Below are 1,142,463 nucleotides of genomic sequence, written 5' to 3'. Positions count from 1 at the left end.
ATGAGGAGGCCAATGAAAGGAAGGGCGTTCCGAGCTGAGGGAACAGCAAGAGGAGATGCACTGAGGCTGGAGACAGCCTTGCAGTTTATGAAAACTTCCGTAGTTGTTATGACCGGAGCACATGGCTGAAGAAAGAAAGAGAGTGCAGGCAGAGCTCCCCCGTGGGAAGGCCCAGCAGGCCTGTCCCACCTACCATCGGCCACTGCTGTCCTGGGATCAATGTTTCATAGTTTCTATTCTAGTCAGCTTGGGCTGCTATAACAGAACACCACAGGCTGGGCGGTTTAAACGATGAGCATTTATTTCTCATAGTTCTGGAGTCTGGAAGTCCAAGATCTAGGTGCCGGCATGACCCGGTTCTGGTGAGAGCCTGCTTCCTCGCTTACAGGTGGCCGCCTTCTTGCCGTGTCCTCACAAGGCAGAGAGAGAGAGAGCAACTCTCTTCTCCTCCAGCTCATCTTCTTATGAGGGCACTGATCCCATCATGAGGGCCCCACCCTCAAGACTAATCGCTTCCCAAAGGCCCACCTCCTGATCCGTCACACTGGGGATGAGGGCATCAGCATAGGAATTTGGGGACACAGACATTCAGTCCATAGCACTCTCTGATCTTATTCCAGCCACATTAATGACTCTTGTGAACCTTGGGGGTTTTTTTTGTTTTTTTTTTTTAAAGATTTTATTATTTCCTTTTTCTCCCCAAAGCCCCCCGGTACATAGTTGTATATTCTTCGTTGTGGGTTCTTCTAGTTGTGGCACGTGGGACGCTGCCTCAGCGTGGCCTGATGAGCAGTGCCATGTCCGCGCCCAGGATTCGAACCAACGAAACACTGGGCTGCCTGCAGCGCAGCGCGCGAACTTAACCACTCGGCCACGGGGCCAGCCCCGTGAACCTTGGGTTTTTGCCCCAAAAGCATGTCCACCTGTACACAAGCTGTCCCATCTTAGTAAATGGCATGACCGTAAACCCAGTTATGCAGGTCAGAAACTGGGGATTTCCCTCAGCCCCCGAGGATGACCCGTCAGAAGTCCCGGTTCCACCCTCCAGTTGTTTCTCTGCATCTCAGCAGACACCGTCATGGAATTATCCAGACCAGAGAACATTCCGAGAGGGGAAGGTGGCACTGTTACCAACGACCCTGGGACGCAGGCATTCACCTCGCCTGTCCCAGACGAACCAGACATGTGGTCACCCTGACTGTCCTCCAGGCCACCCTCAGCTGTCCCCACTCTCGCCTCCAGACAGGTCAAGTCCCACCCAACAGCCAGAGTGACACTTTGAAAATGTCAGCTGGATCGAGCCATGCCCCCCATGGCTGCCTTCTATGGCCCCCACTCCACATGGGGTCCTGGTGTCTGTCCCGCAGGTCGCAGCCACGCTGTCTTTCTTTGAGTTCCTTGGGCCGCGGGCCTCGAGCTCACATGTGCTCTCCTCCCTCCGCGTGGCCTTGGCTTCTGCTCAAGGCAAGCCCTTCTCTCCCTTCTCGGTTCAGCCCCGAAGTTCCCGCCTCAGACAGGCCCGTGCTGGCGCTAGGAATCTCCCCGCCTGTGCCTGGAATTCACCAAGCCTGCCCGCGAGGCTCCACTTTCTTCTTTAGCTGTTTACTGACTCCTTCCCTCCAGCAGACTGGAAACCCAAGGGGGCTGGCCATTTTGCAATAGTGCTCTGTGACCTGGGAGTGTCACAGGAATATTTAGTATTGAGACAGGGGCCCATGTGGACACTGCGCTAACCCAAAGTTTCTCAAGGCGTCAGTGCTTCCAGAACAGCACAGTGCAAGACAGCTTTCTGCGATGATGGAAATGGCCTATATCCACACTGTCCAGTGCAGTAGCCCCTAGTCCTTGAAATGTGGCTAGAGTGACGAGGAAACTAAATTCTTTTTAATTAAAGTTAAGTAGCCACACGTGGCTAGTGCTACAGATTGGCCCCTGGGGCTCTAGAAGATTAGAAACTTCTGCTCTCACCCGAGAGGTGGACACCCATAGGAGGTCCTGGGGTCTGTCCTTCTGTCTAGTGATAAGTGTTCATTTGGTGGCCGGTATGCAGGGTCAACTCAGCTGAGCACCCCTGCATCTGGCAGTGCCCTGGGTGCTGGCAGTGTGCGTGGCACAGTCCCTGCCCTCCAGAGCTCATGGCCCCTGTCTGAGCCTCAGCTGCCCCAGGTTCTGAGGACCTGCCCACCCCAAGCCCCAAGCTGAGTCGGGCTCAGTTCTCCATGCCGGCCTCATGTCTGCCGATGGCAGGGTTTGGCTCAGAAGTGTCACCTCCAGTCAGGCCCATCAGCCAGAACTAGTCGCGTGACCCCACCCAACTGCAAAGTCATCTGGGAAACAGGGGCACCCATGTGTGCAAGAAGGGGAGACCAGCCTACCGGCGAGCACTCCTGATGCTGCAGCCGAGGCTTCCCGAGGTCTTCCTGTCCCCACCTGCAATCCCCAGTGCCTTCTGTGGCTCCTTGTATGAATTGTCCGGAGGCCCAGCTGCCCTGGTCACCATCCTCTGCCGGTGAGCCGCCCTCACTCATCTTGCCATCCTGCCCACCCACTGCATGGTCCCCACACCATCCGAGTCCTTGTCATGCTCGGCGCCCCCCCGAAGGTGCTTTACCCACAAGGCACCAGGTTCTGCTCATGACCAGCACAGGATAGCGGACCGAGGATGCTCCTGAGCCACCTGCAGTGTGGACTCCCTGGTGACCCCGTGCAACAGCTCTGCCCCAGAGGTACTCTGTTCTGCGTGGAGATGCTCCACTCAGTCAGAAGCCTCAGGGGCTGGCCTTTGAGACACACAAGGAGTGACAGGAAGGTGGGCAAAAGGAGGGGGTGCTGAGCCAGAGCCATGAGCCAGCGGAAGAGTTGGGTGGAGAGAGGGGAGGGGGAGCCAGGAGGGAGACAGGAGGGGACAGCAGGGAGGGAGACGGAGCTGGAGGAGCGAGTCGCAAGCACGACGTCCCGAGTGACTGGGCCTGTGGACCGTTTGGGGCTGTCCTTAACCCTCCCCACCCCGGGTTCTGAGCCAGCTGAGAATCAACAGGAGACGATGCAGAACCAGGGACTGTATCAGTTTCCTTCACGCAGCAGACCCCAAAACCCAAAATGCAGCACTTCCGGGAACAACTGAGTTAGAAGATGTTGCTTAGTTGTTTTACAGGAGAAAAATCTGGAGGGTGATCCCCCCGCCCCCGCCCCAAGCCTGGACCCGGGGTCAGCAGGGTGAAAGTGGGTGGTGCAGTGCGAAGCAGAGGCACCCTACAGCCAGCGGTGAGCAGCAGGGAACCTGCTTGCCAGCCGCCTTCCCTGGGGAACACAGACAGGGGCTTCAGGCCCCCAGCACCCAGGCCGGGCACCTGCCCCGGCACAGTCACCGGGAGGTGAAGGGCATCGTAGCGGTGTGCATTTCTCAGCTCTTCCTCCCTGAGCTCTTCGCCCCATCTGAGCACCTGGGGTCCTCACAATGATGCTATGGGGCAGATCCTTCTGAAGCCCACTTTATGGATCTTGCCCAGGATCACCGAGCTGTGACTGTCAGAGTGAAGACCCACAGCCCACACTCTGGGTTTGGAGAAGAAGGACCGTCCCATGTGTGCTCCCGGACAAGCCTGCCTGGGGAGCCAGGAGCGGAGCTGGCGTGCAGGTCACCCGAGACCAGGCAGTCGTCCCAAAACCTCCCGCTGCTCCACCCGAGGTCCCTGCCCCACCTCATTTTCCGTGCTACCAGGTCGCCACCGCTCCTTGCTGTCGTCTCTCTTGGCTCCCAGGCTGCCCCTCCACAGCAGAAACCTATCATTACACAGGTGAACACTGGATCGTTCCAGAAGCTGGTCCCCACCGTCCAGAGTGGAAGGAACTCTGGCGTGGGGTAAGTGATGCACCCGTGCTGGGCACTCTGTGACCCGGCCAGGTCCCCAAGCTCTGGGCTGGGAGGCGCCTGCCCCAGCACGAGAGCACTTCTGACAAGTTAAACGAGAAGGGAGATGGTGCCTTCCTGGTGACGATCAGAGGTGGCCAGGCTGTCACTGAGCGAGGTTTCATGACTAACAGAGGCTCCCTTTGCTCCTGTCTGAATCGTGAGGCCCGGGGGACACCCTCACGCCTTTTGATAGCTCCGGTTAGCTAGCCCTGCCCGCACTGCTCCTCCAGCCCCCAGCGCCCTGGCGATCTCTCTGTTCTAGCACTCACACACCCCTGCGTTCCCTCGCCTGTCCTGTGCTCAGCAGCCCAAGCAATCCGTCTGTAGCGCACACTTGATGGTGCCATCCCCCACCTGGAGACCTCACTGGGGGACCTCCGTGACCTCTGCCCTCACTCCTTCACAGGCCTCACCTGGCCACTGACTCCCTCTCCAGACTCTTCTTTGCTCCTTACCTCTTGTGCCCTCATTTCTTGAGGAACATCTTCTCATCTCTCTCCCAAACACTGTGCCCTTTGCAAAGGCTCCTCCCTCTGCCTGGAATGCCCCACCTGCCAAACTCCTATTCAACCTTCAATACCCAGCTGAGATGCTATCTCCTTTGCAAAGATGTCCATGATGGAACCCCCCTCCCCAAACTGTTACCACCCTTCCTTCCATCCATACAACCCAGCTCATTGACAAATGTTTACTGAGCTGGGAATGACAAAAAAAGAGGTGAAGGAGACACTGCCCTGACCTCAAGAACTGATCACGAACCCACAGAGGAGATGTGCTATGGGCTGAATTATGTCCCCCCAAATCCACATGTTGAAGCCCAAACCCCCAATGTGACTGTATTTGGAGACGGGGCCTAGAAGGAGGTCACTGAGGTCATAAGGGTGGGGTCCTGGCTGGTGCCTCATATGAAGAGGAAGACAGTTTCCTTGCACGTGCCCCGAGGGAAGGCCCTGTGAGCACACAGCAAGAAAGCGGCCAGCTACAAGCCAGGAAGATGGCCTTCACCAGGAACCTCATGATCTCAGACTCCCCAGCTTCCAAAACAATGAGAATAACTGCCTGTTGGTTAAGCCCCGGGTCTGTGGCATTTTGTTATGCAGCCCGAGCTGACCGATACAAGATGGTCAGAGGAACAGGCCCGGGCAGCAGAGGCAGCGCATGCTGGGGCAGAGGGCAGGGTGGGGTGTCTGGGAAGGCGTCCCACACTGAGCTCCTTGGAGCTGAGTCCAGAAGGCGGGCAGGACCAGCGAGTGAAGGCCAAGTGAAGGAAGGAGGAGTGGGTATTGCAGGCTGAGGACACGGACCAGGCAAAGGCCTGAGGACAGGAAGCTGCCTGTTGGCCCCAGGAGCCGCCCAGCATGGCCGGGCCGGCCGGGGAAGGGGCATTCCCTTCTCTGTGCTCCACCAGAGCCCAGCTGTACCTTGGTTTGCACACTTTCCACATCAGCTCGTAGCAATCTTCAAACCCTGCCAGGGAGACACCACCGTGCCTGGCTGGAGCCCCCTGGCTTGCAACATCCCCTGGAATCTGCAGGTCAGTCTGCACACATTCTGCATTCTGGCCCTGGCACCTGCTCAGATGGCCTGAGGGCCTGGCCCGAGGCCAGGGAGTTTATGCACATCTGGCAGCAGCCCGCAACCAATGAGGCTCCCCAGCTCCTCCCCCGCCAGGTGGGACAGCCCTGGGACTGACCCTGCTGCCCACGGCGGCCACCTGCTCATGGACACCCCTCTCTGGGCTCCTCTCCTCCCTTCCTCAGCCCTTCTGTCTCCACCATGGTGCCCCCTGGGAGGTACTCAGTCCTGGTTTCTGGGTCTACTTTTGGGGACACCTGCCTTTCCCCTGGCCTCACCTGCCAGGGGGTAGCCATGTGTTACTCTTACGGTGGCCCCAGTGCTCCTGCCCTCCAGGGATAAATATAACCGTCTGGCACAACTGTCCAGGGCCGTGGAGGGTGGTCGATGGCTGCCACTGCTCCTGTAATAAGGCAAGGTCCCTAGCCCATGGTCACACTCCACTGCTGATCCCAGGAGCACTGACACCCAGAGCTCTTCTCTCTCCAGCCTATAGAACATGCTTTCTGCATCTCATAACAGATTCTTCCGGAGGGCCCAGAGGAAGCCACTGGGCTGTGGGGACCTGCAGCTCTCTCTTGAGTCCTCTGGAGGGAGGGGGCAGCCCAGAGCTGGGGGAGGAGTGGGCACAGCCTCTGTCCTGTCTGACATCACTGCTCCCGTTGACCTCCTGCCTGGGCTCCATCTGGCCCACCCTCCCTCTTGGTGGGCTTCTTCCAGCTGCCCTCGGTCACCAGCCCATCAGCAAGTGTGAGGATGTGCAGACCCTAGTCGGTTTGCCACCATGCAGTTCCTTCCTCAGCACTTTGAGGCCCCATGCCTTTGAGGTCTGCCAGACACCTGCTTTACTTTCCCCCGGGGAGCCCCACCAGTCAGGATGCTCCCCCAAAGTCCCACGATGTGTTGGAGACCAGGCTGCCTACCTTCATCAGCTGCTAGCACAGCCGCACTTCTCACTTGCCAAAATGTTTGTCACTCTCCTCGACTCTAAAAGCTCTGTGGTCCTGCAAATGTTTCCAAGACGTTTTTTCCCCTAGAAAAAAGTAGATCGAAGGGGTTTGCAGTCATCCTCTGGACTCAGATATTCTCCCACAGTCCAAAGACGACACGGTGGGGATTGGGGAGGACTCTCCCACCACTTCTGGGGGTGAGGTTGGGCCAAACCCATTGCATCTGTCTATTCACCTCTTTCAACACTGACCAGCCGTGGCCCCACCCCCTCAGCTCTGCTGAGGGGCAGCCCTTAGTTGCCTTATAGTCCAGAGGTCGCCTTCTGGGGCCCTGGCTCTGCCCTCCTGGACACCTCAGATTGGACCAGAGGTGGCACCAGATCCAAAGGCAGCTAACGGGCAGGTTGACCAGCAGCCCGTGGGTGGTCTGACACAGCAGTCCTGTCCAACAGGAGAAACGGTGACTAACTGGCCAGAGTCTTCCTCTGAAACTGAGATGCATGGATAAGGAAATGGGAGAAGTGGAGAAGGACATGGCAGGGCCCTAGGTTAAGGAGCCACAAACCAGCAAACCCAGAGTCTTAGTAATTTCCGTCCACAGCATCCTGCCCAGTGCCTGGCACAGAGTAGGCACTCATAAAAGTTGCAGATTTATATCTTTTCAGAACATAGGGGGGAAAGGGAGGCCTGCGCTTTCATCATAGAACGGTCCAGATCGAGTGATCGGTGTAAAGTGTCCGGGCCTGAGTTCGAGGACCTGGCTCTGGTGTTCACTAAGGGTGTGCCCTCAGGCAAGTCAGTGACCTCACCAAACCTCCGGTTCTCCAACTGCCGGAGGAGGCACCAGCTGGATGTCCCCAAGGGCTCCAGGCCACACTGTTCAAACATTCCCGTGGCAAGGACTCTTCCGCCTTGCGGTGACTTCATACATGGCAGCTGCCCAGCCTCCACAGTGACATGTTCCTTTAAAAATGTTTCTTAAGGGGCCAGCCCAGTGGTGGAGCGGTCAAGTTCGCATGCTCCGCTTTGGAGGCCCGGGGTTCACAGGTTCGGGTCCTGCTGCGGGCCTACGCAGCGCTCAGCAAGCCATGCTGTGACAGGGGTCCCACAGACAAAATAGAAGAAGATTGGCACAGATGTTAGCTCAGAGCTAATCTTCCTCACACACACACAAAAGAACAGCCTGGGCCATGGTTGTCACAAGGCGTCTCCACCCAGCCGGGTTTCCCCTGCAGCCCTTTTCCTCTTCTCTCCTTGAGTCCCCTCACCCCTACTGCCTTCATCTTGCCCCTGCTCTGGGGGCTCCCACACGTAGCTGCCAAGCCCTTCGCGTCCAGAGTGGCTCAGGTCCACTTGTATCTCTGCCTCAGCCCCTCCACCTATGGCTGGAGGGTCTTTATAATCAAACCTACGGTTCAAGGTGGCTTCGCAGCCCAGTACATGTGTTTTCCCTTGGAAAGGAGTCTGGCGGTTTGCTCTTATAGCGCTGTCTCCACCCCGTGGACAAGGGTGGGAGGGGCCAGGCCCGCAGGCAGGGAGGCTGATGTGGATGCTTTGCCATAATTCTGGGGAGAGACGCAAAGGCTGGGGGAGGCTGCGGCAGGAGGCTGGGAGGACAGGGGTTCCCAGGAGAGACTCACCAGGACCTGGGGACTGAGAGTAGGGGGTGTTATTCTTTTAATGAGAGAGACCTGAGCATGGAAATGCCAACTGGAAAGAGGCAGGGGAGGGAGGGAGAAGAGGAAGAAAGGCCAATATGGACTGAGAGCACGATGCCCGCCAGGCACCGTGGTCTGATTTGAATCTCTTGACAGCCCCATGAGATTGAGTAATTCAACAAACAGTTACTGAGTGCCTACTGTGTGCAAGCACTCTTTGGGGACCTCGAGATACAGCAGTGAACGAGATCGATAAAAATCTGGAACTTGTCTTCAGTTTGGCGTGGGCGGAGCAGACAGACCACGCATGCGTCGCGGGGGGATAAATGCTAAAGAAAAAACATCACACAGGACAAGGGGAGAGAGCGACAGGACACAGTGCTGTTCTGTACAGGCTGGTCAGCGAAGGTGACGACTGAGTCAATCCTGGGGCATGGGAAGTCGCTTCTCTCATGGTGACAGGGAAGGAAGGAGGAAAGGAAGGTGGGGATGCTGTTTAGTTTGTGGAAGAGCAAGGTCTGGACAACTTGTTTTAACCCTGAATTGTTTCCAGTCAGATAGCAACTGCTCAGCGAGCGCATACCGTGGAGCCAGGTGCCTCGCGGGTGCCGGGGAGATAGCGGGAACCAGACGTCCCGCCCTGGAGGAACTGGTTGTCGCGTGGGGGAGATGGAGCTGGAAACAGACCATGAGTGTGAGAGGGTGAGGTGTAGCTGTCCAGGGTGGGTTGTTCAAGCAACGGTTCGATCATGCAGGAGGCAAAGATGCCTTCCCGGAGAGCCGAGGCAGCTTCAGGGAGGTGATGTTTGAACTGGGTCTTGAAGAATGGGTAGGAGTTTGCCAGGTGGGGGCTTGAGCGGGAAAACCACTTACATCTACTGGGCACTTACCACGTGCTAGGCAATTTACATATGCTGTCCATTTAATTCTCAGAAAAATCCAGCATAGTAGGCACTATCCATACTTTACTATTGTGGCTATGGAGGCTCAGAGAAGCTAAGAGACTTGCCCACTGTCACACAGGGGTTAGTGCTGAGTTTCAAGAGACTGTTTTGCTGTCAAACTTATGCTTTCTCCAGGACACTACCCCACCGTGTTTGCAAAGGCACCAAGCAGAGCAAGAGAACGACACGCTTGGGGCCAGCTGGGAAGTGGTGTTTTTCATATTACGCCCCGTGCATGAAGGAGACTGAAGACAGTGCATGTACATGGTGGGAGAGACGGTCCATGGAAGTGGTTGTTTGTTTCAGAGGAGATGGGTTGACAGTTTCCCCTCTTTCAAGCTTATCGGACTGCTATCCCGTCGCCTTTTGACTTCCATTTTCTCTGGTAAGAAGTCATCTGTAATTCTTACTATTCCCCAGAATATGATGTTCATTTTCTATGGCTGCTTGGACGATTTTTTTTTTAAACCATTGGTTTTCAGCAGCCGTGATAGGCAGCCTCTGAGCTGACCTCCAACCACCCCTGCTTCCTGGAGTTCTCTCCCTTGCGTGGTCCCCTCCCCTTGAGTGTGGGCTGGACCTACTGACTCACTTTTAATAGAAGACAGTAAAAGTGATGGAATGTCACTTTTGGTACTGGGTTGCAAAAAAACTGTGGCTTCCATCTCAAGCGTTCTCCCACTCACTTGCCCTGAGGAAAGTCAGCTGTGTACTGTGAGGTGTCCTGGGTAGGGCTCACGTAGTAAGCTATGGAGGGAGCCCAACAGCCAGGGAGGAACTGTGGCCTGTGGACAGCCATATGAGCGAGCTTGGCAATGGGCGGCCCCCCTGGTTAAGTCTTCGCATGAGACCGCCACCCTGGCCCGCAGTTTGATTGTAGCCTGCGAGAGACCTTGGGCCAGACGCCCCAGTTCAGCTGTGTTGGATTGCTGACCCACAAAGACTGCGAGATGATAAATGCAAGTTGTTCTAGGCTGCTGGGTTTGGGGTAATTTGTTACATAGCAATGGATGGCTAATGCGGCGGCCCTGTGGGCTTTCATTGCGTCGGTGTGCTGACATCACAGCCTAATCTGGGCCCAGATTTCCCACAGGTGCCCAGTTGCCATAGATGATCTTTGCTCCCTGTAGGCCCCAGAATCTAGGCAGACCGTGTCAAAAGTGTCATGGAAATGCAGCTTCACTTGGCATATAAATAGCTTGCAATTAATTTTTCTCCACAAGAGAACTTGTTACTGGAAGAGCTCTCGGGCCACTAACCCCACTGCCTAGCCCTTCACGGTATCAGATGAGGTCAGGAGTTTCCACAAAGAGCGTTGGCCCAACTTTCGGCTCAGCAAACCCTGATTTATTTTCCCGTGGAGTGAAGGCTCCTTACAGCAGGAGGGCTGTGGTGGCAAAGAGGGGTTGGACTTATTTTCCTTGGTTCCAAGAAGTCCCAACATTTCAGTTTCATTTAGGGAGAAACTAATCAGAGCCATGAAACCACGCCTGGACCGGCTCACTGGGTGGTGAGTTTCTTGTTAGTGGACATAAGCCCAAATACAGTGACCACTGATGAGGAAGGAGAGTCAGGCCAAGTTTGTTAATTTGACAAACATCTGTCGAATGCCTCTACGCTTCAGCTAGGAATTCTGTAAGTTACAGAAAAATTGGCTAACAGAGGCTTATACAAATAAGGAACTTGTTTTTCCTACCTAACAGACAATCTGGAGGTTGGTGATTCTTGGTCTTGATTCAGTGGCTCAAGGGTGGAAGAGTCAGAATCTCTCTGATGCTGACTTTGCTCGTGGTGGTGAGATGGCTGCCACAGCTCCAGACATCACATGTGTTCAAGGTAATAATCCCTGCTGCTGAGAAGAAACAGTATCAGCTGTGTCTATTTCTTTTCCCAGAGAGGAAAGTCGTCCCTAGAGACGAGCGATGTGCTGGCAAATTTTCAATTCCTGGCATTCTGGCGGACAGGAGGAAGGAAGTCCTGACTTGTAGCAGTTGCCAATTTCTGTGGCACAAATTGTGCTACCACCTCTGCTCTCCAGCTGCCAACGTGACATCGCTGGCTTTGGAAACGGGAAGAGACGCCAGCTGCACCCCATTCTACAGTCCTTCCAGCATCCAGTTACAGTAGATGCAAAATCCTCGGTAGCATGGGTAATTGTAAACTGTAGGAAAATAATCAGGAAGTAATGAATTATGAGTATTTATCATCTTTTTTTAATATAACTTTTAATTGTAAGTTTACGTAATTTAATTTTTAAGTAATGACTGTGTTTAACAACTTACTTGCAAAATTTCTGAACAAAGAGCAATCAGCTCTCACGGTCTGGTCCAAATCAGCTCCGGGACACAAATGCCAGAAACCTTGCAGCCACCTTCCACTATGTCTCACTGGCCAGGACAAGGTCACATGGCCACCTTGGGCTATATGGGAGGATGGGAAGGCAAGAAACTATTCGGGGCTCTGTAATGGAACATGGCCAGGGCAGAGGGGGCCGGGAAGGACTGACCGGTCTGCCTGCAACCAGTTGCCCTCGAACAAAAACGTGCTGGGCACAGCGATGAGAAAGACAGGCTCCATTTCTCTTCTCATGGGGCTTCCACACTATTGGCAAGAGAGAGATTTTAAACAAATAAGTATAATTGTGGTGAATGCCAGAAAGAAGTACAGGGTGCTAAGAATGGGTCAACTGGGGAGGGAACCTAGTGTTAGATTTTTATTTTTTCATAACAAATAACCACAAGCGTAGCAGCTTAACACAACACACACATTTCTTAACTCAGTTTCTGTGCTTTGCCTCTGGCATATTTTAGCTGGGTCCTCTGCTCAGGGCCCCCCAGGCTTCATCAATGTTTTAGCCGGGCTGCATTCTCACCTGGAGGCTCGACTAGGAAGGAGTTCACTTCCAAGCTGGTTCCGGTTGACGCCAGGATTCAATTCTATGGGCCCGCGTGATTGCAGGCCCAGCTTTTTGCTGGTTGTCCGCCAGAGGCTGCCCTTAGGTCCTACAGACCCTCCGCCAGGTGGGCTTCTCCAAAGGCCCCCTGACGGCACGCAGGCGACTGCTCCTCAGTCTGTAAGCAGAACCTCTCCCTCTGGTGTGTTAAGATGAATTCTTATGCTGTGTAACGTGTCCATGGGAGTGACAGCCCGTCACCTCTGCCACATTCTACCGGCTAGGAGCTGTCACAGGCTCAGCCTGCGCTCAAGGTCGAGGGGATGGCACGAGGGCGTGACTCATTGGGGGTCGCCTTGATGTGTGTCTGCCATAGCTGTACTTGGTGCAGGGGTGGCTCTGAAGCCTTCCTGGGGAAAGTGACCTTTAGGGTGGGACTTGAAGGGTCAGTAGGATTTGGCCAGGCACAGGGAGAAAAGCGTGTCAGGCAGAGGGCAACGGTCCAAAGCCGGCAGCCTGGAGTGCTGTCCTTTGTCCTAACTACTTCCGTCCCTGAGAGTCTGATTTCCTGAGCTCTGAGTACATGCCCCAACCACACTGGGGCCTGGCTGGGGAGACGTGGGGAGGCTTCTTATGTTCACGCAGGAATTTGTTTGGCAAGTCAGATTGGAAGCCAGGCTTTCAGTGGGGTGTGTGTGTGTGTGTGTGTGTGTTAGTGCATGTGTGTGCGTGTGTGTGTGCAGGGAGATGGGGCTGGGGTCCGCCCCGGTCACCGTCAAGACCTTACCCATTCATCCATCCCTCTACCAGCTTTCCCCGAGTGCCTTCAGGGCGCCAGGCCCTGTTCTGCACACAGAAATGAATCAGTCAGGCCCCTGCCTTGTCCTAGAAGGGTCACACTTCACCAGGGGTGGGGGACAGCCACTCAGACGGAAAACTCCGGCTGACGCTGTAAAGGGGAGGCAGTGCGTGCTGGGGGAGTGCAGGGAAGGACTGCACAAGGGGGCGAGGGAAAGGATGCACTCAAGGACGCTTTCCGATTTTAACCTGAGCAGCCCCGTGGATAGAGTGGCCATTTACTGAGAAAGAGAAGAATGTGGAGGAGCAGGTTGGGGGGCGGTGAATAAAGCACTTTGTTTTCCCCGAGAGGTTTGCGATGCCTCCTGGGCGAGGTCTGGCCTGGAAATACGGATCTGGCAGTCACTCCAGTATGTGGATGCTGCTTAAAGCCTGGGAGAGCATGACTGGGAGAGGGTCTGTCGAATAGAAGCACATCCGGCAAGAGCCATGGGCCACCCTAACACCCCAACAGGAGAGGCAGAGAAGGGGTGGATGCTGGGCACTTGAAGAGGAGCAGCTAGTGAGACAGAGAAAAACCCTGACTGCCGGGTCAGACGATGCTGAAAGATCACCTACGATGAGGACAGAGGTTTTAAAGATGATTGGTGCTTGGGTATATGGGGGTGACAGGAAGGCATTTCAGGTTGGGAATAGCAAAACCACGAAAGCTTTGAGGTAGGAAGGGGAAACAGCCCGATTCTGGGCTCCTTTATCATGCGTTAGTGACCCCGAGAAATCTCCTGTCCTGCTTGACCCAGCTCCTTAAGGGACTGCCAAGTTTGCCTCTACTCCACTCCTAACCCACACCGTACGTGCTGCGAAAGTGTTTGTTGAATGAATAAAAGATGAACAAGTGAATGGGACTATCTGACTTGGGGCTACAGGTGATCTCGCTCCTTGGGCCTCAGTTGCCCTTTCTGTAAAGCAGGCCAACCCTGCAAACCTGAGTCCTGGGTTTGGAAGGAGCACGCCCTGCTGGCTAGATCGCATGTGGTCCTTACGCTCGCCCTTCCCAGATGGGCCCCGATTGGACCGCGGATGAGGCGGCTATCAGTCCCGCCTCCCTGAGGAACCCCGGCCCCGCCCCGCCCCTCCCCGCCCCGCCCCTCCCCGCCTCGCCCCGGCGCGGCCCCGCCCCACCTCCCTTTGTTTCCCCGGCCCCGCCCCCTGCGCGCAGCTCCCTCCCCATTGGTCGGGGGGCGGGCCCTGAGCTCCGGGCGCCGCCGGGGGCGGGGCGGAGGGGGCGGGGCGGGGCGAGTGCGCCTGCGCGGTGCCCGAGCCCGGCCGCAGCCCTGCGCCGGCGGCTGCTCCGCGCGGACCCGAGCCGGAGCGGGACTGCGACGGGCCGAGGCGGCGGCGAGGCGGCCCCGCCCCGGGGCTCCATTGTTGCGGCGGCCGCGGCTCTGCCGGCTCTCGGCTCCGCTCCACGGTCCCGGCGCCGCCGGCGGGGAGCGAGCGCTGCCGCAGAGGCGGGGAGGTGAGGCGGCGGCGGGGGGGCCGGGCGGTGGTCCCCGGCGAGGTCGGGGCCGGACGGGGGTCCCGGGGCCGGATGCGGCCAAGGGGCCGGACGGGGGTCCCCGACGGGCAGGGGTTCGGGGGCCGGCGAGGTTTCCGGTCGGATGGGAGCTCCAGGGGCCGGGGTGGGGGTCCCCGCCGGGTTGGCAGTCCGAGGGGGCGCCGCGGGGTCGCTGCCCGAGGTGACGGCCACCGCCCCAAGCGCCAGCGGGCCGGGCAGGGTCGGGGCTGAGCGCCCGCCGGCGCCCGGGCATTGTCTCGGCCTGGGGTGGCACCGAGGGGGCTCCGCGCCTGCTGCCACTCGGCGTGAACGCGCCCGCGGGGGTCCTGGCCACCCTGAGAGGGGGCCACTGCCTCTGTCCCCACTCCCCCGTGGTGTGGCTGGTTCAGCGTGTCGCCGGGGTGGCTCTGCGTGGGCCCTCGCGCGTGGGGACTCCCGGACACCCTGCGAGTGGGAGACTGTCTGTCCCCGCTCTCCCCACGGTGTGGCTGGTTCCTTGTGTCTCACGGAGGTGACTGCGTGGCCCCTCGATCGTGGGGTCCTGGTCACCCTGAGAGGGGGGCTCTTTCTCGCCACTCCCGCCCTGACTGGGCCACTGAGTGTGGTGTGTCACCGAGGGTGGCTCTGCGGGGCCCGCGCGCGTGGTGTCCTGGCCACTCTGCGAGTGGGGGGCTCTGCCCCGGTCCTCCCCTCTTGGCGTGGCGGGGTGTGACCCCGTCCTGGTCCCCCCACCGTGTGTGTGTGTGTGTGTGTCGGGGGGTTCCATGTGTGGGGGTCCTTGTGCGGGTCGTGCGCCCGTCGAGGGGTAGCGGGCTGTGCCCGGGGCGCAGTTGGCCTGGGAGGAACGCCGACCCTCTCTTTTATTTCTTGTCTTATCTGCCGAGTGAGCAGAAGCGGGGAGCGGTGCTGCCGGGCTGCCCTTCCCCTGGACCCCGCCCCTAACCCCGGCCCGTCCTCGTGTCCCCGGGGAGCGCGGGGCTGTCACCGCGCCCGGGGAGCGCGCGTCCCGCCGCCGCGTTTCCTGCTCCGGCGCGAGGCTCGCGGCGGGAGCCGGCGCCGATTGGAGGGCGCCCAGCCCCGCTGCCCGGCGCTTCTTGATTTCTTCCGTTAGGATCTGGAGGAAAAAAAATCTGGAAAGCCAGATTTAACTTTGCAGCTCTCGGCGTCTGGAGAGTGGAGGAAACTCTCCCAAGAATTTGGCGGGCTGGAAAATGCGTTTGAAGGAGGAGAATCCACACCCACGCTATGAGGCCAAGGCAGTTAGAGTGAGAGGTCAGCTCTACGAGGGGACAGCAAGGGTGAGGTTGTGGGTGGGGAAAGTCCGATTCCAGCCTGAAGTCAGGACCCGGTGCGCTCTGCAGCCTGTGGATCTCTCAGCCACTTCAATAAAGTGGAATCATTCATTTGCCCTTTCATCCAACTTTTTAAAACACTTATTATGTCCCAGGATGATTCTCTTCCCTGAGGGATGCTAATTGGAACAAGACAGTCTTTCCCTTTTACAAGTGTTCTGGTCCAAGACAGACGACTGAGCTGTAGGCACAAGTATCTCTAACATCCAGACTGAAATTTTTGGGGAACAAGATGGAGTGTACGTAACAGGAGCACAGACAGGAATGCATGAGGAGCACAGCTGTCGCTGTTATGAAGTCCAGACTGAGCCTGCCGCCCTGCCTTATCTGCCTTCTCCCCTGGCTCTTCCCCCACGCCCAGCTCCTGTCATTCCAGCTCCGCTTTCCCATTCCTGTGGTCTCAGTTTAGGTGACACTCTCTCTGGAGCCTTCCCTGAAATCCTTCTGTCCTGCCCTCTCAGAGCTGTGGTCTTCAGGACTGAGTGGTCAGCTGTGGTCCAGCTTGATAAATACTCTGGTGGACGTGGGCACAGTTGAGCTGAGAGCCAGGAAGGTGTATCTAAATGAGGTGCTTTTTCTGTACCACGGATCCAGGCGTTTCGTGTGATTTAAAATCTGCAGTTCTTCTCGTCTCCTGAGGGTTTTTAGATTAATATTTGCTCTTACCCCCTGTGCTTGCTGCACAGTGTAGAGTACTTGGTTAGGATTTGTTGGGTCTCATTCTGCCTCTGGAATTAACTTATTCTTTGTTTCTGCAATGCCACCCCTTCTGGGGTTTAATTTTCTCGCCTTTGAGGTTCTTACCTAGGTAAGAACCTTTGCAGTCCTAAACTTTCAATTCTTTCAACCAAATGTAGCAGAGGAAAGTTCTTTTAGTGTCCGTGGTATAAATACTGGAGGTTTTTGAAAATGTAGATTCTAAAGTGAAAGTTCTTTTTTCTTTTCAAAAAGTTTATTTGCGTGGGTGTGTACTTTGTCTCAGTTAAAGACCAGACTCCATGATGGAAACTTAAGCAAGCTTTTGATGGTGTCTTGCATATTCTTCGTCATTATGTCTTACTTGCAACATCTGTACTGTATCACATTGGCTTGATGTTTTCCTTAATGAAGTCGTTGGGTACAGAGCTCTCGTCAGGGGCGTGTCACTGATCTTTTGAGTGTCATGTGAAGTCAGCCAACTGTGGGCTTCTGTCCGTCCCGGGCTCTGACAGAGGTTTTATTCTGGGAAGTCTGAAATGAGAGCTTCGCGAGTGCCTTGAGTAGGTGTTCACGGCTTCGTACGGGGGTTTAAAGCACAGTGTAAAATGATTACTTGCAAACAATTGCATCATACGTTGAATGGTCTATAAGGAAGCTCCACTTGTAAGGAATACAGGAATTAATCCGTCAAAATATGAATCTCCCTTCTAAGTGGTCTGTTGGTGAGATGGGCATTTGGTGTGCCGATCTTCTTTGAGCCACGCGTCTCTGTCTGTGGCGAGCGGCCGCAATTTTGTCTGCTATTCTTATCTGGGTGATCACAGGGATTAAAAATAGAGGATAGCTGTTTGGTCAAGTACTGATGCTACTGAACTACAATTTTTACTTAACGCAGTAGGGTTTTTGCCTTTATTTTGGTTTCCAGTCTTTTCTTAATTTTTTTAAAAATGCTTTGTTACATGTTCCAGTGGTCTGTTTGGTTAGGGATCTTATTTTAGGAGGGGACTTTAGAAACTCAGCTGGATTTTCTTTGTGGTTTTCTTAGATTGTGTTAATGTTTTCAGTGAGACTTCACTAGTTAATGCTTGCTCTGCATGGAGGGTCTTGTTTCATTTGGAGCAGGCCTGACTTTTATAGGGACTAAATGAAAAGGGGTCTTTCATGGGAGGGAATGCCTGGGCATAGGGAAGATAGAGCTTGAATTCTGCATCTCCAAATTGTCCTCTTGCTCTTCACTGAAGGAAGACAGTAAACCTTGCTCTTCCCCGGGGCCCAAACAGAGAGCTTAATTCCTCCGTCACTGCAGTGCCCCTTGGTGTAATGTCATCGGTGTGGTGGCCTAGAGGTTTGATGTGGCTGTTAGCACACCCACACTCTAAAGAACTGGTGGTGCTTTCCTCTTTTTTAAGATTGTGATCTTCTATAAATCACCTTTTTCCTTTGCGTATTATTTACCTGGAACTGGAAGTTCGGAGATAAATTCTTAGACCATGAATCTGAGTTTTTGGTATTAGCGCCCGCTTCCCACCCCTCACCTGTTCCTTATTTTATACATGTCTGTTACTGTAGGCCACCTCAGAGCCTTTTTGGATGTTGACAGGATGTTAATATAAACAGTAGAGTAAAGGTCACTTAGTCTAGTTCCTGTGGACAGGAGACTTGCATTAGTAACCGGCCTGTCAGGGCTCTTGTTAAGTCCGGGCTCCTCTCTGAGCTTCAGTTCCCTCATCTGTAAGACGGAGTTGTTAGTAATGCCTGTTCTGTGTCGCTCAAGAGATTGTATTGAGGATGAAATGAAATAATGAATGGAATGGAATTTTGTAAGTTGTAAAATAGTATGTTGTCAAGGATTTTTAAAAAATGCTTCATTAGAAATTTAATGTGGGGGCTGGCCCCGTGGCCGAGTGGTTAAGTTCGCACGCTCCACTGCAGGCGGCCCAGTGTTTCGTTGGTTTGAATCCTGGGCGTAGACATGGCACTGCTCATTAAACCACCTTGAGGTGGCGTCTCACATGCCACAACTAGAAGGACCCACAACTAAGAGTATACAACTATGTACCGGGGGGCTTTGGGGAGAAAAAGGAAAAATAAAATGTTAAAAAAAACAAATTGCACTTTAACAAAAAAAAGAATTTAATGAATCTGGGTTTCTCTTTAAAACTCCAAATGTTTAATATGCAGATGATCCTTAATTTGAGATATGTTAGGCAACTTCTTTTAGGGTTGTTTTCTGTCTTTAGTTAGCCAATAATGTTTGATATTTTAGCATTTGGGGGAAACATCAAATTCAGGTTTCAGTTACCGTTAAGCGAGACGACTGAATGTGCCTAATTTAGTCTTTAACATCGCTCCAGTTCCGTACGTTCCCGCGCACCGTCCTTTAATGAAGCATAATTTCTCAACATTTCAGTCCCTAAGTGGCCTGTCTTGAGGTTGGGAAAGGCAGGAGGCACTCTGAGGTCAAGGTCAGCAGAGCATTGCCTGTTCACGTCTGAAGTACCCAGCGGGAGCGGGCAGCAAGCACAGGGAACCCAGCTTCAGCACCAGGGCCCTCTGAAGCACCCAGCAGGAGCGGGCAGCAAGCACAGGGAACCCAGCTTCAGCACCAGGGACGTTTCTAGCCCTCCTCCCCTCAGGCTACTTGGGAAGCTGTTCGCGCAGAGTGTCTCCCATCCACAGGCAGCTCTGCTTTTCCCTTTTTCCCCCTCCTGCCTCTTCCTCCTCTCCACCAGCATCTCCCAGGCGCTGGCAGTGAGAGGAATACAAAGATGAATGAGATAAAATACAGCTCTGGGCCTCAAAGAATTTGCGTTTTATGCACAGGTGTTGAGTAATACTGTCATAGGTCAACAAACATTTGTGTAGATGGGTTACCTGCGATGTGCCCAAGTTCCTTGCCAGATGTGGAGTTAGGAAGATGGGCCGCAGTGACTCATCGGTGAAGAGCTGGGGCTCACAGTCCGGCAGGAGGAGCGGACCTGGGTGCAATGGCGGCGCAGTGCGGTCGGCGCCACTGGAGGCATGCAGCGGAGTTTGGGGGGGCGGGTTGGTGAACACAGTCCAGCATTTCTTCTCCCACAGGCTTCTTAGAGCTTCCAGACGAGACAGGTGTTGGTAGGTGTATGAGTGCAAGGAAGGGTGCTGAATTACCTGAATTTGGAAGTTTATAATTCCTCAAATCTGCGTTTATCAGAACAAGTCTATAATCTGTCTTTTTGGGTGGAGTATGGCCATCCCTGCCTTTTGATTTAAGGAAGCCAGTTGACTCTTGTTGAACTCTGACAATGTGACAGACACTCTGCTGGGTGTTGTCACATGTATCGCTGTGTGAGTTTCCTATGGCTACTGTAACAAATTGCCACAAACTTAGTGGCTTAAAAAAAACAGATATGTCATCTCACAGTTCTGTAGGTTAGAAGTCTGACTCGAGTCTCACCAGGCCAACAGGTGTCATCAGGGCTGTGTTCCTTACTCTAGACTATGGGGGAGAATCGCTTGCAAGCTCGTTCAGATTGTTGGCCAAATGTAGTTCCCGGCAGTTAGGTCCCTGTTTCCTTGCTGGCTATCAGCTGGGGGCCACCCTCAGCTCCTAGAGGCTGCTTTCTGGTCCTTGCACATAACCCCCGATCCCAGAACCGGCAAGGACCATTGAATCCTGCTCCCGTTCTCTGACTTGCCCTTCTGCTGCATCTCTCTTCTACCTGGGGAAAGGTCTTGCTATTAAGGGCTTGTGCAGTTAGACCCACTTAGATAACCCAGGACAATCTCCCTGTCTGAGGTCTGTCGCAGGGTCCCTTTGCCATGTAATGCAGCCTCCTCACAGGTCCCAGGGATTGGGGCATGGACCTCTTTGGGGGCCGTTCTGCCTTCCACAGTTACCCAATCCACTTATGACAACATCTGATGAAGTTATTGTTACCCTCAGTTAACAAATAAATAAAGTAAGGCACCAAAATTTTAAACACATTGGCAGGACCGTTAAGATCTCTATGAAATGACCAAAGCTGTTCTTCTGACTCGCTCTGGAGCTGACGGCAAGACTTCCAGCAGCAAGACCAGTCGGTTAGAGGCAGAGCTCAATTTTGTGTTTTGGAGTATTTAAATGGTCCTCTCTGATTACAGAAGTTTTGCCAGGAAGTCGTTAGGGTAATTCCACTATTAGAAAAAACACCCATGTGGAGAATTTGGGACCTTCCCTTTCCAAGGTTTGTATGAAGGACCCTTTCTTCACGGGGTGAAGAGTGCATGGTTCCATGTCCGTTTCTAGAATGGAAACAGCTGAGTCAACCCAACAGGGACTCGCATTCCTGAGCTTGAGAGAATCTGTTTCAAGGCTGAAGCAAAGCCCAGTAAACAAAGTTTGTACCTTCCCTGGTGTTAGGAATGAGGTGACCTGTGGTCACGGAGACAGCTGGTGATGGTCACCAGGTCCTGAAGGCCAGGCGTGACCTCATTTGATCGTGGAGGCGTTTTAAATAGTTGTTCGTTAGGATTTTTTTCCTTTACAATAAATGACAAGTTCTGATTTGAAATAAACTTCCTGAAAGAAACCAGAATCTCTGATCCTAAGGCTTTTAACCCGGCCTTCAGGAATTTATGAACTGCCTGAAACCCTGTGCGAAAGTTCTGCGTCTGTGCCTCTGCGTGTGTTTACTGCGGCAAGGATTTATGGCTTTCCGTTCGTTTTGGGGTTGGATTCCAGAAAGTTTAAGAACACACTGCTTTATATGATATTCTTGCTGGTCAAGTATCAGATTTTGTTTAAAAATTAAATACCCGTTTTTAAGAATGTTATACAGGCGCATAGTTTTAAGAGTCCAAAGTTCTACAAAGCTTAGAACAAAAAACCAGCAATTACCTACCCCACCCTTCTCCACCCTGATTCCTGCTCCCCGGAGGCCACCCCTTGTCATGTTTTAGCTATTTCTTCCAGATTTTGTGTGTGAGAGACATCCTACTAGGAAGAAGACGGTTTGGGTCCCTTATCCTGTGCCCTCCCCCACCGCCCGCTTTCTCCCTGTGCTCTCAGGATACTTACGTTAAAGGTTTTGGTTAAATATTCAGCAGTACTTAGGACGATTATGGAAATATGATTCACAGCTGAGATATTTAGTTATTTTGATTACATTTCCTTTCTTTCATAGTTTTTTCTTTTTCCTTGAGTTGATAATTGCCCTGCGTTGTTTTGCTTGGTTTTCTTTATATCTGTCCTCTGGTTGGCACCCCTCACCCCCCATTACATTCACACACATCAGGGAATCATCCATTTCATCCTTTTATTAGGATAATTCTTCCCCCACTTCTCGTTCTGCCTGCTTTCCTCTAAATTGGTTGCTTTCTAGGCCGGCTCCCATCTTCCTCTTAGATCGTCCGTTTCACCCTGAGAGTTCCTTTCACCTCTTTCCTGGGTAAGATGCCTCCTTTTTAACTTTTTTTCTCTTTGGTTGAGCATGTTCACCAGTAGCTTTCTAAGAAATAATTATTTTGTGATCTTGTATAATGTTTGAATATTTTACTCTCATTTAATTGATAGTTTGGCTAAGTATGGAACTCTGGATTAGAAAGCACTTTCCTGCAGAATTTTGAAGACACTGCTCAGTTACTTCAAACTTCGAATGTGACGGTCGGTCAATGTGTCCAAAGCTACTCCTTGTGTGCGACCTGCGTTTTCCTCTACTTAATGTTTTAGGCTCTTCTTGCTTGCCTGGGGTTCGGAAAGTTTGTGCTGGTGGTCCATGATGTGGGTCTTGTTTTCGTTCATTGTTCTGGGCACTTGGTGGGCCTGTTCCCTCTGTAGACTCCTGTCCTCTGTTCTGAGCAGGAGTTCTCCTAAATGTCTTCTGTTTTCTTCTATTTCATTCCTTTGTCTTTTTGTTTTCCTTTTTGGGAGATTTCTTCAACTTTTTCTCTAAACCCTACTTTGAATTTTTTATTGCTGTAATTTTTTTAAATTTCAAGAACTCCTTTATAGTTCCTGAAAATATATTTTTTCAAATGCCATCCTTTCTTGTTTCAAAGATGTGGTCAGATGTGGTTTTATTGCGCTCCCTATCTTGGAGGAAAGGTTTATTTATTTACTTATTTTTTTGCTGAGGAAGATGCACTCTGAGCTAACATCCGTGCCAGTCTTCCTCTATTTTGTATGTGGGTCACCGCCACAGCATGGCCACCTGCATGTGGTGTAGGTCTGCACCTGGGAACCAAACCCGGGCCACGAAAGCAGAGCACACTGAACTTAACCACTGGGCCACGGGGCCAGCCCCCAGGAAAGGTTTATTTTTTAATGGCTTTTTGGCTTGACTATCTAATAAAGCCTGAAGTATCTGATAGTGCCTTCATGACACCACTAATGTGAAAGGAAAATTAGCTTTCAACCCATGATCCGTTCTCTAGTATAGAAAAAAAGACAACTTTCCGTCTTTGGGGGTATCAGAAGATAGCCTTTGTGTGTCCTGAACACCTCTGTTTAGAACATTTCTTTTCCATCCATAGTCACGTTGTAGCTAAATTTCGCCCTCTCCTTTGCACACTGAAGCTTGTCCGTCTGGCATTCTGGGCGGTGCTGCCGTCGGCCGGTTCAGAGTTTGGAAATTCTTCCTTTGCCAGCACGCTCGTAGGTGATGGTGCTGTGCAGTGTTGCTGGAGGCAGGAGCATTGAGAAAGCTCCTTTTTTGGGTCATTTTTTAATCATAAAAATGGTTAAGAAAGGAAATAGAAGTGGTGATGATGACGGATTCTTGTTCTGGACGTTAGATAATGGGTGACAAACCCCGGGTATTTTTAAGCCCCGTGGGTGGAGCTAGGTGTGGGGGCTGACCTCCTGTGTGGAACTTGCTGTCAGAAGTGGTTTGTAGGGGCTGGCCCCGTGGCCAAGTGGTTAAGTTTGTGCGCTCTGCTGCAGGCGGCCCAGGGTTTCGCTGGTTTGAATCCTGGGTGCGGACATGGCACTGCTCATCAAACCACGCTGAGGCAGTGTCCCACATGCCACAACTAGAAGGACCCACAACAAAGAACATACAACTATATATCGGGGGCCTTTGGGGAGAAAAAGGAAAAAAAATAAAATCTTTAAAAAAAGAAGTGGTTTGTAGAAAGGGCTTCCTGGGTGCAGGACACAGTGCCTCCTAGGGGCTGTTTGACGAGATTTGCAACAGGTGTCTCAAGAGGAAAGAGGGAGACGTGAAAATCGTTCTGGAGCTGTACATTTGAATGACTTTTGAAACCTGTAGAGGGTTTTCTCAAACCTTCACAGCATACGTTTCTTTGTTACTTTAATGCTCAGATGTGGAGACACAGGGAAAGTGACGAGCAGGGTGAATCTGGAGGACACGTGGCATGATGTTTTCCTTCAAGTCCCCTCCTCCCACTTAATTCATATTTGCGTATTGGGATGTCGGAAGTTACTTGAGATTTTTCTCCCGATGGGTTAATTACTTGAATTTCCTGTTCTTGAAGAATGATCCTCTGGCTTGGTTTCTTCAGGCTGCTATAACGGAAGACCATAGCCTGGGTGGCTCATAAACAACAGAAATGTATTTCTCTCAGCTCTGGAGGCTAGAAGTCTGGGATCAGGCACCGGCAGGGTCAGTGGGCCTCTCCCTGGTTCAAGGATGGCTGTCTTCTTGCTGTGTCCTCACATGGTGGAAGGGACAAGGGAGTCCTCAGGGGTCTCTCATAAGGGCACTGATCCCATTTATGGGGGTTTCACCCTCAGGACCTAGTCACCTCCCAAAGGCCCCACCTCCTCGTACTGTCACATCGGGGACTAGGTTTCAACATGTGTGTTTTGAGGGGACGCAAACATTCAGTCTGTGGGACCCTTTAAGAAGTTCAGATGTGCTGTGTCTTTATGATAAGGGAGACTAAACGGTTCGAAAAGAAGACGATAGTGTGAATGTTAAAGTCTCAGAGTTTTCTGTCACACCACCGTCACCGTCATCATCGGCACTGCTTGTCGAGGGCCGAGTACTTGCCGTGTCCCAGGCGCTGTGCCAGACACTTTCCGTCTCTCTCTCTTTTGATCGTTTCAGCAACTCCGTGGAGTTGGTAATGTCCCCATTTTGCAGGTGACAGAATGAGATGAAAGACTCCTGGTGACGATAGTTAATAATACTGTATTGTGTATTTGAAAGTTGCTAAGAGAGTAGATCCTCAAAGTTCCCATGACAAGAAAAACACTTTGTGTCTAGATGTGGTGATGGATGTTGACTAGACTCATTGTGGTGATCGTGTCACAGTGTGTACATGCATCAAATCATTACGTACTAGAAATACGTTGTATGTCAATTATGTCTCAATTTTAAAAAGTGAGATGGAGAAACATTGCGTAACTTCTCAAGATCACATAGTGAGAGGAATTCAAACCCTACCTGCAAAGCCTGAGCTGCTAGGTGACTAGCCTGCTGCGTGGCCTCTTTATTTGTTAGAACTTTCTGGTGTCTTGATGCCCAAGAACTGCTATGATGGGGCTTTCCACGGCACAGCTGCGAACAGGGCCAGCAATCCTGATGGGCAGCGCAGTCGCTGCTCCAGCTGTTGACCTGCGGGGTGCTCCTTGTAGTGCTGGCCGGTCTTCAGTGTCTGTCCCCTCCTGCCTGCACACACGCCTTCGTTCAGTAGTTGTCCAGGGCCTCATCTGCACGTGTGGAGGAGTCCCAGCCCGGGGGGTGCCGAGGGCACACGCAGTGAGGGAGGCGGGTGTGGATGCTGTTGACTGTGTAGGCTTTGACAGGTGCCATTAGGGAGGCCTGAACACAGTGCATCAGGACTTCAGAGGGAGAGTGTGCTTCTGAAAGAGAGCGGGGAGGCACCCTGGAGGTGGTGGCTCTGGGCCGGCCTCTGGAGGAGGAGTTGCATTTCCACGTGGACTTGGGCTGCTGAGGCTCTCTCGGCTCTCAGAGGATCCCAGCCAGCCCGTCTCCCTGGGACGGCTTTGCCTGAATTCTCTTTATTTTTCAGTGCCGTGCCATGAGTTGTCGTCAAGGAGTCCTCTGTCTGTCATTCATGTCTGCAAGTCCTGTGTCTGGTCATCGGTGTCTGGCAGATGGAGCATCCTGGGCTGTGAGTGAAGAGCCGTGTCTGTGGCTCGTGGGGCTTGGTCAGGCGTGGTGCAGAGAAGCGGTACCCGGTGGTGCCTGCATGGCTCCGGCTGCGCGCGCGGGCTGGAGGGTGGGAAGAGGCTGGGCACAGAGTGGGGGACTTTGCGCCTGGACAGACACGCAGAGTCCTTAGTCCGGTCCCTGCATGAAATAACCTCCCAGAACAAAAGGGCTTTTACTGACTCCCACCCCGCCTCCTCCTGGGGACTGAACCATCCTTCGTGCCACAGTGGAAGGCATTTCTCAAGCCTCTGAAATACTGGTGGTCCACCAGCTGTCCATCGAGCCTTCGGGGGAGCAGCCCAGTGTGCTGGCAGAGACGCAGGGCCTGCCAGACCTGGACTGGCCTTCTGGCTCTGCCGCTCTGCTTTAGCACTGTGGAATCCTGGGCGAGTCATTTAACTTCCTCTGCGTTTCTTATATAAAATGGGAAATATTATACCTGTTTTGTAAAGGTAAACAGGTGACCAAGAGAATAAACGAAGTGCTGTGTGTGTCAGGCTTACAGTGAGCACTGCGTGAAAGCACACTGGTTGGCGTGATTGATGGTAACACGGCTTTTACTTGGGGAGAAGCTGGTGAAGTTGTCACCTAGCCTGGCTGCTTGTGCTGGAAGCGGATCGAAGAGCGTAGGAGTGGTGGCTCGAGGGGCGCTCTGCGGAGGGAAGGGGCGGGATTTGTTATTACCGAGTAGGTGGAATTTGGGTCATTTGTTTATAACCAGATGCCACTTTATCTCAGGACTCTCTGAGTCATGTAAAAGAGAGCTCGGGTGACTGTGCTGGAGTGGGATGGGTGGCAGTTTAAATTCAGCTAAAGCTGCTGGTTGAAAGTACGTTGATATTATGTGGGAAGCCTTGGACCGTGAAGCAGAACTGAACCCAGATTCTGGCTCTGTAACTTGAAGTGTGATGTAGTATATAAAGGCAGGGACGTGTAACTTAAAAATCTTTACTGTTATCGTAAGGAAAGGATTGAGGTGTCTGCATTGGTTTGTATGTTATAGTTCATTTAAAATGCTCGTGAAGGAGGGGCCGGCCCAGTGGCGCAGTGGTTAGGTGTGCACATTCCGCTTCTCGGCGGCCTGGGGTTCACCGGTTTGGGTCCCGGGTGCGGACGTGGCACCGCTTGGCAAAGCCATGCTGTGGCAGGCGTCCCACATATAAATTAGAGAAAGATGGCCACAGATGTTAGTGCAGAGCCAGGCTTCCTCAGAAAAAAGAGGCATTGGCAGCAGTTAGCTCAGGGCTAATCTTCCTCAAAAGAAAAAAAAAATGATCCTGAAGAATTTAGACTGGAAGACAACCTTTGGTGTTTGCTGAGGAAGATTGGCCCTGAGCTAACATCTGTGCCAATCTTCCTCTGCTTTGTATGTGTGTCACTACCACAGCTTGGCTGCTGACAAGTAGTGTTGGTCTGTGCCCAGGAACCGACCCCGGGCCACCAAAGCAGAGCATGCTGAACTTAACCCCTAGGCCACAGGCTGGCCCTGGAAGAAGACTTCGATTTCTGTAATTTCTGTGACTTTACCTTCCTGGAACAAGTGCATGATTTGAAGGTTTTTGAGTCTCATTGTCCAGCTACCTGTTTTGGAGCAAATTTATATATACATGCTTATTTAAATATTTTGGATGATTTAGAAATATAAGTGTAGAGTAAAAGCTGAAGGTCACCTCTCCTTCTCTAGAGGGAACCATTGTTAGTAGTTAAGCATGTGGTCTGGATGTTTTTTGTGCATCCTACATATAATTCGCCAGTACGTATATATTTAATAATATCTAACATTTATACATTTAGTCAACACATTTATTGAACTCCCCCTTTGTGCCAAATCATTTTGTTTGTAGAGCAGTTCTATTATTGTGGCCATTTTACAGTGAGCTAACTGAGGAACAGAGAGGTTGGGGGCCTTGTCCAACATCGCACAGCCAGTAAATATTGCAGTTAGGGTAGGAGCCCAGGCAGTCTAGCCCCAGAGCTCTTAACACTTATTCTGGATTGCGTATCGAAACCTCATGACTGCCTTGCAAACCAAGCCTCCAACAAGAGTTCACTTGATATTTGTCAGAATGGTATACATGAGGTTTCCTTAAACCTAAATCTTGGACTTGTTGGTGGCCAGGCCCTCTTGAGGGCTGAATGGAGAGAGCGACTCTCCCGGCTGATCTGGCTACTTGGAATGGAAGTAGGAGAGAATAACTTTGTCGGGAAAAAAGGCCAAGATGCCTGGGCTTGCTCTAACTCTGAGGGAAGAGGCCCTACAGCTGCCTGTGACGAGGCCACCTGCATGGGGGGGGAGAAGGAAGGGCTTTACCTGTGCTGGGTGACGTAGGCTGCAAAAATGAAACGCTGGAACGTCCGCGTGCCAGAGGGCTGCCCGCTCCCTTCCGCTCTCCTGGAGTAATCGTGTTGGAGCGTTCCCCCCTGGGGGCTGCCGGTGCAGCGTCTGACCCAGCCAGGGTGGGGCAGGTGTGTGTCTGACCCTGTCTGGATGCAGGTCACACAATCACAGCCAGCCCAAATGTTCCCATACAGCTCTTTTTTTTGGACCAAAGTTCAGTTTGACTCATAGGTACCTTTTCTGCTTATAACAGTGCTACACATTAAAGTCATGTTTTTGGTGGTGAAGAGGATTTAAGACTGAGGTAATGCGGCACATCTCAGTCTGCTGAAAACAGAAGTGTGGGGTGGTGTAGAAAAGCGACTTCCTGATTATGGGTCATTTAATGTGCGAGTGAGAAGCCACCCCTAGCTGAGTTGAAAAGTGGAAACAGATCTTGTCAGTCTGGATGCCGTGGCATCTCATGTGGATCAGAGGTGCCCGGGTGCCGGCCATCAGCCTTTTCCCCAGCGCCGTCGTCTCCCTGGAGGAGGGGCCAGGAGGAAGGGTCTCACAGCTGTTGAGCACCCCGTGTTGGTTGGCTGCTTTCCATGTACCATCCTGGAGTAAATATTGTTATTGAAGATGAAGAGGGGGCTTAGAGAGATGGAGAAGGTTGCTCAAGGTCACGTACTTGTGAGTGAAAACATGAAATGCGCGATGAACCCTGGGGTTTGACTCCAAGCCCTTGATCTCTCCTTCATCCTCGGTTACTTCCCTGGACAATGGGGGGAGACTGAGAACCCAGATGAGCGGGGCTTTGTGGACGAGGCCTCGGGGACACGGGGCTCTCTCCACACGTGGAATCTGCTGCGCTGGGCTTCTGAATTACAGACGGACCTTCAGGAGAGCAGGCCCTGGTTTAGGACTTTTCTTTGTGGAAATAGACAGACTCCCCCCCCCGCCCCCCCAACCCCAGAAGGCAGAGACTGTTGACTCGGCACTGCTGGAGCAGGGCCTCGGCCACTGTCTCCTGCGTTTGGCAGAGACTCAGAGGCGGACAGAAGAGTGGGTGTACTTCAAAGAGGAGGAAAGGGGGCTCAGGGGGCCCCTGACGGGGGCTGGGGGCCAGGAGGGGGCGTCCCAGGTGACTGTGAGGGGGCAGATTTGGCTCTGTCGGGTTGATGGCCAGTTGGAAGCAGGGACAAACATTAGAGATGCTGTTAGTTACTGATCAAGCCCTGGCCTGTTGGTACACGCTGTTCCACGACACCCCCTGTTGCCCACACAGTACAGGTGGACATCCTTTCATGATGATACATCCAGATCTAATAGACGCCTTTGCCCTTGCACTGCTGGGTACTGATGGTACCAGGTACTGGTATAGTGCTGTAGGTGCTGGTACCGCTAATGATTACTGACATTTCCTGAGCATTTGCCGTGTGCCAGGTTCTGTGTGCTAAAGCTCCTCGGGTAAATTGGTCTTAGGATTTTTCTCAACCCTATGGGTGAATTCTGTTAGTCTAGCATTTTGCAATGATAGCTGCTGGCTCAAGCTCATGGCATCATTTCCAAGAGAGAGAACACATTTAAAATAATTAAGGTAATTTACATTCACTCATTTCAGGAAATATTTATCGAATGCATTCTGTGTTGGGTGCTGCCCTGGAAGCTGTTCCTGAAACCATGTTTGGAATGGGGTAAAGGGCGGTGGTCCACAGGCCCTGGGCCCCGCTTGTGCAGGGAGGGAGGGGCCCCGTGGGGGAAGGGGACGCAGTGAGGAGGTCGTTGGACAGTCCTTGCCATATCCATTTAGCCACATCTGGCCCTCAGTCCAGTTCTTGTACGTACACTTTTAAGAGTTATTTGGTTTTGATTTTTATTATGGCTCCCCTGAGACTGAGCGACCGTTATTTCAAACCGCCTGAGTCATGGCCTCGAAGGTCGGTGCTAACGCCCCTCCAGTTGGCGTGCTGTCACCTTGCAGCTTCTCTGGGAGGGCAGTCACCCAGGGGCTAGAGGGCTTTGCCTACAAGCCGCTAAGTGGGTTTCTCTTCGTAAGTGGATTTGATGCTGGTGACGGTGGAGACTTTCCTGCTGTCTCCCACTTGGAAGAAAAATGTTCACTCGTCTTTGGGGGTTGTTGAGGGCCTCTGGGACCAGAGCAGGGCCCAGCAGTTTGTCGGTTGATACACATGTTATGCAAGTGCAGTCAGAAAGCTTTGTGAAATGTGGAAGAAATAGCCCAGAGTGCAGTGGAGCTGAGGCAAGAGGTCGTCCGTCGCTGGGTTATAAATGTCTGCGGTCCGCAGACTTGTACACAACGGCATTGGGTTTCTGCTATATGCTTTCTCTGCTATTTTGGCTAGGTTTATTTGGGTGTCTCCTGTACAGAAGGCATGACATCAGCTTTTGCCACCAAGTATTTATAGCAGCTGGTACCTCCTATGTGGGTCCCTTTTTGTGCTGTGGTTTCTTTAAGGAAATTGTAGCTCTCCTACCCAAAGCAGGCCACCCGTTCAAGGTGTTAGGGTCTCAGAACACCTTGGGAGACAGTGTTCCGAGTAGAGGAAACCAGCTGAGAGGAAGCTCCGTCTCCGTTTGGTGGTGTCTGGTGACTGCCCAGAGAAGGCCCATCCCAGCGCTGTCCACTGTCCTGGTATTTGTGATGCGCTAAACCCTTCTCCCTCCTCTTTCTGCTACAGATGGTCTGGTTACAAAATGGGCTCTTAACTCCTGGAGGTGAGGAAGCTGAGCTTGGGTTGCAGGGCCACACTGTAGCCAGCCTTTCACAACTTTGTTATTGACCCTAGACTTTTATCTGAACTAAACTGTCCTGCCTTCAGTGAATGCGAACCATTTGAATGTTTAAATTTCAGCCTTGCATTTTACAATACAGAGAAGTAACACTTTAGGTTAGCTTTAGATACAAACATCGATTATCCAATTGCAGGGTTTTACAATGTGTCGACAAAAATAATCCATAACCAATCTATAAATGAAAATTGGGGTGAGTTTATTCTGAGCTAAAATGTGAGGACCTTGGCCCGGGGCCTTCCTTCCCGAAGGAAGAAAGGGCGCCAAAGAAGTGGGGTGCACAGAGTGGTTATATACCCCCAAACAGGATGTTTCACATAGGATTGAAATGTCCTTTTACAATAGTCGCGAGACTGCTCTGTCGGCACAGCGAGTGATGGACACAGCAGGTAATCGGCTGTCTCGGTGAACAGCAGGGTGGCAGGTCTGTTGTCTCGAGCTGGGTGGTCACAGGTGAGCTGGGTGGTCAAAGGTGAGCACAGCAATCAGTTCCTAGCCTAAGGAAAGATGCTAATCTCTAAGGAAATGCCAATATGGGGGAAGTTGCACCTTTTTCTTAAGGCCATTTGTTCTTGCCGTAGGAAATGTTTAAAGCAGATATACAAGGCATGCTCAATGGCCACGTCAGGCCCTTTTGGGAAAAAAAGCAAAGTCAGGCCGAATTAGGTTTACACCAAATGGATTCCTCATGTGCTCCAATATATCCTATTTCTTGCTATTTCTGTTTGTCAAATGATAACCTTTTTTACCACAATAAATGAGAAATAAAACCCTAGTTGACAGACACATGTGCCAATTGTTTTTCTTATTATGCATTTTTAGTTGTTCAGGCTCTATTTGTGATACTCATGTAAACAGTATCTGATATCATAGGTAGAAATCAGAATTTTAAGGTAAGAATATTTATAGCTAGGTTTTTCAGACTTTCAAACTGGACGTTTTTACATTGTCTGGTTTATAATTGGAATTAAAGATTCACAAAACAATGCTTGCCTTTAAGATGGGTGGTGTACTAGCGTATTTTTCATTCCATTAAAAAATGGAGCTGGTTTCCTGGAGCAATTAGACATCCGTAAGCAAAACAATGAAACCTTGACCTAAAATCTCACACCTCGTATAAAAATTAGCTCAAAATGGATCACAGACTTAAATGTAAAATGTGAAACTATAAAACTTTGAGAAGAAAACAGGAAATCTTCCAGATTTAAGGGTAAGCAAAGAGTTCTTTCTTAGGCTCCACACTGAAAGCATACTCTGTAAAAGGAAAAACTGATCAATTGGACTTTATCAAAATTAAAAACTTTTGCTTTCCTAAAGACTCTGTTAAGAGGATGAAAAGATAAGCTACAGGCAGGGAGAAAATATTTACAAGCCACGTATATGATAAAGGACCATTATCTAGAATATATAAAAAACTCACACAGTGAAATAGTAATTCAACACTAAAACAAACAATCCAATTAGAAAATGGGCAGAAGACATGAAGATGTGTTTCATCAAAGAGGATGTTCAGATGGCAGATAAGCAGGTGAAACGATGTTCAACGTCATGAGCCATCAGGGAGATGCAAATTAAACCCCCAATGAGGGATCACTGCACACCTATGAGAATGGCTGACATGAAAAATAGGGACACCATTGATGAGGATTATTTTGGGCTGGTTACTTTTGAAAACTGCAGACAGGAAAGAGGCTCTGAAAAGTGGAATTTACTGGCCCTTTGATGAGAGACCTTTGCATCTGTGGAGGAAGTCTCCATCTGTGGGGTGTCTCCCTCTGCACCAGGAGGAAGGGGCTGACCTTATCTCTAGAAACTCTTAATGGGGAGACAAGGACTTAAGTCTGCATAGTAATCTTACTCTTGTTTACTGTACTTGTCTGGTAGCCTCATGTAACTGACCCCCCCCAACATCCTCGTTTGTCTTTAGTTGAAGATAATATTTAAGGTCGTGGCTTCAGCCATTTACTTTATCTACTCTGATTCTTATCTAAAGTTATAGGACCATCCAATAACCAGACCCCACCTGCACTGATACCATTTTAATGACTTTTTTTTTTACATATTCTTTCCTTTGTCTTGTAAAGAGATAACTCACATACCTATGCCTTAAATTTAGCCCAACCCTCAACCCATGTTTGCAGCTCTTCACTGCCCGAAGGTCCTGTCCCATGCCTGCAGCTCTTCACTGCCCAGGGGTCCTGTCCCATGCCTGCAGCTCTTCCTGCCATGGGTCCTGTCCCCATGCTGCAGCTCTTCACTACCCATGGGTCCTGTCCCCATGCCTGCAGCTCTTCCTGCCATGGGTCCTGTCCCCATGCTGCAGCTCTTCACTACCCATGGGTCCTGTCCCCACGCCTGCAGCTCTTCCTGCCATGGGTCCTGTCCCCATGCTGCAGCTCTTCCTGCCCACGGGTCCTGTCCCCATGCTGCAGCTCTTCCTGCCCACGGGTCCTGTCCCCATGCTGCAGCTCTTCCTGCCCACGGGTCCTGTCCCCATGCTGCAGCTCTTCCTGCCCACGGGTCCTGTCCCCATGCTGCAGCTCTTCCTGCCATGGGTCCTGTCCCCACGCCTGCAGCTCTTCCTGCCCATGGGTCCTGTCCCCATGCCTACAGCTCTTTACTGCCCATGCGTCCTGTCCCCATGCTATTCCACACTATTCTCTGAATAAAAGAGCACTACTACCAGACCTTGAGAGTCCAAGAAATCTTTCTTCTGACTCCCCTCTCACCGAGCCCGCATGAACCATCAAAAGCTGGCGAGGAGGCAGGGAACCTGGATCCTTCATGCGTGCTGGTGGGAAGGGAAAATGGTACAGCCACTCTAGAAAACAGTTTGGCAATTTTTAAAAAAATGAAACGTGCAACCACCATGGGACTCTGCGGTTGCACCCCTGGGTAGGTTCATCCGGAGAAATGACAGCTTGTGCTCACACACAAACCTGTGCACAACATTCATGGCAGCTGTCTTCACGATAGCCAGAAACCAGAAACAACCCGGATGCCCTTCCAGGGGTGAGTGGTTCAACACGCTGCGGTCCATCTGTGCCCTGGATCCCACTCTGCCAGGACGAGGAGCAGATCGCTGACACAGCCGCGACCTGGGGGACTCTCGTGAATCGTCTGATCGCAGCCGCTCCCTACTGTCTGAGTCCCTTGATGGGATAGCCTGCAAATGATGCATTTATAGACGTGGATTTATAGATTGGTGGGCCTGGGAGGAGGCAGGAGGGAAGAGGGAGTGACCATGAAAGGGCAGCATGAGGAGCTAGTACAGAGAGATCCATGTACTCTTGACCCACTTTCTCCCAGTGGTGGTGTCTCGCAAAACCAGAGTACAGTATCCCACCAGGATATTGACGTTGAGATACTCAACATACAGAACATTTCCATCACCTTCTCAAATAAGTGTATGCTTTCTGTTAGACATTCTATTACTTGTCTCTAGATGGTCCAAGGACTAGAGAGACAAAGCTGCTCTCTATTTCTCAGAAGGTAAGACTCCCTGGAGGGACCATGTGGGATGTTGGCAACAGTATTGGTTCTAGAATCAAGAGGCCTCAGGTCCTGGTTCTAATACCAGCTGGATATCTTTGGAAAAGTCACTTAATTTCTCTGAGTTTTGGTTTCATTATCTAAAAAGTGGGTATAATGAAACACACTCAGCGTGGCACACAGGGTTGCCGGGAGGAGCAGATGAGCTGTGTGTGGAAATGCTCGGCAGTCTGTGGAGCGTGACATGCATGTGAGGAGCGACGCTGTGTAAACAGCATTTCTGGAATGACTGGATGAAACTCTTTGAAGGTGCTGCCTTCTGCCACCAGTGTGTGCCTGTGGTATATCCTGTGGTGGGGCGAGGCCGGGTACCACTCACAGTCTGTTTACTGCAGAGTTAGAGATGTGATGCGCGGTCGGTGAGCAGAGGAGTCGAAAGAAAGATTTCTTGGACTCTCAAGATCTGGCAGTAGTGCTCTTTTATTTAGAGAATAGTGTGGAATAGCATGGGGACAGGACCCATGGGCAGTCAGAGCTGCTGCTGCATGGGGACAGGACCCATGGGCAGTGAAGAGCTGCTGCAAACATGGGTGGAGAGTAAGGCTAAATTTAAGGCATAGGTATGTGAGTTATCTCTTTACAAGACAAAGGAAAGAATATGTAGAAAGAGTTGTTAAAATGTTATCAGTGCAGGTGGGGTCTGGTTATTGGGTGGTCCTATAACTTTTAGATAAGAATCAAACCCGGTTAAGTAAATGGCAGAAGCCACTGCTTAAATATTATCTTCAGCTAAAGACAAAGGAGGATGTTGGTGGGGGGGGGGGTCAGTTACATGAGGTTGCCAGACAGTAACCAACTTAAGTCCTTGCCGTCCGCATTAAGAGTTTCCAGAGATAAGGCCATCCCGCCTTCCTCCTCGTGCAGAGGGAGACACCCCCCACAGATGGAGACTTCCTTCACAAATGCACACGTCTCTGAAAGGGCAAGCAAATTCCAGTCCTCCGAGCCTGCTTCTCATCTGCAGTTTTAAAATTAACCAGTCTAAAATCCTTATCAGTGGGGCAAGGCCAGTTACCACTCACAGTCTGTTTACAGCAGAGTTAGAGATGCTGAGGGGCCACCCTCCCCCACCTTCGCCTCGGAGGGAGGAGGCCTGTTCTTGCCTATGTTTGGTGGCGTGGTCTCAGTGCTGTAGGGTGGGGATGCGCAGGGAGCCACGGGGAAGAAAGCCGCCCTCACGGCCAGCTCCTCAGTCTGTACTCCTGCAGGAGGCACCCAGGGGAGTCATTCTGTGGGGACTTGCCAAGGTCTTTCTTAACCCATCTGCTCACAGAAGTGACCAGCATAAAAAGCACAAGGTGTGTTAGGGACAGATGGACTGCATCCGTCCGTACATTGATGGCTTTTGTGGTTGCAGGACAGCCCTTGCTGCAGCTGCCAGAACACGATAGCTTTCTGGGGAATGCCAGGTCAGCCGTGGGACTGGCACAGTGAGAGGAGGAGAGTCTCCCCCGCTGCCCGGTCAGGGAGTGACTGCTGAAGGAGACGCGGAGGGACGCAGGCAGTGGGGTCCCTCAGATGCCTTTCTCAACCTCTCTAGGCTGCAGGTGTTTTCATCTGCGACATAGTGACCTACAGCAAAGGGTTTCCATGAGGGTTAGGTAAGACAACCCAATGGGATGTGGCAGCCTAGGAGGCTGCAGTAAACAAGGCTTGAAACTGGCGGACTGAGGAGTGTCGAAGGTGCTTCAGACATTTGCGGAGTGATGAGTGAATGAATGACCGTCTGCAGCCTCGCTTTGGTTGCGTCCCTCAGCTGTTGTGAACGGAGTTAGCGTGTGTGCGTCCTGCTCTCCCGGTCTGCTCGGCATGGTGATTGCCCAGCCCTCTACTTCCACTTTAGGATTCTGGAGAATTCTCTGCTTCCACTTTAGGGTTCTGGAGAATGGGAAGAGGGCACTTCAGTTGCTTTCCTGGCTGATGGCAGCAATTCCTTTTGCTTGCTGTCAGACCCTGGAGCGTGAAGTAACACCTGTATTTTATACTCTACCCTCTCATTAAACTGTTAGGCAGTTGAAGAGCAGAGAGGGAAGAGACTGCCCTGAGGCGACACTGCTCATGGCCTTGGGCAGGACTGGGGTCCCAGCCCCGACTCTCAGCAGAGCTCGGTTTTCTGTTTCCATCCTTGCTGAAACAGTGCATCTGAAATGGAGCTGTGCGCCTCTCTTGAGGGGAGGGTGCACTTTAAGTATGGCGAGTGGCCAGGGCCTGACTTTTTCTCTCCTGCAGACTTTTCCCCGGGCAGCTGACCAGGACGATGAAGGAAGTTGTTTTGTATGTAAACTCAGACAAGAGTATTTTTTCACCTGGGAGTTTATTTGGTTTGGACTGGGGTAAACCTCTGACGTTAGTTGCTTTATCCTAAAAGCAGAGAGAACTGTAAACACACTTCTGGGGGTGGAGGCTGACTGGTCCTACTCGGCTGGATTCCTGTGCTTAGTCTCCCAGTGCGGATTTGGTGAATGGCAGCCAAGTGTGTGAGCGCTGGAACAGTGGTTCGCACCCCTGGCTGCGTCGGGGGGCTTTGAGAAGAGCGTGTGCGTTCACTCCACACCGCCTGAAACAGAAGCTCCTGGGATGGACCCCGGGCCTCTCTGCGTTTGAGAAGGTCCCAGTGATTCTGATGGGCAATGAGGGTTGAGGACCACTGTCCAGGGTGAGTGGGAGTTCCAGGTAACGGGAGTGTCTTCTGCTTTCGTCCTCTGAGAGTGGCTCTGGGTGCTGTTTGATTCGAGAATGCTGTGCAGACAGTTGTGGAAATTACATTCATGCCACCTCCTGCTCATAACTACTGGGACTGTATTTACCCATCGTTCAGTTTATTCTGATGTCTCCCCATCCTACTTTTTCTTCATGGAATAGCTATTTGACAGTTACTAATGCAGAACCACAGTAAGCGTTGTTTGATTGGCAGGGCGCGCTCCTGGGTGTGAAGTGCTCTGTGGGCATTTATTGCGCCCTCGTTTGTACCAACACTGTGACCGACGGCGTATAAACCTGACCTCTCTAAGCAAGGTCTGGGGAGTTGGGCTGCCAAGATTTTAGCCACTAGCAGTGCAATTTTGGACAAGCTTTTAACTTGTCTAAACCTCACTTTCTTCGTCTCTCAAATGGGATGACGGAGCCATTTCCATCTCACAGGGTTGTTCTGAGGTTTAAATCCAATACGTATATGAAGGCGTAACTTAGCGCCTCTTCCTAGCGCGTGGTAGGTGCTCAGTGAAGTTGCCATTGCTATGTCATCATCATGATTTTTAATGTAAATATTGAGAGCTAATAAATTTGTCTAAGATCATCCTTAGCCCTTGAACCAGAGATTGCTTTGGTTTTAACGAGTAGGGTTAATTCACCTCTTAAATATGGGCCTCCTGAGTACCTTGAATTTCACATGGGTGTAGCCAGGGGGTTTCATAATTGGCTCATTGCCCCTCAAAGCTGATTTTAATCTGTGTGAATGAACAGTCCTGGAGCTTTCTTTCTTTCCTTGTCTTCTTTTCCTGAGTGCTGCTCTCCGGGGACTTCTGGCACTGAGGGGGTTGCTTCATTGCAGCTGCATTCGCAGTCCTAGGGGGTGGGATCTTACGCTGGGAGATTAATTGTGTCGTTTGTGTCGTAGCGATCTAGCCAGAGTGAGGTGCTTCCCATGGCAGCCTCTGCTCTTTCTTCTTCGCTCTGTCAGTAGTCTGATATATATTCTTTTCCTCTGTTTCCCATTAGACTCTAGGTTCTGTTTGAGCAAGGACTCTCGTTCTTGTCGCTGCCCGTCCTCTGCACTCAGCGATGTCTAGCGTGTATCAGGTGCTCACTGGCTATTTAGCGCATGGTAATCTAGCAGAACCCAGGGTAAATCCACAGTTAAGATTTCAGCTGTGTGGTACGAAATCCACATTGACAAAACTTAGTCAATTGATTTTTGTTGATGCAGGTTTAAAATGTTCTATAGCTAACTTAGTTCAGTAATCGTTTATTGAGTGTCTTATAGGCTAGGCATTGGGGGTAGAAAGATGACAATATCTGATCTGTGCCCTCGTGAACATGCAGTCCAGCGGGGTGGACAGGCACACGGACGCATGCCGTGCTGTCAGTCTGGTGAGGGTTAGGGTGACGCGCTGGGTCCCCTTTGTGCACTCGGAGCGCAGAGCAGAGTCTGTGCTTCCTGAACCTCGGCAACAAGTCAAACAATCGAAATGACTCGTTACGCCCTCACGCTTGTGTTTTCTAGGAAGCGCCTCTCTTTAAACAGGTGCTAAATCAACTCTTGAATGGCTTCCGTACAAATTGGATGGCTTTTATCTGGGCTTCATTTTCCTTTCCTTCCTTAGGAAAAAGAAAAGTCCGGGGCGGTACTGCTGCGGGAATTCTGGACCAGAGGTTAGATGGGTAGGTCTTGGTTTGGGCTCTGTCGCTAAACCAGGCTCTTTACTTCCATTGTCTGGGTGTTGGAGCCCTCAGCTGTGGAAGGAGGAGGTGCGCTGTGTAATATTTAAGGCTTCTTTTAGTTCCGACTTTGAGACTCATCATTTCAACCCACTTCCTCAGGAATGGAGAAAGAACAGGGCGATTTGGGGATCTTTTACTTCCATTTACGGAGACTTTGCAGCCTCGTTTTGGGTGCAGGTCATCTTTGGTGAGGCCAGGGAGAAGGATTGGTGGTCCGTTTGGTGCTCAGCTGTGAGGGGTCCGCCGCCGTGTTAATTTTTCTTGGTATTTGTAAAAGCACTGGTAAGTTCAGAACGTCAGTGGCGTCAGCTGGAAAGAGGCGGAGAGCTAAGGGCTCCAGGTGAGGCTGGGTGTGTTTGGAGCAGAATGCACTGAATCTTTTCTGTGAATGCATCTTTTGGGCATTCCAACTTGGTGCGATTTCTCTGGTGTGAGCATGGGGAATTTGGTGTCATCCTGTGGCATTCGAATGCTCTTTGACCTGTGTGGGAGTGTGCGAAGGGCAGCCTTGAGTCTCGTGGGAGAGAAGCCCTTCCCCACTGAGCTGTGCTGAGAGTCTCGTGGCTTCGAGCCGCCTGAGGAAGAGAACTGTGGGCTTGCGTGTCGGTGTGCTTCTCTCCCTCAGGGGACCTCATGACGCTTGGAGGGAGGCAGACAGTGTGGGTCGTGAGCTGTTGGAGGCACCCCTGGCCCGTGATCCTGGGGTTGCCCAGATCCATCGGCTGCCCTCTAGGTTGCTTTTGGTTGGGAGAAGGTGGGAGGAAGATGCTTTGGTCTTAGCTCAGTTTTACGCGGGTGTTCTTCAGGGTCATAATGATTTCTTGCATTTAGATTTTGCTTCGAAAGTTCACAAAGAATTTTAAAATCCGTTATCTCGTTTCATCCTCTCAGGAGTTCTGTGGAAAAGGCAGGTCAGTTTTCATATCTTTTGTTTTTCTGATGCTTTTACTGTGGCTCATAGAAGTTCAGAGCGTTAACCAAGGGGAAATAAGGTCCAGCATGGTGACTATAGTTAATAATACTGTAGTGCATGTTTGAAAGTTACTGGGAGAGTAGATCTTAAAAGTTCTCATCGCAAGGAAAAAAAGTTTTGTAGCTCTGTTCGACGATGGATGTTAACTAGCCTTATTTTGGTGATCATTTTGCAGTATATACAAATATTACATCATTATGTTGTACACCTGAAACTAATAATATTATGTGTCAGTTATACCTCCATTTAAAAAAAAAGAAGCGAAGAGCCTCGCCCGGGGTCATGGCCTGAGTTGGTAGCAGAGCTGGGCATAGCCTCCCGGGCTTGTGGTGACCCTGTTTCTTCCTGGCTGTCACACCAGTGCTCGGTGCTCAGAGCGACGTATGTTCATGTTCATCTTATAAATCCCTCACCGTTTGAGGAGGAGTTCTTGGGAGGTTTCTGTTCATTTCGGAGCCTTTGACTTCCGGTCTTGTCTCCTCCTCCCAGGTGCCTGGGCATTCCTGAAGGCCCCGGCTTGACCCTTGTGCGTGGGGCCTTCTCCACCCGCACGCTGTGTGTAAGTTAGCCCTTCTGCAGGAGCTCTCCCCGGAAGGGATCCGCCCGCCTGCACGCTCCCAGCGGGGCTGTCCTGTGCAGGGTCTGCTGCTGCTGCTCTGAGCGCCGCTCTCGCTGTGCACATGGAATGGGCCCTGTGTGCTGCGTTCATTTTCTTTTCTTTTAAATTCCAGCTAGTTGGGGCTGAAGCTGAAATCGGTGATGGCAGTCAGCACACTATTCACAATTGTGGTTGTATAACCTTCTCTTGCCCAGTGTGAGCTCCTTGAGGGTGCGGTCGGGCCATATTTATCTGTGTCGTCACCACAGTGCCCAGCTCGGTGTCTGAGCCCTGGTCAACGTGTAATCCATGTTTGTTGCCTAAATGAAAGTAAGGCCAGCAGAGGTATTAAACCTAGAAAATGACAAGTGAGCTAAAGGAACTTTTACTTAGACATTTGCAAAAGAAATCTTTTTAGAAAAGTTGACCTGTTTCTCAGCTGGAGTTTAATGTCAGCTCAGAACAGCAGCTGTGTGCCCGAGGGCTGTGGGGTTTTGCTTTGTGACAGATGAATTTAATTTGTTGTTGTATGAATGTATTATCCTTTTGTGGCTTTACTGGACCTTTCTCCCAAATGGAATAGATTTTTCTATAAAAGTCACACTTCCTTTTTGAGAAGTGCAACAGTATTTTTATGGGATGATCTCCTGCTCGTTTAACCCGAAAGATTACCTGCCAAGAACCAAACACACTGCTCTCGGCTGAGGGGCCGGAGTCTGCTTTCTGCCTTTGCAGCCGAAGGGGAAGAAGTGGAGGAAGCTGGGAAACCAGACGTCTCTGCGTGCGGGCCGCGCTCAGCTGCTGTGCGTCTCTGAGCTGGTGGCGCGTGTGGCTTCTGGGAGCTGAGCGGCTGCACGTCCCCGTGTGGAGGAGCAGTGATGGCCCCACAGCCGGAACGCTCGGCCCGAGCCTCTGCTCTCTCCCTGCTGACCGGCTCCCGGACTCGGGACGAGTCACAGGGGCCCGCTGAACCACCTTCCTTTCCTGTTGTGCGTTCGTGGAAGGGTCTTTGCAAGAGTCAGTGAGGTGATGGATGTGAATGTGCCTTGTACTTTTAAATTTTGGAAAATTTCAAGCCTATCTGTATTTTTGAAACATAATTATTTTTGAAATATATTTAACATAGTCATTTACTGGGCGTTTGGCACTATTTTAATTCTGCCAGGATGTAAGATTTAAAGCCTTAATTACTTGTGAACACCACAGAAACCAGCTTTACTAGATTTGCTCAGAAAGAGAGAGGAGTGTTTGGTTCAGGGAGAGTGTCGCTAACCTCACCCTATATAGACTGGCGTCTCATTTCCATCTTCTCATAGCACCTTGGGTTCATATGGTCATTCTACAGAAATCATCTCTGCAATGACAGTGTGTGCTATGGCAAACGTGTTTCTGAGAATGTTACAGAGATTAACTCACTTAATTCTCATCACAACCCCATGAGGATTGTAACCCTACTGTTTCGATCCTTATCTTACAGATAGGGAAACTGAGGCACAGGAGTTAAGCAAGTCGCCCAAGGTCACAGCACTCCTGAGCAGCAGTTCCCAGTTCGCAGCCCAGGTGTCTGTCCCAGAGTCCTTCTGTCCACAGCTGAGAGGCCGCCCCGTCACCACCGCGTGGTGTTGACCGGGTTCATCCTCTAGTGAGCAGTGAGCACGTCGGCTCTTTGTGCCCCTGTCTGTCTGCTTTCCCAGCGTATCCCCGTGCCGGACGTAACGCCTAGCACATGGCAGGCAGGCGTTTGTTGAATAACTGCGTGAAGATGTTCTAATATTAATATCTTGTTGTTAAACGGAATTCTCGTCCATCTGTTTCCCATCGACCCCACACCGTGAGGCGGGCGGTGCTTTCCTCGCCTCCAGAGATCAGGGAGTGGATGCAGCCTCATCCATGTGAATCGTGTCTGGCAGATTCATGGATCCAACTCTGGGTTCCGTATCCCGAGTCCATACATTTTTTTGTGGGTTTTTTTTTTTAACTTTTAGGTTCTTCTAAGATTCTATACTTTGGTGAGGGGCATCGGAAGGAAGCACAGGTGAGAAGTTTTATGATCTTCAAATTCGGTGGGATCAAAAAGAATCCATTATGTTGACAACTAGAATTATTGCACGGTGCATGATGGGTCCTCAGAATAGAATTCTTTGTATTAAAAACATGAGTCCCGACTCATCGCTGTCTCTGGGGGGATGTCTGACCGTCCGTAGGTGGCTTTGTAACGGCGTGTTCTATTGGGGGTGGAGTCGGAAATCACGGTGACACCCGTCGGGTTTTTGTCTCTGTTCTTCACCTTTAACCTTCAACCCCTTTGTGGCTCTTTGACCTCCTTGCCAGCTCTCCTCTTTGTGCTCTCCCTTTATCTAAGGCCTGGTCTCTGATGTCTGTCTTCTTAGGTTATCTCCAAATATCAGAGAAGTTAATATCTTCCTCTGTGTAACCTGAAAATTGACCTCATCTAGACAAAACAGATGAAACAGAACTTTTAAAGAGTGAACATTTCTCCTGATTACAAAGGAAAGACATGTTCAATGGAGAAAATTTGGAAATAAAAGAGGATAAAGAGGAAAATAAGTCCCACAAACAGATAGGACTGCTGTTAGCGTTTCAGTCTGGTGCAGAAAGATGTTGGCACAGCGGACCTGAGACTGCTGTGCTGTGCGAGGCCCCTGCAGGGTTGGCCCCGGGCACTTGGGTGTCGGGAGGGCGCCCAGCACCCCGCTGAGGAGCGCGGCTCCTGTGCCTGAGCTGTCTGTGCTGACAGGGTGGCCTCTGTGCCAACAGTGTGGCTTGTGCCTAGACACCTGCTCTCCCTCTGGGAGTCTGGAGTTTGGGACGTGCCAGGCAGAGGGTGCCCATGGGACTGACCCCGATAAAAATGCTGACACTGACGGGGTCTCTAACGAGCTTTCCTGGTGGACGACACTTCACCTGTCGTCCCAGCTTGATGCTGGCGGAGTTTAGTGCATCCTGTGTGACTTCTCTGGAGAGGACTCTGCAAGCTCGCGCTGGTTCCTCTGGACGCTGCCCCACGCGCCTCTCCCTCACTGATTCTGCTCTGGGCCTTGCCACTGCAGCGTCGGAGCTCGAGGATGCCTGCCCGCTGCGCCCTGCGAGTCCGCCCGGCGAGCCCTCCAGCCTGGGGCCGTCGGGGACCCTGACAGGGGCCTGGGCCTTTTTCTGAGCATAAATAAATATGTATATATTTTTAATAAAATGGGTATTATATCTTTTTGAGATCTCGTTCATTCAAATATCAATGAACATTTGTCATGTCGTTAAATATTCTTTCAAAATGTGATTTATAATGATCTCAAATTGCATCTTAAATGTCTCTGAAATGTTGGCTCTGAGTTTACAGTTTGTATTCCTGCTGCGGCAGGAAGGTTCTTGTTTGTGGAGCTTGGTGTGCGTCCCGAGATTTTCTTAGGCTAGACGGTTCTCGGAGCGAGGTGGTGGAAGGGCGTGATCATCTGTGCCATCTTGATAGACACGTTCAGTTGGAATGGTTTCCGCTCACGGTCACCAGCAGTGCATGAGCGCAGTGCCATCACTGATATGAAGCATTAGTTAAAGCAATTATTTGTCAATTTGATAAACCAGAGATGGTAGCATTTTAATTTGCATTTCTGAGTATTAGTGCGGTTGAATGATTTGCCATGTGTTCATTGATTTTTTCTTTTTTCACTTGTCTCTTCGTATCTTTTGGATGAGATAATGGGGAGTTTTTCACCTTTTGCGGAGGTATTTTGTGGGTGTTATTCTGGGCTGGGAGAGAGATCCCAGAGGGAAAGGCTGTGTGTCACCACTCCACTGTGCCTGCCATAGGCCCGCACAGGCCGTACATCCACGGTACGTGCTTAAGAAGCAGGCTCTGCGTAGGATGGAAAGCACAATGTCTGTTGCTCATCGATAAGGTGCATCCTTTAAAAAAAGGTACTGATGTATGCATTGCAGTTAGCATTAGCCACGGAAAGATCCTGTGAAAGCTATGATAGCAGCAGCTGCTTCTGTGGAGGAGAGTGGAAGTGAGGTCGCCCTCTGTATGTTTACTGCTTGCTGTAATGATGTAACTCTCTACCAGGATGTACTAGTTAATCACTAACTAATCCCACATAATTGTGAAAACAACTCAGGAGATGGTAGTGGGGACACAGGGGGAGAGAGGATTGTGCTGAGGCGTCGTTAGGCGGAGTGGAGATCCCGCTGCAGCTGGCCTCTGCCAGGCGGGTGTTGAGGGGAGGTGTCCCTGAGGATCAGCACCGGGAGGCGGGGGCGGGGGAGGCGGGCTCCGGAGAGGAAGGATGACTGCGACACAGGCCTGCCGCCTCCGCCGTCCAGCGAGGGGCTCAGGAACACGGGCACCTGTTGGAGCGTCCCCTTTCACCCCGAGGGGCTGGGCCTTCTACCCCCTTTCAGGGTGCAGGCTACTGTGGGAAGGGCCTTACCCCCTGCAGTGGAGGCGACCCTGCGGGAGCCCACAGTGGGCAGCACGTCCTTGCTGAAGAGGAGTCCGGGAGGCGCGTGTGTCTACCACAGATGACTGCCACTTATTTCTAGGGCGTGGTGGGGCTGGTGGCTGGGAGGTGCGTTTGGAAGCTGTGTTTGTGTCACAAGCTGGTGGTCTTTCCTTTGACTGTTTATTTGAGGTGGTTTGAGGGGTGTCTCGTGGGTTAGAGGGTGCAGTGGCTGAAGCCCTCTCCAGTCCCTTGGTGATGCAGCAGTAACCTACAGTGTTCATCTGTGTGTGTGCGTGTGCGTGCCTGTGTGTGCGTGTGCGCGCGGCCATTTCTAAACGCCCAGCAGAAGCTCTGGAGGGACGCGGAGCAGACCTTAGCGTCGGCTGCCTCAGAGGAGCGGGTTGGGTTTGGAGATTATAGTGAAGGGAGAATTTCACCATTTCATATAATTCTGAATTTTTATTTTTGCTATTTTATTGTTTCATGAGTCCTAATTACTTTTCAGTTTTAATAACATTTATAATTAAAGCAATATATACTTTTGAAAATCTGAAAAAATTACTAATAACGTGTGGCCAAGGACAAGTTACTTCCCCCCACTGTGCCTCAGCTTCCTCGTTGATAAGGTGGGGAGTAACATGGCACCAATTTTATAGGGGTGTGACGAGAATTAGGTGAGAGAAAACTCAGAGCCTGGCACCTGGTACGTGTTTAATAAATGTTGTTATTATTTCACCATTTTAGAAGAGAAAGAATTATGGTTTCTGTAGTCTAAATATCACTGAGCTTGTATTGGAAAGAACTCGAACGCAATGGCGTATACATAGTGCGATGGAAGGAGCATTGTTGTGGACGTCAAGAGACGTCGGCTGTCGACTGGGCTCTCTCCTGAGCTGTGTGGTCCTGAGCAGTTGCCCTGTTCTCTGCTCCTCATCTCTCTCGTCTGTAAAATGGGAGCAGTAGCATTTTGATGCTGCAGGACATGCAGCAAACGTGAAAATCACTTGAACAGGAGAGAGCGAAACAATATAGCCAGTCGTGTTTACCCGAAGAGCAAGTGCAGCGTGTCTGGCGTGGAGAGCTGGTTCCTCATCGTTCCTCCACGTGTCACAGGAAGACGCGTCAGCCTTGTGGAATCCGTCTGACGGCTCCCATCTGCCCGTGTGGGTTTGGCCAGTTGTCATTTGCTGTCATCACGGCAGTGGCAGTTGGAGGGACAGCTTGCCGTGATTTGCATATTGGTGTTTGTGCTATTTATAAATAATTAGAAAACGCTTGGAACCCTGTTTATGGCAAGCTGGCGAATTCAGCAAAACATGGACCAATCTGTTAGCACGGTTTGCATGTGTGCAGGCACAAAGCGTTCAGATAAACAAACACTTGCCCGTATTTAAAAGTGTCTTTTACAAAAAGACATTCACCCATTGGCCATATGGCTTGTAGACTTCTCCTTGAAATGCGTGAGTTTGACTATTGGACAGCTGAAACCGGAAGTATCTTAGGACATTGCTGTAATTTTTATGCCCCCCCATCCCCCCCCATTATGAGGAGAGGAGAATCGAGTGGAAGAGAGCATCAGTTTACAAAGGCTTTTGTCACAGTTAATCTTTACCTTCTTCCTCTTGGTATCCTGTTCCCTGTTTGCATTTCATAATGTTAGCATCCCCCTGTGTCAGTAGAGACACTCTTTCTTCCCTTTTCCTGCTGCATTTCTTTCTATAGCATTTATCACTCTTTGACATACGTTTTGATTTGTCTGTCTCCACCTATGAAAATGTGGGCCCTCTGAAGGCCGAGATTACTGTCTGTTGTGTTCCCTGCTGGATCGTCGGTTCCTGGCGTGTAGAATATAGATGTTTGTTGAATGAATGGGCTGAAAAAACTCTTCTTCTCCTTCCTTCTGCCACGTTATAAAAATGCTTTTGGAAAAAGTGGTATGAATAGAGAACGGAGGATTGTAAGCATTTGAGGTTGCACAGGTTGCTGCAGGATGGCTTGTCATCCCAGATATGTACCCTAGAGAAAGGTGTAGTGCTTGAGAGCAAACAGATAGCTACTCCAGGAAATCAGCTAAGTCTCACAGCTTTTCACGTAGACGTGTGATGTTGCCGGATGTGCCTGTGTGAGGAGCTGCTGTAGCCTGGGGTCCCAGGCTTTTAAATCCGTTGTACATGGAAAATAAGGCCTGAGCACCAGACAGTGATTTGCCCAAGGTCCCCTAGGTAGAGTTGGGACCAGGATTTCCATCTGTCTTCCCAGGGCCTTTGAACTGCTCCCCACACTGCCCTCTTCACTGCTAAAGCCTTCGTCCTTGATGTGAATATGTGACAGTGAGGGAGAAAATGGGCTCAGCTGTCACAGGTGCAGAGAAAAACCCAGCAGCTTAGAATAAGGTTCACAAGTTTTTTATCTAGAGAAAGTGGCAGTTTTTCACAATACCTTTAATTTTCTCAAAAATTTATAAAAGAAATAAGACAATAGAAGGAGTTTGGGGAACAGCAACTTTAGAAAAAGGAAACGAAAAAATCAAACGAGAGAATTGCAATCTCTCTTTTATTCTCAGTGTAGAAATTAAGCGCTTTAGGCTCCTGTCCAAGGTCCGGCTCGGATCTGGTTAGGAGCCATTGTGTAGCCAGCCCTTATCCAGAATTTTAAAACAGCAGATGCAGCACCACTCTCCCCTCTAATAGTGGCCTTATTAATTTTAAATTTGAATGGCAGGAGAAACAGATGGCAAGGCGGGGTGCGTTTAGATGTTTGGTCATTGATAGCTTTTTACTTGCATGTATTACGTTGGGATTTGAGGCTGGCGAAGTCTGTGGAGAGCTGATTACGATCGCCCCCTCACCATCTGGGTTCTTTTTCGTTTCATACGGGGCCCAGGATTGCTCCTGTTGCAGTCAGTAGGCATAGATTGCTGATGGTTTTGAAATCATGAAAGTTTATTTACATCACTCAGAATTCTGAAGCAGAGCTGTCAAAATGTTGTCTTCTCTATTGTAGTTCAAATCTCGGTGATGTTTTCTTAAAATTACATAAGCAAATTAAAGTCTTCTTTAATAGTTAATTGTGTATATTATTGATGTGAATAGGAGGCGTACTCCACTGCAAAGTCCCTGGGACTTTGTTCACACAAAGATGTGAACTTTAGAACATAAATTGGATTTTCTAAATGATTATCCAGGCGTGACACTGAGCACCAGAGAGGTACATTTGTTAAAGAGAGCTCCTTCTATTTGCTGTGAGTTCAGATTTTACATCATTATTTGGAAAATCCGCAATAGACCAGTCCAGCCCCCCGCTCATAGTTTCGTGAAATCCAGGGTGCTCACGGGGACCGTGCATCCCGTCTTTCTCTGAATTGGACGGCTTTGGTCATCGCGGTCCTTTCCTGGCTGCGCTCCCCTCCTCCTGCGTGCCTTTCCCTGCTGCGCTGCCCGCTCCTCGGAGGGAATGGGCAGGGCTGTAGAACCAGAGTGGCACTGCTGCGTGGCCGCCGTCACGTGGACACTGATGCTGCCGGCCGCTGCTTCTGGCCGTGGTATAGCACCAGAAGGAGATGGTTCTGTGGAGAGAGATGAAAATGATGGTAATAGAGATGTCTCCCTCAGGATGCTCTGGGTATGTTAATCGTGGGTGGAAAGCCATGGAAAAGTATGTGATTCCTGAAATTTGATGTCAGGAGGAAGTCAGGGAATAATAACGGAAAAAAGGTCAGATGTGACAGGTACGCTCTGTCTGTTAATGTGTACTTCCTCCATCTCCCTGCTAGGCACGCACAGACACTGTCTGCATCCTGCGTGGTATTTATGAATTTGCCTTGTAATCTTGTGTAAAGTTTTAGGATTATGCTCTTCCTTGTATAGTGGGCCTCAAACTGCATTCAACACAGAAATATTCTCTTGCTACATACGAGATACTTTTTGTACCAAGTGGGAGATCTGTACTACAGTCTGGGCGGGCAGCATAGAACGATGGAGTTGGAAAGTAACAGAGATCACCTAGTGCAAACTGGTTTCTTTTTCGATGAGCACAGAGACAGGACCAGAGAGGCGAATTTGCCTAAGACCCTGATGATGTTTCACTGTAGCATTTGAACCAAGCAGTTTCTTGATCCATTTCTCTAAACTGTAGGTCGTGCTTCCTCTGACTCCTATGTAAATTTACTCCATTGTTCATTCGTTTTGGTGAGTTATTGCATCATTGCCATGTAACAGACTCCAGTCAACGTGTGGCAGTGTTGACAGACTTCCTAGGTGTTCAGTTGGACAGTTTTAAAAGTTGTGCTAACAATTTCTTGTTGGTTGCAAGACGTCCTTTCAGAAGTGAGTTGTGTGTGGTACGTGTATTTATGTTTAAAGGCTACTTTGGTTAGAACCTACATAGAATAAATCGGTGGTGGGGGGGGGACAGTGACAGTCACGACAGCTGCCTGCGTCACGGGCAGAGATGAAGTCATCATTTCCTGAGCAGCGACCTGCTTCGCCATCCTTGTTACCGCCCTCTCTAGCTTGTTCAGTTTGTGTTGGTTTCCTGGCATCGGCACATTTTGGGTCTTATCTGAGGCTCCTTATTTTTTAGCGTACAATTTAAGGCTGTGAGAAAGAATGGCCGTTTCAGCATAGAGATACTCATGGAGGCCAAGTAAACTTGAGTGGAGACGTTTCCATAGACGTTACTTCTTTTATTCTTTAACAGGCTGGGTGGGAAGGAAGCATTCTGAATTGGTGGCATGTTCTTTCAGTTCCTCCTTCCAGCATTACAGATTTTTGGAGGATTCAGTGATAATGGAGAATGTCGTTCTTGCAGGTTCTGAGAAGTCAGGATTTATTCACTGTTGATAGTGACAGCTTTATTCCTAGCCGGATATGTAAGTTAGAGGTTCTCCTGGCAGGATTGTTGGACGTGTTTGCTGTGGCTCAGACTTATGGGAAGGATATGAGTTTGAATCAGTTTAAATGATGAATACCCGAAGCCTAGCAGGTGCTTTTGGCTGTATCATTTCTTAGTCACTGGTATACTTCTCAGTCAGGCCAGACGAACTCTCGAGCCGTCCTGCACATACACACACACACACTCACAGACACACACACACACACACACTCACGGATACACACCCTTTTTTTTTTAAGACTGCAGCCCCTCGGGTGGCCACTATCACGCAGATCCCTGTTTGCCATCTCTGGTTCAAACATATTCCAGATCCACTGCTGCTTCCATCTGTTGTGCCCAGTCACCTCTTGTCCCGTCAGCCTGCCTTCTGCTGTGTGTCCTGCACTCTAGACCGCTGGGGCTGGGAGCCATCTTCACCACTACCGAGTTTTTCCAACCTCGTTTTCTCCAGCTCTGGGGATGAGAGAGATGTTGGCAGAGGCTGAGGCTCATTAGGTGTGGAGGCCATTTGAAAGGATGGGTTTCTTCTGTACAAGGAAGCTGCAGTGTGCCTAGTGGGTAAAGAACGTTTGACTCCTGCGCCTTTGAGAGTGTGTGAACCCGCCCTTGCTTCCAGCCCTTGCTTCCAGCGAGAAAAACGTGCTTTGCTTATCAGCGCATTTTGTATTATCGAGTATCGACTGACAAACTGTTCTTAACCCCGTCATTCACTCAGCCTCCGTTTATTGAGCAGTGTGTGTGTTCCTGCTGTGGCAGGTCCTCCATTGGCCCCTGGCACTCACCCTTGAGGCAGCGATGGTCTGGGCGGGAAGAAGTATGTGTCACCGTCAGAGTTTTGTCTGTGCTCTGATGGCGATGCCCGGAGGTGCAGACTCAGTTCGTGCCTCACCCTTGGAGGAGGTTACATGTCTGATCAGCGTGTTCCTTGCTCTGCATCCCTCTGTCAAAGTACTCTCACATTATCTTGAAATTCTCTGCTTATTATCTGTCTTTCCCATTAAGGTGAGAGCTCTCCAAGGACAGGGTGTGGGTTATGTATTCTTTTCTTTTTTTTGATATTCTCATTGAGAAGCATAGTAAGACAAAAGATAGGCAAGGTCTCTTTAGTGTTTCATGAAAACATAGATGGGCTTAAGGGAGGGAGCCCCCAGGTTGGCCTGGGGGAGAAGGACAGGCTCACAGAGCCAGATGGTGGTTTTTGGTTTTTGTTTTTCAACGTTTTCATTTGAAATAATTCAGACTTATGGAAAAATTGCAAAAGTAGTACCAAGAGTTCCTGTGTGCCCTTCACCCAGATTCCCCAAATGGTTTGTGTTATTTACACTTTCTCTATTTCTCTGTATGTAATTTTTTTCTGGAATGTTTGGGAGTAAAGGCCAGGTTGCAGGGGTGGGGTGAAGAGGCAGAAGGGAAGAGGTGGGTTTGACAGTAACCTGGGTGGGACATGGTGATGGCTTGGCCTGGTTGGAGACAATGAGGGAGGTGAGAAGTGGTACATATTTAGGTCTGGTACATATTTTGAAAGGAGACCCTGCAGGATTTGCTGATGGGTTGGATGACAGGAGTCAGAAAAAGAAGTTTTAATGATGGCTTCAGGATTTTGGCCTGAGTAACTGGAAGACTAGAGATGTCCTTATTAAGTGGGGCAGACTGGGAGCGGCGGGTTTTGGCTGGTTTGGGGCATGCTAAATCTGGGGTCCCAGGGCAGAGGCTGAGAAGTGTTGGGGAGGAAAAGCAGAAAGCAAGACCCTAAAGAACGAGCAATTCATAAAGATGGAATTTGCTGATTTCATCATTAATCAAAGCAAATACCGTGCAGGCAAAATGGCTACAAAGCTGCAGGGTCTTTTCAGCTCTATTTGTGTAGAATTGAACCTGCGGTGGCAGCACATTTTCTTACCGTCAGTCATAGCGGCAGATACTCAGTGTGCATCAGCAGTTACACGGAGCTCACTCTGACCTCCTGTTTCTCATGATTCGTCATCAGTTTCCTCTCACATTTTGTTTTCATAATTCTTTATCACTGCCTCCTGTCATTTGTCCCCAAAGTATGTCTGGCGCATGTGACCCATCGTCTCCTTCAGCATTCCTCGGTAAAGTTAGACCAAGTTCAGTTTCCCCACAGAAGTCGGTGGGAAATATGAGTTTGGAGTTGAGGGCAGAGGTCTAAATTGAAGATAGAAGTTAGGGGTGCTCGCTGTAGAGATGGGGGTTAAAACCTCGGCACTGGAGGACATCGCCTTGGGAATGAGTGTCAGTAGGAGAGGGAAGAAGCCTGTGGTCCCAGCCTGGGGCACTTCCACACGTAGAGATTGGAAAGAGAGAGGAAAACAGCAGAGACCAGCGAGCAAAGGAAAGGAAATGTGTTCTGGAAGCTGAGCGAGGAAACTGTTTCCAGCGGAGTGGCTGATAGATACACTGTGTCAGACGCTGCCCGGTGGATGAACTGAGGGCTCGTACTTACTGTTGGGGCTTCCAGCAGAAGCCGTTGGTGCCTCTGCAAGAGCTGTGTCAGAGGACAGTGGGGACAAAGGGATGACGGAGCCGGACAGAGGGTGAGAAGGAGGGAAGTTGGGGAGCCATCCAGCCCTCTCTTGGGAGGTAGGTGGTTGGTTGAATAAGGTTTATTTTAGATGGTTAGTCATGATGGTGTGGCGTATTATTCAGTTTGTCTTGTAACCTCTGGTCTTTATCCTGGGAAGCAGATTAACATCCTTTAGCTGGAAAACTAAATATGTATGAAAAACCTCTTTTAATTGTGGGTTATGCTGTATTTGGGGTTTATTGGTGTCTCATGAAATATACCAGGGAGACTAGATTTGGTTTCTCTGGGGAATAAAAACTACAATTTATCCAGTGCTTACCATGTGTGATGCCCTGCATTAGGCAAGTTGCCTATCATCTTATTTAATCCTTATAACTACTCTTTAAGGTGGAGATTATCCTTAAAAAGTTTTTTTTTTTTACAGATAGTAATTATACTGATGACGATGGTATAGTCAAAATTTATTGAGAACTTCTGTGCTAAGTGTGTCACATCAGGACATTTTTAAAAACCCTGTTGACGAGGCCCTGCTCATTCTTGTTTTATAGAGAGAGTGCTCAAGGCCACATCTAGAAAGTGGTGGAGCAGAATTTCAACCCAGTCTCTTCAACACCAGAGTCTGTGCCCGTTCATTGTATCAAGACACGTTTTCGTGGAAGCTGGATCTCATTCGTTCTGTGAGCGTGGCAGCGCCAAACCCTGACACGCTGTTGTGAGACCAACCGCTCCTTTAATTGGCCTCCAGTAACACATTGACATATGTCACCCAGACCTTGGTGTCTGCCGCACTCCCCATCCACACATGCACAGCGGTGGGCCCCATCTGCCCGGGGAGCCGGGACAGAGAGACAGACGGCAGGTCAGCCTGCCATGCCTGGAGGCGAGCCCGTCCTCCCCTCCTTCCCCTCAGTTCCAGCCTCATTCTGTGCCTGCTGTCAGAGCCCAGAGGGTTTGCTGCTGCTGCTGGGACGTCCCGGGAGGCTTGGATGGGAGTGAAGCCCCGGGGCCTCAGCACTTCATGATGACAGATGCTGGGAACCACATTCGCTCAGAAGCCCACTCTCAGCCTTCTCTTTTGGTGCCATCACACCAAAAGGGGCCAGTGCAGAAAAGGAGGGTGGATCAGATTTACACCGGGAGTGGAGACAGTTAGGGAGGCTGGTGGATTCAAACCTGGATCGTGTTAGTTTTGTCTCCCTGTGGTGCAGACTCAGCATTATTAGCAGGAAAACGGAGATGCTTACACAGTGGACTAGGCCCCTCATTTCTAGCTGAGGCCTCTGTTTTTTCAGCTTTTACCGCCCTTGCCTTGAAATAGTTGTTATCTGTGTCTGTGTTTACAGTGTCCTAACTGCTTCTACAACGTTAGAAGCGTGTCCTCTGTCTTAGGTTTCAGGTTTTCCTTTTGGAGTTTATTTCCCTGGATGCCCAGAACAGAGCTGAGCAAACTTTTTTTTGTAAAGGGCCAGAGAGTGAATATTTTAGGCTGTGGGTCTCTGTTGCAACTGCTTTACTGTGCTCTCGTGGTGTGAAAGCAGCTGCAGACAATAAATAAATGAATGGACATGGCTGTGTCCCAGAAAACCCACATTTACAAAAATAGGCTTCGGGACAGATGGGGCTCATGGGCTGTGTTTTGCCCCCCACTTAGAGGGATGAAGGTGCAGAGAAGCTCACGCACAGGTTGAACCCTGGTACCAAGTCGTCTTAGATCCGGTTGAACCTGACCTTTTGGGACCACCAGCCAGGTGCCGAGCGTGTCTTTCAGAGTGTTGTGACTTACTCGGCTGTCTCCTCTGCTGAGCGCTTTCCTGGTGGTTTGAATGCAGCTGCTGTTGAAGGCCCCTGGTGCCCTCTGAGGTTGTGTGGGGGGGTGAGCGATGGCAGAAGCATTTTTACTATTTCTTTAAGGAGCTCTGTGGCTAATCCACTTCTCCATTTGAACTATCCTTTCCTCGGGACGTCAGACTCAGAGTGGCGTAGGGCCCAGCTTCTCTAAGTGTGACCGTGGGGCAGCAGCGTGGCATCCTCAGGGATGTGTTAGAAGTGCAGACCCCCAGGCTCGCCCCAGACCCGTTGACTCAGCGCCTGCGTTTTAACGAGACCTCCAGGTGGGTTGTGCTCCCGTGAAAGCTTGAGAAGTGCTGGTTTAGGGTGTTCCGGTCTGGAGGACAGAGAGGAAGCATTTAAAAAATCCTTTTATCTTCAGCTTTTTAATATTGAAAGGATAACAATGCAACTTGAGAGCTGGGAAGGCAGTTTCGTGTCTTTTCGCATGTCTCAGAAGACTCATCATGGAAGGTTATTTTCCTGACAGAAAGGGTGTGTTCCAGTCCACTAACGTGGCGTCGTGTAAGAAGTTCTAGACTAGTTAAAGATACCAGACTGGGGCTCCTGCCTCTTGCAGTGTGACCCGGCAAAGCCCTTGGTCTCTTTGTGCCTTGGCGTCTCTTATCTTATGGGGGATGTTTCTACGAGTGTTCTGTTCCATCTTTTTCAGGCCGTGTGCTTTGATCCTCTCCTCTGCCCCCGCCCTCTCAAGGAGGATATTTTTATTCCCCATTCTCGCAGGTGACCCCTTCGCCATCCCACTTTGGACTGCCAGGCTGCAGTTTCAATGACTGGCAGGGTCAGGGGAGCAGTCTAACATGCATTGCCGTTGTCGAGCTTCAGAATTGTAGAAAAGAAGAGCCAGAATACTGAGGAGATGCCGTTTCGGAGTTTGTCGTTGTGAAATAGTTTGGGGAGTTAGAGACAGCTGAGATTTGTTCGTGGGGAAAGTCCAAACTCTCGGAGGCTGTTGTCCGCTGCCTCCTGGAGCCTCTTCCTTCACTTTCTCCTCCAGATCCACAGGTATAATTTCAGACGACTTCATTAGGTGAGGCTTTTTAATTCAAATAAAATCGTGGCCGGAGAGATGAATATACTCTAGTTGGAAGGCTGAAATGATGGTGTTAATAGGAAATATCTGTTGTCTCAGTGACGGGAAATGTGGCCTCTTACAGCTGGCAGCGCATCCTAATGATCCGGGGCCTCCCTCTGCCTCCCTCCTCCCTTCTCCCCCCCAGATCTCCCTGGGGAGTGCAGGGATCTGTGGACAGCTTTCTCATTCTGGAATCTCTTAGTGCTTCCTCCTCCACAAAGCCTGCTGTCCCTGTAGTCGCTCTGGACATCTGCAGGGCCTCGGGTGTTCTGGCTGGGCAGCTGGTGGCCGCAGCGTCGCCTGGCAGGGTAATCTTTCATTCTGTGTGGAGAGGCCTCAAGGTGTTTTTAAGTGATGCTTCTCCATTTGAGATGGTGCCAGGGCCCCTTTGTGCCCCACTCCTTGAATTAGCACCATCCCTGAGGGCTTTCGAGGCAGCTGGCGTCAAAGAAAGAGCACCTGCTGGACAACTGGACTTGGTGTGAATCCTTTCTGTGCCACTAACGGGACTCGTGGCCTGACAGTCCACGCTCCTCCTCGAGCTTCAGCATCTACGTTTCTATCACCAGATCGTCAGATACGGTACTGCCTAAGGTTTCCTTGACGTTAGAAGCCTTTGTCCTGAACAGAGTTGAGTCGGGAGAATGATAGCTGTGTTCACAGAGAGGGTGTGCACTTCAGCTCCTCACTGCGTCTGTGGAAAAGTCACTGCCAGGGCCGAATGCGGAGACAGGCCTGGGTGTCCAGGGAAGCGCCTCCTGCTCTCTGCAGCCTGCCTGGTCCTCCCTCCCTCTTGCCAGGTCTGTAGGGGACCCAGGGGGTGCTCATGGCCTCTCTCTGTGCTTGTGGAGAGGGGCTGTGAGCTAGAGATGCGGTGCTTTTCACGTAGGCAGAGATCTCCCCTTGACCTGGCCGCTGGGGGCACTTTGCCCTTCAGCACGATCTTTTCACCTTTGGAAGAAGACTGAACTGGTTTGTTGAAGTTTGCTCCCGCCCTCTCCAGCCATGTGGGCCGTTACCCTTCTCAACTTCTCTGCCTCACCAATAGCAGGAGAACGAAGCCTGTTGTTGTTTGAGACCGAGTTTCTAAGTGCAGTCTTCCTTTCCTTTCCCTTTTGTTTGTTTTTATTCCTTCCTTTGATTAGAAGAAAAGCCCATTCATGAATAAAGGTGCAGTGCAGCTTCATGGTAATGGGGAGAACACAGGCCACTGGTGCTCTGTGCCTGCGGCTGGGAGCCCTGCTTTCTTCCTTATAAAAACCCAGTTAGCTCTTAGCCTACCACTGCGATCTCTTATTCCCTGTTTATTGCTGTCGTGTGGCAAAGTCTTTTCTTAAAATTCCGTTTACCTAGATTTTCTTAAAGTTCCATTTATCTGGCGTTACCAGATAAAATATACAGTGTCTCCTGTTTAAGAAATCTTGGCCTACTCCAAAGTCATAAACAATTTCTCCTATGTTTTCTTCTAGACATTTTTATAGTTTTACTCCTTAGATTTCGATCTGTTTGACCCGTTTGAGTTAATTTTTGTGTATGGTGTGATGCAAGGGGTGATTCAGTTTTTCCCATATCCATACCCCCTTGTTCAGCACCATTTGTTCCAAAGACTCTTCTTTCCCCGCTGAATTGCCTCCACATCTTTGTCAAAGAATCAGTTGGCCGTTTATGAGTGGGTTCATTTCTGGACGTCGTTCTGTTTCACTGATCTCCCCCCACGCCAGCACCGCCCTGGAGTGGTCATTGTGGCTTTGTGGTAAGCTTTGAAATAGGCCGTTTAAGTCCTACGGCGTTGTTCATTCTTCTCCCCAGTGTTTGGCTATTCAAGTTCATTTCATTTTCATATATTTTAGAATCAGCTTGTCAATTTGTTTTTGAAAAAAGAAGCTGCTGGTATCTTGATTGGGATTGTGTTGTGTGTGTAGGTCCTTTTGGGGGGAGATTGCTTTCTTAGCAATGAGGAATCTTCCAATCCATGACTATGGTATCTCTCCTTTTATTTAAATCTTTCATAACAACACTTCATAGTTGTTAGTTCATAGGCCTTTTACATACTTTGTTAAAGTTATCCTTAAGTATTTCATATATTTTAATGCTGTTATAAATGGTACTGATTTTTCTTTTTTTTTAAGATTTTTATTTTTCCTTTTTCTCCCAAAGCCCCCCAGTACAGAGTTGTATATTCTAGTTGTGGGTCCTTCTAGCTGTAGCATGTGGGGCACCGCCTCAGCATGGCTTGACAAGGGGTGCCATGTCCGTGCCCAGGATCCGAACCAGCGAAACCCTGGGCTGCCGAAGCGGAGCACGCCAACTTAACCACTCAGCCGCTGGGCTGACCCCAGTACTGGTTTTTCTTTTTCTTTCACTTTTCAATAGTTCCTTGCTAGTAAGGAGCTTACAGTTTTATAGAGAAATTGGTAAGTAAGAAGACAGATAAGGGACCGAAGAATAGACAAGGGACATTCAATCTTTAATGAGTTGGTTTGGGAAGGCTGTGCAGAGGAGGTGGCGTGTGATTATCATTCCTGGAGAAAGCTTGATGGTAGAGAAGATGAGTGCCAAGCCAAAGGTATTTCCGAGAGCGTGAGCTCAGGTCAGGCAGGAACACGAGGAATGTTCTGAAAAGAATGAGTGGCCGCTGGCTCAGGCCACACTGAAACATCAGAGGTGGCATGTGGAAGGTGATGGGTTTATAAAGGCTTTGGGCCCAGATCGACACGGCATTTACTGCTGGGCAAGGTTAGAACTTTATTCAGTGGCTGCTCGGGAGCCCTCGTGTTTATGAGCCGGGGAAATGGAGCCTGTCTTTTTTTTTTGCATTTATTTTGTATTTTAAAAAATTGTGGGAAAATATTTATAACGAAAATTACCGTTTTAACCACTTTTACGTACATAGTTCAGTGGCATCGAGCACATTCACCTTGTTGTACATCACCCCCATCCATCCCCATAACTCTTTGGGTTTCCCAAACTGAAGCTCTTTCCCGTTGACCAACTCCCTACCCCCCAACCCCCGCCCCTGGCCCCACCGTTCTACTGTGTGTCTCCGTGAATGTGACTGCTCTGGGGACCTCATGTAAGAGAATCATACAGGATTTGTCCTTTTGTGACTGGCTTATTTCACTTAGCACAGTGTCTTCAAGGTTCCTCCACACTGTAGCCTGTGACAGGATTTCCTTCCTTTTTAAGGCTCAGTAATATTCCGTTGTGGGGATGCACCACATTTCACTTATCCATTCGTCTGCGAGTGGACGCTTGGGTTGCTTCCACCTTTTGGCTGTTGTGACTATAGAGTCATTCTTAAGGGCAGAGACCTCAGAGATGAAGTAGGGATTTGAGCTAGAAAATTTGACATGAAATTTTTGGCTAGATGCTTTTTTCATAGCATCCATCGTAATTGCTGGCTGTTTTAATTTACTTGCATACTGTTTGTCTCTCTAACTTGAATGTAAGAGATCATGTTTGTTTTACTCATCATTGTATACCCCACACTTAAGTACCCAGATATTGGTGCATTGGGTTTTTTTTTAGTAAAATTTAAAAATATCTTACAATAAATAGAGCATGCATTTGCATTTTGCTTTTCCACGCTCCTGTGCTGTCCTTCCTCCTGTTCTCTTCACTGGGTGTGCCTGTTCCCGCTCCAGCCTCTCGCTGCACCGGTGCATCCTTAATGCTGCTGCTGCAATGGTCTGTTCAGAAATGGAGATCCACAAAAAAAAAAAAAAGGAGATCCATCAATGCCGCTTTTTCTGAAAACCCCAAATGTTTATCTGCGGCTCCAGATTGTGAACTCCTGGATGTCAGAAACTTGCCTTTAAACGTTGAGTACCAGTCCTGAACGTGGTCGGTGTATGACAACTTGTTACTGAATTGAATTGAACTGATGTAAATGGAATGGAAATACTATGCTCTCAATATTCTGTTTAACAGTTTTGTTAGCAACCTGCTTGGTTTTTATCCATCGTCTTCTCCTGCCAGCCTAGGAACCAGGCTTCAGGAGTCGGGGAGTCTGGCTCCTGTGGTGGTGTCAGGTCACATATATTGTTATGATTGGTACAGGACATGTCCAGATCTGGGGTTCGTCTTGTGCTTTCTACAAAACAACGGGAGGAGATTTTCTGTTGGGGCTTACATCACTCATCCATGTATTAATCTGACCTTTAAGAATCATGGCGATTTCCTGAAAGAACTTGTTCAGTGGATTTTTACACCAGTCCTTTGGGGGCTCCTTGCTGGCTCTGTGTAACCTGGATGGGGAGGTTCTCAGGACTCCGAACATACATATATGCACATATCCTCTTGGAAGCCCAGTCTTTCCCTTGGGATACTGATCAATCTTTTAAAGACTCAGCTTTCAGAGTCGGTGATGAAATTGAGCTGTGGCCATCACAGGTCCTGTTCAGACACCTAGAGTGACAAGCGGAGACCCTCTTTGCTTTCTCTTTCCAGATTCAGATTGCAGAGGCACTGAGCAGCCCTGCAGGCAGAGGCTGTTCCTGGCGGCCCCTCTCTGGGCCCTCCACCCTGGTCCTGCCGGGCAGCTCTCTGTTCTTAAGCCCACATTACAGGCGAGGGCGCTGGAAGTCAGAGAAGTTTGGTGGCTGTGCTCCAAGTCATCGGTCATTCAGGTAACGGTCATCTGGAGATTAAGGAAGTTTAGATGCGGTCCATCCGAGGGAAACTTCCCTGCCAGGCAGCGTCCAACACTGTCCTGCTTTTTCTGAGACTTCTCGGATCAACCTTTAGGCAGCCCATTTAGGTTATCTGCAGAGGCCCGTGGAAATGTTTGTAAGAGTCTTGACTGTGACCCTATAAGGGAAACTATGCAAGTGCCTTGCTTGAGTCACGGCCGCGTTGCTTCGGTGCCACACAAGCGCCGTCTCCCCGGCGGGCTCCTCAGTATGCTCGGATGGTGGCCCTGCTGGCTTAGCGGCCAGGGGCCCTGGCTGGAGGGTCATCGCCTGTTTGAGAAAGTGAGCTCGTCAGACTCGTCCCTTTGCCGCTTTTGGTGTGTGTTGTCAGGATGTCACAGGAGACATAGTTACTATGAGAGGACGAGCCATGGGATTTTTTCTGCAACTTTCCCTTCAAAACCAATGTCAGGAATTTTGTCTGTTATGGAGCTCTAGCAACAAACAAGTGAGTGAATTCACCAAACACGATTGAGTGTCTTGTGTTCAGCTCCCACGTCGGGCGTGGTGCCAGGCCCGCTAGCTCCAGGGAGTGGTGAAATGGGGGTGGTGACTGCAGGCTGCCTCCTGACGGGTGGAGGAGACAGACCAGCCAGCCCATCATTGCGGCACAGCATGAGGACTGGGCTGCTGAGGGGGTGGGGGTGGCCATCACTGAGCTGTCTCAAGGGGCCATGGGTAGGAGGGAGCCGGGTGAGGGCGGTGTGGCGTGTGTGTCAGGGACGTGGCAGGGGTGCGAGGACACCAGGGCTGAGGCACACCTGCAGAGAGCAGCAGCGTGCCAGGGTCCGTGGGTGCATGCGGGGAGCTGGGTCATCAGGAGAGCTGCAGTGTGAACATGCTGGAGAAAGAGGGGCGAGGTCAGGAAAAGTCACTGAAAAGAAGCGCGTAGGGGACAAAGGCAGCTTTCTGAGGAGCAGGTTGGTCTGGGGGCCAGCGTGGCTCAGACACAGTTTCTTATTTTTTTTTTTTTTTTTTAAAGATTTTTTAATTTTTTCCTTTTTCTCCCCAAAGCCCCCCGGTACATAGTTGTGTATTCTTCGTTGTGGGTTCTTCTAGTTGTGGCATGTGGGACGCTGCCTCAGCGTGGTCTGATGAGCAGTGCCATGTCCGCGCCCAGGATTCGAACCAACGAAACACTGGGCCGCCTGCAGCGGAGCGCGCGAACTTAACCACTCGGCCACGGGGCCAGCCCCTCAGACACAGTTTCTTAGCTGGAGCCCCAGATGGAGCACAGGGTCCTCAGTGGGCGGGCGGAGACGGGCTTTCGTGACCCCGCCCCCAGCGCCGCAGCTTCGGGGCGCGCAGCACGGGGGTGCCCCGGGGCTGCGGAAGGCGCTGCACGTGTGAGTTCTGTGCGAGGCCGGAGGGCCCCAAGTCCATGATTCAGGCCTTCCTCCCCAGGACCTCGTGCTTCTGTTTCCACGGAGTCTCCTTGGTCAGTCTTTTCTTTTCACGTCTGATTTTGAGTCGTCATTAGAAAATGTTTTCTACACCAAAGTTATAAAAGAATTCGCCCCGTATTTCTTCAAGGACTTGAATGGTTTCACTTTTTATATTTTGATTCTCAAGTATCTTTGGACTTTTTTCTGGTGTATGATGTAAGATAAGTATTCAATTTTATTTTTTTTTTTTTTCCTCCCAAATGGTTGCCAGTTGTCCTGACTCCAGTTATTGAGAGGTCCCTCTTTTCCCCACTGGTTTGCGATACCGTTGGTTTGCGACATCTTTGTCTTATGCTAGTCAGGCGCCCCTCAGAGACACTGTGGGTTCGGGTCCAGACCACTGCAGTAAAGTGAATATTGCAATAAAGTGAATCACATGAATTTTTTGGTTTCCTGGTGCATATAAAAGTTATATTTACACTATACTGTAGTCTGTTAAGTGTGTAGTAGCATTGCATCTTAAAAACAACTACATACCTAAATTAAAAATTACTTTAGGGGCCGGTCTGGTGGTGTAGTGGTTAAGTTTGTATGCTCCGCTTTGGTGGCCCGGGGTTTGCAGGTTCAGATCCCAGGCGTGGACCTACACACCATTCATCAGCCATCCTGTGGCAGCATCCCACATATAAAACAGAGGAGGATTGGCACAGATGTTAGCTCAGGGCCAATCTTCCTCACCAAAAAAAAAAACCAAAAGAAAACACACAAAAAAACTTTATTACTAAAAAATGCTAACCATCTGAGCCTTCAGCGAGCCATCGTCTTTTGCTCTTGGAGGATCTGGAAGAAAGTGCCGTATCTGAGAAGTACAATAAAACGAAGTATGCCTGTATATCTATATGTGTGTGGGTCTGTTTCTGGACTTTCTACTCTGTTTTATTGATCCAACTGGGAATTTGTGTGCCAATATTGCACTTTTTTAATGACAGGGCCTTTATATTGTGTTTTAATAGATGACAGGGCTAGTCCTGCTTTGCTGTTTTTAGACATCCTGTGTGCTCGTGGGTCTGTTTATTGGGCTTGTGTTAAATTTGTTAACTTGGAGAGAATTGACATCTTCTTGGCATTAAGCTGTCCTTCCAAAGGCAAGGGACACTTCTCCGTTTGTTGGATTCGCTGCTTGGTCTTCCAGGAGTGTCTTATGTTTTCCTTATATAAGTTTTGCATATTTCTTGCTAAATTATTTTAAGTATTTTACTTTTTCTTGCTTTTTGAAATGGAATCTTCTGTTATATTTTCTAGCTGTTTCCTGTTTGGTATAAAATTAATACACAAAAAGCAATAGTTTTAATGTATTTTCTACTTTATTCAAATTTTTATTCTTCTTAGTAGTTTTATCATTGGTTCTCTTGGGTTTTCTGGGTATATTTTCGCATCAGCTGCAAATAGAGGTGATTTTATTGTTTTCTTCCGTTTCTAATTGTTTTCTCTTTTCTGATTGTGTTGGCTCATACTTCCAGTGTAGTGGAGGACACAGGCCTCCTCGACTTGTTTCCGGCCTTCCTGGGAATGCCTGGAGTGTGTCCTCGTGAAGTGAGACACCGGTTTTGTTTTATGTCAGTGTCTTTGTCTGTCTGGCTGCTGTAGCAGAATACCACAGACTGGGTGGCTTATAAATAACAGAAATTTGTTTATCGCAGTTTTGGACGCTGAAAGTCCAAGATGAGGGTGCCAGTGTGCGGGGTTCCGGTGACCAGGGCCCTCCCCTGGGTTGCAGACTGTTGACTTTTCACTGTGCAGAGGTCCCCCCTTATCCACAGGGGATATGCTCCAAGGCCCCAGGGATGCCTGAAACCACGGGGAGTACTGAGCCCTGAATGTACTATGTTTTTTCCTATACGAACGTGCCTATGATGAAGTTTAACTTACAGATTCGGCACAGTAAGAGACGACAGTAACTGCTGATAAAATAGAACCGTTGTGACAATGTGCTGTCATAAACTTGCTGTAAATCTTAGCAGCCTCAGCATATGATTTTTCTTTCCTTCTTTCACCTTTCCTTTCTTTCCTTACTTTCCCTTTTTCACTTAAAGAAAGTGTTTTACGGCTTCTCTTTGCCATAGCCGAATTGCCAGCGTCACTGCTCTTGCGCTTTGCGGCATCGTTCCGTGAAACGAGGGTGACTTGAGCACGGTGACACCACGACAGTTATCTGATCACCCGGCGGCTACCCGGTGACTAGCAGGCGGGTAGCCTGCACAGCGCGGATCTGCCGGACGAAGGAGCCATGCACGTGCTGGGCGAGATGGAGGGGACTGCGTGAGATCTCATCCTGCTACTCAGGACAATGCGCGATGTAAAACATGAATTGTTTATTTATGGAATTTTCCAATTAATATTTTCGGACTGCAGTTGACCACACATAACTGAAACCTCAAAAATTGAAACCAAGGGTAGGGAGGACTACTGTGTCCTCACCTGGAGGAGGGGCCTGGTGCTCTCCAGGCGTCTTTGTCACGGGCTCTACTCCCACTCACCAGGGCTCCGTCCTCAGGACCTAGTCACGCCCAAAGGCCCCTCCTCCCATCACGTTGGGTGTTAGGGTTCAGCATATGGGCTTTGGGGGGCACAAACATTCAGCCTAAGGCAGTTAGTATGTATTTAGCAAGCTGGGGAAGGATGTATCAATTCCCATTTTATTGACTTTAAAAAAAAAATCAGGAATGGGTATTGAATTTCGTTGAAGGGTTTTTCTTGATCTGTGGAGAGAATCGTATCTTCTCGTTAGATCTATTAATATGATGAATTATATTAGATTTTCTAAGGTTGAGTCATCTTTGCGTTCTTGGAATGAATCCCATTGGGTCCTCGTGTGTTATTAATGTATTGCGTTGGTTTCTGTCTGCCGGTATTTTATTTAGCATTTTTGCATTAACGTTTGTAAGATTGCTATTTGTAAGACTGGTCTTCGTTTTTTTTGTGTGTGTATCTCTGTTGGGTTTAGGCATCATTTTTATACCTACTTCTAGAAGATAAAGAATTTGAACATTTTTCTGTTTCTCTCCTCTGGAACAGTTTATGCAAGGGCGTTGTTATTCAAAGTTTGGAGAAATCCTCTGTAAAGTCATCTGGATCCAGCGCCTTTTGTGTGAGGATAATTCTTTGATAGCTTTCTTTGCTTCTTCTATGGAAATTAGTCTGTGTAAGCGTTCTGAAACAATTTGTTAAATTGTATTTTTTTTCTGTGAAATTATGTTTCACCCAGTTTCAAATACATTTGCATAGAGCTGGACGGAACAATGTTTCCTGACTTTCCTTTAAGGACTTTACGGTTTTAGAAGTGACGAAGAGTGTGGGTGGTGTCCACTCACTGTGCTCAAGGATCCCAGGTCTTAAAGTGAGGTTTTAGTAAGACGAGCATAAGCTGTAATAACGATCCTCGCTGCCATTTGTGAATGCTTGGCTTTGTGTGTCTGTCAGCTCATTCCATCCTCACTACCAGACTGAGAGACATAACCCTCATCTCATTTCAAGGATGAGATAATTTGTGGGAATTACTCACTTCCTCAAGGTCACACAAGTAGGAAGACTGAGAACTGGGGTTGAATGTGATTTGTGTGACAGCCGAGGCTGGGCTGTTTCTAAGCAGCAGTGGATGATGAGAGGCACAGACAGAAGAGCTTCTGGGCGGAGGGATCCGCGTGGGTAGAATGAGCAGGACGTCTTCCCCAGGGGGGTGGGGTGCGGTCTCCACTCGGGAGCACAGGCAGCATTTAGGGTGGGGCAGAGGCAGGGAGGTGGTCCTGGGTGGGGAGCCTGGCAGTGGGAGGTGACCCTGGCCGAGGCGGACGGGAGCTGCCAGAGATTCCCACAGGGAGAAGGCAGGTGGAGCTGGTGGGTCGGGTGCCCCTCTGGCTGGGTGGTCTGGAAGGGGAGGGGAGCGAGGGGCTTGGGGGAATAAGAAGCAGGCAGTTCTTCAACTGAGACTACACAGTGGAAGTTGTTTCCCGGGTCTAGTTTCTGCGCTAGGTTGGAATTTGGAAGGGAAGAGCTGTACGGGAAGGATCTTGGGAAAAATATAAAATAAGTAAAAACACCCCCAGCACCCGGCTTGGCTGCACGGGACACTTGACCGTGACTGAGCGTGCGGACCGTTCTAGGTGTGTCGCAGACATTGCTGAAGCTTGAAGACTGAGGAGGACGTGGGTGTGGCAACACGTGTGCAGTCTGTCGCCCAGGACAAATCGAGCGACATAAAGAAGTGAAGTGTTCCTTGCCTTTTCTGAAAAGGATGCGGGACGTTCTGGGGTAGTTAACTGGATTTTCTTAGAGCCAGTAACAGTCGGCATTCTTCCTGGTTGTTTGTAGCATTTGTTCACAAAGAGTGGTTTAGTTTCCTGAGAAACTGTGGGTGGATCCTAGGAATTCTGTCCTCGCTCCCGTGGAAGTGTGTGCGGATGACAGCTACGTGCAGAACAAGGCACTTTGACCTGGTGGTCAGATTGCCTGGCTCCTCGTTCTGGCTTGTTTACCAAACGCTGTGTAACCTCAGCTGGTCACTTCCCTTCTCTGGGCCTCAGTTTCCTCACTTGTGAAATGAAGACACTGAGTCCAGGGTCCCTTCTGGCTTTCAAATTCTATGATTTAGGCGTTAAGGTGAATAAAATTCCTTTAAAGTGGTTTTTGGGATCCACAAACCATAACCCACTTCTGTAATTTTGTCGAAATAAAATAACTCACTGTCAAACCCGAGCCAGAGCCTTAGTTTCAGGAGTAGAGGCTTGATTATGGGGGAAGCACGCTCGCTGTGAGTTCTTTGTCTCATGTGCTGTCTACTCTTTGTTCCTTCCTTCCATGTTTGTTTAGGACCAAGGAAGACACTAACTGAGTGAGAGACAGCAGTCAATTAATAGTGCAAAGGAGCCTTTTGCCAGGGAGAAGGGAATTTTGCTTTTCAGATGCACAGAATTTATCCAGAAATGCCTCTGGAGGATTTCGCTGTTGCCTTGGGAATAACACATTCTGTGGCCAGGTCTTTTGTGTGGTTGGGCATTTGGGGGAAAGGTAGTTTTCTGGCAGTTGGTTATTTACCCCCGTGTCCTGATCTCCATCTGTGTTCAGCACCTTTGCCGTTCTGCTCAGAGCCGGATAACAGATGCGAGGGTCAGGGTGTCGAGCGAGGGAGGAGGGGCCTTGGTTCTCGTGGGGATGTGTCCCCACTCGGCTTGCTGAGTGGACCAGTCCCTTCATCTTTCTGTGCTGCTGGGAAACATTTGCCCTGAGCTAACGTCTGTTGCCAATCTTCCTCTTTTTTTTTTTTTTCCTCCCCAAAGCCCCAGTACATAGTTGTATATTCTAGTTGTGGGTTGTTCTAGTTCTTTTGTGTGAGCTGCTTTCACAGCATGGCTACTGACAGACGGGTGGTGTGGTTCTGTGCCTGGGAACCAAACCTGGGCTGCTGAAGCAGAGCGTGCCAAACTTGAACCACGAGGCTCCCAGGGCTGGCTCCCCTCCAGTTTTCTTAGTCCTATTTCTGCCATCAGAGATATGTCAAATATAATGTGATTGTAAGGATCAAATGAGGTAAAATATGTTAAGAGTGTTTTGTATATTAGAGCATAGCTAGTTGTCATTCTGGATGCAGAGCCCTTGGCCTGCGTCCGGGGCCACATCGAGAGCTGTGCTGGTCTGCGCCCTGGGGCAAGTCTCTCCCGCTCTCTGAGCCTCCATTTTTCCGTCAGTAAATCGAGAGAGTTGGATGAATTATCTACAACTCTGGTTCCAGTTGTAAGATTCTGCTTTTTAATATAGGAAATATTAATAAAATAGTAATGCAAAGCACAATTTGAGCCACAACCTTGAGGATGTAATTGTGTGGGTAGCCGGTTCCATGTCACGGGAAACAAGTTATTTCAATGTAAACTGTGGGGAATGTAACCTGAGAGGCATTAACGTCCACCATGAGCGCACTTTACAGTCAAGGAGATGGTGTAAAGAGTAGAGGCAGAGGCCGTGGCCTAGTGGTTCAGTTCAGTGTGCTCTGCTTCAGCAGCCCAGGTTTGGTTCCTAGACATGGGCCTACACCACTTGGCAGTGGCCATGCTGTGGTGGTGACCCACATACAAAATAGAGGAAGATTGGTAACAGATGTTAGCTCAGGGCAAATCTTCCCCTGTAAAAAAAAAAAACAAAAAAACTAGAGACATTAAAACCAACCAGACCTGGTTCTGATTTGCATTCTGACTCTTTTTTTTAAATTATATAACTTTAGGGAAGAATATAACCTTTCTCAGGCTCAACTTCTCCATCTGTAATATGGTAATAATAATGCTTGTCTTGAGAGTTATTGTGAAAGTCAGTCATCATGTGTCTGAAGCACCTTGCAGGTTGCCTGGCACGTGGTGAGCACTAGATGTGGCTGTAATTCTCTCTTAAGCCCCTGTAAGGAGTGACGGAGGCTGTGGTACTTGTAGGGAAAGTAGGAAAGCCTGTATCGTGAAGGGAGACCTGGACGGGAGGCGCTGGGGGAGGTCAGGAGCACGGGCGAGTCCACCCTGACCCTGCAGGAGCGGCCCCTGCTGGTGGGGGGAGGGCGTGTGTCAGGTGGTGGAGACGCTCGATACCCGTCAGTGAGTCGGGTATCGGATGGAGAAGGCCACTCGATACGTCTGTGCCAATCTCAGCTGAAGCCCTGGTCTCCGGTTGCTCTGCCTGTCCTGCAGAGAGCTGGCTGACAGCTGGTAAGAAAGTGACAGTTCTGGGGGGCACAAGGGAAGTGATGGGCTCTTCATGCTTTCTCGACATCCTGCAGACTTAAGCTGTAGAGGCCACTCCCTGCTTAGCTGCCCAGGTTTCCTCAGAGCTTCCTTTTTATGGAAATCTCTGGAGCTCTTGTTGGCTCCCACCGTTTGATCTTAACGGAAAAGGCATGCTCTTAGTGAGAGCTGTACACTGAAAACTGGCTGCAGGAACTTCTTCCTTCCTTGCTTTGGTGTCCGGGTGGGCCTTGGGTAACGTCACGTCCAGCAGCTGTGGGAGTTCATGCCTGTTCCTTCAACAGGCCTCTGCTGAGTGTGTGCTTCATGTTGGAAACTCCTGGGCACCGAGGGGAGCCCAGCGATGGCCGAGACGCTGGACCTGCACGGCAGGGCCTGGCTGTCCAGCGGGGAGCTGGCCGGCGCCCTATGTAATTATGGTACTTTGTAGGACACTGTGTAGACTCTGGTGAAACTGTCTTCATCTTCCTCACTTTTTCTAGGATGAGTGTTGTTATTTGATGCTATCGCCCTTAAAGAAATGGCCTTAGCAACTCCCCAGGCCAGGGTTATCGCAGAAACCGTCCGTGGACGGTTATCATGAAATGGCCAAACAGCGCCTTTGGAGTCAGACTGCGTCCAGATTGTTACTGTGATGGTCTAGCTCTGGGCGTGTGAGCAAGTTACTAACTGCAGAGGCTCAGCCACTTATTTGCTTAGTGACCTTAGGCTGCCTCTCTGTGCCTCAGTTTCCTCACCTGTGGAGTGGTAGAATGTAGTGTCATTACCAACAGACCGCACGGGGTTGTTGGGAACACAAGCAAATTCATACACATAGAAGGGCTGCAACAGCGCCCCATCCTGGGGGTTGCTGTGTAAGTGGCTTTTTCTTCCCCCTGTTTATGGGGACGATGGTCTCTTTGCAGCATTATTGTGAGAATTAAATGAAACGTCGTGTGTAGATGCCTAGCGCTATGCCTTTCACGTAATAGCTTCTCAGAAAACGTTAAATCTCTTACTTTATAAGTCGTCATTCCTTCACTCCCCAAAAATGCTCGCGTGCTTTCTCGGTGGACTGTGCACCAGACTGTTTGTTGTAAGGTGGTCAGAGATAAGCAAAGCGTACAACCTGCTCTTAACCAGCTGGCCAGCTCTTTTGAGAGAGAAAAACAGACCTTAAGATCACTAAGTATCCAGTTATCGGTATAGCTGCTAAAAGATGAACGAATGTTGGTAATTAAGGAGGACTTTCGTGAGGAGGAGCCAGTTGGGGTGTTTAGTTAGAGAAGGCTAGGGGAAAGGGGATGTGAGTTTGTTTTAACTGTTTAAAGGGTAAATATATAAGGGTAAAATATGGTTTGTTTAGTCTGTGAAAATCCTGAAAAGGAGGAACTTTTCTAACAATCACAACTGTCTGATTTGGGGATGTTTTGCATTCTGAGGTGCAAAGAGTTATGCTTTTTTTTTTTTTTATTTTTGCTGAGGAAGATTAGTCTTGAGCTAACATCCTTTGCCAATCTTCCTCTTGTTTTGCTTGAGGAAGACTAGCCCTGAGCTAACATCTGTGCCAGTCTTCCTCCTCTTTATGTGTGGGATGCCTCCAGAGCACGGCTGATGAGTGGTGTAGATCCACACCTGAGATCTGAACCCATGAACCCAGGCCGCTGAAGCAGAGCATGCCAAATTTTAACCACTATACCATGGGGCCGGCCGCCAACCTTTGCTTTGAGAATCTTTTGGTTGTAATTTCAACTGAAAAGAAAACCACACAGAGTAGCTAAATGAAAAACAGTGCAATGGAAATTTATCAGAGGGATGCAGACACCTCATGGAATCAAGTGCAGCCCAGTTCCACAGGTAATTAAAACATGTCCAGGGGCTTCTCAGGAGTCCAGCCGGTGGCTGGCTGTCTGGCTCTTCCTCTCCCTCACGTGCTCCCTGGCCTCTCAGTGTATCTGCTTGTGCTCCTGAGTGTGCTGACTTCATTTTCTCTTCCTCTGTTAACGGCTTTCCTCCTCTGGCACGCCCACGCTTAAACGCGGCTGCTCCACAGCTCCTGACTTTGTGTGTCTTCAGATCAAGAGATGCCAACTAAGAGAGTTCCTAGTCCCCAAACTCTGGAGGAAAGAGAACCTGATTGGCCAGCCTGGGGTAGGGTGGTCCGTTAACTATAACCTGGGAGCAGGGTTGGGGGGATGGGGGGTGCAGGGCCCTGTAGTGTCGCTGTGGCTGCCAAGAGTCCACCGTGTGGTTGAGGGTGCTGCTCTCTGAGGAGGACGGGCTGGGCAGGAACCCGCCCGACACAGCAAACTCCCAGGCCTGGAGGGGTCTGCGTGATGTCCTCGCCAGGAGCTCTGTGCAGGGAGCCGAGGTTTAAAACGAGTTAGGGCAGATGCAGCTTTAGTCCTCTCCAGATATTGTGATGCCCGTAGAGGGAGCCCTGGTGGTCTCATCGTTAAGGTCCGGCACTCTCACTGGCCCGGCCTGCGTCCGTTTCCCGGTCAGGGAACCACACCGCTCCTCTGGTCAGGTGTCCCCCTGTGGTGACTGTGTGTTGCTGTGATGCTGAAGGCTGTGCCACTGGGATTTCAAATAGCAGCAGGGTCCCCCGTGGTGGACAGGTCTCAGTGGAGCTTCCAGACTAGACACACTGGGATGAAGGACCTCATGTAAGAGGGGTATTTTTTTTTTCTTTTTTTTTTTATTGAGTTATTGATAGGTTACAATCTTGTGAAATTTCAATTGTACATTAATGTTTGTCAGTCGTGTTGTAGGTGCACCACTTCACCCTTTGTGCCCACCCCCCACCCCACCGTTCCCCTGGTATCCACTAAACTGTTCTTGGTCCATAGTTTTAAATTCCTCATATGAGTGGAGTCATACACAGATTATCTTTCTCTCTCATGCAAGAGGGGTATTTTTGATAAGAGAATATATGAATGAAGATGGAAAATGGAGGTGCTGGAAGTTTAACATAGACCCATAAACATGTTTAACATTTTTGCTTATAGCTTTTAGCAGCCCTTCAATTTTGGGACCAGGTTGATTTCTTTTTAACTCTGGTAAAATATATATAGCATAGATTTTACCATTTCAACCCTTTTTGAATATACAGTTCAATGGCATTAAGTGCATTCACATTGTCGTGCAACCATCACCACGATCCATCTCCAAAGCTTTAATCTTCCTGAAGTGTAACTCCGTCCACATTAAACACTGAGTCCCCACTCCGGACTCCCCCCGCCGGGCCCCCCCACTCTACAGTCTGTCTCTATGGTTTTGACTCCCTTTAGGGCCTCATATGAGTGGAGTCACACAGTATTTGTCCTGTTGTGTCTGGCTTCTTTCACTGAGCATAATGTCCTCAAGGTTCATCCACACTGTGGCACCTGTCAGAACTTCCTTCCTTTGTAGGCTGGATACTGTATTGCCGTATGTAAGACCACACTTTATCCATCCATCCATCCATGGACATCTGAGTCCTCAGCATCCAGCATCCTTTGTTGTGACCATATGAACGTTCTCACAGTCTTCCTGGGGATGGAGCCAGCCCCACAGAAGCAGAGCGCTGGGAGTTGAGTTTCTGCAACCATGTCCTGGTGGTTATTGGAAAACTGTTTGGCGTTGTAAACGCCTGTCTCCTCCTCAGCGTTGACATTCATATCATGCGGTTGACACCGAATGGCGACGCCAGGCTTTGGGTCGCGACTCCCTCTGTTGGCAGCCTGGCTTTGGAGCTCCTCCCAGCTGGGTATTGTTGCCTCAGAGCAAAAGTGAAGGAGCAGCACATTGGCCTAGAAGGGATGTGTGAATCTGTTACTCGACCTGGTTTTTCATGCTGGAATACTGTATTCCATCATCAAGCTAAAAATGAATTGCTTTGAGTAAAACTTAGCGTTCGTATTTTGCAGTTTGCAAGCGATGTGTCTAATAGTACCTTCCTCTCTCCTTCGTTTTCAGCAATGGAAGAGTTAATAGTTGAACTTCGACTCTTCCTTGAACTCCTGGACCACGAATATCTGACATCGACCGTCAGAGAGAAGAAGGCGGCCATCGCCGACATCCTGCTGAGGGTGCAGTCAGCCAAAGGTGCGGCGCCTCCACACCGTGCTCTCTCCTCCAGTCTCTCTGCCTCTAAACCGTCTTTAATTCCACCATCTTTCTAAAACGCTCATTTGTTCATAAACTTGTGAATTTGTTTATTCACCAAGTTGTCATCGAAGGCCCTACTATGTATGTGCCAGGCACTGTGTTAGTCTCTAGGTGTAAAAAGATAAAGGCTTTAAGGAGCTAGTGGAAGAGTGGGTGTGTTGGGGGTCCCCGTGAGCACCCCACCGTTCGGACAATCACTAGAAGGACTCAGCATACAGTTGTACTTTCTCATGCCCGGAATTTGGGACAGTGGTAGTGAGGGCACACAGCCAGACTGTAAGGGAAAAAGACACGGGCGGAGTCTTCAGGAACCGAGTGCAGGCTTCCTCGTGCGCTCCCTCCCCCGAGGGCCACACAGAGCACACTCTCCTCAGTGAGGTCAGTGCAGCAAGGGGTGTGCGACGTTTCTGTTCAGGGAAGCTCGTCAGACACTGAGTGCTCCAGGATTTCGCTGGGGCTGGTCGTGGAGGCCCCCTCCGCCTGGCGGGTACCAACACTGCAGACTCCCAGAAAAGCAAGTTTATTAGTCAGGGTTCTCCAGAGAAACAGAACCAATAGGATAGATAGACAGACAGAAGAGGAGGCTGATTACGGGAATTGGCTCGTGTGGTTATGGAGACTGAGAAGTCCCACCGCCTGCCCTCTGCGAGCTGGAGACCCAGGAGAGCTGGTGGTGGCATTCAGTGCCAGCCTGAAGGCCTGAGAACCGGGGGTGATACTGTAAGTGTCTTTCTGAGTGCCGCATCCCGTGGATCAGGAGCCCAGACGTCCGAGGGCAGAAGGTGGATGTCTCAGCTCAAGCGGAGAGAGCAAATTTGCCTTTCCTCCGCCTTTTTGTTCTATTTGGACCCTCAACGGATTGGATGATGCCTGCCTACATGGGGGAGATGCCCGCCTACGTGGGGGAGATGCCCGCCTATGTGGAGGAGATGCCCGCCTACGTGGGGGAGATGCCCGCCTATGTGGAGGAGATGCCCGCCTACGTGGGGGAGATGCCTGCCTACATGGAGGAGGGCAGTGTATTTTACTGAGCCCACCGATTCAAATGCTAGTCTCTTCCAGAAACAGCCTCGCGGGCACATCCAGAAATAATGTTGCCCCAGCTATCTGAGCCCTGTGTGGCCCAGTCAAGTCGACACATAAACTTGTCCATCACAGCAGGTATTTAGCATAAATCGTGCTGTTTGCACAGTCTAGACACAGTAAATCAACCTTATCAACTAGGGCATGATGGGAAAATATCTGAAATCCACATTTCCAGATGCCGGCCAAGGGCCAGCCTTGCAAGTAGACTCTTGTAGGGACCGCAGCCTCAAGCCTGCTGTGTTAACTCTTGTGCACAGTGGGTAAGATGGAAAAGCAGGTAATAATAAGCCTGGTAAGTACCGTTGTAGCGAGTATCAGAGTGTTAGGAGAGCACATGAGAGGAGAATCCAAGGCAGTTTAGAGAGAGGGTGGGTGGGGAGGGGCTGGGGGCAGTTCTCGGAGGGCACATTGTTAGGATCTTGAAGGCTCAGAGGAGATGGCTGGATGAGGTGTAGGGAGTTTTCCTGTAGCAGCTTTATTGAGATATAATTCACATCCCGTACACTTCATCCATCTGAAGTGTATAATCCCTTGGCTTTTAGTGTATGAGGCCAGGGCATGACACAGTTCGATTTGTGTTCTGGAAAGCTTACCTTGTCATTCTGAACAGCGGGTTGAAGGGTTTGATAGCAGATTGAAAGCGAGCCCCGTGAGGCTCTGGGCCAGTCACTGAGATAGGCGCACAAGATGAGGTCTGCATTTTGGGGGCAACTATGAAATGTTCACTTTTGAAATGAGGTCATTGCTTTCCTGCCTGGACTCTCTCATTGGGCTCCATTGCCCATGGATAACGTGCCCGTGCATATCTGCTCCAACGTCAAGCTGGCTTTGACTCCCCGCCCTGCCTGTTACCAAGCACATGACCTTGCACCTGTTACTTCATCTCTTTATGCTTCAGTCTCTTCACTGTGAAAAGGGCCAGTAGTAGCATTTACCTCAGAGGGACATTGTGAGGATTGAAGGAGATAATATAAAATATTTCTGAACAGTGCCTGACACATGGTAGACACCCAGTCACTATTGACTATTATTTTCTACTATTGCTTTTATTAGCAGATGTGGCCTTTCTTTTCAACCCCATCTTCTCTGTGTGTACCCTTCTCTCAGCCATTCCAGACCCCTCGTGTGAACACACCACAGTGTTGGGCCTCTTGCCTCAGGAGTTGCTGTTTGCTTTCCCCCTATTTCCCTTCCTCTCTTCCTCTGTCCAATGAGTTCCAACCCTTTGTCTCTTCATGCTTCATTCTGAATGTATCTTCTGATATTTTCCAATTCACTAATTCTCTCTTTAGCTCTTTAATTTGCTTAAAACCCATCTGCTAATTTTTTTTAGTGGTAGACTTTCCATTTGTTCTTTTTCTCTCTTTCCTTTTTTATTATTTCCAGTTTTCTGCCAAAATTCTGATCTCCGTTGCAGCTTTTCGAGGTCAGCGGCTTTATCATTTAACACCTCTTTTCTTAGCCTGTGGCATCGTGCTTGACCCGTTACAAGTGATCATTGTTGAGTGATTGTTTTTCTAGGTCTTTCCAGGTGAGCTCTTGGCATGTAAATAGTACTGTGCCCAAATTGAAACTAGTTTCTTCCTCTTTCTTGCCTTCACTGGTAAGCGCTCACCACATTTTCTGAGTCACTTGTATGTCTACTTGTCTTCGCAACTTGAGTTGAGTGCCCTGAGGGTATGAGCTTATGTCAGTCATGCCATCCCTAAAGTCTGTCTCTCATAAAGTCTGAGTTTAAGAGGGAACTTAATACAGATTCCCTGATTCCCAGGAAAGCGTCTGTCCCCTTACTGCGTGGGTAAGTACTAACCTGAGTAGAAGTTCAGATGAAGCCACTTGCCTTTGAGAGGCCGTGTGGCATTGGGAAGAACGTCAGCTTTGTGCCAGCTCTATCATTTCTACCTGTTAATGTTTTGATTAGTCCTTTAACCTTTTTTTGAAACCTTTTTAACCATAGATTTTTGACCTGTAAAATAGAGAATTAATACCTACCTTATAAAATTATTGAGAAGGATTAGAGAAGATAAATCTTTGCAAAATGTTCAGTATGGTGCTGAGAAAATGATAGCTGTAAACAGTACCATCTTCATCCTCCTCCTCCTCATCCAGTTCTGTGGTTTTGGTTGATACTTTACAGGTTTTGAAGTGAAAGATCATGTTCAGAAGCAAGAGACCCCCAACAGCCTGCCAGCCCCGCCCCAGCTGCCTCTGCCGGAGATCCCGCAGCCGTGGCTGGTGAGTTCATGTCCCACCATCATGGCAAGAATCGCTGGACGCCTGGGTTACTTGTGGTTCCGGGGCAGGTGCTGATAGCCCAGTTCTGGAAGAAAAGGGGCCTCATTTTGCTCGCGGCACTCTTTTGAGTGTGTTTGTGGGGCTGCTGTTATAGCTAAGTGGGAGGCTGTAAACGTAGCCTTCCCTTAGGAGGCTGGTGTTTCTCTGAATATTGCTGGAGGCACAGGTCCATGGAACTCTGTTCTTAAGGCAGATTTTTAAAAAATCAGAGGATTTAGCAGGCAAAACAATGACTTAGAGCCTGGCAACGTGACCCTCTTTCTGGGTTAACTCTGCATTTGAATACCTTAGTCTGAAACTTTAATCTTCATTGTTATGCTTCTTCTGGGATAACAAGCTAATTTTTATTCCAGAAAAGGATGTGTCATCTTCCAGGAATGTGTGTTTTCTTTGATTTTATGCATTCAGAATTCGTTTGGGAGTTTGCCATTTCTGCAGTCTGGAGATGCTCACGTAGGCAGTTTTCACTACCGTTCAGCTTTTCTGCCTTTTGCTGTTTTCTGATTTGCTTACTCAGGGAAATCAAATTAGACTTCCATTTGGAATTAGAGCAAAATCAGTTACTTAGCAGTTCTCTTTCTAATGTTCACTTTCTGAGTGAATCATCTGCTTCTCTCTCCACCGGGGTACGCCCTGCAGGAAAGTGGGGCGTGCATCCTTACTGTGTGTCCTACCTGGCCCCACATGGTGGCTGGTGTGCAGCACACACTCAGTAATCATCAGTCTAGAGGGGACAGAGGAAATTAGCACTCACCAGGTTCCTACCACACATCTCAGATCATGCTTGTTATTGTTTCACTCATGATTTCATTCATTCCTCGCAAATTGACCTCAAAGAACCCCTAAAATATCTCTAAGCATGTGAATAGTGTATATATCCATTTCCAGAAAAGTAAAGTTAGGTTCAGTGAATGTATGTGATCAGCTCAAGGTCAGAGAATAAGCAGGAAAGGCAAAATTGTAATGTATTCTTTTGACTTCAAATCCAGTGTTTTCTCAACAATACTATTTTGGGAGGTGTGACAGCAAAGCCGGTGCAGGCGTGGCTGGTGGATGGGAGAAGATCGGGTTAGGAACTATAAGCCTGCTGCTGAGCCGGGATCGCTCGCTCTCTCTCTTTTCTCTTTGTCTGTCACTCTCCCCGACTCACGCTCTGCCCCCACCTTTGGCTGCATCATGGCAAATTGCCTGCTTTAAGGTATGAGAAGCCCTCCTGCTGATGGAATCAGAACTGGTGGTTGGTTAATCAAACATGTCAGTCGAAGTGAAAAATTCTAAAGAAGGTATACATATGCTTTAAATATTTTAAGTTTAGACAAATAATTTTTGAGTAGGAGTTTGACCAGTGGGTACTTTCTCCCTGATGGTGCCTCGTCCCTGGGGATCCAGAGAGTCTCCCTCAGCCCCCAAGCCGTGCTGTTAGCTGCTATCGAACCACTGGGGTTTGGATGTAGGGCCAACAGCTATGTTCTTTGAGTCTGGGCTGCGTGCTGGATTCTCTTTGTCCTTCTGCATAATCTATACCTAGGATAGATTGTTAATAATTTCTGCCTTTGGTGAGTTGGTGGCCTGTTGGTCATTTGCTCTGGGCACAGTGACTCTCAGGAGAATTAGCTTATCGTAGGGTAAAGATGGAGCCGGTAGGAAGCTGCGCCAGGCAGAGGGTGTGCCACAGATTAAGGCACAAGCCAGAGAAAGACCCCACTGGACTGCAGCACTGCAGGCCCGTCTGCGTGGCTGGATAACCCCATTTGGGTGGGCAGTCTGCAGACGAGGCTGGAGCGCTCCACAGGGGTGATGGCGTGAAGGGCCATGGGCCATTTGGAATTATCATCAAAGCAACTGTGAATGACTGAAGGATGTTTTCAGGTAAGATTTATGATACTCCCCTCAGGTATTATTTCTCATTCATTTGAACCACTGTTGCGTTTTTACCTCTTTTGTGGCGTGTGTTGAATGAATACTGCCTTTTATCACAGTTCTTTGTGTTATAAATGCTACAAAATGACCAACCTTTTACCTTTCTGTCCCTTTAGTGCCTACCAGTCTTTATGCAGTTGTTATTAACTGTCTCTTGACGTTCTTTTTGCTTCCAGCAGATCTCTAAAATTTACTCATCTGGCATAACTGAAACTTTATACCTGTTGAACAGCCATGCCTCACTTCGACTGTCTTTTAATTAAACTGAATTGGAGATGGTGTTTGTTTCTATATTTGTGTTTGTCACGTTGCATAGTAGGAAGTGCCCGTGACTGCTCGAGGTCAGGGAGCATGTCGCAAAGTCAGGATTGTGACGTTGACGATGCTTCTGCATAGGAAGGGAACGCCACAGTGTTTCTGTTCAGTCCACGGAGTCGATGTGGCGCTCCCAAGGTGCCCTACGTGAGCTGGTGATCCCGTCAGTGTGGCTCCTGTTGCTCTGGAGGGCTCGTAAGAATATAGGGGTGTGCGCCACGTGGAAATTCCGAACTCCTAGATCTCTGCGATCGCGAGTGTGGCACACAGCATGGTGAGCAGTCCCACTCAGCGCCCTCACCTTCAGGGGAGACCAGAACATGCATCTGTGTAATAAAAACGTTTCTGGGAAGACGTGTGCTTTTCAACAGATTTTTGTTTTTGTTTTGTGCTGAGAGTTGCGCAGCCGTCAAGCTGATGGTACTTAGTATGCAGCAAGGGCTGAGAGAGCCTTTGGAAAGGCAGGCCCGGTCCAGCCGGAAATGGATCCCATCTGTGTTGACATTGGCTGCCAGGACCCACCGCCCGGCTCCGAGCACCCGCCTCGCTGAGCAGGTCGATCCAGACAAGCACCAACTGTGCCTCGTTTCCTCCTCTTCTGCTCCACAATAGCACTGGGTCTACAAACAGGGGTGTCTCGGATCTTCCTGGCCGAGAGAGAGAAAAGAGCAAGGGAGATGCCTCTGGGGGCTCTGTAGGATATGTGTGATCCCCAGGCAAATCGCTGTCTAGAAGTATTTTTATTCTATAACTTAGACAGCGGGGCTTATATCGTGTTTAGATGGGGTAGAGGAGAGTAATTCAATTCTTTGATGCTTTAGGGCCAGAGCTCATGTAAATGTGATGCCTTAGTATACCAGCAGATAACAATGAAGTCTTTTGTTGTGGTAAAATATACATAATAAAAACTTTTACCATTTTAGCCATTTTTAAGTGTCCAGTTCAGTGGCATGAAGCACATTCGCATTGTTGTGCAACCATCACCACCATCCGTCTCCAGAACTTTTCGTCTTCCAAACTGAGTCTCTACCCGGTTCTCCAACAACCCCACGTTCCCCCCCGCCCCTGGTGACCCTTGTTCTACTTCCTGTCTCTGTGAAGCGAGGGAGTTTGACACCAGCCCTTGCCGGTGCTTGTTGATTGCCCTTCACCCTGTCTAAAGCACTTCCATCTTGTTCCTTTCTCCCATGACTTTCGAGAATCTCAGAGTTCAGTCTCATGTGTAATTCCTGTGGCCTCTTTATCTTAAATCTGCTCCCTGGCTGCACTTCAGATCTGTATCCTGTCTCTACCCTACTGGACGGTTGGCCTTCCCTGTGGAAGCCGTCCTACTGCTGGAGAAGGAAGTGAAGACAACATGGCCCCACGTGGCTCTCATTCTTTGTCGTGCATAAATAAAACTGGAGAAAACTTAAGAAAATATGTGAGTAATTTCTCAGTGTTTACTCAAGTGCTCTGTGAAATGCAAATTAAATAGTGATCAGAATGGAATGGGATGTAATTTGGACAAAAACTTTTGTTTTGCCAAGAAGACTACTACTTAATTCTTGATGTTAGGATTGAAAACGTTTTTGCAGTGTAGACTGTAAACTTGTTATCCATCAAAAACTCCTTTACTCCGATCTCCAGTTTCCTTCAGCAGTGTGAATGCCTTCCTGAAGGATGCGCCACGGACTGCACGCTCTGTAGAGGGCTGCTAAAATATTCACGTCCTTAGAGAAGGGTTTTGCTGATATGTGACAGAACTAGAATATGAACCCTAATTTTCTTATGTTAGATCCTAGCGTTTTGACTGTTGCTCTCAACAGATTTTAATCACTGTAACTGAAAAGCAGAATCTGGACACACCACTATATGTATAGAATTCAAGTCAGGAAGTGATTCCGAATTACAGGCTGATGCTTTCCTCTGCTAGGATCGGGTCTCGTGGTTTATCGGTCTTTCTAGTGTAAAGCACTAATCAGTCACTTGGGGTAGGAGGAGGGGATGGTGCTGAGGAGTGCCAGGTAGGAGGGGTGGGGAAGCCTCACGGTGTTGGGCCTGACGTAGGCATGTGGAACGCGCCTTCCTCGGGAAGCAGTGGGTCTGGGTGTGTTGCAGCATCTGGAGGCGGGCGGGTGGGCAGCCGCAGCCGTGCTGGGTCGGGAGTTCCTTCTCTGCTCCCACGCCACTCACTGCGTGCAGTGTGGGCACGGGCGCGGAGATGCCGTCCCTGCCCTTCTGTAGCTTCTGGGTCAGCCGTCAGTCCCAGACTCTGCTGGCTTCTGCCATCTCCACTAATCAGCTCTGGGCATGTGTGACCCTGGGCAAGGCCTTTCATCCCTGGAGCCTCAGTTTCCTCATTTTAAAATCGTAATCAAAATACCACCATCTCAGTGTTATTTTCTGAACAGGATAAACTATATCTAAAATATCCCAGAATAATGTCTGACACGTAGTAGGCAAATGGTAAACAGTATTTATTATTGTTATATTGTTGAAAGAATAGTAATAATGAGAATGAAAATAATTATATTGTACCATACAATTATATAAACATAATATTTATTACTAATGGAAAAGAATTCTCTGTGAGGCTTTTCCTTAAAGTAGCAAAGGCAAATACTAATGGCCTTTTCTTTCCAAAAAGATGGAAAATAAACTATGGCCAATATTGTGAGCCAAGCAGCCTATAGATCATATTCCTGTCCATCTGTAAGTACTGGTTTTCTCTAATAAGATGTGGAGACCTCAAAGGAGAAATTTACAGTACCTTAAGGCAGATAAGGTTTCCTAAGTTAAAATGTAACTTTCACTTAAGTATTAATTTGAAGGAGAAATAATCCGGTGAGTTTAAAAGTTATCTAGTAACTGGCTCTGTGCCATTTCTGTCTTATGTCTAGAGCGCAACAAAAGCAAAAGATCAGGCACGCTGAGGAAAACGGTCTCTCGTCTTTCTCTGGAAGTCCCTGAGGAGGCTGTGGTGCTTGGACGTCAGTCCCTTATTTCATTAGCATGTGTCTGTGAGGGCTGCCAGGAGAGCCCTGCTGACAGGTGGAAGGCGGTGTTGGAGCTTTGCGCACAGCCTGGGGCTCCTCTGGTCCTGAGCGCAGGTCGTCAGGTTCAGTGGAGTTCTGCCACGCTGGTGTGCAGTGTTATTGTTAGAAGGTGCATTTGAAGACCTGCTCTGGCCAGAGTTTATGATGTCCTTGATCATTTAGTCAGGACCCGAGGGCAACTCTCATGAAAATTTGAAGTAGGTAAAGTTGGCTTCATGGCCTCTTGACCTGCAACTTTATAAGAACATAGAATGGGAATCTTAGAGCCAGGTGGGCGTGAGAGATGATCGCGCTCCAGTGCCCTCCTTTCCAGGTGGGGAGATTGGACCCAGAGTCACGGGAAGGTGGCGTGGCCCGAGGACGGAGCCGGCCCAGCGCTGATGCGTGCCGAGTGTTGGAGCATTCCTCGTCGTCATGCTGCCTTCCTGTTTCCTGCCTGTCCTCTGGTTTTCCGTGATTACTTTTGGAAATCTGCCTTTAAATTTGCGCCATTTAAAATTCCTGCTATTTGTGATTTCAGGGAAATCTTACCTGTTGGAAAGGATCTGAAAGAAGTTTTTGCTCCAAAAAAGTGATGCTAAATTACAGTTCAGGGACTTCTCAGGCTCTCCTCCCCTTGCCCTTTAACAAACTGTAATTCCCCTGTTTGAGGCCCTGAAACCCCTGTGGTAGAATTTCAAGGTTGAGTGGTATTTGGGAGTGAAGTACTGATCCTTTTTGGAGAGAGTGGGTGCTCCTCTAGAAGGATTATTTTTGGGGGAGTATTACTTCAAAGTGAAAATAGTATAATTTTTTTTCATTTTAAAAACAGCAAATACTGTGTAGAAAATCGGAGCTATACAGACAATGGTTAAAAACGAGGTAACCATTTGTTAACATGGTGAATGACCTCCTGTTTTTGTATGTATGAAAGCATAAACACGCAAATGTTATATAAAGGGCTCCTAGTGTAGCTGTTTTCTTTCGCTTAACAGTATCTAGTAGAGATTTTTCAAGTAAATGACGATAGATACGCACTCTCCTTTTAAACGTCTGCACGTGGATGTGTCAGTATTTGTAAGCATTCCTCTCTCCATGAACATTTAGATTGTTTTAGATTTTGCTAAAAAAACTGTTATGGAACATCCTTATCCACTTTTGCTCACAAGACCAATTGATCTTCTCGGCATAAATTTCTAGAAGTGGAATTATTGTCGAGTTGCCGAAGGTTGTGCCAAGTGCAGGACCTCCAGTGGGGTTGGAAGGTCTCTGTTGAGGAATCCCATGGGCCAGAGAGAAGCTGCTCCCCTCACACTGCGCCTGACTGCGGCTCTCGAAGGGGAGTCGCTGCCGTTTCATCAGCATTTGTTTGACTCAGCTGTTTGTAATGCTTTCCCAGGACATGAATAATTTGTATGTTTCAACATACTCAGAGGAAGTTGAAACACCCTCCATTTCATGGATAAAGACACTCAGTGGATCCAACAGCTCTTTCCCCAAAGCAGCAAGCAGAGGTTTCAGCTCAGGGTGGGCTCTTGTTCAGACCGTGCCTGGGGCGGCGTCCGTGGAGCAGGGTCTGTTTTCAGCGCTGCCTCTTCAGGAAGATAGGAGGGACGTGGATGCCGTCCAGATGGGGGCACAGCATGACGACCGTCCGTCCGGGAAGGCAGCCCTGAGCGCAGAGGCATCTGAGTTCTTTAGGGAACAGGGACCGGGACCGGGGGAGGGAGATAAGGCCTTCAAGCGTCTGAGGGCACATTGTGCAGAGGTCCTGAGGGAGTTATCAGTCTTCATCTGGCGAGGAAGGAGTGGGTGAAGCACAGTGGGTGGTGAGTCACCCAGCGGACTTCTGGATTCAGAGCTGAGTTACATGGAAAGTGGTGCAGTTTCACATTCTAGAGAGTTGATATTAAAAAAAACCCCTAGGATTTCTTTGGAACATTGTTCTACTTGGAAAGTTAACTTAGCAGATCTTCCACTTGGGGCCTCTGTTCTGTGTCATTCTTGGTGACATCTTTTCAGTTTGTTTACAGTTTGTTTTCCTTTTACAAAAGGAAAAGAGGGGGGCCGGCCCCGTGGCAGAGGGGTTAAGTTTGTGCGCTCTGCTTCGGCAGCCCGGAGTTCACAGGTTCAGATCCCAGGCATGGCCCTAGCACTGCTCATGGAGCCATGCTGTGGAGGCATCCCACATAAAATATAAGATGGGCACACATGTTAGCTCAGCCACAATCTTCCTCAAGCAAAAAGAGGAAGATTGGCAACAGATGTTAGCTCAGGGCCAATCTTCCTCATAAAAAACCAAACAAAGGAAAAGAGAGAGAGAATATGAATATAAAAAAGGCCTTTAGCAGACAGGCCTGGTGTTAGAAAACTCCTCCTCTGTCATTTCCTAGCATCTGATTTTGAGTGGGCCGTTTCAGAGGCAGGGCCTCCCTTGCCATGTCTGCAAACTATAAGGTAATGTAACATGTACCGTGCAGGGTTCCTGTGTGGACTGACCGATGCAACCCGTGACCAGTGCAGAAGCACCTAGTACAGTGCCGGGCAATTAGCGGGCGTCTGGCAGATGTTGGCTCTCCTCCCCGTCGCCCTTTTTGTTGCGTGAGGACTAGTGCGTGATTTCTGCAGCAAACCCAGAGATGCTCGTAGGAAGCGGAGCGTGGCCTGCGTTAGGTCAGCAGGAGGATTTGAGAGAGGAAGGGGGCTTCAGCAGGTCTTGAAGGCCAGGTAGAATTTGGATAGTCCTGAGCCTGCCGGCTCCTCTGTGTTCGAAAGTGACGGCTTCAGAGCCGACGGCCTCAGCCTCGGAGCCCGAAGGAGCTGTGATGCAGTTGGTTTCAGTAATGAGCAGCTTCCTTCTCCAGAGAGTCATTTCCAGTTTCTTTCAGAGGGTAGCTGATAGGTGGCTGCCTTTGTTTGGCGTGTCCCTGGCGCACATCGGGAGTGTGGTGAGACCGTGGGCACCGCCCCGTGCAGCCAGCCCTGTGTCTCCAGTGCTCCTGCTGCGGTGGGCGCCGGGTGGATCAGTGGCGCCCGTGCTCCCGGGCTCCCCACGGTGGGGTGGGCCATGGAGATGCAGAGGGGCGGCGGTGAGGGGAGAGTCGTGGGCATGAAGAGAGGGACAGACACTGTCTCTGCCCTGGGGACGCCCTCTGCCCGGAGCAGGAGCCATGCTGCCTGACGCACAGCTGCGGGCTGTGGCGAGGGCCGGCAGGAGCGCCGTCGGGGTCCGGTCGGAGCTGACCAGCAGAGCCGCTCCGCGGGCGGGCTCTCTCCCCAGGGACTTTCGGGGGGCAGAGGAGAGAGCTGGGTGACACCTGTTCGTTGAAAATGCAGAATGTCCTTCTGATGGTCACATGCGTTGTTTGCTCCTTTTGCTCCTCAGCCGCCGGACAGCGGGCCGCCGCCGTTGCCGACGTCCTCCCTCCCAGAAGGCTACTACGAGGAGGCTGTGCCCCTGAGTCCTGGGAAAGCTCCGGAGTACATCACCTCAAGTGAGTGCGCCGTCTGCCCGGCCGCCGCCGGCCTCTCGGGTTTCGGGACGCGGAGAGCCTGCCCCCTTGCTGGTCTGAAGGGGAGGGGGCATCGCACAACACTGGGGACATGTGGACTTAAGTCAGTTTTGACCCAAAGAGGTAAACACCGGAGGGGCTTTGCAGCGTCCCCCGTGCCTCACGGTGCCCTTGGAATCCGGATTCTGTCTCCCAGGACTCACAGCTGGTGAGAGCTCCTTGTGGAAACGTGTGTCCAAGGAGATGTGCTCCCTTTGGTCAAAAGGGAAATGACTTTCGTGGTGCCTTTTTACGGGTGTGTGTATGGGCCCCCCACTCTGACGGGGGCCTGTCCCTCTTAGGCTGCGTTCATTGTGCCACGAGGTGGTGGCTGTCGACTGGGCTAAAAATCACTGGGGACAAAGCAAATAGGCATCTCGATCATTGGCTTGTCTTTCTTTTTGGTTTTATCTTTCTTTGTTCATACAGGTCTTACCAGAAAATTTCTGCCCCAGTTAGAGTTGTCATGACATGACTCCACTCTGCTTGGAGACTCTCAGAAGTCCCTCTCTGTTAGTACCCAGCTTTCAAATTCACGTCAAGAACGGCACGCTGACATCAAAGCCGCCTTCTAACTGTCTCTGGAATTTATTTTTGCATCACTGGCCTTGTTTCTCCTCTCACTGTTTGGTCGGGCAGGCTGCTCATGTCTCTTCTTGAAGTGGGGGCAGTGTCTGAGTGCTTGTTGACTCATAGAGTCTTGCATTTCTTATAAAAGATAGAAAAAATGGGAAGTGAGTGACTGATTGCCCATTTTGACCTGGAGGCTTGTGGTCCATCGATCTGTGACATGTCACCCGCCTCGGCTGTCTCCCTGGGGAGATGCTCTCCTTCATCCCCGTGCTGTGTCCACATCACCTGTGGTCTCTGCGACACAGAGGCTTGAGTTTTCTGGTCTTTCTCTCCCCGGGCAAGAAACCAGCAGACCATTTCAGCAAAGCAGAATCTAACTTGATCGTTTCAGGAAATTCCCCTGGTGTATTCACTGAACATGAGGAGGGAGATGGAGAACCCGGCCGTGCTGGGCTGTAAGCCCCTGGAGGGTAAGGGGCCTCTGCTGGCTCACTCGTGCCTGTTTTCTCCACTTCTGGAATAGTCACGACACAGACTCGGCCCCACGTCAATAAATATTTGTTGCATTCTGGATGAGAAAAGGGATGGTTCTGGGAAGGAAGTTAGGACATACTGGGTTTTGAGATCATAAGTTAAATGCTTTCTCTTTCATTTAAGAACTATTCAGGAAAAATGCGTTGGGGTAATTTCTTAGTGTCCACTATTTCAGAAATTAGTAGATTAATTAGAAAACAAAAAATTAAATGGCTTGAGGTAATTCAAAAGTTCATTGGATTCCTTTCTTTCTAATAGCAACAAGTAAAGAAAAGAATTTTTTGTTGAGGGTATTTCCCAGCATTTGGAACGCTTGGTCCTAGCTTCTCCCACCTTCCTTCTCTCCACCAACACACTTTCAGGGCTACAGACCGACAGTAATTGTGTCTGACTTTGGGGGCCTCGGTAGTTTCCGTCCGAGAAGCCCCGCACGGCTCACGTGTCCCATCCTGTCCTCGGAGAAGCCCCTCCTTCGCTACTGACGGGTGGGTAACCTTCGTGGCACCGGTTCCAGACGGGAGAGCAGGAGCAGGCCTCACACTCAGGAACGGCGAGTCAGCAGTGAGAGCGCACTGCGGCTCCCTGTCTGTTGCTGGCTGTGGCTGTAGAGTGGACGGCCGGGGCCCCCGCCCACCCCGAGGGACAGCGGCGTGAGCTGCCTTGCAGATCGGACCAGGTGCTTGCAGACTGCGTGACGGCTTAGTTGAGTTATGCATCAGAGATGGGCTTATCGGAGAAGCAGAACCATTGTGAGGGTTGTGGGATGAAGGGTTTATTGTGGGGACTGTGGGAAGCAGTGAAGAAGCCTCTGGACTGGGGCTGGCCGCTGAGACCACGAGCGGGGGAGGACTGAGAAAGAGAAGAGCCGCCGGAACCCACATCTGTCTCCACGTCCTCCAAACCTGGCGACACAGGCGGCCAGCCAGGGAAGCTGGAACGCGCCTCCCGACCCAGGACTCAGAAGAGACCCCTCAGGAGCTGCAGGAGCTGCGGCCCAGCGGCTGCCCCACACCGACAGGGGGCCAGCAGACCAGGGACAATGTGTGTGAGCCGCAGCAGCGCCTGGCACCCCGCGCTGACCTTCAGCATGTACTGGCAGCTGCTTCCCGTCTGCCTTCCAAATTGCTCACAAATTGCTCTCATGGGCAGCCCGAACCCAGAACCATCCAAGAAAGGGAATTTTGGGAAATGTAATTCCAGCCTTGCTGAGTTGATACAGTGTAAAACCACCACCATTTATCTTGTGTCAATTTGGCATCCATGCACACCTCTTTTAACCACATTGAATTTCCAAATAAAGACAATAGCAGAATCATTCTGCAGCATTACAGGATTCGACTATCGCCCACACAGAAACTCCCTAACTCCCCGAGAGGGTACAGAGTCCTTTTCTTCACTTTGGGGTGATGTCCATTCTCTTCTAGCTGAGTCATGCTCTCCCCTTTGAGAGCCTGTAACTCAAATATGGGGATCCAAGGCTAACTGCTGTTAGCACTTCTCATGTTAGATGCTCGGGGAACAGGAGAGGGGAAGAGAAGAAAAGAAGTCATTTATATATCCACAAATATGTCCATATCAAAACAAGGGAGAAGGTTGGTCACTGGTTCAGTCCTCATTTCTACAGCCGGTCAGTGGTCATAGCTGTTATTTATGGCTGGCTTCATATTCCCTTTGCAGCAAGCACCTTGGTGGGTTGTCCAATAAGATGACTCAGCTTTCCTTCCTGGAAGGTCTGGGCCACAGCAGGACCGCCTGCATTGGACGGTTGTGCTTTTCCACTGACTGTAGTCACAGGGCGGGGCGTCCTGAGGGATCTCCTAGATCCGGGCATGTCTTCCTTCCCCAGTGTGTGGTCACAGCTTGTTGGTGGTCGGGACCAGCCATCCCGGTCACTGCAGTAACCCCTTCTTTGCCTGTTGTCGCCACTTCCAGTTAAATGGAGCAATTATGCTGTCCTCAGGAGGGAGCATTCTGCCCGTAGAAACGAAGACCTGTGGGCCAGCAGGGCCAACGTTTCAAGGAAGGGCGGTAAAACTCTGTCAGTGGATCCCTAGGGGTAATAGTGAGAGGAGCCGCTACCATATTTGCCCCTGGATTCCCAGACCTGCGAATGCCGGCTGTGGGAGAAACAGCCCGCTCCGTCAGAGCATCTGCTAGAAGATCTTTTGGAAGATACCACCTCCAGCCCCACAAGGTGTTCCCAGTCAAGCTGGTCCTGAAACTGAACATTCAAAAGGACATTCCACCAGCCTGTTGGGTCAGCTGCTTCAGGGTGACCAGGACATGGCAAGACCAGGGGGTTTCATGAGCGTAAACCCATTGCGGTAAACTTTGTTTGCTATAAAACGAGTTCCTTGGTCAGAAACAATGTGACGTGGGCTCCCATGATGGTGAGTAGGGTGTTCTGTGAGACCATGGACGGTGCTTTTGGCAGGAGCATTGTGGACAGCGGAGGCGAATTTACTTATCGCCTCCAGTGAGAATCAGGTGCTGCCCCTTCCGTGATGGAAGTGGTCCAGTGGGAACCACCTGTTATTAGGTGGCTGGCTGCTTCCCCAAGGAGCAGCTCATGTGCTGGGAAAACGCTCCAAGTGCGGGAGCCAGGTGATGCTTCGTGGCTGAAGTCCATGCTGCTGAGTCCCGTGCGTGACCTCCATCCGTGCCGCTGTGGCCGTTGTACATGAGTCCGTTTGACAAGAAGTCTGGGGAAAGAAGCTGACCCACATCTATATAATGGGTCGTGTTTCTCACCTGCGTTTGAAGATATTCTGCTGAGAGGGCTCTTTGCTCAGTGCTCAGCTGATGTGCAGATACTTACATCCTGAGCCTGTGTAGAGGTCTGCTCACAACCTCTTTTGCAGACCTCCTTGCTACTGCTTCCTCTCAAGTGTTGACCGTCCAACTGAACTGTTAGGCCATGAGTCAGAGCTGAGAGGAGGAGGGGCCGTGGGCATCTGAACTGCTTGCTTCTCTACCTTCCTTACGTCTTCTGGGCCCGGTGGAGATGCAGACTGTGTTGATGTGCTGGCTGAATGCTCCCTGATGGATCAGACAGCCTGGGGTCCATGTGGGCAGCTCAGGTTGCGTCATAACTTGCTGCCCCATGCTCAAGCCTTTAGACTCTGTGAGGGCATCCGTGAGCCAAAAGCAGTTTCTCAAAAGTAAAATAGTTATTGTCAGAGGCTGGCATAGCTGTGCTCCGATATCCTAAGGGTCTGCACTGTGCTTCACGTATAAAAGCCTGTCAAAGGCCTTCATTACCGATTTCTATAACAAGGTTTGATCAGAGCAGCAGAACCACTCTGAGGTGGAATAGAAGGCTTATCATGGGGGTTAGACCTCAGACAATTATGGGAGCTGTTGAAGAAGTCGGTGGAAGGCTCCTGCCTGTGGATCTGGTTGGAAGGGCAGCCTGGATGAAAAGCTGGACTTGAAGTGGGGTGAGGTCAAGGATGCACAGATCTGCAAGGACAAACTGCAGCCTGTCCATCCTGGACTCCCTCCACACTCGGCGACTTGCAGCAGATGCTGGTGCTCCTGGCGATGGACTTGTGCGTGTACCCGTCCAGGTCTGAGCCACCAAAGGAGGAGGTCCAGCCGCAGGTCGGGCAGCTCCGGGCCAGCAGGGCAGGCCGACAGATGGTGGAAACACGCCCGAGCATCCGCAGCGCCTCTGCCGTCCGCCGATCCTCAGAGCGTGACGCTGCCACCCCTTCCGGCCTCTCACAGGGTTCTCTTGTGGCTGGCCTAACGCGGGCTGCACAGCTCGGGAATTCTGCGGACCGTGCTTCCCGCTCAGCTACGTTGACGCAGACAAAGTCGATGCAGCCCTTGTTGAGTTTTTTGGATTCAGGTTTATGTTTCATCTCATTTTCAGTTTTCTAGTTTCACTCTTTCTTTGTCCTTTTCCCTCTCTCTCCTCAAGGGTAACTGGGTGAAATGCCATTTCTCACTTCATGGGGTATGGTATATGTCTAAAATAAAAATTTTAATGTTTTATAGTTAAAAATACAGGTTTCTCCCACTATCTCAAAGTAGTGTGTCTATGAACCCCTTCGTAAGCCAAAATGGTGTAAAACAAAGAAGCAATTACCATTAATTTATGTGGGAAAAATTTTCAAGTGTTCCCAGACCCAAAAATAACCTACCGAGTCATACCAAATAACAAGTAAATGCTGAAGTCACGCTGACCTAGTGTAGACGCAGCAGCGGTGCGATGACTGCACAGCCCCTAGAAAGGTGAAATGAGGTTTCACTTCCCAGGGTCGGGAACGCGGTGGGCTCCCTGGGAGGCTGAGAGGTGGTGGTGGTGGTGATGTGTTAGGCTGAGTCGTCAGAGGTTGGGGCGGTGGGAGGTACAGGAGACGGGGCTGTAGGAGAGAGGAGGGTCCTCTGTTAACATCTCATCATGTCTGAATCCATCCGGGCAGGCGGGTCTCTGATGTCTACACCTTCTTCCATGTCTCCCTGCCTCCATGTCAAAGGTCAAGGTCCGTCATCTGTTGTGGCTGCTGTGGAAGCCTTGAAGTATGACAGTATGCTTGGGGCTTTGTCTCTGTAATGGCTGGCTACAAAACAAACGCTGGATGCCATTTTCAAAGAAGTGAAAATCCTCATCGGGTTTCTTTCGGTTACCGAAAGCAGGCCCTAATGTGGGTCTTTTGTGAAAGTGAAGCGGCGTAAAGTGAACTTTGGGATCCCGAGGGAGACCTGTGATAGTCGATGGGAACATTCTTTAGTTCATCAGAACCGCACGATGGTAGCACTTCCTGCCCACGAGAATAGTTCCTGGTGGAGAAGCGCATTTCCTAACCGGCAGCGTCACTTAGAAGGATCCCCCCAGTTCTCTCGCTGGCTCTTTGTTCTGCTTCCTCATTCCACGTGAGGTGTGGACGTGTGCATGGACGCCGGGATATGCCACGGGCTGCCACTTTCTAGTCAACACCCTCTCTGCCCGTGCCCTCCGTCCTTCTCCCCGAGATCGCCTGTACGCCTGCTGCACGGGCTGAAGGCCTCAGTGATTGTTTCCCCTCCTCCCCGTTCCGTCTGTCTTAATTTTTCACAGGGCCCTCATTACCCCCTAATGTAATCCAAACCCCCACCCCAGACAGTAAACTCCATGAAGTTCTGGTGGAGCCCCCAGGAGGTACACGGCACGAGGAATGAGGGGTTCTGCTCCTCTGTTGGGTAACCGCTGAAGCGACCTGTCAGAGAGCTGGTCTCCTGCAGGCCCGGCTGTGCCTCCTGACTGCTCTGTCTCCTGTTCAGATGGCTGACGTTCTTCCGAAAGTGAACCCGTCAGTCCTGCTCTCTCAGAAGAAGGCGGAACGTGGACTTGCTGTCACTCTCAGGTGTGCATCTCAGCCCGTTCCCGAGGAGGCAAAGGGCGGCTGGGGGCATGGTCTCCTTTGTCAATTTGAAGTCACGTTTTGGCTCTGTCACTCATCAGGGATGTGGTCGGGCGTGAGTTACTTGGTCTTCCAGCATCATTCTTCCTTTCCCCTGAAATAAGGATGCTGCTCTGTGTCCATCTCTGGGTGACTGAGAGGCCCAGCAGGACGATGGCTGTGAAAGCCCTTTGTAAATTGGAAGCAGCCCCCGGCTTTTCAAAGCTTGATCTCAGATCCCGGCATATAGATATAAGAATAAACAATATTGCGTGACACACAGTAAGTGCTCAATAAATATTTGTTGAATCGATGAAATCAAAGGTGGTTCTCCCATTTATAACCAATTTATTCCTTAATGCTTTTGTTCACTTGTTCATTAAATATTTACTGAACTTTTTGTTTTAGAAAGCGAGCTAAGCACTGAGGGATTCATGGTCCTCCAAGCTACCGTGAACAGGATCTTCCTAAAAAAATACGGTTTTGTCCGTTGCCCATCTTAAGTCTCTGCTTACATGGGGTCAGAGGGTAGCACCTCACCTTTCACAGTCTGGCCACCACCTGTGTTTTCAGTGTCATGTTCGACCACTTCCCTCCACATACCTCCATTCCAGCCATGCTAAACTCTTTTATTGTAAAATATAATGTATTTGCCAAAAAATGCATACAGTGTGAATGTACGCTTAATGACTTATCAGAAAGCGAAACATCTGTGACCCATGACCCAGGTCAAGAATAGAACGTTGTCAACCCCTCAAGCCCCCGACGTCCCCTCCTCATCACAGCTCCCCTCCCCTCAGAGGCAGCCACTGACTTGGCTTCTGTGGCAGTCACGTAAATACTATTGAAAAATGAAAGGATCCACTCTATTTTTAAATGTTTCGATGTTTTCCAGTGCTTTTGCTCATTATCTTCCTCCTTCTAGACTTTTCTGCCTGGTTGGCAATGACTCATAAAAGCTGTAGATCAGAAGTGTTCTCTTCAGTCTTTGCTGTGTCCCACGCATGCTCTGCTCCTCGGCCTGTCTCTCTGTGGCATGTCTCACTGCATTGTGGGTGTTCGTCGCCTCCAGCGCCGTCTGATAGAACTTCTGCAACGATGGACTTGCTCTCTGTCTGAGTTCTCCAGTACAGCATCCACGTGGCCACCAGGGACTGCTGAGGACTTGAAATGTGGTCAGTGCAACTGAGGAACTGGATATTTAGTTTTCTTTAACTTTAATTCGAATTTGAAATTAAATGCCCACCCGTGGCTACCACATTAAACGGGAGCGTTGGGTGGACGTAGATGCTGGTGTGTGGGGCGTGTGTATGTGTGCCTGCGCGTTGGGATTGGGGAGGGTGCGGAGATGACAAGAGCAGCCTGGCTGCGGGGTGCGAGGGTTCATGTGCAGCAGCACAGAAGGGGAATCTGGACTGTTCTGTCTCAGTCACTCCCCAGTGATCCGTAACCGAGGTCCATAGCCGCTGCTCCAGTCACCCCTCCTCATGTTCCTCTTGGCACGGTCAGCATCCTAGTCAACCTTATCGCAGACGCCTCTTAACTGCTCCCCGTCTCTCTGTCACCCCAACTTCAGCCCATTCTCAATGCTGTTGCCAGAGTTATCTCTTCAGTCACTGTAGTTTCTTGCTTAAGATCCTTCATTGACCTCTTTTTCATGGTTTAAAATTTAACTTAAACTTCCCATCTTTCTATTCCTCCCTCTTAGTAATGAGTCTTTGAGAGAAAATTAAAGTGACCATTGAGTACAAGTTATAGCCTAGCATGCCATGAGTGAGAAAATGTGAACTCTGTTCTGTATGCCATTCCTGCCGCTTCTGCTGAATTGTGCAACCAACTGCTTTAGCGGTAGTTTCTTCTTAGCTATCATTCATTCGTCATTTAGGTGTTCATTCCTCAAATATGTTTTGAAAAGTGAACGTATTCCATGTGTGTCCTGGGGTTGAGGGGAATGCAAGGTGAATCAGACTCTGCCTGAAGGAGCTTATCATCCAGCAGGGCTGAAATTAGCAATAATACTGACAGTCACTGGTATTCATTTTAAACACTTTTAATTTGCCAGCCATCTTTCTGAGGCCTTTGTGAGTACAAGCTTATCTAATAGTTCCTTCTTTTACAAATATTTGTGCACCTGCCCTGTGCCATTAGTTACATTCTGGGACAATCACATCCAGCAAGGTGGTCTCCCTCCCCTGAGGGGCTTATGGCCTGGTGTTGGGGACAGATGGCAAATGGTGATGGCAGTACACTGGGTGTGTTTGTTCTAGGGTGGCATGGATGCACAGAGGAGCAGCATTTCACCCGGGTCTAGCCAGCTCAGACTGCCATGACAAAATCCCGCAGACTGGGTGGCGCAAGAATACACGTTTATTTCCTCACAGTTCTGGGGGCTGGATCCAAGATTCGGGTGCCAGCAAGGTCCAGTTCTGGTGAGGCCTCTCTTCCTGGCTTACAGACAGGCACCTTCTCCCTGTGTCCTCACGTGGCCAGGAGAGAGCGAGAGTTCTCTCTCTTCCTCTTCTAGGCCACCAGTCCTATCCGATTAAGACCCTGCCCATATAACCCCATTTGACTGTAAGTACCTCCTAACAGTCTGATCTCCAGATGCGGTCACACCGCGGGTAGAGCTTCCACACGTGAAGTTGGGGGCACAGCTCAGTCCAGTGCAGGACATGTTGTGATTCAGGGGGGCTTGTGGAGGAGGTGACGGTAAGTGGGATCGCGAAAGATGAGAGCATCTGTTGAGGCATGGGCAGGAGCATGAGTGGGATGAACGGGAGGCTGGTGTGAGGGAGCAGCAGGTGCAAAGACCTGGAGGTAGAGAGAAAGCGATATATTGGGGAAACCAAAAATAACCTGGTATGTGGGTGTTAATGCACCACAGAACAAGAAAGATGGGTGTAAATATTTCCGAACGTCCCAAGGATGGCCGAAGGGGATGGGCGGCCTACGGTTGGCTCTTGGACCTTAGGAAGGGCTTGTGCGTGTGGCGATGCCCCAGGGACAAGGACAGTGCTGACTAGGAAGAACTGTAACATGAAGGTGTGGTGTGGAGAGCTGGGCGCTTCTCTGGGCCAGGGTTCCCTTTGGTGGAAGGCGCTGCAGGACGGGGATGATGTTCCCCCGCGAGAACGTGGCAAGGGTTCAATAAGGCCGGGTCTGCAGAGTGCCCAGCCCGGGTTCAACAGTCTTAAATGGTCTTTGTAAATACAGAATTCCTAGTGACTTCAGTGTAAAAATTGTGTTGAGTTTCCACTTCCCAAGTCTGTTATTTTTTCCCATTTTTACTAATTAACGTTCCCCCAGCACACTGAATGCAGAAAGCCCTTCCTCACTGAATGATGTAATAATGTGCCCTTGAGCCCGCAGGTAAGCGTGCAGATAAGATTTTTGTAACCTGGCCCTGTTCCTTCCTTCCTTCCTTCCTTCCTGCCTACAGATTATGACTCAGATGCGATGAGTAGCTCCTACGAATCGTATGATGAAGAGGAGGAGGATGGAAAGGGGAAGAAAACGCGACACCAGTGGCCGTCCGAAGAGGCTTCCATGGACCTGGTAAAGGACGCCAAGATCTGTGCCTTCCTGCTGCGGAAGAAGCGCTTTGGCCAGTGGACCAAGTTACTCTGCGTCATCAAAGACACCAAGCTACTGGTAAAGCGTTGTGAATTGGTTGCCCTGGGGTAAAGCCCGTAGGATTTTGTCAGCGGTCTGGCTTGATGGTGTTTGTATCCAGGCAACCGCTGACCTCAGTGAGGAGGAAAGGGAAGCACTCAGCCCCCAGCGCCTCCCGGTGAGCTCACAGCGGTCAGGCGCTGGCCCGAAATAGGCCGCCGGCGAGCGCTGGCTGAGGTGACGGCATCTTTCATGCCGCTGGTTTCGTCAGCCCCCTACAGCAGGCAGTGTCTGCGGTTTGTGTCCGTGGAAATGCACATGCTCGGACTTGCCAGGCGTCGTCAGATGGATTTTCTCATTTGTCGTGAGTCAGTGGATTCCTCAAAGCCAGGTCATGGAAGTGGGACAGGCAGGCCGGGCGAGGTTTGGAGGGAAAGAGTGGCCAGGAAGGGAAATTCTTTTGGAAAGCTGCAGGCTGATTCTTTTTTTTCCCTTAAATCTGAGAGGTGGAAGGGCGATGGGGTAAGTGGCAGAGGAGCGGGGATGGGAGCACGCAGACCCTTTGCTGTAGGTGTTATTCCCGCGGGGCCTGTCCCGGGAGGCTGGTGGGACGTCAGCCCGCCTTCCCCCTCCTTCCTTCCTCTCCAGCTTTAGAAACCCTGCTTCATTGTTGGAATTAGGAATTCTAGAGTATGTTTTTGGTTTTTGCTTTTTCTTCAGATTAACCTCAGGAAAAAAAATTGTATCATTAAAACAGAACACATGAGAATTTATGATGTTATATATCACACTTTACTGGAGCGGATGACAGAGAACCCTTTTTTTATAGTTTCATCTGTGAATTGTGGGAATTTTATTTTACTAGATTCTTAGGACACTGCATATTTTTTAATTAATGGTTTTGTTCTTTTTTTTTTTTTTAACAATGAGAGTACATATTTTTTCCACATGTGTGGCCTGAATTTCTCCCAAATTTAGAATATGCCAAAAATGATGCTGTGGGGGAATTTTAAAGAATGAAAAAAAAAGGTTTAAAAGATTAATATGGTCCTTATTTATAATCCGACATAATGGCTACAAGATGTGGATATATTATATGAATGTTTTAAAAATATACAGTCGGCTCCCATTTCAAAGAGCAGTTTGAAAATGCACCAAGGGAAGTGCGTTGTGCGTGGGGTGCCCGTCCTCGCTCCCTGCCAGCGCTCCCTCCTCGCCCGCTGCTGTCTTCCCTTCCACGGCTTTCCCTCCCTTTGCCTCCGTCTCCCACCAGATTCCCCACCTTCAAAACCAGGGTGATAACACCTGCTGTTTAGAGCAGTTGTAAATAGTTATGAAGAAATTAGTGGAAAACCGTGTGAGAGCGAGCTCTCCGATAAAACACAGAATCCAAGTTAGTTATTGTTATTATGAGCTTTTTTTGTTAAAAAATGACCTATGATCCAACTGCCCAGATGACTCCTGTTGACATTTTAAAAAACTAAAAAGAAAGAATTAAAAACATGAAGAAGGGGCCAGCCCTGTGGTGCAGAGGTTAAGTTCATGTGTTCTGCTTCAGTGGCCCAGGGTTTGCTGGTTTGGATCCCGGGTGTGGACCTAACACCATTTGTCAAGCCAGGCTGTGGCAGGCGTCCCACATATAAAGTAGAGGAAGATGGGCACACATGTTAGCTCAGGGCCAGTCTTCCTTGGCAAAAAGAGGAGGATTGGCAACAAATGTTAGCTCAGGGCTAATCTTCCTCAAAAAAAAAAAAAGAAAAGTTAACAGTGATAAAGCAAGTCCTTTCTAGGTTTAAATGGTACAGAAAACTATAAACAGAAAACGGAAAGCCAGGCTCTCCCCACAATGTTCCCTGCCTGTCTTCCCACAGGCACCACCATTAGTGGCCTTTGTGTGTATACTTCCAGAACCTGTTCCTCTCCGTGCCTGGCAGCTCTGTGCTGGACACTGTGATGTCCCCAGATCCCCCTTCAGGACTGAAGGATTTGTCCCACCCTTGCAGGGATGGCTGCCTGCAGACAGCTCACCCGAGGTCGTGCACCCTTCCCAGGGGGTCTGTGTTCCATGCGGTGCCAGGACGTGAAGGCCCAGCCTCCTGGCACAATTCTGCTGGCGCCGTCAAGCTCCCGCACAGGCCTGCTGGGGCCTTTTGTTTGAACTCCCTTGCAGCCATGCTTCTTCCTCTGCTGGTCGTGCTGCCTCCCCGGCCCTACAGGTGTGGCTCTGAGGGGCGCACCTTAGTAAACCCGGCAAGCTACTCTGTCGTATCGTCAGCCTCCTGGGGGTCCACCCGCAGGGCCCTCCAGACTGCAGGTTACCGTACTGCTGATAACATATCCATTTGGAGACACTTAACCCGAGGAAAACTATAAGCTATAAAATTTCTCATTCCTTCCACAGTATTGTCAGTTTTCTTTTTCTTTTTTTGGTACTTGCTGAGACTGTGAAAAATCTGATGAACAGTGACATTCATAACAATCTGAAGTTAATTGGTTTTGGTGTGTTTTTTCCTTCCTTTTTAGACAGGGCAACCATTGGTTGAATTTTTAAAAAAAGTGTGTGTATTCCATACATGTGCCACTCAGGAGCCATGGTTTTGGAACTGTGAAAGGAAAGGGCTCTAGAATAATCCTTTCTGGAAGTAGGTTCTGTTCATTCGTTCCCCCGTCAGCAGAGGGTCTGGAGTCGCGGTGCAGGCTTCGCCCTCGTGCAGCCTGGGACGGGGGTCCTGGCGCTGCCGCTCTTCCCCTTGCCTGGCCTGGGGCAGGTTATTTCACCAGCTGAGCCTCAGTTTCCTAATCTTCCAAACGGGTGTCTGTGAGGGTTAAATGAGATGCACGAAACCCCTCATAGAATGTTGACACTCAGGGATGGGTAGCAGATGTTATTATTACTAATAATTTAATGTAATTCAGTAAAATAACAGCAATAACTATGTTACAAATGAGGAAACAGTCTCAGAAAGCTTAAGAAACTTCCGGAAACCCAGATAAATTAGTAACAGAGCTGGGACCCGGATATCTGAACTTGTAGACCGCATATTTCCATTAGGAGGTAAGATTTTGGTCCCCACCAGTACAGTTAAACCAGAGGGCAGGGGAAACCTCTGCACAGGATTTGTTTGTAGGTTTTGCAGACCTACCTAGGCTAAGCAGGGATGGTCGCACTGAAATCTTCAGAGTGAATGTCAGTGCATAAATGGAACAGCATGAGTTCTGGATCCTCTGCTCAACCAGAAAACAAACCTTTCCAGGCATTTTTGTTTATTATGCGTTGATATTTATATTCTTAGTAAAATTGTTCATTTGTATTTCGGAAAGAGGGTAGAGATGAGATAGGCGGATACCAAATGACATAGGTTGTAGAATAAAGTATCCAAATTGTCCGCCTGCGTGAGGGCTGAGCTGTTTCAACAAACCTAATCTGTTGTATTCGTGGACCTTAACAAAGATGCTTCACCAGAACAGAAGCTCCATCAGAGCAGGGATGTTTTGTTTCCTGCTGAGCCAGGTCACAGGTGCTCAGTCAACTGCTCAACTGATTGGGTCGACGTATCTTCACAAACGTGGAGGTGGAGCTTCAGGGAGGAGCAGTGCTCTGTGTGCGATACCTGAGCGTCTGCAGGTCCATTTTCCAATCTCCGAGCATCTCACTGTTCAAGGACCTCCAGATGCCTTGACAGCGCTCCTGTTTTCATTATTCTGGAGTCGTCTCAGTGTCCTGTTTGGACTTCCTCGTAACCCAACTTTGTTTTGTCATGTTAAATGCAGTGCTATAAAAGTTCCAAGGACCAGCAGCCTCAGATGGAACTGCCGCTCCAAGGGTGCAACATTACATATATCCCAAAGGACAGCAAAAAGAAGAAACACGAGTTGAAAATTACTCAGCAAGGCACAGACCCGCTTGTTCTTGCGGTCCAGAGCAAGGAGCAGGCCGAACAGTGGCTGAAGGTAAGCTGTTGGTTTTGTTTCTGAGCCTTGTTTATTGCCAAAGCTTTTTCTGAGATCTGTTTTTGTTTTAATTTGTATTTTCTTCAAGCACAGGCAAACATGGATTAACCTGAATGCTTTGTTTTTGATAGCAGAGTATTCTCAGTCATTACTGTGACTCTTGTCTTCAAGAGGCGGTCTGCCTCCTGTTTGCAGGCTGCTTGTAGAACCTTCTCTCTTACTTTGATTTTCTAGTTTCACTTTATTGTGTCTGGATGTAGATTCTTTTTTATTTATTTTGCTTAGGATTCCCTGGGCTGCTTAAATCTGTCGATTGTTATCTTTCTAAGTTTTAGGAAAAATTTTCAGCCATTTTTCTTAGAGTCTAACTTTGCCCTGCTTCCTCCCTTCCCTCTGACTACATTTAAATATATGCTAGACTTTTTCACTATATTCTACTTATTATCTTTGTATTTAATATCCTTTTTTTTCCCTTTAGTCTGGTTAATTTTTTCTTGTTACTTTCCAGCTCTCTATTTCTATCTTTAGCTGTGTCGAATCTGCTGTTAAGTTTGTTCCCGTTCACGGGGTTCTCAGTTCTGACTGTGGTAGTTTTCAACTCTAGAGTTTCTGGTTGTTTCTTTTGGGAACGTTTGTTTGGCTTTCATCTCCATAACAAGCACATAACAGGCATGGCTGTTTGGACCGTGGTTTCGGTGGAGTTTGCTGGGTCTGCTTCTGTTATCTGTTGTGCTTGTTCTGGTTCACGTCATTTTGTCTTCTTGTGTGCCAGGTTCTCTGATGGTCATGCTGGTCGTTACAGTTGGGAAAAAATTGTTTCAACAGTTTTCTTAGAACAGCTTTACTGAGGTGTAATTCACATCCCATGCCATTCCCCCTCATGATTCAGTGGTTTTTAGTATGTTCACAGAGTTGTGCCACCATCACCATAATCTGATTTCAGAACATTTTCATCGCCTCAAAGAGAAATGCCGTGCTCAGTGCGCTAACAGTCACTGCCCCATCCCCGCCCCCCACTCCCAGCCCCGAACAACCACTCCTCTGCTTTCTTTCTGCCTCCATCGCTTCACCGGTTCTCAGCATTTCATGGAGATGTGCTCATACACTGCGTGGTCTTTCATGACTGACTTCTTCCACTTAGCACAATGGTCTCAAGCCTCGTCCACATCATGGCATGTGTCAGTGTTCATTCCTTTTTATTGCCTTTTGTGTCGTATCTAAGAAACCATTGCTCAATCCAAGATCTTGAAGATTGACACTTATTTTTTTTTCTTCTAATAGTTTTATAGCGTTAGCTCTTAAACTTAGTCTGTGATCCCTTTTGATTTAATTTTTGCAGGCAGTGTGAGGTAGCGGTCCAGTTTCATTCTTTCTCTTGTGGGTATCCAGTTGTCCCTATAGGAATAACTTGGTTCTCAGCACTGTGCTTTCCTCTGTCAGAGAGCATGCCATTTGCCTCTGCCACATGGTTGGGGGGCATTAGCTCTCCAAAGTCAGTTTAATCTAATTTCAGGGCTTGAGATCTCAGAGCCCCCAGGTAACTTGAGCTCAGCCTGCAGCCCATTCGAGGGCAGGTTTGTATTTAATTTTCACTCTTACTCCAAGATACAGTCCTTGAGGTTCGAATCGTAGTTGTGGGTGTTTTGTCAGAGACCTCATTCTCGGCATGCCCTGCACTCCAGCTTTCATCCCTAGTCCCCTGGAGTTGTCAGCGGTGCCGCCTGGGCCCTTAGCTGCCTCCTCTGGGGTGGCAAAGGCAGCCCCAGCTGCCAGGCGACCTCTCTGGATTTCCGTCTTCTTCTGGATCATGGCCCAGTGATTCCTCGCTGTGATAATAGCTCTTTCACGCTCTTGGGAAGATGCTGTGTGCATTTTATGTTACTTCCCTAATTGTCTTCATCAGGCAGATTGAGCCAAACCGTCTAGTCCATCGTTGCTTGCTAGTACCTGCTTTGAAAAGAGGATTGGGAGGAGGTGGGGAACCTGATGAAACATTTTATACCAATGGTTCTCACGATGTGCAAGTGTCCATTAAACCTTGAGCCTTGGGCTGGCCCAGTGGCGCAGTGGTGAAGTTTGCGCTCTCTGCTCCAGCAACCCGGAGTTCCCCAGTTTGGGTCCTGGGCGTGACCCTCTGTACCGCTTGTCAAGCCATGCTGTGGCAGGCTTCCCACATATAAAGTAGAAGAAAATGGGCACGGATGTTAGCTCAGGGCCAGTCTTCCTCAGCAAAAAGAGGAGGATTGGGGGCAGATGTTAGCTCAGGGCTAATCTTCCTCAAAAAAAAAAATTCAAAGCCTCACTTCCCTCTTATTCCCCAGGGAAATATAAAGGGCAGACTGATGATAACAATGATTGTGTCTGTCGGCCGGTCGGAATACCTAGACGTGGCTTTTCTCATATCCGTGTCCTGGGAGACTGAGCAGAGCATTTCTTTTTTCAGAAGGAATCCTGTGATGGGGAATTTCTCCTGCTGAGCTTGCTTAGCCTTCCAGACACAGAACTCTCACATGTTACATGTAAACCACTACTGTTCCCAGAGTTCCTTTCCACCATCCTTCTCTCTTGATCCTCAGAGCAGCGGCCTGAGAAAGGTGTTGCTATGAGCTGTTTCATTTTACAGGTGAGAGACCGAGGCTCGGCAGGTGGGGTGATGCAGAGACCGCGGGTGATGGAGCTGGGACTTGACCTCAGAGGGGGCCAGCTTCACACTTCATATTCATTCTGCTGAGCCAGCTGACACTTTCTCTTGTACTCCTCACTTCTCTGGTCTTAGCGCCATCCCTTCAGTAAGGAAGGAAAGAAGGATGAGACAAACGAGGAGCTTTCTTCATGGTCTGCTTCCTTCACCTGGCCCCACTCTTGGTCACCTCTACCCAGCCTTCTGCATTCTTGTGTTTGTCTGTCCCTACTGGGGAACCAAGAAGTCCACTCAGAAACCTGGGCTCTCTTCTCTTTTCCCTCTACTCTTAGAGTGTATTGAGTATTTCATGCATGCTAAAGAACAGCTCCCTTCTTAATGACATTGGCCTAATGTGAAGTCATCTAGAGTGTCATTGGATTTTACTATTTCATTGGGAAATGGGTGGAGCTGACAGTACAGCTCACAAATAGACAAAGACAAAATGTTTTCAAGATGCCGGATGCTGTTGGAGTGAAATAATCTTACATCTTATTTTCCAAATGTGAGACACTTACAGATCAGAGGCACTTGGCTCATTATAGACCGATTCTCCATTTGTTGAGGGAGCTTAATTGCAAGAACCTTCTTTAGCATTTGCTGGTATTTCTTAAAAGGGAAGTAAATAATACATGGTAAATTATCTTTTCCTGAGGAGTTAAATTAATTACTTTTTTTAATTTTTGTACTTTACTTTCGTTATACATTACAGTACAAGAAACTAAGAAGGCTTGACTAGAAATGAACGTCAGATGACAGAGCTAGTTTTAGTCAATCAGTTATGGAAGTTTAATTTTTTTAAAACCAGCAGAGGGGCTGGCCCTGGGGCCGAGTGGTTAAGTTCGCGTGCTCCGCCGCTGCAGGCGGCCCAGTGTTTCGTTGGTTCGAGTCCTGGGCGCGGACATGGCACTGCTCATCAAACTACGCTGAGGCAGCGTCCCACATGCCACAACTAGAAGGACCCACAACGAAGAATATAATACAACTATGTACCGGGGGGCTTGGGGAGAAAAAGGAAAAAAAATAAAATCTTTAAAAAAAAAAAAGAAATTAAAACCGGCAGAGAGCTGAGATGGCCTAGTTTAGTTTCTTCCAGATGCTGTCATTGGATCGGGGCTGCCTTATCAGATCACCTAGAGATTTAAAAACATAGATTCCCAGTGATTCAGATTCATTAAGGACCTAAGAATCACTTTTTTTAAAACTATATACCTTTTATTCTTTTCAAGATCTAAAATGCTACAGATGCAATTAAAACCTGCCTCGCCTATTTGATTCTCTCTCCCTCATCAAAGGTAAATTTTATCCTGAATTTGGTCTTTATTGTTATGTAGGTATGCTTTAAAAAAGTGCTTTTTCTTGCATATGTTATGTACTCAGAAACGAGAAATGATACTGTTTTTCATGGGTTAAAATTCCCGTGTAAACGGCTTCACACCGCACGGATCCTGCAGCTGCTCTTCCCACCAGTTTGTTCATGTCTGTTCTCCTGTTGACGGCGTTGAGTGTGTTGGCGCTCTCTCACGATAGCGGGCGGTGTTTGCGTGAGCATTCTCGTCCCTGGGCTCACGTGCTGCCGTCTCTCTGGGATGGAGACCTCACCCTGGAATGGCTGGGTTTGCAACGCGCCCATCTTCAGCATTACTAGGTCTCGACAATTTGTTTTCCAAGTTTGCTTGTACAATTATCCTTCTACTAGCAATGTATGTGAGTAATCATTTTGTGTGAATCCTTTCAGAATTTCTTTGTGTACATGCAAGCAAATAGAAACGCAGATTTTAATTACCACCCCCCCCCACCCCCACCCCAGCCCTCAGAAGAGGTACGGTGTTCTGCACCTTGTCTTTTTCTGCCTAAACAAAGTATCTTGGAAATCTTTCCAATTTAGAGAATAGAGCGTTTCCTTTTTCTTTTTTACAGTACGTAGCATTTCATTGTATAAACAGACCATACTTAAAAAAAACACCTGTCTCCTATTTGTGGCTATTGCGTTGTTTTCAATCTTTTAATGTGACAGACAGTTCTAAAATGATTAACCCTGTGCATACATCATCTCACACTTTTGCTAGTCTGTGGGCTAAATTCCCAGGATGAGTAATTGCTTACATGAAGGTTATAAGCATCTGTCATTTTTTTTTTTTATTAAGATTATGATAGATTACAACCTTGTGAGATTTCAGTTGTACATTATTGTTAGTAATGTTGTGGGCACACCATTTCACCCTTTGTGCCCTCCCTCCACCCCCCCCTTTTCCCTGGTAACCACTAATCGGTTCTCCATGTCTATGTGTTAACTTCCACCTATAAGTGGGGTCATGTAGAGTTCGTCTTTGTCTGGCTTATTTCGCTTAACATAATACCCTCCAGGTCCATCCATGTTGATGCGAATGGAACAATTTGGTCCTTTTTTATGGCTGAGTAGTATTCCATTGTGTGTATATACCATATCTTCTTTATCCAGTCATCAGTTACTCGGCACTTAGGTTGGTTCCACGTCTTGGCTATTGTAAATAATGCTGCGATGAACATAGGGGTGCATGGGATTCTTGGGATTCATTTCAGATTCTTAGGGTAGATACCCAGTAGTGGGATGGCTGGGTCATAGGGTATTTCTATTTTTAACTTTTTGAGAAATCTCCAAACTGTTTTCCATAGTGGCTGTACCAGTTTGCATTCCCACCAACAGTGTATGAGGGTTCCTTTTTCTCCACAACCTCTCCAACATTTGTCACTTTTGGTTTTGGATATTTTTGCCAATCTAACGGGTGTAAGGTGATATCTTAGTGTAGTTTTGATTTGCATTTCCCTGATGATTAGGGATGATGAACATCTTTTCATGTGTCTCTTGGCCATACTTATATCTTCTTTGGAGAAATGTCTGTTCATGTCCTCTGCCCATTTTTTGATCGAGTTGTTTGTTTTTTTGTTGTTAAGCTGTGTGAGTTCTTTGTATATTATGGATATTAATCCTTTGTCGGATAAGTCGCTTGTAAATATTTTTTCCCAATTAGTGGGCTGTTTTTTTGTTTCAATCCTGTTTTCTCTTGCTTTGAAGAAACTCTTTAGTCTGAGGAAGTCCCATTTGTTTATTCTTTCTATTGTTTCCCTCATCTGAGGAGTTAGAGTGTCCGAAAAGGTTCTTTTGAAACTGATGTCAAAGAGTGTACTGCCTATATTCTCTTCTAGAAGACTTATTGTTTCAGGCCTAATCTTTAAGTCTTTGATCCATTTTGAGTTTATTTTTGTGAATGGTGAAAAAGAATGATCGATCTTCATTCTTTTACATGTGGCTGTCCAGTTTTCCCAACACCATTTGTTGAAGAGACTTTCTTTTTTCCATTGTAGGCCCTCAAGCATCTGTCATTTTGATATATGGCCAAGTCACTCTTCAGAAGAGGTTTTCCAGGTTGCCCTCCCTCCATCAGTGTATCGATGTCTTTCCCCGATGGTCTGGCCAGCAGAGTGTGTCATCAAACTGAATTTTTGCCAGTCTGATGGGGGAAGAATGGTATCTTAGTCTAGTTTTAGTTGGATTTCTCTTATTATGACTGGCACTGAGTATCTTTTTATGGGGTGTAAGAGCCTACAGTTGTATCGCTGTTTCTGTGAACGTCTGTTTCTGTCCTTTGCCTTTTTCGTACACGTTCTTTGCTCAGAGACCTCTTTTTCAGGAGCCTCCCGGAGGGCTGAGGCAGAGCCAGGTTCAGTGGGTGCCACTCTGGTGCAGCCTCTCGTTGTCCGGTGATGGATGGCCTCCCGGGAGAGGCAGGGTTTAAGATACCTCGTCCAACTGGCTCTGCGGTCACGCAGGCAGTTAAGGGAAATGGCCTTCCAAAGCCATCTTGAGTAAAGTTTTACTTGATTTTTATAATTGCTTCTGAAATTCAGTGTAATAAATCTAAACAAGCCAGGAGGAGGCCGTGAGCCAGGTCTGTGTAGAGAGACTATCGCTAGAGCACAGACTGGAGTCGGACCCTAGGTTCTGACCTCAGCCCCACCAGTTTTTGACTCTGTGTCTTGGATGAGCTACTTAACTTCCCTGTGCCTCAGCTTTCTCATCTGTAAAATGGAGGGGTTAATAATAGTATCTGCTTTCTGGAGTTGTTGTGAAGATACAGTAATATTCAGTTAAGCTGTAAGCGTGTGGAGCAGCCCCTGTGTGTAGTGAGCACACGTGTCAGCGTGAGCTGCTGTTACTGTTGCTGCTTTTGTCCTTGTTATTACTACGCTGCTGCTTCTGCATCTCAGTAAACTTGCAAGCTCCTGCTGAAGACGTTTTGGAAATCAGGATGACAGCAGGATGTTCTTAGGGGCCAGAGCTGCAAGTGTTGGCATCACGTCTTCCCATTGCCTTTGTCCAGACCTCGGGAGGCTAGGACTCATCCTCCTGTGTGCCAGCAGAGAAGAAACGGCATGGCGGGTTGTCTGCCGTAACCCCTACTGCAAAATGAATTAGTAAACATCCGAAAACAGCTCTCTGAGTTTGTGCCGCGGGGAGCGTTTAAGGGAATTGGCTGTATGCTGCAAGACACTAGTTTCCCCTGGTGCTGACCTTGATAAACTCCGTCCACCTTTTTCCTGCTCTTTCCCCACTCCCTGCAGGGGGTCACAGTGTAGGGGTTTTACAGCATCTCGTGGTTTCAAGCAGCTTTAGTGAATACAGTGGAGGAGAGCTTTCAAGGTGATTTTAATGTGCTGTGAAAGTATCATCGTGGTTTCGCCAGCGTCCTCCAGGAGGAATTCTCAGCAAGTTTACTGCGTGCGTCCTCCCTGTAGAACCTGAGTCCCGTGTGTGTTTTAAGGAAGGTCTTTCGTATCCACCCAGACACTGACCCTGCCTGGTGCTCTCCGTTCCTCCCTGAAGATCAGGCCTCCAGGCACGGTCATTTCCCTTCACCCTACAGAAGTGATTAAAACATTTTTAATAAGTTGTTTCTTGTAGAGCAGACCTTCTGGAAATAAGTCCTTTCAGCTTTGACTGTCTAGAAATGTCTTTATTTCGCCTTCACTGTTGAGGAGACGTTAGCATTGCTGGTGTCGTGTTCCCGAGTCGTGTTTTCATGGCTCCTGGTAAGGTGTGCTGCTTCTCTCTGGTTGTCAGCGGTTGGCTCTGATGTGTCTGGTGTGGTTTCTTGGTCTTTATCTCTCTCAGCGTTTGTCGAGCTTCTTTGTTCTGTGAGTTGATGTCATTCTTCAGTTTTACAATCTTTTTGGCCATTATCTCCTCAAACATTTTTCTGCCTCATTTTTCTCTCCTCCTTTAGAAATTCATTTGTACATATGTATATATGTTGGGTCATTTGGTGTATTCCCATAGACTGTGGGTTCTCTGTTCTGTTTTCCTTCATTCTTTCGTGACTTCAGTTTGGGCGAATACTTTCAATTGACCCATCCTCACGTTGACCTGTCCTTTCCTTCTCCGTGTCCAGGGTACCGGTGAGCCTTTCTAATCAATTCTTCTTCATGGTATCCCATTTCTCATTTCTGGCATTTTTCTTTTTCTTTTTGTTATAGTTTTTATATCTCTTCTGCAGCTCCCCATCTCTGCACACATGTTGTCTGCCTTTTTCGTTAGCTATTTTAGCGTTCCTGTCATGGTTGTTTTAAAGTCTCTGATAATTCTAACATTGGATCATCTCTGGGTCTGCGTCTGTTGAATTGGTCTTATGAGTGTCTGTTATATGCCACCTGCTTTGTGGAAAAGAACACCAGGGCCTGAGGCAACTCAGATTCCCTCCAGAAAAGGGTGTGTCCCTTCCTCTGTCATGCTGCTCGTGGGCCAGCTGCCTCAGTCTCCCCTGTGGCTGGGCAGAGCCGGCCTGTGCCGCGGCCTAACTTTGATCCCCCTTACTGCTGCCGTCAGAGGACCTGAGGGCTGGGTCGGGAGTTTGCCATCCGGATGGCTTGGGGTCTGCGCTGTGGTGAAAATCTGGAGATCTTGGTGTGCTACAGACAAGAGGCCAGCTTTCTGGGCCAGCTCACTTTTTGGCCTGCTGGACGGCCAGCTCGTTGGTTTGCTTGGCCGTTCTCTGTCCTCTGCACTCTTGCCTCTGCTTTCTGTGCCTTGGGAGAAATCCCCCTGCCCTGACGTGTCTCTCGCTTTTGCAGGTTGGCTGCCTTATCCTCTGAAAGGCCGGGACCTCCCGGGGGGGAATCCCCTCCGCTCTGCTGCCGTCCTCTGCAGAGCAGCTGCTTTGCACTTGGGCCAAGTCCTTTGTGTCTCGGGGGTACGTCCCTGAACTCAGCTTCCTTGGCTCTGTGCTTCCTGGCTGTTCCCATGCACTCAGGACAGGTGCAGGGAAAGGAGAGGGCCGTGCGTGTGGACTCACTCTCACTGAGGTTCCTTGAGTTCTAAACCGATGTGCTTGCCCACGTGTGGTGCTAGAGATTCAGCTGGCATCCCCTGCCATCCTGCCACTTAGGAGGCAGCTGTGGGCACTTCTTTTCTGTGAAGGCCTCCTCACTTGTGGGAGTTCAGTTCATTTAAGTTTCTTTGCATCCTCACTGCTCTGATGAGTTAAAAAACGCTGTGATTTTTTTTAAGCTTATGCGCTTTGTTTTATTTATCAGGGTGAGAGTGATAGCCTTGAGTGCCTTTCTGTATGGTAATCAGAAGTTGAGGGGCCGGCCCAGTGGCGCAGCAGTTAAGTGCACACGTTCCGCTTCTCGGCGGCCCGGGGTTCGCGGGTTCGGATCCCGGGTGCAGACATGGCACCGCTTGTCAAGCCATGCTGTGGTAGGCGTCCCACATATAAAGTAGAGGAGGATGGGCACGGATGTTAACTCAGGGCCAGTCTTCCTCAGCAAAAAGAGGAGGATTGGCAGATGTTAGCTCAGGGCTAATCTTCCTCAGAAAACAAAAGTTGAAATACCCTGTGCCGTCTTTTCTTCTTCATCAGTGTTGCCAGAAGTTTATCCATTTTATTCTCTCAAAAAAACAAATTTTAGGGGCCAGCCCCATGGCCTAGTGGGTAAGTTTGTGTGTTCCGCTTCAGCTGCCTGGGGTTTCGCCAGTTCGAATCCTGGGTGCAGACATGGCACCGCTCACCAGGCCATGCTGAGGCGGCATCCCACATGCCACAACTAGAAGGACCCACAACTGAAAATATACAACTATGTACTGGGGGGCTTTGGGGAGAAAAAGGGAAAATAAAATCTTTAAAAAAAACCCAGAAAACCCCCTGCACATTTTGTCTGTATTGCTTTTTCTCTATTATTTTTATTGTATGAAGTTCTCCTCTCGTTCCCTTCTACTTTCTTTTGGCTTAATTTTCTGTAATTATTCCAACTTCTTGAAATGTATACTTAGATAATTGATTTTAACCTTTTCTCTTACATACGCATTTAAAAGTGTAAATTCCCCTCTAAGCACAGTTTTGGCTGCATCCTCTAAGTTACATTCTTTTGTGTTTTTATTATCATTCAGTTCAAAATATTTTCTAATTTCTGTTGTGATTTCCTAATGATTTATTTGGGACTGTATTGCTTACCTTCCAAATATTTAGTGATTTTTAAAAGTTATCTATTTGTTGTTCATTTCTAGCTCACTTCCCCTGTGGTCCTAGAGCTTTCCTTGACTTCACAGCACAGAAGTTTGTGGACTTGATTTATTGCTCAGCACGCAGTCAGTTTTGGTGAATGCCCCATTTTGCTGGTAAAGGGTGTGTACTTTGCAGTTGCTTGGTGTGCCAGTCTGTTTATTTTTGTTACAGTCTTTCTTGTGTTCAAATCTTCTACGTCTTTTATAATTTGCTTGTTTTATCACTTATTCAAAGGGAGAGATGGGGGAATATCTACCACTTTGGTTATGGATTTATCTATTTTCTTTTTATTTCTGTCAGTTTTTGCTTAGTATGTTTTGAAGCTATGTTATTTGTTGCATACAAATTTTATTTTATTTAATTATTTTTTTTGTGAGGAAGATTGGCCCTGAGCTAACGTCTGTGCCCGTCTTCCTCAATTTCTTTTTATGTGGGCGCTGCCACAGCGTAGCTGGATGAGTGGTGCTAGGTCCGCATCTGAGATCCGAACCTGAGAACCCTGGGCCGCTGAAGCAGAGCGCATAAGCTTAACCACTATGCCACCAGGCCGGCCCCACATACAAATGTTAAATGGTCATGTCTTAATGGTAGTTAAAACATTTTCAAGAATATGAAATGTCCCTTTTTCTCTACATATTTCTTGCCTTAAAGAATGACTCTCTGATTAATATATAAATTATCCTCCTTCATGGTGCCTTTTGGTGAGCAGAAATTGTTAAATCCAAAATCCAGTATTTCAGTCTTTGCTTCTGTAGTCACTACTTTTTCACTTCTGCCCGAAAAGTCTTAGCATATTTCAAGTCACCAAGGTAGTGCTTATGTTTCCTTCTGGAAGTTTTGTGGCTCTGTCTTCACACATAGGTCTCTGACTCATCCATGGTGACTTTCGTGTATAGGATGAGATGTAGGGTCAAGATTCATTTTCTTCCGTGTAGACAGTCATTTGTTTCATCACCGTAGGAATCAGGTGATCGTGCGTGTGGGTTCTTTTCTGGGCTCCTCGTTTGGTTTCTTTAGTCAGTTTTTAGACCCTCATATCGAAGGCACATTGTCTCAATTGCTGCAACTTTATAGTCTTAAGCTCAGCTAGTATGTGTCTTCCAACTTTGTTCTATTTTTTCTAAATGATGTAAAACTTTGAAATCATAGTTTTATGTGAAATAAGTCAATGCTGTCATCATGGCTTTTTATTTCAACTTGTAAAGGCCACCTCTTTATGATTGAAGTAGGTTTTTTTAAAATTAAAGAACTCTCATGAAAGGAATAAGCCGTATCCGTCTGGATGAGAGCCTATGAGAGTGGGGGAGAGTGGATGGAGGGTCTGGGAATCTGGAGTGTAGTCCAGGCATGCCTTTAACTGATTACGATATTTCAGATCACCAAACTCTTTCCCGTTAACCTATCAAATGGAAATAATACTGATCAGAATTAATCGAAAAGGCAGAATGAAAAAGCCACATACATGCACCCTTGGAACTGTACAAAACGGTTGAAATATAAGTGATTTATTAGTGTCAGCCCTTAGGGGTCTCTGTAAAAACTCTAACAACTAACATGAATTGTGTCGTGAAACAAACGCCAAGTCTCTCATTAATATAAACTCCTCTTATCCCATATTGTCCTCAACTTATTATCCAGACTCTCAGTATTTTGAAACACGGCTTTCATGTACCCATTAGAGGCCTTTTCCGTCGGTCACGCACACCCTTGGTCAGGTATGAAAAGCATGAGGCCCGTTTGGCCGGGACACGACTAGACACATGCTTCATCAAGAGTCGCTGCCGCCTTTGTTCCTCTCGTTTTGCTCTGCAACTTCCATTACCAGCAGCTCTTGCCAAAATTAGCTGACTGTGTGTGTGTGTGCTTGTGTGTGAGAATGTGTACAGCTCCTGAAAACATGAGCCAGTTTGCAGGGGTCAGTCAGAAGACACTAGCCAACGTTCCCAGAAGCAGAGTGGTCAGGTTTCCTTAAAAAATGTGCAGAGATTGTGTTTCTGGAATTGAGGGCTCAAGTCAAAAGCAAACAAAAATACCACAGAACATATAACAATTTGTTTTTTGAAGGATTTCTGATTCTGAATTTGCTTCCAATTCTCTTAAATACATATTGAACTTCTCATAGAACATGGCACTTTAAAAACAAACATATTATTGCAAAAACCTCATTTGTGGCTGTTCAAAGAATTTGGGTGATAAACTCTTTATTTGTTACCTCTAAGTTAATCTGCAGGGGCACTTTGGCCATACATAGAGATCGGAGTAGAAAGACCATTTCTTTTTTTTCTTTTTTTTTTTTTGAGGAAGATTGGCCCTGTGCTAACTGCTGCCAGTCCTCCTCTTTTTGCTGAGGAAGACCGGCCCTGAGCTAACATCCATGCCTATCTTCCTCTACTTTATACGTGGGACGCCTACCACAGCGTGGCTTGCCAACCGGTGCCATGTCCGCACCTAGGATCCAAACCAGCCAACCCTGGGCCGCCGAAGTGGAACGTGCGCACTTAACCACTGCACCACCGGGCCTGCCCCATCAGTTTCTGAAATAATCCAACTGGCTGGTGGTAGAAACCGTGGAGGTAAAGACTGGCTTGTGCTTATTGCTCTTCTCAACAGTGCCTTCCTCTGTGCCGGGACATAATTATTGTTCAGTTCAGGGAACTTAAATAATCTCGTGGTGTCAGGGTGCCATGAGTACCCCGCAGCCTGGCCCTGGTATGTCTGGGTCTCCTCTGGTCTGCCGAATGCCCATCTCTTTCGTAAGCACTGTGGGGACACCACACTCTCCGCGAGGAATGTAAGTTCTAGCAGGGGGAAGATTAATAGAGAATAGAACTGCACGGTCTGTCTGCACAGTCTTCTAAGCCTGCAGGTGTGTGGGTGGGTTTATTGGGAAAGGCTTCTCAGGGAAGGTGGTCGCGTGCGTCAGCTTCCACGGACAGGTGACCGCATCGGGCCACTTCAGCGATTACTCGGTTCCCCAAACCTCTGTTTGCTGGCAGAATGGAGCCGGATTTGGAACAGGGAGGAGAGAAGGGGGTGGTCCGGTGGCCAGGACCCAGCATGTGGGATCAGCTAGGGTGGGTGCTGGTGCTCAGGCACGGCTTTCGTCTGCTTGCCCTTGTTTTTCTAAAAAAAATTTTTCCCCTGAGGATTTCAGAAATCTGTGCAGAGGACTGGGGACTTTATGAGGATTCACTTATTTTACATAACTGCCTGGGTTCTTTCCTTCTGTTTTTCATTCATTCTTTTCTCCATAGAAAATTTCTAGTCCAGTTTATTTCTTCATTCCCTCCTTTTCTTTAATCAAACTCTCTTCAGTTGCTGTTATGTGCTAGGCATTGGGAATACTGAAATAAGCAAGGCGGGACCCCTTCCATGAAAATGAGCACAGCTTGATAGAAGGAACAGACCTGTGAATACATGATGCATGTGACCAGCGTCTGACAGGACTGCATGCTGTCTCTGGCCGTGTCGAGGCGCAGCCACACCATGTACCCCATGTGAGGGTCAGAGCAGGCTTCCTGGTCACCTGGGCAGAATTTTGGAGGACAGTCCTGTTTAGCTATGAGAAAAAAACCCCCTCCCCCGAAAGACAGCGTTCAGCGGCCACACCTGAGTGGCTGGTAGGGACGACTGGAGCAGGACTGCCAGGGGGCTTTGTGGCTCCTTCCCCCTTTAAAACAAAAGAAAAAGGAAAGAGAAGAAAGACAGCTGTCTTCTGAGTAAACCTCTTGCCAGAGAGAGGTGTCTGTCCGTTGTGTCTTGTGGGGCTCAGCTTTTAGTGCGAAATGCAGGACTTGTGAACTTCAGCTTTGTCTGGATAACTGAACCTATTTCCATTTATTTAACACTCTAATCATGGAAAAGAGCTCAAGGTTCCTGAATGCCTTTTCTGGGAGAAGTACTGGGCTGGGTGCTGCACATTGGCTTCATCTTGGAGTTTTCTCAGTGCCCCTAGGCGTCCTTTTGTGCATGTTCTGGAGGAGGGAGTCAGGCTCAAAGTCTCCATTGCTCACCTCACATGTGTAGCATGTCACTGAATTGGGGTTTAAACCCCATTTCTGTTTGACACAAAAGCCCAGGAGTTTTCCATTGTATTATACTCTTTCCCTAGAGAAAAGGCAAAATCTTGTCCTTAAATAAAAATTTGTCTCACCAACTGAAGATTGAATAAACACATTGGGGAGGTGAGGCCTACATACCTGTTACAGAAGAAGCCACCGTGAAAGCAGCGAGGACAGAGCAGCTGGGAGAGCAGCTGACACCCTCCCTTTCAGACGTGGAAGGCGGGGGTCAGTGAGTGGATGTCACCTTTGGGTGTGCTTTCACCCCTCAGAATCAACAACGAGAAAAACATGGCGGCAAGCTCGCTGGGTTTTTTCTTTCCTTTTATCCTGTTTTAGTCTCAAGTGTGGACATCGCTCCATTGTTTTTTCATAAAACAGCTGAGCAGCAAAATGGCTGGAAACACTATCCTGGTCTCCTGTCGGTTCTGGCTGGAATCCCGGGACCAGTGGAAGCCAAGAGCATTTGGATATGTCTGCTGAGATCATGTTGCAGAATTACCGCACAGATATCTGGGACCGGGGCATTCCATTTCTGCCCAGAAGGCACTTGGGTTGAACTCAAAGCACAATTTCGTTTCAAAAAGAATAGAAGACATTTTGAAAGATTTGCCTGCTAACTTTTCCATTGCAAGAATGTAAGTTGCACCAACCTGGGGACCTTGTCTGTTTTGTTTACTGCTTATGCCTGGCCAGCAGAACCACGCCCAGCTCATTGTAGGAGCTCAGTGACGATGGAAGGGACGGTGGCTGAGCGTAGGGGAGGCTGTGAACAGTGTGGTGCCGAGGATCGATAGTGACACACTGCCGATCCCCACACCTCTCAGTCCAGGCCGGGTCATTTTCTGAGCTCTCAGCGTAAGTCATAAGGAGGCTCACAGTAGTGACAATGTCCATGATGCTGGCAGCTGTCGGGTTTTGAATGTACGTATGCCAGATGCTGGCGGAGGCATTTTGCATGTAGGGTCTCATTTTCTCTTAACTGTAGTTAAATAGCAAGACAGATCATCTTCACACTCTGTCCTTTGCTAGCGAGGAAACTGAGGCACAGAGAGGTGACAACTTTGAGCTAGTGACGGTTGTTCTTGCCTCACAGTTCACTGAGCAGATAGAGTTGGTCAGACAGGAGCGTTCGCAAACTCCCACCACCAGGTGTGTTTCTGCATCCTCCCCTGCCCTCTCTGGATCCCGGTCCCCTCTCCTGTCTCTGAAAATCTGAAAAGTCTTCCTTTGCTCATCTCCTCCCTAGGTGTCCCCTCCAGTCATGTCCCTGCCCCCCAAACTCTCCGCCTCCCTTACAAGAACCTTGTCAGAAGCCTCATGTGTCGGACGCCCTCCCAGCCCTGCCTCCTCCTCCCTTCTCCCTGGACGTGCGCTCTCCTGGTGTGCTGCCTGCTCCCCCGTCCGTTCCAGCGCAGACTCTCACCAGCCTCGCCCCTCTGAGTCTACTCCCGTGCGGACCGGCTCTGCGTCTTCCTCTTGGCTCTCCATCTGCTCTGTCTCGCCGTCCCCCCAGCGACTCCCCCATCCTTGGTGATGCCGTGAGCATCAGCTCTTTGCCAGGAACTCTCTAGTTTTTTCTAGCTCTGACTGGAAATTTGCCCTTGCCTCCAAACTTATCCACCTCACTTCTCTTCCACCCGACCTGTCTCTCTCCGTCTCCTGCATCTGAATCAGCAGCGTCACTGTCGCTGAGGACAGAGCCCCAGGAGTCATCTTGGAGTTGGCCGTTTCTCTCAAGCCCCTATCTTGTCCATCAGCAGGGCCTGTGGCTTCTTCCTCCAGAATCCGTCCTGAAGCCATTCACTTCTCTCTGTCTCCCTGCGGTCGCTCCAGCCTGCACGACCACCGTCTTTCATGTGAACCGCTGCAGCGGTGGCCTCTAACCCATTTTCCTGTACTTCTTTCTTACTCCTGTGTCGCTGCGTCTTCCCACCGCAGTGAGCGCCGTCTGCCGGCTGTGATGACAGGGCGCTCGGGCGTTTTAGGCGCTGCTTCAGGCGTTTACTGTTAGAAGGTGGGACTGCTGCCTCTGCACTTCCACATGGGGACTGCAGCACGGGCCGTTAACTAACACGCCCAGAGTTACTGCCAGGATGAAAACAGACAGCCAGGCTCTGGAGCCTGTCCTCCTGACCTCTGTGCTATGCTGCTTCCAGAAAGTGACTCCTGTCGCTCCTGTCCTTGAGGAGCTCTTGAGGTTGCTCATTGCGCTTATGTGAAATCCAGCCTCCTCGCCGGGCCTGAAGGCACTATATGGCCTGGCTCCTGCTGGCCTCTCCTACCCCATCTCCTGCTTCACACAGCACTCTGGGTTGTCCTTCCCACCTCACATCCACCACAGGGCCTTTGCACCAGTAGTTCCCCCTGCCTAGGACTGTTTCCAGCAGTTCTTCGTGTGGCCGGGTCCTTCTGGCTCTTCAGCTCGCAGCTTAAATGTCATCCCAGTAAGGGCTCTCTTGATCTAAATCAGCCACCCCATTTTTGTTAAAGGCCGCCTTTTGTTCTTCGCAGCACTTACTGCTGTCTTACGTTGCTTACCTTCATTGAAGGGAGATGGTCCTTGTCTACAGTGCTATCTGCATTGGCTGGAATGGACGCCCCAAGGAGAGCAGGACAGTTGTGTGTGCTGTTCCCCCCTGTATCCCAGAACCTGTGTCAGTGCCCGGGCTGAACAGACCTGTCCTGAAGGAATGAGTGATGAGGGAGTGAATGAAAATGAGCGTCTGGCATCCTGGAGCTGAAAGCCGGGTGCGTCGATCCGACGGGTTTCCTACCACAGCAGCTCCTGTCGGTGCACCTCGGGCACGCATCCCTGATGCGGGGCCTCTGCCTCTGCGCGCACTCAGAAGTGTCTGCACTCACTCCAGGTGATCAGAGAAGTCTACAGCGGCTGCAGTGGGCCCGCGGACCTGGAATGTCCCCCGCCGTCCAGCTCTCCGGTGCACAAGGCAGAACTGGAGAAGGTAAGGGGCCTGTTTCTTTCTGGGAATAGTAACCTTAGGCCTCCCTCAAAGTTTCGACAACATTCTCTGAGAATTTTAGCACTGCTAGTTGGAAAAAAGAAAAAGAAAAAAGCATGTAATCCTGCTTCCTGTGCATTTCCAGGGCCTACTGTGTGCGAAGCTTGAGTTTGTCCTTGTACAGACTGCATGTTAGTTTCATTATTCCCAGCTGTAGATGCAGGAGGGGGTTTGAATGGGCTAATGGATTGAAGGTGTTCAAGGTCCCCTGCTGTGACATGGTAGAGTTGAAATCTGCACCAGGTCTGTGGACTCCTGGAATACAGCAGGCGCTGCATAAGTATACTTGCCCAAAGGTTTATTCCCAGCAGCCCAGGTATTGGTCCCCCTCTGCTTGGTGCTCATTTGCTTGTTGGAAGGCACGATGAGAGCACAGCAGTGCGGGGTGGGAGGGGGTGCGAGGATGAGCCCTTCTTGCCAGAAGTGTATAAACCCGTCACTGTCATGCCACACGCCCAGCTCTCACTGCTCGTGCTTTGTCTGGACGTGCGAGTTCCCGTTTCCCTGGAGAGCCCTGGCCTCCTGCCGCGCAGTTCTGTAGGCGGCCTGTGTGCTAGGACCTTTCTCAGTCCTCCGTTTAGCACCCTCCACCGATAAACAGATCCTTCTTTGTCTGTTTTTGTTTTAGTCAGGGTTCTCCAGAGAAACAGAACCAATGGGGGGGGGGGGATGTGTGTGTGTATAATATATGTGTGTATGCATATACATTTTATATATGTTATAAAATATAAACATAAAATGTATTATAAGATGTACATATGTATATATAGATATAAACACACACGTGTACATATATCTATATGCACACACACATATGTATATGAAGAGATTTATTAGAGGGAATTGGTTCCTATGATTACGGATGCTGGCAAGTCCGAAATCTGCAGTGTGGGCCTGCAGGCTGGAGACCCAGGAGAGTCGCTGGTGCGGATGGAGTCTGAAGGCAGCCTTCCAGAGAATTCCCTCTTGCTCACAGAGGCTGCTCTTTTAGTTCTGTTCAGATCCTCAACTGATTGGGTGAGGCCCACGCACAGTAGGGAGTTCAGTCTGCTTACTCAGACACAGTCCACCAATTTAAATGTTAGTCCGTCTACAGCCCGCTCTGAGCTGACACATGCGGGGAGCCTCACAGCCCTCATTCTGACATTGTGACATAGCGGCCTTGCTGCCTTTTGTCCTGGTTATAAAACTAATACCTGCTCAGTGTAGGAAATTGAGACAGTTGGGAGAAACAGAAGTAAGAGGAATAATGTCTCTCAGGAGTCAGCCGCCTAGATGAGGCCACTCCTCTCGACACTCTGCATGTCTTTAGTTTTTTCCTATTCACGTGTTTCTCTGTAGTTTAGATAATCTGACGCATAGAATTTCTTGTGCTGCGTTTTTTCACCTACCTATAGACTATTAACAATTTTCTAGGTTTTGAAAACTCATAACAAATAACAAGCATTTTGGCATTTTCATCAGCTGACTAATAGCAAATTCGTATGACTCTAATATCTTTTGTGTTACTCCTCCCCCACCCCAGTCTGGCTCTTTTTCTTTTTAGGCAGTTTAAAATAACATGGTATTTGGCGTCTTTCACATAAGTCTTTGCTGCTTCTCTGACTGTCACCTGAGAATAGACTCCTGAAAGCTGGATTACTTCATTACCAAAGGATAGAATTTTTTTTACAGGTTTTGATTCATGTTGCCTAGCAAATTGCTTCGCAGAAGGTTGGTCCTGTTTCCCATCCCAAGAGCCTTGCATCAGAGCCCCTCCTCACCGTTCCTTATCTTTGGTTTCTCAGGCTGTGCTGTGAGTGCCTGGCTGGACCTCCTGGCCTGGGTCCCAGGGGTGCTCCCTGGCGTGAGAGCTGGGGCAGCCTGGCTTTCGGTCGTTCCTTGCTGGAACTTGGCACACACCAGTTTCCAGTAAAGGCCATAATTCCTTCACTGCGGCTCTGCCCCCGCCCCCTGCCCTACAGGACTGCAGGCACCTGTCTCTGTCTGCCAGCCTGGCCAGCATTGCCTGGACCTCTCCTTGCAAGAGGAGTGTGTGTGTCCCCTGTGTCCTGGTATTGTCCAGATGTTTTGTTTGCCTCCTGACTGGCCATCTCTTTGGCACTGGGGTGTAATCTCCCTGACTCCACAGGTGTTCTGGTTGCAATGGGGGGATTCCAGCTCTACACTCTCTTGTTCAGATACTCGCTTTCAGTCCTAATCATGCTCCTCACATCCAGATGTTAGGACTGAAATAATTACCAGGATTCCAGTGTTTCTCTGTGTGTGCGTTCTGAGTGTATGTCACAATGGTTCTCTGTGTGTGCATTCTGAGTGTATGTGTTACAGTGTTTCTCTGTGTGCACTCTGAGTGTATTGTTACAGTGTTTCTCTGTGTGTGCATTCTGAGTGTATGTTACAATGTTTATGTGTATATTCTGAGTGTATTTGTTATGAGCAGATGTTTGATACTTGCCCAATTATTGGTGAATGATGGAAGGAAATTAAATGGACGACGGTATTTATTTCTGGAAGGATAACGTGGCTTGGTGTGAGGGAAATATTTTTTTAATCCTAATATTTTTTCAAAATTATTTACGAGAAAAAGTGATTTGAATGAAATAGGTATGGTACTATCCATGTGTTAGTATAACCTCAGTGAGTTTTTCCTTTGTTCTTTTGATGTTTTTCAAGCTCTTGTAACAAGCCAACCAGCTAGTCTGTGTTATGGTTGGGCCCTAACTGTCTCTGGATTGTTGTGAATTTGGCCCACACTTTCTTTCACTTTGGGATAACTTTTCAATGATCTGTGATACCATTGCCAGTGTGACCATTGTCAGAATAGCTTAATCCTTTTTATCTTACAGAAACTGTCTTCAGAGAGACCAAGCTCAGATGGAGAGGGTGTTATAGAAAATGGAATTACTATGTGTAATGGAAAAGAACAAGGTGAGTTCTGCTCATGGCCAAAATATATAAACTAAACAAACAGACAAAGCCCATGTCACCCGACCGTGGGCTGCCAGAGATGCAGGGAAGGCCTTCCATCGATACAAGCCCCACAGGTCTCCACGTGCCCTCCCACCCAGCCTTGGCCAAGCCTTCTTCCGATTGTCTTGATATGTGCCCTGCATGTATTTTAAATGTGTGCCTCACTGCAGGTTGTTTCTAACTGGATTTATCGCTGAGACGAGTGCAGTGGGGGCTGCAGGCATCCTGCCGGGAGACGGGATTCCCGGGCGATGAGACAGGACGCCTGCATTGCCAGCCCGGCTCTGCCTTTACTTTGCCATGAGACCAGGAGCAGGCTCCCCCCGGATCCCCACTTTCTTCCTCTTGAAAGTGAGGAGGCCAGACTCGAAGATTTCTGGTCCTTTTAAAAAAGATTTTCTGGAAATGTCTTTATTTCACTTTCATTTAAAAAAAATTTTTTTTCAGTTGTGGTAAAATATATGTAACATAAAATTTACCATTGTAGCCGTTTTTAAGTGTCCAATTTAGCAGCGTTAAGCACGTTCACTTTGTTGTGCAGCCTTCACCACCAGTGATCTCCGGAGCTCTTTTCATCTTGTAAAACTGAGCCTCTGTCCCCATTAAACAACAGCTCCCCATTCCTTGCCCCCAGCCCCTGACAGCCACCATCCTATTTTATGTCTTGAATTTTTAACAACTCTAGGAACCTCAAATAAGTGGAATCGTACAGGATTTATTCTTTTGTGATTGGCTTATTTCACTCAGCATAATATTCTCAAGGTTTGTCTGCATTGTAGCTTATATCAGAATTTCCTTCCTTTTCAGGGCTGAATAATATTCCACTCTATGTGTATATAACATCTTGTTATCCATTTATCCATTGATGGAGACTTGGGTTTCTTCCTCTTGGCTATTGTGAATAAGGCTACTATGAACATGGGTGTACAGATGTTAAATTCTTTTTTTTTCCCTTAAAGATTGGCACCTGAGCTAACATCTGTTGCCAATTTTCCTTGTTTTTTTTTCTTCTCCCCAAAGCCCCCCAGTACATAGTTGTGTATTCTAGTTGTAGGTCCTTCTGGCTCTGCTATGTGGGACGCCGCCTCAGCATGGCCTGATGAGTGGTGCTGGGTCCACGCCCAGGATCCGAACCAGTGAAACCCTGGGCCGCTGAAGCGGAGCCCATGAACTTAACCCCTTGGCCACAGGGCCAACCCCCTAAATTCTTTTTTTGAAGTCAGCTTTATAGCAGTATAAATTACATACAGTAACATTCCCGTTTTGGCATACAGTTCTTTGAGTTATAACAGACACTTGCAGGTGTGTAACTCTCACCACAATCAAGATGTATAACATTTCTATCACTCCAAATTGTCCCTTTGTGCCCTTGGCAACCACTGACCTGTTTTCCGTCCTTTACCAGGACATCCTATAAGTGGAATCATATAGCACGCAGCCTTTGGGGTCTGGCTTCTTTCACTTAGCACGTGCGCTGGAGATGTCCCTGATGTAGCTAGCATCAGCGCCCTGTTCCTTTCACGTGGCTGAGCAGTGTTCAGTGTGTGAATGCACCTCACTTAGGCTAACCGTTCGCCTATTGAAGAACAACTGGGTTGTTTCCAGATTTGAGCGATTGTCAATGAAGCTGTTCCACACATTCACAAAGAGGTGTTTGTGTGAACACGTTTTGATTTCTCTTGGATAAATACCCAGGAGTGGGATTCCTCTGTCTCATGCATTCGTGTGCACTCTCACCAGCCTTAGTATTGCTGTTTCTGCTTTGTTTTGTTCTTTTTATTTTGGCCATTTTAATAGGTGCGTAATGCTATGTAATTGTGGCTTTAACTTGCATTTTCTTAGTAACTAACGACATTGAACTTTTTTTAATCTGCTAATTTGCCACCCATGTATCATCTTTGGTGAAATGTCTATTCAAATATTTTACCCATATTTTTGTTGGAGTTTTTGTTCTGATTGTTGACTTCCCAGAGTTCTTTATCTGTTCTGAATACGAGCTCTTTACCAGACGTGTTTGGCACGTCTCTTCCTGCCCAGTGTGTGGGCTGAGAGGAGGCATGGATTGGTGCGTAGGGGGACATTTTCCCTGTGCAAAGCCAGCCACTGACGTGCTTGTTGAACCTGTGACCTCGGCTGCCCTGGTGAGCAGTCTGACCCCAGCTAACCTGCGTTCCGTCGCTGCTGTGGGATGGGCATCTCCTAGTTCTGAAATGAAGTCACCTTAAACCAAATAGCAATCCAGGCCATTAAGAATCTTGGAACCCACATAATCTACACTATTGTGATATTACGAGGTTCATGCCAAAAGGTCATGATCTCTGCCTTGCCTGTGTCATTTTCTAGCTCAGTCGTGTCTGAGTGTAATTTTAGTTCTCTCCATCGGAAGTTGTTCAGTGGAAGGTATTATCTGTGTCTTCCACAGGGCACATTATGTGTAATCAGAGCCGGGACAGCTCTCTTTAAGTTTTGCCCTGAAATAGAATAACATACAATCTCGGGGCTCCTGCGGAGATGTTGGGCATGGCAGACGTTGCTCTGGTTCGTCTCTTTTCTCGTCTGCTATTTCTTCTCCCAGTGTCCCTGTGTAAAATTAGGTTCTGCAGAAACATATGTATGTCTGGATGTACACGTAAGCAAGTACGTCGTATCTAAGATTCTCCTGTTTCCTTTCAAAAAGAGCAGCCTTCTCCACCTTGTAAATTGACCTTGGTTCAGACATTTTTTTGCCTGGCTGGTGCTTTGCATACAGCAGACACTCAATAAACAGTTACTGAAGGAAGTTAATCGTTTAAATACATTCTGACCTTCTAGCTTACCTTTTATTCTTGCTGCTCACTCTTGACCCATTTGCACTTGAGAGATTTCAGCAAAGCTCCCTTTATCCCGGCCATGTCGTGACTCAGACAAATTTCTCCGCTGGCTGCAGAGAGAAAATCCTGAACTCATACAGCTTCTCCGAAATGTCAAACTTTTAGTTGAACAGAGAAGCAATCCCGACTCCATGTGGCTGGGGCCACAGAATGACTCTCAAACTCCTGTTTCTTCTTTCAAGGAGACAATCCCTAGTATTTAACAGACCAATACAGTATGATTTTTGGTGATTTAGTTCACGTTTTGTTGATACTGTAGCTGATGTGTGAAGAGAGAATTAAGATCCTGGCACCAATCTATGTGGAAGCTACGATTGTCCCCAACTAGCATTGCACACATTTAAGATTTAATCATGTTAATGGATCCATTGGTAGATTTATTAGTCTGATAATATTAACCCCGTGTCCTTATTTCCCCCACTAGCCTAAATAAAAAAACATCCAGACTCCCATTTATGTAGGATGATAGGGAACTGTCTGGGTTTATGATATTTATGGCTTTAAAAATGCTGAGAGTTAGCTTGGCTTCCTTGTCAGTCCTTCACCACCCCCCAATGTGGACAGAATGTGCGGCTCGGACTCTGCACCTTTTTTACTTTCTAACTTTAGTGAGTTGAGAGTTCTGAGTTTTTAGGTTTTTCTTCATAATTCTATTATATGTGCTGAATTCTGCCTTTTGTTTAATACATAGCATCAACATATTCTTGGTGGCTTCTGTGTCATGTTTCTACTTACTTTGGCTTTCTTTTCCAAGGACTACCTCACTTCTGCTTTTGCAAAAAACTAATCAGTGGGCATTTAAGGAATTAAAAGTATTTATTTTCTCTTTTCTTCATAGTTAGAGTCCAGTAAGTACTTTCCTAGTAGAATTGGGAGTAAATCTCACGACCCAGCCCATCTCACTCCTTTAATTTGAGATCAAGGAAGAACTGACTTGTGTTCCCTGAGCTTTGCAAAAGGGTGCCTTCTGGGCACTGATTGTCCTCACTGGCCGTGTCTTCTCTATAAAGCTCAGCTGGGATGGGACTATGGTCAAAGCTCGTCTTCAGGCTCCTTAGAAACAGCTAAGAGGGGTCATCCATTGTTGCTTTCACTTTTGGTGTGGTTGAACTAAATCAGAATGATACGGCCATCCCCGCCACAGACCTGTGTCTGAGGGTAAGAGACCCAGAGGGAGGTGCCTTCAGACTAAGGGATTAGAAGAGATTCTCGGCGCTTTGTTTTGAAGGAGGGTGTGTGTGTTGGGAGAGTGTGAGGAGGGGGTGGGAGTGGCGTTCATGTGTTCCATGTTTCTAATCTCACATGAGCCCTGAATCTGATTTATTTAAAATAGCACGAAAGTGCTTGATCTGTGTTGTATTAGTCAGTTCAGGCTGCCCTGACAAGATGCCACGGACTGGGTGCCTTAAACGACAGACATTGATTCCTCATCGTTCTGGAGGCCAGAAGCCCGAGGCCCATTGCTGGCAGGGTTCCTGGTGAGGACTCTCCTCCTGGCTTGTAGGCGGCCAGCTCCTTGAGTGTCCTCACATGGCCTCTCCTCTGTGCTCGGAGTCTCTTCTTAGGAGGACACCGATCCTGTCAATCAGGGCCCCACCCTGATGACCTCATTTAACCTTCATTCCTTCCCTAGGGGCCGCGGCACCCAATACAGCCACCCTGGACTTTAGTGCTTTAACCGACGAGTTCTGGGGAGACACAAACGTTCAGTCTGTAACACTGTTTACCCTGAACACAGCTTCCTAACAGCGTCTTTTTAAACTGTAACGTAGCCCCTCTTGCCTGAGACATTGTTAACTGTCATTTCTTTCTGGAGAAGAAATAAGAGTTAAAACAGTGACCAATGTGATGGGATCTCACTGAGTTCAGGGGGGTGGTGAGGAGAGCGGAGAGCAGAGATGAGGCGGGCGACGTGTGGGCCGATACGGCGTGGCGCCATTCAGCTGGGCGTGGTGCTGGTGGCAGAGTGGAAATAGAAGAGGGGCCCAGCTCCCTATTCCCCAGAGAGGCAGACGTGGGGGAGAGAGGAGGAAATGTGTGTGAGCGTATACGTTTCTAGCACGAGGAATTAGGCCTGTAGTTTGTGTCTCGCGTGCCTGAGCCTCTTTCTCTGAAGTGATCCTTGTGATGTTTTGTGTGTGTGTGTTCTTGTGTTCATGCGGGGAGGAGGAGTGGAGGGAATCTTGACCTTCATTACATTTTCAAAAGGGTTTGTGGCCCCTGTAGGTTACAGACAGAGGGCTGAGGGGTCATCCTGGAGGTGACTGGGAAAGGCTTGTTGGGGGCACTGTGGAGTCCCTCAGGGCTCTCTTGGATCCTGCGGGCTCTCCCAGCATGTCCCACGCCCGGTGAAGCTGTACTTGACCCCCTGCGGCTCAGTGTCCTATGAGGCCTCTGGAAAGGTGCCCTTTGCCCTTGGCTCGAGCACTAGGCACATAAGATGCCCCAGGTGACTGGATGAGCAGACAGCTCGCCTTTCCTGAGAGGTGCTCTGGTGGGAAGGTCTTCTCCCTCAGTCCTAGATGTGTTCTCACGTGTGCGTTCTGATTCCTTGCTCCATCCTGCCCCTGTAATTCACGGGAGTTCGCAGACAAAGCCTGCAGGAGCCGGAGGAGAGTGCAGCTGGCCGAGATGGCCGGACACAGGAGAGCAGCTGGCAGCTGGTGCTCGGTCTCTGCCATGGGACAATCGTAGTCTGGGCACATAGGTCCATGCACATGGACGCTGCTCCTCTGACCCCGCCTGCCGCTGCTTGCCCAGATGTGGCTCCAGAGTTACCAGATCTTCCAGTTTTCCAAAGGAAGCCAGAAATCATTCCTTTTTTCTTTTTGGTGAGGAAGATTAGCCCTGAGCTAACATCTGTGCCAATCTTCCTCTATTTTGTATGTGGGACGCCACCACAGCATGGCTTGATGAGCAGTGTTTAGGTCCGCACTCAGGATCTGAATGCATGAATTCCGAGCCACCAAAGCAGAGCACGTGCACTTAACCACTACACCACTGGACTGGCCCCCAGAAGTCATTGTTACACAAAAGTTTTTTGAGTTTTATGTATTGACAATTTGTAATTTAACACTTTGCAGGCTAAACAGGGCCTAATGGGCTGGAATGCAGGCGGCTGGTCTGATAGCTCTGGAGAGGGCAGAACTGCACCTGTGTCCAGTGGACTGGCAGGGGGCTGGTGGAGGGCTTGCCAAGGGGACCCTCTTCCCCCTGTCGATCACCATATTCCCTCCCCAAGCTGACCAGGCTGTGGCCATACTAGCCTGCCTTCTGTGCCTCAGACTCGTCTGGCTTCCTCCAGGGGCGCAGCCTTTGCGTCAGCTGATGCTCTTGTGGCCTGGACGGCTCTTCCCTCTGGCATCTACACAGCTGCTTCCTCGTTACTTAGCTCTGCGTAAAGTCAACCCCTCCACGAGGCTTTCTCTGACCACCCAGTCACCCGACCGTGTGACCCTCCTTTCATCTCTACGTGGGCCTTACCACCGTTTGCCCTCCTTGGTGTGCATGCGTGCCTGTGTGCTTGTGTACGTGTGTATGCTTGCGTAAATGCGTGTGTGTACATGTGTATTCTCAGCCTACTCTAGAACATCTCTGTTTTCTGGTCTGTTGTCTGGTGTCTAACTGATAGCTGGCACGTAGCAGGTGATCGATAAATGGAACTTGGGGGAAAGAAAATTGGTTGCAACTTATGCCTTATTTTGATGTTTTTTTCAATTAAAGTCTGTAACATGCTTTTTTGCTGTTGTCATTATTCTTCACAGTTAAGAGGAAAAAAAGTTCCAAATCAGAGGCTAAGGGAACCGTTTCTAAAGTCACTGGGAAAAAAATCACCAAGATCATCGGTTTGGGAAAGAAAAAGCCGTCAACGGATGAGCAGACCTCCTCCGCCGAGGAGGACGTTCCCACGTGTGGTAAGCGAGGGTTAGACGGTGATGCCCGCTGCGCACGCTGCTCTCCCTGCCAGCGCCTCTTGTCAGGCTCAGCTCAGCCTCGTTAATTTGGGCTCTCTTAAAACGGGTTTGTGCTCATTTGAATTGTGGGAAATGTATTGCATTTTTACGTTTTTACTGTTTATTAGTGAAGGACTTTGCAGGGGTTTGAGATGTCTCTGAGGCCTTTCAAGATGAAAAACAAATTCTGTCTTCCATCCCATGAAGTTCTCTCAAATTCCTTTAAAGAGTTTTTAAACCGGAACGTGTGCATGTGTGTTGGCCAGTGGCGGGGGCTGGGCAGGGGGACAAATTCCAGCAGGACATTTAGGGGCATTAAGTCCAGTCTTTCCCTTGGGCTAAAGTAATAAAACCACACTTTCTTGTAATGCTCCGTTTCTCAAACTTAAGTTTCAGATCCACCCTAACTGAGTGACCATCTGCCCTCATCAGTCTGTCACCCAGTAAGTGTTTTCTGAGCAGCTGCTGTCTGTCAGGCCTGGGTTAGCACATGGCGTGCAGTGGTGGCCAGGATGGTCCTGCCCTCCCAGCGCTGCCAGGCTCGTGGCACAGGATAGTTCTGGCACAAGGAGCCCCAGAGATCAGGTGTGGTGACTGACTGCTCGCTGTGACGAGAGAGCCCGATGGGGGCCTGAGATAGACGGGGCCGGTCAGGGACGGCCTCTGTGGACCAGAGAGATTTTCCATGGGATGGTTCCTGAGCAGCCAGTTTTAACCATGTAGCCCTTTTAAGGAGAAAAACTTTAGAAGCTGAAGGATGGATATTTACCTTGTTTTTAAAAACTAAGGATGGGCCATAATGTCCCTTGCCTTCTACGGCTGCACAGTCAGCTTTGCGTCGATGTGGATCCCAGAGGTTCTTTTGTTTGTAGAGTCGCTCTATTCACCTCTTGCTCATTCTCTCTCTTATTGAGCATTCGTTCTGTCCAAGGTCTTGGGTTTTACTGGGGAGATGCCAAAAGCTCTCTCGTTTAGGTGCCGCCCGGTCGGTGGGCCTAAGTTGGGCCGCAGACACGAAGGTGGATTCATTCATCAGCTGTCAGGTCCCAGCGCGTGAGCTTGTGCTCGAGGGAAAAGACGAGGAGGAGGAGCCATGGGGTTTGGGGGGTGGGGTGGGGCTGCGGAGGGCCGAGCTCGGAGGAGCCGGCTTTGTGCTGCACCCTGCAGGGGAGGCCCGGGGCGTCTTAGCTTCCTTCCAGCTCTCACAGTGATTGGAGCTTGCATGATAGAGCTTCTTGGTGGACACAACAAAGTGATGTCCTCTGTCGCTCCTTGGTGGCCCTGGGGTGGTTGTGCAGACGTGTGTGTGGAATGGAGGTGGCTGGGCAGACAGCAGTAAAGGCGTGCGTGGTTGAGGGTGTCTTGGAGAGGTCTCATTGAAGCGGCTGCCTGTGTTGGGTTGAGTTAGGAGGGAAAATGATGACACCAAAAGGAGACCGAGCCCCTGGGGCCCGTGCACTCAGAGGTCCCTGGTCCTGTCCCTCGTCAGATGGCAGTTGGGGCACAGAAGTGGCTGACTGATGCTCCTTGCACTGCCCTAGGTTCCATCCCTAAACCGAAGGAGAGACAACTGCCTGGCTGAAATCAAACCCAGTGGAACGGGTGTAGCGTGGAGGGGCGAGGGGAAGGTGGATCTGTTGATGCCATGGTGCTGTCTCCTCTCGGCCTCTGCCTTTCTTGGAGCAAGGAGAAGCGCTCGGTGCCGTGGGGTTGTTTCCTCTCTTGCATTTGCCCTGAGAGGAGATAGGAGCTAGCAATTAAAGATGGAAAGAGGGAATTATCCAACAAAGACCCAACTCCTTAAAAGCTTTGTTTTTGTTTTTTGAACTGCCCTTGGTCAGTGGAGGAAATAGAGATTCTTTCATGAAAAACAATTAAACATTCACGTGGAAGACAACTTCGAGACTGTGCTCCAGACTCCTCGTTTTCCAGATGAGAACAAGGAACTCAGAAGGGTTGTGAGACTTGCTCTGAGGCCCACAGCCCGTTGAGGGCAGAGCCCGGCCCGCTCACCCAGCGCCGTGGATCCCTGTAGCACATGCACCGAGGGCTTCCCGGTTCGCGATTCGCACTGAGCAGCCTTATTCGTCTCGGGGATCAGATGCTGCCGTGAATCCCGTTGGGCGCTTTCTTGGAGACAGAGCTGCTCCCTCAGAGAGCGGGAAGGCGCTATCTGCCTGCCATGCTCCCCGTGAGCATTCCTGTCAAACTGCTCGTGGGCATCTCTTGCCTGTGTTAAGAGAACATCCCCTGTCCACAAGATTTTAAATTGTCGTCTGCTTTGCTGGGACCAGGTGATGGGGAGAAGTCTGTGGAGAAATAAAGGGGGGAAATGACTATTTTCGATTACTTGGTACAGCTGCAAAGTTTCGGCAGAAAAAGGAGCTGGAAAAAGGCCCAAGCCACCAGCCCTGCCAGGCGGAGTCTCTGCAGCTGCTGCCCTTCGCCGCAGAGAGGGGACGTGCCGAGCGGACGGCCGGTGAGCTCAGCCCCGCAGACCCAAGGGCTCCCAGGAGCCGCCCGTGAAATGCAGGAGCGCTGCGTTCAGCGTCAGCTGGGTCAGCTCTCCAGGGAGGCCCTTGGAGGGGGCAGTCGGGACACGCCCACGGACCCCTAAGCAAATAAGGACCCTTTATTTACCCTTCTCTGGTGCTTACAAGGCCTGAAATTATTGTCACTGTGTCGATTCAGCTGTTGTCCTCAGGGAATGCATTTCAGCTTTTTCCTCTTTTTATCCTCATTTCTGTCTCTTGTTTGGACCAGGACTTAAGCCTCTTGACCGGCCTGCCTTCTGTTCTGTACCGTCCACACCACCAGGGGGAAGTTCTGAAACCGTACACTGGTCACATCATCCTCTGTCAAAAAGGTCTCTCTTGCGGCTCGATTCAGGGCCTCCAATAATCTTGTTTCAACTTAGTTTTCCAACTTCTTCTCCTCCATTACTGAATTAAGATTCGGGTCCAATTTCCTCCCCAGTCAGGTCCCCAGCGCCTAGCAGAGCCTCGCTGATAATAGCAACTCAGCAAACACTTGTTGACCGAATGAATGACCTCAAGCAAGTTGCATGTCCTCTCTGAGCCTCGGCTTCTCCGTCTGTGAAGTGGGCTCAATACTTAAATTGCTGTGCTTTCTAAAAACTGAAGATAAAATACGTGAAACCCTCAACTCAACGTGTAGCTCACACTTGCTGCTCAGTAAATGGTTACTATCATTATTCATTTGTCTGCCTGGCCTGCTTTTCTTTGTAAAAAACCTAAACATACCAGACATGCTCACAGCAACGTAAGCTCGGTGCCAGGTGAGTGGCACAGAAGCTGAGAGAAAGGAGCGGTCCCCAGGCGCTAGGGTGGGGCCTTTATGGAGTCAGGACAGCCTGAGGAGTGTGAAGGTCTGACTGGTATTTCTAGGGTCCCTTCGAGCCCTGGTGCTCTGTGACGGCGTGAGGTCTCCAGCAGTAGGACTCTCGTGCACACACAGAACTTGTGTACCTCTTGCTGTCTCTCAGAATCCACCCACAAAACATCAGGCGATGGTTAAGCAAGGGGAGGAAAGCATTCTGGGTGCGAGTCCCCATGTCAGGGGTGTTGGCACACGGGCTCCTTGGCGTGTATGCCATCGGAGGAGACGTGCCCACGTGGGAAGGGAGGTGCTTTGGTGTCAGCGGGCCTGGGGTCCGCTGTTGGCAGCCTCTCCGCTTTTGGTACCCCCTCCCCGCAGCACCCTATGCTGCTGGCCGGAAGCCCCTTCCCCAGGCATCTGCTCTCAGCTCCTTGCAGACCAAGACGTGCTAAGATGAAGCGAGCATGCGCTGGGGCGAGCGTCCCCTCAAGACTGAGACCGAGGCACAGGCGCCGCTCAGGCAGACACTGCTGTTTCTCATCCTAAAGAGGAGAGATCAGTGCCGCTTGGCCCGCTTACACTGGGTCCCCCTGCCTGCCCCTCTGCGCTGCCGGGGTCTGAGGGCCAGCCGGCACCGGGGGAAGCCGGAGGCGAACAGCTGAGGCGGGAGCGGCTGTCCCCTCCCTCTGTGTTTTTGTTTATTGGTTTAATCTCAGGCCCTCCCTCTGTGTTTTTGTTTGTTGGTTTCTTGGTAAAGCTAGTTTCAATGGTTTTGTGAGAAACCTTAGAGTTCTTTCTTCAGAATTGGGAGTGGAAATAGTCTCAACCATCAAACTGGAATTCTCAGATTGTTAAGGTACAATAATATCCCGCCATGATGCGATAAGTAGGACCCAAAAAATTGAAATGGAATTACACGTGGAATTGCCTTACTGTGCACGTCGTGGAAATGAACCAGGTGGGCTTTGAGCATCCTCAGCCAGATGCTTGCCGAGGGATCCGGGTCCTGTGGGGCTGGGCTGCACTGTGGCGCCACCTGGTGGTGGTGTCTGCTCCAGCTGGACGGTTCATTGAGGAGGGGGGACCCGGTCAGCGCTGCTTCCTTCCATCAGCCAGACTAGGGGTGTGGGGCTGGGAGGGCCTCTCCCCCATCTCCATGGTCTCTACAGGAAGTGGGAATTTCAGGCCGCCCCTTTTTGGGAAGAGCAGAGAGCGGGGAGCCTGGCAGGAGAGGTTGCCGCATGTGGACTTGGTCCTGTGAAGTTGATTGTCCACAGAAGCAGTCTGCTCTGTCCGCTGTGACTCTCTTCTTGCTCCCCCTTTGGGGAACTGTAAATAAGTCTGAGGAAGCCCTTAAGATATGGTAATTTCATATGAAGTCATACTCTAAATAAAACGTGGGTCTGTCCAATGTAATCATTCTTTTTGTGACTCAAATGTCAAGAAATTCCTAGCGCTCGGTGACTCGTGGCCGGATTCGCTCGGTCGGGGAGAAGGTGTCCCGGGCGTGCCTGCGCCTCTTCAGGACGTGTGTCATTCACGGTTGTGAGCGGACTCGGCAGCTGCGTCCCCACAGCGCAGGGGTGCGCTGGAGAGAGCACGCCGCGTGGCGGTCTCCAGTTCGGAGGCGCTGGGAGTTTAGAAGGAACGTGCTCGCTGTTGAGGAGGCAGATGTGCCATTAACCTCCACTTGGTGCTTCGAGTCCTCGATGGATATTGTGGCGTCTCACCTCCCCAGCACGGTCCCTGTCGTCTTCCGTGTCAGGCCGGCTTCCTACGAGAGTGTCCAAGTTCCCTGGAATCAGGTCACTGGATGCTTCAGGCTCAGCTTCCTCTGCTGCCCTCTTCTCCCGTGGCTGCCTTCCTGCTGCAGGCTGTGGGACCCCCGCCTCTCAGGCCCCCCTCACCACCCCAGGTGACGCGCGGGCTTCCCTCGACTGGCTCCAGTTGGAACGCCGCCTGGCACCCTGGAGCCCAGTGCTGGTGGGAATTGTTTTCTGTGTGTTGACCTGTGTACCCAAGGAGATCCAGTTCCTTGAGAGCAGGGCCGTGGCCTCCCGTTCATTTTAGGTGCACCACCGCGATTGTCTCTGGGCCACATGTGTCGATTCATGCTCCATGAGTCGTAGGAAGCATGCAGTCCGTGGTCATTTCCTGAAGCCCAAGAAAAGTGGACTTCCAGCATGATTAATTTCTGCCAGAGTCATAGCTGTTAAGTGGCTCTGGTAGCCGTTACTCAGATGTTCAGATATTATAGTTGATTGACTATATGTTTTTAAGTAGAGCTTGCTTTTTTTTTAAACAATAAATGTATCAGCACTATGTCATTTACAAATAGTATTTTACAGAATGGAAATCATAATGTGAGATCCACAGCTCTGATCCAAATAACAGCTCTTTCGCTGCCATCTTTAATTCTCAGAAGAACCTCGGGCCAGGCTTTGCTGGGTGGTCTTGAACAAGACATTCCTGTAACAGGGGCGAGCTTCCTCCTTCGTGGCATGAGTCCTTTGACTCTGACGCTCCGTCCCCTCCTCCCTCCCTCCAGTGCCTCCTCACTGTGGAACATGCAAGGAGCTGCCAGTCCCCGGCACTCCAGCGAGGGGCTTACTTCTCCGCTTTCTCTGTTCTTTCACAGATACCCCAACTCATGCCCCGAACTCATGTTTTCGTTCCAGGAGAACCAGTGTAGCCTTTTGTTGAGGGTGTATTGGAAGAACCGATGTCACATTTAGCCAAATGAAAATTTAAACTTTCTAAGTGTTTCCCTAGTAAATTCGTTGAGCAGATATTTATATGTAATATATAAAGCATTATTCTGGGCCCTCTAAAACACCTGTTTGCTTGGGATTTTTTTTTTTCTTTATAGCATTTATCTATTGCTAATACAGCATGTAAGACTTAGAACAAAAATAAGCAGAAAACATCCACCAAAACCCTTTTGGAAAGGCATTTTTAAAAATCGTGATTGGAAAGGATTTATTTTGTTTTACGTGGTTTTTTTTGGTTTCTTTTGTTGAGGAAGATTCGCCCTGAGCTAATATCTGCTACCAATATTCCTCTTTTTGTGTGTGAGCTGCCTTCACAGCCTGGCCGCTGACAGACAAGTAGTGTAGGTCCGCGCCTGGGAACTGAACCCGGCCTCCAAAGTGGAGCGTGCTGAACGTAACCATTAGGCCCCCAGGGCTGGCCTGTGTTGTTTTGTTTTCAAGCCTCGTGTGTGCATGAATTGAAAAAGTAGCTGAATTACTTAAGGAGTCCCCGTTTTATTTCTTCCTTTTTGACTGCGTTTTATGTTGTTTGACTCACTTTCGAAATCTTAAAGGACGGGGGTGGTAAGTTGCCAGCATTACGGGATGGCTAGAGGTCACAGCCACCCTCTGAAATCTGTTTCTCAAGCCTTGTTATTTCTAGAGAAATGTGTTTTATGTTTGTGGCATGAACATGATCAATTTCCTGTAATTGAGGAGATTTCCTGTTTTTAAAATTCCATCACATGTGGAGATATATGTATATCTCTTTAATAGACTGAAGATACCATGTCGTATCAGAGAAATGAATGACGGTTTCGAGTACGTTCGGACTCGGGAGTTCAGAATTCGTGTGGGCAGGATGGCCAGCAGGACCAATCCTCAGGTCAGAGGCTGCAGCGAGGGTCGCTGTGTGCACCTTTGGCCTCTGAGTAGGACTCACACCGAGGACCTTCCATCATTTGCTGGAATACTTCCAGCAGGGCGGAACTCGTCACCTCCCAAGGCCTCCTATTTCTTGGAAAGCTTTCATTTTGGGGGAGTTTTTTTCTCCTGTTATGCCAAAATCTGCCTTTCTGTGACTTTTGTCCTACTTGTGTCCTTTGCGGCTACTCAGCATGAATCTGCCTCCTTTTCTGTGTGACGGCCCTTCGGTCATTTGAGGACGGCTGTCCTGTCCTCCGTGGCCTGGTGACCTTTCGCACTCTCCGGACGAGCTCCAGGTGCCCACAGAAACGTTAGGCGTTGGGTAACTGGTTCTTAGCGCTCACTCTCCCCGCCGTGTCACATTAGGGGCTTCCGGTAGGGTCTGTGCTGTCGTAGGAAAAACCCGCACGCGTCTGTGGAGATTAGGCTGTTGTGGCGGCTCTTCTGGTTTGTGGGAACTTGCATTTAAACTGCTGTCTGAGGCTGCCTCACATGTGCTGCCATCACTGGCTCCCTGATGAGACCGGAGCTGCCTCCATGACGCCCCGCCAGCGCCTGGTCCCCCGGGGCTGACGGCCGGCGTCCGTCCCTTTGCAGGCTACCTGAACGTGCTCTCCAACAACCGCTGGCGCGAGCGCTGGTGCCGGGTGAAGGACAACAAGCTGGTTTTCCACAAGGACAGGGCCGACCTGAAGACCCACATCGCTTCCATCCCGCTCCGCGGCTGCGAGGTCATCCCGGGTCTGGATGCCAAGCACCCCCTGACGTTCCGGCTGCTCCGCCACGGACAGGAGGTCGCCGCGCTGGAGGTAGGGTGCCGCCAGGGGCCACGCCGCGCGGACGCACCCAGAGGCTCCTTCTGCAAGTCGGGTCTGGCCCCTCTCAGAGTTCTCATGCCTTGCTGAGCGCACGTCTGTCTCCAGCGGTGTCCGTCTCTCCCGCTTTGCCCATTTTGTCCGTCTCTGCTTTCCTTCTGTCGCCTCCTCTTTCTGAAGAGTTCTGACAGTGCAGACAGCGTAGTGCCCATTTTTACTAAATTGTATGCATCAGACTTGTCTGCCAGATTACCTCCTTGCTTCATTTCCTCTCTATACAGGTTTGCATGAAAATTAAATACACATTTCCATACAGTAGATGGCTCTTTTTTGTTTGTTTGGTGAGGAAGATTGGCCCTGAGCTAACATCTCTGGCCAGTCTTCCTCTATTTTATGTGTAGGACGCCACCACAGCATGGCTTGACAAGCAGTGTACGTCCTTGCCCAGGATCCGAACCGGTGAACCTGGGCCACTAAAGCGGAGTGCGCAGAACTCAACCACTACGCCACTGAGCCAGCCCCCAGAAGATTGCTTTTTAAAAGTGGCCAGAAAATAACTTGTTTAAAATTTCCAGTAAAACTTTTTTCCCTAATGTGGTCCACCTTTGAAATGTTGGTGTTTCCTGTAACTCTTCCTTCGGAATGTTCTTCACTTCTTTACAGATGGAACAGGTGTTTTTAGACCAACATTGCCTTACAGACAGCGGCCAGGGAGCCAGATTACATGGAAGCAAAAAGAACACCTTTGGCTTTTAAGAGCCCTTGGCTTTGCGTGCATTTCATTATTTGTCCGGCTCCTTTTCTTGGACTTCTAATTCACTGCAGCAGAAAAGGGGATTAAAACTAATTTCTTAGCTGCATACTTAAAACTTTTATTTTTGGAAGTTTTAATTTTTATTTTTTGTCTGTTATATTATTAATTTATTTTCTACCCAGTATTAATTCAGACTTTTTTTTCCACTTAGCATTATCGTGATTAGGATGCAAAGAGGCGCACACACACATATGTCCATGCCTGCACAGATATCCGGCGGCAGGATTTCCAGAGTACTTAGAAGCATATTGACACTGTGTAGTTGATAGAAACGAGGACGCACTAGGTGTGGCGGAATGGCTGGTGTGCGTTGCGAGTTCGTCAGACGTAGAGCCACGTTCTCAATGACTGTGGTGGTGCTGGTCAGTGGAGGAACGAGCCTGGGGCTTGTGACCAGGATCAAGGGGGCCCGGTCAGGTGAGCCAGAGGTCACCATAGGAGATAGGAGTTTGCTTCAGAGACTGTTTTCAGAGAAGTTACTTTTTCTGTTGTGAGCAGAAAAAGATTAACAGTATGTTTCTTCCTCCCACAGGGCTCATGGCCCAATAGATTGTGTTCACGGTCAGCAGCACTGGCCGCTGCCCGCCCCCCCCCCCGGTGCTGACTTTGGAGCATGTGATTTCACAGAAAGACACACTCCCGGTGGAGGTGGGACACTGGGTCCTGGTCAGGGTTCTGTCTCACACTTTGATCACACTGCACCTTTGCTCCTCCCTTGGCTTCTTTATTCACCTGTAAAGCGTGGACCCTGGGCTGGGGTCAGTGTGCTTTGTAGCGTTTCGTGGGCGGTTGGCAGTGGAGGAAAGCTGAAAAGGCAGACCAGGAAACTGCTCTGGACGTGAAACAACGCAGGTCTGGGGGGCTCGGGCGCAGGTCTGGGTGCAGGCGCGAGGTGAGAAGGCAGGAGCTGGCACACACTGGACGCCAGACCAGAGTGAGGACTTGAGTCTGGAGGCTGAGAGGAAGATTTTCCCTTCCTCCATTTAATTGATTATTCATTCACTTATGTGTGTGTATCAGTGAGGATGCATAGATTCTTATTTTAATCAGTGAATATAGTCCTTTATTGTCATGATTTATTTCGGTCACATTATCAGATTTGGTCAGCAGAAGGCCCTTCGAGCTGGCTCTTGTGTCCTTTGCTGTGTCCATGTAGCAAAGACACCACAGTCCCCATCGTTCTTTGAGCACTTTCCTTATGTTGTGGTACAATGAGATGTCCCAGGCTTATCTTACAGTTTTCCCTGCCCCCGGCCTCGCGGAGTCAGCCATTTCTCCAAAGAGCTCTTAGTGGATTCCTCCTAACGGATAATGGTATTTGGAAACCAGGATCTGGGCAGAAGGCATGCTCATAGTCATTGCTTCTGGGCATTTCAGTGGTCAAACATAGGAAGTAGGGGCTGTGTGTACATACACATGTTCACGCATGTTTATATGTTACACATGACACGTTTATGTGTCTGTATACATATGTATACACCCACACCTATATCTGTTTCTATATTAAAAGCCACAAGATCATAACTAATACTCTAATTTCAGTCCAACACCAAGGGTTCTTTAAAAAAAACTATGAGGGAATTTCCTAAAACGAACCGTGAAGATAACAGTCAGTAAGCTCCGTGCGGTTGTGTCAGTCACGCCGTACGTGTTGTGCTCACACCCTTTAAAACACGCTTGGATGAAATGGCTGTAGATGCAGCAGTACAGATTCAGTCATAGATGCATTCTCAATACAGACTTTGCTTTAGGAAGCACAAAGACCAGAGAAGAGAATGCATTTGTGATTGTTTTTTAATCCAAGTATTCAAATCGATTCATTGTAAGTTAGCAAACGTTGGTTGCATTCTTCCTTTCTGCAAGGCACGTAATTGGAATCCATTCCTTTGCCCGACGGCCCCGTCCTGCTGGTTAGGAATGGTCCGTCACTTGCGCAGTGCTGCTAGCCAATTTATCAACATGCGAAAACCAGCTTCTCCCTTGTCAACGGCTCTTGGACTGTTTACAGTTACTTGTATTCTGATCAGTGTTCAACTTGTCAAGGTTACAATGATAAAACCCAATTTTCTTTATGTCTTGAAGCTAAACTTACAGCTCTTTATTTATACAAAAAATTTGCAATTTTTACAAAAAATAAAAAATTTATTTTTTCTTTGACGTTCAGTTAACTCGTGCATTTGATAGTTCAATTTCCCCTGAACTTTCAACATTATTTACATATTTGATTAGTCAAATGTCTTTAGACATTTAAAATACCGTTACAAATGTAACGTAATTGGGTTTCTAAATCACATAACAAGGATGGCTTAAAAGCTTAATGAACAGAGTCTCAAAGATGTGTTTCAGACTTGCAAATTAAGCAGATCCAATTTGGGGTGGAGGAGCATTTCAAACACCTTAAAAAGTGTCGTGCACCAAGCAGCCCAACGCGTGTAAAACATTACTACACCTGTATAAACACAACAATACAAAGTAAGTTAACTTTTGATACCATCTAATCAAGGGAAATAAAATGGCCATTTCAGGCCTATGGGAGACCACGGCAGGGGCTCAAACCAGAGTTTGAGACCCGCAGAGGCCAGACCCGATGCGCTTCCCTGTTAGGCCAGCCACGGTGAAGGGACTCCTTTTTCTGGCCACTTTTCTTGCCGAATGAAGGAGGCTCCCGAAACAAATTCTTTAGCTGAGCCTTAACTAATGACATTAATTTCCATGTCTTATGCTCTGGTGCCTTTCCCCAAAATAATAGGAAGGCATTTTGGGGCCTCAGATTTTTATTTCCTTGGCTATGATCATTATGTAGCTTCCCCGTTAAGGCTCGCTGTGCGTGTGGTGTCCATCCCATTACTCGGGCCGTGACTGTGCCCCTTTCCTGTCTATATTCCTCATGTGCTTCCCACACCAGCGCCTTCCTCCTGTGTCTTCTGTTTGCTGACGTGTGAAAGTGTCCACGCTCTTTGCCCTTACTTAACAAAACGTACCTTTTTTCCCTTCACCTCAACAGGCGTCTTCTTCTGAAGACATGGGCAGATGGATTGGGATTTTGCTGGCTGAGACAGGGTCCTCGACAGACCCCGGGGCTCTGCACTATGACTATATAGACGTGGAGATGTCTGCGAACGTCATTCAGACAGCGAAACAGACCTTCTGGTAAGATCTGTTCCCTGTGAAATGATGCTAAGTTATGCAACTTTATTTTTTCCCTAATTTTTTTACTTTTTGTTTGAGCATATAGCCTCGGGGGGGGAAAACAACTAAAGACTCTCCCTTTTATATTAATCTGAATTTTGCTGAAATATTTATCATTTCAACCCTCTGTTTTGTTTTTTTTTTGTCAGAGCAGGGGTTGGCAGACTTTTTCTGTAAAAGACAAGATAGGAAATATTTTTGGCTTTTGGGGCCAGATGTTCTCTGTCGTAACTACTCAGCTCCACCATTGCAGTCGTACACAATACGTAAATGAGTGGACATGGCTGTGCTCCAGTGAAACTTGATTTGCAAAGATAGGCCGTGGGCCAGATGTGGCCGGCGGGCTGTGGTTTGCTGGCCCCCGTGTTAGGGGAGCGGTTCTGTGAGACAGGACAACCCCACCTATTGCTGCAGTGAGGGCTGACTTTTCAAAGCTATCAATCTGTGCTTTTAAAACTTAAATTGTGATCTTTTTTAAAAACATTGTTATGTTTGAAAACATTCTCTTGAACTGTGAGCATTTCTTCAGCATAATGATGGCAAAAATAATTATAGCAGCAGTTCTCGAAGTGTGGTCCACAGACCCATGGGGTGTTCAAGACCCTTTCGGGCAGTCCAGAGGTCAAAACTGTTTTCCTAATAGTACTAAGAAATGATTTTCCTTCTTCCCTATTGTGACGTTTGCATCAGTGGTGCAAAAGCAATGGTGGGTGCATCGGCTGGCGACTTGGCACGGATAGCGGCCGCACCACACTGTGCTGTAATCACCGTGTTCGTCACCGCCACGCGCGTGTGCTCAAGGAAGATGCCGCGTTCACTTAAGATGTCTCTGAGGAAGCAGTAAAAATTACTACTGTTCTGTAAAGGGCCAGATTGTAGATATTTTTGTTAAATTTCTTGAGTATGTCTTTTTAGTATTTGTGTGACGTAATAAGGAGGACACATAAGCCCTTACTGAACTGGAGTGTTGTCTTGAGGGAAAGCATATGTACAGTTGAGTTGCTAACTGAACATTTTTTCCCTCCATTTTTTCACTTTTACTTGAAAAACAATGGCAGGCAAACTGTGGTTATTCAGACTCCGGTGTTTGCAGACATGTTTTTGAACGTGAACTGAGTCTCTCATCTCGAGGAAGACGGTTGGCAGCCTCGTTGCCTGTGATACAGTTGAACTTTCACTCAGAAACTAGAATTTTGGAAAATTTGTATCTGCCACTGTGAACCGATAGCTTCCTAATACTTGCAGAGTTTTCTTGTCTTTTTTTTTTCTTTTCTTTTCTTCCTTGGTGAGGAAGACTTGCCTGGAGCTAACATCTGTTACCAATCTTCCTCTTTCTTTGCTTGAGGAAGATTAGCCCTGAGCTCCATCTGTGCCACTCCTCCTCGACTTTGTATGTGGGTCACTGTCTGAGCATTGCTGACTAGCAGTAGGTCTGTGCCCAGGATCCAAACCCCTGAACCCAGGCCGCCAAAGTGGATCATGCCAAACTCAACCACTACGCCACAGGGCCGGCTCCCTTGCAGACTTTTCTGATTAGATCAGTGGTGACACTAATGAGTATGATTTTTTTTTTATATTGTATAAGGAAGTATGTCAACATTTGAAAGATGTGTAAGTCATGCGTGGGTCAAAGATCCATTCCACGTGCAAGATAAGCTAATGGGTGTTACGTGAGAGAGTACAAAAGGTTCACTGGTAGAATTTCAGAGAGTGCATTGCAAGTAATCATTAGGAGACCGCCGCTTGTTGAGTGTTGGTGTAGTAATGCAGAAGCAGTAACTACAGCTGTCTGGAAAGGGTGTTAAAATGCTCCTCACCTTCCAGCTGCACCTCTGCGTGAGGCTGGCTCCTTCAAGCACTTCAGCCAAACAGCGCAGTGTAACGGTCTGAATGCAGAGCAAGTGCAAGGATCCAGCCGTCTTCTGTTAGGCCAGGCATTGAATGGATTACAAACCTGTAAAATGGTGCCACATTTTCTCACTACTTTTTTTTAATTTTAGAAATACAGTTTTCTTAAAATATATTATGTTGAAATATGATGGATTTTTTCCTGTTATTCTAAAATGAATAAAAGTGAATACATTTCTGAGGTTTAACTTCAAATACAGTAAATATTGCTAATTGACAACCGCATAAACAAAAGCTTTTGGGGGTCTTCAATAATTTTTAAGGATGTGAAGACTAAAACATTTGCGGATCACTGATTTATAGGAACAAATTAGAGCAGTTAAGAAATGGCTAGTTGGTGCCCCGTGCTCCCCGCTGTCTCCAGCAGGGGGCGGCCAGCTTTCCCTGTAGAGGGCAGGATGGCGGGTCCTTCCAGCTTTGTAGACCGTGTGTTCTCCATCGTAACCACTCCTCTTTGTCGCGACTGCCCAACTCTGCGTTGTCGCGCAAAGGCAGCCAGACAATCCTGAACCAGTGGAAGGGGCTGTGCTTGGCAGGAGCCCGCAGACCGTCGGTCTAAAGATGTGCCGTGGGTACGAGGGGAAGAGTGTTGGACTAGGAGGAAGGAAATCGGGTCTGCTTCTGCTGTGGTATTGACTGAGCGGCAAAGTTTGGACAAGCTATTCCCGGCCTCTCAGTGCCTCGGCTGCCTGGGGTAGGAAATGGAGGGTTAGAGAAGGCGGCGTCCAACGCGACCTCTGCCTCTGTTCTCTCTGTTCCCTGGCCTCCTGCTTCTTTCTCCCTTGTCCTTAGACAGTCTGGATTTGGGGCCGAGGAGAGGTGGGTTGAAACAAAACCGGTGCTGGAATTGTACGATCAGCATTGATAGTGAACACACCAGCACCTGCTGGCAGACCCGCCCGCGCCCTCTGAGACCGTCAAACCCTCTGAGTACGAAGAGGGTGAACTCAGACGTTTACAGCGTTATTTGCCTGTTTAATGTGAACACCACCGTTTAGGTTTTCCAACAAGTGGTGTTTCTGGGGCACTTGAGCAGTCCTCCTTTGAACATAAACATTTGAGAATGAATATTTATTTAGTGCTTGACTAGGAAATTCCGGGGCTAAGTAAAGAAAAGATGGCTAGCCCATATTGGCATTCAAGCCACCGTGTTCTCCCTGACTAAGGTAAATGGCCTCGACAAAATGAGTTCATCTTGTACAAGACCTCCAGTAATGCTAGAAGGTTTTTAAAGTATAAACTACCTGTTGTTACCACTGTTCTTTTGTGTAAAAATCAGGATGACATAGTCAAATACTGACTGTTCTGTTTATGTTCATTATTTTTCCGTATAACGTTCTATCTAATCAGCAAAATTATAGTGACTCTCCTGATCACTCAGTACCAGGCAGTGCATAACGCACATTTAAAGTGGCTGTTTTAAGAGACGTAGTGCCCATAAGCCAGGTTTGCAAAATCTACACATCTACAGTGACATAAAAGGAAAGAGTTTATGATTGTTAACTGGCTGTTTGGAAGTTACTGGATTTCCCAATGCTTCTCCTAAGTCCACATGTGACTTCAGCCATAATCAGCCAACTGACAACCTCGTTTCAGAGAAACCCGGATGTTTCCCCTGGAACGCAACTTGGCTTCTGCATTCTAAATGAGTGGAATAGGGTCAAAACCAAACGTGGGAAGGTCGCATTCTTGAGAAAGGAATGTAGATCACAATATTTAAAAATTGTTTGTTAAAAATAAGCATGTCATCAGTTTATGGCTGCGAGAGTCTTGGCTACTTCATTAAAATATTTATAGATGTCACTTAGCAGTGATGTTTATTTTCATTTTTCAGTTTTCTAGCTCAACATTCTTTTAAAACTTGAGAAGAGATTTAACAAGGAAACATTGTTCGAAATATAAAATATGGTATCTAGCCAATGTGATAAATATTCTAAGAGTAAATTAATTTCTTGCCTTTATGTAAATTGGCAGCCGGTTAATGAATGTTTTTAAGGTTATTAGGGAAATTATCTGTGCGTTGGATGTGTCTGAGGGAGAAAGGGCAATAGTATATTTTGGGAAAAGGACAGTAAAAGACAAATAGTTATGTAAATTCTCCCAGGACGAGTGATATATTTAGGAATATTAATAATGGTAAGCAGTTAATATATTTTCTTGAGGCCTGTTTTTAAATGAGATATATAAATTATATGATGCAAGGGAAGTGTTCTGAATTTTTCTCATGTGACTCTTTTGAAGTCACGCTCAGTGGGAGACCCTTGAGAAAGTTATAATAATAATGATGATGATCAAAGCAGGGGATCAGTGTGGACGGAGAGGGGAATAGACAGACAGGAAACTGTCACCTTGAGTCACCCCCTCATTTGAATCCCTGGGAAAGTATTTTAAAATATATTTACTTAAAACACAGATGAACCTTGAGGACATTATGCTCAGTGAAAAAAGCCAGTCACAAAAAGACAAATACTGTATGATTCCACTTCTGTGAGGTCCCCAGAGCCATCAAATTCATAGAGACAGAAAGTGGAATAGTGGTTGCCTGGGGCTGGGGGAGGGGGATGGGAATCCATGTTGAATGGGGACAGAGTTTCAGTTTGGGGAGATGAAAAAGTTCTAGAGATGGACAGTGGGGATGGTTGCTCAACATAAATATACTTAATGCCCCAGGACCGTGCACTTAAAAGTGGTTGAGATGGTAAATGTTATGTGCACTTTACCACAACATACATATTTCGTATGTGTCTTATGTTTTTGGTTTAACAAACGGTCCTTATCTCATTTCCACTTTTCTGTTCAGCTAAAAGCCCTGTTGTAGGAAGAGCGTCAAGGCAGAAGACAGGCCTAACCCTTAGTCTTGGCTCCGCTTTCTCTTTGGGGCCTCTTTGGTTTTGGTCCTCTCTGTGAGGTGAGGGGCACACTGACCGGTGGCTAAGGCCTCTTCGGCTGGGACACACTGCGCGCCTCTCATTCTCACGTCCTGAGTCAGAAGTGTCCTGCTGCTGTCTGTTCCACACAGGCAAGCTTCTGTCCTGTCCCCTGGTGGCCCCCATGCCCTCCTGGCATCTGCACACCAGTGTAAGGGCTAGTTACAGCTCCAGACACTGGAGATGCAGACCACGCAGGAGACAGTCTCTGCCGGCCAGGCCTCCCTCAGCCAGGACACAGAACAGACTCGTGTGGCACCCATCACTGTGCAGTGGTGGGGCGTTGTCGCGGGCCCCCCACACGAGGAAGGAGTGGTCCATGTGGCCAGGGTTTTTCATTCATTCCATTTACTGCTCTCACTGACAAAAAGTGTACAGAGTGCCTGACTCCCAAAATACCCTCCAATGAGACATTTACATTAGAAAACCTCAAATATATATTTAAAAACAAATTAAACTTCTCATTCTTGAATTTCTTCTTTTCCTATACATTTTCTTGTCCTACATATACTTTTTTTTTTTTAAATCACTTGCATTTTATTTTTTATTTTTTATTTTTTTTTATTAATGTTATGATAGATTACAACCTTGTGAGATTTCAGTTGTACATTTTTGTTAGTCATGTTGTGGGTACACCACTTCCCCCTTTGTGCCCTCCCCCCACCCCCCCCTTTTCCCTGGTAACCACCGATCAGATCTCCTTCTCAATATACTAATTTCCACCTATGAGTGGAGTCATATAGAGTTCGTCTTTCTCTGACTGACTTATTTCGCTTAACATAATGCCCTCGAGGTCCATCCACGTTGTTGTGAATGGGCCAATTTCGTCTTTTTTTTTGGCTGAGTAGTATTCCATTGTGTATATATACCACATCTTCTTTATCCAATCATCAGTTTCTGGGCATGTAGGCTGGTTCCACGTCTTGGCTATTGTAAATAATGCTGCGATGAACATAGGGGTGCAACGGACTCTTGAGATATCTGATATCAGGTTCTTAGGATAGATACCCAGTAATGGGATGGCTGGGTCATAGGGTATTTCTATTTTTAACTTTTTGAGAAATCTCCATACTGTTTTCCATAGTGGCTGTACCAGTTTGCATTCCCACCAACAGTGTATGAGGGTTCCTCTTTCTCCACAACCTCTCCAACATTTGTCGTTCTTGGTTTTGGATGTTTTTGCCAATCTAACGGGGGTAAGGTGATATCTTAGTGTAGTTTTGATTTGCATTTCCCTGATGATTAGCGATGATGAACATCTTTTCATGTGTCTATTGGCCATATTCATATCTTCTTTTGAGAAATGTCTGTTCATGTCCTCTGCCCATTTTTTGATCGGGTTGTTTGTTTTTTTGTTGTTAAGCAGTGTGAGTTCTTTGTATATTATGGAGATTAACCCTTTGTCGGATAAGTGGCTTGTAAATATTTTTTCCCAATTAGTGAGCTGTTTTTTTGTTTCAATTCTGTTTTCCCTTGCCTTGAAGAAGCTCTTTAGTCTGATGAAGTCCCATTTGTTTATTCTTTCTATTGTTTCCCTCATCTGAGGAGTTACAGTGTCCGAAAAGATTCTTTTGAAACTGATGTCAAAGAGTGTACTGCCTATATTCTCTTCCAAAAGACTTATTGTCTCAGGCCTAATCTTTAGGTCTTTGATCCATTTTGAGTTTATTTTGGTGTGTGGTGAAAAAGAATGGTCAATTTTCAATCTTTTGCATGTGGCTGTCCAGTTTTCCCAGCACCATTTGTTGAAGAGACTTTCTTTTCTCCATTGTAGGCCCTTAGCTCCTTTGTCGAAGATTAGCTGTCCATAGATGTGTGGTTTTATCTCTGGGCTTTCAATTCTGTTCCATTGATCTGTGGACCTGTTTTTGTACCAGTACCATGCTGTTTTGATCACTGTAGCTTTGTAGTATGTTTTGAAATCGGGGATTGTGATTCCGCCGGCTTTGTTTTTCTTGCTCAGGATTGCTTTAGCAATTCGCGGTCTTTTGTTCCCCCATATGAATTTTAGGATTGTTTGTTCAATTTCTGTGAAGAATGTTCTTGGGATTCTGATTGGGATAGCATTGAATCTGTATATTGCTTTAGGCAGTATGGACATTTTAACTATGTTTATTCTTCCAATCCATGTGCAAGGAATGTTTTTCCATCTCTTTATGTCATCGCCTATTTCTTTCAAGAAAGTCTTGTAGTTTTCATTGTATAGATCCTTCACTTCCTTGGTTAAGTTTATCCCAAGGTATTTTATTCTTTTCGTTGCGATTGTGAATGGGATAGAGTTCTTGAGTTCTTTTTCTGTTAGTTTATTGTTAGTGTCCTACATATACTTTTATGCATTTTAAGTATGGAATAATCATATACATTTTTTATCAGAAACAAGCGAGAAGAGTTGGAATTAAAGAGTGGTGCATCTCAGGTGGACCTGGGCGTGCACAGCCGTCTTCTCCCAGCAGAGGGCAGTGTGCGCCCTGAAGGGCTGCGCGCCCGGACTCCTCCTTGCCCACGGGTTCCTCTCTCCCTTTCCTGAACCAGGAGCCGGCTTAGCTTTGTTGCAAGACCTCTTGTCGGAGAGGCCGTGTTCACTGGCCCCTGTACCGCCCTCACTTTCTTCCCTCTCTTTTTTATGCATCTAGTTACCATGGAAAGGTAAGATCCTGCATAGAAACAAAATTTGGAAAAAAAATCATTTTTTTACTCCAGGCTCTTTTCCTTTCCCTAATTAGGAGAGGCAGCTGTCTAGGTTACTTCTCCCTTGGCCTTTCTATCCTTGCCTGTGAGCAGCATCGCTCCAGGAGTGCACCGTGCACGCACTTAGCAAGTGTTTGCTGAGCCCCATGTGCACCAGCACGTCCTGAACACTCGGGACATGGGGCTGGACCATAGTGACGACGGCCCTGTTCTCCTGAAGCTCCTGTCCTGGTGGGGAAAATGGCCAGGAAACACAGAATGCTATGAGCTGTGAGGTGTGGCTGGTAGTGGGAGGAAGGAGTAGGGGGGGAGAGGCGAGGGGTGCCCAGGTGGGCGGTGTGCTGCTTGTTTCAGGTGCTCAGGGGGCTCCTAATAAAGTGACATTCCCACTGGGACTGAAGGGAGTGAGGGCTCCTCAGGAGAAGAGCTGCCAGCAGTGGGGACAGCAGGGCCCTGAGGCGGGGCCTGGTGAGTGGGGCCCACAGGGGGAGATGTGCGGGCAGGTGGCAGGGCCGGGCGCTCGGGCGCTCAGAGCCCTGCGGGCCACATGGCAGCCCTCAGGATTGCTCTAGGAGCCACTTCGGTAGCCGCCAGCAGTTCCGAGCGGAGGAGTGACGTGGTCTGGCTGGCCTCTTGGAGGACAGCACTGGCCGCTGTCAGAGGCTTCCAGAAGTTCAGGGAAGCGGGGATTAGAGGGGAAGATGAGCTGCACTGAGGTGGTAGTGACACTGAATGACACTGAGAACTCGAGAAATGCTTGTTGAGGAAATGTTCTGAAGGGCTGAGGGGTCCATGAGCTTTTCCCGAAAAGGGCCAGATAGTGAACGTTTCAGTTGTGAGGACCACGTGGTCTCTGCGTTTGCGAGTTTCCAGGCTCGTGAAAGAGGCGCCCAGAGTCTCAGAGCGGCCACAGAGGTGCGGAAACGAGGGTCACAGCGCTGCCCCAGGGAAGCCGTGTTCACCAAAGCAGGCGGTGGCAGGAGCCCCCTGCTACAGACGGCTGAGGACAGGGATGGGGGTTGTTTCTGGGACGCCGGTTACATGCCGGACGTTGCTTTCTGCACCCAGCTCGCGTTGGCACCAGCCCTGCCCCGGTTCTGCAGGGCGGCAGGGGCCTGTTTTGTGGGTGAGGAAGCTCTCCCGATGGCTTTAGCCGGACACCCCATCTATCCTGGTCCTGATATTCCCACGCCGCGGCCTCTGGCGGCCCTGAGCCTCAGGGCCGAGCTCGTGCGAGCCTTGTTGATTGATTGGAGGGTCCTAATCCGTTTCCTTTCTTTCAGTTTCGTGAACAGGCGACTTCTATCTACTAATCCCTATCTAGGGGGCACCTCCAGCGGCTACGCCCACCCCAGTGGGACGGCACTGCACTATGACGACGTCCCGTGCATAGACGGCTCGGTGAGTGTGCCATCCTGGGGAGGAAGCGCTCGTCCGTGGCGGCAGGCAGGGGCGCGGTGAAGGTCCGTGGCGCAGCGCCCCGCTTCAGTCCGGGGGAGGGAGGGCTCGCTCCCCACGCAGGCTGATGGAAGCTGTGTCCCCTCTGCCCGCCTGGGGTTTGGCAGGCTGCCCATCTTGATCTGCATTTGAACACGTAGGTGGTTTGACAGCGGGGGACAGTCCGTCAGTCAGTGTCAGTGTCGTAATTGAACAGTTCTGCACACGCTGGAAGACTGACAAAGGACAGCACATTCGAGTCTGTAACGTGGACGGATCAAAATACAGCACAGTAGAAGTTACCAACGAATAGTTGTCTCCCGGTGTGATCAAATGCTGAGAAATCCCCATCAGGGAGGAGGTGTTGCCGCGGAGCGATGACCACCCTGAGACTCGAGCCGCGTGCCCTCCTGTGGCCTCCGCGGACTGGGCTCCTGACTGGTGCCACGTGTCTCCCTGTGTGCAGACACTGGAGAGGGTGGTGACGGCTCTGCGTGAGAACTAGCCTCCTGGCCTCTCTGGCCTTAGGAGTGTTTTGATTTGTTCTCAGTCTTTTGTCTTATGTATAGTTAGTGGCACTTAGCGATAAATGCCATGTCTCCATATTATTTGTCTGACAGCATTTATGGGGCGTCTTCCCGGGGCCAGGCCTGTGCCATCCTCTGGGCCATCAGAGCAGAGGCCTTCAGGGCCAGCAGACTCCTGGAAGCCGCTCAAAAAACCATTCTACCATTTGTCTCCCACTGTCGGGTGGGTTTAAAATTGGCATCTATATTAAGATAGGTTTCAAAGGTTGGCATAGAGTATGTTTGTTATTTTTTCAACCTTAGAAGGTATTTTAGATTTTTTTTTCCTACTGTTTTGCTCAGCCCATTCTTTTCTCGGTATTTTGATGGATGTCATCAGTCAGCTCCCTGTTATCCATCGTCATAAAACACTCACCTGCCCAAGGCGGGAACCAGGAGACCACTGCCTTCCTGAGGGGGTGAGGGAGTCACGACTCCCAGAGCTCAGGAATATAAGCAAACTGAAAATAAGGTTATTGTGGTCTGGGTCAGAGATGGCCAGGCAGTTAATCAAGAACTGGGATGTCTTCTGTCCCTGGGCTCTTGGATGTCTTGCTATGGGCCTTCCTGCTGTCAGACACCCCCTCCCACCCCGTCAAGCCTGCCCTGGGGTTCTGGCCAGGGGAGCAGTCCATCCATGGCTCCTCACATGCGTCTGAAAAGGAGCTTCCTCACAGAGTCCGTCCTCCTTCCCACCTCTCTCCTTCCTTCCCATCCTCTCTCTCCTTCCTTCCCTCCTAACTCCTCCCTCTCTCTCCTTCCTTATTTTCCGGGTGTCTCCTAGTGTCTAGGCTCTGTGCTAGGGATTGAAAACAAAATGGCTAAGAGACTGCCCTCATCCGCAAAGGACCTCCTAGGCTAGTGGAGTGGAAGAAGGAGGGTGGAGAGGAAGAGCTGACCGGGGCCCTGGGCATGGCAGGGACTTGTTCAAATGCAGATTCAGATGCACATCAGGTTCCGTGTTAGGACGTGGGTGCTGCGCTGTGAGCAGAGCCACTGGAAATCCCTCGCTGGCTGCAAAGTCCATCAGACGGAGTCCTGTCTGAGTCTGCGGTGGTCTGGAGTGGGATGGCAGACGAGTTGTGCCCCGCAGTGAGAAAACACAAGGCCCACTGAGTCTCCTTGCTCCCCATTCCCACCACCACCATTGCCACTGGGGAGTGCAGGGTTTGAGGGGTCCTGGTGCCCATTATACCGTAGCCCCCCACCCCTGTGGAGGAGCTCATGCAGGCCCACCCCCTGAGGGAAAGGCCCCGTGGCGACCCTTACAGGAGCAGGGTCTCAGTCCAGCCTCATCGTAGTCACTGTGCCGTTGTCAAGGTGCCCTGGCTCTCCCTGCCTCCATTCTGTGCAGACACCAGCAACTCTTGACAGAGCAGCCTTAGCTCCCCTAGGAGCCCCCGCTGCCAAACTCCCCCTCACAGGAGGGTCTGCTCTCAGCCTTCCATCTCAGCCACCAACTTTTTTTGAAAGATACACACAAACCTTTCTCTAGACCTTCCTGCCCTGAGGCCCCTTCTCACAGCTTTTCCTCAAAGGGGTTTCCCCACATGCACACCTTCCACCCGAGAGTGTCAGGCGAGCCGAGGGGCTTGGAGAAACCACGGACCTGCACAAGTACCAGTCCAGCTGGCTAGTTCCCTGTCCCCTTCTGTTGCAGTTTGTGTTATGTGGATCCAGGCCTTCCCCAGGAGTGAGCTCTCGCTACACTCACAGCTTCATCTGCCTTGGAAATAACCATCTGCCCTTCCTAACGGGCTCTGCGTTTGGGAACTGTTTCTGCCGGTGCATTGCTGGGCGGGCGATGCGGCATTTAGGACCTAACGTGCTCTGCAGGGTTTGTCGCTCTTTGCTTATCAAGGGCTTACTTGAAGCTCGGGCCTTTCTTGAACTATTTTTCTACGTGCTGGGCTCCATTACCACATAATCTCTTTTTTGGAAGCCTTCATTGCTCACTTTTATAAAGTTTTTGACCCAATACCTGACATTTTAGCAGTGTTTCAACTTAAGTTAATTCTTACCCAGTGTTCCCCCAACGCCTAAAGCAAGATGAAAGTGAATCTCAAAAAGGATCTTCTGATGTGCACAAGTGCATGCACACACACACTTTTAATCTAGAAACTTCTACGGAGTTTCTGTTTTCTAAGTCTACCATGTGACTTAATCCTTTGGTATTTTAGGAAAATGATAGTCTAGTCTAGACCATTTTAATAACTCTGGACAAATATATGCTGGGCTGCAATTATGAAATGCTCACATCCCAGTTTATCTGCATCTACCATTATTTTTAAATTATAGATGGGTCCCCAGCATCACAAAAATAGGCACATTGAAGTGATTGCAGAGGAATAAAAACATTCCTCCTATGAAATTTTAAACCTTTTCTATTTTTGTAACAAAAGGCTGTAATTATAGTCTGGCAGAAAGAAACTCTGCAAGAAGGATATAAAAATAGGGTAAAATGAGCATGAGATATGAATTAATATTGCTCTTTTTTTGTAAATGCGAAACAGTTTATGAAGACCTTTAAAACTTAAAAGGATCTGGCTGTGGTCGTAGTTTTTGGTTTTAATTTGTACTTTAATGCCCACGTTCTAAAGTGGCTTGTAGCTATTTTAGTCCTTTGTAAAAAGATTTCCCCCTAAAATAATGCCATTATGTCAGTTGCATTTTGAAACATCTTGTTTTCTGTGATGATTTGATTTCTGTCTTTTAACAGACTGTTTTGTTTACGGCCCCTTCTTCAGGCACGAAAAAGTGTGGCCCAGAGGTGCCTGCTGACAGGCACACCGATGCCTGCAGGGCAGACGCAGGAGAGCCCGGGGAGGTCCCCCCACCCTGGGGCAGCCTGAGGTGCAGAGGCAGCAGCGTGTGGCGTTCTGAGCACAGCTCTTAAAGCCAGCTCCGCCTCTTACCGCGATGTCTCTCTGCCTCAGTTTCCTCCTACACTGTAAGATTCCCATGAGAATTACATAGTGGATATCGTCAAGCACTTAAAACAAGGTCTAGAACGTAGTAATTCCTGTGAAATAAACCAAAGTGTGCTGCTGAGATGGTAACCTTTTTTCTCGCTGGAGCCAGAGCTCCAGGGGCCCGGACTGCATTCCAGCATCCCTTTCCTTACGTCACGTCGCTCCTGCTTTCTGGATCAGGACGCCTTCTGAAATCTGGTTCTTTGAGGAAAGAAATGTCAAATCAGTATTTTTCTTTCGACTTTCAAAAACAGAACAAAACAAAAACTTCATAAGCCAATGACCCTGGGAACGATTTAAGGAAAAAAGAAACCTTTAAGTCCCCAAAAGTAGGGAAGTTCTTTTGAATCCGTCCACCTACGTGTGTGTGATACTGATAACAGCGGGGGGTGCATGGACGTGTTTTGGGGGTGCTAGTAACGTCTCAGTGTGCTAACCCCCGCTGTGCTTTCTGTGGCTGAGGCACTAACGACGCTGTGTGTGTTACAGTGGGAACCCGACGATGGCTTTCCTGCCCCTGGCGGCCGCGGCCCGGGAGAAGAGGTGCTTTACGATAACGCGGTTCTCTACGATAACTTGCCGTCTCCGAAAATCTTTGCACGCTACCCGCCCGCTGGCAGAAAGGCTTCTAGGTTGTCCACTGACACACTGTCCTGTAACCATTACAAACACCCCACCTCCTGCAGCCCGCCTTCCGCTCAGTCTGTCACTAACACCTCTTCTCTGGGGAGGGCGTCTCTCGGGCTCAACTCCCAGGTACAGCATCTCGTTGTTATGTTCTAGAATCGTCTTAAGTCACAGTCCTCCCACAGTTTTGCAATGATGGTATATTCACCAGCTTGTAGTAAATGAGACTCGCCAAGGGTAAAACGTAATTTTTTTCCCTCAACTAGAATATAATTTGCAAATACGATCAACGTTTGCCTACCCAGGAACTGAATAAATATTCTTAACTGGTTCAATGTTTAGACATTGGATTTCTTTGCTCACATCTGGCTCTCTCTGTTCTTGGAGAATTCCCCAGTGAATTTTGTGAATTATGCCAACTAAAGCAAAGATTGGAGAAGGACAAGGACAATAAAAGTTTCCAGAAGATTCTTGAGCGGCAGGTTTCTTTACTATGTTTGCACTACACATGAGGAATGGTAGACTCCATGTACTAAATTGCTTTTTGATCTTCAAACGTTAAATAGGATTATTCGGAGTACTGCCATATTTTCCTGTAATGAGCATAAAAGTGTATTCCCGAAAACCTAAGTAGATGATAGTAAGGATTTGAGGTTATCATTGAGTGATAAATAACCTCCACATGGGACTGTTGTCCATCTCACACCTCGTATTTATGGCAAATGGTAATATTTCAGGGTAAATACTGATTTTATGTTTTCATGCGTTTTCAGCCTAAGAATTTTCTGTGCTTTGCATAAAGATCTAATCACCACGTATAAGAGTACTCTACAAACACAAAGCAGATGGGCATGTTTTAAGTTCTTTTCTTTTCCCTCTGTTTTGTGTATAATCTTAAAAAAAGTGATGAGTGCCAGGTGAGGTCCTAGATGTTCAGAGAGTGGTGGCTCACAGCGGCTCCTCCCGGCCTCTGAGTCCGTCAGATCACGTGCGAGTTTTTGTTTGTTTTTGATGGTTATCGACAATTGCTCAGATTCCATCCCTGATGGTGAGTCAGCGAGTCCGAGGGCGCAGACCATTGCAGTCGGCCGTGGAAGCCGCTGGCCTCTAGTTTTGTAGGACTCTTTCTGTCAGATGTCTAGTGGGTTACTGAGCAAACGTGTCTCTCTCTGTTTATCTGCCTTTTTGTTGGTGTTAGAGTTCTTTGGGGAAGGAACCTTAAAACGGGACATGCTATCCTGCTCACTGGATTGTTCCCAGCTTCGTTTGAAATCATAGGATGCACGGTTTCCGTGTGCTTTGTTTTTGTTCATTGTTATTTTGCTTTAAGTAGGAAACACATTTGCAGGTTGAATTATGGTACATTTAATTTTCCTGTCCTCGTTTGGTCGTTTTGAAGGGGACCTTCTATTTGATGGAGAGATCTTTTGCTCGTTGAACAGCTGCAGTGTGCCATGTGCTTGCATGCATATGGTGTGTCCTTCAACCTTTTTAGGAACCCTGTGAGGAGGAACTGATATCTTCATATTTTTAAATGAGCCCCCGGAGGCTCAGAAAGTTTTAGTGACTTGCTCAGCATCTCCTAATTGATGGAGCCAGAATTTGAAGCCAATGTGTCTTCTCCCAAAACCCCAGCCCCTGGCAGCAGGGCCGTGGAGTGGGAAGGCCTGAGCTCAGACGCATGGAGTTAACCTTTGCCGTCCGTGATGGCGGTCCAGCGTAAGAAAGCTGGATTTGTTAGGCGACTGAAATGCATGTGCGTGACTTCAGCGGATTAAGCATGCGCTGGCTTGCAGCAGTCAAAGACGGCAGGAGAGACTGCACTTGCTAAAGCCTGCGGTCAGTTAAGATTCAGGGCCTACTGCTCTCTCCCATGCTTCTCCGGCTTCCTCCCCCAGACCCCATCAATGAGCCAGAAGGTGGTAGTTTATCCTGTGAGGACGTCAGTCAGTGGAAGCGCCCTCGTAGCAGAAATCGAACTCCTGACGGGTGTTCCACCCAAATAAAAGCTGTCTATCTTTAGAAACACAAATTTTGGCAATCTCACCTGAATGCTCTTGGATGCTCAACTGCCTGTGCTCGTTTCTTGAGTAGCATTTGTGATCTCCCAGTAGAAATACATAACTTTTATTGCGTTCCAACTGAGACAGCCCAGAGTTCCTCATTTCCTCTGAAGCTCAGTGCTAAGCCTTCTTAGCCAGCCCGGGAAAGTCACAGCAGTCTCCTACCCTCGTTTTTTTCTGTCTATGCTAGGTTTTATTTAAGGAATCAGAGACTGAAAAAATTTACTGCAAAAGACGCCCAAGTTGTCTTTATTGTTTGTTTTTAATTTTGTTGTATGTTTGTTTCAACAGTTGAGGGGTAAAAAGCCCCCACTAGCGTCCAGCGGGGTTACAGGAAAAGGGAAGACTCTGAGCAACCAGCAGAAGAAAGCCGATTCGGCAGCCAGCGTGAAGCGCACGCCGTCGAGTAAGTGGATCCTTTGGTTTCCTGCGTCCTGAGTTTAGGTGCATTTGCAGAGTTGGTGCTGTCTGAGCCATCTTCTCTCCTCACCTGCCCGGGTAGAGGATGCCGGCGGTGAGGGTGTGTCAGAGAGATGGAACTCTGCACTGTCATCCTGCCTCATTGGCTGGACTGAAGAGTGGCGACGGGGCCGGCCCCGTGGGCAAGTAGTTAAGTTCACGCGCTCCACTTCGGTGGCCCAGGGTTTCGCCGGTTCGGATCCTGGGCACAGACATGGCACCGCTCATCAGGCCACGCTGAGGCAGTGTCCCGCATGCCACAACTAGAAGGACCTGCAACTAGGATATACAACTATGTACTGGGGGGATTTGGGGAGATAAAGCAGGGAAAAAAAAAAAAAAAAAGAGTGGCAACAGTTGTTAGCTCAGGTGCCAATCTTTAAAAAAAAAAAAAGAGTGGCAGCGATTTTCATAACCCAGCTTTTATGTCTGTGATATAAAAGGGAAATCAAAGCTGGTTTGTTCCCTGTGGAATTGGTTGAGCCTAGTTAAGTGCCGGTTTGTTAACTGTTAACCGGTTGAGCATATTGAAGTGTGAGGCGACTGCAGGTTCAGGCAGCCCTGGACTGTGGGTCAGGACACCTCGGTTTGCGTCCCTGATCAGTTGGTGACTTAGTGACTTTGGTCAAGCTACATAAACTCTCTAAACTCAGTTTCTAGACGTTAGAGGTGTAGACCAGTGGCCACTGTGGTTTCTTGCTAGAAATAGTTGAGGTGACAATCGTACCTCAAAGCACTAGAGAAATGTAAGGATTTCTAAGGAGTCCTCGTTCCTGCAGTGCTCTGTATTCGACAGGAAGCTGTTGTTATGTTCTCCTGTTTAATTCCCATAGCCAGTTTTATAAGAGCAGGCATTATCATCCAGCCCATCGTACAAACGTGGAAATAAACTCTGAGACATTCAGTGTCTTCCCCAAGGTCGCACAGCTGGCACATAGCAGAACCAGAGTGAGAGCCAGGTTTTCAGACTCCAGATCTGGCAGGGGACAGACTCAGCCGCCCCTGTGTGCAGAGGGCCGGGTCGGGGCTGCTGTTCTCTGTGTCTGTGTCTGCCTCGGCCCTGTGGTGCGGAGCCCTGCTCACCCAGCGCGCCAGGCAGCGTCAGCATCAGGGCGCGCTGCCCCTTGCTGCGGTGCAGCGGTCAGACGGAGGAGCTGCTCCGGCCTCGGAGAGACACACGGAGGCAGGGAGGCAGGTGTCCAAGCTCCAGCACGGGCTTTCACCAAGGTCAGGGGCTCTGAAGTCAGCCTGGAAGTCAGGCTCCGAAGTCAGGGCAGCTTTCCAGGGAGGAAAATGTGCGTTAGGCTCCAGTGGTGAGTTTGATATGGTCACTCGGGAAGTGACGAATCTGGCTCAGAGTAACTGGTGGACCAGTCTCCATGTTCATGAAGACAAGGCCAGCTGGTCACTTAGTGACTTCTACACCAGGTGTTCTCGGTCCCTAAATTGCGGACCTCCCTGTTTGCACTGTGATTCAATCTCAGAGTTAGAGAGGACGCACGGCGGGTGGAGACGCCGGCTTCGTCCTTGGCCCTGTGCGTGCACGAGGCTCGGACCTGCCCAGCGGTACCGGGCTGCCTCGGCCACACAGAGACCAGTGTTCCCCACACGAGCTCCTCCACACCCCCGCCCTCCTCAGGCGCACAGTTCAAGCAGACAGGGAGCTGGCTCTTTCAGGTTGCCGTCATCCTAATTCATTCAGTTTCGACCTTAGCTTTCTGCAAATCTTATTTCCCTAAGGCAGTTGTGTATGTTTCTATTCGCGTCCATTTTTAGTTTGGTTCACTTGGGGAGGGGAGGGAGGGCTAACCTGTGCCTGAGAGCTTCGTTGAGCGGGGCCTGAACCACACGAAACCTCTGCTCCCAGAGCCTTCTCTCTCAGGACCCCCGCTTGTTTAATTTCCTGGAGGGCTTATTCCTTTATTTTATGAGACTTTCTGTAGGGGATTTTTGTTAACTTTGGTGACATCTAATGGTGACAAAAGAGAAAAACTTACATTCTGTGTTTTTGCTGAATGTAGCCAATTGCATCATAGACTGGATGGCGTTTATTGCATGGGGACCAAAAGATGGGGAAATCTGTAGGTTATGGCATGCGGGTTTGCTGAGGAAACTTGGCAGATTGGAAGCGAGTGGATAGAGTCTGGACTTTGCCTGTTGGCAGAACGTGTTGTTACCCTGGCCGCCACTAGCCGGGCTTCTGTTTCAGATTGTTGATTTGGTTAGCCCCACGATACCATCCTTTGAATGTCATTCTCTGTGTGTTTTCTTCTGGTTTTTGGTGAGAGGAAATTGAGCGGGAAGTGGTGACTTTGTACCCGCCTTGATAAGTGCAGTCCTTCATTGCAATCACAATGGGGGCATTGCAAGAACTCATGAATCCGGCCTTTGCACAGGCGCTAGAGTTGGCTCACGTTGTCACTGATGGACAGGGCTTGGGGACTCTGTTCTCACTCACAGTGATTAGAGCCGCCAGTGAGTGTCCCCCGTGTCCCACGCGTCACGTGGTTTTGTTAGGGTTTTAGGGTCATATGTCAGATTTCTTTAAAAACCCACAGGGAGGCGCGTCACTTGTGCTGCATAGAGGATGAAGCTGAGGCTCAGGGAGATGACTTGCCTGCCCAGAGTCAGGGCCAGCTCGCTGTCCAGGGCCTTTGTCGTCAGCGTCACGCCACCCTCCACGTCTTCTACCCGGAAGGCATTTCTAGTCTAGCGAGGGAGCCGGACGTGCAAATGGACAGTCGTGGAGCATTGTGGGCCGGGCCATCTGGGCAGCCTTGGGCCCTGACTGGGTGGGAGGGACTGGCTGTTAGAGGCAATCGGGAGACACTGGGAGCTTTGAAGTCGGGGTCCTTGAGCCGTCTTGTTGGCCACCGCGTTTCTTCATCTCTTCCGTGTGTTTTTCCAGAAAGGCTTTTTTCTAAGTTATTATTATCAAAAGGCCAGTGTAATCAGAGGGAAAGAGCACAGGGTCAGGATTTTACTGTGATATTAACTAGTCGTGTGACGTTGGCCACGTCTCTAAATTTTCCCTGAGACTAATTTCCTCTTCATTCGTCCATCCATTCATCTTGTTGAATGAGCATCTATGTAGTGCTCATTTTGTGCTTGTTCTGAGTGCTTTGTAAGTTTGAATTTAATCCTCCTGACAGCCCTACACAGTCCCCGCTTTAGCGTCCGCATTTCACGGTTGAGGAAACTGAGGCACAGAGAGGGCAAGTCCCTTGTTCAAGGTCCTGCAGCCACAGTGGGAAGCTGGGACTCAAACCTAGCCAGCTGGGCTCCAAACGCTCCTCGGGGGCTGCCTCTCGGGCACCCATTTGTCCCTTCCTTCTCTCAGCCGACGTTTACTGTGTGCTCAGTCCGTGCCGGCTGCTGGTCTCCGTGGAGGGAATGGCTGCCATCAGGTCAGCAGAACGGTCGGACAACACCCTTGTAAGGGTCAGATGTGACGGCGCCGTGCGGTGTTCTGAAGAGTCCAGGGCACCACGCACATTCGAGAGATTGGGTTGATGCCGACAGGCTGTCTACTTTCAGATTATAGAACGTTCGCTCTCAGCCCTGCGGAGGGTTGTAAGCTGCAGCCCTCAAAGGGAAGTGAATTAAAGGAATGTCCTGATGTTCTGTTTTCTGTTTTTTAAATTAGATTAGAAGAACATTGGTTAATTTGAACCAGTCACTTTTCTATTTGGTTCAAACGGGTCTGTTCTTTTTCTTGTTGAGTTAGCAAAATAACTAGCTTTGAGTTGATTTCACTGAGCTGGCTGATTAGACAGGCTTTATGAATTACCCTATTATCAGCTTTTTGAAACCTGATTTCCTATTGTTGCTTTTTTTTAAAGATGCTGACCAGTACAAATATGGCAAGAACCGAGTCGAAGCAGATGCCAAGCGGTTGCAGACCAAAGAGGAGGAGCTGCTGAAAAGGAAGGAGGGCCTGCGGAACAGGCTGGCGCAGCTCCGGAAGGAAAGGAGAGACCTGCGGGCTGCCATCGAAGTGAACGCGGGTATGCAGGCTGGTTGCTACTGGCCCGGGCGCCTGCTCGCCTTAGAGTCTAGATTTCCTCCCACTCTGCCCACAGGGTCTGTGGCTCACCCAGCTGTCATCTTAGTGTAAGGCTGCGTCCTTCCATGCAGAGCTGCTTGGAGCCTGGAAGCCCAGGCAGGTGCCACGGTGGTGGAGTGACGGAACAGCAGGAGGCCAGGACTGGCCCTGGCCCGGCTCACTGAGGCAAAGGGGTGCCAGGGAGCTGTCCCCGCCCCGGGTGCTGACAGCTTAGGTTGTCTGCAGCACAGCCCTCCAGCCTCAGGGCTCAGGAGTCTCTGCTCACTGTGCACAGTGAGGCGGCTGGGTTTCCCGGCAGGAGCACAGTCCACAGGGATGGGTGACATCCACAGACCCGGGCGAGAGGTCTCTGCATGGTGGAAGGAGCCGTCCATGCCCTGAGAAGGGGCTAGTGAGAGCAAGACAGTGTCTGACTCCTTGGGAGGGATAAAGGGGAGACACCAAGTTAGTGGAAACGACCCCCAAAGAGGAAGGAGGAGTAAAGGGGTCGAGAGAACCGAGCCGGGAGCCGGGAGGGTGTCTCCGGACCAGGCTCGTTTCTTCCTGCCATCAGGAGCCAGGCCAGTGGTTCCCGGCTCTGGGGCTGGAACTGCTTCAGTGTAAATTGCCTCAGCTCAGGGCCAGTTCTTATCCGGGGGTGAGGCTGACCCTTCAGAGTTGGCTTTTGCTGACCTTGGTGGGGGGCGGGGAGCGGGGAGGAGTGCCAAGCGGGGAAGCAACCAGGAAGCTCCAGAGGGAGACTCCTGCTTGCGGGCAGCTCACCGTGGGGGGCGGAGGGGCCTGCAAGCACATGAAACAGCCCATCAGCACTTGGAGCCTGTCCTGGCTTTGTGCCTAAAGGACTTTTGTGAAAGGAAGTGCTTTTGGAGTTTACAGAATGGGAGGCTAGGTGTAGGCGGGGTGGATTTGAGATAAGGAGGAGGCAAGATGTGACCTGTGGCACAGGCCGCCTGGGAGGAATCCAGGGCTTATTAGAGAATTGGATAGGAGTTTTTACGTCAAGATGACAGAAGTAGAATTCCTTCCTTCTGTTGTTTCCAGTTTGCCGCATAGCGAAGATGTGGAAAGATTAGACGAGCTTTTGGCCTCAAAAAAGAGGCCTTCACGTGCTCCCGAGCACTAGACCAGGGCCACGCACTCAAGTCAGTTAAGCTCTTGGAATCAGTTTTCTTATCTGTCCAATGGGTACATTACCTGCCCTCGTATGTCACTGTAACACATTGCAAATAAAATAAATAAGCAAATGTGCCTTAAAAAACATATTCCATGTTCTGTAGAGACGCAAGCTGTGGTATAGTTTGACCATCCAACAGTAAGATGAGTCAAGAATAATGGGCAGAAGAATTAGAACGGAACAATACCCAGACTTTCCAAGTGAGTGGCACCTTTGGAAGCCAAGTGGATTGAGCCCCCATTTTTAAATGAGTGCACGGAAGCCCAGACGCAGAACTCCTCAGCTTTGTGAGAATCTGCATCGTGCGCTTCCTGGTCCGTATTCTTCCAGCTGCAGCCAAGGAAAGTGATTAGAAAGGGACTCTGTTCCTTTAAAGAACAGCTGAATTTGAGTTCTGTAGAAAGGACCCAAGTCAGGGAGCTCAAGCTGCAAGTTCCACACGCTCCGTTTAGGGGCACCAGTGTCCTCCCTTGTTTTGAAATCCTTGCCTGCGGTTGGAGCAATGGCCTCTCTCTGGGCTTTCAGGTAGGAAGACCCAGGTGATTCTGGAGGATAAGTTGAAGAGGCTGGAGGAGGAGTGTAAGCAGAAGGAGACGGAGCGCGTGAACTTGGAGCTGGAGCTGACGGAGGTCAAGGAGAGCCTGAAGAAGGCCCTGGCAGGCGGCATTACTCTGGGGCTGGCCATCGAGCCCAGATCGGGGACATCGAGTCCACAGGTAATGTCCTGCCAGCTCTCCTAGCGGCTGTGTGGTCATGGGCGTCCAGTGAAAATGCTCGACTCATTTTCTGAAGTGGCTGCTCATCGTCGCCTGGTGTCAGCACGGCAGATGCACAGTTCACCTGTCAGCTTCCAGAACTTTCCTCAGCTGTGCTTTCAGTTCACTGACACTGAATTTTCTTCTCTCTTTCTCTGAACTTTTTTTTTTTTATTGAGTTATTGATAGGTTACAATCTTGTGAAATTTCAATTGTACATTAATGTTTGTCAGTCGTGTTGTAGGTGCACCACTTCACCCTTTGTGCCCACCCCCCACCCCACCTTTCCCCTGGTATCCACTAAACTGTTCTTGGTCCATAGTTTTAAATTCCTCATATGAGTGGAGTCATACACAGATTATCTTTCTCTCGCTGGCTTATTTCACTTAACATAATTCTCTCAAGGTCCATCCATGTTATTGCAAATGGAATGATTTTGTTCTGTTTTGCAGCTGAGTAGTATTCCATTGTATATATGTACCACATCTTCTTTATCCATTCGTCTGTTGCTGGGCACTTAGGTTGCTTCCACGTCTTGGCTATTGTAAACAGTGCTGCAATAAACATTGGGGTGCACAGGACTTTTGGGATTGCTGACTTCAGGCTCTTTGGATAAATACCCAGTAGTGGGATGGCTGGATCGTATGGTAGTTCTATTTTTAGTTTTTTGAGGAATCTCCATACTGTTTTCCATAGTGGCTGCACCAGTTTGCATTCCCACCAGCAGTGTATGAGGGTTCCTTTTTCTCCACAACCTCTCCAACATTTGTTGCTATTAGTTTTAGATATTTTTGTCATTCTAACGGGTGTAAGGTGATATCTTAGTGTAGTTTTGATTTGCATTTCCCTGATGATCAGCGATGATGAGCATCTTTTCATGTGCCTATTGGCCATCAGTATATCTTCTTTGGAGAAATGTCTGTTCATGTCTCCAGCCCATTTTTTGATTGGGTTGTTTGATGTTTTGTGGTTGAGTTGTGAGAGTTCTTTATATATTAAGGATATTAAGCCTTTGTCAGATATATGACTTGCAAATATTTTTTCCCAGTTAGTGGGTTGTTTTTTTGTTTCAATCCTGTTTTCATTTGCCTTGAAGAAGCTCTTTAATCTGATGAAGTCCCATTTGTTTATTCTTTCTATTGTTTCCCTTCTCTGAGAAGGCATGGTGTCCGAAAAGATCCTTTTAATACTGATGTCAAAGAGTGTACTGCCTACGTTTTCTTCCAGAAGCCTTATGGTTTCAGGTCTCACCTTTAGGTCTTTAATCCATTTTGAGTTTATTTTGGTGAATGGTGAAAAAGAATGGTCAATTTTCATTCTTTTACATGTGGCTTTCCAGTTTTCCCAGCACCATTTGTTGAAAAGACTTTCTTTTCTCCATTGTATGCCCTCAGCTCCTTTGTCAAAGATAAGCTGTCCATAGATGTGTGGTTTTATTTCTGGGCTTTCAATTCTGTTCCATTGATCTGTGCGCCTGTTTTTGTACCAGTACCATGCTGTTTTGATTACTGTAGCTTTGTAGTATGTTTTGAAGTCAGGGATTGTGATGCCTCCCGTTTTGTTCTTTTTTCTCAGGATTGCTTTAGCAATTCGGGGTCTTTTGTTGCCCCATATGAATTTCAGGATTCTTTGTTCTAATTCTGTAAAGAATGTCATTGTGATTCTGATTGGGATGGCGTTGAATCTGTAGATTGCATTAGGTAGAATGGACATTTTAACTATGTTTATTCTTCCAATCCATGTACATGGAATGTCTTTCCATTTCCTTATGTCGTCATCCAATTCTCTCAGAAACACCTTGTAATTTTCATTATATAGGTCCTTCACTTCCTTAGTTAAATTTACCCCAAGGTATTTTATTCTTTTTGTTGCGATTGTGAATGGTATTGTATTCTTGAGTTCTTTTTCTGTTGGTTCATTACTGGAGTATAGAAATGCTACTGATTTATGCAAATTGATTTTATACCCTGCAACTTTGCTGTAGTTGTTGATTACTTCTAACAGTTTTCCAATGGATTCTTTGGGGTTTTCTATATATAAGATCATGTTGTCTGCAAACAACGAGAGTTTCACTTCTTCCCTCCCTATTTGGATTCCTTTTATTCCTTTTTCTTGCCTGATTGCTCTGGCCAGGACCTCCAGTACTATGTTAAATAAGAGTGGTGATAGAGGGCATCCTTGTCTCGTTCCTGTTTTCAGGGGGATGGGGTTCAGTTTTTGCCCATTGAGTATGATGTTGGCTATGGGTTTGTCATATATGGCCTTTATTATGTTGAGGTAGTTTCCTTCTATGCCCGTTTTGTTCAGAGTTTTTATCATAAATGGCTGTTGGATCTTCTCAAATGCCTTCTCTGCATCTATTGAGATGATCATGTGGTTTTTATTCCTCAGTTTGTTGATGTGGTGTGTCGACGAAAATAATCCATATCCAATCTATAAATGAAAATTTGGGTGAGTTTATTCTGAGCTTAAATCTGAGGATTATAACCCGGGAGAGTCTTTCCACAAAGGAACAGAGCACTCCAAAGAAGTCGGGGTATAAGGGTGGTTATATACTCTCAAAGAGGATGTTTCACATAGGATTGAAATGTCCCTTTTACAATAGTCACGAGACTGCTCTGTCGGCACAGCGATTGATGGAAATAGCAGGTAGGTCTGCTGTCTCGGTGAACACAGCAGGGTGGCAGTCTGTTGTCTCCAGCTGGGTGGTCACAGGTGAGCTGGGAGGTGAGTGCAGCAATCAGTTCCTAGCCTAAGGAAAAATGCTTATCCCTAAGGAAATGCTAATGTGGGGGAAAGTTGCACCTTTATCTCAAGGGCCTTTGTTCTGGCCATAGGAAATGTCTAAGTAGATATGCAATGCGTGCTCAATAGCCACAGTCAGGCCCTTTTGAAAAAAAAAGTCAGGCCGAATTAGGTTTATACCAAATGGCTTCCTCATATACTCCAATATATCCTATTGCTTGCCATTTTTATTTGTCAGGTGTATCACATTGATTGATTTGCGGATGTTGAACCATCCCTGTGTCCCTGGTATGAATCCCACCTGATCCTGATGTATGATTCTTTTGATGAATTGCTGAATTCTGGTTGCCAAAATTTTGTTGAGAATTTTTGCATCTATGTTCATCAGTGATATTGGCCTGTAGTTCTCTTTTTTCGTGGTGTCCTTGTCAGGTTTTGGTATCAGCGTGATGTTGGCCTCACAGAATGTGTTAGGAAGTGTTCCATCTTCCCTAATTTTTTGGAATAGCTTGAAAAGGATAGGTATTAAATCCTCTTTGAAAGTTTGGTAGAATTCCCCAGGAAAGCCATCTGGTCCTGGGGTTTTATTCTTTGGGATGTTTTTGATTGCTGTTTCAATCTCTTTCCTTGTGATTGGTCTGTTCAAAGTGTCTGCCTCTTCTTGAGTGAGCTTTGGGAGATTGTAGGAGTCCAAGAATTTATCCATTTCCTCTTGGTTATCCATTCTGTTGGCATATAGTTTTTTGTAGTATTCTCTTATAATCTGTTGTATTTCTGCAGAGTCTGTTGTTATTTCTCCTCGCTCATTTCTGATTTTGTTTATTTGAGCTTTCTCCCTTTTTTTCTTTGTAAGTCTGGCTAGTGGTTTGTCAATTTTATTTATCTTCTCAAAAAACCAGGTCTTTGTCTCATTGATCCTTTCTACTGCCTTTTTCGTTTCAATAGTATTTATTTCTGCTCTGATTTTTATTATTTCTCTCCTTCTGCTGACTTTGGGCTTCATTTGTTCTTTTTTCTCTAGTTCAGTTAGGTGTGCTTTAAGGTTGCTTATTTGGGATTTTTCTTGTTTGTTAAGATGTGCCTGTATTGCGATGAATTTTCCTCTTAATACAGCTTTTGCTGTATCCCATATGAGTTGGTATGGCATGCTATCATTTTCATTTGTTTCCAGGTATTTTTTTATTTCTTCTTTAATTTCTTCAATGATCCATTGCTTGTTCAGTAGTGGGTTGTTTAGTCTCCACATCTTTGTGCCTTTCTCAGCTTTTTTCTTGTAATTAATTTCTAGCCTTATAGCACTATGATCTCAGAAGATGCTTGTTATTATTTCAATTTTTTTAAATTTGTAGAGACTTGCCTTGTTTCCCAACATATGGTCTATCCTAGAGAATGTTCCATGTGCACTTGAGAAGAATGTGTATTCAGCTCCTTCAGGGTGGAGTGATCTATATATGTCTATTAAGTCCAATTGTTTTAGTTTTTCATTCAGCTCCACTATTTCCTTGTTGATTTTCTGTCTGGATGATCTGTCCATTGATGTGAGTGGGGTGTTGAGGTCCCCTACTATTATTGTGTTGTTTTTAACATCTTCCTTTAGGTCTGTTAATAGTTGCTTTATGAATCTTGGTGCTCCTGTGTTGGGTGCATAGATATTTATAAGCGTTATTTCTTCTTGATGAAGTGTCCCTTTGATCATTATATATTGTCCCTCTGTGTCTCTCTTTACCTGTCTTATTTTGAAATCCACTTGGTCTGATATGAGAATTGCAACCCCTGCCTTTTTTTCCTTGCTATTTGCTTGAAGTATTGTCCTCCACCCCTTCACCCTGAGTCTGTGTTTGTCCTTGGGGCTGAGGTATGTTTCCTGGAGGCAACAAATTGTTGGATCTTGTTCTTTAATCCATTTTGCCACTCTGTGTCTTTTTATTGGAGAGTTCAATCCGTTCACATTGAGAGTGATTATTGATGCATGTGGACTTAATGCTGTCAATCTGTCGCTCATTATCTTGTTTTCCTGTGTTTCTTTACCTGAGTGCTTTAGACTACCCATTTAATACTGCAATTTCTTATGCTGGGTTTCTTAGATTTTTCCTTATCTATGATTTGTGACTCTGTTCTGTACTTTATTTTAGTGTCTACCTTGAAGTTTGTATTTAGAATCTCGTGTATAATATAGTCTATTCTCTGGTAGTCTCTTACTTACTCGACCAATACTGATTTAGACCCTTTGCTCTTCCCCTCCTAAATAATTATTTTCATTTTTTATTCCAACTCTTCTTATTAATTTGTAGTTAGAGTGCTAAGATCGTCCTTGTTTTGGTAGTTTCCTTATTTTTACCCTAATGCTATAGTTGAATATTTGCTATCCTGTTCTGGTTCTATCCATCGGTCTCCCTAGTCTGTGGATTGTGTCCCCTTTCTCCCTTTTTTCTTTTTTCAAGTATGAGAGCCTTCTTGAGGATTTCTTGTAATGGAGGGCTTTTAGTTACAAATTCCCTTAACTTTTGTTTGTCTGGAAAAGATTTAATTTCTCCCTCATATCTGAAGGAAATTCTTGCTGGATAGAGTATTCTTGGCTGAAGGTTTTTATCCTTTAAAGCTTTGAATATATCACTCCATTCTCTCCTAGCTTGTAGGGTTTCTGTAGAGAAATCCGCTGACAGTCTGATAGGGGCTCCTTTATAGGTTATTCTCTTTTTTTTTCTTACTTCCCTGAGTATTCTTTCCTTATCTTTCCTATTTGCCAACTTTACTACTATGTGCCTTGCGGTGGGTCTTTTTACAGTGACAAATCTAGGAGATCTAAAACCCTCCTCTACACACATTTCTCCATTGATCCCTAGATTTGGGAAATTCTCTTCAATAATTTCATTAAGCACACTTTCTGCTCCATTTTCCTTTTCCATATTCTTGGGAATTCCTATGATCCTTATGTTCTTACTCCTCATTGAATCCATTGTCTCTCAGAGATTTTCCTCATTTTTTTAAATTCTTAGTTCTCTTTCTTCCTCTGTCTGGTGCCATTCAGCCTGTCTGTCCTCGATTATGCTAATTTTCTCCTCTATGTTGTCTACACGGGCATTCAGGGAATCCATATTCTGTTTTATCTGGTCCATTGTGTTTTTCATCTCAAGTAATTCTGTTTGATTCTTCTTTATGATTTCAATCTCTTTTGTGAAGTAACTCCAGAACTCGGCTTGTTTCTCTATCTTTCTCTCTACCTCATTGAGTTTTTTGATTATAGCTGCTCTGAATTCATTATCACTTAGTTTACCTAATTCCAAGTCCTCAGGACTTAATTCTGTGTTTTTATTGTTTTCCTTCTGGTCTGGGGCTTTTATAAATTGCTGAATGGTAGAGGAGCGGTTTTTTCTCATGGTGGTAGAATTCAGTTGCAGTTACAGCCTGTCGCCACTAGATGGGGGTCGAGAGCGGCGTGTTAGCTCTCTGCCTTGGGGCAAGATGGCTGCGCCCACTGGCTTTGCTGGGGGGGAGGGGCTGTTACACGCGCTGGTCTGGGTTCAGATCAGTTCTGTTCTCTGGTCTCCCGAGGCCCTTGGTTTATGGGGTCCCCACGGACAGAAGCTTCCCCCCCGTCAGCGGGTCTCCACTGAACCAGAGGCAGGAGTCCTGGATGATCCCCCAGTCGCGCGGCCCCTCTCCCGCTCCTTCCCGACCCGCGCCGCAGCGATCGCAGACTCTAGGGGAGGGAGCGATGTTCTCTCCTACCGTTCCAGTGCCTCCGAGGGTGTAAGCAAGGTTTATGATCTCCGCCTTCTTGGTATTGTAGGTCTCTAACGAGCTGGCATTATGTTTATTCTCTGAAATTCAGTTCTTCCAATCTTTTGTTGTATTTTGGAGGGGAGAGAATCTCGGGTCAGCTCACCCGCCATTTTGCTCCGCCCACTCTCTTTCTCTGAACTTTTTAAAAGGTGGTGGGAACACTGAGTCTGTTTTCTTCCCCTTCGCAGAGTCTGATTATAATTGGTGCAACTCTTTTTATCTCCTTGGAATCACATCCTAATTTGATGCCAGTTCATTAGAGAAACTAATTCAATGTAGCAGATTCTTATAAAATGTCCAGCGAGTCTTGAGAACTCTGCCAGGTGCTGGGGAAGTGGGAATGAATGTTTCAAAACACAGTCTGTACCCTCTTAGAATCTAACAGGACGGATGGAGATCGCTTTTCAGACATGAATTAGCACCCTCAGTGGTTTACCGTTCCCTCTCATCTGAGAATTTACTGTGGTCTTTTTCACGGGATTATTCCATCAAATTCTCTCTACCTGTGAGTCTGAGGTAATTGCTTCCATTTTACACATGAGGAAGCTGAGGCCCAGACAAGTACAGTGAAGTGCCTGAGAGCACACAGCTGCCCCAGCACAGACCTGAACTGAGCCCCTTCCTTCTCAGCTGAAGCCCCAGATGTCTCCCCTCCCCCGCACCCCACCAGCACCCCAAATGCTGGCATGTCAGGTCCTTCTTTCCAACCCCCTTGGCAAAATACCCAGCCTGGCTGAGGTCCCCAAGGCCCCTCCCAGGAGTCCTGGGTGGGTTTACGGACGTGCAGCAGCACCGAGTCCCGGCCTCCCCTCACCTCGCCCAGCAGCCCAGCTGCCTCGCCGTCGTCACCTCATGCTGCTGTCCTCCACAGACGCTGTCTCAGAACTCCTCCCTTCTCCTGCAAACCCCAGTGCCCGGCCCCTCCACCGGGCAGCCTCCCACTTCAGAAGATGGCCTCCTTGCACTTGCAGAGTAATAATCAAGCCGCGAGGTGGAGCTGCACCGGGCCCCCGCCGCCAGCTGGGCCGCCCTTCCTTTGGCCGCGGCAGGGCAGCGTTTGGGAAAGCAGACTCTAGCCTCAAACAGGCCAGGCTGCGGGGTTCTGCACCTTCTCTGGGCCTCGATGCTTTCCATCTGTGAAACAGGCATCATCATATTGCTGACCATGTGGGGCGTGTGTGTGAACGCTCCTGTCGCAGCGCCCAGCCAGAGAAAGTGTTCGTCCACTCGTGTGTTCGTTAGTTTGTATACTCAGTCATCCATTCCACAGGTTTCATATTTATGCATACATGCTGTGTTCCTGTGTGCCAGGAACTGCCGTAGGCACACGGCAGCCAGTGTGACCATGCGAGTGCGTCTTTGTGGAGCTCGTGTTCCAGTGAAGGACCTGGACAGTAAAGTGTGTGCTGTCAGATGTTGCTACGTGCTCTGAAGGCAGCACAGCAGTGGAGCGGGGGGCGTAGTGGAAAACAGAATCCAGGGGCATCTCAGTATCCAGCAGAAACTGGGACCAAGGGCGTAAGCAGCCAGTGCCACCTGGACAGAGGTGGTAAGGCTGTGGGCTCCCCCCGGTGTGGGCGGGGTCCTTCCTCACGGCATACAGACTTGTGGGCCCTGGTGACCCTCATCAGAGGTGGTCTGGAGGCAGGACACCTCTTGGACCCCTGGGCCTCTTGAGCTCCCTGGAGGGCGTCTGAGGAGCTGCCAGCATCGTCATCCCGGGCCCCCCTGGAGTACAGGTGCTGGGCTCTGGTGCCAGTCTCTCCTGACTTCCTCCTCTATCTTCAGCTTGGCCGGCTCCCTTCAAAGCATTTAAAGATTCTCTGCCATGTTCCAGCTTAAAAAAGCCATTCCGCCTTGGCCCCACATTCCCCTCTGGTCACTGCCCTGTGCTTCACACGTTCCCATCCAGAGTGAACTGCTGGAAACCGTTGTCACCACCCACGGTGCCCAGTTCACCCACTCATCCTCGGCTCGCTAAGGTCTGGCTCCTGCCTGAACCTGCCTTCGCCGAGGTTGGCCTCTGAACCTAAATCCTTACCTCTCGGGTCAGACATCTGGGCCTGGCTAGTGGCTTCCTGTCTGTGGCGACCCCACACCCCCCTGGGTTTCGCCCTCTCTCAAGGCTTCCCTCTTGGCCCCTTTTGTCAGCTCTTCCTTCTTTCTTTCGGCCCAAATGGCCCAGCTCGTCCTTCTGCAGGCGCAGGGCCGGTCTCCTTGAGCTGCCTGCCCGCAGACCCTGGGGCTCGGCTGCTCCCGTCCCCCGAGAGCGTCTCCTTGGACTTTGGTTGCCATCACCTGCCCGGTGTCACAGCTGTGCATGCTCTTCCAGCTTGACCGCATCCTTGGCATGGCGGTGCGTTGGACGCATTGTCCCAAAGGCATGTCGGTGCCACCTGCTCAGGAGGTGGCCTGGCCTCTGCCAGAGACGGATGGTGGTGTTCTGGCCTGTTTCCCAAACCCTCCAACCCCCACGCCCTCCGGCCCAGGCTGCCTTTCAAAAGCATTCCCAAGTAAAGAGAACCCGAGTACGGCGGCTGCGTGGGGTCTGTGGTCAGTAGCCCTCAAGGGGATGCTCAGTGACCTATTTTAATGGCCGTGGAAACACTGTTCCCCTAAAGCAACGTGTGTCTGAGCGAACCCAGGTTTTTGAGTTACGATTACCCAGTAGCAACAGGGAGCCCTGCTCCTCAGAGACTCCACTCGGGTGGGCAGCTAATTGCCAACGCTCTTCCCACAGAGCAGCTTGCAGTCTTGTAGGGAAGAACCAGGGGGCGGTCTGGGCCACTGAAGACGCATTTGTTCCATTTTAAGTCTTGCTGAAAACGCCTTCCCCTGGCATACACACTCTGCTGTGCCAATCAGAGAGCCGTGGTGGTAGTCTGCTCGGGGGGCCCCGCCAGCCCCTGCCTGTGCGGCTGGTTTGTAAGCTCGCGCTCCACGCTGCCGCTGGCCCTGGTCACCAGCGGCTCTGCAGCCTGGGTGTTTCAGATGCGAGAGCTGTAGAAATTAGAAAGACCTCGACCTCGGAGGCTGCGTGATACGGCTGGAAGAGCCGCACGAATACAAAAGACATGGACGGAGTCGCTCCTTCCCCTGTCCCAGCCGTGACCGGCAGGTTAGAGCATCGCTCTGAGCCTCGGTCTTTCTGTCTGTAAAGTGGACGTTTCGAAGGTGCTCTCCAAATCAGGCACTGACTACATGGTGGTCCTTATTATTGTGGTTATTTTTTTTTCTATTTCCAAAACCCATTTTTCCTTTAAGCTACTTTCCTTCTGGAAAATACTGATGACCTGGAAATCATACCTCACACGAGTCTTCTCTTTCCATTAACAGTCTCCGGTTTTTAGGCATCGGACTCTGGAGAACTCGCCCATGTCCAGCTGCGAAACCAGCGATGCAGAGGGTCCCGTGCCAGTGAACAGCGCGGCCATCCTCAAGAAGAGCCAGCCGGCCGCCAGCAGCTCGCCCTGCCGGGGGCACGTGCTTCGGAAGGCCAAGGTGAGCCCCGCCCCTCCCCGGGTCGAGGTTCAGGCGGCCCGGCCGTTCTCCCGCTTCAGGCTTTTGTGGGAGGGATGGGGGAGCTGCGCTGTCTTCCCGTTCCAGTCGGGACAGCCTGCTGTTAGATGCATCTCAGGACTGTTTACCAAGCTCTTCCCACAGCAGATGCTCCTTTAGGAACTGCCTCCTTTGGGAATTCAAAGGCAAAAAAGACCAGAACCTTAGAGGCGTTTGTTGTCTGGTGCCAGGAAAACCAGCAGCTCTGCTTCCGTCTCAGAAGGGGCAGGACTCCTGGCTTCTCCTGACTTGATTGCTCTTTTTTTGCTTGAGGAAGATTAACCCTGAGCTAACATCCGTGCCCATCTTCCTCCACGTTGTATGTGGGACGCTGCCACAGCACGGCTGACATGCGGTGCCAGGTCCACACCCGGAATCCAAACCGGTGAACCTGGGCTGCTGAAGCAGAGTGCACTGAACTTAACTGCTGTGCCACAGGGCTGGCCCCCTGGCTTGAATTCTTATTGGTGGAGTAGAGATTGGACCAGGTGACCACTAAGATCCTTTAAAAAAAAATGTCCAGGCATAAGCCCCTCTCCAGCCCCTCCCCATGCCCGGCATTATAAATCCGCCATCTGAGGCTGCAGTAGGTCCCTCTTGGGTCCATCCTGTGGTATCTTCTGGGCTTCTGATGGGACTGGCCACTAATAATTTTGTTTTGTATTTTTGTTTTTTGAGGAAGACTAGCCCTGAGCTAACATCTGCCAAGTCCTCCTCTTTTTGCTGAGGAAGACTGGCCCTGAGCTCACATCCGTGCCTCTCTTCCTCTACTTTATACGTGGTATGCCTCCCACAGCATGGCGTGCCAGGCAGTGCCAAGTCCACATCCAGGATCGAACCAGTGAACCCCAGGCCACCAAAGCGGAACGTGCGCACTGGGCCAACCCCCAACCACTATCAATTTTTGATGCTAATCTTAAAAACTTCAGAAAATTTAAAAACCGATTTCTAGTTTATGAGACCAAACTGTTGTTGACTGTGGTCACTAAAAGTGTGTCACACAAAAATTCGTACTTGGTACAAGTACATTCATTCGTCCCGATGAAGTTAATTGGTCCTGACGCACGTGGAGGCCAGGTGTCCACCCCTCCTGGTCTCCGGGGCCTCGAATTGCTGTCGCTACTTTGTTCTTTGGCAGCATTGGAACCCGTTCCAAATTGGCTAGAAATGCACTGTTTTCTGAAAGCAGGTCTGGTGTTAGAGAAGAGCATGAGTGCTCCCCGCTTGCTGTGTCTGGCGCTTTCGCAGGAAGGTCCCCGGTGGCTGTGGTGATGGGCAGCGTCCCAGGATGTCCGTCCTTCGCAGCCAGTGCATTTGACGGCAGACTGTGTGTGGGTAGGCTGGGGGGAAAGAGGAATTAGTGTGTGTCGTTTCCGTTCCTTTCATTAGCATCCATCAGGTGCTGTCAGCTTGTAACTGTTAGGCTCTGTTCACAGAGGAGTGTGTTTTGCTGAGAGCTATTTAGGATTGAGCTGTCCAATAAAGTCCCCCTAATTATTTGCAGATGAGAAAGGCAGTAAAAGCATTTCATTTATTTGCTTTGTTTACTGTCAAAGAAATCAGGTTTACAATGATGCCACTCCAGCCTCGAAGGGGCTCGAGTTCCAGGGCAGCTCGCACTGTCCAGAGACGTGGGTGCTCTTCACTCCTGCCAGCTCTTGGTGTAGATGTGAAATGTGTGTTTACAGCCCACTCAGACGCACCGCCGGCCTCTGAGAGTGGCGCACACTCATGGGGAAGTGGCTGTCCCTGCTCACGGGTCCAGTCACACCGTGGAGGCATCCAGGAACCTTGCCCGCAGCCTCACTAAGAGAATAGGATGGAGCAGGGCTTTTCTGGGATTCTTGAGAACAGTGACAAGGCACCCACAACTCAGGGAGGGGGTGGTGACCTGGCCGTTCGACTCTGGGAGCATCAGCCCACTTGCAGGGGCATCACACATGTGGTCTTGTCGGCCGGCCCCGCCTTTATCTGAGGACCGGAGGAGTGTGACTCATTCTGGGCCCGGGAAGTGTCGTGCCAGGAGGTGTTCCTATGACAACCCCCAGATCCCAATGAGGAGCGCTCTGAACATGGGAGCGCGAGTCCGGAAAGTCGGACGCTTTCAAGGCCCCTGTCACAGGACTTCCTAGCTCAGAAGGGGGCTCAGAAGTGGCTGCTCCGGGCCCTCAGCCGGGGAAGCTGCGTGCACAGCTCCGGAAGCCCGGGCGTGGTGGCCGCGGTCCTGCGGTTCAGAGCCGCCGTGCCTGAGCGGTTCGGCGGGCTGGAACGTCAGGTGCCTGAAGGCGCTCACGTGTGGTTTCTTGTGGACAGTAGCTCAGTTTTGGTTTTGTTTCTGCCACGTTTGCTAATGCTGTGTTTTTAACCATTAATTAAGCTTGAACCTTTGGTTCTAGAAAAGGTGAGGAATTGGTAGTTTTGTGCACTATGCAAAGGTGTGCAGTGTACTCACGGCCCAGTTAATAAAGCCCTGGGAAGACAATGGGCGTCAGGCGTTTGCTTAGATCAGCCCTGCTGCACACAGTGCCACCAAGGGGGACAGTCCCTGCGTGGTGACCAGGCTGCACGGTCCAGGCCCTGTGGTGGGAACTTCCACACACGTCTTCTCCTTTGATGCTCAGCAGCCCTTCAGAGTCCTTGGTGGGACTCAGGTCGATCTGATTTCTGGATCATATGGTAACTCTATTTGATTATTTGAGGAACCGCCATGCTGTTTTGCACAGCAGCTGAGTGCCCACACTTTTTGGGTCACAGACATCTGTGGGATGTGGCCTGACCCCCTGCTGCTTTGATCTGTACCCCACTTCTCTGCTTCACTTGTTAGGAGTGGGAGCTGAAGAACGGGACGTAGAGGACCGCAGGACGGCTGCAGCGTGGGCCGGCGCCGCCCCACCCGACACCGGCGAGCGCGGGACGCCGAGGGCTCGGCAGCGGGCCGGGCGTTCCTGACCGGCTCGGACGCCCTCCCCGGCCCCGGCCCACGTGTATCCCTTCTACTGTGTAATGGTGCCCTTAAAGAAATTTACTGGTAACACTTTGGTTTCCAACTGTATCTGTTCAAAAACAAAAGGGATGAAAAGGTATTGTGAAAGAACCTGCAGCGGACGGAGAAGTGACGTCTCTCTACCCAGTGAAGTGAGCGCTCTAACCAGCTCAGCGCAGCCCCAGGCTGAAGCCGAATGGGGCAGCAGCCCTGGCCGAGACCCGGACGGGCGTGGAGGGGTGTGGGCCCGAGTGGCCGGGGCGGCCTCTCGGGCCGATCGTGACCCGTGGACTTGTCACTGCGACGTGAACGGGAGGAACTGGTGTCCCAGCGGCCCCTCCCCACGTGCCTGTCCCCCTCGTCACTAGAGGTAAAAGGACGAGAAAATCATGCTGTGAAGCGTTTTTTACCTTTTCATTTTTTCCTTCTGGACAGATGCCTTTGTCATCAGGACATGAAAAGCTGCCAATCTTTCTGAAGTTTTTAAAGATCTCTTTTTTATTGTGTGTCGCACTTAGCTCCAAGGGTTTTCGGAGATTCTGTGTCGTATTTTGTGGATGATTTATACTGCTTCTGAAAGGCAGCCGTGTGCTTTTGATACTCCACTGATGTGTGTCCTTCTGCTTTTCCCCAAATCCCAAACCCTTTCTTCCCCTTCCCAGCCGGCGGGTGGCCCTCCAGAACTGGGCAGCCGCACAGCGGTCGTGGTTAGACTTACACCTGCAGGCCGTGTACCAATTGGGTTGTCAATCCTTTGAAAAGGAAGCAGGTTCTGGAAACTGCAGAACGTAACATCCTGGAGCAAGAGCAGGGCCCCGCCTGCTGCCTCTCCGTGCAGATCCGAGCGGTGTTCTCGCCATACAGCGGGGCAGGCTCTCCTGCAGTCCTTGTCTGCGCGCTCTGTGTGTGTCTTGGAGCGATCAGACGCCCAGGCGTGGAGGGGACGGACGGGGCTCCTAGGTGGAGCTGGTTCCTACCCTGCGGGTCTAAGAGCCAGCCTAACTCTCCTTTGTCTCCAGAGGGACCCGCCTCCGGAGTTCTGGGTTACGGGAAGGGCAGCCACTGCTGAGGACGTGAGTCAGGCCCTCAGGAGGCTCTGCAGACTGGCTCAGGGGAGCGAGGCCACACGTGGAGAGCTCTTCCTGCCGAAGCAAGGACTGCCCGGTAGTACCATTTCGTCCCTCCCTGGAGCGTTCTTGGCAAATACAGGAGGAGACGGCAGGAAACATTCTCCCGGTGCCTCCCCCGGGCGGCCTTTCCGCACGTGCTGGGTTGCCACGCCATCCGCAGGCCTTCCTGGTTAGGGGTCACGGTTGATGACCGGGTCCCCGAGCCCTGGGGGGGCTGTGTTTGATCTGATCCACTAGGGCAGGAAGCTGGCCTCCAGCCCACAAGGAAGTTTGACAGCCGGAATTGGCAGCTGTTTAAGAGGCGTCCCGCGACACTCGAATTGACTGCAAAGCCATCTGCCAGGAACGTTTGGGCTCGTGGGCGGTCGGCTGGCGCTCTCGCTCCACAGCCCCTTTCCTCACAGCTGAGCAGCTGAGGCGCGTCCACCAGCACCGCTGATAGCCCAGGAGATCCAGCCCGGGAGATCCAGCCCAGGAGATCGCAGGGGGAAGGCGGGAGGAGGGAGCCCGCCCTCGGGCCCATCTTCCCCGGCCCATGGTTCTCCTGTCACCATAGGAAGCTGGGCCGCTCTGCATTGTGTGGAGCTCATTTCCTGTAAAGGGCAAAAAGTTTGATCACCGTAGGTTTTTGCTGCCTTCCAGCCAAAGTTTCTCCCCTTGAGCCTCCTGGGTCATTCTGATTGTCAGCCTCCTCTGCCCAGACGACTGCCGGGCTTCCGTCGTCGTTACGAAGGGAAAGCACGAGTAGCCTGCGCTCCCGACCCTGGCCCGGCAGGGTGGGCACTGCTGGGCTGGCGGCGGACCACTGGCAGAGCGTCCCCTCCACGGCACCCCGACTGCCTCCACGGGCCACCCCTGATAATGGCCAGTTGGTGCCGGAGGCAGGATTTGGCCCCTGGTCCTCAGACTCTGGGTGCACGTATTTTGTGTTTAAAAAACCCCAGTTTTTAGTTCATTCTAACTCACTCTCATAACCGTAAGCCTTTTAAAGAGAATGGTGAACTTAAACGAGTCCCGTTGTGTTCCACAGAGCCATTTAAAATGGGTCCCGGGGAGATGAGGCTGCCGACGCTGGCTACTGTGACAGCCTGCGTCCCCTCGAGGTTCTTAGATTTGATCAGAAAGTTAGTTTAAAGCATTTGCTTCAAAATAAGTTATTTATTTGTATATGTTCAATAAATATAGTTTTTAATTTATATCTGTACATATTAGACACACGTTAGACATCTTGTCGCAGTTCTGACAGTGATCTCATTTTCTTACCCTCCCAGCGCAGCCCTGTGGCCTCTGGGCGGCCGAGGGACGACTGTGAGGAGGCCGGCCAGGCGGGTGGGAGCCCAACCCCGGCCCTCACTGCGGGCAGGGCACGTGCCACGGGCGGGAGTCAGAGTCCGTTAGAAACATCACCCATCCCTTTAATAGATGGCCATGCCCACAGAGTGCTGGCCAGACTGTACCAGGATCCTGACCCAAGGAGAGGCATGCGGTGGCCACACGGAGGGGCTGGCATGAAGTGGCCACCTCTGCAGCTCACGGGCTCCCTTAGAAGCTGAGGCCACGTTGTCAGCCTCAGGGTCTGCTTCTGACTATATTTTGTGTCATCAACCTTCAAAATCCCCTCCGTTTTTGTATTTTTATAATGTTTTTTATTTACTCACCAACCTTTTGCACAGAAACAAAGCGATGGTCATGGTGCTTGCTGTGTCACCACTGAGCGGGGACACGTGGAGGCAATCGCCCTCCTCTGCCCAGAGTCTGTGGAGGGTCAGGCAGGGCCCATCTGTGTGCATCAGAGAAGCCAGCAGCGCCCTCGCCGGCCTCAGGCTGGGTCCACTGCAGGGTAGCCGGTCTGGGGAGTGGCCCCAGATGCCGGGACTCCCCCGTCAGATGGGCGTGGCCTCCCAAACGCGGATCTTTCCAGAGCTATTCTCTTGGGACTGACTCTGGGGACCGGTTGCCCGCCGTGTGTGTGCCGCCGGTCTTGTCCCCTCCATTCCTACACCCTGGTGTTGCCACGCCTCGTCTTCCACCTTGTTCATTTCACTTGTCCCTGAAGGATTTTCAGCTATTTCCAAAAGCCCCACTCAACTCTGAGACGTTGGAGATTTGCCATCTTTTGCAAAGTCTGTTTCAGAAAGTTTGTGTCTTGGGCCCCGAAGGCCACCCTGAGGAAGGAGTCTCAGATTTGTTTCAATCGTGCCAACAGTTGGAGTTGGTGTACACGTTTCCAAGGGGACGGGTTTGAAGCTGCGGGTGGGCACAGGGAGCGTGGGCAAAACTCCTTTGTTTGCGGTCACATCTTTTCCTTCCAGAAGAGAATATTATCTCTGTCAACATGCTTCCCTGGGGGAAGTGTAAGTTTTGCCCACAGACCTGGCTCACCAGGCGGTGTCCTCTGCCTCTCTGCTCGGGCTTGGCTGCAGCCCAGCCTACGGCTGGCAGGGCCTGACCGAGGTCCAGGAGACAGACGCTGGTCCTTACTGATGGCCTGTCCCAGGAGCCCGGGCCTGGCCGGCCCCGCTGCAGTGCGTGCACGGTCTCCCCAGTTCACAGAAGGGGCCCGGCAACAGTGAAATGTGAAACTATTGCCTTCCTCTTTTTTCTAAAATAACTTTTTTAATAGGAAAAATAATTTCAAGCCATGGCATAGTTTTAAAGAGGGTAATTATTTGTTCCTGTTTTTATTACTCTTGTCTTCTTATCCCCACGATGGGTCGGGTTGATACTGTGAAATAAACTAAAAATAAAGAAAGATTCTGTGCCGTCTACACACACAGCATCACAATACAAGCAGACCCACCTCTCAGTGGCCCCCCAAGTTGTGGGGGGACTGCTGCCATCTGTGGAGGAGGAGACCTCACCCCCGGGAGCTGTTGGCTTCAGATGCATCCTTTTGCCCATCTTTTGTGAAATGTTTCCTGTTCCATTCTTCCAGAAAAGCTCGACTTCACAGTGTACAAGTATTATCAGGTATTTTTCATTGTTGCCATGAAAGATATTTTTGAAACGGGATCATCTGATCATAATTCTTAGGGACCAAAGGTGTTTTTAATAAGATAATCTTTGTATTTGATTTTCTAATGAGAAAGGAATTATTAACTTTAAACATCACCTTTTAAATTATAGATATTCATCGATTGACCGTGGCTATAAGTTGTAAAATGTTTTCATATTGAGAATGTAATTATTTCCTTATTGTATTTTTTAAAAACTAAAGTCATATTTAAAATTCTCTTTGAAAGAAGCAAACAAGAAACAGGAAGGATTTTTTAAATTAAATATGTTGGCAGTGCCCATTTTAAATGACTGTAAATAGATTTTCACTGTGTTTCTCAATGTATTTAATTCATAAAGTAAAAACTTTTACCAAAAGAAACTCGCGATGGAAATGGAAGTTTTCAGCCCATTTGCCCCATTCTGTAGAGCCTCACTTGAATCGCCAGCTTTACTAATTGACTTTTCTGCTGTTTGACACAGTGCAGCCCGCAGACTGGCGCCTCCGGCGTGACCGTGTGTATATTACTAATAAAACCGTGCTCTCCACCCAGCCTCCGTGTCTTCCCGACAGGCTCTGCAGCGCAGGCGGGAGGGGCCTGGGTGCTCAAGGCTGGACTTCCAGGCGCTGCTGGTCCCTTGACGGGTGGGCGAGGGGGCGAGAAGTCATGGTGAGGGAGGAGGTGTGGGATGTGTCTTGTTTCTGTTAACAAGAAGCCTCTTTCATCAAAGAACCTCAGTTTAAGCCATAGTTGGTTTTTTCCCCAGTGGCTTTTAGTCCCTGGGACCACAATATTCCATTCAAGGAACGTTTGTGCACCTGCTAAGTGCCAGCGCTGTGCCAGGCGCTGAGGTAGGAATGCATCAGCTATGACCCCGCTCTCAGCCGGTTCTCCCGTATAGAAAGATAACTCTGATGCGCTCTGCGAGGGCAGGACTGTGGCGATGTCTGGAATCACAGAATGGAGCAGCGGCCGTTGAGGCAGTGGGTCGGGTTTGTGGGGTGGGGGTTGTATTTGAGCTCGGTCATGGTGTTTAAATGGGAGCTCAGCAAGGAGGGGGGCGGGGCAAAGGAGGACATTCCTCTGGGAGGCGCCCTCAGGAGCAGAGGGTGGAGAGTGAGAGTGTGAGCCCCTGGAGGAAGGCAGGCACCATGGGGGCTGCACACGGGCCGGGAGGGAGAGGGCAGGGGCGGCTCAGAGAGCGGGTGGAGTTGCGCTGAAAGGCCTCGCGTCGGTGGAGGAGGGGGTCCCCCGGGAGTGTGTCACAGCTTCTCGCATGGGAGGGACAGCCAGATTCCGGTTTTTAGGAAGAGCACTGCCCGCCGGGACAGAGTCAGGGTGACGAGGAGCCCGAGGCAGGCCCACAGCCCCTCTGCAGCAGGTGGCTGTGGAGTGCACCCCTCCCGCAGGTGTGCTGGTGCCACCAAGGGTGCTCATGCCCACAGGGATGGAGACGGCAGGTGGGGCAGGCGTGGAGGACCCCCGGGGGCTGGCTTCCCCAGAACTCGCCCTGGGCTGGCCCTGCTGGCAGCACCTGCACAGGCCGTGGCTGGAGCGGCTGACTGTCGCCGGAGTGAGAGCGCGGGGAGCAGCTTAGTGAGGGCTGCACAGGTGAGAGGGGGCGTCTGGGCCCGCGGGATGCCCGCTCAGCAGGCAGGTGAGGCTGGGCCTGATCACCAGAGAAGGTGGGCCTGGAGTCAGTGCACAGGCTGTCTGTGGGACCCAGGGACGGCCTGGCGACAGATTGCCCACCTGGACCCACAGTTCAAAGGTGTAGGGTCAGATGACCCAACGGTGCCTCCTTCTCCCCAATTCTATGCCCCCTGCAGTATGGGGTGGGGTGTTGGCCAGTCCCGTCACAGATAACGAAGGGTCCCCTTCTCTCATCGCTTGAAGCCACCACATCGAAGGAGGGAGGTGCGAGGAGCTGCCCGTCGGCCTCAGATGACGGCCGTGGCTCCCTGGGCCTCGTGCCTCAGAGTGGCGCCCCGTGCACCATCCAGGGAGCACAGTCTTCCGTGCGCAGCGCTCGCCGCCCAGCAGGGTCACCCTCTCCCTGGGGCCCGGTGGCGGCTTTGTTAAGCCTGTTTGTGACAGCTCATCCTGGGCTCCTGGTGGGCTGCGGAAGGAGGGGAGCTGCCTCCGATTTCCTTAACACTTGGCACAAGGATACCGCAGCTCCTGGCTTTGCTTCTCAAAGCCTCGCCGATGACTCGGGCATATTCATCATGCGTGCTGTAATTTTGGGAGCAGGGGACACGCAGCCTCCCCAGCATAAATCAGGAGCCCCGCTCCTTAACGGGAAGCAGGGAGGACGTTGGCGCGTGTCTGTGACCCAGCAGTTTTATGACACAAACTTCATCAGTTTTAGGATGCTGTTAAACATGGCTCTCTCTTCCTCCAAAGGGACAAATTAGTCAAAACACGGGATAGGAAACGCACCAGGGGCGATGACTCAGTCGAGTGGTCAGGTGGCCTCGCCCCCTGACCTGGGGCTAGCTCAAGCTGGTCCTGGACGCCGAGAGGCTTGGTCTATCCTGGAATCCCCCGCAGGGGTGGGGCCCGCAGAGCTGTAAGCTGGCTGTCCTTCCTGGGCGGCCTCTGACCAGGGGGGCTGCCCCGTGTCCAACCCCATCTTTATTCTGAGGCTTTGACACCTGGGACCTCGCTGACCCTGGAGGGGCCAGGAGCCAGTTCCTGGAGATAGTGAAGGGCGGCCGGTGAGCCTGCCTTTCCCGTGCAACCTGGCCAGTTCAGAGCCCATGCCTGGCCCTGCTGGGGGCTCTCACACTCAGGGCCACTGTCCTGGCCTGAATCCCCCAAGGGCAGGGCCCAGACAGCGGGGGACAGCCTCTCTGCCCCAGAGCCCACTGGAATGATTGAGACTGGCCAAAGCCACACCTGCTCACCCTGCCTCACGTAGGAGGAAACGTGTGTCACTGTGGGTTTTCCTTACGTTTGCCCCGTCCCTTTCCCCCCACTAAGGATCGGCATTCCCAGGAAAATCCTGTGATCTGTCTGTACATGGGGCCTCAGTGGTCATGTCGTGACACCTCCCTCCATGCACAGGTGTGCCTCACAGGGGTCCCTGCATATCCCTCCATGCACAGGTGTGCCTCACAGGGGCAGGTTCCTACACTCTCTGTGTACAGGTGTGCCTCACAGATGTGTCCCTACACTGTGTGCACAGGTGCGTGTCACACGCCTCCCATGGTGCACATGGCTGCTTCCACAAACAGCATGCACGTGGCTTTTCCATCCCATCTCGGGACACATCCATCAGGAAAATCCTACCCGGTGTAGCTCTCTACCATATTATGGCTGGTTTGAACATGTGCCGTGTTCCCACCCGCCTGGGGGCCCTTTCAGGGCAGGCCCTTTGCTGCCAAGCCCAACAGTGATATTGTAACGCTAACCGTTGCGTGCTGGCATCCCTGCGCCAGGCCTGGTCTCGACACTCCCAGGCTGAGTGTCAAGTGCGTGACTCACACATCAAATGACAGGAGCCCACCGAGCCGTGAAATGTCCCGCAGCACCCCTAAGACTTTAATTGAGCTGAAATCCTCTCCTCTGTGAGTTATCTTTTCAGCAGGATAAACACTCCTGGTCTCCTCAATCATTCCTAATCAGCCATTCATCTGCTCGCTGGGGAAACATTCACGGCGCACCTGCTGTGTCCGGGCGCTGCAGACACGACAGGAAACAAGCCCGTCAGAACCCGCCTCTCCGAGGCGTCTGTCCCGAAGTGGAGGCGGGTGTTAGGCAGGTGACCTCGCTAATGGCCGTGTAATTGTAATCGTGAAAAGCTGTGAAGAGTGACGTCGGCTTCCAGTTGTGACAGATGGGACTCCAGAACAATGCTCCACCGGACACAATGAGGAGAGATCCACAGGCCAGGGAGGTGGGGGTTAGAGGGGGTCATCGTGTGCTGGTTCCCACCCTCTCCGTCCTCAGGAACCCAGCAGGTCCAGGGGAAATGGCCCTCACCCACGTGCTGGAACACAGTTGTCGGTACAGGGAGCGTTCGTGAAAAGCTCTGAGGCAGCTGCTTTTTGCAAGTCAGAGCTGAGAATAGAGGCTGTCACCACTGAGCTTGGCCCTGAATTCCGTGGGATAACGGGATCCTGGAGCAGGAGGGCCAAGGTGACAGCCGGCAATTTCCAGAGACAAGTGGGCCTGGTCGTTGTGATGGGAACCAAGGTCAAGGTCTTTTCACTCATCGTGGTGGTTGGACCCACAGAGATGCTCAGCGTCACTAATGATCATGGTGTCCCTAGGGCTGGAGTAGATGGGCAGCCCGCCGACGTCTTGGCCCGGCCTTCAGAGAACAAGCAGCAGACACGCTCTAGACCATGTGGTTTGAGACCGACTCAAGTCCCCACGTAGTGAGGACCCTTCCCGCTGCCGGAGGCCCTGTGTCCAGGGGCTGCTGCATCCCTTGAGGACTGATGCTGACCCGAATCTGAAATGCAGACTTCTTCCTAACTGCGCCGGAAGCTACCGAGTGGAAGGGCTGTGCACTGGGGAGAGAGAAGTTCTCACGTGCTGGGGAGGTCACAGTGGGTCTGCAGCTCCTGGATGCGCAGGTGGATGGCATCCTTAGCGATGGGACGGCTGAGGAGGAAGGGCCTCCGGGAGCCTCTGAGAATCCCCTTGCCACTAAAGTAGTAAACAAAGAACCCTCGCATCCCTGGGGAACAGCAGAGAAAGTGCCACTGTCCGACACCCGAACACGCAGGGGTGGGCCTCCCCTCACAGCTCCATCCCATCCTTATTTTCCATGCGTGACAGATGGAGCGTGAACCCAGGAGGCGGTGGGTACATTCAGCTGCTCTTCCAGACATGGTGCTTTTACGGGAATGAGCACAGCTCCCAGCGCCTGGCGTGCGGACAGCCAGGTGAAAACCCTATTCTGCACCTGCGCGTGGAGCCCACCAGGAGCGTGCAGCTTCCCCCGGGCAGCAGTGCCCCCTTATGGGTCTTCCCGGGCTTACCTAAACCCTCCCGCCGCCCCCTCTACCCCAGAGTCCCCGGGGAGGTTTGTCTCCCACAGAACATCGTGCTGCATCACGCTGATTGGGGCTGGGGAGGAGAAAACAGCAAGTTCTCTAGAAGCTTTGGGAGGACACAAATGTGCCGGATCCCAAATTCTGTGTTCGTCAGGCTTGGCCAGGAAAACAGAAGCTGCTCTAGGTCTCTATGCCACACACAGAAGTTTCCTAAAGGGGTTTAGGGGCTTCCGCAGCTCCCGGGAGCATGGGCCGGGTGAAGGCCGGGAACGCTGCCCAGCGTGCCTCAGCGTTTGGCACCGAAGAGGGCAGCTCTCGGGAATGTGACCAGGAGCTGCTCCCAGCCCAGGACCCTCTTGGAAATCCCGAGTCACGGCCTCCGTCTGGAGCCGCGAAGCCTCGCCGGGCCCTCCCGGAGCCCCTCCGCCCCTGCTCCACCCACTGCGCCCACGAGTCACGCAGGAACTGCTCCTGTCTCAGCTTTTCTCTGCCTTTCGGAGGAGACCTTCCAGGGGGACATTCGTGATGCTGAGGGGACAACAGACAACGCAGCACGTCCACGTAAAATAGCAGAACAAGTAAAGGACAGTAACCCTGCAGGAATCTCGTGGGGCATTCCTGGTCGTGACGCCAGAACAGAAGTCACACGGAGCCAGTTTAGTTACCAAGATCGCATCCTGCAGTTGCTCAAAAAGACACCAACCTTTGGTTCCAGGTGGGCGCGTGGGGATTTTTAACTTCTCACTCGATTTCGTTATCATCACATGTATTTCTTTGAATATTGTTAGTGGGTATCGATGCCTCCCCATCCTTTCACCCACCCCGAAGGACCAATTATGGGAGCCTTGCTTTCCAATCACCCCTCAGTTAATAAGAGGATATTTGGAGGTTTTTTTTCCTTCGTGAAAAGTGCATAAATCACACTGTTTTGAATGCTTTCAAATCTAAGAATCTCCTTCTGCTTCCTTTACAAATGAGTGACACCTGGACAGAAGCCCAGTCCGGCTTTTCCCGGCAACACGTGCCAGCGCCCCTCATCTCCTGGCCTTTGGAGCAGAAAAGCCCCCACACCGACTTTCTGCTTGGACGTCTTCCGTCTAGAAGCTTGCAGGCCTTTTTAGTCTGTATCGTTGGAATTTGGAAGTTTCCACACGCCCGGCTTTGCCCGTTCCCGTGGAGGGTTCTGACCCACAGGCACGGAGTTCCCGGCTCCGTGCGGCTCGATGCCTGAGGGATGGCTGCGGTGTGTGCTCAGCTCGCTCGGCCTGTCGATGTCTTCTATTTTCTCTATTCCTCGTTTCTGTGTTACTTTTAGAGATGTTTAATCTGTCCATTCAGTGGGGACCCCGTTTCGTCCAGTCCGCGTCCTGCTCTTCGTGATCTTTGAGCAGATGTCTGAGCGGTCACCACATCCTCCGTCTCCTCGCTTGTCTCACCCCAGGGACCCCCTTCTGCTCAGCCTGGCACGGGCACTGTCCTGCTTCTGGAAGGCGCCTTTTCTTGCATTTCACATCGAGACACAATGCACACGATTTCTACGGTTCCCTCCAGCTCCTTTAGTAAACTCCTATCCACAAAATACACCTTTTCTCTGAATCCACAGGCAGTCCTCTGGCCATCTCCGCCGGTGGGCTTCCTCTCCTGGCCCCAGGCTGCTGCGTGCTCTCCCTCAGGTGACTTATCCTCGACTGGGGAGAGTGCCCTCCAGGCCAAGTGTTTTCCGTTCTGAGCTGTGTCCTGTCTCCCCATCACTGCATCCCCTCTCCCCCTCGCTGCGTCCCGTCTCCCCCTCGCTGCGTCGCAGATGCTGATGGAGTCCTTCTTTCCACGCTATCTTGAAGGCAGTGTGATGTGCACAGCCCCTAGACAGATCGCGGGCATCCAGCAGGCTGTCGCTGTTGTGCACCTCCGGAACTGAGATGGGGTCCTCCCTGACCCCGTGGTCCGACGTTAAGACTGCAGGCAGAGCGTTTACTTCTGCATCATCTGCAGCACTCTGTGACTGTTCTTTGCCCCACATGCAGGGACACGTGGTGGCCCCGCCTCTGGCTTGGAGGGAGGGTGAGGGAGCAGGGGGCTCAAGACTTAGACAGTGAGCTGCAAGGATTCCTTCTGGTAGGGCCATGTGACCTGATCAGAGCCTCCAGACTTTTTGAGAGGAAGATGCCAAGTCTAGAGCTGCCGCCATTTTGTGACCTGAGGACACCCGTGTGCTCCTGCACCCAAGCAGTGGACTGCGGCTGGAGAGCAAGAGCCACACCAAAGGCCACTGTGTAACTCTGTGCCCCAAATCTCCAGTGAAACCCCCACTCTTCCGGCCAATTTATTAACTTCCTTAGCCAACCCCTTTCTCACTCTCCCGGTTGCCAATGTCCCACCTTCTCCCGGTTGCCAATGTCCCACCTTCTCCCGCTTCCCTGGGCCCCTCCCCCACCTCGCTTTCAGCAATGACCTTGCCTGTTGATTCCCTAAGAACACACAGCAGCTGGATGAGAAGCTCCCAGCCCAGGTGCTTCTGTGCCCTCTGCTCCCAGGGTGAGTGGTCCCCGCTCCCACACGGCCCAGCCTTCTGCTCAGACTTGGGGCTCCGTCCTGCTCCCCTCGAGGACTTGCTCTTGGGTGTTGCCTCCACTCCCTCCTGCACCATCTGTCCTCCACCTCTTCTGCTTGAGCCCGTCCACACGCCGCCATCTTCACGACACCACCCAGCCTCGCCTTCACCTGGCTACTGCACCAATTCTCTACTCTCGAGTGACACGAACGTTCTAGAAAGCATCAGAATGAACACCGGCTATCCAGTTCCTCACCTCCCGTGATTTCCTCGACCGGCTTCTAGGAGGCCTGGTCCTCACACTCGCCTGGAGACCAGTTCCACCCGCCAGGCTCTGTCCTCATCATCTCGCCCTCCCAGCAGCCCCTGAAGCGGCTGACCAGCCCTCAGCTTTGTGGTGTCCCTCACTTCCTGGGCACAGCATTCCTCTCCTGCTGGCGAAGCCACGTGGTCACCAGGAGGGCCTAGTGATGCTCAGAGTTCACTTGCATCCCGACTCTCCATTTCATCACACCTGGCCCCCCCTGACTGCGGGATGGGGACGGTGGCCCCTGCTCCACACTGCTGCCAGCCCGCTTTATGGAACTGCTTGAGACTTGGCGTGTGGTGGAGACTAAGTGGGAGCTGTCATTGTCACTGCTGTCGGCGTCCTTGTCACTCTGCTGGCAGGCACGGCCCCTCCTTGGACTCCGAGGCCAGAATCTGCTGGATCCTTAGCAGAGCTGACAGTTTGGGCCATAAGCACGTGAGCCACCAGTGCAGGAAGGAGCCGTGTCCGCAGCGCCGAGCCAGGCGGGTGCTAGACCGAGCGCAGTGGGCATCTGCTGGGCTGGGCTGCCGGGGGGGAAGAACCCAACCGCAACATCATGCAAACGCCGGCGGGCTGTGAGCGCACGGGATGCCCGCGCCGGGCTGAGACTCGCAGCACCTGGAACTGGCCAGTGGTAGTCACCGGGCTGTGAAAAGCCTGCAGGCCTCCCAGGCGGAGAGTTGTGGAAACACATCCAGATGGTTCGGCAGTGCCACCGCCCCAGAGAGGCTGGCAGGGGTCGTGCAGAGCCCTCGCCACGGTCCCTTTGGAGATGGCAGCGCTTGGCCATGGTTCCAGCAGGCCCAGGGTCATGCGCTGTTTTCTCGTCCAGTGAAATCCAGACGTGCAGGGGCTGGGTGCAGCTGCCAGAGACCCCCCACCTGCCCCCAGCATAATCAGGGTGGGTGCGCCTCACCGAGCATCGCTGGAACAGAGCTCACGGGACGTGAGTCTCTCGTCCGGCTGGTCCTGCCGAGCAGTCAGTGACTGTCCACGCCAGAGGCTGGTCGCACCCCCAGGGCTACCCCTGACCCACTTGAGGGTTGGGGTGCTGCGGGTGCCCCAGTCTGACACCCAGGGGCCGCCCTGTGGCTGCAGAGGCTGGGCTAGTCCTCGGCGCAGTGATGGAGAGTGTGCGCATGGGGAAGCGTGGGGCACAGGCAGAGGGGGCTGGAGCGGCCTGGCTGCAGGGTGGGCCGTGGAAGGTGGTGGGAGCACCCAGGGATGGGGTGCTGTCAGGAAGCAGGGGCACTATGATTGGGCATCGCAGTAAAGCTTATCTGGAAGGAGGGGGCTCCACGAGGCTGGGCCATGTGGCACAGACTCTGCCCTCCCCCGGCTTGGCCAGATGGGGCGGCAGTCATTTTTGTGGTTCTGTCTGTCTGTGTTCAGACGTGATCATGGTGTGTCTTTGCCCCTGAGTGGCCTGTCTGACGTTGGTGTTCAGTGACACAGTTTATGTTGGACAGGGGAACGCCCAGCCTGCAGTGAGCGCCCAGCCAGGTCCGGCCGTCAGGGGCCACTTTTCTCTGTCTCAGCTCCGTGGGGCTGTTTGCAGAAGGGCCTGGACCCTGACTGTCCGCGAATCCCCACTGAAATGGGAGCCGGTCTGGACTCCGGCCTCAGCGGCGTGTCCCCCACGGTGCCTTCCGGGGGACATGTCACCTGATGGTGGCACTCAGACCGCTGGGGCGTGTTCTGCTGGGATGTGCCGCACACACAGGGCTTGGGCCACGTCACCGAGAGGGGAGGTGACTGCTTCTTCTTGGGGGTTTGCTGTGGGCACAGGATGCTCCTCCGGCCCCCAAGAGTCGCCCCACTGGCTTGGTGGCCAGCTCACCTGCCAGAACGAGGCCACCAGGCCCTCAGGGGTGGCCTGTGTTACTGACGACAGAAACCCGGTTTAGTTTCCTCAGGAGCCGGCCGTCTCTGTCGTGCAGCAAAATAGACGGGGCGCCGCCAGTGGCTGTTCAAGGTGAGTGTTTCTTCTCCTCTAACTCCAGCGATACACATTTCCGTCTGCTCCTTCGGGATCGACTGCGACCTGATTCTCTGGACACCAAGCTTGGGGGTCATGGGTGAGACCCACACCCGAGGCTGCCTGGAGTTAGGGGTTTAGCTGGAGCTTTAAGGCAATGCCTCATATTTGGGCTAAACACAGCTGCCCCCCTTCCCCACTGCCCTTCGAGGCCTCGGTGCCCTCCTCTGTGACCTGGGGACGCCCACACCCGCCCCTCATGCGAGTTCAGGTGTGACAATGGGTGGCTGTGTTTGGAGAGGGTTACAAATGCGGGTCCTGCAGGCGTGCTTTCTAGCGGGTCATCCCGACCCCACGCCTTCGCCGGCTCTGACGGGCCCCCAGAGCGCCACTGGCAAAGCGTGGCCCTGCCCCCTCTGGGCGATGGTCGCAGGAAGAGCTTCCAGCTGGATGGGTGTGGGGCCGGGCACACTTGTCACACCATCAGCCTGTCCAGGGAAAAGCACCATGGAGCCCTGACCCTGAAGTGGGGACAGAAGCGCACACAGCAGACTTGGATGCTCACAGCCTCCGGGGTCCCACAGTGAGAGCTCGGAGGGGAGCGCCAGGCCCCGAAGCTCTCCAGGGCGCAGTCGGGGTGCGCTCCTGCTCCCCATGTCTGTCTCTGTCTGTCTGCGCGCACAGACACACAGACACAGACACACAGAGACAGACACACACACACATGCACACACACATAGACACACAGGCACACACACATAGACAGACACACACACACACACATAGATACACACACATAGACACAGGCACACAAAGGCACTCACATTTGCTCACACATACACACACACGTGTGCCCCTCTCCGGCCTCCGCACAGGCCCCCTGCCGGAGACGGCCCCACCCCTGCACTGCTTCACCCCTCCTTCTGCTCAGCTGCTGGCCCAGCTCCAACACGGCCTCTTACGGAAGATTGGGTCGTGGCCACTGGGTGCCCCCCCCACCTCCCTGTTGAATCCTCTGGTCCCCCCGGGGTCTCCTTCGAGGTCCAGCAGCTCTGTGTCAGTCACTTATTGCTCCAGCCCAGCGCCCAGCCCAGAGCCTGGTCCCCGTTCAAAGGGCGGGAGATCTGGGGGGAAGTTTTTGAGGATGCTGATGCTGAACTCCACGAGGGTGCTTGATGGCACAGAGAAGGGGTGTGTGTGGTTGAGGATATGTGCATGAGAGTGAGTGTGTGTGAGTGTGAGTGTGCACAAGCATAGGGACACTGTTCCAGTCTCCACCTCCCGAGACCTGTCTGCTTTATTCCCCCCCGAGGGGCACGGAGGATGCATGTCAACCATCACAGCTGGGGCCGCTTCCAAGTGCCACCCTGCACGGACGTGTGACATCCTTCTCGGACACAAAGTGTGAAGCCAGAAGTGGAACCGTCACCGGTCCCTCTGGTGAAAAGAATGCCTTGCGTTTTTATTAAGCCACTGAAAATATTTTGCATGCGAGCTTTCCGTGTCGAGGGCAGGTGTGCCCGGGAGGCCTCCTCGTGGCGCTGTCAGCTCCCGGCCGGGCCTCTTGTCCTCCTGGAGCCCCCAAGACGCAGCTCCAGCCTCATCTCCCTCTGGAAGTGGGTTGGGAGCCACTGGCAAATGCACGCGCGTGTGAAATGTGTGTGCGTATTTCTCTGTCCCCGCCTGTGACCACGGAGGATCAGAAATAAGAGCCTTCTGGAGAGGACCGCACAGCTGAAATTTCAGACGTCATGGACACCCAGCCACCAGGGGAAGTAAAGGCGGTTTTTGAGGCCAGAGCATCGACCCGCCTCACGAGTCCGGCCTCCCTCCACGAACTCAAGGACCACGCCGAACGGCCTGCAGAGACGAAGAGACAGCATCCGGCTCCGTGCGCGCTGTGTCGGCCGGGCATTCCCAGGCCCTCGACCCCCGGCCTCTGCTCCTCATCTGGAAACAGGCTGATGCTTCTGGGCCCTTCTGCCGGCCTTGACAGGAGGCAGCGAGCCCACACCTGTGTGAGGACTTTGAAAGCTGACAGGGTGACATTACGGCTTTGCCGGTGGTAGGTTCCGAGTGACTGAGAAGGTTAATGTCACAGCATCCGCCCCCAGGGTCAGGAACACCTCCTGGTTCCTCGCTCGGGGCCCTGGCCATGCTGCCTCTGGGACCACCATTCTAGGGGCCGGTGTGTGTGCGCGTGTATCTAGGTAAATGTTGAAAAATAGCTTCATAATAAGACAAAAGCTGATCATATTCATTTAATCTTTGTTAAAAGCATCACAAATGATTTATTGATTTTTAAAAAGGAAAAATAAGAAAGAATTTCTCGCGTCTTTGTTAAGTGCATATGCCAAGTACGGCACAGTCTGGTTGAGCAAGACCGGGGCTGCCCACGGCAGGTCGCCTCCCGTTCCGGCGCCTGTATAGACCTGGCCATCAATTACAGAGAGCCTCAGTGTCTAGCCAGATGACCCACAGCCCTGCACGTCGGTCTACACGGTTATGCAGATGGAAAGTAGAAGGTTCTAGCAGGTGCCAACTTATTCCCAGCTTCTTGGGCCCACACACCCAAAACACTCATAATAGAAATAACATAAGATTCAAGAAAAACACAAATAACTAAGGGGAAAAAAAACCCTACCCAAACAGCAGAGAGAAGAAGTTGAGGGGTCACGGGGGGACCTGCAGGCACTGATGAGCTGGGGGCTGCGTCCAGGGCTCCATGCTGACCCTGACCTTGGACCTGCACGGTGCTGACCGGTGTTGGCCCCTGTGTGTCTGATCCTCACAGGACAGGCCGGGTGGGGATGGCAGGACGCAGGGCCCCCTGAGGTGTCTTTGGGACTGCAAGCAGGCTGGGGGCAAAGGTCCCCAGAATCCCAGCGTCTTCCCACACCAACTTCGCCAGGTCCGTGGCCTGGGGCCCTGGCCCGCCCTTCCCCCTGGAGGGGCTGGACGACCACTTGCAGGGTGACCTCTGAGGTGGTGGCCCGGGAGCCCCAGCCCATGGGCAGGCGAGGCCGGGAGAAGGACACCTCCCCAGCCTGGCCGTGTAACCCACAGTGACCCCTTCCTCCCTGTGGTCTCAGAGTGCCCGTTTGTGACATGAGGGCGCTGGGGTCACCCACAAAGACTGAGGGGCCCCCGTGAGCCGGGGGCTGTTCCGGGTGTGAGGGGCCGTCCTAGGCCCCCCTCCCGCAGGCTGAGCTTCTTTTCCAGGGCAAATGGGCTGATGCCCCCGGGCCTCATCGTGGACTCACCACCTGCCGGTGCTTCCTGGCCTGGCTCCGTGCTCCTCCCCTTGGAGGTAAAGGCCCTGCCCCCTGAAGACCCCGCCCGGGGGGTGGGGGGGGGATGGGGCGGTGAGAAGGACGGGGAGGAGGGGGAGGGGATCTGCCTTCCGGTTTCAAGGCAAAAGGGGACAACCTCCCCCATGTACTCATGTGTGTAGACTTCAGCTAGCATCCCTGGTTCTGGGCATCGGTGACTGAGTGGACCACACTGCATGGGGAGCAGGGGCTGGTTCCCAGGACACCTCTGCTACCATCTTGCTGTGTGACCTTGGGAATGTCACCCTCTCCTTTGGCCTCAGTTTCTCCATCTTCAAAAGAGGGGCACACTCCTGGATGGCCCTTCTGGCTCTGGCATCCTAAACATCTGCTGGTTCCTGGGTTTTCACATCGGTCCCTTAAGCTATAAGGAAGCTGGGACACTTGGTGCATCTCCGGGCTGTCCCGCCGGGCGCTGGGAAGGCCTGCAGGAGGGCGCCGCCTGCTGGCTGGCTGCAGCAGTGCAGGCACTGGACCCCGGCGGGGGGGCCCCTGTGGATCCCTCGGGGAAGCCGGGGAAAGCTTTCGCCCCACGGGGAGAATGGTGCCAGGAGAAGCAGAGGAGCAGCCCTGGGCATTCCGGAAAAGGGGTTCCCGAGAATGGGGCTCTGACCAAGCAACCCAGACAGCTTTCGAAAGTTGAACAAACCCCCAAATGCAAACAGCTACCTAGAGAGGTATTTACACGATCCCCACTTTAGCAGAGGAGGGACAGCGGGAGGCATGGAGGGTGGTGTTGGGAGGGCCTGGGATGGGCGTGGGGCCTGGGTTGCAGACTTGCCGATGCTGGAGGGGGTGGACCCCCTGCAGAGGGGCAGCCATGCAGGCAGGAGCTCCCTCCCTGGGGGCAGGTCTGGAGAAGAAAGCAAGTCAGGAAGGACCCCACGTCCCTGTGCAGAGCGACTGCGTGTGTCTGCAGTTCTGGGAGCTCGGGCGGCCTGGCAGGCTCACCTCCCCGGTCTCTGGGGGACCAGCCTTGGCCCAAGAAGTCAGGCCTCGAGCTGGGCGGCAGGCGTGGAGCCGCTGGGTAGCTGCATGGGGTCCAGGCACAGGAAGTGCCCAGAGTCAGGCAGGGGCGGCAGGCGGTGAGTGGCCCTGGTGTCCAGGGAGGGCGGGGGTCGGCAGGCCCGTGTGTCTTGTGGGGTGGGCGGGCTTGAACCGAACACAGGGAGGGGCATCTGTCGCCTTGGGTGGGCATGGCCCGAGGAGGTGGCTTTTCCACAGGTCTCTGGGGGGACGCTTGGCCCAGCTCCGGTGCCGGCTGCGTTTGTGGTTCTGTGCCCTCCATGGGGGGTGAAACGACAGACAGGAGAGTGTTCTGGGCACGGGCCTCCATCGGCATCAGCTCACCAGGTAGCTGTGCATCTCTCTCGAGTTGATGCTCAGGACCACACCAGAGTGGTTCCCTAGGAGACAGAGAGACGCCCATGAGCTCAGGCCCACGGGCTGCACAGGGCAAAGAGATGGAGGGCCATGCAGGACAGGTGGCCTCAGCCGCGGCCACGGAGTCAACGTGCAGTGGGCGTCCCGAGGGTCCTTCAGCCGTGCAGGTCGTGCCTGGGCGCCGTGCGGAGGTGGTGGGGGTCCTTGTTTCCTAGGGGGTGACTGGGCATGGGTTCTCCCGGTGCCGGCGCAAACGGCGGACCCCACGGGACCTCCCACTGCCCACTGACCTGCAGCGGGGCGGGCCCTGGCACTGGCAGCAGGGGGATGCAGGAGGGGCGGCGTCCCCTCCTGGCGGGGGACGCTGCAGGGCGCGGGCGGCGAGGCCAAGGCGGCAGGAGAGAAGGCCACAGCATGGTCAGAAACGCGGGGGCTGGTTGGCAGTCCTGGGTGCCACGAGGTGGTACCGAGGGACAGAGGCCTGGCCCGGGGAAAGGAGCTGGGGGACCTGGAGCTGCTCCTGCGAGCTGTCCCTCCCCCACCTCACGGGCACAGAGCGGAAAAAGTGGCCGAGGGCTCCTGAGTCCAGCTAGGCCGCAGGCGCGTGGGGCCATGAGCCCAGCCGACTGTGTGAGACCTTCAAGGTCGGTCACCCCCTGGCCTCGGTTTTGTCATCTGTAGCATGGGGATGATCACAGTGCCTTGCAGAAGGGGTCGTAGCGGGCAGCATAGGAAAAGCACACCTGACGCACCCGCACGGCGCCTGGTGCCTCCCACGTGCTCGACTGCAAGAGCTATTATTCTTACATGGCTGTGTTCTCAGGGCTTGACGGCAGACCGCCGCTAGAGGCGGGGGCCAAGCTCTCGTCTTCCCGGGACACCCACGCCCTCCCTCCAAGCTTGGGAAGCCGGGGGTCGCTCGAGCCTCTGCAGCCACCTCTGTCACCTGCACGGAGGTGGAGGCCGGGCCGTGTCGGGGCAGCGTGGAGCCCCAAGCCCTGGCGGGGAGGGCCCTGGCGGAGGCAGTCTTTGGGGTGTGGGGTGCTCGCCCCAAGCTGGGGGGCTGCAGCGGTGCGAGCCCACAGGCTCTGAGCCTCAGAGCTGGGCTGGAATGCAGCTCCGCCTCTCGTCAGCTAAGTGACCTGGGGGCGTGGAGTGACCCCTCTGAACCTGCGTTCTTGTCCATCAAATGGACACACTACCGGTACCCGCCTCACGGGGGTCAGACTACATCCGGAAGCACTGAGCCCAGCACGGGGCGAGCACTCAGGAAATTAAAGTGCTTATTATTATGTCCCTGGAGGCTGCAGACACATCTGTGTGCACGAGCACATCTGTCCAGAGGGTGTGGGAGAGATGGGGCCCGTTGTGCACACAGTCAGGGACCCCCACCAAGGATGGGGAGCTGGAGAAAGGGAGGAGGACAAGGAGCGACCTGGGTTTGGATTCAAGGTCAGCCACTTGTCGGCTGTGCTGTCCTGGGAGAGTGACTTCACCTCTCTGAGCCTCACTTTCAAGCACTTAAAAAGTGAAGACAACGATTTCTTCTTCTCATGGTTCTGAGGATAACCAGCCACAGCGCGGGAGAGAACAGTCACAGCAACGATGTCAGCAGCCGAGATGACAAGGACACGCTCAGGGGGCTCCCTCGCGCCACTCTCTGCGCTGGCTGCTCGTCTGGGGAGGTGGGGCCGGTCCGTGTGGAACGAGGGACAGAGGGGAACTGTTCTGGGAGGGACGAGGTGACTCCGAGGTCTGGCCCCCCACCCGCTGTGGCCCAGGGAAGCTCATCTCTTGCCTCGACATCCTCAGCTCTGAAGAGGCGCCCGGCCCTGCGCTCGGTGAAGGGACAGGACCCCCGGAACACACGGCACAGCTGGGATCCCGGGCGGGTGCTCACAGACGCGGCCGAGTGGGGTCCCAGCCCATCAGCACAGGCTCCAACCGCCAACCTCAGAGGCTCCTCCTGGAGCCTCAGTTTCCCCACTTGTCGAAACGAGGGGCTGTACGGTGCACCTGAGCTGGGTCCTATCCTGCTCCTCGCCCAGCGTGGCCTGGCCCTCCCCCACCGGGGGCCGAGTCTGTGTCCCCTCCCCCTGAGGATGGACAGACTTAGTGACCGAGCAGGACCGTGGGGCCTGTCGTGGGTGGCGGTGCGGTGGCCGCTGGCTGACTGTCCTCTCTGGCTGCTCTGGCGACTCGGCCGCCACACGGGGAGGAAGCCCAAGCCACACAGAGGGGCCATGGCAGGCGGTCAGGGGACGGCCCCAGCCGAGGGCTTGGCTGATGGCCCCTTAGCTGCCACACGCCCGAGTGGGGAGTGAGATGATCCTCGGCTGCGACCCTGAGAGGACCACCTGCCTGGGCCCGGTCAGCCCCACAACCATGGAGGAAGCGGTGATAAACCATGCTGTGACACACCGAGTCGAGGCTTTGGCTGTCCAGCCGGGGGGCCCTGGGATGCTCCCCGTTGGGCACGGTCACAAGGACACTTTGTAAACTGTAAAGTGCTGTGCACAGGTGGTTATGTCTGTGTGTGCGATGGCCACGAAATCGTCACTTCCGGGGAGCAAGAGGTCTGGGAGTGTTGAGGGGGTGCTCTGGGGAGAGGCCCCCCACATCCTAAGAACAGCCGGCTCCCCTGTGGACCTCAGCCCTCCATCTGTCCTGCCCCACCCTCTGAGGGCCGGACTGGGCCTTCGGGGGCCGCTGGGCGTGATGTGCCAGTGTCCACGGGTCCTGACGGACAGTCCCTGGGCAGCCCAAGGCTCCTGTCATCACCTTGTCAGAGGGAGGGACAACCACCACGCCCTGCCTGGCCCTGGGTCCTGTGCACTGTGCCCGTCGAGGCGGCTGGGAGGGGGCGGCTGGGGAGGGTGGGGAGGCGGGTTTTCGGGGCGGGCGTTACCTAGAGTCTGCGAGTCCAGATCGCCGTCTATAAACCCCTCACCCTGGATGGGGCTCTGCGCGCCCTGGCTGTGGCTCACAGGGCTCGTCATCTCCTGCTCTTTCTCGTTGTGCATCTGGGCGTACACGGTCCTGCCGGGGCGTTTCCTGCAGGACAGAGGCGGGGGCTGAGGCCACCGCCCAGGCCGCCTGCCACCAGAAGCCCACAGCTGGGCCCCAGACCACCCCCACATGTGGTGCACACAATGCTCCTGGGTCTCATCTGCTGTCCCATGTCTGTGCCAAGCCGCCTCTTCCAGGAAGCCCTCCCTCCCGTTAGTTAGCTCCTGCAGCCCTGGGTTCCCTCTGCCCCAGCACTGGGGTGCTCCTTGTGACTAGACCGGGGCGCACTGCAGGAGATGGCATTTCCCTCTCTCATTTCCCCACAGCCCGGCTTCTCTGGGACAGCAGCATCCTGGGCTCTGACGGGCTTGGAGGGCATGCATTCCATGCCACACACAGTGCCGACCCGGCTCCAAGAGGGGCCTGCTGGGCACCACGCAGGTTCCCAGGCTGTGCTGTCCTCGCTTTCCCATTCCTCCAGGGGCCGGAGAGGAGAGAGCGGGCACAGCCGCCTGGGCCTCCAGTGGGCCTGGGCCCAGCTCCCTCGTGTTCATTTCCCCAGTTAGTCCCAGCAAAGCCCCGAAATGGCCCGGTCCCGGTCCACAGACGGAACCGAGGTTCAGCAGGAGAGCGGCTTTCTCAGACGCTGCCAACCACGTGCTGCCAGGCCTCGGGAAGCTTCAGGTGGCAGGCGCACGTCCAGGCCCCTGGGTGGGCTGGGCCGTGTGACCAGCTCTGTCCACTGAGGGTGAACAAAGGTGGCGTGTGTTGCTTGCAGGCTGGAACATGTGAATGCCGACTTGAGTCTCTCCAGAACAAACGGCCCCGCTCTGTCCTTCTAAGCCCATGTGGCGAGGCACACGCCCCCGCCAGCCCCGGTGAACTCAATGAGAACAAGAAACCAACCTTTGGTGGCTGTGAGTCTCTGAGACTTTGGGGCTGTTTGTCACAGCAGCAGAGCCCAGCCCTTGCTGACCGCCACACCGGCCAGGAACGGAGCCCCCCTCCCTGGGCTCCCACAGGCTGTGCTGGGGCTTAAAGCCCAGGATGGCTGCGGGTGGACTGGGCATTTCTCTCTGCTGCCCACTGTGGGCTGCTCTGCTCTCCTCCCGGGTGGGCCAAGCACTCTGGGGAGCACGCTGGACCCCATCACTGTGCTCCACTGTTTCCACGGCAACCCCTCCCCCAACGGCATGATTAATCCAGTGAGAAGCCCTGTGTGCCGGGCGCCGGGCCGGCTCTTACACCCTGGCCTCTCTTTGGGGCGCCTGCTGGGCCGCACTCCAGGTCCCCCTCTTCCTCCTCCTCCCTCTCTGCTCCTCTGGGTGCCATCGGGGCAGGTCCTTCTGGACCCTTTGCACCGTGTGCAATAAATCTGGGGCGTTTTGTGGGAGCTGCAGTCTGTGCCTCGGGGGTCTGAAGGATGAAATTTAGAGAGAGCAGATTCCATCCTTCCACGGGCTAAAGGGCCAGCCCTGCCCTCCACTCCCCATGCAGTTCCCGTGCCGCTGGCGTGCTTGGACAGAGCCCAAAGGAGCATCTGAACCCAAACTGAGGCCGAGCGGAAAGAGGAAGAGCTGGGGAGACTCCAGCCACCGGTCTCTAGCGCATCTGGCACAGAGAGGCGTCTCACCGGTCTTCTCCATCTGCTCTCAAGACACACACACCCGCGCCCCATGGGAGCCGGCCGCCCTGGGCGGTGCTCAGAAGGTCTCCATTCAACAGGTCGGGGTGACGAGGGGAGAGTGCACAGGAGACTGCCTGCCGGAGCTGGTGGTCCTGCTTCTCCTCCCCCCACCCCCTCCCCAATCCTCCTCCTTCCCCGCCTCCCCTCCTGCTCAGCCTCCTTCACTCTCCTCCCCCATTCTTCCTCACCCCCTCCACTTCCTCCCACTCTTCTTTCTCCTCCCCTGCCTCTCCTTCTTCCTCCTCCTTCTTCATTCCTTTTCCCATCCCCCGCTTCTTAGTCCCCTTTGACAGATGAGGAAACTGAGGCTCAGGGAGGAGAAGTGACTGGCCCGAGCCGCAGAGCTGGTCAGCGGCAGGGCAGGATCATGTCGCCTGGCAGCTCGGACAGGGCTGTGCGCTCGGTGTGAAGGGCTCTCGAGCGCAGAGACTCGGAAGGGGCAGAGATGGCTGGGAGCCTGTCCTTCTTCGTTTGGCTCCTGCAGGTACGCGGGACCCCAGGCTCCCCCACACCCGTATGGCAGAGGGGGTGCTGACAGGACCCTTGCTCCCAACACCACCAGGAGAACTGGCGCGCCCATCGCACAGGCGAGGAAGCTGCGGCTCTCAGGCCAGCATCCACCCGGCACGGCCACAGCTCCGTGGCTTTTTGAGGGAACTGAATACGGCAGTGCTTTGAACCGCGGGGGGAGAGTGAGAAGGCTGGGGGAGCCGGAAGCCCCTCCCTGGGGGTGGGAGGCGGGCCTGTGTTTCTGGGTACATATTGGACCCTCTCTGGGCCAGGCCTGCGTTGTCCCAAGTGTGGGAATCCGCCCGACACCCGTGTGGACGTGCAGGCCGGGGGCTGGCGTCAGGGGCAGGAGGAGGGGGCAGAGCCTGGAGGCTGAGAACAGACTCCTGCAACGGGCATCAGTGGGACCCCAGCGCCAATCCGAATAAAGCCGTCGGCAGCTTGCGGTGGAAGGGAAGAAGCCCAGGCCGGCCGTGGACGGAGATGCAGCATCGCCGCGGAGGCAGAGGGAGCGCGAGCCTGTCCCTGGCTGGGTCACAGGCACCTGTCATCCATCCGAAGGCAGGGCTGCTTGGGGGCCCAGAAGGGGCCTCGGCCAGTGAGGGGGCCTCTGCTCAAGCCCAGGGAATTACTGGAGTTACGGCCCCTGGGGCTCTGTGGACGCAGACTTCAACCTGCTCTGTCCTCAGCGTAGGGAGGGGGCCTGGCTTCAGTACCGGAAATCCTGGGCCCCGATGCCACTTCCTGGCTGACAAATTCCAGGGGGGCTGTGGGATCAAGCAATGTTGTCCAGGCAGAGGGGAGGGAGCAGATGGCAGGAGGTGGCATTCCTGGTCTCGACTCCCAGCAGAGGCCCATGTCCTTCACCCAGGAGGGGCTTTTGGGAGGAAAGATGCCGATTTGATTTGAATTCGAGGTGTCTGTGGAACACCCAGGTGGACCTGTCAGGAAACCAGTGCCTCTACAAGTTTAGAAATCAGGAGAGGCCACAGTCTCTGGAAGGGTCCAGCCTCATTGCTCAGCAAACTCCTACACATCCCTCAGGATCCCTATGCAGAAATCACCTCCTCAGGGAAGTCCTCCCAGATTCTCCAGACCAGCTCAGGTCCCTGTTACACACTCTCAGAGCACCTCAGGTGGCCCCTTCAGTTGGAATGGAATCACAAGGCAGGTGACAAGCTGCTGACACACTCCCAGCAAGGACACAGCTCCCTGAGGGCAGGAACTGCATCTGCCTCAGTCAGCACTGCATCCCCAGTACCTGGACAAGTGTCCCGCACGGAGGAGGAAGGGCGTGCACCTAACTACAACTGAAAAGACCCAAGGTGCACAAAGGCCAGCTGGGAGGGGTCTGGAGAGGGGTCAGGTGGGGTCCAGGGCCTGGGGCAAGGGTGGGGCTGGACCGATGGACCCTTGGCTTCAGAGCAACAAGAAGGAAAGGGTGAGCTGTATCTTCAGACTGCCTCCGAGGGCAACCCTGACCAGGGAGACCCTGAGGTCGCTGAGCTGACCAGGCAAGTTGGGGAGAAACTACAGGGTCGCATCTCGAAGCCGCCTTTTGCAGGAAACGAGTCTGCTGACGCCTCTCCGTCATTTTGCCGGTTCCCAGGCCCAGAATCCAGGTGAGTCCAGACTCCTCAGACCTGCCAGCCTCAGCAGGAGGCCCCTGCCCACTCCTGCCCTGAATGTCCCCCCCTGAATGGCCCCCAACCCCTCCTTGTCTGGACCCTGGAGCGCTCTCCCAGCGGAGCACCTGCACACGACAGCTTTCAATCACACTCGCTGAGGGAGGGGACGGACCAGTGCTGGAGGAAGCGTGGGACAGAGGGATGGGCCTGGGTGACTCCTCACTCCTCGCTTCCCAGCTGTGCGGCCCAGGCACGTTACTTAACCTCTCTGAGCCTGGGTTTCCTCATCTGTACAGTGGGCAGCGGCCTCCCTCTGATGTGGGTGGAGCAGAGGGAACGATGGTGGGGGTGGGGGGGATGCTCGTTGGGATGTGAGCTGTCTCCCTCCGGGACTGAGGGGACTCAGGACCGGGGAGTGGGCCCAGAGGAGCACCGGCTCCTGCAGCCCACTGCAGGCACAAACTCATACCCCTCCCAGGTACCCCCTAAAAGCCCACAGCCCCGCCATCACGCTTGGCCTGCCGAGGGAGGCCAGGCAGACTTGCCTTTTGAACTTGTAGAGGATGAAGGCTCCCACCGCAAAGAGTCCGATGACAAAGAGGACCGCCACCGCCCAGTAGCCACCGCCTCCTCCCGGCCTCTGGGAATCTGCAGGTAAAGCAGCCGGTCAGCGGTCGGCATGGGCACATGCCTGTCCCCGGCGGGCGCCTGGGCGCTGTGTGGCCTCCTTGCAGGGGGAGACGGGTCACGTCCTCTGGCAGGTTCTCTGGGTGCAGCTGGGAGGGGCAGGCAGGCTACGCAGGACGAGGAGCTCAGCTCTGGGCCTTGGAGGACCCCCGCCCCTGCGCCCCCGGGCCTCCCGCTGCGTAATGCGGCTGGTCCTTCCTTCTGGAAAGTGGACAGAACCCCTCTGTCCATATTTATGCTGCCCTGGTGTGAACCCACTGTCTCCCAATGGGCCGTCTTTACAGAACAGAGAGAAGCTCTAGCTTCTGCACAGATTTCTGCCCAAGAGGGGAAGGGACACGCCTGACTGGAGGGGACAGACCCACAGTGGGGCAGGGGGCAGAGATCATCTGAGCCCCCAAATGTTTCCATAAATTACAGTCAGAGCTCTGTGCAGCATCTTCAGAGAAGAGTTCGAGGCCATTGGCTCTGACCTGGGTTTAATCCAGGCGACGGCCCCGCTGGGAGGAGCACGCGGCAGCTGCGGGGCCCCTCTGTCCCCCTTCCCTGTCTGAGGGCCTGGCCGCATGCCCACCCCTCCCTGCAGGGGAGCTCAGACCAGGGGGGGAGGCTCCTGGCCTCTCACCTGTGTCCATGTCCCTCACAGCCACCAGGACGCGGACCCCGCCCCGCAGGAGGAAGCTGATCTTCTGTGCATTCAGCACCTGCTGGATGGCCATGAGTCTCTGCAAGCACAGAGGGGACAGTGAGGAAGGGTCTTCTGGAACCCGCCAGAGGGGGTGGGAGAGCTGGGCAGAGGGCCGCTCTGACCCCCTGCCTCTCTGAGCCTCAGCCTCCACGTCTGTAAAATGGGACACTAGCCCCCGGCCGGCTTCACCAGCAGCCTCTGATGGACCCACATGACCCAGACAGGCCCCGCCCTGAAGGGCTCTTCTTCTAGTCGGACACGGGATGCGGTAAAGCAGGGGAAATGCGGGGAGCTCCCGGAAGCCCCCAGCCCCAGCGGTGGTCAGGGGAGGCTTCTCGGAGGCAGAACACCAAGAAGAGGACAAGGTGGTGACCCAGGCCCAGGGGTGACCCCACACCTTGGGGAGGGAAATCCAGGAGGCCATGTCGCTGGATCTTGGGGTGGGTCAGGGGTGGGCGCAGCTGGGGCTGGAGAGGACAGTGGCCCGGAGGGCCGCCAGCCCGTGGACTACAGGCACACTCCTATTCCTTCAGGATCCGGGAGACGGTGACAAACACGGGGGGGGGGGGGGCTTGCTGGCAGGCGCCTGGCGCACAGTAGGGCTCCTGTTCCTGTTCTTCCCTGTGTCCTGCAACCACCACACCATCTAATTCCAGAACATTCCTATCATCCCAAAGGAAGCCCTGTACCTGTCAGCAGTCACTCCCCCTCCCCCACCCCCAGCAACCTCTCATCTGCTTTCTGTCTCTATGGATCATTCTGGACGTTCCAGCTACATGGAGCCACACACTGTGACCTGCTGTGCTGGCTCCTCTCATTTAGGAGGATGCTTTCAAGGTTCATCCATGTTGTAGCGTGTCAGCGTGTCGTTCCTCTTCATGGCTGAGCAATATTCCATTCTCTGGACTGACCACATTCTGCTCATTCATCTGTGGAGGGACGTCTGGGTTGTCTCCACTTGGAGCTGTTGTGAGTGAGGCTGCTGTGGACGGCCATGTGCAAGTTTTGTGTGGACGTGCGTTTTCAGTTCTCCTGGGCACGTACATGGGGTGGAGCTGCCATGTCCTCTGTGTGGAACTTTCTGAGGGGCCAGCGGACTGTCTTCCACATTTACAGCCTGCCCCGCAGTGCAGGGGCTTCCGTTCCTCCACGCCCTCATCAGCTCTAGTCATTGTCCGGTTTTTGTTTGTGTTTCTTTGCTGGGAATGGTTCGCTCTGAGCTAACATCTGTCGCCAGTCTTCCTCTCTCCTCTTGCTCTTCTCCCCAAAGGCCCGGGACGTGGTTGTGTACAGTTGTAAATTCTTCTGTGTGAGCCACGGCCACAGCATGGCTACTGACAGATGAGCAGCGTGGTTCTGTGCCCGGGAACTGAACCCAGGCCACTGAGGCAGAGCGCACCGAACTTTAACTGCTAGGCTACCAGGGCTGGCTCCAACGCCTGCTTTTGTCAAAGGTTTAGAGCCACCCTCGAGGGAGGGAAGAGGCTCTGAGTCATCTTTGAGTGCCTGTCCCAGGCCTGTCAGGTGGCAGGGCTTCTATGCCCTGGATGAGGGCCGTATTTGGAAGCCGTCCTGCGTGATACAAATGTTTCTAACTGGATAGGGGCTGATTTCTGCTCTGTCCTGAAACCCGTGCCCTGACTGTCCCCAGACGCTGCTCACCTGCATCTCTGGGGCCCCAACATGTAGGTTGGGATGGTGTGACCAGCTCCAGCCAATGAAATGGGAGAGGAGGTGGCACTACCTCCCTGGGAGGTGGTCCAGCTCTGGGGCCTCCATCCCCCCGTCCCTCTCCCATCACAGTGACCTTGGAAGCCACATGGGTCCCAGAGGGTGAAGCCACAAGGCAGGGGAGGGCCAGCTGCCAGAGTCAGACAGTGATTGGTGAGAAAGGAGTCTTTATGCAATGTGGAGCCACTGAGGTTTGGGGCTTGTCGTGAATTGCCAGCGCACCCTCGGCCATGCAGGGAGGACCCGGGCTGGAGGCCGCAGGACACACCTTGTCACTGGTGATGCTCCTCTTCCTCGTGGGCCTCGGAGAGGGCAGGAGCACGTACAGGTCAGCCAAGGTGGGCAGCCCTGGCCTCACCACGGTCACCAGTAGCTCCTCGGGGACGCCGGTCTCCTGTGGGGACGCAGACGAGCCACTCTGGTCCTCATGCCTTCCCAGTCACCTCCGCACTCTGGGGCCCCCAGGAACACCCTCTCTCCCCTCTTGGCCTGTCCGAGTCCTGGCCGCCCGTCCTGCAAGCCATTCCTGAGCCCTGTGCACCAAGGGGATGGCCCCGAATCCTACGGCGCCCTGCTCTGCCCCTGCAGCCCAGCTCTCCTGCTCTCCCCACACCAGCCTCTACTCCGCCAGGCCTGCCGCCTCTGCTCCGTTCCTCACACCGTGACCACGCTGAGCAGGCCTCTCCCTGGCTAACGTCCTCCCAGATGTCAGGGCTCCTGACCATACGCCTCCCTCAACCCACAAAGCTCAGCCCACGTGGGCCCCTGTCTCCTGGAAGGCCCACTCCATCCCCCTTTATCTGGGGGTCCTGGGGCCCCCGCGGGAACTGGGGAGGCGCTGGCATTAGAGGGCTGGGGGCACCTTGGAGAGGAGCCGGGTGACCACCAGGCCGACGTCCTCTCTCCACTCAGGGGTGTTGGGGTTGTGAGCGTCCAGGGCCCTGGAAAACTGCAGAGGCACCACCTGGAACTGATCTGGAAAGAGGCAGACAAGGCAGCGGGTCAGCCCGGGACGGCCCGGCTGGGCTCCCTCCGAGGAGGGGCCACGCGCCTTGGGTGGTCTGGAACTGCCCCTCGGTTGGATCCTGTGGCCCACTTTTGGAAAACAAGAGCCCACTTTGTGTGTCAACAGCCATCCTGGGCAGCGCCCACTTCACTGGCTGCCATCTAATAACCACAACAATGACGAAGATGATGATGAAGACAGCCACACTGACCGGGAGGGAGGGCCTGCCGCGTGCCCAGCCTGCCCTCTGAGATTCATCCCATTAACTCACGAGGACATACACACCCCGCAAGGTTGGCCTCCCATCCCCCAGGGATCCACGGACTTCGACTGGGATGGTCCCCCCACCAGAGTAAGAGTCCCCTGAGAGCAGAGTCCCCTCCTCCTCTTTCTTTCATTTCCCAGGGTCCCCAACTCAGAGGCCTATTCTAGAGCCGCAGGAGTGAGAAGTGCCAGTGAGAAGCGCCAGCCCCAGGAGCCTCCTTGTGGTCTCTCCGTGGCTCTCCCAAGCCTGGTTTTTCCCACGTGCAACACGGGCAGAGGCTTTTCAGGGATGAGCCACTCGGGGCCCCAGTGCTCTGGCAGCTGAACTCGGCACCTTCCAAGGAGGTGAGGACTATCTCAGAGCTCGGGCGCAGGGCCTGGGCACAGTTTGCGAACGAAGGGACGGCCACAGGCGATCCCACTGAATGTTGAACTGACAGCTGCTGTCCACAGGAGAGGCCATTCTTAATGCAAAAGGAGTTTTCACTGGTGCGATGATGAGGGCAGCAGCAGGCGGGGGTCTCCCCCATTCTTAGGACTAATTGTCTTCTGTAAATGTCTCCTTCGAGGGGCTCAGAGCCCCCAGGGAGCGCCGGTGAATGGGACACGATTCAGAACAGGATGCTCAGCAAGGGCCTCCCCCAGTGACCAGGGCACACGGCTCACACCCCACGCAGCCCGGCCCCTGGATGGAGGTGGGTGGGGGAGTGGGAGAAGGTTGCCGTCCCGGGGACTCACCCAGCACGCGGACCACCCTGGAGTCCTGCAGCACCGAGTTCCCGCAGGCAGCCTGCACCGTCACGCGCACGTCTCCCGTGTCCGCAAACCGTGTTGCCACAGAGTTGTCCAGGGAGAGCAAGGGCTGCGGGAGCACGGGGGGTCAGGGCCGGGCTGGGGTGAGGGGCCGTGGCCACCTGCTGCCCAGGCCACCCGGGGACCTCGGCACTCCCTTGCTCTCTGGAGAGATAGGGGCAGCCCTCTGGGAGGGAGGGTGCAGACAGCAGATCTAAGCTGACACACGGCAGGGTCACAGGTCCCCGCACACGGCCGTCCCGAGCCCCTCCTTCCGCGTGGACGGTTATAAGGCCTGCCGTGGCTGCCAGCTGGGCCTCCACACCCCATCCCAGGTGGTCTTCCCAGCACCACACTCAGCTGTGGCTGCTGTGAGAGCCGCGACCCCCTCATCCTTGGACCCCCCTGCCCGGCTCAGCACCCATCCCAGGGGTGGAGCACGCTCCTCAGGATTGGGGGGCAGTATGACCTTGGATCTTGCAGATGGGGAGACAGAGGCTCGGGGAGGTGCAGGCCCCTGCCCGAAGAGCTGGGCCGGCAGCTGTGGCTGAGCTGAGATTCGAACCCAGAGCCGGAGCCCCCGCCTTGACCCTCCCCGCTCCAGCGAAACACTCTCCAGAGCCTACGAAACTCTCTCGCCCGGGCCTCTGTGTCTGGGCCCTCAGGTGCTGTTTGGGGTCTTTCCACTCGGGGTGCAGGGCTGTAGTTTGCTGAAGGAGGATGCCCCTCCTTGGGTCTTGAGGCCCCCCCAGCTTAAGGGTGGGCAGCCTGGCCCGCAAAGGCCTCAGGACCTCCCGCCGGCATCCTTCCTGTGGGCTCTGAATGAGGCTCCTGAGATCGGGTCCAGTACCAGTGACCCCGCCTCCATGAAGCCTTCCCTGGCCACGCCTTCACCCAGCCTAGAAACTGCCTCGTGTCTCCTAGAGCTCTCAGACACCTTGCCTGCCCACTTCCTATAACACTTGTCACACCCTTACTCGGGTCACCTACTCTGTTCACATCTCTTTCCCAGGGGAAAAGGCAGGGTCTGGTCTGATTCATTCTGTGTCCACCACACTCGGATACGGCTGACACAGAGCAGATGCTCAGGGAGGCAGGAGAGGATGGTGTGCTCCTGCCTCAGTTCCACTGCGCCACACTGTGTCCTGCCCAGTACCTGGACCAGTGTCCCGTCCCCACATTCCACCCCAGATGGGAGCCTGCAGTAAGGAGGGGATGCAAGGCGTCCAGGGCCAGCGAACCTGCAGGCTGTGGCCGATCCACCAGTAGAAGACGGTGAGGTTGGGGTTCGGAGGCAGCAGCACGGCTGTGAGGTTCACCTCCTGGTTGATGCCAACGACAGGAACCACTTCGAGGTAGAGGGCCTGCAGGGGGGCTGCAGGGTCCAGAACAAGGTCAGGGGTCAGAGGGCATCAGGGCAGTGGGCGTTTCAGAGGCTGCTTATTGGTCACTGTCACCATTGACTTCATCATTGCCACTGCCACCCCCATCTTCATTACCATCATCGCCACCAACACCACCATCACTACCATCATCACTATCGCCATGACCATCACCAACATCATCAGTACCAGCAACACCACCATTACCTCTACCACCATCACTATCACTTCCACCACCACCGTCATTATCACCACCATCACCACCACCACCGGGACCATCACTGTCATCATTACCACCAACACCACCACCACCATCACCACCATAACCATGACCACCATCACCATCACCATGACCATTATCATCATCATCAGCACCATCACTATCCCCTCCACCAGCACCACCACCTCCACCATGACCATCAGCATCATTACTACCAACCCTACTGCTGTGCAGACCACCAGGAGAGTGGATTTGAGCCCAGCCTTCCTGCCTCCCTGCCCTTGAGCCCGCCATCCCGAGGACAGGGACCTGTGGCAGCCCGAGGGCCTCCTGAACTTCCCGAGGACCAGGTTCTCTCGGCCACAGGGAGGGATGCTCAGCCTCGAAGGGGTGATGGACTTACAGTTGACCTGGACAAAGAGCACCGCCTCGTCGTGCCCTGCCGTGTTCTCCGCCCTGACGGACACACGGTAGATGCCGGGGCTCTCATAGCGGTGCCGGATGGGTTCCCCGGTCAATGTAAGGTTCATGTACATGGCCTTGAAGCCGTCCCCCAGGTCCACCTGGTACTTGGTGGTCAGGACATCGCCCTGCAGGAGACACCGTGAGGCTACTTAGGAGTGGACCGCAAAGCTGAGGGGCCAGCGGTGGGTCACACTCTCATTCATTCCCTCACTCCTTTGTCAATTGAATGGACCTGGGGACCCCAGGCCAGCAGATCGAGTTCTGCCCTGGGGGCTTCCAGCGTGCCCTGCCAGGAGGGTTGAAGTGGGAGGCCGGGGTTACATTTTGTTTGTTTGTTTGTTTGTTTGTTTATCTATCTATCTATTTATTTATTTATTTATTTATTTAGAGGAAGATTAGCCCTGAGCTAACTACTGCCCAGGGAGACGGCCGAGGCCTGGGCCGGGAGCCGGGAGGGCAGCATGCTGCAGTAACAGGCCTAGGAAGACAACATAGGAAGACTCAAGCCCGTCCCAGGAAGAGACCGTGATTTCTCCTCCGTGACGCTGGGTTCCTGAGTGTTTCTCTCATCCCATTCTGTGCGGTGCCAGCAATGACGCTGGGATGCAGGGCCTGCGCACGGAGGAGCTCCACCAACCGCCACCTCTTCCTGGCAGAGTCACCCGCCTGAGCCGTTTACAGCCCGTGCGCTACCCTGCCGGAGCATTCGCCTTCAAATGGCTGTATTTTCCTCATAGGGTTGTGGGAAATAGAGTCAGGGAAACAATAACTTTTTCAACTTTATAGCAAGAAAGAGTTCTCATTTCAGTCTCAGATCCTCCCTCCCTTCCTCTCTCCCTCTCTCCTCTCCTCTCCCCTGTCATCCCTTCCTATCCCCCATCAGGACCACGCAGAGACCATACCCTAGGGGTCAGGAGGGAACAGGACCCTGGCTGACCGTTTAGCAATCCTCTTACCTTGCACCTGTCAAGCCTTAAACCTGACAGAACCCTTTAACATAAATTATGTTCATTTAACTTTCTCCACAAATGCAGTGTCATGGGTTGAATAGTGTCCCCCCCCGGAATTCGTGTCCACCCAGAACCTCAGAAGGGGACTTCCTTTGGAAGCCGGGTCTGGGCAGGTGTACTCAGTTAAGACGAGGTCACCCTGGAGTAGATGGGCCCTAATCCCGTGACTGGCATCTTTATAAAGGATGGGGAGATACGAATCGCAGAGGAGAAGCCGTGCGAAGACGGAGCAGAGGCCGGGGTGGTGTGGCCACAAGCCCAGGTGCACGGGAGACCCCAGGATCTGGAGAGGCAGGAGGGACCCTCCCTGGTGCCCCAGAGGGAGCCCGGTTGCCAGCGCCAGGCTCCCGACCGTGGGAGAAGTGAGCTGGGCTGTTTGACAGCCACAGCGTGCGAGCATTTGCTCCGACAGCCTCAGGAACCTTCCACGGTGGCATTCTGTTGTCTCCACTTCGTGGGGCAGAGGACGGAGGCTGCGTGAGTCCAGCGCTTGGTGTGATGGCTCGCCGTCTGCGGTCGCTCAATTTAAAGGCCTCCCAGGTGCAGGGAGGAGGGGGGTCTCCGGTCTCACAGGCTCCTGGACGGACGGAGAGGTTTTCCATCTGCTTCCTCGGAGGCAGAGGCGCCTTCGACTGGCGTCAGGACGTGGCCACCTCAGGCAGGGTGCCACACCACACCTCTGGGGCCCCGTGTTCCTGTCTGACGTACACTGAACTATTGAAACATTTTATTTAGTCAAAATCACTCATCACTTCAGGAAGTACATCCTCATCCACCGTACATCCTCAATGTCAAAAAACTGGAGTTCAAAGAGGAGGGGGAGAGAGAAAGGAAGAGCCTGTGGTCCGTGACACCGCCGCAGCCTGGGGTGGGTGGCACGCAGACCTGCCTCGGCGAGCTTGTTTCCCACCAAGCACTTAGAAAACTTAAACCCTTTATTCTGTGACAATTGTCAATTCACATATAATCATACGGAATCTTACAGAGAGACCCGTGTCCACTGTACCCAGCTCCCCCAGTGCCTACATCTCAAAAAATGGTACTATCACCGCTCGGATATCGCCCTCAACCCAGTGGGACACAGAACCAGTCACCACAGGCCCCTCCTGCTGCCCCTTGACGGCCACGCCCACCTCCCCATCACACCCCCGGCTCCCTGGCCCACAATCTGTCCTCCACGTCTATAACTGCGTCACTTCGAGCTGTCCCATCCAGGGACTCAGACAGCAGGGAGCGGCTGCGATCAGACGATTCACGAGAGTCCCCCAGGTCACGGCTGTGTCGGCGATCTGCTCCTCGTCCTTGCAGAGTGGCGTCCAGGGCACGGATGGACCTCGGCGTGTTGAACCGCTCACCCCTGGAAGGGCATCCGGGTTGTTCGCGGTTTCTGGCTATCATGAAGACAGCTGCCATGAACGTCGTGCACAGGTTTGTGTGTGAGCACAAGCTGTCATTTCTCCGGGATGAACCGCCCAGGAGTGTCACCATAGAGTCCCACGGTGGTTGCACGTTTCATTTTTCAAAAAACTGCCAAACTGTCTTCCAGAGCGGCTGCACCATTTCCCCTTCCCACCAGCACGTGTGAAGGATCCAGGCCCCCGCCTCCTTGCCAGCATTTGGTGGTGGCCCTGTTTTTTATTTTAGCCGTTCTCACAGGTGTGCAGTGATCCCTCATTGTGGTTTAATTTGCATCTCCCTGGTGGCTCATGACGTTGAGCATCGTTTTACCTCCTTATCTCCCATCTGAACACCCTCTTTGATGAAACGCGTCTTCATATCTTCTGCCCATCTTCTGCCTGGACCGTTTGTTTTCTCCTGGTGAGTTCTGAGTGTTCTTTCCACATTCTAGGAGCTCGTCCTCACTGGAGATGAGGTTTGTGCACATTTCCTCTGTACTCGGCCTTTTCATTCTCTTAACAGGGTCTTTCTCACAGCAGGAGTGTCCAATTTTCGTGAAGTGCGGTTTATCAAATTTCCTTTATGGACAGTGCTTTTGGTGTCAACCCTAAGGACTCTGCCCAGCGCCAGATCCCAGATATTCTCCCCTATCTTTTCTCTGAAAGCTTTAGTTTTCCGTTTTCCATTTCAGTGTGTGGTCCGTGTCGAGCTGGTCTCAGGGCTGAGGTTCTGGTCGAGGCTGGTTTTTACTGGCTGCTCATTTCCTGAAGATCATCCTCCTCCACGAGCAGCTTTCGCCCCCGCATCAAAATCAGCGGCGTGTTCCAGTGTGTCTGCTTCTGGGCTCTCCGTCAGCTCTTACTGTTAATTCTCAGGTATTCACAGAACCTGGGCCCCCCTCAATCCAGCACTGTTTCCACGCCCGGCTTGGTCTGTGTGTGAGGGCGCGTGTGTGACTGTATGTGTGTGTCGGTGAAGAATGTGTGTGAGCTTGCACGGTGTGTGTACCCTCCCGCAGCCCTGTTCCCACACTCCTTCCCCAGGATCTGAGGAGGAAGCCAGGCGTCTTCCCGGCAGTGGTATGTGCGGGAGAACTCTCTCTTCCAAGAGCGTCGTTCAGTGGCTCCCTCACCTCTGGCTGACCCGAGCTGCATGCCTGCTGCACCCAAGGGTCCGGCCCCCTGGGGTGGTGGCGCTGGCAGGCTTGCCCCTCTTGGCTCCAGTTGAAGGAATCCACGGCTGCCACTGAGTTGCTGAGATGCCAGGCTGTAGGGGGCAGCAGATGGCCATTTTTCCTGGAAGTCGGTCCCGTAACTGAGGGCAGCAGCTGGGTTCACTCTGAGGGCCCAGGTGGCCCCAGGAGGTGCAGTGGGCTTCGTCCTACTGCCGCCCCAAGACACAGTTGTGAACAGAGGCGCCCACCCCTCTCCCAGGGCTGCCCCCAAGGTCCAGAGCGAGAATCTCAGGGCCAGGCTCAATTGGCACAGGGACCCGGACAGGAGGGACCCAGAGCCTGCCCTGGGACAGGCTCAGGTCTGGGGGCTGCAGACCAGGCACTGTCACATGGAGCCCCTAGGCCTGCGACCCAATGCCAGCTCTGTCACCTGTGTGGCCTGGGGTGAGTGACTGCACCTGGCTGAGCCTTGGTTTCCCCAGCTATCAGGAGCGTTGCCAGGAGCACACCCTGTGCAGCTGGGGGAGGAGGAAGGAGGCGCCGACTCGTGGATGCTCACGCGGACACCTCTGCATCCCCTGTGGCCTCAGTTTCCCTGTTTGCACTAGACGAGAGCCCTGCTTTCCAACCCCAAGACCTGTGTCATCATCTCCCTGCCCAGCCTCGGCACCGTATCTTGAATGACATCCTCTAAATAAAGCACATGTGGCCATACAGCAAAAAGTTCACAGCCGTTCCCCCGGGGGAACAGGAACTTTGGTGATATTTGTATTCTTGATACTTTTTATGTGTTTCAAATGTTCTACAATGAGTATCGATTATTTTCAAAATCAGAAGAAAACAACACTTGTGCTTAAAGTAGAAAAGAGAAAGATTAGGAGACTGGGAGGAAATTTGTATATATGTACATTTGAGTGTGTAGGTGTCCATACACACATTATCTGGCCATATCTACCCACCCATATCTACAGCTGTGTGCTATCCATGTATGTATGCATGTGTCATCCATCATCCATCTGTCACTTTATCTATCAACAGGATTTATCTCTGATTGTGGGATTATAAGTAATAGATTTTTTTAAGCTTTCTGCTTTTCTTAAGATTCCAAATTAACTAAATCAATGTAACTGGAAGTTTAAAAAATGTTATCGCCCCCACAGGGGTGAGTCAACCTGACGTCACAGTCCAGTAAACACACACACGCACACACACCCCTGTACCCCCCACACACACTACCACGCGTGGAGGTGGAACCTGCCTCCCGTGGCCGCGCTGCTGCGCTCGGACGTCTCCTCACGCCCTGCTCTGCGCTTGTCTGTTTTTCTCTTGCTTTTTCAGGGTGGCCTGGACTAGGAAGGGGCTTCCGGCCGCGGTCCCCCCCCCCGGCAGTTTGGGACGCGCTGCTCTGAACTGCTGGAGGCACGGGGAGCCCCTGCCCACACACCGGCCCCCCACCACCCAGAGGCCCGGCACCGCGGGAAGCCGCCCCGCTCACCTGCTCCTGCCGCACCTCGAACAGGACATCCTCTCCGGGCCGCACGGCCACCGCCTGGCCGCGGACGCGCACCTGCAGGCCCCGGGGCGGCGTGAGGGGGCACTGCAGCGGCGTGGGGCTCTGCTGCAGGTCCACGCCACCCTCACACGTGTTGGACACGACCTTCCGGTACCTGCGGTCAGAGAACGGGTCAGGGTTGCACAGATGGGCAGGGCCGGGCTGGCTGGTGACCTCCATGCTCTGCCTCCCAGCCTCCTCTGACTCCACCTGACTGCTCTTACGGCCCCAGGTTAGAGACGAGACGACAGGCTCGGGTGGAATGACCAGGAACGACAGGACCTGCTGGGTCACCCCGCGTGTCCCGGGTCTGATCATATTACTTATAATAAAGATTATACCTGTGGTTATTGGTGCCAAGGGGCTGAGGAAGGGGGCCAGTCTGGATTTCGTGGCCTTGCTAAGAAACGTGGGAGGACAGCCCGAGAGGGGCCGGGTTCAACCTTGGCCTTGCCGCTGAGGCGCCCTGTGGCCGTGGGCAAGCGTACCCTCCCGGGGCTCCGTCCCCATTCCCTTGAGAGAGCTGGACCGGATGATGCCTGAGTCATCGACTCATGCATGTGGCATGTGCTTACTGAGCAGCTACTGTGTGCCAGGGACTGAGGTGAGGGCCAATCACACGGTCCTGCCCTTGCACAGTGGACTGTCCAATGGGGGAGCCAGACCTCAGCAAACCGTCCCCCACATCGAGGTACAGTCATGACTGTGACAAATGCTGGGATGGGGCAGCACCTGGGTATCTGGTCCCTGAGAAAAGGGCTTTCTGCTGAGACGAGAAAGGTGGGCAAGAGAGGAAGGAACAGCCAGACAGCAGGATCAGCATGTGCAAAGGTCCTGTGGTGGGTGGCCTGAGCCAGTGTGGGGAGCAGGTGTGGGATGAGGCTGGGATGGGCTGGTGGGCAGAGCCCAATGGGCCCTGGGAAGCTCTTTGGGAGACCACGGGAAAGCTCAGGCAGTGTCAGCTCACTTCCCCCTGAGAGGTTCCTGCAGGCGACACTGGGTCTCTGGGTCTGGGAAGCTAGCTCACTGCCCAACTGGCTGGGCCTGCCTGCCTCCCCGAGCCTCGTGCCTGGCCTTCCCTCACAGCTCAGCCACTGAACATTCAGAAGCTCATCATGCAAAAACACCTTTGATTAGTTTGAAAGAAAATGTACTAAGAGCTACCCCCCACAGCACCTTGGTGCCCAGAGTGTGCAGATGGCACGAAATGAAACTCTTTGCCGTCAAGATGGATCCTGGCTCTGATCCTTTAGACAAGAATACCTGCTTGCCAAGCCCTGGTGGGCGCACCAGAGTGGCTGCTGTGGCTACCTGATGGAGGGACGGATGGATGGATGGATGATGGAGGGATGGACGGATGATGGAGGGATGGATGGACGATGGAGGGATGGACGGATGATGGCTGATGGACAGATGGATGGATGATGGAGGGATGGATGGATGATGGAGGGATGGATGATGGATGACAGATAAATGGGTGGATGGATGGATGATGGATGACAGATGGATGATAGATGGACAGATGGATGGATGATGGAGGGACAGATGAATGGGTGATGGATGGATGGATGATGAATGGATGACAGATGGATGGATGGTGGATGATGGATGATGGATGACAGATGGATGATAGATGGACAGATGGATGGATGATGGAGGGACAGATGAATGGGTGATGGATGGATGGATGATGAATGGATGACAGATGGATGGATGGGTGGATGGATGGAGAATTAAATGGAGAGATGGGTGACTGGTTGGATGGACAGACGGATGGATGACAGATGCATGGTGGGCGGGTGGATGGCTGGCTGGTGGGGTTTGTGCCGCTGAGGCCAAGCCTGCGATTTCGGTGCTGGCTCCTCAGGCTCTGCCCCGCCGCATGCGCAGGGTTAGTAACGGGATTCTCTAATAAGCCCATAGGCTTTTTCCTCTGTCTCAACACTTCTTTAAAGGGAAATGGGGACCTTAAGATGGAGCATGCTTGGGGCCTCTTCCAGCTGCAGCTCACAGCTTTTGTGTACCTAAGGTTTTTGTATGAAGTGACTCATTTAAAAACAACCCCTCAGCCTCTAGGGGAGAAAAAGCATCGTAATTGCTCTTCACCCTCACGCACAGCTGGTGTTCACCACCCCACACGCTGAAGGCACGCCTACTATGTGCCATGGAGCTTACAGTCCACCATGGAGGACAACTGGCTGAGTGACGACAATAACCCGGACGAGTGCTACGACAGAAGTAAGCTCTGGGCTCAGGGCGCGTGGTCAGGGAGGCCTTCTTGGAGGAAGTGCCATTCAAGGTGAGACCAAAAAGGAGTGTGAGCTCCTCCGGCCCAGCTCAGGGCTGGCTCGTTCCAGGGTGGCAAATGGGGAAGGGTCCTGGCCCTGCAGGGGCTCAGAGGACCAGGAGGGGGCATCATTTCCCTGGGTGGGCTCAGCCCCCGTGCAGGTGTGAGCCCCGAGGTCCCCTGGGCCTTCTCGGCCCCTTGCTCTCTGCTCAGAGCCTGCTGAAGACACCGCCTCCCCCCAGCACTTGCCCCACGGGCTCAGACTAGAGAAGCCTGTGGGGCCAGTGACCCTCAGGACCCGGCAATCAGGACGTCTTCAGCCCTGACTTCTCTTTCCTGATTCCATGTGGGGAGCCGCGGGCGCCAGGCAGGCAGGAGGCTGGGGGTGCTCGTGGCCCTGCCCCGGCCGCACTCACCCGAGACTGCTGGTGTAGGTCTGGCCCAGGACACAGTCGTCGGGGGGGGCCAGAGGGTTAAACCAGAAGTTGGCAAAGCACTTGTTGGCCTCAGAGTCTGAGGACGGGGAGCGCTCAAATCCGTAGTCGCTGCGGGAGGGAAGAATTGCGGTCAGGAGCCAGGCTCCGGCAGGGGCCTCACATTGAGGGCCGACTAGGCACCCATTTGTGGGGACACCCAGGAGAATCCACATGGCCCTCTCCCAGTAGGTGGTGGGCCTGAAAGCTGACAGTTGTGTTCCAGGTGAGAAGGGATACAAAGGGGATTCTGGGAATGCACAGGACAGAGTTAAGTCCAGCCTGGTGTCCTGGAGGGCTGCCTGGAGGAGGTGAGCTGACTCTCAAAGGATGAGCAGGAGATAGTCAGAGGAAGAGAGGATAGGGCACTACAAGCTCCCCTCAGTGCTGGTGCAGGGGATAGAGGTGGAGGCGGCTGGAACGTGAGGGGAGCAGGATGGGGGTGAGGACAGCTGGGGGCAGGCGGGTGAGCTGGAACTCGAACATTCTCCCGTGGGCGGTGAGCAGCCACAGGGGTTCTGAGCAGGGCAGGGAGTGGTCAGGGGCTCTCGGCAGAGCTCCTGGACCAGGGAAGGGTCCGGCTGGCCAAGCTGGTCCCGAGACGCCCTCCCTGTTCCCACTTTCTCCCCACCTGCCATGAGCGGGCGCCGGTGGGCGTCTGAACCACACGCCCTTGAATTCTGTAGCCCCCGAGGGCAGGGCGGGTGGACCCAGTGACTCCGTCCTGACGCACGGCAGAAGGCAGAAGCAAGGGGGGCAGCGCCGAGACTAGGTCACAGCCCAGGTGCACCACCCCGGGGACAGCGGCCGCCACTCCGCGAGGCCACCAGGGTGGCCCTGATGGCGGCGGGCGGAGCCTCACCAGAGGAAGTCAGAGGGCCGGCAGGCGCACACGCGGGACGCCAGCGCAGACGTGAAGGCCCTCCCCTTGATGCACCAGGACGAGGGCTTCCTCTTCCGGAAGCTTCTCTGCTGGCCCATGATGCAGCGGTCACCCTGCAGCAGGAAGGTCTGGTGAGGGGCTGCCCAAGGGGGCGACGCTCCGCATCGGCTTGTCTGCTGACCTCACCCGCCCCGAAAACGGCCGCATCCTCCACCCCCTAGCAGCCGCCGGGACAGGGGGTTGTCCCCTTTTACAGAGGGGTAAACCGAGGCCCAGAAGGGGAGGCACGTGCCCGAGGTCAAGCTGGGCAGCCTCCCTCCCACCCCAGCCACAAGCATTCATTGAGCACCCACTGCGTGCAAACTCCATGGGGGCCTGGGGGTCACAGGGCTGCTGGGAACAAGGCCCTGTTAGATACCGCAGGCCTCCCGGTGCCAGGCCCCACGCAGGAGCCACGGCCCCGGGGGCGCATGTGGACACACAGTAGGTCCTCAGGGGACGATCCTAACAGGCACTGTGGCAGTAACAGGTGCAGGGTCCCCCCAACAATTCCAGAGCGCCCCCCCTGAAATCCCGACCTCCCCCATCCCACCTGGGGTAGCATGACCTGCTCTGACCCTGGCGGGGGCCACTGAGCCCTTGTCTCCTCGCTCCGTGTGGGGAGCACACATTGTGCTGGAGAGACGTTTGCGTGTCTGAGCGACGGGTGGGGCTGCCCGACCCGCTGCCGGGTTAGGATACAGACACACGCCCTGCCCCACCTTCCTACGGTCCGGACGATCCTGGCCCCCGGGCACAAGACTCCACGGCCGCAGTGGGGCCTGGGGCCTGCCCCTGCGTGTGACCGGGACCCAGCCCCAAGCAGCCCCGGGAGCCAGGAAGGGCAGGAAACCCTGCAGAAGGACCGGACACCTCAGGGCGGTCGGGGTTCTGGGAAGGCCTCTTAGAGGAGGGGAGGCCTGGTGGCCTCGCAGGATGGGGACTCTGGCAGGCAGAGGGGGTGCGTCGGGATACCTCCACCAGCCTCCTGCGCCCGGCCACCTGCACCGGCTCCCCTGTGCCCGCCCACCTGCACCTGGCCCGCCAGCGCCCACCCCCTGCACCCGCCCACCTGCAGGTTGGCGAGGTCCCAGGAGCTGTAGTCCTCCTCGCTGCACGGCCTGGAGAACGAGGGCCGGAAGTCCACCTTGACCAGCTCCCAGTCAGAGCGGAAGCTGATGTGGCCGAAGACGCTGCGGGCGGAGGAGGGCAGGGGAGGAGGCCACCTTACTTGGGCCCTGTCCCCACAGTGCAAACCGCTTCCCTCGGCCTCAGTTCCTACCTGCGCAGTGGGCCCCACCATGCCTCTCCTCCCGTCCATGATGTGCTGTCTGGTCTAATCCACATTACAGCTCAGTGAGATGAGTCCACCCCCATTTTATAGAAAGGAAAACTGAGGCACAGAGAGGTTCAGTAGCTTGCCCAAGGTCACACAGTTTGTTTGTGCCATTTCTTGTCCGTCACCAGTCATCTGCTGAGTGACTTCCATGGGCCAAGATTCCTCCCTCTCTGAGAAGGCTGCTGCTTAAAGAGTTTTCACCTGCTGCTCCGGATACTTCACACTTGGGCTCCAAACACCACAGAAGAGAAGCCCAGCCTGCACTTCTGGTCCTTCTCTAGTCCAGCCTGCAGCACTTGGGCCATATTACCAGAGGTTAAGCATCTGAATGAGGGAGGTGATGCACCCTTCTCTGGTCTTGGTCCCCTTCCAAGCACACCGATGGGCTGGATACTTGGGGGAGGCCAGTCACCATGTGAAAGGATGCAAACCCCGTTATAGGATAGTAGTTGAGAAAGGTCTTGGAGGGTTTTCTTGGGGACATGGCGGCTGGATCTGAAGGTCCTAGGCTGATATTTGACGAGGAGTTTTGGCTCTATAGGACACTTCTGAGCCAGGCAGGCCTGAGATGACGCCCGTTTACCACATCTGCGACCTTGGGCAGGTCTATTCCATCTGCGTACCTCAGTTTCCTTGGCTTGAAAATGGGGGTGTAACTGCCCTTTCAGGATCGATGGTGGATTAGTGATGGTTTGTGTAGCATGCTGGCACACAGTAGGAGCTTTACACACATGCACACGCTCGTGTGTGCCCCTATACACACTCATGTGCCCACACACTCACACTCGTGTGCACATATGCTCACACATGACCTCTACTCCCCAAAACACTCCCACAAAGTAGATACTACTATCTTCTTTTTTTTTTTGAGGAAGATTAGCTCTGAGCTAACATCTGCTGCCAATCCTCCTCCTTTTGCTGAGGAAGACTGGCCCTGAGCTCACACCCGTGCCCATCTTCCTCTACTTTATATGTGGGACGCCTACCACAGCATGACTGGACAAGCGGTGCCATGTCCACACCCAGGATCCGAACCAGTGAACCCCAGGGCCGCCGAGAAGTGGAACGTGCAAACTTAACCGCTGCGCCACCGGGCCGGCCCCTATTATCTTTCTTTTACAGAGAAGATCTTGAGCCTCCACGGGCGCCGGGGCCTCCTCTGGCCCTCACGGCCCCTGAGCCCCTGTCTCGGGCTTGACCTTTGTCTGGGGTCGGTGTCCTTGTTCCCCGTCCTGGGCCGATCGCTCTCCACATCCTGTGCCCTCCTTCCTCCCCGTCTGCCCACAGCCTCGGGGTCTGGAGACACCACAGGGTCCCCTGCCAGCCCCTGCCTTCTGCGTGTGTGCATTCTGTCGTTCAGTCGCCAACGATCCCTTCGTGCTTCTGTCCTCTGGCGGGTGAGGCCTGGAGCGGGCGGGCGGAGCCGGCGGGCGGGGACTCTTTTGCGGCTGGTGGACGGGGCCCAGCGAGGACCGACCACGCTTGCCCTCTGCCTCTTCCTGCCCCTGAGCTGCTGCTTCCGACACGATGGTGGTGGGAGGCCCGCACAGTGGTGACCGCGCCGCGAAGGTGTCCTGCCTGCACCTGTCCTGATGCCGTCCTTCCATCCACAGCCCTCTCGCTGGAGAGTGTCACTCGTGGGGGACATTCTCTGCCAGGCCATCTCCCTCTCGCAGACGAAGCCTGCTGGTTGGTCACTTAGAGTGTGAGGGTCTTCTCTCGTCTAAGGGATGCTCTTAGAGGGAGAAACTCAGGTCCTCGCCAGTGTCCTCCCGCGGCGTGAGGCTGGGCTCTGCTGCCCTGAAAGCCACGTTCTTATGACTGTGACAGTGGCGTGACTGCTGATGTGTATGGTGCTGGTGCATCTCTCCTTCAGTCCTCCCCAGACCCCGCAAGGTGACCTGTTATCATCCAGCTCACAGGTGAGGAACCTGAGGCCAGGGACCCACGGGACGCACGGCCGCGGCCCCCCCCCCCCGGAGGACCCAGGGCTGGTGACTCCAGGAAACACCGTCAGCACTGGCCCAAGTGGCAGACACAGTGGGTCCCCTCCCCGAGGAAGCCTCGGTCTCCCTGGGTGCCCCGCGTGAGTGGGAAAGCCGGGTTTGGTTGGTCTCATTAGTCCCCACTGGGTCTCTGAAGTCCTGCCTTCTGTGAAACCTAGAACCTCAGCTGATCCTGCCAGGAGCACCTGTCATCAGGGTCATTCTGAGTTTTAGGAAGTGGGTGCCAAAGGGAGCCTAGGAAAAAGGGACAGTGGGGCAGGCAGTCGGCGAGGAATCCATGCCCTTTAAACAGCTCCCTCCCTCCCCCCTGGGGTGCAGCCTGGGGGCCCTTGAGCCGGGCTGGGGAAAGACGACTATGGTCAGCTTGGACGAGACCTTGGGTAAAGAAACGACGTGGAAAATGCTCTCAACTGTGTAAGAAACAGGAGCGGGGGTGGGGGAGTGGACGGGGGGACACACGGGACAGAGAGAGAGAGAAAAGGACAGAGAGAGAGAGAGAGAGAGAGGGAAGTGGGGAGACAGAGACTGGTCTGAGCGAGGGCTCTACGACGGTCCGGCAGTCCGGGAGCCCAACTTTTCACTCTGACGCGCTGGCATGTTCCCTCCTTCACCGTCTAAATCATTTCTGTGTCAACCGGCGTTTGAAGGGTGTTTGGAGGGGGTGAAACGGGAGGCCTGTGGGTGCCGTTCTGGTGTTTTGAAAAGAATCTGAAAGAGCCTGGCTGTGAATTCTGCCGTTAGAATCCACATTCATTAGAATGTCTGGGGATGAAAGGCCGTCTGTCGGTGGGAGAGGAAAACTGTGCTGTCTCTGGGGCCGACCCGGCCCTGATGCACTGACACGCGGGTGGAGGGCTGGCCTCCTGCAGCCCCGAGTTCAGCGCCCTGGGGGCAGAAAGTGCTCCTACTTCCGGGTGGGGGACGCTGAGGCCCGAGACCCAGCTGACGGCCCCCTCTGCGAAGACAGCAAGGGCCAACAGTCCCCTGTGTTTCTGAGTCCCCCATTCCGCTCCGTGGCCTCTGACCCTGGGAAGCTGCTCAACCATGCGGAGGGGCCTGGCCGGGCCTGCCCACCATACCCGAGAGAGCCCTGCCTGACCCGAGCTGCCCCCAGCAAGAGGGAGCGTGGACACACACAGTTGGGCATGACTGTCCTCCCCAGGGACACAGGGCAGCGTCGCAGGTCCCCCCGTCTCTGGCTCTCCAGGCCGTGCAGAGCTGACCCCAGAGGGGTCCTTCCCACCACTTCCTCGGCGCAGGATTGCTGGCGGGATGGCCGCACCTCTAAAAGAGGGGAAGAAGTCCTCCCGCAGAGACTGACTTCTTACGAGAACAGAATGAGAAAACTTGTAAAAGCGGCCCCATAACGTGCGGCCGCGGCGCAAGAGGCCACACTGGCAAAGATACGGGGCGGCCCCCGGCAGGGTCACCGGAGCTGAATTTAGTCTGGCAGGAATTCAGACCACTACCTGTCCGCCATCTCTAACACCCTGACAAGGGGTCCTCGTCACAGATCCCACGCCCCCCCCACCCCCCGCCCACGGTTCCCTGAGCCTGGGTGTGGGCTCCGAGGCGGTGGCCGTCAGTGGGCGGACCTCCAGGGCTGTGCTCCAGCCGGAGGAGGCAGGGGCCGCTCGCATAGCCTCCTCACAGACAAAGGGGGCATGCTGGGCCTGCAGAAGGGCAGAGGCGCGGGCACAGCGGGCAGGGTCATCCGCGTTGGGCGGTTTCTGCCTGGTTGGCCTGCTCCCCACAGCACGGCCGTCCGAGGGCCCCAGGACGGGGCCTCCGAGGGGATGGGGCACACAGAGAGGTCGGGGGCTGGGGGTCAGGCGCCGTGGGGGCTGATCCAAGGGGGACTCCTTGGGGAATTGGGAAGTGGGGGTGCCAGCCCTTCACGGCTGATGGGAAAGTGGACGGGGCCTTGGGCTCGAAGCCCCCACGAGCTGGAAGTGCCAGCAGGCGAGTGTGACGGGGTAACGACCGGCGCTTCCCACGGGGCTGTGCCAGGGGGGCCCCCCGGGTGATGAATCCACGCCACCCAGGCCGAGTGTGCAGGGTAGGGGGCACGCGGCCCGGCCACTCCACTGGGAGCAGGCAGAGCTGGCCCCTCTGCTCCAGGAGGGACCGAGCCAGAGCCGAAGGACAGTAAAAATCTTCGCGCGGGACAGTGTGGGCTTCTTGGCCCGCAGCTCATCCTTGGGCCTGTGTCCCATCCATCCAGCCCGGGTCAAAGGTCAGCTGCTCCAAGATGCCTTTGACCACCACCTGACCCCAACAGCAGTCCCTCCCCACCCCAGCTCACCCTGTTATGTCAGCACCTGTCACATTAATGAGGAATTGGTGTTTGACCTGTCTGTCCACTCGACTGCCAGCTCTGGGTCACCTTGGGGGCCTTGGTGCCCAGGATGGTGGGCGGCACGTTGCTGGCCAGGCTGGAGTGACCAGGGAAGGGCCGGCCCCCATGGCTTCCCTGCGGTGTGGAGCCCAGTGGACTCAGATGGCGGGAGGAGGCGCATCTCCCTTCCACCCGGACCGCCTGCCCCTGGCCGCGCCCTCAGGAACCTTCCTCAAGTCCACCGGGGAGGAAGAGAGGGAGCAGCTGGGGAGGCCGGTGCAGGGCCCCAGGGGTCACAGCGCAGGCGTCCAGTCCCAGGGGCCACAGCCCTGGCCCTGAGCTCAGCAGTGCACTGGGGAGAGCTGTGGGCACTGCAGTGGTGGCCAGGCTGCCGCAACAAACTGCCATGGCTGGGCCTTCCATCAACAGAGACCAACTCCCTCACGCTCTGGAGAAATCTGAGACACAGGCCTCACGGGCCTGGGCTCCTCGGACGCTCCAGGAGGGTCCTTCCTGCCTCTTCCAGCCCCTGGGGGGCTCCGGGCATCCCTGGGTTGTGGCCACATCGCCCAGTCTGTGCCCCAGTTGTCACGTGGCCTCTCCCTGTGTCTGTGCATCTCGGGGTCCTCTCCTCTTCCATGAGGACACCAGTCCTCGGGTAGGCCCCAGGCTCACCCCGCACGCCCTCACAGGAGCCTGATTACACCTGCAAGACCCTGTTTCCAGACAAGGTCACGGCCACGGGTTCTGGGTGGCTGTGAACTTTGGTGGACACTGTTCTCCCCAGGACAGGTGCCATCGACGAAAGGCCAGAAGAAGGCGGGGGCCCCCTTGGCTCGGCGCTCCAGGTGGGGTGGGCATGCATGGCATCGGCGGATCCTGGAGCTGCAGGAGTGCGGCGTCTCGGCCCAGCCCGCCTGACTCGGCTCTGCCAGAACAAGTCGGGCCCTCCGATGGCCCCTCGAGTCCCCGGGCCGGGTGAGTGCCCTCCCGCCAGGCGCGGCTGGGGCCCTTCAAGCCCTCTGTGCTCTTCTTCAGTCCCCCACACTCTTGCTCCTGGGCTGTGAGTGGCTCTGAACAGGGCTCCTGATGCCCTTTGCCCCCTCCCGGGGCCTCGTGCAGCATCTGGCCCAAAGTGGGCTGGCGGGTTGGAAAAAGATGGCGACTCAGGGCTGTGAGCTGCAGCCCAGAGCCCAGCCTGACCTGCGGTGGGGCCCTGGGGCTGGACCCAGCCTGGCTCCGCCTGCACTGGCCCGTCTGGGCCTCAGGTCCTCACTGTGCAACGGGCCTACGCGTCCTTTACAGGTGCCACAGGAAAATAACAACAACGATAATAATCAACTCGGGAGGTGGAAGCGGCAGTGGTCCAGAGCCGGCCCTTGACTCTTGGGTCCACCCCTCACTAGCCCACGGTGGGTGTCCCAGACAGAGTGGCCACCGCCCCGTGGCTGGGCGTGGAGGAAACAGTGGACAGAAAGAGACACGGAGGCAGCTGCGGAGACCGGGGTGAGAGTGGGGGTGGGTTTCAGAGCAGCAAGGGCCGAGGTGACCCTCTGCCACAGCCCGCCTGCCCCATCCCGCGGGCACTCACGTCATGACCAGCGTCTCGTCTCCCGGCTCACTCAGCAGCCCGTCCACAAACACAGAGGTGCTGGTGAAGTTGTGCGTGCTCCAGGTGAGGCCCTCGTCCACGCTGAACCTGCAGGAGAAGGGGTCACCATCCGCAGGGCCCGCGAAGGCCCTCCCCGTGTCCAGGGCGTCTGCTCCACTGGATCCAGCCAGGCTCACAGCCAGGGACAAGCACTGTCCAGCTGAGGCTGCTGGAGAACAGGCGGGAGCAGTGGCCATGCCTGGGACCAGCCCAGCATTTGGACCACAACTGGATCCCGACCTCACTCTCTCCTGGGAGGCCACAGTGGCTACCCCCATCACCAAGTGGTGTCCACATCTGCTTAACAACACCACAGCCAAGGACTCCTGGGTGTGCTGTCTGGGTACCACAAAGATGCTTTGTAGTCCCTGATTGCAGAGTTATCTGGGCCTTAGAAACATCCAGCTCAGCCTCCCCCAGTGCCTGAGCCCGGCCCAGGGGTTGCTAGGCCAGAGACAGCAGCTACTGTCTCCCAATGCAGTGGCATATTACAGGGCCACCAGCTCCAAGTGTAGACAGCTCTTTTTCAGACTAAAGTGATACTGACTTCCTGGCAACTCTCCCAGCTCTGCCTTCTGGGTCCAGAGCACATACCTGCCCTTACTTCCCCACAACTGTCCTTCAGATGTCTGAAGCTGATGCCAAGCCCACTTTCACCCAGGCACAGGCTGCTGGCTTCCCTGTCTGGCCCCACTTCCTCCACTTAACTAGTTCCTGTTGATGCTTGAGAGTCACCTCTTCTGGGAAGCCCTCCATGCTCCCCTAGACTGAGGTCTCTGGCTCACCTGACCCCACTGCTCTGTCATTCCCTGTTTCCTCATCTCCCCACGCCCGGCCCAGGGCAGCGCTGGGGGAGGCCCGGCTGGGCTCGCTGCTACCCTCTGCTAGGAGGGCTTTGGGCCGCTGCCCTGGGCCCACAGGGAGCTGTTCTGGGACTAGCCCGAGGGGCTCCCAGGAGGAGAGAAGAGCCCGCCCGCCCTGCACCACGGCGCTGGCCCCTCATTACTTGAGGATCTTCAGGGGGATGGAGGTGTCCTTGATGGCCACGATCACGCCGCCGTGGTCCAGGTAGAGGATGTGGTGCTCTTCCTCGAACACCTGCAGAGAGGCGGACGGCGCTGAGGGCAGGACCCTGAGAGGGTCAGAAGTCGTTCAGGGTCAAGGGTCACTCGCCAGGGGCAGAACTGACAACACACAGGCTGGGGGGGCGCCGGCAGAGGCCAGCTCCCTGAGGCAGGGCTGGTCAGGGCTCCCCGAGTCCCCCAGGCCATCGCCGAGCTCTTCCACAGCACCCGGACCCAGGACACGTGAGACAAATGGATGACGGTGCCATTTCAAGACCACTGAGAGACGGTGCTCTCGACAGGAGAAACTCATGTCCCGGGAAGGCCGACAGCATGAGACCAGAAAGAAAGAATGGAACTTGGGATAGGCAGCCTCAGTAAAAGCACACCCCTACTTGACATCAAGACTCAGCTCAAGTGCCGCCTCCTCCAGGAAGCCCTCCCTGACACCAGGCTGCCTGGGGAGTGCCTCTGGGCCCCCGCCCCAGCACTTACTACACTAATTCATTGCTGTTTCTTCCAGCCAGGGACCTCCTCAAAGGCTGGGCCTGCATCAGGGTCCTCTTTGTGGCCCAGCATGGCTCTGCTCAGAGCTGGGGTGCCTGTGCTCAGGGAGTGTGTGTGGGATGAATGAATGAATGAGTAAGTGAGTGAATGAATGAACGGCCACCGAGTCTTCACGGAACAGAAGGTCAAGCGGTGGGACAGGGCTCACGCAGGAGGAGATGGCTCTGTGGCCTCACGTGTCTGCAGACAGCCAGGGGCCCCTTTTCCAGGTGAGGGAGCCGAGGCTCGCAGCACTGGGGGCACAGCCGCAGCTGGCAGAGCCGAGCGCGGCTCCTAAGTCACACCAGGACACCGGGCTCACTGGGTCTTCGTGAGCACAAGCGCCCAGATGGGAGCATGTGTCCTGCCCGCCCAGAGAGGGATGCAGGTGCCCTGCATCTCTGCTCTCAATCATGGCCCCAAGGCGGGAGTGGTCCAGGCCCTGCTACCTCCCACCCTGTCTGCCCGGCTGTCTCTGGCTCCCGGCTCCCAGGAGGAGAGAGGAGAGAGCCAGCAGCCCGGCCCCCGCTGGCTCCTCTTCCCTCTCCGCCTGTCCAGACCCGGGGCCTGGCCGAGCCTCCTGCTCTCCTGGGCTGGGTGGGGCAGCTGCTGCCAGGCCAGCGGGGACGTGGCCCCCGGGGCTGAGCCCGGTGGGGAGTGGGCTCCCTCCAGCAGATGTTGACCAAACCCCGCCCTGCCATGCCTGGCCCCACAGGACGAGCCGGGAAAGCTCCCCAACTCCAGGGGACTGTTCCAGGACACTGAGCCAGCGGGAATGTTGTAAAAAACCGCCAGTGGGTCTTCTCGTTGCTCCGCCATCTGGAGCCTTTTCTGTGTCTCAGTGTTGGGTTTTCCAGGAGGGGCCAGCAGGATGCATGGGGAGGACACAGGGCAGAGGCCCCACATCTTAGGAATATAAGACCTCAGCAGAGCTGCGTCGGTGCCTCCCGGCCAGGCCCTCAGCCCTGACAGCCCATCACTCCCACACCCCTCAACCCCACCAAACCTTCCGGTGGCCTCCCAGGGCTCTTAGAACCATGCCAAACCCTCCCATGGCCTCTGGGGCTCTGTAGCAGCTGCCCTGTCCATCTGTCTCCTACCCTCCCTACACCAGCCAGCTCGCCTCCTCTCCTGGAACATGCCTCAGGCCCTTTGCACACGCTGTCCCTTGCCTGCAAAGCTCTTCCCCAGATACTTGCACCTTCTCCTCAGCCTTGCTGGCATTTCCCACTGCTCTTGGGAATTCTCCGGGAAACACTTCTGGCTTGAATAATGGAGAGGCCCCTGACGAAAAATGGTGGGAAGTGGGCAGAAGACTCCCAGAGCCCACCCTCCCTTCCTCCCTCCTTCTCTCCCTTGACATTTAGAGCAGGAGGCTGGCAGGTCTGGTAAAATGACACAGAGAAGGGGGACCGACAGGACCAGCCACAGTGGGCCCCTCCCTGCTGGGTGACAGCTGCTGCCTATCAGGGGCCTCCAGGGCCCCCGCAGGCGCCTTCGTGAGTGGGTTGGGTGCGGGGTGGCAGGATGGCTCATAGCGCTCTGCTGCAACAGGGCAGCTTCTCCAGGAGAAACCGGGGGACCTGGTGTCTGTGAGCCGGTGAACACGCTGCAGGGGGTGGGGGGGGGGCGGGAGGCGGTGGGCAGCAGCCCCCTGCTCACACAGGTCCTGGTTAAGGTCAGCCACTTGGGGGTTATTTCAAGGAGACGCTGGAGGTTCAGAGACACACACTGACTCGCCTGAGGCCACACAGCTGGTAACTGGCAGAGCCCTTTAGACCCCAGGTCTCTGACCCAACCCCTCGCCCCTTCCACCTCGACTCTTAGTCCCTGGGCACCCATCCCACAAGCAGGACAGGGAGGAAGAGCTGCATCTCGTGAGCGATGAGGTCGCAGGCTGGAGGGGAGCTCAGAGCAATAACTCAGAGGCTCCCCAGACACACCCCTGCAGCACCAGGTCCCACTGGATTCCAGGGCTGTGTCTGCAGGGCATCAGGGAGTCAGCGTGCCTGATGTCCTTTGTCCCAACAATTAGCTCAGGAAGATGCTTGGGATAAGATTACATTAACAGAGGTAGAGTTTCCTGGACAAGGGAGGTGACGGCCTGCTGACTTTAGGATACTGTGAGGAAGAACTTTTCACAATTCTCTTCCCCATCCATCCACCCATCTAACAGACCCAGTGTTCCAGGCCCTCTCTGTCTGGGTGCTGGGATCCAGAGCTAGAGATGAAAGTCTGGACCCCAGGAATTCACAGCTTGGGGAGAGACCTCCAAGGAGGCAGACCACCTCCACGCACGTGTCTCTGCCTGTGCGGGGGGCGCTCTCAGTCCCCGCTCCCCTGGGGGCCTAACCTTCTCCCTTTCATGGGGATGTCAGGCTGCCGCACAACAGGGCCCGGTGAGTGAGGGGGAAGCCTGAGTGGGTTCTCGGGCCAGTGCTCTGGCAGGACCTCCCTGGGGACCAGGCTGCCTGCCGGATGGGGGGTGAGGGGGACCACACCAGACGCCGGCTCCTCCCTCCAGGACGGGCAGGTGTGTCCGCCATGTCCACCCACTGGGAGACAGGGCGCCTCCGGGCATCCCAGGGGCCCCACAGACAGTTCCCCCTCTTCAGCCCCGGCTCTCCTGCCCCACAGTGGGACTGCTCTTCTGCGCCTTGACCGCCCCGTTCCCTGCCTCCCCGCACCCTGGGCTCCGGAGTGAGGCAGGGGGCTCCCGGAGCGTTTTCTGGCCATTGTTTTTCAATCATCCCAGGAGCTCGTGCTCTTAAAAGGTCACGTCCATTCAACAGCACACCCGCCGCCGTCGTAATTCCTATTCTGAGAGTTTGCCGCTCAGCCATGTCTTACTACATCCTTGACCACCTGGCCTGAGCTCACGGGGTCGTCTTGTCCTCTGAGCCTCTGTCCCACCCTGTCCTCTGCCTGGGCACCCTCTCTGCCCCCTCCTCCCCGGCAAACTCCAAAACCCAGCTCGAGCGTCTCCCCCTCCCTGACACGCACACGCACACGGCGCCCCTCCTCTCCTCCCCCACGCACCGCAGCCCCGCTCATCTGGTGCCCCCCCCATCATTGGGGAACAGGTACCCCAACGCCAGGCCCCGCTCAGCACCTGAGCAGACGTCTCCGATTTACCCCCGACATTCCCAATATGAAGCCCAAGCAGACTGCTCGCCAGAAGCACCCTGTGGATACCCCACAGCCCGTCTCGATCACAGGAGACCTCTGCTCTGTCACCCCGGACCATCTAGTCTAATAAAGGGGGGGGCGTGTCTCTGACAAATGGACAGGCGGTGACCTTTAACAAACTTTGGACATGTTTCACTGGTTTTAGTGAAATAGAAATGTTGTAACACAATAAATCTCTTTTGCCCTTTTCAAAATTCCTTGTTTCTTGCATATCATTAAAAATTTCGGGGCCTTGCACCAGGCTGCAGGTGAGCTTCATGCTTTGGGAGTAAATATTTGTCCGGAGCGTTACCTGGGAGAGGGGCTGGAGGTGGTGTACACAGACGCGCAAAAAATGACCCTAAAACAGGGCTTCCTACACTGTCGGGCAGGGGAGAGGCCCCTGAGAGCCCAGAGTACTTTCTCAAGCCTTTAAAGCAGAAACTGGCACTCCACGCGGCTGGCAGAGCAGAGGAGGACTGTTTCCTTTTCTGGAAAAAAACAGCAAGTGCAGAGGGAGCTGGCCCCTCCTGGGGCGGCACGTTCGGGTTCAGCTCCTGCACAGGGTGCATGGGGCCTGTCAGCCGTCCCGCCCTCGGCCGCCCCGTGTTGTCCCCGGGTCTCCCGCCAGCAGCACGACCCCTCTGGGCTGAGAAGGTGCGCTCGGAACCTGGCGTGGGGACCATCTCCTGCGTAACTGCTTCCCTTTCCTTCTTTTCCTGGGCCACACTGGATGTCAGATCGTCGTCCCCGGATGTCTCCTGGATGCCGCAACCCAGACTCAGCGTGGCCTCCCAACCTGCCCTTCCCCCACGTTCTCTTTCTCTTTCATCGCTCTGCCATCCACCCAGCGGCCATCCTGCCAGGACACAGGAGTCGTCCGCGGCCCCCCACCTCCTGGCCTCTGGGCTCCCAGAAGAGCTCAGCCCAGGCCCTGGAGTCCCCGGGTGGCTTCCTGCCAGGACGGCACCTCCACCCCGTCCCTGGCATTTATGGCCTCTGCTTCGACCCTCACGGTAATGTGTCTGTGTCTGGCCACGTGAAGATGTGCGTCAGATCTGTAATCCTCCAGCTGTGGCCACGGAAGGAATGCTGGGTGGCTCGGGCCAGCCCGGCCTGGACTTGCTCTTTGTGGACGGCAGACATAAAGTCTACTAACGGGAGCTGCGCCCAGCCACTCGGGCCGGGGAAGACGAAGAACCGCGCCTCAGAACCCCGGGAGCGGGGGTGTGCTGGAACAGACGGCCCTCCCGGGATCTCTGGGTGGGTGGGCGTGGGGCGGGTGCCAGGCCCTCCCCGCCCCCTTACCTGCCGCCAGCTGTGCCCGCAATCGGACGTGATGTACATCTCCTCCTTGTACTCCACCAGCTGTGAGCCCAGGTTGCCTGGTCCAGAAGGAGAGGGCGGGTTGCTCTCAGGATCAGCCACTTCCCCGTTACGGGGCCTGAGCCCAGACAGACCCCAGCAAGTGCTGAGTGTGCCTGGGTCGATGTGTCCCACCACCAAAGCCACGCGTGCCCCTCTCATACAGTGACGGGCCTGCTGTAACCACGACGCTTGGGCCCTGGGTCTGAGTCTGTGCAGGGAAGGACGAGCCTTCCACAGACAGCCAGCCTCAGGGGCTCCGGGCGAGGCCCAGGTGCGGGCAGAGCTCGAGAGCTTCAGGGCACCCACGGGTGATGGGTGTGGTTCAAGAACAGGAAGTGTGGTGCAGTGGTCAGGGACAGGTCAGAGGGGCCTCCGGCAGGTGGCAGCCCCTGACAGGCTTTAAAGTGGGGGAGGACAGGGCTGGCTTTGCAGGTGGTGGCGGCTCCCTGGGGCTGGTGCAGGGGGGACCAGAGGCAGGTCCAGGGCATGATGGGAGGTCCAGGCGAGGGGCAGGTGCTCAGGAAGCGTCTGGAGGAGACGTGCAGGACGGGGAGGTGGGCGCCAAACCAGGAGGCTCCTCCTTGGTCAGAGCTCACTTGAGCCCCTACCCGGCTGGCTCGAAGGCCGCTCTACAGGGCTCAGATTGAATCCTGGGGTGGGACCAGAGCCAACTCCACAGATGAGGAAGCTGAGCCAACATGGGCTCCCACACGCAGAAAGTGGCCACCTAGAAGGACGTGGGCTCCAGGAGATCACCGTGGCCCCCGGAGCTGGGCCCTGCTGCCCCAAATGGCCTCCTGGGGAGGACCTTGAACAGTGGGATTTTCCCATAAGCTGGACTTGGCAGGTTTCTGATGTGCCCCATGGTCACGGCAGAGATCAGGGGTCCGAGCCGCCTGGATGATGGGGACATGTGATGAGGACACTGAAGCCATTCTGGACTCTGGCCTGGAGCCCCTGATGCCCCTGCCCTGGGTGACCTGTGCATGCCTTGCCATGTGAAGCCTTGTTTATGCAGCACTCACAGGGGTCTCTCACCCAGAGTCAAGTTTAGATGTCACTGGAAAATTCCAAAGGAGATGGATTTTTCTTGATCAGAGGAGTCAAAGGGAATTTCAAGCAGAGTGTTTGTGTGCCTGCCTCCTTTTTTTTGAGGCCCAACCAACCACCAAGCCATCCATCCTTTATTAACTTATCTATCCATCCCCCCATTCATTATCCATCCATCCATCCATCCATTCTCCATCTATCCATCTACCCATCCCTCCTTCATTAGTTTTTCTACCCATCCATCCTTCATTAATTGATCTATCCATCCGCCATTCATTATCCATCCATCTGTCCATCCACCCATTCTCTATCCATCCCTCCTTCATTAGTTTATTGTCTATCTACCCACCTATCCATTATCCATCTACCCATCCATCCTTCATTAATTTATCTATCCATCCCCCATCCATTCTCCATCCATCCATCCATCCTCCATCCATCCATCCTTCATTAGTTTATTGTCTATCTACCCACCTATCCATTATCCATCTACCCATCCATCCTTCATTAATTTATCTATCCATCCCCCATCCATTCTCCATCCCCCATCCATTCTCCATCCATCCATCCTCCATCCATCCATCCTCCATCCCCCATCCATTCTCCATCCCCCATCCATTCTCCATCCATCCATCCTCCATCCATCCATTCTCCATCCCCCATCCATCCATCCTCCATCCATCCATTCTCCATCCCCCATCCATCCTCCATCCATCCATTCTCCATCCATCCATCCATCCATCCTCCATCCATCCATCCATCCATCCTCCATCCATCCGTCCATCCTCCATCCATCCATTCTCCATCCATCCATCCATCCATCCTCCATCCATCCATCCTCCATCCATCCATCCATCCTCCATCCATCCATCCATCCTCCATCCATCCATCCTCCATCCATCCGTCCATCCTCCATCCATCCATTCTCCATCCATCCATCCATCCATCCATTCTCCATCCATCCATCCATCCTCCATCCATTCATCCATTCTCCATCCATCCATCCATCCATCCATTCTCCATCCCCCATCCATCCTCCATCCATCCATCCTCCATCCCCCATCCATCCTCCATCCATCCATCCTCCATCCATCCATCCTCCATCCCCCATCCATCCTCCATCCATCCATCCTCCATCCATCCGTCCCTCCTTCATTAGTTTGTTATCTATCCACGCATCAATTATCCATTCACCCACCCATCCATCATCCCCCCATCCGTCCTTTCATCTCTTCTTCCTCACTCCACCCCTCACTCATTCCTGCACCTGTTCATCAGCTGTGCTGAGCGCCTGCTCTCTGCCCAGCCCTGTGCTCAGCTGTGGGGAATTCGAGCCGAATAAACGGCGGCCCCTGCTCCAGAGGGTTCTCTATCGAGCAGGAGAAGAAGACGGGTGCCCATCAATTGCACACAGAGCTAGGACGTCTGGAAGCCCAAGGAATTGTGCAAGCAGAGGCGGGAAGGCTAATGGGACATGGGGAGGGTGATCAGGGTGAGATTCCTCCAGGAAGCAACCTCTGAGCTGCGCCTTGAAGGACAAATGTGAACCGGCCGAGGGAACAGGGAAAGAGCATGCCAAGTGGAGGGAACAGCCAGGCACTGGCGTGGAGGTGGGAGCATGACCATAGAGGGAGGGTCGTCCAGGGGAGGGCAGGGCTGCGGGGCAGGTGCCGAACTGGGTATCCTTCTACCCTCCTGCAAAGACAAGGGTGCAAGCAATGGCTACTCAACAAATGGAACGCAGTGAAGGAGTGAGTGGAATGTCTGGGGGGAGGGGCGGAGGAAGGCAGGGGCGCCCTTATCTCCCTGTCATTCCAGACGCCAGCAGACACCTGGGACGCGAGCATCCTAGGTGGAGGCCAGGCAGTGAGTGCAGGGGCGTTGGCCGACTCAGCTGGCAAGCGTGCAGCCTGTAATTTCAGCGGTGCACGTGCTGCCTTTTAAGTGACGCCCTCTGTTTTCCTTTCCTGTCTACCAAGGCTGTCAGGCTGCCAGTCATGGGCACTGGGAAAATAAGGGGAAATTCACGGAGTGTGCCCTCAGGCTGTCAGGGCAAAAGGGCCTGCTGGTGCCCTCATTTTGCAGATGGGGAAACTGAGGCCCAGGGGGACATGACTAAGAGAGGCTTCCCTGTGTCTCCTCCCTGCCGTTCCAGCGTTTCCTCAGGCCTCCTCCCCCCATACCCTGGCCTCTCTGCCCTACTTCTGTGCTCACAGCCTGGTATACAGTAAGCGCTCACTCAGTGTGCACTTCCTCTCTGTCCTTGCTCGGCCGCCCCCAGGTTTCAGAGTGGCTAAGACCAGGGGCCAGAAGAGCAGAGCAAACCAACCACACAAAATCCTCCTATCCCGCACTTGACGGAGGAGGACTCGTGACCTGGCGCCCGGCGGCCCCCTGTGCCCCAGAGCAAACACCTGCGTTACTGAGCTACAGCTGGAGCTGAAGCGAGGGGACCACCCCCCTGGTCCTCCTGTTGCCATCTGAGGTCCCAGCTCCAGAGGGGCCTAGGACCCCCCCAGGGCTGGCGGGACTCTGGTCAGCTCTCAGCCCACTCAGGCCCCTGGGCCTCACATCTGGACATGACCCTGTGGCTGTGGGCCCCTGAATGGCCAAGTCCCAGAGGAAGGGACGGGGTGGGAGGCCTGGGGAGGGGCCGCTCCTCCCCGGGAGCCCTGAGGTCTTTCCCGGCACAGAGAGGAGCTCCCCCACACGGCCCCTCAGGGTTTTCTCGGCTAATTGACTCTGTGCGGGCGGTGTCAGGCCGCGTTCGCTGGCCACGGGTGTGTGTTGGGTCTTGAGGACTCACGTGTGGGCGAGCAGCTGAGAAGCAGGCTGGTACCCAGAGCGTGCGTGACAAGCCCAGGACGACGAAAGTCAGTGGGGTGAGGAGAGGGCTCAACATCACCTGGAGCCCCTGCTCCGTGCCCAGAATTGGGGCGGGGCCCTCCAGCCTCTACGCAAATGACAGGACCAGCTGTGGACACACACATGGCTTTGCCGCTTGCTACCTGAGCCCCACACCAGCCTTACGATGGAGGTTTCATCCTCTCCTGCAGAGGAGGGAACTGAGGCTCACAGGGCCCAGTGGAATGCCCAAGGCCGTGAAGCTGGGAGGCGGCAGGACCTGGGTCTCGTAACCCCCAGACGCCTGCCCCAGGGTGAGGCCGGGAGTGACCCTGTGGAGACAGCAGCCGTCACCCCCAGCTGCCTCGGCAGCTCGGCCGTCACCTGGACCCCCGTCCATGGCCAGGGCCAGCGAGTGAGAAGCTGGTCCCTGCTCAGCGGCTGCGGTGGTGATCAGAGAGCCCGGCTCATTCCACCTTCCCCTCCAGCTCCCAGCAGACACTCGGGGCCGGAGTGGAGGACGTAAAAGATTTACACATCAAGTGACCCACATCGCATGGATGGATCCACCTCCAAGGCTGTGGTCAGAGCCAAAGGCAGCAGAGAGAAATATAAATGTAGCGCCCTGCCCTCGTGGGGACGGCCAGAGGGAGGCCTGGAGCAAAGGAGGCTGCCACGGTCCACCCTCCCCAGACTCCCTGCCAGCTCCCTGCTCTCCGTGTGACTAAGGCACAATTAAGTGACACACCTGCCCATCCTCACAGCATTCTCCAGAGGCCGGAACACTCATGCTGGGTTCTCAAGGCCTCTGACCATGGAAACATTTAAAATTGTGCCTTTTGTATTTTGGTCAAGAATTTGGGGACTCGGCCAATCAGGACAGCGCATTTTAAAAAAGCGGTCACTTTCAAACCAGAAAACCAAGCCCACAAGGATGGGGGCGCCCAACACAGGTGGGCCAGCCTGTCCGTGCGTGGACCGGGTATGCGATGAGCTGCGTCAAAAGCGACGCTGATGTGTAATTTCTCATCGACTGACCCACGTCCCAGGCAGGCAGACACTGACGAAACAGTCTGTCATTGACGAGGACCCAGGAGCGTAGGAATGAAAGGCAGCTCAGGAGCTAAGGGCTTTTACTTGTCCTGAACGTGTCCCTCCCCTCCTGCAGGCTCATCCTCCCCAGGGAGATACCAAAACGCCAAGCAGCCAGGGGCTCCTGTGATGGAAACGCAGCAGGCTGATGGGGTTCCACCTCCCCGGCCTCTTCCTCTTCGTCTCTGATTCGTCATTCTGAATCCACGCGTTCCCTCCTCTGCCTAGAAGGCCATTCCTGCCGTCTCAGCACGGCCATTCACGCATTCATTTGTGCATTCATTCACTCATTCACAAACAGCCTCTTAGAGCCGCCTAGGCCCGGCCCGGGGCTCAGGGCTGGGATGCGGCCCAAATCCACCCCTCTGTGTCAGATGGTGCTGGGCAAAGAGAGGGATGGGGGTCTGAGTTCAGGGAGCCGTGAGCCCTGGCCAGGCATCAGCTGTCCCTGCTCTGTGATGGGGCAGGAGTCAGTGTCCCTCGGACGGTCACCCACCCCATCTGCACAGAGGGAATGCAGAGCCTCGACTGGCCCTTCCTCACACGGGCCGAGCGGCCTTGGACGGGCGGCCCTGCCCCTGGTGGAACCTCAGTTTCTACAGATTTTCAAGGGGCACCGTCGCCCCCTCCCAGGGCTGGGGCCTCAAGGGACTGGGAGGTGGCAAGCACTCTGCCGGGCGTCCCCCCATAAGGAGCCTTGGCTGTGTTTCAACTTCCTAACGCCTTGCACTCTCCGAGCTTCAGACTCCCCGTCTGTCGTCTGTCGAGTGGGGCCTTCAACCTGTCGGGGGTGCAGTGGCGGTTAGAAGAGCTCCCTGCCTGGTGGGGAGGGAGGGCTTGTCCTCACCACCATCCCCTCCTCTTCCTCGGTGCTGGCCAGGGCCCCTCCCCTGGACTGAGAGCCAGCCAGAGCAACAGAGGCCGGCCGAGGAGGGGCTCACAATGATGAAGATGAACAGGAAAACCAGACGCCAGCCACTGCGATACACTTTTCAAACACATACTTTTAATTTTGAACGATTCTTCTAACTCAAACCTTATTTTAAGGTTTTATTCGATGAGCACACACTTAATGATCCCTGAAGGAAGTTCTAGTTTCACGGGGTAGACAGACACGTATGCAACTAACATCTCTGATTTTTTTTCTCATGATAGTTGTATATGTGTCTCTCTTCCCCCTGAACTAGAACCTTCTTCCTGGACCAATAAATGTCAACCATGATACGAATCATTCTCCCATCCATCCATCCTTCAGTTTATTCATCCCCCGCTTTGTTATCCATCCTTCCACCTGGCCATCTAACTATCCACTCTTTCGACTATCCAGCTAGCCTTTCAGTCATCCTCCCGCCTGTTCACCCACTCCTCCATCCTTCAACTGGTCATCCATGCATCCATGCACCCTTCCATTCAGTCAACACATACCACGTGCCCATCTGAGCCATGCATCACCCCTCAAGGTCTGCCATGCCAGCTGAGCTTCTGGGAGATGCTGTGCCACGCACCCTAATGGATGCACCATGGCCCAGGCCCGTGGCCAGCAAGTTTTACCCTCGAGAATGGAGCTTCTCTCATGCAGTGATGGCTCTTGCCACCCGCCCGTGATGGCAGCCTCCTACCTGCACCCATGATGAGGCCCGGAGCAGTGTCCTTGGTGTGCACGGTGCCCGACACGTAGGGGTTGTCTGCCCAGCGCAGGTGCAGGTGGAGGTGGCAGTCTGGCTGCAAGGGGAGAGAGCGAGCTGTGGTCAACATCTGGAAAAGAGGAGTGCCCCTAGGAAAGGCAGGACTGAGGCGAATCCAGCCTTGCGGTTTTTGGGGGGGCAGGTAGGGCCAGGAGCACCTCGGAGGAGTGGAAGGAGGGTAGAGGGAGGCTCTGAGGCTGGCCCGAGGTGAAGGCCATCAGGCCTGGGCCAGGTGACTGCTCACGGATGAAGCCAGCGGGAGGGTTCTTCCAGCACCGGTGCTGGCGGGGGGCCTCCCAAATTGCAGTGGGCATGCTCACGTGCCATGCTGGGCCACCGGACGTGGTTCCTGGGGCCTGCACAGCCCCTGCTCACATTCATTCATTCATCCGGAACCTTTCCTGGGGCCTCTCATGTGAGCACTGCAGCCTGGGCCTCAGGGAACGGCCGTGGGACACCCTGTGGGCCCTGTGCCCTCCGTGAAAGGCAGGGACAGGTGGAGGTGCTGCAGCCCAGTTGACTCGCCAGCCTCAGCGTGCGCCCTGACGGCAGCTCTGGCCGGTGCCCTGGCTGGAGGGGCAGAAATGCCAGTCATAACAATCATTTCTGGGGAAGCTCACGTTGACTGACGGCTGCATCTGTGCCAGCACTGAGCTAAGCCCTTTACAAGGCTTGTCATTGAGTGCTCTCAACGTCCGTACTATCATTTCCAGTTACCAATGGGGAAACTGAGGCAGAGAGCGTTTAAGCGACCTGCTCAGAGGCAGGAGTGGGGCTGGGGCTACAGATCTGATGACCATGCTCTGAGCCCCGCGGGTGTCTGTCCCTGCAGGGAACACTCTTCCAGGCCAAGCTGGGCCAGCAGCCTCCCAGTATGAGGCAGCACCAGCAGCCTCCTGTCCGGCCACTTGTCAGGAATAGACCCCTTGCCCATCTCCTCCTGGCCGCCCGCACCCCAGCTCACCCCTGGGTGGGACTGGGGGGTGCAGGGGGAACAGACGAGCTGAGAAGGATGCATCCTGTGGACTGAGGCCTCCCTGAGTACCACCCAGGCCTCAGTGGCTCAAAGCCACAATCCTGCCTGTACCCCTCTGTCACATCCTTGAGAGAACACAAAAGCATGGGACACCGGATGAGGTCCAAGGTCTCTGCACAGCTCCCTCCAGGGTGCCAGAGACTGCACTGGGCAGTGACCGGTCAGCGTCAGCCAGGGGCCCGCACTGGCCGCAGGAGGCCTGGTTCTTCTCCCCTCCCTCCCGGAGCCTGAGGGGCCGAGTCCGAGGCCTGGCTGGCTGAGCCACCTGGACAATGTAGAACTTCCTGCCTCCGCTGGACAGGGGAGCAGGAGGGCCACCAGAGAGACCACAACGCCAAAGGAGGTCAAAGGTGTTTTGAGGGTGACAACTTTGGGGTCAGTCTTTCTGGAGTCCCCAGTTCGGGGAATTCCACAGGCCTGGAGTGTGGGCAGGATAGGGTCACGGAAAGGGCAAGGCTGGAATCCTGTACTACCCTCCTAATGCTGTGTGACTCTGAGAAAAATGCTTAGCATCTCTGAGTCTCAGTTTCTTTCTCTGTGAAATGGGACAAAAACTTCTGCTTCACAGGATTGCTGGGTTGACACAGCACAGCTTCTGAGATAAAGTCAGTGTCCAGCATCCCCTGGACAAGGTACTGCCTAATCATAAGAAAAGTAATAATTTCCTTGTCTCCCCCTTTTTTTTTTCTGGAAAACTCTCCAGTTTAGAAATACTGTAGAATTGAACACCCAGAGATCCAAATTCGAACTTAGGAGGGGCCACTCATTTTATGGGAAACTTTGGGCCTCGGTTTCCTGATTTGGGAAATGGAGACAGGGGTGCTGCCGCCCACACCTCACAGTGGTACGGGGAGAACAGTGGGGTCACTCCAGAATCCCACGGTCGTTACCACAACATACCGTCGACTGAAATCTATCCGAGCGACATCTTTTCTCTTTGTTTTGTTTTTATCCCACTTTCTTCTGGTCCGTGGACTGAGTACACTTTAGATGGATTATCCTACGTTAAAACTGAAACCCTTTAGTGGATTGGATATTGATCTGGGTCGGACGGCACTGGGTGGCAGCCCCGGGCCTGATGCGGCTGGAGACGAGCCTTATCCGTCTGCACCAGGGTTTTTGAAAATGTATTAGTTGCATCACATGTGTGATTCCATTCAGATGAAACGTCCAGAGCAAGGAGACCCATAGGATGTATACGAGTGGCTGCCAGGGGCCGGGGCGGGATGGAGAGATGGGGTGATGGTGGAAGGGGATGGAGGTTTTTTCCGAGGGGATGAAATGCGCTAAGATGGGCTGTAGAGGTGGTCTCACAATTCTGTGAATACACTACCAACCACTGAACTGTACCCTTTAAAGGAGAGAATCGTACGGTGTGTGAGTAACACCTCGATAAAGCTGTCAAAACAACAAAGAAATAAACGGTGCCAAAGTCAGCTGAGAGAAGGCCTGCGCCCTCTGCAGAGGCATGCTTTTGAAGCGGACTCGGTGGGCGGGAGACCCTCCCTGGGCAACCTGGGGAGCCCCTTGCTGAAGATGGCAGGACCTCTGGGGGGGGCCTGGTCACTGAGTCACCCCAGGGGGGGACCCCATCCAGGAACCTTGTATGGAGCGGGATGACCCGCCCCACTGAACCCTGAGGGATGATAAGACACGGCCTGTTTGGGGTTTCTCCTGATTTCCTATGATTGAAAAGAAGGTTGGGAGTTAATACCTCTGGAAAGACCAGTCAGCCCTCACCCCCTGCCCACCTGGTGACCAGACACTAATGGGAGGAGTGTCCTGGGGAGGGGTGCCATGACCCCTGTGGGCAGGGCTGGCTCCCGGGGAGGGGTGCCATGACCTTTGTGGGAGAGGCCAGCTTCCAGCTGCAGAAGAGAACTCTAAGTTAGGAGAAAAAGGAGCCCCGCCAGGGATGTGGCCCTCAAGTCCTACAGTGGCATGCTCCAGAGCAGAGATTGGTGGCACAGCCCTGCTTTGGAGTCCCAGGTTTCTTGGTGGGCCGGCTGGGGCCCGCAGCAGCTCGAGCTCCCAGGCTGGGCATCTTGGGCCGCAGCCAGCCTTTTCCGCGTCCTCTGACGCACTGTGCACGCGATACCACTGTCTATGTGCGCAGTGAGCACCGCATGGTAGAACCCGGCTGCCTTCCAGCCCCGGCCCACTGGTGGTCTGTCTTGGCCACCGGGTACCTGTTTGGGCCAGAGGCGGAACACTTCTCAGGGCTCCCTGTGGTCAGTTGTGGCCCACAGGTCACTGGCAGATGCAGGCGGCTCATGGAGGGCCTGCTGACAGCCACACAAATGTGTGTAGCTGCTGGGGGCAGGCGCAACGGCTGGTGCCTGCCAGCTTGGGAGGGGGCCTTACAAACGCCCTCCCAGCCGAGTCTGGGCCAAGCTGATGAAGGGCAGGGCAGGCTGGGCGGGCCTGAGGGCGCCGACCCCAGGGCACCCGGGCACCCTGCAGATATGACAGGGCAGCCCTTGGTGGGGTGCGTGCAGTCAGGGATGAAGGGGTCCTCTGAGGCCCCCCTGGCCAGGGCGGGGAGACCCCATGGGCAGGCTGGGGCTACGGGAGTGGGTGCTGAACACCCAGTCCTGAAGGAGGTGGGCCTGGGTAACTGCAGGGCTGGGCGGGGTGAGTGGGCCAGGTGGGGGCCACGCTGCCCCAGGGCTCCCCCTTTGTGGCCCCTCTGCATGCAGGAGCCAGCTGGTGCTCTAAAGAAGTGTCCCCCAAATCATGAAAGACTGTGGGGCGCCAGCCTGGGGAGCGAGGAGGCCACCCGCCTGGACACCCTACTTCTTGACTCAGCCCCTGTCTGAGAAGAGAGACCTCAGGCTGCAAAACCAACGAGTTTTCATTCTGAACGAAGAGGTAAACAGATTTGAGACCATCTTCCCATCCGATTTGTCCTCCTAAAACAGATCTAATCCCACCACCCATCTGTTTCCCACTGCCCGAAGGAGACCTCCGCAGGCAGGGGCCGGTCCAATAGCCAGGAGAACATTCACGACCCAGAGTTACAGGAAAAACGGAAGACTGAGGATTCACACGGGTCAGGATCCCAATCATGACATGGAAGGTGCAGATAAGCGGAGAGGTTAGAAAGAAAGACACCCAGTTATCGTTACTTTTGGGCGATACCATCACAGGCACACCTCATCTCCCTTCTCATTTGTTTCTGTATTTCCCGAGGGTTCTGCAGAAAGCAGGAACCACCTTCAGATGAGAAGTAAACTCTGAGGGCATTCGCTCCGCTCCTTGAGACGATGCGTGGCTGAGCGGAGGATGGTCAGGGACGACAGCCAGGGGAGCCAGGCTTGTCCCCCTCCGAGACCTGGACCCCTGCTGCCTTTCATTTCCTGTCCTCTGTGCCCAGGGCGGGGGGTCTCCCAAGGGCTGGTTCCCTCTTTCCTTTGTGCTCACTGGGGTCTTGGCCCGCTGCTCGGCCAACTGCTCCACCACTCTGCTCCTCCTTACTGTGAGGCCGGGACACAAATCTCGCAAAGGTTATCTCCTCACTGAGCTGCGTGATTGCAGACAAGGATCTATTCTTAGCAAAAACTTGCTTTGACAGATTAATACGGCTTAACTTTGCTGACGATGATACAGAAATTAGCCCTTTCGCAGCAATCCTGTTCTCGGTGGGGTTTTCACCAGCGGCAGGTAATTAATTCTCCCCGGAGGCCGACAGGTGTGACTACCCGCCCTCGTCAATGGGAGGGGCTCCTGCAGAGGCCACAAGGTAGCACTCAGTGGGAGGCCAGCTCAGGCCTCGGGCTCCCTCCGGGAGCAAGTGTTGACCCTGCCGGAGGGCACAGAGGCCCCCCTGGCTCTGGGGGTCAGTGGCGGGCCCTTTCAGAGGCCCTGCAGAGATGCAGGCAGGACCCCATGGGGGCAAGACTATTCTCTGTGTTGTGTGTTGGTGTACTCTGAACTCCCAGAACAGTGCCTCACACACAGTAGGTGCTTGTACTATTTGTTGAATGAATGTCTCTCTAAAATAGGCACTGTTAATTCTTTTTATTTCCAGAGAGGCAGAGTGACGGATGGATTTGGGCATCCCCCATGGCAGGACCTGCCTGTGAGGGGCTTCGTTCGAGGCCAGTGAGAAACAGACAGAAGCAAGCAAGCCCAGTGAAGGCTTCTCAGTGGAGGGGGCATCTGGGCTGGGTTTTCAGGTGTCAGTAGGAGTTTGGTGGATGAAGAAGCAGGAAAGGGCATTCCAGGCTACTGGACAGCGTGGGAAGTGGGGGCAACCCAAAAAGGAAGGGACTTGCTCTTCCTCGCCTGCTGGCTCTGTGCCGGGGCCTGTGCTGGGCACATTTGAGAACTATTTCATGTCATCCTCACAATGCCTCAGGGGATTCTGACCATCTCCCTTCCTTTTGCAGAGAAGCAGTGACTGACTCGGCCGAGATCACAGGGGCACTGGAGCTGAGCCTGCAGCCTCTTCCTCCCTCACAGCTGCCGCTCCCTCACCCCTGTCTTTCCATCCTGAGCGGCTGGGGCCTGCAGGCCACCCCGACCTCCTGGGGGCCATGCAAGGGCCAGAGGGGGCCCTCCCTGCCCCCAAGGCAGCCAAGGCACTGGGGCAGCCTACACTCGTATTCATGGGGAAAGGCAGCCCTGGGTGAGCAGGGCCGGCCCGGGGCTCACGACGTTTAGGCTGTGGCCCAGCTGCCCGCCTCCACAGGCAGAGCGTGCGTCTGGCCCTTGATGTTGGCCAGCAGGAGAGCAGACTTGCAGTGTGCCTGCCTGTCTCTGCTCCACCTCTGCTGTCACCATGAGAACATGCCTGGGCTGGTCCCAGGAGGAGGACGCCAGGCACGCAGAGCAGATCCCCTCCGACATCAGCCAACCCCCAGGCATGTGAGCCAGTCCAGCCACAGAGCTGCAGGGTAAATGACTGTGTTTGGGGAGGGTCGTTACACAGCACTGTTGTGGCAAGAGCTGACTGATACACTTCCCTCTCGGACTCCAGTGAACTCTTCCATAAAGCAAGGAGCCTCACGGGACCCTCTCCCCTGTGCACAGAGAAATCGGGGGTCCGTGCCTCTCGGGTGGCCCTGCTCAGACGCCCGGCCCTCCGGCTCCTGCAGTAGCGTCCTGCGCCCGCCCCCCAGGAGGCGTGTGACCTGAGCGGAGGCACTCACAGGCTCACAGTTGGTGGGTTTTCCGTTCATGTCCGTGCTGGGCGGCCTCAGGCGGTCCCAGTCGCGGCCCTTGTTGTAGGTTATCAGCGTCACCACCTTCCCATCGACCTTTTGGTTCGCCAAGAAGACTCCTTTCACCCCTCGGACCTGGGACAGAATCACAGACAGATGGTAAAAACGTTCCCAGAGCCCTCTGGGGAGCGAGGGTCCTGTGCACCCGCCCCTTCTGAGAGCCCTGTTTCACCCCGACGACGGCCCTGGGGCTGAGGCCAACTGTGTGCACCCTGGAGGCCAGTGGGGCGCAGGGTCAGGGATCCAGACTCTCGGAGCTTTGACGGGAAGCTGCTTCTGTCTGACCCTGAAGCCCGGGCGCTTTTCATGACACCGAGCTGTCCTCCCAGGCTCAGACTGCGGCCGTCAGACAGTGAGCAGAGCCCTGGTCCCGACACCTGTGCGTCACGTCACCTGTCTCCAGCCCAAAGCTCCTGATTCAGAGCCCTCTCCCCTTGCCTCCCTCCCGGTGGACCCACAGGCCTGGGCCGAGGGATCGCTCTGGGATTTCCTCTGGGACTCTGTCAGCTCAACCCCATACAACACAGCGAGGGTGGGGGTCCGTGCTTATCCCAGCCTGCCTTGGACAGGGGCTCAAGGTTCGCCTTGCCCCCCTTTCTCAAGGTTTCCTGAGATGTGAGCCAAATACATCCCACAGTTAGTTACTAAGGTTGCTCCTAAGAAATGGTCAAATATCAGGAATTCCCCATAGTTCAACCCCCTGTTTCCACAGAGATGTGCTTTCTCTGCAAGTTCCTTGCTGCACAGAGGCCTCTGACCCAGTGGTGGAGCCCAGTGGTGTGGCCTGAGCTCCTCGGAGCCTCCTGTGCCCCCGAAGCTGCTCCTGCTCCTCCTTAAGCACCGTGTCCCTATTTCTCACAGTGACCCCGAGAAAACCGAGGCTCAGAGAGTCATAGAGTTTACCCGAGGTTCCTGAGCTGGGGGTTATGCTTGTACTTAACGACAAGCATCACGGTCATAACACAGTTGCTAGGTGCCATTTATGTGGTGGGCGAAAGGGCCAGCCCACTAGATTCCCACAACTCCAGGAGGCTGGTGCTTCATATCCTCGATGCCCAGGGCGGCCAAGAGCCTGCCACGCGGGGAGCACACCACCGACGACGCTGGAGCGAGCAGGGGCCGAGTGAATGGTGGCTGAGCGTCCTGCAGCTGCTGTCACAGATTAACACCGACTCAGTGACCTAAAGCCACGCCCATTTATGATGCTGCGGTTCTGGAGCCCAGAAGTCCAACACGGGGCTCGCTGGCTAAAGACAGGGCATCCACAGAGCTGGTTCCTCCTGGAGGCTCCGGGGGAGAACCTGTCTCCTGGCCTCTTCCAGCTTCTAGAAGCTCCTCCGTTTCTTGGCACGTGGCCCCTCCTCCATCTTCAAAGCCAGCTCAGCATCTCTCTGACCCTCCTTCATGATTACCTGTGTTTCTCTGACCCTCCTCCTCCTCCGCCCCCTCCACTTTCAAGGAGCCTCGTGGTGACAGCAGGCCCACCCGGGTAACGTCCTTGTCTGCTGATAAGCACCCTCAGTTCCACTTTGCCGTGCGGCGTCTGTGTAAAACGCTGCTTTTGGTGGGGCAGACCAGGTCCCTCTCCACAGACAAAGCTCCGGGCTGGTCCTCCTGGGGTGGCAGCCCAGGGCATGAGGACCACAGCCCCTTCCCTCCGCACGGAGACGAGATTCTGTCCCCTGCTCACCTGAGACATCACCTGGCGCGTCTGGCCTGTGAGCGCTGGGTTGCGATGCCCCCTCGCCATGCCCCAGGGCAGATGGGACACTGATTTGCCCAGCGGTGCCTGGCGTCATTTGGTAATCGATATTCTACACACCACTGGTCTCCGTGAACACATTCGGTGAGAAAGGCCATAGAGCCCTCACGCTCCAGAGACGGGGCGGACACGGCTGCGTGGCCCCTGGCTGGGTCTGCTCAGCTGAGCGTCAGCTCCCAGCATCCATGTGCCCACATAACTCCCCTTTGGTGGCTGTATTCATTTCCTGGGGCTGCCGGAACAAATTACCACAAACTTGGCGGCTGAAAACAACAAAAACTTGTTCTCTCACAGTTCTGGAGGCCAGAAGTCCACAACGAAGGGCCGGCAGGGCTGCGCTCCCTCCGAATGCTCTAGGGGAGGGTCCTTCCTCGTCTCGCCCAGCGTCTGCTGCCTCCACACGTCCCTGGGCTTGTGGCCACATCACCCGATGTCTCCCCCATCTTCCCACGGCCTCCTCCCTGGGCGTCTGTGTCTTCTGATCCTGAGAGGATGCTCATCACCGCATTCAGGGTCCACCCCCATAGTCCAGCCAACCTCGCCTCAGGGTCCCTCACTTGATGACAGCTGCAAAAATCCTCTTTCCAAATAAGGTCACAGTCACGGGGTGCAGGGATGGGATGTGGCTGTTTACTTTGGGGTCCCCATTCAGCCCACTACGATGGTTGTCGTCCAGCTGTGACCAGGGCTCCTCAGGGGCAGAGGACAAGACCGGGACACCCCCCCGAGACCCCTTACTTAACCCAAGCTCTGGCACAGAGGCACCCAGAAACCTCTGCTATCTTGTCCGCACCCGGGGTGCCTGCCGAGGTGACCCCTTGTGGCATGGTGAGCCCAGGCCTCTGAGGCCATGTTTGCCTGTCATGTCTGGGACAGAGCACTTGTCCTGGTTACACCGCTGGACAAAGGACAACCGTGACAACAGTGGAACTGGCGCATGCGTGGGACCCACCAGCTGGACTCTAGGCCAGGCCCTTCCCATGTGTTATCTCGAATGCCCGGAAAAGGCGACTGCTGTGAAAATAGCCAGAACTCCCTGAGCACTGACTTGGCGCCAGACGCTGCTCCACGTGTTTAAGGGGAAAGATGTCCTTGGATCCTGGGGGCAACGCTGTGAGGAAGGTACCACTCTCATCCTCATCTCACAGTGGGGAAACGGAAGCACAGAGGGGTTCAGTAACCACCTAAGGTGACACAGTAAATATGTACCAGAACTGGTATTTGAGCCCAGGCAGTCAGCCTCCAGAGTTGTGCCTGTAACCACCACCTGTGACCCCTGCTCGGCGGATTTCAGAGAAGCGAGGGAGCCCAGCTTTGGACCCGGCCACCGAGAACCTCCTTTGGTTCCCCATGTCCTCTCACTTTGTGGTCTGTGTGCATGGATTGCTGTTTCCCAGTTCCTCAACCAGCTAATTTCTGCTTGGCCTCAACTCAGTCTGTACCCCCTCCTCCAGGAAGCACACCCTGACTGCCCTGCAGGCTGGCCTGTCGCCCCTCACTGTGTCCTGCTGGCACTGGCACGCTGAGTCGGAAGGTCTGCTGGGAGCTGGTCTTCCTGCAGAGGCCGGAGCTCCATGCGGGCTGGTCTGTTCCTCCCTGTGTCCCCAGGGTGGGGCCTGGAGCCAGGCGTGTGGTATGAGCATTACAGATACCCATGGACAGAACAGAATGGAGCCAACAGTCTGCAGCGCTCCTGTCCTGGGTGCCCTTTCTGTTCTCCCAGCTGGTGTCAGGCCACAGCTGCGACAGCCCCTTCCAGAGCCGGGTTGGTGGCGTGCCCAGTGGGCTCCTCGGAGGGCCCACGGCACAGGGCCTTCTGGGGCTGCCATGGCGCAGCTTTCCGCAAAGGGCAGCAAGCCGCAGCTCATTCATTGGCACCATCCGGCTTGGGGAGTAACCCTGATGGATGGGTTCTCACTGTGGACAAATGACCACTTCATCTCTTTGGGGGGAAAAGGTTCCCGTGCCACTGTCGACAATGAGAGAGAAACGCTGCAGCCCCCGCTCTGTCTGGGAGGCCGCCTCCCACGCTGATAAACCCCGCTGTCTCCCCACTCTGCTGGCCACCCAGGGGACAACCTCCCAGCCCCACAGGGTCAGGAGGCCACGTGTGCCTGTGTGGGACCTGCCACACCCACCATCCGGAGCTCACTATGGAAACACGCTACATCACCCAGACACTTACGGTGTCCTCACCGGCCCAGGGGCTCCCCGAGGGCAGGGCACGAGAGAGGCGCTTGGGGTGAATGACCAAGAGAGGGAGTGCTGGCCAGAAGGATGGGCCCAGCTTGGGGCAGACAGACAGGGGCTGTTCTAGTTTTCTCACTTGCTTCCGGCTCTGTCTGGGCAGGTTGCCTGCCTTCTCTGAGCCTCAGGTTCCTTACCTATAAGTGGGCTGAGGGACCCCCTTCCCTGGCTCTGGTGTGGACAAGAACAGAGGAGGTGACCGGGAAAGTCCTGGTCCAGGCCGGGCCCGTTCCGTGCAGGCGATCGACATTTGTGGAACCCGATACAGCAGGCTCCCGTGCCCCGGCATCCTCAGACGGCAGAGAGAGCCCAGCGGGAGCCATGAGCCCTCGGTGTCATGTTAGGACCACAAGTGGAGGCTTCGAGGGGAGACAGACGAGGGGAGGACCCCAGGCAGGGCGCAGAGAGGAGAGGCTACCTCTGTGTCCGAACAGCACACAGGGAGGCCCTGGCCCCATTTTTGGAAAGAGGAGAGGCAGGAGAGAGAGACAGAATGAGAAAGAGCCAGACAGAAATCAGCTACACAGACAGAGGAGAGAAGGAAGAGGAGACCAGGGGCTGAGGGGAGAGAGAGAGGCACGGAGGGTGGCAGGACGCGCAGAGGCCTGAGACAGAGTGGGGACCAGGAGTGGCTTTACAGATGATCGCTTGGGGTCAAGCTGATGATAGGGACCACTAATGCTGAACCCCAATTCAGCAAAATGTTATCCCCCAAAAGACTTTGTTTTCTCATTCGTAGACCTGTGTTACAAAAAGGTGAGCTCCATCACTATATTTTGAATTTCATCAAAAAGAGCGAGTTTTCTCTCTTGCACTAAGTCCCTACAGAGTATCCTCTTGGCCTGCAAAGCCCAAAACATTCGGCACTTTATAGAAACATCTGTGGATCTGACATAGAGCATTCGAGGGAAGGGCAGAGGGAGAGAGAAGGGGGAGACCTGGCCCCCGACGCCCGGCCGCCCGCCCCGGCCCTTCCCTCCGCGCGTCCCACCTCGAGGATGTCGATGACCACGCTCTCCCCCGCCTGCCGGGAGCTGCGCACGGCCTCCAGCACCAGCGAGTAGCGCTCGCCGCGCGGGTCCGACTGGTACAGGGTGTAGGTGTCCGTCTGGTGCCACTCCTGCACGGCCACCAGCACCTGGTTCTCGTCTGTGCTGATGATCTGCAGATCCTGGGGGACACGGGGGGAGAGCAAAGGGTCAGAGGGGCTGGGGGCCAGTGTGGGAGAGTGAAGGCAGCCCAGGGCTGTGGGGAGTGGGCAGCCCTGGGGGGTAGTAGGTAGGGCTCGAAAGCTCTTGGAGTCAGGCTGATGTGGATTTTCATCCTGGCTCTGCACCCTCAGCTCTGTGACCTTGGGCTAGTCCGTTACCTCCCTGGGCCTCCGTTTTCCCATCTCCAAAATGGAGGTGAAGTTCCGACCCTCCGTACAGGGTTGTGGGAGGGAGACCCAGACCTGGGGTGGGGTCAGTGACGCCTCCTCCCCCCGGCCCCCCTCAGGCTGCCGCCCGTCTGCCCTGCAGAGCAGCAGAGCCCTCCATGCACCCAAATGGTCAGAATGCACCCCAGACGGGCTCCTCTGTGAGGGGAGGGTGGGTGTCCTCCCTGGGCCCCACCCCATCCCATCCTGGGATCAGACAAGTCACCCGTTGGTTCATCAATTCAACATGTAGTCATTAAGCACCTACTGTGTACCAGGCACTGCTGTAGGCACTGGGTCCATCAGGGAGCCAAGTGTGGTATCTGCCCTCTGGGAACATACACTGGGCAGGAGGAATGGACTAATTTGCTCCAGCCTCACGTGCCCAGACTTCATCAGCAGGCTGTTGTGTGAGCTGCCCTTTGCCGCCGCTCCTCTGTGCCAGCCCACGCCGAGCACTGGGGCCACAGTGTGAGTGTCCCCTAACCTCCGCCTCCACTGGGCTCATAGTCCACAAGCCCCCGCAGGGTGGTCCGAGGCAGGAGGGGGCAGCCCGGGGCGCTGCTGAGCTGAGGGCAGTCCCCGCACCCAGCAGAAGGGCTGCACGGGCTGCCTGGAGGAGACGACCAGCAAAGACCAAGGCTCCAGCCTCAGTTTCCCTCTGGGAGGAGGAGGCCCCGGCAGCTCCTCCACAGTCATCTCAAGTTTCAGTCCCAGATTTTACAATTCAGAAATGAAACAAACCCCAAGAATCAAAAAGCAGGAAAAGAAACTGAGGGCTAAGTGGGTTTCTCATTTCTCTTTTCGCCCCCAGCCGGAGCCCTGTGCAGCCTGGAGCCACGGGGAAGGGCGTCTGCACAGGCCCTGGGAGAAGCCTCAGTGAGCTTTCCTTCCCTGCGTCTATAACCCTGCCGTCCATCACTTGGAAGCTTTTCCTGCCCTTCTGGCAACAGAGCTGCCAGGACCCAGGAGCTGAAGATGGACAGATGATGGCGGAGGTGGGCCAGTGGCCACAGCCTGCAGACGCAGACCCTCCGACCCTGGGGGGCAGGGCTGGTGCAGTTTTGGGGTATGCTCACATTTCCACTGTCCTCTGATGGTAGGGCCTAGAGAAGGGCATGTTTTCCCCTCTAATAACAGACTGGGTCCCTGTTCTGTCCATTCGGGTGTGGCCTTCTGATCAGAGTGAAGATGAGGCTGCCTGGGTCCCGTCCCCTCCCGCCCGTCCCAGCCCCCTGCTGCGTGGCCAGAGACGGGGCTTTGCAGAGAAGGGACCCGTGTCATGAAGCCCCCACTGCGCACCTCCCAATCGGGGGACCCCAGCAGCACGAGCCCGGCCTTTTGTCTCTGGATGTAAATCGAACATACAGGACTGACTAGAATGAAGACGCTCGTCATGAGGGAAGGGTTACAGAAGTCGGGACACAGGGCCTGGCGGTCCCTGTCTGTGCAATGGGAAGGTGGGGGTCCGGGGGATGCTGCGAACCCCGACCCACGGAGCAGGGGGATCTCTTCTCTCCCACCTCCCCCTCCTAGTTCTGCACGCTCGGCCACAGGCCCAACTGCACTGTGTCCACCGGGCACTCGGCGGCCTCGGCAGGGAGGGGCATCCCATCGGCTGCACCAGGGTGGCCCCCAGCTCAGGGTGCGCCCAGTGCCAATTGCACAGTAAGCATTCGCTATTTGCTGCCTCTGCATACATTCAGACGTCGTCCCCTCCGCACCTGGGTAGATGTTTACTATAATCTAGGAAACAAGGAAAAGTGTACAAAGCAACTAAGAGTTGCCTACAACGCCACCCCCAGAGAGACCTGATTTTAACATTTTAAACTGTTTACTTTTGGGCTTTTCCCAAGTGTGATTCACGTATTTTTTCGCATATGGTTGTAGCCTGCTCTTTCGCATTATATGGGGAGCATTTTCCTCTGTCATTGAAACTCTGTGTAAACACCCCTTTTAACGCCCGTGCGATAGCCCACTCGGTGGACGTACCATATTTCATTGAACGGTTTCCCGACTGGTGAGCCTTTACCATTTCCAACACTACGTGCAAAACAGCCGTGAATGTTCCCAGCCAGAGCTCTGCCTCTCTGCTTATTTCCTGGACATAAGTTCTAAGAAGGGAAGTGGCTGCATTGAGAGTCGGAGCATTTCTAAAGTTCGAGTTACATCATCACTGTCCCGAGAGTTTAGACCACTTCTCTCCCCACTGGCAGGCGCGGAGCCCACTCATCTCGCTTCATGCATTCCGACACTGAGAATGGTCTTTCAAAAACCTTTGCTGATTAACAAGTGATAAATAATATGCGATTTTTGCTTAAATTTGCATTTCCATTATTCTTTTTTTTTTTAAAGAAAAGTTAGAAGTAGGGACACTTATTGACTCCATTTTTAAAGAAAGCATATGGAAACAATCAAAAATATGTCTATGTGTTTGTATGTGTCTATTTGTCTGTCCTGGAGAAATACGTGGAAGGTTGCCGATATTTATTATCAGGTTTGATTGAAAGCAACAGAAACTGGGGGAAAAGTGACTTAAACAAGATAGAAGTTATGTCTCCCATATGTTCAAGTCCAGAAGTAGACCGTCCAGTATGAAAGCTCTAGAAAGTCACCAGGAACAGAGGCTCCTTCTGGGCCACCTTTTTACTGCTCCATGATATAGCCCTTATCCTCATGGGCCAAAATGATTGCTAGAGCTCCAGCCATCATGTTGACATACAAGGCAACAGGAAGGAGGAAGGGAAGAGGGAGAGAAAGGCTTGCCTTTAAAGGAGGGTTCTGAGAAGTCTCCCATGACAATTCCACTTACATCTCATTGGTCGGATTTTAGAAACATGACCACATTTAGCTGAAGGGAAGCTGGGAAATGTAGTTTTTTAGCTGGAAATCAATGTGCCAGCTAAAATTTGCAGTTAGTTAAACTAAGATGAAGGGAGAGTGACTATTGAGAGGTCTCCAAGGGTTTCTACAACAGTCAGCTTGAGGAATGAGGGAGGGAGATGGCCCTGGAGAGGAGGAATGAAGATACCTGTATTATTCCATTAGTTGTAGTGAATACATTTTAAAGAAGTAATTGAGGAAAGTTTAAAAACATTTTTAATGAGCGTCATGGGGTAAATTTCCCCACAGATCTCTATATAAAATTCATGGAACATTCTAATGAACCAACGCTTTCACCAGATTCTTTCAGCATTTCGAATATATCACCTCGCTGCCTTCCGTCTCCCAGCTTTCCGAGGAGAAACCTGTTCCTGATCTCATTGAGGAGCCCGGGATGTGACGAGTTGCTTCTCCCTTGCTGCCTTCAAGGTTCTCCCTTTGTCTTTCAACAGCTGGATTACAATGCGTCTTGGTGCAGGTCTCTCTGTGTTTACAGGACTTGGAGGTCATCAAGCTTTCTTAGATATTTACATTCACATCTTTCATCAATTTCAGGAAGTTTTTGGCCATTATTTCTTCAGATAATCTCTCTGCCCCTTTCTCTCTCTGTTCGCCCCTTGGATTCCCACAATGCGTATGTTGGTCCACTTGATGCTGCCTCACACGTCTCTGAGACGGTGTTCACTTTTCCTCGGTCTTCTTTCTTTCTGATCCTCAGACTTGACCATTTCCACTGAACTATCTTCAAGTTCTCCGATTCTTTCTTCAGTCTGTTCAGATCTACTTTTGAATTCCTCTTGTGAATTTTCCATTCCAATTCCTGTTCTTTTTAGCTCCAGAGTTTCTTTTTGGTTCCTTTTCATGTTTTCTGCCTATTTCTTGGTATTTCTATTTTCTTCAAACATCACTTTACCGACTTCCTCTGTGCTTTTCTTTAGTTCTTTGAGCATCTTTAAGACAATTGTTGTAAAGTCTTTGTCTAGGAGGTCTGTCATCTGTTTTTTTCTCAGGAAGAATTTCTGGGTTTTTTCCCCAAATGGGTCATCCTTTCTTTGTATTGTTTGTGATTTGTTTTTGTTGTTGAAAACTGGAGATAGTACAGTATCTCTGGAAATCAGATTCTCCCCTTTCCCCAGAGTTTGCTGTTTTCCACTTTTGCTTTTATTTGTTGCAGGCTGTCTCTGTGCCAGGGATCAGCCTGAGGTGTGAACTTAAGCTCTTCTAGGTCTTTTCTGAGCCTGTGCTTTTCCCTGAGCATGCACGGTGACCCTCTAAATTCCTCCATACATGTGGTTGCTTTTAAATGCCCTAGTCCTCAAATGTCTGGCTCCCAAAGGGGAAAAGAAGGAAAATATGGGCGGAAAAACAGACTCTGGCCCCTTAAATCCCCTTGGAATCTGCTTAAGTCAGTAGTGGCTGCAATAATGGCCGCCCCTGGATGTCTGCACCCCCATGATCAGAAACAGCAGTCAACAATCAGAGCGCAGGCCCCCAACATTTGCCGGATAAGGTCCTTGCTGTCCACCCTGCCTCTCACGAGCTGCGTGTATGCGGCTCCAGGCACAGGGGCCCAGCTGCTGGCCACGGGGCTGGAGGTGAGGGGTGGGAGGCTGCTGCCGTGGTCAGAGCTGAACTCGTGGACACCAACCTCGGTTTGCCATCCAAGCTTCCCTGGGGGACTGTGAGCCTTTGAACGGACTCCAGGGTTCCATCCGACAGACCCTCTGGTGCACCTGTCATCTAGACCGAGTCAGACCCTGGTGCTTCTCCTCCACCACCTCCCTGCGGTCACTTCCCGCTTTGTTCTCGTGCTTCCTGAATTTTGTTTTACTTTATGTAAATTTATTACAAATAAAGAAATATTTCACTTGAAAGTCAATTTACCTTTACTTTATTCTTATGAATGTTTTTATACAGTCAATAGTCATTTGAATTTTTCTCCTCTTTTGTCTATTTATAGCCTATGCCTGTTTTTTTCTGTTAGGGAACATGAGTTTGGGTTTTTTTTTAATCATTACAAAGTAAACAATTCAAGCAAAGGATGCTGGCAAATATAATAGAAACTGTCCACCCTTGAGAGTGTTCACAGACAGGTGAATTAAAGTAGCAGAATGGTACCATTTATCCCTTTTCAAGTAGAAAGAAAACAGAAAGAAATGACACAACACAAAATTCGGCAAAGCTGTGTGGAAACTGGTCTGTTCTAACTTTGCCAGCGGCAAGGCAGAGCCCTTTCAGAAAGCAACTAAGCTACGCAAATATTTATATCTGTTGTCCAGAAGTTCTTCTTAGATTTTAACTTGAGAAAATAAATTTTAAAAAAAGAAACACCTGCAGGCATAAGTATATTCATTGTGGCCTGTTTATAATTATGAAAAATGGAAGCCGCCCAAGCGTGCAGAGGACGCGAACTGGGCCCAGCTGGAGAAGGAGGCGCGGCCCCATTGACAGTTTTGCAGTCATTTAAAGGGATACCATGTATCGTTCTGGAAAATTTCTCGTGATACAATGTCGCATGAGAGCCGGCTGCAGCCCCGGGCTGGCTACAATCCTGCTACATGGAAGGTGCTGTGGCATCTGGCAGGGACTGTGGGGAAACCAAACGGGGGTACCCCGGGACTGAGGGCGGCTGTGGGCGAGTCCCCTCTGCTCCGATTTCTATTGTTTTCCTGTTACTTGGGCAATTAAAGAAAAAAGAGATGGAATGTGGTTTGGGGGGAAGAAACAGGCAAGACTACAAATTTACCATAAAACACAAAATCTGATTAGGAAATTCAATCAGCCGGTTCTACAAGATGCTGGTGGGAGATGCTGGATTCTGGCTGCTCTCCTGGATTTCGTGACGGGGAAGCAGGCCGGCTCTGGGCTGGGCAAAGTTCTCGGCAAGGTGACACGTGGTCTTGAGGATTCAAGATCCTCAAGGGAGGGGCTCCGGGCGGGGGTGGCGGTGGGGGCCTGTTCCTCGCTCATCATCTTCACCCGCCCATCTCCATGTCTTGGGTAGGGGCCCCCGAGCGAGGACATTTAGGACCAATGCAAATGTCACTGATCTGAATGGGTCCCTGGTCTTTTCTTGACACTGGATGACACGAGGGGCATGTATGTGTCTCATTTCTGTCACCACTTACGATGCGGGGGCTGTATCTCCTATCAGAGTCCTTTAAGTAACTCCTCATTTCCACAGGAACGGGGCACAGGCGGCTGGCATGGAATGCACACCGCCGAGGGCGCGCAGCAAGACGCACATGGGGCGCTTCCTGCAAACCCACTGACGACCGAGGAACCCATGCTGCCCTCGCACCTGCAGACGAGGACTCTGAGGTCCAGGGAGGTCAGCTGGCACTCAAGGTCACGAGGTCACCACTTGAGGCCGTGGGCTCCCGAGAACACTCTCAGAAGCAGCCTGGCCGCTGGCCCCGCCACCCCTGTCCTTGCAGAGGGGCGGCAGCTGCCCAGGTCCCAGGGCCAGAGAGGAGCGGGGAGGGACGCGGGTGTCTGCCTAGCTCCTCCTCGCCACATGTCCCCCTCCCCACACGCAGACAAAGGACCAAAGGACGCTTCGGAGGCTGCAGCCCCCAGGGTGGAGGAAAGGTCCCCTCCCCCCCAGGGACACCCCTTGCCTTTGCCCTAAATGAAACCATCAGTTTCCAATTTCCTGACTCAGCCACGCCTGGACTCAATCTACTACGCTTGCTCCTTTTTTTATTTCCTTTCCATTTTTCTCTCTTCTCTTTTCCTTTCCTTTCCTTTTTTAAAGAGAAAATTTGAGAAGTTTTTAAAAGCCTCATGTACTTTTCAAACCATTTCAGCTCAGGATGGTGTGATGGGGCCAGGCAGCAGCTTGAATGTCTGGGACTCCACACCAGTCCATGGCCCAGGCTCTCGGGGCCCAGACCACCTGTCTCCTCTCACCCCACCACACTCACTGCCCTCAGCCAGGCTGGCTCCTGCCCCAGGGCCTTTGCACAGGCACTGCCCTCCACCTGAACAGCTTTTCTGTAACCTTTGGGCTTCAGAGGAAATATCCCTGTCAGGGAAGCTTCCCCATCCTCCATCACTCTGTCTCTGCCCCTCGCTCCCTTCACAGCACAATACACACCTTGCAATTATTTTACACATTTGTTTGTCTACTTGATTTCCTGCCTGTTTCATCTCTGAAAACCCCACGAGAGCAGGAACCTGGGGCATCCGATTCAGCAGCAGCATTGGGCCCCAGCAGTTCCCAGCTTATACTTGAGGCTCAATCAACATGTGTGGCAGGAAGGGCTGCTGCCTTCTGTGCTTCCAAACTCGGCACGTGGGATGGAGCTCTGTGAGGCAGGCCGTGCCGTGCCCCTGCAGGGACGTGTGGCATCAGGCTGGACCCAGACTCTCCCAGACCTGGTTTTGAGCCCTGTTTGGTTTCTTACAAGCTGTGTGACCTCAGACAGGTTACTCAGCCTCTCTGAATGTCAATCACCTCCTCCATAAAATGGGAAAAATATATCAGCAGGGAGGGGACTGTGGACTTTGGTCCTGAGGCGGGGCTGGGGCAGGGGCCCGGCAGCCTCCACATCCAGGCAGAGGGAAGACAGTGGCTTTGATTGAGCACCTCCTGTGTACCGGACACCCACAGGCAGTTGGAATGCAGAAGAGAGTGACATGGGAACTACCCCCACCCCCTGCCTCCAAGGACACTCCCCATGAAAGCAGGGGACGACACAGGGGGTCCCAGTGCCCTGGTGTCAGGAAGGAGAAGGGTGGGGCACGAATGGGAAACCGAGGCTGGGAGTAGCCTGGAACATTTCTCTGGAACATCACATGTGTGGGAGCTTTGGGAAAAGGCAGAGCAGGCAGAGGGAAGGGCGGGCTGGGGCCCTGAGTCCATCCCGACCTGGGGACCACTCAGCACCCGTGCACACGGCCTGTGCCCCTGAGTCGGTGCAGGCTCGGGATGTGGCCTCAGGGCAGGGGGACCCGGAAGCTGCGCTTACCTTCGGCAGTGCGTACTTCGGCAGCTTCATCAGGACAAATTCACTGCGACGATAAGAGACATAGTATTTGGTCCGGTTTGTTGAGGTTGCCTGACAGGAGGGGAGAAACAGGTTTTAAGGAGCTTGGTTTCCTGTGAAGCCAGAGCCTCATGAATGAAAAACTACACATTGTAGTTCAGCGGGTGAAATTTTACTTTGCTTATACTGCTCTGCCTGAAATACACAGACTTCTATTCATCCTTCAAAGCCCCAGATCAAATGCCCTCCTCTGGGAAGTCTTCCTCCACCTCCCTCAGTTGGAACTAACCTTTTTCCCCACCTGCTCTCAGCCCCTTGTCTCCTTGCATTAAAGTCACGGAGCAAGGTGGAGAAAGTTCTGCTCCTCAGAATTTCTCCTAGGGAGAGTGCGTCGGTGAGCCACTGGGAAGATACAGGCCAAGGGTGAGCTCAAGCCACAAAAGATGCCACCAAACCACGAGGCACAAGAAACGCAATGAGAGGTGATGTTTCCTGAGACCGTGGACGGGCTGGCGCTGTCCTCAGAGCAGCTCATCTGGTCTTGTAACGAACAGCTCCAGGAACAGTGGCCATTTCCATTTCACAGGTGAGGAAACCGAGACAGAGAATGGGACTCGTCTCCCCCGGGAGACGACAGAAGAGCCAGGAAGAGGGAGGTGTGCGCCTGCATGGGGACGGGGCAGGAGAAGGCAGGGGAAGGGGGGCAGGTGCGGGGTGCAGGGGAGATGGTCTCCTGGGGCCGCACTAGGTGTGTGTGAGCATGCGTTCCCTGTGTGTGCACGTGTGTGCAGGTGCATCTGGGTGCGCGCTCTCCCTGTTTATGCGCACACGTTTGTGAGAGCATGAACATGTGTGCTCCCACATCTGCACGTGTTCTCGGTTTGTGTGTGCACGCGTGTGGGTTCGCAGCCCGTGTGTGTGTTTGTGTGCATGTGTATATGGTGACATAGCGCAGTGCTTAAGGGCATAGGCCATGGTGCATCACAGCCCGGGGTCAAATTCCAGCTCTTCCACCTCTGAGCCACGTGGCCTTGGGAGAGCTCCCTAACTCTTCAGGGCCTCAGTTTCCCCCTGTAAAGTGGGGATGGCAAGATCAGAGCTACCTGGCGGGCAGCTGTGAGGATGAATGGCTGTGAAGTGCGCCAGGCAGCGTGGCCCCTGCAGGAATCACACAGGGGCTGGAGATAGCTGTCACTACAAACCGACACGCACAGCCACCCCTACGACAGGCCTGCGACGCGCAGGGCACCATGACTGCAATGATGACAAGATCTTGCGAGACAATTCCATGCACGAGGGCAGAAGCTGTGAGGGCTTGTGGTGGTCCAGCCCTCAGGGCCCCTGAGCACAAGTGTTGTCATGGGGGGAGCTCAGGAGTCCTGGGGGCTCAGAGAAAGGGCCCTGGGGTGAGCAAGGCCGAGCAGACTTCCTGGAGGAGGTGGCAGCCTGCTTTCTCAGAGGGAAGAGGATCCACTCAGCAGGCGGGGAGGACGCCGAGGTCGTGGCCAAGAGAAGCCTCTGCCTGTCCCAGAGCCCGTCTGCCCCCCGCAGAGCTGCAGGGAGGGGCGGGTGAAGGTGGGCCGGCTGCCCCGGCCTTCAGCCCCTCGAGAACTAGGCATCTCACGCAGGGGCGGATGCTCAGGAAATGAGGGCATGACTGGTCCCACTCTTGCCAGGAGCTGGTGGGGAGACAGCCGGGCCTCCTGCCCGGCACTGCTGGAGCTCGAAAGAGCCTTCGAGGCCGCTGCCCCTCCTCTCCCACAGGCCTCCCGGAGGAGCGGCTGGTGGTGCAGCCAAGGCTTCGGGCCAGGCAGAACCGGCCGCCACCTGGGAGATGCAATGCGACTTCTGCTGGCTTTGGGGAGCACAGCAGGACCTGGCAGAGCGCGCTCAAGTGAGCGTCTCCGCTCTGAAGGCCACGGCCATCCGGCGGCTCCAGGGGGGCCTCTCCCAGCAGTGAACGCTGCCGGCGTTGTCGGAGGCCTCCCGGCAGGCAGCAACTGTCACACCCATTTCACCGATTAGCAAACAAGCTCTGGGGGACCACAGCTCTGTCCAAAGCTGGTCAGTGGCCCTGTCAGGCTCAGACCCCCCACTGTGTCTGATGAACCGCCCCTGAGGCCCAGGGCCTCTCAGGGCCCCTATCACGCCCCACAGCGTGCCTGCAGCGAAGGAACCAGTGCCAAGAGCCACTCAGCACCTTGACTCAGCACCCACAGGCACTTTGTGCCTGACTCCGCGACCTGCGCAGGCGCTCCACAGCCTCAGAGGGTCCACCATTCCAAGGACGCCTCCTCCAGGCCGGGCCTCCTGCAGGTGATTCCACAGGTGACGCTGCAGGCCTGCAAGGAGGTGACAGTGTCCGCCATGCCCCGAGGCCCTGCCTGGCACCCAGACTTGCCGGGGCCACCTGCCCTTTGGCACAGGGTCTGGATTCTCTGCTCCCTCCCAAGCCCGGGCTCCTTCTCCCAGAGCAGATGGCAGATGTGGCCGTGGTCCGAGGGCACGCCAGACACCTGCTGTCCCGTCCGATGGAGACCAGAGAGACTCAGGCCGGGAGCTGGACATGCCAGTTCCAGCCCCCTAGGCCCACAAGGGTCCCTGGCACATGTGTGTGGAGTGGGGCAGCTGGGGTGACGAGCGTCCCCGAGACAGGGCAAAGAGGAGGTTGGGGAGCACAGAGGGGCCTTCTGGGGAGACAGTGCCCAGCGGCTGCTCTCCAGGGGCTTTCTCTGTAGGAACCTTTGGATTTCTCACGGGGTCCCAGAGGCAGAGGGGCCACCAGATGGGAGTAGAGGAAACGCTTTGTCTCAGGGCTGGAATGACTTTTCTGAAGATTTGGGCTACCTGGGAGAGGGCTAGGCTGCTTTGGAAGGGGTGAGGTCCTCATCAATGGAGGTAATCAAGAAGCAGTAGGACCAGTTGTTCACTGGAGTTGCTGAATGGTTTCTGAGGGTGGTCCCACCTGTGACCTGAGTACTTGTGTCACAGGCAGCAGGGCCCTAAGGGTTTCTGGGCATGGACAGCACGTGCCCGGCAGCCAAGAGCAATGACCAGAGGCAGCCCCTAGCAGTTCCAAAATCACTGAAACCAAAGGGGGCAAAATGGGTTTGGGCTTGAGGACCCTGAGCTGTGGGGGTTTCCTGGTGGGCAGAAGGGAGGAGGAGCGGACAGTGTCCCCGAGCCACGGTTCTGGATTTGTGGGGCCTTTGGGGGTGCCTGTGGCCACTGCCGTGGGTGGGGGGACACTGTGAGCAAAGCAGCAGTTGAGAGGAAAGTAGCCATTTTATTGCCTCCTGTCTGGGTGCTCCCATCTTCCCAGAGTGGCTCAGACACCATGTCACCTGTTGCCACTTCCCGAAGCCCCCAGAGCAGGCTCACCTTAAAGAAGATGTAATCGTCCTGCACGGTCAGAGAGCTGCGGTCCACAGGGCCTGCGAACGGGGCCGCCAGCGTCTTGTCGGAGCAGTTGTGGATGTGGCAGGTGACGTACCGGAAACCTGCAGGGGACGGGAGCCGGCACGCTGAGGATTTCAGCCGGGAAATACCCACGGGCCGGCCCCGACGGGAAGCGTTCGCAGACCCTGGGCTAGAGCTGGGCAGGGCTGTGCCGGGACGTGAGTGCGGGACCCCAGCCACCTTCTGCCCGCCGCTCCGTGCCGCCCCCACCCGGGGCCACACCTCACATACACCGCCACCCGGATCCGTCCCTCTGGGAGAGGGATCTCAGACTGACCCAAGGGGACTGCAGGCAGGAGACCCCCACGCATTCCCACCTGACCGGCCTTCTCTGGGTGCGTGTGGTCACATGTGGGAAGGGGCAGCACAGGGCCACAGTGGGACCTGCAGTGCCCACCATGGCACGGCACCCCTCCCGCCCTCCTGGGGTCTCCTTCCCAAACAGGGGTGGGACCCAAGGGTTCTTTTCCCCGAACTTTAGGCGACCGCTTCATCCTTCACCGGCAGGGTGACCTCAGTCCCTCCCCTGCAAGATGGACCTTGCTGACCCCGCTAAGCACTGCCGAGGACACAGTGAGATGGTGGACACAGCCGCACAGCAGCCACAGCCCACGGCCCACCCCTCCTCTGCCACGTCCACGTCCCCTCTACAGCGCCTGGTTGTGTCCCCCTTCTGTGCCCCCACGGGATTTCCTGCTGTACGCATTCATTCACTCGCTCATTCATCCATTCACTCACTCACTCACTCATCCACTCACTCATTCATTCACTCACTCACTCACCCACTCATTCACTCACTCACTCACTCATTCACTCACTCGCTCCCTCATGGTGGCCCAGCACCCGCCCTGGGTGACTGGCATCTGACCATGTGCTGATTCACTGGCAGCTCTGTGGGGGACACAGAGGTGAATCAGTCAGACCGTGCCCTGTCCTCAAGGAGCTCCGAGCCCAGGGGAGTGTGCCAAGCTGTGACAGGGCAGCTGGATGCCGTGGAGCCCAAAGGAGGCTGTGGGCAGGGTGCGTGGGCCAAGGACAGGAACGCAGGCCCAGCTGGAGGAAGGGAATCACGAGACACGAGCGCCCTGCAGCTGCTCCGCTGAGCCCGCTGGGAGTTCCCTGTGTGCCCCATGTGAGGCCTGGATGTTTCTGGATTTGTGCATGGACGAAGGTGGCAGCAGGGGTCTGTACTGGCCTGTGACCCTGAGGGCAACCCGGGGGCCACTCTGAGCTTTGTTCTGGTTAGTGACAATAGCGCCTGCCCCATCTCCCCACAGGATGGTGGGTCCAGGACAGAGCTGAGGGCTTGGAAACAGTAAAGGGAGCCTGAAGCAGCTCCGTCCACCACGAGCTCACCTGTGACGTGCCCATGCTGAGCACTCGTGTGTGCTGACCCATTTCACAGACGGAAAGGCCGAGGTGCATGGAGGTGAGGGGACCTGCCCAGGGTCACCCTGGCACACGCTGGCTGGGAGCTGACGCCAGCGCTCCTGTTCTCAGCCGGGACTCTCTGTTGCCTGGCACTGAACTGTCTGTCACACAGTGTGTCCCATGCAGGGAACGCCCCTGCTCTGTACCTGTCAGCTCCCTCTATTTGTTAAACGAGAGTCTGCCCAGGTCTTCCCTGGAAGAGAGACCAGCAGGAGGAGGCCATGACCCCGGCGTCTGCAGGGGCGTGCAGTCAGGACCGTGATGGGCACGCAGGAGGCGCCCGGCCACTCTCCTCCCTCCCTGCTGCACCAGGTCCCATGGCTCCTGCTGCGGTCGACTGCGTCTGTGCTGTCCTCACCACGCGAGGGGCAGGGCTGTGTCTTGTTCAGCTCTGCGTCCCCAGCAGGGTCAGCACTCGGCCTGGCCCACAGGAGACTCAGCAAGTGTTTGTTAAATGAAGGCACAATCTATGGGTCCTCTCAGCTCCGATGTTCTACAAAATCCCATGGTTCTAGAACATGCCATAGTTCCAGAACATTCCATGTTCTTCAGCCAATATTCTTCCCTCCGGAGCACAGAGAGCCTTTCTCGTAGCATGCAAGGCACCTGGGCTTGCTCTGGCATGAAGCCGGCTGGGTTGAGGTGGCCAGGGCCCTGCCCACTGGAGGGGAGGTCATCAGAGGCCCCTGCCCCGCTCAGCACTCAGCCAGTGCTGGCGGGGGAGCTGAGTGAGGGGAAAACACTCAGTGCTCAGGGGCCAGAACAAATCGCCCTCTTAACAGACTTTCCGCTGGAGCGGAGCACCTTGACTTCAATTTAGCCCCAGCTGGAAAACAAGCCCACTTAAAACTATGCCACATCATAACACAGCAAGGTCAGCTGTGCAGGGCCAGCCACCGAGGACGCGGGAGTGAACGTGGCCACGTGAGCCTGGCTACGGGTGAGGACGCTCGGGGACACCTGGTGCACGGATCCCTCCCGGCTTACCTCCTCCAAGGTCCTGGGCTTCCATGTGGACCAAGTCAGGGTCGGCATCCACCCCAGACACAGCCCTGCAAAAGAAGGGCTGAGGTTGGCGTCAGGAAGGGAGGGCCGCAGCCCCTCACGGCGCCTGTGTCAATCCCCACACCCCACGTAGCCACGCAGCTTCCTGGGTGTGAGGTCACCCTTGTCCTGGGGGTCAGAGGACAAGGGAGAAGCCGGAGCCCCTGCTTCCGCCTTGCAGGGCCCGGGCCATCTTGGCATTCTTCTGTTTATAGTATTGTCCACGAAAGACTTCACACCCCTTGTGTGGTTTTTTGTTTGATGATCGAAACAACCTTAGGAGGCAGGGACAGGCCTGGGAACATCACCGCAATTTTGCAAATTAGGAAACTGAGGCTTGGAGGGGCAGGACAGCTCCCCCAAGGGTGATGGTGCCCAGCTGTCAGCCGCAGAGCCAGGGTTCACACAGGAGCCCTCTCCTTTACCGGCCGCGACCCCCATCTCGCGGTGCACTGCCTCCCTGTAGGGGTTAGAACGATGGTGTCGCTCATGGGCTCCGGCAGCACCTGGAGCACAGAGGGGACCGTGGCTGCTGATGGGGCATTGGACGGGGCCAGAGGAGGGTGAGCAAAGACGCGTTCCAGGGTCCAGCTCCGTGGGCTGTGTCCCCCAGGGAGGAACCTCAGACATGACCTGGTCCAGGGTCTTCCAGATTCACTGTACCTATCTGTCACCTGGACGGTCATCTACCCACACGGACTCCCTCAGAAACCTTCCATCTTCACCCTCCTCTTAAGCAAGAACACATGGGACGTCGGGGTCCGACGAGCTGGTGAGCTTTGCTATAATCTACCTTCAAGCCATACGACTGTTACAAACCCACCCACGTAACCGCCCCCCAGGGACGCTGACCTGATGCAGCATATTTACTTTGCCCAAGAGCAAACCAAGGGTCAGGACATGAAGGTCACTTCCCACGGTCACTCTGCGCCCAGGACAGGCGTGCTGTCCTCCCTGCAGGGCGGCCTCACGGCCCCTTCCAGACATCCCGGCAGAGCGCTGGGTCTCTGCTGGCCCCTCCCCCATCACCGACAGCCCCAGCCCGGACTCAGCCCCTTTCACTTCTCGACCCGCCTCCCGGAGGGCTCGGCCTGCTTCACCCCGCCAAGGACCAGGTGACCCCTGTGTCCCCAGGTGGACGGGGGCGATCCACAGCGGGTCTGAGAACCGCGGCCCCTGCGGGTGCTCTGTGCTGGGAGCAGGTTGGAGCCCCCGCAGCCCACTGACGTTTCAAATCGTGGGCACCCGTGTCAGCCTCTCCAACCCAGGCGGGGAGGCTGGATTTCAAGGTGAAGGTGGATTCAGGCTCTGTGAATAGGCCGTTTGTGAGCTCCGTGGAAGGAGCGCTCCTGCCTGACACTTTCCTCTCTTTTCTGAATAAAGACGGACATTGTTCCCTTTCCAGGAGCACTGGCGGGTCCTCAGCAGGGCAGATGGGATTTCAGTCTGACAATCCATCATCTGTAGAGTGGGGAAACGACACCGCCTGTGCACTGCTCACTCACTCACTTACTAATTCATTCATTTACTCACTCCTTCACTAATTCATTCGTACCTTCATTCACTCTCACACTAATTCATTCATTCACTCATTCATGCACTCCCTCATTCATGCCTTCGGTCATTCTCTCATTCACTCATTAATTCATGCCTTCATTCATTCATTCACTCATCCAACACTCATTCAGTCACACCCTTATTCGCCAATTCATTCATTCACTCACTCATTCATTAATTCATTCACACTCATTCATTCACTCATTCCCTCCCTCATGCCCTCACTCACTAATTCATTCATGCACTCCTTCACTCCTTCACTCCCTCACTCCTTCACCCACTCATCCATCCATTTGCTCTTTCCATAGGTTCATCCATGCCCCCCTCCCATCCCTCACTCTCCCATCCAAGGGTCTCCCACCCTCCTTTCCTGGCATGGCTGTGCCAGGTCCTCACTAGGCATGGGAGCACAGTGGGCCCGAGGTCCCTGCCCCAGAAACCACTGGCCGTGGGTTTTGAAAACCACGAGAGACTCTGCATTTGCAGCCTGGCCCCCTGCAGGAAACCGCAAGCATTGACCCCTGTGCCTTCTTGTCTGTCAAGGTCCCCAGATGGGGCATTTGGGGAAGGTCCCGGGCCTGGCTCCAGAGCACTGTTCAGGAACAGCAGTCACATGAAACAACCTGCGGGCGAGCCCATCTCTGGAGAGGGCAGTGCATTGGGGCCACAGGGAGCTGATTCGTCCTCCCACTGGATGCTAAGGGAGGCTCCGGTGCAGATGGTTCTGATAAGTCCTTGGAGGCACCCGACCAAGCCTGCAGTGGGACAGTCCAGAGGCCCTGCCGCCGTCCACCCACCAGGGCAGGCATCCGTGCTGACGGAGCAGGAGGCCGAGGCTTTCCGGGGGCCAATGCAGGGCTGAGCGGAGAGGCAGACACGGCAACGCCTGGGGACATGCAGGCAGCTGGACTGCCCAGCAGAGTGGTCCACAGCATGGCCACCCGCCCTGAGCAGAGGACGCCACGGCCCTTCTTACCAGCAGCCTGACCTAGGACAGTGCCTTCACCTCTCTGAGCCTCAGTTTCCCCTCTGTAACCTGAGGAGAAGACTCTCAGGTTGTGTTGTGTGAACTCCACAAGAGGACGCGTTCACACTCTCAGCCTGGAGCCTGGTGACGGTCAGCACGCACAACATGGCAGCCACTGGGCAGCCCTTAGTAGATTTTGTCCTGGGGCCACTGTGAGACTAATGGGAGGGTGAAGTGAAGAGCTCACTGTGGGCCCGGACAGAGCACAGGACGTCCCCCTGAGTGGCCATGCCCGCAAGGCCACCCCAGTGGGCTCACTCGTTGTACAGCTTCTCAAAACATAAACAGCCGAGCTTCAGACAGAACACGGAGCTTTGACAATTCCCACTGTCAGTTGAAGAACAAAGAGCACCTTGGAGATGCTGTCAAGACAGCATTATTCACTGCTTACAAGGGGGCCCCATCGCCACACTGTCACCACACTCCAGGAGAAGTTCCGGCCCCAGGGGCCAAGCGTCCGGCATGACTATCCGCAGCCACGACAACTCGGAGCCATCTGAGAAACTCAGGGGAAGAAACAATGTGGTTTGCCCAGGATAACAGCATGTTCGAATTCGTACCAACTACCTTCCAGCATCTACGGGCTGGCTTCTCTCTGGCCGGAGGGTCTCCTGCGAGCCTGGCCAGGGACTGGACGCCCCACAGCAGCTCGGCCACTCTGCCAATTCCGCAGGCCACCGTGGCGGCTCGGAAGTCCCCCCTTCCTGCCCCCTCCCCACCTCCTGTGAGCCCTTGGGGACAGCAGTTGACATCAATGACAAGGCCAGTGATTGATGGCGGGGCTCCAGTTTCTGAGGAAGGAACCTGGCCCTCCCAGGGGTGGCCATGTGGAGAGAGAGCTGTCACTCTCCCACCAGTGAAAAGCAGCTGACCAGGAGCAGATATTTCAGCCGAGACACAGCTTCCCTTCAGCCTTGGGGATAAGGCAGGAAGCTGGCTCCTGCGGGATTAGCAGGAGCGCACACGGGGCCAGAGAGGGATAGGGCGCTATTTCCACGGTGCTCCCCCACCAGAGAGACAGGACTGTGGCAGACGAGGAGGCCTGTGCCATAGTTAGTTGTGCAAATGAGAGAAGGAAGGGAAAGGATATGAATGCATGTGTGCATGTGCGTGTGCACACACGACAGAGCAATGTGGTGGAAAGGACACGTGTGTGGCTGCACGCAGCTCCAAAGGCAGTTTAAGCAGAAGGCTGGGTCTCGGCGAGGCCGGTGGGCTGGGGTGGGCTCCGAGTCAGCTCTCGCCTTCCAGCTCCTCTGCCGCCCGGCCTTCCGCCCTGGGCCGGGTCCTTATCCTCCTCCGTGGGTCTCACTGGCTCATCCCACAAGCTTTTCTTGAGCACCAGTTTCCTTGGCGGTGCAGTGAGACTAGGATGTTGCTGGAGGGAGTTGCTGAGTGGCTCCCAAGTGAACGGAGAGAGGAGCCAGCACGTGCGGCCTCCACACGGGTCCCCAGCTTGCCCTCTGCCTGTGCGGAGCCTCTGCAGCTCCCTCCTCCCCCTGCATGGCATGTCAGGGGCATGTTCCCAAGCTTTCTCCTCTCACTGGCACCCAACAGGGGCCGAGCAGGGTGACCCGCTGGCCGCAGGAGAGGGGCCCAGGCGTCAAATGGGGCGGAGAGCAGGGCCGAGGTGGGCAGGGGCCTCGGAAGCTGTGGGGCAGAGGAGGCTGCACCACAGGGAGGGCAGTCAGGGGCCAGGTCAGGACCTGGGGAAGGGGCAGGAGGGCAGGGAGAGGCAGGGGCAGGAGGGCAGGGAGGGGCAGGGGCAGGAGGTCAGGGAGGGGCAGTGAGGAGGAGAAAAGAGAGTGGCAGAGTGCGGGGCACTGTGCCGGCTTTGTGTACTTTAGCACTTTTTCCTATCCTGGAGGAGACGGAGGCTCAGAGAGGGACTATCGAGTGTGCGAAGCTGCACAGCTGGTTCACGTGTGCGTGCATGGCCTGGACTCCTAACCATTTCCTGCATTGCCCCAGCAGAGTAGAAAGGACCCCTGGAGGCCCCCTGGGTGCGGAGGGGCAGGGCAGGGGCCAGAGCAGGAGAAGTGGGGAGCCCTGAGCAGTGGGGGGCTTGAGGCCCCCAGGGGTGCTCTCACCAGAACACGTGGTCTTTGGTCACTCGCTCCTGCAGAAGCGTCCACTTCTTCCCCAGGTCAGAGGTCACATAGAGCTTCAGGGCAGAAAGAAGAGAAACGAAAGTTTGCTCATGACATGTGGAACAGGCCTTTTCCCAGAGACGGCGATCTCTCCTCCATGACGGATGCCCAGGGGAAGTCGGTCTTGTCCAGCCCTGGCAGAGGGCCTGCTGGTGGCAGGCCCTGCGCCCCATGGGAGCACCGACCCCCAAGAGGCTGAAGGCCAGGTGTGGGGGCTCCATCAAGAGTCCTTCCTGACCCCAGGGCAGGTGGTAGGAGCTGAGAGATAAGGTTCTCCAGGGAGAAATCCAGGGAGGCTTCCCAGAGGAGGAGTCTGCAAAGGGCTGGAAATGTGCAAGAGGGTGAGTGCAGGAACCAGCAGGGTCCCCTCTGTGTAGGCTGGTTGGGGGCCGAACACCAGGTGGCCTTGTGGGTCTGTGACCACTGCAGCGGCACGGGGCCTGCACTCACACAGGCCCTGAGCCCAGGGTTTACCCGTCTGTGGCCCGGAGCCGACTCGGACTTCCTAATAACTTCACCTTTGAATTCGAGTTCTGTAAGTGGAGCCGATGGAGCGTAAGCTCACTGGGGCTCGGAGCCTGGGCCCTCGTGCGGTCCTCCCTCTGGCCACCTCCCAGGACAGACTCTAAGTGGTTCCATGACCCGTGCCCGTCTCCACCCTGCGGTGGCCACCGTCCTCCACCCCCAGGGGGGCCTGGGCCGGGAGGGTCAGGGTTGAGTGCCCCGTGCACTGAGCCCCCGGGTGCCTGGGGGCCTGCACTCGCCCTGCCTGTGTCCCCCTGCGCCAGGGAGCAGGAAGTCAATAAACAGCCCGGTAGGTTGAGAGGAATGGCTGAGGAAGGGAAGGGGTGTGTACTGGTGTCTGAACATTTCTCATTCTGCCCTGGACCCCGCAGAGTTCACAGTCAGCCCTCCTGAGGCTGCCAGGCGGGCCGGATGAGACGGGTGCTGGGGAGGACGAGGCCGGGCTGCGGGCAGGCGGGGAGGCCCTGAGGAGGCCGGGCCTGGGTGGAGCCAAGGGCAGCAGGCTCTCGGGAGGAGGCAGGGGCTTCAGGAGAGGCCCGTTCAGGGAGCTGCACAGGCGCGGGGAGGAGGCCTGGGGAGGCTCCACCTAGGAGGCCCTGTGGGGATGGTCCTTGAGCAAACAGAGCGGGTTTGGTAACACCAAGTGGAGTCGTGGTGACCCACAAGGCAGGAGCTAAGGCTGCTCCTCCACCTCTGCCGCTGTGAGAGGGTCCCAACCCCCCTCAGGGGACAAGACAGGCCTGAGGGACACGAGAGCCGCCAGGGGTGAGGGGGAGGAGGGAAGGCAGCCCCCTGGGGATCGCAGGTAGGGCGGTGGGAGGGGCAGCCATGTCACAGCTCCCCCACGCTGCACCAGCCCCCTGCACTGGGTGGGACTCAGGACCTCCTTTCTCCCATGGGAAACCGAGGCTCAGGGAGCCAGCAGGATGTGCACAGCTGGCACGCTGTGTGTGACAGCCTGATGCGTTCCCAGACCCGCCTCCTTGGGCAGCCATCATGCCCCGGAGGCCGAGACAAGGCTGGACTCCAAGTGTCACTGGACACGGGAGAGTCTTGGCCAGTAGGAGCAGAGGCCTGAGGGCCTGTGGGGTGGCTGTGCCTCCCCGGACCTTGCTGAGCTTCTGGGCTATCCCCAGAAGCCTGCCTGGCCTGTGTCTGCAGGGCTCCCAGTCGGAGAGGAGGAACGACAGATGGAGAGCAAGGAGCTGCGCGTGAGGACGGACATCCTTGCACACTGAGAGAGTGGGGTGGACCCGTGCCTCGGGCCTGGGAAGCCAGAGGAAGCTACACACACACACACACACACACGTACAATACACACACAGATACACATATGCACACACTCATACAATGCATGCACGTACATGAGACATGCACACACGGGGGCAGAGATGTGTACACCCATGCACACAGGAGACAGACACACACAGACCTGCATGTGCGTACACACTTACACACAGACACATGTGTATGCACACACACGCACAGAGAAACACAAGCATATGCACCCCCAGACACAGACAGATCTGCACGCACATGCTTACACAGACATATGCACACACATGTGAACACACTCACACATAGGCATCACACATACACAGAGACACATCCAGACACAGACACTCGCAACCCACATATGTTCAAACACACACTCTCACTCGCTCCCCTGGACCCTCCAGTCTACCCCGGGGCCCAAGGGTGAGTGGGGAGCTGGGAAGCACATCCCGCCTCCAGCAGCGCCTGGCGGCCGCCCTGAAGAACACACAGAGACTGGAAGCAGAGGAGGGAAGAAGGCCTCCCCCACCCCACCTTCGGGAGCCCGTTAGCCATGTCCACAGAGGCCACGAGGGAGGGACCCCAGGGTCCTGCTCTGGGAATTTAGCTCCCAGAGCAGTTTCTCAGCTCAGGCACGGGGTTCTCAGAGGCCACCGTCTCTCTCCCTTCCGGCCTGGGGTCGCGGTGGTGTCTGCCACCACTGCTCTGCTCCCCAGTAAAGCTGCCCCCTGGCCTCAGCCCTACCAAGTGCTGTTGTGAGCGATTCCCCAGGTCACAGGCCCCATGAGATCTCTGGAGGGCTCCTGTTCCCTCACTGCACTCCGACTGTGGCCTGGCATCAGACCATTCTGAGGGTCATGGGGACGTCTGCAGGCAGACAAGGCAGAGGCCATCCAAGGGGAGGTAGCGCCTGCGCACAGCCCCAAAGCCAGAGGTGGGGGGTGCTCAGCCAACAGCAGGTCTGGCTCCCGGCCCGGGCCTCAGGCAATGTGAAGGCCACTGTCACTGCCGGACACTGGAGGACGGGCACACATGTGACTTCCTTTCTCAGGGGTGGGGGCTCAGGGAAGAGTTTTAAGCAGGCGCTGATAGCTTCGCTCACAGGTGGTCCCCTGTCTGCCCTGTTTGGGGGAGGCGAATGAGATGTGGACCGGGGCCCTGCTGAGGTTGTCCGGCCTCGGCCCCTCTCCAGATGGCCGGGCACTCCCCCAACAGCAAGACCAGGACACCCAGGACCACGTCTTGCAACTGTGCGGTCAGCTGACCTGGGCTCAAACCCCTGCTCTCTCTGCAGCGAGCCTCACTTCTCCCCAGCTGTAAAATGGGATGACGCTCTGTCAGAAGCTCGGGGGGTCAACTGGATCACATGTGAGTTTGGCTCTGTGCTCAGCTGCATTCCAGACATTTCATTCATTCCTGACTCTCAGGTGGTGAGTAAACACAGACTTGGATGTGGAGGCGGGCAATTCTATAGATCCTATGATGGATGTCCCCAGTTCACCTTTCACTTTCATCTGTGTTCTTTCGAGGGTTTTTTGCCAGCTTCCCCCCTCAGTGGGTGGGGCTGATGGGGACGGTCGGCACTGTATCCCTGAGGGAAGGGCAGGCCGCCAGGCACCCATGACCCACACTTCCTATGGATCCCGCCACACAGGCTGGGCCGTCTCAGGGAATCTAGAGATGAGGCAGCTTACAAGATGCTGTCGCAATGTTAGAAGCCTGAAAACCCTGCTGAGTCCTTCCGGAGCCAGAGGCTCAGACAACACCCACCAGGGGCTCTTTCCTGCAGGCTTCACACCGCAGGGAGCCAGCTGGAAGGGGAGATCTGAAGTCCCCAGGCCGAACGTCACTCTGGCTGTCATCCTAGATGGAGTGCTGCCTCAGGGAGCACGGGGAAGAGGGAGACTGAGGATGCGAAGGGTGACGCCGCGGGCTGGCGCTCCTGTCGGTCCCGCCCCCTTCCATGGTGTAACTCGCAGTGTCAGAACCTCCTTTCCCTGTTGCCAGCGAACAGCATCCGAGCGCTCGGCCCTGCAGGAGCGGACCTGAGAAGCCCTGCTCAGCAGCCCCCGTGCAGACATTGTCTCCTGACCTCGGGCCTTGTGGGAAGGTACCCCCCTTCAGGACGGCTGTTCCCGCCTGTCAGGCTCACCGCAGCCTCTAGAAGGAAAGTCATTCTGAATGGTTGTCTGACTCGATACTTTGTGACCCTGGTGATAACAGTGAAATCAGTGTCCCTTTTCCTTAAACCACCGTGAGAGTTTTCTTTGCTAAGCCACTCTCCGTGCTCTCCCCTGTACGAGAAACACCCACAACTGCTACATTTCCTTACTCAAGGAGGCGGAGTCTGCATCTCCCTCAGCCCGTCTTCCACCCGGCGCCAGGCCCCTGCCCAGCTGAACCCCTCCAGGGCTCCCCAAGCCCCATCCACATAGAACGGGTGCCCCTTCTCCAGCTCCCTCACGTCCCAGGCTCTAGCCATACTCAACTGTTTGCTGTTTTCTGAACCCACTTTTTCCTCTCTCTCTCTTGCCTCTGGGCCTTTGCACATGCTGTTCCCTCTGCCTGGAACAGCCCTCCTCCTCTCCCCCGCGACCTGGCCAGCTCCTGTCTTTCCGGGCAGCCTGGCTACACAAGTCTACATCTCTGCAGGCGAGAGTTCAAGTCCCCCAGCCTGACATTCAAGGCGTGGAGTGGTTGCCCTGGGTCCTTCTGCACCAGCCCTCCCTCTGGAGTGGTGTAAGCCACACGCTCTGCAGAGAGGAAGCTCCCATCCCCCAGGGTGCACGCATTCCCCGCCCCACCCCGGGCTTCCCTTCCGGCTGTTCTCTCTGATGGGACAGTGTGTTAGTCAGCCAGGGCGGTCACAACAAAGTGCCACGGATGGGGCTTAAACAGCACAGACTTATTTCCTCCCAGCCCTGGAGGCCGGACGTCCGAGACCAAGGTGTGGGCAGGGCTGCTTCCTTTTGAGGCCTCTCCCCTCGGCCTGCAGACAGCCATCATGGAAATTAATAAGAAACCTTCACAAAACTGGAGTTGGGAGGGCTGCAGGGGGAGCACTCACCCCATCACACATCCTCAGGAACAACAGCCAGGAGGAGATGGAGCCGCATCCCCACGGGAAGTACAACCACTTTACTATGAAGGAAGATTTCTCTCCCCACCCGGCAACAGCTCAGCCAATGAGAAACGCCACAGCTCAGCCAATGAGAAACGCCTCAGCTCAGCCAATGAGAAACGTCACAGCTCAGCCAATGAGAAATGCCACTGCTCAGCCAATGAGAAATGCTGCAGTTCAGCCAATGAGAAACGCCACAGCTCAGCCAACGAGAAACGTCACAGCTCAGCCAATGAGAAATGCCACTGCTCAGCCAATGAGAAATGCTGCAGTTCAGCCAATGAGAAACGTCACAGCTCAGCCAATGAGAAACGCCTCAGCTCAGCCAATGAGAAACGTCACAGCTCAGCCAATGAGAAATGCTGCAGCTCAGCCAATGAGAAATGCTGCAGCTCAGCCAATGAGAAACATCGCAGCTCAGCCAATGAGAAGCGGTTGTGGCCCGGACCTGCTACTCTTCCCCCAGTGGACTTCCCTCCCTCTCCCCTTTTCTTCGTAAAGCAGCTCCCTCCTTGTTCTGTGGATTTCCCCAGAGCATGCACATCCCGATTGGAATTCTTTTGGCTAGTCCTGAATAGACTCATTTTGAGGATAAAAATTGGCAAATTTGCTTTTTAAGTTGACTCCCTCTTCTATCTGTGTCCTCACCTGGTCATCCCTCTGTATGTCTGTGTCTTTATTGCCTCCTCTTACAAGGACGCCAGCCAGACTGGGTCAGGGCCCACCCAAATGACCTCATTTTACCTTAAATTGTCTCTTTAAAGGCCGTCTCTAAATATGGTCACATTCTGCGGTGCTGGGGGTTGGGACTTCAACCTATGGATTTAGGGGGACACAATTCAGCCCATAATAGAAGCCCAGCTTCCACTGCCTCTCCCTCTGACGTCCTCCCGGTGCAGGCCCAGCTCGGCTACCTGCGTCTCTGGGAGCTTTTCCTGACCCACAGCCCTGCACCCGCTGAGAGAAGGGCTCACGCCCTCTGAAGCTCACAGCCATTCGCTTTGTTTCCTCCACGTCTTGGGAATTTTATTTCCTGCTTCTCTGCAAAGCACGAGCTGCTCATGGGCACAGCCTACCTGTCACCTCTCTGTCACCACGCCTAGCCTGGGACCCACCGCTGCTGGGCATGCTGAATGCATGAACAAATTTGACTCCAGGGCAGGGCTGGCAAACTTTTCTGGAAAAGGCCAGCTAGTAAATGTTTTCAGCTTTGTGGGCCATGCGGTCTCTGCTGAAACTACTCATCTCTGCCTTTGGAGCAGGAAAGCAGCCAGAGACAGCTTGTAAACAAATGGGCGTGGGTGTGTGCCGATAAAACTTTATTCAAAAAAGCAGGTGATGGCCATCATCAGCTGACACCTGCTCTAGGGTACGTGATAAGAAATCATCACCTTTAATATTTAAATAAGGGGATTTTGGAAAAGTTCTCATCTCTTAGAACATATGCTTCAGGAGGGCAAGGAACTCGCCCACCTTATTAAGAATGTGGAGTTGCGCCTGGGCCCATAGGAGGTGCTCCGTAAAGATCTGTGGCTGGAGCGACTGACTGTACTGAATTTCCCTTAGGGCCTCAATGGTGACACTGGCAGCAGCTGTGGCCTTTCATGGAGCCAGGCAGTGAGCTAAGAGCTTGTTAAACGCTACTTCATTTCACACACACACACACACACACCCCACCATGCAATGGGTAATTTTCCCCTTTACAGATGAAAGACCTGAAGCTCAGAGACGTTAAGTAAGTTGCCCAAGGTCACACAGTGTTCACTTACAGAAGGAATTCCCATCTTGTAGACCTGAGCATAATGTACCAGTGGTTGAGGAGTCCCTCCGGGAAGGATGGCTGGTCACCTCTAGTCCTTTCTCTGGGCCATCTGAGTGACCAGGCTGGAGCCTCTTCCACTTCATGCCTCAGTTTACCCATCTGCGAATCGGGAGAGCACTGCCCATATCCTCAGGCAATAAGTGAATAAAGAGTGAGTCTGTAGCTGTTAGTTTCCGGGAGCCAGTAATAAAACTTTGCATTAATGGATGGCATTATCACCGCCATCATTGCCGACGCGCGGGCACCTATGACGCCTGCCCCAGGACTGTGTGGAGCCCTTCCGATCCACTCTCTGGGGAGGGGATTTCATAGTGCACTGCCAACTGCTACAGAAATAGACCACTTCTGCCTAATAAAGGACAAACACCAGCAAATAAACCAGAACAAACACTGCAGGGGCACCCACGTTACCACAGCTGAAAATTGCCGGCCGCTCCGGCAGAAGGCTAATCGACTCAGGATGCCTCCTCCTAGCAAGGAGTGGAGGCAGTGACGCAGGACACATGGGCCACTCTGACACAAGGAGAAATGATCAGAAGTCAGAGCAAGGGGGAGAGAGGTAGAGGAGTAGGACGAGGTCAGGGGAGGTGCACCCACAGAATCACGTGCCCGGAGGGCTTACGCAGCCACTGGAGGTGCTGCAGCTCCACCGGGCTCTCAGCCAAGTGTGGGGGGTGGGGGTTGGCACCCAGCATCCTTCCGTCCCTCACCAGGGTGCCCCGGCGTACTGCAGAGGCTGGAAAGCCGAATCAACATTGCTCAGGCTCCCTTGCAGCTAGAGCACCAGTCAGACAGGCACACCTGTGTGAGGTTTGGAAGGCGAAAGCCACGTGGAGGCGTTTCCTGCCACCCTGGGCCATTTCTGCCAGCCAGCAAGCTCACGGGGACTTGCTCCGGCATCTCTCCTCTCATTCCAGACAGGGAAGGGGCAGTCGTGGCGGAGGCAGCAGCTGGGCGCTGCAGGCCAGTGTCCAGCGTGGCTCTGTGGACATTGCCAGGCAGTGTGGACTGCAGGAGTGGTGACTTCAGATGCCTGGACCTCGACATCAGCTGTGTGTTCCTGACCTTGGTAAGTCCACTGAGGGTCCTGGCCCCCCACCTTCCCCACGGGCAGAGGTAGAAGCTCCCCACGGGGGACAGCTCCACAGGCTTCTGGGAGGACCCTGGGGGCCCCGGCCTGAAGTCCCCTCTCCCAGCCTCCCAGCAGGATGGAGAGCACGCAACCCCCACGCTGAGTCTTTTTCTGCTTGAAACATCCAGAGTAGTGTCCTGTGCCACCCTGACTCTGTCAGACACAGGAGGGCAGAGCAAGAAGGAAACACACGCCGCGGGGTAAGATTCTCAGACTCACAAGGCTTTCTGTTGCTCAGAGAAGCCCAGTTTCCCCCCACTTCGGCGGTCTGCGGTCAGAGAGGGAAAGCCGGGTGCTGAAGCTCGCAGCCCCGTGGGCAGCTCACCTGCCCGCTCCTCTCACAGCATCCATTGCAACGGCCACATCCCCTCTGGCCCTTCCCGTGAGACCGCTTGCTGTCCCACCCCACTCCTGCCCCCCAGACAGCGCTGTCCCTTCCCTTCAGCGTGGGTACACGCAGACAGTTTTACCAGGGCTGAGGATTGTGGAGGTGCACTTGCTTTTCTTTTGCCATCATCTTTGTTGTTCTGAAGTTGTATTAAAAAGTAGACATACACCCCACCCCTGTTCAAACCTCCTCCTCCAGGAAGCCTTCCATGATTGGCTTCCCAGGGTGTTTCTTGCCTTCTAAATTTCTGGAAGGCAGTCCCAGGCTCAGCTCAGTTTCTCACAGTGCTGGGAAACAGAGGAGGCTCTTGAGGGGGCAGAACCAAACGTAACAGTGGGTCTGTTGACATTTCAGAGGTCAGTGCCAGGCCCTGCCTGTGAGCAGGTCTGAGGTTTGAGCACAGGGAAGCAGGTTGGTCAATTTCATGCCCGTGGTCCCCGGTGAGCTGGGGTAGGAAGGGACTGCCCGGCCCTCCAATCCTGTGATCCCAGGAGCCTACTGCACTTTTCCAGGCCTTGAAAAAAGGCCACCACATTAGGCTTTCCCCCAGGAAGGCTGTCCAGGCTCCAAATAAGGTATTCAGAGTGCCCTGAATTATAACGATGCCATAAAGGAGGGAACTGAGAGTAGGGATGGGGCAGTCTGGGGGTGGGGGTGGGGTCTGTCTGCTAGAGGAAGGGGCAGGCATCTGGGGAGAAAAGAGAGGGGCCACTGGTTCTGTACAAACCTGCCAGTCCTGTGAGCGGGCATTTACTCCCACCCTGTTGACTCTGGGGCTGGCAGGTGACTCGCTCTGACATATTCTAGGTCAAAGCAGACATGCCACAGCTGCTTGTGTGGCTCCTCTGCCCCCCGGAGCCCCTGCCCTCCATTGTAGGAACAGCATGTCCCCAGTAACCCCTGGTTCCAGAATAAGAGACAGGTGGAGACCTGAAACCCACCAGGAGCCAGGAGCCACGTCTGGCCAGTCCCGGCAGAGCCCCAGCCAACTCAGACCCAGGGACAAGAACCGACGCTCGTCGCTGTGAGCCTTTGGGATCTGGGACTGGTGTCACTCAGTGCTGTGGCAGCAGAGGCCTGCCCGCTACGCCAGGTCTGCTGGAAGCCAAGCCAGTGTCCTGCCACATTGTCCTGCTGCTCGGAAGTTAGAGAGCTCTGAAAACCATAAAGCCCAAAAAAACGAGAGGCCTCCCATCATTGTTATGAATTTCCTCAAATTCCTCATTCGTTTTGCAACCACAACTAAGCCTTTTCTCTCTCTTTTTTCTTTCCTTATAGTCACAGAAGAGAACCAAGGAAACGAACTGAGATTTCAGCTCCATTAACTTTTCAGGGCACCATAAATTAAGGAGCAATTGCAATGCAGTCAACTTCTGCAGGAAAATAAGTCTCTGTGATTGTGCTTTAGTCTAATTACACGGAAGGCTAAGTAGCGTATTAATGCCCAGAAGCACGTGCTGTCCCAGAGGAAGGCGCCGGGAGCACAGAGGCAGCCGGTGAGGCCAGGGAATTTCGGGGACATCCTTCAGTCAGTGAGGACCAGGCCTTGGCACGTGACTTGTTTTGACCAATGGTGTGTGAACGGATGTGATATATTCCAGGTCAGAGCAGACACACTAAAGCAAGGACCAGCAAGGAGGCCAGGTGCTATAGGGAGCCATGGCTCAGGCCAGCCAGAAGTCTCCATCTGGAGGTCCCTGACCTGGGTGGTCCCTGTTGATAGAAATTCATCATTCATTCATTCACTTATTCATTCACCCAACTGCCATCCATCCATCTCCACCATCCATCCACCCCCAACCCATGCATTCATTCATCCATCCATCCATCCATCATCCATCCATCATCCATCCACCCATCCATCCATCCATCCATCCATCATCTATCCATCCACTCACCCACCCACCCACCCATCCACCCATCCATCCATCATCCATCCATTCACTTACCCACCCATCCATCCATCCATCATCCATCCATCCATCATCCATCCATTCACTTACCCACCCATCCATTCATCCACCCATCCACCCATCCACCCACCATCCATCCATCATCTATCCATTCACTTACCCACCCATCCATTCATCCACCCATCCACCCATCCTTCCACCATCCATCGATCCACCCATCCATCCACCCATCCTCAATTCATGCAGCCAACAAATATTTTCAGCCAGGAACTTGAGATAAAATGGTGAAAAAAACAGACATAGCCCCCGTCCTCAAGGAGCTCACCCCAAGGGTGTGTGCAGGGTACAGACAATAATCAAATAATCGCACAAATGTATAATTACACATCGTGATCAGTCTTGGGAAAGAAAGGCACTGGGATCTGGAGGTGTGTGGAACGTGGGGCCCCAACAGGCGGAGGGCTGCAGAGGAAGGCTCCTGATCTGGACAGCTTCCCTCTGCCTCAGACCCACACTCCACGCTTCTCTACCCTCCTCTGCCCTGGGGCTGGCCTGTGTAGATAGCATCTACAGGCTCCTTCCCTCTGGCCTCTGACTGGATTCGACCCACTGGAGGCACCAGCTGAAGACCGGAGGGCGGAGGAGAGAGAGGCTGGGGTGGCACCGCCCCTGTTCTCCGACTGCACAACTGCGGGTGGGAGGGGCTGTGTCACCCCGCCCAGGGCCAGGCCTCCTCCTGGGCCCTTTCCTACAACTCTGGGGGCCCTGCCTCCTATTGGGCAGAGTGGCGGGCTGAAAAATGGCCCCCAAAATATATCCAAGTCCTAATCCTGGAACCTGTGGATGTGACACTATGGAGCAAAAAAGGACTTAGCAGATACGATTCAATGAAGATCTCTAGATGGGGAGGTTACCCTGGATTGTCAGGGTGGGTGGAGGAGATGTCACCTCCACACACACACGGCTATGTGAAGACGGAGCAGAGAGAGGGTTGAAGAGCCAGCCTTCGAAGATTGGAGCGATTCGTTCACAAGCCACAGGATGCCAGAAGCCAGAGAGGCGAGGAGCAGATCCTCCCAGCGCCTCCAGAGGCGGCGTGGCCCTGCAGACACACTGATTTTGGCTAAGTGAAACTGACTTTGGACTTCTGGTCTCCAAAACGGTGGGAGAAGGAGCTCCTGCTGTTTTCAGCTATCAGGTCTGGGGTCATTTGTTTCAGTGGCTGCAGGAACTGAATTCAGGCCTTTCCCACAACGATTGTGGCTGCGTCGCCTTCTGGGCCTTTCCAGCCCTAGGGCACTCTCCTTCTTCAGCTCTCAGGGCCTGGGGTGGGGCCAGCTCCCTGCCTGTGCCAGTCCCGGGGTCCCTCCCACCCCACGCGGGCCGTGGAAAGAGCCCTCCATTACCACACTCTCCTCTTTGCCCCATGAAGGGGCCCTTGGGTCCCTGCGGGGGCCTGGTGGACACAGCCCCTGCAGGAGGGGACCTGATTTGGGATCTGAAGGATGATTCACTCCTCTTGGTGAAGGTGGAAGAGCATTCCAGGCTGAGGGAAAGGCCTGGTGAAGCCTGGCGTGGGAGGAGTGTGGAATGTTCCGGAAGCCGAAGAAGGCCCTTGTGGCTGGTGTGCAGAGAGGGGAGGCAGAGTGGAACAACCCTAACAATTATCTACCATCTATTGATCCCGCGTCAAGCGCCTGTTTGTGCCACGTGCACCTCTCACCTCCATCCCACTCAGTTTTCACATGACTCGGCAAAGCCAGTGCGCTCCCGGTGGCTGGCTCCAGGACCACTAGGGCCTCAGGGAGAAAACGATGTGGGGTCCAGTGCCCCCAGCCCCAGAGGAGTTCCTCCCAGCCAGCTGAGGGCTTCTGGGTCCCATGTGATTGAAACTCTGTCATTTCTATGTGACATCATCTGAAGGAGCAGCCGCCATCCCCACAGACTCAAACCCCAGCCCCACAGGCCTAGACCCTGTCCCAGAGGCCCAGACCCTGCTTACCTTGCTCTCCTTGCTGTAGGCCAGGACCTTGTCCTCCTCCTTGGGGTGGAAAATCAGCGTTTCCACAGAGAAGGGGATGAGCTGCTTCTGGAAGGTGGCGCCCTCATCCGTGCTGAGGAACAGGCTCTGGTCCCGGTCACTGAGCGAGGAGCTCACAAGGATGATCTGAAACATAAAAAGCCAGGGGGACATGAGGCCTCGCACTCTGCACACTGGGGAGGGCAAGGCAGGAACCGCTAGCTGCCTCCCGCCTGTCCGGTGGCTCGGCGGCAACCAGGGTCACTCATCCACGCATCCGTTCACTCATCCCACAGATGCTCACGAGCCCCGGCGCCCATGATTCTGAGGCTCCGGCTGCGAGCTGGGGCTCCTGGCATTTGTGCGGACAAGGATGTGTCCGCAGGGCATGCGAGACAGGGTAGCCCATCGACAGTTGTGTCTTAAGCGCTGTTTCAGGGGCAATGATTGGAGCCCCAAGGAAAGAAAGCAGGACAACGGGGTGGATGGGGTGGGGGATGCCTTCAGGAGGAGAGCTCTGAGCCAGATGGGGACAACCCAGACAGCGGGCGCTGGGGAGAGGGAGCTCAGATGGGAGGCAGCTGAGGGGGAGGTTGGACTGAAGTAACAGAGGGTCAGGCTCTGGAGGCCTTTGGGGGCACTGTACTGGGCTGAATGTGTCCCCCCCAAAAATAAGTCCACATCCCAACCCATGGCAGCTGAGAACATGACCTTGCTGGGAACAGGGTCTTTGCAGAAGTGAAAGTCAATGATGTCAGGATGTGATCAGCCTGGATTTGGGTGGGCCTCCAGCCTACGATGCATCCTCACCAGAGGATAGAGACACAGACACAGAGAAGCTGGAGATACGAACACGAGACGGAGATGGGGTGATGTGTCTACTAGCCCAGGAATGCCGAGAGTCGCTGGAGCTGCCAGAAGCCGCGGGAGAGGGAACCAGCCCTGCCGACACCTCGGCTTCGGGCCTGTGGCCTGCGGCACCGTGAGGGAACGAATTCCTGCCGTTTCAGGTCATCTAGTTTGTGGTCCTTGGACACTCACCGGACCTGCCGGGAGCTCAGCCAATGGGACCTTGTTGTCAGGGGCCGCAGTGGCCTCCGGGGAGGCTGCAGAAGGGGGTGTGAGCTGACTGTGTTTGCACGGCGTCCAGCATCTTGGCCGTTGAGGGGTCTGCACAGGAGAGGGGGCCACTCAGGGGGCTGCTGCCCGGTCCTGGCTGGAGGCCTGGGTGGTTCGGTCAGATCTGGGACGTCTGCGACTCCCCAACTGCCCTCACACACCAGATGTCTCCGGAGCACGTCGGAAATGACAGGAGAGGCAGACAGCTCAGGGAGGCCCCCGGCTCGGCTCTGTTTTGAAATGGGCAGACAGCGTACCCTGGAGAGGACGAGGGACAGCTCTGCCCCCACACCACCGTGCGCGTCGCTTCTGCGGGGCCCCGCGGCGAGTCGTGCAGGGCTGCTGGGTTCCTGGGGGGTCAGGGAAGCCCCCCAGGGCTGCGGCCCCTCACGCTCAGGGAGTCGGCCCGTGTGCCTTTTAGACCCTGCCTTCACCCGGCTTCCTGTTCCTGGCTGAGTGCACACAGGGACAAGCCCTGCTGGGCCGGGGTTTCCCTCTGTCCTACAGAAAGGTCAGGAAAGGCCAGCCCAGGGTCAGAACCGGGCAGCCCTGCTGCCACACCGTGGAATGACAGAAACCGTCCGAGGTGGAGAAAAGGGGCGTGTGAGAGGGCGCCCACTCCCTGGCGGCCAGAGAGGGCCGGCCAGCCTGGAGGATGAGAGAGGGACAGGAGCTCTGAGCATCCGCATCCAGGTCCCCTGGACCCTGAGCCACGTGGTCCACCCCACTGCAGCGCAGGAGCCTCTTGGCCGGCTGAGCTCCTGTCTCCACCTCCAACCTTATGGGAAGGGCCAGTCCCCACACAGGGAGCTGGGGCGGCTCTCCTGCACACAGGCCTCGTGGAACCTCAGGGCTCCTCACAGCCCCAAGGAGCCTCTCATCTCGGTGGCCGGGTCCCTAGGCCCTTCCTGGGCTCCCATCCTTCTTGTGTCCCGCTTATGCCCCAGCCAAGTCCAGCTTGGTCCATGCCACATGAGGCCCCTCCTCGGCTGTGCCCTCCGTTACCACCTCAGCCTCCTGACCTCATTTGGGCCTCCCTAACCCGGGGCCAGGGGGACGGGCATCACTCCTGCTTCAAGGCTGCAGGGGACCCAGACTTGCCTACCCCACGTCCACCACATTTCACGGAGGTGGCCTCTACCCCAGGGACTGTGGCCCTCTGGCCAGAGGCCACGTCTGTGGAGTTCATGGCTGTCCCCTCTCACTGCCCCCACCCCTGCAGGGCCTGGGCACGTTGCACATTTGTTGAATTAGGGAACAAATGAATGAGGGAATGAATGAATGAATGAATGAATGAACATACATATGTGCTAGTAGAGGAGGGGGCCAGGGATACCCAGTAAGTCTCCTAGACAACCTAGTTCAAATTCTGTGTCTGTGTGACCTCAGACAAGCTTACATACCATTCCGTGCCTCAGTTTCCCTGTCTATAAAATGGGGAAAATAACGTGGTGCCAGGCACAGAGGGAGCTTGCAGTGAAGGGGTAGCATGTGTGTGGTCAGGTTGTCCTCATTAGAACTCTGAGGCCATTCTCCTCGTGCCATTATTGCCTCTGCGTGGCAGATGGGGAAACTGAGGCACAGAGAGGGGAGGCAAACTGCTGAGGTCACATGCCATGCAGGATAGAGCCAGGGTTCAGATCTGAGGGCGACTCCAGAACCCCACTCTTAGCCACGCTCTCTGGGGTGAGTCCACGCAGGATGGGGTATTTGAGCCAGGCCTGGAGCTGGTGGGGCGGGTATGGGACTAGCCTGGCTGGAGACGGGCCTGGCTTTCTTGGGGGGGACATGTGGGGCCATGAGACCCCTTCTGCATGGATGCCCCACTGTGATGGCCTCCCAAACCCCGACATTCCTCTAGAAGGCAACTAAGCACACGGAGCGGGAATCCATGAGCCGCGCAAATCTCCTGTCTTTATGGGAACAAGCGATAACCCGGTAGGTTCTTTCTTTCCAGGGAAACCTTAACGAGCTCCCCAGCTTATTACTAGTCTCCTCTAGCACAAAACCCTTCTCTCCCAGCAAACCGAGGGTCTGAAGGAGACCGACACGGCACTCATGCAGCCTGAGTCCTCGGGGACTTTGCTCCGTGAAAAGCGGACAGAGACGTGCTTGGAGATGTTCCTCGTGGTGTGGTTTATATGCAGGAAAAATGGGAGGGAACTGAAGAACGGCGAGGGGGTCAAAATGTTCGCAGAGGATGTTTAATGACGAGGGAGCTTATGCGCTCGTGCAATAAGGCAGGGTGCAAAATTACATGCAAGTATCATTTCTGTACATTTCATATTGACAACCATATTATAATAAAGAAGTCTATTATAATTTTGCCAATGCTAAGTGTATAAAAGTAGGCATAATTTTGTCAGTGGGAAATGCATAGAAATAAGAATGGAAGGATTATTATTCAGCCATAAAAAAGAATGAAATCTTGCCATTTGCAACAACACAGATGGACCTTATAGGCATTATGCTAAGTGAAAAAAGTCAGACAGAGAAAGACAAATGCTGTATGATCTCACTTATATGTGGAATAAAAAAAAAAAATGAGCTCATAGATACAGAGAACAGGCTGGGGTGGGGGTGGGCACAACGGGTGAAGGGGGTCAAAAAGTACAAACTTCCGGTGATAAAATAAATGAGGCCTGGCATGCAATGCACAGCATGCCGACGGTAGTTAACAACTCTGTGTTGTGTACTTGAAAGTAGCTAAGAGAGTAGGTACTATAAGTTCTCATCGCGAGAATAAAAATTTGTAATTATGTGTGGTGACAGATGTTAACGAGACTTGTGGTGATCATTTTGTAATATATGCAAATATCAAATTATTATGTTGTGCATCTGAAAGTAACATAATGTATGTCAATTCTACCTTAATAAAAAAAAAAAAGAATGGAAGGAAACGCAGGAGGACGTTAATAGTGGTTGGTTTTAAGCTGTGGGGTTAAAAGAAATTTTTTTTTTATTTTAAATAAACTTTTTATTCTAGAATAGTTTTAGATTTACAGCAAGGTGGTAGAGAAAGTGCCCACACCCCACACATGGTTTCCTCTGTGACTAACATCTTACATGGATTTCAGACATTTGTCATGACCAGCGGGAGCTAGTCAGCATTATCAGAACTCCATTCGGCTCAGATTTCACTAGTTTTTCCCCTACTACCCTTTTTCTGTTCCCCGCTGCCCCCATCCAGCGTCCCACAGGATGTTCAGTCATTGCGTCTCCTCAGGCTCCTCCGGGCGGCGACACTTTCTCAGACGTCCCTCGGTCTTCTCCGTCTTCTCGGGGGACTGCTCAGGCATTTTGTAGATTGCCTCTCCGTGTCTGTTTGTCTGATGTTTTTCTCTGGCGATACCGGGGTTGGGGGCGGGTTTTCGGGAGGAAGAGCACAGAGGTGGCTTGTCGTCCTTGTCACAGCACATCCAGGGACATGACTCATCACTGCTGATGCCGCCCTCGCTGGGGCTCGTGCTGGCCAGGTTCTCCACTGTAACGTTCCTCGTTTCCTCCCGGTTCCCACGCCCTCCCTTTGGGAGGAGGTCACGGTGCACAGCCCACCAGCGGGAGGGGGAGGGGAGGGGGGGCTCCCCTCCTGGAGGCGGAGTGTCTACCTGCATTATGGGGAATTCTTCTGCACGGAGATGTGTCTCTTCTCCCTCATTTATTTATTTATTCAACTATTTATTTATATCACCAAGAACTCATGAATATTTATTTTATGCTTTGAGTTGTAATTCAATACTACTTCGTTATTTTGTTGCCCAAACTGCTCCAGCTCTGACTACTGAAAGCTCTTTTTGGCTCCTGCGTCTCCCCAACATAACCCCACCGTCCTTCTGCTTCTGAACGCTCTACACGGCCGCTGGCTTTCCTGGACAATCAGGAAAAACCAAATGGGTCACCGAGATTTCTCACACGTCTCGCTGGAAACAACACAGTTCACTCAACGTCCGCTCAGCAACCCGGGCCAGGCTCTGTGCTCCAGGCCCAGGGCAGCGACCCCCAGCCCCGGCTCCGCCTGAGCCATTCCCCCAGGAAGCCTCGATTCCCCTCGGTAAAGAGCTTTTCACATAGGGCATTTTTCAAAATGTTCTTACATGCAACTATGTACTTATCCACCTCTTCCATTAGACTGTGCCCCTGGAGCCCGGGATAATGACTTCACTCCTTTGTGCCTCGAGCATCAGCACAGGCCTGACACGGAGCTGTCAGTTAATCCATGCATGCATGAACGAATGAATGAGCAAGTCCATCGCTGTTTGAGATTCCCAAGGGAATTGTTTGCTTTTTCTCCTTTGGGAGGAAAACATTCCTAGGGATGTTAAGTAGCCTAGAAAGCAGAAGGCATAAAAAAACCTCATTCACTGACTCCTCTTCACCACTCAAAGTTCCACAAAGCAATAAAAGCTCATTCATTCATCCTTCATTCTTGCACAGTTGCAAAAGCCACAGGGTCAAGCAAGGATTTAGGTCTGCATAGGGCTTGTAGGGGAAGAGGAGGGGGGAAAGAAACTAGCATCCAGGTGCAGGGCAGGTCTGAGGGCAAGACGGAGGGCTTCCTGGAAGAGATAACACCCAGAGGGGCCTCGAAGAATGGATGGAAATTTGATTGGTGTACCTGGGGGAGGGTGTTTCAGGCAGAGAAGACAGCATGACAAAGGCACGCAGACGAGGGTCCCTGTCCTGCCTCTAGCTCCGGCCTCCCCTCTCCCACCTGCACGCTCCTGGCGTCAGCCACATCAAGCTCCTGGTGGCTTTCTCCAGGACACAGAGCCCATTTGCATCCTGACCACCGCTGCGTGCTCAGTTCTTACGGCTGAACTGCACATGGGACCAATCCCACCGCTGGTAATTCAGAATCAAATCTTAAAATTTCAGAATGACACAAAATCCAGGTGTAATAAAAACAACCTCTTTCGAACTTTCAGAACCCCAAATTCTGGACAACTTCAGCAAAGCTGAATGTTGCGCATTTACTTTTGGAGGCCCTGCTTTGCAGGTGCCCCCAGCATGAGTTCAGCCTGTTTTTATGATGGGACACCCTTCTCCTTGGTCTCTTCTAGTCAAATACCTCCTCATCCACCGAAGCTCACTTCCAAGGTCAGCTCCTCCAGGAAGCCCTTCATGATACACCTCCTCCAACAGAGTTACTCTAGTACCTCCCTGCCCCCTCCCCCAGCATCTTGTGCATTCATTAGCTCCAGTCCAACGTTCCCCAGGGTTCTCTTTGTGAGTCTGCCTTTCCCTCAAGTCAGGAGGCTCTGTGGCCTGGCAGGGCCCATGTCTTTGTCATCGCCACATCTCCAGCTGGGGCAAAGGGCCTGCCACCGAGTAGGCGCCACGTTGCCAATAAATGGGTGTTGGTGTTCTTCCCACGCAGAGTGGGCTCTGGGTACAGGGGTCGCCTCTCCACCACAGCCCTCGGTTGGGGCCGAGGCTCTGACAGTGGCGGCCCCGAGGTGGTACGAGAAAGAGGCCGAGGAAGCGATTCTGGCCAGGGGCCCAGCAATCTGGATCGTGGGCTATTTTTGGCCTCCGAGTGGGACGAGTGAGCCAGGAAAGAGGGGGGAAGAAGAAAGTGCTGACAAGGAAGGGATTATTGGAGCAAAGAAAACAAACCAATTAGCATCGCGCCGAGCGGAGGCTGGCAGATTGTTCTCCCAAATTGGGAACCAGGCTATTTTCAACGGTGTATTTTTACTGCTTACTATTCCGGGGGAAACATATGGTACCTGTGCTCAGCTCCGGGGCTCCGTGAGGCTGGGGGTTTCAAACCAGGGGCAACACGTCACACAGACCCGTTGGACAGATCCATCGGGTTGACGGGCGGCCCACCGGAAGCGCGAGCCCCAGGACCCGCGACGGCACTTGAGAGGCCCAGAACAACGTGCAGATGCAGGCCCTGCAAGGCACCTCAAACTCTGGGACCAGCATCCTGGGGGCCTGTGCGGCACACAGCGTCCTGGCCTCACCCCGGACCTGCGGGATCAGAACCAGCACTTTCTCGAGGGTCCCGGTGAGGCCCGAGCTCCCTCCAGGTGCAGGGTTGCGCCAGACTGTATCTCCTGCTGGTTGTCAGCCTTGTGCCTGCTGGCCCTGTGACTCTGATCGTGCCGGCCGACCCCGGCCTCTGCTAGCTGCCCCGAGTGACAGTAATGAAATGACAAAGGTGCACAAGAGCCCCTCCCACACCAGGCCTGCTCCCGACACCTTACTCTCCCCAGGAGGAGGCTCTGTCATCGTCTCTGTTTCACTTGCCAGGTGAAGACAGGAAGCCCAGGGAGGGTGCAACCTGGCGGCAATCAGGTGGGAGAACCCGGATGGGAACCCAGGCTCTGGCACCCGTCCCCCACTCTGAGCCACCCTGACGATGCTCTGCAGGATGGAGACAACATTGATGAGCCCCAGGAATTCAGGGAGGTCACGCTGCTGCTGAAGCACGTAGCCCACAACATAAGCACAGGAGGACAGTGCAGCTCCGGAGGAATGTGGAGCTGGGCTCCAGTCCTCATTTGGCCCCTGTGAGCTGTGCAACCTTGGGCAAGTTACTTGGCATCTCTGAGATTCAGTTTCTTCATCTGTAAGATGAAGATGGCAATTCCCACTGCAGAGAAGATTGGAAGGGTTAAATGAGACAATGTGTATAACGGACCTAGCCCAGGCCCCGGGACACGGCGACCACGCCGTAGATGACAGCCAGGCTTATTATTGTGGCATTTCTGTTGTTTCTAAAGAAGTTTGGTTCAGCTGAGTTCAATGAGAGGTTACCAAGCCCCTCGTTGGGTCAGGGTCACCGAGTTGAGGCAGCTCAAAGGCGGCGGGGAGAGGGACCGAACATGTGGCCCCTTGCACCATCGGATCCCAGGACAGACACGGGCAGGGGGTGGAGACGCTGCCCCGGCTGGGCTGACCCCTCTCCCCGGGCACTTGGCTGGCACGGCCGGAGCTGCTCACTCTCAGCACGGGGGGACTGAGTCCCTGACTGTGCGCCCCAGGGCCTCACCTGCCTCACTCGAGGCCGGGCCTTGGGCTGGGGGCTTCCCGGAGGGGGTGTCACCTGAGCCTGGCCTGGAAGGAAGAAGAGGAGCTCCCTAGGGGAAGCCAGTAACGGTGGAGTTCAGTGTGACCACAACATGGCTTCTGAGGTGGGTGTGGTGTGGCGGGACCCACCTTCTTCCAAAGAAAGGCACGCTCTTGGGGTTTTTGTGCAGATCTTATTACTGACGGGTTTACTGGATGTGCTTCACCGACTCCAAAGTCGGTCTGGCTGCCTGGCCAGGGTGTAGACGAGATCAGTTTCTCCCGTGAGATGGCAATGAAGTAACCACGGTTGAAACGGGTGGGAGGAGGCCCCACACTGGGCCAGCCCAGTGAGGCACACAAACGTGGCGGCAGGTCTCTGTGACATGGAGTGACAAGAGGCACCGTAGAGCTGCCAGGTAGCACGAGTCGAGGTGGAGACAGAGCTCCCCAAGGTGCCCCCAAGGCCGGGGCGGGGCGGGGGTGCTCCCTGGAACAGCCTGGGCGGCTGGGCCTACAGGTCCTGTTTCCCCAGCATCTGCGCTGTCCTGGAACCCGGGGCCCGTGGTGGAGACGAGTCTGCTTAACTCCCTCTGCCAGGACGTGCTGGGTGAGAAGCCTGTGAGTGGAGGCGCACCTGTTCACGGTAACCCTCTGCCCTCTCCCGTCCGTGCCGGCAGCCATCGCCAGGGCCCCGCCAGCATCTGCTTGGGGAGATGAAGGAAATACTCGCAGGGCAGCTCTGGTGCGGCTCGGCGACGACAGGCAGGGGTGGGTTTGGGGTCAGGCGAGGCACTTTTTGTATTAAATTCTCTGCATACCTGCTGGTAGGTGCGACATCCCCATTTCTCAGACGGGGAAACGGAGGCCAGAGAGGCCAAGCGCCGTGGGAGATCACCCTGCCAGCCAGCCGCGGGGTCCAGCCCGGCTCTTCTCTCTGCACGCCGCTCCCTGCACCACCCCCAACACACGGCGCGTCTGGCGATGCGACTGCGTCTGCCCACAAAGCGGCAACCAACGCTGGGTCCTGGTGCAGCAGACATGGAGAGTCTGCAGAGACCCCTCCCACGCCAAAGACTGCCAGGGGTGGCCTCCAGGAGCCGGCAGGTCGGCCCAGAGCCCTGGGGGTGGATATCCGACACGTGAAGAGGCTTTCTGTCCTCTCAGTCCTTGACTCTTCCCTGTGGTCTGCTGTCGGCGGCTCTGAGATCATCACCTGACGCATTGGACTGCGGTCGGGCCCGGTGCTGGGAGAGGAGCCCCCGATCCCTGCCCCCAGGGGAGCGCGGCCCATGAGGAAGTCACCTAATGGAGTGAGAAGTGTGGTACAGGTGACCCGAGTCGGGAGGGCCCCTCGCCCGGGCTGCACAGGGCTACACGGGAAGTTTCCACAGAGGACGAGCTGCGTGCCCCTGCGGGGAGGGGTCCGAGCTGGCCAGGAAGATGCAGGGCACACTGTGTAAGTGGCCAACGTGGGGCTCTTGCCTCCCTCTCTGCCGGCTCAGGACATCTGCCTGAACCTGACGCCCTCGAGGCCTTTCTCCGACCCTTCAACGTGGGCCTACACCTCCCTGCCCGCCTGGACCACATCCCCCGGGCTGCTGCTCGGACCTGCCTGTCCGACCACCCGTGTGGAACGACACGCGGCTCCACCGCACCCCGTTCAGGACCGTCAAGTTACTTCCCCGGGCCGGGGCCTCCCACGGTCGGGTTCCGGCCTGTCTCCTCCGAGAGGGGGCGCCATTGTGCCAGCCTGCCTCGCCGCAGAACTCCCGCGACTCCCGGCTCACAGACCTCCAGGCTCGAAGGGAAAACAAACAGCATCCAGAAACGATTTCTTGCCTCTGCTCCAGCTCTGGATGAATGTGCAACGGAGCTTTGTTTTCCATTGAGAACTCCAACAAGCAGACGATGTTTTATTTTAGTCTGCCCTTTCCCAAGGTTAGCCCTGGAGGGGTCCCCGCCCCAGCCCCCGGGATCCGTGTCATCTGGAGTTACCTTCCTATTTTAAACCCAATCACCCAGTCTATTCCTGGCCAGATAGATGTGCCCAGCTGGGGACACAGAAGCCTTGGCTCTGACACCAGGAGAGGCAGACAGCAGAGAAAGACAAATACAGCGGCGTCCACCCCCACGTCTCAAATTAGAATTGGTGTGGAGTGTCTACACAGGCCCGTGTGAGTCATGAGGAGCAAAAATAACTCTCCCTCCCAATGCTTCACCCTGTAGATGAGCGCATCTGATGAGAACTTTTTTTTTTTTTTGAGGAAGATTGGCCCTGAGCTAACATCTGCTGCCAATCCTCCTCTTTTTGCTGAGGAAGACTGACCCTGAGCTAACCTCCGTGCCCATCTTCCTCTACTTTACATGTGGGACGCCTGCCACAGCATGGCTTGCCAAGCGGTGCCATGTCCACACCCAGGATCCCAACCGGTGAACCCCAGGCGGCCGAAGCAGAATGTGTGAACTTAACTGCTGCGCCACCGGGCCAGACCTGATGCGAGCACCTTGCTGGGATGTTCAGCCCACACTCAGACTCGTGACCCAGAGTGTGAGGAGAAAATTGCTTCATGTGCTGGCTTTAGGTTTGGGTGACCATGAGCACCGGAGAGGTCACAGGACACAGAGTCTGACCAAGACGTGGCTTTGCCATCTCTGTGTTCAATGACCTTGGGCAAGTCACTCTCCTCCACTTTCAGTTGGAGCCAATAATCTCTTTGTGTTGAGGTTCCAAATTGGGCACAATGTTGGACACTGTTGTGGAAATAGACAGGCTCATTGTTATTTTTGCTCTTTCTTAAACCAGAAAGATCTGTTCTTGGGGAAGTCACAGATAATCTAAGTTTATATTACCGCAAACCTGCAGTATCGTGTCACTGCTCGAAACCTCCGGGGTCTCTCCCCCTCTGCTCCTGAGTCTCCTGAGTCTGGCAGCCATGACGCTGTCCCCTGACCTTACTCCGCTGACCCTGCCCCTGCACAGCCGGAGTTCCAGCCGTCCTGTACTGCCCCCAGACCCCCACATGCTGCTGTGCCCTCGTGCTCTGCTTTGGAACATTTCTCACTCCCCTGGGATAATCTGGCCATCTCTTCTCTGGCTGCAGAGAGGCTGGACCCTGGAGGGGGCAGACCAGAGGCCAATTAGGAGGCCGTGGTGGTCTCCAGGTGACACAGCCTGGGGAGGTCATGGGTCTGGAGAGGAGACGGCAGATGCCAACAACATGTCAGAGTTAGAGTTCAGTGGATTTGGTGGGAATCAACTAGAACTGACAAATGTGGGAACACGCCCCTCTCTGGCTTGGGCAAGTGGGTGGACGGAGGTCCCACGGATGGAGGTGAGGACGCAGGAGGAGGCGCTGGCTTAGGGCAGAGGAAGGTGAGTTCAGTTTGAGCCTCCCTTTGGGGCTGAGGCTCCTGAGGGGCACCCAGGTGCAGATAGGGGGTCAGGATTTGAGATATGGGTGAGCTCAGCAAAGAAATCTGCCCTGGGGGGGCAGGCACTGGGAACTCACATGCACGGGATGTGGCCGGGGGTCTTGGAGAGCCTGGGCCCACCGAGGGATTGTGTGAGTGAGAAAGGAACTGGCCTGGGATCTCCACCAGAGGGACCTCACAAAGAACAGAGCGAGGAGGGGTGGCTGGAGAGGAGAGCGGAGCTCCTGCAGGCAACGAGGCGAGCGTGCCCGTGCCCAAGGCCCCCACCTCTCCACCCCCCCTCACCTCTCCTGGCTCTTCTGCCACCCCCGGACAGAACTCCCTCTGCCCTCAGCCTGTGTGCCTGACTCCGCGTCCTCTGGCTTCGTTTCATCCGCACCGAAGCTCTCGCTCCCTTTGCTGTGGCCCAGCCTCAGGCCCTTCGCCCTGGCTGCCTCCCCCAAGGCTGCCTGCAGCTCTTGCCCCCTCTACAGAGGCCCTGACAACAAGTTACTCTTTTACTGTCTTAAAAGCAATTATTAACACTCTGTTATGGAAATTGAAAATATCCATTTATGTTATTTTTTTTTAACCATGGCAAAATAGACATAGCATAAAATTTACCATTTTAATCCTTTTGAGAATAAAGTTTAGCAGCGTTAGATACCACATTGTTGTGCAATCATTGCTACCATCCTTCTCCAGAACTTTCCATCATCCTCAGCTGGAACTCTGCCCCATGAAACACTAACTCCCCATCCCTCCTTCCATGTTCTGCGTCCAGTAACCTACTGTCCGCACCCCCCAAGACCAGGCTGGCAGGAACACATTGTCTTCCTGTTCGCTGAACCCCGAGCCCTCACCTGGCGCACAGTAGGTACGCACTCACTATCTGTTGAGCACTGTTGACAGAATATACTTACGTCTCATTCTCGGCAAACACTTAACATAGAAGGGAGGGGGCGTTCCATTTGTGCCGGCTTCTGCCTGCTGACATTCAGACCATCTCAGCCCTTCTGAGCCCCCGACCCCAGGATCCGGACGCATGGGGACCACATTCCCCGCCTCCCTTAGAGTCTGCCAATGAGCAGCCTTCATGTGAGAGCCGACAGGGACAAGAAAGTCGCAGCTCTCCAGCGTCCACCTGTGGAGCGCCCCCTTGGCTGCAGTGGGCGGCTGAGAGCCTTGGCAGCAGTCCCTGAGATTCCTGCCTGCCTGACTTGACGTCCGCAGCGCCTTCTGACCTTTACCCCCAGCCCCCCCATCAACGGTGTCAGCCTCTGAGGCCCAGGATGAAATCCCTGCCTGCTCCAGACACCGAAGCCCTGACCAGTGGATGTATCTAGAACTCTTTCACCAAACACAGCGAGCTGACCCCAGTTCCCTTTCTCTCATGCCAACCGACGGCAGCCTTCCATTGAGCTGCAGTCTCTTCAGAACGTTTGTTTGGCTCGCTCCTACCAAAGGGTGGAGACTTCTCAGCTCCTGCCTCTCAAGCTCCAGTTTTGCTAAGACCCCTCCAGGAGCTCCCCAACCGACGGAGCCACGTCACGAGTTAAGGAGCGCTTGGTGTTTCAACTAAGATATTCATAAGATCTCTTGGCGAACCATAAATTGCAGGGCTAAAATGGAGAGACCTCTTGACATTCGTTCAAAACATGGTTCCTAAAAGAGACTCGCAAAACATATTGAACTAGGACGGCGAGGCCCCATCCACGCCCGATGGCACGCTATCCAGGAACCCTCCTCAGAGATTTAATGCGAGCTGAGCAGACCAACGCCAGGGGCTGGGTGCGTGGTATTGCCATCCAGCCTGGAGCAGGGCTGTTTATAGCCTGTCCTTCTCACAGGATGCCCCCCACTGTGCTTCACTCAGCTGGGGGAATCTGTACGAACCTTGAAGGAGGAAGGTCAGAAGAGATATGCCCAAAAGGCAGCTATCACGGAGGAGGAGGTGGAGGGAGGACACACATGAGATCCCCACTCTTCCTTCACTGATTAAGTCAATGCGTGTTCATTGAGCCCCGGGGACTGTGTTGAGTCTTGAGGAGACACCGGTGAACAGGAGAGGACAAAGCCCCTTCTCAGGGACCTGAGACCTGAGTGGGAGAGACAGGAGCGCCACCAATGACAATCAGTGACTTCAGGTGGTGAGGGGCGCTGGGGGAAGAGTGGAAGCGGGTGATTAAGTGGCTGTATGTTTCCATGGACATAGTCACACACAGACATGATGCAAGCTTCCGTATATGTCCACACAAAGAGATACACGCATATCTGTATGCATATATGTAGAAAGAGAATGGGTGACACAGTCTAGAGGTTAAAAACCCTATTTGTTTCTGGCTGACGATACTTTGGGTATTAAGTTCGCTCTTTCTCTAGAGTGTGTTTCTGGTTCCGTTCCTAGTCTGTAATGCATTTCCTAGCACGGGAGAGGGACTCCATACGTATTTGTGGAATGAATAAATACATTTTTATAAATTGATATTTGAAGATGAAAATGTGTGAAATGTGTAATCAGAAAAAAGTAATATATTTTTATGAAAAGAGAAATTTGCTTGTGAGCAAAGGCCTAATAACGTATATTCAGTTCTCTATTGAGTAGACAAGATAGTAAGAAAACTTTGTAAAAATGAAGGTTTACTTTTAGATAATCTATGAATAAATATTAATATTTTAAATTCAACTGTATTTCCTTCACTATCTCCATCCATCGATCATCCATCCATCTATCCACCACCCATCATCCATCCATCCATCCATCATCCATCTGTCCATCCATCACCCACTCATCCACCCATCCATCCATCCATCCATCACCCACTCATCCAGTCACCCAACCATCCATCCATCACCCGGTCATCCATCCATTCATCCATCTATCCATCCATCCACCCATTATTCATCCATCCATCACCCGGTCATCCATCCATTCATCCATCTATCCATCCATCCACCCATTATTCATCCATCCATCACCCAGTCATCCATCATCTATCCACCCATCTATCCACCCATCTATCCATCCACCTATCCATGCATCTATCCATCCATCTACCATCCACTCATCCAACCTTCCTTCCCTTCCTCCCTCCCTCCTACACGCCCTCCCTTTATCTCTACCTTCCTCCTTCTCCCTATTCATTCATTCATTCTCCATCCACCAATCCACGGAAAGTTGCTTTGGAGAGTGAATGTAAGAATTCACGAGAAGGAGAGTGAAGTGCTGCACACTTTGAGCCGTGCACAATTCAGTCACCTGCTGTAATCATCACCATGCAACCCTGCCCCGATCCCACCCTCCTTCGTGTGGGTACCAGTGGCTTGTGTCTCCCAGTCTTGTCTCTGCATAGATCTGAACTCCCTCAAGCAGGGGTGGGGCGGTGAGAGGGAAATCCTGTTTACTGAGTACCTACTGTGTGCCTGGCCATGTGCGAGGAACTGGCACAGGAATTCTGATTTTATTTTCCCAATAGCGATGAGGTGAGAGATGTTCTTGTCTCTATTTTATAGACAAAGGCCAAGAAGCCTACAGGGGTGAGATGAGCCACCCAGCCCACACACCTGTGTGCCCGGCACCGCGGAAAACCTCATCCTACCTCGAGGTCGAGCCTTGAGCTCACAAGCATCCAACACAATTTAGTAAAACATCCACTCAAACACAGTTACAGAATTGATTGTCAGGAAAGGGCTGGTTCAGTTTTAATCACCGGCCTGACAATCGCTGAAATGCCAGGAAACGTCCCCAAGAACATCTGTAAATTTAACGGAGAGGCAAACCCTACCCTTTGGCCAGAGGCTGCCTGGGAAGAGGATGTGCCTCGTCGATAGCAACTCAATGAGGCAAACATATCAGGACACAAAAATCACTCGTCACTAGTGTTTCATAGGCTGGGTTTATTAACAATCTCGTCTGTAGCATTTGTGAAACGAGCCCCCCCATAGTTACTGATGATCTCAGTTCTCTAAAGTGGCTTCCGCGGAGGCTCTGGGGCAGAAGTGGGTGAACTGTGTTTTGTTTGCCTGTCTGAGACACTTTGCAGACAAAGCTGAAAAGCTTGCTTGCTCGGGCAGTGTGGCGGACGGCGAATTCTCTGGAGTAACTGTGTTTTGGAAGATTGTCTTTTATCAGGACGGTTGTATTAACTATGTATGATTAGATCTGTGAACAATTTGTTCATTTGTCTGCCCTGATTGAACAGCGGAAGGCAGGGGATGCCTCTCAGCCCCTCCGTGCTGTGCCGTCTCAGAGGGCCGCGCAGCCCCCTGGGGAAAGACGGCAGCTTTACCAAGAGTAACCGTGGACTCTCCGAAGGCTTCCTCTTCAAATATTTGCCATTAGAGACCAAGCTTCTATTGCCACTCCTGGTCAAGTTGGTTAAAACGTTGCATGAGCTTCAACGAGCAGCCATGCTCCTCGCTAATCAGGTAGAGGCAGAACTGAGAGGCAACTTATATTTGGGGAGGAAACTGAGTCTCCCCCTGGAGACACCTCCGTCGAGGTCTCACAGCTGATAGCGACTCGAGCCCTGGTGTGCCTGCAGGAAACACTTCTGCGTTACTAAGAGTAGAGAACAGCGCTGGTAATGAAACAAACATACGTAGCATTTATTGAGCACTTGCTGTCCGCCAGGGCCTGCATTAAAGTGCTTTATACGTATTTTCGACAATCCTCCAAGGAGGTGGTTCCTGTTGTCACCCCTGAGCGATGGAGGAAGGAAGCAGCTCCCGGAGCGGGCAGTGCCCACCGGGTCACACAGCGTGAGCTGGAACCAGGAGGCAAGCACGGCCGCCGAGTTCTTTCTCGCACGGCAGAGGCGGGTGGGGGGCGCCCTCTGCTCTTGCCCTCACTCTTCACTGGCGTGTTTACAGAACTGACATCAGCCGGTGCTGGGGACGGAGCGAGGGCACCTGCTTGTCCTTGGCTACCTGGAGCACACGGCCTAGTGGTCAGACACACGAGGACTAAAGGAGCATGTGAACGGGCACTTATGCACCGCAAGGAGGGCCCGCCACGTCACACGGGGGTGGTGTGTGCAGGAGGGCACCGGCCAAACCCCAGACAGAGCGAGACTGGCCAGGTCCAGCAGGAAGGGATGGGGAGAAGGTGGCGCCCGGGAGATGGGAAGAAGGGAGAAGTGGCGGGACTGGAGGCCCACTGGACGTCTGGAAGCCCCCGGGCTCTGGCCTGGGGTGTTGGTAGGAAAGAAGTGGCCCAAATCAACCCAGGGCCTCCCTGGTAGCACTTACAGTCTTTCAGGGAGAAGAGACTGAGAAAGAGTGGGCAGAGAGTGGAATGAGGACCAGAGAGGACATTGCCAGGGAAGTCATGGGCCAGAGGGACCAGACATAGGGGCAGCACCACAAAGAGCTCAAAGAGGGTGAGGATTGAGCGAATGCCACTGACTGTCACAGGTAGGACACTGGAGTCGCCTAAGTGCCATTGATTGTCCATGGTGGGGCACTGGCGTCCCCGGCTCCATAGGCTGTCCATGGTGGGGCACTGGCGTCCCCGGCTCCATAGGCTGTCCATGGTGGGGCACTGGCGTCCCTGGGGAGGGATAGTGTGAGAGATGGTGCTATCTTCCATCCCTTATTTCTGTCCTCTTAACCATGTCCCCAGTGCATCCTGTGGCTTCCACTCTTTGGTGGCAGGGAGGGGCCCCATGGTCTGGCCCAGGGCTCATTCCAGAACGGATGCCTCATAAGTGGTGGGTGAATTAAACAAATACAGGTGATAATGGGAGAGGCAAGTCCTCTGTTTTGTCAATCTCTTCCATCCTTCCAACCACAAATGAGTGATGATCTAATTAAAGTTCTTGGAGAAAGTGCTCTGAGGTGGGAGATTTCCCGAGGGCTCTTGGAGACCACGTGGACACCATGTGGACCGAGGCTCTGGTTTCTGTGGGAACCCTCAGTGCCCCTGTTTCTGGATGGAGAAGTAGGGACACGCGCCCTCCAGGAAGGCTCCCAGGACCCCACTCCACGGCACGCAAGGGGGAGGGGGAGGAGGGGGGTGGTGCCAGCCCCCTCCTGTCACTCAAGACACAGTGACACCCAGCAGCAGGAGGCAGGCCAAGTTGCAGAGCCTCAGAGCTGGCTGTGGAGTGAGCTGCACTAGCATACTTTCTAACGCTGGGATCGCCACAATAGTGTCCCCGCTCCTCTGCTTGGATGCCTCCTGTGATGAGGGGCTCACTACCTCGCTGACTGTGTGAGTTTTTTTAATAACAAGCTCAACCCTGGGAGCCACAGGACAAAGAGCTTGGGAATCAGCAGACCTGCGCTGAATTCTGGCCACGCGTGCACAGCTGTGTCTGCTTGAGTCAGTTCAGTGGCCCCAGGAGCCTTGATCCCACTCTTTGAGAAGGAGTGGGACACCCTCCGCCCTTCTTGCTCCCCTCTCTGGTTTCTTCCTTCTACTCAAGTCTCAGGTGGAGGTGGGCAGGGGGTGGGTGGTGGGAGGGGGTGGCCCCTGGGGCCTGGCGAGGAGCACGGTGGTCCCTGGCTTTCCTCCATGGCTGCTCTGTGAGCATCTCTCCCTCGGGAGTCAGCCTGGGTGAGGGGCTTCACTCTGGGACAGGATGTGGGTATTTCTGGGCCCTACTCAGACCAGAATATCGTTAAAATCCCACATCGTCCCTGATTATACTGATTAATAACTCACAGGGGTGCGTGAGTTTGCGCAGATGTGACAACATGCAGAACTCACCCAGCCAGGCAATAATCGTAGCAGTAAGAATAAGAGCAGCCATAACAGGAGTCACAGCCATAACCGGGGCAGCGCTGGGGCTCCTGCCCAGGGCAGACGCTGCTCTGAGAGCCGTGTGTGTGCTCGCTCGCTGGTTCCTCCCCAAGAGGCTAATCCATTACAATCCCCACTTTTCAGAGAGGTTAACACAGTGCCCAGAGGTCCCCCAGCTCATGTGAGGCTGAGCTGGTGACCGGGAAGCTTCAGGCCCCTAGGCAAGTGGCATTTCTTTGATCTGATTTATTGATTGGGTTTCTGCAAAAGATTTATTTGGCAAAAGGGTTTTGATGTTAAAAAAACATATTTCACCACCTTTGATTTTGTCCTATTACCGCCACTCCCAACACACACACACAAACACACACACACACACAAACACACACACACACACACACAAACACCCCTGCATTTCGCAGGTGAGGGGGAAGAGTGTTACTGGAAGGCTGAGAGAGCCAAGGAGAAGCTCTTCTGCCCCTGTTTATCCGGCACTGCCCTTGGGCTGGCTCTGGGCTGGGCAGGCTGCCTGCACCCCCGCTGGGCCTGGCAGCCCTGCCCAGGGCAGACATAAGCCCACCCAGTGGGGGGCTGCCTGAGGTTCAAAGAGGATGTAGGGGTCCCCAGAGCTGGAGGGGACCCAGATCCTTGTTCCTGTCTTATTCACAGCCAGTGACCTCCCTTCTCTGCCAGCCACTGCCCCCCGGGGGTCTCTTGGTGGTAGGTTAATCATAGGGTGGCCAACAGGAGAGGGATGGCGGAGGTGGACCACTCAGGGTCTGGAAGCCTTGGGCAGTCCTCCTGGCCGAGAAGCAGGAGAGCCGGGGAGACTGACCTGCCGCCTGTCCAGGCAGGAGACAGCAACGGAGCATGGGGAGGGGGCCCCTGCCCTGGGGACCCAGGGTCCTGGCCCTTCCACTGACCAACGTCCAGCCTGCAGTTCAGTTTCTAATCTGTAAGAAGAGGGCGAATAACCTGCCCGGCCAACCTATGAAACCAAGGCACACGCAGCTTTGCCAGCAGCGTCCAGCTTGAGTCATCAACGCCTGCCTCGATGACGCCATCTGCCTCGTGGCCGACACTGCGGCGAGTCCCAGACCGCTGCACTGTCAGCGCTCGCTGCCAACAGCTCACCGCCGACCCCTTTCCTAGAAAACTGCCCTTGGCCCACGAAAGTCCCTCATTAGGGAAGTTACACCTCCCCCTGGTGGTCCACAGACAGTGCCTGTTGGAGAGGGGGTGAAAAGGCCAACCCTCTTGCCTTGAGGAGGGGCGGCTCTGTGGTTTATGCTCCTGAGCTCACTGTGCATCAGGCCCAGGTCAGACTCCACGTGAGAGCCCATGCTTCCTCAGCCCTTTCTCTCCCTCGGGTTTCTCCTGAGAGCTCACCCTCAATGCATCACATGCACCAAATACCTGCCTCAGGCTCTGCTTCCCAGGAACCTGACCTCAGGCTGCTTCATTTTCTCAGGGTGATTGTCTTCCAAGGGCATGGGAAGCATCTGGAGAGCAGTGGCTCTGGCTGTCTCAGCCATGGCTGTGTCTCTGAGGTCCGGCACACGGCAGATAGGACTCCATGGGTGTGGGCCGTGGGAATGAGTGAAGACCCACTGTGAAAGTCGGGTCCATAAAAGGCTGAGAAAGCACCAGAGACCAGCGGCCACACCCTGGGCCATGCTGTGTGATAAAGCAGACCCTGCTCTCAGCAAAAGCCCAGGCCGTTTGTCTCATATTTTTAAGACAGAGAAAAACAATAAACAGTGACATTGTGGGAGGGGGCTGGTCTGGGAAAGCAGGTGATGCTGTATTGTTCTTCTCCAACAGGACCAAAGCCTTCAGCAGCAAGAGAGGCGCTGGGGTGGAGAAATGCCCAGTGGTCCCCAGCCCAAGACACAAAGAGGAGGCAGGAGGCAGGAGGCAGGAGCAGGCGAGGGGCTCACAGACACGCAGCTCTGTTTCCAGAGCGAGAAGAAACTAAATGTCGGGGGATGGGGCGGGGGGGGTGACAAAATCTGTGCCAAGACCATTTTTATTTTTCAAGGTGCAATACCCTGATGTGCTTTAAGTCATACACACACGGACACACGGACACCCACACACTCAGATACGCACACACACGCATCCCCTAACATGGGTGTCTGATGACGGACAAGTGTCAGCCTGACTCCCGTGGGAGAGCAGGCAGATGTCATCATGGGAGGACCTGGAACAGGGCGGGCACAGCATCTAGTCCAAACACCGTGCTTCACAGCTGGGGACACCGGTGTCCCCAGCCACCTGTCCACGGTCCGCGGCCCACAGGGACCCAGCTGGCACCCACGGCTGATGCCAGGACAGGAGACCTTTCCCAAAAGGAAACTATTCCTCCCATCCCTGAGCGTGGGCTAAAGAGGCGACCGGTCAGAGTGAGGCTGTGCCGGCCAGAAGGCTCCCAGGCTATTTTAAGGAAAGTGCCTGTGGGGAGGAGGGGGGAGCCGGGGGGCTTGGACCAGGTGCTAACTGTGGGGCTTCTTCTGGAGAGGCAGATAGGAGAGCCCTGGCCGTGGCAGGACGGGTGTGCAAGGCCGTCAGTAACGACATCAGGTGTCGAGGAGACTGTGGGAGATCTGAGTGTGGAGTCTGAGGGAGACATCAGGGCTGGGGGATCAATAGGGGTGCGTATGGGGTATCTGCTGCCACGAGATTGGGTAGGATCATGAAGAGAGAGGGGAAACTGGGGGACTAGTGGTCACCCCACGCCCACCACTGTGAATCCCAGAGAGAACGTGTGGGCTGAGGTGTGAGGCAGAGCCCGTGTGGAGGGCCAGTGGGAGACACAGAGCAGCACGACTCTCCCCCCTTACAGGGGGGAAATCGAGTTCAAAAGACACGGAGACTTGTCCCCAGAACACAGCCAGGGGTGCTGGAGGCAGATTTTGAGCTCAAGGTTCTTGACCTTGAACTTCAGAACTAAAAGTGTTGCTTAGAATGCCCGTCCTCTTCCACACGGTCAACACCCACACATCCTTCAAAGGCCGACTCGAATGTCCTCTCCTCTATGAAACACTCCTTGCCCCATTCTGGTGCCCGAGCTCCCATCACGGCTCCTTAGAAGTTTATACACACCTCCGCTTCAGAACTTATTCCACCTTAGGACACTGGTTTATGATCTCACTGAGCTGTGAGCTCCATGAGGTCAGAGAATGGGTTCTATTCCCACACCCCACCCACCTTCTGCTTGCCCAGAAATTCAGCATATGAGGAGCTCTATGCAGGCTTGCTGAATGGATAAATGGATGGAGGGATGGGTGAGTGGGTGGGTGAATGAGTGGATAGGTGTTCAGGTGGATAAATGGGCAGTTTTAATGGTGGATGAATGCATGGGTGAGTGGATGGTGGATGGATGGATGGATAGGTGGATGGTGGATGGATGGATATATGGATTGGTGAGTGGATGGGTAGGTGGGTGGATGAGTGAATGTATATATTGATGGAAAATCAATGGATAAGTAACTATATAGATAAATGGGCATGGAAGGGCAGACGACTGGATACAGGGATGAGTGTGTGTGCATATCTATGGATGGATGGAAATATGGCCGCGGGGGTAGGTGTATGGATGGGTGGGACAATCAACAGATAGATAAATATACAGAGGAATGTCACTTGAATGGGTGGGTCGTGGTTGGATGGATAGATGGATGGATGGACAGCAGGTAGGCAAGGTAGAAAGACAAGAAGATTTGTAGTCAAAATATTCAGTTTTGTCCTGGCCTCACTCTTACGAGCTGCCTGGCGGGCACCATGAGATCCCTATTGCTGGGACCTGGGCTCCTGGTCTTTAACGTGGGGAAGGGTGACCGGTTCTCTGCTCATGAGGGTAGAGACTCTCGAGGCTCAGCGTGGCTGTGAGAGTGGCTCAGAGATGGCGCGGGGCCACGCACATGGAAGGCAGCCCTGGGGAGCCGGGCACAGTCGGCACCACCACGGAGTTCTCTCTGCCAGAAATCACCTCCAAAACGTACATTGAGGGAACATAATTTCCACATGGCTGGTTTTAAAACCAAGCAATTAAGCGGTTTTACAGTCAATTTTTAAAACCAGCTCTTTAAGTTATGAGGATAAAGCATGCCCTTACAATAGCTAAGTTGTTCTGTTTTGTGATTCCTATTGCAATGGATTTTATAATTAGGAAGAAAGGAACCTATCCGGGGCTGAGGCCGCTTTATTGGTCTCACTTTTTGGCGTGGTGTGACCCAACCAATCCACAGCGATGGGGCGTCCTCAGGACCCGGAACACGCGGGAGCCTTGTTGGGGGTTCGCAGTGTAGAGGGTGCCTGTAGAGGACACAGGTCAGCCCAGCTAGGATGGGGGAAGCCCAGGGCCGGGGCTGTGTGTGTGTGCACACGTGTGTATGCGTGCAGGTGTGCGGGGGGCGCGTTCACAGGGGGCATCTCTCCCAGCCCGGAGGGGAGAGCCGTGGAAGGCCCTGGATGAAGGCGATTCTCCAGCTGTGGGGCAAAGTGACAGGACTTCAGTGACAGTAGTTTTGGGGTCATTCAGCAGGCTTGACCCCATCCGGGAAACCTGTTCCTGGAGGCTGGGATCAAGCTGAAGCTAGGGTCACAGAAAATATAGGATGCCCACTTAAATTTGAATTTCTGATAAACAAACTTTTAGTATAAAGATTTCCCAAATATTGCATATTTTTAGGATAAGTATGCAATATTTACGATATACTGAAAATACTTTGCTGCTTATGTGAAATTTAAATTTAACCATCTCCCTTTATTTTGCTAAATCTGACAAACCCCACAAAGGACTTGAGCCACTGTAGTGAGCGATGCAGGCCTGCTGGTCACCTCCAGCCAGGCTTGAGGCCAGCAGTAGCTCCTCGTTGCCTATGGTGAGTGACAACCACCATGATGCAGGACAATTCTTTGAATCTGTGGGAGCTCAGAGGAGCCACCTAGTGTCTCTGGGGTAGTTAAGGAGAGCTTCCTGGAAGAGGTGTCACTTGAAGGATGAATAAGAGTTAGTGGGGGAAAGTTATTTTGGGAGAAAGTTATTTCAGGTGCTGGAAAAGCAACATTGTATGCACAGGACACTTGATTGCTAAGCGGGAAGGTGGGGGGCAATGGGACTGAGGGAGAGCGTTATGTAACACCTGCCTCTAAGATTGCCCAGGGTGCAATAGGGCTGCTGCTGCCCACTCAAAGACTTGATGCACGTTTAAAAAGGTGCCCGCTTCTGGGTGAAGGAGCCCCCAGGGCACACGCCTTGGAAAATGGTTGGTCCCTTTATAGCAGGAAAAAGATTCTCCTTCTTTCAGGACAAGGCAGCCCACTCCAGGGTACATAGCCTGGCAAGTGATGCCAGCCCTGTTCACCCTCAGCTAAGTGCCCTTGTGCAGTGCGCAACTTGCCCAATGGTGTGTGGTGGCCCTAATTTTAAGCTCCAGATGGCTGAGTCCTTGTCTCTCTCTCTTACTGCTGTATCCCCAGAACCTATAGCAGTGCCAGGTAAATGTCTGATAAATCAGTATTGAGGCGGGGAGGGTGAGAAGTTGGATGGATGAGTGGGTAGATGGGTGCGTGAATGAATGGATGGATGGATGGATGATGAGTGGGTGGATGGTTGGATGGATGGATGGATGGATGGATGGATGATGGGTGGGTGGATGGTTGGATGGATGGATGGATGGATGATGGGTGGGTGGATGGTTGGATGGATGGATGGATGGATGGATGGATGATGGGTGGGTGGATGGTTGGATGGATGGATAGATGGATGATGGATGGATGGATGGATGGATAGATGAGTGGATAAGTGGATGGATGGATGAACTGCAAGTTTCCAGATGGTAGGGTTTCACGCCTGAGCGCTGAGCAGCTTGCACTAGGAAATCAATGAAAGGGTGTGGAATTGGACGGACTCTCAGTTGTTCAGCGCCTGAGATATTTCTACAAGCAGCATTCTTGAGGGTCATTCCTGGCAACTGGGTGGGATACCGGTGCTCCTTTCATCTTTAACAGGCTCCTTCTGTGAGGCTAACCTCATGGTTACTCTTACATCAGGGCTAGAGCATCCCTTAGTTGCTGGATGTGACTTCCTACACTTCTGTGAGTGAGGACACATGGCCTCTATGCTGGGGTGGCCTGGGCTTGCCCTGCTGCACATGACATGCTCAGCCGGGTCCCTGCAGTGCCCGCGGCTCCCTGGCATCAGGTTGAGGGGCCTCCAAGGGACCCCACACAGAAATCACTGGATTTATGTGGCCCATTGAGCAGCTGCTAGCTGCCTCTCTCTTGCTCAGTCCTTTCTGGTCTTCCCGTCTGTCTTGCACATCAGGCTATTTAGCTCATCTTAGAAATCCCCTGGCATTGTTTTGTGCGCAGAGGTGGAGTATCAATAAACACAGTCAAATTTCTCATTTGGAATAAAGAGCTACTTTGAAGGCAGCTAATCCAGCCTGGGATCCCTGATGCTTGTTCATTCAGTCAACAAACACTCCTATGGCTTGGAACGCTGGGTTCTCCTTCGCAGTGTGGTAGCCCTAGTGTCTACCTGGCCTGGCTGGCCCTGGGGCCCTGCGATCCCAGTGGGCAGAGCCTGTGGCTCCTCTCCAGGAAGAGGGAGGGGAGGGAGGGCCCTATGGTCAGGGCGCACTGAGCACTGGCCTGAGAGTCAGTGCTGCTGGCCTTGGTCCTAGCCCAGCTTGAAGAACAGCACCTCCCTCCCCTCCTCGCCTCCCCTCCTCCATCCCTTTCTTCCTTCTTCCCCTCCCCTCCTGGCTCCTAGAGTTAACAACTCTCTTTTTTTCAGTGCCTGCTGTGGGGCAGGCCTGTACCAGGGCTTAGCTTGTATTATTATCTCCCCGGTCCTGGCGGCTACCCGTGGGGCAGGATTAAACGGCATAATGGATGTGAGAGTACACGGCAAATTGGAAATGGCTGTAGCGATGCAAAGGGTTCTTCCTGACGCGCTTTCTTCCAGCAGAGCAGGCTGAGGATAGAGAGGCGGGCGCGGGGAGAGAGAGCCGCTGCCAGGACCTGAACCCGCCTGCCCAGTCACTCATCTGCAGGGTTCATGAGGGGAGGATGGGGTGGAGGGGGGGTTCTGGGGAGATTCAAGTGGGACCTCAGGTGGGCTACAGACGGCAACCCCTTCCCTGCCCAGGATGCCCAGTGCAGGGCCATACTGCTGGGGACGTCGAGGGGACTGGGGCAGAGGCCTGCCGTTGAGATAGAGACAGCCAGCCGCTCCCCCCTCCCCGCATCCCTGTGGACAAGGCAGCAGGGCAGCCAGAGGGCATGGCCCGCAGAGCTCTCGGGATGGGCAGGAGGAGGGGGCGCCTGGAGAGCTGCCCACCCACTGTCCCCACGCCTCACCCCCCAGCCTGGGCCACCTTGCCTTCACCCCACGACCTCCATGAAGCCGTCTTGGATTCCTGTTCTGTCCTGTCTGGATGAGCTCATTGTTTCATGACAAAGCTCCAACGCCCTGGCCGCCGCTGCTCGCACGGGCCTCTAGACAGCCCTCCCTGAGCTCTGGACCGCAGCCCGCCAGCCCTCCGGCACCTGCTCCCGCAGCCCCCTCGCCAGCCACGCCCCAAGTCTCCCCCAGATGGTGCCTGCAAAGCTAAAGGTGTCACCTTCCTGTTCCCCCTTCTGTTCTCCATGTGCTCCTGATGTGACAGACGAAAGGCAGAACCAGAGCAGGGCCTGGAGCCGGCGCAGAGCGGGCCCTGCTCCGGCCTCCCCTCCCTCGTCCCACAGGTGCTCACTAAGCCCGGGACCAGGCTGGGCATCTCCGCTCTGGAAGGACCAGAGGGTCCACCCTCTAGCCTGCAGGCCACACAGCCTCCGTCCTGTCCTAACTGCTCAACTCAGCCACCGGGTGACGAGCAGCCACAGGCAGCACACGGACAAAGGGGTGTGGGGTGCACCCGTGAACGTGCACAGCATGTGGCAATGCCCCTGGGGAGGTGAGGGCCAAGCTGTTGACAATGATCCCAAGTGTAGCATCCGCTGGCACACAATTGGAGCTGATGGCGTCTGCAGTCACACTTTGCATCAGAGTGTTCTGGGGACCCCAGGGCTGTTGGGATCCCTCACCGCGTTCCTGAATAAACAGGTAGGGCTGGGGCTGCGCTGGCCGCCTCTGCGCTTTGGCCCCTCGTGAATCAGACGCTTTACGGTGAGCCTTCCTTTGAGGATCTTTAACTGCGAGCGCTGAGCTCGGAGCCCCAGACCCTCAACACCAGAATCCGCCTTCCTGCCGCCTGGTTACTGACCGAAAGCCCTGCCGGTAGCTTTGACTTTGGGGATTTTATTTGACTGCACAGTCCAGTCACTGACTTACACTGAGGGAGACGCACACTGAGACCGAATTCCACATCTGTTCACGTGTCCTGAAGGGTTATGATTCTTTCAGTTTTTTCAACCACTTAAATTTTGGTCCAACCCTTTAGAGAAAAACCGTCCGTGTCCCGACTTCCTGGGGTTTGCCCTCTGGAGGGACGCTGACTGTCTGTGCGGTGATGTCTCCGATTCAAATGTTTACATGAATGAATGAAATAACTAACAATAGACGGCAAGTGAGAACTTGGCCTTTGCAGAAGGCAGGTTGGTTTGGGCACAAATGGGGCAGGTCCAGCTGGGGCCCAAGGAGACAGACCCTGAACCCAGAGGACACACCTCCCTGTTCTGGAGAAGGTGCAGAAGCCATGCCTTCTCAGAGGCCCGCCACCGGGAAGAGGCATGCTGGAAAATTCCCAGAGGGGCAAAGGGATCTTACAGGTTTGGGACACAACCATTCCCAGCAAAAAGCCAAGAGCCAGGAGTGAGAACGATGGAACCGTTTCAGTGCTTGAATTAGAATCGCTGGGGTCTCAAGGCCACAGAGACAATCATTTAATAAATATTAAAAAAACACAAGCCACAGTCAAATGGGTTTGAATAGATATTATCCACCGCTAAAGAGACCCGCACCTCTCTTCACAGGCCCTAAAGAGTAAACCGTCCTGTGATTGAAAGCAGCTCCTCACTGGAATCCCTCTCCTGCCGCTCGCCTCGAGAGTTATAAGATCTTTAGACCCACGGCACTGAAACGCAAGTTTAAAGAGTGAATTATTATCCAGAATGGATGGTTCGCGGGAATACAGATGCGCTGGGCCAAGGTCAAGAGCTTGGACGTAAAGAGCCTCCCGCATGCTCAGCCCGCCAAGCCTGAGCGACGCTGCTCATCATCACCCCCTCCCCAGCTCCAGCGCACCCCCCTCCACCCCCCACCCTCGCGCCCGCCGTGTGTCCTTTCAGCACCTGTGACTGTGCTGCTGTGGGGCCCGACTGTCTCCACCAAGACCCCGCCCGGAGGCCTGCCTGTGGGCTTCCCAGGTTGTTTCACCACCTGGTCGTCCTCGAGTGGCAGCCTCCCACCCTGGGCGGGTCTGTGCCATCCGGCTGTATGCCCCCGCTCCCCACGCTGACGTAGGCCCCACCAGGACTGACACCGAGAAGCATGACAAACAAAAATGGCAAGCAATAGGATATATTGGAGAATATGAGGAAGCCATTTGGTATAAACCTAATTCGGCCTGACCTTGTCTTTCCAAAAGGGCCTGACCGTGGCTGTTGAGCATGCATTGTATATCTGCTTTAGACATTCCCTATGGCAAGAGCAAAGGCCCTTGAGATAAAGGTGCAACTCCCCTCCCCCTCCCAACGTTGGCACTCCCTTAAGGATTAAGCATCTTTCCTTAGGCTAGGAACTGATTGCTGAGCTCACCTGTGACCGCCCAGCTCGAGACAATAGGCTTGCCTCCTGCTGTGCCCTCTGAGATAGCAGACCCACTACCTGCTGTGTCCCTCAAGCACTGTGCAATCTTGTGACTATTGTGGGAGGGACATTTCAATCATATGTGAAATGTCCTGTATTGGGGTATATAACCACTCTGTATACCTCACTTCTTTGGTGCCCTTTCTTCCTTTGGGAAGAAAGGCCCCAGGCCATGGTCCTCAGATTACAGCTCAGAATAAACTCTCCCAAATTTTCATTTATAGGTTGGTTATGGATTATTTTCGTCCACAAGGACATGTGCCTGACGAACGCATGAGGGCTGGGACCACACGGAGAGCAGAGGCGGGTGTGACGAGGCGGGTGTGACACGGCGTGTCCTCCACCTGCGGAGACGTCCTTTCACGGGAAGATGGCGGACTAAATAACGTTGACATCCTTCTCCTGAAACAACAACGAAGCTTGACTAAATGATTAAATGCATCTTGAAATATTTTAAAGGGCCTTGTTGAGCTGGCAAGGAAATAGGAATCTTTCTAGTCAAAACCCAAAGTGGTCATGGAAATCCAGAGCAGTGGGCCAGCTCTGACGGGCTGCCCCTCAGCACGTCCACCACATCCTGGAGTGGAGGCTCCAAAGTCGTCCCCCAGCAGCCATCCTCCTCTTCTTGGCAGTGGCATCCTCAATTTTTAGCTGGACATATGACCACACAGAATAGAGACTACACTTCTAAGATGCCCCTGAAACTTGGGTGACCATGTGACTAAGTTTGGTCCAAGTATGTGAACGTAAGTACTGTGTGAAGCAACTGGGAAGTGTCCTTAAAATGACAGCACACTGTTCTTCACCTCCTTTCTCCTTCTCAATAACTGGAATATACACACAATGGCTGGTACAGCAGCAGTCATTCTGGGCTGTGAGGGACCTTGGAAACAAAAGCCATGTAGAGTGAAGCATAAAGAAGAAACCTGGATCCCTCATGCTGAGGAGCATCAAGCCAGCCCCGCACGGACCACCTCCAGATTTACTGGTCATAAGAGAGAAATAAACTAATGAACTTCTCTACCTTAAGTCCCTCTGCTTTGGGTTTTTATGTCATTCATGGCTGAAACTAATTCTAATACAGCGGGAGATCTTAGATCTCTGTTTGGAGGCTGCTTGAGAGGTGGGGGTCAGGAGACCAAGCCAAGAAAGGAAGCCTAATAAGAAGTCCGTCTAAGCTGAGAGACCGAGAGCCACGTCTGTGCTGGGAAAGGGAACCAGAGAGAAAACCACGACACGGAAGGAAACCTGCCCATCTTCACCTCATCCCAGGAAAGGAAAAAAGCACACACACACGACAGTCATACAGGCAAGAGGCACACCCATTGCTAGGTGGAGGAAAGTCTGCTAATTTTATGATAAAAGGCTCAACTTACAAGAAAGATATAACAATACATAGGACTCTAATCTTGTAACAGAATGTAGCCTCACAATCAATAAACCAAAAATTGACAGAACTATGAGCAAAAAATTCACAAGCCTGCATTCAGTGTAGAAATTTTAACACACCTTTCTCAACAGCTAATAATCAAGCAGACAAAAATTGGTGAGAATATAGATGATTTGAACCACAGTTTTAACAAGCTTGACCAAGGACATATTTGGGGCATTCTATTCTAACCAACAACTGGAGAACACACAGTTTTTTCGGGCACTTAGGGGAAATTCAGGATGGCGCACCACATACCACGTCAAAGAGCAAGCTCCTACTGATGGAGAGGACTCACGCGGGCCAAAAGCTCTGACACCTGTGTGGTTGGCAGAATCATGCCCCAAAGGTGGCCATGGCTAATCCTCGAACTGGTGACTGTGTTACTTTACATGGCCTAAGGGGATGTGCAGGTGTGATTAAATTAAAGATCTCGAGATGGAAATCATCCTGGATGACCCGGGTGGGCCTGATGTAATCACAAGGGCTCTTATAAGAGGGAGGCGTGACGGTCAGAGGGAGAAAAGGACATGTGAGGAGGGAAGTGGAGGCTCTGAGCCAGGGGGCAGCCTGAAGGGGCTTCGCTGCTGGTTTTGAAGACGGGGAAGGAGCCACAAGCCAAGCACTGATCTAGAGGCGGGGAAAGCGAGGAACAGACTCTCCCCGGAGCCCCAGCAGGAGCGCGGCCCTGCAGACACCTTGACCTCTGCTCCGTGAAGCCCCTTTCAGCCTCTGACCCCCAGCACTGTGGGAGAACAGATTTCTGGTGTTTTGAGCCACCAAGTTTGTATTAATTTGTCATAGCAGCAACTGGCAACTAAACAACATGCAATCAAATAAGAAACAGTAAAGAAAGAAGGTTACGCAGAAACCCTCATACATTCATGCATTCAGAAAGCCTTCCCTGGCTCTCACCGCTGTTCTCAGAATAACGTCCATGGTCTAGAGCAAGGGGCCCACTCCCGCCAGGACCCGCCCGGCCTCTCATCTCCGTGATGCTCTGCTCCGAGAATCACAGCGAGAGATTCCAAGTGGAGCCGTGTGCCATGGGCGGGGCAGCCTGGCGCAGAAGCAGGAGCAACAGAGGAAGCTAGTCCTGGGGCCCTCGTAGTGCATGGTGTGGGGGCCGGAGTTATCCACTTTGCCAGTGGAGACCCCAGCAGCACACCTGTCTCCGCCTGGTGCCTGACAGCACCTCCTCCAGATGGACCCGTCCCCCAAGAGCCACAAGGTCGCAGGCTGGGGTGAGGATGGGGCCATTTCCGAGGAATCGCCTGTGGCGAGTACTTTGCTCCATGCCTGGCACAGGGACAGTGGTCCTTCCATCCTCACATGTACCGCTTGGAGGCCACGCCAGTCCCCTCCCAGCCCCGGCTGGCTGGGGAGGCAGTGGCTGAAGGCTAAGGGGGTACATCCTGGAGTCCGGCTGACTCTGCTCAGCCACTCAAGAGCTGTAAGGGCCTGGGATGAGCCAGGCCCCGAGGCTGCCAGGGCGGCCGTGAGAATTGCTCTGCAAGGTTTCATCCCCTCTTGACTTAACAGCCTGTATTCCTGGAGGACGGTCTCAGCAGGGTTCCCCTGGGGTAAGCAGCCTCTCCTTGCCCCACTTCTCCTGGCTGCCTTTCTCAAGAGCCATCGCTTCAGTCCCGCCACCTGCAAGAGCATCGCTGCTGGGCAACGCCAAAACCAACAAGAGGGCTGTGGCCGCCCACGTCGGGGGGGGGGGGGGGTTCGACGTGCTGCAGCAATGACACGGTAACTGTGGGACACAGGGCTGGGCAACATCAGCATGGCTTGGGAAGAATGCAGCCCCGTCCCCCATCCCTCCCAAGGCTGTCACCATCTGGGCGGACTTGCTGTGGCTTCCACACTCACTTCGGAGAAGTTTAAGAGTATCGCGTCTGGTAGAAGAACCCACCGCATGGGTTTTCATGGCCAGACCTTACGCAAGCTTGGCAGGAAGAAGTTTTCAGTGCCCGAAAAGCAGAAGTGAGGGGAATCTTAGCTCCTGTCGGCCTCTCACCCTCCACAACGCTTCTCCCCACCCCTCCACCAGCCAGCCACGCCTTGCACACAGTAGGTGCTTTCCTTGCCCAGCACTGGGCATCTGCTGCCCATCGGGTTTGGACCAGGCTTGGTTCCAGTTGGCCCGACACTGATCACAGCAGAGTGCGGGTAGAGACCTAATCAGTTCCCAGATTGATCTGGGGAGGAGCCGATGCAGAGGGCTTCTCGGACCCAGGGCCCCTTCTGTGGTCTTATTGGACTGGCTGCCAGGTGAGCCCCTTAGAAGCCCCCTCCTCGCAGACACATAGAACTCAGGAGGGGTCTGGACGGATGGCGCCTGTACCGGTGGCAGCCTCAGGTGAGAATGCACCTCTCTCCCTTTGGACCAAGGACCCAGCCTGACCATGAGCCAGGACAGCAGTGGCCACAGCCTCCTCCAGGGCGACAGTGTTGAACTGTATGTGAGCCCGGGCTCCTGGAAACACCAACAGTTAAGTCCCTGCCCTTGTGCACCAGCTGAGTCACTACAAGAGCCCCTGCCCGTGTGACCATGTGACTTAGAGAACCCCTTGTTGACTTGGGACAGGCCAGACCCAGGCCCCCAAGCTCCTGCTCTTTGCTTATAAAAGGTTAAACTGTGACCCCAGTGACTAGGCTGGACAAAATGCCGATGATGTGTCTCGGCCGACTCCAGGCGGGCTTCTCTCCCCTCCGTGGCTGACCTGTGACTCGCCTGAGGTCAGCAAACCCTGAGACACAGAGGCCACCTTCAGGGCCCTCCTGAGAATCAGCTGAGCAGGCGGACACTGCCTGCTCGCTCTCCCCATTCCAGGCCTTCCCACGTGTTCACTCCTCCCAGAAAAGGAAGCCCTTTGAGAAGCTCCAGATCTCACAGCCAGAGGACCCCGCATGGGGGCAGCCCCTCCCCCATTGCAACAGTCTTTCTATCTCCCTTCATTGTCAGACTCGTTTTATTGCGGTGGAGGGATCAGGGCCCCACACTGTGTGACAGGTGTCATGGCTCCTCTGGGTCTCCTGTTGGGATTTCCTGCTGGATTAAGAGCTGAGCCCCTAACTCTTCTAAAATCTCCAGGTGTCTTGTGAGGCCCTGCCACCTGCATATGGCTGCTCACTGGGTCTCTTCACTTAGCTGGTGACTCCCTGCCGATCCGCCATGGGCAGCTGCTGGCTGGCCTCTCCGCCCTACACCTGTCTACTCAGCTGCCAGGGGGTGGTGCATGGTGCCAGGTGGTGCCCGGTAGACCGAGGGAGGGGACAGTGACTCGGGGGCTCTTTCCATGAAGGCTGGAGGCCATGGGTCCTTCCTGGGTACCTTCTGAGAATGTAATCTCCCTCGCTCCAGCCCCGAGGGGGCCTTCTTCAGCCTTCCCTAAACCAAAAGAGGGCTCGATGGAGGCAGGCAGGCCATGCTTCCAACAGCATTAGCCAAACCTGGGTGGAGGCCAGGCTCCCAGAACACCGGATCGAGTGAGTGCGGACAGCAGAGACCAGCACAGCGCCGGGCCCCGGCAGGCCTCAGCAAAACCCACCACAGCCTGCAACCCCCGATGCAGGCACCTCCCTCCCCAGTGAGCCGCGAGGTGCTGAAGCAAGCCTGTCTTTCAGTTGATTTCCTAAAGAACGAGGATTCCTCCTAGAACATCCTTTTAAAATTACACTTAAAAAAGTTAACAAGCTTCTCTAAGGGGGAGGGAAATGGGTTTCAGCAGAGGAGCCAACATTTGAAAGAACACGTTCTTCCAGCCCAATTTAGTCATAATTGGGTATCTTTTTGAGCCTGCTAATTAAACATCATTTTCCCCAAGTCAAAGAACTGAGTCTTGGCAGCCAAGGGCCCTTTGCAGACAGAATCTGACACGCAGGTCTGGCGAGTCCCTATAAAAAGCAACACAAGTCAAAAGCATGCTGTCTGTGCGTCAACCAGAAAACGCAGCTCTCGTTTTCACGGAGAGTTCACGGAGAGCGGATGCTAACCAGGCATCCGCCATGCCAGCTACGCCGGCCAGCACGCGTCTCCCCGGAGCCGACATCCTCTTGTCCAGCCTGAAGGAAGACTTGAACTTCTTATGGTGTACATGTCTGTGCGAGGCTCACAGATCCGTGCTTTCATATTCTTATGCCTGCGTACTCCGATACGGAGCTGTTCAGTCTCTTCAACCCCATCAAAGGTGCCACGTACCACTGAGTCGAATCTGCGAGGAGGAACACTGCCTCACGCCAATTAAAACCTCATTTGTGAGAGTGCTGGCTTCCTGAACAACTGCCAGTTTCTGCAGCAGGAACGTGTGGTGCGGGAGAAGGAGGAGGCAGCTGCTGGGCATTTCCAGGCCCCCACAGGCCCAGGGGAACGCAGACCGTGACCCCCTTGAGGGCAATGACTGGCGAGCTGGCCCACCGTGGAAGACCCAGGTGTGGCGCGCTGCCTGCCCCCAGGAAGTGCTCCGTGCACACCTGCGAGGGCACGAGTCCTAGAGAAACAGCACCACGCCCGCCAGAGGGGACAAGGAAGAAAGGAGGAAGAGCAGAGGCACGGCAGCGAGTGGGGTGGCTGCTCAGCAGCAGGTGCCAGGCCCCGTGAGGAGGGCATTCGTCCGCTGTGGCATAACGAGAAATACAGATGTGGTCTTTGTCCCTGGCTCCTGGCACACAGCTCCTAAAACCCTTGGACTCTCTAGAGAGATAAGAGTGTCTTTTGTATGCTGTTGAGACGGCTGGTGGCTGGGGGCCCCGAGACAGCTTCAGGATGGGGGCTGGTCCCCAGAAAGACTAGGGCATGCTTAGAGGGTGGAGCTTTCGGCCCCAGGCCCCTTCCTCCAGGAGGAGAGAGGGCTGGAGCTCAAGTTCAACCACCAACAACCAAGGATTTAGTCAGTCATGCCTATGCAATGAAACCCTGTAAAACCTCTAAACAACGGGGCTCAAGAGCTTTGGGGTTGGGGGACATTGAGGTGCGGAGAGGATGGTGCCCTTAGAGAGGGTGTGGAAGTTCCTCACGCCGCCCACATGCCTTCCCTGTGCGGCTCTTCCATCTGGCTGTTCCCGACTCGACCCTTTATAATAAATGTAATAGTCGGTCAAGTGCAGTCCTAACTCTGTGAGTCATTCCAGGAAATGACCAAACCAGGGAGGGGTGTGGGAACCTCTGCATCTATAGCCCATCTGTGAGAAGCACAGGTGACAACCCGGGCCTGTGACTGGCGTCTGAAGTGGGGGCAGTTTTGTGGGACTGAGCCCGCCCCTGTGGGGTCTGATGCTGACTCGGGCAGATAGTCTCGGAACTGAATTGAAGTGGTGGAGAGCTGAGGGGTGGCAGTGGAGGGCTGAGGGGTGGCAGTGGAGGGATGAGGGGTGGAAAGCTGAGGGGTGGAGAGCTGAGGGGTGGCGGTGGAGAGCTAAGGGGTGGCGGTGGAGGGCTGAGGGGTGGCGGTGGAGAGCTAAGGGGTGGCGGTGGAGGGCTGAGAGGTGGTGGTGGAGAAGATGCATGCATTTGGTGTCAGAGGTGTTGATCTGGTCCCATTCATAGAGTCCTTAATCCTCATATCAGCTCAGTGACATTGCCAGTGTCATTGTCCTGGTTTTGCAGATGGGGAAATGGAGGCACACAGCCGTTGCAGCCCTTGCCCAGTGATAAGCGTTGAGTGAACGTCGGGTCCCAGGCACACACTCTTAGACACTCAGAACTCTAGCTCCAATCCCCGTGCAGGGCCAGGGCTGAGGAATGAACCCCCAACACCCCAAATCAGGGGCTTCCTTCGTGTCTTGTGGGAGGCATTCTCGAGGTCCTCATTTGTCTCTCTCTGTGTAATGAAAGCTCCTGGGGTCAGAGGTCATCTTTATCCTCTTCCCGTGCCTGGCACACCGAGAGCACTCTGCACATTGACGCTGAAGCAAGGGAGGGAGCGAGGGAGGGAGGAGAGAGTGGAGGAGTGTAACCTGCCCAAAGTCACGGAGCCTCTGATCGTGGACCCAGGATGCCACCCCAGGTAGGTCTATTTCCTGCCAAAGGGAGGTCAGTTACATCCCACCCCACTCACCTCTGATTTCTCGACCCCCCCAGAGCCCCTTCTGGAAGCAGGCCAGGCTGAGCCACGTGAGGAGAGAAGGCCCAGCCTGGGGCTTCAAGGCAACCAAGACCTCTGCCTTCCTCGGCAGTTGGCTGGCGCGTGGACTGAGAGAGAAGGGCAGGCCTCCACCTGTTCCGTGATTTCTGAAAATGCATCCACGTTTACTCCCACTCAAGGCCACGTGCAGACACTGCGGCAGGTGACAAGCATGTGTGAGAGAGAAACTTCCCCAGCCACCCAGGTAGACAACCGTCCCTGTTTAGAGACGGGAAACTGAGGCTCAGAGGCTAACGTGCTGGTGGTGTCCGCGCTGGGCTGGGGTCCAGCACCCCTGCTCTTGATACAAATCGTCTCTCTCTGCATTCTTGTTTTATTTCCCTAGAGACCGGGGACATTTTGAAGGCAGGAGCTGAGTGTCTTTATTTTGGTATCAGCAGATATTGCCCGGTCCTGGCAGACACACAAGCTCGAGAGATGCTGAATAAGTGAACTCAGATCGGCCTCCAAGTGGAGACTGTCAGGACGCAGGCCAGTCAACGCCCACGTGGTCTGTTCCCACAACGAGAGCGCTTGGTTTATGAGCAACGAGTCTCCGATCGCACCTTCCTCTGCACAGGCTCCCGAGAGGGACAGAGGCATCGTTGGAGTCGACGCGTCTAACAATAATGGCAAAATCATTCACTTAAAATTGGACAATTTCTGTAAAATAAGTTACAACTGCTCGGCTGCCGCGCTCCTGAACTAATTGGCAAACAGCATCCGTGCCTGTTCCTGCAGCATCTGCTCTCGCTTTTCATTGTCTGCCCAGGGCCACCCCGGCTCCCAGGCGCCCACGCTTGGGCCAGGGCTCTGAGCAGCAGCAGCGTCACCTGGAGCTGAGCCGGTCTTTAGAGGGCCGCTGAGGCTTGGCCAGGCATGGAGACGGCAGAGCCGACATGTGGAGGGCGAAAGGGTGGGGACAAGGGAAGGGAGGGCCCAGAGCCCAGGATACCTGAGTTCTCGTATGGCCCCCCGATGAAGAGGCCATTTGCTGTGACTTCAACAGGTATTCCTGCCCTTTGATTATAGGCATTTTCCGCGAGGATGGCAGCCGTATCTCCCATCTCCTCTGCTTTTCTGGAATGTTCCCCACTAAGTGGAGAGTCTATTTCCCCTCCCCTATTCTGGGCTGGTCTCGGTGACTTCCTTGCCACAGAAATGCAGCAGAAGTGACGTTCTGGGACCTCTGAGGCTCAGTCGTAAGAAGCCTTGCACTTTTATCTGGACTTCTTGCAATGCTCCCTCTTAGAACCCAGCCACCGTGACGCCCAAGTCACATGCAGAGGCCACATGTAGGCAGATAGATGCTCCAGCGGAGCCCCAGCCAAGCCCTCAGCCAACTGCCAGCATCAACTGAGTGACCACTTGGACGACCAGCCCAGCCGAGCCTTCACATGACAGCAGCCCAGCCAGCATCCGACCACAACCATGTGGGAGACCAGGCAAGAGCCTCCCCGCTGAGCCCGGTCAACCACAGTACATATGAGATAACGATAAATTGGTGTTTTAAGCCAGTAAGTTTCAGGGTGCTTTCTGAAGCAGTGGTGGATAACCCAGGCAGCCCCTCACTGCCATTTCCTTTCAAGCAGGGAAATTACTAGCATTTGTTGTATATCTACCAGGAGCCAGACATTCTGCTCGGTGACTTATGTCACTCATTCATCCATTCAACAAACCTCACAATATTATGAAATAGGGATTATATTTTAGAAGGCTTAGGCTAGGTTTTGCTGCAAATTCACCCCACAGCTCCAACAACCTGACACACACAGTCGATGTCTCACTCACGCCATTTGTCTGCAGTGGGCTGGCCAGCGCTCTGCTCCACCCCGACATGCAGGGAGCCAGGCGGACAGAGGCTCTGCGCCCTGGAGCCCGTGGCCTCCTCGGTTGTCGAGATGGGAGGCAGACTGCAGATTTGCAGCTGGGCTTCTCAGGGTCCCAGCCTCGAAGGGAGCCTCCCACTTCCTCTGCCACGTGGCCACACCTGCCCTGAGGGGCTGGGGGCGCAGTGGTCCCCGCGGCCAGAAGGAAAGGAGGGGTGGGTGCGGCTGGGCACATGTAACACCTTCCCCCCTTCTCCCACTTTATGCGTGAGGACACCCAGGCTGGGGACCCCGAGTTCACTGCTGTGGTCCCAGGGCTCGCAAGTCATCTGCAGAAGTGACCTGTGCGGCTCCAAATCCACCAGCGCATCCGGTGCAGCCTGCACTGTTTTTTAAAAAAATAATCATTTGTGCAGCAACTGTGGGATGAAGGTGGCGTTGGCGGAGCCCACAAAACTAATGAGCAGGAAGGGCTGCTGTGAACAGCGGCGCCCCGAGAAAGGAGCCGGCCTTGCGGAGGGCTCTGAACCAGACGCTGATCTCTTTCAACCATAAAGGGAGAAGCTCAAGGCTGCATGCGGCGCTTAAAAGCCCCAGCAGGAATGCGGTTTTCTGGTTGCTTTGCCAGTTGAAAAGGGGACTTTCTTCTCATCCCCAGCCCACTGGGGTTTCCTGTCCGTCGGCGGAGATGGCCCCACACAGTCCTTTGAGACCGGCTCGAATGTCCCCGGGGGGCTGACACAGAAGCACAGAGGAACACAATCTCTGTTCACAAGCGCCCCAGATAAACACAGACACGTCCAGGAAAGACAGTGGGCATCTGCGGGAAACTCACCCATCCGTCCATCTGCTTGTCAGGCGCCTAGGTGGGAGGTCTCTCCGGGGTTTCATCAGCACCCTGGGCTTCTTCAGAAAGCCCCACAGGGCAGGGTGGGGCCTGGAAGTTTTTCTCCAAAGGTAACCCCGTCCCCCACATTCATCCTTAATCCTCTTGGGCCAGACGTCCAAAGGGCTGCGGGCAAGAGCCTGACAGAGTGGCCGGGGCTGACCAGGCTGCATGGGCAGCCCCACAGCAGCCCCAGCACCTCAGGCCGAGTGTCTGCTCCTCCCCTCGCAGGAGCTCAAGTCTCCCTTTTAATGGGGCAGGCTGAACTCGGGCCCCTCGAGCCATGCTGAACTCCCCAAAAACCTTCCACAGTCTCCCCACAGGCTCCCCGCGGGACCGCCAGATGGAGCAGAGCAGCCGCCGGCCTTGGAGGGAGACAGCCCGTCCCAGCTCAGGGACTCTGGGTGCTCACAGGTCCCGCGAGCCACTGCTTCCGCTTTGCAGGCCGAGCTCTAACTGGGAGGATGCTCTGACGGGTTGGGATGGTTTGAAGCCTCGGGCTGTGGAAAGGCCCAAGTGTTAGGAAGGAAGGGGGAGACAGGAAGGGGGAGGGTGGGAAGAAACTTGAGAGGGGCTGGGAAGAGGCAGAGAGGAGAAAGAGAAGGTAGGCGGTGGGAGAGCCATTGGAAGGAGAAGGATGGAGGAAGGACAGAAAGGGTGGGGTGTGGACCCAGAGGGCCTGGTCCAGTCCTGGCTTCACACGTGCACCTGGGGGCTCTTTGAGCTTCAGTTTCCCCAGCTGAGGGGGGGCACGTGGACATGACACATCACCGAGCACACTGGGGGTCAGAGACCATGGCCATGCTGACACCATTTCTGCAAACCTACTTTGTTTTTTTTTTGCTGAGGAAGAGTAGCTCTGAGCTAAGCTGTGCCAATCTTCCTCCACTTTATATGTGGGATGCCACCGCAGTGTGGCTGACGAGTGGTGTAGGTCCACACCAGGGATCCAAACCCATGAACCCAGGCTGCCAAAGCAGAGTGAGCAAACTTAACCACTACGCCACCTGGCTGGCCCCTCTGCAAACCTATTTCTTGATTTCAATCTGCCAGCAGGCTGCAAAGAAGGTATTTACTACATTTAAAGTGAAGATAGCTAACTGCGACAAAACTACAGGGCTGCATTAGTTTTCTTCTGCTTCCATAACTGATCACTACAAACCGAGGGGCTCAAAACAAGACACATTTATTATCGTATCCCTCTGGAGGTCACAAGTCCCACAGGGGTCTCACTGGGCTAAAACCAGTGTGTCTGCAGGGTCCTGCTCCTTCTGGAGAGCACGGGGAGAACCCGTGTCCTGGCCTTTCCCGGCTTCTAGAGGCCGCCTGCACTCCCTGGCTCGTGGCCCCTCCTCCGTCCCCAAGCCAGCAGTGTTGCACGTCTCTGCCGCTCTGACAAAGTCACGTCTCCCGGTCACAGAGGTCCAGAGTGGTTCCCCGCTTCAAGAACCCACGTGATGGGACTGGCCCCCGGGTCACCTGGGATCACCCTCCTGCCGTGTCAGGTAACACATGGCGGGTTCCAGGGATCGGGACGTGCGCTTCTTTGGGGCCGTCACTCTGCCTTCCACAGTGCGCTCTACAAACAGTAAACAAATATGAAGCCAAATGCCAACCGGCTGCCGCTCAGCTTAGGCTGGCTGTCTGCTCCCAAACCGGGATGGAAAAGGGTGTGGATACAGTCCATCTGGGCCATCCCCTCCTTGCAGGTGGGGAAATGGAGGTTTAGAACCCACTTAAAATCCACTCAACGCACCTCCACAAACATTCGCCGCGAGCCTCTGTACCAGCAGTCAGGCCACCACCGTCCCGTGCCCAGCACCTCGGGGGAGTCTAGTGGTATCTGCGAATCTTACAAGGAACGGCGGTCTCCAGGGGCAGTGAGGGGACCCTGGGACGAGGCGATGCTGAGCTCAGCCCCCTTTGCTCTGAGTGGTGTGACCTCGCCAGTTTCTCTCTGGGCCTCGGTTTCCACGGTGCAAGAATGGTGACTTTTACCCTCCTCCTTCCTCCACAGTGTTTTGTGTGGATCCGACGTGACAAAGCGTATGAAAATGCTTCATAATGTGCCGACGTCCCCCCGCCAGCTCCAGAGAGAAGTCGGTCTCTGGACTCCCCAGCCAGTGTTCCTTCTCGCCCTGGGGGAGTCCTTTCCCTGTGTCCCTGGGAGACGACCCAATGCTCCCCAGCTCCCTTCAGTTTTCACAAGGCCTTTCCTTCTGAAAGTTGGTGAATAACAAAGAGAATCCAATTGGCAAGATTAAGACGCGGCTATGAATATGCCTGACTCATTCAGTAATCAAACACCCAGGATCCTTTCCAGAAGAAGGGATCCGAGCATAACTTTCCGCCACAGATTTAAATTCAAATTAGTCATTATTTAATGTTGGGACAAATCGCTGGAGACGGTCATGTTTTCGGTTTAATGTTTTTTCCCTAATAAGCGAGGCTGACTCCCGGCAGGGTCCTCCAGCCCCGCGTCGTCTCTTCTTCTCATTCTGCTCATGTTGAAGAGATGCGCCCTTGAGCAGAGGTACCCAGCCACTCCCCCTCCCGTGTTCCTTTATAGATGCCGCCTCCAGCCCTCTCCCTCCATGTCTCCCTGATCCTCCAGCAGCCTCGTTACTCAGCCCCGGTTCAGGCACAGATCTGCCAAATCTCCGTATTTGTGGTGGTCTAGACAGCAGATGAATCCAGAGAGTCTGGGCTCTGCCATTTTTCCAGCTGTGTGACCTTAGCCATGATACTTAACCTCTCTGAGCCTCAGTTTCCTCATCTGTAGAATGAGGATAAGAAGAGTTCCCACCGCAAAGCTCACCATGAGTATCATTTCATGCAAGTGCTGAGAAGGGTGCTTATCGCAAGGGCACACAGTCGTAAAGGTCGGCTCTTATTGCCCTCACGGCTAGTGTTGTTACTGCTAACACAACAGCCACCGTGTGCTCCGTGCCCTCGGTCTCTCTCAATCTCTCCGTCTTCACTGTCAAGTCGTATTTCACCCCTGGGCTACTGCAATGGCCTCCCAGATGGTGTTTGTGGGCTCCTACCAAGAGGAGCCCGGACTCTTTGACGTGGCATTCGGGGCCCTCACGATCTCACCCCACCCTGCCGACGGCTCCACCCCACACCCACGGTGCACCAGGCTCACGGGGAGGCTCACCATCTCCCAAACACTGTTTCAGTCCTCTGTGCCTTTGCACATGCTGTTCCCTGGGCCCACAATGCTTATCCACTTTGCTCTGAATTACCAGCGACCCGTAGAAAACCAACTCCATTTCCACGTCCTCTGTGAAGTGTCCCAACCTGGGCTGAGGTAGCAGCCAGCTCCTCTGTGCTCAAGAGAAAAGTGACAGAACAAAACGAAGGCAAAAACGCAACGCCCCACAAAGGTCTCGGCCGCATGACTGAGCACCCAACACGCAGCGCCGTGAACGGATGAACAGATGGACAGGACAGGAGCCCCAACTAGCTTTTCCCGGAAGGCATGGACACCCCTGCTTTCCAAGACGGACAACAGAAACTTCGAAACCCCCGTTGCTGCCGTGTGTCTGTGACGAGGCGAGCCCCACAGGTCCCCGGGTTTTGCTGCGGTCGAGGGGGCCTCCAACCACGGACGCAGCCTCTGTCCTCAGGGGACCATTAACGATTCCAAGCAGCTTCCAGCTGCAGCTCCTTTCACACCAGCTCAGCCTTCAGGTGGTCCTCACCCGAGCAGGGGCCGCGGCGGACCCCAGGCCTGCTCCCCGAGCCCAGCGACCCCGGGCGACACGCAGAAACTGTACGTGCGAGAGGCCGCTGCTCTGAGCCCAGGTGAAAATACAGCCTCTCCTTCCAGTGAAAACAAACCAGCGGTGGTGTTCCATCACCGTCACCAAGCCCGAGGCCAGCTGTGCCCAAAGCCGTCTCCAACGCAACACCTGGGAAACGGGACCTGAGGACGGTTGGCCGCTGAGAGAAGCAGGGGTCTGCCCACGCAGGAGATGGCCTCGTTGACCAGCGGCGTTCGTGTTCAGAGATGCGGACGCCCGGTTCTCACTCTCCTGCCCGCTCTTCTCTTTCTGGGGACCCGAGACGGAGGACGAAGGACACAGCGGGCTGTCAGACGGATAGAGACACTCCTTCCCCAAGGGCTCGGACAAATCCTGGGGGCCACTTTTTACGGTTAAAGAAATTGGTTTTAAAGGCCCGATGAAGTGCATTCTGTTGTTACAGAAAAGCGATCCATCTTTCTTGTTGTTGCTACCGAGAAGACAAATTTTCTTTAAAAAAACTCTCTGCCCCGTCTCCCTGTGGATAGGTGGGGGGTGGGCATACGGCACCCTAAGAGGGGTGCGGGCAGCGCTCTCAGCACGGGGCCAGCCCTGCTCGAAGGAGCCCCAGCCGGGCGGCTGGGGTGGGGGCCGCGGCTGACACAGCGCCCGCCTGAGAGCCCCTGCAGCGGGGAGGGGTGGCGGGACAGATCGGCCACTCCATGTTTTCAAAGTGATGGGGAGACAGGCAAACACGCAGGAGCCCAGCCTGCAGCCGCCCCCAAGGTCTCTCCTCCTAGGAGCACCAGAGTGGGGTGCCCAATGGAGACAGTCCAGGCAGCGCGGGGTCCACGGGCAACATCCTTGGGCTTCATCAACCCACCACCTGTGGATGAGCACCTGCTCCAGGCCGGCCCTTTGTCAGTGGCAATCCTAACCCTGACAATAATGCTCCAAGAGAGCCGAAACTCCAGGGGTGGAGCTCTTGCTGGCTTGTCTCCCTGTGTCCCCAGGAAGGAGCTGGCACGTTTGTTTGTGGGCTGAATGACTGGAGCAACCTGGCCTCTTAGGCGCCATGGTCCTCGCTTGTCAGGAGAGGAGACCCAGCCTCAGCCCAAGGTCACAGAGCCGCGGAGCAGGTGGTGATGAGGCTGTGGCCCAATGACTACCTAAAAACCCTCACTCCTCCTCCTCTTCTAACCCAGACCAGCTTTGGGACATCAGCAGAGCGGCCGGTGGAGGAATGGGGGTGGGGTGTGCGTTGTGGTTCTTGCAGGGGGAGAACAGTGGGGCCACATGGTGGGGGGTAAAGGAGGCCCTACTCTGTGCCCAGCATAACTGGGGAAGAGACTCCCACCCCCGCTTTGGGTTCTGAACAGTGATTTCTACGATTTATCCTAATAACACTGTACTGGCTTTATACATGCAGTGCTTGAGGTGTTGGGGCTTTGTTCTAAGGGATTGCCCAATAGAATTCACACCACAACCCTGTGAGGTAGCAACCACCATCAGTCACATTTTACAGACAAGGAATCTGAGGCACAGAGAGGTGAAGTGACTTGCCCAAGGTCACACAGCAGAGCCAAATCGCATGCGAATCCATCTTGCTACACTGCTGTGTCCTTCACCCTCCATGGCACGGTGCTAACCCTGCGGGCCCAGGGCTCCCTGAGTTCCCAGCCTCCCCCGACTCCACGAACACTGACAGCCACCATGGGGAATCAAAGCAGACTGCTGCATTTTGGGCTCAAATACTGCCAGATAGGCTTTCTGGCTACCAGCGGGCCGCGCCTGGTTCTAGTCTTCCCTGTCATCGCCGTGATGGGAGCGTGACGCTGTGCGTAAAGGAGAGGCTCTGGGACTTCTTAACTGCCTGCAATTGTCTGTGGAACAGCATGAAACAACGAGCAGAGCCAGGCTGACGGGCGACGCGGGTCTTGTTTCCCATGTTTTTTTGCAGGGAAAAGAGCAAGCGCTAAGAACGAGGCGCTCGACTTCCAGCCCCGGCTGGCTCTTTCGTAGGTGCGACCGTCCCTGGGTCTCCATCTCCGCGGCAGCCCCAGGGGCCGCCAAGGTAGGGAAAACACCGCCCCGTGCTGTGAACCCCTTTGACATCATCCGGGGCCGTGGACCCGGCGCCATGAGCGGCCTCCGTGGGCGTGCAGCCGCGCTCTGTGGCGGCTTTCACAGCCTGTGTGGACGGGGCCTCGGAACACTAAGACGTTTTCAAATGCATTCCCATCAGCAACGGGGTGGCCACTCTGCTCCTGTGGGGGCTGCTTAGACGGGGCCTGAGCGGGGCTCCAGGCACCTCCCAGCAGACTCGCTCTTGCTACATCTCTTCAGTGACAAAGCCCCTCCATGGGCATGTGACAGGAGGGGTGGGGGACTCTGGTAAGGGGGCCTTTGCAGCCCCAGGGGCAGAGCAGCTGGGTTTGTTAACTTCTCACGGATTCTCTGAGACCAGAGAGGGAGGGATCCCTCAAGGACGAGGTGCTGACCCGTCCGGCAGAGCTGCGCATGCCACGTGGGTGAGCCCCACCTGCTGAGACCATCCTGCCGGGGTCATGGGGAGGGGAGCAGCTCAGAACCTGAGCGGACAGCAGCGGGGCCAAGAAAACCCACACCTCCATCGGCTGCGGGCAGCGGTCTCCTTTGTCAAAGATGGGTAAATGGAAAAAGAAAAGAAAAACCCAGCACGGTGCTTGTGAAAGACCACAGCCGAGCTGGAAGGGACATTACCCTGATGATCGAGGGAAAGACATTCTCTCTGAAAAGGACCCAAATAAAACGTAAGGAAACTTCTGGCTGGCACCCTGGGTGGGATGTAAGAAGATACGGGCTTTAGAGAGAGAAGCCTGAAGGGGAAATCTCGCAGCAAGAGGAGAATTAAAATGGTCACAGAGGGGAGGCATCGAAAGGCAGAATTTAAACGCAGAGAAGGAATCAGGGCTGTGACAGAAATGCTGTGAAACTCTCCCAGGGGGCAGTGAAGAAGACAGATAAATATAATTTACAGAGGAAAAGAATGGCCTTAAAGAGCAGAGCCCAGGGATCCATGCTCAGAGGTGTAGGAGTCCTCAAGGAGGAAGGCGCCAGGACAGCTGCAGCCCAGGGGTCACCAGGGATGAAGAGCGACGCCTGTAGATGAGCAGGTCCGCACGTCCCAAGAAAGTCAGTCCTGTTCCGTCCTGGCAAAGCCCCGTGCCTGCGGGGGAAGAACGCCAGGCAGAGGGAACGAACCGTCAGCTTGGCGAAGGCACCTCTATCACGCCCAAAATTAACCAAACAGAGCACCCCCTTCGAGGCTCAAGAGCAAAGGGGGAGACGCCAAAACCATGTGCTCAGTCACGCTGTCACCCAACTGTGGCCGAGCCCCTTAAAGAAATCCCAGGAGGCAAGGCTGACACCCAAAGTCGGAAAAACCTGGCTTTGTCCCATTTCTGTCACCGTACCTTGTCACTGTCCTGCCCCCACACTCATCCTCAAAACGGTCCTTAAGATGTGCTGTAGGTGACAAGAGAGGCAGCCGAGCCGCTGAGGATGGGGAGATGACAGGGACAAACCGCGGCGAGAAAGCGACCGCGTGGGAGGCCGTCTGAGCAACTGGAGCGACTACAGCTGTGAAACAACCAACAGGCTGCAGTTGATTCCTGAACATGAAGATAGACGATGGAAAAGGAACAACTTAATGACCGTAATCTGTAAATTGTGTCTACAGTACCTGCAGGACGGGGAAGAAACAGAACCATGGGATTCCTGGATTCTGTCTGGGGTTCTGTAGCGCGGGGACACGGGGCACACAGAAAGAGGGGAGAAACCATTCACCTCGGGCAGCAGGGCTGCCCCTGGTCTCCACGGGGGCCGGAGAGGTGGCCTCGCGATGCTCTTCTGTCTCGGGGGCTGCAGGGATCAGTGCTGTTCTCCCATAGGCCCGGCCAGCCCCCTGCTTTGAAGTCCGCGGGCTTTGAGGTGCTGGGGCGGGAATGCAGACCACACGAGGGGGAACCATTCGGCCAAACCCTCCTGCTTCCTGCGAGAACCGGCGCCCCCACATCGGGAGGCGCGTCAGGGAGACGCAGCAGCCTTCACAGCCCATTATGTCTATTTTCTGCTGAAGAAAATACAGCCCAAAGGAGAAATTACCTTCCTCAGTTTTATATTCTCACATCTTTCCTTTCCTCCCTCCCTCTCTTCTTCTCGTTCATCAAACAAAACCATTTTGGGGACCTATTACAAGTCAGACGAGAATGCTGTCATTTCTCTCCCTCTCCGTGTGGGCACACTGAGACACAAAGTGGCACCAAGCATCACAACAAGATGTTTACCACACGAGTTGCACCTCCCTTCGTGTTTTGCGACGTGCTCTCCTTATTTTGACATCCCTTGGCGCCTAGCATCAGAGTCTATAAATTAGGAGCCCACATAATTAGGCTAATGAAATCGATATTCTCAGTTCAACTGGGTAATGGCAGCATTTATTTCACTGTGGAAATCTCACACAGTCTGTCGAGGGCTCAGAATTACGATGCTCTTGGAGCTCTGCCTGCAAACCTGCCCAGGCTGGGTACGCTCCCCCCGCCGAGCCCAGCCTTGCTTTCAGCCTGTGCTGGGAGGGGAGGCAGGCGCAGGGTCTCATCGGCGCCTTTTGTATCTACCGTGGAGGCAACTTGTTCCCTGGACCGAGACTGGCAGAGAGACTGACTTGTCACTAGCAAAATCTGAATTTCCCCCATTTCTGTCATTATATCACCTGGGGCGAGTCCCTTACATTTTCGAGACCTGTTTTGCCTCCTGTAAGTTGGAGGGGTGACACTAGAGAGAGTCTAAGTTCTCGTCTAGGAGAGAATGTCTGTTAGGTTTCTCTCTTTCAGCCCACCATGGCATGGCAGCATCTTTTTCTTAAATGTACTCTTTCGGTTTCTAAAGTGTGACTGGACACAAGTCCTGGCTGGACACAGACCCAGCTGCGGCGTCAGGAGACGTGCCTCCAGGACACCTAACTCTCCCAGCCCCTCCGGGCTGCACTCAGGGGCCACTGCAATTCCCATCTCCTCCCCGTCTCTTGTTGCCGACAACAAGGAATTCCCGTTCTTTCTTATCAGTGACACTTATTCGTTCCGATTAATAATGACAGTTTACTCCCCCGGCATTTCTGGAACACCTGCCGTATGACAGACACCAAGGTAGGAGGCAGCACATGGGTTGCGAACAAAGAAGATGAAGATGCTTACGTCAGATGTGTCCCCAGACACTATCGCAGTCCCAAGTGTCTAGCGTCTGGAGCAGGTCTTACTAATCCTATTTTACTGATGAAAAGGTGAAGATGATGAGCGCTAAGAGCTGCACATGAGACACAGCACAGTGGAGGCAGAATTGGGTCTCCCGACCCCAGAACCCACGTTCTCTGTGCCGCGCCAGGGCTGAGAACGAAATGGACCGCACTTGGGCCTCCTGGGGTGCAGAGAGCCCGGGTCTGGGGGTGAAGGCCGGCTTGTAGCCCTGCTTGGCTGCTATGCAGTTGGGTGACTTGCGCAAATTAAGTCCCTTGTTTTAATCTGTTTAGTTTAAGTCTCTAGAGAAGGGAGAGGGAGGTTGGGATACATGACCTGATGTCTTATCCAGAGCAAACCGTCCGTGATGCTGCCCTCTCGCGAAGGCAAGCTCTCCAGGGCACCTCTCAGATCAGGAGGAAAGGAAGAGTCTCGAGCACGAGGAAGCATCAGGAGGCGTCAGAACGACGAGGGACAGGGGTGCTGGGGTTTTCTGCAGCCCCTGCATCTTCCCACAGAGACAGCTGCTGTCCCAGCCTGATCTGGGCAGAACCGTTTCTGGAGAATTTTCTGGAGTTGGAGTACGTTTACCAGCTTCCTAAAGAACCTGGAGCCAATTGTCTTCACGTCAGCAAATGTGTATTGAGCACCTACTGTGTGCCAGGTCCTGAAGCCACAGCTCCATATTCAACGATGAGCTCAGGGTGGGTGGAGACCTGACCCAAGGGGAGCCCAGCAGCAGGGAGGCAGTGACGTGGGACGTGGGGAGCCGTGATTGGCTGGGCCACTCACACTGCTCCTTGGCTAAAGCCATGGCTATAGTTGCTGATGGAGCTGACTGGCCGAGGAAGTGGGTTTTCAGCGGAAGGCAGTGTTCTAGAGGCTGCGCATTCTCCTGCTGGACGTGGCATACCCCTAGAGGGGGCGGTTGGAAGACATCAACTGTGCCCCAGGGGTCTCCCAGTCTCAATCTGCTGTGACCCTTTCATCTTTAACAACCTTCTATTTGACAACGTAAAACCATCAAGATGTCCAGCTCCCTGCTGACGGGGTAAGTGAATTGTGAGATAAGCACAGTTTACTTGACCGTTTCATCTAAGGACTGCAGGAGGCAGTGTGGTGCAAGGGCAAGATCCTGGTGTTTGCCCTCAGACCTCCACTGACTCAAAACTCTCTCTGCCCCTTACTGAGCTGTGTGGTCTCGGGCAAATTACTTACTCTCTCTGAGCATCAATTTCAACATCTGTAAAACTGGGGATAATAACACCTTCATTTCGAAGTTCTTTTGCAGGTTAGAATGCATGTCTGTAAATACTTTAATATCATGCTGAGAACACAGTACAGCTCCAATAAATGGTAGCTAACTGCAAAAATGGCTACCTCATCATCATCTAAATCACATGCTACTTGAAGGCATTAAAAAGATGCTTGCAAAGCGTTCTTAATAACGTGGGGAAATATTTATATGATGAAAACTCAGAGTATAAAAGCATCTCAACTATATCATAAAGATTCACAGAAAAAAGACAAGAAGGAAATATATCAGAACATTACCAGAGACCGTTACTGGCGGGGATTCCCAGGTGAGGAACAGTATTTTCCAGGGTTTGAGTCTCTGACAGTGAGCAAGCATTCCTTAGAGGCGGGAGTCCAGGACGCAGATTCTGGGCAGGGTTGTGGCAGCAGGAGTCCATGCTGAGCACGGGGGGGGGGGGGGGGGGGGGGCCTGGCTGGAGCTCCCGAGGGCCCCAACCAAGTGGCCAGAGAGGCTTGGCTGGGTCAGCACCACGGACAGCGCCCAGGACAGCCCATGCCCTGGTGTGGGTGGGGGCTCCCAGCCTGGGGGTTTTGCTGGGTCTCAAATGAACAGGCCCGGCCACCATCAGGCAGGCTCCCCCACTTTGACAGGGGAGTCTCCTCCAGCCCCAACTTCAGGGCAGCCGAGGAGACGACAGAGGCCTTGGTTTTCCTTTAGCACAGGGTCTGCTATGGTCTTTGATGGAAAGGGCACCGGCTTTGTTCCAACACTAAGTCATTAGCAACACATGCAGCAGGTGAACACACCCACGGACTGGCAGAGCTCCTGTCCCTCGTGGCCCCAGACTCTTACTGCTGCTCTCTCAGCTTTTGCCAATGTAAGGAGTAAAAGGGGCATCTAGTTGTTTCGTTTGCTTTTCATCAAGAGGCCGAACATCTTTTCATATGGTTATTAGAATTTGTATTAGAATTTATTTTGCTGTACATTGTTTTAATGTATTTTTCTCTTTTTCCTTAAAAATACTTACTGCAACTTTTTAAAAAAATTAAGGACATAAGAAGGCCAAAAGTCTTTTCTGTTAGACAGATCTGGGTTCAATTCTCAGGTCCACCCTCTCTCGTTGGGTAAACTGGGGCAAATCGCCTCTCTTCTCTGAGCCTCAGTTTCCCTGTCTGTGAGATGGTGACCTGTCTTCCTTGAAAGGTTGTTGCGAGGATTTGAGGATAAAACAGCGACTACAGAACCTGGAACAAAGCTGCGATGTGATCTGTCTGGGCGCGCTCTTCGGGGAGATGCTGTCAGGGTCCTCCACCCCCGCTGTTCTGCGCCTCCTAAACCCTAAACGCAGGTCCACGTTGTGGCCCGCAGATCTCTAACTTCCGCACGACATGAGGAACGCTCCCTGCTCAGGAAATCAGAATTCAACCCTCGCCACGCTTGGCTCCCCGCCCCAGACACTGTCGCAGCTCTTCCCACATCTCCCTAAGCCCCACAGCTGTGCGGGGATGTCTCCTGATGCCCCGAACAGCTCCCAAAGGGGCAGAGAGTACAGACCGTCAGGTCTTCCTTGAGACTTTCTATGGGGGAAATTAAAAAAGACTAAGAAATAATTTTGTAAAAAAGTCGATAACTGTGCAAAGTGATTTCTATCAGCTAAAAAGGTGTTGCTTTGTCTATTTGTTTAGAAAATGATAAGTTCGGCCTACATGTCACGAATTGGAAAGATGTGCATCAGGCCTGGGTTTTGGCCACACAGCCCAGAGGGCGAATTGATTTAGCCAAACACCCGTTTACATACTTTCATAAGCACACACATCTAATTGCACGTTCCCACCTGCCTGCCTCTGCTCATGCCCTCCCCCCGGCTCGGCTCCTGCATGAACAAATCATACGCAGCTCCTAACTATGAGCACAGTTGCCTCCTCTCCCAGGAAGCCTTCCTGGATCCCTCCAGTTGGAAGCAATCCTGACTCTTTGTATCTCTAGCTTCTGGGGGTCCCAGATATGCATGTGTTTGTCTCCCCAACTAGAAGGCGAGCTCCCAACACAGGCCACGCCTCATTGGTCTCTGCATTTTCAGTGCTTCACTCAGGCCCAGAGCAGGACAACCGCTCATCAGAAGTGCCTTTGATTGAGGCCAACATGATGTAGACGACATAATGAGGAGCGTGGCCAGTGTCCTCCTGGCCCTGTGGCCCTGGCAATACTTGGGGCAGGTCCCAAAAGACGAGCATGACCCAAGGGAGCAGCTGGAGGAAGTTGAAAGAACAAAGACTAGTGCCCTAACTCCAGCTCCTCCCAGATTGGTTGTCGGGAACAGAAGTTCTCTGGGTCTCAGTGTGCTCAGCCAGACCGTGGGGATAACGCCCACTCCCAGACGCTGTGAGAACATAATGACACCATATATGTGTGTGGGTGCAGGTGTGGGTGTGGCCTGGCCAAGTGCAAAGAATAATGCAGGTGCTCAGTGCATGGTGACTACGATAAGATAAAATAAAAATAATCGTAATAATACAGGTAAACATGAGAACCACCCATGCACCATTATTCATAGGAAAAGTAAGGGGAGAGCCAAAGAATTCCTCACTGAGGGGACACAAAAGCACGTGGTACAGTCTGGAGTCTGGGGGAGCCCCGTGTGGCGTGAGCTGAGGGGTTGGTGGGTTTGCCTTGGGGGTAGCTGGGAAGGGACATGTGGAGCTCAGGCTCCATAAACACTGCAATGAAATGACCACTGTGGACCCATCCATGCATACCTTCGTTCATACATTCATTTTGTCTCTCCAGCCTGGGAGAGATGGAGAGTCTTGTGTGGGGATGGAATGGCAGAAAGTCAGTCCCAAAGCACCATCACACACGCTCCCAGCTGGACTTGAGGAGCAGCGAGAAGTTCCCCTAGGGCTGGGGTGGGCTTACCTCCAGCGATCAGAAACGTGACGTGTAGATCACCAACATGCTGCAGGAAGTATGAAATGGAGCAGGATTCCAGAACTGCGGAAACTTTGAGACCAGGTATCCCACTCGTGCCATTTTATAGAGGGGGAAGCTGAGACCCAGAGAGGTTACAGGTCTTGCCCAAGGTAATCAGCCCGTCACGGGGCTGGAGCTGGAACCCAGCTGGCCCCCAGCTCTGAGGCAGCTGGCGCTCACTTGGCTGTCTGCCTTTGGACACACTCCATAGAGAGGAGTGAAACAGTCTCTCGAGCATATGCTGCAAATGAAGAAAATCCATCAGCCGGCTCCAGCTTAGCAGGACAAATTAACCGGAAGTAATTGTGATAGATAATTTGGTCATAATTCACAGGGGCTGGCAGTTTACTAGAAAAACTTTCAAAGTACTGTAGGTCAAAAGCTCCTTCACCTGTCTGCCCACTTGACCTCACCTGTCTGCCGACCTGACCTCACCTGTCTGCCCACCTGACCTCACCTGTCTGTCCACCTGACTTCATCTGTCTGCCCACCTGACCTCACCTGTCTGCCCACCTGACCTCACCTTTCTGCCCACCTGACCTCACCTGTCTGCCCACCTGACTTTACCTGTCTGTCCACCTGACCTCACCTGTCTGCCCACCTGACCTCACCTGTCTGTCCACCTGACTTCATCTGTCTGCCCACCTGACCTCACCTGTCTGCCCACCTGAACTCACCTGTCTGTCCACCTGACTTCATCTGTCTGCCCACCTGACCTCACCTGTCTGCCCACCTGACTTCACCTGTCTGCCCACCTAACTTCACCTGTCTGCCCACCTGACTTTACCTGTCTGCCCACCTGACCTCACCTGTCTGCCCACCTGACCTTACCTGTCTGCCCACCTGACCTCACCTGTCTGCCCACCTGACTTTACGTGTCCGCCCACCAGAAAGCTAATACCAGGAGATGTAAGGTGCCCCAGCTTGAGGCACCCTGTCCTCCTCACTTACACCTGTCCCCTTCTCTCTCCCCTTTCTGCTCTGGACAAACACAACGATCTGTCACCTGGACCCACCTGCAGTTCGCTCCCTCCACCTGAATCTTCTCACGGCAACAGCCGAGACGAGCTCTCTCTAAGGCAGGAGCCCGACCCTGCCTGAGCCTCGCCTTGCTGGACTCTGACAGAGGGCCAACAGGCTGCCAGAAGACCACATCTGCCCCCGTGGGGTTTCAACAATTGTGAAATTTCACATGAACAGCCATACTTCTAATTTCTCTGGAAATCTCAGAAGACTGTGGCAACCGGACCCCATTCCCAGATGGTAAGAATTGAACAGAACTGAGCAGCTGCTGCCTCCCCAGCGGGGCACGCACGCTCCAATGCCACGAGCCCAGCTAGTGCCCTAAGCCGGACCCACAGCATGGATGCATCACCTGCCAGGCCCCTGTAGCCACTTGAGTTGGCAGCTTCTCACTCTCCATGACAGAGCCTCAGCTCCTTACCTTGGTCTTCCAGGAACTTCCTCTCTGACAGTAGCTTCATTTTCCAGATTTTGCTCTCTCTCTCCACCCCTCCACATCCAGACCCTACAAATGTGCCCCTCTGTCACCACTCCCCAAATAAGTAGGCCTTTGAACACAAGCTCTTCACATCTTCTTCCGGCCAGCTCCTACTCATCCCTCAACACCCAGCACAAACATCACCTCTGCAGCAAGACGCACCCAAGGCTGAATCCGACCCCTGCTCGGTCCCACAGGGGTTGGCACCCTGCAGGCACTCAGTGGCTGTTCTTACCTGACTGGCCCTTCCCCACTGCCTTCTTTTGCCAAATCCAAGGAGATGCTAGTATTAGCTGATGGAATCAACTCATTTTTTAAAAAGGTCTTCAAAAAAGGCTCACTGGAAGTAAGTTCATATTTTAGGATGAAATTACTCATCGCTAGATCCCTACTGACTTATTACTGCACGGAGGACCCAGTTCCTCCTGAGGACCCAGGGGCCCGGGAAATGCAGTCTGTCTTTGCCGCCATAGCATTTTAGCCGAGCGAGTGGCCTTGGTCAGAAAGGGAAGGCTGCGGTGTGGATGGCCCTCTGGTGCTGATTAATCCTCTCTCTAGGGACCGGCCGGGTGTTGCAGCAGTTAAGTGCACACATTCCGCTTCTCGGTGACCAGGGGTTCGCTGGTTCGGATCCCGGGTGCAGACATGGCACCACTTGGTAAAAGCCATGCTGTGGCAGGCGTCCCACATATAAAGTAGAGGAAGATGGGCACGGATGTTAGCTCAGGGCCAGTCTTCCTCAGCAAAAAAAAGGAAGATTGGCAGTAGTTAGCTCAGGGCTAATCTTCCTCAAAAAAGAACAACAATCCTCTCTCTAGGGAGAATACTCTGATGTGGAGCTCATCCTTGTCCTCCCCAGCTCGCCACATCCTGACACACAGCTGCGAGACCATTATTAAAATCTTGTTTGTTCACTGAGATGCAACTCCCCCCCAGAAATGTGACAGTCTCAACTTCATCAATTCACAAGCCAATGGAGCTTTTCGAAAAACTAATTCCTTAATTATGAACTGAGATCATTCATTTGTGAGATTACTGAGCAGAGACAGAAACACGGGTAATTTACCTTCCTCGCCCCTCTGAACCCTGGACCATCAACGCCTCCCCGGTCAGACAGGCGCTTCTGCTGGATTCAGCTCAGAGAGAGAACAGGAGGGCAGCAGGGGTTCACCTCCCCGTCACAGTGTGTAAACACGCTAAGACCGTGGATACACAGGAGCCAGGACGGTGCTGGCCAATGCGGGGGCTGCGAGCTGAGCGCTTGAAATGCGCCAGTGTGACTGAGGAACCACAATTTTAATTTAAATTAATTTAAATTTAATTTTCAAAACTGATGCTTGATTTGGTTACTGGAAAACTTTCGTATCTTTGGAACAACTTGGGCATGAGTCCACATTTTCAACTGTAAATTTTATGAACTCTCAACATAGATGAAGTACTTCCAATGAGAATTTAGTGGCTGGATTGAGACATGCTGTAAGAACAAAATATAAACTGGATTTCAAAGACATAGCGTGAAAAAGAGTGTAAAGGATCTCACTGGTAATTTTTACCTCAATTTTCTCTTGTCATGATAATATTGCCTTAAATAAAATATTCTATTAAAATCAACTTCAGGGGCCGGCCCTGTGGCCGAGGGGTTCGGTTTGCAAGCTCTGCTTCAGCGGCCCAGGGTTTCGCCGGTTCAGATCCCATGTGCAGACATGGCATCGCTCATCAGGCCATGCTGAGGCGGCGTCCCACAGAGCAGAGGCAGAAGGACCCACAACTAGAATATGCAACTATGTGCTGGGGGGCTTTGGGGAGAAGAGGAAGAAGGGAAAACAAGATGATGGGCAACAGACGTTGGCTCAGGCGCCAATCTTTAAGAAAATCAAATCAAATCAACGACACTGTTCCTCCTTACTTTCCGACTGCAGCCATTGGAAACTTTGAAATTACACGTGTGGCTCGCGTGATCCTCCTATGGACTGTGCTGGCACAGCACTGGGATGGCAGAGGTGGAAGGAGATCTTCTCATAGACTCTTCACTTAACAAGAGAGAGACTGAAGCTGACCTGAGGGACCACCTCCCTCTCCCGTGGTCTCCAGCAGACCCCCGGGTCTCCCACCTGCAGCCCCAGCACCCTGACCACGTGACATCGCAGTGGAGAACCCTGACTCATCTCGCTGTCTCCTTGGCTTGCAGGTCAGACGGCAGGACTCTCAAGTGCCTGGAACATGCACGGTGGGTCAGCCCAGGCTAGGAAGAGAGCTCTCCACAGTCTGGAGATGGCCGTTCTCCACCAGAGAAGGGGAGGATGTGAAGATGAGACGGGCTAGCAGACAAGAAAGTCTATTAGGACGGGATCATACACTCAGGGCATCCTTGAGGACAACCAATGCCGGCATGGCATGCTGCATCTTTCACACGGACACAGCTGTCTCCGTGGATCCAGCCAAGGAGGCTACAGGGTCTCTTGCTGATGTGGGCCGACCTTCAAAAGCCCTGCCCCGGGGGAATGGGGCGCTCTGCTTCCTCAGTAAGTGGCCTGCCTCCCTCACTCCCCTCTCCTCCTCTCCGTCTTCCCTGCCCATCCCCTTTGATGAGGCATGGTCCCCTCTGGGGCCCTGCCCTGGCATCAACTTGCAGGTGTCAGAAATGGCAACAACTGTCGGAGCGATTCCAGCAGGGGGCAGGGGTGTTGGAGCAGAATTTCATCTCCCACTTGAAGACCTGGATACAAACAGCTCACAGCTCTCTGAGTAAAGTTCGCATTTGTCTCTGAACCCACAAGCTCACGCTGTCATTCCGGGAGGGCCCCTCTTCCCGCAGCCCCTTCTCTGCCATGGGGAAGCCAAGAGCCGCAGGGTGAGTCCTGTCACTGGGGAGAACACAGGACGGAGCTGGGCCCTCGGGAGGGAAAGCCGGCTGAGAACAGGTCAACACACAAAAAAAGATGATTTCCAAAATAAAGAAAAGAAAGCGAGGGAGAAGGGTTGGAGCAACCTGGGGAGGGCAGGGGTGCCACGAAGACAGCTTTCTGAGAAGGTGACGTGCGGGAAGACAGGGAGAGGGCCGGGCGCGGGCTCGGGGGACGTCTGGGACAGAGCGCCTGGCAGGGTGGGTGGGAGGGCCGGAGCAGGCCTGCCGCTTTCCCAGAGCAGCCAGGAGGCAGGGACGCGATGAGCAGGGGGCGCCTGGCCTCGGGCTCCAGGAGAGCAGTTTCAGGTTCAACCTACGCGTGTGGGCACCACGCAAGCTCAGGGTTCAGAAGCCTGGAACCACCAGAAGCCTGTTTGCCCTAAAGAGCCCGAGCTCCTTGCAGCCCGGCAGGAGCTCCCGTCTGACGCTTTGCGTGGACTTTCCTTTGTCCTCTAAGTCCTTAAAGCTCGGGGTGGGGTGCAGGGCAAAACTGGAAGAGCTCTGTTTCTGCTTCTGTTTGGTCTGAGAAATAAGGGAGAAACTGGCTTCACTTTTTCTTAATAACTGGCTTGACGTTGGCACCCGCCCTCTACCTGCCTCGTCACACGCGGTAACCAAGGTCTTGCTGCTGTGGCCGGTCGACATTTCCCTGCCAAGGGGTGTCCCTGGAGTGGTCAGCTTTATAAAGACAACACCCCTCTGCGGAAGGCTTCGGTAACGACGGGGCACGGCCGTGGAGACCTCGCGAACTCGCTGAAGCTGGATGATTGTCTCATAAACGACATGCTTTCAAGAGCTGTTGAATTTGAAGATGAATTATGCATTTTTTCTTTTACCGAAACACACAAGTTCCAAATGGGAACTGAAGGCGGCCTGTTATCACTCGTGTGCTACTCAGCTCATGTTTTCAAGATGCATCAACACGTGCCACTCGTCCCTTCGAATCGCGAGCTGCTTTAATAAGAAGTGAGACAATCTCTCCTTTCCAGACAGACTTAGGCTGCGGAGGGAGAACTTTGAAAATGGGTGTTTGGCAATATTTCCAATGTATGAAATGATGTGTTTTGCTTATGAGATCTCTCAAACGTGCAGACCTTAAAATATTGGAAACAAAATTTCGAGCCTGTTTAAAAGTCTTCCAAAGGGGTTCAGTATGTTTTTTAGCGATTTGTTAGAGACGTTAAAAATGCAATACTTTTCAGTGAGTTTGCTGCACAGAGGGAGGAGGGGGTGTCCACTCCCAGCTCGGGGCTGTCGGGGGACACTGCTCGGGCTTTCCCTCTGCCAGCATCGGGGGGATGCCCTGGCCCCTCTGCCATCCACCCATGCAGCCCACAGTCACTGATGGACATGTACTTAGGCTCCAGGCACCAGCAAGGACTGGGGACAGACTGTGAATCGGACCAACACAGATCCTGCCCTCAGGGAGAAATGGGCTGGAGAGGGCACAGAAAAGAGTCTCATTGTCCCATCAAGAGACGGGACACGAGGGTGGCCCAGGAAAGAGCACACAGGGCCCGGAGAGGAGGCCCGGTCTGGTCGGGCTCCAGAAGGCTGCCTGGAGGAAGTGGTTCTTTCTGAAAGGATAGTTCAAGATGTGAAGAGGAAGCTAAGAGAAGGGAGGACGCAGGGCTCCTGGCCCCTGCACAGGGCTGATCCCATCAAGGTGGGACTGAAGAACAGAGACTGGAACTCAGAGGGTGGGGGGGTGGGGCTCCAGAGGCAGCAGGGCTTGAGGTGGGGCGCAGTGGGTGCAGTGGGTGCAGTGGGTGCAGTGGGGAGCCACGGCAGGGTTCGCAGCCCAGCAGTGACACATACTGAGATCTGCATCTGAACATGTAAGATACAGACTGCCGAGTCCTTCCCACTGGGGCCTGGGCCATGTCCAGTGCCTGATGGCAGCCAGCTCACGGCCCTGAGTGAGTAAGGCTAAGGACCCATGGGGCCTTCCGAAGAGCAGTAAGTATCAGCTCCATCACCACGCAGGGCTTGGCAGGTCCCAGGAAGCCAACCAGCTGGACTTGTTGACAGGATATATTTGTCCCTTGCCATTACTGATGACAATCACCGTTATTAACACCGGGTGATGCTCATCATCTAATGCCGAGATACGCTTGGGGGCTGAGGGTTTGAAGCGGCCTGCCTCAGGCCCTTTTCCTCATGACGTGTCCTGCTGGCACAGACACCACCCCACCTGTTGCTCAGTCACTCTGACCATCTCTTCCCATTCCCTGTCACCTCCTCCAAGAAGCCTTCCTTGACCCACCCTCCTCTGTGCTCCCCCAGCACCGCCTCTTTCTTTCCTCCTTCCAAATCACAACGGACAGCCCTGATGGGTCCCAGTGTCTCCTGTCTCATCTCATCCATCCCAGAGTGCAGTCCATCCACCTACACCAGGCCAGGCCCAGAGCCTCAGCCAGCAAACACTGGAGCTGAGCAGAAGGTCCGCCCAGGCTGGGCCGGCAAGCTGCCATGTTGTTTCCCACCTGGCGCCTCTGCCCCTGCCCTGCACGCCTGGGGTGCCCTTCCCTCACCCCCCACCTGGCACAGTCTCCTCCTTCCTGGTCCAGCTTAAAGGCAGCCTTTCAAGGCTTCTCCAGCCAGCAGAGACCTCGGCCCTGATCCGCCTCTCACGCGGCCTCTCTGGCCCAGCGCCGTGTCGCAGCCCCCATCTCCAGGCTTGGCCCAGAGGCAATGCTCAGAGAGCATTTGCTGAAAAACCAAACAAGCAAATACAGAAAAGCTCGTTGCCATTATCTGCTCTTGAACAAACACTGGCATAAGAGATATCTGGGGCTGGGGGCTGCGGTCACACGATTCATTATTTTAATAAATACAGAATGCTCCAGCTTGGGAGACGGGGACACCGTGACAAGATTCTCATTAAAGCCGCAAGCGCAGATTCCCACGGAGAGCAGTGCCAGGCCTCGCCTCTGAAGTCTTCCTGGGCTGCCTCGGGATGAAAGAGGGACAGCCTGCAGCCAGCGGACACAGTCGCTCTGCCCAGCCAGCCTGTTCACAGTGCAAATAAACTCACTGCATGGTTTACTCAAAATAATACCTGGCAGGAATTTTGTTTCATGTCATTGTCCCTCCCCGCCCCCCCCCCGGCCATGCTGCACTTATTTGAATGCTGGACTGTGGCTTCCTGCAGTGACGAAAACCTCCCCTTCTGGAAGAAAGCTGGGGCTTCCTGGAGACCAGGAGGTTTGGGGTGGCGGCACGGCAGATGAGGTCTGGCACGGAGGAAAGGGGACTAAATCAGTGCCAGGAAGCCACTGTCCCAGTCACGTGCCTCTGAGCGCCCTCCCCATCCTGCATCCCTGGGCCCCCACCTCCCTCCCTAGCCTCAGTAAAGGGAGGCTGATCCACAGGGCAGTGTGGGAGGCTCATGGGAACAAATTCACTTCCCCCTAAAAACAGTAAACTGTGGAGGACATGCAGGGCCCGCTGGCTTTCTGGTAGTGTCCTGGTCTGCACAGAAGGGCGGTCTCAGAGGACGGGACCAGGTCTGCACCCCTATTGACTGGGGACAGGCAGGGTGCTGGAGTGGCCTCCAGTGGCAATGTTGAAGGATCTGAGTCTCAGGACGGCCTGACGAGAGCATGCTGGCCATGCCTGGAGATGGTCCAGGACTCCCGCACGTTGTGGGGACACCCACCTGTCCCCAGGCCCCACCAGCTGATGCTTTATGGGCCCATAAATCGGGACTCCACAGAAGCAGGCTACCTTCTAATCCATTACTCACTGCCATCTCCTCTGCAGCCATCAAAACCCAAAATAATGAATTTCCCGGCTGCTTCTCTGCTCTATCAATAACACCCTAGCCCAAACAATTAGCATGTGGAGCCAGGATCGGATGGGGTCGGGGGTGGGGGGCGGCCTGGGCTCATCTCCTGCTGCAGTGGATTGCGCTCCTCTCTCTTGGAAACAGGCTGTTTGCTCTGGTCCCTGCCTGGCAGAGCTGGAGGACAAAGCACCTTGTCCCCCACTAACAGATCACCCCGATTGTCTCTAACAACTGCATCCCTCAGGGTAGGGAATGAAGAAGTTCCAGGGCAGCCACCTCCATCCAGAGGCTCAGAAAGGATGATTCGTTTGGGCTGAGGGCAGTTAGACAGCACCTCGCAGTTTTCAAGCCTCTGTCCTGTACCACCTGCTTCCCCTGGCCATAGCCAGGCGTGGAGTGAGTCCTCACGCCCCACGGGGTGGGCTCGAGACAGTCAAAATGACCCTGAGAGCCTTTACAAATATCCACGAAAGGGCAGCGTAGTGTTTATGTGTGCAAGACATGCAAGTTCTACAAATGGTGTATCATATCTGTCTATAACACGCATGTGCAGGTGTCACAGACCGTATAACACTGTATATGTGGACGCACAGACACGAGGTGATGTGTGCAGTGACAGTAGAAAATAAAGCTTCTTTTGTACAAACAACCTTACAGCACCGGTTCTTTAAGCTCCAGCCTCACACTCAGCAGAGTGGGGACCCCAGAGGGACAGTGACCCCAGGAGAGGCTCTGAGGGCAGCTTGTCCACGCCCTGGGGCACCTGTCCCTGCCACGGTGCTGGGCAGAACCCCTGCATGCCATATTTGCTCTCACATCCCCCCCCCACCCATGGGCACCACTTGAGTCCCTGTGGGTTGAATACATGTACAATGCCACTCACCTATCTTATTTTCCTTCTGCCCATTCTGCAGAGAAGTAAACTGAGGCTCTGAGGAACTATGTGGCCACCTTGCCCAAGGTCACTCAGTTAGAAAGTGGCAGAGCCCAGCCCTGACCAAGGACTCCACACTGGCCCTCTCCCAGCTCCCAGCCCTTCTCAGTGACACTCACTTCCCTCGATGGCCTCCGGCTCTGCCGCTACCCCAGGCTCAAGCTGGAGGTGCTAAATGAAGGAGCCATGCCGTAGGGCTCTGCATCAGGCCACTTGCTATTGACTCATTTACATGGTGGCAAAGATTCACGCTATCTGTCCACATGCTCAGCACATCAGACAACAGAAACATCCCAGGAAGATGAGGACAGACCCATAAGGCTGGCATGTGCCAAAGGCTGAGGAATTCCATTTCGGCTGGCCTGCCTCTTGGGCTGTGCTTGAAGCAAAGAGGAGGCTAAAGTGTTGGGGGCCCTGGGGACAAGTCCCCGTGGCTGCAGGCAGGGAGAGGAACTGCTGGAAACGAGGGTCACAGGAGCCAGGCTGGGAGGGCCTGGTCTCCCTCTGCAGCTGGTGAGGAGGAGGGCAGGGGAGGATGCGGTCACTGCTGTGTTTGGGACAGAGACCCAACTAGATGCAGAAGAGGACGGCAGCACAGAGGCCTGGCCAGTGCTGGGCAGAGGCTGGGAGATGGGGGACATGCTGGAGACATGGTCCCTAGGGTGGGCCATCCTTAGCCATGGAAGTGGGAGCAAGGAGTGTCTGGGCTGAGGTCAAGAATGCCAGCTCGGGTGCCTGGGTGGGTGGTAACGCCATATTCTGAGAGGAGGTCTGATGGAGAAAAGGGAGTTCTGGCCCCACTCCAAAACACCAGGGCGGGGGCAGGGTGAGCTTTGCGGGACATCCTGGAGGAGAAGACCCACAGGACGGGCTCTGTGGAGCTTGGGGTCAGAGGTGCCCGGAGGCGGGGATCTGTGGGGTTGAGGTCCCTAAGACGGAGAAAGGAGGGGTGGCCTAGGATGGGGTCTTGAGGACCAATGCAGAGCAGGCAGAGGAGAAGAGGTGAGGACGTACCCAGATGGGCGGTGGGGGTGAAGGATAGTGCCTGCCCAGGGTTGGGGTGGGGAGGGTGCTGGGCGCAGGCACACTGGTCAGTTATGGGATCCAGTCTGAGGCTCACAGACACCACTGAGGCAGGGGACAGCTCAGGGCGTGACATCATCCTCCTGGGTGGTAGGCAGAGTGGGTGGCACCAAAGGCAGACCCCAGCTCTAGCCACGCCCCTGAATCGGCCTCTTCCCTCTGGAAACATCTGAAGGCCGTGGCCCCTCAGGTCCAAGTTAGCCAGGAGAAGCCGCCTCCCAGCGCAGGGGAGCCTGGACACCCCCACCCTCCAGAAGGGACAGTCACACCTGCTGGAAGACGGGCAGGTGGAAGTCAGCCCAGAAAGCACCAAAGATGCCCGGCCTTCGTGTTCCTTTGTCCCTCTGCTGTTTCTCCCAGACGCCAGTTCTGGGGACATTGAAGAATCACTCTGAAGCTGGCCCGGTCCCTGGCCCGCTGTGAGCCCGGTCCCTGGCCCGCTGTGAGCCTTGCACACCATAAAGGACCACACAAGGGGCGTGTCCCCATCCGTGCCCCAGCCTGCTCCTTTCTTGGGTGGATGCTCAGGCAGTTTGTGGAAAGGGGCCCACCTACCCCGCACGTGCTGAGCCCAGATACAGGCCTCGAGACCCCTTTCTCCTCCCATAATCACTGTCACCTGTGGGGCAGCCAGGGGGTGTTGGGGGCAGGGACAGTGCTGTCCTCAAAAACACTCTGGGACCTGGGCAGCCACCAGGGCTCCTCTGCCCATGCTGGAGCTACAGACGCAGACGCCGACAAGAAACACAAGGTCCCCCACGGGACGGCGGGGCGCCACAGCCCACATACATCCAAGACGCAGGAGGTGTGGGCTCTGAGCCACAGCGGAGCCCGGCCTTCATGAGCCATCCCCATACGACCCCCCAGAAAGCCGTCTAAACAAGCCTGGGAGGGGTTCGCAACGTCTGGGTGCTGCTCGTCCTTGAGCCCTGTGGGCAGACATGAGCCACATTAGCCACTGTCAGAATTTCCCCCGCCCCTTGTCACAGCAGAAGACTTCCACTGTCCAGTGCCATGGTTCCCAGACTGTGGGCCGAGGCACCCTAGGGTGCCACAGTGAACTCACAGGAACGCAGTGGGCTATTTTAGGTTTTCGAGGGAAACACAGTGACATCCAGCATCTTTTGGACGCCGCACCAAGTTCCACCTGGGGGTTGTTCACAGTTTCCACATTAGATCGTGCCAAGTCCCTTTCGATGACACCGTATCTTTGCAAAGTTGGCGTTTCTGGCGGGTGCTGTGATAAAAAGGAAAATCAACATGGGACAGGACAGGAGAGCGGTGGCATCTGACCGGGATGCGATTCTGGGTCTGAGAAGGCGCGCAGTGCCCACAGGCCCACGCGTCCCACCGGGAGGTACGGTGAGGAAGGGAACAAAATGTTATTCTTTCTTTCAATTTGTGTGTATTATTCTAAACGATTGCTACGTGATCAGGACACATATACTTACGAAGTTGTTTGGACCTAACTAGAACTTTAGTTCTAAGTAGAAGCTTCAGGTTTTCTGGGTTTTGTTTTGTGTGTTTGTTTCGGTCTAGGCGTGCCGTGAAAAGACACTGGGACACTAGCAGCCCCACCAGCAGGGAAAGTTTGGGACCCGCTGGTATGGTAGGAAAATCATGAGTGCTGCCCAGTGCTCTGATCTTGGTTTCTAACGTCGTTCTTCAGTAGGAGGATCTGGGGCTCCTTGAGAAACGGCCGATTCCAGGACTGGGGAGGGAACACAGAAGGCGCCTGGAGCATCTGTGACACCAGAAAGGGAGGACGTGCTAAAAACGAAATTAAAGTCACACTGTGGAGCATGTCAAAGGACACAGGCGTCAACTGAAAGAGCTCCCGGGACCAAAGCTGGACCATGAGAGCAAGAAAACAAACAAAACAGTACTGGATTATAACCCAAAGGATAAAATAAATACCCATGCGTCCATCCGCATATAAACAAATGAGTGAATAAATAAATGAGAGAAGACACAAATCTCTTGTGAAGAAGAATTCTAAATAATTTATTTAGACACTCTGCCCTCAAGGCGGAGGCCGTACCTCCCACTGCTCACGTGTGGCTGCCCATCGTGACTTCCTTCAAAAGAGGGCAGCGTGGAAAGAGAGGGGAAAACATCACTTTCCAGTGGAGAAACCTGACAAACAGCACTTCAGCAGGTGATCCAGGTGGACATCCACAGTGAGAGGTCGTGTCCAGTACCTACCTTCACTACGAGGGGATGAGAAAGGCACCTTACCTCTGTGATCTTTCTCCCCAGAATCCATAACCCCAAGTCTGACACTAGGAAAGCGTCAGACAAATCCTAACTGAGGGACATTCTGAAAAACACCTAACCAGTACTCCTCAGAAATAGCAAGGGCATCAAAAACAAGGGAAGTCGGAGGAGCTGTCACACTCTGCAGAAGCCTATGGGGATGTGACAACTAAATGTGATGCGGTGTCCTGGGGGCATCCTGGAACAGAATAAGGACATTTGGTAAAAACCAAGGAAATCTGAATTCAGGATGGAGTTCAGTTAACAGAAATGCATCAGTACTGGTTCCTTATTTGTGACAAATGTCCCACACTAATGCAACATATTACTAAGAGGGGAACATGGCCGTGAGGCACGGAGGAACCCCCTGTACCATCTCTATGATTCTTCTGTAAATCCGAAACTGTTACAAAACTTAAAACCCTAAAAAAATTGGAAAACAAATATGGGTGTTGAAGTCCCCTGTGCTGTGTCTGAATCTAAGCTCAGGCACTTCCTAGCTGGTGGCAGAGAAAGTCAGCGCTCGCCAGACACCCATGTCCCCCTACGTGTCCCAGTCTCCTGGAGGGGAGTGGCCCATGTGACTGGCTTCAGCCAACTGACTGGGAGCGAGAGCATGCACGTCACTTCCTGACTCAGGGAGCAAAGAACCAAGCACCTTCCCCAGGATGGAGGAGAGCTGCCAGCAGGCCTTGGGCTCCCACGGAAGAAGTGATCTTGTGTTGTGTTAATGATTTGGCTGTTTGTCTACTACAGCAGCTGGTGTGAACTACTCCAGCCCTACCCGCTGGGCAACCTCTGCTGGGCAGTTTCCTCATCAGTAAAGTGATGGTAAAGATGGGAGTGTTAGGTGGCCCCCAGTAGAGGCTCAGAAAGGATGACTGATGGCCATCTCGGTCTTCATCATCGTCACACCATCAGCTTCATCTTCAGCAGCAGCAGCACTACCATCATCTTCTTCTATCTTCATCATCCTAACATCCTATCATCATCTTCTTTCTCGTCATCTCCATCATCTTCTTCCTCATTACCACAATTCCCTCATCCTCTTCTTCATCTTCATCATCATCATCATCACAACACTGTCACCTCCATCACCACCATCATCGCCTTGATGAGGAGGCAGGCACAACCATTATCCCGAGGGCAGGGCAAGCCTCCTGCCTCTCCGTTAGCGCAGGAGGAGGGTGGGAGTTCCTGTCGCGGGGGCAGTCCAGGGAGCTGCTTTGAAACAGCACTTCTTCAGGGACCAGTTATTTATTTTTAAAATCATGTCTCATCGATTCTCAGTCAGGGGAAACAAACACGGCCTGAGCGAGTGGAGTCCCCACGGAATCCAGCAGTGTCAGGCGGCCCCTGCTCCCCCTCCCTCTGAGCACCTCGGACTGGGGCAGCTAACAGATAAGGCACCACAGTGACGGGAGGAGGAGCACAGAGGAGGGGAAATTAATTTCGACAGGCTGCCGGTGCACCGCGTCTCGCCAGAGGGAGCCCAGGGGCCACTCCCGAAGGTCCCCTCTCACGATTAAGGCTGGGGACACGTGAGCTCATCGACTATAACTCAGGCAAGCAGCACCCGAAGTTGGCCAGACAAGCGTCAGAAAATTGGGGCATTTTTCTCTTAATTGTTGAGACCACTTACATCTTCTTCCAGAATACAACGTTTGCGACACTCACCGCAATAGTCGCCATGGCCCGGGCTGCCCTGCTACGAGGCACTCTGTGCGGCCTGCTGGGGACGAGCACAGGACAGAGGCGGGCGGGGCTGTGCTCGCCCCCCGCTCAGTGCCACGTCCCCTGGCCAGCGCAGGCAGCCCCCTCGTCTCCCCGAGGTCTGGTTTCCTCAAATGTGAAGTGGGAAGACTGCACCCTGGGACTGTGACACTCTGAGTGGTGGGCCCGAATTCACACATGGGAGTCTAGCCCCCGTACCTCAGGACGGACCTTCTGTGGAGACAGGGTCTTTACAGAGGCGACCGAGTTAAAGGGGAGTCACCAGGGTGGGCCCTAACACAACTGGTGTCCCCATCCAAAGTGGGGTTTGGGCACAGACACGGCCACAGCGAGACGCCACGGGAAGAGGAAGGCAGGGGTCAGGGCGACACTTCTGTAAGTCAAGGAAGCCAAGGACGGCCAGCAAGCCCGGAGGAGGCGGGAGAAGCGGGAGGACCCCCTCCCCCCAACCCAAGAGCCCCAGAGCAGCACGGCCCGCCCACACCTGGGTTTCGGACCTCTGGCCTCAAGAACTCAGAGAGCACACGTCTGCCATTTTAGGGCCCCAGTTAGTGGTGGGGTATAGGGCAGCCCCAGGACACCGACACGGGGTCCTAACCCCAAACCATGGGTGGGTCTGCGGCCGGCAGACTCCCCCCGCCCGCTACCACTCCCGCCCCCTGCTTTCTTTTTCTCCCCACCGGGAATATTCCTATGAGCCGGCAGTGCTGCGGGGGCGCGGTACCTCGGCCACCACGACAGACGCAGGGACAGGGTAAATGCTTGCTTCCCCATCTATTCGCGCATCTACTCTCCAAGGGGAGGCCGATCCACAGACAGGCCACGGGCCTCAGGGTCCAGAATGTCCTGGCAAGAGGGAGGCTTCCTGGAGGAGGTGAGGCGGGAGCCTGCCAGGCCGAGGGCAGGAGACAGGTGGGAGGGGAGCCCACAGGAAGGATGGAGCAGAAAGAGAAGGATGGCTCTGGAACCATGAGGACACTGGTGGGGCTGGAGCCCAACGGAGTGAGGATCGAGGGGCTGGAGAGGGTCTTGGGAGCCAGTCCTCAGGGCCTTAGGAGCCACTCGAGGGGCAAGGCTTGGACATCCTCTGGTGACCCGGAGAGAGCTGAGGAGAGACTCCCAGGACCAGCGCCAAACCCGAGGGCGGTGAGAGAAAACACAGAAGACCTGCGACACTGTCTCCTGGGCTGGTCCCCTCCAGCCCCGGCCACGCACAGCCGTTCTGCAGAACGAAGGCCCTTCTCCTCTCCGGAGGAACCCACGGAGGGCCCTCATGTCATACAGTGGTGAGTGACATCCTTTAACGAGGCTGTTCTCGGGGCAGGTGGAGTGGCAGCGTCCCGGCGTTTACAGTGAGGTGTGGGGGCCGGGAGAGGCAGCTGCCGGCAGGGGCTGATGGGCACGGGGCAGCTCTGCATCCTCCGGACAGTGCATCCCCCAAGATGTGAAGCGGGAGATGGATGAGAAAGACACGGGCAGGACCTGGGAACCAGGAACTGGAGTTGGCTGCAAGAGTTGGCCATGCCAGCCTCAAGAGGGAGATGGAAGAGGGGATTCTATCTTGAAATGGAGTTGGTGGTGACGGGGTCCGGGAACCGGGGCCCAGGCACTCAGCTCACCATAACCCCTGCTTGGGGCCAGAGCTGGCGGGCAGGGTGTGGGAGCCAGCAGGAGCTGGCGGTCCTGGCACGCACCCCGAGCCCCAGCCATGCTTGGGAGTCATGCATACCTGCCAGGCCTGGGCCGCTCCCCGCTGCCCTCGCTGGTCTGGCGCCTGCTCCTTCTCTCTCACTCACCCAAGTGGCTCTGCCGGGCAACGCTTTCCCTCCCCCTGTGTGGGGTTTCTTCCTCTGACCCTCACATGGCTGCGTCTCCACCTCGGCTCTGCTTTGTCACCAACTGCAGCCCTCACAGAGCTACTGTTCCCAGAGAGCCCTACTTCTCTTGGTGATACATAAGCCTTTTTCAGCTCTGACCCCCAGGGAGTCCCTGGTCCCCTTGAGTGGGCGGGTTGGGGGAGTGTCAATGGGAGGGAGACTATTTCATCTTGGGTGGGGCAGTGGAGGGGTTAAACCTTTCCCTTGATGGGGGCTTGCACAGATGGAAAACGTCTATGAGCTTCTCTGTGGCTCTGCCACTTTCTAGCTGTGTGCCTTTGGGCCAGTCACCTCACCTCTCTGAGCCCTGGCTTTCTTATCTGAATGGTGGAGACATGAGGGGGTGAGGGAAGGCACCACCAGTAGCACCCGGCCATTTAAGTGTGGGTGCCCCTGCCTGGGAGGACCCCAGAGAGGGCTCTGCACGTGGCATGTGGCTCATTGCCATGGGGCATCAGTCCAGAGGCAGGGGGAGGTGGCCGGGGCTGGGGCATCCTTGAGGAGGCTGTCCACGGTCACGCCGATGTGGCAGAGCCTCTCCTCGGACTCCTGGAGTGACGGGGCTGTGAGGGTCAGCAGGGGTGTGGTTTGATCACTGAGGAAAGGCCCGTGAGACCAGCGAGGGCTCTGCGCACGGGCACCGTGTTTCTGACGTCTGGTGGTTTTTCCACAGTGCTCCGGTGAGCGCCGCATTCACTCGCTCAGCGGGATTCGCTGAGCACCTCCTTCACGCTAAGGATGGCTCCATGTTCCCCAGGCCCAGGAATGAAAAACCATTGTTCCTACCCTGCAAAAGCTAGTAATCCACAAAAGCAAAAACAAATTTTTAAGGCAAGCACTTGCCGAGCCCTGACTCTGCTTAAGGAGCCGCACCGTGTGGGTCTCCGTACACTGGTCCCTTTTCATCCTTGAGCTGCCCCGAGAAGTAGGCAGGATGCTCCCCGTTTCACGGATGGGCAAGTGCCTCAAGTGTGGGACTTGTCCAACGCCCCCCGACCCCAGCCGGACAGGAGGAGGGCAGAAACCTGAAACTGGGTCTGCAGCCCCACGGCCCACCCCGGACAGGACCCTCTCCGGTCACCAAGTTCTCAGCGAAGCAGGGACACAATGGTCTCTCCACCCCCACTCAGAAGCATCCTCTGAGCTGAGCTAACATCTTGTGCAGCCTCTCTGCCAGGCTGCTTTTGTGCTAATGAAAAAACACCCAACTTGGAAGAAAGCAAAGGAGAAACATGTTATCAAATAAATTAACCTGACATTTTACGTTTCATAAAGTAATTTCTAACAAGTACCATTTCGCTGGAATTAGGTTGTTTACATTTTAGCCAAATTGTTCCCACTTGTGTTGCTTAGCGATAGTCAAAAGCAACAAGGCCGTCTGCATTGGCAACAGTTAAATAAATGACGAGGCCGTTTTGGATCCAAGAACACCAGCCCGCACATCAGATAAACAAGCCTGAGTCTGTGCTCGTGGGGGAGAGGGAAAGAGCTCGCTCCGTGCACACTGCAACCTGCGGCACTGAGCTCCCAGCCGTGCGAGGGAGAGGCACTGAGTCCTCCATCAGGGGAAGTATGTAAGCAGAGGCAGGTGGCGTCTATTCAAGGAGAGTCCTCTTAGGAAGGGGGCTCCCTCCCCAACCCCAGAGTCCTGGGCGCGTGCGCCTCCTCTCGGTCAGCAGGGATGCGCCCCCAGCAGAAGGGGAAGAGCCTAGTTGCAGAGGAAATAATCCCCCAGAAGACTTTGCTCAGCACGAGAACGGAAAACATTCTGGCCGATGAGGACGCGGTGCCGGGTGGAGGGGACCCGGGCGCACGGACTTCAGTGAGAGACGCACCTGGGCCAGCCCCAGCCACCCCCTGCACCAGCTGCTGTGCCAGGCTTGCCCCAGGCAGGTCACTGATGGCCCTGAGACTCAGTTTTCCTGTGAGTAAAATGGAAACACAGGACGAAGGCTCCTGGAGGGGCTGTTGTCCACGGTGTTGACTGCCATATTCCCAGCCTAAGGGCAAGCGCTGGCCTGGGTGGCACCCAGCAGCTGTCTGCACGATCCCTGAACAGAGGGGGCGAGGAGGGGTCGTGCACATCAGAGCTCGCCCCGCGTGGGCCCCCGCAGCCTCATGCCCAGCACCCCGTCAGCGCAGAAGGGAGGCCTGTCCCGCCACGTCCCGTTACTCTGGACCAGAGGTGGGCAGACTGCATGCAGAAGGAAGATGACGATTGCCTGCGGCCTGGTTTTGCACGGCTGGGGAACTCAGGATTCTTCTCATGCTTTTAAAGGGCTATGTATGGGGTTGAATAGTGTCCCCCAAACTCACACCCTTTCTGCAACCTCAGAATGTGACCTGATTTGGAAATAGGGTCTCTACAGGTGTGACTAGTCAAGATGGGGTCACACTGGAGTAGGGTGGGCCCTAAATCCCAGGACTGTGTCCTTATAAGAAGAGGCGGATTTGGACACAGACACAGAGGAGGAGAAGCCCGTGTGAGGACAGAGGCAGAGAGCGGAGCAATGCGGCCGCAAGCCAAGGTCTGCTGACACGACCAGAAGCAGGAAGAGGCGGGAAGTCTCCTCCCCTGGAGCCCTGAGCGAGACAGCCTGGCCCTGCCAACACCGTGATTTCAGACTGCTGGCCTCCAGAATCGCGAGAGAATAAATGTCCTGTTGCTTAAGCGGCCTGGTTGGGAGTAGTCTGTTACAGCAGTGACGGGAAACTACTATAGGTTATATATTAAAACAGCACAAAACAAAACAAAAAACAGAGGAAAATATGCAGCAGAGACAGCATGTGGCCCACAAAGCCCTTCCTACCTGGCCCTCTACAGAAAAAGTTTGCCAACTCCTATTCTTGAGTAAAAATAAACTCCCTATCACCACCACAGCTTCAGCTGTCCTCCCAGTCTCATGCCAGTCTATCGCCTCCTCTCTGGCCCCAGGACCTTTGTACATGCTATTGATGACAGCTCATGTACCACCTTCTCAGAGCAGCCCTCTCTCCCCCACAGCAGCCAGACAGGATCAAGCGCTTTGTTAGACCCTTTCAGAAGACCCTGACCCCCTCTCCCAATACTATCACAGGAGTAATTGAGTACAATTAATAGTGAGTGATAACTAATTAAAACCAATAGCTAATTGTAATTAATTGGGTGATTATTCCCTCAATGCCTGCTCCCACACTAGGTTGTCAACGCCACCGGGTAGGGGATAAGTCTCCAGTACCCACCACAGGGCTTGGTGCAGAGCAAGAGAGTCCTCTGAAAATAGGTGTCAGACGAAGGAAGGAAGGAAGCTAACGCTATGAGCTCTGTGTGTGCGGACTCAGCCCTGGCTTCCCCCTGGCCTGCAGGCCCACCTGGACCTCAGATTCAGGGGCCACGAGGTGCTCTAGTTCCCATGCAGGTGGCCCTGCGTGACTATGTGAAAACAGGATGGGCTTGAACAAAGTGGCCCGGGCCCCCTCTGGGCCTACATCACCGAGGAGAAGCCCTGTGGGAGCCCAGAGGAAACACTGACTGGACACCAGCTGTTGGTCAGGAGGCACGTCTTAAACCACCTGCCCTGGGCAAGGTCTGGGGGACACGGCTCGAACGGCCTGAGGCAATCTGGGAAGGCTTTGGGGAGGAGGTGGCATTCAAGTTGTTCATGGGTTAGGCTGGGAAGAAGGCTGCATGTAGAAGCAGAGAGTCTGGGTACCCACAGCACCACCGCCACTTATTAGCTACTGACCCCAAAGCTAACTGTGTGCCACTTCTCGCAGCCACTAACAGGAGTGCTCCACTTCCATCTTCTTGGCAAACCTTGGTTTCTCCAGCTGCCAAGGCTGCATTTTAATGTGCACCAGCCTCCACCCAGAGGGAAGGAAGGGTCCAAATCTTACAGACTATCAACATGCTAATGGGGACCACGTGTACGTCTCAAAAGGACCAAGGCCCAAAGAAGAATGGAACGCCATGCAAATATTTCTGCCCCCTCTGAGCAGACTTGTGCAAGAGCTGTGAGAAGACAGCAGCCAAGGGTTCCAGGCGCAGCTTTGGTCCAGCTGCACACGTGCAGAGCCCAGCTGTGCCCCCATCCCCTGAACTGGGCGGGACCGGGGACAGGGCCGGGGAGGAACCCAGGATCTGGGTGCTCGAGGTGTGTCCAGCACCGTCTCAGATGCCGCCCACACGTCTCACCTTCGCTCCCGGAATACGCTCTGCAATCTCCTTATAGCTGGGAGACTGAGCCGCCAGCCGGGCCATCGGGGAGGGAAGTCCACCAGCGGGCTCTGCCTTCTTCCTGCCACCTGCCACCCTGCCTCCGCCAGAGAATTCCTCAGAAATTACCTCTCGGGTGGAAACCAATTCATCCCTCTCCATGTGCAGGCCCCTGCAGCACCCCTGGTGTGTCCTTCATGGCTCTTTATACGAGCCGAGTAAATAAAGATGGCCAAAGCCGATGGTCTGCAGGACCCCGCCCGGCCCCCTCAGACAGGCAGGAGTGAAGCAGAACAAACAGACCAATAAAGGCAATTACAAGCCATTTCGGTGGGCTTGGACGCCAGTATTTTTCCTGTGCTTCTAAGCTGCAAGGGGGGGACCATTACGTGTCCCCAGAATTCCTCCCAGCCTTCAGGGTGGCCATGGGTCATGGCTCCTCACCAGGGACGTGGCGACGGATATTTGTGGGAGGTCTCTGGGTACCAGCCGCTAGGCTCAGCCCTTGCGGGGCAGCCCATTCATCTCATACAAGCTCAGGGAGGGGTACTACTGTCACCCCATTTTACAGATAAGAAAACTGAGGCACAGAAACTTATCCAAGATCACATGCTGGGCTTGAACCCAGGCCCTTCGTACTGTGCCACCTCCTGCGGCCCCTCGACCCCAGCCAGGGGAGCTGCTCAGGAAACTGCAGCGCCCAGTGCAGGTGGCGATCACCCAACCCAGCCTTCTCTGATGCCATCCTCAGGGCCTCTGCCCATCCCAGGGTGCCCACCACCACTCAGGGCCTGGCCTCCATGAAGTCCTGCATGGCTCCTTGGCTGTGAGGGCTCTGGCATCCTCTGGGAATGCCCTGCCCTCCATCTGCCCCTTTCAAGTTTCCCCGCCTTGTCGATCTCCTGCAGTGGCTTCAGTCTGGCTTTACAGCGCTGGGCCAAGCCCTCGACACTCTCACCAGGTCAGAGATAAAACAGGGCTGGCCGGGTCTGTGCGGAGCTCACAGGGCTGCAGGAAGGGCTCCTGTACAGAGAGCTGGGAGCTGGGGGCACCGCGTTGGCGCAGGGACCACAGGCCCTCTGGGAGGAGGGGCCCGCTGGAGGAGGGCAGAGAGGTGCTCAGCGTGGGAGAAGGGGGAGGCCCTGCCCAGGAGAGTGAGGGCCCCAGAGGCTCACTTGCCCACAGTGCTACCGGAAGAGCAGAAGACACAGAGGAAGAAACGGTCCCAAACATACAGAGAGACCAGGACAACCGATGTCTGGATGTGGGGCAGCGACATTGCTGATCAAAGGCTGAGGGCAGGGTGGGTCAGAGGAGCACGGAAAGGGACTGTGGGATCTGCCCAGGTCGGGGGGCCAGGGGTAACCCAGGGATCTCAGGGGATGGGCTCTGGGGGCAGGCGGGAAGCCAGAGGCCCCAGGATGAGGCGTGGGGCCCAGAGGACTCCCCTCCAGAATCTGAGTGGGTGTGCGAGCCAGTCCTAAGGTGCCAAGGGAGGGCCCCAATGCCCATGCAGCCCCTAGCTGACAGTGTGATGAGTGCAGGCACAGGGGCTGCCACACTTAGGTAAGCTCGTGCCCACATTGCATTGTCAAACGCCCAAGGTCATGGCCCAGCCCAAGGGAGCTGGGATCCCCGCTGTAGCTCTGGTCTGAGAGCTGGTTCTTCCCTTGTTGACTGGGATGGTGACAATCCATCTGGGTCTTCCTCAGTCTAAAGCAGAGGTTCCAACTGGGGGTGGTTTGGCCCCCAGGGGGCACTTGGCAATGTTTGGAGACATTTCGGTTTTCACAACTGTGGGGGGCGGTGCTGGAACCTGTGGGGTGGAGGCCAGGGATGCTGCTAAACACCCCCAATGCCCAGTACGGCCCCTTCCTGCAGCACAGACCCTCCCAGCCCCAGTGTTGCCAGTGCCAGGGTTGAGAGAGCCAGCATAAAGGAAGTGTTTCCCAAATGCAGCTGTTAATCCACCCCTCTCCCATTTCCGTGTTTCTGGTGGCCTTGGCTGGCTGAAGAAGGCAGCCCTGGGGAGGTGGAGGGCAGTCCCCCCACACACCCCCTCCTGCTCTAATGCTGCAAACAACCCGGAAGCCTTTGCCATGGGATGGATCTGGCTGGACCCAGCTCGGTTTCCTACCTCCTCTGTGTCTGCAGGAAAGTTACCCTGCCTCTCTGAGCCTCATTTTCCTTGCCTGCAGAACGGGTGTGGACCATGAAATGTGCTAACGGATACAAAGCGCTTAGAAGGTGATAGACAGGAGCGGCTCTTCACCGCGGCACCAGCCTCTGTGCTCCCAGATCCAGCGCTTCCCCGGGAAGCATCCCACACGCTGAGTCTCAGCTCCGACGACCACTGTGTCCTTCAGAGGTCCCGCGGGTACCCTGCATGCTTTTCCCAGAGGCATTTGCAAAGTAGGCTGCCTCAAATGGCTCAGACATACAAGGACCGATCCTTTTAAAGGGGCGTGACACAGAAGCAGCACTTGGTAAATATTCATGGGGTGAACAAATGATTACCACTATGATAACAGAATGTACACTAGCCCGGAGCAGTTAATCCAATTCTTAGTCTCTGTGCCTGGTTATTAATCTCCGTCTACTTAATAAGTGTGATAAAGAGAACAGTCCTTGCTCGTTAGGACACTGTAAGTCTGTAAAGCACGCACTGTCTTCAAAGCCTCTTCTCATCTCTTTATCATTTGGATCTGACAATAGCTAGAAGCCAGAACAGTGCCCCCACCCCCAACTGACAGTAACTGAGGCTCAGACAGGAGAAGAAATTTGCATCCCCCCCACCCCGCCCCAAGATCATTGTAAGAGGAAGGAAGATGGAAAGACCTCGGGCTCTTTCTGGGAAGAAGGATCAATTGATTGATTGAAATAATGAACGAATTCGGTGACGGTGAGGATTGATCAGTTTAATCTACAGATGTTCCAAGTCCCTGAAGCCCTCCAGAAGCACCAGTCACTCATGAACAAGTGAGAAGCTAATGACAGACCATTCTCACCTACTCACTGCTGCCGCCCCACCCATGGCCAGCCAGACCCACGCCGAGCGCTCACACCTCAGAGGCTTTGCACAAGCAGTGTCCTCCATGGGACACCGAGTCCCTCTTCTTCTCAGCCTCCTATTGACCCTTCACAACCCTCATAAGATATCCTCTTTCTGGAAAGCCTTTCACCCAATCCCTTTCCCCTACAGACAAGGAAGATTAAACTGCCCCCTCCTCTGTGTCCCCACCAGAGGCATTTGCACTGGGACAACAACTGCCCTCCTCGTATGTGATGTTTGCACACTTGTCTCTCCGCTGAGCAAAGAGTGCCTCGATGGAGGGGAAGTGGGTGAAGTGAGGGATGGATGGATGGATGGATGGGTAGAAGGATGGATGGGTGGTTGAGTGGGTGGGTGGATAGATGATAGGTGGATGGATGGGTTTATGATGGATGGCCGCAGGGAGATGGGTTAAGGAGTCCAGTGCTGGGGAGGCAGAGCAGGTCTGTGGAGAAGCAGACGGGAGGACCCAGCCAGGCGAACGCCAGATTCAGCTAAAAGTGGTGTTGTTTTTGTAAAATGGATTGTTTTGTAAAATGGATAGAAACCAAGTGCACATGTCTAAAATATACTTATTTTGGAAAGGAAAGCTGTCGTCCAAAATCTGGTTAATATTATCGAAGGCTGTAATGTTGGGAAAGGGGAGGAAGAAGACAAAGGTGGGGAGAGGAGAAGCTTGAGGACTCCTCTCCTGACATGGCGGGAAGTCAGAAGAGGCCACCTCAGTCCTTACTTTGGTGATCGGAAAAATATAAGTTGGAGATATTTTTTAGGAACTTTAAGTAACCTGTAGTTGAATCCAGTCCGGAGGTCCCTGGCCCACATCGCTGGAGAAGATGAAACGGTCGTGCGGCCAGAGACACGAGCACACGAAACACAGACACGTACGAAGAGAAGTTCATAGAACGAAGTCGTGAGTACGAGACACGGAGCGCTCATGACCGTGAGGGTGGCGTCGACTCCACACCCTTCATCTCCTAAAGGAGACTCCACCTCCTGGGGAGGGAGGGACCAGGGACGAAGGGCGCCAAAGGGGGAACCGCATCTGCTGTAGCATCTTCCGGGGTCTCACCTGATGTCTCCTGGTGCTGAGGACTGAGTGCCGGGGCCCCGAAAGTGCTGCATAGACCGTAAACTGTGAAAGTTGTTTGTCATCGTGGAAGAATAGGGCCACGTGGCCGGATGGGTACGTCGATGAATGACGCTGTGATATTATTTGAGGGACTAGAAGGGACCCACCCCCCGACCATGTCCTCTCCAGGCTGACCCACCCGGCCCACCCCCCTCTCGGGGAACATCTCTCCTAGGAGGTGACTTTGGTGCTAGGAATTGCACCTTTAAGGTTTTAAGTCGTAAAGTAAATTGAGCAAACGCCCTTGAAGTGGTCAGAGGTGGAGGATTTGAAATATGTAGAGGCAGGAAGAGGAAAAAGACCCCTGTCATCCTCAGGGCACTTTTTTAAGGGCAAATTATTAAACGTTAGTGAAACATCTAAGAAGATGCGGGTAAATGAAGCATATGCTGTGTTAATGGGTGGGTGGTTGAGTGGGTGGATGGGTGGGTGGGTGGATGGATGGATGATGAATGGATGGGTGGGTGGATGGATGGATGGATAGGTGGTTGAGTGGGTGGATGGGTGGGTGGATGGATGGATGGATGGGTGGGTGGATGGGTGGTTGAGCAGGTGGAGGGGTGGGTGGGTGGGTGGAAGGATGGTTGGGTGGATGGAGGGGTGGGTGGATGGAGGGGTGGGTGGATGGAGGGGTGGGTAGGTGGGTGGATGGATGGATGGATGACGGATGGGTGGTTGGGCGGGTGGGTGGGTGGGTAGATAGATGGGCGGACAGCAGATTCTGGAACCCAGTTGCATGACTACATGTTCTTGAACTTATCTCTACTCTTTCCCTGTGAAAGCTGGACTTTGTGTAGATTTCCCTTCAGCCTAGGTCTGGGCCTTGGTCTTCTCTTCAGATTTCTCTCTCAGGAGTCAATGATTGTTAAGACATCAGGGGAGTGTGTAACATACAGACTGTTTCCAGGACCCCTTAACCATGTCAGAAACACCCTTTAGTGGTGAGCAACTGCCGTGCTAATTATGAAACTTTCTCATCTATTCCCTTTGACCAGTTTCCCCAGAGGGCTCTGCCTCAGCTGTCTGCCACCACACTGGCCTTTCTCCAGGTCTCTCAGCCTCAGGACCTTTGCACCTGCTGTTCCTTCCCCACCTTTTCACCCATGTAACTCCTACCTTCAGATGCAGGCTCAAGTGCCACTTTTGCAGGGAAACTCCCCACGACCCTCTCCTAGAGCAGAGTTCTCCAACACCCAGTACATTTCCTCCACCCACCAGGGTTTACAACTCAATGCATGTATTTGATTCAAGGGCAGTTTCCCTCAGGAGAATGAGAGCGAGGGTGGCGTCTGCTTTCTTCCCTCTCCATCTCCAGCAGTAAATAGTTGTTGGCAGTGGGTGGAGAGATTGGCCGAGGCACCCCGAATAACTCATCTTCAGAGCCTCATCCCTCACTTGCCTGCACGGGCTGAGGGGCCTGGCGTGTGTGCTCTGGGCCCTGCAGGCTCACGTGGTGGGCAGGGAGTTGTGGCTGGGGGTGCTTTGGACCAAGCCCCTGCTGGAAAGTGCCATCAGAATGCCGCCCGCTCTAAGTCATTCACAGACAATTTCGAAGGGGATTGCACCTAACGGCTCCTGGGGAAAGTGGCCATTAAAACGAGACAGTTTAATAGCGACCCACTCACACAGCCGGAGGTTCTGGAATGATCCGTCTCATGCAATTACCATCACTTTCATACACAGGGAGTGTTTACCCTGACTGGGTCCTGGCAGGTCACCTGTGTATTTTATGTCTGAAATCCCGTTTCCAGGAGAGGCCTAAACAAGGACACGAACTGCACGGTGCTGCTCCTGTCCCCACTGGGTGCTAGAGGTGGCCAGTCTGAGCGGCGGACGAGGGCAGTCATTGACCGTGACAACTTCTGCACATTGTACCCGAGCCTCAGCACCTCAGCTCCCCGAGAACTCAGCTTGTGTCACCCCACACCAGTGCCTGCACACCAGTTCCTCACACCGCGCCTCACCCCAGCCCCTCACACCATCCCTCACCCCACCCCTCACACCATCCCTAGCCCCAGTCCCTCACCCCATCCCTCACCCCATCCCTCACACCATCCCTCACCCCACCCCTCACACCATCCCTCACCCCATCCCTCACACCATCCCTCACCCCACCCCTCACACCATCCCTCACCCCAGTCCCTCACCCCATCCCTCACCCCATCCCTCACCCCACCCCTCACACCATCCCTCACCCCAGTCCCTCACCCCAGTCCCTCACCCCATCCCTCACCCCATCCCTCACCCCATCCCTCACCCCACCCCTCACACCATCCCTCACCCCAGTCCCTCACCCCATCCCTCACCCCATCCCTCACCCCATCCCTCACCCCATCCCTCACCCCATCCCTCACACCATCCCTCACACCATCCCTCACCCCATCCCTCACACCATCCCTCACATCATCCCTCACCCCATCCCTCACACCATCCCTCACACCATCCCTCACCCTAGTCCCTCACCCCATCCCTCACCCCATCCCTCACCCCATCCCTCACCCCATCCCTCACCCCAGTCCCTCACCCGAGTCCCTCACCCCATCCCTCACCCCATCCCTCACCCCATCCCTCACCCCATCCCTCACCCCATCCCTCACCCCATCCCTCACCCCATCCCTCACCCCATCCCTCACCCCAGTCCCTCACCCCAGTCCCTCACCCCATCCCTCACCCCATCCCTCACCCCATCCCTCACCCCATCCCTCACCCCATCCCTCACACCATCCCTCACACCATCCCTCACCCCATCCCTCACCCCATCCCTCACACCATCCCTCACACCATCCCTCACCCCATCCCTCACACCATCCCTCACCCCATCCCTCACCCCATCCCTCACACCATCCCTCACACCATCCCTCACCCTAGTCCCTCACCCCATCCCTCACCCCATCCCTCACCCCATCCCTCACCCCAGTCCCTCACCCGAGTCCCTCACCCCATCCCTCACCCCATCCCTCACCCCATCCCTCACCCCATCCCTCACCCCATCCCTCACACCATCCCTCACCCCATCCCTCACCCCAGTCCCTCACCCCATCCCTCACCCCATCCCTCACCCCATCCCTCACCCCATCCCTCACCCCATCCCTCACCCCATCCCTCACCCCATCCCTCACACCATCCCTCACACCATCCCTCACCCCATCCCTCACCCCATCCCTCACACCATCCCTCACACCATCCCTCACCCTAGTCCCTCACACCATCCCTCACCCCATCCCTCACCCCATCCCTCACACCATCCCTCACCCCAGTCCCTCACCCGAGTCCCTCACCCCATCCCTCACCCCATCCCTCACCCCATCCCTCACCCCATCCCTCACCCCATCCCTCACCCCATCCCTCACACCATCCCTCACCCCATCCCTCACCCCATCCCACACCCCATCCCTCACACCATCCCTCACCCCATCCCTCACCCCATCCCTCACCCCATCCCTCACCCCATCCCTCACCCTAGTCCCTCACACCATCCCTCACACCATCCCTCACCCCATCCCTCACCCCATCCCTCACACCATCCCTCACACCATCCCTCACCCCATCCCTCACACCATCCCTCACACCATCCCTCACCCCATCCCTCACCCCATCCCTCACCCCATCCCTCACACCATCCCTCACCCCAGTCCCTCACCCGAGTCCCTCACCCCCTCCCTCACCCCATCCCTCACCCCATCCCTCACCCCATCCCTCACACCATCCCTCACCCCATCCCTCACCCCATCCCTCACCCCATCCCTCACCCCATCCCTCACCCCATCCCTCACACCATCCCTCACACCATCCCTCACACCATCCCTCACACCGCCCCTCACACCATGTGTTTTGCTGCACGCCCTTCCCTCCGGGAGCACTGCTGCGCCCCCTGCCTCCCTGGGGCGCCCGCTCAGCCCACTCGGCTCGTCTCTTAGGCAGCTGTCCTTCCTCGGGGCTCCCACAACTCTCTCTGCAAATCTCTCCCTGGCACTGGACTTAGGTCTTCGCGTCTCTGCCGGGTTGGAAAGTGCCCTGAGGCATCCACAAGCAATGCAAGCTGTCCCCTCTCCTCTGCAAGTCAGATCCTCGCCTGCCGAGGAAACTCTCCCTCAGAACAGCTCTGGCAGACCTTCTCCGGCTCCGTCTCCCAACAGTTTTCCGGGTTTGCCTTGCACATGTGAGTGTTCAATCCGTCAGGACGGATGGCTGTGCTGTGAGGGAAGGGCTTCAGGTGCGTTTTTTCATGTGATTCGCCATTGCCCTGGCGCCATGTTAGTCCCTCCCTTTCCCGTCTCCGTGTCACCTGGGTCTGTCCCCGCGCGCACGTCGCCGTCCCACGGGTCCCTTTGTTTGCCCAAGGATGCCAGTCGTGAACTCATTCTTGATGTGTTCCGGGTCAGGAAGGCTTGCTCTTCAGGAGTGTTTTAGCTATTCTCGGTCCTTTGCTCTTTGATATAAATTTTCAAGGAAGCTCATCAAGTTCAAACAAAACAAAACAACCCCAAATCCGCTGGTGTTTAATGCAGAGCTGCGTTGTCTGTAGACGGTTTGAGAAGAATCGACTTCTCTGCTCAGTGGTTTGTTCCCCACCCGTTAACACAGCATATGCTTCATTTACCCGCATCTTCTTAGATGTTTCACTAACGTTTAATAATTTGCCCTTAAAAAAGTGCCCTGAGGATGACAGGGGTCTTTTTCCTCTTCCTGCCTCTACATATTTCAAATCCTCCACCTCTGACCACTTCAAGGGCGTTTGCTCAATTTACTTTACGACTTAAAACCTTAAAGGTGCAATTCCTAGCACCAAAGTCACCTCCTAGGAGAGATGTTCCCCGAGAGGGGGGTGGGCCGGGTGGGTCAGCCTGGAGAGGACATGGTCGGGGGGTGGGTCCCTTCTAGTCCCTCAAATAATATCACAGCGTCATTCATCGACGTACCCATCCGGCCACGTGGCCCTATTCTTCCACGATGACAAACAACTTTCACAGTTTACGGTCTATGCAGCACTTTCGGGGCCCCGGCACTCAGTCCTCAGCACCAGGAGACATCAGGTGAGACCCCGGAAGATGCTACAGCAGATGCGGTTCCCCCTTTGGCGCCCTTCGTCCCTGGTCCCTCCCTCCCCAGGAGGTGGAGTCTCCTTTAGGAGATGAAGGGTGTGGAGTCGACGCCACCCTCACGGTCATGAGCGCTCCGTGTCTCGTACTCACGACTTCGTTCTATGAACTTCTCTTCGTACGTGTCTGTGTTTCGTGTGCTCGTGTCTCTGGCCGCACGACCGTTTCATCTTCTCCAGCGATGTGGGCCAGGGACCTCCGGACTGGATTCAACTACAGGTTACTTAAAGTTCCTAAAAAATATCTCCAACTTATATTTTTCCGATCACCAAAGTAAGGACTGAGGTGGCCTCTTCTGACTTCCCGCCATGTCAGGAGAGGAGTCCTCAAGCTTCTCCTCTCCCCACCTTTGTCTTCTTCCTCCCCTTTCCCAACATTACAGCCTTCGATAATATTAACCAGATTTTGGACGACAGCTTTCCTTTCCAAAATAAGTATATTTTAGACATGTGCACTTGGTTTCTATCCATTTTACAAAACAATCCATTTTACAAAAACAACACCACTTTTAGCTGAATCTGGCGTTCGCCTGGCTGGGTCCTCCCGTCTGCTTCTCCACAGACCTGCTCTGCCTCCCCAGCACTGGACTCCTTAACCCACCTCCCTGAGGCCAGAATATCCCCTCCAGGCATTTCCTCCCCAGACAGGCACCTGCCGCATCAGTTAGGAGGCTCTGCTCCCGAGGACGCCTCTTGGTGCCCGAAACCTATAACGCCGGCTGATTTCGAGTCGGGCTCGAAATCCTGAGATCCTGTCTTTCCCGCACTTATCTGTAGCTGCTGAAGTCTCGCTTATTATTTTGAAATTTATACTGAAAACATGTCTGTAATGGCGAGATTTTTGTAAATAATTTTTCTTTTTCAGAAAAATTACGTTATTCTTTTCCTTCATAGTTAAAGGAAAAAATCCAGAGTGTGAGGATAGGCGTGACAAAGGCTTTTGTTTCACTGAAGGACTCGCCCCCGCCCTTGCATGACCACTTCTGCTCTGGCCGCCCTGGATCCTTGTCTGGAAGCGCCGGTGGTCCTGGGGCGGGCGCTCTCTCCTCCCCTGCCTGGCATCTTTCGTCTTCCCGCCATCCTTTTGCTAGGGCCTGTTCCTTTGTGAGAACTTGCTAAGTTTATCCTCCAAGTCACTGACTCATCTTTCCTGCCAAGTTCATTCTGTTCTTTCATACTCCAAAATCCCTCCGGTTCTGTCACTGACGTTTCTCTTGTCCTACAGGTGTTCTTTGATCCGACCAGCTCCCTTCCTAGCTCTGCCTTCTCCCGGGGAGCTGCGTTTCATCGCGGTTCTTTCTCCTAAAGCCCATCTTCCGCCCACAACGACCGTGCTTCTACAGGGACTGCACGTCGCAGGACGGCATCTCCCCGTGGTGGTGCCCCGCCTCCCTTCCCGCCTGGAGACTGTACGCATGCGGAGTTTGGGGTGTTGGAGGGGGAGGCGGGCAGGTGTGAAGGGAGAGCCAGCATGTCGCCCCAGGAGTGGTGGGCCCTTGTGGAGAGGCCTGGATGGGGGTCTCCCAGCGTCCTGCAGGTGGGCAGGGGGCTCTGTTTCCTGAGCTCTCCACTTGGTGCAAGGTCTCAGTTCCTAGCCTGGTCTCTCTGTCTCTGGCAGTATGGACGCTCTGTCTACACAGTCAGTTTAGAGGGAACCTGCGGGAGCTCTGGGCAGGGCTGACACTGTTTTGTCTGAGGAATCAGTGTCGTCCCCCAGAGAAGCCCCCGCTCTGGCCGTCCCCCCGTCCGGGTCGAGCTGTCAGCACAGGATCACCCTCTGCCTTGGTGAAAGCGCCAGGGGCCGGGGCGGGGCAAAGACGCCTTCCTGGGGATCTCTATCTTCCACACAACAGCGGGGAAAGAACAGTGATACGGCACACGCTGCTGAGGACCCGCGGCAAGGCCACCTGCCCCGTCCCGCAGGGGCCTGGCTCTCGGGAGAGCAGGCGTTGCTTTCCCCAAAGAGAGGGAGGCGGCCACGTCTTGTTAAAAGTACAGCAGGACTTCAGAGGACATAGAACGGGCAATTTATATGGGACAAATAACTCTCTAATTGCTCTCTAATTACATGACAATTAGGATTCACACCGTGGCCAGTCCTTAGGTGTCTATTTATGGGCTGTGAGGAGCAGTCATCGAGCCCGCAGCCATTAAGAAAGCGACAGTCTGCGGAGCGTGCAGCCCAGACGATTACAGAGCATAATCACCCGTGTAATTATTCTCTTATACCCGAGTAATTACACGGTGGTATTATTTGTGTATTACAATTTATTCATATACCTAATCACAGTCTTCTTTCACAAACCAGGACCCGGCCCAGGAGGCACTGATCAATTTTTTTAAACAACAGAAAAGGCATCTGATGAAAAGCTCAGAGAAGGTCTGGGGAGGGGAGTGGAGTTCATGCCTGAGGCCGATGCAGGCCGGCAAGCCCACCCAGCCCCCAGCCCACGGGGAGCCCTGGCGGGCAGCGGCCTCAGCGCTGGGCCTCTCTGCTTGTCACAGACCTCGGCGGCTGTGGCCCGGCACGCACCACCCCCTGTGTTAGGACCAGCCGTTTTCTCATCTGTCTTCTCTCCAGGACTTTGAGACTCACAACGGCGGGACTCTAGGAGGGCCCTCATATGTATCGGTAGCACGAAGGGGTGAATGTCGAGCGGGAGTAGGGGATCGGTCCACACCTGCGGAGCCAGGCAGGGAGGACAGGCCCCTCCGAGCTTTGCCCCAAGACAGAGTCCCATTTATAAAAGCAATGCTTTCAGTTGAGGCAGGCAGGAGAGGAGGATGCGCTGAGAGATTCAGACCAGTGATACTGAGGTTATTTTCCCTTGAGAATTTCAACCACATTTTTAAAGCTCCATCCAGCGTATCTTGCATGGCAAGCTAAAAGCAATAATGCGGTGACCCAAACTCCCAGGAATGAAGTAGCTGGAGAGGGGGGCCAAGTCACCAGCAGTCAATAGATCTGTTCGCACAATCCACAAAGCGCAACCTTGAAAAAGATGCTCCAAACAGAAGAGAGGCCACAGGAAAGCAGAGTGCAGCCTGATTCACAGCCCCGGGTGGGAACAAACGCGAGGCTGGCCGGGCAGGAGCAGCCTGCGGTCCCCTGCCTCCTGCCTTTGCCAGACGCCTTCTGGTCATTCTTGATCCTACCTGACATCTTTCCAGTAAAGACCCCACTGTTGCTGCTGGCCTGCTTTGGTTTCTGTCGATTGCCACCAAGCCCCCTGGCTGCCACCCGCTGTACTTTGACCACAGCCAGTGACAGTGGTGCGGGAGGGCCTCAGAGCTGCTGGAGGGCCTCGGAGCTGCGGGGGGCCCACACTTCCTGTTGCTGGTGCAGAAGCTGAGGCCCAGAGAGGAGCTGGACAGGCCAGGATGGGGTAGCAGGAGGCCCGGAACTCGGGTCCCCACCTGCCCTCAGGCACTCTGGCCCGGGGAGACGGCTCCCCACGGCACAGTCTGTGGCGGTTCACAGCCAGGGAGGCACCGTGGATGGTGCTCATTCTCAGCCTCGGCTGCGTGAAATAAAACACACACAAGGAACAAAGACGCGCCGGCTCCCGAGGTGCAAGGAGGAGCTGCTGTGCCCCATGGCCACCTGCCCTCCCCCAGCCCTGCCCCAACTGTCCATCGGGGGCTTCACATATGAGCTCCATCGTATTCAGTCTAGCCTTTGGGAATGAATATGAGAGCTCATCTCCCTCCCCGCCCAGGCCCAGCCCCCTATCCGGGCCGGCTTTCACATGCCCCCTGGCGCTGTGAGCTGGTGCGGTCCGTTCTAGTCAGTGCCTGGGGCCATAATGTGGTCGCCCTGGGTGGGCCTTGGGGGCACACGTGGATAAGACGTGGTGCTGGCCCTCAAGGACCCCCACCCGATGGGGAGAGAATCAGTGAGCCACGCACTGAAGAAGAGCTCTGTGCATGCAGCGGGCTGTGGGTGGCACAGATGGAACAGGCATTAATTGAGTACCTACTGCACACTCGGGCACTGCTGGGCCCTTCATAGGCATTACTGCATATTTTCCTTCCTGTGTGGAGTGCCCGCACCCCAGTGAGGAGGCAGGGTCTCAGAGGGGCCCAGTGCCTGCCAAAGCTCACCCCACGGCCGGAAGGGACCAGTGACCGGCAGATTATCAACGCCCCAGGGCTGGCCTGGTCCAGGGCCTTCTGGCACGGGAACCCCCCAGCTCCTCCCCCAAAGCTCCCCACAGCCCTCTGGGGTCCCATCCGGAACTCTGTCAGGGCAGGGCACCTCCACGGAAAGCTGGGGGCTGCGAGGCCCTCCTTTCAGGCTAAAAAGATACACTAGCTACTGAGTTGAAACAGGCAGGGAGACGGAGTTTGAGATTCAAAGAAAAACCTTCTAAAGTAAGGGAGGATTTTGTTATTTGTCAACAGTAGAGTTAGAAGAGACAACAGTAGTAGCATCAGCTGATGGCCTCCCTGTGCACGCTGGTGCACGCGGCCCGCGGGCGGCTCCTGCTTTTGTCCGCCCGCTGTTGCTCTTGGAACCTTGTTGCCTGGTGTGGGGAACCATCCTCCCCTCACTCCATTCAATTGTGGGGGCTGACTCTGACCCTCAGAGGACACGGGACCAGGCTTGCCAATCAGAGCGTCAGCTCACGCTAGCCACACTGACTGCTTTAGGAACAGGGCACACGACCCCAGCCTGGCCAAAGGGAGTCTTCCCTGAGACCTGTGCTGAAACCGTCGGGAAAAGGACCTCACTGCTCTGAAGGTGCTGAGGATCATGTGTATCTGGAGCTGCCAGAGGTCATCTTTTCCACCAAACAGCAAAAATGGGCCTGAAACTGAAGCCAAGCCCGAGGAGAGCAGAACTGAGAGATGGAGAGAAAGAGAGACTGAGTCCTGATGTCACTATTGGAGGTCCTGGATCAAGCTGTGCCTGAAGGAAGATCTACCCCCTAGTCTCCCCAGTTACATAAACCAATGTATTACTCTTCTTGTTTGAGTGGTTTCATATTACTTGTAATCAAATGAGTCCTGACTAACAGAGTGGGGGTGGGGGGTGACGCCAGGTATTTACTTGGTTTGTCAAAGGAAAACAACTAGAACAGAGAACACTAGAAATGGAAGGCCCTTCCAAGGTCACGTACAGACAGCCGCTATGTGACATGGGGGCTGCCACTCTATCCCCCTGCCACCCAAGACTGACACCACTGATCCATCAGGCTGCTCATTTCCACAGCACTAACATGGCCCCCAAGTCCTTCCCATGACCTCCAACTGGCTGGAGGAGGTAGATGGAGATAAACCTGTTTTCAACCAAACTCTAATTCAGAGGGAGGCGAAGTGGCTTGTCCCAGCATCCCTGCTAACTCCTGTAAGCACACGAGACGATACTGCCCCTTGACTTAGGCTTTCCCTAATATCTGATGATCTCTCCTGGTATGGACAGCCACACCTCTGGGATAAGCCATCTGACTTGCCAAATTCCTGGATATTGGGGAACGTGTATACGAGGGGAGGAGGGGGCACCATCAGCACCTTTTTAAATTGAAGAATACAACTGCCAAAGTTGGGTGACGTACACATGCTGTGAATATACGTACAAAGCACTTTCTGGGGCTTCCCTCTGCCTCACCAGCGACAAGCCCCCAAAGAGCCAGGGCTACAGCGTGGGCACAGCGCAGGGTGGGGGCCCAGACCCACCACACAGCCCACACCACCCCAGCCATCTCTCCGAGCCTCAGGCAGCTCCCCTGCAGGACGAGGACCCCTGTGGGTTCAGTGGGATGGGGATCAGTAACGTCAGCAGCGATGACACTCATCACAGATTCATCAATGGCTCAGTGCCTGACCCTGTGCCCAGCACTGCGGACGGGACATCTCGCTCAACCTTCACAGAAGCCCTGTGCCCAGGGTGCCCATTTTACCAACAAGGCTTTGAGGGCTCCAGAGATTTCCCCAAGTGCCGATTCTGCCTCATTCTGGACCCGCGTCTCCACCGCTGCGACACTGGAGAGGCGGTACCAGGCGGCCGCGCTGTGAGCCCCACCTTCCACTCCCGGGGCCACTGTAAGCGCTCGCTGCCGGAGCCAGCACTACTGTGCCGTCACTGCCACGAGTGGAGGGCTGTCACCCCCCAGCAGACGCCCGCCCCACTTTGCCGGGCCAGGCCCTCATGCTGCAGAGTTCCGTTCCGAGGAGAGGCCCTCCAGCCCTTGGCGTTTTTCTGGCTGTGGATGGGACCAAACAAGTGAGCGGCGACGGGGGCCCTGGCGGAACCCGATGGTGGCTGGCTCTCCAGAGCCACAGATGCCGTGCATTCTCGGGTCCCCGCCGTCTCTGCGACCCTGGGTGCCTCAGGGAGGGCGTGAGCTTCCTGTGGTGGCTGTGGTAGATTACTGCAAACTTCAGGGCTTCAAACCACACACATTTATTCTCTCTCAGTTCTGCAGGGCTGAAGGGCTAAAACCAGCCTCCTGGCTGAGGTCAAGGTCTCGGCTGGGCTGCTTCCTTCTGAAGGCTCCGGGGAGATTCCAGTCTTGCCTGTTCCAGCTTCCAGAGGCGCCCACGCTCCTCGGCTCACGGCCCCTTCCACCTTCAAAGCCCACAGAGTAGCCCCTTCCAGTCTCCCTCCCTATCTCTCTCCCGTCCTTCGCTGTCTCTCCAACCGCCTCCCCCCATCCTCACACGGCCTTCTCCGACCCTCCTGCCTCCCTCTTACAGAGATTACTGTGACTACAGTGGACAATGGATAATCCAGGATGATCTCCCATCTCAAAATCTTAGCGTAATCACATCTACACGGCCCCCTTTGCCACGCGAGGGGACATATTCACAGGTTCTGCGGGTTGTGGACGTCTTTGGGGGCCATTCTGTGGCCAACCACAGCTGGAGAGGCACCGTCTGTCCTAAGTGCCTTTGGGAGGCAGGGTGGTGTGTCCCAGGGGACACGGGGAAGGGCCTGGGCTGGAAGGGAGCACCGACTCTGACGGCCAGTGGTCAGCAGGCACGGGCCTGCAGGGCTGAGATGAGGCTGGGGAGGGGGCCGGGCTGCAGCAGACAGCCCGGGCTTCACGCTGAGAACAGCAGAAGGCTGGGCGGACCAGCAGAGCTGGCTCTGAAAGCCGAGGGAGGCAGGTTAGGGATGGAGGGAGCCGGTGCTGGTGAGGAGCCCGCTGGGGTGAGCCGGGGGAGAGGAAGGGCAGCTCGGATAGGGAGGCAGAGGAGACGGAGAGAGGTCCAGGGCACTCGCAGGAGTCCGCGATGGGCGGGATCTGGAGGGCGAGGAAGAGGGCAGAGCTGAGCCGACACCTGGGTTCCTGCCTGTGCACCCGTGGGGACGTGGCACCATCCACGTCAAAGGCCTGGCTAAGACCAGCTTACACAGACACGGCAGGAGTGGATTCTGCAGCCTTGGGGTGGAGGCCGTGGGAAAGAGAACAGATGCTAATGCAAAAAAAAAAAGTGGCAGAGGCTCTTCGGGGGTCCGCTGGTCCTCCACTGCGGACATCATTTCAAATTTAAGCTGCTTTTACCTGGCTGTGGTCCTTCAAGCTTCATGGGAGCCCCCACGGCACAAGGGACAAACACATCATCTGCCACTATTTTCTAAGGCCTTGTCTTTGAAGGGAAGAGGAATGAAATTCAGGCTGCGGCAAACAGCTTGTCAGAAGTTTTCTTAAATCCCAACTCTCACTTACTGGGGAAGTCAAGGGGGCCATACTGTGGGGAACAAGAAGGGGCCGCTTTTCAGGAGGCTGGGGCAGTGTCCCCGCCCAGGAGGCAGAGGCCCCGCCCCCAGGCTCCTTCGCCCTCCATCAGTGGCTACACAGGACACAGCTGCTGACCTTCAGTGCCACGTGACTTGGTCACCCTGCACGTGTGGGTCCCCTCAGGCACCAGGGAAATAAACCAGTCTCCTGCTCTCTGGCCCAAAGCACAGCACCATTCATTATTTACCGCGTATGGAGCAGCCCGGGCTTGGTCACCAAGACGGAGGCCACATTTCATACTGAGATGGGGCCATGATGGCCGGGAGGTGGGTGGTCCAGATGTGAAGACCTAGGAGCCCCCCCCCCCAGCACCAGGCCCTCCCTGTGGGCAGGCTGGCGATACAGCTGAGCGAGCCCCTGCAGGCAGCCAGGGCCGGGGGAGAAAAAGCAAAACGGACAGGGACTTGGGGCTGGGTTTGAGCTCCACTCTGTCACGAGCCAGCCTGGGGGCCAAGACCAAGCCCCTCAACGTGTCTGAGCTCTGCAGGATGGGGACCACCCACCTCCCCGCATTGTTGCGATGGGGCAAAGGGGGTTCTGGATGGAGGAGGCACACCCTTGTTCACCCTGGAGACAGCCTGCGAAGGGTTTAATTATGGGTCAAGGGAGGGCAGGCGGGTCCCAGCAAATTCCAGGCCTTCCCAGGGCCTGCAGAGGACAGAGGAGTGGGCTGTGGTGAGCAGGGTGTGAGCCCCAGACAGACATGGGTCCCGAGCCCACTCACCACCCCAGCCCCTCGCTGGTTCCTAAGCCTCTGGTCTCTGACGAGGTGGCTGTCCTCACTGCCTGGGGCTGCTGCTTGTGCCTTAGGGTGGCTCCCTGTGGTCTCAGGGCCCCTCCCAGCCTGGCCTCTCTGCCCCTCACTCCCTCCAGCCCCAATGGACGGACATCCATATGTGCAGAGCACCGAGCACAGTGTCTGACACGCAGTAGGTGTCATCAGGTCATCCCAGGGACCCTGCGGGAACAGGACTGGAGTCCCCACAGGTGGGCGGCCCCTGAGACACAGGGTGGCCTTTTCACTTGTACTTGCTTTTTGGTTGTGGTCTCAGGGTGTAAGATTCCACACTGTCTTCAGAAGGAAGAGTAAATCCAGTCTCTTCCCCTCCACGTTTCCTTGGTTCTGGCGGCAGAGGCCCAGGAGACACATTTTCCGAGCAGCCAGGACTGCTGCCTTGCTCTCCTCTCTCCTACAATCACCTATTGCTTTATGAGGGAGTATTTCCCGTGCGTTAGGCTGGAGCTTTAAGGGGCTCAGTCTGTTTCTGAGACAGAAATGCCGTAGACCCAACTGAGCCACTTTTCTCCTGGACGGGAGATGCTGCCCGGCCTGCAGGGAAGTGGAGCACACGGCTGACTCGAGGGGGAGGCCCGTTTAGCCCAAGGTCTGCTTCCCAGCCCCCGAAGGCTCCTCTCAGCCTGTCTTCCCACCAGGCAGGTTACCAGGCTGATAACTGACAGCCCTGAGTGCCGAGCCTGGCCGGGGGCAGGGGCCGGGGGTGACAGGGGTGTCCAGGGGCCCTGGCTTTATTCTCAGGGAGCTGGGGCTCCCTCCCCCAGCAGGGGACTCGAGAACCCGCCCCGTCTGCCTCCTCTTGTGTGCCACAGCTGACCAGAGAACTCCAGAGCAGGACAGAGGCTGGGGGGCCTGTCCCGGGCTGAGGGGACTCTCTGAGAGCCTGCCCCACGGGATCAGAATGTCAGCAGGCCCATGCGGTTCCTCCATACCGCCAGACCCCACCGCTGCCTCCTGCTCCAGCCAGGCCACCCCAAGGTGCTGCCCCTGGATGCCCCAGGCTGGTGGACACACGTATCCCATCCTGGGCCCTTCATGCTCCCCCTGAGGCCGGCTGCCTCTCCACAGTCCCCTTCTCACAGAACGGCACCCTTGTTCACCCGCTGCTCATGCCAGAAGGCTGGGGCATCATCTACTCACACAATGTTCCAGTCCTGTCCTGCCCTCCCCGTGCCCCCGCCCACCAGGTGCAGACTCATCCTCTCTCCCTTGGACGCCACCTCACAGGTGTTGGAGTGGCACAGATGCCGTGGATCAGTATGGCTGCATGAATGAGGGGATGGGTGATGGATGGAAGGAGAGTGGCTCTCCCTCAGTCCACGCCAGTCTCCCCACCAAGCAAAAGAGCTTTCTTAAAAGACAAGCAAACCTGCACATCTGATCTCATCCGGGGGACTGCACGAGCCCACCTCCCATGAGAACAGCCCACTCAGGCTCGCCTCTCCCAGGGAGGGCTGGGACCCCTGCTGGCGGCCTGCACGCATCTTGCCTGGAGACCATCACTTGAGAAGACCTCACGTTTGCAACTGTGCTTCACCGTGAGTGCTCCCTGGTAGTCAAAAACCCACAGCAGAAATGAAAATCAGCAAGAGCTGTCCACCTCCACGCCCGGGAACGGCCCTGCTGCGCCCGGCCTCCCCTTACACCAGTGGAGCGCACACCACGAGGGTGCGTCAGTGGCCTCCCTGAGGGGTTTCTCATATAGGTGGCAGCCCCCGCCTCAGCCTAGGTCCTGGGCTGGCGAGGCATCCTGAGCGTGAGCACCGCGTGTGAAGGTGCCACACCCCGGTGCCCACGCCCCTGTACCTCGGAAGGCCACAGATGCAGGTGTGGCCAGGTCTGCAGCAGCCCCAGACCAGGCGTGGGGACCCTTTGGCTCACCTCCTGGAGTTAAATGTGCGCCTCAAACCCATTCCCCAAACACAGGGAGAGAGTGAATCCTCCTGGAGTGGTGAAAAGGACGGGTTTGTTTTCCCCAGCATGGCTCAGGCTCACCGGGAACAGCATGCCCTGGGAAAGACATGCAGTGGGCGGGTTTGGTCCTCTTAGAGTCCCAGTTGCATGCCAGGACTGTGTCCTGCATGTCACATGCCCTGGGCCTGGCTCAGGGGCACGGAGGCACTGGCCCCCTTTGGCGCTCATAACACTGACGCTTCATCTCAGCCACCAGGGCCGGTGCTGCTCAGCATCCTCACATCTAACCTCCATCTTACACCTCAGAGAGCCAGGAGGGAGGGACTCGGGGATCCGACCCCCTCAAGGCCCAGTTCTCCCCACTGTCCCTCGGCCCCTTCCTCACCACACGTTCTTTGTCAGATGCTGGGGCCGGGGAGCAGGGAACGCCAGTCAGCACTTGGAGGAATGATTCCAAAGCAAAACGGAACAGGGCCCCATAAGCATTTCAGCACGAGGAGAAACAGCCAGAACTCACTCCCGCTGCCAAGAACACTTTTTAGCACACGAGCAGACCCCAGGCTCCCAGGTTCCTCGACAAGGGCGTTAGGGGATCCCGCAGGACGCAGCCGGCAGCAAGACCGCCGCAGGCTCTCCATCTGGACCCGCGTGGCCAGAGACCGCAGGCGTTCTGAGCACAGAAGGGGGTCTGCGGTGGCCACGTGAATGGGACCTGGGCTAACCTCAGCTCCCTCCTGAGGGCCGACCACCACCATGTGCTGCCTGGGCCCAGATGAGGGAAGGAGACAGGGGTGGGTCAAGAGGTCAGCTGCTGGAGGGCAGGGAGCGGGCCTCGGCAGCAGGGAGGGGGCGGGGCCTCGGCAGCAGGGAGGGGCGTGGTCTCCATGCCAGGGAGGGGCGGGGCCTCGGCAGCAGGAAAGGGGTCAGGGTTGGAGACCAGGTTTATAGGATAGAAGGTGGGTAATTGAGTGGAGGAGAGGTGGAGACAGAGAGAGCACCTGGAGCCAAATCTGAGATCAAAGCAAGAAGGGCTGAACTACACACATGGAGGAGAAAAACATCCAGAGACAAAGGGCAGAACAAAGTGCATCCTTTTGTCTTTCCGGAAACACTGTGAGAGTCCCGAGGAGGCAGACGTGGCACAGGCTGTGGAATAATTACGGAGCCCGGGTCTCCCTTTGCTGCAGGACACAGGTGCCCACGTGGGGCAGCCCAGGCAGGAGGTAGGGTCTCTCGTCTTCCTGGCCAGGGCTCTGAGGTCCAGAGAGCTTGGCTAAATGCAGCGCCTGGATTTGAACTCGGCTCCCTCTCCTTTCGGTTTCCCACCCACCGGAGGGGGAGACTGTGGTGACCCTGAGGACAGGCCACTCGGTGTCGGTACAGAGCTGCTCAAAGGGGTCAGGGGCAGTAGAAAGGGCCGTGATGATGGGTCGCTTGGGCCTGGGCACAAATCCTGGCTTGGCTGACCCTGGCCATGTGGCCTTAGGGAAGCAACTGGACCTTTCTGGGCCTCTCTTCCTGTCACCCGTACATAAGACGGCACAGGGACCCTCACCTTGCAGGGGCGTTGCAAGGATTAGAGACAACACACACGAAGCTCCTAGTATGGAGCCTGATTAATAAAGGGCCTTGGGAACTTGGACCGGTCGTCATCACAGTCAGAGCGGCCTCTTCCAAGAGGATGTCTCACTCTCTGTGACACTTGGAGCTTCTCGAAGGCAAGATTTTGGTTTGGTTCATTTCGCCATCCTGAGTGTTTGGCTCATGGCGGTTGCTCAAAACGTCTTGGGTGAGTGAGCAGAATGAAGGAATAGGTTAACTGATGGAGGTCTTGCCCTGTGCCTCTCCAATGAGGAGTCCTGCGCCCTGGAGCATCCATGGTGGTGGCAGAGCCAGCAGCTCGTGGGGCTTAAAATGGGAGCGTTCCCTGGGTCAGCAGGTTGACAAAGGCTTTTTGTTGAAAACGTGCTTGAGTGAGTGTATGTGTGTGTGATTTTAGTATTCAAACCAACGCTGATGTATCATGAAGGAAAATGAAAATTCACATGAACTTTTAATATTAACCACGACACTTGAAAGCAATTCCATGCCCGGGCCAGCTCCCCCGGGCCACGCTTTCACACCCTCTCCCGGTACGTGGTGTTCTCACGGTCAAGTCAGAGAGGTGCTCTGATCCAAAGCTCATGTAGGAATTGCAGACGGCACAAAAGGCCTACGGGGATGTTTGGGGACTGTCAGGGCCCTGGGGTCTCGGGTCATGCCATGACAATAGTACAATGCCCTGCCCATGGGCAACAAGGCTGGGAGCTCTGATTGTACCGCAGGAGAGACAAAAATGAAAGGGAATTCATTTTGTAAGACAGGTTGCAAAGTGGTCTCTTAAGAAGCTATAAAGTGCTGCTTGGCCTGTAATTATTGCTAAATGAACTCCTAATAGTCTTCACGTCTTCCTGCAAAGCCTATCCATTACCCGATAACAGGGGAGGTGGACCCGCCGGGCACACGATCATGCAGACACCCCTGCAAATGAGGGCCCTTCTTTTCCCAGATCAGACGCAGCCCCGGTGAATCCTCTCCTGGAGGCCGACTACATCCTCTTTTCTTATTCCTCCCACCAAAACGCAGCAGGAGAGGTTCAGTTTCTCAGGGCTCCACCAGACCCTCAAAGGTTCTAGAAGGCTGGAGTGGTTTGTCCACTTCACCTCTGCACCCCAGTGCCCAGTAAGGGACCCCAGAACATAGTAGGTGCTTAATCCCAATTTATTGTCTATGAGATTGAAGAGTTCTTTCTCCCCAGCAGCGAGCATGCAGCTGCCAGCTTCTGTAGGGCCCCGCTCTGCGGCTGCCAAGTGGATGGGCATCAGTGGTGCCAGGGAGCTTGGAGATCAAGTGGACTTGCCTTCTCGAGGGGAGAAAGCCGAGGCACAACACGAGACGGGGGAGTCTGGCTTCTGCTCACACGCAGCTCATTCCCCAGGTGCTGCTCCTCTGCTGGGAGGGGGCCAGGGGAGTCCAGAATGTCCGAGCTAGAAGGGGCTTTGGAGAAGCTCCAGTTCAACCTCCTCATCTTACGATAGGGAAACTGAGGACTGAAGAAGAAACACAGTCTGCCTAGATCAGATCCTGCCCAGCCCAGCTGTGGTCAGACGGGGCCTAGTGCAGCTATAGCACATTAAAGAGCCACGGATTTCCAACCTCCGGTAAAGTGGGCTGGGCTGTGCTGGCATAGACATGGGGAGCCCCACCTGCTCCCTAGAACTTTGCTGGGGGGCTGCCTGGTGAGCTCAGGGTATGACAAAGGGTGCTCCAGCGTCTGGCAGACCCGGGTTCGAATCCTTGCCCAATGCCAAGGGCAGAGAGACACTCGATATATTTATTTGCATCAGTGAACACTCTGCTGCCTACCAGCTGGGGGACCTTGGATGAATCTTCCAGCTTCCCTGAGCCTCTGTCTTCTCATCTGGGTAATGGAGGTGATGATGCAAACCCACCTCCCCCCAAATAAATGGATATGATCAACGTTCTGGCCCAGGGCGTGCACATCGTGAATGATCACCAGAGGGGGACCCAGGAATCAGGAACGACTGCATAAATTGATGCAACGATGGAAGGACATGTTTGCTTTATATTAAATGGAAATCTCTTGCCCTGAAGGGTCGCACCCCCTACCCAGCCCACCGCACGCATGTTTCCTGAGTACCGGCCGAGTGCTAAGGGCCGTGCACGGTTGAGGAGATGGAGCAGAATGAAATAACGGTCTCTGCCGAGCGGTCTGCCCGGGCTGCTCCCTGCTCCCTAGGACCACCCTTCCAAAGTCTGAAGACCAGCCTGTGGCCCCGAGTCCTGCCTCCACCTTCACCAGCCCCCATGGCTTCCCCGTTCCTTGCGTGACATGGTCTTATATCAGTTTTTTTTCTGTAACAGTGACTTGTCTGCCTCTAAATGCATTTAAAACCAAATCAAAGCAAGCTCCCACCCACGGAGGCCTCTGCTGCAGGGCCAGCTCTGGGGGCACAGCCTCACGGTGTCCCAGGCCCTGTTCTAGGCAGTGCACGGGCGTCAAGTCATGCAATCCTCATTCAACTGTTAGGACCCACTTTACGGACGAGGAAACCGAGGCACGGGGAGCTGAAGCAATGGCCACGGTTGTCCTGCTGGTGAGCGGTGGAGCCTGCAGGCTGGATCTCAGGCCTCTGCTCGCCTCGGCCTCCCTGACCCGCCATCATCAGGAGCCTCCAGTGGGTCCTGCCCTCCAGGGAGCGGGATCTGTCCCCAGCCCCACTCAGCGCCTGTCCCACCTCTTCAGACAGAGGAGGTGGCGTTTCCTTCTCCAGAGGCAGAAGCTCAGGCCGCCGGGAGCGTTGCCCTGAAGGGTCGGCTGCCTTGTTAGTTGGAGAACGAATCGCCCCCTTGTTCTTCTCACTAACACTGAACTTGTTCTCTCCACACAGAGAGGTGCATGCAGGCCTGGGGGGCCACACGGGTGCTGGTCACCAGTTCAGAACTCGGGCAAAGTCGCAGAGCAAGTGAGCTGCAGAGCCAGATCCAGACCAGGCTGAGCCCCGACGCTCCAGCAAGAGAAACAGAGGGGTCGGCTTCCAGGCTGCCCTCACGCCCAGCCCGCCGCGTCCCCGACGTCCTTGCCCTTCCCGGGCCCCGCCCTCTGCTGCCCTGGACCCTGGGAGCACCGGGGGGCGGGGGGGGGGGCCACCCGGAGAATACAGGATCATCTCTCGGTCTCAAGATCCTTAACTTAATCACAGCTGTAAAGTCCCTTTTGCCACATAGGTGACAATTCATAGGTTCCAGGGATGGGGAAGGGGACCTCTGGGAGCCACTATTCTACCCTAAGTGGCAGCTACGAGTGAACTGCAGTCGGCACTTAGCTGTCAAGTCCCCCCTCAGTTGTTGCCCTCAGTTATAGATGGACACCCAGGACCTCCCTCACGTCCCCTCACTAGGGGTCATGGCAGAGCTGGGGCTCCACAGCCCAAGCGCTGTCCCCCAGGTACCCCTGCAAATGCAGGGTGCCCTGAGCAACCCCAGGCAGGAGCCCTGAGCTCCAGGCGCACCCGGGCCCCATCCAGGTGGGGTGGGGACTCCCCGCCCAGCGCGGCCTCGGGCCCTCTGCCCCTGTTCTCCCAGCTGCACCGGACATCTGGGGATCAGCTGGGCGAAGCGGCAACAGCATTCATTCAGCAGGACCTGATGCTGTGGTGGCACTCATTCATTCATTCATTCACTCCTTCCAGTCCTCTAACGCCGGCCCCCACCACACCCCGTCTTCTCCCCTCAGTGATATTTCCAGGCTAAACGTCCAAATTGTCAAATCACCTCTCACAGGCCTTGCCCATCAGGTGGTCCTGTCTTTAAAGATGCAGATTCTCCCTGCCTGCTTCCCCTCCCAGCGCTGCCTGCAGAGGAGGCTCCGCCAAGCGCCCCCCAGCACTCCGTCTGCCCCGGCCCCAAGGTGGCGGATGCTGACGCCTGGCTCCTGGGCCCTTTATTCTCCCCAGAAGCCCCTGCCCCATGGAAATCCCTTTGCTGAGCCCCTGCCCATTACCTGCATCTCTCATTAGCCCTCCTACCCCTTTACAGGCAGGAAACCGAGGCTCTGAGGAGGCGAACACATGTCCCAGGCTGCTCCATGCAGGAGCCAGGTCTGTCTGCCCTCCCCACTGTCCAGCCAGCCTCCGTGCAAAACCTGCCCTGAACTCACGGCCCCAGAAATTCCCAGTCCTGTGACTGCCACCGCTGCCTCCACCCTTTGCATTTCCAGAAGCTGCCACGGCCTGTGGGGCCGACTCCAGAGGCACCATCACATCCTGGGGTCTCCTCACAGGGACAGTTTGCCTGGAGTGAACAGCAGCCGGGGGAAGGCCACCAGCACCAGGCTGGCTGGACAGACAGAAATCAGGGGATGGCACAGCCTCCTCTGTCCACTGCTGGGTGGAGCCTGGGGTTGACGGAGGGGCCTCTTGCCTGGGTCAGCACCGGGCCCCAGTGACCAGCCCTTGTCTCGAGTTAGAATCATAGAAACTCCCTGGAGAACGGTGGCAGTGGGCAGGGAGACTAGAGGTCCGTCCTTGCACCCCTCCAAGCATTCAGGCCTCCCAGCAACGAGGGCCTCCGTGCTCTGCTCACGCTGCTGTGCCAGGCCCTGGGCCAGGGGCACTGCTTGGCCATTCACTTGCTCCCCACAGAACAGAACGCTGCGGCTCAGAGGGTGGGTGGCACCCGTGGAAGGCGTGGAGCTCACGGCAGAGCGAGGGTTCCACTCCAGCTCCGTCTCCTTGCTAACCCTGGGCTGGGGCGACGACCAGGATGGAGCAGAGCCTGACGAGGGAGGCGGACAGCTCGGGGAGCAGCGGGGCTGAGGTGTGGATGCTGTGTGTGTGGCGGGGGGTTCACTCCCTCACACTCGCTCTCACTCCTCCACAGGAAGGACCCTCGGCTCTGGGCCACGTGGAGCTGGGTTCGAATCCAGGCCTCCCTCCACCAGCCTTGTGATTCTCTCACCTCCCCACCTCAGTCTTCTGCCCTGGAAAATGGGATAACAAGATCTCCTTCCCTGGCCCTGTGGGACGGAGAGCGATCACACGTGTGAAGCCCCAGGGTGGGGTCCAGGAAGCCGCAGGGACTGCCACACTCCCTCCCTGCGTTCCCAAGTCCTTCCCCTCCAGGTGGGCACTGGCGTCCCCAGGGGAAGGTCCCCCATCTCCACACACCGGCAGCCCTCCCGACCTCTGCATTCCAGCTCTGTCATCAGGAAGCTATCACAGCAGTACAAGTCGGGGAAAGGGGGACACCCTTTAGAAAGACGACATCCCATTAAAAAGTGCCCCTGAGGTTACCTGGACAGGCCTGGTGAGCGGCACTGCCCACCCCAGTCCCTGCAGCCATCACCCTCTGCGACAGGCCCTTGGTCTTCACAGAACCTGCCAGCACACGCGCACACCGACTCCCTGAGCCCGTTGTCTGCCCTCAGCAGAGCCATCAGACCCTCGAGTGCCCCTTGTCCTGCCATCGGGCATTGCCAACCCCCTCTCCAAGACGCTCCCTGGTTTACAGAGGGTTCCACGGGCTCTGCGCTGCTCCAACCTTTCCTTTAGAGTCCCCAGAGGAACTCTCGGTGCCTGTGGGCCGGCCTCGCGCCAAGCCCGCACCAGGCTCTGGGTTCTAACTCCCAATGTCACAGTTCGCTGTGCAAGATGGGGTTGCATCCCATTTCTCGTGAGGAACCTGCTCTGCCCGAGTCCCTTTCTGAAGCACTGAACTGCTTCTCTGGATGGAGTGGAGAAGGCAGGACGGCTCTGCCTGGGCACCCCCTCTGACCTCGTTCTGGGGCCACAGGGTGGCCAGGGGCGACCATGGGCTTGCAGACGGGTCCTCTCATGGAGCCTGGCGGGAGTGGTGGTAGCCTCAAAGCGACAAAGTTCCCTGTTCGGCAGCCAGCGGACAGCACAGTTAGGAGACACGCTCAGACCAAGAAAGCAAAGTAAAGCTCAGGAAAAATCAAAGGCAAATCAAAACCAGATAAACAAAAAGGCCCGCAGAAGATGGGGCCTGCTCATCTCTGCCTTCCAAGGGCACAGAACCAGAGTCTTCCTCCCCTCTACGGCGCCCCTGACTCCTCCTGCTCTGCCCCCCACAGATGCCGCCTCCAGGGCGGGGAGGACACATGCACCCAGATGGGCGGGCAGAGTCTTTCTCCAAAGGCCCAGCTGGTCCTTTAAAACACGTTCATCAACACGGATTGCGTGGACCTGGGAAGGGTGAAAGCCTGAACCGGCCGCACAGCACATACCTTTCTCTTGTTGGTCGGGCAAATGTAGAAGTTGTCGATGACGGTAGTGACGCCAGGCTGCAGGGTGAGCTTGGTGTAGGTCGTCCCGAAGTCCGACGACCTGGGGGGACAGGACGACAGCTGTCAGTGATGTGCCCCTCCAGGAGCCCACGGATCCAGCACAGGCCACGTGTGAGTGTGGGCACAGAGCCCCAGGCACCCTCACATGGAGACGTGGAGTCCTCTCCCGCCAGGGAGCAGTGCGCCCCAGGTGGCAGGGGAGGGGACCAGGGCTCCCTGGGGGACGCTGAGCATGCGCTCAGGGCTGGAGCCCTGATGTGGAGTCAGGTCCTCTGACTGTGAATGCCAGCCAGTCTCCCCACGGAGCCCCATCCTCGGCGTCCCGCCCTGTCCACACGTGTATTAGCTGTGCTGTAGCTGGTCTCATGTTTAGGAGGGGCCTCATACGTGCCGGCACCTCTAGGTCCCTGTGTCTCTGATTCCCTGCAAAACCCTGACAGACTATGTCACCACGTCTGTCTGGCAGATGACCAGAGGATGAGGAAGAGGCTCAGAGGTGACAAATTCCAGCTTTCAATCCGTCAGCCAGCAAGTGGCCGAATCAGGATGTGGACGCTGGCCCGTCCCCTGCAGAGCTGGCGTCCCGTGTGCTCTACAGAATGTCCGCCCACTGTGCCCAGGCCCCATGGTGGCCTGTCCGCTTGTCCGTTTCCCACTCCGGACCCTGAACTCCTCCAGGGAGCCACACCCGACCACGCGTGCCCACAGGATGCAGGGGACACGGCAGGTACCGGAGCTCAAGGCGCTGCTGGAAATGGGACCCCAGGCCCTGTGTTGGCTCTGAGGGCCACCCCCAGGCTCAACGTCGGGAGACCTGCTCGCCGCACAGCATGACCCGGGCCAGTCCCTCCCTGCCTGGGACACCCTTTCCTGGTCTACACCGGGAGAGTGCAGGCTAGGATCTCTGAGGGCTCTCTGGGCTCTAAAGCCACCAGCCCAGCAGCAAGGACAGGAGAGAAGTCCTCAGGGCCACTTTACATCTGTGGTTTGGAAGCAGTGGCTACACCAGGACGTGGAATTAACTCCATGTGGAAGCTTAGAGTCCTCGTGACCCTGAAACCGACGCTCCCTATTATCACCCCGTGAAAATGTGCTGGGATTGCAGAGTGTGCCCGGCTGCAAGTGGGAGGGACGGCCAGGTCCTCGGGCAGCACTGTCCCTCGCATCCTGAATCTGAAGTGCGGCGTTCCAGAGATGCTCGGGTCCCAGGGCTCGCCTAGAGCCTCCCCATCTTCCCCCTGTTTATCGCCTCGGGGTTCAGTGGCCATATGTCCCCAGAGGTTGGGTCCCTCCCAAGCCTCAGGGTCACAAGGTCCCTCCTGGGCCAGGGCAGAGAGCAACCCCTGCCACCGGATCCCCGGGGAGTCCAGCAGCCCCTCCCCAGGTGGCAGGAGAGGACCCTCTGGGCCTCAGACTGCCCTGGGCCTCCCCGGGGAGGACCTGCTGGAGCGAGCCAAGGAGCCCAGGAGGTATAATTAGGGCAGCGCTTACTCTGTAAACCGCAGAGAATTGATTTTCTTTGGGAAGGAGGGAGCCAGAGGCCCATTAGCAGAGGATCGATCCAGCGCCCCAGGAAATTCCAGAGCCCCTCAGAAACAGATGGCTGTGTTTGCCAGCTCTGTGTGTGTGTGTATATGTGTGTGTGTCCCTGTGGCTAGAGGAGCCTGCTCACATCTCGCACCCAAGGCCACCTGCTGGTGTGGGCCTGCAGCAGGGAGCGCGTCCACCACGGCCCTGCTGCCCAGGGGCCCCATTGTAGTGGGGCAAGGTGGCAAGAGGGACAGACAAACAAGCACCAATGTCACAGCGTCAGGTGCGACAGGGCGGGAAGAATCCACAGTGCAGGGGGCTGGAGGGGCCGTGGGACTGCTGTCTCAGAGAGAGGGGCCGGGAAGGCCCCTGGGACACAGGGACCTTGGGGCAGAGACAGGAAGGAAGAGCGAGTGCTGAGTGCCTGGCTGGGGGAAGCCATTTGTACCAGGTTGAGTAATGTCCCCTCAAATTCATGTCTGCCCAGAACCTGAGAATGTGACCTTATTTGCAAATAGAGTCTTTGCAGACGTCATCAAGTTAAGACGAGGTCATACAGGAGTAGAGTTGGCCCTTATCCAGTGACTGGTGCCATAAGAAGTGGGAAATTTAGACACAGACACAGGGAGAACGCCATGTGGCAACAGAGACAGACAAGAGATGCTAAGGATTTTGGGCCATGACTGGAAGCTAGGAGAGAGGCCTGGAACACAGTGTCCCTCAGATCCTCTAGGAAGAACTAACCCTGCTGGCACTTTGACCCTGAACTTCCACCCTCCAGACTGCGGACAATAACTTTCCATTGTTTTAAGCCAGCCAGTTTGTGGTCCTTTGTTAGGGCAGCCCTGGGAAACTAATACAGTGGTCCAAGTAGAGGGAACAGCATGTGCAAAGGCCATGAAGATGGGATGGCCCTCCCTTCTTCTCTGGGGAGAGCGAAGGAGGGATCTGTTTAAACCAAAGTTCTGCCACTGCTTTAGCAGCCATCGAGGCATCAAAAACCCTCACCCTGCAGGACAGTGCAAATCCAACCCTTCAAATATCCATTCACCCCAAGTTCCCAGCCTCCTGCCAGGGACTGGGAACACCAGTTCATTCATCCACTCATTCACTGCTTCCTTCAATATTTGTTCAGCTCTTTTATGCTTTAAGCCCCACACTAAGGACCGGGAGTTCAAGTTCCTTCATTCGTTCAAATTCTTTCATGCCACGTGTATTTACTGAGGACCTTCTATGAGCCAGCCACTTCACAGAGGGTGGGGATCCCACGGTGAGCAGGACAGACGCCGTCTTGCCCGTGGGGATGACAGGCTGGCTGGTGAGAGAGAGCAAGCAGACAGGTAATTCCAGGTAAGCAATGACATCAAGGGACATGTCCAGAGAGCCCTGGGAGACTCTAAGGGGACGTCCTCGGCTCCCCCACTCCCACACTGCCCCCACCGCCAGTCTAATCCAGCACCGCTCTCGCTGACTGTTCCTCCTCAGTCGTTCACAGTCCGTCCCAGCATCTCCACCCGCCTTCAGCCGGGCCCTCCTCATCTCCCGCCTGGCCTCGGGGCTCCCAGTGGGTTACAGGCCCAGAGGGGAGGGATGCTGATGCCAGCTGGGTGGACTCCATCTGGGAGTGGCGTCAGATTCCTGTGCTGTGGCAAATTAGTAGCTTAAAATGAGACAAAGTTACTATCATATGGTTCTGGAGGTCAAAGGGTGAAATGGGTCTCATGGGCTAAAATCAAGGTGTCTGCACCTTCTGGGAGCTCTAGGAAAAAGCCATTTCCTTGGCTTCTCCAGCTTCTAGCGGCCTCCTGCACTCCTTGGCTTGCGGCCCCTCCTCCATCTTCAATGTGCATCCCTCCAATGTCTGCTTCCATCATCCGTCACATGTCCTCACCTGCAGGCAGATCTCCCTCGGGCTCCCTCCTGCAGGGACCCTTCTGAGTACCCATCCAGGACCATCCATTTCAAATCCCTAACGTAACCACATCTGCAGAGGCCCCTTTGCCTTGTACGGTGACTTCCTCCCAGGCTCCAGGGTTAGGACGTGATATCTCTGGGGGTGTCCTTCTGCCTTCCCCAGGTGGGCATGTGAGCCAGGTGCCAGGTGCAGCGGTAGCAGAGGGCAGCAGGAGGGTTGCAGGGGGCCGAGAGAGATGACAGGCCCGGAGGTGGGTAGGTGGGCAGGGGCGGGGCCTGAGGGTGCCTGAGCTACAGAGAGGTGGGGCCTGCTCTGTAGTCCAGCACCCGCTCAGCGTGGGAGGCTGCGGATCACTGGGAATGTGGCGAAGTCGTCCGAACTGAGATGGGCTGGAGGGTAAAACCTATACCCATCTCAAAGACTTAGGGTATAAAAACGGATGTAAGATACTTCATTACAATTTTATATTGGTTACATGTTGACATAATACTTTGGATATACTTAGTTAAGTAAAATCTATTAAGATTAATTTCACCTGTTTCTTTTTATAATTAATATTTTTTTAGATCAGTTTTAGGTTCACAGAAGAATTGAGAGGAAGGTACAGAGATTTCCCATATAGCCCCAGTCCCCACGCACGCACACATCCCCCACATCTGCATCCCCCTCCCGATGGTACATTTGTTACCAGTGATGAACCCACACGGACACGTCATTACCGCCGGAAGTCCACAGTTTCCATTAGAGTTCCCTCCTGGGGGTGCACGTTCTGTGGGTTTAGACAAATGGGTGCCGACGTGCGCCCACTATGCCAGCATCGCACAGAGCAGTTTCACTCCCTAGGGCTCCTCTGTGCTCCATCTAGTCATCCCCCACCGGCTCCCCCAACCCCACCCTGGGTGACCATGGCTCTTTTTGCTGCCTCCATAGTTCGGCCTTTTCCAGAATGTCATACACTGAAATCATACAGTGTGTGGCCTTCTCAGACTGGCGTCTGTCACTTAGTAACATGCGTTTAAGGTTCCTCTAGGTCTTTTCACGTCAACTGTTTCGTTCTACTTTTTAAAGAACATTTCTACGCATGGCTCATGTCCTATTTCTCATGGACTCGCTGGCGTGGACACAGGCTGAGGCCGTGGGCGGCCTCTAAAGAGGATAAGCAGGTTGTGCAGGGACAGGCCTGTGTCCTCATCTGGAAAGTGCCGTCTCAGCGGATTAGCCGAGCGATGGCATGGCAGCGTTAGACGGTGCCGGCGTCAAAGCACACGCCGTAGGAGCTTGCCATTGCTGCTATTTTAGGAAACTTCTGTGACAGCAGGTGGGACAGGGGACCGAGATGGACGGGCGTGGCAGTGAGAGGAGCAGGAAGGAAGGGCAGGCCACATGCCCACAGGTGGAATCAGCACCACTCGGGGATGGGCAAGATGTTGGGCTGAGGAGCAAGAGGGGGTGACGCCACGTGACCTGGAGAACAGGGTGATGCTGCTCAGGGGGGCGCAGCATGGTGAGGTGGAGGGTCGGGCTGGGAGACAGGATGGCGCCTCAGTGAGGCTCGCTCACCCGGCACCCACTAAGCCTGGGACGAGGCGGGGCTCGAAGATGGGTGAGTTCACAGCCACACATTGTCCCCTGTGTCACCAGCTCACCTGGCAGCAGTCAGAGGAACCATGCGACCCTGTGAGGCTGCCATGAGTCAGGCTCGCTGGAGCCAGGGGCCGGCAGTCAGTGGGTCTAGGCGCCCTCGCTGCTACTGATGTACTGAGCTCCCCAGGCGCCAACTCAGGGTGAGGGCATCTGTTTCCCCTCTGAGGCATCAGAGGTGGGAGTCAGGGGTCCCTGAAGCCCCCATCCATGGACAAGGCTGGCCACACACCCCTAACCTGCACTTTCCCTGCCTGTCACTTGGCCTCCCAGCATCCCTTGCGAGCCGTGGATCTGGCTCTCAGAGGCCGGGTCTCAGGAAACATTTTGCTGGACCTTGTTTTCCTGGTGGGCCACGTAAATGTCTATGTTTCATCTCATTATTTCCTCAGGCCACTGTTTCCTAAATTCAAATAAATGAATAAGTCCAGCAGTGATGATATATATGTATTATGAAGATTCATTCCAAGAAACAAAACTGGAAAACCACTGATGGTTTCATGCGGTCTCTGGTTCTCCCTGTGTATCTGAGGGAGGGACTAAGGTGAGCACCTCGCTCTTCAGAATGTGCGACATTTCTGCTGCAAATCCAGCGGTCCCCAGGGGGGACTGGACGGATGGTCTTGTCTCTTCCCCGGGAGTATGGTCAACTCTGTTGTGCACTCACCAAGCTTGAGCCTCTGAGAGAGGTCAACCCTGCATCGTGGTTAAAACACCTGCAGGCGGGGGGCAGCGAAGGTCAGGGGAATGGACCCGATTCTAGCAGGCAGCTCTCGGCCTGGCACTGTGGGCATGGATGCCAAGGGAGAAAGGGGGTGGGTGGGAAGGACCCCAGAACTCCCACACGAGGAGAGAGAATGAGGTTTACGTGATGTCGCCGTGTCACACTTTCTTGCTTCTCAGCTGATCGTTATTTTAAACTCCAAAAGCTCTTTCCTTTAAAGAACATTTTTAAAAAAACCCTGCTGACTACTTCCTGTGTATTTGCAGTGCCTCGTAAGCAGCAGGACCCCACAGACCAGGTAATGCCGGCACCCGGCGGGGAGAAATCAAGGCTGGCTGGGTGAGGCTGGAGCCCTGAGTCGGGTTCCCAGGGCGGCTGCAGCACATTCTGCAGACAGGGGCTTCGGACTGCAGGCGCTCATTCTCCCAGTCCTGGAGGCCGAGCCCACACCGAGAGGTCAGTGGCCCGGGTCCCTCCGGAGGCTCTGGGGAGGGTCCTTCCTGCCTCTTCCAGCTCCTGGGGGCCCCAGGTGTCCCTGGGCTTGTGGCCGCCTCGCCCAACCTCTGCCTCCATCGTCACACGGCCTCCTCCACATGTGCCCATCAGGACAGCAGTCATCAGATCAGGGCCCACCTTAAATCCAGAACGACTTCATCTCAATCTTTAACTAATTACATCTGCAAAACTGCATATCCAAAAAAGGTCATATTCTGAGGTTCTGGTGGACACAGATTTCGGGGGGACCTTCTTCAACCCACTACAGGCCACGGCATTTACTGAGCACCTGTTCTATCCAAGGACGACCTGAATCAGGTGCCTTACGTTCCTGATTCTTGTTCAAATCTCCCCATGGCCCCGGGTTTCCACCCCTGAATCTGACGCCACCTCCTCCTGAAGCCGGTACAAGTCACCTGGTCGGAGTGAGGACAGCAGCCACCAGGATCATCCAAGGGTCCACAGCCCAGGCACACAGCTAGTCCTCAATAAATGCTTGTTGGATTCCTACAGAGAGGCTCTGGGTTCCAGACCCAGAGGCTGAGTGACCTCAAGTGAACAGCTTTCCCTCTCTGGGCAGCAGTTTCCCCAGAAAATGTGGAAATTGGATTTGATTATGTCTAAGCACCAAGTGAGCCCTGGACCTGCCTGCCGAGGAGAAACTCCCCTCTCATCTCAGCACAGCATCAACGTTCCTGCGAGAGGCCAGGGTGTCCAGAGGGAAGGAGGAGGGAGGGAAGAAGGGAGGATGGAGGAGGGAAGGAAGGAGGAGGAAAGGAGGGAGGAGGGAGGGAAAGAGGGAAGTGGAAAGGAGGAGGGAGGCAGGAGGGAGGAGGGGGTGGAGGGAAACAGTAGCCCCTGAGCGGCTCGTCTGTGCCCCCGCCCCGACCTTCACAGCGCTCAGCATCCTCACCATCTGTAAGTTCTTCTAACAGTATCCAGCACTCAGAGAGTGATCACTCCAATCTACACTTATTCAAATTAAAAACAAAAAGCCGGAGTCTAAAAACGGGCAGATAGAAACATGGAAGGCAGCGCAGTTGGAAAATTGCTATTTGTACATCGGCTGCTTAACTGCTGAGTGTTTGTACATATTCACTTTTTAAAATGATTTAATTAAGCCATTTTCATACTCTATATAATTATTTCATTGGCAGGGACATACGTTCAGCTCCTGTCCCCTCCCCTTGTGCAGAGGGGCCACGTCCCACCCGCTTCCCACTGGCTACCTTGAAAGGCAGCGCCCACCTGCGTGGCTGTGCCACCTGCAAGTGTGTGTCCTAGGCAAGGCCGGGCCTCCGTGAGACTCTGTTCCTTCATCTGTAAAGGGGCTAATGAGATGAAGACGGCGTAGCGGTCACTGCATCACTGTGCCGCCTGAGGGGCGCTGAGGTCACATCGCTAGCCGTGGACCTGTCTCTGGTCCAAGGTGCGGCTGTGTGTGGACACACCTTATGCACCTGAATGATTACGATTCTGAGGACCAGCACTTGTTCTGCACCTGACAGTTTGCAGAGCATCCTGAGCAAACCCCCGCTGACACTCCAGAGGGTCAGAATTACCATCCGCACTTTACGCACGGGGAAACTGAGGCCCGGCTAGGAAAGGGACTTGTCTAGAGTCCTATGGGGATCTGATGGCAGAGTGGGGACTTGAACTCCAGCCTCCGGGCGCCCACCTTGGGCTCTCCCACCAGAGAAGGAGATGTTAGAGACGTGTTTTCCAGCTGAAGGGTTTCTGAGCTTTGGCGGGATTCCAGCCGCACGTGACGTCTGCGATGTGACAGGAGAAGGAATGGACGCTGAGCAGACACCACACAAGGACCACTCTTGTTCTCAGGAACCGATGACTCCGTGGGGCCCGGAAAGAGGAGGCTTTGATCTGCTGCCCGGACTGAGTGATAATCCTTTTCGGGATCAGCGAGGAAAAGAGTTAGGGCGGCAGGGGCACTTCTAGGGCCGATCAGCATTCCAGGACATTCTGGAACGTGGCTTGGGATTCTGAGTGTGAGTGGGGAGTTGGGCGCCAGCTAGGTGGGTGAGTTGAGGGGAGAAATCACAGCCATGGCCTCAAGGGCACACACGACGGCAATGGAGGAGGATGCCAGCCAGTCACCCCAATATCCTGGAGCAGCCGGGGCAGGATCCGAGAGGGCGGTCTCCTCCCAACGTGAAAGGTCTGGGGGTGGGGATTAATAAAAACTCGTGCTCACCATGCGCTGGACACCATGCTTGGGGTGGAGAGCACGGACTCACTGAGCCAGGACGATCACATTGGAACAGGAGTTTGCCTTCCCGCTTGACAGAGGAGGAAACCGAGTCTCGAGGAGTATTAAGTGACTTGCTCAGGATCACACCGCAACTACAGAAAACTCATTTTAAGCCAGGCTGTCAGGTTTCAAGTCTGTCTTTTCTGCGGTACCCCAGGCTGTCCCCCAAGCGGTGCATCACTGTCCATGGAGGTGGGTGGCATGGCACCCACCCCGCGAGTCTGGACTTTCTGACTCCATTTCTCACTCTTGCAGGGTCTGGTGGGCAACGGTCTCTAACGTGCTGGCCAGGCAGGCTCTGGTCCCAGCAGTTGCCCCAGCACCCCTGCCGGCAGCTCTCCCAACCCCTTAGGGACAGAAATTTGTGCACGACCTGTGACCAGATGGTACCGCAAGGCAGATCACAGGGTGCGCCTGCTCGCGCAGGCTCCTGGCCAGCCGCATCCCGTCTACTTCATGACGAGGATCTGGTCCTTTCTAATGATTCCTGCACTATTTTTAAAAATTCCCGAGACAAGTGAACTCCTTCAGTTCAAGAGTTCCTTTCACCAAACCTGTCCTGAGCACCTGTGCATGCAGGCTGTGTGCAGGGCGAGCCGTGCCGCCGGCCCTGCCAGGCACTACTCTGCCAAGACTTCCTCATGGCCAGCAGGACAGGAGTAAAGCAGCTCCATGGGGGGCCGGCAAGACCCTGTTCTGGGCGGTGTCATTGTCCACTCGGAGTGAGCCATGCTCCGGCCACATCTGGTGTGGAAAGGACAGGGTGCCGCCTTTGGGGAGCTCAGATCCAGTGTGCGAAAGCAGAAGCAAGCAAATGGACCACAGAGACGCAGCCCAGGGATGAGCGCTCAGAATCTGGGGACAGCTTTAGGAGCTCCCAGGGAGCCTCTGGAGCCTGGGGAAGGTGCTAGGAGCTCCCATGCAGCCTGTGGAATGGTCTAGGATCTTCCACGGAGCCTCGGGAAGGTGCTACCTGAGCATCACAGGAGAAGCCCCTCAGTGTGCCTGGGGATCTGTGGAGCCTCAGGAGGAGCTGGAGGAGCTGGGAGGGGAAGGAGGAGGAAGAGGGCATGGGAGAAACGGCGGGGGTGTTCAGGAAGCGCCCCGAGATCTGGCTGGGAAGCCGGTTGCTCCATGCGGCCGCAGTGAAGGAATGGGGCCTAGTTCCAGGCAGAGGTGACAGAGGGGCCAGGGCCCAGAACCAGACGAGGGAGCCCAGGGCAGACACCCTGAGACACAGCAGCCTCCGCCACGACTGGGCCGCTGCGCCCCGCTCCCGCAGGCTCAGGGTGAAGAGCCTTCGTGGCTCAGCTTATCTGATCTCCATCCTAACCAACGGCTCTCGCTGTGCCGATGAGGAAACTGAGGCTCCAGCAGATAAAGTCACTTGCCCAGCCTCATAAAGGATGAAGTAAGACTGCGTCTCACGGGGTTCTAAACCGTGCACCGTCTACCAGCTTCCGGCTATATAGAGAGGAGGGGGCACTGTGGCTCTAGCTTATTTTATTTCTGGAGGTTTTCAAATGGCACTAGGCGGCACCTTGGCACTGGCTCTTTTTCCAGCTGGTGGGGTCTGTAGAATCAGTTTATAGCCATCAGGGCTAAATAAGGCCCATGTTCCTGGAAGTGCCCCTGGTCACTCTCCTGGCAGGGGCAGGGCTCACTGGAGCGGGCAGAGCTGCCTGCTGCTCACCCTGGCACACGGGGCCGCATCAGCTTCCAGCAGGTCCTCACTTGCACAGTTGGTCTGCAAGCTCTCAGCCGGGCACACTTCCAAGGGCCGAGGTGGGTGACTGAGCTGCTCGCAGCCCATGCCCCCAGCCAGGAGATGGCTGGGCCATTAGCAGAGGCAAGGGCAGGGTGGGCAGGCATCAGTGACCCCAGAGTTTCCTCAGGCTGCAGGCCAGAGGCCACCAGTGCACTTGACACCCTGTTGTAGCTCACTGAGAAGCAGCCCAGGGGCCCAGCCGGGACGCAGCTGTGTCTTCTGGGTTAATTGGGGAAATTGTATCTGATGGGAGGTCAGCAGAGCCAGGCTGGGTTTATGTCCAGGTGGAGGTGAGTCTCTGGTGATCCCGATGCAGTGGGGGAGCGGAGGGGCTGGAGGAAGCAGCGCACATTGCTGTGGATTCTATCGGGAAGGACACACAAGCACCTCCTACGGATGGGACAGGCCAGTCAGTGCGCAGGAACGGGCGGGCCCTGCCCACATGCAACTTCCTTCTCCCGCTGCCCAGGGTGAGGCACACTGATGCACACGCTCCCCCAGGGAACTAACCGATCTGGGAGGATGCCAGGCCCCTCTACAGCCCAGAAGCGTCATTTCAAGTAGGAAGGACCCAAACAGAGTAACACAAACAACAACACAAACAGACCAGCTGCGGACCAGATGATGCAGCTCTGCAGAGCTTCCCGGGGAGCAGCCGCCTCGGGCGGAAGAGGGCGACTGGGGATCCCAGGCAGGAGCGGAGGGGGCAGGGGAACTGGAAGAGAGCCGGGGCCGGGGGCGTGTGAGCCACAAGGTCAGGGCCGAGGCTTGGCCTCAAAGCTGCTTCGGGGCTGGGCCAGGTTAGGCCTGGGATCTCTCCTGAGGCAAATTCCTGAAATGTAGCAATCCCCATACGATAAAATTTCCTTCTGGATGTGCCTACGCATCCTCGACTCTTCTTGGAATCATTAATAAATAACAGAACAAGAAGCGCTAACACCTACAACAGTGACAAGAAGAAAAGAAGCTTCTACTTCAGCCATCGGCCGGGCCCTTTCCCCTCCGCACCTGTCCAGCCCCGTCCGTACGTGAACACGCTGACAGCACTGCGGTTACAACCTGTGCACCAACTTGGTTCTGATTTTATCACTGAACGGTTGGCGTTTCCCGCTTGCTGTGCACTATTCCATCCGGTGCATGCGGCATTGTGGATGGATCATTTGTTAGGCTGAAATTCTTTAAAGCCTTTCTACAAACATCGAGGGCCTACTATGTGCTGAGCATTTTGGAAATGCACTTTTTTTCCATCTATTGCAATTACAAGCCCCTCTGCCCTTCACAAACAACATTTTCGTTACTTTAACACATCCTGGATCATTCCTATACGGTTAAGTCGCAGAAGCTGGGCTCCTCCGGGAAGCTCGAAGCTTCTGCCTGGCTTTTAAAAAATGTATTCTTAGATCCGAGAAACTCTTACAACTCACTATTTTATAAACGAAGGTCCTCATTTATTCTTAGGGGGTCCTGGCACAAAACGATAACATTTTTCAATGCCAATTCCCAGATTATAGAATCTGACACTCTAAATTGATTTTTTTGAGTAACTGTTGACTATATCCAGTCTCTGCCAAAGGCGGGCCAAATGATATATTGAGCGTTTTTAAAGAAGAGGAAAAGCGTAAAGAGACATCAGCAGACGAGATCTGGGCGATCAGGAAGGGAAATCTATTTTAAAATGTTCAGAGGAGTCTGCCGGTACGAAGCACAGAGACCAGGCAGGAAATAAGACACGACGAACACCGAGAGCCCCGTCTCAGGAACCTCCAAGAAATGCTCTGCGTTATGAGACGGCGGATACCCAGGCGGCAATTTTAATGGCAGAATGCTCCTGGAACACAAGACAAAGGTTGATTCAATGACAAAACTGAACAGTTAAGTCAGTGACCTACAGCTTCCCGTTTCCAGTGTCCTTCACGACAGCCTCTCCGCCCTGCACCTCGGTCCCTCCAGACGCCCGGCCTCTCCTCCACCAGCAGGAGGCCCCGCGAGACCCGCCCTCGGCTGAAGGTGGGCGATCTGGGCTTGCGGCTGCCTCCATCCTCTTCCGATTTTGGACCTTGGACAACTCAGTCACTATCTCTGAGAGTTAACTTGTTTCTCTGTGATATCAGGTGGCAAAAATAATAATAAATAACGTTAATAACTCACCATCATTATTTCCCCATGAGTCAAGCCCCATCCTGAGTGCTTTGCATGGATTGGCTCACTTAATCCTCCCAACACCCCTACAAGGTAAGGACCAGCACCCTGTTGTCCAGAGGAGGAGACTGAGGCACAGAGAGGCGAAGCCGGAGGTGGAGGAGCTGAGTGAGCCCCAGCAGCCCGGCTCCGAGCCTGTGCACTTCACCCCCCTCACATGTGGCCCCCACTCCACAGCAGCGGCCACTTCCCGGACAGCAGGGGGTGAGGGGAGACTCCCCCAGTCTGTACCTGCAAATGTGACAGTGGGGGTGGGGTCAACAGTGAGCCAGGACCACCCAGAGAAGAAGGCCAAGGGCCCGCACAAACTGGGAATCTGCCCTTCACGGTTTGGATGGGAGCCAGAGAGAAGCGTGTCCCAGGTCCTTCAAGGGGGCACGCAGTCCTCCCGGGAGGCGCCCTCCTCCCACAATCATGCTTGTGTGGGGCCCGTCCTGGGAGGAGAACAAGGACTTCCTTGGGTGCGACCACAGAGCCTGTGTTTTCCACGCTGATGAAACCTGCGGAAGGGAGTGAGCCAGAGGCCCAAGGCTCTCTCTGTTCCTTCAACCTACGCTAGTTTCCTCTTGTCCAAATCATGCCAGTCACCCTCTGAGCAGCCTCCCATGCGCCCCTAGACCTTCGGGATAAAGCCAGAGTCCGCAGCAACCGCCGGCAGCGGGCAGGCCTGGGGAAGACGACCGGCAGTGCGTGTCGTCAGTCCCATTCTACATAAGAGGGAAGCGGGGCTCAGAGAGGACAGCCTCAATCACCCACGGCAGGGCCTCACTCACGGAAGGGGAGACCAGACGCAAGACACCCGCCGACCCTGCCCACTCCCCATGCGGGTCTCCCGCTCCCCCTCTGCACGCCCACAGCCCCCTGTGACACCTGTCCCACCAGAAGAGGATTTCTGTTCCCTTGATGCAGCAGAGAGCTCCTTGAAGTCCAGGACTGGGTCTGCCCAGCTTTTGGGCCCAAAGGCCCGTATGAAATGAGTGCCAGGAAATGTTGCTTGAATGAGTGCATGCATGAATGAATGAACGAATGAATGAATGACTCGGTTCTCACCCAGACACTATTGCTGATGTCCCACGTGAGCTCTCAGCACCCAGCCCCACATGAGAGCCAAGAGGGCCCTCGAGACCTCCGGGCCTCCACCACATCCCTCCCGTGAGTAAGACACAGGCCCAGAGTAGGGCAGTCACTTGCTTGAGGTCACACAGCAGCTGAGCGGCGGAGGGAGTGGCTTTGACTGAGGTCTGCTGGCCCCAAGGACAGTGTTTCTTATCCAGGCTCCTCCAAGCAGTCTGCCTAAGAAACACTGTCCTTAAATCATCCCCACTCTGGCCTATGGGCAAACAGAACCGAACCCCTCACGCCTTCGAGGGCCAGAGGCTTCTTGGAAATGCAGCAGGGGAATGTTTTTGGAGATTATAAGCAAACAATAAATGAGGGCCATGTCTGCAGAGCACACACAGTCTGCAGCAGCAGCATCCGTCCTCACAGCTCCTGGGAGCCGGCGGGACAGACAGGCATCCAGGGGTCCGGCTGTCAACCCGCAGAGGAGGCAGCTCCACGTCCACCTGACACACCCCACTGAGCCCACTGCCCCAGGCACACTGGCAGAGGGGGTCCTGCTGGCTGAGGCAATGGCTCCGAGAAGGTGAGTGGCTGAGCCAAGGCCACACAGCAGAGCAGTCCCTGCAGAGCTCTCTGACCTACCCCAGGGCCTTTCTAGGCCGAGCAGGTGGCAAGCCCTGGGGAGGGCCACATCTCCCCACAAGGCGATCTCCTGCAGAGGCCTCCGTGGTTACAGCAACATTCCAAGAGAGCAGTCTGCAGCCGTGGCCTCTGTCAGGCCCATGTGGAGAGGGCACCGGGCCAGGCTGATGCCACAGGCCATGTGACTTTGAGATGGGCACTCAGCTCACTAGACCTCAGACATCCCTTCTGAACAATGGGGACATGCCTTCCACCCAGGGTTGTCACAGGGTTAAATGAAGTGGCAAACAGGGACCTCCCAGCACAGCACCTGGCCGGGGATGCAGCCAGTGCCTGCCCCCTCCTCTGCTCCCTGCCTGGCCCACCCTGAAGCAGAAGGTGTTTGGCTGCTGTGCAGCAAAGGGTTAACCCAGCAGGTCTGGGTTGTCCACACCCTGCACATGCCAAAGAAAGCTTGGATCCTTGACCAAAGGTTGGTCCTGGAAGGTCACCTCTGAGTCCCTGGCAGGTCCTGCCTGTTAAGAGCGTCTTTGTTGGGGCTGGCCCTGCGGCCAAGTGGTTAAGTTCCGCATGCTCCACTTTGGTGGTCCGGGTTTGGTTCCTGGGCACAGACCTACGCCACTTGTCAGCAGCCATGCTGTGGCAGCGACCCACATCCAAAATAGAGGAAGACTGGCACAGATGTCAGCTCAGGGCGAATCTTCCTCAGCAAAAAAAAAAAAAAAAAAAAAGAGTGTGTTTGTTTCCTGGGGCCTTGGGCTAGCCAGATAATCTATGCTAACAACATGATTTACGGTGGGAGTTTTGGGTCAGCAGGTCAGCTTTCCTTCTGGAGGGGCTGGAGACTAAGGTCAGCCTCAAGGCTACATGGCTGACCCCCAATAAAAACTCTGGACATCAAGGTTTGGGTGGTTTCCGTGATTGGCAATACTGCATATGTGTTGTCACACATCATTGCTTAAAGAATTAAGCACTGTCCATGTGGTCTAGGAAAAGCAACCTGAGTGTGGAGTCCCACCTCAGGGCCTTTGCACATGCTGTTCTCCTTCCCAGACACCCACAAGGATAAAATCGTCACTGCATTCCAGGCTTTGTCCAAATGTTGCCTCATTGAAGAGAACGTCCTGAGCCACTCTGGCTGAAATAGCCCCTCCCCCATAAGTCTCTGTCCCTTATTCTGTTCGACTTTTATCCATAATACATATTGCTCTCTGACATTATGCATGCATTTTGTTGATTTATTGGGCTCACTTTGGGCCCAGCCGCAGACACCAGCTACAACCTGCTTCTTGTGGGTCTGTCCCCCCGGCCCCTGCAATGCTGTGAAAGCTGCAAGACTGTGGCCCCAACTCTGTGTCCCTTGCTCCCAGGCTGAGCAGTCAGTGAAAGTTTGCCGAAACGAAGGATGCCCAAGCAATTTCCATAATGGCAATAAATGACAGTAAAAACATGGTGAGGAGACAGCCCGCATTCCCACCACCTTAATGCAGTCTCTGCATGGCCTCATCATACCCCCCGCCCCCCACAGGCACCCCGTAATAACAACGCACTTCGGTCTCCGGGCAAGGAAACCAAAGTGAGGAGAAATTGGCAGAACATATTTCTCCAATTCTTAAGACTCCCATTTGAGAGTTAAATAATGACAAGATGCCTTTAAGCGCTTGAAAATTATGAGGGACGCGTTCCCAGAGCAGGCGCGTCATTCAGCAAGCATTCAGAATTGATTGTTCCAACCACGGGGCTGAGCAGCCAGGGCAGGCGGGGATCGAGGGCGCAGGACGTGGGGTCAGGCCGGGATCCATCTCCTCGGAGGCACGTGGGGGTCAGCGGGGGCTGAGGAGTCTCATCCCACCAGCAGGGCCTGGCTCCCCCTACACTGCATCTCGCTTGGGCTCCCCAGCACCCAGCTGTGAGCCAGCTTCCCTGTGCCCAGGGTCACTAGCCTGACGGGGCCAGCAGCCCAGCTCTGGCAGCCTCAGAGCCAAGTGTCCTGGCGGGGCTCCAAGTGGACTTCCTAAACTGCAGGCCCTGTGAAGGGAGAAGGGACCCGTCGTCCACACCCCCCTGCTAGAACAAAGCTGAGGCTGTGCTCCCCGGTCTGGAAGCGCTTCCACCAGCAGCACCATCCCAGCAGGGTGGGCCATGGGGGCTCTGCCAGCCGTTGGCCAGGAGGTTGTGGCTGGCACTCCCACTGGTCCACAGCAAAACCATTTATAGAAGTCACGTCCCACACACTGTGGTCCTACTGTGACCTCGTAGGGTCTGTTTTGGAGACTAGAAAGGCACGGCTCCGAGGGCTGAAGTGACTTGCTCAGAACCCCGTGAGCAGGTGGAGAGGCAGGTGGACCCAGGTCTGTCGCACTCGACCGCCCATGACCTTCCCCGTCATTCCCACACCTGGTGGGGTCCTGCGACCCAGAGGAGTGAGAGGCCTCTGCGTCCAGGTCAGTTTCCATCAGCGACGGCAGACACAGCAACACCCTAAACCCGCGAGCCGGCTGGCTGAAACCACGTCACACGACATCTCCACGCTTTCTTCAGACCTCACCTCCCCACTAAGAAGGCAAATAAACACGGCATTTAAACATCAGAGGCACCGCAGCGACTGTCAGAGGTGAAAGAGAAGATAAACCGGGATTATTCTAGTCATGGCAATTGAAAAAGAAAAAAGAAGAAGAAAGGGGCGTTTTGAGAGACATGTAATTCTGCGGTCCCTGAAGTGGTGGCGGCCACCTCGCCGGGGTTTGCGGTTGGGAGGCGAGGCTGGACCGCCCGGGCCCCCCCTCCCCACGCGCTGGATCAGTGCCTGCCTGCCCAGCTCCCTCCTGGGACAGTCTGTCCCGTGCAGGCCTCAGCTGCTGTCCCCAGGAGGCTGAACCGGGCGGAGCCTTCTCCCCAGAGCCCCAGGGGTCCCAGCCAGGAGGCCAGCGCTCCCGCCCCCCTCCCCACGCGCCCTCTTCTCCCCTCCTGCTACGTGCAGTGCCTCCCCGCCTGCAGGCTCATGGGCCTCTGGTTCCTGGCTGCTTCCCCCAGAGCATCCCTGCTCCTAGCTTGGGAGCCCCACCCCATCCCAGGCCGCCTGTCCCAGGCCTGCTGCCAGCAACCCCCAGTCAGGCTCGGAGGCTCCGGGGCTAGGGGAGGCTGGAGGTGGGAGGAATGGGGCAGCGGGGTGTCTCGCCCTCTCCCCTCTGCGTCCAGTTGTATCTCTGGCGTAGGCTGTGGCTCCAGCTCCCAAGGGACAGGCATGCCCTGATTCTGCTCCTGAGCTGCAGGGCCGCAGCCACTGCCCTTAGTCCCTCTGTTCCAGAGGCGGAGCGTGCCCCGCCGTCCTCATCGCTGGGCCGCCTCACTGTCCTTGGCGGCTCGCGGCCCCACCCATCGCCTGTAACCAATTCTCTGTTCCACGTGCTTCAAGCAGGTGCCCACCTCCTGTCTGGGCCTGGACGTGCGCTGTCTCCACAGAAAATAACGGTGACCTGTGACGTGTTATTGCGCATATTCGGCGTGTCCGCCGTGGCCCCCCACTCCTTCACTGCCCTGCTCATGGTATGACGCGCACTTCCCACGAGACGCTCTTCCCAGTGACCGCGGTTTCCCAAAGGGTCACGTCCAGACTTCCGGTCACTCCTACTATACTTGAGCTCGGTCTTTCCTAGTCCACTTTATTTTCTTTCTATGATATTCTCTGTCCCTTTTTGTCAATATTGGATTCAATTTTGATCCTTTGGGTCTCTCCTCAGAGCTCTAACACATGATACAGCCATTTTCTTCATGCAATGAAAGCAGCTTTGTTCGTTTACTTTGCATTATACAGATCACACTTGTGCATTGCAGAAGCCCGAGTGATGCAAACACAGATGAGACCAGAGGTGTAAACAGTTTGAAACCTCAGCACCTTGATGTGAGTGCACTGCAGGCGAGCTGGGCAGTGGGGACCGGCATCCCCCCTTTACGCCCCTCCCTCTTTATACATGCTTTATAAAATTCAGTACCCCCTGCCCCTGTGCAGAAATTCCCTCCACCCGCTCCCAGACATTGGAACCAAGCCTCCTGGCCAGGACGCCCCTAGATCTTCCTGCGAGCTCACCTACACGCTCACACAAATGTAAACACCATGTGGCTCTCTGTTTTTCTCACTTAATAATGCAACATGAAACCCCTCCACGTCGACTGAGAGTGTCCCCCTGTGCCTGCCCAAGGGTCCCAGGCATGGATGCGCTCCCCCGAGGCGCCCCGTCCACTGGCATCCACCTTGCTCCCCATTGCATCCGTGTTTGTTTTTGTCACTATCAGCAGTGCTGGATTTAAGAAACATCCCCGCCAATAGCACCTCAAATGCCACTGCCTTTCCTGCTCCCGGAGAGACAGCAGGATGGGACTGAAGACAGGTGTCTCTTCCCCTCGGTGGATGTCGCTAGCGGGCTCTCCACGCCAGGAGCACTCAGGGATGCTCCCCTGCCCACTCAGACCCTTTGCTGGAGCTCACTGAGAAGAGACTCTCTCTCTCGGATTTGTGTGTCTGTGGTGGGTGAGTAGAAAGTGGCAAAGCTTTGCGTCCTCCTGGCGGTGGGGGCCGAGCGTCTCCCACCAGTTAACTGGTTTTGGGATCTGCTATTCAGGAGCATGCGCCCACCTCCTCAGCTCTGCTCCTCTCTTCTTTGCATCCTTCTGCTCTCAGAGCTTTCTGGAAACATCTCAGAGATGGTTATCACTCGGTATTAATCCTGTCCTTGGCAGATGTGTTAATTCCTCATCAACCCATTTCATCTGTTGGTTTTAGTTTACAGCGTTTCTGCCTTACACACATTTATGTTTTATATATCAAATGTGTCCACATTTTCTCTTATAAATTCTGGGTTTCCTGTCCTGCTTAAATGATTGTATACATTCTCCTACCTTTTGTTACAATACTTGGATTTTTTTTAACTTTTATTCCTTTGAAGTGTCTGAAACTTATTTTGGCACGTGGCTTCAACCCAAAGTCCCAACCCCGGGTCCCCGCCTAGTCCTTCAGCAAAGACAGGGCACAGCTTAATTGTTTTCCCCATTGGAGGCACCAAATGGGTTAGTGACATCTTTTTCCCACTGACTTGAAAAACTACCTTCCTCATGAGTAATCCTCGTGTCTCTCAGGGTGTGAGTGTCGCTGAGCCTGTGCAGTGGAGCTCGCACACTCACTGAGAGACTTGTCTCTTTCTGCCCCTTAGGTTTGAGGATGTCAACCCCAGGGTAAGGTTTTTTTGTGTGTGTGTGTGAGGAAGATTGGCCCTGAGCTCACATCTGTGCCAATCTTCCTCTATTTTATGTGGGACGCCACCACAGCGTGGCTCGATGAGCAGTGTTAGGTCCTCACCCGGGATCTGAACCTGAGAAGCCTGGGCTACTGAAGCAGAGCACACAAACTTAACCACTGCACCACCGGGCCAGCCCCGGAGTAAGTTTAATCGCTTCTAAACAAGTTCCCTTTCTTTGGTTTCAGTTCTATTTTTAGCAATTTCTACTATTCTTGAACAGTTATCCTTCAACATAAACTTTAAGAGAATTTTATCCACTTTCACTAGTGTACAGTAAAAGTCTAATCCTAAAGTTAAATAAATTTTGGGTCTAAAATGCCATAATTCTTGATTAAGCCCAAAACGCTCAGAAACACACAGTATTTAATTCTAACGGTCACAACGTCAGCCAATTATCACTGGGATTTCTTTTGACCATTAGATTCTGGTGCTCATTGGCTCAAGGAATCCAGTCAAAACCAGCTAATCTTGGAGGAAATATTCCAAGAGCCTTTATACATGTAGGTTAATGTTTTAAACTCATGGCACTTACCTAAACTGCTTTGTTTCATTTGTTTGTTTTGTTTTGTAACCAGATGTTGGGGACGAGCATCTGTTTATCGCCTAAGATCTGTTTCAGGCTCTGCTGCCTCCAGGAAGTCCTCCCTGACCACCCCAAGTCTCAAGGATGTTTACTGGGCTCCAACTCAATGCACAGACCATGCACTTTAACGATTTTAATTCACGCTTCCCAATGGCCCTATGAGGTCAGATATAAGGACTCAGCCTTTAGAGGTAGGAGCACTGAGGCTCAGAGAGGGGAAATGGCCAACCCAAGGCCACACAGCCAGGGGCTCATCTTCTCCACTGTTCCTCTTGCTGCCGTGACAGAGTAAGAGCTCAGTAAGGTCAGCTGATGAGTGCATGGATGGATGGATGGATGGATGGACAGACAGATAAAGCTATTCTATCTGTAGCTGCTGGAAACTTCTAAGTGGAGAAATACAAATCCACTGTCATGGGAAACAGGGAGTTAACTCCCCCCCCAACAAAGCAAATACAACCATGTCAGACGGAGCTGATGTCAAACGCCTCCCGCAGAAACAGCCTCCTGACAGGTTTGTGCCTCATTAAGTCCAGAGCATCGCAGCCCCCGCGCTTTGATGAGGGCGGTTTATTCTCATTAAAAAAAGTTCCCTTTCCCACACCTGCTTCCTGGGATTCATGCAAGTAAGATGCTGTGGCAGTCAGCAGCCGCAGATCCCGGGCCGTCCCCGACTGCCCTGCTGGCTTCCAGCAGCCTCCCATCCCAAATTAACACCTGGCTGGGAGCGCAGATTGAACCCGGCCAGGGCGCTGCGTGGCTGTGCTGCCCCCGCCTGGCGTCCTCGCGACGACTCGGGGAGGTGGGTGCTGTCCCCCCTATTCCACAGATGGGGAAACGGAGGCACAGAGGACTCAGGCATGGGTCCTGTCCCGTGGCAGGCTCTGGTCTAAGTGTGGTCCGTGTGCCACCCCCTAACCTTCATTCTGGCTCTAGGAGGACGGCGCTCTAGTCACCCCCATTTTCCCTATGAGAAAACTGAGGCTCTGGAAGGTATTGACTCACGAAGGTCGCACAGCAGAGCCGGGCTCCTACCTCACGGAGCCTCGCTCCAGGGCTGCAGCTGAACCCTCGCTGTCCTGCCCGCAGGGAGAGATGCTGCTCATTTGGTGTCCTCACCAGGCCAAGCCCTGGGGCTGACTGCTACTGTGTGGGGCTTTTTCTTCCTCTCCCAACCCCAGCAAGGCAGGCTGGTCTACACCGACCATTCGAGTCTCACGGGATGGGCCAGGACGCCCCAGGCGGCGGGTGTGGGGCGTGGAGTGGAGCACTGGCCTTGGGGGGTCAGTTAAGCAAGCAGGGGAGGAGAACAGCGGGCCCAGGAGCCCTTTGGGGCCAGGAGCTGCCCTTGGGACTAGCACAAGGTGGGAGGGGAGATTCTGGGGTCAGCGGTGCCTGCAGGGTCAGACCCACAGAGGGACAGGGGGAGCTGAGGCTCCTGAAGAGAAGAGGCCAGGCTGGAGTCCAGCATGAGCGCGCGGCTGGCCCTTCCTGGTGTTCAGTGGACCATGCTGTCTTCATGGGGACAGGGGGTGATATGGCCTGTTTCTGGGGCTGATGAGACTGACAAATAGAAATGGCAAGCAATAGGATATATTGGAGTATGGGAGGAAGCCAGTTGGTATAAACCTAATTCAGCCTGACTTTGTTTTTCCAAAAGGGCCCGACCTTTGAGCATGCATTGTATATCTGCTTAAGCATTTGCTATGTCCCAAAGACAAGAACAAATGGCCTTAAGATAAAGGTGCAACGTCCCCCAAGTTGGCATTTCCTTAAGGATGAGCATCTCTCCCTAGGCTAGGAATTGATTGCTGCGCCCACCTGTGACCACCCAGCTGGAGACAACAGACCTGCCACCCTGCTGTGTCCCCCGACACAGCAGGCCTACCTCATGTGTCCATCAATCGCTGTGCAGACAGAGCAGCCTCCCGACTATTGTAAAAGGGACATTCCAATCATATGTGAAACGTCCTCTTTGAGGGTATATAACCACCCTGTATACCCCACTTCTTTGGTGCCCTTTCTTCCTTGGGGAAGGAAGGCCCTGGGCTTTGGTCCTCACATTTAGCTCAGAATAAACTCACCCCAATTTTCATCTATAGATTGATTATGGATTATTTGCATTGACAAGACGATTTGATGAGACCCCCTGTGGATAGGCCCAGCCCAGGGCCGGCACCCAGCAGGCGAGAGACAGATGGCAGCCCTCCCCTCCTTTCCCTCGGTGGCCCTTGGGCGGCCACGCTGGACCCCATCCCCAGTACCACTCCCTCCCAGAAAGCAGCACTTCCCTCTCACGCTCGCACCCCCTTTGTAAGTGAAGGAGCTCTCAGGGAGAGGAAACCGGACCGTCCACCTCTCCCCTCGAAGGCCCCGGGATATTAGTCTTTCTTGGCACGTTTGATTCCCCGAGTTTCTGCCATGGATTCACACTCATGATTCCCAGTCCCACTTTTACCCCAGATTCCTGTCTTTTTGAACCCTGTCTACTTTGCTTCAGGTGAGAGGGTGGGGTTCTTGTCCTTTGACTGGCTCTGGGGTGGAATGTTTCCACTTCTAGAAGGGGAAGTGCATGACAGGTTTGCAGGAGAAACTGGCCACCCAGCCATCAGACGGCTCTGAGCTTCCCTTCCCATCGCTGGCCTCTCCTCAGCCCTGACAGTTGGGCCCCAGCTAGACCAGAGCAAGGAAGTGGCAAGTTGTGACAGAAATATCACAGGCAGGACTGTCCAGGCAGGACTGGCTGCAAGGTACAGGGCCCAGGGCAAAAAGAAAACGCCCGGCCCCTTGTTCAAACTTATCAGGAATTTTATGACGGCGACAGGAGAGCAGTTAGCAAGCTCGGAGCCCATCTGAGTGTGGGGCCCAGGCGCCTGCACAGGTGGCCAGCCCTGGGGCCAGGAGGTAGACGGGTGTGGGTACAAATCCCAGCACAGCCACGCGTTAACTGAATGAGGCCAGCAGCCACTTACCCTGACTCAGTTTTGTTTCCCAGTTTATAAAACGAACAATACTTGAGGATTATTACTAAGATGAAATGAATTGATAGATACCAAAGGAGCCAGTACAAGCCCAGCACCCAATAGACGCTGAATACATCTCCACGCCCTCCCCTCTCTGACCCCAGCAAAGTCACACGAACCAGAGGAGTTCTGAGCCGAGTGTCGCAGCCACTTGGAAACAGCCCAAGTCCTGCACGCCGGCACCTTTCGGCAAAGGCACACCCATGGCCACCGCAGATGCGAGTGGAAGAGCCTCAAGCAGGAGTCAGAAGCCCCACGTGTCATTCCCAACCCCCTCCTGACGGCTGAGTGCCAGAGGGCTTAGGCCGTGCATCAGGACAGAGGCCGCACTGCAACACGGCGCCCACCCCTCGCCCCTACCATACGGAGAGCAGCGACATGAGCTAGGCAGGACCAGGGGTGAGCCTGTGAGGGGTGAGGCCAGTGGTGGGAGCTGGGAGCAGTGCCAGCTCCTCCTCTCTGCCCCTGGCCTGGGGAGTGGGGGTGCACCACATGGTTCCGAGTCAGAGAGGGAGGGGCTGCAGAGGAAGACGTTCTCTTCCAGGACCCTAGAACGAGCTTGGGCCTCAGAACCACCCCCTGCTGCCAACTGAGAAGCCGCTGACACCTGGCCTCCAGCCTGTGGCTCTTGGTGAAGTTTTAAACAAGAAATATTGAAACGTGATATCCAGCAAGCGGGGGGGGCCAGGCCAGTCTGCTTAGGTCAATGCACGCTGTGTGCACATCCATTCTGGGCTGGGCCTGCGTTGGCCACTGGGGAACACACAGCGTTTCTGTCTGAATCTATAGTTACAACCACCTCCGCCTCCATCTGTATCTGCACCTGCATCCATCTCCGTCTGTACCGCGTCTCTCCCTGTGTCTCCGTCTCCACCTGTATCTGCACCTGCATCCATCTCCGTCTGTACCGCATGTCTCCCTGTTTCTCCGTCTCCATCTGCTACTGTATCCGTAGGTGTATCTGTATCTGAATCTCCATTTGTATCTCTCCCTCCAGCCGTGTCTATCTCCACCTCCATCTCTATCTCCAGCTCTGGTTCCATCTGTGCATCCGTCTCTATCTCCATCTCCATCTCATCTCCCTGGAGGTGGGGCTGAGGGTCTGCATGGACCAGCTTCAAGTTGAGGTGAATATCAACTGTGTATTTCCAGGAGATACTAAAATTTGTACCAAAAAAACCCCTCTGTTACCTTCTTTCTAAGCACGTAGCCTCATCACTTTCTTTGAGGCCAGGAATTCCAAGGCCATGAATATGGGTGACGTATGTATGTGCGGTTTTTGTCCCTTTGAGTTTGGATTTTCCCTACTCTAAGTAACAATGCTCCTATTTGAGGCTTCTGAAAAGATGACAAAGATATAAACATACATTATATGTAGGTAGCGAGATATATTTATCCATCTCTCTATATATATGGAGAGAGATCTCTCTCTCTATCTACACGTTTTAATTTATTATTATTTCTTGAATCCCCACAGCTCAGATGAGTCTGGGCTCACACGCAGGGAGCTGTGCCTCTGCTCTAAGTGCCAGGATGCTATTATTGGCAGTGTCTCTCTGCTCGGCTGTTTAATTTTAAAACATGAAATCTGGTGGAACTTGTCCAATAAATGCACTGAGAGATAAAGGAGTAGCCAGATTCTTAAAAAAAAATGAAATAGCATTTAAATAGGCCGCACTTCCCATGCATCAACAACACCCTAATGGTTTTATAATATTCTTTTCTCCCCTGATGCCCATGGCAGACGAGATGGATCTCACAGTGAAGTGTGTCAAAGGCGTGCCTCAGCATGCAAGGCCAGCCTCCCTTTCTCCTCGCACAGCGTTTTTCCAACACAAAGGTCCTATCAGTAAACAGAGAGTCATGAGACCCAGCTTCAGCTTCTAGCAGTACCACATGTGGCCATGTGACCCTGGACAGGTCGCTTCCCTTCTCTGCACCTGGAGTGGGCTCCCTGGCCTCAGGGAGTCGCAGGCCAGAGGGGAGACAGATCTGAGAGTGGGAGTCATGGGGAGGGATGAGGTGATGGGGGCCGGGACAAAAGAGGGGCCTCAAAGGCTGCCTGGGGTGATGGCCACAGACAGACCAATCCAGTCCCCTGCAGCCCCTTCTAGGAAACAGTAGCAGCCATTCTGGCCACACCCTGGAACGTCCCCTCTCCACCTTTTGATGGCCTTCTTTTGCATCCACACAAATTATCCCTCTGAGAACAGAAATCACTGCCCAGCTCAGGGTTCAGAATCATCAGCCCCATGGGGATCACCATGACCACAGCATCCTCTTCGCCACCAGGGAGAAGTCAATCTCAGACAGTGGGCTAGGTACGGTCTGCTGAGCCCCGTGAGGCCTTGCTCTGGCCTCCCAAGAACTCTTTCCCCAGTAAGCCCGTCTGGTTCGCCTCACATGTGCCTTGTCTCGATGGACACATAGACCTCGAGAGCCAGAGACAGCCTAGACGCCATTTCTGCACTTCCAATGGCCACCTGTGAACTGGGAGGATGTCAACCCTAGCCACCCCAGGCTGCCTTGTGAGGGACGGAGCAAGGACACGTGAAGTACCCTGGGCCCGCGTCCATCTTGCATCCACAGATGAGGTGTACAATTCCAGGCTCCTTGGACCCCGTTCTCACGCTGCAGTCCACGCCTCCTCCCTGGGAGGTCAGGGGCGACAGCTCTTCCGATGTAATCACAGTGGAGATTAAGATAATCACTCACCCTGCTGTCAGGGGAGTAGCTAATCTGAGAAACTTAGTTGTACCTTAGTGGGGGAGGATCTCCCTGGTCGAGACGCACTCTAAAAAGAGAGAGAGGAAGAAGGGAAACTCGCCCCCAGATTCCTTCCGTCTCGAGGCACAGAGCTGCAACGAGACCAACCGAGAGTCAGGGAAGGAAGGTCTTCATGCCCTTTCCAGATGGCGACACTGGGCACAGAGGAGTCTCCTGCCTCGCCTGGGTCCAGATGGGCCTCTCGGGCTAGGAGGACAGTGCACAAGCCATGGCCACACGAGGCTCATTTTTGGTCCCAACCACTCCTGCCTTTGCCCGAAAGCCCGCTCATCACACAACACCCAAGTCCCACCCCAGGCTCCACGTCCCGCAGCACATGGGGCGACAACTCAAGGGAACCGTGCTCTCGCGAACGACCAACACCATCCCCACCGACGCGTCCCTGCTTATGCCTTTCCCTCCAAGAAAGACAAAAATACCAAGACGATCAGCTGCAACTGAACAACCAGGACGAGAACGGAGCCAGGCTGTAGCTGCAGGGCTGGGGTCTGCGAGGGGCGCCCGGGGCCGGGGCCGGGTTGGGGAGTGGGCAGACCCTGCAGGAGAAGCCACACAGGGCGTAGATGACACCTGCGGAGACAGACGCCTGATGCAGGGGTGGGAGGAGGGCAGTCCCCCTATGGGCACCGACCTCAGCACCCCTGAGAAAGATGCGGTGACTTTCCCAGTATTCGCACGAGGAGACGAGGGTCCCAAGAGCTGACCTGACGCAAAGCTCCCGGGCAGGTCAGGCGCAGGTCAGACGTGGGCAGGGCCTGCGGGAGTTTAGACAGAGTTCCCTGGAAGACCAAAGCCCCCAGCTAACCGCTGGAGTCAGGCCTGAGGGACCCTGAGGGTTTGTCCTGGGTTTCATTCTGCCCAGGCTGCCACAGGGTGGACGCCGAGCATTGAGGCTGGAGGCACTTCGGCGCCTCCAACTGAAGCCCTTGGTGGCCCATGGCTGGCTCCCCACCCATCCTAGGCTGCCTCCTGCATGTTCCTGTGCCCGTGGGAGCCCACGGGTGGCCCACGGGAGGACACGGGGGCCTCCCACCCCTGCCCTCACCGGGGACCCCCTCCCTCCACCTCCACCACTGTCCTCCAGCTGCCAGGTCCTCCCTGCGTCACCAGGACACACCGAGGACCCCAGCTCAGCCCAGAAGTCCCTCCCCAGGCCTCGGAGAGACTCCATGGGAAAGTCAGCTCGTCTCTGTCACAAGCTTGGTGTCCCCTCAGCACCACCTGTACCTTCTGTTTCCATTTCTTTACTTGAACACGGCCTGTCTCCCTGAGTCTGAGGCTGGGGCCCCAGAAGCAGACGAGGACTCGAGTGTGGGAAGCTTCTTTGGGAGGCGATCCCAGGAGGCGCCCGCAGAGGAGCAGGAAGCAGGGACACGGGAAGGGTATGTCCCAGCTGCAGGCAGAGCGGCTCAGGCCTGCGGGGCCTCGGGAAGACGGCACAGAGCACGCCCGGGAGCTAGCAGGCTGGGTGTGCCCCCAGGTCCCGTCCACTTGGATGGGGGGCTTCCCCAGGACGACCTCCGGCACCTCTCCCGCCCCACCTGCAGGCTGAGCAGAGCCCTCAGGAGGCGAAGGAGCCCAAGGTGAGGACAGGGGGAGTGGTGCACGCTGGGGGAGGGGGTGACGGGGGACTATGAGGAGGAAGTACTAGTGGCTGGAATGAAAGCACCAAGAGGTCAGGGGTCATGTCCATCTTGTCCCGCCCAGGGCCCCGCACAGTGCTTGGCACACCCTGGACATTCAGGACTATTTGCCTAATGAACAAGTGATTGAGTAACATGACCTGAAAACCAGGATCACACCAAGCACTGGTGGCTAGCTCCCCTCTCACCCTAGGCTGCCCCCTGCACCTCCCTGTCTGTGCCTGCATGCTGCCCATGCACGGCCCTGTCTGTACCTGGGCGCTGCCCCCTGCACCTCCCTGTCTGTGCCTGCATGCTGCCCCTGCACGGCCCTGTCTGTACCTGGGCGCTGCCCCCTGCACCTCCCTGCCTGCCCCTGCACCTCCCTGCCTGCCCCTGTGTGCTGCCCCCTGCATGGCCACTGCCCACTTGTGTGCTCACCTGTGCGGCTGGGGCCTCTCCGTCCTCTGTCAGCCTCGCTGCACCCTGACCCGGCCAGCAGAGATTTAATTACCCGCTGTGTTTTCTTCCCAACGTTCAAAGGGAAGAGAAGGCAGACGGGGGACGGCTCAGGGGAGGGTGTCTCAGGGGGCTTCTTAGTGGGGTTTGTGAAAGAAGGGAGGGTGACAAAGCCCCCCGCGTCTGTGTGCCCATCTTGGAGAACAGCCCCCAGCCCCCCCAGCCTGTCCCCCGCCCCTGTCCCCTAACCCCAGCGGGCCAGGTCCCCATTCTGCCTGCCGCATCCCCCTTATCTCTCCCGTTCTGCCTGCCCGGAGCCCCCACTCCTGCCAGACTCACCCGAGGGCTGGCCTCCTAGCCGTGCCCCCTGCAGTCGCAGCCCTGGAGCCTCCCCGGCCTGCAGCCCCCAGCGTGTCCGGGGGAGCCAGTCTGCCTGTGTCCTGCCCTGCTCAAGCGCCCTCCACGGCTCCTCGTGGCCCCGGGCACACCTCACCACCTCCCCACCTCCCCACCGGAGCCTGCGGGGTCCCACTCTCCCCCATCTGCCCCACGGTGCACACTGCAGACAGGCGGCTCCTGGAGCCACACGTGCATACACACTCATGCACACACGCTCACACTCACACGTCTGCAGACAGGCGGCTCCTGGAGCCACACGTGCATACACACTCATGCACACACGCTCACACTCACACGTCTGCATGACAGGCGGCTCCTGGAGCCACACGTGCATACACACTCATGCACACACGCTCACACTCACACGTCTGCATGACAGGCGGCTCCTGGAGCCACACGTGCATACACACTCATGCACACACGCTCACACTCACACGTCTGCTGACAGGCGGCTCCTGGAGCCACACGTGCATACACACTCATGCACACACGCTCACACTCACACGTCTGCATGACAGGCGGCTCCTGGAGCCACACGTGCATACACACTCATGCACACACGCTCACACTCACACGTCTGCTGACAGGCGGTTCCTGGAGCCACACGTGCATACACACTCATGCACACACGCTCACACTCACACGTCTGCAGACAGGCGGCTCCTGGAGCCACACGTGCATACACACTCATGCACACACGCTCACACTCACACGTCTGCATGACAGGCGGCTCCTGGAGCCACACGTGCATACACACTCATGCACACACGCTCACACTCACACGTCTGCATGACAGGCGGCTCCTGGAGCCACACGTGCATACACACTCATGCACACACGCTCACACTCACACATCTGCATGCACACATTCGTGCACACTCACCCTGTGCCTCATCCCTGCTCTCTGTCCCTGTTCTGCTGCCCCCTCTCCTGACAGCGCCTGTCCTGTCCTTGCCTGTGTCCTTTCCTCAGCCTGCGGGACCCCGGCCAGGGAGCTGTCCCCCAGGAAGCCACTCCCAGCCCAGCTGCACACGCCGCCTGCTCGCTCGGGGCGGACGGGCCTCCGCTTCCCACTCCCCGGGCACTTGTCCCTTCACAGGAACATGCTGCCTTCCAAGGCCCCACCCAAGGGAGGACCAGCGTGTGATCACGTCTGCATTCGAGCTCCTGGCAGGCGCTCTGTGCTGAACAAGGCCTGCGCTGTCCGGCACATGCCGTGTCCACGTTATTTCACTTCCTCTGTGCAAAGACCTCAGGGGTCAGTGGGCAGGTGGCGCATGCACATGGCCAGTCACCTGCCCACTCCAGCCAAGTCTTGTGGCCACCCCCAGATGGGGGCAGGCTCTTCTATGCGGCTCTGCCCGTGCCTTGAACACCCCTTCCGGAACAGGGAAGGAGCGGGATCTCCACCCTTTGGCTCCCAGGGTCATCAGGAAGCAGAACGCAGTGTGTCCCCAGCGCCGGTTTACAGAGGCCAGCAGTGGACAGAGCACCTGCGCCTCCCCCTCGCCTGTGACCCGGGGTCGTGACGCCCACATGACACATCAGTCAAGGTGGGGGCCTGGGTCACCGAGTCACGGAGAATCGCCACGTCTCACCTCTGTCATTATGTCAGCTCAGGCGTGGGAAAGCTGACAGGGAGCCCTAATCTTCCCTTCCAGGACTCCACGCATGTCCCCACCCCCAGGGAAGTGCAGCCATTTGAAATGGGGCTGCACTGATGATGCCGCTCAGAGGGGCCCCGAAAGCAGGGCTGGGTCAAATGGCAGGAGATGAACCATCCCAGAAAATCATCTCTTAAAACTGTCCCAGCTGTGTACAGTTATCCGCCTTTTTCACAAAGTTTCTGGTGGCCCTCTGGCTTCGGTATTTCACGGCAATAAACTTTCTGGAAAGAGGATGGCATGGGGTCGGGACCTGGCTCTCCCACTAGGCCGTGCGTGACCTGGGGCCCCCTGACCCTGCCCCTGGTCCTCAGTTCCCCACCTGTGCAGTGGGGTCATGAGAGCACCTGCACTGGGGCCATGCAAGGAGGAAATGTGTCAGTTGCCCGCTGAGGGCCCGCACAGAGTGAGCGCACACACACGGCGGGGACAAGGAGTACAGCCGATGGAGAAATCTGAGTTGTGGGGTTCTTCGGAGGTGACCGTGTGATTTTCACGACCCTTGGCTGGGACCCAGCCTGGCGATGAGTCTCGCAGGGTCAGTCTTTGCTCCTGGCAGGAAGGATAGCAGGACAGCCGGCCCTCGACTTGGCTTGCACCAGGGCTGGCATCGGGGGGAGCTCTCCTTGTGCAGCCGCACAGCCTAGCTCCTCTCAGGGGCTCTGGCCTTTCCAAGTGTGGCCCACGGAGAATGAGTCCCGTTATAAACTGAGAAAACGCCCTTTCTCCCCACGGCTCGGCCTTCCTCTTTATTTTTATCATGCTGGCTTGTAAGAAAGCGAACCCCCTGAAAATGGTTTTCCCTCAACTGATTACTTGACAACCAAAATTAAGTTGCTAATTTTATAGCCTGCGTGCAAAGTGCCACTGGCTCGCCCCCCGAGTGGAGGTCAGGGAAGGGGTGGGCGGGATCCAGCAGCTTTCCAGAAAGTTCTAATTCCTGGGTGCCGGGTGTGGTGGGAAGCACCTGGGCCTTAGAGTCAGACCCAAGGTGGGAATCCTTGCCCCCTGCAACGGGGCAAGTGTCTCCTTCTCAGGGCTGATGGTCTCGTATCTGAGCAACAGAGAGGGAAGGATGCTCTTCGCAAGCTTCCTGGGAGGGTTTTGTGACTGAGGATGCAGAGATGGGCAGCCAGGCTGGCACGAAGAGGGCCCTGTTCTTCTGCCTCCTCCCTCCCTGCTTGCAACGGACTTCTTAAGGCACAAGAAGAACCTTCCGGAACATTCTCCAGAAAGCTCCAAATTCCCTCCCCCACGCACTCTCCTCTGTGAGACTTCAGAGCTGACCTGCTCTTCTCAAGTCCCTCCGAGTCTGGCGCACTCCCTCTGCGGCCAGGCCTCACCCCCTGTCCCTTCCCAACACTTCGGTCTGCCAGGCCGGGGCAGGTGGCCAGGACACAGGAAAAGGATAGACGTGGGCCTGCCTTCCAGGAGCTTCTCAGTCCCGTGGGGATGGTGACAACCAGTGGGGGTGCCCTGAAAGTCGCAAAGCCCTGAGCTGCAAGGGGCATGGACCCAACCCCCTTCGCTGGCCGGGGTTCCTCTCTCCTGCCTCAAGTCCCATCTTCTTTCAAGGTCAGCTCAAGGTCACCCTTCCCAGCAGCCCTCTCCTGGTGACGGACCTCTCATTAATTTAGGCCCCGGCCCTTCTCGTCCCAGCCAAGCAGTAGTTACACCGTCCACAGTACCCTGCAATGTTCTCAGCTCCCTCACACACCCACACACTCCCCTCCCGCCCTGCCATCCACCTGGGCTCCAAGGTTCTCAAGAACTAGGCCCGGCCACATGCCTCACCACCAGCCCCAACCAGGTCCTCCTGGAGAGCTTATGGTCAGTGCTCAGCATGGCTCCTGGCCAGTAGGAGGCCTGCGTGAACAAACGAAGGAACAGGCTAATGAATGAATGAGTGAGCGGATGGATGGATGAACGAATGAGTGAGTGGATGAGGAGATGAACAATGAACCTGATACCCTGAAGACCTGGCCGGCTGGGCCCCACGTGCCTACCAGAGGCCATGCCATGCTGTGGCCAGGACTGCAGCTCTCCACTCCAACCCAATCCCACGTCTAACCAGCTGGGTAGCCCTCACAAGTCACTTAGCCCCTCTGCGCCTCAGTTTCCTCGTCTGCAAAATGTAGAGAATACAAGATAATAAGATAACCTGCTTCAAAGGGCTTCTCTGTGAGTATTCAATGAAATAACACACATGAAAGAATTAGCACAGGGTGAGTGCTTAGTAAAGGGAGACTGCTAGGACAATGCTGCTGCTGCTGCTGCTGCTGATGATGGTGATGGTGGTGATGATGATGGTGATGATGATTATGGTGATGGTGGTGATGGTAACGGTGATAATGGTGATGGTGATGATGGTGGTGATGATGACAATGGCAACGGTAGTGACAGTGATGGTGATGGTGGTGCTGGCGCTGGTGATGGTGATGATGATGATGGTAGTGGTGATGACGGTGATGGTGATGGTGGTGATGGTGATGACGGTGATGGTGATGATGGTGGTGGTGGTGATGGTGATGGTGGTGATGGTGGTGATGGTGATGGTAGTGGTGATGGTGATGATGATGATGATGGCGATGATGGTGGTGATTGTGATGGTGATGATGGTGATGATGGTGGTGATGGTGATGATGATGATGATGGTGATGATGGTGGTGATTGTGATGGTGATGATGGTGATGATGGTGGTGATGGTGATGGCGGTGATGGTGATGATGGTGATGATGGTGGTGATGGTGATGGTGGTGATGGTGGTGATGGTGATGGTAGTGGTGATGGTGATGAAGATGATGATGGTGATGATGGCGGTGATGGTGATGGTGATGATGATGATGGTGGTGATGATGGTGATGATGGTGATGGTGATGGTGATGACGGTGATGGTGATGATGGTGATGATGGTGATGGTAATGACGGTGACGGTGATGATGATGATGATGGTGATGATGGTGGTGATTGTGATGGTGATGATGGTGATGATGGTGGTGATGGTGATGGCGGTGATGGTGATGATGGTGATGATGGTGATGATGATGATGATGGTGATGATGGTGGTGATGGTGATGGTAGTGGTGATGGTGATGATGGTGGTGATTGTGATGGTGATGATGGTGATGATGGTGATGATGATGATGATGGTGATGATGGTGGTGATGGTGATGGTAGTGGTGATGGTGATGATGATGATGATGGTGATGGTGGTGATTGTGATGGTGATGATGGTGATGATGGTGGTGATGGTGATGGCGGTAATGATGATGATGGTAATGGTGATGGTGATGATGGTGATGGTGATGATGGCGGCGGTAGTGGTTTTGACAATGGTGATGACCGTCATGGTGATGACAGTGCTCGTTGGACGTGTTGGGGATGGTAAAGGGAGCCACAGCTACAGAGGACCTCTTATGTGCCAGCTGCTACGCCAGCTGTTTTACAATCAAAGTTCTGAATCCGTCATGCCCTGATTTTCTGGGTGACCCCGGGTAAAGCACCTGAGCTCTCTGGGTCTCAGTGTCTCCCCCAGCACGTGGGGCAATGTCCCTTGGTGTGGAACTCCTTCACAGGGTTGTCATGCGGCTCAGATGGAATAAGGAAACTGAGAGCAAGAGCTCACGTTTCCCACATATCAGGACTGCAGAGATGAGAGGCCATGTGGTTTGAGGCTGCTCCCCTCCCTCCCATGCCTCAGTTTCTCTGTCTGCACAATGAGGTGGCTGATGTCTGTGGTCTAGCAGACCCGCCCAGCTATGAGACGCTGTGAGCTGATGGGCCTCGGGGCAGCCACTTACTTCCATGATGAACAGCGAGCACTCGGGCTTGGGGTGGGCGAGGAGGGAACTGTCCTTCGTGCTGGGAACAACACTTGACCCCACAACAAGGCTCTGGGCGAGGACCGCTGTTCCCACTTAACGGCTGAGGAAATCGAGGCCCAGAGGCAGTGGGAGGGCTGCCAAGGGACGGCAGCTGGTCAGGGCAGAGACACGCACCCAGGTCTGCCTCGGCTCTGTGGATTAAGCGGGACGTTTGAAAGGCAGCCTGGATGCTGCCCTGCAGGGCCCCGTGCTGGCTACCACGGCTCCCGGCCCACGGCGTCCTCCTGACTTCCACGAGCATGTGTTTCTCATTTTCTGCTTTTGTTGGCTCAAGCCTGCAGGGTTCGCCCCGTGCGATCGTGTGTGATTCATGAGATGGGAGCTTCCCAAACCGCTGTGGACTGGCCGCAAGGCCCGGCGCCTGGGGCGTGGGCTCCGAGCTCTCTCCACTCCAAGCACAGCCAGGGCAGGCTCCACTATTTTGTTTGTTTTGGATGTGGAGTTACTGCGTTTGCTGGTCGACTGCACTCAGAAGTCCTCGAGGGAAGGCCATTTCGCATCATTAACAGCCCGACCTGAGCAAGCCGCCTGGGGTCCCAGGACCAGCACCATGCTCGAGCCAGGCTGACTGTGATTTGAATCCTAGTTCTGCCATTAGACAGCTGTGTGACCTTGGGCAAGTCACTCACCCTCTCTGAGCCTCGAGTTCCCCGCTGTACAATGGGGACTCCATCACAGCCTTATGAGATTTCTTGGAGGCTGAAGGGAGGTGGCACCCTTTAGGGCTTGGTGTGGCCTAGGTTCACAGCCACAAAAGTGCCCTTCTCCAACTCCTCAAGGGGCTGTCGCCAAGGGTAAAACGTGATCACATCGGCACGGTGCTTGGCACAGACAAGGTGCTCAGTGAACGGTATTGCCCGCAGCATCCACCGTCCTGCAGAAGCCGGCGTTTCCTTCATTGGCCCTGGAAGTGGGAGCCCCCTGCAGGATGGGTGCACCATGTGGTCACCAGGTGTCCCCCACTTTCCAGCCCACGGGACGCGTCCACACACACCAGCTCCCCTATGAGGAAGGCAGGGCCGTCGGGATTAATCCTGCTCTACAGATGAAGATCCTGAGGTTCAGAGGGGTAGGGACTTGCCCAGGCCCCCGGGTGCTCAGGGCTTAGGCTCTGAGCCCGGCCGTCCAGGGCCGGTGAGCACATCCCCGGGGAAAGCTGGAGCAGGGGAGGGCACCGGGGGAGGAAGGGGTCGCTGGAGGGGACAGCCTCAGAGCAAGCTGGAGGGGCCACAGCGCAACAGACCTGCCCCACCCGCCACGCCTGCCCCGCTGGGAAGCCAGTCACAGGGGGCGGCGCCAACATGGAACCCCCTCCCCAGGCCTCCGCTGACTGCCAGCCCCACCCCCGACTTGGGGGAGATCATCTTTAAAAGACACGAGTATGGGGGCAGTGAGTTTGCGTGTGAAGAGGAGAAGAGGTAACACCGACCGAGCCCAAAGCATGTGCTGGGCGTCCCCCACGGGGCACTCAGACACCCCTGTGAGCAAGACGCCACTGCCCAGCTTTGCGGGGGATGAAACTGAGTCCCAGAAAAGCACACAGACTGGTGCGGGGCCCCACAGCTGGAAGCAGGTGGGCGAGGATTTGAACCCAGCCCTGCTCGCTCCCACGTCCCTGCTTTCTGCTGCGTCCCCCTTTAGTACAAGCAGATCCCAAGACCTGAATTCAGAGCCTGAAGTGACGCAGCTCCCAGAAGAGACAGAGTTCTGGCAGGTTCCGCCTCGCCCAGCATCTCGTGAGGGCGAGGAAGGTCACGGTGCTGAGGCGGGAGTTACGTCCAAGAGCCCACGCAGGGCCTCCAAGCCGCTTCCATTTCAAGGCGGGCGGGCCGGCTCTGGCTCTTCCTTCATCTCCTCCTCGCCACAACCAGCCCCGCCCGAGGGACCAGGAGAAAACAGCACTGCTCACAACTGCTCTCCTGGGCGCAGAGGGGCGAGCCAGGCCTGGGCATGCGGTCTGCAATCCCCAGACACTCGCACGCGGCAGCCCAGCTCCACTCCCGAGTGAGACGGTCCTCACCAGAGCCACCACCTGCCACCTGGACCTTGGACGTCCAGCCTCCAAACTGTAGAGATAATGTCTGCGGTTTAAGACCCCCGTCTGTGGGGTTTTGTCATGGAGACCCAAGAGACTAAGCCCCTCGGCAGGGGGTCGCCTACAGGAGTAAAGAATGGAAACCAGCCCGGCATCAGACACAGGGGGCAGCAGAGCCCATGGTGGCAGCGTGGACCGGCCTCAGTGGGCAGAGTACGGAAAGTCTGTCATCACACGGGAAGAAGCAGGATACAAAACTGCATTTGGAATAAGATCTCAACTGTGGAAACACACTCATGCACACGTCTGTCAATGCGTGCGTATGCACATATGTGTGTAGACACGGGTACATGCATGCTGCGTTTGCAGGTATTGGATATAAACAGTCGATGTTAACTGAAAGAGCTTATGTCCAGCGGCAATTCACTTGTCTTTACTGGTCTTTGGGGGCTATTATTTAAATTTCATACAACGGACATGTATTACTAGTAAAATCATAAAAAGGAATTTTTTTAAAGAACACAGCGGCTGGACTCACCACTAAGCCCGGGAATAACAGTAATCGCAGCGACCCCTGATTAAGGCGCAGGGAAGGCACAGCCAGAACCGCTCGCTGCTGTCACCGCTGGGGCTTAACTGAGAGGAGGAGGCGCAGAGAAGCAGACTGTGAGGAGCATGGGGTCAGGGCCGGGGAGCTGAGCCCCACCGAGGTGCTCTGAGCTCCTGCAACGGGTGGGTCTATCCCATCCGTGAGGCTAGGGGAAGCCGGTAGTATTCGCATGCGGTCTCCCACAGGCGGGGAATCCCCAGACAGCGGGAAGGGCAGAGGCCGAGAATGAGGCCTGCGCTCCAGCACGGGTGAAGAGGAGGGAATTTGAATGGCTCCATTCTCACGTTTTCCCGTGCAATTGAGATTACAGCCCACGAGGTGTGGGCGCCAGAGGTGAGTCTCAGGGTAGCCCGGACAAGGGCCGTGGCTCCAGGTTCAAGGCCACGCTCCGCCTCCCCAGCAGGAATCCTGGGCAAGTCACTGCTTTTCCAGGGCCACCTCCTCCCCTGTAAGATGGGGTGGCTCGGCCCACAGCTGAAGGTCCTTCTGATGACTGAGGAGAGGGGCAAATGTCACAGAGAGCCTGGGGAGCAGAACTCAGTCTATGCTCAAGAGACGAGGCTCCTGCAGCTTCTCGATGTCAGGCCCCTTGGTTCAGGGGGAGGTCACGAGGGGCCCCTGTGCACACACGTGGAGGGTGACTCACCCCCCCCACACACACCTGAGGGCCGTGGGGCTTTGTGCCCTCCGAGATGGACCTTGGGGAGGCAGGAGACAGAGAGCACCCAAGAGAGAGCACCCTCGGCCCCTTCCCTTCGGGGTCTGCAGTGGGTTGAATCGTGACCCTCCAAGATACGTCCGCATCCGAACCCCAGGAACCTGCAAAGGCAACCCTATTGGAAAAAGGCCTTTGCAGATGTAAGCAAGTGAAGGATCTCAAGGTGAGATCGTCCTGGATTATCTGAGTGGGCCTTCAATCCAACGGCAGGTGTCCTTATGAGAGACAGAAGGGGAGACCAGACACAGACACACAGGGAGAGGACACGTGAAGACGGAGGCAGACTGAGGCCTATGTGGCCACAAGCCCAGGGACGCCTGGAGCCCCCAGAAGCTGGAAGAAGCAATGATGGACCCTCCCCTGGAGCCTCCGGGGGGGAACCTGGCCCCACCCACACCCCGACTTCAGACTTCTGGCCTCCACACTCCGAGAGAAGAAATCTGCTGTTTTAAGTGCCCAGTTTGTAGTAACTTGTCACGCTGGCCCCAGGACATTGACACAGGGCTCAAAGTTGTCAGGAGGTTCTCGGCTAGGCCAGGAGGAGACAGTTCTGTCTCAGGTCCCCTGGCGGGTGTGGGCATCAAGGGCCCTGAATGGGACCTCCTCATGGGAAAGGGAACTCCAGCCTGGTGAGCCTGCCCAGGGTCAGGGGTCTGGGAGGAGGAGGCAAAGTCCAGCCTAGTGTGCAGGTGAGGCTGGAAGACCCTCTGCACCCAGCTGTCGGAGCCTCGCTGGCCAAAGGGCAGCCTGCAGGCCAGGCATGGGCCAGTGAGAGCAGGGTGGCTAGGTGGACTGGCCACCGGGCCGGGCTCCTTCCCACCGAAGGGGAGAACATTTGACAAAGCCCCAGGAAAGCTGAAGTTGCCGCTCTTATGGGTATGAGGAGCTCCAACAATCCGTGGGAAATTAAGAGAGATTTCTCCCCATGGATGGGGTCCAGGCCATGATGAGGGTGAAGTGACAGTAGTCGCAGTGCCTGGCACCCAGCTCTCTCTCTCTGATGGGGGCCACGCTGGTGGGGGTGACAGTGATGCAGGCAGTGGTGACACGGCTAGGGGCCAGCTGGGGCCTTGCTGACTCCCTTTGTTTAAGGAATTCGCCTGGGGCAAGCTGCAAAGAGGAACTCTGGGACCGCAAACCCAGGGCCTGCGAAGCCGTCCTGAGAGGCTCTGAGCTGCCCCCTCCTCTGTCCATCCTGGTTCCCGGCCTTCAACCCGGCACCCTCCCCCCATGCATCCCTTCCTCCCTCCTCTGGGTCCAACCTTGTCCGGCTGCCCCTGAGCCCAGGGTAGGCTCCCTTCTAGATGCTTCTCCTGTCTCCCTCAGTCTCACAAGCTGGCCTGTGAAAGCTGTCCTTCCAGGGGTAGCCAGCCCTGGGTGCCCACCTGTGCCTCAGCTCCTGCCCTCTGCTGGGTTCACACCACGGCCCCGTGGCCTCGGTTTCTCATCTGGTGTTTTCCACCATGAGGAAAAATACCGAGAGAATATGCTGGAAGAGGGCGCTGCCCAGGCGCTCGCGAGCCAGACAGGGGGCCTCGGGCAGGCGAGAGGCCGCAGAGCCAGCCTGCTGTGGGCAGAGTGACCTCAGAAGGGCCAAAGCAGGACCCTGGATGACAGAGAAGCCAAGCGGCAGCTTCTAGGGGCCCCGGCTGGGGTGTCCCAGGTCCTCTGCCTGGAGCCTGTCCTGCCTAAAGCAGCCATGCTCCCGATACCCTGAGTCCGTGGGGCAGCAGGACACAGCTGTCCATGGTGACAAAAGGGTGTGCCAATCTCATCTGGAGACCACGGGCCACAGGCAGCCTCAGGAGGGCCGGGAGGCGCTATGAAGGAAACAGTGGGACTGTGCGCAGGTTTCTGGGGGACTCTCAGAGGGGCCCATGTGCGCAGGAAGGTCAGACCTGGGGATCAGAATCCTTCATCGCTCATTCACTCATTCATTCAACAAACACCCCTTGAGCACCAACTTTGAGTCCCTGCGGGAACCAGCCAGCCAGATCCTGACACTCGGGGAGGGGAGGGCCTCCCCTTCCAGCAGGAGCGCCAGGCAACAGACACACACACATGCACACACACTTACACACACACACATGTGCAAACAAAGGGGTGAGAAAGGAAGAGGGGACGGCCAGAGGGATGGGGTCTAACACTGAGAAGGTAGCTCTCGGGGTGACAGTTAGCCTGCAGCGTCCCTTCCAGCTCAGGACTCTCTCATTGAAGGCTAGGCTCATGTTGTTTTTCCCCCTTAAATAAAGTCAGAGTGGAGTAGGGAAAAGGAGACGAAGCCCCACAGGGAAGGGAGCTTGCAGGACTAAGCCCGGCGATTTCCACGTCAGCGGCAGCTCTCCGGCCAAAGCCTTCTATGTCCTCAGGGGCCCGGGCTTTCTGTTCCACAAATCTTGCTGACCCATGGCTTCCCCCGAGACAGCAGCCCTCCCCCCAGCACAACGGCCCTAATCCTGCCCAGCTGCCATCTCGGCTCCATTTGGAAGAGAATTCATAAATAGGAGGAACATAAACTCAGCAAGGGTCACTTTGGTCCCCCAACTCCAGAAACGTGGAAATGCATGAGCCGGAGGACAGACACAGCGGCCCTGCATTGGGAGGATGGAGACGTAATTCCCAGCACACTAAATCTATCCCCTCGGAAAATGCATTCAAGGCAGCAGCGGGCTGCAGGCGGTGTGGGTCCCCAGGCCTCTGGGGAGGATAACTTCAGGACGCCCCTCATCACGTGCTGGTTTTCATGGTGCTGTGTTCTCTAGGAAATGCCAGGAAAGCAAAGAAAGGTAAAAGCACTTAGATACTTGAAAAAATAAGTTGGAAAATAACATTTGGAGATACAGAGGAGCCTGGGTTTTGAGTTCCAGATCTTCTACTTCCTAAGTCGGCACAACTTCAACCGTTTTGGCTTCAGTTTCCAAAAAAAGTCTGGGGACCAGGTAACGCTCACCGGGGGTGCTGTGAGCCCCTAAGAGAGAAGCTGTGAGGGCCGGCGCTGGCCTGGGCCTGGCGCATGGTGACTGCTCCATACATGTGGCTTTCCCACTCTCCCCCGCGTCAGCCCCACCTCCTATAAACAAAAGGTCCAACTTAGATTATCTCAAAGTCCCCAAATTCTAAGAACCCAGGTGGAAAAAATTCTGCTGAGGCTTGATCTCAAAGTTGTCTTCATATTTACCTTAGTTGAAAACGTTACCGAAAATTTCTTAGTTCTCATTCACTGGCTTATTTAAAAAAGAAAAAAGTATATATATCTACATCAGAGACCTACTATATGCGGGGTGCTTTGCAACCCTATTTCGGTGGACCCTTCTAAGGCTGTTGAGAGGCGGCAGGGCAGCTCAGGTAATTTCAAGGGGCACAAGAGGCCCTGAGAAGTCAGCAGGCTGCCCTGAGGCCACAGGGCAAATTAGTGGGGGGCCGAGATGGGCCGTCCTGACTCGAGTCCCCGGGCTGTATTTGCCTCTGGGACAGCACACTGTGAGGAGGACTGCGACAGAAAACAGAGACAAACCTGCGGGGCACTGGGAGTGCTGTCCACTGTGTTGGGGCTTTGACAGATATCTCATTTCACGCCATCCACGCGCGAGAGGGGCCTAGGCACCCGTCCCCGTGTCCCACGGACAGGAAGCTGAGGCTCAGAGCTCTTACGGACCACGCCCAAGTACCACTGAGACACAAGCAATCTTCTCCTTTCCCCTCCTGTGGCTCCAGCTGAGTGAGCACAAGCTACAGGACCCCGCCCATCTGGCCACAGCAGGCTGGGCCAGGCACAGACACTGACTGTGGGTGAGTCCATTGGATTCTCCCTCCTGGGAATTCAGAGTTAGGTCTGGAGAAGCTGGCTGAGTGGGTCGCTGGACTAGACCATGATACGGACTCACGGTCCCAGGCTGCCAGGTTGATGCGCGTCTATGGGGCAGGCATTCAGCCTGGCTGCGGGGGCAGCAGGAGAAGAGAGAATTCCCCAAAGGGAAGCAGAGAGGAGCAGCCTTTGATGAGGGAGAGAGAGAAGGAGAGAGAACGGACAGGTCCAACCCAGCTCCGTGCTTCCTGACGCTCGCCCACCACCGCCTTCTGCTCTCGGGTTCGGGAGGAGTCTCACTTCCCACAACGGATCTCGCTCTGCTGAAGTCAACTGGAGTCAGCGTCTGTGTGGCAGCCCGCAGAGCCCTAACCAGGACTCGAAGACAGCTCCAGGACTCAAACCGGCTCTTTCTGCTCCCAGACGCCCACAGCGGAGCTCTGCCACAGGAGGGAGAGAGGGGGACTGGGAGGGCGGGACCTCAGGGTAGGCGGTGGGTCTGCTTCCTCCCGTCCCTGGTCCTCTTGCCGGGTTACCTGATTTCACACCTGCTAAGTGGCAAGTCCGTGTTGTTATGAGTCCATTGTCATGGGGTCCCTCCTGTGGCCCCTGTGACTGGCTGGCAGCACCCCCTCACCCAGGACAAGCAAGACCCCTCTGAGGCTCCTCCTCCTTCAATCCCCAGGGCTGAGATCAGCAAACCCAGAAGACCCTCACGCCTTCCAATCCTCTGCCCCGGCCTCAGAGCTTGTCACGAGGTCACAGCTGCCGCCTCCTCCCTAGGCCCCAGCCACCCATGTCCTCTCACCACGCCACTCTGGAGGGGCCCACCTGACCACTCCTGTCCCTCCCCAGCTTGCATACTTCCCACCACACCTCAGGATCAACTCCACCTCCCTAGACTGGAATGCAGGCCTCTCCTAACACGACCTCAATCTGCCTTCCAGGCCTCCAGGCACCACCACGCCCGGACAACAGGCCAACAGCCTTACCAAACACCGGCCCTTCACTTCCAGCCTCCACGCCCCTGCTGAAATCGCTCTCTCAGCACGGTTCCGGGAAAGCGCTCAGTGGAGGAGGAGAAACTGAGGTTGAAGTCTGCAGCCTGGGTCCAGCCCGCCTTTCCCAGGAAGGCCCGGGCCAGAGCAGAGCCCCCAATGCGGGAGCAGCCTCCCGCCCACCTCCCCGGCATCTGCTTCACCGCTGGCGTGGTTTAAGCATCCCGCCCCTTCACTACCCCCGAGGCAACTTCTGATTCCATTACACAGCACAAGCGAGGTGGCGTCTTCCATCCAACACGGAGCAAGCCAGACCCCCGCCGCGAGAATACCGAACACTAGGTCCAACCAAGACGCCCCATTTCTGAGACCTCCTTGCAAAGGTCGGGCACCACTCAGCTTGCCAGGCAGGCTGGTACCAACACCGACCCAACGTGATGTGGCCGGCTCCGGCCACGCGACGCAGACCCTGTGAAGGGAGCAGCCCTCCACCGGCACACACCAGCACGCACTTTGCAAGTCCCGCTCCGGCAGATTCTCGGGGGACAAACTCCGGCACAGCATCCTAACAATGACGGGGCTGGGGGTGTTGAGGGCGGTCGATGTCATTGAGGAGAAGCAGGCCAGGCTGGCCCTCTGCCTCCCCCGGCCCCTGGGTCAGGGGCTCGGCACCACGGGCGTTAGTACAGTCTTACTCAATAAGGAACGTTGGTGAGAAACTGAGCTTCCAGCAAGGTGCAGACGCTGGGAGGAAGCGCCCGTGACAGCTCGGCTCCTACGACAAGCAGATTGGTGTCGGGGCCGCTGCGGCCAGGGCCACAGCCCGGGGCTTCACACACACCGGTTTGCTGTCTCCCAGTCTGGAGGCCCGGAGTCCAAGAGAAGTGTGGGCAGGCCACGCTCCCCCGGAGACTCCAGGGGGTCCTTCCTGCCTCTGCCAGCTCCTGGGGGCTGCTGGCGTGCCTGGCATCCTTGGTTTGTAGACACATCAGTCCAAGCTGCCTCCACTGCCACACAGCCTTCTCCCCTATGTCCCTCCTCTTCTTGTAAGGACACCAGTCATGGGATTAGGGTTCAGCCTACTCCAGTGTGACCTCATCTTAATTATATCAGCAGAGACCCCATTTCCAAATCCGGTCATACCTGGGGCTTCCGGGGGGACATGTATTTGGGGGGCTACTTTTCTCTCTGGTACAACAGCAAAGTGGTTCTTAGCAGGGAAGGAGGTCTGAACAGCACTGGTGACCGGGGGAGAGGAAACAGAAAGGATCCAACAAGACGCCCAGGCCCGGCCCAGTGGCCCTGTCACCTGTTGCTGACACCTGCCTCTACCCACAGACCCTTCTTTCTGCAGAGGCCTCTGCCCAGGGCATCCGCTCTATTTTCCCACAGACTTAAGTACCCCTGACAGCAGCTCCTCCCACCTCACATCAAGGCCGCATCTTCTATAGAGACTCGCACCCGAATACCAGTGCTGCCTCGGACCCAGACCTACACCCGGAGGGGACCCTGAGGGCCGTTTCCAATCCATCCTGGTCACTGTTGCCCACAAGGCCTTGGGATGGGGATGTCAGAGCACCAGCTAGGTCCCCATCTGGGCCCTGGGTTCTGAGGGTGACTAAAAAGACAGATATTTTCACAGCATCTCAGGGAATTTTCTCGGATGCCAAGGGAGCAGTGTGCATTTCCCTGACCCGGCTCTAAGATAGACTTTCTGAGCTGGCTATGTGAGAAAGGCCTGCCCTTCCAGAAAGGGACGCAGACAACAGGCCAGCAGCCGGGAATAGATGCTAACCACGCCAGGGTCATGGGGAAAATGGAGTGCAGTGGGAGCACGGGGCCAGGCTCCATGGAGCTCTGCTGCGAGAACAAATACAGCAGAGGCAGGATGCGCGGGCGGAGGAGCGGCCAGCCCTGGCGACTGGGGTGCTGCCGCCCGGCATTTTGGCTTCGCTGGGACATTTCCCACTCTGCTTTTCAGAAAGGCCCCCATCCCCTGGCTTGGTTGGGAGGGAGAGTGTTAACGGGGCCAGGCCAGCGTCCCGGTGATTCGATCAAAGGTATTTTGTAGCCATGGTTGACACGGTGATCAGTCGACTTTAAGTGAGGGAGATTAAGCTCAATAAACTTGGGGGCCTCAGCCAATCCTCTGAAGTTAAGAGCAAACACTGACGTTTCCCAGAGAAGCAGTTCTGCTCAGGACTGCAGCATGAGCTCCTGCCTGAGGGCCTACAGGCCTGCCCCCAGATTTCTGACTTGCTAACCCCCCCATGGCGTGGGCCATGTCCTCAAAGTAAACCTGTTAACCAAAGCCTGTGCCTGTGCCTATAACCGTATCTACATCTGAATCTATATTCATATCCACATCCATCTACCTAGCCACCCACCTGTCTTCTCCTAGTCTTTCTTTCTCGGGCTGACCCGCAGCCTGCAGAGACCCTCAGGAAGGAGAACCGACTGGACGTCACCAGAGCCTACCCTTAGCCCCCGCTTGTTCCTCCTTGTGGCACCGGCCACGGCACCTTCTGCATTGCCTTATTTACTCTCCCAGGCAGCAGCGGGAAGCCCCTGACCCCAGCCAGGGGGACTGGGGTCCTTCGCTGAAGCCCTGCCTGAGGCGGGGTCAAGGATGCCAAGATGGCGGTGGCCCCCAGGCCCGGGGATCCGGTCCGTCCTTCTGATGAGTGTTTTCAGAGCTGACCCTTGTCTGACCTTCTCTCTGAGTGGTGTGGAAGAGTCCATCACTGGACAAGCTGTTTGCTGAAGGCCTGGGCCAGTCCCTGAATTGCAGTGCCCAGTCTGAGCCGGGAGCCGGGTGAGTGTGTGTGTGTGTGTGTGTGTGAGGGTGTGCATGTACACATGTGTGTGCATTCAGGGCCCTTTGTGACCTGATCTCATCTTGGGTTTCCAGCTTCATCCCACCAGGACCCTCATACTATGACCTTTAGATTTCTGCCTACCAAGGTTCTAGAAGGTTCCATGGGCATCCTGCTTCTGAACCTTTGCACCTGCTGCTGGCCCTATCTGGAGCAGCTGCCACTCCAGCCCTACTTGAGCCCAGGGGTTGAACCCCATCTTCTGGAGCCATCCCAGGCTGAGGCAGGCTCTCCCTTACGATGTGTACCTCCCGGGCCCATCCATCCTGTGTTGGACAGCACTGTCCCTTTTGGTATCTGAGCCAGCCCACTGGCCTCTGGGCTCCTTGGGGACACACACTGTCCCCTGCAACTGGGGATGCAAGCTGGTCCCCAGCACACAGCAGATCCTCCACCAGAGGCTGTTGACTGTTGACCCAATCCCTCACATTCGATTTAGCAGACACATATTGTCGATGTTTGATTGATGGGATATTTGTTCTGGAGGCAGTTTTCATGTTTACTCATTAGCACTCGCATTCCTAATAATAACATTCCTTCTTTTCACGCTTTAACATCAAAAATTAATAATCAATGTCCAGAACAAAGGTTGGCTGGCATCGCGAACCTAAAGGATTTACTCTAGCAAGTTCTGCCTCGTCTGGCAAACAAAACCGCACACGCCAGGGGCTCATGCCACTTTTGTGAATGGAATCAAAGAAATAAGATACATAATTGACAATAATGGCCTCGAGGATTAAGAGTTCTTTTCTTATTAACACGGCGGCCCCACTCAGGTGCACACTCCTCTTCACAAGCCAAGAGGATGAAGTTCTGTGCAGTTAATCTGCCCAACCCCACAATCCAAGCAGGTTCTGGGGTGCGGGAGCCTCCCAGGGGGACGTTAATTCCACACCTAATGAGGCCGCCCCGGCGGTGACCAGTCCCAGAAAACATTCTTAATAGGACCTGCAGGGAGGTCTGGGCGCTGTCTCTCCACACGGCACCCTGCTTGTGAGTCCCCTCCCGTGTCCTTCTAGAAGCTGGTGGAGGTGAAAGAACGTGATTGGGGGTGAGGGGTGGGAGGGGAGAGTCTAGTCCGCTCCTTCGCCTCCTTCGCAGCCCCCTCCCGGAAGGCAGCGACCATCTCATTCCAAACCTGTCTTGACCCGGCCTCCCTCCTTGCCACCTGCACCCCAGCGCCTGACCCCTGGCCAGTGGTGGGCTCTCTGGAGGCTCCATGTCCCCTCATCCCCTGAGGAGGGGACCCACCCTGCTCAGCCCCCCACTCCTCTACCTTCCTCCCCGCAAATTCCCACTCAGCCACTACCTCCTCCCAACACCTTCCCCAAACCGTCCCCAAGCCAGCAGGTGGGGGAGGTCCCCCGCCCTTCCGTCTGTCCTGGCGCTGTCTCTGGGTCTGTCTGTCCCCCGTAGTCTGAGGCCCCTCTGCAGCTCCAGCAGCCAGCCTAGGATGGTACAGAACTGGAGGTAGGAACATCCCCATGTGTCACCGGCGACCTGCTGGTGTCACAGTAACCCAGGGTGGGGTCACAGCCCTGCTCCGTACAGGAGGAAATTGAAGCTCAGAGACAGCAGGGTCCAGGAGCTGGTGAACAAGGAGGTCTGAACCGGACGCCCTGCCTTCCTCCAGAGGCGCGATCCCACCCGCTGGGCTTGGGCTGGGGCTGCGACTGCTTGGACCTTGACCAACACAACTGATGTCAGCAAAGGTCGTCACCATTAGAGGTCATCCCACCTGGGCATGTGAAATGGCACATTTCTCAAACAGCACCTGAGGAGCAAGATGTGATTGCAGACCCGGAGGAAGGAGCCGGGTCGCCAGCCTGGGCCAGCAGCACCGCGGGCCCACCTGTCTACACACACCTGCACCAGGAACTGCCTTCTCCCAGGAGCCGCCTGTGGGGGATGGGACCCCCTGACCTCCCCTTAGGGTCCTGGTCAGCTTGCTGTGTGATGGGCAGGGGGCAGGGGGCAGCCACTAAGCCTCCCTAGGGAGCACAGCTTCCCCTTCCCCAGAATGAAGGTGACCGTCCTACAATTTACAAGTGCCACTGAGAACAAACCAGGGCCTGGACAGCAGCCATGGGTCTGCAGGGTCTTCTTGTGTGTCATACGTGGAGCCCAGGGAGCGTCCGGGGCTTTAATTGAAAAGGTCATCACAGGGAGGGAGGCTCTCCTGGTGACGGGGGAAGCTACAGAATTGTCTCTGGAATCCGAAGTGTGTTCTGTGGAATCTCAAAATGGATCAGGGGGTGCAGGAGGGTGAGGGAAGTGGGAGAGATGGGAGCTGGCGGGAAGGATGCTCGATGGACGCAGGGCAGAGGGGCCCCTCCGAGCTCAGCTGTCCCTGTGGGACCCAGGTCTGGAGCCACAGAACGATGTCCCGAGCCCCCCAGCCTTTGCCCCAGCTGCTCCCTCTGCCTGGAAACCTCTTCCCTTTGATCCTTCGGGGCTGGCCTCCTCCCGCATTTGGGGCTCAGTTCAAATGGTTCCTCCTTGGAGAGGCCCCGTCTGAAACAGCACCTCTGATCATTCCTCCCGTCCTCTGTCACCTGCTTCCTCTGCCCATCACTCTGACAGCTCACATCTTCATGTGCGAAATGCTTAGGGAGACCTCACTCGGGGCCGAGCTCTGTCCTGGGCTCCGGGGATGAAGCTGCGAGGCCACCTGGGTGAACAGGAAGTAGTTCTTGTTCCATTGGCCTGTTCCCAGCGCCGGCATGTGAGCTCCGCGGGCCAGGGCTCTTTGTTCAAACGTTCAGTCCTGGGTTCTTCCGCAAGCCCCTCCTCCCGCCTGAGGGCCCCCGTGTGTGCCCCCCAGGCATCTCTCCCTGAACCATTACAAGTGTCTCCCCCCTAAAGCAGCCTGTGGCTTTCCTTAGCCCCAGGCAGAGCCAACCTCCCCCCACGCAGCCAAGGCCACCATGGATACCCATGCACCTGTCCAGCCTCACCCCACCTGCCCTCTGCTCCGCCGCCCTCGGGACTTGGGACAACCGCAAACCCTTTGTCTTCTCTCTCCTGCGCACTGTCCCTTCCAGATCGCCCTCCTGCAAACCTCTCAGAACTTAGCTCAAATGCCACCTACCCATGGTGACCCCTGAGATTTACACAGGCAGAATTACTTTAAAAACTCAGCTGCCACTTAGTCAGCATCTAAAATAATCACGCCCTCTCCGAATTCCCCAGGGACGGACTTCCATCCACATGATGGCCCCAGGGAGGTATGAGGCAGCACCTCTGCATGTGGTCAAGGAAACTGAGGCCCAGGGAAGTCGGGGCTTGTGCCCAGAGCCACAGCCCTGAGGAGCGAGCGGCTCTCCCCGAGGCTGTCTGCTCCCAGCCTCGCTCCTCCCTGGGTCCCTGCCTGGATGCCTCCTGCTCTCCATCTCTCTGACAACCACGACGCCACCTACTCTGTGCCTGTCAGTCGATGTCTGCCCTTTCCCAGCCCACAGCTGTAAGCTCACTGATGGCTGTGCCCTGTCTCAGTCTCCTTTTAAATCCCAACACTGCCTTGTCCAGGGGTCAGTATAGAGCGCATGTGCCAATGAATGGGATGCCCTTAGTGGCTGGAACGCAGAGTGCCTCCCACTCACTCTAGAACTCTTCTTCTTTATTTTGTTCTCCTATAACAAGGCTGGAGTGGGAAAGCGGATGGATGGGAGGATGGTTGGTTGGGTAGAGGTATGGATGGTTGGGAGAATGGGAGAATAGACATATGCTGAATGCATGGATGGATGGGAAGATGGATGAATGAGAGGATGGATGGATGGATGGATGGTGGATGTATGGATGTATGGATGAATGGATGGGTGGATAAATGTATGGATGGATCAGTAGATGTGTGGATGGATGCATGCATGAATGGGTGGATGGACTAGAGGGAGGGATGGGGGAGACGGATGCATGGATAGGGGTATGGATGGATGGATGATAGATGGCTGGGTGGCTAGTCAGGCGAATGGATGGACGGGTGGAAGGGTGGGTGGAAGGATGAGTGGAGGATGGGGGATAGAGGGATGGATGGGTGTATAGATGGATGGGTGGATGGGTGGTTGAATGAGTGGGTGGATGTATGGCAGGATGGATAGATGGATGGATGGGTAGGTAGATGGATGGCTAGCTACAGTGACTTGCTGTGTGACCCTGAGCAGCTTCCTTAGCCAATCTGAGCCCCATTGAATTGGGGAAAAGAGGTGGTAAGTCTCAAGGAGGAGAAGTAAACATTTTCCTTTGGCCATGAGTCTGCCTGGGGAAAATGGGACCCCCGGTCTTATGACTTCAGTACATTTGTCCTGTTTCTTTGTGACTCTGACCTCCTCTCTTCTCTCTTTTCAGTACGGCTGAACGTGAGGACTCATTGTCTGACAGCTGCCTCCCTCTCTCTGATGACAAACTCTAGCTGTGCCACTGGTCTCACTTTCCCGCCACATGCCAGGCAGGAGACTGTTTTGAACAGCCTGCGATGACAAGGAATGAAATTCCTTACAGGGATCTCAGCCTTGGCTACAGGCTGGAGCCACCTGGGGAGCTTCGTAAACAGACACAGGGGCCCCACTGCAGTGCAACTGAATCAGAATCTCTGGGGCTGGGGTCCAGGCTCATATTTTCTCAGCCCCCCAAGAGACGCGTAGAGCCAGGATCGGGGACCAGTCGGCCAGGGACTTGGCAGCCCTCCGCAGGAGGAAGAAAGCTTCAGACTAGACAGGAATTTTTGAGAGCAGGATCTGTCTGGATAAACAGGACTCCTTCCTCTTCTGATATATCACCTCCTGCTCTAAGTCAGCCAGGGAGCCCGAGGGGAGAGAAATGAGCCACACAGCCGGAATCAGGGCGTGCGCCACGCCAACTGTGGGCGCTCAGGGCACTGAACTTCTTGGAGAAACAATCCTTGTCCATGAGATTAATCACGTGATCTCTGTCTCTATCATTCTATTTTCAGTCCCCTTGCCATGACCTTCATTATTGTCACCATCCTCATCAGCACCATCATTCTCATCACCACCACCATCCTCATCACCATCATCACCGTCCTCATCACCAGCATCACCATCCTCGTCACCACTGACATCATTGCCGTGTCTAACATTTGTTGTCAGATTCTGCTGAGCACCTCATTGGTATCACTCATGTCTTCCCTCAGAACAACTCTTCAACTCTAAATGAAGGCGGTTTATTTTCCCTTTTTTCCAAATGAACACATCGTAGTTCAGAGCAGTTAAATAACTTGCCCGAGGTCACACAGCCACCAGATGGTGAGGTGGGGATTTGAATGCAGGTCTGCCTGACACCAGATTTGGTGCTTCTAACGGGACGGGAAAGATCAATCAAATGTCAAGACCCAAACCCTTGAGTGTCCAGGAACAGCCTTGCCTGTCAGTCATCTTATCTACCCCACAGTGCCGGCAGTGAGAATCTGTCAGGGCAGAAGACACAATTAGAACCCGAAACAACCACCAGGGACCAGGGAGTGCCTTTCGACTGGCAGAGATGACGAAGTTCCTGCTCCTGCACTTTGTGAGGACCAGAGCATTCACTCATTCACTTCACACATTAATGCATCCACCCCACCTTTCCCAAGTGCCCCCTGCATCCAGAACTGGAGGCCACTCTGACTGTCACATGGGCAGAGGGTAACTCTGACCCTTGACGCCTATACAAACATCTTTTTCAGAGCAGCCTTCTAAAATCGTTCTCAAGCACCTGCTATTTTCCATGCACTGGGCTGGTCCTGGGGATACAGGGCTGACTGAAGCGCAAGATGAGGGAGATGCAAGAGCTTAGTGACAGCCATGCACAAAAGGCTTTGGAGGCTGTGGAACAGTAAGGCCAGCAAGACACAGTCACAGAACTTGGTCACCACAAACAAGGTTGCAGCCCGAGGTTGCGTTAATAGAGGCAGCTCTGTAGCTGGAAGGAGGGCGGGGAGTCCCACTTGGACCTGGGCTATTCACACAGGAGGCTTGTGATCAGTGATTAGGGGAGAAACAGAGCCAGAGCATGTTCACAAGACAGTGGCAGAGTTATGTGGGGACAGGGAACCATGCCCTGCAAGGGACAGTTGAGATGGACACAGGTGTGGGAGCTGGGCAGGGGTAGGTGGGGGTGGCTGCCATCCTCACTGCTGGGTGTGGCTTCTCAGGGCAGAGAGCACGGACCTCGCTTCTGAAGCCAGGACGGCAGAGACCGCCCCTTGGAGAGGAGCCCACTCCTAACGAACACTGTAGCCATCTCCAGTGATGGGGGCCACGGGCTTGAGCACCCCAGGGCCCCACCAGCGGAAAGTGGTAGAAAGTCCCTCAGGAAAGTGGCAGAAGGATCCCAGAGCTGGGAAAGGCTCCAGGGTATGGGGGTCACCTCATCTTAGGAGCCTGAGGAAAAAGAACGACACATCTGAATGGGGACACATCCGAATGGGGGCCTCGGGGAAAATTCCAGTCCACTGCTGCCATCCCTGGCAAGGTCCACGTGGACGAAGGTGGCACTGTGGGGGGCCAAGGGTGACATGTCACTCAGCCACATCTGGCAGCTTCAAACAGCAGCACGCAGGCCTCGTTGACCGCACAGGTTGCCTGGACACCTGGGGACTGAGTGACCTGCTGTGGCCAGGGGGCCACAGCCACCAAGCATCTGGACCAAGGTTGGGCTGGCCAGGGCAGGGACTTCCGTGTCATCCCTCTGCCCTGTGTGGGCTGCTCACTCCAAGCCAGGGAGCCACTGGCACCCACATACACAAGCCCCACGTGTCTCCAAAGAGAACAGCCGCAGTGTGCCTCCCCTCACCGCTCAGCTCCTCTCCATCAGAGCCGGGTCCAGGCACACTGCGAACAAGCCAGGCTCCTGAGCCCTCCCAGGGGTCCCTGCCCCCCAGGACCACAGCCTGCTCCTAGGGCGGAACCTCAGGAATTGCCCAGGGTGGAAATCCAGGAGCCCACCAGGAATCTCCCTTCCCCTTAGTCCGTATCTAATGGGTGGCCCACTGGTTCCTCCTCCTAAACAGGTCGTGAATGTCACCCTTCTCTGCTCTCTGCTCCCTGCTCCCCTGGTTCAGGCCTCACCAGCTCCCAACCTGACCCAAGGTGACAGCCTCCCAGAGGAAGACCCCTGGGCTTCAGACTTGCCCTCCAACCTGCTGTCCACCCGCAGCCAGAGGGACTTTACAGACACGACTTAAAATCTGGAAGTAGGTGGCGTAGGTGAGTGGGTGGGTGTGTCAGAGAAGATGCAATTTCTCTAAACTGTTCACTGAGCTGTGCCCTCCCACCCACCACACTACTGGACTACATTTCCCAGACTCCTTTGCATGAGGTGCAGACGTGTGACTGAGTCCTGGCCTGGAACGTGGGCAGTAGGATGGGTGCCACCCTGGACTGGCCATAGAACCCTCCCACATGAAACCCCTACCCCGCCCCCTTCCCCAAGACACAGAGGACCTGGAGGAGGGCAAAGCCACAGATGGAAGGAGCCTGGGCCCCTGAATGACCGTGGGGAGTAGAGCCCGACACTGCACCCACCCCAGAGGCCCCATCAGACAGCGACAAGGCCAGGAAGACACCTCGAGTTTGGGCTGGTTGGTAGAGTGGTTAACCGCCCTGAGCGAATGTCTGGCTTTGTATCCCTTGGCATGGAAAACATCTGGAGGAAGACACCCCATCTTGACGGTGGCAGTCTTTGAGATGTGAGATTGCAGCCATTTCTTAAAAAATTTCTATCCGCCTGGGCCCTGCCGTCTGCCTGCCTGTGTTCCAGCCCTGGCTCTGCCCCCGGCCTGCTGCTCTTGCAGGAGTTCCTTGGCCTTTCTGAATCCCAGTCCCCTCGTGTGCAAAACGGGAATAGCAGAGGACTCGCCTCTCAGGACCGTCATGGGGGGACCCTGTGCCTTCGGGTGCTCCTAACACGTCACGCTTCCTGCCTTACGTGTTTCCTACTTTTGTCCACAGAGATTACATATCAGCCTGATTTAAACATGCCCAACTATTAGAAGGGGTGAAGCCCTTTATCCTTGGCGAGTGGGATTACGTGTAAATCTTTTTCTCTTCATCATTTTCTACATCTTTCGTTAAGACTCTATTTTTTATAAAGGAGAAAAAAACAAACTTTCAAAAAAAGTGAATGCCTATCTGCAGCACACCGCCCGGGATGGCAGAGGTGTCACCATAAACATCAAAATCAGCAGAAACGGGAACACGCCAGCACCGCTGAGCCCCGCCTGGCCTCGGCTGGCCCCGGGCCTGGTATGGGGAAGTGTCCCCTCTCACCGCACGCCCTCCCCGGACCGGGTTACACACAGTGAACAGCGAGGCCAGAACACCACAGATCTTACCCGGTGAAGAGAGCTGGGAGGTTTGTACGGTTCCACTGAAGGTAAAAGAAAGAGCATTAGCAGGGCAAAGGGGCTCGCAGCCACCGAGACAAAATATCTACGCCGGGGCATCTACGGGGCTGCAGGCAGGAGAACATTCCGGCTGAGCAGAGGGGCTCCCACAGTGGCCGCCTTCCTGCTCAGGGGTCCACAGATGTCTCTCCTCTCCCCCACATCACCCAGGTGTTACTGGGCCCTGGGCAAAACCGACAGCTGGCCTCATGTTGCCCTCACAAAGTCCTGCAAGGGGGCACTTTCAGTCCTTCTACAGAGCGGGGGGGGAGGGGTAACTCCACTGGGGCACCCACGTCCTGGGGAAAAGCCGGGAGTAAGGCAGGCCAGGGAGGCCTGGCGGGCTGTGGGACCCGTGGCTGGAGTGGGCGGCTTCTAGAGGAAGGAACCGGCTGCCAGCACCCCCCATTCACACCCTCGGGGTCCCCCCGCTCGGGGCCAGGACCTACTCGCGGGCAGGGCGCACAGCCGCACGTTCGATAGGGCCGGAGTCCGGAAAGCCTGGATCACTGTGTACATTTAGGGTGGCCCTTCATGCTATTTTCCATTGATTTCTACGGAAATGGTCACAGTGCACTGTTTCTTGGGGTCCCCAGGAGTGCAGGGCCCCCCAGTCCTGCCCCTCTCCACCACTGAATGGGTGCAAACACCCTAAAATAATCCATTCTTGAGGCAACACCCACCTTCCGAGACGACAGATCTGACCACGCGCTCCTCTACTCACACCCTTCCGGGGCTCCCCCCGCACGAAGGACTCCGCCTGAGCTGGTCGTTCACATGGCATTCGAGGCCTCTTCCACCACCCCATCTAACCAACTCTTCACCCACATGCTTCTCCCATTTCCCTGAATAGACCACAGTCCCTCAGGGTACCCTGCGTTCAGGCCGCGCCCTCTCCTGTAGTGCCCTCTTTTCCTTCCTGTTTAACTCTTATTCATCCCTCAATGTCCATCACAAAGGACCCCACCTGTCCCACTCCCGTGGAGCCTTCTCTGACTCCCCCAGCTAGTGAGCCGCTCACCCATGGGTCGTGGGGCAGGTTCTGTGGGTTGGGTCCCAGCACTATGATATAGCATGACAATGAAGCTGTCTGGGTCTGTTTTGCTCCTCCAGACTACTGGAAAGTCCTGGATAGTAGGGATGTGTCCCATTCACTGAGGCATCTCCAGCTCTTAGCTCACTTTTGGCGCAGAGTGGAAGCTCAGAGCATGCTTCTTAAGTAGATGATGGAATTAATTAATTCTGTGGTTCACAGTTGGTTCCAAAAGCCAAAGAAAGACATAAGACACTTGTCATTTCTCGATCCCACAACCCACGGCCCACCAGCGTGGGGGCTCAGGGCTGCCTGTTGGGAATCACCAGCCACCCCACGTCCCAGTATCCACCGCAGTCTCTAGGCTCCCAGTGTGACAACCGGGAAACCGATTTCATGCCAGTCTGTGCACATCAGTATGCAGGCGGTGCCAGGCTCTGCTGAAAAGTTAATCAGGGCTATTTGTATGCACCGCGCTGAGCTCCGAAGTGGTGATGGGACCACAGCACTGCCATCTCCCCAAGCCGCCCAACCATCCTCCCCATTTCCAGATTCAATAAGCGGAAATCACTCATCTAATTTTTTCCCAAAGTTAAACAACAAATTGCTTTGCCAGCCTCCAACGTCCGTTATTTTAACAGGACGAGGAGAACAGCAAGGCCTTTTATGAGTGGATCTGGGTTTGTCCCCAGAGGCCCTTGAGCCAGGGCCCTCCATCCAGGGAGATCCAACAGAAAAAACTCACACCCCTACTATGGGAAGGTAACATTTATTAAGCACCTACTGTACTCTGGGATCTCCTTTTTTTTTTTTCCTGAGGAAGATTAGCCCTGAGCTAACATCTGTGCTAATCTTCCTCCACTTTATATGTGGGTCACCACCACAGCATGGCAGACAAGTGGTGCAGGTCCTCGATGGGGTCCAAACCTGAGCCAACGAAGCAGAGCACTTCAACCTTAACCACTATGCCACAGGGCCAGCCCTGTGGTCTCCTCTTTAAATTCCCTTTTCAAAATTTGGAAGTTGAGCCCCAGAGAAGCCAAGCAGCCATCGCCTCCCACCCCAGGGTCAAACAGCTGGAACATCTGCGGGCGGAATGGGGTCTCTCTGACGTCAGAGCTCTGTTTTCTTTGTATTGACAACAGGCTGTGAGCAAATCCGCTTCCCGTGGGACTGGTCAGAGCCCGCGTTTACTCCTGCAGCCATTCGCTCAGAGAGGCCCCAGCACGGCAGTCAGCACTGGGCTTTGGGGTCGCCGGCTGCCCGGCACCTGCCTCTGCCCCTCGCTCCCAGGGTCCCACGCTGTCAGGGACTCCATTTCCACACCCATTCAATGGGGTGTACTGGTGACAAAGACAGTGGGACCTCCGTGGAGGGCTGTCGTGAGGACTCTGTGAGGAGCACATTGTGAGCACCGGGTCTGTGCAATCACTATTCCTTCAGCCCACAGCTGCTTACCGGGTACCTCCCATGCGCTACGCATAGTAGGCGTGGAGACCAGCTGCCCTCCCTGCATTCATTTAGCTCCTCCTGTGTGCCAGACCCAGAGCTGGGTCCTGGAGTCACTGGACTCCACCCACCGAGCAGCAGAGGGCACTCCAAAAGCAGATCAGAGTCATGCACCTGCTGAGAAGGTGCCTGGCCTCCTCCGTGAGGCCATGAGCATGGGAGGGAGGGACCCAGGATTTCGATCGAGTCGACACGCACGATTCGGAGTGTGAGCGATCTGCCTATTCTCTTCGGGTTTCCTGCGCATCAGGGGTCCCGACCTGCTGCGCGGCCCGTGAGAAGCATGGGACACACGCCAGCGTTCGCAGTCCCCCTCCCCGCCTCCCAAAGCCTGTCTCTAGATCGCTGTGCTGCCCTTCTCCCTGTTCTACAGATGGAGAAACTGAGGCTCAGGAACGTAAGTGATTGGCCTGGTGCAGCCTCAACAGACGCCAGCTCCCTTCCCCTTCCGGTGGGTTCACAGTCAGGCAGGAGCCAGGACCAGCAGAGGGCGCAGGTCCAGATGCTCTGCGGGTGTCGCCCGGACATCCTCTCCCTGACTCTTCTTGAAGGTTCAGTTTTATTCCTCGGAGCTTTGGGACCAGAGACAGCTAAGTCTGATGTGGTGCCTGTCGGACACCAGCCGTGTCCACAGGGCAGCGGGCGGATGGAAGTGACGAGACCTCAGCTCATGCTACCAGGCTGGGGAAAGTCCAACTGGATGTGTCCAGCGAGAAGCCCAGCTGGGAGGTGCTGGAAGGGAAAAGCCCGCAGAAGCGCTAACTGGTCGACCTCACTCCCGCACACGCCTTCTGGGAACACATGGGTGCTGAGGACACATCACTTCTCTCCTCCCGGAGACCAGGCGACCTTCATTTCACCGCTTCACGGAGCCCTTCTCAGGAGGCCCATTTCCACTCCATCTCCATAAAGGACCAACATTAAAACCCAACCCCTCTTCATGATCCCGCCCCCCACCTCCAAGGGAGAGGAGTGAGCTCAACAATGTTCTGGAATGTTCTCACTGGCGCCCACTCAGATGCCTGTGTCTCTGCTGGACACCTCTCAGAGTAGTTTCTCCTCGCTCACGGTCCCTCTTCTCTCAGGAGGAAGGACAAGATGGACCCTCCCTGCCCCTTTCAGGCCTCCGGCCCCCGGCCCAGAGCCTGGCCACGGATCAGTGGTGAGCAGAACTGACGACCTCCTGTGCACGAACCCAGTGCCGGGCTCTGTCATGGCCATCGGGGCTCTGGCTAGAAGCATGTTACTATCCTCACATTTACACACACAAAACAAATGCTTTAAAAAAGGTAACATATTCACATCAGCGCTGAGGCAGGAGTCAAACCCACAGAGATGGGTTGGAAAATGGCCACACGTTCTCCCCGCCCTGTGCCCGCGCCTCTGCAGTGTGACATTGTGGCCTCACATGGAAAGGCCTGGTCTAGTTCTCCACCTGCTTTCTGGTCTTTGAGAGGCCTCTGGCCCAGGAGCAGAGCTGCCTAGCTGACCAGCCACTGACTGAACGCTGCAAGTGAGCTCAGCCTGGACGAGACATGCAGAAGAGCCATCTAGCTGAGCCCGGCCCAAAGTGCTGACCCACAGGCCGGCCAAAGAAACAGTTTTTGTGTAAAGCTTCCCTATTGGGGGGTGGTTGTTACACAGCACAAGCTAACTGGTACACAGTTTCCTCATTCCGAAACCCCCTCTTTGCACTCCACCTTGCCGTTTCCTGATGCTCCCAAAGCATCGGGATACAGAGAAAGCAGCTCACATCCACCAAATGTAGATTCCCCCTCCCTGTGCTGACAAGTGGCCTTGCCTCGATTATCGCATTCCGTCCTCATGCAAACCCTCTTCACTGAGAGCTTGTGAGCCCTCACTTCACAGATGGGGAAACTGAGGCTGGGGAGGGCCCACATTAGCAAGCAGTAGTCAGCATGTGAACGCAGGGCATTTGGGTTCAACCTTAAAGCTCCCGCCCAGCCACGGCCCCTCACGGGTCTTCCCTCAGCCACTCCCACAGCCCAGCCTCCGGGTATCTAATTCGCGGGTTAACGGGCAGGGATCTACACCAGAACCACGGCGGGTTAGGACAGCCCTGTAGGACAGCTCTAGCTAGTCCTCGTTTGAGGACGTGTTTGGTGGTGTTGATGATCCGACCGATCTGTTATAATGAGACAAACTGATAACACCTGCCACCGAGTCACAGCAATGCTCTGCCCCTCAGCCTGGTGGGACAAGCCCTGGCCCTCCTATTCATAAAGAGGACAGAGGGCCACCGGCCCCTCAGCTCTCGCTCAGCTGAGACAGGGGCAGTCCAGGCCCAGTGCATGTGAGGAAGGTGCTTACCTGGGTGTGTGGCCCCAAGCAAGGTGCTTTGGCTCCTGGTTCAGCATCCTCACCTGTGAAATGGAATCAGGATCTCCTGCCCTGTCTACTGTGCACATAAGCTGAGGATGCAGAAGGCCTTTCATAAACTATAACGTGCAGTGCTCCAACAACTGGAAACAACCTGGTTCAAAAATGGGCAAAAGACTTGAATCGACATTTCTCCAAAAAAAGATACACAAATGGCCAGGAGGTGCATGAAAAGACACTCAGCATCACTAATCATCAGGGAAATGCGAATCAAAACCACAACGAGACACCACCTCGCACCCATGAGGACAGCTTCTATCAGAAACCCAGAAACTAACAATGCTGGTGAGGATGCGGAGAAACTGGAACCCATGTGCACTGTTCCTGGGGATATAAAATGGCACAGCCACTGTGGAAAACAGCATGGATGTCCTCAAAACATTAATGATGGCATTACCACATGATCCAGCAATTCCATTTCTGGGAATATACCCAAAATAATTGAAAGCTTGTACACCCATGCTTACAGCACCGTTATCAACAACAGCTGAAACACGGAAGCGACACAAATGTCCATTGATGGATGGATGGATAAAGGAAATGTGGTCCATCCCTGCAATGGACTATTACTCAGCCTGAAAAAGGAAGAACGTTCTGACACATGCTACAACCTGGAAGAACCTTGAGGACATTGTGCTCAGTGAAATAAGCCGGTCACAAAAGGACAAATTCTGTATGATTCCACCCCTATGAGGTCCTAGTGGAGTCAAATTCACAGAGAGACGGTAGAATGGTGGACGCCAGGGGCTGGGGGAAACGGGATGGGGAGATGTTTAATGGGGACAGGGTTTCAGTTAGGGAAGATGAAAATGCTCTGGAGACGGATGGTGGGGACGGCTGCCCAGCAATGTGAGTGTGCTTCATGTCACTGAACAGTCAACTTCAAAAAATGGTTCAGACGGTAACTTTTACGTATATTTGACCACATCCAGAGGGAGCTCGGAAGCAGCCTCCCCTAACCTGGCACCGACGAGGGCCAGAAAGAAGGCTCCAGAATACCGAGGACGCCGCTCATTCTCAGACCACACCTGGGGTAGCAGAGTTCGGAGAGTTAAGCAGGGCTAGAGGCGATGCCCCAGGATGCCCTGCCCAGCACTGTGGCTCTGTCCCCAGGGGACGAGAGCAGTGGGGAAGGACCTGAGCAGACATCTCATTGCTGAGCTTGCTCCTCCACCAGCGAGGTCGTCACCCATCCTCTGGGCACGCAGAAATATCAGAACCCCATTTCACTTTTTATCTCACCTTCAAAAACTTCTATTTGGGGCTGGATTTTATCACGCATGTAAACCCCTAGCGCAGAGGCTCATGAATTAGTGAGCATACATCACTAGGGGACGTTCTAACTTTCCCCACCGATCAGAGAGTCTGTGGTCCTCGCACAGGGAAGGACTGGTGTGTCCAGGCCACCAGCCCAGAGGCCGAGAGGAAGCTCAGCCACCTGCAGGCGAGGCGGGAGCAGGGCGGAGAGAGGCGGGGTGCCAGGGCAGACCTGGAAAGGAAGGGAGGAGGTGGTGGGGCTGATTCGAGGGGCTGGGGCTCCTGACCAGCTTCCTTCCCATTCAGACGTGGAAGCAGGTCCCTTTACCGTAGGGAGAGAACCAGAGGCAGACACTATTTTATTAAGGACCCGGAAACGATGAATACTTTAATTTTGGGGAAAAAACTGCATCGCTGACTGACTGGCCACTTCCTGGGGCCTGGCAGCACCTTGTCTCTCATTTCTTTGGACATTTCTGGCAGGGCTTTTTGAGGAAGTTTCCGGCAAACTTGACATTTGCCTTCAGCCTGGGTGTTTCTGACACCGCCCCGGCGGGAGGCGGCCAGAAGGGAGGTGAAGAGGAGGAGGCAGAGAAACCAAATCCTTAGCTGAAACGTGGTGCCTTTTCTCAAGCGTGGAACCATGAAAAATTTAAGTAACAAACTTTGCCACGGATACTGAAGGCCCCGTCCCATGGTCCCATCCTCCTAGCCCTCGAGAGGGCAACGGGGAGTTCACAGCGGGGTCGCGGCCGCTGATGTCAAAACGCAACATCTGGCTGGACAGAGACTGGGGAACGCATGGAGTTACTCGCCAGGTCTGAACAGCCAGCCGTGGCGTCTTCCCCTCCCCAGCAAATCCCCACCTACAGAAACTCATCTTCCCAAATCTCGATTACACAGCTCTCCACATGTCATTCAGACGAGCCCGCGGTCGTTCCACGGTTGACATGGAAAGTCACCGAGTGGTCTAAGCTGCCCAGAGAGCCGCCAAGTGGTTCTGGATGTGGCGGCACGACAGGGCTTGTTAAAGCCAAAAAGGGAGAAATGCTTTCGAGGTCGTGTGTAATTTGATAGCAGCGGGACCCTTTATGCGAAGCTTAATGCCGCAACCGCAAGGGGCTTTTCCACCATGCGGCAGCTCCAGAGGGTGGGGCTGGCACCCAAATGCCTGGGCCTCAGACGTGTGCACGGGGACCCTCCAGGCTGCCCAGGCCACAAGCTGGGGTCTGCTGGCTGGCGCCCCGGGGGGTCCTGGCTGAACAGAGCTCAGTGCATTCAGTCCCCTGGAACGCCCAGCCTCTGCCTCACCCCCTCTGGGGGCCTGAGATTAAGTGGACCTCACTGGGTGGTAGGGGAAGGCTTCACCGGGTGGTGGGGGAGGCGGAGCCAACGAGAAGCAGGATCCAGAGCGCTATGTGTCACCACCCACCCAGGCTGTCTTCTGGAGACCCGAGGAGGGTGTGTCACCCAGGTTGGGGGAGGGCAGGCTTTCTGAGAGAGGATAGTCATGCGGCTCAGCACAGCTGCATAGCAGACAGCAAATGCTGGAGCCAGCAGCCCTTCCTTCCACCCTCTTTGACATGCGAGGGAGCATCTCTGAGCCTCAGTTGCCCCTTCGGTAAAATGGGGGCAATAACCATGCATCTAATTTGTTTCCAGTGCCCAGCACAGTGCCTGTCACACAACAGACCATAGAAGACATTTGTTGAATGAATGAATGACCGTTGGATGGATCGGAGAAAAGGCTCACTTACAGAAGTAAGTGAACTTACAGATGAGCCTGACTCAGGAGGGCCCAAAGCAGAGCGGCTGCCATTGTGCTCACTAGGTCAGGGGTGCAGATGGGTCCCAGGAAAAACCCTTGAAACCAAACAGTTGGCCTCCCAAGGGTACATTTCCAATCAAAGATGGCAGTCAAGCCACAACCGGAGAATGGATATGAGAGCATGCTTCCTAAACTGGAAGGTTCCACACAAGTGGGCCTAGTGTATCTACAGTGACCAGCATAAGACGCTTCTGCTGAGCGTGTCCTATGAACTAAGGCATGTACTTGACCTCTGCTGGGTGCAGGGACCCACTCCCACCTGCAACTCAGGCCAGGCGAGTGCCCCACGATGAGCTGGGGGACGGACGGTCTCTGGCCCGCAGACCTCAGTCCTCCTGCTCAGGGTTCTGCTGGGTCAGCTGCTCTGTGCTGACTGCCGAGTGAAGGGCAGGTGGGTGGGGGTAAGTCTTTACCCATGTGGCTGAACACGGATGTGGGAGGGTGGTGGGCAAGGAGGCTGCAGGAACGTCGACATGACTGTTCGGACAGATTCATCCTTCCTCGGGAATCTCTCCCACTTCTCCGAGGCCAGATGCCCCGAGAGCTGAGGGCAAGGGCCGGTCAGGAGAGAGGTGAGCTGGTTCCAAAGGCTGGTGCCCTGCCCGGCGTGTCTGTGTGAGTCTCTGGGTATGTCTGTGTCTGTGTCTTTCCATCTATAAATACAGATAATATGATGCAATTTAATAAATCTGCCTAGGGTACAAATCATACGTGTGTTGGACCTTCCTGAAAACACCTGCACAGAGACGCCTGTGGCTTAGCCTCCTGTGATGCAGGTTCTGGGAACTGGTGGTGCAGCTGGAAGGCCCCGGGGAGCAAGCTGGGACAGCCCCAGACTCCCGACAGCTGGCCATGGAAAGAAAAATGGTCCTCACTCTCATAGGAAGGTCTCAGGGGAGAAGGCTCCTGCTCAGCGAGCCGGCGGGCAGCCCCGGGCTGGGACACATGGCCGAGGGTGTGATCAGTGTCCTCTGATGTCAGCCTGCTATATCAGAACTCAAGGAGGAGAAAGCAAGGCTCCTTAGACCCAGGCCCGGAGGGCGCTGCTGCTGGCAGGGTTCTGGGGGCCTCACGCTCCTGGAGGGGCTGGAGCTCAAGGCCAGCCTGGCCTGGGACTGGAATGGGCAGGCCTCACGGTGGCCCTGCCTCTCCTGACCTTGAGAAGACACAGCCCCTCTTGAGCGTCTGTCCCTATCTCAGAGTTGGGCACCTACACCAAGCTTCTCGCCAGTGAGCATCCAGCAGAGACTGTGTGCCAACATCCCTCATGAGCTGTGGAGCTGCAGGATGATGGTGGTTGGGGGGACAGGTCCTCTTGGGCTCAAGTCACTGCGTCCCTCCACATGGGGACCTCGAGATGCCACTGCTCAGCTCCAACGGGGCCAGCCCGGGATTCTGCTGCCTGGTGAATGGGGCACTCGCACCCATCCAGCTGCTCAGACCTTCCTCCCCCAATCTCACTGAGTACCCAGCGGGGTATCTGCAGGGCTGCTGGGTCACACCTGACAAGGTGGAGGAGTGCCGGGCACCGGACCTGGCACCCCACAGAATCATGTCCACACTCAACGACCCTCAGCCACCAGCTGAGACAGTGAAGGCACCAGCTTCTGCAGGGGAGGTCCCGAGTGGTGGCACTGACACAGACGGCGGACGTGCTCTCCCCTCTGCCCACTCCACCAACATTCCCAGTTCTCCTAGCTGCTCTCCCTCTCCGTCCCTGCCAACTGGGGTCAGAGGCCACCTGCCCGGGTACTTCTCCACAAGGGGACGGCCACTGGCTAGTGCCCTCGATGTGACCAAGTTGGCATCATACAAGTTCCAAGGCCCCTGAGCCCAACCAGGCCACGTCCCTGGACACCCCAGCTCTGTCCTCCCCCCTCCACTGCCCCAGGGGGTGACAGGAGAGTGGCTGGCCCTGGGGAGGCTTGTCTAGAGGTGGGACACTTGACGCCATGCCGGGAAGTCCTCCCAGAGATTCTGAGATCATAGGGAGCGGCAAGCCAGACATCCCAGGATGGGGCAGGACAGCCGCCCTGGGATACTCAGAGCACGGAGAGGTGACCGCCTTGTTCCCAGGGACCCAGTGTCACTCACTGCATGGTCATCGTGAGCTCGGGGCTCAGGCGGGATCAGATCGGAACCTGTGTGGCTGGCCAAGTCCAACACCCGCACTGTCTACACTGTGCCTTTCAAAGTGTGACTCTGGAAGGCATCCACTTGCCAAACAGGAGCGCGCTGCCCAGCATGGGAGCTGCATTGGGGAAAGTTCCAGGGCTTCGCTGCATGCCTTAGAGGCTCCAGGACTTCCGCTGACCCAGCTGTACACCCCCTACTGATGCCCCACTCGGACCCTGCCCTCCCCCAGGCCAGAGCCCGGCTCCTCCCACTGGCAGGCTGTTCTGTCCATCTCCACGCCTTTGCACACGTGGGTCCCTCGGCCGGTTATGCCCCTTCTTTCTGCTCCCAAAGGCCAACTCCTGTTCATCCTGGAGCATTTTGGGGAAGCATCTCCTCCACCAAGAAGACCCCCTTGACTCCCGGCAAGGCCCACTACTCTGCTCATGGTGCCACTCCCCATGCCCAGCCCTGAGCCCTGCTCCCCCAGGACAGGGGGTTCCTCTGAGGCCATGGCCTTGCTGGGTCATCCGAGTCCCCAGCATCACCCAGTCCAAGCCTTGGAGGAAGGATGCTCAGGTCACATTTGATGAATGAATAAATGAAAATCAAACATGCCACATCAGTCTCACTTGTACAAAGGTTTTTTATGGGGGGCTGGGGCGGGGGAGGGACACTATGCAGCCTGCATGATAAAATGAGGCCTGTTTGATAAAATGAGGCAGAGCTGTATGCCGTTGTGCTGACCACATAATATGATCTCACTGTCAGAACAAAACAATGCGTACACACACGTGTCAGTGTTGACGTGTGCAGAATAACGTCTGGAGGGATGCGTTCCGAGCAGGTAGCAGTGGGAATCAGTACCGGGAAGAGAGGTGAGCGAGAGAGACGTTGACATTTCTTACACACCTACATAGTTCTGCATTGTTACATTTTAAAAATATTACTTAGGGGCCAGCCCAGTGGTGCAGCGGTTAAGTGCACATGTTCCGCTTCGGCGGCCCGGGGTTCACCAGTTCAGATCCCGGGAGCGGATGTGGCACCGCTAATCAAGCCATGCTGTGGCGGGCGTCCCACCTATAAAGTAGAGGAAGATGGGCACGGATGTCAGCTCAGGGCTAATCTGCCTGAAAAAAATAATAATAATAGTAAACATTACTTTTTTATTGAGATATACTTGACATATAATATTGTATTAGTTTCAGGAGTACAACATAATGGTTCGATACTTGTATATATTGCAAAGTGATCACTACAATAAGGCAGGTTAACATCGGTCACCACACATAATTACAATTTTTTCCTGTGATGAGGATTTTTAAGATCTACTCTCCTAGCAACTTTCAAATATACAGCACAGTATTATTAACTATAGTCACCCTGCTGTACCTTACATCCCAGGACTTCTTTATTTTATAACTAGACATTTGTATCTTTTGAGCCCTTTTACCCATTTTGCCCATCCTCCACCCCCGGCCTCTAGCAACCACCCATCTGTTCTCTGTACATATGAGCTCTGTTTTTTGTGCTTTTTTGTTTGTTGTTGAGGAAGATTGGCCCTGAGCTAACATTTGTGGCAATCTTCCTCTATTTTGTTTGTGGGATGCCTCCACAGCATGGCTTGATGAGCAGTGTGTAGGTCCATGCTTGGGATCCAAATCTGCAGACCCTGGGCCACCAAAGTGGAGCATGCAAACTTAACCACTACGCCACTGGGCCAGCCGCTTTTGTGCTTTTTTAGATTCCACATATAAGTGAGATCACACAGCGTCTTTCTCTGTCTGACTTACTCACTTAGCATAATGCCCTCAAAGTCCATCCATGTTGTTGCAAATGGCAAGATGTCCTTCTTTTTTATGGCCGAGTAATATTCTATTGTGTGCAGGCATGTGTGTCTGTGTGTGTACCACATCTTCTTTATCCATCAGCTACCAATGGACACTTAGGTTGTTTCCATATCTTGCCTATTGTGAATAATGCTGCAGTGAACATGGGGGTCCATATATCTTTTTGAATTAGTGTTTTCATCCCCTTCGGGTAAATACCCGGAAGTGGAATTGCTGGATCCCGTGGTAGTTCTATTTCTCATTTTTTGAGGAGCCTCCATACTGTTCTCCACAGTGGCTGCGCCAGTTTGCATTCCCACCGTCAGTGCACAGGGTTCGCTTTCCTCCACGTCCTCGCCAACACTTGTCCTTTCTTGTCCTTTTTATAATAGCCACTCTAACAGGGGTGAGGTGATATCTCACTGTGGTTTTCATTTGTGTTTCTCTGATGGTTAGTGACATTTAGCATCTTTTCATGGACCTGTGGGCTGTCTGTGTTTCTTCTTTGGAGAAACGTCTATTCAGATCCTCCACTTATTTTTTAATTGCATCGTTCGCCTTTTTGCTATTGAGTTGTATGAGTTCTTTATATATTTTGGATATTAACCCCTTATCAGATATCATTTGAAAATACGTCCTCCCATTTGGTGGGTTGTCTTTTCATCTTGTTGATTATTTCCTTTGCTGTGCAGAAGCTTTTTAGTCTGACGTAGTCGCAGTTGCTTATTTTTGCTTTTGTTGCCTGGGCTTTTGGTGTCAAATCCAAAAAATCGTAGCCAAGTCTCATGTCAAGGAGATTACTGTGTATATTTTCTTCTAGGAGTTTTATGGTTTCAGGTCTTATATTCACGTCTTTGATCCATTTGAGTTAATTTTTGTCTAAGGCGTACAATAGTGTCCCATTTCGTTCTTTTGTGTGTGGCTGTCCGGTTTTCCCCACACCATCTATTGAAGAGACTGTCCTTTCTCCACTGTATGTTCTCGGCTATGAAAGGCTTTTAACAACTTTTAAACAGCAAGGCCTTTTGTCCAAAATAAAGTCTTACCCAGAAGCACTTGCTTCAGAAATGGAACAAATGAAAGTGAGCTGCTTGGCCTGGGGAAGGGGACAAAAGAGACGCTGGGGAGAGCATGAATTCAGCCAGCTTCCCGCATCTCCCTCAGCTCAGGGCCCCAAAGGGCTCCAGGAAGCACAGCTGGGGAACCCCAAGGCTAACGCATCACACTGGACCTGTCCAACACCCCGCACCGCTGACACGCCCCCCTGTGCTCAACAACATTCAATGTCTCCCCAGGACCCACAGCACAGGGTCCTCCCTCACCACCCTCGGCCCCACATGCCCTGCCCAGCAATGCTCCTGTGGGACTCCTGCCTTCACACAGGCTCGGCTCCGGTCTCTCTTCCTTGAAAGTTCTTCCCTTCTTCCAATTTTTCTCAGAAGTGCCGTCCACCCACGGTGGCCCAAGGGGAGCAGGGCATCCACTCTCCCAGGTCCATCACAGGTTCATTTGAGTGTACCCTTCACCAAGACCACCCCCTCCCCGGCACCTGCAGGCCAGAGACCTGCTCCAGGACCCCTCGTGGGGCCCCGCCTCAGCTCCGGCCCCCTGCAGCCCAGCTGACCTCCGCAGAGGCCCAGCCCACGGCCCCAACACAGCAGCTCGAAACTCAAACACCAGCACCTCCCCGTTGCCCTTTCTTTCTGGCCTCTCCCCTGGAGACCGAGAAAGCTGAGCAATTGGGTGCAGACACCAAAGGGAACCGCATTTGGGGTGGTCCCTGCATGAACTGGCCGCCCAAGGCCCACGTCTGTCTTCTTGCCATGGCCCGGCCACCAGGTTACCGCTCCCAGGCCGAGAGCCACTGGGGCTGGGCAATGGGGTCCCTCCCCATGTGCGGCCAGCCTCGCCTCCAGGCCTGGCCCCCATCCTGTCCAGAGTAAGCCACCGGGCCCAACGCCAATGGCGCCTGCCAAGAGCTGAGGCTGGAGTCCAGGCTGAGAATGGAGCTCGGGACGAGAAACCCGCCAAGGGGGCCAGAGGGTGGGAAAGCGCCCTGCGGCCCCACTCTGTGTTACACTGAGGAACCCCTACTGGGAGCCAGGCCGAGGGAGGGGACTCGAGGAGCAGGGATGGACAGGAAGGCCAGCACCTGTGGGGCATGGGATGTGGCTGTCAGTCTCCAGCTCAGCCCTCACACCCACCTCCCCACCCCACCCGGGGCCCACACCCTTCCAGGGTCCCCAGGAGCCAGAGCGGCGCAGGGCTCAACCATGTGTGATGACGCCGGGAAGCTGGCAGGGCGGCAGGGACGCAGCTTCAGCAGAGCGAAGGCCCCCACCCCACAAATGCCAGCTCCCCAAGTCCTCTAGGCGCAGGAGCCAAAACCCGTGCGCTTGCCCAGAAGCCCCCTTCCTGTTCCCCTTAGTGTCCCCGGTAGGGACGGAGCCGAGCGTAGGGACGGAGCCGAGCGTCACAGAAACCTCATTCTAGGGGGAAGAACACCACCATCCCCCAGCTCCTGGCTCCGCCACGGAGCGCTCTCTCCTCCTCAGAAGGAGGCCCCCCCCCCAACCGTTTATGGGTGGGGAACGCGTGGAAAAGAATGCACATACAGGAAGGTTTGCAGCTTGTCTGGAATACAAAACAGAGACCAGCTCTCTGGCGCATCCGGGATGCCAGAGCAGAGCGGGAGCATCTTATTTGCATAACTTCACTCATTCATCCATTCATTCATTCACCTCACACATACCAGCGAGCTCCTGTCATGGCCGAATTGTGTCCCCCAACCCTGAAATCCATATGTTTAAGTCCTGACCCCCAGCACCTCACAGTGTAACTGTAACTAGAGATAGGGTCTCTGAAGAGGCGATTAAGGTCTCTAGGCTGGGCCCTGACCCCATCTGACTGGTGTCCTTACAAGAAGCGGAGATCAGGACACATACGCACAGAGGGACGACAGGTGAGGACGCAGGGAGGACAAGGCTGTCTACACACCACGAGAGAGGCCTCAGAAGGAACCAACCCTGCTGTCGACCTTAATTCCCGACTCAGAGACCAAGGGGAGGAAGGAGGGACTGACTTTGTGATGGAGGGGAGGCAGGAGGGTGGGGTGCTGCCCAGGGCACCTGGGCTGTAACCTGGCATCATGGTCCACGCAGGGGAGGAGGAGGAGAGGGGTGGGTTCCTGAGGGTTAAGCAGACTGCCAGAGCTGGCGGGGGCCTGCAGGGGGCTCCTTCCCCCCAGCTCCTCCAAGGCCAGGATGGGAGGCCCAGAGAGGCTGAGTCATCTGTGGGAGGTCACACAGCATTTGGTAGTGGGACCTTCCCACTGCTGCCTCGGTAAGCCTCTTCTCTCCAAAGAAAGGAAGGAGAGACCCCCAGGATCCCCCATGCCATCCACGCTGCTGCCCACTCTGGTATCTAGAGGCTGGGACTTTCCCCTCCCTGAAGCCCTGCCCCAAACCCCCACCGGCAGGCCTGGAATGTTCTCAGCCCTGTGGGGGAGACTGGGGCTGCTAGTTAACTGCCCCGCCCGTCAGTCCGGGCTGCTCCTCGGGGGAGTAAACGGAGGCGGCACATGCCAGTCTGAAGGAGCGGGAGCGTGGGCTGACAGGAAACACATACTCAACGGCCCAGCTGCCACTGAGGGCAGCTACGTGTCCACAGGGACATGCTGGGACGGATGGTCACAAACTCCCACCCGGGACAGCTCTGGGCAGAAACTGTTGTGGACGGGGCTCCTTTTAGATGCCGTGAGCCTCAGTGCCGAACAGGAGACAGAGTATCTCCCTTTGCTGTCCCTCCTGGGAAACGCCCTTTAGGTCCCAATTCCCAGGACTCCTGATAACTAAGATGCAGGAGGAACCGGTTTAGCCAGACAACAGATCAAAACCAGTTGGTCAGGCTGACGGGACTCTGGGCCCAGGGCAGTGAGCGAGCTGGCCTGAAGCCGAGCCGGCCCATGTGTGGAGGGGCATCACCCACCCCTGCGGGGGGCATCGCTGCCCTGCTGACAGGCCAGGCTCGGGTCTCCCACAGACACCTGCAAGGAGGCACACCGGCCCACTGACTGAAGACAAAGTGAGGGCCAGCGCCACAAAGGCCTTGATAACAGCCCACCCGGCTGCCCTGAGCACGGGGCGGGGAGGGGATGGCACCCACGGCTTCCTGAGAGGCCGGGAGCCCGGGTCAGGAGGCAGGCGGCAATTCTGCCCCGCCACTTCCTAGCTCTCTGGGGGCCTTTGAGAAAGTCCCTTAACTTCCCTGGACCTCATTTTCTCTCCTGTAATGGGGGGTAATAATCTTATGCAGCCTGGGACCGTGGCGAGGGCAGTAGGGCCACCCCGGGGAGCACACAGGAACCTGTGCTGGTCTCTGCCAGGTCTGTGTCAGCTTCCTACCTAGTCTAGTCTACTGTCTTATTTTCCCAGCCGTGCTCTTCTCCGTTGAAGCTCAGAGGGACGGACGAGGGGTTCTCCTGAGGTCACACAGCCAGGGAAGGGAGGAAGGAAGAGACAGACAGAGGGAGAGTGAGCTGGGACAAGCCGGCAGGGGCAGATAGCCCGGACCTCATGGCCTCCCGCTCCTGTCCCCTGCTGAGCACAATGGGGAGGCCCACCTCGCCTGCAGGCCGGCAGGACCACTGGGCACCCACTGGGCCCTCACCTGTCTTATCTGCAGAGCTCGCAAAGCTCAGAGCTTCTTAGGATGGCTCCATGCAAAGCCAGCCCCCTCGGGGGAGGGGAGACTGCCACCAATTCTCAGTCTCTCTCGCTCTCACATGCACATATCCACATCCCCCTTGAGACACCCAGTGAGGCCTTCAGGCTGTGTGGCAGGCCCTCCCGTCACGAAGAGTGAAGGGCCCAAGCACAGAACGTCCACAGCCCAGCTTGCTGCTTGCTGCTTGCTGGTCCACGGCCCCGGCCTCCACCTGGACCACCTCCAGCACCACTCTGGGCTTCCTGCCTCAGTCTGGCCCTTTCATTCCTGCAGCAGTGGGGTCTGGGACTGCCAGGGCCACTGGACACGCTCCTGTTCTCAGCCCCTCCATGGCTCCCACTGCCCTGGGGATGAAGTCCACACTCCCTGCAGTGACAGGCCAGGCTCTTCCTAACCCAGCTGGGTACCTAGCAGCTCTGTGCACCCCTCATCCGTCCAGACCACCGAGCTCTTCTTCCTGCTCTGTGCGCACCGGCAGCACCTATTCCATGGGGGCGAGGGGTAGCACGGAGGGCTGGGACGCCCAGCACTGGCACTGGGCCGCGTGCAGGAGTGCCCTGCAAACACCCGTCACATGTCGAGTGGGTGGAACGTGGAGACTACCTCCCCTGCCCACAGCGGGGAAACTGAGGCTGAGTGTGGGCAGCGGCTTGGATCAGCTGGTTTGTGACAGGGCCTCCCAGGAGCCAAGTACAACTGCCTCTTCTGCTGAAGAGCCCAGTCTGGTCCTCAGGTCACTTCATTCATTCACTCACTTGTTCACTCATTCACTCCCTCACTCATTCACTCCCTCCCTCACTTACTCATTCAGTCATTCACTCACTCACTCATTCAGTCATTCACTCACTCATTCAGTCACTCCCTCACTCAGTCACTCCTTCACTCATTCTCTCCCTCATTCACTCACTCATTCAGTCACTCACTCCCTCACTCATTCACTCACTCCCTCTCTCATTCACTCCCTCATTCAGTCATTCACTCCCTCATTCACTCACTCCCTCACTCATTCACTCACTCATTCAGTCATTCACTCCCTCTCTCATTCACTCACTCACTCATTCAGTCATTCACTCAATCACTTCTTCGTCCTTCATTCATTCACTCCCTCATTGTGGGGCTGATGAACACCTCCCACATGCTGGGTCCCCTCCAGGTGCTGGACACAAGACAGGACAGCCCTGGTGCCCGGGACACACGCGTCAGGGGAGAAGCAGCCGTGGACTGGATCACTGAGCAAAGACCTTACAGCTGTGGTGCACACCACGCAGCGGGGTGAGGGGCTTCCAGATTGGGCAACGGGTTGGAGTCTTGGGGGGCCCTCCCCTGGTGGGAGAGCTTGGTGTGCAGGTTCGGTTGACCAGCTGCTCCAGAACAAGCACAAAGAGGACGAGGTCTCCCCCAGAGGCTCCTTCCCGAAGCTGACCACTGCCAGGAGCCGCAGGGTTCCGGGAAAGGGAGCGGGGCTGAGACGCCCCCCAGCCCAGCGGCGGGGGACAGGTTTCCTCTGGTTTCTGAATGCCTCCCCTCAACCAGGGGGCAACACCGATCAGCATGACACTGGGGAGTCCACTGCACCAGGTGGACCTCATGAGTCAGAGAAGACCCTCCCACCAAATCCCCCAGACACAGATGGGGAAACTGAGGCCTGGGGAGGGGCAGACAGGCCTGGGGTCACAGCCAGTGCACAGAACGAGAATTAGAGCCCAGATCCCGCGGGCCCTGCAGGCCATGCCCACATCCACCGTGGGACCCTCCATCACCAGAGAAGCCTCGCTGTGAACTGGAACGCGCGGCTGCCCCAAGCGTCCCGTGGGCCCCCTTCTTCGGGTTGTTTGAAGGCTAAGGAGGAGAGCAAGTGGTATTTGTTTAACAATTTCAAGGATCAAGAATTTCCAGATGTTTCCGCAGTTCCCGCCCCTCCCTCCCTGGCCCCAAGGGCCTTTCTCATGAACTTCCCTTTGGGGCAGAGGGCCCGGCTCCCATCGGGACCCTGGGTGGAGGCATGTCTGGCTGGGGAAGCTCCTCAGGGAGGCGGCCGTCGGATTCCTGGGAAACCAGAGCGATTTTCCAAGCCAAAGACTGGAGACAACACAGCATCCTCCTCTGAGAAGCCTGACCTGCAGGGCCAGCTGAGGAAGGGGATGAGGAAGAGGACGCGGGCGAGGCTGCAGAGGGTCCCACGGGAGCCAGCCCCCCATGTGACTACTAAAGGCTTCATGAATAGATGGATGAATCAACGAACGAACAAATGACAGCGCCCAACATTTACTGAACACTATGCCACGGGCGTCACCCATTGAGCAAAACTCAGGGTCACAGCAACCGGGCCAAGGGGAATCCTCACCCCGTCTGTAGGCAGGAGACAGAGGCACAACGTCATGGGGTAACCTGCCCCGGTTCACCCAAAGTGGTTGGCAAAGCAAGGATCTGTCCCCTGATCAGTCTGTGTGAATTCTACACTGTGCTGTCGTGAAGGTGCCCGGGGAGCAGGGAGGGAGACAGACAGACAAAAATCTTCCTTTGAGAACATGAACTTGAAGTCCCATCCTTCTCTCTACCCGGCTGACACAGGACTCTGGGGCACGCATTGGCCACAGCTAGTGGCTCAGAAGATGCTCCGGGCTCCAACAGCAGTTCCGCTTGCAGAGGGGCACACCTGAGCCCCTGGCGGGCTCATGCACATGCACCAGGAGATTGTACGTGGCTGTTGGCTGTGGGACTGGCCACAACCGCAAAAAAGTGGGGGAGCAAAACACATAGTGTCCCTGGGAAGGGATGGGGGTAAACCGGGGGTTATCCATACGGTGGAACTCCCCCATCACAGGGATCCAGTTCATAAACACAACATTGAGTGCAGAAAAGCAAGCCGCAAACAGACACGTCCAATACAGAACCATTCACGTAGGTTTAAAGTGCACCGCACAATGAGGTCCATTGTTTACAGACACAGACAGATGTGGCAAAACTGTGAAAATGTGGATGAGAATGGATAACATCAGTGTTAGTGTGGAGGTCACGTCATGGGAGGGAGTGGGAGGGAGGGAGGGAGGAAATGCCTCTGCTGTATCTGTGATGTTTCACTTCTTTCAAAAATCTGAAACACACATGCAAGATGTTAACATCTGTCTAATATCCCTGGATGTAGGGGGGTCAGTTACATTGTTTCTCCTGGTTTGAACTGCTTCAGAGTTGTGATTTTTTACCACTGGGATTCATCTCTGAGGGGCAGCAGCACGCTCCCGGCAGGTGGCAGGAGCCGGGGTTCCTGTCCTGATCCTGCCCCCCTACCCCTGCTGCAGAGCCGGGAGGACCCCAGATGCTGGCTCTGATTGCCATGTTTTGAAGTCCACGTTCCCAATATGTGGATTGATTTATTTGTGAATTGTGTGTCTATCCACTCCATGGAAAACAGAACACTTTCCAGGATGGGATTAACAAAGAGAAGTGACAGGAACTAAGACAATGGCTGTACGCACACAGGCCTAACTTGAGGACAGTGGTTTGACCTCTCCGAGCCTCAGTCTTCTCATCTGTGAAATGGGTGAGAATGGATACTGTGATACTGCCCCAGAATCACGGAAGGTACCCAGGTACCCAGAAGGTCCTGCAGAAGCAGTGATGGTATTTAAATGGTGAGCAGGTAGCAACAGGACCCTGCATGTGGTAAGCGACCAATAAAAGGGAGGACAACCCACCACGCAGTCAGTCCCATGAGCCAGAGCCCTGGTGACATTAGGCCCCGAAAATGAGCCCTGTCCAGCCCAGGGGCCCACGGCCCAACCATCCAGGCACCCTGGCTGATTCAGAGACCCCCACCTCAGTCTCCTCAGATGAAAGGAAACCTCCCACGGCGCTGAAGGAGCAGGCTGCCGGCCTCTTGGCAGGTGGGGTGACCCCGAGCTGGGTGGGCTGCATGCCCCACGCCCACTCGCCCCACTCCGCACTCTCATTGCATCCTTCTCAGAGCGAGGGATGTCGCCCCCTCCGAGGACTGATGAGATCAGGACTTCAGGACAGACAGCTGAGGTCGGTCACTCTGCTGCAAGCACCATGCAGTGACGAGCCCTGGTCACTCACTGTCCAGTCCTGACAGCCAGATTCTCAGAATATTGTGGGAGGGGCGGCCTGTCCCTTTACCAATGGCAGGCAGGAGTAGGGGGACAAATGCTCAGGGGATTGAGCTCGGCCCCATGGTGGTAACCCCTCATTACAGGCACTGTGCTGGCTGCCTCCCCCTCCCGGAGTTACGGCCCCACGCCCCTCAGTGTCTCCTTGGCCTCACAAACCACCTGCTCTCATGCCTCGACTCGAAGTCCCCTTCTGGGGAACCCAACCCACGATGCTGTCCCCTTCGTGGGTGCATACGGAGTAAGCCATGTTGCGAGGGCAATCAGGAGCTCCCTGGGAGGGGTAGGGACAGTGGCTAGTGGCCCTTTGGCCAGTGGTGAATGGCAGCTTGCCTCCCCTCCAAGGACAGCTCCTCTGGCCGTGCCCTGGTGGGCGGGACTCTATACCCAGCTGGCTTCAACCCTCCAGGCGAGCCAAGCCTGCCTGCCCAGCCCCACCCGAGCAAGGCTCTTTTGTGCTCCAGCGGTGCCCACGGCTCCCCGCTGCCCACCTAGAGCCTTGCAGATGGAGGAAGGAGAACACGATCTGCATCGGGAACAGTGGGGCTCGTGCCCAGGGGCATTCAGCCCTGGTCTCCTCACAGCAGAACGAGGGCACCACAGTCCCCGCTCCCCTGGGCTCCCGCAGGGCCCAGAGACCACAGCGTGTGGAGGGAGAGGAGGGTAAACCGTCCCCAGGGAGCCAAAGCCGCAGGGCATGGGGACTCAGAGGGCAGCTGGTCCGAACCCTGGCCCCAACTGCCACGAGCTCTGTGACCGCCCGGAGCTCACCCTGAAAGGCGACAGGGACAGTGCCTCCCTGAGGGCCATGGTGAGGAGTCCATGGGCATACGGGGGTCTCACACAGAACCTGGCACAGGTGGACCCTGTGGGTGGGTCATTAGCACCAGGTGTGGGGTGAGAGGCGGGGCTGAAACGGGGGTGACCTCGGTCATGAGGACAAGGCGGTGGCCGTGGCCAGCAGAGGATCGAGATGCTGTCAGACCTTGAGCCCCTCCGCACACCCCCAGGGGGACGAGCCAGCATTCTGAGTGCATCAGAACAGTCTTACAGCATCCCCAGCAGGCACCTCAGTGTCCACAAATGCTCAGCAAGGATGACTGTGAAGGGGTGAGTGTATGCCCCCAAAATTCAGATGCTGAGGCCCTAACCCCCAGTCCCTCAGGATGTGGCCTTAGAAACACGGCAGTTGCAGGCGTAATTAGTTAAGATGAGGTCATCGTGGGGCAGCGTGGGCCTTTAATCCAGTGTGACTGGCATCCTTTAGAAAGGAGAAAGTTGGACACAGAGACACAGGGAGACGCCGAGTGAAGATGGAGCAGAGATCGGAGTGATGTGTCTACAGGCCAAGGAACACCAAGGACACCGGCGGACCCCCAGAAGCCAGGGGAGAGGCTGGGACAGATTCCCCCTCAGAGCCTCAGAAGGAGCCAGCCCTGCCCCCGTCTTTATCTCGGACCCCCAGCCTCCAGGACTGAAGGAGAATAAGTGTCTGCAGTGGAAGCTGCCCAGTCCCCGAGGCTCTCAGCCTGCTCACCCCCATTCTGAGGCCACCATTCGCCCTCCCCAACCCCACTCCTCTGCTCCTGGGAGGAGGGCTGGGGGCCCCATGGCGCAAGCCTGGGCTTCCCTCATCCCCTCCCTCTCTCTCAGCACCCACTGCGATGGCCTGCTTGTCAGCGTCCCTCTTCCGTCTCCCTCGCCATTCCCCAGATCAGACAGCTGCCTTCACCCGGATGTCACAACAACGGCCTGACAGGTCTGCCTGCTCCCACCCCTCCTCCTGGCCACTTCCCAGTTGCTCAGGTCAAACACTTGGTGTGTCGCTGACTCCTCTCTCACATCCCACATTCAAACCCCAGCACATCCTGTTGGCTCTAACTTGAAACAGATGCGGAACCCACGGCCAGCCTCCCAGCCCTGCCACTCAGGCCCCCGTCGCCTCTCACCTGGGTCCCTGCAGTGGCCTCTAACCCCTTCTGACCAGCTCTCCCCGCTCCCACCCTGGCCTCCTTGCTGCTACTGCACCCGCCTCCTCAGGACCTTTGCACAGGCTGCTCCCTCTGCTTGGGGCACACTTCCCCCAGACACCCACCTGGCTCTCCCCTCTACCTTCTCTAAGTTTTTGCTCAAATATTGTTGTCATTGAGGCCTTCCCTGACCACCCCACTCCTGAACCCCCGCCTATGTAATTTCTCTCCCCCTCACTCACTTTTTCCAGTTTACAGCACCTACTTGTTATATTTGTTGTTTAATTTCTGCTTCCTCCCACAAGTTCCAGGAGCATGGGGTTTCTGTCCGTTTTGTTAACTCAAATATCCCCAGAACCTGGCATGGTGCTCAGCACAGAGTAGGCGCTCAGCACAGAGTAGGTGGTCAATAAGTGACCGCTGAATATTCGCAGGAAGGTACAGCAGAACAAACAAGGCCCAGGCCACCTGCTGTCAGTCTCCTTATCTTCCCTCTTCCCCAGAGCAAGGAGGACTCTGCCCGGGTCACCTGCCACCTCCCTCCGCCCGCAGGGATGAGACAACCTAGTTTACCTGCAGGTGCGGCCCGCCAGCTGTCATGGGTGCTTCCCACAGACAGCCTCGGGTGTGGAGGAGGCCGGCGGTGGGGGGCATGTTATGTTAAGCTGGTCCTGGAGCTGCACCGGGCCCAGGGAGGCGGGCGCGCCCAGCAGTGTGGGAGGGACCTCGGACTCAGGAGGAAGGCAGCACAGGACCGTCCCGAGCTGCTGGGCACGCGGGAGACACTCGGGTGACATCAGCATCCTGAGACCCTGAGTGAAGCCCTCTGGGCTTGGAGGTGTGTGTGTCTAAAACCCTGGACCCCAGGGTCCCAGAGATCTGTGTCTCACCCCCTGAGCCTCTCTAGTCCCCAGTCTTTGTGCCCCACCCACCCTGGGGCTCCCCACCTTTGCAGTCTGAAGACTGGGCTGCTCAGTGCCTGGGGCCCTGTGGCTGGAAGGCTCAGGGCCTCCCAAGGCTTTGGGGCTGTAGGGACTGAGGAACTAGGCTCAGCCTTCCAAAGTCCCCACCTCTCAGGCCTGTGTGTCCTGGAGCTGAGCTCCGACCCTGCGAGACTTGCCATGTGCCAAGAAGAGCTTCACAAACAGTGTTCAGGGGCTGGCGTGTCGCAGGTGCTCCACCGACACCCAGGTGCCGCCCTGAACCCCAGATGCTGTCCACGCAGGGGGTGGGCTGTCTGCCGCCAGGCTGCCCAGCGCAAGGCTGGATCCAAAGCACAGCCGGCATTTAAGGTCAAGGTCAGTGCCCAGAGCCCTCCCGTTGTGCGTGGAATGAACGATGCTCCCTAACAGACAAGTTGAAGTCTGGATGCCTGGTACCTGCAAACACAACCTTACTTCAGAAATAGCGTCTTCCAGATGGAACTAGTTAAGATGAGGCCACACTGGATTAGGGTGAGCCCAAATCCAATGCCTAATGTCCCTATAATGAGATGGAAATTTGAACACAGATACACGGGGAGAAGATAGTGTGACGACAGAGGCAGAGACTGGAGTGACGAAGCCACAAGCTAAGGAACGCCTGGAACCATCAGGAGCGGAAGAGACGAGAAAGGACCCTCCCCAGAGCCTCCGGAGGGAGCTGGGCCCTGCTGACTCCCCGATCTCAGGCTCCAGCCTCCACACTGTGGGAGAGCTGTCTGTGTCTGAAGCCTCGGCGTGCTCATTTGTTGCCGCAGCCCCAGGAAATGCATGCATCCCTCCAATCAGCATTCCGCCAGCACCAGCTGCACCTGCCGAGGCCGGGCGCTGGCTTGGTCGGCTGGGGGCAGGGTCTCTTTCCTCTACTGTCATGGTGAAATGAGGAGGCCATCAGTAGAAACCAAGACCTCAAGGTTGACCTCCGAGGCCGGCCAGGCCCAGGTGGGGGCATCAGGTTCAGCCGGAGTGGGAGATGCCAGGGGGACCCTGGGGGAATGAGGAGGGGCCCCATCTGCCTCATACATAGCGCTCATCTGGGAAACGGCCAGGCCCCCTGCAGCCTCTAACTCCCTGCAAACGCCCCGACTCCATCCCTCAGGGAGCACAAGTGTCTCCTGTCCGTGGGAGGAGGGTGGATCATGCTAACCTGGGTTCAGCCGACTCGCCGGTCCAGCTCCTACCTGGGGCTTGGTGAAATCCAGTCCCACCAACCCCATGCTGGGAACATGCTCTGATAGGGCGCTCCCAGCATCCCCCTCATCTCAGCCCTGCTCAGGAATCCCACCATCCCTGCTCCTGCCCCTTAGCTCTGCCCGGCTCACCCACGCGACACACACCTGTTGGCTCAGGTAGGAGTGAGGCCTCCCACACAGCTCCCTGATAGGCCTCACCTCGTCCTGGTCACCTCCACTGGCTGCCAGCTCTGCCAGGCCACACTCGGCTTCCACGCTGCAGGGCCTGCGCTCCGCCTTCTGGGGGCTTTCCGGTGGGCCGGGGTGCTCTCCTGGAGGAGGCCTTGACACCAGCCTTGAGCTGCCTCTCCATGCCCCTCACCTGGGCCACACCCTTCACCTGGGCCGCTCTCTCTCCATGCCCCTCACCTGGGCCGCTCTCTCTCCCAGACCTCACAAAGACGGTACTTCAATAAGTCTGACGTCAGCCTTCTCAGAAGCAACCAACGCCTCATCTAGGGGGTTCAGGAGGGCTATCACTTTCATGGGGGCTCATGCCTGCCTGCCCTCCTCACCCTGCATCAAGGGCAGCATGCACCCCCCACCAGGGCCTTTGCCCCCGGCCGTGCCTCCCTCCTGGGGTGCCTTCCCTAGGCACCCATTTTATCCAAGGGCTGCACCCAGGTCACCTTCACAGAGGGGCTGCACAGGCCACCCAGCTGCGAGCGCGCCCACCTCCCCACCCCATCTTAGCCCTTCTCTCTCCTTTTACTCCAGGCAGCTCCTTTCCCTCGGTGTTAGAATGACCACTTGGTATCCACACGTTCACAGTCTGTCCCTGGAGGGGAATACCCACTGCTCGTCTGTCTTCTTCCCTGTCGAGCCCCAGCTCACGCAGAAGCCACAGCAGCATGTGTGAAATGAGTCATGGTGTGAATCCCACCCTAGGGTCCCAATGTGGCCGGAGGGTGCAGGTGGGTCCTGGGCAGAGGATGGGAGTGTCAGCCAGATGAGGACGGAGGACAGAGAGGAAGAGAGGCAGCCCTGGGAGTGGGCAGGGGCAGCGCCAGGCATGGCCACAGCGGACGGGTTGGAAGGACAAGAAGCCAGAACTTCCGTGGTCAGACCCTCAGAACCTGGCAGGCAAGTCCCACAGGGCTGGGGCTGGACGTCTCTGTCACCCTGCGTGGGAAGAAGAGTGAGTGAGAGCCACTGTGCACACAGGGGCAGCTCCTTCCCACACGGCAGGCAGGGGGGGCCGAGGGACCTGATGATGAAGTGGAGGCGAGAGGGCAGGCAAAGCACGGAGAGACGGAGAGACGGGAGGAGAGTATTTTCTGTCCTCCCCTCAAAGGGCCTCAAAAACTTCCTGATTCCCTCTGAAAGCTAGGCCTCCTAGAAGCGAGCGATAAGCAAGCTCTATGCCCATCTCCTCTGCTTCCCCTCCCAGGTCCCGGGCTCCAGGTGAGGGTCCCACCCACAAATCAGCCTCCTTAATCCCATTGTGGCCGGGCTTGTCTTTACTTGGGAAGAAAAAGTAAATAATTTCCAGATAAACTTTTAAACAAATGGAATATATAAAAAATACAGCAAACGCTGCCATTTGTTAAATTGTGGCCAGTGAGTGAATGTTTATCATATCATTTCCAGCATTTTCTATAGGATCGAAATCAGAGCAATGTGGAGCAAAGCTGTTGGGTGACAGTACCTGGTGCCACCACTTTAGAAAAGTCTTTTGGGGCATCTGCTCAGTGCCTACAGACCACATGCCCAGCAATCCCTCCCCAGGCGTCCAGGAACACACATTCTGCCCAGCGTACAACCTCACCCAGAAAGTACAGAGCAGCAATATCTGAACAACCCCAAGTGGAAGCTGCCCAGTGACAGCCACGGTGGGTGAATGACTGCGACATGGTCACACAACAGAACAGTACCCAGCAGTGAAGGCACGAGGCGGCGACAGCCACAGCATGGATGGACCTCGTACGGTCGAGCGGAAGCTGCTGACACAGGAGAACAGACTGCTCGAGTCCACTGATATCAGGTTCAAAACCAGGCCAAACTACTCTACAGTGAAAGAAAATCAGACAGCGATGGGGAGCAACCGGGAACCTCCCGCATCTGGATGGGGTGTGGTTTACACAAGTTCACATATTTGCCAAGACGTGTGCATTTGGCTATGTGTAACTTTTATCTCAATAGAATAAAGAGGCATATATGCAAACACAGAAGTCTAGTGACCAGGTTTTGCTTTCACAGTGATAGGAGTTAGCATTTCTGGAACTATCTCTGTATTTTAGGGTTCTGCAAATCAGTAAATAGATTAAGAATCATGGGAGCCAGGCTCCTCACTGTTGGGCAGGGGAGTTATAAACATGGAAAGGGAAAAAACTAGAATGTTTTCTGAGGTGTTGGAAGTATCAGTGTGAACTCATAGTCTTATGAAGACGGATGGACGGATGGACAGGCTCCACGTGCACACGTGTCTGTGTGTCTGCACACGTTTGTTTCTGTTCTGTGTCCACGTCCTCCTCCTTTAGCCCCTGACACTACGAGGGGACGTTTCACTGCTCTGTTCACCAAGACAGCCCAGAAGGAACGACACCACAGTAACCATGGGCACAGCTGGTGTTCGGATCTTGGTTTCTAAACACCGTTTTCCTTGGAGAGAAGGCTGATTCCAGGGCTGGTTCAGGAAAGCACAAGATGAGCCTGCAGCAAATCTTGTGGCAGAAAGTACGGAAGAATAGCGGGACCCAAGGGCAGCCCGAAGGGGCTCCCACTGGGCAGGTCTGGAACAATTTAAGCATCAAGACAATTGGTAGCAGTGGATTATAACCTACTAAATAAAATAAAAGTTCCTGAATCCACATTGATAGAAAGGAAGGAAGGAAGAAGGGAAGGAGGGAGGGAGAGAAAGCTCTATTTTACAGAAGAATGCCAACTAATAAATACAGAAGGAAACGGGTTACCAAATGATCATCGGATGCTAAAAGGAGCGAGTGAACATCTGATGAGGCCAGAATATTTGCATATTGTCAAAGTGCCTTTCTAAATAGTACTTATTAATTACGCGGAGAAAACAGGAACTTCTCAGAGGAGGAAACAGGCAGACCCTCAGCAGGGGACCCCAGATCCGCACTCCTGGGCTGACCCCACACCGTCCTGATACGGTGCACCAAGAAGGACACGAGAGCACCTTGGAGGGCTTCCTGCAAAACACATGACCGCACCTCACCATGAGGAGACCCCAGAAAGACCCAAGGTGAGGGCCATCCACCAAAGAACGGCCTGCACTCGGCGTCACAAAGACAGACGAGCGGGTCCGGAGCCATGTGGGTGCGCGCAGCGTGCGATCCTGGGTGGGAGCTTGGCCTGGAAAGTGAAACACAACACAGGGCAGCCCTGGGGCCGCTGTGAAGTCAGAACCGGGGCTGTGGGTGAGACGATCGTACGGTGTCAACATTACAGCTCTTGATGTTGACAAATGCACTGTGATCATCCGAGAGAATGTCCTTGGCCTTAGGAAATAGACACTGAATAGGGACACGATGTCTCCAACTGCCTCTCAACGGATCAGGAAGAAAGCATATGTAAATGTGCCTGCGTGTGGACAGATGGACAGATGAGAGGAAAGGAGGAGGGCAGGAGCAGGAGGACCACAAAGCAAATGGGACAAAGGTATCTGAATAAAGGTCAGGCAGGCGTCCTTCACACTGTTGTTTCAACTGTTCTCTAAGTTTGAAATTATATCAAAATAAAATGTAATCCCCTCAAACAAAACAGACGTGGAGCAGCCAGAACTCCCCAACACGGCTGAGGGTGGGAAACCGTCTGCCGGTCTCCACCGGACACCTGCACGGCACGCCGAGCAATTCCGCCCCTGGATGAAACAGAGACGGCAGACACCTGCATCCTGAGACCTGCACGGACACACTCAGGGCAGCATCGGCCACACTGGCCCCAAACGGGAAATGACTCCAATGCCTAGCACAAAGAATAGATGAATACACTGGGGCACATTCCCCTAGTGGAATCCACAGAGAAACAAGAATGCCTGACCCACACCGCAGCATGGACGCATCTCACAGACATAATGTTGCGCCAAAGAGTTAGACACAAAATAGTCAGGGTCGCGGTTCCCAGGCAGGGGCGGGGCCCGGGGGCGACTGCCCGGCATTGTGGCTATTCCGTGTGGATCTGGGTGCTGGCTCAGTTAGCAGATCTTCACTGAGTTGAACATTTATAATTTGTGCCTTTTCCTGCGTACATGAAATATTTCAATAAAAAGTCAAAAATTAGAAAGTACCAAAGAAAAGGCTTCATACACTTTTTAAAAGAAAAAACAAATTCAGTATTTCACCAGCGGGGCACTGCGCTAGGCCGAGGGGTGCAAAGATGAGGAGAATGTTCTGGGCCTCTGGGAAGCACAGCATTGGTGGAAGGAGATTAAGGCAGCGACGTGGGGCTGGATGGTGAGGGGCAAGCAGGGAGCCGGGGCTGCCCGGCCAGGGCGCTGGCACAGGCCCGTTCATGCCACGGCCATGGCCTTCTGCCTGCTCAGCCCTGCATCCGCAGTCCTTGTAGGATGAGAGTGGGTGCTCCACAATATCAGGAATGAAGAGCAGGCGGACAGGAAGTGTGTTGAAACGAACCCACACCTGCCTGCCCCCGGCAAATCGAGATTAGGGCGCCCACGTCTCCAGCCCCACCTTTGCGACTGCGGTCCGGGAGCCGGCCAACTGCCATCCCCGCAGCTGAGAGTCCAGTCTCACTTCATCCCCAGGGCTGTCCCTTCCTCTGGCCCCAAGGAAGCGGGGGGAAGAGCTGAGCAAATCCTGTGTTACCACATGCTGTCCCCAGCCCAGCACCCCAGACGGAAGGCGCATGCACAGCCCTGTCCACATTCCTCCACCGAGGCTGCCGCAGCCTCAGCCCAGGACGCCCGGCCCACAGAGCTGGGGGCGCAGAATGTTCCTGCTGAGCGCTCAGAGCCCCGAATCGGAGCGAGGGCACCACCTGAGGGGCTCACACCCAGCAAGGCATGCAGGCAGCCCGGGGGGAGCCCCCTACCACGGGGCCCCTGACCCACCCACCCCTGGGAAATCAGGCCAAAGGCAGGCCAGCTCCAGAATTCTCTATTTCATGAGCAGGATCCAACTCTGGACAGCCGTGTGCACCTGTCCAGTGCTGATCCTGCTGGTCGTGCCTGAGAGCTCTTCTGAAAACCAAGGAAGAAAAATAAGATAACAAATGACACCAGAATGAAACGAACCCTTTCACGTATGTGTACTTTCAACCCACACCTTCATAGTGACTGTGGACCAGCCCACGCTCGGCCAAGCTTCCAGAAGGAAGAAACTGGGCCCAGGAACCCATTTGCTAGTGGCTTTCCCGTAGGTGTCTTGTCCTGGAAGGTGGATGGGTGCTCTCATCCCAGATGAAGACAGGAAGCTCCACAAAGCCACCGCCCCAAGATGGCACAGCCGGCCAGGGCCAGAGGCAGGAGCAGAGCCCGCCAGGCACCCCACTGTAAGGCCAATGCAGAAAACAGCAGCTTCAGCGGTTGGCTAGTCATTAAATTCACTTAATCTGCTAGCAAAACAGGATAGAATGTATTTACGTACCTCCCAGAGGGCGGCAGAAATTCCGCCAGGGTCTCATATTCTAGGAAGGGACCCAGCCAGACCAACAAGTCAGGAGGCTCAGTGAGCCCCGGGCGGGGGGGGGGTGGGGGGGGTGGGGGGGGTGGGGAGGGGGGTGCGGGTAGGAGGACTTCCCAGGAAACGGGTCTTTGCCTTGCACTTCCTTCAAATACAAGCTGGGTTTTGCAAGACGAGCGTCTCCAGGGAGGAGGGAGGAATGGTGCAGTAGGCAGAAGGCACTCGAGAGCAGAGGCAAGGAAGCCGAAGGACCCAGAGCGGAGGCTTGTGTTGTGTGTGGAGCCAGGTTATGAGTCAGGCCGGGAGGCGTCCCAGGGCGGGGCACCCTGGTGCAAACGCTCGGGGCCAGGCGAGCATGTGGGGTTTATAGCAGCAGCCAGGCTGACAGGCACATCGGAGCACTGAGGCACCAGGCAGCATGCTCCAGGCCCTGCTTCCCCTGCTCGGCCTCCTGGGCGCCGCCCTGACCAGCCCCGTCTCTGGCCCCCAGGAGTGTGCAAAGGGTCCAGCAGTGTGGTGTCAGGACCTGCAGGTAGCAACAAGGTGCGGGGCCGTGGGGCACTGCCAAAGTGCCATCTGGAGCAAGCCCACTGCCAAGACCCTGCCCTGCGACGTGTGCCTGGATGTGGCTGCTGCCTCCAGCCATGGGCTGAACCCCGACGCCACAGAGACCGACATCCTGGCCTTGATGATGAAGACCTGTGAGTGGCTCCCCAGCCAGGAGTCTTCAGCCAAATGCAAGGGGATGGTGGATGCCCATCACTCTGCCATCCTGAGCATGCTTGGCGGGGCCCCAGCACAGCTGTGTGCCGCGCTCACCCTCTGCCAGCCGCTACCAAGGCACCCGGCCAGCCCGGGGCCGCTCTCGGAGGAGGACATATCTGAAGTGGTGGCCCCATTCATGGCCAATGGGCCCCTCAGCTTCCACCCTCCACAGATTCCAGGGGACGCTGTGTGCCAGGACTGTGTCCAGCTGGTCACCCAGCTCCAGGTTGCTGTTGGGTCCAACCTGTCCCACTTGGCAGAAACAATCACGCAGGAGCAGTGTGAGTCCCTGGGGCCGGGCCTGGCCCTCCTCTGCAAGAACTACATCCGCCAGTTTTTTGCCCCCACTGAGCAGACGCTGAGGCTTGCCCCCCCGAAGGAGATCTGCAGGAAGCGGGGCTTCTGTGAGGAGCTGAGGGAACCCGCCCTCCTGGCTCACACGGCAGCTGGGCACGATGACATCCCCTCCCTGGAGCCGGTGTCCCCAAGGAAGAAGAGCGAGATCCAGATGAAATCCCTCCTGACCTGTGAGGTGTGTCTGGAAGTGGTCCAGGAGCTGGACCAGTGGCTGGAATCCAACAGCACGGAGACCATGATCAGCCACACCCTGGAGCGTGTGTGTTCGAAGATGCCGGCTCCCATAGTCCAGCAGTGCGTCACCCTGGTGGACACCTACAGCCCCTCCTTGGTGCAGCTCGTGGCCAGTGTCGCCCCAGAAAAGGTATGCAAGGCCATCCGGCTGTGCAGGAGCCAGAGGCGGGCCCGGGCAGTCCACGAGGACCTGGCAACCGTGCCATCCCCAGTGCTGGGCCAGGAAAACAGGGTCAGCTTCTGCAATGGGTGCAAGAGGCTGTTCGGTGTGTCTGCCCGCAACCTGGAGCATAAGAGCACCAAGCGCAACATCCTGATGGCCTTCCAGGGTGGCTGTAGCATCCTGCCACTGACCTACATGATCCAGTGCAAACGCTTTGTCACCGAGTACGAGCCCGTGCTTGTGGAGAGCCTCATGGAAATGATGGACCCCGAGGCCCTGTGCATGAAGATGGGTGCCTGCCACGCCCCCAGGACCCCGTTGCTGGGCACGGACCAGTGCGTCATGGGGCCCAACTTCTGGTGCAAGAGCTGGGAGGCAGCCGAGCTGTGCGGTGCTGTGGAACACTGCCAGCGGCACATGTGGAAAGTGACGCCCTTCCGCGCTGGAGAGCACGCGTGATCATGACCACCAGAGACCCATGTCCCCCAGGAGGCCCTTATCTCCTTGAATCCCACAGGGACCCTACGAGGTGGGCGCTCTCCCCATCCCCCCCACAGGTGAGAAAGTGAGGCTCCGGGTGGGGAGGCCGGGAAGAGCCGAGCTGAAGTCCTGACGACCCCACAGAGCTCTGTCCTAACAACTATGCCACGCGGCTGTACTCCTGCGAGCGCCTCTGATGGACTGGAACAAACTGATGTGTGCCACCCGTCCCAGCCGACTGCCCCTTAGTCTCATCGCTGCGATGTTGCTGATGGGGTGGTGGGGCAGCCGGCAGTGGCCTTGGTGCCCCCGTGATGAATAGCCCAGCTGTGAGCCAGGCTGGGGTCCTGGCCGGGGGAAGCAATGGTGGGGGCAGAGGGTAGCTGAGAGGGGCTGTTACGGGTGGGGGCCGATCCGTCTTGTCAAACAGCTGGGGAACGAGGCCTGATCCACAGCTACCGTCACTTGCTCAGGCCAGAGCTTCTCCACCGGGGTTTCTGAGGCTGGTCCCAAAGGTATGAGTGTCTGTGGACCATTTTGGGGAGGAGGCTGGGGCTTTGACAACATCTCCAAGGGGTGCTGGGGCTTCAGAGCAATCCTTCCAATGCCTCTGCCCGTTGTGGGGACCCCTCCTTGCACTCCAGATTCTTGGCCACCCTGGGAATAGGCGGGAGGAAGGCCTGTGCTGTGCTCTAAATGAGGAGACAACGTGAGGGGTAAGAGCCCACTGGGACAGCCCAGGGGTCTGGAGCGGGTGCCGGGGGCTGTGGAGCAGCGTGTGCGAGGGGGAGCAGGTCCCTTCACCTGTCGGAGCCTCCGTCTCCTGATCTGTAGAATAGGGGTGACCATACCTGCTTGTGGGGATGTTGAGACAATTCAAGGAGACATCCAGAGCCTCTTCCCCAGAAACCAGCATCCCTCGGTCTGCTGGGACCAGCAAAGCCCATTGCAGGGTCCCCCGAAGAATCGGGCTGTGCAAGGACTGAATAAACGCAGGCCCTCCGGATGGAGTGTGCTGTGTGCTCGCTCCCGGGAGCTGCCGTGGCGCCGGCCCCCGACCCCTGGCCGCCCGGGGCCCCTCCTGCGGGCAGCCCTCCTGGGGGCTCTCAGCCTAGTTCAGGCGCCCACTGTGGTTCCTCTCGTGCTGTGCTGTCATCATCCGTCTCCCTGGCACAGCAGGGGTCCTTTGGGGACAGCCACAGGACGTGACCCCTCTGTGTCTCATGCCTGGCACAGGGCCGGCACACAGGAGGTGCTCAAACTTTTGTGGGACACACACACACACGTGTTTCACACGAGTCCTGGCCTGGTGAGGCCTGGTGGTCACCCTCAGACGATTTCTTCTGGAACAAGAGAAGTGTCCAGGCCTGGGCTGGCAGGGGCTGAGGGGGAGCTCTTTTGCGAGAAGCTGCGCCTGAGCTCTTAGGCAAGTGTCCTGGGCCCCGGCCAATGCCCCAGGAAGACAGGCCTGCTTGGCCTGAGTTTCCAGACTCCTCATTGCTGGCACCTGTTGGCTGGGCAGGCGTGGGCCCACCGGTCAGCCCTGCCCAAGATTAGGATGGCAAGGGGCGGGCAATCGTGCCCACCCACCGACCTGAGGGCCCGGACACGGCCGCAGGAAGGCAGCTCGTTGTCAGATTCCAAAACACAGGTGCTTGCCTCTGATGGCCTGTGCCTGGGCCACGGCCTCCAGGAATGGCCCTAGAGGCCGCTGGTCCACCGGCAGGTGTCCCCACCTGGGGCCCGAGGCTCACTGCTCTGGGGCAGGACGGAGCTCTGGCCCCTGCCCTGGCCCAAGGGGGACACCTGCTGGCGCTGTGTGCCAGGTCATAGGTTCCTGGGACGTCACTAGTCACACACGACCAGGGGCCCACCCAGGCAGAACTGAGACGTTATCCCAGACCCTCCGGCCGGGAGCTTGTCCACCTTCCCCCGCCCACAGCGACTGCAGCAGGAGGGGCGGGGTCTCCACACATCCCTTCCCTCTGCCCACCCTGCTCCCAGGCCTGGGACCCACTGCTCCCACTGACCCAGTGCAGGCTGGACCACACGTAAGCCCATCCAACACGCCCATGCATGGTGGTTGTCCGTGACGGGCAGGCCGTAGAGCACACCTGGCCATGACCCCACAGCTCCGCTCCAGCGCCAGCCTGGGCCTGGGGACCTGAGTCCCAGCTCCGTGCACCCCACCCCTCCGACAGGCGCTCGGCCACACGCGAGGCCTCCCTCTCTTATGTTATCACCCTCCTCCTCCTCCCAAGAGCCCGCACAGACACCACGGTGCCTGGATCCCCCGGGTTAGGGTTAGGGTTAAGAGGCAGCGCTCTGCCCCAATGAGCGAGGCAGCTTCCTCCGGGGCCGCCCAGGAGGATGGACACCGTCCCTCACCAGGCAGGTACTCGGTGCCCTCCAGATGCCGTAGCGACTTAGAGGCCCCGGATCCTCCAGAAACCCCGCAAACGGGCCCTCATGCTTTCCCATCAAATCGAGGGTAAACGGGTCTGGCGGTGGAGAGGGGTTTGGTTGTTTCCTGTTCGTTTGAGACTTTTCTTAGAAGAAAAGTGACATATTGGTAGGAACATCGAACCAAAAGCGAAGACGTAATTTATGCAAACTCGGGCTCTTCCAAAACATCTGGAACAGTAGTCCAGGCAGATAGCTGGAGTCCTGGGTCCGGGAAGACCCACGCGGCCTGCTCGCTCCTCCCCCTGGACTCTCTCTTTTACCTCCAGGCATGAAATTCAAATCATACCCCTCATGCTGGGAGGGGAGCCTGGCAGCTTCCCAAGCCCATGTGAGCACCATGGGAACAAGGGCAGCGACCACCAAGGAGGGTTTCCCACCTGCCCTGGCCCAGTGCTGCCCCAGAGCTCCGCCTGGCTTCACTCCTCGCCCTCCACAGCCACCATGAGGCAGGCACCATCATCATTCCATTTCCCTGAGGCAGAAACAGAAAACAGAGAGGTTCAGTAACTGGCCCAAAGTCACACAGCCAGCAAGCAATGGAGCCAGGAGTCCAGCCCAAGCAGGATGAGGCTCCGAGGCCTGTGCTCCTGATCCTCACACTCGCTGCACCTGAGGCCGGAGTTCAAGTCTTGAGTCCACCATTCCACGGCTTCTGCCTCAGTTTCCCCATTCCTAAATGGGACAATCCCCACGTTCCAGGGTCCTCGCGGGACTGATGATGACGTGCGGGAGGGGCCAGCTCGATGCACGTGCAGTCAGGGAGGGGGCTCTCCTTAGACACCGGTCTCTCTTCCGGCACCTGCAGCCTGGCTCTGAAAATGTGCTCTGGCTGCTTCCTTCATGCCGATCGTGCCCCGAAGACGCTGAGACTTTGCGGTCGGACCTGGCCGGTTGACTTTCCCCGGGCGGCTCCACTGCTCTCAGCTGCTGTTTTTCTTATCATCCCCCTCATCAAATTCCTTTTGGATTAGAAAACTGGAGGGTGGGAAAATTAGCTGACTGCTGATGCTGAAGCCGTGGGAGACCCTGCGGGGGCTGGGAGGCCCAGCCGCGGGGGCCCTGCCCTCCGAGGTCTCCACCAGGGAACAGAGGACATCAGGGAAGCGCGCGCTCGCTCCCGCGGATGCTCATCACGTCACCATCTTCCCCAGACCTCTAGGCCTTAGTGGACGGCTGGCACATCGCTTTGTGCACACCCTCACATCTGCACAGACGGCTTTGTGCAAAGCCCCAAGTCAGGGCCAGGCCAATCCCAACCCTGCCAAGGCAGGCGTGATGAAACGGGCAAGCCCTGACATTCTGTCTCAGCCTCAGTCTCCACACCTGTGAAATGGCCCCAGCAACCCCAAAAACAACTCCTGGAGTGGAAGCACTTATAAACCAGCCCCTGGCTCACTCGGACTAGTGCAGTAGGTACTCACTGGGGTCCTGCCCCGCTCCTCTTCCCCAGTCTGTCTCCATTGCCGCCACCCAGTCCTCTCGGAGGCTCGCTCCTCCCTGCAGACCTTTGCCCCCACGTCCCTCCCAGGGAGGTCAGGTCAGGTTTGGTCCCTGCCCGACACCTCCACCCCTGCTCCTGGCTTCTCTGTCTCTCCATTAGCCGCTGCCACTGTGGGACACTCTCTTGATGTCACCTGTTTATCTCGTTTGTGGTCTGTCCCCTCTGGTGTACTGTGAACTCCAGGAGGGCAGGTCCTCACTGTCTTCCCATCTCCTGGGACAGAGCCCGCTTAGAACGGGGCTCTGCGAGTGTTTATCAGATGAATTAGTGGACACCGGCTCTGTGTGACGTCATCTTCAGCCTAAACCTCCCTCTGGTCTGCCCCTCGAGGGCAGGACCATCCAGGCTGGACGTCTCCACGGGGTCAGATGTTTGTGAGAAGTCCAAGCCACGCTGGGCCTCCTAGGTATAAAATACGGCCACTCCATCCCCCAGTGAATGAAGCGAATGGGTTCTGCTAGTGTCTCCTGCCTCCTCAGGGATGCTGTGCAGGCGAGCGCACCCTCCAGGCCTGGGTGGCGCCATGGCCGGATGGGCTGCGTCCTGGGGACCCACAGTCACACCTGGCCTGGGCCTGCTGTGCACAGCTTTCCTCCCCAAACAGCCCTCCAAGCAGACCCCCTGTGAGTGAACGCTTGTCCCTCTCTGCCAGCATCTGTACCGCCCACGATGGTCAGCTGTCAAAGGCAGCATCGCCCAGTCCCTGAATCGTGGGCACACTCCAGCTCCTGCCCACCCCCACCTTCCCAACTAGGGCGCTCTGGCCCGTCCAGCCCCCACAGGAGCTCGGGGGGCGGGGTGGGCAGAGTGGGCAGGAGGCCAGGACCCCGCCTCACGTCACCTTCTTTCTGCTTCACTCACTTACGGATCCTCAAACCCTGGTGAGGACGGGACGTTAGAGACACCCAGCCCAGCACACTCATGGACGTGCCAAACCTCTGTGGCCCAGAGAGGGAACCCTGCTGTGGGGTTCAGGCCCCCAGCCCAAGCTAGATTGCATTTAGGGTCTGGCTCCAACGCAAGGGATGGGGAGAAGCACAGCCCCATTCGATCACTCAGGCCTGACCAAGAGGCCCCTCAGTAGAGCCTCATGCACCTTACACGATATGGTCACCTGTAACACTCCCCTCGAGACTTGGACTGTGCCGGAATTGTCCTCAGGACATCTAGAACTCTCCAAAGCCAGGCTCTAGCTGGGGAGGCCATGCTGGAGGCAGCTGGTATCAGAGGCTCATTACACAGATCACGCTGGGCCCAGGAACGGCCCCACCTCCCCAGCTCCTGTCACCACGGAGACCTTCCTTGTCCAGATGCCCAGCTTCCACGGCCTGCCCCAGGAAGGCTGCCCGCATTGCCCTGTTGCTCTGAAACCCCCCAGATTCATTGTGTCCCCACTGTCATTGGGGGCTGGGCCTGATTCGGCATGATGGGACATTTCTGGAGCAGACAGCGACTCTTGGGAGGCACGCAGCAGAGCAGAGAGAGCGCAGGTCCTGAGGAAGGGCACGTCCCAGCCTGGCTTTGCCACTCATAGCTGTGTGCCCTTGGGCAAGTTAGTGAACAACTCTGAGCCCCAGTTTCCCTGTGAGTATAGTGTGGATAATAGGCCCCCTCCTACGGGATCTGTGGGAAGGTTAGTGAGGTCACCGCGTCCGAGCCCCCGGGCTGGGCACACCCACGCTGCCCAACATTTGTCAGCCCTTCAAGCTGATGCCAGCCTCCTCCCTGAACCGACCCTCTACGGCCTCCTGCAGCTCGGAGAACACTGGAAACTGGCCCAGGCCCACCGCCCACATGGCCTGAGGTCACCAGATTGGCCTGAAAGAGACTGTTGGTCAGGTGACCACAGGCGGCCTGTCCTGGATCGTCCCATTATCGCCTGCCTGCTGAGTCAAATCTAAATTCTGAGCTGACTGGGAGAATCTGAGAGACGCGGGGTGGGGGCTAGAGGGAAGGAGGAGGGGGGGAATGGAGGGAGGGAGAGAAAGAGGAGAGAGTGAAAAAGGAGACACGAGGAATCTTGCCTTCGCTGATGAAGTATTTCCGAGTTTTCCCTCCAGAAAGTGGCATCATGGCACTTTGCAAACACAAGCTCCCCTCGGGGAAGCGGTGTGTGCTGCGAAGTTCCCTTCAGGAGCTGGATGTGACCCCTGGCCAGTCAGGCCAGCGCAGCCATCCGGGCTCTCCACCCGGCTCAGGGCCACCAGCCAGCCTCAGGAGCGAGCTGTTTGCTTGCAAATGTGGGAAAAGACGTCTTGGGAACAGCAGACCTCAACCCAGAGGGTTGTCGCTAAGATTCGCACATGCCCTGGCCCTCAACCGTCCGTACTGGGTGTGCACCTGGCAGAGGCTGCAGCGAGATTCTCCCTCGGGGAGAAGATGCGACGGCTGACAAGCTGTGGAGACTGAAACTACAAGAGTCTCTGTTCCCGAGGCCATGGGGAAAGGGCCAAGGGGCTCCCCCTCTGGAGGCCTGGGCGCCGGGCCTGACCCTACAGGGCTGGACCACCCCCTGTCCATGCCTCAGTTTCCCTTCTGTAACGGGAAGAGGGTGGACTAGATAGGGACACAGCACACACAGCCCCAGGGCCCAGGGGTCGTGGACAATGGTCAAACCCAGGCCCTTTCTAGGGGGCAGCGCGGTGGCCCCGGGAGAATGCGGACCACGGCCCCCCCTCCCTTCCATTCCTCCAGAGGTCAGGACCCCCGGCAGCTCATGGGAGATCGAGAGATTCCTGAATGCTGACAGCTCAGTGACACTGTTTTAAAGTCCTCTTCTGGCCAATCCAAACAGGCCTGAGATGGGGCCTGGCCCACGGGCCACCAGTAGGACCTCTATGGCATGAGTCCCTGCTGGACCGCTGCGTGCCCAGGCCAGGTCGTGGCGACCATTTCATGCCTCAGAAGCCTAGGGTGTTTCTTTCTGATTCCTCCCCAAGCCCAGGAAGGGGCCGGAATCCCTGTGGAGCCAGGCTCCCGATCGGGAGGGGTTACGGATCAGGGAGCCATCTATTCAGGGCAATGGGAGTGGCACAAAGTAAGGAAGAGTGTCCCCACTCCCAGACCAGTTTCTCAGGTGGACCTTGCCCCAGGAAGGGAGGAGAGTAGGAAAGACACACAGCAGAAAGCGAGAGAGGAGCCTCCCACATGCTGTCTGGTTTAAATGTCACCGATGCTGATGGAGATGGAGAGAAGCTGAGGCCACTCAGGCCAGTCCTGTGGGACTCCGCAGCCAATGGCCACTCCACAGCCACCGAGGGACAGGGATGGGGGGCATGGGGCAAAATTGAAAATGCAAGGCTCTTGTATCACCGTGTGGACTCCAGGCGATTTTAGTTTAGAAGAATCTGACACTCTGGCATGTGAATGAAGGAAGGAGGCAGGAGAGGGTCACGGCAGCCCTGGGAATCCCGCCCCACAGCTCTCAACTTCACCTGCCCACGTATCCCCCAGCAGCCAGGCCCTGAGCCAGCCCACAAACGGGGCCAAGGTCAGGGGACGGCGGGTCTGTTCCACCCTCCTGCTGATGCCACACTCACCACGGGGAAACAGCGCCCCGGACAGCTCTCCTGGGAGAGTATCCGTGCCTCCAGGAGGTGGGAGCGCTAGGTCGTTCCGGGCCTCTGTCTCCCCACTTAGTTCAGAGGGCTGTGTAGATGAGGATTTTACAGCCAAGAGGCAGAGCTAGCGTCCACACTGGGCAGACAAAGAGAACGAGGCCGAGAGGCAAAGGGACATCCCGGGGTCGCATGGCGCACAGGCCTGGATGTCCCGGATGTCCTGAAGGCAGGGAGCTCTCCAACCCCAACTCATCCTTGGCACTCTCGCTGTCAAAGGGTTTTTGGAAAAGAGATGCAATTATTACCCCATGTTCAGAGGAACCAGAGGCCCAGTCTGCCCCCACGACCTCCTCCTCACACCCAACCAGGAGAAACGGGGGAGCCAGGGCTACCGAGAGCCAAGGTTCCTGGGAAAAGCCGGCAACGTGCCGTCTGCTCTGCTGGACCAGCAGCATCCTCCCAGCCGCTGTTCGTAGACCTGCAAACTCCTAGGAGGCTGGAGGACTCTGGAATCTTCCTAAACAATGGTGTGTGGGCAGCAGCAGGCACCAGCTCACCTCAGCTGGCTGGAGCTGATGGGGCACATCTCCTCCCCGCTCTCATGGTGGGGGCTTTAAATTGGCCACAGTGGGAGGGTTTACACCACAGACGCTGGCAAGCACTACAAAGCAGGGCTTTTTCCTGGCATGCTGCTTGTTAAACATTTACCAGCACACCACTGTTCCTAAAGCTCCAGAATCCAGGGAGCTGAAGAAAGTCTTACACCCCCTGAGATGCCCACCAGGCAGCCCGGGCCTCCCTGAGCACCGACTCTGCCGGAAGTCACGCCGGGTGCCGGGTGAGCGGGGTGCTCGTCCCAGGCAGGAAGCAGACCTGCCCCCCAGAGCGGCTCACAGGCCAGCCCGACAAAACCTCCAGTCTCTCCGCTTTCAACCCCACAAGAAGACCTACTGTGTGCCAGGCACTGTTCTAGGCACTGGGACACAAGAACGAACCACACAGGCAAGGATGCTGCTCCCTTGAGCCTGTGGCCTAACGGCGTGAACAGACAAGTCATATCTTAGAAAACTATACTAATGTTTAGAAACGAAAATTTCACCAAAGTAGCATCATTACAAAGAATGCATTTAAATCCTGAGAGATCATGATAAATGCAGCAAAGAGCTGATAGCCGGTAGTGTGGCGTCCAGCGGGGAGGGCTACTCGAGGTGGGCAGTCAGGGATGGTGGCTCTGAGGAGGTGACATTAAGCTGACCTCTGACTAATTGGAGCCTGGCACGTCACCCAGGAGAGAGACGAGGGCAGCACCGACCATCATCCAGGTGGGGACAGGAGATGGTGACAGAGCCTCCGGACCCCCTCGAGGGCCGGGACTGTGGCAGAGTCACTCGGCTGTCTCCAGTGTCCAGTGAGGAGAGATGCTGTGGAGACCACATTCGCTGCACAGAGGACGCAGGCCCGATTCGGTGGTCCACCCCCGCCACTCCGCGTCACCAAGGGCAACGACGCTGCTGTAGAGGGATGACGATGATGTCACAGCCCACGCCTCCTGATGCTCCTGTGAGCCAGGCGCTGGGTTGCATGTTCCACCCATCACCTCACTGGACCCAACAACCCAGGCCATACTACTATCCCCATTTTACAGATGGGGTAACCTGGGCTCAGAGAGGGGAAATGACTGTCCTGAGGCCACACAGCTAAAGAGACAGAACCAGGACTGGAACTCATCTCCAGTCTGAAGGTCAGCGCTCTCAGCCCCTTCTTGTGCTGTCTTCAGGAAAAGAGAGGAAGTGATGGAGAAGCTGTGAGAACAGGCGATCTCTTTGGAAACGCGTGACAAGTTGGCATAGGGCCCCAGCGCCCCCCACACGCCTTCGGCCAACAGCCTGCATGGGGTCTGTCAGGATCTTGAATACCGCGCGAGCCAGGGAAGGGGCAGAGCAGAGGTAGGGCCCCCAAGCTCAAGGGAACTGGAACCGGCCTGACGCTCCCTGTCCAGGAGGAGAGCGAGGCTGACAGCAGTGATGCTAAAGGCATGCCGGGAGCCAGCCCCTCCCCTGGTGGGCGGGTGGCTCGGGCCGCAGACCCACTTCAGCTCTGTTTGGGTGGTGGGGTACAACAGATGACAGACAGGGTCTGAGAAGAGGCCCCAGGACCACGTGACTCTGACCCCCCTGCACCCTCCCACAGATGCTCACACGTGGCCTCAGAGGCATCTCTTTCTCTGGCACCTGGGCCCTGCGCCTCCTCCCCAACAAGGCTCACACAGTCTCCGATACGCGCAGTGTCCACGGCCACCAGTCCCCATGAGAGACTCCACCGCAGAAAGGTCATCCCTGGGTGGAGTCCCAGATCCCAGCCCCTGCTGGCCTCTGCGCCCCGCCGCGCACTCAACATCCAGCACACTCTGTGTCTCAGCCTCCCCCCCGCCCCCCAGGACTTTGCACGGGTCCCGTTCTGTCTGAAATCTTCCACTAACTGGGGTCCACTCTGAGGTTCCCCATCAGGACCCGCTTCCCGGGCAGCCAGGCTAACCCTAGTCCAGCTCTGCTCCCTCGGGGCACTCCCAGGCACTCCCCGCACAAGGGACAGCCCCCCTGTCACCATGCTGGCATCGCTCTGCTAGAACGTCAGCCCCAGGGAGCAGCGGCCGGGTCTCTCTCCTTCGACGCTGAATCCCCAGGTCTAGGAGGGAAGCTGGGATGGCCCAGTGCTCAGGGAAACTTGCTGAAGGACGGAAGGGAGGAACGACAATGTCTCAGAGGGGTAAGGGCTTCCGCTGATGGCGCCCGCAGAGCACCCAGTACGTGCTTCATACATGTCTGACTATGTGAAGCTGCCCTAAGCTCAGCTTCTCCGGGGTCCTTCCAACCCCCTACTCACTTATTCCGACGTGCCTGTGCTCTCAGCTGCAGATGCACTGAGCCCCAGAGCCCCCGAGCCCCCATCCTTCCCCAGGGCCCTTCTCCACTGGTGCCTCTGCCCCAAGGCTGGCTCCGGGGTCTGCTCCCGCTCACTCCCACTGAACTGCAAGGGCCAGTGTTCTCTGAGTCCTCCAGGACTGGGAGTGGCCTGAGGGCAGGGACCACAGGGAGCAGAGGTCAGGAGCAGTGACGGAGGTCACACCCGAGAAGAGCAGGCTGCTCGCACAGCGCCCCCCAGTCCTGTTGCCCCTCCTCTGCAGAGCTCTGGGAGGAACAGGTCCCTTCTCAGGAGGGCAAACGGGCTCAGAAACAGCGAGGGACTTCCCTCAGGTCACCCATAAATAGCAGAGCTAGGGGTCATGGGCCTGGTGGCCTAGTGGCTAAGTTCGTGCGCTTTGGCGGCCTGGGGTTCACAGGTTCATATCCCCGGTGCGGACCTAGTACCACTTGTCAAGCCATGCAGTGGTGGCATCCCACATAAAACAGAGGAAGATGGGCATGGACGTTAGCTCGGGGCCAATCTTCCTCACCAAAAAATAAATAAATAAAATAAATGGCAGAGCTGGGACACCCAGAGTAGGTGCCTATAATTCTCCCAAATATAACAAACCGTAGTTTTTACCCCAAAATAACATTCATAGCACAATAAAAATAGCTACGCGTCTTGGTCCCCTGTGCCTAGCGAACTTCACCAAGAGAAGACGGCATCCCGGCCACAGCCCTCTTCTGCAGCGAGGAACCGGGGCTCAGGGGACCGCACCGGCTGACGACCAGCCGCGGGGACCCTCGGTGGCGCTCAGCCGCGGTGCCTCCCGGGTGCTGCTGGCCCCGTAAACAGGTTTATGGCTCCATGCTTCAAAGCGCACTCAGGCGAGGTTTATTACCCGATAGAAAACAAAGACAGCTTTCCGTGCGGCTCCCACACGGGGAGTTGTATTAAAATGCCGCCAGTCTCCAGGGTGGAGTGGGACCTGACCGCGAAGGGCAGGAGACCCAGCTCCAGGCTTCCGAGGCGGCAGGGAAGATGGGAGGGGCGCGGGACATGAGTCGGGGAGAATGTAACATTTGGGGTCCCCCAGACTCAGCCCCTCCCAGGATCCACAGGGGATGGGACTCTGCTCTCAGCGGATCCTGGGGGCGAGGAGGAACGAGGCCGCCAAGCAGCCTGTGGGTAGCTCTTCCCCGCTCCACGCTCCGCTTTGCCCATTGGCCTAAATTGTGCCTCCCAACACCCTGGGATTGCGTCCTCACTGTTCCCTCCGCATGCTCAGCCATGTGCTTGCTTGATCCATAAACCCAAGCATAGCTCCCCACGGCCTATAGGACAGAGTTCGATCCTCCTGGGCTGACGCACAAAGCCTCCTTGGTTCAACTCCGGCTGGACTCACCAGCACTCTCCCACCATCCTCTGTCCACCTCACATTTTAGCCACTCCAAGCTTCTCAGGATTCCTCCCACACCAGCTGGTTCATGCATCTGTGCTTCTGCACATAATGTTTCCTCCGTCTAGAATGCTTTTCCCTGCTTGTCTGCCTGGAAAACTCCTATTCATCCTTCAAAGCCCAGTTTAGACATCACCTCCCCTGAAATGCCCAATTTCCCTCTCCTTTGGGTTCCTCAGCACCAGATGTGGGTCCCCATCAGTCTCTTCCTCTGTGACAAGGTTGGCATCTCATTCATGGCCAATCCTAAGACCTGGCAAAGTGTCAGCACAAAGAGGCGTCTCAAGAAACGCTTACGGAATTCGACTATCTGAAAAAGTGTCTTAACATCTCGTGTTCGATCTTGGCACCCCGGTCAGGCCTTCAATTGACCAAAGACATGGCAACAAACTAAAGGCCACCATCTCTGGAAGTCTTCAGGCTCTGCATGGTCAACAGAATAGCGGACCCACAAACGTGGCCACATCCCAAAGCCCGGGGCTTGTTCATGTGTCACCTACGGGAAAAGGGGACTTGGCTGATATGAGCAAGTTAAGAACTGTGACATGGAATATTATCCTGGATTATCTGAACGAACCCAGTTTAACCTCAAGGGTCCTTAAAAGGGGGAGCTTTTCCAAACTGTGGTCAGAGAAAGAGACGGAAGACAAAAGAAGAGGCAGGAGAAGCAACACTGCTGGCCTTGAAGACGGAGGAGGGGCCACGAGCCAAGGAAAGCAGGCGGCTCCCGAACCTGGAAAAGGCCAGGAGCAGAACTTGCCCAGAGTCTCAGGAGAGGAACCCGGCCTGTCCACACCTTGACTTAGCCTGTGGGACCCACAACAGACTTCCGCCCTCCAGAACAAAGCGCTAATAATTTCATGTTGTCTTAAGCCACTAAGTTTGTGGTGAATTGTTTCAGCAGCCAGAGAAAATGAACGTGCCCTGTGTCCCAGCCTGACTGCTGACGATGGGCTTCTCCCAACCCTGGGCATTTCCCGGCCTCTGTACCACTGCCCTGCTGCTCCCATTGCCTAGATTGCCTTCCCTTGCTCCACCTGCTCTTCTCAGCCTGGTGAACTTCTATTCATCCTTCAGAACCCATTTCCAAGGTTCCTCTTCCAGGACCCTGTCCCAGCATGCCCTGGGGTAGGCCAGGGCACCACACCCTCAGCGGCTCAGCCGTGCCTCACAGCGCACACATCGTAGGGCGCCGTCTTAGATTCTCTCTTCTCCCACAGGTTGGCACAATCGGGAATGGCAAGTGCCCGGGTTCTGTTCATTCTGAATCTCTGATGTCTGGAGCACGCCTGACACATGGCAGGACCTCTGGAAGCCACTGTAAACGACGGGCTGGGGGTGGTCAACGGCGGAGGCCTCCATCCACTCCCGGGATTCATACAACAGCGGGTGCACCCCCATCCTGCAGCCACAGCCTCTCCCTTAGCTGCAGGTGACTCGCACCAGGAGAGGAGGTGGATCTCCTCGCATTTATCTCCTTTCCTCTTGCCTGAGTGGCTCTGTAACTTCCCCGCTCCCCAGCACCATCAGCGACAGGCTCAGAGACAAACCCTCCACGCACCTCGAGATCTCGATGCCCGGGAAGCTGATGCACAAGAGAAAAGGTCTGTGCTCCAGAATGTATCCTGAGAAAACGATGAGAGGGGGCAACGTACATACAAGGCCGTTCAGACGGCTTCCTTCACATCAGTGAAAACCGAAAATGACGCGGATGTCTGAAACAAGGAGTAGGTTAAATAAATAACACCTCCTCCAGTGAGAGCGCATGAAGCGGCCGCTGAAAATAGTGGTTTGAAAATACTTGGGCGCGTAGGAAAATGTTGAACACATAATATTAAATTGGGATCCAGTATTTATAAAACATGTATATATTTGCATCATAAAAAGACTGGTGAGAATATTCTTCCCGAACACTAACAGTGGTGATCTCATAAGGTGGGTTAGCACGGGGGGGTGCTTTTGCGCCTCATTTATTTCATAGTTTCCAAAATTTCTATGATACTCATGTAATATAGTTTTTTTGTTTTGTTTTGTTTTGCTTTGTTTTAAAGATTTTATTTTTTTCCTTTTTCTCCCCAAAGCCCCCGATACATAGTTGTATATTCTTCGTTGTGGGTCCTTCTAGTTGTGGCATGTGGGATGCTGCCTCAGCGTGGTTTGATGAGCAGTGTCATGTCCGCGCCCAGGACTCGAACCAACGAAACACTGGGCTGCCTGCAGCGCAGCGCCGAGAACTTAACGACTCGGCCACGGGGCCAGCCCCCTCATGTAATACAGTTTTTAAAAAGAAGGTGTGTTTTAGGGAGAATTTTCTGGAGAGGAGTTTAGCAATGTCCTTATCAAGAACATCTCTAAAAAGGGTTAATGCGCTTTACGTCTTCCCGTTTTGGGGAAATGTGAGGGGTCACCCCTGAGTGCACGATCAGCGCTTTGTGGATTTCGATTCAGTCAGCAAACCTCTGGGCTCGCGTCTGTTCCCCAGCTGCTTCCAGGTGCAGAGAACACAGGAAACCCCGGGTCCCAAGAAGAGACGGGCAGGGGGCTGTGGGAGAGGGTCTGGGAGAGCCCAGAGGAGGCGCCTGGCCTGGGGGGGGGGGGCCGGGGGGGGGACACCTGAGTACAGCAGGGACAGGGGACAGAGGGAGCAAGAGGAGTCCTTGGGGAGGCTGCTGCCGAGGACCGGGGGGTACAGAGGCCCACAAGGGGATCCCCTGCCAATGGCGGGGTCGGGGCAGAACTGTAGTGTCCGAAGGACCAACAATTTGGTTCTCAGCTAAATGCAGGCCTGAGCATCAGACCATCACCTCTAAATTCACAGGCTGCCCTCCCCACTGGGCATCTGTCTCCCATTTCTCAAAAAAGCATCTGAGATGATGATATGTATGGGAAGCCGTGCTCTCAGAACGCCCAGGGTTGCCTGCGTGGGCTGGGCCGGCATCATCTCTGCGAGAGAAACCAGATCCCCCTGCAAACAGGCAGAAGCTGAATTCAGAACAAACGCTCCGCTCGGGGCGGAAGCCGCCAGGGCCGTTTGGAAGAGCCAGGAGCCCGAGGACTCTCTGCTCAGGTCAGTTTCTACCTGAGAACTCCTCCAGAGCCTGGGGGTGGACTTTCCGGCCTGCAGCAATGGGGTCGGAGAAGCAGGATGCAGGGAACCACAGGCGGCACACAGCACGTGTGTGAGTGGAGGTGGGACTTTGCTCCCTGGGGGGGTGTCCCACACAGGAAGCCAGGACTGGGGCCTGACGAGGACGGCGAAGCCAGGATGCGCCCACCACCTGCCAAGGTCAGCAGCTGTGCTTCTGCAATGCAGCCTTGGGTTACAGAAGGGTTCTTGGTATCTCTGCACATGGATTTGACAAAGCTTGGTGGGACGGATGCTGGGGGTGGTGAAGACGAGCACATGAGAGAAGCCACTGTAGCCATAGCAAAACAAAAGGTACTGGGTAGGGAGAGATGCCCTGGAAGAGAGGGACTCTGTGATGCCCGAGGACCAGGGCTGGATCTTCTTCCAGAAAGTCTTCCCTGACTACCACTTCCTCTGCTCATCAGAGAGGGGCTGGCTAGTGCTTCCCTGGTTCTCTCAGCCCCATCACAGTGTGGATTACATGTCATCATCATAGGTCATTTGCTTATCTGTACCTCTTACTAAACTCCGAGACTTGGGGGTCATTTATCATAGTTTACTCAAACCCAGAGCCTAGATGGATGGATGGAGCTCAGATGGATGGATGCATAGGTGGATAGATGGATGGATGATGGATGATGGATGGATGGATGATGAATGATGAATGGGTGGCTGGGGGATGGATGGATGGGGGATGGATGGATGGATGGATGAGCGGATAGATGGATAGGTGGATGGATGGATGGATGATGGATGGATGGATGACGAATGACGAATGGGTGGCTAGGGGATGGATGGTGGATGGATGGATAGGTGGATGGATGAATAAATGGATAATGGATGGATGATAGCTGATGAATGGGTGGATAGGGAATGGATGGATGGGTAGATGGATGGATGGATGGATGAGTGGATAGCTAGGAGGTGGATGGGTGGATGGATGAGTGGACAGCTAGGAGGTGGATGGGTGGATGGATGAGTGGACAGCTAGGAGGTGGATGGGTGGATGGATGAGTAGACAGCTAGGAGGTGGATGGGTGGATGGATGAGTGGATAGCTAGGAGGTGGATGGGTGGATGGATGAGTGGACAGCTAGGAGGTGGATGGGTGGATGGATGAGTGGACAGCTAGGAGGTGGATGGGTGGATGGATGAGTGGGAGAGACTGAGGGAAGACGGGAAGGGGGAAAGGGAGGAAGGTGAGTGGGCAGAGAAGAAAGTCGCTGCAGCGACAGGAAGGGGTCCTTGGAGCACGGGACAGAGGGAGCCAGGACCTGAGGAAGGGCAGGTATTGGAGTCAAGATGGAGGGAGAAGAGGCTTGGGGGCTGGGGACACTGAGAGATGTCCTCAAACTGCCTGTGACCTCCCAGCAGCCCAGATCTCATCCCCCAGCGTTTCCCAGGCCCCTCAAGGCCTCAGAGCCTGACCCCATCAAACTGTTGCTTCAAATTGAATTATTTATTGGATAGACTCAAACCCCGGAAGCTTTTAAGTCAGCGCCTCTCTCGATCCCCGTCTGCTCCAAGTCTTGTTTAAATCAAACTCAGATCTCCATGCGATGTTAAAGCAAACACAGAGCGAGGCTGGCCGTGGAGGGAGGCGGCGGCTGGGGAGAAGCCAGCCGGACGCTTTAAGGTAATGGGCTGAGGAAGGAAGTGGAAGCGGACCTCTGACACCTACTAAGCGCCGAGCGTTTTACAGGCATCATCTGTTGTCATCTTCACAACAACCTGCGAGGTCTGCGCTCAGGCTTGTTGCACGGACGACGCCTGGGAGGTCACGGAGCAGGGAAGTTACCAAGCCAGAACTGAAACTCAGATCTGTGGTGCACGGACCACGCAGCAGCCTGGCCCACAGAGGAACCCCAGCGCCTGCAACAGCCTATGGGAAAAGCTCATGACAGTCGGGGACTTTCTCTCTCAAGTCCCCGCTCTTGCTGGGCCGCCAGAGGGCAAAGCATGTCGTCTCTTCGATTTCCATCTGGGAAGTGCGGCTGTGAGCCCTCGGCATTTTCCAGCCATAAGACCCCTATTAGCACAACAGTCCTCTGTTGGTCCTGACGTTCGGGCCACTGAGGGGCACGCTGTGATGCACCCACTGGGGCTGCCCCTTGGCTCATGAAACGCTCTGCACACGGTTGGGCTCTGTCCGTCTCACCCTCAGGACGGTTGAGCTGTTCGGACATCTCCACCCGTGTGGTCATCGCCTCCATGGAGACAGACCTGATGCTTCTTTGCATTAGTGAACATCCAGAGGGGCTGTGCATGGCCTTGGTCTGACGGCTCAAATTCCTCACACGCCACATTTGCAGCACACAACACTGAAATTCCACATATTAAAAAGTGGAGAGAGAGGGAGACACAATAGCAACATAGACCCAAATCTGATGTTAAATAGAGTGGTGGAGAACCCAGCAACATCATAGGCAAACAGAAGCGATCTGAAAATCTCAAATGCCAGCTCCGCTGGAATACAAAGTGTACAAAAGAGAGTTTCCCAAAGTTTGTTGCATGGAGAACCAATCCCAGGAAATGCTCAGTGGAACAAAAATAAACATACTTCAATATTAAAAGTTATAATTAGGGGCCAGCCTGGTGGCCGAGTGGTTAAGTTCTCGCGCTCTGGTTTGGCGGCCCAAGGTTTCGCCAGTACGGATCCCGGGCGCAGACGACACCATTCATCAGGCCACGCTGAGGCGGCATCCCACATGCCACAACTAGAAGGACCTACGACTAAATAGTATACAACTATGTCTGGGGGGATTGGGGGAGAAAAAGCAGGAGAAAAAAAAAAGATTGGCAACCGTTGTTAGCTTAGGGGCTTCTCTTTAAAAAAGAAAAGTTATAAATAAAATTAAATTAAGCAAACAAAAATTAAATCAAAATTTAAAATGAAGTAAAATTTAAATAAAATAAACATGAAAGATGATGGCCTCAGCCAAGATGGAGAACGCACACAAGCTTCTCCCGGAGAGGAGCGATGTGCGCTGGTGTGTTAGGGCCCCAGTAAGTCCTTCTGCAAAGAAACCTGATCGGTTTTCTCAGCCTCAGTATGTTTACCAAACTTACATGACCCCAAAACATGCATTTTCTGGAAACACCTATGACCAGCTGTGATCCATTCAACTGTCATTCAGCAAACGTTCACCCCCTCCCCCAACCCCCCCGACTCTACCCCCAACCCCACTGGTGTCGGGCTCCACCGTGTGCCTTGCTTTGGCGGACGGAATTCTAGCAGGTGCGAAGTGAGCAGAAGCCCTAAACGTGCTTGTGTGGTTGGGCTTGGCTCTGGAGCTCTGCTGTTGTGCATGAGAAGAACGCGTCCTGGTGGGCTCTGCCCCGTGGGGTCTGGGCCCCAGAACAAACACACATGGAGCAGACCCAGGCCACCACCCTACAGCCTGAAGTGCAGCTGCCCAGCCCAGCCCATCCCAGGGCCACCAAACCACAGCCGAGCAGAGGGGTGAGAACCAGGGTGTTGTGTATGCCATCGAGTTTGGGGGTGGCTGTTACACGGCATTATTGTCACAATGGCTGACTGATACACCTTCCTACAGAAATACTCTTCTAAGAATCACACTTTGAGGCATAAAAAACATTCTTAGGAAGAACCATTCTTAGAAGGTGCTGGGAAAGAATGAATGGCATGTGGTAGGAGCTCGAGACCCATCTGGAGGACATGTGTCTTCAAATGAAGGGTCCTAGAGAGGACAAGCTCTTCACGATGGAGAGGCAGGGTTTAAGAGATAGCTAACCAACCCAACAGAGAAAGACGAGCACAAGATATGAATGGGGAAATTCCAGCAAGAGAAGAGCTGAACGGTCAATAAACAAAGGAAAGTATGTTCAGTCTTGTGAGGAATCATGAAAATGCAAAAGAAAACAGCACTGAGCTACACGCTCACGTCCACTTGGCTGCAGACATGGAAAGTCTGATGACGCCAAAGATCTGGAGCACGAGTCACTCGAGAGACACTGGCGATAGGGAGAGAAAGAGGAAGCCAGAGACACAGGTGCGGATGCTCCTGCAGCCCTGACGCGAACAGCCAAATCCAGGGGATACAGACCCTGGCGCTCCCGCAGCAGGAGAATGCGTGAATCCAGCAGCTTCCATGCGCTCTGTGGATAAACGAGCAAAGCAAAGTGGGAGGATAAATCCAGTTCCCAAAGGCAGCCTGGTGCCATTTGCATCAATGTTTAAAACACGCTAAACACCAGAAAATACTGATTGTAGATAGACACACATGTGTACTTAACATATCAGGCATACTTGGGGTGCTTACTGCTGGGTAGTGACAGCTGGGGTGGGGAGGATGGGAGTCGGGAGAGAGCTGGGCTTGTCCAGAAGCTGTGGCAGCTGGAGAGCCATGTTGGGCTAGACTAGGCTCTGCTGTGGTGACAGCTGAAGCCCTAAATTCCAGTGGCTTAACTCACATTATCCCTGCTCACCATCCACTGGCCCAAACTGATCAAACGACCCCAACATGACCGCAAAAGGGCGGGAAGGGAGGAGGTGCTTGGATTATCCGGTGAGCCCTAGCTTGTCTCGGACATCCGGGTACCTAGGCATCGACTACATTCTGTACTTCCTGTATGTGTTGAAGATGTCATGATCAAAGCAGAGACCCCACCCCCACCCCAACAGAAGGGATGGGATCCCCCCAGACACTCTGAGGGAAACCTGCGACCCACCCCACCCCCAATACTCCGAGGTTGCCCTGGCTGAAGGTCCTGCCCGAGGTCATATGTGCGGATGGAACGGTGGGACTGGCGTGGCTTTCATGCCGTCCTGGTTCAGAGGTGGTACAGGCACAGCGCCGACTGGGCTGTGGGACTGAGGCTGCCACTTCAAATCTGTTTTGCCTGACAGTCATGCTCCGTGTAAGGTCGCAGACAGTCCCAGGGACTGCATCACGGCAGAGAGAGGCAGGGCATGGAAAAGTGGACTAAGGTCAGCTTTCTCTCCGGCTCAGAACGCTCCCAGACCCTCCTGCTCTGACAGCATCACAGCCACCTCCATGCTCCTGGCCTCCACACATCCCCCAGGATGGCTCCATAGATGGAAAGGGTCAGATCTCAGCGGAGTTTCCCAAGAAGCACACCGCCATACTTCCATCCATCCATCCATCCATCAATCCATCTGTCATGTGTCCATCTGTGCATCTATCTGCCCATCTGTATGTCCATCTGTCTATCCATCCGTCCATCCAGGGTCCAACACCACCTCCTGTGCCAGATCTGCGCTGGGTTCTGGGCAGGAGCGATCATCACTGCAGACCTGACAGATCCCCGTCCTCAATCAGAGTGTGTCCTGGGTGCAGGGGAAACCACACGCAAGAACTCCCACGCTCAACCAGAGGTGTGGTCAAGAACGCCACGGGGTCACTTTGCACTGAGTGGTGGAGTGGCCTCTTTGAGGAAAAGAGGTCTATGCTGAGACCGAACATCCCCACGGAACCAGAACCTGAGGTCAAGGCCACGGGCACTCCAGGAGGGCAGACACACAGGCCCAGCCCCACATGGACAGAGCTGGGCACGGCCAAGGTTCAGCCAGCAGGTCGGTGTGGCTGCAGAGGAGGTGGGGAGTGGCAGGAGCTGGGATGGGGGCGGGGTAGGAGCCAGAGGGTACAGCCTCTTTGCAGGGGGTGTGGCTTGGATGTTATTCCAAGTGCCCTGGGAAGCCTCACTGCTAACCAGCCCAACCCCTGGCTCTCACAGTGTGGCCCCTGGACCAGCAGCTGGGCAGCACCGGGGAGCCTGTCAGAAATGCCAGCCAGGGGACTGGACCCCAGGGAAGTCTGAGACAGTGCTCTGACTCAGCCCTCCTCACCGGCTGCTCTCGCCACGGGCCTTGGGAGAAATCCCACACTGAGCCCACGTCTTCTGAGGCAGCCCCAGCCGCCGCGGTTTGTAAGAGCTCGCCAAGAGACTCTCGCTGCCTCCCGCCGAGGACACTGCCATCTACGCGTGCAGGCTGCTCAACCCTCCATGGCTTGCTTTCACCATTTTTAGAGCATTTATGAGGCAGCCGAGCCTCACTGGCCATTTGGGATCCAGCTGTGGAGACATCAAATGGGACCCCATCTCAGGACCCCAGCCCCGGCCGGCTGGCAGCACCCTGCAGCTCGTGAAGGTGTGTCCCGGCTGTCTCCCAGACCAGTGGACGCGAGGCTCTGGGGTGGGACACAGACGTCAGGCGTCGTTCAGTCCCACTCAAAGCGTGCTCCCCGGACCAGCAACAGCAGCGTCACCTGGACCTTGTTAAAAATGCGGGGTCTCAGACCTGCCCCAGACCTGGGGAGCAGCATCTGAATTGTCACCAGACCCCCGCGATTCACAGGCACCTGTGGGTGGGAGAGGTCCTTCTTAAAGATATGGATCTTCAACCGGGGACAAGATCACCCTCGAGGGGGGTGAAAATTGGTTCTTGAGGGGCGTGAAAAATCTTAAGCTTTATCTATGAAGCACATGCCACATACAGAACTTAGAAATACAATTATGGGCAGAGCAGCTCTTAGGAAAACAAGGTCTAAAAAGGCCGGAGGGGCTGGGGTGATAATGGAAAAAGAGTTGGTGCCGGATTTCAGACTGAAAGTCTGGCATCCTGAGAACCCCTGGGCTCCTGTGGGTCACCGGATCTGTCTGGATTTCCCCAGCAGCTGGCAGTGAGTGTCCTGGACCAGGGAAGAACCCAGTGACATCCTCCTGCAAGACAGAGGTGGGAGCAGGGGGGACATTTACAGATCATTTTGTTCTTAATTTTCGCATTTCAAACACTATTTATCTTTGCCTTAAAATCGTTACGGCTCTACCATGGAGCAGACACAAATTGCACATGAACTGTTCAGAGACGCCACGAGCGCCCGCGTTCTTCTGACTTGTCACAGCAGCTCCTGGCTCTGCCCACTGAACTCCCCCCACCTGGGCTTGGACAGGAGGCTCGAGATCACGGGTGTCAGCCACGAGGAGCTAGCGAGGAAGAGAGAGTGGGACGAAATGCAGGCGTGGGCGTCTCCAGTCCCCAGAGCCTTGTAAGGAGTGAGGCTTGGGAGAGGAGCACGGGGCTGCGGGGGGTGAGCTGGGAAAGGCTGCTGGGGCCCCACTGAGGACCAAGGATGGGGAGGCAGACAGGGAGCCTGGCTGGGGGGATGGGGAGACAGGAACAGACTCGAGAGCCGTTAGGAAATCGGATCCGGGTGGTATCATCAGCAGAGTTTGCTAAGAGACTGGGCAGTGAGCTGAATGGCGATGACAAAAAGATCTGCCTATGTTCTGACCCCCAGAGACCGTGAGCGTGACCCTATGTGGAAAGGGGTCTTGGTGGATGTAATTAAGTTAGAGACCATCCTGGATTGCCCAGCTGGGCCCTGAGTCCAGTGATACGCATCCTTATAAGGAGCAAACAGAGGACAGACACACAGGAGAAGGCCATGGGAAGGTGGAGACAGTCACTGAAGTGATGCAGCCACAGGGAATGTCCCCCCACCACCAGAAGCTGGAAGACGCAGGAGGATGCTGCCCTGGAACCCTCAGAGGGAGTGCAGCCTGGCTCACACCTTGATTTCAGACTCCCAGCCTCCAGGACCATGAGAGAATCAACTCCTGTTGTTACAAGCCCGTAGCCTGTGGTCATTTGTTCGAGCAGCCCCAGGACACTGGCACAGACTGGACGTGCAGGCAAGGGCAGGGTGGGCGGTCTGAGTGAGTTGCTCTTCTGGTTCCTACTGGTCCCGGGAGGCTCCGGGAGGGGCGGTGGGTGCAGGACATGCTCCATGCACTTCCAACCCCTGATGCCAATGAGGGATTTTCCCAGCGGGAAGGGGCTCATCCCCTCCCCACCGCCTCTCTCACTAATTCCAAGGGTCCCAGAGGCCGAGCGGAGAACACCCCTGACCCAGAAGAAACGGTCAGAGGGTCGCATCCTCAAAGCTGGGAGGGAGATGCCAAGAACGTGTGGCTCATGAAATGCAGCACAATTAAAAATGCATTCTGCTTAGATTTCAGAGAGCTATTTCCAGAATGTAAATACTATACTTTTCATTAAAAATGTATTTATTTCGATTACACAGGAGAATTCTTGGGAGGTTCAGTGCACGTTCAATGTGCGTGTTTAATAACCCCATTTAACCCGTGTTCTCCAGGCGGGCACTGCCACCCTCCCGCCCACGTGCGCCTTACGCGGCAGGTGGAGGTGGGTGGCATCCTGACAAAAGACCAATGGCTTCTAAACAGTCACACCACTCCCCAAACAGAGAGGACAAAATGCTCGCAAGAGAAAACGTGATGAGTAATTAAACACGGAAACTGCTCCCTCTCACTAGGAACCAACAGGATGCAGATGACAAGGACACCCCCGTCCATCTGGGCCCTGAGATTAGGAAGCTGTGGGAAAGCTGTAAGATGGAAAGCCGGCCGGCCAGGCCACAGGGCGTGGGCCCAGGTGGGGCTTATACTCCTCCCGAGAGAGAACCTGGCACAGCAGCCCCGCGGCCATAAATCCACTCACGCTCCCGGGCTCAGGAACGCGACCCCTCCCCCCCAAGACTCAGCCCAGGGAACAAAATGGAGAGGAAAACTACATGCCTAAATTTTTTAGTGGCATCACGTCTAAGTATGAGAATGAATCAACTTGGGGGCTAGCACACAGCCATAAAAAAATGATGATGCAGACCCCGGTGCAACACGGAGACCTGGGAGCGCGGGGTATGCGAGAGGCAGGATGCACGGCGAGACACCGTCCAAGGACAGAAATACGTCCACATCATGAAGAGGCGATGAACAAAGGCAGTAATCGTGCCCCGCGTGGGGTGGGGTGAGCTTTCTGGAAATGACTAAAGATCTGCATGCATTTTTGATAACAGAGAGAAAACGTCTGGACACAGAGACAGTGATGAGAGAGTGGAAAATTAAAATCTGTGGATTTGCTTTCAAGAAAAACAAAACTTTAGACCGTGCACTGTTCACATGTCAAACCATAGGGTCCTCACAACCTCCCTCTCCAGGGGACGTTGTCCCCACCTTTCAGAGAAGGAGCCTGAGGCTCTGGGGAGGAGGAGCCCCCTCACAGCAGCTCTGAAGTAGGCGGTTTGGCCTCTGGGCTTCCCCCCCTGCTTCTGAGGAATTCTGAGTCTGGAGCCCGCCCACAAGGAGTGCTCATCCCCGGCCATGGGGCTGGCCCAGGTCAGTCCCACCCCAATCCCATCCCCACCCCAACGAGGACCCCCAGCAAATTTTAACTACACCCTCCACTGTGTCCCTGTAAGCAAGACTAGACCAGGTCCTTCGTATATAAAGATCCTCATGTCCTCCTCTCCAGCTACGTGGAGACACTGTGGGGAATGGAGGAAGGCTGGCATTCTGGACGGGTCAGCAAGTGCTACCCAGGATGGCTGGCCCTTTGGGGCTCGCCTGACACGCAGGGGTTGGGGCAAGCGAGGTGGCTGAGGATGTCTGCTTAGAGGAAGAGGACACAGGTGCCTCCGTCCACTTTGTAGCCAAGGGGACCCATCCTTGGACCAGCCACCCAGCAAGAGGGGGTGTCCCCCATGGGCTGGCCCTTCCTCACCGTGAGACCCAGAACGTAAATCCTCAGAGAGCAGCCGAGGACATTTCCCTGGACTGCAACACTCACGCCATTTTCCACTTTCGCCCCGAACTACGAATGGCCTTCTCCAAGCCTGGAGTGGCATTTTTGAGAGCAACCCTCCTAGCCTCCTTGGTGGAAGACCTGCTTCAAGGCACGAGCTTACCGTCTACCAAGACACAGTCATGGGGGCGTCCTGGCCGAGAGCCTCAGTTCCCTTTGTAGGGATATGGCCTGTGGCTGACCCCTTCTCCTGAGACTGGAAGGAACTAGAAATCAGGCTGGAAGGAACTGGGAGGCAAATCCACAGCTAAGAGGGGCTGGCTGGGACAGGTGCTTTTGTCGGAGGGGTAAGAAAAACCCAGGGCGGCATGAGGGGCTCCGTCCCCAACCCTGGTGTCATTAGCACCATGGTGACCAAGCTGGCTGACTGCAAGGCAACACTCTTCCTTACACAGCAAAGAAAGGACCCAGCTGAAGACGCCATGTCCACAGCCTCCCAAGCATGGCGGAAATCCCTCAACAAGAACCAAGAGAGGGAACCTCAAGCCCTGTCACCAAAAGCAAAGCCAAAAATAAATCAACTCAAGGTGGTTGCCCACAGATTGGGAGTCCTGATCAGCAGGTCTCGGAGTTTCTTATGGATTTCAAATAGAAAAATGAATTAATTATTACTTGAGAAACATAACTTGGAAATCAAAATGGTTCAACGCCCAGAAAACGTGGAGCGGCAAGTGGGGCTTGGAGGAAACAATCCTTGCCTGAGCAAATCTTGGACCCCCAGCCCAAGACGCTGGGACCTTTCCCTCTTCCCCTTCCGGGGTGAGCAGATGGAAATACTGAACGACAATAACCAAGAGGATTTCTCAAGCCCTCCTTCTCGCCCACCTCACTTAAAACATCAAAGCGGCTGCCTAGCGTCCTTGGGCTGAGTTCACATTTCCCGTATAAAGAGAGATTCCCGTCGTCTGCGGCTGGTTATTTCCAAGCTCTTCGGCTGGGCCAGGAAGAAAGAGAAAGGCTGAACAATGAGAGCGGTCGGAGCACCGGGTGCACCGGAGCTGCGTCTGAAGCGCAGAGCACGGGCCAAGGGAAATTGTGCACTGACCTGAATTCACATGCAAACCCTCTTCCTCCCTCCGGGGAAGAGAAGCAGGAGGGGGGAAAACAGAAAGAAAAGAAAAGAAAAAGGAAAAGAAAGCCAAGATGCTTTCCCATCGCTGTTAGCCCTCTGGCACCGCCCGCACCCACCGAGGAAACTCTTAATGTGATTTCAGCTTCTCCCGCATGCATTTTTCAGCCAAGAAAAGTTCACCAACTTGCAGGGGCTGCTCCAGCTGGCATCTGGATCTCAGCCTCAGACCTGGGAGACGTGCAGGTGTGTGAGGAGAAAAACCCACCCTCGGGCTGACTTACCGCCACAGAGAACTTTCCAGAACCTTCCCCATGTCTGCGTGGTAATACTTCGTCAGGATCAAGATCACCTGTGATGGCAATAGGAAGAAAGAGGCAGAAGTCAGTGGGTTTCAAGGTGCTCGAAGAGGAATATAAGGACACACGCCCGGCCCCCAGGATTCAGTGTCTCCCGAGTATCAGGGCCCAGGGCCTCTCCCGGTTGGCACCCCGGGAGGCTCCGGCCACCTCGCACCAGAATCCAGAGATGGGGCTTGTTCTGCTCTGAAAACTCGCTTCTAGTCTTCAGACTGACTTTGGGAACATCCCAATCCTGTGAGGTCCACCCAGCAGCTGCCATGCAGCGGGGACAATTCAGACTCAGCCCTGGACAATCTCAAACTGTGGTCAAAGGCACAGCGAGGCGGTGGTCCCGGGGTGAGTACAGACTCCATCAGCAAGGCTTCCAAAGATGGTGCTTTGTCTCCAATGGCGCCTTTGAGAACAGCCCAATGAGAAGCCTCTGCTCAGGCCGCCCCCAAGACAAGAGCAGACCCCACAAGTACGTGCTGCCATTGCTTTCCTCAGAGGGGCGGCTGACGGCAGAGCCAATGACAGTGGGTTGGAAAGATGCTCGAGAACAGCCGGGCCAGCTGGAGGTGGTCCATAAGTCAACGACGGCGCACGCGCTTTTTTTTGTTGTTAAACTATTCTCTGCACGCGGCGGGCCCCACTTTGCAGAGCCATTTCCTTGCATGTCTGGCAGAAAAAGCAACTGTCTACAAAAATGAAAATAAACGTGTTTAAGAGCCCCCAAAAGTTCTTCAAAACAAACGTATGAACAACAACAAAAGGAAACAGAGATTCGCCGGCCCGGAGGGAAAAAGAGCCTCACCCCCAACGACTCCACCAGCCACGGCGCTTCCGTGTACATCAAACTCCATTTCACTCACTGCCAGGCCCTGTTAGCGGCTCCTAATGCTCCCGTTGCCATGGGAACCCTGGGAGGTAAAATGGGAACGCCCCCTGCAGAGCCATTAGCCTGGTTAATTTGGGGTCACCACACTGGCCATCCCTAAATTTGGTTCCTTCACGCCAGCAGAACCTCTCCTCCAGGTCCTCGAGGGCGCGGCTGCTGCAGACACAGTTTGGCCGATCTTTCTCACCCTGGCAATTAAAGCAGGGAAGATATGGGGCGGGATGTCAACCGAGACGAGATGGGGTGCATTTTAGAGGCAGCGACGATTATAAAAACTCGAGACCTCATCAGTGGAGGCGTGATGGCCTCGCCTCGCTCGGGAACAAAGCGATTTTCTCCTGCCAGGCTCTCAGGCCACCCGAGTCAAGCCGGAATCCTCTGATGATGGAGGAAGGCAGGCAGGCAGAATGACAGGGCCCGAACGCACAGGAGACAAGCGTATTTTTAACCTATTGATTTATATTTTATAGTCTCGCTGCTCCCAGAGGGGATTTCGAGGAGCCAGAGTGTGACAGCCGGAAGAAACCTCAACGTCTGTTTAATCTGGCCCCGTCCAGGATGGAATCCTCAGCCCAATATCCTCCTCAAGCACCTGCCATCTGGGCTCTGCTCGCACACCTCGAGAGACAGGGAGCTCATCTGCTAAAGCGGCGCTCGGGTCCTTCCGGGGGCTGAGCTCTGTCCTCCAGTAACTTCTGCCTGCGTGTCCTAGTTCTGCCGCTGTGGACAATGACTGGGCAGGCCTACTCCCTTCCGGGCGAGGGTCTCACTCATGCCCACCCCCCGCTGGTGTAAGCTCTGGCCACTCTGGGCCTTCGCACAAGCTGTTCCTCATCTTGGGACCCTCTTCCCTGCCCCTCACCCCTAAGTCCTTGGCTAATTCCTACTCAACCTTCAGATCTCAGTCCAGCTGACACCACCTCCAGGAGGTCTCCCAGAGCCCTCCCCTGGGTTCGGTGCCCCCACCATACTCCCTCAGACCCTGCGCTTCCTGCACCCCAGTCCAGCTGGCAGAGTCTGTTTCCACCACTAGACAGCAAGCCCTTTGGGGAGGAAATTGTGTCCTGTTTTAGGTCCCAGTGCTGTACAGTGAGCACGCCACCACGTGTTGAAAGAAATGCAGGTGGCCTCGCCCCAAAGAACAACGATTAAGGCCACGAAGCCAGGCAGAGGTAAGTGCCCTGGGCAGGCCCCACCCTGCTCTGCCAGCCATTCACAAGACACCCTCTTCCATCAAGAGGACGCATCGTCCGTTCTTCGTGCAGGGGACGGAATCGGTCTCCGGATGCCACCCTGCCCACTAAGCTGAATGAGAGTCTGGGCTCCAAGGCCAGGGTCCCGGGGTCCAGCTTGCCCGGAGCTGGGACAAGGAGCCACCTGGGAGGGGTCACCCTGGGGGAGCCCCAGCCGGCACCCCTGACTCTGCAGTTGGCAGCGGGAAGGACCCCTCTGCTTTGGGGTCAGACCCTCCAAGCTCGATGCCCCTCAGCTTCCTGATCCACAACGAGGGGATGATAGCCAGCTCCCTCTCTGAGGACAAGGATGAAGGACTTGGCTGCAACCGAGAAGTGACCCACACGCTCACGGCCAACACTCACCAACGTCAGCCTGGAGACTGCCGTGCTGGGCTCTGGGTCGCGTGGTTTATGACACCAGCGTTCTTTATATGTCCAGGAACCCTAAGAGGCAGCTCCTATTGTTACCCCACCTGACAGATAGAGATGCTAAAGCCGAGAGAACTTCAATACCGTGCCCCACAAGACACCTCCAGGAACCAACGCTCTCTCTGCACCACGATGCACTGACCCCACAGGAGAGATGCTGCTGCTGGGAGGCAGGCCAGGGGCCTTTCACCAAAACCTTCAGTGATACAGTGATAACAGCAAATGCTTACACACCACCCACTCCACACTTTACAGACACCAACTGTCCCCATTACACAGATGAACAGACTGAGGATCAGGGAGATAACACAACGGCCCCAAGGTCATACAGCTTGTACATGGTGAGCCTTGGATGTGGGAATGAGTAAAACAAACCAGGAATCAAGTGTTAGACAGAGAAAAGGGAGGTAAAAAAAGAGGGAGAGAATAAGAAGCTTCATGGTGACTTTGAGTATTCATTCAACAAACAATCTAATCTCTCAACATGCCAGGAATGAGGATCCACAGAGAGGACGCAGCCAGGGCCCCAGCACCCACGGGCACCCACTGTCGATGATGACACTCCCTCTGCACATAGGCTTCCAGGATGCTCAGAGGAGCTCTGCCAAGGCGTCGGCACGTGTTTTGCTGTCTGCAAACACACATTCATATACAGACAGGTGGGAGGCACCCACAGTCGGGGACCTTCACAGACGAGACGAGGGGAGACTGTGGAGCACACCCACACAGAAGGATGCTTTCTCCACCGAGCGGTGAGAAGGCACCTCCTGGCTGTGCCTCCCAATCTAACCACGGCATCTCACATCCTGCTCCAGAGAAACTGAGATGCTCGGGGAGGCCGGGGGGCTCCTGCCGGGCCCCAGCAGGGCATCCCTCAGGTTGCAGAAGGTCTCGGCTTGTGTCTCCTGCCCCACGGCTGGTCATGCCCCGCTGCTCGAGCAAATTCTCTGTTCCCTTGAGTCTCAGTTTACTCACCTAAAAAAGTGGCCACAAAAGCCCCAGCTCCATCCACTGTAACCTCACTGAAAGGTGACGGCAGTTGGAGAGTGGGTGTCAAAGGACTTAGAAAGTGTGAAGTGCTGTCCCGGGGGAGGGCCTGATTATCAGGAACCCTGGAGGGGATCGGTTCGATTTTGTTGACTGAAAATACAAATCCCCCAAAGATTCACAGTGAATCGTGAAGCCGGCAGTGTCTCCTTCGAGAGAGCGTGAGAGGCCCAGCACTGCCGGTTCTCAGGGACGCTCCCCTCGGCCACAGGGAACTGGACACGCCTAGTTAAATGTAACGGGGCCCACGACCTCGCCCTAGGATGGACGTGGTTTCTCCGTGCGGGCTTGGGGTGAGAGAAGGCGAGGGACATTGGGACAACCTCCCTCCCCCGGGAGTTGGTGCTGGACGTCCCTCCTGGAGGATGCTGGGGATGGCGGCCTTGGCCTGGCCGGAGTGCATCATGAGATGGCCACTTGCGGGCTTCCCTCTGGTGAAGCCCATAGGCAGCCCCCCTGCCTTGCATCTTAGACGTGCCTCACGTCACCATGTCCCTTGGCCTCTCTGAGCCCTGGAGGCCTCATCTGTCCTGGGGGGGACGCAGGACTCGGCAGGAGGGGCTGTTCTCAGGGGGCCACACCTTAGGGATGCAGACCTCCCACCCGACAAGTGGGCCTGGTGTCACTCTGCCCGTGCTCAGAAGGATGCGATCAGGGGATAAAGCCTGGACCAGGACGGAGAAGGGCTGCAGGCAGGGTGGGCAGGAATGGAACTCACTTGCAAGGAGCCTCTTTCTGGGATCCCTGGACACGCTGCTGGTGGGGGTGTCAACGATGCACCCACTGTGGGGTGAATGCACGACAGCCAACAAAGTCACAAGCCCGTTGACCCCTTGGCTCTTTCTAGAACAACAGCCTGAGCAAGAGGAGGGGTCCCAGGAGGCAGCCGGGCTCAGCACTGGGCACCCTCGCCCGAGCTGCAGCCTCTCGGAAGAAATCGACTCTGTTTAAGAGAAATTGATCCTGCATTTATTTACCGGGGAGAGGAATCCTGTTTCTCCGCTGAAGACCCCCCGCCGAGGGGAAGGGGGCATCCTCTCAGGCTCAGAAGCCACGGCAGGTGCTGGGCCTCATGGAGCAGGCCTCAGTCAATCCCTCCGCCGCCTGGAAGACACCAGGGCTGCTGGCCGCCCTCGCCTCGCCCCGGAGCCTCACCCACCCTCTCCCCCACTCCACGAACGCTCCTGATTCTCCGAACTGGTGGGGTCCCCACACGCTTGGGGAGCCTGCCTGGAGGTTCTCACCCCCAAGTAGCCGAGAAAGTACTGGCGACAGCTGCCGTCAGCATAGGACGCTTCCCTGCCACGGAACCTCCCGCAGAGCAGAGAGCCTGGCCCCGCCAGACCCTCCTCCTGACACAGTGTCCCCGAGCCCTGCAGAGCCGGGAGGACTCCACAGGGTACGGCCACGCTCCTGAAGCCCGTCTGTCTGCATCGTGGCTCTGCAGTGTACCAGCTGTGTGCTCCCGGGCTCAGCCTCTCGGGGCCTCAGTGTCCCCATCTGTCACATGGGTTGATGATGTGGGCTTCCAGAGCTGGAGTAAAGATGAAATGAGTTCAGTGTGCCCACAGTGAGCACGCCACTCAGGGTTAGGGTCAGGGTTAGGGTTAGGAGTGGAGTAGGGTTAGGGTTAAGCACAGGGCCAGCTATTGTTGGAATTAGGGTTAGGGTTGGGGTTAAGGGCTAGGCAAGAACTGGGTACAGCGAGGGCTGGTTTTCAGGTTGGGGCAGGGTTGGCCTTGGCCTGTCCTGTCTCTATGAACCACTGCTCTGCATCTCACGGGTGGGCCGTACTTGCCAGTGACACAGGCGAGCACCACTGTGTGCAGCGGTCCAGCTGAGATGCTATCGTGTATGCTGACATACTCTGTGAGAAGTCTGTTAAATGATTAAATGCATAAATGGTCAACCCCACCTACTCACCACCATGCGCATGCCTGCCCACCTCTGTGCCCGTCCTCCTTTCTCCCCTGGCACAGACCCCTGCACCTCTCTACCCACCCAGGTATGGACCTTCTTACAGGGTCAGCATGGATGCACCTCCTTCAGGAAGCCTTCCAGGATGTCTCCAGCCCAGATGCTGGCTCTTGATCTCGCCTGCTTTTCCTGCAGCAGCAGGATGAGCTCCAGCATTATGCCTTTGGGGCTGGGCCCCGTCCCCTCACCCCCTGCTCTCCCCTGATGCCCAGCACCAGGGGGAGGCTCATTGCAGGGGAAGGTGCACAGCCTTGGAGGTGGCCTGGCCTGCATGCGACCCCTCATTGCTCTGTTGTGTCCCTCCTCACTCCAGCATCACCTGCTCGCCTGCAGCCCTGGAGGAGAATGGTCACACGTCCCCGAGTGGCTGGGGTGATGAAGTATAACATGTGCAGAGAGCCTGGCACCCTGCCTGACACCAAGGAGGGCTTGACAAATGACGGTCCCTTCCCTCCTCCATAAGTGGAGTGAGAGGCGAGCTGCGGCTGTTGGCCGGAGAGAAACAGGCAAGCCGCCCTCGGTGACGCCACGCCACGCTCTGAGTCACCCAGGCCTCAGATAGGATCCCTTTCTCCCCACAAAGCCGTGACCTCATCTGGCCATTCTGTTTTGGCAGCTGGGGGCCCGGCAGGAGTCCAGCGGCAGGAACAGAAGTCGGGGCCACCCAGCGAGTCCCGAGTCGGCCGTGGCTCCATCTCGCTGGTGGCGACTGTGCACCCTCCTCCCACCTCCCACCGCACATAGACAAGAGAGGAGGGAGAGGCTGCAGCTCCAGGAGCAGGGAGGGTGGGAGGACACGGGAAGGGAGGACTCCCGCTGCTTTCTGTGAAGGCAGAAGGCATGAGGCCACCAACGGCCCCTTGTTTCAGAAGCTTTTGCCAGAAAACGAAGCAACTCCAAGATGGTGTTGAGGTGGCTGGGGGAGAGGAAGGAGGGTTTCTGATAAGGGTCTGGGGTGGAAGGGCACCCACAACTCCTTCCGGGAGGAACGACATTGAAGGCACATAAAGGATGCTGGCCAACGGGGAGCGATGGCGCTCAGATCTGCGAGCCAGCTTTAACCCCGACGCGGCGGCCTCTGCCAAAGCGGGCTGCTGTCAGCTGCCTGGTTCTGACAACATGCTGCCACCGTGTCAAGTACGGGAGGAAGGTGGGGGAGGGACATGTGGAGCTCGGTGCTATTTCTGTAACTTCTTGTGATTATTTTAAAATAAAAAGTTATAATAAGAGAAAGACTTGAGAGACACATCAACCAGGTGCAAAAGGAAAAATGGTTGGAGACCATGCGAGCCTCCGCCTGCCTCTCTCCCACCCAGAGGGGCCCCGGGACGCAGCCACGCTCCAGCCGGATCTCCAGCCAGCTGTGTGGACGGAGACCAAGGCCCACCAGCAACGCCCATCAGAGCAGCAACGACGGGTGCCCTCCGCATGGTGGGAAGGTCCTGCCCAGGAGTCCTGGGCCCATGGGGACCAGAAATGGGCCAGAACCTTAAGAAATAAAACAGAACAAAGGAAGTGAGAAAGAGATCAACTCACATGAACCATGGCCTTGAACCCATGACCCCACCCACTAGTGGCCATGGCCCTTTCTCCCTGGGAGAGGCCAGTAAAGTGCAGTGTCCCCAAAGTAGGGTCCTGCGGGGGCCTAAGTACTGTCCTGGCCCCGTGGTGTCCGCACTGGGGAAACTCTTGTCATTCAGCAGTCGAAATGCAGAAATCTGCAGAGGCACATGTGTCACCAAAACCCTTTTCCTTCGTGCAGCTGGCCCAGCCACCCCTCGCAGGTAGGAGTGGCTTTGACACTGAATTCTGGCCCACAGAATCCACAGGATGTGGGCAGGTATGAAATGTGTCACCTGTGTGCCTAAGCCATGAAAATCTCCGGTTTATCATCACCGTCTCATTAAACTCATACTGATCGACTCTGTCCAGGGCCCCAGCGAAGCACTTGATGGACATTATCTCACTTAATCCTCCCCACAGCCTAGTCCCTGGGACTAGTTTTGTCCCCATTTTGCAGATGAGGACATCGAGGCACAGAGAGGGAAGTTACTTGCCCCGGGTCACACAGCTCAGAAGAGGTAGGGCTGGGCCTCAAGCTCAGCAGTCTGGCTCCAAACGCCGGCCTGGGCCTCAGTGGAGTGGCCTCCAGAGGACGGGCTAGAAAAAGGAGGCTGGTGCCCCCTGCATCCCAGGTCTGCACGATGCATGGGGCTGCATGCTTCCCTCTGCAACGAACTCCCGTCCGAGCTTCCGCCCCGGAGATGTCCAATCTACAGGCTCAGAGCTGCCTCCCTCGCAACGGACGCCCGGGGCTGGTGGACCCCAGCGCTGGCCAGCGGCCGACAGAGTCACATGTTCAGCACCGGACACTCCGCGCCGCCGGGCTTTCCTCAGCCTTCGTGAGTGCAGCCCCAGGAGACAGCCTGTGGCTCGGGCACGCGAGGGGCTGCCAGGGCGGCGCAGCTCCCGTCCCGCCGGCTGCCGGCCGAGCTCACGGTGAGCTCACTGAGATGCGGAGAGGGCCCCTTAGGCCCTCCACCCGACCAGGCACAGGATGTCTTACAGCTCTGATTTCAGGTCGCGGCGAGGCCGTGTATCACCGCTCCTCTGAGAGCCCTCGTCCAGACAAAAGCTACATCAAGAAGGATTTACGTGCAAGGCCTTAAACCATGGCACTTACTCGGGCTCGGAGGAGCCGGCTGGGCAGGAGTGCAGAGCCTCCCACTCGGGCCAGGGGTGCCCTGACTCCTCGGTGCACTCGGACCCAGGCCGGTCTCCCTGCTGGCGTTCTCGGCAGCATTGGGCAGGGTTAGGGGAACGCAGGAATGGACGAATGAATGCGTACAGGACGCTCCAATCAGGCATGATGGACAGCTGCTCACCTTGACCGGCCCCGCCCCCTCACACCTGTAGCTCTTTGCCTTTATCCTGCTCTACCTCTACTCCGCCCTCAGCGTGTCGTTCCGGTAACATCCTTGGCCTCCCCTGTCCTCCTCCCCTCCCTGGGCTCATCCCCTCTCCTCCCAGGGGCCCATCACAGGCACGTCTGTCTGGGAAGACTTCCCAAACCCTCTGCCCATTTCCAGGCAAGGTTGGTGCCCCCCTGGGTCCCCCGAGACCCTGGCTGCAGTGGGTTGAATGCAGCCCCCTAAAGTCTGTCCTGGAAACTGTGAACGTGACCTTATTTGGGAAAAGCGCCTCTGCAGACGTAATGAAGGATCTTGAGATGAGATCATCCCGCAGTGTGTGAGTGGGCCCCAAACGCAATGACAGGAGTGCCTATAAAGAAACAAGGAGAGCCGGCACACAGGGAGAACGCCATGTGCAGACGGAGGCCGAGGTTGGGGTATGTTTCTACAAGCCAAGAACACCAAGGGGGAAGCTGGGGGAGAGGCCTGGAACAGATTGTCCCTCGGAGCCTCAGGAGGCACCAGCCGTGCTGATGCCCTGATCTCAGACTCCCGGCCTCCGGGACTGTGAGAGGGTAAATGTCTGTTGTTTGAACCACCGTTTGTGGTGCTTCGTTACGGCAGCCCCAGGACACTGAGATAGGCACGTGCCCATCGTCTAATGAGGACACTGAAGCTCAGCCTGTTGGCAGTGACACAGCTGTGACCTGGCAGGGCTTGGTCTCCACGGGGACGGCTCGACTCCACAGCTGGACACCCTCTGCCCCCGGCACTCGTTCACACAATGAGCTGGCCCCAGCAGGAAGGTGCAATCAGGAGTGTGGCCTACTCACTCGCTCCCCAAGTTCCGCCCAGGAACTTTGGGGGTCCTGCCTCAGCTGGTGCGGGAGCAGAGAGCAGGGGCGAGCCCGCCCTCCATCCATCAGGCGCCGTCCACACGCATGAAACCCAGTGTTTAAAAAAAGAGGGTTGAGAACGAAGCTTTGAAAGGACCCCTATGAATCAAAACCAGTCAGCAGAAAATAAATGTGGGAACATTACTGATCTGTGGAAAATGGCATTTTTACATCAAATCTGTTTAAGGGATAATGTATATTTTAATGTGTGGGTCTTGGTAGACTTTTCCACCCCAGCTGTCCTCTGGAAATATTATTTACTCTCCATTCCTCATAACCTGATTGAATTTTAATTTCACCCATCACTCTTTTTAAACAGTCACTGTAACATTATTAATGAAATTACAAGATTCTTTTTTTTTTTTTACCCTTTCTATTCACAGCGATGCCCTTGTGCTTCTACCTGGAAGAGCTGGCATTTTTCAGGTCTATTTATGGCAATAAAAGGCACTCGCATCAGCTGTGATGTTGCTGCTGGGTTTCTCTGACTTAAAGAGTGCCCAGGCGGCTCCTGGGGGCGGGTGGAAATGGCTGATCCTGTTGTTAAAACAGAAATCCGCCCCGGGCTGCAGCACCCGCCTTCTCCTCCCGACCAGTCCCCAGCTAGAAAGACACGTGGTCACTACTTCCAAGAATCTCTCTTTGGAAACGATGCTGTCACATCAGAAGAGGGTGCCGGGACAAGGACGGGGCAGGTGAGGGAGGCGGAAGCCCTTGGCTGCATGCCCTGGGAAGGCTGAGATCTTGGCCACAGCAGTCCCCAAAATGTGCCCCTCGGCCTTACGGCGTCCAGATGGGCTCATCACCCCGAAGGCCTGTCTCAGGACTGTCAGGAAGGCAGGGGGCCTGGTGGCTCAGATGCCAGCTCGGCAAGAAGCCACCCGGGGCCATCTGAGACCTGCAGAGGCTAATTCGTCTTCTCAGGAAAGCCGGTGGGGAGGCCAACAATGACATCGTGTCCCTGTATCCAGAATCAGCTCCTCTCAGCCAGCCGGGTGTAAGAGGACTTCTGGGGGCTTGAGGCATTTGGGGCTTTGTGGCCCCTTCCTTCACATAAAAATGTTAAAAATTATATTTTACAGCTGCATTGGTGTAAAAATAAATATATTCACATTACATACCAAAAGATTTTCTTAACCTAAAAAATTGTTTTTCTTCTGATTTTAAAGGCAATTAAAACCCTTTTTGTGGGTCCCTAAATGTCTTATGGGCCCTGGCATAGAGTCCCATGTCTATGGGAGACGCGGGCCCTGCAGCCGCCGCCACCAGCACCACAGCCCAGCCCTTCCTCCCACCTCGACCCTGGGCAGCACCCGCCCTGCACTCAGGACCTGCCATCTGTCCCCACAAGTCCCCTTGCACGCAGGTTCTCAAATGCAGATGGAGGCCCCTCCCTCACCCGGGACAGGGACTTCGCATTTCCTCCGGGGGGACCCTGTTAGGAATCTCAGGACATCTTTAAACATATGGGCGCCTGTGCATGATTTTACACCCCATTTCAGGGTTTCCAGACCAGTCTGGGGCCCTGTCTGTCTATGGGGCAATAAGTCCCTCCATTTCCCTGGCAGGGCGGGCAGAAATCCGTTTCAAACTGGTCTTGGTGGTCTTGACCAGTCTCGGGGCCACTATAGAGTCCTGGGCTCTGTGCAGCACTGGGCCACTGAATCTGCAGACAGCCCAGAGGTGTCACTTGGGAACTCACTTTGTAACTGGGGCTGCTACATAAAGGCAGATGAGAAGGAGGACGCTGCCACTCCCAGATGCAAACACTATCAGTGTCGCCTGCTGCCAGATCCCCTCACTGGAGGTCAAGACGTGCGGGACTATGAACCCCCCATCACTCCCCCACTCAGCTCCAGGCACCCTCAGCTTGGCCCTGCTTTGGGACCTAGCTCACCCTACTCCTCACCCTAAAATGCCTGCCAACCCCAGCCCACCCAGCCCAGTGACACCACCCGCCCTTCAGGGTCCTCCAGAGGCCCCGAGCTTCTCCTGTCTCAGACCTTCCCAATGGCTCTGTCTTCTGACCTGGGCCACCCCCTCCCTAGCGTCCCCACCCCTGGTGCATCTGTCTGTTTTCTCCCCGGAGTCTCCTCGAGGGCGGGCTTCATGCCCACCCACGGAGCCTCAGTGCCGGCACAGGTCTGGCATTGGGAGGGGATGGGGCAGTGGGGGGGGTTTGCTCCTCATGATCACTGCTGACTGCATGGCATCGTGCCTCCTCTGATGGTTCACAGTCGGGGTCCGTCCCACCTGCACTACAGCCTCCAGGAGCACAAGGACCAGGGCTTGCTCGTCATGCCTCCCCAGTGCCTGGCACACAGTAGGTCCTCAGGCTGCATGTGGCTGCCGCCCAGAGTTTGTTTACTAAAGTCAGGCTGTCACGGCAGAAGGGGGCAGGAATGACCCTGCCCCTGCCTGGGGACATATGAGGAGGCTTGGAATTAGCAATGTCCACTGTTCTGGGACATTCTTTCAAAAAGAAGATTTAAACCATACTTTGAATAAGAAAGACAGTGGGGGAGCAGCTGGAGGAGCCTTTCCTTCCGCATCCAGATCCCGCTCACTCACCAGCCTCCGCCAGGCTGTCTTGTCGTTGTCAGCGTCCAGCAGCCAAAAGGCTCAAGAAACCCATTATCTGATCGTTCAGGGACCACCTTCAAATCTGCACCAGACTCACCCATCAGGAGGGTACGTTATGAAGTTTTTTTAACTAACCCACTTCTTTTACTTAAATAGGAAACTTTCGCATCATTTCCATAAATGCAAAGGCGAGCCTCACCTACACGGAAGTCTCACAGAAGGTCACCACCAAACAAATACAGTGAAGACAGTTCATTCTCTCCTACCACGCGCGATTTGCCTGAGATGAGCCAGGGCCTAGGCCGCCCTCGCTGTGTTTAAAGGAAGCAGAGAGCTGTCAGGGGCCTGCTCGCCACAGGTCAGGCTGCTCTCCTTGGTGTCCGCGTGGGGGAGGGTGGGAACGAGACTGACGTCCTCTTCCAGCCTCCAGGGTCACCGGATGCTCCTGTCATGGCCCCTCCCCACTTTGAAAAACACCCAGCATCTCTGAATGCAGAATCCCCCACCTCCATTTTCCCCCCACAGCCCCACGACCATGCAGGAGTCCAGTGACGGGGAGCTCACTACCTCACAAAGGCGACTGCAACAGGATAGGCGACATCTGTGAGAGTGTTGATGACTCTCAGCGACTTCAGCTGCTGTACAAAACCAGGCTGACAACAGACGCCCGGCCCCTCTGAGTGCTAGGTAAAGCCAAAAAGCAGTGGGGGCTTGGGGCAGGCTCCACGTCCGTGGGCAGCCATTCTCCTCAGACAGAGCCAGGCTCGCGTGGAGGCTCAGGTTGAGCCCCAGATCCCAGGCTGGCATGGCAGACGTCTTTGAGAACAGCGACCGCGGCCTCCAGTGGCCTTACCTGGGCTTTCCCACATGGAGCGGCCGAGGCGGTCTTCGGAAACCACTTCCCTGAGCCTCGAGGGCACTCACAACTTTCCTGGACGTGGCCGGGATTTGGAAATCTTCGGGGGCCTGTGACTCAGATGTCCCGCCTCTCCTAATCCTGTCCCCAGCCGGGCTCTGGGCCCCGGAAGGCAGGATGCAGCCGGCAGACAGGGAGGCCGGCCAGGGCCCAGGAAGAAACACATCTTCACAGTCATGCTTTGAACGTCTGAGATGAAGTATTTTAAGAAAAGTGTTTTTAAAATAACATTTGGCGATTTCTAAAAAGCAAATTTCTGCAGCTGTCTTCACCATGTTTTCTAAGCATTCCGCAGCCTAAAGGAACGGGGGACTTTCACAGAGGTCTTAGCACGAGTCCTACAAACAAAGGGACACATTCCCAGTGAGGCCCCTGCCTCTGCTTAGAAAAAGAGCCCAGAAAAACTCAGGATCTGGAAGGTTCTGCCCCATTCTAGCTCAGCGGCTTTGGCAAGCTGCTCCTCTCTCGAAGCCTGGGACACCTCCTCTGTAAAATGGGACACCAGTAATATCGGCGTGCCTACTGTGGGGAGAATGTTCAGTGGGGAGCTTACGGCGCGTAAATCTCTCCTGCGTATGGTGAAGCCTCATTCACACGTCACTATATTGCAGCACCCCAGCGAAGCGGCCTTTCAGCTTGCATGCCTCACGTGACGGGGTGCTCCCCACCTTACAAAGCCCCTCCTCGTGTTCAGCTGAACCTGTCTCCCTGAGCTTCCACCCGTCAGTCCCAGCTGTGCCTGGTGGGACCGCACATGCTGCGCCCGCTCCCCACAGCCACCCTATAGACACAATCCTGACCTCCCTCTTCCTGCCCACGGCTCACGAGGCCGCTCCTGGTGACTCGCTGCAAACCGATAAACCAGGCAGTGAACCACAGCCAAGCGGGCTTTCTGAAAGAATCCTTGTTTTCAAAGCAAGTCCACACGGAGAGCTGGCCCCTTCTCAAATCTGCTTCCCTCCCATCCAGTATCGTCAGCCACCCTCGCAGGCACGGCGTCCAGAGGGCAACAGAATTCCAGGACGCTCGTACACGTCTGTTTTAAATGGGTGTGATCGACACACGGATCACACTGACTAGACGAGGATGGGCTATGGATGCCACTGGAGACGTGAGGGATCTGATAAGAGGCTCTCCTTTGCTGCCTGTCTCAGCCGGGGTCAATGAAAAATGTCGAGAATTAACCTGCATCCACGGTGGACAACGGACAAGAAGAGAACGGTGAGCGTTCCTCTAACTGAGGCCGTCACAGAACGGGCGCAAGCTTGGGTGGGCCAGACGGGCTTAACTCTCAGCTGCCGGTGCGCATGTGAGTGGGGAGCGGGCTGCAGGGGGCGGTGGGGACCAGCGGCAGCGCGGGGGGCCGTGGGCAAAGCCGGCACACGGGTGCTCTCTGCGCAGTGGGGAAGGGAAGGCACCCCAGAAAGGTGCATTAAATTATCTGAATGGACACCTCCAGAAGCAAACATTAGCCAGGAGAGAGGCGAGCCAGTAACTTTCGACAGATTCGTGCAAGGTTACTTTCATCAATCAAATTGGTTTCACTTTCACGGCCATGAAGAGTTACCACCTTCCCGCATTTGTATTTGATATAAACATACCTGCAGTAAATAAACGTGACCCTGGCTTCTCTAAATATTTCAGGTTAGTCTAAGGAATTCTAGGTCAAAGCAGAGGAAAAAAATATACATCCTTCATCATGAAAACTGGGGTATATTTGTAACTTGTGTGGAGAGAATAAAATGGCAGAAGGGATGGGTTCCTGGACAAAAACCAAGATCTCTATTTTTGAACTCTCCTTTACGAGCTCTCGCCGGGGTGAAGTCACTGTGTCTTCCTCCAAAGGATGGGGATGGGAGCGATTCTGCTGGGACCCAAACATGGCTGAATCGTGCCTTAAGCCTACGAGAGGGGACGCTCCCTTCACAGGAATGACTTGTTAGAAAACAGACCTGTCAAATCAGGCTCCACAAGTAACTTCCCTGAGACGCTTTAGCTAAATCACAAGCCTGGCATCTCAGTACCAGCTGTGGCGGAGGGCATTCTTCTGTCCTGGCTGAAGGGGCGCCCTGCCACCATCGCAGCCGCGCTAAAAACAGGCCCAACTCCATCAACTTGACAAAGACAGAACACTTGAATTAAGAGCCCCGTCTAAAATTAACAGTGATTGAAAGTTAATGATGGGGCAAATTTGGCAGAGCTGTTTCAACATGCATCACGATGTGGTCCCGGCTTTCAGATGGGAAGCTGAAGTGATAAATGTCTGTTCAGACCCAGCTGAGACCACAGCCACGTGGCTTTATGAGATTCCACCTTCCACTGGAATCCGAGCCTTGGCAGACAGTCCAATCTGTCACCCCATCATTGTCCCCAGTTCTGGGGCTGGGCTAACACATCTGCGTGTCAACATCCGGAGCTGGAGCTCTGTGCTCGTCTTGGCACTAGTTACTCATAACAACAAGCCAGAAACGACGCCTGTGGGTGAATGGTTCCAAAAACTGCAGCACAGCCGTTCGACTCAATCAGCAAACACAAACCGTGCGAAAAAGACAAACAACGATCCAAGAAAATACTCATGACGCAATATGACAAAAAAAAACTTGAAATTCTATCCACAGCAGGTCCTGCCTGCACACTGAAAATCTGTGTGTGTCTGTCTGTTTCCTCCACGAGACTAAAGTCTTTGAAGGCAACAACCCTGACTCGAACCCGTGTTCACACCCCCTGCCCTGGGGCTGGGCCAGCGCCCAGCGGATGAGCAGCCGACACCTGGTAAACTGACCTGCAAGGTCGCTCCTGGTCTCTTTCCTGTAAATATTACACACACACCCCAACGTACGAACCCACACAGGCACGGGCATATACACAGACACACGCGCAGAAAAGGAGCCAGACGGAAATGTGTCTGAGTGTCAACATTGTGCCCTCTGGGTGTAGGGAAATGTTTTCCTTTCTGTTTTGCACACTTGCAGGTTTTTCTAGAATAAGCACGCTTTGTAGTTACAACATGGAGGAAAACTCTGTGACAGAAGAGGTCGTGTTTGTCTCAGCTGCGTGCACTTACACAGCTCTATCCGGATGTCTGGGCTTCAAGGGGGCCAGAGATGAGGGTCAGCTGTCGCCGACTGCGCTCGTAGTAAAGCTGAGATCCCCCAGCTTGTGTGTTTACATCATAAGCACTGATCTGGAACTTTCTAAGCTATAAGCCTTCACCTGCTTTAATCTTCATAACAACGCTGAGATTAGGTACTATATCCCCATTTACAGCTGATGCTCAGAGAAGTTAAGTCATGTGCACACAGACAACAAGCAGCTGATGACAGAGAAAGGGGCTTGAATGAGCTGGACGGAGGGGCCAGGTCTCCCCGACTCGAAATCAGACACATTTGTTCCCGTCCGCCCTCTGCGGATGGTTCCGGCAGCCCGTGGTCCTCGTGGTTATTTCCAAGGGATCTTGGGCGGGGGATGTTTCTTGCAGCATGGCATACACGGTTTCATGTGTGTGGTTTTGTTCCGCCTGCTCTGACCACTCCCGCAGGAGGCCCCGGCTGTTTCTGGGCAGCCCGGCCTGACCTGAGCCGTTCCTCCGTGCAAACAAACTCACGCTTGCCACTTGTTCACAGGCTGGCCCTGGAGAGACCTGGCTTCAGAATCCCACAGCGGTGCCCTGTCGATGGCCCCGCGATGCTGCCAGACCCGGGAAACAGATCCCCCACGCAATACAGGAGGTGAAAATGCGAGAGTTTTCAAGCCCTGAGATAAGAGCCCTTGGAGATGGCCTTGATGTTTCTGGAATTTTCCATTTATCATCTGAATGAGACAGTGATATAAATGCTGACACCCGTATGCAATCATTCTGCATCCCCACGCATGAATCAGGGGTAGGAAAAGCCATAGACCTTCCACCTGAGACTCAGTTTCCCCTTGATCAGAGCAGCGAGCTCCTCATCACCGGGAGCATGCAAGCAGGCACCTGGGGACAATCTGGACGGAGTGTGGTAGGGGTTCCTGCAGGCCAGAGCCAGACGAGATGGCTATGGCTTATCCTGCCCATCTCCCCTCCTCATCCCTCTAGGGGGGCCCCAGTGATGGACGGATGAGGTCAGACGTTTCCTGCTGAGGATCGCTCCAATCCCACTCCAGATCTGGGATTTTCATCTGCAACCAAATGCAAAGTCCCCTCCACAGAGGTGAGCTGTGGTTGGGGTGTCACAGCTCAAGGCCTTTCCTCCTCCGGCACATCCACCCAGGCAGAGACGCAGGTGGGAACAGGAGGCAGCTGCAGAGTTGGGGTGACACCGCATGACCCGAGCCTGTGTCCCTGTCAGGGAGCTGACGCAGCACTGCAGGGACCGCCTCAGAATACTTCCTGCAAATGTGTGGGCTTCTCAGTGATTACGGGCCTCAGCCCTTGACGGCCACTGAGACACCGGCCTTGGTTCAGCAGGCTCTGGGCCGGGTATGGTCAGGGGTGAATTTGGACAGACGGTGGCAGGGCAGGACCTCCTTCATCTGGAAAACCAACGCCCAGGGCTCTGGGAGGCATCCCATCGCTGCTGCCAACGTGGCAGGCAAGCCCCATTGCAATGGGAGGATCCGACTAAAGTGAGCCGGCCATGTTCAAACTGAGGCAGCAAGAGCTCAGCCTTGCACTGCCTCTCTTTCTTCTTCTCTCAGCTCGGTTAAGATTATGTCCATGCCACACTTGATGACCCAACTCATCCCTCTGCCAAGAAATTCCCCAGATCTCTTTCTTTTCCTTTAAAATTAATCATTATGGTGCTTTAAAACTCAACTCAAAATGGATCCTAGACCTAAATGTCAACTCTAAAACTATAAAACTCATAGAAGAAAAGAAGGAAGAAAATCTTTGTACTTTGGGTTGGTCAAAGAATCTTAGATAAGACATAAAAGCATGGGGCACAATACATATACGGATGAATTGGACTTCATCAATACTAAACACTTCTGCTTAAATGGAAAAGAGAAGCCACAGACTGGGAGAAAAACGTTTGCAAAATATATCCAACAAAGGATTTGAATCCAGAACATATAAAAGTCTCTAACAATTCCATAATACAAAGATATCAATGCAATAAAAATGGCCAAAAAACTTGAACATTCACTTTACGAAAGAAAAGATACTCATGTCAAATAAGCACGTGAAAAGATGCTCAATGGCATTAGCTGTTAGAGAAATGCAAATTACATCACAAGTTAGAGCACGCTTATTAGGATGGCTAAAATCTTAAAGTTGACAATATCAAGTGCTGACGAGGATGAAGAGCAACTAGCACTCACCTCGTGGAGGGAATGAAAATGGTGCAGCTGCTTTGGAAAAAATTTGCTCATAAAGTTAAACATGCACTTATCCTGCAGCCCAGCCCTCCCACTCCTGGGTATCTATCCAGGAGAAATGCGAGCGCACGTCCACAGGAAGACTGCGCACAGACACTCCTGTTCCCTGGAGACATGGCAGACACGTCGATTATTACTGAGCAGCACACGTGGCTGGAATGCGGAATGGACAGTCTGTGTGGCAGCAGGAGAAGCCAGAGGGTCACGGAGAGGGTCTCACACAGACATTCCTCAGGGTGGGCCCCCGGAGGCCAGGGTAGTGGTTCTCAAACAGGGGGCATTTGCAACGACTGGGGACTTTTTCGATTGTCACTATTGGTGTCTAGCGGGAAGAGGCCAGCAATGCTGCTAGATACCCCACAATGCACAGGCCGGCTACCACAGCAAGGACAGAAAAAGATCTGGTCCAAAATGTCCACGGGGGCCAAGGTCGAGAAACCCACGGCCGGGGCGTAGAAACTCCAGGAGGGCGTAGGGGGGCTTCCTACGAGAAAATCAGGCCATAAATCAGTTCAGCAGCTGCCGTGCAACACACCCCTTAGAGGCCGCCCCTGTGCTAGGGCCCTGCCCGCACGTTCTCCAGTCCTTTCCACAGCCCTGCAAAGTAGACTTTCTTCCAAAGGTGAGAAAACTGAGGCTCAGACGCTGCCTCGGCTTGTCCAAGAGGCTGCAGCTGCCAAGTGACGAGCCGGGACTGGGACCCCACTGTGTGCTGATGGCTCCAGCCCACCTCCCGAGGCCCCGGGGTCCGTGTGGAGGTGACGACACGGCAGCTCCGTTCATCCACAGGTGATTAAAACCCGCGGCCCCCTGCGCACGTGCCCCTCGGGGAGCTCCAGCTCCCAACCCGCACCCTGAGGTGTGCCAGCTCCTCCGAGAATGCAGCCATCGCTGGGCTCCGGGAAGGAAATGACCAGGCTCTAACTCCAGTGATGTTTTTTCATCAGATAGTAAATGAATAGAGTGCTACCAAGACGTCAGAATCTGGAACCAGAACAAGTGGAGTGCAAGACCTAAGTATGAAATAATGAATTTATAATCCCACTGAAGAGCAGGCGGAATGGGAAGCCACTGTCGCCATGGAAACCAAGGAAGTGTCGTGAGCTTCTTGAGGAGGACAGAGAAGAGCCATTTTAGATAGGCTCCAGCTCAGGAACAGTGAGCGTCCGCCCCCACGCCCGGCACAGGCAGGTGCCAGGACAGGGCCCTGGTGGCCTCAGAATCCGGCCAGCGTCTACCCACCACGGTGGGAAGGGGCACCCTCTCCAGACCCAGCACAGGGACCCTCATGCCTCAGAACCTGCTGTTGCTTCATACGTGGGCACGACCCCCTGCAAACCTCTGCAGAAACGCCGCGAAAGCGTCAAAAGGGAGCTCCATGTACCTCTGGACGAGGGCCCCTGCCCGACTCTGGGCACGAAGCACTCTGCAAACCTTCGACACACCCGGCCCCTACTTGATGCTGGAGAAACCTCGGGCCCTTCCCTCCAGGAGCCCTCAGAGCCAGGAGGGAGAAAGATGGGGGTGACTCCTATGCCACGAGGCCCAGCGGAGGCCCCCAAGGCAGACGGAGGTCCAGGGCAGGTTCCAGGAGGTGGGACCCCTCGGGAGAGGCTCGGAGGAGCAGCAGCAGCTGCTTAGGGGAACGGGGGGTGCCGCACCAGGCAGGTGGGCCGAGGAAGAAAGAACAAGGCACGGGACGATGAGCACAGGAGGCCACGGGCCAGCGTGCACAAAGGCAGGGACTCATCTTTGCATAAAACGGAGCAGAAAAGGAGGCCACCCCAGGGTCCAGCCAGAGGGACCAGCGAATGGAGTACGGCGGCTTCACAGAGAACTATCGCAGAGGTCAGGGCATATCATGACCATTGCTGGGGCTGTGGAGCAGCGTGGGGGGGCAGGCGCTGAGAAAACGGACAGGTAGGAGGAGGCCCAGGTGTCTGACCGCAGGGCCTGGGTCTGCACACGTGCTGCAGGGGGCCACGCACAGAGGAGAAGAGCCGAGTGACGAGGACGGACGACCTTATTTCTTTTTCAAAAAGCTTTGTTAGTGTCGATGTATAATTTATCAATAAAAAACTAGTCAGCCAAGCTGCCCAGGACCCTAATTTTAAATAGTTTGACTCAAGTTAATTCTATTCTCAGCTTCATTACAACTAATTGTGGAGAACCGTAAGGACGAAGATCCCAGACGGACGGTCTGTCCTCTGGATGCAAACTTCTTGCCTTCTCCTCCTCGCTCAGCATCCACCCGTGCACTCAGAGCCGGCACCACAGGGACCCGACGCCCCGTCCCTCTGCCCAGGCTCAACCACCAAAATGGAAGAAAAAGCTGCAGAAATCCTATGCGTTTCTCGGCCCTTTTGGTGCCGTGAACAGAGGTCAGGGACTCCCCGGCCAGCTCAGGCCTTAGAAGCTGGTGACCTCAAGGAAGGCTTACGCCCTCTCTGGGCACAGTCTTTCCCAGCCCCATCCTGGGGGCTGAACAGTCTGAACTGAAAGGCGGATCCAGCCTGAACATCCTGGGCGCCCCGCTCGGACCGGGCACACAGCAGATGCCACCCCTGAGCCAAGAAGCGACCTGGACGGTGGGTGTGCGAGGCTTTCCAACATTCTCCCAGGTCTCCTGTCAATTATTATCATTATTATTATCCCCATTTTATAGATGAGGAAACTGAGGCTCGGAGAGAGAGATTCACTTGAACTTGGCCAACTTCATCCTTAAAAGTTGCTCCATTTTCCAAACCACCTGGGGGATATGACTTGACCAGTCACTAAGAGCCAAGGGGTGGTCCTCAGTGGGGCAGCCCCGAGGGCGTCAGCAGGATGGAGCCCTGAAGCTGATTCCAAAATCTTCCCCGGGAGGCCCGGCCCCTGCTTTAGAGAGCATCCCCCTGCATGCCCCTCCCCCATGTGAACTGGGACATGTAACCTCCCAAGCCCTTTGCAGAAGGAAGGATCCTGCAGGTATTTGAGCCGCTCTCCACACCCCGCAGGTCATCCTGCAGCCCAGAGCCGCGCATTTAGGGCCACGGGACACGCAGCCATTCAGAGGCAAAGCTGAAACTCCAGCTGACACACAGCCCAGGAGGCATGGGAGGGCCGGGGCGGGCGGGGCGGCTCCAGAGCTGGGCTTTGGGGTCAGGATTGGGCCCCTGCCAAGCCCTTCATTATGCTTGCAGAATGTTCTTTTTAAATCGTCTCATTTTGTTTTCCCACTCCCCCAAATTTATTTAAAAATAAACTGCGTGAATTCAATGCACACTCTTACAGCCCCATAATAAGCAATTTCCCAGCGAGTGTCAGAGCCAACGCCGAATCCTGAGCACGCGCCACACCCGGGCCTGCCAGCGGATCGCAGACTCGGCCCGTGGTCGGCCTGAACGACTGGCCCCCAAAGCGAGAAGGGCAGTGGGGGTCCCCTCTGAGGGCATGCCCAGGAAGGACCATTTTCTACTGTGTCCTGGCCACTGTTACTGTGTCAGCCACCTTGACAAAGGCTAATGTTTAATTCTCCCAAGAACTCTGCAGCACAGATAAGATCATTCTCATTTTACAGATGACAAACTTGAGGCTCAGAGAGGTTAAGGAACTTGCCCAAGTTCACACAGCTAGTAAGCGGCAGAGCAGAAACTCAAGCCCGGGCTGTCAAAGTCCAATACTCTGCACTTCACTGCTGTGTTCAACTGTAAATTTTCCAGTTCTCCATTCTGGCCACTGTGCTCCGGACACACGGAAGATTGTTACTACCCCTCTTAAAGCATGACCTCACTCAGAGTATTCAAGGTTTGGTCAGGTCATTGCAAAGTACAACGGACTATCACCTCCTTTGCTGTAGATCCTATACTCCTGTTAATGCAGCCTGAGGTGGTAGTGTCATTGCTGGGCCATGTCACATGGCTCCCCTTTGGGGAGACTGTACTCCACGGTGACCCTGGGGCCCTTTAACATCCATTGCTGCTAGGAAAGGGACTGCCTCCTGCTCCTGGGGCAGCTGGTTAGGGAGCTCAACGCACAAACTACATCCCTGCCTCTAAGATTGCCCTGTGACTTTAAATCCTTCCCTCCAGCCAGGCGAGGCTCTGCATTAACCTGTCCACGGACCTGAGCTGGGTCCTCCCCTCATCTCCCAACAGCCTGAGCCACGGTTTCCTCAACTACAGAAAGAGATCCGAGGGCTCGCCTGAGGGCTGCCCACCACGGCCTCTCAGGGGTGGGTGCCCAGTACGTGCTCAGAGAACAAATGAACAGATGAAGGAAGGAGACTGTCGTCAACAGCATCTCCTGAGGGCCGGCTGCACCCAGCTCTGTGCTGGGACACAGCAGTGGACAGACAGACACTCCCCGCCCCACGGAGCCGACCCTGTGGAGAGTCACAACAAGCACAGACGGGCAAGCACACAGGCCAGTGATGGGGACAAACGCCACGGAGGAGACAGGGTGAGGGGCAGGGAAGGTCTCTCAGAGACAAGGAGGAAGGGGGGGAGAAGGAGGCAGGAGGGGAGAGGGAGGGAGGGGGAGGGGGAGAGGAGGGAGGGGGGTGAGGAGAGGGGAGAGGATGAGCATGGGGAGGGGAGGGGAAGGGGGGTAGAAGAGGGGAGAGGGAAGGGGGTGGGGAGGGGAGAGGAGGTGAGGAAGGAAGGGAAGGAGAGAGAGAAACACAGGAAGCCTCCCCTCATTTCTTCGGCATCCACAGAAGGACAGGAGAGGCCGAGGAGGACGAGGGTGCAGGATGCTCGGAGGAGCCCGCGCAGCCCGACCCTCTGACCCTCTCCGTGTGTCTCTGGCACAGACGTGCGTCCGCGCTGGTGCGTGTCATGGTGACAAGTGACAAGGAACAGAGAGCCCGCGCCTCACCCCTGCAGATGGCAAACCACACTGACGCCCGGGTTTGTTCCGTGGGCGTCGTTTTGTCTGATGGCGGGTGTGGGGACAGCCCTGGCAGTGGCATCTGTGGTGGCTGCCAAGTAAGGCAGACAAGGGGGTGGCTGTGAACGCACGTGACGCTCTGTGAAGGAGGTGACTGGCTGTCTCTCCCGGGGAGTCCCAGTGGAACGGCGCACTTGTCGTTTGCTCCCCAGCAGCCCTGGCTGCCACGTGTTAATAAGGAGCAGGCACGTGGGCCCCGGGCACAAGGCTGCCCACAGGGTTTCCCCCTCGACCCCGGGGCGCCTGGGCTTCTGCCCCAGCCCCAGTTCGCCAGGGTGGGCTGTGGGGCGGCGTCTCTCACTGCATGCCCCCCAGGGGATTCGGCCAGTCTGCTTTATGTCTCGGGGTGCTGCTTGAGATCCTTGAGGAGAAATGGTTCCGGACCTTCAGAATGTTGGAAAACCACTAACTGCCACGTTCAAAGGGAACTCCTGATGGCACCAGACACCCCAAACCTAGCCCCTGTCCAGACCACCCTCTCAGGCTGCAACCCCTCCATCAGGGAGCCCCAAAGAAAAGTCCAGGGCTCCTCCGACACACACCCGACCCTGCCCCCACGCCAAGTTACCACGGAGTCCTGTGATCCCCTGACCCGCTCACCCCCCACTTCCTGCCCGTTCTGCCCAAGGCATCCAGCCGGAGCCTCTCACGGCCCCCCGGGCCCGCCTTCCCCGGCCTCCACGCTCCAGCCAGGGCCATACTTTCAGACGCCAACCTCTCAGGCCCCTTCTCCCTCCAGGGCCGCTCACCGCTTCTGTCCCAGCTGGTGAAGCCCTGCTGCCAGCTTCCCACTCACCTCTCCCCTCTGCTGTGACAGCACCAATCACAGCCGACGGTACCAAGTTCCAGGTTTAGGCCTGAGAGCAACTCCCTGAGGCAGGGCGAGCCTGACCCACGCCACTGCCGAGATCTCGGAGCCCAGACAGATGGTGAGGCGTGCGGCTAGGATGTGGCATGGCTGGGGCTTGAACCAGGCCAGCTGGCTCCGGGGGGCTCTTGCACCCTCCTTGTTCATGGGAGCTAGAGGGCAGCAGGAGCTCGGGATGCGTGAGTGCTCTCTGAACCCTGTCTGTCACTCACACACTGTGCAACGTCAGCTGAGGTTCCGGAGCCCCGAGTCTGCGGTTTCTCTTCTGTAAAATGGAGTGAACAACGCTGGCCCTCGCAGTCACTGCAGGTCTGATGGACGGGCACACGCAGTCGCCACACAGGGGCTGGCACAGGTGCGTGGGCCACCGTCAGTTCACCGCCCCGACTTTCGTTCTGTTTTGTAGAAGGAATCAAACAAGACCATTCTCAAAGGGAGAGCAAATGTGATCGCCGAGAGTCCTTTCCCTGGGCTGACCTGTGCCAAATCCCATGCGTGGCCCCAGCAGGAGGAGGAGACAGCTCAGGAGACGGAGCACCTGCCGTGGCAGACACTTCCCTGCCCAGCAGCCACCTGACAGCACGCCTTGTTGACAAGGACTCTGGATCCAGCCCAGAGAGAAACAGTCAGTCACATTGCTTTATCACATTGAGGGAAACAAGAACAGAGTGTCACCATGAAGACAGGTGCATTCCCTATCCAAAGAAGGCCTGGCACATTCCCACATGGAAAGAAAGATGCCCAGAAATGGACTCTGCTCCGCTCTGGCTAGTGAGGGTGGAGGAGGTACCTAGTGCCGAAGGACCCGGGCTGGACCCAGACTGTAAGGCCCGGCCTGTGCATACGGCTCTCCAAGCTAGGCGGATGCTGGCGGTGGTGGCGATGATGCGGTGATGGTGGTAGTGATGGTGATGATGGTGGTGCGGGTGGTGATGACGTGGTGATGATGATGATGATAGTGATGATAATGGTTATGGCGGCAGTGATGGTGATGGTGGTGGTGGTGATGATGTGGGGACGGTGGTAGTGATGGTGATGATGGTGATGATAATCGTAATGGTGGTGGTGATGGTGGTGGTGGTGGTGATAACAATGGTAGTGGTGATAATGGTGATGGTGGTGATGATGACAATGGTAATGACAATTGTTATGGTGGTGGTGATGGTGATGATGGTGGTGGTGATAACAATCGTAGCGGTGATGATGGTGATGGGGGTGATGATGATGATGATGATGGCAACCGCTAACACCTACTGAGCCCTTTGCGTTGTACTAAGGGCTATAAATGCTTTGTCCCACTTACTTCTCACAGCAACCCTATGAGGTAGGGGATACTGTCATTATTCCCATTTCACAGATGGAGAAACTGAGCCCCAGAGGACTGGGTGTCTTCCTCAAGGTCACGTCCCTAATTAGCAGAGTTGGCATTTGTTCTCAGATCTCTCTGATGCCAGAGCCCACCTGCAGGTAGCCACCAAGGTCTGCTGGTGGAACAGGCAGGATGAGGAGTTGGGGCAGAGGGAGAAGTGCATTTACAGGGAGTCACGGAAAGTCCCGACGTGTTAGGAGAACTCAGGAAGGTCCCTAGCAGAGGCTTAGTGTGGGGGCTTCAGGGGCGGAAGATGAGGCTAGCACAGAGTTTTGAAGTCCAGGCCAGGGGGCTCGGATGTCCTGGCCAGGCAGTGGGGAGCCAGCAGCAGATGGCTGCGGTCGGCAGTGCCCACACCACGGGCGAGGTCAGCCTCCGTGGTCCGCCTCCACCTGGAGCCGCAGCTCCTCGGGGCAGGGCGCTCTCCCTGGGCCTGGTCTCAGCCGCCAGCACAGACAAGCTCACTCCCGAAGCCTGGGCGCCGGTCCAGTGGCTGGATGGGTGTTGAACACATAGACCCAGCTCCGTGAGGGTCTGTCAACTGTCCCATCGCGAAAAGCCAAATAAAGCAAAAGACGCTGATTGCGGCTTCTCCAGGGCCGGCGGCCAGTGTCTCTGATCTACTCAGCCGGGAAGATGATCCACCCGGGTGAAGAGGGACGCGGCACATCAGGGCTCTAGCGCACGGGACACCCATGTCTCAACAAGCCATGAGCTCCTCGATTAGAACGCCAGCTCTCCTTAGCCCGCCAGGCTGCAACAGCATCAGAGGGGGTGGCTATCAGGCCCACAGGTACCCACAGTTGGGACACGAGTCTGTTCCGCCTCGAATCACATCTTGCCATCTTGTTCTCTCATAGCTGCCTGCCTTTGCACAGGCTGTTCCCTCTGCCCTTCCACGCTCTGTCTCCCTGACCCAAGAACACAGAGTGGGTCCCAGGGGTGAGGACTCCAACCCAGGCTTCCTGACTCCAAGGTCACAGTCCTTTTAGCCCCACCCCCACGTCTCAGAAGGTGAGAAAGTGCAGGACCAAGAGAGGACTGGAGCCTGTCCCCCTTCTCCCCTGCCCCGGGGTGGGGCCAAGCTGGCTCGGGCTCTGCCCCAGGCCCGGCCTGCGGGGTTACCAGCAGAAGCCCCAGGAGCCTGGGAGCCTGGGGGGCCCGGAGTCTGCAGCCTGGGCTCTAAAGCAAGGTCCTCGCTCGCTGGCCTTCGTCCTGGGCTCCCCTGTCCTTCCTCCGCCACGTGCGCAGCTCAGTCTGCTGGAAGCCTCACCAGGGCCCGCAGTGGCCCAGCACCCTAACCGGGCCCCCTCCACACGGGACGGCCCTGCTGTCTGGGAGCCGGGCAGGCAGGCTCTACTTTGCCCGTCATAAATCACGTGATTCACAGTCACTGACTCCCCGGGACTCTGATAACAGGCGGGACCCCCGCTGCAGTAACACCATCCAGGCGCGTGGGGTGGCCAATGCGCTCTGCCTGTGGGGCCCGAGCGCGCTCCCAAGGAGGCGCAGCTGGTTGGGGAACAGCGGTAGGCGCCCCTTTCAGCCCAGAGCCTCGCCGCTCTGCTGCTGGCTGAGGAGGACGGCAACGGGGGCGGCAGCCACCGGAGACACAGGCTCATTTCCGAGGCCTTTGTGTTGACAATATTTCCAAGAGGAAACTCATAAGCGCTCGTCGTTTTTAAACTCCCCATGGCATCCATGTGGTACAATCAGGCATAATGGAGTCACCTCCAAATTGTGTATTTTGTCCACTAAAATAATGAAGCTACTGACGGGGACTGTGTGGGGCGGGTGGGGAGGGGGTGAGGCCACCCTGAAGTTTGATACAAACGCTAGGGGGAATGAAACGGAAGAGGTTTCCTAAAGCCTGTGTGGCTGCGAGGAAGCCATCCGGCGAGCTCCGAGCTGCAAAGGGGAGGAGAGATGGGCAGAGAACCCCAGGCTGGGACCAGGGGAAGAGACAGGCAAACAGAAACGGGGAGGGGGGGCCAAGATCCGCGCTAATCTCCAAACCAGAGGACATTTAACAGCCCCGAGAGCAAGAAGAGGCACGAAGGATGGACCAGGAGGAGTCTAGGGAGCAAGCATGACTCCCGGATGCCCCCAACTTCCATCCACCTGGGGCCAAGGTCTCCCAGCAGGAAGGAGAAGCAATGACTGTCGAGGACCCTCAGCCTCCAGGGACACAGGACTCACCCCGACAGGCTAGGACAGCATGCAGAGCCATGATGAACCACGTGGGAAGAGGGGCACGGTGGGGGAGAACCCGTGCATACGAGCCCTTGCTTCCCCAGAGTTACTCACTGAGCTCCCAGCAACCACCCCCTGAGGCCGGTGCTGTCGTACCCACTCCACAGACGGGGAAACTGAGCCTCAGGACTCTCAGTCCAAAACCAGACGACTGGAGGCTCATGTGGGACTCCCACGCGTCTGGCTGACTCTGGCTGCGTCACATGCTCCCAGTGCTCCCAGGGGCCCGAGAGAGGTAAATGTCCCCATTTTTTTTTTTAAAGAGAGGAAACATCTGAATCCAGAAAGAATAGTCTAGCAAGTTTAGCATCAATTCCAGCAAAATAATGGAACCAATTTAAAACAGCTTCTGAGAGCAACACCAGTAGACGCCAACATGGATTCATCGAGAACATATCCTGACCCCAAGAGTGAGTCAGGGGACCAGGGGCTGAGCGGCTGTCAGACACACAGAGTCAGAGATGCCAGAGTCCTCGGAACCACACCCACAGGCCCTGCGCATGGCCTGTGCCAGGACCGCTCGGGCACAGCTCTCTCCCCTCAGCTCTGCCACCTGTGTTCATCACACTGCCCCTCGCGCAACACGGGAGTCCCAGAAAAATCCGTTACACCAAGTGCCACCTTAGAGTGAAGAAGCCGAAAGACACCAGGAGATTAACGAAACGGGCCCAGTATTATTGTGGATTCCTGTCCACGCGGACTGTGCCATCCCTGTATCTACCGCTTGGCAATCAGAGGCAAATCCCAGAATAAACACAGCATATGTGGCTCAGCACACCTGAGTTCAGATCCCAGCTTTGGAACCTCATTCACTGGCCTGTTCATCCACTTATCGCTTGTTGGCTGGGTGACCTTGGGTGAACCCCTTAACTTCTCTGAGCCTCAAATTCCTCATCCTAAAATGGAGATGACAATATCTCTGGAACAGAGGCTGGCATATTGTAGACCCTCAAAGACTTTTACTGTCTTTCTTCTTTTTGCTGTTTTTATAACCCACAAACAATTCATGAAACGCAGCCTCACTGTTCAGTTTCAGAGGGGAGAGTGTGTTTCTACTCCTGACACCGTCTACAGACACCTATGGGGGCCTGACCGCATCCTTGCGATATGGAGCCTTGGAGAGCCTTTGGCTAAAGTCTCGCTCGACACATCAGACGTGGTAAGTTTTCATATCCTGTGGTCTGATACCTACCACCCAATCGCCAAATGGCAGGATCCCCTCCCATGGGGCTGCAGGTCACATGGTAAACAAAAGGGACACTGCTGCATTGCTCCTACACTGTGGCCTGCACAGCTGGTGACACGGGCCCTCCAGGATGTGGGCAGCTCTTCCATAGGAAAGACCCCACCACACTGCCCCCATGAGCCTTCAGGCCATCTGTCAGGCCCTCGGAGGACACAGAGGGCCTATGCCCATCACACCAGAGGAAGACAGCAGCAAATGTGCCACATGCCCCTCTCGAGCCCCATCATCCAGGCAAGCTGGAGCCACAGCTGACCCATGAGGATAATGTCAACCAGGTCCCAGTGCTGGCCGTGGGCCAGGGCAGGGTTGCATGGCCTTGCTGTGGGCGTGAGAGAATGTCAGGCATCAGACAGTCCAACGGACTCCCTGTGGCTCCAGAGGGATGATGCCGGGATGAGGGAGGGAACGGTCCTGCTCCTCTTGGCCCGGTCAGACCATGCCCAGGGCCCTTCGGCACTGTGCTTGCCCTCCCCGGGTCTCCAGGAGGATGCCCTGAAGGATCAAAGGAGCCAGGGCGGGGCAACCACAGTCACAGTCCTGCATAGTCTGCAGGGCTTCAGGAGGCCGGGGCTGGGACTCGGAGGGAGAGCCGCCCCGGGCTGGAGCAGAGCTTGCAGGGGAAGGGGTGCTGCACAGGACCCCCCAGGAGACGCATGGGGGCTCATGTCAGGCAGGGCCGGAATCCTGTCCCTGCCACGTCCTGCTGGGAATTTGGGCCACGTCATCTCACCTCTCTGATCCTCAGTTCCCTGAGCTGTAAAATGGAAGTAACGTTACTACGGCAACAATATAATAATATGAGAATTGCGTAAGCTAATGCAGGAAAAATAATGCCCCGTATTGTGTCGGGCAAAGAGTAGGCAGATCGATGGTGTTTAATATCCGATCAATGGCAGGAATATTAAAAAGATGATTATCTGCCTCATGGGGCACTAGTTACAATAATAAAATACTGTGAGAATTAATTAAAATAATGCCTGTAATAGTTTTAATACACTGGTTGTTACAGGCTAAGCTCTCGAAACGACGGTACTGTGACTACCACTCTTGTAATTTGTATTATTGCTGGCTCCTCTCCCAGTGATGGGACGATAGCAGACCCTCCCTGCCCCCAGGTTGGTCTCTTTGCTTGTTCCTCTGTCACCTCCTGCGGTAAGAGTCTCTTGGGGACACTATCTTGACCTCAGAAGAGCTGCCTCTCGGCCAAGGCTGGCCCCTTAGTAGCCCATTTGTATTCTTCAGGTTAAAGCGCTATTTATTCTCAATCCTGTTGACCTGATTTTAGTCCCAGCCACATTAACGCCTACAGCCATCGAATGGAGCACATTCAGTGGGAAAATAAGTTCATTCTCCCTGAACGCCGCTCCAGCAGCAGCGGCAAGGGGCAGCCTCGGAACGCATTTGCTGCCCGCTGTCGGAATCCGGCGCGGGCCCTCAGAGACTCGATGGGTCCTCTCGATGCGGAGCGCAGACGGGGAACTCAGCCTGGGTATTTTTAGATCCTGCCACGGCCCCACTCACACAAAGCCAATTAAACAAACACCAGCTTCCCTGAGCACACTTCCTGAGCGGCTCGTCCTAAAAATAAACCACCCGGCCTTGCGAGCCTGGCGCTGGCGAGCGCGGGCGGTTGTCGGGTAAATATCTCGGGACAGGAGTGTCAACCTGTGCGTTTGCCAAAGGGGACTCTTCAGTGGAGCGTCTTGAGTCTGAACTCGATGCTCTGATTCTCCCTCCACACCCTGGGACGGGACATACTATGATTATCAATGATAAGGGTGCCACTGAGTGCTTGCGGTGCTCTGTCAAGTTCCACGCTCCCCCAGCAGGAACTCCTGTGTCCCCATCACAACCTCGTGAGCGGAGATTCTGTGAACGTGACTAACGCAGCAAGCAGCCTCTGGGAGTTCTGGGACGTGCTCGAGGTCGCCTAGCTGTGACATGGGTCAGCTGGGACTCGAATCCAGATCTGGTGGACCCCAGAGCCTGTGCCTTCAACCTGTCCCCAAAGGTCCCAAAGAGTGATGCATGGAGGGGCAGGAAGACACCACGGGCGAGGTGGCCGGGTCTCGGGACCAGTGACGGCTCTGAGATGAAGCCCAGAGTGGCTTCCAGTTTTTCAAGAGAAACCTAAAGTTCGGATTCTGAAGCAACAGCTCCCACTTTTTAAAGATCGGTCACTATTATGGGTTGAAAATTCGTATGTTTGAATTTCACTAGTGCGCAGTCCCTCAGAATGTGACCTTATTTGGACGCAAGCTGTCGCAGGTGTGATTAGCGAAGAGGAGGTCATCCTGGCAGAGGGCGGGCCCTGATCCAATCTGACGTGTCTATAAAAAAGAGACAGCCGTGCGACGAGAAAGAGACACGCACAGAGGGACGACAAGGCGCAGAGACACGGAGAGAAGACGGCGAGGAGAGGCTGGAACGGCTCCCGCCCTCATGGCCCTCAGAGGACACCAGCCCTGCCACACCTTGATCTCGGACCTCCCACCTCCAGAACGGTGAGAGGATGAATTGCCCGCTGTCTAAGCCGCCAGTCTGTGGCACTTTGTCATAGCAGCCCCGGCAGACTGATAAAGTATCTCATTCTCTAATGTTTGAAGCACATAGGGTGGCAGACAGCAGCACTGTGGTCCGGACGGGGCCTTAGGGCCACGGCTTTGCGGCCCCCATCCTGCACTGACCTGCCGTGTGGAGTCCTGGCCTGACAGTGAAGTCACCCTCTACGCGGAGGATGGAGAGACTGCCGGAGAACACAGCCAGGTCCCTCCCCAGTCAGGGCCTCGCTCGGATGGGGGCACCCCAGTCCGGGACCTCTGATGCTTAAACCTGCACAGTCCTGAGACCAAGACCCTCTCAAGCTCCAGGGCCATGACAGCACTGCCACTTCCAGGCTCCTGAGCTCTGGAAAGCCACTTCCCCTCTCTGGGTCTCAGATGCTTCCTCCTCCTTATAATGAAAGGAGGCGCCTGCACCTGATGTCACCTGCCTTGTAGGATTGTGACAACGGTGCCAAGACACAGATGTGTCCATTTTACTTTATTTTGTGCATGTTTATGCATTTTCCAAATGTTCTGCCATGGACCCCTACTGCTTCTATATGCAGAAAATAAGCATGAAGCCCAGGGCCTGGCACGTGGTCGGCACGCTAAGTGCATTGCAAGATGCTAACATGTGTGATTCACAAGGAAGGAACAAGAGTTATGAATATTTTGTCACCAAATAACACAGCATCAAGAGGCAGGAAGCAGAAACCACAAGAGATGATGCAAGGAGACACAGACATGCCTTAGCGGTGGGACTTTTAACTTCCTGGTCTCAGTTCTCAACAGATGAAGAAAAGGAAAAATAGGTAAGGACCCAAAAGACCTAAACGATATTACTTAAAACATAGTGTTATCTTACAACATAAGGCAAATTAAACGGTCTTTTCTATTGCCCATGGGATATTCACAAAAATCGGCCATATACTGGGCCATGAAGTAAACCTTGATACATTACAGAAATTCCTTTAGAGAAATTAATTTCACTGTCTTCACGCTCACGGCTGCACGCTCACGCTGAGATCTACATCTGTAAGTTAACAAACACAGGGGCCTCTTGGGGGGCGTGAGTCAATGCATATGGTTAAAGGCTGGAAAGTAAATAGTTTAAAATTAAATCGAGAATCAACCTCATAAAGAGTAAGGGGCACAGCCCCAGGAGCTTACGAGGGGCGGAACTGGCAAACCCGTTACTCTCTGCGCTTCAATCTCCTCTTCTATGCAATGGGAGTAATTATAACCACAAATGACGCCAGCCCCTCAGGATTGTGACCTTGGGACAGCTAACCCCTCTGAGCCTCAATGCCTTCTTCTGTAAAATGGGGTTAATGGTAATACTAATATCAACCCAGAGGCTCTTGTAAGGATTAGCAAGAACGGAAACCAAGTGCCTGGCAGGCAGCAGGCGCTCTGTAAATGTCAACCAGTGACCCCTCACCTTAACCAGGTCTCACCAATCGGCCTCCTCCCCACGCTACTACTGTGCACTCCTGGCAGATCTGAAATCGCACTGATGTTGAGAAAACTTCGTCTCTGGGACCTTCCCGAGCACAGATCCCGCACCCGTGAGAGCTGGTGTGGTGTGTTCCCTATGAGCTGCTTGGGAACCTGTCCTGCCCGCTCTCCTCCTTGGGAACGGGGGGTACACAAGTGTTCTCCATAGGAAGCTTGTGCAGGGCAAGCAGAATCCCCAGGACCCCCCTCTCAATGGTCCCTAAGCAGAGGAGCCACATTCCTGTTAGATTCTGTCTGAACTTGATGCATGCAGACAGCACAGTCCGTGGAAGGCCCGTGCCCACCCCCAGGAGCAGAGCAGGCCCAGGGAGCAGGCCAAGGGGCTGCCCGGGACTGCAACAGGAGTCCCCCGCCTCCCCCCGGCCAGGCCTGGAGCTAAGGGACCGAACAGTGAGCCTCTGGTTCCAAACCAAAAAAGGATGTTTATTTCTCTCCGTTTTCCCCCAGCCGAGCGTGTCTTCTCTCTTGTCATCTCCCTAAGAACCCACGTCTCGGAAAGGTTAAGTCACCTTGAAGGGACAAAGTTATCACTCACTCAGCACTGTCGAGTCAGCGGTTATTAAACCTGAAGCACCTCCTTGTGTTCAGTTCATTACCAACTGTCCCTCCTCCCTGGGGTTGGCAGCAGCCAGACTCTCAACGACCGACTCAGGGACCTCTCAGCAAACGTCACCATCAGCTGAAGTCAGACAAGCTTCCAGGACACGGGTTGGTCCCCCGCTCTCTCCCTTCACATACAGTTGTCCCCTGATTGCGGTGTCAGTCACCGTGGTCAGTCGAGGGCTGAATTACGTTACGTCACGATGCCTGCGTCATTCCTCTCACTTCATCTCGTCACGCGCACATCCTCTCATCTCACAGCACCAGAGGACGTGAGGACGTGCAGTACGATATTTTGAGAGAGAGAGACCACGTTCACGTAACTTTGACTACCAAACGTTGTTATAATTGCTTATTTTATTACTAGTTATTGCTGTTAATCTCTTATTGTGCCTAATTTATAAATTAAACTTTATCACAGGTTTGTACACATAGGAAAAAACATCGTCTATACAGATAGGGGCCCGTACTCTCCGTGGTTTCAGTATCACCAGGGGTCTTGGAACGTACCCTTCCAGATAAGGGGGGACAACTGCACAATCGAAATTTTCCCGTCTAGCATTAGGAACCAGTAGTCACATCAATATGGTCATGTTTCCTATTTTTTAATTAGATTTTTCAAATAAAAGAGCAAAGGTGAGCCTTGAAAGCAGATTTGAGCTGGCACCTTCCCAAGTCCCAGGGGCAGGCAGTAGAGAAACAGCTGGAGACATCCCCCCAGCTGGAGGGGACAAAGGAAGGCCCAGGATCACGCACGGAGGGAGCTCAGAGGCAGCCTCTGGGCCAGTAAGGGCTCCCGCCAGACCCGGGGCAGACGGGGGTCGGGGCGGGGTCCAGGCCAGCTCCAGCCCTCGCCCCAGTTCCCTCCTCTCTACAACTTGGCTCAGAATTGCTTCTTCCCAGTTGGTTGGAAAGATCAGATGAGGTGATGGATGTGAAATGTCTGGCATGTCAGCCGGGAAGCCTGGCAGTCCCTTGATTTCTTGGTCTCACGCACACAAGAACAGCTGACAGGGAACTGAGAAATGCCCAGTGTTCACTAAAGGCCACCTCCTAAGGCGGCATTTCCAGTGCCTCTGAGGTCAAGTCGAGCCCCCGGGGCAGACAGGCCAGGAAGGAGCTTTTCACCCACCTTGGCGTTCATATCTTCCACATTTAGCCTGAGGCTCCCTGAGCTCTGGGGGCCAGCCCGTGGGTTTCACAGCGGCCCTCCTTGGGCTCGTCCACTCCCTATGACAAAGCTCCACAGCCCTGTGGGCCCTGCTCCCATACAGCAGGGAAAAGAAGGGCTCCGAGGCCGGAGGAGACGGCCGAGCCGCCAGGTGCAGGCACCTGGGTCCCCACGTCACCGCCTGTAGGAGATCCACCCCACCAGGACCACCCAGTCTGGTTCATGCATGAACAAAAAAGAATAAACATTTCTAGTGTTAAGCCATTAACTTTGGGGAGCTTTTTGTCACAGCTGTAAGCCTCCCCTGATAGGTACAGACTGTGTGTCAGAGCTATTTGTCCAAAGATGTTCTAAGATCGTCCTAAGTCAGAAGGAAGGTCCTGAGGTTGGGGGAGGACTGGGGACCCCACAAACCCAGAGAGCCACGAAGGCGTTAACTGGAAAGTCAGGCCGAGGAGGAGGAGAAGGGAGAGCGAAGAGCTGGGGCCCCGGCTCGGGGTCCCCCAGATGAGCCCAGGGTTCCTTCCACAATTCTGGAATTATGCAAACGAGTGAAAACTTCATTAGCTGGATGGATAAATAGACCAGATTGAGCGTTGTCAGTAAAACGTGGGGTTTTTTTCTGTGTGTGGGTGCTTTTCTATCACTTGATATTGTTTGGAAACAAAAGATGAGATTGGGATAAACAAAACACAAAGCCACATTGCATTGCAGGATCTATAAGACACACCACAGCGTCCTTGATCAACCTCCCCGAGACGTAAGAAGAGTAAGCCAGTAGCTTGGCCGGTTAGTGAGGTCCAGCCTGGCACTCGCCTGTTTTCTTGGTCGGATTTTCCACTCTGACCCTGGGGTTCCACGCATGTGGGGACCCAGCCCCCTGGGTCTCACAACCTCGCTTGCTCCCTCTCACTCGCTTTTCAACCCAGGTTAGGCACACATTCTTATTTAATCAGTGCAGTTTCCTCCCTGCTGTGGTTTGTAAAAATGCCCTGGATGCGGATGCGTCTGTGGAGGTTCCCCGGACGGAAATCAGGTCCTGCTTTGCCACGGGTGGGACGGTCAAGGTTTGCCCTCCGTCAAGAGGGGCATGTCCTCTGGCCACCTCCTCCTGCCCCAAGCGGCTGGGCTCTCCCCTCTGCAGCCGGGCCTGGGGCAGGAGGCAGGCTTGCCCTCTGGTGCCTGGGGTCTCTGGATCGGGGACAGGCTGGGTGGGGATCGGGGCTCCACTGAAGGTCCCTGCAAGGCCACTGGGGGGCAGGGGCCGGCCGTGCAGAGAGTAAAACAGAACACGGGCCTCTGCTCACACTAGTAACTCCCCACAAAGCTGTGCCTAGAACCGTGTTTCCACCTGCAAAGTGGAGACATGGCCACTCGGAGCTGGAGATTCCAGAAGTGGACAGAGGGAGAGCCGGGGGGCGCACGTGAAGGGGCTGCCAGAAGCGAGCATGATGTGGTTTCCCAGGCCGCGGTGAGGGGCTTGGCCAGGTTTTAAATATTGATCTGGTGCAATCACGAGGCCTCCCAAAGGAGACCTCGCAGCCGCCAGGCCTCCCTGCTCATAAAAAATTCATTGCCCAAAGTTCTGTTAAAATAGCGGTTAAAATAACTTAAACTGCCCAAAGCAGAGGAAACACCAAGCCCCGGCCTGACCCCACCCCCTGCCAGCTCCACGGGTCCCCGACAATCATGGCCCGCGGGGGACACAGCGCAGCAGCCTGCCCTCCCAAAGCCGCCCAGGCCTGGTTTCACCAGTATGATCGTGGTAAAGAGCAAACTCTCAGGGCGGGGGCAGCCCAGGGCAGGGAGGCCCGGCACGGAGCTGGGCTGCGCCCTCACTGCCCACCTTCTGCTCCTCAGTCCTCAACAACTACTGAGCAGGGTCTCATGCTGGGCAGCGGATGGTCGGGGCAGACCCCACTGCATGCCCCACTCGCAGACCCCTCCAGACCCGGAGCACAGGGATCTACACACCAGGCTGAGCCCCCAACCCCAAGCTGCCTGTCGGCCCAGAGGGGACACCACACCCTCCTAATGGCTGACTTGGAGGTCCCACCTGGGGCCCAGGCTGCTTGTGGGACCCCTCTGGGCCCCGTGAAAAGCCCTGTGGCCCTCCTTGTTCCAGCCCCTGTGCAGTGGGTACCTGCCCTGAGACTCTCCACCTCACTGTCCTAGCCGGTGGTCGCTCAGCCCCTTCTCGTTCTGCGCCAATACACCTGTGGGAACTTCCCTGCTCAGATGACCCAAATGCCCACCCAGCTGCTGTGGCACCCTCTGGGTCCCTTGCCCCCGCCTCTCACGGTCATCCCACCCCCTCCACCCCACTCCGGACTCCAGGAACAGTCCCTCTGTCATGTGCTGGGTAAGGAAGTCTAGAATCAGGGCAGGATGGATTCAGACAAACTGCTGGAGCAGGAGAGCCCGCCGTTGCCCAGTCTGGAACAGGATGGCACAGCGATGGCTTCCCTGCCCTGTCCTGGGAGCTGGAAGCCTGCGAGGAGCCGTGGCCCCAGGTTCAGCACCTACAGGTGATCAGCCTGTGAGCCCCCAACATCCCCAAGACAAAGGTCCCGCCTTCACCAAAGCTCTGTCTTTAAAACACGCGGAGCCCCTGGCCTGCGAGGATGTTGGCCTTCTCTAGTTTCAACAAATCCCTGAGACTTCCCTTCCCGACTCCAACTGGGGCGGCCGGGAGTCTTCAAGGTGGCCTGCGGGGCCGTGCCACCATGCGAGCTCACCTGTCCCAGCCTCACCAAACCACATGCACGGCTGAGCTGGGCACCAGTGCCGAGCCCAGGAGCCCGGGGCTGCCTCCCTGCCCACTCCCCAGAGTCCCCCCCGCAGGCTCCTCCCGGGAGCTCCACCCACTGGCTTTCTCTCCAGAAACCAAGCCCAAGCAAAGCGCCCCCACAACACACAGTACACACCCACCCCCAGCGCACAATGAAAGAGAGAGCAAGATGCGAGGAAAGCACCAGAATGGAATTCAGGGGGCGAGTCCTGGGCCCACCCCAAACCTGCTGTGAGGCCCTGGCTGAGGCCCACCACACGCTGAGCTCACATCCTCACTTGTGAAACCGAGCAGCGGGACCAGATCCTTGCCTCGCTCATTCACTCGAGCTAGAATTTATCAAAGCCTGTGACACGCCAGGTGCCTCTGCGCTGGGTGCTGGGGGCGAGGACACACACAGGATCCGGCCCAGGCTCTGCGAGGGCTCACGACGAGGTGAGGGAGACAGAGCTGCACAGAACACCTCACAATTGACAGCGCCCAGGATTGTGAAACATGGACACGGGGGCTTCAGGGACCACGCAAAGGAAGTAACTGACTCCATCTGACTCGTCCACCGCTGTGTCCCCAGCACCCAGAGCACAGCAGGCTCAGGAAGTGCGGGTGGGTGGGGGGATGGTGCATGATGGGTGGGAGAGAGGGTAGGTGAGAAGATGGACGGAAGGATGGACAGGGGCCTCTGTGACCTTTCAGAGGAGATGAGCTGGCCCCTCCTCTGTGGCCCCACAGAAGCTCACTCAGCACGGGTCCAGCCCAGAGAACGGTTGTCCAGAACCCTTTTAACAAGACAGACAGACAGACAGACAGAGATAAGAGAAAAGAGACAGATAAGCCAAAGTGAGTAGGAAAGAAGAGAGAAGAAAGAAAGAGAAGAAAGAGAGAGCGATGGAGAGGAAGTGACAAAGGGAAGCAGGGCTGGAGAACATGATGGAAGACAGACAGACAGAGATGGAAGGAAAGCAGAGAGAGAGCAGTGCCAGCTCGGGGGGCGGGGGGAGGAAGCAGTCCACAGTCGACGTGATTAACAAGACGATAACCCAGAACACCGGCTGATCAGCAGGTGACACTCAGCAGGCGGCTGTCACGCTGTTTTATGAAGATCCGTCAGGAAACAGTAAATATGTCATCCTGTGCGGACAGTTACACTGTGGGTGTTGGTGACTCAGCAGCAGAGGGCTTCTCCCCCAGCCAAAGGGCAAGGGGCTGCGAGAGGCTGAGGGTGGGTGGGGGCAGCGGGGGCCAGCCACGGGGGCAGGGGTCAGCGTGGTTGGGCCCACCCACCCTTGCTGGCAGCCTGGTCCAAGGGGCAGGGCAACATGTTACAGCGAGCACAGCAAAACAATACGGGCACCCAAATTTGTAAACACCAGCCTAGGACACCCCCATTCGGACCACAGGCAGCCCTGGACAGGCCCAGCCCTCCAGCCCTCCAGCCCCACTCTTTGTGCCCCTAGTGCTCAGCGGAGAGCGAGGAACAGAAGCTGGGAAGAGCAGGTGAGGGAGCCAACCCCTGGGTACACTTCAAAGTGGGCCAGACTCCAACAGGCAGATGAGCGATCACAGTAGCAATTAATAGCAGTGAATTATTCAGAGCCAATTAAAAACGCAACTGTGGCCGATGGTATTATACCAGTAAGGCAGGAGGGAAGGGGGGCCGCGTGGCCTTGGTGACCGTCTCTGTAGCCCAGTCTCCCAGTGGACCAGGCCCTGCGGGCACAGGCCCTACCCCCGCCTGCCTCCTGGGTGTCTGGCCTTCGGGTTCCCACTGACAGTCTGCTGGGTCCACCCAGGAACGTTACTGAAAGGCCAGGCCGGGGCGCGGACGTGTTCCCAAAGCTGCCCGAGGAGCGAGCCCCCTGTCCATCTGGCCCGAGGTCTACTCCCCGTCCAAGCCCTCATTTGGGAGAGACTCAGGGTGGGCGCAGACACAGGAGCTTGCCTTCTGAATCCCACCTTAATGCTCCTTCTACCACCCCGCCCTGCCCGCCTGGGTCAATGGAAATAAAGCCTGTGTCAGCTCAGCCCCACGGGGCCAGCTGCAGTCTCCGCGAGGCCCAACACCTTGACTCAGCCGCCGCTGCTGTCCACCCAGGGACCAGCTTCCTGGGGGCCAGACTCACTCAGTTACGCCCTCCTCCTGCATCGCAAGGCCTTGTCTGCCCCTCCCCAGCCCTCCTGGGCCCCAGGAGAATCCACTCCTCCCCCGTGGCCCCACACCTCCGTCCACAACTCATCTCTTCAGGGTCCTGTGAGAAGCAGTGGCTCAGGAAATGCTCCCGGAGGCAGGGAGGGAAGGATGCGCGAGACGCTGCTGCCAAGGCATCGAAGGAAAGGAAAACGGGTTTACAAAATGCACACGGGGCAGGCAAAGAGACGTGCAGTGGCCTTGCAAAGGTCCCCAGTCAAGACGTTTAAAATAGAAATCCTGAGACACCCACAGAGAGACGGGACTCTCTCCAATCCCGGCAATCCCCTCAGCCGTGCCGCCCCTGGCCTCAGCTTCCTCGCGTATCACTTATGGTAAGAACTGAGTGTGCAAATGTCTTTCAAGCACTGAACTCCGTAGCTGGCGCGTGAGACAGGTGTTCCACAAGGTTGGGTCCCCTTTGTAGCGGCTGATAAATGACATATACGTGGGGTGGGGGCGCATCTCCATACTATCTGCCTATAACCAAGGAGGGTGCTAGCATCATATCCAAAGGCGTTTCCCACAGTGTGAGGGCTTCCACACAAGGACGGCTCGCCTCCCCAAAACGATGTGCTTAGAATCCGATCCCAGTTAGCCACCTGGTCTTGGTCCAGTTACTTAGCATCTGGAGACCTCAGCGTCACCATCTGTAAAGCGGGCTTTGATGGCAGGAGGCACGCTACTGAGGGGGTTAAATAAATGAATGCGTGACAAGTGTCTCATCGCAGTGCCTGACGCAGCGTAAGAACTCAAGAAACAGGGGCTATTTTTGTTACTCCTGACGTTCACAGAATTTCCCCACACAACACGCTTTCTCTGAAAGAGCTCCAATTTCATAATTCTTGTGAGAAAGCCAGCAGTGTTGCAAGGAGGCGCTGGAGGGATGTGAGGTTCAGGGTGCACCATCTGCCCAGGAACCCCAGAAGGGTGAGCCGCGGACGCGTCCGCACAATGGCTCGTGTCCATCAGCTCCTCAGGCTCCTCAGCCCCACGCGAAGGACCCTCTCAGTGGACTCCCTCTTTACAGCTGATCTTAGTAAATCACCAGATGATGGCAGAAATCACCCTCACTTTGCTTAGTCAAAACTGCGGTTGTCTCTGGCTGTTCATTTCACGTGATTCACAAAGAGCTGTCCTTTTGAACTGGCGTGTTTGCGGGTGTTAATCGCGAGTCTATTAGCACAGACGCTGTAATAATGAATTGAAATTTACATCATGTGTAATCTCATTAATTGTGCGATCATATCGGGTTTGACAGTTTTAATGCATTACTAAGGGAAAATACTCTCATACGTGACATTAAGGATCTTATCAAGGTTAATTTGCCTTAAAATATAGTGACTACATAATTTTTCATCTCCATTTTATTAAACACATGGTGCTTTTGATCTGGGAGGAAAGTGTCCACACAAACCACAGTATCGGAGTGGCGTTCCTCAATTCTCAGGGGAGAAGGGAGGAGCGGAAATGAGCGTGGGATTGGGAACCATCCAGGTGAGTTTTTTAGCTCTGCGTTTAAGTGCTGTGTGACTCTGGGCAAACTGCTAAAGCCCCCTGAAACTTGAGTTGCTCGTCTACAAAGGGCTGTGGGAACCCCTGCTTCATTACATCATCGTGAGGCTGAAACGGGTCTACAGAAAGCCCAGCAGAATGGCTGGCACACAGTAGGTGCCTTTTATTCTTATTCACCATCACGTCCTTGACACCTTGGCACAAGGCATGGCCCAGGGGAAGCGCACCATCAATGGAAGTTTCAAGCAATTATAATAAAATTTGATGACTGTTATGATGGAAAAAATACAAGCAGTCACAGAAACGAGCGGCAGGGAACCCAGTGCCATGTGAGATCTGGGAAGACCTCCCAGGACAAGGGATATTGAAGTAAGGCTGAACGAAGAGAAGGAGGGTCAATCCTTCAGGAAGATGACAAGTAAAAATGAATAAGTACCTGGCAACACAGCCCCAAAATACACAAAGCAAAACTGACAGAAGTGAAAGGAGAAAAAGTGCAACAGTTACAGTTAGAGTTTCCATACTCCACTCTCAGTAACGGCTAGAACAACGAGACGGAACATCAGCAAGGATATAGAATGCCTGAGCAGCATTATCAACCAACCTGACTTCATTAACCTTTACAGGACCCTTCACCCAACAACAGCAGGAAACACTCTCCTCCAGGGCACATGGAACATTCTCCAGGACGGATCACATGCTAGGCTGTAAAATAAGTCTCAACATGTATAAAAGGGGTGAAATCATACAAAATATGTTCTTTGACCACGACGGAACTAAATTAGAAATCACAGAAGAAATAAATTTGGGAAACTCTCAAATATTTGAAAAACTAACAACACATTTCCAAATAACCCACAGCACAAAGAAGAAATCACAAGGTAAATTAGAAAAGATGTTGGACTGAATGAAAATGAAACACAACATATCATTATGTATGGGACACAGCCAAAGCAGCGTGAACAGGGAAATTTATAGCTTTAAATGCTTGTATTAGAAAGGAAGAAAAATCTAAAATTAATCACCTATGCTCCACCTCAAGAATTTAGACAAAGAAGACCAAATCAAACTCAAAATAAATAGAAGGAAGGAAATAATAAAGATGAGAGAAGAAATAAATGAAATAGATGGCAGGAAAACAAAGGAGAAAATCAATGAAACCAAAAGTTGGTTCTTTGAGAAAACCAACAGAAAGGATAAACCTTTAGCTGGACTGACCGGGAAGAAAGAGAAGCAATTGGCCAGAGAAGAGATGGCAGGAGAGGAAGAAAGCGTTTCAGGCAGAGGGACCAACCAGAGTGAAAACGCGGAGACAAGAGAGGATGGGGAACATGGAGACACTCCAGAAATGGAAGCACGGGGTCTCGGAGAAGGCTGGGTCTGCAGCTGGACCCTGGTCGCCAAAGGTCTTGTGGGCTTTATCAGAGAGCTCAGGCTCCACCCCAGGAGCAAAAAGCCATCACTCAAAGGTCTAAAGCAGAAAAGAGACACCACGGTCAGACGTTTTTAGAGTCATTGCATCTCACAGAGGGGAAACTGAGGCTTGGAGAGGTCTTGGGACTTGCCTAAGGCCATGCAGCTAGCCAGCAGCATTGCTGGAGCATGTAGTCAGCTATTTCCATCAAATAATCCTGGACAGAGCACTAGAGGGGCTGTCAGGAAACCCAAGTCACCACCCGTCACCAGGAGCTGTCGTCAATTGATGGGGCTGTTGGCAAAGCTCCCACAGCCCCTTCCAACAACGGCAGAACGACAAAGTTCTGCTATCCTGAAATCGTGTCTAATCTGTGTTTTTTACTTTATATTGGTCTTATGAGAACAGCACAACTCAACCTTCCTGTGTCGCATATTATGAAGTTTTGAGGTTTCAAAACAGATTCCAAGCAGAAATAAATGCCACGGTCTCTGCTCTCTGGAACACGCTTCTACAGCTCCCAAGCTTTCCTCTGAAAATCAGGCCCCAGTATGGTCTGAGTGACATTTGTATCACAGACAAAATCCCCACCCAGCCCCATCAAATCCATCCAGATCCCTGGAGGAAAGCCACGGCGCACAGCCCACTCTCCCGCCAACCACAGGAAGGACAGGCTGGGGCTCCATGCCCCCAAGACCCGAGAGCAGCCTGGAGGGGCCCCGAGAAGGAGGGCCACGGTGCCACCTACCTCCCACCGTGTCAGCGTGTCGGGGGGTCTGGGCATCCCCCAGAGCTGGAAGGCACAGCAGAAAGCTTGCAACCCCTCAACCCCCCAGAATCCCGGGCCCACCTCCAGTTCAGCAGAGCTCCTCCCGCAAAGCATCTCAAAGCCTGAATCCTGTTTGTGAGGATGGACCAGGAGGCAGGATGTGGGGGGCCGGGCACAGGTGGAAGGACATCTTGTTAGCTTTGCCATTTCAGCCTCACTTCTACACCTGAACCCACTGAACCGTCTGGCACAGTGCCTGCTCTTCCCCCCTGCCCTGTCTGGAAAGGGCTCCATGAGCAAGGCGCGTTTCTGCCCCCTCCCCATACTTCCCCCTCTGCCCACTGGGTGGCAGACACCACTCAAACTGCTCTTCCCTCTCCCGGTGCAAGGAGAGTTGGGGGCACCTGTCTCTGGGGTCCTCCCTGAGGGAGGGGGCACTGCCAGCCTGCGCCTCCACCAGAGCTGCTCTGGCCCCCAGGGGACCAGAGACCGGCTACTGCTGTATTAGACAGCACACTGACCCTGACTCTGTCTAACCTGCCTTTCCACCAGCAGAGGGTGCTGGGCAGGTCGCCTTGTTTTCCTCCATTTCTAGAAGGTTCCATGGGAGAAGTGAGGCCCAGCCTCCTGGGGGCCCGTGGCCCTCCTTGTACTACGTCCACTGGAGGATGCTCAGTGTCTACTCGGAGGGCCCGATGACTCGGGGCTCAGCAGAGAGAACTTACTGAGACTCAGACCCCAGGCCCTGGGCTGGGACCAGGCCGGAGCAATGGCACTTGCCCGATCGTTGACTGAACCCAAACCACTGTGGACACGGGCAGCTGCCTTCACCTGCTGGACAGGGCAGGGGGTGTCAGGACCCCGCCTCCAAACCACACTGTGCCCAACCCTCCATGGCAGTCTTTACTCGCAGGCCCAGGGAAATGAACACTGTGGACGGCTGCCCAGAGGCTCCCTAAGTCCTCCCCAGTGGCTGGGAAAGACACATCACACCTGGACATCACAGAGGGCCCCTGGGAGCACTCTGGATGTCACAGAGGGCACTGGGAGCATCCTGGAAGGGCCACTTCCCAGCTACAGGCCTGGGACCAGTCACTGAACCTGGAAACCTTGGGCTCCCCTAACGAGACCTGTCTGCCCCTCGTGGGGCACAGCTGGCAAAGCGAGGGGCTGTGTGAAGAGGCGCTCAGCCTCGGTCCCAGACGCTGACTCCGTGCTGCGTGTTAACTCACTGAATCCTCCCACAACCCTAGGATTTTGGCCCTATTACTATCATTATTGGCCCTCTTTTCCGGGGAGAGGGGAACAGGCAGGCGGGTTGAGAACGCACCCAGGGTCCCTCAAAGAGAAAGAGCCACGCTGGCCTTCACGGCTGGGGCCAGAGCACTCACTCCCAGTGTTCTGCAGCCTGCCACTCTGCAGACCAAGTCTTTCTCCAGGGTGGGCAAGCAGCCCAGAGGGGACCCCCTTCCTGACAGCCCGCACTCGCCAGGTGCAACACTGCGCAGGCCACACCACGTCACACCCACCTGGTGCCAGGTACCCGGACCACAACATCTGCCCCATATGCATAGAGGCTGAGGCCACACATGTCACCTGCTTCACCTAGTGCCACCCAGCTGAGAGAGTGGACATGCCGGGAGCCAAACCTAGACCCTCCAGCTGCCAAGTCCGTGGGTCACACATCCTGCCATGCAGGAGCTGCCAGGCCTGCGGGAGCCCCCCAGAGCCCGCCATCGACCCGCCCTCCGGGTTCCTGAGGGTGGGTGGGCATGTGTGTGGGGGTTGCAGTCAGACCCGAGGGCAAGCCTGGGCGGCGTATTGGCCAGCTGATCCCTGCCCAGAGTCCCGGCTTTCTCAGCTCGGTGTCACTTTGTCCTAAGGGCACACATGGCTGGAAGAGGGTCACATGCATGGGGGCTCGCAAAGGTCATTCTGTTCCTTCCCCACTATCCCCTTTTGCACACGGCCCCAGCCAAGACCTGGGCCAGCTCCCAAGAAGGCAGGCGTCGCCACCTTCAAGGTAACTGCCTCTTCTTTCCACCTTGGCGACTGCAATTTACAGCTGAAGACATCCAATTAGCTCCACGCCCCGCTCACGGCTCCGAGGCCTGACGACCGTCAGGATGACTACCCACGCCAGCGCCAATTATCCACCTGGGCCATTCTTCAAGGCAGATTATTTTACAGGAAACTTTATAGGGGACACTTCATTACCCTGGCTTCGGAAATCCTGAAGGGGGGCAGCCTGGGAAAGGGAGAAGGAGAAAAGACTTGAATGGCCTGCTTCCAGGCACCGGGCTCAGGAACGCCCAGCGGGCAGGGCCCTGGACCCCTCGCCTTGGAGCGCTGTCTCAGAGGGCAACGGGACACATCGTGGCCTTCGTGACAGCCCCTCCGTGCGTCCCCACCAAAGACCACCACTCGGTGTTCAGCTCTTGTTTACTAAATGAAGACAAAAGAGATGGAGGCGGTCATGTTCCCCCCACTGGATTCAGCCAGGGACGGCCATGTAATTTTTGAGGCCAAACGCAAAATGAAAATATGGGGCCCCTTGTTAAAAAATAATTAAGAAATTCAAGATGGCAACAGCAGCAATGGACCACATGCGGGCCCCCCTAAGCACGGGGCTCCTCTGACCACAAGGCCCTGCCCAGCGTGGGGCCCTGCGCGACAGCCTGTCCACAGACGGTGGAAGTGCCCTGCCAACGGAACAGGAAGTGCCCCCTGGAGGCTGGGTCACCTGAAACAAAAGCTTTGGGACACTCTTTTGAAAGATGACCACCCGGTCCTGCCCATCCCTAGCCTGGAGAAAGTCTTTTGAAAATCATAGCGATGCTCAGACACTGGACCACAGGGATGGGAAGCGGGGCTGTGCTGAGGGGAGAGGCCCCTCGGACGGTGAACCCAGGAAGCTTTCCACGGACAGAAGGACAGGATGGGAGAGAGCATCACAGGGAAAGTCACCTCCCCATCACTGCTGTCGGCCCCCCTGAGGGCAGTGACCACTCTGCTCCCAGCACCAGCTGGCCCGGACCATGGTGGACACTGAGTCCATGAAGGGACAAGGCCTCCCCGATCCCCCAGATGGAGACGGCCATCTCCCTTTCCCTGGCCCTACTTGGTCCCCAGATCCCAGCTCTGCCCTCCTAGCCCCGGGACCTTTCACAGGCCCTTTGCCTGCCCAGCCAGCAGAACTCTGCCCCCTGCCTCTGGGGGACGTGGTGTGGGTTCAGTGAGAGAACCCGTGTGAGGCCCGGGCAGAGACCAGGCGCCCACGAGCAGGAGTTCGTATTCTGATCAGGGTTTCCACTGGCCGCTCAGTACCCCCAGGCCCCACTCCCTCTGCTCGGCCACACTGCCGGCCCCCAGGCCTGTGCCTGGTGCACAGTCAGGCCTTGACTAGAAGTCTGCCCAGTGGCTCTCAGGATGTGGCTGCCTGGGCCGGAGCTGGGCGGTCAACACCCATGTCTGAGGTGCCAGGACACCCACCCGAGACCCCTCAGTGGGTCCTTTGTTTTTTAGTTTTTGAAATGACTCTGCAGCCCTGAAAGCGGGGGTCCTTCCAAAGGAGGGGCAGTGGAGCAAGGAGTGGGCATCTCAGCCCATGGGCTCTGGGTTCGAGACCATGTGGAGGAGGAGCGGGAGAGCAGAATCTCAGGTCCTCCGCCCCAGCCGTGTGGCGCCGGCGGGTCACCCCCAGAGCCTCAGCTTGGCAACTCTAAAGAGGAAACAGGCACAGACCCTCGGGGCCGGAGCTCACAGGACCCGGCCCACAGGCCAGACCCGCGCATGTCCCCATGGCTCCCAGGCCTCCCCGGGTCCCGGGCTCCCCCAACAAGAGCTGGAGCGGCTCTCACTCTTCAGGACCTGAGCCATCATGCACTCATCCGGGACACCCCAGACTCGGTGTCAGACCCACTGGGCCCGGCCCCAGCTGGGAACGACGCACAACTGCCAGCCTCGCAGACCACAAACCCAGCTCTCGGCTTCCCAAACAGGCGTCACAGAAGCTGACGGTTACAGACACACCCTCCGCACAGGAGCCACACGAAGCTCTCACTGTTTTACGGATCCCCCACGCCACCCCTGTGAGAACAGGCTCCAGAATTAGTCCTATTTTACAGTTTGGGAAACTGAGGTTCCAAGATATCCAGTACTTTCTCAAGGCCATCCATTCCGGCATCCACCCCCTTAGCCAATGTGCTCAGTCCCCCGCCTTGGGCTCCACCCGCCACAGGCCCACAGCCCCAGAGACCACACGCCCCCTCTCAGCGGCCACAGTGCCCGGCGAGGATACAGCAGGAGCTGACAAAGCCTGTGAGCTCACTGATGACAAGAACGGAAAGGCTCAGAGGATGGCGCCACGTGGTGGCAGGCACACCAGCTCAGTCACACGCAGGAGATGGATCCCAGCTCGGCCACTGACCTTGGATGGGTCACTAAATTCTCTGACTTCGTTCTCTTCTTTGTTTAAAGAAAAAAGCTGCATCACAGTAGCCAAAAGCTGTAAACAGCCCAAATGCCACCAGTGGATGAGTGGACAAGCAGCATGTGGCACATCCACATGATGGAATATTACTCAGCCTTAAAAAGGAATGGAGTCCTGACACACAGCAACAAGGTGGGGGAACGGTGAGGACGTGATGTCCAGGGAAAGCAGCCGGTCACAAAAGGCCACACACTGTATCGCTCCACGTACACGGAATGTCCAGGGGGAGCGTCTCTTCCTCTTCTTATGAGGACACTAATCCCATACTGGGGGCAGCACCCTCATGACCTCGTCTGAACTAATTCTCTCTCAAAGGCCCCACCTCCAAACCCCATCCCCTGTGAGTTAGGGCTTCAGCAGATGAACTGGGGGGACGCAATTCAGTCCACAGCAAAGGAGACAGGGGAAGTGACTGCTGGATGCACATGGGGTCTTCTTTTGGGGAGATGAGAACCTTCTGGAACTAGATAGAGGTGGTGATTGCACAACATTGTGAATGCACTTAATGCACTGAATTATTCACTTCATAACAAGCCAAGGGTGTTGCGGGCGTCACTGGCAGGCCGCCCTGCAGAAAGCCTGCTGAGGCCGTGCTGGGTTTCCGCGTGTTTCTCATGGAGACAAACGGCTGCTGGTGAGTGATGGCTTCGCGGCCCCAGCGCCAGCCACGCACCTTCGGAGGTGCTGTGGACCACGGCTGCCGGTTTTGCTCATGGAGGCTTCCACACCCGGGAACGGTGGCTTCCACACCCAGGAATGGTGGCTTCGAAGCAGGCGGTGCGGGCAGGAGGAATCGTGAGCAATTACGGCAGCTGTCTGCTGTCCTGCCACTTGGGATTAATTAAGTGGTTTCCAACTGTGATTGAGGCGGCGCATAAAATATTTTTAAATTAATTTTTAAAGAATAAATGAGCACATTAACATTTTATGTGCTATCTGAGGGATGGAGACGGCAGCAGGGGGAGGGGGAACAGGAGAGCGCTACGGAAGGAGCACTGGACCTGGAGTCCCAGAGCCTCTCATCTGGCCCCACCTCAGCCTTGCTGGATGACTCTGGGCCTCAGTTTCCCCACCAGTACAGAGGGACTTGAAACAGACGACCTCTTAGTCCATGAGCTTTGTTCTGGATGGGTCAGACAGCCCAGGATGATGTTCATTCATTCATTCATTCATTCATTCCATCAGCCATCATGCATGGTGCACCTGCTAGGTGCCAGGCTCTGTGCTATAGCTCGTGAGCTCAAAACCCAGCAAGGATCTGATTACAAGGTGATGGGGGTGCAAAGGCAGCTGCAGAACATCTGCAAGGACCCTCAAACCTGACCCCACCGAGGGGCAGAGGGGTCAGGAGGTGAGCGCTGAGCTCACAGGTCAGGGAAGGGTGTTCCCAGCCGGGGAACAGCATATGCAAATGCAGACACGGGAGAGACTTTGCTTGCTCTGGAAACTCAAAGGAGCCCAGAGCCACTGGAGGGGAGGGTGGGAGAGATGGCTGCGGGGCCAGCTGACGGGCGGCCACGCAAACCCTGCTAAGGAGGGTGGACTTTGCCGCCCATGCCGGCGGAGGGCGCCAGGCCCCTGAGCTTCTACTGGGTTTTAGACTCAGGCAATGAGTCCCCACGTTGCAGCAGGGTGCCAAGCCAGCCCTGCCCCTACAGCCCTTCAGGGCTCCCCACTGCCTTCAAAGTCCAAGCCCCTGCCTGTGGCCGGAAGGCGCGTGGGCTGCCCACCACCCCTCACAGCCCCTGGCCTCCTGCCGGTTCCTCCAAGGAGCCAGGCTTCACGCTGGCCTGCAGGGTCTCCGCACCTGAGGTCCCGCTGCCCCAAATGCCCCTCCCAGCTCTGCCCAACGTAGGTCAGGGTCAGGGCGAAGGTCACCTTCCCAGGCAAGCTTGCCGGTCCAGCCCCAGCCCCTTCCCCCCCCATAGCACTACCCACCATCGTCTCCAGTTACCTGTGCAATTATTTGCTTACTGTCTCTCTGCCACCAGACTGCACATTCCAGACCCGCTGGGACACGTCCCTCCCCATCAGCACCTGCAAGGCCCTGCAAGCCCCGCCCCTGCTGATGGAGGACTACCAGAGGTCAGGGCCTCCCCGGGGAGCACAGCCGTCAGAGGGAGGCAGGCTCGCACCTCCCCCGGGGGAGCCCCCCACCCAGTCGATGCCAATGAGTGTCCCTAAACCACCCGTGGGATACACTGTCCCCTCCCTTCCATCAACAGAGCAAGGGAATTCACAAAAAGAGGCCCCCTCGAGCTCTTCCAGTCTCTCCCCTGCGGAGGTGGGTGAGTCTGTCCCTCCCGGACGGGGGCGCCTTCAGCTTCAGAGACCGGCTGTGTGCACCCTCGGAGGACAGCACAAACTGGGACACGGAACAGGCAACTGTCACCCGTCTGAGACTCTGGGTTACAAAGTGGACCCCCCTGCACAGCCCAGGGGAGAAGTCGCTGATATCAGTTATCTCCGCCCCAGGTCACAAGCGAGAAAGCCAGGCGCAGTCGCCAACCCCAGCCAGGAGGGGGCAGAGCTGAGACAGGAGCCAGGCCGGCCCCTAGACCCCAGTAGCCCAGGTCCCCAGCGCAGGCCCCTCCACCACAGCAGGCATCTGGACTTGCTGCAGAAGAGCCGCCCGGCTGGGCCCTCCCAGCTGGGAACCCTAGCGAGGCTCCCCTCTCTGAGCCTCAGCCTCCTGGTATGTGAAATGGGCTCACGCCAGGCCCGAGAGCCGGGTGGGCTCGGAAAGCAGGAGGGGCCGCTGCCTGTGTTTAAGGACGATGGCCGGTGACAAACAGTCCTAGAAAGTCTGCCTTGGGCGCCTCCGGCACGACACTGTCGCCGTCCTGAAACAGCCAGCCTCCTGCATGCAGGAGGACAGGGAGGAGGTGCCAACAGGAGGAAGGCAGAGAGGGGGCCGACACGGGGGAGAAAGCGCATCCCCGGGGAACGCGGCTCTCGGCAGGTTTGGGGTGTGTGGAGCCCGGAGGAGGAATTCCTCTCCCATGTTTCGGCTCTCTGCGGAATGTTTGGGTTATCAAAGCAGGCTCGCCCCTCCCAGATTCCCTCGCTCCCGAGGGAGCATGCAGAACAAAAACACGTCTTTTTTTTCTTTCCCAGACTAAGCGGAGACCTGCACAAAGACCACTGAAAACAAGACATCTCTTGCCTGTTGTTGGAACTTCCAGGGGCTAAAACTCAAAGAGGATAGAAATGAGAACTGCTGGGGGAGGGGGGTGGTCTTAGAAAAGAATTTCCAGGAATTTTGGAATTTCAAGCATGAACTTGGATCTGACCTTGCCACTATTTACCAGCTCTGGGCTGGGTGCTGCAGAATCAGAGCTGAAGGGATGAAGGTGCTGTCTGTGTAAAACCCTCCATGGCTCCCCACTGCCACCAAGATCAAGTTCAAAGTCTCTGGCCTAGCGGATTGCATCTCAGTGCAACTCCTGAGCTTTATTCCCTCCTGTGCCACCCCCATGCTCCTAACCTCCAGCCACAGAGCACTTCCCTCTGTTCCCAGAAAATGCTCCAACCCATGCTGCTCCCTCTGTCAAGAATTCCCACCCCTGCCAGCTCCACTGGCCAAGACCTACTCATCCTACAGGGCCTGCTCAAATGTCACCTCTTCCAGAAGAATGGGTCCCTCCTTCTCTGTGTCCCAGGGAGCTTCATCCATGCCACCATCACTACCTGATCACAGTGGGTCTGTTTCTGTCCCACCTCCCACAGTGGACAGTGAGCTCCAAGAGGGAAGGCACCCCATCCAACTCTGCTCTGTGTCCCAGTGCCTTGACCACATCTCCTCAGTTTTGAATCCCTTGGTTGTGGCCCTGGGTCATGTGGCCTCCTGCAACAAGGTCCAGGTCACCCTACCCGGCTGAGCCCAGGACTCATGTGCATCTGCAAAAGGCTTCCAATTACCCACAAATAAATGCTTAGCCATGAGGCTGTCACTCATTCACCCATCCACCCCCTCCATCCATCTACCCACCCACCCATCCTTCCATCCTCTCATCCATCCGTCCACCTACCCCTCCATCCATCCACCCATCCATCCATTCACCCACCCACCATACATCCACTCATTCCGCCCATCCATCCACTCATTCCGCCCACCCATCCATCCATCTACCCACCCATCCATCCATCCACCCACCCACCCACCCAACCTTCCAACCACTCATCCATCCACCCATCCATCCATCCACTGATCCATCCATCCACCTACCCCTCCATCCATCCACCCATCCATCCACCCACCCGTCCATCCATCCATCCATCCACCCACCCACCATACCTCCATTTATTCTGCCCACCCATCCATCCATTCACCCACCCACCCACCATACATCCACCCATCTGCCCACCCATCCATCCACCCACCCACCCAACCTTCCAACCACTCATCCATCCATCCATCCATCCACTGATCCATCCATCCACCTATGCCTCCATCCATCCACCCAACCATCCATCTACCCACCCGTCCATCCATCTACCCACCCATCTACCCACCCATCCTTTCATCCACCCACTCATCCATCCAACACATATTTCTTGACCACCTACTAGATGCCAGGCTCTGGGCTAGGCCTGGGACACAGCAATAAACACAACAGCTGAGGCCTGGCCTTCACAAAGCTCACAGTCTCAAGGGTTTGACCGACACTGAACAAGGAATTCGAGGGTGAGATGAGGGGCTGACAGGGGCACCTGAGGGCTGTGGGAGGCCAGTGGGGCCCGGGGAATCAGCAGCAGGGGTCGTGATTGGCTAAGGGAAAGGGGAGGAGGGGGTTCCAGGTGAAGGAGCCAGCACAGAGGAAGGCTGGGCGTGCAAGGAACCCCAGGGCGGCTGTGGAGGGGGTAGGGGAAGGAGCAGGGCCAGGACTGGGGTGGGGAAAGTGAGGCAGCTAGGGCACCAGGTTTAAGGAAAGCCTCCCCCAGGCACCATCCCTGCGCCCGCAGAAACCTGAGTGAGGACGTCCCCAGACCCTGTGCCCCAGATGCCTCACCCAGGTCAGCCCTGGGTGGGGGGCTGGCAGGAATAGAATGATGGGGGACTTAGATGTCAGTCCAAAGACAAGGGGGAGCCACAGAAGGTGTTGGAGCTGGGCTATGTCATCAGCTCTGGTTTTAGGAAGCTCCGTTGGCTGTGAACCAAAGGGGCAGAGACAGGGGACAGGAGACCAAAGACCAATCCCACCATTTCTGCCCCATGAGGCGGGGAGCTGGCTCCTCTGTCAGTTTCAGGCTGGAGAGCAGTTTCCTCAGCCCCCTCCCCCAGCCCAGCTCAGCAAGGAGACGCTTTAACAGAAAGAAGCACTGACTACAGGGTACAACTTCATGCCAAAGGTACTTCATCCACAAGCTGCATCCTCGTCACGTTCCGATGGCCTGAAATAGCCAGCTTGGAGCCCCTGGTGGGGAAACCTGGGCCGCAGGGGAGGGCTGAGAGGTGGGGCTGGACCCGGGTCTCAGGGAAGTGTGGGCACAGTCAGGGGCCCTGGTCCATCCCAGGGGAGGGGGGCATGTGGGGCCCTGCATATTGCAGCCCTTCTCTGGGCCTCAGTGTCCCTGTCTTGAACTCAGAGGCTGCACCAGGAGGTCCTCAAGGTGCCCTGGAAGGTCCCCTATGATGCACCAGGCCCTGCGCAGTCCGGGGAGTGCCTCCCATGCAGACACTGGGCCAGGGGTGCCAGCAGCCCCACAACAGAGCAGAGGAGGACTTCCCACCCAGGGCTGGAGCACCAGCCAGCGTGTGGAGGCCCCAGCAACTCAGGAAAGCTGGCATCGCACAGAGGAACTCACTTAACACCTGTAGCAAATGAGCTGGTAACTGGAGCAGGGCCCCGCAGGCCTGGCTGAGAGCCGGTATCAGATAAAGAAGAGGCAGAGGGTGGGACCCAGACAGTAAATTAACTCCACCCCTGGGCAGAGGGAGCTGACACCCGATCCAGAGGCAGGTGTGGGCCCCAGGTCCTGGCCTGGCTGCGCCTTCTAAACCCAAGGCAAGTCGGGAACAGGAGCCCCTGGCAGGGTCCCAGGCTGGGGGAGGCCGTGGGACAGGCTCATGCCCTCTGCTTCCCATCCTGGCATGACGACCACCGTGTGAGTAACGCCCACTGCCCAGCTCCCCACGTGGGTCACGTCATTTCACCACCGGTGCCACGCTGCCGCCTGCATCTGGCTCTCTCCCTTTCCTGATGCGGATGCCAAGTCTGGTCCACGGGCACAGACAGTAAAAGGCACAGCTGGGCTTGAACGTAGTGCCTCAGAACCGAAGCCCCTTCTCTCTGAGCCTGGCCCCCAGCTCCCCACTCTCCCAGGGCCAGCCGGTGCTCCAGCAAAGGCAGGGCCACGATCCACAGACAGCAGGGGAGCGGAGGGCGGGCTGACTAGGTGTGGTGTTTCCAACTCCACGTTCTGATGGGGCTTCTATTCTGGGACCACCCATGAGTGACTTCTCCACTGCCTCCATCCTTCTAGACCCTTTGTGGGCTCCAATCCGCCTCAGGTGCCCGCCTGGAGAGCCATGGCACATCGCAGACGTGTTTTCCAGCATCCGGGCCTGGGCTGGAGGGAAAGCCGATTGCTTGAGGCTCCTACGCTGTCACCGTGAGCCCAAATGGAGGGAGGTTTCGCATGGCACTGGCTGCCTCGCCCCACCAGGGGCACCAGCATCTCCCTGGGAAGACCGCCCATCTGCAGCAGGCTGCGGGCACCCACGTGGCACTGCCTCACGGGGAGCTGATCACCTCGGAGAAGCCAAGCGGCGAGGGAGGCATCTGGACAGGGTTGCCGGCTCCCACCATGTCCAGCAGGCGCTCCTGGCCATCTGGGGCCTGGTGGGGAGACACCCACGTCAGCGAGACAGGCCTGTCCTGAGCTCTGACTGTGCGCTGGGTGCTGAAGGAGCTGAGAGCAAGATGCTGTCCCTGTAACGAGGACCATGGCGGGAACGCATGCAGCGCTGCACATAGTGGGTGCTCATCAGATGCGGGTCCTCCTCCCTCTTCTCCTGCGCATGCTAAGCCTGCGGATGCTCGTTCACCAAGAGGCTGCACCCCTGCCAGGGAGGAGCCTTTGCTGGGCTTCCCACCTGGCCCTGGGAAACTTGGTCACCCTGGGCGACTTGGGCAGGCACCCACCCTCAGGACGGCCTGGTGGAGGGTGGACATGGGCGATGGGCCACTCGTTGAAGCCCCTGCCCCCCCGTTCCTGTGAGTCCCAGGCAACTCACTTCCCCTCTGGGAGCCTCAGTGTCCTCCTCTGTCACATGGGGCTCCCAATGTCCACCCAGCAGGGGTCTGGAGGTTTACACCAGGTGAAGGATTTAAGCCATTTGACCCTCTGCCTCTCACACCGCTCCACAGGCCAGCTTCACCATCAGCAGGGAGCTCGTTAGAAACAGTCTCTGGCTCCACCGGACCCACTGAATCAGAACCTGCATTTTAACAAGATCCCAGGGGACTGTGGGCGGATGAAAATCTGAGAAGTGCTGCTTTAGAGGATCTGAAAGGGCGGGCCCTCCCTCCCCTATGCCGCTCGGTTTCTAAATCCATCCCTGACTTGCTCTGGCTCCAAAGGCCCCTCCTCCCACCTGTGCTTGGACTGACCCTCTCCCAGAGTCCCCTGGTCCCCACCTCCCTCACCTGTCGGTTCTGCCACTCCCCAGCTTCACAAAGACCCACACTGCGGTTTATACAAGCAGCCTGGCCCCCACTGGGCACCCCTGGCCCCAGCTCCCAGCATCACCCGACCAGCCCCCGGCCCTGGGCAGCTAGGGCTTCAAGAGCAAGACCCTGGCCCACTCCTGTTCTGCCTGAAGAACATTCTCAAGCCCAAGGCCTGGGGAGGGTAATAAGGCTCATGTCACATGACTTTTATGCTGACCCTCCCCACCCCCTGCGGTTTCCAGACCAAGCAGAACGAAATCCAGAAGCCTCCGTGTGGGTGAATCCCCACCGTGTGATCTGGCCCCTCTTCACCCCTCCTCCACCCTGTCCCCCACCATCCAGCCCCTGGCCTCTCCTGTCCCTGGAACACGCCAGGCACGGACTCCCCTGCACGGGGTCTGCGCATCCATCATGCCCTCTGAGTCCACACTTGCAGAATAAACACGGTAAGGGAGCCCTGGTGAGGGCGTGTGTGAGCACCCTGGCTGGTGTGGGCTTACCAGGAGGTCTCCAGAACATTCCTTCCCTCTGACTCTCTTTCCTCAATAACACGGGACAAAGGGAATTGCTTCTCGGGGCAGGGGCAGGGCTCCAACGTAGGCAGGGCGTGACTGCAGCGCAGGGCGCAGATGGCTAACAGGGCAGCTTTATTTTCACATCCAAATTCTACATTGTATTTCTAAATTCTCATTTAGTTTCCAAATTCGTGGGCACTAGGCCAAGTAGAGGGAGCCAGGAGACCCGGGTACAAGGCCTGGCTGGGACACTACCTGCTGTCTCCCCCTCGGCAAGATGGCGTAGGACCAGACATTCCAACACGGACGCCCCACAGGCCGGGGGTGCGAGTGGTGGCGGACACGTGGAATGGCAGCTCGACGGGAGTCCCGTCCTCCAGGGAGAACGTCCACGCCTCTGGCAGAGCTTCCCTGACCTGGAACTGGCCAGGAGGCTCTCTGTGGTCAGCTGACAAACGGCCCCCCAAAGCTGTCCACGTCCCAATCTACGTGGCAAAAAGGATTTTGCAGATAAGTCAAGGACCTTGAGAAGGGGGACGCTGCTGGATTGACCAGGTGGGCCCTGTGCAATCACAAGGGCCCTTACGAGAGCCAGGCGGAGGCAGACCTGACCACCAAGGAGGAAACCGGCGGTGTGGCGGGGAGGCAGGGGGCTGGAGTGCTGTGAGGAAGGGGTCAGGAACATGCGTGGCCTCTAGAAGCTGGAAAAGGAAGAGAATGGATCCTCCCTGAGCCTCCAGGAGGAAGCGGCCCTGCCACACCTTTATCGGAGCCCATAGCACTCATCTCATACCTCCGGCCTCTAGAACCAGAAGAGAAGAGATCTGTGTTGTTCATAGCCACTACGTTTGTGGTCATTTGTTACCGCAGCCACAAGAAACTCACACGCTCTTTTTCGGGCTGCTCGCCTGAAATGAGTTGGACACAAGAATCTGGGTGGAAAGTTTTCACTAAAGAAAACCCAGTATGAATTGGGCCCCTCCCGCAGGCTGAACTCCCAGACGCTGCTGCGTGTTCGGGGGGCCTCGTGTCCAGGGATGCAGAAGACCCTCTGCTGCACACACATCCAGCCCCGCAGACGCTGGCCGGTCCTCCCGGGGCTCAGCGTGCCTGGCGTGGGCCGCCCTCAGTGGGGGAGGAGTGGTCTTTCCGGCCTGCGGCCCTGCCTGAAGCCCTCCTGGCTCCCTCAGCTCCAGCCCTGGTGGGTCTCCCCAGGTAGCCAAGCGCTGACCCTGCTTTCCCTGTGTGGGCGGCCGGAGGACTGGCCCCTCCACGCCCGGCCGCCGCAGGCCAGCTCTGCCAGCCTCTCAAAGCCCCTATTGAGTGGCGGAGCTTGACCCGGTGCCCCTGCGCGGGACCTCTGAGTCACAGGACCTGGAAAGAGTCTCCCCATTCTTCCCCGGCGGCACACAGGCCAGGAGGGCACCCAGAGCCGCTCCACTCCAACAGGGCCTTTGTGCCCGAGGCTGCCTGGGACTCAGGGAGAACGCACCCCACCTGACCAGCTGTGGTTGGCCAAGGGTGGTCCGTCCAGGCCTCTCAGGACTCGGGACTCAGGACCCGCCACCCCACGCTCACTGAGGGTATGCTGAGCAAGCCAGGCTGCCGGACACAGAAGGCTCCTTCTCAGGCTGGGAGGGCCTGTAGAGATCGGCTAGCTATATGTGGGGAAATTGAGGCCTGAGAGGGCTGCCCTTGGCCAAGGCCACAGAAGAAGTCAGTGGCAAAACCAGTGCCCTTCACAGTGTGGATAACCATAAGGAGTCTGTCACCCTGTCTTCACGACGGGAAGTCCTCGAGGGCAGGGGCGCCTGCTGCCCGCTGGGTCCCTGATGCAGAGCACACGGGAGGGGCTCAAGAAGCGATTTCTGAATGAATGAACCAACCCTGGACACTCTGCCGAGGGCCGGCCCTGGGACAGCTCGCAGGGATCACCACTGAACAAGCATGTACAGGAGGAGATCTGAGCCTCCATGCCAGCCTTGGAAGCTGGGAAGTCTTCCCATGCATGGGGGAAGCATGGGGAAGCCACTTGCCCACGAAGCCTTGGGCAAGTGCCTTAACCTCTCAGAGCCTCCGTCTCTTCACCTGTGAAGTGGGACTGCTAGTGCACCTGCCTCCTAGGGTGGCCATGGGACTCAACGATGACCATACGTCAAAGCCTCGTATCGGAGAAGGAAGTCACTGAGGACACCGTGGCGGAGCCCCTGCCTCAGGCGCCTGTGGTCCAGGGGAGACGAGCCCACACAAGGTGGAGCTCACGTGCCTGGGAAAGAAGGAGACTTCGAGGAGGAAGCTACATGGAGCCTGAGCCTCGAAGAGCGGGAGAGGTTGCAACAGGCCGACAGGAGAGAGAGACGATGTCGGGGAGGCGCGCACGGGCGAAGGCGGGAGGAGGCAGAGAACTCAGGTGGTTCAGAGCAGGAAGGGTTCTGGGGCAGCAGGAAGAGCGATGAAGCTGGGCCTGGGCCAGGATGCCGAGGGAGGGGTGGGACCTGCACCACCACTCATGTCCACCTGGCACCCCAGAGCGTGACCTTGTTTGGAAATAGGGTCTTTGCAGATGTGATCAAGGGAAGAGGAGGCCACACTGGATTAGGGTGGGCCCTAAAGCCAATAACTGGCGTCTCACAGGAGAAAGGAGAGGGGATCTCGACACAGCCACAGGGAGGAGGCCACGACGCAGCTACAAGATAAGGCATGCCACGGACCGCCAGGACCGCCAGAGCTGGAAGAGGCAGAAGGATGCTCTCCCGGAGCCTCAGAGAGAGGGCCAGCCTCTGGCACCTGGGTCTCAGACTTGCGGCCTCTGGAACCGTGAGAGCATGGACTTCTGTTGTCTTAAGACCCCAGTTGTGGCACTTGGTGGCGCAGCCCTAGGAAACTCGCGCTCGGTGCAGCACCAGCTCCGCGGGCCCCAGCTCTCAAGCAACGCCGATCATAACGGGACAGGGAATTGCTGGCTGCGTGTCGAGATGACGCAGCCCGGGAACACTTGCCAAGCAGCTGTGAGCAGGGAGGAGGCCCGGAGGCCCCTCGACAGCGGGGGACCAGGGGACAGCAGGAAGGCCGCTGCATCCTGACTGCCGGCCGGCTGCCCATCAATGGGGCCCTTCACAGCGAAGGCGTGCTGGCCCCACGCCAGCCCCTCCCTTCCCCCCAGCCACCCTGCCCTTCCGCAAGCTGGCCTTCCTGTCCCCTGACACTGGGTCCACGGAAGGTCAGCTGGCCTCTGGCCAGGCCCAGTGGGACGGCACCTCAGCCTCCCACTGTCCCAGGCTGGGAGGGTGACAAGAGTGACAAGGACATCAGTCTCATCACTGTGGGCTCCTGGCCCCATGTGGCCCCTGATCTGCCAGGGTACCACAGTGTGAGGGTCTAGAAGCGGCTGGTGGGAAAAATGAATAAAGCTGGGGTCAGGCCTCGGGGCGGTGGAGAGTGGAGGGCAGGGGTCCCCCAGCTGAGGGGCCTGCACTCAGCTTCCTCCCCGGGGTAGTGGAGAGAATAATTCCTCCCTGCAGGGTTTCCTAGGACTAGACAAGGCAGCATAAGTGCAGGGCATCTGGAGTCCCGCATGCAGGAGGCCTCACTCTCGCCCCCTTGTGCCTCAGTTTCTTTATTTGTAAAACTCAAGTGGAGGGGGCTGCATGATGGCCCGTGGTCGCTGTCCGGCTCTCAGTTCCAGAAGGCACAGGCTCACGTGCTCTGTGTCGCCGACCTTCACTGTCTGGAAAGCAGCTGCCGGATGCTGAGAACCGTGATTTCTGTGTTTCAGGCAGAAACGACCACCACAAGAGCCCCAATCCCAGCCCCCCATGGCAGAGGGGCTCGCCACCAGGGGTCAGTCCTCGTGTCCGGTGAAGGTTTGATGCTTCAGCCCCTGAGGAGGAGGCCGTGGTGACAAGAGTAACGGGGCACAGCAGTGACTGTGGGTACCCAGCTCTGAAGCCTCGAGTGCTGAGGGGAGCAGCCCAGGAGCCCAGTGGCCCAGCCTGGCGTCTGCACCCCTTACTCAGCCCCTCCACTCCCACCAGAGGCAAAGCAGGCCCCATTCAGCCACCCACATGGCGTCTCAGAGCTGCGGGAGCCAGGGCCGGGCGGGGAGGCCACATCTGCACCCAGCTCAGGGCGGCGGGCCCTCCGAGCCTCAATGCCACTCAGGTGATTGACAGCAGATCCAAAGGGACCTCGACAAAGAGACTCTGACGCTCCTGCAGGTGACAGGTTTGCTGAAGAAAACAGACCCGCACACGGTCAGCCCACGCAGCCGGGTCGGCGGCCGTGATGTTTCGAGCTCAGGCATGCGGAAGGGAGGGAAATCGATAGCCACCGGCTCTGGGCTCCCTGAGTCTCACATCAATGGGATCCTGCTGTCCCCATTGTGCAGGTGAGGAAACTGAGACAAGGAGGTCTTTGCCGGGCTCTGCTCAGGAAGCGCTCTGAAGCGGACTTGACACCCCTGCTCCGGACCCCCGTGACACACTCCTGCCTTCGGGACAAGACCCCCTTGTCTGAGGCCCCCAGTCGTGTGGCCCTAAGCTTCCTGAAGCCTCCAGCTCCTACTGTTTATCTCGTGACTCAGCCCAGGCCCGCACCAGGAGCTCCAGAACACAGATACTCAGCACCTGCCTCTGAGCCTCAGCAGGTGCTGATCCCTCTATGCACAACACCCTTCCCTGCTTCCCCAGCCTATGAAGTCTATTTGGTTATCAAAGCTGCCTCCTCTGAGAAGCACTCCCTGCTCACTCTCACGCCCTCTACTCCGGGGCGGTGGGGCTCCCACTCTTATCTGCCACCCGCAGGGTGAGCCCCCTGAGGGCAGCCTGGCACCCAGCAGGCAATCAGTGGATGCCTGCAGAATGTGACGGTGGCACGGCAGCACATCCACATCTCTGTGCCTGGGGAGCAGGGAAGCGCCGGGAGAAGTCCCAGAGCTCAGGCTGGGAGGAAACCGAGCTCACTCGATCCCCTGATCCGAGAAGGAATGTACCTGGAAAAGCCCTGCCCAGCCACCTTCCAGAACCGTTTGCATGCCCCCAGGAACAGGGACCTCACACTCTCCCTGGGAAAGCCCGGGCCACATCCATACAGTTAAAACCTGAAATCTTGTTCACAGGAGCTGTCCCCGTCAGCCTCACTTCGGTCCTCGGGGCGCCCAGCAGAGGCCCCTCGAGAGCCCTGCAGATACGTGAGGCCAACAGGACTCCCAGGATTTCCCGTCCCGAGAAATGGAGGACACATGACTTTCTTCAGCTCTTCCTTCCTGCCTGCTTTCACTCATTCGTTCATTCATTCGTTCATTCATTTCCTGGGGGCTAGGTACCATGAGAGGTGTTTTCGCCACATCATCTAATCTTAAACCTCACAACAGTGACAAGTCCTGTTTTACGGATGGGGACACTGGAGCTCATGGAGGTGAAGCGGGCCACCTGACTGGTAGGTGTCACACCTGAATCCCCTGCTACTCCCCGTGCCCCCATCCTCCACCCATCGACGGCCTTCGTCCCATGGACCTCCTGTGCCAGCTCCTCTGTAAGTGGAGCTAACGCCCGCCCGCCCCCCAGATGGGTGAGAGGGTCCCAGGAGCCACACCTGCGCGGCCACCCCACGCTCTGCCAGAGCCCACCCGCTTCCTCTGATGCGGCCAGAGCGCATCCTGTCCCTCTCCCACCTTCCGAGAGATTGAACCCCCGCCCCCGGGCCAGGAAGCTCAGCAGAGCCACATTCAGACCCCGGAGAGGGACCCCAGTGCCTGGCGCTCAGCCACTGTGCCGCACTGCCACTGAAGAACAGGGACAAAGGCCTGGGCCTAGGAAAGTGACAAAATCACCCTTCTGTTTAAGAGGAAAGTGACAGCTCTTGCACTTGTCATTCACACATGACAAGTTTTGTGCCTTTTTAACCCCCAATGTCCCCACCCTACGCCCTCGCTTTCAGGCTGCCTTTAAAAGCAAATGAAACTCAATTGGGCTTGTTTTTTAGGGGAGAAGGGAGACCCCAGAAATGAACCAGCCACCCGCCCGGTGTCCTGGGCACCCAGGCTGGAGGGCCCAGAGGACGGGCCCAGGGCCAGCCTGTCACTCTCCTCTCCTTGTTCACTGTAATTATGATTTGTCAAGAGAGCGAGAAAGAGGGAGAGAGAGAGAGAGAGAGGGAGGGAAGAAGAGGAAGAGAGAGAGGGAGAGAACGGAGGGGAGAGGGAGGGACGGAGAGAAGGAGGGGGAGAGGTGAATCAAGATCCACTTGTCAAGGGCTCCCCTGAGGCTCCAAGCTGACAGCCTCTCATGACAGCTGAGCGGGGGTGGAGACACTGGCACACAGCCCTCCCTCCCCCACCCACCAGGGCCCTGCTAGATGTGTTTATGAGTCCTGCCCACCCACCCCAGGAGGCTGCCGTACTTCCGAATCCCTGGGCCCTGCAGCCCTGCCCACGCCCCCTGCAGCCTCCTGCCTCACCCCCATAGGCCTTGTGACAGGCCGTCATTGCAGTGACACCGGGTGGGAGAAGGAGCAGAGCAAACCCAAAGCCATCTCACAGGGACCCTGTCGGGGAAGCCTGGCTTTGTGGAGAGAAGGTGGGCTTCGGAGACAGACTGCCTGGGTTTGAATCCCCACCCCACCAGCTGCTGGCTGTGGGGTCCGAGCACCCACCTCTCTGAGACTGGAGCACCCCATCTGCAAAACAGGAGACTGCCATAGGAGATACCTCACACAAGGAGGTATGAGCCTCAGATGACAGGACATAGGGAATGCACGTGGTACACAGTGGGTCCCTGGTAAACCTCAGTCCCACAGGATGTGTGGTGCATATCTAGATCAAGAGTACAGTCCTTCAAACAACAACAGCTTTATCTATGGGTCCCAGGACTATTATAACCAATCCAGTTTCCCTTTCTGCTTTGGCTGCTAGGAAGCTCATCTTACATTTAGTTTTATTCTTTTCTTACCATTATGTGCCCTTTATTCTGTTTCCCTCAACTATTTGTTATTTTAGTTAAATATAAATACATAAGTAAACTGCCTAAAGCTATTCTGGAAGGAGGCAGTTATGAATACACTATCAATATTCGACATGATGCTAAGTGACAATTGTGCAATAATGCAAAATCTATAAAGACTTTTCCTACATGTTACAACACTCAGCAAACACAGTTATGGGAACTAGAACCACCAGAACATTGTGAAAAAAAAGCAGAGGAGTCCTCAACGTCGTGGCAGATTTCCAGAGCAACTGTGCCCTCGGCCCCTAGGGTGGAGTGAGGGTGGGAGGCGGCCACAGGGTTGGGGGGGGGTGACGGCCGCAGAGGGTCAGCGCCCTCGGAGCCCATGGTGCTCCCTGCAGAGGGCACTGGAGTCCCAGTTGCTCCTCTGAGCACCTTATCTGAAAGTCAGGCCAGGTCTGCCGCCATCCGGATCCAAAGCACGAGTTCTCCCGAGAAGGAAATCTCTGCCAAGAGGATGTGCAGACTGGGGCGGGGCCGAGGGGCTGCACAAGCCTCTCCCAGGGCATCCCGCCCCCTCCTCCTGCGTTTCTAACTTCCTCTCCGTGTTAGCCCTTCAATGACCCAGCGAGCCCTCACGGGCACAGAGCTGGATGAACCAGACACGGCCCACCCTGGCAGCCGGGCACATCACTGACTCCAACGCAGGGAGAGCAAGAAGGTGGCGGCGGGGCCTCAGCAGACAGGAACTGGGGCCTGCGGATCAGTGAGGCGGGGTGCAAAGAGGAAGGGAAGGGAACACGTCATCCAGAGGGAACAGCAGGTGTCAGGGCCACGGACAGAGGAGGGAGCGACGGGCTCAGGGACAGGGCAGCAGGGAGAGGGGCCGGGCCGGGCGGGCCATTCCAGGGGACGGGAGCTTTACTCTGTAGGTGACGGAAAGCCACAGCTTAAGCAGATAAGCGACATGGTCAGAATTACTCCCAGTCGAGGCCAGTTATGAGAAGGCCCGGCCCGTGGGCTCGCCTCGCAGGGCCGCCTCAGAGGGGCTCCCAGACCTCTGCACTGCCTAGCACCTTCTCAGCTCCGTGCCTCCCCATCTCTCGGCTGCCCCTTGGCACACTGCCCTCTGGCGCGCCAGCCCCAAGTCCATCGTACCAGCTTCTTCGCCCTCATCCTCCTCTGCTCCCACTCCTGGCCTGTGCGCCCGCGTCCAGCCCTGCCGCTGAGGACCAGTGTCTGGTCTCTGTTGTGTTTGCGGCTATGAAGGAACAGCAAGGACCAGGCGCTTTCTCCAGGTGAAGCTGGAGTGACAGAACAGCACTCTATCCGTCCGCCGTGACCTTTCCCAGCCCTCCATGGGTGAGTGGCAGTGACACGGGGGCCCCACCGCCGTGGTGCTCAGGGGGACTCTGGCCCACATCAGCAAAGCCGCCCGGAAACAGCAGCTCCTCCAAACGTGTGGACGTGTTTGTGTTTCCTAATCCCCCAGCGGCCGTCTGGCGGACGTCAGCTGGCACTCCAGCCATCTGGCAGCCGGCTCGGAAAGCCACGTCCTCTAAACAAACTGTCAGCTGCGGATTTCCCAGGAGGTGAGATCCCACACCTCGGGTGGAGGTGAAATGCCCAGCCGTCTCCATGTTCGCTGTTTCCAGACACGAGCAGAAGCCCCCTCCTCTGTGGGGATCCAGCGTTCACCCCGAAAACCACAGCTCTGGATGGCAGAGGTGCGCCATCACCTGTGCAGTGCGCCAAACGGGCGCAAAGGGAATCAGGAAAGGGGAGCCTCTCCTGGAGCCACCACGCGTACGGAAAGAGGGCTCCCTGCAGTTCGTTCTCTAACACCCCCGGCATAAAGCTTTGATCGACACTTTAATTCTAACCAGTGGGGTGGAAATCTATTTTCCAGTGATGCATATATTTCCCTACCTTTTTAAAAAGAGTGCACTGAAGACCATTCAGTATCTGACACCAAAAACTCAACCACCTGCGAGAACCAGAAAGACAACAGAAAGGAGAAGCAGGGTGGGGGGAGGCAGTAGGGAGTGGGGAGGCCTGCAGCAAAGCCGAGAGCACAGGCCCATCGTCAACATGTGGTAACGCAGGACCAGTGTTCTCAAAACTTTGATTTTTCAAGAGAAGCCAGACTTCTAGATTTTTATGTTAAATTTCGTGCTTTTTAAATGCTGGAAAATGCTGTGCGTGCCAAGTAAGACAAGTCAAAGGGTCCAGTTTGGTCCTTAAGCCACAGTTTGGTCTGCCTGGGGGGCAGTGCCAGGTGGGGTGTTTGACCGGGGTGGTACACCTGTCCAATGGTCACACAGGTGTCTTAAGGCAAGCTCGGGGAGGACAGAAGCCTCCCGTGGAGCAGAAGGGCAGAAGCTCACTTGATTTGGAAACTCAGCTCAAAGGCAAACCCAAAACCCAAACCCAGCTCAATTCATAGCTCAGAGGACAGGTGCCTCCCCACCAGCGTCCTGATAAAAGAGGAGGCAGGCCCGTTTCCAGGCACAGTACCGCCTACCTCTAGGCTGTACACAATGTCTAGGAGTCAACCAAAAATCACAAGATACATAATAAAAAACTAAAAACAACCCAAATGGTGGAGAGAAAAGCACAAACTGGTCGGTCCATTCGATGGAATACCACTCAGCAATAAAAGGAAGAGACGACCGACAGGTGTCACAACCGGATGCATCGGAAATGCACGTGCTGGGGAAAGAAGCCAGACACAAAGGGCTACATACTATAATCATACACATAACCATGGCATCACTTACACGGCATTCTGGAAAAGGCAAAACCATCAGGACAAAACCAAACCAGTGATTGCCAGGGGGTGGAGAGAGAAAGAGACTGACTACAAAGGGACACAGGAGGTTGAGGGGGCGATAGAATCGTTCTCCATCTTGGCTGCGGTGGTGTTGACGGGACTATATACGTTTGTCCAGATCCATAGTATTGTGCACCTGAAGGGTCCATTTCACGGTATGCAAATTCTACCTCAATAAAAAAGAGTGGTCAGGCCATGGATGAGGGCTCTGCAGGAACAGCTTAATAATCGCAGCCACTGAGCAAGCACTAGTCACGCACCAGTTACTGAACAAATGGTTCATCTCATTTAACCCTTCTCAACCCAAATGGTAGATTCCACCTACATTTTAGACCAAACCGGGCACTAAAGAGCCGAGATGACTTGTGTGCCCTCACACAGCGGCAAGCAGCAGAGCTGGGGCTGTTCCACGCACGTCTGACTGCCCGGTGCGTGCCCGTGGTGAGCGACACCAGGCCCTGGCGCTTGAATGAGAGGTCTGTGAGCCCGAGGGCAGGCCAGGGCTCCCCACCGAGTCTTGGGCACCAGCACTGCCCTGATCCTGTGAGGGGTCATACACCCAACAGCCCTTTGAGCACCAGCACCCAGGAACCAGGAGACCGCGGGGCAGAGCTTACTCACCTCCTAGCCGCACGGCCCTCAGTGACCTACCTCCCCAAGCCTCAGTTTTCCTGTCTATAAAACGCAGATGAAACTCCTGAGAGGATCACTTGAGGACCAAACAAAAACTATAATCTAAGTGACCGGCCACGTGTGGCACACAGTGGGCACGGAATAAATGGGTCTCGGTGCTGCTGCTGTTACGTCTGGCACAGCACCGGCCTCCTTGTCCTCCCAGCATTCTTCACACCCAACAGTCCGGACACTTCTCTGAACACATGTTCACTGCTCCTGCCTCAGGCCTGTGCTGGAAGCTTCTTGCCCTCACTGTGCTGTGCCATCACCTTCTCTAGTTCCGCTGCCAGCTTCAAGGCCAGCCCCAAAAAACCTTCTCCTGGCTGAAACTGACTCTACAGTAAGGCCAAGGAGGGGTGTGGGGGGCGAGGGGGCCTGTGCCGGGCAGATCTTGACCATCACACCCAGCGAGCCAACTAGGGGAGCAGGAAAGGAACCCCGGGCCCCAGAAATCTGACAGAGGCTCTGTGCTGTCTTCACGGGGACCACCAGGCCCCCGAACGCACTCTTGAACCCCCAGGAAATCCTAACCCCAAGCAACGACTACAGCACGAAAGCCTTCCCCAGCCCCGGGGCCAGCAGCCTTGGGAGGCAGGCCGCAGCGAAGAGTCGGCCACCAGTGAGAGACAGCTGGGTCTGTCCCCACCTGCCGTCTGCAGTTGCAAGACGCTAGGAGAAAGCACCCCACCCCTGCCCCTCAAGCTCTGGCCTGGGCCCCGGCAGATCTGGGTTCGAGTCCTGACTCTGCCACCCTCACAGGGGGCCCATGCAGCCTGTGGAGTCTTCTCAGGAGGCTCCTTCCCACGTGCAGTGTGAGCTGCATCCCAAATTAAGACCCTGGGTAGGAAAGCAGTATTCACAGCGCCACCTGAACGCCCTCCTGCCCTCCAGGCCCATGGCCGCCTGCTGGACCCCCACCTGCTGCCCTCTGCCTGTCCTCAGGATCCCCCCCAACCTGTCCTCACATCCCTCACCTGTGCTCATGCCCCCCCCGCCTGTGCTCACGCCCCCCCACCTGTCCTCACGCCCCCCCAACCTGTCCACCCCACTCCTTCCAGAATTCCCTTCAGGCACTCGCCATGTCACTAACTACATATTTGTTACGCTTGTCTGTTGACACCCTGCCTCCCCCCCAGAACACTGGCCCCGGCAGGGCAGGGGTTTCCGATTCATTCGTTGCTGGGCTCCCAGAGCCTAGCAGTGTCCGGCACACAGTAGGCACTCCATACATTCTTGCTGAATGAGTGGCTGGTTCCCCAACTTCTGCATTTGGATTCGCTGGGTGTCTATGCCAACCGAGGCTCCTGGACTTTCTACAGACACAAAAGTTCCAAACAACTGAAGCCCAAGGTCCCGAAACATCAACGACTCGGGTGGGGACAGAGGGTTAATTTCCTGTAAGGGCTGAGATGGGGAGAAGCTGAAAGACAGCAGAGTCATGCTGGACAGCCAGGACCTGCACCCTGAGCACCACCGCGGCCTCCATCACCCCAGACAGGTGACCGCGTGCAGCCCTGCATGTGTGCAGACAGCAGTAACGAGCACCGGGCTGTGGCTGGCAGCAAGATGGCTCGATCCCGGCCAGTGGGCGGATGCGGGACACAAGCCACGTGTGCGGGGACCCCCTTCTCCACCAGGTACCTGCATCCTCCTCCGCCCAGAGCTTGTGTGGGACCAGATGTTGAGCTCCACCTGTGTCACTCACAGGTCGCAGAGCACCGTCCTGAAGGCGAGGGGGCTCTCGGGCACTCCCTGGAACACTTCACACCTCATCACAGCACAAAAGGAGGGGAGGGGAAGCCCCAGACCCACCCAAGAAGGGTCTCGTCCACCCATCCGTGTGAGGATATCAGACCAGGCCTGCTCTGAGGGCCAGGCCATCTTGGACTCAGCAGTGTGGGTGAGGTGGAGGGCGGCAGGGCAGAACCTGGGGCAGCGGGCTCTAATCCTAGCTCCCCTGTCTACCGGCTGGGTAGCCTTAGGCAAGTGACTCAACTTCTCTGTGCCTCAGTTTCTCCAATGGAAGATAGAGAGAATCATGGTAAGGCTCTTAGACGAGAGGCCGGCGCACAGTTACGCAGCATTAAAGTCAGCTGCTCCTGGCAGGTCCCACCTCAGTCCCAGGTAAACTGTGGCTCTGGCCCCACTGTCACCAGACAGCATGGCTGGGGGGCCTGGTGTATTAGTCTGCAGAACTGCTGGAACCAAGTCCAATAGACCAGGGGGCTTCAACGACAGAAACGCATTCTCTCAGAGTTCCGGAGGTTGGGAGTCCCAGGTCCAGGTATGGGTGGGCTGGTTCCTTCTGAGGCCCCTCCCCTTGGCGTGCAGACGACCCTCCTCTCCCTGGGTCCTCACATGGTCGTCCCTTTGTGCGTCGGTGTCCTAGTCCCCTCTTCTCGTAAGGACACCAGTCAGATTGGATGGGGCCCACCCTAATGACCTCGTTTTGACTTGATTACCTCCACGAAGACCTGATCTTCAAATAAGGTCACATGCTGAGGTCCTGGCGTTAAGGCTTCGACATGTGGACCGGGGACCCAGTCCCCCCATACACCCAGGCACTCACTCAGCACTTCCCCCAGGGCCCCACCGGGTTCTTGCATTTCTGTAGGTCAGTTTAAGCAGCTGAATGGCGGAGGGGTGGGCGGGTGATGGTCCCATGACTGTGAGAGCCCCTTCTCGCCTTCAGAAGGGTGCACCTGGCAGCCCAGAAAGGATACAGATAAAATGCACATTTCACTGCCTTCTAGCTGGTTTAAGACAAAGGGGAGACGGGCCTCCAAGTCCTAACCCTCATCCCTGGAAACAGGGGTGAAGAAGCCACGGTCCCGCAGTGTGTCAGGGAGACAGGCAGACCCAGAGAGGCACCCCACACTCACCCACCAGGAGAGGAAGTGCTGATGCGGAGGGAGCCCAAAGCGGGGCTGCGGGGCAACCAGGCAGGGGCAAAAATGCTGGTCCACGTTCGGGCCTGCACAGAGTAGGCCCGCCTGGACACATGGACACCATGCAGCACGCTGCCGCCCGCGTCCCCAATACCAGTCACCACCCAGGCTCGGAATAAGACACAGGTCTGTGTAGACACGCCCTATGCAAGCACACCCAGCCTTCCCTGCGTGCTGCTCCCCCACCCCCACCAGGGGGACCCTTTCCTGCTCCCACCTGCCCCTGCCAACTCCTATTCATCCATCAGATCTCAGATTGGAGGTCCTCCCTTGTCCACAGGCTGGACCCCTCTTCTGAGCTCCCCAGCCCCCGTGCATCCAGTACTCCGTATGTTACTGCTGCCACAAGCAGCTTTGTCACTGCTGGATCCCCAGCTGCCAGCACTGCACCAGGCACATAGCAGGTGTGCTAACATTTGTTGAATGAGGCTGTTGATCTGATCTGTAAACACAGTTTCCCCAGGGCACTGAGGACCCTGAAGTTTTGCTCTGGTGCCCCTAAGGGCCTCTGACTCCGTGGCTGCTCGGGGAGAATGACAAGGGGTCTCCGTGCAACTTCCTGACCCCTGGGGCTCGCGCAAAAGGCTCGCAGAAGTCTGTGTGCCTCAGGGAGAGCTGGTTCTAGTGATGAAAATGGAAGCTGGAAGAGACCCAAATTCCCTCATTCAAAGGCTCAGGAGTCAGGGGTCACCAGCCCTGAGGTCTCGCCTCCTTCCACAGGAGGTGGGTGCCCTCTTACTCAGCTGGGATTCCTCTGCTGGGGGCTGGGGGCTGGGGCTTCCCGTAACACCTTCAGAATGGCCGGGAACTGCACAAGAAAGCTGCCTTTTGGTCCCCATTATTTCTTGTACGAACAGAATATTTCAGCGCTCTCCCATAATTCACCCTGTCATCTTTAATAGCTAATAATAAGAGTTAACATTGTCTAAGCTAAGTTCTTTATATTCGTTATCTCATTTCATCCATGTAAAGGCTCAGGAAGGTAGGGTAAGTTGTCCAGGGTCGTGTTGCAAGTACTAATGACGCCAACTCTTCCAGAGCAATTACTAGGTAGTGTCCTAAGCCTGTAGTTTACATTTCCATATTTATCCAGACACTTTGTGCTTGGGGCTGCGGCTACACTGGCATATAGCAAGTGCTTGACAAAAGTTTACTGAATGTTGTTTTCTGTATCTTTTCTGTATCCAAGACACTTAGCAGTGGAGATGCTCAATAAATAGTTGCTGTTTGAGTGGATGGAGGAATGAAGGAATGAAGGAAAGAAGGAAGGGAGGAAAGATGAAAGGATGATGGACGGATGGATGGATGGAAGAATGGGTGGAAGAAGAGAAGGATGGATGGATGATGGATGGATGGATGAAGTGAAAGATGGATGGACAGGTGAATGGATGGATGGACAAGATGAGTGGATGGATGGATGGGTGGATGGTGGGATGGGTGGATGATGGAAGGATGGATGGAAGGAAGGATAGATGGATGGATGGATGGATGGATGGATGGATGATGGATAGACGGAAGGATGGATGAAGTGACAGATGGATGGATGTATGGATGGGTGGATGGATTTCCAACCTAGTCCCCTTTGTGGAGACACAAAGCCTGCAGCAAGTTTTGGGGCAGAGAAACTATGGGCATGAATAACTGGAGCAGAGGACAGAAGCAGCTGCGGGGCCTAAGGGACATGAAGAGCCAAGGGCCTCCAGAGGTGAGAGAGAGTCCTCACTAGGGAGAAAGAAAGGCTTCCTGGGAGAGGTGGCATTTGGGCTGCACCTATAAAAATTACCGTGGGAGATGTAGGGGAAGGGTCCTCCTGGAAGGAAGGAGGCATGGGCAAAGTGACAAGGTGAGAGAGGCACTGTGCCACCTTGGAGTCACCAACCTCTTCATCTGGCTCTGTCCCCAGACCCTGGGCTCCTGTAAGTCAGGGGCAGGTCACGTCCCTCCCTCCCCGCCCCGCAGCAGCAGCGCTGGCCTGACCCAGAGCAGACAGGTAGCCAGCACGCACTGCTTTGACTCATTCAGCTCATTCCGCGTGTCTACTTGGCCAGAGCCCAGGATGTGGTAACACAAATGAAAACAGGAACACGCAAATATTGAGCACCTACCACACGCCAGGTCCCTGACACAAACAATCTCAGGAGCCCTCAAAACAACGTGGCCGTGCTCACAAATGGGGAGACCGAGCTGCCCAGGGTCACACCGCCAGAGGCTGGCAGAGGCAGCGTTGAGCCCAGGGTGGCCGGCTCTGGGGTCTGGAGGAGGTGAAATGCTGCTCCTCCTCCCAAGGAGGCGTCTTCATCCATCCCAGCTGCTGTGACAAAGACACCATCACTAGGGCTTAAACGACAGACGTTTATTTCTCACAGTTCCGGAGGCTGGACGTCCAACCAAGATGCTGGCTCATCTAGAGTCTGGTGGGGACCTGCTTCCTCATAGCCAGCCTTCTCACTGTGTCCTCACGGGGAGGAAGGGGCAGGGAGCTGTCTGGGGTCTCTTTTACAAGGACACTAACCCCATTCGTGGGGGCTCCACCCTCATGACCTAATCATCTCCCGAGGGCCCCCCTCCAAATGCCATCACATTGGGGATTAAGTCATCAGTCATCAAGATTCATCCACACATGAATGTGGGGTGTCGGGGGCCCCCACAGACATTGAGTCCGCAGCAGAGGTCCAGGTCGGTGGGGCAGGCGAGGACTCAGAGACCCACAGCCGGCCCAGGTAACGGGTGTGTGGACTCACTGCTGGGGCCCCGGGGAGCGGACCCAGCTGTGTGGGAGGGCCCCGGATGCCCCAGAGAGGAGGCGATGCTGCAGCCGGGTCTGGAAAGACCCGCTGGAGTTTGCTGAACTGAGGAGGAAAAGAAGGGCCTTGCAGGCTACGGGAACGGGACCTCAAAGGGAGGCATGTGGGGATCGGCCAGGGCACCTGGCGCCTCGGAGGGGCTGAGGGGGAGATGTCATGAAAGCAAGATTGGGCTTGCACTGGATCCCCCAGCCCTGGGGAGCCACGGAAGGCTGTGGAGCAAAGCAGTGACCTCATCAGATGCATCTTTGGAGATGTCACTCGGGGCAGCGTGACTGTCAGGGACACTAGAGGCAGCAAGGCCAGTGGTGAGGCTGTTAGAAACGAATGGCCGAGACCAGGCCTTTGCATCCCCACGGCCTGGCCCACAGTAGGGGCCTCCATGGTTTTCTAGCAGCTGAATGAATGAAGTACGAGCACCCCCCCGGATCGGCCACAGAGCGCATTTAGCTGAACCATCTGTGGAGTCCCGTCGTTTCCCCGCACCTTGGTGCTCGATTAAAGCATCAGAGACTGAGTCCACCATCAAGGCAGCCCATTTGCTTCAGTGAAATTAACCGTCCTGTCCTCTCAAAGCCCAGGCCCTGCGCACAGTAGGGCTCCACAGACACAGGGCGGCCTGGCCACCGCAGCACCCCGGGAGGCGGCTGGGAGGCCCCTCACGCCCGGCAGGCCTCCGCCAGCTGCGCGTCCCGTTCCCGAGACCTGGGAGGGTCAGCAGCCCCGGGGCCCAGCTGGGCACGGTCTCCACAGCTCAGCTGACTCTGGCTGGGCCCGAGGCCTGGAGACGCCCGGGACCTCTCCTGGCGCTGGAAGTCTCCTGATGCCCAGTTACGCAGAACGCGCTTCACGCTGCAGACAAAGGCCCTGATCCGCAGAGCAGCCGCCTCACAGGGCCTGGACGGCGCAAGCCAAGCGGGGTGTGCTCAGCGAAGGCTGCAGCACACAGTAGGAGGCCCGTTCCACAGCTTTCTGTTCTGTCGAATAGTCCTCGTCCCCCACAAACTCAGGAAAGTCCGGGAGGAGGGGCGACTGGTGCTGGCTGAGCACCGACTGTGCCTGTGTCAGCTTATTTGAGTCTCTCAGCATCTGCACAGGGCTGGTGTCACCATCCCAATTTTAGAAAACAGAGGCTCAGAAACAGGAGGCCACCTGCACAGGGACATGCAGGCAAGACGTGGCTGCTGAGAGCCTGGCTTTAGCACCGTGTTAGTGTCCGGGGGCTGTCGGACCAAAACACCACAAACCAGGGCGCTTAAAACAACCAAGATTTCCCCTCCCCCAGTCTGGAGGCCAGAAGTCTGAATCAAGGAGGGGGTGGGGCTGGCCTCCCTCCGGGGCTCCAGGGGAGGGTCCTTCCTGCCTATTCAGTGTCTGGGGGCTGCAGGGGTCCCTGGCCTTGTGGCCGCCTCGCCCCAGTCTCTGCCCCCATCTTCACACAGCCTCCTCTGTGTCTCCGACCTCCTCTCCTTTGTAAAGACACCAGGCATTAGCTTGGGGCCACCCTACTCCAGCTGGACATTCTCTCAACTAGACGACACCTGCAAAGGCTCTATTTCTGGCTAAGGTCACAGTCACAGGTCCCAGGTGGGCATGACTTTGGGGGGCACCGTTAAGCCAACTCCAGACCCCACGGTGCCTCCTTCCCCACACGTGGCTTCCCTGAACTTCCCAGCAAACCCGGCAGAGACGGCCCGCTCGCGGGGAGAACGGAGGCGGCGCACGGCTGTGAGCTCATGTCGGTCACGCTTGACAGCCGCCCCACAAAAACTTTCCGTCTGTTCCCTCCTGGAGCTCGGGGCTCCACAGGGCTCCTTTCTGGAGGTCACGTGTGTTCACGAAGAGAGCGGGCGACTCTCAGTGGCATCCATTTCCACCAGGTCCCCATGCATCTGGAACTTTCCAGGACATCTGGCGGGGAGGCTCCTGGCCAAGGAGGGAGTTGCTCACAGCCATCACTCTCCTCGGGGAGCTACAACTCATGGCCGGGGCCGGGCCAACACTGCGAGGCCCCATCAGACCCGAGCCGTGGCCTCTGGCTGACCTTTCCGTGGCTCCCACAGACACGAAGGTTCTGGAGTCTCCCAGGTGGGCCCAAGGATTTGGGGGGATCTTGGGAGCCCCGACACCCAGGGACACAAGCTCAGTTACAGCAAGTTCTTCCTGCGAAGGACTAAAGACAGATGCTGCGTGGAAACGAGAAGACCCCATCGGCCAGGCCACAGGCTGCGGCGAGGGTGGGGACCCCCTCTGCATAACCTGGCCCCACAAATGCCCTCCTCGTGGCACAGGCAGGAGGACAAACTCCAGGGGCGGTGGCCCTTGCTGGGGAGCATGTGACACCTGAGGCAGGTGCAGGCGGGAGGAAGAAGAGGAGGGGTGAGATAGAGGACAGAAGGGGCCAAGGGAGCGAAGGGCAGAGGGCGTCTGAGGGTTCATTCTCCCCCATCCCAGGGGAAGTCTGCATGGGCAGCCAGGTATGGTGCGGAGCAGGACCAAAACGAACAGGCCAGAGCAGGCATTTCTCAGTACCCAGCTGAGTCCTGATCAGAGCCTGAGCTTGGGGACAGGCTTCTTAGCTATGCCACCAAAAGCACAACGCAAAAAAGACAAAATTGATAAGTTGCACTTGGTCAGATTTAAACACTTCTGCTCTTCAAAAGACACTATAAAGAGAACTTTTTAAAAAGACAAGCCACAGACGGCAAGAAAATATTTGCAAATCATATATATATATATGATAAAGGCCTTGCATCCTGCATGTATAAAGGACTCTCAGAACACAGGAACAAGGACAAAAGCAATAACTTAAAGAATGGACACGGGGTTCTAACAGACACTTCCCCAAAGAAGACAGACATAGGCACGGCAAGTGAGCACAAAAAGAGATGCTGGACGTCATCAGTCATGAGGGAAATGCAAATCTAAACCACAGTGAGATAGCACCACACACTGATTAGAATGGTGAAAGTTAAAAAGACGCACCACACCAAGTGCTGGTGAGGATGGGGAGGAACTGAAACTCTCACTCATTTTCATTGTTGGTAGCCATGTAAGACAGTACAACAGTCTGGTGGTTTTTTCAAAAGTTAGACATGATTCAGCCATTGTACTCCTACATATTTACCGGAGAGAAATGAAAGCATATGTCCCCAAAAAGACTTGTATGGAATGTTCATAGCAGCTGTATCTGTAATAGCCAAAAACTGGAAACAAACCAAATGTCCATCAATGGCAAATGGATCAACAGATAGCAGGTTGGAAGGGACAGATGGTTGACCGATACATGTGACAACACGGATCAATCTCAAAATAACCGTGCTGAGTAGACGAGGAAGACAGGAGCATGCACCCCGTGTGATGCCGCTGACAGCAGAGTCGGGGAAGGCAACTGGTCCCTGGTGGCAGGAACGGTGGTTACGGGGGCAAGTGAGGGATGATGGGAGGCACGAGGAAACCGGGGGGCTGATGAACACGTTCCCCACTGTGGTGATGTTTCATGGGGCACACAGATGTCAGTCATCAGACTGTACACGTCAAATATGTGCTATTTCTTGCTTGTCAATCAACCTCAATACCACCTTTCTTAAACCCTGCCCAGGGCTGGCACATCCCACGAGCTCACGCTGAGCTGTCGCTCTGGAGACACTGAGCGGCATGACTGAGTCATAGCAGTAGGTCCATTCACATCTTCTCGTTGTAGATTTGTCAGGGTTTCCTGTTGAAAATCCATCTTTGCAGCCTAAAATCTTCACAGATCGGGGCAGGGCAAACTCACATAGAAGGTGGAGGCCACGGAAGCCCCCCTCCCAACCCTGCGAGTGAGCAGGAGGCCCAGGGGGCCCCAGGGCCCATGTCTCTGCGTTTCTGGAACAGGAACTGCTCAGGTGGGGGCCCTCGCAGGACTCCTGGCCCAGGGGTCCACAAACCACGTGCAGAACGAAATCTTTTGCAAAAGGCAACTCGTAAAGCAGACAGAAGCTGTGCCTTATTAGTATGCAAATGTATTTAATAATGTCCATTTCAACAGCCAATCACTGTGGGCGGGGCTGCCTGAGAGATCAGTCGGGGCGCCCTGGTATGCCTACAGGGGAATCCAGGTCCAGACAGGAAGGGTGTGTCCCCTGCAGAACCCGCCCCCCGGAGGCGCACACAGGCCTGAATTCTACCATCTGTGAGTGTGCAGCGCGACACGCTCTCAGGGCTCAGACGCACGCATACCCAAGGCCGGGGCACTTTCACACATGGTCCCTGTTCAAAAAAGGTAGGCCACCAGCCGGGGAAGGTGTCCGGGCCCCAGGGCTTAGGCTGGGTGCGCACATCTTCATTAGTGTTTAAACAGTCTAACGACTTTCCAACTGAAATTCCAATCAAACGTCTGTGGCACCCCGGAAGTCCTGAGAAGGAGCCCCGAGCTTCAGAACCCACGTTTCATCCTGACATCCCGTTTTGTTAATGGGCAGCTAAGGCCTGGAGAGGCATGCCTTCCCCAGGGACCCGCCCTATGCTCTGGCAGCAGGAACAGGAAGTACCCTGGCCCTGGAAGGACACCTGGGGCCCTTCCTTGTTGCTCCCCAACTCACGGCCTGCTCATCAAGTCAGGAGGAAGGGCTACACTGCAGAAAACACTGCCTGCACTCACGCAGCCAGGCCCCGCTTCTCCAGCCAAGCTGACCCACCAGGCTCTGGAGCCAGCAGAGAGGGTTCCAATCTCCGTCCACCACTTAGTAGCTGTGTGACCTCCGACAACTGCTTAACCTCTCTGTGACTCGGTTCCCTCATCTCTAAAATGGGGATGACACTGGTAGCCAATCCATGAGATGCTGAGGAGACCCAACATGATGGTACAGGCGCCCTGCGAGCCGAGGCCCAGCCGTCAGCTCTTCACACGGGGATATCTCCAACCCCCTGCCTCTGGTGGTCCTCAATGCCACCCCTGTTCCTCAAGGCCTTTCTCCCCAGCTCTAAGTTCCCCAGATCGACCCGTCCTCTAACCTCCCATCCTCTAACCTTCTCTAGGAAGCCTTCCTCCCTGCATAGAGTGGAAAATTCATTGGTTTTGAGTTCCAATCCCACCATTTCTTTTCTTTTTTTTTTTTTTTGAGGAAGATTAGCCCTTAGCTAACTGCTGCCAATCCTCTTCTTTCTGCTGAGGAAGACTGGCCCTGAGCTAACATCCGTGCCCATCTTCCCCTACTTTATATGTGGGATGCCTACCACAGCATGGCTTGCCAAGCGGTGCCATGTCCGCACCCGGGATCCAAACCAGCAAACCCCGCGCTGCCGAAGTGGAACGTGCGAACCTAACTGCTGCACCACCGGGCCAGCCTCCAATCCCACCATTCCTAAATGCCATGATCTTCATCAATTCGGCCCCCTCCCCGAAGCCAGTCCCCTCCTCTGCCCTGTGGGAGTGACCTCATGGCCTGCAGAGCTGCCCAGAGGGAACAGGCGGGGACACGGAACGGCCTGCCTGGCGCCTGCCAAGCTCCGACACGGCGATGCTCATGGTCAGGTTGTGCAGCCTGGACTATGAGCTGCACGCGGGCGGGCTGACTGCCGCCGGGACCCCTCTCCCTGAGCTGAGAGGAGAGGCCTCATCTCCAGGGAGTGAACTGAATTCAGTCCCCGCTGCTTTGCAGCTCCATTTCAGAAGAACTAAAAACGGGAAAAATAGCTCAAAACTTTTAGCAGCAAGCCGAAGCCACGCCTGCGTGGAGGGCTCCCACTTCAAAGGCTTCAGGAAACAAGCCCCTGTCTCTGTCCTCGTGTCACTGTGAAGTCCAAGCCAGCTCCCGAGTGGAACAACATCACGCGAGGGGAAGGCCCCACCTTCGGCCGCCCCAAGGGTGGCGGCTCCCGTGTGGTTTCCGGCTGCATAAAGAGTGCTGTGAATCCCTGAGTCCCCGTTGCTAGGAGACGAGCCAGAGTCAGAGCCCTAACCTCCATCCCCAGGGGCCTCCGATTCGCTAGGCGACCTGGGGTGCGTCATTGACCTCTCTGGGGCTGCTCCACGTCAGCACACAGGAGATCAACACCCACCGGCCAAGGAGGCGTGGCTGTGCACCAAAGCGTGCCCAGTCCTTTAGCCCCCACCAGTGCCAGCGAGCGTGCCATCAAGGGCCTCCGGGCTGGCGGGGCACTGGACCCAGACACCCACAGTCCAGCGTGCAGGGCCGGGATGCACAGAGGGTGGCAGAGGGAAGGAGGATTCGCAGGCTGCTCCAGAAAAGCCCCCTGACGGAGGAAACCACCAGGTGAGCCTTGTGTAAGGAGGAGGAGCAAACAGCCACGTGAACAGCGGACCCCAGGACTCGGGAGGAATCTGGGGGGACAGGAGCCCTTGGCATGGGAGGCGTAACACCATGGGCACGTGTGGACGGAGCTCCTCTTTGTGGACCAGGCTGGGTTTCTGCTGGAGAGGCAGAAGGAAGAGCAGAGAGAGGAGGGACGGCAGGGGCGTGAGGACGAGACGTGCTGGGGGCGGCAAGGAGCCGGGGCTGCCGAGGCAGAGCAGCCGACAGACCCCTTTAGGAACAGAGATGCCGCCAGCCCCCCAGGGTTGCTGGTGTGTCTGCAACATACAACCCAACAGCACCCCCCTCCTGAGTAAGTCATCAACTCACCAATGCTCCCCGTGACAGGCCAGGCTGACATTATTCTAGAAACCCAAGAAGGGGGTAGGGTTCCCACAAGGACCAACCTGGTGCACAAGAGAGGAGCGGCGCCCGCCCCAAATGCTGAACCAGGCCCAACCAGGGGCCGGCTTCCCTGCCTCAGATGGGCAGGCTTAACCTCTTTAACCCCAAGCATGTGGGTCAGAAGAGCCCTCTCCCGTCCCCAGGAAAGTGACCAGAGACGCTGACAGGAGGGGAAGCTGCTCAGGCAGAGCCTGAGGTCACCAGGTGAGCCGGCACAGAGGAGGGGAGAGGATAGGCGGGGCACAGGGTGCCAAGCTTTCACCACCATCCTGGGTGGGGGCTCTAGGCCCGCGAGGGGGTCTGAGAGGGTGGCTAAGGAAGCATCCTGGGTGGGGAACACCCCCACACCCTGACCTGCAGCCGGGTCCACACGGCCTAGCTGTACCAGCTGCATGGACAGAGGGGCCTAAGAGGCCAAAGAGGGCCTGGGAATAAAGAAAAAGGCAGAGCCCCCCACTACTGATGCACAGACACACATGAACACACATGCACACAGCCACACCCTGTGCACGGCTTCTCACCTGCACATGAACACACATGCACACAGCCACGCCCTGTGCACGGCTTCTCACCTGCACATGCACACACATGCACACAGCCACGCCCTGTGCACGGCTTCTCACCTGCACATGCACACACGTACACACAGCCACGCCCTGTGCACGGCTTCTCACCTGCACATGAACACACATGCACACAGCCACACCCTGTGCACGGCTTCTCACCTGCACATGCACACACGTACACACAGCCACACCCTGTGCACGGCTTCTCACCTGCACATGCACACACATGCACACAGCCACGCCCTGTGCACGGCTTCTCACCTGCACATGCACACACGTACACACAGCCACACCCTGTGCACGGCTTCTCACCTGCACATGCACACACATGCACACAGCCACGCCCTGTGCACGGCTTCTCACCTGCACATGAACACACATGCACACAGCCACACCCTGTGCACGGCTTCTCACCTGCACATGCACACACGTACACACAGCCACACCCTGTGCACGGCTTCTCACCTGCACATGCACACACATGCACACACACAGCCACGCCCTGTGCACGGCTTCTCACCTGCACATGCACACACATACACACACAGCCACGCCCTGTGCACGGCTTCTTGCCTGCCCCTGCAGCCCCCCGGACTGAAGCTCTCTTCTCCTCCCCCATGTTTACAGAACAGCTGGCAGCCCCCGCCCTCAGCCGTTTCCCTCCAAGGAAAATGCAGAAACAATGAACAGCTTGGCGCACAGGGATAAGTCAGGCAGAGCCTGGTGGCGCGGCCTGGGTCCCAGCCCCCGGGTGGCCGGGGCAGGCGTTTCACTCTGGAGCCTTCGTCTCCTCGTCTGTAATAGGAGGGAAGACTGTCCCCACCCTAGGTTTACCCGGGAGTAGTGTGAGAATGCACAGGAAGTCGTGCACATCCAGGGGGCTGTCTTTCTTCTTTTCTGGATGAATTAGCTATGAGAGAAACTTCCAGACTGCCTGAAAGTGAAGGAGAGGAGAGTCGTGCACGGAATCTTCCGGAATCCCCTCCCAGGGCCTCGAGCCTCCTTCCCAGGCACAGTGCTGTCTTTGTCCGGCCCTGACAGTGGTTTGGGGGGGAGGGGTGGCTGCGCCGATGACGTCACCTCCCCCTTGGTGAGCCCGGCTTCTCTGCCCTTCCCGGACTCTCTGGTCTGGCACCGAGCCTCAGTCTCCCCAGAGCAGCAGACCCCCGAGAACTGGGCTGTGTCAGGAAAGCCAAGAGTGGGACAGCGTGACCTTTCAGACTCTCCCAGGCGCCAACACACCTCCGAGCCGCTGGAGAGCGCAGGCGGACAACCTCCTTCTTTCGAAAAGAACTAACTCCAGGTGCTGGAGCCCCCCAGTCCAGCCCCTGCCCCATCTTAGGTGTCCCCTACAAGCTCTCTTGCCTGCTGTCCCACTGACCCCACAAGCGGTCGCTTGTTGCTTGCCTCTGTGCCTCACCCCTCCAGGGACAAGGCCTGCCATGACCTCCCAGCAGCTCTGCACATTGCGGTGAGCAGAGAGCTGTCGCAGGAACCACCCATCTGGCCCCAGGCCAGCACAGGACACGTCTTACCCACCTCCCACAAGGTGACTCCCATGTGTGCCCCCAGCCCCGGGAGCCCCCTCCTGTGGGCTAGGAGCCACAGTCCTTGGAGTGTTTCTCAGGCAACAGGGTCAAATGCCCACATCCAGCTCTTCTGCCCTGAACCCACTCTGCTCCAACTACGTCATCTCCAGAACGGAACACAGCGGTCACGGCATGTCCCTGCTCCCTCAGACTCAGCAAGACGGCCAAAGCTGCCCTCCTCCCCTCCTCTCCCCTTCCCCCGCTTCTGGCACTCTCCCTCAGAGCCGAGCCCACCGCCAGCCCATCCGTCCCAGAAGCCAGCACCGTGGTCTTCACTGGAGACGCCTCCCTCTCCTTCCGCCACCAGACAGTCGACAAGCCCAGCATCTCCCTCCAGGCTGACAGCGATGGGCACCCCTGCCCCGCAGCCCACAGACCCTGGGCACACAGCCCCGGCCCAGCCGGCCAACTGTGGCTCCCAGAGGGCAGAGCCCAGGCCAGTGGGTCCGTGTCCCCCACTCACACCCACAACTCCTGCTCCCTGCCCCACGTGCAATCAGCTGGCTGATTAATGTCACTCAGACTCAGGGAGCATTTGACAGTGACAGGGCTGGAGCAGGGTGCCAAGGGACCGGGCCACCAGCCTCTCCGAACTTCAAGGCAAACCTGGGAATGTGAGTCACTGTGGAGAGTGACCATACCAGGGAGGGACCAATGTGTCCCCAGGAGGCCCTGCACCAGCCGCTCTGCCATCCTGCAACAGGGGGCGTGCATGAGCACACAGGGTGACGGGAACTTCCTTGTCATCATTTGTCACACACAGGCTCCAGCTGGACTCCCTGCCTCAGCCTCACCCCCATCCATCTTTGTGCCTCACAAATGCATTGAGAAGGACCCCAGGACCTGCGGGGTGGATGGAGCCTGGGGCCCTGAACCACCCGTGGAAGCCACCAGCTGAACACCCACTCTGGGTCATTTACATGAGCCAGAAAGAAACCTCTATTGTGCTAAGCCCCTGAGAGGATGGGGAGCGTCAGGAACGCAGCCCCAGCTTCATCCACCACCTGCTGTGCGAATGCAGGGAATAGAGAGGAAGGCAGGGCCCCCAGCAGTGAGCGTGTGTGGGCGGCTGGCTGAGGGCCTGGCCGCATCTATTTTCAGAAGGGCCCAGCATCCCTCCTTAGCGGGATTGTACTCCATCAGAAGAATGTGCCGAGAAAAGAAAAGATCAAAGTAGAAATGGGTCCAAGAAAGACCCCTAAGTCAGCCTGCTTAAGAAGCGACTGCCATGCCACCAGGAGGGTGACAATACCTAGCCAGGAGCATTCCCAGGGGCAGAAACCCAAGGCTCATCCAGCAGGACACCTCAGCTGCAGGACATCCCCGCCCCAAGACCGCTGAAACCTGCTGTTTCACTGAGAGTTTCTTCCTAAGAAGCCATGGGCCATGCTTCGTTTGCAGCTGGAGTCCTTGCTGCAGCCGGGGACCTCCCTGTCCTCCGCAGACCCCAGCCACAGGCCTGCTCTGAGCTCCTGCTCCCCCGTGCCGCCCACGGGAATTGCAGCCCTGCTCTCCTCCCAGGCTCACTGCTCTATCTGCACCACCAAAGGTCCAGCTCTTTGAAGAAGAAAAGACAGCTAAGAGGGGCAGCATTTATCAAGCACTCACGGGCCACGTCTTCCACGTGGCCTGCACAATCCTGGAGGACAGGAACGAGGCCCGTGTGACAGCCTGGCCTCAAGAAACACTTGTTCAACGAACACACTGGACGGATGGGAGAAAGGAGGGCCGCCCATCCCCCCATAGTCCACCTCTCCTCCACCAACTCTGTTGCCTCCAGCCCCTAGAAGAGATGCAAAATGGATGTTTGTGAATCAATGCATGAAGGAAGAAAGGGAAGAGAGAGGGAGAGAGGGAAGGATGGAGGGACGGAGGAAGGGCGTCTTCTCTCCCCAGTGCATCGACCGTAACCTACCCTATTCCTAACCAGAAAGAGGCTTTGGAGTCTGACGGACCCTCCTTTCAGCTATTGTTTCTCTATTTGCCTCCGTTTTTCCTCTGTGTCCCCTACCTCCAGAGGAGAACATATGGCCAAAAGAACAAAACCGTCACAGTCTGGCCTTTGCTCTTTGCTGCTCTCTCCAGCACTGGGGCCACACCTGGCACACAGTAGGCACTGGATCAGTATCTGGTGAACAATGAACGATATGAAGTCTCAGAAAGAAACTGTGTGTTGGTTTTCCATGTGCAAGCTGAGGCTGACAGCTGCATTTACCTCCTGGAGTTCCTGGGAGAATGCCACGACATCACATGTACAGGCCTGGCGAGCCCAGAGCGCTCAGCTGTGGTGACCCCATCACCCTCCTGACTCCAGCCTCCTCCTCTCAGGACTCTCATGACGGGTCCCACAGCGAATGTCACCGTCACTCACCTGGACGGTAAGTCCTGTGGCAGCTGGACAGGAACCTGCTGAGGTTGTGCCCGGCGCTCTGGCTGGTTTGAGACAGTGTTTTCCTTCATCCGTGATTCAGCCAATGATGGCTAAGCACCTACTGTGTGCTGGCCCCATTCGAGGCCCAGAAACAGGGAGCAGGCCAGTGGGCACCTCGGAGACTAAAGGACTAGCTGGACTCAGCACCATAAACCCTCAGTTCCCAAGTCTGTGGGGTACCGAGGCCACCCCAAACGCCGAAGTGAACTCTTCCTTTAAAAAGTCTCATTAAACACGGCAGTGGCACTAGATCACGCAGCTTGGATGAAAAAACAAAACCAAACAAACACAAAGAAGAAAAACAAGAAGTGGCCAAGAGAATCTGATTGCATCTAGTCTGGTGCCAATGCACAAGGAGTGCATTTCAAGACCCGGAAAGAGGCACCGAGGAATTAGGAAGCAACAAAAAGTGACGCCGCTGCTTTCTTCGTGGAAGAGGAAGAACTGGAGAAAGCATAAAAGATGTCACCGTCGCCAACAGAGAAGACCCACGGACAACTGCCTGGAACCTGAGTTCCCCACAATTAAAAGCTGCCGTCTTCTATTTAATGAAGTTGGAGATGCCTCGTTGATCTGGAAATTGCGTTTCCCGGGGGAATTCTCTTCCCGCGCTGCGCCTGTCTTCCCCCGACCCTGCGCCCGCTCCTTCTGGAACAGGTCCTCCAGGGGGCACTAATTTTGGAAAATCAAATTAGATTTGCTTTTTATTATCCTGTCTGAGCTGGGTTCTGTGCACGGGGAGGAGTGGCTGGGAGTGTGCGCCATGTTAACATTCCATCACGAACGTGGCACCAGGTCCAGGGATGCCCCCGACCACAGAGGTTTGAGCAGGAAATCCGCGCCTGGCTGGGCCCTCACACAGCGAGGGACATGCAGACTGAAGCTATTAACGCACGCTGAGGGAGACTCAAGTGCTAATCAGACGATGTTCTTATGTTTATCAAAGCCACAGAATGCTGTTCAATATCCCTGTTGTGGTGTTTCAAAGGGTACAGGCACACACACACACATACAGGCACACAGACATACAGGCACACACACATACAGGCACACAGACATACAGGCACACACACATACAGGCACACACACATACAGGCACACACACACATACAGGCACACACGCACACATACAGGCACACACACATACAGGCACACAGACAGGCACACACACACACATACAGGCACACACGCACACATACAGGCACACACACATACAGGCACACAGACAGGCACACACACACACATACAGGCACACACACATACAGGCACACACACATACAGGCACACAGACAGGCACACACACACACATACAGGCACACACACACACATACAGGCACACAGACATACAGGCACACAGACAGGCACACACACATACAGGCACACAGACAGGCACACACACATACAGGCACACACACACATACAGGCACACACACACACATACAGGCACACACGCACACATACAGGCACACAGACAGGCACACACACACACATACAGGCACACACACATACAGGCACACAGACATACAGGCACACACACATACAGGCACACAGACATACAGGCACACACATACATACAGGCACACACACATACAGGCACACAGACATACAGGCACACACACACACAGACAGGCACACACGCACACATACAGGCACACAGACAGGCACACACACAGACATACAGGCACACAGACATACAGGCACACACGCACACATACAGGCACACACACATACAGGCACACAGACATACAGGCACACAGACATACAGGCACACACACACATACAGGCACACACACACACAGACAGGCACACACGCACACATACAGGCACACACACATACAGGCACACAGACAGGCACACACACACACATACAGGCACACACGCACACATACAGGCACACACACATACAGGCACACAGACAGGCACACACACACACATACAGGCACACACACATACAGGCACACACACATACAGGCACACAGACAGGCACACACACACACATACAGGCACACACACACACATACAGGCACACAGACATACAGGCACACAGACAGGCACACACACATACAGGCACACAGACAGGCACACACACATACAGGCACACACACACATACAGGCACACACACACACATACAGGCACACACGCACACATACAGGCACACAGACAGGCACACACACACACATACAGGCACACACACATACAGGCACACAGACATACAGGCACACACATACATACAGGCACACACACATACAGGCACACAGACATACAGGCACACACACACACAGACAGGCACACACGCACACATACAGGCACACAGACAGGCACACACACAGACATACAGGCACACAGACATACAGGCACACACGCACACATACAGGCACACACACATACAGGCACACAGACATACAGGCACACAGACATACAGGCACACACACACATACAGGCACACACACACACAGACAGGCACACACGCACACATACAGGCACACAGACATACAGGCACACAGACATACAGGCACACACACACATACAGGCACACACACATACAGGCACACAGACATACAGGCACACAGACAGGCACACACACATACAGACAGGCACACACACATACAGGCACACACACATACAGGCACACAGACATACAGGCACACAGACAGGCACACACACACACATACAGGCACACACACACACATACAGGCACACACGCACACATACAGGCACACAGACAGGCACACACACACACATACAGGCACACACACATACAGGCACACAGACATACAGGCACACACATACATACAGGCACACACACATACAGGCACACAGACATACAGGCACACACACACACAGACAGGCACACACGCACACATACAGGCACACAGACAGGCACACACACAGACATACAGGCACACAGACATACAGGCACACACGCACACATACAGGCACACACACATACAGGCACACAGACATACAGGCACACAGACATACAGGCACACACACACATACAGGCACACACACACACAGACAGGCACACACGCACACATACAGGCACACAGACATACAGGCACACACATACATACAGGCACACACACATACAGGCACACAGACATACAGGCACACACACACACAGACAGGCACACACGCACACATACAGGCACACAGACAGGCACACACACAGACATACAGGCACACAGACATACAGGCACACAGACATACAGGCACACACACACATACAGGCACACACACATACAGGCACACACACATACAGGCACACACACATACAGGCACACACACACACATACAGGCACACACACACACAGACAGGCACACACGCACACATACAGGCACACAGACATACAGGCACACAGACATACAGGCACACACACACATACAGGCACACACACATACAGGCACACACACATACAGGCACACACACACACATACAGGCACACAGACATACAGGCACACAGACATACAGGCACACACACACATACAGGCACACACACATACAGGCACACACACATACAGGCACACACACATACAGGCACACACACACACAGACAGGCACACACGCACACATACAGGCACACACACATACAGGCACACACACATACAGGCACACAGACATACAGGCACACACGCACACATACAGGCACACACACATACAGGCACACAGACATACAGGCACACAGACATACAGGCACACACACACACATACAGGCACACACACATACAGACAGGCACACACGCACACATACAGGCACACAGACAGGCACACACACAGACATACAGGCACACAGACATACAGGCACACAGACATACAGGCACACACACACATACAGGCACACACACATACAGGCACACACACATACAGGCACACACACACACATACAGGCACACACACACACAGACAGGCACACACGCACACATACAGGCACACAGACATACAGGCACACACACATACAGGCACACACACACACATACAGGCACACACACACACAGACAGGCACACACGCACACATACAGGCACACAGACATACAGGCACACAGACATACAGGCACACACACACATACAGGCACACACACACATACAGGCACACACACATACAGGCACACACACATACAGGCACACACACATACAGGCACACACACATACAGGCACACACACACACAGACAGGCACACACGCACACATACAGGCACACACACATACAGGCACACACACATACAGGCACACAGACATACAGGCACACACGCACACATACAGGCACACACACATACAGGCACACAGACATACAGGCACACAGACATACAGGCACACACACACACATACAGGCACACACACAGACAGGCACACACGCACACATACAGGCACACACACATACAGGCACACACACATACAGGCACACAGACATACAGGCACACACACATACAGGCACACAGACATACAGGCACACACACATACAGGCACACACACACACAGACAGGCACACACGCACACATACAGGCACACACACATACAGGCACACAGACATACAGGCACACAGACAGGCACACACACACACATACAGGCACACACACACACATACAGGCACACAGACATACAGGCACACACACACACAGACAGGCACACACACACACATACAGGCACACACACACACATACAGGCACACAGACATACAGGCACACACACACACAGACAGGCACACACGCACACATACAGGCACACACACACACACGTTTTCATTGATTGCCTACCATGTGCCAGGCACTGTTCTAGAAGGTGCAGATATAATAGAGAACAAGATGGACAAAACGAGCTTACACTTACTGGGGGAGACAGACAGTAAACAGATAAATAGGACGTGGTTATGCCTGCCCGTGTAAATGCCAGGGAGAACACTAAAACCTGGGATGGGCACAGAGCATGCCGGGTGGGCCCAAGTCTGCAATTTCAAGTAAGGAGGCCAGGGAGACCTCGCTGAGAAGTGAGGGCTATGCAGGGCCCGAAGGGGGAGCAGAGAGCCAGGCAGATGTTAGGCTGCAGGTAGGGCGTTTGGGGGAAGAAATGACAAGTGCAAAGGGCCTGAGGCAGGAGTGTTCCCAGCAAGACTGAAGCACAGCCAGGAGGCCTGCACGGTGGAGCAAGTCAGAATAGGAGGGGAGGTGGGGACAAGGGGTGGTGCAGATCTCAGAGGCCCTGGAAATGAACCTGGCTTTTCTGAGTGAGATGGGAGCCACCGCACAGCGATTAGTCATTTATGTGTCTTTTCTCCAGCAACGTCCAAGCTCTTTGAGGGCTGGGACCATGACAGACCCCCGTCTCCATCTGGCACCCTGCAAATGTCTGCCTCATGAATACCAGGGATACGAGATGCTGCCTGCAATAGGGCCATGGAGACGAGAAATAGGGAATGGGACAAAATGCCACGTAATTAAGTGCTGAGCCGGGAAAGATGGGCTGCTGGTGTAGACGGCTGGCCTGCCCGCCCACTGCAGTGGAGAGGGGAGAGGCCAGCGATGGAGGCGAGGAGACATACCATAGCCACTGACAGTATACTGGGCTCGTCCGAGAGAATCAGCAGGAAAAAGAGTTATGACTGTTAACCACATCCTCTCAGATCAGCGAGAACGCAATCCAGAAACGCGCAGGGTGACAGACAATTTGGGAGGTCAGCACAGCTAATGCAAAAAGAAGGGAAACTGCTCATTTTCACCTCCTTTTGGTGGTGATTCAGGAAACGTGCTCTCCTCTGGAGCCCAGAGGAGTCACGACCCTCAGACCGGGTGGCGGAGGCAGCTGGCAGGATTTCGGCCTGCCCCTGGGTCTCAGGGGGCAGCCAGGGCCAGTCCAGGCCTTTGTCCAGTGTGGAGGAGGGGCCGGCATTCTCTGTCCACACTGCTCCCCAGGCCAGGCCAGCATGTATCCCCGCCATGGCCTGGGACCACAACTCAGGCGTCAGCCTGGCCTCGGAGCCCCTGACTCGGCCCTCTGGTGCAGAGACCAGCTCCGAGAACCTTGTGCCACGTTGATCCATGGCCCATTCTCTCACTCACTCATTCATTCACACAGGTGTGTTAGCCACCTGTCTCCACAGCCCCCCTCACCCCCTGGGCAAATACTAAGGATGACACATTCAGCACTTCCTTCCTGACTCCCGCTCCAGAATGTAGGGTCCATGGGGGCAGGGTTCTGCTTTGACGGCTGCTGTATTTTTGACGCCTGGCTCGTGATAGGTAGTAAACAAACCTTTGTAGAATGAATGAATGAGGAGAGGGGAAGGACACCGAATGCCGGGCTCTGGGCTACGTGTTGGGACCCAGGGGTGACCCAGCCAGGGCCTGCCTCGGGAAAGGTGCCCCCACTTTCCACCCAGGTGCTTCCTGCTCCATCCCTTGGAGAGGACCCTCTCCTCCCTCCAGTCTTCCCACTCCTGGGTCCCCTCCTCCAGGAAGCTCTCAGGGCAGTGACTATGCCCTCGCTGCACCCTCACCCCAAGAATCCAGCGCAGCTCCTGCTCAACCAGGAGCACTCATTTTGGAGTTTATCAGTGGCTCCGAAGGGTGAGCCAATGCCTTCTCCATCTCTCCATCCACGGGTCCAGTGAAGGGCAAGTTATTCTCTCTTGTCCTGATTCTGCCAGTCTTTAGCAGTCTTATCAGCTTCCACAAGAAAAGCCAGCACCATCAGGCCCCAGCTCCTACCCTTCCAGCTCAGTGGGGTCTCCAGGATCCACCTTGCTGCCCAAGCCCGACATGCCGGCCTCAGCTCAGAGGGTGCAGGAGTCAGGCCAGGGTGGGTGTCTGGGGGCTCCGGGAGAAGGACAAGGCAATGTCAACACCAACTCTCTGGCCCGTGTGCCTGGCTGGGTGGTGAGACTGGACACACAGAGAGCTCAGGGATGGGTGTGCCTTGAGTCCTAGGCAACAGAAACGCACCACAGGCAGCTGGACGTGCCTACCAGGCCCAGAAGAATGCGATGGGATGCTGGAGGGAGGGGCCGCCTCGAACAGAAGCCCCAAATGTCGCTTCCCGTCTCCTGTTTTCAGATGATTAGACCATGAGGGTTGTCTAAGACCCCCAGCACCTCTCCTATACGCCTTTAAGAAGAAAGCACGATGAAATCAACCGAGCAGAAAATTCTCCAGGATCTAACACGCTCTCACTTCACAGACACACATGTGGGTGCCTTTGCCTTGTTTTAAAAGGAAGGGAAAAAAGTTATCTCCAGCTGTTCTTTGATGTTCCAGGCCAGATGGTCTCGGAGAGATTTATTCAGGGCCATGCAATCCACACCGAAAGGAACTCAGCACCGCTGAGAGGGAGAGCCAGCCGAGGCAAACATCTCTAGAGGGAAAAAAGGCAGCAGCGAGTTGATTGGGATCCGCGGCCCGGCAGCTGCGTGGTGGGCCAGGCCTGATTGGCAACACCAATTCCTCATTAGGGCACAGCCTGCCATCCGCTCAGACGCACAGCCCAGCCTCCCCCTCGCCTGGCTTCCAGCTGCCAGGCAGCCTCCACCCTCGGCCGGCCGCCCACTTTGCAAAGTGTCCCTATTCATCTCTGCAGCCACCGGGGAATGAATTCCCCACCGCACTGTCAATTCTTCCTGCTCTCTTGTCTGCTTCCCTCCCAGATCCCTCTCACCACCATTCGGGGCTTTCTGTGCTGAGCTAGGGGGCTGGGGACGCGGGGTGTGGGGGGGAGGGCAGGGGCCCTTTTGTGCGGCTTCCAGCTCATGCCCCACTAATCCTCAATTGCACAACTCTGCGACGCTGGGTCATTTTTAATTCTCTTCCCACCCAGCCCATCCCGGAGGAGAACACACACTCGTGTGAAGGGAGGCAGGCTGCAGAAGCCGTACCGCAGCCTGATTCCTCCGGAGCCTCGCGGCAGGGGCTGGATGCAGGGCCAGGGTCCACACAGCGAGGGGGACAGAGCTGGGGCCCGGCTTCTCCAGCTCACAGACGTTTGCTTCTGGCCCCAACTCAGTCTCTGGTTAATGAAGACACAGGCCCAGTTCCTCTGCCTCCCAGCGGGTTGGCCTCCTCCCTCCTTCCCCACGACCCCCACATCACTGCGGACGCCTTCCTCATTCATCCCTGCTGGAGCCCCTCCATGCCCAGAACTCACCCCTGCCTCCCCCTAACACAGGCAGAGCCCAGGATTCGAGGACAAATGGATGCCGGCAAATGGCCCCCTTGTCTTCCTGCCACAGTCCCACCCCGGACCCCGGGGACCTTGCACGCACGCCTGTGGACCCCTTGGCCAGCCCTTCGGGGTGCACGCACTGGCCCCATAGTCCACTCTGGGAGGACAGACCTGGAGAAGAGGTTTCCCAGGCCCTGAAAGCAAGCTTGGGCCGTTTGGGCAAAGAATCACAGGGTCCCAGGTATCGGGAATGTGGCCTGGAAGGGAGACACCACCTCCAGGAGGCTCATTTCCTTGGCCCCGCAGACTCTCTGGGCCTCAGAGAGGGTCGGCCCTCGGGAAGCCAGAGATGGGCCCTCTGAAGTGTGGGGCCAGGTAGGGCCCTGAGCAGCACTGGGGTCCCAAGGTGCTCCTTAGACTGGCCTGCGTCCAGGCGGCCCAGCTCGTGGGGTCACAGAATGCCTCTAAGTCCCCTTCTTGGAAGCTCTCCTGCTGCTGGACTCGAACCCTAGACTCTAATCCTCCAGAAGCCCAGACATGGACCTGGGGAAACGGGCCCATGAACACCAGAGCCAGAAGGGACCTCAAGTCACTTAGCACCCCCCACCCCACCCACCACTCAGAAAGGGGCAGCGGCTTGCCCAGGGTCCCAGGGCCGTTGGGCGGCAGCAGGAGCAGAGTCAGGCCCCCGACCCCAAGCCAGAGCTCCCACCCAGTAATGTCCCCGGGAGGGGACGGGGCGGCTGAGGGGCCAGGAGCGGGCAGGGGCAGCAGGACAAGCACAAAAGCAGCATTCATGCAGCGAACAGGGCTGCACCGAGGCAGGAGAGAGGGCCGCCTGGCTGCTCCTGCCAGCCCGGCTCTGGGGGTCATTCACCGATTCCTCCCACAGCCGCTGAGCGCAGCGCGGGACCCCGTGACAGGCACTGGGGGGGCCAGGGTGACTGAGACAGGGCCTCCGCTCTCCAGGAAGCAGAGCATCTCCACTGAGTACAAAGCAGAGGCCCAGAGAGGGAGCCCACGGGCATCCAGGGAGGGGGACAACCCCCCAGAGCCCCAGAGGAAGAGAGCTGAGCCTTGAAGGCAGAAGCTGATGGAGCGGGGTTGCCCCAGAGGGTCAGCTGCACGTGCAAATCCGGAGCCCTGAGGATGCTGACGTCCGGGGAGGCGCTGGCCACAAAGCTGGACCTCGGACACCAGGCCAGGCAGGTGGACTTTACCCAGCCGGGACCGAGAAGTGGAGGCAGCCAAGCCCCGCTTGTCCCTGACAGACAGGGGCTACCAGTGACAAAAGAGAAGCCGGCTTCAGGCACATGGGGGCGGCTCTCCTTTCTACAGAGAGGTAGCTGTTTTCTGCTGCTGACCTGCAGGGAGTGGCCTGGCCAGGGCTGGCGTCTGCAGATAGGAACTCCTTAACTCTTGCCCACAGCCCTGAGTGGCATGATACTGATTCCCATTTCACAGGTGGGGAAACTGAGGCTCAGAAAGATTCTGTCACCAGCCCAAGGTCCATGCCAGTAACCACCACCTTTCCATCAGTGCAGCGTCCCCAGGGGGCAAAAGAGCGGGTCCGTGCAGGATCCCAGGACCCTCTCTGTGATTCAGACCATGACCCCAGGGCCCTCGGGAGCCCTCCTTCAGGGCCTTTGGAGAAGAGGCCACCAGTGAGCCCAATCTTGGCTCATAAACCCCACTAACAACACGCATGTGCACAAGAGGAAAAGAGACTTCTGGCTCTTAGACCCTATGAGAGCATAGGGCCCTGCAAGGGATTCCTGGGGGCCTGGGGAGGTGGCGGGCACGTAGGAGGGAGCAACCCCCCAGGAGGCCTGGCAAAAAGTCGGCCTGGGGCTGGCTAGCAGACGTCACTGCAGCTGCAGGGCTGGGTGCTGGGTTCCAATTCCCTGGTGCGGATGCCTGAGGGGCCGTGCCCATGGGGCTCAGACATACTCCATCGGCAAGCCGGGAGCCCGCTGGCCATGGGAGGCTTGTCATCTCTGCCTTAAAGTCTTGTCGTGGAGCACCTGCTGTGCGCTGGGCACCTTGCATCCATCATCCTGGCTGGTCTCACCACAACCCAGTTGGGGACGTGTCAGGATGCCCACTTGACAGGTGAGGAAACTGAGGCTCCGTCCCGGAAAGTGTTCACTCGAATGGTGGGTGTGCCCCCCAGCAGGATGATGGCATCGTCCTGTCTACACTGTCACCCTGCTGACAGCTTGTAACCAGCTGCTCTCTGGGCGCCCTCACTCATGGGGCCTGAGCAGGCAGACTTTAACGCGCGAGCATCAGTCCAGCTCCCGTCCACACTTGCCCCCAAAGATCCCTGACGGAGGGCGCCCAGCCCCTCCTGACCCCCCGAGGCCAGGCGGCTGCGCCTCTGCTGGGCATCTGGCCACAGGCTGCCTCGGCTCCACCCCCACTGCCAAGGCAACGTGGCGCCCGGCCAGGGGCTCTTCATCCTCAGACAAAGCCCCAGAGCAAACCGCCCGGCCGGCCGCCCCAGCTCAGGTTGCTGCCCGGGCGGCCCTGGCTGGGAGGCTGATTATTCATGGAAGCCAGGCCTCCGCCATGTTCCTGGGCTTTCAGCCGGGCTGGCTTCACAATCAGCTCATTGTGCGGGCGGCCATAATGGTGTCTCTGAGGGGCAGGCGGAGAGAGGGTGAGAGAGGAGGAGAGGAGGGGGGAGGAATGGGGGGGAGAGGAGAGAGGAGGGGCAGGAGGAGAGCTCACCCATTCTACACTTAACTTTAAATTGTGGTTAATCACCCCCAGAGAGGGAGAGATGGGAGGAAGGGGGAGAGGAAAAAGACAGAGAGGGAGGGAAAGGGAGGACAAAGGACAGGAGGAAGAGACGGGGGAGGGAGGCAGCAGGAGAAGGAAGGGGGAAGAGGAGGGAAGAGCCAGCTGGAAGCTTTCCCCGAGGTAGGTGCCGGCTGGGCCCAGAGGACAGAAAGGACTCTCCCCTCCCAGCTCCAGACCCTCCACTGCTGAGGGTGGGGTGACGATGCTCCCTGACAAAGGTGCTCCCTGCGCTCTGTCACAGGCCACAAGACGATCTGAAGCTCTCCAGAAGGCCTCAGTGGTAGCCCAGGGTCTCCATCCTGAGGGCGAGGGACCCGGTTCTAGCCCTGACCAGGTTCATGTGCAAACAGCATGGTCCAGGACAGCTCAAGGATTCAAAACCAAAGCGACTCCCATTCATCCGGAATCCAGACCGCCGGGAAGCTCAAAGAACCACAGTGGTTTTAGAGGATAATTAACAAAGAAACAGGGTGAGGGTTTTATTTTTTACATCAACTTCCGGGACATGAAATCGAATCAGACCAGAGAGCTCACTGATAGCTTCTCTGACATCTGCAGTTGAATTCAGAGACAGCTCTGTCCAGAAACCATCAAGGGCTCCCCATTCCCTATGGGATAAAATTCAACCCCTGCCCTTGGCATCCGAGGCCCTTCCAGTCTGGTCCCAACCCCCCTCCCGCCTCCTCGTCCCTCCACCCCCGCAGCTCCCAGCCCCCCGCCCGCTTACTCCAGAGGACACTCAGTTCTCACATCTGTCAGCCCCTCACAGGCCTTCACTCCAGATTTTCCCTCTGTAAGAACCCTCACCCCATATCTGCCCACACAAGTCCTCCTGCCCCATCACCCCTTCCCACACCCCAACGGCCCTCCGTCGGATCATCGCTAGTTGCCACATGTCAATGACATGTGTGTGTGTGTGTGTGCAATGCTCAGAACCTCTCGGTTAGTGAGAACTGAAATTAACCGCGGCCAACCTTCCTCACGGACGAGCGGACCTGACGACAGTGGGGCCCGACACGAAGGCAGGACTGTGCACTGCGCCCTGGAGAGTTTGAGAGAGCAGGGACAACGGTGACGTGGAAAGTGAGCAGCAATAATCAGGCTAGGCTGACACACCTGGAAGGAAGGAAGGAAAGACCCCAGGGGGCCAGGCCCTCAGCATGGCTAAGACCTGACTAAAAGGTTAGCACCGGAACTGCTCACGAGACGTCTGCTGGAAATGAGCCCGTGTCGAGAGATGCGCCCAGCCTGTCCTTCTCAGCCACAGACAGCATCGCGTCCCAGGCCCAGTGGTCACTCAGAGAGTGCCATTCCCTGTCGCTCCTATAAGCAGGGCTGGGAGTCCTGTGTGGCGGCTGCCCCCAGCGGCCTGGGGGGACATCTGTCCCCTGGGCAGAGCCCTAAGGAAGCAAGTGGCTAGCTTTACAGAGATCCCCCCAACATGTCGCCGCCTCTGACAAGTGGTTCCACCTCCAGCAATCTCTCCTGAGGAAAGAATCCTAAACCCCAAAAATGGTCTATCCCTACTCACAGAGAACTGAAAATCATCAACAGCAAAGGAACAGCTGAATAAATTTGGGAATATCCACTCAAAGTGAATTTAGACCGCCATGAAACGCAGTACCCGCAAGGACTGTGGAAGACTGTGAGGAACAGGTATGATATCAAGTGAAAATAAACCAGGACACAAATGTGTGTGGTCAGGAAAACCTCAACCATCGTTTTTAAAGCCACAGACTCCTAAAACGAAAAAAGACTGAAAGGAAATTCACCAAGGATAACCCGCCAGTGGCCATCTGCTTGCAGTAACCATGGGACTCCTCCTTCTTTCTGCTTTTCTCTTTTCCAATGATTATGCACTATTTTTCTTTTTTAATTAATAAGTGTCTTCTGAAAAAAAAACTCAGCACGCCGCCAAATTTGGTGGCCGGACGTGGGTTCTACAGCACCTCCATCTCCCTTGATGGCCCCAGGATAGCTTCTTCAGGAAGAATTGGAGACTGCAGGCCCAGGACCCCCACCCAGCCCTTCCCAACTCCAGGCAGCCCAGCAAGACGCCACTGGGCGCCAGACAGATGGTACCAAAGTCCAAAACCCCTCCTTTCATCAGCTCATTTTATCGGAGGCCCAGCTCCCCTCTGCCTTTATGATCTGCATCAAATTTGAGAGAAAATAAATAAGGAGAAGCACGAACACACACAACCCTTCTCTCCCGCGCACCCTGAAGACACACTGACTCCCCCTGGGGAGTCTGTCTGTAATCCTGGCGCCCACACGGCCCCCTCGGTTTTTCTATCCCAGCGCTTAGGTGCTGAGTTGATGGGAGATGCGAGAGGGAGGGGACCTGGCGCATTTGCCACAAAGAGGGGACTCGGCTCCCTTGTCTCTGCAGGAGATCAGTGGACCCGGCACACACCGGGAGCTGAGAAGGCTGAGCCCCAGGCCTCACTCAGCCTGCAAAGTTGGTCCGGTTTTCCATGAAAGTCCCAGCCCCAGGGGACGTCCTCCCAAGCCCACCCCACCGTGGTGAGCACCCTCTCCCCACGTGCCATCTCCTGCCCCCTTTCCTTGGCCCTGTGAGACCAGCGTGGACACGTCCCCAACTTTGTGCAGACGTGTTGAGGGTTGAGGGCTTGTCCCCCTCGAGTTACATGACCCTGGATGACCCACGCGGCCTTCCTCTCTGCATATCAGTTTCCTCGTCCGCGAAGACAGAATTTAAGGCTGCTTCCTCTGAGCTCTGGTGGGACTCACACACCACGTGTGACACGTGACGATGATGGGGACACAGGACCCGCAGCATCTCAGTCACCCTCCTTTGTTTCTGCCTCCCTGGAGACTCTGTGACATACCAGCTCGTACTCCTTCAGGGCTCAGTCCACTGACCACTGACGCTCATGCTGGGGCGTTTCCGCTGCGGTGCAAAGAACACTGGCCCGGATCCCCAGGAGCCCAGGGCCTCAAACCTGGCTCTTCTTTCCCAGGAGAGGCACCACCATGTACCCAGCGTCCAGTGAGAAACCTGGGAGTCGTTCTGGCAGCCCCTCCCTCATGGCGCCCTCCAGCCCATCCCCAGTCCCCAGGACTCTCAACCCCAGCCCCCTCTCCCCAGACCCCCAGGCTGCAGGCCAGCCCAAGCACCAGCACTGGCTGGACAGCAGCGGCCGCCTCATGCCCAGGATTGGGCTCCCTCCCACGTTCCATTTCACCCGCTCTGCACCCTGCAGCCAGAGGGATCCTCTGAAAAGTAAGTCTGACCACAGCCCATCCTGCTTTAAACCCTCTCCTGGCTTCCAGCTGCTTTTGCTCAAAACCCCCCTCCCAGGCTACGTGGCCCCCAGGCTCTGCATCCCCTTCCCCTCCCCATCTGAGCCCCTCGCCCTACTCTATTTGTGTCCCAGCCACCTCCACCCTGAACAGCCAGGGTCGTTCCCACCTCAGGACCTTTGCATATGCTGTGCCCTCTGCCTGGAACACTCCCCCACCTCCCACATTCACTCGGCCGTCTCCTGTCTGTGCTGTGGATCTCTGCTAAAACGTCACCGCCTCAGACAGGCCCTCCCTGACCCCCAGGGGGAACACTCTCCTCATACCTGTGCACCTTTCCAGCAGTGCTCGTGGTTGGTGACACTAATTAACTAACCGCACAATCAGATCTTTAATGTGGTGTCCCCTGCCAAGCAGGCCAGGTCTGCCTTGTCCCTTGTCCTCTCTTCCGCACTGTGGGGCCAGAGCAGGCCCTTGACCTTCATGCATTCATCCAAATGAACAAATGAATGCTGTCCCACACAGTCGCTTCAGTCACAAGTCAACTCAGAGAGCCAGCCCCTGCCCTCCACTCCCCAGCACACACACGCACACGCGCACATCACAGCACGGGGGGAGCACTGGCCCAGGAGTCCACAAACCTGGGTTCAAGTCTCCATCCTCCCACTGAGTCACCGTGGTTTGCAGCAAGTCGTTTTCCTTTCCAGGCCTCAGTTTCCCCATCTGGCCAGTGGGTGTGTGGGCCGGGGGACCTCGGAGGGCCTCCGGGCAGTAAGCTTCCATCAACGATGTTAAAAAGCCCGTGCAAGGCTCAGGGGACCCCAGAGGCATGGAAGGCACACCCTGTCCTCCAGGAGCTCGGAGCCCAGTGGTCCCCGCAGGAAGTAGGCACGGAGTGGGGCAGCACAGGGGCTGGGCGAGGAGAAAGTCAATGAGGAGACTCCACCGACCCGGGGAGGTGAGCGCCGCTAGACGACCCAGTTGATAGATGAGGAAACTGAGGTGTGAACGGAGGCCAGCAGCCAAGTCCCCCGCTCCAGGCCTGGCCCTTGGCCCCGCTGGGCCCACCTGTCAGCAGGGTGGAGAAGAGGAAGAGGGGTCCCCCGGCAGTGAGAGATGGACCTGCAGGGAAGCGGGACCATGTGACCCGGCACGCAGCACCCAGGAGTGGCGGGGAACATCCAGGTGAGGCCCCACCCCGTCCCGATGGCTAAAGTTAAGGATACAAGACAGCTGGGCCACGAGACAGAAGGGGTCCAGGCTGCTGGTCACGGCCCACCCCACGTGCGCGCACAGCCAACGGTTGCTGCGTCAACACACTGAGGCGTGTTTGTGACAGCAGCCATCGCCGGTCACCCTGACTAATGGGAAACAAAGGGCAGTGAGCCCCACCCAAGGGAGCCATTCCGTGGGCCTGCCATGCACGCGGCTGCCCCGCATGCAACTCTCACGACAGCCTTCCCAAGTAGAGACTCTCAGCTCCGCCTCACAAATGGGGAAACCGAGGCTCGGAGAGGGTAGGCGGCTCACTGAGGCCGCATGGGAGCATGGACCTCTCCTCCTCTGCCCACTTTGCTCCCCGTCTGGGCACGGGGAGGACGACTCTCAGGGTCCTGAGACAAGCGTGGACATTGTACAGAGCAGGAGCCCAGGCTCTCAAGAACAACCGGGTTCAAGGAAGGTTGGAAACAACGGCGGTGGCGTGTCACACTCTCCCCGTCGCCAATACACGTGAGCAGGTCCCACGGGGCAGGCCTGGCCAGGAGCTCTCGGTGCGTGAGCCACACCACCCAGCACGGCCTGCAAGATGGGGCCGGCCCCAGCCCGTCACCATCAGCCCAGCGTCAGAAGTCCTTTGACAACCTAGAAGTCTGGCCCAAGTTTGGAGCCAAAACCCATTTGGCAGCAAAATGTGACATGCCCCCTCTCACCCAAACACCGATAGCAAAGGACGGGAAGGGCGGGGTGCCCAGGTGTTAAGAGTGGTGGCCTCAGTGTACTGGGACCGAAAGATAACTGCTCGCTCTTGGTGAGAGTCCACGCTTCCTGGTTTTCTGCAGGGAGCATCTACGATTATTCTAACAACAGCAGAACGGTAAGAAGACTGTCGCTGGCGGGGTCTGGGGAGAGGGTTAAGTCTTGGTGCTGGCTCCCCGGCCGCGGGTCTGTGCTCCTGCTAATCTTGTTTCCGGGGACGGCTGGCGATGAAAGCCTTGTGAGGGTCCCCAGTGATTCCCGCCAAATCCCAGAGATGCAGGTAAGAAGGCTGGCCTGGGATGGAGTTGACCCGCCTCCCCTGGGGTCAGCCTTCGCTTCCCACCAGTCCAGGGTCATGCAGCTGCCTACGGGCCCCACCTCGGCCTGGTGCAGAGCCCCTCGGGGGCACAGGCAGCCCCCACCCCACCCCCATGCCCTCCCCCAGGCTCTCAGGGGTGTTGGGCCAACTCTGATGGCTGCTTTTCTGGCGATTGGAAGGGGAGCCTTGTCCTTCTCCCCCAGCGCAGTCAGGGTGGCTCCAGGGAACAAGGGCGACGAGGAATGCGCTAAGGGTCCTTCGCAGGCCGGAGCAGGCGCAGCCCCGCAGCATCTGGGGAGGATGGCCATGTGCCCCGACTTCCATCTCTATTGGGGATGTGCAAATAGCCCATGTTTGTTCTCCCACAACCGCCTTCTGCAGCTCACGGCTTTTATCTTTGAAGTGCCGCTGATAAGAGAGTCTGAAAAATGCTAATACGGGAGGAAAGTCCCGGCAGAGTTATAATGAAAAGCTTTACATAAATTGTGGTATTTTACTAATGTCCCAGGTCTGGGAGGGCTTTATTAACTGCGGCTCAGTCTTTACGGCAGTTGCTGCTGATCCGCCTTTTGACTTCAAGGAATTCAATTCATCAAAGATTTATTGAGTGCCCGCTAGGTGTCAGGCACTGCACCAGGCGTGGGGGGAGCTCCAGCCCATCAGCAAATATTTATTGAGTGCCCCACTCGGTGGCAGGCAGGAAACAATAATGGGGACGAGCGCCAGGCATTGCCTGCAAGGCACTGAAGACAGCGCGGTGGGCTCCGGAGCCATGCACTCTGGAAGGCTTCCCGGAGGAGGAGACACCAAGCCAAAGAGAGGGGAAGGAGGGCATTCCAGGCAGAGAGACAAAGGCCCAGAGGGATGGAACCTCAAAGCGTGTCCAGAGAGTCACAGAATCAGATCAGTTGGATCACTAATCCTGAAAGCACCTAAAATCTCCAGCAATCCTCCCCAAACTGTACCTGGGCTCCCCGGATGGGAACCACTGCTGTATCACCCACACCGGGTGGAGGGTGTTTGCCCATTGTTAGCCCCCCAAAGTGTAACCTTAGTGCCAAGCCCAGAGGGTAAAGGAGTAAATGACCAATAAAGTGGACACAGAAGGCCACAACCCAGGACAGCACAGGGCACCCTGGAGACCCAGAGGAGGGAAGGGAAGCCTTCCTGGAGGAGGTAGCACCTGGGCTGGGCAGGAGCCACCTCAAGCAAGAAGGGCTCATGCCAACCACTCTGCTACGGACTGAACTGTGTCCCCCAAAAATTCATATGTTGAAGACCTGACCCCCAGTGTGACTGTAGGAGGTAACTGAGGTTAAATGAGGTCATTAGGGGCAGGCCCTAACCCATTGGACTGAGGCCTTTATAAGAGGAAGAGCTCTCTCTCTCTGCCATGTGAGCACACAGCCAGAAGGCGGCCGTGTGCACGTCAGGAAGAGAGCCCTCACCAGCAACAGAGTTGGCCAGCACCTTGATCCTGGACGTCCAGCCTCCAGAACTGTGAGAAACAACTGTCTGTGGTTTAAGCCCTGGCTCTATGGGATTCTGTCACAGCAGCCCCAGCTGACAGAGACAGACCCCCTTACCCCTTCTCTGCCTCCAGTTATCTCCCAAACAAAAGGAGTCTCGAAAGCAACAGGGGGGAGGGCGGTGGCAATGGAGCCAAGGCCCGGTGGGGCGGGGGGGGGGGGGGTCCTGCTCACAGACCCCAGCACGCAGGTGGAGGCGGCATCCCCCTGCCAGAGGCGGAGGGTTCCAGTTCTCACGGTCCAGCCGGCCTTTTCCTCCAGGTGCCCGTCTTGAGAACGTGAGAGACAATTCTGGTGAATTCATCGAGGTATGCCGCGGATTAACTCGTTCATTAATACACTGCACTTCTGAATTTTTGAGCGCTGAATCAGAACTCCAGAGACGGCTGTCTGAAATCGTCAGATGGAGCCCAACGGCCTGAACTGGTTTCCACAAAGGCCCCCTGCCTGCCTGAGCCGGATTAGTGAGCCAGCCCCCTCTCCGCCCCCGCGCGGCCAGAGCAGCGGGCACAGCCCTCGGAGAGGCTCCGGGAGGCATCTGATGGGGCTCCGACGCAGCCAGTGAAATACTTCCCTCCAAACAAGAAACCACGTTCAAGAAGAGCCAAGCCATCACAGGGAAACCATGTTAGACAAAGCTGCCACGTCCGCCGCCCCTGGATTCCCGGGGACGGAGCCCGGCCTCCACCCGCCACACCGCATCCATACTCCCGACTTCCTGAGAAATTATTGTTTTTCCTCTCAATCAAGTGCCAAATTAAAGACAGTCAATACTACTATTGTAGTATCTTTCTTAAAAAGAGAGAGAGAGGAACAATCTATTGGATGAACTCTAAACCCGTAAATCAGACTTTCTCCTGCCTCCGAGCCTGCATGTTCTCGCTCCCGCTCAATGCAAGTGGGCATGAATTAGGGGTGCCTGCTCCACCCTTCACGGCAGCAGGAAAACCCCAGAGAGAAAAGGCTTGTAGCTCCCCACCCGTCCAAGGACCATGTGCCCCCTGCCCCCACCTTCCTGACACCAGCTTCCAGTTGAGAAACAGTCTCCATTCCTGACTTTTCCCTTTCTGGGCAAGAATGCCAGCCTGAGAACCCACTAGGGAGTTCACCAAGAGAAGTATCTGGAAGGGTCAGGGTCTAGCTGCCCAGGAGCCTCAGAGCCTCTTGGACAGCCTATGCTACCCAGGGTGTCCAATCAGCCACTGAGGCCTGATGGTCCCTGGCCTCGCATCCACAGCCTGCACTTCTTCCCCAGGGGGTCTTTGTTTTTTCTCATCTGGAATTTTCCCCTTCTTCTAGGTGGCCAGTCGTTGAAGAGACTTTGAACCCACTGCTGGGCAAGGCACAAAACTGCCAAGGAGACTCCAATTCCTGCCCTCAGGGAGTGTGCAGATGAAGTGAGCACAGAAGGCAGTGACCAGAGCAGAGAGGGGAAGGCTTCCTGGAGGAGGCAGCCCCCAGGCCAGGGCACAGCTGCCTCAAGCAAGCAGGCCCCCTGACTCCATTCCCCACCCGCACTGAGCAGTCTCTCTTCAATCAGACCTTTTTCCAGCCGCCAAGTTCCCCGAGCTTGCTCCGAACACTCTCCCCTCTCAGCCTCTCATGGCTCCAAGTGCCTGAAAAGCAAAGCCTAGTGTGTACAGTCTGGGACCCAAGGCCCCTCCCAGTCTCCCCAAATTATCATCTGCTCCGCCCAGGCCCGCCTGTTCTGGTCACCCGAGGCCCGTGAACACGTGCCAGCTCAGAAGGCAAGAGACTTGAGTTCGAGTCCCAACTCTGTCTGGGACCTTTGCATGAGCAAGCCCCTCTGTGGGCCTGGGTCCTCCGCCAGGACAGTGTCGGGGCTGGCCCGGGACCAGTGGTGGCCATGCCCCCTTCTAGCCCTGGAACCAGCCCCAGCTCCTAGCCAGGCCAGCCTGTCACCCTTTGTCCTGTCCAGCCCTGGGGCCCCACGGGAGAAGAAAAGAACCCATCTTGGCAGAGGGTGCATCTCAAACCTCAGGCATCTCGGAGGGCCCTCCAGGCCATCTCCTGTCTCTTGCCCCCTACCCCTCTGTTCCCCGCAGCACCTGCCTTCCTGGCCAGGCCCGAGCGAGCGGGCTGCCTCGCCTGGTCCCGGCCCAGGCTGGTTCTGCTGCTCACACGGGGTCTATTCCCTCCTGCAGTGTCTCCCGTCCCCATGCCTCCCGGGGAGGTCACCCAATGCTGCCGTCCTTCAGACAGGAGACCAAAGGTCTGCGTCGTGGAGCGAGGACAAACACAGGCCTGGGTGACCCAGCTGGTCACCCCAGGAAACTGACTACAAGCTCATCATGGTTGGAGAGGCGGTGGCGAGGGTGGACGGACGGGAGACAGGAGGAGGACCTCCGATGGGGCAGCTGGCTCTTGGCAGGGCACCAACAAGGGCACCTGCTCATGGCACGATTGATGGTGGAGCCGGTCCCAGCACCAGAACCCTCAGGTCTGGGTCCCGCGAGTGCCGCCCACGCCACCTAGGCTCCTAAATCAGGACCGCGCGGCACCTCTGAGACACTCGCCACCTCTGAGGGAGAATCTTTAATTTGCTCTCAGCTCGGCTTTAATAGCCAGAGGCCCACGTGCTCCCAGCCCCCTTGGGACTCTGCAGCCTGAGCCAGACCCAAAGAAAAAGGGATTTGACTCATGTTCAGAATGCTCTGGAAGGCTCTGCTGTGGGTCTGGTCTCCCCCTGAGGAAGGAAGGACCCCAGGTGAGTGCCCCCCTCACCCAAGCACAGCCCCCACCCATCACCAATCACCCTCCAGGCCTCAGCTGCTTCGCGCCCTCCCTCCACGTAGCCTGCTTGCAGGGCCCCAGAGGGCCAGCTGCAGAACTTGGAGAAAGCGCCAGGAAGGAGGGACTGCTCCAGAACTGTGCCCTCGACAGAAAACTAGCATCAACCACCACCCACAGCCAGGCCCTCCATGGAGCTCTCGGAGGGTGAATGAGGTGGTGGCCGGTGAGGCAGGCTGATGGTGGCCCCCAAAAGATACATCCACGTCCTAATACCCAGACCCTGCGATGTGACCGTATTTGGACAACGGATCTTTGCAGATATTAAGACTTTAGTTAAGGATCTCAAGGTGAGATCATCCCGGATTATCCAAGTGGGCACTAAATCTGATGACAAGTGTCCTAATAAGAGACACACAGAGAAGACAGGAGGAGAAGGCCGTGTGACAACAAACGAGAGACTAGGGGACGCGGCCACAAGCCCAGGGACGCCTGGAGCCCCCAGATGCTGGGAGAGGCAGGAAGGAGCCTCCACTGGAGCCTCGGGAGGGAGGCAGCCCTGCCCACACCCTGACTTGGGACTTCTGGCCCCCCGACCATGAGAGAAGAAATTCTTGTTTTAAGACACTAAGTTTGTGGTAATTTGTTACAGCAGCCTCACAGACCAACGCAGCCGGGAACCAGAGGACCTGGGTTCTAGAACCATCTTTGCCACAAATGCACCGTGCGACCTCACAAGGCACGCGACCTCACAAGGCACGGCACTCTCTGGACCCCAGATTCTGCATTTGGAAGACGTGACCCTTCAGTGGTTCCACCTCTGAAAACTCTGCATCAAACGTGGTCCCTACCCTCCCACCACAAGATAAAATGACCATCATCCACATGCCAGGTGACAACCTGGAGCCTCCCAAGTCCACTCAGCGAGAGCAACTGGGTTTCCATGGAGGGAGCACAGCCGTCTCGAGCACCCACGGCTGCAGGTGCAGCACTGAATGCCGTGCACACCTTACCTCCCTCCATCCTCGAAACACAACCACCCCGTCCTACAGGCATGGAAACGGAGACTCAGGGAGCGGCTGAGGGTGTGCAAGGTCACCCGGCCAGTGTGCAGGGGGGCTGGGACCTAGATGCAGGACGTCTGATCCACGCCCGTGCTCCTCCCCTTCATGCTACCTGCCAAAGGAAACAATTCTCTGGGGAAATCGGAGGTCGGCCCTTGGCCATGACCCCCTCCTGCCTCGTCCCAGATGAAAACAGCTGGGCCCAGAGGCCTCAGGCTTGAGTTACGGGGCGCTGGCCTGCCCCCTTCCTGTAGCTGTGCACAGACCACCCGGCAGGACTATGCATGGCACCCATTTGACTCTGAGATGCCCGAAATTGCACCCTCGGGTCTCCCCAGCTCAGTCAGCAGCACCACATGTCCCCACCTCTGGTGACCCCCATCGGGGCCGCCAGCGAGGATCCTACAAAATCAGATGCCTGAGGCCAAAGGATGAGCTCCACAGGGCAAAGCTCTCGCTTCACTGGCCCACGGCCTTCACTGGCTCCCCAGTACTGACAGAGGCCAAGACTGGCCTCAAGGTTCCCCACATTCCGGCCCTGCCAGCCTCTCCCACCTCCCTCCTCCCAACCTGGATGCTCCAGCCAGACTGACGTCCCAACACCCAGTGTCACCACCTCCGTCTGGTGGACAAACCCTGGAGAGAAAGATGGGTGGACATCACCCGCCTGAGCCCCTGGGCTTCAAACATGGCCTTTGACCCAGCATGGACCCACAGATGGGCGTGGCCGAGAGGGAAAGAAGCTACTCTGCAAGTCCAGGCAACAGCCCAACGAAATGACTCGAGGGTAGGGATCCTTCCCTGAGCGAATGCCCAAGAGACGCCCCATCCAGGAGGGAGGGAACTTGGATCATCCTTCCAGCCCCTCCACCTGCCACCTGAGACTATGTGGCACAGCTTAACAGTGCCGCCCATTCATTCATTCCACATGGCCTCCATGCATTCATTCCCCATGGCCTCCAGCATTCATTCCACATGGCCTCCATGCATTCATGCCACACGGGCTCCATGCATTCATTCTACACGGCCTCCAGCATTCAATCCACACGGCCTCCATGCATTCATTCCACTCAGCCTCCATGCACTCATTCCACACGGGCTCCATGCATTTATCCCCCAATGGCCTCCAGCATTCATCCCCCATGGCCTCCAGCATTCATTCCACACGGCCTCCAGCATTCATCCCCCATGGCCTCCAGCATTCATTCCTCATGGCCTCCAGCATTCATTCCTCATGGCCTCCAGCATTCATTCCACACAGCCTCCAGCATTCATTCCCCATGGCCTCCAGCATTCATTCCCCATGGCCTCCAGCATTCATTCCTCATGGCCTCCAGCATTCATTCCCCATGGCCTCCAGCATTCATTCCTCATGGCCTCCAGCATTCATCCCCCATGGCCTCCAGCATTCATCCCCCATGGCCTCCAGCATTCATTCCCCATGGCCTCCAGCATTCATTCCTCATGGCCTCCAGCATTCATTCCTCATGGCCTCCAGCAGTCATTCCACACGGCCTCCGTTCATTCATTCAACATGCCCTCCATTCATTCATTCATCATGCCCCTTCTGGTCTGAATGTTTGTGTCCCCCTCAAATTCCTATGTTGAAATCTCATCCCCAATGTGATGGTGTTAGGAGGTGGGGCCTTGGGGCGGTAATCAGGTCATGAGGATGGAGCCCTCACGAATTACTGCTTTTATAAGAAGAGGCCAGAAAGCCAGCTCACCTCTTTCTCACCATGTGAGGGCACAAAGAGAAGTCAGTCGTCTGCAACCCAGAAGAGGGTCCTCATCAGAACCCAGCCATGCTGGTACCACGGCCTCAGACTTGCAGCCTCCAGAACTGTGAGCAAATGAATTGCTGTTGTTTATAAGCCACCTGGCCCATGGTATTTTGTTATGCAGCCTGAACAGACTAAGACAGTGCCCTCCACTCGTTCACTCAACAAACCCCCCATTCATCCATTCAATACACAGACGTTTACTGAGGGCCCACTAAGTGCCAGGCATTCTGTCCCCATTCCCCTTCCAGCTAACACCCACTCTCTGCTCCCCCTCATAGCAGACCCAGAAAAGCACTGTCTCCACCGCCATCTCCACGTCCTCACTCCACTTCCTCCCCGACCCGCTCCCATTGGGCGTCTGCATTCACACTCCTAACAACCCACAGCTGCCTGACGTGGTATCATCCCTGCCCTTGTTCAGCAGCCATCTCTCTCCTAGGACACAAAGCCAAAGAGGCAGGGACCTTGTCACCTTCATCACCGTGTCCTAGAACAGCACCTGGAACACAGTGGATGCTCCGCGTTCCAAATGAATGAATGAGTGACTGAGTGAGTGAAGGAATGCACAAGTGAGCAAATGAATGAATGAGTGAGTGAACAAATGAGTGAGGGAATGAATGAATGCATGAGTCAGTGACTGAAATCTTACCTTGACTTTCCGCCCAGGTGTTTCAACCCTCCCTCCCTCTTGCCTGTCCTGGCAGGGTCAGGCCCGCTTTGTTTGCGATGAAGACCGCGCCAGTGCAGCCAGGGGCCGGGAACAGAGGCCCTGGGACAGACTCAGCTGCATGTGACCCCGACTCCACCACCTGCTGCTGGGCGAGCCTGGCAGTGGGATTAGTTCATCTCTCTTAGCCTCAGTTTCCTCTTCTGTACACTGGGGACCAAAACGCCTCCAATCTGGGGGCCCAAGCCACTGACATCACTGGCACTGCCCACAGACCAGCACCCCTGCCCTCAACCGCCAGCTTTTGCCCTGGCTCACCCCGTAATTAGTGGAGGAGCCAAGAATAGACTCTCAGATGCAGGCTGCCATGGCGATCTCTGTGATATACAGCCCCAGGCTCATTAAGTCAAAATAGTATACGGCACCAGACAATCCAATAACGCAAACCGAGCTAATTTACACCCTGAGATCCCAAGTTCTTTGCATTCAGAATTAACAAGGTATTATATGGGCTTCTGCATTCAGACCTTGCTATTCCTCCCCACATTTCATAGGGTGGTCCACTGTTTAAAAGGGGTGGCGGGGTACACTCTGCTTCATGAACGTGCCCATGGTTCTGGGGTCACTCTAAGCCCTCCAGAAAGTGCGTGAATAATTGCAGATTGATGTTCAAACATGCATTGGGAGGCAAAGGTCCCCTCCCCCCCCACCAGAGTAGATGCAGCCACAGCCTGTGGTGATAACATCTACCTGTCGGCAACGACCGCCATCTCTGAGCCATCGGCCAGGCCTGGGCACGGAGCCATGAAGGTGGTCAGGGGCTGAGTGACGTGGGAGGGACCGAGTAGTGAAACCAGATCCGTGATGAGAGTGAGCGGGGAGCGAAGGTGGGGCCTGGTCTGGCTACCCTGCTGACGGGAGCCCCCGGGCAGAGGGAGAAGGCACCGTCAGGGGTGGGTGTGCGAGACTCTGCAGCAGTGGGAACGTGCTGGCGCGGCCTGGAGTGGACACCGGCCACCAAGTCACGGTGCGTCCTCGAGGACAGGGATCCTCTGCACCAACTTCCGGGAAGGAAAGGAATAAGGAGGAAGCAAATGCCTGAGCCCCTCAGTGACGGCACTGAAACCTCAGAGGTCACGGCCATGATAAGTACACGAGCCAGAAGGGAGGGGACGAGAGGTGAGCCGAGGGAGGAACCACACAATTATTCCCAACAGTAGAACCTGCCAGGCACCCACCAGGGACCCACCAGGCTGCCAGCACCATGGTCTGGCCACTCTGCCCACACAAACGGCCCAAGGAGGCTGGCAAATCCTCCAGGTTTGCAAGAACTGGGTGGCAGGAAATAAGCGTGCCCAGCAGTGGGTCTGTCTGGAAGAGAGGAGGGGACGGTCTCATTCGGCTCTAGACTAAGAGCGAGACAACCAGACCAACAAGCAGCCTGGAGGCCAGAGGCTGGAAAGACCCCAGAGAAAGCCCTTGTCCTCGGAGGCTGTGGGGACGGCAGGGGACAGGAAAGGGGGACAGAGGCTTCCAGTGGGCAGGCGCTGAATTCAGGCCTTTACGAGTTAAATGACACCCAAATCTCACAAGAGGAGGGGGGGGAGATGGGCTGCAAAGAAATCAGAGAGGTTTGCAAACATGCCAGCCAGCACTCGGCTGACAAGCAGAGACAGGCGAAACGGTCCGCCCGAACGATAATGATTTCTCGCCGAAACAGCAGCTGCATCTCAAGAGCAGGGCGCAGGCTGTCACAAGAGTGACCCCTGCGCTCCGACTCCGTCAGCGAGACTGACAAGTAAAAATAGTCTTGTGCAGCGTGTAGAACGCTGATGGGCTCCGGGCTTCTCTGCTGGGCTTCGTGACGTTGCTCCGTCCACAGGGCTGCGCATCGAAACGTGGAGATCTTCTGGACGGGGCACATTTCAACGGGGCGGCTCGCACTTGTGGTGTAGACGGCCATTCTGGGTTCACACTGAACTAAGTAAGCTCTCGCAACCAGGCCCTTCGGGAGATGGGAGGAAGGGCCTCGATCACTTAGCGACGGCCAATTCATCCACATAGCTCTTGTCGACGTCCGCTGCGTGCCTGCTAATGATACTTCGTGAGCCCTTCCTGGTGCCAGGAGCTGGGCTGAGCGCTGCACTCGGTTAAATCATTCATTTCTCAGCACAGTGGTACACAGTCGGTACCTGTCATCCCTGCATTTTACAAAACGGGAAACCGAGGCACCGAGAGGTTGAGTGACTTATTCAAGTTGGACTGGATGCCAGCATCTGCCCTCCTAACACACCCCTGGATGCTCCCAGACATACTGCCACGTCGAATCAGACCCAAATGTCACGCTCAACGGCAGCCCTCCCAGAATTACAAGCAGCATTTTCTCCCACCTAGGACAAAAGAGAGGCAATGAAAGGAAGATGATGGTGTTATCCTGCTTCAAGAAGTAAAAGACAGGGTCCCCAAATGCCCATCATACCACAGCTTAACTAAGCATAAAGATACTCTTTCACATAAATTCTGGAGATGTCAACCACAGTTCCCAAGCTCTGGAATTTTCCAAAGGCTGACTTTGGCCCAGTCCTTCCATCTTCACCTCTTAGGAATACAGTCATTTGTAAAGATATGTTTTCACCTCCTAGGGTCATAGTCCCCCATCCTAAAGTGACACGGAATAAAAGGGTGACCTTGTACACGTGGAGTCCCCGTTTTCCTGTGGGTGCGGAGATGAAACGGCAGCAGAGGGTGTGGCCAGGTGCACCACCTGCTCTCTGCCTGCGTCTTGAGGTCTTTGTCCTTAGGGAATACCAGTGACACCACCCAAAAAGAAAGAGAGAGGCCTGAATTCCAGACTGATAACTTCATGGGACCAACAATGTCCCAAAGGCACCAGACGCTGCAGGGACAGCCGTCCGACCTGAGTCCAGCCCGTGTTCAGAGAGGAAGGTTGAGGTTTGAAAGCTAAGGTCTGTCGGGAGTATGGCTGTAACTGCATGGTCCCCCAGGCAGAGACCGCACGTTTGAGCTGAGAGCTGCAAGAATGCAAAATGGCGAACTAACATTGGTGGGGGTGGGGAGGCAGAACTAGACATTTTTTAACCAAATTTTTATTTTTAGTTTGTCCTGTTAACTATAAGTACAGACGTTACCCACAACAGGTGTTTGAGCACGCAGCACGCTCCCTTCATCTGTTCTCGAAAAGCAGCAGGTCCGTATCCACAGATATGGCTCCCTCGGCATCTATTCCACCCTCCTCCAGGTGTGGCTCCCTGGGATGCAGGCGCTGGACAGCCCCAACCTGCATTTCCCGTGCTGGACAAAGGAGAACGCCTTCATCACCCTTGGCAGTGCAGATGCCCTCGAACTGGTGGTCTTGGTTTCTCACGCAGCCACCCTAGTGAACCAGGATCAGGGACGAGCCACCAAACTGCACTTTGAGCCATTATGGGTCACAGCTGAATGAAACTGACCCCTGCATTTACGGCAAGGATACCGCACCACCCCAACGGCCACAGGGGTCCTTTCAGCTGGCAGGAATGTGAACGCCGGGCCCGCACAGCAGAGACACTCGAGAATGCCTGTTGAAGGAAGGACGGAGGACGTCCCCGCCTCTGTGAAACAGCCGTGCTCTGCAGCCTCGGATGCTGTCAACCCAGCACCTCGCCCTCTTCCAAACACTGTCCTGCAGACTAGATCTGTGGAGAGCCAGGGCTGAGGGGACCCTGGGTGGTTGGCACCACTTGGAAATCGCCTTCCTCATGAACAGCTCACTTGGGGCACAGCGATAGTCCTGGCCTCTCTCTCTTTAAAACAGATGCACAGCCAGCGTGATGCCTGAGAAGTTTATGATTATGAAGACCCCGTCGTGTTCAGGGAATTAATTCCAACCAGATAAATACCAGTATTGGCAAAGCGCTTAGACCCCAGGCTGCTCATGGCGCGAGGGCTGTGGCGAGCCTCCGAGCCACGGGGAGTCATTCACGGCTGGCAGGCCACGCTCCCGCCCAGCCCAGGATGCAGCTCGGGGCTGCAGATGAGGAAGACAGGCACCTGGAAGAGGCAGGACAGCGCTGTGGCCAAGGGCGCCGGCCCCAGGGCTCCTGGGTGGGAACCCAGCTCCACCATGTCTGCACAACGTTCAATGAGTTGCAGAAGCTCCTTGAGGCTTGGTTTCTTCATCCGTCACATGAGCATGGTGATGGGGCCCTCCAGCCCACGGTGAGGAATAAATGAGTTAACCCAGTTGTGCTAACAAGTTCCTGCGCACAGCAGCTCCAGTGGGTGGGGGCTGCCTTTCACGGCCCCATTCCAGAAACTCTAGAGCTGAAAAACGTTTCTGAGTGCTAGAGGCTCCCAGCCACTGTGGGGTCCAGAGCCCCAGGACACAGACCAGGACAGCGGCCCTGAGGAAGCACCTTACAGGTCGCTCCGTGGGAGGGGCTGCCGGGGTGGCAAGTGGGCTCAGAGCTTCCCAGGACAGGCCACCCAGCTGCAGACCTGGCCCAGAGGATGACATGCCTGCAGCCCCTGGAGCCAGGGCAGCCGCGATGCCCACCAAGATGCTAACCTGAGTCACCACAAGGGAGCTTGATTGCTTTGGGGCCGCAGTCAGTGCCTCTGGGGGGATGCAGGTGCTCAGAGGAGGGTGTGAGAGCTCTGAGGCCACAGGGGAGAGAGCGGCCCTGAGCAGGAGAGAGCCACCTGCCACCTTCAGGCTTAGGGAGCCTCAGCTGCTCACCTGTAAACCGGGCCTGTGCGGCTCTCCCAGGCGGCCATGAGAACAAGTATGACCAAGGGCGTGAGGGCTGGCTCGTACCGCCACGTGAGTTCAGGGAAGTCGCAGCCACGATGGGGTCAGGCGCCCACAGTCACGTCCCGCCCGGAGCACTTACGTCCTGGTGCCCGCAGGCACAGCTGCTTTCCCTCCCCAGACTCAGTCCCCTCCTGCGAAGTGGGATGACACTAGAACCTGAGGGCAGGGGGAGCGCTCGGCAGGGTGGGGGTCTCAGTGAGACAGCTCTGCCCACAGCCAGCCTCCAGATCAAGAGCCATCTTCTACAGAGAAGGACATCTCAGAGGACAAACTCTACTCTGGGACAGGATTTCTTCCTGGTGCGAGAAGGCCGCGAGGCATGGCGGGTAGGAGACCGGGCAGCAGGGTCCCCCAGGATGGGCCCTGACTCTGTGCACGGCCAGGCCCAGCCCCACACAGCCTCCCGGCAGGAGGGAGCGGGGGGCGGGTAGACAGCAGATGGGAGCATTTTGCTTCCAGAAGCTCAGCACTGAGCGGAGAGGCCGGAGCGCAGGCAGGGATCCATTCCTCTAATTTAATCTAGCGGTCTCTCCCTCTGACCTTCGAGCAAGTCAACAGTTTCCACAGACAGATAACGAGACCATGGCTCACCCCAGGAATTCCAAAACCCAACAGGCATTTCAGGTCCTCGGGCTCCACGTTCTCCGTGAGACTCCTGGTTACCTTTTTGGGGCTGTTTTTTTGTCTTCTTCATTTACAACCTACCTGTGGGGGGCAGGGCCCACCCGCACACCCACGTGCGTGTCAGCTGCCTTGTGCTGGGGGTGATGACAACCCTTTCGGCCAGGGTTACAGAAACCTCGGGCTCTAAAGCCCCTTCTCCTCCGCGGAATATCCTCACGTGGGAAAACAGGCCCCTCCCCATCGCCTCTTTGCCTCCACTTCCTCCCCACCCCTGCATCCCCTGCCCCTCCTCATGGCAGCCAAGCCTAAGCTGAGTTTTTGGAAGCAAATGAAGGCCTCCACCCACCCAGGCGCCGACCACTCATCCCCATCCACCCCCCCACCCGCCCTCCGCACAGTGAGGGAGCCCAGGGAGGCCTTCGCCAGGCCTAGGGGGGCAGAGAAGGAGAGGACATCTGAGCCGCGTCTGGAGGAGGAGCCGTTAACCTGGCTAAGGTATGTAAGACTCAACGCCGGGCCGAGGCACGTGGTCACTCCGGTCTGGACAGTGCAACCCAGAAGTCACGGGACGCAAAGCCACATGGCTTCACTTCCAATCCCAGCCCTGCCTCCGACAGGCTGGGTGACCTTGGGTGGGTATTCCACCTCTCCGTGCCTCAGTTTCCCCATGGGGATAGTATGAGGATTGAACACACCCACACACGTCAATACTGAGAACAGTGTCTGGCACACAGTGAATGAAAGCTCTTCTCCTCTGCTGCGCGGGGCTGGAGAGAAAGTTCCGGAGGGGAGGTAGACGGAGATGAGGTCAGCTCTGGCACCTTCCCCACCGTGTTCAGGAGCCCGGACTTCATCCGGAGTCAGGGGGCTGGGAGGTTCCAGGCAGGGAAGTGGTTTCCCTGGGTGCAGGGTAAGCTCTGTGGGCGAGGACCAGGCCCCCCATTTCCCCCCTGGCGTGTCTCTGGGCCCCAGAGGGAGGCGAGGCCAGGAACCAGCAGGAGGCCTGAGGCAGGAGCTCCCCACCAGATGCAGGGGCCTCGTCCACCTCGAGCCCAGGGGGCTGGCATGGAGGAGCCGGCTTTGAGAAACACGAGCAAGTCGGAAGTGACTGGTGTGGGGGGTGAACTGTGCCCAACAGAACACGAAGCCCCTCTGGTCAGGGGGAGGACTCGGCTCCCAGCTGGAGCTGGGGACTCGCCCTCGCCCGCGTCTGCCCGACGGGCAGTGTAAGATGTGGGTCCCAGGCCCCTGGGCTCCAGGGCCTCCCGCACTCGGCGCAGTCAGGCGGGCTCGTGAAGCCGGGGAGGGCAGCAACAGCCTTTCCAGTGGCCTAGGACACTTCAGCAGCATTCTAGAAAATTCTCCACACAGCCTGGCAAAGCAGGACTTGCCTCTGAGGAGCAGTAGAAGCTTCAAGAGGGTCCAGCAGCTGGAAGAGACCCTGGAACAGTCACGGCTCAGCTCACACGGAGCCACAGTGGTAACTTCTGGTAACGGACAGAAACTCCCTCAGTGGTGCGATGTGAGCAGACCTGTTTCTCCCTAACGGGGGGTTTCAAGGTGGCGCCTACACTCTCCAAACCACGGGTTTGGCCGCTCGTCTAGACGCACCTGATCTTCCATTCCTGTATAGGGTGCTCAATGCAATTTTGATGAGTGAATGAATGAGACAGGACGCAGTAGCAGACCCTGGATGGAAGCCCAATTTCTGTCACAGTGCACATCACAATATTCCACAGCCGAGCTGAGCTTATGCACCTCACCCCTGGAGAACTCCTCAATCCCTCACTCGGAGCCTATTTCCTCTTCGTTTGCTCGAAACCCTGTAAGGTTAGCAATCCAGGTTTCTAGACCACAGGAGACAGAAGAATAGGACGGCGAGGGGGAGAAATTCCAGAGGCATTTACCTGAACAGCACGGGAAGTGACAGGAGAGCCTGACACTTAACTCCAAGGGAGAGAGGATCTGTAAACTGCGCCCACGAGGACCCGATGCCTGGCAGTCCAGGGCGTGCGGCTTCCACAGAGCAGCCTCTCTACAGCCCAGTCACCCGCCAGCATCGCGGAGCGGAAACCCGGGGCTCCGGCACCTCCAATGCCCAGTACGGTGCCTAACACACCACGGTTGTTCAATAAATGGCTGCTGATAAATTCACCGTTCAGCTTTATTTGGATCCTTTTGGTCAAAAAGTGCCCTGTGGTCCGACCCGTCTGCAGAGTCCCTTATCCTGACATCCCGGTCCTTGTGCTCTTCATACAGACCCTGAGCCACGGAGAAAGAATCATCCGCTGTGATTTGTGTCCCAGGCACCTGCTGGGTCCCAGGCCACACTGCCCACCAAATGCTCACAAGAACCCACATACCGGAGACCCCGTCCTCACCCTGCAGCTGAGAAACCGTGACCCAACACGGCGGGTCCACCAGACACACTCGGCAACCGACGAGGCTGCCCATCACTCCCAGAAAATCACGTGACGCATTTTGGAAAGATTCTCATCAAAAATCACTAAAAGAAACAGTGTTGGCCCTGCAGGGGTCCCCTTGGGCAGCTGGGGTTCACCGAGCACGCCCCGCGTGTCAGGCACATGTACATCGTTATGTCATTCCAACACCCAGCAACCCCGAGAAACCGAGGCAGCATCCCCACTTCAGAGACGGGGAGCCGCGCTCTGGCAGGAGGTGAGCGTGACGTCGAAGGCACAGCAGGGACAGGTCCAGTGCGCGAGGCACTGCTCACTCCGGAGGACACTGATGTGTGTCATACGGAGCAGGCTCCACACGCAAAGTTTTAGAACGCACGAATGAGTGAGTGAACGAAGGAACGGCCCTGCCTCCCCCACGACAGGTAAGCGAAGTGGAACCACATTCCAACAATTCAGAACTGTGTCCCTGAGGTTCAGCATTTCACAGCCACCGCCTGCGGGAAAGGGCACCAAGTAATCAAGCTGTTTTCAGGCCGACTGGGCAGCAACTGGACGCCAGCAAGAGACGAGGGAGCGGGCGAAAGGTCACGGAGGGGAAGACTGCAGGTTAATAAAAGCCGGGCCGCGGGGCGGGAGAGAAAGATCCCTTTTGTCTGGAAACCTGGAATGTAGGATATTAAAACACAGCGTCCGAGATGTCGGGGCTGGGGGTCTGTGCAACCTGAGAGGGGCCTGTTTGAGGACAGGCTTGCGAGCAGGGGAGACCAGAGCACTTCCACGAGGTCCCTTCCCCCCTACCCCAGGCACTGAGCTTACCGGTGACCAAGCACTCAGGGCACTAAATACATCCAATCTTCCCAACCAGCTGGGGCACTGGAACAGTCACGTGCCCGAGCTCTGCTCACAAACGGGACACTGAGGCTCAGAGAGGCTTGGACCGTGCCCAAGGTCACACAGCTTCCAAGTGACAGAGCCAGATTTTGCCCCCAGATGTCAAGTTCCAAAGCTGCATTCTTAACCCTTTGATGGACTGCTGCCTACTCCCTTCTGGTCTACACAGGAGCCCTGGAACAGCCAGGACAGCCTGACTTCCAATTCGATGCCAGGGAGAACATTTTAGTTGGAGAACTTTGCCCCACCCCCACCCCCGTGTCTTGTTGGTGGCTTCTGAGCCTCTCAGCTCCCCTCGCTTTGCCCCTCAAGGGTGATACACCCTTGGTTCTGCCCAGCAGCCCCCTGCAGGCTGGCATACAGTGGCAGGTGAGAGAGGAATCCTCGGGGGGCTGACACCCCCTTTTCCATGTGCACAGCCCTGCCATTTGCACGAAGCCCTCTCCACTTCACACAGCACAGCCACGGTCAATATCGGATTTAATCTCCCCATTTCACAGATGGCTAAGTGGGGCTCCAGGAGGCCAGGTGGCTCCCAGCTGTTCGAGACTCAGTTACGACAGCATTAGCAAGATGTGACATTCACAAACCACGTCTCACACTGTCAAAGTTTGTGCATCCACACGTCTCTCAGTGAAGACGCAAAGACAGCCGAACAGGGCGCTGATGTCCCATTCACGTCCCCTGGGCATCCCCCCAACGCTGAAGGCTGCTGACCGGACACGCCTGAGAAGGCCAACGCCTGTCCACACTGTCTCTGAGTCCCCAGAGGGCCAGAGCCCCCAGTGTCCATGGTGGAGACGGGCTCTACAGTGCACACTGCAGGCACGGCCCCCCGCTCATTCCCCATCCCCCTAAATAAAGGACAGTCCCCATCTCAGGACCGCTTCCAGGGGAAGCAAACCACGACGGGGGAGAGATGGGACCACAGACACGCAGTTCTCAGCTGGGTTCCGATGTGGGTCCCTGAGGCGGAGCAGGACAAGGCAGGAGGCAGGTCACACCAGGCCAAGGGCGCTCATTTTCTCCCTCCATCCACCAGCCAGCCTCTCCCTGAAAGCTCGAGTCTCCCAGATCCAGGTAATTCTGTCCCTTGGTCTTTGTTTTCATTGTTCCCATTTGTGTCTGTTTTGTGTCTTCCTGAATATTCCTGGGAGATTACATCAGAAGCTGCTAGCCAGATGCCATTTTAAATAACCTCCTCTCCACTTCCCAAAGCCCCAGGTCTAAAAGCCAGTTAGGACGACACCGGGAACACAGCTCGTCCCGCCTCCCTGGATGGGACCCCGGAGCCTCGGCTCCCCGGCTCTGTGCCACATGGCACCCCCCACACCTGCACTCTGCCACCTTGGTCCCAGGCTCCCTGTGTAGGAAATACCAGCCCTCAGGGGTGAACAGAAATGATTACAGAGTAAAGGGGGTTCTGGAGAGCCTGGGCCAGTGGGGAAAGCGGGAGCAGAAATGCTCTGGAAACTTCTGCAGGCTTCTCCTGGAGCATTCCTTCCCACCTCCAGGGGAGTTCAGCTTACGCCCCTAAGCACAGGATCTGATGGCATGGTATCACTCCTTAAATTGTCCATCCCCTGGAAATCCCCAAGCCCTGGTCCACACCCATGGGGGCCCGCTCCTCCCTGTGAGACCCTGCGCAAGCCAGCTCTGTGGAATGTGCCAGAAGGCTCACCTCCCAGGAAGCCTGCTCCCGCCTGTGCCGAGGGATTTATGGCTCATCCCAGCTTGTTTCGCTGGGTTCTGCAGAACATAAATTTGACGGGATGCTTTTATGAAAAGAAACTGGCACGCTATACCGTATATCCGAACATTCCATTATTACGGTATTTTATTGAGTCTAAGACCTGCATTTTTTTTTTCACATTTTAACATGTTTGGAACTGGAATGTGGCTTATAATCAATGACATTCCTTCGTGGTGAATAAAATAACGATGTAACCTAGAGGGCCTCTAAGGGAGCTTTCAGACCGGATGAAATGTAGCATCTGAAGTGTTTAAATACAGCGAGGCAAGGATTGCCCTGCTTTTTATTGCTGACATCCTACCTCTCAGCTCACCGCAGGCTTTTAATACTCTTTACTCTTGGTAACGAGAACAGAGTCCTTTAAAATGGACTTGCACCGGCGATAAGAAACGGAGCTTAATGGTTAATAAAAGGCGGCCAAGACCACTTTGGCAAATTGTCACAGCCCCCCCATCCAGCCCTGTCCATATTATCTCATGCATGAGCACGTCCACACGTGTGTACACACACACGCTTCCCACGTGCCAATCTTATTGCCCTCCCTGCTGCCTCTGGGTAAGGTGAAGACTCCTCAGCGAACACCCAGGGCCCATCGCCCTCCTTGGCCTGCGTCTGCACCCGCAGGCCCCACCAGGGCCCAGCCCTCCCCATTCTCCCAGCTCTTATCCCACCGGGACACCCACATTCACCCTTCAAGACCTCAGCAACCATCACGCAATCACTTATTCGGCACCTACCGCACGCCAAGCCCTGGCCCAGGCACGGAGGAAGCCGCAGCAGACCTGCCCTCGTGGAGTCTGCGTTCCTGGCGGGGGGGTGGGGTGGGAGCCCCGAGATACAGGAGACGACCCCGTAAAGTAAACAAGTGCTCTGGAGTCAAACCACCAGGCAGGAGCACAGAAGGCACTGTGGTGACCTTAAAGGCTGAGAATGTGACCTTAAAGCATAGACCTGAAGCAGGTGGAGGAGGGGAGGCGTGCAGCCATCTGAGGAAGGGTGTTCAGCCTGGGGGAACAGCACGTGCAAAGGCCTGAGGCCGGATCATGCCTGGCCGACTCAAGGAGCAGCAGTGAGGAGGCCAGTGTGGCTGGGACAGAGAGGAACAAGAGATGAGATCGAAGAGAAATGCGGACTGGATGCTGGAGGGCCTTGTGGTCCACTGGGATCATGTGACTCTTTCTCTGACAGGGCTTGGGAGTCCAGGGAGGTCTCAGAGCAGAGGAGTGATGCCCTCAGAGCACAGGATGATGTTGTCACAGGATCCCTTTGGCTGCTGAGTGCAGAGTAGAAGGAAGGGGTCAGGGCAGGAGCAGGGAGGCCAGCCAGGATGCTGTTAGGGTGCCGCCCACCTCCATTACAGCACTTCCTACCAAAGTCTCATCCTTCCGGGTTCAGCCTGTTGTCGTCATGGAAACGCCCAGTTCCCTCAGCAAGAACGGTGCTTCAGTCTCTGTGGCTGCCCAGTGCGTACGACAGTGTCAGGGCACAGGCATCAACGAATGAATGGACTGGGGAACGAATGAACGGACACTGGAGAGGACATAATTATTATAAACAGCCCTCTGGCCCTCCCTGGGTTAACAGGACGGCGGCTGAGCTGGGCGGGCGTGGCCGGCGCAGAGGGGCTGGGCTTCTCACCATGATCTTCATTCCCCAGTGGGGTGTACGGTTTTAACCCAGCAAAGAAAGTCTTTTTTTCCTTGACGTCTTTTAGGTCCTGAAATTTCTTTCTCCTCATTTTGCATTTGGTAAAACGCTTCACAGAAAGAAAACCGAATCTCTATTCCGGTCTTCACCTCCTCGACAGTGGCTTTAAGGAGAACTGCTGGATCCAGGAAGGATCTTTTTTTAGTTGAAAGGCACATTTTAATTTTAGGTTAAGTGTTCTAGGCAACAATTTTCTTAGCAACAATTAGTCCCTAGACTTGACTTTAAAAACATCCAACGGCGAAGAGATGTGGGGCTGGAAACTGTGAGTGAGTGGGCAGGACCACCGAGATGTGGGTCAGAGGGAGGGAGGGTGGGATCGGGGTCCCACGCTGGAGGGGACCGGACGCCAGGCCACGTCGTAATCACGTGGCATCATGCGATGCAGACAGAGGGACCCGCACAGGTGGCTTCCAGCCGCCCCTCCTGCTGGAGTTCAGACCACACCCGCTCAGCTGACCGTGTAAGGGTGAACGTGCCAGGAGGGAGCCACAATTATTTCTGGGACATGGTGTGCTTGCACGGTGCCCCCACCCATACGAAAGCACCCTTGGCTCCCGGGCAGCCTGCTCTGCGACTGCCATGGGCAGGTGGGGTCCCCAAGTACCACAGACGTCTCTGGATGAGACTATCAGATTTAAAATCCACATTATATTAGTCCCCTGGGGCTTTCGTACAAATTACCACAAACCAGGTGGCTTGGAACAACACAAACTTATTTTCCTCCCAGTTCTGGAGGGCAGGAGTCTGACATCAGCGTCACGAGCCGACATCCAGGTGCCGGCAGGTTGGTTCCTTCCGGGGGCCGTGAGGGAGGCCGTCCCAGGCCTCTGGCCTCCCCACTGCTGGTCCCCAGCAGCCTCTGGCATTTGCTCGGCTCGTGGCTGCATCACTCCAGTCTCTGCCTCCATCCTCACATGGGCCTCTCCCTGTGTGTCTCTGCATCTCATATCTCCCTCTCCTTTCTCGTCTAAGGACACCCGACAGGGGATGAAGGTACCAGGCGGATAATCCAGAGTGATCTCATCCTAAGATCCTGAACTCGATCACTCTGCAAAGACCCAGTTCCAAAGCAGCCCACACTCATGGGTCCAGGCGCCGAGGACGGGAACTCATCATTCAACCCACTACACCCGCCATCAGGCTGGCACGCCATGGGGCAACCGTGGACCCGTCAGCGCTTTGCAACCCCCCGCAGTGGCAGCGCGTCCAGGCCCCTTGCACGGTCCCCACAGCTCCCTCTGCCACTGGCCACTCGCCTATCCCGCCTCCTCAGGACCTTCGCTGTTTCAGAGAATAACAGGGCCGTCCTCCCAGGACACCGCCAGCATCCTGGTGTCATCCAGTCCTTGGCCAAGGCCTCGGACACCAGCTCCACAAGGCCAGCAGCCCTTGGGGCTCTCACCAAGCCCGATACAGGGCCTGGTACGGGCGGGGCTCCAGAACCTGGATGCTGAATCAACCGCAGCTCCCTTCCGACCTCTTTGCTTCCAAAAGTCTCCCCGCCAGGCCAGGACTCCTCGTCTCTCCCAGGGTCCCTGTACTCAGCCTCTCCCTAGCATCCTCACCTCAATCCTGCCACACCCCTCCTTCCCTGTCCCTCACTGATCACCCCTGGATCCTAAAATGCCCTGATTATTGGCCTCATCCACCCTTCCTCCCCCACTGGCCTCTAACTCAGCAATCAACTGCCCCACCCCACACCCCAGGCTGGGGTCTCCTCCAGGCCTTGCCTCACGTTACCCTCTGAGCCTGGGGAGCCCATGGGTGTGCTACCCTCTGCACATGCTTTAAGACTCAGCTCCAGCATCACCTCCTCCTGGGAGCCTTTCTCGATCCTCCTCCACCCCCCAGGCTGGGTTGGCACCTCCTTTGTGCTCCCTCCACCTTCTAAGCTTCCTTCACTCACAGCCGGTCCCCCATCCTCCATGGGGGAGGCCCTGAGTCCAGCACTGGGCTCATTCACTGCACAGCCCCACTGACTGGCAGCAAGGACATCCCTGACACGGGCTCTCGGCCATCACTCTTCCTACCAGCAACAATAACACGTGGCCCCGCGTGCCCTTGGTGCCGAGGCCTCTAATTCACTTCTTCAGCCACCACTGCTGGTGGGAGGGCGGGAAGGGGAGAGTGACAGACAGGCTGTTACGTGGCCGATCGGGAGCTGTCTATCTGAACAAATTACCGTCTCCTTCCTGAATAGTGAGCTTCACCAGCTCCCCCACAAGCTCCGCACTAAGGTAGGGGTGTAAAAACTGAAGAAAGCATCCTTTACACATGTGCAGGGTCCACCAGGGTGTTGCTAAAGGACACCGAGCTGGCACTGGGTCAGCCCCATTTATAGCTCCCTTCAGAGATGCGGGGAATTCAGCCCCATCGAGGGGACCCCAAGGCCATGGGTGCCCCACAGCGGGAGAAGCCCTGTGGAACAGGAGGCTCGACTTGGGACACTCTAGGGGGCCAGGCCCATTACTCAGTTCATGCTTCAGGCTGTGTAGATGACGAGAATGCCTCCTGAAAAGCCCCTTCTCCCCACGGCTGGCACCAGCTGGCTCAGACTCGCCCGAGGCAGGTGGTGAGCATAAAGGTCACCCACCTGTGGAGCTGTCGCAGGTGCCAACCTTCACCAGCAGCACCTGCTCTTCTTGCTCCTTACTGATGATGGACGGACGGCCCCCAGGGCCCAGGACAAGCTGACCTTCCATCCATTCAGTCTCCCCTTCCTTTATCCAACAAGTGCCAGCCACGGGCCAGGGCCAAGGGGCTGCCAAGACCAGGCCCGGGGAAGCATTGCCCCCGTAGGCTCCCGCTGGGGAAACGGACCCTCAGAGCTGGCTGGTCGTCAGCCCCACCACCACTGGGGGCTTCTCCGAGGACCCAGGCTCTGCCCTTGATTCAGCAGGTGTTTTGTGCAAAGAATTGAAAATATACAACCATGAATTTTATACACCACTCTTAGGTGAAAAGAGGGAAAACGTTAGCCGCTGTGTAAACTAGAAGAACAACGAAATTTAAAATGCGTAAGGGAAAGGAAAACCCGCTCAGTCCTAACAGCCGCTCTCTTCGCCCTGTGGTAATAATTTTCCAGCTGATTTGGGAAGCAGGAGCCTGTGTCATTCATTCATTCATTCAGCACACATTTATTGAGAAACCATTAAGTGCTTTGTGGGGGCACCAGCCTTCCCCAGGGCAGCCGGGCCACCAACTCTTCAGGACACCTGGCAAGCCGGCCACGGCGACAAGCCACTGTCTGCAGGGGAGAGTGAGGTTCGGAACAGGTCGTGACCTTGCCTGGTGCCTGCCACCTGGGACTTGCGTGCAGAAAGCCCGGGCCCAGCGTTTCAGGTTTAGATAGAAATATTGGACAAACTGAGGCAGAACAAGACCAGTGTCTTAATTGAGATCCAGCGTTCCCAGAGGTCCTGAGCAATCAGAGAAGGCCTCCTGGGGGAGGTGGCATCCAAGCTGGCCTCGCAGGGACAGGATTGAGACCTGCTGAGGGGCAGGTCTGGTTCATCTCCAACCCTGGGAAACCAGGCCAGGGCCTGGCATACAACCGGTGCACAGTGAGTGTTTGTTGAGTGAATGCACGAATCACGGCTGACTGGCTGTGGAGACAGAAGAGAGTCCTAACGCTGCTTTGGGTAGGAATCACCACTAAGTCATCCTTAGACACATCCCAGGAGGCGGCCCGCGATGCTACTGAGAAAGCTCAGGGCACGGGGTGCCCACACGGAAGGTGCTGAACTGAGGCTTCCTACAGAAGGAAGGAGGTGGGAGGAGGGGAGGTCCAGCCCCAGCTTCACTCACTGCCATTCCCACGAGCGAGGCCAGACCTTGGGCAGGAAGGCCCACAGACACCAGCCGAGGAGCTCAGCGTCTCCCCCCGTCTTCCACTGAGGACAGTGAGCCACCAGCCGCCCCACCCAGGCCAGGCCCCCAGCTCCTCCACAGCCATGAGACAGCAGGAGCCCAGGAGAGCTCACACTTGGGGGCAAGGGAGACCCAACTGGTCGATGGCAGGAACCCCCCCCCCTCAGCAATGCTGCAGCAGGACCCTCAGACGAGCAAGGCACAGGGCTCCAGTAAAGGGGAGTATGCAGGGTGGGCCCCCTGAGACCACAGTCCCGTGGAAGTTGGGGCTAGAGGAGGAGGAAAAGAAGGAAGGGGGAGGAGAAGGGGGGAGGAGGGGGAGAAGAAAGAGGAGGAGAAAGGGAGGTAGAGGAGGAGGAGAGGGAGGAAGTCTGTTTTTCCATACAGGTGCAGCCTTGGCCCTGGTCCTGGGTTGAACTTGGGGGGTGCAAAGACAGAACAGAAGCAGCCCCCACCCTGGCGGGGAGGAAATGAGGCCCTGTAGTGGGCAAATGGCAGCCCCAACGATGTATGTCCAGGTCCTAACACTTGGACCCTGCAATGTCCGGGACCTTATTTGGAAAAGGAGTCTTGGCAGATGTGATTAGGGATTTCGGGGTGAGATCATCCTGGATCCCCCGGGTGGACCATAAATCCAATGGACAAGTATCCTAGTAAGTGACAGAGAAGAGGAAAGACAGGAGAGGAGGCTGGGTGAGGGTGGAGGCAGAGACTGGGGGGATGTGGCCACAAGCCCAGGGACGCCTGGGGCCCCCAGGAGCTGGGAGAGGAAGGAAGGACCCTCCCCTGGAGCCTCCGGAGGGAGCACGGCCCACCCACACCTTGATTCCAGACTTCTGGCCTCCAGCCTGTGGGAGAGCACGTGTCTCCTGCTTTAAGCCCCCAGTGGGTGGTAATTTGTTACGGCCGCCCCAAGAAATGCACACACCTCCCAATAGAACCCAAAGTCACATGGGCCACAGCCCGCTGCCCCCAGGCACCAGCGAGGGCACCCTCGCCATCTGTAAGCACAAAGCGTGCCACTTTCCCAGGGAGGAGGGCTGCCCGCGCTCCACTCTCTGCACAGCCGGTCAGCAGGAGACGCTGCCAGAGGTGAAGACATGATCCAGGTGACAGCGGCAGCAGCTCATGCTCTGGGGGACACCGGAGGCCAGGGCCAGCTGGGGGCCCGGCACCCACACCTGCACAGTCGCACACCCCATGGCCCTGGACAAGGTGAGAGGGCAGGGGCCATGGGTCAGCGCATCCACCCCCTCACTCCCCAGACAGCCGGGTGTCGAGGTACCACAGGCCATGGGCTGCACGTGGAGCCGGGCTGCTCCCTCTTTCTCTGCTGCAGAAACCCCTGCTCACCAGAAACAATGGCAGCTTGAGGTCACCTCCAACACCGGTCCCTGGGCGGGGGACATCCCCACTCCAATCCAGGTCCCACAGCCTCCATCGCGTCTCTTCATCTCAGCCGGTGACCCTGGGTGGTCTGTCTGTTACTTGTCTGTCCTCTACCGACCAGGAGCCCCAAGGACGCTGCTTTAGGCCTGGTACATAATGGTCCTCAGGTCATGTACAGAGAATGAATGAATGAGTGCACGAATGACGCTCTCTGCAGCTCACTGACATCCCTGCCAACAGTGTGGATGAAAAAGAACAAGGCCCAGGAGTCCCCGGCAGGCTCAATGGACGTCCTGCCTCAATGGCCAGGTGGAACCTGATCACGAGGCCCCCTGTCCAGCCCTGGCCCCGTCCAGCCCTGGTTTGGGGACATGGTGAGGTGGGTGTCCAGTGTGGATCTTGCAAGCCCCAGGACCCCAGCACAGGGGAGGGGCCTGACAAGTGGTGGCCCCAGGACACTTACTGGCCTTGCTGGGCAGCCCTGGGCCATGCTGCCTGGAAGCCCAGTCAGCGGAGAAGACGGATTTAGTGACCCCGGCTGTCCACAAGGCTCCTTGGCCAAATGTGGGAGAATCTTCGAGTCTAGGGGTGTCCACGTGAACTCCACGCCGAGGTCACACACACAGCAGCTCAGGACCGAGGGGAGGATGACGAACCCCAGGGCCGGCATCCGGCCCAACTTCTAACACGGAACAAGAGGACGAGTGCTTTCCTCGCAGGGTCCTGCTCACCCCTCTGTGCCCAGCTTCCCACAAGTAAGGATGCAGTGGCCAGGGAGGGGACGTGGCTCCCCAGGGCCTCACAGCCAGTCCCCAGGCTCCCGATTCCTGGCCCCACTTCTCCCGCTGTTACCCCAGAGGCCACCTCATTGCAAAGACGACGGGCCCTTCTCTGACTGCTGACGCGGCTCACGCTGAGCGCACAGAACAGTCTGGGTGTTTCCCACACACGCACTTGCCCCCTCGGGGTTCTTGCGCCCACTTCAAGGATAAGGAGACCGAGGCTCACTGGGGTGATGTGACTCGATCCGCTCCAACCCTGGGTCCGGAATGTCTGGTTCCCAGGCCCCGTTCTGCCCTCTTCAGGGCTCTGGGAACAGCAGGTCAGGGTGTGAACTGTTAGGACGAGTCCCTGGAATCAAGGGGCAAAGGCTCCACCGACAGCGCCTCCTGGGGCACCACCAACCCGGACGACAACCCCATGTCGGCTGGCTGAGGTCCACAGAGACCTCCCCAAGAGCCCCCGGGTGGGGTCCCCAGGTCCGAAGGCACGTCTGACTGCCTTCACCTCCCCAGACACAGCCTGGGCGAGGAAAGCAGTGCCCCAAATCCTGGCTGGCAGGCAGAACAAGACCCCAAATGCACAGTGGGGAGCCAGCTCTGCCCCCGTGGGACGAGGATGTCCAGGCAGCCAAGTCTCCTAGGATGGGAGCAGGGTGGGGAAAAAGGCCCTTCTGTCTCACCCTCAGGGGCCCAGGAACCAGGCCCCAGACCCTAGTCCTGGATGTCCCTGCAGGTAGAGGTCACGTCCGCACTGACATGTGGGAAATGCAAAAGTGAACGGCAACCACTAAGCCTCGGGGGTCTCCGGGGAAGCCCCCAGGGCCCGGCAGCAGGAAGCCCAGGTTCTGAGCACAGCTCTCCCGCCTGCAAGCCGCATGGGCTGGGCCTCATGTGAAATGGGGGCATTGTGCAGTCCTGTCTGGCTACCTCATGCAGGAGTCACACAGACACAGGAATCGGGGCTCGGCACGCCCTCCAGAGTCCCCATATGTGAGGCTCCTCATTCACCATCTTAGGGGTGAAGACCCCGAAGCCCAGGGAGGGGCGAGTTACCCCGCAGATGGCCGGGGGTCCCCTGCTCGCCCCTCTCCTGGTCTGCCAACACCGCCCTCCAACAGCTTGGCACACCTCCTTTGAGGAGACAGCCCCTGGGCACAGAGGGGCACCTGGCTGCAGGGGGACCATCTCTAGCAGAACAAGGAGGACCATCAGTGACTGACTGCTGTGGAGCAGGAGCGGGGAGCCCCCCTATGGCCCCTATTTCAGGCTGGGGGGGTGGTAATCGCTCTCTCGCTTACTGGGAGGGGGTGTCCCGGGAAGCCTGCACGGGAAGGCCAGGTTGCAGGACCGGCCAGAGCAATAGCCCATAGGGCTGAGCGTCCGGGCAGAAGAGGCCCACGGCTGGGCTGGGGCAGGCAGAGGAGGAGCCATGGGGAGGACGCACACCTGATCCACCATCAGAATCCCTGGATCATCTCACTGACAGGGACGCTGAAGTTCAGGAAGGTTCCAGAACACGTCCCCGGTCACCAGTCAGGGAATGGAGGGGCTGGAGGCAGGCCATGCTTCCTCCACACAGCATGGCCTCCAGGGGCAGCCCTCGGGGAGGGAAGATATTCCAAACTGACAGGCTGAGGACAATCCAGAGCCTTCTTCTTGGCCAAGGGATCCAAGCCACAGCCACAGTACCGGGGCAGCTCCCGCCCCACTGCTGATCTCCCCCGGCCTTGGCCTGAGAGCACAGAGCGGGCGGCCAGACCGTCTCTCATTTGCTCTCTCAATCCCTCTGCTGACTCGCGCTTGGCCAGTCTACCCATGGGAGGGACATGCTGAGCTGCAGCCATCAGCTCCTGTGGCCACAGCTACTGAGGGGCGTCCTGCAGGTCACCGCCCCAATGGTGCCCAGTGGTGCCCCTTGAGAACCCTCAGAAGGATGGCCGCATGTGCCCAGCCTCCTCCTCAGAGACCTTCCTTGACCACCCCTCCAAAATGCCCCAGTCACCATCCAGCCTATCACCTTGTATTTATTTCCTTACTAAAACCACCCCTACCAGTTGCCTGGAATCCTATCTGTGGGTTTGATTCTTGTTTTGTGTCCTTCATACCAGACGGGAAGCTCTGAGAAGACAGGGACCTGTGTCTATGTTGTTTTCCTCTATCCCACTGCCTAGACAGTGGCCACAGGAGTAGGCACCATAGACAGATGGATGGGTGGATGGATGGATGGAAAGGATGGTAAGACAGATGGACGGATGAGTAGATGGATGGGTGTATGAGTGCATAGATGGGTGGTAGGATAAATGGTAGCACGGATGGATGGATGGACAGACGGACAGACAGATGGGTGGGTGGACGAGTGGGTGATGGATGGATGAATGGATGGATGGGTGGGTAGGTGGATGGATGATGAGTGGTGGACGGATGGATCATAGACAGAGAGACGGACAGAGAAAGAGGTAGTAGACAGATGACGGATGGATGGACAGATGGATGAATGAACAGGATGGGTGGATGAGCAGATGGATGGATGGAAGAATGAACGAATGATTAGAAGGAAGGAAAGTAACATCCTGCCACTCTTTCTAAAGATGACAGTAGGGTATAGTTTCAAAAGGAAGAGAGGGAAATCAGGAGAGCTTCTTGGAGGAGGCAGCCTTTGAGATATCCCCTGAATGCTGGAGACAGACTGGCTGGCTGGAGAGGGGGAAGGTGCAATCAGATCCAGCATTTCTGCTGGGCTTCCTGGAGTTTTCACCAACTTCTTCCCACGGCATTAACACCGTCTTATACAGCTAATTTCTTCACATCCACCTCCCCTCCAAGGACCCCTATATCTTGCTCTAATCTATTCTGTACACACAGAAAATGTATTTATCAATATTGTTTGGGTTTTTCCTGGAATGGAATGCAAATTGCATTTCATACATAATGCAAATTCTCTTCAATCCACACAAATCAAATGAAAAGGATCTGGGTTGGCTGGTTGGCCAATTTCTTTACAACGTCAGGACAAGTCCGGGGCCGTGCCCACGGGATCCCGGCCTGAGCACAGCCTCTGTGCCCTCTGTCACCACCGGGGAAGCCTGCTGAAAGGCTGGTCACCGGGTGTTTCCTTCCTTTTCTTGTTTCTCACCCCAGGGTCTCAGGCAGTTTGCTGAGGAGTCTGGTCCTGATCTGCTGTAAGTGAATAATCAATTGCCACTTCCTTAATAACTGAATTTATTAAATGCAGAATTTACTAAATGCAGAATATATACAGCCGATGATTCAAGGAACTAATTTGCAAGTCAGAGCTGTTGAGGGATTGTTTAAAGAGAAGATCCATATGTTTCATAAATCTGGGATGTGGAGCAGGGAGGGGTGACAGCAGGACAAGACAATAAATCTCTGCACGTGATCTGCATTCGATGAACACTCCCTCAGGCCGTGGCCGCGTGGCCGGGGCGCACACACAGCACGTTTGCTCAGGAAGTCGGCCTGGGCCCAAAAGCCAGACACGGCTCATCGATGGCCCTGCCTGAGCTGCCCCGGGAGCCAGGTCCCTTCCCTTTGAGGGACCTCCAAATTCCACCAGCTGAAGTCCTCCCCACGGGACTCGCCAGCCGCCACGGCCGTCATGGGCTGGATCACGCACCCCCCCCTTCAAACTACGACATTAGACAGAGCAGGTCCCGTTCACCAATTATGTGAGATCATAAGGGGACAGAATGCAAGACAACCCCAGCAGGTCCCAGCACCTGCCATGGTGCCAGGCACATGCAGCGGGGGATGGGCAGGGAAGGTAAGTTAGGCCTTTATTCTATAAGGCAGCTTTTCCCAAACTGTCGTGTCCTATAGATGTTAATAGGTGCCCTGAGAGAAAGAAAAAGCAAAAAACCAGGATTCCATGATCAAGTCAGTTTGGGAACATTCTGCTAATCAATTTCTTCATATAGGACTTGTCAGAGCCTTTAAAGGCTGCTGCGCAAGCTGAGGCTAAGGGACACTGACCCAGCCCCTCCTCTTCCCTTTCCCAACCCCTGCTGGGAGACCCCAGACCTGCTGTTCCCTGAATCTCAGCTCAGGAAATGCTGCTGAAAGACTGGGAGCCACCAAGGACCCATCTCCCCAATCCAAAGGACGCCCTTCGTGACGGCCTCTCCTCTCTGCCCAGAGCGCAGGCCGCGCTGGGAGGGCAGGCAGTGCTGACCGAATCGGAGCACAGGAGTGCTCACCAAGGAGGAGGGTCCGGCGGCAGAGCCAAGCCAGGAAGCTCCGTGTCCCCTGGACCCGGCCAGCGGGGCCCCGGGGTGAGTCAGGCATCACAGGGCCGACCTGAGCAGGGGGTCCCCCTGAGGCCAGCCCCTCGGAGGGCAGGAAGGGCATGCAGCCGCCAACCCTGGGAAACCCACCACCGGCGCAGAGATATAGAGCCAGCCCCGGGCTCCCCTGCTGGGGAGGCCACGCTCTGGATCAACCAAGGGAGCCCACCCAGGGCCCAGCCTGGGCTGGATGGTGCCGCCTACACCTCCTCCAAGGGTGCCCGTATAAGGGGTGCCAGACAAGTTGGGAGGCAGCGCGCATAGTGCTGTGATCAGGGCTGCGACAGTGGATGGAGGCAGAGACAGAGGCTGTGGGAGCTCAGAGGCAGGGCCTGACCCAGGCATGTAATCCAGATGCAGGGTGAACTTCGACCTCAAAGACAGACAGGCCTGGGCGGGGCCCAAGGAGCAGGTGGGCTTCTGGGAGGGGCAGCACCCAGAACACAGGGCCACCCCAGGACCAAGGGCAGGGATGGCGCCGGTCACAGAGAAGGCCCCCGCTTCCCGGAGGAGTGCATGGCAGCATCCACCTTCTGAGAACCTCCACCCGCGGTGAGCCTTGTGAAGCAACTCCACCCGCGGGCGCGGACACGGCTCTGAGGACATCCCAGCGGCAGCCTCTGTTCAAAGCCCGTGCAAGGAACAGAACACCCAGACCTCAGGGTCCACATCTACGAAATAGGTGACCACAGTGCTTTTGCATGGACGTTGTGAAGATGAAACAAGATCCACATCTGCATCAGCCTGGTGCACACAGGGCAACACAGGCCTCATCAAGGGGGTAAGAGAAGAGGACTGAGCACCAGGAGGAGTCATGGAGGGGGGCGGCCAGGCGAGCAGCAGGGGCCACGGAAGCACCAGAGCCAGCGGCCATCACCACCCCAGCACTGAAGGGGCAGGAGGCCCGAGTAGTGGGCCCTGGAGGGGCCAGAACTGCGGCCGTGGGAGAGGGCCGCCCAGCGGAGATGTGGCCAGAGGAGTGGAGTGAACAGTCACCACGGCCAGCAGGGAGGGTGTCTTGGGAATGAATACCCGTCCTCCCTCTCCTCCCCGGGGCCCAGGTGAGCAAGCGCAGCCGCCTCCCAGGGCGTGAGCAGGGCAGGGAAGGGCGTGTGGGTTTAGGTGAGGCGAGGGAGGGTGACCCACACAGAGTGCAGAGCACCTGGCACCTCACAGGACCTCCCAACATGACCGCTTCCCTGACTGTCACCTCCTTTGGCAGTGACAAACCTGACGCTGAGGGCGGTTAAGACACCTGTCCAAGGGCACAGCCTCCCGGTCAGGAGGGGAGCAGGACGCTGCCCGGCCTCCCTGGCTCGGAGGCCCGCTCTCTGGACAGCGCTGAGCAAACCGACCCTCCTCCCACTTCCGGATGTGGTTCTGCCTGCTGGGTGCCCCGGGCCCGGGACGCGCGGCCCCACCTCCGGGTCCGTCCTGCCGGTAGGTGCCGGCCGTGTGTAAGCGAATGGGGACAGTGCTCCTCCACCCGAGCACACCGTGCTGTCCTCTGGCCAGCTGCCCACCTCCAGGGCTGAGCGAGAGTGCCGATGACTCGCACGTTCTGACGTTATCCCGCTCCCCCTCCTGCCCGGAAGGTCCCCAGATGGCAACCATCAAAACTGCTCTATTCCAGGGCTGAGCTCCCCGAGCTTCTCAAACCACCAGCGAATGCCCCAGAGCCGTGAATTAATGATGCTGCTGCGTGTGACAGGCGACAGACCCAGGCTGTCTCCATGGCACCCAGGACACCCACGTCCGCAGGGCAATGGAACGAGTGGCCGGGGCTGGTGCCCGCGCTCGGCCCACCAATGCGGAGAGGCAGCGTGGAGCCCAGGCAGCATCTGGGGAGCAGCACTGAGCAAGGGTGCAGATCATCTCCCAGGGAAGGCACAGCTTGGGGGGCCAGTTGGGCACCTCCATGGCTTGTTCCCATGGCACAGCCCTTCCCTCTGCCCCCCTGCAGGCGCACAGCCCTGTGAAGTGGCATCTGCCTACAGTTATTTGAAACCGTGGGGGTCCTTGCAGGAAAGGCCAGCAGGCACACTGGGCACAACCACAGCTTCTAGAACCAGACGGCCCGGGTTCAAAGCTTGCCTCTTGCTAGCTGTGTGACTTCAAGCAACTCACTTCATCTCTCTGTGCCTCAGTTTCTCCATCTGTACAATGAGCATAATCATCACAGCACCTGCCCCACTGAGGTGGTGTGAGGACGAGGCGAGGCCGTCTGCCGTGGGCCTGGCACACGTTAAGCATTCAGTAAGTGGTAGCGTCGGTATCATCTTTTCCCCTAAGCTTGCTATAAGTGCGGGCAAAGCGGAAGTCTGCTAGACAGATCCAGTTGCTGGCGTGGAATGTCAGCACCCAGAGAGGTACTTCCCGGCCAAGACCGGAAGTCTGCCTGCGTGTGTCCTTCTGGAACAGGGGTCCTCAGCTTTGGCCCCATCGACAATGTGGTCCGGGGAACTCTGTGTTGGGGGAGCGGGCAGTGCAGATGTTTTTGCTGCGTCCTCGCACCAAGCGTGAAAAGGGATGGATCGGGGCTATTTGTCTTCAATAAACTCTTCATGTTAGAATCATTTTAGATTTACAGGAAAGTTGCAAAGATAGTACAGAGAATTCCCGTACATCCCACACCCAGTCTCTCCGACTGTTAACATCTTGCGAGACTACAGGGCGTCACCACGTTACTATGATCCAAACGCCACACCTTATTCAGACGTCGCCGTTTCTACCCAGTGCCTTTTTCTGTCCCCGGCTCCGTCCAGGACACCACGTTACATTGGGCCTCCTCGGGCCCCTTGGCTGGTGACAGTTTCTCAGCCTCTCCTGGTTTTTCGTGACCTTGGCGGTTTCTGAGGAATCCCCCTCAGGTGTTTTGTGGAACGTCCCTCAGTTGGGGTCCGTCTGATGTTCTCGTGACTGGATTGAGGTCCTGGTTCTCTGAGGAGGACCGCAGAGGTGAATGTCTTCTTCCCCGTCGCGTCAAGGGCACCTGCCGTCCACATGACCTCTCACCATGATATTGACCTTGACCCCTGGCCGAGGTCATGCTGGCCAGGCGTCTCCACTGGAAAGTTCCTCTCTCTTCCCCTCCCACATGGTCCCCTGAGAGGAGGTCCCGGGGCACAGCCCAGCCCTGAGGAGTGGGGGGGGCTCCCCTCGTGGAGGGCGGGGCGTCCACACACGTTATCAGGAATTCTCCTGCAGGGGTGGGGTGTCTGCTCCCCGGTCTGGGTGTTTTTGAGCCGAGTCTCTCCAAAGGACAGCCCCACTGAGCAGAGCCCAACGTGCCCCAAACCCACGGCCTGGAATCTCGGGAGCCCTGGTCTCTGTGGCCGAGGGGAGCCGCACGGGACAGAAATCAGTCCCCGGTGAAGGTCCAGGCTCTCCAGCTCTGAATGGAGCAGCCTCCAGTCGCCATCCAGCCCCTGACCTGCCCAGACCCCCACTATGACCTGGACTCACCCCCCTTCCGCCCAGACTGACCCCTCCCCGCCACGCTCTCCCACCACACTGAGCGTCTGCTCCTCCTGGGCCACCCGCAGCTCTGCAGGATTCAGCTGGGAGGAAGGCTTCCCCCCGCAGCAGGGCCGTCTCCCCTTTCTCAGCCGCCGAAACTCTCCCTGTTCATGCCGTGACCACGTTCTCTTCGAATCAGAGGTTCTGGGGTCTTCACGCCTTGTCCCTCTCCCCCCAAGAGGACTCCATGCTGGAGGGCACGATCCACTTCTGATCCAGCTTTTAATTCAGCCTCGCGTTGGTGGGTGTTCAATGAATGAATGAATGAACAGATATACCCCACAGCTGAGAGCTCCTGTCCAGAGGCTGCAAACTACCACCTCGGGGCCACACTCGGGTGCTATTTGCCGCACACCTGCTCTGGCGTTTTCCTGACACGCCCACGGCCCGCCTGGACCACGAGGAGGTGGGGGACCGTGGCCTCTGGGCGAGGGGAGGCCAAGGCCCAGGGAGAGAGCACGACCTGCCCGGGGGTGCTCACACACACACACATTTGCATGCTCATACACGCCCACTGAGTGCCAGGCAGACGTCTTCCCACCCCACGCTAAGCCCTGTTACCCACACTTGTCCTGCAGACCAGTGGCATCAGCTCCCCGGGGAGCCGACCCCGAGTCAGAGCCTGCATTCTAAGAAGGCCCCCCGGGGGTGCGTGCTGGAAATCTGAGACGCAAACAGCTGCCGTCAACAATGCCACCAAGTCTCTATAATTGTTGTCCCCACTTTGCAGAAGCTGAGGTCCAACCCAGAGTTTCTGATTCAGCAGGCCAGAGGCAGGGCCCAAGAATCTGCATTCCCAGCAGGTTCCCAGGTGATGTGAAGGCTGCTGCTGGCCCAGGGAACCCCACTTTGAGAACTGGTGGCCTGGCAAGCTTTCCTGCCACCCTCTGCACTTCTGTACCATAACAGAGGCACAGTGACGGGGCTCGGGCCCTCGCAGCCCTCCACTCTGCCAGACCACGGCCGTAACTCATCAGCTGCCTGGAGCTCTGTGCGGCCTGGGCTGCGTCTGTCTTGGTCACTACTGGTCTCCCCAGGACAGGCACAGCACCCAGCACGGGGGTCAGTAAGTGTCTTTGGGCAGAGCAGACATGGTGCCAGGACTTCTCAGGGTACGTTCCACCAGAGGGAACAGGCTGGGGACTGGAAAAGGGTCCCACTGTCACGCGAGCTTGGGACACAGTGGGTTAGGGTGAGGCAAGCTGTTTCTTCGCAGGACTTCTCAGGGCCTTGAGTGGCCAGTGCTCATCCCAAAGGGGCCACAGGACGCCAACCCCACACCTGAGTGACCAGGAACCCTTTTTCACGCAGAGCAGCTTATGGGGTTCCTTTCCCAAGGAACGTGATGTTTGGAGGGGCTAATGGCACACACTCTCACACACACTCATACACACATGCTCACACTCACACTCATACACGGACACTCACATGCTCACACATTCATACACACATGCTCACACTCACGCACAAGCTTGACACGATTTTATCTACCTAGAACCAAACTAAACCCGATGCCATGCAGTGGCTTCAGGCTCAGCACCACGCTGAGGCCCGCTCCCCGGGCAGAACGTTGCCTGTGCTGGACTAGCGGGTGCACGGACGTCACTTCTTAACCAGCCCCTGCGGGAGCCACTCAGTCATTTCCAGCCGTTCACCATTAGAAGCAATGGCGAGAGGCGCGTTCCCACCTATGGACACTTGGTCTCTGGCCCAGCTGTGCTGCTTGGAAGAACTTCATGACCTTGACAGCTTCTGTCCGAGTGTAGGAGGGGGTCTGGACATACCCTGTAACCCAGGCTCGCCCTGGAGTCACGGGCCCGTCACTGGGCCTCACCCCGTCCTGGACCCCTGATGCTGTGGCCAGAATGCGAGAGGGAGCTGCCGCTTGTGGCGAGTTCTCAAAGGAATCAGGGGCCCCCGACAGGGAAGGCTCACCCAGCGGCCTGGCCTGGGACTCAGGGACGCCCTTCTCGCTTCCTGGTGGCGCTTCCACCAGCCACACGTGGGCCAGCCTGCCGGTCCAGACAACAGTGGCAGGTGATGATGTCCTCAGCCTCAAGGGCCCACATGCCCGTGACGGATGCTGGGTGTGACCCCCATGGGCTCGGAGGAACCAGGCCTTCCCCAGGGGCCACAGCCCCCATCCTTTCCTTGCTGCTGGGCATCTCAAGGGGACTTGGGTGGGGTCTTCGTCCCGCTCCCGTCACCTCTCTTCCTCCTTTGCCTGTTCCATCCCACGACGATGAGCCTGCACCCGGGAGCCCAGCTTCACGTTGGCTGCAACTTGCTGCAGAAGGAGCCAGCGACGGGGCCTTCACGGCCGAGCGCAGCGCGTGGGAGCTCGGGACTGCAGCCCTGCACAGAGCACAACCTCACGCCCCAAGTCAGAGGCCTACTGCTGACAGCTAATTTGCACACACACCCCAAGTCCTTCCCATGGCACAGATGAGGAAACTGAGCCCCAAAGATTTCAGGCTCACACAGCCAGTGGCAATGCAGAGCTCGGGGTCTGCAGGGCCGGCCTGACCTCAGGAGGGGTACCACGTCTGCACCCCCACAGGGCCTGCCACGGACACCATCGCTTGCCAGGGGCCCCATCAGTGCTGGTTGAGTTGGCCCCACCCGTGGCCCCAGGGCCCATGGCTGTCACAGGAGCAAGGGTCTCAGCTCTGAAAGGCGGTCTTGAGTCTTGGAGGGGGATGGTGCTGTGGGGGCGGGGAGACAGGTGACCTGCGACCTTCCCTGCCTCTTCTCTGACCCTAGAGCGAGATGACAAGCACAATATGTGACACAGGGCCTGGCCCATGGGACCCGTTTGATAAATACATTCTCTGCCCCCAGAATGTGGGCTACCTAGGACCCGCCCTCCCCTTCCTCCTTACCAGCCTAACCCGATTCTGTCCTGGGAGGGGAGATGCTGCTGAGATACAGGCCTCCGAAACACCACGGCTCTAGGAGTGGCCATGTGACCCAGTTCTGAGCAACGAGACACAAGCGGAAGTCACCGGGTGGGGCTTCTGCGACAGCTTTTTAAAAGAGCTAGGCTCTCTAGAGGCTTCCCTTTGTTCCTCACTTCCCTATCCCCTCCTTCCTGCCTGGAATGCAACGTGATGCCTGGAGGTGTGGCAGCCATCTTGTAAACCTAAGGATGAAACCACATGTTGAGGACAGCAGCACAGGAAGGCCCCGGGACAGAAGCTGCCACCCTAGCACTGGCTGGCTCACCCCAGACATTATCTAGTGTGGGACAAATACACTCCTAACCAGGTAAACCACCAGTGGCCAACTGCTCCCCAGGGCAAGGGGCTGAACTGAATTCCAATCGGGTGGCCAAGAGGCAGCTGGAAACTGATGCCAAAGGGCCCAAGAGAGCTCTGAAGGACGCCAGAGAGAGACGTAACGTTCTGGGAGCACTTGCCACACCCAGGCACCACAACTGCCCGTCAAGTCACCATAAACACTGTCACACTCACTTACAGAAGAGGACATGAGGCTCAGAGCAGGAGGTCTCCACCCAGAGGCACAGACGCTGAGAAAGTACCAGAGCCCAGCTCAGCACCTGGTCATTCTGGTTCAGAAATTTTTTCTCTCTCCTGTTATAACCCTCCCGGTCCTGAGAACAGCATGTTATGACTCAGGTGACACCTCCTGTAGCCATGAGGCGAGATCCTCTAACAAGCAGACAAGGGAAAGTAATCCCGGCCCCCAGCCACACTCCACGCTGTTAACAGAGGTGTGTATATGTCCTTAAACACACACACACACACACACACACACACACACTCCTGTCTGTTCAATACCCTAGGAAAATTTTATGATGACTCTTCACAAAACAAATTCCTCCAGGATTTGTTCCTTCACTTAGCAGAGCCTAGAGACAGAGCACAACAAAAGAAGAGAGCTCAGAAGACCTTGTTTAAGCCTCTGGATCAAGCCATGCCTGAAGCTAGAGTTCTACCCCTAGAATTTTCCATCATGCAAAGTTTTTCTTTTTCGTTTTTTTTCTTAGCTTGAACTGGGCTTCCGTCATCTGTAAGGGAAAGGACATCACCCTAATGCACCCATTTTACAGATGAAGAGACTGAGATCCAAAGAGCTGTCTCATCCTGTGTCACTCAGTCTTCTTGTGGCAAAGCAGAGGTGAGAACTCTGCTCTCCTGACCCCGCCCCAGCATCCCCACCAGTGTCTCATGCAGCCTGTGGCCCCACTCTCGGCCCACTGGCCAGCCTGCCCGGGCCGAGGCGGTCCAGGCAGTGAGTGTGCATTAAAAGGCCCCGTTGTTTTCGCCGTCAGCGAAAGCTTCTCTTCTATGGCAGCAAAGCAGAAGGAACCCCGCTGTGCTGGGCAGACCCTCATCCACTCCTAACCGGCCCCACCTGGGGAGGCGACAGCCCCGCGCCCAGAGGCCTGCAGTCCGGCTCTCCACCCCGACACCTCACGCTCCCCAAGTGCGTGAAGGACCCCGCGGCTGCGCCCCTCCCATCCCCATTTCGTGCGGACGTCCTCGGCATCCGCTCGGCCGGGAGCCTGCAGACTATGGGGACGTTTGAAGACGATTATTCCACAGAATCCAAAGATGTGTCTCGCGGACATAAACCTCGGGAAGTCTCTATGGAAACACACGAAGAGGCATGTGGTTTTTATTAATACTCACCACGATCGTCTCCGGAGGCGGCCAGCACGTGTTATGCTGCACCAGGAGCGCTGGCGCGACCCCCTTGAGGGACGGGGCCGCTTCAATCACGGACGAGCAGCTCCGGGAGGCAAGCCCTCGCCCAGAGGCCCGGCGGTGGCCGTGGTGGCCGGCCCCAGCCTTCGCCCCTCCCTACACGGGATGTCGTGCTGAGCCTGCTGAGGGCCACCCAGGATGGGCCACAAACGTCCCTCACGAGCCTGGTCCTTATGGAGGAGGGACCGCGGGCCCCTGCGGGCTGGAGCGAGTCCCAGCCTCCGCCTCTATTCCAGTCTGTAGATGGGGCCGTAGCAGCACCTGCCTCCTGATGCTTCGCGGCTTCCATAAGGTGACGAGCCCTCCGACTGGGCCCGGAACGCACTAGGCTGTCACAAACGGCGCCTGTGGAGGAGCAAGGAAGCCAGAAATCCTGACCCTCCTCCCAGCGGGAGGCGAGACCTGGTCCCACCCTTGGACCCCGGCCAGCTTGTGACTTCTCCAACGGCAGCTGGAGGGACACTGCCCGGGTCTGGCTCCGGGCCCTCAGAGGCCGGTGGCTCCCCCTGTTTGTCTCCGGGAACACGTGACACGTGCTCTCGGGGCCGCTGCCTGCAAGGAGGCCGACCACACCAGAGACCGCCCCAGCCGCGTCCACTCAGGCCCAGAGACCCAAGACCTGAGCAAAGAGGCGGACGGCCCAGCCCCACTGCCACCTGACCACAGCCAGGCGAGGGCTGTGCCGGTGGCCCAGGGAACCCAAACGACCGTGAGTGGTAATAATAAAAGGCTGCTACACCACTGAGATCTGGGGCCGTTTGTCATGCAGCATATCCAGGTGTCCTGACTGATAAACCTCAGGATCCTGCCCACTGCTGCCAGAGCCACCCACGATGAAAATAGGGGCGGGGCGTCGCGGAAGGATGTGGCTAGACCTGCCGGCCCCCTGCCATCACCCCTCCTGTCCCAGACACACGCTCTCAGGGGTCCCACCCGACACAGAGGCCAGCCCCTCCCCTGAGACCATGAGAGGAGCCCCCGTCTCTCTCAAGGTGACGGAGGGTTTTCACAAGATCTGACGGAAGTGTAAGGCTTCCAATGTTATAAATACTACCGAGGCTCATACCCCTGGAGAGAGGAATAAAATGAAACAGAAGACGGGGACCTTTAAAAATCGGCTGCTCCAATCCTGTCCTTTATCAGACGAGAAAATTGAGAAGGAGACAAGCCAGGGGCCCAGCTGAGGTCACAGAGCTAGCGATATTGATAATTACCACCATTTATAAAATGTTTTTCGCATGCCAGGCCTTCAGGATGCAGTCTTTAATTCTCATAAGAAAGCACCAAGGAAAGGTCATCATCCTCTTTTTCACAAATCAAGAATGAAGGCCCAGAGAGGTTAAGGCACCTGTTCAAAGTCACACAGCTAGGCCACACACCTGGTGTGGCGATTATAAAGTCTGACTCCATCCCACTGGCCTGCACTGCCCTGTCCATCACCAACTCACAGGGCAGAACGCTCTCCAACTGGCAAAACCTCCTCACACCCCATTTCGCCATCCAGCCCTACCAAGACCCGTGCGGTCACGGGGTCACCCAGGTTTACAGACGAGCAGCCCCGGCTTGGGGAGGCTCAGGGGCCTGCGGCACACACAGTGATCAGCTGAGCTGGCATCTGAGCACGCAGCCCATGGCCTCCCAGGTACTTGAGAGCCGGGGCTCACATCCGGGGTCTCCTGATACTCCCCCCAGCGCCCCCCATTCCCTAGGGGGCCTCTGCATGTAGCACGTGGACTGAGGAGTTTGGCTTTGTGGCGATGGAGCGGGGGCCTGGGGGCCAAGACGGCATCACGCCCTCCTGGGATCTGGATTCCAGTTAGGAGAAGAGCCTCTAGAAGGGCTTGCAAAGCACAGCTGACCCCGAAACAGTCCTCAGGTGAGCTCCCCGCTGACGTCGCTGGCGTCCCCCATTGTGAGATGAGGACACTGGAGACCAAGGCCCAGTGAGGGAGGAAACTTGGCCACGACCCTTCGGCGGCAGGTGGCAAGGCCAGACGGACGCGCTCCCTCCAGGCCAGCCCTCACTTGTGCCTCCAGCACCCCGGGCCTGGGCGCACGGCCGTCCAGAGAGAGCAGCCAGGCAGCCCCCGCCGGTCCACCCTCTGTGTCCACGTCCCCCATCCTCCAGAGGAAACATAGGAAACGTCCCCTCGCGGACTGCCTCCTGCCCCTCCGCTCTGTCCACGACGCCGTTCAGGGCCGGCCAAGCGCTCAAGTGCAGAAGAAACGGTTTTCATCATATTTTAAAGGAACGTTTGGGTGCAAATATTGCATTGTTCATTCATTGCAATAGTTTTCTAAGTAGTCCACTGAAAACCAGATAATGATGTCATTACCCAGAAACGGTGAAGTTTCCAAGAAATGCAAAAGTGCTGACAACAGAGCCGTGCTGGTGGCGTGGGACGCTCAGCGGGCGCATCCCTCCGCCGGGAAACGCCGCCAAGAAGCCCCACCTCCGCACACAGGGCTCGGCCTGGCCGTGGCTCCCCCAGGGACCGGGGCTCTCAGAGGTCAACGGGCACGCGAAAACCCGGAGGCAGGGGCAGAGTGGGCCCCCCACTGCCCTCACCCAGGACCCCAGGCTGGAGCAGGCTCCTGCCTCTGCTCCTTCGCACACACCTCCCGAGCACCTGAGGCTACCCCAGGGAAGGCAGAGGAGGATCAGCCGAGGGGAGATCAGAGCAGCCTCCCTGGAGGAGGAGGCAAGTAGGCAGAGCCCAGAGGATGGGAGGGCCTGCCTGGGAAGGGGTGGGAGGTGGACAGCACTGCTGGTGGGAACAGAAAGAGCACTGGACGCTCATCACCATGGCCACGTGGACACTCCATGCACAACACCACACGCCGACATCAGGGGACGGGGTAACACCGCACTGCGGGCATCTCGTAGGGAGGCGGGGCACTCCACAGGGATCTCGAATGGCAGAGTCACAGGCTCCCCCCGCTGCCTGGCCAGCCCCAGCCCTTACGCTGCTGAGCTCCACCGTCACCCCTTGCCGCCTGAATAGCCCTGTCCCCAGGCACCACCGCTTCAGCTTAGAGCCACTGACGGGCCTGTGGGGTCATTTCCTAATGACATTCTGGAGGAACCCATAAGCATCTGGTCAGAGTGCCAAAGAGGAGCAGGGAAGAGCTGGTGGGCGGGGTGGTGCCATGTGACCTTCAACCTCTGAACCCTGAAACCTACAGATTAGATACAAGAATGTAGTTCGAATGAGGAAAAGAGGACAAGAGGGGGTGGGGCTTCCTGCATGGACGTGGTCGGGTACCCTGCAACCCGGGTGCGTGCTGGGGCCCGGAGGACGCAGACATGGCATCTTCTGGCCCTTTATCCCGGGTACCCTGCACCCCGGGTGCGTGCTGTGGCACGGAGGATGCGGACGTGGAACCTTCCGGCACTTTATCCCGGCGTTTCGTGTGTGGCTGTTGCTGTGGCTGCTATCGGTACTCGCCCAAGACTGAGACCTCACAGTGTGGAGTCGCTGACGGGTTGCTCGGTGCCTCTTACAGTGAGTTTCAGGGAATCCCCGGATACCCAGGGATTTGCACGATGCCTTTCTGACCAACAGAACCAGGCAGCAGGTGACATGCACGCTGGGGGAACCACAAGGAGGCCCAGGGCACAAACCGACCGCTTTCACCCAAGCCCAGGACAGCATTCCATCCAGCGAGCTGGAGCACCCGAGCCACGTTTAGGAGACCAGGGTGGGGTCAGCGTCTTGGGCCTCAGCTAACACTCCAGGTGCTAAGAGCAGGCTACCGGGCCCCAGGACTGGGAGTCAGGCCCCCACATCCGAGGCCTGGCCTCCCTGTGGACAGCTCAGATGCAAAACTACTGTGGCCAAACTGGGGCCCAGTGTCCTGCTTTCAACACATTCTCCCCACCCCCCTCCCAGCACAAGGCCCTAACGGGGGTCTTCCAGGGACAGAGGTCTCCCCGACAGTCAGAGGTCACAAACCAGGGCCTGCAGGCCAAACCTGGCCCCTGTTGGGTTTTGTTTGGCCGATGCTGGGTCTTAAATTTAGGTTGGAATACCCCCAGGTGGGGAGTGTTCTCTCATTTGCCCCACTCCCCAGCACTCTCTATTGTTCTCCCCTTGGTGCTCTTCACTCATTTAAATTCCCTGCCTGGCCCATGGGCAACCCCTCAACTATGACCACTGCCAGACGCTGGCATTTCCTTAGAGGACCGCTGGGTGCTGTGGCTGGTGCCCCAGTCCCTCAGGAGCTAGGGAACTACAGCTGGCAGGAGGGCCCTGGCCCCGGGACAAGGGCTTTTCCCTGACATGCTGGTGGTGGTTCCACTCAAGAATCACAGCTCCGAGGATGGCGAGGACCCTTCAACTCTCTGCACATCTTCCAAAGCCGGGGAAGAAGCCCTCATCACATCCCGAGTTCAAGTCCTGCTCCACCACTTACCACCTGCATGTCTGGGCAGGGGAGCCTCGGTTTCCCAATCTGTAAATGGGGACAGTAACAGTTCCTGTCGGACTGGGCTACTGTAAAAACAGGCGAGCAACTGCTCCCGTTGCTCCCAGCACCCACCTGGCACGAGGAAGTACCAGGCAGGCATTCTCCCACGGTCTGGTATTTGTGGTAACACTGCACCCAGAGAGCAGGGTCTTTATCTGTGCTGGGCACCCTGGGGGCTCCAGGAAGCCCTCCCTGATTGCCCCAGCCCTTCCTGACGTCCGTGTAATGTGGACGGTTCAGCTTGTGTGACCCTGACTGAGGACTCCGCCTCTCAGAACCTCGGCTCCCTCATCAGTAAGTGGGTCACCTCTTGCACCTTTAGTCCTCATTTAGCCTGAGGACTGAATGAGACCCTGACCTGATGTTTAGTGGCCTGTGCTGAGCGCACGACTATGGATCAGAGTGCATTTACAGGTTGATTTTCCAAAGCCTTTTTTAAAAACGAATCTGCTTACGATGAGGGACCTGAAGCCCCCATCCTCCCCTGAGCCCCCAGCGGCTCCACGTGAATCTCTAAGTGAGGTCCTTGTTCTTGGCCAAAGCCGGGAGGCTCTACGCCTGGGAGGGGGTGTCAGGGCCTGGGGTCAGGGCCGGGCTCCGAGCCCACGCTTGGCGTCTTCCCACACCCTGGCCGGGCTCCAGGCACCAGGGAACTCGGGAGCCAGGAAGTTCTACCAGGCAGACCGGCTCATGCCACTAAAGCAGCATAATCCACTCCCTGCCCCCTCGCTGGGGATCTCAAGTCCCCGTCCCCAGAAACACAGCAGACTCCCCTCCCTGCGGGAGCCTCCCAGGTCCCCGTACCGGGTCCCATGCGCTGACGGGCTGCTCTGGGGAGCGCGGTGGGCATCCTCAGTCTGCCCTCTTCTCCGAATTAAGGCATGTATTTCTGGAGCCAACTGACTGCCTCCAAGAGACGGCGCCCTCTCCAGGCCAGCCCATCCTCCATCCCTCGGCCCAGCGAGTTCCAGGGCTCCCCAGAGGCACCAAACGCCAGAGTTCAAAGAATAGCGCCTCGTCCCTTTTATGCCACCAAATCCAGCATCCTGGTGGCCTTCGGGTGCATCTTCCAGAGCAACGAAAGGAAAATACCCACCCGTGGGAGAGGCCATGGTGGGACGGCAGGGCTCCCAAGTCTCTGGGATTTGGGGAGACCCTCAGAAAGGAGGGTTCTGGGGGCCACAGAACCATGAAGATGGCAGGGTTGCCTCAAGACTCTCTGAGCTCCTCGTGGGCCCCAAGGGACATTCCTCTCAGTGCTGGGTCGCTTCCAAGCTGAACCCCACCCCACCAGGGCCTGGACCTGCGGCCGCCTCCCGGGCCCCTCCATCCACCCCACACGGCTGCCTGGTCAGAGCTAGCCTTCTGGCCTCGCACAGCCTCAGGCCTTGCCCCTGACAGGCTGGGGCTGGCACTGCAGGGTGACCTCGGAGCTCTGGCTCCAGCACCTCTCCCCACTGTGGCATGGTCACTGTCCCCACAGTCCCGTGCAGAGAACACGTTCGGGCCCACATGAAAGCCAGAACCAGATCTTTGGTTTCCATTAAACTGACAGGGGTTGCAAATGGTTTCCAAAACAGAAGAAGAGGCCGTTCTGGGCCACCCTTTGCCCAGTCACAGCCGGGAAAGTCTGAGCCCGTCTCGGAGTCAGTGGCTTTTGGGGATCTTAACTACATTATTTCATACACACCATGCACGATGGCTAAATCGGGGAGCTGTCACACAGCCACGGAGGCAATAACTGGTAATAACAGTTTGCTCATCCATTTATTCACTATCCGCTGAGCACACCCTCTGGGTGCCGAACACTGTCAGACGATGCTGTGTGCATCATCTCATTTCATCCTAAGCACTGGGAGCCCAGCTCTGTGACCCTGGACAAGTTACTCACTGTCTCTGATCATCAGTTTCCTCATGCGTAAAGCAGGGTGATCCTGCCCACCCTTCAGGCCTCACCCACCACAGAGGCTGCACCCAGGCTCCTCAACTCCCTGCTGGGACATATGTCTCCACTCAGCACAGGGTCAGTCACTCACTCCAGCCCCACAACAGGTCTTGCCCCAGGGTGCTGGGGGTGGGAGAAAATAATACCACCACCAACAACAGCTGACTCTCACTGCATCGCAGTCAGGCGCTCTCTGAGCATTCTGTGCACGTGTGGAATCCTGCCCCAGCTGCACGGCAGCACTACCATCGCTCCCACTTTACAGATGGGCAAACAGAGGCCCCAGGGAATAAGCCACGCCCGCGATAGGGTGATGGCCAGAGCTGGATCCGGGTCTTTCTGAGTCTGGAGCTTGAGTCAGTTCAGAGGGAAATGAGCCAGGCGGGGCTAACGGATTTGCTCCACAGCAAACCCCACACCTGTCCTGAGGCTGGCCCAGAGGAACACCGGGCCGCCTCCGACACACAGTGACAAGAATCGGCACGTTTACCGAGTGCTGGGCCAGCCATGCCAAGCACTCTCCCACCGCCCGGGGAGGTGCTGCCACGATTCAGCCCTTTTCTGATCAAGGAGACCCATCTATGCAGTCTGCCAGCTGGAAGGGTGGGGTGACGACTGGGACCAGAAGGGACTTGCTTCCAGGCTCCTGCAGAATTCCAGAGGAGGGGGAAGATGGGACCTCCTCACCCTGCTCCCAGCGCCCACACACCCTCAGGTTCTCCAGGGCACAGGCCCTCGCGCCCTCCATCCCCGTCCACACCTGCTGGGCCCAAGCTCCCAGGGCCCAGGGTGGGTGGCCACCTTGGGTTCCCATGGCTGCTTCCTGCACCCTCCAACGCACTTGGGCAAGGAGAGGCCGAGGGCGGGCTGGGTGGGCAGGCCTCAGCGTCCCAGCCTCGCTGACTTGAATACTAAGGCATGGCGGTTCCCTCACCAACATTCTGGAACCTTCCGTGCGGCAGAACAAAAACGAGTGGAGAAGCCTGTTGGGGCTGCAACTGCCTTTTCCTTATTGTCTGAAAAGGATTTCCCCTAATCGTTTAGAAAAGAGTTTGGGGAGGCAGGAGGGGGCTGGGGTGGATGTGGGTGGGGGCGCAGGGGCAGCAGCTCAAGGCGGGTCTGTGGGGCTCGCAGGCCTCCCAGGGGCTCAGCGGGGCCCCAAGTGCTCAGAACCAGGGGCGTGGTGCCAAGGCCCAATTCGCGCTGCCTGCTTCTCTTTTCATCACCCCTGAGAACGCACGGGCCTGGAAAGGGCCTTGGCAGGCCTGCGGGCACCCTACACTTAATATGCAGCGGCGGGCAGCCAAGGGGGCGGGGCGGGACAGCAGCCACGTCACACCCGACGGGATGGCATCAGCTCCTGGAGGAACAGCATCGTGCTAAAGCAGTAGACCAGCCTCGGCGGGGAAAGATGAGGCGGCCGCTTAAAGCCTTTGCACATGACCCTCCAGAATGACCCTGGAGATAAACCAGCGCCTGCGTGCGCTCGGAGAACGCTCAGCCTGTACTCCTTCCACGCTGAGGAGGCGTCGTGGCCGCGCTGGGCATTCTCGGCTCCAAGAATGAAGGGCTGGCAGGAGGTGGAGGACGGCAGGTTCTGGAAGGCAGGGAAGATGGTGCCCGCTCCCTGGCAGAGCCGCCCCTCCCGGACTGCTTCGGAAATACGAACTCTCCTTCCCGTTCCGTTCCATGAGGGAAAGGCAGGAGTGAGTGAGGGATGAACGGAGGCAGCTGGCAGAGGTGACTCCACAGGGCAGGGAGGTGACCATTCAGAATGCGAGTGTTTTCCTTCTGGCCTGGGGCCTCCTGGCCCCCTAGTCCACTCCAGTTCCACCAGATGGCCACCTCCAGCCAGGCCGCCCACGTGCCAGTGAAAGGGGAGTGCATTGTGCATGGGAGACGGAGGAGCGGGCGCAAGGTCTGCTCTGCTCTTTTAGGAGTGTCAGCACAGCCGGCTGCCTGCTCCCTGAGAGAGAGAGGCTGGCACGGACTGGACAGTGTCCAGGAACTTGAGGTCAGGAGGGTTCCAGCACCCCAACTGATGAGCTCAGCTCACGGGCCTACCATGTGGACTGTGCCAACACCCACTCTCCTGGCGGGAGTCTGGAATTTGGGAAAGTGCCAGACAGAAGGTGCCCACGTGACCAGCCCCCAGAAAACACCCTGGGCACTGAGTCTCTAATGGGCTTGCCTGGTGGACAACACTCCACACGTGTTGTCATATCAGACGCAGGAGGAAGTGAGCACGTCCCGTGTGCCTCCCCTGGGAGGGGGCGCTCGGGAGCTCGTGTCTGGTTTCCTCCAGACGCCACCCCTGCACCTTATGCCTCGGCTTTAGATCCTCCGCTGCCATAAATCACTGCTCAGTCCTCCTAGTGTGTCACCGAACTTGGGGTGGTCTTGGGGAGCCCTTTCTCTGAACCCCAGTTCTCCAGCAAGGCCTAACAGGGAGGAAGATGGTCAGGCTAGAGGCCTCACCTCTAGCTCGAACTTTGCCCAAAATCCAAGACCTAAGACCAAAATCCAGCCCCTACTGACCTCTATAGCTCAGAGAGCAACCTCAGTGCTGGTGAGACCAGGACATTCCATGCAATAACCCAGAGTACAACCCCCAGAATTTGTATGGGAGAGTGAGCGTGCTGGTGGGGCCCTGGCAGCCTGACCCTCAGCCCCTCACGGTGAAAGAAAACCCCTGGGGAACAGATCCAGGGCCAGAGCTGCAAACGGACGGCAGGGAACTCCGGCGGACGATGCACCAACAGGAGCAGGGCCAGCGTCCCTGGCCAGCCTGCTGCCAGGCTCCCTGGGAGCATCCCGTTCGCCCAGCATGTTCCAGACACCAAGCCCTGGGCTATGTGATGTGGGGCTGACAAGGCGCGGCACAGGGACACGCTCACACTTAAGTCTGGTACAAGATCAATAAAGTGCCCGCTCAAATTCTGGGGCGGAATGCTGGGCAGTGGAGTCTGGGGGATGGGAGAGGCATTTTGGCTGGAGGCTGGGCCCGGGCAAAGCTTCAGCCAAGAGCCGACGTCCGCGCTGGGTCCTGAAGTATGCGCTGGTTTTGGAAACAGGATGGAGATGGAGAAATTCACTCCAGGAAGAGAGAACGGGGGACGTGAAAGTCCAGTGGCTGGCAAAGGTAAAGAGGAAGGTGGAGCTGGGGCCCGAAGGATGGACGACGCAGGTCGGGCTGGAGATCCAGGGGCTGACTCAGAAGCAACGGGACCCTGAGGTTCCAGAGCGGACATCCAGGCACCCCTCACGCAGCAGCCTCCACAGGGCCAAGCCTGACTGGCTGCCCACGGAGGGCAGCAGGGAGCCCAGCTAAACCCATGTGGTGGCCAGGGTGGTTGGGGAGGCTGAAGCCCACTAAGGGATGGAATAGCCCGGAGAGACATCAGAGAGGGGACTTCCTCGTCAGCCACATGGCAGCTCGCCCTGGTGCCACCGCCGTGAAGCTGCACTTGGTCGCAGCTAGAGGTCCTCTGCCCGTGTTGGCATCCCTGACACCTGGCACAGAGAAGGCCCTCAGCACAGTCAACCAAAGAACCACACAGCCCAGGGTGGGCGGCCCAAACTACCGGACACGCAGAGAGAGTTCCGTTGGCCCGTCCACGCCCAGGCATTTACTCCTCAGCACCTGGGCAGGGGAGTCGCAGCATTCCGAGAGCCGCCTCCAAGACGAGCAGAAGATAAAGACCAGGGTGACGGGGGAAGACGGGAGCAGCACAAGCTCTGTGGCTTTCAGTCTCCTCTGAATTCTCTGTTTCCATGAACCGCCTCCTCTGACCAGAACATTCGCTCCAGCAGGGCAGGGAGGGAGGTGTCTGGGGGGTCACCACCATGCCCCCAGAGCCTGTCACAGTGCCTGACGTGGGAGAGTGGCTCAAGATGTCTGAGCGGATGAGAGGAACCCAGGCCAGCCCCTTGCTCCCATTTTAAGGTGAGGAAAGTGGGCATAAAGATGGTCTGTCCAGGACCACATAGCGTGGACCAGATGGCAACCAGGGCCTGGCTCCTGGGCCATTGTCTGGTCCCTTCTCCACAGCAGTGGCCAGGGTCCAATAGGGGACACAGGGCAGAAGCCAGGACCTTACAAAACTGGGTGACCTCGGCCCAGCAGCCAAGCCCAACACGTCCTCTCTACCTCCCTCACAGCGTGAAATGGGGACTTCTGGAGAGAGCTCCAAGGTCGACGAGGGCTCATGAAGGGCAAGTGGGAGCACATAGGCATTGGGAGCCGGGCTCACATTGCCTCTCTGCTTCCAGCCACCCTGGGCAGTGAATGCAGCCAGGAGTACCATCCCCACCACAAGGAGGAGAGGCAGAGACCCAGGGCCGATATGCAAAGAGCCACGGTCCAAGGAGGCTAAGGGTAGACTGAGATTTAACAAATAAAAATACAGGACCCACAGTTAAATCGGAATTTCAGATAAACAACAGAGTATTCAGACAGTTCCTTCCTTCCTTTCTTCCTCCCTCCCTCCCTCCCTCCCTTCCTTCCTTCCAGGAAGATTGGCCCTGAGCTAACATCTGTTGCCAATCTTCCTCTTTTTACTTGAGGAGGATTGTCACTGAGTTAACACCTGCGCCAACCCCCCCTCTATTTTTTATGTGGGACGCCATCTCAGCATGGCTTGATGAGTGGTCCATAGGTCCGGGCCCAGGATAGGAGCCTTCAAACCCTGGACCCAAAGCAGAGCACGTGAATTTAACCACTACGCCACCAGGCCGGCCCCTCAGACCGTTTCTTAGGATAAGCATGTCCCATGCAATATTTGAATTTGGAGTTCACATACACAACAATTGTTCTAGTATAAGTACATCCCAAACACTACATCGGACATAACTTACACTAAAAAATTATTCGTTGTGTATCTGAAATTCAAATGTAACTGGGCATCCTGTGTGTTATCTGTCCACCTCAACTGAGGTCAGGCTGGGTCTCATACCTGCGCATCCGTGCCAGACTCTGTCTGTGAACAGCACGGTGCCCAGGGCTCTTGTGGCTACTGTGTGGTCATTCTCGCAGCCTCTTCAGGGAGAAGTTTATTGGTTTCAGGATTCTAACAGGGTCCAGGGCTGGGAAGGGGAGACCCCTTAAAAAGACAGCACCGCTGTGATCCAGCACAACCCAGCCCCGGAAACAAGAACAGGATGGACCCAGCTGGTCAGGTGGCAAGGCCAGAGCAGGCCCAGCGCGTCCAACCTCCACTCCGCTCCACCCCGACAGCAGGAAGGGAGCGTGATTTGGCAGAATCAAGAGCAGATAATCACTTCTAATTACCATCACTCCAGCCTCCGTGCTCCCCAGCAAATTAGAGTTTATCTTTCATTCCAGCTGACACCGTGGATGGCAGCGCGTTACGTATCAAACAAATTACGAATCCCCAGGAAGGGCTCCTCACCGTAATTTGCTGGTAAAACATTTTTTGCAGAAGTAAAACCTGATTAGAAGGAAGCTCGCTGGTGTCCCCCTCTCCTTCCTGCCTGCCTTCCTCCAGAGCAGGTGAAACGCTAGCGCTGCGGTCCGGGGCCCAGCACTGGGCGACCAGAGCCGGTTCCCAAGGACGCGGGAGGCTCGTCCCCACCAGCCCACGATGTACGTGGGCACCTGAATGAGCCTGGCGCACACCCACTACGTTGCTCTTGGCTCTTCCATCAAGCTCACCATGACGCCATCGTCTGCATGTCACGACCACCCTATGGCACGGGGGTTGTTATCACAGCCCCAGGCAGAGGCTCAGTGAGGTCAGGCCTCCTGTCTAGTCCCCCCACCTCGGAGGGTGGAGGGGTGGGCACTGAGACCAGAACCCACATCCACAGCGTGGAGCCTGGACTCCCTTCTGCCCACCAGCACTCCATCCTGCCCACAGCCAGAAAACCCCTACAGCAACCCCGGGCCGACCTGCCAGGACAGGGCCCATCTGCCCAAAGCAGTTCCGGGAGCCAGAGCAGGGCGGCATGCGGCGTATGCCCTCCTTGGCAAATTCTCGGGCTTTTATCTTCAAAGACAAAGAAATCAAAGGGTTGTTTCTTTCCTTGCCTGTTGCCTTTGCTAACACCCAAAGGGCGAGGTGGCCTCTGGGACTGCTCACCCGGAACCTCAGCTTCTGCTTCAGGGGAAGGAAACGCCACAAAGGGCCTGACCCGCTGCCGAGGTCGGTCCTGCCCGAGGCTGGTCAGGCGCGGCCCCAGCCCCCAGAAGGTCCCTCCCATGGCACCTCCGTCCTCTTCACGTCCCTTCACCAGGTCCCAGGCTCACAGTCAGAAGCTGTAACTGGGAGAGTCACGAAGGGCCAGCCCGCAGGACGGCTGCCTGGGGCCAACATGTGTCTGGGGGAGGCACCGGGTCCGGAAGATTCAAAATGGGAAACTGAAGCCCTCCAGGAAAACGGTCAGGAGAGGGGCAGGAAGAGAATGCAGTTTGGGAGGGTCACAGGATGGCCTGTCAGGGCCCTGAGGGTCCAGTGAGGCCCGTGGTCAGCAGAGCAGCCATTCCTGGCAGGGCTCCCTTGCTAAAAGAAGGTGGGGGCACCTCAGGCCACAGCCACATCCAGTCCCCTCTGCAGAAGCCCAGAAGTTGCCACTGTGTCCTTGTCGGGCGCCTGCAGGTGGGGAAGAGAAAGGGTCCCTTACCCTGACCGCACCAGGCTGAGCACAGAAAACAGGGGGCAGGGACAGAGGAAAGGAAGGAAAGGGGGGACATGACATCCGTCAGGCGAGACTCTCCAGTGAGCACGGGAAGGGCCACCAAGGTGGAGAGAGTGGCAAGGCCCCTGCCCAGGAAAGGAATGAACTGTGTCCCGCTCCCTGGTGCACCCAACAAGGACACGGCATACAGCTCCACACTGCAGGAGCTGGGGTGGGCGACCCGCCAGGAGAAGGCCCAAGAGGAGGAGGTGGCGACGAGTGGCGGGCATCGGCCTGTGGAGCTAGAGGAGGAAACTCAGCCACACGGACACATGGAAACACAGACACACAGACACACAGACACACACAGACACAACCACACACAGACACACAGTTCCCTCCCTGCTGAGAGCAACCAAGCTGTTCTGGGTGGACAGCACCACTCAGTGGCCACAAGAACCACAGGACAGGAAGCCTCCTGGGCACCCGGCTGTCTTCCCACGTGGGCCTATGAAACCTCATAGCAGCGTGGCTACATACTGATATTTTTTTTAAAAAGATGGCCTCGGTCTGGATTTGGCTTTACGCGCAGCAGAGAACATCGTCGGCACCATCTAAGCCTCTTCGGTACCCGAGTCCCCGGGATGCTCACAGACCCTCCTCCACCTCCACCGCTACTCTCAGGAAACCGGGTCTCCTCAAGCACCAGCGTCCAAAGTTAATGAAACCCTCGTCTGCTCTTCCGAGCACCTCCAGTTCACTGAACAGCCGCAGTACAATGACCTCATTTTGCTTCTGCAGACATCGCCCTTCCTTCCCACCTCGAGGTGAACGGAATCCTGTCTCTGTCACCGGTGCATCGGGAAGAGCGCTGATGATGAGAGAAAACGCGTCCATGTTTCAGACGACAGACATTCACCACCACCCTTGGCCGGCAGTCCACTCGGATCTTTAAAGCTCCTGAGCGTTTCCTTGCTATTCTCTAATTTAGAAGCAGAAGAGGCAAAAATGACCACATTTCAGGTGGATCCTGGTGCCAAACTTAGAGCAATCCGGCTCTGCAGCACATCCGTGACGGCGCGTGGAGGAGAAAGAGGGACGTCCCACCCTCAGGCCGGCACTCTGCTGGTCCCGCAGCACTTCCTTACACACGACCCATGTCCAAGGAGAACTCTCCCAGTGCCCGAGCTGCTGCCATTCCTCCCACGTTACGGATAGGACCGCAGAGGCTCAGGGAGACTGAGGCATGAGGTGGATGCTCAGGACAGACAATCGTGTCTGTCCTCCTCACAGCGGCTTCCGGGGCGCCCAGCACGACCCTGCCCACAGGAGGTGCTCAATGAAATTGCTGAAGAAATCAGTGGAAACAGAAAACTATGAAATGCCCGAGTCAGACCCAGTCCCGGGCCTCGGGCTCCACCCCAGCTGCTCCCTGTCTGCGGCTCTACTGAGCCGATGTATGCGGGGCGTCTCGGGGGAACACGGGGCTCGCCGAGGATGCCCGACAGTCGGGGCTCTTCCGAACAAGAGCTCTGCAGGCGTGACCGGGAAGCCACCAGAGAACAAGGCCTTTTTTTCTGATAAGATAAAGATTGTTTTAAGCGGGAGTCCCTCTGGACTACGTGCTTTCACTGGGCCCTGGAAAAGCCATCTACTTTTACTGCAATTTCATTAAAGTTGGATTTACTAAAGAAGATGGAAACCGCCCGCGTTATCTGCCGCTCATCAGAAACCCCACATTTCTGTCTCCGTTCCTGGCTGGACTCGAGGCCCCATACTCCTCCTGTGCTCCTGCTGGTGAGTGAAAACAGCCACCTGCAAGCAAGGGGCCAGTCACAGACCCAGGGTCGTCAGGCCGGCTGAACCACAGCACTGCCCCCACTCGCTCCCAGGTGAGCCCTCGGACTCCCCCAAGGCTCGGGGTCTCCATCTAGAAAATAACAGCTGCTTCTCACTCCTGTGAGATGGGAGACTGAGTTAAAAAGTTAAAACCACAGTTATCGAGCTATTCACAATGATCACCTGCTGGGTGACAGATCGAGGGGGCTGAGAACATGAGCTCCAACGCCCCCCTCACCCACACCATCTGTTCCCCTTACCTCCTCCTGGCCTCATCTCCTATCGTCTCAGCCCCTTGGTCACTCCCCTTCCACCAACTGGTACTCTGCTGGTCCTCACACAGTGACACAATCCTGCTCAGGGCCTTTGCACCTGCTCTTCTCCCTGCCTGGGATGCTCGGGCCCCAAACACCTACCTGGCTCATTCCCTCACCTCTCTCCCAGAATTTCTCAGAAGTCACCCCTACAGTGAGACCTCCTCTGGCCACCCTAAGACATCAGCCAGACATTTCATGCTCCTACCCTCCCATCGTATTTTCTCCTTGCACACTGCGCGCCCTCACACGGGTGGATGGACGCGTGCATGAGTGTTCCCAGGTGTGTGTTCACCATTTCTGTATGGCAGCAGGCCCACTAGGATGCCGGGAGAGTTTTTGGTTTCTGCTGCATCATCAGCACTTACAACGGGGCCTGCACACGGGAAATGCTCAGTGAAGACTGAACGGCGGCTGCTCCCTCAGGGCTGGCAGGACTTACAGCTGACGCCTCACAGGTGCTCACACCTGTCTGCAAGTTCAGCTTCAGCGCTAGCAACACGGAGGCACAGGGCTGGCCTACCGTGGGAAGCTGCCCTCGGAACGCAGACAGGAGGCATCCTACCTATGGTGGATCTGGGCCGGCCCCTCCAAGCGTCTCCACCCAGAGAGTGCTCGTCCACATGGCCGTGACGGACCCCAAGGGGCACGGTCAGTCCCCACAACCAGTCAGGGCCTGGCCTCCCATCGGCCACTCAAGCATCAGAATGGGTCCCAGTGGCACTGGGGGCTCCCAGGGGCTCAGGCCACCCTGCCCAGGAAGCTGCCCCCCAGGGGCCTAGCTCCCCAAACCCAACTGCCCCAAGCGAGGGGCTCCCATCCACCCGCCCTGTGTTCACAGCACCCGAGACGGCTCCTGCAGAAATGCTGCTGGTCCGGAGCCAAGACTCAGGCCTCGAGGTCAAGGGGACCATGACTGGACGCTCTGTGACGGTGGGCAAGTGGCCACTCCTCTCTGAGCCTCTCCGCTTCTTCTGAAAAGCGAGAGCCTCGTGCAGTTCTTCCCCAGAGGTCTGCTCTGAGGGTTACCTAAGCATCCGCACAGGAGGAAGGACCCCGGCAGAGAAGACACTTGGGCCCCTCCCCCGCCGAGAACGCAGCAGACAGCCCTGGCACCAGGATGGCCCGGCCCCATGTGGGAGAGGCGCGAATCATGCCAGGCATGTGAACACACGGGCACCCTGTCCCCAGCCGGCGTGGTGGCTGGTGTCCCCAGGACGGATGCACTCCTCCCACCTGCCCTGCTGTGGAACGGAACCTGCAGGCAGGACACAGAAGGTCTGAGAGCGAAGTACGGGAGGGAGGCAGCGGGCAGCAGAGTGGGGACACACATGAGGCTCTGCCGGAGGAGCCCGGCCCCCAGCACTCGGCCACCCAGCTCCCACCCTGTGCTCGGCCGCCCTGCTCTGCCCAGCCCAGGCCAAACTCCCAGCATCCCCTCAAGGAGCCTCCAGCTCCCGCCTACACCCGTCTCCTTGCAAGGCCTGCCCCAGCTCCGCCCAGAGCAGCCACTGCCCCTGAGCTTGTCCCCTGACCTGGGGCTGCCCTGCGCAGGCTGCCTCCAGGGCCAGAGACTGGGCAGCCCTTTATCGGTTGCTGGAGAGGGCGCAGGCCACACAGACGGGACCTGAGTGCAGCAGAGTTCAAGGAGCGTGAATTGAGCTCCTACTGCGCCAGGCACCGTGAGAACCAGACCAGGACCCTGCCCCTGAGGGCTCAGGAGGCGCCCAGGGGACAGATCATAAAGGACAATGGCCCAGGTGGCTACCAGGAGCCCATGGCTGGAGGGTGAAGCTGGGGTCTCCCCCAAGCTTCGGAGGCCCCGGGGGCGGCGAGTTGTCTAAGCCCCCTCAGCCGCATCCCCACCTGGGGACACCCAGGAGAGGCCCCCGGGCAGAAGCGCTGGGAGTCCTCGAACCAGCAGCCCGCAACAGCACAGGCCATGACTCAGAGTCATGCTTTCTTCCTAAGAAACAGGCCAATAAACTGACAATGGCTGTCAGCTCGGGGAACTCGGGGCCTCCCTTTCTGCAGCAGCAAAACAGGCCGGCTGGCGGAGGGAGTGGGGAAGACCGCGTCCCTGCACCAGGGAAGCCAGCACTGCTGCCCTCGGCCCGGGCAGAGGGAAAGCAGGTCAAGTTAGCAAAGGAATCAACACATTTAAGGGTGACGGACAAACCTGCCGCTGGTGACAGTCCAGATCCTAGGTCATCCTTGCTGGAAATCTGAGTCCCCATCCCCAGAACCCCAGCACCTGGGGAGACAGGGCCGCAAGGCTGGGGCTCAGCAGGAGTGCCCAGTCTGTTATCCCGGCTCTCCCTTCCCTGCGCCCAGGACAGCAGGTGCACAGGCCCCCCCACTGAAAGCACGCGGCCACGGCACAGGCTCGAGTGGGCAGTGTGGCCCTCCACCACCTCTTTCCACCCTGCCCCTCGGGTCCAACAGCCTATTTTACAGATGAGTAAACTGGGCCTAAGAAGGGGACAGGACAGTGTGTTACATGTGTGGCACATGTGACAGTGTGGGGACTTTATGATGCCTTGTCTGAGGAGCAACCACCAGCCTCATTCCCAAGTCTTCCTCTGGGCCCCCACCTTGTGCACCCACCCCCATGGCAGGCGGGGTGCTCACACTCTGAACCCAGCGGGCTACACACCTTACTGGCGCCCAGAGCCCCAGCCTGTGGGTGCGAGTGACCTAACATCCTCGCCAGGCTGGCGTGGGGGTCGGTGGAGGTCACAGGTGATGCACGGAGAGGTTCTGTCCACCACGCACCAGGTGCAGTGCTGAGTGACGGCCAGAAGACACAGCCATGGTCACCCCGAATGCACTCACAGGGCTCCCATCCCTTCGTGGCTTCTGCAGATTAAGCCCCAAGTCAACCGCAGGCGTGCCAGCTTGAGGCCTGTCCCTCCAGCTCTCCAGCGGGTCTCACCTCTCCCCGCTCCAGCACATTCCCAGACCTTTGCCACATGCTTCCTACTGCCTGGGGTGCCTCCCGTCCTGCGGGCCCAGGGGGAAGGCCTCTCGGCTCCCAGGGTGGGGCCACCCCTGTCGCAAGCCTGCGCCTCCACCAGGGAGCAGTGGCGAAGCGTGCGGGCCTAAAGTCAGGCTCCTGGGTTCAAAGCCTGCGCCTGTCCCTCTCCAGATGTGTGACCTCGGATGGAGACCCACACTCTCAGCTCCCCAGCCTCCCCATCTGTAAACAGGTGACAATGACAACAGTGCTGCCCTCGCAGGGCAGTCATGAAGACGCACCGACCTGGACCATGAAAAGCACCAGAGCGGCACCTGGCAGAGCGGCGACGAGCTTTGGTGACTGTTACCGCTGTTTCTGCTCCCCAAGACCATGCAGCAATATCCCCGTGGGACTCGGTGCTCCCCAGGGCCTTGCCCAGCCTTGACCTTGACGCCCAGGGCCCAGTCCCCCACTGGTGCCTGAGAGCCCGTTAAGTGGAAATGAGCTGAGCACCCCGGGCTCACCCACAGTGTCCCCGCTACAGATGAGGAGCCCACAGTGACCTCCGGTGGGATGGAGGCAGGGCAGGGGTCTACACAGCATGGCACCTCCCACAGAAATGGCAGCAGCTGGCGCAGGCAGGAGCCCCCCCCGCCCCCCCCCCCCGCCCCAACATTATGCAAAGCCCCACCGCCCAGGGCTCGGATTGAAATGTCGGAGCAGAGCGGGAGTCTAAAGGTCACGGACCACGAGGCTTGGTGGGGAAGCAAATTAAGAGCTCGAGACCAGAACCCCAGGGGGCTGTAGAGATGATGAAAAGAATAAATCCGCAGCCCTGGGCTGCCATGGGGAGTGACATAATGAGGCCGGCACGCCACACTTCGCTGGCTAACTAGCACTCTCCGGTGTCCGAGCGCCGGGCCCCAGGGCCCCCCAGGGTCTGGGCGGCACCCAGAGAGGAGCTCACCAGAGGATGGGACCTGCGCTGGCTCAGACCTCAGCAGCATCCCCAGGCAGAGGCCGGAGCATCCTCGGGTGTCCTGCCTGCCTCTCCACTGCTTGCGCAGCTTTCCCACAGTCCCTTCCTCCTCCTCACCAGTCCCACTGGAGCCCAGACCTCCTTCCTGCCCCCCAGGCTATCTGCACAGCCCCCATGGTCCCCCAAAGTCCTGCAGCCTCTGCCCTCTCATCCCCCTCCGCTCTGTGCACCAGGGCCGTGCAGGACAGCAAACCCTCTCACCACCCACCCCACGGCCGTCTGCAGCCCCGTCACCTACACACTGCTTCTCAGACTTCTCCGTGCCTGCCAGACACGGGGCCTCGTCAGGGGCAGGTCTGGGACGGCCGAGCATCCCACCTCCAATAGCTCCCAGGGGCTACTGGCACTGTGAGTCCACAGACACCCTGTGAGGAGCGGCTGCAGAGGACCAGGTACCTCAGCCCTCCACGGTCCAGCCACACCCCACCCCACAGAACCCTGCACGCCCACACTCTGCTGGCCTGGGTCTCTCCCCATCCCCAGTGCCCCACACGGGCATGTCCTCATTGTCGCCCAGGCTGAGCCCTTGGCCCAGAATGCCTTCTCTGCTGACCACCCGAATCGTGGGAATTCTGCTCATTTTTAAGGTACAAAGGCCACCTCCACCATGAAGGCTTCCAGATTCTCCCCCCTAGAAGGAATGACCCTATCCCGCTCCGTGTCTCCACCAGACGCTGCCTGGCCCCTTCAGCAAGACAGTCCGCTTCTGCATTGTTACTTTGGGTATTTAAAGAGGTGAGTAATGCACAATGAGATCATACAGGTGGTTCTAACACAATTTGACTGGTGGCCTTATAAGAAGACACGCATAGTGGGACGACCAGCTGGGGACACAGGGAGAGGATGGCCATCTGCAAGCCAAGGAGAGAGGCTCAGAGGAACCAGCCCCGCCCACTCCTGAATCTGGGACGTCCGTCCAGCCTCCAGGGCTGGGAGAACACATCTTTGCTTTTCAAGGCCCCAGTCCCTGGTATTTCATCATGGCGGCCCCTGCAAACCAATACACTGACCCATAAATGTCAACTTGTCAGCTCCCCTCCTCCTCTGCCCACGTCCTGGTCGAGACAGTGCCCTCTGTCACCCTACCTCCCCGCTGGACTGTGGGCCCCAGAGAAGGAGGAAACGAAACCTCACACCCTCCCCAACATGCTCCCTGCCCCGCTGAGCCATCGCTGCCTCGAGGCAGGGAACCGTCTTCCTTGGAGCAAATCTCTGGACCAGGAGGTTTTGGAATATGGGGCAAGATGCCACAGTGCCAGAAGGGGTGGGTGAGGCACTCTGCACAGGGACACGAGAGGGTCTGTGGTACTGCTGTCGAGGCCCAGGGACAAGACCGAGGAGGGAGGGGGTGGGGGGAAGCAGCACCAGACCCTGAGAGGCTGGCCCAGCTCCTGGGGCGACAGGCCAGCAGGAATTCTGCACCGGGGGCCATGCTACCAAGAGGGGGACAGACGTGCACAGGCATCCCGGGAGGGCTTCGGACTCAGCGGGCGCACTCAGCCTTTGAGCAGATCTTGTCTAAGGGTCAAGGGGCAGGAGAGCCACAGCCGGTGTCCCGGTCACATCTCATGACTGCTCAAGATGACACAGAGACCTGCTGGCCGGTATCCTGAGAGGGCGTGAGCATGTGCATGGGCAGTGGGCTGTGTGTGTGTAATGCGAGGGCACGCTCATCACAGCCGGCGGTCACTGCCCACGGTGACGCTGTCCACCGTCCGTGACACCCGGCTCTCCCAGCTCCGGCCCGACGAGTCCATGAACTGACTTGCTGGCGAACAGCAAGTCACTCAGTCAGGACGCTTGAGATCTGGGCAATAAGGAGACTCAGAAGCGAGAAAACCAAACAGAAACAGCCCCTCCCTGACTCCCCCAGGAGGCCCCCCCAAGATGTGGAGCAGGTGTGCCAGCCCCCGAATCAGAGCAGGGCCTGGCCGTGAACTCTTGACCGCAAGACCCCCTCCCACGGCGAAGCGCTGTGTCACAGCCTGACTGGTGACTCCGGGCAGGAGGTGGCCTGTGACAGTGGGGACAGATGGCGGTCTGGATTAGTGGGTCTCGGGGGAAGGGCCACGGCCTTTCGTTATCTTGCACGGCATCAAGCAGGCAGGCAGTGTCCCTGCGGAATGGTGCCCTCCACCTGTTCGGAACAAATCCCATCATAAACTTCCCTCCCGGGCCTGACACAGACGTCAGACTAAACCCTTCAGCAAACACGACGGCCCGGGCCAGGAGTGATGGGGCGTGTGCTGCCTTCCACATGGCTTCGTCTCCTCTTACCCTGGACCCCTTTGCTGGGGGGACATGTCGGGGCCAAGCAAGGCCAGGCTTATGGTCAGATGGACCTGTGTTCAGATCCAGGCTCCGCCCCTTGGGCTTTGTGATCTCGGCCACGTGGCGCCCCTCGCGCCTCGGACATGATCGGGTGAGTGGTGTGGCCTCCCGGGGCTGCGGAGCGTGGACGGTCATGCATGCACGGTGCCTGACGCAGGACATACTCCATAAACAGTGACATTGTGGCTTCGGACCATCCCAGCAAAATGGAGCCATTACAGAAGCGTCAGGGGTCCCGGGCTGTGGAGGTGGTGCCGGTGGTTCGGACCTGTCACAACCATGATTTCTCACAGTGGTCGTTCCAAAACACAGCCTCCGATTCTGGGACTTTGCTCCCATGGATAGGTGTGGTCTATGCTCCCTCCCTTTGAACCCGGACAGGCTTCTGACAGGTTGGTGATGGAAGTGATGCCCCATGACTTCCGAGGCCACATCAAGGCCATGGGGTCTCCCCTTCTCTGCAGGAGCCCCGAGCTGGAGCCCAGGGTACCACATAAACAATCCCACTGCTCTGAGGCCACCACGCTGGGAGGAAGCTCAGACTGGTCCCCAGGCAAAGAACACACAGAGAAGCCCTGAGAGCTCGTGAGGAGAGACGTCTGCACTGCCCCAGCCCCTCCAGCCCCCAACTGCTTGCAACCACGTGCGGGAGCAGAAGCCAAGGTTGCCAACCCAGCTGTTCCCGGATAATAAGGGGTCCAAGGGGTACCCCATTTCTGCCCCTTGCCAGGACTGGACCTTGCCAGCACACGCACGGTCCCACCCCAACAACTCCCGGGCTGGCCAGGCCACACCGCTTCCAACAACTGAGAGAGGAGAAGCCAGAGGAAGAGTTCAAGGAGATGATACAACATTCCCGCCATGCTTTGTATGTGGCCCAATGCTGTTGTCAGCGTTCCTTTCACTTTAACCGTGGCCGGGGCCCGTTCTGAGCCAAGAGCAGCGCCACGTGTGCAACACACAAAGATGAAGATGTCTCAGTCCCTGCTATCCAGAGTTCCCGTCCAGCAAGGTAGACACAGATGTCAAGGAACCATAACAATGGTTGGGTAGGGCCCATCAGTGACAAAAACGTGTGTCAGCAAAGCACCGGTGTGAGCAACTGCTGTGAGTAACTCTGTCCACGGGAATCAGAAAAGGCTTCACAGAGGAGGCAATACCTCATTAGGGTTCTGAAGGACAAAGAGGAGTCTGCCAACACATTTTGTATAACTGGATCATATTCTCCCTTTCCCTCCCTCCCTCCCTCCCTCTCTTTGAAGCGTTCTGTGGAATGCAGAATTCATACACCCCTCCCCATAAGGTGGAGGGGAGACTGGTCTGTGTACCCTCATTTAAGGGAAGCACCAAAGTGAGGTGGTCAAATGTCCTGCCCGAGATAATACACCCTTGGTGAACATGACGGGCAACGAAGCTCAGGGCGCTCCATGAGCCGCCCGGCCCCCCACAAGCTGGCGGGACAGGACCACAGCCTCAGGGTCATCCTGGAAGGAGAAGGGAGGGACACACGGGATGACCTCAGCCCCTCCCGATTTCTCGCTTCCGCCTCCCCCAGCCACGGCCCAGCACGATCACGCGGCGTGGGCAGAAGAAAGAGCTGACCAAGCCAAAGGCCCAAAGGCAAGGTTTTTCAGGCCAGAAAAGCCAGCAGCTCATGCCTGCTGATGCAGCTTCCCTCCATCTGTGGTCACAGCCCCACGCCACGCCCGCCCCTTCCACTAATCACAAATGATTAAAAAGTGACTCCATGTCCCCTGTTTAATGGTGCCTTTGCCTCCACATGCGAGGAGGACTAGCCTGCAGGAGGCAGATTCAGAGGAGAAAATTAGATGCTGTCAGCCCTGCCTCCCGCCCGCACAGCCAGGATCCTGGGGTGCCCCCAGGGCTGAATCCTGCGAGGTTCCAGGACCACCTGGCCAGAGCCGAGCTGCTCCGGAGCCTCCGTCCATCCTCCCAGCAGGAGGGTCTGAATCCGCTTCCTGCCGGGGTGCCTGGGGGGCCCTGGAGATCACTGCACGAGGCCTCGGCAGCCTTACCGACCCCCCACCACCCCCGCCCAGGGATCCCAGCTCCTGTGGCAGCCACACTGTCTTGGCACATCTCTATCAATATGCTGATACAATTAACCATAATAAGATCAAACAGCCATTGAGTTCCTACTCTGTGCCTGGAAGGCACCAGCAATCCCATGGAACCGATGAGAAAACAGAGGCCCAGAGACTTACCCACCCCACACACGGTTAAGAACAGGAACTCCAGAGTGAGGTGGCCAGGTTCACATTCCAGGTGTGGCCACCAAGCTGTGTGACCCAGGGCAAGTTACTTTACTCCTCTGTGCCTTGGCTCTTCTATCTGTAAATGGGTGAGAGCAACACCTGCCTCGTAGGATGGCTGTGAGGATTGGTTGGGTTCCTTCAGGTAAAGCCCCAGCACAGACCTGGGGCAGCAAAGCACTGGGTGAGTGTCTGTGGGGGTGGGGCAAGAGCCCCAGCTCTGCCAGGCCACCCCCGTCACCCCTGGAGCCCTGGTCTACCTCCTTCCTTGGGCGCCTCCCAGCAGCCCCTGCAGCAGCAGCTCAAGTCCCTCCCCCTGCGGACGCCCATGGTCCTAGCACCCTCGCAGGGGTCGTCTGCACAGGCTGGGCTGAGGGCAGACTCTCTCCGCTCCTCGCACCAAGCCCTCTCTTGGAGGATCCCGACCTTCGCTCCAGCAAGCGTTTCAACTAGGAGCCTGCCAGTTAAAGAGCTTGTCCTGTCCGAGGTCACAGCTGGCATCAGACACGCAGAAGCCCAGGCCACCACTGCACCCCAGCCTCCCCCTTCCCTAGCCGGCAGGTACGAGCGCTGGGGCAGAGGTGATGGGCTCACGGCCAACAACAATCCACCTGCCTCTTATTGACCGTGAAACTGAGTTGAGTTACCCGTGGAAACCAGGACCCACACAGGGGAGCCCTTCGGTCCCCCAGAACCACCGACCTCCCAGGACACAGAGTGACCGCAGCCTGCTTGAGCCAGCGGGTAAGACGCGGCAGCCTCGTGCACCCGGGGCAGGCCGCGTGGGCACGTGTGTCCCGGGGCCCCGGGAACCCTGACGGTAACCCACATCCTCCTGTGCTGACCAACGGGTGACATATAAGTCAGTCCTGAATGGAGCCAGGCGGCTTGCTGCCCGGCGCTCGGAACCCTCCACAACAGGGACGACAGCAGCGTGCAGGCTCAGCTGGGCCAAAGCCTTCATTAAGCAAAGATTCCTGGTTTTCTTTTTTAATCTTCCAATAAAACTCTGGCAGTGAGGGGGTGAGGGGTTAGGTGGCCGCAGCTGCTATGAGATCACAGGCAAACATTTCTGGGCTGGCTTCATTTCCCCAAAGAACGGCCTCTAATGAATGCCGGCCACAGCTGAGCAGCCTCGCCCACATGAGGAAGCAACTGTGCAGATCCAGGCCCCACGGGAGCCCGAGGCCGCGGTCAGCAGGCCCCACGCACGTGAGGCTGGAGGTTGAGCAGGGATGCTGGGCAGGGAGAAGCGAGGGGCCCAGTTCCCCTGATCTTTCGATCCCCTGGGGGGCATCTCGGCTGTGGACCCTGGGCTCCCTCGCCTCCCCCAGATAAAGGTGCCTACGTTCCAGCCGTCGAGACTTTGCACAGCTGATCCCCCCCTTACATTCCAGAGTGGGCCATTAGCAGGCCACACACCCTTCAAGAAGCCCTTCCCAAGCCCAGGCCGTCCCAGGAAGGGACCAGAAGGGCCGTGCAACACACTAGCCACACTGTGATTCTGGGACACGTCAGCACATCTTTCTGGAAAACATCTGCATAATTAGGCAGCTAGTGTGTTCAAGGTTTGTGACCTTTGACCTGGTGACTCTTTCAGCAAATGTGTCCTAGGAAACCATCAGACACAGGGACAGAGAGTTACATCCAAGGGTGCTGACTGGTGAATGTGCGTCAACAGGATCAATTATGATAAAAAAATGAGCATCCTTCAAGGATACAGCAATAGGAAAATGATAAAGAAATGACAGTACAGTCACCTGTAGTTTTCAAAGGATTTTCACTGACAGAGGAAAATGCTAGGCAATATGAGGTTGAGTGCACAGAGAATTGCAAACTGTATCGCAGGGTTCCAACCTCTGCACAGAAGAAAAATGGGAAGAGAATGACCCAAAGGTTGGACACTGCTATCTCTGAGGTATGGAATTATCGGTAATTTTAGGTTTCTTTTTTCTTAGACCTTCTTGCAAGGTTAAAAAATGACACTGGTTACGCCTTTAGTCAGAACACGACTCTGGGTTTTGTGCTGTTTGGTTAGAGGTTCGTTTTTAATAAAGTACAAATCTTGGTCAATTCAGCACTCTGGAAGTCTAGGACGTTTGGCCTTCTGGGGTCCCGTTAGGGAGCAGGGCCCACGAAGAGGAGCCCCCTCCACTGCCCGCTGAGGGCCTGCCCGAATAGGAGACAGAAGGCAGCCCTGCAGCGTAACTAGCAAACTCGGCCAGGCGGAGTGGCCAGAGAGGAGGGACGGCTTCCAACCTCCACTTGGTCCCTCTGCAGAAAACCTCCCTGGGCCTGCCCCTGGGCCACCCTCGCGAGACCACACCTGCCAGGACTGCCCCGCCCACCTGTGCAGATCCACACCCACGATCGCCCCCTGCCCACACCCGCTTCCAGCACCCGAGCCACAGACACCCCTCCTGGTGCTCCAGCATTCCAGCCACTGCCTGGGTGTCCTTCCTCACCTCCTCTCCCCCCACCGCTCCCCCGAACCGCAGCGCACGGCTTCCTTCCCCCTCCCCGCCCTCTGCTCCAGCCAGACCACCCTTCTTTTTTTAACAGCTCTATTGCGATCAAATTCACACACCATACAATGCATCTATTTAAAGTGTACAATTCAATGGTTCTTGGTACATTCACAGAGTTGTGCAAACATCACCACATTCATTTCATCACCTCAGAAGGACACCTCATAGCCCCTGGCTATCAGCCCTCCGTGCCTGGGTCTCCCCCCGCCCCTGGCAACCACTAATCTGCTTTCTGTCTTGACGGATTTGCCTCTTCTGGACATTTCACACAAATGGAACCACACACCATGGGGTCTTTTGTGTCCCGCTTCTTTCACTTGGCATCATGTTTTCAAAGCTCGTCCACATTGTAGCGTGCGTCAGTGCTCCATTCCTTTCTATGGCTGAATAACACTCCATCGTGCGGATGGACCGTATGTTGCTTATCCACGCATCAGCTGACGGACAGGGGGTTGCTTCCACTTTGAGCTATTGTGAAAAAGCTGCTACGAACATCCCTGTACAAGTTTTTGTTAGGACTTAGGTTTTCATTTCTCTTGAGTACGAATACAAACCTCAGAGTGAGCCTGCTGGGTCATGTGGCACTGCCCGTCCTTCTGTCCCCGGACCAGCCACACTCACTCCCAGCTCAGCCCTGGTCGCATCACAGGCTCCTCAGCCGCCCGACTGCCCTGCCCCCTGCAGGGAACTATTTGTTTGACGTTCTCCATAGCACTGATCACTATCTGAACTTATTTTACTGTTTTTGGGGTTTGTGTCTGTCTCCTCTGCTAAAAGATAAGCCTCACGAAGGCTGGAATCTGTCTGACGTGATCATCACTGAAGTGCCACCACCCAGCACGGGCCCAGACGGTCACAGGATACGCGATACAAATATGCTTAATTTAATGTACTTCGAGTTAATTCCCCAAGTCTCAGTGAAGCAGCTCCTCCTCCAGGAAGCCTGCCCGGACTCCCATCCAGAACGAGCTGCCTGCTCCTACTCCAGCTGCCTGGTGGGTGTTTACTTATCTGTCTGTTCACTGGACTGGGCGGTTCTGGACGGCAGGGCTTGTGTCTCTCCCTGTGTCCCACGTGCCCACGCGGGCCTGGTGCGCAGTAGATGCCCCATGAGTTTTGCCAAAGCACTGGTGCACCGACATCGCTCCACCTCACAATGGCTCACACAGCTCAGAGAACTGGGTGATTCTCGCCTACCCTCCGATCCAATTCATGCCCTCGCACACCTGGACCTGGAAGGTCAAGGGTAACCCAGACACACGGGGAGACACTATCGGCCTCTCTGATTCCTCTGCTCGCGCTGCTCTCCCACCATCAGACACCTGGAGAGCTTATTCAAAATGCAAGCGCCGGGCCCACCACGGAGTCCTTGCAGGACAGCTGAGGGGGGACAAGCTCCCCCGGAGAATCTGGTACACACCAAAGTCCAGGAACCACTCCTCAGGGACATCAGTTCAGCAACTCAGGGAAAATGAAAAACAAAAGGGGTGAAATATTTGCCGGTGAGGACTTGGGGACATCTGTGACCCCGGGGCGTGTAGCCCGCCCTGCAAGTGTGAAGGAGAAAGTCAATGTGATTAGAGGTTTAATTGGACGCCTCCACAGAGCTGATGCTTTTGCCCACATAAGTAATTGTGATTTATTAAACAGCATTCTGCTTATTAAAGCTTTCTTCCCTCTCTCTGACGAATCATTGGGCCATTGCTTTGTTTTGAAAAAATCCTTCCTTTTTAAAAATCCTGTGTGGGTGCTGCTTAATTAATCATTTACTTTCTATAGCAACTTGGAAACATAAAAGAAACTAAACGTGCAGCGCAGCGTGCTGAAACAGTTTGTGGGATATTTCACACCGACTCACCCCTCATCGCTTCCCATGGCACAGCGACCAAGCGAGCACGTGCGAAAGAGCCTGCAAACCGAGCAGCACCTGGGGACCAGCCCAGCGAGGCCCCTCCACGCGAGCAGGGGCCAGCGAGCGCGTGACTCAGGGACTTTCCAGACCTGGGGAGCATCCATCGGCCCCACCCCCTCCGAGCCAGGCAGCAACCCACCCTTGCCTGATTCGATCCCACCCATCAAAGTGAACACTGAACAGATCCTCCCAGGAAACCAGTTGGAAGGGACAGCGAAGTCTTGGCCTGCCCAGGACACGCCCGTGGCCCCACTTGGGTCTAGGAATTCTGAAAACAGGCCTCTTCCTGTCCCTCTGCCACTCCTTCATCCACTCATTTCTTTTCTTCAGTTATTTCCTGAGGTCCTACTATGCACCAGGCCTTAAATTAGGTATTAGTGTGCAGAGATGAGTCAGACGAGGCCCCGTTCCCAATACTGCATCCCCGAACGCGGGAGGCCGCGCCATAACCAACGCCACACACCGAGAGAGCGTGGCCGGGTGACCTATCGTCCCCAAGCCTTGGTCTCTGCCTCAGTTGCTGGGCGAACCCACTGCACGGAGCAGGCTCTCCTTCGCTGCAGGGCGGCCTCCCCCCGTCGGCACTGCAGCCAAGGCAGGTGGGAAGAAGCCGGGCCTCGGAGTCCGCAGCCTCTGCTCCATTCCGGCAACACACAGCCCGCTGCTCTGCGCGGCCTGTGGCGCCTGGTGTCCTAACCTGTGACTACGTCCGATGGATCTAGGACTGAAATCCAGTCCACGAGCCTCTGGCTTCTTGAATCGACTGAGCCAAACCCCCTCTATTTTCCCACGGACGGGAGGTGCCGCTGTGCGCACAGTGTGGTCACACGAGGACCTGGGCTGGGGCAGCTGCTGTGGGGGGGGCAGCTCCTGCCTCCACAGCCGGCCCGTCTGCCCTGTAGGGGCCCCCAAGTTCCCTCCAAATTCCCAGCCCGTGACAGCATTCTCACGCTGCAATCATCCAGGTGCCCAGGCCTCAGCCCAGCCCAATTACACCAGGCAGCAGACACGCTAAAGCCAAATAAGAGAACCCAGGATCTGCAGGACTCTGGCATCTGGCTGTCCCACGTGACACCACCTGACACCATCCCCGTCTTTGGGAAGCTACTATTTCTGATAGAGACAGAAAACAGACACGCACATGCACACACGCAGACAAACAGATGAAAAGATAAACCAAATACAAACTGTGTAACATAATTAAGGAAACAAGAGGCGCAGGCAGAGAAAAGAATGAGGACACACTTAAGAGAGGGACCGTGAAGCCTTTACCAAGGAGGTCCCCAAAGTGAGAAGGAGCCAGCCACTCATTCCAGGCAGAGGGAATCGCCTGGACACAGGCTCCGAGGCAGGCAGGGCCTGGCACGTTCCAGAAACCGAGTGAACACGGCGCGGCAGAGAGCAGCGGGAGGGGAGATGGTGCAGGTCTGGTGGGCAGGTAAGTGGATTTCATCCCAGGGGCACAGGGGAGCCCAGGATGGTTTCTCACGGACATGAACATGGTGGACGGACCCGTCTGACAGATGAGCCATGACATTCCTATTGGGATTAATATTCACAATATCAAAGCATTGCCTTCTTGACCTTTATCATCAAATTCCCACGGGCTGCAGAGAATTAAACACACACACGGAGTATGGAATCAACACTCAGTTAAATACAGAAAAGGTATCAAATCATTTTTAAATTCCCCAGTCTCATATTTCCATCGCAAACACCGAGAAGAAACAGAGAAAAAGAACATGCACTATGTGTTGAATCTCTGGGGAGAGGCATTATCTCACTGGGCTGAAGCTGACATCTGTAATTAATATCTATGAAAAGGTGAACCCAAGAAAAAAACTTTTTCAGGCTAAAAATCCTCATGTGATTTCTAGGTAATTAACAGTTGGGTCTCCACCTCGGTAAAAATAGGCTTCCACCTGAAACTAATTTCCTTTTTGGCTACCGAGGCCATTCTTGGAGTGATGGAGGAGAAGAAAGCTGTTAGAATCCATTTAAGGAGCGCAAATGGGAGGTAACACCTGGCCGAATGGGAGGCGAGCCGGCCAAGTGCAATTAGGAGCACAGAATCTCCTTATTTGGGGTTTCTTTAATTGTTTATTCCGAATTTCTACTTCAGCCAAGTCAAATGGCTCACAAACCTCCAAAGATGAACTCCGCCTCTGGAGGGGCCCTCCTGACCGGCCGCCCGTCCAGCAGCTTGGCCCACACGGCCATCCACTCACACGCACCCGGGGAAGCCAGGCCACCGAGAGCTGCGAAGATGTGCCCAACATCACTTAGCTAACCAGTGCGAGAGGCAGGCCTGGGACCCCTTCACCATGACCCCATCTTGGCCTAGCTGTCCCCTCTCCAGAGATTTCAACCATCCCTGAATCCCTCAACCCTCGCCATCCTAAAACAATAGGGACCCATTCAAGACCCTGGCCCCGGGAAACCCTGCCGACGAGCTCCCAGCTGCCGCAACCCAGAGCTACCCACCCAACCAGCCTTCCTCGGGGCCTCTTTTCTTGCTCATTATTTAACCGTTGGGTATTTTTCCTTTTCATTCGTTTACGCATTGTTGTCACACACACCCACACGCAACTAAATAATAAGTAACTCGGGAGCAGAAGCCGCAGGCCCTGAGCGGCCTTTGTCATGGGTGTGGAGGCCACGCTCCGCCCCCACCCTGGGGACCACCTTCCATTCTAGATGCTCAGTAACTACCTGCTGATTTGATATCGTTCAAAGTTGGCCAAATTATGCCTCCAAGTGGCTTAAAAACCTTCGTCCTAAGTAAAAGCACGCAGACTCAGAGTCTGCCAATACAGGCCGTCTGTCCCATGGAGCCACCACTGGTCTACAGACAGAAGGAGGGACCAAGAGCCCCAGCATCAGGCAAACTAATTAATTGTGCTGTTCCGGGAAGACGAGCGAGGGCAGAACACTTCGGTCTCCTGTGTGGCCGTGTGGGGGGCTGGGGTGGGGCAGAGCAGGGGAGGCCAGGCAGAGGGGACCGCAGGTGCAAAGGCCAGAGAAAGAAGAGGCGGGGGACCTGAGAACGGTGGGTAAGGGCTGCAGCATGAAGGCTGGGGGAGTGGGGGAGAGAAGAGGGCAGTGGCAGGCTGATAGCCCCCCAAAGATGCCCACGTCCTAACGCCCACAATCTGTGCATGTGTTACCTTATAAGGGACTTTGCAGATGTGACTAAGATGGGGAGGTTATCCTGGACTCCCCGGGTGGGCCCAATGTAATCGCAAGAGCCCTTAGACAGAGGGAGGCAGAGGGAGATCTGACGTAGGGGGAAGCCATGTGATGATGGAAGCAGAGCTTGGGGTGATGCAACCATGAGCCACGGAGTGCCGGACGGAGTCAGAGAAGGAGACAGAGACGCGATGACAGAGCAGAGACTGCGGTGATGCAAGGAAGGGGCCAGGAGCCAAGGAATGCAGACAGCACCTAGAAGCTGAAAAAGACCAGGAAACAGATGCTCCCCTGGAGCCTCCAGAAGGAACCAGCCCTGCAACACCTTGACTTCAGCCAGTGACACAACTTTGGACCCCTGACCTCCAGAACCGCAGGAGAATACATCTGTGTTGTTTTCAGCCACTAAGTTTGCGGTGGTTTGTCACAGCAGCCTTGAGTGAATGGGCCCCAGCCGTAGGACCCACCCCTCTGCCCCCCATCGCTGGCCCCCAGGTGGACCAGTGCTGGGCTGGGTGGCAGTGCTCACCATTCACAAAGACAAGGCGAGCTGATCTCTCCCTCATCTCTGCTTTCCAGGCTTTGCCATCAAATGGGGGCAAAGCTGGGGCCGCTCAGCAGCACTTGGCGCCACCCCCAAATTCCCCGACCTTCACAAGTAGAACAGACTCGGGCCTGGGAGCCCACCAGCAAGCACAGGCATCCTCCACGCCCATCAGATGACTCGCTCTGCTGGCAGCATCGTCTTCTTGCCACAACCTCAACTCACTGCTGACCTCAGCCACTCTCTGCAGAGACCAGACATGCTGGAATGTGCTGTCTCAGGAAGGGGGTGAGCCTCCCACTGCTGGAGGGAATCCCAGCTGGGATGCGGTGACCTCCGCGCGCCCTGGAAGCTCTGAGACTCCTCCTTGGCAGCCATCCTGCACACAGTAGGTGCCCACGTGGTGTCTGCTGAAAGGATCCACCCGGAGAGCCTTCCCACCCAGCAGCTGTGCTTTCGGCAGAAGGAGCCGTGAGCAGGGCTGGCTTCCTCCTGGGGAGGCAGGAGGGGACCGTCTGTGATTCACCTTCTCCTGCGAGTCCTGCCAGACACCCAGGGCGGCAGCCCGGAGGCAAAGGCACTGACGCGGACTCGCGGTCACCCTGCAGAGGGCGTCCAGGCGCGGCCCGTGCCCCTGCTGCAGGGACTTCACGGCCGAGGGTTAGAGGCAGGAATAAAAGCCCCAGGACGCCTGTCCTGCACCCCACTGCCTGGAGATCCCAGCCATGGCTGGGTCATCTCTACCAGGAAGGGCCCCAGCCTGAGAATGTGCAGACCCCAGCAAGTTCCCAGCCTTGGACCCTGCTCAAACCACTCACCCTCCCAGGCTGTTTCCTCGTCTGCGAAACGCAGTCGCCAGGCTCCCAGAGTCCTCACAACACCCCCGTTCCCTGATCCAACTCAGAGGTTCTCAATCTTTGGGTTGAGATTTTGGCTTAAGGGCACCGAAAGATTCAAATCACGGCTAACGAGCGAGACCTTGGGAGCCTCGAGTCCAGGCCGGGACAAGCACACAGTCACTGCCCCACTCCTGACCACCTCGGTCCCCGTCACCACCTGACAGGGCTGTCACCAGCCCTGCCCGGGCCATCCTGTGGTCCATGTCCAGGGCACAAAGACCTCGGTGTCCCAGGAGATGCTCACCTTGCTGGGGCAGCGTCCACCACCCCCTGCACCTCACCCCACGACCTGTCACCACAAAGCTCCATCCGCCAGCCTCGTCCCAGTGAATCCACAGGGCATGCTGACCAATGGACAGCACAGGCACCTGCAGAGGACAGCCACAGGCCAGGGGTGCGATGCAGCGGAGGCCGCAGGCCAGGGGTGCGATGCAGCGGGGGCCGCAGGCCAGGGGTGCGATGCAGCTGGGGCCGCAGGCCAGGGGTGTGATGCAGCGGGGGCCGCAGGCCAGGGATGCGATGCAGCGGGGGCCGCAGGCCAGGGGCCTCCTCCACCCGTGAGCGTGTGGATGTGGACTTGGCCCCGCACAGAGCCAAGCAGCCCAGCCGACTGGCTTCACCAGAGGGCAAACCATAAAAAGCAGAAGTGAGGGAGCTGGTCTGGCCTTGCCAGCAAGAACGGCAATGGCTCTGCCACCTTTTCCAACAGAAATCATACAGCCCCAGAAGTGACCCCCCGGGGGAGCCCAGGGCCGTGGGGGGAGGGGGGCAGGCGTTCTCCCACAGGGTCACCCTCTGATGACAAAGCCAGGAGACATTCAAGGTCGCCGCTCAGCCCTCTTCCAAGTCCCCGCACTGCCTTCTGGAGGGTCCTGCCCACAACTGGCTCCCACTCAGGCTCAGGCCGCACGGGACCAGGGCTGGGCACGCAGGTCTGGCCTGGCAATCAGAGCATTTCAGCCCTCTGGCCAAGAGGACGGGCTCAGGGTAGGCACATGACCCACAGAGGCTGCTGGGTCTCAGCTCTGGACCTCTGTTGAGAAGCCCTGGCAGGCAGTAGCCATCTTCGGCCTCCGTTTCCCATGGATTCCTGACCCGGGAGGGCTGTAGGAAAAGGACACCAACACCCCGGGAAGCAGAATCCAGACAGAGACTGAGGGACCAAGCCTGGTGCCAGCCATGCCTGAAGTCAGCACCCTAGACTTTCTGGTTCTGTGAGCCTATGATTCCAGTTTTTCACTTAAGCTGGTTGGAGTCAGGTTTCTGTGACTTGTAACCAAGAGTCCTGCTTAACACGCCCCCTCTGCACAGCATCACAGGAGCTATGGGAAAGGCAAGGAATGGGATCACGCACCCCACCCTCAAGTAACCTTCACCCAACCGGAGAGATCTGACTGACTGGCCAGAACACAGCCAGGGGGCACCCAGTAGGCGCTGGGGAGAGAGGAAGACCCCAGAGGGCTGCGTGAGAGGAGCCAGCTTCCAGGAGACAAGAACCCCAGGAGGTGTCTCTCCTGGAGGCCCCTGCACTGGGCCCCGTCTTTTCTGTCCACAAGAACTCCTCCTCCCGCACTGAGGGCACGGGAGCTCCGCAACTCAGGCCGCTGAGGGGCTTTACCCACACGAGCGACTGGGAACATTTTTGATAGAATTAGGCAGAAACAGACACCAGATAACATTCATTGTCTACTTGCACCACTACAAAAAAGCTGCCATTACATTTTCTTCCAGGTGGAGCGAGAAGAAAGGGGATTAAGGATTAGCTGACAGTCTCAGCCACTCACTGGCGCCCCCTCTGCCTCGTCACGCCCGCTTCCCTCTCGATGGTCGGCTGGGACAGGGACGCACCTGGCGGAGTTTCAAGTGGACCATCCATGCCTTTTAAAAGGCCCCATAACAAACGCCAGGCAAGCGACCTTCCCACCTGTGGACCCGCCCGTTCCCACGCTCGCGAGCCGCCCCCAGGCCTGGTCGTCGCCGCCCTGCCGTTGTTCCCGCCACCTGGATGTCCTCCGTCCTCCTCTCCTTTTCCTGCCTCCACCTCCGGGAAGCTCTCCCAAATTTCTCCAGGCGGGGAGGCTCAGGGCGAAGGTTTCACCCTGCAGGAGGATGGGACCCAAAGGCGGAATTCACTGACTTAAGGAAAAGCACAGACAGGTGACTCTCTCACACAGGCGAGTGCGAGGCCTGACTCAGCCCTGCTCTAAACATTCAGACGTCCTGAGGAGCAGACGGAGCTCCCGGAAGAGCCCCGTGGGCACCAAGGTGCTGGCAGCCAGCTGACCACCACCCCCTCCGCCTCCCCAAAGCCTCCCTCTCGTAGGCTCAGGGATGACAGACATGGGGCAGCGGGCGGTGGACCCCTGGGCCCCCTTCCTGTCATAAGAGGGGCTGACGTGCAGTGGGTGCCAGGCGTGGTAACCAGCACTTGACTGGAATCCTCACCCCACAGCCACGACGGTGTGCTGGGAGGGGCACCATGTACCCCGTCTTACAGGGGAGGACTTGACTGGGAGGGCCCAGGCAGCCGTGAGCCACAGAGCCACCATGCCAGGCCCTCCCATGTCCAGAGCAGGACGTGGGTGCCCAGACAACAGAGGAAGTGGTGGACAAGCACAGAGGATGAGGCCAGCCTGGGCACTGGCCCTGAGCGCTGCCCGGCTGCAGCCCTACAAGCACAGCCCAAGGTCACCCTCCAGATGACACGCGAAATGCCACCCCTCCTCCAGGGACCCTCCCTGACCGCTGGGCCACACAGGCCTGGCTTCCCCCACCCCAGTTAGAGACCCCATCACCTGTGCATTCCTTCACAGCGTCCCTCCCACCTGCTGCTGCCCTGGTGTCCCTGGGTGATTGTCTGCCCCCCTCACTGGGCAGGCACCCTGTTTGGTCTGGACCACGTCACCACTTCCACCTGGCAGAGGGTCCGGCTGGAGCAGGTTCTCAGTGACTCACTGTCAAACAAACAAATCAACTACACAAGACATCTCTCTGAACCCCCCTCTGGGGCAAATGCAAATTTGGGCCAAGACCCCATGGGTGTCAACAAAAACTCACAGACTCCCATTGAGGAGCGGGGTCATCCTGGCATTCGGCCCGGTGACTCCTGGCCTCACACAGGGAACACCAGCCTGAGGCCGATCCAAGCTCAGGGGTCAGGGCCTGCCTGTCAGCCAGGGGGAAGCCTGGCCGCCACAGTTAGGGAGCGCTGCCTCCACTTCTCCAAGCACACAGGCACCGGGGTGAGCCCGCCGAGAATGTCCCCCAGGAGGGGCACGTTTCAGCACACGTGCCGGCCACACGGCCTCCCCACTCTGACTTCCCGGCAGGTGCGTTCCAGCAGATGAGGCCCAGGGTTTCCTACAGAGAGGGGCATCTGGCCCGATGCTCAGCACAGGCTCCCAGCTCTCCCACCCCAGAGAACACCCCAGGGTGGGCCAGCTGAGCCCAGAAGGTGGGAGGGAGTCAGAGGCCTTGGAGAGGGAGGTCAGCGAGACCTGGGCGAGGGAACACACCCCTAAAGGATGGGGAGGGTGGCGGAGTGAGCAGGGGCCCCCTGAGCAGAAGCGGGCTGCCAGCACCGAGCCAAGCCTGTTACATGCAGGCGCTTTCAGTCATGGCAAGGCCAGGGGTGGTCTCATTACCGCCCTAAGAAAGAGAGAGACGAAATTCTGAGAGCTTAGCAGGTGGCCGGGGCCACACGCAGCTAGGAGGTGGCAGAGCAGAACGGACGCCCCACTGGAGGGTTGTGGGTATGAGGAGGGGTGTGAGAGTGGCATGGGGCAGGCTGGGGTCCCGGGGTTAGGCGGGGGCCGGCTGTCTGTGTTGGGGACAGATGGGGAAGATAGGGCCACCTCTACACTCTGCCCTTCCCAAGCCAGGGCAGGGGAGCCAGGAGGCCTCACACACCCAGCCGGCCTCTCAGAGCCCCTCTCAGCGCTCACAAGACCCCAGACTGGGGCAGGGCTGCAGGCTCAGCTATGGGACGAGAGAGAGGGCACTGATGAGCCCACAACAAACTCTGGGGACCTGGAGGGAGACACAGGGCGAGATCAAGCAGCCCTGGGGCCCTGCTGGGACCTAGACTGAGGCGGAAGAGGAGAGAGCCACAGCCTCTCGTCCTTAAACCAGCCGCAGCAAGTCCTGCTGGGGAGCCGCGAGGGCTCAGGGAATCATGTCTGCACGAACTCCACACGGCATGCGGGTGGCAGGCAGGCTTCTGCCCCGGTCAGGCGACAGGTGCCCAGCACATGGACAGGCAGTGCACTGGGGCTTCCTGCAGAAGGAATGTGAAGCTGGAGGACGTTGGGTCAGTGTCTGATGGCTGTGCTGACATGGCATAGCCATCCAGGGGAGCAGCCTCGGGGATGGAGGGAGCAGGGCAGGGGTCTCGTGCTAGAAGCTGGAGAGCCTTGTCCCAAGACGAGGGCTTCAGAGCATTCCTAAACGCAAATGCCCCATTCCCAGGGCCCCTGTGCTGCCCCCTCCCCGGCTGTGCCCACCACACTCCCATCGCTGGTGTCCCTGCCCATCTCCCGGAGAGGCCGAGGGCGCCGGGCAGGCCGGGCGGGCCTTCTGCTTCTCCGTGCCCAGTGTGCCTACAACGAAGCCTGGCCCACGGGGAGGGGGCGCAGGAAATGTGTCTGCAGAGGCGCGGGGAGGGGCAGAGCAGAAGACCAGCCTGCCTCCAGTCCCTCTGCCAAGCCCTGCCCTGCAGTCATTCCCCGAATCGCTCAGTGGACAGTGTCGCTGAGAGGTCATTTGGAAACGCTCTGGCAAGCAGGAATCTGGAGCAGCCTGGAGAACTGAGGGCAATTTGCTTCCTTCCCCAACATGCCACATGGACGGCCCCCAGCCCCCTCCCTTCTCCCAGCTCGGAGGTCAAGGTGACCAGCGCCCAACCCAGCCAAGTCTTCCTCCTCCCCCTCCCAGAGCAGGGAGGCGGCCAGGCAGGGAGGGGCCACCTCAGTGTCCAGGGCTCGTCCTCCCTGCTTTTTCTGTGCCAGGGAGGGCCCTGGGGACGGTTCAGGCAAGCTGCCGGAGGTGGGGTTCTGGGGAGAGAGCCCCGAAGCCCCTGTCTCGCTAGACCAGCCCCGAAAGACCGCAGGTTTGCGATTTTCTCGTGACTGCCCAGGCCTCTGCTCAGCCTCAGGCGAGACGGAAAGAAAGTCTGACTCGATCTCAAGAGGTGAGCATTCCAGGCCATTATTCACATCAGGAAACTTGTGAAAAACCAGATGTCAGCGAGAAATACTTTCTCTAAAAGTGGACTCTCGGAGCCGAACATTTCACAAAACGCTGCTGGGCTCTGCTCCACTTTAGCAAACTATTCAGGAAATGAGGAGAAAACGGAACCACGTAAAATTCCCCTAAAGAGAGGGGGCAAGCTCCGGTCCCCACTGCCATCTCCCCGGCACAGCAGGAGCTGCCTGGCAGACCACCTCTGCGGCCGTGGGGACTGAGGCAGGGCGTCCGCCCTCCGTGCCAGGCGCCCCTGCACCCTCCCTTTGATGAGGGGGGAGGGGCAGGTGCTGGCAGCCCCTTTGGGGATCAGGAAACCGAGGCCCAGCAGGCCCAGGGCACACGCCCCAGATCAGAGCTCCCTGTGCAGCCCGGGCCCTCACACCGGCACATCAGCAGCCCTGGAGGCGCAGGGGGAACCCCGAGGGCCAGCTCACCCTCTTGGGCAGGAGTGGGCGTAAGGGGAGCCCACAACACCATGGCCCCAGCCCCAAAACAGCACCTTTTCCACCTTTTTTAAAGGGAACATGCTCATGGGACTGTGAAGAAAAGACATTCATGGACATGGAACCAAGGCGACACGGACAACGGCGGATTGGGGGGGCTCCCTCCCAAGGGGTCTCCGGGACCTGCCGGAGCCTGGTCTCTCCTCTGGGAGGCTGGCCGCAGACACGCTCAGGGGGCTTTGACGATGGACGAAGAAGCGGGCGAATCATGTCCAGAAGGACCCTTTCTCCAGACCCCGACTTCCCGGCTCTCCCCAGCTGCTCTCCCTGAAAGGTCCTCGTGTCTAAACCAGCCCAGAGTCATCTGTCTGTGTTGAAAAGCAGACCAAACCATCTCTTGCCTTTTCTGTTTTGTTTTTTGTAAGTGAAATGAGGCTGGGGCCAGGGATGCTATTTAAAAGCCCCCACTTAATTCTGGAACTGGTGCTTTCTCACCACCGCGCGCCCTGGCTCCTGGCAAACCCACTGGGGCCGAGGGGCAGGGGCCTGGCCAGCGGGATGCATGGGGGCACCAGGGCCAGCTGCACAGCCACCACCATGAGTCAGAAGCTTCTGGACTGCTGTCCCTCTGTCTGCCTCCTCTCGGGCAGGAAGCAGATCTCGAGACTCTCCAGCGGCTCTCAGCTCTGCAGAGAAGGCATTGTGATCCTCTTTGCACAGGGGTGGGGACTAATTGCTGACCGTGACTGACAGGGGTGACCATGCTCTGGTCTTTCCCAGATTCCTCAGCAGAGAGGGAAGTGGCTGGGCCTCTGAGCTCTGACTGCCCTTCAACCCACGGTCACTTCCTATCCTACTCATTCCATAAGTTGTCAAATGTTCACTGAGCATCTACTAAGCACCAGGCACTGGGGACAGGGGAAGACAGATGGACAAACGCCCCCATCCCCTGGAATCCACACCCTTAGGGGCTTGTGAAGGCAAAGGAAGGGCAAGGGTCTGGGGGAGACAGGACGCTGGGAGCAGGGGCTGGGGGTATGGGGGGCAGGGGCGGCAGAGAATCATTCCCACGGGGTCTGTCCGTCCCTTCTCTTTCCCACGAGCCATATGCTACATCGAATTATCATCATTTCCACATGCCTGCGATTCCTTCTGCCGGCTCCTGAGGACCACAGAATTCAGGCGCCCAAGAAGCTGGATGGAAAACAATGACCTCTTTCTTTACACCAGCCCCAACTACAACTGGGCATTTCCTTCCATCATAAAGTAAGCGACAAGTCACAATGGTGTCACCAGGGCCTGGGGCTTTGTCACCGACAGGAACCACAGCTATTTCCATGGCACGTCACAGTTGTTTCTGATCTCGAAATGTCATTTACGCTCGTCACAACTTCAAAACTGTCACAGTTACCACGCCGGCTGCTGCCTCTCGTTGATGTCTTTCTAGAGAAATTAGTTTTCGTATTTTCATAACTTGATTGCCATAGAATTGATTTCCTTTTAACCCTATATATTTTATTCTATGTTCATTATAAAAACTACATTCTGAGAAAGTTCCATGGGCTTCTCCTGACTTGGGGTGGGAGGGAAGTGTTTGCCACAGAGAGAGCCAAGAACCCCTGTACCAGGTTGGGGGTCTCAGAGCCTGGAAGCCCCTCTGTGTGAGTCCTGGTGGCCCGCAGTGCCTGCCCCCGAGCGAGGCAGACAGCAGCTGCCACAAATCACGGACGGAGGGCAGCTGCGGGGATCAAAATAAACACCCTGAAGCCCCACTCAACGGTCAAATGATAAATCAGAGAATAAACTTGGATGGGTTAAGTGGTATTGATGGGAATAAATTGAGAAAAACACAGGATTTTTTATTGAGTGCTTTATTTTTACGGAGTGAAAATTGAATTACTTAACAGGTCAATGAGGTGGTCAATGGGGAAAAGAGCCGCAAAGCAGGGAGGAGGCGAAAGGTGCTGGAACTTGAAATGCAAGCTGCTGACCTTAGGAAAGTGGCCGCTCCCAGATGGCACCTCCCGGAGGAGTCTGATCCCACCCCCAGCCGGACATCGGGTCCCGCAGCCCACTTCCGACTTTCCAACGTTGGCGGGTCTGGATTTCCGGGGCTCCGAGCACAGCCCCCTCTCTTGGGTCACACATGGCAGAATCCCGGGGTTATCAGAAGAAAAAACAAACCAGAGCCACTCCCACTGCACGGACTCGCTGCTGTGTCCTCTCCACCTACAGGATCCCCTTTAACGCCGTGAGTATTTCTCCTCCAAAAACACGGGGCGGGGGTTTCTTTGGGGATTGCAACCGCGCAACCAACCAGCAAGCAGGCAAAACTCGAGGCAGACACAAGAGCGATCTCTGCTGTGGTTAAAACCTCAGGCTCAATCAGAAGATTAACAGAGAATCCCCAGGCGATCCAGCAACCCCGCTCCAGGGGATGCACCCCAAAGAACTGAAAGCAGGGGCTTGAACGACATCTGCGCACCCTGCCCATGTTCACAACTGCGTTGCTCACAACAGCCGAGAGGCGGGAGCAGCCCAGCATCCCTCGTTGCACAGATGGACCAAGAAAATGTGATGCGTCCACACATCGGAACAGTACTCGGCCTTACAAAGGAAGGACGTTCTGACACGTGCCACAACACGGACGGACTTCCAGGACATTATGCTCAGTGAAATAAGGCAGTCACAAAAAGACAGATACTGCACGACTCCACTTACATGAGGTCCGCAGAGTCATCACCTTTTTAGAAGCAGAAAGTAGGATGGCGGGGGCCAGGGGCTGGGGGAGGTGGGATGGAGAGTTGTTGTTTAATGGGGACAGTGTCCATTTGAGAAGACGAAAAAGTTCTGGAGACGGATGGTGGCGACAGCTGCACAACAAGATGAGTGTGCTTAATGCCACTGAAGTGTACACTTAAAAATGGTTAAGATGATAAATTTTATGCTATTTGCATTTTACTCCAATTAAACAATAATAATAAAGAAAAAGGAATAACAATGTTTCTTGCACTAAAAAAAAAAAGCACTCAAGAGTGAAGGAGTTCGAACCCCGTCTCTTATTAGCTGCGTGACTTCAGGCAAGTCCGCTCGACGCTGCAAACCTGACTTATCTGTAAAGTGAATATAAGATCGTACCACCTTGCGCACTGTTTCCAGGACCAAACGAGATAACGCATGGATGTGCTTGACACAGCAATGGGCACGTCAATGGGGGCTGTGATTATGAACGTTACTGTTACTAATCAGGAGCACTATGTAAATGATGAGCAGTTGTTATTATAAGATAAAATGACCCCAGAAGCAGAGGCAGCGAGGTGACCCCGCTGTCTTGTCACTGAGGCCTGAGAGATGCTATCTCTATTCCTGGCACTTCAGAAATACCAGGGCGCAGACACTCACACAGCAGTCCTTCTGAATTAAAATTGATCTGAATAGAAGCAGCCACACTCGGCCCGGCTCTTTTCTTACTTTAATTTGAACTTAATTTATCTCTGAGCATCAGGAAATGGCACCCTGCAACCCACGTGCCCTGCTGGAGTTGAGCTCAACATTGCAGGAAATTATCTGCTTTTGCGGGAAAATTACTAAGGAAAGAGAGTGCCGTTATTTTAAGATCTTCGAGCTGGTGTGAGAAGAAACTAATTAAATGATTGTAATTTTCTGTGCAAACAGTAACTGCTGCAGAGATGCAAAATGAGAAGGAACTTTTCCGCCTCAAAAGAACATCGGAGTTAAATTTTTTTTCAGTTCTCCAGTGAGAGCTCACGTTCTAGCGTCCCTATTAAAGGTTTAAAACGACAAAGGGAGCTTAATCGACATAAAGATGATGAGCACAATATGTGCTCTGTGAAGTGTCCCCAAATAGTGGGGCTTCAGCAGAAAGGGTTTTGTTGCTGTTCTCAACGGGCTGTATATCAGTCAGGCTGTCGTCGCAGCTTCACGGGGAGGCTGAGGGCAGTCACCTAAGTTCACAACCCCGCGAGCAGGTCAGGGTCGGTCTGCACCTGCGGGAACCTGCAGTGGCGAGGGGCAGGCGGCGCAGGCACCACAACCCGCCCCCCCAGCCACAAGGCAGAACCGGAGGAGCAGGGGTGGGGGTGGTGGGGCCTCTAGGAAAGTCTCCGCGTGCAAGCCAGCAGTCTCATCCGTAGGGGATGAGTTTTGTGTTTACAAAGCATTTCTTTTATGCATGGAATCCAAGCTCACACTCAGGATGAGGCTTTCGAAGGACCGCCATAGCGAAAGCAGGCTGTTTGAAGAGACCCGCACGCAGGCCGTGGATGGAGGCCTTGCCGCCCCAGCGATGAGAGCAGGGTCCCCTGGCCTTCCAAAGCAGGGTCGGGGGAGGATGGCCGGGAAGAGTGGCCGCAGCCCGGCTTCTCCCCACTCCACAAAGCACCGGTGCAAACTCGGGAGCAGGAGGGGGAGGGCGGATGGGCCCGTTCGTAAGAATCTATACATAACTCACTCTTTGGAGGCTGAAAAAACACAAATGAGGAAGCCCCCAAATGGAAGGCAATTTTCCAGCTCCCCGTCGTGTTTTCCTACACGGGGAAGGGCACAGGGACCTGCGGCACGAGCCCGGCTTATTTTCTAATTGCTCCAACTCTGTACTCCCTGCGTCATGTCGAGAGTCTCGGCCTGCCTCTCACAAATAGTAATACAATCAGAATTAAAATACTGGCCACTCTTCAGGAGGCCTGTGCACGCACAGGGCCGCGTTCGAGTCTGAAGGGGCGTGCAGAAGAATGAAGTTAATTTATGACCTCTTTAAAATACTCTCAGGAACCCTCGTGCGGCTACAAATTAAACAGCCACTTTATTAAAGTAAAAGTGGACCTGTGCCAACGTGCTCAGGAACTTTACTAACGGGGCTGTTTCTACGCCTTCTGCCAGGCTTCTTGACTGAGGGTGTGTCCTTTCTGTGCCCATGGTGCTCTGGGCTTTTCAGAACCCCGTGCCTTTCCCTAGGCGTTAATGCTCTCACCATCCCAACCCCCTCCTCAGCCCAGGTGACACCGACTCCAGTCACCCTTCAGAGCTGCTTGAACATCACCTCCTCCAGGAAGTCCTCCCTGACCTCTGGATTCACATAGCACCAAGACACTCTGTCATGAAGTCCAGTCCAGAACAAAGGTTTCACCAGGGCAGGAGCCGTGACTGATTTTGCTTGTCACTGGATCCCCAGCGCCATCACTGGCTCCCCAGACCCTCTAGACAGCAGCTGATTTGAGGGCTAATGTGAGGCCTTCATGTGGTGCCCCCAGCACAGAGAGAATGCAGAAGACCCTGGGTGCCCCTCGGCACAGGACAGGCGTCCCCCTGAGCCTGAGGCCTCCGGCTGGCACACCAGGACGTTCCCTGACTCTGCCCGCCCAGCGCACATCTCCACTCACTGTCACCTGTCCCACAGCGCAGGCTTCCCTCGCTCTCTCATCATTCTCGATCCAGCTGCCAAGCCCAGGGTCCCCGACAGGCTTGCACAGCCAGCTTCCTGCCAGCAAACATGACAGGTACTCAGCACTGGTCACCGCATCCCTTGACCTCTGTCTGCCTCTGTCCCCTCTGGGTGGCCGCTGGTGGAAGCTGCCAGGACAGAGAGGTACTTCCTCTGGGTGGATGCCCCCCATCTAGACACTGACCAGTCACAGCTCAGCCACCCGAGAACCAGACCCCTCTCTCCAGGCCAGTTCCCCCTGCCACCAACATGCCGGGAGGCCCCCACGGTGTGGAATTCCAGAATATCACACGGGAAGTTCAGCAGACTTAAACACAAGAGCCCGGGGGGCTGGGGCCACCAGGCTCGCCTCCGAGAGTGGAACGGAGCTGTCATCACAAAACCACAGCCGTCAGACGCAAGACTACAAATCTGCTCCGTCGCCAGATTTGGACCGGTTCACTCAAGAACCTGAAGTGCTTTGTAAGAGGCCTCACGGTCTCCGCGCCGCCGGAGGCTGGCCGTGAGCCACGCGGGAAAGAGAGAGGCCCGCCAGGCAGGGGCGGCCACGGCCTGCCCGCCCCGCATGGAATCTTCTCTCAGACCCACTCTCCTGTCCCACTGCCCCCTCCAGGGTCCTGGTCTGGGCCTGGCCATCATCACAGCCTCCTCTCTGAGCCTCCATCTGAGGTCTCACCTCTGCAGCCCCTCACCAACCCCCCCTGCACACTGCCCCTGGGGCGCTCGCTGAAACTCAGGCCCGACCCTGATAGCATTCACTGAGCTCTTGACATGGGCCTGGCTCCCGTCTAAGCACTTTACGTGGATTATCCTACTTAACCTGCACAACCAACCTAGGAGCCTTCACTCCCCCAGTTCCAAGACACCAAGGCCAGAGCGCTGAGTCAATTTGTCCAGGATCTCAGAGCCGGCAAAGAGCAGGGCCAGGACACACACCCAGACAAGCGGGCTCCAAGGCTTAGGCGTTAATAACCACCACCCCATACTGCCACGTTGGGCTCTCCAGCCTCATGTTTGGGATCCATGAGGAGCCGACTTCAACCAGTTTTTTCCAAACTTCTTTGTTCTGATTTCTCTCCACACACAATGCAGTCACTGTCTCCTTATACGACACATATGCATTTTCAGATTCCCATCTCCCAGACTTCTCTCAAGCTGTTCCTGCCCCCTGGAATTCCTCCCCGTCTCCCATATGCTCCCCTTGCTCATTCTATAGACCCACCCTGATACCCCCTCTTCCATGCAGTCTTCCCGATTTCCCCACTGGGGCAGAGAGTGCTCACCTATCTTAGCTGTTCGTGTCCATCCTTCTCTCCCCACAGGACTACTCTGAGCTCGGGGACACAAAGGTAACTGAGACCACTTCCCTGCTGTTATGGGCTGAATTGAGCCCTCCCCCAAAAAAACGACATGTTGAAGTCCTAAGCCCAGGACCTCAGAATGTGACTGTATTCGGAGACGGGTTTTTAAAAAGGGGTTAAGGTAAGATGAGCTCACTGGGGTGAGCCCCGATTCAACATGACTAGTGTCCTCAAAGAGGAGGAGATCAGGACACAGACACAGGGAGAAGAAGACCATGTGAGGACCCAGGGAGATGACGGCCACCTACGAGCCAAGGAGAGAGGCCTCAAGAGGAAGAACCTAACGACACCTGGATCTTGGACTCCAGCCCCCAGACCTTCGAGGACATCTGTGTCTGTGTCTGCGCCCCACCCATCTCAGGCCCTGTGTTATGGGACCCCGGAAGCTCATGCACCTGCCTTCCAGGAGCCTGACATCTGCCAGGTGTCACGACTCAGTTCCCACCTTCAGCAGCTCCAGACTTCCGATGCGGAGCCTGGCTCTCTGGGTGCAAGATATGCACAAATAGCAGGTTCCTCAAGACCCCGGAGCAGAGAAGGTGGAGAATCGGCTCAGAATTACCCCTGCCAACCACTCACCTGGACATCCCCAACCTTGCAGACACAGCACAGAGCAGAGGCGGAGCGGGAGGGGTAGGGAGGGGAGGGGAGAGAGGCGATCTGCTGATGAATAGCGACAAGGCTGCCCGGTGGAAGCTCACGGTCAAGTCCACTAAGGCATCAAAGCTGAAGTTCAAGCGCTGTGGGGGGAGGAGCACAGGTGAGCTGTGCTTAAAATAAGCATAATAAACCGCAACTTGCCACCAACGGTAAAATTGGGGCTGGGCACACCGCAGTCCCATTGGGGTCACTTGAAACCGCGACCCCGGAAGCAGAGCCCAGCGCTCTGTGCTATTGATCCCCTTCAGATCACACCCCTGCTTCTGAGCGCGGCTCGGAAGGCGCAGAACCCGCTCTGGATCCATCAAAGGTGACGCCGGTTGGTTTCAGTTAAACATTAATTTCGCACCTAACAATTTGTTTCTACAGCGAAATGGCAGACAGAAAGGCAGTGTTTGAACTTCCTAGGAGGCCCCTTCCACATCTCCCCGGGAGCGGGAAGAAATCAAGCCTCGGAGGGAAGATGCACAGATGTTCCCAGGGCTGCGGCCACACGGGCTTGTCTCGGAACCCACCTGAATCCCACGATTCCTTTCTGCGGATGCCTAAAATACCATTCAAAAAAGTCTATCCCTCTCATCCAATGCTTTTTTTAATTTTGAAAACACCTGACGGGGTAAGGCAAACGCTTTCTCTGCTCACGTTGACCACATCTGCAGAGCGAAGTTTCTTGGGTTTCTCTACCTGGGCAGATGAAATGAAATAAAAATTTTAAAAGACTCCACTCAGCAAATTGGCCTCAAGTGAGTTTCTTTCTGGTTGTAGCTTTCAAAGACGGTGCTTTCAAGCGAAGGTGAAACCAAGTGCAGAATCCTGGCTAAAATCTTTGGCCCTGTGGCTGCCAGCTGAGAACAGAGGGAGCAAAGCGCATTTCTAAGACACTTGGTGTGCCGAGACACAGTGCCACCCATGCGTCGAGCACTGAGAAATAACTGTTAGAAAAAGGTTTTACTGAGCGCCCGGTTCCAGCTTTCACTCCTCTTGAGTTTCCCCAGGCAAGGTGAAACTCCTGAAGCATCACCCACTTCCCAAGCCCAAGGACGCTCTGTGTCTCCAGGGAGAACTCCAGCCTCCCTCGACTTCCCATTCCAGAGAATAGTGGGGGGGGGGGGGGGGGGGAGTGGGGAGTAGGAGCGGGAAGGGATTTAAGCCAAGTGCCTGGGTCAGCACTCCTATGCTGTCTGCCTTCCCTTCACCCCACAGACGCTGACCCTCACTAACAGTAATGAGGTCCTTCTGGCTCCACCTCCTAAGTGTCTGCTAGGTGCCAGGCCACGCCCTGGTTCCCACAAGTCATCTCTGCCCTCCCATCTCCCCGTGGCCAGAGGAGAGAGGCACCTCCCAAAGTTCCGCTCCAGTTCTGGACTTCCTACCCCCGCTAAAGAGAGGCCAGCACCCCTCCCACGCCCCACTCCCAAGTCCCCTCTCCTAGCATTCACCTGCCAGCAGTCAGGATACAAGCCCAGCCAGTCGCTCAACCCAGCCACCGCCTCCAAGGAGCAAAGCCAGGTGGACTCCTCTGACAGACCCCCCAGGGCCCCAGCCCTGCTGGCCCATGCTCCCGGCTCACTCCCTCCAAGGAAGCTGAGCTCAGAATGAGGCGAGTGGGTGGGGTGTCCGGGAGTCCTGAAGACGCTGGCCCCACCTCGGAGGCTGGTCCCACCTCTCAGTGTCTCTCTCTCCCTTTTTTCACCCCTACCTCCCCTCATGAAGCTAAAATGACAAAGGGACTGGAGTAAGCTGCTGGATCAACACCCTCAGTAGGTGGAGGCGGGGTGGGGGCTTGGTTTAGATATTCTGGCTCCACAAAATTGATTTTCAGCGCTTGTTCCTTGAGTTACGGGTTCCTGGGTTTCAGGCCCTGAGTTACAGCTGCAGTTATAAGCTATGGGACACACTTTGCTCAGGAGGATGGGGGGGGACTGAAGCACTGGGCCCAGCTGCACCTCTGGGGTCTGACCCCTCTCTCAAGATGCAGACGGGGATGGCCCCCAGTGCTCTCCTAGGGAGGGGCTCCTTGCTGCCTTCTGTAAAGCACCCCCTCTGTGCCCCGACTGCCCAGGGAGTCAGCTCCATCCCTGGCCCCCCGCCCCGGGCTCTAGTGTGACTGGAGATGGCAGAAATGACCAGAGACCTGAGGCTTGGTATCTGCACCCCAGCAGCCCCCAGCTGGTTGGGGAGGGGGCCGGCAGGGCAGTGGGCTCTGGACAAATCACGCCCATCCAGTGCCCACCCTACCCTGACATGTCCATCCGCCATCTCTCCCTTCTCCAGAAGACTCCCCCACCTCAGAGGACCCCAGCAGGGCTAGACAGTGTCACCCAGCCCCAGGTACACCCCTTTTCTGGCTAGGGAAGTGCTGGATGCCCGCCCCTCCTCTCCCAATGGATGCAGGGGCTCCGGCCCTCCGCTGCTTCCTCAGGACTTTGGGGAGCAGTGGTCAAGGAGAACAGCCAGGGGTCAGCCATTGCACAGGGAGCAGACACTGATGGAAGGGAGGGAGGGCAGATTCCCATCTCTTTTCCCAACACAGCCCGTCCCCACACGCACACACAGCTGTCACCTCCCTACAGCACTCCCCCTCCTGAAACTGGAGATGACCCGTCTAGGGCTGCCTGGAGGTGACCCCAGCATGACCACCGGTCATCTGATCAGGCGGGGGGCGGGGGGAGGGAGGGAAGCGAGGCTGAGGCACCCCCCAGGGGAAGAATATGAGGGTATCCCCATGCCCCTGGGATGGACCACCGAAAAGGATGGAGCGGGATCTCGGAGGGGTAGGAACCACAGCGCTGGTGGAAGGAGGCGCCGGAGGACCCGAAAAGAAGTGGCCTTGTGGGGCAGCGGGGAGTCGGGGTCGAGCTCCCAGCTGGAACGAGGCCAAAGTCGCGGGGAAGGAGGCGGGAGGGCAGGGAGTTCGCCGCTCGCGGGTCCGGAGCGCGGCGTGGCGCCCAACTCAGTGAATACGCAGATCCCGGCGCATCCAGGTGCGCCAAGCGGCGGCACCTCAAGATAGGCGCCGGTCACCCTAGGAGAATCCGGGGAGAGGGGTGGCTCCAGAATCAGACGCGGACCTGCTGGGTCCGGGGCAGACCAGGGTGGAAGGGGTCCTGGAGCCAAACTCCCAAGCTGAGCGGACCGGGTGGAGTCTGAAGGCGATCAAGGCGCAACACCGAGTTGGGGGTGATCCTAAAGGGCCTGGAGGCGCCCCAAAGTGGCCAGGGTTCCAAAGCCTCTGGAGATCCCCCAACCCGTAACCTGGGATCTGGAGGCCAGTGGGGGCGCCCCTGAGGTGGCTCAGGGTCCCGGAAATCGGTGGGAATGTCCTCCGATGTGAGGCGGTGCGCTCACATATCCAGGGACCTCTCCCCAAGTAAACGGTGGCCAGAGGCCAGTAGGGGCGCCGCCGAGATGACTCGCGTCCCCAAGTGGCCGAGAACGCTCGGGGTGACCCCGGAGAGGTCCAGAAGTGGGGGGGGCTCCCAGGAGTCCGGGCCAGGGGCCGCGAGGGGCGCGCGGAGGTCACTTACGCTGCTGTTCTCGCCCGTCCAGTGCACCATCGCCTGGTTGTGCGTCGCGTCCCCCTTGAGCACGAACGACGTGCTGATGAGCGAGACCTGCGCCCGCGAAGCCGCTCCGGCCACCGGCGCCGCCCGCGCCCAGCGCCTCTGGCCCGCGGCAGGGGCGCCGTTCTCGCCGGGACCGGGAGCGGGACCGGGAGCCGGAGCGCCGGGCTCCGCACCGCGCGCCTGTCCGTCTTCGCCGCGGCCGGGCAGCGCGCGCCCCGCGGGCGGACTCGGCATCGCCCGGACCAGCCGGACGCGGGGACCCAGGCGCCCGGGCTCGGGGGAGCGCCCCGCCGCCCCGCAGGCGGCCAGCAGCAGCAGCAGCAGCAGCAGGAGCGGCCGCGAGCGCGGCGAGCGCGGCGGCGGCGGCGCCCCGGGGCTCGGGGCTCCGGCGGCGAGGCCGGGGCCCTTCGGGGCGCGCGGGGATCCCCGGTGCGCCATGGTCGCCGAGGGGCGGCGGCGGGGCGGCGCGGGCGAGCGAGACCGCGGCCGGGAGAGCGGGAGGGCGCTGGGGAGCGCGAGCGAGAGCGCAGAGAAAGGAGCCGGCGAGGGGAGGGAGCCGGCGGGAGGAGGGGACTCGCCGCTCCGCCGCCGCCGCCGCGCGGCTGAGGACGCACCGCCACCTGCCGGCCGGCCCCGCGCCCGCCCGCGCGAGCGCCAAACGCTCAGGGCCCAGGGGCCCTGTCCAGGGGAAGGCCCCCACCCTCCATGGCCACAGAGCCCTTTCCTCCCTTCCTGTTCCCCCCCTGCGCCCTCCCTCCTCTCCCGCCCTCTTTCCTTCCTCTCTTCCTTTCTTCCTGTATTGACTGAGCACCTACTGGGGGCCAGCCACTGTTCCAGGCACAGAGGGGTGAACAAGTGCCAGGTGCCAGGCCCTGGAGCTGACAGTCTGATGAGCGAGACAGCCCATACCCATGTGGACACCTGCATAGACAAAATAACCCCAGAGAGCCACAACTTGGGCAGACGGTAAGTGGGGACGGCTTCTCCTGTAGGGGCCTCTGAAGAGGTGACAGAAGAGACAGAACACAGTGCCATGAAGATCCAGGAAGGGGCCTTCTAGGCAGCAGGAGGGCAGAGCAAAGGCCCCGAGGTGCCCCCAGCCGAGCCTGGTCCTTGCAGCCAAGCCTGTGGCTTAGGCTTCAGGACTTGCAGACAGTGGCTTTATGTCCCAACCCCAGGGGCCACCAAGGGAGCAGCCCCTGAACAGGAGGACAGACACCTGGGTGGACGGAGCATCCAGAGGGAGAGAGTAGGGGGTGAGGTCCCACCCAGGTCCCACATGGCAGGCCGCAGTGAACAGTGTGGAAACCGAGGCTCCGAGCACAGAAAGCCCCCACCCAAGGTCACAGGCTACCACGGATTTCCATATCAGTTCGTTGAGCACCCACCCTGTGCTCCCCATTGGCCCCAGGGAAAATAGACAGGAGCCGGAGCTTCTCTGAGGCAAGGCCAGGGTCAGAGTCAGCTTTGTGTCATCCTCTGCCAGGCTGGGGATCACCCTGCCCCCATCCTTCCCCCAGAGGCCCCTGCATTAGGTGAAAATCTTCAGGCTCAGGTCCCTGTCACATCTGCCTCCCAGCTGGGTCTCCTTGCTCCAGAGAGAGCGAACCTAACAGGCAGAGGAGGAAAGTCTTGAACTTTCAGGAAAAAGAGAGAGTGGGGGTTCCCTCCAGCCCCCAAAGAGTTGAAGCTCCCAGCACCCTGTCTTCTCCTACTTGCTCGCCCCACCCCCCACCCCAGGCTCAATCACAAGTCATATCCAATAACAGACAGCGGTCACCAGGGCTGCCCTGTGCCCAGTGCTGGGGGATACGGGGCGGCGGCCTGGATGTCTGAGACATCTCCTCCCTTGGAATGTGCCCTCACCCCCTCCCTGGTGTAAATTCCCAACCTGTCAGATTCTAAAGCTCCAGCTCGGGCCCAGGGGCAGAGAGGGATGGGGTAGCCGGCAGCAGGGGGAACATCTGGTCTAGAACAGGGAGCAGAGAACACGGGGTCAGTGCAGGGCTGATGGGAGGGGAGATGAGGCAAAGTGGGGGCCCAGAAAGAGGCTGACCAACCAGCCCACGCCGCAGACCAGCTGGCTGGAAAGACGCTGCCTGGCAGTCAGAAGAGGGACGGGGTTGTCCCTGCTCGGACACACATCCCACAGGCCTTTCCAACTCTCTGAGTCCCCATCTCCCCAGCTGTGCCGGAAGGGGCTCCCAGGTCTCCAAGGCCGGTTCCCGTGTTCCTTGGCTTTAACAGAAGAAAGCCTCAAAGTGCTATCCTCAAGAAAACTGACCGTGACACACCATTGAGTACCTGTCCGTGCGGGCACTTTCTTAGGGGCTGGGTGCATCCTGGAAAAGAAGACAGGGTCTCTGCTCCTGGGGGTGACGTAACAGGCTATCTTATGTCATTCTCACCACCAGGCTGTGAGGTGGGTAAGACTGTCCCCATTTTACAGTCGAGGAAACAGACTCAGAGCGGTGACCAGCCAAGTTCAACCGGCCAGAACGCGTCAGAGGCCAGACTCCAGCTCGGGCTTCCTGGCCCCAGGGTGGGCTCCCTCCACCCCCCCAGGTTGCTTGTCACCTGTGTGTGTAGGGCACTAAGGCACTCGGGCATGTTGCTCCTCCCAGGCTCAAGGAGCGGCTCAGCCAGGCAGAAAGCATGTAGGAGCACATCCCCACCACTACCCCAGGCTCAGACTGAGGCGCACGTCCACAGTGACTTGGTTAAGGTCCACGACAAACCGGGGGGGGGGGGTCCAGACCTGGAATGCAAGTGGTGGGACGCCTCACCAGTGCTTTTTCCAGAACAATCAGCCTCTGCCCTAATGAGGCTGCAAGGCTTTCAGAAGAGCAGGATTGACTTGTCCCTTCTCTGAATCCAAAGCTCAGAGACGTGGTGACTCCCCCAGATCACTCGGTTCACAAACGTTGCTGGACACAGGGACAAATCGATGAAGGGGACAGACAAGCCCCTGTGCTGGCGAGGAGCTTCCGTCCCATCGCGGACAGACAGATCCCAAGGAAACTCACTGCAGACAGTAGCGAATACCCCAGAAAATAGGCGTCATCCGCTGGAGATGAAGGGGTCCCTGAGGGGTCAGCTTACTCGGAGCTGAGCACTGAGAAGCAGTGGTGAGCAGCAGCCGTGGGTGTGGCGGGCAGAGCCAACCCAGCAGAGGGAGGAGCCGTGAGCGAGCATCCCAGCCAGAGCGGCGGTGTTCAGCGAGGGAAGGCGCTGGGCTTGATTTGTATTCACGGACGGATGCGAAGTCGCTGGAGGGTTTTAAGCAGGGGAGTGAGACCAGCAGCATTTCTACAGCCATCACGCTGGCCGCTGCGAGGACAGGTGCAAGAAGCCACTCTGGAGCCTCCTGTCCAGGTCCAGAGAGAGGCCGTGGTGGCCGGGCACACGCAGGAGGGGAGAACGGAGGGAAGCCCACCTCTGGGCCCTCCCTCCCTCCTGTGCTCACCCTCCTTAGCGATCCACATCAGGGACTCTGGGACACGGGTGCAAGAGAGAGACATGGGAACGTGTAGAAAGCAAGGGATTGCTGGTTGCAATCAGGCATCCTGTCTGCCACCCTCCGGAGACCACAGAGGCGGTGCCGGCTGTGCCCCCCCCAGGCAGCCCACGGCCGCTGCAGGCACTGCTTGTGGGGCCGCTGTGGGCGCTGCAAGGCCGGCCTCGAGCGATGCTTGGATTCAGCATCCAGCCCTCGGGGTGCATCACGTAATATTCAACACCCTCAGGGTCTGCAACACCTGATTATCTGCAACACTCAGATCCTAAGACAGGGAGACAGCCCCAGCCATCCTCCCATCGCCTCCTCCTTCCCGGCTCCCCGCAGGGCACTGGGCTCCAGGCCGAAACAGACCTGGGCCCTGCTCCTGGAGAGCTCACAGTCTGCCGGGGGAGGCACGCAGGCAAACATCGACATCAGCGAAGCAGGTGCTCCGAGAGAGGTCCCAGGGGGCCTAAGGAAGGGGGAGCGACGTCTGGGGCTGAGAGAGGAAGACTGCTCAGAGGGGAGGCCCTTCACCGGATCCTTCCAGGTGACAGTAATCATCGAGATTACAACTTGTTGAGCGCCCGCTCGGAGCCACGCACTGTTCTAGATGGAAGAACTCACCGAACCTCGTGACATCTACATAGCCCCTATATAGCCCCTATGGAGGGTAGATACTATTGTCCCCAATTTAAAGATGGGGAAGGTAAAGGCACACAGGGTTTCAGTAATTTACCCAGAGGATTCAATGGCCCACGTCCCCATGTCCCAGCCGAGTGTCCTCACAGAGACACCTCACCTCTCTCTTTCTTAAATTGCCTCCACTGTAAAATGAGACCATCACTGCCCTGACTCGGTGCTTCTCAACGAGTCGTCCCTGGACCAGCAGCATGAGCACTAATGGGAACTGGTTAGAAATGCTGCTTCCTGGGCCCACCCCAGACCTTCTGAACCCGAAGCTGTGGGGAGGCCCCGGGATCTGTGCTCTAACCCGCCCTCTGGGTGGTCCAGCCCCAAGTTTGAGAAGTGCCCTGCCAACCCAGCGGTCTAGGCCCACGCTGCACACTGGAATTGTGGGGAACTGGAAAAACCCCGATGCCCAAGCCCGTTCCTGACTCTCTGCCTCTGCGGGCAGAGCCCGGTGGTCTCTAAGCTCCCCAGGTGATTCGAATGTGCAGCCAGCCGTGAGCCACCGCCCTGGCACAGCTTTTCATAAGGATTCCACAGAAGAGATGCCAAGCACCTGGCAGGAGGGAAGCTGAGGGGACAGGCTGTTGGGGTGCCAGGCTCCACTGAGGGGGGCCCCCAGTGCTCCCTCAGCCACCCCGGCTCAGCCTCCAGCGAGTCTAAGAAGTCCTGTCCCTGCTCGAGGGGCCAGGGGGCTGCGGGGACGTGCAGAGAAGTCTGATGACTGCCAGCAAGTGACACGGGTTCGAGGAGGGTTTGAGGAGAAGGATCAAGCACTTCATCTCATTATCAGGTTGTCAAGGGGAACGGAGCAAGGCAGTGGGGACATTAACTCGGGCAGGAGCACAAGTCTGATACGAAGGCTGAAGGGAAATGTGTCCAGACAGAGGAGGAAGAAAGGCGCCGCAGTGGGACAGCCAGGGGCCGTCCGCTCCCATCCAAAGAGGCAGGGAGACAGGGAGGCAGGTGTCGGCAGATCTTTGGGTGGCGCCTTTTAAAGGGGTGGAGGGGGTGGTTGTTGCGGTTGCTTTTTGGTGGAGGCGGGGCTCTCCATCCCTGGAGCACTGCCACCGTGGGCCGGCCAAGCTCCGTGTGTGAGAGGCCGACGAGCAGGAGGCCTCCGCCGGGCAGAGACCAGATGACGATCAACCATTCCCGGCCACCTGGGTCCTCTCTAATCGCAGACCCTGCACAGTTAATGCACTGCCCACGCGTGGGTTCCTGTCTTCCTCCATCAAATGTTACCGGGCATCTTCCACGTGCCTGGCATGGTTCTAGGCCCCGAGGACGGAGCAGGGAATGAATCCGACCAACATCCAGAAGCATGAACAGATGGAGCAACCAGGAAGGGTGCTCCCGGCAGAGGACCCAGCGCGTGCAACAACCTGGAGGAAGACAGCACAGGGGGCGTTTGAGGAGCTGGAGGAAGAGCTTCCCGGAGGCAGGATGCAGGGCAGGGCGGGCAGGGCCAGCAAGACTCAGGCTCCCCAGCCCTTGAGCATCCACTGCAGTGTCAGGGGACGGGGTGATGACCAGAACCAGCGCCCGGGCTCAGGAAGATCAGCACCAGTGATGGGGACAGGTGGTCAATGACACGGCAGCATGGCAGCAGAGATGCAATGCCTGCCCGGGGCCCGTTGTACCAACTCTGCCCCAGGCACTTTGCAGGGTTAGCTTGCCTGCCCCCGCCATGACTGGGGGATGGGCTCCATCAGCATTGCCTTTTCACAAAGAAGAAACTGAGGCACGGCACGAAAAAGGCCGAGGGGCTCGCCCATTTCCACTAGAAGCAAGGGGCAGCGAGCCGTGACCCCGAGCATCCAGCTGAAGAACATGTGCTTGCCCGGGCACTGTGCGCTCCAAGGGGTAGGGTGGGCCCGGGTGGCTCCTCCGTGCCAGGCCCCTTGCCTAGGCTTCCATGTGCCTCAGTCCTCCCCACCCTGTGGGCCTGGAAGGATCCTCAACTCCATTGACGCCCGGGGAGACCGAGGATCCCAGCATGACAGTGACCTGCCAACCCAAGCAGCAGGAGAGTGCGGGCAGCGGGGCCTGAGCCAGGCCTGCCCGAGCCCCATGGCTCCCCACCTCTCCCTGTCTGCACGCAAAGCGCTCTGGGGACAGTGACCTACTCTGACCAGTGCAGGCAGGGGTGGGGTTGATTCCCTCTCCACACTGCCCCAGATGCCCCTTTCTTACGGGGTTGGAACGTGGCTTAGAAGGGAACCCTCAGCTCCTCAGAGCAGTACAGCCCATGGGCATCTCCTGGGGCCCCAGGGGAGGTCTGGGAAAGTGGCCCGCATGGGCCTTGGGTGTGGGGACTCCCTGTCAGTCCATCTGGGGCCAGAGCTGGCTTGGTCACTCTGGCGGGCAGGGCAGAGGGGCAGAGGGCTGGACCAGGAGTGAGGTACAACCAACCAGAGACCATCCCTGGGTGGGCCTGGCTCCTCCTCAGTCTTGCTCTCATGACTGAAGGCAAGTCCCCCCACCACCCCCCGGGCGCCACACAGGTTGGCAGGGGTGCACTGGAATTGGGGGAGGGATCGGTACTTGTTGATTGCCTCAAGGGATCTGAGGCCCAGAGAGGCTAAGTAACCTGCCTGGGCTCACACAGCTGGAGAGTGGCAGATCTTCAGGACAAGGGCACTAATAACTGATTCAGAAGTGGTTGAGAGGGCATTAACAGCACCCGCAGCGGAGGTGGCTGCTCTGTATTTGAAAGCGCCCATCACACTTGTGTGTCATCAGTGTTGGCCGGGAGAAAACAAGCTCACAGTGGCAGTCGAGAGTGAGGCTGGAGCCTGAACTCAGGTCCTGGCCCTGCAGGTCCCTGGGTAAGTCACCAAACGTCCCTGTGCCTGTCTCCTCATGTGTTCAGTGAGGACGGTAACGGCCTCGTATCGAAGGTGGTCGTGTAGATAAATGAGTGTGTGTGAAGCACTCAGAAGGGCACCCAGAACGTGCTGATTGGCACGTGCTGCAGAAAAGGCCTTCATGTGGGACAATGACAGGATAACCCAGAGGAAGTCCCTTGGCATCTACGTAATGACCAATGGTCCATGATCGTCCACTCTGAAGTGTCCCGTCCAATCCCCCAGATGCCCAGGCTGGGGTACAATGCGAAGCCACTCATCAGGCAAGCATTTTCCAAGGCCGGGGCTGGGCAGTGAGTTGCGCAGATGCTGGGTGGCAGGTGGCCCTGATGGGAGGTGCCACCCTCTGCCAGCAGCCACCCCTGTGAGCACGCTTCTCTGTCTCCAGCAGTGTTGTCTTGCAGCCGTCTCGGCCCGGCCGTTCACTAGCCGCGAGCTCTGGGCCCGTCGCCCTGTCTGTAGAACGAGAGGGTGGCCGACACTAGACCTTCCACGGCGCACGAGCCCAGGAGGCACTCTCCAGAACGGCCCTGGGATTCAGGAAATGCTCCAGCTCCATCTTCCCTCTCAGAGAATCGAGTGACACTTGCATGTTAAGGGCTGAAAAGTTCTGCAATTTAGAAATCTGTTTGACTTTGATTAATTCCATTTTTCCCCCAACTTTCGACCCCGTAGTCCTTTACTTCTGCTTAACTGCACGAACACCCTGGAGAACACGGGCCGTTGTGGAAATGTGTGCTCAGTACGGCCGGAGAAAGAGAGGGAAGGATTTATTCTGCCTAAGGCGTTGGCGTCAGAGAAACACACATTTGAGCAGGTCTTGAAAGATGAGTCGGGAGGCAGCTGGAGTAAAACAGAGAGTGCAGCACACACAGGACAAAGGAATGACGGGGGCACGGTCCCCACAGGGAGTGGTGAACGACGGCCCGGCTGCACAGGACAGAGCGGTGGCTCTAAGACTGGAGGAGAAAGCAGGCCCAGAGGGTACAGGTTTGTGCCTTCGGAGGTCAAAGAGAGCCTTCTCGGGTTTTCAAGAAAAAGAGTGATGTGATCAGATTTGTGTCTCAGAAAGTTAATTCTGGCAGCTTCTGAAAGCTGGAGCTCGGAAGAGAGGCAGGGAGGCCAGCTGGGGGGCCATGGCCTTGGTCCAGGTGAGAGATGACGAGATCTGAAGAAGAGCAGTGGGGAGGGGTGGAGAGGAGGAAATGGAGCGGGTCCCCAGATCCTGTGGTTGCGCCAGGTGAGAAAGAGGGAGGAGTCAAAAGAGACTCGGAGGTATTTGGAAGAACAGTGACACCACTTCTCTAGTGAAGGGACAAATCTGAAGGAGAAGGTGACGCTTTGGACATGTTGCCTCACAGGTGTCTGTGGGACACCCTGGAGGTACCAGTCAGGCTGGGCTAGGCTGGGTTGGGCTGCGGTAACAAATGAGCCCCAAATCTCAGTGGGGTGACCCAAGAAAGGTGCATTTCGTTCATTCACAAAGCTGACGCAGGTCAGGCAACTCTCCTCCCTCTGGTAGCCCTGTCCTCTGGAACATGTGGCCTCCAAGATCACAGTGGCAGGAAGAGAGAGCCAGAGATCCACATGGGATGTTTTGCAGGGGTCAGACCTCGGAGCCCCTCCATCACTCACACCCCATTGGCCAGAGCCCAGGTTCATGGCCTCAACCTGTCTGCAAGGGAGGCTGGCACTGTGGGAGCACGTGGACATCTGGCGAGCGCAACTCGTCACTGTCACACTGGCAAGGAGGCTTTGAAGGCCTCTGAAAATGGTGACCAGGAGAGCGTGAGGGCCTGAGACACAGATTTGGGCACGACCGCTGAATGAGATCACCCAGGAAAAAACACGGAGGAGGAGGAGATAAAATGGGTCGTCACACCATCGTTTCCTCTGAGGTTGTGTTTAGAAATTCCCAGAGGATGACTCCAGATTTAGTCTAAAATCTTTGTTTCCAAATATCCGATTACTTGTTGTCACATAGACAAGGTATTCAGGTTTTTTTCTTGAATTTTTCGGTTTCTATACAGTTCCTTGGGATCTCATAGGCAGCCAAAAGCAGTTAGCGAGCATTTAAGTGTGGCTCCACAACGCTCTCTCCGTGTAAGGCCGAGGGCCTCACGATTATAGATCTGTCTGGAGGACAGGTTTTCACAGCTTTCAATTTTAATAAACATTTGGAAAGAGAACTCACCGTATTCTTGCCTTTAAGATTCATTTCAGAAATCAAAATTTTTGCTACCAAACTATTGGATATGAAATTGATTTTTTATTTAAATGCTTGGTAAACTTACAATTTTTTTCACAAATAAAACTTTACACAAATAAATTTTGGTTGAAAATCATAGTTTGAGGGATTTCAGGTTGGAGGTTAACTAAAAGCCACTGTTTTCCCTGGAAAGGGCTCCTGCCTTAATCAAGACTGACAGAGTATGGGATGCTTCTTCAAAGTGAGTCTTGCAAGGCCCTCTCCTGAGGCTACTGTCCCCACTCTGAGACTAAGGGTCATGACGCTGAGACTATGTCAGTTTTTGTTCTCCACTTATCCTGATGGTCCAGCACAGTACTGGGCACACAGTAGGCACTCAGGATGGATGGATGGATGGATGGATGGAAGGCTGGAAGGAGGGATGGGTGGGTGGATGGATAGTTGGATGGAGGGAGGAGTGGATGGAGGATGGATGGATGGATGGATGGAAGGATAGGTGGATAGATGGATGGATGGATGGATAGATGGGTGGATGGAAGGACAGGTGGATGGATGGATGGATGGATGGAAGGAGGGATGGATGGATAGAAGGACGGATGGATGGATGGATGAAAGGATGGATGGATGGAAGGATAGGTGGATGGATGGATAGATGGATAGTTGGGTGGATGGAAGGATGCATGGATGGAAGGCTGGATGGAAGGATGAATGGGTGGATGGAAGGATGGATGGGTGGAAGGATGGATGGATGAATGGATGGATGGGTGGGTGGGTGGATGGGTGGAAGAATGGATGGATGAATGGATGGGTGGATGGATGGATGAATGGATGGATGGATGGATGGATGGAAGGATAGGTAGATGGATAGACGGGTGGATGGAAGGCTAGATGGATGGATGGATGGATGGATGGATGGTTGGATGGAAGGATAGGTGGATGGATGGATGGATGGATAGATGGGTGGATGGAAGGATGGATGGATGGAAGGCTGGATGGAAGGATGGAAGGATGAATGGATGGATGGAAGGATGGATGGATGGAAGGATGGATGGATGGAAGGATGGATGGATGGATGGAAGGATGGATGGATGGGTGGGTGGGTGGATGGATGGATGGATAGGTGGATGGATGGGTGGATGGATAGATGGAACCACTGCATTGAAAACTCCTAGAGATTCAGACTTCTAAACTGCAACTGCTGAAGTGAACAGCAATTTGGTGGAAGGGAAAGAGCACTGGACTGGGAGTCAGGAGATCCAGGTTGCAGTGTCAGCTCTCCGCCTGAGCTCTGAGAACTCTGGAGATCCCTTCCCCCGTGGGCACTGCCGTTTTCCTCCTCTGCTAAATGAGGTCTCATCCACCCCAGCCAACCTTTATAGCCTCCCATCCAGCCACTTCTTCCCTACCCCCATCCTTCCAAGGACCCTGAACTTGGCCCACAACATTCGCAGTCAGAAAACCACTTCAGGGAGGCAGAACTTCCACTTTTGGCCAAGTGAAGAGGTTGGCAAATCCTCTCTCAAAAAATCAATTATGAAACTGCGTAAATTGACAAAAACAACCATTTCCACACTCTGGAAATCATCCGAGAGCATGCAACAATCTGAGAAGTGTTTATGCTTGAAAACGGCTGAATTTCGGGTAGAAACTGGGAGTCTGCAGCGTTCTGACCCAGGGCTGCTCCCACATCTCCCGGCTGGGGGGACTCAGAGATTCTGCGGGGTGGGGCAGGCCATGGGGACAAGCAGCTGCAATGCCACTGGGGAAGCAAATCACACAGTTTGGAACAGTGGGCGATGCCCATGCCTCATGGCACAGTCAATGGAAATGACCGCCTTGGACACTGTGTAGAATGAGACTGGCCGTGTGCCTCTGAAAAGAGCCCAAGCCAGCCACAGGCTCGCGGCTGATGCTAAGGCCGTGCGTGCGCACGCACAAAACACGAGAGGCCTAGTAAAAAGCAAAGGCAAGGCAGCCTTGAAAATACCGGAATTTTGAAGATGCTCCTCTACCCACACACAGGACTCTGAGGACAGAAGGCTTATTAGCTCAAGGCATTTCAGAAAGACCTCTGATCAAATAAGGACTGACTTCTAAACTATGCAGACACAGGGACACAAAAGCCAGGCTTAAAAATAGAAATTAGAAGTTAAATAAAAAAGCAGCATCAGCAGCTGCACACAGCAAGGGGGACAGATTTCAGAGATTTAGCCCAGACAGGTTACTAAACAACCAACCAAATGAACAAGCAAAGAAATAGCAACAACCTCCTGGGGGAAATCAAAATCCAGAGTTGATACAGTATGTAACCTAAAATGTCCAGTTTTCAACAAAAAATTCTCATGAGAAATGCAAAGCAACAGGAAAATATGGCCCACACTCGGGGGTGAGGGGTGAGCTGTCTTTGGAGGTCTCCAGAAGCAGGATTTTGTAGTGAAAGACTTCAAGGCAGCTATTATAAATATGATCAAGGAATTAAAAGAAAATGTGACAATAGTAAATCAGTAAACAGAGTCTCAATAAGGAGGAGTAAATAAGATAAAAGAACCAAATGGAAATTCTGGACTCGAAGAATGCAATAATGAGGAAACTTCACTAGACAGGCTCAACAGCAGATTTGAGATAGCAGAAGAAACAGTGAACTTGAAGAACAGAGAGAAAAAATTGAAGAAAAATGAAGAGAGCCTCAAAGACCTGTAGGAAAACTCCAAGCACACCAACCTGTACATGATGTGAGTCTCAGAGAAGAGGAGAGACAGGGGCTGAAAAAATACTTGAGGAATAATGGCCAAGAAGTTTCCAAGAATGATGAAAACTTTAAACATCCAAAAAACTCAACAAACCTCAAGTTGATTGAATATAGAGAGATATGCACGTAGACACACCATAATCGAGCTGTTGAAAGACACAGAAAATCGTGAAGGAAGCAAAGAAAACCAACTCATCATATGCTGGGGAACATATGACTAACAGCTGCCTTTTCATCAGAAAAAAGGACGGAAGGCAGTGCAATGAAATATTCTAAGCACCAAAAGAATAAAAACTGCCACCAAGAATTCTACATCCAGCAAAACATCCTCCAAAATGCAGATGAAATAAAGATGTCCCCAGATAAATACAGATTGATAGAATTCATTGCTATCAGACTTGCCTGACGAGAAATACCAAAGGAAGTCCCTCTGGCTGAAAGGAAATGATGCCAGATGGTAACTGACATCCACAGAAGAAATAAAAAGCCCTAGAAATGGTAAATATGAGGGTTAATATAAAATACTCTATAAATACTCTCTTAAATTCTTGAAAAGGCATAAGCAACAATCATAACACTGTGTTGTTGGATTCATAAAATAAAAAGACAATATATGTGTGACAATCGTAGCACGAAGAAAGGGAAAGAATAAAGTTATACTGGAGCAGAGTTTCCACATTTGATTGCAAGTAAGTCAGTATCAATCTGAAGTACATTGTGACAAATTAAAATGTATTTTGTAGTCCCTAGAGAAACCACTAAGAAAATAATTCAAAATATATGATTTTTTAAAAAGGAATTAAAATGGAACACTAAAAATATTTATTTAACACAAAAGAAAGCAATAAAGGAGGAACAGAGGACCAGACAATAGCAACAGCAACAACAAAAAAAAAAAACAGGAGAAATAGAGAAAACAGAAAAATGGCCAAAGTAATGAAATGTAATACAAGTTACATTAAATGTGAATAGTCTAAATATCTCAGTCAAAAGGCAGAGATTGTCAGACAGGATAAACAGCAAGTTATAACTACGTATTATCTATAAGAGACTTATCTTAGATTCAAAATAAAAATAGGTTGAAAGTAAAAAGATGGAACAATAATATACCATAAAAACAAGAACCATAAGAGAGCTGGAGGTGATTATTTTAATATCAAACAAAATAAACTCTAAGACAGGAAATATTACCAGAGACAAAGAGGGACACTTCATCACGATAAAAGGGTCACTATATTGGGAAGATGCAAAAATTATAAATGTATACATCCCTCATAACAGAGCCAAAATACATGAAGCAAAAGCTAACAGAAGTGAAAGGAAAAATAGAGAATTCAACAATAATAGCTGGAGATGTCAATATCTCACTCAATAATTGACTGAAAAACTAGATTTTCAAAATCAGCAAGGGTATAGACTTGAATACACTATTGACCAACAGAATCCAACTGACCCCAGGACTTCAGGACACATGTTCTTTCCAAGCACACCTAGAGCATTCTCCACGATGGACCACATGGTAGGCCATGAAATGAGCCCTAACATGAGTCTCGATAAATGTAAAAAGACTGAAATCATGTGAAGTGTGATCTCTGACCACAATGGAATTAAGTTAGGTATTAACAATAGAAGGATTGGTGAAAGCCCAAAATATTTCCAACCTGAATAATACACTTCTAAATAACTCAAGGGTCAAAGAAGAAATCACAAGAGACTTAGAAAATATTGTGAAATGGATGAAAAATCCCCACAATATATGAAAACGGATGGCAAGTGGCAAAAGCTGTGCTTAAAGGGGAATTTATAGCTTTAGATGCCTTGTCAGAAAAAAGATAGGTCTTAAATAATGTAAGCTTCTACCTAAAGAGGCTAGAAACAGAAGAGTAAACTAAACCAAAAACAGAAGAAAGGAAACAAGAAAGATGAGCAGAGCAATCAAGGAAATAGAAAACCGAAAAACAGCGAGAAAATCAAAGAAGCCAAAAGCTGGTTCTTTAAACATTAACAAAATTGACAAACGTTTAACTAGACAGCCAAAGAAAAATCAGAGAAAAGACACTAAGTTACCAAAATCAAGCATGGGAAAGGGGGCATCATTACCAACCATGTAGAAGTTAAACAGATTATAAAGAAATACTACAAACAGCTTAATGCTAACAAATTAAACAACTTGGAGAAAGGGACACAGTCCTAGAAATACACAAGTTCCAGAACTGACTCAAGATGAAACATAAAATCTGAATGGGGCTATAACAAAGAAACTGAGTTAATAACTTAAAATCTTCCCACAAGAAAAGCCCAGACCCACAAGGCTTCACTGGATAATTCCACCAAATATTTAAAGAAGAAATAATACCAGTCCTTCACAAACTCTTTCAGAAAATGGAGGAGGGAACGCTTCCCAATTCATTTGTTCCTCAGTTTATCCCTCATTAAATTCATACGAAAATTCTTCATAAAATATCAGCAAACTGAGTCCCACAACATGTAAAAAGGATTCTGTACCATGACCCAGTGGGATTTATCCTAGGAATGCAGGGTTAGTTGAACATCCAAATATCAATTAGTGTAATACTCCATATTAACAGAACAAAGGGGGTAAAATCACATGATTATCCTGCAGAAAAAGCATTTGGAAAAATCCAGCGCCCCTTGATGATAAAAACTCTCGACCAACTAGAAATAGAAGGAACCTCTTGAAGCTGATAAAGGACATCTCTATAACTCCACAGCTAACATCATACTTAACAGGGGGAAAAAAACCACAACTGAATGTTTTCCCCTTTAAGATCAGAAACAAGGCAAGAATTTCTGCTCTCACCACTTTTATTCAACATTTTCCTGGAGGTTCTAACCAGAGCAATAAAGCAACGTAAATAGTCAAAAGCATTCAGATTCAGAATGAAGACATTAAACTATCTTTATTCACAGACGACACGATCCTTTATGTAGAAAATCCCCAGGGATCCATAAAAACACTATTAGAACTAATAGACAAGCTTAGGAAGTCTGCACAAGACAAGATCAATATACAAAAATCAATTGTATTTCTATATACCAGCAACAAACAATCCAAAAACGAAATTAAGAAAACCATTTCATTCATAATAGCATCAAAAGAAACAAAATGCTTAGGAATAAAGTTAACAAAAGAAGTGCAAGACCTACAATGACATCTACCAAACTCTGCTGAGAGAAATGAAAGATGCTCTAAACAAATGGAGAAACATCCCACGTTCGTGGATTGGGAGACACAACATCATCAAGAGGGCAGTTCTCCACAAACTAAGCTACAAATACAATGCAATCCCCACCAAATTCTCATTAGGGTTTTTTGCAGAAATTTCTAAGCTGATCCTAAATTTTATATGGAAATGCAAAAGGTTTAGAATGACCAAAACAATTTTTAAAGAGAACAAAGTTGGAAGACCAATACTACCTGATTTTAAACTTACTATTAAGCCTCAGTAATTAAGACATTGGGGCATTCGTGGAAGGAGAGATTTATAGATCAATGGAACAGAATTAAGAGTGCAGAAACGAACCCTTATGTCTATGAGTAATTAATTTTTGACAAAGGTGCCGAGACAATTCAATTGGGGAAAGGATAGCCTTGTGTCCAGAATATATAAAGAACTCTCGAACTTAAGAAGAACACCAAAAAAAATAAAGCAAGCAATTTAAACATGAGCAAAAGAATTGAATAGACATTCCACCAAAGAGTGTATGCAAATACGCAAATAAAAAGACATTCGATATCATTAGTCATTAGGGAAATGCAAATTAAAACCACCATGAGATTCTACTACACACCCACTAAAGTGACTCTAATAAAAAAGACAGATGTGAGAAAGATATGGAGAATCTAGAACTGCATACGTGGCTGGGGTGGAATGTACAATGAACGGCACAGCTGCTTTGGAAAAAAGTTGCTAGTTTCTTAAAAAGTTCACATAAAACTCTGCACGACACACTCAGTGCCCCGGAGCCTTACTCCGCTCATCTGTAAAGCGGCAATGACAATAACAGTGCCCACCTCACGGGGATGTGAGAGCAATTCCACTCCAAGGAACCCACCCAAGAGAAAGAAAACATACACCCCCACGGTCACGTGTGTCGATGTTCATAGCACTATCATCCATAATAGCCCCAAACTGGAAACAATCCAGATGTCCATCAACTGGGGAACGGATAAACAAAAGGTGGCAGATGCACACAAAAAAGTGCTATTTATCAATAAAAAGGAAAGAATAACTGACGCATGCTACAATACGGACAAAGCTCAAAAACATCATGCCAAGTGGAAGAAAGCCAGACTCAAAATGCTACATGTTGTATGATTCCCTTTATTTGAAATGTGCAGGAAAGGCAAATGTATTGAAACAGAAAGCAGAGCGGTGGCCGCCCGGGGCTGGGGCTGGGGGTGGGGGTGGGCTGCAAATGGGCACAGGCTGGGGTGATGGCCACGTTCTAAAGCGGGATTGAGGGCTGGCTGCACAAATCTATAAATGTACCAAAAATCAGTGAATGGTACACGTAAAATGGGTGGATTTTGCAGTGTGTAAACTATACCTCAATAGAACTGTTTTAAAGAAAGAAATGTGTTTCGGGCTTTCATCGTTCATTCGTTCAACTACCGTTTCTTGAGGGTCTTCACTGTGCCACCTCTGTTAGCTGCTGGGCACACGAGGGTGAAACAGTAGTGCAAGAAGCTCAGGATGCTCCTGGTTCTCCCGCCTTCAGACCCAGACTAGAGCCTACACCACCCGCCTCGCCGGGTCTCCAGCTTCAGACAGCAGACTGCAGGACCTCTCAGCGCCCGCGATCGCAGGAGCCGACACCTAGAACGAGACCTGTTACGAGGCAGGGGCTCACAGGACGTCACATCTCTCCATCTCTCCTGCTGCTTCTGTTTCTCTGAGGACCCCGAAGGAGAGAACCAGACGGAGGGCTCCTTCTCGAGCACACCTTGGGGCTTCGCCATAGCAGGTCATTCTTTTCGGGAGCCTCGTGCTCATCTTGCCAATTCCTTGTTCTTTCGTTGCTTGTCGTCCACCACCAGGCTCTCCTTTGCCACTTGCTTGTGACCGAAGCAGCTCCCCGGCTTCAGGAAACCCCACACCTTTGCTAAGAGTCACAGCTTCCCTTGCCATCCGTCTGCACTGTGTTTGCCTGATTTTAGAGAAAGTTCACAGAATCCAGACATCAGAGGGACACTGGCAACCCCGACTCGACAGGTGAGAGATCCTCCTGTTCAGACATCAGGGTGGTGACTGGGGACCAGCTCATAAGTGTCAGCTGTTCTGGATTCCTAGGGCAGCCTTAACAAATTACCCCAAACTGGGTAAACAACAAAATTTATTCTCTCTCAGTTCTGGCAGCCAGAAATCCAAAATCAAGCTGTTGGCAGGTCCTTTTGGAAGCTCTAGAGAAGAATCCACTTCCTGGCCTCTTCCAGCTTCTAGAGGCTGCCTGCATTCCTTGGCTTGTGGCCCCTTCATCCATCCTCAAAGCCGGAAGCCTGGCACCTTCCAATCTCCCTGTGTCTGGCCTCTGCTTTCATCGTCGCAGCTCCTTCTCAGACCTCCCGCCTCCTTCTCATAAGGACCCTTGTGATTACCTTGGGCCACCTAGCTATTCCAGGATCATCTCTCCATCTCCATCTTTAACTTTTTCAGATCAGCAAAGTCCCTTTTGCCATCAGAGGCAACTATTCACAAGGTCCGGGGACTAGAGAGTGGACATCCTTGGGGGCCACTATTCCGCCTCTCGCAGCCACCTTCACCTCCCCCCCAGCCACCCCCTGCTCCTGGCTCTCCCCAGTGCCTGGAGCCTGCCTCATGTCTGTCAGGCCTCTCTTCCTCCTCTGATCAACCAACCGCCCATGCCCCGCAGCCCTGTGCCCTGCTCAGGGACGAGCTAATCCACGCTGAGAACGGAATGATTCCCCCCACCGCTCAATCTCTTACTTGCTGCGTGACTTTCACGAAGTCACAGAACATCTCGGAATCTCAGCCCACGCTCTCAAGGATAAGCCTCCGGCTCCCTGTCATGTCCACTGTGCGGGAAGGGATGTTCTCCTCTGCTCAGCCCCTCCAACCACTCCCTGCAGGTAGTCACGGCCCTGACAGGTGACTGGGCCATGTGGACAGGTGGGCGGCACCCGGAGCATCAATTTCATGAAAATCTGCCTGGATTCTGCTCTTAGGGGTGAGTGGACAAATGGCTCATGACGTGGCTTCCCCGTGTCCACTTCTTTCTCCAGCGGCCATCCATAGGTGGTGAGTCCAAGACACAGGTTCAAGACGAAGAAGTTCTCTCAGGGGCCTTGAAGCCGAGACACGTGCACTACCCCAGCATTTATGGGGATCCCACATTCTGGCGTTGGGCGTTTGTGTCACAATGATGAAGCGGGCACAGCTCCCTCAGGAGCCCCAAGAGGAGGAGAAGGGCTTGGCAAGGCCAGAATTGTGCATTTCTGGGTCCCAGACTATTTAATAGCATCAAAACCCAACCACTGTTACTCCTAATACCGACCCAATAGGCTGTTGTGGGACTAAATGTAACCCGAGGGAGCTTTGTAAGGAGTGAAAAATAAAGCATAAAACCATAATGGACCAAGCGTCCATCGATGGATGAATAGATGAACAAGATGTAGTCCACCACACAATGGAATATCATTCAGCCTTAGAAAAGGAAGGAAATTCTGACACATGCTACGACATGGGTGAACCTGGAGAACGTTGTGCTCAGTGAAATAAACCAGTCCCATAGGACAAATACTGTATGATTCCACTTATATGAAGTCCCTAGAGTAGTCAAATTCATAGAGGCAGACAGTAGAATGGTGGGGGCCAGGAGCTGGGGAGGGGGAAATGGGGAGCTATTGTTTAATGGGGAAAGAGTCTCAGTTTTGCGAGATGAACAGAGCTCCGGAGACGGACGGAGGTGAAGGCTGCACGACGATGTGAGTGCACTTACTGCTGTTGCACTACACACTTACAAATGGTTAAGAGGGCAAGTTTTATGTGATGTGTGTTTTACTACAAATTTTTTTAAACGCAGTGGATTCTCACCGCCTTCATCTTCTTTCCTATCTTTCTTATCCTCGTCTTCATCCCCATAATGGATTCGGGCTTAGACGGCTCACAGTGCCCACCCACATGGTGATTCTGATCCACTGGGGCCGGCCACCTGGAGCTCATCCCTCGCGATCAAGGCTTAATGGAAACTGCACCTGATCGATTAGTGATGTCTGCCACGGCTCAGGGAATGTCAGCAGCTGTGTGGCTTGTTTATTAGTCTTTTATTAAGCTGTTTTGCCTCCCAGGGATGTTTAACTTTAACAGGAGGATTTGAGAGCCGCATGTTAAATGCTGGAATTTCCAGCACATGTATGATGGGAGAAGCCATTTGGGGGAGGGAAACGAGAAAGGAGAGGGAAGTTTCATGGAGCCCCACGTGAAACTACGAGAGTGGTTTCCAATTCCACACAGAGGTCAGGTCTACCACGGAACCTTCCACCCCCCTGCAGGACATCTGATTTTCTGTGCAGAGTCGTGGGGGATTTTAAAGTCTCCCTCTTCAAATGGATGAAATCAAATATGGCAGGCTGTCAAAGCAAGTCGATTTCAGTAATCACACGGCGATCCCGTCAGGGGAGCATGCGAGGAGGTGACTGACCATATGATTGAAATACACTTGTGCTAAAAATGTTTTAAAAGCCCTTCTCTTGATTTATATCCAAAAGAAAATATCGCAAAGGAGAACGAGTTTTCAACTCAAGTGGCACTTACGCCTGATCTAACTAAATTAGCTCTTTCGAATGGGTGGTTTTGCTCTGATGCCTGTAATAAAAATAACAATAATGCCCATTTAGAGGGTGTTTTATCCTCTCCAAAGCACAGATCTTCTGCGGTGTACCATTGCCCTCATTCCTACGGCAAGGTGACAGGCACGGAAAGGGGGGCAGCTGAGGCCAAGAGTGTCCAGCGGCTGATCGCATTTGGTAAAATCAGCGAATTTCACATACACAAGAAAGCCGATTTCAGGTGCTCTGAGGCCTGAAGACACAGGGGCTAGAAGCCGGGTCTTCCTTTCTGTCACGGGCTGAATTGTGATGCGCTGGTACGCTGAAGCCCTAAGTCCCAGGGGGATGGTATTCAGAGGAGGGGCCTCTGGGTGATTAGGTTACATGAGGCCGTGAGAGGGGCCCCCCTGGATGGGATTTGTGCCCCTATGAGGAGAAGAGACCCCAGAGTCCTCTCTCCCTCGGCCGCGTGAGGACACAGCAAGAAGGCGACCATCGACAAAGCCCAGGAGAGAGCACTCGGCAGACACAGAAACTACTGGCACCTTGATCTTGGACTTCCCAACATCAGAACTGTGAAAAATAAATGTCTGCTGTTTAAGCGCCCGTCTGTGGCGTTTTGTTTTGGCAGCCGAGGCGGCTAAGGGACCCTCTTTTCTCTGAGGTTTGAGTTGGGCCTTGCTTGGCTTCCACTCTCAGGCTGCGCTGACCATGGGTGGCCTCGGGACACCTCCCCTCTCGCTGGAGACCACTGCTCTCTCTCTGGTTTGCCCACCTGGAAGTCATATGGGCAAAAGGAAGTGATCTGCCCGACACCAACTGCTCGCCATTCCCACCCCTCTTCTCCCACCACCCCCACATCCTCCCCTAGTTTTCAGGCAATTCCTCTGCGCTCATTCCTCTGCCCCTCTGCCCAGGCTAATTCCTGCCTACCCTCCTTTCAAACTGATGCTTGTTCAACATCGCCTCCTCCAGGAAGCCTGCCCTAACGACCCACACTCTCAGGAGGGTGGTGGTCCCCCATCCTCCTGCAGCCTCCCGCAGGCCCCATTGCTCTGTGTTGTCAGTGTCTGCACGTCAGCATCCTCCACTGGACTGAGAGCTGTCCAGGGAGGAGCCTGGGAGTTATCCCCTTTGTGTCCCAGCATCCAGCGCAGAACAGGCTCATAGATGCTTACAGACCTGAGCTCAGCCTGGGCCTCGCTGGTCACCACCTGCAAGCCCAGCCCTATCACAGGCTCTGGGAACAGATGGGAACAGACCATCCTCCAAATCTGGGGGGATTTGAGGAGCCTGGAATCCATGCTAGGTGGCTGGTCATTAGTTCACAGCCCAGCTTCTGGTTCAAGGATCGTACTACCATGACTTTATAAATCAAGTCCCTACCCCAAACCTGCCCCCACACGGGTACCAGGGTCCAGATCCACCCCGAGCCCCAGCCCTAAAATCACAGCCAGGACCGTTTCTGAGCGAGTCCCATGTGCCAGCCCACTTGCCGCCCTCTACATGCATCACTGCCTTCGGTCTTGGGTGACAAGCATTGTCATCCCATTTCACAGATGAAGAAGCTGAGGCTCCCAGAGGAACCTGCCCAGGCCCCCTGGCTAGCAAGTGGCAGAGCTGGGATTGGATCCCACATCTGTCTGACTCCAAAGCCAGAGGTTCCTACCCAGTGTCTGGACCACCACGAAGGCAGCTGGGTCCGTGGCAGAAGGGAGTGGGGCCACGGCCAAAAATAGCCAGGCATTGTCCCTTGTTCTGGAACTCGGGTCCCAGGACCAGCAGCTTCTCTGCAAAAGCTCTCACTGGCTCACACAGGAGTGAGCTTTTCTTTCTTTCCACCCTTGACGCTTTTATGTCGAGATTATTTTAATTACAAGTGACAGCATCCCAGGCTAAGGGCACAGGACGGGCAAAGGCACGGAGGTGTGGATCAGCATAATAAATTTAGGAAGCTATAAATAATTCAGGGGGGATCTGCAGTGCAGTGGGCAGGGGAACTGCACGGCCGGCCTGAGGCTGGAAACGGGGTGGGGGCAGAGCTCTGAAGGGCTTCAGATCTTGCTCTATGGGCCTGGGAGTCGCTGTGGGATCTTGAGACAGAGAGGGTTCCACCCCTATTGCCCTTCAGAAAGCACCCGCTGGCAGCTGCCCGGCTGGTGGACTGGCAGGTGATTCTGTGCCTCGACTGTGTGATTACTAGCTGGCACCTCTTCTCTCCAAGAAGTGTCAGCCCCCGGGGCCGTGCCAGGAGGAGCTGAGCGCGGTCCCCCCAACAGCAGCCTCCTGGGACGCAGACCTGGACTCGCCTGCCCTCCCCGGGTTCCCAGGCTTTCTTACTTCCCCTCAGGCGCCCTCTGCCCCCGCCCTCCTCATTCAGTTTGGTGATACAGAAAATGAGGGGGAAAGAAAACAGGCCAGGACGTGAAAGGGCACTTGCTTTCATTACAAAAACAAATGAGGCCCCCGAAAGCCAGGGAGCTTACGCTGGCAGCGATTCCAAGACTCCCTGGATGAATAATATATGAATAATCATATAACTTCGCACTTTTATATGAATAATCATATAACTTTGAGCTTACTCTAAGGGCTTTGGCCCCTTTGAAGATCATAAATTTGATTCAGGGAACATTTGCTAAACCCTTCCTCTCTAAGCTAGGCACTGGGCAATGCCAGAATCATCCAGCATTCTGGAAAGATCTGCGAGCCGCTGTGTGGGTGCCTCACTCAGAGGGCTAAGGATGGGGGCTCAGTGAAAGGGCTTCTGCACAGGCGTGGGCTGGGTCTGAGGAAGCCGCAAGGAAAGGTGTGGCTCTCCAGGGTCAAGGGCAGGAGATGTCGCCACTCCTGGGTCTGAAGGGCTGAAGGGCGGGGCTGCCAGTGGGGAACAGTGCAATCTGAAGCCGAGGGAAGGGCCTCGGGGCAGGAGCTGTGGCCCCAGGAGAAGGGCACAGCCGCTTGCTGAACCAAGTCCAGGCAGGAAGGAAGCAAAGGGAGAAACACCCCGGCCTCTCTCTGGCCCCGCCATCCATTCTGCTGGTGCCTCCCGTTGGCTGGACCCAACAGGAACTCAGAGGCCAACCGCCTGGGTGGCACATCTGTAGAGGTGACTTCTGGGCCCGGAGTAGGGCGGGATGGGCAGTGAAGGGATCTGAGGGTGTCGAACAGACAATGGACTGCACACTGGGGAGAGTGTGCCCTTTCCCGGGCGCTAGAGGTACAAGACAAGGATTGCATTTGGTCCTCATGACACCCCTGAGGACATGGATACAACTCTTCTGTCATTTTACAACCCCACAAACTACAGCTTCCAGAGGGGAAGGAGTTATGGGCTGAATTGTGTCCCTGCAAAATTTACACTCTCAGTTCCTAACTCCAGCGCCTCAGAAGGAAACTGTCCTTGGAGACTGGCCTTTAAAGAGCTGATGAAGGTAAAATGAGGTCATCAGGGTGGGCTCTGATCCAATCTGTCTGGCGTCCTTGTAAGAAGAGGAGATTACGACACAGACACACGTGGAGGGATGACCAGGTGAGGACACAGGGAGGACACGGCCATCTCCAAATGAAGGAGAGAGGCCTCAGGAGAAACCAACCCTGCCCGCACCTTGATCTGGGACGTCCAGCCTCCAGAACTGTAAGAAAATTCACTTCTGCCGCGTAAGCCCTGGGTCTGTGGTACTTTCTTACACAGTCACAGGAAACGAATACAGAGGGACTCGCCAAAAGTAGGCTTTCCTGGAGAATGGCCACTATTTTCCCAAGTGGTAACACCGACCGAAGGCTAGTTTCGGGTAGAGAATGGAAAGGAGCATCGGGAGGAAGTCAAACTTCTAAGTTTGTTCTAAGAGCGTGGTTTCCAGCCTTCCCGGGAGGGCTGGCCATTTCTGGGCGCCGTCTCTGTGCCAGGCATTGTCACCTGTACCTGGCTTCATCTCCTAACGCCCTGAATGACGCTGTCCAAATGTCACACTTCACAGGTGAGAGATGAGAGGTTGAGTGACTGGTCCAAAGTTGCACAGCAGATCTGAGATGGGAACTCAGGCCTGTCCAACTCTAAACCCTGCACGCGTTTACACGTGAGGGAAGTGCACAGAAGCAGATGCGGAGAGAAGGCTGCCACCTAACGCTCCAGTTCCCGGAGTAAACAGAGAAGGAAGCACCAGGGACGGACGGACACGCCCTCCACAGGCCGAACATCACTTCGTCCTCTGGCCCTGAATCCCTCACACTATTAGCAACTGGACATCGGGAAGCCATGTTCTGACTCCAACACGCTGCCCCAGATGTGTTAAAACCTCAGGGCTGTTTAATGTGCTTTGTGCTTCATGATTCATAGATGAGGCCGCTGAGAAAGCCCGGCCGGGCAGCCCTGGCGAGCACGTCCACGGAGGGGCAGCTACGGAAGTTCTTTCTGGTCTACTTAGCAAGCGGACCAGACTCTGTTTCTGGAAACCTTTGAAGAGACTTCAGAGAGAGTTCAGTGACTTTATTCAGAGCGGGAACCCGGGCTTGGCGCCCTGCCTTCCTGATCATCTCTCACGCGGTGATTCTCAGAACCGCTCAGGGCGGTGAAATGCACCGATGATTAACCCGAAACAGAACCCACCAGAGACGCTCCGGTTTCAGCTCCCTGGTAAACTCTGGACATCAGCCATGTTTGTCCTTGTGGCACAGGCCTGGACTGCTCCATGGCCAGGCCCTGTCCGGCAGCTTCCAATTCAGAGTAAGTTCCCAGCAGCCAGCACTAGTCCGGTTACAAAGCCCATTCGCCGTGAGGGGACCTGTGGGGCCCCCTGGGGATGAGGGGGCAGCCAGGGACTCCCGTTTACAGATGAGCAAGCTGAGCTACCGGCCAAGTGGCTCCAGGCACAGTTAACCGTAGGGCCAGGGCTGGGCCTCCCCTTCCCTTCCCCCTCCCTCCTCTGAGCTCTCTCGTCCCGGCACCAAGGATCCCCGTTCCCCTTTCCAACGGGGACTGGCGTGCTGGGGAGGAAATGCTAATAGAGCCGCGAGGTTAATAACAATAACTGCCTGTGATGGGTTAAACTGTGGCCTCCCAAAATTCATACACTGAAGTCCTAACCCCCAGGGCCTCAGAACAGGGCCTTATTTGGAAATATTGTTGCAGAAGTAATTAGTCAAGATGAGGTCATGCCGGAGCAGAGTGGGCCCTAATGCAATATGACTAGTGTCCTCATAAAAGGGGAAATTTGAAGACAGACTCACACACGAGGAGAACGCCAAGTAAAGATGGAGGCAGAGATGGGGGTGATTCTTCTAGAAGCCAAAGAACACCAGAGATTGCCAGCAAACCCCCAGAAGCCAGGGGAGAGAGGCGTGGAGCAGACTCCCTCAGAGCCTCATGAGGAACTAACCCTGCAGGGCCCTCAGCTCAGACTTGCAGCCTCCAGAACCAGAACGGGCTCTATTTCCGTGTATCAGCCAGCCATTCGGGGTCCCTGTTACAGCAGCCCCAGGACACCGACGCACTGCCCTTCGCTCAGCAAGGGTGAGCCTTGAGCTTTAGGCTGCAGTCCAAATGTGGGCCACTCCCTGCTGGCCGCGTGCCCACGGCTGGGGCTCCCAACCACTCTGCAATCCAGGCTTTGTGGGCTAAGGCTGCCATCACAGCAAATTCTTACCTCTCAACTCAAAATGGCTTAAACCATCATGAAAAGGCTTAGCCTCATGCAACAGGAGGTCTGAGGTGTGGCCACTCGAGATGTCACTGGGACCTGGAGCAGAGAGTCCAGTGGAGCCCCCTGCAGCCCCCTGACCCGTGGAAACCGTGAGAGAACAAAGTGGTGTTTTAAGCTGCCAAGTGTGGTAATCTGTTATGCAGCAATAGCAAAGTAACACAGTGTGGGATAGTGAGGAAGGAGAGCAAGGCCCCTCCTCGCAGGGGATGGGAGAAATGATGGCCCCCTCCTGGAGAACAAGGTTGAAATGACTGCACGGATCCACGTGCATCAACACAGGCCAGTCTCCACAAACATCGCGCGCCGTGAGCTGAGCAAGTCGCTAAAGGAATGAGAGTGCAACCCTTTATGTAAATACGGGATGACACTATGTATCCTTACAGACAACAGTGCAGTGTAATGTAAGTACCAAACCTCGTGGGAATGACATCAGCAACCTGGGGACACTGGTGACTTCCGGTGAGGGAAGGAGTGGGGAGAACGGCTTAGCACCCATTCTGTGTCGGCCACGTTCAAGTCACCTGTTTGTTTTGGAGAGACAGAAATCTGAAAACATACACTGTGTCGATGGTGGGTGCATTGCGCTTTTTAGTTATTTTCTCACTTTTTATGCACATTTTAAATGTTTAAAAATTTTTTCAATTGGTTGGAATACCTTTGGCCTGACATTTAAAATCCAAGGATTTTGACCAAACTTTGAGGAAATCTCCCAACGTCTTGTAGGACTCGTTCCTGCCAGTCTGCTGACTTACAGGTCGGTCCCTCCCTCCCTCCATCAGTCCAGCCGTCATGGCTCTCCGCGCCCGCCGCCTCTCCCTCCCGCTGCCCCCATCACTCACGTGTCACCTGTCACGCTCGAGGTCCTCCTCATGGACCGCAGAGTCCTGGAAGGTTCTCCTCGTGAACCACAGAGTCCCGGATTTCCCTGAGAGTCAGGCGCTGACACGTAACGCTGCCTCAGGGGGTTTTGTGAGGTTTATGTGGCACGGCTTATGGGACGGCCTGTGATGATTGCGAGCACTGTTGGGTGTTCTCATGGATGGAGGGGTCCTGCCTACCTCATCGAGGTCGTCCACAGGGCAAGATCAAGGTCAGAGACCCCACCCCAGCCCCAACTCTCCCACCAGGGGTTGGGGTTCCATGTGCTGAGCCCCACCATGGGCCGGTTTTTCCACATGTCTATTTGCCCTCTCCCTTTCCACCTTCTCTCACCAGTGATAAAGTCACCCCATACTCAGCCTCCCATCTGCTTCTGGAACACCTCCTGACCCCCCTACCCCACTCTCCTCCTCTGCCATTTGCCTGGCTAAGGCTTTGAAGACTCAGCTCAGGTGCCACCTCCTCCAGGAAGCCTGCCCTGATCCTCAAGTGTGGGACTCTGGGCCCCTCCCCTCTAGAACAGCACCTACACGTTGCCTGCTCTGTGGGAGACAAGCATCGAATGAATGACTCTTACCATGGCCCATATGTGTGGCTGTCTCTCCTACTAGCCTATGAGCTCCCTGAGGGCAGTGGCCACGACTTATTCATCATGCTCAGGGCTCAGTGCAAAACAGACCCTCAAGGAATGAGAAATGAATGAATGAACAAATGAGGGAAGTGACTTGTCCAAGGCCGCATGCACGGCTGATGGCAGAGCCCGAACTCCCGATTAGCACATCTCACCACCCTCCCGGTGCCGGTGCAATAAACATATGCCAGCTCCTCCTGAGCAGACATCCTGAACTGTCTACGTGCCACGTTCTCCGACCCTGTGATAGCCCCCGGCCCAGCGCCCTCTGCAGGAGCCTCGGGCAGGGTGGAGAGGCCGGCCAGTGGTCAGCCCAGGCAAACTGGAAAGAAGCCGGCCTCCAAGATGCCTCTTCCCGAGGGAACCAGAGCTCCGGCTCCAGCCGGCGTCCCTGGGCCAGGACGCCCAGGCCCTGAGAGGGGAGGTGTGGCCACTCTGCCCAGGGCCCTCTGTAGCCTCGGACCCAGCGCCTGGCCTGGACTTGGAACTCAGGGTCATTTTTCCAGATCCTCAAGTTGGACTTTTTTTTAAGGTAGAAAGAAAATTTTTAATGTAGAAGTAACTCATGTTTGTTGTGAAGAAGAACCCCGACAGTTGAGGGACACAAAGTGAGAAGCTGACGCGCCATCCACCCCCAGCCCAGCACGGAGAACGGCGGCGTGTTGATGCTTCCAGATGTTGCCTCCCCGCCCCCACATCTATTTATCTCACGACGCCTGGATTAAACCCTCCATTCTGTCCTCTAATCCCCATGAAGCCCTATGTGCTTCGTCTAGAAGTCGAGTCTAAAACACAGAATCCAATACACAGCATTTGCAGTGATGTGGTTAAGTAAATATTATCCACCGCCCAGAGACAAGAAACGGTATAAAACCCGGAGAAAAAGTGTAATCCTAGGCATTAAAATGACCACTCAAAAGAGAATCTATTTGGGCCAATGAAAAAGCATCCTCTTTCATTCTTTAATTCAACAAACATTCATTGAGAACCCATTACGGAGCCTCACTACTGGAACCACTGGGAATAAGCGGTGACCAGCACTAACACTCTCTTGAGCTTATTTTCTAGTGGAGGGAGGGAGAAAATAAACAGAGAAATAAATAAAACTCTGGAGTATGTTGGGCACCGAGTTCCAAGGAGAAAACAAGGCAGGGAAGGGAGCAAGGCATCGGGGGAGGGGGTCTGACCAGACCCTGGCTGCTGCCCGGTCTCCTGGCCCCCTCCCCCCTCTCTCTCGGTGGGCACCCACCTGTCCCCAGGCCCCTGCACCTTCCGGATGGAGAAGACATCACACCCGGAGCTGGGATCTGGCTCCCCGAATGGCCAGCAAGGCGCTGGATGAAACAGTGTGGACCCATGAGGGAATCAGCTCCCTGGGTGTGAACCCTGACCGATGAGACATGGGATGAGAGAGAGGTCAGCGGATACGTCTCCCCTCCACGCTCCCACCCATGGACTCTTCCAAAATATGACTCCTTCCCGAAAACTTTCTGGAGAATTCCTGTGTGCCACACAAACATGGTCACTGAGCAGCCTCCTGTGCATCACAATTCACTGTGAAACTGGTGACAGTGGTTCCCTTCTCCTCGTCCTCAGCACCCTGGGCTTACACCTCCCAAATGCAGCATTAATCCTATCCGAATCCTAGCCTCAGACTCTGCTTTCCAGAGGACCACAGTTCAAGCAAGATGCAATTTTAAACACTCCAAAAGGTACCGTCCTCACTAAGAAAGAGCATTTGACAAAAACCTCAAAGAGCTGAGAGGAGAAGCCATGTGGATATTTGAGGAAAGGGCATTCTAGGCAGAGGAAACAGCCAGTGCAAAGGCCCTGAGGCAGGAGCATTTCTGGTGGTTTCTAAGAACAGCAAAGAGGCCAGGGTGGCGAGAACAAGTGAGCCAGGAGAAGAGGAGTCAGAGATGCAATCAGAGAGGAAGCAGGAAGGCAAAGTCTGAGTGAAGTGGGAGCCACTGGAGGTCTTTGACTGTGGGGCAACATGATCTGACCTAAAGTTTTAAAAAGGTCACTCTGGCCACTCAGTTGAAAATAGACCATGGGAGGCAAGGGTGGAGGCAGGGAGACCAGACAGGAGGCTGTTTCCGTGACCCAGGTGTCAGAGGGTGATGGCTTGAATCAGGATGCAAGATGGAGGGAAAGGAAAGACTAGAAGAGGTATTCTGGATACGTTCGGATGGTACAGTGAACAGGCTGTGCTGACACACTGGATGTGGGACATGAGAGGAAGATCCGACTCAAGGATTACCCCAGGACTTTCAGTCTGAGCAGCTGAAAGGACTAAGATCAACTAAGATGGAAAAAAAGAGGGAGGAGCAGTGTGGGGGCAAAGGGCAGAAGTTTGTGTTTAGATACGGTAAGGCTGGGTACCTATTATACATCCAAGAGGGAAGGTCACATAGGCAGCTGGACACACAAGGCTGGAGTTGAGGGAGGGACCAAGGATGAAGATAGACATGTGAGGGCCTGTGTTTATAGGAAGCAAATGCTTCGAGACTAGATAACAATGCAAGATAAAAAGCATAGATTAATACGAGAAGAGTCTGAGAACTGGATGGCTGGGTTGGTGGGTGGGTGGATGGACAGATGGGTGGATGGGTGGACGGATGGATGGGTGGATGGGTGGATGGGTGGGCAGGTGGGTGGATGGATATTAGAATGGATGGATATTTGTCAAACAGACGTATAAACGAATAGATAGGTAGATGGATGAATGCATGGGTATTTGTTAGACAGATGGATGCGTGGACAGGTGTTAAAATAAGTGGACTTTGTGGGATGGGTGTTTTAATGCACAGACACTTGTTGGATATGGATGATGGGGTGGATCCATGAATAGATGAATGGGCGGTTCTTCTGGGAATTTTCAAAATGCTTTAAGTTCTTAAAATGCAAGTATCCACGAAAGATCATTTGTCAGCCTCATTTCTCTGAATGAAAATGTCTCATAGTTGGGAAGCTATTTTTGAGAAGAAAGGGGACCAGGTTAGGAGCCCAGGCCTGCCTTCAGGGAACGGGCCAGGAGGCAGTTCGACGGCTCGGAAGCCTCCATCAGTTGAGCACTAACTGCATGGAAGGTGCTGTGCAAGACACTTGGCACACATCGCATTGCTAGTCTCCACAAAGCCCTATGACTAGGATGACTGTGAAATTTATTGTCCGAACCAAACAGGGACACTGTTGAGATGAAAGCAAGCACTATCAACACACACATAAGCCAGGGCTGTCTCAGGCCACGGAGACATATGGTCCCCTATCTGTGCTGTAACTTTCATTATCCTCACTTTAAAGACGAGGACGCTGAAGCTCGGAGAAGTTCAGTAGCGTTCAGAAGGTCACCTCCCTTCTCACTTGCCCACTTCCCATCGTTCTCAGCCACTAAACGCATCCACCTGACTGGGCAGCACCCTCTCCAGGGCCAGCACCCCTGACCTCGGACACCACTGCCCCTCAGGGGGATGCCCACGCTGCTCCGCGTGACCCGCCGTGGCACTGAGACCCTGGCTCCCCACCGCGCGTCAGGCCCTCATTTGGGTGAGGCTAATTCAGCTGCCCTCCTCTGTTCTCAGGTCACATTCTTCCCGACTTCAGTGTCTAACTCGGGGGGTGGAAGGGTGCAGCGCTGCCAGGGGTCGCTTGCAGTGCCCAGGTCCCCACTCAGGGAGCAGCTGAGAAGGGAATCGAACACGGACATCTCTATTCCAACACCAGGCCCTTACTTTTTCCTTTTTTGAAGAATAATTGATCACTAACTGGATAATTTATTGAACAATTTATCAACAATTTATCACAAAGTAAACACTCAAAGTAAACACAAAGTAACCACTGCCCAGTCAAGAAATAGGTCAGAGCCAAGACCTCCGGAAGCCCCCTCTCCACGCCAGGCCCTCCTCCCAGGACAGCCCCTACCAGAAGGTAACTCCCTATCCTGACTTGTATGTCACCCACCTCCTTCCTCTGCTTTGTAGATTTGCCATCCAAGCCAGCGTCCCTAAACACTTACTGCGGTATAATTGACAGATGATAGACTGTACTTATTTAAGGTGTAAAATCGGTAAGTTTGGACTCTGCATACTCTGTGTCTCTCCCTCCTCCCAGCCCCTCTTATCCCTGGGAAACCACTGATCCGCTCTCTGCAGCCCTGAGTGACTCGTCTAACTCCAGAGAGTGCCCACCCAGCCCCGGCTCTCTCCACAGGCCCCCCTGCAGTTCGCCTGCACCCCAGCCCCCACTTCTCCGGACGGCAATCCACCTATGCTGCTGGCTCTGCCCGCCTGCCCTCCAGAGGGCTTCTGCTGCTTGCCCAAAGACTCCGGACCGGCTCCAGTCTAGAAGACCCAGCCAACTCCTCTGCTGTCCGGCAGCTGAACCACACCTTCTCCAGCCCAGCGTCTGCAGTGTTGGCAGTTTTACCATAGGGTAGAGAGATGTGGTTTTCTTTTACTTATCCTGCTTGGGGTTCATAGAGATTCCTGAATCTATGGTGTACTGTCTTTGTTATGAGCTGAATTATCCCTGTTGTCAAAAAAAATTCTGATGTTGAAGCTCTAACCCCAGGCCCTCCAAATGTGACTGTATTTGGAGACAGGACCTTTAAAGAGACAATTAAGTTAAAATGAGGCTGTTAGGGTAGGCCCTGATCCAATATGGCTGGTGTCCAAGAGGAGATCAGGACACAGACAGCAGCTGCATGAGGACACAGTGAGAAGGCAACTGTCTGCAAGACAGGGAGAGAGGCCTCAGGAGAAACCAACCCTGCCAGCACCTTGATCTTGGACTTCCAGCCTCCAGAACCAAGAGAAAATAATTTCTCCTGCTTGAGCCACCGAGTCTGTGGCATTTTGCTATCGCAGTGCTTCAAATATTGCTCCTGCCCCATTTCTTTCCTTTTCTTCTGGAATTCCAACTATACATATGACAGATTTCCAACAGTATCCTATCTTCTATGTTTCCTACCCTCTTTCAGGAGTTTTCTGTCCTTTGACTCTGTGCCTCATTCTGGTTGTTTTCTTTTGACGCTTCTTCTGAGTCACCAATTCCCTCCGCAGCTGTCTTCAGTCTGCTGTTGAAGCCATCCTTTCGGTTCCTAATTTCATTTATTGTACTTTTGAGTTCTGTCATTTCCAGTTAGCTCTTTTTTTATAGTTTCCACCTCTTTACTGAAATTCTCAATCCTGTTTTTTATCTCTTTGAACATAGGAAACATAGTTATTTTAAAGCTCTCATCTGATAACTCCTTTATCTGGATTCCCTGTAGGTCTGTTCCTACAGTCTGTTGTTTCTGTAGATTTTTTTTCATATTGCCTTGTCTCCTTATGTGCCTAGTAATCTGTTATTGTGTCTGAATGCTGTATTTACAAAATCGAGGTTTAGGATGATGTTATGTCTGTCCAGAAAGGACTCACATTTGTGTCTGCAGCTTGTCCAGGGCACCAGCCACCCAGGACGATCTCACCACAATGTTGGGGATTAAGATCATGTGAAGCTGAAGTGCAGGGTCTGCCCATGTCCATCTACTTCTGGTTCACCCTCACCAATAAAGTGCAGCCCTTTGAGTCCTAACTTAAAACAACGCAGATTTACCAGGTCAGGTTCCCCTGGTGGCCCTTATATTAGTTTCCTGTGGCTGCTGTAACAAATTACCACAAACTCGGTGGCTCAAAACAACAAGCATTTATTTTTTACGATTCTAGAGGCCGGAAGTCTGAAATCGGTTTCACTGGGACAAAGTCAAGTTGCTGTCAGGGTTGCACTCCCTCCGGAGGCTCCAGGGGAGTGTCCGTTTCCTTGTCTTTTGTAGCTTCTAGCAGCTTCCCACATCCTTTGGCTCATGGCACCATCCTCCATCTTCAAAGCCAACAGCCAACATCATGCTTCCATAGTCACACTGCCTTCACCCTGTCTGTGTCTGCTCCCTCTGCCTCCCTCCTAGAAGGGCACGTGTTACTGCTTAGGATTATCTCGCACCTGCAAAGTCCCCTCGCCAAGGATGGTAACACTCTCAGGTTACAGAGATTAGGACCCGATACCTTTGGGGGCATTTTTCAGCTGATTAGGGCCCTGGACTCCAGCTCTTGTCCCCTCGCCATGTGAAGCTAACAAGGCACCACTCAGCATCTCAGAAAGCACACTCCAGGATGACGTGGCCCCAAATGCTCTGCTCCCCTCCCTGGGCCTGTGTCCTCCCCAAGTTCCTGCCCCATTGTTATCACTGTGGCATTTTCTAGTTGTCCTCGGTGGGAGGGTTAGTCCCCCTCACCCTTCTAGGAAACAGTTCACCACGATCCTTCTACGATGAAGTGACAATGGGCAGGGGTCAGGCCCCAGGTGAGGGCTGGGGGTCAGATTTTTCTTCTTGCCAGCATTGATAGTACAGTCATAATTTCCTTGACCTTTCTTTTTAAATTATCAACTCCTCATAATTTTAGAGCACTTTCTGGTTCATATTAATTATTCCATTAGTAATATTTACAGCCACTATTTATTAATTACAAGCCATGTGCCAGAGTCCAGGGAAGCACTTTCAGAATTATCCTCGCTTTTAACACTCACACTAAGCCTGCAGCGTGAGGACCACCGTCAGCAGCATGAGAAGGAGAAACAGGCTCGGCGAGCATGGACAGCCTGCCCAGGGTTGCACAGTCAGTGAGCAGCAAGCTGACACTTTGAACACAAATATTTCTGCCTCAAGAGCCCTGATGCTTCCTCTTGCTGGGTCTACAAGGGCAGACCTGTGAGAGGCTCAAAGGATGCGGCACAGCGAGCAGGGGGAGGTGGGGAGCCAGGCCATCTCATTTCAAATCCTGCCTCTTCCTGTTCCAGTTCTTTCCCTTTTAAAATGCTTTCTCTGGCCCAGGTGAGTCAGGAACGGGGTCTTAGAACTTGGAAACAAGACCTGTTCAACCCATGTCCAAGAGAGACTTGTTCCTTCCCAGGGTTTCCAGAAAACTTGGCTCACACAAACCCCCTCCCCCCAGTAAGGGGGAGGTGACCTGCCCAGGGACAGAGACAAGGCGGCCATGTGGTCTGGAGTCCTGGAAGTCTCCAGACTCAATCCAGGGGCCCCAAGTGTGGTGTCACAAAAGAAAACATCAGCCTAACCAAGGAGAGTCTCTGCTTGCTGGGACAGCAGCAGGGTAGACGGGAAAACGATGAACGACTCGACTGTGTTTAATCCAGCAACATCCCTGCCAGGACAGGAGATCTGCTGTTAGGAAGAAGAATTCCTGGGAGAGAGAGTGTTATTCCCCAGGTCGCAGCCTGATAGAAATAGCTGTTGGGAATGACTCATCTATGTGCTCCATTCCACTGCTTAGTGTGGGAAAGAAGGAATCCATCAATAACGGATCAATCATTGCAGCTTAAAAACTTCTGATAAATGAGTTCACCTAATAGCCAGATCCTAGTTTCTAAAAACATCCTCTAAAAGGAACCAGAGCTCCTAGGACAAATGGCTGGTTCCAGATCTGGGGCAAAGAAGGTATAGTGTGGATCTCCAACATCTTGCTGGTGTGACAAAGACTAGCTAATGAAGAATTCAAAATGATGGAGAGATGTCAAAAGGACAGAAGGGGCTCCCAGTGGCCAACTCTGGGATAAGTTGAACATTAAAAAGAATAATGACAATGATGGATTATAGTACATTGGGGGAAAAAAGAATCCATACATTGAGTGTGGGGTGGGGGAGAAAAAAACTCTTTTCAGAGTAATGGTTACTATTGAATGGAGACAGAATAATATAATTAGGAAACCACCATTTTGCAACCATCACTGTAGTCACTGATCCAGGCAAGGACTGTGGACGGATACGTAAGCTGCTGGGAGGAGGTCTCTTCATATCGATATAACCCTGACTAATACCGTTAGGCTGTGGTTGTGTAGGAAAACATCCTTGTTCCTAGGACATGCAGGCTAAAGCATCTAGGAGTGAAGCAGCATGACGTATGCAACTTACTCCCAAATGGCTCAGCAAACGAACAAGTCGGAGGGAGAGTGTGTGAGACATATATTCTGTATAAATATTCTGTGTATACATGTCCCGTGTGGGTATATATATATATATTATGGCTCACGGGATTATGGAGGCTGGCAAATCCAAAATCTGCAGCGTGAGCCTGCAGGCTGGAGACCCAGGAGAGTCGATGGTGCGGATGGAGTCTGAAGGCAGTCTTCCGGAGAATTCCCTCTTGCTCAACGAGGCTGGTCTTTTCATGTGTGCGTGTGTATACAGAGAGAGAGAGAGAGAGCGCGTGCAGCTGTGGCTAAATGTTAACCACTGGTGGACCCAGGGAACAGCACAGATTTACATTGCTCTATTCTTTCAATCTTTCTATAGGTTTTAAATGTTTAAAATAAACATTTGGGGCGGGGAGGGGGAATCTTTTGATGTCTTCCCATTACCTTTGGGTTAAGTCCAGACTCCTAGCATATTCTGGGAGGCTGTGGGTGTTGGGGGCCAAACAAGCAGCACCCGACTTCCTTACCCTGGTTCCAAGCCAACTGAGAAAGAAGACAAAGGAGTCGGCAGATAGGAAACAAAATATCAGCTCAGTCATTGATGATCGATGATGCTGGGTTGGAAGGAATGGCCTGGTGAGAGCCACGAGGGAGCCCTGCTTCCAGCCTGGACTGGGAACAGCCCACGTGGGGAAAGTCTGGGTCTGCAGAGTCAGTTCGCCTTCCTGGGTCGCTGGTCCAGGTGGAGCAGGAAGGAGAGCACGCCCAAGGACTCCCCCAACGCCCGGACTGTCGGTATCAAGAAACGTGGACCAAAGAGAGTCAGTCAACTCACAGGTGAGCCCTCCACCCCCGTCCTCCATGAGGCCAGGGCCAGGTGTGGGTGCGCCCCGACGAAGGTTTCTGTCCGGCTCACACGGACTCGCCCACCTGTGCTCCATGGTCTGCTCCTTCCTGGGCTGCCGGCAGCCCAGACCCACCATGGCCACCTTACTTAACGCTCCCTGCCTCTCTCGCCTGCTCTCTGAGGGCTGCGAGCCCCCTGCACAGGGGTGCTCCCCTCTCCCACAGCCCCACAGCTCCCCAGGCGCTGCTGGTGGTGCCCTTGCCTGGTGGACAGCCATCTGGGGAAGGCGGCCAGCCAAGTGGCTCGAGCCCCACCACCCTGCATGGTGTCCACTTGGGCACAGAAAACTCGCTAACTTTGGCACAGCAAACCGCGCCCCTCTCCCCCCGCACCGCCTCCACAACCCTGGCTAAAACAAGCAGGAGGGTCAAACTAGAAACATAGAGACAGCTGCAGACAGCTGTGACATGCGTGTCAATTGACATCAGGGCCAAATGAACACACCTGCTACACCAGGGCCCCTCCCTGGAGGTGAGGCCGGGTTCCCACGAGTCTGGCCCAGCTGCTGACGCCTCTCTCTGGAATCCTTATAGTCTTTGGCCTCCTCTTGGGGCTCCAGCTCCGACGCTGAGAAACGCTGTGTCCAGCACCTGTGGTGTGGGCGCGGGGGCTCTGAGGAGGACTTGCTGCTGGAGCCACTGGGACCTCCGCATCATTCCAAGCAGCCAAGGGGCTACGCTGTGACCAGCAGCCCAACCCTGGTGCTATGGGCCAAAGGAACTCTCACACTGGACCACGAGGGGACGGCGTGAGCCTGCTCCTCACAGCGCTGTTTGCAGTGGTGGGAGTGGGAGGTGACATGGAGACTCGCTCCCTGGGGCGCATGGTGCATTAGACCACAGAGTACGATGCAGCAGGGAGAAGCAGCAGAGAGGACTTTGAGAGACTGGATGCACAAACAGATGACAGCCAGTCCACACACGACAACAGAACTCAGATCAATCAACACGACACGCCACATTAACAAAACGAAGGATAAAAATCATATGACCATCTCAACAGACGCAGGAAAAGCATTTGACAAAATCCAACATCCATTTATGATAAAACTCTCAGCAAAGTGGGTCTTATTTATTTATTATTACGTCAACATAATAAAGGCCATATATGAGCCATGGCCATATATGTACGATGTTAGTACAGCTAACGTCATACTGGATGGTGAAAAGCCGAAAGCTTTTCCTCTAAGATCAGGAACAAGACAAGGACACCCACTCTCGCCACTTGTATTCAACATAGTACTGTAAGTCCCAGCCAGAGCAATTAGGCAAGAAAAAGAAATAAAAGGCATCCAAATTGGAAAGGAAGGAGTGAAACTCTCACTATTTGCAGACGACATGATACTGTATATGGAAAAACCTAAAGACCCCACCAAAAAACTGCCAGAACTGATAAATGAATCCAGTAAAGTCGCAGAAAACAAAATCAACATACAGAAATCTGTTGCATTTCTATACACTAATAACGAATTATCATAAAGAGAAATTAAGAAAACAATTCCATTTACAACTGCACCAAAAAGAATAAAATACCTAGGAATAAATTCAACCAAGGAGATGGAAGACCTGTGCACTGAAAACTATAAGACGTTGATGAAAGAAATTGAAGAAGACACAAAGAAATGAAAAGAGATTTCGTGCTCATAGATTGGAAGAACTCACATTATTAAAATGTCCATACTACCCAAAGCAATCTACAGATTCAATGCAATCCCTTTCAAAATTCCAATGACATTTTTCATAGAACTAGAGCAAATAATTCTAAAATTTATATGGAACCACAAAAGACCTCAAACAGCCAAAGCAATCTTGAGAAAGAAGAACAAAGCCAGAGGTATCACACTCCCAGATTTCAAATTATGCTGTAGTAGTCAAAACAGTATGATGTTGGCATAAAAACAGACACATAGACCAATGGAACAGAATAGTGAGCCCAGAAATAGACCCACACGTATATGGGCAATTAATTTACAACAAAGGAGCCAAGAATATACAATGGGGAAAGGACAGTCTATTCAATATATGGTGTTGGAAAAACTGGACAGCCACATGCAAAAGAATGAAACTGGACCCCTATCTTACACCGTACACAAAAATTAACTCAAAATGGATTAAAAATGTGAATGTAAGACATGAAACTCCTTGAAGAAAACAAGTGGCAAGCTCCTTGACATAAACAAAATGAAAAGGCAACCTACCGAACGGGAGAAAATAATTGCGTACATTTGATAAGGGGTTAATACCCAAAATACATAAAGAACTCAACTCAATAGCAAAAAAAAAAAATCCGATTAAAAGATGGGCAGAGGATCTGAATACACATTTTTCCAAAGAAGACACACAGATAGCCAACAGGTACATGAAAAGATGCTCAACATCACTAATCATCAAGGAAATGCAAATCAAAACCACTATGAGACAGCACCTCACGCCTCAGGATAACTGTTGTCAAAAAGACAAGAAATAATAAGTGTTGGCGAGGCTGCGGAGGAAAGGGAGCCACGCACGCTGTGGGCGGGAGGGAACGCAAGCTGGTGGAAATGAGTGAAGGCGGCCAATCGTATGGTGATGGATGCTAACTAGATGTCTTGTGGTGATCGCTTTGTAGTGTATACAAATACTGAATTACACTGTTGTACACTTGAAACTGATGTTATATACCAATTTTACCTTGAAAAAATTTTAAAAGAAAAACAAAGAAACTCCTACAACTGACAACATACTTAATGGTGAAAGAATAAATATGTACCCCACGAGATAGGGAAAAAGGCAAAAATGTCTGTTCTCACCACTTCTCTTCTACCTTTTACTAGCACACCAAGCCAGCGTGGAAAAAAGGAAAAAAAAAAAGAAAAAAGCAAAGAATGAATAGCATACACATTTTACAAAGAAGAAATAAAACCCAACTTGTTTGCAAACAACATAATCAGGTACCAAAACAGAAATAGCACTCTGACCCACTGCCAGCAGCAGCCTGCCCATGAGACCAGACCTTATCCGCAGCGGCCGCCCAGGAAGCTGGTGGGGTCAGTCGGACATGCAGGAGGTCGGACCCTGTCTCCAGCGACACTCTAGGAGCCAAACGATAACCCGTACCAACAGCCAGGACTCCAGCAGTAACCGACAGCGTCCCCAATTTCTGTCCCCACGGCCACCTCAGACCAACCTGACAGAACCAGGCCCGCCCCCTCACAGTCACCTGGGACGCCCCCTCCCCAGGCCCCCAGCCCCCGTCAGGGCCCCCTGCGCCCCTTTTTCTCCTCTTTGAAGTGCACCACTCCTCTGTCCGCCTCTGAGTCTCTGCCAAACGCAGGGGACGGTGGCCGAGGCCCTGCTCCAGCAGCGCCGAGGACACGGCCCCTGCCTTTCCAGTGGGGGTGGGAGCGCTTTATTTCCACAGTGCACAGAGAATAGGGACAAAGCTTTAAAAACACACAACTTAGTGGAAACTGTAAGCTGTATATCACACCCTCATTTACATGAATTCAGCTCACACACACGTATGTGCGTTCATCAAAGCCACAGCTGTAAGTGTGTAGGCGTAAGCTGTAAGCGCCAGGCCGGACAGCCCATACCAGGAACAGCCCACACAGCAGACTCTGCAGAACGTGGAGGCGAACAACGGGGACCCTGAGTCCTTCTTTTTCTTGATCTGGGTGCTGATTATACAGGTTAGTAAATGTGCCGGAAGTCCTCCTGGCTGTGCCCTTACGATCTGTGCGCTTTCTATATGTACGTTATTCTTCAGCGAAAAGTTTGCTTGAAATCCATGCCCAGAAAAGATGGACACACACTTTATAAAAGCAAAGACATGCATTAAACACCTAGAATAGTGGTCCGGGAGGGGCAGGAATGAGAGTGGGGAATGGGGACAGAGAGGAATAAATAGACAACAGACACGAGAGAGGCCTTGCAGGGACCAGGGGTCGTGGGCTGGGAGCCGAGGATAAGCCCCTCTCCGGGTGGCTGAGGACATGCAGAGAATCAGGGGCTGAGGGAGTAAGGGGCATCCAGGCCACAGGAACGGCCTCCGGGCTATCACCACCACGCTGTGTTGTATCCAGAGCAATGGCCTTCACTCCTCAGACAACGCGAATTTAAAAGGTTTGCCAACATTCGGAGCCGTGAAAGTGTGGTGGGACCCTACCTGGAGGGTCCTTAGGCGATCTCAACCAAAGCTTTCAATATGTGACCTCTGTGACCTTGCGGTTCCACTTCTAGAAAAATACGTGGTTGAGAGGCTCGCAGGAGGCACAAGCATGTGTGTACTAAACAGTCATTGCAGCATCGAATGTCTCTCCACATTCTCCTCGGGACATGAGTGGAGGGCCAGGCGCAGATGGTGGTTGGCTCCTGGCCCCACGGCGAGGTGGCATGGCGCAGGCTGGCCAGAGCGAAGGCCCAGGGCAGAGCCAGAGCCAGCGAGAGAGCGGGGGCGAGGCACGAGGTGCAAGCAGCCCACTTCTGGAACAGAGATGCATTTCAGTCTATTTATGCATTCCCCACAATCGGAGAGACTTGGCAAGCTGTCCAGAGCGGTCACCGCTGGGGTGGCACTGGGGACAGGGGGCTTTCCCTCTGCACCCACCTAATGTTTGCCTTCCTTACGACAGGCATGCACCACTTCTGCGATTTGAAATGAAATCTGGGGGTAAAGGCTTCCCCATATGGCCAGCATCCGTGGGTCAGTTGAGCGGGACATTCCAGCTCCTTGTTATGAGAAGGGGCTCTAGCAAACACTTCACGGCCTGAGTTTTATTCGGACATTAGGAGGAGACGTGGGCTGGGAGCACAGAGGTGGTCTCTCGTCCCTCGGTGTGAACACGACCCAGCCACTGCCTCCCCGGCACCAGGCTTGCTGGCAGACTGCAGCTGTGGGAGCTGGACAAGATCATTTCCAACTTCCCTTCCAGAACCTTCTTCCAACAGTTACCCCATCCCTGGCCACCTCCCCAGCTCACCCCCACCACTCCCCCCTTCCAACCTGCAGTCCAGCCTCAGAAGGCATGTGGTTGCACATCTGCCTGCAGTCCATGGACCTCGGAGAGCACGGGGGAGGGTGCGGGAGGCGCTGGGCGGGTGAACTCCCCTCGCTGAGAGGGAGGAACAGGCTCTTTGGTTTCCTGCTTCTGGCCCTGGCGGGGCAGCTCCCCTCTGGGTCCAGAACACACCCCAGTCCTATCTCCTGCCCCTTCTTGCTAGCGGACACCTCCTCACCGTCAGAACTCAGCGCAGACAGCCCTGTGATGGGTGTGGGAGCCTGCCGCCACCCACAGACATCCCTCCAGCCCTTACACATCTGGCTCATCGTTGATCACTTGTCGGTTATACCTGTGGGTCAGGGGGCCACCAAGGTTGGTAGTGGTGTCAATTCATCTCCTTATCCTGATGTTCAGATGTGGTTATTGAAAGAAAGGAGAGAGGGAGGGAGGAGGGGGAGGGAAGGGGGAGGAGAGGAAAAGAGGTGGGAGGGGGAGGAAGGGAGAGGAGGTCACCTGACAGGTAAGGACAAGGGCAGTGGCAGTGGTGAGCTCTCCCCCTTCACTGTCCCACTTTACTCTAAGCCTCTGCCAGTTGGTCCCCAGTTGCCCCTCAGCCTCCTTTCTGCCCTGTCCTGTGCACGGGGACTGGACCTCCTCCAAGGACCCCATCCCTGCCTCCCCTGCCCTCTGGCTTCTGGGTGGGCTCAAGCAATGGGGGATTGGAGGGAGGATAGCCAGGTGGGGGATTTACTCCACCCCCTCCCGCAACGAGCTGTGGGTCACAGTCACCGCACTCCTCTCTCAACGGCCTCAGCTCCTGCTGGGTGGGCGAGGGGCGGCCCTTGTGTTGTGGCCACAGCCACCAGCTGCTCTGGTCCCAGCCTCCTACCCTGGCCCCTGCAGGCCAAGGGGCAGACGGCTCCCTGCTGCCTGGTGCCTCACCTGCCCGGTGGTCCCCTCATCCCAGTATGTCTCTATAAACAGAGCCTTCATTAGTCCCTTTTCAGTCAAACCCCTCTGGAGTGGGTTAAATGGTGGCCCCCAAAGGATGGGCCCACGTCCTAACCCTGGAACCTATGACCTTTGGAAACAGGCTCTTCACGGATGCAACTGAGTTAGTGATCTTGAGCCGAGGGCATCCTGAGTTTAAGGCGGGCCCTAAACCAGTGACTGGTGTCCTCATAAGAGAAAGGGGGAGATTTGAGACGCAGAGAAGAGGCCACGTGAGGATGGAGGCAGAGACTGGAGGGACGCGGCCACAAGCCCAGGGACACCCAGGATGGCTGGAAACTGCTGGAAACTGAGAGGGAGCCTGGAAGAGATTCTCCCTCAGAGCTTCCGGAAGGAACCAACCCTGTCAACCCCTCGATGTCCCACCTCTGGCCTCCTGAGCTGTGGGAGGACAAATGCCTATTGGTTTAAGGCACTCAGTTTGTGGTGACTTGTTTCTCCAGCCCGAGGACACTAAGGCACCCTCTGGGACCCTGGTGACCACAGGAACAAGGAAGAGAGGCTGCTGGCCTCCTCTGCACTGGACACTTCGTCCCAGGAGAAATCACAGCAGCCTTGAGCATCCCGCGAGTCTCGCTTCCCCCAAGCTGCTGCCAGCACGGGAGACGACAGACACACGCAGCTCAACAGGACCTGTCCTGAGGGTGAAGGCACTGCAGGATGGGAAGAGACAAGGGGGTCTGAGGATTTGTCTCAGATTTATAGACAGCGTCCACACTTTGCCCGGGGTGGGATGACAGCCCTGCTCAAGCCGCTTCCAGGGAGGCCCACGGAATCGTGTGGCTAAGACCGGGGGCCAGTTTCTGGAGCAGCTGTTCAATGACCATCATCCCCACCCCGCTGGGTTCTGAGCAGCCTCTCCTTGCAGCTCTGGGGCACGTCGCCGTGGCCAGAACTCGGCGTGCGGGTGGATGCCGGGGCCTCGTGTGAGACATCCATCCTGGCGTCTCCAGTTTCCCCAACATCTTTCAGCGGCTCAGAACAGCAGGAAGCAGCATCTGGAGACACACCACCATTTGGCAGAAGGAAACGTTCTGCAGGGGTTTCCTTGTCAGGGGGAAATACAGCTGGAGCTCCTGCATCTGGCCAATTTCGGATTCTTGCCTTTTTCCTTCCTGTCAGTTTGCTTTTTAGTCACTGTCGTAGCCAGCTCAGCCTGTCGTAACAAACATCACAGACCAGGGATAGACTACAGAAATTTATTCTCCACCGTCCTGGAGGCCGTGAGTCCGAGGTCAAGTTGCCAGCAGGGTGGGGCTCTGGGGAGGGCCCTCTTCCTGGCCTGCAGACGACCGCCTTCTCGCCGTGACCCACGAGGTGGAGAGAGAGGGAGCTGTGCTCTCTTCTTGTAAGGGCACTAACCCTACGGGATGGGGGTTCTACCCTCACGACCTCGTTTAACCTTTGTCACCCCCACAAAGGCCCCAGCTCCACACACACTCACATTGGGGGTTGGGGCTCCAATTGGGGGGACACAATTCAGCCCATTACAGGTGGCTGTGTCCCCCCTGTGTGTTTAGCCAACCCCAAGGCCTCTTTGGCCTCCATCTTTGACATTTGGTCCAGTGCATGGCAGCCCCTGGGGATCGAGACAAAGACAGACTCTGCTGCCTACAGAAGCCCCCTCCTCCACCGTGGCTCAGTCCCAAGCCCTGATCTGGCCAGTGACAAAGATCCCCTCTGCTCCCCAACTCGAGACAGCCTCCTCTGAGTCCTTCTCAACTAGGCCCATAAGCACTTGAGCAAACACTAACACAGCTCCTAAGAGCTCAAGGCCACATCCCCAGGTGACCCCAGTCCCTGTGAAAGTACCCAACTGAGAAGCTCAGGCTGCAAAAGAACTGACTGCTTGTTCCAGCCACACCTGAAGGTGGTACTGTCTGCTGGTCTCTGTGGGAGGGGAGGAGCCAAACTCCATAAGCACCAGGAGGCCAACCCAGACGGGTGTCTCATGGACTGACCCCACCCTTTTTGGTTGTTTGTTAATTTTCACCTCCCTGGCTTCACTGAGCCCCCACCTCCTTCCTCCATTTCTCTCCCTTGAAAACGCCAGTCACCTGTGCACGAATGGAAGTGGAGTCCCGGGCACGCTGGGCTCTTCCTGACTGCAGTAGATGTTACTGATTAAAATCTGTCCTTGTCACTTTAACCAGTGTCCACTCTGTTTGTCTGACACTGGCCCCCCACCCAGCACACGCCGGGCCTCCACGGCTCAGCCAATTTCCATGCCATTCCTGCTCAAGGAAGCTCAACTCACACACCAGAGCGTTAACAGTCAGCACAGCCCAGCCATTCGCCATCCGTTCCTCTAACAAGTTTGTGTCCTGCTGTGCGCTGGCGTCCTCAGTGAGTACGCATGGATGTCAACTAATCGGTCTACACAGCAGCCCAGGGCAGTGCACAGTGCGGGCTGTGATGGGGGGGTGGGGCCAGGGGTGCCGGTGGGTGCAGAGAGCCAGGCTGAGTGTGACACATAGAGGGTGGAACATGGCCCTTGGAGGTCCCTGTGCACAGACACCAAGCCCCCCAACACTGGCCCTGCCTCCCCACCAGATGGATGCTGGCCGTGTCCCAAGGTTCTTCCCCCACCTGGAGAAGCTGCCTTCTTCTCCATAGTCAGGAATCAGAAAGGTCCAGAATGCCTCCAAGGGCAGCAGCATGCAGCCACGAGCAGACCGTGACCATGGACACAACATGGGCCTCTGTGACGGGGACATGCCACGTCCACTGCCACGCCCATGTGGGGTTCCCACAATTCTGGATGAGCTCAGACCCTGACACACGAGGTCACTGGTTGGCCAAGGACACTGGGAGCTGGATGTTGGCAGCCAGACTCCTGACTGAGCCCCCGATCCCGGGCGGCCCCGCCCAAGCACGCGGCACAAAGATTCTTATCTCCCCACAGACGAGGAAGATAATCAATCTCCATTCGGGGTAGGAAAAGGGGATAAGCATCGTTACCCATATGAAAGCAGTAAAAAGCCCGCTCCGAGAGACAAATATGATTAATAGCCAGCGGTTTTGATTTATGAAGGGAGATTAGAAAAACCAGATCTAGACAGCAAGAGAGGGTAGAGGGTGTCAGAACCGAGGGACGGGGAGCGTAGAAACACGAGCACTGAGAAATTCCACTCGGGGCTGATCCACAGGGTAAGACCCGGTGCAAGGCTGACAGATGAACACGCAGTTTGAAAGCAAGAAAAGACTTTCCAATATTGAGGTGGATCTCCTGCCGGGCAGCAGAGAAATGTCCCCGGGAGGCAGACCAGCGGCCCACACCCTGCACGTCCAGCACGAGGATGGCCCACATGCTCTTCTGGCGTGGGAAGCCAGGACCTGGGCGTCCAGAAGGAGCATATGCAGGGGAGACGCAGGACTTACATCCCAACAGAGGTGATGGGCGGTTCTCGGATCCGGCCCTCAAAGAGGCCTGTAGCAGTCGGGGTTCTCCAGAGAAACAGAGCCAACAAGAAGTGTGTGTGTGCATGTGTGCGCACAGAGAGGGGGGGATCTACGGCAAGGAATTGGCTCGTGCAACCGTGGGGACGGGCAAGTCCAAAATCTGTAGGGCAAGCCAGCAGCCTGCAGACCCAGGGAAGAGCTGATGCTGGAGCTCCAGTCCAAAGGCTGACTGTTGGCAGAATTCCCTCTTCCTCCGGTGACCTCAGGTTTTGTTGGGGGTTTTTTTTGAGGAAAATTGGCCCTGAGCTAACATCCCTGCCCACGTTCCTCTACTTTATACGTGAGACTCCTGCCACAGTATGGCTTGATAAGCGACGCATAGGTCCATGCCTGGGATCAGAACCAGTGAACCCCAGGCCACTGAAGCGGAGCACGCAAACTTAACTACTGTGCCACCAGGCCGGCCTCAGATCTCAGGTGTTTTCGCTAAAGCCTTCAACTGCTTGAGTGAGGACCACCCACATTATGGAGGGTCATCTGCTTTACTCAGAGTCCACTGACTAAAATGCTATTCTCATCTAAAAAACATCTTCAGAGTGACATCTAGACCGGTGTTTGACTGAATATACGGGCACTGTGGCCCAGCAGAGTGGACACATAACATTAACTGTCACAGGGTTCCTGTGGGTGTACACATGTTCTTAAGGGCCCCTGTGTGCCTGGCCCTGGTTGGGGATGTGGTGGCAGAGAACACAGTCCCGGCCCTCACAGAGCCCATGATGGCGTGGGATGCAGACGCGCAGGTCAGTAAACAGCCCAGTTGAGAGCTGGAAGCAGGGTTTAGGCTCCTAGCTCCAACAGCTAAGTACAGCGAGGTGGAGAGGGTAAGGAGGGTGCCCGGGGTCACGGCAGGCAGCCCGGCCGGGATTTGGACACTGGCTGTCGGGCGCTCGGCCCCAGCCCCACACGCCACCTTTCAAGAGGAAGAGAGGAGAGGCTGCAGCTGTTCCCTCCTCCCAGGCTCGTCTGGGAATCAGCTGCTCCCGGGGGCGTGAAGGAGGGCTGGGGAGCGAGGCCGGCGCAGGGCTGCCAAATCAAGCACAGGATGTCTGGGTAAATTTGAGTTTCAGGCAAGCAAAGAATAATTCTTTAGTATAACTATATCCCAAATCTAACGTGGGACATCCTTCTACTGAAAGTCGTAATTCTTTGTTTTCTGAAATTCGAAGTGAGCTGGGAGTCCTGTGTTTTCCTTGTTAAGCCTTCCGAGCCTCAGCACCTGCGTTCCCTCCACGTGGACGCAGCGGCGCGTGGGCTGCGCTCCTGCCCTGCAGTGACACCCGCTGTGGTCACGGTGTCCGCCAGAAGGAGCCTGGGAGGAGTCCCTGCCCGGAGGGAAGGCTGTCGGGGAAGGAGTCCCAGGTGGTACCTCATCCATTGCTCCCCCTCCACACTGGGCCCCATCCCGGCGGGTGCTGACACAGACAGGTGCAGGAGGCGTACGCCAGGACCACAGCCAGGTGACGAGACGAGAGGGAGGCACCTCGGATTCTGGGAGGCCGGGCAAGCAGATCGGCTGCCTGGTGAGGAGGGAGTGACCTCTGAGCTGCTTGCGGAGCCCTGAAGGACCAGCGGGGGCCGCCCAGCAGAGGAGATGGGCTGGGGACTTGAGAGCCCTTGTGCTAGGAAGGGTGGATCCTCAGTTTCTTCACCTGTCAAATGGGAGTAAGGATCCCCCCTCAACGTGGAGCGAGCCACATGCCTGCCCCCGGGGAGCTCAGGGCTGCCACAGCCTAGGTCTTTGTGCTACAGAAGCACCGGGGCCAGACGAGGCTCTCTTGTCCCAAACTGCCAAAGGATGGAGGATGACGGGAGGGTGGGGAAAGGCCGGCACCTTCCTCCTGGACCACGGGCTGTGTTGGGGTGGAGGGGGAGCCAGGTGTGTCCACACAGGGAGGCAGAGGGGACTCCCACAGCAGTGACGACCCAGGGCTCCCTCGGGGGCAGCAAAGACGGGAGCAGAAGGGTTGGAGACTGAGACGAGAGACTCATCAGGACAAGGTGGGCTGTGGGAAGTGGGAGAAAGTCCTCCCCCAGCAGGCAGACCCCGGGACCAGCGGGGAGTGGCCGGTCCAGAAGAATCGGGGCTCCAGGGTGGGGACAGGTCACCTGACGGCCCTCTCCCCCTGACACTGGGCTTGGGCCCCAGCTCTGCCACTTAGCAGGTGTGTGACCTTGGGTGAGCCATCGCCCTCCTGTGGGCCTCAGTGTCCTCATCTGTGAATGGGGACAATAACAGTACCTACCAGCAGGGGCATCTCGTGGCTCCAGTGGGATCAGAACGTCACCTAGCTGCCTACGCGCTACCTCGCGCTGTTTCGTTACCAGGCCACCCGCGGCAGGGTTTCCCTTGTCTTAAATTAGATCTAGAATATCCTATATTGGGAAATATACGGACTATTTCCAGTTGGAGATTTCTCTGATAACATTTTGGTCTATTCCTTCTGGATGTTTTTAATTTGTTTTTTCCACACATGTATCATATGGTCGGAATAATTCTGCATTTTGCTTTTTTTGCTCTTAAAATGTAAGTAGATGTGTTTTCCTATCTTATTAAAATTTTTCATTACCACCATTTTTGTTAAAACAATACCTAATCTTCTAGCATGTAAATGTGTGATAACATTTATTATACTCCATAGTTTTCCAGTTTTTACTGTTGCAAACGATTTTGATAAACATCTTCTCGCCTGTTTATTTCCTTGTCCGAATTTTTTTTCCTCCGTTAATTCCCCAAAGTGGAATTCCTAAGCCAAATAGGAAGGTTCTCGAGGAAGAGTGATAATTCCTTCCAAAACCTCGTCTTAATTCGGCCTCCTAAAAGCCAGGGCGCGGCCGCCCGTCCAGCTTCTCGGGACCCGCCATGTGCGTTTCAGGGGCGACTCTCGGCCCTGGTCCTGATCTCTTCTTCATTTCCCGTTTGCGCAGCTCCCACAAAGTTGTGTGAATTTTCCATCACAGGCAGAGCAGGACGGCGCACAGCTGGGAAGGCGCCTTTCAGAATTAACAAACGATCGCTTTTCCTCCTTGAAGAAACTGCCTACAGTTCTTAAGATCTTGTAGTTCCTTGCAGTCATTGCTTGAGATCGTTTTACTATAAGAAGTAAACCCCGGCACACCCTGCCTCCTTCACACTCCTGCCAGGGCCTGTCCTCTCTCCCTTTCCCGGAGCGACAACCGCAGGGACGCTGGCACATAACCATCCAGCGTTTTCACTTTCACTAGTTTCGTGTCCATGAAGAAAACAGAGAGTTGTTTTGTGTTTTTACAAGGTACGCAAACGATGTACAGCATAATTCCGGAACTTGCTCCTGCCCAGTGTTGTGCTGAGCCAAACAAGACACAAAACAAAACAAACACACCACCATCGAGGCCTCTGAAAGGCCCCGGCAGGCCCTGCACCACCTGCGCCACCTGCACCACCTGCAGCACCTGCACCCCCTGCATCACCTGCACCACCTGCACCGCCTGCACCCCCTGCACCCCCTGCACCACCTGCGCCACCTGCACCACCTGCACCACCTGCAGCACCTGCACCCCCTGCATCACCTGCACCACCTGCACCGCCTGCACCCCCTGCACCCCCTGCATCACCTGCGTCACCTGCACCACCTGCGTCACCTGCACCACCTGCACCGCCTGCACCCCCTGCATCACCTGTGTCACCTGCACCCCCTGCACCCCCTGCATCACCTGTGTCACCTGCACCCCCTGCACCCCCTGCATCACCTGTGTCACCTGCACCACCTGCGTCACCTGCACCACCTGCATCACCTGCACCCCCTGCATCACCTGTGTCACCTGCACCACCTGCGTCACCTGCACCACCTGCACCGCCTGCACCCCCTGCACCCCCTGCATCACCTGTGTCACCTGCACCACCTGTGTCACCTGCACCACCTGCATCACCTGCACCCCCTGGACCCCCTGCACCCCCTGCACCACCTGCACCCCCTGCACCCCCTGCGTCACCTGCACCCCCTGCATCACCTGCACCCCCTGCACCCCCTGCATCACCTGCACCCCCTGCATCACCTGCACCCCCTGCATCACCTGCACCACCTGCGCTGAAGACAGCGTTTCCCCCAATTTCTCCCTTCCAGAGACAAAGTCGTTCACTGGTGAAGGGAAAAAGATACAGATGCTTTCGCTTCCTGGAATCACGTGGTAATGAAAGTGCTACCTACCCAAACTCACAGAGTGCAGCACACGCCGTTCTTAGAGGGACGTTTGTAGCCCTAACATTTTCCATTGGAAAAGAAAGGCTGAAAACTAATGAGCTAAGAGTCCAACTTAAGATATAAAAATAACAACTAAATAAACCCAAAGAAAGTAGAAAGAAGAGGATAAATGAATGAAACAGAAAACAAAGAAACCATAGAAACATTCAACAAAGCCAAAGTTTGTTCGCTGGGACGGCTAATGAAATGTGTGTACTAATCTCTGCAGGAACGATCAAGGAAAAAGAGAGAATTCATAAATTGACAGTATTTGGAATAAAGAACGAGTATGACTATAGATATACTACAGATTAAAACGCTGATAAAATAACATGATGAGACATTATTATCACGTTAGTGATGATACATTTTGAAATGAGGCAAATTCTTAAAAATAACTATAATAATTGAAGTTACTGAGGAAGAAATTAAAAACTTGAAGAGCCCCACAGTTTAAAATAAGACATGTGAGTCAACACTTCCTCCTAAAGAAAGCTCCAAGCCTGGATCTTTCCAATTTTATCCAAACTCTTGCATCCTGTGAGACTGGCGTAGCACTGATGCCAAAACCAGAGACAGACTGCGTGAGAAATTATAGCTTACCTCACTCACAAAGACGGAAAAGTCCTGGGCCGGCCTGGTGGCGCAGCGGTTAAGTGCGCATGTTCCGCTTCTCGGCGGCCCAGGGTTCAATGGTTTGGATCCTGGGTGCAGACATGGCACCACTTGGCACGCCATGCTGTGGCAGGCGTCCCAGAAAAGGTAGAGGAAGATGGGCATGGATGTTAGCTCAGGGCCAGTCTTCCTTAGCAAAAAGAGGAGGACTGGCAGTAGTTAGCTCAGGGCTAAACTTCCTCAAAAGAAAGAAGAAAAAGACGGAAAAGTCCTGAACAAAATATTAGCAAGCAGCATCCAGCCATATACATAAAGTAAACGTACAAGTGAAATGTAAATACATCAGGACCAAGATGGGTTTATCCTGGGAATGCAAGGGTGACGTGACATTGGAGATTCCTAAGCGTGATTCACACATTTTCAGACTAAAGGAAGAAAAGATTCTGATAAAAACTCAGCAACCACAATGTTAAACGAAACAGAACAAAAACTTTCAGCAAACAAGGAATGGAAAGACATTTTCTTAACTTCAAAAAGTATATCTACCGAAAGCCGACAACAAATGTAACACCTCCTGGATGAAACCTTCAGAAGCATCCCCTCCAACAGGGGTCAAGACAAGAAGGCATTCGCTCCGCTTCTGTCTAACACCACCCTAGAGATCCCAGCTAGTGCAATAAGGCAAGAAAAAGAAATAAAAGTGTAAGAGGGTACTAAAGTGTCTCGTTCACAAACCACATATCTACATAGAAAACCCCAAAGAGATCTACAATCAAATCATTAGAAGTACTAGGAGAATTCAGAACGGTTTTTGGACTTAAGCTCTGTGTAGTAAAATCAATCACATTTCTGTACATCAGCAACAAACAGAAAGGATAATTTTAAAAAGATGCCACATATAATACCAACAGAAATATTAACTATCCACAAGTAAACCTAATAAATATGTGCAAGACTTTTGTGGCTGCATATTTTTAGTTGAGGTCTAACGTGTGTTCAGTGAAACTCGCCCTTTGCAGGGTACACTTCTAAGTCTTAACAAATGCCTACAGCCATGTAGCCACCACCACCTTCAGGATAGAGCGCATTTCCACCACCCCAAAAAGTTCCCTTGTGCCCCTGAAGCTGTCGTCGTGGGCCCAGCGTCCTGTGTTCCCAGGGGAATGTGTGCGACAACCAGCAAAGCACCGTCCTGTACCAAGGGGCTGAGCTAGGGAAGCAGGGTCAGTGGTGACAGAGGACAGGACAGATGGAGAGGTTCCACTAATGTGATCCCAATGGATAAAAACTAACACAGCTTCTCAGGCACAGAGGAGTTGGACGTTTTTGTATAGTGGGGCCAACAGTCTTCCCCACACCCATAGGTTTCTCCAACCCTGAGCCCTGATGCACAGAGAGGGTAAGTCATGTGCCCAGAGTCACACAGCACATGGGAGGCAGAAGTCCCCAAAACCCTGTCCCTCCACATCCACAGACCCCCTCACTGTGCCCCTCCATAAACACTTCCCCCCAGTTGTGAACTCCTCTTCCCGGCCTTTTTCTTCAGCCCAGAGCCCTGGAAATGTATAGATGATAATGAGGGGAGGCGAATGTAGAAATCATTTAAGGACGACTTTTAAATGGATCCACGAAACAAGGCCTCCAACGGGAAATCTAAATCCTATCAGACGAGTAATGGAGGCAGTGAATCCTTGGAGGCTGGAGCAGCAGAAATGAAATCATGGGAAAGCCCCTGGCCTGGAGGAGGTGCCAGGCTGGGACCATCGCAGCCTCAGCCACCTCTTGACCTCAGTCCCAGGCTCCACCGTCAAGGCATTCGTGTCCCCAGGAGCAAGGGTCCTGGCTCCTGGCCCACCCCACCCGGGAACCAGGTGGCCCTCGGGATGGAGGACTCAGTGCCCCCCCGGGGCGGCAGCCGAGCCCGTGTCCCCAGAGGCCAGCGCAGCAGCAGTGGGGCACGTCTGCGGGGTGAGTGGGGGGCTGGTGCAGACTGGGCACCCTCAGGCCTCTGCACACAGAGCTCCCCACCCCACCTCCAGGGAGGGCCGCCCCCCACACGTCTGCCTGGCAGCCTCCTGCCTGGGTTCCGATTCCCCGGGGCTCCCTCGGGATCCTACAGCACTGTGTGGTGACAGCCAGACTCCTTTCATCTCCCCAACTAGGCTCTGAGCATCTCTAAGGCCGGGACAGCTGGGCCCAAACAAACCCTGTTTTACCCACTTATGCGCTGTGTGACCTTACGCAGTCGCTTAACGCCCCTGTGCCTGTTCCTTATTTGTAAAACGGGGTTAATAATAGCACCTGACTTGTATACATTTTACTTGAGAAGATTAACTGAATGGGTGCCAAGAAAACGTTATTGACAGTTAGCGTCTCTGTGCCCCCAGTGCTTAGGGTCTCGGAAAGACTTGTTGAATGACTGACTGACTGGGCAGAGGACTTTGCCTTCCTGTGACCTTGCCTTGTCCCCTATCTGGTAATAACACAGTGGCCGAGCAGCGAGGTGGAGGCTGAGGAACACAGACTCCAGAGCCAGGCTGCCTGGGTTCACGTCCCAGCCCTCCGCTGACTCCCCGCTGTGTGACATCAGGTGGCCCTCTCAGCCTCTCTGTTCCTGCACTGTAAATGGGGATGGGTGCCCTTGTGCCCTCCTTGTAGAACTGTTGGGGGGTGAAACGGATGATGCATAAAAGATGCGCAGTGAGTGCTGAAGAAGTCACTGTCATCACAACCATTAATAAAAATGACTTCCCTTCCCATCGTCCGCCCCGCCCTCCCCGGAAAGGCTGGAAAAGGCAGGCGGGGCGGCGGGAGGACAGGAGAGCGATGAGGCCGTGATCAGCACAGTCAGGAGAGGCTGACAGATGGAGCCAAGTCCAGAAAGGATTTAGCAAGGCCCTCTGGTCGGCCATAAATAAAGTGCTGGAGCCGGAAGGAGGTGCCACCCCAGAGACAAGGCAGCAACAGATGGCGGGCCAGCCACCGCTCTCCCCGCAGCAGCTGCCAGCAACCCCACCCGGAGCCCCAGCACCGCGCCTGGCTGGCCAGCAGTTACGCGGTTTACGGAGGAAACCAAGGCACAAAAAGGCTAAGAAACTCGTCCAGGGCTCTCAGCTAAGACATCCACTGAGCCAGGATCCGACGCCCGAAGCCCATGCCTTAGAGCTTCACAACAGTGAACGGTGGCAACAGGGAGCCACTGAAGGCTACAGAGCGCAGTAGTGGCCCGGTCATTCTGCGTGGGGCTGAGTGGCGAAGAGTTGGAGGATGAGGATGGAGGTGGAGACCCGGCGCCACACTCTGGGTTCTGCGGTGACGGCAGCAGATGGGCGACCCTGAGATGAGCAGGTCCCCGAGCCTCCTCCGACAGGCGCTTCCCACGCCTTCATCACAGGTCGGGTGGCCCCTGGGGTCCCCCTGCACCTCCTGCTCTGCCTGTGCTCCCCTCAAAGGTTCAAAGGCAGCCTTCGGATGCTTGGAAATGCAGCGATACCGGAGGGGTGACTCAGGATGCCCCGTTTTTGGAAGTCCCCATCTTCCCTTCGCTGGGGGAGGCTGGCACCAGTCGCTTAGGTGGCCTATTCTGTTGTTTCCCTGCAGGTGACATATCCAAAGGGAGGAGGCGTTTCCCTGGGCGCCCTCAGTCCTGGCCCAAGGCTGCGGGGGCGGGGCACCGACAGGTGGGCATCCTCCGCCAGAAGCCTGCAGCCCCCGCCCTGCTGGGAGAGACCCCAATGGGTCTGCGAGAATAGCAAAATAGGAAATTCATACTAATTTTCTGTTTAGCCAGGATCTGGATCTCAAATCAGGCCCTGAGCCGATTCAGATTGACTGCAGCCTGTCTCCTGGGCCGTCAATCAACGCCCGGTCCCCGCGGCAGCCCGCCTGGTCCATGGTGCAGCACAGCGCAGTGCACCCAGACGGGGTGCGAGGGTTTGTAGCAAGACAGGCCAGCGATGTCGCCCGGGCCCTGCCTCTGCAGGCCAGGCCACCCCGCCCCCCTGGTTTCCACACCAGCCCTCCCCACAAAATTCTCCAGTTTGATGTGGGGTGGATTTTTTCCAGCTTGATTCAGGTGTAATTGACAACACTAGGATACTTAAAGTGCACGTCGTGATGACCTGATACACGCGTGCATCATGAAAGGATTCCCCCCACCTGGTTAATTAGCAGATCCACCGTCTCACATATTTATCTGTTTTTGTGAGAACGTTTAAGTTCTGTCTCGGCAAATTTCAGTTGAACAGTACAGAGTTATCAACCATCGTCCCCGTGCTCTGCATCCGCGCCTCAGAACTTACTCACCCTACGGCTGGAGTCCGTACCCTCTGACCCACCTCTCCCTGTTTCCCCGCCCCGAGCCCCCCGCACCCAGCTTTCTACTCTCTGCTTCTGTGAGTGACTCTCTTTTAGATTTCACATGTAAGTGACGTCATGCGGCATTTGTCTCTCTCAGTCTGGCTTATCTCACTCGGCTCAATGCCCTCAAGGTCCGTCCCTGTCGTCACAAATGACAGGACGTCCTTTCTCGCGGCTGAATAATATTTGGATGCGGTTTCTTCCCATTAATTTTGCTGAACTTTGCCATCTGCCACCATTTGTCTGCTAGAGAACCAAGATAAGACTCACTCGTCCACTCTTCATGACTTCGCCTGATCCCGTGGCCCACTCCCCGCCTGGCATGGCTGACTGCCGCCTCTGCCGGCACTGGGACACTCACAACACTGCAGCCGCACAGCGTGACCGGCCCCCGGCGCCTTCCATCCACTCGTGCCTCTGGGAGTCGCTCCCCTCCCCGAGCCTCGTTTTCCTCACCTGCGAGATGGGAACAACGTGACCTGCCGCAGGGACCTGGCACGTGCCTGCATCTCATCTAGGAAGCATCCAATTCACACAGCAAGTATTTATTTAGCGCCTCCTGCGTTCCAGGCCCTGTCCTGAGGGTGGCAGGGGCAGGGGTGGACACCACAGTGAACAAAACGGACCAGTCTCCCTGCCTCTGTGGAGCTGATGTTCCTGGACACCGGTCCTCAGCGGGGGGGCTGTCTTGTTCCCCAGAGGACACCTGGCCATGTCTGAAGACACGTTTTGTTGTTTGGGGTTTTTTTGAGGAAGATTAGCCCTGAGCTAACTGCTGTCAATCCTCCTCTTTTTGCTGAGGAAGACTGGCCCTGAGCTAACATCCGCGCCCATCTTCTTCTAGTTTATTTGTGGGATGCCTGCCACAGCATGGCTTGATGAGTGGTGCTAGGTCCACGCCCAAGATACCAACTGCTGAACCCCAGGCCGCTGAAGTGGAACATGTGAACTTAACCACTGTGCCACCTGGCCGGCCCCTGGAGACAGTTTTGGTTTTCATAACCCTGGTGGTGGGAGTGCTACTGGCATCTGGTGGGTGGAGGGCAGGGATGCAGTCCACTGGTGGACTGGGGCCCTGGCCCCCGTGGGCTCTGGCTCCTCGGCAGGTGGCCCGACCCTCTCTCTGAGCCTTGGTTCTCCCATATGTAAAATGGGGACAGTGTTGGCACCTACCTTGTGTGACTGTTTCAGGGTCAAATGGGACCTGGCGTGGGAAGTGTTCAATCATGGTCCACACAGCGGTGGGGGGACATGGAAGGTTCTGGAACACCGAGAGGAGGGAGTGGTGAGCATGCCATTGAGAGGCAAAGGAGCCCAGAGAGGCTTCACTGGGGAAGGGGCACAGCTCGGGTCTCGAAGGCTGAAGTTCACCAGGTCAATAGATGAGGAAGGAAGGGGAGACATGTCCCACTGGGTGGGCCTCACTGGGGTGCAGCGGGAGACGCGTGTGGAGACACTGAGGGACAAGCAGGGACGAGGCAAGAGATGACACTGGAGAGGGCCTGGGGCCATGATTGACAGACCTGGGGCTTGACCTCATCCTGGCCTCCTAACTGCCACTGACAGCCTGTTCTCGAGTCAGCAGCCAAAGGGGTCCCTTAGAACCCGAGGTCAGAGCCTCCCCACATTGCAGGCAGAGCCCAAGCCGCCTCCTTACAAGAGCCCGCGACCTGCGCCACCCAGACCTCATCCCGTGAGCCCCTCCCCCACCCTCCCCCTCGGCCCCTCTGCTCTGGCCGCACTGGCCTCCTTGCTGTTCCAGAAACACTGCTGGCACACCCTGCATCAGAGCCTTTGTACCTGCTGTCCCCTCTACCAGGAATCCACTCCCGCCAGCACTCCAGGCTTTGCTCCAACCCCCTTCAGGCCTCTGCGCAGTCGCTGATGACGTCACAGAGAACAAGGCCTTTGAGCTGGGCCTTGAGGATGAGTAGGGGGTTGTCAACTGGAGGGAGGGAGGCCCCTCCAGGCAGATGGGTCCTGTGTGGCTGGAGGGAGCCCTGTGGGAGAGGCAGGGCGGATGGATGGAGGCCCAGCCGGGAGGCCTCTGAGAGCTGACACGGAGGAGAGAGCGAGGAGGCATCACGACTCCTCAAAGGGGTGGGGATCACAGACAGCGGAGCGTCAGGGAGGGGAGCTCTGAGAGTCTGGCCCAACCCAGAACGGAGGGACAGAGGGGACACTGCAGTCGCCAGCTCCGTCCCACGTCCCTCACCCTCCTTCCTCACTGCATCCTCACAATGACTCTATGGCCGTGATGTGGTAGTTCCATTCTACAAACATAAAATGAAAGACCAGCGCCCCCCTCACCCCAGGGTAACCCGGTCTGGATCCAGCTGCATCGCTCCCTCGATTTCCTGCATAGGTAGACTTGCCATCCACACGCATTACCAAAAGGCACGTCCTTCACTTGTTTTCAGATCTGTAGGAAGTATACACGCTTATATACTCCATAATCTTCTAGACCTGCCTTCTCTCTTACCCCATTTCGTTAAGATGATCCATTCAGTTGAGCAGAGCTGAGCGCTTCCTTTTGCCTGCTGCATAGCATTCCACAGGGGAATATCCCATGGTTGACTCTTCTCCTCTCTGGCTAATAGGCACTGGGGTGGTTTCCAGGCTCTGCGAGCAAGCCAAGAGCTGCTCTGAACACTGTGCCACGTGGCTCTTGCTGTGCCGACGGAACTGCTCTGTCATCAGGCACGTGAATGCCCACCTGTAGGAGGTCATGCCATCCTGTTTCCAAAGGGGTGGCACCAATCTGCCATCCCACCTGCTACAGACAAGCCATCTGATCAGTCCATATCCCTGCCAATGATTGGTTGATGTGTAGGCATGTGATGTCCATCTGGCCAATGAGAGTGAGGAGAGGGCTGCCCAGGGGATGCTGGGAAATTCCCTTAATCCCAGTAATGACTGATCCTAACCCTAACCCTAATCCTGATTCTAATCCTGACTCACAGGGAGAGACAGGCTCTCCTCTGTGTGTGGACGTGATGCTCCAGCAGAGCAGAGAGGTGGAAAACCTGGGTCCTAGGCGCCCATCACGGAGCCCTTGAATTAATGCCCCTGGGGCTGCCCTGCCTTCGGGCTTCAGCCTGTTCCAGGGAGCTGTGAATTTCCTCCTTGTTTTAGTCATTCTGAGCTGGGTTTGCTGTTACTTTCAGCCAAATGTGCTCCGACTGCCTCCCAGACTCGTTCTCCAGCCATTCCATGTGACTCACTCTCCTGTTTAGCAAATTCTTTTTCTGCTTAAATCAGCCAGAGTGGATTCTGTTCCTCGCCTCTTATAACCCCGATGATGCAGAGGAGAGTCTGAACTCGGGCCCGTCCGCCAACGAGCAGAGGTGCCGAGACAGGGACCAGGGAGTGTGTCTGGAGATGGAGATTCGAGAGGAGGTGGAGCGGAGGCTAGAACTCCAAGAGTCACCCACGCCCTCGAGCGAGGACCCCAAAGGGCACAGCAAGAACACAGCAGGCGTCAGACCCTGGAGGGACTTGAAGGCCAAGGACCAGAATGTTGACATTCTTCTTTGTTTTTTTTAAACCAATCTTGATTATTCTTGACCCTGAGTACACATCTTTTCCATCTTCTACGTGAGGAACGGCAAGCACGGGGTGAAGGTTTCTGCCGCACAGAGAAGCACCAAGGCTATCGCCAGGAAAGCTCTCGTGCGGTGGTTCTGAGTTGTGAGTTGACTTTTTTTTTTCTTTAGGAAGATAAGCCCTGAGCTACCATCTGCTGCCAACCCTCCTCTTTTTGCTGAGGAAGACTGGCCCTGAGCTAACATCTGTGCCCATCTTCCTCTGCTTTATATGTGGGACACCTGCCACAGCATGGTGTGCCGAACGGTGCCATGTCCACACCTGGGATCTGAACCGGAGAACCCTGGGCCGCCAAAGTGAAATGTGCGAACTTAACCGCTGTGCCACCTGGCCGGCCCCTGACATTATTCTTAAAGTCACGAGATTTTGACCAAGACAATCACCTACTGAAATTTACATTTTAGGGGCCTAGGAGGGCTCTGGCACCCTCTGAGCTCCCACTGTGGGCCGGTCAGGTCCCCACACCATCTCAGCTGATCCACACAGCCCCCTCTGAAGGAGAGATTATTCTCTTTTCCCAGATGAGCGGCCTGGGGCATGAATGGGCCCCCAGCTGGTCAGGGGCACAGCAGGAATTCAGACAGATACCAGACCAGGCTTTTTCAACCTTATCCTGCTGCTTCCCCCTTCAGCCTCCTGCCTCCCCACGCGTTAGAAGAGAGTGGCACCCCGGGTCTGACCTTGCCAAAATTGTCCGCTCCTCTAGGAAGGAAGAAATCTCTACACTGATCAGCAAAATGTTTCTGTAATTCTGGAAACCCAGTGACCAGGTCACTAGCTTTCAGGCTGTCTTGTCTCACAGCTGCTGAGGCTGATAAGTGACGTTCCATCTTTTTAGGCTACATTAATTTAAATAAAGCCTTTACCGGATGACCATCCCTGTCTGTGTGTAACGAAGTAAGCTGAAAAGTCCTACAGCTCTGAGGGCTCAGAAAGAGAGAAAGGTTGGACTTTGCCAGGGTCTCCGGGAACCACGGGCGGATCTTAGACCCCGGCCATGTGGCAGAGGCCAGAAACTGCCCTGCCTGTGCTGGTGGCTGCGATGCAGGGAGCCAGCCAGGACCCCGAGGTGAGCACACTGCAAGAGTCCTCTCGGCCTGAGCAGGTTGCACAGGGCATGCAAGTTGAGAGGCTTCTATAGAAGCCCAGGGACAGTGACGGGGGAACAATGGTTCCCACCACCTATGGGGGCCTGGCTCTCTGGGGAGAGATGCTCTTTGACTCTCCCTGTCACCCCTAAGCTAAGTGCTGCCCTTACCACCCGCATTGTGCAGGTGGGAAACAGGCCCAGGGGTGCTGGGGGACCGGTTCCAGCTCCCACAGCTGGCAGGGCCTGCATTTGAACCCAGGGTTATCTGATTCTGAGTCCAGGTTCATTCACCTACCCCTCACTGCATGAGCACAGAGTACAGGGGGAGGCTGAAGACACCAGGCAGGCTTCATGGAGGAGGAGGCATTTGCACTGAGCACTGAAGGCTGAGTTGGGGGGCAGTGGAGCAGGGAAAGGCCTTTTCCAGAAAGGGAAAAGTATGAGCTAAGGCACAGAGGAGAGCAGCCAAGAGGGCAAAAGCTGCAGGTCAAAACGCGTCCCGTTAAGGCCCCTACGAATTTCCCTTTTAAACTCATTTCAAAACGGGGAGCTGGAGAGAAGCAGAGTCCCAAAGGAAGATCTGGTATTCACTTTCTCCTTGGAACAAAACTCCTACTCCGGGATTTTAAAATTCTCTTCCTCTTGAAAAAACATCTCCGGTTTCAAGGCTGCATTTTTGGCAACCTCGTTCCCCAAGCCTCTTGGCATTCAGGAGGCACAATGCGCTCAAAAAGAAGGCAGGCGGCGTCCACCCGACAGGCGGGGGCAGAGAAGGAAGAGGAAGACAGGAGGCCTGTGAGGGGTTCTGGCGGGGGGGGGGGGGGGGGGGGGGGGGGGGGGGCGGGAGGGCACCAAACAGAGGGAAGGGAAGGGACGCCCGCTGAGTGCCCTCCAGGCGCATGCGCGCCGCACTGCTGCTAGACGGCATCTCACCTCCCAGGCTGGCTTTCCGCTGGCCACCCTTGATGGTGCACCTGCTAGGTGCACGGCGCCACCAGCCCAGGGTCTCCTTCCCCATTGGAGAGGGAATTCACTTCCCAGATGGATTGGAAGGGCAGTTAGTGCAGGGGGACAAGCAGCAACCAAGACACCGGGAAGAGACGGGGGGCGGGGAGGGGGGGGGCGGGCAGGCGGCCCCGGGGGCGGGTCCACTTCTTCAGCGATCTGAGCACCCCCTCTTCCCTGGTGCTGGGGCCGTGCAAGACACAGACACAGGCCATGGGAAGCTCACAGCCCAGTGGAGGAGACAACATGGACAGCGTGTGTGGAGGACGCTCCTCTGCCCCACACGATGGTGTGTCAGAGGACATGGTGCGAGCAGAGGCCCTAAGTGCACCTGCACTGTGATCTCGGCCTCTTGTGCTCTGGTGATCCACCAGGATCCTGGCCACCGGAATGAGACATGTGGAGATCTGAAACCAACCCAAGGCCAGGAACCAAACCCTGCTGACCCAAAGCCTTCGCCAGACTTGCTGCAGCCACCCTGAAGACCCCTGAGTGAGAAAATCAGTGCTTCCTGTAATAAGCCACCAAATTTGGGGGGTAATTTGTTACACAGCATTATTGCAGCAATAGCTGACTGATACATAACAACAACATAGTACAATAATTACTTGGTTGGAGGTGGACCCAGAGCTCCGAGGAAGCCCTGAGGAGTTAGAGAAGGCTTCTGGGAGGCGGTGGCATGTGGACTGAGCCGTGAAGGATAAGGACGAGAGGAGAGTCAGAAGACATTCCAGGCAGATGGAGTAACCACGGAAAAGGAACAAAGGCAGGGCAGAGCACGGGCTTGCGAGGGAAGCTGTGCCACAAGACACTCAGTCTAACCAGAACGTGTGGGACGTGACCATCACAACACCAGCCCAGCTGGAACACAGCAGAACAGGAAGCCCACACGGCCCATGGCACCTGCCAAGCCTGAGCAGGAATACTTCCTTGGTTAGCAATCTGGCCACCCCCATTTGCCCCGGGAGACGTCCCATTGTCCAGCGTCCTCCACAGCCCTGGTCCAGTTCTCCATGGGGAGGGGAGTCTGCTGGTCCCTGTGTGTCCACGGCACCTCTGAGTCGGGCATTGGAAAGCATGCTGTTCATGCCTGGGGCCAGCCCCTCCCTTCCTGGCCCACCTCCCGCTCGTGCGACTCGAGGAGCCTGGGGATGGCCTTAGGGGTGAACGGACAGGTCCAGGGCTTCCTTAGCCATCTAATTCCCTCAAAAATCTAGAAAGCTCCCCGTCCATCCCATGTGCACGTGTCCTCAGTCGACATTCTTGTCTAAGCTTAGGCTCAAAGCCTGCAGACCTGAGGGTCTCCCACCTGTGCTCTGCCCGTTGCCCCGTCTGTCTTGAGGTTATTGAGGACACCAAGTTCCAGAGGGAAACACCACCCTCAACTGGATTGTCACTGGGGGGTCCTCTCAAGAGATCTGGCAAAGGGCTGGGGCGTCAGACCCATTTCCTCCCACACTCCCGGCCCCCCCGCTCCCCCGACGGCTGCACATAGCAGTTTCAGTGTCGGGTAGAAAAGCATCAACTCGTCCAGCTCTGTAAGGCCCCGAGCTGTAGGGCGCGTGGTCAGCGCGGACCGCCAGCACGGCCTCTCCCGCACAGCCTTGCTCTCCTCCGTCTCTCCTTGGAGACTGGCTGGCTCTAGTCTCAGTTCACGTCTCTCTGTAGGAGTTTCCTGAAAGCCCCAAGGAGCCAGTGCATGCCAATATTCTGAGCCTTTTCTTCATGATACAACCCCAGGCAGCACGTGGTCCTCTTCTGAAGGCCAGCACAGGACAGTTTGATAAAATATTTCACCACTGCATAACATGGGGCACAGCTCTCCAACCTGCAAGGAGTCTGCCCAAACATCCCCCCGCCTCCCTTTTCCATTCAGACAAGTCCACATTTTTGGTTTTGTTCCTTAGGGTGTCCTGCTTCTGGGCACCAAAATCTGCTTCAGTCAGGGTTTCATTTTGCTGCATATAATGGCAACCTCGTTTGTCACAGTCAGAGCCCCAAGAGAGGCCTCAGCTATGCTGGGCACTGCCCCCGCTCGACACCCGTGGGTACTTGAGACCCTCCCTGGGAGGAAGACAGGCCCTTGGGAGGGGACTGGGGGCATATGTTGATGTTCTGACACGGCCAGAGGGTGGGGTTTCAAGAACTATACCTTGGGAAGCAACCCCATAGGGTGGGACGGAGCTGCACCTCCCAGACTCCCCATCAGGGCAGGGCAGACGGCCTTCACTCCCCAGGGGAGGCCTCAGCTGCAGAGGGCACTGCACCCAAGGCCATGCCCTTCCAGGGGCAGCCCACGTTCAAGGACGGTCCAGGCTGGGACAGAAGGACCGACCATTTCCACCCAACCTGTCGCCACCCTGGAGGGCCTTTTATCTCTAGAGCTCCCCACAGTGCCCGCCAGGGCTGGACTCCTCTCTCTGCCCATTGGCTCCCCTCCCCTCCCTTTCCTCACCTGCCCCTCCATGTCAGCATCAGCAAGACCCTAACACTGGCGTTTGCCTGAAGCCTGCCTCAGTTTCCCCCCCGCTGCCCGCCCATGATTACTTCTGGAGGAGCTCCCCCACAGCCCCGCCCTGTCAGCGCCTCCATCTTTGCCACCTGCACATGTCCCAGCCCCGAGAGGACACACGTCCACACACACTCACATCACATGCAACTCACACTGATATGCACATGCACACACACTCACACACACTCACACACACTCGCACATAGGCACACATATACATGTATACACACACAAGCTGCACATATGCACACACACACCCTGTCTTCCCCACACGCTCCCAGGCCCACCACAGCCCACCCCCACCCGGCTGGGACATCCTGGGCCTGGCCCAGCGCCCTGCTGCGGCCGCCACGCTGCTGCTCTTGGCGCCCTTCTCCTCGCACGGGCAGGGCAGGGTGGCCTCGCTGTCTTCTGCTGTGCCCCCCTCCATGGGCTCTTCCCTCTGTGCGGGCATGTGGTCCTGGCCAGGGACCCAGCAGGCCTCAGCCCTCACTCCTCTCCAGCAATCCCAGTGCAGCCCGGGGGCCAGAGCCTCTGGCGGCAGATCAGGAGCTGCACAGCCGCCTCCGTCTCTGACTGAAGGTTCTGGCTTTGTTTGGGGGTCCCACTGCCACCCCCCCATCTCCCACCCCCAGGGTCCTTCTCAGGTCAGGGTCAGAACACCACCAAGCCTCCCTCCCTGCTCGTGGCCCCAGGGTTCAGCCTCCTGCCCTTCCCCTGTGGGTGCCACAGCCGTGGGGGACTCCCTGGTTCTAGTTCAGCTGTGTGCCTTAAGGCAGGTCACTTAACCTCTCTGAGCCTCAATAGCCACATCTTAGCACAGGGACACTGGGTCCTGCTTCGGTCCTGCCCCCAGCCTTGGCCCAGTCACTGCATGCAGGGGTACAGGGCACTCTGCCCTGCCTGTCGGGGTCTTGTGCCCACTCTGTGGTAGGGAAGTCATGGTTCCTGGATTGACAGCCTCGCTGGAGGGACAAGGAAGGGCGAGAGAGTTCCCAAAGTCAGGGAAGCTGGACTGACAACAGGTGCCCCTGTGCCTCTGTGTCCGGGTACAGAGTCGTGAGGACCAGCGGGTTGGTGTCTGAGCGGGGCTCCCTCCCTCTGAAGTGAGACTGGGAGCACCCCTTGAGCTTGTCGTGGGCTTTTCTGCGGGAACAGCGGCCACCCTTCCAGATGAAAACCTTGCCGGGCCCAGGCTGGCTGCCAGCTGGAAACTGCTGCTTTAACTGAAGCTCCAGGAGGACTGGCTTCTGGCCCCGGGTCTGGAGGAGGCAGGCACCAGCTGGAGGGAGATGGGCCCGGGATGGAAGCTCGCTGGTCGGCAGAAGGTGCAGGCAGGGGCCCCAAAGCAAGAGATACCCTATAAAAATCCCGCTTGGCCGCATTCCTGCCAAATTCTCATCTCCCCCAAACACTCCCCCTCGTGCGCGCACCGCAAGGTGACGCGTGCATGGCCACGTGCCGGCTGAGGACACGCCAGGCGAGCAGAGCACTCAGTGCGGGGCGGGTACCTGGCTAAGGAGAGTCGGTCAGCCTGGAGCTGATGCTCATGCACCTGCTCAGGGCTGGCCCTGCGTCTCCGTGATCTCGTCCTGTGCGCACAGCCGTGCATCTTCTGCATGTGGGAGCAGAGTCCCATATCCACCGTGTCACATACTCGGTGCATGTACAAAGTTCCCTCCAGCTCCCTCTCCCCACCCTGCCTTTCTCTACGACCCGCACACCTCACAGAGCTGAGGCAAGGGCTTCCTCTAGGCTGCAGGACCCAAACTCGCAGAACACCGCCAAACCTGGGGAGGGAGAGAGGGGAGAAGCCAGGGGTACAGAGCTTACAGGGGTCCCCACAACAGCGCATCTGCCTGGGAGAGATTCTGGAACCCCAGGCACAGCAGACAACGTTCTTTGATAAAACGACAAGGGAAAGGGAGCTGTTGTCATGGGCAATAATTGAAAGATGCAATCTAGCAGAAACCCATTTCCCTGCAAGGATTTCCTACAAAATTACCCAAGAAAGGGGCGCTTTGACTGTAATGACATTGCCCATCGCCAAGCTGTCTCACGCGGAATTGTTAATGCTTGGTACACATGTTCAGAGCCATTCACTTAAAAAATATTGGATGAAAGCTTGCCGTGTCCTACACCCTGCTCCAGGCACTGGCCAGACAGCAGTGACCGGGGCACACGGGCCAGCGTCTCACGGGGCTGATGTTCCAGGGGAAAACCGTGCAGGCCGTGCGGGGGAGGGGCTGCTGTTCCCTGTTCTCCCAGCACCTTGGGAAGAGCAGGTGCCGGCCCGTCATCCGCCTTTCCTGCAGCCAGCACACAGGGGGTGCCCTGGGCTGAACAAATGAATGAATGAATGGAAAATAAGATGAGCTAAGTAGAACCGGTTTGCTAGATATGAATAAAATAACCCGCACATCCATGGTCAGGAACACAGCTGCAGCCTGGAAGCAGCTGACCTACGCCAGCCCTTGCAAGTGATTCACTCTTCTATTCTCGAGGCCGAATCTCGCTCACGGCCTTGCTCTCCTCAGCAGGGCTGCTAGTTTTAGCAAATAAAAATACAGGACGTCCAGTTAAATTTGAATTTCAGATTAAAGAGCAAATAATTTTTTAGTGTAAGTATGTCCCATACCTTATTTGGGACATACTTATACTAAAAAGTATTCACTGTTTACCTGGAATTCAGCCCTATTCTAGGCAGCGGCAAGAGGTGCCGGGTGGGTGACCGCAGGATGGGATGGAGACCGGATACTGACCGCAGTGCCCCCAGGAAGACATCCGGGGCTGAGGGCAGGCTGCGAGGGAGACGGCCTTCTTGGTGCACACCTCTGGTGCACTTTGAATTCTGCACTATGTATGTGAGTTACTGATTTAATTTTTTAAATCATTATTCTAAAAATGAGACTTGATGTTAACATTAGGTGATGTTAATGTTCAGTTCTTCTAAAACTATTTCAAAGTTAAACATAGAAGGAGAGAGGGAGGACTCGGCACGGGTCGGGTGTGCCCGAGCGCACACGGCGAGTGTGTGCAGAACTCGAAGGCACGCTCTTCCAAGCACGGCGGCTGCCTCGGCTCTGTTTTCCAGTTTAGGGCCAACACTTGCTATTTCTCCTCCACCAAAGTGATGACAATATGAACTTTAACAAGAACCACTGATGTGAGCCAGATCACGTCTCTCCTCCACTCAACATGATGCCATGAATGAAAACACATGTCCACACAATGATTTGTACCCGTGTGTTCACAGCAGCACTATTTACAATAGCCACGTGGTGGGAATAACCCAAGTGCCCATCGATGGATGAATCAATGAACAGAATGGAACATTATTCAGCCATAAAAAGGAAGGAAGCACTGATACACGCTACAACATGGGTGAAACTTGAGAACGTGATGCTAAGTGAAAGAAGTAGGTCACCAAAGGCCGCATATTGTGTGATTCCATTCATGCGAAATGTCCAGAAAAGGCAAATCTATAGAGACAGAAAGTAGACGAGTGGGTGCTTAGGGTGGGGGTGGTGTGGTGGGAGGGATGGGGTGGCGACTAAAGGGTATAGGGTTTTTAGGTGATGAAAATTTCCTAAAGCTGACTTTGGTGATGGCTGCACAACTCCGTGAATACTAAAATCTATTTAATCGTCTATTAAATGAGGGGATTATACGATAGGAGAATTTTATCTCAATAAAGCTGTTAAAATTTTTTTAAAGATGCCATGGTCCCTGTTCCACTCGGAGAAAAGGCAGAAGCTCTGTGTGGTCTGGCCGCCCCTTCCTGTCTCCCACCGCCCGTCCTCCTCCTGGAACGCTCCTCCCCAGACGGCCAGCTCCCGCACCTCCTCTCTTTCTGACAGCCCCTCTCGGTGGGGCCTCAGAGCCCCCTCCCCTCCACGTTCCCTGCATCTTCTCACACACGACACAATGTGCTCACTCGCTTTCACTGCAGTTCACTCTCACTTTGCACTGGGATGTGAGCACCACGTGGCCGGGCTTTTGTGGCTGTATCCCCAGCACCTAAGACAGATCCGGGTACCTAATTGGAGCTTAAAATCTATTTGGGAAATGGAGAAGATTGGAGGTGAGGTGGCAGGAACAGAAGTGAGGTTCCTGAGCCCCCCAAAAGAAGTGGGGCAAGGACTAGAAATGTCCGAGAGCCCCAGAAATAAAACAGAGGGGCTTGTAGATCAGACGGTCCCCTTGGCCTCCCACAGGCATCCAGCTCTGCAGAAAGGCAAGTCTGTTCCCTGCCCTGCACTGGTTTCCCCCTCCCCACGGCACCATCACCCACCCAGGTTCTGCCTCACTCCCCGCCCTGAGCCATCGAAACCCTAACATGCTATCCCCAAATCAGACCTCCCTCACCCATCCCCCATCGCTGCTGCCACCACCCAGGCCAGGCCACGGAGCATCGTCTCTCTGATGAGTTTAAGCTTTTGCAGAAGCTGAGGAAAGCGCCTGCCAGCCAGCAGCTCTGCAGAAGTCTCAGCCCCGGGGACCCTGGGGGTCCCGACTCCCTGCTGAAGACTGCGCGAGAGAAAAGGAAAAGATGATTTCATTCCTCCACTTTTCCTTTGTCTTCCTAGGTTGTAAAGTGCTCTCGTTGGCGTTGTTCTATTTCAACCTCACCCAGGAAAGTGTGGACACTGGTCTCCACGTCAGAGGTGAGCGTGGGGAGGCTGCGCACGGACCAGCAGCCCTGTCCAGGCCTCTGGCTCGGGGCCCGGGCAGCACGTTTGCTGGGATGAATGTGGCCAGCACAGCCTGCGTGTGATGCTCAGGAAAGGAGCTGGGAGGCCCTTCTGCTCGGGAGGAGGTTGGCAGAAGTCTGTACCCGATGCTGAAGAAGAAAAGTTAAAATATTGTACCAAAAAATGTGAGAGGTTTCCATGCAGACACCCCTTTGGATGAGAAACTAGCAAGGTGCTGGAAAGGACGGCTAGTTTTACCGCAATCTGTTGGCAGAGTGGGTTCACCTACAATGAAGACGAACAGCCTTTGGGGCCTCTGCTGCCCAGGGTAGACTTCTGCGTTTTTCACTTGGTTTCCATTCTCGTCTGGGCTCTGCCGTCAAAGCTCTCCCTGCCAGTGGGGACACCCTTTCCTGCCCACCTGCTCCTCCTCCCTTGCTCCTGGGTCCCGCTGGGCTGCCCTTCATGGGGCTGGACCCGCCAATCCAATCTCTGTCTTCTTGCCCCATAATGGGCTCCAGCCTGGGCCTGGGCACCAAACTGGGCCAGAGAGAGGGTGTCCAAAGACTGGCTGCCTGGGCCCAGGACGGGTAGGGGAGCTCTCTTGCTCTGGGCTTGGAGTTCTGAGGACCACGGAAGCCTGGGTTGCTGGTGCTCAGCTCCCCCAGCTGCATGGAAGGCCTGCAAAATGAAGCCAGGGCCCGGGGGAGAGCAGGCCCAGCAGGTGGAGAGAGAAACAGAGATAGCTCCCGTGGGCCCAGACTCAGCCGAGCCCGGAGCAAGCCCAACACCTGGGCTTCCTAATTACACGAGCCATCAACTCCCTCTCGACTGGAGCTAGTGTGAGGTGGGTTTCTGTCACCTGCAACTGTAGCCAAATATGTCAAAAACTAGCTACATGGGGGATTTTTGAGTTCTCTTTCTTTTGTTTTTGTTTTTTCTGCGGAAGATTAGCCCTGAGCTAACATCTGCTGCCAATCCTCCTCTTTTTGCGAGGAAGGCTGGCCCTGAGCTAACATCTGTGCCCATCTTCCTCTACTTTATGTGTGGGACGCCTACCACAGCATGGTGTGCCAAGCAGTGCCATGTGCGCACCTGGGATCCGAACCAGCGAACCCTGGGCGCTGAAGCAGGACATGCACACTTAACCACTGAGCCACTAGGCCGGCCCACAGGGGATTTTTGAGAACAGTTCAGTGGATTGGGCTCCGCAGACCTGAATTCTGGCACTAGCTCCACAGCTAACCACCCAGGTGACCTCAGCCAAGGCAGCGCACCTTCCCACGACTCGGTTCCCTCCTGTGGACAGAGCTGGCATTCACAGTGGCTGCTCAGCTCCCAGGAGTGAGGGACAAAACAGCAGATGTGAGCGTGTGGTGGAAGGCAAGGCGCTTGTCGTGGAATGTGCTGGCAGCCCCCACACCCAGGGCATTTCCTGTCCACTTCCGGCACTCCCTCCAGACTGCAGCTCCTTGAGAACAGGAACCCATCCTCCTCATCTCTTTATACACAATACTTGAGCTAAAAGATGCTTAAAAAACCTGGATGGGTATATATCTAAAAGAAGGGAAATCAGGGACCAGAACCAATATCCACTCTCCCATAGCAGCACTGTGCACAGTGGCCAAGAGGCGGAAGCAACCACATGCCCAGCAATGGATGGATGGATGAATGCAATGCGGTCCATCTGTACAACAGAATGGCATTCAATCTTAAAAAGGAAGGACATTCTGACACCTGCTACATGGATGAACCTTGAGGACATCACGCTCAGTGAAATAAGCAAGCACAAAAGGACAAATCCTGTATGATTCCATGTATATGAGCTCCCCAGAGCAGTCAGATTCACAGAGACAGACACAGACCAGCAGTTACCAGGGGCTGGAGGAGGAATGGGGAGTCATTTAATGGGCACAGAGTTTCAGTTTGGAAAGATGGGAGAGTTCTGGAGACGGACGGTCGTGATGGTTGCCCAACAATGCGAACGTTCTCAATGCCCCAGGACTGTGCATTTAACAATGGCTAAGATGGTTTTACGTTATATGTATTTTACCACAACTTTTTTAAAAACCTGGAAAGCATGGCTTGAAACACACTGAATGGGACGCATTCAGCGACTTCAGCAAACACAGCAGAGAAGCCCCGCACAGCTTGTCCGCCTCGAAAATGGTTCTTGGAATCACGACAGGCGTCAAGATTTTTTTGGCCTTTGCAAAGCACTAGTCACCAGTCACCATTGTTCAGATAAACACGTCCCCTGGCTTTGAAACCACGGTCGTGGAACAAGCAGACATTGCTTGCGATCAGGCCATGCCTGGTAATCGTTTAATCCCCGAGCAAAAGCGGTCAGGGAGAGACGATCTCATCCCGTTGTAAACTTGGTGAAACCGAGGTTCCGAGAGCGCCTGTAACTTGCCAAGAACACACAGCCGGGAGCACAGCCGAACTAGGCCCCGCCCCGCCTCTCTGGCCTGGGCCTTCTGACCTTCTAGATGTTTCTGCATTTACGGCACATACACTGTTAGCAGCAGTGAATCTTGGATTCAGAGAGAAACCTTTCATATTTTATTTTATCAGCTTGCATGTGGCTCGACTTTTTTCGACGCACATATTTTGGTTTTGCGATTTGAAAAAATGCTTAAACAAGCAGATTTCACTTATGTGGAAGGCAGGACCCCTAGATCGCAGTTCGTTCCGTACTCTGTCCTCGCAGAGGTCTGACACAGCCAGTTTATCTGGTCTTCAGAACGACCCCAGGAGGCGCATATTAGCCCACTCTAGAGATGCCGAGGGGGTGTCGATGAGATTCCGCTCACTGTCCAACCAGAAAGAAATGAACTTGGCCCGACCCCAGGGCCTCTGGGGCCCGTTCACAGCTGCGCCTCCTCATCCACACAGGCCGGCCGTCTGCCTCCTGACTGCCTCTCACCTTCTCAATCTCCAGCTCCTCCCACCCCTGGGTCATCACACCACCGCCGGGGCTGCAGTGGGGCGAGCGGGACCGACCTCTAGGACCCTAACACAAGGACAGGGCGGCAGCTCATTCACCCCTGAACCCTGAACTCCTAACACCAAAACCAGGGGCTTAAATAAATGTGTAAGGAAGGGAGGACGGGAGGAAGGGGAGGGGGCAGGGAGACAGGAGGAAGATTAGGGGGACCATTGTCAGCACAGGACTGACCCAGGAGAGACCGGGCTGGGGAACCCCAGCAAAGGCTCTGCACATAAATCACTAGTTGCTAGTCCTTTAGGCAAAATAAAGTCGTCATCAAAAGTACTTCGACAGGGGAGCGGGAAGGAAGTGGGTGTCTTCACACAGGGCATCCTCCTCCCCAAGGCAGCCACGACGACGCTGCAGTGTGGACAACATGGTTTCTTATTCGTTCTGCACACGCATCCTGGGCCCCAGCTCCGGCGACACCATGGGAATAGATGAGTCACAGCCTTGCCTCTGCGAGCTCAAGGTCTGTAGGAACTAGACATGCCGAGTGACTACGAACGTTCCTTGATCGACCACACGAGGCCACACTCCGCTCACGCGTGGGTGCCCAGGCCCTCATATGCATCGTCATCTCTCTTAATCCCCACAACTCCCCCCATCAGATGGGGACGAGGCCCATCTCCTTTTTACAGAGGCAGAAGCTGAGGAGCGGGGATGTTAAGACCTTGCTGACGTCTGGCTGGGTTGCAGCAGAGCTGGAATTTGAACCCAGGCAGCCCAGCTCTGAAGCCCTCCGTCTCATGTCATCTCTCCTGGGCATGCAGGACACACAAGAGCCAGCACCCAGAGGGCCCTGAGCCAGCCAGGCAGGGAGGCCGCCGGGCGGCCCTGAGACAGAGGTGGGGGGCAGGAGACGAGTTTTCAGATGGGGTCCAGAGCAGGGCAGCGTCCAGAGCGGAAAGCCATCCATCGCCTGACTTGCAGGGAGTAAGGCAGGGAAGAGGTGAGCTCGAGAGAAGGAGGCCGGGCCCGCAGCCCGTCACCCGCCTTGGGCAGAGGCATTGCACCCTAGAGGCAGCGGGGAGGCATGGCAGGGTGTAGGCAGGCGAGGGCCAAGGTCACATCTGCCTTTTAGAAAGACACCTCTGGCCATCACAGGGAAGGCGGGTTAGAGAGGAGACTGAGGTAGGTGGGAGCCATCCGGGATGAGCAGGATAGCGGCCGTGAGGCTGGACAGAAGTGGGCAGACAGGCAGACCACGCTGGAGACGTCCTGGTGACCCCAGAAGCTGCACCCCCCATAGTTCCCCATGTCCGCACAGCAGGCTCCCAGCTCTGACTCTCTGCCCCTCGGCCCGTCACCGGTGACCAATGGACCACACAGCTTCCCACCAGCAGCGGAAGCAGAGCAGCGTGTGGTTCAGGTAAACCAACGACGGCCGCAGGCCGGCAGGGCTCCCAGCACGCTGGCGCTCGGTGCTGAGCCCAGAAAGAAAAGGGGTCTGCTGCGACTGAATGGTTATGTCCCCCCAAATTCATGTGCTGACGTCCTCACCCCAATGGGATGGTGTATGCAGGTAGGGCCTTGGGCAGGTCATTAGGTCGTGAGGTCATGGGGTGGGGCCCAGGATGGTTCAAGCGTCCTTATGGGAAGAGAGGAGCCAGCAGGGAGCGCGCTCTAAGACACGAGGACACAGTGAGAGGGCGGCCATCCTTGGGTCAGGAGGACAGCCTCACAGGACCCGACCATGCTGGCACCCTGACCTCGGACTCCTGGTCCCCAGAACTGCGAGAAAAGCAACTCATGCTGTCCAAGCTCCCAGCCTGTGGCCCTTTGTTGTGGCAGCCCGAGCTGACCAAGGCAGGCGTGACCACAGTAGCCTGGACGCTGGCAGAGGCCCTTCCGGTCCACACTTGCTTTCTGACTTCCAGGTGCACAACCTGGTGGGCCAGGTCCGGCGGAAGATTTCTGCCCCCATTTGCAGATAGAACCTGAAGCTCAGAGGGAACAGGTGACATGGGCCAAGTCACACAGCTACTCACGGGCAGAGATACCCCTTGTAGAAGACACTTGTTAGAGAACATGAGACCCTAATTTACCCTCTAACTGTGTTACAGGAAACTGACCTACCCTCTGAGCTCAGTCTTACCCATCTGTAAGATGGGGATAGTAATATTTACAGGAAGATCTGTTTCAACATTTAAACGAAATTACATAGGTGAAACACTGCTGTAAACTGCAAAGTTCTAGACATCCGTGAGTTGTCAGACAGCATTTCCCTTCACGAGGAAGGCTGACTTTTTTATTCAGACCCCCTTCTCTACTGGAAGAGCTCTTAGCCGTCCTACAAAGGCTCCCCAACATCCCTCCTCTGGGAGGATCATTGAGGCTCCTCCCCGTGGGGTTCCAGAGGACAGACCTCAGACCCACCTCGTCCCGCGGCCCAGCAGTGATCTGCTCCATGGCCCACCTTCTCCAGAAGGAGCTCAGGGAGGGCAGGAACCAGCACCCGCTCCGTGCCTGGTCCCTCAGACGGGCTCAGAAACGTCTGCCGGATTAATGCGAAAGGAAAGAAACCCGCGTGACTTAGCTCCTACTTGCTGTCAGACCCTTAAGCTACAGGCTCTCTCCCTTGTGATCACGGTGAACAGAACCCTCCTTCTCCTCCCCCAGCCTCCCCTCCCCATGCGAGGATTATCATCCCCTCCTTGGAGAATTCAGGGACCTGCCGGCCAGTGAAATATGAGCGCAAGTAGCATGGTCGCTTCCAGCGGAAGCTCTAACAGCAGTGCGTGAGCTCTCGTCCTCTTTTCCTCCTGGGAGATCCCTGGCAGCAGTTCCGAGAGAGGCCTCCCCACCCGCCTGGGTTCTGGAGCAGCATGGGCACGGCTGGTGCCCAGCCTCCAGCTCCTCAGCAGGGCCGGCCTTGCGCACAGATGCTGGGCTTCCTTCCATGAGCCCCAACTCTGTCTCTGGGGGCTTGGCCTGTGTTTCTGTGCCAGGCAGGTGAAGTGCAGGGAGCTGCCATCTCAGGGTCAGCCCCAGCCAGTGCTGGACGAGACTATCCCCAGCATCCTTGCCCTTGGCGGGACAACCCTGCCCTGAGGCTGGCAGGGGGACGGTGGGTGGTTCTACACCATTTCCCAGGGTCCCCCCATGCGATGGAGCCCATTGCCCACAGGGGTCGCCTGCTCCATATAATGCAACCTCCCTCCCTCTCAACTTCACTCTCCTACTAGCACTTCCTGGGGTTGCGCCCCAAATAAACCGCCTGCATGCAGAGCTTTATCTTGAGGCCAGCTTTGGGGGAACCCAGCCTCAGACACCAGATGAGAAAGACTTCTGGCAGAGCTCTCAGTTTGTCCATGAAGGGCATGGGATTTGAGCATGAAATAAGCCTTTGCTTCAAGCCCCTGGGGTTGGGGAGCCGTCTGTCACAGCAGCATAATCTGGCCGAGCTCCTGGAGATGAGGACATGAGGCTCAGGGAGTAAGGGGCAGACTAGAGTGGGCCGGCAGAGCCCCTGGCTCCAGAACACTGCTCTCAACCTCCCACTGTGGGCTGGAGGGAGGAGGGGGCGGGAGGCGGAAAGTGGGAGAGGAGGAAGGTGACCCCACTGGCCTTAAAGGACCAGCAGGGAGCATGCTGCCGCCCAGGGCTCCCATGCAGAGTGAGCCAGCCAAGGGCTCTCAGGTCCCTTCCTGCTCTCCAACATCCTGCGGGCCTCTGCTCACCTTTCCGTCACCTCCTCCACCCACCAGCAGCCGTTTTTGCCCCTGCAATCAGACCTTGGGAACAGCACACATGTGGGCCCAGGGTCTGGAAAAAATGAGTTTCCCCTGGTGTCATTTCTCCCCAGCAGAGCAGCAGCCTTTCTCCCCAACCTTGGGAGGGTGGCAGGGAGTGACCAGCTTCTGCACCTAGTACCCACTGAGAACGGCCTTGTGGGACCTTCCTGGGAGCCGGGTTCTGACTCTGGGGGGAGTCGGAGGGAGACAGAGGGTGAATCTTTCCTCGGTCCCCCTAAGCTGGGCCCAAGGATCACTGCCAACTGTTTGTTTTCCAGAGTCTGCCGTTTTCTTGGCAGCTCAGTGCCGGCCCTGGAAACTCTCAAGGTATTTTTGTTAAGTACTTTTATAGCTTTAACAGAGAAAGAGAGAGAGAAAGACTTTCTGAGGACCTTCTTGGATCTGAGTCATCCCTCACAGCCATGGGGACAAGGACAAGCTTGGGAGTGGGGGAGGACTGCAGCGATTTCCCAGATAACAGCTTGAAAGCAGAGCCAGGGCCGGACAAGTCGAACCCCTGATCCCTGCATGGGGCTCCCAGGCCGCATTGTTCTAAGCTCTTTCTCTATACACCAGAGCATGGATGGTGACTAGAACTTTCCTGGCTGGGTTTTCACTGTCTGTTTGCCTTCCAGTCACCCCCAGGAACTGAGAGGTCCTCCCTGTGCCCACACTGCCTGGCAAGAGCCGCCAGGCCTGGATAGGTGGAGAGCTCCCCATCACTGGAGGTGTGCAAGCCAAGGATGCCACCTGGTTCAAAGTGCCTCGGCATCCGGCGGGGGTTGCCTAAGTAACCTGGCAGCTGGGATCCCTCCGTGCCCAGGGTCTAGGCTGGAGCATCTGCAAGGGGAACGTGAGCAGGCGGGGACAGCGGCAGCCTGCGGCGAGCCTCTGCGGGTGTGACCCTGGACGCGGGACTGCATCGCCCCAGTCTCGTTCCTCCGTCTTTACAAGGGACAGGAACTGGCTCCTCCTTAAGCAAGGTCACGCGTGCACGGCCTTTGCACCGCCTTCGCCCCCACCGCGGCCACCACGCTGACCCTGCCCTGCCCTCCACGCCCCGAGGCCTGGGCCGCACGCGCGGCCTTCTGACTCTGGGGCTAGGTAAGTCCGCCGCGGGAAAGGGGTGAGTCGTGATTGGTCCACGGCCGTCGTGGCACCCCATTCTCCTGGCCTGCGATTGGTCAAAGGGTGGGCATATGACCTGGTGGTAACCAATGAGAGGTAAAGGGAAGTCTGCTGGGCGGAGCTTCCCTTCCCCACAACAAAGGCAAGGACCACGTGAGGAAAAAGGCCCTTTCCAGTCCTCCATCTTCCTGCCTGGGACGTGCATGTGATGTCCGAGACACAGCAGCCTCCGCCGTGGCAGCGTCATGCGGCAGCCGACTCCAGGCCGGGGGCCACTCCCTCTGGACATCTTGTTATGTTCCTTGCAGAAGGAATGTAAACTCCTAACTGTTCCAAGTCTCTGGTAGTCAGGTTTTCGGACTTGGAGCTAAACTCATTCCTGACTTTCCTGCTGAGGGGATGTCTGCTCAGACCCGGTGACCACGCCCACCTCCCGTCTCCCCAGGCACCTTGCCCCACAAGACACTGGAGCGGGTACTGGACGGCCCGTCTGCTCCTCAGCCTCGCGTCATCGTACTTCCTTCTTTTCTCCTTCTGGGCCTCGCTCCTGCTTCGGCCAGCTCACTCCACCCCGAGACCTGATGAGCGATCTCACAGGCCCATCGCCTCCTCTCCCCCGCCCCCAGGCTCAACCACAGCCCATAATAAGCAAAGGCCCCAGGAACCCAATCCCGCGGTCCCCAAATGTGGCAGACACGCCATTTGCTTACAACAGGGCGACTGTAGGGAGCCGCCACGTTGACAGATCGCCATGCACGCTGTGGGTGGGAGGCCCTGCCGGGTCCCTCAGCATCTCCCGGCCCTCGGCATCCGGGCCTGATTTCAGCTCTCTGGAGGACTGATCCACGTGGGTTCGCTTCCCTTCTCGAGGAGTGCCTTCCTCTCCGGGCTGCAGCGCCTCTGGGCTCTGATTACCGCCATTTATGAAATGAGCCTGGGTCACACTCCACAGCTGCTAACCCTCAGAGAATAAAAGCTAAGGGCTGGAACAGTCTGAATGATCATTGCATGCAATTGTCCTCTCCATCACTGAGGCAGAGAGCCTGACGTGCCCCACATCTGGGGACCACTCAACTGCAGCCCTGGGAAGATCGGCAGAAGCGGAACTTTCCAGAGGAAAGACCCCACTTTAGAACAGCCCCCTCTCCGTCTGCCATGGGAACAGCATCTCTGACACATCACTATGGTCTGTGCTTGCACCCTTCTCTCATACAACCTCAAGATAACTCCATGCTACAGGTGAGGAAACTGATGCTCAGAGCGGTTAAGCAGTTTTCCAATGCCATACAGTTAGGAAGGGACAGAGCCTACTTCAAATAAACTAACCAGGCCAGGCTTCTGACCACCTGTAACGTCTCCGCAGACTCAATAAGTTGCCCGATTTCGGAGCTGGAAGGGTGGCAGGAGTCTGGCGGTAGACCTGCTTGCCCATCCTGAGAATGCCGGGCCTACAGAGGAGTCGAGTGGGCATAAGAGCCCTGAGGCCTCCAGGGAAAATGGTGAAGAGGACTGGGGGCAGCCAGGAAGCCCCCAAGAGACCGTGACTCAGACATTCAAAAGAAGAGAGGAGCAGAGGTAAGGGAGGCATAGAATGCTTTACAGTGTAAACCTGAGATTGGAGAGAGCGTGTTCCCCCAAAAACTTGCCAACAAACCCTGCCGGGTTCAAGCATCCTTCCATCCATTTATCCATACGGCCATGCATTCATCTATGCATCCCTCTGTCCACCCAACCACCATCATCCATCCACCCATATGTCCCTCCACCCCTCCATCCTTCTGTCCACCAACCGTTCTCTCCACAAGCGTTTACCCCTAAGCACCTCCTCTGTGCTGGGAGCCATCCTCAAGAAGCTCAGTCCAGTAGAAACAGAAATGCAGCAAGACAACATTGATAAAGGTTGACGAGGTTGTGATGGGGAGAAGCACGCGGTCTGTGGAGGCCCAGCAGGCACCTGAGCCATATGGGGCTTGTCAAGAGAGGCTTCCTGGAGGGGGTGGTGCCAGAGCCAAAGCTTAGAGGATGAGTAAGGCACCCAAGCAAAAGCAGTGAGCGTTCCACACAGAGAGCAAACCAGAGCGTTATACGCTGCTTATCGTGTTCGAGACTGGAGGTGGGTCCACTGGGAGGTGGGCTGTTGGTGGGGAGGGAGGGGTGGAGAAGAGGGTCGCGTGGATGGTTACCCTCCTTTTTGGGGTCTGGATGTAGAGCGGCAATCTGGGGGAAGCCTGGTCACAACTTTGGGGGGATAAGCTCTAGAGATGACCCGAGTGGCCTCAGTGACGAAGGTTGGAGGGAGGAGCTTGGAGCCTCGACTGCTGCCCCCAAGAATGAGGAAGAGGCATCGTGGAGAGAAGGGATGTGCTTACACTCCCAGCCCCTGGCCAGGATGGGGCTGGGAGTCCAAGCCCCATCGTCCGTGTCCCCTGCCCTGACACTGGAGGGCCCAGCTGCGGCAGGTCAAGCCGAAGGCGTTTCACGGAGTCAGCACCATGGTTTTACATCTGTGTCAATTTGAGCATCTTTAGTCAGGGGTGAAATAGAAAATACTTATAATTGGTACAGCCCCCGCACCGACCAATCAGAATGGACACAGGTCCCAGAGGCCCTGGCCAGCCCCAGGCTGGCCCTGCAGGTGCTGAATCCTGCAGAGCTCCCAGGGGTCCCAGGACAGGGGCCATGGTGGCCAGGGCATCAGCTTCTCACCAACCAGGATGGAAGTATTTGGTCGTTCGGACACCTGGTGTGGTGGTATCGGTACCAACAGGCTGCTTATCAGTCTTGCCTTTCGACAGGGTCACAGGCTCCATTCTGGTGGCCACAGTCCCCACCACGCCCCAGAGTCTTACACCTGGCAGGTGAAGCATTTGAGATTGCAACGCTTCATCCTACAGAGCCCAGAGATGCCAGCGGGAGGGTCGGGATCAGAGGCCAGCGCCCAAACTTCTCAGAGGGCGCACATTTCTGGAGCAGTGTGTCTGCGGCTTCACCCCCAAACACGGCCCTTCAGGGCCAGTACCTGCAACTGTGACCACTGCTAGCATTGAGCACTTGCTCTGAGCCCTGTGCAGCGCTGTCAACGTGCCATCTCCCTGAACCAACACAGCACGCTGTGGGGCTGGTGGTGTCCCCTGTGCTTTTAGGTGAGGAAGTGGACCCTCAGTGCAGGGAAGCAATTTGCCAGAGGGTGGGGGTGGGTTGAAACTTGGGTCCATCAAATTCCAACACTCACGCCCTCACCCCTGCTGCAGGCATCCCAGAGAAGCTTCTGCAGGGAACAAAGCCCGGGGTGCACCTCCGATGGCAGTGAGGGAACCCGGCTGGGGTTACCGAGCGGACAGAGAGGAGCCGGATGCCCCTGGCTGGAGCTCCCCTCCCTGCTTCTCCCTCAAGGCCCTCAACCTCGGCGGCCCTTCAGGAGCTCCACTGGGCCCCGGCTCCTGGCTGCACACCCAGAGGGTGCCCTTGCCAGGGCAGGCAGCCCGCCTCCCTGACTGTGTGGACGCCAGCTCTCATTAAGTCAGCTCGACTCGACCCTCATCCGTGTGCACCTTCCGGGGGCTGTGCTGGGTTTTGGGACACGCAGGGAATGAGACCAAGTCGGTGGCCTCAAGGAGCCTGTGGTCTGGGGTTGGAGGGGTGAGGGGGTGTTGAACCACAGAAAGGGCTGGCCCTGCATGCGATGGATGCCTCCGTGGAGGGTGTCCTGGGAAGGGTTCTTATGTATGAGTCACTTTTCCATCGGTGTCACGCATGGACTGTGGGTGCTCTGAGAATGGAGCAGGGCATCTTACCGCCTCCTCGGCCCCGTCGCATGTCTGTTCACTGGGCGTGGGCACCGGTTCAGGGCCACCCCAGCTTGGGCCACTTCCCAGGCGCCTGCAGCCACTGTGTGCGTGGAAGCCCCTGGGCGGGCCTGGCAGAGACACGAGTGCAGGAGGCTGGAAGTCGGGCCGGCACAGGGGGACATGCCGGGGGCCCGGGTCTTACAGAAGGATGCACCCTCTGCTCCACGCCTCGAGCAGCTTGTGAAAGGTCGTGGCTCCACCTCGTTAGACGATTTTCTACAGAGTTAGAATTCTGCTATGTAAACTGTCTCACATTCTGCCTGTAGAGAACCGTCTCCTGCCGTGTGCCCTGTCTAACAGAGACAATTCCCTGGTGGGGCTGCAGGACGCGCTTGGCTGCTTTTCTGTGGCTGTGGCTCAGGTGTCTTTGGTTTCGTTTCTGCCACAGTGGGCTTCCCTGCTGAGGGGCTTTGTGGCACAGGGGAACATCCTGGCCCCTGAACTCGGGGTCCTGGAGAGAGGCAGGATTCTGGGGACATAAACGTTCACATTTTTCACTCAAAACACTCCTGAGCCCAGGGGTATGAATATTTCCCCCGGTTGCACAAAGCAGTCAGAGCGCCTGCTCCTCCTTGGCTTTCCGAAGACTAATTCCAAAGGCTCCACTCACTCGTGGTGGGTATTTATCTGCCGCAGATGCCTTCCCTGCTGGCAGGAATAAAAACACAGGGACAGAAGAATTCCGTCGTCCTCAGCAGAGGAGGGTTCTGAATGCCATTTGTTGCAGTGATTTTTCGAAACATGAACAGCATGAGCGAGATGTTTCCAGGAACAAAGGAAAATTGGGAGGAACTTATTTAAATCATCTCTCCTGGCTGAACTCTGCAGAATTGGGGAAACCAGCGAGGCGCCCCGGGACTGACCGGGTGTGCTGGCTCAGGGCCGAGCCCCCTTGAGCCCATTTATCACTCAAAGCAAACCGCTAGCTTCCAGATGGGGCCAGACACCTGGCAATCGGGCCTGACTTGTCCGTAAACTAAGGCTGACGTGGGGAACTGAAGGCAGGCGCGGCCCAGAGAGAAGGCTGGACGTGGAGAGGGGGCATCAGCCTCCCAAGGAGGCCCCTTTGCAGTTCTGTCAGTATCCCAGCACGTGAGGGAATCAACAGAGTGAAGGAAGACAAAATGAACCGGACGAGGAAGGAAGGGACAAGGAGGGGGCAGTGACAGGGGAAGGACAGGAGGGAAAAACAGTTCCTTCAGGACTGCCAGGGCAGCTGCCAGCTCTGGGTCATTCTGTTCCGCTCAACAGCCCTGAGAGAAGTCAAGCACGGCCCACGTCCTCAGCTGAGACAACAGCAAAGACCTCCCTGTGTGGCCAGGGCCCAGATGGAAAAAGGCACAGAAGAGACACTTAAAGCAGCTTGGGGAATCCAGGAATGCTTCCTGGAGGAGGTGACAGCCAGGTTGGGACCTGAGTTGAAAGATAGCTATTAGCCAGGCCAAGGTAACTTGGGCTGGGTGGTTCAAGAAGGGAGGAGGGAATGTTCCAGGCTGAGTCTCTAGAGAACAGAGGGTCTGCAAGATGCTCACTGTGCTGGTGGGGACTCGGGGGGCAGGCAGGGAGTAGAGACCAGAGGTCAGGGGTACCTGGGGCCAGCCATGCTAGGGATGCGAGCTTTGTCAGCGACGAGTGATCTGGGGTGGTGAGAAGGACCCTTCTCATCAGATGTTTGCGGGCCCAGCCGATAGCTCCTCTCCTGTGTTCTCAACAAGGGGAGGGACCAGGAAAATGACATGGCAGATGGGAAACCAAAGAACTCCCTTTATTGCTGTGGCAGTTGGTTTTGGAGAATGTGGCCATTATCTGCGGGCTGGTGGCTCTCCTGACACTGAGCCCCTGCCCCCCCCCCCCCAGAGTGGGCAGGCGTCTTTCATCACGGGGCCAAGAGAAGCATGTGGGGTCCCTGCTGGCAGACCTCCCGTATCAGCTCTCTTCCCCAGAGAGGAGAGGGAGGGAGGCTGGTGGCACGTGCTGGAGGAGCCCCATCCTCAGTGGAAGAGGGGACATCACATGCCGGGCCCGGCAGAGCTCCCAGGCTGGGCTGAGTAGACGGTTTGGGAGAACAGAAGCCCAGAACCGTGCCAGCCCACGGGACAGCTGCTCCGTAGGACCAAGGCCTGAGGAGGGCAGTGGGGGCGCGTCTGCCCCACTGTGCTTGGGGCTCACGTGTTGTCAAGAGCCGAAATGGGCCCCAGCCACCATGTAATCCAGGGCTGTGTTTTAGAGCACAGGAAACTGAGGCCCAGAGAGAAACAGACCTCTTTCTTGTCACATAGCGAGTTAGGGACAGGGCCGGCCGGGAACTGGGTCCCCTGACGCCTCGCCCACGCCTCGGTGCCCCCCAGCACCTTCCACTTGCACCATGCCTCCGAGGACTTGCCCTCACTGGAGGCTTGTGCACACAGCCCCTGCTCATGAGCTACTTTCACACCGTCTGCACGTCCAGGTCCTGCCAGCGGGAGACCGTCCCCCACAGGCGTCCTGGTGTGTCGGATGCCGTCAGCATCTCGCCTGAGCCCCCTTTACAAACGGGGCCGAAGAGGCTGGCCACAGAGGGCCAGGCATCCTGGCCGGCGACCCGAGGCACCAAGGGGATGCCTGCACCCCGAGTCCTGTGTGTGAGATGCCCTGGAGGCGGGTGGGACTTCCCGGCCAGTCCTGTCGTCGGCTTGGGGCCAGGTGCTGCGGGCAACACCCAGCCCAGAAGCAGGGGTCCAGGTGCGTGTTAGGCAGGATTCTCAGAGAAGTGGAGCCCATAGGGTGTGTGTGGATGTAGATCAGAGGAGATTTATGGTAGGAATCGGCTCACAGGGTTACGGGAGCCAAGAAGTGGCATCATCTGCCATCTGCAAGCCGGAGACCCCGGGAAGCTGGTGGTGTAATTCAGTCTAAGTCCAAAAGCCTGAGAACCAGGGGCCAGCTGGTGCACATCCTGGTCTGAATCTGAAGGCTGGAGAACCCGGAGCCGTGACTTCCGAGGGCGGGAGGACACGGAGTCTCAGCTCGCGCTGTCAGAGAGCACAGTCGCCCTTCCCCCCCCACCCGGACAGCGGGTCTGCTCTCGGTGCGCTGACGTGACTGCTGGTCTCTTCCAGAAACACCCTCACAGCCAGCCCCGAAAATAACCTTCTACCAGCTCTCTGGGCATTCACAGCTCATGATAAGGGCTGAGAGGTTTGGGGTGATCCTTGAGGGCAAGGAGAGGGAAGGTCCCCAGTGAGGACCAGGCATCTGGAGAGGAAAGGGGAGGCTCAGAACAGGGGTCGCTGCAGGAGCTGTAGGGGCAGCACTGAAAAGATGGAAGACAGGCCGCCCCGTGGCCGAGTGGTTAAGTTTGGGTGCGCTGCTTCAGCAGCCCAGGGGTTCGTCTCTTCAGATCCTGGGCAGACCTAGCATCGCTCATCAGGCCATGCTGAGGCGGCGTCCCACACAGCACAGCCAGAAGGACCTGCAACTAGAATCCACAACTATGTACTGGGGGGCTTGGGGAGAAGGGAAAAAAGAAAGAGGAAGATTGGCAACAGACGTTGGCTCAGGGCCAATCTTAAAAAAAAAAAAGATGAAGACATGACACGTACTGGCCCGTGCTTTCGAACAGCCTTGGCAGCTGCCGTGTGAGCTGTTGCTCTGGGCAGCTCCTGAGCAGTGCCCTGAGGTTTTGGAAGGCAGGAGGGTGAGCTCCCTACGGGGAGAGTCTTCCTGGGGGACAATGGAGAGCCTGCCCTGGAGCCTGAGGACGGGCCCAGCACATCCCTCCTTGTGAGCCCCCTGGGAGTCACCTGTCTGCCCAGGTCATCCTCCTCGGGGCCTCTTTTCTCTCTCCACCCAACCTTGTGGGCCTGCTGATCTCAATCCAACTAACCAGTGGCCCCTCATCCCACCCACACCAGCTCCTCCCTCCAGGTGTGGCCCAGGCCACCCCAGTTCAGCTCCACCCAGTGGGGCAGGAGATGGTTCAGCTTCTGCCCCTGAGAGGTGAGGGTTCAGAAGGACCCTTCTGTGCCAGCCTCAGTGTGAACTCTCCATAGGACAACAAGCCGTCCCCTACCCGGAGACCCCGCCTCCTTTCTCCATCCCATCACAGGCCCCTCAAGGGGGAGTGCACCCCGTGGCTGACCTTTCAGCTGCCCCTTGAAGCCTGTTCCTCAACAGTTAAACATAGCATTACCGTATGACCTAGCAATTCCACTCCTAGGTATGTACCCAAGAGAAATGAAAACGTAAGTCCACATAAAAATGTGCAAGCGAGTGTTTATAGCAGCATTGTTCATAATAGCAAAAAGTGGAAACAACGCAAATGTTCATTGACTGATGAATGGATAAACAAAATGGGCTACATCCAACAATGGAAGATTGGAGAATATTATTCAGCCATATAAAAGGATGAAATACTGATACGCACTACGATATGGATGAACCTTTAAAACATTATGCTAAGGGAAAGAAGCCAGTCACGAAAGACTCATATTATATGATTCCATTTATAAGAAAGGTCCAGAATAGGGAAGTCTACAGAGACAAAAAGTAGGTTAGTGTTGCCAGGGGCTGGGGGAGGGGGAAATGGGGAATGACAGCTCATGGGCGCGGGTTTCTTTTTGGGGTGATGATCATGTTCTGAACTAATTGCAGTGGCGGTTGTACACATCTGTGAATATGCTAAAACCACTGAATCGCGTAAAGGAGTGACTTGTATGGTGTGAATTATAGCTCAATAAAGCTGGTTTTTAAAAATCTTTTAGAGAAAGAAAGAAAGGTAAATTATTGACTTCAGCTTCCATCATAAGAAACTAGAAATATAAGAACAAATGAAGGGCCAGCCCAGTGGCCAAGTGGTTAAGTTTGCGCGCTCTACCACAGCGGCCCAGGGTTTCGCTGGTTCGGATCCCGGGCACGGACATGGCACCGCTCATCAGGCGACGCTGAGGCGGCGTCCCACATGCCACAACTAGAAGGACCCACAACTAAGAATATACAACTATGTACTGGGGGGATTTGGGGAGAAAAAGCAAGAAGAAAAAAAGAAACAAATGAAACTCAAAATAAGCAGAAGAAAAGAAATAAAAATCAGAGTGGAGGGGCTGGGCGGGTGGTGCGGTGGTTAAGTGCACACATTCCGCTTCGGCGGCCCAGGCCTCACTGATTCGGATCCCGGGTGTGGACATGGCATTGCTTGGCACGCCATGCTGTGGTGGGCGTCCCACATATAAAGTAGAGGAAGATGGGCACGGATGTGAGCTCAGGGCCAGTCTTCCTCAGCAAAAGGAGGAGGATTGGCGGTGGATGTCAGCTCAGGGCTAATCTTCCTCAAAAAAAAAAAAAAAAATCAGAGTGGAAATCAATGAAATAGAAAACAGAAAACCATAGAGAAACTCAGTGAAATCAGAATCTCAACCTTTGAGTGAAAAACACTTTTCAGGTCTGTCTAGAGACATGAAGTCTCAGGAAGAAGCAACAAAAGTCAGTAGAAACCGTTTTGCTTTTTTTTACAGAATGCAATCTTGTGCATTTTTTGGATTGATTTAGGAGACAAGCACCGTGACAGAAGAAGCCAAGGATCGCATTTTATGCTGATTACGTGTTTATGTCTTATTCTTCCCCACCAGACTCAGGGGTTCTGTGTGGTGGATGCACGGCAGGGTCCCCAGGGCCGGCCCGCAGTGGGTGTGCAGTAAACAGCTGGTGAGTGAATAAACGGTTGTGGTAGTGATCACTGTTCTCCTTTGCGCGGGGAGCAGAGCACGCGCAGAAGTCGGCACCTGGAGTCAGCGTGGGTGCTGTCTTCTCCTGGACGCTCGCGGGGCGCCTCCCCCGTGCCCGGCCTGGGACAGAGGGGAGCAGACATCGAGGCTTTGACTCACAGTATTTAGATGAGATTTGGGGTTTCGAGCTGATGCTGGGATGTTCCACCTTTGGGGGACATTGGGATAGCGTGAATGCATTTTGCACGCGGGAAGGACATGAATTTCGGGGGGGGGGGCCGGAGGGCAGGCTGTTATGGGTTGAATTGTGTCCCCTCAAAAGACATGCTGAAGCCCTAACTCCCAGGGCCTGTCACTGACCTTACTGGGGAGCGAGGGCTCTGCAGACGTCATTAGTTATGCTGAGATCAGAATGCAGCACAGTGGGCTCTCATCCGACAGGACTGGTGTCCTCGGAAGAGGGAAGTGTGAACACAGACACAGAGGGGAGAAACGCTGTCTGTCGTTTTAAACCGCTCGTGTTAGTTTCCTGGGTCGGCCATAAGAAAGCACCACAGACCAGGGGCTTAGACGGTAGAAGTCCATCCTCTCACAGTTCTGGGCGCTGGAAGTCTGAGATCGAGGGGTCAGCAGGGCTGGTCCCTTCCGAGGCTCTGAGGGAGAGTCTGCTCCCCGCCTCTCTCCCAGCGTCTGGGGGTTTGCGGGCCGTCTTTGGCATTCCTTGCCTTGTGGAAGCATCACCCAGATCTCTGCCTCCATCTTCACATGGCGTTCTCCCTGTCCGTCTGTCTATCCCCAAACTTCCCCTTTTTATGAGGACATGGTCATAGTGGATTCGGCCCACCCTGGTGACCTCACTGTAACTTGATTCCTCTGTCAAGACCCTCTCTCCAAATAAGACCACATTCGGAAGTACCGGGGCTAAGACTCCAACATATGACTTTTGAGGGAACACAATTTAATTCATAGCATCTGTTCAAGCTTCCAGAATTGATTTATTTCTCATCTTTTTTTTTTTTTTTTTGAGGAAGATCAGCCCTGAGCTAACATCTGTCGCTAATCCTCCTCTTTTTGCTGAGGAAGACTGGCCCTGAGCTCACATCTGTGCCCATCTTCCTCTACTTTATATGTGGGACGCCTACCACAGCATGGGTGCCAAGTGGTGCCATGTCTGCACCCGGGATCCGAACCTGTGAACCCCGGGCCGCTGAAGCAGAACGTGTGCACTCAACCGCTGCACCACCGGGCCAGCCCCTTCTTTCTCATCTCAATTGTGGATTTACAGTGTAAACGGACCATAGAATGTATCCTTCTGGTTTTTGCGAGAAGTATTTAATGTGTTGGTCTCGTGTGTTTTAATCCACAGAAGAGATTAAAGTTGCCTGTGTGAGAGTCTGCAAGAGGGTTGATGGGCTTCCATTCCTGATATTCAGCCAGGATTTTCCTCAGCACGTCCATTCCTGCTTCCAGCAAAACTTTCCCAAACCGGTTCCAGGCGCTTTTTTTTTTTTACATTATTAATTTTTTAAGTTGTGGTAAAATACATATATGAAATTGATAATGTGTATAAAATTTGCTGCTCTAAGTGTACCGTTCAGTGGCATTAAGCACCTTCACGTTGTTGTGCACCCATTGCCACCCTCCATCTCCAGAACCTTTCCAAACAGAAACTCTGTCCCCATAAACAATTCCTCTCCCCTTGGCCCCTGGTAACTACTGTTCTACTCTCTGTCTCCGTGGATCTGCCTATTCTGGGTATTTCCTATAAGTGGAATCATACAGAATCTGTCCTTTTGTCGCCTGGCTTATTTCACTGAGCATAATGTTTTCAATTTCATCCGTGGTGTAGCCTGTGCCAGAATTTTCTTCCTCTGTAAGGCTGACTAATATTCCATTGCCTGTATATGCTGCATTGTGCTTATCTGTGCCTCCATTAGTGGACATTTGGGGCGTTCCCACCTTTTGGCTGTTAGAAATACTGCTGTTACGAACATGAGTCACAAACATCTCTTCGCTCTTTGCTTTTAATTGTTTGGGTGCATACCGAGGAGTGGAATTGCTCAGCCCAGATGTGTCTAACTTTCAAAAATCCTTAGGACTGTGCACTGGGCTCTCACCGACTGTCTAAGAAGTTAGTAGAAATAGGAAAAAGAAGAAAAAAAAAAGAAAGTGGAAAGTTCCCCATGAATTTCCGATCTGAATCTCCGGGGAACTCACCCTGTCTCCCGGGGGAGGGAGGTGAGGACGGGGGTCTCCGAGCAGCCTGACTCAACCCTGTCTGCTCCGTCAGGGAACAGGGTGAAAATGCCGGCGACCCGGATGGCCCCAGATGAGGCAACTCTGGGGTGCTTTGGGGTGGACTTGAGATTTCCACGCGGCAGGTTCACAATCAACTGTCAGGCCCATGTTAGGACTCGCTCACACTGCCGGAGCGGGGGCGGAACTCAGACAGAGTAAAAGCCCAGCAGGAGAACTGCCGGGCAAGGGTTCTGGGGCGGAAAAGGGGCAGCAAAAGCCACAGAGGGAATCAGTCGTCTGTTATATTCGAAAAGTAAAATAACACCGGAACTGAGGCTCCCAGAGCCAGGCCACACGCACACACATACAGAGACACACACATACAGACACACAGATACATGCACAGACACACACGGACGCACAGATACGCAGAGGTACAAACAGATACACTCATAGAGACAGACACACAGCGAGATACACACACACACACACACACACACACACATTTAGAAGGGGCCCCTTGGGGTGGGAGCCCCCGGTGTGCAGGCGAGCAGCAGAGCCGTGGAGATACGAGTCAGAGAAACCTGAGGCTCCCCTGGGGCCCGTGAAGGACATGGCGGGCAGTGACAGGAGTGGCAGAGCAGAGACGGGGGAGGCGGAGGTGGCCTCGCAGTGGCAGGCTGATGAACATCGCCTCCAGCAGCAGCGAACCAAGCCCCTGAGGCAGCTGACACTGGGCCCGTGTAGCTGCCCCCTGACTACCCTCGTAAGCTCCTCCAACTTTCCATGCCTCTGCTCCCTGGGCCACACCCTGTCTTTCTTGGAGTCCTCCCCAGCAGGCAGGATTCTAGGTGCTGAGGAGAGAAGACGAGCACGGCGTCTCTGCCCTCAAGGAGCTCCCGGTCTACTGGGGGATGCCACCAAGTCCAAAGGCTGCGGCCACACCTGGGGGGACAGGGACAGTCAGCCAGCCCTGGGCTCCAGACAGTCGGAGTGGGGACGCGGTCAGGCTGCCCAGGAGACTGTGCTCCTCCCAAGGGAGCTTCTTCCCCTCAGAGTTCACGTGTCCTAGACAGTGCTACCGCAAGAAGGCAGACCCTCTGTCCTGGGCTGCTGGATGATGGGGGGAGAAGAGCCCCAACTCCTGGGACATGGGCATGAGCAGGAACTACCCCTGCATGGTGTGTGAAGGCCTAGGCGCCTGTGTAGGGTGGCAGCAAGCATCAATTATCTGACCAGTATGCTGGGCACATCGCTTCACCCACAGGAGCGTCCTCTTCCTTGTCTGAAAGCGAGGGTGGTCATCCTCACCAGGCTGGGGCAAAGGAGGGGGCTGAAGGCCAGGGGCCGGCAGGGAGCAGACACCTGCCACGTTTCTTCCCTTTCTGCCCGCTGCAGTCACTGCTGAGCCGCACACAGCTCTGCACACTGGGCGAGGACGACCCCTTCAGTGTGCCCGGGACAGTGGCCGCCCACCTTGGGGAGCAGCCGGCCGGAGACCTGGCCTGACGAGCAGCTCGGTGTGGGAGCCTGCTCCCACGTCCCCGCCAGGCGCCTTGTTGACCCAGGTGTGACTTCCTGGGATGGGCTCTGAAGGGCGAGCCCGCCAGGAGTCTTTACCACGTGCTAGCGTCACCTTCTCTTGCGAGCAAGCTTTTTCTCAGATGAATTTATTTCCTCTCTTAGAATTGGATGCAGCAGCACCGGAGAGGCGATTATCCAGAATTGCTAAAAAGTTTACTGGAGCTGGAAGGAAACTTGAAGCTCAGGGCCAGGCGGGCCTCAGCCGAGCGCAGTGGGCCTCAGGACCGCTACAGAGAACCCAGTTCAAGCGAGGGGCACGACACAGACTCTGAGAACTGCCACAGGGCTTTCCTTTACAGCCTGTCGATGGCAGCTTTGGACGGACCACGTTCCTATTTTCAATACAGTCCCAGTGACCAATTTCTCGTTTTATGGTTAGCACTTCTTGAGCACTGTTTCAGGAAATCTTTACCGGTAAAAGCCCGGTTTTTTTCACCTTTCACACTTAGATCTGCAATCCACAGGGAATGGATTTTCATGCCTCGTGGGAGGCACAGGTCGCAATACGTTTTTCCCATGTGAATGCCCAGTTCACCCAGAATTGTTAACGGAAAGATCGCGTCCCCCCATGCGATGGGCTTCTCTTTCTTGTCTTTTATACATTCTGGATTGTTAGAAGTAATTACAACGATATTATATCATCTTGTAATTTAGATGTGTACATATGACAATATTAATAATTGTTCAAAAGATTAGAAACAGTTCAGATGCCCTCCTTCGGGGGTCAGATTAAACCATTCGTGACTACACGCAGATAACAGCCCGCCACCGAGCCACTGAAAAGGCTGGAGTAGATCCGTGTGCGCTGACGCGGACGGGCTCGAAGCGTGTATGTTACATGGAAGAAAATGAGGAGCAGAAGAGTGTGAATAAAATCCGACATTAGGGCAGTGAGTAGGTGTTGTGTACACGTGCTGCCTGGCCGTGTATAAACAGCTCCACTGGCACCCACGGGGAACGACAGGGGCGGCCACGCCGGGAGGCGATGGGGAGATGGCAGAGGAGAGGAACTGTTTGCCAAGTGTAGTTTTATACAGTTTGAATTACTTCTTAGAATGTGTATGTATTACGTATTAAAATAACCTTTAATTTAAAAATAAAGTTAGATAGGGGCCGGCCTGGCAGCACAGTGGTTAGGTTCGCACATTCCGCTTCTTGGTGGCCCGGGGTTCGCCGGTTCGGATCCCAGGTGCAGACATGGCACCGCTTGGCACACCATGCTGTGGTAGGCGTCCCACATATAAAGTAGAGGAAGATGGACATGGATGTTAGCTCAGGGCCAGTCTTCCTCAGCAATGATGTTAGCCGCTGATGTTAGCTCAGGGCTAACCTTCCTCAAAAAAAAAAAAGAAAAGAAACATAAACTTCTTAAAAGCTTAGTATATGTCCACTATTTTAAAAAATGGACAAAAGAGAAGTCCAAAGACGAAAATAAAATTTGCCCCTAATCCCACTACCCCCAGGTGACCACTGAGAACTTCTTGGTGTCTTTTCCCCCAGGACATTTTATGTATTGAAAGCACAGTGGAGGAACAATGTTTCACCCCCACATTTACACAATATCATTTCAAGGGACTTCTGTGTCATCGAACGGCCTCCCAGGCCTGCCTTGTGATAGCTGGCTGCTTCAAATCTTGGCTGTAACTAACAACGCTCTGAGGAGTATTTTCGACCAGCTTCTGAGCATTTCCTCCGTGTACTTCAGGAAGCGGAAATGCACACCTGTGAGGCCCTTGATGCATTTTGGCAGGTTTTGGGATAGTCACACTGACCTGCACGGCCGTCCAGACAGCCCCAGCAGGACTCCCAAAGGGCCAGCACCCGCGTGGGGCATCAGAATCACAGATGGACGCCATCCCCACTGCCTGCTGGCCAACCTGTCCAGCCCTCACCTCCCCCTTGGACCTCAAGTCTTCTTTGTTCTCTGTGCTCCAACCACACTAGAAAAGAGACAGCTGGTGGGACTTCCCATGAAGGTGACACATGGAGCAGCTGTGGGAAGCACCCTCCTGTTGCAGACACACAGAATACTGACAACTAAGCATGTGTGCTTCTTACACAACCGAAAGTGTGCAGGGAAAGCGTCTGGGTTCCAGGAATGAAGAGCAGATGCCAAGTTCCAGCAGTGAGTTAGCGCGAATGTCCAGCAGCCTGTGACAAGCGCAGCTCCACCGGGACCCAGGACACAGCCTAGAAGCGGGCATCAGAGAAAAAGTAACTAAAATACAGAGTGAGGGGCAGCAAAATACGGCCGTGGGCCAAATCGGCCCTCCACCTGTTTTGTAAATAAAGCTTTATTGGGACACAGCACATCACCCGTTTAGGTATTGTCTCTGGATGTTCTTGTGCTGTCACAGCAGAGCTGAGCAACTGTGACAGAGACCACAAGGCCTGAAAAGACTGAAATAGTTACCTCTGCCCTTTATAGGACACTTTTGCCAACCTCTGATCTAGAGTTTTAGATGAAGTGAAATTGGCATTCCAGGGGAGGGGTGAAGGAAAGCCATTCTCAGACATCCAAAGAGGGTGCTACCCATAGACCTCAGGGAAGAGACGGCTATCACACTCCAGCAAGAAGGAATTAAATCTAGGAGGGAACAGTAAAATGTATGGAATAACAGGGAGCCTGTAATTGCCCCAGCTGCACGGTCAGCACGCTCTTTCCAAAGCAGCTGGAACCTGGTGGCCGAGTGAGGCGGGAGGCAGAGGCCAGGCAGCCCAGTCTCACGAGGGACGCTGATGGGCAGTCTTCACTCCAGAGCTCTTTTCTCTCCCCAGGCGGGTGGGAGCTTTGTCATTTTGACTCCTCCCTCCGTGTAAACTTGCTCCAGTTCCCCTCCCTTCGCAGTGGACAATCCTTAATAACAGCACGCATCCCAAACTCCATCTCAGCATCCACCTCCAAGAACCCCAGTGGGACACCAGTGGTACAGCTTTCAGCATCACAGCAACACACAGCCATGTGGTTGAGTCCTTAGTCAGAGGAATCTGGATTTTATCCTCAGTGTGAGGCAAAGCTACCAGCGGGGGGGCATTTCGTTTTTTTGGGGTTTTGCAGAGAAAGATTTGCCCTGAGCTAACATCTGTTGCCAATCTTCCTCTCTCTCTTTTCTTTTCTCCCCAAAGCCCCAGTACATAGTTGTATATTCTAGTTGTACACCCTTCTAGTTCTTCTGTGTGAGCCACTGCCGCAGCATGGCTGCTGACAGACGAGTGGCATGGTTCTGTGCCCGGGAACTGAACCCGGGCTGCTGAAGTGGAGCGCACAGAACTTGAACCACAAGGCCATCAGGGTTGGCCCACACTGGCAGCTTCTGAGCAAGGGAGAGCCATGATCTGACCTGTGATTTTTGCAGGACAACTTGAGCTGCTTTCTTGGGGCATAGATTGGGGGTGGGGGCAGTTGTCACATGTGGAAGTTGGGGGAGACTTTGGCGTTTGATGCACTCATCCAATGAGATATAGTGGTGGTTTGGTGTCAGGTCATGTGTCCTGAATATGTTTGGACCAGGGCGCCCTTACATACCAGGAGCCTGTAGCAAAGCTTTCAAAGCAACCTCGTTAAAGCCAGAAACAAGGATAGAATGCCCACCATCACGGAGGAAATTCAACATTAATCAGGTCAAGGCAAATGCAATATGACAGGAAAACCAAATGAGATATAAATAACGGAAAGGAACAATAGAGAAGTCGTAGCTGACCATACAGTTACTTGAAAATAAAGTTAAGCAACTGAAAAAAATTCTAAATAATAAAGAGTTCAGTGAGTTGTCATAAGGTTGAGGATTTCAGGGCTAGTTAAGGAAAAAGAGATGACCACAAGGTGGCAGGAGCACAGGGTGACCATCCTTAGGGCTACCTTTTGACAGGTATGGATTGGGGGAAGGGGGGTCCCTCACAGCACAAAACCTTCCAGGGACTACAGACTCCCCAGAGGAGGGACCCCCCCAGAGGAATCAGTAATGTCGCTCAGCAGCATGAGGGGAATGTCTGGGCCAGAGAACTCTGAAGGGCAGCCACCACCTGCGATCTCCTGTAGGCCCAGAGTTCATCTTTTCTACAGCTCACAGATGTCAGGTGTGCAAAGCAGCAGGCTCTCATGGCTAAAAATATGGCTATTTGGCATATATTTAAGGCAACTGGATGTGTAAAAATTTGAGTTTGGTGCCAGTAGGCGTTGAGCTAACAGACTCAGGCTGCTATGAAGCAGTAACCAAGCCAGAGCCAATATGGCGCCATCTTTAGCCCATGTATACAACATGAGGCATCTAGATATAAGATCAACACGTGAACACGAGAAGACTTTCTACGTGTCAACAGCCAACGTGAGAGGTAATGGGACAGCCCATTCACAGAAGAAACCAAACCCACGTAATGCCTAGGCTTTGTGTGGTCAGTGCCCTCGAGTGGACTCCGACTCCCGGCGCCCTGTGGACAGCAGAGGGGAACCCTGCCCGGTCTTTCTTTGCTCCATCCTTTCACCTTGCAGTGCTGTGTCAGAAAATGCTCTTCTGCTATTCGCAGGGTTTTCATGGCCAATTTTTTTCTGAAGTGGCCAGGTCCTGCTAGTCTGTCTAGTGTGGAAGCTCTGCTGAAATTGGTCCACCATGGGTGATCTGCTGGTATTTGAAATACCAGGGGCACAGCCTTCAGCATCACAGCAACACACAGTCACCACGGTGTGACAACCGACAGATGGGAGGTGTGGTTCCCTGACCAGGAAACGAACCAGGGCCGCAGCAGTGAGAGCCCCGAATCTTAACCATACACCACCAAAAGAATACATTTACTGGCACAGAAATAAGTTTTTTTTTAAATGCAATTGTAGAACATAGAAATAATATGATGAACTCATTTTCATAAAACCAAATCTATTTATTTATCTACCTATCATCTATCTCGATAGACACACACATACATACATAGTGTTGTACTTATGGAAATGGCTAGGAACACATCTGGAAGGGTACATAACAACCTTTAAAAGTAGTTGACTGTTTTGGGCACACAGACTTTCATTCTGCATTACTTGGGTTTTTACAAGAAGGTGTTCATTGACTGCTTGTGTAATCAAAATAGTTTTTTTTAATGGGCCGGCCCGGTGGCGCAGCAGTTAAGTGCACACGTTCCACTACGGCAGCCCAGGGTCTGCTGGTTCGGATCCCGGTTGCAGACATGGCACCGCTCATCAAGCCATGCTGTGGCAGGCGTCCCATATATGCAGTAGAGGAAGATGGGCATGGATGTTAGCTCAGGGCCAGTCTTCCTCAGCAAAAAGAGGAGGATTGGCAGCAGATGTTAGCTCAGGGCTGATCTTCCTCAAAAAATAATTAATAATAATTTTTTTGGTAGTGAGGCGGATTTGACCCTGACCCTCACGCGACTGGTCTCTCTACAGCCCTGAGCACCAGGCCGACAGATGCCGTTCTCTCCCCACCTCTTCCCCTTGAGTTCTCGGATGCTCTATCCCTGGTCCGCAGGACAGGACGAGCCCCAACTTACAGAGCTGCTGCGGGCCAAGATCAGGAGCGACCAGCCCAGGCCCGGCACGCGAGGCTGGCAAGCGAGGAAAGCAGGAGAGGGGTGGAGCTCCTCTCTCCTTAGTGCCACTGATCACGTTGACGAGACAACTGTGAGGATTCCAGGAAGCAGGCCACAGGCAGTGCCCTGACTCGGGCTGCGTTTGTGGTGTTCTGATCTCTCTCGTTGCGCACCGTGCTCAGCCACTCGTGCATCTGCTTGAGCACCCTCCTGCTGGCGTGATGCGCAGCAGGGGGCAGTGGGTGGCGCCGTGGCGGGGGCCAGCCCAAGCTCTGCGCCTACAACGGTGCAACCTCTGGCTTAGGCCCCAGGGCCCCCGAAGACTCTGGTGGGGTTGTGGGGAAATCGTCACACTGTGGGTGTGATGATGTATCACACGGGAGATGGGACAGTGTGGACTGAAAGAGCATGAGGTCCAGAGTGTGAGAGAGTGGGCCCACCGCATGCTCGCTCATCTGTCCGCTGGGGTGGCCACGACGCCTGCCTCAGGTGTGATTGTTGGAAGGACTTTAGTGAGGACCTCAGCTGTAAGTGACAGAAGAGCAACTCAAGCCAACTTGAGCAAAGGGAGCTCATCTGCAGCTGGTTTCCAGCGCTGGGACGGATGCTGAAGGGCCCCAGGAGGGAAGAAAGGGCGGCCAGAGTGAGGATTGAGGCACTGGCACGGGGACTCGACGCTCAGGCCTGTGTTCCCCACCCACCATCTCACCACCCACCACCATCGCCTCTGCTGGTCTTCGGGCCACGGCAGGTTCCTCTGGGGAGGGGTGGGGGCAGGGAACACAGGCTCCAGGGACCCGTCTCCCAGCACGTGGACCCTGGCAGGGACACGGCTGCTGCCCCTGGCTGCACACAGCATTTCCAGGGAATGATCTGATGGGCCCTGCCTGGGTCACACGCCCAGGCCGTGGACCAATCACGGTTGCCAAAAAGAATGGGATTCTGTGTAAGCCTGGGTCCCAAAAAAACGCAGAACGACGACAAAACAAGATGAAACCACCACGGTGGCTGCGGGATTCAGTGAGTGAAGGTTATGTGACACCCTGGAAGAGCCCCTGGCACATAGGGACCCTCAGCATGGACAGCTGCTGTCTGGGTGGAGAACAGGCCACTGACATTCCCTGCCCCCAGCCACCACTGCCACCACTCACTGGCACTGAGCCGTCCTAAAAAACACTTTCAAACATTATGCATGTTTTTCAAACCCAGTTTTTGTTTTTGTTTTTTTTTTTTTTTTTGAGGAAGATTAGCCCTGAGCTAACTGCTGCCAATCCTCCTCTTTTTGCTGAGGAAGACTGGCCCTGAGCTAACATCCGTGCCCATCTTCCTCCACTTTATACGTGGGACGCCTACCACAGTATGGCTTTTGTCAAGTGGTGCCATGTCCGCACCCGGGATCCGAACTGGAGAACCCCGGGCCGCCGAGAAGCAGAATGTGTGCACTTAACCGCTGCGCCACCGGGCCGGCACTCAAACCCGGTTTTTGAGAAATGGCATCTGGACCGAAATGCATTTGCTTTGCACTGAGGATGCTCTGGATCCGTAAGTGGAGCTCAGACTGGCCGTCTACAAAGCACAAAGCGGGGCTCCTGGGATACAGACGGCCCAGCCGGCAGGAGGGCGGGTAAGCCGGTGGCGGGCGGGCTCCCCACCCCCCTGGCCGGGGCCTGGCCCAGCCAGACTCTGATGTGCGAGCTGCTGCCTTGGGACACTGGCTTTGTTTCTCTTGAAAGGAAAATCTCCAGTTTTGAAAACTCCCTTTAGAGAAAGCGTTCTCCAGGTTTCCACCCCTGAGGGAAAAGCAGTGGAATTGGGAAGCAGCTGCAACTTATGGTGTCACAGAGAGGGACAAGACTGGGTCGTGGCGGGGACTTTCCTACTCGGACTCCCAAGAGGCCCTCCCTATGCCCCCCACAACGTGACCGCGGGGCCTGCACTGAGCACCGGGCTGTCGCGGGCTGTTGAGATCCATAGCGCATCAAACACGCCCTCTGCTGCCCTCCCGGACCTTCCGTCCTCCTCAGGGGAGGCCCGTGGAAAACGAGGCGGAGAAGCAGGAATAACGTGCAGCGGGTGGACGGGGGAGGGACGGGCAGGGTGGCGGGGGAGGGTGAGCACAGGCAGCCGAGCAGAGCCTAGAAGATGGAGGTCTAGTGAGTAAACAGACGAACCCGACCTCACGGGCTGCTCCGAGCGCGCACGGAGACCAGGAAGTGACGGCCTGGCATGCAGGAGGGGTTTGATCCAGTCCCTGGGAGGTCAGGGGAGGTGGGGTCCCCCAACAGCCAGAGTAAGTGGAGGGTCGTGGAAGACAGCTGGGCAGAGCTGTTGCTGGCGTCCCCAAACATCTTTACTCCTCCGTCTGCCAGAGGAAAATTTTTAGCAGAAGTGGATCATGAGAAATAAAGACTACATTTCCTAGAGTCCTCTGCAGCTACGTGCGGCCTTGAACTAGGTTTTCATCAATAGGATATAAGCTGATATGTTAGCTGGCACCCTGGGAACCTCCTTAAGAGAATGCTGCTGAGTGGCCTTTCCTTTCCCCCAACTCCTCTGGCCTGCTGTTTGGGATGTTGCTGTGATGTCAGGAGCTCCATCCTCACTGTGAGGGCAAGGGCTGGGCCCTGGGGAAGGCAGAGCAGTGAGTGGGAAGGAGCCTGGGCCCCTGAGGACCTGGGACCACCAAGCCACCATGAGAGCCATGGACTGCCTGCCCCTGGACCTTTGCCTATGGGGGAAATAAACTTCTCTGGTTTAAGCTACTATCGTTTTGATTCTCTGATCCAGGAGGGCTCGGGAACAAGAGCAGCGGCAGGTGCATCTCTGCTCCTATGGCCATCCTGTGTGGGCCCTGACTTGGCATCCGTGTTTCCTGACAGCTGCCCCAGACTACCAGTGGCAGGAGAAGGGGCAGTGGATTGGCAGGTTCTTAAGCACCCCAGCTTCAGCCAGAGCTGCCGGGAGCCCCTCTGCCCTCCGGCACTGCTCACAAGAACGTGCCCCATACCCCGTGTCCGTCACGGCACCCACCTCCTGCGTGCCCTCACTGATCGCAGCCGCTGTGGCGGATGCTGCTCACCATCTGGGGAATGTGCGACAGAGCCACGTGCTTTTCACAGTAACGTAAGCATCATTAGCCTCATGATACAGGGGAAGAGACCAAGATTCAGAGAGGCCCACTTCTCTCTGCTCACCAAGGTCCCATTGAGTCACAGCTGTCACCTCAAGATGCCTCTGGCTCCAGTTCTGGGTTTGCGATCAATCCAAGGACAGAGTCGAGGGGAGACAGAGAGTGGAGGCACCCAGCTTCCTAACAGGGACGAGAGAAAGGAACTCAGGTGGCGGAGGCAAAGCTTCCTCCATTATCCCATTTACATTTTCCAGTATTTCTGTAACAAGCATCCATCATTTTTATAATGAGGAACTGTCTCTCCCGCCAATCCTCACCTCCTGCTTTTCACAGTTCTGACTTTTTTCTGGCTGATGACTGATTCGACCAACACACAGGAGAGTTCAAATCACAGTGGGCTTGTGATGAACAATTTCATCGGCCTTGGATTCCAATTCTCTCTCATGCCCATGGGGTTTTTAAGAAGTTCTGCTCGGGATTCCAGGAGTTCACTGCCTCCTCTCACCTCCTCTGTCCTTTGGGCAGGTCAAGGCCACCCTCATGCCCACCTCTGAGGGGAGAGAGGGCCATGCCCACGGCGGGCACCTGAGCTACTCCTGAGTCCACTGGTTCCAGACAGTTATAGCCATCCTCCAGATGTCCTCGGGGAAATGGCCGTCCACTAATGTTGCATTCGGTTCTTCCCCATACAACTGATGTGGCTCTTTTTGCAGAAAGTTATTTCAACTCAGATGTCTGTGGCCCCTTCTGGTGGCATTTTCTTACCAAGAATACCTTTCCGCTTTGGGGCCGGAGGGCTAGGGAGGATGGCGGCAAAATTTGCTGCTGGGTCGTCAGGTCCCTCTTCCAGGTACGCCTCTTACCTGGGAACCCCAGTTTCCTCCGGGCGGGGGGCTCAGGGGTGTCTCCTGCTGCACTGAAACAAACTAACGAAAGGGGCTGAGAATGAGCCACGATGGTGAGAACGGCAACAAGGTTATGATGAATCCGTTCAGTCCTGATATCCCAAATAAAGATAAAATAAAATGGAGAGAATGGAGGTAACACCTGCTCTCGGGGTTCTTAAGTGGCTTAGTGATTAGACTGGGTTCTCCCCTCCGGGTCCACGAGGCCACAATCGAGGTGCTGGCCGGGCTGGGCCCCTATCTGGGGGCTCCTTCAGGTTGCTAGTGGAGTCCAGCTCCTTGCAAGAGCAGGTCCTCGGTCCTCAGTCCTTGCTGGTGGTCAGCTGGGGGCCACTCTCCGCCTCTAGAGGCCGCTGCGTGCCTTCTCACACGACCCCTCATCGTCACACCAGCAGTGGTGACCCGAGTCTTTCTCCTGCTTTGAAGCTGACTTTTCCTGCTGGAGGAAACTCGCTGCTTTGAAAGGGCTCACCAAGGTCAAGCCCACCAGACAATCTCCACTAAGATCAGCTGGCTCGGGACCTTAATTACATCTGCAACGTCCCTTCCCGCCAGCACCTGGTGTGGCTGAATAACCAGAGAGAGGGTCTCTCCGGGCCCATCGTTAGAATTCTGTCTACCACACCCATCAGACCTATGTATATTTTTTAAATTTGTTATTTCAGAGTTGGATAAAAGGATGAAAATCCATGGCCCTGCTGAGAACGATGATAATAATAATGATGATGATGATGATGCAGCTCGTGGCAGCAGCCAACACTGGAGTAGACAGACTCGGGTTCTGGCTTCAGCCCTGACAGTCACATGGAAGCTGAGGTTAGTTGGGAAAAATATGCAAAAGTTCTGCCTTTTCCCACCTGTGTGACCTTGAGCAAGTCACCTAACCTGGCTGGCCCTGTCCTCTCCTCACCCACCACACTGTGGGCTGACGTGCGAGAGGATCCGCAGAGCCCGGAAACGGCCGGCACTCAGCATCTCACCTACGCTGACATGCTGTCGAGCCATCTGCACGACCTTCTCCCGAGGATGTCTTCCTTTTTGAATGCCACTCCATCCTTGTTGGGGGCAGCACGTGCCATTTAGCTTGTTCTTCCCGTATCCCCTGCACCGGCCACCCATGCCCTTTGCCAGAAGTGCGTTCTGCAGGATGATCCAGGAGTCTTCCCATACAGGCAGCTTCTTCTCCACGTGGAGATGATGCGCACTGAGGTGATGAAGTTGCAGACCTCAGGGAACTACCTGAGCAGGCTCCAAAGAGCGGTGGCAAAATGACACCTCTGCACGCCCAGCCCCAGCTCCCTTTGGAGCAGTTCTCAATATGGCCACGAGGTGGCAGCACAGCAGGCCTCTGTTCAGGGCAAGCCCATCGTTTCCTCAGGGATCCAGGACATGGCCTCCAGGCTGGTGGTTGAGCGTCCCAAGGGTGGCATCACCACTGCCAGGACCAGTGTCTGTCTCTGTCTCGGGACACAGAGGCTATAACTCTCTGTTGACTGTCTTCATGCTGCACCCTGAGCCATTTACAGCAGGATGCCCATCTGATTCCCTCTGAGCCCCAAGAATGGTTAGGAAAGGAATATTTGTACGTCTTAAACCTCACAATAAATGATATGATCCCAGTTTTACAGGTGAGCAGATCAAGGGCGACAGTAATTAAGTGACTGGCTCCAGGTCACAGCCAATGAGGAATATGACACTACTTTAAATTTTATTACAGAAATTTTCAAACATATACAAAAGAAAATATCCGTAACTCCCACAGTATTTATCATCCAGTTTCAACCACTATCAACATTTTGCCACTTATTTTTCTCCTATTCTCATTTTTTTTTTTTACCAGAGCATTTATAAAGCAAATTCCAGACCCTGTGGCAATTTACTGTAAATACTTCCATTTGCATCTCGAAACAATTAGAACATTTTACCTAACCACCAGGCCATTATCTCTCCCTAATAAAAGTATCAATAACTCCTTATTATCATCTAATACTGCTTATATTCAAATTTCCTCCCCCTTTCACAAATGTCTTTTTGACAGCTGGTCTGTTCTGTCTGATCCAAATAAGGTCCACACACTCCAATTGGTCCTGTCTTTTAAGCAGTTTTATTCTCAAACAGTCGTCCTTTCTTTTTTTCTCGAGGCCCTTCGTTAATGAATAAACTAGGCCATTTGTCTGGTATAACATCCCACATTCTGGATTTGGCTGTTTGCCTCCTCCTGCAGGTGGCACAGGGCCTGGCACAGAGCAGGTGTTCATTCAACATTACAAATCCTGTTAAGGGGAGCAAAGAGAAAGAACAGAGGTGTGGTCCTCACAAGTGTGATAGGTAGGCAGCACTCCACTTGAGAGGCCACAAGCTCCAGCCATGGGATCGTGGGGAGATCACAGGCTCCAGCCCTCCATCTTGGGGAGACCACAGGCTCCAGCCCCGGCATCTTGAGGAGCCCACAGGCTCCAGCCCTCCATCTTGGTGGTGAGGACTGCAGGCCAAACAGTTGAAGCAGGGGCCAGACCAGAGCTCCTCGGGGCCCCTCGCTGGAGGGACAGAAGCCACGAGACATAAGAACAAATGGCAGCTCCTCTTCCAGCGCCTCGGCTTCTTCGTGCCACGTGATATACTATCACTGACCTTCGTCATATAAAGAATACGTTTGTATTTGTGAGCTTTAGCTTGGTCCCTAAAGTCTTCCTCGGTGCTGCTCTCATTTTGTTGTTCTGTGTTTTATTCAGAGAAAACTGAAGGGGATAGAAAAGTGCAAGCAAAACCAACAAGCACCCACATTCCCAGCATCCAACATCAACACTGCTAACGTTTTGTCCCATTTTCTTCCGGGGTGTTTTTTTGTTGGAGCCCCCAACCACCGCCTTGCTCCTGCTCCCCGTCCGTCGCCGCCGCAGGGCAGCCAGCCCAGGGCGGAGCCTCGCAGAGGCCGTGGACCGCCGTCTCCTAAAGGACCTGCACAAGCGCGCTCCCGTGCTCTGCCCTCGGCCCATGTGCACTGAACCAGCGCAGTCGCAGGAGCCGGGGCCGTGACGGAGGACGGGACAAACGCCTGCCCGGACCCAAGCCGACTCCTGGAGCCAACGGCGGCCCGAAACGCGAAGACACGTTCCACTGGAAACCGACCGCCAAGTCCTGCCGGCGCCGAAAACCCGCACTTCCGGCGTCCCGCCCCGCCCCATGCTCACTCCCCATTGGTCCCTCACTTGACCACGCCCCGCCCACGGGCAGTCTCCTCCCACTGTCCCCTTCCCCTTTCACCTCACCTTCTGGGTCTCCAAAAGGCTTCAGACCCCGCCCACCGAGGGTTGGGAAAAGCGCTCCGCCATGGCCCGCAATTATTGGTGACTATTGTCTGTCCATTAGAAGAGAGGCGGTGGCGGATTGGCTGAGGGAAAGCAGTTGGGCGGGAAGGCAGCCACAGAGTCTGCGCCGTGGCCTGTGCCCCGGTCGGGGGGAGGGGGTTGCAGCGGCATCTGCGCATGCCCGGTGCGTGCGCAGGGCCGACGGCGGCGGCAGTCATGGCGGTTCGGTGCGTGAGGTTGGCGCGGCGCAGCCTCCCGGCCTTGGCGTTGTCTCTGAGGTGAGGGCGCCCGGCGCCTCGGCTGAGAAGGGGCGCGGTCCTCGGTGCCGCTGCCGGGCCCGCCGCCTCCCGCTCCGACTCGGCGAGGCCGCCCCGGGGCCTCCTGGGCTCCCCGGAGCGGGCGTCGTGGGCGGCAGTTCCCGGCGGGGCGTGCACCACCGCCCGGGGTGCCCTGCGGGGCTGCTGTGCGGCTGGGCCGCTCTGCGGCGGGGCCGGGGTCCGAGGGAGCGGGGCCGCGCTGCCCCGGGCGCGGGCGGGAAGCGGGGGCCGAGGGCCGGGCGCCGGGCGCGGGCCGTCGGCGCGGACAGCCTGCTGGAGCCGAGTTCCCGGCCGGCCCGCTCCGCTCCCCGTGTCCGTCTGCTGTCTTCTCTCGAGCCCGCGGCTCCCGCTCTTCGGAAGGCCTCCTCCTGCGTCGGTGGGGCGGGACCCAGTCTCTGCTCTGTTGGAGGAGCTGCCCAGAGCCGAGTTAGTGCGGAGCAGCCGCTCGGGCCGCCGGCGCGCGGAGCTGGCAGGCCGGTCTCTGCCTGCAGGGGTCGCTGGCCGCGTGGAGGGGCGCCGGGCGGTGACGCGGGGCGAGGTGTGATCGCAGCCTGGGAAGTTACGTGCAGGGAGATCCGGGGACAGAGCAGGGACCGCCCGGAATACCTGAGTGAAGAAACTTTTCGCTCGAGTAGTTTGGGGGTTTGTATCTGGAATTGGTTCCCGGGAAAGTGATCCCCAAGTCAGCATTAATTTCTGCCTCTGAGAACTGGTTTCGCGGAAGGAGGCTCCGGTGGGGGAGGCAGGAGAGCTGAATGGTGGTCCTCGCTCTTGGAAGAGCCCAGCTCTCTGAGACTCAGTTTCCCGCCCCGCCCCGGCCCTGGTGCGTCCCTCTCCACGCTTGTGCTGCTGCCCAGCGCTCTGCTGGCTGCGCTTGGGAAAGGGGTCTGCGGGCAGGCTGTGTCAGGACGACGGGGACGGAAGACGGGTCACGACAGCACGCTCCGTGTTTACCTTACTCGCCTTTTTAAGTCACCGAGCTCCGCACCCCTGCAGCATCACACTGGTGGCTCCGCTGCTCCTCTCCACAGGCCCAAGACTGGTGACAGGGTTTCTGGTTTGGTTTGTCTTGACAAAAATGGGGTCATGTTTCTCTAAACTGCGTTTCCTGCTGCACAGCACACTTGTAGTGTAGCCGGGAGATGACAGTTCACACGTTCTTTTGGTAGCTGCACAATATTTCAGACGACAGAAGCAACAGCTCATTCAGTCATTACCTCCTTGCTGCTGAGCATTCTGTTTCCGGCTGTCACTGGACGGTGCTGCCATGAGCACCCTTGTGCGTGCACTCTGCGTACTAACAGCTCTTCTGTTCCTCGAGGCACTTTTCTTTAATCTGGGAAGAAAAGTAAGCACAGTTTATTTTCAGATTGGACGATGACATAGTTAAGAAGAGCTCCACTGGCCCTGGTGAAGAAATAAGACTATTCTATCATTCAGTAATGGCTTTGCGACCTTGGGCTTATCGCCTAACCTTTTCCATGTGGGGATCAGATCGGATAATATTGTCAGTCACTTCCAGGGTTAGCTTTGGTCCTCGCTGTGTTTCCCCTGGACATACCCCCGTGGTTTTCTACCTCCACACCTTTGCCAGGCAGTTCCCTCTTCCCGGGTGGGTCTGTCTGGCCCACTCCTAACTCCTTAAGAGTAACTCCTGCCTGTCCTGCAGAGCCCCTCTGCCACAGCCTTCAGGGTCTTCCATTTCCCCAAAGCTGGAAACCTGCGCTGAGCCTCCCAGAGCACGGTTCCTCTCTATTGCTTTTAAACCCAAGAATATAGCTTTCTGTGTGTAGATATCTGTTTTGCATGATGGTAAGTACCCCGTGGGCGAGATCTCTGCTCAGTGGGTCTGTGTAATCAGCATCGGCCCGGGGCTTCGCCTTTAATAGGAGCTACTCCATAAAGATGTGGTGGGGTCTGGATGCCCGTATCTCAGAGGCAGGAGTTGAGAATGGCGAGGAGAGGAGGTTAGTTCTGTAGCCTTGGTGCGCTGACGATAGTTTAGGCGTGTATTGCAGAAGATTTTCTATGAATGAGCAGCTTCTACACGTTGTATACAATTTGCCCTTACTAGACTAAGATAAATCCTTTCTCCCTCACGAGCCAATAGCAAATAGTTTTAAGTTGTCTCAGATTTCTAATATCCTCCATCTGACTTTAACAAGGAAAAACACACATAGTCTTAATTTCTTGCATGTGGGCTTTTCTTCAGGCCATCTCCCCGGCTCTTGTGCACAGCGACTAAACAAAAGAACAATGGCCAGAACTTGGAAGAGGATGTGGGTCACAACGAACAGAAGACAGATCCTCCCTCTACAGAGAAGATGCTCATGGAAGAGAAGGTCAGGTTAGAGGAGCAGCTGAAGGAGACGATGGTAAGGCCACACAGGCTCGAGTGGGGAAACGTGTGGTGAACTCCAGGTTCTTTGGAGGATGTCTGTCCAGCCTCCGTGCTTTATTGACAACAGAGACCGAGGCCAGAGGAATTCAGTCGTTTGTCTAAGGATTATGGTTGGGTCCTATAGCAAATTACTGCTGAAGAAGGGAGTAGAACCCAAATCGTGTGTGGCTCAGGTTCTGTCATGGGAATCATCTCTACGCACTACACTGTATATTGAATTAAGACTTGCAGTGGTCTTTGTAGATGAGGACCGCTCCGTGTGGCTGTTTAAGCTGGGCCTTAGGGAAGGTCAAGGGTTGGGGCCAGGGGTGTGGTTATGTGATGCTGGCTTGTGCGGAGGTAGGAGTAGTGACGCGGGTGGTTACTCTGTGTGAAAAAGCGTAGGTGGCACAAGTGAAATTCTGTGAGGACTTAAGAACGGCACCGTCAAACCCTCACTCTGTGCTGGCACTGTTCTGACCTCTTCATCTGTAGTAATCCTCACGACAGCCCAGTGAGCCAGCTGTTAATCTCCCTGTTGATGAAGCAACTGAGGCCCAGAGAGGTTGAGTAAACTTCTTAAGGTCATCTAGCTGCTGAGCGGCAGAGCTAGGGTTTGAGTCTTGGAGGCCTTGCTCTCAGCACTGCACTATAATCACCTGGGAGACAAATGGAGTGTGGAGCCCCCCCCCCGGAGTAATTTAGTTAAAAATAGAAATGCTCAGATGAGTGCGATTACAGGAAAAGCAGAGTGAGAAATGAGGAAGGTACCAGAATTCAGATGATTATTACACAATAAGTGTTTGAACTGAGCTACATCTGGGCAACGTGAAAAAGAGCAGAAGTTCGTTGATGGGCTTTTCTCTCTCTGGTGGGATAGAGGCCTGGACTGTCGACCCAGGCTCGCTGTTCTCAACTTCTCGGGGTAGGAACCGAGGTGGGTTAGCCCCTCCTAGGGCTCTAGGCTTCCCTCAAGTTGGAAATTCTGCTGAGGAAGTGAATGGTCCTTCCTTGAGGGGTGACGAGACTATCAGAACCACGAGAAAGTAGAAATGTTTTCTTGTCCTTTCCGCGGCTGTGTGCTTGAGTGAGGATGGCCTTGGGGCTGTATAAATATGTGACACCTTGACATCTTATTCCCTACTTGTTGGAAATAGTGACACAGTTGTAACTTATTTCTCTGTATTAAGCTGCACTGTCTGTAGTCCAAAATAACAGATGTTACTTGTATTTTGGCTTGGAGTTTATGTCAGATTTGCTTTCCTATGTTTTGTTTCTTTTTTTTTTAGGAAAAATATAAGCGAGCTCTGGCAGATACTGAGAACTTGCGGCAGAGGAGCCAAAAATTGGTGGAGGAGGCAAAATTATATGGTAACTTTAAATGTTATATGATGTTGATCCTGGAAAAATACCGGGCGGGGAAGGTGGGGGTGGGGTGCGAACGCGATTATCAAACAGCAGGATGGAGCAGGTGGGCAGCGCGAGCCCGCTGGCTGCATTCCTCCCGTTTTTAAGATGGGTCAGTGGCACAGTTGTCTGTAAGGAGCCAGAATTGCGCCGTGACTAGCATTGAGGCTGGTTAGCGTAATTCTGTCAGTGAGGAGTGTGTTTACTGCTCTTCACACGGTCTTCCACATGAAGGTGTGAACCTGCAGACACTTCTAGCAGGTCAGCCTCTCTGCTGCTCACTTCCTAAGCCATACCAGCAATAACAGTGACATCACTTAAGATCTCCGAAAATGCTGTCGGCATTGTCGCCTTTGGATATATTTGTCACTGTGCTTCCCATTTTACAGTCGAGATCATTGAGGCTTAAATGACTTGTCTCTCATCACAAAGCTAGTAGCTACCGGCACCGGCGCCAAGGCCAGTGCTCCTGACTCCATCTCTGCTTGTGGTGTTTACTAAACATAAGGCTACCATTTGAGTACTTAGGGAACTGTCAGGCGGGCATTATTGCCCCGAGTTATAGTGAAGACCCTGAGGCTCACCGGGCGGGGGTAAATACTTTGCACGAGGACGAACTGGGTCTGTGGCCAAGTGGGAACCAAGGTGAACATCTTGTGAAGCCGCCACATTCAACACAGATAACAAACATCTGGAAACACTTTTGGTTCCTGGATGCTATCGCCTCAACTCCGGGTTTTCTGCCTCTTTCTGGTAATGCCCTCGTTGGCTCCTTGTCTGTCTGACCTCCAAATATCTGGGTGCTTGAGGGCTCGGGGCCAGGCCTCCCCTCTCCTCACTGTGCTCCCAGATGATTTGCCCTCTCTGATGGGTCTAAATGGCGTCCATACCCAGGTTCTCTTTTCAGCTCAGACATCTCTTCGGAGTTCTAGTCCCACACGTCCTATTATTTACTTGGCATCTTTACCTGGATGTCTCACAGGTATTTGAAACTTAATTGCTTCCTCTCTACTCATTTTAGTAAGGGATACCTGTTATCCACCCAGGTGCTTAGGTCAGTAATCTGAAGTTATCCTTTTGTCTCGCTCAGCCCCACATCCATCCCATCCAGTGAGTGGTGAGTGGCTGATCTCTTCCTTCATCCACTTCCCTCTGCTGCTGCCAAGCGGGTCCAAGCCAGCTTCAGCTCTTGCATCCCTGCCCCACACCCCAGGCCAAAGTGATTTTAAAGGACAGTTTGACACATCCCACCTTCACCCATTTCCACTGCCCCATCTAGAACCCTCAGCTACTCTGTGGGTCTGCCTCTTCCCTGTGGCCTGCCTGCCCCTCTGTTCCTTGAATGCTTGGATAGCTCCTAACTCTTCAGGCCTTGGTTCCCAGAACCCTCCCCTGGCTCTCCCGTCTAAGCGAAGGCCCTTATAAACACATGGTGTACAATCCTCTCCGCATTCACAAATGCTCCTTCACCTAAGTGTGTGATTTGTAATTGTGTTGTCACTTGTGTGATTAGACATGGATGACTTACACTCCATGAGGAGCAGACAGTTCCCTAGCAACTGGCACCAGTGTTAACCCATAGTAGATGCTCATGTTTTTATTGGATAGGTTGAAATTTTTTAATTTCAGGAGGGTCAAAATATCGTGAAAGGGAGTAAAGTTTTAAACAAGCGTTGCCTCCTACAAAGTGGAGTCTTTGAAACTTGTGAAGACTCAACGAGGCCCCGCTAGTGCCCTTGAGACAGTACTTGCTGCGCTGCTGGGGCCTGGGGCACAGATGCCAGCTCGAGCGCTTGTCATCCCTCACTTCCGTTCAGCATCTAAAGCGTTTTCCTGAAGCCTCAAACCCTCTAAATTTTGTAATACACTGCCTTGAATTTTGAATGACTTTCTAGTACGTTATTTCTTCTGTTGGACTGAGGATAACGCAGGTTAAAGTTAAGGCTTGGGGTGTGTCTTAGCAACTTACCCCCCAGTGCCTAATAACTGCTGGCATTTATTGAGTACTCACGGTGTGCCGGGCACTCGAAGGTGTATAACCTTTCGATCATAACCACACCGTGTGTCAGGTGCTGTCGTGATCCTCGCTTTATAACTGAAGGAGCTGAGACCCAGCGAGATTGACCAAGATCCCACAGCAGTTAAGTAACAGCCGGGGATGGGCCCCAGGCTCCGTGCTCGGTGGCTCCCGTGCCGCGGCTGCGCCCCCTCCTGCAGCCTGCCGCCTTCCGCCGGGTAGCCGTCACATCCGCGGGGATGACGCGCTCTCCTGAGTTTGCAGTTTCTCAGGCTGGAGCAGGATTGCTGTGTGAGGCGGTTCTGCACATTTTCAGCTGCCTGTTTTCATACCTAATTATTCTTGTCACAAGTTTTTTGTTTGAATCTGTTGAAATTCTAGGGTGAACGAATGATTTGAAAAGTTACCATTAAACAGCCTGTGCACAAAGTACGCAGGGCGTCCGCTTCTGAAGTGCCTCCCGCAGTTGACGTGGAATGCGAGTGATGCTCTTCTTTACCTTCATTTAGGCATCCAGGGCTTCTGCAAGGACTTGTTAGAGGTTGCAGACATTTTGGAGAAGGCGACACAGTGTGTTCCCAAAGAAGAGATTAAAGATGACAACCCTCACCTGAAGAACCTCTACGAGGGGCTCGTGATGACCGAGGTCCAGATCCAGAAGGTGTTCACGAAGCACGGCTTGCTCAGGCTGAACCCGCTGGGGGCCAAGTTCGACCCTTACGAACACGAGGCCTTGTTCCACACCCCGGTGGAGGGGAAAGAGCCGGGCACGGTGGCGCTAGTTAACAAAGTGGGGTACAAGCTGCACGGGCGCACCCTGAGACCCGCCCTGGTGGGGGTGGTGAAGGAAGCGTAGCCGCCTCTGCAGGGTTCTAGTGGGTTTTTGGTAATCTCTTGCTATAACGCTTAAAGGCTGGTTCGTCCTTTCTTGTCTGTGAATATGTGACCTCCTCCGAAACCTTTTGGGAAAGCTGTAGTAACCAGTGGGATAAACAGAAAATAAGCCAGTTGCACAGTTGCGTTAATGAACTCTTAATTCAGGAGTCTGTTGATTTTCAATACACGTTGAATAGTTCCACACGCTTACAGGACAGGCCGACGGGACACTGCCGGACCCTCGAGTATCATGAATAATGCTGTACCTGCTCAGACTCTGCTGACGTCTGAGCATCTGAAATGAATGAAAGGTCTTCGGGAAGCCTGCCGTTTGGCTGGCTGGCTGGCTGCGCCCAGCTGCAGCCTGTGTCTCTGTATCTCCCGGTAGCATGCGGGTTTCCGGGACCCTTGGCCCATCACAGTTCATCCATCGAAGGAAAGGCGCGCGTGTAAACCTTGCTCAGAAAGATTTGATGGTGCCCCCCTTGGTGGAGAACACATGTGAGTTCATTTACAATTAATTAGTTACTAGCTAGCTGCTAGAAATGATCAACTTCTGGCTTTTCTTTGAGATGTGAAATGAGGACATGAACCTTAACAGTTCTCACCTCCTTATTTTGCCAGTAACTGAATTTGACAAAATCAGTTACTTTTGCCTTGTCATGTTCACGTATTTGTAGAAATGTTTAAATCTATACTCAACTAGTTACTGATGACCTGAAGGTATTTTCCCTAGTGAGATGGACTTTCTCAAAATCTGAGGACTGCACGCTTGGTATAATTTAAATGTTAAATGTTTAATTTTTAAATTTTATTTAAGAGGATTAAAGCCCTCATGTTTATTTTCCTACATCCTGGTACCTCCTTTGTGTACTTCGGTGGAGATGCGTACTGAGGAGAGCATGAAAGCTTTCCTGTTCTCTGCTCAGATCCCGAAGCTGTGTACTTGACACGCACAGGCAGCACGCATCAGCTTCCGTGCCAGAAGGGAGAGCGGCCCCCCTCTAGTGCACTCGCAGGCTGGCCTCTGACGGGGCCTCCGCGGGCAGAAGTGTCTGCCCACAGACCATGGAGGGGACCGCAGCCCCTCAGGAGCCGCAGCAAGCACACACGCGCCTGCAGAAGCCAGCTCCTGCACGCGCGTGACCTCCCTCCCTCGGGTGCGTCGGGGGAAGGTGAGTGGTGAGGTATCTGTTAGACACGAGGGAAAAGGCGCCTTCCACTGCCTTTGCTTCCGAGCGGGGCCTCTAGGATCGAAGGTCAGTACTCGTGAATCCATTCCTTGGATTCTCCTTGAAGCTGCCTTAGACTATTTGGTGAAAGACATACCCAGAACTAAAGGCAGCATAGTATACTAAGGAAACGGCCGACCGGGACCCACAGTTCTGCTTCTGCACTGTGCAGCTGCGAGGAGAGCATCCCCCCCCCCACCCCCCCGGGCGATCGTCTAGGCTGAGGGCTGAGTTCACACTACTTTCTGGCAGTGTGCAGTCCCCTCCCGCTTCAGCCAGAGCCGCAGCTGCTAAAAGGCCCTAAGGCCGAGACAGGGCAGCGGCATGTGGCAGTGACTGCTTTACTGCAGTCTCAGTCACCGCCAGTAGGAAAACATTGTTCACACTTATGCTGGAAATTAGGCCTGTTAACTGCACTCTGGTCAAGTTTTGGGTTTTGCTGACTGCATCCTGGATACGCTGTCCAGCATACACAGTCGATAGACCTGCGCAGTCCAGCGCCAGGACAACACACCGTTCTCTGGGCCTGGCGCTCTTTCCAGGAAGGAGGGCTGGCGTGAAACGTTTTCTGCTTAACAGAAGGCAGTTTTAGCTAATAGTTTAGAGGGGAAACTGGTTTGACACCAAAGTGCTCAGCTAAGACATCGCACGCTGTCCCCATCCTGTTTTTGAAAGCTGGCTCACACCATACGTGGCTCTGAGAAGTCGTCCAAGGCTCGAGGGGCAGGTGGTAAGAAGGAAGCGCGACGCTGTTTTGTTCTCAACTTGTTTAATGTGTAAAAGGGGAGTAACAGCGGTGGTCAGTTTCGGTTTAATACATTCCTGGAATGTGGGCCATCCAGAGAGCATTATTTTGAATAGCTGAATTACCGAACTTGACACAAAGTTACAGTTTTAATTTCGAAAAGACCTAATTCCATGAGATTCTGGTGACTAACTTATCATGAGAATTAAATGCAGAAATGTAAAGGCTCTGAGCTAACAGCAGAGGTAAGAGCTAATGTGACCCTAACAGCTGGAATTGATGGGTACGAGGCAACTGAGCATAAGATTACCTTTCCCTTGTAACAAAGTGTTAATACTTTAACATAAATTAATTATACATTCATTATCGTGTTTTAAACAGTCAAGCCTAAATAAATTCTTCATACCATCAAAAAGATATACACACTAAAAACCTGCTTAAGCACAAAGGTTTTCATTTGACAGCTCTTGGCCTGAGCCACGCACATTTACAGGGACCTTTTGCTTCTTAAGCTTAATGAAAGTCTGGCAATAATTTTATATAAAAATAAGACTAAATTTAAAACCTCACCAAACTAGGAATCTGATGTAGAAAATCGGTGGTGATTTCATTCCGAGGAGCTGACGCCAGTGGCTCTCCGACTGCAGCTCGCGTCCAGTCTCGGAAGGCCTGTGGAAACAGCTCCGCGGGCCCCGCCCCCGAGCTTCTGGAGGACTGGGGGAGGCCCAAGGGCGCTGCCAGCCGGTGCGCAGGGCATGCTGGCGCTGCTGGTCCAGGAGCCCCAGGTGAGCAGCACTGGCTAAGATACCTGTAAAAACTTAGCACCATCTCCCTCACTGCTCAGTGGTAGACAGCAGCGGCGCTCTGTCAGCCGTAGTTGTCCTGCAGGGGACAATGTGGAGGCGGCCCTCAGGAGTAGTACCACTGCTCACAATTGTCTGTTGTCAGAGAGAAGTCCCAGGCTGAGTTAACGGGGAGCGCTTCTCTGCCAGCATGCAATGTATTTTACAACTAAAGCCATATACAACGTATTTGAAATGTTTAATGCTGAAAAGTCTACCCGAGGGGACAGAAGGATGTAAAAAGAAAAGGCACCGTAAGTAAGTCATCCTTGGAAACAATGAGGTTTTTTTCCTTTCAAATAACTTCGCTTTAATGTAACTTCAAGCCCCAACACTGGGAGGTAAACAGTCTCTTGGTGGCTGTGGGGACAGGAGCAGCAGGACTAGCTCCTGGGGGCATGGAGCGCTGGGTCTGCGGTCACTCCGCCGACTCTAAGCAGGGTCTCGGACAGGAGAACCCTGGGCAGCCGGAAGACAAAGGACTTCCTCAAGTTCCAGAAGTAAGGTACCATGTATGTCCGTGAAACAGGGCCCCTGGAAAAACTTCTGGGTAGGGCTGGGCAGAAGCTACGGCCGAGTCTGGTTCAAGACGTGAGCCGGAGAGCAGCGCACGGCCTCGAGGCCCCTCCCTTCCGCTCTGCCGGAGCCTGCTCAGGAGCCACCTGCTCTCCCTGGCTGGTCTGCAGAGCGCGACACCACCTGAAGACAGACGCTTAGCCAGGCTAGCATGGTCAGAGTTCAGTGAAAAAGGTACTTGCAACTGTGATGAAAATGCCGGAGGCAGCTAATGCCAGATCTCACAGCTCTTAGCCTTGAACTTTCTAAAACGTTCTTCCCAAAAAATGTACTGCAAGTAATCAGCAGTGAGAAGCAGCCCCCCAGGAGAGCTGGCTCAGGGTTCTGGCAGTCTATGCTAGTCTTCCTGTGTCCCCCCAGAGCACCCCTTGGGACGCCAGGGAGCCTGCCGGGCACTGCTCTTTCCCAAAGCGAGCCAGCGGGCGCTGCCCACAGGAAATGAGGCGAGGGCGCAGACTCCGCTCCTGCCGACAGCGAGGGGAGGCTCATCCGGTCACTGCTCAGCACCGGCTTCTTCCTCTAAAGTTCCTAAGGAAGACACCCTGTCCCTGGGCCTCACTTCCCACCTGCCCTGCCCGGCCCCCATCTAAAGTGCCACGTGTTTTGGCTGTGTCCCCAGGGGACCCCCGGCAACCAGCTAGAGCTTGTGTCACAGGGGAAAGCTGGCAGCTGGCAGGCCCAGCAGGGAAAGTTGTTCCTTTTACCCACAGCACAATTGTGTACCAAAGGGAAGAAACTCAGAGAAGGAAATAGCCAATCTCATGATATTCTCCCAACTGAACACATAAAGGCAAATCGTCATCTTAAAGAATTACCTTTAGAACTAAGTTAAAATACACACATATTTGTTTCCCCCACGATCCAATATAAGATTGTTACTATTGCTTCTTTCAGAGGACCATGAAGAGAATTTATATCCTAAAAAGGGAACCCAAATTTGTTTTAAAAAGAGCAATAATAGGGAAAAAAAGCATTTCCTGTCCCCCCGCCCCCCAAGTCCTTTTGGCTCACAAGCTGTTTTAGCATCATTCCAGCTTCAGGGAGACTCGGCTTCAGGAAGCATCCCTGGATATCCAGCCGCTTTCCGTGAGGAAGGTCAGAATCCTTTTCTTGAGGACTTTGTCCAGATAACTCGGAAGGCGACTTTTGGAGGGAATCCCTTGTCGCTTCTGGAGGTGGTCTTTAATGATAATGGTCTTCACAGTCACATAGCGAGCGGGACTCAAATTTAAAGAGCTGCAGAGTACCTTCTCGCGGTCCGACAAGAGCTCAAAGCCAGGAAGGTTCTCGATGGCGGCAAACTCGCTCTCTTTGCCGTCCTCCTTCCCCCTCTTGGAGCCCGCGGTGGTTTTGTTCTCCTTCCGCTTCTCGCGCTTATGCCTGGCCGCCTCGTACTCTGCCGACTCTTCCATCTTCGTGATTCCGTTGCGCCGGTACCTCTGCAATTCTCTGATTTTTGCCCGCAGCATCTTCTCTTTGTGCATGTTTTCGAACAAGTCATCAAACTCCTTACAGGACATGAACTGGTAGAGCGGCCTCAGCTTCAGCCGCAGCTCCTTCTCCTCCTTGGTGATCTTGCGCTTGGCCGTCTTCTCCTTCTCCTTCTTGTCCTTCCCCAGAAAGGCCGGCACCAGGTTGTAGTCACGGGCGATGTTCTTCCGCCTCTGCCTCTCCTTGAGCTTCCGCACGTACATGTCCACGTGGGCACGCTTCAGCTCGATCTCCACGTCGTCATCGTCGTAGTTCACCGAGAGCCCGCTGATGAGCGTCTCGGCGTCCTGGTCATACTCGATCTCATAGTCGTCCCGCAGCGGCATGTAGCCCAGCTGCTGCTGCTCGGCCACCGAGATGTCTAGGGGAGGCAAGGGGGTAGTGAGGCTGGGAGAGAGGGGGCCTCCACTGGGGCAGGTGTGGTCTGTCACCCGATTGGGGATGGTGTCAGGGATGCAGGCTTTCCCCAGGTTTCCGTGGATGTACATGCTTACATAATGCTCCATCACTTCCTGGGGAGTCCGGGAAGCCCCAACGTGAGCAGCCATATCTTCCTACAACGACAACGGTCAGAAGTTATTTCCAAAGTCAGAGTGTCACACTCAGGGTCAGGCAAATTCCCTTACTATTTCTGCAAAGGTTTACCCGGACTACCTCCTATAGACATCATTACCCCCCTCCTAAGACACTCGATGGCATGTTCTCTTGGGCTGGGTTTATCACCTGGATGTCAATGCTAGAAGGAACCTTCGGTGATTCTGTACATGAGAAAGCGAAGATCCAGAGAGGTGCAAACTCGCTGGGGTCATGGCATGAGCTGGCGGCGCAGCTGAGACCAGAACTGATGTCTGAGGTCTGGACTTTGTTCTCCTCGTTCCTTAAATAGGACGAGCAGAGTCCGCCTGGTATTGGCCATTTTGTACCACCACAAACCTGGCACTGGGGGCGGCTGTCTGTCTGAGTGTAACGGGACAGAGGTGGGCAGGGCCACAGAGCGCAGTCCAACCTCTCCATTCACAGACAGGAGAGTCATCGGAGTTCACAGCCCAGGTCTCCTAACTACAGGAGAGACCCCTGTCTACCGTGCTGCCTGCCTCCCCACACAGAAAGGGCCTCGGCCTGTCCCTTTCCTAGGTGGCCAGGCAGATGACTAGGAAAGCGCCTTTTAAGGGGTGGGGGGACTTCATTTATGACGGCCTCCACAGTTAGGGAGCTAGCTGAAAATCTGCCACGGGCTACAAGCGCTCACTCCTACAAGGTAATGTGAACACGAGGGTTATTAACGGGAGGAAATTGTACAACTCCCTCAATCCTTTCCTTCTGCCGAGAGGCCTCTTCCTTCAAGTCAACCGCTAAAGCCACTTCAGAAAGTAATGCCTGAAATGCGCACTCATTCACCAGCAGCCACTCAGCACCCCACCCCCAGCTTCCACTCGCCCCTTCACTCTGCTCTCGGCCTCTGGCAGCTGCCAGGGCGCAGCACAAGCTGCCTTCCGCCCCAGCAACGCTCACCCCTGCCCGATTGGGATGGCCTCTGCACCCCCGAAGGCCAAACTGGAACCCATGAAAGGAGCCAATCCATTCTGGCTAATAACCAACTGGGCACTGGGGGAGGGAAGCAGTGACCAGCCCTGCACACCGGGCTTCATCTCGGGCGCATGGAGCAGGCGTGTGCTTCCCAGAGGTGCCGGAGTGCTGAGGACGGGGTTAACAGCACGAGACCCAAGAAGGCAATGCTGGGACCAAAAAGCGAGGCCTCTTTCTGAGAACCGCAAAGAGAAAAGAGAAGATTAGAACTAAAACTAGATTCTCATCTTATGGGGATGAGTTATTTACATGATTTCTTCTTTAAAAAATTACTATGAGCATCAAATCATTTCATTTTATTTCCCCAGGAAGCATTTTGTCCAAAAAAATCCAGAACAAAACCAAGTCACAACTGTCCTCAGCATCAGCTGCCACTCCAGGTGGCCCAGGCTCACCACTTCCCGTCTCTGAGCCTCGAGTCCCTTCCAGGGAAGGAGCAGGAGTCTGCCCCCTGCCCCGACATCTGCCCAGAGCACAATCAAAATGCATGTGCGAAGGCTTTTCACACTGGGGTGGGCTCTAAGTGAGGGGCCCAACAGCAGCCCCCATGGACAGCCAGTGAGGCGCTGGGGAGCAGTAATGCTCTTCCACACACCCCACCTTGCGGCCAGGAAGCCCCCGATGAGCTATGCTGGAGAAATACCATCTCCGACATGGCCCTTTCGGGAGGAAAGGACGTGCTCACCAGGTGTCTGGAGAGCGGAAATGGCCCACCCGCGCCTAGTCTGAGCTTCCAGCGCAGGGCGGGCAGCCAGAGGCACTGCGAGCCTTGCACAATGGCATCTGCACCCGCCACCACTGCCCTGTCCAAGGCCACAGCAGATACAGATTCAGTCAAGTCTTGGGCAGCCTCCCAGGCGGGGGAGCGGGCGGCCGCTTCTCCAGAGGCTCGAAGGGGCTAGGTTGCAAACCCACGGTTGCATGGTTAGGAATTTGGGCCCCAGGCCTTGGCCCCATCCCTGGCCCAGTTAGAAGACCTGCAGTGAGAGCCTCCCCGGCGAGTGCGCAGGGAGCACCAGCTGCCCTCCCAACAAAGGTCTGCTGTTCACCAGAACCTCAGCAACCTGCCCTCTGTAAAGCTTCAGCTGCTCAGTGCACCACATTTTAGATAAAATTTAAATCCTGGAAGGATTCTGAGTAATAGAGTTGCATCTGATCAAACTGAGATTGATCTGTTTGTTGGTGTTTTTATTCATTTCCGTCAGCTTCAGCACTCTGGAACAGAGAGCAGAGGACGGAGGCAGCAAGGCAGGCTTGGAGCAGTGGGCCAGCGCACGGAGCCTCCACCCTCCCCGCTCAGTGTTCCATGGCCACATGCTCGTTCACTCTCAGGGCCAGGCAGGCAGGTCAGCCAGCTGTGGGCACTGCGCTGCCACCTCGGTCGTCCGGGTCCTCTTTAGGTAACAAAGAGGGACTCTGGCTCTCAGCTGGACCCAGGTTGTGGGTATTTATCAAGCCACAAATCAGAGGAGCCTTGTCACCCCCCCATTATCAATCAACCCTAGCCACTGCCTAAGGACAGCTGAAAGGCCATCGCTAGAAGAGCCAGTGACTGTCAGCTCCTGCTGAAAGAGAATCGTTCCTCAGGGCCACCATATTAGTTGAATGATCAGTGAGAAAAGCCCAGGAAAACACATGAGACCCTAATTCTCAAGGACTTTGAAACTGAGAGAAAGGGTCATACCAAGCAGTCTAAACGAGAGCAGTGACATAGCTCTCTGATTCTAACAAGAGTCCACAGAGGGCAGACAGGTTCAGCGAAGCTAAATTATATAGAAAGGAACATGTTCAAAAAGTTGATTAAAAACAGCAACAGCTCCTGAACTCCTGCCACATGCCAGCATTCTGCCCGTCACATTCTAAATGTTTTCTCCAATCTTCACAGGTCAGTGGTCACGCGAGACTTGCCTACCTTCTGCCAGTGAAAGAACTGTCCTGTCACTGCATTACAGCATCACATATGACAGCAGCAGAGTGACTGGCAGGGCAGTTCTTTCTCTCCTATGTTCAAGGTCAAAGTTTTGCTTAATCCAGATGGATGGACAGATGGATGGACTGAAGGATGGATGGATGGATGAAGAGATGGACGAACAGAAGGATGGATGGATAGACGGACAGAAGGCTGGATGGATGGATGGATGGATGGGTGGGTGGATGGATGGATAGGTGGGGTGGATGGGTGGGCAGGCAGAAGCAACACAAAGGGGTTTAGGGCACAAGATTTGGAGAGAAAGTTCAACTCAAGCACAACTAAAATCAAACAAGAAACACAGCTGTATACTGAAACTGGTTTTTCCCCACCACAGCACACGTAACGCATGGTCAGTAGCCCAAAGTCTGTGGAAACAGAATTCCAGGTTTTTCTTCCTTTATGCTTACATTTAAAAAAAAAACAAAACAAAACTCCCATCTTTGGGAAAAGATAAGGAGAGATAGGTATGCTGCCTCCTTAAAGTCCTTTGAAAAACAAAGGAGAGACCAGCCCTGTGGCCGAGTGGTTAAGTTTGTGCGCTCCGTTTTGGCGGCCCAGGGTCTCGCCAGTTCAGATCCTGGGCACAGACCTATCACCGCTCCTCAAGCCGGGCTGAGGCGGCGTCCCACAGAGCACAGCCAACTAGGGTATACAACTATGTACTGGGAGCTTTGAGGAGAAGGAAAAAAAAAGATTGGCAACAGATTTCGCTCAGGGCCAATCTGAAAAAACAAAAATAAAAAAAATAAAGAAGAACGTGCCTTTAAGACACGGAACTGGGCCCGACAGGTCTACTTTCCCAGATCCCAGACTCAGGTCAGGATGCTGCCTCTCCAGCAGCCAGTAAGCATGCCAGTGAGTGATGCCTCCACTGGGTTCTCGGGCTGGTCTAGCCTCTTTCTGGCCTGTTCATGGCTCACTCTTGATGGCCTCCAGGACCTGAGCAAGGAAAGGAAGAGAGAAGTCCTGAGAAACTGTCGGCAGTGCGGGTCAGCCAGCTCCCACTTATGGAGCTCACACAGGGTTTCTCTCCCCATGCTCAGGCTCGCACACTCCTGCTGGCTGCTCTGCCACTCACCTCCAGACAAACGCAACCCCAGTGGGGTTACTCCCGCAGAGGACAACCCTTTAGAGGCTCCCATCGGCGAATCCACCGCCTCTCAGACATGGCTGGCTCATGATCAAGGGTGAGATTGAAAAACATGAGACGTAGGGGTTTTCCTGAAAGCTAAATTTTCCATTTAAAGGAGGGGCCGTCATCCCAAGATAATGTCCTTCCTATCTGGGGAGCAATGAGATAACCTTTCTTTTCGTGAAATGGTGACAGATTATTAACTGGATCTTTAGACACATGAATACCCTTACTTGGCAAACTCGGAGTCAGCACCTCTATGTCAGCTTTCGAAACACTTCCTTTCACTAGGACTGGTCTGCGGACTCTGAAGGTCTGGGCAGCACAACGTCAGGGTCAGCCAAACTCCTCAGTGTGCTTTTCAAGACCCTTTCAGATCTGTCCTCGGCCCCAGCCAGACACCACCCACCTGCTGGAAACGCCCCTTTCTCTACCTGCTCGGACTCTGGGGCCAGGCTTCGGGGCTCCACTCTGGCTCCACCCCTTATTAGCTGTGGAACTTGGACAAATTCCTTCAGCTCTCTGTGCCTCGGTCTCCTCATCTGGATTATGGAGGGAGTAACGCTGCCGACCTCGCAGGACGGTGACGAGGATGAAACGAGGTGACATGTAGCGTGCTCAGGCCGGTGTCAGGCACAGTTTGCACTCCACCAACGGTGGCAATTAGGACTAATAAGAAGCTGTGAGCTTCACTTCCACAACTTGTTTTTATCCCTCAAGACCCAGGCCATCTCCTCCAGGAAGCCTTCAGTGAGCCCCGGGCTGGGTTCAGATGCTGGCTCACTTACTAGCTTTCAACTTCTGCTTCTTAATCTGTAATCACTCCTCTTAAAGGGGTAAAATCCCTCTTCTCTGTCAGGATAAAATAAAACTCTGAATCATCATCATGGTAACAGTTAACATGTAAGCACTCTTACAGATAACATCTCATTTGATCCTCCTATCAATTCGCACATCTGACAGAGGAGGAGAATAAACTTTAGGCTCAGCTGCCCCGAGGGCACAGGCCAGGGGAGGCTGAGCCGTTTCCAAGGCAGGCAGTCTCACCCCAGTGCGCACGGCCCTGTCACCACACTGCCTCTCGCGGGGCAGTGATGCAGCGCACAGAGAGGAGTCTTTGCCCCCAGAAGCTTCCTGAGCCTTTAAAAGGCAGGGCAAGGCCAGCACATGGGGCTTCCACTCTCCTTTCTAGACCAAGCGCATCACAGAAGCGCGGCCGTGTCTCTCACTCGGCTGGCTCAACTCTAACCTCTGGATCCGTGTGAGGGACACTCTGGTACCTACTTCTTCCCTGTGCAGAGAAGTAACTTGTACAAACTAGAACCTTCACGAAAACAACTACTATCTTCAGCTTCACAAAACCTCCTTCCTGTGCAGGCTGGTGGGTTCGCTTTGGAGCCTTCTGAATGCCACTGCAATCACCCTGTCACATCCTGTCTCGACCAGCAGCACCTGGATGGTGAAGCACGAGGCCGGCCGAGGCCCGGGGGCAGAGCTTTATCCCCAGGTGCTGGGGAGCCAGGCTTGCGGGTAGGGGCACACGCTGCGTCTCCCGAGGGAGCCTCGGCTCCAGCTTCCTTTTTCTTCAAGGGAAGAAGCTCCAAAGGGACAGAAGCAACCCAAAGGCCCACCAAATGAACCTGCTCCCGGGGAAGCTGGGCCTAAGGGCAGGGCCGCCCTGTGAGGCGAGAGCCCAGGAGCAGCAGGGGACACAGCGGCAGCCCCTAAGGCAGCAGAGGGGGAGCAGAGGCCTGCAGGGCCAGGAGGGAACAAGGAATCCAAGGGACATGCTGTGCCCTAAAGGCAAGCAGAAATCATCCCAGCCCGAAGGAAAGGAGGAGGTAAGGGGCGCAGGAGTGAAGGGCGTCTCGGGCCTGCGCCTGGGCCCAGGCAGAAGAGGAAGCAGGTGCAGGGTGCCTGCCAGGCCGTCAGACACAGGCCCGGGAAGGAGCCTGTGTGGCTCACTTCAGCCCGGTCCCCTAAGGGTGCTCAGGCGAGGTCTGCTGACTGAACACGCCAGGGGACGGGCCTGTCTCTTGTGAGTTCCATGACACACGCCAGCTGGGCACAATCTCGTCTGACCTGTCACTGGCCACCTCAAAAGCTCACTGTGAGGAGCAAGTGAGAGCCATGTGAGTAGGAGAGCCGGGCGGGTCCACACCAGCCCCCTTGGGCACATGGCCTCCCAGGGGACGGCGCTGTGACAGACCCAATGTATCTCCTAGTCGCCCCTTACACCATCTCCAATATTCTAAACACGGGCTTTGGACGCAGGCTCCCGGGCCTGACAGATCCACCTGCTCCTTCTTCGGCCCTCGGCCTCTCATTCTGCACTGCTGTCATGACCCCAGCGCTCACACCAACACCACCACCTCAGGGTGCCTCCTCAGACACTGGCCTTCGAGACCCACGGGCCCAGGCTTCCCGGGGCAGGCTTTGCACAGCCCACCTGGGCTGGAACCCCAGCTCACTCACATGGTGGGCCCTTGGGTACATTCACTCCTCCTCTAGCCTCCTTCTGTCATCTTCAAAGTGGAGAGAACAGCCTGCCTGCCCTGCAGGGGCCGGGCAGACTCTGCACACCTGCTGGCCCTGGGCGGCCCCGCCTCGCATCCACACCCTCTCTCCTGCCCGCCCTGTTCCTTCCCACTCACCAGCCGAGCCCTCTGCTGCAGAACACACTGGTCCTCAGTGCCACCAGTGACACGAGAGGGCAATGACTAATGCTGGCTTTTTGTCTGTCCTTCCAGGTCCTCGGCCATTCCAGGGGCCCTATTCCCCTTGGCCACTGCTCCCGTTAGTTGGGTTTGTGTAGACGGAACTCCGTAAGCCTCAGCCCTAGGCTCCCTCTCCTCCTCTCTACACTCGCGCAGACATCTCCCGCTTCACATCTCCCGCTTCACGCACAGAGATCTCCCGCTTCACACTTCAGCAGCTGGGACTCGCCCCCGAGGCCACTACGGCTTCTCAGGTCAGATAATGCTGCCTGTGCAAGAGCTGTGAAAAGCTAGCCCCTGGCTGTGGAGAACAGCACAGCGGGCCTCTGAAAACTCCACAGAATCAGATCCAGCAACTCCCCTCTAGGCATTTCCCCAGGAGAGCTGACAGCGGCCACTCCCACAGATATGCTCACCCCTGTGCTCCTGCAGCAGCGTCCACAACAGCCAGCGGGGGGCACGCCAGCGCACAGCAGCGGGTGGGAGGGTACACAGACAGACACGGGCACCATTCAGCCCCAGAAAGGAAGGAAATCCTGTCACACGCCACCACACGGACGAACCCTGAGGATGTCATGCTCAGAAATAAGCCGGTCACAAAAGGACACTGTAGAGTTTCACTTATAGGAGGTCCCTAGAGTAATCGAATCCATAGAGACACACAGCAGGACAGCAGGTGCCAGGGGATGGGGAGGGGATCGGGGAGTTGTTTAATGGGGACAGGGTTTCTCTTTGGGAAGATGAAAAAGTTCCGGAGATGGATGGTGGTGACGGGTGGAGAATAATGTGAATGTGCTTCATGCCACTGAACTGGACTCTTAAAAATGGTTAAGGTGGTAAATTTGATGTTATGTGTATTTTACCACAATAAAAATTTCAACAGTTTTTAGAGTGGCAGGCCCTACTCTACATGAGCAGTGCTTAAAGCGGGGTCCCTGGGCCAGAAGCATCAGTGCCCCCTGGGAAGCTGTCAGAAATACACATTCTCAGGCCTCACTCCAGACCTACTGACTCAGAACCCGGGGTGGCGGGTGGCATGACCTGTGTTTGAACAGACCCGTGGGTGCTCTGATCCGAAGTTTGAGAACCCCTGCTCTGCAGAACCCCATTCATGCTAGCTGGCTGCTCTATCCAGGCTTTCCCTCCTCCACCCCATCCTTAATGGCAATTCCAAAACACCACGCTGTCAGGACGCTCACGGGACCGACTATTCCCGGGAAGACCCACCACCACACAGAGGAGACTCCTGCCTTGGTGAGAAGGGGACAGTTCTCACGGCCCCCAAACGCGGCTCCGGGGACCCACTGCATCAGAACTCCCCGGGAATCTTCCTGTAAATACTACTTCCAGGACTCACCCAGAGAGAGGCCGACTCAGAGGGCCCAGGGTGGCGTCCCTGGGAACCCTCGGCTGATTCTGCCACGCAGTCAGGAAAGCAATGAAGTAGATGGTCCTAGGCATGGAGTCAGAAGACCTGGGCCCAATTCCAGCTCGGCCATGTTCCTTCATCACCCAAAGCCGCCTCCTCACTGGTAAACGAGGGGCTGGGGGCGCGCGGAGGACTGAGAGAGGATGTCAAAGTGCCCACCCAGCTTCGGGCCGGCAGTCGGCGCGCACTCAGCGCCCACTGAGTCAGAACCAGTTCAAAATCCCATTATGTCCTCATGGCCTGGTGCTCAAGGCTCTTCAAAATGTGACCCCACACAACCTTACCTACCTGCCCCCAACCCAAATGCTCCACTTCGGGCAAGCTGGCTTTTGCCCGGCTCCTGAACACACCAGACTCCTCTAACATGAAAAACCTCCCTTAGCCACACTATCCTTCCACCTGGAAAGCCTTCTCCTCTCCTTTCCACCCAAGAAGGCCTGGCGTTCCATGTGACTGTCCCATACCAGGAGGCCCCGAGCTCCACATGACCGTCCTGCGCCAGGAGGCCCTGCGCTCCACGTGACCGTCCCACACCAGGAGGTCCTGCACTCCACGTGACTATATAACACCATACACGGTTAGGCAGCTGTCTCACTCTATCCATGTTTTCACCACAAACCACATGCTGAGGGACATTCTGTGCCTCTGACACAGGGGCTGACATATAACGGGTCTGGGTGAATGAATGCATCAGTGAATGAATGCACAATGCAATGCGTACTACTTATCTGGTATTACCCAGCCTTTTGGATGTCTATCAGCTACAGAAGCAGACCTCTGTATTCACGGCATGCCACCTGCCTCCAGTAACTCGCCTGAATGTGCGTACCCACACACAAGGCCCCGCACAGTCCACAGGGAACCGCACGCACTTTCTTCGACATCTACCTCCAAAGCTAGTTGGAAGCTTCCTTCCCCCAGAAGTCATCCTCACCACCATCTGCCAAGGACTCGGGTCTTCCCTGTTCATCTCCTCCAGCAAAACCAACCAACAGACGCAGGGCTCACGTACCACAGTCTCTAATGGTCATAAAGCATTTCACCTGTGTGTCTACGTCTGCGTCTGCGCTCCAGCAGGATCTGCATCTTCCAACTGAATCTGCACAGCGCCCACCACGTAACAAGCTGCTTCGAGGCTCTCAATAGCCCTGGTGATATGACTCTGTGGGTCACTGTCCGCCTGCCGGCCCTACCCTGGCCTCATATCACAGGCATCTCCCACTCACCCTCTCTGCTGCTCATCATCAAACACATGGGCATGCAGCCTGGCCACACTGCTTGTCCCCAAACCCTCCTGGCCTCACTGTTAGCATCCCTCAGACACGTCCAACCCCATCGGTCCCCATGCCTGAGCCCTGGGACAAAATGTGAGCAAACAGCCCCACACTTCAGCAACAGCCTCTCCCTCAGGGCTCCTGAAATTGCTCCCTCCCCACAAACCCCACACAAAGCAGTACAACCCTGAGGTCACAGGTTGCACGTGCCATCTGAGAAACTAGAATGAACAGTCTCAGCTTCCTCCGCAGCACTGTCCCCGATGCGCAGACCACCCTTCTCTAAGCTCCATACCCAACCTGGGAAACCCGGCTCCTGTGCGCACCGGCACCTTCCCCGTTCCCCTCCCACACTCTAACCGCCCACTGAACCAGTCAGGACTCAGCTCCTCCCAAAAGCCCTTGCAGCCCAGCCACACCTTCAGCTGCAGCAATAAGCTCCCAGGCTCTGAGCCTCAACAGTTAATGCTCTTACACCGAGAGGTGAAGGCCCAGACTTGGGAACCAGACAGGCCTGCATCTAAACCCTGGCTTTACGACGTGAAAGGCCGGGGCAGCCTGGACAAGTACTTTAAGTTCTGAGTCGCTGTTCTTCAGCTGTAAACTAAGAGCCTGCCCCACGGGGCTGCTGTGGCGAGCACAGGAGATACGTATGGGAAGAGCCTCGTCCAGAACTGGCACATGCTACATATGGCAGACGTGGGACAGCGCTGTGTGCACGCATCTGGAGTCTGCACGTCTCAGAGCTGCAGAAGAGCCTCCAATGAAGCACCGGCAGTCCAGGGGGCAGAGCAGCCAGCCCGAGAGCACGGCTCGAGAGCCAGAGAGCCGCCTGCTCACAGCGCGCCCGGCAGCGCCCCAGGCGTGCTCAGCGCGCAGGCTTTTAGCCTCCCGGACCCACCACCGCTCAGCAAGAAGGTCCCCCGCGCCCAGGCCCAGGCCCAGGCCCCTCCTCCAGCCCCATCCTCACAGAGCTGCGTGCTGACTGCTTTGAGTTGGAACCTGCATGTAACAAGCTCCCCAGGGGAGTCACATGCACAGCAAAGTTTGAAAAGTCCGGCTTTAGAGAATGCCCCCTTCCAGCCCCATGCTTCTTCCAACACACTACACATTTTAGTCACCGGGCTTGTTTCTGGTGTATTTTTCACAGTGCTGCCCGGAAGGCAGTGTAGACAGTGGAGCTAGGAGCACAAACTCTGAAGTCAAACTATTCAGTTCAAAACCTGCTGCAGAGGGCTGCTGGGAGGATTTCAGGAGAAATGCACGAGGAGCTCACACAGTGCCTGGCGCGCGGCAACGCCCGCGGTCCACGTCGGCTACTTTTAGCTGCTCCCATAGAGATAAGTGCTGTCAGAATGCAGCGGAGAAGGGAAATGTCTCTGGGGTACTGCTATGTACGTACAAAGGCCAGGCACGAGCCACAATCTGGGGGGAAGAGCACTCTAGGCAGAAGAGATGAAAAATGATCAAGGGCGTAGCAGCTGCGATCCCCTCAGTCAGTCAACACGGTAAGGCCCTGCAGGCCGGGAAGTTTTAATCTAAGTAGACCTGGGAGCCACTGAAGGCCAATGCGACGTGAGGTGTCTTCAAAGACCACTGTGACTATGGTGGACGGAATGGGCTGCAGGGCACAGGAATGAGGCAGCAAGACCAGGTGGGAGGCTCCAGAAGTGGTCAAAGCAAGAGATAAACATCAGCCTGGACTAAGGTTGTGAGAAGCAGTTAAGATCTGGAAAGATCTGGAAGATAGGGCTGCTGCTGACTGAACCTGGAAGAGCCTGAGGATAGCTCTTAGTTTGCGGCCTCAGTGACTGCGTGAGGCGACGAGAGATCTGGGTCACTAGAGTGGAGACGTCCGTAAGGTGAGCAGTGAGGACGTCAGGCAGAGGTTTGACACTGACGGCTGGAGCTCAGGGAAGAGCTGCAGGCTCAGGACCAAATGATTACAACACTTTAAGCCCCTTAAAGACAAGGGCGAAGCCTTTCTTTCCTTCAGAGTCCTTCACCATCAGAGCAGATGCTCAGTACACACCAGTGAACAGCATTGTGGGACAAAGTGAGATGGAAGTTTCTGGAGAGTGGTGATCACGATGCTGGCACGAGGTGAGCTGGGTCCCTAAGGAGCTGGGAGAATCAAGATCCCAGGGCTGCGGAATGGGTCCTGATTCCTGAAGACTGGTTCACTTTATGGAAAGGAAAGCAAAAGGAAATAAAAGCAGGACCGCTTTGGGACCGAGGGGAGAGGTGTGGAATGTCTTCCACCAGTAAGCCCAGCGGGAAGGCAGTGCTGCCAGAGAAGTGGCAGCACGATGACAGACAGGTCCAGGGAGTAGGGGACCATCATGTGGAAGGGTCTGGAAAGATCAGGGAGCTGGGGTCCTGTCTCTTCTCCCTACTTTTCATAATGCCTGGAGGTGCCACATATCTCTGGTGGTTAAGGACCAGAACACGGCCAGGTTTTCCCCTCTAACGCAGATGAAAGCTTCCCCTTCAGGGTGGAGAGGGCGAGCGCGCTCCTCCCTCCAGGAGCCCTGCACACTGTCCTGCTCTGGCCAAGTAACCAGGCCAGCTCCCACCTTCTCTTCTCAGATCAACGTCTCTGCAGAAACCTTCTGATGGAGAGAGCGAGCGAGCCCAGGACAATGCATTCTGGCTCACGCTCCCCTGTTTGGTACTGAGTAGGCCTCTGACAACGTCCTGGCTGTTGTGGGGACCCCAGGATAAACAAGTCCCTGGCAGGGGACACAGGGCACACGCACAGGCAACCCCACCGAGCGAGCGGCCCTGAGCACAGAGGAAGCATCAGAGACGGCGAGAGAAGCGCAGGGCGTGTGAAGCTGGTCTGGCCTTCACCATCGCGCTCTCCACGCAAAACCACCTGCTTCCTCAGTGCTCCGGGTCAAGTCTGCTGCCCCGCCTATGTCTGCCAACTCCTGCTCAGGTAAGGCCGGTCTTGCCAAAGTCTGCACTCAGCAACCACCTATTTCAGGTACTCCTAAAGGTTAGGAAAACGGCTGTGCTGTCAGAAGGCCACAGTGCAACCCCCCGCTTTGCTACTTCCTGGCTGTATGACCTTGGCAAGCAGCTTACCCTCTCTGCGCTCGGTTTCCCGTGCACACACCGGGAGTGCTCACCGTCCCCGCCCCACCGGCCCTCCGTGCAGCGCCAGAGCGAGCAGGTGCAGGTCGCGTTCGCCCTCACCGACGAGGGCACGCAGCCCCGGGCGGCCCTCCCGTCGGCCGCGCAAAGCCGCCGTGGCCGCTCACCCAGTTTCCGAAGCCGAACTGCTCGATGGCGTCCAGCAGCAGCTGCTCCTCGCGGCTGGTCCAGCCGCCCTCGGCCTCGGGCCCCCACAGCGTGAAGCGCCCGCCGTCCACCAGCTGGTAGCCGTGGTAGCGGCGGTGGTGGCCGATCTCGGCGCCGGCCGAGAAGCACTCGGGGCACAGTTCGATGTCCTGGCACTCGGTGCAGCGGAAGCGCAGCGGGCTCACCTCGGCCAGGCAGTACACGCAGTACTTCTTACCGAGCTCCGCCATCTTCCCCCGCCCGCCGCCCGGGCCCGCCGCCGCCGCCGCCGACAGCGCGCCGCCGCCCCGGCCCGCCGCCGCGCTCGGGCAACCGCCGGCCGCCGCCGCGCCAGCCGCCGCGCCCGCCGCCACCGCGCCGCCCCGCCCAGGCGCCGCCGGAGCCGGCCAGGCGGGCCGCGTCCCGCCTCAGCACGCAGGCGCCCTCGGGCCCGGCCCGGCCGCCGCCGCCGCCGCCGTCGCCCCGCCGCATCGCGCAGGCGCCCCGCGCGCGCCCCCGCGCGGGGGCCCGGCCCGCCGCTCTGCGCCTGCGCGCCCCTCGCGCCGGCCGCCCGTGGGGCCAGCGCCTCCTGGAGGCCCCGCCCCAGACCCGGCGCTTGGAAGCGGGCGAAAAGCGGGCGCCGCGGGCGCGCCACGCCCCTCGCGGCGCAAGCCTTCGCCCTCCTCCAATCAACGCCGCCCGTCGTCCACTCGCGGCCGCCCATTGGCCTGCTCTTACCGGGAGGCGGGGAGAAGGGGCAGGGCGTCGGGCTGAGGCCTGGCCAATCGCCTGGCCCACCGCGCGCGCCCCTGGTTGCCCCTGGAAACCTAACAGCCGGAGGCCGCAGTCCCTGGTGCTGGCCGAACCGGAGGGAGATGGACGGCCACTCCGAGCACAGTGTGGACCCGGAGGGGGACTTCGAAGATGTGACGAGCCTGGCCTCGAGACTGTCCGGCATCAAGGCCAGCTCTGGCCCCCAGTCCCCGCCCGAACCCGCGGACGCCGCGGAGTCGGAGCCGCAGCCGGAGGATGTGGAGCCTTCGGAGAGAGGAGCCGCCGCGGCCGAGCCCGATGAGCCGGCCGAGCCCGCCGAGCCCGCCGAGACCCGGGAAGGGCTGGCGGCCGCCGCCGCTGCGGGCGAGGAGGGGCCCCGAGAGCCGGAGGGGTCGGCCGAGGCGGAGCCAGGGGAGCCAGCCGAGGCCGGGCCTGAGGAGCCAGCCAAGCCGGAGTCCAAAGGCGGGCCCGAGGAACCCGAGGAGGTAGAGGAAAAGGAGGAGAAGGAGGAGGAGGAGGAGGAGGACGAGGAGGACGAGGAGAAGGAGGAGAGGGCGCCGGAACGGAGGAGGAGGAAGGAAGCCGCGTCGCAGGTCTCTCTGGCGCCGTCCACCACGGGAAGACAGGCAGAGGCTGCGCCAGCCCGGGACGCTGAGCCGGAGGAACGGGAGCGGGAGGAAGAGGGCGAGGAGAGCCAGGGCGAGGACGCAGAAGGACGCCGGGGGAAAAGCGAGGAAGAGCTGAGAGGTCTGGAGGAGCTCGGGGATGAGGATTATGAGTGGACTGAGGAGGTGCAGAAGCTGCAGGAGCAGCAGCTGCGCTCGGAGCTCCTGGAACAGTACCGCTCCCTGACGGTGGAGCGGAGCCGCTACCAGCGCTACAACGTCTACCTGCAGCACAAGATCTTCGAGGCGCTGCGCAAGAAGAAGGGCCTGGATGCAGCCGAGCTGCCCGACAAGGGCATGGAGCCTGAAGCCCCCGAGAAAGAGCAAGCATACATACGCTATCTGGCCTTGCTGGAGGAGCTGAAGAAGCAACAGGCAGACGACCTGGACTGGTATCACCAGGAGCTGGAGCAGCTGAAGCAGCAATGCAAGGAGAAGCTCGCCACGGTGGAGAAGGAATGGCAGCGCTTCCAGGCGCTCAAAAAGCAGGTGGTGATGCAGGCCATGGGCAGCTGTTGGATGAAGGGTGGTCGCCAGGCCGCTCTGCGAGAAGTGGAGCAGATCCAGGCGTTGGAGGCTAAGAAGGAGAAGGAGATGAGTGCTGTGAGGCTGGAAAACGTGCAACTGAAGCAGAGCTTGGTGCATTTTGAAACCAGGATGAGGGCCCAGGAGGACATGACCGAGGGGCTTCTCCTCATCGATTTTGAACAGCTTAAGATTGAGAACCAGACTTTCAATGAGAAAGTGGAGGAGCGAAATGAGGAGCTTTTAAAATTGCGCAACAAGGTGACCAACAATGTGCAAATCATAACCCATGTGAAGGAAAAGTTACACTTTGTGGATATAGAAAATTCATACAAAAAGTCACAACTTTTGGAAATTGAAGCTCGGGTGGCCCTGAGGAGGGACCTCTTGACCAAGATTAAGCAAGTCCGGGACAACCTGCGGACTGACAACATCAAGCTGAATCAGAAGTGTGGGCTTCTGGGCAAGGAGTCACTCCTTCGGGACATGGAAGAGAAGGTGGATAAGACAGAACTGCTCAACCAGCGCTTAGAGTCCCTAAAGCGCCATCATGCTGGCCTCACTCTGTCCTGCAGAGGCGTGAAGCAGAAGATCAGGGAGGCCAAAGCCTTTCTCCCCTCTTGATGTGAATGAGAAGAGTGAGCAGAATGTCTTCAATCTTGGCGAACTCTATCCATTAACTTTTATTCTCCATTTGTTACTATTCCGTAAAAGGCCAATGATATTTAGGATGGAACTACATTTTGTATTTATCTCATAATTTTTCAGTTTCCAAATTAGTGCGGAGCACAAAATTGGGTCAGCAGTCAGTGTTATGTGGGGCGAAGGAAAATACGTCTAGAGAAACCAACGAAGGGTGATTTAATGTACCGGACTCATAAAACGCTGTCAAAAGCCTTTTTATATCTGAGCAATTCCATAATTTCAGTAACCTGATACTGAGGAGAACTGTTCCTTTTCCATATGGAGGAGAGTTTAACAGATGGGCAGGGTACCAAAAAAATTCCTGTGCATTAAGCTAATTATTAAACCCCCTTCGAATTTATTAAACTGTGTAGTCCTGAGTCACTGTCTCAATTCAAGGCTCACTGATTCCCTTTTAGATTAAAATTGTTTTGTATGCAAGTAGCACTAGCTTCTGGGATAATAAAAAATATCCAGGAAACAGGAGAAATGATAAATAGGAACAGGAGCTGAAGTTCCTTCATCTTTCCTTTCTCAGTGAAAGGAGGCTCAGTCTGCTTAACCGTTACATGTTTGTTTCTGGCTCAAGGACAATCGTCAATTCTAATGAGACGTTTTCTCGGATCCACTAAAGAAAAGCATTCATCTTGACAAAAAATGAAATTTTGTTTTCCAGTGAAAACAAAACGATGATTGTATTGTGTGTTTTGCCAGGTGCACAATCTATGGAGTGATGACTGCGGACTGTCCACAGCCTTTTGTTTTCAGCGAGATATTTTTGGATCTTAGCAATAGGACCCTTGTTATGCATATGATTTTACTCTATCAAATATTAAAACGTCTGTTACTCCTTGTGTTAATGTAAGAAAGAAATACCTGGTAGGTCTCTCTCCTTAATCAGTGATGAACATTTTCAGTTTCCTTTGATGTTTTTGGAGCTAGGAGCTTGGTTTTATTAATCTTAGGTTGAATTTTGAGATGTGCAGATTTAGGATTAAAAGTATTCTCCCACCCCTAAGCTTAAGTGGATCATATGGAGAGCGATCTGTTTTGGGGTGCTAAATACCTTTAAAGAGTGGTGGAAACCCCACTCTAGGCAGATGACTTGGTTGGTCATAAGAATGTCAAAATATCTTTTGATGACATGATTTTGTTTTCTAAAGTGTGTTCCCTTTGAAGCCAACAAAGGTTGATTAAAATTCCTTTTCTAACTTCCACAGCTTGAATACGCTTTGTTATAATACTGTACTTATCAAACCATACAACCGTTAACAACGAGGGGAGTAAAAATGTGACTTCCAGCTTCCACTCTCCTTATCCTCTACAATTCTCCTTCCCTCCACCCTGTTTGTCAGGCCAAAGTGAAGTAGTAAATCACTGGCAAATACAGCTTTGTTTTCTTTGTGCCTCACACTAAAAGCAGCACAGGCCCACTGGGTTCTTCTGCGCTGGGGAGGCTTCAAAGGGAAACGGGCAGTACGCTGGGTGCCTTCACCAAGCGAGCAGCCTCCATTAGGAGCGCTGCCAGCCCTTCCGTTCACTAGAGGGAGAACGAACTCGTATGTTCAGCTGATTTTGACCCGTTGGCAGTTACCCAGATAGAACCAAAATCCCTCGTCGGCCTTGACCCGTGTAGCAAGCAGGTCTCTGAGCACAAAGATTCAGAGATTGATGAGGCTGGCATTACTTTCAGCTGCAAAGTCACCCATGTTCTCTCAAATTATATTACCTCATGCTGGAGATGTTACAACTAACTAGAAGATAGATAATCTGCTGTTGGTTACTTCCTAACAGGCTTCTAATCAGATTACAGAAGAGCTCTTTAATCATGAAATAGCAGCACATTCAGATTGTTTCTTAAGAGAGATTGCTTCTGAGGAAGAATGCCACAAACTCTAACGCACCTTCTGCCCAGGTTTGTGGACGTGCTCTTTGTGCCCCACAGCAGCCTGCATGTGCCCCGTCCCTGCCTCGGACCCAGTGCTTTGTGACTGTCTGCTTGGTTCTCTGTGCCCAGTGAGAGAAAGGCCCGGAGAGGCAGGGACCCTTGGCTTATCATCCCTCTCAGCCAGCATGGTGCCAAGCATGTAATTGGTGCTCAATAAATTTGTTGGATTAATACATAAATATAATCCCATTCTCATTTTCTGAAAATAAGTGTTACTTGAATGCCTATTATATCTCAGGCACTGAGAAGTCCTTTGTTGGATTAAAAAATAGTTTCAGGTAGAAAGAGGATCTCTAAGTGGGACCAATGAGGGCAATGACAGGGAGGCCGGCCTGTAGTCGCCAGGACAGCGCTGCAGAGAGAGCCCAGCTGTCCCTCCCAGCAGGGACTGCCTCCAGGCATCCTCCCTCCCTCAAGGGGGATTTCTCCAGTAACGCTGGCGACTGCGAGAAGCCTCTAAAACACATTATTTTATGAACGCTAAAATCAAAGGCTAAAGATTTTTTCATCTCGTCAAAAAGTACAGGACCTGAAAAATGTAGGCACAATAAAATCTGAGTGAGATGTTACATGAAACTAGACTTTTTAAAAATTAGTCTGAATCGAAGTGTCCCCTTCGACGTTACAGGAGGGAAAATTTTGTGTTTTTGGCACCGTTGGCAGGACTGAATCCAGCGCTACCTGGATGGAGCCTGAGGCATCTGAAAAAGAAACATTTTCTCATTGGTAAAGGAAAATCACTTTTGGTGACTTCCTTCTTTTGAGATTTTTAAATTAATTACGTGGAAATAAAAATATGGTTTCTTTTTTCATAACTTCATCTGCAGCCATAATTTAGATTTTTGCCATTGGTGGGGGGTGCCTGTCCAAAAAATAATACCAGAATTAATGCACTCCAATTTAGTTTTTTTTAAAGATTGGCACCTGAGCTAACAACTGTTGCCAATCTTCTTTTTTTCTTCTTTTTTTTCCTCTTTTCCCCAAAGCCCCCCAGCACATAGTTGTATATTCTAGTTGTAGGTCCTTCTGCCTCTGCTCTGTGGGACGCCGCCTCAGCATGGCCCGATGAGCGATGCCATGTCTGCACATGGGATCTGAACCGGTGAAACCCTGGGCCGCTGAAGCAGAGCTCGCAAACCCAAGTGCTCAGCCATGGGGCCAGCCCCCTAATTTAGTGCTTTTTATGTTCTAAACTTTCCAATAGTCAATGTCAAAGTGAGACATCATGCAAATGGTATGAATGTACAGGACTCCAGGAGATGACTTCCGTCATGTAGCGCAACACATCAGGGAAGCTGGCAGAGCCAGGACTGGCAGGAAGAACACTGCTGAATTCCTGTCTCCTACCTCCCATGTGATATTCCTTTCAAAAGGTTTAGTTTTTATTTAAATAACCAATGATTAAATATGTGCATATTTTAGTGAATAAATGTACACCCTCCCCAATTTTTTAATTGATGGAGTTTTCTAATATTTCTCTCCAAGGATGCCAAGGATGAATACAAAGAGGTATCTAGAAGGAGAAGACACAGTGTAGTGCTCGAGAACAAAGACTCTGGAATCAGGCGAACCTGGATTCAGTTCTCTTCTGATTGTGACCTGGGATAAACACTTCAACTTTCTAAGCTTCAATGTACTTACTTGTAAAATGGGGACACATTTATTTTATAGGAGAAAATGTCAGAATATGAGAAAAGTTCTCTCTGGGTGGGGAAATTGTGACTTTTATTTTCTTTGTGCTTTTCTGTATTTCCAAATTTTATATAATGAACATGCATTTAATTAGGGGAAAAAAATCCCAATTTTTTAAATTCCTAAGTTCCCCAAGAGTGCAAGATACTAAAAGTTTACATGTCTAGAGCATGATTCTAGCTATCTATGGCAATTTGTTTCCTTTAATGATACAATTACTTCGGCATCTTAGATGATTTTAATCCTCACGAGCCAGTGGACAGGTGCCAGGTACCCTTTTTAACCTTTGGTTACGAAAAAGGAGAACAAAGGAATTTAAATTTTCCTGTTCTTACTTCTGGCTAAACTACACCATAAACTTGGGTTTATTTCTGGTTACAGTAGTTTCTACCCGGAGCTCCAGAGAAGGGACAGGAAGCTGAAGCAACAACGTTTAAGAAAAACTGAGAGACTCGGGGGTCAAGCCAAGGGGTATCTTGTTTTGTCGTGTTGTATAAGGAGAGGGCCACTGTCCCTCCCTCCACAGGGAACCCCACGGGGCTCTGGCATGCTGGGAAGAGGGGCCTTGGCACCTAGTCCTGAAGACAGAGAGGGCCTTGGCATGGCCATGCCCAATGGAGCAGCTCCTTCTAGAGCAAGCTGGCGGCAAGGGCGGTTTCGCTCTTGGAGAATCCTGGAGCAACATGTGAACCAGACAGCAGCACTCCGGGCCTCTCAGGAATACCCAGGCCCTTTAAGCCATGGCCAAGTTCCGGGTGGGTGGGCAGGTGCTCTGGAGCGTCAGGTAGACTGCCCAAGGACTTGCCCTGGCTCTAAGGGTTTCCCTCTGCTGGTGCACCTGGTGGCCAACAGCTCATCTCAAGGGCCAACGTGGTGTCGCCTTGCCTCCTCGGCCATGCCGGTGCAGCACCTCACTCCCTCTCTTGCCTTCGTGGCAGGCTCCACACTGCGGATGGTGGTTTTCGAACTGTCAGCCCCTGTTTCTCTTGGGAAAATGTTCCACAACTTCTACCCCCACTGCTCGTGAGTTTCCCCAAGGTTCTCCCCCAGGAGCCAGCCGACAGGCGTGGCTCTGCCTGTTCCCAGCGGGCCTGGTGCCTTGCACACAGGAGACACTCAGGCCAGTAAGTGAATCCAGGGCCCACCCCAGACCCTGCACTTGGAGTTGGGGTCAGAGCCAGAGGAGGAAGGCTACCCAAGGCCCCAAAGCAAACGTATTCTCTGAGGAGAGGTGTTTCTGAGCGGGAGGCACCAGGTGGAGCCTGAACCCTAGCTATGCCACTGACTGGCTGACGGAGTCCCAGCAGATCACTTCTCCGAGGCACAGCTGTGAAACAGAGCTGCTGCGGAGACAAACGAGGTCATGCACAGGGCACTTAGCACCCAGGATGGCACGGGTGGAGCACGGAGCGAGCCCCCAGCAAACGTGCTTGCCGTCAACCACGACCACCCTCGTCTCATAGCTCACCTCACAGCCTGTGAAGAATGGAGAAAAAATAACAGTGGCCCCAAAAGACGAAGCAGTTCACTCGTGAGAAACGAGTGAGGAACGCCGGGCACCGTTTCTGAGCGGTGTGCAGGGCCGACGACATCTGAGGCAATGCCCCCCGAGCTGCTATCTCTGGGGGAAGACAGGCAGGGAGGCCAGCAATGGCGCAGGGTGGAGTGCTCCAGCACAGGCCCTGGGAAGCCCGGGGTGACACAGGAGGGCAGCAGCGTCTGCTCAGGGGACAGTCATAGAGAATGAGTACGGACTCTCCTGGGGGATCGGGACAAAGGGCAGCCTAGGGGCTCTGCACCTTCTAGCTGGGACTTAGTTCGGTGGTCCTCCTGGAGCCTTGGGGGCAGCTGGCCTGGTGAGTACCACTGACACACGTGAGCACTTGCTTGGCCTGGCTCTGAGTGACCCTGTGGACCACTTCACGCTCACTGCCACCTTCATGGGACAGCATTACTGATCTCCACTCCACAGGTGGGGATGGAGGCACACAGTGGCCCAGGGAAGAGCCCACAGTCACCCCACTGTCTGGTGGGGGAGCTGGACTTCAGCACCTGTTCTCCAAGGCCCTGAGCAGGTTTCTCAGGTCAGTGTGAAGAGCCGAGTGGCCCGCAGAGTAAGCGCTGACCACCTGCTGGGATGGGGCGCAGGCTCAGGGAGCGCGAGCAGGGCAGTGTGGCAGACAGCAGGCCCGGGGCCGAGGCCAAGCGAGGGGAGCAGCAGCTGTGGGACACCCCTTCAGCTTGGAAGGGGCGCACTAAAGTCTCGAATCCCTTGACCAAATCACCACAACTGTACAATCTTTTTGATTTAACTGAGCCTAATAAGTGGATTTTAAAATATTCAAACAGCATGATGCTCAAAGTCAAATTTTTGCCGTACCTCAAGGTGAGAACTTCAATTTTCAACCAAACTACAGGGGACATAAGTAACAATTTTACATGACTTTTATTTAATAAAACCACATATTTACAATTCAAAAAGTCCTAATTTGATACACTTTACTAAATAAAATTAAAGGTTAACTGTACAAGCAATTAAAACATGATATGTAGCAAGTGTTATCAGGAGTTTTCTATCAGCAAACTATTTAAAATAGTCAAAAACTGAGCCGTTAAAAAGTACCTTTTCAAGTGAAGATTGTTTCTAGATGAGATTTCAGGGATGGTGGGGACGCAGCTTTCAACTCTAAAGTGCCAGTTGCACAAAGGTCCCAAACCTGAAGTCCTAGATTCTGAAGTCAACGGCACGGGAAGTGGGAAGTGCAGACTTCCAAGGGGTGCAGCATTTCCACCTCTGATTCCAGTTTTCCTAGACGACAGCGTCAAATAGAGAAGCACAACCCTCTGCGGAAGGGGGTCAAGTGACGCTGTACAAGGACTTAGGACCTCTTGGCCTCTGAAGCGGAAGCGTCAAACCGGCCAGACCTCATGTGGTCCCTGAACAGGTCAGGAAAACCTCTTCTGCATTAAAGATTTGCTAAGTATTCCAGATTGGCATGGAATCCTGTTTAAAAAACCTAATGCATAAGTGGTGCTATCCAAAAAGATTTACATCAAACTGTTTGACAAAAATATTAAGGGCTGGGTTTTAACTACACAAGTTCCAAAAATGCATTCTGAAGGACGTGCACACCGCCCCTTGTTGCATGGCTTTCTGTCATGACTTAAGGAACATCTGTATGTACAGTAAGAAAATATATACATCTTTCAAGAACAGAAAGCCCATTTCATGGGACAAGACAAAGTCCATCTGCGAGGAACGGTGTGACAGGGCCCGGCAGCCTGGTTCCCAGGCCTGGCTCAGTCTGGGTTACATTCAGCATCGTGATGTCAGGGAATGGCTGCGTCTGGAAGGTGCTGAGACCTCAGTGAAGACAAAGTGCCTCCTCCGAGAGGTGAGGCAAGTCAGCATTTAAAGGCTGAGGCAGAAGGTGTTATCCATGATGTTCGCAACCTCCCTGGAGAATTCAGTTAAGAACATAAGGGAAAAAAGGCAATTCCAGGAATAACGACACACGGAACAGAGCTGGGATGGAGGGTATGAGGACAGCCACTGGCTTGGCAACTTGCTATTGCACCTAGAAGTGTCATCAGCAGATATGGCAGATAGAGAAAACCTATAAAAATAATGCCATATTAGGCTTTATCTCCCACCCCACGTCTCCACGCTGCATGCTATATGCTCAGAGCCAAGGGCGCTCCCAACACCAGGTCAACAGTGGGATGCTCCCTGGGGTGAGAGGTATGGCTGGGAAGGGCTGGAGAGCACCAGACCACACGGCGGCACTTACCATACAGCTAATGGTGCCCCAGAGCCTGGTCTCCCCACCCACAGACCAACAGGCCACAAACTACACGTGGGAACCTGTCTCCACAGAGATCTGCCCCTCTTTTTGACTGTTCTGTGCAAAACTGTTCCTTTCTTTGAATTTGGATAACCAAAGTTCTTAATACAAAGTCATCAGAATCAGTCAAGGAAAAGTTAGAACAAAGTTGCTAATGAACTTGAGGAAAACTAGGCTAAAATGGGGAAAGGCTGATGGTACACATATTGAGAATTCCGACACATGGTCTGGGCTGTGGGGTGTGTGCTGCTCGGTCCTCAGTCCTTACAACAGGCTGTCTTTAAGCCAAATGCATGAGGAGGGAATCACTGCCACTCAGAACTGCTCCTGCCGTTCAGGCGACAAAGGAAAGAGGAGCGTTCTGTCAGAGCACAAGAGCAGCTTCCCCACAAGTGTGTTGTCCCCCAGCCTCCACAAACCGAGCAGGCTGCAGGAGAGGGTAGGTCTTAACATCCTTTTCCCCTCCCCTCTGACTTAAAGGGAGGCTGTTTCCATTCTGTGTTCCATCAGCTCTTAAGCCTGTCTCTGCTGTCACAGGCCTTCTGTGTGAACAGTTCCTCCTGCTCAACAGACGTAGGGAGCAATCTCTGGGAGAGCAGGGTTCCCACTGGAACATAAGCACGCATTTTCAGCCCTCCTGCTATAATCTTGTCAGGACAACACGTAAAAACATCACCCTGAAGGTTAGGTCAAGTCCGGGGAACTCGTGAGCACTCATGAGCGACTATCCTCAGAGAGCCTGTTTTCCTTTAATGCTGTCTTTGGTAGGTGGGCTTTAAAAACACAACCTCAAGCTCCGGAAAGAGTCTCATAACTAAATCAGCCATCCCTTTCTTATGTAAAATATGCAAATATGAGCCAATAACATCTGTGAGGGCTCCCAAATAACATTTCTCATGCACCTTGGCTAAGAAAGAGTGTAATGTTCTTTCCAGCAGTTGACATGAAAGCATTACGATGTAATTACCTTGTGCTGAGTTAAGGGGGGGGAGTAGCCACTGCCCGATTTTTAAACCATGCAGAATATGCAGTGGTCGGCCGTGGCCAACACTAAGCCATCGTTCCACTGAGCTGCTTAAGGCTAAGCCTCGGTTTAAGTCTTTAAAAGTTTCTTTGTTTTGTTTAAGGCCAACTCCAGTGTTAGGAATCAAACATGAAAAGAGCCCCTGTTCTTCTCAGCGGCCAGCCCGTCCATCTGAAACCACACAGGTGCTCCTCGGAGATCTGCTCCGGTGCCTGGCGCGAGTCCGCCTGCCGCCTCAGTGTCTGAGAGATGGGCTTCCTTTCTCCATTTCCCGGCTGTCCTTCTGCAGTGCAGTCAGTACCTGGGAACCACAGGGAAGATGTCTGTGGGTGATCTGCAGCACACACTGAACACAGATCCTGACAGGGGTGGTGACGGGACCGCGGCAGCCTCCTGACTGGCGCCTCCGCCTCCCCACAGCTGCTGCTCCTGTGTTCCATCTTCCAGGCCTGCAGCCAGACTCATCGTCTACCATGGAAATCCGACCACGCCATCTCTGGGATAACGTCCTACGACCACCTCCCACCAGCCACAATACCAATGTCAAGACGTGGCACAGGGCTCTTCTCCTTCCACAATCTGGCTCCAGCCCACGCCCTCGCCAGCACCAAGCCAGGCTCCCCCTCCAGGAAGCTAACAAGCCCTCCTGGCCTTTACGTGCAGCTGCACCCGCTGCCCTGTCCCTCCTCTTCACCAGCAAACCGTGCACCCTCTCCTCATGCCTTCCTGAGCTTTCCCGGAGTAACTCAACTCCCCTCTCTGTGCTCTCTCAGCTCTTGGTGAACACCTTTACTTTTTAAAATTTTACATTCTACTGTGATTGCTTACTAACAGTAGTGACAGTAATAAGAGGCTCCAAGCAGAGCAGTCCTCCAGGCACTTCACGCACAGCATCTACTCAACCCACACAAGCAGCTCAGGAAGGTTAACAACCCACTGTGAGACCCCTGAGCAACACCGCCCGCTCACAGAAACGACCTGCTCTAAGTCAAACAGCTCATGCGGATTCAAACCCAGATCTGTCTGATTTCAAAAGCAAGAGAATCTTTGTGGAACCAGTGCTGATCTACTTGGGGCCAGGCACTATGCCACTTTAACTGAATCACAAATTACAAGGGGGAAGGCAGAAACATTTTATGCAGGTTTCAAATAAGTTGCACAGAAGGACTAATGGTAGATAAATGGGACTGCCAACCTAACTCAAACATTTACTTGTTGTGTATAGCTCACCAAGGTCTTAACCTTGAGCACAGCATTTAAGAGAAATGTGCGTGGACCACAACTCCCATGGGATCTGGAACTGCAAAAAACTCACTGATGCCCATGCCCCACGCCTACCGTCAGGCTAACTCCTTATCACTATCCCATTATTAGAAAATGTCCTACTATTCAATAACCTCTGACCTAGCTTTTTTTTAATTTTTAATTTTTTTCTGAGGAAGAGTCGCCCTGAGCTAACATTCGTTGCCAGTCCTCCTCTTTTTTTGCGTGAGGAAGATTAGCCCTGAGCTAACATCCGTGCCAACCCTCCTCTATTTTTTTTTTGTACGTGGGACACCTCCATAGTGTGGCTGGTGAGTAGAGTAGGTCCGTGCCCGGGATCCGAAACCATGAACAGGGCTGCTGAAATGGAGCATGCGGAAACTTCAACCATTTGGCCACAGGGCCGGGCCTCCTCTGACCTATTTTTTTTTTTTTTCCTGAGGAAGACTGGCCCTGAGCTAACATCCATGCCCATCTTCCTCTACTTTATATGTGGGATGCCTACCACAGCACAGCTTGACAAGCAGTGCCATGTCCGCACCCGGGATCTGAACCGGCGAAGCCTGGGCCGCTGAAGTGGAACATGTGCACTTAACCACTGCGCCACCGGGCCAGCCCCTATGACCTAGTTGTAACCAATAATTTTTACCTAGTCCCTAAAACATAAGAAGTAAAATGACAGATCTGGGCTTAATCCTTCCCTCTGTGTGTGTACGTGTGGATGGGGGAAGCACCAGTGAGACGGAAAGGAGGCTCAGCAGACCGGTGACTGCACTAGTCGTCGGTGTTGAATAAAGGCCACTGGGAAAGGCCCTGGCTTTCTGCAGCTGCTTCAGAAAACCGCTGTAAGCAACCAACTCACAGAAGATCCAAAGCACACCCTCACACACGGGCCAGCTTCACACGCTTGCCACCTGGCAGTCACCCAGGGTCCCGCACTCAGAGGGCGCCACGCTTAGCTTAATGCTCCGCAGTCACCATCTTGAAGTTCTTAATAATTCTGAATGTGCGGCCCCACATTTTCACTAGGCACTGTCCATTTATTTACCAGAGAAAAGCTCCTCTCTCTTGCCAAATCCTTGATAATTATATAGCCAGTTCTGCTTACACATGAGCTGAATGTATTTTTTTAACGGCTTTATTGATATATAATTCACATACCACATAATTCACCCATTAAAAGTGTAAAACTCAAAGATTTTTAGCACATTCATACATATGTGCAACCATCACCACAGTCATTTTAGAACATTTTCATCACCTCGAGAAGAAATCCCACATGCTCTAGCCCCCACCGCCCTGCCCCCATATCGTCCTGTTCCCTGGCAACCACTCATGTGCCTTCTGCTCTAGGCTGCCCTGTACTGGGCTTGCACAGGAATGGAGTCATAAGGTACGTAGTCTTGAGCATCGGGCTTTTTCACTTAGGATACTATTTTCAAGGTTCATCCGTATTGCAGCATGTATCAGTACTGCATTCCTTTTTACAAACTAAATGTATTTAATATTTCAAAAATGCACCTCATATCACCCTAGGCACAAAATAGTGCCCCCTCCCCCATAAAATGAGGAGAGTATTTCATGGTATTACCCAAGGGCCCATCACAGCAATTGGGCTTCTTTCCAAAAGACCCCGACAGGAAGGGAGCATCACATAATGGGACAGGAAGAAGAGAAAGGACCAGTTGGGGAGGCAGGACAAAGTCCCAGATGAGAGGGAAACCTCCCTCTGGTTAATAAATAGGCACTTTTAAAAGGGTGAATTTTATGGTATGTAAATTACATTTCAATAAAGCTTTTATAAAAACAAATAAACCGCTAATTAAGATCAGAGAGAGAGAGAGAGCCTGATCACCCATGAAATAATCTGGCCAAACATAAAAACTCGGAACCTGATCAAGCCTTTAGATCTGCCAATTTACAGGAAACAGAGAGGACCACGTTAAACACCAGCACAGGGATATGACCAGCAAACCAGACTGTGGGAAACACTGGAGGACAAACGACCTCGTTTTTCAATAAATAAAGAGGGGGAGGGATCAAAGGAAAGGTAGGGTAGCCTATCTATTTAAAGACGACTTAAAAGATCTTTCAACCAAACGCAATGTGTGGACCTTACGTGGATCATGATTCAAACAAAATATAAAGTCATTGATGACACTCGAAACAATTAGAAATTTGAAAACTGACTGGATATTTGACAAGTGCATGGAGGTTCGTTATTCTATGTTACTCTATTTTGTACGTATTTTAAATCTTCCACTAATAAAAAAGGTAAATCAGGAACAAGCATTGTTTGGCAAATATAGGAAGTATAAGCCTCCACATATATCAACCAATGAGGTCTGATGCTTAGGGAAATTTGGAGCATACGCAGGATCAAGAACTAGGGTTTTATTTTTTCCTTTTAGCATGGTAAGGACTTGGAACCAGACAACACTGGCCAATCCCACAGGAGACAAGCCCTAAGAGAGATGACCAGAGGAGACGAGAGCAATCTAGAAGCAGGCCCAGGCTGGACGTGCGCCCCAACTACCAGCTCAGCTGCTCCACTAACTTAGCCACTAGAGGGCCAGAGCAACACATCCCAGGGAAGGTGGGCAGGGCCTTTGCTCTGGAAGCCATCCTCCCACCTCCTCAAGAGAGGGCTGAGAGCGCACAGTTGCCTCTCCAGGCCTCCAGTGTTTATCAGTGAGATGAGGACAATCCCTGCCCCAGGGCACACCCGTGGTGGGGGGAGGGGGAGCTCCGTGAGTGGTACCCTTGCTTTCTGGGTCTGGAATTTAAAAAAGGGGCGGGGGGAGGGGCTTGGCTTACAAAACACTTTCTAACACGTGGAGGGGACCTTGTCAGCAAACTAGAAGTTCTCCCCTCTCAACGCCAGCAGAATGGGCGCGAAGGCCTTTATTACTCACTCCCTCCATGACAGAGACCCAAAGGTGAGATGACTGCCCGAGACCCCTGTGGCAGGGCCAAGCCCCAAACCCAGGTCTCCTCACTTCCAGCCCAAGAGCTACTTTAGAGATGGCTGTTTTCTCAAAGTGCGCTCTGAATAATGTACCTCCTAAATTACCCTGCTGAGCCAGCTGCTCTATGGAAAAAGAGAACAGAGAGACGCCTTTACCTGAGCCCACTTCTTGTTCCGACTCTGCATCTGAATTGTAGCAATGGAAGCAAAAAATCCTTCTGCAGCCAAGTCTTCAGGCAGCCTCGTTAGGAACTGTGCTATGTGAATGAAGTCCATCTTGGTCAGGATGTCCTCAAACAGCTTCAGGATGCCCAGGGCCGTGCGGAACAGGAACTCTTCCCCATCACGACAGAACACATCCCATATACGACAGGCCAGATCAAGGGGCAAAGACTTACTATATAAAGTAAAGATCCTGGGAAAAAAGTGTGATTTTTTCAGATTTTAGATGGCACAAAGAAAGAACTCTGAACTCAGATCTAATCCATTGAAAATGCTCCCCGAGTCAGTCACTTTCACACTTAGATACGTGGGGGGGGGCCCCACTATGCCCACATTCACGCTGAAGGTCAATTTAAACATTTTATAAAACAGCATTATCAGCTTTCACATACAATCTCAATTTCTCCATTATTGATACCAATTACTTCTATATGCAACAAATATTTATCTGGCACCTACTGTGTGCAGACTCTGTGGCAGGCGCTAGATATGAGGTTAATAAGGCAGACAGAGCTTACTGTCTGGGGGGAATAAAAACATTAAACAGAAATTTACAATCCAGTGTACACCTGTACATGTCACTTCTAAAGAGTACTGTATATTTTTCTCCCAGTAGGGGTCAGCAAAGGAACAAAGTAAATCTTTACAGATAAATTTGATCATGGATTATAAGAAACTTACACTTAACAATGCAAACTATCATATGAAAAAGTGAAATACAAATACGTAATCCCTTAAAAAGAATGTGATAATCAAAATCCAAACTACCAAATGAATACAATCCTGAGTGATCAATTGTGTTACCAGGTATAATAATTTCTAAGCTGGAACGTGCCTATGTCACAAAGCAAAGTGAGTCCAGGTTAAGACATAGTCCAAAGTGATTCTCTGTGAATCCTCCTTCCTCAGCTGTGAGACGCAGCCCGGGTGCCATCTCCAGGGTGTCTCCTGACCCCCAGACTCAGCTGGATGCTCCTTCCCGCTCTTGGTCCCCCTATCCTGGTTCTTGTCACAACGTGCTGTGTTTGCTTGTCTTCCCCACAGAGATGCTCAAGAGTAGGGACCCTGCCCAGGTCATCTCCATCCCCGGCATCTACGAAGTACCTGGCAGTCTTTGCTGAAGAAGTAAATGAGTGGACAGGTTCGCAATCTGCTCTAGATGTCAGAGGCGGTAATTTTCTCACTACCTTCTCATCAGTGCTAGAACTCATTACAAGTGGTGATTCTCAGCTGGTGAGGGACATTTCCTATCCTCCTGGAAAATCACTTGTCCACAATTTCAGTTATTTCCTTAGTGCCTGTGTCAGCCTGAGAGACATGGGGGCCCACGAAGGCACCTGAGCTCGGGTACTGGACTCAGACTGTGGGGCTGCCTTGGTCAGGAGGTAATATTATTTGCCATAATAGATTTCACCTGAAAAATTATCCCATCATGGCAAATCTGCTCCCAAGTCTCATGGGCAATTTACTCTAAACCTCCCCCCCTGCAGAGCGCTCTGGCCCAGAAACAGCCTTTCCTCCAGGACCCAGAGGAACATGCACGCAGTTAAGGGCACGCACTCAACACAAATGCTAATTCAGACCAAAAACGTTCAAGGCTATACACTGTCAGTGCTTTAAACTCTAAAAAATTCAAGGAAGGCATTTTGTTGTTAGTGCCATTGAGTCAATTCTGACTCCTAGCGGGCCTGTGGACAGCAGAGTGGGACCCTGCCTGGTCTTCTTTTGCACCATTCTCTCACCTTGCGGCACTATGTCAGACAATGCTCTGCTGCAACTCATAGGGTTTTCATGGCCAGTTTTTTGGGAAGTGGTGGCTTTTTTCTTAGTCTGCTTTAGTCTGGAAGCTCCACTGAAACCTGTCTACCATGGGTGCCCTGCTGGATATTTGAAATCCCAGGGGCGCAGCTTTCAGCATCACAGCAACACACAGTCACCACAGTACGACAACTGACAGGGGGATGGTGTGGTTCCCTGACCAGGAAACAAGCCTAGGTCTCAGGGGTGAGAGCCTCAAATCTTAACCACTAGACTACCAGGACTGGCTAAGAAAAGCATAACAATTTAAATTTCATTAAACTCAGATGATGGACTAGGGAGACAGATGTCACAGAAAAACTCTACACCATAAAAACAATGACAGCTAAGTTTAGACCGAGGACCTACTCTGTGCTGTGCACTACACTGGGCATTCCGGAACACAGCTCATTTAACAGTCAGGACCACCCTGTGAGATGGATTCTTTTATCTCATTCTACTTGAGGGAACCAAGGTTTAGGACGATAAGCTAAACCACCACAGGTCCTGCCGCCAGTAAGGGGCAAAGCTAGCCTCGGAGGCCGGCTCCAATCCCATGCCCTGACGCCCAGACTGCGGTGCATGCTCTCAGCAACACACCCCGGCAGCCCTGGCAGGACACGTCATTTTTAAGTCACAACAAGCCTTCACATGAGCTTCTCACTATCTCAAAAACAGAAAACCATTTGATCATTCGGTCTAGAAAACACAGTTAGAGAGAGAGAGATCCAAGAGATCTTCTGTTTCTAGTCTCAATCTAGAAAAGATTCTCAATTCCAACTGGAGGAGACGGTTATAACGATGGAAAAAAAAGTGAAAAACAACTGACCTCATCCATGATACTGCTTCCTATCTACCAGTTCACACGTGGAAATCAAGCTCTTACGTTTAAAAGCAGTCTTAAGTAAGAAACGATCGGTAAGCAGAGTAGCTAAGGGCAAAGAACAGGGAGAACAATAGCAAAAGAAAGTTCTTCAACGCAACAGTCCTGAGTGCAGATCTGTGTTTTGAACCCTATAAAATTAAGCCAACATCTGAATGACCAAGAGTGCGAGAGTCAGTGCCCTGATGCCCACCTGCTCGATCTTCCCAACCATCCTAGGCATTCCCATTTCTCCATGAGATAACTGCCTGAGATCTGAGCCCTTCTGAGTCCAAGCAGGTCAGTGCATTCATCATCATTATTTTTTGAGCCAACTACTATACGCTAGTCACCGCTCTTTGGTGATGAGGATACACAGCATCAAACAAAACAGGCAACACCCCCTGCCCGTGGGGATGGAGGGGATAATAACATGCACAGTATGTCAGACGCTGATTTAAATACAAGCAGGGCAGGAGACAGAGATTGCTAGCCTGGGTGTGCACGTGCGTGAGTGCAGGCACATACACACACTTCTAAAAGGGACGGTCAAGAACACATCACTGAAAAGTGACATTTCTGTAAAGCCCTGAAGAGAAAGCTGCAAGCATGAGGAAGGGTCCGGAAAGCATCCAGACAGAGGAAGCAGTGAGTTCACAAGCTCTGAGGCGAGAGCAAACCCGGCACATCCGAGGAAGAGCAGGAGGCCAGCAAACTGAAGCCAAAAACAGCACAGGGGAGAACACAGGAAGATGCCCTCAGAGACCAGGGCCAGCACGGGCATGGCCTGGACTTTAGGTTTCATTCTATGTGAAACGCAACATTCTTGGAGGGTCCCACCAAAGGAGGGTCCTCATCCACTGTGCTGAGAAGCGCCCGTTGAGGAACACAGGTTTCACCAGCGGCCACTGAACAATCCACACCAGGTTGGAGCAGCATGGTATCAGAGGAGGTGGCCAGAAGTAGAGAGACTCTGGACAGGTTCTGCAAGGGATTTCCCTCGCAGAAAATGCAATAGAGGAGTCAGGGATGCTGGGTTTTTGGCCGAGCAATGCAAAGGACGGAGCTGTCATTTAAGGATACGGACTCTCTGGTTTGGGCAGGAAGGTCAAGAGCTGAGTTTGAAGACACGTTCAGTTTAAGCATCAGACATCCAAGTGGATAAATGAATTACAGTGGAGTTCAGGGGAGCGCTCTGGACTGGCAACAGTTTGTGTACAGGTGGTGCCAAATAAAGGAGGTACTCTAGGATCAGAGAGAAGAACGACAAATGCTGCTGAAAAGTCAAATAAGACTGAGAATTGATCACCAACCATGTATTTCATGTAGAAAAGTATAAGTTGTGCCATATTTTATATCATTTGCTATTTTTAATGTACTGAAATGGAATTATTAAGGCCTTGAATGTTGTTCTATCTCAAATAAAACGTGGTTCTTAAAGAAAAAAAGACGTTTCCATTTTCACCTGGCAAACATCTACTCACGCGTCTCAGCCTAGAAGACCTCTGGGAGGGCTGCCTCCCAGCCTCAGGCTAGGCCGGGCTTCCTGTTCAGCGTGTGCACTGCACCTCACGCACCCCTTTCCTAACAGTTATCACATGGGGACACACAGCCCCAGCTACCTTCCCTCTGCCTCACTCACCCTTCCCTCCTCGGAGCCTTGTAGACTCCAGCAGGCCTTTCAGCAACCAGCTCCCAACCCCCCAGGCTCTAGTCCCGCTGGCCTCTCCAGCATGTGCTCCACCCTAAGAGCCCAGTGTCACTAAGCGCTGTCTCCTGCTCTGGACTGCCAGTGCCTCAGGGCAGACGCCCCTGGGGGCGGTGTGTGCAGTCTCTGAGCAGTGAGGGGATTCTCTGATCTCCTGCGAGTGTGACTGCTCAGATGTGCTACATGGTTCTCATGTTCCCTTCCTCCCTCCCTTTCCTGTCTCCTCTTTCACTTGAAAACCATTCATTACCAGCAGCTTTCAAATGCTTGACTGTATTTTAAACCACATTTAGATTCAAAAACCAGCTGTGAATAGGACATGGAAACAATCCTTCCTGGTTTCCGCTCAGAAAAGCGGGTAAGCAGCACCATTCACGCAGCTGAACAGCTCACTCAGCTCCCGTGGGGCTGAGGAGAGCCAGCCCCAGCCCTGGGCCCTGGAGGCTGACCCGAGCTTCTGTCCTGATCCCACAGAAGCCCTCCTTGGGATCGGGACCACTCCCATCACAGCAGCAGGAACAAGAGGGCTGCCGTCCACAGGGCCCTCCTCGGCTCCAGCCCTTCAAGTTTACTTGGCCCAGGACACAGGGCTTCATCCTGCTCCAACCAGGCTGAGTGTGGGAGAAGCAGGGACACTGGCCTTCCTGGGACTGCCGTGGTGTGCTTCCCATGGTAGGAAGAGAGGATTCAACGACTTGTCTCCCCCAAGAGATGCTTATGTTTTTCTCCTCTGGACCAATGCATCTTATTGCACTGTATACGAAAAATGGTAATTTTAGGTACAAATTCAACTAATGCAAAATAATGTATTTCTATGTTGCTAAACTAATGAAGTGGCTACAGGCTTATAAAAGGCTTGCAGAAGACACCAAACACAAGCTGGGTATATCTATTTCCCCCATAATGTGTGTGGGAGGAAGAAGACAGTTTTTTTCCTGTCAAACTTTCACAATTTCCAGAACACTCTCTTATCTGGCTGTGTCTATTCTAAGCGCGTGTCTGAGTTTACAGGAAAGCAAGGCAGCATGGCGGGGGAGGGGAGGTCACCACTTCTGAAGCCAGCTACGGAGGCAAAGGCTCACACTCAGAACCCACAGGGAAGGACTGACAGCCACCCCGGACTATTCCTCGAAGCCCGGCGGGGCACAAGTGACAGAGCTGACAGGGAGCACCTGTTCGTGCTGGGCGCTGCTTTGCATGCTTCTACCTGGACCGTCAATTTAATCCTTGCTACAACCCCATTGGGAAGTACAATCACCATCTCCGTGCCACAGATGAGGAAACTGCAAATGAGGGGAAGTTGTGGAAAAGCCAATTTTAACCTGAGGTGAAAGGGTAAAGGTCATCTAACAGTCTCACTTGTTGAGAAGCTACAACCAGAGACTTGGATCTTCAAGGCCTGATACCAGGCATTTCCAGCTGTGCCCAAATTTTCCCATCCTGACTCGTTCCTAAGATTATGAGCCCCCATAGCGGGCTTAGGATGTGGCCCTGAACCCCCTGTGTCCTGAAGAACTCAGACAAGCAGTTAGGAATAGACACTGCTACAGAAGAATGGAGGTACTTCTTAGGCCCATTAGATTCTGTGAGGATTAAATAAAACAACATTAAACACCCAACATAAACTGCATTCACTAAACACTGGAGGCAGCTATTTAAAACTCAGTTCGAACTCAGTTAACAAATGCAACCTCCACCCCCAACCCGATCCTGGAGGCAATTAGATCCACCTCTGTGCCCCCAGAGCACCTTCTCATTTGAGCCCAAAGATACTCTCACCTTATGTCCCAGCGCCCAGCAGGGGCCAGCAGACACTAGGTAAAGAGTATGAAGCCCCACGTTAGACTGCAGGCTCCATCTCAGGCAGGGCGGGTGCAATGGTGATACACAGGCTGTGCAGGCCATTCCTGCAAGCAGGTTTCCCGCCTGCAGGCTCAGAATCCTCCTCCCTCCACATACACACTTGTGAAGGCCCCAGTGTAGGCCACGGGCTATCCCGGATGCTTGGGAACTCAGCAAGACAACTCCTGCTCTTGAGGGGTTCTTAGGCAGACTCGTAACCCAAAAGTTAAAAGCTATAAATGAATGTGTGCAAGATGTGATGGAAACTGAAACCTTCCAACAGTAATTCACCTTGAACTCTTCCTTTAAAGTGGAGATTCAGTGTAATGACAGTATCTCCAAGTATCACTAAAGATCATTTCAAGAAACATTAATCATGATCTGGAATGCACCGCTTGATTCTTTTATTAATTCGAGATTATTTATTACAAAACCCACTCATGCCTCCAAAAACCCTGCCATTTGACAGCAATGGGAAATATTTTGATAAGTTAAGTGCCCGCATGTCAGTCTTCTCACAAAATGTGGATACTCAAAACTCTGTAGAAGGACAAACACAGTTGGTAAGACCCTATTCTGACCCTCACATCTCCACGTGAGCAGAGGAGTGACAGGCCATACTAAATAAGGTCTCTTGCCAGGAAGGCAGTATCAGCAAGTAAATCTAATTCTCAAGTGTGAAATCCCTGTAACCCACTGGGCAGACAACATCCACAAGTCCACATGAAGGAGTGCCAAGCACCGGAGTGGGCCTCAGGCTGGAGTCTGCATATTTTAAACCCAGGAAGGAAGCCCTCGGGAACAGGTGCATTGCTTGATCTAGGCAGGACTCTGAGCCAAGCACAGGGCCAGGCACTAGGGACACAGAGGTGACAGGCAAAGCTAGGTCTATTACAGGAGCAGCAAGAAACAGATGATATGCTCAGAGTGGGTCAGCACTGTGACGGAGAGAAGGATAAGCTGTTGGGGTAGAAGGGAGAGACAGCATCCTGGAAGAGTAACTCTCAAACTGTGCCAGGGAACGCCCTATAAATCTACAACGTGATAACCCATAGGGCAGAGAAACTGTCCTCGGAATGAAGATGGAACAATGCTTAGCTGGCCTCTGGTGGGCAGACAGGGTGGCAGGAAAGGAGATTTTGTCATCTTATTTGAGCACCCACACAGCTCACCCAGGACACTCAGCTGGCCAAACCCCACGGGCCCCTCAACTCTCTGACATGGAGCAGCAGAAAAAGGCTTTGCTGCCCAAACAGTTAGTTACTGGAACCCTAGAATGTACCATGTTTTACACACCACATGCACAGCACAGATCCACCATGCATATGCAGTTCGGAAGCAGGCCCAGCTCTCAGAGGTGTGAATGTGGCTTTTGGGGAGGGGATGTGACAGAGCAGAAAAAGCAAAGGTTCTGGAGTCATTCTGATCTGGACTGCGCACTCGGGGCGTGAGAGTGGGTAAGGGGCCTCAGTGGCTTCCTTTGTGCTAAGACATATATACACCCGCTCTATACATTGTGAAGATGAAACAAAGCAATGAGTGTCTCTGAAATGTCAGCTTCTAGGGCAGGCCTTGAGGAAATCCTCTTCTTTCCCTTGCTTCCTCCCTATTGTCTACCCGACCCTATTTCTGATCTGAGCTTTTATCTAACATCAGCACCCAAACAAAAGCCTGAATCACTGCAGACCATCTATAAACATGAACCGCAAGGAATAAATCGTGAATGCATGGTTTTCCTGTGCTTAACTCAACTTCAGAATTTACTAAGGACTTACAATGTGCCTAGCCCTGCGCTGGGACTGCAAGTAGAGACAATGTTCTACCTGGTCCTTACTCTAGAAAGCAGTCAAGCACTTCATCAAGAATAAGCCAACAATAACCTTTACACTCAGTATCAGATTTAAAAATAGGAAAGCTCAAGTAATACTACAATTAAAAACTCATGGTAAAAATAAAATAAAAAGCCCACCCCTGCAGAGGCCTCCTCAAAGCACAGTTGGCAGCATCCCCAAGGCCTCAAGCACCAACCACATCACATCATCAGGGTCTCAGCAGTGGAAGCTTTGGAGCTTCCTTTTCATGCGGAAACCCTGTCCTCCGCTTCACTTTTCATCAAGGACAAGCCTGACCCATATTTTACACTCCCCAAGCATCATCAGCATGCTCATGCTACCTCTGGAGCCTGAGCTCTGGGACCCTGCCTCGTGGTTATGCTGCCTGATAACAAAATCCCTCAGAAAGGACTCCATGGGAAGTGCGCAAGCTTGGGAGCAGGCAACTTGAGTCTGAATACCAGCTCCGCCATTCAGCTAGTCGCATGCCCGTGGGCAAGTCACCCAGTCTCTCTGAGCATCTGTAAAACAGAGGTGCTCCGATTCATTCCCAGGAGTTGTTCTGAGGGTTGAATGAGATCACGTGTGAAAAGCACTGGAGTCCACAAATGCAGGCATTACCCTTGACCTTTGCCCCATCTGGATCATAACCATCTTCAGACTAGAACAGCCAAGAGTCGGGTATCTTCCAGGACAGAGCTTTTCACACTACCTGTTGTGACCCAGTCGATGGTTAGTGCACTGTGAAATCAATTAGAGTGGATTATGACCAGCATTTAAAAAAAACAGAAGAGGAAATTTCAGAATGCTTTCCACATAGTGAAAGCTAAGTACTGTTTCATGAAACTTGTTTCAGTCACATATACATATTTAGTTTCTGCACACACAGCCACACACTGGGTCACAACATAAAATTTATTTCCTTTGCGAGACAGGGTGAAAAAAGTTTGAAAGACTCTATTCTAGGACAGTGCTTTCCAAACTTCATTTTTAGCCTGGAATCCTAAGACTAACTGGGACGCCTAAAATAGGTAAAGTAGAAGACAAAGACTCTGGTCCTGCCTGATCCTCTCCTAACACCCTCCCCCCGTGGTTACAGACTCCAAGCCTCGGAAGCTTCGAGGTCAGAGTTCACAGTCAAATTAACAGTGTGGGTGCACAATGGGGGTGCGGAGGGGCAGCCTATGCAAGAGCTGCGTGTTCACAGTGTGGAGAAATCATTGTTTGTTAAATAATGGTGCTCTGTGAGGCAGGCCCCAAACACTTCCACCCAGACAGGCCAGCCTGGCATCCCCACCAGCGGCCAGGTCATGGCCTGATGTTTACTATTCTGCAGTGACACCAGGACTCGTGGCTTCAGCTATGAGTGCCAACCTCCAAACTCTTGTTCCCAGCAAGAATTCAGCCGAGTCTGAGAAGTCTCAGGGTTTAGGACAGAAGCAAAACATGCCAAGAATCCTAAAGGCTAGATCCCAAGGGTGCAGAAGTCTGCTTTACTTAAGGGACTGCGCCTCGTTTCGGATGATACTCAGATGTTACTTTCTAGAAATAAGCCTTTGCCTCCTGAAGAAAGTGAGCAAAAAAAATCAAACCAGTTAACTGTTCCTAGCAGTTTTAGGTTTACTAAGCAGGTTAGTGTTGAAGCCTAGAGGGGCCTTTTTGGTCAAGTGACACCTTCTTTCCTCCTGCAGAGCCTGTCTGTGTTGGCGGGGGCAGGGGAAGGGGTGCTGGGGAGTCGCCTTACAATGCCTTGCAAGGTTGAGCATTGCAGTCGCAGATGAGGAAATGGGTTCAGAGACTTACCGCCTCACCAAGGCCATGAGGCAAGTAAGGGAGAGGGGCTGGGGCCTAGGCCGTACTGCAGGACTCCAGAAGCACACTCGTGCCACCGCACTGACCTGAGAGACTGCTCACCGTATTCCTCCAGTCTACCAGCAGCCTCCTCACCGGGCCCTCAAATTCCAGTGCTCTCTGGGGTAACATCCCACTTCTTCCTCAGGTGACCACATCCACCTCTGGACGAAGACTGGTCTGGTCTACTGCTCCATCCCAGAACTCTCGGGAACCTCCTCCCTGTATGTCTGTTTGGATGTCCAGTAAGTACCTCGAAACCACCGTATCCAAAACCAAATCCATTAACGCCCTGACAAAGCTGGCCCCTCTGTGTTTCTGATCTGAGCTGGCGGCACCAGCAACCCCTTCACCAGCTGGACACTTGAGAGCAGACAATTCTCTGCCTTCTCTTGCACATCCACAAAATTTTCACTGGGACCCACATCTTTCCTCTCTCGAACATCCCTCCAGCCCCTATTTTCTACCGACTGCTGAACGCTCAGCTCAAGCCCTGGTCTCTTTTCCTTCATTTGTCTCCGCCTCCAGGCTCCCCTGCCTCCCAAGTGACCTAAACCTCACTTCTAGACAGAGCCCACCTCTCTCCTCACCCAAAGCAAAAGCCTTCAAGTGTTCCCTCTGGCCTCCGTAACCCTCCCCAAGCTCCTTGACTTGGAATCCGAGACCCACCAGAGCCTGGCCTCCCAATCTCTCGCCTACCATTCTCTGCCCTTTTCCTCTTAGGCTCCAGGATCACCAAATGGACTACTCCAGCCCTAGTAATTCTGGACACCACACGCTGCTTCTCACCATCATGCCTTGGCTCAAATTCACATGTTACTTCTACGTGCTCCGACTTTTTCTTTTTTTAAAGATCAGCACCTGAGCTAACGACCGTTGCCAATCTTTTTTTTTCTTTCTTTTCCCTGCTTTTTTTCCTCCTCGAATCCCCAGAGTACATAGTTGTATATTTTAGTGGTGGGTCCTTCTAGTTGTGGCACGTGGGACGCTGCCTCAACGTGGCTTGAGGAGTGGTACCATGTCCTCGCCCAGGATCCGAACCGGTGAAACCCTGGGCCGCCGAAGCAGAGCGTGCGAACTTAACCACTCGGCCACGGGGTCGCCCCCAGCATGCTCTGACTTCTAAGCCCAAGTCCAGTTCCTCTGTCCTTCTTCCCCTCCTTCAGAGACAGCATTTATCAAACGCTGTCCAGCTGTCCATGGACATGTCTCTCCCTCTAGACAGGAGCTCCTGACAGGCAAGAACTGTATCTTGCGCACCACCCATCTCTGGATCCTAACAGAGAGCCTAGCACAAACCTGGTGCTTAGTGACATTTTGTTTAATGAATAGATAAATGGCACTTTGAAAACAAATAGGTCCCAGATACCATTTGTTCTCTTAAGGGAATTCAGCAGTACCAGCTAGAGAGTCATAGATAGTAATAAAGAGAGCTAACAGCACTGGGCAGATGACGAGCAGTGCAGGAGCTAGAAAACAAAGGGCAGCTCGAGCGCAGGGCGGCCGGGTAAGCCTGTAAAGCAGGAGGTGGGAGCTCAGCTGAGCCCTGAAAGAAGGTGGCAGTGAAACATGGGGGCAGGAAGATGAGAAAACACTCTGAAAACACATGCAAATGCAGTCTTACCAATCAATTAGGTAGATGTCTGGAGTTAAGTTGTTTTTCTTGAAATGAGCAAATAATTTCGGCAAATTTTCTTCAAAGAATACCTCAAATGCAGCAAAATAAGTCAACATCTAGGGAGATAATATGAAATATACTAATAAACTAATTATCAGCACATGTTTCTAGTACATAAAAATGTCAATAAACTTAATACCTTTAGAATCTACCAATTTTCTTCTTACGTAAATTTGATTGGCAACTCGTTGCTAGGCAATTTCTAAATAAACACAATCCCATCACTAGCTACATCTTCTTATTTCTTCAATTTAAAGATAAGAGAACTGAAACTCAGCAGCGACATGACTTGCCACGTAAGGTCAATCACTAGTGTGTGGCAAGGCTGGGACCCGAACCCGCACCTCTCACTGCAAAGGCTGAGTCTTTAAGGGTCCATTCTTTTCTAAGAACCAGGAATGAATTAACTGTCTAAAATGATCTGAAAAACCACGCAGGCTTCACTCTCAACCCCTAGCACTCCCAGAGGGAATACAATACCAATATCTGAGGCACAGGCAACACCCTCTGGCTGAAAAGCCCAGCCCTTTTAATGCAGTTATGGAGAAAACATCGAAGGAAAACGAAGCAGTCACAGCCTGCATTTCACCAGCACATGCTTTTCAACTTCCTACAGAGTTTGTAGGAAAACAAAATGCACAGAGCAGGGGAGCAGTGCTGACGGAGAAAGAACAGCTACAGCCGGATTCATCTGAGAGGTAGCCCAGTTGTCCCCCATTTGCCAGCTGCGTGCGTGTGGGCAGACAGCGCTCTCTGACGACGTCTGCTGTCGTACGGAGGGGATGGACTATAAACCAGTGGTTCCCGACACGGAGCACTTCGCCTCCCGGGGGACAGTTGGCAATTTCTGAGGACATTTTTGGTCATCACAATAGGGGCGTGGTGCTACTGGTATCTAGTGGACGGAGGCCAGGGATGCTGCTTACACAGCCTCTGATGCGCAGGACAGCCACGACCCACAGCTGTCTGGCCCCAAACGTCAACAGTGCTGCTACTGAGAAACCCTGATGTAAATGAAGCTCCCATTCAACAACATGATTCTATAATTTTTCCCTAAAAATATAAGCTAAAATTATCAGATATGTTTCCAAAGAGGAAACAGGGGTCTTATCTTCAAAATTAGGAGATATTTAGATACAAATCATTCCATTATATATAAAAAGTTTTTCCTATGAAAGTAGCATCTGTGATGCTCACTGTAGAAACTTAAGAAGGACAGAAACAAACAAAGACCATCCAGAAACACGTCTGATGCTGCAGAATGCTTCCTTGTACTGTTAAACGTGACAGCTATTACGGCATATGTTCTATTTTATACACTTTTGAAAAATTAGCATTATAATCTTAAATGCTTTGCTACAGAACCGTTCTTTACAAACAGCACTTTCGCACTGGATAGATTACCAGATTTAAAAGAACCATTCCCCTAAACCTTTTTAAATGTTTTCATTTTCACAATGAAAAATAATTTTAGTTATTACATAGTTATAAATAATTGTGTAACAATGATCTTTGTGCATAATGCTCTGTCCCCATTTGTGACCTCTTTATAATCAATTCTTACACAATCACACACCAATACCATTTACTGATACTAATACTTAACACGAAATTGCCTTCAAAAAGGATTCTGCCAATTTACACTTCCCCTAACAGCCACCAGTTTAACAGCAGTTTTTTAAATACCTTTTTTTTTTTAAGGTATATACTGCCTGAGCAAGAAATACTCAAAGTCCTTAGGATATTAAGGAAGAAACATTCCCTACCTGATCTAAACTATTAGATCACTTTGGTCTTGAAATACCAAACGGTGATAATTATCAGCAAATCAAGACAACGTTAATTAAAAAGCTGACGGATTTGTTCAATTCTGGGCTATGGAAAGAACACAGGCTTAGGAAGGAGAACGGGTGCAGATCCCGGCTCTTCCACTTACCTTGACCGGTCACATTATTCTGAGCCTCGCTTCCTCATCTGTGCCATGCAGAGGACCCACCTCCAGGAGCAAGTGAGGGGCTTCCCCAGGGCAACTACTATCAACTCCTTCCATTTATTCAGTGTCTACAGCATTATTCTGAACACACCGCTGCCTTTGGTCAAATAAAGGAGCTGGTCTTAAACACGTCTCCTCTCCCATGAGTGACGCTGCATGGAGCAGAGCCTCAACATGACAGTGCGCAGCCAGAGAATCCAGCTACGCTGCGTTCTATTTGACAGACCCCAATGCGGAGACAGCTCTTAGCTTTTGCTTTGACACAAAGTACATATGTTTGTGCAGGAGCCTCCCCTCCTCCCTCGTCTAAAGACTATATTTTCATTAATACTTTCTGAAAGAATGTATTAAGAAATACATGCATATGGCTATTAAACACGTATTTAAAGTTCAACACAATGCCCAAATAATCCTCCACCTTATAGAGCGCTACTTATTCTAAACATCTCTTAGTGGAGGGAAATGTGTTCTTTTCCCCACTGCAAAGACAGAATGATCAGGCAACTCTTGCTCTGTGAAGACACAGCACCCAGGGTGCATACACAGGGCATACTCACAAGGCCATGGTCCACTCGGAAAAACGCCATTTGACAGGGTTTATTCAAAAGATTAGAAAAAGCAATGAAGGCATCTGCAGTGTCTAAGTTCAGGATCAACACCGCCGCAATGAAAGACATGCCCTGAACCTGAGAGGGGGAGAGACGGCGTTAAACAAATGGCAGCCACCGCGGTCAGAACTGCAAAAGAGGAACCCAAACGTCCTCATGCTAGACGGGCCCACACAGCTGCCCACCCACCCACCCACTGCCACCCCACAAAGGCTGAACTGACAGTCTCGTTGACTCTGACCTGCCCTTCCTTGGAACCATTGCTCCGCCCCGTCAGCCACCTGTCTGTGCTCCTTCAGTCCCCCACTCCGACCACGTGGGAAACCATAAACCAACCCCTCCTTATGAATTTGGCATTTGAAATATACTGTCCTCTAGAATGCCTAATTTCCTGGTGCCATAGAAATGTATGCCTATAATGTGTTAAATCTAAAATCAGGCGCACACACATCTATTAAGCCGCAGAAACATCAGCAGCACAATTTTTAAAATGCTTACTGCAAAAAGGCTTTTTTGATTTAACACTGAAAAAAAATCACATGCAAAAAATGAAAATCAAATCCAATTAAAATGTGATTAACGTTAGAGAGCAGCCGTGTCCGCTCAATTTCTTTACAAGGAAACTGAGGCAACTCATTTACCATGAGCCTTTTCATAATCCTCAACAAAAAAGGGAAGGCATTCAACCTGACTGCAGCTAAGATGTGCTGGGCAATATTTTGGCTTTCTTTTCAGATGATAAGATTATAAGATATTGAAAAAGTTCACTTACATAACCCACATCCGGTCGGTAACAAGTATAAGCGCCCAAAACACTGTGCAACATGTCATGATATGGACCACCCTAAAAGGATCAACACACCAAAAACAACACACGCGTAAGTTTGTTAGTGCTCAGAGTGACATCTGATACTGCTGCTGGCGCTGCCGGTCACACTGCTGCCCACAGGGGAGGAACTAGTCGCCAAGCATCATGCTAGCAGCTCTATGCGTATGACGTAATGTAACAAATTAACTACCAATCCACAGTTCAACAGGAGTCTGCAGCTCAACCTACAAAGCTGCTCTGCAAAAAGCCGCTGGGTCAAGTATGAGCACTACAGTAGAACAATATCCTTAGTTTGGCCCCTGCTATGTAACTATATTCACCTTCAAAGTTCAACAGGTGACCAGGTACCCCGGCTTCTTCAAAGCAGGTGAGTGTTAACTGTCCTTCTGACTCAGCCTCCCCGCTGCCTCCCGAAACTGACTAGTCTTTTTGCCTCCTTTCCCCTGCCCAGCATTATCTTTTGTTTCTTTTGTGTTTTGTGGTATGGCAGGCTTCAACTCTAAGTCTTAAGTCCAAATGGATACTATCTTAATCCAAACAACCTCCCAGTTCTCCCATCCCTCCAAGATTTGTGTTGGAATGTTTTTTTCCAATTGAGCATAACAGGGAGCGCAAAGGGGCCTCACACTGCTGTTAGCATGTCTGAAGACACTGTGGAAGGGCTGGCTTGGTCCAAATCAAACACTTACTGTCCATATCTACCACGTGGCTTCAGTTAACACAAGGAATAAAAAGCACACACGGCGTGTGACTAGCAAGTCACTCCACTGGTGACTACATGCGGCTTACAAAAGAATGCCATGGCCCAAACCATCACATTCTAACAGATAAAAAGAAGAGAGATTTTCAAATTAAGAAGGTACAAAAGAAGGAAATACAGCAATGGGAGGGTAAAAAAAGACAACATCCAGGACTAAGAGGGTAAGGGCAGACAGGGAGGGACCTCCATGGCAGCACCAAATGCCACCTGAGGAGGAGTGTTGACTACTACCAAACGGTATCTGGTCCAAGGCCAAATGAGAAAAACAAGAATGCCATACTCAGCTTTTCTTTTCTTTTTTTTGTGGTGAGGAAGATTGGCCCTGGGCTAACATCTCTTGCCCATCTTCCTCTTTTTGGTTGAGGAAGATTGTCCCTGAGCTAACATCTATGCTAATCTTCCTCTATTTTGTATGTGGGATGCTGCCACAGCATGGCTTGATGAACAGTGTGGACGTCCACGACTGGAATCCAAACCTGTGAACCCCAGGCTGCCAAAGCACAGCACACAAACTTAACCCTACACCACCACAGGCCCCACTCAACTGTTCTTAAAGCTAATTGTTTTTAACCTAAAAGAACTTTCACCACTGTGATGGTGTCCTCCTCACTTTGGTGCTAAATGTTCTTTCTTTGATGAAGAGATGGTGCTAGTAGATAATAGTTCCTTATTTTAAATGCCCTTAACTTGTTTTGGCTGTCTCAAAGTTCCCCACACTCTCCCCTCCCACTACCCTTTGTGTTTTTAACATCAGCCATTTATGAAATCCAGAACTTTGGGAACCACAGACTGAGGAAGACGCACCCAAAGGAACCCAGAGGGAGAGACCTTGGCTTCAGCAGGGCATTAGCACCCTCCCAGACCCTGTCCTGGGTTTCTGGCAGTCTTTCTTGGCTACACTGCGAGCACCTCTCAAAGCTATGCCCTCACACCCCGCCTCCTCCAGAGCAGGGACCATCCGCACCCAGTTCCTAGCTCAAACAGAGACGGCAAGAGTTAGTAAGGAGGGTCCATGGAAGTGAACTGTATCCTCTCTGGTCCTTCCTTTAGCAAGGTTCTCTCCCAAAAGGAACTGGGGATGCCCTGAACCATGAGCTGTTTGATGCCTCCATTGTAGTCCTCCTACTACCTGGAATGTCTTTCCCATTTTCTGGCCAGACTCATCCAAACCTGGTCCAAGCACAGCCCAGAAGCCACTACCCCAGTGACACCATTCTTGACCCCTCCTGACCCTCCCCCCATGGTACAACCAGGAGAGTGACCCATCCTCCTCTGTGCTGTCAGAGGACCTAGGACACACCCTCTTCTTTGCACAGCCCAGTGTGTCTAATCTCTACATCTCGTGGCTCCTTCCAGGCCGCCACGTAACCGATTTGTTCTAATTTATTCCACTGCCCTTTACTGATTACCTAATGCGTGCAAGCGCACAATGCTAGAAACACAGGCATGAAAGACCCAGACTGGGGATTCTGAGGTTACTCTGGAGGCAATGAAGTGACTAGATGGAGGTGCAGGAGGCCAGGAGAGATCTGCAGAGGCTGGTGCAGCGATCCACAAAAGATGAGACTCTGAACTAAGTAAAGGCAGTGGCAACAGAGAAGGGACAGACTGAGAGGGATTTCAGAAGCAGAACCAGCAGAAACCACGGTAGACTGGATAAAGGGGGGGGGGGTCAAACGAGACTCCCGGGTAAATACACACCTGCTGGCTGATGAAGAGAAGGTCTTTAGATACCTCTGCTCCAATCTGGGGGCCCGGAGCCCTGCCTGCACTATACTCAGATGTCCATGAGGAAGCTCTCCTTTTCTCTTTACTGCCAGCCAAATGAGAATATTTCATCCTGTCACCCACAGCTGGCTTCTGTGCCCAGGGGAGTCACCATTCTCCTAGTCCAACTGCCCAGAAACCCCACCCTCACTATGACCAAAGGCTGCCAAGGATTTCCCTCTCTCCCCCAGGATCAAGCACACCTTGATCATCTTCTGAGTGAGTGCTACTGTGTGTAATCCTGAAAACATAAGCAGCATCTAGGAAAGCTCTGACAGATAGAGTGGCACACACGGCCCTTCTTGTGCCAGACCTAAATACATTTGATACATACATTTCAAAAGAATGACAGAATTGCCTTTAAAAGCAGAAATATGGCCATACTAAATATTTGTTGGAAAGGATCAGTTACCCTTATTTTTAAAAGTCTAAATGCATTAACATAAGACTTGGGGCCAGCCTTGTGGCCGAGTGGTTAACTTTGCACGTTACACTTCGTGGCCGAGGGTTTCACCAGTTCGGATCCTGGGCGTGGACCTACCACCACTCATCAAGCCATGCTGAGGCAGCATCCCACACAGAGCAGAACCAGAAGGACCTACAACTAGAATATGCAGCTATGTACCAGTGGGCTTTGGGGAGAAGGAGAAAGAAAAAGGAAAAAAGAAGAACGGCAACAGACGTTAGCTCAGGCCCAGTCTTAAAAAAAAAAAAAAAAGACTTGCCTCCACTTCCCAAAAATACCCAAGTACTTTTCAAACTTGATTACAAATATATGCAGTTTGGCATCCATGAATTTTAGACAAAACATACTCGAAAACAACAAATTACCACCACCTACCTGCTGGAAAATGCAGAGATTAGGAAAGGTTCTAGAAATGTCCAATTTAATAAGCTCCAGACTGGCTTCTCTGTCTGCTGCTGAAAAACCGGCATCTATTGAAAGATCAAGAGTCATTTCACCTCTCAGAGGCAAGCATGTGCAGTAACCACGAGGCTCTGAAGTTTCATAAGAAAGCAGTTCTTCAGAAGTACATGGACCTAATTGCAACTTGAACCAACGAACAGGGTCCACTTTCAGAGTTCATACAGTTTGCAGAGCTCCTTCCTTTAAGAGCAAAAATCTCTTAACATCGTCTAATGCCAGGTCGTCATCAGATATTCTCTAGAGTCTGAACTCAGAATCTAATTTGACATTACCTTCCATCCACAACAGTCAGTGGAAGTAAGGACAAGTAAGGGAGTATACATCGATGAATTCCAGGCACAGAAAACAACAAAAAATCATTTGATCTAAAACATCACTGGTATAAACTTAGAATATGTGGGAGTTAATGCAATATAACACTCATGTACTATTTCTAACGAATATTTATGAAAACTCGTTTTATATTTTTTTTGAATTCCAGTACCACAGACAGTACAAAAAAAGATCAGTAAAAAAGATACCACTTAACCAAAGAAGTAATCATTCTTATGTGTTATGGGAAATTCTAAAAGCATCCCCTAGCAAATATGCAGTGCTCCTGCCTCTTTGGAGGTTCTGATGCTCCTCTATAAGCCACCACTCAAGTAATCCTGGGGGCCAGGCTACTGTACATCATGTGAATAGTGGATAAAGGAAATGACATGGGTTACAAGTGGCCCTCCAGCACGTGAGGACACAGACACCTCTCAGGAACTGGGATGTTCTCCTTCTTATAAAAGTGTTTTTCTTTAACTTGTTTGCTCTTAAAAAATCCCTTTTCCCATGAAGCTTTTTATAAATTTGTACCAATCACTACTTCAGTTAAGCAAAGTTTCTTTGTTAGGTAATAAATAATGATATACATAGTTGACCAAAGTATCCACTAGTTTTAGCATCATATCTACCTTCATTCTCCACTTCAGAGCCTCCCGTGCTGAAGGACCGCCACCTCTCCTTGGCTCGGGCAAGACAGATGTCAAAGAGCTCTGGAAGACAAGCCTCCGGGTAAGTACCACGTGCACAGGTGAGTACATTTCTTCCAAACACCAGAGAACACACTAGCTTGCTCACATACTTAATGACAGACGGCACGCTTATTAAGGCTACTTAAACAATTCCCCCTACTTGGCCTGAAGGTACTTCTATTGTCTAAAAACATCCCCGTATACAAAGAAAGAACACACCAAATACCACTATGCCTGGTATTTACTTCTATTACACAACCCCCCCATAAACCATTTCGCTCGGATTTGTCTGTGAGTCTGTCGCCTCTACTAGCCTGTGAGGGTCTCCCATTTCCATCTGTATGCAGAGCCAACAACACTGGGACTGACACAGAGTAATACCATCAATGAGTATCTGCAGGGAAGGGAGGGAGAGACAAGCAGAAAACCCATCTGGTTCCAATTAAAGACGAGATGGAATTCCTACGCCATGGCCCAGTCTTCCCGATCGTGCTGCCTTCCTGGAAGCGGGGTAGGGTGCAAGCAAACAGGCAGAGGTTTCAAAAAGTAAGGATTCTTGCTGGGAGAGGCTGATCAAGATAGGTCTCCCACAAGACAGCCTCCAAACCTCCTCCTCATTTAGGACTTGTTTTTCCAATAATTCTCCTCTTTGAGTAGTGTGGTAATAGTGAAACAACGCATGAGCAGAAATTTTACAAGGCCAAGGCTACAATTATGGGATAAGATGAAAGTCTTATAAGATTAAAAAAAAACAGTCTGTAAAGATAAAAATAACAATAATAATACAAACCCTAGCTACACAGAGAAGATACAAATCCATCTCATAGGGCCTCCAACAACGTAAAAATTGTCAACATCGACTCCACAAGCATTTCCTGGGCACTAATATAAAGAAGACCAGGAAAGAGTTCCCGTCCTCTGCAGCTTAGACTGCAGACGGAGGAAAAAGTAATGACTACAATTTATTAAGCACTGAATTGTAAGTCTGGGAGCTCCTGGCACTGAGTTCACTCTGACTCACAGCCTCACAGAGTGCTGGGCAGAGTGGGAAGTGAGGCCAGCAAATGCAGCTGGTAGAGGAGAAGCACACACAAACTGAATGAATGCACAGGGGAGACAGCCCTAAGAAAGGTGAGCACGGGTCTCACCTCCCTTTTAGACTGAAGCTACTAGAACCTCAAGGACCCAGTCCGAGCACAGTATGTTGTCCCTCTAAGATGCTTATATATAATAGCTGCCTGGGAAAAAACGCCACAAAAAAACCAAGAGTACCCCAGATACCTTCACATAAAGAAACGCCTGCCTCCCTTCCAGCTTCATGTCCTGATCAAGGCTTCCTTTCTACAGGACTTTGCGAAGAGATCCTAACATGACTCAGCCCACTGATGCTTTGAGACCCATGTGGGTTACCCTGTCGATTCAGGGAAGATGACACGCATCAGGAAGAAGGTAGGCGTTTGCTCCAAACTACTAGGGAAGTGAAGCGCCTAAGAGTGACCCCAGGCTTCCGCACTGTCTCTCCTCCTAGAGGACACACTCACCTGGCCTCTCAAAAGACAAAGCTTTATGGCAATGGGGTGCCTTTCTTCCTAATGGGGCAAACGGGACAGGAGAAGCTGCAGGATCCAAGGAGTACATTCCCCATGCAAGCCACTCACCATGGGTGATGTTTAGCTCGTTGCCAATGGCTAAGCTCCAGACTTTGCCTCTCACGCTGGGAGGGATTCCCTGCCACCACAGATCTCGAACTTTTCTAGAGCACCACCTGCACAAAAACGGAAACGTGAGCTTATCACTTCGTTTTCTTTTTTTTTTTTGAGGAAGATGAGCCCTGAACTAACATCCACCACCAATCCTCCTCTTTTTGCTGAGGAAGACTGGCCCTGAGCTAACATCCATGCCCATCTTCCTCTATTTTACATGTGGGATGCCCACCACAGCATAGCTTGATAAGTGATGTGTAGGTCTGCACCTGGGATCCGAACCAGCAAACCCCAGGCCACCAAAGTGGAGTATGCAAACTTAACCGCTGCGTCACCAGGCAGGCCCCTATAACTGTTTTCAATGAAGAAATATCTGTCCACCCGTGTGCCTGGCCCCAAACCGCAGGAGTGGGGGATGCACAGTTGTGTGTCACAGTCTCCACCACAAGGAGCTTACAGTCCAGTGTTCCAGAGATCAGGAGATCAACAACCGCCTTCCACTGGGCAACTACTGTGACAGGTGTGCCAAAGGTGCTGCATACACAGGGAGGGGCACCACACACCAGAGGGCCCGGGGCACTATTCTGGAGCCAATTTAAGCAGACGAAGGATGGGAAGGACTTTCTCAGCAGGAAGCACAGCAACAAGAAATAACAATAACCTGGCCTGCTACAGGAACTGCAAATAGCTGGGCATTGTGCAGCAGGTGCCAGGAGCCCCCACACAGAGGTGCAGGTGAAGGGTAGACACCGGGGGCCTCGGGAGGGAAGCCCCAAGAGCACAGCCACCCAGTGCACTGCTGCACAGAGGGGAAGCACTCAGATAAGGAGGGCCAAACTCGACGGGCAGAGGAGAACTCTGATTGCGCAGAACATTCTGAACTGCACGAAGGTGATGAAGTCTGCTGGTCACAATGAACACACACTGCCAACAGACTGGGACAAATGTAACGGTGCCACACACTCCCCTGGTGCTTCTCAATGCCACAGAGTGGGGAGAACACGGGCTGAGGCTGCAGAAACCAGCTCTGCACCCCGATTCCACCCTTCCCTGTGGAACCTGGAGCAAATTACTTCTCCTCTCTGAGCCGGGATCCTCCTCTCTAACTTCAAGACGATGAAACCTTCCCCTGAAGGGCCGCTGTGACAACTAAGTCGGATAAAGCACAGGGGCAGCCGGCACCCAGCTGGTGCATTCGGTGACAGCTGTCTTCTGCGTGGGTGCATCTGGACCACACCAAGCATCAGCCAGTGCAGGAGTGACCAGGGGTGGGGGCTGCAGCCACATAGGAGGACAGCCCAAGGGTTCTGGGGACCTCGACCCTTGTAACTGGGTCCATTTTGAGGAGAAGTTTTTCCTCACCATGTCCAGCCTATTAAGGACACTATCCAGAAAAGCAGCCTCTGGGAACAGCTTGTTTTCCTAGTGAAGATACTCAACAGGGCTGTCTGACCCCCTGTAAGGAGCCTGAGGGACACCCAGGTAAGTGCCAGAAGCAAGTCTCCAACATCCTGACATACAGTTCAGGCGGAAAGGGACAAGGACAAAAGCAAAACTGGCATCCAAGCTCCCCAGCAAGTCCTGTGATGCAGGGAGGCCCAAAAGAGCCACGGCCTATGTGAAGGGCCCTGGTACTGAGGCCTGCCCACACACTGCCCCTCCCCATTCTGCAGATGCAGGAAGAAAAGATCTACAGCTGCCCCTTAGATGGAAAGATGTCAGCAGCTGCCAGACTCTGCTGGACGTTGTCATCAAAGAATACACAGTGCCCACCCTCAGGAAGAGGACAATGGAAGCCTGAGCAGATGGATGCAGTGCACCCGAGGGAGTCTTCCACAGGCACCTGGGCAGCACGTCTTCCCCAAGGAAGACTGCGCTTTAGAGAGCGAAGAGCTAGCTGGATGAGGAACTAGAGGGCAAGAGCATTCTAGGCAGAGGGAATGGAACAAGCAAAGGCCCTGGGGCTCCCTAAGGAGAGAGCTCCACCCAAGTGAAGGAGAGACGAAAGGTGAGGCTGCCGAGAAAGAGACAGGCTATCTCATAAAGGCCGCGTCAGCTAAGCTAAGGAATTCAAATTTTACACTGAGAGTCACAAGAAGTTACTGAAATTTTAAGCAGGGAAGAGACAGACTCGGGCTTTAGGAGATCCCTCTGGCTGCTGAGAAGATGATTTGGAAGGGGTGAGAGAGGGCGGCTGTCACAGTACACAGGCAAGGAATGACGAGGGTGGAGCCAGAGCAGGGAGAAGGGAGACTGTGCAACTTTAACTTATTTGGTAATTTCACTGAAGGCTGTGATATGAGCTACAATTAAGACAGCTGCTTCCTACAGATACCAGAAATAAATGATTTACAGTCCAGCAGGGCCCCTTATGTCACAGCTTACATTGTTTCCCAGTTAGGCAAAATCTCGTTATTCCAAGTGAGGACAGCATTTCCAATGCTTTCTTCTAATCTGCATCTTTCTTCCAGCTGCTTTTTCCTCCGCTGGGCTTCTTTTAGCTCTAGAAATCGCAATTAAAAACAAGAAGAAAACATCTACTAACCGATATCTACCATTTTCAAGCTAGGTGACTTTTCTCAAAGAATCATGACGCACAAACACCAGGAAAATGGCACAGAGGTACAGCAGTGAAACTTCACCTCCCAAGACGCGTTTCATACCTTACGGAGTTTAGAATGCATTACCCATCTGTCAGTAAGCTTTTAAAGTACAACATACATACAGAAAAGTATACAAAGAAAAACACAACTCAATTATCACAAAATAGACAAACCCAGGAAACTACCACCCCAGTCAAGAAACAGACCCTAACCAGAACAGCAGAAGCCCCACTTGTGCTCCCTCCACCCAGTTCCCTTCCCAGTGTAGCCTCTATCTTCATCTCTAACAGCCTGAGCATAACTCTTAGTGGACAAGTAGCAACTCTGCGAAATATCATGCATTTTCATTTACATATATTTTTGTATTTTTTTTATTGTGGTAAAATCCACAAAACACAAAATTTACCATTTTAACCATTATTAAATATACAATTCAGTGGCTTTAGCACATTCACATTGCAGGGCCGCCATCCCCACCATCCATCTCTAGAACTTTTTCATCTTCCCACCTGAAACTCTGTGCCTATTAACCACGACCTCCCCATCCCCCCTCCCCCAGCCCCTGGTCCCCACCATTCTACTGTCTGTCTCCATGAATCTGACTATTCTGGGGGCCTCATAAGTGGAATCATACAATATCGGTCCTTTTGTGACTGGCTTATTTCACTGAGCATAACGTCCTCAATGTTCATCCAGGTTGCAGCATGTGTTAGAATTTCCTTCCTTTTTAAGAGGCTGAATAATATTTCATTGCATGGAAATACCACATTTTGTTTATTACACGTACTTTTTGAACATCCTAGAATCATAGAGTTTTTAGGCATTGCGAGGGAATTTTTATCAAACCCCAGGACATCTTCCTGTAACTAAGGAAGACCGAGCCCAGAAGGCTGACGCTTTCTCCAGGCTAGTAATTTTATCCTATAGTCTCTTTCCTCACGTAAATTCAAAGTGTTGTTACCCTGACTAAATTACCAGGAATGGATAGTAGAAGCATACATTTTTGATGGAAAATTATACATTTCAAAAGATTAAAGCATTCACCAAAGTTCAGGTTCTAAAGCTGCAAAAGGTAAAGAGAAAATATCCGGAAAGACAGAAAACCTTGTGCTGCCTTACATAACCCAACACGTGTGGAGTCCATTACCTCGTTTTTTGGCCTGAACCACCATTTCTTCATACTGCTGTCTGTGTTTCTGAGCTTCTTCGGCTGGCTTAGCCGGGAGATTTCTTGATACAAAACAAATGATTTTTCACCATTACAAATATCAAGTAAGTCTCTGAGAAACAAAACTTGAAGCATCATTTACTAAAAAATGAAAAGCTCAAAGACCAAAAACTATGTTTGTTAAGATGACAAAAACACAGTTCTTTCATAAACTAAAAGTATTTTCTTACAAAAGTAAAATAAACTCGTAAAAAATTTCAAGTATTAGTAGAAAGAAGAAAATAACAATTACACATTTACAACTACCCAATTACCCATAATTCCAATAGAGAGAAACACTTAATCTCTTGGTGTTTTTTCACCCCCCTCTCCAAAGAAACTTTGATTTAACCACAATGCACTAATAATTGTCCACAGTTATCCTTAAAGCAGGGACCCTAATGGCACATATTACATACATGGATGAATACTTTTCCTGGCCAGTTCCTTTTTTGGTTGAGGAAGATTCACCCTGAGGTAACATCTGTTGGCAATCTTGCTTTTTGTTTAATGTGAGCCATCGCCACAGCATGGCTACCGACAGACAAGTTGTGTAGGTCCACACCTGGGAACTGAACCCAGGTCACCAAAGCAGAGCACACGGAACTTAATCACTCGGATACCAGGGCTGGCCCTGGCCAGTTTTCTTAAATGTGCAACTTTCATGTTAGCTATGCAGTTCATCTGTTTTGTTTCTTCATATACAAATTTATACCATAGTTCTAAGCATCTAAATATGGCATGCAACTTCAAATCTTGTTAAAAAAATAAAATGCATGCTCTCTTTGAGAAACATGCTGGTGAATTTGCTGGCCCTTGAAAACTGGGAGGGTGGCAAGGTCTCGGTGCTTGTGCTCCTCACACAGTGTAACCCACCCTCCCCTGGATACTCTGAATGACTGTCGTTCGCTACAGAACAGGGCACAATTCCCCAGTCCACATTTCAGAGCGCATTACAAGGACTGGACCTCACAGGGTGGTCCAAATCTCCATCTACCTTTTTAACCCTCCATTTCAGGTTTCTCTCCTATCTACCCACTCATCTACAATTTCTAAGGACCAAGAATTAACAGCAGAAGACACATTTCTTCTTTAGATTTTACCAATTTTAAATTTCAGGGCTGGCAGGGACCTTTGGGATTCTAGCACAATGTTTTAGTCTTTTTTTTCCCTAAAGCAGTGGAATCTTTCGATTCAAACACAATGTTTTATCGAAACTCAATACTTAAAAAGAGGTAAGCTTTCGTTTGGTATGAAGGAGCAATCTCTTTACCCCACTAAGGCCTCCAAACACAATCTGTAAATCAGCCATCTAAATCCACTTCCTCAGCACACAGAGGAGGGACTTGCTACGATCACCCAGACTGTTTCCTGCAGATCCCAATCCCCCCGGGAGGCTGGGCCAGGCACTGTTCCACAACACGGATGCCTCCAGAACGCCCAGTCTAGAGCAGACTTCCTGGTGTTGCTTGTAGTTGCAAGCCAGTCTATAAGTTACAATACCTACTTAAATATTTTTAAATGCTAAATTAAAATAAAAAATCATTAGTTGTTTACATCATTATGGAACACACACAGATACAGGGAATAAAGAGGAACTCAACATTTTTAGTAAGTGACGGCTTACTACACTGCTTCCCTCTTGTGACCCTAGTTGTTTTCTCATGACAAGGGGATTAGCAAATTGTACTCATCCACTAAAGCAAACATCTCTGTAGATCCCTCTCAAGACTCACGCTGGTCTGTCTTCCAGGATGAGTGCGGTGGTGGAAAGTGGCTCAAAATCAAGATTCTTCCTCACATTCTGCTTTGGAGACGGTGGCTTGCTGGGTCGTCCAGCCTTGTCTTCATATTCCTAGGACAAAGAAACGACGGATAACGCTGGGCCCGGCCAATTCTGATATTACGAAGCCCTTCTGAAAGCAATAAAGTTGTTTAGTCATAAAGTCTTTTAGGTTGATTTTGAAGATGATACACGGAAGATATTTCTTGCTATTCAGAAGGAAAAACTGCCAACGAAAGAAAGGGATCCCACAGCTCGGCAATTCATCACTTTATTATATGCCATCACTTTATTATATGAGGACTGGGGGCTTCCTATATTGGTGGGGAAGTCACTAAGGATCTCATCATCCTAGCTGCCCCTTTATAAGGGCCCAACAATACTATCTCAGGTCTCCTATGCTTCTCCTGGGGAAGTGGCAAAGGATGTTTTTCCTGTCCTCTGGACAACGTAAATTTTAACTGATTACTGCAGTGGCCACGAGGATGCTCAGAGCCAGAGCTTCAGCCAATTCTAGCATTCATCTGAGCCCCCCCAACTTCATCTCCTGTACCCACTCCCATCCTAAACTTCTAATCCGTTTCCTTTTATCCCATGGAATTTTATGTATTTTGTTAGCCCTTCAAATCTTTTCTGAAATGAGGAAGGGGTTAAAAACCTTTCCCATGAGGATGATTAAAGCTGTTTCATTTTCTTAAACCAGAAACATCAAAACAGAAATTCTTTAACATCTCTGTATGAAGCCATCGCTATAAGCTGTTGCATAAATAATTGTGCCATTCCCTGGAAAGCTAAGAGCAGCCTCCACACTACCAGGTCACTAATTTGTCCCATGGACGGCAATCAGGAAAGCTCAGTCACACCTGGTGACCCACATTCCAAAGACCCAAACAGAAGAGTTCAGGAGAGCCAAGCAAGTTGGTGCCAAAGAGTCTAGCTTCTGAAATTATGTGTGTGCATGTGTGCATGTGCGTGTGTGCCCTGAGCCCCTCTGCAAATTAAAAAAAAATATATATATTTTCTTGTTGCCTATTACAGACAAAGCTCTTGGGACCCTCCTTTAGGAGAAGATAACCTAATAGGGAAGACAGGACAAACAAACCAGTGGTTAACCCACGATTTAAACCAGCTCTCCAGACAACAGAAGCAGCATCCTGAGTAGAACGCGATTTGCTAAATGAATTTTACTGACACTAGCTGCCAAGAGGGGTGTTACTGGTAAAATCATTTAGCAAAAAATTACTTTCTCAGCCAGAAAAATCTATAGAGGTTTCTAAAAAGTGGAAAGCAAAGTTTATTTCCTAAAAAAACAAAGGCTATGAGAAGGGTGTGTGCCAAGAAGCACGTGGGTGGGGCAGTTTCTGTACATCCGGATGCACGAGGTTAGATGTCTTAACACCGTTTACCCTGACACTTAAATGGTTCCACTCAAATACTACAATGACCTCCACATACCCAAGACTGAGAGAACTGACTCGCATTTTCAATTCAAACATCTGAGCACCTGCATGTGCCAGGCACACAGCTGTGACTCAACACAGCAGCGGCCCTCAGGAAGCTTCCAATCTAGCACCTGGATGGCAAAATCCTGAAGTTTACAGGAAATACACCAAAAGCTGTATGTGAGAAAGATTCTGAGGCATGCTGCATTTTAACAAGAATTAGTAATTACCACTACTCACTGCCTCTTACTGCTGACCTTGGTCTAGTGAACTATATGCCAAGGCCAGAGATGTTGACCCCCAAAGTTAGAAGCCCCAGAATCTGGACGCCCATTTTCCATTTTCTTTCATGTGCTTTACACATGTTGTCCCACTTCATCCCTGTAACAATCTCTATGGCAAGTGGCACCCCATTTTACAGATAGGGTAACTGAGATTCAAAGGGAAGTGACTTGCGCCTAAGTACACAGCCAGCAGGGGCTGAGCTTGCAGGACTCTCCACTCTGAGCTGGCCCAACCTCTTTTGTGGATATGCTCAAACAAACAGGTGTGGAGTTTGAGAGGGAAAAGGTTGAGTCCCACACCGGTTAAGTGGGGCCTCGGGAGCCAGACAGGTCTGGGAGCAAATTCAGATCCGCCATGACTTCCAGCAAAGCACTTACTTAGAATCCCTGAGCCTCATTTCCACATCTGCAAAAAGGGAAGCAGTACCCACCAGAGAGGGCTAAGGAATGGGGAGAGCCTGGTGAGGCAGGGCGCACAGGCCTGGGAGCAGAGGAAGCGTCAATAAAGGGTAGCCCTGGATGCCGATGCCATTCTCTTCTTTTTTCTAAGACCTGAAATAACTGTATAAGGAAAAAAAAAAGACTCTAGGGCCAAGCTATCAAAGAGCCCTGCAAAGTCTGCAAAAGCTCAGATACGAAAAGGAGTAAAATGAATTAAATGCCTTGATTCATGACCAAAAAGGTCAGACCTCTTCAGTTAGAGCTCAGAAGCTCTATTACTAATAACAAGCGGCAGCAGCTGACATTAACGAGCCAAGCACTTCTTGACGCTTTAGACAGACCGAATTAACTCAATTTCACCTTCACACTAGCCCTCTGAAGGAGGAGATGCCATTGTCCCCATGTCACAGATGGAAAGGAGGAGGCCCAGCTGCGCAGCGGAGGAGCTGGGCTCAGAAGGTGAGCATTCTGGCTCTGTCGACACATTTTTCACCAGACTGCCGCCCTCTAGAATCCGTGCCAGCTGCTTGTGGACATGATGCAGAAGTAACAGCTACTCATATTCAGTCCACACAAAGCCTTCAACCACGACAGAAACTCGTAACACTGAAGGAGCTGCAGATGCAGGGCAAATACTTATACTTTAATCACATAGAGCACTACATGATTTAAAAAGAAAAAAAAAAGAAAAACAGAGGTGGCTTGGCCTGCCCATAGTACTTGAAATCTTAGGGAGAGCCTCTTCAAAACATGAATGGCAGTGGGAATTGTCACAGGTCCTGCTCTGAGCCTTGGTCTCCCACAGCTACGGAGAAATGTCAACAGTAAGCTCATCTTCCAAACCAGACAAACCGACCTTAGAAACAACAAAGAGGACTATTCACTCTAAGGATCCCCTTTTTCGGGGGGTGGGTGGAAGCAGTGGTTAAAAAGTCCCTGGAAAAACAACTTTCAGCTCTGAATTATCAACATTGGGGTCAGCACGTGATGTGGCAATGGCTAGGGCTTTGGAAGAAAAAAGACCTGAGGCAAGTCATTTTGCGTCTCAGTCTGCCTCAGTCTGCCTCAGTTTCCCATCTATAAAACGGTAACAGCTGTGAAGACTATTATCCTGATGAGATGAGGTGATCTATATTAAATGGCTGCCCACTAAAGCGTGAGCCCTTTCTATGTGCCAGGCAAACATCAGAGTCATCCCAGCCTCAGCCCAACTTGTCATTCCAAAGTTTCTTCTCTCCTTGGGACCCTTCTGGGATCAAGTTTTGAAGTCTCTGAGTCTAAACACAACGCCATTCATCAGAAGCCCTGCATGCTAATCGGTATAAATCACCCATTCAAGTGACCGCTACAGACTCCAACGCCCTGTACAACCGGAGAGGGAATTCAAAACAGGGTTCTTTAAAGTTCCAGTGGCAAATCCGCTTAAGTGGTCATGGCAGCTTTTTAAAAAAAATCAAACAATAAAAAATATCAGAGTGCACATGGCAAGGAGTTTGTTTCAGTTCTATACCTAGTTTTACCTCTGCACCGAGCCTCAAGTGTCTAACCAGGGAGTCATGTCAAAAGAGTCTGCAAGCCACTAATTTAGAAGCATAGTAGGTCAAAGTCCCTTCCCTGAGTAGTTTACCATGTTTTCTGCTGGGAAGACAAGACCAACATCAATGAGACAGCAGCATAGAAACCTGCTGCACCTAGGCAGGGGCTGAGCTGTGGGCTGTGGTCTGATGACCAGCAAAGGGTCAGGAAAAAAGCAGCAACCCAGGGCAGCTGAGCACAGCCTCGGCTCCATGCAGGGGCCACGAGCAAAACAGATTTAGCAGGCAGGAGGAAGAGGGAAAGGGACCACCTGAAAAAGAGGAAGCTCATTTGAGAAAGGACCACAAGGGGCCCAGCTCTGAAGGGCTCACTCTAGTAGGGGCAGTAAGATGCTAGCAGAGGCTAGGAAACCAGGGGAGATAAGGAAAAATGCCATGAGAGGGCAAACCACATGCTGTGAGAGCCCTGAGGACAGGACATCTGTGGCTGGGGGGAATCAAGGAAAGTGTCTCATAAAGGGTGTCACTTGAGTGGAAAAGGACAGGGGAGATCTGGCCTACAAGGCATGAGGGAAAGGTATCCTGACAGCACAAGCAGTGACCGAGAGACACACATGAGCACTTTAAATGGGAACTGATGCTGAGTCAAAGCTGTTCTGCTCTATATTTTATGGCCTCATCAACAAGCCACCTAGAGCTGGCACGACAAGCCCAGAGAGAACAAAAGCGGGGAGGGGGAATGAGTTAAACTCAGTGCAGAGACAGAAAGTAAACAGAGTGAGGCGATGAGCCGCTTAGACGCACCTGAGCACCTGACGGCAGGGTCTACCTTATGTGTATGATCTAAACAGTGCTAAGGGCAAGGATAAGGGCATTAGACTCTCGAATTAAGAGTATAATTTGCCAGTTAAAAAAGAAAAGAAAAAAAGCCTAATTCAACAGACATTTGTTTTAAGAGGAGGAAGAAGAAAAGATCAAGATTCTCAAACAATGAAAAGAAAGTATTCCTGCTACAGTGACAAGAGGGGTCATCAATGCCACTTACAGAACTGGAAGAGTACAGCAAAGATAGCCAGTTATGCCAACAATCTAGCCAGCAGAAGCCCCCTGGCTTCCTGGAAATGTTTGTTAGCTAGGAGAAGAAAGGGTCATCAGTGAAAACCAGTGCTCAAGTCTCTGACTCAACTGTATACAGTGTCAAGATGAGCCCTCTAAAATAAGCACTAAGGGTTTTGGAGGGATGTCTGGAATAAAGCATAGCAGGTTACCTCATGTGGTACCTATTAAAAGGGTGACATGAACCAACACCAGTGACAGCACAGCAACCACATCTGCACAGGCTGAGGACCCAGGCAGCCTGCAGGGGAAGCACCGGGGGGTGGCAGCAGGCCTGGGTTTGAACCATCCCTGACCATCGCCACCAGCAGTGTGACCCTGAGCACATTCCTCCATCCTTCCAAGCCTGTTTCCTCATCTCTTAAATGAGGAGATTAAATAAGAATGAATTAACATACGACACGTAGCCACAGCAGTGCCCAGAAAATGACAAGGAGGATTACTATCATTGTACTGCTACACAATTACTTTTCACGGTATTTCCCATTAAGACGGGTATTAACAGGGTTGTGGTGAAGACTAAACAAAAGTGCAGAGCCCAGAATACTGCAGCTGGTTTCACACTTTGTCACTTATAACAAGCAATTCTGGAGGAGAGAGGAGCATTCCTTCAGAATTTGGAATGAGACTTGTTTTGCCATTTTTAGTGGGGATGCATGGCTTGTGCATGTCTTACAAAGGCTCAGCCTTCCAAAAGACAGTCCTAGTGACCGCTCAGGCTTGATCTCACAGCAGGAGGGACCCCTTAGAACCCCTGAGGCCTCCTCATACTTCAGTTCTCTTATCCACATTCCCCGCAGTATTTTCCCAGAAAGCATTGTCTAAGTTACAGGAAACGTTGGCATCTGGGAAAACTACTCTCAGGAGGCCTTTTCTAATTGTCCTATTCCTTACAAGACACCTAGAACACAAAAGTTAACCTGTGAACCGGTGAATGAAACGTATTAAAACTGAGCCGGGGGTGTAACACGCCTGGTTGCTGCTGCAATCTGACCACCCTATTTGGACCTAGAGGAACAGGGTGCAGGCTGATCTTCACACAAAGGCTTCCCCAGCACCGCGGGCGAGGCCGTTCTGGCCTCTAGAAGGGGGCCTGGCCTGGACTGACCTGAATCTGAAAAGAGGAGGCTATCACATTTTGGCGATAACAATTAGGACTCAAGGTCGCGCGGGCTCTCTCTGTCTCTCACTGTGCCGATCAACCTGAATGCTGTTAGAAAATCATACGGAATCACAGACACAAAGAATGGCAGGAGGAGAAAGGCGCAGCACGACGGCCACATGCAAGCTCCGGCTCGTCGGAACAGACGTATGTGACACACATGCACCCGGGCACACCCACGGAGGGCCCCCTCCAGGCCGGGGGCAGGCCCCTCGGAGGGCGCGGGCGGCGGCCCCACTCACCATGAACGCCGCGGGGCTCAGAGGCGCGCGGCCGGCGGCTCCATGCCCCAGCGAGCGAGCGGGGCTCCCGGCCGGGCCTCGGGCGGCGGCTGCGGCGGCTCCGGCGGCTCCGGCGCGGGGGGGGGGGGGGGGGGGGGGGGGGCGGCAGGCCGCTCAATCGCGCGCAGATGCCGCGCCGCCGATCCGCATGCTCCGGCTCGGCGCGTCAGGCCTGGCTCGCAAGGACCCTGGGCGGCGGGGCGGGGAGACCCCTGCTCCCCGAGGTCCTGGGCTTTGACTGGCCGGCAGCTAGAGGAGGTCGCGGCGCCCTCTCTACGTCGGAGCGTGGCGGTGGAATTCCACCCCCGGTTACACTGGGCCGGCCTGAGTGCTCACACTAAGCAAGTTATGCCGCGTCCTCAGCACGCAGACCTCATGCTGGACAATGTGCATTCCAAGACGGAAGCAGCCAACACCAAACGTACGGCAAAGCTCTGCTTTGTAAGACTTTTTAAAATAAGAAATGTACATCACCAAAAGGAACTAGGTAAAAATGTTAACACTAGTAACCTCTGGGCAGTGGGGTGATTCTGAGCAATTTTTACTCTCTTCTTTATACTCTACTGTGGCTCGTGTTTTCTACAATAACATTAGTTCAATCAAAACGTCAGGGTACACACAAAAATACACATTGATAGAAATAGGACTAGTGATTGCTTCAGGGGATTGACTGGGGAGGGGAAGTAGAAACTGCAGGGTGACGATGTTAGCTTGACGTGCATTCATCAAAACGAACTGAACAGTACATTTCAGATGAGAACACCCACTGTTTGTAAATTATACCTCAATTTTAAAAAAATCTTTAAAATCTGAATAGGGTCAAAATTATTCCTGGTCTGCCCATGGGTCCAACGTCCAAAGGCTGAACACATCCAGCCTGAGACAATACAAGATTCTCCTTCCGCGATGCAGAAGGCCCATGAGCACCAGGCTTTGCCCAGCTGGTTTTCTGGATGACAGCGTTACCAAATTACCACCAGAAACTTCTTCACTCAGAAGAAGCCTATCATGTCCATCAGGCTGTAATCAAAAAGACAGAAAATGACAGGTGACAGCAAGTTTGTGAAGAAATTGGAATTTTCATAAGCCACTGATGGATGCAGCTATTTTGGAAAAGAGTTTGGCCGCTTCTTATATAGTTCACCTACCACACTTCTAGGAAGCGACCCAAGAGAAATAGAAAAACAGGTCCACAGAAAGGCTTGCATGCAAATATTCATAGCAGTGCTATTCATAACAGTCCAACACCAAAAACAATCCAAAAGTCCATCAAACAAGGAATGGCAAACAGCACCGACACAGCGATGAGCAGGAAGAAACTAGTGATGTGCGCTACTCCAGGGGTGAATCTCAAAACATTACCCTACGTGGAAGATGCCAGACAAAAGATAATTTGCATGATTCCACTTAGACAAAATTTCTTTAAAAGGCAAATCTCTAGAGAGAAAGCCTGTCAGCGTTTGCCTGGAGCTGGAGGTGGGACCTGAGATCCACTGCAAAGTGTCATGAGGGAACTTTTTTGAGTGATGAAAATATTCTAAAACTGGATTGCAGTTATAGTTGCATAACTGTATAAATTTATTTTAAAAATCACTGAACACATGACTTTTATGAGTGAATTTTATGGTATAATAATTAAACCTCAATAAAGCTGTTTTTGAAAAGTAATAGGATAAAAGGGGAGAAGCCGATGCTGGCTGGAAGAATTAGGGAAAGCCTTATTAAGAAGAATTATTCAAAAATTTGGAAATAAGAGAAAAGCATGGGGGGATGTCCTTTCAATTCACACCTGGGCATTTTTAACATGCCTGCCTGAAGTTTATTTAATTCTCTAGGAGAACATGCCTATGCTATTTATTACTCGATTAGAGCCCAGAAACTGTGAAGTGACATATTAACTTGCGAATTTATGTCCAATAGGAAAGATTACTCTAAAGATTATGTTTTCTTGTCCCCACGAGTTTGTTTGTTTAAATCTAACCTAGCAATCTTATTCTAATTTTTTCTTGTTTTTATGTCTATAAAAACCTAGTTCTTCAAGTGCCCTTGGAATCAATTTTACCATTTAACTCATCTCAATGTGTTAAATGAATCTTTGACCCATGGTCGTTAAAAAAAGAAAAGGCAAATGTCATTTAAAAAATGGTAAAATAACTTTTATATTAAGAGAATAAAGGGACAAATAACTAAGGGCAATACACAAACCTGACGGGATCCTGGCTCACAAAGAACAGCTTGGTGCGACTGGGGAAAGGAGAGCATGGTCAGGTCACGGACACGGTCACGGTCAGACGCTATTCCGGAATTACTGGTAACATTCTTAGATGTGATAACGGCTCCATGGTTATGTAGGAGAATGCCTTTAGTCTGAAGAGCTGTATGCTGACATATGCAGGGATAAGATATCATGGTATCTGCAACTTACTTTCAAATGGTTCCATTTTTAAAAATCAGAAACAGGCACAATAAAATGAAAACGGCAAAATGGCAACAATTATTCAATCTAAGTGGAGCACATGAGTGTTCATTAAATCATTCTTTGAATCTTTCTGTGGACTTGAAATTTTTCTTCACAAAGGGAAAAAACTAGTAAGAATGCTGGTGACAGATCTTTCAGACCTCATCTTAAATAACCATCCCCACACCACTTCCTACCCGTCTAAACTACAGCAAAGCCCAGTTATTCTCTCTCCTAGCATCAGGTCCTGTTTCCTCATAGCACTTAATCACCACTTGTAATTACAGGATTATTTGATTAATATTTATTTCCCTCAAGGGACTGTAAAACCTCTGAGAGAAGGGACTTCAGTGGTCTTCTCACCACTGAAGGCTAACAAGGCACATGGCACAGAGGAGACACTCGGCATTGTGGAATCCATCATTTTTCCTTCCTTCCACCCATCCATCCATCCAACAAGCACTTCCGGTGCTCGGCCTGGCCTTAGGAATGAAGATGAACAAAGTCCCTGCCAGAGTTGCTCACAGACCAGCAGACAGATAATTATACTACATGGGTGGTGCTTGGGTGCTATGACTGAGAGAAAACTCTGAGGTTTCCAGGAGCCCCAGGAAGCAGTTGACCCAGCCTGAGGGGTTACTGGTGACTTTCCGAAAGCAATTCCTGCAGCTAGCAGAGAGCTAACACTGTGAAGCTCCATTCTCACAGAGAGGAGTGGGTTCTTAGCCCCTTCACACCTCCTACCAACACCTACTGCCACACACACTAGAAGTCAGCCAACCTGAGCCTACGGGCTCACTAAATTTAAATGAGAGAGATACACATTAAGCATGTGTTAAATATGCATTAAGATATGCTTACCAAAACACACTGCTCATCTCTTCCAGCAGGTTGTAACCTGCAAGTTACTTTAACAGTAGTTTCTATCACGTATTTTAGAACTGAATACTGTTTACAAAGTTTTAACTATATATTATACCATGTGATGACTTGGTTGACTTTTACTAAATTTTGAAACTTAAAGCAAAAATTAACAGAGCCTTTTCTCCATCTCAGTCTGGCATTAGATTTCAAGTCTATCTTAATCTACCTGTAAAGAATTTTTCCTCTTGAAGTTTTCCTTTTTTTTTTAAAGACTGGTACCTGAGGGGGCTGGCCCCGTGGCCGAGTGGTTAAGTTCGCGTGCTCCGCTTTGGTGGCCCAGGGTTTCACCAGTTTGAATCCTGGGTGCGGACATGGTGCCGCTCACCAGGCCATGCTTAGGTGGCATCCCACAGGCCACAACTAGAAGGACCTACAAGTACAAATACACAACTTTTTACGGGGGGGCTTTGGGAGAAAAAGGAAAAATAAATTTTTTTCTTTAAAGTTAGCTCAAACAACTGTGCCAATCTTCTTTTTTTTTTTTCCTGGTTTTTTTCTCCCCAAATCCCCCCAGTACATAGTTGCATATTTTTTAGTTGTGGCTCCTTCTAGTTGTGGCATGTGGGATGCCACCTCAGCATGGCCTAGATGAGCGGTGCCATGTCTGCACCCAGGATCCAAACCAGTGAAAACCTGGGCCACGGAACCGGAGCACACGAACTTAACCACTCGGCAACGGGGCTGGTCCCCTCCCGAAGTTTTCTGAGTTAACCAGAGCTCATTCCATACAGGCTTCCTGTATTTCCACCAGCATACGAGATTTATATGCTCATCTGATTAATCTGTCACACCGCTGTCTCTACCCTTTGAGGTCAAGGAGGTAAGACTGGCTCATTCGTCCACTATAGCATCCTGGCAGACAGGCTGACAAACCCAACCGCGCTACAGACCACTGGTTTCCATAGGGGTCAGAAGGTTACTGAAGGAACAACTTCAGTGCCCTGTCTAGGAGACCGGTTAATTAAATCATGAGACAGCTGCACAAAAGACCATTACTTACTGAGTAAATGAGATCACAGAAAAGTATTTAAGGATATGGGATAATGCCTACATTGTCAAAGAAATAAGAAGAAAACAGTCCACAAAGTGGTATGTTTTGAAATTTCGACACTCATTTATCCTTTTAACAAATACGTATTAACCATCCACTAAGCTGGATACTATTCTAGGCGCTGGAGATAAAGCGATTGACAAGCAAACGAGGTCTGGGCCTTCCTCTCACGAATATACATTCTAGAAGCGGTTGAGAGGCAGTGATACAGAAGCAAACAAACAGGCAAGAATTTAAGATGGAAAAAATACCCGAGAGTCCTGTGACAGAGTGATGACCAATGGGGGAATGGTGAGTGGTCTTTCAGACTGGATGGTCAGGGAGAAGCTCCTAGAAGACACCGTCTCAGAGAGAGCATCTGAGCTGAGACCTGACAACAAGCAGTGTCATTCAATCCTAACAATCCCACAAGGTAGGGACTGTGCTAGGCTGAATAATGGCCCCCCATGTCTTAATCCTGGGGAACTGTGGTTGTTGCCTTATGTGGCAGAAGGGACTTTGCAGATGTGATTAATGTTATGGACCTTGAGAGGAGGAGATTATCCTGGATTATCTGGGCAGCCCCAAAATAATCACAATTGTCCTTAAAAGATGGAAGCAGAGGGAGATGTGACTACAGAAAGGGAAGTCAATGTGTCAACGGAAACAGAGACCGGAGTGATGCAGTCACAAGCCAAGGAATGCCAGCAGCCTCTAGAAGCTGCAAGAGAAGGAACAGATTCTCTCCTGAAACCTCTCGAAAGACCAGCTCTGCCAACACCTTGATTTTAGTCTGGAGGACTTAGGAGAGTAAAGTTGTATTATTTTGAGCCACCAAGTTTGCGGTAACTTGTTACAGCAGCAACAGGAACTAATACAAGTATTATGAGCATCATCTCCCTCCACTTCTTTTTTCCCCAGATACAGCAACTGAGGCTGAGTAAGTTTCCTAGTTAAATTACAGATGGTAAGTGGGAGGGTGGGATTTGAACCCAGGCAGTCTGACTCCAGAGCCACTTTCTGTCAACTCTTCTGATACCTGGCCTCTGAATTAAGATTTCCATTTCCTAAATTAAAAGTTAAATAGTGCTCCCTTCATGGCCCTAAGGCCACATTATCTATCAGACACAAGCATAAGACCAAGGAACGAATGCGACGCTTGCCAATTAATTCAGGAAATACCGTGGAGTTTCTAGTGCCTATGAGAAAACTCGATCCAAAGTGCTTCCATACACCGACGAGATGTTTTTAAGTTATATTCTGAGTTCAACTTAGAAACGTAACTTAAAGGAAGGTGTGGAAATAGCCTTACTCTCCTCAGGTCTGATGTTTCTCAAAGTCCTATGCAGTTGCTTGGGAAGGAGAACAGAATATACTACCCCAAAATATGCCACTTCAGCATACTGATTATTTTGAATTAAGTTACTTGAGAAACAGCCGGTGCAAGGGCATTCTGACCCTCCTTTACCCCCCTGAAAGCAGGAGATAACTCTCCCATGTGAAAGGTACCCTCCCTGTACTAGGAGGGTAGAAGGCATCCTTATCACCAGAGATAGAGAATTTAGGGCCAAGACGGCTATATAAAAAACCTTGTTACTTCATTAATTTACTACCCCAAACCCCCTTTGTCTTGTCAAATTTTCACATATTTATTGTTTCCTCTAAAAGGTATAAAAGCTTCCTGCTTTGGTCACTTCTTTGAGTCTCATATTTTTATGGGGATCCTGTACGTTCAAAATTCTTCAAGTTATGTGTTCAGCAAGTTTCCTGGGTATCTAGTGAGTACATACCAGAGAGAAGCTGCACAACTCACCTGGCCTATGATTCCACCATATAAACGTATTTATGCAGGTGAAATTGATATGTATGTGACCTGGCTCCCGCAAAGGCCTGGGAGAGTAAGCACCAAACTGTCAAAGATTCCAACCAGGAAGGGGCTGTGCAGTCTTGGGGTGAAGAGGGCTTTCCTGTTTTAATCTGCCCTCATCTATCATCTGAGTATTTTCCAGGTATTTTTTCATGAACTATTTTTATAACTTAAAAAAAATTTTTTTAAGCCATTTCAAATGGAATCCTAGATTCATGGTGTCAACTGCAATTTCCAAACCACACTAACCATTCCTGCAGCAGTTTTTTTGTTTTGTTTTGTTTTTTACTGTATCCACCCATGAGAGTGAAGGTGTGGCCACGAAGGGAGACCAGAACAAGAGAAGCCACGGGCCTTTACTGAGCTCCCACTGAACGCCGACTGCTATGGCAGGAGCGTCCCGCACTTTACCTTACTTGACCCTCACGAACACAGGCAATGGGGACACTATCTTTGCAGAGGAGAAGACCGAAGTTCAGACAGGCGAAGTTGCTGGCCTCAGACCACAGAACGGCCTGTGAACGACAGAACCGAGAGGCACACTCAGGGCTCTCAGACCCCTAGGTCAGAGTCCCTCCCTGGCCCCCTGCCTTCCGAAGCCCAAGACCCCTCTGACCCAGCACTGCCAGAGGTCCCAGTGAAAATGTGTGAAAGAACAAATGTGTGTTTCCTGTTCGCAAATTCCTATTTCTTCCTGGGAGCCACACGTGTCAGACTGAAAGTGTGTCCCGAACACTGCCCTCTCAGACCGAGGGGGAATTTGTCACTTCCACATGAAGAATATAAGCAAACCTTAAGAAGCACTATGCATAGAATTTCAGTTTATATTGTTTACAAGCATCTGAGGCAGAAGAGTTACATTTCTCAGAATAAATTAACTGTTACCATGACAACAGTAGGAGACAATCTGTCCAGTGAATAAAAACAAAGTTCAAATTAAAACAACCACACTGTCACTTCCCCTGCAGAAACTTCAGATCACTTCCCTTTTCCCCTCTTTTCCAGAAAGGCATCAAGTAGAAGTTTGATATACAATTAACCTGCTGCCTCTCTACAACTCAAAATTAATGGGGCTCAGACACTTGGTGAAATAATCTCCTGACAGGCTCACCCTCCACCAAAAGGCCCCCAGTCCCCCACACATGCCGTCTACCACCCTGACAACCCAAAACTTCCAGAACAGGCTCAGCTTTCTACTCTGGGTCACCATCAGCTGTATAATGTTTCCCTTTTTGCTCTGGCCTCTAGGAAACATTGTGTCAAATTTGTAGTGTCCCTCTAGGAGTTACAAGGGAACTGGTGAGTTGTATTTTGGGAGTATCCATTTACCTCTGGCTTCATTTTGCTGTCCTTTGCCCAAAATTCCTGGGCAATTTTTTCTCTATCATTTGGCATATATTTTTAAAAATTACTTTTTAGAGTAGACATGCACATGGAACAAAATCCAAAAGGTACAAAAGGGTATACAGAGAAAATAGGTCTCCCTCCTATCTCCCACACACCTCTCCAAAGCAATTTTATCATTACCAATTTTGTGAGGATCCTTCCAGATATAGTCTCTGCATTTACAAGGACATGCATATATCTTATACACACAGAACACACTAACACAAGTGAATATTCATCTTGCTTTTTAAGGTCTGCACTGTATTTCATTTAGGGATCTAACCAATTCCCCACTGCTAGAATTTAGATAGCTTCCAGTCTTTGTGCTGCGGTCACTCTACCTACACACTCATTCATCTGGAAGATACAGTCCTTTAGAAGTGGAAAGCCTGGGTTAAAAGTACCCTAACTGATGGATTCATTCATTCATTCATTCATGTTAGTTTTATGTTTTATTATTTTATTATTATTTATTTTGTTATTTATTAACATGCAGTTCGCTTTTCTGGTGTATGCAGCTCTATGACTTTCAACACATGTTGTCTTGTTGCCACCACCATCACAATCAAGATACAGAAGAGCTCTGTCATCCCCAAAACCTTCACGCTATCCCTGGGTAGTCACACCCTACTCCAATTCTGGCACAAGAGCTTTGTCTTTTCAGGTACATCTTATAAATGGAATCATACAGTATGTAGCCTTTTGAGACTGGATTCATACACTCAGATAATACCCCAGAGATTTGTCCAAGACTGTTAATATGATGAATTACACTGATTATTTTCAAATCCTAAACTAGCTTTGCGTTCCTGGGATAAATGCCACTCGGTCATAAATGCCTCTCTTTTTCTTTGTCAGTTTTGCTAGAGTTTGATCAATTTTGTTGATCATTTCAAAGAAGCAGCTTTTGGTTTCACTGACTATTATTCCTCTGTTTTCAATTTCATTGATTTGTTTTCACATTTGTTATTTCCTTCCTTTTGCTTATTTTGGGTTTACCTGTTCCTTTTATAGTTTCTCAAGGTAGAAAATTGGATTATTGATTCGAGAACTTTCTTCCTTTCTAATATGAGCATTTTAACGCTATAAGTTTCCCTCTAAGCACTGCATCCCACAAATTTTGATAGACTGTAATTTTGTTCAGTTCAAAATATTTTCTAATTTTCCTTGTGACTTCCTCACTGTCCCATTATTTATTGAGGAGTGTGTTACTTGTTTAATTTCCGAGTTTTTGAAGATGCCCTTGTTATCTTTCTGTCACTGCTTTCTAGTCTCATTCCACTGTGGTCACAGAACATATTTTGTATAAATACTTTCAAATTTTTACAGATTTCTTTTACAACGCAGGTTATGGTCTATCTTGGTGAATGTCCGTGCATGCTTGAAAAGAATGTGTTCTGCTCTTGTTGGAGGGTGGAGCGTTCTCCAAATGTCAATTAGTCCAGCTGTTGATGGTCAGTTCTTCTATGTCCTGGCTGATTCTGTCGACAGCTCTAGATTACGGTCTAGAGAGGCGTACTGACACTCCAATTATAACTTCTTTCATATCTGTTACATCTGTCAGTTTTTGCATCATGCATTCTGGAGCTCTGTTATTAGGTACATATGCATTTAGAATCACGTCTTCATTAGGTAACATTCCACCTTATCCCTGGTAATTTCCTTTGCTCTGAAGTTTACTTTTTCTGATATTAATATATCCACTCCATCTTCATTTTGATTAGTTTTCATCATATATCTTTTCCCATCCTTTAATATTAACCCACATATTTTATATTTGAAGTGAGTTTCTTTTAGACAACACATAGCTGGATTGTTTTTTTAAGCCATTCTGACAATCTGTCGATGGATACTGAGACACACAATTGGTATGCTCAGATCGTTCATGTTAATATAATTATTGATATATTTCAATTTAGACCTATCATCTTACTTGTTTTGTTTTCCCTTCCTCTATTTCCTCCTTCCTGCTTTGATTTCAGTTTTTTAAACCTTTTTTAGAATTCCATTTTAATTTATTGTGTTTTTGACTCTTTCTATAGTTAAGTGGCTGATCTAAGGATTACAATATATATTTCATTTTTCACAGTCTAATGTGAATCAATATCTTACCACTTCAAGTGGAATGTAGAAATTTTACCACCTATCCCTTCCTCCTTTATATTTTGTCTTACCTATTAAATCTACACACACTGAAAACCCAGACATTATAATTTTTGTTTTCAACCAAACATATTTTAAAGAATTCATTAAGAGAACAATGTATTTATCTGGCCACTTACCCTTTCTGTTCCACTTCCTTGTTAACGTTTCAAGTTTCCTTCTAGTTTAATGTCCCTCTGCCTGAAAAACCTGCTTTAGCAATTCTTTTAGATCTGCTGGCAACAAATTCTCTCGGTTTTTCCTTCACTGAGAATATCTTTATTATCTCACCTTCATTCCTGAAGGGTATTTTTGGTGGATATAGAATTTGGGGTTGATAGTTCTTTTCTTTCAGCACTTTAAAAATGCTGTTTCACTTCCTTCTGGCCTCCACGGTTTCTGATGAGAAAATCACAGTCATTCAAATGGTTGTTCCCCAATGAGTAATGCATTTTCTCTGGATGCCTCTAAGATTTTTTGTTTTGTTTTCAGTAATTGGTTGTGTGCCTGGGCATGGACTTCTTTGGCTTTCTCCTGTCTGAAGTTCACTGAGCTCCTTCCTCCTGAATCTGTAGGTTTATGTCTTTTGCTAGATTTAGGAAATATTCAGCCACTATTTATTCCAATATTTTTTTTATGCATCACATTTTTCTCCCCTCCTTCTGAAATTCCAGTAACACCAATGTTAGACTTTTAGTATTTTTCCATGCCCCCAAGGCTCTGTTCATTTTTTTTTCCAATCTTTTTTCTCTGTATTGTTCAGACTGGATTATTTCTATTGATCTGTCAACTGAACCCAAGTTCCAACCAGCCTTCTATGAGCTGTGGTTCCAAAGTCAGTTGAGTTTTGAAAGCCTTCCTAGCACTTGTTGAATCTGTCCCACATGTGCGCCCCCCAGTGTCAGTCTGGGATTTGTGTGGGGTCTACCTCGGAGTTCAGTTCTCCAAGTCTGCGTATGCTGTTTAGGGTCAGATGCACGTACCCACAACTTGGGGGTAAGCCCAGGAGTTCTTAGCAACCTTAAAGGGTCACATTCCTAAGCTCCTCCTCTCCACAGTGCCCCCAGTACTTGCTGGTTCGCTGGGTCTCCCCTTTTCTGGTTCTCTAGCTACATACTTCTGACAACTATGTCTACCTTAGGGCCAAGTGGTGGGAGAAGAGAGAGAGAATCAAGCATCAGGGGTTTGCCCCACCTTCTTGGGAACAAAGCTCCTCTGATCAGCTCCCCTCCCTAAGAGTTTTAGGCTCCTGCCAACCCCTGTTGCTGTGCCATGAGACTGCTTGGGGGCTGGAGTGCAAGAGAACACAGGGGGAAAAAAAGGAAAAGCAGGGTTTCTGCATTCTCTCTGAGTGATAGGAGACCCAATCCTCAAACCAGAACTAGAGAGCCTCTCCTAGTGCTCTCTCTATGTTAACATCAATTTTTGGGTTTTGGGCTACCTTGAGTTCAGGCTGGGGAATATCAGAGGGGAAAAAAATGGTAAACTCAATCAATCCAGGAGTACTTGAATTCTGGTCTTCTTCTCCAATCCACCTGCTACTATTTACTTTTCAGAATTCTCGAATAGCTGCTCCATGTACTATGTTCAAGTTTTATAGCTACATTCATTGGGAGAGACGGGTTCGAGTGTGCTTACTCCTTCTTACCAAGAACGGCTCTTTTTTGTAAACTGGTTCAAACTCACTTTCCAAAGGAATAAGGGATGATGAAAATGAAGGAAGTTTTCTTCTTCTTGTCTTAGAATTTACCTGTAGGCCTGCCACCAGTTACTGGCACTGACCATCCAGGCTTACCCTTTCTGCAGTCTGTGATGATTTATGATTTTCTGAGTACCTAGACTTCCTGGAACACAGAGTCGAGAAGAATGAATATCACTTTAAGCTGAGCTGAATTTGTCTTCTTCCAGTATTCTCCCTTTAACGTCTAAGAGCTGACCTGAAATTCCAGAAGGCCATCCAAGACATTCCAGGTTATACAAACCCAAACACATGTACTCACCTTTGCTCACATGATAGTGTTTTATCCAGGACAGTGAGATCCACAAGTCCCTTCCTGCAGCTATCCTTACCACAATCGGCAACTGCCTCAAAGCCCAACCAGGACTTAAACTTTCTGACAGCAGTGGCAATTCTTCAAGTCTATACACGCAGTGTTCTAGCTAAAAGAGTCACACGCTGTTCTAAAGCACCCCCAGTCTTCAGCCCTGAGCCCTTCTCACACCTATTCAAATCATAAAGACTCACTTTCAACTTTTTAAATGGTTTTTTCTTTTGGAAAAAATAAAAAGTGCATGGAAAAATTACTGAAAGGAAAAATACCAAAATGCAAACAGTGGTTATTTTGGGGCAATAAGATTTCAGGTGTTTTCTTTTTCTTAATTTGCTAATATCTTATACATCTTCTACAAATTAATATAATCAGGAAGTAAGTATTGTTAATTTATCTCAAAGAATACATTCCCCATTTCCCAATAATTCAATCAACCGGGAGACCAGTAAGCCATAACCATCTCATGCCAGGCTATACCCATAATAAGATTTCATCCTCCTTAATACGATTTCATGCACACAACTTCACCGGAGTATCAAAATTTCCCAGCAAGTCACTGCTTCTCAAACCTGACTGCCCATCAGACTCACTGACAGAGCTCAAACATAAACAACACACCTGTCAGACTGGAAGAGGGATGTGAGAGGAGAGAAGCCAAGAGCAATCCTAAAGTTTTAGATCTGAAAAAGAAGGCTAAGGCTGGCATTTACCAAAATGGGGAAAGCTGCAAAGGTAACAGGTCCGACAGAGTAAAGAAAAAATAAGAGTTTAGCCCTGTACTTGCTAAACAGGAAACGCCTATCAGACATCCAGGAGGAGATTTCCAGTTAGCAGCTGGATGCCTAAGTCTGGAGTTCAGGGGTGAGGTCCCGGCTGGAGACAAACGCGGGGGTTGTCAGTGTGGGCAGGACATTTAAAGCCTCAAGTCCAACTGAGATCTCCTAGAGGCTGACCACAGCCAGAGAAGTGCCAGAGAGGCGCTCTAATTTTGAGGGGGCTGGGAAGCTGAGGGCGCCTAGCAAAGGAAACTGAAAAGGAGGAAGAGCGTGGTGGCCTAGAAGCCAAGTAAGAAAGCCTCCCAGGGAGCAGAGGAGAGCGGCCCACTGAGAGAAGGCCTGAGAAATGACCACTGGATCCGATAACTGGCAGTCACTTGAAATACTCGATTTCAGAGAAACATGCTTAGCGGTGCAAAAACTTCTCTAGGATGGCTGCACTCTACTTTTCCGTTACGAGATTTATCTCAGCTGCAATTACCTGTCGAGTTATTGTTTAAGTCTGTTTTTCCTTGATCCATGGTAAGTTCCAATGAAGACACAGGCCAAGGAAGTCTTGCCCTTCATTGTAATCCCAGGATCGATCTGTTTTGTGGAACAAATGAAAGGACCATGGGATCCAAGAAAGAAGGTCCCTCTTTATTCATAAGGCAAAAGACTGAACTTCCAAAGACAGCATTACCACCTGTACCAATCTGGCCAGAGCCCCAGTCCCCAAAACCCAACGACAGGAGACCTGAAGGCGGCTATCTTTAAATATTCTCCCACTTTACTCTCTAGAGCTTCTCCAGTCACCAGCAATTGCCAAATGTATATATAAAGTGCTCTGGGCCGTTTAACCTGCTGTTGGCAAAGATGGCTCTTTTCCTCCCAATATCCAATATTGCCTTCTCGCATAGCAGTGGTTCTTAAATTTCATCATGCATTAGAATTATCTGGAGCATCTGTTAAAACACGACTTGCTGTGGGGCTGGCCCCGTGGCTGAGTGGTTAAGTTCGCGCGCTCTGCTGCAGGCGGCCCAGTGTTTCGTCGGTTCGAATCCTGGGCGCGGACATGGCACTGCTCGTCAGACCACGCTGAGGCAGCGTCCCACATGCCACAACTAGAGGAACCCACAACGAAGAATGCACAACTATGTACCGGGGGGCTTTGGGGAGAAAAAGGACAAAATAAAAAAATCTTTAAAAAAAAAAAAAAAAAAAAAGACACGACTTGCTGTGCCCCCGACCGACTCTGTTTCAGTACGTCTGGGGTGAGGCCCAAGAATGTGTGTGTCTAATGACGCCCAATGTCAGTCTGGAGACTCCACTTTGAGAACCACTGTTCGAGTGTGATTCTCACTGCTATCTCTGGTCATTTTTGTTTCTCCTATTAAGAAAATGTCTCTGAAATCATAATGTAAGCTGATAGAAAATTCCTTAATTTTCAAAATTTTTATGAAATTCGAAAAGATAAAGTAATATTTCAACATTTCCTAAAAATGGTAGCCATATATGTGTATGTGTGTGTGTGTGTGTGTAACTCAAGCCAAGAGAATGTGGCCCAGTTTGAATGAAGTCACATGTGCCCAGAGGGCCCTGGGCAAACCACAAACAACACCTAGGCCACGTACTGAACCTGTTTATTAACTAAAAGTCACAACAGCCACTCCTTAAGTACGAACTCGGGCCACAGGCTGTGCTAAAGTGGGCAAAAAATATTTCACATACATTATCTCTTAACTTCTAACAATCCAGTGAGTAGGAATCATAATGCCTGTTTTGGAGATGAGGAAACTGAGAAGAAGGAACTGGCCTAAGGTGACGCAGACAAGAAGAGGTGAAGCTGGAAATCAGGTCCAAAGATCTCGGCTGGTGTGCACACTTGTCCCCTGGCTCAACCAGAGGCTCCTTGAGGCATGCCGACCCAACTGGTCTTGCGCTCCCGGTGTCCAGAACAAGACCTGGCCCCAACACAGTGTAGTGTCTGCTGAACAAGCAAACGAAGGACCTGCAGAGGGCTCAGACTCATTCTCTCACACTGTTCCATTTCCTATTGTTTAAGGTGGACTTGTCATAGGAAAGAAACAACATAACAGCAAACACCTTCCAGCATATTCAATACTGTTCTGAGCACGTAATGTAGATTCACTCATTTTATCCTCATCATGTTTGAGGTAGGTGCTATTATTTTCCAAATTTTTGAAAGGAGGAAAATGAAGCTCAGAAAGTTTAAGTAACTTCCCAAAGTCACACAGCCAAATTGTGGCAGAGCTGGGATACAAACCTACGCAGTCTGACTCCAAAGTCCATGTTCTTAAATCACTATGTGCCGCTGCTTCTCTCAAGTAATAAAAACATTCCAAAGAGAAAGGGAAAAGCAATTAGAGCTTCCTAAATATCTTATTTACACTCTAACTCTACCTGGAGTTGTCACCATTTGGAATCACAAGTCTTGACGCTCGGGCCCCAGCACCGGCCTCTCTAAAGTGTGTGAGCTGACATCTGTGACAGTGGCCAGCTTGAGCCTGGGGCCCTGCTCCCCGCAGTGGCAGGTCCCTCTCAGGCCTTGCCAGCTTGGGGGAGGGAGGCACAGGATGAGAGATGAGAGGGCCAGAGAGACAAAGCACGGCAAACAGGACCGGGGCAGGATCGGATGCCGCATGCAGGTACAGTTACATCCTTTATTATCGATGGGTGAAGCCAGATGGTCCTCTTCTTTACAGTATTGTGTTACCACATAATTAGCTGACCTAGTCATTTCAGTTCATGAAAATCCTGTAAGTTCAAGAACATAATCCGTGTTTACTTTAAAAACAAAAACAAAACACAGGGTACAACAAAGATAACAAAGAAATTCAAACAGGGCACAAGTAATACTAAGAGCTGTGGGAAAACCTATTTAGTATAAAGGTCACTTTTTTGAAAGTGGAGATTTCTTTAAAAAATTTATAACAGCTTGGCTACTTAGTCTCCTAAGAAATTTATAGCTGAGTTTTGCATACAAACTCATCACATTTTAATTGTATGCTATTTTAATAAGCCTATAGAATAAGTGATTCAAATTCCAAATAAAACAATCCAAAAAAATGAATTCCAACACCGATTTACTTTGTGAGTCTCCTGGGTCCAGACAACTGCTATAGGGAATGTTAGACAACACGCAAAACAAATTTCATTTGCTGAGACATAAAAATATGAAGTCTGTGCAAATCCACCTTGTTGCCCAAGCCAGAGCCCCAGTGTGCACTCCCCACCTAGCCCCAGACACTGCATGCCCGTTTCTAACATGTTTAATACTCAAAGGGGCTGTCCTCTGCAACCCCACAACTACAGCCACGTTGAACCAGACCCCACTTTCTCTCACCTGGACTAGTCCAAGAGCCACATTCTTGCCAGGGTGACCGCATCACTCCTTACATGAATAAAACCCTTCAGGGCTCCCCAGAGCCTTCGGGTTAGAGACAGGTTCCCAGCACATCAGATCAAATCACATGACACAGGTCCCGTGGATAGCCCCCCTCACTGCTCCTCGGGCTCACGCTACACACTGTCCCTTACCACATGCCACCCCCACCACCTGCCAGCCACTTCCTGCAGAGGCAGAGGAGCAGTGAGGGCCCTGGCCCCGGATGCCGGGTGCCGAATTCCGGCTCTGCTTCTTACTGGCTGCACAGTCACACAGCCTGGGTCTCAGCACCTCTTTGGTAAAACGAGGACAATAACAGCATCTTCTTCAAAAGGTTGCTGCAAGTTTTAAATGAACTAGAAACCCAAGTGCTGACTTACTTAAAACTAGCACACAGTAATCGCTCAGTGCATGATGGCCACTATTATGGATTCTCCGTCACACCTGTAAACTCAATCTGTGCGGCTGTGCCAGCAGGCCCTGCCTCCCTCCCACACGCCTGTGGCTCTTGAGAATACGTGCCGTGTCATTTCTCCAACGCCAGTGCCAGGCATGAGACCTGGCCCTTAGTCGGTCCTCAGAAGTGTTGAGTGGACAGTTGTCAGTGAATACAAAACTGAGGTTGGAGGGGTGAGGCTGCTGAGGGCAGTTTCACAGCCCCAGGCAAACAGCAGGCTGTTAGGACTGTGCGACTCAGGGCCAGGAGCAGAGGCACGTGCTGACACTCAGGGCTGCCAAGGCCACAGAAACCCACTGGCCTTGCTGTGTCTGAACATGAGCGCCCTCTTTGAAAAGAGGAGCACGTGCCTCCAGCTGCTGGATCACTCCGTCCGTGGTGCGTGAGGCGCCCGGCAGTGACGTGACACCACAGGCCTGCCTGGCCCTCCCCTCCAGAGAAGTGGGCAGCTTCAGAGCCGGGCGGGGGGTCCTAGTACAACGTAGGCAACAATGGCCCTAGCCTTCCTGGCCAAGGCAGCACTGGAAGGATTAAGTTCCAAGAAACGCATGGGATCAGAGAGGGAGAAAGCTTTGATATGAAACACAATTAATAAAAATAGGAAAATAAACACATTTGCAACTATTATTGAAAAAAACTGATCTGGTTGAATCCAGTTATAAACATCTAAAGCCCAGCTCTCTCAACTGAACTTCCCTACGTGCATATTACAAGCTGTAAGAAACGAAAAAACTTAAAGTCAGCGACATTCTGAAGACGATGTACATTTTAGGAATTGAGCATACAAATTAATACAAAGTTTCCCAATTTCAAAGCCTCAATAATGGTCATTTTTACAAAGTTCATAAACATATGCTGTACAGCATATTTCCGTGTTTGTGTCTCTATACCTTTTGTGTTTTCTTTGCATCTTTCTGAGCATTCTCTCGGAGTGGTACTTTTCCAAACAGCTTCCATCCCACGTCATTCTGTCTGTCAAGTCTTGCATTTTGTTTTCTAGCAAGCAAATTCCTATAAGAAGAAATAAAAGGGTTAGGGAGTTTCTGCGTATTTACAGAAACACCAGGACAACCAAGTTACTCTCTAATAAAAATAAGCAGACTTTCCTTTGAGAGAACAATGTGATGAACCACAAACTTTAATTCTTCAGATGATTTTTATATAGACACAGAAGCGTGCAGCAGGTGAAAAGACAGTGAACCAAATAAGCTTTCTGCTATTCAACTGTTAATGTACAAATTCCATAATTGACAGTAAGGAAAAGTCTTTTATCAAAACAAAGTATGTCAGAAAAAGTGAGCTTTAAAGTCAGACTAAACTGAATTGAAACCCTAGCTCAACCATTCATTAGCTGTGTGACTCTAACTAGTATATTAACCTCTCTGAGCCTCTCAGTTCCCTTATGTTTAACAAGGGTCTTTTTTTTTTTAAAGATTGGCACCTGAGTTAACAACTGTTGTCAATTTTCTTCTTTTTCTTTCTGCTTTTTCTCCCCAAACCTCCCCAGCACATAGTTGTATATTATTTAGTTGTGGGTCCTTCTAGTTGTGGCATGTGGGATCCCGCCTCAGGCCTGACAAGCAGTGCCACGTCCGCATCCAGGATCTGAACCAGCGAGACCCTGGGCCACGGAAGCAGAGAGCGTGAACTTAACCACTTGACCATGGGGCCAGCCCCTAACAAGGGTCCTTATACGAATTAAAATGACAAGTACACAATCAGTGCTTAAAGAATACAGCTACTTTAGTACTCAACCGCTAGCTTAGTTTAAATTATCTATAAGGTACATCTGTATTATCTATTTATAGTTTCCATGGATCAAAAAAAGAAAGCTACTCATGAGATAGTCACGAGGTCTTCTCTCCCAACAACATGTAAACCAAAGTCCCAAATAACACAAATAAATCCTAAATGGTAGTACAGAATAAACTATGTTTTGGAATGTACTGTATTGGTGCATTTATTAAAAACAAATGGTTTGCAGAGCTCATTGGAAAGCATAAAGTGAGCCCGCAGGATCGGGTGTGCCAGAAAGTAAGAAAGTGTCAAAGAAATACAACACATGTCTAACAGAGCAGCAGCCAGCTTGAAGGGCTCCCACTGACTAAATCCAGAACAATTATTCATCAAAGCAAATAATGAGAACAAGGGATTATAACCCATCAAATAAGATGGAAATCCATGAGCCTGTGTGGACACAAATAAACAAATAAATGGAGGAAGAAGGAAAACTCTTAGAATGCCTGCTAATAAGTACAGAAAGACTGTTGGAATTAGGAAATGATGCTAAACCTAGTATGCAGGTGAAAGGTGAATGAGGAAAAGGATTTTTACATAGTTTGGAACTATCTCCCACAAATTACTTTTTAATTTACAAAGGCAAAAACAGTTAACTTTACAGTGGAGAAACCTCCTTAGGCAAGTGATCAAAGCTGGCATCCCAACAACGTCAGGACAGACAGCACAGGCCCCCTGCTCTGACACACTGAGGACAATACCATGCAGATGGCAGTGACCCCAAAATGCATCACCCGTATCTAACCATGAGGAAACAAAGACACACCCAGACAGAGGGACAGTCTATGAAATAATGGATCTAGACTCTAAAAATCCAGAGTCAGGGTCAGGCCGTCCCGTGGTATAATGGTTAAGTTCGTACCCTCTGCTTCAGTGGCCCAGGGTTCACGGGTTCAGATCCCGGTCGGAGACCTACACACCACTTCTCAAGCCATGCTGTGACAGTATCCCACTCTACAAAAGAGAGGAAGACTGGCACAGATGTTAGCTTAGGGAGAATCTTCCTCAACCAAAAAGAGGAAGACCGGCAAGAGATGTTAGCTCAGGGCCAATCTTCCTCACCAAAAATATAAAATAAATGAAGAAAGAAAGAAAAATGCCAGGGTCACAGAAGACAAATAAAGGCTGAAGAACTGTTCCAGATTTAGAGACCTGGGAATTAAATGCAATGGGTGATCCAGTACTGTCACGGACTGGTTGCCCCGAGGAACTCAAGGGTGGGTTTGCAAGCATTTAACTGTTTTTCCAAATTGGTATTTTCCTTTTGTCATGTTAAGGAGGTGCAGTCACCAACCACCCTGAACCAGACCAAGCCCCACCACGAGAGAGCCACGCCTGTCACTCCTGCCTTACTTTTAATGCTAAGACCTCTCCAGGAGGGCCTTATTAGGCCTTCTTACTGTGACCTGCAGTGAACAGGGAAGCACGGTTTCCCACTGAGCCTGCGCAAGCAAATACCCTCCTCTCCCTTTTGAATATTCACTCCTCATCCCAAATAAAAGGTCCCTGCGTCCCTTTGTTCCTGGACCCTGTGACTTTGGAAATGATTCCACATGGCCTCCTGTTTGCTGCAGATACACGTTACTCTGTGAGACAGCTACTTCCCGTGGAGAGCTGGATTTAACTCGCCAGGAGGGAACCCACTTCGGTTTCTGTAACGGTACCACATCCTGGTCCATGCGGGTACAAGCTACTAAAGAAGATTACTGGGATAGCTGATGAAATTTGAACATAGACCGTGGATTAGAAAACAGCATTAGATTAATGTTAAATTTCCTGATCTTGATAACTGTACTTTAGTTATGTAAGAGAATGCCGTTGTTCTTAAGAAATATTCCGATATATTTAGGGGAAAGGGGGCATGATATCTCCAATTGATTCTTCTAATGCTTCAAAAAAAGTACTTATCTACTTATATAGCATATATGCCACACTCAGACTGGATAAAACAAATCAAGTGAAATTAAACAGCTAGCGAATCTGGGTGAAGGCTATGGGAGTTCCCTCTATTTTTCTTGCAACTTTTTAATAAATTTGAAATTATATGAAATAAAGTTACAAAAACTTCCAAAATAATGGTTTCATTATATTCTTCCTTGCTTTTCTGTTGTGGTTATAATGGGATCCATTTCAGAAATGGTTTCATAGCCCAAGGCAATTTCTTATTTACATTTGTAAGAAATGAACTCTGAACTGTCTCCAGGCCCAACCTGTTTAACATCAAAGAGCTAGCCACGGGTAAAAGACTCGCGCAGTTAAAACCAGGCTAAAACCTCAGGCACCCACAAGGATAATAAGAACTTGGGCATCCAGAACTTGGTTCACTAACGCTTTACATTTTGCTAAAGAAGAGCTGCCTCTGGGAAAGTGAACTGGGTGTGAGGGACAAAATGTGAGGAAACCAAATGCACCCAGGAAGGGGAGGGGCTAGGAGTAAGGAGTACACCTCCTGATGAACTCTGACCCTACTTGGGAGGGCCAGAGTCGCTGAGGGTCTAGAGCAGTAAGGAATGGAGTAGAGAACCACACAGAAGCAACTGGGTGGGGGTACGTGAAAAAGAAGTCTGGGCTACTGATGCCCAGCTTTGTGATCTGGGAGGCTGGATGTAAATGATGCTGCTATTCGCTGAGACCAGGCCAGCAGGAGAACCAAGAGGAACAGAAACCATGGTTTCTCTGTCCACTGCTAAGGCTACATAAGTTTGTACAAATGTAGCGCAAATAAAATTTATCAAAAATCAAAGTTTCATAATTATTTTTGGCATAAGAGCTTTAAGCTATACATAATGGGCCATGAGTTTTAAAAGGTTCATAAAAGGTATCTTCGGATATATTATTTTTTGTGGATAAGAGGTTGAAGTCAGTACTAGTAATCAGGAACTTTGAATGGAAAGGAATCCTTCCCTACCTTCAGCTGCTTGTGTCACTGGCAGCACCTGGTTTCAGCACAGGGCACAGGGAGCCGGCCATAAAAAGGCTCCGGCCCCTTGTTCCCCTTTCAGGTCAGCAGGTCCTAGGAAGCCCGGCATGGAGCTGGCTGCTAGGCCAAGAGGAGCCAAGGACCCGCCTCTGCTCATCACATGACCAAATCCCATTCCTGAGGCCAGGCGCAGTGAGAACACGGATCAGGCAAGGTGAACCCATTAGCTCAGACCAGTCCTTTAAACACTTGTGCTGTCTGCCTAACCGAGATCTCCGAGGAGCCCTCAGGGTCGTCATAAAAGGCGACACGTAGTGCCACTCCACCCCAGTCTAGAGGGAAGACAAGGCCATGGATCCCTTGGGCTGTCCCTTCACAAGCCCTGTGCCACAGTGATTAGCCCAAACCTGGGCCTTCAGACGTCTTACGTGCTCTCGTGTCCCTGGAGAAGGCAGTGGCCACAGCCATCACTTGATTCAAGCTTCCTGTTTTATTAACTATTTCAAATTCACCTGTCCAACCGCCAGCTTCCAAGAGTCTTCACCTTTGCCCTGGGTTCTGCAGAAACCCTGGACTTGGTCTGCAAAGCCTTCCCTGACTGGCTGCTCCAGCCCAGCCCCTGTACCTGGACTCCCACAGCAGCTGTTTCCAGAGTGCTCACCATGTTATTTTGTAGTTTCTGGATACACCTTGTCCCCTTCTTCTCTCCGCACACCTTTCCCTTGGGGTGGGGTTGCCCAGAAGGCAGGGCAGGGTCACCTCCACATGGCTAGAATTCTCTCCAGCATGCAGCAGGTGCTCAATATGTGTTTGCTGGCAAATGCAGCACCCACCATATGTGTTTGCAGGAGAGGCAGGTGCAGAGCAAAGAGGAGGCAGGGTGAGACCACAGCCCACCCCTCCACCCCAGGGCCAGTTTCCACGCTGGCTCCAGGTAAGAGAGACAAACCTGGAATCAAGGCCCAGGACTGAGAACTAAATGGAGGTGACCTCTGAGAGCACAGGTGGGCATCCCCCTGGAAAGAAGGGGCAATGGAAGATGCGGGCCTAGGAGAGACCAGGAGAGAAGGCAGCAGACCACCACAACCTGCTTCCCAGGCCACACTCCTCCTGGGGGAAGCAGCCAGCAGGGGTGAGTGATGGCGAAAGGGGAAGTGCCTGAGAACTTCTGCAAGGAGAACCAGTCATCAAGACTCCTGGGGATCAAGGGCATTGCCAGAAAAGGGCCCTTCAGCGAGAGGGCTGAAATCCTCTGTTATAAGGGGAATAAGCACTTATTCTATTGGCAGCGTTAAGGACATCAGCTGTTAACCCCAATTCAGTCTCTGACTGAAGAACAGAAATAACACTGAAATGGATGACTCTTACTGGCACCTGAAGGGGATAAAACCACCAAGGGCCAATAAACCACCAGTGCTGTATCTGGGTAAGTACCTTGCCTCCAACCCACAGGGTACCCCACAGTTTGTCGACGAAAACAATCCATAACCAATCTATAAATGAAAATTTGAGTGAGTTTACTCTGAGCTGAAATCTGAGGACCATGGCCCGGGGCCTTTCTTCCCGAAGGAAGAAAGGGCACCAAAGAAGTGAGGTGCACAGAATGGTTATATATCCCCAAAGAGGATGTTTCACACAGGATTGAAATGTCCTTTTACAATAGTCGGGACACTGCTCTGTCGGCACAGCGATTGATAGAAACAGCAGGTAGGTCTGCTGTCTTGGTGGACACAGCAGGGCGGCAGGTATGTTGAGCTGGGTGGTCACAGGTGAGCACAGCAATCAGTTCCTAGCCTAAGGAAAGAGGCTTATCCTTGGGGCTGGCCCCGTGGCTGAGTGGTTAAGTTCGCGCGCTCCACTGCAGGCGGCCCAGTGTTTCGTTGGTTCGAATCCTGGGCGCGGACATGCCACTGCTCATCAAACCACGCTGAGGCAGCATCCCACATGCCACAACTAGAAGGACCCACAACGAAGAATATACAACTATGTACCAGGGGGCTTTGTGGAGAAAAAGGAAAAAAATAAAATCTTTAAAAAAAAAAAAAAAAGATGCTTATCCTTAAGAAAATGCCAATGTGGGGGGAAGTTGCACCTTTATCTTAAGGCCATTTGTTCTTGCCATAGGAAATGTTTAAAGCAGATATACAAGGCATGCTCAATGGCCACGTTCAGGCACTTTTAGAAAAACAAAGTCAGGCCAAATTAGGTTTACACCAAATGGCTTCCTCATATACTCCAATATATCCTATTGCTTGCCATTTCTATTTGTCAGTCTCACCAAAACTGTCCACATCAGGGCTCCCTGAGAGCCACCCAGGACTCTAGATGATGAATCCCACCCCACCCACCCGCACTGGCAAGCATACCAACTGGCGCCTCCCAGCCCTTCCTACACACGGACTCTACCTGGAGCGGGGGACGGCGAGGTGGGGTGGTGATGGCTGAAGGCGGAGCACCTGAGGACTTTCCCAAGGACGAGATGACAACCATTTTTCCTATGAGACTGTGGTGTTAAAAGCCTTCATGGGCCTTGCTCCAGAAGCACCCCCTGCAGGCAGGAGACCAGAGTGGAGACGCTCTCTCAACAACCTACCAGGCCTCATTCATTCAATGACTTTTTTCTGAGGGCCTCAGCTGCATTGAACAACAACAAAAAAGCAGTTCATGTGCTCAGAAACCTTCAGTCTCTCCTCCACTTAACTCCAGACCTCTCAACCTGATCCGGCTAGGGTCTGGCCCCACTATCCAGCCCTCCTGCTCGGGTCATCCGGGGCCCACACACATCCCCACGGACAGACTGTGTGTGCTTGCCCCACCCTGTCCTCAGCCGTCCCTCAGGCATAGGTCTATGATCCATCAAGCCCTGGTCCCCTGCAGAACTCCAGCTGCACCTGCCATGTTGCTAAGGCAATCTCTTTTCCACACAGCGTTCAGGGCCATCTCCTCAAAGCACAGATGGATCACACCAGCCCTGTCCCGCGAATCCCTTCAACGGCTCCCACCTGCTTGTGGCACCATTGCCCATGCTGCTCCCTCCACCCTCAGAGTGTTCCCGGAAGAGGAGACGCGAGTGCCTGCCTCATAGGGGATTTCGAGGATTAAAGGAGGTAAGGGACCTTCCAGGCCTGGCCTCGTGCCTTGCACACATACTCGGCCCAGTGAAACAACAGCTGCTGTCACCAAACGGGCGTTTCTCCACTCAGGGACTGAGAGCAGGGAGTAACTGTCCTCAAGCTGAATCCCCTTCAGCTGAGCCAGCACTCTGCAGCCTGAAGGCATCAGAGAGAGCTGAGAGGGGAGGCGAGGTTGATTAGAACGGTGGGCTGACGAAAGGTGACGCCAGTAGGCGAGGCCCCACCAGGGATCTGCTGACAATGCCTATCTGGGTACATTTTACAATAATGCTGAAGAGGCCTCGGGAAATACACTTTGGGGTTGTCAATGATTAAGCCACACCAACTACAAGGGAAAAGACTAATCCTAACAGCCTGAGGGAGGCAAAAGAACTTTGGGCAGGAAAAAGGAGTCAGGGTGTTGCCATGGCATTTATCCCACGGCTTGGAAAATAATTATTTTCATCTCAGTAGGTAACAACTCAGAGGAAAAGATATGGCACATCAATGAGAATGTAATGTTAAAAATAATGGCATATTCGTTCCTGCCGGCCAGCTCTCCGGTGAGCCAGAAGCTCACAGGTACACTGTGGAGTGCCATGCCACAAGTAAACAGCATCATCAGAATCAGGGGCAAGGTCAGTCATTGACACATTTAACTGCAACAAAATGGACCATTAGGATCCTGGTCCTCACCAAGAACAGTCAAGTATAAATTTGCATGGATTATGCCCAAAGTGCTCCTTTCTCATCATCCTCCGAACTCCCGAGACCAGGATCTCTACTTTCTGGGCTTGTCCGGTGTACCCCACGGGCAGGCGTACAGAGAAGACTGACAACAGAAAAGACACAAAGGCGGGCTAAGTGTGAGTGGGGAAAACATAAAACCTAGAGATTTGAACACCTCTCTCCTTCTGACAAAAAGATTTAGACTTGTGCTGTCCAATATGGAAGCCACTAGTCACATGTGGCTACTGAGCACTTGAAATGTGTACGTCATCATGCTGAAATATGTCGGCTTAAAAAAATTTGTTTTTAACATCACAAAAAGACTGAAAACAACCCAAGGATTCATGACACCTTCAGCTGCAGCAGTAAGAAGGGTCAGGGGCACTTTTCTGAAAGACGCTGAAAGTCTATTGTTAAAGGTATGGTGCATAATAATATAAAGCATGCTGTGTAACGCCTGCCTCTGCACTGGCCTGGACGGGCACAGACTGTCTCTGGGAGAATACAGAAACCGGGAATATTCGCTGCCTCCGGGACGGGCTACTGAGCGGCAAAAGGCACAGGGCAGAAAGGAAACTTTCCACCATATACTCTTTTGTACTTTCTAGATTTTGAAGCATGCAAATGTATCACCTATTGAAAAACAAGGTAAGAAATAAAAAAGCCATTACTAAATTAGGAATGTCTGCTAATAAAAAATGAAATGCCTTTGCACCACTCCCACCTCCATCTTTCAAATCAGTAAGGCTTAATCAAACTCCAAAACAGCACCGGATTTTTCTCCGAGTACCTAGTGGCATGAGGCAGTGAGTGGAGGGAGCTCCTGCTGTGTTAGGTGGCAAGTGCCTTAACCGGCAAAAAGCTGAAGAGAAAATAAAAATGTTCAGTGGCGTACTACTGGTGTAAAAAAATAAAGACTTCTGGCAGAGAGAAGTAAAAATACGTGTTTATTTGGCTGTTTAAGTACAGTCACTGTACCTTTCATGGCTCAGGGGCAGATCCTGAGAGGATCACTGAGCTGGGTGCGTGGAGAGCCGCACCTGGGAGGGCATCTGGTCAACGCAGCTGCATGAGGTGCACTCACTCCACAGCTCTGCTGAGCGAACGCCTGCCGCACTGTGCCTCAGAGGCCAAGCCAAGCCGGAAACAGTAGCAGTGTAGACTGGTGACAGTATCCCAGGGAAAATGGTCTAAAAGTTAGGCAGGTTCCTGACGTCACCCACTGGGGACTCAAACCCAGGCCTTCGAGGCCTCCCAGTCCATTACTAGTGGACAAACGGAGTCTGCTCCACTAGACACAGCACGCAAATTTCTCCAACATTCCTTCCCAAATGAAGAACAGTGGTCTGCTACCCGCAGAGGAACAGAGCCAGCGCTGTGGTTACCAGGGCAGTGTAAACATGTTCCTGCCCCACTCCCAAACTTTCCTACGAAAGAGCAAAGCTCTGAGGGCATGAGAGGGCCCCGAAAGAATGGTGAAAAGCAAAGAAGACCAAGTGGCCACAGGCTTACTTGCTGTTTCATCACACTGCCGTGGCTACCTTTGTTGCAGCGAACCGCTGGCTGAGGCAGAAGTGCAGCATTCCTGGTGAGGGGCCCCCAAACCTGAACCCGAGCATTCTCAGCAGAGGCAGCTCAGGTAACCTCGTTATCACCCGTTTCTCGCTGACAAGTGAAGCCCAGGAGGCTACAAGGGGCCTAGCTCCTGCTGGCCCTCCACAGAGAAGCAGCAACTGTTGCTGCTGGGCCTCGTGGTCCTCATCTGTAAACGTGCATGACGCAAACTTCTCCTGGGGCCACTGTGAGAATTAGGTGAAATAATACACAAGTCATTGGGGCAAGTGTGTGTGTAGGGGCCACCAGCAGAGAAGACACACTGAGAGCCTGTTTTCTGTCTACACAGTGTTTTTCAGTTTAAAGTATTTGTCAACATTTTTAAACATCAAGAAATCACAGAAAAGTCTAGGTTTCTGGCTTCTCCTGAAGTACTAAAGGATCTGGCCACAGGGGGCCCGTGTTCCTACAGGACAACAAGCCAGAGCTGAGCAGCGGCCTTTGGTCGGGCTGTGCTCCGTGTAGTCCCTCCACTACCCCCACTCCATTCCACCTGCTGCTTCAGCATTCCCATCGCCCGTTTGCAGGGGCGGGTCCAGGTTTTGGGGGGCCTTGAAGCTTACATAATTTAGAGAATCTTCTTTAAAAAAAAAAACTTAACTATGTTTAATTACAAACACAAAATTAGGTACAAGTGAGGGGTCCTGAAGGTGAAGTGTCATTAACATCATAAACCCAACTCTGTCTCTCTGGCTTTTGAAACCTGGGACCGGGTTAGCAGCTGCTGCCACGTGCCTACAGGTGATGAAACTCCAGGAAAGACTTAGATCCAAAGTTCCATCTCCCCGTTTTTGACAAGAGACTCCACGTTTTTTGACAAGGGACTGTGGAGTCGAAGGACGGATCGATCCCCTTTCTTCTTAGGTGTTGTGGGGCTGAGGATGTTACTTTCACCCCTGCCCCCCGACTAACTTGACTTTCTGACATTACTGAAGTCAAAAGAAGGTGATTGCAGGAGTAATTTAAAATGCTCGCTGATGCTTGCTGATAACAAAAGGTTATGAGGTGCCGGATCCGGGTCCCTGGCCTAATGTATTTCAAAGCACTTACAGTGTTTACTGAGAGCAGCATTTACCCTACAGCAGGCAGTCAAATATATTCCTAGATAATATCAACTTGTTATTTTATTTGTCTTGATCACCAGAATGTCAAGTCCATGAGAGTGAATACTGTCTCTTCTATTTACTGTGGAGCCTCTAATGTCTAGAACAGTTCCTGGCATACAGGAAAACACTCACATTTAATGAATGCATGCTTTTTCTGGGAATTTTCATAAAGACTATATGAGAATTATTCCTGCCCACTTAGACTAGAGGAAGCTAGAATTCAGAGAGGTTGGAGAGTCCTCTCCAGAGACACACAGCTAAGCAACCAGAACCAAGACTCAAACCTAAGTATCTGAGGCCACTACCTGCCAAGTCTGGAGTCAACACTGTCCCAGAAGGCAGAGGACAGCTGCAGTGGAAGGATGCAATCCTCCCTGACCTGGTGGAGCAGGTTCCACAAGCCATGGACACTCATCAGAGATTTCTCAAAACTTCTCGGAGTCTTGAGAAATAAGCCTCCCGAGTCCTCCTCCTTTAAGATACTGTGCATTTGAACTCCTATTTGTAATTCAACAATTCCTTGGGGCTTCTTGCTCTTTTCCTCCTTTGTCTCATTAACGGAAACTCTTAGCTATTTTTGATTCCAAAGCAATCAGAAATAAGCTGAAACACGTAGCATTCAGTTCCCACGAGAATAGATGGGTATCTCCTCCACCATTTCCTGAATCAGTTACCTTTTACAGATTACCTGTCAGTTGCCTTGTACTGCACCAGGCACTTCCCATATATTGCATGTGTGAAACAACCCTACAAAAAAGGTATTACAGTCACCACTGTACGGATGGGAAACTGAGGCTCAGAAAGGTTAAGAAATTTGCTCCTGAAGGGACATATAAATCGTGGTACTCATCTGGGGTAGAGAAGGCAAAAATCTCAAAGGATTCCTCTAAAGCCCAATTCATAGGTCTTTTTTGCCTATCTCCACCCCTCAAAAACTGACATGCTCCATTGCCACATATATTTGCACTGGGTCTCTGACTCTGCTCTGAAAATGCAAGGGAAAAGGCCAGCCCACTTCAACTGTCACAGGAACACAAAAAACAAAACAGCATTCTGCAAAGCAAACCTCCTGTGTGATAAAATTCTACCTACCCCAGGGGAAATATGAAGAAAGTAAGAAACAGGTGTTATTACTGCGATCAATCATTGTGCCAAAAATTCCCAAGCAGCATCTGATGCTAAAAAGTTGATCCCTAAAAATGGAAATAACAGTCAACTCAAGGGGGTGTAACGAGCATCAGATACCACATGTGTGTAAACAGGTCCCAAGAGCTCCTGGCACACAACAGACCCTCACTAGAGATACAGGCTCACATCCATTTTAAATTGAGGATACCCAAGGAAACAACTCTGCCCAACGGGGGGTGGGGGCCTCAATTATATTAAAACCTACAAACATGCTAAAAACCTTGCTCTAGTTAAGTCTCCAATTACAAAAGCAAAAAAGGCAAGACTGCAAGCACAAACCTGTCCATTAACAGGAGCGTCGGGGAGACGGCCATCACGCCTCCTGCAACCACACAGCTCTGAGAGGCCAGCCACAGAGGCGCTGACTCTCCCCACGCGACATTCCTGGCAAGCCGGAGCCACAGTCCTAGGGAAGCACCATGGGTGCCCTTCGGAGCCCTGCTCCACAAAGTCTGGAAAGTTAATGCAGGACAGGACAGAGCAGACCAGCTGGAAAGGCGGGGGCGGGAGCAGGGCAGGCAGGCCTCTGACTCCCAGCTGGTCACAGGGAGGGCAGAGTGCAGTCTGCGAAGCAAACCCTGAGCGACCGGGCTCCCAGAGCCCCAGCACAGCTCCACTCTTGCATCTCTGCAGACCCAGAGCCATACCATGCCAGGACAGGCTAACCAGCCACAAAATGCACAGGCACTTCTGACTGGCAAGTGAGGCAAAATCCCGTCTGGAACAATCTTGAGCGTCTCCTGTGTACCAGACACTGCGCTTTGTGAAGACACGATCAGGTGCTTAGGGGAATCACAAACATGGTCACACAAATCCCCGTCTAAATACCTGCCTTAGAACCACCACTGGAGGATTCTCCCTCCTTCATGACTTCGAATACTGTTAAACCCACAAGAAGTTACCACAGGTTGGCTCGCCCTGGGACAGGCACCATTCAATCACGTGTCAACAATGAGCCCACGGTAAAACGATCCTCCATGCACGCAGCCAGGGTCCCCTTTCTAATAACCAGCTCCAGCAGCCCTTTAAAAAAGAAAACCATCTGTCTGTGTGTTTGTATGTTTGCAACTGCACAAAAAAGTCTGACTGCGGACAGTCAGGAGATGGCTCTCTCCGGCAAGAGGAGATAGTGAGGAGCAAAGAGGGAAATTTCACTTCTACTTTACCAATTCCTGTACTGCTAAATATAGATATAGATCTCAAATGAGCATGTGTTACTTTTGCAATTAAAAACAGTAAGACAATCACATATGGGAGACAACATGGCACAGGAGTGGTCCTGAGCACCTAGTCTGTGGCAGGCCCCGGGCTAGTGAACGAAACCCCTGCCCCAGGGCAGCTGACGTGGGGCGGGGGCTGACTAACGAATATACTCTCATGCCATGAATCCCAACGTGGGATGTCCGGACTAGAGGCAGCATCACCTGGGAACTGGCTAGAAACACAAGTTTTTGAGCCCCAGCCACACTGACTGAATCAGAAACTCTGGGGTGAGGCCCAAAATCTGTTTCAAGGCGCCCTCTAGGTGGCCCTGATGCTCACTCAAGCTTGAGAAGCACTATTCTGTCTGTATTGATACACTTAAAATTGCTGCTATCCTGTGTCAAACTTCTTGCCAAGTCCTCACCGTGCCAGGAGTCAAATCCGCACTTCTTGGGCTGGCACATGAGTAGTTCAGGGTGAGAGGCAGAGTAATCGTTCATAAAGCGGCCACAAAACAAACCAGTCAAAGCCCTCCCACCCCGACTCCTTCAGCCTCATTCCAGTCTCTTGCTCAGGATACTGCGTCTCCTGCACTAGAGAACCTGCAGCTCCACGTTCCCACATCCCTCCAAATGCTTCCCCGACCCGCAATGCTCATGTTTCACATACTACACCTCAGCAAAAAAATTTCCACAAATATCTGCACAAAGAAAACTCAGGTCCAGATGGCCTCACTGGTGAATTCTTCCAAACATTTAGGAAAAAAATACACAAACTCAGAGAACAAACCTTTACTCCTCTACCACTTCCCCTGGAGGAAATTTATTAGGTCATTCAATAAATACATTTATAAGTGTTATTCACCAAGAAAAACGATATTCAACCAGGACTTTCTGATGCCCCTTCGAGGATCAGTTGACAGAGTCTGTATGTGTGTGTGTGTGTGTGTGTGATGTGTAACACATTTTAAAAATTCCCCTGTGAAGGCTTTTTGTTTTTCTAATTCACATAAAATAAAACTGACTTTTTGGTGTACAGCTCTATGAGTTTTAACACACTGGGAGGTTCTTTTAACCACCAGAAAAATATCTTACAGAAACTCCGAGAAAATAGAAAGCAGGAACACTCTTCAACCCACTTTATAAGCCCAGCATAATCTTGACATCAAAACCTGACAAGCACATTATAAGAAAAGAAAATTACAGGCTGTACTCTGATGAATATAGACAGAAAAATCATAAACAAAATATGAGCAAATCAAATCCAACGACAGATATAAAGTACGGCCTATCACGAACAAGTTGGGATTGTGCTAAGAATGTGAACTTAGCTTACTCAACATTAGAAAAATACGTTATTCACCAACTCAACAAAATAAAGGAGAAAACACATATAACCTTCAATACACACAGGAAAAAAGCATTTGATAAAATGCAACACATTCATGATTTTTTTTTAATCATAAAACTAAGAATAAAAGGGAACTTCCTTAATCTGATAAAATGTGTTCAATAAAGAGTAAGGTATCTGATAAAAGGCACCCTACAGCAGACATCACACCTACTGGGGAAATGGTGAAAGCTCTCCCAGAGACCAGGACCCAGACCAGGATTTCTGCCAGCACCACCTCAGTTCAACATCATAGGGGAGCTCCTAGTCATGCAGTAATGCAAAAAAACTAAACGAAAGGTATAAGGATTGGAAAGAAACAAAACCTATCCACAGACAGCACGATTTTCTACAGAGAAAATCCACTAGTCCACAGATAAGCTATTAGCAAGATCACAGGCTGCAAGGTCTATAAACAAAAATTAACTGCATTTCCAACAAACATTCATAAAATGGCATTTGCAAAACTACCAAAAAATAACAAATATCTTGGAATAAATTTAATGAAAGAAACACAAGAACGATATAAAAAACAATAAAATATTATGGATAAACTAAAGAAAACCTAAAGAAATGGAAGGACACACCATATTCAGAGATCAGAAGTCTTATATAGTAAAAAATGATCAACAGATTCAATGCAATCCCAAACAAAACTGCAATTTTTTTGTCGTAATTGCCAAACTGATTTTATTTATTTATTTATTTATTTTTTGAGCAAGATTAGCCCTGAGCTAACTGCTACTAATCCTCCTCTTTTTGCTGAGGAAGACCGGCCCTGAGCTAACATCCATGTCCATCTTCCTCTACTTTATATGTGGGACGCCTACCACAGCATGGCTGCCAAGCGGTGCCATGTTCACACCTGGGATCTGAACCAGCGAACCTGGGGCTGCCAAGAAGCGGAACGTGAGCACTTAACTGCTGCACCACCAGGCCGGCCCCATGATTTTAAAATCTATATGGAAATGAAAAGTACCTAGAATAGCCAAAATAATCTTAAAGAACAAAGTAGAAGGGCTTACTCTATCATATATCAAGACCCATTATATAGCTATAGTAATTAAAAGAATATTAGTGAAATTCGTGATATTAGTGAAAGGACAAATCGACAATGGAACATATATGGTCACCTGATTTATTTCAAAGGTTCACAGGGAAGGTTGATCTTTACAATAAATAAACATGAACCGCTATCTCACACCATACAGAAAATTATGGATCTACCACCATGTGCCGCATAACAGCATTTTGGTCAACAACGAACCGCATATACGTCGGCAGTCTCATAAGATTAGTACCACGTAGCCTAGGTGTGTAGTAGGCTATACCATCTAGGTTTGTGAAGTGCACTCTATAATGTTCACAGAGTGACGGAACTGCCTAACAACACACTTCTCAGGATGTATCCCCACCATTAAACGACACATGACTGTACTTAGTAATGGTAAAACAAAGCTTCTAGAAGACAACACAGAATTTCTTAAACAGGACATAAAAGGCACTAACCATAAAAAAAATTCTATAAACTAGAATTCATTACAATTGAGAACTTCTGTTTGTTAAGAACACAAAACTTTAAGAGAATGAAAAGGTAAGCCACAGCACAGAAGATATTTGCAATACACATATCTCACAAAAGACTCTTATCCTGAATATATAAAGTATGCACATGAATCAGTAAGACAACCCCAGGTAGGTACTTCACAAAAGACGATTCCCAACGGCCAATAAACTATGAAAAGGTGCATCCTTTCACTACACAGCAGGGAAATGCAAATTCACACCAAACACCCTTACCCTATCACCAGAACGGCACTAAGAAACAAAAACAAAATCTGACAGTACCAAACTGTGGAGAGGACGCAGAGCACCCAGAATCCCCACACGCTGATGGCAGAAGTGTAAACTAGCACAAGCACCTCGGAAAAACGCTTAGCAGTGTCCACTAAAGCAGACTCAGCAATTGCACCCCACATGTATGTGCGCCAAAACACGTGTACAAGAATATTATGATTACCATTTTCCCCACTTGTCAGAAACTGAACGAATCAAACGTCCATCTATAGGAGAACATACAGTAATATGTTTGTACAATTGAGAAGTACACAGAACGAAAGCCAACGAATACTGCTCCCACACAATAACAACCCGGGTGAACCTCAGACTAAGATGAGCGAAGAAAGCCAGACACAAAAGTATATGGTGTGTGATTCCATTTATCTAAAGTCCAAAAACAAAAGCAAAACTAATCTATGGTGACACAAGTCAGAACCGCAGTTGCCCTTGGGGAGCAAGGTACTGACAGAGAAAGGACACGACCGAGATCTCTGGGGGTACTGGAAATACTCTCTACAGGGCACACGTGTGTGTGTTCACTTTGTACCCGTTAACATACATTACGCTTCAGTAAACACTAGGTCAGCTCAAACCATCCCCTCTGGAGCCTTTCCAGCTGATGGGCCTCCTCCCCACCTAGTGCCTCCCCAAGGCCTGGCATAAACCCTGCTGGATGGGGCCGCATTAACAAGTAATTCATTAACCAACCCTGAAACGCACACTAGCCTGCATGCCTCTCACCGATAAATTGCTGAGTCCAAAACAAGACCCAGTGTTCTCCTTTGTCACAACCTCCTTGAAATCTCCTTTAAACATTCTCCAACATTTAAATACAAGAAGGAAAAATTAAATAGGGATGCATTCTCTAACATCAACTTGGGTTTATACAAGGAGAGAGAGAAGGCAGGGCAGAAATGCCTATGTAATTTAGTATAGAATGTTACTTTACTAAGAAAAAACATAAATTTAATCTTATTGAATACTAAGGAAAAGACAGAAAGAAGAGTGGCTATACCTGAAATTTATATGTTATAAACCAATGTTACTGCAATAAATTAAAAAAAAGAAAGAAGAGTTGCTAGTTAATAATGGCCTGTAAGCATCGCAAACCATGAGTGGTCTGCGGATCACTAGACAGTTGAGAGAATGGATGAAATGACTATGTTCCTTCAATTTTAGGAAACTTAAGGAATAAGATTTCACTTAAGGTAGAAATAGCATACACGGGACTTAGCATCAGGCAGATCTGGGCTCAAATCCCAGCTTCATAACAAGCCACCTGACTTTGCCTAAGAAACAACCCCCTCAGTTTTCACATCTGTGGAACAGAGGAACCACCACTCAGTTACCAGGTGTGTGACTGGTAAGTGCTTCTTAGTAACTCTAAGAGGAGATTATTTACTATATAGGGCCAAGCATCTCATCTCATTTAATCCTACCCTTACTCATACATGTTATTGTTTTCATTCAACAAACACATATTGAGCACCGTGCCAAGTACAGGGAATGCAATCCTTGAGGACACAGGTCCCCATCCTCGAGGGGCTTATGTATGATTTTCTTCAACTTAAAGATGAGGAAATTCAGAGACATACCCTTGCCCCAGGTGATGCAGTAAATGGAAGGGCTTGGATCTGCACTTGAACCCAGACTTCCCACGGGGGGCTCTTGATCCTGGCCGCATGCTAGAATCACTAACGGAGCTCTTAAAAAAATTCTAATGCCGAGGCCTCCCCTCAAACCAATTAAAACTGATCTCTAAGGGTGGGGTTTGGACATCAATTTTTTAACTTTTCCAGACAATTCTATTGTGTGGCTAGGGCTGAGAACTTTGTTCCTTAAACAATAAATGTTTCCCTTCCCATGCTATCTCGTTTCTTTAATGGATGCTTTAATCTACATGAATTTAAGATTAACTCCTTTCCAACAGTTCCCGTGAACAGTGAATTACTCTCTTTTAGATTTTGCTTTAAACTACTCCGACAATTCTACTCATTAAAGCAAAACCAAACTGAACACCTGCTTTACAATGTAAACTTTTCTAGTGCCTACCAGTCTGCTGTTTCCACTGATCCAGGCTACGTGCACATTCCTATCCCAGGTGGCTTTTAGAGCTCAATGAGGGTGCCCTCTCCCTCCACTGCAGCAAATCTAAGCCATGCCCCTGGAATTCAGCAGCTCCCTGTCTTCTCTCATATGGAAAATGCCTAGCCCAGAGCACAGCACAAAGCAGGCCCTGCCAAGTGGATTAAAACAAACCACTCTTACATGTGGCTCCAGGAATAAGAGTCCATACTATACAACTGCACAGAACCAAGACACCAGGGCTAATCAGGAACATTAGCTGGGCATCAGTTGGGGATCAGGGATGACTAACACCCAGGTCCTGTCCTTGAGTGGCTGACAATAAGAGCAAGACATACAAAATGAAATCAAACTAAAGTGGGGCTGCAGAAAAGTAGGAACAGCCTGGAGCAGCCTGGAGGAGGCCACCTCTGGCCTGGGGATGCCCAGAAGGCTTCACAGAAGAGGTGTCAGCTGAGTTGGGGCTTAAAGATGTGCAGAAATCAGCCAAGGCGACATGGGACAGAGGGGAAGGGAGCATCTCAGGCAAAGGCAGGGAAGTGTGAACTAGCATTGCTGGGCTCAGAGTCAACTCCCATGAGCCAGAGCAAGGGCCCAGGAGGAGGAGGAGGAGAGGAGAAAACCAAAGGCACCTCTGTATTCTGTAGACCGTAGGACCCGGGAGGACAAATCCCCCTAAACTTCAATTTACAGGTGACTTGAGGCTGGAGTAATGCGAATTCTAACAGCCCATCAACCCTCACTGAGAGAGCATCTTCATCCACAAAACAGAGGCTGGATTTTCACGGCCAGTAAACTTGCACCAAGGACAGAGGGCTTCTGGAGGTTCACCATCATCTAGGGCAGATTAGAGCTGACCAGGGGTCGGGGGACAGTGGTCATTACACAGGAGGCACTTCTGGGATTCTGTCCCAGGAAATCATCTGAAATGCAGACAAGGCACACTGACGTGCACACAGGTAATTTTATCATCAAAAAGCAGGAACAAAAACCATTTCCTTATTGTTGGACAAGTAAATGATTCACAGGATGGGATACTATAAAGACATTAACAAGTCCATGAACAATTTTTAATTATGTGGGGAAATTTCTACAGGTAAAAAAAGTAGGATACCAAACTAGAGAAACAGCATGCATTTTTAATATTTAAAATTCATAAAAAGTCTGTGAGGAAATACAGTAAGGAGGAAAAATCAGTAGTAGGTATACAAGTGGAAAGGACAAAAACAGAATGATGAACATAAAATGCCAAAACTTTTCTGTATATTTTTACACAAAGAGAAACTAAGAAAATCATGTTAAAAAAAAAACCCAAAACCCTCTAAGAAGAACGTGCCAGCTTTGCAGACACCAGAGGTGTAGATGCCACACGTGCAATCTGAAATCTAAACAGCTGTGTGACCTGATATGGGAGACCAACTGCTGGGGAGGGTCTTTGCCCAATATCCAGAACAATAAAATAATCAAAAAGGAAAACATTTAGATTTAAAAAGTGTTCCAGGGGGCGGCCCCGTGGCAGAGTGGTTAAGTTTGCGTGCTCAGCTTCAGCCACCCAGGGTCTCACCGGTTCGGATCCTGGGCACAGACATGGCACCGCTTGTCAAGCCATGCTGAGGCAGCGTCCCACGTAGCAGAGCCAGAAGGACCTGCAACTAGAATATGCCACTATGTACTTAGGGGTGATTGGGGAGAAGAAGAATAAAAATAAATAAATAAAAAAGATTGGCAACAGACATTAGCTCAGGTGCTAATCTTTAAAAAAAAATTAAGAAGTGTTCCAGATCTCTTTGCTACTTTTTTAGATTTATATCCTAGCTCTCATTCACTTAAGGCTACTTACTGAACATCTACTCAGTGCCTGCACTGGTTAGGAAAACAGAGACTGAATAAGGTGTGGCCCCTGCCTTCAAGAAGCTCAGGTTGAGGGGGAGTGGGGAAGGTGTCAGTGCTGTCTCTAAAGAAGCCCAGGGACTGTGGGATCCAAAGGAGGGCTCTGGAAGGGGCTGGGCTAATCAGAGAAGACTTCTAGAGGAGGTGTGACTTAAGCTGAATCCTAAAGGTCAACAGGAGTTGGCCAGGCAGAGGGGGCAGAACAGGCAACGGTGCAGAGATAAGACGGGAAACTCTAAGCAACGAGTTCAGTTCTTGTGGCTGCAGCAGAGAATGGGAGCCGGAGGCCTGAGATGCAGGCAGGGACTGGGTCCAGAATGCTCCCTATGCCACGCCAAGTAGTCTGGAGTTTATCCTGCAGGTGGTGAGAACGACCGTTTAGGCAAGAGAATGACAAAGCATTCAATTCATCCGCACCAGGCATTTAATTTTCATGAAGAAGGAGACACGGGAAGGGGAATCAAGAAAAATGATCATAAAAAATGGCCAAGGCTCCTAGCTACTCGCCAAAACCATTTCCTCATTGTCCTGGGCAGTGGTCCTGTTTCCCAACTTCCCTTACAGGCACATGTGGCCACATGACTGAGTTCCAGCCAACAAACTGCGATTGGAGCGATGTGTGCCACTTGGAGTGATGCGTGCCACTTCAAGTGTACCTGGTCCAGAAAATCTCGCACACCCAGCCCCTTCAGGCTCTTCCCCCTTCTTTGGCTTGATGCAAGGGGCCCAGAGATTTCATGTTGAAAATCGACAGAGACACAAGATGGAAAGAACCTGGGAGAGCATGAGCTGGAAATAAACTTGCATTGTGTCTGAGCCATTATATATATTTCAAGTTTGTTAGAGCAGCTAGCACACACCTAATTAAATATATATTCATGTGTTTTCCCCACAAATTTTGACTACCAGTCAATTTCTTTTGCTTTAAAAATAACTGTTCTCAAAAGAATTTCTAAAAGGAAAGAAATCTGTTCATTTCGGGGTAAAGACTTACAGTAAGGAGCAGCCAGGTGCTGGGGCACGGGCTGATCCAGGAAATGTTCTCCCTCGTCTGACTGGCCTCCCGCCCTTCTCTTTTTCCTCATGCCGGGCCCCCTTCCACCTCTGCAGGACGTGGATTTGGGGGCAGAGCCCATGCCCTCTTGACCTCTTTCCCTGTATCTGCCCTCCTGGTAGGAAATGTGTTTAACACCCAAATCTGAAACCTAAAGGAAATTAGGACTTAAATCCAAACCCTAATTTTCAAACTCTTGCAATCATTTAATATTCCCTCTAACATTTTGTAAACAGAACCTAGATTTGAAAAGCCCCTGGCTGGAAGAAAAGGGGAATTAACAGGAAAACTGGACTGCTGTGGGGCCCAAAAAGGCAATTAGGCAAATCTGGATGACACATCATTCTGCCATATATAGACCTTACAGGAATCCTGAGATAAACCACAACTATTCACAACAAAGAATCAGCAAAATTGGAATTGAAACTCTCAGTTACAAACTCAGCTCACTTTAACATAAACAGGAACTAGCTGATTTGATGTGGCAATCTAGTTAAGATGTGTGTGCACACGAAAAATACAGAAGACATAAAATAACTTAATGTTAGCTATACCAAATATTCAGTGTTCTATAAACAAAACAAATATGTAAACATTTTAGAACAGGCACTATACAAGGTAGAAATAGAGTAAGAAGGTTTAATTGTTGTATTATTCCACTAACATTTTTTTAAGTAGAACAGATTTTATACCCACCTGAGCAAACGGAAGTTTATTTATGAGTAGAAAGTAGCTAATGGCTGAAGAACTGCTTTGCAGGAATAGATTTGCCTGTGAGTTTCTCAAAACCCCACAAACTCCTATGGTCCCATAAAGTATCCTGCACTTCACACTTATCACCCCTCCCAGGCTTACCATAACCTCAGCAAGGACAGCTGAAGGCAAGGGACCCAAACACAGATACCTGGGTATTTCCATAAAGATACAGTGTATGATTTCCCGATGGTGCCAGTACACTCAGGGTGTTCCATATACTCAGGAAGCCAAATGAATCTTGCAAAGAATAAACACATTCTCCTCTTCCCCAACTCCCCAAAAAACTACCTTGCTTATTGTGAAATTTCTAAAGACAGCAACACCTTCCAGAAGCCAGGGCAGAAACGCTGCAGAGAAATCAGCGTAGCCTGAGAGGTTTCTCAGGAACACGCTCCGGCTATTGAAGCGGATATAAATAGATGCACAGCCTAAAGAAGTCCTTTCTTGGTTCACTTCATGCCACGGCTGAATGTTATCCACTCTAACACTCCACAGTCAAAGGCCCTGCCCTCCCACCTGAGACAAACTGGAATTTCAAGGTCAGCACACAACAAAAAGTGGCTGAACTTAGGTTTCTTTCCTCAGATTCAAAGAAGTTTCCTAACCTACCCAAAGGAAGGAAAACAAATCATCAAACCCAGCTGGGATACAGAACAATTTCCTGTTTCCCTAAGTTCAACACCAAGTAGAGAACTGGCTACATCAGAGAAAAACCACCCAGTAGCCTGCTTTTAATCAAGTCACTACTAATGCCAAAGAAATCGATTGTGTTCACCCTTCAGGACTGATTAAATTCTTTGTTTCTCTGTTTTCCCTTTTGTGCAGCTCATCTCTTGGGCAAGTCGGCATTACTAGCATTCATTCATTCACTCCCTCACTCATTCAAGCAATAAGCAGGGAAGAGATCCCTAATAAGTTCTAGTGAGAGCACAGCAACCACCTCTGTGTCAAGCACTTTACATGCACTGCCTCGTGACCGCCATTTCCGAGATAAGGGAACCAAGGTTCAGGAAAATAAAGCAACTTGCCAGCCACCCAGCCAGAAGAGCAGAACAGATATTCACATCTTTGGCTCGACAATTGCACTCTCTGAATCACCACCAAGTTCTCTGTCCCCACACTGGAGGCACAACAGACACCTCCAGGACACACCTCTGCGAGGGGCCGGCTCCTCCACTTTCGTGGCATTAAATATCCCTGGATATTTAAATGTGCACTCGAGTTCACAGGCAGTGTCAACAGGACCTCACGTGAGATTCTCAACACCCTGCTAGGTGGCCATCACCCCCGATTCCAGAGGAGAAAGCAGGTCGGCCCTCTCCACCATGCCTGCCTTATGAGCAGACCACCTTGCCTCAGTTTCCTTCCCCTCCCCCGGGGGCCCAGTGGATGGTTCTTGCTGCAGGTTTCCCTTGGCTTCATACACTTCATTACTGATTTGCTTGCTTCACAACCACCATGTGCTGCTTTCTACACATCAAGGAGAACAAAGGTTAAAAATAAAGTCACAGATTGTCATCTAAACTATCTAGACCAGTGCTGAATGACAGAACTTCCTGCAATGATGGAAATGTACAAATCTGCGCTGTCTAATGAGGTAGCCACTCACCACACGAGGCTACTGAGCACTGGAATGTGGCTAGCGTGACTGATGAATTCAATTTTCAATTCTAATTGGATTTAAATAGCTACATGTCACTAGTGGCTACCATATTGGACAGCACAGGTCTAGACTCTAGCTTAAGCACCAACTGTGCCCCAATATAAGACCCCAGAAAATCAGGGCTGGCCATGTGGCACAGTGGTTAAGTTCACACGTTCCGCTTTGGTGGCCCGGGGTTCGCCGGTTCAGATCCCGGTCGTGGACCTATGTACGGCATGTCAAGCCATGCTATGGGAGGCATGGCACATATAAAGGAGAGGAAGATGGGCACGGCTGTTGGCTCAGGGCCAGTCTTCCTCAGCAAAAAAGAGGAGGATTGGCAGCAGATGTTAGCTCAGGGCTAATCTTCCTCCAAAAAAAAGAAAGAAAGAAAATCAAATGGGGCGACTTTTCTGAAGCAAGTGCGAGATGCTGTGGGTCCAGGGACACAGAGCCCATTGATTTCTGCTTCTCAAGGAGAGTGGTATAGGTCGGTAGAGGCCATAAGACATAGACATCTAAAAAAACAAGTCCCCTCCAGCCTTAGAACCCCTCACCCCTCTATCTGCTACATCCTTCAACCAGAACACTCTTCTCCCCCACCTCATCAGATCTCTGCTCAGATGTCACTTGCTCAGTGAGACCCTCCCTGACCAGCCTATTTAAAATGGAACCTCCCCATCCCACAACCCCACCCACCAAATGGGAACTCTGAATTTTCTGCTTAATTTTGCCATGAACCTAAAACTCCTCTAAAAAATAAAGTTTATTTTTTAAAAAGTAAATATGTTAAAATTAAAAATCCATATTCACACACACAAACAACACAGCATTAAAAACAATAAAGTAGTCTATACGCACTGAAAAAAAAGAAAGAGGACTTCACAGACTCCTATGGCCACATCTGTTCTCTGGCACCTGTGCCGACATCCTCTTCTTTACCACCTGGTAACCTATGACTCCACCAGCTAGCGCCAATTTCTCTACTTGAGTGCCAGACCCCACTCCTCCAGATGCAACTCAAGGACAATGACCCAGAATTCACTCCTCTCTCTAATATGTCCAATTTCTACTCTTTTACTAGGTTGTCCTTATCAATAAACGAAACACATATTCCTCCAATCTTAAAAAAAAAAAAATCTCAGACCACTTCTTCCTCCAGCCGTCACCTTATTTCTTTGCTCCCCCCTGCAGCAAACTCACCAAAACAACTGTCTGTGCTCGCTGTTTCCAACTTCTCCTGTTCTCTCAAATTCACTCCAGTTACACTTCCCCCTGCACCGCTTCACTAAAACAGCTCTAGCCAAGGTCACCGATGACCTCCTTTCACTAAATGGTCACTTCTCAGCCCTCACCTTCCCTCACACATCAGCACCCTCCGCTCAGTGGGGCACCCCCTCCCTGACACCCGTCTTCACCTGACTTCAGGATACCACCTCACGGGCCCGCCACTTGGTCTCTGTGAGGTTCCTCCCCTCCTCCAGACCTCTCAGCGCTGTGTGCCTCAGGCTCACTCTTTGGTTCTCTTCTCTGTCCACACTCACTTCATGGTGACTTCACCTAGTTCCAAACCATCAACAAGGCCGACAACTCCAAACTTCTACCTCCCCAACTCCCCGAGTCCAGACTCCTATATAACTGCCTACTCCATCACCTTCTCGCACACGGCGACGACATCTCACACTCATCTTCTCTCCCAAACCCGTCTCAGCTGATGACAACTCTATCTTTCCACTGGTTCAGGCCAAAATCTTAGAGTCATCTTCAACTCCTTTCTTTTCTCCACAGCCATGTGCATTCTTCACATTACAACTGTTTCCCACCTTCTCCACGGCTATCACCCAGATGCAGCCATCATCATCTCTTGTCCGGACTCCCGCAGCACCTTCTAAGGTCTCCCTGCTTTGCCCCTTCCCCCATGCCCAACAGCCTACTCGCAACACAGCAACTTAAGTCATTCTGTTTACACCTAGCTGAAATCAGTACTCCAGTGGGAGGCAGGATTCTAAGATGGCCAGCCCCCAAGACTCTTGCCCCTTGGTGTTCACACCCTATAGAATCCCCTCCCCCCGAGTGTGGGCATGAACTATGAAGATGCTGGGAGAGTCACTCCCATGGTCAGGTTATGTCATATGGCACAGATCACTTTAAGAAAGTGACGTTATTCTCGGTAGGCCTTACCTAATCAGTGAGCCCTTAAAAACAACTGGGGCTTTTCCTGCAAGAGATTAGAACAGTGAGAGGGATTCAACACAAGGAGGATTCTCTGTTGCTGCCTTTGAAGATGGAGGGGACACATGGCAAGGAATGCAAGAGGCCTCAAGCACCTGAAAGTGGCCCCCAGCTGACAGCCATCAAGGAACTGAGGACTCAGTCCTATAACTGCAAGGAACTGAGCTCAACAGACAGCCTAAATGAGCTGGGAAGCAGACATTTCCTTAGTTAAACCTCCAGAGAGGGATGCAGCCAATCAATAATTTGGTTTCATCCTCTTAAGATCCCGAGAGAGAACCCATAGCATGATGGAACAGCAACGTTTTAAGCCGCTAAATTTGCGGTTATTGTTACACAGCAGTACACAACTAGTCCAACTCCTTCACTCAAAATTCTGCAGTTGCTCCCCACACACCTTACCATGACCTACAGGCCCATCCAGGACCCAGTCCCACCTTAGCTCTCTGCCCTCCTTATGGATCCCTCAGTCCATCACATGGGCTCCTTGCTGTTCCTGAGGCACCTGGCCCACCTGTGCCCTTCTCCTGCCCGAGGCACTCCTCTCCCAGGTATCTGCTTGGTTCACTTCCTTCTGTCCTTCAAGTCTTTGCTGAAATCTCTCCACCTCCTGAATAAGCCCAGCTGCTCTTTCTGAGCTCAGCCGTATACCGACAGACAGGCTCTCCAAACGGTGCCTGCAGCAGTAACCAGACAACCTGATGGGCACTGCTTTGGTGGGCTACCCTCACCAGCCCATTCTGTAACCTGCCTTCTCCATTCCTCCCAGGCCCTCCTCCGGCCTCTGCTTTCTCATTTTCTCCATTGCTCTTATCACTGCCAATATATATGCCCCATTTATCTATTGTGGTTATTATCTGCCTTCTCCCACTAGAACACAAGCTCTCTGTGGACAAGGGTCTTTGCTTTGTACAAATGAATCCCAAGCACCTAGAACAGTGCCTTGGCATATGGTAGATGCTCAGTAAATATTCCTTGAAAGACAGTATGATAAGAAGCATATTTAATGACCTAGTTCAATGCGTGGTACATGGCAGGCACTCAATAAATAAATTATTATGGCTGTGATTTACTGCCAAAGGAAAACAAAGCCCAGCAAAGCACAGGGAGGCAACACACCCTGAATAAGCCCAGCTGCTCTTTCTGAGCTCAGCCGTATACCGACAGACAGGCTCTCCAAACGGTGCCTGCAGCGGTAACCAGACAACCTAACCAGACGACCTCCCACGTGTGTCCAGCACATGGACAGCTGGCCTCCTGTGGTTCCTGTCAGCCAGGTTTGCAGAGGGACACTCTCTGCCGCATCCTCTCCAAACCGGAAGGACAACCTCAAGTGAAGCTCCCCCGGAGTTAGAGAAACAGCTCCAGTCAAGGTCTCTAGTGACCTCCCAGGTGCGAAACAATAGTTGGTAAGAGCTCAGCTGTGTAAAGCAGTGGTTGGAAGAGACGTGCAGGCACTCCATAGTCAAGGGGGTTGAGCTGCTGAAAATCCACTTGGTACAAGCATTCACAGCAGAGGAACTTAAAACCTAGGTGTGGGGAGATCAAAACAGGGTCAGAGGACCCAGGGTCTGTGTGTGCCTGTGAAAACACCTCAGTGAAACAGAAAGGACAGTACTCTGAACAATCAAGACACCTCCCAGATCTTCAGTTAGTAATGGGAACCACCCATCAGCTTCCTCGCTTGCAGGTGCCTGTCACTGACTCCGCTCTGCCAGTCTTCCCTCCCTGTAGCCAGCCCGTGAGGCCAACCACGCAGCCAGCAGGCCTCAGAGGCCACCCCAGCCTCACTCACACACTTTCAAATGCCTGGATAACTCCAACACTCTGGGATGAAGCAGCATTCTTAAACTGCTTGCCCATAAAGCCCTCTTCCCACTACGGAGCGTCCGTGGCCTGAGGAAGACCCACAGTGCTGACGCCCTGACCTGCATGAGTCTCCTCACGCCTTCCACGCACCCCTTCACAGAGCACCGTTCACTCCACCAACACTGGCCTGCAGAGTCTCCACTGCACCTCAGGTTTCAGTTCATCTCCTCTTGCTCTCCCACCTCGAGTTCCCCTCTTTCTGATCATGTTACAAGGGGCAGTGCAGTATCTTTTGTAGAAAGACCAGACTGTGGAGGTGGGCAAGTGAATGTTCAAATCACAGCTCTGCCACTCGGAGTCTATGCAGCTAGCCTCTCTGAGCTGGTCTCCGGTGGGGAGACAATTCCTACTTCAAGGCTGTGAAATGCCTTAGTGACAGAATGCAAAGTGCATGGCCCAGAACATATGCTCAGAACGAATGGTTACTGCCTGCCCCAGGGGGAGCTATTCAGAAGGCAACCTGGAGCCCCTCTAGCTAACCAGCTTTAATCCCCCTCTCATCAAGGCGCTTCATCACCTCCTGTGTAGACCTTTCTCTCACTGTCTGGCTCTTACGCGCTTTGAGTCTTGGGTCTAGAAGTGGTCCTAACAGCCTCACCCAATGTGGGCTCCTATCCACCTTTCCATCACCTCTCCTACCTCTCCTCCATCCAGAGCACCTCAGGCTGTGGCATTTTCCCAGAAACGCTGAGTTTTTCCTCCTCCCATGACTTCACACATGCTGATCCCTCTACCAAAGAAACACTGTCTCAACCTTGCGCACAGGAAGACACTTTCAAAGGCCTGCTGGCATCTCAGCCCCTGTATTTCCTTCTGGATTTCCAGGCTGTTCCCTGCTGTGCTTGTCTCTCTTCAAACCCTAACATCACACTGAACAGGGATTTACACAGTGGCCTCCAGCACTTGTCTCCCATCTTTGTATCTTCTTGCTTCCCTTGTTGCCTGGCACTTAGAGCTCAACACCTTGATTAGATCACTTCTCTCCTTTTCACAACTCTGTGAAGTGGGTACCTCAGCTCATTTTGCAACCGAGGACACTAAGCCTCAGGAAGGTTGAGTGCCTGCCTTACCCAAGACCACACGCCAGTAAATAGCTAGTTTAAGAAAACACCAGGGGCCGGCCTAGTGGCGTAGTGGTTCAGTTTGTGCGTTCTGCTTCAGCGGCCCAGGGTTTGCAGGTTTGGATCCTGGGCATCTACCTACACACCACTCATCATGCCATGCTGTGTCAGCATCCCACATACAAAACAGAGGAGGACTGGCACAGATGTTAGCCGAGGGCCAATCATCCTCACCAAAAAAAAAAAGAAAAAAAGAAAACACCAACCAGTGCTCCTTCCCAGGTATCACAGTGGTATGTACACACACACACACCCACACACACACCAGCAGCTCTTTTATAGCAGGTGTTTTCTGTATATCCCTAAAGCCAGGTCAAAGTGACCAGGAACACTGGTGAGCAGATTTTGTAGAAAAGTCATAGTTACAATGTTATACCTCAATTCACTGATGCTAATTCTAAAACAGTCAAAGCAGTAGAAAACTACAATCAGGCATAAAAAGAAAACTGAGCAGACATTAACACGCCTGCCAGGTGCTTGGTGCCTCACATCCACGTACATTCCTTCCCCATTTAATCCCAACAATACTTTGAAGCATGAGCTTATTTCTATTTTCCACATAAGAAACCTAAGTTCAGAGACCTAAATCCTGCATTGTCTTTGGATCCCTTGCAAGCTACTGAACTAGCTCTTGCCTCAGTTTCCTCACCTATAAATGAGAATTATTTACAGTACTTACCTGAACTCATCAGCTTTCAGTATAGGATATAGAAGACACTCTAGGAATTTTAAGCAGAAAGACAACTCAAGAATGAGATGGGGGGCTGGCCCCGTGGCCGAGTGGTTAAGTTCGCGTGCTCCGCTGTAGGCGGCCCAGTGTTTCGCTGGTTCGAATCCTGGGCGCGGACATGGCACTGCTCATCAAACCACGCTGAGGCAGCGTCCCACATGCCACAACTAGAAGGACCCACAACGAAGAATATACAACTATGTACCAGGGGGCTTTGGGGAGAAAAAAAGACAAAATAAAATCTTTAAAAAAAAAAAAAGAACGAGATGATTTCAAAACCGCTGTAATGGCTAAAGTAGTGGGCTCTAAACTGGGCCCCTAGGAACAGCTCCCCGAATAATACAGAACTGACACCCCAGGAGAGCTGCCACATCTGAGCTGCCACTGGAATTATGAATTCGAGAATGCAACAGGATCAGGAAGCCACCACGACTGCCTCGACACTGCAACGCAGGATGCAGACACCTCCTCCACTGCAACTGCCTCTAAGCATGCAGGAAACAGACACAGGGACGATGCCGCAGGAGAGCCGCACGTGTCTATGACATCACTCACAGCAGAAAATGGCCAAAAGGGGAAGGAAAAATGATCTCTGCCTAACTTCTGCCTCAAATCTCTCCTAAGTGGGAGAATTTGATGGTACTCGACTCCTATCTAGACCCCTGGCTGCAAGAGACTCTGGAAACACATTTTTAACTCTCCAGCTTCCACAGCACAGGAAGGCACCCCAGAAGGAAGGTGGCCTAGAGGATGAACAAGTCAGCCGACAGAATCTACCCCAGCACACTCTCCCATGTGGTTACTGAAGATGAAACAAGGCAACCGCCTGAAAGGGCTGAGAGCGGCAGCCCGCAAGCCCTAGACAGCGCCTGGTAGTCCCCGTGTCGGGCGCGCTGGCTGTCACGTGTCTCCGAAGCACATTCTCGATAGGTCAACTAACTCACCTGCCCAAAAGGAAACATCCAGCACATTTCTTCCTTAGCCTGCCCATGCCACCTTCTAAATAATCAAGTCCCAAAAGCCCAGATCAGTACAGGCACTAAAATTTTGTTTGAGCACTTTCACACCAAGTCAAAGTGCCCATTTAAAGACTTATTTTTCTTAGGCCAGTGGTTTCAAACTTTTTCACTTTTTTTTAAAAAAGTGAAATCTTCTGTGAAACCCCAACAAAAGTAGAGAGCAGGGTCAGAAATCCAACATGCACACTGCGTATGTGCTCTGCCCAGAGCTCTGCTGTGTTAGCTCGTTTAACCCTCACATGGACTCTTCACAAGAAGCAGAATTAACCCCGTCACCCAGTATACACTGGAATCACGGAGACGAAGTGAGTTTCCTGAGGTCATACAAGGTCAAAAATGGCAGAGCTGAGGTTCGAACCCGGGTCTGAGCAGCCCCAGCTCTCAACCACCACACTCCTTGGCTCTGTCTTTGAATTACAAGTCGGTGCCAGGGTGAACCAAACGCAGACTGTGCCCCCAAAGGGCTCTCAGCCAGGTTAGGAAGCAGAGCGGAAAAATGCATCATTACAGTTCTTGAAACACAGCCAGGTGCACCACACCTCCCAGCCTTCCACAAGCTGCTCCCTCTGCTCCCACAGCTTCATTTGGCAAGCTCCTTCTCACCCTTCAAATGCAGTTCAAGCATCTCTCTTCAGCAAAGGACACTCAGATCACCTCTTCTGAGAGCTTAGTAAAGGGCTGCACAAAAGCAGTAACTGGTCAAAGCTAATTATTCCCTTCCAGACCAATCCAGATTAGCTCCCTTAAGCCTCAGAAACCAATCCTATCCTGTGGAAAACAAGCATGTTACTGAATTCCTCTCATATTTACTGTCGGTGTTTCTACATAAATACTGTTAAACTACTGGGCTCACAGGATCCCTTCCTTAACACAGCCCCTGTCTCTTCTACACAAGATGAGGATTCTGCTCAAATTACATTTACATTACATTAGCAAATTTCCTTCAAGGAAGCAATTAAATACCAACATTTACAACCTATTAGCTCAGTGGTTCTCAAAGGCTGGATTTTGCCCACCCCTTCCATCCCACCACACACACACCCCACCCCATCACACACCCTGGGACATTTGGCAATGTCTCAGGACATTTTTGGTTGTCATAACTGAGCAGTGCTATTGGCATCTAGTGGGTAGAGGCCAGGGACACTGTAAACAGCCTCCAATGTAGAGGATACCCCCCACCACAAAGATTCATCCATCTCAAAATGTCGACAGTGCCAAATGGAGAAATCCTGATCTAACTTTTTCAGTAACGGGTTGATTGAAGTAGTAAGCACAATACAGAGATAAGAACTAGGGAAAGCTTTAGAAACGATAATATTATGTTAGAATCATAGACAGCTACTACTTACGGAGTACCACGAAGCATTCTAGATGCTTTATCTCTTTGATTGCTAGGCTTGCACAATATTTTTCTGCCCATTTAAGGCTCAGCGAGGTGAAGTAACTTGCCGAAGTTCCCAAAGCTATGAAGTAGGAGAGCTCACACTGAACCTAGCCAGCCTGACTCCCGACCCGGCACTCCTGACTTTGGTGCCACACACACTCATACTCCCATGACAGCACTTGTGCCCCACGCCCCCAGTGTCTGGTCCATCTCCCCCACCAGCTGTGAGCAGCTTAAGCTCAGGGTGGAGTCTGCAACAGAAGTGCTTATTGCAGTCTGGACGAAGAAAGGAACGAAGAACAAATGGGAGCGGAGCCTGCAGCTTCCGTGGGGCAGTGGTCAGGCCAGCCAGCCCTCCTGTCACTCTTCAGCTCCTGTCTCACCCAGGCCACCTTCATCAAGCAGTGAGGGTCACCAACAGATCTACTCCTCAGACCACAAGTTCCCTGACCATCTCCACTCCTTCTGAGCCCCATTCTTCAAGCCTAGCCTTCCACTATACTGCCCATGCTTCTTTCTACAACCCAGAAATCGACTCAGTGAGGACAAGGAAAACAGAAGGGCACCCAGGGTGAGGGGAGTCAGCCCCTGGACTCAGGGGGTAAAGTGGAGAAAGAGTGACTCAGAAGCCTGGTCTGGGAACCCCAAAGGACCAGCTCTAGCCCCAGCCCTGCCCTCAAAAACTCACAGTCCACAGTCCTCTGAGTATCTGCTGTGTGCCAGGCCCTCTCCCTAACTCATCAAGAAATTTACCCACCTGTAAAATGTTCAGCGGCTTCCAAACATTTTTTGGCACAGAACCCTTTTCTCCTCAAAGGAATTCTAAACTGAAACTTTTCTCTAACACTTTACGACTCAAGGACAAAAAACTCACTAGACTTGGCCCATGATATCACATATTTTGACTCATTTATCATTAATATTCCACCTGCTTCCCAAAAGTACTGAATAATGGTTCACAATAATAATGTCACAGCCATCAAAACAAGAGAAAGCAGACAAGAACCAAGGAATAAAACAAAGAGGAGACATCTGTTTTCTGTGGCACAAGCTGAGAAAGATTTTCAAGAAACAGTAGCTTTAGAAATGATGCGCAGTAATTGATGGTGTTTCATTTCAAAGGGGAAGAGGCGCCAACACAGACAGACGAAGGCGGCAGAGGAAGCGAGACGGAGTCCTGATCACCATGAGTAACTGATACTTGCAAGCTTACTCTGCCTGGGTCTGCACTAAGTTTCACAGATGTGAGCCCACTTCATTCCCAGGAGCACCATATGAATAGGTCGCATTATCCCCATTTTGCAGATGAGGAAGCTGAGACAGAGAGTACAGTGATGATGAGGATGACAAAGGTGAGGGGACATTGTACATTACCAACATAATAGGCATCACGTGCTAGGCACTTACTAATGCTATTTTAGAGAGGAGAAAACTGACTCAGAGAGGTGAAGTAACTTGTTCAAGGTCACACAGCTAGGATGGGGGTGCAGTTCTGTTGAATTCCACAGCTAAGTTCTTCCCTCTATGCTGCTTCCCAGCCACCCGCAAGGTCTCCCAAATGTGCCAAGAACCCCAGGTGATTCTGAAAACCTGTCTCCCAGGCCCTTCCCGGAGACTCCGATCCCAGAGTTCTGGGGTGGATCTTGAGGAGCCGTATTTAACAGGCACCCAGGTAGTACACATCAACAGGAACAGCTGAGAACCCCGATCTGAGTAAAGACAATGGTTCAGCTACACAAATCTGAACCACAACCACAACAGTTTAGGGCTACAGTCTCAGAAGGGATATGACAAAGTCCCCCACAAAGATCCTGGGTTCCTCCCACTGAAGGCAAACGCTGAGTTACCGAGTTCTGGGCCCAGGAACTCTCCTCATGCTAGCATGATACCTGTCTGTCAGCACCAAAGAGAAAAGGTGTCCCAGCAAACCACAGCCCTCGTCAGAGATCTTCTCACTCAGGACTGCTCTTAGGTTCATCTGAAATGATGCCCACATTCAGCTGATGAAGCAACGGTAAGTTAATGGGCATGCCCACAGTCACAGAAGTCTCCGGCTGACTCCAGCCAGCGCATCGCACCATCTCAAAGGGACACCCAGAACTGCAGAGTGTGCAAGGTGGCCTTAGCTGGGGGCACACACACATGGGGCAGCCAGGGTCAAGCACAGAAATGCTGTCGCCTGCCAAGCGTTTGGCCCAGAGCCCTCCAAAGAGCAGCTGGGGAGCAGACGGCCAACCTCCTGCACATCCTCTCCACCGCCCCTGTGCCCTTCCCATTGCACTCCACAGCGTGGGAGCTCACGTTTGCCTGTGTGACTGACTGATGTGTCTACTCCCACCGCCCCCGGCCTGTAAGCCCACCCAAAGTCATTCCCTAGGACCATTTCTATCACCGCATCACTCCCAAATTACTTGCAAAGAGCACAGCCTAGGACACAAACACTTGTCGGAGGAAAACATGAGAGCACAAATGAGAGGGGGGACACAGCAGGAGCTGTCCCCACAGGGCTTGAGACACAGGGACCCCAGCAGGCAAGGTATGGCACCTGGGTAACAGGGCACCATGGGGAGTGGGGTGCATGGCCTCGGCCCAACACAGGTAGGAATGCGTGCGGCTGCAGAGCGGTGGTAACACACACCGCAGCAGCAGGGCGAGGCCTGGAACATGAACACAAGAGCACAGCCACGCAGGAGCACCAGGAATACAACTGGGGCGCCCAGAACTGCCAGCCCTAGGTAACGCCAGTCGGGGCGTGAGTTAGAAATGTGGGTTACTAACTCTGAGATCACCCTCATCAGCATCCTCTGCTTGGCCCAAGAAACTCAAGACATGAGCGTAAGGGGCCCTTCAGAGGATAACGCTGACAAAGTAAAGCTGCCGATTTGGTAACTCTGACCACTTGTGAGTCACTCTCAGCCACACCAGGTCAGAGGCCAAGAAGTGACAACAGACTGTGCAAGTGGGCCAGGGACACAGAAGTGACAGGTAGCAGTGAGGAATCAAACAGCAGAAACAGCACGAGACCAGTCCTACACACAACCCCACAGCAGTCTATGCTGTTGGGAATAGGTACGGTTATCTCCGTGACATAGTGCCTGCTCAACAAGGCAGGAAACACACAACACATTTTAGATAAGACAACAATTCAACTGGTCTGAATTCAATAACCTAGCTTTTCTAGAGAGACAAAGATGGCATTACCTTGTAAAGAAGTTACTAAATGGTCCCAATATTTTCAGTTTACTCCCCTCCTCAGTTTCATCAACACAGTCCTGCTGGCGTAGGTCAAGGGTTTCCTTGATGGAACTCAAGGTGACGTCGGTAAACCGTGGGTCATCATCATTCTCTAGGGTCACAATGGCACTGGAGCTGCTTGTGACCATGAGGTCCAAGATGTCCTCATTGCTGACAGACAGCGTGGCTGACAGCTCTGTGCCAAGACTGGACACACTGCAGACAGAGACATCGTCGCTGCGGCTCAGGGCTTTGGAGGTGGGGCTGTAGAGCTTCACTGAGTCATAGCCTGTCCTGGGAAACGTGGAGGACTTCCGCACGCTCTGCTCCCGCTCAGTGCTGGTGGGAGCCGGCGGTGCGTAGGATGGCAGCGGGCACGCGCTCTGGCAGGCCCGCTCAGGGACTATCTCTGACTCAGACTGTTTCCTCTTCACATGGACCACACTGCAGGGGACAGGTTCCGGGTTGCCAATCTCTAGGGTAGGAATGCCTGAGTCCACCGACTTAAGGCTGTGCTGATCTTCTAGAGCACCAAGTTTCAGCTTGGGCCCATACTCAGGCAACGAGAGGGATCTGGGCGCCTTGAGATTCAAGTGTTGCAGGTTCTGAATGTGGTTTCCTGGTCGACGGTCCAGAATGCCCATCAAGGCTACGCCATTTGTAGAGGTGGAAAGGTTTCCATCAGTCATCTTGGTCCAAGGAGAAACTAGAAAACACACAAAAATGGGAATTAAGGCAGTGAGAAAAAAACCAAAGACACCACTCCTCTGATGCACAGCTCAAATATTCTGACGCCCCTTTTAAAGGAGGAATCCTTGAAAAAAATCCCACACACCCAAGTTTTAATTCAGGACCAGACGCTGGAGTTTTAACATATTATCATAATATAAAATAACAGGAAGATAACTCAAACAAAGCACACATCTAGGGTAAAAATAGATAAAATCATCATCTTCATCATCATCACCACCCCAGCAGTCACATCTCTGCTCCCCAGGACAGCACTGGGGGCGTGAGGACCGTGCTAGGCAGAAACAGGGACTTTTTTGTTTTTCATGTTTTTTTAAATGATAAACAGGACACCTCTGTTGAAAAGTATGTGAATGCATAACCCCTGCATAAGTCATGGTTCCACTTGTTCTGAGACAGCATAAAAATCAAGATGTCTTCATTGAGAGAGAAAACCAGATAAATTGTGTATGCCATGTGCAGGGAGATTACCCCAACCACATCAAGTGAGCCGTGGCCCTCCACAAACGTTCCAGTCACCTCACTCAGGTCTACAAGGTAGGGCATATTATCCCCTTTACTATGGAAGAAACTGAGGCTCGGAGAGGTTAAGAAACGGGTCCAACATCATACTGTTACTTAGCGGCAGAGCTGGGATCTATGGACTGACCCCAAAGTAGGCCAGACCTGTTGGATGAATGGCTTAGTTTGGGGTTATAAAAACCCAGGTCAGAAGGCTGGCTCAGTGAAGACAGATAATTAATAAAGGAAAAATAAAGACCGTGAACCTATAATGAAGTTTTGAGTGACAGGAGCCAAAGCTGTCAGTGACACACATACATCTAGGGCTCTGCCTGCAGTTCTTTGGCCTAAGGTGGGGGTGGAGACAAGGGGCTGAGGTGTACCAGCCAGGACAGCAGAGTCCCCAGCAGACCAAGAACCCTGGCATATGCAACGTTATCTTCTATTGTCCTTTAAAATGTCAAGACTAAAGGAATCTGGTGGTGCATTTAAATCTGATCCATGGAGTAGAACAACATAAAGAAGGGGACTTTGGACTCAGACACTCCAGCTTCTAATCCCAGCTCCACCACGGTGCCTTGGAAGAATGAGACAAAGTACCACCAGAAGAGCACCCACTAGGCACCGGCCCCCGAGCAGGCACTCTGCTGGTAGCAAACAGCAAGCAGTCGACGGGTGTGAAGCGTGGCAGCGACAATGAGAACCACTCCCATTTGGGTGTTATTTTAGCTTGTGCAAAGAGCCTTCCCACTCCCCTTCAGGAAGCCTGGCCTACCTCTCAATGTCAACACAGCAAAAGCAAATTCATTAAAAGCAGAAAAGGGGGGAGGGAGTAATCTCCCTCCTCCCAGAAATTAAAGGAGCCAGTGAGACAGTGCAGCCCTAGAGCAAAAATAGAAATATGAAGGAAGGACTCGAAATGCAGAATTCAGAAATAGACTGAACTATATATAAAAACTTGAAATATGACCCAATGAGTAAGCAAGGATTATTTAATCATGGTGTCGTACAAATCAGATATCAGTTTTTCTTAGAAGGCAGAACCACATTGTACTACACCAAAACAAAAATACAGGCAAAATCAGAATTTAACACAAAAATGAAGTTATAAAGGTGTTGCATAAAATGAAGTGCTTCCCTAACCTACTGAGCAAAACTGCAGTTCATCCTCCAAAAGGATCTGGACATCGACAGCTCACCACACGTGAACACATTTTAAATGTTTCGCGGTTCACGCTGCCCAGAATTTCCTGGGCTAGAGCCTCCACCCTGAGTCCCCAGCCCAAACTATGTCTGGGACCCTGCTCTGGGAAAATCCCTGAACCGAACCACGCTGTGAAAAGCCAGGATTCACAACAGGAAGACACAGGGAGAGTCAACGGTACACAAATTTGAGAGTTCTACATTTTTCTAATTAAAAGGAAAATACTCTAAGAAACATTTTAGCACATAGTTAAGAGCTCATCTTTGGCAATGTCAAAGGTAATTAGAATTATGAAAACACCATCAACACTCCAACAGGTCAAACTGGCAAAAAGCCATAAACACAAGAGGAACCCTCACAGTAAACAGAGCCCAGAGCCCAACAGGCCTAAGTGAAACTCTGGCTCTGCCACTCACCAGCTGGATCGACCTCAGGGGAGGCCTAACCTTTCTGAGCCTCAACGTCCCTCCCCATAGCAGTAAAATGGGGCAATACCATCTAACTCAGGGGCTGGGAGAATAAAAGAAATGAGAAGGTTTGGTGAAAGCACCAGGACATCCCGCATCTGACACAGTGGTACACAATAAACATGAATTCCCTCTACTTTAGCCACATAAAGACCTGAAGTACCTGCAAAAAGTGAATTTTTAAACTGAAATTTTGACACTAGAATAGACACATAATAAGTGTGTCAAGTGAAACAACACTATTTCACTCATGGCAACCCAAGGACCCCTTCTCTGGATCGCCCAGACGAGAGCAGAGGAAGAACGATGCAAGGTCTGACAGAGCCCAAAGCCAGTGCGCAGTGGCCTCGTTCTCTGTTCTCTCCTCTGCCTTGGGAGCCATGGAGAGGAGGCTGAGGGCCTCTTCAAAGGAGAAGCTGAACAACCTTTGAGGCCCCACTGGTTCCAAGCCCAGTCTAAGTTCCTTAAACCTCAGGAACAGCGTGTCAGCCTTTAGGGAAATAAACCTAAAAGAGAAAAAGTCCTTCTGCTTACAATACACTCTAAAACCAAACTCTGCAAGCGCCAAGGCAACCTGCTCTCAAACCCTTTCACCTGGTGCCACCAGTGCCATAAAACCAGAAGCCGCACTCTAGAGCACCTGCCTCCCGACGGTGCCCTGAAGGGGAGACTGCACAAAGTCCATGCTTTGGGGCCAGACTGCAGGGGGGACTTCAGAAGCCCGCCAGGAGGCCAGCTGCCAATGGCCTGCCTCCAAGTCACACGGTTTTTAAAGAGAGATAAGCCTAAATTCCCCGAGCTGGCACAAGGGGTCTTTCCAGTGTGTCCCTGTCACCCTCACCTTTGGCAGCACCCGAGCAGACTGCACCACTGCCTGGGGTGCTCTCCCCAGCCCGGCTACCAGCGTCCCTAGGGAGCCGGCAGCCTGTGCAACAAGGAGACAGCACACTTCCAAGGCCACTTCCTCGGAGAAACCTCCCCCATCTCTCCCAGAAAGCTACTGGTCCTCCTTCCTCCTAGGCTCCTTTTGGCCACACCCCTCCTAAAACAACTCTATTTACAGCTATCCCCATGTCTCTGTGCCCAGGCTTCTAAGCTTTAGGCAGACATAGTGCTAATAATGTCAGGATCTACTGCCTGGCCAAATGCCTGGCATGGATTAAGGATTTAAAAGTCTATTTGCTGAATTAATCATTACTAACAACAAAGTTCTAAATAGGCACGTTTCAGGGACAGCCCATCCAAGAAACATCTGCCGAGAGCTGAGTTCTGTTCCAAGAACAAGGTGAGCAGTGGAGGTAACAAGAGGAGGGGGAATCCCCCCCACTGAGTTCCCGCAGCATGTGCAGACAACAGACATAGCAGGTAAGCCATGACCACCCTGTGCATCGTATCAGCTACTAGACTAGACAGCAAGGTACGCTGTCAACAATCGATGGTTCAGGAAAGTAAAACAAAATCCTGCCCTCTACAGTTGTTTCCCAAAGTCCACCACAACCCCTGCAGCAGCGGCCACGGCTGTGTGCATCCTCAGGCTGTGGGCGTCCTGCAGCCACAGCCCGGCAGCAGACATGGGAGGCCCTCAATGCAAGTTTAGTAACTAGCCATCGCCTCCCAGACGAGTGAAAGACATACGGACAAGACATCAGGTACGGATAAGAGGAAGACTGTTTTTATCCCAGGCAGCAAGACCATCTGACTTTTATTTACCTGTCACAAAACTGAGTTCTACAGGAAGAAAGAGGACAAATGCCCTGAGAGATTCGAAAACCTTCCCTCCACAGGAGCCACATCGTTAGTTTAATACAAGTCAGGAAGCAGACAGCAGCTCTGCCAGTGACTCCAAACAAGGCTTTGGAAAACAATTCCATCTTGAAGCAACAGTTTAGTTCTCTCCTCCCTAAAAAGTAATGGGACTAGGGTCTTGACTAAGTCTTCATAAATAAATGAAACAGTTTATGAAACCAAAACCAAATGACTTAGTTATGTCCCCAGGGAAGAAAATTCACTCTGGTGGCTTCAGGGAGAAACAATGCTGCCCACCCACGCGGACATCCTCCAGCACCCCTCTTCCTGTGGCTCCTTCCCCATCCATGGGGCATGTGCCACATGCAGCCCTCCTTGTCCCAGCTCCTCTCTGGAGACTGCAGAGGAGAGCTGCCTCCTCACACTCTCGATAGCACGGGGGACATCCCTGCTGTCCCTGATCCTCCAAGGAGGGTGCCCTCACCTTCAACGTCCAGCATCCATCAACCCAACTCTCCATGATTTCTGTATCCTTACTCTGACGAGTCAAGTGTTCACAGCTCATTTCTATCAGCCATGGCACATCTGTCACAGAGCCAAGTTTCAAGAGGGCAGAACCAGGTCTGCAACACCTGACACCAGACCATCCCCAGGGAACTACAATTTAATGAGTACCAGGCAACTATTCTAAGCACTTCATACGCCACTCTGTTTTACAGCCCTCAACAGCCCTGTATGCTAGGAATTAACCCCAGTGCAAAGAGGAGGAAACTGAGGCACGTGGCTCACCAAAGGGCTCCACTTTTATGTGGCAGCAGCTGGAGCTCGACCCCAAGTCTGTGACTCCACGGCCTCTTGGTAAGCTTTGCTGCTTACACAGCCCGAATGCAGACACCCAGCACCCCTCTAACCCTCAGCCCCCCTGTGAAGGAGCAGACTGCATCCTACCACGTCACAGACGGGAACAATTCTGGGCTGAGCCGGATGCAGGGACCTGCCCAAGATTTGCAGGCAGGGCCCCACCTGAGTCTTCTCTCTCCAACACCCACTCATTCTCCACAAGGCCTCCGAGGGTCCTTCAGGTTTCCTGGTGAGGATTCTGGTGGGACTATCAGCCTCCCCACAGGAGCGGCGGCTCCACCAGGCCTTTACCTCAACCCTAGAGAACAAAACTGCTCAGGAGAAACAGGCCAGTCGAGTCTCTGAAATGAGGTTCTCACACCAAGGAGAACCCACTGTGTATGTAACACCTCTCATGTGAATTCGCCTGCTCGGCAGAAGGCTCCACAAGCACCAACCACTGTGAGTTTCTTTCTCTTTTTAACTCAAGTCCTGGCTTAGGCGGAAAAGACCTTGGAAAGAAAGGCACAGGACATTCTGGATCTCAAGTGCCTCAGCATTAACAATTAACGTGAGCAGCCACCCCCGCTCACCAAGTGTGCATTACATGTTGGGCACTGTGTTCCATGTTCACACCCCACCATCTGCATAACCTCCCCAATGGCCCCAAGAGCTCAGGGTACCATCACTACCATGTCACAGACAAGAAGACTGAGGATGAAAGATGTGTACAAAATAGCAGGGGCCGGCCTGGTGCTGCAGTGGTTAGGTGTGCACATTCCACCTCAGGGGCCCGGGGTTCGCCAGTTCAGATCCCAGGTGCGGACATGGCACTGCTTGGCACGCCATGCTGTGGCAGGCGTCCCACATATAAAGTAGAGGAAGATGGGCACGGGTGTTAGCTCAGGGCCAGCCTTCCTCAGCAAAAAGAGGAGGTTTGGCAGCAGTTAGCTCAGGGCTAATCTTCCTCAAAAACAAAACAAAAAAAGCAGTTGTGCTAGGGCTGATCCGGATCTGACTCTACAGAGCTTACTCTTTCCACTGCTGCACAAGTGGACTAAAGTAATGGGTTAATTTTTGTTATATAGAATGGAAAATTCAACTATAAAAGTAGTTTGGTTTTAAACGGGTTATTCTTTCGGATAAAAATAATCCAAAAGAAGAATTTCTTAGAAGCTCAATATATTCCTCTGGAGGGTGAATGGGGTTAAACTGTTGAGGGTCCCCAAAGGCTCCTTCACAACCCTAAGGAACAGACATTTAACTTGCACTGCCCAAAGGAGGTTATGTTTAAAAGGCACAGACAGGACACTCTAAATTAAGGACTTCCCATGCAAGGCTGGGTGGTGGGGAGGCACCAGATAGGGCCGGCCAGCTCAGCCAGCGGGGTTCCCCACTACCCCAAAATGTTTCAGCTACATGAAGTGATTTACCAGAAACAATCATTATAAGCACCTGTAAAGTGACTTGAGAGGCAGGCAACAGGTTAGGAAGACATTCCAATCACTTAAGAAAGCCAACACAATTTACAATCTTAATTATTAAGAGAAACCATTTACTGAACATTTACTATGAACCAAAAATGCTGGGTGCTATTACACGCTCTAATCACCACAACCCTCCCAAGTACACTGAAGAAACTGTGAGATTCAGAGAGACTGAGTAACTCACCCAAGGTCACAGAGCAACAGAAACTGGATTCAAACCAGGTCTGAATCGAAGCCCAGACATGGCTTGCTGGAATGCTTAATACAGACTGTAAACTTTGTGATAATCAATAAACTAAACACAACAATTTTTACACTTCTCTGTATGTATGTTATACTTCAAGAGAAAAGTGTTAAAAATAAAATACACAGGGGGAAAAAATAATGAAGGCTCTGGAGGTAACCTGCCTGGTTCAAATCCCAGCTCCTCCGCTTGTGTGACTTCAGAAGAATTTCTTAACCTCCCTCTGCCTCAATTTCCATGTCAAAAATGGGGACGATAATAGACCTTCTGTCACTAGGCAGCTGACGAGATTAGGGGAGGAACCCTCATAAAGCCTTTAGAATGGTGCCTGGCAGGAGTTAAGCCTTAGAAGATGCTGGCTGGTGTTACCCTTTCCTGGGCACCAGCTAGGGCCAGCCAGCTCAGGCCCACTATTTTAGCAACTCATTTGCATAAGCAAGCCCAGACACAGCCAGCCTGTTTCTGCACAGCCTCACCTACACCCTTCTGTCACTAGTATCTCTCCTCACACCTGCTCTGTGGCACTGAGCGCTGGGCCTCAACTTCCCCACCTGTAGAATGAGGTGATTAGCCCAGCTGATCTACCTGAGTTCCTTCCAGCTTGCCAATCTAGAATTCTAACCAACCCAGGACCTAGAAACTTTACATACGCCCTAAAACAAACATTATCAGACAATGCATAGTCATTTTCCTAAAATCCTCTTCTACACACTATGTATAAATGTCTATTTTGACGACAAATCTTCTCCAAGGTCTCAAAGCTCCACAGCACCCACAGCATGCTGGGCAGGCAGCCCCTGTGCTGAGGCTGGGGACAGGATGGTCAGAAGCTCTGATCAATAGGGAGGACAGATTCTAAAACAAGTTGCTCTGATAAGCTGTGTCCTAACTGTTACATAGCCTTCAACAGAGCACAAGCGAGGGGAAGTGGAGGGTGAAGGCTGGGAACTCACCCACTGGACAGAGGGGAGAAGGGCAGTGGGCTGGAAGGATGGAGAGGTGGAGGGGTGGAGGGGAACTGCAAGGGATCAGAAGCCAGGTGAGGCAGCACCGATGCTAACCTGAGAGGGTGGGCTGGGGGCAGACTGTGAAAACAGCTTCCAGCACCAAGCAAGCCCAACTCAGCACAAAGCAAAGTGCTGAATGGGGACATGCCAGGACTTGCTGGACCGTGGAGGACACTAAGGTGGGCAGAGCCTGGCCCAGTGACCTGCCTCTCTCCAGCTGGGTGACTGTGAGCCAGAGACTTTACCTCCCTTAATGCTTCCCAAAGGATGTATTCACTCAGAAACTCTGAGCCCCAAGTACATGCCAGGTTCTCATTAGGGCTGGGGATTAGATGGAGCCCACAATCTCAAGGGGTTAAACATACACGACAACGAAGACAGCCTTGGAGGTGAGGAGGGAGGAGAGGGAAACAGGTGAGGCAGGGGGTGAGAAGAAGTTGGGAAGAAGTCATACCCAAACTTGAAACACAGCTTGGGAGTGCCCAGATAAACTGGGCAAGAGGAAATGTTCCGGGATTGCTGTAAGGACTAGCCGGGTCCTTGCAAAGCACCTGCCAGTGTGCGGCAGCAACCCATCCTCCATGAAGGCAGCCAGACGACAAGGAGATGCTAACATCCTGCAGACGCCAGCCCCAAGACACCACCCCGTCAGCGAGCCTCAGTAAATAAAACAAGTCCACGCCCAGGAGCCTCTGGCGCAAAGACCCTTCCAAAGCTAGGCTTCCAATTCTACTGGAGAAAAGTGTGCCCTGTGCAACTTGAAGGTAGAAATGGACTCAGTGGTCAGGCAAGGAGCCGGCCATTACAACGCCCTCGGCCGCTCCTCGGTCTGGACTCTGCAGGCCAGCCCTCTGGCTTCCTGATGCGCCTTCCTCATCACGGCCTCACCCCTACAGCTTTGAGCCACCCACCATTCCTTCCTTCTTCCTCGTGGCAGCTCCCTGCCCAGCCAGGGCCACCTGGGAGGGCCCCACCACCACCAAACACAATCACTCTCTCTCTCACACGTGCTCCGGCCTCTCAGCCCCCCAGTGGGAAGGACCCCCAGGCCGGGGTCTCTGAAGCAGAGGGGGTCTGTTGCCCAGGAATGGAGGTCTCTGAGGCAAACGGGAATCCTTGGCCCAGGGGATCGGAGGAGCCAGGTCTGCAACCCAGGGAAACGGATTCTGAGAGGGAAGAGGATTGGGAGCTCCAAAGTGGAGGACCCCCAAGGTAGTGGGGGTCACAGGGGTCAGAGGCTCCAACGTGGGGAAGGCACCAGGGTGGAGCAGTTCCCATCGGTCAGGACTCCGAAATGGAGGGGTCCTGGGGGTCGGGGACCTCGAGCTGGAGGGAGTCCCTGCAGGTCCAGGGCTCCTGGGGGTTAGGAGGCTCCACTGTGGAGGAGGCTCTGAGGTGGAGAGGGTTCCGTGAGTCAAGGACTCTGAGGTGGCCAAGTCCGGGGCCGCTTGGTGGAGAGAACCTCTGGGGTCAGGGCTCGAGGTGGAGGGAGTCCCGGAGGTCAGGGGCTCCGAGGTGGACAGAGTCCCTGGGATTGGGGGCTCCGAGGTGAAGAGGATCTCGGGGATAGAGGGCTCCGAGGTGGAAGGCGTCCCGGGGATGGGGGCTCCGAGGTGGTGGGATCCCGGGGTTCGGGGGCTCCGAGGTGGAGGAGATCCCGCGGATCGGGGCTCCGAGGTGGTGGGATCCCGGGGTTCGGGAGCTCCGAGGTGGAGGGGATCCCGCGGATCGGGGTTCCGAGGTGGAGGAGGTCCCGGGGCCCGGGGGCTCCGAGGTCGGGGGGCGGGGGGGGCCTGGGGATGGGGGACTCCGCGGTGGAGAGGCTCCTGGGAGTCGGGGGCCCGAGGTGGAGGGGGTCCCGGAGGTCGGGGTCTCCGAGGTGGCGGGGCCGGGGTGCGGCTCCGGCGCCGAGCGGGGGTCCTTTCCGGGCCTAAGAGCCCCGCGCGTCTGAGGGGGAAAACTTTTCGTCAAGTTCCGGAAAAGGAGCGTGTCAGGGCGCGTCCCTCCGCGGAGCGCACGAGCCGAGTGCCGCCCGAGCCCCGCGACGCTCCCCGGCCCCCTCGCGTTCCCCGGGCGCGGGTGAAAGCGGCGGCCGCGCGGCGAGGGGCGCCCAGTCAGGACCCGCACCCGCGCGGCTGCCCCGCCCCGCCCCAGGCCGCCTCCCCGCTCCGGCCGACGCGGCAGCAGGTGGCAGCAGCCCGCGCCCCGGCCGCCTCCCTCCCTCGCGGCCCAGCCCCCGCCGGAGGCCCTCAGTACCCGAGTCAGCGCGGCTCCGACGCCATCCCGGGGCCCGCGGGCCCGCAGCCCAGGCGCCGCCGGACCCGCAACTCGCGCGGTGAGGACGCCTGGCACGCAGCAGGTGGCGGACAGGGCCGGCAGGTGCGCGCGAGCAGCCTCCGGCCAACAGCGACGCGCGCCCTCGCCCCGCCCCGCCCTCGCCCCGCCCACGCCCCGCCCCGCGCCCCGCCCCCTACCCGCCCCGGCCGCTCTTCCGCCCGGGCTGCCGTCCCCCGCCGCACCGCAGCCGCTCCTCGAGCTCGGCGCTCGCCCCACCGCCACTCCCCTGGCCGGCCTAGCCTCCCGCCGCGGGCCCCGGAGCGGCGTCGCCGGCCCTTATCTCTCCCAAAGGCCAAGCAGAGCCGCGAGAGGAGGTCTGAGGGGGTCTTCGTGCCCGCAGAGCCCCCGTGGACACCCTCCAGGGGCCTCCTTACCTGGTCGGCTCCACCCGCGGCCATCTTGGAAGTGGGAAGCGGCTGGGAGGGGGAAGGGGCACGAGCGGGCCGAGACCAGGCGTGGGGAGCCGAGCGGCGGAGCGCATCGATGAGCGCCCGTGCCCGGGCAGGTGTGCGGAGGACGAAGGGCCCGGCCTCCACCGGGGGGCAGGCGGAGGTCGGTGTGGGCGAGCCCCGAGCTCGGCCCGGGACGTGAGGCCTCGGGAACTTCTCTTTGGCATCCTCCCGGCCAGCCCTAATCTTTTAATCTGTAAAAACGGTCTTTTCTGGTAGCTCTCTTTTCTTGAGCTCTTACACAGTTTCTAGCGGTGTAGTTCCCGACCTTTTGTGCACTTTAGTATCGCCTGGGGATCTTAGAAAGTTACAAAGCCCCGGCCACGCCCCAGGCCAATTAAATCATAGTCTCTGCAGGTGAGATATACGCCAGCTTGTTTCGGAAGCTGTGCAGACAGGTTTGGGAACTGCTGGCCTAGCGTTTATGTGCATTATTTGACGTCGACATTGCGGAGACAGGGTCTGTGATCAAAGCCGTTGTACAGAGTAGGAGACGAAATCTTGTGCCCAAGGTCCTAGGACAGGTCAGTAGCTGAGAGAGGTCAGAAGCCAAATACCCCGCCCCAGACCGCCTTCCAAGACCTTGCAAGGCCCTGAATTCTTAAGAAAGCTCTTGTTAGCTGGTAATTGACCCTCTTTCATCTCCCTTCAAGAATGTAGGCTCCCTGAGCCAAACTCGCCTTATCATGTTTACTGCTGTGTTCCCTGGGCCTGGCAAATAGTAGGCACTTAAATATTCGTGGAATTATTATATTCTGAGGACATCAAGGCAAGCAGAAAGACTCCAGCGAAGGCCTCCTTTCTACAGTAGACTTGGCTCCTACAGATCAGGAGCCCCAAGGTCTGTCACAGGCAGAATTACCAGAGAGGAAACCTCAGAGAGCCAGACCAGCTGACTCTGAGTGGACTTGATAGCAGAGTGGCCAGGGCCAGGAAGGGTACCCTCTCCATCACAGAAAGCATCTGGAAGCATGCATGCAAGATTAATTTGTCTGGGCTGTGGTTGTTGTTGGGGTTGGGCCAAAGAACCCCTGACTGTTTCTCCTGTCTCATAGCTCTGAAGACTCTTAGCAGTTTTTAGTTATGATGGCAGGAGGGGCGAGAACTTCAAAAAGGCAGTCTCTTGATAGAATACATTAACACCCCTCACAGAGCATGGTGCATAGGAGAAGCTTTATAAATGCTTACATTTCTGGGTGGTTTTAAGGAAAAGTAATACCAGATCTCCTTCAATCCTGAAGTGCCCTCCCAGCTTATTTTAAGAAAACACTAACAGGAAAGTACTGACTTGCTTCGGTCCTGACTTAATTAGCAATTTATTACATCAGATTAATAAATCTCCTTTTACACTGTTCCTTGTGACTCACCAAATCCCTTCCAGCCCCCATTCTGAGTCTTAAGGTTTTCAAACCCCACCATGACAAAGAACTGTTGTTCTGAATCCAGAACCAAAAAGGGCGAGTTCCACGGGTTTGCATTTGGCGCCCTCTGTCTTCCTTTTCCTCACCCTCTCCCCATCTGGCTCCCACCCACCCCACCCCCAGCCCAGAGCCCCTCCCTGGAGGCCGTCAGTCAGTCAGTTATCCCCTCAGTGTGTTTTGACCCGTTTCTTACCCCTTGTCATCAGCACCCAAAAGTGTTCTAGATAAATCCTCATTGCAACTTAAGTCTAACAAAATTAAAATTACAGTAAACGGGATTAGCTGCGAGGACGTGTGCACTCAGGTGCCCTCTCAGAACCTCAGTTGCCTCCCGGCCCCCAGCTATGTGTGGAAACAACTCTCTCACCCATTCAGAAGATATTTATGGAGCTCACATATAGGGGCTGGGGAAGAGTTGGGGGCAAAATGCATGTTTGGAGCCTAGATCCCCAAGTCTCCCGAGAAGAGACGCTAAGGGGGCTTGGCAGAGCAGGAGGCTTCTGGCCTGGGCCCTGTGCCCACCTCCTACCCCACCTGACCTCCGGCTTTTCCCCATCTCCTTTTCTGGGCCCCCGTTTCCCCTCTGGATAATGAGAGGGGTGGGCTTAAGGATCTGTGAGGGTCCTGCCAGCTTTGACACTCTGCATCCAGTCGGGTAACCATTTTCCTTGCAAGGGGATGTGGCTGCATTTCTGAGATGCTACATCTGTCTGCCCCTCGAGATGGAGGCTCCATGAGGGTAAGAATTGTGGGCAGTCAGTCACTCTGGTGTTCCCAGAGCCCGGGACGGGGCTGGCACATGGTGGGCTCAGAAGTGTTTTCCATGGATCTCAGACATCCTGGGAAGGGCATTCCTGCTCTTGCTCAGCAAGCTTAGAGAGGCTCAGAGGTCAGGCCTGAAGAGGTCCCTGTCTGGGGTATCTGAGGAGTCGCGGGGCCTCTCCTCACCTTGGTGGCCTGACCAACACACTTTCTCTACATTATATCGCTGGAGAGGCTCCAAGCAAATACGCCAGAAACAGACAAAGCCAGTTTTTCACATGTACCCGTCACTCCCATTTACTCTGACTCATTTAATCCTCACACGACTCCAGAGCTGGAAGGTGCTGTGAGCCTCCTATGGATGGGGAACACTGAGTGGGAGACGGAAGGTTTCTGGACACACCTGAGCGGGGGTTAGCCAGGCCCAGGGGCTGCCATGCACCAGACCTGTGCCTGGAACCGAGGAGAGGGAGCTCAAGGCCTGGTGCCTGTCTACATGGAGCAACAGCTCTGTGTTCCTCGAAGGAACGATGACGTGGGTGAGAATCACTCTGGGAACCTGGGGGCTACGTCGGCATGGGGGAACGGGAGCAGAATGTTTGGAGCTTTATTAATTTATATTTATCACACAGCCAACATCACAGCCCAACTCCTTATCCTCCAGATGGAGAAACTGAGGCCCAGGGAGGAGAGGCTTACAGAGTGAGGGAAAACCGGAGCCAGGACAAGAACCCCGCCTTTTCCTCTGCTGCCCAGGACCCCCACAGCGGGCGTGCCTTGGAACGGGGAACCTCTAAAACCACCCGTTCTGTGGCCCTGGCGGCAGGAAGTAGAGGCTCTTGAAGGGCATTTGTTTGTGCGTAAATGCTAGTGGTTCTGGAGCGCCACAGGGAGACACCTGGACTGTCCATTCGAAGGCACGGCTGCGCGACGGGCCTCCCACGCCGGCAGAAGCAGCTCTGGGTGGGAGGTTTTAGAACTTCGTCACCGCACGAGGAGGCATTTACTCTGCGAACTTACCTGAAAAGGGCTGGGTGCAAAATTGAGCCTACAGGATGACGTTAACTCTGAAAAACGTCCATATAAAATAGCCTGTGAAAGGGTTTTCCCATGTGTGCTCTATAGTTTTGTTAATTTTCCATTTTTCTACAATAATCTTATTTTATCTTTATCTTTATATTTTATGTTTATAATCAGATAGAAGATCTTTACTAAAATAAGGTGATGCAAGGGAACAGGATGACAGGTCTGCAGGGAGAATATGCTCACCCTTCGTTCCCACGCTCTTCTGGAGCACCCATTGTGTGAGGGGCCTGTGCTCAGGGCTGGGTGTGAGTAGGTGCAGGCGGAGTCCCAGTCTTCCTGAAGGCTGTGGTTTTAGTGGGAAAAGGAGACACTGATTAAACATTCACATAAACTAGATATACTGCAACTGTGACCCATGTTACAAACGTATACTGGGAGGGTAGGGGTGGGCAGGGTTGGCATGGTCAGCGAGGCTGAGACCTGAAGGCTGACGGGAATAATTCAGGGGAAGAGGGGAGGAAAGAGCATCCCAACAGAACAAATGGCAAGTGCAAAGGCCCTGTGGAGGGGGTGGGAGCAACAGGGGGAAGGACCCACTGGCAAGGCTGGAGCTGAGATGGGGGTAGATATGAGGGGATGAAGTCAGATTCGCATTTTGCAATGATTGTCCTTTCTGTGGTGCAGAGAATAGCTGGGCACCTTGAAAACACAGCTCAGAAAGGCCAGCAGGAAGGCACCTATGAAGAAAGGATGCAGGCAGGCATAGGGAAATGAGACTCCAGAGGCAAGAGGAGGCCTGCACAGATCTGTGGAGCCCACAGACGCTTCTCAGGAGCTCGGGAGTCTAGGAGGAGGCCCAGGGTCTGAAAGGGCGGGAAAGCTCCTTCACCTCCACCACATCAGCCGGCCCGTAAGTGAAGCTCAGCAAGGCCTTGGGCATGAGCAAAGGGGCATGGATGCTGATTTTACACTCCACCCTCAAGGGGCGGCGCCTCTTCCTTAAAAGTGCTCATGGTGAACTGGACAGGGCTGAGCGGCTGCTGACCCTCCGCCTCTAGGTGAGTGGCCCTGCATGCCCATGCCGGGCAGAGGCTGGGGCTGCTGTGGGCCTGGGAGAATGCGTGTGGGCTTCCGGGCAGTGCGGTACCAGCAGAGGTCCCGTCTCTGCCTCCACCCTGAGCCTGGCCTAGGGGCCCAGGCTGTGCAGGCAGAGACAGAGGCCCACACATCTCCTGCCACCTTCTGTTCGGATTCCACCCAGACTCCTTGGAATTAGGCTCCACTGCTAACCGAAACCTCACTCTTTCCACTTCTAACTTATTTTTTAAAAATCCTTAGGGGGTCGGCCCAGTGGCGCAGCAGTTAAGTTTGCACATTCGGCTTCGGCAGCCCAGGGTTCGCCGGTTCGGATCCCGGGAGTGGACATGGCACCGCTTGTCAAGCTATGCTGTGGTAGGTGTCCCACATATAAAGTAGAGCAAGATGGGCACAGATGTTAGCTTAGGGCCAGGCTTCCTCAGCAAAAAAGATTGGCAGCAAATGCTAGCTCAGCGCTAATCTTCCTTTAAAAAAAATCCTTAGAACCATTTTTATTGTAGAAAATTTCAAATATTTGCAAAGTAGAGTGAACGGTGTAATGAACCCCAGGTACCCATCTCAACACTGGTCAATATTCTGCTCTTCCTATCGCCTCCCCATATTCTCATTGTTTTCATTTTTCCTGGATTCATTCAGAGTGTGTCTCAGATATCACAGATCACATGAAAATAGTTCAGCTTGTTCTGTGCACCTCTCTAGTAGGAAGTCTTTTTTTTGAGGCATAATCACAATACCACCAGCATAATAAAATTAACAATAATTCCTCAATATATTCTAATACTCCAATTATCTTTAAAAAATGACTTCTTATGGTTTGTTCAAATCAGTTTCCAAAGGCCACACACTGCCTCTTCTGTCTCTTTTGATCTCAAATAGTTCCTGCTTCCTTGGTTTGCTTTCCCTCGGCCATGTGTTTGTTGATGACGCCAGGTCCTTTGTCCTGTAGAATTTCCCGCATTATGGGTTTGGCGGATTATATCCTTGTGGTGGTGCTGGACAAGGTCCTCTGTCTCCAGGATCTCCTATAAACTCAGTTTCATCTCAAGCAGAGGTTCCAACCAGGGGCAGTTTTCCCCCGGGGGACATTTGGCAATGTCCTCTGCAAAGGGCCCCTTAGGAAGCGCTGAGCAGAGGGATGGGAGCAGGGACCAGTAGAGACACATCTAGGTGTCACTCCCAGCATCCACACACGTGTGCTTCCTATGCATCCCATGAGGAGTGGACGGCTCCTCCCACTTTTATCGACGTCCTCTTGGACCAGTGGTTCCGGTGCTGTGGGCCCCTCACCTGATGGCTTAGCAGCCATTCGTGATCATCGTTTAGACCCAACCATTAGGGTTGCAGAAGGTGAGCCCTATTATTTTTTTTAGCGTAATGCAATTATGACTTTCATACTTCCTCATGTACAGTTTACAAAGGGCTTTCCCATCCAGGATGGAATAACCAAACTCACTGCCAAGCTGGAGGTGGGTCAGGTAACCTGATAACTTTCTCCAGACGAGGAGACTGAGATCAGAGGAGGGCAGTGGTTTTCGGAAGACCCCATAGCTCAATAATATCTGCAGGCTAAGCCTGGGCATGGTCACCACCCAGAGCTCCATTCACAGGAGTATACTGAGCTCATTCAACTATAGAGAAGGAAGGAATTGCCATGGTGAGCTTGTTTTAAAAGCTACAAAAGTTCTAGAAGATTCTCTGATGTGTGTCAGCTGATTCTAAACTCTCTATCCAACCTTGGAGACCATGGCTCACCCACGACACACATGGTGGCCCTGCTCATACCCCTTCATGCTCCCTGCTGCTTCCAGGATGAAATCCACATCCTTTCAAGAGGGGTTCATGGCAAACAAGGCATTCACGAATGCCCTCCCATCTCTCTATTCTCATCTTTCCCACAGCACTGACCTCCCCCCGCCCTAGTCACACCCAACTGGGACACCAAAGATCAGAGTCTGATAAACTAACCTTCTGGTATGGCTTGGCCAGTTGATTTCGGTGGGCGCTAATAAGGGAATTAGCCCGTCCAGCACCCATATGTGCAGGCGTGTTATTCCCTTCTTTTTTTCTCCCCAAATCCCCCCAGTACATAGTTGTATATTTTAGTTATAGGTCCTTCTAGTTGTGGCATGCAGGACACCGCCTCACCGTGGCCTGATGAACAGTGCCATGTCTGCACCCAGGATCCAAACCAGCGAAACCCTGGGCCGCTGAAGTGGAGCATGTGAACTTAACCACTCGGCCAGGGGGCCGGCCCCCACACGTTATTCCTTTTAATTCTGGAAAGTAACTTTCACCTTCCCAATTTTACAGATGAGGTAACTGAGGCCCAGAGAGGGCGAATGGCTTGCCGAAGGCCCCACAGTGGGAGCCAGGACTAATTAAGAGCCAGGCAGTCTGGCCCCAATGCTGGGCTCATCCTGCTGCCCCATGCAGCCTCTCTCCATAGGGCTGGGAGGTGGTCTTGGCCCTGGAAAGAGAGAGAGGAGGCCCCCACTCCACACCCTGTCCAGGCTTCCCGTTTCAGGGAGGCTGTGCCCCGGCTTTGGTTTCCCCTGCTTTCTGTTATCTGCAGCCACGCGGGACAGCAGGAAGCTGCCAGAAAGGAAACCATCTTGTCAACGGCCAACCTGCAGTCAGGGGGTAGAAACAGATCCTCGTATGTCCCTTCTGGATGAAATGTGTGACTCATTCCGCAGGAAGGGCCACACTCCCTTTGAGTGTGTAAAATCGGTGACTGTGCCTCTGCCCCCTGCCCTGCCTAGAGAAGCCACGTTGCCCGTCCGAGCAGAGCTGGGCCCGCACGCTCCCCTCTGCACCAGCAGCCTACCAACTCCCAAGGTCCTGGAGTGGGACGGGGCTGAGGGGCTGCGAGGCAGGGCAATTTGGGAGCAAGATAAGGAGGAGCCTTCTGATGAAGACGGCTGCCCAGGCTTGGAGGGGTCTCACCCCCTTCCTTCGAAGTCCTGAAAAATTCAGAACGGTCATAGCGCAGGCAGGCTGGAGAGCCCTCTGAAGTTTATCTGGGAGAGATGAGAGAGGACACTGTGATATCTTTATTGCCAGAGAACTAGGACTGAGGGAGGTTTACTGATTTAGAAAAAACATAATTTATTACCAGCATCAGGTTTAGGGCCTAGCACATAGTGGGCTGTTGATACATGTTTGCTGATTGAATGAATGTTTCCAAACCCTATTTGCAACCAAGGCCCAGGGGACCTCTTTTTCTTCCTAATTAGCAGCTTGATGCCAACATGAAGATACCCTGGCCTCCAAAAGACCCCAACCTGCTGTCCCCATTTCCACGGTGACAACTTGGTAAGGTCAAGGCATAGAAGGGCAGCAGGCAATGATGCTCCACTGCTCACCAGCCTCATTCAGCTCACCCAGGTAACATAACGCCCTTCCGCTTGCGATGCCATTAAGCCTGGGAGAAGCATTTGCAAGCCGGGGACCTGAGTTCAGTGTGAGGAAGTCACACAGAGGCCCAGGTCTCCCCGCTTCCTCCCCAGCTCGGGAAGGGGAGGCATGGGGGAGTGGGTCTGGGGAACTGAGGAGCCCCGAAGGTCACCTGAGATTCTATAAACACCTGCTCCACACGGAAGAGGCCAGGCTCCCTCCACCTCCCTGGTGGGGCCTGATGGGGGGGGGGGGAGGGGAAGGGCTGCCTGCAGGACCGGCTGGCCAGCAAAACTGAGACTTTCAAGGAGGGCATCGAGAGGGGCGCAGGTGTGAGGGGCTGTGCACCGGAGCTAAGAGCCAGGGTCTGCCACTATGAGCCTGTCACCTGGCAGGGTCCCTAACCTCTCTGAGCAGTTCCCAGGGCTGTGATCACTATGGGCTGGAGTGAGGCCCGAGGAGCAAGCACAGGCCAGCGTGTGAGGCCGCCTGGAGCAGGCCCAGCTGCTGCGCTGCTCCTGTTATCACTGGCTTGCAGCTTGCAGTTTGTGGGAGGATGCTGTGGTCATGCCTGACATTCTTGACCAGCAGGAACTGGGTCCTGAGCAGACCCAGCAGGTGTCCCCAGGCCCATGATGGGAGGAGCTGAGAGTCAGGCCAGAAGGGGGCCAGGACTTGCTCAAGGCCCTCTGTGAGCCCGGGGTTTATGGCACACAGTCCAGGGTTCTTTCAATGCTGCTTCCTCTTCAGCAAAGGGTGAAAGCTCCATAAAGCTGGCCCCCAGGCTGGGCCACTGCCTCCTCCTCCAAGCTTCCCCGGCCAGCACTGGGTGCCCCTGCGGTCATCCTTGGGTTCCTAGCCTGTGGCTTCCAGGCCAGGCTCACGGTAGGACTCTGAGTCCCGGAGGACTCCCAGCCCACAGTTCTGCAGTCAGTTCAGGTTCCTGTGGAGACTCCTCCTCTGCCTGAATGTCTGAAGGCGGAGGGGCAGGGGTGGTGGGGGGAGTGGAGGCCACTGTGGCATGAAGGTGGGCCCTGGACTTGGGAGCAATGAGCTAACAGCAGGCCCAGCTTACCACTGCTGGCAGGTGCTCCTAAGCAAGCCCCTTGGACTTTCCAAGCGAGTGTCAGTGATGGACACCGCTGGATTGCTGGGGAAGAGCCAGAGGTGGTGGGCACGTGGTAGATATGCTCTGGCATGGCTCCAAGCAGGAGCTCCTGGTGGGGGTGGGGAGGGCCTGACCTGGCCTCCTTGGCCCACCCCAGGACATGGGGGTGCGTGGGGACAGAAAGAAACATGTGCAGAGGGAAAGGAGCAGGAAGAGGAAGGCAAGGTGCTTGGCCTCCGTGTAGGTGAGGAAGTGGAAGCCTTACCTACCTGTCACCAGTCGGCCTGGCCTGGCCCGGCCCTGAAGGGAGCAAGCGGTGTCCCCATGCCAGTTGGGAAGAGAGTGACCGACTCAGTCAGTCACATAGCTGGAGGGGGGCTCTTCACTCCACACCTTCTCAGGTGGGAAACAAGAAGGCAGGAGGAGCGTCCAGGCTCCAGGCAGGCCTGGCCCCTCACTTCCAAGGCACACCCAGGGGCACAGGGCTGTGGGATGGTGCCAAGGGCAACATTCAGTGTGCCCTCTGCTAGTCTCTCCACAGGGTGGAAGCTGAGGGCTGTCATCCCCATCTGTGACTGCAGGCTCGGGCTCGGGGAAGCCAGGGCCTGCATCCCCCCAAAAAGGCCTCCCCAGCCCTGGGGCCCTGAATGGTCCCCTGGACTGTGACATGAAGTGGCAGGCCCAGTGCCTGACTGAGCTGCAGCAGGCCACCTGCCCTCCCCTTGGGAAGACAAAGGGTGGCCAGGTCCCAGCCTGCCCCTTCGTCGCAGCCAGAGCCCTCCTGCCACCTCAAGGAGCCTGCCCCCTTGGCTCGGCTCCAATGGCACACTTGGTTCTGCTGCTGCCCCTGGCCCCTGCCCTCTGCCCCAGCCTCCACCAGGAGGGGTAGTGTGACCTCGCTTTACAATGAGAGGGTAGGACTGAGCCAGCCACATGCCCGCTGTCAGCACCCAGTGGGGCAGGCCTCTGCAGGGCCTGACCCAGAGGCAAGGCCGTTACCAGGCTTTGCTACCACCTGGGGCGGGGGGGCAGGGAAGGAAGCGAGGGGCAGCCTGCAGAAGATGTGATTTTCTTCTGAGTTCCTGGACTGGGCTGTTGCAACTTCTTCTGGCTCTGCTCTCTTCCCGTCCAGTTGCCACACGGGAGCACAGGGTTCTGACGCTCAGCGTGTGGACAGGACTGCGTGTCACTGCTTTCGCATCTTAGTGTCTGTATGGCTGTACTATTTTTCCTTTACAACTGACCCTTACGAGAGGTCCTGTTATGATCTCCATTTATACCTGAGGATACCAAGGTGGAGATGAACCGAATTGCCCAAGAGCAAGTGGCCAGGGGCGGCAGAGCCAGGATTCGCACCCAGGACTCCTGACTCAGTCTGGACTCCTGTGAGTGACATCCTTACAAATACGTAACTCACAAGGATTAGAAAAAGATCGCTTGGTAGAAGCAGCTGACGCACAGCCCCCTCTACACACCCTTTTTATTGTTAGTGGGATTTTGGCAAGATGGAGGTTTGGGAGTCAAACAGGCGCTGCAGTCCTGGTGCCCGGTTCGAATCCTGGCTCCACCATTCACCAGGTATGAGATGTTAGCAAGTGCTGAACTTCTGGCTGTGCCTCAGGTTTCTCATCTGTAGAATGGGGCAATTATACTCACCCCAGAGCATTGTCAGTTACCACCACATAATGCTCAGAAGAACACTAGGCACTTGGGGAGCTCCCAGTGTTAGCTGTTACTGTTACTGGCACAGACAATACCAACACCACCCAGATGTTAGGTGGTGGTGTCATTACGAGTCGTCGCTAGTCCAGTAAAGTGAGGCAACTGTCCCTGAAAATGCTATTAACCAACTACCCACCCTGTGACGCAAGGCCAGCGGCGGGCTCCGAAGCAGATCACTTCCTGGTCTCTGTGCACGAAATAGTACCCAGCCTGTCATGCCACCCACCCACCTGCTTTCAAAAGAAACCAGGGATCAGCCCTCCTTTCCGTTCCTGGACTGCTGCGCAGACGCAGGCCTCCCCGGGCACCACCACAGCCACTTATCTCATGTGCCCAGAGCGTGTCGAGTGGCATCTGCGGTGGCAGCAGCAGCAGCAGCAGCATCAACTGCAACAGCAGCAGTCTGAGCACTTCGGATACTTCATTTAAAGACAGGCCTTCAGGGCCAGCCCGGTGGCACAGTGGTTAAGTGCGCACATTCCGCTTCAGTGGCCTGGGGTTCACCAGTTCGAACCCCAGGTGCAGACATGGCACCGCGTGGCAAGCCATGCTGTGGTAGGCGTACCACATATAAAGTAGAGGAAGATGGGCACAGATGTTAGCTCAGGGCCAGTCTTCCTCAGCAAAAAGAGGATTGGCAGCAGATGTTAGCTCAGGGCTAATGTTCCTCAAAAAAATAAATAAATAAAAATAAATAGAGAGAGGCCTTCAGGTCCCTTGGTTGTTCGAAAAGCACTTAGGAGTGACGTCAGAATTCCTGGGCACAGTAACAGGCCAGAGCGCCATCTCCAGGTGACTAGCTAACGTGCACAGAGCAACCCCATTTAACATTAGCTTGGCACCCCCATCCTGCTCTTGCAGGTGTGGGCACGTGTGGAACAATTATGCTGAAGGTACTTAAAGAACCACAGGTAAAGGTGGAGCAAATGGTCAGCAGGGCCACCAGGCACACATCTAGGCAAAGAGGCAAACCGACAGGAAGGCTACTGGATGGACCCAAGCATGCTCTGCACCCACCACAGGCACACGGCCCGCCTGCTGAATGATCTCACACCTGCGCAGGGGCCCGCCCTGCGGTAACAACGCCCTCCAGTCCCGCCGCAGGCGCCTGTGCCGCCTCACTGCCCACCTGGACACTGCTGCCATACAAGGAAGACTCAGCTCACACGATCTGGCCAGGGATTAGCCAGATCACCCTGCAATGATGCCCACCGACTGGTCAAAGGCCGACACTCAAGAGGGCTTACTAGGCAGGAGGCACTGTTCCAAGCACTGGTCGTAAAGCCAGCGAGCAGGCGGCCCGGGACTCCACATTAAGAGATGTCGCTTCACATCAGGGCAGGGAAGGACTTTGTGACAAACAGAGATGGCATGGCTGGCCAACTAGCTGGGAAGACACGAGGCTGAATCCTTAAACCGCACTCCTTGTATACGTTACACACACTTCAAAGATTAACTTTCCGTAAGTATATGGGTTTTAGAAAAACATGGGAGTTTTTTGTACTCTTAAGGTGGAGACAGCATTTAAAAACATGCCCATACATCCCAGAAACCATAAAGAAAAAAATGGATAAAACAAAATCGAAATCCTGCTGTCCAGAAGCCCCTCTGCTCTGCCCAGATGAAAGGCGAATGCTAACCTGAGGAGGACACTCGCCTCAGACAACCGAAGCTGCGCATCCGCTCAGACGGCGAAGACGTCCACCTCCCAACGCAGGCCTGCAGGCCCTCGTGTTCTCTGTGATGCTGGCAACAGCCCCACACGCAGGAGCAGGCACTTCACAGGTTGGCAGTTCCCTTCAGGAGCGATTGCACAAGGAGATACGAGTTTAAGGGGCCCACAGAAAGGCCATTCAGAACACTGAATACAGATAAAAGGAACATTCCAAATGTGGACCAATGAGGAAGCTGTTAAATCTTTATCACGGAATAACACAGCTATAAAAATTATGTAGATCTACTGTCAGGAAAAGACGTCTGAGTAAAAGCCTCTTTCTGAAGTTACAGAAGAGCAGGTCTAGAAGGTGTTTTGCACAAATGTTAGAAGCTACCATCTCAGGCTGATGGAAGTACGGATGAGTTTGCCTTTATACTTCTTTAAGAATACACTGATTTCAGGGCTGGCCCAGTGGTGTAGTGGTTACTGCACTTCGGTGGCCCGGGTTCATGGGTTCGGATCCCGTGTGCAGACCCTACACACCATTCATCAAGCCACGCTGTGGCAGGCGTCCCACATACGAAATAGAGGAAGACTGGCATAGATGTTAGCTCAGGGACGATCTTCCTCAAGCAAAAAGAGGAAGACTGGTAACAGATTTTAGCTCAGGGCAAATCTTCCTCACCAAAAACAGAAAAAAAGAAAGGCTGTAAAAAAAAAAAAAGGAATACATTGATTTCTTTTTTACAGTGAACATTGATCATGTTGATATATGTACACAGTTACTTTTTTCAGAACAAGCTCTATCACTTGTGGACAAAAATGCTGTGTTCTTGGCAAGACTCAGGTAACCGAGGGGAGGAGGAGATGGACTCATCTCTCAGCAGGCCCCCCAGCCTTCTCCAGTGTTTCAGCAGCGCCCGGGAGAAGGGCTAAACCATCTGCACGAGGAATGACGTGACCTGGGCACGCACTTTCTACTGATGCACAGAATTACGAGGAGGCTGGGATTCTTGATAAATAAAAGGACAATCAATTGTTTTTTATATTTTTTATTTGGTGTTAACTCCACAAGAAAACAAAAAATCAGTTACTCTGGTGTATGTGAACTCAGAACAATACAACCACGGGGAAAAACTCTCAGCCCAGGAATGGAAAACTGATACTCAGTGCTATGGAAATGCAACGCGCTTCATACCACAGTGCGTTTCAGCGTTTTGCCAACTTTTTAAAAAATGCTTTTTCTTTGTGATCATCCATTCACAAAACTAAAAACCACACTTTCAACTCTGTTGCTGAAAGCCTCTGGGCTTCAGCCACTCAGCTATGAAAACAAATAAATACACAATCTGTGAATCCCTTGCCCACTTAGAATCCACCCCCGTCCCCTCAGAAGGTGCAGTGTCTTCCCAGCAGCGTGAGGAAGGCCACACCTCTGCCACCTGGAGCCCTTTCTTGATAAAAAGCAGCTGTCCAAAATCAACTGAGCTAAAGGTTGTGTCTGAAATACATTTATTTGGTCTCTGCTACATAAGCAACGATTTCTAGGATGATCGTCACTGTAGTGATTTTAGGAATTTACAACTTCCAATTCTTTTTTGCCTTTGCTGTTAAATTATATTTCAGTGCAGATGCTAATCAATTTTTAGGAAGCTCCAGAAGAAAGAAAAATACATAAAACCTTATAAAGTCTGTAAATAAATAACAGCAACATAAAACCTTACACACGCACACACACACAAACCCACTTTAAAGTGTCAAAAGATGTGCTGTATAAAAACAAACCCTGACACGTGCTGAGATCAAACCCAACGGGCCACCAGGTTTCTCACGGTGAGGACACAGAGAACCCGGGATATGACTCCACAGTCTAGTCTGCCATGGAGTTTCTGCGTCATCAATTAAGAAAAAGGCAACAAAACCCAAAGCTTGAAGCAAATCATCTATTTCTCAGCCAGTTCAGCTCCCAGCTAGTAAATTATATGTGTTTATTGCCTGCCAAAATTAGTGAAGCTGTCTTGTACATATTAGACTTTTCTGCCGTTCCTGATGTTACAGACATGTTAAACTGATTTCACACATTAGGTTTTTTAAAAATAATGAGTTGGTTAAAAAAGAAAAACACTTTAAAATGTTTAGGTTTTACCAATATTGCTCCCCCCAGCTTCAGCCTGTTGCCCAGCGGCATGAAGGCTCCAAGGGGTGATCATTGTGAACGGACAGAACTTGTCGAGATGGACTGACCCCTGGGTTCCCAAGTAAAATGGGAAAGCGAGTCCCATGAAGCAATCACACAGGTATGGGAGAAATCGTTACTCTACCCGCCCCCAACCCGCCACACACAAAACATTCTCTCAAACACAAAATGAGATCTAAGCTATCCTAAATCACAGCCACAAGAGCAGCTAGCTGCAGCAGCCAAGGTGTCTTTGGGGTGATGAGGTGGTCTTTACTGCATATCAAACATTTACAATTTCAAGTTTTGGGGGCTTCAATTCAATGTAGGTCACCAGAAAATCATAATTTGCAACTAAGGTCCTCACCAAGTTTTTAGGACTCATTGCAAATAGCTCTGAAAGGTATCTTGGTGTAAATGTAACTGCAACATGAGGATAGGTGGGGGCACTCTCACCCCACCCCGCCTCATAAGCCACCCCACCCCGCAAAGCCTTGGCTTCTCCAGTTAGCAAGCAAGTCACAAACCATAGTATCATCCATGATACTTTAGGGAGGAAAATCCTAAGACAGAAAACACAGTATTTTGTAAGTCTCTAAAAGCACACCCTTGCGGTTCCTACATCAAATGTACATGAGCTTTTACTGAATGAAGACCGTGGATGAGTCACCCATGCTTCCCTCTTGCCTTCAGAAAGGCACTGATCCATTGCAGGGGTAAGGATGTGTATCCCGGTTCTTAGAGAACAGAGCCTGAATGTCCCAAAGCTAAAGTCTCTGAAGAGCAGGAGAGGGTGCTGACACTGCAGTGCCACGGTGTCAGGTCACGGTGATGCGGCCGCAGGCGGGGGGAGAGCCGCAGCTAAGAGGCAGACAGCAGTGACGCTCCTAAGACGCGCACATGCACACCCATTCTCGAGTGGACAACACAATCTAGTCTAGTTCAAACAGCCAAGAATTTAACAGCTTGGAAAAAAAAATCTTCAACAGGATAGCTGTCCTCAACTCTAAAATAAGCAAGAAGAGAAAGATAATTACTGATCTGAATCAGTTAATTGAAGAAGAAACCTAAGTTGTTGTTTTAGATTAACAGGCCTCACAAAAGGGTAATTTTCCATCACATATTTTTAAAAAATAATTTGTACTACTCTGCAGGTTTAGAGATGAGTTCGGGAAAAGAGTTCCTCTTCACTGGGGTCCACCCACTCGTCTCCGCCTTCCGAGCCTGTGTCCCCCGAGTTGGAGCTGGCACTGGAGTATATCTTTCTGCGGAAGCCGTTTGATTTTGCTCCAGAATTTCTCTCTCCTGTACACCTTGCTTCATAAACAGAAGACACCTAAGATTAAAGGAACAATTTTCAACAGATCAAAAGCCAGATTTTTTTTCAAAAGGTCCATGTGAGATACTTTTTAAATACAGAGATTAAATAACAATGACTGATGCTTTCCTGTGGAGAGTTACAAAAATATGAAGTTTTACTGTTTCAAAGCAAAACAAACAACTCTCCTCCCTGATCCATAAAGAATGCAAAACCCTAATTCTCTCTGTTCAGTCCCTTTGACAGACGTCGCATATGTTAAGGCCAGATAAAAACAGTTCTTTGAGACCTACCAGAGGCCAGGAACTGGGGTGGGCACGGGACTCCACTGGGAGGAGAGACGTGGCCACGCCCTCCCGGGGCTCACATTCCAAGGGAGAAGACCACAAGAAAACCAACCAACAAAACCTCACACTACCGTGATAAATGGGGTAGGGACCCACAGTGGGGGGCACTTCAGACAGGAGTGGCAGGGAAGGTAGTTCTTTTGAAGACGGGCGCCCTTGCCTGAAGGCCTGAGAAGCAAGCCAAGCAGCAGTACCAGCCAGAGCTTGCCTGGGACCTTGGGGCTGAGCTTCTGAATTGAGGTTCTATCGGTATCTGGTATTTTCTAGGGAAAACTGTTGTGTGGGACTGTCCCCCACACCGGATGGTTAGAATCTCTGGCCCCCGGGACACTAAATACAAGTACTTAGCCACTCCCTAGTCATAGTAACTAGTAATGCTCCCACCAACCCCATCATAGTATTTGGCAACACTACCCTCCCCTCCCACAGTAACCAGTAATGCTCTCTCCCATCTCCTGAAGTGATTAGCAGTGGCCCCCCAAACCAGTCATAAAAACTAGCAACACCCCCCGCCCCTCTGCCCTGGGCCAGTTATAGTGGCTAGCAATATCCCCCAAGTTGTAGCAACTAGCAAAGCCCCCCAATCATAGCAACTAGCAGTGCCCCCCGCAGTCACAGTGGCTAGCAACATTCCCCCAGTCATTGTAACTAGCACCTCCCATTTTTAAATGGCAATACTGTGCCGGGTTGAGAAGCCCAAGGTAGGAGCACAGCAAGAAAGCCACACTAAATGAGGGACATGAGGTCAGAGAGGCACATGGGAGCAAACACACTGGGCCTCACAGGCGTGGCGGGGAATGTGGATTCATTCTCCATGAAATTGTGGTTAAGAGTGTGGGTCCTGGCGTCGCGTGTGAGGCTCTCGGCTCAGGGCTGCCCTCGGTATGTGGCCACGTGGCCTGAGTAGATGCTTCTGAACCTTTCTGTGCCTCAGATTCCTCTTCTACAAGATGGCGTGTTAACAGTACCTACCTCACAGCGTTGTTCTGAGGACTAACTGGGGTAACACTTGTGAGGTCACTCTGCCTTGCTGTGTGGAGAGAAGACTGGAGAGGGACAAGTGGAAGCAGAAAGACCAAGGAAAAGCCCAGAGCAGCTGTCCAGGAGAGGGAGGGTGAATGAAGTGATGGACATGGGAGAAGAGGAAGGATCTGAAATGGCTGAGGTGGGATGGTCAGGACTGGCAGACAGACTGTGTATGGAAGGTGAGAGAAACAGGAATGAAGCACGACTTCTGGGTTTGGGGACTAAAGCTGGTGGGTGAACAGGGTACCATTCACTGAGGCAAGGAGGCCCCAAACACCAGGCTTGACATGTTAAGTCTGACACATCCCTGGGCAGTAGGATATAGACACCAACACTATAGGGTGCTAGGGGAGGAAATTCTCACAGGACTCAAACTAACACTGACAGTCATCACACTGAGAAGATTAAAAGGTTCCTTAGAGTCATTCGCTTGCCTGCCTAAATGGGCAAGGTCGGGGCCTAGACTCACCCAGGCACAGGCCCGGTACCAGCCCTCAGGGAGTCACAGGCGGTAGGGAGGCAGACATGCAGAAAGAGAGTGCAGTCAGATGCTGTGGCTGTGACAACAGGAGGTCTACACCGGGTGTGGCCAGGGCACACAAAGGGTGGAATTTGCCCCACGGGGGCCGAGAGAGGCAGGAATGGGCGCAGCAGAAGGCCTCCCTTGTGGTGTACTCCGACAGATAGGGTGCCCACCAAGGATTCTGAGGGGGAGGATAGGGTCAGATTTACACGAGGAAATGCCCACGGGCAGCAGTGTGAGGGACAGATTGCAGGGAGGGGGGAGATGATCTGGGAAGTCCTGGCAGTAAGTGGTTGAGGTGGGAGGCGATGCAGACCCATGCGAAGGGTCACAGAAGAGAAAGGTCACATCTGCAGGGCTTGGTGACCTGGGAGGGGTGGCTCACAAGACTCCCAGGTTTCAACTTGAGCGACAAGGGATGGTGCGTGGCTGTTTGTAAGTTAATAATAAGGAGGAGGACAGTCCACTTACCCTATTAAAATCTAACAGACGCTCTTCATTACTGGGTATTTCTTTAACATCTGGATATTCTTCTATACCATTCTCTCCCTTGGCATTTGTATAACATTCTTAATCATTTTGAATGGAGAAGGGAAAAGAGGGAAAGGGGGGAAATTCCATTAAGACACAGTTGTGAAACATACATTCTTGTTTCATTTTTTGCTGAAAAGTCAGATCAGTTAGGCCTACCAACACTTTGGAGATTTTAAGCAGTCACTAAAAGCAGACATGGTAATCATCAGCCAGCCAGGTGTGCATGAGGAAAACACTATGCCAATTTAAAAATTCTTTTAACGACTGTTTATTGCATTTTTAAAAAATAGGCCAGCATAACAATACTTTCCCATTAGCCCACCACGAGATATTCCTTCAATAATCCATATTCACACCTACGATGTGACAGGCCCTGGGAAAACAAGATAAAAAGACTGACAAGGTCTGAGCTCTCAAGAGTGTATGTTGTATGGAGGGAGACAGACAATGCACCATATATATGCTCATAGAACACATGAACAAAGGAATTTCAGACAGGAGGAATTGCAATGGAGAAAACAAAACAGAGTAACACCTTTGTTTGTTCTTTCTCAACTCAACATGATACTAAACTACGCACTTATTTTATCTGTGGCATAGGGAAAAGAAATGAGGCCAGTAGTTTGGGTAAGTGGCTCACAGAAGGGGATGGAACTATAAGCTGGAATTAGAAGGAATCAAATAAATCATTTAGTCCAATGGTTCTCAACCCTGGTTTCCCATTCAAATCACCTGGAGAGCTTTAAGAACGGTGTGGAAGCCAAGGCCCCCATCTGAGGTTCAGACTGAACCGGTCTAGGACAGAGCCCAGGGATTAGCATTTTCTGAAAAGCTCCCAGGTGATTCTTATGCACAGCCAAGGCTGAGACCCGGTGGTCTTGATCTAGACCAGCCCCCTATTCACCTTCGCTCAATGGAAAGGCGGCTGGAGCAGAAACACAGTGAAGAGTGCAGAGACCTTGGGCGGGACCAGATTTGGACCCAGGCTTTGACATCACTGTGTGTAAGTCCTTTAATGGCCCTGAGCAGCTGTTTCCTCAAAACTACCCGCAGTAGTTACCATGAGGCGTTCATGAAAGAGTATGCTACCCCGTGTGTGATACCAGAGAGGGCAGGGCTGGCACTCAAGGACTGCTGTGCTGTCTGCCACTGGGTGGCGGACCTGTGCCAAAGCCCCACACCCCACCCATTCGGCTACCACTTGTCCTAGGTGGCGTCAGTGTAGTGGGCAAGGGACTGTTTCCTTGACTGGGACATGCACACAGATGGAGCTGCATCCATCACACCCCCGCCCCTTCATTCTCTCTCTCTGCTTTAGGAATTCCGTGTGCAAAAGGAACTTGTGATGCTGCAGGCATCGGGAAGGGGCAATTTTGATTTTCATGACCCTCACAGTGACAGCTACCATGCTCTGGCTTATGATATGTGCCAGGCACTTTACTCTTCACAAGTACCCTCTAAGGGGAGCATTACTTTAGCCTCTTTTTACAGGGAACGGAGGCACTTGACTCCAACTCAGTTTTGTCTCCTGAGCCCTTCATTGTTATCTATACTGTTTCCCTGCACGACTCTCTCTTTAAGACTGAGATTATACATATGCTTAAAATGAACCTTCCAAACGTTTAGAACCCAGTGCATGAGCGCTGGAGACTGCTGCTCAGGACACATCTGCCATGGCACACAGTCTGTAAGGCCTCTCTGGTCTGGCTTCTTGCTGCCTGGCGGACCTCGTCCCTCACTGCACTCTCACACGGTTCCCCCTTTGCCAGGCACACTGGAGCACACCAAATGCACTCTTCCCCTGCATCGGCCGGTGCTTCTGCCTGCTACCTCTCCCTGCAGGTAGCCCCAGCTGTCACATGGCTCGTGCCCTTATTCCCTCAGGTCCCTGCTCAGATGTCAGCTGATCAGGAGGGCAGGGACTCGGTCTGTGTGCCTCTGCATTCCCAGTGCTCGACACAAGACAGGCATGTAAGAATTATTTGCTGAGTGGATGCAAATATGAAAGCACAGTGAGGCTGGCAGGCAGCAGAGTGCAAGGAGCTTGGGCTTTCAGGCTAGATGGACTCCTGCACTGCTCTGGGTAGCTGGGCAATCTGCCTCACTTCTCAGCCTCCATCTCCTATCTTCCTGTAAAAGGCGATGATCCTCCTTCCTCCAGGGAGCTCCCAGGTCAGCCCGTGACTCAAGGCAGAACGTGCCTACTAATCATTATTAGCAACCTCAGAAGCCTCAGGAGCAAAGACACGAGTCCCCAGTCACTTCTGCTGAGTGGGTGAGAGGCTGTTTTCCTGGTTAACCCTCTCCCGAGACTGCACACCCCGACCCCCCTAAGATGAAAGAAGGCTGCTTCATAACATCACTACAAAGCGACTGTGCAGGGACTTAACTCACAGCTGTGAGTGAAAGATCATTCAAAAGCCTGGTCACCCTTACTTATCCACTGAGAGTTTCTCTGTATGCCACTTCATCAAAAAAGAAGCATCATGTACTAACAATCGTTTACAGCACCTACCAAAGGACTGTACAGATACCAAGGACCCAGAGCTGAGACTGGGAACTGAATTCCTTACTAATTATTCAAAAAAAAACTGGGCGAAGGGTGCCAAGATAGCCCAAGACACACTAACAAAGCGTGCACTCCGTGCATCTGAAAATCATCATAAGCCCCCACGGGCATTGGTCCTTCTCAACCCTCAGGCCCGGCCTGCTGCCACATCCCTCTCTCCCTCCTGGCACTCCTTGAATGGTCCTCTCATTGCACTGCTCTGGGGCACTCAGCCCTTCCTACCTGTATTCCCATTAACTGTGTCTGTGACTTCTCACTCACCCAGTGCACCAGACTGCACATACGTCAAGGCCAGGCTTGTGCTCCTATCACCCTGGTGTCTCCCTGGACACCAATGCAAACAGCTGCTGTAGAGAGCAAAGCTTCTGAACCACAAAGAGATGGCTTAGACTTGAGCCTGAGCTTAATGGCTGATGCCATGATTCTGGGCAAATTACTAAACCTGAGACTTAGCTTCCTCATCTGAAAACCAAGTGTGACATCTCACAAGGCTTTTGTGGGGGTTATATAAAAGAAAAGATTGTGGGCTGGCCCGGTGGTGCAGCAGTTAAGTTCACACGTTCTGCTTTGGCGGCCCGGGGTTCGCCGGTTCGGATCCCGGGTGCGGACATGGCACTGCTTGGCAAGCCATGTTGTGGCAGGTGTCCCACATACAAAGTAGAGGAAGACGGGCATGGATGTTAGCTCAGGGCCAGTAGTCCTCAGCAAAAAGAGGAGGATTGGCAGCAGATGTTAACTCAGGGCTAATCTTCCTCAAAAAAAAAAAAAAGAAAAAAGACTGAGAGCACCTTGTAAATGATAAAGGGCGACACAGATATTAGTTAATGGACGAGCAACAGGCATTTATAAATGCTATTAAATAAACAAAGATGCTAAAAATGTGCTCTCCTTATGACCCAGCAAACCTCTGGGAAGGAGGAAGGCAGGTCTGGGGAAGCTTCATTTGTGCCCACAGAGCAGAGAGGCAAACAACCCCGGCTGTGGCCCCGTCAGCTAAGGCCAGGCAGTGCAGGAAGGGCAGTGCAGGCGTCCTGAGCGCAGGGAGTGTGCAGGCATCCTTGGCAGTGAGGGACGTTCCTCGCTCCACAGAATGATAAATTCGCTAGGGAGACCTGAACATGTAAACGCTAACAAAAGATTACCTGCCCCTCAGGGCTCTGACGGGAGACTGTTAAATAAACGCTGTAGCCGAGAGCAGCCCGGGAGAGGGCAGCAGTCTGGACAGGCTCACTCTCTTGAGCTAATCCATTTAGGGTGCCTCCTCAGTTCCCACATCTCGCAGATTTTCAGATCAAGATTCTTTATAGCTTCTGGGTGTGTCCACCTGGGATGCCCACAGACTAAAATCATCTTCACCAGATCTGCTCCTGTTCCCAACTCCCTCTGTACCCAATCTCCCCTAACTCCCTCCTGCTCTTCACTCTTCAGAGAAAGTCATTCAACAAACTCTGGCATCCTCTACAAAACCTCTGGATGTGGTTCTTTTATCTGTTCCCCCTATGCCTTAGTCCAGGCTCTTATCCTGTCACTCCCAGACCACTGCAAGAGCCCGTTTCAAGTCCACCTCCACTCTGTTGCTAGCATTGTTTTAAAACACACACCTGACCTGACCCCCCCGCCCCAATCTGGAATACTCCCAATGATCTTGAGTTCCAGCCTGTTAAGCTCTACCCAACTTAGCAGAGCTCCCAAACCTCCTGACAAGCTCCGAGGGCCCAGAGGGTCCCTATTCCCCAACTTGCCACAGACCCTCCTGCCTTTGTGCAGTGCGTTCTTCTCATGGGGGCTGTCCTGTCCCAGCCTTCCCCCGGGCGCCTTCCTGAAGGCCGATGCACAGCTCGCCGGGAGCTTGGACAGATCTCATCAGGGTGGTATTGCTTCTATGTACTCCAAGCGTTCCCCACGTCAGGCTGTGGCTGAGTCCAAGGGCAGAGTCCAGTTCTCCTGTGTCTCTGTGTCCCCAGTGCCCAACAAATGCCAGCCACACAAAAACCTCTCGGGAATGTTTTCTGGACTGATATTCACAGCAAAAGGATTTATTGCTCTTAATGCATTAGAACTCCGAACAAATGAATGAATGACCTAATGCAGGTCTCCTTACCTTCACACTCCGATGCAGGAAAAAGAGGAGAGTACAAAGCTTTTTCCCACCAGCTCTGTTTTTCTTGCCTTCTATTCATTCCTTGTACATCGGTGCTCAGTACAGGAAACTTTAGATAAAACCAAATACAGAAAAAGTTTAAAGACTTTCAGGATAAAGGAAAAAATCCAAGCATTAGCTATGGACTATAACCCCAGGATTTTTAAACTGATGAGTTTTTTACTATTCTAGACGGGTGATTAAAAAAGCCAAAGGGGTCATAGCATATAAAGGAAGTTTTTCTTAAGAAGCACTTATATTGGAAGTGGAATGAAAGTCTTTAAAAAAAAATACAACAAAATTCTTACAAGGCAGAAATATCTAACAGAAAATACCCCAAAGTAAGGTAAATTTCTAGCTTTTGAAGTGCAGAGAGGTTAAAGGGACAGCCCCGAGTGCCCACTGGTGTAAGGCGCTCTAGAGAAAACAGGGAGGCCTTCTCCTTCACACACTCAGGCAGCAGGGAGTCAAAGAAGAAGAAATGGGCAAAAGGAGATTTTAGAGGTAGAGTTACTAACTAAACGTCTTTATAACTGAAATATCTGCTTCGGCGAGAACCAGAAAGAAACTGAGACTAAAACCAAATGATAAACCTGAGAATAATTCAAATTCAAAACAGGACATACTCGTTAAAATGAGGGAAGGACTCCTGAGAGCAGGAGAGATCCATACTCTTTGCACCTCCATGGTCCTGGCAGAGCAGAAGGTGCTCAGGCCCAGAAGGGGGCTCCAAGTCTGAATCCAGGCTCCATCCCTTACTAGCAGAACTCTCAAGGCCTGGCTGGACCTTGCCCGCCCACCTGGGCAGTGAGGATTGAACGCAGTGTGGCTAGTGGTCGACAGACAGCAGCTGTCATTAGTGATCAAGGCGTGTTGCTGTGACGTGGCCAGCTGCGGTCACTACGTGCATCCTGGCATGCCAGCGGTCAGGGCAACCCTCTTCCATGTTCCTCCTTCACTGTGCCTGACAACAGGCCTCCCAGGGTCAGGCCTCATCTTGGCATCTTTGCCCCGCCACGGCTCCTAACACTCTCAACAGACATCTCCTCAATGGAGAGGCTTGAAAACACTGCACACATCTTTACTGTTTTAAAAGACATTTCATTACGTGTTAAAGCTTAAAGTCTGAACTGTTTTAGCAACTAATGATCATCAATTCTCTAATAGGATTTTGTTACTCTCTTAAATGTAAACTATTGTGTAGGTCTAAAACTTTTTGATTTAGTAATGTGTTTATTATTTAACTAAATGGAAAACACACTTCAAAAAACTTTCATTTTCACTTAACTTTTCAGACATACTCCTAACTTAGAAACTGAAGGAGAATTACACTGTCTAATCGGGGTGGTCAGTTAACCGTCACTGTGTTCTCCTGCAGCTTATTCTAACAATAAAAATTAGTACTATTAGACAAACAGATACCAAGGCCAACAGAACTGACAAAGCTAAGCTTAATGCAAATGAGGCCAGCAATATGCAAGATCTGCAGTTAATTCAAAGTGACTAACTGCACCTGGCACACACGCACAGCGCCCTAAGACCCCTCCAGAAAGGCCTTATCTTCTTCCCAAGGTGCATCTATGCTGTGAGATGACTATGCTCAGGAGGAGCCAGGAAGGTTCCCTGGGCAGGACTCTCTCCATCATCCCCAAGGCACTACTGAGAGGCGGATTCGGAGGCAACAAGTTCCACCTGAGGAAGAAAGTGTCCTGGGCAGGCTGCGGAATGATCAGTGTTTTATTTCTGTGAGTGCAGTTCTTCTGCTTATCATTTCAACCTTTCTTGAGACTGTGGGAATGGAGGCAAGGGGAAGGGAGAGAGACGTCATCATGGAGGACCGGACACGGGCGGGAAAGCAGGCTGGAGGGGGTCAAGGCACCACCGAGGGGCTGGGTCAGCATGAAGGAAGCGGAACCAGATGCTCAGCTTCTTAAGGGCAGGGACCACATCTATCTATGTGCATCTCCAGGCATAAGGCCTGGCACAGAGTAGAAGTAGATACTCAGTGTCCGCTGAGCTGAAGAAACGGTTCCACCTGGCCTAAAGCCCCCGTCAATCTAGCATGCCGTTCCCGCTCTCTCCTGCTGACACCACTGTTAAGCTCAGGCCAGCTTCTGCAATAGTTCCAGGATGTTTTTCTATGTCCTTCATTTGCGTGTCAATCCTGATGGCAGGGACTTATGTGTCCTGTTTTATGCTACACTATACACATATTCAGTAAATATGTATTATTTTATGACATCTTTCCACTTAACTATTTCTAATTTTTAGGTTGCACAGCAAAGACAACTATGCTTTGCTTAAATAATGTATATGTACTGTATTAATTTAACTTCTGGTTAGGTTGAGAATGAAAACAAGAAAGAATGGAAGAAACAGAAACAGCACAGACCATCACCCTGGATGAAGCAAGCACAGCTCTGCCTTAGTGCCACTCTCCCTGTCCGTGTCTCCAGATAGCTTCCTGGCTCACCTTCTCCCCTGCAAGCTTTCTTCAAATTCCACCTTGGCAAGGAAGCCTGCCCTGACACTCCCATTCCACCACACCCCTTTATCCACTCTTCTCCTCCTCTCCCACAGCACTGGTACCCTAACACACCATACACCTTTGTATGTTTATTGAATGGAACTCCACAACGCAGGCATCTTTGTTCCTTATCGCCAGGCACCTAGAACAGCACCTGGACAGAAGAGGCTCTTAATCAGTATTTGATGAATGAATGAAACAGTGAGAAAAAAAGAGAAGACATAAACTGAATCCAGAAAGCCTGACCAGAAATGTTTTTAGCAACAGATGTAACATTCAGTAATTCTTTAGAAGACGGAAGTTAGGTAAAGGCTCACAGCTTTAAATTCTCACTAAACATTCTTAGTGCTGACAGAGAGAGAAGTGTTTGTTGTTCCTCTTCTGAGTTTTGCTCTGGGAGTAGAGCCTGCATAGTACTCCTCTGCCACAGTTCTCAGTTATTGAGGTCACAAAAGGAAAAGAAGAGAGGAAATGTAAATGAAGAGATAAGGAGAGCAACAGAGACCAACTGGAGACAGGGCACGGCCTGTTCCAAGTTTCATTTTACAGACAGGAAGCACCGGGAAGAAGTGGGGCTCTGCCCCTTGCACTGGCACCCGGGGCAGGTATTCCACTCCTTTGGGCCTACAGGTCCTTAGCAGTCATGGGGGGAAATAAACCTGAGGCAGAAGGTCACCGTGGGCATTCAGTGGGATAACGGTGATAAGGCAGAGTGGGCACAGTGCCTGGCACAGGTGGGTCGCGTACCACACCCCCTGGATGGCCCCCACTCCCTCTACTCATCAAGGCCTTCTGACTTCCACAGCACATTGTCTGCTGGGCAAAATGGCCTCCCCTCCTGGACTGGACTGTAAATTCCTGAAGACAGAGACTCAGCCTTCTGCTTCTTTTTGTGCTTCAAAGCACGTGGCACTAAGTCGGTAATCAAGCAAATGACAAAGAGAACACTTTTGCCACAAATTTATGCACAAATGGATACCTGAGGCACACGCTGCCATCTCTGGCTTTCCATTTTATCCCTGAGAACCATGAACTACTGCTGGCAGCTGCCCTGCACACACGCGTGGTCTCAAGCCAGGGCCCCCTTGCTTGCACTGCTCCTTCTGCCTAGGGTCCTGCCTCCTCCTTTCTGCTCCCGCGCACTCAGGTATGTTCACAGAGCCGGCCTCTACTCTCACAGGCTGGGAGGGGTTCTCCTCTGGGTTCCCACAGCATCCTGTGTTCATCTCCACCTCGCCACCCACCAAGTTACCTAAAATTACGTTTGTCCAAATGCCCTAAAAGATAAGGAACTGGCTAGGTAAATCATGGTACATCCAAAAAGTGGAATAGTATGCAGAAAATAAAAAAGGAACGGTTATTGTAATAAAGTGTCATTTCAGTAAAAAGAGAAAAATAGGAGGAAACATATGTAAATATGTATTTGTTTATACATGCATAAAATATTCTCGGAGGATACACCACAACTCATGCTTGTGGCTGCTGCTAGGGAGGGACCTTTGCACTGTGTATACACCCTCTGTAACTTCTGAATTTGAACCATACGAATGAATTATCTATTTCAATTAAAATAAATTATCTGTTATCAACGGGTCTTCATGCCTGGACTGAATTCCTTGAGGGCAGGGACAATGCCTTGTTCATTCAGGCACTGATCTTAGCGATGGGCATGTCACAGGGATTCAATAAATATCTGCAGAATTGAACTGAACTAAGCTTTTGAAAAGAATCGTAATCCATGCTCCTGGGCCTCAATTCTATCAGAAAGCCTACATTCTAGTCCACTTGCTCTGAAACAGGCAGGCAACGAGTGACCTTTAAAACAGGGCTCCTAGACTGCTCTCTGTAAAGACTGCCCTCACTCGGCAAAAGGGGGAAGAAGACCCTCGTAGGAGCTCCCAGAGACTGACCAGGCAGTGTGAAAGAGTGGAAAGGAAGAGAGGCCCCAAACTGTCCCGTCAGGCCACTCTCTCAACCCCTCCACACCTCAGATGGATCTATGAAACAAGCTCTGACTCGGCTCTAAACTGTAGTGACACTGCTGAGAAAGCAGGGCTGAGAGTACTGACAACACCTAGACCATCAGACGACCTCCACTATCCTCTGAGGACTGCACTGGCAGCTAAGGCCTTTCAAGACAACCCAGAATTCTGATTACACATAAATACATCAACATACTAGAAAGCGAAGGAATATGGTAGTGCTATGATGTAGAATCTCGCTTCTTTCCTCTTTTTCTTTCTTCCCAATCTGGAACCAGGGGAAATACAAAGTACATAAAGGAATATTTAAGGATGAAAAGCGGGGCAATAAACAAGCAGATAAATGTTAACAACGTTATTGTTTTTTGTTCTCAGCAGTTCATATTTCAGTGTTTCAATGGGACTGAATTCATGTCTAAGGATCTCCAGGCAAGCTCATTAGAGCAGGGATTCTCAAGTCGCCTATGGGGCTTCCTACCATCGTCGCATGCACTCAGGTCCACTCCTAGGCACCGACACGACACATGAGTAAGGCACAGTCTGTATCCATAAGAAGCTTAAAATCTAACGAGAGACTTTAAAGTAAATAAATGACTCACAAAAAATGGAAAACGCAATAAAAAAAAAAGAGGCATAACGTACATGCAAATGAAGAGAAGGAAGAAATTATTTCTGATGCAGGGTGGGGTGGAGTAGGGGAGAGGAGGAATGCAGGATGTGTCAGTGAAGGAGGTGGATCTGAAGAGAGCCTCACGGTGTGGGCAGGATTTAGCCTGAGCGGGTGGAGCATGCAGAACAACAGATGGGAGGGAGGGGCACACTCATCTGCACTCCAGCCACAGGTGGCACGACTTCTGACCACCTCCAACTGTCCTCTCAATAAGCTGTTCCTGGAAAAGCGCCAGACACTGCTCTATCAACTAATGGCTGAAAATGGGCAGAGCACTATGCTTTTTTGTGAAACACATTATTGCCCTAAGTGTTATTTCTTGTACAATCAATTTAACCTCAAACCACTTCTTAGGAATAGTCAAAGGGTACAATGACTCCCATTAACAAAAGTACTACTCTTCACGTCATTTGATAGACCTAACACATAATTCACATGGTTTCAGGAATATGCACTTTGTACAAAGCAAGGGACGTGTGTACAGGTTCTGTAGAAGCCATTTTGGTGTATTTAGATTATGGGTTAACTTTTACATGTACCACAATATATTTCAGAGAACTCTAGACTGATGTAATGTATTTTACAAGTAAAATGTAAGTTTTAATAAACTGATCAAAGTTTCAGAGGCAGTTAGATAAGCCTGCTACTTAAAGAAGGCCTTTGCTGCTACTTCTGAAAAGCAAAGGACCTCTCGAAGAGTAAACAGCCACTTCCTGATTCACTAACTTTGTCAGCTGGAAAGCTTATATATTAGGTTTTGCTTTAAGCGTAGTACCTGCATATTAAGACAACACTTAAGAATCTCATATCCTATGATTTATTTAAAAATGTCTTTTCTCTGCATAAAATGTCTAGTGTCTACTTCGAATTTATGAATATCAAATCCATTTTAAGTCCTTTTGTAAAACCATAAGAATGCCAACTTTTAAGACATTTAAGCTCATTTCCCAATAATTTAACCTTCTCTTTCACTGCCTGATATGGCTGTTCTTGGATTACAGTCTGATCAAATCCTTCTACCAAATACCCACACACAGAGACACATACCTCTTCCAGATGTCCCGAAGAAACTGGATTATCTTCATAAGCAGGGAACTGACAACCTGCTTTGCAACTGCAAAAATTATTAATTTCTTCCTCGCATTGTGCCATTATTTTACAGTTTGCTTCTGAGCTTTCTAAATTGATTTCCAGAGATTCATTCATGCTACATTCCAAACACTGATTCTGCTTTCCGACTGACAGAATCCCAGCTGATTCCTCCTGGGAATCCAGTGATGTCTGAGCACTCTTTTCCATCCCAGATTTTTTTAACCTGGGAAGGAATCTTCCAGACTCAAGCTCTGATTTCCCATAGTAATGGCCTTCTTTCTCTGCATCTTCTTCCAGTGGTTTGAGGTCTGCCTGTGGATCTTCAAATGCGTCAACTTGAGAAGGAATGGGAATATTTGCTTCATCTTTCTCAGATTCAAATTCCGACTCGCTCCCTCCTCCTGGGGACAGTTCAGATGCAGAAATTGGGCGAAAGTGAGTCCTAGGAGAGATCCGAATAGCCCTGTATTGTGTTCTGTCTACGCCACATATCCTGGGGTGAAAAACTTCACTGTCTGAATCAGAGCAGAGGATTGACTTCGGTTTAAAACTAGGGCTGAAAGATGCAATCCCTTCGGGTTCAAATGAACATTCTACGTGAAGAACTTGTGAAAATGGATTGCTTAAGTCAAAAGAAGAGAAGGAATATTCAAGTCCAGGATCTTCAACTTGAAAGTTACCACAAGCTCCTAGTAAGTCTTCATGGAAGATAAAAGAAAATCCCTTATTTAATCCATTTTCCCCACTCTTCGGTTGATCGTTCTGTTCAAATGACACAAAGGGTTTCCATAACTGCCTGTGACCAGGAGCAAAACTGTTTCCTGGGGTCATAAAGACATCTGTACCAGCTATCGTCACAACATCAGAAGCCGCACACTGTAACAAGCTTCCTTTTGTGTGACTGGGGGGTACAACTGCCCACTCCCCATCGCTATTAAAGGTTTTGAGTTCTCCGTAAACCCCTCCGAGGATGAACGCATTCTCCTTGTCTTGGGCTACGTCCCAAGGTTTAGAGGGTGTAGTGTAATCACCGCCGTCCACCTTCGATAGCTCACTAGAAACAAAAGCTCTTTTCTCCAGGTTCTCTTTCTGTCCCTCCCACAGATGATATTCTGATCTCTGCACAGCCTTATTAGGTTCCTGGAGGGTCTCCATTTTAGCTTCAGCATCCAAACAGCAGCAGTAGTTATTTACATCTGTTGAAAACAACTCATCATCAATTCTTTCTATTTCTACCATAGCTACAGAATTGCTATCTGCCATCTTTGTCCAAATGTCTTTAATAACCCCTGAGCTGTAGCCATCTCCATGTGGACTGCTTTCACTACATACTTGTGTAGTTTCAAATGTTTTGTTTTCTGTTTTTTGTTCTAGCTGAATACCACAGACAGATTCTAGTTTAGATTTTTTTTTGAAAACTAATGTAGGAATTTCTCCTAAAGTTCTACTGTTTTGCTGGCAGGTTTCATCTTGCAAAAAATCTAGAAGGTCTTCATCTACATAATTTGACGAGACTCTAGGAACTACATAATTAATATCTTCTGCATTAAACTGCGTTGATTCTTCAAACTGAATATTTAATGTCTCATTGTCTGAACGTGTTTCTTCTGAATGGGACCATGGACTACAAGTTCTTGTTGAAAGATTAGAACAGTGTTCATTTTCTTCAAAGGCACTATTTTTGGTCCATATTAGCAATCTAGACTGTGTTTTCCCAAGCATATTAGCACTAGAATCTGGATTTTCATTTCCCAAGTTGAGTGTTTCAAAAGAAAATGGTAAAACAGAATTACTGCATTGCACTTCAAACACTGAAAAACAAGAGTTTATACCAGATCCTTCATTAATATCTGAAAAGAGCTCTTGATTGCCAGCAAGCAAATGCGGATTGAGTGCTGTGCTGTCTAAGATTGGTGAGAGTCTAATTGGAGAATCTCCTCCAAAACTCTCTCCATCGGCATCGCCAGAGCTAGATGAACAGCACTCCCAGAACTGAGCCAGATTGCTAAGGTCTTGCAGGAATAAGCCCTCAGCACCTACAGAGCTGGTAGAATCTGTCCATATTGCACGTTCCCCTTGCAACTCCATTCCATCTAACACTATGCAACATTCTGCCTCAAAATCTGTTTTCTCTTTGCTTTTTTGTCGAATCATATTCAAAATCCGACTTTCTCCTTGCATTGTTTCTGAGGCACCAGGATCCAACATGGATTGATCAATATCCACTTCATAGAAGTGTGTTAATTCTGATAGATGAATATCATCCAAGTATTTGTTGCCCTCCGGAAGAGAACAGAATGAGGTCCCAGTGAGGTCAATATCCTCATTTATAACTGCAGGCATTTCTACAAAATGACCATCAATGAAAGTACCTGCTGCGAGGTATGTTTTATGAATATTATTGTTGCTGATACAAAGACCGTGCACTGATTCAGACAATTCTTCTACTGCCTCTGATGTCAGATCACTTGTATCTTGTCTGTTTCGGTATGTGGTCTCTAATTTACTTTTTCTGCTCAAAGGAACAAAATATTCAGCAATTGGTTCAGTATACCACAACGGTTCCTCTTTATATTCTTTGTCGTTTCTGCTCTCCAGGTAGAGGTCTCTTCCTTCGGCGCTCCCGACGTCTCTTCTCCCCGCCTCCTTTGCTGGTCTTTTACCCCGTTTGCACAGCTGTCTGACAGAACCACTGCTGCTACTGCTACTGCTTCCGGCATGAAGGTTCCTTTCAGCCTTTTCGCCATGTTTCAGTGAAAGCCTGCTTTGACCATTCCGCCCCTTTTTGTTCCGAATTTCCCGTGTCTTGTGTCTTATTTTCACACACTTCATGGATGCTTTTAATTCTCCCTGATTACCACTTGAACTTGAGCCTGCTTCACTAGAGCCGGAAGACCACGAGCGAGGGCGAATCTTTCCTTCGGGTTTATGTCGGATTTGCTTTTTGTACACGGCAGGCTTTTCTTCCATTGTGCCATGACTAAATTTGTTCTCCTTCTCATTTTGACTTCTGCTCTGGGTTTTCTCGTGGGCAGTGGTGGATACGTCATTGCTCCTTTCCCTGATGACTTCCCCTTCACTGTTGCACTCCTTGGGAGAGGATGTGTCTGTGCTAGCTGGTGGGGCTGTGGATGATGAAGAAGAGCTAGAGTAAGAACAGACTTTAGACTTGTTCCATACAGTCATGATCTCTTGCAGGCAAACTGGCTTCTCAGAAAGTGGTGGAAATGCTTCATAGTACCTGAAAAAGAGAGTAGAGTCCAAAAGTGGGCACTTAGACATATTAGATATAATAAGACAACATTACCAACTAGAGAAAGGGGCTATTTCATTTTAACAGTCAACATTTACATCATCCAAGAATTAACAACTTTTAAATAATAATATCATAAAATACGCTCTACATTTAGTCCAATGTATCAAGCACCGAGATAAGCACTATAAGAATACTAAGAAAACACAAGATGACAGTTTTTATCTTCAAAGTTTGAATTTTAATCAAGAAATGACAGGTTAACAAATACAACATGGTGGAAAGAATGTACTCTTTTGATAAGCGATACCTAAATTTCATTCTCAGCTCAGTCACTTACTATGCTTGTGACTTTAAGCTAATTATTTGATGTCTTGGTCCATTATTTCCTCTACTGTAAATGGTGACAGTATGACTTACCTCACGAGGCTGCTGTGAGCATTGTAGACAGATGTAGCTGAAAAGCTGGATAGCTAAGAAGTCAAGAGTATGAGCTCTGAAGCCACACTCCCTGAGTGCAAATCCTGACTCTGCCACTTATTAGCTGTGTGACCTTAGGTATGTTACTAACATCTCTGTGGCTCAGTTTCCTGACCTTCAAAATGAGGGTAATAATACAACCTCACAGAGTTGTGAAGAGTAAAGGAATCACTATGCGAAACGAGTCAGAACAGCACCTTCCTAAGTGATTACTGTCATGATTGTTATTTTTTCTCAGGAGGCTAGCACAACGCCTGGCATTAAGCAGGCCCTCAGAAACAGGAGGGACCATGGTGTTGAAGTGTTCGTAAGAGATGATGCTGGTGAGGCCTAGAACAATCAGAGAAAGGAGAGCGCAGCTGAGCCTTGAAGGTCCAGAAATGCAGCAGTTTAGGGAGTACTAACTGTGAGACACGGAAACTTGTGTGAGGACACGAAGACACACGCATGTTGTGCTCGCGGAACTGAAGCCTGATTAGACCAGCAACTACTGGAAATGCAGGGTAGGAAAAACCAGGGAGGCTGGTTTCAGAGGGCTTGAAAACTGGAGGAAGAGTTTTCAGTTTCCCAAAGAATCCAGAGTCAGGCTGGCTAGCAAGGGAACTGTTGTTTTGGGGGCAACAGTCAAGGTCACACAAGAAGTGATAAAAGGCCATGTTTTCAAAGGGCTATACTTGACTTTCCTTTCAGTCCATACCAGAGCTGTCCAACAGAAACACACTGTGAACCTCACATGTAATTTTTAATGTTCTAAGAGTCACATTAAAAGTGTAAAAATAAACAGGTAAAATTAATTTCAATAATATAGTTTTACTTAACTAAATATATCTACAATAATATCATTTCATGTAATCAATATTAAAAAATACTAATGCAATATTTTACATTCTCTTTTATACTGAGTCTCTGAAACCTGGTGAGAATGTCACACGTGCAGCACACCTCACTTTGCAGCAGCAGGATTTCAAGCGCTCAACAGCCACAGACGGCTATGGCCGCTACACTGGACAGTGAAGGCCTACACAGACCAATTAAATTCTCTTCCTTAAGTTTTAGAAGTTCAGAAGATTCAAATAAAATGTATAATAAGGAAGTCTGCTTATAATGCAGCTGATTTTAACACTAACCATTTACAAAGAAAGAACTAAAAGCATGTTTAGGAAGCAAGTTTGACAAGGTCAACGACTTCCCCACATTCCCTTTGGAATCAGCAGGGGGAACCTTGTGTGTAAAACAAGGATAAGCATAATTTCCTACAACTGTCTCAAAGGACTCGTGTAAATTTCAAGGTGACAGTACATGAATGGACGGTAAATAGCCTCATTCATTCATTTCACAAACATTGAGTCAATATGCGTAATAAGGATAGAGCCACCTTATTCACCCTCGAATTCTCAATATGAAACCAAATAGATGACGGACAAACACCTGTAAACCACGCAGCGGTTAGCAGCCTGAGTCTCACAAACGCACACGTCATCACTGAAGACAATCTTACGTACATTTCCACTTGATCCTTTGCTGTGGGGGATAATTCTGCCTCTGGAGAGGGAGACCCTTCTAACTTTTTGTGAATCTTCTCTTCTGTTAGGAAACAAAAATTCAGAAAGATTTGTCTTACACCTAGCTAATAAATATTCCCGTTTTTTAAAGTTTCACAAGTAACTTTAACAGCAATTATATAGGCTTTTGGGGCTTAAAAAGAACTCTATACCAGTTTGTCTTTTTAACAAAAATTTATTTCTTCAGTGTGCCACAGGGAATTCTCTGGCTAAACCACATTAACATTGGGCTGAGAAATGAGAGTTGTTAACCTCATCACTGATACAGTGCTCCGGAGGCACTTAATTAAGAGACTGAAATCCCCTGTGTACTTATTAATTACACCAGAAGGAGAGAACATCTGTTTAAGATTCCAAAAATATTTTCTCACAAAATTCTGCACTCACGAACTTTATATTGACTCATCTTGACTAATACTAATCAGCAAAGAAAATTCCTCATTACAATTAGCTCTCTGTTACTTAACATCTAGGTGAGCAAGGGCTGTGTTTCAACTAAAATAGAAGCAAAGGGCTAAATTCTTAGCTCAGCTCATGATACCGCCTTAGATTAAAAACAAATAGGGCCTGCCCCGGGGCCGAGTGGTTAAGTACTCGTGCTTCGCTTCGGTGGCCCAGGGTTTCGCTGGTTCGAATCCTGGGCGCGGACATGGCACCGCTCATCAGGCCATGGTGAGGCGGCATCCCACATGCCACAACTAGAAGGACCCACAACTAAAAATATACAACTATGCACCAGGGGGCTTTGGGGAGAAAAAGTAAAAAATAAAATCTTTAAAAAATAAAAAAAAACCCAAAACGAAACAAATAAACTCTGCCCTTATAGGAAGGCTCAAGACTTGGAGGGCAGCAAAATGACCAAGAAGAGGACAAGGAAAACAAAGATCTTTAACCTTAACATGTAGCTCTCATTCTAAGGGCTTGCAAAAAAAAGTTGGGAAAAGAAGTTATGAGGGTTCACGAATCAAAATGACTTAACGAGCTTGTCAAGTCTGCCTTTCCAAAGAATTCCAGAGTCAAGGCAGAAGTTCCTTCCAACCTTTATCAACATCTTGCAAGGCCTTGACGTCAACAGGCAGATATTAACAGGGGGGCAAGGATGGGAAAGAAGACAAAATATTGCTCTCGATCTCTGAGCTTCAAACAAAATGACATGTCTCCTCTCCCTGAGGGCACCTGTGGATTAGGTGACTCCTCTGAGAAGAGGGACCTGACCAAACTGACTGCCGAGGGCTGACCCAGAAGTCACAAACAGCTGAAGACGTTGCATGATGCTGGCCTGGCGACACACACCGAACACAAAGACTGTATTCTCATAGTTTCTTTTTTTGATCAACTCTAAGATTTCCCTCCATCAGATTCCTCGGTGACTCTCCCCTACTGTGCGCAAACACAGGCCCTGGTGCAGGGCTCTTACCTTGCTTGTTCTGAAGGTCTTTCAGTCTGGAGCAGAGCTCCTCCACTAACGTCTCGATGCCAGAGCTCTGCATGAGGACATAAATACATATTAGTTTACCACCAGGTATGTAAAAATCAGGTATTTGTATACTTTTGTTTTAATATAAAGGTTTTCTAAATCTTTCACATTCCAAAGAAATACATTATCAATACTTAAATGAACACAAGAATTAAAATGTTACAGGTCTGTAGATCCTATTTAGTATACATATTTTACTAATAACGAATAGTCAATGGTATTTACTGATAAAATATTAATGTATTTCCCAGAATGGCTTCTGTCTTCCCAGGGGTATAGCATCTTCTTCACGGGGCAGACTAAGCACCTAAATGCCCATCATATGGCTAAATGTCAGTCACCATCAAAAACATTATTCAATGTGAGCACGGTCTTGTACCAGACTCGATATAAAGAAAAATCACAAAAATCTCATCTTGGTCCTCTAGGAGCTCACAGACTAAAGAAAACAAGGTGATTTTTTTCTTTTTTAAAGTGAATACTCACGACTGCAACAAAAAGAGCAATATAGAAAACACATGCCAATACTGTGACATATGCTGAATGTGAAAGCTGTGTTAGCCTCTATATAGAACTGGGATAAAATTTAAGGAGAGTACATGGAAGAGTCTGAAATGTGGAGGATAAGAGTCAATCTTTAAAGAAAAATGAATGTTGGAAACATGCACTGCAAAATAATCTTTCACTCTGTTGACTTTCACACTTTTAAAATTCTCACAAGAAGAAACAAAACTATTTCACAATGTACAAAAAAAGGTGAATGTATTTCCTAGGAACCTTATATTTATTCAGTGGCCAAAAGTCCTATTTAAACTGGAACTGAGTCTCTCTAGGTGGACACCACTCGAACACATGCACATGACTGCTCACCCTTCGCCCTCATGGGGCCTTGAGGGGCTAAAAATAGAAATTCACCCCATTCACCTAACTCAGAATGACTCAGCACAAGTATTACAGACAGCCTAAACAAGAACCCACAGCTCCACAGTCTGAGCAGCAACAAACACATTACAATGAAAATGTTAACTGCAAATATTGATAATTATATTCTATCCGCATCATATCACAGCTTTTAACAGGGAGACGGGACAGAGGGAGACAGAGAAATGGGCCAGGAGAGAGCTGTCCTTTCCTTAAAACACTCTTAAAAACCATGGCAGATATTAGTGATAAACACTGCTCTGACTACACAATTCCATCAGAAAGACTCTGCTTACCATAATGTTCAAGGTGTGATGAGTATGGCCGTTTTATTCAATTTTCTCCAGATCGTGAACCTAACACCCGTGTCAGCTGACACCCTGCTGCACGCTGTTCTGTACAGCAAGCCTATGTCACTGGGTTTCTAAACCCAGTACCAGTCTCCAGCGCAGAGCACCGAGCCTCTGGGGATTGCTCATTCAACCTCCTTCAGAACTCAAAACGGCCGGCCGTTTAATACGCCACAGAGAATGAGCATTACAACCTAGTGACTACATACTATTTTTTATGCTTTGTCTTGGAAATTACTTCCACACAACTGTAACTTTTAGTTGTTCTGGATAGCAATGCAGCTTAGAAGTATATACACTTGCTCTCAAACATAAATGGCATAGAAATAAGGAGCTTACTCCTTAACTCTGTGCATAAAAGCAAGCTCTACCCATCAGGCTTCTGTCTTATTGCCTTGACTACTGCAGCAGCCTACATACATAGACATATATATATATGTGTATATATATATATTTTTTTTAATCATTAGACCACTGGCTTATCATAATAGTAACCTGAGAAGCAAAAGTGGGTATCAGAAGCAGCCATTGTACCACCCTGTCATCTCCTGGCAGGTATTCCAAAGTGTGAATTTGGAGCTGTTAATGAGCTTTCCCAATCACGAGGTAAATTATTAGATAATTTTAATAACCATATTTTAATAGTATACCATATCCAGAAGGGCACTTAAGAATACTGAAAGCCTACAGTATCTTGAGAAATAAGGGAAGTAAATTATACTTATATTTTAGTGACAACTCTAAGGGAGAATATGCTGTACGTGAAAAAAAATGGTAACATTCAACCACTCAACTTGTGAATTGCTGTTCCTGACTATAAAATGGATAATATCCAGTCAGCTCCCAGTATTGATAGAACACGTTAAAATTCTCTGCAAACCGTAAGAACACTCTAAAGTTCAAGTCACAGTACTCCAACTCTGAAAGCCCTGAACCAGTGACTGGCAAGTTTCAGGAGATGTTCAGGAAGCAGTCTTCTGAATGCACGACCATTCACTGGTTTATCAATTACTCACACATGCATTCACTCAGTCAGTCAACAATCGGTCAGGAAGAGCACCCCAACATGTCAGGCTGCACACCCAGAGAGACAAGGTCCCTGCCCAAACAGCACTTACATTCTAAAAACTCTTAACTTCTCAGAAGACATGGCGAAGTGGAATGTATATGGCCACATACTTACTGGACAGCAGGGTTTATGTGTTGCTCGTAGTCTCTGAACCCAAGACCACTACACTTTCCTCTCAAGATCTGTGAGGGGAAACTAAGATGACGGACATGTGAGGCATCCATCAGAGTACCTGCCACAGCAGTCACTTAAATGTTGGTGTCATTTCTAGATTTTGTATATGTTTTCCATTTTCCAGAATCTCATTTTTGGATTCCTCTCTTCTAAAATGCCTTTAATTTTTGCTATGATTTGAGTTTGAGATTGGAGTAAGAAAGATAACTAACCAGATCCAGATAACCCAAAGCCCTCTGGATTCTGCCTGGATTCCCTGGTCCATGCACTGATACACTCCCTCTCCCAGGCTGCCAGGTGGAGGTAAAGACCCTTATGTGATGCTGAGCCGAGGGCAAACACTGCAGCTACTGTCCCACCACTTCTGGGGAATTCTTTTTATTTGTTCCCTGACAAATTTCCATCATTTCCCATCCCACAACATTTTCAGTGTTTCTCCATCCTCTCCATGCTTTCCATTCTTCTCAACTAATGACCTTAATAATCATTAGCATAAAGAAAAGAAAGCAATCTGACTTACTCTGCCTCATTATCTCTTCTCTCCATATTCTAAGGTGTCTGTAGCTACATTAATCATCTCAAAGGTTAATCTTTTATGGAGAACTCATTTGGACTGGATATTCCCTAACTGTTGTACAAGAACGCCCACTCCAACCCTGTGATCATTAACCAATATGATACTCAGGGGTACTTAATGCCTGTTCCATTCATGGGTGGCAAAGTGGGAGTCAAAAAAGATCTGGGATTGAATTTCACCCCAAAGTCAGCCAGATGACCCCACACAAGTCATTCACTTATCAAAGCTGCAGTTTCCACATCTGAAAAATGGTGAGAATACCAGCAGCGCATTTCCTAATAGCTGGTTATTAGACTTCTTGCATTGTTCCCCTAATTTCTTTTCTCTCCTATTACCATTTCTTCATTTTTTGGTCCTGCTTTCTAGATTTTCTCAGCTATACTTTCCAACTCTTCAACTGAGTTTTTTCATTTCTATTATCATGTTTAGAATTTTCAAGAGGTCATCCTGTCCCTTGAATGTTTCTTCTTTATAGCAACCCTCTCCTCAGAGAAAGCCCTGACCTTCAGTGTAGTGGTAGCCAGGCAGAAGACAGGGGAATGCTGGGGCATGTGGCTAGGTGGAATAAACATCCCTGGCCCACAGCCATTCAAAGATTAAAAAAATTTCTAAAACCCAAACAAACAAAAAGCTGTTTCTGTCAAGGTAGCCACAAGAAGATTGTCATTCCCCTCCTGAACCACAGGAGGATCTAGAAAAATCTACCCACTGGCCTGCCTCCAGCTCTTATTTACATTTGCTCTCTAGAATACGATATAGAGGAGGAGAGAAGTATCCAGTGGATAAATATTATCAAATACCTATTATGTGCCAGGGAGGTAGAGATGTACGCCCTCTTGGAGTGATGGACAAAAGACGGTTAAAATTTGTCACAGGAAGTAGAGAATGTCAACCTCTGTTTCAAGTAATGATCAATAACTTGACTAACCAAGGCTTAATTAAATAAAGGCCTAAAGACAAAGGTAGCCCTGCTTGGCATCATTCTTTCGCGGGGAGAGCAGCATCCGGATGCGTCAGACACGGTGCTGTGTAAAAGCTGGAAAAGTTATTTGGTTTCTCTGAGCCTCCATTTCATTGTCTCAAAAAGAGGAAAATACTTCAACTTGAATTAAATTCTTCAGCTTTCCTAGTTCACCGCAGCATCCTGTTGATCTAGACAGACCATATTTTTCAATATATAGAGAAAAATGTCCTGGGGCCAGCCCAGCGGTGCAGCATTTAAGTGCGCTTCGGTGGCCCAGGGTTCGCCAGTTTGGATCCCAGGTGCAGACATGGCACTGCTTGGCAAGCCATGCTGTGGTGGGCATCCTACATATAAAGCAGAGGAACATGGGCATGGATGTTAGCTCAGGGCCAGTCTTCCTCAGCAAAAAGAGGAGGATTGGCAGCAGTTAGCTCAGAGCTAATCTTCCTCAAAAAAAATTAAAAAGTCCTGTTTCCTACTTTAATTTGGAGATGGCAGTGTCTTTTCCCTTCAGATATCCATGTTCCTCCTGTAACAACTAAACTCCTGAAGGAGATTCAGGCACAGAAGCTTGGAAGGCTCTGGGTTGAATGTCTGACATACTATTTGTCACACTTCACTATTCAATTAACAAGAATAGTCAAGTTCCCCAAAGTAGAACTTTGAACAGTTCTCTCTAATCTAGGGTGCATCAACTCTAGAGGAACCCACTAATGGGTATACAATAAAAGCTTACATATATCTTTCCGGTTAGGGCCATAGCCTTCATCAAACACTGAAGCCTGTCATGCTAAAAGGGTTAAAAAAAGAAACACCGACATTCATCTACCAACCTGATGCCTAAGTATATACTCTAGAAAAAGCATGTATATGTGCACAAGGATAGGCGTACAAGAACATTCCTTGCTGCACTCTTTGTAACAGCCCCAAATGGGAAACAACTGAGAGGACCATTACCAGAAGAATAAATAGCTTCGTAGTCTTACAATGGACAACTATTTAGCAGTGAAAAAAAAAATTATAAGATACTATCAAACACAGATAAGTCTTTAAAAATGTTAACTAAAAGAAGTTGCAAAATAGATACAGTATGGTACCATTAATATAAAGTTGATATACAAAATAGTCACATATTTGTGAATCTCCTCAAACAATATCTAGTAAAAGTATGAAAATATGCATGGGAAAGACAGATACCAAGTTCAGAGGTCACCTCTGGCAGAGATGAGGAGAAAAGCCATCAGGCAAGGGCCTATGGGGCCCCTTCAGCTGTTTTTATAGTAATTGATCTCCTAAACTAGGCACACAGGTAGTCGCTGCTCTGTTCTCTATCCCTTTTCCTAGGTCTGCCTTTCCAGCCTTCAAGTGCTCAGTGTGTTTTATATCCCATCCCATAATCCTACATGTGCCTCTTTTTATGCCCTTTTGCTCATCTCACCCTCAAATTTTTGTAGCAGTCCCTCCCATTTGTTTCTTTTCTTATATCCTCACTTTTCAACATTTGATATTTCAGAAATTTCCTGTAAAAATCCCCACTTTCCACCTTTTCTAAAAAGCGATCCGAAGACCCGGCGCCACTAGGAGCACATGTGCCAGGACAGCGATCAGCTGGAGCCGTGATGGATGTGCTCTGCCATTTACCACAGGCCTCGCCTCTCCCCACGTCTCATTCATTTAGCTTCCTACTTGGCCCCTGGACACATGTGAGACTGCAAGCTCTAGCCCAACCAACAAGCAAACAGTCTATTATTTAACCTTCTCCCCCAAACCACCCAGCCCACCAACCCCAGACATGCATATCCAACTGCTTTCCAAAATCTTCACTTAGCTCTCTCACATGCATCTCACATTTGCATCTTCATTCAGACCCACTCACCTACAAATTAGTGCTGCTTCCCTAACTTCCTTTTCCTCAGGAAATGGAAACTCTATCCTTGCAGTTGCTCAGACCAAAAACCTTGGCTGTCTTCCCCGACTCCTCCCTTTTTCTCCACCCCAAATCCAATCCTCTTAGCAGTACCTTCCAAATACATTTGGAATCCAGTCAGTCCTCACCCTCATGTACCTTCCAGACTACTATAACAGCTGCTTCACTGCTTTCTCTGAGTCTGCCTCTGCCCCTCCATCTACCCAGCCTCACCCATCCATCCAGCCTCAGGGCAGCAGCCCGTGGGATCCTAGGAGCACTGAAGTCAGGTTACATCACCCCTCTGCTCCAAACCCTCCAACACTTTACGGCTTCTCAGAGGAAAAGCCAAAACCCTCCTAAGTGCCTACAGGTTTCCTTGAATGACTCAGCTCCATCTATACCCAAGAAGATAACTAGGCTTCCTCAAGTAGGGCCGCCTGCGACAACACAGCAATTGTGAGCATTCTCAGCGTTTGACACCACTGGCTTCTCAGGGGTCTGGCCGGTAGAGGGAGCACAGCATCACCTCCCTACAACAGACACAGAGCACGCAGACAGGCACCTTGTACATTTTAAGTGCTCAACAAATGTTACTTCTCATAGTTCTGATGCTCTTTTATTATCCAAAATGAGTTAAGTTCATTTGTCAGCATGCAAAGAAATAATTATTATATATGGTCAAAATTAATCCAGAAAATAAACTGCCATGAAATATTTTACATGGTTTTTGTATATCCAACTCTGTATAGCATATAAACAATACATACGAAAAATACTAAGATGTACTATGTACTTTTACTGGGAAAAAGAACTTCACTGGCGGGCATAGCTGAATGTGAGAATACTGGCAAGTGCAGTAAAACTCCACAGTACCTGGGGCAGAAACTTCCCTGTCTCTCCGCAATCTCAGGTGGAGGCAGGGCCCCAGAGCACGCGGCAACACCGTTCCTTTACAAACTCCTGACTGAAATTAGCCGTCTTTGTGTTCCACCTTTCCCTCTCCCCAAACATAGTGTTGTCGAGTTTCTAACCTTCTGATGATTCCCAAAACAGGAGACAAAATACCAGCTTTGATTCAGTTTGAAGTTGCTCAATCAAAATAAAATGGAAACATAATTAATTATTAAAAAAACAAAAACAAACAGTATAAAAAGCTCTAACTTTGGGGATAAACAGAACCAAGTAAACTTGAGGATTCAAAAACACAACAGCTGGCACAGTTCAACATTCTGCTCTATGATTTCTAGAGGGAGGGAGGTCTGGTCTATTCAACAAAGCACGGCAGCTCAGGACACCATCACAGCACAAAACACCCCTCCAGGGGAAGCGCGAGTCGCCCCGTTTCTCTTCACAGGCCCCATTATTAACAGCAATCGAAGCAAACGCAAAACATGTTCTAGAAAACAAACCCCCAGAGAACTGTATGTTATTCAAATGTGCAAATGAAGGGGTTGAGCAAAGGCAGTTACCGTGGGACCTAACAAACAAGAAAGCACACGAAAGCTCGCGATCTCCGGGAGGAACAAGTACGCACCCACCGCTTACAGGTCTTCACAGGTGTCGCCAAATTTTAATCAGCATATAAAATTAAATTTTGACATAACTGAGTTTCCATACTGTCTTGGCGACATCTCTCAGATGAAATATTGAGCTGAGCAGGTCACAGAGATGTGCCGTAATGTGGGGTAAAACTTGTTGCAAGAACAAAGTGGAGGAGCAGTGTCACATGACAAGGATGTAAAGGTGAAGCCAGAGAAGTCAGCCCTCAACTTAACCAGGACGCTGCTTCTGCAGAGCGCTAACATTCGCCTGTAAGTGTCAGCTGCTCTACCTAACCAGGACGCTGCTTCTGCAGAGCGCTAACATTCGCCTGTAAGTGTCAGCCGCTCTACCTAACCAGGACGCTGCTTCTGCAGAGCGCTAACATTCGCCTGTAAGTGTCAGACAGGCACACACAAAGTAAGGAGAAAAGAACTCAGTTTACATATAATGCATAACATCACCTCTCCCTACCTACCTACTTACTATAAGGAGAACATCACCTATGTTACTGTCTCATAATTATGTGATTAACATTTTAATCGACTAAACTCTAAACCCATTAGTGGCTTTTGATTCTGGTCAGTTGGGACTGACTGTAAAGTGCCAGCATTTACACTGGGTGGAAAATGAAGCAGAGAACCACGAACGTTACCACCCTCCATATTTAAGAAATGAACAACATACCCATATGCAAACATTCCCTGCGGCCAAAACATGAAATAAAACTTTTGCATTATAATATCCTATGTAGGGCCTCTTTGTTCCTTTCTTTTCATTGAATCCACCAGAAAGACTAGAAAGAAAAGCCGGGGGACACACAGACGGCCTACAATTCATCAACAACCACAGTGATTCCTCTCTATTGTCACAGGCCATAATTAAAGAGGGTTCTTTTCAAGTTCTTTCCACTGGCTCCCAAGAGCCAGGAGAGCTGGCTTCCGGGGTCTGGGTGTTGACACACACAGGACAGCAGGCAGCTCTGGAACAGGGCACTGGGGTTCCCCGAGCATTCACCCAGCTCCTGGTATCTGCCTGGCACATTCCTTTCCTCAGCCTATTTTAATTTGATAAAATTAAAAACAATCGTTATTAGGAAAAAGCAATGCAATAATTTTTTATAAAATGAGAAGGAAAGAATAAGATAGGACAAATGCTTCATTGGGTTTGAAAACAAAAATCCCACCTTTGACAGCCAGGTAAAGGAAAGCATTTTTCCAAAGCAACAACGTAAAGAATAAAAGACCTCTGTGAGCCACAATCCTTCCCTTGCACTCTTTCTACTTCACACCAAGTTCCTTCCAGCACACAGCATACTCAGCCACGATGAACTATACACAAACTGAACAAGCTATGGGAGCAGCGTCTTCAGTATGCTACAATAAGGCATCCACACTCCTCATTTCTTCACGGCTGATTTCAGCTGTCCTTGTTTTTCCACTCAGCTTCACCGTGAGTCAAAGGCTAGAGTCATTTCTCAGCGACTTTGGTCCAAAGCAGAAATAAGATCCTTTCCCAGACTGAAACTCGCTACTTATATTTTCCTCCCAACCATGACTCAGCAGGTTCTTCAGATTTTGCTCAAAGAATTTACCTGAACTAACCTCTCACTTTAGAAACCATCTGCATTTTGAATTCCTTTAAAAGCTGCAAATTACTTTACCAATCTATTCCTTCAGTGTCATGCAGAAAACACCTTTACTTTTGGGTAATTGTCCAACCATCCCCACCCCCTTCTTTTTTTTTTTTTTTTTTTTTGAGGAAGATTAGCCCTGAGCTAACATCAACTGCCAATCCTCCTCTTTTTGCTGAGGAAGACTGGCCCTGAGCTAACATCCATGCCCATCTTCCTCTACTTTATATGTGGGATGCCTGCCACAGCATGGCTTGATAAGCGGTGCATAGGTCTGCGACCAGGATCCAGGCTGGCGAACCCGGGTCATTCAAGCAGAGTGCATGAACTTAACTGCTATGCCACCAGGCGGGCCCCAATCATCCCCTTTTCTCTAAGGACTGTCCATCACTCAAAGCCACTGCTGAAGGAGTGGACCTCCAGCCAACTCTGTCCCCTCCCAGAAGCCTATCAAATCAGGGGTAGACTTCTGGCCCATGCCTAACCAATCAGATTCTCTAATTGAACGGTGTTGGGTACTAGCCTCCAGCAGTTATGCTGGGCTGGGGCTGGAATGGTTGTTTTTTCACCATGTGTGTACTGAAGAAGAAAAGGCCAGACTTCAGATAGAGAAGGAATGACCCAGAAGCAAAGAGAGAAGCAGACGAGAGATTGTGGGTCATTAGAGAAAATGACTTTGGCTGCCAATCATTTAGTTCCCAGTTCAGGCCACCACCTCCAGCACTTGGTTTCAGTGAGGTATTCCTGTATCTTTATGTAAAGTCCCATTTCTTCTTAAACTAGGTTATGTTCCTACTTGCTGTAATGAAATGGTACCTAAGATGGCCACATGAGCACTAACTTCTAAACTATCCCCTAATCTATGAGGCAGCAGTCTCCAGAAATCAAAGGTTAAAAATTAAAGAGGTGGGGGTGCCAGCTCAGTGGCATAGTGGTTGAGTTCACAAGCTCTGCTTTGGAAGCCCAGGGTTGGCAGGTTCAGATCCTGGGCGCGGACGTATACACTGCTTGTCAAGCCATACTGCAGTGGCATGCCACATATAAAATAGAGAAAGACTGGCATATATGTCAGCTCAGGGACAATCTTCCTGAAGCGAAAAAAAAAAACCAGGAAGATTGGCAACAGATGTTACCTCAGGGCCCATCTTCCTCACCAAAAAATAAATTAAAAATTAAAGGGATGGGGAAGAAAAAAACAGTGGAACGAGAAAAAAAAAAAAGCAGGGTAAGATGAAAAGGACAGACTCTTTAAAAATGGAGTGTTCAAGTCAAGAGAAATTCAGTACCTTCTATGCGATCGGTATTCAATCTGTTCAGCACTAGGAGATGAAAAGATGGGTAACTCACAGTTTTGCCACCCAAGGAGGAGAATCAGGAAGGCAGACAGAAACGAACAATGCAGTTTAGGATGTGAGGGCCTGCTACCTGAGACACATACGAGGTACCACGAGTACGTGCCAGGGAGTTGGGCTCTGACAGACAATTCTAAGTAGCGTGAGAACACACAGCTGGGGACCACTGAACGAGCTTTAAAATCACGTGTGGTAGGTGGTAGCCAGGCACGATAAACTCCTACCGATTACCAAACAGAGCAAAGCTGGTCATCCCAGCCTCAGACCATCAGATAGCGTAGTTCAGGAAGGAAGCTTCTGGTGGACGGATCCTCTCTAGATAACTTGTATGAACCCTTTCAATTTAACTTCACATTATAAAGTTACTTAAACGACACCACGTCAAATAGCATGGTAAAAGCAAAATAATCTTCTAAGTAGTTATGACCTCAGAGATTACATCTTACAGTGAGTAACAAAACAAGAATGCATAGTATTAAATAGGTGATTATATTCTAAAACTGTTTTGTTATTTCAGGATGCTGAAGGACATGAGCAATATTTTATATGAAGTGTTAAAAGATTAATAATCTTTTATTTTCTAAAAAGCAAAAAATTATGAATCATGGGGCCGGCCTGGTGGTGTAGGGGTTAAGCTGGCGTGCTCTGCTTCGGCAGCCTGGGGTTCAGATCCCATAGGCAAACCTACACACCACTCATCAAGCCACGCTGTGGCAGCATCCCACATACAAAGCAGATGAAGACTGGCACAGATGTTAACTCAGCGACAATTTTCCTCCAGCAAAAAGAGGAAGACTGGCAACCAATGTTAGCTCGGGGCCAACCTTCCTCACCAAAAAAATAAATAAAAAATAAAAAGTTTATGAATCATAAGCAAATATAGTGTTCTTAAAATGTTAAAACTGCTATCCCACTTCTAGGAATGTATCCAAAAGAAATAATATAGACCATGGAAAAGCCACACATGAAAATATTCTAGACAGCATAACAAAAAATCAAGAACAAGCAAAATATCCAGTAATAACCAGCATATTATATTGCTGTTGGAATATTATTTGATTAAATATAACTTAGCCACTAAAAAGAATAAAAGATAATGTACTAACAAGATGAAATATATGTTAAATGGGCAAAAAGGATACAAGATTTTGTGTATATATAGAAACACGTCAAAAAGGAACAGGTGACAATGCTCACATTACAGTGGTGAGATGATGAATGGTTTACTTCTCTAAGATTTTTGGTCGAGATGTTGTATTTGTAAACTTTTAAAAAAACACTCCCCCGCCCCCTCTTCCTCCTCTGAAGTATTAGAAATAAAATGCAAACCTACTTCATCAGAGGCAGATCGAAGACACTGGACAGCAGCCTGTTTTTTCATTTCTTCTACAGTTAGATCTGAGCACTTTTTCTTACTCTTTCCCCATTTCTTAGAAGCTCCTTTTTCCCAGCCCAGGAAGATGTCATTCTCCTAAAAGAAGATTGGACAAGGTTCAATGAACATGGTTAAACAGCAAGTTTCAAACACAATTATTTTCCACATGCTTACACATACATTCCCCTACCAGATACATCCATTCACAGATGGTGCCCACAGATCAATGAAGAGAGCACAGAGCACTGTCACTCAGTGCACTTCAGGACAGTCCATTTGGTGGGTACCTATTAAGATTATTATTTATCATCTTAATAAATCTGACCCACTTATATTTATAGCGAATGCTAATAAATGACTCAGACATTTGTATGTAAATATTATTTAAATTTCAGTATAAATTCTAAACTATATACACAATTAAAAGTTTTCTCTTCTGTCTTTCCCACTCTGCAATAATGGATGTTCACATTACTATCAGATTTTAACATCAACAGTTAAATGCTTCAATCCCTATTTTCTGTATCTTGTAGTCTAAAAACAACAGCTATAAAATATTTTGTCAGTATTTTAAGGTTTTTTCCCTTAATTATACATGCCCATTATAGAAATCTGAAGAAAACTTGAAAAGCAGGAATAAGAAGGCAAAATCACCCATGATCTTACCACCCAGTGAAAACTAGAACAATTTGATCTGCTTCATTTGGTCTTTTTTGTATGCTTTAAAAAACCCCACATAATTGAATTCACACTATTTGTATAATTTTGGACTTGATTTAACTTATTATATTGTAAACATTATCCCCATGTTACTACAAATTCTTTGGCTTTAAATATTCCAAGATACAGGTTTACTCAGCTATTTCCCTAAACTGGAACTTTAATATTTTTAATTGCTTTGCTACTTTGTTTCATCTTTAAAAGAGCCTCTCATTTGATAATTAAAACCAGTGGACAGACAACAAGGGAAAAAACAGATTAGAAAGATCGACAGTGGCAAAATTAAGAAAATTACTTAGAAGAATACTTGGCTTACCGTGGGCCCTCAGGAAACAGACGTGAGTAAATGAGTGAGATAAGATAAAGAAGGGAAAGCATAATAATAATTAATTCAAAAGATTTTTTAACATCAAATCATACACTATCAAACTGTCTAACCCAATTTTTACTTTGATTCAATGCATAAAAATGACTTTTATGCCACCAGATAAGAGTGGGAGAAAACACGCTTCCCTCTTCACTCATTGTAATTAGCATACTTTTACTTAATTTCATGGGCATGTCTGCAGATCTCATGAACCTGAAAAACATTTTCTGGCTGAGTGGTGTCAATTCCATTTTCCAAGAGAAAATGTGCTTGATGGTCAAGTAAGAACTATGTTTCCATTTATCTAACATGTTTGGCTAGACCACACTTGAAACCTGACATTTTTGATCAATGATATTTTCTGGAGATAGGGCTTGTCCTTTAATAGGAACAGAAGACAGAACCCTAACAATGGAGATCTGAAGCTTCTGAAGGCAGAGAAAAATGTTGCAATTTTCTCTATTGTTCATAGGGTATAAAACAAAGGGGGTATAAAAGTTATTTGTGTAATTATTGAAAACACGACTCATTTTTGTTCGAGCTGCTGAGATCGGCTTTCTCCTTCCTGAGCAGTGTAAGCGCGTGTCTGCTGAAGCTGTATTGTGGCTCAGCAGAAGTGACGCACACTCAAAGGCCCTAATACAGCTTTATTATACAGACAGAGGGAGTTTCAAACTCCACATGGACACGCGGTCCTTTGGACAGCAGTTTGACAACATGTACCAAACATCTTAAATGTGTACATGCACCTTTTTTTTTTGAGGAAGATTAGCCCTGAGCTAATATCTGCTGCCAATTCTCCTCTTAGTGCTGAAGAAGACTGGTCCTGAGCTAACATTCATGCCCATCTTCCTCTACTTTATATGTGGGACGCCTGCCACAGCACGGCTTGACAAGCAGTGCATAGGTCCGCACCCGGGATCCAAACCGGCAAACCCCGGGCCACCGAAGCAGAACATACGAATTTAACCACCGTGACACCGGGCTGGCCCCTGTACATGTACTGTTAATCCAATAATTCTACTTCTGGGAATTTAGCCTAAGGAAATAATCACCAAAGTGTGCACAGTTAGCTACGGTGATGTCTATCAAACAGCTGTCAACAATGGCAAACATGTAGAAACCACCTAAATGTCAAATAAGAAGGACTTGGTTAAATAAGTTATGACTCATCCAGGCAACAAGATATTATAGCCATTGAAGACAGTATGAAGCATATTTATTGACATGAAAAGCTATTCACAATATATACGAGAAGTAGTTTATGCAACAGTATCATCTCATTTTTAGTTAAAATACACACACACCCCCTTAATGTGCATTAAAAGTTTGAGAGAAAGGTACTAAGAGATTACCAAGGAGCTTGTCTCTTGGTGAGTAGGGGTAGTGTACTATTATTCTTCTTGTAATTAGGTCATACTCCTCTAATAGTCAAAAGTTTCTGTTTTCTTACTGGAAAACATAGGCGTCAAGAATAGAGAAATGAGAAATACCCCTGTCCACCTCCACCTAGAGCAGGCATCTGGCACTAGCTTTATGTCTCCTGGCTGGCATCCCTTTGTTTATACATGAATATGGATCCATCCATTCATCCAGCAATCAATTAGGTGTCTTCTTTGTGGCACTAGGAATATAAGAATGAATACAACACAGTCCCTGCCTGCCACAGGTACACAGTCCAGTGCGAAATAGACACGTGAGCAAACAACTGCGGCACGGCTGCCGATATTGTAAAGGTCTACTGAAAGCACTTAGGAAACACAAAAGAGGCACATTCTTTTCTTGGCCTGGTTGGTAAGCAAAGGCTTCCTACAGAAGGAAGGTCACTGAAGCAGAGTCTTACAGAATGAATGGAAGTCTGGGCTAGGGTGAGGGGGAACACCAGGCAGAAGAAACAATGTGCCACAGCAAGGGACAGCAAACTTTGTCGGTAAAAGGCCAGGTAGTAAATATTTGACACTTTACAGGCCAAGAGGATAAATCAAGGATATAATGTAGGGATTTCTACAAAAAAAAAGAAAAGAAATTTTCACAATTTTTTTATTGATGAAATTCAAAATATAATTCAATACAATTTTTTTGTAATTCATATCTACTAATGAGTAGAATGGAGCTCTTTTTGGGGGCGAGAGAACATTTGCTTAACTGGGCTTCAGAGTTAGTGTTCTCTACCATCAAAATCAACTACAAATGTTCATCTGTTAATGCTCCTTTTCTTTATAACAGCTTTACTGACATACAATTCACATACCACAATACTGACTCTTAAAGTGTCCAGTTCATTGGTTTTTAGTATAATTCACAGGGTTATGCAACAATTACCACTATCTAATTTTAAAAGATTTTCATCACCTCAAAAAGAAACCCTGTACCCATGAGCAGTCACTTCCCATTCCTCTCTCCCCCAAGTAACTGGTAACCACTAATCTGCTGTCTCTATGAGTGTGCCTATAGTGGACATTTCATGTAAATGAAATTACACAATGTATCTCCCTTTGTGTCTGGCTTCTTTCACTCAGTGTGATATGTTGAAGGCTCACCCACATGGTGACACGTGTCAGTACTTCATTTACGAATGAATAACAGCCCATTGCACAGATGTACCACATCTTGTTTATCTATTCATCTACTGGTGGACATTTGGGTTGTTTCTACCTTTTGGCTTTTACAAATAATACTGGAATGGACATTCATATACAAGTTTCTGTATGGACATATATTTTCAATTCTCTTGGTTAAATACCTAGGAGTAGAATTGCTGGGTTAAGTAGTAACTGTATGTTCAACCTTTGGAAGACGCGCCAGACTATTTTTCAAAGCAGCTACAAATTGCACAATCATACTAGCAATGTTTGAGGGTTCCAATTTCTCTACATCCTCATCAACATTTGTTTTGACTGTGTTTTCTGTTTTAGCCATTCTAGTGGGTATGAAGCGGCATCTCACCACGGTTTTGATTTCCTTAACAACTAACGACGTTGAGCATCTTTTCATGTGCTTATTGGTCATTTGTATATCTTCTTCAGATGGATATCTACTCAATTTTTTGCCCATTTTTAACTTATTCTGAATACACGCTCCTTATCACACATATGATTTGCAAATATTTTTCCAATTCTATAGGTTGTCTTTTCACTTTCTCGATGATATCCTTTGAAGCACAAAAGTTTTTCATTGTGATGAAGTCTAATTCATTGATGTTATCTTGGGCAGCTTGTGCTTTGGGGTTATGTCTAAGAGACCACTGCCTAATCCAAGTCATGATGATTTACTCCTACGTTTTCTTCTAAGAGTTTTATAGTCTTAGTTCTTTCATTTAGGTCTATAATCCATTTTGAGTTAATATTTGTATGCGGTATGAGGTAGGAGTCCAACCTCATTCTCTTACATTTGACTACCCTGTTGTGCCAGCACCTTTTGTTGAAAAAACTATTCTTTCCCCATTGGGTGGTCTTGTAAACAAACTAACCATAAATCTAAAGGTTAATTTCCAGACTCTCAGTTTCATTTCATACATCCATTCCATACAAGTACCAAACTATCTTGATGACTGGAGCCTTGTAGTAAGTTTGAAATTGGGAAGTGTGAGTCCTCCGACTTGGTTCTTCTTTTTCAAGATTTTTTTGGCTATTCTGGGTCCCTCACATTTCCATATGAATTTTAGGATCAGCTTGCCAATTTCTGCAATAAGGCAGCTGGGATTCTGATACAGACCGCCTTGAGGCTGCAGATCAGCATGGGAGCACTGCTATCTTAGTAATGTTACATCTTCTGATCACGAACATGGGATGTTTTTCCATTTATTACGTCGTCTTTGATTTCTTTCAATGACGTTTTATAGTTTTTAGTGTACAAGTTTTGCATTTCTTTTGTTAAATTTATTCCTAAGTATTTTATCCTTTTTGATACTATGGTAAATGAAATTTTCTTAATTTCATTCCTAGGATTTTCAATATATAAGATCACGTCACATATGAATAAGGATAGTTTTAGTTCTTCCTTTCCAAACCTGGATGTCTTTTCTTTCTTTTTCTTACCTTACTGCCCCATCAATACTGATTTATAATACCATTTTATGTATCTCATCTTTGAAAATGTCTTTTCACATAGATACTGCCAAATACCGATATTAATCCACAGGCGTGAGTTTAACTGAACATATTAATTGCTTAGAAGGCATTTATAGAATCGTTAGGTTCTTCTCTTGACATTTGCCTTTCAGCATGTCATCACACTGTTGATCAATCACTTCCAAGTGAAAGTTAGGTGGAAGCTTCTCAACTTAACAGTTAAGCAGATTTTGAGACACAGACACGTCCTTTGCACTGTGTGAAAGTGTGAAAAGTCCCGGTGGAACTGCATTTTAGTCTTGGACAACACACTCACTGCAAACCTGTAGGAGGCTGGAGAGTCTGCTCCTTGTTTTAACTTCTGACAGAATGAAAATGTAAAAAGCAGCTCGACATTAATTTGTGATTCTGACAATGTTAGCTGTTAGAATGACTTAACTGCATTAAACATTTTGCATAAAAGTGTATTTTGCCTTGTAATTTTAGGTTGAATTCATTAAGAAACATTATCAAGTCTGTAGCAAAAGCTACACAAACAACAGCATACTAAATACACTTTTCTGCATTCTGCTCTTTCTACTTATTATGTCTGCGAGCTCCCTTATTCTATTTTTTTCTGGCTTCACGCACTGCGTGAATGTGTTATGACTTATTTAACCAATAGCATTGAACTAAATCAGATTTTAAAAGAACATAATATAAAAAAAGATTCAAGATATCGCTAAGTTATTTATTGTTATATTTTTAGTTTCCTACACTGTATTAATTAAATGTCCACTAGACATAAACATAAAATACTAGACATGTGCCAAATATTTACTCAATAAATTCAATAAAATCAAGTATAATTTTTCAAAATCGTAATCTTAAAGACAGAATACAATGATCAGTACCAAAAAAAGATACAGTTAACGCACATCTCAGCATGAGAACACCTATGGTCGGGTACTTTTCCAGATACTACTGTGAGGTAATCTAAGGCTAGAATTTGTATTGACTTTCTCTTGCTGTCTTCTATCAAGAAGGAAACTGGTAAGTGGAGGAAGAAACAGAACACAGCCTTCTGAAATACAGCTGGTACTGGTGACGTCTGCTGGAGCTGCTCGGCAGCCACCCCTGCCTCCCACACCTTCCCGTTAACAGCGTTCTGAATAAAACCACATGTGTTTGAATGGGACTAATGCCACCCTCATCTCTGGGCCCTAATTGGCTTAATACAAATCAGCGTGTCTCACCCCTTTGGCCCCAAAGATTGGCTGAGAGGCATGTGACCAATCAGAAATGAGCATTTGAAAATGAGCAAAAAAAAGGTTTTTGCTGGGAATGTAGGGAACACACCTCTAGAAAGCGTGTGAGACTATGATGCCAGAAACCAAAACTGCTGTGCTCTTTGTCATTTGCCCTCTACCCTGCAGGCAGCCGGCAAACCAAGCCGACAGAGGGAGGCAGCAGAGAGGCAGAGCAGAAGCCCTAACGACACTCAAGCTCTGAATCAAACCAGGCTGGGGCCAGCCCTACTTCTGGAATTTTAGTTACATGAGACTTTTTCTTTTTCCCCTTAAGCCTATTTAGGCCAAATTTTTGGTTGGTTGTGAATGAAAGATGTAGCTAGAATTTGAAGAAAGGCCTCAGCAATAAATCTACTTCTCATTGCTCAAAAGAATTGCAATTTGCCTCTAAAAAATGAATAGCTCCAATGAAACAAGCATAATTTCAGGTTAACTGCATCCATTTTTTTTCCTACTAGGTCTTCAGCCAACAGTGACAATTTCCTCACTGCCTTCAGTTGTCCAACCAGCTTACCCCCACTGTGCATGCCATTCTGTACTGCTGGCTAAATATAGCTATGGGTCTTTTTGTCTCCAGACTAAAATATAAATCCCCTAGCACAGCACATCAGGTTCTTCAGAATTGAGTTCCTGCTTGCCTTTCCCAGTCTAATCTCCTCCCACTCCCTCACCACACTCTTTTCTGGCCTCACAACATCAGGCCCCTTCCTGTTTCTGTGACCTTGTACGCACTCTGCATTTCTTCTCCCTCCAAGGCTGTTCCTGTACGTCCACTGTCATTCCGACTGCCACCATCTCCCACGCACAGTGTCCCTTGCTCTACAGCCAAGGCATTTTACAGACCCCTAAACTGGCAGCTGTCTCCTAGGGACCATCCATAGTCGTCTCTGTATTCCTGGTGCCTGCCACATGTCCAGCACATCATGGACAATCACATGGTGAGAAAGCAGAAACGTGCATTTTAAAAATGCAATATTTATATTCAAAAAGTTTTCTCTATTCTACGAAAAGATTTTACCAAAAAAACATTTTATTAAGGTATCTCAGGCAATCTGTGGACATGAATTTGTGGTCTGGTTATTAGTACTAACTCCTACTCTGAATTTATTTTCATATTCTTTAAGTGTCAAATTTAATTAATGTCTATTGAGTGAATGTTTGTTGAAATGCAGTATATATAGTGCGACACCTGAGGAACCAGGATGGGTCAGATTTTTACAGTTGCTATTGTTAAAAATTACAGTAATCTATAAACAAAAGATTGCAGATGCTAGCTTTTCCAAGTAGTGAAATGCCAAACTAATGGGAATATTCTGCAAGAGTGCGTTACAAGTGGACTGAAAGAACCAGTGAACTCTGCTGAATGCAGAAGCGATCAGTCTCACATAGCAATCAGCACTGGGATAATTCTTATTTACCATGTGGGCAAATATAAATAGTGCAATACTTCAGCTACACTTCTAGAATGATGGACTCTGAGCTGGAAGATACAATTCAATTAGTGGATTTAAAGGAAATCGCAACACAGCTACAGTAAACAAAACAGTGTCGTACTGGCATAAAGACAGACACGTAGACCAATGGGATAGAATATAGAGCCCAGAAATAGATTCTCGTATATATGGTCAAATGACTTTCAACAAGGGTGCCAAGACCACTCAATGGGGAAAGGACAGTCTTTCAAATGGTGCTGGGAATTCCACAAGCAAAAGAATGAAGTTAGACCTTACTTAACACCAGATACAAAAAACTAACTCAAAATGGATCAAAGACCTTTATTAAGAGCTGAAACTATAAAACTCTTGGAAGAAACAAAGGGGAAAGCTTCATGACATTGGATTTGGCAATAATTTCTTAGATATGACACCACAGGCATAGGTAACCAAAAAAAAAAAAAAAAAAGAGACAAACTGGACTTCATCAAAATGCTTAAATTTTGTGTATCAAAAGACACTACAAACAGAGTGAAAAGGCAACCCATAGAATGGGAGAATATATTTGCAAATCATGTATCTGATAAGGGGTTAAGATCTAGAACATGTAAAGAACTCCTACCACTCAACCACAAAATAAACAACCAACCAGATTCAAAAATGGGCAAAGGACTTGGACAGAGCTTTCTCCTAAGAAGATACACAAATGGCCAATAACCACATGAAAAGGTACTCAACATCACTAATCATTAGGAAAATGCAAAGCGAAACTATAAGATACCACTCCATACCCACTGGGATGGATACCATCAAAAGAACAGAAAATAACAAGTGTTGGTGAGGATGTGGAGAAATTGAAACCCTGCAAACTATTGATGGGAATGTAAAATGGTGCAACTACTGACCAGCCCCTCAAAACATTAAAAACAGAATTACCACATGATCAAGCAATTCTACTTCTGGGTATATTCCTCCAAAAACAGAAAGCAGCGTCTCAAAGAGGTATCTATACACCATGTTCACAGCAGCGTTACTCTCAACAGCTAAAATGTGGAAGATACCCAAGTGTCCACTGACAGACACCTAAGTGAAATACGGCATGTCCATACAATGGATTCTTATTCAGCCTTAAGAAGGAAATCATGACACATGCTACAACATGCATGAACCCTGAAAACATTATGCTAAAGTCAAATAAGCTAGTCACAAAAGACAGTGTATGATTCCAGAGATATGAGGTTCTTAAGAGTGGTCAAAATCATAAAGACAGAAAGTACAACGGTAGTCACCAGCAGATGGGGGGAGAGGAGAATGCCGACTTATTGCTTAAAGGGTATAATGTTTCAGTTTCACAAGACGAAAAGAGTTCTGGAGATGGATGGTATTGAAGGCATACACAAGAATATGAATATACTTAATACCACTGAATTGTACACTTAAAAATGGTTAAGATGGCCAATTTTATGTTGTATGTATCTTACCACAATCAAAACACACCAGAGGTTGGGGGAGAAACTGCAGAAACTTTCCTGAAGGGCAGGCCCCAGTGTGTAGCCACAGCATCTGCACCCACCCTGGTCATGCTTCCCCTACACGAGCTGAGAAAGAAGGATACGTGTATTTGTTTGTTCAATAAATTTCTGAGCATCTTCTACATCCCAGGAACTGTTTTAAGGGCTGGGAATACAGCAGAAAACATGGCAGACAAGGTTCCTCACTTCATGAATTGTATATACCAGCAGAGGAGGCATACAAATAAATAAAAAATAATTACATCACAAATAATCATACAATTTCAGGTAGTAACAAGCGTCATAAAGAAAAATAAAGTAGGAAAGAGGACCGAGAATGGAAGGCTTCTATTTTAAATATGGTGGTCAAAGAAAGAGAGGATGAGACAAGCAAAATAGACACCAAACTAAACAAGTAAACAAATAAATAGCCTCTTTTAAAAAGCAACTGGTAGACAAGCCATGAAAGAAAAATTGGGTAAGCTGGACTTCATTAAAGTAAAAACCGCTCTGTGAAAAACAATGTCAAGAGGAGTAGAAGACAAGCCACAGACTGCGAGCAAATATTTGCAAAAGATACATCTGATAAAAGACTTATCCAAAATATACAAAGAACTCAAACTCAGTAATAAGAAAGCAACTCGGCTAAAAAATGGGCCAAAGACCTCAACAGACACTCCACCAAAGAAGATATACAGATGGCAAATAAGCAGATGAAAAGATGCTCCACATCATATGTCAACAGGGAAAGGCAAATTAAAATGGAGATACCACTACACACCTATTAGAATGGCCAAAATCCAAAACACGGACAGCACCAAACACTGATGAAGATGTGGAGCAATAGGAATGCTCATTCACTGCTGACGGGAGCACAAAACGGTACGGCCACTTTGGAAGGAAGAAATTTTTCTTACAAAACCAAATATGCTCTCACCATATGATCCAGCAATTGGACTCTTTGTTATTTACTCAAAGGAGCTGAAAACTCAAGTCCACACAAACACTTGTACTTGGATATTTATAGCAAAAATTTATTTCACTTTAACTGCCAAAACTTGGAAGTAACTGAGATGTCCTTCCGTAGGTGACTGGATAAATAAATGGTGGTAGATCCAGACAGTGGAATATTATTCAGTGCTAAAAAGAAATAAGCTATCAAGCCGTGAAAAACACATGAAGGAACCTTAAACATATATTAACTAAATGACAGAAGCCAATCTGAAAAGGTTACATATTGTATGATTCTAACTATATGACATTCTGGAAAAGGCACAACTATAGAGGCAGTAAAAAGATGAGAGGCTGCCAGGGCTTGGGGGGAGGAAGGGGTGAACAGGTGAGCAGAGGGGACTTCTAGGGCAGTGAAAAGACTCTGACACTATAATGGTGGATCCATGTCATTACACATTTTTCAGAGAATACGTACAGTACCAAGAGTGAATCCTAATGTACACTATGGATTTGGGGTGATTATGCGACACCGTGGGTCCATCAATTCTAACAAAGGTATCATTTAGGGGGGAATGTTGATAATGGGGGCGGCTATGCACATGTGGGGACGGAGTACATGGGAAGTCTCTGTACCTCCCTCTCAATTTTACTGTGAACCTAAAATTGTTCTAAAAAATAAAGTCTGTAAAAAAAAAGAAAAAAGAAAAAGTAACTGGCAGCAGACCAATTCTCCTGTCCAGACTAACCAGAAAAGCCAGATAAAATGTAAAACCGAAACAAACCTTCAACACCTGTGCTAAGGAATTAGTGACCTGTTGAAGCACGCAAGCCTTAAGAAGACAAGGAGGGACAACTATCCCAGGGAGGGGAAGCTGCTGGCACGGGGCAGTGACATCTGAGGCTGCTTTCTCTCTTGGGAAACATACCCATTCTAGGCCAGGGCAAGAGGGTGAGACAAATGTGGCCACTTACGAGGCAAAGAAACCAGTGGAGCTGGGGGCAGTCTCTCAGGGCTGGAGAGAAAACACTTGAGATTCAGGGGCCAGGATGCCAGAAGGGTGGGTGGTAAACAGAGGCACACTCTGCTGGACTCCCCTCTGGACACCTGAGGAACTCTGAGGCTGTGGGGGCATAAGGGGCTTCTGTGTCGACATAAAGGTCTATTTACCTATCTGGGTGTAATTACATAGATAGGATCTTTGTAAAAATTCACCAATTTGTACCCTTGTCTGTATGCATTGTACACCACAATAAAAAGTTTAAGGGAAAAAAACCTCTCTTTTATTCTTATATAGAATCCATGGTTGCTCCGTATCTGGAACAGTTAATGAAGTTCTGGAAGTCCTGGGACCTTAAACAATCTAACATCATGAGAACACCAAAAGCAATCACAGAGATCGAGGGCCTATCATGAAAGGACAATTTCAGGAGAAGTCTGCAAAGATAAAACTCCTCGAAAAAGCAAAGAGAACAAAATCACGGAGAGGGGGTAACACTAGAAAATGGTTTATCTGTTTGAAGCCCAAATCTCAGAGCACAGCACAGTCAGGGAGCATTTCCTAAAATTTAAGAAGGAGAGACAGTAACAGAAAGGAAGCGCTACTTGGTACATAGTTATTTAGAGAGGACTTCTTTTGAAGGTTCAGCACTCTCCCTAACCATTCCATACTTCCTTTGGGGCATTATCCTCTCCAATCCTTAGTCCCTGCAGTTTCAGGCGCTTATAGCCCAGCCACCAAAGCCCGCTCATCACAGCAGTCAGGTCAGGGACAGGGCCATGACCGTGACAAGAGGCCCGCTCCTCCTGCTGGGCGTACACATGGGGGTGGGAGTCTGGGCCTGCAGCAGGAAGCAGAGGGGTGAAGCATGAGAATAAAGGCAACAGAGAAGAGAAGGCAAGCTTCAAGATGGGGCACTGATTCTACTGAAGGCCTTGGATCAAGCTGCCACTGAGGCCAGCCCTAGCCCCTTCCTGGACATTTCAAGCTTTTGAACCAATAAATGTGCCAAAATTTACTAGCTGTGTGACCTTGGGCAAGTTACTTAGCCACTGTCTCTAAGTACCTCCACCTATGAAAGAGGGACAACAGAACAGGGTTGTTGTGAAGGTTAAAGAGTTACTGTGCGTGGAAAATGAGCGCTCAGATTCATGGCAGGCACACAGTGCAGGATAGACATACATGCTCGTTTTTACTATGACTTCTGTTTAAGCGAGACCAAGGTGGTTTTCTGTGATAATCACAGACTCCTGATAAACAAAGATTTCACAACACTGTGAACATTAAAATATAAAGACATAAGAAACAATATTTTACAAAATATAGACCACCAAAATAACACATTTTCTCATTATCAGGTTTTAAGTCAGTCCTCTGAAAATTTTTCTTGCCCTAATTCTCACTAGCCAAGGCAGTAAGCCAGCTGGAAGCAGGGCAAATGCCGCTGTGTCCAGGTAGAAAGGATGAGAAACAGCAGCAGTGCCCCTGAGGTGGGACAACGTTAAGCATGATGGGGGAGCCTTCCGTGGTGCAGGACTCGGAAGCTTCTCTGTGATTTGGAAGGGCAAAGCCGGTTTCTTCCGTCAGTGAAACTTTGTTCGTGCTTTCAGTTTTAGTAACAATGGTTTAAAACAGCAACAACAAAACTGCTCACAAACACCCTATTTTATATAGAATGTGTACCCAGGAGTAGCCCAGAGCCCATTCGCTCACTGGTGATGACTCTGCTTCCCTCTGGTGAGCCTCATTTCCAGCAGCTCCTCTTGGATGGGGAGACTGAGGCTGAGATTTTTTTGAGAACCTAGATTGGTGCTTTCTCACTTTAATCTCAGCACCTAAGTCAAATAAAATGTGGAATGGCCGACTCACCAGGTGATATGCATGAGTTACGGCAAAGATATGTGCTTTATCAAACTTTTAGGTCTGCTGATTTGTAACACACTTTGATTAATAAGCTGTTTAGCCTCATTCTTGTGGATGAAATGAAATATTACACTTTGGAATGTTAAGAAGTATAACAGACACAATGATTAAAACGTGTAGTCATAATGTATCACATTCCTAAACAGCAGAAACCAACATTCTGGAGCAGTGCTACTCAAAGGCAGCAAAGGGTCCATGACAAGGCCCAGGGTCTGAGCCAGAACGTAACCGACATTGAGAAAGTCTAATAAGTGCGGAGAAAAGTAACTGAACTAAACGGTGTGCTTCGTGACATGGCTCATTTACGTTCACTGACAGGGTAAGCCTGTGGACCACAGCAGTCTACATCCTGTTGTAGAGTACAGAAGAGCTCTTTGAAGAGAAATGCAAACATGTAGACACAATCAGGAATTTCCACAACACATTTAAAATATGTAAATACCTGTTCCTGCAGGTCGTAGTCATAGCTGTCATGCAGCAGAAGACTGAGGACATATCGAGTATAAATCATGGCATCAATGCCACATTTCTCTAGCTCTTGTCCCAGCCAGGTCTGCACTGGACCCAAAGCATGGAGCAGAGACATTTCAGAAGCAGATACAGGACCTGGATGCGAGCTTGTGGAGCTTTCAGATGGTAAACCATCCACAACAACTGTACAGACAGGGCGCATGAAGTTAGGTTGCTGACAGCCTTAAAATGCGGAGCATTTTCTGCAGTTGATGTTCTGTTGGTATCTGGAGGGGATTTTCACTCCAGTAAAAAGGAGAGATGCTTGACATCTAGGATAAGCATTTATTTTTGCTGGCAGTCAGCCATCTAGAACAGAATTTCCCTCCTCAGGCATGACCAATGAATCAACATCCTAACAGCAATACACATGTAGATACGATTTTCTACTTTCATTTCACGTTGAGGCCAAATGTAAGTCTCCGGCAGAACCTACAAAAATCAGAGAGAGAGAAAAAGCTATGCATTATATATAGACATAAATTAAATTACTGATGTTTTGGGGAAAAAATCCAAATGAACTGTACCTCTTTATTAAAATACCTTTGGCATCTTAGAATACTGATTTTTTTTTGCTGTAATCTTGGACATTTTAAGCTAAGTGACATTTTAAACTTTTAAAAGCTTAACATCACTTAAAAGAAAGGAAAACTCAGAAATTTATATTCTTATGCTTGTGCTCAATTATACTGATGTTTATTTTGCTATCTCAAGAGACTGAACTAGTAAAATTTTATCTGTAATGCTGAAAGAATTTATCTGGTAAGAAATCACTACTTCAAATATAAAAGAAATAAGCAACTGAACACTGATTTCATTGAAATGCTGGCAAAAAATTAGTCCTTGAAATTTCAATTTTACATAGGTAATCAATTATTTTGAATAGCAAAAAACTTTGGACTGGGGGCCAGCTGGTGGCATGGTAGTTAAGTTCGTACGTTCTGCTTCAGTGGCCCAGGGTTAGCCAGTTTGGATCCTGGGCCCAGACCTATGCACCGGTTGGCAAGCCATGCTGTGGCAGGCATCCCACATATAAAGTAGAGGAAGATGGGCACGGATGTGAGCTCAGGGCCAGTCTTCCTCAGCAAAAGGAGGAGGATTGGCAGCAGATGTTAGCTCAGGGCTAATCTTCCTCAAAAAAAATCTAAAGAAAAGAAACAAAAAACTTGGGACTGAGCTAAGTGATGAGCTAAAAATAACTCACCACTTATTTCATAAACATTAAGGTGGGGGTCGGCCCTGTGGCTCAGTGGTTAAGTTCGCACAGCCCACTTTGGTGGCCCAGGGTTTCGAGGGTTTGGATCCTGAGCGCGGACATGTCACTGCTCATCAGGTCATGCTGAGGTGGCATCCTGCGTGCCACAACTAGAAGGATCCACAACTAAAATATACAGCTATGTACTGGGGGCACTTGGGGAGAAAAAGCAGAAGGAAAAAAAAGAAAAGATTGGCAACAGCTCAGGTGCCAATCTTTAAAAAAACAAAAAAATTAAGCCATGCCAGGCTGTACTGCTATAGCTGTAGTAACTTTTCTTCTCTTATAGCTAAGCTGACTTTTTGATTGCTTGTGACAGATGCCATTCTTCTAATTTAATAGCTTCCCCCCTAAATTAACATACTTTCTATATGTCAAACTAATCTAACAATGGTCTTATTCGATAATATTCTTTATTTTAGAGTTGTGATTAATTTATGCCACTAGAAAATGAAGACTAATATGGAGATAGGTAAATTTCATTGGCTCAACTTTTGCATGAATTTTAGTAGACAACAAGAGGGTTACCAAAAATGACACTTAAAGAACTATTAATAATTACTGCTAGTAAAAACATCAAGTCAGAAAAACAGACGCTCTTCGCCAAAGATTTAAGACTCAGTTTCTCGTATTTCATCTATAACCAAACAGTAAATTTTATATACAATAAATATAAAGAAAAAATGTTTCAATCTACCATGGGACTACGTTACCAGATTAATGTATCACTAATATATATTCTGCTTTCTAAAATCTTCTCTACCATTCTCTTTCTGAATTATGAAAACTAGATAAATTCAAGCTAAGATTTTCTATAATTTTCACCTGCTAAAATTTTCCAGCTAATTCTCAAAATTGACACACTTTATGTAAATTCTTTAATATGTTTGGGTCTCAGAATGCCAGACAGATCATCAAATAATACATTCAACTTGATGTCACTTGAAGCAGTTGACAAGTCAGTAACTCATTCAACGAAGATCAACCAAGATGGTGAGGAGACTTGAAGCAATGGCCCAAGGAAGTAGGTGAGAGAATCTACAGCAGCTAGAGTTCACAGGAAAAAGTGCCAGACAAGAGAGAGCTGCACAGAGAAAACAATGACAGAGATCTGCAAAGGGTTGCCCCCAAGCATTCAGCAGAGTTAATCAGGGCATGCGAGTGAGTAACTACCCCAAGGCCCAGGAAAGGGTCATCCGAAAGGAGAGGACAGAACCTTATGCTCAGCGGGGCTAGTCAGGGATGGTGCCTGTGTCCCACCAGCTAGAGTAGAAGACCTCATAATTCAGGGGACACTAGAGTATTCACAGGGGTCTTGCCTTAGTAACGGGGAACAATTAGCCCTAGACTAAACACTGCTCTGGGCCTGCCTAACAAATCTTAACAACAAGACCTAAAAGGACAAAACTGTTTCCAACTAGTTTCACTATGATCCCAGAAGAAAGCTCAAGAAATTTATAGGAACACAAAAAACAGCCAGCACCCAAGAAGGTAAAATTTACAAGTCTGGCATCCAATGAAAAACTAGCAGGCATACAAAGAAGTAGACACAAAGGGAGTGGAAATGAGGAGAAAATGAATTAATTGAAACCAACCAGACTTGAGACAAAAGTTAGAATTAGCAGAAAAGGACTTTAAACAGTTATGACCATATGCCGTATGTGTGAAAAGTAGAGAACAGAAGATATAAAGTCAAACATCTAGAGATGAAAACTATAACGTCTGAGATGAAAAATACAAAGGATATGAAGAAGAAAAGACTACTGAATCTTAAACTGCAAAAGAAACTATACAAAATGAAATACAAGGAGAAAAAATTCCTTAAAATTAACAGTTTCAGTGAGCTGTGTGACAATTCTAAGAAATCTAACATACATGTAATTGGAGGAGAGAAGGTGACAAAAAACATTTAAAGAAATAACGGCCAAAATTTTTCCAAACCTAATAAAACATAAAACACACAGATCCAAGAAGTTCACTGAACTCTACGCACAAGAAACAAAGAAAATGATGCCTAGGCACACCATAAAAAAACTATTCTAACAGTGGTAAAGACAGAGACCTTGAAGCTGCCATAGAAAAAAAGAAACATTAGGTAGAACAGAACAAAGATAAGGGTGACATCAGACTTCTTGTTAGAAACAACGTAGGGGGCAAAAACTTGAAAGCTCTGAAAGAAAAAAAAAGTCAACTTAAAATTATCAAAAATATCTTTCAAAATGAAGGTGAAACAAAGACTTCTGCAGACATACAAAAGCCAAAAAGAACTCATCAACAGCCAATCTGCCCTACAAGAAATGCTAAAGGAAGCCTGTCAGGCAGAAGGACAGTGATGACAGAACAAAAGGTGGATCCACACAAAGGAACAAAGAGCACCAAAAATAGTAACTATAGTTTTCTTATTAAATATCTTTAAAAGATAATTGACTGTTGAAACAATAACAACGTATTATGAGGTTTGTAACGTCTGTATAAGTAAAATGCATGACAACAGCAGCATAAAGGCCAGGAGTGGAATAACTAACTAGAAGGTTCTTATATATTACCTGAAATGGTATAACATCACTTGGAGATAGCTATTAATAATCATAATAAATTTAAATGGTTTAAACCACCAATTAAAAGACAGAGATGGCTCAGACTGGATTCTAAAACAGCAAGACCCAATTACACGCTGCCCATAAAAATATCCACACTAAATATAAAGACCCAAATAGGTTAAAAGTAAAATAATGAAAAAAGATATACCATGCCAACACTAATGGAAAAAAAAGCCAGAGGGTCTACATTAATATCTGACAGAGTAGATTTCAGAGCAAAGAATATTAACAGAGATAAAGAAGGTCACTTCATAATGACAAAGGGCTCAATTCATCAAGAGGATAGAACAATCCTGCATATTATATACCTAACAGAGGAGTTTCAAAACATGTGAATAAAGTGGGGCTGGCCTGTGGCCAAGTGGTTAAGTTGGTGCGCTCTGCTTTGGCAGCCCCGAGTTCGCAGGTTCAGATCCCAGGCACGGACTTACACACCGCTCATCAGCCATGCTGAGGCAGCATCCCACATACAAAACAGAGGAGGACTGGCACAGATGTTAGCTCAGCGATAATCTTCCTCGAGCAAAAAGAAGAAGACTGGCAACAGACGTTAGCTCAAAGCCAATCTTCCTCACACACACAAAAAATAAAACGTGAATAAAAACTGGTAAGACTGCAAGAAGAAAGAGACATATCCAAAATTCTACTAGGAGATTTCAATACCACCCTCTCCATCACTGGACGAAGAAGTAGACAGATAATCAGTATGGATACAGAAGACTCAAGTGACATTATCCACCAATTTGATATAAGATAGACTAGATACCAGGCCACAGAGAAAGTCGCAACAAACTTAAAAGGACTCAAATCATACAAAATATATTCTCTGACCATATGGAATTAATTTAATAACAGAAAGACGTCTGGAAAATCCCTCAAATATTTGAGAACCAAAGAACATATTTCTAAATAACCAATAGGGCAAAGAAGAAATCAAAGGAGAAATTAGAAAGGATTTTGAACTGAATGAAATGAAAACACAACATATTAATATTTTAAGGATGCCACTAAAGTAGTACTTAGGGGAAAATTTATAGCATTAAAAGCTTACATTAGAAAAAGTCTCAAATCAATAACTTCAGTTTTCACCTTAAGAAAGTATAAAAAGAAAGCAAATGAAACCTAGACTAGGCAGAAAAGGGAAATAAAAATCAGAGCAGAAACCAATGAAACAGAAAATGGAAAACAATGAGACCAAAAGCTAGTTCTTTTAGACAACAAATTCTATAAACTTCTAGCCAGACTGTCCAGGAAAGAGAGAGAAAAATTACCAAGATTGGGAAAGAGAGAGGTGAGATCACTACACATTCTAGATATAAAAAGAATAAAGGGAGGGGCCGGCCAAGTGGCGCAGCGGTTACTTCGCACGTTCCACTTCTCGGTGGCCCGGGGTTCACCGGTTCAGATCCTGGGTGCGGACATGGCACCACTTGGCAAGCCATACTGTGGTAGGCGTCCTACATATAAAGTAGAGGAAGATGGGCACGGATGTGAGCTCAGGGCCAGTTTTCCTCAGCAAAAAGAGGAGGACTGGCAGCACATGTTAGCTCAGGGCTAATCTTCCTCAAAAAAATACATAAATAAATAAAAAATAAAGGGGTATTAGAAAAACGTCACACCAATAAATTAAACAACTTAGACGAAATGGACAAACTCCTTGCAAACACAAATTACCAAAGTTCACTCAATAACAAACAGAATGAATAGCCCTGTATCTATAAAAGGAACTGAATTTCTAGTTGAAAACTTCCCCACAAAGAAATCTCCGGGCCCAGATGGCTTCCAAGTTGAATTCTATCAAATATTTAAGGAAAACACAATGCCAATTCTATACAAACTCTTCCAAAAAATTAAAAAGGAGAGAATACTTCCCCAGTCATGTTACGAGGCCAGTATTATCCTGACACCAAAACCAGACAAAGACACTAAAAGAAGAGAAGTACCGACCAATGTACCTCGTGAACACAGATGCAGAAATTCTAAACAAAATTCAGGAAACTGAATCCAAAACCACACATCAGACCCAGAGAGTACGGGGTGTCAGAAGAACGTTATTAATGAAATCGACATAATTGTTTCTGCCATACAACCTCTAAAACATCGGTTTCACTTTGAACAACTTAGGATAAGGATTCTTTTATTACTTAAATGCAGAAAGGCCTTAAAAAGTTACACCATGACAGACTTGGTGCACTGTAAAGACTGATAAAGAAATACTGTTTTCCTTTTGTATTGTTTACTGTGAAACATGGTATCAACCCAACCATAGGATTCTCTCTGTTGTCATTAAGAGATTTCACGTTTCTTTGGCCAAGTGAAAAGATTCAAGAAGGAGGTGAGAAAAAATCAGCATGCAAATGCAAAATAAAGCAAAGCCCAGCGAACTCCCAGGGTCTCATCAAGCTGGTTACAGCGTTCCCCGGTGTTGTCACCCTAACAGCATTCCTCCTGCAGTCTGTTCGACAGCTGGTTCCATAAAATGCTTCAACAACTGGCCATTTCCCTAGAGCCACTCGAGGTTTTACAGTTTTTACTCTAAAAAAAAAAGACAAGTGGCAAGTACAGACTGCACAGGACCAAGGAAGAGGGAATGAAGGCTGGAAGGTCTGGCAGCTTCAGACTCCTGCAGTACCTTTGAGCGGACACAAACAAGGGGGCCTGAGAAAGAAGCCACACAAGACGGCTTTTTCCTGTACAGAACGACAGGTCTAAGTGTTCTCCGAGCTAAAGGGTGTCCACTCTCCTGACTGTTAGCAGACGACCTAGGGACAGAATATTGGGTCATAACTAAGCTTTCCCACCCGAAGCAGAGAGCCTTCGGTAGAGGGGCGAACGTCGGACCCAAATGAGAGACACGACTTCTGGTTCTGAACTGAAAGGAGGGGACTCCTAGCTATGCTGGCTCATGATTATGTTTAATTAAAACTTATTTCAGGTGTGATCCACTACGTGGTCAAAACAATAGTGGGACCTGAAAAGCACAGGCAAAATCCATTTAACATCCACCTGGCAAGTTCAAGAACATAACTGGCAAACACCCAAGTTTCAAACTGTCTATTCAGCTTTATATTCATTCTGAGTGTGAAATGTAGTCAGTATGAAGTTAAATTTCATTTCAATTTTGTTAAATTCTCTAAAAGAGTTTTAAAGAAAAAGCACCACTGTACATATTCAAGGATTTTCTGGGGTTTTTTTCAACATTCCCTTCTCCAGAGGTTTACACTGAGAAAAAAGGATCTTCAAATCATCTTGAATATCTTTCTTCCCTGGAAAATGAACCCAAATCATCCTAAAGATTGGGCTGTATAAATGATAACTTAAAAGGTGTGACAATAATACACTTATTTTACAATTTTTGTCTTTTTTACTTAAAGTTTTAAATAGTTTCTATTAAGGATGCAAAAACATATATAGTTAATTAAATGTCCATGGACGTTTATATATCACTTGAGCCTTCTTTAATTCATGAAGGTAGGATGGAAGAGTGGAAAGTGCATTAGCCTGGCAGTCATAATATCTAGGTTTTCACAGTCAGTCCCACCTCTCCTACTTAACAGCTGGGTTTTGTGCCCATGACTTCTTGGGGTCTCTGTTTTCTCATCTGTAAAACAGAATAATAAATACTTTCTCTCTCTACCTCTCAACTTCTCACAAGCTTGCTGCACTGAGCAAATGAGAAGTGATCTATGTATTTTCTGGCCTTTGCATTTCACAAAATGTCATACAAATGGAAGGTATTATTATAAACTACTCCCCCAAACTGCTCACATTTGCTTAATCTACCGGTTCCTTCACTAATATGACTATCTGAAGAATAGTAATTATGTAAAATATATTAGGCTTTTAGAACAAAAAATACTCAATTTCCTTACTATCCCTAAAAAAAAAATTCTGAAATCGCCTTCATTCATAATAATCTAGTTCTAGTCATATCAAAGCCCTTCCTCTGGTTAAATAGCATTTTGGTTCTCCACTGCAGATTCAAACGTGACACTGCCAAAAGCTGAGAGCGGTTAAGCGCAGAGGATGAGCGCAGAAGTACAACGGACTCCCTCTGCCGCCCAGTTTTCCATTTGTTTTGGAATGCATGCATCGCAGAGCAATCTCTCCACACTTAAGCCACGCTATCCCAAAACGGCACGGAGTCAGAGAACTCTGCACACATGGGCTTTTCTGCTGCCTCATGTATAATTTCTAGCCATTCTAAGGATGCTAGGATTAAAAATAGCCCTGGTGGTGAGTGAAAATCATCCTGCAAAGACTGGGGCACTCTGCAGGCTTGGGGATCAATGAAAGCCTCGGGGCCTAATATTAATGTAAGCCTGGAAGTGAAGGTGGTGGAGTGAGGGGAGGACAGCCGGCCTGCTCCGCTGACTCCCGTAACAGCGCTCGGGAACCCCGCACCGCCCTGGGTCTCTAGAAGGCAGGGTCCCACAGTCTGTGACGTTTATGATCAGATCTGGGACTAGAATAACAAACAATTTAAAAATAAAAGCATTTAATTCTTTATCTAGTCTACATGTTTTCAGAGTGATATAATTAGTCCCAAATGATCTGTCCATTAAGAAAAAAGAAAACAGATGTAGGTACTTAAGTTATTACATAAGTAAATACTTTTCAACAAACAGAAAAGACATGGTAATGCCACAAATTTCAATGAGAAATTTAATAATGAAGGGTTTTGTCGGGGGCAGTAGTTGTTTCGAAGGAGTTCACTGATCTTCCAAAATCTCAACCCTCATGTAACAATGTTCTAAGAAATACAGCCCATCTTTTTATACTCTTTGTAACACCACATACATTGCTGACAACAATTCGAATTACAGCTCCCACTAGCATTCCTAGATAAATCACTTAGGGTGCATGAGCAGAGCTTCCCAGGAGCTAGAGGAGACACACTCTACAGCTCAGTCTCTTCAGTGCTCAAGGAGAGCAGACGTGTAGCCAACTTAATTTAAATAGTAAGGCGTTTCTCTTCTGTTTTTTGTAATATACTGTGTATATTTTTAGGTCTGCCAAAAACACATAAAAGTTATTCCTAAAAGCATAACCTCTTTCCAACACAGTACATATGTATTATTTGTGGAATGTTTTCTCAATTTACTTTTGTTGACAGTACAACTGATCATAAAGAGCACCAGACAGTAAACCGTTAGAAACCAGGCTCCTCTGGGCAAAATACAAAATGTGAATCTTGTGGAGAAAAATCTAGGTGGCTCTGTTCAACCAATGTATTCTCTTCCTGAAGCATTCTTTTAGTCTCAGAGCACTTCCGTGCTCGAGTTTATCATATACACTTGTATTATAAAAGTTTTTAAAGTATTTTTTTAAACATGAAGAGAGAAGGACACCCACACATAATTTCTCCATCCTAATATAATTCACTGCTAGTATTTTGGTGTGGTTATTATCAGTGTTTTTTCCTTTGTATAGAACTTAAAATTTTTTATCATGTCAATTTGTTAAATAATAATATATACTTTTGTATTCTGCTTTTTTCACCTAACCTTATGTCATTCCAGCGTTATTCTAGGGTCTTACTGCACTGTCCAATATGGTAGGCACTAGCCACATGTGGCTATTTAAACAAATTAAAAATCAGTTCCTCAGTCACACAAGCCACATTTCAAGCGCTCAATAGTCACACGTAGTTAGTAGCTACTGTGTAATATAGGACATTTCCAACATCACAGAAGTGTTAAGGGACAATGCTGCCTTTGAACTCTCCCCAGCAAATGACTAGGTTGAGCTAAACAAAAAATCATTAGCTCTTTTCAAGAGAGTTCATATGCCCCTGCTCATGTGCCTGTAGACTGTGTGAGGCAGTCTTCCTTTTACCCAGAAGATGGGACACTATTCACAGCTATTCAGAGATAACACAATGTGCCCAAGAGGAACTGCTGGAAGGAACTGGAAAACACCTACCTTTATGGTTGAGAGGTCTCAAATTTCAACCGGGCAAATTTCATTACAGTAGAATGTAATCATGGAAGGTTCAACGACAAAGTCAGACTGTACAGAGCAGCAAGAGTACTCGATGCTTACTGACAAAGCACAAAGAAAACAGCATAGCTAAGATGAGGGCCAAGGGACAAAATCTGGGAAGAAAGGTTATTCAGTCAAAATAGGGTAGATTATGGTGCAGAAACAAAGCACCCCCACATCACAGCAGCTTAACACACAGGTTTATATCTTGCTCACGCAACATGTCCATCCTGGATTGGCACGGATGTTCAGCGTCATCACTCATTGCAATCACTCTGAGATGCAAGACGACAGTATGGCCGCCAACCCTGAACCCTGCTAGTCCAGAAGCCAGAGAAAAAAGGAGATCTGTGCCAAAGCGTGTACCAGCGCTTCGAGAGCTTCCTCCTGCAAGTGAGTCGCTCACATCTCATGGGGCAAGGCAAGTCTCCAGGCCCTGCTTCACTTCACAAGGTGGGAGATGCACTCCTCTCACGTGAGGGAAGAGCAGAAACAGGTGTCGACAGCCCTAATGACTACTTCAAGGGGCAAAATATGGGGACTCATGATAGGAAACAACTCTAAAGTCTAACATTGCTGAAAACAGCATTCTGACGGAATATTCAAGGCACAGGTGAATCAAAACACCGCAAAAGAAAAAATAATCCATACAAAAGAGACTAAAGTAATATACTCAAAGGTTTTGGAAGGCAAGAACACTGCTGAAGCCTTAACACGTAAATGGCAAAGGAGTCAATTCCTGTCCTACGTCCTCTAAGAAGCCTTCTGTAATTACTTAAGGCCACAGTGTTCTCTTCCTGTGATACCTAGGGCACTCACTGTCCTCATCGCCCTCTGCCTTTCAATGATATCTACTCACACTATTCTCCGACTGCCTCCTGAGTGTGGGTTCCTTCACAAATGAGGCTGAAAGTTCCTCAGGGCCAAACTGTGACACATTCCAAGTACTATTTAGCAGAATGCTTTGGCAGATGATAAAACTGTGTCAAACTAAATACTTCCCAAATCTAAATGGGGGGAATAAATTCCGAAAGAGAGAGGTTTAGGAAATAGTCATAATACTAGCCCATGGGAGAAAAAACTCAACTCCAGCCAAGTTCTGAGCCCACAGGCAGGGAATAACTCTCTAACCTAGAAACTCTCACTCCTTCTTTCACCATCCACACAACGTACTGAAGGCTTCTTGTGTGTTGGGGACTCCGCGTGGTGTTAGTGATACAAAAACGACCACACTGTATCAGCAGACTCTGGTCTTCCTCCTTGGGTACCTAACTTGTACTGCTTCCCACTGAAACCCACTGCCTTCCCCCGATCCAGCATGGTACTTGTGCAATTCACGCCTTCACTCTACTTCTTCTTAACTGGTGCTTCCTCACTACAAATTTCCAATAGATTTGATAAAGTGCTCAGTATTCAAGGGTGTGCATTACCTGCAACTGTCTTTTCATAATTCTTCAATTTGTGTGTCTATAGGATTCACACACAAAGAAAAGCCTTTGAAGATGAAGGGGAAGGGTAAAAGAAATAAAATATAAATAGAAGAAAGAACATAGAAAAGAGAAAAAAAAGACAGTGGGTTTGGAATACTAAGACTCTGGCTTTTAGATTCTACTACTTTTCATCAAGAGTCTAAATAATATTTGCTTGGCAAAGCAGAGAATAAACACATATGACAAGACAGTTATCCATTTATGCACAATCCTTACCTGTTATTTTCTGATCTCAGTGCATCAATTTGGAAGACAGGTATTGCTTATTCTCTTTAGTAGGAGCCAATCCACGGCCAGAAGAGAAAATCCATAGAGACTCTACAATCTAAACTGGGACTCTATCACCGAAGAAGACAGGACCAAGGGCTAAAAGCTGATCAGGTACACCTGTTTAGCCTAGGTATCTGGAAAACTACACAGCAATGGGCAACCAGACCTACAGTCTCTTCCCCACCTAGAAGTGTGTCAAGTCCTAAGAAATGAATAAGGCTTTTTTTAAGATAATGTAATCAATAAAACTAGTGTGGGACACGAGCAGTTTCTATGCAAATAGGAAGAATTGCATAAAGATTAAGAAATTCCATTTTTACTAGCTAGGTTATCAGAAATGAACTTATTAATTTATATTCTCCAGTAACAACTAAAATAAATTCTTTTCATGAATAGTAGGATTGTTCTCATGATAAGACTATTACTTGACAGTAACAGAAACTAACAAATGCCTTAATAAATCGCAGGCACATAACAGACCTGGTTAATCTCTATGTTTAAAAGACAGGTAAGAAAAAGGAAGACCCAACTATATAATGATACAGCATACAGGTGAAAGCGCTCAGTTCTACATAGAATCAGCAGCACTAAATAGACTGTCATTAAAGCAAAACAAATGAGATCTAGATCAAGTGTCAATGAGACTAAATAGAAGGGAAGAGCTTTCTGTCCAACCTGGACAAACCCTCCTCTCCTCGCCGTGCTCCCATCAGAGGCTTACAGAACTGAAAGTCTGGATCAGTCTATATGTGCTTACAGTTTTAACTCCATCAGCCTCTAAGTTCTTAACGTTTTAACTGGGCTAACTATTAAGGAGATGAACTGCTTATGTAAAGTAACATTGTTTTATTTCTAACTTTTACTTGATTGGCAGTTATTTGATGATTCATACTCATCTGTTAATATTTCTGGTTTGAAAAGCTGGACTGCTTTTCACAAATTAAAATTTTTTTGCAGGTTATCCCATTATCATAATGAGTGAGATGCTTAGTTCATCTAGATCCACTAGATGTCAGAACCCTTTAGAGGGCTATAAAAAGGTATTTTTTATACCTACAAAAAAGTCCTTATGGAGATTTACAAAACTGTCTTTTTCCCCTAGAAGGGGCAAACTTCGTGTCAGTTCACAGGATGAAAAAACATGCCTAAAGCCATTTGGGTCGAAGGGGAGGGGAGAAATGCACGCACTTACATCTGAAAGAAAGAACAACTACCAAACACATCCAAAAATCAAAACAAAACAAAGTTCATTATTAGGAAATTCTAAAAGCTTTTAGAAAAACTGTTGGAAAAGTGATGAAACAATTAAATTTTAGAAATTTAAAAACTTCAGTCAGGAGGAAAAAAAACTGATCTTCACTCTAAGAAATGCAAAATTTTCAAAAACTCTAAGCAAGTTTATTTAGAAACGAAAAATTAAAACAAGTAGATTTTTAGAATTTCCTAAAACGCAAAAAGCTCCAACATGATGAAACCCACTTGGTCAAGTATGAAACATTTTATCAAATAAAATACTAGATCACTGTACTAAAATATTTTTTCAAAGTGATACTGATGCTTCTCAAAATGTGCATAAAAATTCTACAGCGTTCAACTACTAATTTCAAAACTACAAAGTTATCTATCTTCTGAGTTTCAATGAGTGGGGTAAAAAACGGCCTGAAATTCTGCAACTCACTGAAGGACAGTGGGTCCATTTTTTTTTAATTACTATAAAAAGCCACAAGCTAAATAACTACGTATTACAGTTCTCTAAAAAGAAATTAGGTAAAAAGCAATACTTTGGTAATGTTGTAATATCTGTCAATAAGAGATATTTAACTCAATATAAAAATTTTAAATGGATTACCTGACTCATAGCCTACTAGTTAGAAATTTTAAAGGATTAGAATAAAATTCTCTACTTGATTTTGCAAAAAGATATACATTTGAGAACTCAGAATAGGTTCAAAGCACATTTTCATTTTTCATCCATTAATTACATGCTTCAAAGATTAAATCAAGTCTTTAGATGTGACTCCTAATATAACTACAGTTAGAGCCCCAGGCAGCTATTTGAATGAAGAGTGTCATCATTTAAAAGATAACCTGCTATAGTTTTATCAAAGTGTATTCTGGGTGATATAAAAATGTATTATTTTTGCTACAGAACTTCTTCCTTTTGCATACATTAGGGAAACACCAGAGCTGAAACAGAAGCAGGTCTGTTCATGTTAGGATATCCAGAAACTTTTAATACAGTAATGTGAATCTGGAACCTCCAGGAAGGAAACAAAGTAGAGACCATTTTCCATCTTCCTTGATTAGGGGCCACTTTTGTGTTCCTCAGAACACACTTGGGGAAATACGACCTTCTAACCAGAAAGAATTAACATTTTCCCTAAGGCCCAAGCTACAAGCAAGACATAGATCATCTAGGGTCCTTATATCCTGAATTTCCCAGGACTGAAAAGTTAAACTGAAGATATAACTTAGGAATAAAATCAATAAGTATACCTTCTCCTTCTCTTTCAATAATCTGCATAAATTGTACCGTTCTATAGAGTAAATCCATCAGCACTCCCTTTTATATGGTATCAGAAATTTCCAGATTCCTCCCCCTTTTCACCTAGGTATGCCTCGGTCCTCATTTATGATCTCTGTTACATACACTTAGGGTCTCTTGGTTGATGTCCACTTTCTTGATGCATCCTCCGCAACACTGCAAGGACAGGGTCCACCGCCACATACCTACCAGTGCACACTACATACAGAGCAGCAAGGCAGGCACCTGAGCACTGAAATGATCCTGAATTTGTTTCCACTTCACAAAACCACCAAGCTATTTTTCAGTGCATCAGAAGACAGAGGGAAAGGGGGTGAGGGGAAGGCAGAAAGGGTAAAGGGGCTCATGTGTATGGGTGGCAACTAGACTTTTGGTGAAAACGATGCCGTCTATATAGAAGTCAAAACATAATGATCTACACCCAAAATTTATATAACGTTCTAGACCGATGAGACCTCGATTAGAAAAAAGACATCTAACAACAGGATGTTAATAGCAGAGCCACCACTAGGAGTAAACTACACTGGCCAATGGCTCCACAACGGAGCAAGGCCAAGTGTGACGCAGAGATGGCACACTTCACGGGCTGGTGGAGGGTCAAACTAAAGGAGAAGTACCTGTACTTAACAAACATTTGCTGGGTGTCAGGCACAGTTGTTAAAAAATTTAGAAATGCTACTGAATTTAAGCGTACTTGAATCTGGGAAACACACCAAGAAGCCTGACTATGCACAGAGCCAAAGTGCCCGGCATTAACATGACTGCTTATCTATGGCGTTCTCCAATGGAATAGACATAGCCCTCAAAACCCAAAATATAAATTCTTTAAATCAAGGTTAACAATGCAATATTCTTGAAACTATATTTAAAAGAATTAGCAAAGTATGCTATTCAGCAAAAGTGATATATTTTGCATTGGAATTCTACACTCATTAGAACCCTCTCCTCCCAAAACAGACCGAGACGACTACCTGCAGAGACCTCTACAGGTCGGAAGCCTTTAAAAAATTTCACCAGTATGTTCCAATTATAAATTTTCTTACATCATAAAGGCAAATGTAAAGGGAGAAAAAAGGTAGCGGAAATATACACTGCATGGCTCAGAAAAACAGACACAAAGATGGAAGAAAAACAGTTAACTCTCCAAACATTCAATGCACACAGCAACTTCCCAATGACTCAAGAGCAAAACTGATTACCCCTTTCTTAGAGATTCTGGTCAAGTTCTCTGTCATGTGAAACATTTGATTTGGGGGTTAGTAATAAATCTCCTATTCAAGTGAATATGAAATTAGACAACGCTCGAAAGACAGAGATTATCATCCCTCAAAATATTTCATAAATTAGAGTAATCTCATCCAAATGCTCTTCCATGTGTTACCTAACTACTAGTACTAGAACCACTGGAGTGAGTTTTGCCTAGAGTTGTTACAAACCTTGAACATTCACCTTTCAACTACTCACTACGTCAAAAATCTGTGTAATTTATGCAAATGTCACTACCTACAAATCAAATCTCCTACCTTGACCTCTCAGTCTAGTATTTCCAACCATACACAGGATATTTCCCTTTGAACTTAAGCTGGCCGGGCCTCAACTTACGTAACGATTGCACATATACGTACCCATATTTAACTATTATTCTTCCGTCAACGTTGTCATTCTTTCCTTCCCTGAAAGAATCTCACATCAATTTCATTCCTCTGCACTCCCTACATCACCAACCTACGACACCTTGTTCTATACCTGAATCACCACTGTATATTCTATTATGTTCCAGCAAAATCCCCTTTGTGTCTTTGTGTCCTTGCAGGAGGGGCGAAGATGAAGCACTCTGGGTGCATTCAGCCTCCACAGCAGAGCCATCACCAGCCATGCCTCCTACAAGGCTAACTAGTGCTCTAGCATGAAGGTGCTGGGAAAGAGCAGGAGTCACGAAACTCAGAGAAGGAGCTAACTACAATACAAGGATACCTCCCCAAAGATCTGAGAGCTTGACTATAAGAGCAACTGGGGATAGGGCTTAAGAGGGGAGATAATCACTGTGATGGTTAATTTTGTGTGTAAACTTGACTGGGCCACGGGTGCCCAGACATTTGGTTAAAGGTGATCCTGAGTGTGTCTGTGAGGGGGCTTCTAGATGAGATCAACACTTGAACCAGGAGACTGAGTAAGGCAGATGGCCCTCCCCAGTGTGGGTGAGCCGCATCCAGTCCACCGAAGGCCTGAATAGAAGAAAAGGCTGACGAAGAAAAAGTTCTCTCTCTCTGCCTGTCTTTAGACGGCGATATTGGTCTTCTCCTGCCTTTGGCCTTAAACTGGAACTTACACCATCAGCTCTCCTCATTCTCGGGCTTCAAACCCAGGCTGGAACAATACCATCAGCATTGTTGGGTCTGGACTTCTCAGCCTGCATAATCATACGCCAGTTCTTTATTCTGCCCTCTCCCCGCACCAGCCACCATCCCATTGGTTGTGTTTCTCTAGAGAACCCTGACTAACAGCCACCTAAGACAGCATAGCCTCTCTCATCTGTCTTGTAGGACATAGCCTACTAGTGATATTAATGTATGGCTTTATTACAGGAACAATGTCTGTGTATAACATTTTTCAGTTATAAAACATAAAAAGGTAATAAACATCGAACCCGGAACTAACACATTACCATTTACTTGTCCATTCTTCCCCTATCCCATTCCACTGCCTTCCCTTCCAGCAGTAGCTACTAACCTAAATTGTGTCATTTCTCTGAGTTTTTTAAAAAATAAACATCACAAATGCACATATGCTTAAACATATTATTCAGTTATACTTCAGCTCTGAAAAAATGGTATTATAATGTATATAATCTTCTGGAATTGCTTTTTTTGACTCAGCATTGTTTCCAAAACTCACTCATGTTGTATACAGAAGTTCAGTCCCTTTTACTATTCCATAATACCCCATTGTGTAAATACCATATTTTATTCAATCTCCTGTTAAGGAACATTCGAGTTGTTTCAAAATATTTTGCTATTAAACACTACAGCTCTGAACAATCTTGTATGTGGCTCCTGTTATACATTTCTCCTGAGTATACACCCAGAAGTGGGACTGCCAAGTTACAGGATATGCAAATGGTGAACTTTGCAAAATAATGTAAAATTATTTCCCAAAGTGGTCTTAGCAGCATTACACTCCAATCAGCAATGTGTCTAAGTTACCCCTTAATCCACATCCTAATACTTAGTACTCACAGACTTACTAATTTCCATCAATGTAGTGAGTGTACAAGAACAATACCTCACTGGAGATTTAACTTATATTTCCCTTATCATTAATAACGAGCACCTTTTCATATATTTATTGGCTATGTTTCCTCTTCCCTGAAAGACTTGTGCATGGTTTTCACTCATTTTTCTGTTGACTGTTCCTATTTCACTGATTTGTAGTTCTATATATATGGACACTAATCCCTTGCCAGTGATATATGTCATATTTTTCCCCATTGTGTGGCTCATCATTTTATTTTCTTTATGCTGTCTTTTGATAAAAACTTCTAACTTAATATGCTGAATTTATCAATCTTTCCTTTTTATTGTTGGCACTTTTTGTGTCTTAAGACTTTGCTACTCAAAGTGTGGTACACGAATCAGCAGCATCAGTATCCCCTGAGAGCTTGTTAGAAATGCACACTCACAGACCTCACTCCAGACCTACTGAATCAGAACTTTCACTTTACCAAGTTCCCCAGATGACAAATGTGCTTTATGGTTTGAGAACACTGTCTTCAGATAGCCTTCTCTACTTCAAGATCAGAAAGATACTTGTCTGTATTTTCTTCTAAAAGTATTTAAGTTTTTCTTCCCATATTTGTGGCAGACTGAATTACTGTTCCCAAATTTCCCTTCCCTTATACTTTTGTTTAAGTTTTTTCTTTCTCCCCAAGCCCCCGTACATAGTTGTGCATCCTAGTTGTAGGTCATTCTGTCTCTTCTATCTGGGATGCTGCCACAGCACAGCTTGGTGAGCGGCGTGTCGGTCTGCACCCAGGGAACACACCGGTGGACCTGGGCTTCTGAAGCACAGAGTGAGCTTAACCACTCGGCTCCAGGACTGGCCCTGCTTACACATTTCTTTCTTTCTTTTTTTTTTTTAAAGATTTTATTTTTTTCCTTTTTCTCCCCAAAGCCCCCCAGTACATTGTCGTATATTCTTCGTTGTGGGTCCTTCTAGTTGTGGCATGTGGGACGCCGCCTCAGCGTGGTTTGATGAGCAGTGCCATGTCCGCGCCCAGGAGTCGAACCAACGAAACACTGGGCCGCCTGAAGCAGAGCCCGCGAACTTAACCACTCGGCCACGGGGCCAGCCCTCTACACATTTCTTTACACAGCAGGTCCCTGCTGTCACCATGGGACAGACTGGCAGCACCTCCCTGCAGGCAGAGTACCTTTCCCAGCACTATTCCCCGTGACTGGTTCGGCCAATGGACTGCAGTGGACGAGACACACACTGTGTCCAAGCAGAAGTTTTAAAAGAATCCATATGGGGCCAGCCCTGTGGGGCAGCGGTTAAGTGAGCACGTTCTGCTTCGGCGGCCTGGGGTTTGCCAGTTCAGATCCCGGGTGAGGACATGGCACTGCTAGGCAAAAGCCATATTGTAGAGGTGTCCCACATATAAAGTAGAGGAAGATGGCCATGGATGTTAGCTCAGGGCCAGTCTTCCTCAGCAAAAGAGGAGGATTGGCAGTAGTTAGCTCAGGGCTAATCTTCCTCAAAAAAAAAAAAAAAGAATCCATGTGATTCAGCCTGTCTTTTTCTTCTGGTATCAGAGGAACAGCACGTCCCAAATGGGGTAGCCTCCTCAGCATGGGTCCCAGAATGAGAAGACACCTGGGACAGAGCCATGGCAGCTACTCGCAGCCACCAGTATGTGATGTGAGCCAGGAAGAAATGGTGTTCAAGCCACAGAGATTTGGGGGCTTTGTCACCACAGTACAACCTTATAAAACATTTAAGTCCTTAATCCATCCACAAGTTACCTATATCTAGAATTAGTGAAATGGAATTGTGAAGAAGGTATCTAATTTCATTTTTTTCTATATGGAAAACCAATTGTCCACCATCACTTATGGCTCATCCTTCCACCCCCATCTGTAACACCACTTCTCTCCTGAATCAAAGTTCCAGATAACCACAGGTCTGACCAGGGCCCCCTGTGCTCAACACATTCCTCCCCACGCCACCACCACACTGTCTGAATTACCCGAAACGTCACATGAAGTCTGAGATTCTCCTTCAGGACTGTCTTCCCCATGCTTGTCCCTTTGCCTTTTCTTACAATTTTAGAATCAGCCTCACATTCTATGAGACACCCTGCCAGGACTTTGACTGGAAACGCAGTAAATACATAGATCAATCTGAGGAGAACTGACTGCTTTACAGCACTGAGTCCTCCTATTCATGAACCAGCGCCACTTCTCTATTTATTTGTCTCCTTTTACGTCTGTCAAATAAACTTTGATTTTTGACACACGGATCTTGGTGGTTAGATTTATTCAGGTTACAGATTCTCTTGGGTTTTCTACACAATCGTCATCTGCTAATGACAAGTTTTGCACTTCTAGCATTCCAATCCTCAGGCCTGTTAGTGCTGTTCACTTGTCGTGTTGGCCTGTGAAGCAGGACGGTGAAGAGAAGTGGTGTCAGGGGGGCGTCCTTTGTCTTGTACCAGATTACGCAGGAAACGTTTCCTCACTTCCTCATTAAGACTGATGTTCTCTGTGTGTTTTCTGTAGACATTCTTCATTGGCTAAGAACATTTCCTTCTACTTGAAGTTTGCCAAGATCACAGACATAGCTCCTCACCTATGTCTAGAATTAGTGAGCAAAGATACTCTCTTCCTTATAACGAGTGCTTTTCTTCCAGTAACAGCAGGAGCTTATTTACTGAATCCTTACTAAAGTGTTCTGCATGTATTTTCATTTCTTTCTAACAACCCTATGAGGTAGACACTGCTATTCTTCCCTTCTTACAGATGATGAAACTGAAACTTAGAATAGACAATTAATTTCCACAAACAGCAAGAAGGAGGAAGAGTCGGGATTTGAAAGCAGGCTGAGCTCACTCCAAAGTCAAACTCACTACAGACCATCTGATAACAACTCACAACTACCTAGAAGGATCCTTCTGGCCCCAAAGGGGATGACTTCAGCAGCAACAGCCTGCATCTAACTTTGGCTTTCCAGGAATTATATTCTCCTCTAAAGGAGTCCAATCTGACCACGGATTCCTTAAGAAGTCCTTTAAATCATAAACAGGACAAATTCAGCAGGGGAGAAAGAGAGGTAGGATTAAATGAAATGAGTGTTTTAAATTCACATGAAATAGGGTCCAAATTTTGAGAATGAGCTATTGCTCCAAGGACCTTAACGCCACTGATAAATATTTGAAAATATGCAGATAGATGGCTAAAGAAAACCGAAGAAGTCTCAACCTTACCAAGAAAAGAGCAGGTTAGCATGGATACCATGTAAAGTAAGTTTAAGGGAACCAGTATGTTTAACCTAGGAAAGAAAAGCTTAATGTGCACTATAACTCTGTTCATACACACACATATACATATATACATATTACATATATAGTGGGGGGGTTTGAGGAAAGTCACAGAGAAGGGGGAACAGACTTACCCTATATTTCTCCAGAAGGCCACCCAATGAGTCAAATCAAAGCAATCAAAACATTTTCTAAGAAAAATACTGTCCAACTGTGGCCGACACTGGGATGTGCCACCCAGACCTCCAACTGAAGGCCGAGTCGCCAGCTGCCGGCAGTGCTGCGTCAGCCCTTCAGGGACTGCCTCGGCTCCCGAGAGCTGCCCCGTCCAACATCTTGCCCTTTCCCTGGCGTGCTCCACATCCAACAACTAACTGACGAGAGTATACAGGGCTGGCCACTTGGTCAACCTGGGGCAACTCTGAAGGGCCATTCTAGCTTCACAGCTCCCCATGAGGTTGGCCACGGCTGTGGTTGGGCCTGCAAGGCAGCCCAAACTCTCCCTCCCTTCTGTGGGTGTGGACCCCACGGGGACTTCCTGATCAACATTCTGCGGCTCCTTTCCAGAGAACTCACCTCCCAAAGAACCCAACTTGTGACACATAAAGGAACTGACCACCCCTCAGACTGAAGTGCTAGGGGAGTGTGATTTCAGTTCGTGCACGAGATGATCATTCTCACAGGCCCACATTATTGTTTGCTCTGTAGACAAACTGGATCCACGTCTACGGAAACTCTAGTTCAACATTTAAGAACGTGGACACGCTAATCCAAGTCCTAGGCACTGCAGTCACTTTCGAGTGTAGCTTCTTTTCATTCTCTTACAACTACTATTCATTTTCAATCTACCCCTGTTCAGACCCTAATCCAATGACCGATGTCCTTAGAAGAGGGAAACTTGGACAGAGACACGCAGAGAATGCCACATGAAGACAGAGGCAGAGACTGGACTCATGTGCCCACGAGCCAAGGAATGCCCAAGACTGCTGAGAACCACCAGAAGCTGGGAGAGAGGCAGAGAACAGGTCCTTCCTCACTCTCCAGAAGGAACCGACATTGCCAACACCTGCGGCGTTTCACGCTTTTAGCCTCCAGAACCGTGAAAGAGTAAGTTTCTGTTGTTCTAAGCCTCCCAGTTTATGGTGCTTTAATACGGCAGCCCTAGGAACCAACACAGCACTTCCCACCCGACCTCTCAGTGACACTGCACTTACTCTCCTGCAGCTTTTGTCTTAGTCAGAAGCATACAGGATGTGACAGTGAGGAGAACTGAGCTGGCGTCAGCATCAGAAGCATGCCATCTTTCTGCTAAGAGAGATCATCCAGTGCTGTTCGGACATTTCTCCAAGTAGCAGAACGCAATACTAGACCTAAAACAGGTGAAAGTGGCGCAGGTGAGGAGGAGGGAAACTGCCCAGACACCCAGCTCCCCACCCACTGCCTCATGCCTTAAGAATCTAGGCTCTCTAGAATTTTCAGTCATTCATTCCTTCAATAAATATTTGAGCAGCTACTCTGCACCAGACGCTGCTTTCACAGCATAAAAAACATGGAGTTGAGCCAAACCTCCTCATTTTACAGATTAAGAACTTGAACATGTATGCAGGGTCCCACGGTGAGTCCACTGTGGGTCTAGCTCTAAAACTTTTCATCAAACCACTCACCCCTCATCTGACTTGTACCCTTGCCATCATACAATTTTGAAGGACCAGAGCAAAGCCTTTTTATTCTGATTTTGGCATATCCTTCTTAATCAAAGTTTTTGGTTTGGCCATTACTATTCACTGTCCCCACAGGCCTGGAGGCATTTTGAGAAGCTGACAGACCTGAACCTGGAGCCAGAGAGAAAGCAAGCTCAGCTCTCACCCTACTTTAGCCAATGGCAGACTGCAGAGTGCTACCTGATCCTTTTCAAGGTAATCTTTTGCCGGCCTTGGCAAGGCCCGACTGAAGTTCCACGCAGAGGAGTTTCAGTTTCGATGACAGTTTCTATTGCACGGCTAGGGAAAACACTGTTATAAACATTGTTCTTAAATGTGCAAGTGTGGGAGAATGAAATGCAGGAGAAAAAAGTATAATGTCTAAGGGAAAAAATATCTGCCTGACACTGTAGTGATACAGCTACCAACACAGTAAAAGGACGCCCACGAGTGGCACCAGGAAGGCCCTTAGATGATCAGGGCAGAAGCGGGCTAGGGGCTGCCAAATCATGCTGACTAGAGTAACCAAACGAACAATAGGTAAACCAGAAGACCAACTTACAAGTTTGGATAGAGACACTCACAAAGTCCTCCCGTGAGGGGGCCTAACTGAACACTGAAAGGTACCCTAGGGGGCTTAGAATCAGAAGGAAGATGGGATCTTCTTACGGTAGCTTCATCAAGTGAAGGGGGCAAGATGAAAGCACCCCCGACACCAAGACTGTGAGGATCAGGAGAGTCTGCCTGCTTTAACGGTGTCAAATCTCCTCCATGCGGGCCTTCTTCCTGCTGCCGTGGTTGATTCCCCAGAGGCTACATCTCAGCTCCCGCTGAACAGGCTTGCATTCTCATCCTGACGAGACTCACTTTAAAAAAAGCAGAACAGGGCAAGATCGCGAGCCTAGAGACCATCTCCCAGACTCGCTCACTTCTAAAGAGCCGAGCCCACCTATTACGTACATAGTGGGCAGGCACAGGTGCTCTCTGAACTTCCCTTTCACCCGAGTTCTAGAGAAACTTTAGTGGCACTCTCTGGCCCGCAGGCCACGACTATTATGACTGTTCCCCCTGGCGCCCCGCCTTCTCTGGCTCCCCTGCTGGCTCCTCCTCCTTCCCTAGCTCTGTAGGCTCAGTCCTGGGACAACTTCTCTAGTCATAGTCACTTCCTCCATCAGCGCCGTCTAATAGCAAAATGTGAGTCACATGTATGTAATTTAAAATTTTCTAGTTAGGGATATTAAAAAGAAAAACAGGTGAAATTAATTTTAATATTTAACTCAATAGATCCAAAATAGTATCACTCCAAATATAATCAAGGTGAAAGATTGTTGAGATTTTTATGATATTTTTCCCATACTAAGTCTTTGAAATTTGGTATGTATTTGACACAGCACATCTCAAGTCAAACTAGTCACTTTTCAAGTGTTCTAAAGCCACATGTGGCTCATGGCTACCTTACTGAACAGCATGGTCCTACCTGATCTCCAGTCCCATGATTTTAAATACCATCTATGCAGTGATTACTCCAAACTTTATCTCGACACTGCTTCTCTCTCATGAACCCCAGAATTCTAGAGCCATCAAGCTACTAGTCAGTTAGGTATCTAATTGGCATCTCAACTCATAACACATTTAAAGAAAAAAAAAGCAAAACACCAAACTCTGAATTCTCAGGTCCTTTCCATGACCTTCCCAACGTCAGTCAAGGGCAACTCCATGCTTCCACTGCTCAAGCCAAAAGCTTTGGCCTCATCCTGACTCTTCCTCTTCCTCTCATATCCCATATCCAATCCATGAGCAAACCCCCTTAGTCCTACCTTCATAACGCATCCAGAATCAGAGTCTTTCACTTGTTCTGCCCTCTCCCTGAACAATGCTCTGCTCCTCAGATATCCCCACATCTTTCTCCCTTATTTCCTTCAGGTCTCAGCTCAAGTGTCATCAGAGAGCCCCTCCCTATCCACCCTATACAACATCACATCCCCATCTCCTGCTTTATTTTTCTTCTCAGCATGAATTTTCACTTGATGTACGTATCCATTTGCTTACTCTTACTGTCAGTCTTTCCCTGACTCCCACCAGAACAAAAATGGCTGCATGTGGCAGCCATGGGGGTGCACCACTCAGAAAGGCCTGAAAGAGAACCTGCTGTGGGGATCTGAGCTGACCGACAGCCTCTAGCTGCTGCACATTCAGAGTCACCAGAGCAAGGACATCAGGCCATGAGTCACCTCAGACTGCCCCCAACAATGCTGACCAGGCAGGGGTTCTAGACCCAGGCCTCCCTGCCTGATGCAGACCCCACATCAGCCTGGCCAAGACTTTCTCAAAACTGCCCAGGCCTGAGGCTGCTCCCACCCAGTCCCTCCCTCCTGCCCTCTCTCCTTGCACAGTCACATCTGTGCAGAGGTCACACGCCTCTTCCTATGCACTCCCGTTCCCTCCCTCTTTCCCTTCCCAGGCAATTCCCCCAATAAATCTCCTGCATATCTAATCATCTGGGCATCTGCTCCTAGTACCTTGTAGGCAGTCAACAAGTATTGTCTGGACAAATAAACCTCTAGGAAGAGCAGGGCAGTGGAAAGAACATGAAGTCGCAAGGACGGAAGTTTGAGTTTCTGTTCTGCCATATATTATCTGCAAGCTTAGGGAAGTTTCTTGAGATCTCTGAGCCAGAGCCTCATCATTTGTAAAATGAAGATAATCCCACCTCTTTCAGAGGCTGTTAGGAGGATTAAATGAAATAGTTTACTAAGGTCCCTAACCTGAAGCCGACTCATAGGAAGCGTCTTAACGGTGTGAGCTCCTTCTGTTTCTCACCCATTTTCCGTAGCTACGTCTAAGAATCCTTTACCTTTCCCCTTCACCAAGAATTCGGGCCACTTTTTAACTAAATAAAGCCCCAAATGACCCTATATACCCACTAGTGAATCCTTTGTTCAACTGAGCCTAACTGATGAATACATTTTACCTTCATTCCTGACTTGCCTATGATGGGCTTAGGGTTTATTTTACTAGATTTTAGAAAGTGAAATCTCATCAGAGATAGGTATCTTAACACTGAAATTTAAGCTATTCCTGAATGCTTCAAGTACTTTTTTAAAAAAAACAAACTAATATAAAATCTAAAAATGCAGTTCAATACCAACTTCTTACAGTTAAGTTTTTTAGAGCGCCTTTTGAAAAAAATCTTAAAGTTTGCAGTATTCTAGATCATTACGGAGCTTTTCAAGAAAATATACACTGAATGTGCATGGATTTCAGTTAGCAGTTTTTAAGAGAGACAAGCATGACGTGTGTCCTTATATATGCATTCTGAAAAGTCTCCAAGTGGATAAACTGAACTGTTGGTGGCCATCACTCACAGCGAGCAGGATTAGAAGGCATGATGATGAGGGATTCTCACTTTTATATGCTTCTTTTAAAAAAGTCTTTACAGGACTGGCTACATAATTTGTGGGGTCCAGTGCGAAGCGAAAAATGCAAGCCCTGTCTTCAAAATTATTAAGAATATCAAGATTGTGAGAGCAGAGCATTAAACCAAGTAAGGGCTCTGCATGACTGTACAGGTTACTGGCTCTTGAAGCTGACCCTGAGCCTTTATAACTTTCATTAACCTAACATTTAATGTGCAATACAAAGAATTTATCTTTCTTAATAGCACAAAATTATATCATAGGACTACTTCAGAGAAGAAAATATCCATCCTAATGTCTAAAACTGATGTAGCCAGCAAGAAAAATTTTACCATGACCAATGATATGAGAGAAGTTAGAAACTTGGTCGGGTTTTTTTCAGGTCGCTTAAAGGAGGTTACACATGGAAGTTCACCAGGACACAGGCGTTGAGAATGATCACTGCAGCACCGTTACAACAGCACAATGTGGAGCGCAGCCCATCACTTCAACTAGCTCCAGAGACAGACTCTGGCACATTCATACAACAGAATGCATGAAAGAAACAGGGAAGAAGATCTGTATGTGCTGATAGGAAGAGCACTCCAAGACACAAAGTTTAGTGTTTGTTTAAACAGGACGCTCTCTACCATGACTCTATTTTCTAGAAGTATAGGCATAACTTTTTCTATGACATCCAAAAACTTATCAGTGGTTTTTAAAGATGAGTACAGGAGGGAAGGGGAATGAAAGAGATTAACTGTTCATCTTATAATCTACTGCTTTTTAACATTTTTTAACATGTCCTTTTAAGAAAATGAACAGGCTTTATAACAATTACTTATATTCAAAACATTCAAAATATTTTGATAAATCATAACAAAATATACTTTAACAGTTTTAGAGTACGATTTAAAATTTATAAAAATAAAGAAACTGCTTCAGTGGCACTAACAAAAGATTATTAACAAAAATACAATCAGTATTCACTTACCTATGGAGGTAACCAAAAAAGGCAGTGGCAAATAACCACCATCACCAAAAAAGGATCAAAAATGTGTCTATTCAATTTTAACTTTCTCTCCATTAAAATCCTCAGAGAAGATGCTAACAAAGACCAGATGTTAATTAGACACCTCAGAAAAGGCTAATAACTCAAGGAAAAAAGGGGCGCTTGAATCAATCCCCAAACTGGGCAATTTTCAAGTAGTCATGTACTGGCTATTAACTTTCTAAAGTACTTTGGAAAATGTAATTGAGCAAGAAACAAACTCCCGCCTGAAAGGGAAAATAAATCCCTCCCCACTTTTTACCTCCCCCCATTATTGAGGTAATAACCATATTATCAAAAAAGAAATTTGAAAATGCGTCGGGGCACATTTCTTCACACTTACTTATCTCCATGGATTTTCTTCACCATAGGTGACTGGCTCATTTCATTTCAATATGTACTGAGTGACCACCCCCCATGAGGCACACAGTGCCTAGGCTCGCTTCCCATCACAAGAGAACTGCACACACACACACACACACACACACAGTGCCTGTGTTAACAGACCTTGCATTCCTTCATGACTATCCAGAAACACACAAAGCAATATATTCTCAAGCATTTTTGCAATTATTAACCTCTAATTATTACCTTTATTTCTAATACAAAAACAAGTTCATCCACTGCGATAGCCCTATCATCTTCAATTCTTTGGGCAGGTTTTAAGAAAGATTTATTAGGAATATACAGAATTCCAATGATTAAAAAAAAGCTCATAATCATAAATATAGTCAGTGTAAGTTGACACAGCATAATACAGTCAACGTAAGTTAAACACACATTCTTATGGCGCTTCAAGCGGAATTCCATACTATGTTAGAACCAACAGATACAATTTTTTCAAGTTTCTGGATACAACTTGTTAGTCAGTAATGCACATAAACTCAAAAATAGTAACTAAATGTATAATTAAAAGTTTCAAAATTACAGCTGGTTTTCCTCACTTAGTTTCTCCCTATCCAGCCAGGGGTAAGACCGCGGACCAGACAAAGGAAGAGCCAGAGGGCTGCAGAGAAAGACTGGTGACAGTGAAAAGCTTTGGAGATGATGTTAAAAACAGAATTTCAACAGTCATTCCAAATACTAAATAGGGAGATTCTATCACTTAATGAATAATTACAAGATATAAGATTAAAATGAAAACATTTGCTTTACTGAAAAACAATATAAAATTTGATAATTTCCATTTTCCACTGACTTTCCTAAGCCACGTGCAAAAAACCTGGCTTATCTACAGATAGATTCGCCTGTCTTCAGAATAATTTAGGACTATCATCATTAATATGCTTGTGCAAAAGCCCTCTTTAACTAAATACTCACCTTTCTGCTTATTCCCAGAACTAACGAAAGAATGGGAGAGAGCAGATGATTTTTTCTCTTTATACACATGAACCAGAAATAAATCTGTGAACACTGTTACAGTAAGCCAGCACTTAGAATCAATCAACTTACCCACCACCAGTGTTCTCTACACCTGCTCCAACTAGCTAAAAGCTGCCACTTACTGTGCACTTGCTACTGGGACTGTTGGGAGCGTGTCATGTGGATTCACGAAGCTCTCATATAAAGCCATTCCAACTCTATCCTCCTCTGCTGAAATCACAGATTGCAGAGTGACTGAGTACTTCAGTCAAACACTAATGACTAAGTACTACGCAAAAGACAACACTGCACACTATAGGGAACGAGCAGTGGACAAGGCTTTCCTCTCTTCTCTCAAGGAAATTTCTAATTCAGGAAAGGCTTCCACGTAAAGAATAAAGTAAAAAGTCAAAAGGGAAAAGTAGCTGGGTTGGAGGTATTAGTCAAGCACTGTGCAGAAGAATCATGAGTCAACTATGAAAAAGAGGGTGAGCTTCCTTCATAGAAGTGAAGCATTTAAGCCAAGCCTTCAGTATTAAGGATTCTGATAGAAGAAAAAGGCAGACAGAGCATTCCAGATCAAAGGAATTGGACAAACGACCATGAAAGTGGCCAGAGGTCTAGTACTGAAACACAAAGCGACGGGAGAGATGCAGTCAAGATGAAGCTAAAAGTCAGAAGGAGCCCCGACAGCACAGGTCTCAAGGATTTCCTCACCCTTCGACACTAGGTCTCAATCAGGGCCAGCTGGTGGTGACTTCCAGGTGAAAATCTTTGTGGGGGTAAGCCTGCGGACAGAACTAGGGCATCCCCTCAGGTGTGACGGCATGGGGGGAAATGTTTGAGAACCTCTGGTGTACACTTGGTGGGGGGGACGACATGACATGATTTGATTTACATACTGAATAACTCTGGTAATGGAACACAAGAGGACTAGAAAGACCAGAGAGAGAGAGGCCAGTCAGGAGGCCTACAGTAACAATGTACATAAGGACTACAAAAGCCTCGGGGAGGGCAGGGGCAGAGGAAGGGCTAAGGAAAAGACGATGAATACGTGGAGGCAGACCTAATAAAAATCCAGTTCAGAAAGCAAACACTCAAAAAGTTTCCAGCCTGAGTAACGAGGACGGACACACTGTGGGATGAGACACCTTATTGCCTTCTATAATGAACAAGGAGAGGCAGTGCACAAAGTACAGCCACTTTACGTGACACTGCAAAGCAAAAGTAATGTGAACAAGACTCTTCTCATTTCACAGAATAAGAAACTAAAGTCCACGAGAGATTTAACTGACGCACCCAGGGTGACCCAGGAAGTGAGATGAGCCAAAACACAAACCTGCGTCCTTGAAACCCAGGTCTACCCTTCTCTAAATAAGCCCCCTCAAAAGCAAATGACTGTTTGTGAGTATAATAAATCTCAAAAAAAACCCACCAAAAATGTTTTAAACTAAAAGCATGTAATCTGCTGGGAGTGCAATTATATTTCCAAGGTAAGGAATATTTTAAAACTTGTGCTCTGGTTCCCCCTACCAAAGAGATCGGGTGCAGTGACTTCACTGCCAGCAGTGTGGGCTCAGGGACCCTGAATGTTTAGACACAGATGGGACAGGTGGTTGTTTCCACCTGGTATAAAGATACCACTTGGTATTTTGTGAGAGATCAAACAGAAATGAAAAGAAATATTCTAAGTATTAACTATCTTCAACATAATAAAACTGCATTTCCATTGTTGTGGTTGGTACCCTGATGTTTGTTATTAAAATACTTTAGAATATACTCCATAAGGTGGATTACAGATTTTTACTTTATTTAGCAAATGTTTGAGCACCTTCAACATTTAAACCCCTGAGCAAGGTGTTGGGGGTAAAATAATGACATGGTCAGCACAGCCAGAGTTTAACATACACAATGTGCGACAGGGACAATAACGAAAGTAAAAATAGAGGATTATGACTGCAGAAACGAATAATTCATCTTGACAGGATTTCCAAAGGGCTCCAGAGAGGACATAAAATCAGTGTGGACTTTCAAAAACTAGAAGGAGTGGGAGTGAGATAGGGCATTCAATCAGAGAAAAGGATGTAAGGACAGAAGGGATGAAGCAGCTGGGCATGTTCAGACAACCAAGAGTAGTCTCATTTGGTGGGACCGTGTGGAAAGGGGACAAAGAGGACAGGTAAAGTTCAGCGATGACTGGGACAAGACTGTGAGGGGCTTTGAATGTGATACTAGTGGGTCTGAATTCTAGTCTCCAAACAACAGGCAGTCTTAGAAGCTTTCTGAGCCAGAGACTGGCAAGATCTGATCTGCGTTTAGGAAAGATGACTCTGCTAGGCAGGCAAAGTGTGGATAGGAAGGGGTGGGGAGGAGCCTGAAGACAAAGCTTTAAGCCAAGAAAGGCATCTGAGGCTTTGACACACCAGCACTAATCCAGTATTTTAAAAGAGGCTGAATGTTGACCGAATTGCTTCACATCTCCCCTCAAGCGATCACCCTCACCATCCTGTGAGACAGGTATCATGATGCTTCCCACTTTACAGATGAGAAAACTGGCTCAGAGGCCTTTAACTGCTCCAGGTCAAATGCTGCTAAAACAGGGAGAAAACCCAGGCTCAATACTTTTCCACACAGTGCAAAATAAAAAAACCAATCCTATTAATTTTGAAAAGTGCTACTATAAAATAAGGCATAGAGTGATCTATCATTAGAGAAGTGCTAAAAATCCATTTAATTTTCTTAAATGTTTGCAACTTATGTAATAAATAAGCTAATCACCCTTTAAAATAGCTACAAATTTGCCTTATGTTAATACCATGTTAAAGACCTGTAATTTTCTTTGAAAACAAACAAAACCTGTACCTCTAATTCCATTTCCTATGGAATTAAATATTTAAGACTAATATTCTCCCCTCTCTTCAATGTTTCAGCGGCCAAATTGGCATTTCACTGACGAAAGAGGCTAAAGTAAAAACCATTATATATGTGCCCAAACTGAGGTGGTAAGCTACTTTGTGAATTATTAAAGACTCACTATTTAGCAAGTACAGCAACTGAATCTAGAATATAATAAGTAGTATTAATTGAAAGAACCTTACCTACAGGTATGCAAAGGCACAATTCCGGAAACAGTTTTTGTCACAAAGAAAGGGCACAAAGATCCTGAGACCGTTTACGAATGGGTCAATCCAACCTAACCGACGGGAGATCTGACCTTCAGGAGGCAGAGTGCTAGATCTTTCCCCTTTACATTCCAAGCCTAGGAAACAGTCAAGGTGTTCCAGCACGGGTCTTATATTGCACAGGAGAAATCTAGCTTGGGGATTTGATTGTATAGCATCCACAGCATCACCATTACCAAAACTGCTTGCCCTCACCCTCTCACCAACCTTCTACCACCGTTTTTTTTAAAACAAGCAAAGACCCAGAGATGTATAAAACCCATTCTTCGGAACTTGCACGCAGTATCCAACCTAGATATCCAAGTATCCAGCCCAGGTAATTATCAGCAGGAACCACGTTTACTTAAATCATTCCAACGAACCGCATGCCCCCTCCCCGCTTAACCTCCTGGACTTTTACTACGTTAAGTGTCCACAGCTTGTCTATAGACGACAAAAACTGAAAGGGGGTGAAAGAGCAATCAAAACTGGGCTCTGCCACGATCGGGGGCTCCGCTCCAGGAGCTCGGCAGGCCCTGTCACCTGCGCACCGCCCGCGGCATGCTAAACCCCGGGGCAGCACGCAGCATGTCCCACGCGACAGCCCCGCGTCTCGGGCGGGGAAGGGTGCATGGCTCCAGAAGGCCGCCGGGCACGCGAAAGCTCGGGGCCCAGGCCGAGCGACCCAGGCGCTCCCGCGCCGCGGCCGCGGGTGACTTTGCGGGCCCGTCCCTCCCGCGGCGGCCGTAACCTTCGCCAAACCTTGCGCCCGCCCGCCCCGCCCCGCGCGCGCCGCGCCACTGGCCCGCGCGCCCGTCCGTCAACGCCGGCCCCGCCCGCAGGCCCCTCCCCCGCCGGCGGCTTCCCCGCCCGGGCCCCTAAAGGACAATGCTGGAGGGGAGGGGGCGGAGGCGCCGAGCCGGGCGAGGGCAGCGCAGGGAGCGCCCACCCGCCGGCCGGCCGGCCCCGGGAGCCCCGCGCCGCCGCCCCGGGCTCGCGCCCCGGCCCCACGCCCGCTCCCCGCCTCGCCTCCCCCAGAGAGCCGCTCCCAGCGCGGCGACACCAGCCCATTGTGCGGACTCATCGTCCGCCACGGCCGGGCGCCGGCACGGCGGGGATGCCCCGGACGCGGCTCCCCCGGCCCGCAGCCCACCGCACGCCCGGGCCCTGCGTGGGGTCCCGGCGGGGCTCGCGGCCGGCGGGGCGGCCTGGCTTCTCTGAGGCCGGTCCCGGAGCCCCGGAGCCCCGCGACGGCGGCGGCGGCCCACCCGGCCCGCGCCAGCCCGGCCCGGAGCCGCCGCCCTGCCCGCCCCGGCCCGCCCGCGGTACCTGCCGAGCGGCCGGACGGCGCGGCGGCCGGGGGCGCCTCCTCTCGCCGCGAGGGCTCCGAGCGGCAGCCGAGCGCCGGCGGCCCTGGCCTGCGCCTTACGTAAAGCGGCGGCGGCTCCGGCGCCACTCGGCGGAGGGCGGGAGGCGGCGCGCCGCGGCCGCCCCGCTCCGTTACCCGGCAACTGGCCTCAGCGCCCCGCCAACCGGGCGCGCTCCATATCCTTCCGCCCAGGCGCCGGGATTACATCAGCGCCAGCCGCCCCGCCCCGGCCCCGCCCCGCCCCGCCGGCCGGCTGCGAGTGGGCGGGCCGAGGGCGCGCGGGGCGCTCCGGGTCGAGCCCTGCGGCCTGACCTGGGTGTGGGCGCTGCTGGGAGGCTGAGGGCGGGAGCCCACCCAGGGTGCGGGGCCTCGGAGAGGAGACGCCCCCTGCGGAGGGGCGCGTGGGGCTGCTCTTTGCAGAAGCGCCTGCACTCCGCCGCCGCCCCTCCCCACCCCCGGCCGTCCCCAGCCCGCGCCGGGGGAGGGGGCTCGACTTGCACCGCCCACCCGCGGCGCGGTGCGGCCCCCGCCCTCCTAGGCGCGCGCTCCACCTGTCTGCGCCCCCTCCTTGCCGCGTCCTGGGATGGCTGGAGTGGGCGGTTTAAAATGAAGGCTTTAATTTTTTTTTTTTTTTTTTTTTTTAGGGAAACGCAGAAGACAAGCTAACGAAATGTGACATGGCTCTTTTTATTAAGTAGGCAAAAATAAATTCTGGAAGATTCGGAAGTGGGAACCAAAAATGTGCACTAACCTTTTAATCAAAGTCTTTTCACACCCACCCACCTTCCTTAAATGTGATTCCTAGGCCTGTCCTAAAAAAGCAAATAATTAAGTATGATAGGCACCAGAGAGAAAGGAGCTGGGGAGATTACCTAATTAGAAAGAGGAAAGCGGTCCGGAGTGGGAATGACCTGCCCGGGGTCACTGTTCATTGATTGATTTATCCAGCACCCACTAGGTGCCGAGCATTGAGCTTTCCTGCTCAGAACTTGCGAGACAAAATTCCTGCACCAGCACACAGGCTCGTGGGAGAAGCAGACTGTTGACCGGGAGGGGGCAAACTAGACGCTGCGGGCTGGGGGGCAGGAGGGACGGACCACAAAGAACTACCATTTACATACTACCTACAAACTGGTTTTTTACAAGCATTTTTTTGTTCTTAGTCCTGAGCCAAGGCGTAATCATCCCCATTTCACAGGTGAGGAAGCTGGGGCTCAGAGAAATAACCAGTTTCACCGAAGCCTTGCTACTAGTGAGTGGGCGAGGTCTTCAGACTCCCCTAAACCACGCTGCCTCTTGCAGGAGACAGGATTTGAACCCAGGCTCCTGGCTCTGAGGTCTGGGGTCTTTTCCTTTATGCGGCTCTCTCATCAGCTTGCTTACAATTTGATTTTCTGAGCGTTCAACTCAGTTGAATGTATCTGGTCATGAATCACAGTGTGTTCCTTCAGTGAGTGTCTCCTGAGCATCTGTTCTGGGCCTGGCTCCATGTCAGGCAGGGGTGGTCCTGCCCTCTTGGAGATCTAAGTCTGGAAAGGGTGTGGTCCCAGATCACTCTGGGAGCAAGGAAAGGGCAAGTAATGGAGCTTCCGAGTGTAGTTCCCAAGTGCCCCCAGACCTGAGATTTCACAGACCAGTAAAATTTCCCCCCAACTGTAGGGATTTGCCAAGAGTGATCACTTTTAAATTTTTGCCACATTGATAACATTGCTGTCATCTACACTCATCATTTTGTGAAAGGACTTATTGACAGCAAAAATTACAAATAGTAACAATATATCTCAGATATTCTCAGAAGAAAGGAAACGGTTGGTGACTTTGTAGCTACACACATATACACACATACACACACCCATACACACAGGTACACACGCATGCACATGTATAATACACACATACACACACACAGATACATACACACACACAGTTTACTGACATTTTTCTCGTTTTGCCACAGACCCGTTTATAAACCATGAACTAGTGGAACCAGAAGGCTTCATGGAGGAAGAGGTACCTAGACTGTGTAGGAATTAACTAGGATTAGTAGGATTTGGAGGTGGTGGGGGAAGATTATAGATTAGAGGATGAAAGTATCTTGGCTACTTTGTTTCCTTGACAAAATAGCCCCTGTCCTTCAGATTATTTTGATAAATGTCCTAGAAGGCTTGGCTGACTCCAGCCTCAGGACCTCTGCGCCTCCAGATTCCTCTTCACGGAACCCCCTCTCCCCAGATCTTTGTAGAGCTGGCTCCTTCTTGTTCAAGGCTCAGCTACAGTGTCACCTGCTCAGAGACACCTTCTCTGATCTCCAGTTTAGAAGCACTTCCGGGTCATGATGCTACCATCCTGCTTGTTTTCTTATTCACAGCTCTTATCAGTATCTGAAATTATCTTGGTTGTATGTTTACTCATTAAGCTCTGCCTCTCCTCCCCGCCCCCCCAAGACCTGCATTCCAGGAGAGCAGTCATCTTGTCCCTGGTGTTCACCAGCCCACACAGAGCCTGCCTGTTGGTAGGTGAATGACTGAATGGTCGTCTGTAATGCAGTCTGAGTGGACACAGTGAGAGAAAACAGCCCTGCATTCGTGCGAGCAATAGAACAGGGTTCTCAAGCGTGAACCTTGTTTGCACTCTGCAGCGTGCCACGCTGCCCTCGACCTTCCTCAAAGCTCCTGGGTGGTGACCAGCCAAATTAAACTTGGGGTAACAGTAACTTCCTCCCTCTTGTGGGCTAAGATCCCCAGGGAACGCAAGGAGGCCAGAGGACTCTGGCATTAAAGCACAACTGGTGTGGGAGCGGAGGAGTCCCACTGCAGCATTTTCTAAAGTGAAACCATCCTGATCATTTATTTCGTCTCTCTGTCTCAGGACCACCTGCCGTGGTTCTTTAACCCCTGCTGGCAGGCGAGGCAATGAGAGGCGGAATGGAGCACCTCCCAGTGCCCTCTGACTTGGATGTTCTGGATGCCAGTGAGGATTCCGGCGAATGCCGCCGGGGCAGTGGTTTTGTAACCACGTGCATGCGTGGTGAACAGCGGGGTGAGGCTCTGTGACGCGCTGCAGCACACACCGACAGACGGAAAGCAGGGCCCAGGCCTCCTTGGCTCTGTGCCCTTGGGCACGTAATCTCCCTCTCTGGGCCTCAGTTTCCCCATCTGCACACAGCAAGGGACAGGCAGGAAGATTTTAAAAGCTTCCTATTCTTTTTTTTTTTCTTTTTTCTGTGGACTTTGAAAACAAAATTTCAGTGAAGCTGCACTTTGATAAAAGGGGCAGGCTATGTGTGGGGGGGGCAGGAGGTATATGTGAAATCTCTGTGCTTTCCCCTCAATTTTGCTTTTTTCTAAAAAAAATAGTCTGGTTTAAAAAATGAAAGAATGTGTGTTTACTGACCCCCGGCTGCGGGCCAGGTGCATCTCACATCTCCCCTGCCCACACTAGCTCGTGGGGGTGGGGGGTGTTATCCCCACTGGCATGTAGAGAGGTTAGGTGGCGTGCCCTAGGCCACACTGCTCCTAAGTGGCAAGCACCAGGATTTGATGGTGGCCCTGCTCTTGCTACTGTGCCACCTTGTTTCATTAAAGTCCATCCTGAGTCAGCTTTTACGTGAATGATGCCCAGATAAGAACCTGACCGTGGCCTCCCCACGGGACCAACACCCTCATTTAGGATTCGAACTGTTCACCTCGGCTCGGATGCTGTTGCCATCGGTCAGGGCATTCAACTGGCCCCTCCTTCTTGGCCTTTCCCTTAATCTCCCCATCCTGCAGCCCCTCCTGACAGCCCCTCCTCTCCGCGGCCCTGCATTCCTCTTAGGAGTGGTGACCACCGTTCCTGCGTCTGAAGAGTTGAGGTCAAGCCTCTGACACAGCCTCACAGTAAGACCTGAGGAGCTCACTGACCTTCAGAGGGCTTTCGTTTCCTGGTATAGGAAACGAGGGCGGGATCATGGCCCTGTCCTGCTCTTCTGCTGGTTAGATTCAAGGCCAAACAAAATCAGAGGTATAGTGTCATCCGCAGACTCTAAGATGCCGCATAAATGTCAAGTCTCGTTATTATTCTTCCAAACGTGTTCCAAGGGCTTTTTCCTCATTCCTACCCCTCCACCCCAACCCACAGAAAACTCAACACTGTCACCAGCAACCATCCAATCTAGAGGTAGGGTGCATGGTGGTTAAGCACAAAGGCTGGAGCTCTGGGTAGAAGCTGGGCTCCGCCACTTATTAGCTTGCTGTCATCATTAAGCTATTTGGCCTCTCAGTTTCCTCATCTGTAAAATGGCATCATAATAACAGTATCCACTTGAGAGGGTTGTTGTGAGGGGTATAAGTTAGTCCATGGAGAGGGTCAGAACAGTGCCCAGCGCACAGCACACTCTCAATAAACACCCGCCCTCCTTCCTTGGCCCCTACTCTGCCCTGTCTCTGGTCACCCTCTCCCCCTGTCCCTCCTGACTACACCCTTGTCACTCGGCACCCCTGTCACTCAGCACCCCTGTCACTCGGCATGCTCCTGGGGGCAGTTGCATCCACTCTGCAGCTGGAACTAACGTGGAGATGGAGGGAAGCCTATATTTCTCTCCGAAACCCTAGACCTGCCTCCCAGACTTGTCCACCTTGCTGGGGGGGAGGGCCTCTATCCCAGCGTGTTCATGGCTCCCTCATGGCCTTCTCCACACAATCAGCGCCCCTTCGCCCATGGCTGTTTTACGGCATCACCCTCTCCCTAGCTGCTGAGCTGCAGTCCTTATGCACTGCCCTGTGGAATCTGCTTCAGAAATGGCCTTGCAGTCAGGCTCTCAGGTCAGACAGACCTGGATGTGAATGTGGCACTGCTGTTTGGCAGCTGTGTGACCTTGAGCAAGTTACTTTCTCCCTCTGAGCTGGCTTCCAAATTTCTAAAATAGAAACAACCAGAGCGCCCTCCAGCAGCAAACACTGATCTCTTGATTCAGCTGCCCAGGCTATGAAGACCCTTCCTACATTTAGGAAATCCCTCCACTTGTGAGTCTGGGTGGAAAACAAGGCTGAAGTCCCTCTACAGAGGGCTGGACACTGACCACACCTCCCTCCCAACGTCCCGGCCTCCGCCCTGGTGGCTTGTCATTATTAATGCAGTACAAGACAATTCACCAGGCTTCACGTGCACTGGTTCGCTCGGTCTCGCCCAGGAGTACCCTGCATCTGGGCAATTGGCGTGCAAAGGGCTTGGAAGTGATTTTTAATCGAAGTATTAAATGGTGAGCATAGCCTCCCAGCAGCCCGTTAGCAGCCAGCCCTTCTATGGGAGAGGATGTTCCATCCAGATGATATTTAAAGGCCTGGAGCAGGTGAGCTGCAAGGTTGACATCCCGTCTTCTCCATCAAAGGGGCCTCCCCGACTACCTTCCCAGGAAGGCATAGGAGGGAACGCCATTCGGAGAGGCAGGTCCCACCACTGGGAAACCTGGCACAGACCCAGATCCTCTCCATTTACCTCCACGTCTTGGTCCAGACAAGTTCTTTCACCTTTGCTCCCAGTGCACAGCATGGGGCGGATCCCAGCCAGGCAAGGACGACAGGAAATTGGCCCTTCCCTTCTAAGCACCAAGTGCACAGGGCTCTTACAGGGGCACTGACGTACTGGATTCATACTTCACAAGCACTCATGGGCCAGCCCTGTGGTGCATGTCAGGTCCCCAGCTGATTTGGACACAGACCCTTTGAGGACCGCACTGTTTCCGGGGACTACATGTACAGAAATGGAGAGCTACGATGGAGCACAGAAAGAAGGGAGGCACACCGACTGGATGTTTGTTGAGTATCTACTGTCTCGGTTTCCTAGGGCTGTTGTAAAAAGTATCCCAAACTCAGCAGCTGGAGCAACAGAAATTTGTTGTCCCACAGCAACGGAGCCTGGAAATCAAGGCATCAGCAGGGTGTGCTCCCCCTGAAGGCTCTAGGGGAGGGTCCTTCCTGCCGCTTCTGGCTTCGGTTGTTTGCCAGCTATCCTTAGGGGTCCCAGGGCTTGTAGATGCATCTCTGCAACCTCTGCTTCCATTGTCACATGGCCATCTTTTCCCTGTCTCTCTCTTCTTATAAGGACATCAGTCATGTTGGATTAGGGTCCCACGCTGCTTCAGGATGACGTCATCTTAACTAATTACAAGCACAAAGATTCTATTTCCAAATAAGTTCACAGAGGTCCTGGAGGTTAGGATTTCCACGTATCTTTTTTGAAGGAGACAGAGTTTAACCTATGACACTTACTATGTTCTTGGCTTTGTGTATTACACATCCTATCTCATTTAACTCTCCAGAAATGGGAGGGACTATTATTATCTTGGCTGTATAGATTGGGAAACTAAGGCTCAGAGAATTGAAGTGATTTCCACAAGTTCACAGTTCAGCTGGTATGTGCTAGGACCGGGAATCAAAGCCAGGCCGCTGACAACCCCAAGTCTAGTTTTCTTCCCTCCCATCCTTCCAGCCATTCATTCAGCAAGCCATTTCTGAGCACGGTCTGACAGGCACTGTGCTAGAGTCTTGGTAGGCATTGGTAAATAAAGCAAGTGTGCCTCCATGGAATTTACAATCTGAGGATGGAGACTGACTATAAAAGTTTTAAATATATCATTACTAACTGTGATAAATGCTACAAGAAAAATGAACAGGAAGAATCTGCTTAGCTGTTGTGTCAGCAAAAGGTTTCTCTGAGGAATGGCTGTTCAGGTTGAGTCTTGAAGAATGAGGACTTGGCTCTTGATGATCAGGAAAGGAGGGTAGGCTGAGGGGAGTATTCCAGGCAGAGGAATAGCACATACAAGGGTCCTGAGGCAGGAAAGGTTTTGGTTCACTGGGAAACTGAAAGCAGTTTGGCATGGCAGGAAGATTCCAGATGACATTGGAGAGGTGGTATGTGTGTGTGTACAGAGTGTAGATCAAGCCAGGCCTTGTAGGCTATGACAAGGAGTTTGGAATCTATTCATCTTACAGGTGAGGAATGTGAATTTATGGCAAGTGTGCTGTGGAATAATTCATTTACCTATTCAACAAGTTTGGACTGAGCACACGTGATGTGCCTCACGCTGTGGTCAATTCAAAGCTGAGGAAGACCAGTTCTTGGCCTTGGAGGTTGTTGGAGCCTCAGGTCTCTTGGGTGCCAGATCAAATCTCAGTTCAAAGATGCCCACGAGGCAAGGCCATCGTTCAGGAGTTAGCCCCTGGCTGTCTGAGGAGCAATGCATTGGCAGAAGGAGCGCGGGTTCTGGGTCTCACCTGCTGGGTGACCCTGAGTGAGTTATACCCCCTCTTGGGGCTCCTGCCTCCTCCCTTGCAAAGCCGTCAGTGCTATGTGCACTCCCAGAACTTCAGAAGGAGAGAGAGGAAGAGGAAGGCCCCTTTAGTGATCCTCTGTCCGTGACTTCTAACTATATCCCAACCTCATGTAAAGTTGCAAATTTATATGATGTCGAGAGCCAGACCGGCCGAAGCTGTCTGACTTTGGGTGGAGGCTGAGCCTCAGTTTCCTCATCTGTAAGAGAGCATTATAACACATACCTTGTGCAGAGGATGAGCGTTTAGTGCTCTTACTCGCCTGGGATTGCCTCCAGAGAGGTTGTACATATTTGGACTGTTAGCAGTAGATGCTTTTCCCGAGCACCTGCTGTGTGCAGATACTGTGCTAAGAACTGTCACCAACAGCCCGTGCATCTCCATTTTACAGGTGAGGACGCTGAGACTCAGAGAGGTGAAGTGACTTGTCCAACGTCCCTGGGCTCCTTCTTGGAACCCAGATCATCCTCTCCCCTTCTAGTGCTCTTTCCACTTTAAACAGAGATGGGACAGACCTTCTCAGGACTGGTGAGCAATTTGTAAGCAGAATATTTGTGCATGGCCTGACTGCTTAGCCGAGATCCTGTAGGAGACGTTGAAGCCCCGGGAGTGGTCTGGAGGGGATGATCTCCAGGGATGCCTCCCACCCTGCGAGGTTGGGACTGAGATTGAGGGGTGCTTAAAGCATGCATTTATTCAGCCGCATCCTGGGGAGGAGGAGGGAAGGTGGTGGGAACAGTTGGAGTCTGGAGGCCTGAGTTCCAAAGACTGTGGGACATACCCCAGGGCCTGGAAAATCCTGAGACCGGATAGGCTGTTGGTGAGTCCCCTGGCTGCGCTTGGTCGCTCCCGAGGCCACTGTGGAAACCCATGAAAAGGGTGGCTGGTGGATGCCTTCGCCACTTCATGCATGTGCGAATACATATCGACGCTTCCCCACCTCAGTCCAGTTGAAGTTAGGTTTACATTAACGCGCAGTCGGGAGGACTGGCTCCTCTGCTTGGCAGCTGCGTCGCCCTGGGCAGCGGCCCTGCTCCTCTCTGAGCCTTGGCTTTCTCGTCTGTAAAATAGATATGAGGCTAATGGTATCCACCTCCTGCTTCGCTGTGAGTTTGGAGGGAGACAGATAGTCTATGTAATATGCTTGCTCACTGTCTGGCACAAAATCCGAACCATAAGGAGATGATGTTGACGACGATCACTGGCAAGGCTGCTGTCGCTTCTCGGGGCTTGCCGAGGCTTTGTCTGGCTCTAAGAGACTTTCCCTGGAGAGAGAACCAGTAGCTTCTAGGAGAAATGCGTTCGAAAGGGAGCTGAGATGTTGAAAGAGGAAGGAGGGCGACATTTCCTGGGTGCTACGCTGTGAAACTTCCCCTTCTGTTTTCCCATCAGAACTTCAGGAAAACATGTGAGCTCGACAATGCTTTTGGGACAGGACTTAACATGTAAAGTGGCCTTCCACCCCCTACCCCCCACCCTCACCCTCAGTCTAGTCTTATCTCATCAAAGTCTTTTACTCGCAAGGCCCTCCCGCCAGGCTCCTTCTCACCTGCTCTCATATACCCCCATGCCCCGTGCAGTAGCCACATCGGCTTTCTGCTGTTCCCCAAATCTGCCCAGTCAGCTTCAGGGCCTTTGCACTTGCTGTTCCCTCGACCTGCAATGTGGTGGCTTCCTCACCGTGTTCAGGCTTGGGTTATGTGTGTTAGTTTCCTGTGGCTGCTATAACAAAGTACCACAACTGGGTGACTTACGACAGCAGAAACTTGTTCTTTCACAGTTCTGGAAGCCAGAAATCAAGGAGTCTTCAGGGCCACACTCCCTCATAAGGCTCTAAGGGAGAATCCTTTGTCTCTTCCAGCTTCTGATGGTTCCAGACGTTCCTTGCTTTGTGGCCACGTCACTCCGGTCTCTGCCTTTGTGGTCAAGCTGGGCCTTCACACGGCCTTCTCTGTGTGTCTGTGTCTTCTCTTCTGTCTCTTATAAGGATGCTTGTCATTCGATTTGGGGCCCACCTGCCTAATCCAGGATGATCTCATCTCGAGATCCTTAACTTAATTATATCTGCAAAGACCCTTTTTCCAAACATGGTCAGATTCACAGGTTCTGGGTGGACATATCTTTGGGAAGCCACCATTCAACCCACTACATTATGTTGCTAAAAATCTTCCAAGGTCGTAAAATAGCACAACCCCTCACTCCTCCCGCCATGTTGCTGTTTTTTTCTTGTAGCACTGTCATCACGTGCTTCCTTGTACATTTGTGTGTCCGCGGCCCTTCTCCCTGCTCTCACTGTGAGCTCCAGGAGGGCAGGCGGGCCTCTGGCTGCTTTGTACACTGCTGCACCCCAGCCCCTAGAACAGGGCCTCACACACGGCAGGTGCTCAAAATAAATATTTGTTGAATGGATAAATAAAGATCAGAGGATGACAAAGATTTACAGCCCTGTTTAGGTTACTCCTAAAAGACAGAATTGCTACTAACAGCTTGTGATGCTACAGTGTTTACAGGGAAAATGGATATAATTGCTACTTATTAAAACGGATATGATATTTATGTTTATATGCCATAATTATGTCATAGTCTGAAGACAATGCTTAAGTATCCTTAGCTGGCATCTTCCAGAAAGAAGTGACTTTAAGTAAGGAGACGCATCAGATACAGCTCATGGCACAGAGCCTGCCACAGAGCAAGCTGAGTCAAGGTGAGTGGTTTTGCTTCTCAGAGCCTTCATTTCCTCCGTGGAAAAGCTGGATTGGGTGGCCCATCCCCAAGGCCCTTTCAGCTCAGACTGGGAAACCTTGGTGGCAGGAATGACCACCTGCCCAGGTGGAGATGATCAGAGGCATCTTCTCCACTGACCCCCTGGGACATGGGATGTCCATCACCCAGCGGCATCCCTCACAAGGTACGTGGAGAGGATCTGGGTCCCCTCCCAACCTTGAGCAAGGATTCCGCTCATCCTTGGTCACCATTTTCAGAAGCAGAAAGACGGTCCCCAAAGCCTGCCATCCAGGATAGAGTGCTACTGGTGGGTTAGATGGAGACAGTTGGAGGTTTCGGACTGATAGGCTCCCCATGGGGATTCTGGGGTCCCAGAACGGGGTTCTCTGCTGAGAGGGATGGGCAGCCATTGTAGGCGAAGGGGCTCAGCCAGGATCTGAATGGAGCAAATTCACCCTCGCTCCCCGGCCCGTTGGTACACTGTGATCCAGCAATAGGGACCCGGGAGGAACGAGAAAGGAAACCCATGACCTAGAGCCTCTGCCCCCACATCATCTCACTTCATACTCAAAAGTACTCACACAAAAATGACACTTCTCACAAGGTGGCATTACTACTCCCGCTCATCGTGCAGGCGAGGAAACGGAGGTTCAGAGAAGTGAATCACCTCACCCAGGGTCACCCAGCGTACAAATCCCAGTCCAACTGGCTCCAAAGCCCTCAGTCTTCCAACCCCGCAAGCTGCACGTAGCCTCTGCAGCTGGCCCTCAGGCTTTCGCACGTGCTGTTCCCCAAGGTTGGGGTGCACTTCCCAGCTCTGACAAACTTATTTATCCTCCAAAGTCCAGCTCGTGTGTCCTTTTGTCCAGGAAAATCTCCTTCAGGGTGCTCTGCTGCCCCTGCTCTCCTGCCCCGTATTTCCTATATTGTGCTAGGTTTCTGCCATGTCTGTCTTCCCCCTGAGACTGAGCCCCTGAGTTCTTCATCTCCTGTGCCTCCAGCCCAGCCAGCACAGTCTGCGGAGGAACGTCTTGTGGAGCCAGGTCCAGCCTGGCCTGAATGCCCCGCCTGCAGGGGGCCTTTCTGGGGCCCTAGTCTTCCAGTCTGTGTGAACTCTGCTGGCCCTGCCCCTGGAAAAATCCTTCCCTGTTACCCATCTCTCTTCATCGGATCTATTCCTGTTTATTCACTAGCCTGTTGCCTGTCCTCCCCAATAGGGCTCAGCTCACGGCAGGGCCCTGGCCCGGAACAGAGCTCAGTACCCGGTAGGTGCTCGAGAGAGAAGTCAGTGTCCAGAACCCAGCGAAGGATCTGGGGCTGTGAGGGCACTTGGGCCTGGCGGAGCTGTCAGATCATACCTGGGCATCCCATCTCACCCCTCCCCACACCTGAGAGCTGGATGCCCTCCCGACCTCACCCTCATACAGAGGTGGAAACACGGCGCCCAGAGAGGGTGAGTGCTGTGCTCACACAGCAGAAGCTGCCTGATGGCCATCTTCGCCCACTGATTTCTTCTCTCTCCGAGGTCGCCTTTCCTGTCTCTCCTCAGTAAAGTGTTCAGCTCTCTTTCTAGAAGCCGCTTCCTTCCCCTGAATTTTACCCATTCATCAGGCACGGCAGGGAGGTTTGTTGGGGGAGCCACTGGCTGGGAGTCACTCAGACCTGGGTCTGAATCCTCCCCCTCCTGCTTCCCAGCAGAGGGATCTGGGCAAGTTGGGTCATTTCTTTTTCTTTTTTTCAAAAAAGTTTTAATTCTAGTGGAATATGCATGACATACAATTTACTATCTTAACCATTTCTAAATGCACAATTCAGTGGTATTAAATACATTCATAATGTTGTGCAACCTTCACCAAAAACTCTTCATCCTGCAAAACTGAAACTGTCCCCCTTAGACAATGACTTCCCGTTCGCCCCTCTCCCCAGTCCCTGGCAGTTGCCTTCCTACTTTCTGTTTCTCTAAGTTTCACTACCCTAGGGTCCTCCTATAGGTGCAATCACACAGGGTTTGTCTCTTCGTGACTGGCTTATCTCAGCCAGCATGACGTCCTCAGGGTTCATCCATGTGGTAGCGGGTGTCAGAATGTCCTTCCTTTGTAGGCTGAATACTGTTCCGTTATACAGATAGACCACATCTTGTTTATCCATTCATCCATCGATGGACACTTGGGTTACTTCCACCTTCTGGATATTGTGAATAATGTTGCTATGGTTCATTTCTTTTTAAGCCTCATTCCTCATTTTCAAGATAGTGTCCTTGTCTTCACATTTTATATGAGTTAGTTTGCCTGCCATTTGCTTAACAGGGCGTGGAGGTCTTGTTAGCAGGGTGAAAATGCCAGCACTTGCTGAGTGCTCCCAGGTGCACTCCCGTGGACTTGACACGTGCTTGTGCATCAAACCCTCACAACCTGATGAAGTGGGTGCCATTGCTATCCCATTTTACAGAAGCAGAGAGAAATAGCAACCTTGCCCAAGGTCCAACAGCCAGGAAATGGCGAAGAAGGGAGAGGAACTCAGGCCACTGGCTCCAAAGCCCAGCCACCCTCAACCACATATTGTCCCACGTGACTGGGCTTCTCCCATCCATGGCGCTGAGTGCTTGTGTTTGTGAGTTCACAGAGGACGGTTCTCATGACCCACTGCCACTAAGCCCTGGCTTGTTTCAAGCACTCCCAGTGGCAGGGAGTGAATTGTCCTGGGGAGGATGGAGAAAGATACTAGCCAGCCCTGCAGTCCATCTAGTTGGCCGAAAGGTGCCTAGTTGTTCCTGCAAAGGAGATGTTCCTTTAACCCATCTTTTGAAAAACAAAAAAACAAAACCCTTTCAGGAATTACGTGAAAACTATTTCACGTGTTTTTTTTGGAAAAAAAAAAGCTTTAAAAATCCCACTTTCTCTGTAGTAACATGATCAAGAGGAATATCAAACAATGTTCACAGGGGCTACATTAATTGAATGACAAAACATCAAAATCCTTCATCTGACTTATCTCCACAGTCCGATGGCGGGAGGGCTGCGTACGATGCCCCGGAAGCCTTGCCTAAAGGGGAAATTGCCATGAAATCACACACCCCGTGGCCATCGGCCGCCTCCTCATTTGTGGCTTGATTTACAGCATCGCGGGACCGTTGGAATTTCTGCCTCGAGACCATCTGGCCTAATTACCCCCATGGCTGGCACAGGGCCTGAAGCTGTTCTTGAATGAGTCAAAGGAGCTTGTGGGTCCTCAGAAGACCCCTCTCCCATGCCACCCAGAAATTTCAGCCTCCTTCCAGGCACCGTCAGCATTGGCTGGAACAAGTGTCAGGTGCACCCGGCTTGGAGAAAACAGCTGGTTCTTTGCATCCAGGAAACAAACAAACAAACAAACTTCTTTTGCCCTGAGCTGGCGGGCAGTCCAGGGTGGGTGGCAAAGCGTGTCTTTATTGTTCTGATTCTTGTCTATAAAGGAGGAGGGAACAAAGGGAGCTACTGGTCCCTGACAACACCTCTTATTTCCTGAGAGCCTACTGTGCGCCAGGCTCTTCCTACCTGCTGAGAGATCCCTCCAGGCCCCTGGCCCCCTTTGTCAGGTGAGGAAACCGAGGCTCTGAGAGGACCAGCGAGTCTCCCAAGGCCGCTGACCAAGGATGCTGCAGAGGCAGGATTCGAACCTGATTCTGTCATGAAGCTCAGCTGTGCCCTTTTCTCCGTCCCGAGTGTTGCTTCACTTCTCTGTCTGGCTGTTTGCCTCCACTGTCCTGGCTTAAGAGAAACTCTGAGGGGCAGTGGGAGGGGCCTTGGCCGGGGGGCGTGGGTTTGGAGGAGGTAACTCAGGGTGAAAGGTCAGCAATACCCAGTGCTTGGAGGCTAAACCGCCAAGACCCTCAGAAGAGGGGGAGCAATGCTGACCAGGAGCTGGGGTACGTGCAGGGGAGCAAGAGGACCAGGATGACGGTTTGGGGTTCTTTGTTCGGGGCCCTCAGGAGCAGACCTTGAGGCAAGGATTCAGTGCAAATGGTTTATTACAGAGGTGAGGTCAGCAGAATAATGGCCCCCAACAGTGTCCACTTCCTGACCCCCCAAACCCGTGAATCTGTTACCTTATGTGGCCAAAGGGACTTTGTAGGTGTGATTAAGGTTATGGACTTTGAGATGGGGAGGTCATCCTGGATTGCCTGGCCAACAATCTAATCACATGCATCCTTAAGTGGAAGAGGGAGGCAGAGGAATGGCTCCGAGAGACACATGTGAGGAGGACTTGACCCACCCTCCCTGGCTTTGAAGATGGTGGGAGGGATCCGAGAGCCAAGGAACACAGGCAGCCCCGGAAAGCTGGAAAAAGCAAGAAATAGATTCTCCCCAGAGATGCCAGAAAGGAGCGCAGCCCTGCCTACCCCTTGACTTAGCCCGGAGCCCCCGTGTCAGACTCTGACCTCCAGAACTGTACGAGAATAAACGTGTGTTGTTTAAGCTGCTAGGTTTGGGGTCATTTGTTACAGCAGCGACAGGAAACTAACGCAGTGATGCTAGGAAATGCTGGCAGCGGAGTAGGCAGAGAACGGAGGTGGAAGAGAAGGCAGCCAGTATAGGGCCCCTGGAGCTCAAATCAAATCAGTGGCCCGGGGGCCCCTGGAGCTCCGTCCACATGCCCCAGAGTCACCCCACCTGAGGGGCCAGGGCTCCTGGTGAGAGTGGAAGGACGTGGGGAGGAGGCATTGATTCTGGCAGCCAGAGAAAGCCCTCAGGAGGAGTTGCAGTTGCTGGAACCTGGACATGGGTGAAACAGGCCTCCACAGCACCCACGCAGGAGCGCGCAGGGACCAGACGGTGGAGTCCAGGCCTTGGTGTGACTCTCTCATTGAGTTCAGGGATCCACAGTCTTTCTAAGATGTTGATCCAAGATGTCACCTCCTGCTCTGCAACCTCCCTTGGCTCCCCATTACCCCACGTCCTGTCCTGCCTCCCCTGTAATGGGATCTGCCTGCTTCCCCAGCCCAACCCTGCATCCTGCCCCGACAGGCACCTCGCCCTCCAGATGTGCCCAACTACTTGCACTTCTCCGTGGGTCATATCTGTCACACCTCTCTGCCTTTGCAGACGCTGTTCCCACTACCTGGAATGACCCTGCACCTCTTAACTACTGTATTCTGTCATGTGACCTCTTTCTGGATGCCTTCTCCATACCCTCCACACACGCAACCTCCTACTGGGTGAGAGGCCTCTCTCGCACCCTCCACTCCACTCAGCATTCACTAGCCCTCTCGGGTCGCACTGCGCTGCTCAGGTCCCGACCGCCGGGCTGCGAGCTCTCTCCGGCAGGGCAGCTGTGCCCGACCTGGCTCTCTGCACCGGCCACCCGGCTCAGGGCCTGGCACGCAAGACAGGCTCAGGGAAGGACTGCTCTGCAGAACGAGTCATGGGAAAGGCACGCCTTGCTGCCCACAGCCCAGCTGCTGGCCTCTCTGCTGGGTGCGCCGACTATTTTTATTTCTTCCCCCTGCAGAGCTGAGGCCTGCAGGGCAGGTTCTCAAACCCAGTCAGTGAGACCTGCCAGGTGGAGTGAAGACACCGGCTGGCGCTTGCCCAAAGGCCCCGGGAGTGGCCGCGAGGGCTCCTCCTCCTCAAAGCTCCTCCTGCTGCGTGAGGAGCTGCCCCATGACCTTGGCCGGAGGGCTGCAGGCTCAGAGCCACGAGGGACAGCAGGCACCGACTCGCTGCCTGGGGACAGTCCCCTGGGTTCAGGGCCCAGCTTTGCCACGTTCTTGCTGTGTGACCTTGAACAAGTCACGATACTTCCGTCAGCCAAATGGCTGGGAGTCTAGCTCTCTCTTGCAGGTCATTCTGAGGATCAAATGGTAAATCAGTAAGTCTAATTGGAATGTCATTTTAAATACGTAAAACAGTCACATGCTTCAAAATTGAAAATACAGAAAGGGGTATTTACTCAGTGCCGATCTAGCCCTCATCCCCAGGCAGCCAGCCAGCTGTCTGCCCTCAAGTCAGCCAGTGTGGCCTTTCCTCTCTCCCCTCCTTCCCTCTCTCTCTCTCTCTCTTGCCTGAGGTTGTTATAATATATATATTTGTATTTATCTTCTTACACACACACATATATCACCATTATGGAGTACTTATTCTGTGCTACATGCTCTGGCACATAGTAGGTGCTTATAAAGGGTAGCTCTCATGTTACACCTTCTGTCATCAACAGCTTCGTATCATCAGCTTCAGCTAGTGTTCACTGGATGAGCAGCTACCACACCCTAGGCTAGGTTCCCTGCAAATATTAGCCCCATTTTATGGATGAGGAACCTGAGGCTCAGGGAGGCTGGGTGACTTGGCCAAGGTTGCACAGCCGGCTGGTGGCAGAGCCAGGAGTCAAGCCCTGGTCTTCAGACCCCAAAGCCTGTACTCAGAGCCACTAGGCTTCAGTCTGCGGCTACTGTGATGACCTGACCCCAAAGAAGCTGCCTCGTTTCTCCACACATGCTCCCGGGCATGACAGGTGCACCTGCGAGGGCCCTGCATCCTTTGGACAAGCAGCAGGAGGAATGTGTCTGCCCAGCCTCCCACATATCCAATGGGGCCCCACCTTCCTCCTGGAGTGACCAGTGTCAGGCGGTCAGTGTCAGCCCTGAATAGTGCCCCAGTATCCAGAGAAGGTAGAGCCTTGCCCTAGGTCACACAGCAAGGGAATGACAGGCCTAGAACCAGAATGCAAGGCCAGCCCTGCCCTTCCCTGTCATATAGGAAGTGTTTAATCAATGCCAGTCTGGAAAGGGTGTTCCACCCGGACCTTGTCAGGGCACCCCAAAGCAACCCTGGGATTCCAGTTTCTGGGGCTGGGGCGCCCTCATCAAACTCTGAGCTCCTGGAGGGCAGGACCACTCACAGCTTAGTCATCTCCGTGGTCCTGTCCCCACCTCTCCCACCCCAGGGCTCCTGGGAGAGGGCCTGGAACAAGCTTAGAGGAACGCACGAGAGAATTCTTCACCTCTCCTCTAGGTTGTTACTAATGTGGATCTATACGTGTAAAATAAGAACTCTCAGTGTATTTAACTTCTTACATGTTGTGGTTCCTCAGGAATAGGAGTTCCTGGACTTAGAATCAGGGGGTTTCTTTGAATTCCTGTTCTCTGTGAATGAGTGATGCCCACAGTGTCCCATCCCCCATGAATGAGTGACGCCCACAGTGTCCCGTCCTCTGTGAATGAGTGACGCCCACAGTGTCCCGTCCTCTGTGAATGAGTGATGCCCACAGTGTCCTGTCCTCAGCAGCCCTACCCAGCTCCTGTAGACTCAGGCCTATGGCTTCCTTTATGGGGTCACTCCATCTCATATTTGGTCCTCCTCTTTCCCGGCTGCCTTCTACTTTCCCAGCATTGTTGTCTTTTCCAAAGCATCCTGCTTTCTCGTGATGGGCGCACAGTAGGACAGCCTCAGTTCTGTCATTTTTGCCTCCAGTGGTAGTTCAGGCCTAATTTGCTCCAGGACCCACTTTTCGTCTTTCTGGCAGTCCGGGGCATCCACAGAGCTCTCCTCCAACACCATCTTTCAAGTGAATCCATTCTTTCCTCCCTGTCTTCTTCGCTGTCCAGCTTTCACACTCATACACAGTAATTGGGAAGACGGGCATGTGGATAAACTTGGCCTTGGTCTCTAATGACACTTCCTTACCCTTGATCTTTCCTAATTCTTCCATTGCTTCCTTCCAAGTCTTGGTCTTCTCTTCATTTCTTGGCTGCAATCTCCATTTGAGTTGAGACTGAACCAAGGTACACAAGCTTCAATGATTTTACTGTCTTCATTGTCTATGGTAAAGTTGTGTAGTTCGGATAGAGCAGCTGGGTAAGGGAGGCATCCTCTTTTCCATCTTACAGAAGAGAAAACTGAGGCACAGACGGGTAGGAGTGGCTTGCTCTCTAAGGCACATCCTCCCACAACAGTTTGTCTTCGGAGCTACAGGGAGTGGAGGGGCTCAGTCTGCCTGGGTTCAAGACCTGGCTCAGCCACTTACTAGCTGTGTGACCTAAGGCAAGCCACTTGATCTCTCTGGTCCTCAGTTTCCTGTCTGTAAAATGGAGGTGATAATGGTAACTGCCTCATGGGGTTCTTGTGAGAATCAACGAGACAATGAATATAAAGTGATTAGCTCAGTGCAGGGCAGAGAGGAAGAGCTCAAGGAATGTCAGTTATCAACACCACCACCTGTAACACTAAGAAGAAACGGGTCCAGAGAGAGGGGACTCAGCCGCAGTCACCCTCCTAAACCCCAGGCTCTGCCCGTCCCTCCACACACGCTCCACCAGCTGCACTTGGAGACTGACTGCCCTTGGGGAGTGAGCCAGGCTGACCAATGGGCTCCCGAGACAGTTGGGGTGTTGGGGTGCTCCATGCTGGGCAGGGCCAAGCTTGGGGCCTCTGTTATCAGCACCGCATTCAGCTCCTGGGAATGGGCACGCCCACGTTGGCCCACATTGGTCCATATTGGCCGCAGCTCTCTGGCCTGGGCTGAGTAGGGAGCAGAGGCAGAGGGGGTTGGGGGGTGGGTGGCGGGTTGGGGAGGGGCACGGGCCGGTTGCAGGCCTGGCAGGGAGCCAGGGGTGGGGGCGGGGAGCGTGCAGGGGAGAGACAGGGGCATCCCTGTTACTGGAAGCCTGCCGCTGCCTCCCCAGCGCCTGTGCATGGACCCCATCCTGTTAGAGGCTTGAGCTCCAGGGGGCCCCCATTCTGCTCTGGAGGGCTGACTTCCTTGATCAGACTCACGGGGATGCCAAGGCAGCTCTAGATGCCAGGATGTCGATTTACAATGAGCCACGGGCCTGTTTAGCAGAAAAGAATGATGACATCCACAGTCACTCTCCCCAAGGACAGAACTGAATTCTGGTTAAGAGCTTGGGCGTCGATTTCCAGGCCCCCTCTGGAATTAAGATCACTTTTGGGGGCTTGGGACAAACTTCTGCAAGGAGTTTGTATGATGTGGCTCAAAGAACGAGGGTTTTGGTGCCAGACAGGCCTGTGTCTGCCACTTACCATTAGTGTGACATTGGATGAACAGTGACTGCCCTCAGCCCGACTCACCCCATCTGTAAAATGGGCATAATGGCAGTTCTTCCTCAGAGTTCTTTCTCAGAGCTGTGTTAAGGGAGAAAGAGCATGTAAAGCCCTTCTTTCCAGAAAACCGGCTTCTCAGCAAGGACAGCAGATCAGCGATTCTTCAGGCCTCCCCAGGGGGCTGGGAACACCTCCTCCTTGCCGTGGGTGCACAATGATCCTGACTTGCTACAGTTACTCGTCTTGATTAGAGCAACTCACTGGGAAGCCGAAGCATCCTCAGGACTTTGCACGGCCCATCAGGCTCTCGTATCCGTCCGCCTTTGATTCAGCGCCCGGTGCAACAGAGCCCGGTGTAGCCCTGCCCGCTGCTGCAGGGTCCAGGCTCTGTGCACAGCTCACACCCAACGTGGGCCGGTCTGACGCGCCTCTTTCCCTCATGGAGCAGACCCGCCACAGATGTTGGTGCTAAACAGGTGGCCCAAGCGTCAGAGCTAAATTTGAATCCTGACTGCACTGTGTGACTCTGGGCAGGCTCCTCACTCTCCCTGAGACTGTTTCCTCTTTCGGAAAAAGGCGTAATGCGTCACTCTGGAAGACTTTAGTCAGTGTCTGTGACCGGCTCAACACGGGAAGAACATCTTCCTCCCATCTCCGAGGAGGAGGGGCCCTTTCTCATCCGACTCTGGGTACCAGGGCCCGAGGACCACCCAGGACAGAAGCCCAAGACATTGGGAGGGGACCCCCAGATGGCAGGCTGAGCACCCGGAAAACGAGAGTTGCTTGGTGAGGACGCTTCAGACATAGACTTGGGGGACACTGTACTCTGTGCCAGTGAGCCCTTCCTGCCCCAGGGGAGGGCCTTAGAGAAGGGAGGGCACCCTGGGCCTCTCCGAGGGCAGGAGTCCTGAGGATGGGGAAACCTGACAAGCTCAGGGCTACAGAAGGAGAAGACAGAAGTCTCTTTGGAGCCCAGGATCCTCTCAGAGAGGAGCGGAGGGTGGGGACAATGACTGTTAAAGGCCTGACCCTTGGACTCTGTCCACATCGGCTCCTTGTTGGCTCTGCCTGTGTCTCTTTAGAACAAGAAGGGCAGGTGTCCTTGGTCCCAGGGGAAGGAGTGGGCAGTGGCTGGCTCAGGAGGAAAGGAAGGGGCCCAGCCCTGGGCCAGTGGGAGGAAAGTGAGCTCCGGATGGCCAGAGGGGCCTGGGAAGTACTCCAGGGCTTAACAGTTGTCAGCCTCCTCAGGGTCCCCAGCCCACCGGCCTCCTGCTTTGGTGCCATGAAGCTGAGTCTGTCTGGACATCTCAGCACAGGGGCTCCCAGCTGGGGCTCTGTGCCCAGACTTCAGAATCCCATGTCATGACTGCCCAGACGGGCCACTCCCACCAGATTCGCGAGCCAGGAAAGAATGGGCGTGCCGTCAGGACGCAGGCCCCACTGTGCGTCAGGCTCTGGACGTGGGATGACTGGCCATCCCCGACACTCCCTCTGAAGACACTGGACACACTCTAAGAAGAAATTAGTACAGCAGGGACCTCACAGAGACAGGAAAGACTCTCACCGAAGAGGAGCAGGATGGTTAATCTACATGTCCACTTGGCCTGGATGCCGTCCCCAGTTATTCAATCAAACCCTCTCCTGGTGTTGCTGTGAACACATCGTGTCCATGTGGTTCAAATCTACAATCAGTTAACCTAACTAAGGAGAGCATCCTCAGTAATGTGGGTGGGCCTCATCCAATCAGTTGAAGACCTTAAGAGCAAAAACTGAGGTTTCTTCACGCAAGAAGAAATTGTGCCTGTGGAAGACAGCTCCTGCCTGAGGGTCTCCAGCTTGCGGGCTTGTCCTTCAGGTTTCTGACTTGCCCAGCCAGACCCCACAATCACATAAGGCAACTGCTTAAAATAAATCTCTGTTTCTCTGGTGGAGCCCTGGCTGCCACAAGGAGGAAACAGACATCCAGTCCCAATTGCCCCTCCCACCTCGTTCATTCCACTCACTCTCTGAGCACTGACTCGGCGCCCGTGATAAAGCGCCTGTACTAGACCCCAGGTATGTGGTTGTGAACACGCAGACGCTGACAGACCCGCGGGGAGGCTGGCGTGAAACACACACACACCGGGGTAAGCGGCCATGCCTTCGTCCCGGCTTGCTGTGGCTCACGGTGCTGGCTCGGCTGGTTCACAGGAGCCCATCGTGCACATCCCTTCCTGACTTGGCTTCACGGATGTCATGTTGGTAGCCTGACATTGGCAGTGGTGGGAGTATTCACACCCTGGAAACTGGCAAATCAGGGCTTTCCCCCCAGCTTCTCAGCACACTCAGCTGTAAGAATATGTCAAGGGACCAACTTAGGGTGGGGGTTGGAGGAATAGAGGAAGGCTTCTTTGAGTGAGGCCCAAAGACTAATCATGGCTTAGCTAGTTGGGGAGTGAAGGGAACAGTGACAAGGCAGAGGGAAGAGCATGTGAGGAGGCCCCGAGGAGAGAAAGAGCCTCGTTGTTTCCTCACTGTCTCACTTGTCTGGGATTCTCACCAGATGGAGTGCTCCTAGAGGGTGTATCTGCATGTCTTGTTTATCTCCGTACCTGCAGCGCCCAGCAGAGCCACTCTGTAAGCTGTGTGACCTCGGGCTCGTCACCACGCCTCAGTTTCCTCATCTGAAAACTGGGGGAGGGTGGTGGGGCTGAGGGTGTGGGGGGAGGGCTTGGAGGTCAAGGTAAGGAGTGCAGATTCTTTTCTAAGCTCAGTGGGAAGCTACAGGGTGGAGGCAGATCTGATCTATATTTTTAAAACATGACTGAGGCTACTGGGAGGGGCGTGGAAGCAGGGAGAGCAGCTAAGAGACTGGCTGCATCCCAGGTGGGAGGGGACAGTGACCAGACTGACCATGACGGAAATGAACAGAAGTGGTTGGATTAGAGATATATGTGGAGGTACTGCTAATGGGGCTTGTAGATGAGAAAGACAGGGATGGAGGATGACACCACATTTCTAGCCTAAGAAACAGGGGGACAGTGGTACCTTGACAGAGATGAGGAGGATGTGGGGGGATAGGCATTAGGGGGTGGGCATCAAGAATTCTGAATAAGATGTGAAAAGACGAATGTATTTCTGCTTGGGGCAGATAGAGGGTTAAGCCACCAGTCTACTGGACAGCCTTGGACTACTGACCACTGGCTGGGGATCAGAAACAACTAACGTATCTCTTTGTTCTGTCATCCAGTGTCCTGGCCTCTAACCTGCAGGTTACCTCATGGTCCAAAATAACTGCTGGAGCCCCAACCATCATGTCTTCATCTCAGGTGTAAAGCAGGAGGAAGAGGAGACGGGCAAAATAAGCTTTCACCAGCTCTCCATCCCCTTTTTAATGAGCTTTCTGCAAAGCCCCTCACCAACTTCTCCTATGCCTCACTGGTCAGGACTTGGTACACACCACACCTGGCTGCAAGGGAGGCTGGGAAATGTGGTCTTTGATGGCACACATTTCTGCCCTGAATAAAATCAGTTTCTTTGGGAAGGAAGAAGAGAGGACTAGAGAGTGGGAAGGCAGCAGTCCCTGCTCCCCTGCCTTTTCCCCACTGCTCTCTCGCTGCCTCATTTAACAATCTCCTGGGCCCTCCATGTTGTCTGCAACAGAACTCAGACTTCTTGCTACGACCTGCAAGCCCTTTACCATCCGGCTCCTACCACCCCATCTGACGTCTCCCCAGGCCTCTACCTCCTTTGTGCCCGTCTTCCAGCCCGCAGACCTGATTCTTGTTCTGAGGTGAAAGTCATGTCGTGGTCACTCGGTGTGTCATCTGTGCCCTGACTGGGGCCTGACATCAGGCGAAGACCAAGGCACGCGGAGGGAACAGTGTTGCGTGCGGTGCTCTCCGGGGCTGTGCGTGCTCCCAGCGTCTAGTGATTAGTGACAGTTGAGAGAGGTCTGTTCATCATCTTCCAGTTGTTGTCGCTGCCCCTGTGAGTCCTCCCCCTGCAGGTGGAAGCAACCAGAGGGCTCTGAGAGCTCGAGGTGGACGCGCTGGGCACGATCCCTCGACAGAGGGGCTGCTGGCGGCGTGGTCCCCAGGTGAGACAGAAGTGAACACAACCGGGCTGCAGACAGCTCTACACTGTAACGTGTGCTTTAGAAAGCAAGCAGAAGGGAATGTCCTAACGACTGACATGGCCAAGGCAGGCGACAAGGCAACAAGGCGGGGCCAGCCTTGGGCAGAGATCCTTTTAGGGCCCACAGGGGGCTCTCTAAGCTGTCATCAGCCGCTCATCCCTGTTCATGGGGGCGGATGCTGAGGTCCAGAGGGGCATGGGGGAGGGGACCAGCAGGGCCCAGCACGTCCCTGAGCTCCAGGCACTGTGCGCAGACTTCTGGGACCACAGAGCCCGCTGGGGCAGGTGAGGATTCAGTTTTACAGATGGAGAAACTGGGGTTCGGAAGGTTCAACAACCCGGCTGAGGTCACCAGGCTGCCTCCTTCATTTGTTTCCTGACACTGCCTCTCGTGTTGTCTCCTCTTTGCCTTTTTCTCTCCCTTCCTTCCATCCGTCCCTCCCTCCCTTCTTCTCTCTCTTTCCTTAGGAGTAAGTTCAGAGTCACATGCACAGATCTTAAGCATTTGATGAGTTTCACCACGTGTGTACACTCCTGTAACCATCACTCGAGTCAAGACATAGAGCATTCCCATCCCTCGAATGTTCCTCCACGTCCCACCTCCAAAAGCAGCCCTGGCTGCTTCCTATCCCCACGGAGTTGCCTGTTTTGACCTTCAGATACGCGGATGCGGGCTGGCCCTTTTTCTGCTTTAATTGTGGAATCGAGGGGCTGTGGCTGGGGTTGATTAGCTAAGGGAACATTTTCCACCAAGTGTGTCCTTCAGGTCCGGCTCCCACGAGCAGGGCGTGCATATCCCCATCGTCTCCTCTTTTCCTGCGCCAGCCGTGCTCCCTGCTTCTGCGCAGCACGCTGACCTGCTTTCTCTCCAGGAGGCCACCTGCTGCTGTGTGCGCCCCCCTCGCCCAGAGCTTTCCCTTATAGCCCTCGGCACAGTCGTGATAAAATCACTGGTCATATTATTTTTTCTTCAGAGGCCTGTGACCTCTGCACGCGGTCAGCCTGCAGGGCATGCCCGGGTGTGTGGCGGTCACATCACATTCCCAGGTGTAGCTTGCCCCAGCACTTAGACATGCTCGGTAAATTGTTGGACAATTGATTGTAGGAGAAAGAGGGTGTGTGTGTATGCGTGTGTCTGAGGAAGGACTGTGTGGGGGAGAGAGAAAAGTCGAGTGTGGACCAAGGAGCGTGGAGGAGCACAGGGGTGGCCCTGCCTGGGGAGGTGGGGGCATGGCACCCCAACATGGGGTTTCTCGAGCCTGGCACTGGCCCACATGCTTCCCCTGTGTGCACCCTTTAAATCCTTGCCGGCACCCGGTGAGGAAGGTACATTGTCATTGCAGCTGTCACAAACCCACCCAGAGTCAAGAGGCAGTGACACGCGGACCCCACCTCCCAGTGCAAGAAGTATCAAGGAATTTTGGGGCCGTGTTTTAAAGCCACTGCTATAAATAATTAGATTGATGACAAAAAAAATCTAAAATTTACTGAGTGCTTACTCAGAGCCAGTACTGTGTTAAATCTACTTATACAGATAATATGATGGGAAATATACTTTTCTATTTGACATTTAAAATAAGTGTAAAAGTGAAACCATGCAGATAAAAGTTATGGGGGCTGTGCTTCCCCCATGGGCTGTGCTGGCCGTGGTGATGGTGGTGGTCGGGGAGCCCGCGGGCACCCACACTCCCCTGTCCAAGGCAGGCCGCCCAGCTGGCCCCCACCGCTGCCAGCTGCTGGCTGCTCCCACCCCGCACTCAGGCCTTCGAGCTTCTCTGCTCCAGATGGACGGGCTGCCCAAGTCTGTGAGTGGAACCCTCCTGCCCGTTCCTTGCTGACCGCCAGGCCAGGGCTCCCGCACAGCGATGGGAAGCCTCTGAAGGCCCTCGGGGCATTTCTGTGGCAGGAACATGGGTTGGTTGCCCAAACCTGGGCCTCAGTCCACCCCTCATACAGGGAGGTGAGTGGGCAGGACTGCACGGTGAGCGGTCAGGGCCGCACGGCGACACTGAGTAACCACTGCGCTGGGGGACAGAGCCGTCTTTGTCCTTGGCCTGCCGGGGGATGCTGCTCCTCGGAGGCTGGTGACATGACGTTCCCTCAGAGGCAGGAGGACAGGGCTGCAGGCTGGAGTGAACGGTTTTGCTGATCCAACCGGGCGCGTGTGTGTGTCTAAGTGTGGGAGTGGGACAGTGGGATATTTTTGCAAGCCCACCATTCAAGGCCCAAAACAGGGGTTGATACAATGGGGACAGCTGTCAGCCGCTGGAGGGTGGGGTGGGAACTCTGACCGCACAGTTCCTTCTCTCCCAGCACTCTGGGCACTTATCTCACTTAATTCTAACAACAGCCTTAGGATACACAGATGCACTATCAGCCCATTTTACAGACGCAGAGTGAGGGTGGAGTTGGAATCACTCATGTACAGAGAACGTTGATGAGGTTTGAGTGTGCCCAGTGTGCGGTGTGAGGCCGGGACTTGGGGCCGGTAGGGGGTCCAGGTTCTGAATGCTTAGCCTGAGTGGATGACTTGACCCTTGGAGCAGTGGGAGCCTTGAAGGACTTTAAGCAGAGGAGCCATGAGGCTGGGAAAGGCCTCTTGGCATCTGGGAGGAGGATGAAGTGGGAGGAACAAGATGGGGGTCTGGGTCCCAGAGAGCTGTGATGAGGGTCTCAGCCCGGCCAGGGGCCTTTGATTAAAGGTCAGTGTCTGGATTTCTGGTGGAAGGTGGTGCCCTCCCTGAGACAGGAGCTGGGGAGGAGGAGCAGGTTGGGACCCCCGGGCTGTTGGGCGTGCTGTGTTAGGTGCCTGGAGACATCCCAGGAGGAATCACCAGGAGGGTCTGGAGGGTAGCAGAAAGGTCTTAGCCTGTGGGAGAGACATGGGGCCTTTGCCACTCCTGATCCTCTGCTGCTGAGGATGTTTCTGGGTAAGGCTCCACTTCCCTTGGGCAAGTGACCCAGAGGTCCCTCCAGTTCTAAGAGGGACCTCATAGGAGTGTGTGTACTCTGGGGGTCTGCAAAGGCTTTCCAAGTGGCACGTGGGCAGAGAGTTTAAGGACCTTGATTTCCAGGTCATCCCCTAGTGAGAGTTCAAGGCGATGCTCCTCCCCACAACCTGCCTCTCCCACCCTGTGAGGGAAAGGCTCGCTCTCACCCATCCTGGACTGGAGTCCAGACCACGGTGTTGGCAGAGCCTCTCTAATCCAGGCAGACATAGGCCTTCTCGTCTTTGTCCCTACACATTTCTAGAATGGGCAGAGCTGGTGATGGAATCGTGGATGTGGGCTCATGTTGGGATGTTCTAAATTCACACATATTGTAGCACGGGGCAGGAGTGAGGATTTTTTTGTTTTTTAAGGCACATGACTCTTTGCCCTCTGCTATCAGAGCAAGAATCTCGTGGGAGCAGCAAAAAGCTTATCATGAGAAAGACCAGAGGCAGCACATCTTATCAGCGTGACTTGTCCATGAAGAGTTGGTGAGAGTGGACTCCTATTCAACATAGGACTGGAGGTGTTGGGCAGAGCAATTAGGCAAGAAAAAGAAATAAAAGGAATCCAAGTTGGAAAGGAAGAAGTGAAACTTTCACTATTTGCAGGTGACATGATTCTATATATAGAAAACCCTAAAGAATGCACGAGAAAACTATTAGAAATAATCAACAACTACAGCAAAGTTTCAGGGTACAAAATCAATTTTTAAAAAAATCAGTTGCACTCCTATACACTAACAATGAACTAGCAGAAAGAGAAATCAACAATACAATCCCATTTACAATCACAGCAAAAAGAATAAAATACCCAGGAATAAACTTAACCAAAGAGGTGAAAGACCTGTGCACTGGAAACTATGACATCACTGAAAGAAACTGAAGAAGACACAAAGAAACGGAAAGAGATTCCATGCTCATGGGTGGAGGAATAAACATAGTTAAAATGTCCGTACTACCCAAAGCAATCTACAGTCAATGCAATCCCAATCAGAATCCCAACGACAATCTTCACAGAAATAGAACAAAGAATTCAAAAATGTATATGGAACAACAAGAGACCCCGAATAGCCAAAACAATCCTGAGAAAAAAGAACAAAGCTGGAGGTATCACAATCCCTGACTTCAAAACATACTCAAAACTATAGTAACCAAAACAACATGGTACTGGCACCAAAACAAACAGATCAACAAATCAGAACTGAAAGCTCAGAAATAAAACCACATATCCATGGACAGTTAATCTTTGACAAAGGAGCCAAGAACATACAATGGAGAAAGGACAGTCTCTTCAATAAATAGTGTTAGGAAAACCGAACAGCCACATGCAAAAGAATGAAAGTAGACCATTATCTTGCACCATACACAAAAATTAACTCAAAATGGATTAAAGATTTGAATGTAAGACCTGAAACTATAAAACTCCTAGAAGAAAATATAGGCAGTACACTCTTTGATATTGGTCTTAGCAACATCTTTTTGAATACCATGTCTACTCAGACAAGGGAAACAAAAGAAAAAGTTAACACTGGGACTACATCAGACTAAAAAGCTTCTGAAAAGCAAAGAAACCATGAACAAGATGGAAAGACAACCCACCAACTGAGAGAAAATGTTTGCAAATCCTTTATCAGACAAGGAGTTGATCTCCAAAATATATGAAGAACTCATACAACTCAACAACAACAACAAAAAACCAATCAAAAAGGGAGCAGAGGATATGAACAGACGTTTTTCCAATGAAGCTATACAGATGGCCAACAGACATGTGAAAAGATGCTCAACATCGCTAACTATCAGGGAAATGCAAAACAAAACTACAATGAGATACCATCTTACACTGGTCAGAGTGGCTACAATTAACGAGACGAAAAACAACAAATGTTGGAGAGAATGTGGAAAAAAGGGAACCCACATACACTGCTGGTGGGAATGCATACTGGTGCAGCCGCTATGGAGAACAGTATAGAGATTTCCCAAAAAATTAAAAATAAAAATACCATACAATTCAGCTATCCCACTACTGGGTATTTATCCAACTTGAAATCAATGATCCAAAGACATTTATGCAGCCCTATGTTCATGCAGCACAATTCACAATAGCCAGGATGTAGAAACAACACAGATGCCCTTCTACAGGTGAATAGATAAAGATGTGGTATATATACGCAATGGAGTACTACTCAGCCATAAAAAAAGACAAAATGGTCCCATTTGCAACAACATGGATGGACCTGGAGTGTGTGATGTTAAGTGACATAAGCAGACACAGAAAGACAAATATTGCATGATTTCAATCATAAGTGGAAGATAACAAATACATGGATGAAGAGAACAGATTAGTGCTTGCCAGAGGGGAAGGGGGTTGGGGGGTGGGTGAAAGGGACAAAGAGGCACATATGTATGGTGATGGATAAAAATTAGACTACTGGGGGTGAGCACGACGGAGTGTATTCAGGAACTGATAAACAATGCACACCAGAAATTACACAATGTTATAAACCATTATAATCTGATTAAAATTACTTAAAAAAAAAAAAGAGTGGTGAGAGTGGGCACCCTTGTCTTGTTCCTGTTCTTAGAGGGATGGCTTTCAGTTTTTCCCCACTGAGTATGGTGTTGGCTGTGGGTTTGTCATATGCAGCCTTTATTGTGTTGAGGTACTTTTCTTCTATACGCATTTTATTGAGAGTTTTTATCATAAATGGATGTTGGATCTTGCCAAATGCTTTCTCTGCATCTGTTGAGATGATCATGTGGTTTTTATTCTTCATTTTGTTAATGTGGTGTATCACATTGATTGATTTTCGGATGTTGAACCATCCCTGTGTCCCTGGTGTAAATCCCACTTGATCATGGTGTGACTTTTTTAATGTATTGCTGTATTCTGTTTGCCAATATTTTGTTGAAGATTTTTGAATCTACCTTCATAAGCGATATTGGCCTGTAATTTTCCTTCTTTGTGCTGCCTTTGTCTGGCTTTGGTATCAGGGTGATGTTGGCTTCACAGAATGTGTTAGGGAGTGCTCCATCTTCCTCAATTTTTTGGAAGAGTTTGAGAAGGATAGGTATTAAGTCTTCTTTGAATGTTTGGTAGAATTCTCCAGAGAAGCCATCTGGTCCTGGACTTTTATTTTTTGGGAGGTTTTTGATTACTGTTTCAATCTCTTTACTTGTGGTTGACCTATTCAGATTCTCCATTTCTTCTTGATTCAGTTTTGGAGATTGTAGGAGTCTAAGAATTTATCCGTTTCTTCTAGACTGTCTGATTTGTTGGCATGTAGCTTTTCATAGTACTCTCTTATAATCCTTTGTACTTCTGTGATAGCCATGTAATTTCTCCTCTTTCATTTCTAATTTTATTTATTTGAGCCTTCTCTCTTTTTTTCCTAATGAGCCTGGTTAAGGGTTTGTCAATTATCTTTATCTTCTCAAAGAACCAGCTTTTTGTTTCATTGATCCTTTCTACTGTTTTTTTGTTTGTTTCAATTTCATTTGTTTCTGCTCTAATTTTTATTATTCCCCTCCTTCTGCTGACTTTTGGCTTTGTTTGTTCTTCTTTTTCTAATTCTGTTAGATGTAGTTTAAGATTGCTTATTTGAGATTTTTCTTGTTTGTTAAGGTGAGCCTGTATTGCTATGAATTTCCCTCTTTGGAGCATGTTTGCTGCATCCCATATGAGTCGGTATGGTGTATTTTCATTGTCATTTGTCTTCAGATATTTTTTCATTTCTCCTTTAATTTCTTCAATGGTCCATTGGTTGTTTAGTAGCATGTTGTTTAGTCTCCACATATTTGTCATTTTTCTAGCTTTTTTCTTGTAGTTGATTTCTAGTTTCACAGCATTATAGTCAGAAAAGATGCTTGATATGATTTCGGTCTTCTTTAATTTATTGAGGCTTGCCTTGTTTCCCAACACATGGTCTATCCTTGAGGATATTCCATATGTACTTGAGAAGAATGTGTATTCTGCTGTTTTGGGATGGAGTGTTCTATATGTATCTATTAAGCCCATCTGGTCTAGTTTTTCATTTAAATCCACTGTTTCCTTGTTGACTTTCTGTCTGGATGATCTATCCATTGATGTGAGTGGAGTGTTAAAGTCCCTTACTATTATTGTGGTGTTGTTAATGTCTCCTTTTAGGTCTGTTAATAGTCGCTTTGGTGCTCCTGTGTTGGGTGCATAGATATTTATAAGCATAATGTATTGTTGGTGGAGAGTTCCTTTTATCATTATATACTGCCTCTCTTTGTCTCTCTTTACCTGTTTTATCTTGAGTCTACTTTGTCTGATGTAAGTATTGTGACACCTACTTTCTTTTGTTTGCCATTAGCTTGGAGCATCATCTTCCATCCCTTCACTCTGAGCCTGTGTTTGTCTTTAGTATAGCTCTAACATTTTGCTGAAAATGTACATAAAGCATATGATGGGAGCATTTAATAACTATTTGGGAAAAGGTGTATTGAAACTAACAATCCTTTAATTTTCCTATTTTTTCTGTGTATGTCAGGTGTGTCAGGTATGTCAGGTGTGTCAGGTTAAACAAGGTGCCTTTAAATGAAAAAGTGACAAGTATGATCAACAGCTCCCTTTTGGGAGTTGGTCACTTCTTTTCTCATTTCCTTCCCTAGGAAATAAGAAAGCAAAGGATTCTAACAACCGGGTAACAAATCCCTGTGTGAGCCAGGTGGTTTCCAACAAATTAAAGAAAAATCAACAAATTGAGAAGATCATAACCACCTTGTCCACTAATTGATCAGTAGAAATAACTTGGATGTACCTTATGACCCAGCCATCCCACTACTGGGTATCTATCCAAAGAACTTGAGATTAGCAATTCCAAAAGGTCCATGCACCCCTATGTTCATCGCAGCATTATTTACAATAGCCAAGATGTGGAAGCAACCTAAGTGCCCATCAACTTATGATTGGATAAAGAAGATATGGTGTATATATACAATGGAATACTACTCAGCCATAAAAAAGGATAAAATCGTCCCATTCACAATAACATGGATGGACCTTGAGGTTATTATGTTGAGTGAAATAAGCCAGATAGAGAAAGACAAACTCTGTATGACTCCACTCATAGGTGGAAGTTAACATATAGACAAAGAGAACTGATCGGTGGTTACCAGGGGAAAGGGGGGGTGGGGGGAGGGCACAAAGGGTGAAGTGGTGCACCTACAACATGACTAACAATAACGTACAACTGAAATTTCACAAGGTTGTAAACTGTCATAATCTTAATAAAAAGTTTTAAAAAAATAGCTTGGATGATGGATCCTCATTATTCCATTTTTCTTGGGTCACATATCTTTGAAGGAGTTTAAAAAATTAAGTGACATGTCTCTAGCAAGAGTTCTTCCTTTCCCATCGAGGTATTTATATGAATAAATTATTTCCATGCTTATATCTCTAGATACAAAAAAGAGGAGTAAAACCTGCCTTGAACCATGTCTTTCTAGCTATAAGCGATATTCACGTGTGGACACCGTGAGCTAATTCAGAAAACAAAGCCTACATGTGGAGTTAACAAATTTCTAGTAAAATTTTACTTTTATGTTTGATAATTATTTACCAAACTGTACAACATAAGACACTTTTACCAAGTATTTTGATAAGGAGAACTCCACCCAATTTAAGTTTTTGAAACCCACAGAGCCTTGCACTCAAAGGGAGTTAATTTCCATTTATATAAGCATCTTTGTGAGAGAAAGTAATGATTGGATAACAGCACAGTACTTTTCAGCATAAAAATATATTCTACTAAATTAGAATAAAATGCAAGGGGGAGTAGAATGGAAAGATAAAGTTACTGAGGAAAAGAAACAATGCAAGGTTGTTCAGTTGTCAAGGAGCTTGTTCACAAAGTTTTAAGCAGATGAAAGTGAGCATCAGATGGTATGGAATTTAGATTTCATCCCTTATATTTGAGTGACATAACAATTTTATTTTAAAATGTCAATATTGTCAATACATTGCAAATTACATTATTTGCAACTGTGTACATTTAGGATGAAAAATTGAGTGTCAACTTAAAAATATACTACAAGGAAGTAGTCAGGGGTCTTCCCCAAATTTTCTTAAGGGCCACGTGAGCAAAAAGCTTGGAGATCGTGACTCCAAGGACAGCTCTTCAAAAGCAGATCAGAGCAGGAGGAGCTCACTTTTCTGAAGTCCCTTCATGTAGGGTTGTGCTTTCTGCCCCTTCGTTTTAAGCACAGAGACGGTGCTTGCCGTTGGGCGTCAGCTGAGAACACATCTGCTAAGCGCGGGTGGAGACCGAAGTCAGCCTACTCTGGACACACCTGGCACTCTGACTACTGGTGGACCACGGGCTCGCTGTTGGCCTCTGGGTGGGCCGGCTGGCTGGCCAGTGCAGGGTGAAGGGCTGCAGCCGGACCAGGTGCTGCCCCTGAGAGGACCGGAGCTCACGGAGGCCCCGCTCTTCTGGGCAAGGTTGGAGCCTGGCCCTAACTCTTCGGGGTGAGACGTTGATTTTTTCCAAAGGGGAGGCGGGCACATGTTGGGAAGATAACCCAGAAGGACAGGCACACCCCACTGATGGTAATTATGGCTGAGCTCTTGCTTACTCTGTGCCGGGCACTGGCCTCAGTGCCTTCTGTACCTCATCCTCAAACAGCCTGTGAGTGAGGAGTGACGGGAAACCCAGGTAGCCTGACTCCCAGCCGTGTTGTGTACGAGGCACCGGTGGGAACATGGACTTATTCTAGACTCCAAAGTGTTGATGTGACACTTCGCTCTTCTGCTTACAACTCTGTGATCTTGGGTAAGGCACTGAACTTCTCCGAGCCTCAGTTTTCTCATCCGCAGAAGTGGTTCCTAAGAGCTGCTTTACCGGACCTTGGGGCTCCAAATCTGTCTAGGCAGTGGTGACTGCGCTTTGCCTTGGAAGGACTCTGCCATCATCAGAAAAGTTTGTACCTAAATTTAGAAGGCTGGAATCTCAATTTTGAAGCGTCAGATAAGATACAGCGCAGGACAAACCACTCTTATTTTTGTGGTTTTTCTGGGTGGCTCTGCTTGGAGCACTGTCTGGCATTTTCCACGCCTGGGGCATCCCCAGCTGCCACTCGAGCCCTGAGAAACCTTTCCTCTCCAACCCCAAATACCACAGCAGCTGCGCAGGGGATGGAGGCCGTCTGGACGGTTCCCAGGTGGCCTCTTCTGGACATTCGTGGGGAGTGGGCTGGAGCTGCATTCTTGCCACCTGGAAGGTGAGGCAAATCCTCAAGAAGTCAGGGTGTCGTGGGGGCGGTGGAGTTGGAGCCCAGAGACCTGGGCCTCACCCTGAAAAACTACTTACTCTGTCATCTCAGGCAGCTGGCCTAACCTCTCTGAGCTTCATTCCTTCACTCAGTTGCGCCCAGCCCTGTGCCTGTCCCTGCACAAGGCTGGGCACCGAGGACTCAGGGATGGGTCAACAGGTCCTTCCCTCCCGGTGCTCCCGGTTTCGTGAGAGAGGCAGGCAAGGAAACAGAGAGTGACAGGCAGTGGGTGCTCTCCGTGGCTGCGAGAGGCAGTGTGCCTGGGCGTCAGGAGGGCTTCTTGGAGGAGGTGACATCTGGGTGCCATTTTCCTCTTCTGTTAATTCAGAGGATTATAAGAACTAACATTTTATTTCAGAGTATAATTTTATTTTAAACCATTTTATTACAAAAAGTAATACATGCTCCTGGGGAAAATTTTCAAGAGCCCAGGAAGGTGTTAGGTGAGGTCTCCTTCCCTCCTCGTCCCCAGAAGGAACTAACGACTGTGCACAGTTCCTCACGTGGCCTTCCAGAAATGTTCTCTGTGCGTGGAAATCTGTCTGGGCAAAACAATACCAGCCCAAATAAATAATAATAACAGCTCCCACTTGTTGAGTGTTTATTTGGTGCAGGCTCACCGATGGTGCTCACTCTTTTCACTTAACAACCTCTCTTGGACATATTTCTACATCTGCAATCAATTTTTCAAGATACTGCAAAGGAAGCCTGGCGTGGACTAGGGGGCAGGACACATTCCAGTGGCCTTTGTCAGAATATGCCTGGCTCCCACTGAAACCTCCTGAGGTTGAGCTGTGTTACGTCTGTGTTCAGATGGGGGAACTGAGGCTCAGGAAAGCCAGCAGGGTTTTGAGGCCGCACAGTGACCAGAGGCATTTCTGTGCCATGACTAACCACATGGGACTCTGGGGCCACAGGGAGGGCACACTGTCCTCCAGCCCTGGTTCTGGAAGAGAGCAGGATTAAATATAACCCAGGCAGGCAGGAGGCGAGTGTCGACAGCACAACCTCAGCCAAAAAGTGCGGGCCAAAGGGCAGCGCCGTCCTCCGGGTGCGGGGCTCCGGGAACAACCGCTCAGACCGGTCTCTCAGGATTCAAGCGGGGGACCTGCATTCCCGCCCACCCAGGTGCCCATGCAGGAGGAGGCTGTGCCCCTAACTGTGTCATGTGGCAACCTTGACTCCTGACTCCACTCCTGGAAATCAGGGTCATGCTGGTGGCTGCACACCTTGAAGGACAAAGAGCTCGGCACTGTGGTCTGCGGTGGGCACAACAGGGGAATCATCGCGGCTGCTTGGGGTGTCACTGGCCGGGTGACCCCGAGCCTGGGCAAGTCACTTGCCTTTCTTTCCTTTTTTCTAAAAACTGAGGTGAAATTCGCATAACACAGAATTAACAGTTTTAAAATATACAATTCAGTGGCATTTAGTACATTCACAATGTTGTGCAACCGCCATCTCCAGTTCCAAAACATTTTCAATCACCCCCAAAGGAGACCCCATACCCATTAAGCAGGTGCTCCCCATTCCCCCTGCCCCAGCCCCTGGCAACCACTCATCTGCATTCTGTCCCCGTGGATTCACCGATCCCGGCCATCTCATGTAAATGGAATCACACAACATGTGCTCTTCTGTGATTGGCTTTTTCACTTAGCAGAATGTCTTGGAAGTTCACCCATGTTGTAGCATGTCTCAGTACTTCATTCCTCGTGATGGCTGAATAACATTCCATTACATGACTAGACCACGTTGTGTTTGCCCATTCTTCTGTCTGTGGACATTTGGGCTGTTTCCACCTTTTGGCTATTGTGCCACTGTGACACTCAACCTTTCTCAGCCTCAGTTCTCACGTCTGTAAAATGGGGACAATGGAAGCACCCACTTCGCGGAGGGATTGGGAGGATCGAATGAGTTACAGATGTAGCGCCCTTACCTGGCAGAAGGTGGGCTCTCCACTGTTGTTTCTGCTGGGTGGTCACTGCACAACCTAACATTTATTGAGCAATTACTGTATGCTATTCTTAGTGCTTTATGGCAACGCTTTGTATGCATTCGCTAATTCCTCCAGTACCTTCATGAGGTAGGTGCTGCTGTGATCAATTCCACTTTATACAAAATCTCGGTCCAGGGCCGCCAGCTCACGAGATGCCTGTGGAGACAGGATGTGAACCCAGCGCACCTCATCACGAAGCCCATGCTCTTCATGCCTCTGCTGGTCTACACTCATGGGGGTTGTTCACACAGCCATCCACAGTGATGCCAGTGGGAGTTGAATCTGGGCCAGAGACAGGAGGGGACTTGCACTGTCTTTCCCCCCTGGACTTTCTCTTTTCTACGTTTCCGTCATTGTTTACTGTTTGTTTTTGCAATGAGCAGAGAATAATTTTGTAATCAGAAAGAAGCAGTAGACAGGATTTTGGATGATGGCATGTTATACGTTAAATTCCAGGTACAGCTTGATCCCAACGTGTCAAAAAGCACACAGAAAACACCAGAGGGTTGTTCACCAACATGTCAATAAGGCTTGTCCCTGGGGAGCCACATGGGGTGACTCTGTGATTTTTCATATAAGTTTGGAGTCTTTCTAGCTTTTCCAACTTTATTTTGACAACAAACAAGTACCACTTTTATATTCAGAAATAAAGTGTTTCTAAAAACAAAAGACAGACATCGCCAGCTCAGACCCACGGCTGTTTCTGCTTTGGGCCCAGCTGGGCGGGTGAGTCTGACCTGCTGACAGGCCGGGGAGCTCAGGCTGAAGCTGTCAGATAGAACGTTCCTGCACTGAGGGACGTACCCAGGGGTTGCCGGCCTGACACTGCCATTTGTCACCCCATTGCCACCCCAGGACAGAGAGGACACTCCAAGCTCAGGGCCTCCAGCACAGCACCTGGAGCAGGGGCACCTCGGCCCTGGGCTGTCCCTGTGCCGCCCACCCTGCCCAGCCCCGTCACCTCTGCTCATGCACTGCCTTCCTCCTGGAACTCCCTTCACCCCTGGTGTGCACGTCCCCAATCCTCACCACCCTCAGGCACGATCAGTGGAGCCCAGGGGAGCGTTACAAATAGCCAACCCTGATTAGAAGAAGGTGTTTGTCCTAGTGGCAGTGTACAAGGCACTTCCACCCCTTGTGTCCAGTGGTCCTCCCCACCTCCCTGTGAGGCAGATTGCCTGTCCTGATCACAGCTGTGTTCCTAGGTTCTAGAACAGGGCCTGGAACACAGAAGGCACTAAGTACATGCTGAATGGATGGTGTTGGCACTATCCCTACTCTAGAATGGAGACATCTGAGGCCCAGAGAGGTTAAGTAACTTGTCTAAAGCCACACAGCCAGGAGGAGTGTGGTCCCTGGAGATCTGTCAGAGTCTGTACCAGTGCTCTTGCTCCACGTCAGCCCTCCCCGCTCAGGGTTCTGGTTACCAGTGGGAGCCGGTCCTCGGTGATGAGCAAAGAGCCCTCTCTGAAGGAGCTAGGCAGGAGTACCTGGACTCTGGCACTGGATGGCCGGAGTTCAAATCCCAGTTCTGCCACTTACTAGCAGTGTGACTTTGAACAAGCTTCCTCACCTCTCGGTGCCCCAGTGTCCTCACCTGTAAAATGGGTACAACAGGAGTGCCCTCCTTGCATGGCTGCCGTGAGGAGTAAGAGAGCCGTGCCTGGTGCACAGCACGCCTGCTAATTGCAGGTTAAAGAAAATGAACTTCTTAGCGGGTCAACTGAGCTGCAGGGCGCCCTGAACCACCATGGCAGAGGCTGGTGGATTCTGGGCGGTGAGGTGGCAGCCAGGCTTCTCCCCCGGCTTGGCGTGGACATGGAGCCCCTCACCCTGACTGGAGGTCTCCGTGGCTCCCTTTCCCTCTGTTTGACACACACTTGAGTCTGGGGCCCCACGCCCCGACTTGTCCTGGTTTAAAGTGACCCCCCTCACCTAGGAAAAGGGGAGTCACGGCCCCGTGGACAGGGCTGGGGATTTCTGCTGCAGTCAGAGTTGCCAGAGAGATAGCTTAACCCATAATGACAACGCAGCATGGGCAGAGCAGCCATACGAATTCAGGCTCAGGCAGTCCAGAAGCTTCCTGGAGGCGGTGCCGTTCTGGCACGGTTGTGACAGCTGGGTCAGAATCCGACAAACCAAGAGGAGAAGGACTTCTCAGGCGTGGAAGGGGCCGTGTGTGCAAAGGCAGGAGGTCAGGGGACGCTGCATCTGACGGCACGGCCACCTCTGCTTTGGCAGGACACCCAGGGCTGGCCCGACCCACCCCTGAAAGCAGCTGCCAGGAAAACAGGTCAGAGCGGGACGGATCCTGACGGCGTTGCACGCCAGCTGCACGCCAGCTCGGCTGGGGCACGCAGCTTGAGCAGAGGAGGGTGGGTGGGCTGGGCAGGGGTGAGCCACTGGGCTGGCCCCTCCGCCTCCCTGGGGCTGTCACTCCCACCCTGATGCCCTGATGTCCAGCCCACCCAGCGAGTTTGTAGGCCAGTCATGCCTGGCCGGGGTGGGGGAGGGGGGGCGGAGCCCTGAACCCGCCCAGCTGTCCTGACACAGCTCCGCCCAGGAACTCGGCCCAGCCTCTTCTGGGCGGGATGGCCTCTTAGCAGAAAGCGGGACCTGGCCAAGGCATGCAAGGCGTGCAACCACTCTGAGCCTCAGTTTCCCCATCTGTAAATGGGGATAAGAATGCCTCCCTCACAGCTCTCAAGAGCATCCAGGGAGACAATGTTGGAGAAGGTGCATTGAAACCAGGGAAGCTCATCTGCAGAGAAGCGTTGTTGTTACACGATTATTATTACTTTGTTATTAGTGCTGACACAGGGGAGACTGCTCGACTCCGTGGGAGAAGCCACATAGACCCGGAAGTGAATTCCGGTTCTGCTTCTAGGAAGCCGTGGAGCTGGGCAGATCGATTCCTAGAACCTCAGTGTCCTGGGCGTAAACATCTAGGGAGGTGTGTCCCTGGGTTCTGCAGGGGGCATGGCCGGCCTCCGGGAAAGGCCAAGGTCAGCCCAGGAGGGCAGGGCCCAGCTCGGGCAGTTCCAAAGCTGGACCAAGGTCAGGCTGCTGCCCTGGCCTGCTGAGGCCGGCCCTGCCCCAGGCTGACCCTCCCTCCCACCCATCTCTGCCCCCGGCCTGCCCGAAGGGCTACCTGTCATAACCCCCCACCCGTGCGTGACCCCTCGCCGTTTCTGGGGCATTTCACTTAAACCGGGTTGTGTCCCCTTACGCAGACACACTGTCCAGCTGCTGCTGTGGGCAGGCCCCATGCTTGGCCCGCGTGAGCCGAGGGCCAGCAGAGAGAGACAGACAGACAACCACAGCCACCTTCCTCTGCAATGGGGCCGAAACACAGGCTGAGGGTTGGGGGCTGGGGACGGGTCGGGCAAGGCTTTCCTGAGGAGGTGGCCTTTGGCTGGGCCTTGGAGGGCCCTGCGGCCTCGCCATCGGCCCCCACACCGCTCCTTAAGTCCAGGTTTGTTGTTGGCTCCCAGTGCCTAATGCACGCCCGGGGCTTGGTGGGGTCCCAGTGCGTGGACAGGAGTGAATGAATGAGGGGACAAGTTGAGGTGGAGATTTTATTGTCTTTATGTCAGACCTGGGATTCTTCTCAGGGAGAGGGCTCGGCTCTGGGAAGTTACCGACAGAGCCTCTTCGTGTGGCAATGGGAGTGTCAGGGGCCATTTGGTGGCTGAATGGTGGACAGACCCCAGTGGCTCCCGGGCATGGTGGGCCAGGCCCCCCTCCCACGCCTTCTCCTCACTCAGGAGGTGAGTAGGGCTCTTCCCCACCTTCACGGCCCAAGGGCGGAGAAGTCCTGACAGTTGGAGCCCATTCTGTGCTGTGTGACTCCAGGTCATCCACTGACTCCCCTTGACCTCACTCTTCCCATCTGTGAAATGAGATCGTGACGGCGGTGTGCCCAGGGCTGTGCGGGGCTGGCAAGGCTTAGCAGACAGCGAGGCTGTGCACCTGCAGGGCTGTCAGTCGGGGCTCCCTGCTCTCTGGAGCCCCCCAGGCTCTGCAGGGAGGCCTGTGGAGATCCGGAGCGGGCAGCTCCCTTTCCATTCGTGCTCCAGGCCCCCTGGTGCCAGCCATGCTGGCTACTGGCACCCTCTTTAATTATCACGTCTGTCCCCACGCCCTGGTTCAGCTCTGTCTGCCTGAATGCACTCATTTAGGCCCCATAAAGCAGGGTGACAATGAGCCATGTCAGAGACGAGGAGAGAAGGCCTCCCAGAGGCCTCCTGGCTCAAACAGGCACCCGGGAGGGCAGGCCGGTGCTCCTGTGCGCCAGGCAGGGCCTGGGCCAGCCCCTCTCTAGAGGGGAGGTGAATGAGAGAGACGTGGAGTCCAGGAGGGTGGGAAGGAGGGAGGCAGTGAGGGCAGGAGGACAGGGAGGGGAAGTCTCGTGGGAGGCAGCCTGGACAGAGCAGCCGTGGCCTGGACACGGAGGGCCCCTGGGCCTGGCCACCCTGCCAAAGCATGCAGAGGCCTGGGCGGGCCCAGTCTGGAGAGGGGGACGCGGCCAGCTTGGGAAGGCCGCCCACAGCCCACCAACAGTTCCCTCCTCCCCTCTCCCAGCAGTGGCCAACCCACACATGCTCTCTCACTCCCAGGCAAACACACATGTGCCCACCGACACACCTTCACACACACACAAACACACTTGCACACACACACGCTCAACGTCACTGACCAGTGCTCACAACTTCACGTGTGTCCTCATTCATGCTCAGCTGCGTGCATACACGGTCAGCATGACCCAGGGGTTCCCCGTAGCTGGGGAGGCAAGAACAGACCCTGGCATGCAGGTGTACCCCTTGCTCCCTGCGGCTGTGTGTCCCCTGGGCCCGCAGACTCCCCTGAAGCACCTGGCACTGTCCTGGAACCTCCTGGAGCTTTGGCAGAGGTGGACTTCTACCTGCAGGGACCCCACAGTCCCCACTTCAGAGCTGATCCTGCCCACCTTGCATTCATTCCCCAACCCAGACAGCGGCTGGGGCCCCGCCCTTGGAGATCCCCACAGGGGTTTCCAAGTCATGGGTCCCACTGCCTCGGTGCTATCCTGCTGCTCCCCATTGGTCCTCGTGTGACACTGAGCTTCCAGTTCATGTTGAACACCAAAAATCCACTCTCCACCAGCATCGTGAACAGAGCAGGGGTTAGGGAACGGAGGGAGGGGGAGACAGGAGGGGGCTTCACAGGACAGCAGCCCAGGCATCTCCAAGGGAGCCGGCCCCACCCCCCATGCTGAAGATGTCCAGACATGGACGACCATCATAGAAGGCAGCCTGGTCCACCTCACGCTGCCCTCCGCCCAGGTCCAGGGCAGATGTGAAGGGCCAGGGTTGACCCCACCCCAGCATCCCTCAGCCAGTGACGGCTCAGAATATTCTGCCTTGAGCGTATAAGTGAGCTCTCTTTGCTTCCATTTCGGTCAACCCAGCTCTGTGAAAACGGATTTGTAATAGTTGCAAAATCCACGGGAGCAGAAAAGTTCGTGACACACAGTCAACGGAGGGTTCCCGATGCAAACAGCCCCTCGCCAAGGGGATGTGAAGACGACTTAAGGCCGTCATTTTCATACTTTCACAAATTTTTTTCCTACATTTATGTTTTTTAACTGTATTTTTTAATTAGCTATAATCCATAAAACATAAAAGTTGTCATTTTAAAGTATACAATTTAGTGGTTTTTAGTATATTCACAATGTCGTGCAACCATCACCACTCTCTAATTTCAGAACATTTTTATCACCCTCAAAAGAAACCTGTACCCACTAGCAGTCTCTCTCCATTCCTCCCTCCTTCCAGCCCCTGACAACCACCAGTCTACGTTCTGTTTCTATGGATTTGCCTATTTGGGACATTTTACATAAACAGAATGGTACAATAGGTGGCCTTTTGAGTCTGGCCTCCTTCACTTAGCATCACGTTTCTGAGCTTCCCCCACATTGTGGTATGTATTGGTCCCTCATTCCTTTTCATGGCTGAATAATATTCCATCGTCTGGAGGGACCACATTCGGTTTACCCATTCATCACCGAAGATAATTTGTGTTGTTTCAAACAAACTTTTCAAATACGCTATTTACAAAATAAATTTGGAAGCATCAGTGTGAACTGACAACTCTCTGGTTATTTTCCCTATTCTGAGACTAACTCCTTTCTGTGTTTAAAAGTTTTTTCTGGGGCCAGCCCGGTGGCGCAGTGGTTAAGTGCGCACATTCTGCTTTGACAGCCCAGGGTTGACCGGTTTGGATCCCGGGTGTGGACATGGCATGGCTTGGCACGCCATGCTGTCGTAGGCATCCCACATATAAAGTGGAGGAAGACGGGCACGGATGTTTGCTCAGGGCCAATCTTCCTCAGCAAAAAGAGGAGGATTGGTGGCAGATGTTAGCTCAGGGCTAATCTTCAAAAAAAAAAAATGTTTTTTCTTTTAAGAAATTATGGTGACTCTAGATGAAAATTTTAAACAAAATGTGCTTGGTGGGGAAAACCGAGTTGGCAATTCTGAATTTCCTACTCTCTCGGTCCGGGAGCCACGGGGCCGCGAGCTGGCAGAGCTTGATCAGCTGCGATGTTATTGAGAGCAGAAGGCAGGCGCTTTCACGTTTCCTTAGGGTTCCATCACCGCTGTGTTTGCAGGAATCGGAGTCTAGGTGGAGAAGGCGGTTCCAGCCTGTGGGGAAATAGGTCTTTGTGCCATCCTCCCTGCCCGGGCGGCCCTGTGCAGGGGAGGGGGCGGAGGAGGGCCCGAGATTCCATCAACTGAGTCACCGCCCTGTCAGGGGGGGGTCAGACCTGCCCATTTCGCGTGTGTGCCTTGCTCCCCGGTGTCGACTCAGAAGAACAAGAAAGGACAGTTGACTGCACACTGTTGTTCCCAGATAAGCTTAGGACCCCGTCATCTGCAAATGGGCTTGGGGTGGGGTGGCGGAAAGGTGATAAGGAAAGTGGCTCCATTCGACGTGTTAAAAATTACGTGCACATAGACTGTGTTACAACAGTAATATAATAAAGCAAATCAAAATTCTAAAAACAGGAAAAGAAAGAAAGAATCACCTCTCATCTCATCCCTACACAAGCACTTATTCACATTTTGATGAACTTTCAATTTGCCCAAACATAAAAAAGATTAAAAAACACTATTTTCTGATTATAACAGTTGTACAGTTTCACTGTAGTAAAAATATAAAGAAAAAGGGGGAGAAAAGAAAAGTGAGTCATTATATCACAACTTACAGACAATCACTATTACGATGTTGGTGTATTTCCTTCCTGTCTTTCTTTTTTTAAGCTATTATATGTTTCATAATTGGATCATACACAATAGTGTAGCAATTTTCATAGTTTCGTAGTCTTTTTCACCTAAAATCATAGACTGAATTTCTTCAAGCTGTGAAAAATATTTGAAAACATTTTAATGCGGTACATCCAAATAGAGTTTAAACACGTTGTGTGAATAATTTTGTATATTGACTTCTTCACTTGTCATATCTTTCCCATCCTTTGGGTCATCATGCAGCTTTGACACAGCTCTCATTGCTGACTGTCGTATGCAAATACATCTGTCAAGTGGAGAATCATAATTCACTCAGCTGGTACCCTCCTGAGGACAGGTCAGGATTTCTAATGATGCTTAGAAATATCTTTTTGTAAGTCAAAAGTTTCCCCTGGATAGGTTCCAACAAATGGATTTACTGGGTAAAAGAGTGAGAATAGTATTAAGCTTGTATATAAATGTAATTTTGCAGAATTTGCCTTCATAATATTGTAGGTGTGCAAAGGACCAGAAATCAACATTCTTCTGACATATAACTGGAAAGTCAAGTACAACTTTATTCAACAGATATATGTAAATAAATAAGTAGAACAAAGCAGCAGACAAGCCCTAGGGCCTCCTGTCTGCAAGATGCAGTCTTAGGATCGCAGGCGTCTCCACCAAACCTTCTGGGGAAAGAGAAAAGCTCATGCAGGGGTGGCAGAAGGAAATGCGCACCCGAGTGGATCAGAAGCTGAGGATGCACTTACACGCCTGCAGGTAGGTGGATGCACAACCCCCAGACGGCAGAGACTCAGCATGCATGCTGGGAAATCCTCAGGGAAGCCGGTTCATCGATGTCCCAGGGGAAACCACAGCCAATTTGGACCGCTGCCTATAAATCTGATATCTCTCTTCCTTTGGCATCCCCCCCTGCATTTCAATAATCTTCCTCACACAGTAGTTTTAAAACATTTTTTTCTGTATTTCCAAGTTGTCTGTTATGAAAATGTGCTACTTTCGTAATTAGAAACTAAATGTCATTTTTAAAATATTTTTTATGGTGGTAAAATATATGTTTATGTTGTGTGACATAAAAGTTACCACTTGATTTTTAAGTGTATGATTCAGTGGCATTAAGAATATTCACGATGTTGTGTAACCATCATCATTGTCTATTTCCAGAACTTGTTTTTCATCTTCCCAAACAGAGACTCCGTGCCCATTGAACAAGAACTCCCCATTCCTCCCTCCCCACTTGTGACCTTTATTCTACTTTCTGTCTCTATGAATTGGCCCATTCTAGGGACCTCAAACAAGTGGAATCATACGATGTTTGTCCTTTTGTGTCTGGCTTATTTCACTTAGCATCATGTTTGCAAAGTGCATCCACGTTGTGGTGTGTGTCAGAAGTTCATTATTATGGTTGAATAATATTCCACTGTATGGATATACCATATTTTGTTTATCCCTCCCTCTGTCCATGTGGGCTTGGGTTGCTTCCGTCATTCGGTTATTGTGTAACGCTGAACCTTGGTATGTAGTATCTGCTGAGTCCTGCTTTCAGTTCTTTGGGGTATATGCCTAGGGGTGGAATTGCTGGATCATCTGGTAATTTCATGTTTAACTTTTTGAGGAACTGCCAAACTGTTTTTCACAGCAACTGCATGACTAAGTGTCATTTAGAAAAGAAAACATTCATCTTCATATTGTTAAGCTGTCAATACTATTCAAAGTGGTCTACAGATTCAGTGCAATCCCTGTAAGAATCCCAATAACTTTTTTTGTAGAAATAGAAAAATCCATCCTAAGATTCATATAGAATTTCAAGGGACCCTGAATAGAGCAAAGTTGCTCTCACAGTTCCTGATTTCAAAACTTCCTGCAAAGCCACAGTCATCTCCAAGGCAGACATATGGACCAATGGAGCAGAATAGAGAGCCCAGAAATAAAACCTTGCATATATGGGCAAATGATTTTCAACAAGAGTGCCAAGAGCATTCAATGGGGAAAGGACAGTCTTTTTAACAAATGGCGCTGGGAAAACTGGATATCCACATGCAAAAGAATGAAGTTGGACCCTTATCTAACACAATATATAAAAATCACCTCAAAATGGACCTAAACATAAGAGTTAAAATTATGAAACGATTAGAAGAAAACATTGGGGGGAAAACTTCATTATACTGAATTTGGCAATCATTTCTTGCATATGATGCCAAAAGCACTGGCAATAAAAGAAAAAAATAAATTGGACTTCGTCAAAATTAAAAACTTTCGTGCATCAAAGAATACTATCAATGGAGTGAAAAGGCAACTCATGGAATGGGAGAAAATATTTGCAAATTGTACATCTAATAAGAGATTAATACCCAGAATATTTAAAGAACCCCTCCAACGCAACAGCAACAAAAAACAAACAACCTGATTAAAAAATGGGCAAAGGACTTGAATCGGCATTGGTTGGGCTGATCTTTGGCTCTGAGCATTCCGGCTTTTCCCCATGACTGATGCTTCTCTGAGGCGGAGGTGGCTGGCAGGAAAGGATGCCCGACTTTCCCAACAGGCTGAGTGTACCTTGCTTCCTGGCGGTGGGCTGGAGGCTTTGAAAGAAACGTGAGAACCCAGAGACAGCTGGGTGGGCTCCTCCCATCCGCCTTCCCACGGCCGGCCGGGCCCAGCTTCAGCTTCAGGCTCCCCTCGGGGCTCCCGTGTCTCCCACCCCCAGCTGCAGGAATGGCTGAGTCACCCAGGCCCGGGCTGCCAGCCCTGGAATCTGAGCAGGCCTCTGCTGTCCCCAGCTCGGTGCACCGACTCCCTGGGAAGTCACCAGACATATTGGACTAGGGCCCACCCATACGACCTCATCTTAACTTAGTCACTTCTTTAAAGACCCCATCTTTGAATACAGTCACGTCCTGAGGTTACGGGGGTTCGGGCTTCAACATATGGATTTGAGGAGACACACTTCAGCCCATAGCACTGCCCCTAATCTGACACTTGAATCCCACTACGATGCCTCTGGCAAGGGCCGCCCAGCCTCGGCTTGCACACCTCCGGTGGCAGAGAGCTCTGTACCTCCCAAGATGATAAAAGTGACTTCTAGCGGGTGGCTAGTGTCCCACGTGGAGGCTGGATCCTTTTGGCCCCCAAGAAATGGAGAAGGCCATTTCACAGTCTTGAACTTTTCAAAACAGGTTGGTTTCTCCCTAAACGGCAAGAGAGCTTGCTTGTCCTGGGAGACAAATTCAAAGGCAGACTCCGCTGGTGGAGTCGTCTGTATGTTGTTATCGGCCTCGAGCAGCGGTGGCTTCGGACCACCCCAGCAACGTCGACGCCTTGTTTGCCCAGATAAATGTCACGTCTGCTCCCAAAGGAGCCTATAAAAAAGCCACTTTGGGAGGAGGGGATGGTTTTAGGGGTGGCCACTTCGAAACTGGAAATTATTTTCTGCCCCACCCAAAAGAGTTGGATTGTTCTTGTGTGACCCCAGCCAGATGGCGAGAGGGTGTCACTAGGGACATGCAGATAAAGTCTTACACGATTCAGTTTGGCTTTAAAATCCATTCTCAGAGCTCAGCAAATGAAGCCTTTTTTTTTTTTTTTTTTACCCTGACGTCATTCTATTTTTCCTTAAAATTTTTTTCACATTACAAACATAATACGTGTTTCTTGTAGACAGTATGGAAAATATGGTACGACACAAAGAAGAAAACAATGATCTTTACTTCTGTCACCAGAAACAGTCTCTGTTAACACTTTGATGCATTTCTTGCATTTCTCTCTCTCAATGGGGCTATACCTTAAAAAAAAAAAAGGTTGCCTGGTATGTCTCACACCCACGAGATCTGACTGATGGAGCTGTACACGAGACAGACAAGGCCCACCCTCTTGGAGCTCACTGTCTACATGGGAGACACAAAATCAAATATAAATGAGCTTTCGGGTTGTTTCCAGTTTTCCTGTTACAAACAAGAGTGCAGTGGGCATTGTGAGAGCCAAGTGTCTGAAAACACACATATTGATTGCATCAGGATAACTTTCTATCATTGGAATTTATGAGACAGCGATTTTCGTGTTATTAAAAAAAACTGCGATGGTCATCTTTATGCATACTTGTGTTAATATTGTGTTGATATTATCTGATAAATACTTTCTCTGCCTGCATTAGACAATTCTCAATTACAGGCCCAGAGATTCTCTGCAACAGAAGGGATTCTGCAGCCTTCCTGTCTAGGCTAACCCTTCATCCCGCTCCAGTATCCAGCTTACATGCCCCCAGGGACAGAGAGCTCATTTCTCCCTCAGGGGGTTCATTCCACCCCTGCATGCCTCTGCCCTGGGAAACGTTCCCCTATACTGAAAAGATATTGGTCCTCCTGGGCTTCCACCACTCACCCTGGTTCTTGAGACCATGCAGAGCAAATCCAGGCCCCACCTCATCTTTGCAAAGACCCTGCTGAGCTTGCGGCCAGCTCCACGTCCCCTCAGAGGTCCGTCCTGCACGTGCACAGCTCCCATGGCTCCCGCTCCCTGCTGATGGCAGTTCCTTTCTTGGGACACCACCCAGGGATTACTTCACCTCCCCCGGGGTGCCTTCCCTGACCAGCCCTCCCCCAGGAGCCCCTGCGCCCCCTCCATGGAAGCACCTGTCGCTTTTACTGCCTCTCTCCTTCGCAGGGCGGCTTCAGCTCCATCTCTGCATCCAGTGGGCGCCGGATAAAAACCTGTTGAACAAACAAATGGAGGGTGAGATTCCAGTGCCTGTATCTTGGACAAACTCTGTGACCTCAGCACAGCGCGTGTTGGACCTTGGCTCCTTGCCCTGTGCTGTAAAGTGGGCACAAAGTCCGTGTCCTGGGTTGTTGGTGTGCGAGAAGTGTTCACTGGGCACATACCATGACCCTTGCCCTGTGCTGAGAACCGGGAACGCAGGGGTGAACAAGACAGGCCGGGTCCTGGCCTCCACGGCGCTTCCACTGTAGCAGAAATACGAACATGACCTCCATGAGTCTAGGAAGGAGTTACACGGGTGCTGGGCAGAAAGACCGGGGAGCACTAGGAGCATGTGGCCAGGGCAGCCCACCCTGACAGGGGGCTGTTCCAGCTGAGACCCGAAGGAGGAGGACCCTCACTTGAAGGGGGCGGAGTGCAGCAGAATTCCAAGCCCAGGGGACAGCGGGGGCAAAGGTCTTGAGATAGGTCAAAGCCAGGGCCACCCAAATATTGGCCAGAGGTCATGCAAAGGGCCTTGGCTTGTTCATTCAGTCAACATTCACAGAGCAACAGGGTGTGCCAGGCTCGGGCTGCTTGTGGGTTCCGGGTACCCTGGCGAGGAATCTGGCCCCTCCACTGCCCTGAAAGAGCTTAGAGGTCGGTGGGGAAGAGCAGATGATTCAAAAAATGTAGCATGATTCCTGCCTGTGTGCCCTGATCTCATTAATTTGGTAGTTGGCCCATTGAACTGCGGCTTCATGGGTTCATAGGTTGACTTCTTAATAAAGTGTTGGTTCGTTCATTCATTCACCTGACAAATCTTGACTGGGGCCTTCTGTGAGCAGGCGCTGTGCTGGGCTCTGGGGAACCGGCATGAACGAGACAGACAGCTCTGGGATCTCCGAGATAAATGCTGCATATGGGGAAAATCAACAGGTCCGTGAGACGGAGAGCGGCCAGTGGCGGCAGATCCCGGTCCAAGGAGGAACCACTGAAGCTCAGGCTTGAAGGAGGAGGAGACCTCCCCACAAAGATCAGAGGAGCAGTCCGTGCAAAGGCCCAGTGCCAGAGTGGGCTCGGCCTGTCCATGGCTCAGAGGGAAGCCTGCTCTCAAGGGAGCTGAGCAGCGGCTCTGCCTGTTGAACACGTGTTTTGCTCTTAACAAATCACCCCCCTAATTCAAAGGGGCTGCCAATGAAGAGGTGCCCCCGTCTCCGGCCACACACAGTGCCTGCGTCTTCCTGGAAACCAGCAGAGCGTGCGGCCCCGCGGCTGGCACAGCCTCCGCCTCCAGGCCTGAGCGGCGGGTGATGGCAGGGCGAGAACAGGGCTGCATTGTGAGCGCCCCCAGGATGCGCGGGCCAACAGAAGGCCTGAGTGTGTCCAGGCGGACAGGCGGGAGCTCAGAGGAGCTCACTGAGCCCCTGGTCACCAGGCCAAGAGTGCAGCCAGGAAGAAACAGGTCTTTATTAAGGGAGGCCCGGCACGGCCTGAAACGGAGGACAGGCCAGGCCATCCATCTGTGGCCTTCTCGAGGCTTCGTGAGAGGTGGCGGGCTGGAAGCAGGGCCACAGTGTGTACAGACACAGCAAGCCTACCCTTATAGTCCACGGTATGTCCTACACGGGGGAATTCACACACACACGCACGCCCCTCATCCCCCTTCTCTCCTCCTCCCTCCCCCAGGACAGAAAAAAGTTGTAAATGCAAGGTGATGGCCAGTGAACAATGCCTGTGGCCTGTGAGGCGCCTCTCTCCTCAGCTGAGCTGAATGGCTCCCCCACAATCCTGTGAAGTAGGTGCCCCTAGTAATCCCGTCTACAGATGTGGAAACTGAGGGTCAGAGAGCATCAGCAACTTGGCCGTGTTCACAGCCGGTAAATAATGGAACAGGGATGGAGTCCAGATGTGCCTGAGCCCCGTGCCTGTGCATGTCACCCCACGGGATGTGTGTGTGTGTGGTCTGGTTGTTCCAGGACACGTCCAGAAACTTGACCTGGTCAGGACACGCAGGGTGGGCTGGCTGTGCAGGCTGGCCAAGCTTACTGGCAGCTACTTTTGGGAAAACGGGCCCCAAAGTACCCCCCTGGCAGTTCAGGGTGCCCTGCAGGCTAGGGCATGTCCTTCATGGGCTCAGGGCCTTGGGGAGCTGGGTCAGGCCCTGGAAGGCTGGAGGGCAGGAAAAGGAGCAGAGTCCCAGGGGGAGGGTACGGGGGGAGGGGGCGTTCAGGAGAGAGGCTCGGGGGTATGCTGGCCCTCCTGGCCACCTGCCTGGGAAAGGAGACTACTGTTCATGATGCTGTGACCTCTTCACTGTCCACCTGCCTCTGACTGGACCCTCCCTCCCACTGTCCCCCAGGGGAGCCCCAAAGGGTCTCTCAATCAAACCGCCTTTTGCCTTGTTGGGGCCTTCCTGGGGACAGATTTCGAGGCCCCAGGACCGGCCCCTTCTGGGCCCTCACCTCCTGCCTCTCCGACTTTGGACTTGGCCCTCTGAGGAAGCTCTCTGAGTACACAGGTCCTGGGCACGCCTCCTGCCCCTGTGCCTGTGGTTTGTCTGCAAGAAGCCTTCCCCTGACTGTTCCACCGCAGGATCCCCCCTCACCCCAAGGCTCCAGGACTCGGGCAGGCCTCCGCCCTGACACCCAAGCTGGTGAAGGCGCCTCTCTGGGCCCCCAGCCCCCGAGCGTCCCCTGCCCAGCGCTGGTCATAGTGGAGACAGACGACTGTCTGGCCCCTCCAGAGCTGCTCTCCTCTCAACGGAAGGGTGTGTGGTCTTGTTACTCTGGCTTAGGGAGCAAATCGTGCCCCCCCACAACCATTTAAGCTCTCAGATTCCATGGGTCAGGAATTCAGGCTCATCTCTGCCCCACGGCCCCTGGGGCCTCAGCTGGAATCATCTGGAGCTTCGTTCATGCCAGGCAGTTGATGCCGGCTGTCCACCCGGGGCCTCAGTTCCTCTCCCCGAGACCTCATCGCCGTGTGGGCTGGTTGGGGCTTCCTCACAGCACAGTGGCCAGCGTCCCCCAGGGTGAGCATCCCCAAAGATGGAGGCGGGTGGAGCTGGGCTCCAAGGGGAGAGACACGCCCGCCATTGCTTGGTGGGAGAAACGTCCAAGTCATGGTGTAAGGAGGGCAAGTGGGATTGTCTGCTGCACACAGCACCCCCTGAGCCCAGCGCAGGGCCGGCCCCCAGCAGGTAGTCAGGAGATTTCTGTCACTTGGCTGAGCTCACATAGCCCCATCACAGTCTCCAGATGAGGAAGCTGAGACCCAGAGAGTTGCAGCAACTTACTCAAGGCCCTCAGCTCCGGGGGCACCAGTCCAGCTGCACCACACTTTCCACTAGTGACCAGAGGTGGGATGTCCAGGAAGGCAAGGCCTGTGAACCTGCATTGGCATTGGGGGGCTGGGGGGAGGGGACAGCTGGCCCTGCCCCTCCTGGGACACGTGGGCAAACTCTTGGACACTGGCAAATTCTGGTGGGATCACAGAGTGCGATCACGCACATTTGTGTTGTCTCTCTCCGTCGTTCTGGTGAGCCCCCATCAAGGATGCCCTTAGGTATCTCTGTGGTCACAAGGGGGCTGTGTGGACAGACGGGACCTGCTGCCTGCGGAGGGGCCATGGGGCTATCGGATGACCACTGGCTGTAACTCCTCTCTGAGTTATTCAGGGAAGCCATCCAATGACTCCCATGGTCCCCAGGATGAGGGCCACAGTCATTGAAGTGGCTTGGGGCCCCACCTGCTCCCTGTGCCCCCCACCCACCAGCCTCAAATTGTCAAGGCCCCACCGGTTTCTGCTACCTGAAGGCAACCATCAGCTGGACAAGACACCCACCCTCTGCAGGCCTGTGGGAGTCAGAGCAACACCCAGCTGCAGGTGCCTCACACCCACCTTGTGCTAGCCTGCTTTTTTCTTTTCAAAAACGTAAAACTGTATTTTTATAAGCTGATTGCACAGTGATGACTCTGCTGTATTATTCGTGCTCTCTCTGTCCCTGGGTGTTTGCACATGCTGTTCTCTGTCTGGAGTGCCCTTCCCCCACCCATCTCTCTCTGGCAAACTTCTACTCATCCTGCAATGTTCAGCCCAGTCATCGCCTCCTCCAGGAAGCCATTCCTGACTGCCCACCCCAACCCTGGATCTCACATAGAAAGCCAATGTTTCTTCTTGTGACCACCTAGATGACTCTTGAGCTGTCTCTCACTCCTGCTGTCCCTTGAAGACGGGACTGGGTCTTATTCACGTCTGTGTCCTCCATGCCCAGGTCAGTGTCCGGCATATGTTACATACTGCAAACAATGTTTGTTGAATGAAGAAGTAAAGAATGCGTGTATAGATTAGGCCGTCCAGGGGCGTGGTTAAGAGTGCAGACCTGGAGCCAGCCTGCCTGGGTCCTACTTCCATTTCCACCATTGACAGGCTGTGTGAACTTAGATAGTTTTCTTGGCTTCTCTGGGCCTCAGTCATCTCAAAGGCTAGGACAGTCGGAAAGCTATGTGGGTCTGCCAGCTCCTATCCATGAATTTCACCAAGCAGTGAGCTTGTTGTTTTTTTAAAGTCTCAGCTAATTCTAAGACTAGAAGGAAATAGATTCGAAGACTAGAAGAAAAGATCAACCTCAGTGGATGCTCTGAGACGGGGAAGAGTGCTGGAGTGGGAACCTTGGGTAACGATGGGCATGGCAGCGAGCGAGTCTCGTCCTGACTCTCAGTTTCCGTTTTTTTGTCTGTCACATGGTGGTAGGGGGGAGCTGGACCGCATGTGGACCTGACCCAGGGCTGCTTCCCCAGGGGCCTATTGGCCCACAGCAAGATGAGGAAGAGAGTAAGATGCAGAGAATTGACCGCCTGACAGAGCTGTGTGACATCTTTTAGACCTAACAACAGAAAATATGGCCCTGGTTGTAGCCCTCTGCGTTCTCAGCTCAGTCTCCCAGTAATTCACTGGTGGTGTATTTTATGAAAGAGGAGGCCCGTGGAGGATGGGGGGTGGATGCTGGCCCGGCTCTGCAGCTGGCTCAGAAGGGCTCAGGGAGAGAGGATAGGTGAGGACCGAGGTCAGTCGAGTCCCAGTTCCCAAAGGTCCAGAAGCTTCCTTGCGGTCTGAATGCCCCTCAGCCTCCCCGAGCCAGCCTCCCTCTGGCCCAGCTGGCCCATATCCAAGACCGCGCTCCATTCTCCCAGTGCCCAGACTAGAGACCTGGCTCAGCCTGGACTCCCCTCCCCTCCCCCACCCCACGAGGCCGGTCCTCAAGTCCTGCCCCTTCTTCCTCCTCTGCGTCTCTAGGTGCACCCCCCTCTCCCGCCCGCCTGGACTGCAGCACAGCCTTGTTGGCAAATAAGAGGCATAAACTACAAGAGAAGCAAAAAGTTTATTTGGGGGTCTTGAAAGGTGCAATTTGGGGAGCACAGATTCGGTAGAAACCCAAATAGGGTCCCGCTAGGGGGTAAAAGTCAGGGGCTTTTAAAGGGAAAGAGGGGGGTCGTATCACAGAGAACGCTCATTGGAGGTGGAGGCGGAGAGCTAGTCTCGGCTGAACGTTGATTGACTCTTGATTCCATCTTCGGAAAGCCCACCATCCTCAGTCTTTGTGACCAGGGTGTCCCTTCTCCTGCTGACCTCTCACACAATTGCTTGTAAACAGTTGCCCTTTTGGCCCAATCCAAAGGTTCGGCTCAGCTCAAGGTTCAAGACAGCCGGGCAGTTCCTCTGGAGACGCAGCTGCAACTCGTAAAATGGCTCCCCTAAAGTCAGTTTCCAGAGCCTCCTGCCTGGTCGCCCAGCTTCCAGGCCTGCAAACCACCCCCATGCCACCTACCCTAGAGTGATTTGTCTAAAGTCACAGATCCATCCCCAGCTCACACCTGCTGTCACCTGCTGCCGCCCGTCTTTGTTGAGCGTCGGCTGTGTGCCAGACCCAAAATGCCCCTGACCTCCCTGAGTCCCCACGGCAACCCCGGGAGGCGGGGGTTGGTTGCACCCACTTCACACATGAAGAAACTGAGGCTGGGGTGGGGGGGACGCGTCCACGGTTCCCCAGGTAGGAAACCGAAGGGAAGTGGTGAAGAGACATACAGATCTGAACCCAGGCCTGCCGATGCCCAAGGCCCTGCTCTTCCCCTCACCAGGCCACCATCCATGGGATCGAGTGTAAATGTCATGAATCATCACTAAAAAAGCTTGTCACCTGCCCCGTGCATTAGCCCAGTCTCTCCTCCTCCTGCCTCAGGCCCCCAGGGTCCTGTCCACACCAGCTTCTCAAGGAGGCCTCCCAGCCTCCTCTTGCTCGCTTTGTCTGCTCCAGCTGCATCACCCCCCTCACCAGGTGAAGTCCCCACCCCGAACGCCCCCTTCCCGTAAATATAGGGACTGCCAGATGCTGCTGTTAGCACATTAGAACAGCTCATTGAATCCTCACGTGAGCCTTTCAGTAGGATCACCATCATTTTACAGATGGGGAAACTGAGGAACAGATAAAGCAAATATGTTTCTAAGACAACACAGCCGAAAGTGGTTGAGCTGGGTTTTGACCCCACATGGTCTGGTTCAATGGCTTCACCGTCCCACCTCTTATTTGTTGCTCCTGCCTTCTCAAGAGATGCAGCCGCCCCCTCCTCACCCCTGGCTGGGGTCTCCCATAGCCCCCATGCTTCTCTCTGCTGTAGTATTTAGTGAACTGTCTCAATACATGCACACGCATGCATGCACACACATGCACACACATGCACATGTGTGCACAGACCTCCACCTGAAAGAGCGTGGCTTTTTGTCTCCTTATGTTAGGGTCCTGTATGAGCTCCGCTTCACCACCCCAGATTAATCCAGCGGAAGTCAGGACGAATGGCCAGGACGTGGAACCCCCACACATAGAATGCTTAACACCTGACACCAGGGCCTTCCTTCCCTGTCTTCACTCCAACCTATTGCCACCACAGGGCCTTTGCACTTGCTGTCCCCTTCTGCCTTAGCTGCTGTGCCCTCAATCACAGTCAGCCACTTCCTTCTCTTGGTTCATGTCTCAGCATGGATGACACCTCCTGCCACCTGCCTTCTCCATCCTGGACCATCCTGGAAGCAGGACCGGGTAGCACAGGCATGGGGAGTGAGATGATGTAGTGGTCAGTGTGTGTGTGCTGGAGTGGCTTTCCAGAGCATCTAGGGCACCCCTGCTCACGGCCAGATTAGAAGCAAATGACATCTTCTCTTTGCTTCTGCTCCCCATCTGAAAAGTGGGGATCGCCTCTCAGTACTCACCTAGCAGGGCAGAGCAGGAGAATGTGGGCAGAGGGCTCAGCATAAGACTGAGTTCATGCTGACCGTGGAATGTGGAAACTGAGGCCAAAGGGAACCACTGCCCAGGGTGCCTGCAAGTTGGGCCTCGGAGCCCAGGGTCCCGCTGCCTGGAGCAGAGCATCCAGCCTGAACAGAGCCAGGAGCCCAGGAGGAAGGAGGGAGGCAGTCCAGGCCTCTTCCCTAGCAGGGAAGATAGTCAATACCGAGAACCAAAGGAACGAGCTCCTGACACGTGCAACGACCTGGACAGACCTCAAGGGCATTATGCTGAGTGAACAAAGCCACTCTCAAAAGACTGCATGCTGTGTGGTTCTGTTTATATAACACTCGAAATTAAAAATATATGACCATGGAGAGCAGATCAGCGGTTGCCAGGGGTTGGAGTGGGGAGGGGCGACCACCAAGCGGATAGTGCAAGGGAGTTTCTTTGAATGACAGAACAGTTCTGTATCCTGATCTGGGTGGTAGTTACACAAATCTGTATGTGCCATAAAACTCACAGAACAGTATACGAAGAGAAAAAGTGAGTGCATGGAAAAACAGCAGAAATCCGAATAAGGCCTGTAGTGTAGTTAGGAGTATCGTGCCAATGTCAGTTTCCTGGTCTTGATCATTGCGTGATGGTTATGCAAGATGCTGCCGTTGCGTGGTGCTGGGTGAAGGGCACTCGAGAGCTCCCTGAGCTATTTTTGCAACTTCTATGGAAGTATAAAACTACTTCAAAATAAAAAGTTTAAAAAAATCCCAGAAAACACTAAGACTACTTCATCTAAAAACAGCAGAATATACATTTTTCTCAAGCTCACATGGAACATTTGCCGAGATAGACCATATTCAAGATAGACTGTAAAATGTATCTTAAATTTAAAAGAATAGAAATCATCCAATGTATGCTCCCAGACCACAGTGTAATTAAAACAGAAATCAGTAACAGAAAGATAGCTGGAAAATCCCAAAATTCTTGGAGATCAAACAATACTCTTCTAAATAACACATGAGTCAAAGAAGAAATCTCAAAACAAATTTCAAGAAATTTTGAGCTAAATGAAACTGAAAATACAACTTATTAAAATTTGTGGGGTGCAGCAAAAGCAGTTCTTACAGGGAAATTTATAGCATTGAATGCATTTATTCGAAAAGAAGAAAGATCTAAAATCAATAATCTAAGCTTCTACCTTGGGAAATTAGAAAAAGAAGAGCAAATTAAATCTGAAGTAAGCAGAAGAAACGAAAAACACTGGGAGGGCCCTGCTCCCAGTTTCAGTGGCCTGTGTGCAATTTATCATTAGGATTCTAGGTGGCATGCCTCCCATAGGGCCGCATGTTTGGCTTTAGGCGTCAATCAATGCCTGTCTGCAGCCTGAGTGTGCCAGAGCACCTATTTTGGTTTCTTTGGAGTCTCTGAAATTTTTATTGTCTCTGAAGTCGGAGTTTGCACCCAACCTCTGCCTCGCACTGGCAGAGTGGGTTGGGCAGGTTGCGTATCCCTCTGAGCCTCGATGGGCTCACCTGTGCACACTGTGAGGCAAGGGTCCAGCTTGGCGCTGCATAGGTAAGAGCATCACCTAAAGGTGAGCCGTTGCTGGAGGGGCAATACACAGCACTCTTTCCTGTGCTCTGAGTTCATTGCTTGTGTGCTGGGATGGAGATGGGCTTATCCCTGTGGGCAATAGAGCTTCTACTTGGGCCTCCTGCCCTCGGCCAGGGAGACTGGGTTTCCCGAGGAGACCTCAGCGGCCAGCTGGAGGGACCACCGCCCACATGCCCACCAAGCCAAAGCCATCAGAGAGGAGGAAACCGCCTGGGGGCAGTGGCTATAATTCCGCACCTCCACCCAGCCACGAAACAGGACCGGGGTGCCCGAGTTGGTGCCCAGCACCCAGATAAATCACTCCTTCCCCTGGGGGGATTAGGGGGGCGGGGTGGACAGGAGAGCCCAATAACGATGCAGGAAGGCTGGAAAATGGAGAGCCTGCTACAGTTGTTGTTATTGCTGTCGGCATTTTCTCCATCATCGTCATCATCTGCTCTGGAAAACCTCTGCCTCCTTACCACCTCCCACGCGTTAGGACGGCCATGATCAAAAAACCCCCAGAATAACAAGTGTTGGCAAAGATATGGAGACCTTGTAACACTTGTGCACTGTTGGCGGGAATGGAAAATGGGGCAGCCACTGTGGAAAACAGGATGGCAGTTCCTCAAAAAGTTGACAATAGAACTACCTTATGATTCAGCAATTCCACTTCCAGGTTTATATCTAAAAAAAATGGAAAGGAGGGTCTCAAAGAAATATTTACACCCCTGTGTTCCTAGCAGTGTGGTTCACAACAGCCAGAAGGTGGGAGCAACCCAAGTGCCAACAGCAGATGAACTGATCAACAGACTGTCATATACGCACACAATGGAATATTATTCAGCCTTGAAAAGGAATGAAATCCTGTCACATGCTGTAGCATGGATGAACCTTGAGGACATTATGCCAAGTGAAATAAGCCAGTCACAGAAAGACAAATATTGTGTGATTCCACTTACATGAGGTCCCCAGAGCAGTCAAATGCAGACAGACAGACAGTAGAATGGTGGGGTCAGGGGCTGGGGGAGGGGAAGGCAGAGTTCATGTTTAATGGGGACAGGGTTTCAGTTTGGGACGATGAAAAAAGTTCTGGAGATGGATGTGGGTGACGGTTGCAAAACAAAGTGAATGTGCTTAATGCCACTGAACTCAACACTGAAAAATGGTAAATTCATGTTATGAGTGTTTTACCACAAATTTTTTTTTAAAAAAGAATAAAGACAATGATTGAACTAAAAAAAAAATCAGTAAAAAAAGAATACTTACATTTCCAACTTACGTGCCTTCCTGAACAATCTTACAGAACAGTAGTGGCTGGCACCTGAAACTCAACACGTTCCAAACGCCTCATAATTCTCATATCACTAACAGCCTGCTCCCAAAACACCTCCCATCCTGCTGTTTCTTATCTGAATTGATAGTATCACAAGGAAGAATATGCTATTGAGAAAGTCTACCAGTACGCGTTTCCATAATCTGGAAATTGTGACAGATATTTTGAGGGAGAGGAGGCTGCCTTTCTTTTTTCCCTGAGAAAACACTAAAATAGGTTTTCTGGTTTCACCAGGCCAAGGAGCTGAATTAACATCACGGAAGCCTGTAGGATACAGCTCTCGCCATTTCCGCCCTCCCTGGTCCTCATTATTGACTTGCCTGCTCATCCTCGTGTCCCCTGTCATTCATTCAGCAGATAGGCTGGAGTGCTTGCTCTGTGCCAGGTGTTGTGCCAGGTGCCATGGATTCTGCGGTGCACGAAATGGCCAAGTCCATGCTCCTTGCCCAGTGGGGGAGACAGAAAAAAACAACAGGCAAATAAAGAAAGGAGCATGCTCATTCCGCGTGGTGGGAAGTCAGGAGGACAGCAAACAGAGCGAGTGACATGGCCCTTGTCTACCGTCCGGTCAGGCTGGGCACTCCCATCCCTCCTTCCTCCCCTCCCATGCCCCGTGCCAGAAGAGCAGCCAGCTGTGCCTTGGGGAACAGCTGTGGTCCTCACACTGTGAGCCCCTCGGGGGTGGACAGGGCCTGGTGGCTCCAATCTCCAGCACCCAGGGCTAGCGATGGCCGGGTACTGGTGTGTTTTAGTTCCTGAGGCTGGGCTGGACCGGCTGCTTTCAGGCGGCCTTTCCTGCTCCCGCAGCGGCCCCTGCTGGGGCAGAGCTGTTCCTGAGGCCATGCGGATGCGCCCACTCCCACAGGAGGGGCCTTGGGGACCTCAAGATTCCTTTCCTCCTGCTCGCCTTGTGACCACAGACTCACCCTTCCCCTCGGAGAATGAAGATCATAAAGAAGAGTCTCTGATTCTAGAAGAAATGCATTTCCTTCTCTATTACTGGCACGAACGATTTAGGTCACTTGGGAAAATATTTTTTAACAAATGATTTTTAGCCTTTCGGCAGGTGAAAGAAGCCTCTTTAGAAAGGGAGTGCTACGTTCTCTATCACATCGCCGAGGCACGACTGAAAACAAGACCTTCTCGGAGCCCGCAGGAATGCTTGTAAGGATTTAAGAAGTCCAGTTCCTGAAACTGGTGTTGGCCTAAGTTGGCGTCTGACCTTCTCTCCCAGCGGCCTGTCGAGCTCTTAGGAGAAGAACCGCATCTTATTTTTCTTTGTGTCCTCAGATCTCCCGCGGTGCTTGATTTCTCAGCAAACATTTGGTTAAATTACTGTATTGACCTGTCTGGCTCCTATTCCTTATGGGGTGCTTAGTTTTCGTCTAGTCGTTCACTCACTCCTCCAGTCTGACAGTCATTCATTCAACAGATACCCGGGTGTGCCGGGCACAGGTTACCTGCGGAGAAAACAGCCGAGATGGAGTGAGAGGGACAGAGCCCATGCTCGCCTGGAGGCGGGGGAGGCAGACAGTAATCAGATGACAGCTCAGACACAACTGAGCTGATCGTTGTGAAGGGAGCACGCCGGGCATCTTCCAGGATCAAGGCGAAGCTGGAGGGGTTGTGAGCAAGGGGAGAGAGGCCCAAGCCAAGGTCAGTGAGGGGGCAGAAGCCAGATCCTGTAGGGCCTGGCAGGCCATAGGACTGCATTTGGATTTTATTCTAATGTAATGAGAAGCTAATGAGGGTTTTTGGCAAAGCCCAATATATCTGGTTTATGTTTTTTGGTGTGGTATTTTTTTGCTGAAGACTGAGCTAACATCTGTGCCAAACTTCCTCTTTTTTATGTGGGATGCTGCCACAGCTTGGCTTAATGAGCGGTGTGTAGGTCCATGCCCCGGATCTGGGCCCGCAAACCCCAGGCCACTGAAGCAGAGAGTGTGGCCTTAACCACTATGCCACCCAGCCAGCCTCTGATTTATGATCTTTAAAGAGCCTTTCGGCTGCTGTGTACTGTGTGGAGAGGGGCTTGGAGAGGGGAGGGAGAAAGATGGGGCAGCGGTGGACTGGACAGAGGGGGTTTTACTGGGGGGCGCCTGCAGTCATACTGGTGAATTGGATGTTAGCTCTTACCACTAACAGCAGATCACTCTAAGTCCATGTCTTTAGAAGCTACTGCTGTGAAAGACTCCATGGGGCGAAGTTTCTGGAAAAAAAGTGGGGGCGATGAGGCAAATACGACCAAGCTGGGCTCCGCTTGCTTATGACTTGTGTCTCATGTCCAAAGAGAGCTGGTGACCCGGACTCCTGGTCTGCCATCCTGAGCCCGTCTTCCTCCTTACTCACTTTCAGCAGCAGGAAAAAATCCTTGGGAACCAATGCTTTTAACCTTCCCACGCTGCCCCTTCTGACGGCTGTTTAGCCAAGCTAGTTTTAACCTGTAAATTCCAGACCATTATTACTTTTTTTCCCTCTCAGGATGTCTCTTGTGTCTCAAGAAATACCTGTTTTTACAAATAAAGTTTTATTTGCACACAGCCTGCCCATCTGTTTACATATCGTCTGCGGCTGCTTTTGCACTATAAGGGCGGAGCAGTTGTGAGACCACACGGCCTGCGTTCTATTTACTGTCTGGCCCTTCAGGGACTTTGCTGACCCCTGTCCTAGATCATACAGTTAGCAGGTTCACACCAGGCTGTCTGACTCCAGGACCCGCACTCTTAAGTCTATGATGGACCCACCTGTTCACACACAGCCAAGACCCACATTCCTCAAAGTTCTAGCTTGGGGAGAAAGCAGCCAGAAGGTGCTTACTAGCTTAATAGTACTTGATACTATTGTGTGTGTATAAACTGACTGCTGGATGCCCGAGGCCACCCCTGGACTAAGGCGATGTCCTACGGACTCCTGAAAACTCTAAGTGGTTATTGTGCTCTTGGGTGTGGGAATGAAGAACAAGCTAAGTGACTCCAGTGTGATTGGTGGGGCGCCCCTCTCAAGCTTTATTAAACCCCATCCTCATCCTTGTTGATTCTTCTAGAAAGTGGGGGAGCTCCAGACCCCAGCAGCAGAGATGGTCTGCAGGGATCACCCAGGATGACAACTGTGCTTCCCCCTTCAGCTCCGGGAGGGGGGGGGGCCCTCCCAACTTGTTATTGACTTATGAAGAGGTGGAAGGACCAATTTTCCAAGAGCCAGAAGGGCCCTCTAACTTCCAGCTGGTCAGGGGTGGGAGAGGAGGGAGCCAGGAGGTCTGAAGGGGGCACTGCCAGAGAGCAGGGGTGTGCCTGGCTCTCCCAACCCCAATTCTCGAGACAGACAAATGACCTTCATTAGTACCTGTCTCGTACTGTGCAAACCAGCACCGAGTCCCCATTCCAACAAGGCCCTGCACTAACTCCTACCTAGAAACCTCAGGAAAAACACCGAGTGACCAAGGGAATTTCAGAACGCAAGGTCCATTAGTGATCAGCTGCAGATATATTCAGGTAAGTTGTCATCTAAACCAGGATGTTTTTTTAATGTATTGCCAGGAAATTATAAATGATTAGCTTTAAAAATTGTTAAGCTGAACTTCATTCTTTTACTGGTTATTATACTTTTAATTTTATCAATCCAATTTGCTTTTTTGTACATAACAGAAGTAAACATCTAAACATTACATATACCTAATAAAGAAAGTTTTACTTTATAGCACACTTGCTAATTAGGCTTTCTGGGATTTAGGACTTCTATTAACAGATATTAAATTTCAGCTTTAAAATTATTCTAATTTTTCATAATGTCCTAATTACTACCTACTTTTTAATATTAACCACAAGTTAAAAAACCATTTTAGCAACACAGATGTTCCATAAGGAAGCTATTCTCACGTCAGTGACCGAGGCCACGTCACAGGGACATACGAACCACGTACAGCAGTGCCCAGCAGCTGCCAGATATTCACTGTAGCTTACTTGTTCTTCCAGCTTCTAAATTCAGGAGTTCCTTAATTTGCCATCAATAAACAAAAAACGTCAACGTGTGACGTGTAAGGTCCAGGAAAGCACAGGGCAAGATTACAGACTTTTCCTAATACACAGTGAAGTCAGAATAGGCCCACTCTATCAATCTCAAAGATCTATCTATAAACGACCCCAAGGCACCCTAGGCTGTGTGCTTATTTGAGGTCTGCTATCGAGGAGGACCACCTCATGAAACGTCAAAATCAAGATCAAGCGTGTTGTATCTACAAGGGAGCTTTCCGCGGTCCACATCGTCAGAGTGAAAGAACAAAATCCTCACACAAGTGACTGAACTCTTCGCTTTGAGGGAGAAACACAATGCTGCGCAAGAGCAGGTATGGTCGGCTCTTCACGTTACCTTCTAGAGGAGGCGCTCCCAGTCCACTTTTCTTTATGCCACTCCTAAAACCACGTGAGCAACATGTCTATTTTCAAACAAACAAAAAAGGAAACACAGTCACGCACTGCATAAGGACATTTTGGTCAATGACAGACCACAGACATCACAGTGGTCTCCTAAGATTAGCAGCACAGAGCTCAGGGCATAGTAAGCTGTACTAAGTTCGTCTAAGTCCACCCATGTTCCCACAATGACGAAACTGCCTGACGCCGAATCTCTCAGAACACAGCCCTGTCGTTAAGTGACGCATGCGTGTCTGTGAAGTCCTTTACAGAAGGAAAACTTTTCCAATAAAATTTAAATTTTTTATTAATCCTTAAAATTTAAACCAAATGTTGGCACCCATATATACATAGATATGTTTGCTATGGACAAATTAAGATTGTGAGCTCGTACTTTCAAATACAGCTTCAGAATTAGTTGCAATAAACCAATACATTTTCTCAGATGTATAACTGCCTTTGGTTTACAATCGATGATATGGAAAGTTTAATATGATGTTAAAGAATTTTCCTTCTACCCTAAAAATAAACAATAGAAAACTGAATCACTATTAGGACAGAATAGTAACAACGCTTGAAGGGCTCAGTAGTTTTTCTTAAGAGTATAGAAATATATAAAGCTTGAAAAGGTAATTGACCTGTAAAAGCCATAAAAATAACAGTTCTGCCACAGCGCACAGTTAGGTTCATTCATTTTGCCTCCCCGATTCCCACCCCCGCAAGCAGCTTCCAGGTTAGAACTGGAAGAGACAGAAAATCACGCATCCTACGTGAAATAATGCAAGTAGTGACAAAGAGTGTGCAAAAAAGAAACTTTAAAATTCCATACTCCAGCATCACGTCTGTCTAGTGACAGGATTTTCAAGTGATTTATTAACACTCGATATAATCTCAGCGTCCTCTCGCAGCGTCGTCCGGCAGACTCAGACCTGAGGTCTCTCGCTGCAGCAGGGAAAGTGGTCCTCGGTCCGAAACAGGACGGGGGGTTCGTAGCCGGTGTGCTGGGGCCTGCTGGAGGGCGCCTTGTGGAAGAAGGAGGGCACGTTAATCGTGTGCAGCAGTTTCCTGAACGTACTGGGGAAAGCGCCCAGCTCGGCCTCCGCCCTGGCCACCTGCTCCTCCATCCTGGCCACGCTGGCGCCGATCATCCTGACGAAGGCCTCGAGTCTGTCGATCTTGCTGTACACCTGCCGCATCTCGGTGGCCTTCGCGTGAATGCGAGGCACGCCCTCGCTGACCACGTGGGAGGAGTCGCCGCGCAGCATGTCCAGCATGCCCACGAACTCGTCCACCCGGGTGAGCAGGTCCTCCAGGCTCGCGTCCAGGGCCTCGACCTCGGGCCGCGCCCCGGCTCCGGGCAGCAGGCAGGCGGCGTAGCCCGCGGCGGCGCGGCGCAGCAGCGGCAGGTCGCGGCCCGGCGCGCCCAGCTCCGGGCCCTCGTCCTCCCACGGCCCCGAGGCGCTGCTGTGGCTCTGGGACACGGTGCCGCTGTCCCCGCTCCAGCCGGCGCCCTGGAACTCGGCCTCCTCCGCCGGCTCCTCGCTCGGCGGCCCGCAGTCCCGACCCTCCATGGCCCGCGGCCGCCGGGATACCAGCCCCGCTTCCGGCCCCTCGCGCGCGCGCGCACGCGCACGCACAGCACGCACGCCCCCGCTTCCGGCTTCCACACGCTCATGGACGCACACCCGCCCCTGCTTCCGGTCTCCGCGCGCCCACGTACGCGCACGCGCACCGATCTGCCTCCGGAACGGTCACAGTCACGCACTGGCGCGCGCGCGCGCGCCGTGACTCAACCCTTTTTAAAATCCGAGGGTGTAACTGAAGTACAAGAAAGTGCATACATGGTAAGTGTACACGTTCGTTGTTTTTCACATGTCCGTATAGCCGTGTAACCTTCATCCAGATCAAGATTAGAACATGTCCAAGCCCCCTGGCATAGTGGTTAAGTTCACACACTCTGCTTCAGTAGCCCGGAGTTCACAGGTTCAGATCCCGGGTGCAGATCTACACACCATTTGTCAAGCCAGGCTGTGGCAGCATCACACATACAAAACAGGGGAAGATTGTCAACAGATGTTAGCTCAAGGGAACTCTTCCTCATAAAAAAAAAAAAAAAAAAAAAAGAAGCACAGATTTTGGGCTGGCCCGGTGGCGCAGCAGTTAGGTTCGCACGTTCTGCTTCTCGCCCGGGGTTCACCGGTTCGAATCCTGGGTGCGGACATGGCACCACTTGGCACGCCATGCTGTGGCAGGCGTCCCACATGTAAAGTAGAGGAAGATGGGCACGGATGTTAGCTCAGGGCCAGGCTTCCTCAGCAAAAAAGAGGAGGACTGGCAGTAGTTAGCTCAGGGCTAATCTTCCTCAAAAAAAAAAAAAAAAAGAATGTATGAGAGTTCCAGATGTTCTACGTCTTCTTCAGCACTTGGTATTGTCAGTATTTTACATTTTAGCCATTCTAGTGGATGTGTAGTGCTATCATTGTGGTTTTAATTTGCATTTCCCTGTTGAATCATGAAGTTGAGCATCTTTTAATATAGTTAATGGCCACTTGGCTATCGCCTTTTGTGAAGTGCCAGCTCAAGTCTTTTGCCCATTTTTAAGTTATTTGTCTTTTATTAATCTATCGAAGTTCTCAATAGTTTGAATATGAGTTCTCTGTCAGATATATCTGTTGAAAATATCGTCTCCCACACTGTGGCTTGCCTTCTCCCTCTCTTATTGGTGAGTTTTGATGAATAGAAGTTGATAATTTTAATAAAGTCCAATTTATTAAACCAGGAAAGTTTTGAGAGTGAAAGGGGACACAATAATCACATCAAGACATGAGATGTAAAATCTTGGGTAAACCGTGTCATATGATTATTATGGACCATATGGATCATATTCTGATCATTAGGGATCATATGTCCAATGCCAACCCTTGGGTAACAGATGGAAATTGAGACCCAGAGTCACGTGTTCAGGTTAACCATCTTGTCCAAGGCCACAGAGCAACTAATTGGAGGAGCTAGGACCTAATTCTGGATTTGTCTGACTCCAAAATCTTTGGCATCAAATACCTCCATATACTGTCTGGTAATAATTATAATACTATCACCACTTATGTCTACTGGCACTTTGGCATTTGCAAAACACTTTCATCCGTATCATCTCACTTATGCTTCACTCTTCTATCTCACTCACTCTTCCCTGTGACAGATATTCAGGCATGGACCACTGGTCTTTGTCAGACTGGAACACTGAAGCTCTGATGTGTGGCACTTGTGTAAGCAGGATCCCTCCAAACTGCTGCTAGTGTGGCACTGACAGACCAAGCCTAGAAGTAGGCTCCATCCATTCCACAATGACACACTATTGGTGCTCTCATAGGAAAATGGGCCAAGAGTTGGGCATTGTTTGAATTCAATATTGGATTATTAGAAAATTTAGTGCAAAAAATTTTGTTAAATGAATATTAAAGCAACATTTACTGGGCCCCTGCTATTTTTCAGGCACGGTAGGTGGTGGAGACATAGAGATGACCAAGACCAGAACCTGCCCCCAAGGAGCTTCCAGTCTGGTAGACGTGCTTATATTTTAGGGAAGACGGCCTCGCCTCTAAAACATTCCCTAAAGTCCTACTGTAACTGAACTCAAGGGGCTCGTCTCTTGGTGAGTACGGAGCTGAAAAGCACAACTGGGGCTGAAGGAAATGAAGAAAAGTTTTATTGCTTGCGCAGGCAATAGAGAACACCGAGTACAGCTCCCAAAGAAGCGTCTCCGGGAACTTAGTGTTGCAGGAGACGTTATGCACAAGAGCACGGAGGATATGTTACAATTGTGTAACAACTGTGCTCAATCGGCACATGTGCAGCAGGTGGGCAGGCCATTACACAACGAGTTCAAGGAACTATTACACAATGAGTTCAAGGAACATGAACAGGTCATTATGTAACGGGTCCATGGCAACTTTTGGACACTTGGCTCTGGAGCAATTTGCAAGGGTCTTGCTGCAACCCTGTACTTTTCATTGTAAGATGGCAACATCTGCAAAAACGGGAACATCACCTTCGGAAAAACAGAACATTTAGTTTCTCCTTATCTGGAAAACGTTTGACAGCCCGTTTGTTATTGATCAGATTCTCAGTAACTCTTTCCTTGCCTGGTTCCCGGTCACACTGCTAGAAGCCAGACTGCCAGGAGAGGCTGGGGACAGAGTGCTGCAGGAGATCATAGCAGCATTCTTGCTAGGCTTTAAGCGTAGGGAAGATAAATTCCAAATGGGTGACTGGGAGATATGTGATCTGCTGATTCTCATAATCATTATAGCAGATTGATTGTGCTGTGGAATCTCAGGCTGGAGGGGAGTATGTTATCAGGCATAAAGGTAAGGGGCTTAGGAAGGCCGGGCCCTTGCAGGAATGGAACACCGCCTGCATACCTTGCTGATTGTCCTTAAGATGCTCCCCAAGTGAATGACTGGAGATGGGCTGGTGTGGTTCTGGGGGTGAACAACAGAACCTTTGGACTTTGGCTTGCATGTCCCTGCAGCCATGAGTTCCTGCTATTGTGCATGCTTGAGATTCTTTACCCGAAAATAAATATGTGGCGATCCAAGGGACCTCACCTCAGTCCTTGAGGCTGATGGTCCCCTGTCCCATTGAATAATATAGATTGCGTTCTGTCTATTAATTCCGTCCGCCCCTTCGGCTGGCTGCCTAGCTGGTCTCGGCAGCAACAGAGCCCAATCAAAAGTGGCCCTTCACCTTGGTTTACTTACAGCCCAGTGAAGAGATCAAGAAACTTCTGACCAGAACGACCCAAGGTAGGAGAGAGAAATCCCCCCCGAATGAAAGTACAGGAGTGAGGGGTGCGGAGTACGAGGGAAGGGCCCTGGGCATCCGCGGTGCTTGACTCGAGGGCCTATCGCAGGAGAGGGAGCATGTGCGGTAGTAAAGAGCAGGGACTGTGGACCCAAATCGCTCAGGTTCAAATTCTGACCACAAGCACCGCCTTTAGTCAGTTCTTCATCTATCTCATAGGTTCACTGTGTATTGATACAAGTTAACCCAAGCACTTAGAGCAGTGCACGCTTGAACAGTAGCCTGTCGTATTCAAATAGGAGGGAGAGAGAATCGCTTTTACTTAAAAAAAAAAAAAAAAAAAAAAGTAAAAGGCCTGTAAGCTTTCGCGGAGCTGGCGAGAAAACCGCTTCTATCCCTCAAAGGCATATGAGAGAAGGGGGCGGGGCGGGGCGCGGGAAGCGGGTGAGGGCGTGCGCGCGGCCGAGGCCGAGGCCCCTTTGCGTGCGCGCGCCCGCGCCTCGGTCTTGCCGGAGGCGTGACCGTAAAGGAGCCCGGCCTGCCGTGAAAAGGCCGTAAACACGCGCGGGTTGGCTCTTGAGTCGGTGTTGTTCGTTGCTCCGCTGTTTGCTTTTCTTCCCACAGCAGTTGTGAAGCGAAAAGGCGTAGAGGGAAACAGTTTTAAAGATAATTCAGGAATAGTACTGACAAGGGAGCGGGTCGCTTCGACTCCGCAGTAGGCGTGATCAGTCGTCCCCGGGAGGTGCGGGCTGAAGCGGGGGCCGGGGGCATGCGGCCCGTGGACCCGGACGAGGCGGACGCCCCGGAGCAAGTGGAGGTGCTGGAGCCCGAGGAGGACTTCGAGCAGTTCCTGCTGCCCGTCATCCACGAGATGCGCGAGGACATCGCGGCGCTGAGCCGGCAGCGCGGCCGGGCGCCCCTGCGGAACCGCAGCAAGCTGTGGGAGATGGACAATATGCTCATCCAGATCAAGACGCAGGTGGAGGCCTCGGAGGAGAGCGCGCTGAACCACCTGCAGAGCGCGGGCGACGGCGGCGAGGGCCGGGCGGCCAGGCGGGGCGAGCGGGCCGAGGAGAAGGCCCGGGAGGTGGCGAAGATGGCCGAGATGCTGGTGGAGCTGGTGCGGCGGATAGAGCGGAGCGAGTCGTCGTGAGGAGCGGCGGCGGTGAGGCGGCGGGCGCCCCACGAGCGTGATCGAACGGCTTCCTGGGTGATAGTGACGTCTCAGGAGTGCAGCCCCGATCCTCCTGCGTCCAGACTTCGGCAGTGGGCGGAAAGTTGGGGTCGAGAGGAAAATGAACGCGTGCTTGTTTGGATGGGGGTTAGTAGATACTGTTTTTTATGGCCCCACCTGTCCCCACTCGTAGTTAGAGAAAACTTAAAATAACTTGGGGTTTGTTTTTGTGAAACGTGAAAGTCAATTGAACAAGACAGTTGCGGGAGGTAGACCTGTCTAGGCACTGCGGAGGATGGGGAAACCAAAGAAAACCGAGGCCATAGAGCAAAATAGGGGAGGGTGAGAACACAGGGAAAGGGAACAGAAAAGTGTGAAGCTCTGGGCCTTTTCTAGTAATTTCCAGGTTTTTCTTGAACGCAGGTGTGTCAGGACCCTGTCTGAAGGAAGTGGCCTTCTTGTGGGCGGTTAACTTTTTCTTTTAAACATCAGGACGCGGCAGTCTTGGGACTCAATGTCTTGATGGTAAATTTCTTGCACTTGTGCTTTAGGTTCACAGCTGGTGGCCTCTGCTCAACTAGTGAGGATGGGCTGACCCCTCCAGGAAACGGAAGCAGCTCTCGTTTTCTCTACTCTGTTTGTATGTTTTTTATCCCCACCTAACAGTCTGCCTTAAGGTCAGTGTGTGATGACCTTGATAGGGGTTTAGATTGTTAAATGTATTTGGTTCCTGAAAAATGACTTTTGTTTGAGAAATACTCTCGTAAGGGAAATGGGCCTTCATCAAAGGTTGTTTCAGTGGCCACATTTGTTCTTGTTACTCTGCTGGGTTTTTGAAATGTTGGGCATGGTCTTCATTTCGCAGTTACCCCGGGACCTGGTTGTTTTCTGGAAGTGTGAGGCACGTGAAGCCTTGGGGTTGGAATCCTCCAGCGTCAGAGGTGCAGTGGAAGGCACTGCTTGGATGTGGCTGGGGGAGAGTGTGGGAACAAGACCGCCTTGCATAAGACTGCGAAGAACTAGCAGACAGCTGCACAGGGAAGATGGTCGTGCATCCATTTGGAACTTGAGTCATCTGTGACACACAGGAGGAGAGTTATGTTTTGTTGCCTATATTGTCTGCTGTTCATTTTGCAATCTGTCAGGTGAGTTTTTTAGACAACCTAGCGGATCCTAAATGACAGAGAAGTTTAAATGGAGAGTGGCGGAGTGTGCTTTACTCTTGTCATCCCCTCATGCATACAGGGCTTCAGAGTATCGCATCAGGGAGACGATCTGCAAAGAGCCGTGAGAGGCCGGGGAAGGAAGGGGCATCATCAGGCCGCGTCAAGTCCCCTCTCCTTCATTGGGGTGGCAGACCCGACAGGGACTTGAGACCAAAGTCAGACGTGTTCTAAGTATTCATTTGCTTTGAAAAACAAAGACCTAAAAAACCTTTTTTAAAATAAATTTTTTGTTCGAATGCCCAAAGCCCCTGTGTGTGTTAATAAAAGAATCATGAGTAAATTTCTCTTAAAATGTCTGTCCTTCCTTGGGTGTCGCCATCACCAGGTGGGAATGAGCTGCTGTAGTTTGAGGCTCTGTGCAAGCCTTGAACTGCGAGGGAGAGCTACCTATGGAAGGTGCTCTGGGGATAAGATGCCAGAATGCCCCCGTCTTACCAGAAACAAACGTCAGCCCGTCCTCTGGGCTAAGCCCCTGCCTGACGGCAGCTGAAGTATGTTTAGTCACTCTGGGGGTATAGTGAGCTTCATACGCGGTCCAAGGCACTAGGGACATACGGGTGAGACATGGATTGGGAAGAGGTGGGACAGAAATGGAAAGAAGCCACCGCAGCACTTGAGCTTGAGTGTCTTGTGGGAGCGTTGTTTTGTGGGAGACTCCCCCCAGCACTGCAGGGGGAGTCTGGGAAAGCTGGTCAGAGCAAATGATTTGGCTTGCCCTTGAAAGCTGGGCACAACTGGAAGTAGGAATGAGCAAAGAGCTCAGAGGCTCAGGGACAACTGGAGCAGAAGCCTGCTGAGCTCCAGCACTGGGGAGACGGCCAGGGCGCTGGACTGCAGAGTGCGGAGGTGCTGGAAGAGGGAGGAGATCTTCACAAGGAGCTCGCTCCTCTTTGTAAGCCTCTCTTCCGGGAGGTTCTTCACCCCGAGTGTCCTTACTGAGCGCTAATGGAGACTCAAAGCCACAGCACGGGCCTGGGGCCATCTCCAGAACTGCTCGGTGTAGTTGGACAAGAACAAACACGTGTTTGTAATGACAAGTGGAGATACATATTTTGGATTAATGTGTAAAATAGGCATTTTTATAATAAAGTCTCCTGGCGCAAAGAAAAGTCGTGTTTACAGAGGCTGTTTCTGGCTGTGCTTTGGACTCTAGCATCCTTGTTCATGCGCCTGCCTTTCTGGGCTCTTCAGTGGAAACAGAGACATGCTGAGCCACGGAGACTCTGATGCGCTGGGGAATGGCAGGGACCCATTTGTAGCTGGGGAACGTTACTCATACTGCGTGCCGTGTGTGGATTGGTGGGAGCTCGAGTGAAGGCGAGAAGATGGCGCTGCAGAAGTACCGAGGGGGACCGAGTGCCTGAGCTGGAGCCGAGGGGTGGGGAGGGCCAGCTAGGCTTAGGGTCCTGGGGTCAGGGCGTGGTATCTTTCTCTATCAGTCAGCCAGACTAAGTTAAACTACTGTGAGGAGTTCACCCCAGAGTCTTAGTGGCTTAAGACCGCCAGGTTTACATCTCCTTCGTGTTTATGTACACTGCAGGTTAGTTGCTCCATGTTCTTGTAATTCCAGGGCCTGGCTAGAGCATCCCCTCTTTGGGATATTATGAATCTTGATTCAAGAAACTGTTCATTATAAACTACTTCACTGACTTAGAAACATGGTTTTGGGGCGAAGAAGCTGAATACACACACATATGCCCACATATCTATACTTTACTTGCTATACACATATGGTGTGTATATAGTATATACATGTATTTTTCCCCTTGATTAGCTGACCAGAGATTATATTCATCCATGGGGTTGCATTTCATTTCGTCAGTATCCCAGGGCTGGATTCTAAGCCTCCTTCACATTCGGAGTCTTAAGAGTCTTGTGAACCGGTTTTGGTCCTCGGCGTTACTCAGAGCATTGTCTTAACTGGTGCTTGTGACGAAAGTCTAATTTAGAGGCACTCAGGAGTTTGTATTTCCTATTCATTTGAACTCATGCATTTCCCCTAATTGAATTACCTACCAGTGGAATTTATGCAGCCTCGCAGTTAGCTAGAAGGTTTGGATTGGCTTCTCTCAGTAGCTCAGAAAGTCATTAGTCTGTCATGGATGAGCCAGTCGTGCCCAGACGCCTCTTGCTGTGAAATCTGAAATTTTGTGTTCTCTTCCAAAAGATCTCAGAAATTCTATGACCTTCACTTGCATTGGCTGGCTTGTGATGCCTGCGTCTTCAATAATGTTTTGTTTCAGTACTTCTCACGGAGTTTTGTTTTTTCTGAAAGCATTTGAAGGCCAGGTATTTACGTGGCTCACCACGCTACTTTTCTTTCTCTCCTGTATATCCAGTCCCTTTCAGCAAGTACGCGTTCTTTGTAGGAAGCCTCACCCCCACTGATGCACAAGCTCGTTGAAGCATTACGCATGTATGAGGACCTAGTTAAGCTCGGGATATTCTAGAAAGGCTGGCTGTGAGTTAGATGCTGCCCGGGCCCCTGGGGGTCCATGAAAAAGCAGGCAGGAAGGCTGTGGGGAGAAGACAGAGGGCAGTGGGGAAGGGGTGTGGCTGGGTGTGTGGGAAGAGCCTGGAGGGCCCCATTAGGGGCATTGGAGGTCACTTGGGTGTGTGGGGCACGGCCACGTGGACGCACCAACAAGAGAACAAAGAACCTGGGGGCAGCAAATAAAGAAATCAGCTGCAGCTTCAGCCTCTCCCGAGCTGTAGGCACTGCCAGCCCAGCTGGGGAGAGGCGAGCTGAAGCCTGCTCAAACTTTATGTCACCAGCGAGGTCTTCCTCTACTGCTCTGTGGTTCCATGGGGTGTCAGAGCCCAACTGGGGAGAGGAGAGCATCCACACGGGGACAACTCGGTGCAACTTGTCAGAGCCTGAGCAGCATGGTGAGGGCATCCAGAGGAGGCCAGTCCTGCTAGGTGACAGCCTGAGAGGCGAGGAGAGTGCACAGGCACGGGGCAGACTGGCATAGGGAGTCACAGCATGAGCAGGGAAAAAGGTTTCCATGCAGGAGAGGGGCTGTCGGCAGAGGAAGAGAAATATGAAGAGGAAGAGCACTAGAACGAACCAGCACACCATGGTATTGGTTTGAAATTGGAGGTATCTGTGCAAACTTATGATTTTGTGTGTGTGTGTGACCATAGGTATAGATCTCTACATAAATTTATGTATGTACTTACAGATCTTCCCTAGTTCTGTCCATTGGGAGGGGCTAGAAGCAGTGACACCCCAATAGTAATGAGCACACCTAGTTCTCAGATCTTGGCTTCTAAATACCCTTTTCCACTAGAAGGAACTAGAAGTGCTTGGAGAAACAGTTAATTCCAGAGCTGGGGCAAGGAAAGTACAAGATGTATCGAGATGCCCATGCCTGGGATTGAGGGGTCCTAGGTCATATGACAGTACTCTAGCTGCAAAAGCATCTAGTATTTTCAACTTAAACAGGGGTTGATAGTCTTGCCACCCATCCAGATGCATAAGTGATGAATTCCCCAAACATAAAAAAGGGATACAGATGTTGAATGGCTAAAACGAATGACAGGTATCCATTACTTGTGGTCATGGAGGCAGATACTGACTAAATATGGCTTAAACAATATGGCTTTGTATCTCCCATAATTCTAGAGGCACGTGGATCTGAGTCATTTCAGCAGCCAGGGATTTGAAATACCATTCACATAGGCTATGATGTAAGCAGCACTCCCTGGAGGTGTGCAGTGGGGCAACCCTGCCAGCCACTCAGTGAGGTCAAAGGTCTTCTATGATCCTCTTCACTTTGTCCTCCTTATTGCACAATGGCTGCTGCAGCTCCAGGCATCACATCCTCACACAACAATGTCTAAGTCCTGAAAGGAGATGGGGAGGGTGGGTTTCCACAGCTAGGTGTCTTCTTTTTCAATCAGCGAGGAAAGTCCTTCCTAGCTAAGGTCATCATATACTTACATCATTTACAGTTGTACAGTTTATGCACTGATAGCTCCGGGGGATACCATTCATGTTAAAGTCATTGTGCCTCGATAAAGTTCTCAGGACAGTTTTCCTGCAGATGCCACTACTGGGTCTTGAGGAACAGCATCTCTTCCTAATTTGCAGGAATGTACCCTGAGGGTTGGCTTTGGCCTTTGCTGGGAGCCATGGCTACATCATTTGATCGGCTGTTTGACAGGGTCCAGTCGATTAACGCCGAGGGGTGCAGGGTCGCCCCTTGGTGAAGAATAACCGGCCAGCCCCTCACACAGTTCTGAAATCTGTGCTGCTTCTAATTGCCCTTCATTCCTTTTCCTTTCTCAACCTCCAGTTTTCACTCCTTTGGGTGGCTGCTTGGGAGGCACTACCTCCCAGGAAAATTAGATATGGTAAGAGAATGTGACCACCTGCAGGTAACTTTCAAGATATTTTTCAGTTAATTAACGGAGGAGCACACAGTCCCATTTGAGACAAGCAGAAAGGAATCCTGCCCAGATAAGATGTCGAATTAGGTTTATGGCCTCCATCTGGTTAATGTTTCCTTCTCCCTCCAGTTCTTTGTCTAAATATATATATGCATCGTCCTTCTAAGTTTGCTGGTTAATTGGATGATCAAGAAGTATCTATATATTATTCTTGACCTTCTGCTTTCTGTTAAAATGTTATAGAAGTTTTCTCCTAAAAGCAATAAATAATAAATAATTGATGAGTAGAAGGGCCGAGGGGTGCAGGGATGCCCCTCGGTGAAGAATGGCTGGCCGACACCCTTCATATTTTCTGAATTATATGCATGCTTTCTAGCAAGTTTGTCTATACTTATTTCTGTTTTTCATTCTTGAAGATATATACTTTAGCTTAGCTTTTCAGCCCTTTACTTTGCTAACAAAATGATACTTTCTCCGGCAGTGTGCTTAAGGGACTGTTAGCTCTACAATCTAAAAGACAAAGGAATGCTTCCACCCCCTAAAGGGCGCGAAAAGGTAAAGATGTTTAACTGCCCGCTGAGAATGCAGATAGCCCTGGGGATAAGACACCCTGGAGTCACCTTTTGTTCCCATTAACCGTCTACACTAATGGCGTAAATGATTGAGGGAGGCAGGGATGGCTCCACCAGGATGTAACCAGACGGACTGCTGTCCTGTCCGGAGGCCTGGACCTTCTCTCTTTGATTTAACTTTACCATGAATCACAGCAGACGCCTAGGTACCTATCTCCTTTAGCTTAGAGACAACAAACACTAGCTAATTGCGGAGAAGACTACCATTAACCTTATGCTCTACAGAATAGAATGCTAATAAATATTCTTGTGCTCGTTCTTTACTTCCTTATCTCTCTGAGAATATTTGTAGAACTGTTTCTGTACTAATCCTGAAAAATATATAAACGACACTTGTGCACAGTAAAGTCGGACTTGCTAACACCAACCCAAGTCTCACGTCCCCTTTATTTTCCCCTCATTGCGCCGACGCCGTCCATCCCTCAGGAATCTGGACTCCGCTGGGGCGGGACCCCGGCAGGCCTTGTTCCCAGAAGCCACCAGCAGATCTCCTCAGAAGTCCCAGTGGCAAAGGGAGCAAGGATCAGGCGAGGAGCCCACATTCCCTGAGTCCGTTTCTGCTGCATGCCTGAACAAAACCAGGGCTCCGTGACCAGGGAGGAAGAAGAAGATGGCAGCTGGAGGGGTGGCCACGGTGTCTGCCCCAGTAACAACCTGGAAACCAGGAGGCGCGGTCAGAGGGCAGGGTGCTCAAAGGAGGGGTTCAGAGACGGAGGAGCCCCGGTGTGATGACAAGATCTCCTGGTGGCCAAGGTGAGGAGAGCAGCCATTGGAGACAAGGCAGTCGGGGATGGGGAGGCCCTGGTGTGGACTAGGTCATCCTATGAGCACCCAGCACGATGGAAGGACTTGGGATGGGGAGGAAGGAGACAGGTGTCAGAGTCCGATGAGGTGGGAGGGGCGTGTAGCTGGGCAACAGGTGCTTCCGAGGGGCGGGGCTTTGGCCAGAGGAAGAGCAAAGGGCCCTGGAGAGAACATGGACCAAAGCACGTGCGGTGTGGGGAGAGAGGTGGCTTCCCTTGACAGGCCTGCGGGAGAAGTGGGCACTGTCCTCGGGGGACAGGCAAGGAGCAGTGTGGGCCGAGGGCAGGGCACGTGCGGACAGCGGCTCGCCAATCCCTTGCCAAACCAGAGGCAGGTTTGGGGCCTGCGGGCAGGGCAGAGCGCTGTGTCTGAGCGGGGAAGGAGCGGCGTTCCGGGAAGCCGTGGTAGAGAGCAGCTCTTTAGGCCCCTGCTGCTCGGTACACTGAGAGGAGAGTGCAGGTGACAGGCCCGGAGAACTCACTCCTGCCTTTAGGCAGAGCCTAGTGGACAAGGCTCGTGACTTGCTGTGCTCAGCCAGGAGTCAGCCAGGCCATGGTGGCCCCTGACGTTCTGGAGGAGGTGCAAATGCACCATCCTTGCTCAAGGACAGAGCCTAGGCAGGGAGCAATTCTGCAAATCAGCAGCAGGGGTGCGGGCCACAGCCTGAGGGCTGGGACAGCCACCGGCTCCAGGGTTGCTTCTCCTGCTGGCAACAGTCACAAACAAGACTGCTGGGTTCATCTGGGAAACGGCCGCCACTTGTTTCCCCAAGCATGATTTGGAGAAATACTTGACTTGGGTTAAATATTTCACTTTTTAAAAACATTCTGGAAGCAACCCAAGTGTTCCTTGATGGATGAATGGATAAGCAGAACATGGTGTGTCCATACAATGCGATATTCTTCAGCTTTAAGAAGGGAGGGGATTCTGACACATGCTGCAACACGGGTGGAGCGTAGAGACATTGTACTGAGCGACAGAAGCCAGTCTCGGTAGCCACATTCATAGAGAAGGTAGAGTGGTGGTCACCAGGTGCTGGGGAGATGTCGAATGGATGTGGGGCTTCATTTTCGCCAGATGGAAAGGTTTTGGAGACTGGTTGAACAGCAGTGTGAATATATTTAATACCAGAACTGTACACTTAGACATGGTTAACATGGTAAATTTTATGTTATGTGTTTTTACCACAGTAAAAAAAAAAATTCTCCTTTGACCTAGGAATCCTAGGTTAAAAATGGCATCTACTTTTGGAAAATTATCTGATCTTAAGGCAAAGCTTTGTGCATGAAACTATTAATTGTAGCATACTTTTTAAAAACAAAAATAGGAAGGCCTACGTTGTTCACAACGAGCAAATGTTGGCGCCCTCGCGCCCGTGGGCTCCGTGCAGCCGTTGAAACCTGCTGCTTGGACAGCGGTCAGGCCAACCGGGGGAGACCGCCCTCCGCAAGTGGGAGCAAGGAGACCCGACATCCAGGCATCCAGACAGACGGAGGGGCTGCCGGCTTCTACACTTGATTTTACCCCGTTTTCTTCTTGGAACAAGAGGTGTGGCATTGCAGAAATAATGAAGGTATAAAAGGCTACTCCAGAGAGAAAAAATGCCGGTTGGACGTGGCTTTTGCTTCACAAGGATCTGAAACCAGGTGCCCCCCAGGGAGCTGAACTCAAGCGGCGACCATGCCGGGACCTCTGCATCCTCCTCAGGGGCCCCTGAACGGAAATGGGCTGACAAGACCGCAGGAGGCTGGGCTCTTGGAGCAGGGATCTGCTCTCCAAAACAGAAATAACCTCCCCGTTGGGGTAAGGCGGGGAGTCGTGATGAGGTGGAAAGAGTTCCAGGGCGACCGTGCACTTGCCAGAAAAGGAACCTTCTCCAAAGCAGGGTATTTCATGGACGCCATGCTGTGGGATGACAATAGAAAGACTGACTGATGGTGGGCCCCGTTGTCTCCATGAGGAGGGGCTGGGTATTGGAAGGACGAAGGACGCTTGAAGGAAGGGGCGCGCTGCTCTTCTGCTGCTCCTGTGGTCTGGGTTCTTGGTGGGAAAGCACAGAAACCTGCCCTGGGGGTGATTCCGAAAAGACTTCTCTGCTTTGAGATAGTGAGCAGTACAGAAGCGCCGAGAGCCCTGGAGGGCTGGGTTCAGGGCTGCGTGCCTGGACACTCTCCCACGGCCATGCTGCACAGGCCTGGAGAGTTCTCCCGGTGCCCCTCTTTGCGTCGATTGCCGGACACCACGGCTGGGGGGTCTGGGGAACCCAGGAGGTTCGCAGCCCAGCTGCGAGCGAGGCCGGGAGCGAGGGCTCTGCGTTCGCAGCGCCTCTATAGGCCCTGCTTCCTGCCACGAATAAGCTGGGCAATCTGTCATTCACAGGATGGTGACTAATTTGTAAAGTAGCAAGAAAAAGAAAAAATGCTTCCCACTCTGGTCACACTCTCAGCTCCCCCAAGTCACGTTAACTTGACTTTTCACGCTTTGCTTCAAAGTGTGTATCTGCTCCTGTCTAACCTAACGCCACTCTCCCTAAAACCCTGTGCCATCCCTTCCCCAGCGAGGGAGAAACCCAGCCTCGTATCAGCGTCTCACCACCAAGTGCAGGACCCCCAGCCATGCCCATTTCTGCTCGGTGGAAGTGTCTTCAGACAGGGGAAGGGGCTTCGACTGCTGGGAATTCAAACAGTGATAGGCGACCCCAAACCAGGCGGATTACTGGCCTGACACCCACGACTCACTGGGAGTCGCTTTGGCTGCTTCCTAAAGACGGTTTCATAAACCTGTAAACACTGGTGGGTGGGCAGTTGTTCACTGGCCATTCCCGTCCTCTCTTGTAATTCGTTTCTTCTCTAAGTCTCTTACTGTGTTTTCTGATCTTTGTGGCAAAAAAGGAAAGTATTGTACCATTAAGAAGATGCTACTTGAAAAAACATGTTTGGAGAGGTGGAGGAGCCAGGGTTTCCTGAGTGGCTACGTGCCTGACTGACTGGATGAATGGACGGATGGACGGATGCAGGTCCCACTAGGCTCCCTTGGGTCCAGGACAGGGTGGCACTCACCTTGTGCTGACAATAAACAAAAGCAGGGACTGTGCCTCAGCCATCGGGCTAGCGCAGGGTGGACACTCGGAAAATGGCCTGTGAGTAGATTCTTACCAGCAGACTGGTGTCGTTTCCACCTCCATCTCTCCACTGGCAGGCAGTGAGCATTAACTGACAAATTAGTGAATTGTTTCGTGTGGGTGGGTGTGGGGTACAGAGGTTTTAAGAAATAATAATCAGTTTCTCTGAGACCAGGGTCATTTCACAAGCATTTTATTAATCAGAGGGCCATCAGCCGGCTCCGCCCAGGGAAACGACTGCCAACAAGAGCTTTCTGGACGCCAGGGGCCCACCCGGCCCCTGCAGGCACCTGGGGCTGCGGGGCCTCACTTGGTGCCCGCCTGCTGGAAGTACTTGTGGCAGGTAGACGTGAGCGCGGCCACAAACACGATGAACTCGCTGAAGTCCACCTCGGCGTCTCCGTTGGCGTCCAGGTCCTTGAGCAGTTTGTCCACGGCACCCTTGTTCCTTCCGGTCTAGGAGAAACAGAGGCGCAGGGTCAGCGACTGGGGTGCCTGCATGGGGCCTTGGCCCAGCCAGGAGAGGGAGGGAGCCGAGTGGGTGCCGCCCTTGCCTCCTGCGCCCACACAGGCGGCGGCCCTGGAAAGAGGCTCGGGCTCCAAGCAGTTGGGAGCCGCCCTAATGCGTGTGACGGGACGCCAACGAACTGAGGGCCCGTCTAGGCCGCCTCTGAACTGCAGGATGCTGTGTGGGAGCGGGTGCTGGTTTTACGTGTAAGTTTCGAAGGGGATTGTCTTTGGATCATCGTATCATTGCTTTAAAGTGACGATGATTCCCGGAAACGCACTCACTCGCTGCTCTGTCCCGGGTGCGCTGCTGGCTCCAAAGCTCTTCGCGTTACGTTTGTGGAACGCCGGTCTCATGTCTCATGCTGCCCCGGGCCAGCTGCTTGACACACACCTGCAGGCCTCGCGCCCACCAGGCCAGGAGATGCACCGCCCTGGGTGCGGATGGAGGAAATAAGGCCCAGAGGGCCCGAGAGACGGGCCTGAGACACCTGGGAGACGGGGACTCGTAGGGGAGACCAGGCCTGGAGGGACAGAGTCCCCACTCTCCCCTCTGCTCGGGCACCCGGCTCGGGACCCCGGGGCCCCAGGTCTTCTTTGAGAGGGCCGGTGGGGGTCTCTGAGAGCCTGAGCCCACTGTGTGTCAGACGAGAGCACCGTCCTCAGAAGGGACCAAGTGCCACCACCGTGCACATCCGAGAAGCAGCAGCAGGGGTGCCGGCGGCGCAGCCCGGGAACCGACATTCAGTGGTAAACGAGCAGCAGTGTGTCACGCGGCAGAACACCTTGCAGCTGCCAAAAGTGAGCTTGAGGAGGCTTGTAGCCCGTCCGCCGCCCAGCGTTTAGGAATCTCTGAGTGTGCCTGGCACGGGGCTGGGGACACTGCTGAGCGAGTCCTTCTCCAGCTTGGCTGGGCTGCAGCATCTGCTGGAGGGCCCAGCCGCTACTTCCACCAAGTTCCCCGGGATTCTGACCTCACCCGTTTGAGAACCCCTGGCTTAGCCACGGGTTCTCCAAGTGTGTTCCGAGGACCCCCTGCATGAGGGGGAGTGTTCAATGAGCAACGAAGTTTCAGAATGTCTGCTGTAATAGTAAGTTCACAGAGAAACTAAATTGCATGTCAGCTCGCCCTTCATTCACATCCGCCTTGCCCTGGGGAGAAGGCTGAGCGGCAGAGGGAGGGGGGAGTCTGTGTTGGGGGGTTTCTTCCCTCCACGTTTCTGTATTTTTACATTTTCTACTGCAAACATATATTTATAATAGAGAACAAATGAACTTTATTTTTAAAAATATATCTTCATTGCATTCATATCTAGAAAAAGATAAATATACTGAAGTGCTCAGTATCCGTGAAGTGATAATTCGGGCTGAAAATGTCAGGCTTCCATACTCAAGGATCAGTACCAGCCCGGACCCCTTAGGGACAGGCAGGCAGGCAGGCAAGCAGGCAGGCAGAGTTTGGTGGGGCCTGGGGGGGGGGGGGGGTGGGGGGTGGGGGCGGGGTGAGAGGAGGGGAGAAGAAGAGGAGGAGGGAAGTGAGGAAAGGGAAGTGAGGAACGTGGGGGAGGTGGAGGAGGGCAGGCCTCTGCTTACAGGGCCCTGGGGAGACTCCGTTGTGAGCCTCCAGGCCCAACAGCTCTAGGCAGAGAGATGCCAGGACGGGACCTCCTCCCGTCCCTATTCTGGTCAGTCCCACTAAGGCCAGGTAACGCGGGACGACCTGGGGATCAGGGGAAGGAAGGAGGCAAGCAGGAAGTGGAGCCGGGATGTTTGTGGCCTGGAGCCTTAGAGAGGGACAGTTCCCAGGGACCAGCAAACCTGGCCTCAGAGACGGCCCTGGATTGGGTCCCTTTGCCCCATCCCCCGCCACTCAGGTTCTAACCCCACTCTCCCCGTGGGCCCCCGCAGAGAATCTGGGTCACAGGGAAATTGGGGCTCCAGGTCCATGCTTCAAGGTTGACCTGGCCACATCCTTTCCCTGCTCAGAGGCCCCAGGGTCCCCAGCCCCTGGGGCAGCAGATCCACTCCTAGCCTCAGCCCGCCTGCTCTACCCCTGAGGCCACTCTTCAGAGCATCTGGGTGTTGACCCTTTCCGTCCCTTCTGCCTTCCACACCCTCCTATTTTCTCCCCCCATGCTCCCTGACCCTCTGCATGTTCCCCCATCAAGCCCACCCTATCCCCCATCCCGTTCCCCAGGGCCCTGTGCCCGTGGGCCCTCACCTGCAGGAAGCCCGGGAGCTCCTTCTCCATGAGCGTCTTCAGCTCCCCCTTGGTCAGGCTCTGCTTGCTGCCCTCGGCACCCGAGTACCGGGCAAAGACGTCGATGATCATGCTCATGGCTGTCTCCAGTTCCGTCATGGTGCTGGATTTGGACCCACCTTCCTCCTGGGGGCTGGCGTGGACCCACCTTCCTGCTGGGGGCTGGCGTGGCTGAGGAAATGTCCCACGGGAGGCGTTTTGGCCTTTATAAGGCCCAGCCTCATATTGACACAGAGGGTGGGACAAACACAGCTGGACTGTTCGAGAAACCCCACCCCTCCCCAGTCTGTGTTGCCCAGTTCCGATGAAAGGCATTGTTGCAACTTCCTGGAACCTTCCCCCAGCCAGGCTGGGGTACAGGATACTTGGGTGAACCCACGCTCTACTGTGCTTCCCCATGTCTTGGGGTCATCACTGAATTACAATGGTGTCCCCCATTGTGGCGGACAAGTCGGGTCTCTGGGGTAAGTGGGTGCCTGGTGAGTGTTTGTTGAGTGAGTAATGAATGAGTGGACCTGTCCCCTCCCGTCATCTGGCCCTTGTTCGTGTGGATATCAGATGGGCCTCTGGCACTCAGTGGGTGGACGTGAGAAAATGCCATTTGAGTGAATGAGTGTTGGAATGAGCAGCTGAGCTAGTGTCGTTCAGCACCCAGCTTATACCTCTGCCCGGGCCCGGCTCCCCAGCCCCGCCGCAGTTACGGGCGTTAGACAACGCCAAGGCTCCTCTGGTGGGCCGCGTGTGTCAGGATCGCTCTGAGCCTGGGGTCTAAGTCAAGTTCGTACCCCTTTCCCTCTCTCCTCTCCCCCAAGTGGTGGGCACGTGGAGGTGGAGTGTTTGTCGCTGGGAGGGCCTGCAGGGCCCTGGCTGCCCAGTGTGGATGCCGAGGGAGAGCCAGGCCTGAACCCTGAGGTCAGGGTGGGCGGAGATGAAATCAAGCCACGTACATAGGGCGCTCAGCACCAGCCCGGCACAGAACAGGGGCAGCCGCTCTTATAAGAGCCAACTGTCCTTTGGACACATTGCCTTTCTCCAGGTTTCCTGCAGGGGAGGCTCAGTGTGGCCCCGCTGGTGGCCATTTGGGGAGCAGGAAAAGGTCAGCTCCACTTGCTTGGGTGCTGGGCAGTTTCATTTTAGGATAAGATTCCATGATTCACGTCCCCACGGAGCCCCCCAAGGGACTCCATTAATAGGGACCTCATCAGCACAACAAAAGGAGAGCTCACCTCGGCAGGCTGAAGTGCTGCTGAGGTGTCAGGCACTTGAAGCCTTCACAGCTGTGGGAGGAGGACCTCGACATCAGGTGGGAGCCGCTCCCCAGCCCCTGAAGTCTCCCACCAGGCCAGGGCTGCCCCTGCTGGAGTGTCTCACTCGCAAGCCCTACAAGAATGGGTGCCGGCCCCTTGGGTCCTCCTCAGGGGCTGGGGCCTCATTGCCGAGAAAGGGTTCTAGACGATTTGTTGTGTCAGAGACCCCGTTAGAGAAAAAATATTCTGACACTTGTTAAAACGAAAGGAAGACAATTCAGGACTGTTGCAGCAGGAGTCATGACCTTCGAAATAGGGGCGGGAGACGAGGCTCAGCTCCGAATATGACAGGGACAGCGGGGCATTTATAGCCAAGGAGCAGAGTGAGGGAGTCAGTGGATGGGGAATTACTAAGAGGAGACCTCAAGGGTTGGGGGACTCTTGCTAAAGGCAGGCCCAGGACTTACACATCAAACGTGGAGGATGAGCAACCTGGTCAGCTACGAGGGGCGGGGGGAGGAGGCGGGCAGTGGGGAGGTGACTTAGCAATTCTCACTTCCTTCTCCCTTGGCTGGGTTAGGCAGGCTGCAGACGGCCCAGGGCTGGAGGATGAGACTGAATCGTAAAGAGGGCTGGGGGAGCCTGACTGCGGTTTGGTCAAGGGCAGTCCGTCAGACCCGGAGGACAGCTTCCGGGCCCTCTGGGTGAAGACCGGGACAGAGAAGGGCCAGGCCTGGGGCTGCCTTCATCGTGGCAGCTGCTTCGCCTGGGCCTGGCAGGGTGGCTGGCGTGCGCAGGGGAGGTGCTGCTGAGAGGGCCTCTGGACGCCCGGGGCGGCCCAGGGGACGGGCAACGCCTGCAGGGACCTGACTCACGGCAGGCATGCTCACAACCTACTCCCACCTCTTTGCTAAAAAAAGGATGCATTTTTCCAGAAAGTTTTCCTATGAATGTGTGTTTTCTCCAAAGTTTTGTTTTCAGACTTGTTGCAAAAGTCAAAGCAGGCCCTTTCAAAGACCTCGTTAGGTGGACATCTTTGTAGGGATTAAAAAAAAAAGGTGCCCTTTTCACCATTGTTAGCGTGACAACTGGAAACCAAGGCCGGCTGAAGATCACTAAGCGCCTGGCCTGCATCATCAGACAGCCTCTCTGTGGGCAGACAGCGATTTCCTAGACCAGGCCTTAACTCTTGTAGAAATTTAGCAAAAAGTCCACTTATCTGGAAAGCTATTTTCTTCCCAGAAGGAGATTATGAATTGCATGATGCAAAAAACGCTCTTTTCTGTCCCTGACCAGGTTGGGGTCATTTTTCTTCCCACCCTCAGACCTGGGCACCCCAGGGTCGCTGGGGCTAGGGACCCCTTTATAGCAGGGGGATTCTGGGGCTCCCAGGGTGATTGTCTAGCAGTCAGTGTTACCACACAGGGCAGAGGGCTGTGGTCAGGAGGGACGGAGGACATGGAGGCCTCGGTTCCCATCCAGGGCTGTGCATCTTAGGAGGGCCTCCGGCCTTCCCCTGCAAGCTCCTGCTCCGTCACCCACAGACATCTGGGTGTGGGCCCCCCTTACATCAGAGGGAAGGTGAAGAACTCTAAGGACAAGTGTCCTGTGCATTAAACAGGTAAAGAGAAAAGGCAAAGAGGCCCGGGAATCACCCCCCAGGAGGCCCTGCCCACTGGACAAAAGGCCACTGCCCCACCAGAAGCCCACGTGCTGCTCTACTTCGGCCAAGGGGGATGGGGGGAAATGTCTCTTGGGGGTCCAGGCCTGCAGGGTGTTGGGAGGTTTCTGGAGAGGCACAGTGTGCGGTGGGGCAGGCAGGGCATGGCCTGCCCTGGGAACAGCTCTCTCCTCTCCAGTCTGCGTGGGAGGAGGCGTTCTGAGAAGGTCTGTGCTCAGCAAGCACAGAGAAGGCCCCTCGTGTGTGGCCCCCCGCAACAGAGAGCCCAGCAAGCACAGGCCCCAAACCACAGTGTGCTACAAGTTCCTGTGAGTCACCCAGGCCCCTGCGCTGGGCTGGGGGGTGCACCATGGGAGAGACTTTAGCCCTGACCTCTGGGGGCCAGCCAGAGACAGGCGGCAAGGGGAGGTGACAGGGAGGGGAGAGGCAGAGTGGCAAGGAGACCCCGGGCCAGAACAGCCCTGAAAGCTGAAGCCGAGTCTGGAGAGGTAGGTGGGCTTGTAGGAGACGGCGCTGCAGGCCAGGGGGCAGCGAGGGGGCAGAGGTAGGAGGACCTGACATCTGGGGAAATGGGAAGTGGGGTGGGCTAGAGAGGGGAGAAGGGCGGGGACCAGGAGAGGCCCTGAAGGCTGGCCTCCTGGGGCCTTTCTCCTAGGCCTGGGCCTCGCAGGCCTGGCTGCCCAGCCCAGCCCCTGGGCTCCTCAAATGCCAGCTGTCCGGGCCCACCCACCCAGAGCTGCCAATTCCCTGAGCTGGGCTCGCCCAAAGCTTCCCGGGCGACCCTGCCGTGCAGCCCAGTGGTCCGGAGGGTTTCGGCTGGGAAGAGACATGGTTGGATTCGCCTTCTGAGGTCGACTCGGCAGCTGGTGTGAGACATGGATGAGGATGGTGAGGCTGGAGGCAGCGAGCCAGCAAGGAAACTGCAGGGTAAGGAGCCCTCTGGCCACACGACTTCAGGGCTCCTGCAGCCACCTAAGGACATCTGGGAGTTGGTGGAGGCCTCGCCAGGGAGCAGAAAAGAGAAGGAAGAGGAGGGGGCCTCACCATCCGATGTAACCTCCATTCCTTGCAGAAGGGGAAATTGAGGCTCGGAGTAAGGACGTGGGTGAACAAGCCCAGGCTCGCTGACTCCACGCTCGCTGCACAAACAGCTCCGGGATCAAACCGGTTTTGTCCTTGATAATGCCTCAGACAAATATTTGATGAGGGAGGAGGTTGAGAGCTGAGGAAATTAGTTTCTCAGGGACCAGCTGGATGTCAGAGGGCAGGTGCCACAGAGCTGTGAGGGCAGGGTTGTCGTCTCACCCTGGGCACACAGCTCTGGGGGATGGGGGCAGTGAGCCCTGGACCCAGCAGTGGCCACTCGCAAACCTCTTTCTCCAGGCTAGAAGGCTTAATGGCTCCATCTCCAGTCTCCCCGGCAGCTAGGGGCGCCCACACAACCACAGTTCTGGTCAAATGATGCTTCTTTGGGGCTACGGGAGGCTGGCCTTGCTGAATACAAAGAGGCCGTTAGCCCTTCTGCTTCTTCCTTCCAGAACCCTGGAAACGATGTCCAGAGAAGCAGCGGCTATGTTGCAACCGTGTGGCTGTGGCCGTAATGGATTGTTGCTTGTGACTGAGAGCGTTATTCCAAACTGGTTGTGTGAATTTCCAGGGGCTACAAATTGCCACAAACTGGGTGGCTGAAAACAAGAGAAATTAGTTCTCTCACAGCTCTGGAAGCTCTAAGTCCGAAATCAGGATGCCAGCAGGGTTGGTTCCTTTTCGGGGACTCAGAGAGAGAACCTGTCGCATGCCTCTCTCCCGGCTTCTAGTGGTGGCCCGAGATCCTTCGAGTTCTTGGCTCGCATCTGCACCGCTCCACGCTCCGCCTCTCTGGCACGCGGCCTTCTTCTCTCTGTGTCTGTCTATTCTTGAGACACCAGCATGTTGTACTAAGGGCCCCTCTAGTCCAGCATGACCTCACGGTAACGTATTGCATTCGCAGTGACCCTGTGTCCAAATAAGGCCACATTCTGAGGTTCTGGGAAGGACATGAGCTTGGGGCACACCATTCAATCCAGCAGGCTGGCGCAGGCCTCGGTTACGCCACGCAGTCGCTTGACAGCTGCAGAGCCACAGCTTACTTCAGTTTGATTCCTGCCTGTCTTTTATTTGCTCTCTGACGTCTTGGATGAGTTCTGTAACCTGGCATCAATTTTCTGTGAAATGGTGGCAATCATCGCCACCCTCAGAGGTGGGAGGAGACTCTAAGGTGCATCAGATGCAGGCTGAGCTGCAGCTGAGCGTGTGACCCCTGGCAGGGTGTCGGCCACCCGCAGCACTCACTTCTGGCCCTCTCCCCTTTTCCTTCCACGTCTCCTAGCTGCCTTCTCTCTACCAGATGCTCTAAGGCAGAGCTGCATCTGGTCCCCCCAATCTAGACACTGAGAAGCAACAGACAGTGACAGTACAGAGCGGTGAGTGATGTGCCAGAGGCCTGTGGGGGCCCCACAGAGGGGCTAACCCAGCCAGGAAGGTCAGGAAGACTTGTGGGGCAGGCAGTACTTAAGATGAGACTTGATGAGACAAAGGGGCTTATTCAGATGAGTGGTCTTCAGAGTGTAGTCCCCAGGCCAGCAGCATCAGCATCCTCTGAATTAGAAACCCTGGGGCAGGGCCCAGCCGCGGGGCAGGCTGGGAGATGGGGTTGGACAAGCCTTCCAGGTGACTCTGATGCATGCTCCAGTGTGGAACCACTTGTCCAGACAAAGGGAGGACAATCTCACGAGTGGGACCAGCCTGTGCAAAGGACCGGAGCTGGGAGAGAGCATGGCGCATCTGCAGACCAGAGCAGAGGCAGGGGCAGAAGCTACAAGGACGCAGCTGAGTGGAAGGCAGTGAGGCTGGCCGGTGGTCAGGAGAGCTGAGTAAGGAATCTGCATTTTACCTGAAGCTGGAGGTCTGCGATTCTGGCCTCGTTGAGCTGAGTCCTGGGTAGAGTGGCTTCGGCCATGGCAGTGAAATCTCAAACGCTGGCAAAGGGCCTTGATGGAGGAAAGGAGCGCGCCCTCTCCGAGAAGATGCAGGTTGGATAGTGGCTTCCCACTCTCTCTGTGGGCCCGGAGCTTCACTGCAGCCCACATGCGGGGGCCTCGCTGCCGGCCTGCTCGAGCCACGCCTTAGGAAACCTTTGCTGAATGTTCTGCGAGTCAAGACTTCCAGGCGAGAGGGTCTCGGAAAACCCATGACAATGTGGGGAGCTCAGAATAAGAGGCCAGGCCGGCTGGAGCGGAGAGCACTCTGCTTTGAGGACCCCTTTCCACGTGTTCCAACCCAGGCCTGGCTGACTCCAGACTAACGTGTTATCCTCGAAATCTCCTCTCATGGGAAAACTCCTGACACTGGCAGGAAGGCTGCCCCACGATCTGCATTTTAAGCAGCACAGGGGGTCCCAAAAAAGTGCCCCAATGGTGGCAGGAACCCGGCCCCTGCCCGTGGTGCAGGGCTGCCTGGTGCAGGGCTTGGGGCAGGGGGCCTGGGGCCTGCCTGGCCTTGGCCCACTGGGCACTGACCTGCAGAGTGACCCTGGTGAGTCCCTTCCCCCTGTCAGACTACTTTCTCCATCTGTGAAACCAGGGGTTCAGATGAGACCACCGCCAGGACCCTGAAGCCCCAAAACCACATTCTCAAGCTGAGGTGCCCACATTCCTTGGGGTGCACGACGCACGCTGGGTGTACTAGAACACTCAGGATTTGAAAACCATTTCTGTTTAGACTGAGAACTCACAGGAATTTTCAAGCTAAAACAGGAGCCCTTGTAGTGAACGCCTGTCTGTAGCCCCCATCTCCCGGGCCCATTCAGTCGGTTCCCGGCAAACAGTCCTCGCCAGCCCTGCCAGGTGGCCGGGTGCTCTGCAGGACCAGTGGGAGCTAGTCTCCGTAGTCCCCTCCCCTGTGGGTCTTGGGTGACCAGAGGGGAGGCCAGTGTGAGAACAGAGAGGAAGAGGAGCTGAGAGGTGGAGGGAGGGAGGCTGGGAGCTCGCTGAAGTCCTGTGGCGTCTGAAGTCAGCAAGTCCTGCATTCGCTGCCTCTCCCCTCACTGCGCCTCCCAGCCTCACTGGGGCCAAGCCCCCTGGGGTGGGGTGGGAGGAGCCGCTGGGCTTGAGTCCGGTTCTGCCATGTACTGCCTGGGGGCCTCCGTGAGCCCAATTTTGTCCTCTGTGAAATAGGATGAAGTATCATGCCAAGGGCTGCGGTGAGGAGGAACAGTGTCCCAGGCACAGGCTGCCCGTTGACAACTGTGATGGTTAACGTTACATGTCAACTTGGCTAGGCTATTGGCCCAGGTGTTTGGTCAAACACCAGTCTAGATGCTGCTGTGAAGAGAGGTTTTTATTTTTATTTTTATTTACGTATTTTTTGAGTGAGATCAGCCCTGAACTAACATCAGCTGCCAATCCTCCTCTTTTTTTGCTGAGGGAAGACTGGCCTGAGCTAACATCTGTGCCCATCTTCCTCTACTTTATATGTGGGATGCCTGCCACAGCATGGCTTGCCAAGTGGTGCATAGCTCTGCACCTGGGATCTGAACCCTTGAACCCCGGGCTGCCGAAGCGGAACATGCGATCTTAACCGCTGCACCATCGGGCTGGCCCCGTGAAGATAATTTTTTTAGATGTGATTAACATTTAAATCAGTGGACTTTGAGTAAAGCAGATGACTCTCCATAGCGTGGGTGGGCCTCATCCAATCAGTTGACAGCCTCAAGAGAACCGACTGAGGCTTCCAGAAGGAGGAAGTCTGCCTCAAGACGGCAACATAGAAACCCTCCTGTTTCCAGCCTTCAGAACTTGGACTCAAGACTGTGACATCAGCTCTTTCCTGGATCTCCAGCCTGCTGGCCTGGCCTGCAGATTTCGGACTTGCCAGCCCTCACCATCATGGGAGCCAATTCCGTAAAGTCTGTGTGTCTGTCTCTCCCTCCCTCTACAGGTTCTGTTTCTCTGGAGAAGCCTGATTAATACAACAGCCAGTGGACTGAATCCAGCCTATAGACTTTATTGGCCAACATAGTGTTAAAAAAAAGAACGTTATTAATGTTTAAAATTGGGAGATTTCATCAAAAAGAATGTGGACTCCTAACTTGGAAACGAGACAACGAGACCAGGACTGCGGGCACGCAGAGCTGAGCAGCCCAGCCTCCACCCGCTCCCCCCGCCTGCCCCAGGGCATTGTGTTTTCCCAGGATCAGGCCAGCTCCGGGCCCAGTCCACGTAACCTTTGGAGAGACAGATCCTCCCACTGAGTGCTGGCCACATGGAGCATCAGATCTGGTCCCTGCCTGGAGGAGGTGGCATGGCATCCTGTCAGGAGGACCAACACATCAGCCATGTTCAGAATGGGGGCAGAGTGGGAGAGAAGCAAGTGAGGCCTGGGGTGCCCTGAGCACTTGCCGCCCCTCCTGGGGACACCGAGCCAGGGACCGGAGCTTCTGTTCATGGGAGGGCTGCACTGGAGACGCCACCTCGGAGCTGGGGCCACGCTGTGCTCGCTCCTCCTCCTCCCTGGACTCTCCAGGGGTCAGCCCTCCAGCGGGAGACAGAGGGGCTGAGGAAGGAGGCGGGCCGCCGACCCCAGGCCCAGTGTCCTCAGCAGCCCCTGCCCTGTCCTCCTCATGCGAGGAGTGTGCGCAGGGCAGCGCCGGGAGGGGCTGGCACCTCCGCTACTGTCTGCAGCCCCGGTCTCACCCATGGGGCCGGCGCCTGCCTCACAGGCCTCGTGAAGACACAGTGAAAGTCAGTGCCGGGGACTGTGAGCAGGGACGCAGCAGCTCAGCACTTCACTTATTCCCAGGAGTGCAGCAGCCGCTCCGCCACAGCCACAACCGGTACCCTCTCCCTCCCTCCCTCCTTCAAGGACTCCCTCGCCAAAGGGGCTGAGTGTTTTCAAGACTGCTAATGTTTACCTTTAATCTTCACTTCACTTTTTAATTATTTCATTTAAAAATATTTATATTATTTTAGTATTATTTTATTAGTTTTTTAAATATAGGGAAGTGTAAAAAACAAAACAAAAAATGGACCCTGACCTTCCCACTCAATTGTTAATTGTGACATTAACCATTAGATAAAGTGGCTCCTGAGTAGGTTTAGAAAATTCCAGCAAGACTAGAAGGCACATGATGAGACTGACAACCACTGCCCGACCCAGCCCCTACTCCAAGGGAAACACCTATGGCTGCTTGCGATTCCTTCCAGAAGAATGTGCACGTGGGCCCCAGCTTCTAGGAATCGGCATACGTATGTGCAGCATCTCCTTCCTTGTCAGGTCCGCGAGAGCCATCGCCATCACCCCTCTCTGCAGCCTGCTTTTCCACCTAACCCCTCCCGGCACGCTCCCCTTCACCACAAGGCCACCTCGTCCTTCTTCTCGGTCCCTTTGGCAAGAACACCTCTCTGAGCAGCCTCCTCAGCTTCTCCAGCCTCCCTGGAGAGCCTCCTTCTCCACTGGCGCTCGTGCCACAGTACTGCCCCACCCGTGGCCTGGGAGCTCTGCAAAGGCTGGGGGTGAGGGGTGCAGCCCTCCTCTGAGTGCCAGAGCCCAACCCAGGGCAGGGCCCCCTTTCCTGGAGCTGTGGGTGGTGTCACGGCAGGGCTGGAGACTGACATCAGAAGCCAAGGCTGAAGGGATCAGGGTCAAGGTGAGGGCCAGGTTGAGCCACAGGGCCAGCATCCTGTCAAATTCTGCTGCCCTTGCCAGGCTTGCGGAGCTCTCTGCAACTAGCTGAGGCGAGCTGGCTAGTGTTTCCGCGATTAAAAGTGGTTCCCCAGGTACTTGGCTGTAAAGATTTAAAACCAACAAACTACTTCCTTGTCCCACCACTTCCCATCCTCCACCCTTGTGCTCCAGCTGCAAATGTCTTGGCCTTCTTCCATATTTGACATCGTTTCATTGTCTTCCAGCTTAAGGAGGATGTTTGCTGTAGATTTTAAGTGGATGCCTTTATCCTCCTACTGTAAGCACACGTTTTTAATGGGTGTTGCACCGGAATGCATGAAATGCTGCTTCTGCGTCTTGTAAGACCTTCGTGTGTTTTTTCCTCCCTAATCTGCCAACGAGGTGAACTGCAGTAATGGACTGCTGTTTACTGTGTGGCTCCTTACAAAAAACGCCTGCTGACCCCGGCCTAGGGCGAAGTTCCCTCCAACTGAACAGATCTCCCAGCCGTTCTGGAAATCAGGCAGGGCTGAGCATCCCCACGTTAGGGATGGGCAAAGTGAGATTCAGGAACGTCTGGTGCCTCTCCCAGGGCCACACAGATGCAGAACCCACGACTGGAACCAGACTCCTCTCCTCCAACCCCTCAGGGCCAGAGCCAGAGCCTCCAGGAGAATGTGTGTAAGTGCGTCTGGGATGACGGCCAGGAACGTGTCCTTTTAGCGAGCTCTTCCCCTCTTCCAGTAACAAAAGAAACGTTTTAATAATGCAGTAATTAGACATCTTGGGGGGGCCTGACTGGAGCGTCCTAAGCAGATTACTGAAAATGCTGGGGAAACTCCCCTGACTGGTCACTGAGGAGAACTCTGGCTCCTCGTCCTGGTGAAGTGGGACACGGGGGCCACAGTCCTCTGAACCAACCTTCGCGGAACTTAAGCAGCACATAGAATGGTTCTTCCAGAACACCAGTTCACCAGGTATCTCTCTCCAAGACGGGGCACTGAGAAGGCTCCGGAAGTCCTCACCACCAGTCTGTGCTCCCTGGGAAGCGCCTTGAGAGGCAGGCCGCCTGGGTTCAGAGCACACGGGGCAAGCACGTGGCTATCACCAGGGGCTGCCCTTCTGTGGGAGGATGGGAAGGGACAGACTCGTGGATGTGGACTCTACACAGACAAGCTCTGCAGCGAACACGGGACTCTGGGAGCTCGGCTAACAGCGCGACCTCCCTGCCGTTACGTGCTGGACCTGCCCACATACTTCCCCGCCAGCACGCCTGCTGGGCATCGCTGGGGCCGTTACAGCCTGAGACCGCTGAATGGGGTGAGGCTCTGAACTGTCGGCAGAGGGCTGCTCAGGGGCTGGCGGTGGCTCTGAGGGGGCACCAGCACTGCTGGGGAGCTCAGGAGAGTGGCTGTTTGACCAGAAATCTGCAGCGCTGCCTTCTTGTGTGAGCATTCTAGGCCACCGCCCCAGGAGACCTGGGGGGAAAGGGCCTGTGGATCTTGGTTTTTAAACCCATTATTATCCAACACAGAATCTGAGAATAAAGGAGATTGCTCCAGGAGGGAGAGGGACCCAGGGGCCATGGAAGGGTCAGTGGGATAGGACAGGGTCCACCCTGGGGTGCACCGAATGAGGGACACCAGGCGTGCCTAAGCTGGGCTGGAGGTAACTAGCACTTGGAGTTCAGGACTCCTGGGGGGAAGCAGGGAGGGTGCTGGGTGTTGGGGAAGAGGCATTTGGACTGTGGCTGGAATATTCCCAAAGGAAATGTTCTAGAAATGGGGTGTCAGCTGATGCGCCTCTGGCTGTTGGCTTCAGAGCAAACCGGGGGAAGCTTACGTTAACTGACAGCCAGAGGCGGCTGGAACACTTGAGCTCTGAGGGGGCGAAGAGGGAGGCGGGAACCTGGCATGGAGAGCCCGGGGGGCAAACTGCCGTCCAGGGCTGTGCCCGGCCTGCAGCATCCATGTGTCATGCCACACCAGGTTGGTCCCATCAGTGGGTGCCTATCTCCATATCACACATCATCAAACTGAGGAAGAAACTCCCTCCGGCCACCTCTCCAGGCACCTCCTTTCTGTGCTCTACTTCACAGCAGTATTCCTTCAAAGAATGCTGCAGGTTTTCTCTCCATTTTTACCACCTTTCAGGTACAGTGGAGCGTCCCAGTCAAAGGAATCAACATGGGCAAAGGCCCTGAGGCCCTCATGTGCTTGTCACGGTCAGGGAACAGCAAGGCAGCCTTTGTGGCCAGAAGCAGCGAAGGAGCCCTGAGGAAACCAGGCTGGGAGGCTGCAGAGGTCTGCTCACTCCGCACTTCGCAGTCTGCAGCCCACACTCTGGAGTTTGTTCCGAGGGCCAGAAGAGGGAGTGACAGCTGAATTCTTAATAGATGCCAGGAAGGTACTGAATAGTATCTTACAGGCACCGAGAGAGAACATTTGCCAACCTAAAATTATAGACCCTCACAGCTGTCTTGCAAGGGAAAGGGCACAGTAAAGCCAGGGATGTTCACCATCATCGCTCCCCACAGGTCACCCTGGGACACGGGTCCGGGGGGGCCCAACGACCTCCGAGGGAGGAAGACACGCAAGGGAGAGCCGCGAGCAGAGATCGACAAATGTGTGGGTAAATAGAAACAAAAATGGATTAAATAAAACAATACTTGTTTCCAAGGTGTCAGCTCAAAAAAAAACTATAGCATATCAGAAGTTCTTAGATCCTTACGTGTTCTGGGAGGAGGGTAAAGATATTGGTAAACTTTAAATTTTTCCTAATTATGCCTGTTAAAATTTTGAGAATAATAAAGGAATAGAAAAAGAATACACAACTTCTAAACTAGTACGGGGGGGAGAAATTAAAAACTCTTAGTTCATAATAAGGCAAGAAAGGAAGAAAAAAAAGGAAATGGAAAAAGTGGGATAGGTCAAAATAAGATGGCAAAAATAAATCCAAATATATTATTAATTATAATAAATGTATAAGGATTAAATTCTCATGTCAAAAGACAGACTGTTGACCTGGATAAAGAAGAAAAAAAATCCCCAAATCCAGCTGTATGTAGTTTACAAGGAACATACTTAAAACATGAGGGCTCAGAAAAATTGAAAATAAAATGGTAAATGATTACAGGGCAAATACTATCCAAAAGAAAGCCGAGGTAGCTTACATTGGAGCAGACAAAAAGTAGTACTAGAAATAGCTGCCTACATAATGACAAGTTTTAATTCAACAGGAAGAGAGTACATCTCTAAACTTGCATGCACTGAATCACGTAGCTTCAAACTGTCTCAATGCAGAATCGAGTCCAACAAACCTCTCTCTGGGCGACCGACACTTGAGCACACGAGAGGATTGCATTGTCAGCCAGGGGTGACTTCAGGGGCCACATCAAGGAACCCCTCATTCATTCTTTTCTGATTCTCAGTACTTCTGCAACCATGACTGTGGGAGTTAAGCCAAGTGGGTGAAATGTGTGTGACTTGCCGGACAGTGAACAAATGACAAGACTGACTCTTTGCAAAACCCAAGTTCAGAACGCCTTTGATCCCCAAGAATTCCGTTGTGGGTGTTACCACACGACTATGGGGACAAAGATCAAAGATGAATTTCATTTGTTCAGTAGCCTCTTTCTAGTTGTAGAGAATGTCTCAGGGCCTCTCTCTGAAACCCAGGCATCTTCTGCTGCCTAATGAGACTCTTAGTCCAAACACAGGACCGAACTGGAAGTCCCAGTGTAGCTGGACCATAACATTAAATTCCGAAAGACTATGAGAGGGCCTGGGACACCTGTCCTCACAGCTCTGCCTCAAGGGGCAGGGCTGAAATTGTCCAAGAGGTGGCTGGTTACTTTCTATGAATCTGAGACAAATGGAATGTCAAAGCCTCAAGGAAGCTCAAAGACAAGAGAGTGCAAAACCGTCCTCTTATGGTGGCCCAGAAAGAGACAGTCACTTGCTTAAGGGCACAGAGTGAGCAAGCGACAGAGCCAGGAGTGGAACGGGCCCTCCTGAGCGCAGCCCATGCCTTCCGTGCCATCCACTGTCTGTTCTAACTTCAGCACAGTCAGGAGCTCTTTCTCCCTGGCGTCTTCCCCTTCTCTGGGCTCAGACAGCAGATGTTGCACTTTGGATCCCAAGGCGCATATTTCACGCACTTGGCTGTCACTAGTTTACCATCATAGTGCCCAAGATCCAAAATGCCTTCATCCAAGGGGTTAGCTTAGCTGAGGAAACGTCCAGATGGAGAGACCTCAGTTCTATACTGACACAGGACGGGTACCAGTCGGAATGGAAACTTGCACAGACCCTCTCCTCCCCCTTGCCCGTCTCTCCATATAGCTTCAGTCATCTAACACATGGTCTGCGATCCCTCTGGGCAGCCTTCCCCGTTCCCTGGCTGGGTTAAATACCGCCTCCATGCCCCCAGCCCCTGTACTTCCTCAGTCTCAGCACCTCTCACTCAGTGTGTGGGGCCTGTTAAGCTGGCCACCTCACCCACTAGGATGCAAGCCCTTTGAAGGCAGTGACCGTGGAAGAGTTGTGGCTACAATGTCTAGTCCAGGGTCTAGCACAGATTAACCCTTCAATATATACTCAAATGTGTGAATGAATGGGTCAGTGACTGTCACAAGGAAGCCAGCTGCTCTTTTGTGTCCCAAGGACTTAGTACATCACCAGCAAAATATGTGTTGAATGAATAAGTGAACAAACACATACGCGAATCCATTCTATGAAATCGGCTGGACAGTGCTTGCTGGAGACTTAGAAGACATCTGGAATGTGGGATGCCTGCACTTGGGCTCCCTAATCCCACCCAGCCTGGCTGGACTCCTCACACTTCTCCTCGGGCTAGAGATGGTCTGTCATGGCCGATGCTTCCTGGAACATCCTAGAGGCCAGAAACTCAATCCTGTGCTTGCTGCTGCATCCCTCTCTAGAGGGCTCAGCACTGTGGACTGTTATTTGGAAAACTGCCAAGGACTTGGCTGCTGAGAGAAGAGGCAGATGGCACAGCAGGCGCTGGCTGAAGTTGTGGGAAGAGCCCTGGCACCACTCAGTCCAATGCTCCTGGGCAAGTTTCTGAGCGTTTTTTCAGCCGATTTCCTCACCTAAACAATGAGGATAAAATGACCTCTGAAATTTGGGAAAATTAGATAAGGTATATTAAGTTTCTAATCCCGAGTAGGTTCTTGTAATTCAGATGTTTGTTTTCTCATTTTCACACACCCAATGTCCTGCTGTTGGCCAGGAGCTATAGGAACTCAGCTGTGGGGCAACAGCAGAAACGGGATCAACGCATGCCGGGTTTGCTCTTGGCCCCTTGCGTGACCTTAGAATTTGACCTACTCCATCCCACTCGTATCCTAGAGTGACCTTCCTCTTAGGAGTGTGCCGAAAGCAAAGGTAACTATCCCAATGATAATTATTTTAAAAAGGAAATGTATTTCTTTGAACTAAAATCACGTTCACCTTAACAGACACACCATACTCAAAGAAAGGGATTCCCAAAGAATTTCCCTATCTCCACTCCTTGCCCTGCTTCATCTGACGCTGCTGCAGTCACCCTTGGTCTGGCCTCTGGGTACAGCCAAGAAAGGGACCTCAGAGGCTGCCACTCCTAGACAGGGGATGTGCAGACCCTCAGTCCTCAACTCTGGCACCCCCAGCCCTGTTAGGCTGCGTTTACAATGGTCCTGGGTATTATGCGCTGGTTAAGCTATGGCACAAGGTACAATCGCCCTTCTAATAAGCAAGGACTATAGACCTGAAGGGGAGCGTGGGGGTCGGATCTGAAATTGGTGGCTGCAATGCCAACACTGACAGATGTCACGAGCAAGCAAAGGAAGCTGAGGCAGGGAGGGGAGTCGGGCCCTCGTGTCCCTTCTGTAGTTTCACCGGTGATACTGCCAACCTCATTTCACACCCTTGCCCGGACCATCTTCCACAATGACACATGCATTTCCTAAACCACAAATATGAAAGTGTAGCTGCTCAAACCGTTCCATGGCTCCCCAATACTCTGCTTCCCAAAAGTTTTCAGCAAACCACCCTTAACCTCAGAGGGCCCTGCTGCTCAGAGTGTGGTACCCGGACCAGCAACACAGGCATCACTTGGGAGCTTGTTAGAAATGCAGGTCAGGTCCTTAACTACAGGATCGAAACCTGCATTTTAATGAGACCCCAGGGGTTCACAGGCACTTGTAAGTTTGAACAGCACTGCTCCAGGGCTCAGGACAGCCAGAAGCAGCCTCAAGTGGGAGACTTCTTCAGCCAGTGGTACGTCATTTTAAAAATTAAAAAACATTTTTCCTGTCAAGCATCCAAAAAGCTGACTATTCAGCATGCACCAACATATCCCTTGGCATCAGGTACTCTACAGCATGTCTAGATACAGCTCGGAGCACAGAGACCCCAGCTGGAGGAGCACAAACGCACCAGGATCAAGTCTACACTCCTCAATGTCATGCCAAGATCTCCACAACCACACCTCCTACCTCCCTCATTACCTCCTTGTCCCTTCCAACATCCACAAACCGTCTCCACCGCGCCACATTTCTACCTGCTGACAGACTCCGGGGTCAGTTCCGGACTGTTCCCTGTGCCTGGAGTGCTGTTCAGGAAGCTGTGCTCATGCGTCCAGGTCCACACGAGTCGCTAGGTCTGAAAGGCTCTGTCAAACTCCCTGCCGCTCAGGCGACTCCCACAAGTGTAAGCACAGGGTATGCGCATCTCTCTGCCTGTGGCAGTCCTGGTTTACACTTGTGGCCCCAGACTAATCACCAGGGCCACCTTTCACTTTCACAACTGCCCTGGTTTGTTTGACAAATGATGTGGCTACACTAAACAGGTGCTCGGGTCACGAGCCTCAGAACCACGGTTGAGTCCTTGCACATCCACATCCCGCCAGCACCTAACGCAGGCCACACTCACCAGCACCTAGTGACCACTTTGCCCCAAGTGCCCCCAGCTGTCTGCGGGTTGCTCCCCTATTCTCATCCTTGCTCTGCCCCCAAGTGTCAATTTTAAACATAGCAGCCCCTCAGCCTCTTCCTATGTGGTCAGATCCTGTCACTCCTCTGCTTACACCCTTAAGCTGCTTTCCATGTCATTTGGAGGCAGAGCGATTGTTCCTCCTTCTGACCTCACTGTCTACCACGTGGGCCTCATGCTGCTCCTCACTTCTTTATCCTGTTTCTTCCACCTCCTGGAATATTCCTTCCTTAGATATGCTTGTGTATATTTCACACATCCATCTTTGCTCAAATGTCACTATACCAGAGATACCACCTGACCATCCTCTATAGAACGGCAACGCCTCCCCCCAACACCCTATCTTCCAACACCTCCGTTTTTCCTATGGAACTTACCACTATCTGATATATATAATTCTCTTTCCTGCCTTCCTGCAGCCAGGCACTCTGAAGCTTCTTACAAACATCAGATCCGCGTGTCCCAGCACTTTGTCCCCTGATGTGCCCAGGCATCTGAAGGCACTCCATTCATGCGTCAAATCAAAGACCAGCACTCGGGGCGCCAGACTGTAACTCTGCATTTACAGGTGTGTCTCAGCCCACTAGACGGCCTCTCCTGGGAATTCCTAACATCCAGCAGAGTCTGGAGTAGCACGTGCTCCCAGGGAACGCTGAGTGACTGAATGAACTTTAGCCCCCTGCAGGCAGGGGCAAGACCAGACGCTTTCCTGAGGCACCCTCCTGCCTCCTCCTTGCTCTTTTTACAGGCACTGCAGATCAGACTTCCCTCTGGGCTACAGCTTTTGAACTCGTTCCTAAATCATAAGTATTTAACTTCCAAGTGACAATGATGACAATCAAGGAGAAATTTTTATTCTGAAAAAAGTTTATTTATCTCACCTTTTCCTGGCCAAGTCAATGGCTTCGATCATTTGCACATTTTAAAAACTGGCTTTCAGCATTGGTTTTTCCAGGCAAATGAATTTCATCATAACAAGTTAGATTCTGATCCCAGTCCCTATGAGGTCTGCTCCGGTGACAAAGGCGAGCATCATCTGAAGGTGCCTCGTGCTATCACTTTGGGGCCCACAGTGGCCAGCTCCACGCTGTCCTCCCCAACCCCCCAGACCCTTGCAGGGGTCGTGCACATTTTGCCAGAGAAGCTCCTGAAGTGCTTTACTGTATTACATTTAAAAAGTTTACCCCAAGTCAGCAAATACATGTAGCACCTAGAACTCATCCCTTATCCTAGTTACTCACCAGACAGGTTACATGATGTGCACCAGTTAACATGCCACAGAAAAACTACATTTCTGAAAAAAAGAAACAAAGAAAGCCAGAAGAACACAGCTCTCCTCCTCAGATCTGACAGACTGCAAAACCCCAGAATGCATACACCCACCACCCTCCATGCCCAGCGGTCCCTTGGGCCTTCTCAACCTCATCCAAAGTAGTGGCATCTGCCCCCTGGATGGGGTCTGGGTTCTTGCGACAGCAGCTGCAGCCAAGTAGTGTCTTCTCTCCTGCAGAACTCTGACCTCAAGTCTCTCATGGGTCCCCAAATTCCAGGAAGAATAAAAAAAGAGCAAAGCACAACAATATACTTCCAAATTTTAAAAATACAATTAAGTGACAGTAACAAATACGGCTACACAACGGTTTACAATCTAGGCCCTAGTCCTTTATGTGAGAATATCTAATTAAAAGCTGTCTTTCCCAAACTGAACGCACCTAGTAACCGAAATCCAGATTGAGAACAATAGTAAAATCATCTACCAGAATAGTACTGGAGATTCAGTGTTTCACATGGCGAAAACGTAGATAGAAAAACACGGGAGAGAAAACGACAAGCTCTCTCGGTTTCAGCCTCTCCAAGCAGTCAGTCCTCCTTACCAGCTGAATGGAGTCCATCAGTGGGTAACCTGGGGTAAAGTGGGGGAAATTCATCATCACAAAGTAAATTCTATGACACTCATGTCCTGGGGTCAAACAAATAGACCCAACCACCCGTGCAAATGGCACCCCCTGCCGTAAGGACGTCTGAAACGCTCCAATCTCATCACAGCATTTACACGTTTCCATCCTGTACTTCTGCTTCAACACTTCTCTAACGCACACCCTCTTCTTTTTTTTGGCCTGACGGCCTAGAGTTTCACTCTAGTGACTGAGCTGGTCCACATTCTGCAAATATTTTCCCATAAGTGATCTTTACGCTTTTACCACATAACAAACTACCGTCTTCCAATCACCAACGTTTAAAACACGTCATCTAACCTAAAGGCTTAGCGCTGTCTTGTCCCCTCATCCCCCAGCCGCCTCCCACCGCCCAGAGTCGATGCACTTGGACGCAGGGCACTACACACGACTCCGCAGCAGGCCAGCTCCCCGCGACCCCTCGCCGACCGAGCCTCACCGGCCCCGTCCTTCAGCCGCACCCGCAGCCGTCGATCTGCCGGTGGAGCTCCACGAGCCTCTGCCCCATCAGCGCCGCCTCCGCCGCCTTCCTCTCCACCTTCTCGCACAGCCTCATCACCCTCTCCTCCGCCCCGGCGCCCACGGCGCTCTCCTGCGACGCCTCCACCTCGCTCTTGAGGGCGTCCAGCAGGCTCTCGATCTCCAGCAGCTTCCGGCGGGCCCGCAGGTGCGCGCGCACGTGCTCGCGCTCGAGGGCGGCGGCGTCCCGGCGGGCGGCGTCGAGCGCGGGGCTCGGGAGCGTCTCCCAGTCCCGCTCGGGCTCCCGGCCGTCGTCCGCGTCCACGGGCCGCATCGCGCCGCCGCCGCCACCGCCCCGCGGCCCGGTCAGCGCGCCCGAGAGGCCGGCCGGCCGGCAGCGAGCGCCGAGCGCGGCGGAAGGGCCACCGTGACGAGCAACAGGTTGCCCCAACTTTTCGCAGCAGAGACGGCGTCCAAAATGGATTCGCAGCCGTCTACCAAAGCTCGGCTTACTTGCGGCTTTTTTACGACACGCCACAGTTCCTTTACGGCCACGCAGCTGGTGGGACCAAAGTTTCGGACGCCCGCCCGCCGCGGCCGTGCGCGCACGCGCACACATCTGTAGGCGCGCGCACCCCCTACCGGCTCGCGCAGTCCCTCTGCTCCAGCGGCCGGCTCCCTGCGGGCTTAGTGTAGAGGTTGTAAGGCTTCTTGAATTTTAAAGTCGGCTTCTCTGCTGTAGTAAATAAAGTAGCTTACTATCAGCACAGCGCTGACTGCGCAGTGCTCTAAGCTCTTGACCTTCTAAAGCATAAATCACGGAATTACCGTGGTATGTCCGAATCTTTTAGCGCACCGAGAAACGAGGTGGCTTGCCCAGTGTCAGGATTTCAGTCTTGCGCAGTTGAAAACAGATGGTCTCTCGCGTTGAGGCGCTAAAATGGACCCGTGCGGACGTGAAGAGGAGAGGAACAGATTCCTCCTTCAGGACGAACTGAACTCGCTCGATGTGTGAAACGATGTGCGAGTGTTCTCAGGGCCGACGTGCTGATGGGGACAGAGCCCTCGTTCCTGTCGGAGGCATCTCCCACAGTCCTAGGGTTAGTGGCTTGTTTCCGCCGACCCTCACTCTGATAGTACCTTGTACCTGGAGCTTGTTAACGGACTTTCCTTCGCTCCTTTTTCCTTTGCCTATTTGTTAGCCACGACTATGAAAGCTTCCTTCTCCTTTTCAGCAGAGGAAAGAGAAATTCAAGGGCTACTTGAATTTGTGCTTTTCCTGAGCTGCAGTCCCAACAAACCCCAAATAAACTTCTTTTTGTTAAAGTCTGTCAGAATTTACCTCATAATTGGTCGACAGTCTAGGCCAAGGCTGTACCCACCGGCCCATTTAGAGCAAGTTCGAACAGATCCCATCTCTTATCAACACAGTGATTAAGGATGGTCTTTTAGAAAAGCTGCAAAGTCACCTAGCCAGGGCATGCGCAGAAGAAGAAATCGTGGCCCGAAACGACCTCAGAACCAAAGATCCTCCTTCCCCCGCAACCCAAGGACCGGGAGACGACCGGAACTTGAAAGCTGGACTCTTCAGAAGCGAGGGGTCCCTCATTCAGGAAGATCCAGTGTTATAATTCCTTCCCCACCTCATGCAAAATTTTTAGAATGCCATCATTATGTTCAGAACCTCATCATAAATGGTTAACACCTCACCGTAAATGCCTGAAGCCCACCAATCAAAACCTGTCCCACCAGCGTTTCCGGGTGCCAACCTGTTCTCCCTAACCTCGTACACTTTGCCCCAAATCCTGAATCAGGGAGACAGAACTGAGGGCATACGCCCCCTGTCTCCCCGCAGGTCCATCTTGCAGAATAAAAGCTGATTTCTCCCCTCCAAGGCTGATGCCATAATTAATTGGCAGAGAACCCCAATTTTGTGCAGTAACAAGGCCATCCTCTTAATCACCACTCACTCTTGCCTCTTGGGCAGTTACCTTCCCCAAACACTAGTTGAGAACTTGGATGTCCCAGTGCTGATGCTAATGGCCCTGTTCTCCTTTTGTCTAAAGGGTAAGTTTCACTCTGCCTTGGATTTTGGTTGTATGTCTGTAGCTCGCTTTACCAGACTGTAGTGTAGGTCTGATTCAGTCATGTTTCCTCAGCCCCACCTAGCGCCGAGTATGTCTTTGGGGAATAATTTTGAAATAATTCATTCTTTACTGGGCTATATTAGCACCTCTATAAGAAAACAGGCCCTGGGGGCAGGTACTTAGTCCTTAGTCCTCTATTTCCCAACAAGCCGCACTGGGCTTGGCATACAGCAAGAGCTCAGTAAGTGTTGCTTTAACATTATTTCCCAACAGGTATTTTTTTAGGCACCCCCTATCTTGTTATTGTGGCTGGATGATGCTTGTTCACACTGTGTACTCTAGCAGGAAATATTGGGGATACCCTCCTTGTTGGTTAGCCAGGGGTCACTTTCAGCTCCTATGGCTGTTCCTTGTGCATGACCCCCTCCATCTTCAAAGCCAGCAACATATGTCAAATCCTTTTCATCCTTTGACTCTCTTTGACATCTACTTGTCCTAGCCAGAGAAAATTCTCCTTTTAAGGAGTTCACATGATTAGATTAGATGTATCTGAATGATCTCCCTTTTGCAATATAATGTAACATAATCACAGGAATAATACCAAGGAGCCAAGATCATGATGGGCCATCTTTTTGTTGGTGGTGATGGTGAGGAAGATTGTCCCTGGGCTAACATTTGTTGCCAATCTTCCTCTTTTTGCTTGAAGAAGATTATTACTGAGCTAACATCTGTGGCAATCTTCCTCTATTTTGTATGTGGGGCGCTGCCACAGCATGGCTTGATGAGCGGTGCATAAGTCCATGCCTGGGATCTGAACCTGTGAACCCCAGGCCACAGAAGCAGAGTGCACAAACTTCACCATTATGCCACCAGGCCAGCCCTCTGTGGTGGGCCATCTTAACATTCTGCCTACCACAGGCTCCTAGGAATCCTAAGAAAGTGCTCTCACAGCAGCCTGATATGACAAAAGTAGCATTAATTAAGTCTAGAGAGCTAAAGTATCTCAACAAGAATTGTCTGGCTTTTGGTACATGAGTGGAATGGAATAAAATACATAGGAACCCCACAAAATTTTTGAGGCAGCCATATTAGCAAAAATACTGCCAGCCTGGATGAAAAGAGACTGAGACTGTTCAAAATGTAGAAAGACTTCTAGACTCTCAATTTTCTACCAGCAGAAAGCAGGCTCAGTAGCCAAAACTAACATGTTTTTCAATGCCCTCCTCAGAAGTGGCCAAGGAGTGTGGTGGAAAAGGAAGAACATCACAGACAAGCATTGCGGAGAACAACGCACAAGGGCAAGGGTCTGCAAACTACAGCCCTTCAACTAAGAATGGTTTTCACATTATTAAAGAGTTGTAAAAAAAAGACGAAGAACAGGATTATGTGACACAGACTGTATGTAGCCCACAAAGCCTAAAATTTTTTTTTCAAATTGCATTTATGTACATTTTTAATTAAATTCTCCCAATACCCTAGTAGTGAGACGGGTATTTCCAGAGACAGTCTGCTGAAACTCTCTGGCCCTTTACAGGAAATCTTTGCTCCCACCCGCACTAGTGAACCACTTCTAGGTTGCAAAATCAAGGCCTAATCAAGAAATATTCCCTATTCTTAAAGTAGAGAGGCCTGGCAATATTCGCCCCACAGAATGTCAAAATTGCTGTAATTCCATGAACTCATCTTTCCCTTCCAAATGGGCATTATCCTGGCCTGTCTCACTACCGTGTGGCTGTTATGGACTGCATGTTTGTATTTCCCCAAAATTCATATGTTAAAACCCCAATCCCCAATTAGATGATATTTGGAGGTGGGGCGTTCTGGGAGGTAATTAGGTCATGAAGGTGGAGCTCCTATGAGATTAGTGCCCTTAAAAGAAGAGACGCCAGAGAGCCAGCTAGCTCACCACCTCTCCACCATGTGAGGATACAGGGAGCAGGCAGCCATCTGCAAGCCAGCAGGAGGGCTCTCACCAGACCCCAAATCTGCCAGTACCCCGATCTTGGACTTCCAGCCTCTCGAACTGCAAGAAGTAAATGTTGTTTTAAGCCACTCAGTCTATGGTATTTGTGCAGTGGCCTGAACTAAGACAGTGGGCAATAACTTGTTTTTGAAAAAGTTCAGAGGCCCCCAGACCATGAAATGCCATATTTAAACCTGATGTGGATCACAAGATCTGGACTTCTGGCCTGATACTATGATTGGAAGAAATCTGGCGGGGATCCTCAGATGAACATGAGGAAATTTTACATGAGTAATTGGGGGCAGTGGGAGCAGATTGCAGTAGATGGTATAAATGACCCCAATTCTCCATCCCTTCCTGTATCCATGTCCTTTGCCATGTATCTAGCTTTGGCCAATGAGATGTTAGCAAACATGACACGAGCACACGCTTGAAGCATGCTGACACCGTGGGCCCTCTTACTCTTGTGTCTCTGCCTTTGCCATTAGAAGAACATGCTGGGTTGTCTCGCTGGTCTGAGGAGGAAAATGAGAGAAACATTAAACCAAGCTGCCCTAGCCATGCCCAGCCTAGATCAGCTGGCCCACAGACACATTATGGAGCCGGTCTAGATCATCCTGCTCGCAGCCAGGCTGCAGACACCTGGGAAGTGTTTATTGGCGTTACTGGGATTTAGGGTGGCTTCTGCATCAAAAGATAAATGATAAACTTAGTGTCAGCCTTTCTAGGTGAAATTAGAGGCCCAGATAAATTAAAATGCCAAACTCCTTTCCTCCGTGTTTTTATTTAGCTCAGTCTCAGATGGAGGAATCTCACCCTGATGCCCAGAGGTTCTCACTCTTTTTCTTTAGAACTTCAGCCTGGAGTATCTTCTTCAGGAAACAGTATTTAGCCCTTTTGCACTTCCAAAGCTGCTTCTGTATCTCATTGTCACCCCATTTTGAAAGCTTCTTCTGATCTCACTTTCACCCCAAACACAAGTTTCTTCTGTGTCCTATTTTTCTGGATGGTGTGGCACCAGACTCACAATTTTTAGAAAACATAAATCAACCACCACTACAGCCACTTTTAAATATCACCACAAGCAAAAATTATGTTCTCAGAACCTTGCACATTTTACAATCAAGATGACATTGCTATTGCCAGCTGTCGACATCAGACTATGAGGAAATGGGAGATGGACAGAGCTAACAGGAGAGAAAGGAAAAAGAAGTCCTTGATTCTAGCTTTTCCCAACGCCATTCAGTTCCTGTTAATTGTTGCGATCCCCAGTCTCTGAACTTAAAACCCACTTGGAAGAAGTCTTCCACCAAGTGATGAATTACGGCACAGGGAGTGTGGTTTATGTAAGCAACAGTGTAAAGACTTATAAAGGGGCATTTATTTCTATCAGAGTTAATGTAGAAAATTTGGGTAAGTTCCACACAATCAACGCTTAACACTTTCCTCCTGTAATAACTGGTCAAACAACAGACATGTGAGTAGAGAAACCTTCGAGATGACCCCAGTCACCATTTGACTGCAACTTGATGGGAGATCCTGAGCCTGAACTGCCCCGCTAGGCTGCTCCCAAACTCTTGACCCACAGGAAGAGCAAGAAATAAACGGTGGTTGTTTTAAGCCACTAAGTTTTCAAGTGGTTTTTCACACAGCAGTGAAAAACTGGAAGATATACCAGCATCTGGAAATGGGGTGCTGCTGAAACAAAATCTAAAACACGGGAGTGACTGGGACTGGGCAGTAAGCAGAGATGGAAGGACACTGAAGAGACAGAGAAAGCTTGACGGCCTTTGAAAAGGCTTTCAGTGAAGGCTGAAAGAAAAGTGAGGACTCGGGAGGAAAGGAGATCCGTGTAATACAGCAGCAGAGAATTTGGTGACACTATTACCTGCAGAAAGTGAAAAAGAGGATATGCACCTAATGCACTGGGTGATGGAACGAAGGAGATTCGAGGGCAGCGTGGATGGTGTTACCTGGATTCTTCCAGTTGCTTGTAGTAAAATCCCAGAGAGAGAAGCTACAGAAAAAACCGTTAGACGTAAAAGAGCCAGGACTTGCTGGGTTTGCAAACAAAATTGTTTCTCATTCCTAGCCTCTCGATGACAAACAATGCTAACACTGAGAAAGGGCTTCCAGCCAGAGTGCAAATGCAGGCTGCTGTCAGGAAAACATGGTTTAAAGATAAGACCCAAACGGGTGATTGTAAATTTGTTAAAACCTCAGGAAGATTGATCATGTTGCCTCATAGAACCTTTGAAACATACAAAAGGCCCAAGGATCTTAAAAGCATGCCTCATCTTCTCTTTTTTAAAAAAGTTATTCTATTGAGGTCATATTTTGAAAATTTAAGGTGTACATTATTATATTTCAGCTTCTGTACAGACTGCATCATGTTTACCACCAAAAGTCTAGTTTCCATCTGTCACCATACATATGTGCCCTTTACCCCTTTCATCTTCCCACTACTGTCTTCCCCTCTGGTAACCACCAATCTGTTCTCCTTATCTATGTGTTTGTTTGTTTGTTTATCTTCCACATATGAGTGAAGTCATACTGTATTTGTCTTTCTCTGTCTGACTTATTTCACTTATCATAATACCCTCAGGGTCCATCCATGTTGTAAATGGCATGATTTTGTCTTTTTTATGGCAGAGTAGCATTCCATTGTGTATATATACACACCACATCTTCTTTATCCATTCATCTGTTGATGAGCACTTGAGTTGCTTCCAAGTCTGGGCTATTATGAATAATGCTGCAATGAACATAGGGGTGCATATATCTTTTTGAATTAGTGTTTTCATTTTCTTTGGATAAATACCCAAAAGTGGAATAGCTGTATCATGTGGTATTTCTATTTTTAACTTTTTTGAGAAATCTTCATACTGTTTTCCATAGTGGTTGCACCAGTTTGCCTTCCTGCCAGCAGTATGAGGGTTTCCTCTTTTCCACATCCTCTCCAACATTTGTTATTTCTTGTCTTTTTAATAAGAGCCATTCTGATGGGTGGTGAAGTGATATCTCATAGTAATTTTCTTTCCTGATTTTACTGAGGTCATAATAGTCTATACCATTGCAAAACTTCAGGTGTTCATTATTATTTGTCAGTCACATATATATGTGACCCTTTACCCCTTTCACCCTCCTCCTCACTTCTTCTCTGGTAACCACTAATCTATTCTCTTTATCCATGTGTTTGTTTATCTTCCACATATGAATGGAATCATGCAGTATTTGTCTTTCTATGTCTGGCTTATTTCACTTAACATAGTACCCTCAAGGTCCATACACGTTGTTGCAAATGGGAGGATTTTGTTCTTTTTTATGGCTGAGTAGTATTCCATTGTATATATATACCACAGCTTCTTTATCTACGCATCAGTTGATGGGCACTTAGGTTGCTCCCATGTCTTGGCTATTGTGAATAATGCTGCAATGAACATATGGGTGTGTAAGTCTCTTTGAATTGTTGATTTCAAGTTCTTTGGATAAATACTCAGTAGTGGAATAGCTGGGTCAAAAGGTATTTCTATTTTTAATTTTTTGAGAAATCTCCATACTGTTTTCCATAGTGGCTGCACCAGTTTACATTACCACCAGGAGTGTATGAGCATTCCCTTTTCTCCACACCTTCAACATTTGTTATTTTTTGTCTTGTTAATTATAGCCATTCTGACAGGTGTAAGGTGACTTCTCATTGTAGTTTTTTTTTTCTTTTAAAGATTTTATTTTTCCTTTTTGTCTCACAAGCCCCCTGGTACACAGGTGTATATTTTTAATTGTGGGTCCCTCTAGTTGTGGCATGTGGGACGCCACCTCAGCATGGCTTGATGAGCGGTGCCATGTCTGTGCCCAGGACCCGAACTGGTAAAACCCTGGGCTGCTGAAGCAGAGCATGCAAACTCAACTACTCAGCCACGGGGCCTGCCCCTCATTGTACTTTTGATTTGCATTTCCCTAATGATTAGTGACGTTGAACATCTTTTCATGTGCCTATTGGCCATCTGTATATCTACTTTGGAAAAATGTCTGTTCATATCCTCTGCTCAATTTTTGACCAGGTTGTTTTTTTGTTGTTGAGTTGTATGAGTTCTTTATATATTTTGGAGATTAACCCCTTGCCAGATGTATGATTTGCAAATATTTTCTCCCAGTTGGCAGGTTGTCTTTTCATTTTTTTCCTGGTTTCCTTTGCCTTGCAGAAGCTCTTAAATCTCATGCAGTCCCATTTGCTTATTTCTTCTTTTGTTTCCCTTGCCTGAGTAGACATGGTATTCAAAAACATGCTTCTAAGACCCATGTCAAAGAGCACACTGCCTATATTTTCTTCTAGAGTTTTATGGTTTCATCTCTTACCTTCAAGTCTTTAACCCATTTTGAGTTGATTTTTGTGTATGGCCTAAGATAATGGTTTACTTTCATTTGTTTGAATGTCACCGTTCATTTTTCCCAACGACATTTATTGAAGAGACTTTCCTTTCTCCATTGTATGTTCTTGGCTCCTTTGTTGAAGATTAGCTGAACGTAAATATGTGGTTTTATTTCTGGGCTTTCAACTCTGTTCCATTGATCTGTGTGTCTGTTTTTGTACCAGTACCACGCTGTTTTGATCACTATGGCTTTGTAGTACATTTTGAAGTCAGGGATTGTGATGCCTCCAGCTTTGTTCTTTTTTCACATGATTGCTTTAGCTATTCAGAGTCTTTTGTTGCCCCATATGAACTTTAGGATTCTTTGTTCTATTTCTGTGAAGAATGTCATTGGGATTCTGATTGGGATTGCACTGAATCTGTAGATTGCTTTAGGTAGTATGGACATTTTAACTATGTTTATGCTTCCAATCCACATACGTGGAATATCTTTCCACTTCTTTATGTCATCTTTGATTTCTTTCAATAATGTCTTAAGTTTTAATTGTATAGGTCTTTCACCTCCTTGGTTAAATTTATTCCTAGATATTTTATTCTTTTTATTGCGATAGTAAATGGATTCTATTCTTGAGTCCTCTTTCTGTTAGTTTGTTATTAACATATAAAAATGCCACTGATTATTATGAGTTGATTTTGTATCCTGTAACTTTACTGTAGTTGTTGATTATTTCTAATAGTTTTCCGATGGATTCTTTAGGGTTTTTTATATATAAAATCACATTGTCTGCAAACAGCAAGAGTTTCACTTCTTCACTGTCTATTTGGATTCCTTTTATTCTTTTTTCTTGCCTAATTGGTCTGGCCAAAAACTCCAGTACTGTGTTGAATAAGAGTGGTGAGAGTGGGCACCCTTGTCTTGTTCCTGTTCTCAGAGGGATAGTTTTAAGTTTTTCCCTGTTGAGTATGACGTTGACTGTGGGTTTGTCATATATGGCGTTTATTATGTTGAGGTACTTTCCTTCTATACCCATCTTGAGAGTTTTTAACATAAATGGATGCTGGATCTTGTCAAATGCTTTCTCTGTGTCTACTGAGATGATCATGTGGTTTCTATCTCCTCTATTTGTTAATGTGGCATATCACTTGATTGACATGCAGATGTTGAACCATCCCTGTGTCCCTGGTATAAATCCCACTTGATCATGATTTATGATTCTTTTAATATACTGCCATATTCAGTTTGCCAATATTTTGCTGAAGATTTTTGGATCACATTCATCAGCGATATTAGCCTGCAATTTTCCTGCTTTGTGTTGTCCTTGTCTGGCTTTGGGATCAGGATGATGTTGGCCTTGTAGAATGTGTTAGGAAGTGTTCTGTCTTCCCTAATTTTTTGGAATAGTTTGAGAAGGATAGGTATTAAATCCTCTTTGAATGTTTGGTAGAATTCTCCAGAGAAGCCATCTGGTCCTGGACTTTTATTTTTTGGGAGGTTTTTGATTACTGTTTCAATCTCTTTACTTATGATTGGTCTATTCAGAGTCCCCATTTCTTTTAAAGATTGGCTCCTGAGCTAAAATCTGTTGCCAATCTTCTCTTTTTTTCTTCTTCTTCTCCCCAAAGCCCCCTGGTACATAGTTGTATATTCTAGTTGTGAGCGCCTCTGGTGCTATGATGAGTGGTGCCATGTCCATGCCCAGGATCTAAACCAGTGAAACCCTGGGCCGCCAAAGCAGAGCATGTGAACTTAACCACTTGGCCATGGGGCCAGCCCCTCCATTTCTTCTTGATTCAGTTATGGGAGTTTGTAAGAGTCTAAAAGTTTATCCATTTCTTCTAGATTGTCCAATTTGTTGGCATATAGCTTTTCATAGTAATCTTTTCTTACAATTTCTTATAATCCTATGTATTTCTCTGGTATCTGTTGTAATTTCTCCCTTTTCATTTCTAATTTTATTTAGCTGAGCTTTTTTTCTTTGTAAGTTTGGCTAAGGGTTTGTCAATTTTCTTTGTTTTCTTAAAGAACCAGCTCTTTGTTTCACTGATTCTTTCTACTTTCTTTTTTGTTTCAGTTGCATTTATTTCTGCTTTGATTTTTATTTCCCTCCTTCTGCTGACTTTGGGCTTTGTTTGCTCTTTTTCTAATTCAGTTACGTGTAGTTTGAGATTGCTTACTTGGGATTTTTCTTGTTTGTTAAGGTGAGCCTGTATTGCGATGAATTTCACTCAGTATCACTTTTGCTGCATCTCACATGGGTTGGTATGGTATGTTTTCATTTTCATTTGTCTCCAGATATGTTTTGATTTCTACTTTAATTTCTTCAGTGATCCACTGGCTGTTCAGTAGCATGTTTAGTCTCCACATCTTTGTCCATTTCTCAGCTTTATTCTTGTAATTAATTTCTAGTTTAATAACACTGTGGTCAGAAAAGATGCTATTGTCAGTTCAATCTTCTTAAACTTATTGAGGCTTGCCTTGTTTTCCAACAGATGGTCTGTCCTTGAGACTGTTTCATGCACACTTGAGAAGAATGTGTATTCTACTGTTTTTGGATGGAGTGTTCTATATATATCTATTAAGCCCATCTGGTCTAGCTTTTCATTTAATTCCACTGTTTCCTTGTTGACTTTCTGTCTGGATGATCTATCTATTGACGTGAGTGGAGTGTGGAGGTCCCCTACTATTAATGTGTTGTTGTTAATGTCTCCTTTTAGGTTTGTTAATGGTTGCTTTATGTACTTTGATGCTCCTGTGTTGGGTGCATAGACATTTATAAGTGTTATGTCTTCTTGGTGGGGTGTCCATTTGATCATTATATACTTCCTCTCTTTGTCTCTCTTTACCTGTCTTATCTTGAGGTCTACTTTGTCTCATATAAGTATTGCAACACCTGCTTTCTTGTTTATCATTAGCTTGGAGTATCGTCTTCCATCCCTTCACTCTAAGCCTGTGTTTGTCACTGGAGCTGAGATGTGTTTCCTGGAGCAACCATATTATTGGGTGCTGTTCTTTAATCCATCTCACCACTCTGTGTCTTTTTATTGGAGAATTCAATCCACTTACATTTAGAGTGATTATTGACACACGAAGGCTTAATGCTGCCATTTTATCACTTGTTTTCTGGTTTTCCTGCATTTCCTTCGTTTCTTGTCCTGTGTCTTTCAGACTATCAATTTGGGTTTGTAGTTTTTTATGCTGGATTCCTTATTTTTTTCCCATTTTATTCTCCATATTTATTATTTGTGTCTCTGTTCTACCTTTTTGTTTAGTGGTTACCATGAGGTTTGTATGCAAAACCTCATAGATGAGATAGTCCAGTTTCTGATGACCTCATTTCCTTTGACTAAGCTGATTCAGTTCCTTTCCTCTTCCCCTCCTAAGTTTTTTGGGTCACATTTTATTCTATCTTGTGTTATGAGTTTGTGGTTAAAATGACAAGATTACCTTTGTTTTTGGTGTTTTCCTTCTCTTTATCTTTAATGTTTTACCTGAGTATTTGCTAACCTGTTCTGATGGATAGTTACAATTTTCTGATTCTGTCTACTTATTTATCTCCTTGCTCAGGGCTTTGTAACCCCTTTCTTCTTTTTTTTTTTTAGGTATGAGGGACTTCTTGAGGATTTCTTGTAGTGCGGGACTTGGGGCGATGAACTCCCTTAGCTTTTGCTTATCTGGGTAAGTTTTTATTTCTCCACCATATCTGAAGGATATTTTCGTTGGATAGAGTATTCTTGGCTGAAAGTTTCTGTCTTTCAAAGATTTGGCTATATCATTCCATTCTGTCCTAGCCAGTAAGGTTTCTGCTGAGAAATCCGTTGAAAGTCTCATAGATGTTCCTTTGTAAGTTATTTTCTTCTGCCTTGCTGCCCTTCGTGCTTTTTCCTTTGTCACTGAGTTTTGCCAGCTTCACTACTATATTCCTTGCAATAGGTCTTTTTACATTGTTATAGTTAGGAGATCTGGTGGTCTCTTTCATATGGATTTCTATCTCTCTCCCCAGGTTTGGGACGTTCTCCGCTATCATTTCTTTGAACAAGCTTTCTGCTCCATCCTCCTCCTGTTCTCCCTTTGGAGTGTCTATAATCCTTATGTTGTATTTCTTAATTGAGTTGGATATCTCTCCGAGACTTTCTTCATTTCTTTTTAGTCTTAGTTCTCTCTCCTCCTCCATCTGAAGCATTTCTATATTTCTGTCCTCAATGTTACTGATTTGTTCCTCCATGCTATCAGGTCTACCATTCAGGGAATCCATATTCTGCTTTATCTCATCCATTGTATTTTTCATCTCCAATATTTCTTATTTGTTCTTCTTTATAGTTTCAATCTCTTTTGTGAACTACCTCCTGAACTCAATGAATTGTCAATATGCATTCTCTTTTAACTTGCTGAATATTTTAATGATAGCTATTTTGAATTCTCTGTCATTTAGGTCTAGATTTCTGTGTCTTCGGGACTGATTTCTGGGTATTTGTCATTTTCCTTCTGGTCTGGAAATTTAATGTCTTCTTTCATACTACTAGACAGTGTGGATTTGTGCATCTGCACTGTGGTAGTATTTGATTGTTGTTTCCACCTGTTGCCACTGGGTGGGGGTCAAGAGCTGTGTATTTTGAGCCCACTGCAATCTGTGGGGACAGCTCCCAGGTGCTGGGCTAGGGAGCTGGGTGGGGGAGGGGCACTTTCCTTCTCCTGTGCGATCTTGGGGGCTTCTCACTCTGTCCTCGCTATCTGCTGTCCTGGGGTGTTGCTTGGTGAAGACACCCCTGCAATAGCCAGTCACCTCTGTTGTGGTCTTTCCCCTGCGCTGTGAGGGACCTCAGAGATCTACGTTGTTCCTGCAGAGGGCCACCACTTCTTCCCTGCTTTTCTCCTGGAGGCCACCTGCACTCCCTGAGTCACTGTCCTTTGGGGAGGAACAGAAGTGTTCTTTTACCTCCTTCCACTTCCTTGGCAGGGAGGGGCTCTAGCATCTCCACCTTCCAACATATGGCTGTATGGGTGTCTCAACGTCTTTTGTGTTGTCAGGATGTCCTCTGTGGGAAGATGAATGTCCTTTTTGTTGTATCTTTGAGGGGAGAGTTTACAGGGAGAGCTCACTCTGCCATGATGCTGATGTCACTCCTCCTCTGCCCAGTTTTTGATTGAGTTGTTCATTTTTGTTATTGTTGAGTTGTATGAGTTCTTTATATATTTTGGAAATTAATCCCTTGTTGGATACATTATTTGCAAATATTTTCTCCCAGTTGGTGGGTTGTGTTTTTGTTTTGTTGATGGTTTCCTTTGCCCTGCAGAAGTTTTTTAGTTTGATAGAGTCCATTTGTTTATTTTTTCTTTTTTATCCCTTTGCCCGAGGAGCCATGGTATTCACAAAGAATACCAATGCTAGACCAATGTCAAAGAGAGTACTACGTTTTTTTCCTGGGAGTTTTATGGTTTCAGGTCTTACCTTCAAGTCTTTAATCCATTTTGAGATAATTTTTGTGCACGGTGTAAGATAATGGTCTACTTTCATTCTTTTGCATGTGGTTATCCAGTTTTCCCAACACCATTTATTGAAGAGCCGCTCCCTTCTCTATTGCTTGTTCTTAGCTCCTTTGTCAAAGATTAGTGGTCCACAGATGTGTGGATTTATTTATGGGCTCTCAGTTCTGTTCCACTGATCTGTGTGTCTGTTTTTCTGCCAATACCATGCTGCTTTGATTACTATAGCTTTGTAATATACCTAGAATTCAGGAAGTGTGAGAGCCCTAGCTATATTCTTTTTTCTCAGGATTGGTTTGGTTATTCAGGGTCTTTTGTTGTTCCACATAAACTTTAGGATTCTTCATTCTATTTCCATGAAGAATGTCATTGGTATTCTAATTGGGATTGTACTGAATCTGTAGATTGCTTTAAGTAACATGGGCATTTTAACTATGTTTATTCTTCCAATCCATGAGCATGGAATAGCTTTCCATTTCTTTATGTCTTCCTGAATTTCTTTCAATTACATCTTATAGTTTTCAGTGCATAGGTCTTTCAACTCTTTGGTTAAATTTATTCCTAGGTATTTTACTATTTTTGTTGGGATTGTATTCTTTTCTTTTTTTGTGTGAGGAAGACTTGCCCTGAGCTAACATTCATTGCCAATCCTTTTTTTGTTTGTTTGTTTGAGAAAGATTAGCCCTGATCTATCATTTGCACGAATCTTCCTCTACTTTGTATGTGGGATGCCTCCACAGCATGGCTGATGAGTGGACTATGTCCACACCTGGGATCCAAATCCATAAACCTGGCCTGCCAAAGCAGAGCACGCAGAACTTTAATGACTTGGGCCAGGGCCAGCTCCTGGGATTGTATTCTTGATTTCTTTTTCTGCAAGTTCATTATTAGTGCACAGAAATGCAACTGATTTTTGTATGTTGATTTTGTATCCTGCAATTTTACTGTATTCATTAATTATTTCTAACAGGCTTTTGGTGGATTCCTTAGGGTTTTCATACATGGAATCACGTCATCTGCAAATAGTGACAGTTTTACTTCTTCCTTTCCAATTTGGATGCCTTTTATTTCTTTTTCTTGCCTAACTGGTCTGGCCAAAACTTCCAATACTAAGTTAAATAAGAGTGGCGAGAGTGGGCATCCTTGTCTTGTTCCTGTCCTCAGAGAAAAAGCTTTCAGTTTTTCCCCATTGAGTTTGATGTTGGCTGTGGGTTTGTCATATATGACCTTCATTATGTTGAGGTACTTTCCTTCCATACCCATTTTATTGAGAGTTTTTACCATAAATGGATGTTGGGTCTTGTCAAATGTTTTCTCTGTGTCTATTGAGAAGATCATGTGATTTTTATTCTTCATTTTGTTAACATGGTCTATCACACTGATTGATTTGTGAATGTTGAACCATCCCTGCAACTGTGGAATAAATCCTACTTGATCACGGTGTATGATTCATTTAATGTGTTGTTGTATTTGATTTGCTAATATTTTGTTGAAGATTTTTGCATCTATGTTCATCAGCAATATTGGCCTGTAATTTACTTTTTTTGTTTTGTCCTTGTCTGGTTTTGGTATCAAGGTAATATTGGCCTCATATGAGTTAGAAAGTGTCCTGTCTTCTTCAATTTTTTGGAAGAGTTTGAGAAGGACAGGTATTAAGTATTCTTTGAATGTTTCTGGAATTCAGCAAAGAAACCATGTGGTCCTGGACTTGTTTTTTGGGAGCTTTTTGATTATTGTTTCAATCTCTTATGATTTGTCTATTAAAGTTGTTTATTTCTTCTTGATTCAGTTTTGGGAGGTTGTATGATTCTAAGAATTTATCCATTTCTTCTAAGTTGTCCAATTTGTTAGCATATAGGTTTTCATATTATTCTCTTATAATCCTTTGCATTTCTGTGATATCTGTAGTTATTTCTCCTCTTTCATTTCTGATCTTATTTGGGCCTTCTTTTTTTCTTAGTGAGTCTAAGGATTTGTCAATTTTGTTAATCTTTTCAAAGAACCAGCTCTTAGTTTCATTGATCCTATTATTTTCTTAGTCTCTATTTCATTTATTTTTGCTCTGATTTTCATTACTTCCTTCCTTCTACTGATTTTGGGCTTTGTTCTTTTTGGTATAGTGTTACACTATTTGAGATTTTTCTTATTCCTTTAGGTAGGCCTCTATTAGTACAAACTTCACTCTTAGTATGGTTTTTGCCGCATCCTGTAAGTTTTGGTATATTGTGTTTTGATTTTCATCTGTCTCCATGTATTTTTTGATTTCTCCTTTGATTTATTTATTGATACAACAGTTGCTCCATAGCATGTTGTTTAGTTTCCACATATTTGTGACTTTTCAGCTGTTTTTCTTGTCGTTGACTTCTTGTTTCATACCATTGTGTTCAGAAAAGATGCTTGATATGATTTCAGTCTTCTTAAATTTACTGTGGCCTGCTTTCTTTCCCAACATATGATCTCTTTGAGAATGTTCCATGAGCACTTGAGACAAATATATATTATGATGCTTTTGGATGGAATTTCCTATATATATCTGTTAGGTCCATCTTGTCTCATTCATTTAAGGCCACTGTTTTCTCACTGATTTTCTGTCTGGATGATCAATCCACTGTTGTACGTGGGGCATTACAGTCCCCTACTGGTATTGTGTTGCTGTCAACTTCTCCCTTTTGGTCTGTTAACAGTCGCTTTACATACTTTGGTGCTCCTGTGTTAGGTCCATATATATTAATAAGAATTATGTCTTCTTTGTGGGATGTCCTTTTATCATTATATAATGTCCAGCTCTGTCTCTTGTTACCTTTTTTGTCTTTAAGTCTGTTTTCTCTGATATAAGAATGCTACACCCATTTTGTTTTTGTGGCCATTTGCTTGAATTATCATTTCAATCCTTTACTCTGAACCTGTGTTTGTCTTTAGAGTTGAGATGTGTCTCCTGGAGGCAGCATATTGTTGGGTGTTGTTTTTTAATCCATCCAGGCACTCTGTGTCTTGATGGTGGAATTCAACCCTTTTACATTTAGAGTGATTATTGATATATGAGGGCTTAATGCTGCCATTTTATCTTTTGTTTTCTGGTTGTTATTTCCATTGTTTCTTTTTCCTTGTATTACTGTCTGCCATTTCAGTTTGGTGGTTTTCTGTGATTTTTTTATAGTTTTTTTCTTTCTCTTTAATGTGTGACTCGGCTATTTTTGTTTTGTGGTTACCATGAGGTTTGTATAGAAGATCTCATAGGTGATAGCCCTTTTTCTGCTGATAGCATCTTATCTCGACTAGCCTATGCGAGTTGTGTCTTTTCTCCCCCCCCCCCTTTTTTTTTTGCTGATGAAGATTCACCCTGAGCTAACCCTGTTGCCAGTCTTCCTCTTTTTGCTTGAGGAAGATTTGCCCTGAGCTAACATCTGTGCCAATCTTCCTCTATTTTGCATGTGGGTCACCACCACAACATGGATGCAAATGAGTGATTTAGGTCTGTGCCCAGGAATCAAACCTGAGCCGCCAAAGCAGAGAATGCAGAACTTAACCACTAGGCCATGGGGCTGGCACCCTCACTTCTGTTTTTGTTGTTGAAAATTATTCTTTTTTGCATTGTGAGTTCATGACCAAATTGAAGTGGGTATAGTTATTTTTGATGCTTTCTTTCCCTTTGTCCTGATAGTTGTTTACTAACCTATTCTGATATAGAGCTGCAATTTGCTGATTCTATTTATCAGCCTGCTCAAAGCTGTGTAAACCTTTGCCTTTTTGTTTCAGGTAGAAGGGCGCCTTTCAACATTTCTTATAAGTCAGGTCTAGTGGCACTGAACTCCTTCAGCTTTTGCTTGTCTGGAAAAGCTTTTATTTCTCCTTCATATCTGAAGGATAATTTTGCTGGGTAGGATATTCTTGGCTGATAGTTTTTGTTTTTCAGTATTTTGGACAGATCATTCCACTCTCCTAGCCTGTAGGGTTACTGTTGAGAAAATCTGCTAAAAGCTTGATGGGGGTTCTTTTATAAGTTATCTTCTTCTCTCTGGCTGCTCTTAATATTCTTTCTTTGTCATTGAGTTTTGACAGTTTTAATATTATATGCCTCGGGGAAGGTCTTTTTGCATTGAGATACTTAGGAGTTTTATTAACTTCATGTACTTGAACACCCAGTTCTTCCCTAGGATTTGGAAGTTGTCAGCTATTATTTCTTTGAATAGACTCTCTGCTCCTTTCTCCCTCTCTTCTCCTTCTGGGATACCTATGATCCTTATGTTACTTTTCCTGAGTCAGACACCATAGAATTTCTTCATTTTTAAAATGTCTTAGTTTTCTCTCCTCTGCCACCTGAATAATTTCTAGATTTCTACCTTTGAGCTCACTAATTCTCTCTTCCATATGGTCTGCTCTATTATTAATGCTTTCTACTTTATTTTTCATCCCATTAATTGTGTTCTTCATCTCCAGAATTTGTTTCCTTTGGTGTTTTAGAGTTTAAATCTGTTTGGTGAAGTACTCCTTCTGCTTATTAATTTTATTCCTGAGTTCATTGAACTGTCTCTTTCTGAGCTTTCTTGTAACTTGTTGAGTTTCTCCATTACAGTTATTGAATTCCCTGTCAGACTGTAATCTCCTGTGACTTCAGTTTGGTTTCCGGAGAGTTGCAATTTTCTTTCTGTTCTGCCCTGTTACTGCAGTTCTTCATGGTACTGATGAGTTTATCCTCTGCCAGTGCATTTGTGGTAGTAACCACCTTTCTTATTTGGGTAAAGCTTTGGTTACTTTGGTTCTGAGCTGCTTCTGGTTCTGTTTGAGAGTCTGCATTTTCCACCCTGTATTGCCTGTGCTAGAGGCATCATCAGTGCCCTCCTTGTGCTGCTTATGCCTCTGAGATTGCTGGTGCCTCGCTGCTTACGATCTCATTGCAGTCTCAGGTGTTGCCACCAGGGTCACCAGGATGCAGCACTTCTGCTGCTTTCAGGGTCTCCTATTCCCTCACTGGCTCGCCACAGGCTCTCCACAGGCTTGGATGCTGCTGCCCTGTGCACCACCTGTGCTGCTGCTTCTGGGTTGTCTGGGGGTGCTGGCTGCACTGCTGTGAGTGGCACTGGATTCACAGGTGTCACTGTCATCGCCAGGGGCCTGGGGACCTGGGAAATTGTATGCAGCCCTCACTGCTGGTAGAGCTGGTGTTGGGGGTGCCAGCACTGTGGGCTGGGTCACTGGTTCTGCTGCGGTTCTCGAAGCCTCTGGTCGCAGGTTCCAGCTGACACTGCTGGGGGGGGCAGGGGCTAAGCAGTGAGAGACTGCCATTGCTGCTTGCTCGTGCAGCCTCTGGTCTCTGGCATGAACCAATGTGTTTTGAAAACTTAGGGAAGGGCACCTTGCCCTACCTGGAAAAATCTGAGGTTTGTATACTGTCCCTACTGTTGGAAAGACCAGGCCACTGCTGGAGGAGGGGGAGGGGGAAAGGGACTGGGTCACCAGCTCCACTCTGTGTCCTGAATTCTCAGGGCATGTGTGCCACCTACCACCGCCAGTTGCAGGGTGGGGGGCTAAGCCACACCTGCCGTGCCTGCCCCTGCAGCCTGTTTGCAGGTGCACATGGCTGTGTGAGGATTTGGGCCTTGGATTGCCCAGGGAGGGGGAGGAGGCTGCTCCCCTAGCTCCACTGCCTCCCAGAGGTCCAGTCCACCCACCTTCAGACATATAGATGCATAGATCTCTTAGGCATCCTCTTGTGGTTGGAAGGGAGTCCTGTGTTGGTTAACGGATGTCTGATTGGTTATAACTTAGAGGAGAAACAAAGGGAATCACTCACTCTGCCATGATGCTGACACTACTCTTGATCTCTTTTAAACAACAGAGTTCCTAAGAATCTCAAGGGCACTGTCCCTGCAACTATCACTGGAAGCCCAAGGTAGAGAAGGGTTTATCTCAATGAGTTTCCTAAACGTGGCTTTTGTGGGTATATCTGTTAATCAATTATAAATAAATGAATAAGAAACTCACAAAGTTTTAAAAAGAATTACATCAGTTTAACCTAAAGGAGACAGACACAATACAAAATGAAAGGGGAATTTTGGAAACCAAAATTTTTACAGGCACAAGCAGGCTGAAAAAAAAACTATTCAGCTGCAATTCCAAGGTTCATTTTATGGAAAAGTTAATTCGGAGGTTGGAACTGAGAGCCCAGAGTGGAGCCAGATTCATAGAAAATCGTTACCAAGCAGTAAGAATGAGCCCTAATCAAGGAACTGGAAACGGCCCAGCTGGGTTTCAGAATTGCTACAGACAAGTGATTATTATATGCTTTCTGTTTTCCCTCTTTTTGGTTCAAAGTTTCTACAGCAATTAGAGGATGCTGGTCCCACCACTGCACATTGGGTGTAAGGGGTGGATAACACATCTTACTAGTTCACAGGTCTGTATATGAAGAGAAGTAGTAGTTAGGGGCTGTACCTGAGGAGCCTCCTCCCTACTTGACTTGGGTGGGTCAAGGGTAGAGAGAAAATATGCCATCTGCATCTCCCCTTCCCAGGAATCTGTCCCAATACCCATCTCGGTGAGCCAGCTCACTGACCCCTTTCCCTTGCTGCCCTCATGCAGTCCAAGAGCATCCTCTGTCAACTCCACTTCCCAATCACTCTCAAATCCACCCAGGGCCACTGTTCTCTCACTGCAGCACCTCCTCCTGGTCTCCTGCTCGCCTCTACACTCTCCACCAGGAGCCAGCATGATCCCTGAGAGTACAAATCAGATCACACCCTCCCTCCCCTGTCATTCCTCACATCACTCAGGTCACTTCAGATGCCACCTCCCCAGAGGCCTGCCTTCTCTGACTGTCAGACCTGAAACAGCACTCTCCTTCACTGTCTCAAATCTCTGACCCCACTTCGCTTTTCTTCAGAACATGTAGCACAACTGGACAGTATGGCACAGATTCCCTTGCTTGTCATCTGTCTCATCCACTGGAATGTACTTAAGGGCAAGACATCTCCTGGTTGGTTCTCTTCACTACTGCACCACCAGCCAGTTTTGATGGATTCCTGGAGGCTGAGAGATGCAGAGACAGTTAAAGAGCCCAGACTTCCAGCCCTGATGGCCTAGTGCTTAAAATTCAGCACTCTCTGCTTCGGCGGCCTGAGTTTGGTTCCCAGGTGCGGAACCACACCACTCGCCTGTCAGCAGCCATGCTGTGGCAGCCGCTCACATAGAACTGGAAGGACTTACAACAAGGATATACAACTATGTGCTGGGGCTTTGGGGAGGGAAAACAAAAAGAGAAACATTGACAACAGTTGCTAGCACAGGGCGATCCTTAAAAAAAAAAAGGGCCCAGAGTAGGGTGTTCTCTCTCTATGAACGGACATGGGTCTACAGTAAAATCACAGCACCTCAGACTCTTCAGGACCCATTTCCAACAATCTGCTCATTTTCACTTGTGGGCAGTAAAGCAAGTTATTAACTTGACAGATACTCTAATCTCTGGAGATAAAGCAGTGAACCAAACAAAATTCTCACCACTACAGAGCTTACATTTTAGTGGGACTCACTCACTAGACATCCTAAAAGAACCTCCCTCTGAAAACATGTAGAATACTGAATAAAACTTTAAGATAAAGATTTCTGTTTAAATGCATTGCTGAGCTGGAAAAAAAAGTGTGGAATCCTTAGAGGCTAAAAATGGAAAAGGAAAAGCAGGTAACCCAGGGATGTGAACACACAAGCCAGCCTTGGCTCTGGAGGCATCTATAAGCCTTGGCGAACTTGACAGGGCCGGTCTAGGGCCTCATAAAGTTGGGAGTTATGGGGCACATGGCTTGATCTCCCTTCAGGAATGAAGATCTTATTATCCTAGCTGCTGTGACAGCTTCTAGGAGGCAGCCCTAAGCTGGCAGTCATCTTCAGAGGCTGCCTCATTTGAAGGGTGCTGCCTCATTTGAAGGGCTCTGTCTCACCCAATGTCAGGATCCTCCTCCTGGGGCACCTGCATTCAATGGCTGATCCATAGAGATATAAAGCCTGGTCCTCTCATCCCAACTGGGGGAGAGCTCTGGAGCATTACCAAACCTGTCTTAGTTATCTATTGCTGCATAACACATTTCCATAAAACTTAGAAGCTTAAAACAACAAACATGTACTTTCTCAGTTTCTGTGGGTCAGGGGTCTGTGTATAACTTAGTGGGATGCCTCCGGCTCAAGGTCTCTCATGAGGTTGTAGTCAAGCTATTGGCTGAGCAGCTCCAGTCTCATCTGAAGGCTTGACTGGGATAGGAGCAGGATCTGTTTCCCAGATCACTCTTGTGGTTGTTGCCACGCTTCAGTCCCTCACCACATGGGCCCCCACACAGGGCTGCTTCATAACATGGTGCTGGCTTTCCCTGGGATAAACAATTCTAAGAGGGAGAGACAGTGTCCCAGATGGAAACTATGGTTTTCTCATATCGCAACCTTGAAGGCAACATCCCATCACATCTGCGGAATTCTATTCATTAGAAGCGAGTCAGTAAGTCTGGCTCACACTCAAAGCAAAGGGATTCTACAAAAGCAGGAATGCCAGGTGGCAGGGATCATTGAGGGCCATCTTAAAGGCTGCCTACCAGTCTTCAGAACTCTCAAGAGCTGGATAAGTTTCCTGTTGAGACTTCATCACAACCCTACTCTCCCTTCTGCCCTATCCCACTTCTTTCCCTTCCACAGGTGTTGCTCCCAAGAGCACTCACTAATGAATGTCCTGCTAACTACCAAACACCTTACAGAAAGCTCTGCTGCAGTGGAAGTCTAAGACCAGGAGTCTGATGCCCACCCCAAGGGCCAAATGCAGCTCATCTCCTGTTATCATGAATAGTTTCATTGGAAACGCAGCCAGAACCATTTGTTTAGGTATTATCTGGCTGTTTTCGAGCTACAGTGGCAGAAACAAGTAGTTACGAGAGAGATTGTATGGCCTAACAACCTAAGACATTTATAATCTGGCCTTTTACAGAAAAAACTTGCTGATCCTAGGTCTAATAGCAGATAGCCACATAGGGGGCTGCCCTAGTGGTTAAGTTCGGCACACTGAGGTTCCACTTCAGCAGCCTAGGTTCGCAGGTTTGGATCCTGGGCGTGGACTCACACCACTCATCAGCCATGCTATGGCAGTGACCCACATATAAAGTAGAGGAAGACTGGCACAGGTGTTAGCTGAGGGCTAATCTTCTGCAGCAAAAAAAGTTTAAAAGTAAAACTATGCCTTAAAAAAAAACTAGAAGAAGAAGATAGCCACACAAACCTGCTACCCCTAAGGCTATACAAACGTGAATATGTCTACTATTTCCCTGCTCAAAACCTTTCCATGGATCCCAATTTAACTCATTTAACAGTTCATTTAACTTTTTCATCAATGGATTTCAATGCCAAATAGCTTAAAACAAGAATTCTGGGTGACAGGCAAACTTTACAAATAACAAATCTTTGTAGTTTCATGGTTTACGATCCAACCAGACCTGTCCCATTGCAAAAACCCATCACACCAGTTCTGAATTCCTCACCTTTCCTCATGCTGTTCCCTATGCCTACAACACCCTTTCCTCTCTCCTTTGCCTTGGGAGATTCTGCTCCTCCTCCAAGAGCCCATCTCAAGAAGCAGCTATCTGACAAGGCTTCCAGGTGTCTGCACCCCTGCACAGCTGACAGCCTCCTCAATGCTTCCAAAAGACATGACATATACAGTTGTGAAACTTCATAAAAGATCTTGAGGCCAAAAATCTTAAAATACCTTTTAGTTTAGTTTTAAGGCTAAAAACCTTAAAGTCATTGGTGAGCCCTTTCCTCACACTCCATTTCCAATAACAGCTAGTACTTGTCCTTACTATGTCAGGCACTGTTGTAAGCGCTTTACATAGTATCGAATCACTTAATTCTCACAACATCCCCATGAGGAGGGTAACATAAGTATACCTATTTTACAGAAAAGGTACAGCGAGGTGAAGACTTGCTAAAGCTTACATCGTCAGTTAGTAGTGGACCTGGGATCCCAACTGCAGTCTGGTCCAGGGCATCCTCACTGTCCACCAAAATCTTGCATCTTACATGCCTACCAGCACCGTGCATTTTTTTTACCCACAGAACATATCACCATATGATATATTCATATGTTTTCTGAAGCCTCCCCACTCTAAAATGAAAGCTTCATTAGAGCAGGGACACTGTTCTGTTTTATTTCAGAACAACACCTGGCACGTAGTATGCCCAGAAGAGTTACTGCCTGCACGTATGACACTTGGCACACAGTACCTGAGTTATTTTGTTACGTGTCTTCCCCATCAGGTCTCATCTCCATATTCCTACCTTAGGGTCTGGAGCACATCATGCAGTCAATGATTTTGATCATATGTGTTTCAGGGCTTAAAGTCAGAGGCCTGGACCAGCAGGTTCCACGAGGACCTTTCCTGCTGTAAGAACTGTGCCCATTCATTCCTCACCCCAATCCCACTATGGTGTCAGGGGATTACTGGTCCTTCCCAATACTGGGCTTACTGAGTGCCTTATAAGCCACAAGCAATTTACCACATTTGATGACGATGGCAATGAAGCACAAACTATAATCCTGAGGAAGATTTTTTATTGTCTTTTTCCTAGCAAAGTTAAAGGGCTTCGGTTTATCTGGATCAATATATATGGGTCTTAGATCTTAAGCAAACACTTAATACACAAAACCATCTCCCAGCCCTTTTCCAGGGGCATCTTCCAATGACGCAGGCAGAGCTCCTCTGATAACTCCACTGTTTGAAAACAGACACGTGTTTTGCTTGTCCCAAGGTTTCCAGCAGTGATTAGGTCACAGAAGCAGCAACATTTTAAAACATTGAGAAATTCCAAGAATAAAAAACATGACCACTCATTAATTTACAATGTAGTTTCAAATTCCCTTGAGAGCCTTTCCCAAGTAAAAGTTCTTTCCAGAACCGAATACATTTGGCAATCATTATCCACACAGTGTCACCACAGACCACATGGGTCTTAGAGTTCTACGCAGAAAGGATACAGGCAGCAAACCAAAAAGTGAAAAAAAGGCTCTCAGGTTTCAGCTTTTCCAGGGCGTCAGCCAACCAGTCAACCAGAGCCTGACAGTGAACCTAATGGGGAGAATTTATTAGCAAGAGGTTACCTGTGAGAACTGCAAAAGAACCCTCAGCACACAACTGCTCTGTCCAAACCCTGGCTCTCTGAGACTGGACCAAGCCAGAACGGTCCAGCTTAGCGGCCAGCACCACCCTCTAAAGTGCCTGCCCGGGAAAGCTCAAAGGTTGCCAGGAAAACTTACTGTTTGTTCCAACCAAAACCTGATGATAGGAGGACAGACCCCTGAACCCCTTCATGGAGCAGTTACTTTAAAAAAGCTTGCAATTATAAGTCCTCTCTCTGCCCCCTGAAATGCAAATCTTCTACTACCCGAAACTGTCTCAAGGCCCTGCAAGCGTCTCTCTGGCCTCTCACTCCTCGTCTCTGTGGGAAGAGCCGGTGGGCGCCTTGGTGCGACTTGTACCTTCGCTCCTATGGCAAAGATAGACGCTTGTTTCTCCCCTGCACATGCTCCAATTAGCAAACCCAGATGGCCTAGTCACGCGGCCCAGACGCCCTTCTGCCCTCCTGGGCCCGGGCCCCCGCACCGAAGCCTTGAAAAAGTCTGGTGCCCTTTGTTTTGGCGAAGCCGAGCTCAGGTCACGCTGGACTCTCTTCCCCTCTGCGATAGCGCGTCCTGAGTAAAACCCATCCTTACCACGCTAGCACCCGGCTTCGTTTACCTCGGACACCTGTGAGCGAGAACCGATTGTCCCGGGGTTAAACCTGCAGTCAGGCATCAGAATGCCAACTCTTGCAGAAACGGGCAAGTGAAACTCTCCAAACTCCCAGCAAAATTTAAAAATATCCAATAACGGTCCTCTGTTTCACACCTTTAAACTTTGCGCTCCTCCCCCCACATTTTATTCTACGGCCTAGGGATTTCTTTGGTTCAACCCCTTTGGCCACTTGACAGGTCTACACCCCTTACTGTTCGACTAATAACTTTTACATTTCATTTTTTAAAAAAACTGAAATTACTTTTCTCTAATTACCAACGTAAAAGGAGGGAAACCGTCCAAGCGAAAAGCTGAGCGCGGCCTCACCGGCCCCGTCCTTCAGCCGCACCCGCAGCCGTCGATCTGCCGGTGGAGCTCCACGAGCCTCTGCCCCATCAGCGCCGCCTCCGCCGCCTTCCTCTCCACCTTCTCGCACAGCCTCATCACCCTCTCCTCCGCCCCGGCGCCCACGGCGCTCTCCTGCGACGCCTCCACCTCGCTCTTGAGGGCGTCCAGCAGGCTCTCGATCTCCAGCAGCTTCCGGCGGGCCCGCAGGTGCGCGCGCACGTGCTCGCGCTCGAGGGCGGCGGCGTCCCGGCGGGCGGCGTCGAGCGCGGGGCTCGGGAGCGTCTCCCAGTCCCGCTCGGGCTCCCGGCCGTCGTCCGCGTCCACGGGCCGCATCGCGCCGCCGCCGCCACCGCCCCGCGGCCCGGTCAGCGCGCCCGAGAGGCCGGCCGGCCGGCAGCGAGCGCCGAGCGCGGCGGAAGGGCCACCGTGACGAGCAACAGTTCTTGAGTTTTGTCCACTTTTTAATAAAACTTTACTTTCCAAAACTTTTCGCCTGAAAATTGTGAAAGCCACGTCCAAGATGGCCCCCTAGCCGTCAACCAGCGCTCTGCTTCTTTGCTGCCCGTTTCACGACAGACGGGGACCCCTTTACGTTCACGCCCCCGGTGGAAAAACCTCAAGCTGGAACGCGCGCGCGCCCCTGCGGGTCTCGTGCCGGGTTTCGGGGGTCGCGCATGCGCAGTTGTCTACGCTCCTCGTCCTTCCCGTTGGCTCACCTTTTTGCCAGTGTTCAGGGGTACTTCAGGCGGAGGCCGGCATGCCTACCAAGTTTTCAGGGCATGGGTTTTAACACAGAGTTGCAAAAGTGGCTTTTACCAGAAATGCAGTTACACCAAACACCGTGATCTAGGGCCACGAGACAACAGTTCCTCGCCTCCCTGGGTCCCCACGTCCCTCCCAGGGCCTGCCTCCCAGCAAGGCCTCGAGACATTTTACTTTACCCTGACATGTGCTGTCTGGAAGGGATAAGTGGGTAGGTTTATGTTGTAGACACGCTAACGGGAAAGACTGGGGAGATCCTGCTTGCACAAGTGCTGCAGTTTGGGACTCAGTGTTCTGGTGGATCAAGGAGACCCAGTAATTCCACTTCTGAATACCTGTCCGGGATTTTGAGAGGATAAAGTGAGAAAACGGGCTCGAAAGTGCATTGTAGACCTGATAGAGCTCCGGGCAGATCCCGGTGTTACTAGAGTGTGTAATCTGGTAATGGACGGCAAAATATTGCAATTAGATCTGGCATTTGTTCCTAGCTTCACAACATGCTGGTTGGGAGACTTTGGGTAAACAGCCTGAAGCTGGCTTTCTGGGCCTCACTGTCCCCACTTGTGTTTAGTGGGGTTGAGCACCAAGACCTCGAGGGAGCTGTAATAGGCAGAATGGCCCTGAGAGATGTCTGCATCCTAATCCCTGGACCCTGTCATTATGTTATGAATTACATAGCATATTTTGTAATTTTCGCCTTAAAATAGTGAAAGCCACATCCAAGATGGCCGATGCAATTAAATTTTAGGGCCTCAAAATAAGGAGATTAACCTGGATCATCCAAGTGGGTGTAATCTCTGCCCTTAAAAGCAGAGAATGTTCTTGGGCTGGATTTAGAGAGGTGTAGTAGAAAAGGAAAGCATGAGATGCTTGGACACCACCCCTCCCACCCCAGCCCCAGCCCCTCACCCCCCAGCCCCATGCTGGCCCTAAGATGTAAGGGGATTTGGCTGGGAGACTTTGGGCAAATGTAAAGCATGAGAAGGACTTGACTTATTACTGCTGGTTCAGAGATGCAGGTGACCCTGTGCAAGGACAAGAGAGAGGCCTCTAGGAACTAAGGGTAGCCTCAAGCCAACAGCCAGCAAGGAATTGGGACCTCAGTACTACAATCCCAAGGAACTGGATTCTGCCAACACCCTGAATGAGCTTGGATGCAGATTCTTCCCAGAACCTCCCGATAAGAGCCCAGCCAGCTAACGTGTTGATTTTGGTCTGGTCAGACCCAGAGCAGAGAAACCTGCTAAGCCAACCTGTTCTGTTTTTTTACAACAGTTTTAGGTATACAGAAAAATTGAGAAGATAGTATGGAGAGTGTGTGGCTCACCTTTTCACTTTGATTCTGGTTCCCTTGATAAACACAAGATTTTACTTAAAAAAATTCTTTTTTAGTTGTAAATATGCATGACATAAAATTTACCATTTTAACCATTTAAAAGTGTATGGTTCAGTGGCATTAAATACATTCACGTTGTTGTTCAAACATCACCACCATCCATCTTCACAATACAAGAAATGTTCACACATGGAGGTCTATGGGGAAGCCCTTCTGGTTTATACCTGATTTGGCCTGAACTTTACGTGAACAAAAGAAGCCTGATTATGGTCTCCCTTCCCACAGTCATCATGTCAGCCTTCTGAGTACGTGCTAATCTATAACAAAAATATCTCCTTGAAACCTTGAAAGAATGTTCTCCTGTCTTGCTCAGTGTATGTTCTTTGTTCTGAAATGGTATATAAACTGTGCTGATAACCACGCTTCTCTGGGGAGCTTCCTCCCTTGCTGAAGACTGCACTCCTGGGCTAGTCCTCAGCTTGGCCAGAATAAAACTCTCTTCTGTTCTTTCCTATAGATTGATTATTGATTATTTGTGTTGACATTCAGAACTTTTTCATCTTCCTCAACTGAAACTCTGTACCCATTCCATTAAACAATAATTCCCCATTCTCCTCTCCCCCAGCCACTGTCAACCACTATTCTACTTTCTGTATCTATGAATTTGAATGCTCTAGCTTTTTTAAAAAATTGAGCTGAAATTCATGGAGCATACAATTAACCACTTTGAAGTGTACAATTCAGTGATATTTAGTGTCTCCACAATGTTATGCAACCACCAGCTCTCTCTAGTTTTAAAAGTTTTTCATCACCCCGTAAAAACACTGATTACCCATTTAGTAATTACTCCACATTCCTCCCCTCCTCATCCCCTGGCAACCACAAATCTAATTTCTGTCTCTATGAATTTGCCTATTCTGGGTATTTCATAGGTTTTAGTCTGCTACAGCTGCTACAATGGAATACCACAGAATGAGTGTTTTAAACAACAGAAATGTATTTTCTCATAGTTCTGAAGGCTGGAAGTCCAAGATCAAGGTGTTGGCTGGTTTGATTTCTCCTGGGCCTCTCTCCTTGGCTCGCAGATGGCCACCTTCTCACTCTGTCCTCACGTGGACTTTTCTCTGTACTTGAGCATCCCTGTATCTCTTCCTCTTCTTATAAGGACATCAGTCATATTGGATTAGGACCCACCTTATGACCTCATTTAATCTAATTACCTCTTTAAAGGCTACTATGGTCTGAATATTTGTGTCCCCTCTCCCCTCAAATTCATATGTTGAAATCTTAACTCCTAAAGTGGTGGAGTTAGAAGGTGGGTCTTTGGGAGGTGCTTAGGTCATGAGGGAGGAGCCTCCATGAATGGGATCAATGCTCTTGTATTAATGCTCACAGAGCTTCCTGGCCCCTTCCACCATTCGAGGACTCAGTAAGAAGGTACTGGCTATGAACTAGAAAGAGAGCTCTCACCCGAACTTGACCATCCTGCTGCCTTGATCTTGGACTTCTAGCCAATTTTGTCTCTAGAAACCTTACTAAACTCTACTACTAATGCTGATGATTTATCTTTAGATTCTTTCAAATCAATGAACTGTGAGAAATAAATTTCTGTTGTTTATAAGCTACCCAGTCTGTGGTATTTTGTTATAACAGCCTGAACAGACTAAGACAAAGGCCCTATCTCCAAATACAGTCATATTGGGAGTTAGAGCTTTGACATACGAATTTTAGGGGACACAGTTCAGTCCATAACATCATATAAAAGGAATCATGCAACATGCGCCTTTCATGTTTGGCTTCCTTCGCTTAGCATAATATTTTCAAGGTTCATCCAAGTTGTAGCATGTGTCTGTACCTCATTCCTTTTTCATTGTATGGATATACAATGTTTTTCCATTCATCTATTGATGGCCATTTGGGTTGGTTGTTTCCACCTTTGGCTATTATGAATGATGCTGCCCTAAACATTCTTATACAAGTTAATATTTTATTTTTGATGAAAATAAAACATCATGCTCTCCTTTTATGCTTTTTTTGTTTGTCTTATTTCAAGAAATCCTTCTCTACCCTGAGGTCATAAAAAATGTTCCTTTATATTTTCTTCTAAAATACTTACTGTTTTGTTTTTCATATTTGTGGATGATAAATCTGGAAATGAGGTTTTAGGCAGGGGTCTAATTGCACCTCCCCCATATGTATAGCTAGGTATCCTAGCCCTGCTTACTGAATGTTTCATCCATTCCTTCTAGTCTGCAATGTAACAGCTGCCATATGTCGTGTCTCTGTATCTGCTTGTGTCTCTATCTGGGCTGTCTGTTCTCTTCCATTGGTCACCATCTCTAGGCTAATATTACATTGACTTAATCACTTAATATATAAATATTAATATATTAATAATAATATATAATTTATATATTAATACTTAATATATAAATTAGCTTTATAGTGAGTATTGATATCTGGTTAAGTATGGCAAGTCCTCCCACCTGGTTCTTCCTCAGGAATGTCCTGGTTTTTCTGCGTGTTCATCTAAATTTTCAATTAGTTTTTTAAGTTTGACCAAAGTGATCAAACAGACCCACCTGATGAGATTTTTATTGGGATTGAATTGACTCACTGGATTGATTCGGAGAACAATTACAATACTAATTCTGTCAATCTATTCACTTGTTCTTTAATGTATTTCAATATAATTTAATAATTTTATTCATAAATCTTTTACGTATATTATGTTAAAATGTTCCTAGTTACCATTTATTCTGGGTTGAATAGTGTCCTTCCCACCCAAATTCATGTGCACTCTGACCCTCAGAATGTGACCTTATTGAAATAGTGTCTTTGCAGATGTCATTAGTTGATATGAGATCATACTGGATTAGAATGGACCCAAAATCCAACGACATGGTATGTGAAGGCCACGTGCAGACAGACACAGGGAAGATGGCCATGTGACAATGGAGGCAGGGATGGGGCTGATGCAGCTACAAGATAAGGAATGACAAAGATTGCCCACGATCACCAGATGCTGGGAGAGACAAGGAAAGATTCTTTCCTAGAGCCTTCAGGGGAGCACGGCCCTGCCAACACCTTGATTTCTGACTTCTACCCTCTAGAACTGGGAGAGAATAAATTTCTCTTGTCTTAAACCCCCCAGTTTGTGGCAATTACAATATCCCTAGGAAAATAATACAGAATTTAAAAAGTTTTTGGTCCTATTAGAAACGATAGCTTTTAGAAAATATATTTTCTCTTTATTCCTGGTGAATAGAAACACTACTGACTTTTATGTATTTTGTTTCTAGAAACCTTGCTAAACTCTACTACTAATGCTGACGATTTATCTTTAGATTCTTTCAAATCTATGATGTTTCAAAAACATCCTATCATTGGAATGTAATGAGAATAGCTGTGGGGGTTTTAAAAACATGTCCACAGATTCTTTGCTATTTCTCTTGTCGAGTTGGAACCTGATTCCCCTCTCCTGGAGTGTGGGCTGGACTTGCTAACAAATGGACTACAGCAGAAATGAAGCGTCTTGCTTGTCATATTGAGGTGTAAGAAGACTGCAGCTGTCACCCTCGCTGTCTCCGTCTCTTTTGGATCACTCCCTCTGGGGGAAGCCAGTTGCTGTGTCTCGAGCTTCCCTAAGGAGAGGTCCATGTGGCAAGGAGTTGGTATAGGACAACCGTATAAAACTCCCACTTGGAAAAGGGAAGAATGGGATGCACACAGCACCCCTGGCCTGCAGGAGGCATCAGAGGCCACAGGCAGGAGTGCAGCGCTCCCAGCCGCGCCCGCTTAGAACCGCCAGGAGGAGGACCTACTCAGGGAGACTTCCTTGTCTATTATCCTCCCAGGCCACATAGGAAATATGCCTTGGAAAGGGCGCCATTTTGAGGGCAAAGCAGCTTCTGAAGCCTGCCTCCTGCTGCTGCAGGTGCTGGGCTCAGGAGTTCCTCCAGAGGTTGAACAACCACAGGATTTAGCATCCCCGGCTTGGAGTTTCTTTGGCAATATAATTTCTTCAAAACCCTGGGATGCTTCCTGTTTACTTTCAGTCAGTTCCAACATGTAGGTAATCATAGCCAAAAAGCTCGTGAAGACTCTAGTTTTTATTCACTGGTCTCTGTGTTCGGTCCTTCCTCTACTCTCTCAACTGAGTGGTGTCCATGTGGAACAAGTTGCTTTGAATAGGAAGGTGACAGTTGTAATCTGGTCTTTGCTGCTTGACTGGCAGCCACTATTGAGGAGGAACTCTTAAAGGAGGTGCTTGAGAAAGACCTGGGGGCCTCAGTTTTATCTTTGAGAAGGCTTCTTCTGGAGCCATCTCTTATAACTGTTTCAGTTTGAGATGCAGAAACTCTTGCTGTTTTCAACCCCAAATGATCGGTACTGGTGGCCTCTCAGATCTTCAAAGAAGCTACTGCAGGAAGCATAGTTGAGTGACAACTCCAGCTGCCGCTTCTTCGGCTCTACCATCGTGGTCATGCCAAGGTCATGCCGAGCCTCCCTCAGAGAGACCAAGTTCAGGACTAACTTTCCCATGCCTGTCAGCTGTTTCTCCCATTGATGAACCGAGTAGAAATGAGCCTACGGTGCTATTCTTACGACAAGTTTCCCGTAATGCTCTCCACTCCTCTCTACCCCGTAGCCCGTTCCTGGGCCTGCAGGAGCTGGTGAGCCAGTGCCAGCGCGTGCCCCACTCCTTGGCAAAGTTCTGGCCTCTACCTCTGTTTTGCCCTTGCTAGACCTTTGTCCTCAGGTCTGGGAAGGGAAAGCCACTCATTTCCCCACGTCCCTCGTGCCTCTGTCAGGAGCTGGGCCAGCCTTCTCCTCTGGCCATTGCTACGCCGCTCTTTGCCCTCCCTCTTGTCTAAAGCAGCCCTCCTTGGAGTGCTGGCTGTTCATCTGGCCACTTTCTCCCCCCCCACACTTTTGACATCCTCTAACCCCCTCCACTGGATCGCCCTCATTCATTGCAGGTTTTGGCACCTGGCTGCTGGCCTTCCTCTCCACCTCTTGTTCTGCCATCATCCTGGGTAAGTTCCATGCTCACATGGCTGCCATCCCACACCTGAGCCCCCAGGCCCTTGGCCTCCTCATATCCTAGGAGCTCCTCCATGCCCCTTGGCCACTCATTCCCAAGGGTGACTTGGGGCTTGCTTGCTGCTGCCTCAAAACTGCTCAGCCCTCCTCTTTTCTGACCACATCCCCATCCTTCCAGGTGACACTGGCACTACAGTCACTAACACCTTGTTAGCACTCACTGACCCCTCAAT

The 1,142,463-nt window shown here is 52.8% G+C and overlaps 13 protein-coding genes and 2 long non-coding RNA genes across 41 annotated transcripts; 6 read left to right on the top strand and 9 right to left on the bottom strand.

Moving 5' to 3' along the window:
- The first annotated feature begins 14,024 nt into the window (after positions 1 to 14,024).
- Positions 14,025 to 176,493, top strand: AFAP1 (actin filament associated protein 1). 7 transcript variants are annotated; one of them, XM_044767885.2, is made up of 19 exons: positions 14,093 to 14,250; positions 25,299 to 25,400; positions 71,745 to 71,873; positions 75,160 to 75,257; positions 83,955 to 84,063; positions 94,054 to 94,265; positions 97,998 to 98,177; positions 115,330 to 115,425; positions 118,329 to 118,410; positions 125,087 to 125,236; positions 132,889 to 133,100; positions 136,925 to 137,070; positions 145,916 to 146,033; positions 150,097 to 150,363; positions 152,589 to 152,703; positions 156,599 to 156,763; positions 158,522 to 158,712; positions 168,616 to 168,780; positions 171,662 to 176,493. In XM_044767885.2, the coding sequence occupies exons 3-19, from the start codon at positions 71,747 to 71,749 to the stop codon at positions 171,686 to 171,688; spliced, it is 2,460 nt and encodes an 819-aa protein (XP_044623820.1). In that variant the 5' UTR covers positions 14,093 to 14,250; positions 25,299 to 25,400; positions 71,745 to 71,746; the 3' UTR covers positions 171,689 to 176,493. The 7 variants fall into 7 exon arrangements, with proteins under 7 accessions (XP_044623818.1, XP_070362384.1, XP_070362386.1 ...); XM_044767883.2 differs by lacking the exon at positions 25,299 to 25,400 and having other exon boundaries at positions 14,025 to 14,250; XM_070506284.1 differs by lacking the exon at positions 150,097 to 150,363.
- A 10,958-nt stretch (positions 176,494 to 187,451) lies between these two features.
- On the bottom strand, positions 187,452 to 676,405 carry SORCS2 (sortilin related VPS10 domain containing receptor 2). 2 transcript variants are annotated; one of them, XM_014855228.3, is made up of 27 exons: positions 675,835 to 676,405; positions 487,497 to 487,564; positions 375,430 to 375,529; positions 275,953 to 276,117; positions 263,715 to 263,788; positions 258,984 to 259,048; positions 256,488 to 256,606; positions 253,089 to 253,178; positions 244,807 to 244,986; positions 239,735 to 239,881; positions 233,480 to 233,582; positions 226,815 to 226,891; positions 221,735 to 221,826; positions 220,669 to 220,776; positions 214,467 to 214,587; positions 213,335 to 213,468; positions 212,416 to 212,544; positions 209,656 to 209,827; positions 204,517 to 204,703; positions 203,753 to 203,886; positions 202,458 to 202,581; positions 201,312 to 201,424; positions 200,718 to 200,843; positions 198,656 to 198,755; positions 197,889 to 197,991; positions 193,418 to 193,563; positions 187,452 to 190,532 (listed from the first exon to the last, which is right to left on the bottom strand). In XM_014855228.3, the coding sequence occupies exons 1-27, from the start codon at positions 676,309 to 676,311 to the stop codon at positions 190,468 to 190,470; spliced, it is 3,519 nt and encodes a 1,172-aa protein (XP_014710714.3). In that variant the 5' UTR covers positions 676,312 to 676,405; the 3' UTR covers positions 187,452 to 190,467. The 2 variants fall into 2 exon arrangements, with proteins under 2 accessions (XP_014710714.3, XP_070362381.1); XM_070506280.1 differs by lacking the exon at positions 675,835 to 676,405 and adding an exon at positions 673,747 to 674,031.
- Positions 459,748 to 462,484, top strand: PSAPL1 (prosaposin like 1). Its single transcript, XM_014855229.3, has one exon. The coding sequence runs from the start codon at positions 459,898 to 459,900 to the stop codon at positions 461,455 to 461,457; it is 1,560 nt and encodes a 519-aa protein (XP_014710715.1). The 5' UTR covers positions 459,748 to 459,897; the 3' UTR covers positions 461,458 to 462,484.
- Positions 676,406 to 777,576: 101,171 nt separating the features above from the next.
- Positions 777,577 to 785,302, top strand: GRPEL1 (GrpE like 1, mitochondrial). Its single transcript, XM_044767878.2, has 4 exons — positions 777,577 to 777,733; positions 779,985 to 780,147; positions 781,442 to 781,523; positions 784,086 to 785,302. Exons 1-4 carry the CDS (start codon positions 777,633 to 777,635, stop codon positions 784,430 to 784,432), a joined length of 693 nt encoding a protein of 230 aa, XP_044623813.1. The 5' UTR covers positions 777,577 to 777,632; the 3' UTR covers positions 784,433 to 785,302.
- A 1,134-nt stretch (positions 785,303 to 786,436) lies between these two features.
- Positions 786,437 to 803,075, bottom strand: TADA2B (transcriptional adaptor 2B). Its single transcript, XM_014855231.3, has 2 exons — positions 802,716 to 803,075; positions 786,437 to 789,892 (listed from the first exon to the last, which is right to left on the bottom strand). Exons 1-2 carry the CDS (start codon positions 802,983 to 802,985, stop codon positions 788,900 to 788,902), a joined length of 1,263 nt encoding a protein of 420 aa, XP_014710717.1. The 5' UTR covers positions 802,986 to 803,075; the 3' UTR covers positions 786,437 to 788,899.
- Positions 803,076 to 803,300: 225 nt separating this feature from the next.
- On the top strand, positions 803,301 to 807,525 carry CFAP184 (cilia and flagella associated protein 184). Its single transcript, XM_014855232.3, has one exon. It carries the CDS (start codon positions 803,610 to 803,612, stop codon positions 805,320 to 805,322), a length of 1,713 nt encoding a protein of 570 aa, XP_014710718.1. The 5' UTR covers positions 803,301 to 803,609; the 3' UTR covers positions 805,323 to 807,525.
- Positions 807,526 to 811,449: 3,924 nt separating this feature from the next.
- On the bottom strand, positions 811,450 to 914,819 carry TBC1D14 (TBC1 domain family member 14). 6 transcript variants are annotated; one of them, XM_070506276.1, is made up of 14 exons: positions 914,714 to 914,819; positions 903,724 to 904,462; positions 868,730 to 868,850; positions 845,053 to 845,171; positions 843,257 to 843,339; positions 841,892 to 842,009; positions 839,462 to 839,568; positions 837,744 to 837,824; positions 836,713 to 836,807; positions 833,288 to 833,359; positions 832,465 to 832,593; positions 829,861 to 829,970; positions 818,279 to 818,537; positions 811,450 to 814,192 (listed from the first exon to the last, which is right to left on the bottom strand). In XM_070506276.1, exons 2-14 carry the CDS (start codon positions 904,443 to 904,445, stop codon positions 814,127 to 814,129), a joined length of 2,082 nt encoding a protein of 693 aa, XP_070362377.1. In that variant the 5' UTR covers positions 904,446 to 904,462; positions 914,714 to 914,819; the 3' UTR covers positions 811,450 to 814,126. The 6 variants fall into 6 exon arrangements, with proteins under 6 accessions (XP_070362377.1, XP_014710720.1, XP_070362378.1 ...); XM_014855234.3 differs by lacking the exon at positions 914,714 to 914,819 and adding an exon at positions 914,259 to 914,444; XM_070506277.1 differs by lacking the exons at positions 833,288 to 833,359; positions 914,714 to 914,819 and adding an exon at positions 914,259 to 914,438.
- Positions 914,820 to 928,014: 13,195 nt separating this feature from the next.
- On the bottom strand, positions 928,015 to 1,009,218 carry KIAA0232 (KIAA0232 ortholog). Of its 5 annotated transcripts, XM_070506274.1 has the most exons (10): positions 1,008,971 to 1,009,218; positions 976,225 to 976,724; positions 962,476 to 962,613; positions 950,595 to 950,661; positions 949,118 to 949,199; positions 943,838 to 947,123; positions 937,573 to 937,681; positions 932,840 to 932,937; positions 930,302 to 930,490; positions 928,015 to 930,160 (listed from the first exon to the last, which is right to left on the bottom strand). In XM_070506274.1, the coding sequence occupies exons 2-9, from the start codon at positions 976,453 to 976,455 to the stop codon at positions 930,311 to 930,313; spliced, it is 4,191 nt and encodes a 1,396-aa protein (XP_070362375.1). In that variant the 5' UTR covers positions 976,456 to 976,724; positions 1,008,971 to 1,009,218; the 3' UTR covers positions 928,015 to 930,160; positions 930,302 to 930,310. The 5 variants fall into 5 exon arrangements, 4 of the variants coding, with proteins under 4 accessions (XP_070362375.1, XP_070362373.1, XP_070362374.1 ...); XR_011502373.1 differs by lacking the exon at positions 932,840 to 932,937; XM_070506272.1 differs by having other exon boundaries at positions 928,015 to 930,490.
- Positions 1,009,219 to 1,014,093: 4,875 nt separating this feature from the next.
- LOC139044900 (uncharacterized) lies at positions 1,014,094 to 1,032,161 on the top strand. 2 transcript variants are annotated; one of them, XR_011502371.1, is made up of 2 exons: positions 1,014,094 to 1,030,137; positions 1,031,312 to 1,032,161. It is a non-coding gene; the product is annotated as an uncharacterized lncRNA (long non-coding RNA). The 2 variants fall into 2 exon arrangements; XR_011502372.1 differs by having other exon boundaries at positions 1,014,094 to 1,030,412.
- A 17,921-nt stretch (positions 1,032,162 to 1,050,082) lies between these two features.
- On the bottom strand, positions 1,050,083 to 1,057,598 carry LOC106840078 (uncharacterized). Of its 3 annotated transcripts, XR_011502370.1 has the most exons (4): positions 1,057,272 to 1,057,598; positions 1,056,394 to 1,056,471; positions 1,056,143 to 1,056,280; positions 1,055,408 to 1,055,546 (listed from the first exon to the last, which is right to left on the bottom strand). It is a non-coding gene; the product is annotated as an uncharacterized lncRNA (long non-coding RNA). The 3 variants fall into 3 exon arrangements; XR_001400304.3 differs by lacking the exons at positions 1,055,408 to 1,055,546; positions 1,057,272 to 1,057,598 and adding an exon at positions 1,050,083 to 1,051,162 and having other exon boundaries at positions 1,056,394 to 1,056,552; XR_011502369.1 differs by lacking the exons at positions 1,055,408 to 1,055,546; positions 1,057,272 to 1,057,598 and adding an exon at positions 1,050,101 to 1,051,162 and having other exon boundaries at positions 1,056,143 to 1,056,297; positions 1,056,394 to 1,056,529.
- A 13,768-nt stretch (positions 1,057,599 to 1,071,366) lies between these two features.
- Positions 1,071,367 to 1,072,718, bottom strand: BLOC1S4 (biogenesis of lysosomal organelles complex 1 subunit 4). The gene has a single exon (XM_014855243.3). The coding sequence runs from the start codon at positions 1,072,646 to 1,072,648 to the stop codon at positions 1,072,001 to 1,072,003; it is 648 nt and encodes a 215-aa protein (XP_014710729.3). The 5' UTR covers positions 1,072,649 to 1,072,718; the 3' UTR covers positions 1,071,367 to 1,072,000.
- A 3,676-nt stretch (positions 1,072,719 to 1,076,394) lies between these two features.
- Positions 1,076,395 to 1,078,581, top strand: LOC106840080 (MORF4 family-associated protein 1-like). Of its 4 annotated transcripts, XM_070506270.1 has the most exons (4): positions 1,076,395 to 1,077,201; positions 1,077,606 to 1,077,731; positions 1,077,920 to 1,078,199; positions 1,078,300 to 1,078,578. In XM_070506270.1, exon 1 carries the CDS (start codon positions 1,076,650 to 1,076,652, stop codon positions 1,077,031 to 1,077,033), a length of 384 nt encoding a protein of 127 aa, XP_070362371.1. In that variant the 5' UTR covers positions 1,076,395 to 1,076,649; the 3' UTR covers positions 1,077,034 to 1,077,201; positions 1,077,606 to 1,077,731; positions 1,077,920 to 1,078,199; positions 1,078,300 to 1,078,578. The 4 variants fall into 4 exon arrangements, with proteins under 4 accessions (XP_070362371.1, XP_070362370.1, XP_070362372.1 ...); XM_070506269.1 differs by having other exon boundaries at positions 1,077,606 to 1,078,199; positions 1,078,300 to 1,078,579; XM_070506271.1 differs by lacking the exon at positions 1,077,606 to 1,077,731 and having other exon boundaries at positions 1,078,300 to 1,078,577.
- Positions 1,078,582 to 1,087,409: 8,828 nt separating this feature from the next.
- S100P (S100 calcium binding protein P) lies at positions 1,087,410 to 1,090,291 on the bottom strand. The gene is made up of 2 exons (XM_014855247.3): positions 1,089,961 to 1,090,291; positions 1,087,410 to 1,087,688 (listed from the first exon to the last, which is right to left on the bottom strand). The coding sequence occupies exons 1-2, from the start codon at positions 1,090,096 to 1,090,098 to the stop codon at positions 1,087,539 to 1,087,541; spliced, it is 288 nt and encodes a 95-aa protein (XP_014710733.3). The 5' UTR covers positions 1,090,099 to 1,090,291; the 3' UTR covers positions 1,087,410 to 1,087,538.
- A 17,182-nt stretch (positions 1,090,292 to 1,107,473) lies between these two features.
- Positions 1,107,474 to 1,109,758, bottom strand: LOC106840082 (MORF4 family associated protein 1 like 2-like). Of its 3 annotated transcripts, none has more exons than XM_044767864.2 (3): positions 1,109,041 to 1,109,758; positions 1,108,499 to 1,108,527; positions 1,107,474 to 1,108,150 (listed from the first exon to the last, which is right to left on the bottom strand). In XM_044767864.2, exons 1-3 carry the CDS (start codon positions 1,109,655 to 1,109,657, stop codon positions 1,108,047 to 1,108,049), a joined length of 750 nt encoding a protein of 249 aa, XP_044623799.2. In that variant the 5' UTR covers positions 1,109,658 to 1,109,758; the 3' UTR covers positions 1,107,474 to 1,108,046. The 3 variants fall into 3 exon arrangements, with proteins under 3 accessions (XP_044623799.2, XP_044623801.2, XP_044623800.2); XM_044767866.2 differs by having other exon boundaries at positions 1,109,019 to 1,109,751; XM_044767865.2 differs by lacking the exon at positions 1,107,474 to 1,108,150 and having other exon boundaries at positions 1,108,343 to 1,108,527; positions 1,109,041 to 1,109,754.
- Positions 1,109,759 to 1,133,502: 23,744 nt separating this feature from the next.
- Positions 1,133,503 to 1,135,671, bottom strand: MRFAP1L2 (Morf4 family associated protein 1 like 2). Of its 3 annotated transcripts, none has more exons than XR_006526190.2 (2): positions 1,135,015 to 1,135,640; positions 1,133,503 to 1,134,033 (listed from the first exon to the last, which is right to left on the bottom strand). XR_006526190.2 is itself a non-coding variant. In XM_044767863.2 (2 exons), exon 1 carries the CDS (start codon positions 1,135,417 to 1,135,419, stop codon positions 1,135,078 to 1,135,080), a length of 342 nt encoding a protein of 113 aa, XP_044623798.1. In that variant the 5' UTR covers positions 1,135,420 to 1,135,671; the 3' UTR covers positions 1,133,503 to 1,134,033; positions 1,135,066 to 1,135,077. The 3 variants fall into 3 exon arrangements, 1 of the variants encoding a protein (XP_044623798.1); XR_006526191.2 differs by having other exon boundaries at positions 1,135,001 to 1,135,564; XM_044767863.2 differs by having other exon boundaries at positions 1,135,066 to 1,135,671.
- Positions 1,135,672 to 1,142,463: the final 6,792 nt, after the last annotated feature.

This window comes from Equus asinus, chromosome 3, assembly GCF_041296235.1.
Source record: "Equus asinus isolate D_3611 breed Donkey chromosome 3, EquAss-T2T_v2, whole genome shotgun sequence".
NCBI classification, from domain to species: domain Eukaryota; kingdom Metazoa; phylum Chordata; class Mammalia; order Perissodactyla; family Equidae; genus Equus; species Equus asinus.
The sequence above is the reverse complement of the archived record's forward strand: the minus strand, read 5'-3'. Positions and strand labels throughout refer to the sequence as shown.

Excerpts from the sequence above, each read along its gene's own strand:
- AFAP1 (XM_044767883.2), top strand. The coding sequence starts at position 71,747 with ATGGAAGAGTTAATAGTTGAACTTCGACTCTTCCTTGAACTCCTGGAC. Across the intron at positions 71,874-75,159 it reads GAGGGTGCAGTCAGCCAAAG|GTTTTGAAGTGAAAGATCAT; the intron begins GTGCGGCGCCTC and ends GATACTTTACAG. Across the intron at positions 133,101-136,924 it reads AGGAGGTCGCCGCGCTGGAG|GCGTCTTCTTCTGAAGACAT; the intron begins GTAGGGTGCCGC and ends TCACCTCAACAG.
- PSAPL1 (XM_014855229.3), top strand. The coding sequence starts at position 459,898 with ATGCTCCAGGCCCTGCTTCCCCTGCTCGGCCTCCTGGGCGCCGCCCTG.
- SORCS2 (XM_014855228.3), bottom strand. The coding sequence starts at position 676,311 with ATGGCGCACCGGGGATCCCCGCGCGCCCCGAAGGGCCCCGGCCTCGCC. Across the intron at positions 276,118-375,429 it reads GCCCGACCAACAAGAGAAAG|ATCATCCTTGTGAGCTCCTC; the intron begins GTATGTGCTGTG and ends TTTATGTTTCAG. Across the intron at positions 204,704-209,655 it reads TCGAGGTGCGGCAGGAGCAG|GGCGATGTCCTGACCACCAA; the intron begins GTGAGCGGGGCG and ends TGTCTCCTGCAG.
- GRPEL1 (XM_044767878.2), top strand. The coding sequence starts at position 777,633 with ATGCCCGGTGCGTGCGCAGGGCCGACGGCGGCGGCAGTCATGGCGGTT. Across the intron at positions 777,734-779,984 it reads GCCTTGGCGTTGTCTCTGAG|GCCATCTCCCCGGCTCTTGT; the intron begins GTGAGGGCGCCC and ends GCTTTTCTTCAG. Across the intron at positions 781,524-784,085 it reads GGAGGAGGCAAAATTATATG|GCATCCAGGGCTTCTGCAAG; the intron begins GTAACTTTAAAT and ends ACCTTCATTTAG.
- TADA2B (XM_014855231.3), bottom strand. The coding sequence starts at position 802,985 with ATGGCGGAGCTCGGTAAGAAGTACTGCGTGTACTGCCTGGCCGAGGTG. Across the intron at positions 789,893-802,715 it reads AGTTCGGCTTCGGAAACTGG|GAAGATATGGCTGCTCACGT; the intron begins GTGAGCGGCCAC and ends TTGTCGTTGTAG.
- CFAP184 (XM_014855232.3), top strand. The coding sequence starts at position 803,610 with ATGGACGGCCACTCCGAGCACAGTGTGGACCCGGAGGGGGACTTCGAA.
- TBC1D14 (XM_070506276.1), bottom strand. The coding sequence starts at position 904,445 with ATGACTGATGGAAACCTTTCCACCTCTACAAATGGCGTAGCCTTGATG. Across the intron at positions 818,538-829,860 it reads GACATCTACCTAATTGATTG|GATCTTTACTTTATATAGTA; the intron begins GTAAGACTGCAT and ends CTTTTTTCCCAG. Across the intron at positions 814,193-818,278 it reads GGAACAAGAAGTGGGCTCAG|GTACTGACTGCACTGCAGAA; the intron begins GTAAAGGCGTCT and ends TGTGGTTCCCAG.
- KIAA0232 (XM_070506272.1), bottom strand. The coding sequence starts at position 976,455 with ATGCGCCCTGTCTGTACAGTTGTTGTGGATGGTTTACCATCTGAAAGC. Across the intron at positions 949,200-950,594 it reads AGACCTTCAGAACAAGCAAG|AAGAGAAGATTCACAAAAAG; the intron begins GTAAGAGCCCTG and ends GTTTCCTAACAG. Across the intron at positions 930,491-932,839 it reads GTCTGTTAGATTTTAATAGG|GTGTCTTCTGTTTATGAAGC; the intron begins GTAAGTGGACTG and ends CTTTAATCTTAG.
- BLOC1S4 (XM_014855243.3), bottom strand. The coding sequence starts at position 1,072,648 with ATGGAGGGTCGGGACTGCGGGCCGCCGAGCGAGGAGCCGGCGGAGGAG.
- LOC106840080 (XM_044767868.2), top strand. The coding sequence starts at position 1,076,650 with ATGCGGCCCGTGGACCCGGACGAGGCGGACGCCCCGGAGCAAGTGGAG.
- S100P (XM_014855247.3), bottom strand. The coding sequence starts at position 1,090,098 with ATGACGGAACTGGAGACAGCCATGAGCATGATCATCGACGTCTTTGCC. Across the intron at positions 1,087,689-1,089,960 it reads AGCTCCCGGGCTTCCTGCAG|ACCGGAAGGAACAAGGGTGC; the intron begins GTGAGGGCCCAC and ends TGTTTCTCCTAG.
- LOC106840082 (XM_044767864.2), bottom strand. The coding sequence starts at position 1,109,657 with ATGTGTGCGCGTGCGCGCACGGCCGCGGCGGGCGGGCGTCCGAAACTT. Across the intron at positions 1,108,528-1,109,040 it reads CGGCAGATCGACGGCTGCGG|GTTACCCACTGATGGACTCC; the intron begins GTGCGGCTGAAG and ends ACTTTACCCCAG. Across the intron at positions 1,108,151-1,108,498 it reads TGATGGACTCCATTCAGCTG|ACTTGAGGTCAGAGTTCTGC; the intron begins GTAAGGAGGACT and ends GACCCATGAGAG.
- MRFAP1L2 (XM_044767863.2), bottom strand. The coding sequence starts at position 1,135,419 with ATGCGGCCCGTGGACGCGGACGACGGCCGGGAGCCCGAGCGGGACTGG.